Raw genomic sequence first — 1,067,398 nt, forward strand, 5'->3', positions numbered from 1 at the left:
CTACACACAAAAATAATATAACAACACACACTCAATATACATACACACATACTTCATACATACATAACATACACAACACAAACACATACACATACAACTGGTAACAACACACACACATAACATACACAACATACACACAATACATATACACATAACACACACACATAATAAACAACACACACGAAAATAACATAAATAATACACACAATAGTATACACACAACACAACAAACACACTACAAATACACAATACACAAACACACAATACACACACACAATAAACAATATACACGAAAATAACACAAATATAACACACACAACACATAACATACACTACACATACACAATACACACATGCTACACGCACTACACACTACACACACAACTCACACTAAAACAATACAACAACATAAACAACACAAACATAATATACATACACACAACACATACTACATATACAAATAACATACACACCACACACTACATATACACATAACATACACAATACAAACACATACACACACATCTTTTAACAACACACAAATACACACAACTCATAACACATACTACATAAACACATAACATACACAACACACACACATACACACGAAACTTGTAACAACACACACATAATATACACAATACACACATATACAAATAACTCATAACAACACACACTATACACAACGCACATATCTTAACAACACACACACATAACACATACACATACAACTCATAACAACACACACGCATAGCATACACAACACACACATATACACACAACTCATCACAACATACACATCATAACAACACACACAACACACATATACATATAACATACACAATACACAGACAACTCGTAACAACACACACATGCTTAACATACACAACTCATACACATATACACATGACTCATAACACAAACACACATACACACACAACTTATAACACGCACAAATACACACAACTCGTAATATACAAACAGACGACACAAACATAACACACACAACTCATAAGATCTAAGCTAAATTTCATTGTATATACAAAATAATTTCTCCATTTCAACAAATGCTAGTTATTAAAACAACATTCCCAATAAGGAAAATAGATATATTGAGAAGAAGAATACCTGTATTTGCCCTCGTTCTGAGATCATTACTGAATCCTCCCTGTCCAACTCAAGCTGCAGCTACTCTAATTCGAACTCTAACTCTGCTTCCAGTTGAACCATATTTCGTTTCTCGGTGCTAATCACATAATTCAAATATCCATTAGATTCCATGGTAGACTTAGCCTTTTCCATATAAAAACTTGCCCCTTGATTCTGGTTGCATTTACTGACATTCCCACGACAATCTGATAATGATGATGTGATATCATGATTTGATCTTAAGATGCCAAAACCATCGCCTTTCTTTAGGATTTCATCTTTAATTTCTTTGAGCAGCATTTCCATTGGAATTCATTGCACCTTCATTTTGTTCAATTCAGTCGCCCACTTGAACAGGATGAAAGCCATACCCACTCCCATTCCTATGTCAAAAGATATCTCTTTCGGCTTCCTAGCTCCTGCAGATCAAAGATGTGACATTGAACTCCCGGACCACAGAATAATAACAAATACAAAAGCAAGGAATTTAATGCAAAAACTTGATTGAAGAAGATGCAAAGTTAAAATTTTAGATTAAAACCCAAATCTTGTGCTGAAAAATTGGCATACACCAGCAATGGAGGAACCTGGTAGTCAAGAACTACCAGCAATGGAAGAGCTAAGACATTCACTCGATGTGGATGATTCACCTTCTTTACCTAATTCTTTTCTCTAATGTAGCCTTTAATTCCCATGCCTGCAGAAGGATTCCTCCATATTTGAATTAAGAAAAAGAAAAGACCAAAAACATAATATAATTAACTACATCTGTGAAGCAAAAAGACCTCGGCCAATAAATATACATGGAAATAAAACTTATGGATACCCTATGAAACGTAGGAGAGAAATGGTGGAAGAAACATCAAGCATCTCAATCCAAACCCCAGTTTTCCTTTTTATCCGGTAAATATTCTCTATTGTGACTCTCTTCTTTGCTCTCCTTTGGAGTTTGAGAGACTATTATGATGACAAAGTTTCGGGGAAGAGACTCGTTGGCATGCTTCATAAAAAGGTGAGTTCTTAGACAGTTTTGAGACTCCTTCCTTTTTGTTCTAGCATGAACCAAACGACGAATAGTTAGCCTACAACTACACTTAATAACTCAAGAGGAATCGACCTCCCACACGTACCTGAGGCCGCATCCGACGAGCGGATGCCAACCCCTCCATTGATCCCCTCCGTCATCTTAGAATCAGGAGAGGCCACCTTTTCTCTTCTATTCTCCTCTCCCTCCTCTGTCCTTTCTTTCCCCTTCCTCTTCTTTCGACGATACCTCGAGAAGAACACCGGACCACCCGATCCGAGCCCCGTCTGTCCGCTACCGTCGTCGGCGGACCGCTTCTGGAACGGGAAGAGCCATCTGGGGAGGAACTTCCGTCGGAAAATAGCCCAAGAGGAAAGAGCAGAAACGTCTCGCGTTTGCGGAGCAAAACTGCCCATTTCGCCGTCCTGTACGTGAGGACGGTGAAGGAAATCCAGGATCCGCGTCTTCCCCGCCTCCGCTGCCACTAGCTCTCGCGGAACGTCAGAGGGCGCAAGGCTTCGGCTTCGGATTTCCCGCTCCTGCCTCGGGGACTCCACCGTGGTCTCGAGTCGGCAGGGCGCTCCAAAGGCGGGGAAGCCTTCATCGGAGTACTTATACGTGACAGCGGCCAGTGGAGTAGAGCAGAGCAGAACAATACGGAGAGAGAAAGGAACGACAGAAGGAATGGCGCTCACCGTAACAACGATCCTGACCGTCCATTGTTGGGTCTGCGTTCTGATGGAATTGGATGATTTTGAAATAGTATTACGACACACATACCCATAACATACTCACACATACTTAATAAACAAAACACATAAAAATAAAACAAACAATACACACAACACACACATAACACAAACAAACAATAAACAACACAAACGAAAAGAACACAAACAATACACATAATACACATATACAAACAACATATAATACACACTATACACCCAATACATATATACACACAACACATAATACACATATACACACAACACATAACACACACTACACACATACAATACACATACACACAACACACAAAAACAATACAACATAAACAACACACACAATACATACACAACACAAACATACATAACATACACAACACACACACAATACACATACATACACACACGAAAATAACACAAACAATACACAAACAACACATAACACACACTATACATACATAATACACATACACAACACATAATATACAACACACATGAAAATAACACAAACAACACACAATACACATATACACACAACACAATACACACAAAAACAATACAATAACATAAACAACACAAACATAATACACATACAAACAACACACACTACACACACACTACAAATACACATACACACTACACATACACAACACATGCTACACACGCACTATATACATACATAATACACATACACATACAACATAACACTACACACACACAACACAATACACATACACACAACACAGACAAATAACACACACAATAAACAACACATATGAAAATAACACAAACAATACACACAATACACATACAAATAACACATAACACACACACTACACATACACAATAAACATACACATAACACACACAAAAATAACACAAACAACACACACAATAATACACATATACATATGCACAACATAGTACACACAACACACAAAAATTATATAACAATATAAACAATACACACAATACACACAACACATACTATACACGCACTACATAGAAACATAACATACATAACACAAACACATATACACACAACTTGAAACAACACACACACATAACAGACACAACACACACGCAATACATATATATACATAACACACACACAATAAACAACACACACGAAAAGAACACAAACAATACACACAACACTACACACAACACATAACACACAATACAAATACACAATACACAACACACACAAACATAATAAACATCACGTACGAAAATAACACAAATATAACACGCACAATACACACACACACAACACATAACATTACACTACACACACACAATACATGCACTACACACTACACAAACAACGAACACAAAAATAACATAAACAACACAAACTCAATACACATACACACATAACATACACAACACACACTACATACAAATATAACATACACAACACAAACACATACACACATCTTTTAACAACACATACACACATTTACACACAACTCATAACACACACTACATAAACACATAACATACACAACACACACAACTTGTAACAACATACATATATATACACACAACTCATAACAACACATACTATACACAACTCACACATCTTCACAACACACTATATAAAACACACACACACATAACACATATACATATATAACATACACAATACGCACACATACAACTTATAACAACACACACGCATAGCATACACAACACACATATTACAAACAACTCATAACAACACACAATACACACAGCACACACATTGTAACAACACACACAACACACATATACATATAACATATACAATACACACACAACTCATAACAATACACACACACACGCATAATATACACAACTCATACACATACACACACGACTCATAATACAAACACACATACACACACAACTCATAACATGCATACATACACACAACTCGTAATATACATACAGATGACACAAACACAACACACACACATACACACAACTCATAACAACAAACACTACACACACATAATATATACAATACATACACATAAGCACACAACTCATAATAATACACGTACACAATATACACAACACACGCACATACACAACATACATGCACACATACACACACAACTCATAACACACACACAAACAACACACATTACACACACACACATCTAACATACACAACACACATTACACACACACATATAACATACACAATACACAACACACACACACACACACATAACACATACACAATACACAAACACACACATAACATACACAAAAACCAACACACACAAAAACAACACAACGCACAAAGATCCATATACATTACATACTTACACACAACTCATAATAACACACTATACACAATACATACATACACACATAACTCAAAACAATACACACTATACACATTACATACACAATAAAACAAAACACAGCATAAATAACACACAACACTTAAAAGACACAACATACACACACAACATACAACACACACACATATAACATACACAACACACAAACACACACAACTCTTAATATACACAACACACACACACACATAATATACACAACACATGCCCACATATACACACATTTCTGATAACACACATATATACACACAACTCATAAAACACATACTACACACAATACGCATATAACAAACACAACACACATATACACACATGACTCATAACAACGTACACTACACACGCATAACATATACAGTACACAAACATATCACATAAAACAAACACGACATATAAAAAATAAACATACAACACACGTAACAGGTACACATACGCACACACATAATGCAAAACAAACACAACGCACATATCGCACAACAAACATACACAATACACTCATGTAGTACAAACACATATATGCATAACATACACAAAACATAGACAACACACACAAGCACAATATACAAAACAAACAAAATGCACACACCACACAGCACACACACAATATAGAACACAAAACAAACACAACACAACACCCACATACATAAAACATAACACAAAACACACACACAACACAACACACACACACAATGCATAACACAAACACACAACATATAACATAACACACAAACAATACAAACACACACACAACACACACAACACATGATACACAACATACATAAACACACACATACACACATAACATACAAAAACACATACACACACATAAATACAAAACACACTCCACACACACATAACACATAAATACACACATACACATCACACACAAAATACAACGCACACACATACAACACACACCCACACACACAACACACACATATGTATACATAACATATAACACACATACACAACAAACACAGACAAATGCACATCCCTATTATTTTTCATCATTTGAGAGATTCGTCAGAAAAAATAGGGATCAACAAAACTCAATCGATCCCACACCAGAGTCAGAATCATTTATGAGTTAAGATCATTTGCCAGTTGAGACAGAATGACGGATCAAAGTTTGACTACTCATCAATAACAGCGGAGTGTAATTGGGAGCTAAGTGGCACATTGCATCTTCTTCAAATGTTATCTTTTTCGATTTTTGCTTTTCTTAGAATAATTGTTTTTTTGTTTTTCTACTTGAAACGAAGATGTTTGATGATAAAGACCGTGCCACTTCCAACAATGAATAACTTAAGCTTTGTTTTCACTGTCAAGAAAAGATTAAAAACATAGACAGTACTCGAAGAAAAATCGATCGTAACATAAGCCAGTTATCGATCAGCTTCATTTACTTTGTTTTTGCTATAGGTATGACTACCTTTGATCATTCTTGTGTAATTTAGTTGAATGTGTGTGTGAGAGAGAGAGAGTGAGAGTGAGATTGAGAGATAGAAAATATGATCAAATGTACTTGTTATTTCTCTCCAGATCTGAGATCATTCTTGTGTAATTTAGTTGAATGTGTGTGTGTGTGTGTGTGTGTGTGAGAGAGAGAGAGAGAGAGAGAGAGAGAAAATATGATCAAATGTACTCGTTATTTCTCTCCAGATCAGATGTATATGTAGGGACTTTGGTATTGCTTGTATCCACAGAGGAGGGAAGGATATTGAACACATAATCTCAACTTGTGAGATCTCGCAGGAAGACAAGGTACTAAGCGAATTAAACTTCTAGATGCTTTTTTTGTCTCAGAGTAAACATATAATGTAAATTTCTCTGAATGTTTTCAGAGTGATTTCTTCTTAGTAGATGAAATTGTACCAAACCAGATTAGCTCAACAAAAGTGTGGTAACGATTAAGTGTTGCGATCTTTGTATTTTTCTCTACACTAAGACTAAATTCTTATATGAAACTCGTTGAATTCTTCGCTTAACTGGCAGTGATATGGACAGAGTTGATTACGACTGTGGTTTTTATGGAGGTTATTTCTCTTTGCAGCTTAAAGAAAAGTCACTGTAAGTGAAAGGTGCAAGTGTCTAAGGAAATGGCAAAAATATTACGATGATCTACAATGAAATATTTTATGTTGTCGATGTTCTGTTGTTGTAAAGGTTGGCTTCTCGGTCCTTTGTATTTAATAAAAGAGATAGTGAAACCTAAAGATGGATATACTTTCACGAAAGTGAACTTGTAATCACAAAGTAGACATCACTTTTGAAGTTGTAGTTATCATTCATGGAAATCGTCTCCCTCTTGGTAGTGTCATTAGTGAAAAGCAGAAAGAGGTGGGTGTTTTGGGGGTGGGGGTAGTGCGATGGTTAAGTTATGAAAAGAAATAGGAATTGTAATTTAGGTTGGAACCATATGGTATTGTTGGTATTTACTGATCTGATCGTAGCTCCACTAATGGACCACCTACATATTGGGCGATTCAAGCCTGGTACAAGAGTACAAAGTAACTGCAAGTGCATGAGCTTAGAGGACATGGAGGTGTCAGCTTGCTTTATGTATGTGTTCTTTTAGGTACAACATATACAACAACTTGTTGGATCTTCTGCTTTCAGTAACTTTGAAAGCATCCGATATTTGAAGGAAAAAATTTATTGGATTTAATGTTGTAATAGCTGACAATTGCCAACGGATTTTCACATATTACCTTAAACTCCTATGGACACTAGAAAACAGAGATGCTGTCTGGTCCTGGGTAGGTGGAATGAATATCAAAAGTTTTTGAACCTCCAAAACCTTCTCCATCTCGACAATATGCTCAGTGGAAGTGGATTGAGGAACAACAGAAGGATGAATCTAAAGTTTCTCGAACAACAGAAGGATGAATCTAAAGTTTCTACCAGTGATAACTTAATCTCCTCTGGTTTTGCAGCACCTTGCTGATTCTCCTTCCAAACAAATCGAGATATTGGACCCAAATCAATCAGCATCTTCTTCAACTAAAATCGAATGCTTACAATCTGATATAGTTGGTGAGTCTGTAAAAGTTTTATAGTTGTAGTTTCTTACTCTTTGAGTAACCACTTTAAACATGGAAACAATGAAATTAATATATTCCTTAGCCAATTAATTTTTACTGATATATGCAAGTCTGTAAATTTACATTCCATTGTATGTGAAAACTCACTATCTTCACATCTTTGTGGTGTCATCTCTAGCCTTAGATTAAATTGAGAGCTTCTATCTTGCCAAAGTTACTTGCAAGAATTACTGTCTCTTTTTTTAAGATCTTTTCTTTCAACTAAGCGTTTATGGTTTTCTAATTATTTGGAATGAACATGCACTAGTAAAGCATGAACACATTGATAACCCAAAGGAGGTGGGAACACAACTTTCTGGTTAATGCCAATTCAACCCCAATTCAATCTGCACTCTAAAGAAGCTAATGTGAGTAAACTATGCCACGTTTGTTGAAGCACCAGCGCATGGAATTCTGTTTAATATAGGTAACAAATATTTTCCTGTTCATGTTTTTCTTTCAAGCATTAATAGCATAATCATAATGTACCATATATTTGTTGATTTTTTATTAATAGCATACTGTACCATATAACTGTTGATTTTTTTTCTAGTTCACATGTCAACGATGGTCCTTTTCATTATTTAATTTGGTTGGATCATACTTGGTGATAGTTTGAAAAATTAATCCTTTGTTAGAATATTTATGATTACTGCCTTCAGCTTCTGTAATTGGGTTGAGATTGTCAAGATTTTCTTTGTAGATTGCAATAGAAGTGATGATATTCTTGTGTTTGCTTTAGTTGAAAGGGTTATAAGATTGGAGTATAACTATCTTCCTTAAATGAGCCTGGGTGTAATATGCCATCCCACATGCTAAAGAAGAGTTAGAATATATTTAGTTAGCATTGTCTTCCTTGTATATTGGCATTCTTGACATAGGAAGCTAATCGTTTTGCTTTGAGCAACATGCATATACGACACTTATCGTTGAATGACCAATATCAATTATTATTCTTATTGCAACTCAATCACTAGTTAGGATAAAGAATGCCTCTTATGGTATTGCACAAAGGTGTTACAAAGCTGGTTTTACTTAAGTCGTGTGATACCCTTGTGTGTTTGTCTACAAAGGGTCAGCTTTCCTAAAATCACTTATGATCCCTTACGGATAAAAGATGGGTTAGAGAAAATGTTTAACTTGAGATCCACAAGCAATCATTTTAATAAACACATAACAGACAATGTAAGTTACAAACATAGACTTCGAAGCTCTGAACGGTTGTGTGACAAAAGGTCCAAGGTGGTTCACCATGGTCCAAAGTCCCTATAAGTGCCCACATGACACTACTACTGAATAAGGTAGCGAACCAGCCTTAGACACTACCCCAAAGGCCCATCTAGTCATGTGCCACCCGGGTAGCTCCTAGGTATTGTATTGGCAATACTTGGCATCTCGTGCAGTTTTTCAGCAGCTCATACATATCTTTCAATTCATATAACTTTTTTTTATTATGGATTCAAGTGAAGGAATCTTTACTTAATCTTCAACTTTGTGATGCACATTCCAAAGGATGCAATATATCCAATGAAACAACTAGCCGTTGTTTCATCCAATTTCCCAGAAAAAGCACTGAGCAGATGGTACATTCATCTAATGGTTAAATTTTGATTTTGTAATGGTGTAAGATAATAATAATGGTGGTAGGATGAGATTGTCTGTTCATTTGGTGAGAGCACATTTTCTAACGGTATCAACTGAGCAAAGTTAAGTTACAAAGCAGACAACTCAGTATTGTAGTCTTGGAACCTTAAATCTTATCTTTCTATTGTTGTCCATGTTCTGTGTGTTCTTCTAAGGCCTCTTGATAAAGAAAGCAGAGCAATGAACCGACTTCTTCATACAAGCTCTAGAAACGTGTGTTTGTGTTTTAATGGACTTTGTTATTTTTTTGTCTTATAGTTTGTTAATCAGACATAGTCATGACACATGAATCTGATTATTTTTTATTTTTTTCCATTAGATAAGTAGATGCTTGAAGCTTTTACTGATGTACTCTAGAAGAGTTCAAGAGCTTTACTAAATAGTTTGCCAATTTATCTTACAGTACATGCAAGTATTCTCCCGGTATAAAGATATCAAAATCTTGCACTTTCATGTATGGCGAATGCCTTCATGGGTTCAGTGATGAAGTAAACATTATCATACTTTCTTTTTTTTTGTGGCTATAAATTCTTTTTCTATATCACAATTTTATTCTAGATGATAACATGATGAGTTGATTTAGGCAAGGGAAGCAAAATTTAAAAATCGTGTAAAGAGATACGTCGGAATGTGATGCTGCATGAGAATCATGACCGTGGCCACATATACTATGACATATAATAGAATGAGAAGCTAGAATAGAAATCCGAACCATCTCGAACTGTTCAAGATAATCATCCATTTTGGGAATGAAACATTATATTTGTTTATCATGAAAGACCAATGTCATATGAAGTTTCAGACATAATTATACCCGTTGAAAGCATTATCCATCCTATAAATGAGAATTTTTTATTATATTTTTTGCTCAAAAATTCTCTTTGTACGGAACAAAAATCGAGAGGTTTGGGAGAACAATTTTGAGTGTGCATGATTTTAACAGACAACTTTTCTTCATTTTATTTTTATTTATTTATTATCTCTTTTAAAGAAGTTGATAACTCAATGTGTTATAAATAAACGAGGTATCCAACACGTTGTGTTTTATCTCTCTCTGTTTCTCTCTCTCTTCCACTCTATGTATATATATCATTCATTGTCATTGCATCTTACTAGTGAATCCTCTTTTTCTCATATAGTGATGATTCATAGAAATATTAGATGGATTCATGTAAAGGATATTGTGTCTAGGAGGAGATAGCTCTTTGGATCTTTTTCAATCTGACAAATTTTGGAGTTATTATTATTTTTTTTAGTATCTCATATTTTTTAAAAGAAAATCGATATGTTGATTATCATTTTATCCCTTAATAGAAGTTTAATTTTTTTTTAAATAATCCTTAAAATACTAGAGAAGAATGGCTAACTTAGTTTGGTCATCGATGCAAGTTTTAGCAAATCATGACTTCTCAAATGCTTTGATATTCGGTCTTGTTAATGATTTGATTCCTCCATCTCCTATCACGAGTTGGATCGTAAAATAACGATTTTAATTTGTGTCTCTCGTCTATTAATGTCTTTCAAAAGATCATTTGATAATTATATCTAAGTTGATAAAACAGTACTCAGTTTTAGTCATTACTTATCTCATTCATAACGGTCATTATTTTAAATGGTATCATTTATATCATTTGCCATCATTTATATCATTTCTCATCATCGACATCCTCCGTTATAATCAATTGAAATTTGAAAATTATCTCATTGTCTATTATATCTATTTTTTCATCAATAAAATTAATAATGTTAAGATAAACAAATTTAGATATTTAATTTGTTGCATAATTTTTTTAATTTATAATAATATAATTTTTTTAAAAAATAATTTTATTTTTAGGATAAACAAAATTATTTAAAGGACAAATATTATTTTTTAAGGATAAAATTATAGTTTACTTTTAGTATAAAATTTTTATTTTTCGGATATAATTTTATTTTAGGATATACAAAATTATTTTTTTATTTTTTAAGGATAAAATTTATTTTTTAAGGGTAAAATCATATTCTATTTTTAGGATAAATTTTTTAATTTTAGTTTTCGGATAAGTAAAATTTTATTTTTATTTTTAATTTTATTATAATTTTTTATAATAATATAAATTTTAAAATTAATAATGTTTGGATACACATACCACATACAACTCATAACATCGCACTATACACACATAATATATATACACAACATACACATACACTACTCATAAATAACACACACTATATACACAACATACACACAACACACAAACACACAACTCATAAACAACACACTACACACAAAACATACACAACACGCACTACACACACACAACACACATTACACACACACACTAAACGCACAAACATAACACACTAAGACACAATACACATACACACACAACATAACACACACACAATACACATACACATATAACACACACAACTCAACAACACACTACACACACAACTCAACACACACTATACATACACAACATACACAACACACACTAGACACACATACACACGTATAATATACACAATACACATACAACACATTACACATACAACTCATAACACACACAAACAACATACAGTACACACACAGCACACAAACAACATACACACAAATAACAATACACACATAACATACACAACACACACATAATACATACTACACATAAACACAAACACACAACTCATAACACACACACACTACATATAACTAACTACACACAACATACATAACACACACTACACACACACACAATACACTTACACATATAACACACACAACACATACACAAAACATATACAATACACACACATACACAACACATATACAACACACATACACAACACATATACAACATACACAACATACAACTAACTAATAAACAACACACACAACTCATAACATACAAAAACACACACAACTCACACTACACACAAAAACTACACACATAACATACACTACACACAAACAACACACACTGCACACCAACAACAAACACACACATAACATACACAACATACAATTAATAACACAACACACACTATACACGCACAACTCACACTACACACACAAATAACACACACTACATAATATACACAATACACATATAACACACACTACTCACAAACATAAACGCACAACTCATAACACACACACACATACACACAATACACACACACAACACACATAACATATACAACACAATACACACACACAACACACATAACATATACAACACAATACACACACAATACACATAATATACACAACACGCTCACACACAACACACATAATATACACAACACGCTCAACACAATACTCTTAACAATACACATTACACACAATACACACACAACTCATAACAACACACACTATACACATTACACACAATACACACAACTCATAACAACACACATACACAACTCACAAACACACACAACATACACAACACACATTATACACACACTAAATGCACAAATATAACAACAACACACACTAAGACACAATACACATACACACACAATACACATGCACATATAACACACAACTCATAACAACACACTACACACACAACTCAACACACTACACACACACAACACACATAATATATACAACACAATACACACACAACACACATAATATACACAACACGCTCACACACAACACACATAATATACACAACACGCTCAACACAATACTCTTAACAACACACAATACACACACAAACTCATAACAACACACACTACACACATTACACACAATACACACATAACTCATAACAGCACACACATACACAACTCACAAACACACACAACATACACAACACACATTACACACACTAAACGTACAAACATAACAACACACACTAAGACACAATACACACAATATACATACACACAACACACACTACACATACACACACAACACAAAACATTACACATACACACAATACACATACAACATAACACTACACACACAACACAATACACATACACAATAAACAACACATGAAAATAATACAAACAATACACATAATACACATATACAAACAACACAACACACACTATACACACACAATACACACAACAACCACACACAATAAACAACACACACAAAAATAACACAAACAACACACACAATACACATTATATATACACAACATATTACACATAATACATATACACACTATACACTACACACTATACACGCTACATACAAAAATAATATAATAACACAAACAACACACACTCAATATACATACACACAACATATACTACGCACATACTTCATACATACATAACATACACAACATAAACACATACACATACAACTGGTAACAACACACACACATAACATACACAACATACACACAATACATATACACATATAACACACACATAATAAACAACACACACGAAAATAACATAAATAATACACACAATAGTATACACACAACACAACAAACACACTACAAATACACAATACACAAACACACAATACACACACACAATAAACAATATACACGAAAATAACACAAATATAACACACACAATACACATATACACACACAACACATAACATACACTACACATACACAATACACACATGCTACACGCACTACACACTACACACACAACTCACACTAAAACAATACAACAACATAAACAACACAAACATAATATACATACACACAACACATACTACATATACAAATAACATACACACCACACACTACATATACACATAACATACACAACACAAACACATACACACACATCTTTTAACAACACACAAATACACACAACTCATAACACATATTACATAAACACATAACATACATAACACACGCACATACACACGAAACTTGTAACAACACACACATAATATACACAATACACACATATACAAATAACTCATAACAACACACACTATACACAACGCACATATCTTAACAACACACACACATAACACATACACATATAACTCATAACAACACACACGCATAGCATACACAACACACACATATACACACAACTCATCACAACATACACATCATAACAACACACACAACACACATATACATATAACATACACAATACACAGACAACTCGTAACAACACACACACGCTTAACATACACAACTCATACACATATACACATGACTCATAACACAAACACACATACACACACAACTTATAACACGCACAAATACACACAACTCGTAATATACAAACAGACGACACAAACATAACACACACAACACATACACACAACTCATAAGATCTAAGCTAAATTTCATTGTATATACAAAATAATTTCTCCATTTCAACAAATGCTAGTTATTAAAACAACATTCCCAATAAGGAAAATAGATATATTGAGAAGAAGAATACCTGTATTTGTCCTCGTTCTGAGATCATTACTGAATCCTCCCTGTCCAACTCAAGCTGCAGCTACTCTAATTCGAACTGCCAATCGAAAGCGGAAGTGATGCGAACCTACTTGGAAGTGACAACTAAGTGAAAGAAGAGTCAATGGGCAAATTTTGTAGAGGAATGACCCAAAACTTCATAAGTTTGCGAGATGATGCCTGTTAAAGCTCCAACAAGCATCCACTCAATTCAAGCAGCATGAGACATTTGAGAGACTGGCGCATAGTAAGGATTATCTTTTCCTTCATCTGGAGGATCCGCAGGAATCAACAAGGATCAACACAACTTAGCCAACCCCACACCAGAGTCAGAGTCATTGTTGAGTTGAAGCAGCATGGCGAATCAAATGTTTGACTACTCAAAATCAGCAGCGGAGAGCAGCTGGGAGTCAAGAGGCACATTGCAGCTGGAGCAGAAGATTAAAGACTCAGCAAAGGCGAGGAGTTGCAGTGTTCACAAAGGCTTCGACGAGGACGTCGAAGGAATAAGTGGGAGAGAATGTCACGGACAAAATTCGAAACAGGATATTTGACGTAATGCTTATGTATGTCCGTGTCTTTTGGTATGTTCATGCTTTGTACAGCATGTAGAGGGATAGCCGAAGGCTTAATAGTCTCATTTTAGTTGGGTTGGTGGCCGCTTTCGGCTTGTAAATAAAGGTTATTTCATGTGGACACTTGTGATAGATTTTTGGTCTGTAATGGACCATTTTGACCCTTTATTGTGCAATTATTCGAAGCTTGTAAAGTCTATTTGTAATTTGCATTGTTTATGAAGTGTTTCCTGGAATGTTTGCTTGTGGATCCCGAATGAGGCGTTTTCTCTAATCCATTCTCTCTTTTGTGGGTCCTAAGTGATCGTGAGAGGCTTCGGGGAGGTCGACCTTTGCATTATTTATTATCTTCTTATTGATGTGTTTTGTGATGGGGGGAGGGGGGGGGGGATATTCCTAACTTGAAAGAAATCAGCCGCTCTGGTTACGCAGTGCCAGACGATTGTTGGAAATTTAATTGAGATATAAATGGAAAATTGAATCAACATGTCGTTCCTGCCGTCCCTTGTGGGATGATGCCATTCCTATAGTTCGAGTGAAGATCTTAAGTCAATTATATATAATCTTGTATCATGTCATTGATTCCAACCATCAGTGAATGTTTGGAATCGTAATGTGATATTATTTTTGCTAATTCAAATTGAAGAGTAATATTAAATCGAACTATTTTTTATGTTGGATACATAGTATATTATTTTTTTCATAATTAGCAGCTTTGTATTAATTGCCATTATCATTAATATTGGTACATCACTATTATTAAAATCGATATTATCGATAATATAATTACACTTAGAAGGATATAGGGTTAAGTGGAGTGAAAATTAGATTTCTATGAGATAGGAATCAAAACTATTAACCTCACATGAGGTTTGTGAATAAATAATTATTTAATAATAAGCAAAGAATATAAATCTTTCTGTTGGGAAAGGACGAGGATCTTAAAACCATTTAATATTCACATTTATATAAAATCCTAACGCAGAAAAGGAAGCCCAAAAGAAATGTGGTTTAGAATTCTCTGAACATATAACAATATTTTAACATTAGTTTTTTTTTCTGAAGAAACTGAGAATTTATCTTTCACGAGGTACAACTTGCAGGGCAATAGAACTTTTGAGACACTACATATCAATCCAGAACACGGTGGCCATTTATAATATTCAACAAGAATTATGTCACACCGTATGGAGGATGGAACAATAGAATGATATTTTAAATCAAGTCTATACATCATAAATTCATTATTGCAGGGCCTACTAATGACTGAAAGATGTCAAATAGCACATGCTGCACTTCGCTGGAGCTATGTTCACAACGAATAAGGTTAACTAACAACGGAAAAATGCAAGGCAAGTTCCTTTTAAATGAATCCCTCTCCAAGCTACTTAAGACTTGCAAGGACAACACAGCCAGCGATGCCCTAGCTGCCAATTCCTCTCTCTTCGCTGAACCTAAAGGAAGTATCCAGTGTAATGCTGGGCTTGTATTTGAAATCTGATCTGTTAGTTCGTGTCCTGCACAATTTAAGTATATCTGCAATATTTTCTGACAAACTGACACAACTTCTGATTCTATTCTCAACTCATGTGACACAAATTCATCTTCAGTAAGTAAAGTTTGCAAGAATTTCAGGAGATTCTGATAGGATTCATTCTCGAAATGAACAATTGGTGGATCAGAAATCTCCAATAAGGAGCATGCCTTCTGCATCTTCAGCTGTACAGCACTTTCATTACTCACTTCACTTGAATGTGATGCAATGGACGAAAGTATTTCCAATAGAATGGTAACATGAGCTGCAGAAAAGTATTTCCGATGCACCTCATACAGCTTCTTGACAACCTATTAGCAGGAAAACGAAAGGCCACTGTCTTTAGACTACTGAATGACAGCTTGATGCAAACTTGTACGTAAAGATATAACAGCACGAGTGTTCATCGACTTAGAAGGGGGAAGAAACAAAAACAAAGTTTTGTCAATTCGCATTACTTACGAATATAAACACATTCTTGTTCACAGAATCAACTTTGTCATTGCATGTACTTATCTGAATCATGGATTGCTAGATGTTTTGGGATTACTGATTTCTTAAAGCTTCCACCAAGACCAAAGATGGATCACTTAAATGGAGGGTTGGCATCATTAAATTTGTATCCATGCATCAAAAGAAAGTTTCAAAAGTTATAAAGCTGAATCTTGATAGAGTGGCCTGTTTTACATCAACAGATGTCAAAAAATCTCAACTCAGGTAGTAATCTAAATACTTCCCCAACCCAATCCAAGTTTTCATTACAAGACAAAGAAGAGTATCATTACCGGAGCAAGTGATCCGAATCTAAACCATCAAGTTAGCTTCACCCATGTAATTTATATTAATTCATTGAGCATTGGGTTTCATGGCTGCTTGACAAACTGCATTGTTCAATAAGGTTAGAACATTAACCAAAAGATCTTGACCAGCCAAATAACTACACCATCATCCCAACCCATACAATATTGAAACTTTAATGAAACTGGGGATCAAGCGATTGAAAGTCATTGTCTCCCTATCTGTATCTTGTTCTCACCATGCCTAACCTATCTGACCTTGATTCTAGTCTAACAATCGAATGTTATTATCCTACTCAATGTTTAATAGACTATCCATCCTGTTTGGTACAGGTTGGTATTTATTGGTCTGACAACTGGTCGAGATGCAACTTGGATGATTTTGCATGTTTTGTTTCAGTCTGAGTTGTACCCTCTGATAAACTCACAGTATCAGGCTTACCAAGTGGTAAGCAGATCAGAATCAGATGGTAAGCTTGTCCAGTTCAGTCTGGTATGAGATATACCATCTAGTAAGCTTGGTACAAACCAGTATCAGGATTTTTTTTAAAACAATGTGTGACAATTTTATCTCTTTCTCACCATCACCTCACAGCTATCCCTCTTTCTATCTTTCTCCCCTCTTGACTCCTTCCCAGCATGTCATCACTGCCTCCTACCTACCACATTGCAAACACTGCCTTCTCATCTTATCAGTACGTATAGCTACCTTCTCCTCTCTTTTCTCTCAGTAATTTCTCCCCTGCTCCCCAGTCAGGCATGGAGACATATCATCACACAATACGCCCAACCTTGCTAGCATTATGAAACCTCGACTCTTTTTATTTTCCAGATTAATGGAACTTGAAGGATAGAATCCAGGCTCTCAAAATTCAAGCTCATCTTTGTGAGGGATTAAACCATTACTTGGTCTGACTTAAAGAAAGTGAAAATGTTTGGTAACAAGTGACTCTGAGAAAGTATAAGGGAAGTGAGCAAAGGAGATATACCAAGAGAAACATGTCCGTCTAATCTAAAAAAAGCTCATAATAATTTTACTAATCATCTCAACAAATATGCAAACAAGACTCATTATTCACTCTTATTCATGATGTTTGTTAATACGGCTTATGGTAACTTCAAAAGGAAGAAATATCTATCAAAATAAATTATAATCTAACAGCAAACAAATTACCAAAAAACTATATTCTCAGCCTAATTATAATAGACTAAATACCTTGAGGTCAAGAAATTAAAAAAAAATAAAAATAAAAAACCCACATAAAAGTCTACCTAATAAGACTATTACCTGCTCGTCCGAGATACAATGAGTCTGAACATATATTTTATAACTCAAAATTAGATACAATGCAATTTTTATAACTCAAAATTAGGATGAAAAATCATCCCCAAAAAAAACATAATAAAAGTGAACCTGATCTTATCTTAATAACTTGTCCTTAAATTCAACAACACTCGATCCAGCCTTGCAAGACCCAAACATGAGTTGCCTAAGACCAGTAATTCTGCATCGATTCGCCTACTCTAGATGGATCTTGTCCTCGATAACTGTAGGATCTTTAATAATACAATGACAGGCCGTCATTGTTGCATGATCTCACAGAAATTGATGCCTGCATCCCCAATTTACAATTTGATAGGCATTTGTGACTTGATTAAAAACCAATCTTCATAGGTGCTTTATCCATCATCAAAGTTTGCAATGTTGCTTTGACTTGTGACAAAGATGCCTCTAACAGTATCACTGCATCTTAATAGCCTCAATCTTGATGACATGCAGTTGTCTCCAACTTAGGCTCATCTTGCTTTTGCTTCACTATTACAATCTCGTCATTCTTAGCCGTCAACTTTTCATGTTGGAATTTGTACTACTCTCAGATGTTAGCATCATCTATATGACCATAACTGAGTGCAAAGGAGACAGGTAACTCGGTCAATGTTTGCATCATCTCGAGTATAGCTCTCATTTCCAGCAACATATGATTCTTCAGTAAGGAAAGAAAGGTCAAGCAAAGGAATCTTCATGAAAATCACAGGTCTAGTAGGAAAAATCAGTTAAGGATGGGATCCACCATGATGGTAGAACATATTGGCTATCTAAAGCTTTGGAACTATTTTAATAGTGAGTACTTGAAGAGAAATAGAGGAAGAGACATCCATGGTCATCTAATTAAATCTTAATCTAAAGCCAAACTGATTTCAGAAAGATCAGAATTTTGTCCCTACTATAAAAGGTTTATCACCTTCACAACTATGGCCTTGGAAGTAAAATAACATCACAAAAAATTTCTACAAAATAGACTAACATTAGCAAGTCTATGCTCCAGAATGAATCTGAGATTTAGGACAGAGATTTAGGACAAAATTCCACCCAAAAAGACTAGAAAATAGAAAAACTTGATCTTGACTCAATATCTTTCAACCATAAACTCAATCGAGAACTAATATGGCCCAACAAGACACAAATAGGAATCAACTTGTCTTGCATAAAATGGTGCTCAGGAAATAGTGCAGCATCAGTAGGATGACTCGGTCCTTGAGGCTTCCAGAATGAAACTCATGACAACATGTGCCACTGAGTTATGGTACAAGCAAGGAAACTAATGTTAAGTAGGGGTGTTCTGATACCTAAAAACAATGAAACTAACCATTTAACCCAGCTGGATCGGTTCAGTTCAAGTTTGGGTTCTAGAATATTTTTAGTATTAGTTCAGCTAATTTGCCTATTTTTACAATCATTTCATTGAATCTAAAGAAGAAAAATTCTTCCACATTTGCTGGTCTTTATCAATAGCATGCTGCAATTTGTTTATCTCAAACAAAGTTAGACAAGTGATTAGGGTATCAGTGAGTCAAAATGAATCAATAATTATACTTGATAAGAGGGTTATGAAAAATGTTCTATTAGCCCAAATGATTGTGAGAGTCTATTACAGAAGCAAAATAACCTCCGGATGTACAATTAAAGTTGATCTTCACAAATCTTATGATTCAATTAAATGGGATTTTATCAAAAAGATGTCAAACTTGCTTGGCTTTCCTAAACACTAGCTCATTATGAAATGTTTAACAAATACACTCTATATTCTCGACTTGGAATTTGGTTGGACATTTTGACAGGAGAATAGGTTTGATGCAAGGTGACCCAGTGTCACCTTATCTGTTTCTATTGGCTATGAAGTGTTTGACTCGAAGAAGAACGAGGAAAGTTAAAAAGGAAACAATTTTTTTAATGTCCTAAGTGTAGGAAATTGAACTCGAGTCATCTTTGCTTTGCAGATGACTTGTGTTTTGCCATGAGAATTTGACTGTTTTAGGAAAATGTTAAAAAGACAACATTACTTTCCAGCTGTATCTAGTTTAAGTGTTAAGCCAGAAAAGGTTTATATTAGAGGAACAAAACCTTCTGTGAAGCAAGATATCCTATAGTTTCTGGATTTCAGGATAGCAAGTCCTGCCAATTAAATCTCCTGAAATTACTCTAACTTCAACAATTATGGATTATAATGATTTTAGAATACTAGTTAAAAAATCAGTGCCAAGGCCAGAAGCTACACATCTAAAATACTTTCTTATGCAGGAAGAGTCCAACTTATAAATTCAATGCTCTTTTCTGCAGTTAAATTGGAGCATTATTTTTTAAATTCTAAATAGAAATAAAAGAAATAGAAGTAGTCATGAGGAAGTTTATCCGAGAAGGAACTGAACTTGACACAGGTAATGGTTAGTAGCCCGGAAACAAGTATGAAGCATCTCAGAAGGGTAACTTGGATGATAAAGCTTTAACAAGAATCTGCCCATAGCTAAATCTCAAACTCCACTCTCCATGGATTTACTAATTAAATGTAAAGAAGTAATCTGAAAGTCAGACTGCTACAATCTACAAACAGTATTTGCGCTTGGCCAGACATTGAGAATAAAGACCTTCTAGTGCACCATAGCTAAATCTCAAACTCTACATAGATTTACTGATGAAATTAGAAGTAACAAGTAATTTGGAAGTTGGACTGTTACAATCTACAAATGGTACTTGTGCTTGGCCAGAGGTATTGAAACTAAGGACCACCACATGTCAACTCAACAGCTAGGAGATTCTATTGCACTACTAAATCTAAAAACCTCATCTTACCATAAATAATTAGTTGAATCTGTATCTCGACCTTAGTCTACAATTTTTTATTCCATTGATGTTTGAACATTTTACCTCTTGTTCCAAGACAAATGCAATTTCCCATTATAAATGATCAGAAATCTTAATAGTGCAATACTGAAATGAAACTTGTGAAAAAAAAGATGGGTAATCACTGAGCAGTTGACTAATGCAATCAATCAAAGTTTCTTCAACTTTTATTTTATTAAACCAATCAATTTTCTGTAGAAATATTGGTTAACTAAAAATTTTAAACAGAATAAACAATCACGGGTGAAGTAGACAAAATCCAACTGTCTAGATTTCAGTAAACCAATCACAGGGACTAGCTAAAGTGATGTATAGCAAATATTTTTTCCAACGGTACAATATGCTTAATCATATGTGAAGATCCCTTCTTAATTTAATACTTCTAACAAGATATGAAAAGTTAACTTTCCAACAAGGATTTTAATTTTGAATGATACTGCCTACACCGGGCGGTACCATCGATTGAGGCTGTTTCCGCCCATTACCGCCCGAAATCGGTCGGTAACGATCGATTTCGATCGTCGCTGCCTGCTACCGGGCAGTATTAGCCGAGGGAGAAGGAAGAGGAGGGAGAAGAAAAGGGAAAACCTGCAGATTCGGCACTGCTCTCCCTCGACGATCCCAATCCGTCACCGCCCTCCCTCCTCGGACGCCGTAGATGAGATGTCGCTTCCTCGTCTGAGACGACGAGGCCTCGACGTCGTCAGCGACTTCTTCTCATCCGCGCGGGGAGATGTCGTCGAGGCTTCGCGGGGAGAAGAAAACACGGTTTCATCTCCCTTTTTTAATTTTTTAACTATTATTATTATTATTATTATTATTATTATTATTATTATTATTATATATATATATATATATATATATATATATATATATATACCGAGCGATATGTCAGAGTGTACCGCTCGATACACTCATACCGTACCGAGTTGAAATTGCGGTATGTCATATCAGAGTGCATGGTACACTCAATACTCCGGTACAGTACGAAATTGCGAACTTTGCTTTTCAAAAGGTTAAGTTCAAATTACAAGCCAGCACAAAGGAAAATACAAGAGAGCTTGTGAAATTATATTTATATTTATATATTTATAAATATGTAGCAAATGATTAAGACTTTCAAGGAAAACCGATGTGGTAGGCCTCGAAGCAGTTATATACAGATTTTAGGTTATAATTACTGAATAGCCCAGCCAAATAGTAGGAAAACATAAGCCCAATATGCAATACTTTAGTCAATATCAAATGAACAATGCTAACAACATAGATGTAACTAATTTGGGACCCAAAAAGTCATGCTTAAACTATATGCCAAAAGAATGTTAGAGCATTGAATGGTTAAAGACTTCATGTGCTTTAACTTCGAAAAAAATTAACCAGTATACCCTGTCAGTACTCAATACATCAAGAAAAACCTCCAATGTAAAGGAACACCTGAGAACAATATTGCTATTATGAGAGAAAGGTTACCTGTACAATTTGGAGCTGAACACTTATGTGGTTCTTCATTCTGACGATTGCATATGATGCTGTTTCCATATTAGCCTCCTCTTCATCATCGTTAATAAATTCATGATCAGAATATTGTTCACCATCAGAATAAGGCTGATTTCTATCAGGAACCTCAACATTTTGCATGATCTTGATGATGTTTGAAAAAACAGGTAGCATTGAAGCAGCTGATTCTTTCAAGGGAACTAAAATATCCTTCCATTCTGCTTCTGATAGCTTGCTTCCTAGACTGGCAGCCAAATGGAGTAAAGCAGCCATCCCTGTGTTAGCATACTGCTTATAGGGACTGCTTAAAAAACTTGTGATAATAGCTACAACATTTGCAAGCTGTGAACGCACTACATCGAAAAACTTGACAAATAAGTCAACCAAGCATTTTGCTGCTAATGTATCGGTTTCAGATTTCCATGAATCATCTTCCATATATTGAGAGTTATGCACTGGTGAAACCTGGCCAACAAGCATATGCCGTGGATTGTTAAAAATGGGGGAAATTGCAGATTTAAAGATATTGATCCAGAGATGGGATGAAAATAGGTGACCATGGTCCTTGAGAATGTCAAAGAATACTTCTAAAGCACCTTTTCTGATAGTTGGTCTAGGATCAGATGTCAACTTAGATAAACCTGAAAATACATATGTATAACTTCTTAGAATAAATTCCAAAATTCCAGCAATAGAGAACTAGCAAGCATGAAAATAATAAATCCCAAAAACTATACCATCAAGTAAAGGTAGCCAAAAGAAAGCATGATCATCTTTTTCAGTCAAATTATTTCCATCTAAAGCATCTCCATTTCCTAAATGACCATCAGAGTTCTTGTCGTAGCAAACCAATCCACCTTCTGCAAGTTTAACAGCACAGAAACGAAGAAACGCAATAGCATTGAGGCTTGCATCACTATTGAATCTGCTGTTTGTAAAAGCTATCAGGCACTTAACACAGTCCGTGAACGTTGTGGTTTCTGTCTCAGTTATATAAGGAAAATAATCCCTAACTATTTTCTCCATTGTCCCAAAAGCCAACAAAACAATACTTTTGCGTTCATCAGCAGCAGCAATTGTAAAAACCTATTAACATGCAACCAAGTTTAATCTTCAGTATAGATAGAAAGTTACAAAATTCTAATTCAATATTTCACCACAAAGGCCATTCTCATTTAAGGTAATCCCTGAAAGCAAGACAGGTATAAGCACATAGAATATAAGAAGTATAAGAAAAACGAAACATACCGTAAAAACACTTTTCCATCCAGATTTCACATGATTAACACGACCCAAAACCATCTGTGAAACACATCGAACAATTAGTTCACGAATTTCGGAAGATACACTCTTCTGCATAACAACCACAAAAGGTCTCAAAAATTCATTCTGAAAATTATAATTAGCAAGCTCCTCTCGCTCCAAAAACTTCATAGCCAACTGCCGTAATGAATCCATGACAAAGATTGCAACTGAAAGATTTTCTGACAATCCTACTGAAACAAAAAATTCAGCAAGGACATTCCAGATGCGAGACCAAACCAATCGAATGCGATTCATATTATAATGCCTGCATGGATAAAATATGTATCAATGAGATCGAAGTGGGTAGCTTGTACACTTGTTTGAAGAAAACAATATGCATCTGCAGACATAAATAAATCACTAAAAACACACTTACGCAATTTCAACTATTTTTGTGAGGCTGAAAACTCGAGGATCTGTTGGAGATTGTAATTCTGTCATAGAAACCTTACAAAGGGCCCTCACAAAAGCTACAATTGCATCACCATTCAATCTTTGGCTATGAGCAAATATGTGGTTTAGCTCAAAGCTACCAATCTGATCCAACAGATTTAAGTTGGAAATAAAGCTACTAATCTGATCAGGGGTAACCAAAGCAGAAGCTTTAATTCCCACAGATGCACTATCATAAGAACCACCTCGAACAACAGCCATTACCGCTGGATTTTGTAAAGCATTTCCTTTCCTCTTCATGGATGTAACGGCAAGTGTTTTCTGTGATCTTTCTTCTGATTCAGTGAGGGGTGCTGTAAAGAATGAAGCATCAGGAGGTGCACCCTCTCCAAGCAGGTGTAAATGCTCAAACCGTGAAAGACATGTAAATATATGCTCCCATGATTCTTGCAGATAATTACCATCTTCAATGGCAATGGATACAATAGCCTGTTAACAGATAAATTAGTCTGGTATATAATGGTCACAAAGAAATTGTTAATGATTCTCAAAAGAGATATTAACTGATATGACGCAGAATATTAATTCCAAAAAAAAAGTGGAAGTTAAAGCCTAACAGATATTGCTATTCAAAAATAAAAACTGTATGCTTTTGTCTATTGATTCATAGCATGTACTTCAAACATAATACATTTTGTATCCTTGTGCATATATGTCATAAAAAGGAAGACAAAGTAAATACAACCAAACCAAGAATACCAATAGAATAAAGAAGCAGACAAAACCAAATTTTGACTTAGTACAATTGGAATGCCAGCATTCTTAGGCAACCCAATGCTTGAGGCGCCCGCCTATTCGGGATCTAGAGAGGGTCACAAATCCTTAACCCTTAAAGTAGAGAAGTTGTTTTAGTGACTCGAACCTACGTCACCAAGGACCAACCTTACCATTGTACAAGGGTTCATCCTCAAATACCAGCATTCTCATACTGTATATTCTTGAAGTCATGCTAATCAGTAACACATATTTATAGACTATCAAATGTTTATTTAATACAAATGTCAAACTAAGGTATAGAAAATATAATATTTAAGATGTAACATTGTTTGAGTCATGCTAATCAGTGGTTCAGTAGGACTATTAAGTGTTTATTTAATACAAATGTCAAATTAAGGGATACAAATTAAAATATTTATGATACTAATTAAAATTACCAATAATAAAACAAATCCAAACATTTCAAGCTAAAATACATATGAAAAATTGACCATGTACTTGGGAATGTGCAAGTTTTACTTGGTCCCATATCTGCCTTATATTAGATCATAACAGATAAGAGCTAAATATTGTCATTCAGACAAATTAACATACATATGGACTTGACCCATTCAATCTATAAGAACAGAAACAAGTTCTGAAGAACACTAAAAGTATTATTCTCCTAGATTAAATTTCAACAGAACAGAAGCAATGTAAACTATTTATTAAAAAAATGTAATCTATCAGCTAAGCTATTGTGCTCTTGACTGTGTGGTCGCATGACAGTTTTTAATGTTCAAAATTAAATGGCAGACATTAACTAACAGACAGCACACCCTCTGAGTGATGTTGTCAGTACTCAGTAGAACAAGTGATCAACTCACATACATATGTATATATAGTTACAAACATACATCAAGTCACGTTCTACAAGTAATTTCATATGGTTGCATTATTCACAATTGTTCATGTAATGAGATCATTCAAAAGGTGATCAGATCCTTAATAGACTCAAAATCTTTTTACTAAAAGGACTACAACCATAAAGAGAGTCTAAGCAACTGTTTAATAAGTTTGCACTGTATTTTATGAGACTGTATCACAAGGTTAGATGGGCCATAAACAATGTTCTATTTGTTACAATATCAAAAATTAGTAATTAATAGATATATAATGTTATACAGATTTTCAATTGAAATAGTTAAGAAAATCTAGGGAAAGTCCTACATATGCTAGGATACGTTACCCACCACCCAATTATCAGGAAAAACGTAAGACAAATTTCCTCAATAAAACTAATACATTTTGTAACTGGAGGAAAATATCCATTAACTCAAGTGGTTCACCTTAACAGCATCAACATTCTTCTGCTTCATGTCTGCAGCACAATGAAGGTATGTGAATTTTGCTACTGATGTGACAAAAGCATCTCTCTGTGTCTGCATATGCATCACTGAGGTGACATGCACTGCATATCGGAAGCCCTGCAAACACTGTGCTGTGGCAGACTTGTCATCACTTTGGTCAAGCGTCACACTGAAAGCAGCCATCATGGGGGCCCAGCAAACCTCAATCATAAATCTCAGGATTGCTGTATCCGTTACAGCATAGAACATAGACCTAAGTCACCAATAAAAATAAATCCAAAATGGACATGGAAAAGATATAACATCATGCACTTTTTAGTACTAGACTTACTCTGATTTTCCACTCTTTGCTTTAAACTGTTCTTGGATGTGCCTAATGAGCAAATCATTTGCACCTAATGCTTTTTCTTCTGCTTGCTTCCAATTTACCAAGTTGAAAATACTATCCAATCCCAAAAGCTTATTGATGCTGCTCGTTTGCTTACTCTGTGGAGCTGATGAATCAACACTAATTTTTATTTCACTTTTCACAATTTGATCATATAAAGAACTCAAATAATCTTCAGGTAAATCCTTCCCATCATCTATTCCTCGATTATTCCGTATAAACTCAGCTTTTGACATCTACAAAGAAAATAAGGTTTGACATTTTAGTACAGAGGCAGTTAAAGATTACCAAAGAAAATCATCAATAACAAACCTTATCTTTCACCATGTTATTGTGTGCATCAGTGTTTAGCATTATCACAGAATAAGCAAGAACATATGCAGTATCTGCACTGGTAAAAGAACTCGGGTTGCATTTACAGTAACGTTCTGCAAACTTTTCCATTATGCGGTCAATTTTTTGTGCTTCTCCAGGCAATCTGAAGCCTCTTAGGAAGAACCTTATGGCTTCACCAAAGTTCATACCCTCAAAATCAATTGAATCAACATATGCATGCATAACTTTCAAAGGAAACTCCTCCCTTTCACCCAAGTAGTCTCCAATCATAGCTGCATTCAGCCCAGAAGTGATTTTCAAAAAGGAAGCCACTTCTTCTGGCGAAGCACCTATTTTCTTGGTTTTGATTAGAAAATCAATACCCTTTGAAGGTTTCCTGTTAAACAGTGAAACACCTTTCTGCAAAGATAAGATGTGGATATAAATAGAAACCATAGTTTTCCGATCAAAGAAACAAAGGGGAAAAAAGGAATGCATTAAATGTATCCTAGCATGAAAATGAGTATAGAAACATTATCACCTGAAACTCCAACTTATAGGCCCGCCGTTGTTCTAGTGTGGCAGCATCAGATAGCTCAGAATTTGCATCAGAATGCAATTCATACTCGACAATGGTTCCTTCTTCACCATTCAACGCAGTGAGGTTCTCTGCAGAATGCTCCTTTTCAAGACTTTGAGGAGCAAAAACACCAATTTTCAGCTGCTGATCCATCCATGCTCCCATTGATTTAATGATACCAGCCAGGCACTTCACTGACTCAACACGCAATGTGCTATCCTGAGCTGGGGACAATGATGTCACTGATCCAGGAGGAACACCTAAACCTGTCTTTAGAAGGCCATTGACAACCCTGTTGAAATTAAAGAAAACTCTTAGAAAAAACATGGCACTGCCATACAATCACTCAGAAGTTATATTCTAATGTTGTGTTCAGCTAAAGTAACAGTGTCAGGATCAACTTGTAAAAGAAGGTAATAAAAATTAACTACTCATGAATGAGATGTATGATTTACCTTTCAAATATGTTTGGTGCATTCACATCGCAATCATAATTCACGAAAATGTCAACCATAATTTGCGGGTCTTGACAGATCGTTTCCAATAAGTTGAGAACTGTCATTTTCTGCAAAAAACTAGGTTGAAGCACATTTTCGAGTATACGCAAGACAAGCATGGGAAAGAAAATTCCAACTTCCTCTTTCAACATTGATCTAAACCTTGACAATAAGCCCATGAAAATAGAACAAAGTAGCTGAAAAATACTCATCACTGATAATGCACTATTCTTCAACAGTGATAAGCAAAGATATTGCTTGATAGCTCCAAGAAACCTGCATAAAACAGGTAGTAGAATATTTAAACAGTGATCTTGTGAAGGGAAACAATCCTCAATTGGAGAAAAAGAACTATCGTTGTGCAAAGAGATGCTTACTAATAACACATTTTCTTCATATTTATCTAGGAATACACAGAAGTATGTTGAAATATGTCTCATTTATCCATTGTTCTTTATAAGGAAAATAGTTACACATCACTCAGCAAGGGCAAAAGACATGAAAAACTACAGCTGCATGTGAGAACATCCTGTCACCTTTACCACATGTAACTATAAGAAATTCAAGCAGCTTCTCAATAATGATTTATTATAACAGGTATGATCATTTATATCATTCATAATTTACAAGTAATGTTGATCATAGTCATGCTTAATGGAGAACAAAATCCATCTTCAGCATATACATAAGTGGATTTATCAATCTCAATCGTAAATGAGTCACAGGTCTAAATCCATGGAAACGATAGGTCTGGGACATAGCTACAAATTCTACCAATAGAGATTATCCACAAAGGTCTTATCATGTTAATATACATTACCAATTACCAGTATCAACCAATTAAGTATTACCAAAATCTGATAAATGTATAAATAAATATATTGAGAACCATGGCAAAGCCAATGAGCTTAAGTTTGTACAAGTTAACTCATCAAAAAACAGTTAGATCCTTTTCAAATGCTCAATATTGTTGTTTTTCTTTTACTATTTGATGATCGGTTCCTTACACTTTTGGTTATGACAAAAACCTTTCTGACTATCCAGTTCCTACTGCTTGGCACATGAGAAAACATTTCCATCAATTTCTTGCTACTTAAATCCAACCACAGGGTTTTACCACTTGGGCAACAGATAATTTATATTCTCCGGATCACTTGATGTACAATTAAAAAACCTATATTTTTTTAGTTCTGATGTTTGATATAGATTAGCAATTTAGCACAATATATGATAAATTCTTTCCATGACTGGTAGAAAGGAAGATAGATTAGGTAGTTGATATAGCATAAAACAACATACAATAACCAATCATTCATGTTAAAACAACATACAATAGCCATCATTCATGTTAAATAAAGGGTATAAGTCTAGAGACAAGACTATTTTAGCTCCAAACAACACGATTATTCAATATTGTAGTACTGGCACTGAATGATCGTTGAAAGTAAGTGCATAATGATTTTGAACTGAGTCGCTCTTGGACTGCAAAGCCGCTGCAGGTATGAATTCATCAAGAGGAGACAATTTGCACATCCTGCTATTGAGGGTTACATCACTAGTTGGTCCATAGATCAGGAGGTTTGGATGCACAATATAATATAGAAAGAATGATTTTTAGATGAATAATTACCGCTAATTTTCACTTCTTTGGTGGAGGCCTCTCCATGAAATACTGGATATATCCCATAGAATGATTTGAAAAGGTTCAAGAAACATTTTAGAGTATAGGAAGGAAGTGAAGAGGATGTAAGTTAAGATTTGAAACTTGCATCACAGCCATCCAATACTTTTTGGTACAGGCAAAAAAGACATAGGATCAGAAATTTAAGAAATGGAATAATGCATTCTAAGGAGAAACTTAGATATTTTGACTATTTGGGTGATCAGAGAAAAAGAAAAGACATATCATCAGAAATTTAAGGAAATAGAACAATGCATCATGAAAATTTCAAAGGAGAAACTTAAATATTTGGCTATTTGGGTGATCAAACGATGTATTTTCAGAGGTTACCTATAAGACCAGAACAAGTCGTTTTTTTTTATGTTTCACTGTAGCCTTGAGTAAATATTAACAAGGCATCTTAAATATTAACAATTACTGCATAATTGTGATAATGAGTCACAAGTAACACGATTAGAATTGTTCAACATCATTAGCACTCATACTATTAAATGGAATGCGAAATGATACAAAAGATTTTTTAAAAAGGCAATTGTAGCTTTCTTAATACAATTTTGCAATTACAAGATTGTCAACTTTTTAAAAAAGCCTAAAGAGAAGAAATGAATAAACATAGACGAGTCCAAGATGTCCATGCACACACCCTTCAGCTAAAGTATTTCATGATAATGACCATTCCAATTGTTGACATAATGGATGACATGAAAGGCATGGGCAATGGAGTTGGGAGAGAGACTGAAGGAGTTTACCATATATAAGGAATCAGCTTCCAACATTGCCATAGCAAATGTGCCGATAAACTTTACTATTTCCATTTAGATTAAAATCAAAAGAGAGTTAACCATGATGGAAAATCACATTAAAGATCATTCCACATTATCTTTTGCCTTTATCAAATCAAATGTTATGTTTAAAATTACTTTAGCCCCGTCTGAGAGGGAAAAGCATCATCCAGATTATCACAGCTATAAAGAGAATACATCCATGAAACTCATGACGCTCTTCTTTGATCCTACGTGGTAAGTCGAAAGCACATTCTGGCAGTCTTTTAATTCTCTGTTTTACAGTATATGTCTGGATATGACGTTTGAGATCAAAACTCGATAGAAATAAGTTAAACTTCTCTCAGTTCTTCATACTGTGACACCCTAGCTTGGCAGTGAGAGGAGGATTGAGTTGATAAGATATGTGTCTACAAACAGGTCAGTTCTTCCATCACTCGGGTCATGATATTTGGTATTAAAATGAATCTAGTACTACAGACAATGAGTCTACTAGAGATAATTGGTACTAAAATGAATCTAATATTGAGTTAGTTTATAAGATATACATGCCTACAACCGGTAACTTAGGCTTAAGCAGTTCAGGTTGCATGCTTTCAAGTCTATCAAATTAATAGGTCAGTTTCTCCATTACATGGGTCATGATAATTGATATTAAAATGAATCTAGTACTAGAGATAATGAGGAGCCCAAGTAGGAGAGAGTTCTCCGTGAGAAAAGTTCGAAGCATATCACAATCATCATTGAGTTGTACGCCACATGCCACCAACTAGGCATCAATTTAGGTTATGATGAGGCTATCAAGGTGCAAGTGTAAGAGATTGTCACCGCAATTTAGTCACACACTAGAAGCAGGAGAGGTATTGAGTTAGTTAATAAGGTTAGATGAGCCTACTACCATAAAGTTAGGAATATGTATTTTATGTCAAATGGGTTCAAACCTATCAAGTTAACTGGTCAGTTCTATTATACTCTTTTTGGCTTTTAATCCATCAATTTATTTTATGGTGTCCAGACAGACTCTCTTTGTGCCTTTCACTCAATCAATTTCTTCATGTGTCTAGACAGGGATTACAAGTGAATATTATTTCTATTTCTACTTGATTTGTTGTATTTCAATGATTTTTCAAACATAATTTCTGGAAGGTAATAAGACTGCTTGTCAACATTTTTCAATATGCAGGCTGTAACAGCAGATGGTGTTCGTTTTATTTTGCCATAAAGTTGAAACAAAAATCAATACAACACAGCTTTTATTGTAATCATGGATGTACTAGCATGAAATTATGCATTGAAAGAAAAAATTACAGAAAACTGAAGGCAAAACAGGGCCCAAAAACACTTGCCTCTCATTTGTCCGCCAGAGAGGCCCCGCATTCTCAATTGCTAGCTTCAGAAGTTCCAGCGACAAAACCTTCCCCCTTAACAAGAGAGGATCCTCGGGATTCTCTTGCGTGGAGAACTTCATTGAGAGTTTACACAAGTTCTTGAAGAGAAACAGCCCATCTTCTCTGATCTTGCTCAATCCACCACTAACTCCACCATTCACTGCCCCCTCCCCTTCAGAAGATACTGTTGGCACCAAACCCTCTCCCTTGTGCGATTTTGATGGCAAAGGCTCAGCTTCATTTCCCTCCATTACCTCATTGATAAAATTCTGTGCAGCCTGAACCAGAGTGGAATCGTTCAAGTTTCTATCTGATAGATCCATCATATCGGCAATGGAGACCGTCCGAACCCTGACAACATCCATGGCATCCGCCTCCACCCTGGCACAGATGATAACGAGCATCTGAGCCAGGACCAATTTGGCACACAATTGATTGGCCCCGCTCTGGCTGCCGAGGTACACGTTATAGCAGCTTCGGACTATCTGGGCCAAACACTCGTCGCGGACCAGCACGGCGGGCGACCTGACAGCGGCAATGAGGACCCTGAGCATGGCGAGCTCGATGGCCTCGTCGCCGATCCCCCCACAGCTGCAGACAGAAGCCAGGAGACGTGAGGCGGCAGAACGGGGAGCATCATCGGCGTCGGTTTGAAGGTTGATCTCGCCACGGAGGAGACCGTGGGAGAAGAGCTTCTGGGAGCACTCAAGAGCAGGCTCGGCAACCTTTGGGGAGGCGGAATCGATGGCGATGACGAGGGGCTGGAGGAGGGAGTCGGCAGCTGCGAATGGGAGGCCGAGGAGCGGAGAGGGGTCGGCGATATCAGGGGAATCGGAGAGGCCATCGAGGTGGTCGAGAGCGGCCTTGCAGGCGGAGACGAGATTGGAGTGCTTCCGCCACGCGGCGTTCTTGATGATCTTGTCGAGAGCGGGCCCAAGGACACGGCCGGCACGAGAGCTACCCCCGAGGGATTGGAAGAACGCCATAAGGTTGCAGCGGCGGTGGAAACCAAGATCAGATCGGAGGAGATGGGAACAGAGACATTGGTAGGAGAAGGATCGGATCAGATCAGACAGAGAGACAGAATGGTAAGAGGGTTAGGGCTCGTATCTGAGATGAAGGTGTTGATGGCGGGAGGGTCAGAAGGAAGGCCATGATGACCAAGTCAGGAGCGGTGGATGGAAACTAAAAGAAAATAAAATTGGGCAGGGAAGGGATTGACCGAGGAATTCCGATCGATTTCGTAACATCACGCGCGATGTCCTCCGTCCACGTTAACGAATACGGAGAGGGGAGGGCTCGCTTAGGAAATCCGGCGAACAATCGCTGGATCACTATAGTTAACGTGCACGAAGGTCACAATGGAATTGAAGTTTCTTTCGGGTTTTCTCCCATCGAAAGACGTTTTCCTTGTCATCATAACCAGCGGAAACGATACGACTGCGGTAAGCCGCTGAATTTTTCGTAATTATACGACTGGTTTACGTGATAGAATTTAGGGAAATAAAGTCCAATCTAAATAGGGATTTCGTTTTTTTTTTTTGTTTTTGTGTAAATGTTGATGCTAATGTGATAGAATTTGTAATTGTCGCAAAACACTCTATACAAATCTTCTTATTTATATATAATTTATTTTTTTTTAATATATTTTTTTTAGATGCTTTACAGATATATTTATATTTATAACTTTCACTTCAAATATGATGCGGTAGTCAAGTTTTTAGTCACATAAAAACTTTAACTTATTTTAAATAATTGTAGTGGAGTCATGTTTTTATTAACCATGTAAATACTAATATTGTTCGTACACCTTATCTCGAGCTCCTCTAATTTTTCTCATCTATTCTTTTTTTTCTCTCTTTATTTATATTTTTATTATATCTTGTTGAACGATAACATCTTTCACTCTTATTTTATTGAATCTCGGATTTTGATGATGAAACCAATTGAGAGTGTTTATGATTTAATCTGTGTTTTAAGTAACACAGAAAGCTTCAATCATGGGGGAAGACAATTAAAGCAGGAAGAATCATGTTGGGCCAGAGAAAAATATGTCAGAAGATTGGACGTCGAGCCGAATGATCGGTCGACATATTGACAAAAAGCTTCGGGCCATGAGTTCGGGCATTTGGCCAAGAAAAGCGAAAATTACGCGCAGGATATCGGAGTTGCAGAGGTCAATTGACCGATTGGACAATTGATCGCAAAAGAGGACGAAGCGTCGATGAACCAATGTCATATCGGACAACATTTGATTTAAGCTTTATAATAATTGTCTATATCGAAATATGTTTTATTTGTGCAGGATTAACTACGATAGCGATCAAGGCATAAAGCAAAATGAAATCCCGGAGTCAAGAATGAGATTTCGTTGGGAGTTCGACAGTTCGTCGGAAGTCTGAACATTCGTCATAAGTTTTGCCGGAATTGATCGAAAAGTCCAGGAGCTTGCCAAAGAAGCTTATTGGAACTCGCCAAGAAGATTATCGTGAAGTCCAGGAGCTTGCCGGGAGTCCGTTGGAATATTGCCGAGAGATCGTCGGAAGTTCGCCGGAAGCTCGTTAGAAGAAACCCAGACTTACTAGACTTATTAAGCTTAGTGTATGCCTTAAAATTCATAGTTAGCACATAATTGGATTAGAATTGGCCCAACTCAATTAGGGGTCAATTGGGCCCAAGTTTATGTTGTGTTTGGCCAAGTGAAAGGCACAAACAGTGACCCAACTAGTGAAACTGTCGTGACATAATCTCCGAGACTATGTCAGGCAATGATACCGCCTAAACACAGTCTTCTAGGTGATGGTACCGCCAGACTGGGTGATGGTACCGCCCAGTGTTAGTGTCAGTGTCAGATTGGCAGGTGGTGGTACCGCCAATACATCGAAGACCTAGGATAAGACATTTTTAGGCTCTAAGTTTGAATCAACTTAAGGCCTATAAATACCTCTCTCATCCTTAATTAAAACACACAAAAATTGAAAGTGAAAAAAAAAGAAAATGTTGTTGTAATCTTGTGTGAACCACTCTCAAACTCTAAGTGTTAGTGAAGTTTAAGAGAGGAGATTGTGGAGGTTATAAAGATTCTCTCTTGAACCTGCCAAAAGGAGAATCAAGTTATAAGGATAGTTGATCTTCGCCCATTAAAAGAAGATCGTTAGTGGATGACGGTGGCCTCGACGGAAAGGGAATCGATGGAGTGGATATAGGTCACGACGACCAAACCACTATAATTTGGTTTATATTTCTGTTTTGCTATTTACCTTAACTTTAAACTGCCTTACTTGTTTTACATCCACTATACTCTTCCATATGCTTTCAAGTTAATATCTTCTGAAACGGGTTTAATCACAACAAGATTTTCAACGACATAATTTTTATCCACTGCACTAATTAACCCCTCTCTTAGTGTCGACTCGTTCCTAACATATTTGTCATCTAAGTAAACTTGTGCCTCTCATCATACTTCAAAAAACTTACAAAGTCAAACATTGATATCCTCGCTAAGTTCCTAATCACATTAAATCTTTTGGATTTTGATGTGAAAAGAAAGTATATAGAAACATAAAAATAATATAAAAATATAATAATTATAATAAAATTAATTAACATAAAATTAATTTTACATGGCTCAAAGATCGAAGATATAAGAAATACAGCACTCTCTTAATTTAAATCCAAGTCAGAAGCATCTTTTATGCTCTCATCAGTAGCTTACATTATTTCACGTAAAATATAAAAAAAATAGTTTAGTTTTCTATAAACCCTCTCAAAATATATATTTTGTCTCCATTCTTCTCATTATAAAAGTCTTAATATATTTATGATATTTATAAAACAATCAAATATTCAAGTTTTTTTATGCTCAAATTGTAAGATTGAACATGTAAAATATAATTAAGCATGATTGAAATATAAATTATCATAGATCGACAATAGGATGCGTGTTTTTTAATGCCATCATCGTAGAGTATACCTTGGATGTCCGTGATCGATGAAGTATGGATCAATTAAGAGGCGAGACACATGATCTCATATGTTATCATGTGATTTATAAGATCATTAGGAGGTCCGATTATTATATAAAAAATATATATTTCTCTCAATATTTTTATGATATAAATTTTTAAGATATTTAGGAGTTATATATAAAAAAGATAATTATCTCCAAGATTTTCCAAGATATGAATTTTCTTTCTGTTAGAATCAAATTAGATCTTTGATATATTTTATCATCTATAAATTGAGCCATAAAATTAGTTTTTGAACTAATTTAATTACTATTTAAAATTCAAAAGTAATTATCGATCGGTGACGATGGCGTGGGTTTAAGGGTACAGAACAAGGGATGGGGTTTGGTGTGCGTGATGCATTTCCAGGGTCGATGCTCATCAACCTCTCTTGCAATAATGCTCTTCCGATGTCATTATAACTTCGAGCTCTTGCATGCTATCGATGAACTGATGTACCGTGACTGATGAGTCAGTAAGGCCTAGTTTATGGGTCAATGTCGGAAGTCTCCGGTTGGGTGAGCTGGTTGCCGAGGTCGATTGTGCCCTTCGGACGGGGTGTTGTCGTCGAAATGTTGAAAGTGCCTCTTTCAATCGGGATGGTCCCACCTTAGGGAGATTCGCTTTCCTACACAGAAGGTCCCCGTCGAGTATTTTCTGACTATGACTCCTCCGACGAGCAAGTTAGTGGTGAGTTGATCTCTCTCTCTCTCTCTCTCTCTCTCTTTTGCCTCCTCCTGGGCCAGATGCCGACCAGGGGTTTTTATACTACTGTACAAGGGTCGGTCGTACGCAGGTTTGGTGTGGTGATCAATCCTCGAGAGGTGAGATGGTACCTTTATGTGGCCGCCATCCCGGAGTGCGTGGAATAACGCCATGTTATACCGTCTTGAGCTTTCCGGGTCAGGACGTACTGAGTAATGTCTTGGTACGGATTTTGGCTCGGCATGTGGGGGTGCTCCTCTTGCTGACTTGGCTATAGCGTGGCATGGCGTCGATCATGACATGGCCTTGATCCGAAATATACCTTATCACACCCTATTACCTGTCTCAGTGGTATGATTTCCTTTTTACATCTTTGGTGATGTCGGATCAATATAAAATTTAAAATGATAAAATTTTTGTTACCATGATTCAAACCCCTCTTTCCAGTTTAGCATAAGTTATCGGTGAAAATCAATCGGTTATGGTCGCCTGGTCATGGATGGGGAGTTAGCACGGCGAGGGTCGATTCTACATGCGTAGGGTCGCCTGGTCTAGCACTCGGGTCTCGGGAGCTGGCGTCGGTCGTCTCGAATCTAGTGCCACCCTTTGTCCTAGGGTCCTTGATGCGCAGGGTCTTTCGCATCTCCATTCGTGCGTCGGGTTGAGTTGAAACCTTGTCTCCCGAGGGTAACCTTTGATGCCGTTGGGCTCCTGCACACAGGCCGAGATTGGGAGGGAAATTTTCTGATCCGACCCCTCAAATGTTTAAGTTAGCTTTCCGTTGAATGAGTGAGAATAGAATGTGAGTAAAAAAGCATCTCCTGTGTTGGCCAGACGATGGGCTTTTATGCCTACCTGTGAGGGTTGGTTGTTACCAGCCTCTTAATGGCCACTGCCCTCTTAAGTGGCAAACCTATACCTTCATGCTGACACCAGTTGTCCTGCGTGGCATCGTACTTGAACAGAGCTGTCATTGCCTTTGTGGGGTAGAGGCATACTCGAGCGGCATCGTTCCATTCCTTGTGGGGACGACATCGTACCCGAGTGATGATGTCATCACACATGAGCGACGTCGTTCCATTCTTTGTGGGATGGTGTTATACCCGAGCGACGCCATCGTCATACCCGAGCGGTGCTATTCCACTCTTCGCAGGATGACATTGTATTGACGTGGTGTGCCACACCAACTTCAAAACTTTTCGTTGGCGCTGAGGTGGGGAACAATAGTTTGTATCCTCCCCAACAAAACTTGGACTTGGCGTGTCAGGGTAAGGAATGCCTCGGCGAAGATGGGAGGTTGAGCGGTAGCGATCCTTAGAGGCAATAACCCCGGATTAGTGAACAACTGCTAATAGCGGCCCGGGGTCGTTGCGGAGTTGTTCGCCTCTTGCCCCGGGGGAGGCGGGAGTTGTTCTCCGAACCCAAGAGTTGAGTGGGTCGGGAGGTGCTCGTTGCCTAAGTGTTCGGCCAAGTTGCCTAACTGGGGCTAATATTGTGACATCAGGGCCCTCCTTATAGTGCCAAAATGTTGGTGAATCTTTACACTATGGTCGAGGTGTCAACACGGCTTGGTTTAGTCCCGGATATACAAGGTTGCCCATGTGGATGCTCGAGTTGTGAGGGCGAGTATCGAGTCGGGTCGGGTTCAAGCCTCATCTCCCGAGCGCGATCTTCTCTCTTGGCGAGTGGCCTACTTCTCCGTCATTGGACTCTTGTACACAGGTCGAGGTCGGGAGGGGGAATTTCCCGACTCGACTCCTCCGAAGCTTAAGTTAGCTTTTGGTGAAATGAGATAGAGTTAGGTCGTATAAGGTCCTCCCCTTCTTAGTTAAGGAGGGTTATTTTTATACTTGCGAGGATGAATTGGTCGTATGAGGTTAATTAACTACGGTTGGCTTCTCGGACGACCGACTTTAGCTTCTGTACGAGCCTCAATCGACCTGCACGGATCGACGTCACACGACGCTGCCCCGAGCTTTCCGAGACGGTTGTACCGTGATGATGTCGTTTGTACGGAAGGGGCAGCAAGCGGCTGCCCGCCACGTGTGTGTTGCGCGCCATGTACTTGAGATTCTACGCCTGCATCGTTGTGTCTGTTTATCTAGGTCCACGTGGGTGATGCCAAAATATATCTTATCAGATCATAATCTGAATAAGAATATAAAATTTAATATAATACAATTTTGTTCGGAGGGATTTTTTTTTTAAATTTCGAATCTTGCTTTTTTTTAAAAAATAATAAATAAAGTTAATTAAAAAGTGAACGCGAGGCCAACCGTTCGGAGGGAGGCGTCCGACATCATCGAGTTCAAGCCAGCCATCGTGTGCAAGGATAGTTCTGGTCACAGTCCCGCCGGTCGCACGCACATGCAGCTCAAAGCAGGAATACTACATATCCGTCTGAAATCTGAAGGGTCTTTATTTATGAGCAATTCCTCGTTTTCTTATTATTTTTTTTCTCGCCCATTTCGCGGCGCCGATCCTCGAAGCAAAACCCTAACTGTTCCCTGTTGGAATCGAACACCCAAAAGATTAAATACCTCTCTTAGATTCGCTCCCCACCAACCCATACCCTAGGTTCGAATTTTCTCATTTCATTATTCCTCGCGATCTCGGCTGCTTTGGACGAGCCCATTCCGTACTCCGTTAAAAATCGTTCACATTCCTTAGATCGCCTTCCCGACTTCGGAATCTCCTTCTGCTTCTTGTATGTATCTCTCTCTAGCTTCTCCAATCGAACTGGCATCTGGGTGCTGATGGATTCTAGCCGAGGAAGCTCGGATGAGTTGAAGAGGACAAATAAGGGCAGATCGAAGACGAATTGCATGGCAAAAGAAAACCTTTTGAAGCAGAGTGAGTGTTCTTGGAAACCGCCACCCGTGCGTTCGTCTTCTGGTTTTTTCTCGCTTTGATTGGGGTTTTTCTATGTTTTTTTTATTTTTTGCAGAATCCCCGGCTGAGTTCTTCGCTGAGAACAAGAACATAGCTGGATTCGACAATGTAAGCTCTTCCAGTAGCTCTGTTCTATCAATGATTTCGTTTGGCCTGTGCGTTTTGCTTATTTTTTTGGCGGTGTGGTCTCTGTATTTTCACCTTGAAAATTTAAAATCAACCTATAAGTTAGGAAGTGTATTTCTGATCAAGCTGAGTTTTTTTTTTCTTTCTATTTCTCCTCCAGCCTGGAAAATCATTATACACAACCGTGAGAGAACTTGTGGAAAATGCTCTTGATTCGGCCGAGTCTATTTCTCAGCTCCCAGATATCGAGTTAATAATGTTAGTGACTAGTCCATGACTATCTTGATAGTTATCTGGTTTGCCGGTAGCCCACTAAAATATTGATATCCCATGATGTCTTTGATGCATAGAGAAGAGATCACTAAGAACAAATTCAACACAATGATTGGTCTTGTTGATCGACAGCGTGTTGATGAAGAACTTTATGATGATTTTGAGACTACTAAGGCTCGTGAGGTGTGTATTTTGGTCATCTAACCTCTATTTGTTTAAAATTATGTTATCTATTCAATTGCTTTGCTAGAACATGAATGCGATCCATGGTTACGGGGGTGCTTCTGCAGCTCTCAATCTTTAGAACCTATGTCTTGATTTCACAAATAATTTTGTTTTTTTATATTGTTGTAGAAGCGTCTTGCCAAAGAGGCTCGTATGCAAGAAATTCAAGCTAAGAATGTTGCCCTTGGGAAGAAGCTGAAAGAACCTCCTGCTATCAAGAGTGGGAAAGGTCGAGGTGAAGCATCATTCTTTAAAGTAACCTGTAAGGTGGCTTTCAAATCTAACACAATGAAAAAATTCTGCTGTCATTTCAAAACACATCTTATTTTATTCATTCCATTTGTATCCTCCAAGACTGGTTTGTGCTCCCAGAGAAATCACCAATTTTGTGGTTGTAATGAATATCTGATGCAGGATAACGGAAGAGGGATGCCACATGATGAAATCCCAAATATGTTTGGAAGAGGTATGATGCCATTCGTTTGTCTGTAATGTTTGCGGTTGATGAATTTTATAAAGCTAACTTAATTGGGTCACTTTCAGTTCTCTCTGGTACAAAATATGGGTTAAAACAAACACGTGGGAAATTTGGACTTGGTGCAAAAATGGTATGTTTTTATTTGTTGGTTTCCTCCTATGACATTAGTAAGATACGATCAGTTTATCTAGTTGTTCAACAATGTTTATAAGTGAATGTAATTCTGTGTGAAACATGTATGCAGGCATTCCACATTTATAGATGTTCTAATGCAAGTTCAATTTACAAACTGTTGGTAACAATACAGAGTTTCAATCTTTTAATTTTCACCATAAAATGCAACTTTTTGTCTTCAACATACTTGATTCTATAGAAGATCAATATTACATTCCTCATTGAAATGTAACATTTGTGAAGTTTTCAAACAAGACCGACTCATGTTTTTATTCAACCCTAGAGTCATTAGGACCTTACAATCCAATAATTAAGATGACTAGGGAGGATACTGATTAAACTGATGTTTGTTTTGTATTATGCTGTTAAATATGGTATCTCCTCATGTTCAATCCATCTAATTTTCAAATAATTCGTGCTTCCAGTATTCTCTGTTCTAATTTTAATGAGGAATCTCTAATTATTAAAATACAGATTCTTAAGATCCCCATGCTTTTCTCTGTGATTGTATACCATCCTGATCCTGACAACGATGATTATGACTTCATTAGTATTCTAAAACATTAGTTCTAATGTCACCCTTCTTGCTCTTGATACCTTTTCTAAACTGAGGGACTTATTTATGGAGTATAACAGGCATTGATTTGGTCTAAGATGAGCACAGGGCTTCCCATCGAGATTCTGTCAGCTACAAGGGGCCAAAATTATGCATCTTTTTGTCGATTAGACATCGATATACATCAGTAAGTACATTACCTGGAATAAATATTTGTTTGAGAACAGGCTTGATAGACTATTGCATTTACTTGTCGTTTTTCAGGCATTTTATATGTTTGTTGATGTTATTTCCTGATATTTGTGTTTTCTGCTGCTCAGAAACATTCCTCATGTTCATCTACATGAAAAAAGGGAAAACAAAGACAAGTGGCATGGAGCTGAAATTCAAATTATCATCGAGGGCAACTGGACTACTTATCGTGTGAGTGGTGCTTCTGTTACTTTTTTCATGTTTGGACCATTAAAACTTTTGTGATAAAGAATGAAAATGCAAATAGTTTGGTTGTTAATCTTTAACGACCTTATTTGATTATCCAGTCAAAGATTCTTCATTATATGCGGCAGATGGCTGTGATCACCCCTTATTCTCAGTTCTTTTTTAAATTTATTGCAGGCATTTCAGAGTAAGTTATGTTTCAAAATTCATGTTTCCAACTTTATTTCCTCATATATATGACTGACATTTTTTCATTTGTTTGGTTATTCAGAAAGAATTTGACAATTAGATTTGCACGAAGAACAGATGTAATGCCTCCAGCTCCTCTTGAGACAAAGCACCACCCCTCTGCTGTTGATATACTACTCATCAAACGCCTTATTGCAGAAACTTCAAAGCAAACACTTCAGCAATTTCTTCAACATGAATTTGTAAATATAAGCAAGTCATATGCTGAACGTTTAGTGGGTAAGTATTTGATTCTAATGGCTATTGACTTTTACTGCACATGAAATTAATAATACATGCTACCATTGAATAAATTGCTGCTGGAAGGTTCAGAACTTTGTGAAGACCCCTTCTTCAGTTTTGGTACTCATCATATCCCTGATTGGCTAGGTTCTTACCTTTTTATGGGTTAATAATTCTTTATATCCTATTGGAGTTCCCATTCGGTTATTGATTTTAGGACTTATTATTAAACTTTTGGTGAAGTACCACTAGTGCTGAATTTTAGCTCTTTCATTTTTTTCTATGCTTTTGAAGAATCGACCCTGCGTTTTATGTGATAAAAGAAATTTCTCCTATAGGCGATTAATCACATCATGTGGGGACCAAATATGTCAATGATCTTATCATTAGCCAAAAGTTTAGTTTCTTTTCACAGTTGTGATAACCTGATTGAGTTACATGTTGCACAACACTCCTTGGCTGCCATTTACATCAAAAGGTTGCTTTGCTGCATGCTGACCACCTATTGTCCTCAGTTCATGAAAATGGTTATCTTTTTTCCAGTTTTGGTCGATATTGGAATAAAACATTTTATCATTTTTAGGTTAACTTTATGCTCTTCGGTTTAGGACATTAAAATTTTCTAAGATTCTAGTAAATTTCAAGAGAATAGAAATATAATGGATTCTTTTCTACTGTTTGGAGCCAGAAGTTATATTAATTATTATAAAAAAAGATTGACGAAAGGTAAATAAGTTCTAACTTTTTTTTGGTGAAAGAAAGTTAAAATCCTATTGATCCAAGAAAAATAAAACAATAAATACATTGACATGGTTCATTTAGCTTATGCAACAAAATGCTGAAGAATTAGACTCTTCTAGCAACCTCAGTCTAGAAAGGTATTTGGGGGTCTCATAGGCTGCTAACAGTCTTTGTCCAGGCTGATGCAAGTTGTCATATCCACGTAGAACTTTGGAAGCAAAGCTTTTGGATAAATGGCTTAGAAGGCATTGATGATGGGTTGGAAGAGCATGGGAGTATTAGCATTTCCGAACTTTTTAAAAGCTTGGGATTGGTTTTGCTTTGCTTTGGCTGAAGTGGCTGAAATTAGACCAAAAGTTGTTCAACTTAGGTGGATTTGACCAAAAACTGAACTGAATTTGGTTCGTGTGCTCTCCAGAGCTGATTGGCATGCCTACTGCCTTGAAGAGTAAGATAAAGGCCTATTCAACTAATATCTCTTTTTCTGTAATGCAAGTTGTTCTGCTCCCTGCCATAAACCCAACGTGCATTTGTTCATGCTAAGTTTAACTATGGACATAGTTAGAGCACCAATAATTTGTCCCATTATGCACCGGTGTGGAATAGTCATTTTAGCCAAAACTTAACAAATGTTGGCATATGATGTGCCACATGAAATGTAACCTTTTGTGCTACCTATTGCACATATGGTGCCAATTTGCACATGTATTTGCTAAGTTCTATACGAGGATACTAGAGCATAGGTGGCACTGATATCCTTTGTTTATCTTACTGATGTAGGCTGAGTCTGTATTATCATACAGTTTAGGGTGCCTCTAAAATTATGGCACCTGTAAGGTACGGACAGCACCTGTTGTATATGACTGCACTTTTAATAGCATTTCTTGCCATCTGGATATCTCATGAAAAGTTAGAACTCTTAAATCTCACACAAGTTGTTATTCCAGTAAAAGGTAGTGACTAGAACATTACTTCCTATTCTATTGTCTGTTCTCCAGGGGAAATGGGCCCTGATTTTGGTCCAAAAATGGCTGTGAAAAATCTAACATCTCATCAAATTGTTCGGATTCATCAACTATTTCGTCAGGCTAAATTTGATGATCCTAGTGGTGATGTAAGTTGTGCGTTGTTTCTCATTAGACTCTGAAATTGAGTATGTATTTCTCATGCTATTTTGATTAGAACACTTTCTGGACTTACTACGTCGACAGTGTCTTAGTCCAGCAGGGGAATACAATCTCCGTCTTGGAATCATTAAGGAGCTGCAGCCAGACATGGTTGCCACTTGTTCAAGCAGGTTGTTATCTTCATTTGGATGAAAACTGCTACACATTTTTGCTTCCTGTTATGCATGCAGGACCTGTTACCCACAAGTTGAATTAAATTGTTGCATCATGGTCATCAATTGAATCAGCTGATTCTTGTGGGAATTAGTTTTTCTTTTCTTTACTTTATTAAATTGTGGATTTTCTGATAATACCTCTCTAAAACCTGGTTGCAAATTCAGTCCCCAGGTTTTTGAAGGGCATCCATTCATTGTTGAAGCTGGAATTAGCCTTGGCGGAAAAGATGTAAAACAAGTAAGAAATTCTACATTCTTGATGGTTTATTTATAAGAAATATTTGCAGACATGGGTTGTCCTCCCATATGAGTTATATTAATTACTCTTCATGCATCTTGTAGGATGAATGCAATATTCCTTTTACACCAAAGAAGTATAATGCTTTGTAAAGACTACTCCATTCCTGTCTCTTTGATATCTCTTAAACACCCCCCGACCTAACTCCCGCCCTCTTTCCCTTTTTGAAATGCAACCATATCTTGGTTATATTTTATTCTCAGAAAGAACAATATACCAATTTCCTGGTTCAAAGGCTCTCTATTATATATGTTCTACATGTGTGTGTGTGTGTGTGTGTGTATATATATATATATATATATATTGTTATTCATGACCGTGTTGTTCTTATTCATAGGTGTACTTTTAGCACATATGAGAGATGGGATTTAATTGCAAGATTTGCTAAGATTCCGTGGCTGGCTTTTCATGCTATATTGTTTGAAAGTTCTTGTGCTGCTTTCCTGAACAAACCACAATCTTGTGCAAGCACACTTAACGCTTTGTTGGCATGATAAACGTTGGGCTTTGTGAAGCTGCAGTTGTTTAATTTTAGGGAGAAAAAACCCATTGGAGTTCATGCTTCTTGTGAGTTAAATGCTGATGACGTTACTGATATTCAAGAATGATTTTTCATCTCTTGTACCACTCATCTCAAGTTATCTATTTTTCTTATCACTACATTTTTTACCCGCTCTCTTGAAGATGCCCGCTGCCTAGTAAATCCTTCATGGTCATGACAGGTTGTGTTTAAGGAGTTGCAATAACCAGGATGTTCCATTTTTTGTGATAGGGTCTTAATATATTCCGTTTTGCAAATCGTATACCACTTTTATTTGAGCAAGGAGCAGACGTCGTCACAAGAACTGCTATGAAAAAGATCAAGTTTGGATTCTTTGCCACACAATTATTTAGTAAATTACCATATGTTCATTCTTTTCTTCTGATATAATAATTATTTATCATCTTGTTCATTGTAGCTGGAGTAGTTACAAGATCAATCAGATGCAAGATAAAATTGGTGTGTTTGTAAGCATTGTAAGCACAAAAGTACCCTTCAAAGGAACTGGGAAGGAATATATTGGAGATGATATTACTGAAATTTCTTCAGCAGTCAAGGTATCAAAAAACTTCACACCTTAGTGGCCTATAAAGAGAAAATAAACTAATATGATCCCTGCGTCCAAATATGCAGTCTGCTATCAAACAATGTTGTCTTCAACTGAGATCTAAAATAGTGAAGAAACTTCAAGCTCGTGAACGACAGGAGAGGAAACGCAATCTGACCAGGTAATGCAATTATGAAATTGAGATTCTTGCATCAAAAGCTTATTGGTGATTTATCATTATGATTGCCATAGCCATGAAGCTTGTGATGCAAATTTAAGTTTTTAAACTTTTCTATTTTTGAATTAAATATCCAAGGTGTCTGCTTGTTTCAGTATGATAGTTGATTGCCTCAGCTTAAATATTCTACATATCTGCATGTATTTTTGTGTGTGTGTGTGTGTCTACTGTTTTAAAGAAATATCTCTGGAGCTTCAGGTGTAATGCAGCTGGGTTTATCAAAAATTCAGATGAAGTTTGTTTGATGAGTTTGCCTGTTTTTTGAGGTTGACAAGTGTTTGACTAGATTATTGCAGCAAACCAGAGTTGAACAGTGGCATCTTGCATTAATGCCCAGCCATTCACACACATGTAAAGAGATTTATATGGTTGGATGCCTTTCTGATGTTTTTTCTATGGCAGGTACATTCCAGATGCTTCAAGAGCCATCATGGACGTCCTTGAAGAAATGGCTCAGAATTATGAACCGAAGAGGCAGCGCTATGACAAAGAGGACGATGAACTTTTAAATAAAATAGCATCCAATGAGATAACGGAGGCGACCTTCGGAGAAAGCCTTTCTCAATATGTTGAGCAGGTAATGTCTTGATTGACTTAATTTTGTCGTCTGTCATCATCATGATAGGTTCAGCCACTGATGCTAGGAGTTATCCTAGCATCATCAATTGGTTATACTCGTATGACACTTAAAAGATCTCTAGAAAACTATTTATTATTTAAACAACTTGTATCTGGACTAATTGCTACGGAAAATTCATGTTAATCAGTGCTTCGGCTGTCTTCTTGAAATGTTCTTCCGATGATACATTTTTCATTATGCATCAGCTAAAAGAGTAATTTCTTCTATCGGTTCAGGTGGATTATGACATGGCCTTGGAATATGCTACACAAAGTGGAGCAAGCGAGGAACCAAGGGAACCCATTTATTTAAGTTCACTCGAAGGCTCCTACAGTTACGTGGACCTTCATAGCCCTGTTTTCGTTTTTAGACTAATTACTTAGTAGTTGATTTATTTTTGGTTATTTTTGAAGAAAAGATTCGTTCATGTTGAACTTGAAGAAATAAATCTTGCTCTCTTCCATTTCTTCAGAAGAGAGTGAGCTTATGTTGTTTCAATTTAGATTTCAATCTGCGGCAGACTGAAATTGTGTTGTTTGTTGGGGAACAATTTGAAGTTTCCAAAACCACAGGGAAGCTGAGTTATCATAGCGAAAGGCTGAATCTGCACCAGTATTTATGCAGAAGAGAGAAAAACTTGATAACCGCTGCTGGCTGATACAGGCTCTCGAATGAGTGACCGTGTGCTTCCTTGGTGATCAATCAAGTTCCAGGAACAAGCGCATCTCTCTTCCCTAGAGAAGAGCACTCTACAGAATCAAGGCTCTTTTTTGTTTGCTTGTTTGTTTATTTAAGGTAAATCATCAGATATGACAAAATCTGCATGGTGCGTTTGTGTTGTTCTTATTACTACTATTATATGAATCGTTTGCGCAACCGGGCGCCGGAGAACGAGCCCAAACCCTGTGTGCCTTCCATTTCATAGATCCGTGCATTTTCATTGGCTAGTTTTTAGAAATAACAAAGATCCTGCTCACACAGTTTATTAGGAGAAAATCGATTTTTTTTTTTGGCTCGCCTCCTCCTGATGCGCTGCAGCGCACTTGAATTCATAGGTTAGCTGGTCTCATGCTTGTTACAGGGATTGGTGAAGTGAACCTTCCCATCTTAATCCTGAGGATGCCGCCAGTATTCAGTTGATTCGGCATTCTATATAACCTTTCATGCTATGTAGCAGCAATAACTTTTGCAGCACTCAGTGATGGAGGGCCGGCCAGACCGATTATTCACGGACGGCTGTTCCGTAGAATTGTTGACGGTTCGTTATCCTCGTACTAAGAGACGTCCAAATTTCAATCGAACTCGCCGATCGAGTGCCCGAAGATACATACATACATGCCTACGTCTGGAGGCCCATCTTTGCTATAATTTCGTTGGTTGGGAGATGTTTACGAGCATGATTTGAGCACACCAACCACTGTCTATTTCGTAAATGTTTGAAGCGTGCATCGTGTGGCAAAAGGCCAATAATGCCCACCCACCATCGCCCACGGGAGGAGGACGGTTGGTTTTCTTTCTTCATCGTTTTCAAAGAAATAATCCATTTTCCTGGCGCTTCCAATTTCGAGGTCAGGGGTGGTAAAATGGCCGAGGCAAAAGTGAAGCGGGTCCCATGCTCTACTTGCTTCCCCCGAGGAACACAGAGCGAAAAGAAAGCCGCGCACGTCCTACAGCTGGATGCCACTCTTAACAATGGTAGGAGCTGCAGAAGAGGCCAAAGGAAGGCCGAGTCCTTTCTGTCTACCGGAATTGGATATTACCCATAAAGACACCAAAATCCTCGAGCAATAAATAAACGAGGAGCAGTAGATACACCAAGATGGATCGACTCGATGGACCGGTTTATGATTTTGTCGGCGTAGAAGATAAAAGATCAGATCTTTTTGTAAGGCGAGAACTGGCCTTCCACCAATTTAATTTGGATTAATTAGATGGTGGGAGGTCGTTTCTACGTGGTCGGGTATCATCCAGTTCCCATCACGGAGGGGAAGAGTCGTCGAAGCTGCTGGCATCCTTAATTTCCGTCGGAGCGCGCGACATATGCAATCGAGTCCGCATCAAACGGTGAGGCAGGGCCTGATCACCACAATCTTTTACGGTCTTGTATATACAACGAGAAAGAGGTATGTATGGCTTGTACACGCACCCAAGCTAAATAAACGATGTCGAATTGAGACTCGAACCCACCCGACGAATGAATGCATTGGGTTCGATTAAATCTCTAGATCGGCTTCTTCGGCTTTAACCTTTTTTCTTTTTATAGCCAGTTTTAGCTTTTTGACGGTATTGCAGGAGGAACGAACATAATACCGACGATTAAGCAGCCCATCACCCATCCATCGCTATGATGAATTAAATTAGAGGGGACCGCCGAGTGGGGCAGGAGACGGTGAGACAACGGACGGATAACGACGCGAGCCATTCGATGAGGTCGGGGGAGGGGGGGGGGGGGGGGGGTCCCGCCACATTTCCCTCCCTTCACTTCACTTCGCTTCCTTTTTATTATTATTATTATTATTAGTTTTCTCTTTTTCATCTCTCATTCGTCATTTCACCTGCCGTATCCTGACGTTCGATCAGGGCCGTCGAAGCAGGGAAGTGGGAAATGATCAACAGCTTTCTTTGCCTCCTCTGGGACCCAACGGCCCGCCGAGATGCGGAGGTAGCAGTGGTCGAGGATAAAATCGTCCATCCCTATATTTCATGCAGTAAGATTGGTTTCTAAATTTAACATTAAAGAATTGATACCATCAATATTTCTAACCAGACGATAATTAATTAATGCACCAAGGAAATTAGATCCGGAGTTGGAGGGAGAATATTCTTTAGAGTATTCTTAATATATATATATATATATATATATATATATATATATATGTATTCCTAGACTCTAGGAATATTTGTCTTGTGAATAAGATTGTTGCAAGTATGATTCCGAAAAATTAGGATCGATAATCACATTTGCCACTACTACTACTACTACCACATCATTCTCGCAAACTCTAAGGATAAACATTTAAAAATATTTTTTAGATTGTGTGTTTATAAATCTGAAAAATGACTTTTAAGTCTTGTTGGAAAAAAAAAGAAAAAAAAGAAAAGGGACCACGACAATGTTTTATGCGTTTGCGGGGTTATACTGTCACTTCACTGACGCCACCGTTGGATTAGTGAGCGAGATAGTAACTCAGGCATTTCCAAATTTTATATGTGAAGCCACCGTAACAATCGTTAAAAAGCAAAGAGAAAAAGGGACACTCGGTTTATATAAAAAAGTGGCAGAGGAGGGTTTGGGGGGTTTGCCTTAAGACACGCTCCTTCAGCATAAGCTTAGGAGTGTGAGTTCGCTTCCCATTTCCTGTTCCGGACTCTTCCTTTCCCTTTCCTTTCCGTTCTTACCGATGATAAAGCTGAGTAGGGCTTGAAACCAAAGGCTCGGAGGAAACGATTTCGAGTTTTCGCCAGGATTGCAATCGTTCTAGGTCTGCATTCGTCTCGCTTTCTCTGTATCTTTTTCTTTCCTTGCTTTCTTTTCCTCGAATCTTCTCGTTGCTCCTTTCTGCTTTTTTTTGGTGTGGGGGGGTCAATGTTCGATTTCGATCTATGTTTTCTTTTTTCCATTTTACCATATATATAATTTGTATCCCTATTTATTTATCCGTGCCTTGAGCTTTTTCCACTTTAAGTTTTTTTTTTTTTTTCGTTACTCGCTCTTCTTCTTCTTCTTCTTCTTCTTCTCTGCAGCTTTATATTTTCCCCGTTTCATATCAGATTTTAAGGTGCCTTTTGTTGTAGGAGGAGTGCTCTGTTCGAGCTCGTTGTATGTTTTCTAGCTTGGATAGTGTACACTTCCCCTTCTTGGTTGGCTATGTCTTCCTTCCTTTCTTTTTTTCTCCCAAGGCATCAGAATAAGCACTTTTTCTTTTTTTGTCTATCTAGAACATGGTTGTTAAGAATTAGGATTCATTGTTGTTCATACTCATTAAGTTTCAAGGAACATTTGTCCATTTTTTGGGCTCATCTTCTTGACGCTTTCAACATCTCATCCTGCGTTGCTAGAGATTTTTCCCTGCTGCATGTCTGTGCTTTGATGCTCAGTCGAACTTCTATCCATGGTGCATAATGGTGACCTTACTGGTGTTGTTTTGATTTCTTTCTACTAGTCCGTTTTAGTTTCCATGTTCGCGGGCGGATTTCATGTGAATGCGTGAGGGTGCTGCCTCTTCCCAAGTAAGTTTCTAATCTTCCTTCATCATCAAGTCGGGGGGTTTTGCCTTCTTTTTACTAGCCCCGATTTGTGTCAGAGATCTTTTCTAATTTCTTTCACGTTTTCTCCGTCTCGACTTCTAAGTTGAACAGGAAATTTTTCCCCAAGTTGTTTACTCCGCTCGCTACAGTTTTAGATGATGCAGAGGCCTTTGCGTCCCGAGGAGTACTCCTTAAAGGAGACTTCTCCTCACCTTGGTGGTGGTGGAGTTTCTGGTGACAAGCTCACCACCACCTATGATCTCGTTGAGCAGATGCAGTACCTCTACGTGCGTGTGGTGAAAGCCAAGGACCTTCCACCAAAAGATGTAACCGGAAGCTGTGACCCCTATGTTGAGGTGAAACTTGGGAACTACAAAGGTACAACCCGTCATTTTGAGAAGAAGACTAATCCTGAATGGAACCAGGTCTTTGCCTTTTCCAAGGACCGCATCCAAGCCTCAGTTCTTGAAGTCATTGTAAAGGACAAGGATTTCATCAAGGATGATTTCATCGGAAGAGTCCTGTTTGATCTTACTGAGGTACCGAAGCGGGTTCCTCCTGACAGTCCATTGGCTCCGCAGTGGTACAGATTGGAGGATCGGAAAGGTGACAAAGGTAAGGGGGAGCTGATGTTGGCTGTCTGGATGGGTACTCAAGCTGATGAAGCATTCCCTGATTCTTGGCATTCGGATGCTGCCACTATCCCCAGCGATGGACTTGCTAACATAAGGTCAAAGGTTTACCTTACACCCAAGCTTTGGTATTTAAGGGTTAATGTCATTGAAGCCCAGGATTTAATACCTTATGAAAAGAATAGGTTCCCTGAGGTCTTTGTTAAAGTTATGCTTGGGAACCAGGCTCTGAGAACTAGAATATCACAAAGCAGGACCCTAAATCCTATGTGGAATGAGGATTTGATGTTTGTAGCAGCAGAACCATTTGAGGAGCACTTGGTCTTGAGTGTCGAAGACCGAGTGGCACCCAACAAAGATGAGGTATTAGGGAAAGCAGTAATTCCCTTACAGAAGATAGACAGAAGGTTGGACTACAAGCCAGTCAATAGCAGATGGTATAACCTTGAGAAACATGTGATTGTTGAGGGTGACCAGAAGAAAAAGGAGGTGAAGTTCTCTAGTCGGATTCATTTGAGGATATGTCTGGAAGGAGGTTACCATGTTTTAGACGAGTCAACACACTACAGCAGTGATCTCAGGCCAACAGCGAAACAATTGTGGAAGCCGAGCATAGGGGTTTTGGAACTTGGTATCTTGAGTGCTCAGGGGCTGTTGCCGATGAAGACCAAGGATGGCCGGGGAACGACAGATGCATACTGCGTCGCTAAATATGGACAGAAATGGGTCCGTACAAGGACTATCATAGATAGTTTTGCTCCAAAGTGGAATGAGCAGTACACTTGGGAGGTATATGACCCATGTACTGTCATTACAATAGGTGTGTTTGACAACTGTCACTTGCAAGGAGGGGAGAAAGCAGCTGGTACAAGGGATACTAGGATTGGGAAGGTGCGGATCCGCCTGTCTACGCTTGAAACTGACAGAGTTTACACCCACTCTTATCCTCTTATTGTTTTGCTTCCTTCGGGAGTAAAGAAAATGGGTGAAGTCCAGCTGGCTGTCCGATTTACATGTTCTTCTCTTCTTAATATTTTGCATATGTATTCCCAGCCGTTGCTGCCAAAGATGCATTACCTCCATCCATTGTCTGTCATGCAGCTTGATAATTTGCGACATCAGGCCACACAGATAGTATCAATGAGATTGAGCCGTGCAGAGCCACCCTTGAGGAAGGAGGTTGTTGAATATATGTTGGATGTGGATTCTCACATGTGGAGTATGCGAAAGAGCAAAGCGAATTTTTTCAGAATCATGGGCGTCTTAAGTCCTCTGGTTGCTGTGGGAAAGTGGTTTGATCAGATTTGCCATTGGAAGAATCCTTTGACTACAATTTTGATCCATGTCCTCTTTGTCATCTTGATCTTATACCCGGAATTGATACTCCCAACAATTTTCCTGTACCTGTTCTTGATTGGAGTCTGGTACTTTCGTTGGCGACCACGGCAGCCTCCTTACATGGACACTCGGTTGTCACATGCAGACACTGCACACCCTGACGAGCTTGATGAGGAGTTTGATACTTTTCCCACATCCCGTCCGCCTGACATTGTGAGGATGAGATATGATCGTTTAAGGAGCGTTGCAGGTAGAATACAAACTGTTGTTGGTGACCTGGCGACACAAGGGGAAAGGTTACAATCTCTGTTGAGCTGGCGGGACCCTAGAGCAACTGCTTTGTTTGTGACATTCTGCTTGGTTGCTGCTGTTGTTCTCTATGTTACACCATTCCGTGTTGTTGCTTTTTTAACAGGTTTGTACGTGTTGAGGCACCCAAGGTTCCGGCATAAGCTTCCATCAGTGCCTCTAAACTTTTTCAGAAGATTGCCTGCTAGAACAGATAGCATGTTATGAGAGTTGGTTGCCCATATGAAGATGTCTGTTTTCTGATAGGCTGTTCCAGTTCGGTCTCAAGATGCTGCAGGTTAATTCTGATGAAATTCAATCAGCTATCGTTCAATGGACAACTGGAGTATGATGTGAATCTTTGTGTGTATGCTGGTCTTAGTTATCTACCTTACGTATTTCATGTTTTTGTTATATTTTTCTTTACAATGTGCGACTTATCTTAGATGTTTTCGCTGTTAATCCAATGTTTTTCTTATATTTTGCTTTTCGATGTGTTACCTATATTAGATGTTTTCTCTGTGGAACATTTATGTCTCAGCCTTCTTCACTATCTATAAATATCTTGCTTTAGTAAGAGCATGATGTGAGCTGTTTGAGCCTGACCGGACTTGAGTGAGGTAATTTATTTTTTATTGGATTCCAGTTGCTCTGTAGCTGATCTCATGGAGTTGCTATAAGGGAGCTACTGAAGTTTTAAGGTAGATTTTGCATATGCTCATTAGACAATGTGATAGTGGCAAAACCAGTAGAAAGCCTTTTGTTAAACTTGATATTGGAATTGATAGGTTGTATTTTCATGTTTGTAAAAAAGAAAAGGAAAAGGTATCAGTTTTATTGCCGTGTGACCTGCAGGTGTTTTCGTATCATTTTTCCACCGAGTTTCCGAGTGAATGGGATTATTGGTTGTTCAAGTCAGGTCTTTATCGAGTCTAAGCTGACCATGTGATTCTGGGAAAGGCTGCAGCATCTCCTGCAGCCTTTTTTGGCTCGTTGTTTGGAAGAAGCCCAATTTATAATGCTCTTTTATTTCTGTTGCAGCCTCCCAGTGTGGACCTGTGTTTTGAATCAAGTTTCTTACGACTTTGTATGAACATCCTAAGGTGCATCAGTTGCATGTGCACATAATGTTTCTACGATCTATTATTGCTGTGACTAAGACGACTGGATGACAAGATCTTCTAGCTCTTTTGCTACGATCTATAATTGCTGTGACTTGACAACTGGATGGCGTCCCTTGTGAAAATTGATTGGACTAAATGCTAACCTCACCGTCCTATCGTGGGGCTAACATTCAGCGTGGGACATGATGTCCGGTTGCTTCTATTGTAGTTTTTTTACTTGGTCTTTCCCTTTTTCTGTTGTTGTTGTTGTTGTTGTTGTAATTCTGAGTATATTGTTTTAGAAACCTTATACTTGATTCAAGTCACAGCGAGTAAAACTCGGTATCAGATTGTCCGTAGGGTAAGGTTCCAAATAATACTGAGTTGTGTAATCTGTCTTTAATCTATGAAATGTCTCTGTTTTTTGTGGGGGGGACATAAGGTTTTGGAATTTGATCGGCATATCGTCTCTGGATAGGCTAGGAATTGCATGGTTTAAAAAAGAATAATTACTTCGAATCAGGTAGTGAATAATTACTTGTGTTGGGAGACACGATGTTCGTAATTTCGATAGCATGTTGGTCGGTCTCGTAGCATCGATAGCAATGCGTGTAGGGGTATGTATAGGTTTGCTTAAAATCCAAACGCTGCTAAAAAGCAGAATTCGGATCACGAAAACCTAATATGACTCTCCATACCATTTCTTCATGGATGCGGATTATACTGCTCAGACACACCGCCGATTCGTGCATTTGTTTCGGCAGAGATTGCAGGAGGCACTCGGTCGTCGTCCGCTGTCGCTGCCACTGCCGTTCAGAAGATTGTCGATGGAGGATGCTGCAAGCTTGGCCTGCTCCTGAACCATTTCAGTATGGCACTTGAGCACATATTCATGGTCGCCGCACTTGCAAAGAATCCACAGTAGTTGATGCACAGGCCTGGCATCCAGTCTCATCGTGCTCTATCTTCAATTTTGCCGTGCCACAATGACATCAAATCAATCAATCAATTCGAAGCCAATGTTGTTCGTCTAAAATCGAAGCCCTGACACGAATCATTCACCTATGTTGTTTCTGGCTGTAATCCTCGAATGACATGAATAAAATTTATTACGGGGAAAGGTTAACCAGAGCAACATTATTATATTGGTATGGAATGGATGATATTTTGTTTATCATTAATAATTTTAGTTTATTGTATTAAAATTTTTAAAATGGTTGATATTAATAAAGTAACTTATATTATTAGTATTGAGATATTAAAGGATATACATAATTTTAGAAAATATATATTAATCGAGTAGCCAAGAAATCTAGTAAGTGGTTTTGTTTGGCTTTGACTAATGATATGCTTGTTGTTACTAGATGTCAAAATTTTAATTAAGGCTAAAAGTTTATTATATTATAAAATCTATGTGAAACCATATATCCGTTTTGTAGTTAGAATATTATGAGAGCAACCTAAGAATATAATATCAAAAAATTATAAAACAATGATACAATATATATAGGGGATGAAAGATTATATGCTCGCATATAAGAGATCAGATTAACTTAAAATGATACGATATTTATATGCTGATTTTACAAATTATCTTAATAGTTAGAAGTTTACTTCGGAATTTATATTTATGTTAGCTAAATGGATAATTTATTGAAAAAAATATAAAACAATCGCTTGTAGAAGATAAATTTATTACATATTTTGAGGTCACAAATCAAGATGTATAGTTATAGAATTTCATCTTAAAACTTGGTATGATTAACTCAATTGTTAGATCGCTAAAAATATTTTGTGATAACAACATAGTAACCTTCTTTTTTAAGAATGATAAAGTATTCTCATAGTTCCAAACATATCAAAATAAAATAATTAATGATTAGAGAAAAAGTCTGAAAAAAAAAAAGTCAATTGAGAATTCAATGACCATCTTAATGATTACTTATTCATTTACTAAAGCCTCCTTAAAAAATATTTTCTTAGAATAGAGATTGTGAGCAGCTTATAAAAGTATTATGATGCTTGTTTAAACGAATAATAATAATATTATGAATGAGTCCCTATTTTATTAGGCCAGATTCTTCAATAAAAAAGATAAAAAGACGAGTTAATATATCAATAAATATTATTGTTATGTTGTAGGGATTTGTCTATATAGTGAGTTCTATGATTTGAATGATACTAAAATATATATCTTAATCTTAATATATTATTATTTTAATTTAAAAAATATAATATTAAATTTATTTCAAATAATAATATGATTATGATTTTATGCTCCAAACGGATACTGTTTTGTGCATGCCTGCAGTTGCCTTCGTCACCACGCAGTCCGAAAGGAGGTCAGTTGCCTTCGACACCACGCAGTCTCCCAGGGACATTTCCTCGGAGACTGGTGTACCTGATTGGTTGCATGAATGTCTCGGCATCCAATGGTTATATCGAGTTCCATTGTTCAGAGCGAGCTCCATCCACCGGTGAGAGTAGAAACATAGTACGGTACCGAATTTATATCGAGTATATCCCGTTACAACTAAGAATGACACAATCACGCAAGCTCGTATGATAAAGCAGCTGCCTAACCCACATCACTGTAGAAGCAATTCACTCGACAACAGCTGCCGTGGAACGCCTGAAGCTACAAGTTTTACTGGAAATCGATAGTGCCCAAGGATTTGATGTTGTCGCCGCGGGTAGAATGGGCCTTGGGTACGTCATTCAACACAGTGCTGCCCTCCTGCCAGACCTGGTTGAACTTGGTGCCTCCACCGACGAGCCCCAAGGTAGCGAAGATGATCATCTCCTTGTTGACATACTCCGCCGACACGTCGTTCACCGGAAAGCTCAGCGCCGCGGGGGCCATCGACGGGGCGTAGCTATCAAGCTGCGTCGGGTAGGCCATCATGCTCCCGTTGGAGTGGAGAAATGCGACGATGGCCTGCGAGCCGACCATCTTGGTGGCGTTTGGGTTGAGTCCCCATGCAACCCAACCGGTGGAGGTCTGAGGGGCCTTGAATGCAACGGATACCGTGTTCGCGGAGGCATCACGGTCGTAGTAGAGGGAGGCACCCAAGTGAGGGAGGTCAGTACATGAGCTGAAGACTTTGTTGTCAGAGAAGGTGTAACCGGAGCAGGTTTGAGCGCAGGAAGAAGGGAGAAGGGACGTGGAGGACGTTAGTGCGAAGAGAATACAGAGGAGTTTGAATGGAGTTGCCATTTGGGGTTCGATGAGCAAGGGAGGGGTCTCGGCTGGGTTCTTAAGCATAGCATGTGGTTGAAGATAGGTGAGGTGGTTCTGAAACCACCGAAATGAGCTTGTGGAGACGAGACTTTTCCTTCAGAGTCGGTAGATATGTTCTTCCAGACCATCCTGCAACATCTTTCCCGCCTTTGTGGAGCAACCCTCTACCCGTTTGAGTTGCAGCGTCATCAGACCGAGCAAGACCTTGTGGGCAGCAGGCCAGTACGGAGTATCATGTCTCCAAGTGCTCACGTACATGCATTGCGGGAGATAATATACTCCGTGCGTGTGTCTGTCTTGTCTGTGTATATGATATTTGCTTCAGTTCCCGAAGGGAATGCGGTCAGCATCACAAGTAGTATTGACGAGGTCTGGAATCTTGTGATATCTTGCGCTGGAAGATTAAGCAAGCGAAAGCGAGGCTGGATCTCATCAGTAAGATCGGATAGGTAGATATTGCACGATTCCTGATTCTTCTTGAATCATTTGTTGCTCCTTGGACAAGATCAGTAAGAAGAAGAAGAAGAAGAAAGAACAGAGTTTCATTGGACGAACTACGTGATCCTTACAGACTTATCCAACTTGAACCGTTGCAGTTTGTGTCAAGTAGAAGTCATGAACGAAACGCCATGGCTGCAATCCACGCGAATGGCGGGGCTTGCATGGAAGCCATGGTGTTCGAACAGTGTCGTCCTTCTGGGACCGAAGCATGAGGTTTTACTCGATCGTAACATGCCTTGACCTTCTGATGCTGATCTTTAGGAGAGCTTATGATCATGGATGGAATTCCCTTTCCACGAAACGTCAGTCACCATCAGTCGCGTCAAACCAAGTGGAAGGGCCAGTGATAGTTGTAATGTTTGGAGGAACGGGCAGCGGGCTTTAATTTTTATCTGTGATAGGAAACACAAGTAATGACAATAGCGGACTGAATCAGTCACCATTAATTGCATAAAACTGTAGCGAAACTTATAATGCTAAGGCTTCTTTTGGCATGTTCATCTTTGGATTGTTCTCGTATTTGGACTTGGGGAGTAGGAAGATCTGAACTTGTGAATTTTCTTTCTTTCTTTCTTTCAGAGTGAGACCAAATTCTTTTTACACGACTACAGAAAATTTTATCAGGCTGGTTATTACTCCGAACCCAAGTCATGATATCTATGAAATAATCTCACTTTGCTATTTTAATCTCCGGTCTTCGCACATTGGGACGAAACCTCCTACCATCTCCGCAGTAGCATCGACCGGCCAAGTTTGAATGTCTGGTTTCGCTCCAGTGTATCTATCACTCGTTTGTCTTCAACATATTGAGTCGTCTCAGCCTTTGGTCGAGCTCAGCCATGACTGCTGGTTCCTGTTTCTTCCTTTCCCTTGTGATTGTGTTGCTAGTCATAGAACCAATTTTTTCAAAAGCTACCTGCAATGAAACAGTGGATAAATCACCATGGTCACTTCTTGATGTTCAAAAATTGGTCAGTCACCGCTGTTCTTATCTTGAGTCTGCCATTTAGAACATGGCGGAAACCTCATACAACTCAAACTATTCCACTCATCTGAGCTCCTCAGGCAGACAACCACTGACAGACAACAATTAAGGTTCTAAGAATTGGCATCCAGGAGGTAACTCGATACAGTCCTCACGAGCTACCGTACAAAATATTCCTCTCACTATTTTCCAATGCCAATTAAGGAAGACAATGCTAGATATTTTCTTTCAATGTTATTAAACTCCAACCAATAGAATTCAAGAGAGGAGCCAAGAATGCTATTTGAACTCACAATAAATGGCCTAACAAAATATAATTGCAGATGCTCTAACTATGATAAAAGAACTTCCATTGCTGGCAGCAAAATAAGGAAATGTTCATACCCTCAGCAATTCATCAGGGTTGTATAGATGATGGGTGGTCGTTTGCAGAATATCAATTACCTCGCCGATTTGAAGGGCCTGTAGCAACTCTTCTTCCTTCATCTGCGGTAACATGGAGATTGTTAAAGCATGACCATGATGAAGGACAAATTATAGTCCTATCGAATGCTGTTCTATCCAAAACAGATTGCATGTAATTTCTTTCTTCATGCGTAATATACTATAAATCGATGACCTTTCATTGCTATATTTAAAAGAAGTGCTTCGAAAATTTCTCAAAGCAAATGAGTTTACCTATAAAAGAACAACACACAAGATACAATTATATACCTTAAAGAATGCCAGGGCAACATGGAAAAGAACCTTTGCCCCCTCGTTGAACAGAACATCCCAAACCCGTAGTGTTGTCTGAAAAAAACTTCTATAATTAATATTTCAAAGAGATGATAAGAAAATTTTAATTGACATAGTTAAATATGATGTTAGTTCTCACATTTAGATGCTCTCTCTCTCTCTCTCTCTCTCGCATGAGATTGTGGACAAACTTGCATTTAAGTAGAAGTTATGACTTACAGATTATGACTGTTCTCAAAGCAAATGTGTCTAGTAAACTCATTGCCTAGTAGTCAATCAAAGATACTAGACTACTAAGTTTAACTAATTAGCGTACATAAACACCAAAAGTCTTTTTCTTTTTTCATAACAAGTTGGGCCAAAGGTAGCTTAGACAATCCACATAAGTGATGCTAAATATTCTACTCATCGATGAAATTATATAATATGTTACTATGTTGCATACAAATTATATGGCAAATATTTCTTAGTCCTTTTGGGTCTCACATCAATTGGCAAATCATTAAAAATTGCTCAAATTTTATGTCACCTCTGAACGTAAGTAGTTATGCTAAATATTCTACACATCAATGAAATTAGTATAATATGTTACTATGTTGCATACAAATTATACAGCAAATATTTCTTGGTCTTTTTCGGTCTCACATCTATTGGCAAATCATCAAAAATTGCTTAAATTTTATGTCACCTCTGAAGGTAAGCTCTTTGAGAAGAGGCATAGGAACCATTCTGTGGCTACAAGAGAAACATCAAACTCCATAGCTTCCAAATGGGCGGCTATCCTGAATGGTAAAAAAAAATGAACTGGTCATGGACATTAAAGTAATGAGCATAGAGTTGGAAGCATAGAAGCATGGAAGTTACCTGGGGCACTTTTTTGCAAGAAGATCTCTAAATACCCTTTGCTCCACATGGCATCCGGAAAGGTTATCAGTGTAGCAGTCATTCACTAATACATTTTCCAAGAGGACAGCAAGCAACCAAAAAGCATCTTCCTCTGTTTTCATTACTAGCAGCAGTAAGGCAGCTACATAATTTAGACCCTGCAATAGCAGTTCAAATTTTCCAATGTATTAGAGGAACTGCAACACATTTATTTTAGTATCAAATGAAAAGGCAAACTCCATTTACCTGGCAATAACCAACATCTGAATCCCGGAAAGAATACACAACAAGGACCCGCCGAAGTGATGCCTGACCTTCGGGGCTGTCTAACCATGGATGAGAGGGAAAAGTTCTTGGAAGATCCTGCATGTATTCCATGGTATTGATTAAGTTAGTAAAATCGTGAATTAAAAAGCCATAGGAATCAAGATTATAAACACTGCTTGAGTTGGCATATACTGGCACATTCTTACCAGTTCAACCAACAACTAGTATCACACCATATAGCTTGTTTTTGGGTCAATATTTTTTTAAAATAATTTTCTTCAGTGATAATTGGGCAGTTCAGATTGGTTTACAGACCATATGGTCTGGCAGAGTGTCAAGACCAGCACTAAACCAAAATGTTAAACCTTCATAAGATTTGCGTCCATGATAAATAATGACATATCCAACTCTAGTAGTACTTTCACGATTTCCAAAGAAACCTTTTTCCGTTGGAACACATGGATTATCACAACTGCTTCTATGCTTCAAATGAAATAAACAACCTGGATGCGTGGCTCTAGGAAGAAACTCATAAAATTCACTGGTTACAAACTCTCTTAAAGTAGAAGATATTAGTGTGACGATAACTAACATGGCTAAAAACCAGCAACCGGATGAAAAGATGATAGTATGATGTAGTTTCTTTGGAAGATTTACTAGTTATAATATGATGCTCTTAGAATTATGACCAACTGTCACATCTAGAAACTGTCCTATCAAATGCAGGAGTGTGCATTTCTCATTTCCAACTCATCACCTAGACACGTTTTGCTTCTATAAAATTCCTCAGTTGTTTTTAATTATTTTTCATTCATTACATTTGATGTCTTACAAAATACCTTTCATGGAGTTGAACCTATTAATTATGCAGACACTGCATTAATCACTAGGATATCTCAACACTTCTAACTCATGATTATTACGGATACAGATGGACACAAACAATTGCACATATGCACTGACAAAGCCTTTCTCCCCCCCCCCCCCCCCGCGCCCCCAAAATTGCTACAATAATGGAGTGGTGCAATATTGTTAGCATGAACAACATCCACATCCACGATGAACAACCTTGATATATTGCCAATAAAACCTGAAATCTTCCATCACTGCTATTTGGATTCCAAGGCATCACCATTGTTAAACTTTTCATGTGTATTTAAGCTACGTGTTAGTGAGGAATGCTTAACTCATTTGTTTTTGTTTTGCAGTTCATGTGAAATATGAACTCTCCGATAAGCACATGATAACAGAGTTGACATGAGATCTTACATCCTTTTGAAGGAGGAAAGATACGATTTTGTGATATGGAGTACTCCTAGGCATCATATCCAAAAAAACCATACAACATTCTAAACCAATTTTTAAGATAATATATCATGCCCATAGCAAATCATACTAACTCAATTTTATATTTTGGTATACCATGAGAATCAAGAACTCACATGATCGATTTGTCGTGTGGCAGCTGTGATTTTCCCTTCTGTAGCTCTGATCAGATCATCATAATAGCTCTCAGGCACCGTGGATCGCTTCTTTGCCGCACCAGATACGGAAAGCCACACCTTTGGCCTCAGCACCGGGGGTATCCCCTTCCTGATGAGCCTCTTCAACGTGATTGTGTTGGCAAGTTTCGACAGCTTTAGCGAGGCGACGCTGATGCCCTCACCATTCCATGAGATTTGCGGCTGCAGGTACCAATTTGCACCTTTGCTCGCCTCGAGGTCCCACCAAACCTTGCCCTGCTCCCTTACCCTCTCCCTCACCTCGTTCAGAACATTGACATCGTCGATGTTCCCCTCGACGGTGAACCCGTACATATCTTCGAATTTGACAGGGAAGTTGCTTGACTTCTTGGGAATGGAAGAGGTGATGGTGGTGGCCCTGGATCCAGGGGTGGCTGAGGTTATCCAATAGGGTCTTCTTGTCGGGACAAACCCATCGGACACTTCTCTCTGAGCTTGGGCTCCAAACATCCTGTCTTCGCTGTCTTCTAAAAGTTGGTAGTGGATTCCTTTGGGAAAAGAACAATAAAATCACTTGCATCAAACAGGAAATGAATTTGCATGAAGCAACAACACAACAGAGACGCAAATAATCGCATTACCTGAAGACAAGAAGGATCTCATCATCTATGAATCGAACCGTGGCTCTTTATGAAAGAGAGTGAAGAAAAGTTGGAACTTTTCACAATGGAGGTCTTAAGGTGAGAAATGATATAGGAGTTCACAGCTCGCAGTTTGATGTGAAAATCTTGACACTAAAGAGAAGAAGAAGAAAAAGAAGGGATGCGAGCTATCGCAAGCGGGTCAGATTGAAAGGGCAAACAAGAAAAGCTCGGGATGTCTTCCGACTATAAACTTGTGCAAACCTCGCCTCCACGAAGATTGGAATGGCATGACAACGATAAAAGAACAAGCTCCACTTTCCTTTTTCTTTTTGTTGGGAGGGATTACCTTACACGAGAGAGAGGGAGAGAGACAGAGAAATCCCATTGACGAGGCCATAGGAAGCAAAAATTTCCATCTTCTTGCCAGTTGTGAAATCGAAGGAGCTTCCGTTTGGTGGTGGATCTGACGACGGATAGGCGGAAGGGAACAGGAGAAATTATGGGGGAGAGGGGATTCAACAGGGTGGTGATGGAGACCGGGATGCCACGACGGCGTCGTATGATGACAAGGGTGGCCTACGAGTGCTCCGAACAATGGCATGGATATCACCATAATCTGAACGATGGAGATGACCACATGCCATGGTGGTGGGGTAGCTGGACATGTAATGGATGTCCAAATTTGGACTTTTTCCCGGTAATCGTCATGTGAATCGGGGCGTGAAAATACCGGACTGCCCCTAGTTAATTACCAAAGACCCAAATCTTCTAAATTTAGGCAATGTCGGGTCAACGAATAGACGCCACTAGAATCTATGTACCAAATTTAACTTTTAACCCGTCATCTGTTTTTGGGAGCCAGCAACTCGATTAAATTCCGTGTTCGAGCATCGTCGTATCAGCAAGCGGTTGGGAGTTTGGATGATTGGAGAGGTTGACCGGGTCTCGTATGCGTTGCATGTAGGAGAGGCAACCGCGAGACGAGTCGCTGAATCAGGAGATAGAGATACAGAAAGCAAGAGGCCGGATGTCAACCGTCGTAGCAGTTTGGGCAAACGGGGTGGTCGTGGAGGCATGTTGTTGTCAACCTCGAACAAACGACAAGTTGCTTGCGTGATTTAGAGAAGCACAAGGGTAAGTGCAGGAGGTAGGTAGGAGACGAATGAATAATATGTGATAATGTAACGTAAAAGAAGACCCAAAGGCCGAGTCAGACATGAGACTCAGCCAAGCGACGGACCCTCGTGCTCGCGCCCTTCTTCTTGGACGGTGAAATATTGCCCAAAAAAAATCTCCAGCTGCTTTCACGCAAATGCATCCAAAACGACGAGTGATGATGGCTTCTCTGTACTTTCCTTGCCTCCGAAGCGATGCACCGGACAAAACCGAAGGAGTGTTCATGACTCATAAGAACACCACATGTACTGCCGCTTTCACCGCAGCAGCTGTGAAAGCCAAAGGAATGACTGGCGCATGTGATTGGATGAGCCCTCGAGACACTGCAATCTTGTCGAATGAGAGACACCAGGGCAGTGGAAACCGGAAAGCAACTGTGATCGAATCGAGAAAATTTATAGTCCTCTTGCCGCCTCTTTAACCTCAACGCGCATGATCACCCAAAGCCGGCTATCCAATCCTCTTGTTGTCTTTTTAGCCTCGACATGATCACCCAAAGCCTGTGCAAGCTTGAAGCTCCGGACAACCTTCCCACGAACAAACAAGCAGCAGGAGCGGTGCTGTCACATATGTCGTCCTATCGGGTCGAACCAGTCTTATCAGGTCGGGGTTCAACTTGGGGTGCGGCTGGCAGACCCGCTTCTATATATATATATATATATATATATATATAGAGAGAGAGAGAGAGAGAGAGAGAGAGGGGATTCGCGTGCCGGAAAGTGAGAGTACTTTGGAAGGCCGGGCGCCGAGGGCTCGAAGAGAGAGAGAGAGAGAGAGAGAGAGAGAGTAGATCGGGTGGGGCGGCTGAGGCCGGCGGCGATGTCAGATTTGGACCGGCAGATCGAGCAGCTGAAGCGGTGCGAGCCGCTGAAGGAGTCGGAGGTCAAGGCACTGTGCCTTAAGGCCATCGAAATCCTCGTCGAGGAGAGCAACGTCCAAAGGGTGGACGCCCCCGTCACCGTAAGATAACAGCTCTTTTTCCTCTGATGATTCCACTTCTTTTGCTTTGGGCAATCCCATCTGCTTGATCTATTCCCCCCTTTAACCTCGTTCTCGACGTCTCTTCTCTTTGCTGAACTTTCGCCCTTTCCTGAGGTAGGTCTCCATTTCCAGATGCTTACATTAGAGTGGGGATAATCTGTACCTTTGTCGAACGAGGGTGATTTCTTTGTAAATATTGCCCCTTCAGTGAAAATATAATCTTTAGGGTTTCTTCAGCTTCGTGCTAGTGGAGTTTTGGTAAAAATAGGTCTTTTTGATAGAATGTAAAGCTCTAATAGAGTGTTGTATTCAATTGTATCTTGTTGTTGCCTTTGCTATTTTAGAATCGTGAAATTTCTTCATGAAATAGCGTGTTGGTAAATGCTGATTGCAAGCCGTGACCTGTTCTACTGGCCTTTTAATCAAGCACCTGACATTCTTCTTGAGCTATTAGCAGTAATACATGTATGTTCACTTGTATAGTGGCCTCAAAGCAGCTCCTGTCAGATTTGCTAGACCTTTGAATTTAACATGCATATGTTTCGGACTGGAAAAGATGTCTTCTTCCCGCCAACTAGAAATGGTTTTCAGGAGATTAATTATTTGAAGTCCAAATCTTCTGAAATACACAGGCATTGAATTGCACAAAATTAAGGGAAGGATGATATTTTCTTGCAAATGACGTAGAAATTGCTCTCTTGAGTTGTGAACTAGCAATGGTTAGTATTACTTGCTAAATTTTATGTTGATGTGAATGCCAGAAGATAATGATAAAGTCAGTAGAACTAAAGATCGAAAAAAAAATTTGCCTTACAATGATGATTAAGTTGAACTAACAGTAAAAGATCGTGTAAATGCATATATATGAGACATGTCAGATGCAATATATCATGTACTTAGTTGGAATTACCTAAACCACGAAGGATCCAAGTGATAGCTCACTTGCTGCTTTCAAAGGATCAACCAAATTGGAACCTCATTCCGTCCAGAAAGGACCTACACAGAAATAATATGTGTCAGTCGAAGAAGCGTATGATAGGTAAAATGTTGTTGCCGCTCTGGAAAGAGACCAAACAAGGAAAGGTACAAGCTTAGAACTTTGTTAGCACAGAAGGGTCCTAATCTTTTTTAAGTTACCTTTATTGTGCTTTTAATTAAGGTGTGCTATATTTACTTGTGGCCTCTCTATCTATTCTGTTCTTCATACATACAAATTTGTGGTGAGAATCTATCCAAATAACTATAAATAATTTAACTAAATATATTACTTTTATAAAACTTAATGATGATAAAAGATCAATGTGGCTGACCTTAAAGCATTATGACTTATTGTTGTTGTCAATTTGCGCAAATATCATTGCACTTTCTAGCGACAAAGTTGAGGGTCAAATTTAATGCAGAAGTTATTTGGTTGTCAAGAAATTTAGCATTTTGGTTTTCCTTTCCAACATCTAATATTTCATAGTGGTAACACTGTCATAAGTTTTCTAAGTATTTGAGAAAAAATAAATACCTTTAGTATGTTCAAGAGATACTTATTAGATAAATCTTTGGGAAACCTTTTTTTTTTTTCTACTTGAAGTTGATCTAATATGGACTGTGTATATTTCATTGTTAGATATGTTAATTTGTGACATTTGTATTGAGCATCAGCTGAAAAAGAAAAAGGCTCAGTGGGATGTGACTGAGGAAATGCACTGGAGGTACTGTGTTACTGATATTAATGCTTTGATGATGAATTGGTGAAGTGTACTGATTGACTAATTTCATTTAAGTATCATGATAAGTAACTAAATGCTCTAAATTCTAATGCCAAATACATGTCAATCTTTGCATATATGATACCACATACATATCTTTTTTCTTCATATATTTGTCATATCGTTTATCGTTATATTAGACATGATGTTCTAATGTATTTGTATAATCTCAATCTTGTATTTTGTATGTCTAGGTTGGTTCATGCAAGCAGCTTTTGCATAAATTTTCCTATTTAGTGCATGGAAGTTTCTTAATGCTCTCTGACTTGTTTGTTCTCAGATATGTGGTGACATTCACGGGCAGTTCTATGACATGAAAGAATTATTTAAGGTTGGCGGTGAATGTCCAAAGACCAATTACTTGTTTTTAGGTGATTTTGTTGATCGTGGGTTTTATTCAGTTGAAACCTTCCTGCTGCTGCTTGCGTTGAAGGTAGCTACTCTTTTCATTGGATGACAGATTTCATAAATATAATTTGCTAACTGGTTATATGACCTGTTCATATGTCTTGTTTTCTGCATGGTCCGGATTCAGTACCTCTCTGTCTTGTGTATGCACCCTTTATGAGTTGGTGGTACCCAGTGTCTGTAAATCTTCCAAGAACTGGTGTTTTCAGCACTTAAAGTTCAATGCATCCAAACAAGGGTCTTAAAGCTGAAGATGGTGTAAGTAGGTACCATGGAGGATTATAAGATGATGAGATACATTGTACGGTTGGACATTTTACCCTTTTTTCTTTGGAAAGTATCTTCTATTTGGAAGATTTGCTGAATGAATATGATCATGTGAAAGATGTTTCTTTTGAATCTGGGTATAAGTTCTTTGGATAACTTCGGTCAGATGAGTAAGGAGGAAGTTTGGATGGATTCAAATATTCTTAGCATAAGAAATCTTGATGGTTCTATGCAAACAAAACACAAAGCGTTTTCCTTGCAAAAACTTCTGTGTTTTTTGGAACTTACATGATGCATTCCCCTAGATGTGGCATTTAATTTGATGAAATCCGAGTCTGTTTCTGGACATGTTTCTGCATCTATTATCATCAATTTGTTTCTTATTGTTTATCTTATCCATGTTCCACCCATCCATGCGATCTACAGTTCAGCAAACTAGACTATCGCTTTTCCAGTAAATGGATATTTTTGAAGTCAATTAATGGTATACTAGTGTGGCACTCCCATAATAAAGATTCTAAAGTTTTTTTATGTGCAAACTTTCTTGTGAATCTGTGAACAGCAATTTTTTTCATATTTTAGGACTCCTGTAAATTTTAACATACCTTTGAATCTTATTCCATTCTCCTTTTGTATTCCTCATCTGAAGAGCTTAAGAAACTCACATGAGGGGTAAATCACTTGGTGAACCCAATAGCCCATAATTTATTGTGGTTAATGAAAACCTTTTTGCAGTTTCTTAAGCATATTGCCAATCTATCCCTCAAACTGGATACGAACATAACATATATATTTCTTTCCTTCTTGACTAACCAACAACTTTAGCATACATACAGGCAGGATGATGTACCAAGACATTGAACCAAATGAACTATTACTATGTATGGAAGAACCACAGACTCTTGTTGGCTCTAAAGTTTATTATGGATTGCCTGTGAAAATATAATCATTTGAATTCTGCAATGATATTTGGATATCTTAGTTAATATATGTAATTAAGTGTGTCCCAACTGCCCTCGATTCATAGCTTTGTGTGTCCATGATAATAGTGATCCTTTCACCTTCAAATGCCACATAACCTGATGAAATAGAGCCATTATCTAGTACTACAAGGACACATATCTAACTCTCATGACTCATAATGATGAAGGGTTCTTATCAGCCCTTATTTCAACATTCTCAGGCTGCCTAATTCAAGTAAAATACACTCGATGAAACAATAGAATTTGGTTAGTTGATAGGCAACTCGATGGTTGAAGCTCCAATAATGCAGGACAAAGGTAGAGTTAACTGTATCTAGTAGAATTCGGTCAATGCATCTAAGCTACCATTTCGAGTATTGCATTCTGAAATTGAATGATCTCATAAATCTACTAAGGTAAATTACATTTTCTTTCTGTGAAAATAGAAGGTTGGCTTCGATTGATGTGATACTGGGGTCTTGTTTTTCAGCCCTTGTTGGAATTTCATGACAACAAGGTGAAATTAGAGTGGTTTTGCTATTTGATGAAATCTTTGATTTGTTTTCTTGGGGTGATTTGTGGTCTCAAGGATTCAAAGATGTTGCTTTCATTCGCTGTTATGGAAGTTTCCACTCTTGTTGTGGATAGAGCTTGCTGGGCAGTAAATATGCCGACAATATACCTTTTTTACCCATGGTCACATTGCTTCAATTAGTAATTATGCAGTTGCCCATGTTTTCTTTGGACTTTAGATTGGCATACACCCATAGAGGTTAAGTTATCTATTCATGATCAGTTTATTACCCTTCTTTGGCTGAACTGTCCATGATATTGATTTTCTTATAACTCTGATTCATGTTGCTAAATTTGTGCAGGTGAGGTATCCAGACCGCATAACACTTATTCGAGGAAACCATGAAAGCCGGCAGATTACACAGGTGAAGGATCTAAAGAGTAGAAGTTGCGTTAATTCTTTTTTAATTTTTCCACAAATGCTACATTTGTTTCTTTTTAACAGGTATATGGATTCTACGATGAGTGCCTCCGTAAGTATGGATCAGTAAACGTATGGCGATATTGCACGGATATTTTTGACTACTTAAGGTAATTTTCTTAATGTTTTGTTCTATTCTCAAGTCACAGTTTTCGAAAAGTGTGATTCCTTATTGTGGTGATTGTATCTATAATTCTCTCTGTGTTTTGCAGTCTGTCAGCACTTATTGAAAACAAAATCTTTAGTGTCCATGGAGGTCTTTCTCCTGCTATAACAACTTTAGACCAGGTCTATTATGTTTCTGTTGGTTGATATGTTTTGTTTATTCTCCCATTTAAAGCTCTTAGAATTATCTGATCAACAGATCCGAACAATAGATCGTAAGCAAGAGGTTCCTCATGATGGAGGCATGTGTGATCTTCTATGGTCAGATCCAGAAGATGCTGTTGATGGCTGGGGTATAAGTCCCAGGGGTGCAGGCTATTTGTTCGGAGGGAATGTTGTTATGTCCTTTAATCATTCAAATAATATCGATTACATATGTCGTGCACATCAGTTGGTTATGGAAGGATACAAATGGATGTTTAACAACCAGATTATAACTGTCTGGTCTGCTCCTAATTACTGTTACAGGTATTTCTTTTGTCATCTTTCAGTTGTTTGTTAGGTCTCTTGCTAGTTTTCTCTTGACCTTTCTTTCAAGATTGACTGGAAAGAAATGTTGTGTAAACCATGGAGGCTAGCCGTTTGATGTCTGTCTGGTTAAATCTTTTGAGAACTACAAATTTATAGAACTTCTGGTCCTCTATACCAGTAAAAGTTTGGAAATGTACTAGTTCCAAGCATAACAAGCTGTTGGCATCTTGGGACCACTGATGGTATTGCTAAGCATGGGAAGAGGCTTACTTACTCGACTGCCTGCAGATAGTAAAAGACTTGTAGATACAGCTGCAGTTAATTCATTTCCTCTTCATATTTCCATTACACATCTTTACTACTTGTGACTTGCTTTATGAAAATGATGAATACTGGGCTACTCCATGAATCAAGTACTGATTTCTTACTGAAAAAACTGGAGTTTCTTGTTTCTTTTGTCAAGGACTTTTGGGATCACATCATTGTGATATGTATTTACAATTTTCATGGATAGCTTGTATTTGGCCCGCACCAACGGAATGTCATTAGCAGTCACTGTTCATGGTAAAGTTAGTTAATATGGTCATAAAAAAGCATCAAGAACTTAAAAACTTTTTTTTTCTTTTTCCTCCATATTTGATCGTTTTTGAGAAATGTGGCTGGCTGCTGCACTTGAATGCCTTGGTATAACTTCACTGGAAGAAAATGTAGTTTCTGTAGAGCTGACGATCTAAATGAATTCTTCTAGGTGTGGTAATGTGGCAGCTATACTTCAGCTGGACGAGGGCCTGAATAAGCAGTTCCAAGTATTTGAAGCTGCGCCACATGTTTGCATCGAGAACATTTTGTTATTCTTAAAAAATTGTTGCTATTTTGATTTGTTGTTGACATGCATTCATTCCTATGCAGGAATCAAGAGGGATTCCTTCCAAAAAGCCTCCTCCAGATTACTTCCTCTGAGAGCAAGCTTGAGACCTTTGCTTCTGCCTCTGTTTGAAGTCGCGGCAAACTCATCAGATTTTTTTCCCCATGCTGAGGTGGGCTTACTCTGTCTGGTCCTTGTTGCAATGTACATGTCGAGGTTCCAATAGCCGAGGGTCAGGTTAGGACTGTTGTAGTTGCAAATATGTACACAACTATACAAACATTTTTTGCACTACCTACACAAAATGTTGAAGGAATAAATGGGAATTCTTTGGGACGGTGCCAAACAAACAGTGCTATCTATCGATTGTGGGAATCTCTAAGTTTTGATACTTACAATGCCTGATATGCCAAAATGATGGGCAAGTGAATGAACTTTTGAAGCACCGGGTTGGAAGACCATTGTCAATGGAGAATCACGGGAAGCCGGGACACAGAGCTTGAGGTTATTGTTACAGAGAAAAGGATCACCCTTTATTCAGTTTGTACAAGGCTTTTACCATGTCAATCATGACATTGGCACCTTGGAAGCCCCATTTAGCATTCCTTCTCTCTGCAACTAAGATGTATCAAATGCTGAATTCTAATTTTGTCTTCTTTAGGTGAATAATACAATTAGACGAAATATGACTTCAGAAACACACAAAAGTAGTATATCAATTTCCTTTACCGATGGTCATAATTCCTCCCTATCAACTTCAGCTCTCTGACAGAAAAATAGTTAAAAGAAATTTGTACTCCGATAGTCATGCGTAAGCCTACAGGCATCATCATCTCCTATCATCGTAAAGAGTTTATTTGTCCAGAGTGTCTCTGCGTGCATGGCAGCTTGAAATTTGACCATCGCTCGAGGTGGAAGAGAGAAGATGAAATTGCAGCAAGTACTCTCTCGACCATTTTATTGCAATGGATAGCACACGACTAGTCTCACTCCTTCCCTTATTATGCAAAGACAAAATATATGAAAGCAAAAGAGCACAGAGAGAGAGAGAGAGCAGCATTCATTGCTTATTAGATGTGAAGCGGACATGAGAGCTGAGGGAATGTGCCTACACTCATAAACAAGCAAAGTTACCAGGACTAGCGCAGCAGGCCATGTGTAGGAAACTAAAAGCAGACGTCCAGAAGGCCCTCCTCCTCACTTTGTGGTTTCAACAAATGGGCAGTGCTCAGGTCCAGCTCTAAAGATCTACCACCTTGAACCTAACACATGGGGTTTCCCTCCCACTACTCCACCTGCATCAACACAATCAAACCATGTCCTTTTTGGACAACGCAAGTCACTCTGAATCAATGTACCAGTTGGCTTATCAGGGAGAGGTCGTCGAGACTCGAGTACATCGGAGTGAGGAGTCCTCCAAATCTCGAGCCTCTCCTCTTGATTATTAGCAGTTGGCGAAAATTTATCAGCCGATCAGAACAGGGAGCACTCTGCTTGGAAATTCTCGTGGAATGGGTCTGGCTGGTGGTCTTGTCAGGAGAGTCTTCTCCAGAACTCGATCTCGTTCGGGCTTTTCAAAATGTCATGTAAAAACCCCTTCATATCTCGGATACACTTTTGCCGCTTTGCTATGGCATCCTGTTTGTCTTATGATTGTTTGATGCTTGTGGTTAATATGTTTCTTTGACGTGAGGGACTGCTCTATTATCTGGGACCAATTCGCTACCGCTGGAGAATTAAACTGTGGTTCATGAGAGCAATGCATCATGGAAACTGCTGATTGATGCAGCACCAAGCATGTATTCGATCTCCATCTTCTCCTCAGTTTTGTGTATGTTTTAGTATTAGTTAGAGTGGTGTTGTCGGTGTGCGTTCTTTTATTTTTGCAATAGATTTCATTAAATGCTGCTCCGTATTTCTAATTCCTCGACTTCCAAGTTTACCACATTGTCCTCTGTTGTCTACACTTCTCCGTTACCAGAGAGTTGCTTATAAATAAATATTCTTCTTCTTACGTTACAAGTTGGACTTGTTGATTTTGTTTTGGAGTAGGATAAGATGGTGCAGAAACCATGCAATAAACCGGCTATCGATTCGTTAGTTCTGGCTCATGAATCGCAGCTATATTTGATCAACTCTGGGTCTCGACAGGAGAGGCGCTTCCCGGTAGATAGGAGCAGATGGAGTTCGATCGGACTCTACCTTTGCGGAGAAGAATTCAGTTGGGTTCTGGCAGAGTGGGACATAGCCTCTTGCAGAGAGAGACACTGAAGCGACGATGATGCAGCCCGAAGCTGAACCTTCAGGAGACGGTGCTGCAACCCATGGAGAAATCAAAGTAGAAGAGAATGAAGAGATATGTACCAAACGGATCGAGAGCCTACTGCCCACACAGTCTCTTCTCGTCGAGAGGAAGCAGCAATCGTTATCCGATCAGCTTTCAGATGATTTCTGGTTATTTCTACATCCAATTACTTCCCATGGATGAGAGTCATGATGACGTTCTGCTAATCGGCATCTTTCACGAATTATCCCATCACCCTAAATGAATGTGGACTTGCTTTGAAGAAACTCGTATTCTTATAAAGACACATCCTCCTCGCGATCGATCGTACATATAGTTTATGAAAGTGATGTCACCACAGAAAGAAAGGAAAACGAAAACTGCCCTTCATTAATTCTGCAACACGAATGCTGCTCTAACCTGGGATGTAGAACACTGGATTTCACAGGAAGACGTTGCTTCTAACCTCTCTCCTTTGAGATTATGCTGTTTGAGTTCAGATTCACTTGCAAGAATGTTTCTTGCATTTTTATCTATCTTAGAAATGATGTCAGCTTCATAAGCTGTGTCTCCCTTGCAGGAAGAGTGGGACGACAGCACTCTTAGCTGGAGCATCTCAAACCTGAGAATCCGGAACAAAATGGAAGCGACGACCAGACGCCAAAGGGCGCTTGCATACGCTCTGTCACAGCAGGTAAATCTCGCGTAGATTCAACAGCTCGATGCATACGGTGATGAATTAATGCTGGCTGACGACAGCTGAGAGTGATGGATGTGAACCCAGCTGAGAACTCGCGTGACGAGAAAATGATGGGCGCAAACGGACCCCACTGACCTGGGCGCGGGGTGGAGCTGGCTAGAGAGATGGACGGCGACACGGAAGCAAGAGCAGATATCGGTCCATGATGATCGTCGTATTATGGAGCCGTTCGATCAGATTTCCACCACCAACACGGTCGACAAGAGATTTGACTTGGCAGTCGGGGAAAAGGAAATCTGTGGCTCTAATGATGTATGGGTGAACGTCTATGCCTCTTCCGTGCCTTGTCAGACTCCCAGAATCGGTTGTCCATCAGATGGTACAAGGAAGTTGAAGACGATGAGAAGGAAAACGATGCCAGATTACCACTGCAATTCCCAGCCTGGCAAGGTAAGCATTGGTTTCTTTCTGAAGCGGCAGCAAGGTCTTTCATCAGCGACACGGATGCACGCCAAGGAAAGCGAAAGCGAAAGCGAAAGCGATGATGCTAGCTAGGCATGCATCATCGATATGTTTTTCTAAAATATGGAACCTGAATCTATGCATTCATGAAACTGCCGAACTGACTGACTCACATGATTAATCTTCTGCTGCCGTAGTTTTGCAAGTAGACACTGATCGTCTTCCAATAGTGTGCGTCTGTCAACGGTATCCATCCACACACGTTTATATCATTGTGAAAATCCATCGCTGTTTGGTCCTCCTAGATAAGCAAGAGGGAGCACGAGAGAGCAGCAAGAGAAGAGAAAAGGTGGAAGCAGGAACGGATCATCGAGAGCATGTATGAGATGGAAGGAACAGATATGTGATCAATCCATCGGACCACTGATAAATGCATCGTGAATAGGTTTCTTGCTGGATAAGCAGCTCCATTGCTAGATCCATGGCATGCAAGTTTTTTGAAGTTTCACCGAAGAAGCTCCATGATCAGACTTTTTATTAATTACTTTTTTGTCTCTCTCGCTTGTAAGAGAAGGAAATAAATAGTTGAGAAAGAATCAAACGCATGCATGTCATGCAGGTCGATGTATCCTCCTTTTGTCAGAAGGAAATAATTAGTCCCAACGGCTGTTCCGAGTTCGAAGGCCAGATGCATCCTCCTTTTGTCAAAGAAAAAGAATATGCCTGATCAAAAGAACAACGTGCTCCATTAGAATCACAAGACCAACAACGACTTGATGAAACCCAAGCAAAGGTGGATTAACAGAGACCACCGTGAAACGCGGTCGATCGAGTGAAGAGCTAGAAATTGTCGTTAAAAGAGCAGAGATCAAACATTGGAGCTTAAATTAGACGTACGTGTGTAGTAGGAATAACCCCACCGAGCATCAGAGAATATATCCTTTTTTTATAATAAGAACAAATTAAGCCAAATCAACAAACTGACGGACGAGAATGCTGAAATGCACCACAAGCAACACCATAGATCTCAAACAAGTACACCAGCGTTTGTTGAAACATGGAAGATGGACTCAAGGCCATACGCGGGCTAAATTGATGGCCAGAGCAATCCACAGCAGATAAGTTGCTTTGAGATGGATGGAGGCGGAGGATTCAGGTGCTGAAGCCGCGACTCCATCTGACATCACATCCCCGGGCATCACGTCCACATGCAATTTGAGTCCCTTCCTGCAGTTCTCCAGCTTACCGCTACTGAAGTAACGTGTGCCTTCTCCATCGAGACTCACTTTGTCAAGGCCATTCACGTACATCCTAATTGGGTTGCTCAGGTCACACGACTCGTACTCTTCCTTGCTCTGTAGCTCCATGAGGCTTTCTTCGGCCGCGGAGTATGCAAACCCTGCCAGCACCACAATCAACATATAGTTTTTGCTAGAGATGCGTATTCCCGGGGTGTCAGATTATGTACTAGTCATAGATCACGGACGGCTTCACCATGTTTGATTTCAAGGAATTGGCAGCACGAGCATAAGCGGCATTAAAACAAACTTGATTTGACGGAATCGTAATGCATTTGCGGAATACCGGTGTTCAGATCAAACACGAAGCGCCCTGACAATTGGTGTAAAGTTTTCAGGAACTATGCAAGTTTAGCATGAGAGAAGGCAAGCGTGGATGGTTTAAAGGTTTGACTCGACGGATGATGGTTATTCCTAGGTAATATTATCAAGATCCGACACCTGACACGCGTTCTTCATAGTTTCATGGATGGACTTCATCACTATCATCGTGATGATCTGTAGTTTCTGGACTTGTTGAGGTTGCTAGCTGTATATGCTTCGACGTTTGCTAGATGTTTAGAGAACTATTGAAGATCACAAACCAGCAGGTTTGCTGATAGCATGTCTTCCTCGGCGGCCACTCACACAAGCACGCACGATGTATTTCTTAAAATCTATCCATCTAACAAAAGAAGGGGAGAGAGAGAGAGAGAGAGGATCTGATCTTACAGATGTTGTCTCCGACTCTAAAGACCCTGTCGATGGTCCAAGCAGCCACATCAGAAGAGACATCCCACCCATGATCATCGCCCACTATATGTTGCACCGCTTGTGCTGATGTCAATAGCATAGCGACAACAGCAGCAGCAGCAGCAAAGGAGCCGCCGAAAGAAGCAGCCATGTCGTGAAGAAGAGAAGGGGAAGGAAGCAGATGGTGGAGACGTAGTGCGGCGGAGGGAGGGGCAGGTATATGAAGGAGGTAGACGCGAAATAACAAGGAAATGTTTATTCCGTTTCCTTCATCCACCCTTCTCAACCAACCGTCTGTCTCTCCGGTAGGTGGCGGGACGAATGGTGGTTTTCTCTCGTCGTCCGAACCAAACCGATAGGGTCTCTCTCGCGTATACCAATTACCGATAGCATCTAAATTTTCACACAGCCACGGTTGTTTGTAATATTAATTTTTGGCACCCAAACAACAAAATGCACGACTCGATGCCCATTCATTTTTTATTTTATTCGTGGACGTATGACAGACAGACAGAGACACGCCCCATTCATTTTAGCAAACAGCAAAGAAATATTAGATTAGTCCTTCCCAAAAAAACACCCGATCCGAAATCGTTCTGAACCACAACGCCCCCCCGTCACCACCGACCGCCAGCTTATGGGTCACAGGGACTGGGCTCTCATGAACCGTAAGACTGGCACTTATATAGCTGAACGGGTCCAAAGATGGCTCGGGTCGGGCTCAGCCTGCACCCACGGCACCGGACTCTAAACCAAGCCGCAGAGGCCCTGAGCCGGATCACATGTGCGGACCGTGCCCAAGCCTAGACAGCACAGCTCTGGGCCTGATAAGCCCGTGTTGGCCTGAGCTGCGACTAATGTACAAGGCCGGGCCGCACCGCGCCTCGGGCCTAAGTTCGAGCCACGACGAGCGCTGGGCGGGGACAAGCCCAGCCGCCTTGGTCGCCGAGCCGGCTGCTAGATCCGAGCCGATCGAAGAAGGGGCTTCAATGGGCCGGCCCGCTGAGCGGCGCTGTTGGCGACGCTGAGCCAGACCCTAGGTTGCTCGGACTTCAGGCCCAGCCCGCACCGAAACCAGCCAGGGTCTTGGCTTGATCCGGGTTGGGTTAACCCGGTCCGAACTCCGGTTGGACACGAGTCAGACCGAATCCGAGAAGCTGAACCTCTCATTCCAATTTCAATGAAATGCCCACTTTTTAACATAAACTTAACTTGAAAAGCTACACTTTAGACATGCAAAAATTATCAGAAAGTTAGAATCAATCAATCAAATAGATTTATCAAATTAAAAATTCAAATTATTTTTTCATGAATTTAAAACCCAACAAGTTCATAATTCTGAATTTTAAAATATACAAATAATGAAAATTCGAATATAATTTCATAAAACATTTGAATGTCTACATAAAATAAAAAAAAACTAATTTTAATCCTAAAACAAAATTTTAAAAATTTAATTTATGTTTGTATATCATTTTTAAAATCTAAACAAAATAGTAACTCATCTATTTCTAAATTAAATATTTAGAAATTTTCTAAATATTATAATTATGAAATAATACTAATATTTAAAATAAATATTATAACCTGTCTCTCGCATGTATTTGATACCACTTTGTCACATCCTTAATTGAGATTATCAAAGATATATATTACCCAAGCGATACCTATCCGGAAGGATCAGTATATATGTTCACTTTATGCAATCGATAAAAGACCTGTAGAGCAAGTAATATGTCATCGTGCATGAAAATAGTAATATAATTAATAGTAATATAATTAGGATCTCAAATAACTCAAATCAAGTAACTTTTATTAAACATAAAATATTTTTAAAAATGAGTTGAATGAGTGCACACAAAAAGGGATTTCGAAGGCAGGGCTAATTTTCATGTTATACTTTCATCAAACAAAAACCAAACATACCAAAGACGTTGAATCACCCTTAGATATATAAACAAGACCCCATCCGCCCTAGTGCCACCCAGGGGTTCAAATGTAGTGAGACGGTTGACGTTTTATATTGTAAGACCGTTCTATCATAAATCATTCTATGGCACAGAGTTGTTTTGATTAAATTTCCCTTCATATGGTATCGTACAATTAAAAATATTTTTGAGTTTTATATGATAAAAATATAAAACAAAAACACTAATAACAAATCATATTACAAAACTTGAAGGGTCAATGGCCTTCCCCCGTAAAATTTGCCCATTGCATCTTTGAATCCTTCACCATCTCCTCTAACTACGTCCACGCTATCCTTCGAATATGAGATAACTTGATGAGAGGATAATGCATAGACATACTATCTTCGACTAACACATCACCTAAAGATGAGGAGTTGACGGTTGTTGATTTCTGACCACTTTGAAGGGACTTCCAATTGAAGCAAGCTCGACTACATTGGTGAGAAGAATTGTGTTATTTTGATTAGCTTCACCAAAATTTCTTGAGTTGTACTTCTTGCTTTGAGCTAGCTACTTAACTTTCAGGATTATCTATAACCCATTTGTAACTATAATTATACTCTTTCTTTAAAGTATAAGTTTGATTAGTGCTAAGAAGACTCACTACTTCAATACCATGCCTCATCCTCTTATGTTCATGGCCTTCAATCCGATGCTTTCTAGATTAAGTTCTTGGGCGATCGAGTCCCTCATAGATTCAAGATTGTTATAATGCCTTACCTCTACTGATCAACTATTGATTTTGCATGTCCTATGACTCAAGAAGCATTTTGATTTTAATCTTTCATTAATCAACTTGTAACTTTTCAATGTGGTCAACGCCATCCTATGTTACATGGTTTTTGTCAACTCTAATTCTTTGAGCATTTATTTGACATGAATAATCGCTCACCCAATCTTGGTCTTGGAAAGCATCATAATATCCAGGAGAAAAGATAAGCTTTGGAGTAGTATATCTTCGATTCGAGAAGCTTATTTGATAAGCCCCAAAAATTCTCCCACTCCGAAAATGATACCTAATGGTTGATATCTTCGACTCTTTAACTAAGTTTAACTAGAGTTGCTAGCACACATCTTCTTCAAGAGTGGCATAAAGTTGGTGCTCCGGCTCTTAACTCTTGTATAGAGAATGTTAATATTTAAAATTCTAAATATTAAATATGAACTTCAATCTTTTGATTTGTGTTGACGTCTTTATCAATATTTTTTTTATTTTTTTAAAAAATAAAACATTTGATATTCCTACATGCCAAATGAAAACCCTAATTACTCACAAAGATTTTTGAGATAATTTAATATACTTTCTATTTTCTTGACTTAAGTTAGAAATCAATTCTTTTTAAAACTAATCTCCCATCTAAATTTAGAAGTAACCCAAAAAAGATTTAAATAATTTAATCATGTCAAAAATTCGATCTATTTCGAATTGAATTTATTCGATGGTTACACGGGTACTTTTGGCAAGGAGTGACAATCTTTTCCAATGGAACACACAAGTATGTTGAGAATCATATTAGCACACCGAAAGAAGAAGCATTACGAGGAAAACTGGTTTGGTCATCTTGTGAACCACGAACTCACTCGTTCTTAAAGCGTTACAGTAGCCTGGAAAGAAGCAAAAATACAAGAAAAAAGAAAAAAAAGATCATCTCTCCTCCAACACTTTTTGATCACAGACCTGAGAACCCTGTCTTTTAGATGCAAATAGGATGGGATCTCCGGATCCAGATGCTTTTCATTAATTCTTCAGGAGCTGTCAGTAGGAGGGACGACTACAGAAGCATTGTTTTCCATCTCCTATCCACTCCAAGTTTCTTCCTGCTCCCACAAAAAAAGAAAAAGCAAAAAAAAAAGTGTCATGTAGGCAGGTGTTTGTAACTGATCGTTCGAAGATGGATGATGCAGTTGGCTGATTGAACATTAATAATGGAGATGGATTGACTGCTTGGGAGAATTCAAAGCCAGAAGAGGCAAATTGATTCAAGAACAAGTACAGGTTGTGTGGTAGTGGCTTCACTGCTATCCAAAAATCTTTTGTTTCGTAACCGCTGATGGACAGCTTCAAAAAGGAATAGCTTGGCATCAACCAATTATTATACAGCTCTAAACTGCTTGTGGATCCTCCATAAAAGAAAGAAAGAGTAAAAAACCCATTACCTTCAAAAATTTGTCATTCGTTTCTCTATCTGAAGCCAAAAGTACACCAAAAAAGGAAAAATATAATGAAACAAAAATGAACTTATGCAAACTAAAATCACCTGGGGATAGGTCACCGAATTTAATCCATTGAAAACTTCATGCGAGTGGCCATCCTTTGCATTTCATCAAATAGGCTATTACAATTGCAGGTGACCTGCCACAAGATAACAATGATACAGATGATTCGCATATGATATTCATATACAAACACACAAGTTAAGTAAATCAACCAATTTTTTTCCCAACATACAGTGGACAAGAACATGTGCTTCCTCCTTGTTGCATTGTTCTGCATAACAGAAGATAAATGTTGTGGAAAAGAACACGAACTACATGAGAGGAAAAACATTCTGCACACCAAATGATAAATGGTATGAAAAGAAACAAAAACTACATGAAGAAGAGAAAATTATGAAACCAAGGATCAATCAACATAGTGACTAGCTTTTGTAGCAGGTCTGGATAGAGCATATCATGCTATAAGCAAAATACTGCAACAACCATGAAAACAATTAAATGCAGATGGAAGGTAAGTCATCAAAACCAGATACTACCAGATTTATCCTGCACTTTAAATCCTAAGAATACTTCTATATTTGCATTTAGCATATTCATCTAAAAAACAAATTCTAGGATACTCGGCTTATTAAAAAAATCCTAATTATGTTTGTCCGCTTAGTTACCTTTGCTCCAATTGACTCAATTTGACCCAATGGAAAAACTGAATTAATTAATTGAAAGGTGCAAAACCATGTAACCCAAAATGCTTTAGTCCTCCGATATAATGATGGTGGGTCAATCTAGCCTATATATCATAATAGCCATCATCTCATTTCTAACGTCAGATTAAATCCGAATGTTACACTTACCATGTCCAATTGTTAGTCTCACAAAAACCTCAAAATTTAAACTTGTCTGATGCCTAGTCATTTTGATCTAATTTGACTAGACTTAAGTTTTACTTACCAAGGAATATTAATGATGATAATTTTATTACTATTATTATAGACTTGTTATCATTCCTAGATTGATGTGTATTTTCTTGGAGAATAAGGAATTTATTTTACAAGGGAAGAACTAATGTCGGATAAGAGTAGGAAACCATAGATATGAGGCTTTCTCTTCTATATCCTCCGCTGCTTCCCTCTTCTTGCTTTGTTGCTTCAACCATAGAATTCTAGCTTCTCTTTTCACAAAATCCTACTCTATCGGCATCCTTAGAATCTTAAAATCCACCACGGGATTTGCAACACTCCCGATTAGTCCCACATCGGAGGAGGGCAAGACTAAAATTGACTTATCAGGGTTTGATCGGTATACTACTATCAACTTCAGCTTAAGTATTTTGACCACTACTGTCAACTTATAAGGGTCTGATCGATGCACTACTGTCAACTTCAGTCTAAGCATACGATGTGTATACCAGGGAACTCATATAACTACCACCCAAGGTTTAACATACCGTGCAATGTACCTCTCGATATGGGTGGTACATTAGTACTCTCCCATGTATTATGTGTTAGTATGCTTGGTACGACACGGTATAACTTGGTATGACAATGGTTTTGTGGCTATGGTCGTTGGGCGAAAACTCATTGGTCCTTTGTCAACTTTTCCAACATTAAGAGCTTCTCTACCTACATCATTGTTAACCTAATGGTCATGCTCTACAATGACGTCGGATCTAGGACTATTGACCTTAGTGACTCGATGAGGTAGTTCGACTTCTCTCTTAGGATAGGTTGCTCTGGGTCGTGGCCATGTCGTTGTCCACTCAGCCATGGTTATTGTTGCCACACCTACCTTTGATCTATGTCCATGTCCAATCATTAGACCATGATTGGAACAACATTAAAGGTTTTGGATTGTTACTCATGCACTTGTGTGACCACATCCAATGGATGGGACCAATTTCGATGGTTAGCCTCCACTTGTATATTCTTCCTCATAGCTTTTATTTCTGGATCATGCCTTGCGTCCTTGGAAAGATGCTATTGAACTTATTTGCATACCAAGTCTTTGCTAAGAAGTATTCATGAGATGCATGTTACTGATGCATGCTTGGAGCACCTATCATCGGATTGAAGAAGTTTTGGAACATTGTACACTTGTCTAGATGTTTGTCTAGTTAAACAAAAATCCGAGTAAGTGGTTTGTCAACCTAACTAGATGTTTTAAAAAAATATTTTTATTATTTAATAAAATTTTAGATGTTAACTTGAATATCAAAATTAGATGAGCATATATTTTATATTTGTTGATTGAATATCATGATATATCATAGTTTATTTACCTTTTTAAAAAATGGGTAAGTACCCGACATGAATATCCCTGATTGTATTGTTTGTGCCATAACATGTTAGTCATTTAAATTGTCCCATGGATATTTTTTTAAATATGAATTTAGCATTTCTAAAGTAATTGACATTAAATATAAATAAATATTATATATATGTATAATTTCAAGTTAGTTCTCAATTATCTGACTACAAAGACTTATAAATCATTGCAGATTCCAAGAATGGTAACCTTTTGGACCGTGAAGAGATGTCGTTTAATTCCACTAAGACAGGTGATAAGGTAGTATGAATGATCTCTGGCAATAGTCTTATAGGATAATTAAAGAGAAAATATTTTATCATATGATTTTCAAAAATAACATCCTCTTGAAAAATGTACTCTTTGGTGTAAACACTTGATACGTGGGATGACATAAGTCGACGAAGGATGTCGTCCATAATGGAGTTGATTCTCTCAAGCTTAGTATGTACTCGAGTATCCAGTAATTATATTTTCTGAAAAGAGGAAGATGAGTATATATGATATATGATATAAGTACAAGATTAAAAAAAAAGGGAAAGATGGTTTGATATTTGAATACAAGCACATTCTTGGTCTTATTCTTAATCTTATGCATATTGATTTATTCTTGTACAAAATGCATGTATTATTCTTATTGATGCATTGTAAATTATGTTAATATGTTTAAAGCTTAATGCATATTTTTTTATTGAAATATTATAAATTATCTTAAAAATATTTAAAGCCTTGCTTACCCGTCCTATGGAGGAGCCTTGTCCACTTATTGGGTTTTTTTAAAAAAAAAATATTCAACCTCTCCACGATCTCCACAAGTAATTTTTCAAAATGTGTTTAGGTGATCTAAGGTTGAATAAGCATCTTAATGTTCCACATCTTGATGTTCTACGTATGTCATAAAGATTAGAAAGTCTGTCGCAAACATTGTTGTTAGAAAAATTTTGATTCAGAATTATGAAATAATTAGATGATACTTCTCGATGTAATAATCTTTTATTCATTTCCTATGTTCAAATTTTAAATATAGTAAGCAACACAAGTCTCCACTTGAGTGACTATGAGGGACTGATTTTAATGAAAAAGGATAGGACTTGAACTTGTTTAGCACATGGTCATTCGGTGGACCATCACATCCCCCACTTTGGAGGCATGACACTTTGTGCTAAGCCTTTCTAATTCTTGGAGTCCTTGCAAGTAAATTTTGTTAGTTTACCAAATTTTTTTCCTTCTTGTAAGCAACCACCACAAATGGCACATTACATCAGATTAGAGGACATAGGAATAGTCACTAGTAAAATAAGCCAGTAAAGGAAAATTTAAAGCATACATATATAACATCACACATGATGCTAACAATAATTTCCATTCTAACTATTAGTACATTTAAAAAAGTGAATATATATTCTAAGATAAGATCACAAAGTTATTAAGAAAAAGGAAATTATGATAAAGTGAAAGTGGCTCCTATTCTAAGTATCAACACAATTACCTAAGTGATTATATATTCTAAAATAAGATCACAAAGGTATTGAAAAGTGCAAATTATGATAGAGTGAAAACAGCTTCTATTCTAAGCATCAGCACAATTACAAAAGTAATTATATATTCCAAGATAGGATCACAAAGTTAATGAAAAGTGCAAATTATGATAGAACGAAAGTAGCTAGATAACTGAGATGGCAATATACCTCATTATTTGGAAAAAGAATTTCAAGTTGCCAACTGTAAGTTACAATTGTAAGTAATTCATGAACATCAAAGTTTTATATCTTGAATAATCATACCTCAAAACTGAATCACATTATCAAATTGTAGAATTTTGTCAGCTTGGAAGCAGTGATAAGTAAAGGAATTCTTGTATAAATTTTTTGCAAGCAGGAACAGTCTGCAAGGTCATATCTAACAATGGATTATAACATCAGATAAAATTTCAAAAGAACGATATTTCACTAAAGCTAATGAGCATCATTAGGGAGCAAAAGTGGAAAAACACTTAGTCAACATCAACAATAGTCCAAAAATTACCATGTCTTTCAATCTACAAGAAGGTCAAACTTGATATTCAACAAACGAAGGTAAAACCATGCTGTAAAATTGAAAACCTACCAAAGCCTTTAAAAAAGAATTAAAACCAAAAATGTAAAAATAGATACCTAAATTGTCATAAAGAATGAATAGTTCTGCTTAGTGTAAAAGGGATCACCATGGTGGCAGCATTGGAAAATATTTAATAGCAGGTGTCATACTGTAGCTGTAGCAACTTTTTTTGTGTCTTTGGGAAAATAACAGCCATTGTAGCAGTTTAAGCCTAAGAAGCATGGACATGTGCTTTTGGTGGACACGTGTTTCGACATGTCCTTTTTTATTTATTTTCATTTCTATTTGTGGGACACCACACGACTCCTGCTTCGCTCCCGCACGCTTTGGATTCTGCATTGAGATGAATCGTTGACATCACAATGAAAGAAATCTAGAGATCGTCACAAGTAAACATATATAAATTATATATGGAGATTGTTAAATATTATTTGATGCATTCTATCTTTATTTTCGATACTTACACTTAGATGGTCTTAATTGTTTCAACCTCAACGATGATATTTATTTGTTCACATTGCTGAGTTTATAAAATTTAAGTATATATACTATAAACCTCATCTTAATCAAATATTATACATATATATTAAAAAATACGAATGTCCTTGCCATGTCCGTGTCCTAATATTTTTTAAAAAATGGCGTGTCGCCATGTCTGCGTCGTGTCATGTCTGTGTCCAATGTTCGTGCTTCTTAGGTTTAAGCCAACACGTGCTTCTTAGGTTTAAGCCACCATAACAACCTCTACACATTTAACCAAAGCAAACACTCTAAGCCATTTGTTTTTTTAATGATAATACACTGGATGCATCTCAGTCCAACCAATTTATTATTGAATAGGTTAAAAATGTCTGCAACAAGATTATTGAAGTTAAACCAATCTCTCACTTGTCATTTGGTGCTAATCAGTCCACAGAATTTTTTTTGACCCAAATTTCCAACCCAGGAACCATGTCGCACTTGTTTCATTAAGACTTCACGGAGAAATGAGAGAACATAGAGTCACTGGATGTTCTTTCTCTCTGGAGAACAAAAAAGTCTTCTTGCTGAAGAATATCGTGATTAAGATCATCATTTACTTCCATTCCATGTTATAATAGACTTTGGTATTATTTCCAACTTTTTTTATGATAATATCTGGGTTATGGATAACTGTATTACAATTTATTATCTTGGTATCACATATCATCACCTTGTGCAATGCTCTGTTATTATACACCAAGTGAAAGTGTAAACTCTATATGAACATTTGACATTTGGATATTTGTCATACCAAATTTACCTCTTTGGATTCACAAGATCTGAATACACATTAGTGGCCCAAAATGGTTTCCTAGCACTAACTATTTTATATCCATAATGGAAATCTGCAACAGTGTGTCTTGTTCATGCTATTTATAATGCTGTTTCTGCTCTACGAAGTTTCTTACAGTTCCTTGGTGCCATCATAAGACACATCCAAACCAAAGCACATCATCATATGATAATAAACAATATAGCTTATGCAAGTGTACATGATGGACATAAGTGAAAAGGCAACATTTCATTGCAACAATCCCTTCACAAACAAAAAAAAAAAAAATCCAGTCACTCAACCCAAAGACATTACTCAAGATTCAGTTAAAAAGCATACTACAACATATATAATAAATAAAAAGTAAATGCCCACCAGAACATAATAAGTGCTATTTCATTGATTCTCAATCTGTAAGAAGCACTATATCAACAAAATAAATCTTAGAATTAGTGTGTTCTGAGCAATTAGAACTCCAATTATTCATCCTAAAAATATGACTTTCTTGAGTTATCTGCAGAAGAAATCTACAGTGATCATTATAGATTCTTCAACCTTTGGAAGGTTTATCGACCTTGACCAGAGTGTGGCCCACTTCTCTATAATCTAAGCAACTAATTAACGATGATACCTGCATAAGAAAATACCTCGGTCCATATATTGATCTGCAAGGTAAACCACTTATGGTTCCATTGATATTTCCAATATCCTCACATAATCGATCAACATAATAGGTCAGACATATTCTAAACAGCTCCACTTACTTCCTTATACACCTTAATAAAAAAAAAGGGGCAGCTTCAGTAGGTTCACTGAAGATCAGAAAGGGAAATATCAGAGGCATTGTTTCTTGTCTCGAAAATGTGATCTTGATAAGTTCTTTGTTCTTCAGTAGACCTTGAAGCTTTTAGCTAATCACATTCTACCACCATAAGGTCAGCCCTAATACAACTGTTTTGAACGAACCAAGTTTCTAAAACAAATAGGTGATACTAGAAGTTGCATAAGTATTGTACATTAACAACAAGATATGACAGACAAAAAAGGTGTATACAGGTTGGAGGCAGAAGGAAAGATATTTCCGCTTTAATTGTAAATGACATAATACCAAACCCTACTAATGCTATGAAGGATGACCAATTGTTACACTAAGTTTCATGCCTTCGGAACAGAAATATTGGAAATAAGGCAAACAGGGTAGCTCAAAGCTAAGATTTCATGCACATCCCGTCAATTACCACAGACCTATACCAGTGTTGCGAACTCGTTACACAAATAGAACCAGTGACCAAGCCCTGGATTCACTCCGCAACAATGGAAACCAATAAACATCAGGGTCAAACCCAGATCATCCAAGAAAGCGCAAGAATCAGATCCAAAGAGGACAAGGCGGGGAACTCACGTCGAGGACATGGGTGACCCCGAGGGCCTTGAGGATCTCCCCAGTGGGGGCGTTGTCCAAGGTAGAGGAAATCCTTGAGGATCTCTGTGGGAAAGGCGGAGGGAAATCCTGTTGGGTCGGCCGCTCGAAGGCGGAGGGGACGCGATGGCCGCAGACCCCGCCCTCCTCGCGCCTGCAGCCGCGGACACGGCAGGGGTTCTCCCTCTCCCTCTTGCTCATGGCGCGGTGGGCCCCAAACGATCCTGTCGAAGAGGCGCGATCTTGCTTGGGTTCATGAAACTCAATCTATGCGTACACGTGGAGAAAAAGAAGCGGGTGATGACGAGACCCATCGGCCATCTGATGGATGGAGAGAGAGAGAGGGTACATAAACCATGGTTGTATTTGGATTTATAAACCATGGTTGCATTTGGAGGGAGCCCAAAGGAAAGCATAAACTCGACCCACCAGCGGGCCCACAGCGGAGGATACAGTTTCTCGTAGTGTGGTTAACATAATCTATGATACATATGTTTTCTTCTTTCATCGTCTGTTAATATCGCTTCACAAATTTATTGTATCGGATAGGTCGGTTTTAGTGGGTTAAGAAGAAGAAGAAGAAGAAGAAGAAGAAGAAGAAGAAGAGGGAGTTCAATTTCAATCGTAGTTGCCCAAGTTGTAATCTGTTGCTTTTTCACGAAGAGAAAGAGAGACGAAGTCATTACGCGAGGACAGTGGTTTTTGGGGTGGGAAGATGCCTACTTCGTATTAAGTCTTATCCGCTGCTTCTCTCTCTCTGTCTGCTCTTTTCCCACAGTCGCTGCTGCTGCTGCTGCTGCTCTCAAAAGCAACCGAAGACGAAGAGTCGGCTCGAGGTTTGTCTGAAAGATGGAGAGCGTGGCGGCCCGTCTGGGCCGGTCGTCGACCCGCTACGGTCCAGCAGCGGTCTTCAGCGGACCCGTGAGGCGGTGGAACAAGAAGTGGGTCCCGCTCTCCAGTCCCGACCACCACCGTCGCCGCAACAACGGCGCCAACCCCCACCTCCTCCTCTACAGGTGGACACCCGTCTCCTCCGCGGCTGACGGCGGCGCAACCACCGCCACCCCCTCCAAGGACTCTGCCACTCCCCCGCCCGAGGAGCCACCCCGTAGGAAGTTCCGCTACATCCCGGTAACCCTCGTCTCCTATCCTTCCCTTTCGATTGGGTGCTTAATTCTTCGGCACAAGTCTTCTGCGACTCACGGGTGGGCGAGGTTTGGTTCTTGTGGAATTTGGGAAGGAGGGTCTCTTTCTCTTTCTCTCTCCCTCTCGTGATACACGAGTGCTATTTTGTTGCCCCTCTTATGATTTTGGTGGGTTTCCTCCCGAGAACAGTATGAATGATGAAAAAATCTCTCTCCTCGGAAGAAGAAGAAGAAGGCGACATCTTGCTAACGGAACGCGAATTTGGGTCCTTTTTTTTTTTTTCTTGTTCATGATATGGGTTTAATCAAAAATAAAAAATTTAGCTGCTTTCTATCGTGACTCTTCCTCGGAAAGGAGGCAGGAAGATGTTGTCGTCTTTGTTTCTGTGAAATGTATACTGATGGTTAAATTTTTGAGAGGGATGACGGCGAGTGGAAATTTTGCTGATGATACAGAAGAGTAAGTGGTTGTTGACAACATGATGGCTGGGTCGGTGACATCCAACTCACATGTTCAGATGGAATGCTAATTGAATTCACCTTGTCCACATCTAGTGCTAAGTTTTTCAAAGACTATGAAAACCTGGTTGTGTGGAAGATATAGTCATGACGATTGCTTTTTCTTTACTTTATCAGCGAGGGAGTTACGTATAGGATGATAACTTGAAGATGTTGGAGTAGTATGGTAATGGTTATGGGCTTATAGAAATATTTCTCGAGTCTATACAAAAAGCTTCTCATAGCACACAATTATAATTATACCGTGAGTGTGTTGAATGGATCTCCAGTGAAATCAGATGGTTTGTCTTCTTGGTTGGGGTTGTGCTGTGTTGTGTTGTTAAGAAATAGACAACTTCCATGTATAAGATCCTGATTGATTCCTTAGAGAACCTTAGAGTTGGCCATGCATAATATTTGATAGTTAGTATTAAGATTCTTTTGGCTTTCTGTGGTTGAGTTGGATAGAAGGTTATATGGACATGGCTTGTGAAAAGCTTATGCCCTTATCCCTTTTGAACTTTTGGGTTCTGACAGTTTCTAGTTATTCTCTAGCACTATGAAGATAATTGAGACCGTCCCCCTTCAAAAAATTAGTTGCCTGCTGAAATTATTGTTGTATTTTTCTTCAAAACAAGATATATGTATGTATGTGTACTTACATCAGGGAGATTCAGTAAGTTTCAGTTTTCACCAAAATCGTAACCTAAATCACCAAATCAGAAGATAAAAGCTTCATATTTGGATCAAAATTGTTCTCCTCTATGCATTTGTGCCATTCTGCAGCCTTCTTTAGCACCATATGTCAGCATTTTCTCGTTATTGACAGAATATTATCTTCTCTTATTTATCTTTGCTCATTATAAATACAGGTGTGTGTTATAAGCATCTCTATATACTAACTTGATCATTTTTTATTAGTCATGTTAGGTAAATCCGATGTAGATTCTGGTCAGGCTTTCTAGTAGATGAGTGTAACTTATGAATAATGCAGATTTCTGTCGTTGAGGAGAAGAAGAAGGAGGCTTCACCAAAGTCCAATGAGGAAACTAAAAAACCTAATGAAACCGACAAATTCCCACGTATAGGCCAAATCAATCCTTCAGGCAAAATACTTGACATGAAAGATGTCTCGGCGGAAGAAGTTCAGGTAACAATTAATTTCTGTATGCTTCCTGGCTGCATCTTTCTCTATAGAATATGCCTACTTCTACCATTACCATGAGTTTCCATAACGTATTTCAATTTATTTGTGGCCACTATGTGGACCCTAGTGCTTACTTCCATAATATATTTCAAATTATTTGTGGCCACTTTGTAGATCCTAGTGCTTGTTTCCATTTCATACATATATTAAAAGGCTGCTTCGATTGATATGCTTCGTATATTTTTGATGTTCACTTTGACTCTCACAACTACCACTTATGAAATACATGCTCGGTGGTGGTTCTACCTCGGTGGCATGTTTGTAACAATCAGATTAGTTCAAGTTGGGAAGGTCAGAAGGATTGAAATAGTTAGTTAGTTGCATTGCCCTGTTCGTTGCGACCTGGGATGAAAACTGTAATTCCAGTATACTTGGTGTAAAGCAGAAAGTTAGCATCTAAACTTGTTGTTCCACTGAACTAAAGTTGTGAATCGAAGGTGGCGAGATTGATATACTTTGAATGATCTGTTTATTAATCTGTCTTTTGTTCGTCTTCAATCATGCAGTCTACTGGCTTAGCGAGCCTCGAGCAGCTCTAGATATCTGGTCAACCTCACGCCATTTATACTTTGGAATAGGATTCCTTTTGCTCGGATACCATCCTGTTCTGTATTACCTGAAGAGTTGGATCAAACAATGCTTGTTGATTTGTATGACACAGATATCGATGCTTGGGGGTTTCAAGAGATGCGAGTGAAGTCCTAATTTTAGTATCTTTTTCCAGGTACCATACAAGGATCAGGTTCCTTCAGAAGAGGGTAGTGGAACTGATTTGGACCTAAGTCTGGGTTTGAGAGCTCCGGAGGGTGATCATGAGAAGGAACTCAGAACAAGTAAACAAGGCGAAGGCCATGGCAAATCGGAGAGAGCAGCAATAAAAGCAGAAGCGCGAAACAAGTTGAAGCGGAAGGTCGTCACCCCGGACCTTGAAATGAGAGTGTAACGTAGTAGGTTGAGTTTGTGCTTAGTGTAAGCTCTTCGTCATGCACGCGCAACTGATGCAATTGTAGTGATCTATCGTTTAAGCTTTAAGCTTGTGCGGTGTGGTGTTGTGGTTTCTTCTCTGGGCCTTTTTATTATCTCGAGTTGATTTGGATGACTGCTGTGGTTGTGGTTGTGATTGATGAATGAGGCACTTGGTGGTTCCGACGATAAAATAAATTGCAAATTCTGGATGCAAAGGTCGATCGATGCGAAGTCAATTGTTTGCATACATCTGAACAGGAGTGAAGCTGTGGAGCTGATCAAGTACTCCTCCTTCCCACTTGGACGAAGGCTGGGTCGGGTTGGGCTTGCATGCAAGCCCTGTGGGCCTGCATGCAGTGTGGGTTTGAAGGTTACCGGCCATTGTTGCCCGCCTTGTTTCCCTTCAGCTTCTTTTCTCTTAAACCATCTCCCCGATCACTATGGCATTGTTTAGTAGAGCTCTGGGACATGATGGGATAGGTGGAACTTTCGGTGTCGATGCTGATGAGTCTGAGAAAGGGCGGGGAAGGAATCTTCCGATGGAATCAATAGGCAGGAAGATTGTTGGGTAAACTCGATAAACATCCCCAGTACCTTTTTTACATCTACTCTCTCTTTCGCAGCTTAACCCCCCATAGATCATGTCGCCATCGACTAGATCCGCATCATCGATCTGAGACATAATCTTTTGCTTTGTTGGCACTGGAATCTCCCGAAGTTGTTTATTTTGACTACAAGGATGATCTTGGAGATGTACCTTTTTTTTCCTCTAGCAAATCTTATGAGCAGATTCAGTGTGAGTGGAGCTAAAGGAGCAAACCAGAAGAAGCTAGGAAGATGACCCGAGATATATCCTTTACAGTCTCAGTTGTACGTGGCAGAAAACCTCTGTAATGTTTTGTTGGTTGGATGAGTTTGACTTGCGATTCGACGGTGAGACCAAATCTAAAGAGGGGGAGATTTGGGACTAAAGAGACATTAAAGCGGACTAGTAGTCAAAGTTACTTGGTCGACGGGCTGGTAGTGGAATGGTTAGTAGGGGTAATCAGACATTATGATAAAGAAATTGGACAGATTAAAAGGTGTAAAGTGTCTTAGCATAGAGATTAAGTGTTAGAAGATATTTAAGTAGCAGGAGAGATTAAGAGAAAATAATCTCACATCGATAAATATCGAGAGAGAGAGAGAGTCTATCTAGTTCACAATCTAGCAACCTAAGCTTTTGGATTTAATTGGTGTCTAAATCAATATAAGTTAACCTGACTAATTTGACTCACTTACCATTAATGAACTTTTAACATGGTTTCATTGATGAAATATACTTTTAGGAAGAAGGCTTATGGAGAGAATCTTTAGCACAGAAATCATCATCTTTTTTCATATTAATCTGTAATATTACTCACAATTAAAACGCTATAGCAAGATGGAAGCCTCGAACCAAAGGGAGAAGTCAAAAAATATAGCACATAAATGATGGGGAAAATAAAAAAGGCAAAGCTGCAAAAGTTGGAAGATTAATAAAGCGGAATATATGTTGGCAAAGATCCGACAAGTTACAAAATGAAACATATACATCAAAAGCTTTTCTTGGAGATGAGAATCATAGCATGACAATCGAATAATTGTCGTCGATAGGCTTCTCAATTAGCATATGTTTGAATCATGCTTATCGTGATAAGAAAAACGAAAGAAGAAAGAAGCTTCGAGGATGGATGCCCACAGGTACGTATTAGCCTCCATCCCAAACTCGGTATGTGTTGGTGCAAAAGTACGCTGGGCTATGGTATCCTATGTTTCTTCTGCAGCTTCGCACTGCTCTGTGTATATCAACGAGTCTCCTCTCGATCGCTGTCGCTCTCGCTCATCGATCGATGCAGGTTATTAATTAACCTTTCTGGGCATTTGTGTGTATTTTATTTATATATTGACCTCCTTTTTTCCTTGGTGCTGATTCATGATCGATCACCCCATTTAATTATATTACGGTCGTCTGACATGCAGAAAACTGGCTTTTGCACTTATGAGACCATGGAATTGCACCCCTTCATCGATTGAGAATCTGGACCCTGGTCCGTGGCCGATATCTTCCTTGTCTTCTCCGTAGGAAAGAGGAACATTTTGGTCCAGCTCCTCTTAGTTTTCCTCTACCAACCAGTCACTCTCGATGGTTGTATTCGATCAGATGTAAGAGCAGAAAACTGTGTGTAGCGCTGCAACCGAGCTTTCGTGTCGTGAGTTATCTTCACGACGGGTTCATGTGCTGGACTGCTAAGAGATTGCGACACAAGAGAGAGAGAGAGAGAGAGAGAGAGTCGGAATCAATCAATGATGTGTAGAGGTGTCCATGTGGTGGACTGGTGGTGCATATTTGTAGCACATATGTTTTTCTATGTTCCAATTCTTCCATTGCTTTTCATGATATCATACTTTGGTCCCCATGTGTTTTGATCGAGTGCGTAACCTTTTCCTGACTTTATTAACTCCACCTGCGCCTACTTCCTCAAACTTGTCGCTGCCCGTCTCAGTTTTTAGGTCATTCTTATGGCGGACTTCCGCTTGCTAATGTAAATGCTCGGCATGAGTGACGTGGTGATCAGTCAATTAAGGAACGGATGCAGGGCAGAAGCGAGGAGAGGAAGTGATAGAAACGGAGAGAGGGAGAACCACAAGACCTCCGAGGAGATTCCTTACGGATGGACTTCCGATGACGTCAAGTCGGTGCAGTCATTGCGGTAGAGGTAAAACTCAGCAAAAGAAGAGCAGCTTTTGTTTTGTTTGGCTGTCTGTTTGGCTATTTGCTCCTTCTCTTCTTCTTTTCCATCCCGTTTTGCTTTAGATTGTCTTCTTGCAGCTTGTTCTCATTGATTACTGCTCTTCCCGTTTAGCCCATGGCACGCGCGCGGAGTAGAAGAGAAGGGAGAAGCAGATTCTCTTGCCGCTTTGAATTGCCGATGAGTGAGATCTCTTACACTCTGTTCAAGTCGGTTGACAGCCGTGGCACGTAGAATTGGCCTACGACTCCTCTGATAATAATATCAGTGACACCTTAATTTCTTTACCATCTTATATTCGGGCGGAGGAGGGAAGCAATGAAGAAGAAGAAGAAGAAGAAGAAGAAGAAGCTGAAGTTTTGATCCTTTCTCTCGATATAAAGCCCCGGATCCATCATCGCTCGGAGAGTGCGAATCATGAAAGGGAAGGCATATGCAATGATCGTGAAAGTAGACGGCGGTGGTGATGGAGAATTCGTATCCGGAGGTGTGGGCCCGAAAGCATTCCATCAGGTTTGGCTAATGGTGCTTTCGCTTGGGGCCTGCAATATTCCATTTGTTGGCTAATCAGCTTCACCGAGATGCCTCCTTGGTTTCGTATTGATGTGAGAGAGTTCGGTGGACGCTGGTCTTTGAGGGTGTGCTTCTTCGCTAGGTTATAGCTGTGTCCCTCTCTCCCTGCAGACACATGCTCAAACCTGGGAGAAACTAGGTAGAGATGATGAATAAAAGTATAGAGAGAGAGAGAGAGAGAGAGATTGCTTGTTCCACAGTCTCCTCATGCTTTCCGACAACAGGGGGAGGGGATCTACAAGAAAGTTATCGGAAAGGCCATTAACGGAGATCCCACTAGGTGATTAAACAAAAGAATGTTGGAGTCGGGAGGGTGTGCTGCATGCCTGCCTTCCTCCATTCAATTATTGAAAGCTTTGGGGGGGTGGGGGGGTGTCTAGCTAGGATTGAAAAGGAGCGACAAGAAAAGAAGAAAAAGAAAAGACGAGGGACAAACAGAAGATGGCTGATGCCGCCAGTTCGGAGGATTAGGATCAGTCTTTTCTTTTCTTTTCTTTTCTTTTTTCGGTTGATCACGCCTCAATGTAAGCATCTCTTTTCGTGTATCCTATGCGTGCTTCTTCCCTACTCCCCACCCCACCCCACCCCATCCCATGTCTCTCTCCTCTCCATTCCATCGTTTCCCCTGCGCTTTCTACCGGATTGGAATGCTCCCTGCCCACTCCTCGGCATCGTTTAGATTCCTCCTAGCTACCTTCGATTAGCCCCATCATCATTCGTTCCTGAGACGACACCAGACGGAGCCCCTAACCCAACCCTAGCTGGGAGCCCCCAAGACCATGTGAACAGATAAAAGACGAGAAGAAGCATAAAACTTTTGGCCCACGCTCCCACCCCACCCCGGGCGAATTGCTGGTGAGAGATCTGGGGGTTGCACCACAGTGGATCTGCAGAGAAGCTGCCAACCTCTGCTCCTGCAACAACTCAAACTACTTCTACAACTATCGCTACTCCCACACTGGTGTTTTTTTTTTGGCAGATCATGTCCTGTGAAGATAGCTGCTAAATCTCGACATGTCCTATTAAACCAAAGGGATGCAAGTTCCAGAAATCTCCCTCTACTCATGTTCTTCTTCTCCGCCACTGCATCACCAATCCTCCTCTCTTGGCTCCCCCACCTCCCCCATCCACCACTCTGGAGACATGCTTAGCTCACTGATGTCCGATGGAGGAGGAGCTCGAGAAACCCACCCTCATCCCAGTCATCACCACCCGAGCCCTCAAAACGGCCTAATTTCCACGACTATCCATGCTCGACAACTGTTGATCAGCTGTGCCGAGCTTGTCCACCGCGGCGACCTCCCTGCTGCTGACCGCGCGATCTCTATCCTCTCTGCAGCAGCATCCCCCTGTGGCGATTCCAGCGAACGCCTCATCCGCCAATTCTGTCGTGCCCTCTCCGTCCGCGTCGGCCGCGTTTCGCCCTCCGCTGATTCTTTGGGTTCCCTCCGATCATCATACTTGTCCTTCAACCAAATCTCCCCATTCCTCCGCTTCTCGCACCTCACCCCAAACCAGGCAATCCTCGAGGCGGTTGATGACCACCGCCAGATCCACATCCTCGACTTTGACACCTATTACGGCCTGCAATGGCCGCCTCTCCTTCAGGCCATCGCTGAGCGCTCCGATCCCAGTGATCCTCCCTTCATTCGTATCACCGGAACCGGAAGCAACCTGGAAGTCCTCCGACGAACCGGTCACCGGCTTCAAAACTTCGCGCACTCTTTGGGCCTAGGGTTCCAGTTCCACCCTCTTCTCCTCCATCCCACAAGCACCAGTTTGAATTTCACCCCCTCTCCTTTCCGACTCCATCCCGGCGAGACCCTTGTGGTGAACTGTGTACTGTTCTTGCATAAGCTGCAAAAGGAGGGCGGGAATGAGGACGGATCCCGGGATCTACAAGCATTTCTGCGAACCATACGAGCGATGAACCCGTCGGTGGTGACGGTGGCAGAGAGGGAAGCAAGCCACAACTCGCCAAACTTCATGCAGAGGTTCGTAGAGGCGCTGGACTACTACATGGCAGTGTTCGAGTCATTGGAGGCGACGCTGCCCCCGACAAGCCAGGAGAGGCTGGCGGTGGAGCAGGTCTGGCTGGGGCAGGAGATCGAGGGCATTGTCGGCGGGGAGGGTGGCGGGCACGAGAGGTCAGAGCGATGGGAGAATGTACTGCGTGACGCCGGATTCTCAAGCGTTCAGCTCAGCAACTTCGCGGTGTCGCAGGCGCGGCTGCTGCTCCGGTTGCACTATCCTTCGGAAGGCTATCAGGTGGAGCTGGTGAGGGATTCCCTCTTCTTAGGGTGGCGGAACAGGCACCTCTTCTCCGTGTCTTCTTGGCGTTAAAGAACCCGGAGGAGGAGAAAAAGGAAGTCCCACACGTTGCTCAACTACAACTATTGTTGCCAACCTACTCGTTCTTTGGTTTCGCGATGATTAGCGAAACCATATCAAATGGGCAAGTTTCGCACATCGATCTATACATATGGCTGAGCGTGCGTTGTGTAGACCATCATTAGACACCCTGGCTGGAAACCCTAACCCTAGCTTCTTCCATATTCTACTGGGAGGGAGGGAGGACAATGCGGATGCAATGCACGTTGCATGGGAAGTCTCGGAAGTTGTGAACACCAAAAGTCGTCTCCTCCTGCTTCCCAAGGTAATCTCTCTTCTGGTAGGGTTCTCTTCTTTCTGTTCTCTCTCTCTCTCTCTCTCTCTCTCTCTCTCTGCTTTATCTTTTGCATCCATTTGCCTGTGAACTGTAACTAGGATTGCTGCGCCATTTGTTAAGTAATCGCCTTGCATGCTGTGGATCATGTATTCCCTTTTTGTAGGTTTGCAATGATGTGATTTTGGCATCGAGGATATGGTTCTTTTCTTTCTTTAGGGAAGAAGCATATGATGGTAGTATTATGTTGTGATGTATGTTTTTGGTTTAGTTTATTCTGGCTAATGGCAACCCACCAAATTGTTGGTATTTTATGTTGCAGCTTGCAGTGGCATCTTCTCTTTTGCTTGGTGCATGCAGGATGCTTTTTCGTGTAATAATCACGCTTGGTCACCACTAACCAGTATCATACAATATGGTTGATCAGCTAAGTCTCCTCCCATAAACAAATCAAGGGAAGAAAAAGCTACAAGAGGCTAGATGTGTTAAGATTTGATCTACGATAGCAATCATGGAGTAGTGGATAGAGATCCTCGTCGATAGATTAGGTCGATCCCTTGTGCTCCATTCCTTTCTTTCTAACCTTGTTTATATCTTGTCTTTGTGTTCCCTCAAATCACCAAAAGACAAGGCCAAATTTGGTCACACAAGTCATTCCATTTGGAAGGTTTGATCTTCCATGTCCGATAAGCTTGCTTGGTTTGTCCACCCCCAAATTAAGATAGCTTATTATTTCGAGAAAGAATATAGACTCAGATGTGTGTATAAAACAAAAAAAAAAAAAAAAGGATGCAAGATCCAACTGTTTCTTGTGATCACACAAGGCATGCAACATCGTTCATACGTCCCATCATATTCTCTCCTATTGATGATTAAACTGCATTCTTTCTGCCTTTATATCCCTCTCTTCTACCTTGAGATAGACGAAGACCATTGCAGAGATATTCTGATGGAGGGCAGCACGGTTGGCCAGATATGGATTACCATAAATGATGATATATATATATATATGCACCGGGTTTTAATTTCATGTAATCCTAGCGACTAAGTAACTTTGAATTTTATTTGTTAATGTAATGGTTTTTTATCATTGGAATCGTCTCTGTCGTCTGAGGGCAACCGAAAATATATAGACTTACAAAGTCATATGGCCGGCCATCTCTGGTCAGTTGTCTCCCAAAGTTCTTCATGACAGTAGCCATATGCAAGATAGTTTATTGTTCAAAGCGATGTTACCTTGTTATATAAAACAAGACCCACCCCTTTTTTTTATAGTCAGTTCCGTTCCATGGTGCGTGCCAATTCCGATGATGCTCTCCTCGGTTCCGTTCCGATGATGGTGCGTGCCGATTCCGATGATGCTTTCGTCGGTTCCGTTCCGTGGGACAGAAGAAGAGATGGTGCATGCCGATTCCGATGAGAAGGAAGGAAGGAAGGAAGGTAGCACATGAAATTATGAACTGGATTTGCTAATCGCCTGCGATGAGAAGAAGATCATACGATACATCAACTCCGAGCATTGCACAGCCACTGCGCTTACGACAGCATTAAAACAAGACATTTATTTATGTATTCGAGCTTTGAAAGCATAGGAATTTAAACAAACAATGCTTATGCACTACGCATTCCACCTATGAATTTATGGCCTAGCGGTTAATATCCTCATGGTGAAGAGATTAAAGATTGAATTAGTGCTCTAGATTTGACGCACGATCTAAATTCCCCAAGTGGAAGTGGTGATTCTTCCTAGAAAGACCAAAGAGCAGCACCGTGTAGTCAATTTCAGAGAGGCATGAGATGATGGATGGATGGACTGGGAAGGGAAACTACTGCAGATGAAGATATGTGTAAATGACTCTACATCTGTAGTTGCAATGATTAAGGTGGGGCGAGCGAGGACGAAAGGATGGAATCACTTTTGCTGGAAACTGAGCTTCTTATTTCCGTCTGCATGCACAAGCAGTGCAGATAGACATCCTAGATATTTTGTCCAAGTGCAAGTGCCAACACTCATGAAGGAGACATCATGCCCCCATTTGCATCGGGCCATGGCAGATGGTTGGTACCTTGGGACAAAGGCTTGGAACTCTACCATGCTCCTGGTACAAATGTGAGTAGCTTTTGGTTTCTGTGCCACACACAGCGATCGGATACCGATCACCAAAGGGATCGATCTGATGTTAGAAACTCAGGTTTTAATCGTTCCTGCAATTATTGTAGTGCTTCATACGCTCTTGTTCTTCTTCTTCTTCTGTGTATCGTCGGGATAAGAAGAACCTTATTCTCTCCGCTGATTCATCTGTGTGAGACGAAGGATGAAGGATGAGAGATGTACAGGAAGGAACAAACAGGCCCGTTGCGCGTTTGCCTTTCGGAAGAGAGTGTCTGGCTCACAAGGATCCTCTGGGGATTCTAAAACCATCGATTCATCCACCCGTAGCGTAGGAGAAGCTGTGGGAAGCAAGTGTGAAAGCGGTCTTTGCATCTTTTCGGGCAACAGTACCCCGACATCTGATGGGAAGAGCCAAGCTGAGAAAGCACGCATGCATGGTCCACCCTCACCCAGCTAGCACAGGGAGGGCGACCGGCTTCCATTGATGCATCATCATATCTGGGCATCTTGTGCATTCCTTGGGACGTCATCCCGTGGATTCATGTGATCATCCCACCAAGTTAACTAGTAGATTAGATGTTCGGATGCACCTTCCTCCCCCATCATCCCTGCTCGATTTGGCCTCTAGTCAGATTCTACAGCTGGTGACAGGGACGGAACAAACCCAGGCTTAAAGCATGCCTCCTCCGACGAGAGGCCACCCACATCATGCGTAGGCAGGTAGGCAGAGATACACAAGTAATTAGAATGATTCTAAGCGGGCAGGCTTGTGTAACTGGTACACACTGTGCACACGGACGAGCTCCGGTTGATGCTCCAATTAGAGTGCATCTTTGTTTTATTTTTGTTTTTGTGTTTGTGTAGGGTTTTGAAGTGAGCTGCTGCTGCCTAAGCAATGAGATTTTGGTACGTTGTGCATAGAGTTTACAGCATGACGAGAACGCACCCGTTGCTTCTCATTTTTCTAAAGGCTTTTCCTTCGAATGGCCGCCAGAAGGAATATGGTTTGACAAGTAGCGGGAGAGGAGATGGGAATGGGAATGGGAATGGGAATGGGAATGGGTCCACACAGCACCAACAACGACTGACGAGATGAAAGTGTGTGAGCAGACATGGATTTATTACTGACTGGCAGTAATGCCAAAAAGTGTGCCCCCTCTGCAGAATCTGACTGACTTATTTGAGGCCCAGTAATGAGTGTGTGCGTTACCTAATAATTGGCATGCACACAAATGCACGCCAGGTCGACGGATGACACAAGTGTGGTGGCACGTATAAGATCTACACCACAGAAGAAGAAGAAGAAGAAGAAGAAGAAGAAGAGATGCGACAACACGCCCTCGCTCTCCATCTTATCATCATCATCATCTGCTTACGCAACAGCTACTTGTATTTATCTGACCATCCATCCATCGTACGCTCAAGCAGCAGCATGCCATCGACGAGTAGTAGTAGTAGTAAGTAACACGCAACGCAAAAGAAATGTGTATTAGCAACTGGAACATCGCTACACAATCAAATAAAAAGAAGCATAAATGCCAGATTGTCCTGCGAGATTTGCATGCATGGACGGAGGATCCCCGAGATACATAACACAACAAAGACGACAACGACAGGCATTAGGTTCACAGAGAGACGACGGAAGAACCATAAAAACGGGACGGGAGGTAAGATTTACAAGTTAAAACAGGACATACATATTACTAGTATTATCGTCGGTCGTTGTTTCAGCAGAGAGAGCAGAAACGAGCTAAACTCCTTACCGTGCTGTGTCCACTTATATAAGTGAGTGGGTGATTCACATAAAAAAGATCAGAGAGACAGCTCGATAGTGGAAATAAGAATGCCGTCACTATCGGCATATAGCCATTCACCATCGTGGATGATGGTGCCCCCGATGTTAACAGTGACATGCTTTTCACCGAGACCCTTCTTGTTCGATTTGAGGGGATGGCATCCCAGCGCTCTGACCCCGATGTCACAGCCATTGATCTCATACGCATCTCTGATGCACCCGTTCACCACAATCCCTGCCCATCCCATGTTCTGGGCTAATTGCCCCAGGTTCCCTCCCACCAAGGCGCATCTCATGCTCCCACCACCGTCTACCACCAGAACCCGCCCATCCCCCGGCGCCTCCAGCACCTCCCTCACCAACACATTGTCCTCGAACACCTTCAGCGTCACTATGGGTCCACAGAATGCTCGGCACTGCCCGTACATTTGAAACAATGGTTGAAGAACTCGCAGCTCCCCCTTCGCCAGAAGCGATGCATTTGCATCGCAAAGCTCAGCGGTTGCCAATGAACCCATCTGCAGCACAGCACAAGCCACAATGTTCAACTAGCAAGCCATGTATCTTTGTCAAGCATTAAAGGATAACAGGAGAACAGCGGTCGTAAGGCTCTGGATCTACTGATGATTGCTATTGCAGCCACAAGCTGCGTGGGTTGGCATTCATTTTTCTCGCTCGGTGGAAGCATGCATGTGACCGAAAACCATCGGAAAAGAAAGGTGCACTCAAAACAGTATAATAAGAATGCAATACACAGTTGATGGATGCTCGGTGACAAAATAAACAAACGAAACAGCATTTAGCGCAATCTGACCACTCAGGAATTTCGCCAGATTGTCGGCAAATTTCATATAAGAGAAAAATAAAATGTTATTTGAGAGTCCTTATTAGGTAAATAATGTGATAGGATTCTGTATTTGAAATCCTTTTACTTTCTTTATTATGGACCCAAAACAAGCTAGATGGAAAATTCAAGTTATTAGCCAAATGGCACTCCGACTTGGCTGCTTTAGTAGAAGAGGAAAGATGACATCTGTTGCTGTTAAGCAAGACTTCCAAGAACCAAGATTTCTGGTATGCATGCACTAACTAGCTCACCTAAAGCAGCAACCAAACAAATTATGAAGATCTACAAGACAGAACTAGATATGATCAACAGCACCAGTAAAATCACTATTCAGTTGGGAGGATTCCTGATGTTCTTTCAGTGTTCAGTAGTATTCCCCATCAGTCCATGCACAGATCCACCAATGGGAATCTTTTTTAGGCTGGCCTTCTGATTCTGTCTGCTTTGGTGCATACTGATGCTTCCTTTCTATAGGATGGGTCTTTTATCTCTTCCCTTTTTTATCAGAGGCTAGGTTCGGTCACATTCTTCCTATAGCAAAATATACTATCACAATCTTATGTGACAAGATCCAGCAATAACATTCCAGTCCATTTAGGTCGATGTCGACAATCATAGATTTCTTGCCTCAGACCACACTTGTCTTACCACTTTAATTAAATGTTCCCCCAAAAGTCCCCACAGGAAGTGGCTGTATGGACAGATTGGTCGGTGCACTGTGAAGGCAAATCCCACAATGAAACTTTCCAAGGGTTTGATAGTTCTTGCATTTTACACTCTTTGTAGAATGAAGGCAATGCTATAGACCTTTTGATACCCTAATCTTAAAGAGAAAACTAGATGAAGAAACGGCTACACTTGAAATATTTGGTGCCCTGAGGTATCAGCTTAAAAGCTGATAAACTCGATTTTTCATTCTCCTGATGTTTTCTCTTCCTTTGTTAAATTCATTTTCTTGTTCTTTGGTTGGCAAGACTTTTGTGTCTTTTGTTACATCGATTCCTTCTACCAAATTTTACATGAAGAGCAAGTGGATGAACTAAAATGTCATACTCATGGAAAGAAGAAACACCAAAGCAATATGAAAAGGTTAAAAAAGATTATATTAATTTCAAAATTAGATTACCCGATTGACATATCTTACTTCCACAATGGTTCAAGAAACGAAAGGCAAAATTGAAGTCGATCAGCAAAAACAGGAAAGGATCGCATGAAGCATTAACCCCTTTCGTTTTAATTGGAATCAAAAATAATTTTATTGGTTATTCCAGTGTCCAAGAAAAAAGAACTAAAAGAATCTGCTCCTTAACTTTACTCTCTAATTTTTCTCATCTGATCTCTAAATAAGAATGCATACTTAGAGCTAAAAGAATATGCTCCTTAACTTTCTTCTCTAATTTTTCTCATCCGATCTCTAAATAAGAATGCATAATCTTTGGTACTTTGGTGCCAGCCCATCAATCAATTATCTCTGCAAGTTACCTGATACAGTGATTCTTTCTTGTTTTGCTTCCATATGTGCCATGTATCAAACTAGGAACTCTTGTCCTTGGTAGTAATTGGATTGTCATTGTGTGAGATCTAACGGTAACATATACGCATAAGAGACTTTGTGAACATCATGATCTGCCCATTGATAAATCAATTGTCCGTGCGAGTATTTAGATTGTCATACTGTGAGATCTACTAATAAACCAATTGCACCTAAGAGACCTATGCGAGCATCATGATCTGTCCCTTGATAAATTAATTGTTGTCTATGCCATCTACAAGAGATTGACGTGAGCATCATGATGCAACCTTAATAAAACATCTATGTCATCTCGATTCCTTCTTCTACATCAATTAGAGCTCCAAGAAAAGATGGCACGCCCCTGTTGAAGATGCGTTCAAAAATACATGGTAGAATACTAACAAAATGATCTGATTTTTTTTTATCATATCACAATTTAATCCGCACATGAAGACCCTCCTACAACAGAAGTCTTTTATTCTTGTACTACTTTATAAGCAAGCATGAACTAATGATGCACATGCATCAAGAAAGAAGCCTATGGTATCATCTTTCTCCTGATGTCTAACTCACTGCACTGAGCAGAAAACGGTAGCTACCAGTTGCTATTTATTGGAAAGTAAGACCTTTGTCGCTTGATCTATCACCAAGATGGACTCTATCATGGTTTTTCTGCTGTTTCGCACATACAAATAAGACACTCGACAAATTTATAGATTGTTTTGGACCACACATTGATTCCAAGCAACAGTCAAAAACTCGAGTCTCCAAAATCCAGTCCTGAAACATCTTTTGATGCATGAAAATCCATAGCAAAACAATCGAAGTCTGGTGTACGTTTTCTCCATAATAAAGCATGCACCTCAGGCAAAATTACCTGAAAACATCTACCTACCCGTGAATAGCACCAGACATTCCGTGGACAGATTAAACTCTAATGGTCAATTCTGCTGGTTGTCCGACGGCAAGAAACACGTGACAGCCCTGACTAATCTGAAAATGATGACAGATAGAACTTGCCACTGCACAGTAATACGCGACGTGCCCTATTGCCCATCATAATTTCGATCCCTTAAATCTACTAGTGTCGAACAGCCAAAAAACATAACCCAACGTAAAGCGTGATAAAGAATTCTGAACAAGAAAAAGAATAAACATGTATGAGGGAACGTAAGTTCTTTTGGACAATACAACAAGCATCTAAAGCGCACTGAAGAACAGCGAGATTGGACACCGCTTAAATTAACAGAAATTTAAAAGCGCATCTCTACGCAGATTTCATACCTGGCAAGACCGCAAAAGGCGAAACAAGGTGTTGCCGAATTGGAGGTGGTCTCAGTGGGATCTGCTGGAGCGAGGGGACTGCCGTATCCCTATCGGAACTGGGGTGGGATATCGTCCTGGATCAGAATGGATGAGGCATAAGACGGGGATGCGGCATGGTTGGCGGCAGGAAGTTAGAGCTTTTGAAACGGCTTACGGAGTTGGGTCTGACACGCACCCATACCCCGTCCCGATAAAGACGGCGTAGGCATATACCATCGAGAGGATCCCCAGCCAACCGATGGGTGTAGCTTTGACTGAAGACCACCACCATGGATTCTATCCTGGCAGGCGAACTGTTCCCATCTTCATCCAGTCTATCGCCTTTTTACCGGCACGAAGGGCAAAGGGACTCCCTCAGATTCGTGTTTGACGACGAGGGGGAGGCAGCAGGACTATTCCTTGCAAATGATGGACGCAGGTCAATCAAATCTACTTGGTGTGATTCCCACAAAAAGAGGAAAGAGAAACGAGGGTGATGTAGTCAATTCCGATGGGCTGACCGACTCCGCACGTGGCGTACCACTACATCATTCATTCTCTTGATGCCACGCCACTACGATCGACATACCACCACGACCCACGTCAGCTAAATCTCTCTCTCTCTCTCTCTCTCTCCCTCTCTCTCTGTCACACGCACACACACACACACACACGACAGAGATCGAAAGTGACAGGGAGCATCGACCAGTTGCATCGCATGGAAGCGCATAAACAAGGAACAGGGATCACAAAGGATATCGCAGCATCTCGCACCACACTGAACCCTGTTTACAACACCGCAACACACGATGATTTGCATTGAGAAACGAATAGTTGCAGCAACGAATCAAGGTGGCAGAGACATTGAATTTTGTGCAGCGTTCGTTCAACATATAACAATGCACCAGGAACAACATAACCAGAAGCTATACCACACGGCAGGGATATGCTGAACCTAACACTAGTCAACATAAATGAAAACAATTCACATGTTGTATGCACAAGTCCCTCTGGTAGAATTCTAGAATCCCTTTTATTGATTAAGCTACCAGATATCTGTCGACAATCTTCCGCAGAGGATCATGCTACCTGACTCTATTCTTCGCCTCTGTCTCAGCCTTTCACAAAGAATATCTTCACTTTGCTTTAAGCTGAGATACTCTTCCATGTCAAATGAAGACGCCGTTGTTCTGCTATTATAAGAATTCCCCTGGTGGTTTTCTGCTCCAAACTTGCTCCTACTTGGGTCGCTAGAAACTACAGAAGAGCTGTCAGTGCCATCGAAGCTCCGACTCCCAAAACTGCTTGCAATTTGATAGCAATTACTGAAACCAGCACTTGCTTCCTGCAAAAAAAATTAAGTCAAGACTGTAATTTAACTAAATAGTCAGAGTCTTAACATGATGAGTGTAATCACAGTGTCGATAAGATTCAAGCCAGGTGCTGTAACAAATGCACAAGCCAAGTTTCAGCATCATCTAGGGAGGGGTCAAGTCCCATGTGATGATATACTTCACCGACAGGCTTCTTCAAAGATTACTGGGGAAAGAAATCTAACTACCATCCAAATAGACAAAACTGTCTCAGAGAGAAAATGTGAAAGAGGTGAAACCTTAAATCTACTAGAAAAATCAATCGTTCGTACTGAAAAACATCAAAGCAAATGTAACTCACAAATCCAAACCTTTGTGCACGGGATTTTCAAGTTTAACAGAATGCATGAACTTGAGAAACTTTCTATAAATTCCAATGTCAAAAGAGCTCAAGAACGAAACATATTGGTTCAAAATGGAAGGTCAGCTGCAAACCGAAAGCATGCTTTTTGGAGCAATGGAACAAACTAGAAGAGGATAAGAAATTCTTATCTCAAGTTATACCATAGTGTTTCATATGAAGATTATTTTCAAAATGATGGTGAAACAAGAATCCGAGCAGACCAGCATATACATCAATGAATAGTATCAGTAATCACATGTTGATATCTTCAAGTTTGTTCAGCACTCAGACAACTAAAGAAAAATAATATTCCCAACTTTCACAGTCCATTCAGATCCAAAATGAGAAAATGATTACCCTAACAATGCTACTGGCATAGTAAATGAGAAGAAACTGTAAAAATCAAAAAGACCAAAAATAAATAAAAAATGTGCTGGAAGTGCTGCAGCGCATAACTTATTTCCTGAGGAGACAGACAATCCTACCTTGCTTTTGCATGGTGAGGAAGGAGCAACACTAGTTTCCCACTCCAACCAGGGAAGTACAACACCGTCTCCATCAGCAGGCAGAGGAGCAGTTTTCAATACTCTTTCATAAGTTCCCGCTACAGAATTACGTAATCCAGGATCTCTTACGATTGAACTAGCATCACTTCTTTCTTCATCGAAAGAAGATATGTCTGTATCTTCAACATTGAAAAGGAAATCTTCAAAATACTTCTCTGCCTCTTCATTCAAGCATTTAGACAGTCTTGTTCTATCTTTGCTCCTCTGGGTAATACTTTAATCTATTAGATATGATGTCATAAGAACGTATATGCTTTTAATCATTATATACAATAGAATTCTTACTCTTCTGGACTGTGATTGCCTTTCTGGAACAACAGATATTTTTGGCGAAGGAAGCAACTCTTTGACAATTTTGCTAATCTCCTGACCACGTTCCTCCTCCATTGCTAACTCAGCCAATAAATCCTGCTTGCGCTTCTCTGACTGAAGTACGTATAAATATTAGTCAAAATAGAACTAACATAAATCAACATTGCACTTGAAAGGTCAACGAGACCTTTCCACATATCATTATCAAATAGGCATCTCAAAGTGGAAAAAGGTAAAGGACCTAACCCAATATGCCATATACCGATTGCTAGAGGAAGACAAGTGTCATTCCAATTAACAGAGAAGTAATTAGTGTGCCACAGAGTCCAAGTATCATCATGTTCAAAGAGGAATTCTATATTCTGTGTTTATAAAATGACTGACAGAAGATGGTTTCTTTTTTTTAAAGGATATATAGAGAAAGAAGAAGAATGACCAATTGAGGATACATTTATCCTAGCCAATGAACAAAACAGAATCAAGACCATGAGACCCCTGGGGAATCAACATAACAGTTTATAGGTATTCTTTATCTCAAAAATTATTAAAGACATGTTTGAATTTTAATTTGTCTTACAATTTCAAGGAAAACAGGCTTATATGAACCATCTAAAGACACTTAGTTCATAAAGACACAAAAAGAATTTGAATGAGTTCCAAAAATGACAGTTTAAGAAAACCGTTCACAAAGGCTGCACCATCACTAGCACCCACAAAAATAAGTTTAACATGCCTGCTCCAGTTTGGTTGTGTAATTTCTTCTGATCTCAGAAATAGCTTCCAGAACTTCTGAACCCTTCGGTCGGATACTATCATCACTGATGATGGCTGAGGCTTCATTGTTCAACATGACCTATACAAAATATGAGATAATTGTATTGTCAAGAATTTGTCTGAGTCCATGTTGATGCAGGAAAGATGATAAGGACAAGATAAGACAAAAGGTGCAGTGAAACAACCAATAAGACTACAGGAATGAAACAGAAAACTAAATATGGCTTATCAAAATTAAGACATGAGATCAAAACTGACAAATGAGCTCGACGGAGGAGCAAACATGCCTTTTGAAGCTCTGTCCTGATCTCTTCAACTGCATGTCTGACTTCTTTACGCACAACTTCATATAATCCAATACCCTCGTCATCCCCTATGGGATTTTCTCCCTGAAAATGCAACAAGAACCACAAAGGATTGCAGTTTATTCAAACAGAATAGCATTACTATGACATTACGATTCTCAGATTGTTTCAGATGGTGGACATGACTATAAGACACCTTTTCCTGGGCATAAACCGCCTGGATTGTCTTCTCAACCCCATGCTTCCTTGAATGAAAATCCCCAGCTTCAACATCAGTTAATGAAGAAGAATGGCTCTGTTAGAAAAAAAAAGAATATATTAATGTCTGATCAGTTGTCAAAGACAATATACAAAAACAAGGTTGAACTGTACTGTTTGATGGTCAACAGAGTGCAGAATGGCATGAATACAAGAATGTCTATGCTAAAGATCCATTTCTTCTTCTAACAACCTGTTTCCCATTCTTACTTATGCTCACATCGACACCGTCTAAATATTAGTTCATGATCATGTAAAATATAAGAGAATTTACCGAGTAGCTATCTTGTGAGTGGAAGAAATCCTTGTGACTCATTGTCCTTTTTAAAACATCAACATTATTCACAGGCCTATGTGATGAAGGCTGCTGCAATATACCATTGTCCGAAATCCTTGATATGACTTGAGTGCTGGAACTGAGAGAATCCATGTCATTCTGTAGTCAAGAAGAAGAAAACTAATAGTAAGTCCTCTTTTGACATTAGATCTAACTAAACAACTTTAAATCCTAACTTTTGAAGCTTCAAATACTTGATGCAAAAGCGATAACATATATTATATAACTGACGAGTTCATGCAGGTTCATACATTGGAGAATGAGGGCTGATGAGGGTTACATGCAAAAAATGGTACAAGCTAAAGGATATCATTCTACTTTACCAACCAACGCCCACATAGAACAATAGTCAAGGTATCTTCAATGGAATTAGCTGAATGTTTGACACCAATATGATAGATGTTTAAACTAAACCATTCTTTTAATTCTTTTCTGAAAAGTAAGTAGCAAGTTGCTGCAGAAATTTGTTCGATGATGGTTGGCTCTTAGCAAATGTTTAACCAGAAAACCATGTCAAAAAATGCTGACGAATAAAAAGAAAAACATAAGCAGCAAAATCAGAAAAAGATTAACATAATGCCACAACTGCAAAACCCTTGACTTAAAAAAATTATATAACACATTAATAAAGAAGATACTATCGAGGTTGTGGCTTTGAGAAGGCTAAGATGTACAGAAACCACAAGTCACAGCAATGATATAGCATGTTGTATAACCTTTATCTACCCTTATAAACATGGAAACACTACCATCAGAGTAAACTTTGAGTATGTTTACTGATCAGATGCTATCAGAAGTACATCAAGCTTTGATTGGACAACAAGAAGCACCTGTTGATCCAGTTGCATAGGATTTTGAATATTCCACCAGCAATATTTGCCAAATTCTGATCGCCAACCACCAGCCAGCTTACTGCCTTAAAAGAGACATATTCAATTTGGACATGTACATATCCATTTTGCATATGATACTCTTTTCTTTGGATAAAAACAAAAGACCTGAATTTTGGCAGCCACTTTGAAGGTCATAAATGCTCTTAGCCACTTATTTCTCCTAGCAGTAGAACCATATAAACAATCTTCTACTTTGTTAACCACCATGTAAGAGCGATTCATTAAATTAGTAAAAATATTAGAAAACAAAAAGGAACCCCAAGGCATGATGATCACGCCAATTATGGAGCCTAGAGAGGATTTATGTACATGGCCTTCCATCTAATTTGATTTCATGACTCAAATTCTAGTTACCCAAAAAAGACATTCTTTTCCCTAGTGTTGTTTAACACAAAATCCAAGTAGCAAAAACTCATTCCATCGACTAAGAAACTAAGAATAGAGATGTCGAACTGTGAACGAATAAAAAATGCATTCGAGGGCTAATCCAATATACTATCGAGACAAGCAATCATGACAAATCAATCTCTGATCAATAAAGATTATTCCACGCTGAATACATATGTGATGTATCCATACCAAGGAAAAGGACTTGAAAGGAGAATCCAGGATAATCGATTTGTCCAGAACTTGGCATCGATCCAATCATGATGGGTGTTTACGCACACGAGTCAGTCAACTATTTGGTGAAGAAGCATTTCCTCCTTCCATGGTCATTCTATACCGGAGACTCGTCGGACTAGTCACATGATCATATTTTTCCCAGCAAATTGTTTCTCTTTCCGTGGACTACGTAGTCGTTTAGTAATCCGATCACAAGGGCAACAAAGCGAACGAAAGATCATACGGTGGTCATCGGACGCCAAAGATTGCAAATTTAGACAATCTAGATGGATCGCGGGGAGAGACAGGTACCTCGGAATCGCTACACCGATGGCGAGCAACGGAGACAGATCGCCGCCGCCTTAACACACTATTCGAGACGCCCTTCGGCGGTCCAGTTCGGCACTGGGGGGGCCTCGTCACGGACCTTCCGCGCCGACCAGACGACTCCGTCTTTATCGGGTAGCTCGTGACGGAATTGCGACGCCTGGAGCGTGCATCGGAGGGCTCGCTCTCCTCCTCCTCCTCCGACTCGGCCCTCGCCCGGAAGAACTCATCGACGACGTCATCGAGGCTGATCTCCGGGAATACGCACCCGCGCGCCTCGTTGACGAACCTGCCGGGGGGCGTCGGAAAATCTTCCGCATCCGGCTGAGACGGGGGGAACCGGTCGGAGAAGCGGCTGAGGCTCCTCGACCGTCGGGGTGGTCCGCCGCTGCCGGAAGAACCGGTGTCACGTGCGGAGCGGGCAGCGGCGCGCCCGCCAATCGAGGATCGGCCCGTGGCCGATCGGAAAGCGGCCGTCGTCATCCCCGGCGTGAACAGTAACGTCTGAAGGAGGCGAAGAGATTTGGAAACGGGGGGGCGAGAGAGACGGCGGCGGAGGGACCAAAGTTTTACGTTTTTTTGAGACATTTACCTAGAAATGCCACGTTTTATGAACTAATGTTATCATAATGGGGGTAAATTAAATTAAATTAAATTATATTATATTATATTATGATAACATTATTCAAAATATGTAATATTGAATCGACAAAATATTCTCTTTCGTCGTCGTTGGATCAACAAAATAACAACATTCCTCCATTCTCGTCATCTACAAAACACATGAGAGTAGACATTAAAATAGCACATGGAGCCTTGGTGTTATTATGTTTGCCCTCCTCAGTCAGTCCCACCTAAGACGCTGGTGGTAGGCGGAAGGACGGAAGGTTTCTCCTCTACTGTTTGCTTTGCTGAGTATAGGCGCCTCATTCGAAGTTCAAACCCATGGAGTGGAGGGATTTATGTGTGACAGTGAACGGACGTCCGGCGGGGAATTAAATATTTATCGGTGTGTGACGAGCTACCATCTTCTTCGTATAGCTGAAATTGAACATGAACATTTTAGAGGGGATGAGATGGGAAAGGCTTCGGTTGGAAAGCAAATTACGCACGAGCACAGAGAATAACGTATGTATGCTGGTACACTGGCATTCACACTGGCTAATAAAAATATTTTATTTGACTAATAATACAATTGTAGCTTGTGGATTAATTACATCGTGGAATTCCAGAAACTTATGGAATTCCTAACAGTTAATGCTTCGACATTAATTGTTAATGTCCATGTCGACGGCTCATGCTTTCATGTGGGAAGTTGCAGGTGTATGAATTATAGGAGAGAATCCGACGGGAATTCACTCACAATTCGAAGACGACGGCCAGTTCGAACCGTGGGGATGGGGTGCAAGCAGCGAGCTCGTGAGAGCAGCGGACGGTATATGCTCGTGGGGAGTCATCGGAGAAGAGGTCAAAGCAGCAACAGAGTGGAGGAGAAGTCTCACTTACACGGGGCGGGCAGGGTATTCGATGAATCGGTCATACATATACTTCGGAAGTATATGTATGCAGGTGGAGGAGAAATCACATTACACGATGCAGGTCGGATAATCCATGGATTGGTCATACATATGCTCCGGAAGTTATATGAATACATGGTATAAGCAGCAATAGAAGGTGGAGGAGAAGTTATACGTACATGAGACAAGCAGGATAATTCATGGATCGATCATACGTACACTCCTGCAATTTGTACTTGCATTCCTTTTGTATCCGTTTGTTCAGCTAATTCAATAGCCTTTTTCATTGCCTTTCGAAACGAAACTCTATTTTTTAATTGTAAAGCTATATATTCCGCAAGAATATTAGGTTGCCCATAAGGTTTTTCAACTCTTGTGATAGCAATGTTGAGTCTTCGGTTCACAGAATGAAATTCTTTTTCTACATTCATCTGTAATTCTTCGATTCCTCGTGTTTGGCCCTCTATTAATAAATTTGGAAATCCAATATAGATTATGACCTGGATCAAATCAATTCTTTTTTTAATTCCTATACGAGCGATTCCTTCGTCACACATATGAATACATGAAAGAAATCATACGTACATGAGATAAGCAGGGTAATCCATGGATTGGTCATACATATGCTCCATAAGTCACACGTATGAATACATTATATAAGCAGCAACAATAGGTAGAGGAGAAATTATACGTACATGAGGCAGACAAGATAATTCATGGATCGATCATACGTATGCTTTGGAAGTCACACACGTATGAATATATGGTATAAGCAACAACAAGTGGAGGAGAAATCACATGGTATAAGCAGCAACAGGTGGAGGAGAAATCACACGTACACAAGACAAAGAGAGTAATCCATGGATCGATCATACGTATGCTCCATAAGTCACACGTATGAATAAATAGGAGAAATCATACGTACACGAGGTAGGCAGGGTAATCCATGGATTGGTCATACATATGCTTCGGAAGTCATACGTATGAATACATGGTATAAACAACAACAGAAGAAGGAGAAGAAGTTACACGTATACGAGACAGGTGGGATAATCTATAGATCGATTATATGTATGTACCGAAAGTCATACACATATGAATACTGATATAAACAATAACAAGTGAAGGAGAAGTCACACATATAGAAGATAGACAGGATAATGGATCGGTCTCCGAAAGTCAGAAGTATGAATACATGATATCATATGAATACATGGTATCATTAACATGCAGATTATTTTGGACGTAATTTTCCTGGGCGGTGGCGGGGGCCCCGCACGGAATCAAACCAAAACAAGAATGGGCCCTTTCTCGTGAGCCGCGCCAACCGCAAGCGGCCTAAGCTCCCACGTGATCCTATCGCCCCACCCATACGCCTACGGCTTTCCCGCCGGCCACGTGGCAGATCGCCTTCCCCGTCCCCCGGTAGGATCCCACGCCGCTGCCTTAACGGACGGACGCTTCGGTGGACACGCGTACGGTTTGCTCCATTTGTTGGGATTGGACGTTAACCAAGTCATCATATTAATCGAATTGATTAATACTCAAACCAGTGCACGAGCTTTCGATCGAGAAGCGTCGCCTCACAACTTGTGCTTCTATTTACTCCACTCACTCGCTCTTTATAGCGCAGACGAGAAAAGCTCCGTCGCTCGTTTACGAAACCCGGCGGTGCGATGGCGGCGATGGGAATCGCAAAATTACCGCCGCTCAACAATTCCGTTCATCCTGCCCATCGGAAATCTCCGACGCCCTTCCTTGCATCTTCCGATCCCCGCCTTTCCTCTTCCTTTCACGTCTCCGGTGGAAACGATAATATCCTCCTCCTCCGTAAGGCGGCGATTGCGTCGGGGCGGAGGACGGCGTCCGGTGCGAGGACCCCGGTCCTGGTCTCCCCCAAAGCCGTTTCCGACTCGCGGAGCTCGCAGACCTGCCTCGATCCTGATGCAAGCCGGGTGAGTTTGCGTGGGACGCACATTTGCCTCACATGCCCACAAGGTTTCTTTAGAAAGATTTTGTCATCGGAAGCGATCTTGGAATGGTTATCGGTGAATTGCTTGATGTGGTTGATTGCTTGTTTCTGTGGCAAAATTAAGCTACCAAAAAAAAAAAAAAATTTCTTCTCTTCTCTTTGTCCGCCGCTAGGTTCGTAGAAGAGTTGTCGGGTCTACATACTTGGGTTACATCAAGGTCGATGATTGTTCTCGAATGTTGTTATCAACCATTTCGTAGATCCACATTATATCCTTTCTTGTCTTTTAAGACGACCCTTTTTTAGCTTTTTTTTTTTCTCTTTCTTCCCAAATATTGACTGGATCGAGCTTTTAGATTTTTAATCGAGTTAGAAAATAAAAAGGAGAAACGATCGGTGATTTGGTGAAGATTTGTTCATCATTTAGAAACGAAAAGGACGCAGTTACCTGAAGTACATGTTCATAAGAAATTTAGCAGGTTTCTGCCTAGGAAAGCAAATCGGCCAAGGCACGAATCGATTCCATCGGTTAAAAGTTCTATAACTTATGGAAACCCAATTATGATTCTCTCAGATCTTATGTACCTTCTTCAAGATATGCAGGAGATATTGACTACCAGCATAAGACGATTGGAGGGTTGCCTATTTTCTACAAGTTGCTAATCGAACACATTGCAAATAGGATCGATCATATATTTCACAAGCCAAAAGCGAATTCTATGTTTCAGAAGAAACTTACCTGCGACAGTGTTTCTGACTATTATTTATTGTTGGTTTTCTTGAAATATTTGGAAGTACATGCAGATTATTCTCATCTTTAAAAATGTAGCTTCAAACTTAGCCTGGAGCACAGGTGGTTGATGGTTTTATTTATATGATTCAACATGATCACCTCATGCACATCTTTGTGGATGGTTATTTTCTAAAATTTGTTTGTTTTTTTGTGTGTTTTCTTAATTGTCATGTGAATATTTAAGATAATTATGTTTTGAAATGGTGGATTTTTGTTTTCTCTCCGCAGAGTGTTTTGGGTATTATACTTGGGGGAGGAGCCGGGACGAGGTTGTATCCTTTAACAAAGAAGAGGGCTAAACCTGCAGTACCACTTGGAGCCAACTACAGGCTAATCGATATTCCTGTCAGCAATTGCTTGAACAGTAATATTTTAAAGATCTACGTTCTGACACAGTTCAATTCTGCGTCTCTGAACCGCCATCTTTCACGGGCCTATGCGAGTAACATGGGTGGCTACCAGAATGAAGGCTTTGTTGAAGTTCTTGCTGCACAACAGAGTCCAGAGAACCCAAACTGGTTTCAGGTGCTATGACATCTTGGTCTTTTCATCTCAGTTTGAATTTACTTGAAATAAAGGCTTGGTTCTCTATACGCCATCTAATTGTTCCTCCTTGCTCTTAAATAAGGTTTGATATATCAGATCCTGTGAGGAGTCTCGTTTTTGGAACTTTTTTATCCTTTTAGTAGTTCCAACTAGACAAAGACTCCTGCCTTAAATGTCAGGAGTTCAAACTAAGAGTTTTATTCGCTGGCTAAATGCATGCTGTTTACCATGTGTTCCTAGGGTACTGCTGATGCTGTAAGGCAATACCTGTGGCTCTTTGAGGAGCACAATGTCATGGAGTATCTAATTCTTGCCGGAGACCATTTGTATCGCATGGACTACGAGAAATTCATTCAAGCGCACAGAGAAACAAACGCTGATATTACTGTGGCTGCGCTTCCAATGGATGAAAAACGTGCAACTGCTTTTGGTCTGATGAAAATTGATGAAGAAGGACGGATAATTGAATTTGCAGAAAAGCCAAAAGGAGATCAGCTGAAGGCGATGAAGGTAGAGATTCTTTCAGTAGTGTTCTTGGATTTGTGAGACCATTCATCGTTGTGCAGTTCACAAAGTTTATTACTTGTGCTTATAAAATTATTGATCGGTGAGCAGCAGGTCTCTGGTCCTAATAAGTCTGTTTTGCTTTTTATTTTTACAGGTTGATACCACCATTTTAGGCCTGGACAATGAAAGAGCAAAAGAGATGCCTTTCATTGCTAGCATGGGTATCTACGTGATCAGCAAGGATATAATGTTGCAGTTGCTTCGTGATAAATTTGCTGGAGCAAATGACTTTGGGAGTGAAGTTATCCCTGGTGCAACTAATGTTGGGATGAGGGTATGTCTGATATATTGATCTACAGATGATACATTTATTTATTTTTCCTAATGTTTATTTCTTTGAGATGCTTGGAAGTGAGTAACCCCACATAACAGCAAAAAGGCATTGCAAAATCACCCTTACCAAGATGAGGACTTGCCAAAAACTTATACAACTTCCACGGCACATTATATGCTCTATATCTGTTCATTCGATACATTTTTCATGAAATAAATCCAATTGACTCATTAACTTAATAGGACCAAATCTGAAACCAGAAAACCCAAAATGGATTGAGTCCAAACTAATGATAGTAAGTCCATATGGCCTTTTATGACATCATAATGGTTTTCTCCCTGAAAACCCAAAATAGTGGTTAGTGGATCCATCTAGTCTTATAAATCGCCAAAATCATTTTACTTCCAGTGTGAAACCACTTGGGGTGTCACAGTACTAGGCTGAGTTGGGTCATCTGTGTGTGTTAGGACCACCATTATTTTAGTATTCCTATATCATTCTCTAAAAAATTATTGAAACCTGCAAACTATTAAAGATTACATTCTTTTAAAAGTACAAGTTATTCCACATGGTTTATGTATGACTCGAATAACCTTGCTTTAGCTGGAAGGCATGTTTTTCATACCATGCTGTCGTTTGACTTGTGCCTTTGCTGCCATGTCAGAGCCAGTCAATGCTCCAACTATTTCATGTGTATGACGCTGGCTTGTCCTTGTGGCCAGTTGGCAACACTCACAAGGTGCACTCTAGCCAACATGGGATCATATGGCATGGGCAATCAATTTTGCAACCAAAATAGCTCCTCTACATTTAAATTTCTCAAACATACAGTACTCAGATGCTAGATCTTTATGATTCTCAGTTATTTTCAGAATATCAGTGACCGATCTTAATTGTTTTATTTTGAACAACAGGTACAAGCTTATTTATATGATGGTTACTGGGAGGACATTGGTACAATTGAGGCATTTTACAATGCAAATCTTGGAATTACTAAAAAGCCAGTACCAGATTTCAGGTAGATTACTCAGAAGACAAATAAGATAATGTGCTTTTCCATGTTCACAGGCATGTCATGCTTTAGCAACTGATTGAATCTTAACTTGATTTCAGCTTTTATGATCGTACATCTCCAATTTATACACAACCCCGATATTTACCTCCTTCCAAGATGCTGGATGCTGATGTAACTGATAGCGTGATTGGCGAGGGATGTGTGATCAAGGTGAGTTCACTGCATATCAATCTTTTTCTTCTTTTTTTTTTGTCTGAGATTTGTTTTACAACTAGTCGTTAATATAAGTGAAATATGCCCTATAATTTAATTACCATATGTGAATTAAACAATATGTAACATAACTTTGTAACATAGTTTCTGGGAGCTTAGTTTTATATTGTCTCGTATCAATGACTAGGTAATATCAGAAATTTATCTGCTACAAGATCTCAATCTATCTGGTTCTTGTGAATTCATTACTGTCTGCTGCTTTATAACAATTTGTAAGTGACGTTTGTTATTCATACAGAAACAATGTAATGCATGCCTATTTACATGTTCGACATGAATGTAATGTCTAAATGCGAGTATTAAGTGTTTCTTTCTTTTTTCTTTTTTTATTTCCTGGGTGGACTTGGGACCCATAGAAGCACAGTTATCTCGCATTCTTTTTTGTAGAAGCAAAAAATGCTTGGAAACCTAATTGCAGGCGAACTGGCTATGTGGTGTTGGTAAAGTAATAAAGAGATTACAATTTATACCGTAAGATGTGCAACAGTATAGCATACTGATGATTGCTGTGTATTACGTATCTTTTCTTCCATGTGCCTTGCGTGATTTTCTTTGTGCGACACTGAATGCTTAAATTCCAGCACATGGTTGACATTTATATGATGATCTTGTGTGTGTGTACGTGTGTGAGTGCATGCTCATGCACAAGCACACTTGTATTTCTCATATGTGCTTTTTTACTCCATAGCTCTGCCTCCATACATGTCTACTAAAAAGTTAGGTCCTGGGATTATCCTGTTTCATTTCATTTTGGAAGTGCCAGATGGCTAAACTCTCAAAATTTTAAAAAGACTACTTTCATGTCCCTGCAGAACTGCAAGATCCACCATTCTGTAATTGGTCTTCGTTCTTGTATATCAGAAGGTGCAGTCCTCGAAGACACTCTACTGATGGGAGCAGATTATTATGAGGTAATGCCATAGAAAGAAAAAAAAAAAAACCCACCCGAACTAGTTAATCCAGAAGTAGTATATGATACTTGTTCGTTTGAATAGATAATTTAGTCTTTGACTCTGTGCCGCAAACCACGCTTGTAGACTGATGCTGATAGGAGGCTGTTAGCTGCAAAAGGCAGTGTTCCCATGGGCATCGGAAGAAATTCTCACGTCAAAAGAGCCATCATCGACAAGAATGCTCGCATTGGGGAGAATGTCAAGGTAATAATAGTAACCCAGATTATGCAATGAAACTGAGATCTTTCCTGTTGCTACATTAATGTTTCTTAATTATCAATTTTCTAGATGTCAGAAAAATAGACAAATCATAAAATCGCAAATATGTCCAGAAAGTACTCTATCCCAGGAGGGTAGCAATTTTTTTTTTTTGTTCTTTGGCCTCTAAATAATGGTTCACTGGTTTCCCAGATCATCAACTGTGATAACGTGCAAGAAGCGGCAAGAGAGACGGACGGATACTTCATCAAGAGTGGCATCGTCACCGTCATCAAAGATGCACTGATCCCTAGTGGAACTGTCATCTAGTTCTCAACGTAAAACTGCTACGCCTGTGGTCTGCTGTCTCGGGCTTTGTTCATCTTCCGTTGCTACGTATATTTCTCGTTCACGGAAAACCTTTTCTGTGGCATTTGTCGGACAAGACGTTTCTTTTCGATATATTACTTTGATGATGTTTGTGGGAGCACAATAATAGCAAATCGTACGAGTCTGAGTTCAGATTTAGCTCGAATTGAATCGAACGTTTTAAGATGGATACTGTAAGCGGTGGATTGGGATACAAGTGGAAGGACAGTAGTGACGCGAAGCCATGTAAGAGTGGCGCGCGCTAATGGCCGACTCCAGGCGACGGGTTTTTGGCAGGAGAGGGAGGCCCGGGATATCCACCGTGCCGGAGCAATCTGGCTCCACCACGTCCTCGGAGTAGCGTCATCTCATGCCCTTCAAGCGATTGCGCATGAGCATCATCACCTGCACGCAAGAATATGAACGATGATCTTTGAAAGAGGTTGTCGCCAGCCAAGGAAAGCAGCACAGATTTAGCTCCTTTGCCGATCTAAATAGATCCTAATGATCGATCGTTATTTGTTTACAACGATAGAAACAGTTACGATGGTAAAAGATCAACAACAATCTTACGGGAATAGGAAGAGAGTTCGTATATACCATGGGCTGCACCAGTGAGGAGGTGGGCGACTCTTGAATCAGCTCCAGGGGAAAAGGAGACGAGTAGTACAAGCAACACAGCCATGCAAAGGCGTCTCTTCTGATCCATTATCTACTACACTTGATGCACTCTGTTTCTTTCTCGTTGCGGGTTCAATGTTGAGTCCGGAGGACTCTCTCTCTCTCTCTCTCTCTCTCTCTCTCTCTCTCTCTCTCTCTCTCTCTCTCTATCTATGTGGAACAGGTGAAAGAGACTTACATCTTTGTGCTGGAAGATTTGTTTTGGTCAAGTACGTTGTTGAGGTCAATTGATTTGAACATAGACCGGCGACTCTGTCTCCCTTGGATAAGAGACACAATAATAGGTTGTGTACTTTTTAGGCCTTTGCAATAGCTTGTTTATCAAGTCTAGTAGAAAACGAAGCTTGACAGCTTCGTTGAGAGACCGGCGTTGGCTCTACGAGCTGGGAGAGCAGACCGACAGAGGTGAGTTGGGACGATCTTGTTGGGCTGGCAATCCACAAATTCAATCCATAGTGGGCTTGGGCAGTCCACAACCCACACCCCCTCTTAACATAACCCTAATTAACATTAGGGGGTGTGATGACAATTCCTAATGCACCTCAACATAAAGCTATTGTAAATAGGATGAACTGCACCATCATTAAAAAAATCAGATGTATGCTTTCATAGGCTAAGTTACCAAAAAAGTTTTAGAATAAGACTTTGAGGATTGCAATTGATGTGATCAACTTGTCACCATGTAGAGCCCTAGATAATGATGTTGCAAAGCATATATGGTCAGGGAAAAATATTTCCTACAAATATTTGAGAGTGTTTGGTTATCGTGCATTTGCACATATTCTCGACAATGAGAGGTCCAAGCTGGATGGTAAGACAAAAGAATGTATTTTTATTAGCTACTTACATAATCAATTTGGTTACTGGCTTTGGAATCCAAAAAAGCAAAAGGTATTTAGAAGCAGAGATATGATTTTTTTTTTAGGATTAAACATTTAAAGATTTGAATAAGAAAGTATCAGCCAAGACTTCTACAGAAGGATTAGCAGATTGTGACATAGTTACTTCTCCAGTATATCAGGGTGATTGGGAGATGTGTAGGAAGATGGTGTAGAGCCCGATGTTAATCTACTTGTATGATATGTTGAGCAAAAAGAAGTTGGAGAACAACTTCCTATAAAATCTCAATTGAGAAGATCTTCTATACAACATCAACATTCTAAAAGATACTCTACAAATGAGTATGTGATGTTTATTGATGCAGGTGAAATAGAGAGTTACCAAGAAGCAATTGAAAGTGAGTAAAAAAAAAAAAATTAATTGCTATGCAGAAAGAGATGGATGCTCTATAGAAGAACCATACATATGATTTAGTGCAACTACTAAAGAGAATTAAGACCTTAAAGAATAAGTGAGTTTTTAGGTTGAAAACTCAAGAATATTATTCTCAACCAAAGTACAAAACTATATTGATTGTGAAAGACTTTGGTCAAAAGAAAGGTATTAACTTTGAAGAGATTTTTTCTCCTTTTGTTAAAATGCCTTCTATTCGTGTTGCTCTCGGTACTACTGCTAGCTAGGACTTAGAGGTTAAGCAGTTAGATGTGAATACAGCTTTTCTTCATGGTGATTTCGAGGAGGAAATTTTTATGAAGCAACCAGAAGACTTCAAAGTCAAAGGTAAAGAGAACTTTGTCTGTAAGTTGAAGAAGAGCTGGCCTAAAGCAAGCTCCAAGTCAATGGTACTAAAAGTTTGATTCATTTATGACAGAAAATAAATATAAAAGAATGACTTTAGATCATTATGTGTACATCAAATGGTTTGGTGAGAATTTTATTGTTCTCTTACTTTATGTTGATGACATGCTCATCGTTGGAAAAGATATGTCTATAATTGCTAGATTGAAGAAAGAACTGAGTGAGTCTTTTGCAATGAAGGACATGAGGCCAACAAAGCAAATACTAGACATGCAGATTTCCCATGACAGAAAAACCAAGTAGATTTGGTTGTCACAGGATAAATACATCGAGAAGATATTGGAAAGGTTTAGTATGAGCAATGCAAAGCCAATTAGTTCTCCTCTAGTAGGTCTCTTCAAGTTGTGCTCAGAACAGAGTCCGTCAATTGATGAAGAGAATGAGAAAATGCAAAAGGTTCCTTATACTTTAGTATTTAAAAGTTTAATGTATGTCATAGTATGTACGAGGTCGAATATCGCATATGCAGTGGGTGTTACTAGTAGATTTCTTACAAATCTAAGCAAAGAGTACTAGACAACAATGAAGTGGATCTTTAGATACCTCAGAGGGAGCTCTAAGGTTTGTTTAAACTTTGGAGTTATACTACCTTTATTAACAGGTTACACAGATACAAATATGACATGAGATATAGATATAAGAAAATCCAAATCAAGTTTTACACTTACTTTTGCATGGGGAGCTATATTATATGGTGAATTATGACAGCTAGAGTGCCATACATTTGTGTAAGAGCCCAACTTTTCATTTAAAGTCAAAGCATATAGATGTCAGATACCACTACATTCGAAATGTCCTTGAAGAAAAGCAGTTGCAGCTTCAGAAAATTCACATAGATGACGATGGAGCAGACATGTTGACAAAGACCTTACCAAATGAAGGGTGAGAGATATGTCGACAACTGGTCGACATGGCTTCACATTGAGGTGTCATCGGACAGCCTCCTTTATGAGCAAAAGGGGGAGGTTGTTGAGCTGACAGCCCACAAGTTTAGCCCATAGCCCACCTCTCATTTAATCTAATCTTAGATCTAATAAGGGGGGTGAGGTGGCTACGTAAAAAGGGAGAAAAGCTATAGTAACGAGATAGAAAACTATAACAGCAACTTGATTTAAAAAAAAGAAAAAAATGATAGAAAAATAAGAGAAGGTAAGAGAAGAAGAGAAGGATAATGTAGAGAGATTGTTCTCAATTATCCAAGCAGTGAGAAAGCAGTGTTCTCATCTCAGATTAGATCAGATTTATAGTAGATTCTAGTTGTGATTATTTATGAAGAATTTGGATATTGTGTATAGTGACATAATCCATGTATCCCAGTTATTCTTTTGAGATTGTTGTTTGGATTTTGGGCAAAATATTATGAGATTTGTATATTCATTATTTTTATAGAGGATTATCTCTAGTTTGTTCCGTCGTTTTTCTCCTTCACGTTAAAGGGATTTTTCACGTAAACCTTTATATTCTATTTGATTATAATTATTATTTAATTTCGTTGTGTGTTATGATATGTTTATATTTATTCTTATATAAATTTTCTTCTACTTTTTATTAATTACATGAACGAGTACCCAAAAACTTCAAAGTCAACGAAAAGTACCATTTTTATACCGAATCAATCTGACTTTCGAGGGTTGGACGAGTCTCCACCACACACGCGGACACCTAATTGGGTGCCCACTCCGAGGAGTTCAGCGACAGACAATGACAAGTTCGCATCATGTGATGCAGAAGACGCACAGCTCGTTTTCCATTTCAAACTCCTTCTCATCGATCAACAACGCTACACAAGTTGACTCCACCAAATACCTATGTCGCCATTACGGACAGTACATCTACAAGTGTTTTAGTGAAAAGTTATGGAATGAAACTTTTCTGTATAGAGCAACCTCTGAAATCATTTTGAAACTCTTGGATTACTCGACTTGTAAGTTTCTGTATGGTTCATCAAAGTAATAAACTGTTTGTGTTCATTCAAACACACTACATATCCAAGTCTTCGATTTTATTCGTGAATGCTCACAACCGAAAGTGAATTATTCTTGTTCAGCATAAACTACGTTTGCAGTGCATGGTACAGGTTATAGATTCCAGAGCAAAAGCCAACAGGATGTATCAGCTGTGGATAAGGTCGTCTCTATCAGATCGAGAGTCAAACTCATGTAATCAAATGAATCTATGGGGGAGGGGGGATTTACTTGAGAAGAAAAAACTGGCATATGCTTCCTCAGAAAAGGGACGGAAACTAAATTCTTTTGCTCAGCGCAACCACAAAGCAGCAAGCAAACATATCAACGAATTCACAATGGATAGGGATACAGCAGCAATACAACCTCACCTGAAACCAGCCATGCATGCTGTGTCTGCATGGCTCCCCAGATGCCAAATAGGAAGTATGCCAACTGCATCGACAAAGCTTCTTAGATGGCATTCAGGGAGCCAGGCAGAACATGCATCAGAGCGAGCAGGAGACGATGGTCGTGACCTACAAGAACCCCAAGACCACATGCATCAGTAATCAGCTTTCGTATCAACCAAAAGCCTTAAAAGCTGCAATAGAAAGGAACTCACGCGTACGCTTTCTTCTCTCGTCAGCTGCGGAAGCCATAAATGTCTCTCTCTCTCTCTCTCTCTCTCTCTCTCTCTCTCAACTCATCTCCCATGTCACATGCATTGCATGTCTAGTGCACTTGGTAAATGACTCAACTCCACAGCTAGCAGAGACGGGGAGGCAGCATATACACGAAGCAGAGCATGAAGGACAAGGGAAAGGCCAAAAGAACCATGTGGAGGTTGGGGGAGGGCCATTCCTTCCTTCTCTTAAAATGGGCGCCGGTCGTGACTTCTTCTGCTGTATGAGTCCACAGGAAGAGCCAAGGGCAGCCTGGGTCTTGCACCACGGCACCTTTGGCTTCGTCTTCTTCATCTCTCCTCGTAAATGGTGAACGATGTCATGATACATACCACATACAATATGTTATGCGATACTGCAAGCTCGATCAAGCCCCAGTCGGCACTAAAAGCAAGTAACCAGGTGATCAGTCTTCTTTTTCTCCTTTGGTCCTACCTAAACATCCCAACTTCTTACGGTGTATCAATGTGCGTGCATCATCCATCGTTTCTGCATCTGTCGATGAGCATGACTTTGTTTAGAACAATATAGTCGTCGAACTTAGCTAATCTATGATATCCAATGTCTGTTGCACCTTCATTCCGTCTGCTTGGGTCACATGAACCACTCTGCAACAAGGTCGGACAAGAGCCCGCACCGTTCACACCGCAAGTCAAACCTTTGACCGCAAGTCAAACTGGCCGACGTTTCCCTTGACCGGTAGCTAGCGGCAAGATAATGGGATTTGACCGTGAACAGGCCACGGTGGCCACACCATCCGCGGGGCCCGCCGCCTGATCGTTTAATTTATATACGACGATGCGATGATGTGTCGAAGTGTCGAGCAACAATTCCCGCGGCAAAAATAATATATCTTGTTTCGATAAATAAAAATATTATTTAAAAAAGGTGTTCATAAACCTTTTATTATCTTTGATTAATATCACCGAGGCCTTCTAACCCGATAAGCACACTTCCTTCGTGTCGCCTTGTTTACGAGGCTTGATGATTGGATAACTGACATGGGGCCCATCAAAATCGAACCAGATCGCGCGGCGATGCTACAGCACACCCTAACCCCCTGAATTCTTCCCCAAAACCCTAATCGCGACGCCATCCATCCGAAGCGCCTGACCATCTCCCATCGGATCAGCTCCCGCTGAGGATGAGGAATGCGTGGAGGAATCTCTCGCTGCGAAGCTTCCCTTGGATCGCTTCCCGCGGCCCCAGAGTTAGCCCTCCCAACCTCCTGGTGAAGGTTCCGGAACCCAAAAACCCTTCCTTTCTCCTTCCGTTTGTCGGCAGGATTCGCTCTCCGTCGTACCTTGCAATCCGCTGGTTCTCGCCGGATCCGGCCGGTTCGGATGAGATCAAAGCCGAGTTGGAGTCCCTCGACCTCTCGTTCGACCGGGAGACCATGGATTTGGTGCTTCGGGATCTCAAGTGCGTGCATTCCGCTTCGGAGGATGGACGCGTCAAGCTGAATTCAGAATCCTACAATCGAATGCTTCAAACCCTTGGAAACAATGGGCGGTCAGAGGAATTCTGGCGTGTTGTTGGGACCATGAGAAAGAAAGGCTTTGGGATCTCTAAAGCCACCTACTTGTCCGTCTCAAAGAGTTTTCGCGAGGAGAAAATGGAGAAAGATGTCAATTTGTTGAATGAAGCCTACTCTCTGAGCACTGGTAGAAACGAGGCTGAAACGGCGTGTCGGGAAATTTGCAAGATCTTGAGGGAAGAGGAACCAGGTGAAATCCTTCAAAAGAAGCTGGATGATATCGATGACAGCTTGTTATCCGACTTGGTCGGTGTGGTCTTGGAGTTGACTAGCCAGCACCCTGAGAAAGCTTTGCTGTTGATGGAGCAGGTAGAAAAGAGGTCGTCCTTGAAGATTGATGGCGGTGTTTATAATGCTATGGCCAGGATTTTGGGTCGAAAAAATTGCATCAATGAGTTTCAGGATCTCCTTCGGAAGATGAGAGATCAGGGTCATGAATTGGAATTGAAAACATATATCAAAGTGTCACACTGGTTTCACCAGCGAAAGATGATTGCAGAAGTGGCAGATTTGTATGAGTTTGCGATGAGTGGTACAGTGAAGCCTCCACCTCAGGATTTCTTGTTCCTCTTGAAGAAGATAGTTTTGAGTAAAGATCTAGATTTGGATTTGATTACCCGGGTTGTCCGCATTTTTGTGGAAGATGGAAATTCCATCAAGAGATCGGTATTTGGTGGAGTTCTTAAATCCTTGAGGAGCGTTGGTAGATTGGGGGAGTGTGATAAGGTCTTAAAGGCCATGGAACAGGGAGGATTTGCGGCTGATAGTTCTGTACATGATCGGGTAGTCATCGGACTTTGTGATGCTGGGAGGTCGGATGGAGCCTTCAAATACTTGGACAATATTGAAAATGAAGGCTATAGTTTGGATGTGAAGACATGGACATATTTGGTCAAAAAACATTCGGTGGCTGGCGAACTAGAACAAGCATTGTCTTGCTTCAAGGTGATGACAGAAAGAAGGGGTGGTGAAAATGTTGGTTGTGCCTTTGAGGAGCTGATGAAAGGATATTGCCAGAAGGACAAAATAAAAGATGCACACAAGGTTCTAAATGAGATGGTAACTAAAAGAAATGTACAGCCTTGGCACAGCACCTACAAGTTTCTAATTGAAATGTTCATAAATCAAGGGTACCTTAAGGAATCTTTTAGTCTTCTGGAACCGATGAAAAGTCATGGTTTTCCTCCGTATATTGACCCGTATATAAGTTATATGTCAAAGTCGGGGACCGTGGATGATGCAATGGGTTTTCTGAAGGCTATGACGGTGAAGGAGTTTCCTTCTAGAACGGTGTTCATGCGCGTTTTTGAAACACTACTCAAAGCAGGCAGCCATGACGTGGCGCATGGTATACTTTCTAAATCTCCAGGATCCGTCCGTAATCATGCTGATGTCTTGGATCTGTTCTACTCAATGAAACCAGACGATGCTTCTGCAGTCATTGCTTAGACCATCCATGGAATTCAAAAATTGTTGTGCTTCCTACAACAGCTATCCATCTTTTGATTTATGCAGTAAAACTTACTTGAGGATGATAAATTGGCCACAAATAATGCCAATATTCATAACCAGTTCCTCTGAAGACTTCAATTTCATAGACTCGGTATCAATTTGGGAATTATTGGCTAACCGAAGAATCACCATCCTGAACTGACACTCAACCTATTATTTTGCGGAAGAGATGATTGCCGATGCTGATATTCAGGCTGCTATCCTCCCAAGTTATGAACTGTTTGTTTTAATTAGCTGATTTTTGAAGTTTGAGCACCCTCTTCTTTCACATATTGGTTAGGTTATAATGGTAAATTGACATCTTATCATATTTAAACTGCATTTGATGGGCCTATGTGCCATGCGTATTTAGTCGATTTTTTATTTTTATTTTTGTATATGCATGTGCACTTGTATCTATCTTCATGCCCGGTCCTGTGAGCCGAAGCTTATTACAATGACCAAAAAATGGCGTAAACACCAGAGCGTCGCCTCGGTCCATAAACTAGGTAGGATCCAATATTCAATCCTGTTCTTAGTTCTGATTTTATGTCTGGCTTCATTGATCTTTGGTGATGCCCGATGCCTCACATAATGGCATCTTAGTTGAATTTGCCCAGTGTCTCCTGCAATGAACTGACCATTTGGTGTCTCCCTTACCTTCCTTTTCTGCAGGGTCTTCTCTGTGTCCTCTACGCATGCAGCTTCATCGCCTTTTCATTAGTTCCTCCGTAGGGTGATGGGCACAACTATGAGGGGGCATGCTCGATTTTGTCGATCTAGAATTTTATGAATTTGTTGAGGTTTACTACATATTAGGTCTGAATTCATTTGAAGCTTGCAAAATCTCGACAGCTTGTCTTGTAGGTGCTTCGCATGGATTGTGACTCAGAAATTGATGGTGCCTCAATCCTCATAAGGAATGCAGCCGCAGTCACTGTTGAAGGTAAATGCTTATAGAATTCTTCGTCTTGAGACATTAGAATGCTAGCTTGGATTCATTGAATGGTGAACCTACCTCATAGTTGAAACGTTGTTCATGTAATCATCATGTAACTCCTTGGTTCAAATAAGCTCGTGGAGAAACTCCATGAGGTGAGCTGAGTGGTAAAACATCTTTTCGATGCTTTTCGACTCTTAAAACAAAGTAATTATGATAGTGGCTATGCAACACAAAAGAGCTTGGCCCCTTGAAGTGAGTCCGTAGGTTGGGGATGAGTAAGATCAAGATTCGTCCTTTAGTTTCGTTAAGGTTTTCAAGTTTTCGTAAGTTGCACCCAAATCAAATATTAGTTTTGACCAGTCCAGAGACTTGAAACAATGTAGAATATTAGTGATATATAGATTAGCCCAAGGTAGTCGAGGCTCGAGTGTGACTTGTATGAAGATCGAGGTTGATTGAGATTTTAGACGTGATTCCTCCATGAAGTAATTTTGGTATGGTTGGCTTTGTATAGTTGGCTTAACTAGAGAGGATATTATGAGATATGACTAAAATGTGCTCTCGGCATTCGTCCGATTGGGTTGTTGTCACACGTCGAGCACTAATTAAAGGGATTTGAAAGTGCAATCGTGTGCTAGTTTGATATATTGGTCATCAACCTTTGACGATTAGCTTGGGTTGGGTGTCATGCATCTTTTGATGCTTAGCCTGAGAACGACATATTATGTATCCCTCCAATGCTTAGCTTAGCTCAGGGGTGAGCGCGCCTATGGGAGTCTCTCGATCGGTTGGTCGATCAATGGAGTAACTTAACTGATGGAGGGTGGATGGCTCAACCATCGAGCAATGGATTAACTTAGCTGATTTGTCTGCTTTGGATGGAAGAGATTGGATCGAAGTTGATCTAGCAAAGTACGATTGAAGTGCCCACTCCATCGCAATGGGGGAAGTTTTGGTCTATTTGCTACTACTAGTTGGTAGAATGCCTATGCCGGGCGGTGGAAGAAACTGAGATGGTAAGATGTTGTGGAGGTCCATGGGCATCGGCATCCAGATCGTATTTGATGGGCCGACGACAAGTTGGTGGTAGGATGCCGATCCCTACGCCGCCCAAGTGCCCACACTTTGCAGCAGGCATTGCCCGATTGTTGCAGCCCCACCACCTTCGAGCACACTTTGCATTCGAAGCGGAGGAGCTTCCGCGGCTGGGCGCACACCAAACACTTGTCACCCAATCTTTATTGTAGGGAGATGTCCAGGGACCCACGCCGGGCGGTGGGCTCTTGCTCTTGTTGCAGTGGATTTAGAGGGCCCACGTCGTGCGTCCGCCTGGCCGACTGCAGTGGGGCCGATGGAGCCACATCAGATTTGCCCATGTCGAACAGCTTGCTTTGTTGGGCCAATCAATCAGCTATAAAAGCTCCGGATCTGCTGCCCGCATAAGGAAGGCAGGAGGACACTTTGGCTTGGTTGATTTGCCCACCTATTCAAATCTAGTGAATTAGCTCCGAGTTCGGCTGGATCTGCTCGCCTTACGTCGAATTCGATCCACCCACATCCGGTAGATTGTGTTAAAAAGACAGACACTTTTGGTCTACGGAGAATGCATTCAACAGAATTTGATCCGAATGCCGACCAACCCACATCAGGCAAGTTGGGTCCATGTAAAAGATACTCGTAGGATCCATCAATCGTTGAGATGCTTTCGTTTACATTATCATGCATTAAAGATACTTGTGTCCGTGAAGGATGCATTGACCATTGAGATGCTTTTGTCCGCAAAGGATGTACTAGATGCTTCGGATGCTTTTGTCTATTAAGGATACAACGATCACTTCAAATGTTTTTCCCCGTAAAAGACGTGACACTTATGGATGCTTCGAATGTTTTTGTCCATGAAAGACGCTTCAGATGCTTTATTCGCAAGGAAGGTATCATACGCTTCGGATGCTTTCATCTATGAAAGATGCATCAGATGCTTTTGTCTACGAAAGACGTATCAAACGCTTCAAATGTTTTTGCGCACGAAGAACATGTTGAATGTTGGGATGCTTTGGCCGTTGCAATCACGCTATCATCGAAAAAAAATACTTCGAGTCATTTCGACCACATTGTTGTCGATAGGAATGCTTCGAAACTATTTTAATTGTGCCCTCATCGAACAACGTGCTTCAAGCCATTTCAACTGCAATATGGTTCGAGGCGAAATGTCCTTGTTAGAGCACTCATTGAGCAAGTTGACAAGATGACATTCTTTTGATATGAGCCTTCTTCGCAAAAAAATGATAAGAAAAATATCGATGACTCTATCTAAGTCTATGTGCAGAAGAAGTCCGATATGACCAAGGTGAGGACTCGAACGATCGCTTGAACGTCTAAAGATAATTTTAATTTGAATAAAATTAAATAAGATTCTCGACGTGAACCCTTCAATGCTTTATCAATAACCGATAAAAACAAAATAATTTTAATAAACAATAATTTTTATAACATAATTAATTTTTTTAAATCGATTTAACTAGAAAAAATATATTCTGAGATAGAATATTCCTTTTGACAATCATCTCCTATTCTCATATTAACTGAGGTGCCACATGCCGAGCCTTAATTGGGACGAATATTTCCCCATCAGCAACCAAAGTCCCCATATGCAAATCACCAATAATTTTATCGACCGCATGAGTGAAATGATAATGAACTGTTATTTCCATCATACCAAAGTACAACAGTAGGTATACATTCTCTTGCCATCAAAATTTACTTTACAGGTACGACGCTAGAAAGAATTATAACTCACCAACTTAATGTGTTACCCCTCCCAAGTTTTTGTCATCTGATGCTCATCAGAAGAGGAGGATCCAAAAGACAAAAATTTAAGCTTTTCACCAATAAGGACAACTCCGGCAACTGAGAGAGCAAACAAGCAGGATGTCTCTGAAGTATAACCTCTACTATCGGCAACATCTGATAACGAAATCTATCCACACCGTTTTGGATCAGGCTTCCCAAGTAGCTTTCCAGATGCAATCAAAACTAGCCTCCAAACCTTTTGATTCGTTGCTTACTGTTGCAAAACCTCAGCTTTCCGCTCAATAATTACCAGTCCAATTTATCTGTGCATGTTGTGGCTGTTGATAAACACCCGCAGCAGGGCCCACCATTTCTACTGCTCCAGCCGCAGCCTGAGACTGCTGGACAAGAGGATGAACAGCTGCGGATGCAGGGTGGTAGATCCCACCCGAGGCACCATGGCCAGTTTGTGTGGGTGCTAATGTCATATGAGGCGGCATACCGTAGAAAGTAGTAGCAGTCTGAAGACTGGAATTGTCCTGCCCAGGTGCCAGAATCCAAGCAGCTGAACCTTCACTCTGCTGAAGAGAATGGTAACTCGGATATAAATAAGACAAAACTAGTGAATAGAAGTAATTCGCCATCTGGGCTTCGAAATTACAGTAGAGATTGTATAAAAGTAATTCGCCATCTGGGCTTGTCCGAACCTGAATCCACAATCACTATATAGAGGCAATATATTTGAAGTAAACCAGTTCTTTTCTTTATTATCATTTATTTTACACTATCCAGGACCAAAAAAATACATGCAGCACCCTTTACAAGCTAATCACAGAAAGTTTTTAAATATATCATTAATATATTGCTCTAGGACAGTTTATGCTACAAAAGTGTTTCAGCCAATGATTGCTAGAATCTTTGATAATTTGGCTGTGTTCGTGAATTAAATGCATATTTGTTAATTCGAAAACTTCTAGCCTAACAAAATGCAAGCAGATCATTGTCACCTCCGACATGTCTCACGAAGGAAAACTTTGAAGTGATAATCACTTGAACAAACAAAGGGAGCAGCCATAGAGAGACCAAGAGCCATTATAAAAATGATAGTGGCTCTCAAAATTCAATGGCAGCTTTCAGATTTCTGTACTATAGGCAGTAGAATGGTTTTTCTTTCAAATAATCACACATGGATAAAAAATAATATCTCAAATCTAAATAAAAGAAGAGAAAATTACCTGTTGCTCAGAACTATAGATATTATTTTCTTTGAATTGAGTTGAATTGAGATCCTCCTTGCTAGTTGAGTTACCACTACTCACAACAGGACTATATGTGTAGCAAGTTGGGGTGGAGTTGTAACTTCCATAACCCGCTGGGATTCCAATAAAAGCAGAACTACTAATGTTAGTACCAGGCTTATATTGAGAAAGGGAGAACTTGACAGGGGCAGCAGCTGCTGCAGTTCCAGGATGTGGATACATGCTGCCAATATGAGGTTGCTGAGGGAACGCAACGCTACTCAGAAAAGGGTGAAGGGCAGGAGGTGGAACATAGAATGGTGAGAAATATTGACCATATGAAATTGGATAATGCGATAAATGTACACCAGCAGTTTGCCGAAATATGGGAACTGGTTGCTGGGAAACAACACCAGAACTCTGCATGGCACCAACTGCTTGAGTTGCGAGAGGAGTTGACCCAGCTGTAGATAAAATAACAGAGCTCCCATTCTGTAATGGAATAACAAAGCATTGGTGTTCTAATAAGAATAGAAATATAGAGAACACATGGTAAATAAATCAGTAAAATGCTGAACATGAAGCAGAAAAAAATGTTATTCCAACAAAAAATGTTGTTAACTTGCAACCAAGGAAGTCTCAGTATGATGTAAGATGTTATCACGTAATAAAATAAGATGTCTCTTTCAATAGAAATTAAATGCTAGATATTCTTGCTTCATTTTCATCATGATATCCACGTTGGGAGCATTTGGTTGCCTACAACTAAAATCATCTGCAAGTAGCAGTTGCAGGTCTTGGAAAGGAAGAAGGAATGATTATGCTGTCTAAAGTAGAGAGAGTTTTGGGGTCGGATATAGTATCTAAATCAAATTTTCTTTTGCAACCCACCTAGAAGGTATGACAAATGGAATTTCAATTGCATATCCACCTGCAGCTGGAGAGGATAAAGTTGTGTAGACAAGCTTCAAGTGGTTTACCTGCATGCAACCAAATGTATGCAAGTGGACTACTTGCTGCAGAATGACCAGCAAGCAGTCCACTTGCAGGCAAACAACTAAACAGCCCCTTCATGAATTTAGATTAAAAAAATTAGTTTACGTAACATAAGCAATTATCATCTTGAAAAACTTAAGAGACCATCCTTGCTACTAACAAATCTAAGGCCCGGATATACAAATAAATAATTTCATTTAAGTTTGAAATCTATTACATGTTGCCATCGTCATGTGAGTCACCCTTACTATCAGGTATCATTGAACAAAATAATAAAAAATGAATTGTACATGTACCACTATCAAGCTATATGTTCCAGTATTAGTACTTGGTCGGACCATGAAATACTACTTTATATATAATAGTCTGACCGATATTAAAAACATCAGATGGATTAAGCATAATGGGTGATCACATAATTTAAAAATTAACACAGGAAAAATAGGTGGTCACATAATTTTTAGAAGCAGGTTCCTATGAGATCGATAAAGCACTCTGCTTTCACCAATCTCTTGTAAAACTATGTTTTCTTCATGACTAAGAAAATGCATAGAAATTCACCTGAACCAACCGCTTGCTGTGCCTGGCCAAACTGAGTACCAGGGACAACCACCATGTTACTATTGTACCCAGCAGAGGTACTACATGCGAAGAAAGGAGAAAATGACTACTCGCAACAGCAGTAGGACAAGAGAATTGTGAGAACATCAACATACAAAAAGGAATTGAAATTGAAATAAATTAGGAGGGCCCACATAATCATTGTGAAGATAACGCTGAGGAACAGAAAAAATAACAAAGAAAGCAAGAAACTTCACCCATCCCAAACCCTATCTAGACTACTAAAACCCGAGTCTGCACTGAATGTGTAAAAGCTGAGACAAAGCAATTGTAAAAGCAAACGAGCAAAAGCATTTGTACTAACCTGAGGCTGCAAATAACCAAATGTGAAAAAGCAACTACAGCTTAGCTTACCGAGAATCTAATGGTCGAGACAAAAGACACAAAACTCAAGCGAACATTTTTGTCACATCCTATGACTAATATCCATGTTACTTACAATGCAATGGACCACACATACAAAATATTAATTCCAACAAATAAGATTGCAATAAACAGAAAATTTTGGATGCTTGAGCTACAATGAATGTGACCATTAAAGGAACAAAAGGCAAAAAAGATCTGCAAAAAGATCTAATAGTAGGAATATATACCACAAAGTTTGGCAGATTAGTATCACATGCCCCAGGCTCGGAGCTCCAGAAGGGTACAAACTGGTTTCCAAACATTTGCGGTGCCAATCCAAATGTTGAATTCATGGATATAGATGGAACAACTGGAATTTTAGGATCTTCTGGGGCTATAACAGGTTCTTGTTTGGCTTGGCCATACTCTTTTGTAGCTGATGTGCCATAAATCCCAGCTTCCCTTGATGAATAATTTTCTGGCATCTGTCTGGGTGATTGTATATGATCTGGATGGTCTTCTTGAGAAGCTGAGGATGCAATATGAATACTGCACTCGAAAAGAAAGAAACATACAAGGCTAAGAAAACCAAATTTTGACAGCAGAATGGATCAGTAAATTATAGCAAAAATTACCAGATCACAATGTAAAGATGTCTATTTAATTCAATGACAAACACAGGCTTGTTATCAACTAAACTGGCATTTGGCACTTTTCAGAAATTAGCTTTATGATAGAGGATTGCGACACAAAATGTTACAATTGTCTAAGGACTTCACTTTAGGGCATTCTAGTACAGGCATGCGTTACATAATCAAACATCATGATAGAAACTATAATTTTTTAATAAACACAGATGACAAACTACCATAAAAATTAATACATTTACAGGACCATCAACCAAATAGTCTGAATGCCAAGTACTAATGTAATTGATTTGAAAAACAATTCTCCTTTGTGGAGGCACTACAAAGATACATCCTTGTTATATTCACAACCAAGGTGAAGTATGTAAGAAATTTATATCAAATAAGCCAAAATTTTGCTTGAAGAACTAATAGGTGTAGTGAAACGATATAAAAACAAGTGCTTACTGCATGTTAGTGAATGCTGAATGCTCTTCCATGACATGTTATCTCCTGAACTGAATATAACTAAAAGCCATACAACGTGGTCAATAAAACATTATTCTCAACTCGCTAAAATTAATTGATATTGAAAAATAAAAGGGTAGTACACAAGCATATCATCTAAACTTCAAATCTCAAATAAACAAGAAACAAGGATCAAAATTGTAGAACAGAACGTCAGTACCAACACAATGGAATATCTGACCATGAAGAAGGCTGCTCAACATTTTCTTCGTTCTCTTGAAGCGATCCTGATAATTGTGTAGCACTCTTGTCACATTTGTTGCCATTTGCAAAATCGACGTTGAAACAGGCATCAAAGCTTCCAAAACTCAACCCATGTCTTTCAGAGCCTGTGACTTGAAGATGATCAGGAATGATCACATGTTGTCTAACTGAGAGTTGCACTTCATCTAGCTTCTTTTCAAGCTTTGAAATAGTTTCCTCCAGTTCAACAGAGCATGAGGCTGGCACTGATACTGACTGAGAGACAGCATTGCCCATCATAGGTACATCATAATTGCCAGCAATTCCAGATGCCTGGGTATGATCCGTGTGTGCTGATTTTGGTTTCCACTCCTTATTAGGAACAACTGCTGAATATAAAAAAATCAAACAAGGAGAAGCAAAATGCAAAGTCAGACAACAGAGCACAGACCATGTGCTAAAGCAATATATATATCAAACCAAAAAATAATGTAAAGTAATAATTTCATGCTTTATATAAAAATATAATATCATGTACATCAGAATCAGAAACACTCTTAATTTGTTAAAGTTCACCAATTAATTATCAAAAATTTATTAGACTCAACCCTAACTCTTTTATACATATACTTTAGTAGCTAGAGAGAGGCAACCAGATGTTCCCAAATGCAACCATATCTCAATTGACACCAAGCTAACTGGAAATTACATGTTTAAAAATGAACCAATAGAATTTGGTGGTTTCTTATCTTAGTACCAGTTTCAACCTTTTTCAGGTGCTACATAATTTCCATTATCTGCAACTCTCAGACCTACAAATCCACAGATTGATTTCATCATGACCATTGGTAACATCCAAGTTAATCGTAAAATCATAGAGGAGATGTTACTTGCACCAAGACACTGCATTCAACCATATCAATTTTGCAGACCAAACTTGTAGAATCAACAAAATCCTAGCATTCTTTAGTATGTTCCAGTGACATTCAGTTATAGTCATTTACTTGATCTAATACTCTAGATTGTCTTGAGGACTCATTTCCCTATAAATTATCCCATAAAAAGAACCAAGGATGGTAAACATGAAACAAATATCAAGGTGATATTGGATAAACCCTGCCCAATCTTGTGATCTACTTATTCATGCATATAAACTTACATTATTCATGTGTATATATGACAATGTAGGCCATGTACCTGTCTGAGGCTTGTTTACAACCAAGCACTAGTTCAGGTGTCCTGGCGATCTCCTACAACAGCAGCATGACCTTAAATATTTAATTATAAAAAACAATCTATCCCAATCATATAGAAAATAAGTTCTCATCTATCATCCCATTGTAAATATTTCTTTATCCAGTAAAGTGGAAGTTGTGTTCCAAGGTTCTTCTGAACAGATTTGCTTTGACAGAAACCCAACACTGATTTTGTGAGTTGACTTCAGGTTCAAAAGCTACAATAATTACAACATTCTGTTGCTGCCTGGTTATATTTATAACTTCTGTACAATCCACTTTTTCAATCAATGAGTAAAATGTTTGTAATCCACTTTTGAAACTCGTTTCTTAGTGATGCACACAAAGATCACCACTCTAAACCTGATCGAGTGTAACCAGCTAAACAGGAAAGTTCCATTATTAAACGGTATGAAAATTATCTAACTAAAATAATTTGTTTTCATGTATGAAAGTATATAAAGCATGTTTTACAACCACTTGAGCCTCTTAATCAAGGTTCCAAAAATCAGAGTGTACCAACAACATTGTCCCAGTGTGATTGTGCACAGTGTGAACATGTACCAGCATAAAAATATACCAGTGTACCGACCATATCGATCACAGGTACTAGTAGTTGTCCATGTATTTAAAACCTTGCTCTTCATTGCCTCCAGAAATGCACTCTTGCTCATTGACATCAATGCTTTAATAGCCTGCACAAAACTCAGGAGAATTCCACCCCCTACCATCTGCAATATTGGCATTTCCTTCTCTGGCTTGGTTCACATCAAATGAATGGATCCTCTGTCATTAAAAACTCTTAAGCTGGTGCATCGGCATCTCACCACTAGTTCAAATCTGACATACAATCTGATATTTGAAGGGTCTACATGGAATGAGCTTCAGTGGTCAAGAACAAGCTAAAAATTAGTCTTGACTGACTGATTCCGTGGAAAACAAGCCAACTCAACTACCATGAAAATCATCAAAGATTACTTGTATTTTGCAGTCATTTTATCTAATCAGAAAATATATCATATCTGTAGGGAAGTTAACCAAGTTAATCACTGATTAACAATTTTAGGAGATGCAAATCTCTTGTCCTTGGGACTCAAGAGATCCGGCAGTGCGAAATTTTAATCGAATCCCCTTCTATCCCCAATTCTTCTGGAGGCTTTTGAACTCATTTAAGTAGTTAATATGTCTCTTTTTTTTAAAAAAAAGAAGGAAATAAATTATTAGCCTACAACTTTATTGTTTCATTCAGCAGAGTATCAGCCTTTCTTTTACTTTTACAAGTTAAAACCCCCCCCCTTGACACTGATCATCAAGCTAAATATCAGATGCCTGAGAGCAGCATTATTAGGTGCCTATTTCACTCCAAAATCCAACTGAGCTTCATATCTTCTATAAGACCCTACAAGATAATTGAATAAAACAGAAAGATAAGAGAACTATAAGAAAAACCATACTCAACTATACCTAGTTAGATCTTAATAGCACTATTTGATCCCAATCTAACTACACAATTAAAATTATTTGGTTTTGGTGCATATAGGACTTTAATGAAGGAAAACTATGATAATATACTCAAATTATGGCTTTGAAAGTTCATGAATAACATGCTGCCAAGTTGATGGCCAACAAAATATTCATCCCCAAAGTTTGATAATTTGACACCTGCACTCTAAGCCCCTGGCAACTCAATGATAATCTTCATCACAAACTAAGTTAACGTAACTAATAACAGTATCCCAAAACTTCAAATAACCAATCTATCAAGACAAGAATATCCCTTATCAGAATATAAGCAAGAAAAATGTGAAATACCATGGGTCAAACAGTACCTTTCTGTGAACTAACTGGCTGCTGGGAATGGTTACCATAATTAGATGATCTGCTTCCTGTAGGTCCCATTTCAGAAGATGAAAATGCAGCTTCAGAAGCACCTGTGAGTTGATTTGCTTCAGATCCTTTTGACTTAACCTGGATCTCTCGATTTACATATGAACTGCTCATTTCTTTGGACCCTTTTCCCATCAGAGGTGAGACAGCATCGCACACAACCTTGTTCGTCGCCATTTCAACAACTGTTTCTCCACACTGGATTACATGCTTGATAGTACCCAGTTTACCTGGGCTACAGCCAACAGGTGATGGCACAGTCACAAGATCTGCAGATGACACATGGAAACATGGAACAGATGACATTCCCTCAAATGATGAGAATTGGTCCAAAATCTAGTGCAAATTGTCCAGATATGGAACAAATTTTCACATCATTATGAAATAACAAGGTAGTCCATATCTTACTGGTTTTAGCAGAACATTCTTCCCTTGAGGTTATGGTACTATCACTAGATACCTGGGACAAACATCCCTGAGATGACAACAACATATCTGTTTCGTTGTGACTGTTTGTGATGCCAGATACAGTGCTGAAATTACTAGGTATTAGAAAGATATAGCAAGCACCGAAAACATAAAATTATGCCAAAGAAAAGGAACTGCATATATTTTTAACTGACAGAAGTAACTACAGAAGAAAACATAGAAAGTTCATCCAATACAAGCATACCAAATTTATTTGAAGCCAAGGCATGTAATTTTCATTGCTTACACCATCAAAACCTGAATCTCTCTAGAAGTTGACAGAAAAAAGAACAGTCATTTTAATTTTTAAGTCATGTACTTCATTTTAATGGACTTGTTAACTCTGAATCGGCAAGTTCATAAGAATCAGTTAATAGCAATCAACAGTCAATTTAGATGCCACTCAATTAAACAGCCAACTCATAACTTTTACATTTTTCAAGGGCAACAGTTCGTGATGAATGGTCGTGCTCTCCTCATGGAGCAATGATACATTTTTCTCTGCAAAGCACCTCAAGAAAACAAGGTCTCGCAAATGTAAGTTACAGATCACCGATAACCCTGTAACCAAGAGGAAGAAGTCTCAACCTCCATAAAAGTCTTGTAAGAAACTATGTTGTTGCCAAACCCCTTAACTAATGATCTCTTTTTTAATTCATCATATTACAAACACTTATGTAATAGAGGCAAAGCATGTGCTCAGTAATGTTACTGACTGGTCCATTCTCTCATCAATAAAAGCAAACTACTCGGTCAACCTCCTCTGCAGGAAAAGCAACACAACAAAAATAATATACTGCTTGATGTCTTCAGTCTATCCAAACAACAATTTTCATGAACAATCACCTTTTTCAAGTTTTCGCAAAGGCTATCAACTGCTGCTAAGCCTCCTCATCAATGAACACGGGACTTTCTCATTAGGCCCACAACATAATCAATGTCAAATTCATATCTAGAGCAATCTAACACATGCAACGAATAGGTGGAGAAGGCCAAGTTGCTAATCCACTTAACAACTAACAGCCCAAAGAAATTACATGATACTTGTTTATTTTATTAGGATCCTTTTAAACATCCTGAATGTCACATCATGAATGAACCAAGGAAAAGTCCGTTTTAATTGTTGAAGAGGTAATGTCACAATTCTAGTGAACAAAAGTGCAGTATATAATAATAATAATATGTTGAGTGTGAAGTTTGAAAACATATTTTAGTAACTGATGTTCATCAAAGCAATTATCTGTTCAATTGTTTCCGGATAAAATTAATAACTATTTGACTATTAAAGATGAGAACCAGCTTCTCACTGGATGACTTCGCCAAACACCCGGAGTCTGACACCGGATTTCCACAACCCTCTAAAAGACTCCGGGAGACGAAGAAGAAAAAATAAATTTTCTACTCTTCTTGAAGTTGTTTTAGATGCTATTCTCGACATGGTTATGTTTTCAATATCAACCTCCAGACCAAGAAACTCAATACCACAAAATGCAGACAGTAAACCCAAAGTGAATGTTCCAATTCCATCTAAACACTCTTAATACCATGATATAACGAAACACATATGACATAATACAAACTATGAATCACATTGGACCACATTCAATTTGCTAGGGACTACAGTATCACAAGCATCTTATTTAAGTTATAGGGAGAAAATTGATCAAAATTCAAATCAGGCAAGTAAAAGTGTAAAACTCACTGAACGCTGAGCAAAATCCTCCATGAAAAACAACACTGCATCAGAGCATGCTATTTATCTACGTAGGCATTTGACTTAATCACATGATTCTAGTTTGATGATATCACCAGAGTCCTAGCTCACAAGTACCTTGAGATGAAAGTTGTAGATTTGTTCCCTTTGCCAGTACCAATGGGTAAAACAGATGTATTGTCTTTGTCTGGGCCTTGTTCCGCTCCATTCTCCTTACCAGAAGTAATGTTTCTACTGTCAGCAACATCTGACAGGACAAAATCATATCCTTTTTGTTTCAATAACAAGCAAACTAGAAATAGCACAGTTGCACTGTGACAGCTGCCAATTAACATTTTATGTAATGCATGGTTTAGGTAGAAGAATAAGTAGTTCATGATAATCTGATTCAAGCATTTAGCAGATAAGAAATGTCACCAGTTACAGGATGCACACCAACAGAGTGGAGCTTCATGAGTAATGAGCTCAGACTCCACATACAAACTAGTCAAGTTGGACACAAATTGAGATTTTTGCAGTGGGAAGCATGCAGAGCACTGCTTACATGCTAAATGGAAATATGTCTATCAGCAAACCAGTATATTTTTACAGTGAGACTTGTGAAACTGCAGTAGAAACTCAAATGACAATAAGCACATGCAATCAAACAAAATATTCAAATGCATCAAGCTGATTCCTTGACATGAAAATCAAACTTTAACTGTGTTTTGTAAGGATAAACACATACCATTGGATAAGTAGCGGTTAGAAAAGTTTTGGTGACCTCCGCCACCTCCTCGCCCTAATGCCCCTGGCCTCCATCTACGATCTGAATGCTCTCTCACATTCTGTCGAAATTAATGAACATTAGCAATAGCAACATGATCACACAACATGCTTGTGAGATCATGCCAGAGATGTAAGTCACGAAATCTTGAGTATGACTTCCGATTTCTGAGACATGAATCCAAATCTTAGAACTTATTACATCATCAGCCAACATGAATGAAAAAGATCTACCTGAATCCAAATCTACTTGTTTAATTTTTTTAGCTTTCTTAAAGAAATATGAGCGTTGTATCAAAACAGATTGCATCAGTCTAAGTTTAGCCATGTAATAGAAAAAAGTTTTTGCTATACTAGAAAAAGCAAAGAAAATGTTCTGCTAGAATACAGACTGGGCTATTATTAGTCAGTATGACTGACCATCGCTTGAGCACAGAGTGGTACTATGCTAGCATAAACCAAAATCAATGATTTGTAATTTGAAGATTGTCAAGGTTAAGAACAAACACAAAGTAAATCCAGTTTACCCCATTTCTCTTATCGCGCTTCCTTTTCACCTCATGAAAAGTGTCTGAATTACAAAAGAAGGAAACTTATTAGTACTTGAAAGATGAAAGTAGAACATAAGCAAGTATGCACGGAAACACGTGCCAACAAAAAGGAGAGGGTGCTGAATTAGCAAATGATGCGTATGTGCTTGTCGGGATAAGAATAAAAAGAAATCTGCCTCAACTAAGTATCAAACTTGGTGCAGCGAAATCTGACTAAGAAAAAGAAGGATCCATACGAAGCAAACTGAAGCTATAAAAGATGTCGCACTATCCTTTAGTCAACATCATTTTTCCCGCTATTATGACACTGATAACAAATTACATTAAAAAGGAAAAAATAATCAACAGGTTCGTATCTGTACTCCCATTAAATCTTCAAAAATCAAATATAAACAAAATAAAGGGTTCAGTAAATCAGTAGCAAGAAACGGCAACACTCGACTAAATCCTATAGAATATTCCACTCAAATTACTCTTAAAAGAGTAAATGTCATGGAGAAGTAAAAGGAATGGTGAGACCAGTAAGTCAAAATCGATTCAAAGAGAAATGTTTGTAATAAACCGGTCAGACAAGAGAGGCAGCAAATGAAGATATCGTATAATAGCCAAAATATTATCTCGATGTCAAAAAGTAACTTCTTTCGTCCTCAGAATGCACGGTTAACTAGTGATCCATCAAAATATCAACTAATCGACTTAAACCATAACAACGAAAAGAGTCTAAACAAGTTCAGCAAGGGGAAGAAGCTAGCTCGAAGGTGCAACAAAAATGAGGAAACGGCATCAACCAAGGAACGGCAACCCGGAGCATGATATCAGCTCATAAAATCCAAATAAGGAATCGAGAAATCAAGCCACTTCCAGGAGAGGGAACAGAGACTGGGAGGAGGAAAGAGGAGACCCTGGAGGAGGAGCTTCTGGGCGGTCTCGTTGGGATCCATGGCGCACTCCTTTAGCATCGAGTAAATATCTTCGTCGGTGTGGTGGCCGGCGATCTCCTTGATGTTCTGGATCGTCCGCCGCATGCTCGGCGGGATCGAAACCCTAGCGCCGCCGCCGTTCATATTTGAAGCTACAGCGAGAGGGAGAGAGGGAGAGAGACGAGGAGAAAGGAATGGGGTCTGCGGGAGAGAGAGAGAGAGGGGGGGGGGCAATAAAGTAATATAACGCTGTGCCCCGACGCAAACAAATACGTACGAGTCCGGCATGGTGGGAAATTTCCTACTTTATATGAGTTTTTTCGCATTTACAATAACATTACTTTTTTTTTTCTTGAACGAATTTTCTAGAAAATATCTATATTTTGAATATTTTTTTAAAAGTATCACTCTTTTAATTTTTTATTTTATTAAATTTTAATTATAAAAATATTTTGGTTTTGACTCTTTATGATGTTTATGGTGTTTTATTGAGATACTGAAAATTTTATAAATATTTATTAAAAAAATATTATATGAAATATCATATTATATCTTTTTGATTGTCATTGGTCATGAGTCACTATAATATCATATATTTGGATTCATAATTAATTTGATTATGTTTAAAAATATATTTATATTATTTAATAGTATTTTAAAGTACATCTTATATAGTCTTTCTAAAGTGATATTGTTTGAGTATTTTTAAAATTAGAGATGATGTTTGAGAAAGAATAAAATGGAGATATGAAATACTCAAAATATGAATATTTTGTAAAAAAAACTCCTTTTTTTGTTCTTTAATTAATTATATATATTTTTATAGTAATATAAAATTTAAGGTGGGTAGAAAATGTGAAGAAACAGCGAGACATATAATAAATTGAATTGATGTAACAATATGCAACGTCGGTATGATCGGCTTCGTCTCTTACGACGATAAGAGATCAATGGATGCGCATTTCTGAGTCATCGTGATCCGATTGCATTTGATGCGGGAATAAGAAGGGAGTGACGTGAGGGTTTCATCGACTACTTCGAGTTTAATCCCTTCTATCAAATCCAATAGCTTCGCCTTATTGGATGATTACAAATTAATTTAGAGGTAGTGTGCATTATTTAGATAAAGAGGTACCCCAAAACATGATGTGACAAAAAATAAAGATCCATAAGGGTGCTTTAGTCCAACGTGTCATCGATATTATACAAATAATGAAAATTGTCCGTTTACGTTATGTGATTTTGATTTATAGTATTACATCTTTAAACTATTTTTAAGTTTAAGACAATGTGATATGATTGATATAATATTTACACGTTGATAAAACCATTTAGTTCGTATGTGAACCAACAACTCATAAATTTATCGGATCTCTCTTACCCATAGAGATATCGTTTAGAACTCACCTATTTTCAAAGCGAACAATTCCTCGTGAATCTACGGGCCACACCATTAATCAAATGATCTATTCAAAGACACTTTTTGTTTGTTTTAAATATTATATTAAGTTTGATATTATATTATAGATAATGAAATAATAATACTATATTACGGATGTCCAATTTATTTTTTTGAGAAAGTTCATGATACCTTTTATTTATTTATTTTTGGCCCTTCCTCTCCTCGTTTTAAGAATAATGACCATGTTCAAAACAACAAAAAATAACGGGCAATGTGCTCAGCCATTCGGATCCCAACCCGAATCGTACTCAAAAAGTCCGAAACCGCGATCGTTCGCCAGCCGTTCGTTCTGGAATCTGCGGTTCCGATCGACATCTTGTTCCGAGCTCGGACGACCATCCAGATGCGGCTGCGTGTCACGTGATTCCCACGCCCACGAGCCCAACGTCTCCACGAACCCTAGCTCGGATTCCTGCCCTCCTCTTGTTTTCCTCACTGACCTCCTCAACGAAATCCTAACCTTGAGATCTTTTTGGGGCCGTCGCCATGGCCTCCAGAATGCAGGATCACGATGGTGCGAGTCCCGCGTAAGTTTCCTCTTCTATTATTCGCGTTCTCCCCGTCTTTTTCTAGTTGTTGACGTCCTGCTCTTTTCTGGATGCTTTCTTGATGATATTCTGTTGTTCGGCAGAAAGATCTTTATTGGAGGGCTTCCGAAGGATACGACACTTGGTGAGTTTCTATTTTGTTTTTGACCTGTCAAAACCTTATCGATCATTCTCGCGAAGCTGTTCTTTTCGATACCGCTAGCTCTTTATTTATTCCCTTGCTCCCTTTTTTCTATCATTATTCTGACCTTTAGAGTCGTTCGCCAGAGATATAGCTTCTTCATATTGTTAAAGCTCAAGATTTTACTGTTGGAGCTATCATACGCCGCTTTACTGTTATCTCATCGTCAGTCTACTTTAAGATACGCATGCGATAAAACTCCTGGGATTCTATATTTTTGTCTAGCTACATGTAGATGGAGAAAATTTTGCAACTGTCAAACCTATGTTTTTGGTTGAATCGTCTTTGTTCTACAAGTTGCGAACCTTATGTTTTCAATATATCTGTACTTCTTTGATTGAATATCTGATCTCTTGCTGATTCTTGTGTTACAATTGTAGTACATCAACTGTCGGTAATTCACCAGGCAGTTTATTCGCTGTTCCATGAGAATCACATCGAACTCCACCAGCAGTTTCACCTTATTCATCATGCATGCTTGATTTGTTATTTATATTTATTCAAACTATAACCACAGCTGTGTATTTCACTATTGATAGCCGTCCAAACTTTTCCATTTTGTTTTTGTGACGCCATGACCCATACAGAGTTATTCAAATCTTTTCTGAGATATTGATGTTAACGTATATAGTCTTTTGTCCCTCTTGTTTGTGGAGTATGTGGAAGACTTTGTTTGTCAAATGTCATGACTGTAAGATATTTATGAACATTTGCTAATTAATTTCTGTTAATGTATCTTCATCTTGATCCTGTGCTGATATAACAGAAACATTTGTTAAACACTTTGAGAAGTATGGAGAGATAGTAGATTCAGTGATAATGAAAGATCGAAACACAAACAAGCCAAGAGGGTTTGGATTCATCACCTACAAAGACGCTGCAGTTGTTGACCAAGTCATCGAGGACACACATGTTTTTAATGGAAAAACGGTATGTGCCTTTATGGTGATTTTAGTGCATTAGATATCTAAAAAAACTCAATTTTGGGGGCTTGTTTGTTTTCTTCTGTATTTATATTCAGTGTCTAACTGCTTTTTGAGTGACATTTGTCCTTGTGACATGCATATGGTCTATATGTTGGACTTTCATTTGTTGTCTTATCCTTTGCGCATATATGTATCTATCCTATTATAATATGTTATTTTAATCTATCATCCTATTCTTTTGTTTGGAATTCCCATCTTTTCTTTATCCTTGCAAAACAACATGGAGTCTGCAAAAATGATGTGAAATGTTTGTAAGGATGACAATGGTTGAGGTAGTTAAATTTTACTCAAAACTGTACCTATCATGCGACTCAAATATCTTAATTCTGCCCCACCTTGCCAAAGAAGGATTTTAGAAACCATCTCTGAACTCACAAAAAAACAGAAGGTATCCGTTTCTTTTTGCCCCAGCCCGATTGAATAGCCTATGGAAATATATGCATTACAGTTTGTATATGCTTTAGTTAAACTTGCAAGATTTTAGGGAAAAATAATTATGTTACATTGCCAGACCTAGGGTAGGGTGGGGTGGGAACACGAGTGGCACACTCACTGAAGGGTAGGTGGTTTTTTTCCCACCCAAAATTCTGATTCTTCTTAAAATTATTATGCCCTTGACCGTCACCCACTTTGTTGCCAAAGTTGTAACCTGGCTGGTTTGGGCCGATCAACTGTGGGTTGGATTTGCCATCCCTAATTGTTGTTGGCAGTAGTACTTGTCCTCTAGGTATGTAAACCTTTTGATGGTTTATGATCAATTTGTTTTTGCTTTTCTTTTCACCTTCTCATGCCAATAGGGCAAAACTAATTTCTCATGAGCTGAATCTGCAGGTGGAAATTAAAAGAACTATTCCAAAAGGTGTCGCTCCTTTGAAGGATTTTAAGACAAGAAAGATATTTGTTGGTGGAATACCAATAACGCTTACTGAAGGTGATGCCTCTTTGTTCTGTTGTATCTATCATAGCCATTCGACCATACATGCTGGCAGCAACAGGGCTTGATCTTTTGGTTGAAACTCAAACAGATGAATTCAAGAACTTCTTTTCTGAGTTTGGAAGGGTGGAAGATCATGAAATTATGCGTGACCATACAACCAACAGATCTCGTGGATTTGGTTTTATAGTCTTTGAGAAAGAAAAAGATGTAGATGATTTATTAGCCAAAAAGGGAAATATGATCGATCTAGCTGGTACTAAGGTGAGTCTAGTGCAATGTTTCGTAGGAGGACTAAAGCTGCATTAGCATCGGCATGCCGTTTTTTGTTTTGCATGCATGTTCATTATTTGTTTTAGGACCATTTTATTGGATGAGGATTTGGTAGAGGCTTAAGCTGATTAGGTTGTGAGGTTTTGGATCACTTTTGCTTGGCTTTTTTAGTTAGGGGTATTGCATGTGTGTATATTCTTCTGTATTGTCTCTTTAATATGTATTATGCGGGGCTTGGGTTGATGTTGTTCATTCATTGTAGGTGGAAATCAAGAAGGCTGAACCAAAGAAATCTGCGAATGCACCACTTTCTGCCTTTGGTGGTGAATCTAGGGCTCGTCACTATGGGGATAGTTTTGGTGGATTTGGTGGCTCGTATGGTGGCTTTGGTGGTGGTTATGGCCCTTCATCTTACAGGGCACCAGGAGGTTTTGGTCCTAGACCCGGGGGTTATGGTGGTTATGGGAGTGTCTCTGGTGAATATGGTGGTTATGCTGGGGGCTTAGGGGAGTACCATGCAGAATCTTCACTTGGCTATTCTAGTCGTTTTGGTTCATATGGGGGAGGGTTTGGTGGTGGTGGAGGCTTTGGTGGTGGCTACGGAGGTGGTGGTGTACGTGGGCATGGGCGTGAAACTGGGGGTTACGGTGGTTCTAGCTATGGAGGTGGTTATGATTCTTCTCCAGGTGGTTATGGACTCTATGGTAGCAGAGGAGGAGGCTATGGCGGTGGTGCTGATCGATACCACCCATATGGAAGATAGGAAGGGGTGACGCTAGGCAGCTGGTTTTCCTATCGTCAGATCAGTTAGTACTAGTTCTGGTGGGAGTGTATTTGGTGTTCCTAATTGATTAGGTGCATTTGACATTGTAACACTAATGAGAATGAGGCTTTAAGGGTTGAATTGATGTTTGGTGGTTGCGTGGGGGATCTTTATCAGGGAACCACCTGTAACACCAAAATATCTTGAATTTGAATAACCCTTTTGTTTGTTGTTCTTTTTGAGTTTTGTTGACTGTTGTCCACATTAGCTTTACTGATAATTGATAAGTATGCGCATGAATGATTGTGGTGGTGTTTTGTGTTTCCAGTTTCATCCTTGGAGACTGGCTGCAGGGAGGCTTAAGATACATCTGTGGTGCTCATTGTCACGGTGTTTTAAATTTCGTTGGGTGCTGTCAGCTAGCAGGTGATATTATATTTATTGTTGTTCGATATGATCATTCTATTCTATTCTATTCTATTGTATTCTATTGGTAGTTGTTCGTTGAGGCACCGGTTTCACAGGCTTGAAGGCAATCTATTTATTCTTTTTGGGTACTGAATTTGTGGGGTTCACCCCCGGCATGTTTTCTTTTGGTTTGTGGTGTTCATGCATGAGTTGTCTGGCGACATCCATCCGTCCGCTGCTGATCCGACGATCAGGAGGGCAACAACTGACGGAAGGGCCGTTCCTGTATGTGACGCCATCTGCAGCGGGCGTTTCGGGTCATCATAGTGGGCCGTCTCTCCTCGCTTCTCTCTCATTTCCGTTTTTGCAAGCTGCCGAGCTTCGCACAAGTCGCCTCTTCCTCTGCTTCTTTGAATCGCATTCGATAACGTACGTTTTTTTTTTTTTTTGGTTTGCTTATTGAATCTCCTTCTTTCTCCTCCCGTGTAATCGCATTCGATAACTTACGGTCTTTGTCGGATCTCTCTCTCTCTCTCTGTTATTTATTGGTTCTTCTCATCGATCGCTACGCTTGCAGGGGCGAGGTAGATCGAGGAGTCTAGTGGGATCGGTCACTTGCGAGGAGCCATGAATAACAGAAGTGAGGAGATTGCGACCTCAGATCAATGGTGAGTGGGTAGTTCCGATCCATGCCATCTCTTCTCTCCTAGTTTTGCATCGACTCATTCTGTTTTTCCTTCGTTGGACAAGTATCTTCGTCGTCGTCTACCGATCGACCCACTCCTGGGCTTGATTTGATAGTTCAGACGCGGTTTTGGCACCGACTTCGACTTCCTTGAATGCGATTTCGAGTTCGATCTCGGTCTTTTTCCCTCCTCTTGTACTTCATCGACCACCTCCCTCTCCTGCGATTGTTAGGAATCCTGGAGGAGTCTCCCAAGGATCTCCTATACCAAATTGCGCCTGCAGCACTTTTACATCAATCAGAAAGAAAAGAAAAGAACCGAAAAGTGAAGGGGGCCGCACATTTCGCCGCTGCATCCAACCCGCGGTCTCTCCATGACTGATCATCGGTAGGCAACAAAGCGGCACCTTAGAGACATCCCTCCCAGCGACGGCGAGAAATTTCTTCTTCCCGTCTCGTGATTCATTCGCCCCTTTCATTATCTTCTCCACCCAACAACCGTCTTCCTACCATGCGTATATTCGCAAGGCATGGCACATCCTAGCGGGACGCTGAGTATTCAAATCCCCTCGCCCAACCGCCCCCCTCACGCACCATTTCCGCTGCCTAGTCTGTAGTGTATGCCTTTCAGTCCATACGTGACTCATTTCGTATGGATCCTCCGCGACAACCGACATCCGTGCTGGTCCTCTGATCGTTTGCGGTCGACCAGTGTTGCTACTCGCGAATTGAGCACTAACTAGGTGTTACTGTTGCCAGCGAGAAGAGGAACAAGGCGTTCGGACGAGTCGGCGGCGGAAGGAGATGCACCAGGCCAAAACCCAGCTTGGCTCCGCGATAGGGCAGAGAAACAGTTTGCTGGAAATAGAGTGTTGCATCCGATCCCAGGTAATTCATTATTTTTCTACATACAGTGGATAAAACATGTTTTTTTTCTGAAGATTGACCGTGTTTTTTCGAGTTTCTAACAATTCCAGCTTCTTTCATCCCGTTGTTTATATAGACGATCTATTTTAATTATGTTAAGATATTTCTCTAGTTTTTTGTTGTACGTACTTCCTGCGTTTGGTCCATGATTTCAATTGTATAGTGCAATGCTCTATGCTTCCTTTCATTACATGATTTGAGTTCGCACAGACGATTAGGAGGTGAAGCATCTCTACCCCGACAAAGAAAGAAAGGAAGCACGGTATCAAATATAGTGAACAGATGACCCCATGCTTTGTTTTTGATGCCCTATATTCTTATTCTTGAACCGCAGATACTGGAGTTTCTCCGACAGGAAATGACCAGCACACCACTGGAATAGAAGAAATAGGTATGTTTTCCGTCGAAGCCCTTTTATGATCGTTTCAAGGCACCATAGTTTAGATATTATCCACTTTCAATAGATAATAAATACTACACAGTACACGTAGGGTCCCCGGAGAAAGCAACTGTTGAAGCAGCAGATTCTGCTAAATTATCTCCCACCAGAGCTATTCATTGAGCCTACTATATTTCTTGTGGGCAACCGAATGATCAACCATTTAGCAGACGAAATTAACTGGATTTAGTTTTCTCCCTTGATTAACAGTGATACAACTCTTAAGCAGAAGATGCTGCTTCAATAACTCTATTTTACTCTTGAAGATATCTTGGGGATCCATAGTGAGCTTTTCATTTTAGAGGAGAGAACCATATCTTGTTAAAGGCTCAGGTTCTTGCTATTAGAGGTCGTCCACACACACAAAAAAAAAGTTCAACCGTTGAAAAATTGGTACTCTACTGTTCCTGCTTTTCAAGTAGTTGAAGATGAGGATGGATGACGAGAATGATATCTTCACCGTAGCTCAAAGTATCACTGAGCTTTCTTCTCTGAAGAAACTTGATACTTGCCTTGAAGGATTGGTCCGAGTGGATATCTAAGTTGCCACAAAGTGATGAAAGAGCCTATTCTGTGTGGTATGGCCACTTTAGCCTCGAGGATCGTCCTAGTTAACTTGTACCTAATTGTTAGATGCTCTTATCTGTTTTGATAAGAAAGTCAAATGTTTTGGAATTTGGAGAATCAGCAAAAGCTATAATCTCGTTACAATAGGGAAACAGTCCACAATCACCCATGACATAGCCTCGTGTTCCTGGGACCTTTGCTGGTCCATCTATCTAACCATACTTGGCTGTGCTCACACTACCTTTTCTTGGACAAAATGCATTGCTGGATTCTAATTGATGAGTGAGAGAGTGGGACAATTGTAGGATGGTTTGTACAAGGATATGCAATTGCAATTGGATGCATCTGATAGAATTGTTCCCAACTATCATCGTCAGACTGATATGTGTAACCAATCAGAGGAAAAGATGGTAAGGGCGATGGAATTGAGTTTGTTCGGATTAACTATGCTAGAGCTAGCCAGACGTTCTTGAAATTTGTCATCTGTAATATAAGCTCTGATTGTGACATTTTATTCCTATATAAAATGGTCAGACATATCCCGTCAATGCTCTTGCATCATTTACTCAGCACATGCTTATGATGCTGACTTTGTGTTGATCCCTACTATTGACATTCCTTTGCTCTTTGGTACATATATCAGGACATATTTGCTTATGTTAAATGTATCATGCCTGTGGTATATGCTGCACATCCTAAAAGTTGTTAGCGGATGTTGCACAAGCATTATGTCGTGAATTATTTTTTTCGATACATAAAAATCATCAAAATCATAATACCTCTGCTTTATTTAGATATGACCAGAACGCATATGCTGAGTCATGAAAATTATAATTTTTAGTCAAAAAAAAGGGATTCATGAGAAATAATCCAGGGCAAAAGAATGTTAATAATTCAAAAACATTGGGTAAAAAAGGATCTAGATTCGAGTGATGAAATGTTTTGTTGCTGTAGGTCATGTTAAGTCAAGACACATCATTCCTTTGATGGAAGTTGAAAACAATATAAATCATATTCCGGCTATCAGCTTAAGCATATAGATGGATCAAGAAAGTTCTTTTTAGGAGGTTGTTGTTGAGTTCAGATCTCCATGTAATTTCATTGAAGCTATCACCATAATGATTTTCAAGAGCGGAAATAGGTATTTCTGTTGGAGTTATCACCATATTGATTTTCATGAGTGCAAACAGGGACCAAAATATTATATTTATAAAAGTAATGCAAAGAGTACGGTGATGAAGAATAATTGTTTATACTATGCAGAGATTGATTGTAGGGCACATAAATATAGAACTTCATGCTTGGAAAATAGCTGAGATAAGTGAGAGATGCTCATAGGTGCATATATGACTATTAACTTTAAATTTAAAAATAAAAAGGATGGCCTTAGTTTTCATCAGTTTTGAATAAAATTAAAACGTGTACCTTTTGTGTGATGGACTGCTCCTGAGCTGGAGAAGATAAAAAAATGGAAATTTGGGTGTTGGGAAGTCATGCATCAAGGAGACGTACTCTAATTTATCTGTGGGTATGGCCTGACACCCAAATCTTGAACCAAAACTGAGCCACTTCTAGGGATACTTGTCCCACTTGAATGCGACATTTACTCAGGGATGTCCTATCTGCTGCTTTCCTATGAACGATAACTATCCAGTGGAAGCAGCAATGACAAACTTCTTATCCCGTTGGTGCCCACATGTTACCATTATTCTCTGTTATCCCATGTAGAAAAACACAAGCCAACAAGAGAGAGAGAGAGAGAGAGAGAGAGAGAGGGAGGCTGTTTTGTTACCCAAAATCATTCAAAGCATCATGTTTCGTTATTAAATGTGCTCCTCCCACTCTTTTCTTGTTCTTCCTTTCATTGTTTATGGTGTTGAAGGACCATTAGTCTGGAGATGTAGCAGCACCATAAAAATTTCATCTCAATTATGCTTGAATGAGGATCAGATTTGTCTAGGTCCCACTTCATTCAATGTGCAAAGCTGTAGGAGTATATGAATGAAACGGTGCAAAGCATCATCAGTGCAACCACGAGAACATATTGGATTCTTTCCAGTCTATTCATTCGCCTCCATTTCCTTTAGTTAATATGATTTAAATTGATGCTGACTCCTATACCATTTCAGGCAGGTTTGTTCTGGTTCACAACACATTATTTACATTTCACTATCGATCAACTCCTCATTTATCTCCCGCGGCAATATGTGTACAATAATGGTCTGCCATAGGATGTAATATGATTTTGTTGTCTGTCATACCATTAATTATGTCTGTCATAGGATGTAATATGATTTTGTTGTCTGTCATACCATTAATATGATTTTGATGTTCTATTATTATCCATTAATTTTGTTGTCTGTCATACCTTATCATACAATCACTAGATTGATATCATTTTGTTGAATACGAGTTAGTGGTTCGTAGTTGTCGGCGTCTTGTCTCTTACTGTTACGTATTTTATTGATCATTTATGTTCTTTCTATTCAAATATGCAGTTGGCTGTGGATAGCCAATAGCTTACAACTCAAAACAGGTCCAAGTTTTTTATGTCCAGCTACCACCCACCCGTAGTATAGATAGATAGATAGATAGATAGATAGATAGATAGATAGATAGCATCAGAAATTTAGATTTTACAACCGGAAAAATCAGATTTAGTTTCCTCATCGACACTAGTAAAAGTCTGTTCATACCTTGTAAATGGTAGGAGTTCTATACGAGCCACAACTTTCCAAGTCGTTGTATGACTTTGATAAACAAAATACGACGTGATAATAGGTTACTTTACGTCAACAAGAGGCTAAAGAAAACATCTGGCGTGAAATATTAGTTTCTTGTTTGACCAACCTTTCCTTAGTTATGAGATGGATTACGTAATGTACATCTATCAGAGCACCGGCTTTCCAACCTGCAGATTTGGTAGGAGAGACATGGAGTCACAATACGAGCGAGTTGGTGGAAGCCACTATTAGATTATAATATCGGTGAGGAAGCCATATGGCAGTGAAACTCTATAAATAGTGATGTAATCATTTCTTTTCGATAGATAATAAGATATTATTAAATATTTTGACAAACCCTAGGAGGCCGATCCCTTCGAAGTGATAATCTCTTTTCTCCCCTTTCTTCCATGATAAAATCCTAGGGTCTTATCAGTTGACTTCCTTCATGCGGCTTGGGTATTTTACCAAGTTACACCTAAATTACTTCACTCTTCAATTTGTATTGAGTTGAATGTGGCCCTCACACCCACCATTACACGCGTCAGCCTTTCATTGAGTTCGATCTTCATATCGACTCCAAGTGTGCCTTCATTTGTGTTGCCTTGGGTCACTCCCTTACTTGATTTCGTAATACATCCTCCAATACATTATTTCAAGCGAGATCATGCGACGACTTCTCGTGGCTAGCTCGGTCCGTTGAGCTTTGTGGAGTTGTTGTCTTGAGGTACTCCTCCTCAACATGTACGGTATGTTGCACATGATTCTCTCTCTGGAGAATCGGGACTAATCCCTCCAAGGTATGTATCCCATTGGAGTAACTTTCTTCTTCGCATCCTTTCCTCTAGAAGTTTCGAAGACCACCATCCCCCTTAGACTATTTCTCTTTGCTAAACAAATTGTGTATTATTCTGCCTCACTTGCTAAATCTGGTATTCAAAGTGTCAAGATTCTGAAGTTTTTTTTGCAAGTGCTCTTAACATATTGGCAAAAAGCCAAGTGCTTTCGCATTAGCATCATGGTGAGTGCAGTCTCCTTTTTTATCACCGTTTTCGGGTGGCAGTGTGGTTCATCGGTGGCAGTGGCAGCTCGATCCAGGGGTTGAGATCATAAATATCAGAGAAGGTAGGGTTCAAATTTAGTTGGAATTATGGGTTTCTCCAATAGAAAGGTGGGGATGCATAGGGGCCGCGTGACGAGATCTGTGAGCCGGACGATTTAGATGGCCAGCCCGGTTTCGATACAGGGGCATATGAGTCATTCGGAGGTGAGGAGAGGATGTTTCTGCAAATTCTCGCTTTTCATTCCCCGGTCACATCTCTCTTCTGTGGATGCTGAGGACGGAGGTGGACAGGTAGAGTTCCATCTCATCTCATCAGGCAAGAAGGACCCCTAAGACTTGTGATCTCTGCAAACTTCTACGGGAAGCACGCTCCTTTCCATCAGCCGAGAGGAACCCTAAATCTGCGATCTTTGGAAACTAGGTATTTTTGTCGGCTCCCTCTTTCCTTTTCTGGCAACTGTTATTTTTGCTCTTTCGGGCGTCAACCTGGATTGGTGTTTGATATGTATTATAAGGTAGGGGACGGGAGATTTCCGGGGATCAATTTTCCGTCTGCGCTAGCAACGTCCTTTGATCGCACTCGCTGCCGCGATTCGTGCTATGAAAACCCTATATTGACTGGGGTTTGGATTCTTATCGTCTTCTGCTTAAAAAGATTGGATCTTTCTGTGGATTGTTTGTTCGGCGATCTTTTACCTGTAAGTGTCTGGCGTCGCACTTCTTGTTCCCCAGGGTTTTTTTTTAGTTTTGCCAAACGTTAGTCTGTGAGGTTATCCTCTCTCTCTCTCTCTCTCTCTCTCTCTCTCTCTCTCTCTCTCTCTCTCTCTCACTCGTGATTGGTTTTTGATCTTTGTATGGATTTCTTGGTAATTGGTTCCTTTGGATTTAGTTCGATCGATAAACTTGTTCTGTTTATGAGCTGCAAGTTGTTGCTGTTTGGTGGATTTTTGTTGAATCGGTTGCTTTAGGGTGTTCCCAACATGAAACCTGTCAAAAAACATGGCTTGAGGCGTAATGCTGGCGAAGAAAGAAACTAGGTGCAATCTGGATTTTTTTAATATTCTGGGATCTTATACTTTCATTTGCTACACCACGATTTTATGTGATCTCGATTCTATCGAGTTATCTGGTTTATTTTGGCTTTGTTACTTGAGTAGGAATTTCTCAACCTATTACAAAGTGCTACCCATCTTTAATATGTTCATGTTGGTATCTTGCGTTGTTTTGTGCATGATCCATGACAATAACAGATCTGTTGCTTATTTGTTCTTTTTTTCTTTATATCATAAATATGCATCTTTCTTTGGCACTAATTTCATTATTGTGGTAACGTTTCTGGTTTGGAACTCCTAGGCAGAAATTTCTCTACTGCATTTACTAATGGGGAGAAGTGAAGAATTTATTCAGATCAATGAAGCACATCCACTCTGATATTTACCTAGTAGTTATAAACCCGAGTGTTCAGATTGATGGCTTCCAAGACAGTTTCCATACCTTTCATGGAACAGCAACACAAAATACCTGATGTTCAAGTTCTAGAAAAAGCTGCTTTGCAGCCTCCTTCTTTACGGGTACCTAACACAAACAAATTGGAATCTGATACACCAAGAAAGTTGCCAAAGTCTGTGCTTCAGAGCACATCAGAGCATAAAACCGAAGAAGTGTTGGTGGACCAAATTTTGAATCACCAACCAAAGGAGTCTTATAACATTTCAACTACTAAAGTTACCATAAAGGTTGCCAAATCTCTAGATCATGGTGTCTTGGTTGCATCCTCCAATAATCCGAAGCAATCCGGCCGACAGGCTGATTCTGTGGATGGCACAGTGACTTTGGATGCCAGCAGATCTCAAGAAAAGAAAAACTTAGAGCAGTGCAGTGAGAAAAATAGCTCATCTTCTGCCAAAATCAGTGATGGCACTTGCAGTTTGACAAAAACTAGTGGGAGTGCCAAAATAAGTGATCGGATTGATAGCGGCAAGAGTAGTATGTGCAGAGCTAGTACAAGCAGTGATGTTAGTGATGATAGCACTTGTAGCAGCATAAGCAGCAGCATTAGCAAGCCTCACAAAGCAAATGATTCAAGATGGGAAGCAATTCAAGCTATGAGGGCTAGAGATGGGGTTCTCGGTTTGAGCCATTTCCGGCTATTAAAAAAGCTGGGTTGCGGAGATATAGGCAGTGTGTATTTGTCAGAGTTGTGTGGGACTAAGTGTTATTTTGCAATGAAGGTCATGGATAAAGGATCTCTAGCTAGTCGTAAGAAGCTGCTCAGAGCCCAGACAGAAAGGGAGATATTGCAATGCCTAGATCACCCATTTCTTCCAACATTGTATACTCACTTTGAGACAGACAAATTTTCCTGCTTGGTGATGGAGTTTTGTCCTGGAGGAGATTTGCACATACTCAGACAGAGACAGCCTGGAAAATATTTCTCAGAACAAGCTACCAAGTAGGGACCTTGCTCTTAATTTCTGGTTATTCATTCTCTTTAGACACCTGTTACCTGAATTATTGAGCCTTTTTATTATAAAATTTCCACTTATCTAGTTCTTAATTGTTTAAACTACACATTTTTTCAGCCGTATAAAATGATCTTTGTATGCTTTGTTGCGACTTGGTTTTTCATTTTAATTTGTTTTGAGGTGAAAAACATGATAGCTGGTTGTCGTATGATTGGCAAAAGTTGAACTACACTTGTCTACCTTGTGAAACACACCATTACGTACCTTTTCGCTGACTCACATTATCACCAAAAAACTTCTAACTATGAGTCAGCACTATCTGAACCAATTTAAACACATCTGCTTGGATTTGTTGGATGTACACAGTAAATTTTACTATGCAGACCTTAAGCCTAATATAGATGAGACATAACTTCAAGAAAAAGTTATGCATGTTTAATTGTATGTAGGCTTTAGGTGCTTGCACCTTTTACAGGGTTGTGCCTAAGGTGTGGCTTGGTGAAGCCCACAAGGCAGACCATCGGTAACACTGCTAAAAACATTCAACATTTTAATTGTAATGCGACCATCCACCTGAGAGACCATAAAGTAAACAAAATGGACAAACGGCACCATAATAAACTGACTGTGAATTGATGAACTGACATAGCAAAGTTGTTTGGTACTAGGAAATAACCTATCTAGAAGGTTAGTTTAGTAGAGATGGGGATGTTGAGACTCAAGTTGGATATCTACAAATACAAAACATAGAAAATAGACAGAACAATATGAAAGAATATGGTTGGCTTTTGTCAGTGATTTTTACATTGTCCTGTATCGCCCATGCTGGGAGCATGACTGGTACATAGACCATGAAGTTTGAGGCTGACATCGTAGTTGACCTAGAGCTAAACCGACCGTGAAATCTATATTTGCCCTTTGATGTTAATATTGCTGACGTCCTTGCTTCCTCAGATATGCTTGATTTTTGTATTCTTATTTAGCTTTTGAACCATTCTACACTTTATATGCAAACTCAGATGCACATCTACTGCATCATACTTTTCCATGTAATCCAGTATAATGCAGGAACTTAAAATACTGAATGTGAGAATCCATTAAGGATGATATGCCTGTGATTTTGTCACCATCCTCTGTTTTTCTATAAATGCAGATTTTATGTAGCAGAGGTTCTCCTTGCTCTGGAATACCTGCACATGCTGGGTATCGTCTACCGTGACCTCAAGCCTGAGAATGTGCTTGTTCGAGAAGATGGCCACATCATGCTCTCTGACTTTGACCTCTCACTCCGTTGTGCTGTTAGCCCCACCCTCATCAAATCCTCCCACCTCAACTCGGACTCCAAACGTAGTAATCCTCTCTACTGTGTTCAACCTGCTTGTATCGAACCATCCTGTGTCCAGCCTTCTTGTGTGGCCCTCTCCCCTCGATTATTCTCCTTGAAGTCGAAGAAGGAGCAGAAACAGAAGGTTGAGACTGGAAAACAGGTCAGTGCACTTCCAGAGCTCATCGCGGAGCCTACCGATGCGCGGTCAATGTCATTCGTTGGTACCCATGAGTACCTGGCTCCTGAGATCATCAAGGGGGAAGGGCATGGTAGTGCCGTCGATTGGTGGACGTTTGGCATCTTCCTCTATGAACTTTTGTTTGGAAAGACACCCTTTAAGGGGTCAGGCAACCGGGCTACACTGTTTAACGTAGTTGGGCAACCACTGAGATTTCCCGAGTTTCCAGTTGTGAGCTTTGGTGCTCGAGATCTTATCAGGGGATTGCTTGTTAAAGAGCCACAACACCGGCTCGCTTACAAGCGTGGGGCTACGGAGATAAAGCAACACCCATTCTTCGAGGGTGTTAACTGGGCCTTGATAAGATGTGCAAGTCCACCCGAGATCCCAAAGCCATACGAGATTTTTCAGCCCCCGGGGGTTGTATCATCGGCAATCCAGAAGGACACCACCGCCTCTGAGAAAAGTTCTGATAACTACCTGGAATTTGATTTTTTCTAGCGAGTTTTCAGAGACAGTGGAGTTTATCGTATTTGTGTATCGGGCCATGAGTAAGAGTTCCTGAATGCCACAAGGATCTTAGCGATTTGCTATACATCTTCTGGTTCTCAATGTGGATGTTGTTGTCCCAAGCCAACTGTATTGTTTTTAAATCTGTAACCAAATGAATGTTGAGGAGGTGTCTATCTTTTCTGTGATGGTAATGTCAAGGCCTTGGCCATCCATTTTTCACTGAACCCTTAATGGTTATCGAATATATTATTTGTGCGATAACCCACTCTACTTATTTTCGGGTTGTTCCGAGAAATCTAACCTTATCGGACGCTGGTGCACATCTTGGCTGACTGGGGAGAGAAGGTTCAAATACTAGGACGAGTATCATCTAAAACCCATTTGGCCGAATTTGATACAAGATTGAGGACCAACTTGCACTCGAAATGTCTAGCACGGTTTTGTTCTTGCAATTTCCACGCATAATATTTGCATTGTCTCTGATCTCTACGCAAATGTTTTGTTTTTTTTGGTTGTCCTTTTTATCATCATCCATCATCTTCGTATAAATAATGAGTTGGTCTTCTTACTACACTTGCGTACGATAGATAGTATGGAATTGTGCCTGTTGTTCCAGTGGCAGAGCTTCTTCTGCCTCCTCTCATGTCATGTTTCTTGTTTCTCCTGCAAGAAAGAAACTAAGCGACAACTCTTGTTCATCTTAGGACTCGATCGTCGAGTCCGGCTTGTGATGGCTCGCAAATTAACAACACGGGACAAAATATTGTTTATGCATCTTTATGTTAAAAGAGAGAGAGAGAGAGAGAGAGAGAGAGAGAGAGAGAGAGAGGGCCACAGGCCTTTTCTTCCTTTCATGGGACGGTGGCAGTCGTATACAAGAGAGAGCGGGCCACAGAATCCACATCCAGCGCTGCCATGTGATGTGACAATAATATATGCCTATTCCTGCAGTGGTATCCCATCACATGACGTTAAAAGATCGGAAAGAAAGAAGAGAAAGAGAAAGAAAAGGTTGTCGTTCCGAGAAAATCTACATCTCTCGACGTCGATCCCTACCTTCCGCTTCGTCAACTCGATCAGAGAACCACCTCTTGCTTGTCACACGAGTTAGAGAGTAGAGCAAGAAGCAGGAACAGCCTCATTTCCAACGTAAAGCAAGCATCGATCGATCCAGAGAAAGCCTCGAAAGCTGATGAGATGATGCTCTTTTTAGTCTGCGACTGCGTTGCTCGCTCCGTCTCTATCCCTCTAAAAGCTGCATGCACGATCGAGATTCACAGCAACCCACCGCTGGCTCATCGACTTGCTACTGCAACGAAGATTCTTCTTCTTCTTCATCACGCGCGCGAGCTCGCTTGTCGCCTTTTTTCAGAAGATAAAAGAATCGTATCGCCCACTCGTCTCCATGGCTAGTAGCCTATGAGATCAGCCTTTCGGCAGGTCTTATGCCCACTGTCTGATTTGAGTGCTCCGTGGATAATAATTGCATGCCATTCGCCAACAAGTGGCCTGCAATAAATGAAGCTTTTTAGATGACATCATAAGTAAGTGTATATATCTATATATATATCTGTATGTACGACTTGGTAAATCACATCGACTTTTCAGAATCCACCTGTTGTGTTCGTTCATGCACACACAAGTATAGAGCATAACTGTGTTAAGGTAATAATGGCTTCGCTCGGGTGGATTCCGGTCATCATCGACGGGTCTCTTATGCTACTCCAATTCCATTAATTGTTGACCCTCGTTTTCGTTCTTGACTTGTCTTGTTTTGCTTTTTTTCTCATCATTTTCCGATCACGTGCCAAAGACCCCTTCCTGTAGACTATTCTGTAACCCCCCGTCAACTCCAAGACGGTAGTACGTTGACCAGTCTAATCCGGTCGAGTTACGTGCAACGATAAAAATCACGTCTTCAAAAATTTCGTACGATAAAATCAGTTTACGTTGAAAATGATTTCGGAAACTTAACTTGAATAATGAATTGAAGATAGTAAACACTTAAGAAAGTTTACAGTAAAATAGTAGCAGGAATGAAATGCAAATCAAAGAACACATCAATTTATAGTGGTTCGATCGTCGTGACCTACATCTACTCCTCCGATTCCTATTCCGTCGAGGCCCTCAAACATTTTGACCATCGGTCGTCCAATAAACTCAAGTAAATAACTAACCATTAATATTCATTGAAGAAGAGAGATATTAACCTGGCTCCATCATCATCATCATCATCATGAAACATCATGCGATACTTCTTCGTAAATTCCTTTGTCACCGAAGAAACGGGTCCCATACGCTGCTGCGGCCAACGACGAATGACAATACCTACTGCATCCCGATACCCTCGACCTACGGCTGGGGCGAATGGGACGCCCGTGCGGGTCCCGCGAGAAGGAGCCCACCGGCGGGGCCTCGCGTTTCCTGTGCCGTATGAAACTGGTGTATAAAAGGGCGTGGCGAGTCCTCCCTTCCGATTCCTTGCCATCCTGCGCCGATAGAATGGCGATCGCCTCGGAGGACGCGATCGAGCGGCTTTCCATGCTCACGGACGAAGGTCTGTTTCTTTCGCCATTCCTCCCGCCGAATCCTTTTCCTCGCTCGTTTTCGGTGGGTCTTGATGGTTTTCTTCATGTTCTTGCAGCCGATGATCTGCTGAAGGCTACATTTCAGGTTCGGTCCTCCGTGAAGTGAACTTCCGTGATTTGGATGAATTATGTGTTGGTTCCTTGGGATTCGTGGATTCGGGTTTGGGTTTTGGTTTTGGTTATGCTTGTCGAAGGTTCGTTTTTCTTGGATTCTTGGATTGGCGTGGTCGCCGGGGTCGGATTTCGACGCATCGGTTTTGGTCGATATGCTTCTTTGATATAGCTGACGATTTGGCTCATATGCGAAATGATTTACTTTTAAGCTTTTCATGTCATAATTTAAGAATCTGTTTGATTTGCGGCCGTGTGCTATCGGATGCAAATCTTGGTATCGATGTTACGAGTAGTGCCTCTTGGTAGGTTGGTGGTTTATGCGACAAGTAATATGCACTTAAAATTGGACATCCTTCATTTGGTTGAAATTGCGCTGATTGATCACTCTCTTTGGCCGCTCAGATTGGCTCCTTTTCTCTTAAACTTGCAGCGAGCAGGTCCATCTAGTCTTCACACTTTACGTTTCTTTATACGATGAGATTCCATATTTGTTTATTTTATTCTTGACCGCTGCGTCCAGTTAAAAAAATGTTATTTAAAGGTTGGATCTATGTTTGGTTGAGCTTGTCACCACGCTTGCTGACCTTTTGAGAGACTGGTGAGGTAAGAGCATTCGTAAGACAAGAGTTCCTTTTTACTGTGTTGGGAATCTTACCGAGCAATAAGGCATCAGCTGCAGTGCTGGTTGTAAATTACCCCATGGTGCTGGCTGTAAATTACCCCATGGTGCTGGCTGAGTTTTCTTCTCTTTGACTTAATCCATAAACACCCTTTTGCCTGTTTCGACAACCATAACAAGCAAGTGCCAGTAATCGGAGTGGTATTTATTATATCGACTGCTCGCAGCATGTACTGTGGTTGCATAAGCCGGCTTCAAATTGAGAATAAGCACTTGCCTACAGAGATGTGACTGAACACAGAGTTACTTTTGATCAAAACCTTTTGTTGCGTGTCCCTTTATCTATGTCTATATGTATATATACTGATAGAAATACATGATATAGTGGTTTCTTCTGTTTGAATGCAGGTATTATGTTTGCAAAGTATTTATTATCTGTGTTTCTGTGCTTGTTACCTCTTTTTTTTTTAAAATTTTTTCTGTATGGTTTTGTTAATGATCCATCTTTGTCTGAGGTGTCCGATATATAGATTTTACAAGTTAAAACCTTTTTTCATTGGACTGGAAAAAAGAGCATCAAGGGTTTACTTTGTTGAAAATACCTACTTATTTGATTTGTTTGTTTGCAGAATATGCACCAAGGGCATCTGACACATACTTTGATGCGCTTTCTCAAGGCTAGAGAGTGGAGCGTCCCTAAAGCACATGAGATGGTATTGGCTGCTTTATGTATTTTAAATTTTTTTAGCAGCTGAGAAAGTACATCTTTCTTTTGCTAAAGACGCCCATCTTTGTTACAGCTGGTGAACTGTTTAAACTGGAGGGTACAGAATCAAATTGATGACATTCTGTCTGTAAGTTTATGAACTTCTATTAATAGGACTTGTCAATTGAATGAATGATCTTTTTCCAACACACCAATCTTGAGATAACCAATTCTGTGATTATGAAAATTTAGCTAGGAATTCTGTACAGGGGATGTATTTATCAAGGACCACCATGCTGTGCTGACCGGTGGTATCAGCCCTGGGCGGACTGGCATGTACCATTCAGCACACGTTATGCTGGTGCATACCAGTTTTTGAAAAAAGCCAACTGGAAAATATTAAAAGTTTATTTTTAAAGATTTTTCCTAATCTATTGGTATATAAATTGTATTTAGATAAGAATAGTGTATCTAAGCCATAAATGATGAATAGGATATTAAGAGGAAAAATCTGTCGAGAAACAACTTTGTCACACCGGAAGAAGTTGCTTTTGTTTGATCTTGAATCAACCGATTAGAAACTTTAATCACGAGTAAGAGTGTGAGAAAGAGTGAGAATAAGAGAGTGAATGAGAGTGAGTGAAAGAAGGGGGAGTGAAGGAGATTTAAAGCCCCAAAAGAGGCCCCAACGGTCCATTTAACCATTGGGATCAAACTAGCCCCGATTTGGGTCAGTGTCGGTCAAATTCTGATTGGTACCAATCCGTATTGACCGATACATGACAAGTATCAACCGTATCGGTTGATACATGCCCAGTATCAATTGTCATGGGGCCATATTTCAGTGTATCGCCCAAAATGGACTGATCCGCATACTAGTCAATTAGTGGACTGGTATGAATCACCCATTTCATATCATTTTGGGCAGTATGTCAAACCTTTATTTATTACTATATTTTGCTTTTTCAATATTTTTTGCTGATACAACTCTGTTCTGCTCATTGAAGTAGAAAGAATAGCTAATTTTTTTAGGTTTGAGCTGAAAAATGCAACAATAAGTTTAATTGATTCATAAAGGTAAAATTTATTCTCAGATTAGCAATCAGAAAAAGAACTACCACGAATGCTGCTAGCTACATTTTGACATATATATTCCAGACTCGTGTCATGAAAAAACATAGCATAGCAGATGTTTCATATCATGACCAACGCGAGGTCTTAAAAATACAAGGCTGATTGTTCTCTCAGAGACTTTAAAGTTCTAACTTTTTTCCTTTCCAGTATGACTGTTCTTTTTTTCTAACTGGATCCTGTGTCAATGCAGAAACCTATAACTCCAGCAGGCCTATACAGAGGAATTCGTGAATCACAATTAATAGGATTATCAGGGTACTCAAAGCAGGCAAGGGTTTTTGCTTATATCATCATTAAGATTGGCTTATTATTCCTGATTTCAAGTATGTTGACCTAGTAAACATTCTTGATCACTGGGGGTCATGCTTTAGTATGAAAGAAGTCTTTAAATTTTTGTTCATTTGACGTACTGGTCCTATGCTGTGTCTGTCTTTTTAGTCTGTGAATTGTTGTTCTGAAGCTAAATGCTTGTTATGATGATACCAAATTAAGATCTAACAAATACTATCTTGTTATATGCATGTAAGTTATGTTTCTTAATGTGTTTTCTCTATTTCCTTTTTTTGACAGGGCTTTCCTGTTTTTGCGATTGGTGCTGGTCTCAGCACATTTGATAAAGCATCTGTAAGTCTTAAAACAGTTCTTATCATTGTGTTTTTCCTCAGGTATTTTTATTTTTCAACTTTGCATCGACACATAATTCATGATATTTGTGCAATATCAAATTATATATATGTATGTATTGTTATTAATCAATTTTGAGTTGCCTTAGTTTGCGTCCATAAGAAATGAATTATGCTATGCCATAGAAGCTTTAAAATCAAGCTATGGGTCTTAAGATACATGATAGAAAGAGACACAGAAGAGCATTAAACTAAACCTGGGATCAATTCTTAATTCACACACACAATGACTTATGACTTGGGTAGGTTCCATTACTTATATGAGTAGGTAGTTTTACATCACACGACACTTGTACTTATTATAAGCGAAAGTAATTCGAATAGCGAGTTGGTTATCAAGATAAGTATGAATCCCATATTTTGCAGTTTTACATCTAACTGTGTGGTGGTTCCATAATTGCAAAACCTGCCCTTGAAGTAGCATTGCATGGACATGGTAGAAATCTACACATGCATATCTATTATGTAGTCTTTGTTTCTCGTGCAATAATATTGTTAGTGTGTCATTGATTCACATCATGGATTCGAACCAACCTGACCGGCTTTCTAAAGGTTTTCATGTCTCAAGAACAGGGTTTCCAGGAAGTAATGCACTTATAATTTTGTTGCTTCGCATGAATAAATAAGCAGATAGTTGACTTTGACTTTCGAGGAAGTGTTTGCTTAAAGTACTCAACTGCATTTTTGATAAAAAGAAGTCTCAAATTCATTGCAACATGAATTCTCCTTTTTCCAACATCTGATTACTCCTGTACTGTTTCCATAGGTTCGCGACTATTTGCAATCACACATTCAAATTAATGAATACCGAGATCGTGTAATCTTGGTGAGTATGGATATTGCATGGCCTTCATGCTTCACATGCATCCAGCTACCCTTTTACGAGCTCTTTTTCCCTGTAGCCTGCTGCGAGTAAGAAATACGGGCGACATGTTGGAACATGCTATAAAATTCTGGATATGACCGGTTTGAAGTTTTCATCCTTGAGCCAGATAAAGGTTATTTTCATAATGCATTACCTTTCTTACTTAGGTCTTTGAAACTCTCCCCAACATATGCATTCGATAATTGGGTTGCTGGTAGCTGGAGGACAGGTCAGGATAGGTCGTGCTTCCAGTGATATGGAGCTTCAGTCAAAGTAGTGCCCTAAGAACAGGCTGATCACATGAGAGCACAAGCATGAACCCTTGACATCTCTAGTTTTACACTAAAAAGTCTTGCAGTGTTCAAAGAGTACTAGTTTAATAAAAGCCGACTTTGCTACGATGAGTTTGATATGGGAGACACAATTGATCTGCCGGGGTATTATTTGCTTGGGCTCTTCTAGCATGATACAGAAGTGCATTTGATTATTTATTTGGCTCTGACACCTTACTAGCTTTCCTCATTCCACTGCTCAGAACTACTACTTTTTATCATTTTGCTTCAATCATCGTGACAGTTCACTTCCACCCAATCCATTTTAGCTATCTTTATTCGTATAATTCCGCAAATGAATTCGAAAATCATGTATACATATTGTTTCCTTTTGTTAATAGTGCAGCTATTAACCATCATAGCCACTGTCGATGACCTAAATTATCCAGAGAAGACAGAGACGTATTATGTAGTGAATGCTCCATATATCTTTTCAGCTTGTTGGAAGGTATACATACTCGGATGGATTTTTCATAATACTAATAGTATCTAGTCATGCTAATGATGCCGCTTCTGTTCCATTCTGGCTATAGGTCGTGAAGCCACTCCTGCAAGAAAGAACGAGAAGGAAAATTCAAGTGTTGCAGGGCTGTGGCAGAGATGAGTTATTGAAGGTGAAAAAAAGAAAAAAGAGAGAGAGAGAGAGAGAAAAATATTCGGTTATTGCTACCATTGTTTGATCATTCATTAATTGCATGGCAATGGCATGCTGACATCTTTTTCGTTTTTTAGATAATGGACTATGCCTCCCTCCCCCACTTCTGTCGAAGAGAAGGTTCTTCGTGTTCTGGAGGCGCCGCCGACTGCTACTCCTTGGACCATCCCTTCCACCAGCAGCTGTACAGGTACATGAAGCGGGAAGCAGAGCGTAAGGAGGCGGAGAATGGTGGGAAGCTTGGGAAGGAAGGGTCGTTCCCCGTGGAGGTGCCGATACCAGAGGCCATCATCGAGTGGGAGCTCCATAACAAGTTGGGGGACGCCAGTGGACGTGCCATGGACACTCCATCATGATGATGATGATGCTTATTAGCCGGGAGCTGCAGGATTCACGAAGGTCGAATCCAGGTAGGTAGATGATAATACCATCGACGGTATGTGGTGGGCAGCAGCAAAGCAAAGCAAAGCAAAGCACCCATCGTCATGGTCGGGGTCTTTCCGCCGCAGAAAGAAAGATGGAAAGAAACCAGTCGTTTATTCAGACATCATCAAATAATAATAATAATAATAATATTTAAGGAATAAGACGTAGGCATCCTTAGAGTCATCCGATGATGTGTTTTGCGGCGGAGGGTGTCGGTCCCCGTGTCTTCTTCACTCCTTGCTTGGTCTGTTGTGTGTTTGGAGGCAGGCACGATGAGGATGGGTTCGAGTTCAACAGGTTAAAACGCAGTCGTAGAAAGATTCAGATTCGTAGTGATCTTTTATTTACCTTCAAATCCCATCTCACTTTGCTTCCCTGACTTTTACTCCGCTCAACCCTTTTTTTTTTTTTTTTTGATTCGTACGAATCTAACCCGGAAGCGGAAGCTTACTACTGCACATCCCCCTGATCATCCATCATACCGCGCACCTTCTGGAAAATCTTTTTATGAAAAATCCCCTCACCTTCCGGTGAGAATACTACCGTCAACATTCCCGTAGAAAAATATTTTTTTTTGGGTATAGATTCTATTCGTGTGAATGAGGTAACTATACCTGCCGTGATCATATCATACCTCACCTGGAAAATCCGCTTACCGTCAGGTGTGAATACCGTCATCGAATTTGGACAATTTGACGCCAAATTTTTTTTTTTTGGCCACTTTTCTTGATTGCAGATGTAAGGTAAGCATACATGACGGTGATCATACCAGATCTATTATGAAAATCCCCTCACCTTCCGGTGTGTGTACAACCATCAGATTCACACAACTCGAAGTTTTTCTTGTACCATTTTCCTATTAGCTGATGCACGATAACGTCACCCCGAGTAGACTTACGCTGGAGGATCCGCTGACGAACAGGTGAGAATACCGCCATCAGACTAGCACGATTTGATGCCCAAAAAAATTTTTTTTGGCCTTTTTTCTTGCTGAAGAGCGAAAGGTAACATCACCCGGGGGTGATCAAACCAAGTCCCGCCCCTCTAAACTCGCCCGCACGCTGATCGTCCCTCGTCAAGAAAAATCCCGTTTCTGGCGACTTCCCTCGTATATTCGTACGACAAGAAGAATGGATGAGTCCGTTGTTGTTCTTGAATGGTGCCGTAGGGTTTCCCGGCCGCGGACATCGGTGACCCGATTTGGTCGTGAAGCCCCTTTTGCGTTTGTTTGACTGGCGTGGGTGTGAGTGAGAGCAGTAGCAAACCAGCCTTTGTGTCCGTGGTGGATTCGGAGATGTTCTGCTGGATCGGTGCCTTTTAATGGTTGGAATGCTCGCTCGTGCGTAAAGGTAAGCGATCCGTGTGTCCGAAGCATTAAAGAAACATCGTATTCGTCAAGACTTGGGGTTCCTCGACCCGCAACCTGAGCTTGAGACTTGGGATCTCCACTGTTTATCTCGTGCCTGCCTCTCGACCACCCACCCACCCCATAAGCAGCTTCTTGCTGAGTGATTCACAAAAAGAAAAAAACAAATCCTGCTGCTGCACCACAAGTACTTTACTGGGACATCGGCTCCCATGTCGCCGCTTTATTCCAATTAAATAAATACACACCTCATTTAGAAAGGAATGCCAACTCTTCTTTGAGACGACATCATCCTCCTCCTACCGTTTATAATTCCTATACATCTATGTGCAGTCGACGACGGTTTATGTTAAATCAAACATAATAAACCCCTCATTATTATACAGTTAGCTCTGAAATAAATAGTAGCGGGCGAGCAGCATATCATCAATACTCATTCGCAACAGATTCATTCCACCAGCTCTAAAAGAACCATGCCATAATACATGGAAACAGCAGCACTCCAGAAAGGTTTGAAATAGAATTAGACAAATCAAACTTGAGTACACGTCCCCCCCCTTTAGTACATGTTTATATTCTTATATATATATATATATATATATAAAGATAATTCCCAGCTTCTCCCATCTCATCTCATCTCATCTCATGTCCCCTAGTTTGCTTCCGGTCTTTGCCCACTCATGCCATCTAACCTTCAACAAACTCTAATATAATCAGATGATCACAGGACCAGCGCTTCCTGGTTCTTGAAAATGACGTGAAACGAACACATCCAATACCATAACTTGTCGGTCACATGAACCCTCCTCCTTACGCTTCCGGTGCTGCATACATACAACAAAACCATTTCTTCTGCAGACACACAACACAAAAAGTCAAATGGTTATACAAGCCATATATATAATATCTAGGCGCTGCAGGTTGACCATCAAAAATTCAACACATAACAACAACGTTCCGAATAAGGAATTGAGATGATAACGGGGCCTAACATGAGATGCTCAGAAAGTACTTACAGCATTAGGCTTGGAAGCATAAGGTCCATGTTTAAAAGCTGTTCCTCCCTTCCCGGGAGAGTCCGTTTCACGTGAATTGCCACCTGTTTTCCTCTCATCTCTAGCTTTATTAAAGATCACAGTGAACCCCTCTGCAGAAGCAGGATCGTTGACATCCCACTCGCCAAACTTAGGCAAGGGCCGACCCTTGTCCTCCTGGAAAACCAAACACATTTATTACCAATTGGATATTACTGAAATATGGCAGGCTACAAATGTTATAACATCCGTCTTGTTTCATCAGTGCATATCAAGTTTCAAATATAAATGCCGGCAAATGTGCATTTTTTTTTTATAACTAATGAAAAGTGAATGATGTTGAAGTCCATTTACACAAACCAATGATGAAGATGCCATGAGGCAATGAAGCTTCATTCGTATCAGAGGCATTCTTCTAAAGAAAGAAAGCGTTTAATTGCTTCATGTCCCATTTCCTGGATGATGGAACCACCCATATCCAACCAAATTTGGGCAAATCATTGCCTCATTGCTACAAAGTTACCGAGGAAAATCGAGAGGAGGCAGGGAATCCCCATCCCTTTTCCCTTCTCTCTCATTTTTTCCCCCAGCATGGATGATCTTGATGGATTTATCATGTGAAGAGTTTCCACAGCAAAACGACAAAGAACGTGGGATTGGGACATGATGTTCGGTTCTGTTTGGATGATACCCATAAAGATTGTGTATCTCATTATTTCCATGAGCCACTAATCACTTCAGCTACATTAACCAAAAGTCCTCTCTGCCCTCTCATAACCTGATATGTGAGATGCACAACAAAAGTAATGACAACCTCACATGCGAAAACAAAATTGCGGGAAAGAATTAGACATTATTTTTATTATAAAATACAAATAAATATGTGAATAGACTCCATCAGTGTACAAATTTGGTATTTGCATCTAATGCATCACACTCAAAAGCCAAGTCGAGGCATAAAAAAAGAAAAGAAAAAAAAAATGGGGCTTGCTACTATTTTGTTTCAACTACAAGGTTAATTTTCCAAATTTGTTCTAACCGTAGGGAAATGTTACAAGTCAAAGGTCATGAAAACCATCCTTATTGTTTCAAACCAAGATTGCACTGGTCTTCCTCTGATCCACCCATAAAATTATTCTAAATTGGTACATCTGATATTGCCCTCGATAGAATCCGATGGAATGAAAAGATAAATGAAGCCTACCCCAAATAGTTGGGATATACAAACCAATTAAGAGTGGCTGATGGAATCAGCAATCATTGCACGAAGAACTACTACTCATCCTGAAAATGAACCTAAAGGTTTTTGCCAGCTTGGGCCAAATCTAATCCAGAATGACATCAACTGGATTGTGAAACCTTATAGCATGTGGCTGATCAATTTTCAAAAAGTTTTAAAAGCCCCAAAGCAACATCTTTGGCTACTTCTACGCTAAGATCATACTCGGTTATAAAAACATGTGAGCTTATATATTTGATCCAAAAATTTGTTTAATTCAATGGATGCTTATCATGGCTTCATAAATTGCCTATATTTTTGGACTTGTTACGCTGCAGTTAATTTTTTCATATAGGTAAATGCAGGAAATTCGATGCTCATCAGCATGGGTCAAAATATAATCTGGCATTTGACACATGCCTCTGAGGAATAATGCCGAACACCATCGAGTATGACCCCCATCGACCATATAAAACCACAACTACCTGAATGTGGATAAGCACCATATGGTGATCTATATGGGGGCTGAAAACAGGATAGCAAAGAGAGAGACGATACTTCGCCAACGACATTTAAAAAGTATCCAGAGGAAAGCATTTATTTCAGGATTATACGACAAGAACATAAAGAAAGCCCAAAAGTGGATAAGGATTAAAGGAAAGAAAGAAAGACCTCATGATCTTGATTTACGGCCTAAAAGCACAAACTAAAAAAGAAAATCCATCACATTTCGGATCAAATAAGGGAGAATCCCTCGCGAAATGCAAGCGAAAAACATTGAAAGAATCCCTAAACATCGACGTACCGAATATCTGCCATATCTACCGGATTAAGGCAAACTTCCAAATACGCACAGAAGGAAACCAAAATCACAGCTGCAAACAACGGAACGTTTAAATCGACACCCAGATAACGATCCAAATCATCGATAGGCAATGAGCAAACAAGAGAATAGGAGGAGAAAAGAGGAGCGATGCAAATCTCGTCCACCAATCTCAGCCATCAAACCTCGAAGCCCTAACGAGATTAATCCCATAATACCAACCAAATAATCACACATCTGCAAACAATCCATAGGGTCATCAAAACAAGCAAAGAGAAGGGGGGAAACGAATCAGCACTTACCGACATGGTCTTACGGTGACGAAAAAGGAATTGATGAGAAGGGAAGGGAAGGGAAGGGAAGGGAGAGGGCGAGAGGTAAACGAAGCGGGAAAGGGGGGAGAATCGTGAAGGACGAAATAGTTTCGGGGTCGGAGACGGTATTTATAGTGTGGGGGAGATGGGCTGAGCTACGTGGTTACGCGGGCCGTAACGGAAACGGGCTGTTCCGTTACGGATGGGAGGAGGAAAGGGACTGATTTAGGCAAAGACGGGAGCGGCCAAGTGGACGGAACGGTGACGAAGCGGGTAAAGCGGTAGCGGCTGCTTAACGGTGCAAACGGGTTGTTTTGTTTGTGGTGGGAGGATTGCCGATATATTATTATTATTATTATTATTATTATTATTATTATTATTCAGCGACGGTTGACACCCAAGAAACAAAATGATTATTAAGAAATCTCAAAGAAATGAAGTTTTCTCTATGGACTCAAAGGCAGGAATCGATTTCTATTTTGTTTTGTTTACTTCTCTCCCTTTGTTTCTTTTGGAGGAACTTTATCGAATTTCACATATTCCATTTTCCCCAATCAGGCATTCGAATGAAATCTCGGTTCCAGCCAACATATGTTTTGCATCCCAGTAAGTATGCAGTGCAGTGATCAATGTAAAAAAAAAGAAAATGAATTTATTCCGATGATGAGAAAATATGTTTCTCAGATCAAAGATGTTTCTGGGAGTGGATCACAACATTCGCCAACTAGAAAATAAATGGAGCCAGAGAAAGAAAAGAAAATTTCCATGAGGATAGAGGACGAAGGCTCCGCTCCGCTGCCAGATGACACACACACCTGCTGCACATTAAGAAAAAAACTCATTTGGGGGAGACACAGTCGTCAAATATGAATTAGGTTCCTTGCTCTCGGCAAATGCTACATGAGAACAAGTTGTAAGTCACTCATGCAGAGATCAATTTCCGTATGTTTTACCTATGAAAACTACTAAGTGGGCATGTTGTTACTGCTACCATCATCAAGGTTCAAAATCCTGTCCGGTACCAGTTTTGGCACCTTTATCAGACTGGGACCTTACAGTATTCCCCCCCCATTGTATATGGTGGACCTATCTATCTATCTATACCTACTGATGTCACTTGAAAGAATACTAAAGTGAACACAGATCAATACCGAGCTATAGGGAACTTGGTTCTCAGTATCCATCTTTGATTCTACTGGTATATTCGATACATTGGCTCCTAACAAATTTTTAATATTCTAGAGAAAAATATATCACGATATGTGGGAAACTTACTGGATCAAATGAAGCTACAGGAGCTCTAAAACGAGTGCAGAGGCTCCCCCGCCACCGTTGCAGACACCAGCAACTCCAATCTTGCTGTTTCTTTGTCTCAAAACCTATCAAAATTTAAGAACGAAAGCTAATAACTGCTGATCAGAGAGTGTATGCTTCTGACATGAAATTATTTATTAGTAAATTCTTAAATAAACCTAATCTTTGGCATTTAGATATAGTAATTGTTAAATCACTAACATCTAACACCAGTCTCGAGACGTATGAAAACAAGTACTGACATCAAAAACTGAGCATCCAACATCAGATCAAGAAGAAAAACAACCGACTGCCAAGATTTGGTGCATACCCCTAGCAAGGTGACCAGTATGCGAGCTCCACTGCAACCTAGAGGGTGTCCCAAGGATACAGCCCCACCATGAACATTAACTTTATCCTATGGGTAAATAAGCAAACAGGGCAGTGTCATATAATAAAGTAACATCAAAACATGATACATATAGACTCCTGCAAAGAAAAGAAATGGGTAAAGCTCCAACACTTGAGCTTTTAAAGATACAAATAAAATCCACAGGACTCACAGAAGGGAGCGAAAGAAGCTTTTGATTTGCGAGGGCGACGACCTGTCAAGGAGAACCAGGCGTTAGTCTGCTTGGATAGTGTGATTATTAGGATTAAATGAGATTGAGCAAAATTATGAGAAACTGCAACTGCAGATACATACAGAGAAAGCTTCATTTATTTCATAATAATCTACTTGAGAAGCCTCCAAGCCAGCATTTGAAATAGCTTTTGGAATTGCAAGTGCAGGTGCTGTTGTGAATAACTCGGGGGCCTGTCTAAGAAAACTCAACTCAGCCTCTATTGTTATAGGACACCTTCACAGAAAGGATGAAATATGATATCTTTGTATAAATTTATAAGTCTCCCAAGCCACACAGAAATTATATATCATGCATAGCCATGACGAGATAGTCTTTCTAAATCTTAATAAGCTGTACATGAGCAGCATCAGCATAGCCTCTGATCTTTGCAATCACTTGCAATCCCAGTTCTAGAGCCTTCTTTCCACTTACTAGGACTAAAGCAGCAGCACCATCACTGATAAAAATCAAATCAAAGGGAAGACATCAAATGGTATAAAATACAAGATTAAAATTAAAATTTAGCTGGTTAATCTAGTATCACACTTCAAGTGAATCTTAATAAGAATCAGATCATACTCAGATTTCAGAGAACAAGGAACAAAATGAAATTCCCACATCATGCCAAAGATATTACAATTAGTAATAGCAATGACGTGAAAGTGAACTGTTCATATGAAAATGTGATGGACATGGCTATCAACGAGTTGACAATCGTAGGAGCAAGGTTCGGTTGAACTGGTGTGTTCTAACTGTTATTTACCGATCCAAATAGGATCGACCCCCAAACCAGGCAATTACGCATGGTCTGGTTTGAACTAGTTTTTTTGTTTTTGTACAGGCTGGCAACAGCTGTTGATTGTCAACAGTCTGTTGTTGACAGCCAAAACAGCTGTCAACCACTGTTCCAACAGCCCTCTTCCTCTCCTCCTCTGTTGCTCATCCTTCTCCTCCTCTCCTCCTCCTCTTCTCTCTCTCTTTGGTCCGTGTCCATCGGAATTCTAGCATACCATGTGTTGGTATGTTGGTACATACCAGATGCATTCCAATGTGACCAGGGACTGGTAGGGGCTTTGGACAGAAACTTGCAACCTCGGATAGAAGGGTGAGGAATACATAATCACTTCTACTGAAGCTTTAGATTGAGATAACAACAATTTAAACATAAAAAACGACATGACATGGTGGATTTAAAAGCACTCACGATGTCCAGCAACAAAAGGTAAAACTAAGCCATACTCGTGGACTATACTTCAATGTCTATGATACTTGAACTTTTGTACATTACCAAAAGACAAGCAAACATGAGACACGACAAGGTCTCTTTTTTACTATCCTTTAAATTTCAGTTTTCAGGACCATGTCATGGACAGTATGCATATATCAGCAAGGTTCGCAATACCGTACCGTACGGGTGTTTCGATCTCGGCTCGGTACCAGTACGGTGTACTGAGCGGTACACCCAGGTGTACCGAGCGGTATACTCTAGCACTGCTACAGTGCATTGCAACAGTGTACTGTACTGCAACACTGCTACAGTGCAACTTCTATGAACAGTGCAAGAGATCGTTAGAAAAAGAAATACTTAGTAGTACGTTTATGCTTCTTTTCAATTTAAACTTTTATCCCCAAGAATGCAACAGTGACATCAAGAAAAGTCAAAATTACCTGATACTAGATGCATTTCCAGCTGTAACTGTACCACCATTGTCCTTAAAACTTGGCCTGAGCTTCCTCAGTTTTACAGGATCAAACTAGCAAACTCAAAGAAGAGAGAAATAAGTGGATAGAAAATGACAGCAGGGTTAACATCCAATAATGAATCAAAGAATTTGGATTATGGAAAAGAGAACAATATGAAGAAAAATACGCAGCATACTATTACATGATAAAACAGAGTACTCAATGCTTCGAAAGAAAAGGTAAATAAATACCCTACTTTCCATTTTAACAAAAAAATCAAGGTACTAAACAAGAAATTATAGAAAAATACAACAGGCTAATCGATTAAAGTAAGCAATCCTGCTTAGTGACTTTACCTTTTCTAGGCTTTCATCCTTATCAATGATCACTGATGGTTTTCCTCTGCCTGCTGATACTTCAACCTGAAAAGCATAATACAAATGGAACAACTTCTCGCCTATGATATTCAGCAACAATTTACTAGAGATAGAGGGACTAACTGGAGCTATTTCCCATGCAAATGCACCACTAGTCTTTGCAGTTATACCACGCTCATTGCTTTGAATAGCATAATCATCCTATATGAACAAAAGAAGATACAAATGTGATAATTTTGTGATCTATGAAGATAAACCACAATACATAGACCTCATTGCCAATACCACAGAACTGTCCAGGAAATCATTATATTACACATTACTACCTTTCTTTACCAGAGTAAAAATATATCAGAAAAGAATACATGGAAACATATAAAGAATGTTTACATGTTGAAAATAAATCAATAGACAATTCAAACTAACATCATATGTCAAACACCCACAGAGTTGCTCTGGACCAATTGTCACAGTCCAACCTGATAGACCTACAAACCCAACAACGTAAATGACAGGCCTTTAACCCCATGTCCAAGTAACCTAACCCACCATCCACCTTTGACATGGGACTAATTGGGGAATTAAAAGATCTGGAGCTGGAAAAAAATTGATGCTTTAATAGACCTGAGCATAATGAATTAGACATTAGTACGACAGAAATATCAAGCAGAAAAAGGAAGAAAATTTAGCAAGGATTGGACATAGCCAACCACTTACAACTGATCACATGCTGTATGTTAGAGAAAGATGCATTAACATAAATATAACAGTATTTAGAATGAAACACAAGCATTGTGTGTTAGCATCAGCTATCAGTAACATCAAATATGTGCAAAGAGGTTTGCTGACATCAAAAGTAAATCTCAAAGAGACCAGTAAACCTTCTCTACTAACAAATACATGACTTGTAAACAGTTACTTGAAGATCAAGGCACATGGATAATGTTACGATTTTACCAAATACTTGATATTGTTCACATGAAAAAAGCATAAATATTACGCAGAGAACAAAAATGCTAAACAACCAGGTACGGAATAGGTAAGTGACGAAGGATTACCTGCTCTTCCCTTGTTATCAAATGATGATCAGCACAAAGTTCAGCACACATTCCCATGGCATAGTTATTGTATACATCCCAAAGACCATCCTTAAGCATTCCATCAACTAGAGTATCATGTCCAAATCGAGAACCCTTTCTGCATAAAATTTGCAATGGAGAATGGTAAAATCATGTATTTTCACTTGAAAAATCAGTCTGTCAGAAGAAGGCCAGCCAAATGGAGAACACAAACGTGCAAAATCGACAGAAGAAGGCATGATGAAACTTGTCGTGCTAGTTGAAGAAAGAAGGGAAAAAGAATGAAACAAAGAATTCTGTTGTCTTCATAAGTACCAATATAGTCTTGCACATCAACCATTGAAATTTTATATATGTGGTTGTGCAATTAAAGTTATCAACTATGATGGCAGAGACTGCTTTCAGAATCAAAACTTTGAATAGAAGAATCTTACTAAAGTTCCCCATATCTCACTAATAACATACATAATCATTTTAATTACTGAACTTCTTTCTAATTTACCATCTGGAATATGTGAAAAGACCTTGTTTTATCTTAATCAATCACCAAATCATTGATACTCCACAGAGAAAACAATAATCCATGAACTGAATATGTTACACGGGTAATTTTTTAGTTTCTTTTAGACTTACCTATCATAACACACCCAAAATTATCTACAAATTTTGAGCAGAAATTTAGCTGTGATTTTCCAATGAATACCGTAGAGAGATCATCAGGGAAGGACGAAAGTCATATAAACAACCAACCTTGCTTCTGCAACATATTTAGGGGCATTTGACATGCTTTCCATGCCACCTGCCACAACTACATCATTGATACCCAGCTGGATACTCTGTGCCGCAAACATTGTGGCTGTGAATATAAAATAATCATTAAATGCATAGGACTTGCCAGCCAAAAAATTTAGGTAAATCTTAATGAAGATTGTACCCTTCATTCCAGATGCACAGACTTTGTTGATGGTAGTACAAACAACAGTATTTGGTATTCCAGCACCTAGTGCAGCTTGCCTAGCAGGAGCTTGCCCAAGATTTGCACTCAAAACATTGCCAAAAAAGACTTCTTGCACAAGTGCTGGATCAATGCCAGCCCTTTTAAGAGCACCTGAACAATATGAACAATATCTCAGAATATCGAACGGATTAGGAGGGTATAAAGATGAGAAGGTAGGAAAAAATTATATAGGTCTTACATTCAATCGCTACAGATCCGAGTTTGGTTGCCGACAAAGAAGACAAAGCACCAAGAAAGCTACCCATTGGTGTACGTGCAACACCAACAACACATACATCTGTCCACGATGAAAAGAAAAATTGTTGTGATAGATCTGGAAAATGAAGCATACATCCCTTGACACAAAATAAGTATGTTAAACAACAGCAAAACTGTATCTGGTTGACCTTATTCTTTACAATTAAATTGTCTAGACTTAACTAGCCGATCGTAGTCAGCGTTGTGCAATTCTGAGAAAATTAACTCATTTTAGCCTGGCAATACTGACACTGGTGTTGCCAGCAAGTATAAAAGCATTTTCCCGAGCTATCACGGTAGCTTCAGAACATTACATAAGCACAGATTGAGTCGGTTTCTATTTTAGTTCATGACCATTAACCCAAACACTAAGGTATCAAATGAAAACAGACTGCAACAGTTACAAATTACAGATACGATATCCAGAATCTTTGTTGAACTAGATCATTTAGACCAGCCATAACATTCCATAGGGAAAAGATTTCAGGTATCGAAAATCTTAGTGATTGGATGAATATAAATCTGTTAGCACACTAAATTACATACAGCTTTCAACCATCTTAATGGATCAGGAAAATGATTCAACTTGTTATGGCTGGTCGCTAAAGTCTGTGTCATTAAGATCCCGTAAAGTATATAAACAAAGGAAAGCAATTCTAAATAGAACTCATTGGCCAAAACTAATGTTGTATCATGGTTTATTCTGCAATATGTTTACCTCTTGGTTGGATCAGATCTGAAGCCATTGCTGCCTCCGTCAACAAATCCAAGTGAGATAATTAATACAAGCCACTATTCTGGTCTTAAAAGAAAACAACAAGAAGAAATTTTATAAGCATCACTCCATCAGTCAGTCAAGCAACATAAACTCAGAACCGAAAAGAGAAGACGGGAAGATGCAGTTAATGCGTGGCTAACAGTGCAACCACCGCAATATGTTTATGCATCAGATCAAAATGGTAGTTACATGTGCATGGGAAACAAATCATACGAGACTCATATTTGGACCCGAAACCAAACTAGATTAAAGCAAATATTTGTTCTTTAAGAAAAACGCCAAAAGTAATGACACAAAGTTGTATCATTCTAGATCACAAAAGACAAAGAAGAAATCAATTAAATGGCATGATAGAAGCAATTTACATGGAGAAAGAGGGAAACAAGAAGGAAGCTGCAGAACCACAACAGATAAAAGCGACGCCAAGTTTATCGCCCAAAATAACAAAAAATAAAAATAAAACAAGAAATCTGATTAAAATAATGCCAAAGAAATGAAAAAGCAGCTCAAATGTAACAATTTATCATAGAAACAACGTGCGTACAAGAGGATGAATCGAGAAGGGGGGGAAAGAAAGAAGGACGGGTGAAATGCAAAGAAGAGACCAGGAGACAGAGAGTACAATGCGGAAGCGGAACAGAGATGTGGGGAAAGAAAAGAAGGAAGAAGCAAAGAGAGAAAGATGGGTTAGGGTTTTTGGGGAGAGGGGTGGAAGGAGGAAGAGGAGGAGGAAGAGCTCACCTTCGTCGGCCCGAGAGGAGGAGGAGTAGACCACATCGAGGGTGGTCCACATATGTAGTGCCCCGCACGTGGGGGGCAGCGGGACGGGATCCATCGCCGTCGTCCATTTCGCACTCTGTACATACTTCAAAATTGCAACAACTCCTTGCTATTATTATTATTATTATTATTATTATTATTATTTCGCATTTCTAAATGTCCACTTTAATTAAACCGAGAAAAAAAAAAAGGTGTGATCATGACTTGGACAGCCACCGCGCTAACAGATTCATGTCACCACTGGGCACCGAATCTAATCTTTGTGGAAGGAAGGAAGGAAGGAAGGTCTTCTCCGGCTACAGATTAATGTGTTGGATGTGATCACAAGGAAAGGGAGTACTGGTGGATTGTCCTTTTCTTTTTATTTCAGTGCTTTGCATGGGTCGATGGTGGTAGGTAGGGAGGTAGGTTGGTAGGTGGGCTTGCGCACGTGGGAAGAGGGAGGGAGTGTTGTTGGCATGAGTCACGAGCGAAGTCGGATCTGCTCTGACATGTTATCACCCGACTCGACTCCTCTCCATTCGAGCCCAAGTCTTTCTCCGGCGAATTTTCAAAAAAAAAAAAAATCCTTACATCTTTGAGAAATTCCGACATATATTTTTTTCATAAATGATATGACCTGACTCCGCCTATGTCTTGTGTCTCTGCTACCGCTTCCCTTTATGTTGTCTCAACGGACTTGTAATCGTTACAGTCGTCGTTGCCCTCGTCTCTTTCCATAGAGTTTGAATGATGAGCGCAAAGCCTCCGCCATCATCGGACCTATCCAATAATGAAGATATAGTGATCCCCATTGGCCTTCACTTTTATCGGACCTAACAATGATGAAGATATAATGAGTGTAAGGCACAATCTCCACGGCTCATTCGTTTACGTCTTTTTGTTAGTTGTGAAAGCTACAAGCAAAAACGGGCCACACCCCTTCTTTGCCCATGGTCGTCGATGATAACCACTTCCACCCTTACATAAAAATAAGACAAGTAGGTCCAACATGGTGAACGCATTGCTATGTAAAATAAAATGATATTTTCATGTAGTAAAAAACGCTTTACGAAAATTTATGTAAATTTCTAAACAAATAATTTTTTCAATCATTATGTATATAACAATGCAAATAATATTAAAAAAATATCAACAATCTTGTTCTATGTATTTCTGAAATCATGGATGTGAAAACCTGTTTTTTGGCCAGGGAAAATATATACAATTGATTACACGTCTAAGCATCTTAATTGAACTTGTACATGGGAAAAAATTAGGGGAATACATTTACTGGCTCATGATTCTTAGCAACTGATGCGCATTTACATTCACATCAAAATAATCACCATCTTGCTGAAGTGGGATGAATTAAACTTCTTCGAAATTTTCCAGACCGAATCAGATGGATCATCATCACATCATCTTCTCGATTTTTTCGAGATTTTTCACTTTTCCCATGGATCTGAATGCTAGTGCCAGGAAAATACCTGCAAGATCCATACAGTGGGAACTGAATCCAAGCGAAGTTCATGAAAACACAATAGGTACCTCTCTTTTTTTTTTTTCCTCTTTGCAGAGGAAAAAATAATCAATAATTTTAATGCTAAAAATATAAGGCTCGATTGAACAATAATATAAAAGCCAACAGGTTCGATTTCATAGAACATATTGAATCGGCCTCTTACCAGCACCAATGAACGATCCGTTTGCAATGGCTTGCTGTCCTTGGCTGCCCAATGTGACGCCGACATTCAGCAGGGTTCCACTTAGAGCCAAGCACATGGTGGCCATCTGCAATACTGAGGCTCTTCTTGCGGATCTTTCAGACTGGAAAAAAAATTTGAGCTTTGTGGTAAATAGGGAAAAGAAAAAAAGAAAAGAACAAAAGAATAGAGTAACGATAATGCAGGTTCATCTAAAACGTGCATCGGTTAACTACCGAACGCGGTCACTAGTAGTATAACGTGCAAATTTCTCCACAAAAAAAAAAAGGGTGTACAGATGCAGTGAGGAGATAATATCTCTATTAGTGAAGACAAAAGGAAAAAAGATGTCCTTTCTGCAGCTTGCTTCTTTTTCTCTTCCATTTTCATGGTTGCTTTATAGCAGGAAATTATCCTGCTGCTGTCCGTACTCAAGTTCACATCTACTGAGACCTAATTTTTTTTCAGAACATTTAGCTTTTTACATATGAAGCTACTTTTATTATCAGTCGTATTTTTCTACAGGCCTAAATGAGCACAGACATAAACTCTGATGGACTTATGGGGGGTGGCAAATATTCACATGAGAACGATCACCTTCACTTATGGTCGTTGTGTTAGTGTGTGTGCGTGTGTTATGTATACATAATTGCTAAAATTTAAATGTAGACTTTTTGACACAAAATGACTGACTGTGCATTTCATAATGATACCTCGAGCACCCTGACGCGAAGCTTTAAGTCTCCCGATTCAAGTTGGCCCACAAATTCTTCTATTCTCTGGATCCTGTACGGCATTGAGATAGTAAGATCTCTGGCCTGCAGTTTGGCAATGCGTCGTCTTTGTTAGGCAGAACAAACTACCGATCGGTTATATTCGACATGAAACATCTATAACAGAGGTTCAGGGAAATAAGAATGTCTAACAAAGACACCACTGAGGGAAACTATCAAGACAAGAAGAAGAAGAAGTTGCAAAACGCCATACGTCATTAGCTTGTTTTCTTATCTCCTCAACAAGTTCTGTCCCACCAGGTTGCTTCTGTCGTATGTCCAGTAATTCCTGAGGGATTAACAACATGATACAACATAGATATGAGAATTTGGTTGCCCATTGGATCCCGTCATATATGAAAGGAATCTTATTTAAGGAGAACATAAATGAATACATATGACTAATTTGAAATGTTAAGGTCACAGAGGATGTGCAGTAGAATCAGAAATGTTGCCACGGCAATGAGTATACATATATATATATAGAGGGTAAGGAGCTTACGAAATATTGAATGCATGAAGATATTTTCTAAGAGGAAGATAAGGCAACAGGAAGGTGTGAAGAAAATCTCGTAAAGCAGCCTACAATGATGCTGCAAATACAGAAAGCTGAAACAAAGAAACTAATGCCAAAAGTTGAATTATGGCATGAAGAATGGCCTTTTTTTTACCTGAGCATATGGTGCAGCAATTTTCGGAAAGGAAAACTTTGGATCCAACATATATCCGATGCCTGCAGGTCAAAAGTAGAAGATAAAGAAGATGCATATTTGTCTTCTGTTGAAGCAAAGTATCTGTACTGCTTATGATAACTACATGCAGTAATCAATAGTAAGCCCTCTCTCAAAATCCATATAACAAAATTGCATTTCTTACAAATGTTACAATAATAACAGAATCCACTAGCTATGACAGAAATTTATCCCGGTTTACTCATGTAACTAAAAGCAGAAATCACATCCAACCTACAACATTAGTTTAAAGCTGAGTTACTTTGAACATGTTCAGGTATTCAGTAACATTTTATGGGATTAATATAGTTGAAGTATATATTGATCCACTTAAGTTCATTAAAAAAAGGACTCGATTTAAGATAAATAACGAATTAGTGCACAAGTACTACGACATCTCAGATGAATAATGAATCGATTTAAGATGACATAACAAAATTATCAATGCAACAGAGAGGATATAGAAGATGATGAAAGACATTTAGTATGCAACTCTGGATGTAAGAATGCACCTTCAAGGGTCATGAATGCCCTCAGGACAAATGTAAAGGTGGATGGAAAGCGGAACGGCTGATCAGTTGCTATGGCAAACAAGTCCTACAAAAAGCTATTAATTATTCACCTGTATGAAACATTAGCACTATATGTACAGGACTCAACTAATGCAGCCTACCTCACCAATTACTGCAACAGTCTGCTGATGATCGGTTGTTTGGCTCAAAATACCATCCAATACAAAATTTATAGACCTCCTCACCTAAACAATCATCAGAATGTACAAGAATTTAAATTCACTCTGAGTAGTTATCATTAGATGAAGAGGGATTTAAGAATATTAGCAGGCTTTGCTAACCGATGACAAGTCCCCTGTTGGTTGAAGTGCTTCAAGTTCAACCAGACATCTGACAACCTGTGTAACACTCATTGTTGAATCCAAAATTGTTAATAAATCCAAGGATGCTAATTAATGCCAGAAACTACTGCATCTAAGACACTCCTTTGATGTCAGAATTACAATTATAGCACATGTAGATATTACTGAATCCAAATCTACAACTTAAGCCAATATAGATTGTCCTGGGGAAGGTTCCTAGTAGTAAATATTTGCATACCAGATATTCAAACAGAGAATTACCATTTCATAAATTTATATCTAGATTAAATTGTTTTTAATTTAAAATTATTACAAAATTTGATTTTTCAGAGAAGTTCATCAAAAAGTTAATAAATTTGCTAGCACGAATGAACTACGATACCTAATTAATAAACACAGACAAAAAAAATGCTATTGTTACACTATACTAAAACATGGCTCATCTGTCATATACTACTGAATTAGCACATCATCTCATACCCAAGTTGTTTGCTTGAAATCAAATTTTAAGGTAACATGTTACATATTGAAGTATGTACCTAAACCACTCTTAATATGGCAATTTCTTGTAAAAGGCATGTATGATATCACAAGCTAGAAATGAGCATGCAAGATGCCATACATTATATACAAAAGATCATTCCACATAGGAGGAGGACCTCAAATAAACAAATGACAGATCATCTTCATGCATGGTAATATTATTATTGTCAATACCTTGTTTACATCCTTCTCATAGACTGCATAGAACAGTTGAAGCAATCTCTCCCTGGTGAAAGATTTAATTTCACCCATCATACCAAAATCATAGTAGATAAGTGACTCATCCATTGCAATAGCAATATTTCCTGGATGGGGATCCGCATGAAAGAAGCCAGCCTTCAATATCTGAGTTGGCAAAAGGTAAAAGCAAGTTAAGTGTAAATCAGTTTAACTGTGTAACAGACATGAAAATCCATCAGCATCATTATACCACCATCTAATGACCAAGTAAATTCTTAAGCAAGCAAGGTAAGTAAAGCATTATGGGCATTATTGCTAGTTTTAAGTGAAATGGCCTCCCAGTTTGATACATTATGAACCAGCGTTTGCCACTGGTTGTACGAACCAGGATTCAAACACAAAATGTCTACACACACATTTTAGAAACAAAGTTATGGGATGAGTTCTCCTGGCATTTGAGTGATATGGACAAGTCCTCCTGGCATTTGAGTGATACAAGGCCAGAAGCACCATAGCTACCATGATTACCCCAAATAAAATAGGAAGTATTGCTAAATCTATCAAGCAATCAAGCATTAAAAAAGAAAACAAGCATTGAGAAAAGGGAATATGGGATTGTTGCCTCGTATACTGGCTTAAATCATTGATAAAAAATTGAAGGTAGCAACAAAGCTGAAGGTCCTGTGTTCCAATCTTATCCGAGCCATACTTATAATAGAAACATATCCCTAATTAATTTAAGTTACACATGTTCCATTGAGCTATCTGCCACCCACATTTGATAAGGAGTGTTAAGAATATAATCAATAGATTATGTCTCTTTTACTGGCTTAAGAGATACAATGGCATTTATCAAAAATTTTAAAATTCCAAAGTGCCATTGAGTAATTGATACAATTAAAAAGAATGAATCTCTTTACCTGCATCAAGTATGATTCTACTGCACGTGTTGCAATCCGAGAGCGACTATAGCCCTTTGCATCTATCTGATCCAAGTTGTTTATTTTTATTCCTACCCAAAAAAAGCAAGCTCCAGTGTCAAATTCAAGCTGTAAAATTAAAACTTAGCATGAATGAATTTAGTGCTTCATCATCATCCCAGTGTCAATTACATCTGAAACATGATCAGCCATAAGTGACCGAACTTGCATGCTTCAAAGTGTATCATATTCAAAAAATTAAGTTTATGTTGCAAACGTACCTGGAACATACTCCAAGGTCAGCACTTTTCTTGAGGTGTAATCCCAATATATAAGCTAAAAACAGAAGACATATATGTTGTTAGATTCAGACTAGTATTCAGATGTGATCATCTACCTTTGAGAGACCAAAAGAAAGCTAAATACAAAGGTCCATCAGTGAACGAAACATACAGGTACACGGACCCACTTTAAGTTTCTAAAATCCCGTCGAAATCTATCAGCATTTTTTCCTTCATTGATATAGTCAATTTCTTGATACAATATCCTGAAACACAAGATTGCAAGAAATTCTAAATAAAAATTATCAGAAAATAGTTTCATAATAAACTTATTTGACTCCCAAGTGAAAGTGAGAAACAAGAATGTCATGTGCAATTGCCATGAATCTGAACAGATTACAAGCACATGCCAAATGAATCAGAGCTATATAAAAATACATGCTATCTTGGATTTTATTGTCTCAAATTTGCAAAGAGAGCTTAACAGAATTTAGCAGATTTCCTGGAATTACATAGCTGAGAATCCTTATTGTTGGTATGATTTCCTCAAAAAAAATATTTGCAGTTACCAAAGAAGTTTATATTTGCCAAGTTTTTTCCTTTTATTGCAAAATGCAGCACATGCAGAATCTTGAATTGGCACAACTGAAAGAACTTCTAGTCAAGCAGTGGAGTGCATGACTTAATTGAACACAAGAATATGTAAATTTAAAAACCAGTTACTTTGGAACATGTCAATGAGCCATTATAAACTTCAAACAAGAATCTAATAGAAAAAAATGAAATAGAACCAATTATTTGATTTCACAACATATATATAATTTTCTTTTTAAATGATGAAGTTGATGAAAACCCCAGACCACTCATATTTACATCATTGAATCTGTGTGTCCTAGATTGTTTCTATGGTCATTCACAGTCTTTGAACTTGGGCATGCTTCATCCTTTTATATCATAGTACTCAGCTCATCTACGCAGAAGATGCATAAATTCTTTATAGGAAAGAATATGAAATGCTTTTCTCATTGTTAAAAGCAAGAGAAAGGATGAACAATGCTGTTAACTACTTACCTTGAGCATTCATCATATATGTCTAACCAGTCCCTTGTAGGACCTCCAAATGTCTCACTTCTTTGAAAATATTCAGCTATCAGCCTCAGGTTTCCTGTAAACAGATCATAAGTCATCGGTAACTAAAATGAGTCAGAACAAAAATCCAAACTGAGCTAAGACCAACCAGCTTTTAAATTTTTAGATATTGCCCTAGCTGTTCTCCTATTTTCTTTTATCCTTTTCTCTTTTTACTTTTTGTTCTTGTTGTGATTTCTTCCTCCATGTCTTTCCAATTCTCTTTAAATCAATTCCTGGTGGATTTTACCCTGCATCATTTCCTTCGCAAAAACAGTAAACAGTTTCTGTCATTGTGTTAGGGTGCTAATTTGTTCTTTAGACTTTCCATATAGAAAAGCAAACATCCAAGTATCACTATATTGTAGTATCTCAGATAAAGTCAATTTATTACAGTATCGAAAAACAATATAGTGCAAATATGACTTACTAAAATCAATGTCAAAAAGCTTCTTTAGACCTGGCCTCTGGACTTTTACAACAACTCGTTCTCCACTATGAAGGACTGCTCGATGTACCTAAAAAGATAAAAATTAAAGTCAAATAGGATAATATCAAAAGGTCCTAAAAAAATACACTAGCCATTAAAAAACAATCACTCTATAGTAAACATGATGTTAAATTCACAAAAATGTAAGATCTAGTCTCAGAGATCATTGTCGTTGGGGAGAGACCTCATGCAAAACAATGACACGATATGGAGGCACCATTAGAAAACAGGCTCATATACCATTTTTTGGCATATGATCTCGATGTATTTGTGTCTTTTAACAAGGATATCAAATCTGAGTAGGAAGATTGTGATACCTAGATAGTCAAATATGAGAACTGATGAAAAGTTGGATTACTATTTAGGTTTAGATGAGTCAATCACTAAACTCTTATGCTTAAGCATTTTGGGCCATGTGGTTATTAGGTTAGTAGGTATATTGAACAACAAGAGCCACCACTAAGTCATGGGCGCCACTAGAGAACATGATTTTGGATTGTGTTGCCTCTCAATGAGGTTGCTAAGCTTTTGAGTAGGGAAGATTGTGATAAATCAAAACTATATATATTGTTTCATGGGACTACTACTAATCTACTAGTGACTTTTTAGATTTTTGGGTTATGTTGTTCTAGGCATAATATATATACCCAGAAGTTATTGGGTCAGTAAATATATCAAACCACACCTTCACATTGAAAATAACATGGAAATATCAATTGCTACATAAGATCTAGGTATGCTACCACTAATAGTGGCTCCGGTTGATAGCATGAAGGATTTAAGGTTTGGAGACTGTAATACTCATGAATCTAAAGTAGCGTGTCACTTTGATCAGTTAGTAGCTACTTAGATTAGCTATTTAGCTAGTAAGTTGTCATGGTCCATTATCATACACTCCTCGAAAAAATAACCATGTTGATGGGTGTATATTATCTTATCATCAGTAAGAACAACTCAAAAAACTACATCTAGTGATAATAATGCCATGCTTTCATGATGGTTTATGTATAGCACTGGCAATATAACGAAAATAGAAGTTGCACATGAAAGGAAAAGAAAAAGGAAAAAAAAACAAAATTTAAAATGCAGTTCTTGTTGTAAGCTGTGGCACCATCTATTCATATGCATGGTTTTGAATAATTACTATGCCTAGTTCAAAATTTTAACATGGGGGAAAACCAGTAGTATCAAACACCTGACCGAGACTTGCTGCAGCTATTGGCCGATCTTCGAATTCCTTGAATAATAACTCAACTGGAGAACCCAACTCACATTCTATGAAAACTTTTGCTTTGTCTGGTGAAAATGCAGGTACCCTGTCCTGCAAAAATAAAAAATAAAGCCACATGGTTAGAGGAAGACTCTCAAGCAAAGTTTTCTAGCACCAAAACAATGAAATTTTTGCAAACATTGTAAAGAATAACCTTCTAGCAGCAATTAATACGCTAAACACTAAAAAGCGATCCACTAGGAAAAATAAAAGTATGTTCGAAAAATAACTGCAAGCAAATTATAAGATGAAACAAAATGAGTAGGGGGGAAATTAGGTTTCACAACAATTAAATGAAATGAAAATAAATGTTTGCTCAACAATCATAATCGAAGGTAACTGAGATACGTGGAACTATGTAAATATGATTGCTCAAAACAACCGTTTCTACTGTGGTAATATTGACAATATAAAGCCAATAGCTTATTTTATTTGTCTATCAAGCACATCAAAGGAAAAGCTGATGGGACCATTTAGAAAAGCATCATCAAGCATAAAAGAAGTGAAGTTTGGAAATTGATCGTATGCCAATTACCTGCAGCTTGGCGAGTTCATCTACAAACTCCCGAGGGATTATGTCAGATCTGGTTGAAAATTGCTGCCCTAATTTAATAAAAGTTGGTCCGAGTTGTAGTGCTTTTTCTCTCAACCATGAAGCAGTTTTCCTCCTTCTGATTTTCTGTAAAATGGAACCCAAGTTGAATGTGCGCGTTTATTTGTAAGAATGCAGGAACTTTAAACATCAACAATCATCAATGACCAAAGTATATTTAAAATGAGAAATTAGACCATGTTCTGAAACTAGCAGAGGATGAGTTCAAGCATTCAATGAATTTTAAGGAAAATAAAGGATTAAGCGTTCTTAAAGTAAGAGATGTTGACCTATTGACTTGTTTTTGGTAGCATCGCTCAAAGTAATGAATGGAGGGATCAAATTCATTAAGGGCAAACAGGAACAACCACAGATCCAATGACCACAGCACCTTCGTTCGGTGTATAGAAAATATGCACATATATGCAAGTGCGTTATCATTCAACGAGGTTCCAAGATGCTCACCTGCTTCTCCTCCGTAAACCCATCAATATATGCCCATTTTCCATTGTCGAAGAGAACCCGAATGCGTAAAGAAATCACAAAATTCCAAATGTCCATAGTCCTTTGCCAGTAATTGTAATTATCATTGGCCCAACTGAAACCTTCATCTAAAGGCAAAACTTTGACCTCATCGGTGAAAGTGATCTCCTTGGGGGCTATATTCTTCTTGGTTCGAACGAGGTCTGATGTGCTATCCCTCTTGCTCGTACCGGCACCGATGACGACCATCTTAGAACCATTGATCGGCACTGGTTTCTGATGAGAAGGAATCCTTTTCCTCACCAAATCCTTGGTCGGAACCATTTTGTTGGCACCAGTGTCGGTGACGAGGCCATCAAATTCTGTCTGGCGTGCCTTTGCAAGGATACGCGGGAGTCTCTTCGTGGCCGGACAGTCAGCGCGGGCTGTTGCAAAATATGGGGACCTGCAATCGGAGACCGCACCAGAGAAGGTGAAATCTTGTACGGCTCGCCTTTTGTCGAAGGTTTCCAAGTACTGGCGGCAGTAGCCATTCGAAGCCAGAACAGCCATCATCCAAGAATAGAAGTGATAAAAGGCTCTGCAATCGAAGCTAGATGTAGCAATTAAACATGCGAACCATTCTCCGATCGTTTAGCTCAAAACGAGAAATAAAAATAAGGAAAAGGGGAATCCTCAAGTAATTCAAAGACCAAACATATCAAAATCCTTGTGTTTCCGACCCAGGCAACACGCCTTGAGATCAAGCGCACAAAGAAACCGCACAAATCCTCTCACCTAAATCATGGGAAAGCCGTTCCTATGAGCGCACCCTCTGTTGGAAGTTGGAACCAGCGTCGAACCGATAAAAAGGGAGGGAAAAAAAGAGAAATTCCCGTGCACGAAACCCATCGATCAGACATGTATAGTTAGTAAATCATGCTTGAAAGAAGAGATTGACAAGATTAAGATCATGGAAAAATGTGCAGCAGAATAGCCGTGACTTAATCGGAACCGAAAACCAACAAACGGACGAGAGTAAAGAAATGGATCGGATCAAAGGAGCGAACGAGAGAGAGAGAGAGATAGATTGATTGATTCATACTCGGTGACGATTTGGATGATGTTGCGTTCCCCGATCGATTCAGAGGGGGGAGTTGTGGGTGATTGAAGTGAGAGCGAGAGAGAGAGAGAGAGGGCGGGCGGTTTTAAAAGAAGGCAACTCCGAAACGCCACGCCTCTCTACTGATCCCGTTGTAGTACCGTTACCGCCGCCCACGGTTTCATCGCCACGGACGAGTCATTGATGCGGTCGGAGGACCGTGCATGGCAATGACGTGTAACTTTTGGGAGGTACGACGGGCGGACTTCCTCGCTCGAGCGACATCGACCGGACACATCAAACCAAACCGTCGTAAATAGGAATAGTTCCGCAGAGGCGGACTGTAGACGTGCATCGCACGTGGAGCAGCAATGAAAGATACCCGTAACGAACGCACAGTCCACTGGTGCACGGCTCCAATGATGCCATTTCATTGTGTCGATGCGGCACGTCACATCCACGATTTCTCCCCTTTTTTTTCTGCTGCGCTCCGCTCTTGTTGTTGCATGAAGCGGTAGCGTCTACGGATGCATCAGCGAACGAGTTGCTGCTTGCACGTCTTCGCTGCTGCGGTATTCTTCTGATGCGATTCGATAGATAGCTGCTTGCTTTTTCCTTGCCTCCTACTCCATCATTGTATTTTATTTTATATCATATCAATGGGGCTGGCTCCAACTACACTGTAGTTCTTGCACAGGTGACATGAGCATTGTAGTTCGTGTGCCAACAAATTATGATGTAGAAGCGAAACAGATACGATTTCCCAAGTCAACAATTATGATGTAGGGGTTTCATGTTGTCAAAAACTCACTCTAATTGTTGGCTGCCATGCCATGGAACCAACTCGTTGTTGTTCGGCAGCAGCCTGCAGGAGTTGAGATTAAAATCATAAGTAAGATAAACTGGAAGCGGATGATTCTGATCCTACTGAGGAACTCGAGCTTGCATGAGCAGATCAGACCTTAATTCTCGTGTTTGGTACCACCGCAAAAACACTGGTTCACTTCTCTGACATAAGATAATAATAATACCAAGGTAAACTATAGGAACAAGGACGAAAAATACCAAGTATATATAAAAAAAAGATGCATAATATGTTATGTCATCGATGCATATCCGAAATCCAGGATGGTGTTATAGAGCAAGCTTAGTCAGGCAAAGTCCATCATCAGGGGAATAAAAATTAAAAAAAAAGTGAAAAAGGTATCAAATAAGGGACTCCCTAATGCTCCGGTTGGTTAGCTCCGAGATCGACATGACTGAATCATAGAACCATCACAAATGTAAGCCATTCTCGGCTCGTAATTTGAACAAATATTTAATAGGCATGATCAAGTAAGTGTTCATAGACAGAACAATGCTTCACAGATTTAGACAGGTCATACCTGAGTTAAAGCCAGACTTGGATTCAGGTGTTAAACCCAGCACTGCACGTTCACGACAAACAACTGCCCAACAATTACCATTAGGCCAATTACAAGCAGGAGTTGCACAAGAAAATTGTGTCATCAAATGACAGTCCCCACTGGTCAGTAGCTACATGCATATTGTGTCCTCTGCGTACCAGAGATTCCTCCCACGTTTTGCATGTTTCAGTGAAGCTATTGAGACTCTCCAACACTGTCATGTAAATGTTCCCATAAAAATAAGTGCAGCAATTCCAGTGAAATACAAAATCTTGGGTTATTCGTGCCAGTTTGAAATTTTCAACTCCAACTCATTCATCCAACTGTACCCTCCATGACGCCTGTAGGTAGGCTTAGGTGTTTCCCTAGGTCTTCGAGTTGTTCGATATCTTGGTCGTGTTTTTTTTTTTTTTCGCTCATTCCAACCTCGTGAGACAAACAAACATGAGGGTTGTTGTCAGCATCACCATGGCAACTCATGATTTTGTAAACGCTGAACAGGAGCAGAAAAATGCTTCTTTTCATAGTTTTGCATATTTGATAAAAGATGGTTTGGGTGGCATGCAATAGCTTCTACCGATTTGCCTGTGTTGTCGCCTTCAGCCAAGATCACCTCAAACCAACAACTATTGTCTTAAAAAATACTTGCATGCAGTCCACAGAATCCCAATGCTGGGGGAGGAATCACCCATTTTGTCAAAACCATGCACGTCCACAGATACACCTCAAAAGCCCACCCCTCCCATGTGCATCAGATGTGCCTCCATGCAATGACTCCTTTTCTGCCACTTCTGTGCACTGAATCTACATGCTCCTGCACCAACACAGATTTGAGTCACTTAGCCAAGGCCATCCATCTTCTAGCATGGTTCCTTCCACCAACAGGTCACCAAAGCAGGAACGTGCTGGTGGCACCAGACCTCTATTTAATCAGTCAATGAGAATGGATGCAGACACAGCAATTTCCCTATCGACAAGGTAAAGTTAGCATAACAAAGAGTAAGTTTAAAAAAAAATGATTATTCATTGAACCACCTAAAGGCAAGGTATTCTACTACAGACACCTCCTAAAAGTATAACTGCATACAAAGGAAACTTCTGATCGAAACACTTGTTGTAGATGATCAAGTAAACACTACGAAGGATGCTTGGGTTCTCAACTATTCTGAACCAAAAGAAAAAGAAAGAATTTCTTGATTCATGGTAGGATCCATGCATGAGGCAATTTAGTCGCCTCCGTATTGTTTATAACATTGATCTACCTCCAAAAGATTATTCTACTTGAGGAAGTTTCCAGTGGGAGTAAAACCAGAAGCTACAAGATTAAAAAACAGTTGAATATTTCCACAAAATAAGTAAAATTCGAGCATGAAGTGTAACTGACATGAAGCAACTCATCAAGGTCGAGACAGTTATTGCAAATTTATTAGTCCAGGTATTACAGATGGGAATAAAAGATTGGCTTCAAAACCAGTAAAAAGCAACTGGTCACCTGTAGAAGCAGACAGACAAAGATACATGGCGACAGAAAAAAACAAATAATTGATAGATAAAGGGAGGGAATAGAATAAGAGAGGATAATATATGTTCTTGAATAATTTCTAAGTCCCCTTTGACATTTTTTCGGTTACAATTTAGTTTTGTATAGCCATCTACACAGATGGAAGTTATTTGTACTTCAGTGAAGCTTAAAAAAAACATATCATCCTAAATTTGTAGTAAACTTGGTGCAAAACCCCCAAATAGTTGGAACATTGCGGCTTCTTGTTGTTGCTGTTGTAAAATTAGTTCAATATCATTTAGTGGACCAAACTCACCTGAGGTAATGGTAGTCTGGTAGAAACTAAATACACATTCAGGCTTATATCCGCTTCTGAATCACCGATCACCATAGCCAAAATTTCTAATTAGAAATTAGCAACTCTAGCTGTTTGTTCCTTGTTTGCACCAAGTCATATAATTAACATCTCTGGTTAGAAGAACATGATATGGAAAGAAAAAAGAAAATGCATAATATATCAATATCAAATTGTGCCATCCAACTATATATTCAGCCCCTACTTTACTCGAAAGATCAATTTTCCTGTCACCAAGAAACCATGTCTGTTTATTTTGGTCAGCAGAATATTTGGTATTAGGATGCAACTGGATGGGAGATATACTGAGTGCAGATCTAGTTTTGAACTTTCAGATTGGATTTTTGTCGCATTCTTGAACAGGTGTTATAAAGAATCAGATACAAGACACCTTGGTCCTTTTTTTCAGTTTGGGAAATATAAATGGTGAAATAAGAGGTACCGCAGTTTCCAAACCTAGTAGCTTCTCTCCCATGTTTATTGGAAGATGACTATGGGTTTTTTTTCTGAAGTGGTATGAACGAATAGAAAACAAGCGAACGACAAAATATTTAGTGGCATGAGAGAATTCTACCGTCGAATAAAGAACATCCATCGAAGTATTCTCAACTGAGGGCATCATCCAAGTGACAAAGAACAAGGACATTTTACAAACAACACTATCCGAGACAGCTCCAACAACTAAACAAATCCTTACCTATTAAGACCCAAACAGAGAAGAATTCCAGAAAAATCAGATCCAGAAACTACTACTCAAGAAAAGAATAACTGCTGTAGAAGAACCAGCATAGGGTGACAGGCATCAGAGCTACGCCCATAAATGAAATTATTATAAGCAGCCTCAAATGACCTTTTTTTTTCTCTTAATTTTATTCTGATACAGTCTCGACTGATAGAACCAACTGACACCATTTGAGGTGCACTTCAGGAGTTCTAAGCAAAGTATAAGTCCCAATCAATATCAGAAGGGTACTTTGATCATTTTATAAAAAGGCAACTCATGGCTGCTGCAGTCAAGCGGTATAACATGTGATGTTTTTTACAAGAAGACAATAAAAATTGAAGCCACAGGCTCTTCTAACCAAACAAGTTTTTTAGATTTATCTCATCTCTTCCACCTATTGTTATACTTTCCCATTTTCTGTTTCATTAATCTGAAAACTTCAGGTTTACAGTTGTTTCCTGTATAATAGCATACTACCCACTTGTTCAGAAACAAAATTGAATTGAAAAGGCCCGACTCATTCAGATGGCAGCCCTGTCTATTGCTCATATCTCCTATGTCAATCAGGAATATATCTGTATCCTACATTCTGTGTGACAAACAAAACAATGACAATTTATTACAAACCAATCATACAATGCAAACAACTCTGCACATGTGAATTTGGATACTCTGAAGGAAAAAAGCATCAGTTGCATGAATACAACAGAAAGGGAAGCTTTAAAAGACTACGAATGTTCCATACAATTTATAGTTGAAACTTAATAAATACACTCATTAGGGGGACTTACAGTTGTTGTAAAGAATATTTAGATCGCTTCATATGGTTTGCAATGCCTCATCCTTCAAGATATAAGCACAACTGAAGTGTTAGCCGATCACAATATCTGGAATTAGCTGATGTTTGTGAGAGTACTCGAGTTCCAGCAGAACACAAACCAGTAGAAAGAAAATGTTCGTTCTGCTACTGAAGCAGCAATAAAACTGCAGCGGATAAACTCCGGAGAAAATTCTGATAGCACTAATTTCGTGAGAAATTGTATGTGACTCACAAGGCAGAAAAGATTAGAAAGTGCTGTACAGAGTCATCACGGTAGTTTAGGCAAAACATGAACAAGAAAAGAGTTGAATGCTACGAGAAACTGCAGCCTCAACAAGTTTCTCATGCTAGGATAACTTTGTTTCCTTTACATCTCTATGCAAATTCCGGTAGCTCAGTTCATCCGTCTAATTGTTATGAAATTTAATGGGCAAAAAGGCAGTTGCTCTTGGCAAGAGAAGTTTAATTATTCGAAAGAACCATTCAACGATCAGATTACGGTCTAATTCAAATGTCTTTTCTTTGGTACCACCAGCGGCAATCTGTTCCTGTTCAAGTCATAATTTCAGTAGATGGAAGTATCAAACCTTGGTTCGTAAAAGCAAACCTGACTGTTGCATAATTGGATCGCACAGCCTGCAATCCAAGACCATGCTTTCTTATCTACATCATACAGAAGACCTTTCCCTTGATTCCATGATGTAAAGCATATTAGGTTATCCTGCCCGAAACAATCAAATCTTTCAGCTGATAATCTCAAAAGGGCCCTAAAATACTTTGGTGGCATCCTACTGATTTCAACCCATACTGTCTTAGCATGATCCAGCTCCCAAATTCGCATGCTCTGCAGGGTGCTGTACAGCCCGATCCTTCCAACTAGAAACAAGCGTTTTTGTGCACCAGCAACTAGATATCCATCCAACAAAGACCGCGGAAATTTAGCTGGAATATGTTCCCATTGACCTGTATCCACTCGATACATCATAAGACCAAGTGGTGAAAGTGTCTCTAGATAAAGTCTCGAGTCACAGAAAGCCATCTTTGATGAACACAAATTAACAGCTGGCATTACCTGATGGACGGACCAGCCATCAAGTTTTGAATCATATACTTCCGTTGGCAAAGTTCTATTCCCATATATGTCACTTGTAGCAATCACCTTGAATGAGCGGTCCACCTTATCGGTGACCAAGATCAACTGTCTTTGCTGATTATAGTGCATGCCAGGCAATACCCTCCAAGCCTGAGTCAAGGGATTGCAGACAAGCATTCTAAAGCTAAGCCCATCATATCCAGAGAAACACACAAGACCGCCCGAAGAACCGACCAACCAGAAAGCCCAGTCGGGTAAAAATACGAAAGGAATCTTGTACCATGTCTTCAGCGGTAAGCTGAACACAGAACATTGATGAGCCTGAGAGTTTTTCCAGAAAGTGAGAAGGCAGGGCCCGTGGGACGGAACTTGGGAGTGGGACGTGAGAAAACTGCGGTCCTGAAGAATCGAATTCCACCTTCTGCAAACTGACCTCAGCCTGAAAATCAAGAATGGAGGCACCCTCGCAAGAACCTCCATCAGCAGATCCTCGGGTAATAGAGCCCAAATGCTATCTTCCATTTGGATATCAGCATGTATGACTTTGGTGAATGTTGCAATAGTCTCTTCGTCGAAGCCCCGAGGCTTGGTCTTGATCGCCTTCTGCCTGGATGGGCTTGTGTTTCGCGACCCAGTTCGTGTCGAGAGAATTAAATGCTTCGGAGGGTCATCATCACCGAAGATGCAATTTCGTGCCGATTGAAACCCTAGCTCTCCCATTTCATCCATCTGCTTTATACCCCCAAAGTTAAGAAGCCCTAAAGCGGAACTAATCGAAGACAAACTTGTTAATCAGCCGTAACCCTCACAACCAAGAAGAGGAAGAACAGTCCGTCTAATTCTAACAAGACGGCGACAAACGAAACTTGCAATCTATCCGGTGACCTAAGAGCGAAGAAAGGGCATTTCGGATACCGAAGAATGCAGCATTAAAAAAAGATGGTCAAAGGCCGAAAACAATTTCTTTTGGCATGATCGTATTAAGATGTAACACCACGGCGGGGATCAAAAACCCTAAACGATATGAAATCAAATAACGAGGACAGCAACAGAGGTGATAAATCCCACCAAAGACAGACGAACAACGTAACCAAACCGTCGATGATGCCCAATCCAGAATCCAGAGATCAGGATGCTCGGTTTCGGGGTTCACAACGAGCAAAATTGCCGCTTGGGCGATCCCCATAGGCAGAAAGAAAACACCCAGAAACACATCCCAGGGACCAATCTCATAGAATTCCACCGGATCAAGTGGAATATTTCACCAAAAACGTCGCAAAAATCGAATCTTTGAGGGTTTGCAGAGATGATACCTCTCGAATAAAAAAACTTGCGAAGAGAGGGCGAGGACAGCGGGGGGCTCTCTGACGAGCTTTTGGTGGTATTATTTGAGCTGTCGAGGCGAACCCGAGGTGTGGTCTGGTGTTCCCCTAGAACTCGATAACAGTACAGGTCGTGGCATGATCTTATCGAATCCTTGAAAGCCACGAGAGAAGAGGACCTATTTTCCTGAAAATAGCCTGCGGAACAAGATAAGGAGCGGCGGATCGAGCTCGCCGCGGTGAGCGCAAGGCGACGCCCACCGAATCCAGTGGGCCACGCATAATGATGCTTTTTAGGAGCAGGAGAAAAGTGGCAATGCGATCATGGTGGGATGTTCTTCGCGTTTGATATGCCCAAGGATTTTTTTCTCATTATTATTATTATTATTATTTTATATTACTTTGATGGGATCCCATCTCAGTCAGTATGATTGTATCTTATCTGCCAAATGAACTGAGAGGGCTCCCACATCTGATTTTTTATAGTATACATACATACAGGGATCGATCGAGAGAGAGTAAATATGTATTTATAGTTAGTTTTGAGCAGAGAAATGGCAAAGCAAAGTCAATTCATACGACTTGTTCTATGAGGTGTGTCAATGTTTAGGAAAGGAAAAGGTATGACGATAGATATGATGGTGTTCTTCTGTCATGTTAGATGTATGTATGTATGTATGTATATTGGATCCATTTGAGAAATCAATCGATCATTTGCTAATTATTCTATGGGATTAGATAATGAACCAATATAGATGAAATTACACCCTCCTTTCCCATTAATTCTAGTTGAGAATCTATTTTTTTTCAAATATGATATTACCAATATCCTTTGTCCCGTCCATTTTCACCTTCGATCTCGTCACCATATATATATTGATAGGAAAAATATTCATTTTAATTATAACCGATAACAGCATGTAAGTCGTAGACTCGAAAAATATTCATTTCAATTATAACACGACACGTGATAACAATATATAAGTCGTAGAGTAGAAAAATATTCTATTTATATATCAAAAAATAAATAAGTTCAGAGAATATTTTGTCTATACCCTAAAATGTTTCTCTAGTTAACATATTATAAAAGGAGAATTATGTTTTTTTTGAGCTTTTTTTTCAAAAAATTAATTGGATATATTGGAAAAGACAAAAAAATCCTTCATCCCAAAGCCCGGAGATGCAGGCGAGGGTTTAAAGGCGCGCGTCGAAGAAGGCTGTTCCCACCACCTCCGCCAACTCCTTCCTAGTTACATTGGAACCTCTCTCATCTTCCTCCTATCCTCACCCCATACGCACGCTCTGATGTGCAGTAACGCCCCCTTCGTGCTCCGCACCGTCAAATCATCTCCCTTCGTCCTGTGCCCCAATCCCCCCCCCCCCTCGGTCCCTCCTTCAGTCCGTCTCCCGATCACCGACACATGCTGCGAGGCGTCGTGAGCGAGGCCGCGTGCTCCTACCGTACAATCAGTTTCTCCGGCCGGTGCACACGGTGGATCCCCTCCGTTTCCAACTTCCTCGGTTCCTCTCGAGACTCGATTGTGTGCGACAAGGATCGGGTGTCGGACTTTGGGAGGCCGATCGGTAATAGGTTCTTGGAAGTTGACTACCGCCAAAACCAGGAATCGTTGCCGTTTTTTCTGTGCGCCACGTCGTCAATTGCTGGTGTTCCGACCGATTTCAGGAGTTTTGCTGGCGTACATGTGGCGGCTTCTTCGACTGATGTAGACGAGGAGACTCCCTCCGCAGGAGACGTACAACGCTTCTTGAATGGGTGGGGCAAGGATGAGGTGAACGAAGATGGTAAAGCACGCGGTAGTTTCAGCGGGTCCCCGCCGGAGAGACGGTTTCTGCACCGTCCCAAATTGGTGGCTGGAATGCGTGCAAGAAAGTACTACGTACTTCGTCGGAGACAAATTAAGATAGAGACTGACGCTTGGGAGCAGGCGGCTAAGGAGTACAAGGAACTCTTGACGAATATGTGTGAGCGGAAGTTGGCCCCAAACTTACCGTATGTGAAGTCCTTGTTCTTGGGATGGTTCGAGCCATTGAGGGACCGAATTGCCATGGAACAGGAGCAGTGCAGGGGTTTCAAGATATAAGTCATCACTTGTTCCTTACTTCAATCAGCTTCCTGCAGATTTGATGGCGGTGATCACTATGCACAAGATGATGAGTCTTCTGATGACTGGCAGTGAAAATGGAAGTGTTCTTGTTGTTCAGGCTGCATGCAAAATTGGTGATGCCATCGAGCGTGAGGTAGGAAGGATGTTGCTTTGTCATTCAACCACCTGTTACAATAATTTTTTGCATTAATTGGCTAGAATTTTTTGGGTTTTTTAATAAACTTCTTGAACATTCCTTCCCATATGTAAAATATGTTACCATTCTCTTTTAACTTTACGTTACAAAGCATACCTGCAATCTTTTGTGGCTGGACGACCTAGACAACCATTTGACCAGCAAGCGATCAAGCTTAACATCCTCCTAACTTGTCATGTCATTTGATTTGCATATTCTGCTTCGATGTTCGTGCTTGTACCATACATAATTTCTTCTCATTTATCATGGAAGGATCATAGAACCGACAATAAAACAAAATATTTAACAAAATTATTGAAACATTGTTTTAAGGGAACATAACCTGTTGATTTTACTACCAAGATAAATCAAGGAAATTTGGTGGTGTGGGAAAATGTCACTACTACTTAAGTAGCCTTTAAACATTAGTAATCCTAAATAATAAAAAAATATTATATGACTGTCATGATCCACCCTGATGGGATAACTAACCTAAACCACCGGTTCAAAATTCTTCAACCTAGGTTAATAGTAGTCGATCCATCAGGCCTTGGAAACCGGTTCAACTTTCAATTCTGATGTGAGGTTATTACAATCTCTCCCACTTGAGGGCTTGATGTTTTTGTCAAGATCCAACGCAGCGTAGAATCAATCGTGCATGTGAGCCCTAGCTTAGTGGTGTCTTTATGCTGTGGCGTATCCTCCGACCCCATCCACGGCCCATTCTAGCCTCTCTTCATGCTCAATATTAGATTGGTTTTGATATTAATTATCACGAGCAACCATGACGAGACTATTACGCAAACTTTCTCTGTTGGACTAAACCGAGTGTTGAAAACTCATTATTACACAAGCTTATGGAATGGGAAAAAGGATATTCATGTCCAAAAATTTGAGCTGGAAGACAAAATTGGGCATACTTGGAGAATCAATTAGTCATGATTATACATGTTACAGAGTGCCCATTGAAAGCATATATTGTTAAGTTATTAACATATAACATGCGTTTAGGCAGATTTTTCTTTGAAGAAGAAGAGCTAAGATGGATATCTAATAACCTTGGATCAGACTATTATGTTTGAAATTACCTTTAGCAAACATTACTGCTGTCCCTATTGAATCCTGGATGAATTTTAGAACTAACAATTGAACATTTTCATAATGGACTTGGTTCCATGGGTAGTGTGTGAGACAAGTATAGTGAATTTACATTAAGGAAACTCTTTAGTATTTTCAGGTTGTTTTTTCTCCATAGAGTAAACAAATATGAACTTCATTCAAATTTCTCACAAGCTACCCTTTGTTAATGTAAGTGTATTTGGTTTCTTCTCATGATATTAGAATGTAAATTCTAATTGTTTATCATTTATGTTTGCCATACAATGTGGTATTTGTACCTTACTGGGATTTGCAAATTTAAACTACTGAGGAATTAGATACTGGTCAGGATGGTATTTACCAATTGGTATTCATGCTATAACTTAAGGTTGATACTTATTGGTCTTACTGGTATTTACCAGTTTGACCGATTACTGGTGTCATAACCTATAGCTCGGTGCTGGTTCATTACCATTAATTCTTAATATATTATTATTTTATTCAATGATGTTGATGGTATAGGATAATCTACCAATTAGTGTACAGTATCATACTTTCTGGTCCGATACGTTTTTGGTAATAATATCAGAACATTGTATGAATTCTTAATTTAAATTATGACTACAATTTAAAAGTCACTACTACAATTCAAATGTAGTAGTATAGGTCATGTACTGTATGGTTTATTGATACCATTTTGGTTCGATAGGTTACCAAAACTAATGTTGGACCATTATCTGGATAATTGATTTAAATCTTCTGACTACAATTTAAAAACTCATGACTGCAACTAAAACCTCATCTGAATTGTCTGGGATTTTCGTCTGAACATTTATGTGCGTAATGGTTGCCAAAAATTTTTCCTGTCCATACTTTGTGCAGTTTTATTTTGTCTTCACATTTGGAGATTATCCGTTATTGACGGGTTTCTAGATTCATTTTTGTAACTGTAGTGTGGGATTGAATCAGGGAAGGATTCACAGATTTATGGAGAAAACTAGGAAAAAAAAGAGACAAGGATAAGAGAAGTGAAGATGCTGGTTATACAGTTACCAGAGAGCAAGAATCTTTAAGGAAAAAGGTCTTAAAGTTGATGAAAAAGCAAAAGCCTCACCAAGTACGAAAACTGGTCAGCGGTGAAGATGATTCCAAACCCTGGGGCCAAGGTTTGTGTTCTCGTTACATTTTCTGATGACATTCTTATTTACCTTTCATCGTCATTCAGAAAGTCTTTTTTAAAGGTTGGAAGCTGCTTGATTGAACTCTTACTAGATACAGCTTATATACAATCTCCTGTTAGTCAGTCTCCTGGTGGTCCTCCTGATTTTCGGCCTGCGTTCTGACACTCTTTGAGAACTATCATCACAAAAGAACAACAGTGAGAGATTTCATTCTCTGAATCATGTTTAAATTGTTTCTTTCCTTGCATATACTGATTACTGAATGTAATGTACTACTACAGGAAACTTATTCGGCGCTTTGGGGTTATTGAGTGTGATCCTGTAGTTCGTCAAGGTCTAGATAGAACCGTGAGTTCTGTTTGTCATTGTTGATATCTTCATTCTGTTTATGTGTGGGATCCGCTAGTCTGTCAAGGTTTTATTAGGACTTAGGACCATAAGTACACTGAATTTCTTTGTTTATATCGTCTGTCTTCTTTTATGTGTTTTATTCTGTATGAGACACTTCAAACCAGGTCTCAACTTGTTGCTGTTTGGCAGGCAAGACACATGGTTATTCCTTACATGCTAATGTTGATACCTCCAGTAAATTGGAAAAGGTATGTTGTCCCTAATATGCAATTCGTATTCATGAGTTGCTCTATCAGATGATGCATGGTCTTTGGCCCTTTTCAAGTGTCATTGCTACATGATTATTTTATTTATGTAGTCAATGCTTCCTTTGTCCATGCTTTTTCTTGTTAATTTTTTTTTATTTACTATGAAAGTACATCATAATTTTGATCCATGCTTTCGACCTTTTTGTTAATTATTTAATCGCTGCATAGTCTTTAGTAAAATGTCAACCTGTTGTAGCATCAACTGGTGCCTTTTAATGGACAGATTTTAGCTCTTTGCCTTTATACCTTTATAAGATACTTCCTGGTTGCATGAGCTAATGCAATAGTAGATGCACATTTATACACGAACTAACTAGCTTCAGGTTTATAGTAGTATTTATTTCTGCATACAGAGGGTTGAGATGAGATCTATGGAGTTTGGCATCTGATTACACTGTTCTAAGCGATCTGATGTTTATCACTCATTCATTTGATTTTTTATTTATAGAATGGTTCTCATTAGGTATTAGTCATCTTTTATATGTAGTTAATCCAGATTGGTTTGATGTTCTATTTGTCCGAAAGATTCTTTAATATGTCCAATGATCCTTTCTTAACATAGTTCTGTTTTATTTAGTGTCATCACTTTGTCCTTGACAGCTATGACAGAGGAGCATATTTGTTTCTTCCGTCTTATATAATGCGGACACATGGATCAAGACAACAACGAGAAGCTGTTAGAAGGGCACCAAGAGAGCAGATGCAAGCCATTTTTGAGGTTTTCTGTATCTATTTTTGCATTACCAGGAAATATTGAGCATGAATTCTGTTGAGTTTAATTCCATTAAAACAATTTTATTATTTGTAATGAGATATACATTCTAACTTCTAGTTTTTTGTGGTTGTATGATTTCACTGTTCTTAGCTGGCTCATATTTGTTTGGTAATTTTCTTTGGTCATACTTACATCAACAAAGTATCTGCTAATCAGGCACTGGATACACTAGGCAATACCAAATGGAGGGTTAATTAAAGGGTGTTAAGCATTGTAGACAGAATATGGTCGAGTGGAGGACGTCTTGCTGAGTTGGTTGATCATGAAGATGTGAGTTGAACTTTTATTTGTGGTCTGATTCTTGATATCTTAAATACTTTTAATTGATGGTTTATAAGAGATCATTTATAAATTTGTCATCAGTTAGGCCTACATTGTGGCATGGTACTTCATTCATCTCTCTCATTAATCTAAGTTTCTGGTAATATAACTATCATGAAGGATTTTGTAGCAATCTACATATCTAGCACTGTTTTGCATGTTCCTTGTTTGACATCTATATTTGAAGCTAAAGCACAGCACAGCACAAATATGTCATGATTGCATCAATTTGGATCTTCCATCTTGTGCTCATTATGGATTCTTTTACTTTGATCCCTCTGTTCTTCCTTTACAGATCTTTCTTAATGTGCTTATGTATTCTCAACCAAGGTTCGCCGTACCGTACTGTACCGGCGTTTTGACCCGGACTTGGTACGGTACGGTACCGGTGTACCGAGGGGGTACATCAGGGCGTACCGAGCGGTACACCCTGGTGTACCGAACAATTTTATATTTTTCATACTGTAGCAGTGCTACAGTATATTACTGTAGCACTATAGCGGTACCGGACGGTCCATGTACTGATAACCTATCGGACCGGTACGTACCGCCTGATACGGGCGGTACGCTTCGGTATGGCAGACATTGTTCTCAACTATCATCTCAAATGAATTTTAATATTATCCTTTCTGAACTGGACCAACATTTTGTTAGCGTTCATGAATCAATAGCCATGTATAAAGTTGATATTATCTACAAAGATCTCTTTTATTAAGTTTTGTTGTACATGGGCTTTAGCCCTTTTTTAATTTTAAATTATTCTTTTTATCTTTTAAACTGTTGCATTGTCAGGTGGGGGCCATCTCTGTGAATCTAATTGCTGGAGAAAAGCCTGCAGATGTATACTCGGAAATAGCGGCTATGTATGTCATTGTCTATTGCAGTAACCTATATCAACTGTTGGCCCTAGGAGTGTGACTTCCACTAATCATAATGTACAAGCTATTTGTTGTCTTATCATTTGACAAATAACTTTGCAATTTATCATTTTATGTTTAAAAATGGTAAGTGTTGGTCTCACACTAAGATTGCTTCTTTGTGCCACAACATCCGTGGTTGCAGGGGCAAGGCACCATATATTGTTCTTTCTCAGGGATCCATCTTAGTGGGAGCTTTAGGCATTGGGTTGCTCTTTTTTTTATTTATGTCCAAAATAAATGTAGAGAAGTCTTTGTTTCACGTACTCTTTTTGGTTTAATCATATTCTCTCTTATGTCTGGTGATGTTTGATCGTCAAGCTTCCACTTCAACCCTTTGTAGTGCTCTGACCATATGCATATTACAAGCATTTTAAAGGAACGGAATCCAATTTCAATCTATTGTTTGCTTTGGACCTGATATTTTTTGGATGTGCTAGTTATCTTTCTTTCACTCTAATCATTGTCCAGGCAAAATTATCTTGGTTACGAATTTTTAATGCAGAGTTCTTGGTATCATGCGAAGAGATGCAGACAAGGACCCTACTGTCAATCGAGATGCTTTACGTGCTAGGCTATTAGTTGATCAGGTTAACATATTACTTGCTCTTATTCTCGCTTTTGGATCAGTTGAACTTGACTATTGTTGGGTGAACAGAATTGTCATGCCCTCCAATAAGATGACCTTAGGTGAAGTTTAAGTTTGGCATTTGGTGGTTTTTTGTTTCAACATACACTGATGCATGAAGCCAAATGGTCTTGTAGCTAGATCAAAATTATTGATCTCGTTGCAAAATTACATCATTTGCAGAAAATTTCATTAGTTTTTTACATAATAAAGTTAATTTTGAAGAGGAAAGATGTTTCTCTGGTAATTGATATTTAGATCATACATTTAAAATTGAATCTGCATCAACTTGTTTTATTGATGAATGCTGAAACTATGAAAATTGTTAAATATCTTCTCTATATTAACAATGCAAAATACATTGGGTGCTCATTGAGAATTTTTTGGTCTCAATGTGAAAAAAGGTGGACAGGAAGTTGATTAAGCAGACTGTCATGACATCAGTTTATGGTGTCACATACGTTGGGGCCCGTGAGCAAATCAATAGAAGATTAAAGGAACGGGGTTTGATTGCTGATGACACAGAACTATTTGGTGCATCATGTTATGCTGCCAAAGTAAGGCAGATTACATTTAAAATTTTCATTTGTTTCTGTCTTCTAGGTGTACTTGTTTAGACTTGAGAGAAATATGTCTGACTGAACGATTTAAACTGTTTGAACAGACCACGTTGACTGCATTAGGGGAGATGTTTCAGGCTGCACGGAGTATTATGAACTGGCTTGGTGACTGTGCTAAGGTGCGTTTCGTTCAGTTTGATGTGTATTCTATAAGATACAGGCTCCATAAGGTAATCCTGAAATGATTTCTAAAGGGGTTTCTTTTAATGCTTTATTTTGGTATATAGCATGATTTTCATCAAAGCACACCTAGTTTGTGAAAGGAGTAGAGGTCGTCAGAGACAGATAAAGAAAATTTAAAAGGCATAATGCAGTGCAGCAATGATGGTATGCCATCCAGTTGTACATCTTCAGTAGAAAGTTTCAACTTTGGCTACATATTTGATTAGATTATGGTACAAGAATATAAATACTACGCTGTAATAAAGCTGTATTGTATAATATTTGTCAAGTGTGCTATATGTTCTCCTTCCCGGTTACATAGAGGAAGTTGAGTGGTAAAATAAGCAGTCGGAGGAGTGGGGATAATTTGTAAAAGAAGTGGACAATTGGACCTTAGTATTACTCATGTTATATGAAAATCAGCTGCAGTCTCCATACCATGCTTGGTTAGTCAGACATTTTGTTCATTTTCCACCCAAATCAACTTGCCTGTGATGATATGGTTAAAGAAGTAAGTCTGCATTTTCAACAGGTGATTGCTTCAGAAAATCATCCTGTAAGGTGGACTACCCCTATCGGACTTCCAGTGGTTCAACCTTACCGAAAATTGGAAAATCATCTGGCAAGTTTTTGGCAAAGCCAGTATGTTTTACTTACTCTTCCGTTAGGAATCTCTTTCCCTGTGTTTGTCCCTTTCTCCCTTTCTTGACCAAAAAATATATTTGCTCATCACTCTTGCAGGTGAGAACTTCCCTTCAAGTATTGACCTTAAAACGGGAAACTGAAAAGGTATCTTGATACTTTCTGTTTGAACCAATTTGTTTTTGAACACGTTAAGTCTAAAACCTTAGGATGAATCATCATGATATTATATGGGGAGCTAATGTTTTTGGTGTCTAAACCTGTCTATTTAGTTTTTCAGGTCTCTGTCAGGAGACAGAGAACAGCTCTTCTTTCCCCCAAACTTTGTGCATTCTCTTGACGGTTCCCACATGATGATGACTGCAGTTGCCTGTAAAAGAGCTGGATTGAACTTTGCAGGTGCTGGTTCAATTTTGGGTACTGGTTCCATTTATGTTAAGCCACTCGGATGGATTTGCGTCTTATCATTCCATCTATATTGCAGGCGTCCATGATTCATACTGGACCCATGCTTGTGATGTGGATCAGATGAACTGAATTCTTCGTGAGAAGTTTGTAGAACTCTACGAGAGACCTATATTGGAAGAGGTAATGTTTGTTACCCTATGCTAACTAAACCATATTGGATTAGTCTAGTCTAAAATAAATGATCTGGAATATATGTATGTATACACATAAGACTTGTATAGCCAAGTGCTGCCAACTCTTTGGTTTTCAGTATAGTTTATTTCCTGTTTAGAAAGTGCATAGCGATTATATTCATACCATTACTAATACCTGCCGGTACATTTTACAGTTACTGGAGAGCTTTCAGCAGTCCTTCCCCACCCTAAATTTCCCACCATTGCCAGAACGAGGAGATTTCGACCTTAAAGATGTCCTGGAATCGCCATATTTCTTCGGCACTATTTTCCTTGCCATTCAACCTCCAATTTGCTGCCTTATTTTCTTGTGGGCGGCTTGGTGTACGTAAGTCTACATCCTCTGTCTCTCGGGCAATGTCGAAGCTAACGCTTGCTTGCGCTGTGGGTGCGGCAGCGTTAACGATCAGCAAAAGCTTCAGTGTGGATGCAACAGGAGTCGCTTCCATGTAAGTAAATATAATATGCGTGTGTGTGATCCTGTCTTAGATTTACCAAGAGACAGCTCTTCTGTGCGGTTTCTGGGAATCGGGGATGATTGGTCATGAGCTTTTGCTGCTCAACATGGTCGTATAATGCTAGTGTGTTATTGTTTGGGCTGAGTCTGGCCAGGTGATGTCGGGGATTGACAGAAACAGGAGAGTGTTGTCAGTTTCAAGATAGGTGTGATGTGATGGAGGAGACCAAGCAAGTGTGGATGATGAACAAGTTCAAGTTCATGCCGGGGAAGCCAGTGTGGCCATGTCGGGGATCTCCTACGGGAAAGATACTCTTAATCCAATTCTGTAACATGAGGCCCCCAAAGGAAGGCAAACTTGCTCGTCTTCCTTGCATAATTTGTGAGGACCCTTTGGAAGTAAGTATTACAAAGAACAACTAGTGAACATTTATTTTTGTATATATATATATATATATATATATATATATATATAGCAGCGATCAATTCTTGGAGAATAGTGTTGTAAGATGTCGAGTCTGTTTGTCAATTCGTCAATGCTAGATTGGTATAGATTTGGTAAATTTAAGCAAATGAGTCGATAGCTGGTTTTTTATCGAACAAAGAGGTAATGAAGAGAGAGAGAGAGAGAGAGAGAGAGAGAGAGAGAGAGAGGTTGGCATCTGAGAACACGTTGTTAGTACAATAATGATCTCCCCCTCTGTTAGTACAAGAACGAAGGGTCGTAACACATCAAAACCCAGCAAGGACGAGCTGCCCCCCCCCCCCTCCTGTTTGTTGTACACACGGCAGGCATCTTCAAACAGTTCCTCTCCCATTTTCATTAGTATTGATCGACTACATTCATTCAATTCATACAACAGGGGATGCTATCACCGGCTTGCATCCATCCTTCTTCGACAAATCTTCAAAGTCACACGAACACACAGTAACAATAGCTTTTACCAGCATTAGGAGGAAGCTTGAAACCAAACATGAGCGAGTGTCGGATGTCAGCTCAAAAATTGGGCAAAGGCATTCGTTTGCATGCAGTCCTGCCTACATGGTGAAATCATCACAAGGCTTCCCACCATTATCTTGAGCATTGATGGGAGGACAAGTACCGCTCGTCAGCTTCATGGCAGCGCTGAGTTCTTCCTCCCAGGAACCCTGCATCTGTAGATAACAACAACAACAACAACAACAACAACAACAACCAGAACCATTGAAGCTTGGCATTACGGAAGACAGGTATAACCGATGCTCGGCATTATTAGCAGATAATGTGCTGCAAAACAGGCAGCCACTTATGATGCCTGCCTGCCTGCATGCATCCCAAGGGATCGAGGGATTACCATGCTACAGATCCCACCCGGAACAACATACTGTTGAGATGATGGGTGTAGCTGAGGATGTATCATCATCATCATCATCTCCTGTGGCAATCCAGCTGCTGACAAAGTGCCATCGCAGGAATGCATCTGTCGATGATAGGCAGAAGCAAGCACCGATTACTGCTAATCGTTTCGCCGATGATGACGATACGATGCCTGCCTGCAGAGAAAGAGAAATGTCACGTACCTCTTTTGCAACAAGCTCTTCCATGCCGTAGTTGTGTTGAGCATTGACAGCCGCAAGCTTCATCGAGAGGAACTGCACGGGAGAGACGGATGAATGAATGAATACGAAGCATCCATCCGAGGGAGGAATCACAGGTAGCAGCAGCGTAGCATACCTCAACTTGCTGTTGAAGTGACTGAACATAGTTTATGATCTCATCCAGCATCACTGCTTTCCCTGTGACCTGAGTTCATAAAAAGATCAATCAGCTTTCGATCGAAGCTTGGGGGGTGCGTTTGTGCCGCCACCAAATATCCTCCGAGACTGACTCACTTTGCTGCAGCCGGGAACGAGGTTTTGCAGATACTTCATCCTTTCGCTTATCCTTTCTCTTCGCAACTGCAATAGCATGATTCGACCAAATTTCTCAAGTACGGGAAGACATGGTGAATCTTTCTTTCTTTCTACAGAAATCCATCTTACTCTTTCTGCGATGCTGTGGCTGTTGGTTGCTTGTCCACGCCGAGCTCTGACGTGAACGTAATCCTCCTTGGGCATCTCCGAGCCATCGTCGACGTGTTTCGGCTCTTGTTTTTGTTTGGCTTCGGTGCCCTCTGCTGCGTTCCTCGACGATGATCGTGGCCATCTTCGTGCTCGCTCACCCCTTTCCTTGTCCTGGAGCAGGTGGTGTTCGTGAATGATTACGAGCGTCGGGACAGCGGAACCAAACAAGGAGCGGCTCACCGGATCGATGGGTTTTCTCTTCTTTGCGCCGAGATCACTCGGACACGACTCCCCTGGTGCACCTGCTGAACCGGTGCGTGTTTCTTGGCTACCTCCGGTGAGATGGGCGCTTGCTTTGTTCCTCTGGTTCTTGATTGGACTCCCACTTGTCGATTCATGGTCCAGAGGGAGCGGGAGCGATGCATCTTTGGCTTCGGATACGGTCAGCGTGATCTTCTGAAGCTGAGATCCTATGACATCCCTGGAGATGTCAGCGCAAGAAGGAGCCACCACCGGTTGAGACGAAGCGAAGGAGTTGATGATGCCGCTGAAGTGGCCACCGGCGTGCGAAAACATGGCAGCCCGTTCGACGAAGGCGGAATCAGCGGGGAAGAACAGCCCCCTGGCGGACATGACCACTGGTTTTCCAATCGGAATGCGGTTGACGAAGCTCGTGGTGAGGTTCTCATCGGAAGCCATAGGAACGAAGGAATCGAGCATGGGCACCGAAGGACAGGGAAATATTTGGATGCTGGGAAGGGTGGTTCAGGCGATCAGCAGTCGTCCTCACGGGATGGAGTCGACCCTTTCTCACTCATCTCTTTTATCCTAATCATCCAGCGGATGAGAGTCGGAAAGCAAACAAAGTAGGGCGAGATTGGATCTCCTCGTTCAAAATCTAGTCTTGATGGCGTTCGAGAGATGCGGCCTCAGCTGCAAACACTGGCAGGGAGGTGACACGGATGGCATGGATGCATGAGATGGGAGAGAGACAGACAGAGACAGAGACAGAGACAGCGAGTGTGTAATGGGTCAAAAGAGAATGACAAGCTAAACAGGAACGAAGGAGCTTCTCTTATGTAGCAGAACCAGAGGGACAAGCGAGAAGAGGACAAGGTGGTATGTGTGGATAGTGGTTCCAAGACACTTGACATAACATCACGCAAGAAGAGGAGGCAGATATGAGTGGGAACCAAATCCAGAGCACAGCTAAGCTCAGCTCACCAAACGCAGAGTTGAGAAGAGAATCCTGAAAAGGCACAAAACCAGGTTAGAAGGCAGTGATGCAGATTCCCATAGCCCATCACCCAGTCTACAATAGGAACAGAGGAAGAAGATTTCACGGAAGCGAACGCCGGAGTTACTGTTACCATCAGACCAAAGATCCAAAGACAAGAATCCAAAGGGTTCCTACGACCACAAAGATCTCTGGAATAGTGCAGAGGGCAAGAAAGCGAGTTGCAAGGAAGAGAAGAAAAGACAAGACCGATAGTATCGAGTCTCGTTCTCTTAGCAAATCAGAGGAGGCGGCATCGGTTTCAGAGAGAACTGGAGAGACATCGAGAGGTCACACCTTTTCCCATGGCGGTCTCCCTCAGGCCTCAGGCCTCAGGCGTCAGGCTCTGGTGACCAAGTCCACGGCCAGGCGGAGCAGTGAGGGGTGGGGAAGCGAAACGATGCGATGCCCTCTGGAGATTCCTCCTACGTCCGACGATCACGAAGAAGCCTTTTTCTCCCAACTAAGCAACTGTTGCGAGTGTGAACTTTCTACAGTTGAGTCGGCCTCTCGCCTCCTCGTGTCTTCTTCTGCTCAGTGAGCTCTCCTTATGCGTGCAGAGCAAACACTGCTGCCATCTTTGGGACGCATACAGACACGAAGCGCTTTGTCAAGGGTACCACCAAGAGACGGAAAAGAGATTTGGAGATCCATATAAGAAAGAGAGAGGGAGAGAGAGAGAGAGAGAGGGTGTGTGTGTGTGCGTGAGCGTAAGAGCTAAAGCTTGGCTGCATTTATAGCTCAGGGTAGAGAGAGAGAGAGAGAGAGAGAATCGATGCAATGATGCCAAGAAGCAGGCAGCCCTTTCTTCTTCCTCCCATTATGCAACGCAATGATGCAACCATTATGTCTGCAACTCATTCCAAATCGTAACATGACATGCTCTTCGTTCGTTTCATGCACGCCATTTTCCATCCCCTCGTTAGGTCACGGATCTTCTACAACACTTGACATACTTGGTTAATTTTTGTGGATCAGTAAGATCACAGGCGTGTTTAGGGCACGACCTCATGTGTGTTCTTCGACGTTTGGAGCCCTCACAGTCGAGCTCGTACGAAGTTACATCGTTCGTACCGCTCGAAACATGGTACAACGTTGACTTGACACTGTGGCAACACCATAGTCCCTCCCTGTTTGAGAATAATTTCCTGACTTCTCTCTCTCGTTCGGCAGATGCATCCGATGTGACGATGAACTAAGTTCCGGATTTGCAAGAAATCTGTGGTCAGAATCAGTGTAATTGAGAACGAGGGGGAGGGAGACATCATTCGGTGTTTAGAAGCAGATCTCTGTTATCGGGGGGCGATGGATGGCGGTGAAATCATGGGCATCTCGATCAGCTGTGGCTGTGGCTGTGGCTGTGGCTGTGGAGTTCCCTCTCCCCTCTCCCTGGAGACACGCAACTTACCGACGAGGCTACATGTACCAAAGATTCCTGCCGGTGGTAGCTCTCTCATCAGCAGGCATGCTGGCGACAGATGTCAGACAAAAGTCAGCAGAGGATTCGAAGCTTTCGCATCATCCGCACTGGAAGAAGAATAATATTTGGGGTGGGTCACTCGCACCCCTCGATGTTCCTACCTGCGAGTAGCATCGAGGATGTTTTCCTCCTTTGCGCTACTCGTAAATGCTCGTCGGTGAAGAAGAACTCTGTTTTGCTTTTGGGGGTTCAAAGATGATGGCGCTGCTTGCTTTCGTTGCCGTTCCCCAACACCTCCTTCATGGATTCATCTGCATACGCATCCATCATCTACAAGAAAATGATCAAGAGGCATCATCATCTATCCCTGCGGTGCCACACCACCATGTGCTTCGACTGCGGGAATAGAGTTATTAGCAATCAAATGTATCATACGACCTGTCGATTCCTACGGTTGGTGGTTATTCGGTCCCACAAGTCTGTGTCTGTGGTGATACAAGAGAGAAGAAAGAATCACATGGGAAATGGCATCAGACCGATGATGATTAGGGAGGGAAGACAATAGTGAAATGGGGTGGGTAATCTTTGGACATCAACAGCCGACACAGAACAAACAAAAATTGATGGATCACAAAACGATCGAGTCGGCTGATCGGAGCTCAACAACATTTGCATAGACTGCTGTTGGATCATGCTTTGAATATCAATCCCAACATGATAAAACCCAAAAGTGCCATCATTAGACATTAACAGCCATGTCCAGACACAAATTTCTGCAACCACAGTATGTCCAGCAAAGAAAATTGTACTCTTACCATTCGACAAAAAAAAGAATACCCTATTGGCAAAAGCAAGAAAGTAGAGAGAACGGTCACAAGCACACGGCAGAGCAGCAATTTCGGTGAAAAATATAGCAGCAACATCTCCTTGATGACCACAAACAGCCTTCCCATCTCCTTCCTTTCGACGCAATATCTAAGCTTTTACCCGTACCACAAATGAACCTGTTGTCGGTCAAAAACCAAAAAGAAACATCTCTTGTGATGGCATGGGGCTAGCTTATCACCTGGAATATAACCTACGCGAAATGCTTTTTCTTACAAAAAAAAAAAAAAGAGACTTACATGCAGGAAGGTTGGATATATCGGCGGAAACGGCACAGGGAATTCCCAAATTCGATAGGGCTCCCCTTATGATTCCACATGGGAAATATAGATGCATACTTGTGGCCTCAGCAGCTTTGTTTTCGGGTGTCACAACTGAAGAGTCCTGAGATGCTTCACTGATATCCACTGATGGATCAATTGATACACGCGTAAGCCAACGGAATCTATTATCTTGCAGCACAAAGGTTCCCTGCACAATGTCAATATGATGTTATTAAGTTACAAAAGAGACGTTTCCCAGGTTCTTAATCTTCCTTAATATATTACTCTGTGGTTGGTCTTCAGGTTATCAATCTGCTTCTTGAACAGCTCCGACCAGAAATCCTTGCATATAAATTTGATTGCCTCTAGATGATCGCTGAATCGAGGGCGCTCCACAGTGTACCTGCACAAAGACAATGAGTGCACAGTAGAACATGAAACCCCTCAGGCTGAAATGTACCACATGAAATATCAGAACATCAATGTCAGAACTAGAATAGCAAAAACCTTTATTTCATGGTACTATCTCAATACAATACAAAATCTCATGCTAACTAGAAACAATGATGGCTTGCAAAAATCATTGCTTTGATGTACAGTGAGTTACTGTCGTCATATGGTATTGAATTGAAGGTATATTCCATGCTTATGATGTTCGGACAACCTTGGATAAGCAAATTGTTTATCAATTTACAAGGACCTTGTGTCGTACTGGACTGACCAACACATATATTGCCAGCATGTTACCGGCATAGAGTATGTTGCCCATAATCAAATCATGGCCGCATAAATATGCAGTAGAGTCAATTCTAGCACAGTTAACAAATTACCATGCTTGTATGGAGTATATTCACCGTGTATATGATTCAAGTAACAATTAATCAAAAGTCATGCAAGTACCTTGGTCATGTGTGTTCAGGCCAAACATGAGACTCTGCAATTCATACTCAATTAGCTGATTAAACCAAGGTTATAAAGCTAGGTATTAGCACTTGGATGTTAGCTCAATCAACGCAAGTACAAAGAAGTTCTAACTTCTAACTTAATTATCAGAAATATAGTCTTAATCAATCATGGTTCACATTATTTAGGAATTCATATGATCTTCTGGCACTGCTGCTTAAATTGGCAGCAAAGGCCCTGCCACCATGAGTTTATTCGGATGAGAAACCACTAGTTTACTGTGTAACTTACTTGCACTACTATGGATGACTTGAAGTTAATGAGTGACTTAATGTAGCACGAACCCTATTATGAAACAGCGATCTCATGTACGATTTCTGCAACTTGGCTGGGATCCCATCTATTGTCTCTTATTTCTTACCATCTTCACCTTTAGCAATAAGCTGTTCCCAATAGATTTTAAATCAGTTCAATCGAAGTTTATTTCTTCATATTAAATAAATTTTTACTTGATAAGACTTGTCAAAAATAAGTTCTAGTCTGACAGATTGGGACCTCACTCGGTGATCTCCAGACAATGATAATATCTTACTGAAAACATGCATGGGATGTTCATAGCTGAGTGATGTACATTATTGGGATGTTCACATGTAGTGGTTCGTTGGCGATGTATGCGGAAACACACTTCAAAATTTTCAAGAATTCAACCCATTAAGTGGACACACAAATTTCCAACATAAAAAAATTCTCGCTAGGCACATGATTAAGATGGATTTATCTCCAAGACAACAATCAAACCTGTAAACTAACAAAGGCATCCAGCTGCAGCTTAAACTGAAAGAAAATAAATTCTAGAAAATGGTTATTTAGCAATAGAACATTTCTATTATATCAAAAGACAAGCTACTAAGGATAGTCTTGGACTCTACTCTTTGCTATGACCATCAGAAATATAAAGATGAAAGTTTACAAAATTATAATGCAGGGATGCTGAGAATGTGCATTGGCAACAATCGCAATCGACGGCCAGGTTTGGAACAAATAGAATAATCATCAACCGTAACTCAATCTAATACGGAAGATATTAAATTATCCGTTCCCCACAAAGTGGGATCTCTGTCCTATTTCTGGTTTCTATAGTTTCGTTCTAAACTGACAAAAAAGACTAACACGAATAATCCTCAATTGGGATCTACAGTCAAAAGGAAGCAATAAGGGCCAATAAGAACCATCATAGTAAATTTCTAAATATTCCCAACAAATCCAAATCAGGCCCAGTTGCAAATGCAGCGGAATCTAGAATCCATGCTACAGATCCTCGGGTGGCTAACCATCAAGGCTATAGCTTCCAGTCAAATTCCAAATGCCAATTTTATCCCATACTTGCTTGAATTGCAACTATCTCAACAATCTTCCTGAAAAGAACGTTCTCGAACCCTAGTTTGCGGTGAAGTTTTACCCGATCGATACAAGACTAACAGGGCCAGGAAGCCCGCGCATGAAAAGATCTGAAGAGAGAGAATGGGATGCAGGCAGAAGAGAAAGGGGGAAAGGCGGAGGGCAACCTCTCGATGAGCTGGTGGCCGACCTGGTACCCGATCGCCTCGATCCGGCGGGCGGCGAGCTCCGGCTTGGTGGCGTAGAACCGCTTGCAGTAAGCCGACACCATCTCGATGATCACGCCGTCGATGCAGCTCTCTGCCACCTCCCTTCCCATCCTCCGCCCTCCTCTCTTTCTCCCCTTCTTCTTCGCCTTTTATCCCTCTCTCTAATTTCTCCTCTGTGATGAGGATCGCTAGCGAGAACCATTTTCAACTGTGCCTTTGCCCCATACTAAGCGGGAGCTTCCAATGAGACAATGACACGTGTAGACGTTCGCACTAAATCCTTCTCTTTATATATATATATATATATATATATATATATATATATATATATATATATATATATATATATATATATATATATATATATATATATATATATATATATATATATATATATATATATATATATATATATATATATATATATATATATATATATATATATATATACGCGCGAATATTTTATTATGTTTTTCAATGAACGTTATTGAATCACACTATAAGCGATATCATAATACCATTTAAAACTGACAAGAGAGTATCACAAAGAAAAGAAAAAGAAAAAGAGAAATAATAACATTACTCGAAGGAGGAGGGAGAATGCCAGCACTCACCTTTTAGACTGGTTAGAATCTTATCTTGTTCGATGATAGGAAACAGAACAATCTGGTTCTATTGAATGCTGGTTTGAGGTATCCCTGTAGAGCAACTGGAACTGTTTGGCACATCATGGGACAGATGCAGAGAACAGTTGGTATATTACTCACACAAACTAATGCAACAACCACTTGCAACATTGTCTTCTCGAACACAGAAATCTATGCTTTGTTAAAACTGAAATAGGAAAAAAGAAATAAAGAACTTTAGCTTTGAAGAATAACCTGAAAATATCTGATTTGTTTGCTAAATAAGATATTAGAATCACAAGCAAAGGTGCTCCAATTCTCATCAAAATCACCTATTTTGCATGTACCACCTTCCAGGTACTTTGTATGGCACCTTGTGCTCACAAACCAGCAGGAAATGAGAGATTACTCATTTAGATACTTCCAAAACGAGAGGAAGAAAGAACAACATGGAAAAGAAACTAATAGAACATCAACACACACAAGCATAATTGCACAAGACAATCTCATAAAAATGTTGCTCATGGGTACATGCTGGTCATCCAATGTGCAAACATGTAAAGCAGGAACATGGGCACAAGACAATCTTATAATGCACTTGCTGAACAACTCAAATTTAATAATTTATATTGAAGATAGAAGGCCAAATATGGGCTGTCCATCAATATGTAAATCGTTATCTCATTAAAGCAACTAATGACAAATTACAAAGTCTGACCCATCAACCAATTTCTTGTGTCTTAAGATGAGTATTTTGATATGAGCTTGTCGACATGAACGATTATATCATCAATCTTCGGTCGCACTGCTGGTTGAGGCTGTAACATCCATACTATAAACTGATGAAGACTCTCGGGGTAAGGAGGATCCGGCCCAGATGGCCATTTTATCTGTGCATTCATAACAGCTAACTGTAGGCTCCCTCCTGATTCACCAATTGCATATTCAAATGGTGATGCTCCATACCTGTCAAAAACCAATAGAAGATATCAACGATTTTAAATAACAGTAAGAAGAAATGATTTTCTCTCAATCAGTGGAATTTTGTGCATAGAATTTCATTTCTCTTAAAGAACATGCATACATGGTTTGGCAAAGGTTTGAATATTTACACCACGAGACTTACTAGGCAAAGCCACAGAACATACATAGATCTTCTGATAGGGAAACACTCAGCAACAGTTTACTTGGAGTCCTTCACAGGAACTAGTAAATCAACTCTACCATCGTATGCTTCTCAAAAACAATCAGGCTTCAACAAACTACAACTCACAAGACTTCTCTCGTATTCAATTCCTTATGTATGGGAAAATAAGTAAAAAAGAAACTAGGACCGAAGAAAAAGCCACTTGACTATACATAAGACCTAATACGATACAAATTCTAGCCATCAGCAATTCTAGAATCGATATTAACTTAGACCTCAGAATCAAGGTTTGTAAGAAATTACATCTAGGACTTGACATTAGCTTTGATCCGTGTCTGACACATACCCAGCAATCATATTCCGAAATACAGTACTATTTTCATGATATGAATTTGATAATCTTCTTTAGTACAAATATCAGTACTGAGGCAATTTTCATATGCAAAAATCAGAAGTTAGAACAAATACCATGCGAATCACAAAAAATGGTATGGGATGTTACCTAACACAAATTAAAGAGAAGCATTGCACGGTGATCAACAAGACAAGTACACAATGTCCAAACATAGCAAGGAAAGGTATAAAATTCTCACATTATTGCATATAAAGTACATCCGAGAGACCATATATCAGTCCTCTCATCGATATCAGCATGACTCGGACAGTCCCACAATTCAGGAGCTCGAAAAGGTGCAGAGCAGTGCTCGCTAGCCCAATCCTATGCAATAATTCATCGAATGAGTTAATAACATGTCTAAGACTTCATCAGTTCATGGAACAGCAGTTTTTCTACGTTAAAGAAATTAATTTAGTAGAAGTTGGAAGTAAGAAGGTCGTAAAACTGCAATCCAGTGCATGAGGCTCCTGCTAATGCAAGGTCTAGGGAGTGATGGTTTCTTCTTTCCATTTTGGACACTTCATTGTTTAGTTTTGATTTACATACAAAAAACATGAATTTTTTAATAAACCAATATTATTTTATAGTAAAAAGATTGACTAATACCTGTAGCTGTAATGCCTCTGACCTTGAACGGATTTCTTTTCTTGCAGGGCGAGCGCTTCCAAAATCCATTAAAATAGCACCAGGTGGTTGTCCCTTCCTATGTGTAATGAGTACATTTCCAGGTTTCACATCATTATGAGCATACGGAGGATCAAAGCTGTGCATGTGCTTAAGACCAGCACAAAGCTGTATATAAACAAAAAGTAGCATGTCATTCTAGAACACATACATGTTCAGAAAGTTAAATCACTAAAAATGTCCTTGAATGGAAGAACAGAAAATAATGCAGGCATGTTCAGATGACAGCTACCTTAAATAAGTACTTCAAATGAACCTATACCAGTACATTCACTACAACAGAAAGTCATAATTTTTATAAAGATAAATCAGTAACAATTCTCTTATCATGAATCTCTTGTATATTTTTACTTAATAGGAAAGACCTCTTTACTATTTCTAGCATCTGATTGAGCTGAATCTCAACTCAGAACAGGTTGTACAAATTTGTCGAGTAGATGCTCCAAAGCTTCATCAAGAATGATACTCCAGTCAAAGGCATTTGTTGCATCATGCTCCACTTGACATGATTATAATAATCAAATGTCAAGTGAGTGTTAAAATGAATAACATCAGGAAATCAGATGGTAATGCAGATAACTGAAGGCTGAGTTCCAGCAGTGACACTAGATTGTACTTCGGAACTAGGAAGAAAGAAACAACTATCAACTATTGCAAGCAAATTTATCAGCTTCAACAATTACTAAATGCTTTCGGACTATATATAAAGAGGATAACAAGTGCAGGAGAAAAAAACTGAAGTCATATCTAGGTAGAGCTAATCGGTGGGTGCATGAAAATAACTGAAAAAACATTATGAGCACGACAGAAAAATCTGAATCAGAGCAGCAAAGAAAGACAAGACATTTTCAGACACAGTACCCGTTGCTTTCAAGCTGATGATTACAATGAAACATGTCCATCATGATCAATCCTTTGTCTTTGACAATAAATTGGCATGACTGATAAGAACATCCTTTATCAAGCAGATTAAAGAATTTTCATTACTCTATTGTCGTCTCATAATGTATATTCCATGGCATTCCATAAAAGATCATAATATTGAACACCATAAAACTTATGTTACCTTCATAGTTTTATTGTTTTCATCTTTATAGCATAAAAAAATTGCAGAGCATTATAAATTTGCTGACAGAACTCCTAAGCATGACAAGGCGACAGCCCCTGTTTGTATATTGTCTCCACTTGGAAATGGAAGTGGCATACCATCTGAACTCATTATGAGCTAAATCATTAAAGATATAATACAGAAGGAACAAACTAATAAACCTAGCACCTTAGAGTTTACTAAGAAAATGTCTGACAAAAAGAAATTAAATAATGAAATTGCAAATCAGTTCTTATAAATTATTAACCTCCACATGGTACGTAAATTCAGAACCACAGAATCTAATACAAGAAGAAATAATGTACCTGTCTGAAAATCTGAAGAACAGTAGTTGTTGTAAAAAATTCCTTCTTTGATTGCATGACTTTGGCTATGTCAAGTAAAGTTCCATCTAGATGAACTGGGAACAATAAGTAAGCTTCATGTTTCCGTGATCCGTCTTGCGTGCCCTATGCACAAATATAAGATAAGTCAATCGGCTCATTTGATGGAAGATTCCAGCATAAATGTAAACAAATACATGTAATCGTCTTTGCGACAAGTTGTCCTTCTTAGTGTTTCACTACCAAAATTCAAGTAATTGTCTCGTATCACTATCGTATGACAATAAAATATACATCTAGTGCTAGGGACTTGTAGTTTGGCAAGCGTGTGAAGTTTCATTCTAAACCATATTTCACATAATCGCAGTTCTGGTAATGCAATACGTAGTACATGGTGTATCAGTATGATGCTAGAGATTGATTAGATGATCTATAAACCAAAAAGTTTATTTCAATGTAGAAATACGTTCACCCACAGAACAAAATCAATATAATTCGTCTGTGGTATTAAGATAATTAGCAGATCTAGCTAGAGTAACAACACCAGATGCTTCAAACGAGGCAGTTCGACATAAATACAACTGAAGTACCTTGACAGGAATGACTACATGATCGAGGAGGGGAAGCAAATTAGGATGATTGAACAGGGAGGAGACACGGATCTCCTGCTTAACCAACTCCAACTGCTCCTGTGTTTGTATGATGACTTTCTTCATCGCATATGTTCCATGATCTGAAGAGAAGTAAGAATCAAAATAGAATCAGCCCATACTATGTTCGCCATCAAGACCTTTCGGCGCTAGGAATTGGAGCGGTAGTAAAGCAATTCAAAGAAGCTTGGAAAAGGTTGTTTCCAAAGCATTTGATCAGCCATCGTGCGCCTTACATAATATTCCGGACGACAAACGAAACAGCAACGCAATTCATCAATACAGATCCAAGGAACGATTGTGACAGGCGAATCTAATGGAACTCAAGATCAATTGGGCGGAATCCAAATCAACATTGGAAAATTTGACAAAAACAAGAGCAGTCCGATCGGATCTAGAGCGGGAGACCTGAGATGTGGGAGGGATCGATGGACTTGTTGCGGGCGAGGCCAGCGGCGCCATCGGCGACGACCTCTTTAACGAGGAAGACGTAGGCGAAGCCGCCCTCGCCGAGCTGCCTGACGATCCGGAAGCGGTTCTCGTTGATCCAAACGTCTCCGCCCCCGTTGACGGCGTCATAGAAGGCGTTCAGACCCGAGAAGGAGCATCCCATGTTGGTGTCGCTCACCTCCTCCTTCCCCTCTCCCTCCCACTTTCTTTCTTTCTCTCTTTTCCTATGGTTTATGAATCTTCGTGTCGGTCGCCTTCCTATTATTGCTCCTCAAGGAGAGGGCATCGTTTCTCCCTCCCTCCCTCCCTCGCTCTCTCTCTCTCTCTCTCTCTCTCACTGTCTCTCAAACATGCAATCCTACCAAAAAAAAAAAGAATTAACTGTTTTACTCTGTGGAATCAGATTTGTCCTAAAATGTTTCTTGTTTCTTAAAAATCATTAGAAATAATGTATATGTCATGAAATTTGGATATATATATATATATATATATATATATATATATATATATATAATAATAATAATAATCTCTGTGTTATTAATCTAATGAGGCCTCCTCGGTTGGGCCTCAAATGGTGGAATATGATACATACATACATGCAAGTCTGGTGTCTACCTTTGGCGTAAACAACCCCACCATAATGTCTCGACTATTCGATATCCAACTTGATGTCATGTGAAATGGCTCATGTGATTCTCGAGGTGTTGACTTATCAGCTGATCATCGTCAAACGAAGCCTACCAAATTCGCAAGTCAAACTTTCAGCGCTAACAGTGAAACATCGGACGGACTAAGGAGTAGCGAAATCTTCCGATTCTGGCTTTGTTGGCGATGGAGATTGATGCGACTGCTTAGCTGCAGTTTGGACCAATACACCATCTATGCTACTCGACTTGTGGTGTTTAGCTACACAGATTCGTGGCTAAGAAACATTCAATCTACTGAGATTGAATTCCTATGCTTCTTCTGTTGCTCGATTCTCTTCTTTTGATGCTGTAGCCAAATGAGAGACGGGACAAATCGGTGTGTACACCGCAGCAGCTTATTTGGGGATTTGTTTCTGTTTTGTTTTACCTTTCTCTAGAACAGAATCAACATAGAGTTATTTGCTTTCCTTTCAAAAAAGAAACATGCATTGAGATCTCAGTATCTGTCTCTTAAGTTCCAGCATGAATGAGCATATCGAACCTATATTATCACTTATTGCAGCAACCCAGCTTTGTGCCGTCGACGATGCTGTACACCTATCTTGGTGGGCGTCAAACAAACATCAGCTCATTTGGCGAGCTTCAGATCTCGGAAGAGAATTAATTGTAGACTCCATGTTCGAGCTGTGCATGATCACATCTACGTTTAGCAGTTTCCATTTCATGATTGAATTAAATCACTTTGATACACACATTTAGAACTCAGCCAAGAACCAATACACCCATCACAAATTAATCACCTCTCTCTCTCTCTCTCTCTCTCTCTATATATATATATATATACTGTACAAATTCCTCATATACCAAGCTAAAGATATTTGATCTTCTTCATAATTCGGTCACCTTGGTCCCGAGAGCTCCATCGCTTCCACCAGCAACGAGTCATCAGTGAGATCAGAGTATCGTTCCGAGGAGAACTCGGGCACCCTAAACTTATGAACCTCTGTCCTCTGAGACGCTTCCCATCTCTCCGCAAGGCCATCACCTTCAAGCATGCGAACCACCTCAGACATTTTGGGCCTGTGTCCCGGGACATACTGAGTGCACAAGAGCGCAACTTGGACCATCTCTTCCAGCTCTATCCTGTCGTAGTTCTTCAGGTCCTTGTCGACAAGCACATCGAGCTTCTTTTCTTGGTGCATCTTCCTCACCTGATTGAATAACCAACAAGAAACATCCTAGTAAATGACAAGAACCATGTACGAAGAAAGCATCATGTCATTTGACCTCCGTGTTGTGCATACCCAGTCAAGCATGGCACCCTTCTGTTTTGCCGCTTTTCCATATTCCAGAGCTCTCAAGCCAGTAATCAGTTCGAGAAGAAGAATTCCGAATCCGAAAACATCAGTTTTATCGGAAGACTGCCCCGTTGAGAGATACTCGGGAGCTATATGTCCCACGGTTCCCCTCACAGCAGTAGTCACATGTGTATCCCTGTGATCTAGAAGTTTTGCTAGCCCAAAGTCTCCTACAACAGCCTCACAGTAGTCATCCAGCAATATGTTAGCGGCCTTTACATCTCTGTGAATGATCTTGGGATCACACTGTTCATGTAGGTACAGTAATCCCCTTGCAGCTCCCAAGGCTATTCTTTTCCTGGTACTCCAATCTAATGCTGGTATTTCTGCACACAATGTGGAAAATAAAAAAGATTCAGTCTCTTGTCATGTGTTCAGCATGCTAAAGCCTCTATGCTACTAGAAAAGATCAATGATATCATTGTCAAACTCCAAAGAGCCTTCTGAATCATTTTATGTGATTGTATCCAGAAATAGTAAGATAGCTGTGTGACCTCATGTTTTGTTTAGAACCTCTATATTCATACAATTTTTGCTGCAGAATACAAATGCCTACCAAGCTCATATAACCATAGTAAATTTTAAGTAACATAATTTAGTTAAATGATTGAATAGCTGTCTATATTCCTATTTATCCATACTAAAACCACCAAAAAGGGTGTGATATTATCTACATCTATAACATCTAATCTTGCTTCGTGGTTAATTAGTTTGTACACAAGCAACAGAAAATTTTACATCACATCTCAAATTCCTAAAATAATTTATTCCCCAAAAAACTGGCTTTGTGTGCTGCACACAAATTACCAATGGCATAATGCATATAGTTTTCATCTTCAAGAAGAAAACCTAAATTATCACCTCTGAGTCGAGAAGCAACACTTCCATTTGACATGTATGGGTAAACCAGAAGCCTTTCTGTCGCAGTCATGCAGAATCCACACAGCCTAAGAAGGTGTCTGTGCAGAGCTAAGCTTATCATTTCAACTTCAGTTTTGAACTGGATCTCTCCGCCCGCTACATTCCCATCCTTCAGTCTTTTAACAGCTACCAAGGTTCCATCTTGTAGCTGAGCCTTGTAGACATTTCCAAAGCCACCTTTGCCAAGCAGGTTTTTACTGCTAAAGTTGTTTGTAGCAACCTGAAGCTCCCTGAACTGGAATCTTCTCAGGTTACCGAGGCAGACTTCTTCCTTATGTTGGTCTGAAAAATGATATGGTGGTTACGACAAGTAAATGATCAAAGATAACACAAACTCACCGATGATACAGGTATTGGTTTATAAGCCAGAGAACACGATGTTGTCTTTAAATTTCACTGCATAGTTACTTACCATTGACATCAAAGAAAATTTGTTGGTTGTGCCTTCGACTGCACCATATAAACAGCCCAACCACAAGACCAAGGAGACATATGCTTCCGAGGCTGGATGCAAGGGCGAGAGCTAGCTTGTGTCTTTTGGTCCTTCGAGACATTGGAGCACCTTAAGAGAACAAAAAATAATAGTCGGGATTCAGGAAAGGAGGTTTGCAAAATAAAATGAACCATGACATGAACCTAAAGGCTTGTTAGTTTCTTTGTCAATTCTATTTGCTCAGCAAACGAACAGGCATACAGAATTTGGTTATCTGAAACTCATTATTTCACAGTTGAAGAATACCCCATATGCTCTTTTCATGCAACAGGATGCTCTTCTTTTGCAATTTCCTTTTATTTTCAATGCAATCACAAGCTGCAGCGAACTAAACAATGTCAGTGAGTTAGCTACAGTTTGAATTTCCAGGCTGGTTTTCTGCCAAAAAAAAAGGTCCGGGCCATGAGTCTAAAAGCAAAATTAGTTCTTGAATTAGAAGGATGGAGGACAAATGGAATTCAAAAAATAACTAGTTAATGAATTAGTCTGTCTTTTGTTGAGCAAAATAAATCCATCTTGTAAACATTCCTCGTCACGGTGAATGCTATACATCCTAGAATGCAGGAGAGTAAATCCTAAAAATATGATTTCAAGAATTACTGAAAGATAAAATACTCTTTCATTTCAGCAAGTTAAGGGAAATTGGGAAGGATGGCAACAAGTACTCTTTCATTACAGCCATAAATAATTACCGAAGGAATAATTTTGTTTAGTATAAAAAGATGGAGGCACCATAAGTCAGAAGCAGTTGAACCGTGACTGTCTCTTCTATCAGTTATGCAGATTCAGAAACAAATGAATTGGAGGTTGATCCAGCAGATAAAAAATTTCATGAATCATAGCAGATGATTCAGAAGGAAAAAATGTTAGTTTTCCAAAGCCTGCTTTTGATTTCTTGTAAGTTGAGATTGGTTCTCCTGTCAAGTTCCTGTAGCAATATAGATGGCTTCCGTGTAGGCTTATTGTAAAGATCAAGCTACTAGAGATGACCAAGAAAGCTGGTGTTCAAGGGAGAACATTTAGTGATCTGGAGCAGGAAAAATGGATGAATACCATCTGGACTCTGGTATTTAGAGTCATCGAACAAACACTCGGAGCTATCGAGCTTCTTTGGCCAAGACCACTATAGGAGAATGATGAAGCAAACCCCTTTTACACATGAACAGCATAAATGAATATGTTGCAAAAAGTCATATGCCTATGGTCATGACAATTTATGTTTATGCTTCAACATAGTAACACAAATTGGTCGCTGATAAAAAATAACTAGAATTAGATTGAGAAGCTGTAGAACTTTTAGATGGAAATTTTCGTCGCAACTCGTACCCTGAGCATCATTTATATTGAAGGTACTTGGCATAGGCATCATCCCATAGCATTGGTGCTCCAAGTCAGTTGGGCATATCAAAGGATTTCCAACAATGCTGCAGGGAATGCAAAAAAGAATGTGTTAATATTAGATTATGCATTGTGGAACAAAGAAAAAGGAGAACTTTCGGAGCAGAGCATAGCATAGCATACTAATGATACCAGTAACTTATAAGCTGCACAAACATGTAGATCAATCTTAAGCCTAACAGGGGCAAAAAAAAAATGATCATCTGCCTCTTTATGTACAAATAGTAAAAGATATGAAAAATATAGAATTCGGTGACAATTTGTCACTTCAAAAATTAATGTCCAAGTTTTCGAAGTTGCACCAATTCAATCGAGTTGAATCATGGTCCATAAGGAAGATTGAAGTTATCATAAAGAAATGATCCTCTGCCTCTTTATATACATAAAAATATTGATTAATTAAAAGGGTATGAGAAATCTAGAATTTACAGACAATTCTTCGCTTCAGAAATAAATGAACAAGGCTTTGAAATGGCATCCAAACAAATTGAGTCGAAGGAAGATTGGAGTTTTTCCATCGGCCACAGCTAACAAGTCTTTAAATCGACTGCTTCTACAGTTTTTGTGGCAAATGGCAGTACGAATCAGAGAAAAAGTAATCGAGATTGAACTTTCAGAAGATACAATGAATTACTAGGTCAAAATTTAAATGCATAAAAAAGCAGTGCAGCAGAAATGGAAGAGACTTACTTGAATGCTTTCGGTGGAGACTTTGGGATAGGGCCACTCAAATTATTGTACGATAGGTCCCTGAAACATAAATGCCACGAGATGCCTTCTTTGGTTACAAGCATCCATCCGAAGAAACCATCTCCTCAAAGCATGCAACAGACTTACATGAAAATGAGCGGAGTGATGTCGATCAACGGCAGAGGAAATGACCCGGAAAGACTGTTGTTGTTGAGCCTCCTTCACAGTAACCGAATGCGAAACAACAAGAGTTGGTAACCCAGTGATTCGAAAGCATAGGATTTCTACTAGGCTACCTTTCTACCTTGTAAAGATTCAACTTTGTTTACGGTTCTGCACACTTACAGGTACTGGAGGCCTTTCAAGTTGCTCAACGAAGCAGGGATCCGACCGGAGAATTTGTTGTTAGAGAGATCGAGGGTGTGAAGCTTGGACAGCTTCCCGATTTCTGGAGGTACCGGTCCTGATATGTTGTTGTTCTGCAGCAGCCTGCACGAAGACAGCAAGCTTAGGAGAAAGAGGGATCCAAGTTTGGTCGACGAATCCCAGCCATCATAAGCAACTTACACGATTTCGAGATTTGTCAGGTTTCCTATGCTTGGAGAAAGTGTACCGGATAGATCCTGGCCCGGAGTGCCTCTGTTAAAATAGCTCTCGAGCGTTATACCCTTGTCAAAGATGGGAAGAAAGAAGAGATGGTAGGAAAGCATCTGATGTCGACAAGCTCGTTGTGAAACTTACAGCCCGACGACCAGGTTCTCAGATGAGCATGTGATCATAGTCCAGCTGCATGGATCAACAGAGTCCTTGTCCCAGTTCTCAAGAACACTATGAGGATCCACAAGAGAAGCTTTGATGCCCATTAGAGCTTGCACTAAAACAGAGCACAACACATCAAATGGGAAAAAGGGACCGATCGATTCAGTCCGGTGAAAACAAAACGGAGGCAACAACATGTCATTTACGCAGTACCTTCGTAGTTGACACCTTTAGGGGAGAGCACCGCGGTCGCTGCAGCCCAGGACCAGAAGAACATCATCCAAAAGACCAAATCTTTACCCATTTTTCCTTGCATTGAACTCACAGGCTATGAAGAACAGGTAGGAGGAGTCTTTTAACAAGACGATGGGTAAGAAGGCTTGCACACAGAGAGAGAGAGAGAGGGAGAGAATAGCTGAATGGAGAGTCAGGACGTCACATCATCGATGGGTTTCTTCATTGCATTGCCTCCCTTCTGATTGATAGCTGGCCCTTTTCCAGTCAGAAGAAAGAGGCAGCTTTGTTGCATGCGTTCCTTATGTCAGGCGCCATGACAACGTATCAACAAGGAAGCCTTGATGCCTCCATACAAGAAAGCGGGTGGGAGACTGTAACTTGGTCTTGTTGGAATGGGTAGAGGATGGACAGGTGCAGAGAAAAATGACAGTTTTGAGGAGTGCAAGTGGAACGGAGTATGATGCTTCAAAAAGGTGAGTAGTTCACTTGTTGGATTTTATGACAGATTAGAGAAGGCTGTTATCGTCGAATCAAGTAAGAAGTGAATCGATCGATTTTAGATAACATTAAAGCAAGATGAAAAGGACAGGAGGAGTGTAATGACCTGCTTCATCACTTCTTTATCGGAGAATGAAAAAGGCATCCGAAGGGTGGCGTGGGGGTGCGGTGCGCGACAGAAATGCTTTTCACCGCACAGCTATCTATCCATCTATCTATCTATCTCAATATCATAGCAATGCGATCAAAGGCATCTCTCGTGCGACAATCTTCCGTCGAGCACGAGACACCTCAACAGCCGAAGAGACGGTATCTCGAGGAGATGATGATGCGTGGGGAGAAGGAAAAGAGTGACGGGAGATGGTGTTGCTTGTTGCGCCATGGGAATCCAACGTCCGCCCGGGTCGGCCACTCTCGTCGGTCACTACTGTTGCAGAGTGGGGCCAGGAGGTGGCGCGGCCTCGATGTTCGTGGCGGCCAACAGGTGTTTGTTGGATTGCCTTGGCCTTTAAAGCGCGGAAGTGTGCGGAGGAGTACGACGCGTAGGGTGACATCGCTGGGAAGGATACTCCATGCCCCAGGTGGTCCTCCACCTCACCGCAAAATTACCACCAGTCACGGCATCAATTTGATTCAGAGCGGTAAAAATAAAGCAGCAGCAGCAGCAGCAGTGGGTATTCAAAAGCAAAAGCTGCCACATCCCTTTCTTTTTTTAGGCCTTCCGACGTGTACGGCCGTGGTTTTCCCATAAAAAGATATTCCACTTTTTTTATTATTATTTTTACAAATAATATCTTTAATTTAAAATATATATATATATTCATATCAAATAATTTCTAATGCATTATGAGTCTTTTTGTATCATTTACGGTGTTGATTTATAGTGTTTTTATTATGATGATATACCAAAGCACTACTACAACAACAAGTAAAAATAATATAGTCAGTTTTTTTAGGAATAATTTAAATATTTCTTGAATTAAGATACATTATTATTTAGAAAACACCAAAAGGAAACGTGTTTTGAAAAAAGAAAAAGAAAAGGTGATATTTTCTGGAGAATTGGCACGTAATCTTTAATATTAGTGCTCGACTTGATTCACACACGATCCGGTTAAGCCACGATAAACCCTCGAGTACTCATCAGAAGATCGCGGATCTCTTGCAGCACTGAAGCACATGTGAAACAGAAACATGTTATCGGCAGCACCAACATGCGGACAAAACATCGCCATCGACGATGAGATCTTTGTTGGATACGAAATAAACACTCGATATAAATGATGAGTCATCTATCAACTCGACGACTTTTGTTTCCTGTTAATTAAGCCGGCACCTCCTGACTTGGGACCGACCCAATCTGCTTGCAGCCTTCATAGCCATCTCCGGTGAACTCGGGCAACGTAAGATCCCACCACTGCCTGGGAATCAAAGAATCGATCACCAGGAAAGTCAACTCTCGTATTCTCCCGCAAGCAAAAAAAGATAATTCGTTTCTTCTAAAGGAGATTCACATTCTTGTGGTATAAAGTTGATGATAAAGTTTTATACTAGAAAAGCTATCTTTTGAGACTACAAATTTAGATTGACGAGGTGGCAGGGTTTTGCTGTCTTACCAGTGTTTGCTTTCCTTCACCATCTTCACAAAAGAACGATAGGCCACCTACCACTTTCTCAAAGTAATAACACTGCCACTATGAACGAACGAGAGGCAACTGTTGGCCCTTCGACTTGTGGAGAATCATCCTTCTCTACTTTTAAACAAGAAAGGTCGCCTCAATCTCTTTTTGCTAATGGAACACTCGCAAAGATTGCTTTGACAGACAGTGCGCGTTACCAACAAAAACATCTGACACCTAATGATGATCTTTCGGCCTTCTGATGAGGTGCTCGAATCGAAAAAGCACCGATGCTGATCATGTTCCTGCAGGTGATCCGATAGGTTAGTGCATGAAACCTAAGGATCCTTAGCGAGAGAGAGAGAGAGAGAGAGAGAGAGAGAGAGGCATGATTCCTCCGTTCCTAATGCATTATTGGAGTATGTCACTCTGGCCATTTTGTTCTCTCGGCCAAGATCAACCTCTCGACAACAGTTGAAACAAGTATACTACAGATATTAGGGGCCTGCAATCGTTGTGTTCGAGAGGACTTCCAGTGTCTTTTATATCTCCAATGCAACCTATTAAAAGTATATTTTCGAATTTAGCTTGGTGGTAGTCTCATCTCTTCCTAAAACCAAGTTGCGGTTTCCAAGGTCGTTGTCTGCGTTCTGTTCTTGCGGCTCACAGGTCCTGTCTCCCAACTTTGGATTGCGCGCAAATAAGGAACACCAAAACTGATCCAACTCCTCTTACCAAGTGGGCTGAAAGCTGATGAGCTAAAGTTGGCAATTCTCTGTTACGGCAAACATAAACTCTCTTTCAAATCTCTATTTTGATCTCATCCGCCGTATACATATACACGTAGATGCTCGATCGTCTCTCTCTTCATGGCGTACTTCCCGTTGTTAGCTCTCATGGCACTCTCCTCCTTGCTTCGATCGACCACCCCTGCCCCTGCCGGACTTCAACTCGGTCTCACCCACGTGGACGCCGGCAGCCCTTTCACGTTCACGGAGCGCGTCCGGCGTGCCGCGCAAAGAAGCAGGCACCGGAGGGAGGTCCTCGAAGCCAGGCTGGCCAACTCCTCCGGCGACATCCAAGTCCCGATCACGTCATCGAAGTTCGAGTACAAGCTGGAATTCGCCATCGGCACACCGGAGCTCAACGTTACCGCCATACTCGACACCGGCAGCGAACTGGTATGGACGCAGTGCCGACCCTGCGACCCATGCGTGCGGCAGAGCACCCCCGTTTATGACCCCTCCGATTCATCCTCCTTCTCCCGGCTTCCTTGCACCAGTCCCTTGTACGATTACCAAGTCTTCAAGCGCTTCGATCCACCAACGTGCCACTATGCCTACGGCTATGGCTCGGGGGCCACTCAGGGCGTTCTGGCCATGGAGACGTTCACATTTGGCACGAAATCTGTGTCCAACGTTACCTTCGGCTGCAGCAGGCAAAGCAAAGGCAACTTCGCAGGAACGTCCGGCATCGTTGGGTTTGGCCGAGGAAAGCTATCGCTGATATCGCAACTCGGTTTCCGCAAATTCTCTTACTGCCTCACTTCATTCAACAGTTCAAGCAGCAGCCATCTTCGGCTTGGGTCTCTTGCGACCCTGAATGGTACCGCAAGTAAAGTTCAATCCACGCCTTTCCTGGATGACACCAATCTATACCGCGTCTCTTTACGAGGGATATCGCTGGGTGAGGCCCTCTTGCCAATTCCGAACGCCACCTTTGAGTACAGAAGAGACGAGCTTAGTGGTACGGTGATAGACTCCGGCACGGGCCAGACGCAGTTGCCCAAGCCCGTGTACGAGATCGTCAAGCAAAACATCACGTCTCTCGTTGGCCTTCCCGTGGTTGACCTGTCGTCGACCATCGGGCTTGACCTCTGCTTCTCAGTCTCGTCATGGCCGCCGCCGCCGGTGCCGGACATGACGTTCCACTTTGACAATGCCGATATGACGATACCGCCGGCGAACTACATGTACCCCGACCAAAACGCCGGCGCGTTCTGCTTAGTGATGCAGAGGTCCGAAAGCAACTTGACGATCGTCGGCAACTACCAGCAGCAGAACATGCATGTAGTCTACGATGTTGCAGGAAGAACGCTGTCCTTCATGCCAGCCCGATGTGAAGACTTGTAAATCATGGCTTTTCAAGTATGCCTCATCGTGAAAGAAATTTGAAATAGTGAAGATTTCGTTCTTGTCAATGTAACACATGTTATGAGGATGACATCATTAGCAAGCGCTCAAATTCATCATCTTCTCGATCATCACTTTCCGAGTTCTGTATATTTTTTTTGTTTGTTTCCGAAGCGTCGCTACGATTCCCCAAGAGATTTCGGACGAGTCTCTTGATGTCTCAAAAACGAAAAGGTGGTGAGCGAAGCAGCAGGAGTCGTTGTCGGGGACGGAGAGGCGGTGGTCGACGGAGAAGGATCTCATGGTGGAGGCGCGCCGTTGTCTGCCTCGTCAGTTAGATGCTTTGAGAACCGTGCAAGGAGAAACATAATTCTATTATTGTATCACAGAGCATTGCCTTTCGAGGGTTAATTTTCTAGCTGACTTGAAGGCTTGACGCCATCTTTTTCTCTCTAAAAGAACAACAAAAACACCATATAAATTATGACAGCCGCTAAGAGAGGAGTGGCATTTGTATCGGTCGATGGATTAGGAGACGTACGATCCCAAGTGGCAAATACTCCCGACTCGGATGCTATAACTTCAGCTGGCGCCGATGGTCTCACGGACCTCATCGAAGCAGGCTTGGGTTGTCGGAGCAACACCGTGCGACTCTCTATACTGGGCTATGATCAAAGGATATTATATATATATATATATATATATATAAGAGAAGCTGAATTTTAATGACCGGTGCTTTGGATTGATTAAAGCAAGAGAAGTCATGCTGGAAAACCTTGAGTCCATGGTTCAGCTGAGTAAATAGTTGAGGGCTCATTTGTGAGCCACAGAAAAGTGAAAGCAAAATTCCTTTCTGGCAGAGATAGCTTCAGATCCCATTCACAGTTGAAGATCTCTGCTGCATCGCAGGCGTAATATTTGTGAACCTTGTTGTGATCATGAGACTCTTATGGGAAGTAACCTCAGGGAAGAAGTGTTGGCGAAATAACTTGGAAGTAACAAATCTCTGATCATTCTAGCCCTATAAGCAGCAGAATAGCACTGCTCCCACTTAGAACACAGTGAGGAACCGACTATCATCGTGTGTTACAGACGATGCATGCACTCACAATCAAGGAGATGATAAACTCGAATACACTTCATTGCAGGAGTCGTCCTCCTTTCTACTTATTTTTTCATCGTCGAGCTCGGTGGTCATCGTTGCCCAAATCTTTCACTAGGCATCATATCTTCCCACTAAATGCTAATCAGAGGCACTCACGATGTCCATCTGCTTTGATATGGATGCCACTAAAAGTGGGTCTTCGAAGGTGATAAGGTCGAGATAGGGCTAGATATCTTCAGAGGAAAGTCAAGCCTCGATGGATATTGTATAAGTTGGGAACTACAGAAGAGAAGAGTTGCCTTTCAAAGTGACATAATAAACAAACTGGGGATTCTTTCTTGCAAACTCTATCTTAGATTCTGTCAAAAGAAAAAGCCAGTTCGATGAGAGTGGTTTATGATTGATGTCTCGGTCCTTTGGTGTATTCCATGGAATACTGTGCATCGGGTGATTCTTCGGATGGTTTAACCACGGTTAAGTAACTAGACTTTAAGGGAATTCTGATACGTTAGAAGACCTTCATCGTGCATCGACGGAGCTCGGAAGACTTTTCACCTACCCAATATTAATTCCATGCAAAAACAGGGTAGAAGTAGCACAAAACTAGGGACTACGGAATATATGTAGGAGCTGCACGATGGTATCGCTTCCAATGATAGCCAGCACAAAGTAGTCCCTCGATGACTAAAGGAAAAGAGCAAGAAGCATCCTTTCTCTGCAGGAATGGCTCTCCGCCGTCCAAATCGCTGCTCCACGGTGTGCCAGCCACGGAGATAGATGAACCCTCGGTTAGGCCTGCAAAAGAAGGTGAATCTTTTTGTCCATCGTCGACCTTTTGTTTTGATGCCTCTCTTAGGAAGCCGGAGCTGATCCCAGGGTTCATTCCATTATATATGGGATGCACAAAAGAAAGGGAAAGGGAAAGGAAAAGGAAAAGGAAAAGTTGCTCGGGTACATCGTGCAGCAACTACATTAAAAGTCGTGCGGCACCGGAACCGGAACTGGCACTGGTGCATGTAGTTTTTGGCCGCAAAACAAAGGGAATAATGCATCTGTGCAGATAGCAAGTCTATGATCGTGATGCAAGAAGGAGAAGTGTGGGAAGCGGACACCAGGTCCAGGTGCGTTGCAGAGAGGAAAGAGAGGTGAAGTGGAGGACCCCATGTGTTCCAGAAGTCTAAGTTTTCTGCACTCCGACTGATGAAGACTTGCAGGCTTCGGCAACCATCAACGTGGACGTATGTGAGCATCACCTTTTCATCTGTGGCTGTCATCAGACAGAGGCTCGGATGTTGCCATCGGAAGCTTTCATCAGAGATGAAAAGGCATGCATCTTTCGCATCGAAGAAAGAGTAGCACAAGTGATCCTCCTTCCATACCTCGCACATCAGCTAGTATTCATTCTTCATGTCAAAATCCTTGAACCGGGCAGGGCCAGAATGGGTTCCATACCAACAACGGTGGAGACATCGATGAACGGTAGGTACGACTTCTCATAAAAAGATCAGACAGAGGTCCGAGAATTGGAGAGGTCAAAATCTTCATCGCATCCGGAGACCGATATGACTGACTACTCTTAAAGCTCAATTTGCCACCTCTCGGGCAGGAGGAGTTCTCCGACGCTAATGCAGTATAAGACACGTTTTACAGAAGCGGATTACAGCCGACGGCCATTGTTGTCTTCTATGCCTGTGGATGATCTGGTAACAAACAAAAATCGATGAGCGGAGGTCTCGCAAGAGTAGACTTCCCGCATGGCTGCAGAAAAAATATGTACGGTCCTATGCGACTAAGGAGAAAGACAAGCAAGGAAAGATGAAGAACATGCTTAACATGCTCGGGATGGATTCCTTCAGAATAGGAATCACAAGATGATATGAATCGGACGCAATTCATAATAGCCATTCAATAGAAAGACTGAATGATGTGAATTGGCATATGGGACTGTGACCGATGCACCTCACCCCTCGTTCTAAGTTTCTGCATGTCCGTAATGTATATTGTGAATTTTTAGGATCAGTACATTCTACTCCGAATCATTCATGGTTGATTTGACCCACTTTCCTTTCCTATGCTCCCACTCTCACTTGTGGATTGATTGGTTGCTGTCGTAGAAAGCAGTCCCTCTATGTGCAGAGTAATTGAACTGGTAGTGGCCCTGTGCGTTCGAATGCTTCGAGGAGTGTTTGTTGGTCTTGCATGTAGCATCATCATACACGAAGGTCAATTTTTTGTCATGTAAATATAGTTGTGCAAGTTTCTTAAGATCGATAGTCGGGAACTTGTGTTGGATCACAATCTTTTTTGGATCGAAACTACGATTAGCTTTTCTTCCTTTGGGGTCGCTTTTTGGGTTGACAGAGAAATCGGAAAAGAAGGAAGGCATACAATCTTCCTTGCAACCCCTACGCCAAGTCGTTTTATTTCTGAACCACAATGTGAGGCAGTGAATTGGAAAATGTCGCTAGAAAACATCATTGGATAAGACAAAGAATACGTTGAAACACGAAGCAACAAAGTTGATGATAGCTGAGAAAATGGAAACACGATAACATGAAAAATGGCCACCATTACTTCCCATCCATTTAAACTCTTCCTGCAAAGATGGAGAAGACTAGTTGTTGTCACCGCAACAAGTGCGGCCGATTTGGTCAGTAGCTCACGGTGAGGTTTTGCTGCTTCCTACTTCACCACAGGGATTCTAAATAAGGATGAACTTTACTCGCATTACTTCCTTTATACAGACTTGGACAGCACAAGGATACATCAGCAGCAGCTTCCTCTCACGATTCATCCGCTAACCATTATTTTGTCCGGCACGATCACCGATCACAAACTAGGAGGCACACGACCAGCTGGTCATCTACGAAGGGACGAAAGAAAGCGCCTAATAACAAATGGAAATAAGCTATTATTTCAGCTGAGCCAAGGATCGACGAGGTGGACCAGGCGAGACGCCAGGGCGCAAGTCACACGGCGACGGTTTGCCTGTCGAGGTCCACGAAGTGGGTCTCATGGCTTTGAAGATCCATGAAGCGGCTCTCGTGGAACTTGGCGATGAAGGCGGAGGCCTTCCTGTCGACGTCGGGCTCCCCCACCCACTTCCCTCGGTCCTCGTCGCTGGGTCGGATCTTCCTGGACACGTACCTCGGCTCCCAGTCGGCCTCCTCGTCCTTGTACTTGGCCTTGAAGAAGAGACAGGAAGAGGACTTGGAAGACGACTGGCTTCCTCCCATCTCTCTTCCACACGCTGCTCTTCAGGGGGCGCTCTGCGAGGAGTTCTAGGGAGCTTCTGCTCCTTTTATAGCCAAGGGAGGCCCTGAGCTAGTGGTGGTGGTGGTGGCGGGGTGGGGGGAAGGTAGCTTTGATAGATTCCAGGGGCAGTCGTAGACGTTTGAACGGTGCGAATTAGCTGCGTTGTGTGTGCTTCACAGTTGGTAAGAGATACCATCCATGCACACCGGTTGGACTCGTTCCAAGTTTTATCTTCTTCTACTGCTCCGTCTCTGTGCTTTTCTAACACAATTCGACAGGGAAAACATTATGCAAGCAGCCTAATAGCCTCACGTTCACCTGTCATTCACATTGCAGATCGGAACAATCAGTCACCTACGGAATCACCAGAGCATATAAGCCATGGCATGGAACCATGATCCTCATCCAGGAAACTAATATTTTAAGAGAGTTCATATTCCAGACCTCGAGAGATCGATTACTGTTGATCGATTGGCCTTGCACCTTCTGAATCGTCTTATCCAGCATGCAAATCCGAAAGATGCTTCCTGCAAAGATAAGATGGTATTACATTTTACTTTAATTTTTCGACATGGAACACCGATGATTGCAGGCACAGAGAGAGAGAGAGAGACGAGGACACGATGAAGATGAAGGCGACCGAGAGAGTACTTTCTTCATGCGCTCAAAAGCAGTCGACTTTGTTTGGCCTGCCAAACTAGCAGATGCAATCACGGAAAGATAGGCAAACTTTAGAGATGTCATGGATTAGTATTATTTTAGTCGCTACTTTAGTGTTGCTCGCTGTAATCACGTTGCTTAGTAGTATATCATTAGGGGTAGAATCTTGATCAGGCAAAAGGGATTTGGCTTGGTAGGTGAAGCCGATTTCTGTGGGCTGTGAGATTGTGCTGCCAGTACCAATTGCTTGATCCGAACCAGTTTCCACCTGCCATTGGGAAAGAGTGCTCAAAGGAGGGGGGAAGGGGACACCCAGTCAAGGTGGTAGAGAGGGATCCCGGAATAAAGAAAGATCCATGTGATATGATTAACGCTCTTTCTTGGTGGACTAATCATCTGCTAAATCTCTTTTTCTTCTTCCTCTTCTGGTGCGACAAAAGGACCACGACAGCGTTGTCACCGCGAACCCTAAATGCCGAGCCTTCAAAATATACTTGTAAAGGCACTTTGAACGAAGAAGAAGAAAAAGAAGCCCTCTTCCGTGCCTCGCAAATAGAAGAAGACCACAACGGAAGCATCGTCATTCCATTTGCAGACATCAACAATACGTTTTTTACTCTCTTTTTACGAAACAGAGCTCAGCATGACGTCAAAAAACATTAGTGGAGAATGATTATTAATATATAAAAATAAAAATGGATATCATGACACGTAAAAATGATTAAATGGCATCGAGAAATTAAGTTTATTAGCTAATTTCAAAAAAGGAAATATTGATCGTTTTCGGCACGTTCGCAATCCTTCCTGTTTAAACCGGTTCGTTTGGGCCATCGGTTCGGCTTCCCCGGCTTAACATGGCCATCGGTCCATCAGAGACTGGTCCAGGTTGGTTGTCTCGGCGCAGCAGAAGAGATCGGTAGACGACAGACCAAGGGATTCCGACGCCCGCCGCCCGCCGAATCCATGGCCCGACCACGGTCGCCCACGAATGATCTCCCCCCATCCCTCGGCGGCTACAAGGTCTCGAAGCCTCTTTTTGCATCGGCATTGTTGGTCCTCGATTCCATCTTGGTGGCTCTCATCATCGCCTACGTCCCTTGTAAGATGCCCGAGATCACTTCTTACCCTCTCTTCACCGGTTTTCCCTTCTTTCTTCTTGATTAACTGATGATGCCGAGGTCTGATGTATCTTCTTGATTCTGCCCTCTCTGTTTAGATACCAAGATCGATTGGGACGCGTACATGTCCCAGGTGATGACTCTCTGTGACCTAACCAGGCCTCGTTGGTCTCTTCTTGGAACGGACAGGAGGCTTTCCATCTTATCGGGCTCATCTTTCGTTGTTTGTTCTTGCAATTGGCGGCAGGTAGATGGGTTTCTCGGAGGAGAGAGGGATTACACCAAGCTGAAAGGGGACACGGGGCCGTTGGTTTATCCGGCTGGGTTTCTTTATGTCTACTCCGCCATCAAGTTTCTAACCGGCGGGGAGGTCTTTCCTGCTCAGGTGCGATCTCGATGGACGTCGCAAGATTCTTTCTCTACCTTCTTTTCTTTTTATTTTCCTTTCGTGTTCTTTCACCAAGATGTGTCAAGATTAACTATATTCAAAATTCTTAGGAGCACTCTTCTTTTTATGCTTGATCTTTAGTTGTGCGATTGAGGAATTTCTCATCTCTCTCCTATCAAATATTTATACCGTTGCTGAATCTTATATGTGCGAGTATTCGGCCCATGGTATGCGAGATACTTTGTACAATTTAAGACTGAGAATTGTCCGATTGTAGAGTCTCTTACTTAATGGAGAGATACAGGTGACACCGTACAAGTTGCAGACGTATACTGGAAATAACATGGAATGCTGCTTATCACATATGAATCAAATGAATGATGCGCAAGAATGATGTTAGCCATCCCGAGTGCGAATTTTCGTTTCTTTTCATTATACACTCCGTTAGTCATTGTATTGGGGGCTTTGGTGTTATTCTTGGGAAAGTGTGTAGCCTGTAGCCATTGTACTGTATCTCTCATTTAAATTATTAAAATATGCATGCTTTTAAGTATACAAGTGTGTTTGTGAGATATGTGCAGTCCTAAGATGTCATATATATCATGCATGTGTTCATAAATCATCCATCTATAATTTATCTTGTGTGCCCATGATTTTTCCCTTCACTTATCTGCAAGATTTTAATGAACTTCAACAATATCTTTTGAGATATGAAGTGTTCTTGTGTGTAGGCATGATAGTGGCCAAAGACAGCCAAAATATATGCCTAAGAAAAGAAATGTCCAGAATATTATTATTCTTAGTGTTTCAAAGAGTTAATTATGTTTGCTTGTTCAACATACTGTTAGGATGGAAATAAATTAAAATTCACTATGTGATTGCTTTGGTTCCTATCTCACAAAACATGAAACTTTACACGTGTTAATTCACTTGGTTCTTATTATCTGTCCTTTTGCAGATCTTGTTTGGCATTCTTTACATAATTAATCTGGGGCTCGTTTTCTTCATTTATATAAAGACCGATCTGGTATGGAAATCTGTCAGAGTTTACCGTTAATTAAATTTTATACTTCTTTGTACTATTGTGTTTCTATTAACATTACACACAATAAAAATTTATTGTTTTCTATGATTAGTGTTTATATATATATATATATATGTGTGTGTGTTTATATATATATATATATGTGTGTGTGTGTGTGTGTGTGTGTGTATATATATATATATGTATATATATTTATATATATATGAGGTCGGAGAACTTCATGAGGGTTTATTGTGTTCCATGATCGGTACTAGCTATCTCGCTTTACTTGTGGAAGTGAACGGAACACATTTTGCATTTGATTCTTTTTGGTAATATGTTGCCCATAATCCAAATGGGTACATCTTTGCTGGCTTTGGTAATTCAGATGCTGATATTGAAAGTTATGCATCATACTAAACGGATAATAATGTTACATGATTTTGGCAATTTGAGTACCAATGAGAATATCTTTTTTTGGAAGTCCCCTAATATCATAAAATGGACACCATCTATAACCACTAGGTTGGACTTTAAGCACCGGAGGAAGGGGTCTAACTTGTTATCTAACAGTTGAATTTCTCCCTTTCAAAGCAGATTTAAATATGCTCGTATCTATCTTCATGACACTATTGCTTGTCATCTTGTTGTGGCAGCTTCCATGGTGGGCTCTTTCTTTCCTTTGTTTGTCGAAGAGAGTTCACTCGATCTTTATTCTTCGTCTCTTTAATGACTGTTTTGCAATGACCTTGCTTCATGCTTCTCTAGCTTTGCTATTTAGTCAAAAATGGCATCTGGCTTTGATCATTTTCAGGTACTAGTTCTTCTTTTCTCAATCACTTGAGTATCATAGGCAACAACTAACTTAGTTGTTTCTTTATTTGATAGCTGATGAATATGGCTGGATTTTAATTTTCATTTGTCTTTTCACCATAGTGGAGCTGTGTCAATTAAGATGAATGTGCTTCTATATGCGCCACCTTTATTTCTGCTTATGTTAAAGGTATAACGTCTGATATTAAAGTTTCATTTATTAGACATCTTGATTATAAATTTATCGCTTAATTTACAGCTAACTGTTGTTACTATGAATATTGTGCTGTAGGCTCTTGATGTTAAGGGTGTCTTCTCTGTCTTGTTTGGTGCTGCGTTAGTGCAGGTATCTATCCATGCATTGCTGTTTCCATTTCCTAATACTATATACGTCAAAATCCATTTTTCATATTATTCCTTCACATGCGTTTGAACTTTGTTTGGCCCATGCAATCTCTATCTTAGTTTTAAGATTTACAGGGGTTATTTAGTTACTTTTGATTGGTTTTTTGTCTGCAATTTGTGTTATATTTTAATCGGGAATTATACAATAGACCAAAGTTATTTGGTTGATTATGGTTAATGACTATTTCATCTAATTGGCCAAAGCAGCAAGTGATGGGCTTAAGTGGATGATGGGAGATGTGTGGGTGCTTGAGAGAAAAGTGATGCTTAGGATGGGTGGTTTGGTTGAGTGGTAATGATTGAATGAGGTGGTGAGCATATGTGCGACTTCAACCAAGCAACTGGGATGAGAAGAATCATATGAATCCTGTCTACTTCTCTTTTTTTGTAAACTGATTGCAAACTTATTTTTGATGTACTAACACATTATTTTTTTCATTTTTTATTTTAGCATGCATCTAATAAGGCAAGCCTTGGTGCCACAATAAAGTTTCTCCTTCGCATAGCGGGTTTTTGAATCACAGAAATAAGTTCTCTACTTATAAAGATAAGGTTGTAAGTTGTAACCCAGGTCTACATCGACAGCAGCTTCTGGCACCATGCCACTTTTCTTTTTTAACACACTTTTAAACCCATTTTTAATTTTGTTTTCTTGCCAATTATTCTTTGCTTTCTCTTGAATGTGTGGTGTGGAAATTGTTCTAATTCAACGATAATTATGCTTCACTGATCTTTATTCTTGGGTCCTTCGTATAATCTGCTGAATGTAGCCAATGGAGGTTTGTTTCTGGTTGAACAGGCTAATCACAGCCTATGATGTGCCATACTACCTGCTAAATAACTTACTACAGTTCAAGGTTTCATGCGCCCCCTTTTACTCGCAATAGTTTTGGCTAGATTTCAAGATTTGTTAGGGGGCAGCCTAAGACTTCACATAATCTGTTCATTTAGGCTTCTCAAGTTAGTTAGGCTCCCTCTCCATACTATTGTCAGAAAAAGCTTGACGTTTTGTTTTGAAGAATTTGTTGACGTTATAGCTGGTTGCATTAGAAACTACTCTTGTTATTGTCTATATCTGTTTGTTGTCATTTGATTGGATGATTCACTTTTTGGCAGATTATTTTGGGCTTACCGTTCTTGCTGACATATCCTGTCGAGTACATTTCAAGAGCCTTTAATCTTGGGCGTGTCTTCATCCATTTCTGGTGCATACACAGTCTTTAGAATTTTAATTTGTTACAGTGATCAAAATATTCTAGTCTAGATTGCTGCTGTTCTTGGAAAGTTGAACTTTATTATGAAATGCTAATCTGTTGATTCATGTCATGGCCGAAAGATGCTTCTTATTTTTGTTAGTGACTAATAATTAGTTCGATAATGTGCATCATCTACATCTAAACAATGAACAAAGCAATAAATTTAATAGGTGTTTGGATGTCTTTTGGAGCTAATTTTTTCTGCACTGCAGTATTGACATTTTTTAGAACAGTGAAATTTTCTGTAGGTTTCTGTAGCTCTTATATTTATGATGTTCCCAAGAACAATAGATCTGCTCTATGCATTTGACCACATGGATGCAAACATACTATGAAACATCATAAATGTTTTGTTCTTTCATGTGAACTGCAGGAGTTAGCTATATAAATTATATTCTTCTCTAAACTAGTGATTGTTAAGCATTGAATGTAGATTTTTGTAAAGTTATAGAATTTGTCAAATATGCCAATAAGAATTCTGGAAAACTTTTGATTGCATCCTCGTGCATATGTGCAACATGCTACATTTGCCGATGTATTTAACTTTGTTATGTAGGCAGAATGGCAACTGATATAATTATTCTATTTATGATGATGTTTCTCCTGTAAATCTGATTTCTTGTTTTCCTCTTCCAGAGTAACATTTTCACATTTCCTCTATTTTCTTTAACTTTGTACGATTGCTTGAAAAAGTTTGGTGATAGAATGGGCTGAGGAATAAAAACTTGAAGACTGATAGTTACTTGCAAAGTTTTCTTTTGGTTTTATAAACACAGAATCAAAGACCAGTGCAAGAAACTGATTCTGTGATCACAATGGTAGACACATATACAAGTTCAGTCACTAGCGTCATCATCCTGAGCTAGTTAAGCAACTTGATTTCTTTATATTCAATGATGAGGACTTTTTATTGGACATATTTGTGAGAGAATGCCAATTCATGTTTGAGTGAAACCTGCATTATACAGACCAATTTAAGGGGAACCAACGGCCATGTTAGCAAGCCCCTCGTTATATCAATGATGCTTACATTATTCTGTCAACTGATCATTAATTTGGCATATCTCGTTAAATTTTCAAATGAGTTGAAAATAAAGTTGATTGGTCATTGATTATTTTAATGTGAATCAGATTGTCTCCTTGTATGCCCATAGGAACCTAAGTACTGCTGTTACCGTTTCTTTGGAGATGATCTTTTAAACAGATTCTGAGGGACATGCAGTGGGAGTAGAAATTGCAGGCTTAGCATAGATGCCAAGATACTTGTTTTATACTAACTAGCTAGTGCCTCTCTGATATTGTGACTGGATCTTGCTAATATTGTTCTTGCTTCTTAATTTCTAAAGGTCTGTTTTTTTTTCAACTTGTTAGCAACCTTCTTTGTTCAAAACATGTACTATAGATGAGTAAACTAAATCCAAGCTGCACTTTGCCACCTGTTTTTGTCCTCCCTGTCTTACAGGGAAGTGGGACAATCGGACATTAAACTTGGGGCCTACCAGTGGGCATTGCTGCCTCTCTAATTGCTGTATTTCTCTGCGAGATGAGGGAGGCAGAAACATGTATAAATGGTATTTGGCAGTAGTATTGTTACCTTACCATTCCCTATAACTGTCATTTGCAGGTTCTATAAATTAAAATAGACATTATTTGTCAAAACCCCTCTTGGTTACAAAGATATTAAGGTATGCATGTCTCCAGAATGATTCTTTTAGTTCAAGTCCGTAATTCTATTTGCAAACTGTAATGGGTGTTATAGTGACTTGCATCATTAATTTAAGCAAAGAAACATAGGTTCATTTACATGCTTGTATCGTAATGTATAGCTGTAACCTATATACAACAAATCATGAGTCTCATCTATTTCGGGTACACTACATGGATGATTTCCTACCACTGAACTAACACTAAACCTATATCTACAAAAGTATTTGTCCAATTGTCAATCAGCATAAACATACGTGTCGAGGCACAGAATCAAATAGGAATGTTTTTGTGAATGTATTATGTAGGCATTGGTTAGCCAGATATATATTGTAATCCTTGTCATGATTAAGTCAACCGTTATTGTTTCAGGTCTGTTAATTTCAAGTTTGTTCCAGAAGAGATATTTGTATCAAAAGAATTTGCATGTGCCTTGCTGGTTCTTCATCTAACATTGCTTATAGTATTTGCAAACTTCAGATGGTCCAAGTGAGTAACCAAAATTTTGTTATTATCATTTCTTTTGTTCTCTCTGCTTTTATATCTTTGGTTAGTGTTAAGGAATGAAAATATGCAGTCCTTTTAGAATAAGTCCAATAAACATCTTAGTCTGAACTCTTTTACGTGTGATGAAAGATTATTAGTGCGCTTTGCTCTAGCTGATATATGTTAAAAATGACTAGCAAAGGAATAAGTTTGATCGTTGAATCATTTTTTGTTTACTCTTTCATTCATAATTTGCATCAGATTTAGACTATATGGTATTTCTTTTCGTTAACCACGCAAATAATACTTGGTTGTTTATTACTGAGTATACCGGTAAATACAAAGTTGTCACTGGGGCTTATTTTGAAGATACCACAGTGACCTGTATACCTCTCTGACTTTGATTGTGGGATGCATGTTGGCCCATGAGATCATCTAATGCCATCAAATAACGCTGCACTTGTACCTGCAAAAGGACATTGAAGATTTGCTTATAAATGCAATTCCACTTTAGACTTCACTTGAATTTCATCATTTGCAATCTGGAATAATAACGGGTTTTAATGAATGTTGTGTTGGGCGCCGACAGGAATGGACTTTTTCATCTCTTGAAGTCAAAAGTCAGTGATGCTTTTTCAATATTCTCTGTTCAGCAATTTCAGTCCTGTGAATCAAGAATCAAAACTCTCAATAAAGAATGTATGTTTGGAATTTCTGAAGATCCTTCTCTTATCACATTTTGTTTTGTTTACATTATTTTTGCTTGGTCTGAACATATATGTGAACTGATATACATCCAGATATTGCAACTGTTATGTTTGTCGGGAACTTCATCGGCATTGTATGTGCTCGATCTCTTCATTACCAGTTCTATTCTTGGTAAGCTAATCTAATAAAGATTTGTATTTGCTTTTATTGATGAAAATAGCATACTAAAAGAACAACCTATCTGTAACCCAGTTAAAAAATTTTCCACAAGTGTTGTTTTTTCTTCTGATGTTACTTAAAAAATCCAAAAATTCACATTGCAAGAAATGTACTGCAAATATTGTTCATGTTTTGCATTATTTGGTGCCTGGAAAAATGTGAGCAAAAACATCCTTTACCAAAGGATTTAAGTGCTTGCTTTGAAATCTCTCATCATTGCTTTGGATTTTTTTTTCTTCTTTTTTTGGATGTAAAATTATATATTGGTAACTTCTCATGTCACAAGTAAGATAAGCTATTGTGTTTTGTTGGTTTATGTGTTTAACTGTCAAAGTTCACCAATTGCTTTTGGTAGGGTATTGCTTACTATTACTTATTTTATTGATTCTTCTGCAATTGAACTGTCGAAATATACTTGGAACTGCTCCAGGTAGAAACTCATTTTGCAAATTGTGAGTTTTGGGTGTCATCCATGAACATTTTTCTATATTGTACGAGAATTTTCTTATGTAACTGCCCATCACGTCATGACCATCCGGGTATCAATTTCTTGTTTGACTGATACAAATAATTGTCATTGAAATCTTCATTCATCCATATCCTGATACAAATAATTGTGGTTATATTCCACGGTCTGGGGTAAAGCAGCATATATCTTTCTTGTTAGTCAGTAATTTTTAGCGTCACATAGTAGCATAGCTTTTAATGATTTTGTGAGACATCAAAGATGTAAAGTTACTTACTATTTTGCTTTTCCTTTTAATTACTGTGGCTAATAAATTGATGATGATGCTTTCATCATTAAAAGCAGTTTTTCACTTTGGGTGTCTGTCAGGTACTTCTACTCGTTGCCTTTTCTTTTGTGGAAAGCACCGTTCCCGACCCCTCTAAGGTAAAAAGGTTGCCACATTCGTTACTGCTGTTGGTTTGTTTCATGAGCTACTTACTAATAAAGATGTTTCAGGCTCATCTTGTTTGCTGGCGTCGAGCTCTGCTGGAATATTTACCCTTCAAATATGTATTCCTCATTGTTGTTACTTTGTATGCATTTGTTCCTACTGTTGGGTGTTTGGATTGCGCCAATTGGAAGTGAATTTGTTGATCAAATACATGCAGAGAGAAAGGAGGCGTGACTGATGCTGCTGCCACATTATTTGCCCAAACTAGTTTGAATCATTACATTTTGAGCATGTTTTTCACCCGTTGTTGGTATTTTGCGTATTCAGTGAGGGATAAAAATCGGATTTTCTTTTGTCTTTGGTTGTTTTTATAATCGGATTTACATCCATTTAAAACATAATAAAACCCTCGGAACACATTTGTAATAACTCTGTTCAAATTACGAAAGAAAAACACGGCACGACACAGCTCACAGGCAGATATGAACTGAAAGAAAAATAAGAGATCATGCAAAGCTATGCTTGTTTGAAACCCATGATGAGATCGTCAGTGAAAAATGGGGATCAAGTTGGATGTGTCTGATATCTCATCATTAGCACCGACAGGCTAATTTATCAAGGTAAGACAGTACCTGAAGACGACGCTAGTGCCTTATAAAAAAAGGTGCATCCCATGATGAGATCGTCAGTGAAGCAGAGTTTCTGACCTCGGTGATGCATCAACAATGAGAGAAGCACAATACCAGAAACTCCCACGTGATGGTGATGGTGGTGGTGAGGTATACCCCCCATTAAATAGGTCGTGCGAGGCACAAAAGCAGAAAACCCCAAGCAGCGAGGAGAGAGATCCCACGGTTACTGCCTTAGCAGGAAAAGATGACGAGAAGCACAAAAGCAGAAGAAAACCCGAGATGATGATGATGCGAGGGATCCCATGGGTGCTGCCGTTCTATACCATAGCAGAACACCTCAAACAAAAAAAAAATAAATAAAGGGGCACGCTCATGTTAAAGACCTTAATATACTTATATAAGAATAAGAAAGCCATGAGGAAAATAACCTCTCCAAATGCAATGCCATGCCAGCAAGCTGAAAGTGCTCCAACTAAAAGGTGAAGAATCCAAAGCTCCGAGAGTCCACAATTTAACCACTTTAAGCCAATTAATGATCATAGGACATCCATTGGTCCCTTCAGGTCCTACAGTGAGACAAATTTGGTTGGATTTTTCAGAAACATGGTGTCCTTTAGCTCCGGCTCCGGCTCCTGCTGCGTTTCCCATCCCTGCAGAAAAATCTTTGGCATCAATACTGTCGCAACTACATACACAATTGCTATGTATACAGGTTAAGAGGTCGTCCCTATGTTCAAAGTAATAACTACAGACTGTCACACACCCATTGGCATAGGGGGGAGAGTCTTGACGACGATATGCTGGTGGTGAACGGCTGTGGCTCTTGTCACGGCGAGGAGAATTGCTACGACGTCTATCCCTGCCAGGACTTCTGATAAAAATGAAATGATGATCAACAACACATTCATGAAGATCAAAACGACGAGATCCTAATCTCCACTAGATGGAATCACACAGCTCAGACAACATACTTGTTACCATAAGGAGAATCATCACGACGATATGCCGGTGACCGACTCCGAGGTGAATAGCTGCGACGAGGGGATCTTCTCCCTCGTGGACTACGACTTCTGCTGACCCAAAAACAAAAAAGGTTTTACACATTTCACAAAAAAAGCTAAAATCCATGTAGTAATACATGTAATAGATATATATAACTAACTTTGTATAAATAACTTATATACCTTTATAAACAGCGCAATGAGGTTAAGTATAATTAACATTACATAAGAAAAATCATACCCACGACCATAGCTAGGGCTTCGTCGATAGCGAGGTGGGCTAGGGCTTCGACGCCTTCCGCTTCCCAATCCCCCTGTGCCAATCCGCAATTTGCACTCTCGAGCAAAATGACCAGGTTCGCCACACTCGTAACAGTTCATGTCCCCACCTCCACCTCCACCTCCACCTCCACCTCCACCTCGCCCTCGACCACCACGACCGCCTCCTCCAGCCTTAGAATTATGAGAAAGTTCCACACGCCACCCATGTTTCCCTATAATAAAGGCCAACAAAGTTTATGTTACAAAAATGAAACAGAATTTGGATACAATTAACACCTAGATGAGAAATTAAGACTAGTAGTTGCAGGAAAAAAATGTAATTTTCACTTTCACACAAAAATTCAGAAAATGAAGATAAATTCAGAAAGTTACTCTTGCTCTTTCAATTCCAAAGAAGAACTAAACAAACCACAACAATAGCTTACAAACTATATGCTTCAACGATTTTGTCTCTCCACAACTTTTGTAAAGGATGGAAAAAAATTGAATTAAAATAAGATTAGCATGCAGTGCTGAAAATAAACAACAAAAAATTCAGCATACTTCAAAAAGATGTCCACCAACCAAGCGGAATTACAAACCAAATGGTCACAACAGAATCAAAATTGAAAAAGAAGAGCTCATGGATTTATTTACCAAGATGGGCTCCTGGACCAAAAGAATAAGCTGTATCTTTAACATAAGTGCATATGCTATCATGTCACGAATATAATGTCTTCCAGATATATGTATCCATACATCAAACATTTATAAATTTTACTCCTCTCCCTACATCAGGCCTCTTGTCTTGCGCATAATAGTGACATCGAAGTCAGTGAAGACAGCAATTGAGCACATAATAATTTGATGATGGCCATGAGAACCCCTAGTTTATTCAAAATGCATTATATGAGAGAGATGCCTTCACCACGATTGCGAAGTTTGATTGAAACCCATCCACGCACAAGCCCTAACGTAGAAACCCTTTCTCACTTTGTTTCTGCATGGTGACGAAGTTCCTCCCATCGACGAACGACGGCAGCAGAGACAGCGTCTTCCTCCAGCAACAGCGGCAGCGACAACAGCAGCATCTTCCTCCGAAGGCAGTTGTGTTGGCTTCTTCCCCTCCCTCCTGGTTATCTCTATCTCTCTCCTCCCTCGTCCCTCTCTCTCTTCCCCTCCTTCCCTGTTCACAGCAGCCTTCTTCCCCATTCATGCAGCCCTCCTACAGCCTCTTCCCTCTTCCCCGTTCACCACTGCCACTTCATCATTGTTTGTCAATTTGAACTTAGAATAGATGTCTGCTTTGCTGTTAGTCTTTGTTGTTTGTCTACGTTTGTGACAACAGCTGCTGCCTGTTGTAGTGAATCAGTAGTAAAATGTCGATTATTATTGCTATTGCTGTAATGATTAGTGCTACTTTTTAGTATTTTGGATTGTTGTTGCAGCTTTAGATGGTGACAAGATTGAAGATGATGAACCAGACTTTAATGACCTTTGATGTTAATCTTGTTTTATTTTGTCATTTTGTTATTGGATATGGACAATGTAGTTTGGTACTTTAAATGAATGCAGGTTTGAATCTTGATGTGTCATTTTTGTTTTAGTTTATTTTTATTAATCATGATATATAATTTTTAAATTAATCATGCTAAGGCCCTCAGGCATTTTGGGACCGTGGCGCCTAGCACTTTTGACTGCACTGAGTAGGACAAAAGAATTACAATAATTAATATGAACCCTTGCTGACCATCGACTGCCTGCTATCAACTGGCCAACTGCATGTCAATAGACAACAACCAACAGGATCCTGCAATGGCCAGTGATCTCACTGAAGCAGTCGTAGGAAGCAATCACCATGAATGTTAGCGAGACAACATCTACCTGTTTGCTAGAGGATAGATGATAGCGATGGGTAGCATTGACCTTCTATTTCTCTATTCTTTCTTCTCCTCTACCCTTTGCCATAACTACCAGAATCAACTACTGCTTGTTTATTCTTCACAAATCAGTGAACTCACTTGTATTATTTTCTGGAAACCACTAAATTCCTTGGTCAGCAGCAAACCTCTCCCTTGTGCAAGCCTGACTGTATTATTTCACACAACCACCACTAAATTCCATATGCAAAAGACCTATTATTTGTGCAATGCTATCTCTTGCTGGTGCCATTATCTCATTCTCAAATTGTCGAGTATGCTCCAATGTATCTGTTTATAAGGATACAACGATTTCTAGAGATATCAAACCTCCTTATCTCTTGCCTTCTTTCCATAATAAGTACTACAAGTTTTACACTCAGACCTACAATAACATGACCAACGATAATATAGATATTAAAACATATAAACTATTATAACAAGAGCAACAAGTCATGATGTCACAAATATTTGAAGTTGACTACATTATCTTTCTCGTTACTCCACAGATGACAAAATCTCTAGTTAAATCGACAACAAAATTTCTACTAAATTCTTTTTAGGTCTCCTTCTATCACTATTCCACACCACTAATGTTAATCAACTCACCTCATCTAAGCATACCATCAATAGGTCCCCTATGAAGTGTTTGTCATCTAGATGATTCTCTGTCAACTCACTTCAACTAATCATAGCATCTATGTCTCCTTTGATGTGTACATATCATCTAGATGGTTCTTATTTTAACCTCTACCGAGAATACACCTAATTAATGTTCTGTACCTATCCAACACTTAAATCCATAAAGCATGATTGGAGAAACTCCATACCAAAATATTTCTTTTAGTCTATGGGGCACTCTGTGATCAGAAACCAAACATGGAAAAAGGGCCGATCATCCTTCTCATGATCTCAGAGTACATCAACCAAGCAGGCCAAGAAACTTTGATCTTTCTGAATCCGGTCTCAGTGGTTTTTAAAATTAATTCTGACACCCATTCTGACATGAACCAAATACACCTAGGTCTTGTAGAGGACTATTTTCATAAAGCAAATAACATCTAACATTTCTATGTGTTAATTCCTCCAACAATGTCAATTTTGAAATCTACCAAATCCGAAGCTTCCATTGTCTAAAATAAAAAAGTATTATTATTTGATACCATTAGTCTTACAAAATATTGGTTGTGCTTGTTCCACCCAACTGCAACAAGAACAAAATTTCAGAAAGATGTGAACCAAAAACAATGCAGAAAAGAATAAAATCTAAAATGAGTAACTAAAAACACAAAAAATATGAAGCATTATATATTAGTTAACCAAAAGTGATATTTCCCATGGTCTAAAACATAGAAGTATAATATTGTTGAGGAGGAAGGGCATGATATAAGAACAGACAATGTTTGAGATTTAGGTGATCTGAGTATCATATAATGTAAGGAAAATAAAGCACAAGAACTTGTGTACCATCTATGTCACGGATGGCATCCAAGGCATCTCTTCGGTCATCAAATTCAACAAAACCATAACCAGGTGGTCTCCGAGCAACCCAAACACTGCACATGCTCGAACAACATGGTTCCGAGCATCATATCACATCAAGTTTTCAACCAACCATAACAATATAATAAACAATATAATAAGCGATCGCATGTATTTTATAAACATATACAGGAGCATGAAAAATAAAGACCTATCATGTTTTCATGAGCTCAACACCACAAATTTATATAGACTATTGACATAGTCAACCCATGCAATTTAATACACAAAGATCAAGAGATGACTGAACATTTACACATGGCGACCAACAAACAAAAGTTGAGATGACATCTATCTGTAGGAGTGAATTACAAAACTAATTAAACAGATATAAATAATAGGCATCCCAATATGATATACAAAACAAGTATACGGTAGCATTACGACTAGGCAATGGTTTTATTGCATAGAGCATAAGAATGTCTAACAGCTGGAACCAATCATCAATACCAACCTTCTGAGTCTTGCTTGAACAAACTATGGCATCAACTCGTTCATAGAAGATCGTTAAAAATGCAATTAATTCTGCATTAGTTAGTGTCATCTTCCTTTCCCTGAAGTGTTTGCTTAAATATTCATGCATCAGCTTTGGATTTCATACTTAAATTAGTGCTAATTGTGTTGATCCTACTAAGTTCTGCATTGATTAGTCTTGCAATCTTGCTTAAGCAATCCTCTCGACATACACCCTTCACTAGATGCAACCAAAGATTCTCAGAATAAATCAAGATAAAGACAAATATTTTGATATTTGTGCAAAAAGGAGATATCAAGGTATGCAAGAGCCTCGAGCTCAAATGATCAATATGAAACTCAATGCTTCCATAAAGCAAGTCAGATCAACAAATAAAAAACATATTGACAAGAAAAAAAAATAAACAATTTCAGATCATGCATGCCCAGCTATCAAAATTAAGGTACTGACATAAATGAAAACTATTGATTTCATTAAAATGTCCACCTTCGAAGTACACCGAATGCTCGGAATTCATCTTCTAGTTCTCTTTCACTGACTCGTGAATCCAGGTTTCCAACGTAAACTCGAGACATTTTGGAACAATGATTGCCAACCTAATAAGAATAAACCATGAAAAAAAATTGTTAAAATAATATAAAAGGAGTCAAATATACTTGCATACACCTACACTAGCAGATGTTGTTATTGCTAGTAGTGATTTGACTTGAAAATTAGATACCCCTAAAATTGAAATTGAGATGTAAATAATTGGAAGATAGAATGCCTGCAAGTTTTTTTCTTCGCAAAGGGTAAGTGATGGTGGGTTTTAATCGTCAATTAAGCTAGCAACTTCAAAAATATATCTATGAGGTTTTGAACCCTCAAACATTGGTAAGTGAGTCTCACACACCATTACTATCAATGTTTTAGGTTTAAAAACATGTCGGATGAGGTTTCAAACACTCGACCCTTTGGAAAGTGGGATTGGCACACTAGACCAATAGTTTAGGTGTAAAAAAACAAAATGGGCATTTTTAATGACCTAGGAATAATGAGTCATAAGTATATGAATAAAAAGAAAAAAGTACAATGCAAGATATATATATATATATATATATATATATATATATATATATATATATATATATTTGTATGTGTAGAAAACAATGAATATGAACAAAAAGAAGAAAGAACATTACAAGTTTCTAAAGAATGACCAGTTTTTACCTGAAAGATCAATGACACAAAGAAAGCAATAGTGATCTAAAGTTCTGATTATAATAATAACAATAATGAGCATGTGGAAAGAGATGTGAATAAACAAAATTCTAGTGAGAGACAAATAACCTCGTAATTTATAAAAACATTTTAAGAATAAAATAAGACAATAATTCTATATGATTTCTAAAATAAGGTTTGGAAGATTTAAAGACGATGTCTAGTTTAACTAAAAATACTGAACCAATAAGGAAGAAGAACACATGCCAGAAATGACAAGGATATGGAAAAGCGGAAGAGGGAATAGAGAAACCAGATTCATAAGCAATAAAATGACGAGAGAATCTGGAGAAAAGAAAGGAAAAAAGGGTACAAATAATCACTATTGGTAATGTATTACAACTTTAAACACATTCTAAGTTCAGATGAATCGCAAGATAGTAAGATCGATTACATAGTCATTTTGGGATGGATAAACAAAAAAAATTATTTGATTACACACGAAACTGTAATTTTCAAGATCAATTCCATGGTTGTTTTGCCTCGTCAGTATTACTAGTGCTAGTAGAGTTTGGCAAACATTCACCAAAAAATTCAAGACCTAACATGATCTTCGTAAAACCTAAGACAAGTCCTCCTAAGAAAACAGCAAAACATCAATGAGCTTCAAACAGAAATATGGCCCACGTATACCTACCACCTGTCAAACAAAAAAGTTTTATAATGGTAACCAATTTCAAGCATCAACATCTTAAAACATAAGAAAGACCATACATCTTGCACCGTCGAAAGCTATGGTGATGGTATCTTGAATTCAATAAAGCAAGGAACTCCAACGAAATATTTCATTACATGCTAACATGTCCCATTGAGAGCTCAACAATTCAATTATGGTTGGATCAACCAACATTCTATGATCAATTCAATTTTTTTTCCTTCTGACATGATAAAAAAGATCCTTAGGTTCAACAATACCAAAACATTCAAGGAATTATGAAGGATTTAAATTTATACGTTTCTCAAGATCAAGAAACATCCCGTGATGAACTAGGTGAAAACAAAAATAAAAGTCTCACAAGAAGCTATGCAGCTAAACGTTCACCTCTTTCTTTCCACAAATTATCTTTAAAGAGAACCCTTCTCGACGTGATCAATAGTATTTATCACAAATCATTCCTATCAAGCAGCGATCTTAACATTATCCAAGAATACTAATATTTCGGAAGTTGTGATGGATTAGCAAGAAACACGTCAAACAAAGAGCACAAAACCGGCAAGAAACCCTTATCACCATCCAACATAAGGAATCGCAACAAAACAATATGTAATATATGTCATTCGAAACCCAATCAAGAAGCCCTTTCTTCGCATCCTGCGTTCTTTTCTTCTCCCCTTCAGGTACCGCACGACAACGCAAGACGATGTCCCCAACCAGGAAACAGGAAAAGAAAACGAATGTAACAGATGACAACACCGACGCGACGCCTTCAAATCCAGGTCCCGCAGAAACCGACGACAGAGAGAGAGAGAGAGAGAGAGAAGCGGGGAAGGAACGAGATGCAAAGAACATCGGGATTACCTCGAAAGATTGCAGATTCGCCGGTGGGAGAACCTCGAGAAGGGATTTCCTTTGCCGAGTTAGGGTTTTACGGTGGAAGAAAATATAAAGCCGGCTGGGTGAGTTGATATCGGGCGGGTACCATTTGGATCCGAAATTAGTGTCCGAACCGGATTCTATTTGGATCCGAAAAATTTCAAACTAAAGGGGCCTCGAAGCCCATCCAATAAACAACAAATCGGGCTCGAATTGGGCCGAGAAACGCATGGGACGACCTTCCTTTCTTTACGGGACGATTTGGTTGATCCGCATTAATTATAGGCCAAATCTAACTCAGTCACCTAAAATTAATCTTTATTTTATTTCTAATTCCATCTCACGCATAAATTTAATGGTTAATATTGGCCAAAGTTATATCACAAAGAATAGCTCTTCTACTCTTCCAAAAGAGATACTTTACTTGCAATGTTTAATATGGTGTCTTTTCAGCGGTGAAAGTGATAGCTTTGAAAAGAAAGAGAGAGAGAGAGAGAGAGATGAAGACAAAAAGATTCATGTGAATTCAAAGTGAGTCAAAAGACGCCAAGCCCACATCACACCTAACCTTATCAGTCACAATAATAATATATAAAGGGGATAATATCAACATGCAAGTGACATGAAACCAAAAAGAAAGACTCGAAAGGAAGGGATAAGCATGTCGACAAGGAAAGATCGGATCATGAGAGAGAGAGAGAGAGGTATATTTGGGTGAGCATGGTCTGGAGCTTGATCCCAATGCCTCACGGAAAGACGCACAAGACAAGGCAAGCTCGAGATGGTTTCATGCATGCCTTGGACAAGATTTCAAGCGTTGGCTTTTGTTCCTCGGGGTGGGATGTTGGTGACGGCTTGCCAACTTTGACAGAATACATATTTCTTTCTGTACCTGTGTTTGTCTCCATCTATCTGGATTTAGAGAGAGAGAGAGAGAGAGAGAGAGAGAGAGAGAGAGAGAGAGAGAGCTCTATCTATCTACATCCATCCATGATAAGAGTCGAGAGAAACCTTCTCACCTCTTTCCCCTGTCCTTAAATCAAGCTCCTCATTCAAGTAATGTTACATAAACAACGAGAGGGCTGTGCCAGTTGAGTTGTACTGATGCGTGTGGTCGGTTGTGTGCATCACAAAACATGCTATTTGTCTCTTGCAATCCCCTAGTTTATGTATCAGCAGAGTGCACCGAAGGAAGCAGTGAGCATGAATGTTGTTGGACTGTGCCAGAGACACATTATTCCTAACACCATTTGGAAAATTCACAGACAGAGAGAGAGAGAGAGAGGAGTAAATGAGTGAATTGATTGTGAATCTAATGCATGTCTACCATTAATGTACACCTACTACTTTGATATGATAGATGATAGCAGTGGTTTGTTTGACAATGATCTCGTGGCACTGCGAGGGGGAAAAGAAATGCATATTGGTCCTCCTCGTTCCTCAGTGCCCTGTGAGTCACGAGAACAACTAGTCCCCAAATAAACCTCAACAAGGATGCTTTTTGGATTAACATATTGCTCGTAATTGGTGGAGACATGTTGAGGTTTGCTCCTTTAGCAAAGCCAGGAAGTGATAATGTTTGCTTTAACCAGAAAATTCGTGAAAAATCGGCATATGATTCCTTGCTCATTGATCTATTTAATGTTGGTCAGTACATAGTTTTTTTCCTCCCTCTCTCTCTCTCTCTCTCTCTCTCTCTCTCTCTTTTTGTTCCTTTTACAGCTTCATCGAACCTTACTATACTCCGATTCTGTTCCTTACTATACTCCGATCGTGTTCCGGTTGACAGAATCACAGTTGGATGTCTTCACATATATTTCATGGCAACTGCTTGGGATCTTGGCAAGTGACCACCGCTACAGCTTTCAGTTTGCGCCAAGGATGATGTATGGGTTTCCTAGCGAGCGTGATGTAGTGCTCCCTCCATAAAAAGGAGCTTTAACAAATATGTAGTGACCAGAGCAACACCATCCCATGGTGCTAATCCCACGACTTGGTGGTGTAGCTCCAAGCCTGCCTTTTAGCCTTGGCACAATGAGTCGTCGACGGTCCTCGATACCTTTTCGGGAAGCTTGAAGATTCATCCTACTGTAATGTGCTCGTCTAGCAGCGAACCGGAAGATACAGGATGAACAAGAAGGAGATGCAGCTGAGCTCGTCTAGCCAACCGAGTTCATGCACTGCATTCTCGATTGTGAATTATTTGGGAAATGCATCAGTTCATATATCATGTGAAGATTCAGAAAGGTAACTGAAGATTTTAACCAATCGATGGGAACGGCCAATCCAATAAATGGATCATCCCATTTCTGTTCGAGTCGCAATGATTCACAAGCCGTGTCTCACCGGGAATCTGGACCACCGAGGCATTGGAACATGCAGCATGCGCATTCATATTCGATAGAGAAGACAACCAGTTGTGCTGGTTCCTGTGTGATCTCCGTATGAGATGGCAAGACAAGCCTACCCCATGCATTTCTTGTTCTTTTCATTCTGAGGTCAAAGGTTGACAAGGAACAATCATAAAGGCATGCTTGAATCATCCGTCCTCAGCTCTGCGACAAGCTGCAAATCTTTCCGTCTGCTTTTTGATCAGCCTTAGAGCACCCACAGCCACCTTTTTTTCGGTTTTTTGTTTTCCTTCGGTTACTCTTTCCCCCTTTTCTTCCTGTTTTAGTGCCTTCCACAGCAGGAGGCCAGCTCAATATCCTCACCTTCGAATGCCACCAAAGGAACAAAAGGAAGAAGAAGACGGTACCACCACATTCATGACCACCAACCCCACCTCTCTCTCTGCAGACACGCCAAGACGAAACTGTTCCCTCCTCTGAATTGTAACTGAAACCCACGGTGAGGAAGCACCTACTCCTCCCATCGCATCATGACCACCAACTCCATTAAATCAATCTCCCACACACTCTTCACCCCCTGCTCACAATATTCTAATGCTCCTCCTCTCTTTGGCTTCAACTCTCTTCTCCGTATCACCCCTCCCTGGATGCTCTCTCCCGCCCCCATCTGACCTCTCTGTTCGTCTCCTTCACAATCCCAACCGCCCCTTTCCGAAGCCCATTACAACATTCTAAGAGAAGAGGAAAAAAGAACAATAGCAGACGCCAGAGCCCGTCACCTCTGTCCCCGATGTGGTGAGGCTTCTCTTGTGTCTGGAAATCCTCCTCAGAGCTAAAAATATGAACCACATAGCGAGTGCGGTGATTTCTTGACCTCTTCAAAGATGGATCTCGAGCGCGGTGGCGCCGGAGCTGGCCGCTACTCCACTCCTGAAAAGGTATGTTGGGTTTTCTTCAAAAAAGATCCCTTTTTTATTGATTTGGTGTGGCTTATGGGGCTCGTTTTGATCCCATGTTTTGGTGAAATTTGCGTGACAGAAGAAGGATTCATGGAGGACGGCGCTGACATTAGCCTACCAGAGTCTCGGGGTCGTGTATGGCGATCTGAGCACGTCGCCGCTGTACGTATACAAGAACACCTTCGCCGAGGATATAGAACACTCGGAGACGAATGAGGAGATCTACGGCGTGCTCTCCTTCGTCTTCTGGACCCTCACGCTCGTCCCCCTCCTCAAGTATGTCCTCATCGTGCTCCGGGCGGACGACAATGGCGAGGGTGGCACGTTTGCTCTGTACTCCCTCCTCTGCCGCCACGCCCGTGTCGGATTCCTGCCGAATGGTCAGCTGGCTGATGAGGAGCTATCCACTTACAAGAAGATGGACGGTGGGGGAGCTGCTCCGCCGATGGGCGCTGACACTGCGGCATCAAGGGTGAAGAGGCTGCTCGAGAAGCACCATGTGTTGCAGCGCCTGTTATTGCTTCTCGCCTTGATCGGGACTTGCATGGTTATCGGGGATGGTGTTCTCACACCAGCCATTTCTGGTGATATCTTGTTCTTCTTTTGGATTCTCCCCCATTTTTGGGGACGTTTCATTGTTCTGGCCGCTCGGGGGATGTTCTGACCAACCAGTGGCGGCTTTGCAGTTTTCTCGGCGGTTTCAGGGCTCGAGCTCTCCATGTCCGAGGAACATCACAAGTGTAAGGCAATTCTGAACACTCATTCACAAACTCGATTTTGTTAGGATTAGCAATAATGATTTTTGTTGTGTACAACAAGCACATTTGGCTAACCACTAGAGCTTTTCCAGGTGATCTGGTTGCTGTCACACTTCTCGTTTACTTCTTCTGTGATGTGGATGTGCCTAGTTTGATTCCTATATGATGCCTCTTTTTGTTCTTTGTTTTGATGACTAGCAATGGATTGACTTGCTGTATATGATGCTGAGATCCTATGGTTGCTTACACCCTGAAGATGTGCTTTTAGCAACCTTTTTTGTGTCTAAAATCTACCCTTGCATGTAGGTTTATGATAAAGGAGAAAAGAAAATGTGGAAACTTTTCTTTTCTTAGTCACAAAAGTTTCACAAACTGACTTCTAGTATTTATTTAAATTACATGTCATACAGGTCTGGTTTTGACCAATAAGACAGAATAAATTACCCCCGATATGTCCTTCGTAATTCTTTACCAAAGAAGATCTATGAGGCTTGTTTATTTTTGTGCTTGAAATCTTTCTTTAGGAGTGCAGCTTTAAGGATCATGGAATTTAGAATCCTGTAAATGACCAAATTTAGGCTACTTGCTAGAATTACCAAAGACGGAAATTAGAAAATGTCAATTTTTTGATATGTTCATGAGACAAGAAACAAGTTCAAATTATCTATTCATTCCTCATTAATAAATGGTGCCTGTTCATTCTTAAATATGTAATTGGCGCTGTTGTATAATCTGAGCTGCTTCTGACAATCCAATGGTAGTAGTATAAATGTACCAAGGCTTATATCGCATGATTTTGCTGTAATAAGATACTTTAATGATATGTTGCTTTGCACAGCTATTGATTCTCTTTTTGGTCGTATAAACCAGCATTTGATATTTCTATAGATTCTCTTTTGCGGACCTGCCTGCAACTTGTAATGCTTAGATAGACTTTCTGGCTTGATGTTTACTTTTAGCATTCATCGATGTGCAGATGTGGAGGTTCCCATAGCATGCCTTATATTAGTTGCTCTGTTCGCCCTGCAACATTATGGCACACATCGGGTTGGGTTCCTATTTGCACCAATTGTCATCACTTGGCTTCTATGCATCAGTGTGATTGGTGTTTACAACATTTTTCACTGGAACCCACATGTATATCAAGCACTTTCTCCATACTACATGTATAAATTCCTGAAGAAGACTCAGAGAGGGGGTTGGATGTCCCTGGGTGGCATACTGCTGTGCATCACGGGTATGGGGGGGATTATTTTATTTGCCACGGTAGTCTACTTGATTATCTTCATGGATCATGCTGCAACTTTCTCTTGTCCATGCAGGCTCTGAAGCTATGTTTGCAGATTTGGGACATTTCTCACAATTGTCAATACAGGTAAAAGAGTACAGACTTCAAGATCTTTCCACTTTTTCTCAGTCTCTAGTTAGTATCCTCATCTCATTGATGCTTCCACTTAATCCCATTTCCGATATCCTCAGTTCCATCTATACTAAAACTGGAAACTGGTAATCTAATTTCTTGGTTCATGTAACTGCTTCCATGTGCCATCTCATTTTACATGCAACTTCTTGCTTGTGTTCTGGCCTTTGTTTATACTTGAGTCAGAGCTTGTCCAAATATTTCCTGGTACCATCTTCATCCACACCACCCAATCGGAATATTGCTAATTCAAATTTTATCTTTTGAAACAAGGCGACACTGGATGTGTGGATTAACATCCGGGCCAACATTTGTACATTTACCCGTAATGAAAATGCTGAATAACCTGCCAACCTCCTCTTCACAGACAATCCCCATAAATATAGTGATATTGCACCAATGAGTCAACTCCATCTTTTTCCAAGGATGAAGAAAAATGCATGACAGAAGGAAAATTAGAATTTCCGAAATCTTGATATTGATATTTGATATCTCGACAGCTACAACTCTATATGCATGAAAAAATGATATTTGATAATTGGTTCTCACTAATTAACTTATACTCTGCAGATTGCTTTTACCTCTGTGGTTTATCCATCACTGATCCTAGCGTATATGGGACAAGCTGCCTATCTATCCAGACATCACATTATTGAAAGTGACTATCGAATCGGATTCTATGTTTCAGTGCCAGGTATGCCATCAGGAATCTTGAAATTTATCTGCATAGCAATGTTGATTTTCAGTATACTGAATGTAGAGTTATTATCTCGTTAGAACAAATAAGGTGGCCAGTTCTGGGAATAGCTATACTGGCAGCCGTTGTTGGAAGCCAAGCAGTTATCACGGGTACTTTCTCGATCATCAAGCAGTGCTCTGCTTTGAGCTGCTTTCCCAGGGTGAAGATCGTTCACACGTCATCTAAAGTACATGGGCAAATATACATCCCCGAGATTAACTGGATGTTAATGATATTGTGCTTGGCCGTTACTGTTGGTTTTAGAGATACAAAGCGCCTCGGTAATGCATCAGGTATGTGAAGAGCTAAAACTTAAGTTAGTCATGCATTCATATCAAACCATTATAGCAGACTACCAAAAGATTTCCTTGGGAAGCTATGTGACTGGCAATTGCTCTTATTGAGTTTCCATGCGATATATCAGGCCATACGAATCTGGAAATCTCGATTTAATAATGAGTATGTCTATTCAACCCGATACAGCCCACTCATCTTCTGATAAATGATTAGTCCTTTTCTCTCTTGCATGCCAGTCCTTTGAACTTTACCCAATTTCCGGCTTGGATTTTATGCACCTTCCACATTAGTATCACTTCAGCTTGTGTATGCTATTGCAAATGGCATCGGATGCCAACCTCTTCGATTGTGGATCCCTAATATCAGTTTAGAGTTGGACGACTTGCGACAACAAGTACACCGTGTTCCATCATTAGAAATCGATCCTTTTGGCCTTTAAGGTTTCTTGTGACCTCGCTTGATACTCCACATGTTCACAACATCGAATCATAAAATGCCTAGTTTCGATATATCTGCTCGGTACTGAACCCCAATAAATAGGTGTAATTTATCAATATCCATAGAGGGTATGCATCTACGTTTTTCTTTTCGCTTTTTCTTCGCATAATGAAATAAATACTAAGAGACATGACCTACAACAAATCATATTCCTTTTTCCCACAACTTCATGTGGCTAAATGCTTCGGGCCTAATCTATGATCTGTTCCTTTGTTTGACAGGGCTGGCTGTAATTGCTGTGATGCTGGTTACTACCTGCTTGATGTCTCTTGTGATAGTTCTGTGCTGGCACAGGAGCATCTTTTTGGCTGTTTGTTTCATCCTCTTCTTTGGAGCGATCGAGGCACTGTATTTCTCAGCATCCCTTATCAAGTTTTTGGAAGGTGCTTGGGTCCCTATTGCCCTCTCAATTATCTTCATGGTAATCATGTATGTGTGGCACTACGGTACGCTCAAGAAGTATGAATTCGACATCCAGAATAAGGTCTCCATCGATTGGCTCCTGGGTCTCGGCCCTAACATAGGAATTGTCCGTGTGAGAGGCATTGGTCTCATTCATACTGAACTGGTATCAGGAATCCCAGCCATCTTTTCACACTTTGTCACCAACCTCCCTGCATTTCACCAGGTTAGCCATGTTTTATTTACTTTTTCTGCTGTTAAGATGTGTGGTAGACATTATCCAATACAAGTTTCCTTGATGTGCTCAGTAAACATATCACACTTCATGGTCATTAGCATATTAATCTCGGTATTAGTTTCAAAACGGGAAAGGCTGTACTTAAGTCTGATCGCATGCTGCAATTGCTCCAGGTCCTTGTGTTCCTCTGCATCAAGTCGGTGCCGGTGCCGTATGTCAGGCCAGAGGAGCGGTTCCTCGTGGGCAGAATTGGCCCAAAAGAATACAGGGTCTATAGGTGCATCGCACGGTATGGGTACCACGACGTCCACAAGGATGATTTAGAGTTTGAGAAGGACCTAGTTTGCAGCATTGCTGAGTTCATCCGATCAGGCATCTCTCATCCCAGCGGCACGGCAGAACGATCCGAGAAGGATGATAACAGAATGGCTGTCGTCGGAGCTGGAATACGATTGTGTGAAGAGGATGCTGACCCAGAAGATGCAGCTGGCCCTTCGGGGTCAAAGGAGATACAATCAACTGTCACGGCAAGGAAAAAGAAGGTGAGATTTGTGGTGCCTGAGAGCTCAGATATGGATTCCAGCGTGAGGGAAGAGCTGCAGGAGCTGATGGAAGCCCGAGAAGCAGGCATGGCTTTCATTATGGGGCATTCCGACGTCAGGGCAAAGAGTGGATCTGGTTTGATTAAGAGACTCGTCATCGATGTCGGGTATGATTTCTTGAGGAGGAATTGCAGGGGTCCGGCCTTTGCAGTGAGCATTCCTCATGCATCTACATTGGAGGTGGGGATGGTATACAATGTCTAAATTCTATCGTAACAGATGTGTACATCGATGTTCTTAGTTTAAATTAGTACGAGGATTCGGTTCCTCAGTTTCGGGCTGTTGATTTCAGAAGCGTCTTCTTTTGCTGCATGAAATGAGATCCTGTTTTGCAGATTCTTTCTGTGCCATGTTTAAAATGAGCAAACCCTGTCGTGTAGATTGGAAACGACGAAGAGAACGAATCCAGCAGCAGATCTCGCAGAGTAGTTTCATTCGATCACCCTGCACGATGAGTCGGCCAACAGGATGTTGGCCTTACCATTTCGTGCGCGGTATCGCCGTGCTGAAGAATTTGATTTGTGTGGTCAAAGCTTCCTCCAAAACATAGAACTCCGATGTCGTCTTCCTTCTCCAGCATAATGCGAAAATCCAAACCTACCTTTTGTCTCTCCTCTTTCAATGCATCTATCTCGTAGCTCAACTCCCAACACAAATAATAATGTTCTACGGACCACAACCGTATGAAGTTTACACAGAAGAGGCCCGAAGGAGCATAAACCTTATCTTCTTCTCTTTGGAACATCCCACGGGGCTCCACAATGACAGGAACCTGAGAATCCATGCAATGTATCATCTCTTTCCCTTTTGTTCTTCCTTTCTAGATGATTTTACAGTTCGCCACTCCAAGAGGAATTTCCACAATTAAAAAGAGTGATTCTTCATGCCTACCCGCAGTGATCCTCGGAAGCACTAAGGAAGAAGAATAACAAATATAATAAGCTCTTTTCAGGGCGTGATTTACGTGGGAACAACCAAAGGCCGATATGCTTTCACAGTGATTCCTAATTATTTATTTGCATGCTAATCTTATCTACAACTTTTGTATTCCCACTTTTAACCGCTGGTGATCATTGGTTTCTTGGCTGAGTTTTGGCCGCGAGCAATGATCATAATATAGTAACAAAGACGATGAATGGGTTATGGTTGGATTCCCCAAGCAATGATCTGTAGGATGCATCTGCCCATCTTATTCAATCACAAAATCAAATCTTTTAGTCGATGAGAGTATGCTTTCGGGGTGGAAGTGGTTTGTGTCGTGCAGCAAGAATCTCATCCGGCTGGGTCTACAGATTCTTCTGGAGTTGTCTCATCCGAGTCATCTCTCGTCGCCGTCTCTCGGTAGATCTCCTGTCGTGCGTGGAAGCCTTGGGGTGTTTGGTGCTTCCCGTCGGGCTTTTTCATTTCCTGCATCGTTTAGCTTACGTTAACAGCTAAAGAATACATGACGCATTAACCATGTCAGTCGACTTCCGCCCATTATTCCTTCCATACTAACAACAGCAGAAGGCGATTGCCTCCTTAAATATCACACCGCCACTCGATCTCCCGTGTCCTCAACCCACTCGCAAACCAGAGCAGGAGCCATGGCCAGCAGGCCCAAGAACACCATCTTGGAGAACTCCTCCGTGATAGCCATGAACTTCGTGAGGATGTCGTCGCTCGCGCTGGCCAACCTGACTCTCGGGCCCGGTCGCGGGAACCACGACGTCGCCGTGCTGCCGCAGCCCCCAACAAAAAAGCCGGCGGTGGACATGCGGCAGACGGAGCCCAAGCCAAGCACCATCACGTACGTGATGCAGCCGGCCGGCACAGAAGGCGACGGCGGCGTCGACGCACGAGCCCAGAAGTACATCGAGAAGGTTCGCTCCAAGAACCGTGCCAATTATCCTGGTTCTTCACCTGATGTCATCCCTCCACCTCCCCTGCCCAAAAAGCAGGCCGCTCGCTAGCGTAGATTTCGTGACTGTAATAAGAGCCGGAGGAAGAGGACGGTCGCGACGGTGCTTGCACGTTGCTCTTCTTCTGGTTTTCCCGGTTCGATCTTAGCGTCTGTGTCGATCTGATGGGTGTTCGATCTGGGAGAGATTAGAATGAGATGAGATGGTCGGTTCAGAGTCTGTACTACTGTGGATGTGGATAATCCGAGCAATAAACTTGTCACGCTTCTCAATCGTACTTCCTTCCCTTACCACCGGAATGAGTACTGCCAACTGTTCATGCCTGCTTTTGTGCGGGCATATGCCGCTGCAGAATTCCAGGATGGTTTACTTTGGGAGATGGAAAGTAGGAAGCTGCAATTGCCTCTGGGGATGTCTGCTGCAGCACAAGTGAAGTTGGAAGTGCTACTTGGACTTGGATAATCTGCTGAAAAGAATATAATTGCATGAAGGTGGGAGTTTTACTTTGGGATATGGAAAACGACAAGAAAAAAACTCCTAATTCTGTGTAAAATTATAACAAAAACATCTATTTTACAAGCGGAATATATTCCTTGTGCCGATTTGCAGTGGACACCTTAAGGTGCACTGCAATTATTGGTTGCTTTTAGGTGGAAAACGGGCGGCAATGGCAAGCTTTTGTTGGAACTCAATCCTTCAAACTAGTGGCAGCTGAAAAGGACGAGGAGGAAAAATCTCGTCTGCAGTGCGTTTCCCCAAAGCCACTCCATGACATGCTTTCGTGCAGGACCACCAAGTCTGATGAACTGTTAGTGCTGTGAGTAAAGGCAGAGACAAAAGAGAGGCAACTGCTTCGGCCACCAGTTGCAGCAGCGCAGAAGAAAGTGGATCTCGCCTACATTTGATCGTTCTTGACGATGACCGCTTGTCTCTCCAATTAAAAACATCTGGGCTTGCAGAATAACTTTGCGAGTTTCCATTAAAGTGTAAAGTAGGTAGATGTAGCTCTCCGGTGTGATCAATGTTGCTGCATGCCCTTCGATGTTTGTGAAAGATCACTGGGGCTCGAGGTGCTAATTATATACTTGGTTAGGTTCATCATCTTGTTGATTATGAAGTGGAGTAGGATTGGCTTTGACTTTATGCAATCGGGTTGCTCATCGCATCAAATTCCACTTTGTCCCATCAAATGATATGATCTGCCTCGGTTGCAGCCCAACATTTGTTGCTGTTCTCCGGTGGTCTTGGCATCTTTCAAGAAAAGGAGAGGGGTCGATTGACAGAAGAGAAAGTAAGCGTCATGTCGACCTCGACTAGCAGAAAACTACACAGCAAAACAATCGATGTAGCTTCGAGTTAGAGAAGGTATCGACGGAGAATAGGGTCAGCAGAGGGTGCATGGAGAGCAGAGGAGGACGGATTGAACGAATCCGGAAGTGACGGCATATACTGTGGAATGTGCTGTGGTCCTTTTAATGGAGGATCGAACGAATCCGGAACTCAAACATGGAGGATTGAGTTCGTTTATACAGTATAGTCCACCATCTGTGATGGGCGTGAAGTTTTGTTTGTTTGGACATAAACACACATCATGTCATCAACACCATGAACTATTATTTACTTACTGCTTACTTATTAGTAGCATTGGCACTCATCGAACATCACAAACCACAAAGCCAAATGTAAGAGACGAAAATGCCAGTAGCTGGCGACAGTCCATCTCTTGCCATATGAAATCATTTATTCGTAGCACGCCAACTTAAACCATCTGCCCCCTTCCACGCGGTAGTGTGTAGGTCTCTCTCCAACATCTCATGCAACACTGCACGGCACAAACAGAAGAAGAAGAAGAAGAAGAAGAAGAAGAAGGTTGTGAGATGACGGAAGAGAAGTGCAGCAGCTGTTGGAGTACTCCGACATTCTACGTTTATGCATGGCTGCAACATCACGTACCGGCTGCAGTCGACGTCGGGGCTGACGGGCATGCTGAGATCGATCTTGCAGAAGGGAGGGAGGTGCTGCACCCGCTCCGGCTTGACGCCGAACGAGGGGCCGGTCTGCTTGAGGCACTCGCACAACTGGCGGCGCGAGGCGACGGTGGAGGCCATGCGGTTCAGCGCCCGGGCGCTCTCGCAGCACCGTGGGCTGGGATCTGCCCCGCCCTGTCCGATGAGGTACGACCCGCAAGGGATGAGAGCCGAGACGGCGTCGTTGCAGGTGATTGCCTCGGCCATGGTGTTGCACGCCAGCAGCAACGCAAAAGCCACCAACATCACCCTCGGACCGTACTTGGCTTTCTTCCCTTCCATTGGTTTGGTTTCTTTCTTCTGCTAACGATCGATCGCCACCACAAAAAGTATTCGAGCTCGAGTGTTGCCGAAGAGAGACGGACGGGGATGGCTAGCTACTTGTAGTCGTTCGGGTCAAGGGTGTTAGCGGTGAGCTCTTAATGCAATTGATCGAGTGGGCCTTTTTTGTGAGGTTTGTTCGACCGATATGTGGTTTGCCTCTGGTGGGAATGGCCACGAACACAAAGACAAAAGGAAACCCATAGATTGAATGCGTTGAGCAGTCCTGTGGACTATATTAATGTCCAACCGAGATGATGCAAATGCAATCTCTTAGTTGGAACTTTACTCTCTTCTTCTTACTAAAATCAATGCAAATGCACAATAGAGTCTCCCATGCACATGGATGGATGGCCCTGAGAGGTAGGGGTAGATTCGCATCTAAGCAGGTTAAGAAGAGTAAGGATCCAAAACCATCTCCGGATCTTATCCCAAGAATTGTCTATCACTGGAGGATTGTTCCCAAATGAAGTAGGTGATTTTTGTTGATTAGTTCCCAAATAGGGTATGTTATTTAAGTCAAAACCAATGGTCTTATTAAGGGTAATAATGACGATAAGACTCGGGTGACGTCAGTTGTCCCAGATGACACCTCACGCCTCTACTTACCTATCAGCACCTAGTCAACGCGGACCGGAACACCGACCAAGGCACATTAACACCCTGCTCAAGCTCGATCCCTCATGCCACACCACTGGCGATGTCAAACGCAACCAGAAGTACGACTCTACTCCCTGCGAGCAGGCACATCAGGCAACGGTAATCCTCACTATAAAAACCCTCGCGCTCCGAGGAAATGGGAGGGAGACAAGAAGACACAACTTAGCTAAAGAAACCCCCTTCACCATCCACTAATTTGATCGTCGGAGGGGTCGGGTCTAGCTCCCCGACCTGACCTTTGTGCAGGTGCGAAGGCGGAGGCCATCCACTAAACGCGCAAGCGAGGAGTCCTCTTCCGGAGGGAATAACGACCTCGTCCCGATCGGAACACTGCAACCGACCACCTCAGTAGTCCCGAGGAACGTCCTAGGGAGATTCCCTATCATCCGGACCCGAAACAAGCCGCGTCGGCCCCGAGGCCACGGCTTAAAGTTGTTTACACTAACATTTTGGTGCTAGAGGAAGGGCCCGAATGTCGAGGGATCACCCGATCGACTTAGACGAACCCGCAACTGAGGGGTCACGCCCGATCGGAGCTCCGGGGGAACATCCCCCACACAGAGATCTTCGTGACGAACACCCCACCATGACCTCATAGCGATATTGGCGGATATTCGACGACTCGGGCTTGTTGCCACCCGACGGCGCATTTGTCGACCCGTCGCCTGTGTCGTCTGAGGCCTTTCAGGACCTCGCTCATCAAGTCCGAGCTTTGACGGGTATGGTGCAAACCATTATCCCACTCGTTTCTCATCCGGCGCACCCGCCTGCGATCCAACCACTGCGGCAATAAGAGCCGCCCGTTCGAGCCCACACGCCACTTCCGGAGTTCCCTACTTCGCCTCGGGTCCGATCGGCCCCACTCGCGGATCGAATGATGGAAAACCCGAGCGGCCGCCCGGAACCCGAGGCATTATCTTCGGATTCAACGGACTCCCTGCGAGCCCAGCTACGCTTTGTTAGTCAGCGGCTCGACGAAGTGGAGAAGGAGGTTTGTAGGTCAAAGGGAGAGCTCGGGGAGGACGCACACCAAGGGTCTCCGTTCGCTCCTGAGATATAAGATCAGATGGTTCCCCTGAACTTCCGACTCCCCTCCCTGGACGCTTACGACGGCTCCACCAACCCAGCGGACCATGTAGCTGCTTTCCGTGCCCAGATGGCACTGTATGGAACTTCTGATGCTTTGATGTATAGGGCGTTTCCCACCACCCTGAGGGGGCCGGCCCGCACATGGTACAACGGCTTGAAGATCGGGACTATCATCTCCTTTGATCAGCTCGTCGAAGACTTCGAGCTTAACTTCTTGGCCTACGCCCGGCCAAAGCCGTCTGTTGCACTGCTCCTCGGACTTAACCAAAGGGAGGACGAGCCTCTCTCCCATTTTGTGAATTGCTTTACAACACAAATTCGGGGGTTGTCGGGCGCTCATCCCTCTCTGTTAGTGCAGGCGTTTATGACATGCCTGCGACCTTTCAGATTCTTCTGGTCCCTCGTGGAGCGACCCTCCACCACAGTACCAGATATGCTCCAGCGGGCTAACCAGTACATCCCAGCGGAGGCCTGGGAGGCCGTGAGGAGAAGGAGCGACTTTTGGCAACGGGCTCCATAGAAGAAGTCAAACACCCACGGTGGCTATCCGATGTAGTCCTCGTAAAAGGAATCTAGGCCCTGCCTCAGTCTCTTCCGAGCGAAGGCTCAGTATCTACCTGATTGCCTCCCGGCTCGCAGTTAGCTCCAGCCTAACCCCCTTTTTGTATCTACATGGCTCGGCCGTAGACTGCCCGAGTCCACCTAAGAGCGGCCTGCCCGCCTGAGCCGTGTCCCTCGGCCTCAGTCTGCCCGAGTCCGCCTCTACGCGGCCTGCCCGCCTGAGCCGTGCTCCTCGGCCGCATGTTGCCCGAAACCACGCCTGCGCGGCCTGCCCGCCTGAGTCGTGCTCCTTGGCCGCATGATGCCCGAGACCACGCCTGCGCGGCCTGCCCGCCTGAGCCATACTCCTCGGCCGCAGCCCGCTTGAGTCGTGCTCCTCGGTCGCATGTTGCCCGAGACCACGCCTACGCGGCCTGCCCGCCTACGCCATACCCCTCGGCCGCAGCCCGCTTGTGCCGTGCTCCTCGGCTGCGTGTTGCCCGAGACCACGCCTGCGCGGCCCGCCCGCCTGCGTCGTGCTCCTCGGCCGTATGTTGCCCAAGACCACGCCTACGCGGCTTGCCCGCCTGCGTCGTGCTCCTCGGCTGCGTGTTGCCCGAGACCACGCCTGCGCGACCTGCTCGCCTGCGCCGTGCTCCTCGGCTGCATGTTGCCCGAGACCATGCCTGTGCGGCCTGCCCGCCTGCGCCGTGCTCCTCGACTGCGTATTGCCCGAGACTACGCCCGCGCGGCCTGCCCGCTTGCGCCATGCTCCTCGGCTCCGTATTGCCCAAGACCACACTTGCGCGGCCCGCCCGCCTGCGTTGTGCTCCTCGGCCGCGTGTCACCCGAAACCACAGCCTCTGCCCGACCTGCTCGACTGAGTTGTGCTCCTCGGCCATGTACTACCCAGGGTCACCCCTATGCGTCCAACCCTCTTTCATTACTAAACTCCACGATTCCCGCACCCCTGGCAACGAACCCCCCTTTACAGCAACCGACGCATAGCTTCCTCCGGGGGGGGGGGAATATGATGAGGGTAATAATTGTGATAAGACTCGGGTGACGTCAGTTGTCCCAGATGACGCCTCACGCCTCTGCTGACCTATCAGCACCTGGTCAACACGGACCGGAACGCCGACCAAGGCACATTAACACCCTGCTCAAGCTCGATCCCTCACGCCACGCCACCGGCGATGTCAGATGCAACCAGAAGTACGACCCTGCTCTCTACGGGCAGGCACATCAGGCAACGGTAATCCTCACTATAAAAACCCTCGCGCTCCGAGGAAATGGGAGGGAGACAAAAAGACACAACTTAGCTAAAGAAACCCCCTTCACCATCCACTAACTTGATCGTCGGAGGGGTCGGGCCTAGCTCCCCGACTCGACCTTTATGCAGGTGCGAAGGCGGAGGCCATCCACTAAACGCGCAGGCGAGGAGTCCTCTTCCGGAGGGAATAGCGACCCCGTCCCGATCGAAACACCGCAACCGGCTACCTCAATAGTCCCGAGGAACATTCCAGGGAGATTCCCCATCATCCGGACCCGAATCAAGCCACGTCGGTCCCGAGGCCATAGCTTAAAGTTGTTTACACTAACAATATTTTCTACCAAATGTCGAGATTCTAACTGCTTTGCGAGTTCCAAAATGGTTAGGATTGATGTAATTTCTTTTCATTGATGAAATCGATCGTAAGGATGATGGTGATCCGAAGGAGGTGACTATTTTCTATCACATTACCTCAGAATGCTATAACCATAATCTTGATTTGAAAGGCAAAAAAAACAGAGAACTTTACAGATGGGATAATAATGCAAATGATCCCTGAAAACTAGCTTTACACACCGGATGGCTTCAGGTTGAATTAATGAACGCTTCAGCTCGAGTTACTGGCACGGGAGTGGACACGTCCTCGGAACTTAGGCCCAAGTGTGTCGTGATGACTGCGTCTTGTTCTAAGATGTGCGGAGAGCAGCTTCGGATTAACCTGTGGTGGCGAGGAAGCTGACAGGAACAAGAGGAAGGGGAAGGGAAACAACAGTAGTGTGAAGCCATCAGGTGGGCTGGTGCTAAGGGAGGTACTGGTAGTCCCTTTCTTCTCCCATGAGTTGGAAGGCCACAGGGAAAAGACAAGTTCTCGAGGGCGGATAGAAGAAGGTAAAAGAGAGAGAGCCAAGAAGGGGGATGGATGGATGGTGGTGGTGCACTTTTGAACCACCACATCACGGGACATCCTTGATGCCTTTTACATTCTTCGCCTCCCGGCTCTCGCAGAATCATGCACAAAGCTGCAGCGTCCACAAGGAACAGACGATAAAGCGGAGACACGGCACATACAAATCTCCACTGCCCATCTTACTGCACCCTTTTCATGATTGGATAGCGTACCGCTGTCTAAATTCTCGGAAGCCAAACCTCTCTTCTTCCCTCTTGCAGATCCAAATCTCCGATGATTCAAGAAAAGGCCATCTTTCTCTCGGTAGCGACTCGCTACTCGAGGTTCGAGATCATTGCCTTGGTTCGTTCCAGAGCTTGGCTTGTCTACTAAGTTTTCTCTATGGTTTTGTGTCTCAGACATCGTCAGAACTCATGCTCATCTCCTCAGACATCTTTAGAACTCATCACCTTCCCCAGTTCCATGTGTTCTTGAGCTTATCAACTGTAATTTCTAAGTTACTTTGATTTGGCTACCTGTTCTCCAACCAAAGATCGTGTCTTGCAAACATCCGATGATGAACGTTACGTACCACCTTTGCCATCTTCCCACAAGGATGCAGTGGCAATTCTTCCATTGCCTGAGCCTCAGCTCCTCTTTCAGCTAGTACCCGCTAGGGCGAGCCCGGTGGTCGAAATGGCCTTCTGCTTCCCGGTCCTGAGGCTGGGCAAGAAGAGCAGGGCCGGTTCGATCACTTCTCCTCCTTCCTTCTCCTCCTCCTCTCCTTTTCCTTCTTCTTCTCGGTGGCCCAAGAGGAACCTCTTGCCCTCCGAAATGGATATCATGGAAAAGAAGAGGTGGGACAGCTTGGAATCGTGGTCGATGCTGTTGGAACCCGGGAATGCCGAGAGCTCCGAGGCCAACGCGGGAGGGGAAAGAGAGGAATGGATGGCTGATCTTTCACAGCTCTTCATCGGCAACAAATTTGCTTCAGGATCCAACAGTAGGATATACAGAGGGATCTACAAGCAACGGGCGGTGGCCGTGAAGATGGTAAGGATTCCAGAGCAGGACGAGGAGAAGCGAGCGACGCTGGAGCAGCAGTTCAATTCCGAAGTCGCCTTCCTCTCCCGCCTTTATCATCCAAACATAGTGCAGGTTAGTCCCAATCCATATTGCTCCATTAGGTAAGCGACACTAGTTGTGATTTGGGTACCGCTAGAGTTGGGGATCGTCCATGGTCTGTGGTTTGAGCCCGTCGCATCTCACTCTCGTCTTTGTAGTTCATAGCAGCCTGCAAGAAGCCTCCCGTGTACTGTATCATAACAGAGTACATGTCTCAAGGAACTCTGCGGATGTATCTGCACAAGAAGGAGCCGTATTCGCTGTCGACCGAAACCATTCTCCAATTAGCCCTCGACATCTCTCGGGGAATGCAGTATCTGCATTCGCAGGGCGTGATTCACAGAGATCTCAAGTCTCAAAACTTGCTCCTCAACGACGAGAGGCGAGTCAAGGTTGCTGATTTCGGCACCTCCTGCCTGGAAACTCAGTGCCGGGAATCCAAGGGGAACATGGGAACCTATCGCTGGATGGCCCCGGAGATGATCAAGGAGAAACCATACACCAGGAAGGTGGACGTGTACAGCTTCGGCATCGTCCTCTGGGAGCTCACCACCGCTCTGGTTCCGTATCAAGGAATGACACCGGTGCAGGCTGCATATGCCGCTTCGGAGAAGGTAAGATGCTTATGTTATGGTTGGGAGTTGGAGATTTAGGGGCTCACGTACGCTGCTGGGTTGCGTCCTTTTCAGAGTCTGCGACCGCCGCTGTCGACGACCTGTTCGCCTGTGCTCAATAATCTCATCAAGAGCTGTTGGTCGGCGAATCCGGCAAGGCGGCCGGATTTCAACTACATCGTGTCGGTGTTGGAGAAGTACGATGAACGCCTCAAGGAAGGCCTCCCGGTTCTGGTGCAGCAGGAGCTGCGAATCGGGAACTCCCTCTTCAAGCTCCTCAAGGGCTGCATTGCGACCACTTCATCCATACCCGTGCAGGCCTGACCGCAAGGTTGAAGCGGCAGCATGCGTCTCTCCTCCTCTCTTGTTTCAGTGTATGACGTCTATGAACGATGGGTATTGTAATCCTGCAATGCTGTCTTTTTGCTCCTAGTATTCCGCAATCAATCCAGAAATCAGATGAACTGCAACTTTTCTCATTCATGTAGATCGAGCACGCTCAAAGATACCGACAGAATTCTTTCTAGCGTATCTTAGAGAAGATGAGGGAAAATATATAAGGAATTTATGTGATAAGATGTACGAGAAGAATCATACTCATACATGAGATTAAGTCGACCACCTCGATCATCTATCGAACTCTGAACTGATTTGATGGGAGATGTCCTACGAGTAATGTGAATATGATGTTCTTCTTCCTTGTGGTGACTTTTAGAGTCGAATATTGTTAGGTCCAATCCATATGTGGGCTTGGATAAAATTGGGCCATGAGCCCAAATCAAAGAAATCAAAAGAGAAAGGGCAAAATTGGGTGATGGCAGTGGGTGTGGGCGTACAGTGAACGCGTGCAGCGTGCGGCGACGTGCAGAAGAGAGAGAAAGATTAGGTTTCTAAGTTTTCTGCTTGACGATCGGTGGCCAAACGTTGTCAGTTTATGTGGAGAATCCTTGCAGCAAACTCTACAATCCTAACGGTGTTGATCTACAGGACATAGAATTCTCTTTTGAGGAGATCCATCATACATGATGAAGATATGTTATTCTTGAGCCAAGATCTATATTCTTGATGTTATTCTGATCCTCTAGTTATTCTAGAGAAGACCTAGTGTAAACATGTTATCATTATTATTGATAGTGGAAGTTTGAGGTGGACTACGGTCCCGTAATTTTTCCCACATTGGATTTTCCACGTTTAAAAGATTTGGTTTCACAGTGTGATTGATTTTTTGCTCTATTATTTATGTTGTGCTGGTTGATATTTACATTTGGATTTTGATGAGAAACCTATTTTGATACATAAAGAGGGAAAGAATTATTTCGCTTTAACAGGTTTCTTCCCAACAAATATGCCGGTCAAAGTTATCTATGAATCGACCATTGACCATTGAACTCAAATATGCCGGTCAAAGTTATCTACGAGTGATGTGCATCTTTTCTTTGCATGGTTTGTTTTATATCATTAGATAAATTGACCATTGACTCATTCCAATTCAGCAGCAGGACTTTTCGAAGCATATATTTGAGTTGTGCTTTCACCACTTGAATAATTCTTCAGGTTGATGTGCTGCTTTCACCACAGTCGCCCCTTAGAATCTAAGAAGAAGATTGAGTGAGAGTCAACCATGGGTAAGGCAATGAGCTCTTATCATCACGTAGGACCAACCAGTTCTGGTTCAGTGAGTACCGATGGAAGCAAGCAGCACCCACTGACCATTTCAACACCATAAAAGCTGATAGATACATCAAAGATAATGTTTGGATTCAATGTCTTCGTATGAACTGGTCAATGAAGCAGCAGGAGCCACAATGATGTTCAAAATAATGCATGGTAATTAATTCAACACTGCAGAAGACGACATTATCTCTCTCTCTGAACGTTAAAGCACCAAATGCTGTGCGTGTGTTCTTCGTAGCAAGGACAAAAGGAGCTTTGAGATTGTGAAGGAGATTTTGTTACGCCTTTTAGCAACTGGATGACCGGAATGGGCATCACGAAGAAAGGAAAAGAGGGCCACGATTGAGAGCATATATGCCATGGCAAGCCCAAAAAGAAGAGGTGAGCAAAGGTTGGTGGCTATTTGCTTCTTTGTGATGCCAAGCCATATGCAATGCAACAACTACGCGACAGTGCCCGCATAAAAAAGCTTTGTAACACAGTAGGATTCGATCAGCCTAACATTTGGCTTTCAAGAACAGAGTAAAGCCAGGAGAAAACTGAGAGCAGAGCTCCAAGCATCGAATTGACATAGAGACACTACTAATTGCTCCATCGTACAACGAACGGAGCGATGATTACTACGAATTGACAGAAGGTTTTTGGTTGCTGATCACTACAACAAAAAGATGAAGAAGATACACAATAACAGAGAGAGAGAGAGAGAGAGAGCTTTCACCCTGACGACAAAGAAACGAGAGAGTAATCAAAGAAAGAAGAAGAGTAAGCATCGGAACTGACCTTTCCAATGTCCAAAAATCCTTTCTTTGTCATCTCTATCTTCCCATTGGCTCAATTCCAAACTCCCCAAACTCTTGCCCCGATAAAACTCATGAATCTCCTCACGGAGCTCTTGCCTCCATTGCCGTTGGGGTTGCTGACACCATTCGTGCCCTCTTCCTCCTCCTCCTCGTCATCGACGTCCCCTTCTTTATCATCGTCGTCGACGCTACCATCATCATCATCCCCCGAGTGCTCACCCTCCGACGCCAGGAACCCCTTCGGCTCCACCCTCGAGCTATCGTCCTCCTCCTCCGCCACAGCTGCCGAGTTGGCGATTTTCCTCCCACGACGGCCGTTGCGCTTCCGGCGGCGGCCACCACCCCCGCGCTCGCGCTCCCTGGACTCCAAGCTCTCCTCCACGGCGTCGATGATGCGGTGGATGACGTGCCGGTTCGGCGACGCGTCCCACCGCGCCCAGAAGCTCTTGTAGCAACAGAAACACTCGCAGCCCAGCTCCGGGGGGTGCGGCCGTAGCCGCCGCCGCCGCTCGCTGCCCCTCTCATGGCCACCGCCGCCTGAGAGCAAGTACGCCAGAACCTCTTTCTCCTCGGCCGTCAGCGCCGCCACCAGGGCCAACAACGCCGCAGGGATCGCCGCCAGGTGGTCCCGCGGCGCCGTTCCCGGCGGTGGGGTCGGGTGGATCCTCCGTCCTTTCCCGTTTCTGAGCTTCTTCATCTCCCCACCAGCAAAGAAGGCAAAAGTCTCAGCGCCAAGGCAAGCGAGGGGGGGTAATAAAGACGGTTCCTTTTGAGTTCGAGGTTTGGTGGGGGAGAATGGAGGAAGAAGGATGGGTGGTTGGGAACAGGGACTGTTAGCTCTTAGGTTGCTGTTGAGGCATCCAATACAACAGGAACAGGCTACTGACTGGTTTGTACCATGTTCTTTTTGGGAGCTGCGGTGGAAGAAGGGAATCAAAGGTGGGGGGATGCCGGGAGGCTGGTTATAAGCACCAAAGAGGCAACGACGGGAGAGAGTGGGAGAAGAGGAGAGGAAGTCAGGTGATGCACGGAAGACAAGAATGATCGATCTACTGGTCGAGAGATGGAGATGGAGAGGGAGACCCACTTTGTCGTGTCCAGGGTATAAAAAAATGCAGACTCTTTGACTAGGGTGATTCGGTGCCGTGGATTGTGGAACGGGTCAAAGAATAGTGACGGGTGAAAGAGTTTGCATTTGACACTTCATCCAACCCAACCTACGCTAGAGAGAGAGAGTGCTGCTTGACCGTCGTTGATTCCAATCCAGAAACACATGAGGAAGCTCCTCATCTTTTAACACGGAGAAGGCTACATTATTTCCCTAGTAGATTTTACACAGCATAGATGGATGGAGATCCATCTCTCTCTCTCTCTCGCAAACCAGTTGGGTGACATCTCTGGCTTTGATGCGGATATGAACAATTGATATGGACGGGGAGAACTGTCGAGAATTAGTCATAAACTCCGATGATTGAGATGCAAGCTGCTTTCTCATTTACCAAGTCCGATTGCAGGGTTGACACTATCTGATGCGTTTATCAGCTCTTTAAACACTCCCATCTACTATTCTTCCAACTTTCCTCGGAACACAAAAACACGAATGGCTCAACGTCGCCAAAACCACAACAGAAGAAAGGAATTAAGTTTTCCAGGTTACATGCAACAATCGTTAAGTCATTCAAACAAAGATTCAGAAAGTTAGAACGATGTCTTTTTCCTTCTCTGATGGAATATGATGTGTAGTGAAGAAGAACAATATCTTTTTCATTCTGCAGAGAATAAATTCGCCTGTTAACCATTTCACCGAGTGTCACAGAAGAAGGGTGCTTTTGTGACTCCTCCATGGATAACCATAAATAGTTGCAGAACGTAAATGATAAGGGCGCGAAGCGCAGAGTTGCTTCTTTGATGGGCAAGCATGGTCGTCGTCAAAAGAGACCAGTAATTTTCACGATGAACTCTTCAGGCGTGTCCTGATCCATGATTCAAGGTACCTCAACTCTTCGTTGGCGATCGAATGGCTGACATTAGGATAAGCCTACAACAACTCAACAAAGATAATTGACTGACGTAAGGTCATGTGTAAATTACTTAAAATGTTGGATAAAGTTCAGACAGAAGCAAAAAAGCTCAGCAAAGAACAGAAATTACCTTAAACTCACAACTCATACCAGCTTGTTCCAGAAAAGGAGGTCCTGCTTGCCCCGCCTCAAATAGCACGGTTCGGTCAGCCAAACCATGAGACCACAGAATAGGTGTCTGCAAAGATCTCGGATGATCATATGTTACATGCAAAGGGTCAACATAAGTACACTTAAATATATGGAATAAAGGATCAGTATTTACCAAATTAAAAAAAAGTGTAAAAATAGTAGCTTAAATGCACAACAGGATAGTCTTTTTAAGCATGCCACCTTTTGATTCACAAATTCAGTTTGCACCAGCCCCCACTAAAATGGAGACATGAATGCTGCAGTGGTATAGTTGACCATTTTTATAACTCATCCTATAATATGCCACTTGTACATCCATTTCATCAATCGCCAATTTGCATCAGGCTATGAAGCTATTTTCAGACATTAACGACCTTTATTTATTATTGACAGGCACATACTGTTGCGTATGAAACTGGAGTAACTAAAAGAGGTAACTAAGCTTAGTACAGTTCATAATGGTTGAAAATTACACAAATGATCTTCGGAAGTAAACTTAGTACAGGCCGCCTTTTCCGTTCATATTAACTAATAGTTGGATTAAATACAGTTATCAACGTAAATACTCATCAGCACTAATAGTTGCACAAATATATATAAAGCAGTATCCAAGTATCTAGTATCTACACCCACATGCTCGGTTTAGTGTAATGAGCTGGAGACCAATCTAGACTGGGCACATGGAAATTGTCATCTCAGTCTTCTTGATAGTCACATTATATTTTTACAACAGTCCTTTTAGGCATAGTGGTTCAAAGCCTTAGAAAGAAAGTACTGCAAGTATGACAATGTAAATTCAAATCAGATGTTTTCATTTAAACAGAAATATAAATGTTGGCATATTGTTACAACACATTGTAGAAAGCCCCAACTCTCGGCACTTCTTTTCTGGTAATAATAACCATCTTTGTTCCCAATTTCAAAGTTGAGATTTTCAGTTTTATGGCATGCCCTCAAAGCTATATACGGTAACATGGATCGGCACAAGGGCCATGCCATCCTGCACACCGAAATAGAATCTATGACCTAAGATGTGTCAAATTGTTGCCCTTGATGGGTCAACACAGTTAGGATGTTGGCTCTTGCCGTAAGTATTTCTAGATCCTAGCACCTCACCACTGGTGATATATAATTGATCATTTCATAGTAATAATTTGATGCTATCTTGCAAACTTACATATGCTGGTCCAAACTTGAGAAATGGACACAATTATTAAATAGGTACAGTTGGCATCTATTTAGCAATACTTATCATAGTTTGGTGTTTGTTACAACACAAGTAGTAATAATGGTCACATTGGCAAATGAAGTAAACCTGAGAGAAATTATTCTAAACATGCTAGTGAAGTGGAAATTGAATAGTTAACTACCTTTTTAGCTTCAGGAGAAATGCGTGCTATTATTGATGAATTAAAAGGAACCCATCCACTGAAGACTGCACCGCCTCCTAGAGTTCTCGGATAAAGCAACACACTTGCTAATGTCAAGGCACCTACCAAACAATCATTAGTCTGTGAGCAGCTTCCATGCTTTGAAAAGTTTGTACTCGCAACCCGATCAATAAGTAGCAAAATTCTCTATACCTCCTTGGCTAAATCCACATATAAATATGTTTTCAGGGCTTATTCCATTAGCAATCTCCTTGTCTATCATGGCATGCACGGTCTGAACAGCTTTAAGGACACTATTTTCATCTTTCGGAGATTCCTGATAGTTGGTCAAATCAGAATGCAGTTCAGAGTATGCACTACAGTAATTATCGTAGAAAGTTGTGACAATTTAAGCTAAAAGAAAAGGGACAGCTCAAGAATTAATAATTTTACCTCCAGATGTGGAGGACAGCAGATAGAAAGCAATTAAAGGTTTGTAATCCAATTGATAGACAGAAAAATGTTAGAAAGAGAAGATGTTGGGCTTGTGTCAACGAAATGCATAGAAACATACTATCACTAGAAATAACTAATAGCATCCGTATGGGAAAGCAGAAAACTAAATGAATATATACACAAAGGTGATCACCTTAAATGGGGATCCTGTGTTGCTTTAAAATTAATTCTTTTTTCAGAAATATAGGATCTTGTTACTTGAACAGAGAGAACGCTAATTTGTATCGATTGAAAGAAGTAATTAAATTTTTTTTTTGTCCCACATACTTCTTTTATTTTTTTGAAAAGAGAAGAAAAATAAATGCTCATTCCTTCCCTTTTTTTCCTCTGGAGGCGATTTGAAATCCAGTGTGCCCCTACCCAGGGATCACCCTTCATTTAATTAAGACACTGGAATTAGAAAAACATAAGAACCCTACCAGTGGAAGAGAAAGGAAGTTATTTGAGCTATGATTTAAATAACAAAGACATTTAGCGCTTTATTTTCTTTTAGTCCCTCCTTAGTGTGTATATATATTATCATGTCACTCGAATTGTACTGTAAACTAAAGCATTTATCATAAGCACCCAATTCTCATCAGCAAAAGACCACAAAGTATAAAATATATATTCCAGAGCAATGTGATATCACAAGTTAAAATCTCCAGTGCTTCACATTAAAACCAACATATAGTTCAAAGCAATAAAAACAGAACAAGAATTTCAAAGGTTCATGGTAAAAAGGAGAGAATACCAAAAAAATTAACTGTCATTAGATTTAACATAGGTGAATGACCTAGCAGCTTAGATTACTCATCAATCACCTCATCCAGCTTTGAGTTCTTCCTGTTCATACTTCCCAAGTTGCTGTTCTGGTAGTTTTCTAGAGAACCCTAATAATGCATTAGTTGGCCATCTAATGTAAAGGAAGGAGTGATTATATCTTTACTGACTTGTGATGTAGTACTTTCTCATTGGCATAAGAATAAAATATTGGTAGTGTCACATTTTTTAGCATAGCGATGCATTCAAAATGGTCACTCCAACTAATCCAGGAGCTCATATGGTTTCTTTAACTTCAACTAGTACATGTGATCCTTATCAGGCAATAAATGAGTCAAGATTAGCTGATTTAAGATGCAGTTGCACCAACGTAACTCCTTCCTACTCCATAACTGATAAAATCATAGTTTTTGTAACTATGCTTAGATGATTCTCAAGACTGATGCACTTATGATATCTGAAAACATTCGTCTAAACTGCCAAAATACCGGATGATCCTGAAGTGAATGGATATTTCCAAGATCGATAAGGTCAGTTTATCTGGAAATTACAATTTTCTATGTTCAATGTTAACAAGTGCAATCTTGCAGTTACTTTTTTTTTTTAATTTGCAGGAATTTTGGTCACTATTCAAGAGAATCTAGCCTAGACCAAAAAATTGCATCCATTGTGAACACTAGCATCTGACGAAAAATTAGTTGTAACTTACAGCAGTCACAGGTATCTCATAAATGTCAAACCAGGAAGGCATCACAGCACCATCTGCAAAGAAAGAAAGCAAGCATCATACAGTGCAGACCCAGATGAAGCAGAGACTATATTCCAAGATGCGGCAATATGTTCCACTATTTGAATGTATTAGATTTCACAGCCAGATTTTAGAGGAATGCTCATTCGTCCAGTATCACCCAAATCAAAAAAAGAAGAAAATCATCCTTTTGATAAACCTCCCGACGGATCAAATAAGAAGGGTACCTCCAACAGCATAAACCCTAGACGCGAGAGCGCCCTAATTTTCCCACACCATCCCACAGGTGATACCCTCGACTAGTGATACCGCTCTCAAAAGTGATGGAATGGGATCGGAGTAGCCAACTACGTAGATCGACTTAGAATGGAAAGAAATCTTTTTTTTTTTTTTCTGTTTTTTTACTTAAGAAAGAAAAAGAGATGCCATTTTCTTGGATCCAACACACAGCAAACCCGTAGGCGTATAGTGTAAATCATAAAGCAATCGAACCCATCCAAAACTAGGAAGCAATTAGAGGAATAATCGAATGCAAGATTAATCTATTCATCTCATCTTCCATGACTTGATATGATGAATCAGAACAAATGGATATCAAGAGAAGACGAAACCGAGAAGGGAGAAGATGTACAGTTGCAGGAGACGGGAGACTGAGGGGCGGAGGGGAAAGACCATTTGGTGAGCCTGAACTCGGGGGAGGAGAAGAAGGTGCGGATGGGCTCGTTGGCGGGGCCGGAGTCGCCCAACCCGTGCAGCCAGAGGACGAAGCTACGGGCCGCCATCGGATCCGATAACGGCAGCGGGAAAGAGGCAGGGCTCTGGCGGTGGAGGAAAGCGACAAAGAGGGTGACGGCGGTTATGGTGACGGCGGCGACGGCGAGAGGGCGCAAGAGGAGACGGAGGGGGCGGAGGTTCATTATTTATGTACTTATACCATAAAACTCCATTTTTACCCAATTTTAATCTTCCGAGGTGGAAATGGGCCTTTATATATATATATATATATATATATATATATATATATATATATATATATATATATATATATATATATATATATATATATATATATATATATATATATATATATATATATATATATATATATATATATATATATATATATATATATATATTACATCATGCGATTACTTATGCAATCATACACTAATCAATTCATATATAAAACTAATATTCGATTAATAGGATGAATATATATATATATATATATATATATATAATATTCTTATTAGAGTAAATTAAATTACATCTAATTTAATCATATGAATTTTTTTTTTTACCATCGACCAATACAAAATTTTGAACCATATTTATAAATTCGCATTGGCTTAAAATACAAGGGATCGATGATGTATATATATATTTCAAATATGAAATAATATTTGATATTTTATTAAAAAAATATTTGATTTAAATATTTTTATTATAAATATTCAAAATAATCCCATTATCTTTGGATAAATATTAACATTTCAACAACGTTTGTGGAAGCTCTCCGTCGTTCGTACATGGAGATGTCTTCCTTTTTGTCTCCACAAGCGAACAAAGGAGGAAGGAGTAGCTGACATGCACAGCATGATCGAAACATGGGACTCGAGAGACCTTTCGTTCCCGATCTCTCTCCGTTTCACGCCGAGGCGGTCCACCAGAGGCAGAGCGAGGAGGAGAGGTGCGGGGGGGAAGAGGAGGAAAGCAAAGGGACCCCCCTCCCCTCCCTTAATTCCCCCAACACGCTCTGGCTCGAACTTGATATCGATCCAAGCGGTCCTCTTTACAAAAGGTGTTGTGATTCATCATAATTGCTCACCTATATATTAAGCTAGAGAAAGCCATGGGTGGGTGGCACCTCCTTAAAGAAGAAGATTCAGTGTCAGCGGTACAAAGAACACCATGAAAGGCGACAGTCCAAGAATCGATCATGAGGATGGAGAAAAGGTCCAAGCTACATGCAAATGCTCCTTCCGATCAGTACTTATTTGCCTAATATTCTTGCTTGCCGCTTCATATCAAGAAGACTGTAGTGGAGATTGTGATCTGCATGCATGCATGCATACAACCTGAGCTCCAAGTCGGAGCTTCTCTTGACGTTTTCAGTATACATGATAAGATGCATACTGCACTTTTAGCATGCAGATGACACTCTTGTGTTATAATAATCGACATTGCAGATAACGAGGAAGCATGAGCCCTTTAAGGGTCATGTGCAGGAGACGGGGAAATCCGCGAAACAGTCTTTATGTTGGTGAGCGCAAAACATGGATGTTTCTTTGTCCACCACCTTAACCTTACACCATGTTAGAGAGAGAGAGAGAGAGAGAGAGAGAGAGAGAGAGAGAGAATGTGATCTATGTATGGTGGATCTGGTTTCGGTGGGACCTCGAACTTGTTCCAGGGCGATTCTGTGTCCAAAGAGAAAAGAAGCAACCCGAAGATGGGCTGTCCCCGGCGATGGTGTCATGGCAGAACCATTTTAACGCCGTTGTCGCCGCTCGTGGTTCAAAGGTCGAAGCATCGGATCGGATCGGAGTGGGAGATAGAGGAGAGAGAAATCTACTCCTCCTCCTTGTACCTGCTTTCTCGACCTTCTTTCCCGGCACACACATTCTGCGCTCCTGCTCCCCAAGTCCACTAAATGTCACACCATCAAGATTCTTCTTCCTCTCTCTCTCTCTCTCGACTCCTCCGCTTCTTCTACCTCGGGAGGAGCGTCGACCAAATGGAGTACGTGAAAGAAAAGGAGTAGTTTGGTGTCGTCCCAGTGGGCATGCGCAAGTTTATAGCTCTGTACAAGAATACAATGATATATAGGGTGGGATCTGTTTGGTTTGGTTTGGAGTAGAACAGACCAAGCATGCTTGTCACCACTCCTCATGGTGGCACTGCTCGTTCCATCATTCCCCTCACCTTCCTCTTCCCATGCCTTCCTCCATTAATTGCTTCACGCCCTTCCCCTTCCTCCGACCCATCCGAGCCTCCTCCTTGTATATATTCACACCCACTTGTATCTCATGTCTGTCTCCTCGTTGGTTGGTGACCTAATGTAACCCGGCCAATATATTTGACTCCTCATATCCATGAAGGGGAAGCTAGAAAACCCATTGGCCATCCTCAGAAAGCATCGATCATAGGTGCTTCCACATCCTTCGTGTGGTTGGTTCTCCGAGAACAAGGTATAAATGCCCACCACCGAGTAGATGAAGGAAGCGATATTGGTGAGGTTCAATCCGATGATCGGCTTACGAAACGACCGTAAGCCCTTCTCGGATTGAGCCGCGCCAATATCACTTCGTCTTCTTTGTTCCTACTAGCGATTCTTGTTTTCCCTACAGATCTTTTCTTTTTCATCTCTGCGATCACATGGTTTTCAACTGCAATGATGCATCGATCCATTTCTCAGTCCATTGTTGCGTGTGATGAACAAGAATTCGTCTGCGTTTCCTATATTAATTAGCTATTGCAGGTTAGACTTCTCCTGAGGTTTTGGTCTGACAGAAGGTAGCCTTTCGTTTCTTTTCCGGCAATAGCATTGAGATGAAACCTTTGATGTACGTACTAGCAACTATCTCCATATCATCTTGTTTCATTCTTGTACTTCGGTGGCTATCAGAAGAAGATCAAATTCGTTTGACCTCACCAATATTTTGTTTCTATTTTCTGGATCTCGACGCTCCTTCCTTTTCGCTTGTTTTCTCGAGGACAAGGAGGGAAAGCTGCATCTGACATAACTCCTACAAGAACGCATTATGAGAAGAATTGCTCGTGAAGCAAACAGCCCGTAGACGAAACCCGTCCATGAGAGCATCGAAGGAGATAGATGTACGTATGAGGTTTCATGGAGGCTGGCATTTTATGTCTCATAGGGTGAGAGTTTTACATATTTAGGTGATAAAAGATAAGAAAGTTACCTTTATGATGCAGCTTCCATTGTGAATCATACATCTTTAGAGACCATCTATATAGGGCATCGATTAGGCTACGCAACATGTTATCATTTCGATGAATGCATGTCACAGTGCTGTTCCAGTACTATCCATCTGTGATCATGTCGATTAACATAGGTGGAGCTGAAAGGCTCCTCCAAGTGAAGGAAAGAAGAGAGCTTTGTTAATGAAACCCTAAATTGACTGTCTCCATGTATCACCATCAATCAAAGCATGAGTTCTTCCCTGTCTTTTTGCTGGAAATGTCCCCATCGTAGTTGCAGTTTACTGGTCGGGGCAGCTGGTATTCTCCTGCCATCCTGTTCTCTAGAGAGGCTCTTGCATTACAGTAGTATGCATCTTATTCCACCTTAATAAATTTCTTCTATCATCTTCAACCATGGATGTGAAACTCCTAACAGAATGATGTAGATTCCTCATGTCTGGCTATATTATTTAGAACATGCTGAAGAATATTTCTTTTCCTTCTGTTCTTGTCTTCCATATTGTTATGTTTATGTTATTCATTTTGTCACTTGCTGGAACTTCTAATTAGTTTTCGACTGTCTCCATTAAGCCATGTAATCATGTTTGATGTGATGACTGTTCCTGAAAATTTATCTTAACATTGTGAAAAGGAACAATGGATGTGGATCATCCTCACATTGTGATAGAAAGTGTGATCTGATTCTTGTTCTGGGGCATTAAAATTTGTTGTAGGAGCCAAGACAAGTACAAGTTGGTCTCATCTCTTTGATTCACTCCTTCAGGTAATTAGGACTGTCAAAAGAGTTGATCGGGACAATCAGAAGATATGTTTCATTATTGTATCCAAAACAAGTTGCAACAAAATTGAATCATTTGCACTAATAAATCATCTGAGTTTACTGTGCTCAGGAAAACCAAATCTCTAGAGTTGCAAAAACTCTGCTCGCATCCTTGTTTGCACACCCAAAGAGCAAAAAACTACTTCGAAGTGATTTCATTTGCTGAATTACCAGTGTCACTTCGATCCAACTTTGGGTGATTCTGCTAAGTTTGGAACGAACCTGCACCATGATTTTGTAATCTCCTCAGTCTGGAGTAGGAAAACCATCCACGAAATAGATGACCGAACTTGAATTCTGTACATCTGATCTGGTTATCATTATCGTCAAGAGCATATTGTTCATCCACATACTCAGTAGAACCAACTCCGTTATGATCCCTATCCTTGTCGTTCTCCTCAACTTCATCATGAACTTTTGACCCTGTAAATGACCTTTGGAAAAAGAAAAGAAATGGAATTTTAAGATTCAGAAAAGAACTCCATCGAATGACTCACTATATCCATCTCTGGATACTTCTCCTAACAAATGAAGGTATACATTAAGGTTTGTAAAGCCAACAATCTTAATGAACATGGAAAAGAATAGTGAGGACCTTACGTTCTATGTTGCTCCATATCAGTTCCATGATTTATCGGTCTTCTTCCCTTGCCTGGTCTGTGGTCGAAAGAAAGATGCCTAATAAAATGAAGCTGCATCGAAAGAAGAAAAGAACATTTGCTCATGTCAAAGAAAAAAACTAAGCCTGCAAATTGCATAAAATTATCAGGAGAGCTAGAAGAGGCAGCAGGCACAACTACAATATTTGGATCATGGGATAGAAAAGAGAACAAGCTGAGGCTGGAAACAATTTCATGATGCTTAAGACCATAAAACAACAAGCTGATACTAAATGCAGACTGTTCACATAACAAAAGACATTCATGTTGACATCAAATCATCCAGTACTGGCCCAGCATTTGTAGGTCTATGTTAGTTGCCACCAATAACTTGTATCCGCAATGAAGTCCGAGTGCACAAGTGTGACACCTCAGAATCATCTGATATAACCGATCATACAAAATTTTCATAGATTGTTCAAAATGTCATTAATTAAGATAGATTAGACAAAGTGATATGTGATGACACTTCATGCTCGACAGATAAAAGAACAAGATGTTTCATATAGGAAAATATGTGTAAAAAGAAACAGGATAACACTCTTCTTCCAGAAACTTTTTTTGATTTAGTGGTAACTCATGGCAGTCCAACTAACACATCAAAACTGCCTTTAAGTTTATTCATCGCATGTAAACTCTAAACATATGGCTTCAATCTCCTATAAAACTTAATAGTTGACAAAATCATAATTCTATTACTATGAGAAGCAGATATATCACAATTATCATTGCATATGTGTATAATCATTTAATGTAGGAGCATTGTTTCCTTCAATTGCAGATATACATGTGTGATAAGGACCAAAAAGGATGTACAAGTTCCCATAGGCCTAAGTTGCAGGATATTCTTCAACCAATTTATATCAAAGAACTCCTTTGTGCTTCACTGGCATCCTCATGTATACGCAAGAATAGAAATACAAACTGGACAGAAAAGGTCATCAACTCTCTTATAATCTTTTAAGAATGCAAGATCACTTGTGTCATACTCAACAATCTTACTCAAGAAATTTCTAAGGTCACTGGTCAACTGGAACTTTGATCTTACATGAATCCAAATAGTCCACATCAAATTATATCAAGGGCAAGGGGTGATGTCGCAATCTACAAAGGCGACATTAATGAAGCAGGGCATGGAATGAACAGTGCTTATAAACGAATGCGATTGCAAGGAGGTGATGCACGCGAGGTTACATCTCATGATCAGATATATTCGGCATCTAGGTTTTGAACCAGCAGTACAAGAATGCATCATCAACCAAAAAAAGCATCGAAGAGGACTTGAATCAAAGTTTTAAGTCTAGAATGAGGCAAAATTTCTCATCCGCATCAAATTACTGAATTACAAGGCTTATATTGCTGACCTGATCTCCATCTTTGATCCCAAAGTTCCGTAGATACGATTTATCATCCGTTAATCTATGTTCGTTGTAGCATAAGCAGAAATGACCCCATACGTGAGACCTGTTAAAGGCACAACATCGATACAAGGAAAAAGGAAATCGAGAGGAGCCCTCGTCTATAAAATTATAGCCCTAAATGTGAACCGGCACAGCATATATTAACATAAAAGAACAATCTTTGAGAGTAGAGAGGAATCTTGTGGCATTCATCACAAAGAGAGAAAATTCGTGTGCACATGTTTATTCCAAGTCTTATAGCGAAAGCGAGGAACAAAGCCAATTGGTCATACCAAGAAGTAGTTGCATCTTTGGAAGGCCGACTGAAGAGGCATTCGACGGCTTCCTTGAGCTCCCGCACGCGAGCGGTCCTCGCGACTTGCACATCTGCCCGGGAATCGATAGGCAAGTTAACCAAATTAACCAACACGTCAGAGGAGAAGGGGTTTACGAGAACGGAATGGCTACCGAAGGAGGAGCCGTCTAATTTGAGGACGGAGAGGCGGAGGAGCGGGGAGGCGGGGAGGCGGAAATAGGAGAAGCTGCCGTCTGGGAAGGGGGAAGCGGCGTCGAGGTGGAGGGCGGACGCGGAAGGCTGCAACAGCCTCACGCGGCGTCGCTTGGCATCGCACACCATACGCCGCCGCCGCCGCCGCCGCCTTGTGTTCCTCGCTTTCACCTCCTCGTCGTCGCCGGCAGCGCTCTGTCTCGGCGGTGTCCCTTTCGTGGGCGTAGCCACCGACGACGGACGATGGGATTGTCAACGATGATGAGTGTGGGTACGGGAAGAAAGGAAGGAGAGCTAAGTATTCGATGAGAAGCATGCGTGGTCTTTAGAGACCGGTAGGGTTGTTCGGGGCGGAACAGAAGAGAGGAAATGAAGACAAAGAGAGAAAGCGAGCGAGAGAGAGAGAGATGATGGCCGTTGGAGAGGGGAAGCGCTTCGAAATCGGGCGGGCGGATTTACTACGGGAAGATTATAATATATATATATGGTAATAAATAAATAAATACATAAATAAATAGAGGAGAATGTTTGCGGAGGTAACGGCTATATGTTGGGTTGGGTTGGTTTGGACGGGTTTGGATTTGGATTTTTTGGATTCGGGTGTATGACACTAGGAAAATAAATATAGGATAAACTACCAAAGCTCTACAGGACATTTAAGGTTTTCCTTCTTTTACTGAAGAAGCATGCAAAAGCCTTTTGAAGACCAAATATTATGATGATACGATTTCGTTGACTGCTATGTCTTTTTCTCATAAGGCTCTTCATCATTCATTCATTCCCATTCATTGATAAGCAGATGCCGATCGATCGAACTCCAAACTTCTTTGCATGGTTACAAATAATGAGTACAAAACAATGGTTGTCGATCAGAGTTAAAGAATCAAACTCGATCTTAATTCCAAAGGTAAACAACATTAATGGATCCAAAGCAGACTAAATTACATGCATGGGAGCAATATTAATCGAACTAAACTATCAGTCAGTGCCCCGGACCTTTGGCGCTCGGCCCTGACTTGGCTTTTGCAAGCATCAGAGCCGGAAAGGACGGTGAAGCAAAGCCCTGACCGTGGATAGGCCTCGATCCTTGTACCACATGCAGGTAAGAGAGTGCAACGAAGAACATGATGACGATGATGGCCACACGGCATCCTCGTGGACTAATAATTATCGCCATGCCCACAAACTTCTTCGGCGGAAGGAATGGATGTTTGTGCTCTGCAGGAAGGGACGAGTCTAAGAAGCTTTATAGCAATCGTAGCGGGCGCCGACTCCAAGAGATCCATTTGCTGGACTCTGCAAGGTTTGAAAAGGTGCCAGCAAGGGGGTTGACAAAAGGGAGGGCGGGTTTCGGCCGGCCGGTGCTCTCTTCCTCAAGATCTTCTCTCTTTGACTCAACTTCTCGTTCTGCTGCTGTTCATATTCTCCGGTTTTGTGTCAATTGCAAGTTCGATTCACACGAAAGCATGCGCATGAGCACGGAGCAGATCTCTTCGTTCTAACAGTAGGTCACCATGGATGCAGGCGAGGGCGAAGGAGACTGCCGAGGCCAGCGGCTTGGACCGGTGTGCCGACAACTGGTTTATGGACGGACACGTGCAGTGGTAGGTCGCGGTGACAGCAAGGAGAACAGCAAAGGTGTAGGATGTCAATACTTGGGAGTTGGTGGAGAAATATTTCGAAGCAAGCGTTCATATATCCTCCACACTTGGAGACGTACGTATGCCTGATATCTAAACATGCATGCGTCGGTACATCAAGGACGACTTCGTATGTTTGATCCAGCTCGATTCCAGCTTCTTCACCATTCCACCACCAAAAGAAACTAATGATAAATACTGTAATTGGCTATTAAATCTTGATAATTGTTTTCGAGGGACTTGACACGCACGCCATGCAGACGTGGATCAGCTGGCTCATCGCATCTGCGGGACTACGAGCGAGGAGGAGGAGCATTCAGACACGAGGGGCTGGAAGCAAGAGATTGGACTCGTCTGCACAATCCAACTTGTCGGTGTACCAGAATCTAAGTTGTCAGCTTGTCGGACGGAGCCGAGAAAATCTTGGCTTTCTTCTTTTCTTCGTTTGCACGGCGTCTCTGACTTGCACAATTCAACATTTGAATGTTTGAATAAGCCGATAGAGTGTCGCCCGTGACTTGCTTCCTTTCGGTGATGAGGTCCGGTAGTACTGCATCCATTTTGTCTGTCGTGTGCTACGTGATGGAAGTCAGCGTGAGTGATCTCATCTCATTTCGTTCATGAATCGATTTGCTTTTTTCGGAAACAGACATAGGACCCCTCGCCACAGAGGTTGGCACGAATATACCAGGTTGCATTAGTCCAAAGGATGCACAGAAATATATGTATGAATATAGCAGATGCTACACTTAACAATTTCCTTGAACAGTCTGAATCAGTGTAAATATTGCTAGATTTTATTTGGTATGAGCGAGGAAGCTTAGAGATGTGACCACATGCATCGCCTGAAACTGAGAAGATTGACACCATCTTATAAAAAGTATATGTTAACAAGGTGATACAAGCCTCAACATATTCGGGTCACAAAAGAAGTTGATACGCACACCATATAATTATCTCTGGCGACGGGAGAAAAAGAAGATTGCTAGAGTTGTGATCTCATCCCGCTTCCATGTACATCACCCAAGATCATTATTGTTGTTTTCTCACTAAATCTAACCCTACCTTAACATGTAAAAAAGGATTAGTTGATGACATCCAGCACCAGCTTGCGGGACTTGACAACGGACCACTTCAAGCGCCGGTAATAAGCAGCTTGGAGCAGAGCGAGAGACAGTACAAATATCCATTTGAATCCCATCTACCAAAACAAAAAAACAAAGAAAACTAGAGATCAATAGATATCATAAATATCATGAAGTCAAGTCTAGGTGGGTTGCAAGGTTACCAGCTTCCTTTCTTCCATCTCGGGCTCTGCTGCCCATGACAAAAATGTAACAACATCTTTCCCCATCTGTAATAACACCGGTGGAGACCCATAAGTTACGTCCAACAAAGATACGGAGAAGATTACATAGAATGTTACAGCAGAAACTATCGGAAAGCATACCTGTGCCTCTGTGGCAGGAGTACCATCTTCATATTCAATGGCACCATCAATAAGCATTTTGGGCATAGCTATTGCACCACCAGGAAAGTATGGATTATAGTGCAGTCCATCTCGAATCTGCATTTCCAATTATATCAACAAAATAAATGAGAAATTTCAACAAAATCACAAACTTATGCAGATTAGCACAAGCACATTAAGCAAAGGAAATACAAGATTGTGTCAAATAATAACTTATGCACGGTGACATATTATGTCACGTCATTGTGAAATTGCTGGATTAGCTTTTTTCTAGAAGCAATGGCAACTTGTAAGAACAAAGAAGTGACATTTTTTGCTTCTGGAAGTTAAACTAAAGTTGCTATTTCAATGCATCACTAGATTCATATTCTCAGAATGCGCCTCCATGCCCAAATAGGAATTCTACAGCACAAATAAAGTCAATTGATGCTCGGGAAATACACTGTCAGATTGAGCCTAGAGCAAACAATATCAAATGCTTGTCCAACTAAAAGTTACTTTATAACCATTACTTCTCGTATCTGTTAATTATCTTGTCGTGTATATATGAGATGTACCTTAGTACATGATAGAAGCTGTTGCCAGCAATTACAACATTACATGAATGTTGACTGTTAATCTCACAGGAAAGCACTGACAACTTTGTACAGTTTTTTGGAATCTTACCGAAACACCAGCAGGAGGATCACGGTAGCCAGTGAGAAGAGCAAACACGTAATTTTGGCCATTGTGTCGTGCCTGGAAAAGAATAAGGAAAAAGGTAAGAATTTGATGTCTGTCATGGACAACAAATGTTATAAATAACCAAAATTCACATGCAGTAGTTTTACCTTGGTAATCAGGCTAAGGTCTGGAGGATATGCCCCTCCATTTGCAAATCTGGCTGCTTGTTCATTTGGATATGGCTGAGGAAAACGGTCGCTTACTTTACCAGGACGAGTGAACATTTCACCTTCATCATTGGGACCATCAACCACCTCAATCTCAGCAGCCATTGCTTTTGTCTCCTCCTCGGTATAAGCCACACCGACAAGATCTCGATATGAAATCAGAGACATAGAATGGCAAGAAGCACAAACTTGTTGATAAACTTGGTGGCCACGACGAATTCTGATCAAATCATTGAATGTGACTCAATGTGAACGAGTCATAAAAGCTGTACTAGCTACATTGGTAAAATTTGTATCTAAACAATGACGTTGATTATGATGAACTTAACTAAATTGGCACCAGATTTTACTTAAAGAATCATTTAAATTAATAAACTGAAGCTGATTGCAACATTCTTTTACTCACGATGCATGATCATAAGAACTGAGAATGCCTTTGTGAGGCCATGGATAGCTGGGAGCTGGTAAGCCATGTTCTGCTTCGTCGGCAGATGTTACGGTAGCAAAGCTCAGAATACCAGAAATACCAGCTCCAACTAGTGCGAAGACTTTTAGTGACTTAATACCAGCATCCTCCTGCCTTATGGATGAAACCAATGATGGTGCCTGCACCTAAAAGAATTGAACAGAAACAGCATAACTTTTCAAATCAAAGAAAGAAAATTCAGTGAACCTCCGCATATCAAATTCACCAGCAGAACATCAAAGGATATGATATCTTAGTAAGGAATATATATGTATGTATATATATATATATATATATATATATATATTCTCCAAATGCAGGTACTTGCTTAATAATTCCTGAGACATATGTATTTTAAATACTCATCCTTTTGTTGAGAAAGGTGATAAATTATGACATTCCATACGTGACCGATGCCTTAACAATAACAAAATTTGAATTTCAGTGAGCCCTAGAACAGCTTAACAGCCTCATTTTTTCCATGATTTTACCCTACAATTTTTGCTGGATATGAGGCCTCTGGTCAGAAAGACCAAGCAGATAATTTTCATATGCAACGAAGACTTACCACAGAAAAATTAAATGATAGCATCTTTCACATGAAAGGGATATATAATTGGCTATATCGGAAAGGCACACATAACCCAGTGAACAAATTCACCGAGGCAAACCCTACAAGCTCAGCCAAATATTCCTACCAGCACATGAAGATCCCTCCATATGTTCCTTACATGAAAGATGAAGAACTCTCGGTCGATAAGCACTTTTCTTCCAGCATAACATTTCAAATAAAGTCAAACAAACTGAACTAACAAAGCAAGCTAGCCCACTCAATCCACAACAACAAAAACAAAACTTGGCTGCCAGCCTTCTACCTTTCTCCCATTCAAGTTCTGCTTATCTGGAGCTTGGAGGGGTTTGAGAAGTACTTGACAAGGAGAGAAGAATAAAAACAATAAATTTTTGTTTCAAATTCTCTAATTAATTATGACATATATTGTTAAGTAATTGCCCATTATTATAAAGAAAATGTCTTATAATTGCATATAGTGAAACCAATATTATAAAATGGGATCAATACCAGGATCAACTTAGGATCCGTGATTGGGATCAGGATCAAGATGGTGAAATCAGACATATCAGATTTAATGAAGCCAAAAAGCGACTTACAAATTTAAAGAACATAGATCACATATTTTTCCTACACAAAAATCTTATAGAGATAGATAGCTTTCAAAAAGAATGGTATCAGAAGTACCATAACTACTGAAAAAAAAATGTAGTCTCTACCAGTACCATAGCTATTGAACCATCATATAAACTCAAAAGACTTATATTCAGAAGAAACCGCATTGGTATGACTGTGATAATTGGAGTGAGCATATGTAAAAGAAGCAGAGAAATAGAATGTATCTACCTCTTGGATAAAGCAAAGACCTGAAACTTACACTCAAGGGCATAAGAGGATAAGCCAGGAGTAGCAGTCCAGTGAGTTTTTGTAATCTAATTAAAACTGGACAATTTGTTATACAAAATCAGAAAACACTACAAGACATTAAAAAGTAGGATTTCATATATGTGCCGCCTTAAAGATGAACAAAAGGAAAGGAGCGAACAATGGTATCGCTTCCAACAGCAGTTGCTTGTCTTATGCAACAACATTTTGAAGACCTAAAACATAAAATGAAAGGAGCGTACAATCATCTTGTTTGCCAGACAAAAACAAATTGTCATATGCGAATCTTATACACATACAGATCTACATGTTTAACCTGAGAATGAGATGAAACTTTTTTTTTCATTAGATGGTGAATTGCCATAAATCATGACGATTTGCTAACCTATAACATATACCTCGTCATCAACTAAAAAAAAGGTAAGAGAAAAATCATTACCGATGATTGGAACCGAAAGCCCTTCCTCAGAAGCCGGTTGATGACTCTTCCAGCGGCCATCGAGTTGAATCTTCACCAAAATGTTTCTAATCATCGCCATGATTTTGAACAGCGGGAAGCAGAAATCAGATATCCAGAACAACTAGTTACAAGCAGATAAACTGAAAGATGGAAGGCGAACGCAATATCAAACAAAAGGACATTTGTTCAGAGTTCACTAGTAGCAATAAATGAAGGGTCAAGTTACGCAGTAAACAGAACCAAAAGTAGTTAGAGAGATGCATTGAACTTGTCGTATCAAAAACAAGTTACAGGAAATGCCAGTTTCTTGATTAGGAACGAAAGTAAGCCAGAAATAAGATGTCTTTCCTCCGATTCAGATGTCGTCTGCTATGATCCGACATCATAAAGGCCAGACAGGGCAGAAATAAGTGGGAGTAATGCATAATTAGATCCTTCGATTCACCAAAAGAAGGGAAAGAAATCGTGGATTAAAATTTAAATGCTAGCGACGGCCAATACGAATCGAATCGCAGGTCTCGTAGGAGGGCCATACAGATATGGGACCTTCGACCCAGAAGAAGAGCGGAATCCTCATGATCCTAAGTAGATACGGGAGGCCTTGCACCACGAGACGGAGATCAAAACAAGAAAAGGCGATCAAGGAGAGGAGGAAGCGAAACCTGGCGAAGCTGCGGGAGAATACGCCGGAAATCTACACAATGATCCTTTCTTTGCGTAGCGTCTTCTTCTACTGCCGGAGACGAATCTCTCTCGCCCTCTCTTAGTGTGTGGCGGAATGGGGCGAAGCGTCAGCCGCAGCTTAATTCGGATTTATGTGATTCTGATTAATTCGCAAAATTAAGGTATTTATTCTTATTCTAATTCTTTTATATATATATATATATATATATATATATATATATATATATATATATATATATATATATATATATATTCATCCGAAAAACTCGATATTAATGATATCCAGAGTTTAAGCTAATTGCCAAATGATAATTAGTTAATTAGAGTTATATAAATAGAAAGTCGCTACTTACGTGGGTTTGCAATCCAAATTAATCTTAAGGAATCAAGCAAGGATTAACGATTAAATTAATAAGATTGACTAATTCGAGTGAATCGATTTGATACAGATGATGTTGTTGGGAGGTTTAGTTCTACAGCCCTCCGAAAGCTTTCGTTCGACCATAATGACAAGGGTGGAAGAGAGATTACAACAATCGACTCTTGGAATGGAGAGATCCTCTACTCAAATCACAAAGCCACCTCTTGCAGGAAAGGAGGGGGAGATGAATGAATCAACTTATCTCCATCAATGTCGTCGTCTTGATCCTCTATCTCTCAAAGAAGCCCTCAAGCAAGCAAGCAGTGAAAGTAGCATGGTTGGCTATCATAAGCAAATGTTCAAACTCTTTTGAGAGCCAATGAGTAGTAGAGATTATGGTACTTGAGACGATATTGCACGGCGCCGGACACTACAAAGTCGTTCTACAAAATGTGGGATGGAACAGCATATCGTCGACCCATACGGGATGACCAATGCTCGTCTATAGGGTAAAAGTCATCCTCTCGATAAATCGTTAGCCATTAAAGGATCACGTATGATCGACTACCCCTTCGAAGGTATAAAAGTCAATCATCTGACCAACGAGATTATGGTACTTGATATTATTTTCACTGGTTTAAATGAACCAATACTCAGTGGTAATAATGCTACATATAATATCAAAGGATTATTTATTAAGATCAGCATACAACCAAGTGTCAATTATATAATAGTTTGAAATGGTTAGAAGATTTGGATAATATTCGGAAACGATAGAGTAACATCGTAACAAAAGAAAAAGTTGATATGACATATTTTAGCATCATCCACGTGGTAGACAAAGGACCTCTAGGTTGACGTAGAGCGACACCTCAGACCCGAACAAGATGATCACACGACCTTTGCATTGTTCGGCATTGTATAAGTCGACGTCGGACACCACGGAGCCATTCGGTAAAACTCAAGATAGCGTCACACAACGTCGACCCGTACGAGATGGTCACACGCTCGTCTATAGGGTATAAGCCATCATCTCGATCGACCACCCCTTCAAAGGTATAATAGTCAACCCTCTAACTAATGAGAGGAGACTTCTTCGAACACTCAACTCTTTTTTATTCTGCTCAACTATTACTTAAGCTTCGGAGGAGGTCAAGTCGGAAAATCTCCCTCTCGATCTCAAACTGAGTGCAGGAGCTCGACGACGAAGAAGCAGGCGACGAGACTCACGACTCAATCCGACCGACGCTCACTTCAGCCACCCGAGTCTCTGCATGGGTAATATTGCACATCAAGGATTAGATCAAACCATGCTAACTCATCGCCCACGACGTAAAGGTTCATCAACAAAAATAAGATACTGAGTTAAGATTAATAAAAATAATAATAATAAATCTGATAGTGAATGATGCTAGAAAGGCATCAACAGATAGGGAGAAAATGGTAAAGAAACTTCTAAACGAAAAATCTTGATTTTAAAAATCATATTTAATTACAAAACCGTCTTCCAACCCGTCAAATCTCCATACTTACTTTCTTAAGCAACACTACTTACCAAAGTGCTTCCAAAAGAGTGGAATGTAAGAAATAAAAAAGGTTATAATTTCCTCAAGTAGCCTTCGAGATTTCGATTTCGATTTCGATCGTCCCCATAGATTAGAGGGCCATATTTAAAAATAAAAATTTTAACCCATAATTTTATTAAGAAACATAACAAGTCTTTCGTACCAAACCACTATGCTAATGATAAAGATGATGATGATGATTATTATTATTATTATTATTATTATTATTATTATTATCATGAGTCATCAGGTAAAATTAAAATAATTCTCACCATAAAAATATTGACCACGCCAACCTAAGGAACAATAATGAAGAAATTGGAAGTCAACTAACTAGAATTATTTAGCACGCAAAAGTAGGTAACTTGCGAATCAAAACAATCACATGTTAAATCATATATAATAATAATAATAATAATAATAATGATAAATTCCTAATAATTATTGTTTCCCAACAGATCCGAATCTTAATCCTCCCAAGGGAAGACCATCCATGAGTTATTCCGGATCAGTTTTGGGATGGATCCACCTCGGATTTTAGTAAATCCAAATTAAGGTTCATAGTAACCTACATTTTTAGCTAAACTTCCATCAATTACCGGATCTAAAATTCAAATCGGATCCCATTAAAATCATCCATTCAGAATATCAACTTAATTTAATATTCAATTTTGGCACCCCTTTTTTCCCCCCTAATATTCCCAACAAATATCAACCCTCGACGCGGAACCTCTTATCCGTCCTTCCTTCTCCCAATTAGTCGTCGTGCGTTCCATTCGACTCACCAAAACCACCACAGAGGCAACGGTGGGTCCGAGCTCACCACTCTGTCCAGTCACAAGACAGGTGGGTTGGCGGGTAACATGTTCACCGTTCGTTGCGCTCGAATTCCTCCACCGACCGCTGGGGTCGATCGAGCATCCGCTTACCTCCGGTGAACGTAACCCCCATCCCTGAGATCTTTTTCCCCCCCCCTCGATTCTTCCTTTCTTCAGGCCGCGGACCGAGGAAGCCGACCGCTACTTCGGGGAACTCTCGTCGCCTGCCACCGGCCATCCCAACATGAGGAGAGTGCCATCGTCTGGCGCTGATTTCGTTGCTCTCCTCCTCCTCCTCCTCCTCCTCTTCCTTTTTGGCAGGGTCCGCTGCTCCCCCGAGTACAGCCTCGGCCGGAGTTCTTCTCCCGCGACCGACAGCCTTTGCGCTCTGCTAATCCGACCGTCGGGCTATCCCTGTTCCGAACACACCGTACCGCTTTCTCCCCCTATTCCACTTTGATTTAGAAAGAATTTTCCATTTTGGTGCATGTCTGCTTCTCGATCGAAGTTCCAGCATTAAATTTCGTTACTTACCGTAGAGGAATTGGTTCTCAAGAACCCAGAGTGCGAAGATTTTGGAGGTTATGGAGTAACGAAGCACCAAATACCGGATGGGGGAATCATAGCTCTTATTTCATTCTTGAGAAAATTCCAGTGCATGTATGTTTGTTGATCGATCGGTTCGTTTGGTAGTGTGATGTTTGATCGTATCACTATAATCTGAACATTAACTAAAGTGCCTTTAGCATAAGAAATGAATGCTAGTTGGCTACTTTCTTATGGTCATTTCACAATCTGGAAAGTGATGAGCGTTGCACCTCTATGTAGTAGCAGAGTTGAGATATAAGTGACATGACTTGCCGAAGTCGTATGGTAACTCAAAGGAGTAAAAGAAGGAAGCACTCCTTGGCTAAGATCGAGTGGTTATTTTATAGGTAAACTTACTTTTGAGGGATTCGGAGACTGGATTCATATGAGAGGATTTTGTCTTAAGATGAGGACCAAGAACTGCTTAGCTGCACGTACAAGGAGTAACCATGACCTCCTCAACATTTTGTATGCTGCTGTTTAGTTCATCATAGTACTTCTTTTGTTTCAGAAAAAAACGAAAAACATGAGGACCAAGTAGATCAAGTGAGAAACAAAATGTATGATGCTCAAATCTTCATGTTACTTCGTGTACAACTGAACCGAATAGTGGGAAAAGTTCAAACAGTTGGGTGCAAAGATTTGTTGGTTACATGAGCACAAAGCAGCTTACTTGTAAATAGAGCATAGTTGTTAAACTGAACGTCGATGTCAAAACCCAACAGGTTTTGCCAAGGTAGAACCTAAGGGCTATTTCATGATAAATCCTAAACATCGGTGTGCTCCCTTAAAAGGGTCTTCTCTTTAACTATCGGTGATGTCATAAAGTTACTTAGAAAAACATCGAGAATTTGCTAAAATTGACTGCCCAGTACATTTGTATCAATGTTACTCTGAAAATGTAAGATGTATCTAATCTGCAAGTATTTACCATGTTATTTCTGCCTGCATAATTATGGTGAAATTACTTTATTGAGTTATAATACGTTGTCTGTAACCGATATAAGCTAACAGTTTACTGATTTTGTTAGTCACTCGTTCTCATTCAGGTTTTTCTTGAATAATTGTATAATCTCACCGCTGTTGCACCTGTGATGATCATAATCTATGTCGTGCAACCATAAATATTCTTAGAAAGACATCTAGAAGCTGGCAAGAGTGTATAATAAATACATTTATATCAATTGAATGGTGAAAAGTTTAAGATACATCTTGTGTGTATAACTAGATTTAATAATTACAGGACATGCGTCTTTGTCTTCCCATGTCTCTTCTTAATAACTTGCACAATTATGATGGGAATTACCTAGTTGAGTTGTATCCTATTAGCATGTTGTCTCTTGCTGATGTAAGCTGACCATTCACCAGTTTGTTGAGTTAGTGACTCTCAGTCTGATTTACTTAAAACAATTGTGTAAGCACAAGTCTTCTGGAGGTGAAGGCAAAGGCAGTCCTACCTGTCTCTGCCTTGATTCTTCCATTACATTCACATGACATTTTATACTGCAGCTTAGCTGATATTGTTTTATATCAAGATATTATTTCTGACATTATGGTCTAACCAACGCTGAGGCTTCTTGTCCTTTTCTGAAACACAAATCCAAGTGCTAATTGGCAAGTGAAAATTGCAGGTTGAGACTAAAGATGGCTACCTTTTAACTATTCAACGAATTCCACACGGGAGAAAAGCTTTAAAAGGAAAACCTGGTCCCCCGGTTTTCCTTCAGCATGGTCTTTTTCAGGTCTTGACTAGAAGCCTCAAGCTTAGAACTTTGTTTCTTTCATCATATTTAAATTCCTATAGTTTCAAAGTATATTTTCTTGCTACGGTACATTCTTGTTGTTATCAACTATTGAATTGGTATGTGTTGTGATGTTGATATCTGAAATTGCACATCATATGATGTGGTGCTAAACTAAATGTAAGACATAATTCCCTCTTTTGTTTGCTTTCTTTGCTGACAGGGTGGAGATACATGGTTCATGAATTCCTTTGAGGAGTCACTAGGTTTTATCCTTGCCGATAGTGGTTTTGATGTTTGGGTTGGGAATGTACGTGGCACACGATGGAGTCATGGACATACCACTTTATCTGTTCATGACAAGGTATAATCAAATTGTATTTCATATTCCTTATATTACGTGAATTTACAGTGAGCTATGATCTTATACTTTCTTTCTATTTGCCGGGATCCCTTTATGTTCATGATAAATGGTCCATGCATTTCTCTTCGTGCCTGATTTCTATATTCTTCTTTCTCTGCATATGATTAGTGTATTATATTAATTTTCTAATTACATTGTTTTTACTATTTCTTTAGGCATTTTGGGATTGGAGTTGGCAGGAACTAGCTCAATACGACTTGTTGGCTATGATAAGCTATGTGTACTCTGTGACAAATTACAAAGTTTCCTACATAGGGCATTCGCAGGCATAATTACTTTCATGAACCATTTCTTTCCAACAATTTAGCATGTTCTGATGTTTTTCAGCGAACAGCAGATGTGAAGATTTGTTTACACAGAAATTTTTGTATTTTTGATAGGGAACTATCATGGCTTTAGCTGCTTTCACCATGCCAGATATGGTCGAGATGATTGAATCTGCTGCTCTTCTTTGCCCTATTTCATATTTAGACCACATCACTTCAAGTTTTGTCCTTAGAGCAGTGTTCATGCGTCTTGATGAGGTAACTCTTGGTGAATTGGGAGATTTTGAGAAAAAAAATTCTTGTGCATCGAATTTGACTTGCTTCTTTGTTTCTGTGTGATAGATGCTTCTCAGCATGGGCATTCATCAGCTAAATTTTCGAAGGTCTGATATTGGTTTGTCTGATTATTTTCCGTTGACAAGAATTCTTTTATCCTTCTTTGAGCAGTTGTTTATGGAAAATTTATCATATGCAGTGATAAGGGTGTTCAAATAATAGATTCAGTATGTGATGGCCACATGGACTGCAACAACTTGCTGTCTTCAATAACAGGTTGGCCACCAATGTTAGCATAACATTTTTTGGTTTGTCTTTAAAAGGCTTGGTTCGCCGAAAATGTGTTATTCCTGTTTTTTCCTGAGTAATACCGCTTAAAAGAATTAAAAACTGTGAAAAATAATGAACATGAATGTAAAATGGATCAAGCCTTCACTAAATTATAGGTTCAATTGGAACAATTTAGGCTTTTCTTTTGGTTTATGTTGTTGTCATGTTTCTGCCAGTGAACCTATATATCTCTGATTTTGTTTCCATGAAATCACTTATGTAAGGAGGAAATTTAGAGTCTTCAGTGGAATATCATCCCAGTTGGTCAAATCACATGAGATTGTAATGTCATAGTAAGTGAATGCTGTGAATATATTGTGTTGCTGGCTTCTAGAACTCAAGGCACAGATGATTCCTTGTCGGTACTAAATGCAGTCAACTGTGTTAAAATTTGGCTGATGTTCAAATCCATTATAAACTAAGAAAGGGAAAGAAAGTATGCAACAGTCTGGAGCTTCAAGCATAAACTGAAGAGAAAAAAAGAGAGGAAAAGTTGTGGCAAACATAGAGCAAGTTATTTTGTTGTAGGCACTCTTTTCTGCTTCTAGTTTGTCAATCACTTGTTTGTCATCGACGGGCTTGCTTCATTTTTGTGTTATTGTTACTTCTCGAATTCATAGTTGATATGTTGCTGCACACTTTCGATGGCACTTTTGTCCGCCTTTTTCTGTGTTCTCTAAATCTCTATATAGTTTGATCACCTACCCAACTGTGCTTTCTTCAGACTTTGAAATACCTTTATACAAGGTAACAAATTATGATAAAAGAGATTTACACTTTTTTTATGCTGATGATCTTTAAATATGGGTATTCTGCAGGGGAAAATTGTTGCTTCAACATGTCTCGAATGGCCTACTATTTGGAGTTTGAACCTCATCCATCTTCAACAAAGAACCTGCACCATCTTTTCCAAAGTATGTGTTGTAATTCACGATGTTGCTACTACTTTCTCTAGTACAGTGCCAAGTTTCAGCAATTTCGGGTTCTCATAATTTGCGTCAGTTAGCGATAGCCATCTCTAGATGTTCTGGCATGACATGATAACTATTGCTGGTTCCCGAGCACCTTCCGAAAAAAAAAAGAAAAAAAGATTGCCTAAAGATTTAGTTCTTGCATTGCTAGTTGTTCCTTTCTCGGTCTTTGGTTTGAGAATCATCCACCACAGGTGACATTTCCTTGGTTAGGTAAACATCATCTAACATGGTCTTTGTAATTTGGCAGTGATCCGGAAAGGCACCTTCGCAAAATATGACTATGGGTTTTGGGGCAACCTTCTACATTATCGCAGCCTGCATCCCCCAGCATTTGATTTGGCAGACATCCCGGATTCATTGCCCTTATGGATGGGTTATGGCGGTAAAGATGCATTAGCAGACCCTACCGACGTACAGCATACACTGGAGGAGTTGAAATCGAAGCCAGAGTTGCTCTACATTGATAATTATGGTCATATCGACTTCATCTTGAGTGTGAAGGCCAAAGATGATGTCTACGGTGACCTGATAAGGTTCTTGAAATCCCGGGGATGTTCTAGCAGTTACTGACGTGTTTATTCCACGGGATTATGCTAGTGTGTATATTGATTCCATGTCTTTAGGCGTAACTGTAGATGGGAAAAAATTCTGAAGTGTAATTTCTCATTGATGCTGAAAGGTCATACCTGTGAAAGGAGATCTTAAGCCAGTAAGACACCTCAAGAGGTGCATGTAAATAGGCTCTTATTTGGATATATGTTTTGTTGTAGAGACTGATGTGTGATGGAATCAGTTCCGGTGGATAGCAGCTGCTGATGGAGACGACCTCGTCGTCGCTCGAGACTGCTGCTGCATCTCTCATGAATGCGTGATCGATCGCGCGACGACCAAATTGTTGGGGGCGATCACTCATCCGTCTCTCTCGTCTGTTACCTTTTGATCTCATCTGACCCTCGAACGCCGATCGATCCGTCATCGACCACTGCATCACTTGCGTGACAGGTAACGCGTCGATGTTCCGTTGCTACCCCTGGGAGAACGTGGTGACGCGTCACAAAAGGATCCCAAGCCACGAGGGATGCCAGCGTCACACGCTACGGCTGGGATGACAGGTTTTATTGTTATTTTATGTGGCTGTGGTCGAGATAACTAAAATAATTAAAATAAAAATGAATCCAAGTGATTTCGGAGTCTACGAACCAAAAAGTGCTACGTCACTGCTATCCTCACACCGACGCCGACCGCCGGCTTGTCTTGCCCGTGTTGCGCTATTTCCAAAGCCTCCCATCGAGCCAACCACCTCCTAAAAGCCAGAGAACGCCCACCTCACCCGCTCTCGCTTCTCCTTGTTATTACGGCTCCCTAGCTTCGCTCTCTTCCAGAGGACACCGCCGCCGCCAGATGGCCATCGTCACGGAAGGAGGTAACGCCAGCAGCGGCCACGGCGACGGCACCACCGCCCACATGCCTCACGTCCTCATGGTCTCCTTCCCCGCCCAAGGCCACCTCAACCCCCTGCTCCGCTTCGCCAAGCGCATCGCCGCCAAGGGCCTCCTCGTCACCCTCTGCTCCACCCACGACATCGGCCACCGGATCTCCTCCTCCACCGCCAACTCCGCCCTCGGCGTCCCCGTTCCCATCGGCCGTGGCTTCATCCGCTTCGAGTTCTACTCCGACGACCTGCCCGTCGACGACCCCCGCCGCGGCGACCTCGACGTCCTCATGGCCGCCCTCCGAGCCACTGGCCCACCGGCCATATCCGACCTCATCCGCCGCCACGCCGACGCCGGCCGCCCGGTGTCCTGCATCATCAACAACCCCTTCGTGCCGTGGGCGCTCGACGTGGCCGCCGACATGGGCATCCCAAGCGGCGTCCTTTGGGTTCAGTCCTGCGCCGTCTTCATCACCTACTACGGCTACTATCACTCCCTGGCGAAGTTCCCCACCGAGGACGACCCCCACGTCACCGTGAATCTGCCAGGCCTGCCGCCGCTCGAGGAGGGCGAGATACCCACCTTCCTTCATCCTTCCTCTCCCTACAAGATGCTGAAGAAGGTGATCCTGGAGCAGTTCCACAACATCTCCAAGGCGTCGTGGGTGTTCGCAAACTCCTTCCAAGAGCTGGAGCGCGACGCCATCGACGCCATCTCCCACCGGCTGCCCATCATACCCGTGGGGCCGCTGGTGGAGCCGGACCAAAACTCGCAGCGCTCCGACATCCGGAGCGACATCTTCGAGGTGGCCGACTGCACGGAGTGGCTGGAGTCGCAGGCGCCGCGCTCCGTCGTGTACGTGTCGGTGGGCAGCGTGGTGGTGCTGAGCAAGGAGGAGACGGCGGAGCTGGCGTGGGGGCTCAGCGACTGCGGCCGGCCCTTCCTATGGGTGGTGCGGGGCGACAAGCATGCGCTGCTGCCGGAGGGCTTCCTCGAGTCGGTCGGCGATCGGGGGCTGGTGGTGGGGTGGAGCCCCCAGGACCGCGTACTCACGCACCCCGCCGTCGCCTGCTTCGTGACCCACTGCGGGTGGAACTCGACGCTGGAGGCGCTGACGGCCGGCGTGCCGCTGGTGACGTACCCGCAGTGGGGTGACCAGGTACCGAACTCCAAGTTCCTGGTGGAGGCGTACGGCGTCGGGGTGCACCTGCGGGCCCCGGCGACGCGGGAGGATGTGGAGCGGTGCGTGGCGGCGGTGACGCAGGGCCAGCTCGCGGAGGCGATCGGAAAGAGGGCGGCTGAGTGGAGGGAGGCGGCGACGAAGGCGGTGGCGGAGGGCGGGTCCTCGGACCGCCACATCCAAGCCCTGGTGGACGAGATAAGCAAGACAGCCAGCAGCGGGCATGGGCACGTCAACCCCACGGTTTGAGCTCTATCCGATTGATTGCATGGTGCCAAATAAAACACACTTAAATCGCTCGCACAATTATTGTTGTTATTATGGAATTTTACATGCTTCGGGGAATAATGCATACATACATTATGAACTATAATTATCGATTAAGGACCTTCGATCAAAAGAACATCAAGAAGTTATTGTCCCTTTGAATCAGTCAACGAATCATATAACACAAAGAAACGACCATGTCGATGGAGACCGACACCTACAGAACCGGAGAAGATGGTGGAGCGAGTGATGTTGATTCCTGGGGGCATGTATAAATAAATAGAGAGAAAGGAGAAGAGGATGAAGGAAGCTACAATGTACGTACTTTTCCATGGTCATTGATTGACCACTTTGTTTGTCTTTGAATGAAGCTGCCTGCCATCGGACAAACCACCGCCATCTATTTTATTTTCCGTGCCATCAAACTTCAAACCATCTCGTGGAAATTTGGAATCGACGACTCTACAATATTATAAGATAAAGCAATATTTCGGGAGCCAAAGTAAACGGAGAGGGAATAAAATAATGTTAGAGGAAATCATAAAATAGTATAAGATAAAGCAATATGTTCGAGTCAACTTAACATAAAATAGTGTTAGAGATGATATTTGAGGTGGCTTCGAAATGGAAGTATCAATCTCAAAAAAAAATTCTGATCCGATCATTCCGATGTTGAAGTTGGTGACCTATGTCTTTTAATAGGTGTAGATTTTTTTTTTAAAGTGAACTTCTTAACGTAGCACGGCATAGAGAATTAGCTTTTATACTTAGTCTTGACAAAAATAATTTATAATCATTCTAAAGTTTTCCACTTTAGACAATAAGGAAGAGACAATCTTGAATGATGATTGACTCTTGAATAACTTACCCTACCCTGGGCTTTCATCAATAAGGGCAAATAGGTAAAGAGTGATATGGACTTTTATCAATTATTGTTTTCACATAATGATTATATATCGGATGATGATTGATTCTTAATATATTTTTTATCAAATAACCTCGTGTATAAAGGAAGACACATAGTTAGAAAGAAGAAAACATTGATACCAAAAGATCGATAATAATAATAATAATAATAATAATAATAATAATAATAATAATCAAGTTACTTACTGGAGGAGAGAAATCGAATTATTTTAACACACGCAAGGAAAAACCACAAATTCCTACCACTTAGCCCAGAGATCTTCATCATTCATAAGTCTCAAAAAAAAAAAAAATCTCTAAGTACAATAATTCATATCCAAAGATTTTATAAAAACAATGAAGTATTATTCTCTTACTTAAAATTCTTTATTATCAAACGGTTTCGGGTGGAAGGATCTCAAAATACCCATCAAACCCGACATCAAGATGTTGCAATCAGCAGGGATGTGATGGTGATGGGACGTTGAACACGAGACACAACAATATGTGGTGAATACCGAGGGGTCCTCGAATTCGAGCGTCCAATCTCTAAATCCGGAGCACCATCCAACATGAACACGGAGGAGGCAAAAGAAACAAGAGACAAAGGGAAGGAGGTATATTCCTACCGTGGGTAGACAACAAAGTCACGTCGTTCCCATCGCCACGCCGAAAGAAACCTCATCCTCGTTATCGTCCGGCCCGTGAACACACACCACCATGCATGCCTGCCTCGATTAGCTCATTCATTTTATCTGCTGCCAACCTTCGCCATCCTGGAATTTGATCTGTGTCGTCTTCTCATGTTATGTATAAGCAAGCATCCACTGGCCTCGGGTTCTTTATTGACAACACGACGATCACAATTCTAGCCTGCCAATGCCACCGGACATCCCACGTTCCGATTGCACATCCGAATCAAACATTTCTGCCCCCACGAATTCCTCCGTTGATTCCCTCGATCTTTGGGGTGTGCAAATCTAATCGATAAATCGATAAATTACATAGATCCTATTTGATTCCGATTCAAACTAATCTACTTACCCATTCATGCAGCCACCGGGCAAGAAGGTCACTTCATGAGCGAGTCCTCCGTTGACCGATCCACACGTCCTTGTCACCACTTCATCTGCGCATTAGCTTCTCGGACGTCACCATTATGTGCTAACTCTCGTCTTAGTCAAAAGCAGCCATCGAGCAAGTGGTCCTCCTCCAACTCGAACCAACCAATGCGATCAGAGAAGCAACATGTCACCGTCGATTCCCACTGCACGCACCATCTCTTTGTCCACACCACAAGGATCGATTCCCTTTGATTTCCGACTCCATCCATGGTCGTCTCACCGCTCGAATTTGGCCTCCCCATGCATCCACCGCGATGCTTCCTCGGTTGCCGCATGCAGCGAAACCACGTGGTGGAAATTACGTTCCTCTAACCTTCATATAAAGGGGGACGACATTACCTGCTTCCTCCCATGTAATACCTACTTCTCCATCGATATCGGTCGCCATGGCTTCCCGGTCTAGGGTTCTGTACTTGGCCATCCTCATGTCGGTCGTGGTGTCGGCGCTAGCGAGGCCGCTGAGAAACCTGGAACAACGACGTGGCGGCGCCGGTGACAAGGTTGTCGGCTTCGTTCAGGGACAGATGAAAGTCGGAGGGCCGAGCCCCGGCGGTGGAGGCCACAATGTGACTCACTTCACTACCGACGGCATCAACGTTTCCGGGCCGAGCCCCGGTGTTGGTCATTAGAAGAACCCCCGCTCCATCTCGATCGCCATCATCCATATCCAACTCCCCATCCGTCGTCCTTCTTCCCTCTGCTCGTGGTCGATAGCGTCCTCTTTGTTTCGATATTGTAAGGATGAGTAAAGCAGCACAGATTGTTTTATAGGTCGCGGTCCTATGTATAATGCATCTCATAAGCTTAATCAACCTATACTCAGCGAAACAAAGTGTTGCTCTTTGTTGGTTTCACGAGAGAGAGAGAGAGAGAGCATGCACTCATATCCTCACGTTGCCTTATTGGGCTCATAAGGTGCACAAACACCTCTTCTCAGACCTGGACCTGTGGGCCATGGACCGGTTCAAGTTAGGCTCAATTATATCCGCCCGATGGACCGGTTTAAGTTCGGCCGAGTTGGTTTTTGGGTTTCCCTCTGCTTCGAAATGATTCAAAGGTGGGGGGTACATTTGTTTGGATCGCGGGAGGGGCGGAGCGAGGGAAAGAAAGAAGAGAGCGCGAGCGAGATGGCGAAGCCGACAAGAACGAGGAGGGACGCCGGTTCCGTCTCCTTCTCCGAGGGCGACAAGTTCCTCGACTACCGCTGCCCTCTCGTCTCCGAATCCTAGGTCTCGCTCGATCAGGGGTCTTTATTCGGATCTTTATCTCTGCACTTGATTTCGCTTCCGTCCTTTCTTTAGTAGTTCTCGCCGGGGGATTCGCTAGATTTAGCTTCTTAGTCCTCGATCGATGCTTGCTTGTGGTCTCAAAAGTCATTCTGCTGTCACATCTCACGTGTTGCTACATAAAGACGGATGCGATGCATCCTTGTCGGTTAGGGCGGATTAGCTTTTCGGCAGATTTAGCACCCGATGGAGGGGTTCTCTTTTCGTTTTGATTCTGCAGCTTCGATGTCACAACATGTTTTATGAAAGCTTTAATTGGTCGATTTGGGATACGAAAAACTGGTAAAACATAGAAATGCTCTACTTCAGATTCATCTCGTAGATACATATGCAATCTTTCATGAGATCGGAAGAGTTCATATCCCTGTTTTGGCAGATATTGGCGAATAAATTTTCCAAAACGGCTGTTCTTGGATATACTCGACTTCTAACGATGGCTTATTTCATTGCAAAAGTGTCTTTGCTGAGGATTTGCATTCGAATTGATCCGATAGTTGGATGTTGGGTATGTAATGAAGTGAATACATAGTGTCTTGTTTTTCCTACAAGTTTGGATGTAATATTCGTACGATAAAAAATTCCAGACAATAGAAAACTCCTTTTGACTATTCTGGTAGCTAATAACCTGCCATGCTCATGGCTTGCATGCATGAATCAAGATCGCAGAGTTCCACTTTAATGTGCAATTATTTATAATGATCGAGGCAGTGTATGTCTGTCTGAGAATGGATAGTCCGAGTCATAGGCATAGCCATGATTGTATGGATACTTAGTCGGTAAGTTTTGCCATCTTTTAAGCAGATGATGCCTGGTCTTGTCTAGATAAAATAATCTGAACAGACAAGGGAATGGATGCTTTAGTGGTCGACTGTGTGCAGCACGGATCGTGTTCATTTTTAGGTGCTCAGTTCCGACTGGTGAACAGGTTGGATTGGGTCTGGTCAAGGTTTTTGGTGTCATACATCTTCTGTATCCCAAGTTTCCTGTCATACAAAACTTCATGCTAACTCGCTGAATATTCTGGTGGCGATTTAGGACTAATAGTCTTCTAAAGCATTGACTGTAGTATCCCTAATTTTATCTATCTTAGGGCCTAGTTGTAAATACAAAAATTACAGAGAAATCTCTAAAATTGCGGTGTCATACCGTTGCTTGCTAACCGTTGGGTTGGGGGCGTTACGTTTGGCATTTTATTAAATAGAGTTCAGTGGGAGGAAAAGATCCATCTAACTGATCTTATATCGTCGGGTCATAATGGCTTGTTGTTGTCGTTGTTGTCATCTTCTAGAGTGTAAAAGTTGTCTCTCGAGATTTAGTTAATCAGAATATGGAATCATATGGCTGAATCGGTCTGGTGTTTTTAGGTGAACAATGGTTTTACCTATAGAAGACATAGATGTTTTACGGTTAAGGAATAGTGTTTTCATGATGTGTTGTAGATCTAAACCTAATCGACTCAAGCCACTTAATTTAGTTGTGAAGCGATCAACTTTGTGGTCGTCGTTATTTTTCAACAATTTCCCTTCAAAATTATTATTCTTCTTTACAACCCTTGATTTGCAAACAAAAATTATATTAAATAACTCCTTGATGATTTGTTTTTTATTTTAAAAATGATAATTCCTCTGGTATGTTATAACCTTCGACTCCTGTAATAAAGCAGTCAATATTAAATGAGGAAGTGATGTTTTCTCCTGTTAGTTAGTCTCTTTTGTCCGATATTGTAATTTGAGGTTGTTTAATCTTCTTGTAGCTAATTAATGGATGTTAATGGGCATAATCTTGTATCACCAACCCATCTGCTTCTTCTTTTGTTTCTGATGTAGTCTGTTCGTTTTTTAGTTGGCAGTTCTGGTTTAGGTAAAACATATCTGACAACAATTTGTCAAGTGTTTTGATAATTGTGTACATTTGCCTTTTAATGTTATAAAACCTACGTTCAATCTAACAGTTGGCATTCTTAGGGGGGTGTTAATTTGTCAGTATTTAAAACAATTGACTTGGATTCCTTAGTTCCTCAAGCCAGATTGGTTTTTTGGTTCCATTCCTGGAGATATCTGTGAGGTTACAGTTTATCATTTGAGATTTGACATTCTAGACAGCCCAAGCAACATGCAATATTTCTTGGATTAAGAGAAGTTGCATTGAAGATTGTTACATCAATTTTAACCAAGTGAACTCGGGTTGCTTTAAATTCTTTGATAGTCTTTGGTTTAAGCAAAACTAAATGACTGCTTCAAAATCTTTGGTAGTCTTTGCTTGAGAGTTTCTGTCTGGTATAGCTATTTGGTAGTCTTTGCTTGGGCCTTTGTGGAACTCAAATTTCCAGGTTTTCTAGATGGTTTGTTTAACTAATGTGGCCGTCCCAAAGTCCCATTTAACGCCGCCACCATTGTGTGTGTGTGATGATTTAAACAGAGTAAATGATTTTGTTGAAGATAGAAGTCAGTTTGTTGAAATGTGAAGGAGCTACTTATCCATGAACTCAGATGATTTGTATTTTCATCACAAAATGTGTTGCTAATTCTGTAAATAATTTGTCTCGGCCGTGCTAAGAATCATGCTTTTCGGGTTTCAAATGTGGACAGTCTTCTGTCAGAAGACCGAGGGATGTTGGTAAAAAGATGAGAGGGCGTGAGAGGCTGCTGCAAACAAAGACGTGCAGACCGAGCTGGTAAGCTGACACTACTGGCAATTTTTACCATTTTCGTTTCTAGAACTATAGTAAATAACACCGATGTCTTTTGGCTTGTCAATTTCTTCTAGGGTTGATCCTGATGCGCCACCCACTACGTGGTATGCAGAAGGATTCAGCTGCTGCTACCCAGATATGTTGAAAAGGATATATATATATATATATATAGCTTTGCTCTCCCTCAGGTAAGCCTGTGCCTCTTTATTTTTTTTTTTCTTCTTCTTCTTTAAAAGCATTTATGATGGTTCGACGTTTCCTCGGCAAGTAAGCTTAGCGGTGCAAAAAAGAGCTTGGCATCTCAAGGTCGAATTCTCTGACGTGTAATGCTGATGGTGATTCGATCTTGAGCTGCTTCATTAATGATTGTCGCCAGCGATCAAATGAGACACGGAGACGCTCTTTTTGAATTTGGGAAAGGGGGTTTCTGCAAGTCTTGTCAACCATGAGTGGGGGGGTGGGGGGGGGCGAATTAAATTAACCACGCAGCTGCTGCTGCCCAACTGGCATGCAACCAAACTTATCTCTTCTTCCAACTAATGCTTGTCCCCCTCAGTCCACGTCCCATAACCAATTCCCTGACGTCTACTAATCAACGCTTCTTTTTATCACCTCCCCAACAGTGTCGTGAACGTTATATTATTCCTCCTGATAAGAACCAAGCGAGTAGGGGGAGTCTTTTAATCCGCCATCCTCCCTTGACGGTGACACCCAAATCAATCTTATCTATCGTTTTTGGCATGGTTTGCGCTCCTCATTCAAAAAATCTCGAGTCAAAGTTTTCGGTTTTTGTCCACAACTGAGACTTTCAACCGCACCACTCCCAACCGCAGGATTCGACGGTAGCAATGGTAAAAGCGTCAGGCAACAAGTCGGTCTGTACCGATTTGCTATCGCTTAGCTGCAATAGTCAACAGACACATTTGAATGGAGGTGACAGTTGATTAAGACTTGTCGAGTTAGAGATGTTCTCTTCCTACATCGTTTCATCGACACAATCACTTCAGCATCAGGACCCTTAACTATCATCATCGTCGGGAATAGATCAGATCAGATCCGATACAAAGAGTGCATCATTTTGCTGCCTTTTTTCTTTTTTAATATTCCTTTCCACATGACTACCACCGGCGAAACATTTCCCCCCGACTTGGATCTCTCGTCATAATCTTCCTCCTGTACAACTTTTTTTTTTGGTTCTTTTTTCGCCAAGGAAAGCAACTTATTTGCAAAAAAAAAAAAAAAAAGTACGAATACAAAGGAACCGCATTTCTTCTCGGTCATCTTATCTCTGTCTTCGAGAACTGTTTTGCCGTTCGTTCGTTCATTCATTCCTTGATTCGGATTAATCATCATCCATTGTTTCTCCGGATCCGACACAATACCCTACTCGATCTTCGTTACTCCGATGCGATTCATCGCCGCGTTGCGGACGCCCTCGGGTGGCGGCTGCATCCCGCACAGCATGCGGCTCTGCTCCAGTCCTGCCATGTAGCACCTCACCTCCTTGCGGATCATCTCTTGCATGACCGCTAGGAACTCCGCGCTGAAAGGGATAGGCGTCGGCCGCCGCTCCTCCTCCGCGGCAGACGAGGCAGCCACGGCAGGGCGCCGCTGCGTCATGGGCTGCGGGGTCGGAGCCGAGGTCGGCAGCAGTTGGAGCTGGTTCTGGATGTGGTTGACAGGGCTGCCCTGGTGGTGGTCGGAGGAGGTGTCCATCGGATCGGATCCAGGGAGGGAGAGTGTGAGGGACGTGACCGGATCGTCGTCGTTGTGGATAGGAGTGGCGGCGATGGTAGCAGCGGTCATCGGTTCGGTCTGATGAGGTCCTCGGCAGGGGGAAGAGTGAAGCACGACGCCACCGGTTCTAGGAACTGGTCGATAGATGTGAGGCACCTCCGCCGCTGAAGAGATCACCGGATGGCTGTGGTGGCTGGAATCGCTGACGTCGGACTCCGAAGGGCTGCCGGGGTTCATCCAAAGCCCTGCTCCGCCCGACAAGAGGACCGGACCGTCGCTGCTGGCCCTCTCGAGCGCCCTCGCTTCCTCAGGCTCGTCGTCCTGTTCGATCGCCGTGGCCGCCTTCGCCGCCACGATCGCGTCGTAGTGATGCTGGAGGCCGCCGTCGCCGCTGCCGGCGCAGGGTGGGGTGTACTTTCGCTTGAGGGTGGAGTTCCAGTGGTTTTTTATGGCGTTGTCGGTGCGGCCAGAGAGGATGCGGGCGATGGTGGCCCACTTGTTGCCGAAGCGGCGGTGGGCGCGGATGATGATCTCATCCTCCTCCGCCGTGAAGGGCCGGTGCTCCACCTGAGGGGACAGCTGGTTACACCACCGCAGCCGGCACGACTTGCCGGACCTGCCCGGAATGGACCTGCTTATAAGCGACCAGTTCCGGGGTCCGTGCCGCTGCACCAGCCGCTGCAGCGACGTGTCCTCCTCCGGGCTCCACGGCCCCTTTATCCTGGCCGCCTCCTTGCACCTGCTTCTCCCCGTTGCGGCCGCCATGGAATCCCCAAACTCTCACCGACTTGATATCTCGACTGCTTCGATCGATGTATCTGCAGCAAAGATGAAAGGAGGAGGAAGAAAAAGGAGAAAGGAGCGACCTTTATGGCCTAATCATTCATTCCTCTGTTTCGATCCGGTTTTCGTGTTCGACCGGGAGAGAAAGCAGAGAGGGATGAAGCCAAGGAGAGCGAGCGATAGGACGGCGAAGCAAACAGGGAGTGGGGTTACGATGCCTTTTATAGCGGCAGAGGGACAAGGATTGGTGACTGGGTTAACGGGGCGTTTGGTTGGGCACGACCGCCCGCTTCGTTCCGGTTCAGGCTGTTTGGTTTGGTTTGGATACAGCTGGCTATGGCCACGCGTCGCCCGCTCGCCGCTCCCGTCTCTTTCGTCGTCTTCTTTCTCCTCGGCGACAACTCGGTGGTCACCCACGGTCGAGAGTCGAAGGATCCGCAGTTGGTTACCTGATGGGCCCATCCATCCGACTCAGGGGTCGGCGGGCGGGTTCATCGTGAGCGGGTGGAAGAGAAGCATCGAGGTCTTCCTCCACAACAACTTGTCCGTTTTCTCCCACTGGAATCGCGATTCCAGTGTCCGATGTCGCGTTTCGCGCTTAGTTATTCAAAACCTATCTCGCTCGGCCCTTACCTTTCCTTCCATTGACGGAAGTCGCGGTCTCTCGTGTGGCCCACCTGTTAATCTTGCGAAGACCTTAGCCATTCGTGTGGGAGGTAGGTATTTCCCAGAGGTGAGTGTTAAATTCCGAGGGCATAAGCTTTGGTTTCCATGTTCGTGGGGGCCGCAAGTCGGCATGGCTACAGGTATTTGACTCCTCATGACGACGACGGCGGCCCGGGGGGCATATATGTGTGGGTGCATGGATGCCATCTGACGCCGCTGAAACGCGACAACCCCGTGCCCTCGTCGCGTTGATCTGGGACGTCCGTATCATGACTCCCCTGTTTCGTCTTGCCCACTGCATCTTATCCCAGATGCATGTACCAACTTCGTGGACCTTTTGGTGTCCTCAATAATTAACTAAAACGTCGCAACTTTATTGATGGAATTCTTATCAGCCGGTTAGCACCTAACTCTGGAAGTGGATGTTTAGGAGAAGAGAGTCGGGTGTGGATTTTGCCTAGCCACCCTGGAGAGCATTATTCGTGCGTGTCAACAGCAGTCGGTTTCAGTTTTAGTTGGTTAAGATATGGGTCGACTTGGGTTTACAAGCGTCATAAATATATGGATATGTGCATATATGTATGCTTGCTACATAAACTGTGCAACTAGTTGCCATACTTGGTATCTTTTGTTAACTAAAACGAACCAAGTGAAAGCGATGGCATAATTACTGCACCCCTGTGGTGCAATCCGAACCGTCCATTCCTAAATCGATCCTCTCTCGAGATTGATTCTTCAACCACCACTCTCCCTCCCTCTGCTTCTTTTATTATTATTATTATTATTATTATTATTATTATTCGGTAAGATCTGTAACAGACCTTCCTCCCTCCTTCCTTAATTTGTTGTTAATGAGTTTTTAGTAAATCCAACGTGCACGCTCCTGCCCACTTTAGTCAAAGAGTAATGAATGAAGTAATAACTCACCCCCCCCAGCAATAGAAAATGATGAGAATCGGTGAGACGAGATAGCTTTGGTGGTGCTAAGCCTAACAGGGTATAATTAATATACCCGTCGGAGTGGCATTGGCTCTCGGGTTCCTTTAGTTCTTCTTCACTATAATTAAAATAAATGTAGGCGACACGGGGAGGGAGAAAAATACGAGCAAGCAAAGCTACGGCCAGTCCTTATTTTTTGGCCTTTTCTGCGGCTCGTACGTCGTGTACTCTCCGCACAGCTGTTGGTTGGGCCCCGCTCCCCTTCTTCGCCGCTGTCTGTTGGACGGTGCTCGCTGTGTTTTGACTCTCTTTATCTTCGCCATCCAGTCATTTCTTTACACGTTTTCGTTGCCCCCTTTTTTTCTTTTTTTTTGAGTTTGCAAACTCCATATGCGGCCGTAAAAACAAAGGATATGATATTTTCAAATAGTGATATTGGTTTCTAAATGCCTCTCGCTGGACCGGTTGGGTTCGAAGAGGAGTGAGAGAGACGCGATACAAAACTAATACCAGTGGTCAATAATGGAGGGAGGGAGGGAGGGAGGGAGAGGATGGCGTGGGTTGGGGAGAACGAAACAAACAAAAGAGAGTGACGAGATTTGGGGGAATCGTATCCCTTTTGTACGCAGCGGTTACGCGTCACCAGCTGTCCAACACCCAACCCCCCTTTTCTTTACTTAACTCTCTCAACTATCTTCGCCGGAAAGAGAGAGAGAGAGAGAGAGAGAGGGAGACCAACGGGAAGCGGTTCGAACAGCACGTGCCCCTGCAGCTCGCCTGTCGCGTGGCACACGTGTGACCGTTGCACCGTCTCTGCCGTTGGAGAAGCAGGGGCGCTGGTGTCATTTAAGCGGAGCAGGAGGTCACGTGGTGTGAGGAAAACGGGAGCCCACTCGGTTTCGTAGACGACAAGATATTTTGTTATGGCCTTCGTTTTCCTAAGAGGTAAAAGTAAAGGGGAAGGGCATGGCGGCATCGAATATACATCGAGTGGTGGTGTTTGTGCCCCCATCACAGCTGCACGGAGGTACCAAAACTTGCTTTCCCGAGACACTGCCACTACTCGTCCGCCCTTATCATCTTTTTATATAAACAATGTTAGTGTGGCACAGAGTCTCTCCCCCGTTCGCTGTTCCACTGGCCCCAGCCGGAATGAACGGCCGACGAAGCAACTGCGAAGATGCTGCTCGGATTCCCTTTTTTATAGCCACAAGTAAAGGAGTCTAACCTGTACCTGTCTTTTGATTGGCGTGACGTGTGGTCCACGTGGGAGCCCACGCTTGCGACCCACCGTGGTTACGTCCTCCCATCGCAAAAAAGTTAGATGTCGACTGTGAAGGTGTGTTCGAACCCATCGTGATGGACCAAAAGCAGAACCGACTCGTCCATCCAGCGCGCACTTTGTACTCTCGTCGTCGTCGTGGTGGTGGTGGTGGTGGTGGTGTTGGGGGATCGATCCCACGAGGCGGGCCACGAGGACACCATTAATTTTCATTTTAGTCTCGGGAGTAAAACGACATCAACCCTTGCTCGGGAAATGACAACGAGGAAAAGCAAAAGAAAAAGGAGAGATGCAGATGAGAACACGTTTGGTGGTTCACCATCCCACCGGTCGGCTCCGCGGTCCATGTAGCGGGTCAGCATGACATGACGGAAGTCCACATCGTCGACCTTTGTTTTGTTCTTCCTCCCCCACTTCTTTTGCCGTGGTTCCTATCAAACGAACTACTAGTACGACTGCATGTAGTCTTCGCCGACGCTCCCTCTCCTCCGCTTTTTCCTCCATACAAATACCAACCAAACCGCAACAGTATATAATATTTGTACCCACTTCCCATCTTCACCAACCCGCTTGATCAAGCTGTATCCATCCCTTCTCTTAGTGATAATGCTACATACATGCATGCACGCACCTAGAGCTGATGGTACTTGGGTCTTTTATCCTTCTTTTAATGTGTCTTCGAGTGGCCATAGAGTAAGTGGCAAGGGTTCGAAAACGGGGAGCCACCCGCTCCACTTGATGGAATCTAAGAAACAGCCTTCCACAACACACCTCCTCCTCCTCCTCCTTGATGCTGCTGCTGCTGCTGTTCTCTTTGTTTTTTCCCCCTTCTTTTATAGTCTTATGGCGAGCACATCGAATCACATGCGTCTTTGGCTCCATCATCATCAACGCCACCAATACCTTTTTTTTTTTTTTTTTCTTTCTTTTTTTGGCTTAGAGGAGATGAAGCAGACGCAATAATGCAAGTAGCCATCGGGTCGGGATTGGGAAAAAGCCATCCGTCGCTATGTGCTGCTGCTGCTGCTGCTTTTCCAGCGTTTGTGTTTTGCAATGTAATGGAGGTCGCTTGGGATTCGAGTGGCCCACTCCCTGGTTTAGGGGTGGGGCGTCGCCGAATAGATGACCGGAGAAACGAGACTTGTCTGTTGGACCAGAGGAATTCATCGACTGAATTCGTTGGGTTGCAATTAGGACTCCAAACGAATGAAAAGAGAACGCCGTGGCCGGCAGAACCTCGGATTTTGATGATATGGTTTGTTCTATAAATATTATAAAAAGAAACTCAGGTAGCGAGTAAGATAAAATTATGGTGGGTTCCCACACGCAGACAAGTAAGTGTCTTATGCTGATGCTGTATGTAGTTTGCGTGAGCAAGTGAACTGAGCTGAGCTTTCCGAAGTGAAATTGTAATTTGCATGGTCCGTCGTCGGCCCCCGTCGCGTCACCAACCTAATCCTATTATTCTTTGGCTTCGGTCCCCTACCACCACATTTGACCCCCGGTAGCCTGCTCATCAAGCACCAGCATCTCTTTTAACTCGTCTCGTTTTGATGCATCCATCATGTGAGGTCAAGTAGCACAATCATGCCTAGGATCTGCGATCACATCCATCATCCACCCTCCCCTTTGTATCCACAACTACAGGCAGCAGTAAGTATTCATTCTGCTCCACATGGATGTCGGCAGACACCTCCTTCTCTTCTATCCAAACTGGCCAGTTTCTTTGTTAGATCGTCATATGAGTGAGTGAGTACATCACATCATGTCTCCTCCTCCTCCTCCTCTTCCGCACCAAACATTCTGCCGCCCAAATATTTATTTCGCCGTACAACGCGGAGGCTATGGAAATAATCGGAGCAGGAAAAATGTCATCTACGTATTCTCTCTTCAGCAAGCAACTAATAATTATCACTACAAGGGAAATGAAAGAGAAAAGTCAAAACCAAACGAAGAAAAAAGGAACGTAGTGGAGCAGTAACATCATGCCAGAAGATATCAAACGTCATCTCCCCCGCAAGGAGGAGGCTGGCTGCGTGGGGCCCACGGAATGGAAATTTTGACCCTCTGCGCTTTATGTCGCGTGGGACCATAGAGACGACGTGCAGTAGACGACAAACGAACGCCATTGCTGACCGAAGCTAGCTAGCTAGCTGCAAGTGGGGACAGACGTTCCATTTGTTTGGGTGGGTCTCAACATGTATTAATTACATAGTCGATGGCCGCGGTGGGCTGTCGGTCCAAGTGGAAAAGATTCAGAGAAAATAATAATAATATTATTATTATTATTATGCGAGAATGGTTCCGCAAAAGAGCAAGCTTGGCCATGAATCGGGCCATGGGCTGTTGTCCGTCAACCCAATCCGGCCCGTATAACATCCGGTCTGACTCGAGAATTCTCGATGCTAAATAGTCATTATTATTATTATTAGATTATCAAGAAATAATACAAGGCGCTCTCCATCGGCCGCTCGCTCCTCCTCTTTCTCCTTGCAGATCTCATATCGCGGTCCACTGCGACGAGAGCCGGGAGGGGGAACGATTGATCGGAACGAGGGAGGATGCTGCCGACCGTGTCCAAGGGGCGCGGGACCTCAGCCGTTCGGCCCGCCCCGGGATTCTCCCAATACCTCCGCCGAATCGTCAAGGTTCTTCTCTCCCCCTCGCCCCACCCTTCTTTTCTTCCCCGAACCGAACCACACGCGATCTTCCCGACTCCTTCGGTGTCTGTTTGTCGGGATGAATGTTGGAATTCTCGAGAGATCCATGATAATTGTACGGTTTGATCCGTCGCGTGTGGACGGCGGTCGTGAGATTCTAGGAAAAAAAACCCGAATTAGGTCGAAGAATCGTTCCAGGAATGGGCCGAATTAGGTTTTTTCTTGCAGCATTGACGTGGATCTGTTTATTAGTCGTTGGCCTTACGAGCGGAGGGTTTCTTTTAGGTTTCGAGAAATCGATTATAGACTTCGATATGGAAAGTCAGTCACAAGAAACTAAAAACGTACCATCTCTTTTTGAGGAACTCATGTATGGCCGATCGGGTGATCTGATCACCGTGGCTTTTGTTATTAAATGAGTGAACGTACCAAATTTATTTGTTCTAATACCAACGCTGATCTTTCTTACCCTAACGTCGTGCTTGGAAGCCTGCAAAGTAAGTAATCTGTGGCGGGGTCTCCGATGAGTTATCTTGAGGCCATGCTATTTTGCCTGCAGGTTGCACGATAGTTATGCTCCTGATATACTCAACAGCAAACTCGTTGTGATGATGAAATCAACACTTTGTGTGTTGCTGTCGTGTTTTACAAACTGTCTACTCTTGATGCAAGATGAGTGACACGAGAAGTCTAAACATGTTTTTCTGATATATGAAGCTCGTTCAATTTGGTGGCAGGACTGCAACTTGGGCAACTTGGTTTTGGTTAAAGGTCAACCGTAATACCGACTCGAACATTCCTCTATCCATATCCATGTGGATCTGATCTTGAATTGTGATTTTTTTCATCCCTAAGCTAACTGAGTTGGGTTTGGCTAATCACTGGGTTGGTTTGGGATAAAGCTAGGTTGTTTTGGTTATAACTAGCTAAGCGCATGAGCTAAAAAAAAAAAAATGTATATAATTAACACCGCACAAATTTCTGTGTTACACACAATATATACATATATTGCCAAATTGGGTTGGGATCTGGTTGGGTCAGACTAGACTAGACTAGACTTATCTTATATCTAGATTAGGTTTTAGGTGACACCTTACACTTTCTTTGACTTGAGGATTTTGGTTCCAAGATATCCGATACAACCAAGCAAAACGATTGGTTTCAATCAAATGGGTTTGTACTTAACCAAACTTGAATTGCCACGATGGTTTCAGGTGGCAAACAATTTTATTTATATGTAATGATTGTGCGAGAAGACTGGGCAAAATTTCCACATTAAAGTGATTTTTCCTGACGGAAAACAAGCTTTAGTCTACTATATGAAGTTTCAATTATGATGGGTTTTATTACTTTGTCTTGGTTAGCGAAAGCATGTGGTTGATTCTAAATCGATGTCTAGCTTACCTATTTTTGGGTAACCTGACATTAGGTTTATGTGAATGAAAATAGGGCCATGCGCCAGATGTCTAGAACATTTGCTTCATGCGCTTATGTTAGTTTCAACTTTTTTTGGAGTAATTGTGTTTTGTGTCGTGGATTTATTGTACTTGTTCTGCATGTTTACAGGTATCGAGGGGAAGGATGGAGATCAGAATTTATTTCTGAACCAATTCGACCCTGATCTTTGCGAGTATAATAATAATATGATTTTCACAGTCTCATGCCCTTGTTTCTTTTGATTTTTAGTGGCAACAAATGGATATCGAGTATACCTTTTGGCAAATGCTTCATCTTTGTACCTCACCCAAAGTTGTGTATGTATCTGTCCTAATTCCTACCGTTTTAATGTTTTTGAACACATCATGTTTTAAGTATCTATCCTTTCAGTTTTCACTGCAAATTATTTGCAATTTGAATGCATCTGTACATCGAGCATAAGTTTCTATCTTTTATCCGTTAATAACGAAGCTTGATGTTTATATAGTCGTCATTTACCGAATTCTCCATAATATTCCTTGCATGATGTATAGCCTTTCTTAGTTTCAACAAGATACTCGATGTCTTACCAATTTTTATATTTACAGTTATGGTAGAGGAAACTTGGAGATGTTTGAGTTTTGTGGTCTTAAATATAAAAAAGCGGCCTGCCGCATGAAGCCTCCACTGAAATAATACAAATTTTCTAGTGACTTGGAATCCTTTCTTTCAGCTCCAACACTAGTGCAAAAAGATCAAAGACCCCTATTCCTGTTTGGACTAGCACAAGTCTTTTCAGGGAAGAGCAGGCCAAGAAATGGGTCAAAGCAATCTTTCAACGGCGGAGATCAAACGGTCTGGGACACCCTTGTCACATGGATGGTCCAAAAAGGAGGCCCAAGTGCCATGTTAGCATCATAAGATGACTTGGAGACTTTTGTTGATAACTCAGCATTGAGTTTGACCACTTTTTGGACACGAGGTTTGATGGGTCAATGCGATAAACTCTTATTCCTTGTTAGATTAAAACTATAAACTGTAGGTTGATCTTTACCCATCTGGAGAGTCCTAGCTTGACTCAAACTTGATCGAGTCAACTTCAGTTCACATTGGGAGAGGGACAATAAAAAGGGTTTTATAGAGGACGAGAGCTGGAGGCATTTATAGGCTTGATGGCTAACTGATTAACACCTCTCCTTTTCATGGTCCAATCTAATTGAGACTTACAAAAGGATTGATGATGGATATTATAAATCTAGATGGAGCAGAGCTAGTGTTGCATTAGGTTCTGGGAGTCAACAAATAGGTGACTTTTGTATCACTTAAGGTACAAAATTTAAGTATTACTCTTAACAATATCTCGTTCCCTAGAGTTCCTCTCTACCTCTGTACTCTTTCTTTTCTATTCTTAATCTCTTTTCTCCATCTCTCTGTTTGTAGGATATGAGGGTCGACAAATGAGTGAGTTATGTATCACCTAAGGTGTAATATCGAAGTATTACTCCGAATTAAATTTCATTTTCCAGAGTTTCTCTCTACTTCTCTATCCTTTTCGTTTCTATTCCCAAGCTGTTTTCTCCATCTCTATCTATACTAGGTTATGAGTGTCGACAAATAGGTGAGTTATGTATGACTTGGATATGAAATTGAAGTGTTACTACGAAGAAAATCTCATTTTCTGGAGTTCCTCTCTGCTTACCTATCCTTTGGTTTTCTGTTCCCAATCTCTTTTCTCCATCCTTTTGTTCTATCATTTTACCTTGCAGAATACCTTCTTTCCTCAAAGTAAGAAGGTGCTCGAAACGATGCAATTATCCTATTGCTTGTATATGAGGTTAAGGGGAGGATAAATGCAGTCCTCGATGGAAACTAAACTATGATATATGATTTATAATTCGTCATTGACTTGAAAGGTTGAAGTCAAAGGTAATCATTTCAAGTGGTGATGAGCAAACTGTTGCTCGCGACGGGATGATTAATTTGTCACATAATGGATGACTTGTTTGTTGCGAGAAAGATCAAAGTGAGAAGGTCCAGTGAAGACTCTCTTAGAGTTCATAGTGCTTTCGCACGTAATCTGTTTTAATTTTCATTCTAAGTTGTTGTTTTGCTTTCTTTGCTAAACATAGTGACATGCTTCACGGAAAGATTTGATGATCTCGATCCTTCCTCCAAGCGGATTTACGCTTTGTGGGCGGATTGATAGAGTCGTCGATGGACGAGAGAGCTTGAAAGAGAAAAAGGAATCTAGATTGCTTCTTGAAGAAAAGGAACACCTGAACATGCAACAGTGAGGATACTTCTTGAGCAACAATCTTCATCAATAGCTCGGACTTCATAGGGCTTTTCTCTTGTCGTTTGCCTCCCTTCTTCTCTCCTCTCTCTCTAGGGCTACCGCCTCTCTCTCTCCTGTGTTTTCTAGAGCCGTCAACCTCTTTATTTATGGTTGTAGAATGGGGACTCCTAGATTTCTAATCAGACTTGGACGACTCCTAGACTCCTACTCAGATTTGGATGATTTCCACTCTCCTAATTATACTTGGACAACTCCTAGACTCCTAATCCGACTTGGACTTGGAATTGAATTGAGTTGGCTGGTCCTGGACTTGGGAGTTGAATTTAGCCGATCTTGGACTAAGAGGAACTTGGACTTGGTCTTGGCTGAGTGGCGTGAGCTGGGTTGATCGTTCCTGATCACATTACAGGCTCCACATCCAGATAGAAAGCACTTGTTCTTTGTTATTCTCATAGTGGTGAAAAATAATTAGTTCCTAACTAATGTATTGATCCCTGTTGTTTGACTATTCACCCATACTGCAGCACCTAATATGATCAACAATGACCGATTTAGATTAAATTTGATTGTAAACTTCTAATGGTGAAGTTCAACATACGACACAAAAAGGAGAGAAAATTGACAGAATACTAGGAACAAGTGAAGGGGAATAAAAAGGGATCTGCATTTGAAAAATCATCACCCGTATGGAGATACTAGTTATACAGTGGAACTTTATATAAATAAAAAGAATTAGTGGCTTACTAAATTTCATTACTGTATGATGCAGTTGCACACTCATTCTTAATAGATTTTTCTTCTATTAAAGTTCTTCTAAGCAGAGATAAGGTTTCCGTCATAGGATATAATTCACTGCTTTTTCTTTTCCTGCAATGGACTATCGCTCGACCCAAACAATAGTTTAACATTTAGTTCACTCCCATTTAATTATACTCTTTCAAATTAAGGACTTGTAATATGCCACTTTACTTAAGTTACTTGCGCTTTGATACTTTATTTCCTGGTAAAGTTTCTTATTGGAGCTTATCGTGTTGCTACATGTGAACATAATATGGGAGACAGCTACCAGCACACAAAGTACCATAAACGTAAGTTATACACTTACATAATTAGTACCTGTTATTTTCTTTTCCTCTTATCATATAACTTGTGCCTTGCAGCCATCTGCCATAGTGTGAGATATCTACCTGCTTTTTGTGTATCTGTGTTTGCTTGCTTCATCATTCACATGCCGATTCATCTCTTTCTTGGGTTTCATTAAATTCAACCGTAGAAAAGATCACAAAAAAAATTCTATTAAATTCTGGAGTACATGGTTATGGGAATCTAGCAAAGGAAATCTATTCACAACGCCAAGAATGGTCAAAGCTAGCATGAATAATACTTTATTTCAGGTAGTATGGTAGTTTATGGTTGCTCTTTTGCAACATAGGTGACGAGAGTTCAGTTCATGAAAGCAGCCTATCTATTTACTGGAGTATAGCTTCGTACATTAATCCTTCTCAAACCCAACTTTGGCGGTAGTCTTGTGCATTGGATTTTGTTCTTGGTGCTGTGTAATTCAAGAGGATTCCTTTTATTCCTTGGTGTCATAGTCTGCATTCAATTTTTTAGCAAATAGAGCCGTTTAATGTAACTTTTGTTGGATGCCCGTACATATAAAACCTTTGAGTTTACTGAAGGTTCTTTTAGGGATTTGTTATTTTCTTTTATGTGAAATCATATGTAGGACTGACTTGAAATAATTTTCTAGATTCTAGAAGTAAGAGATCATGTATTGCGCTACTAACCAACCAAGTTGTGCCAGTTGGCCGGTATTTATTTAGTTAATATAGTCTTTGATGTAAGGCATGATATTGTTGAGGTCGTGCCATCATTTAAATATGAGCACATGGCCTCCTGCAAACTGATATAGATAGTTTCTTGGCTTTGTTTAAAAACAAAAAAGATCATGCTTGACTTAAGCCCACCCATACTAACTGGCTGATGGCATTAACTTATGTTTTTTCTCCTTGATGTTGTCTTTGGACTCTTCTTTATTTCCAAATGATTAAAAAAAAGATTCCTCTCACAAACTGTCCTTTGTCCCACTCTACTATCGACCAAACAAATAATAAAGCCTTTACCTCCGATAGTAACACATATACAATACATAATCCGTGCTATTTATTCTTTGATTTGTAATATTTTTATGTTGCCTAAAGAATGCTGAATTGGTCCTTGTGCTCATGATAGTCATCCCATGCATAGGTTACGCTCAAGTTATTGGAATGATATTGTGACTACAAAGTTGCACAAATAATATTCATCTGCGTAATCCATACTTTCCCATTTTTGTCCAGAAACAAAGAACCAATGGGCACGAGATGATCCTGCTTTTGCTGTGATCTTCTGTCTCTTTTTTATAGTTGCCACTTCAGCATATTGTGCTGCGTAAGTTTTTCAATGTTGCCTTGTTACATCTAAATGTAATATTGTCATTCCAAGTTCCGAGATACGTAGCTGAGGTTATGTTTTCTGGCGACATCTAGTTAACTGCTCAAACTTTGAAGGTCCCGGTTCTTGTTATCTTCCCAGTTGTCATAATAAAGCATTAACCTTTTTATGGGATTTGATTTATCCTCAATTTTCTTTGTGTTCTTTTCCATAATTTAGGTATGGCGTGACTTGGGTGCATTCTGTGTTCACTGTTATTTCAGTTGTCGTCTTCCATTTCTTGTTAGCAGGAACGATTTTGGCTACATGTTGTTGGTAAGAATTTGACATTTAGCATTCTTTTTTACAATTTCAAGTAACTCAGCAATTTGTAACTTTGTTGGCATTTTACATTAGTGTTGTTGTTGAACTACACATATGAATTGCACTTTTTTTTCCTAATGCATTGCTAAATAATCATGACTTTTCTGATATGCATGACATTTTTGAGGTACCCATTATCTTTTGTATGAAAAGAAAATCCTGAATGATGCTATTGCCTGAAGCTTGTTAAATTACCATATTCACTAACATTAAACACCAACTGATATAAAATATTTATGACAGTTTCTGTGCCTGATAAACGTTGAGTGAGTCATTTCCCCAGAACATGTATGACATTCTTTCATTGGTGAGCATGCATATTATGCAAGAACTAATCAACAACAGAAACATGACATCACTATTGGTGACCAAAAATCACCGTATGAACTTCCAAGACTTTTGTTATATGGGCCAGTCATTGTATAAGATATCATATATTTGTTGAGCTTTCTTTTTTTCCTTTTTGAGTTGATGTAGGTTTCTGACAAATACATACATGCGTGAGGAGACACCAAGCAGTCATGCAGTCGAGCAACGGGTTGAATGGTACCACATAAAACTGATGTTTACATATATCAGCAAGTCTGTTGCCTACCAAATTTTATCATGTGAAGTAAAAGATAGTTTGCTTTTTCTTTCTTTCTTCTTGTGACTGTTTGAACATGTCTCTGTACGGTAAATGCTTGCATGTGTGTTTGTCTGCATTTACATTGTTTTCAATTGTCAAGAAGACCCAACTTGTCGTGTCAACCCCATGAATCGCTTGACAAGTTGCTAGATGGGATGACAGATAGAATCTTTGCGAACTTGGAAGTTGCAGGACTTGTGGTGAGTTTGCAGTTCTTATGCTTGTTGATTTGGATTGAATGCATAGGTCACTTGATGAAGGATGGGGGGAACCTTTGTAGACTCATGACTATGTAATTTATGGTCTAGGTGATATCATGACTATGGTTTGTAAAGCCAACTTGACTATGAATGAGTTTATTGTGAATGATAAGAAACGTGGTTGAATGGACAAAAATTAGGCTTTTGTGGAACCAATAAGTCTATTATAACCTTGAAAGTAAAATCAGGCCAACTGGGATTGGAAATACTCTAGTTGCAAAAAGTAACTTCCGAATGCATACAATCATCAGTCTTCTTATTTGTGCTTGACCAGATGATATTTTTTCTGCTTCATGGAATCTTATTTACATATGATTATTTATTTATCATTGGGATAGGAACAGATGACACTACAAACCATGTAGCTTTAGCAGAACAAAGCAAAGAAAAATGGCTTCAGGGGCCTGATGAACACTGATGTTAATGCTTCCAATTATTTTTTCCTGTTTTTAACTTTGGTGGAGTGCAAAACAAATACTAACTTGTGTCCTTGTTGAATATTCTATACAGGAGAAAAAAAGAATGATGCTAATTTTATATTATAATAAAACAAAGCCATAAGCTTTAACTACTGGTTTGGTTAAATGAATATGATTCTCTATTTACCATCTAGCCTTCCTATGGGCCTGCTCATGTGAACCAAGGATTTTAAACCAATTTCTCAGTTCAGCATAACCGTACAATGTCAATAATTATTCTCAGGTTGCCTTGCAATACATTATTGTCCCCTTCCCATTTCGGCAAAGGTGTTTGGTGGAATCAATTTTTGTATTGATTTTTAATCCAATATGGTATATAAATTTCTGATGGACAAATGTTACTTGTCAGTCTGATGAAATTATGCACAAAACGTCCTGATGTATCGTACAGCTTATGTTTAAATCATTTCGTCCTGCTTCGGTTTCTCTTTACTTGTAAGTGAGATAGCACTTTTTTTCTTTTTCCAATTATGAGACACTAATATTCTTTGGTGTTTATGGTGTCGTGTGAGTAGGCTGTATGCTTTTGACGTTCACTGCAACTCTTTCTTTCCAGCATTTGTTTTGCTCTATGGTAAGTAACCATAACAATTCAGTGCTGTCCATCACCTGTATCGCTATATTCTTGTGTTTTATAGCTCATATGTTAATTTCGCTCATCGCTTGTATCTTTTTTTCCAGTGATTCAGTACTTTGTATCCCCTCTCTTGGTAGCACATGGCTTCTTTCCAATGTTGGTCTCAAACCTACTTTTCATGGTGGCCATTTCTTACTATCACTATCTGAATTTTCTCGGCTACGATGGTATGCAGGACATGATGCTGTCAATTACTTTGATGACTAATGCCTTATTTTTGTCAGAGTTTAGGCATGGCAAGCTAATTGCACGTTGCTCTCGTGAAATGAAAATTTCTGATGCAGTTCTTCCATTCTTGGACAAAACAACCTTCTTTTTGTATCCTATTGGACTTGTCATCATCTTATCCCCGCTGAGTAAGTTTCTTTGATATGGATAGTGCATCTTGTTTTATCTTTCACCATCCAAAAGTCATTCTTTCTACGATGGTCGTTGATTTTTTATTTGTAGTGATTCTTAGTGGCTTCAACCCCACAAGGTATATGATGAGGCTGTACTTCGGTTAGCGACCGTACGCCAAGGGCGCACCACAGGGTGGCCAAGATAACCCGACAGCGGGGGAGTGCGAGTGAAACCTCATGGTCGGTCCATTAGATTGATTTGGCAGGTTTCTCGTTGATGCGAAGGAAAGAGGCGGAGAATGGACTGATGATTCCCTTTCAAGTCTTTTGTTGTAGGGTGCTAGATACACAACAGTCACAGGAGAGAGAGAGAGAGACAGAGAGTGAGTGAGAGTAATTAGACGTGAGAAGGGTTATCTGAAAGAAACGTATTGTTTTTTTTATGTTTGTTTGTTTTGGGATTCCATCTTATTTCAGTCTTGTGACTGACTGACTGACCATTGCCAATTAATGTGCATTTAGAATTAAAACTCTCAAAGGAAAAGGTAGCGCTGTTGATCTTTATATTATTCTCCGACACTGCGGCCTGAGACCGTCCTCCAAGTGGTCGAACATCTTTTATGTTCCGGGCGATAAGGTTTGTGTTCAATCTGGCGGCACTGCAGGCTGGTGGAAACTGTTTTGATGAAGCGGACAGAGCAACGCATCCATCCTGTGATTTGGTGAAATCATGAATCGAGGTTCTATAGAACTAACTCATCCCGATATTTGAGATTGTTAGAATGACCTGTTTCTTTCTTTTTTTTATGATTGGCTATACCCCCAAACTCATGTCGCCAAAGAATCGATTATACCATCTTCTGCATCCACTTTCGATGCGATGTCACCACCCCTTGTAACCGAACCGTTCACGGGTGGGTGCTTGTCGCTGGGGGGTCGTACACCACCCCTTCGAGACATGACGTACTAATCATGTGTGATTAGTACGTCATGTCTCGAAGGGGTGGTGACTTGTCGCTGGAGGGTCGTACACCACAGTTTTTCGCTTCCATACACGTGTTCACAAGGCCGGTCTCTTTGCCATCGCGTTCGCAGCCCAACTCGACAGCTCGCCTCGTAACGTGTCAGGCCTTCTCCTATTATTACCAAACCGTACCCATCGTTCCTCCCAACCGTAGGTAGCTCTTCTTCCCGTTCGTGGATCGAAATCTCCGTGGGAAGTCTCTCACTTCGGTCGATGTCGACGACGCAGGTATGCATGTGAAGTGGTGGTGGCTGTACGTACCTACTTGTATCTGCTTTCCTCAGCCTGATCTTGTTGTTGCGTACGCACCGGTGAAGGAAAAGACCAGCGCCGGCGCCACACAGACTCCGCCCGCCGGAGGAGGAGGAGGAGGAGGGGTGAAGGAGACGAAAGTGGTGGAGACGACGGATTACCGGACGTCGGCCGGGCAAGGACAGCAAGAGCAGAGGCCGGTGCAGGTGGTTCACGAGAACCCCACCGAAGGGAACGATGCCCGGGGCAAAGCCGGCCAAAGAGAATTATAGTTCCCGAGGAGGCCAACACATCGTGTACATATGTCCCGACCCGATGCAATAATATGATGCGATGGCTCTTTGCTTTGCGATCGACGGATGAATTGAATATGAGATCTTGACCTTTCTATTTGTATTTCCAGCAGAATGATATGTACTACCGAGCGAGAAAATCCAATCTCGTGATGCTATGAGCAAGAAATATTTGCAATCACACACTAAATTGCCGATCATTTTCTTTTTGCTTATTGATGTTATGTTACAAGGGTTAAAGAAACCCACCCACCCATCCGCATCGATGACAAATCATGTTCATCCAAAAATGGGTCATCAACCAAATCAAATCTTCTACGACTCTAAACGAAAAGGGGAGGATGATAGTCCGTGCCGATCTATCTAATCACCGTACAGAAACACCTTGGTGGTTGTCCGGAGGTAAACATCCATGTCGTATCCGGCGAGCTGCATCCTTCGAACCAGTTCTTGGGCTGCGTCCTTCTTGCTGTGTGCGCAGAGTCTCCTTATCAAGCGATTGCCCACCGGTTGCATGAAGAAGAAGCCTTTCTCCAGTGCGTACAGCATCACGTCGACCGCCGCCTCCAGCTTCCGGTTCCGGCACAGGTAGTCGATGAGGTGCACGCAGCTGGGCGGCGTAGCATCGACGTCCGACTCCGTCAGGGTGGTGAAGATCGTGAGAGCTTCGTCCACCTTGTGCATCCGGCAGTAGCCGATCAGCCATATCGTGTAAGGAAAGGGACCGGCCACGCCACGCTTCCGGTCCATCGCTACCAAGCCTCTGATGACTTCTTCCAGGTTCCCTTCCATGAACTGCTTCCGTGCTGTCGTGATGGCTTCGGCGTCTTCGGGAGCTCTGCGCGCCTGCCAGAGATGGTTCAACCAGAGCGTCACCGCCCGGGAGACCTTCTTCTTCCTGCACAATGCCCGCATCAGCATGCCGTATATCGACACGCCAGGGCTGCGCCCACTCCGCAACATGTGCTGGAGCACCGTCAAGGCTTCGTCCTCTTGGTGCACCTTGAGGAGGCCGTCCATGAGCGTGCCGTACGTGACTGCATCGGGAGAGTGCCCCTTGAGGTGAAGCTCCTTGAAGAGCTTCATTGCGCCATCGGTATTCCCGGCCTTGCACAAACCATTGATCAGGGTGTTGTACGTGACGATATCAGGCACGACGCCGCTGTCGATGATGCCACGGAGGAGCCTGTATGCTTTGAGCACATGGCCGGAGCCGCACAACTCCTCCACCAACTGACGGAGGCTGTTGCTGTCGTGGATCCTGTCAGCGCCCTGCGAGAGCCGGAGGAACAGGGAGGGGTTCTTCCCCATCTCCATCTTGTAGAAGAGAATGTGGGCCTCTTCCAGCTTCCCGGCCTTGCAGAGCCCGTCGATGAGAGCATTAAACGTCATCACGGTCGGGACGCACCCCAGCTTCTCCATTTCGTCGAATATGTTGCGTGCCTCATCGACGAGCCCCTCCTTGCACAGTCCACAGATCATGATGGTGTAGGTGGCCGAGTCGGGGAATCGATCGTGCTGCGAGATCTCCAAGACCAGCGAGCGAGCCCTGTCCAAGTGCCCAACGTCGCAGAGGCCCTTGATCAGGCTGTTGTAGCAGAATGTATCAGGAACCAGACCTCGGCCGCCCATCTCGGACAAGAAGGAGAAGGCTTCCTCCACCTGGCCAACTTCGGTGTAGCCCCTGATCATTATTGCGTAAAGCTTGCAGTCCGGAGCCACATTCTTCTCCAGCATTTCCTTGTAATGCCGGCACGCCTCCTCGAATCTCCCGGCCTTGAATAACCCATCGATCAAACAGCTATATCCGCTTAGGCCTAGCACAAACCCGTCGTCCTCGAACGCCCTCAGAAGCTCGAAAGCTTCGTCGATCCTCCCCGACTTGCAGAACCCACTCAACAACGCGTGGTAGGTGATGGAGTCCGGCTTGTAATTGTCCTGCTTCATGGAATCCAACAGCCTGCTCGCGTCGTCAAGCCTGTCGGCCTTGCAGAGCGACGAGAGGAACACGGTGTAAACCATTGTGCTCGGGGATATGTCTTGCTGGAGCATTTCGTCGAACAGCGCCAGCGCGTCCTCCGTCTTCCCCGCATTGCACAATCCGCCCATCAAGATGATGAAGGTGGACCGATTGGGACGGCAATCCGACTTGATCATATGGTTATATATCGCCAGGGCGAGCAATATCACATCTTTATCGACGAAGATCCGCAGCAAGGTGTTGTAGGCGAAGGTGTTGGGGCGGCTGCCGAACTCCGACATCCGGCCGAAGGCCTCCACGGCCTTCTCGGCCATCCCGGAGGCTGAGTAGGCGGAGATGAGGGCGGCAAAGGCGGCCGGGGCGACGGGCACGCCCTGGCGGCCGAGGTCGGCGAGGGCACGCCAGGCGGAGTCGAAGCCGCCTGGGGAGCGGAGGATGGAGATGATGCGATTGTGGGAGACCCAGCTGCGGAGGTGGCGCTGCCTGGAGACCCAGGAGAAGAAGCGAAATGCGAACGGGGCGGTGGGGGCGTCGGCGAGGACCTCCTCGACGACGTGGTGGGTGAGGATCGGGGAGAGGAAGTCGAGGTGGGGCTCGAAGGAGGGGACGGTGTGGAGGATGGTGAGGACCCTCTCGGAGATGACGAGCTCCCAGGCGTCGTGCGGGGCGAAGATGGAGTCGACCTCGGCGGCGGCGTAGAAGGAGGAGAGGGGAGAAGCCCCCATCCTCCGGAGAAGAGATGGGGCTTTGTTGGCTACTACCGCCGCCCATCTCATGCGGTCATCGACGAAGAGGGAGGGTTTCAAAGATGACCGATCGAGGAGGGGGATGTGGTACTGGCGACGGCGATGGCGATGGCGGCGGCTTTAGTAAATTGGGGCCGCGTTCAAATTGGGCTATCTCTTGGACGTCCGAAGAAGGTCCGTAAAAGCCCAATTTGGAGGCCCAGCCTGCTTACAAAGGCCTCTTGAGTATATATATATATATATATATATATATATATATATATATATATATATATATATATATATATATATATATATATATATATATATATATACAAATGAATAAATCTGGCAAAGAGAACCTCTCGAATAAATCTGAATGTGAGAATGCAAATGAATGTAATTGTGCATAAAAAATATATTTATATTTTCTTAAATTCATAGAATATATACATATCATTTTTGGATATATTTGGAGACTCTTTTAACTTAACTCGTGTCCTTGGATTTAAAGGATTTCAAATATGGACATAGATAGATAAGTGTGCAACAAGCATTTATATTACCGACCTACATATTAGTTGATGTGGTTGGACATAATAACATATTTATTTATCTGATGGGTCTATAATCGTATGATTTAAAATGTTTAGATCTAAGTTAATGATAGTACACTCATATATTTATTTTATATGAGCCAATACTCTACTGCCATATTTGATGTGTGATTAAACTAGAGATATTTCAATCATCAGCCTTCCAAGGATTGATGTCAACTATACACGTAGATTTAGATCCTAAAATAGTGCATACATTTCTTTAGTATGATGCACAACATGAGATCTATTTTAATAGTCAAACCTAATCTACGTGCGCCATGCACAGCATTGGCACCACCACCAGCGGAGAGGAATCTCCAGACAGCCCATGTACGCAGGAGCTGATTCACCCTCCCTCATCATCTCCGGTCACCATGAGAGAGAGAGAGAGAGAGAGAGGTGTTGTTAAGATCTGGCTGCTGAAACAATCAAACAATCAAACGTTCCTCTGCACCTCTACACCTCATTGAATTCACCAAACCCACAACCACAACTGTTCCTCCATAAATGCTCCAGAATGATGAATGATGATGGACAAAGCCTCCCACCATAATCTTCCATGCTCGTTCCGAGCACGCACTGTAGATTTCTGTTTCATTTATGGCAACAGCATTTATCACATTAAAGGCTTTGCCGGGAGTCCCAACATGTCCGCACAATATACACACAACCATGGCACTCTTGCAGCAGGTCCCCTCTTCAGATCACACACATACAGAGAAAAAGAGAGAGAGAGAGAGAGAGAGTAGGAAATCTGCATTCGTAGTTTTCTTCTATCTGGATTATGATCTGTAATCAGAAAACAAATCTACTGTCGGTATTGTCAAAGGAGGGAAAGCAGTGTGCAGGAGCAGGTCAAAAAAGAAAAGAGATGAACTTGCCATCATATTCTTCCACAATCATTGAGCTGTGCATATACACTACACTCTCTTGGACAAAGAAGAAAAAACCACAGCTGGAACCCTACCGCCCGTTTTGGCGGAGAGGGGCAGGTTCATGATCGATCACGAGTCTTTGAATTCATGAGGAGATTAGTACGAGGTGATTGATCGACAGAAGCCAAGTCTCTTGCGTTCTCGAGCTGTGTCCAACCGGACTCCACCATGCGACGAGCAAACACAGCAGAAAACTAATGATGAAGAAAAGCGGACAAGTCCTATCTGCCTCCCCACGTAGAAGGGACACAAGGAGTCATGGCTCTCTCGGTATGTCAATTTCATGGGTCAGCAGTTCAAGAAATCAGTCTACCCACCACACAAGAAGATCTCATTTCCAACCTCTTCTTTATTTCAAAGTCATGATTGGAATCTCACACTGTGGAAAGTTGGATTCTTTCGGGGTTTCTGTGACTCGATTACGTCTCGAGAGACACTTGGATCGTCTCAGTTTTCCCCTCTCTCTTTCTCCGTTCGAAGCATAATACTTTTGTTCTCCAAGCCGTCAAAACATGCAATGAAACACATGATCCGAACTGCGACTGTGCTTTTAACTCTCTAATGTCGATCTACTTTGCTTGGTCATAGCAAAAGGGCAATGAAGCCACAACGGAGACTGTGGGTGATGGAAAAATGCATGCGATCTCATGACACCAGAATAACTACTCCTAGTATTGCTCTCTGCAATCCAACCTGCTTTCTTCAGGATTCTGCTCTTCCTATGCTGCAGTAGGTTGTGTTTGAACGGAGAGATGGAAAGAGAAGAAGGGCAGAGAGGTAGAGAGAAAAAGTGAGAGACAGGAGGCGTACCACCCAAGGACACGACACACTTGTTGGTCCTTTCGATAGCTGTTTGAAAGACTTGCAGTGGAGCAAAGGAGGCTCTTTTTGTTTAAGCTGTCTTTTTCCTAATCAAAGAGAAGCACATAAGAGAGGGTGGTGGGTTTGTATGCCTTGGAACGGGTAATGACAAACACATGATCTCGTACCGGAAGGGGAGGAAAGGGGTGGAAAGTCAGAGGAAAGCTTCACATGGGGAGAGGGTTTGTGGGTGTCGTCCAGTGAGACTTCAAAGATGCGCAAGCTGTTCCCGTAGGGTTAGTCTAAACTATGGGGCGAACTCGAGAATTCCATGGAAGCTGGCATGCATGTTGTCGATTGTGTGGGGGCTTCTTGGTTGTCAGCTCCCTTCTTGAGGTCAAAAGGCCATCGAAGTCCAACCAGATACTTCCAACTCATATTAACAACCACTGTAGCCACTCACCTACCGTATCAAATCCTGTTCCATGCAAGCAGGACATATCTCTCTCTCTCTCTCTCTCTCTCTCTCTCTCTCTCTCTCTCTAACTCAGATGATATAGAAAATGGACTTTAAGTCTGTGGAAGAAAGGCAAAGGGAAAGAAAAGAGCATCAGCAAGAATGGTGAATGCAAAAGAGAATAGAAACTCATAGCCCGGTCGGTGCAAACAGGCAGGTCATCAATGTGTTTGCATGTCTCTTCCTCTACAATAAGCTTTCAAGGAAGAATGCCGAGAACTTGAGAGCTCGATCAATGTTTGCTACACTGCCTAATATCAGAGAGAGAGAGAGAGAGAGATTAACTTCTCAAAATATAAATAGGTTTCAGGGGATGAGGAGTAAACATGCATCGACGACAAGTGATAGGAGAACAACTACAATGAACGGCTGGGAGAATGTAGCAGTTTCTTAACCCAAAGGATAGAGACAACAGATGAATGAACAAAGGCATCCAATCTATGTTTCCTCCTCTCTAGCGTTCTTCTGCCCCACGGCCACCGGAGTCGTTTAGAATAGCTCCGTCTTCCAACACAGTAACCAGTTCATGCTTGTCACATCGGAACAAAAGCGAAGAGGACACCCTCCTCCACGATTCCTTCGTCTCCATTGGTTTTGTTGGCAGTGCTACTTGGCCTCTTGGAAGGACGAATCTCCGGCGAAGATGACACCGAGGATGGGCAGATTGTCCAGGAATCGCCACCGCTCGACGAGCTCTCGCAACTGAAGCAGGAACCGACCACCCCATCAGGACTAGCTGGCCAAGTGTGGCAGTGGGACAAGGACGAAGTCCAATGCTTTCGCTTCTGGCCAGTGATGCCACCGTCGTGAACCATCGATTCCATGATGAGCTGATAACACTCCTCCACCTTTTCCTGTAGATTACTTTGACATGTTAGCAGAGTATATACGACAACGAAGCAATTAATGCATAAGTAACATGCCAATAAATGACACAGAACCAACCTTTGGAACGTCGAGGAAGGCAACGAGGCGGTGGGTCTCGTAGAAGTCGGAAGAAGCGGCGGCAGTGCCTCCACCGCCGTCAGCCGCGTGGAGCAGCGCCGCAGCGGCCCACGCGGATGCAGGATACCGGACCCATCTCCAGTCTTCAGTAAACCAATCCATGGACGAGGTCAGGTTAACCAAAAAGACAAAAGGTTTTGAGGCGAAAGCAGCGCATTTTGATGAGCACTCACCAGCTATGACGGAGAGGAGAATGGTTTCGCATCCGCCGACCAGCTCCCGGATACGGGCGGCGGTCGTGGTGGAGATGGCGTTCTTATATTTGGGATAGAGTCGAAGAAGAAGGTGGTGGACGAAAGAGAGTGGAGTGACGGGATTCATCCGCCAGCTGAGCGTGGAGAGGACCAGGAGCTCCATCCGCCGGATAGTCTTGGCCTCGAACACGTACTTATTCTCTTCCGGCTCTGGCGTCGCAGCCGCCTGCAGGTCAAGAAGCAGGGGGACACTGGTTTCCTCCACCTTCGCCGCCAAGGACAGGCAGGCCACTGCCGCCAGCCGCCCCATCCACGGCTTGTCCTTTTGGAGACGGAGCCCGCCGGCGGCGGCAGAGGGGAGGAAGCACCGGTCCAAGTAGTTTACGGCGAGCATCGCCGTGAGGACGGAGAATGCGCGGCGCGCGGCGGTGCGGGCCACCCACTCCACTGCCTCCCTCCTTGCCGACAGCAGGTACGTGTCTTCCCCGCCACAGTCAACCGGCAGCTCGGGGCGGGTCTCCTCTTCCTTGGCCGCCAAGAAGCAGAGTACGTTAGCCCACTCCTCTTCCGCCACCGCCGCCAGCTCATCCAAAACCGGCGGCACCGGTCCCGTTCGCTCTTCCTCCAGCTCCAAGCTGTCTTCTTGGCAGTAGAGCGAGTCGAAAAGTGACAAAACAGCCATGGTTTGTTCCCTTTCTTCTTCGCCGAACTAAAGAGCTACTACAGAAGCAAGCAGGAAGACGAGAAGGAGAAGAGGGAATAGGAGTCGGGGATAACGCCTCCTCGCGACTCCATCGCTCGCTTTTGTGTCGATTTGTTGTATGGTGGTATATATCTCTATCTACTCCCTCCCTCTCTACTGTCCCTTTCCTGCAAGCATCGTGAAGGGAAGAGGTCTCAATTGAGGAAATGGTCAGGGGTTTCGGACAGCCTTTTCTCTCGTCCTTCCATTTACTATTGCTTCGATGTCTCTTTCTTGTCTACTCTGCAGGCTGAGCAGACATTTTCTACTTCTTTTGGGACACACAACAGCATTATTTCCGTGGAGAAGTTTGAAACTCGCTGTGACTTGGTCTTCTTATATAGGTGAAATCTTTGGCAGTCTACCCTCACACACTCCCAAGGAATACTCGAACAGTGTAAATAAAAGCCTGTCTTCTTTCGACCTTGTGAGATACAGTGGGTGTTGTTGGTTCGAAGGAACGAGATGCCCTCCTCCTCCATCAGCTTTGGTGCTAAACTAAGGACCACCACGGCTCAGAGTCAAGGAGCCAATGAGGCCATTTGCTAGGTTAAGAAGACAAAGCAGTTGTCATCTCCAGAAAAGAAACCTCGGGGATTCTCTTTTAAATTAGAAAGCAAAAAAAATGACATGATTCGTTAATCATCAAAAAAGAATGCATAATTAACACAAAAATAGGTAATCCAAGGGATGGTGATAAGCATCGGAGGACCTGTTGGTGATTTCAAAATCCCCTCTAGAGCGCGGTAGCACTGCACTCTGCCAATCGCTAGAGTATAAAGATCAGGCTGCTGTGCATGGGGAAGAGTACACGGATATCATAAACCACTCCTCTCACTCTCGATGCCAACACCCAGAAATCCCACACATAAAAAAGCAGCCGAACAGCAAAAGGATCTGCTTCAAAGGAAGCTATATGTTTGCCCTTTTCAGCTCAAGGAGTCATCCCATCAGTCAAAATATAAAAAAGGGGGGGCAAATTCCCAATCAATCAATGGAGAAAACGTCACGCAACAGTGTCTGAAAACTATACTAAATGCGTTTTCCTAAGCATCCGCATGCAGTGAAAGGAAGAAGAAGAAGAAGAAGCAGCGAACAGTAGTAACTCATGTTTATTGTCCATGGTCCAATGCTGCTGCTGCTGCATTCCTTTGTTTGAAGACGAAGAAGACGAAAGCTGTGTGGGGAAAAGTGTGAGACGAGGGAGGCATCATTGTGGACTCAATGGCAATACCTCCTTTTCCTTGGAACATTATAAATAAATAAATAAAAGTAAATCCTATGTTGATGTGGTTGAGACTCTAACAGGATGATAGTGCGGGCGGGAGAAAACTCTTGAGGTCAAGCGCAGTTGACTATTGTGCTCCTCGTGATCTTGCTCACGATCGCCACCAATCACGGTCGCAACTACGTTCCAGATCATGGACTGTGTCACCCCTGAAACCTCAGGGGGTGGATGAGTGTGGCCCACACTTTCGTTAGCAGGATTACAAAATTGGTTTTTTTTAAGTAAATGATTTTTCCTCTTTCTGGAAAATAAGAACCCTATCCTGTTCTATTCACAGAAATATAACTCAGAAAATGAAGCAAGAGTTTTAGGAAACACAACTCAAATGTGTGTCATCAGAAATATGTAGGTTATCAGCATGGCAAATATCATCATTGCTTATCCAACAAACAGCAACGTTTAGAAATATCACAACATGATGGAAGGAATAAAAAGTGTTGGTTTTGCTAATCTTCACACCCTGAATTGTCATCCGAAATCAGCCTAATGCTTAGCCGAAAGGTAAAATACAGCTAGTGTTTCAACAGGTAAAACAATGTGGAGGAGGTCACAAAGGCCATCGGCTGCTGTTTCTGTAAACCTCGCTCCCTGTCGTGTGAGCCTAATGCTCCGTCGACCTCAGGTTATCCCAACTCGGTTGAACAATAGAAAGCTACCAGCATTTAGATGATTTGGCATGAACACTTTGACCTCTTCATCTTTGGAGTTCAACACATACATGTGGTTCAGTTACTAGGAAGACTAGCATCGTCGGAGACGACCTCTTTCTTCTTAGTGTAACGCTAAAACAACAAGTTAGACCAGTGGTCAGGACACTAGAATAGTAGGAAAATTATATTTTAACTGGAAAGAAGATTTAGGATACCTGCTTTCCGAAGGTGAATGGAACATATTTGTATTTGATCATGTGAAGAATCTGTCTTTTCATTGTAACTGTGAACAGCACGAACCAGTAGAAGAGCAGAATAGGCCAAAATACAGGCACATCAAACACACTGAAGAACGTCAATACGAAAGCAATGCAAAAAGCTTTTGTAATGGAATACCTGCAACTCAAAATTGTTACCAATGCCACAAAACAAATTGCAATTTCTACACAGCAAACAAATATTCATAGAGAAAAAACAGAAATGAAGAAAGAGCAAAAGAATGAAAGATAAGGCAAACCATCTGACGCACAGCGGTCTAGCAGCGTGATCCAATTTTGCAGAAATAATATTATATCAGATAAATACAAACAGCTAGGAATTCAAAACAAATTTACTGTGATGGCAGGTTACTGGGATTTCAGGAGCATCACAGCAAATAAAATATTATAGCTACAGATGCAGGATACCCATGTTTTCCTGCTCCTGATAAGACCGCTACCAAACTGTTGGATGAGCAACTCTTCCAACCTTCAGAAGAGACACACTAGTTGGCAAGTCACAAGTCCAACCCGTAGTATGCATATGCTAGTTGTGCCACAGTGCCACCAAAGCATCCGGAGTAGGTACTATGCTATGCCAATCCCACCCATACGACTTGAGAAGATGGAAAATGTACTCATTCTCTAATGAGACACTAATGGCTGCCTTTCTTCATTTGAGAACAGTTGAATCGTGTGATCCAATGCCTTCATTTTCTCTTAGTCGTCACAATTTTGTCATCTTAAAACCTGCATTTCACATGTTCATGTATCTATTTGCAGTATAAACATAGCATCTGTGTGGTTCCTAAAGCATCCAGAACTTTGCCGCTTAGCTCAAGTAGTGCTACAAACTTATTATATTCCAATATATCCAGAGCAACCCAACACCAATAACCCTAATAAATATATTCCTAAGCATGAAGAAGCAGGTTGATAAACATATTGATGGTAGGAGCAAAATCTTTAATGGAGTGAAAAAAAACTAATCCAGCAGGACATGTAGTGCATGGTCTTTCCAAATTAGATAAACAACCATACGTCTAAGCTATGAAAGAAGAATAAAGAAAGCAATCACAGGCAAAAACACAGAAAATTTCAACTACAGAATTCACATATGTTATGCATTTTTCCCGTGTCATGCCAACTATCAGGATGCACATGCCTATGGTGTAACTCTTTCGCTTACAGGAACATTTTTATAGCTCATATCATGTCAACAGCAAATCCTTCTTGCTTCCCTAAACTAAGAAATGACATAATTAGTCTTGATCAAGCCAAGCTAACTTGGTTAGGTTTGACTTATAGCAGGAAGGTGGAGCACTGATCTGGACAATTTTAGAGTTCTTGATATCCATTTGGCATTCAAGCCAAAGAAAAGATCAAATCAATGTTTTGGTTGCTTTAGGACATTTGTTATGAAACAAATCACAAGATCAAATATGCTTGACATCAGCAAGCTCATAAACAACTATTTTCACTATATAGCATCTATCAGTTGACAACCAAGTATATTTCCCTTGAAAAATCACACCTGTTATGTTGAACTTACAATAGGTCATGACCGTCCACAAGACATCTCAACAAACATGTAAGAGATTAGCTTTCGGTTAGATTCTAATGTCTTGATGCTCAAGACCTGTAAGTCCAACCTGTAATACCCAAATTCAATAATCTCTTTTGCTCAATCTCATTCTCATGATTCCCTTGAAGAGACTAGACAAAATTCCTAGAAACAATGACCACTGATCAACTACTCCTTGTTCATTAACAGGACAACGAAGACAAGTATATTCTGTTAACCAGTACTTGACGACAATTGGAGTTAGGTAGATCAGCGACCATCGTGATCACTAAAGAGTGTTTAGATCCATTGATGTTGCTAGCATCGAGGTAAAAAACGTGTTGTGCAATTTAAGATGATATATAACTCCACAGTTGAGAAATTTCTCACAGAATCTTCTTTTGTCTTCGTTAAGACAGTCCACCATCTGTCAAGATATTCATTTACTAACACAGTCAAGTGATACTAGGGATCAGAAGGACAATACTTTTGACCTATGGGAAGATCCACAATATCTTCACAAGCTACCCGTTGTCACCGATTAATTGTGGCATAGGGCACGTCCTTAATGAGATCTGCGGAAAGAAGGATAACATCAACATCTAAGGTTGAATTGGCCCGTTTTGCCCAAAACATCCTACCATGAGCCTTATCTTTAATCCTTGCGTAGTCTATCCACCATATACATGGTTCAGAAGTATCTTCACATCCACAGCAAAGTTAGATAAAAAGCCTTTTTTTTTTTTTTTTGAATTGATACAGTTGGTCAAAGCAAGAAATAACGTCAACAAAATCATACCCTTCTATTTTCACATAAAAATTCCAGCGTTATTAATCGAGATAAAAATGCGAGCTCAAAATGTGATTAGAAACAAGGGGAAAAAGAGATCGAATGGGGGAACCGCACTGACCAGAACTTGAATTCGGGGAGGCGCCGGACGAAGGGGCGGAACTCATCGGATGAGCGGGTGGGCAGGGAAGGGCCGGGGCCACCATCGACGACCTCGTGGATCTCGGGGTCGACCTGGGGGGAGAGGAAGGCGATGAAGAGGTTGAGGAGGTAGATGCCGAGAGCGTATGAGACGATGTAGAAGCCCTGAGCGATCCAGACACGGACGGTGTAGACGAGGGCCAGGACGCCCAACCAGGCCCAGCGCCGGCGCACGTGCGGCGTGGCCTTGTCGAGCAGGTGCTGGTGCCGCCGGGATGCGGCGGCGACCCACGCCGACAGAAACGACGACCCTCCTCCTTCGCCCCCTCCACCGCCGCTCGATGGATCCATCATCGTCGCCGACCGATCGTCTCGCTCGCTCGCTCGGTCGTTCCAAAGTCCTTTTTCTTCTTTTCCTTTTTTTTTATCAACCCCTTCGTTTGGTCGTATGAATTAAATATGTTTGTATATATCTTTCCTTCAAAAAAATCTTAGTAATAGTATATTTACACCTATAAATCTAAATACAAATATACACTCTGCATTAACCTACATCAAAGCCCCCTTTACTCTTCAGTCTTTTACTATTGGTAATCACTTAAAATAATAATAATAAAATATAATTAATTTTACTAAGTAAAATCTTTTAATTACTTAATATATCCTATTTCACACACATCTTTCATCTATGGATCAACTATACTCATGAGCAAACCCTAGCTACACTAATATCATTTTATTGTTCCACATCACTTGATGTCATAAGTCATCTCGTAAGTTATTCATCGCTCAACGAAAAATAATATGCTACTCGACAATAAGGACAAAGATAACGTTCATCGCTCGAGAAAAAGGAAAAAATAAAGTAAAGAGAGGTTATAAGAGTTGATCGAAATTCGATAACGATGGTATTCACATCAATTAGCATAGGAGTATTTTCGAGATATAAAAAAATATAAAATGAGATTATAAATAGTAAAAATGATTGTTAATAGAAATCTCCTAAAAAAATATGAAAATATGAAAGAAAAAAAGTAATTTATTTATTTATTTATGATCATAAGAGTCTTAAAATCAATTAAAGGTTTTATTATATCTACTTGCCATTGGCAGTAAATTAATTATGAAAATATATATTTTTTTAATTACTTTAGAGCTAAATTTTGAGGTAATTGAGATAAAAACGAGGGTTATAATAGGGATTAGAATAACTATTATTTTAAGTAACTAATGGTACAAGTTACTGAGTCATTCATCTCCCATTGCCTTCATAATTGTCAAGTTCTCCTCTTTCTCCTCTCGGATCATCAATCTCAGGAAAAGGGAAAGAGGTTTAGGAGAAGGAGACAAACCATGGTAAGAGCTTCCCTTCCCTCTTCACTTGCATGGTCCATCATCCTATCCCCCGTCGATCGTGCCCCTTATGGTTGATGCTCTCGTCCATTGCCTTTCTCCTGGTATTCAGGATCATTGTACCATATTCACCCTTATCAACCTCTTTCCTCTCTCTCGAAGGCGATGATTATGATAAAATTGAGGATCTAGATGTTATGTGTGTAATTGATAAATGATATTTTTCATAAAACCATAACTCATAAAACCATAAAAGATTTTTTTTTTAAAAAAGCACCCTATATATAACTCATATTTGTATCTTTATATGCATAAAATATAATGATGTTGATGATTAACATAAGATAAGAGTATAATTTTCATGTATTCTTAAGGTAGTAAATGAATATATTATCCTCCCTTGGTGGGAGTGAAGCATCCCTAACTCATAATACCATAACAAGTCTAGACCAAGAGATACTCCTTATTTTCTTAAATCAGAGTATATTTCTGACCATCCTTTGGCACTTGATGTTATCATATTAGAGCTGACTGATTCCAAATCATATTATACTAAATCCTGCATTGTAATATTCAATTCAGTCCCACATCAACATGAAAATTTTTTGAAGTATTGTGATCCAAATTTATCTAGATAAACTAATATGTTAATTCAAATGTAAAATATTGATGAAACAAATGAAATTTACAAAAAGAAAAAAAAGATGAAGCATCTCTCATTTTTCTTTTGCCACCACTTTCTTCTAACTCTTGGATCATGTTGTTCTCTATCTGTCTTCAACTCTCCTCCCATAATTGATCCATTAAATACCTCCTTCCTTCCACCTTATTAGTCCAATACATAAAGAAGTAGACAACTGTCATCCGTTTACTCTCTATATTCCAAAAAGCCACGCTTGCAAACCCAAGCTTCGGCCTTGTCTGTGCCCGAGATCTCGCGTCATGGATGTCATCTCGAAGCCTTTCGTCGCTGTCGTCGTCCTCCTCCTCCTTGGCCTTGCCGCCTCCGCCGCCGCCGCCGCGCTGGACACGTCCATCGTTAGCTACGAGGCGAGGCGCCGGGTAGGAGGCTTGCGAAGGAGCGAGGAGGATGTGCGGCGGCTGTACGAGGAATGGATGGCGAAGCACCGGCGCTCGTACGACGCGGTCGGGGAGAAGGAGAAGCGGTTCGAGGTCTTCAAGGACAACCTCCGGTTCGTGGACGCCCACAACGCTGCCGCCGAAGCTGGTGGGCGCGGGTTCCACCTCGGGCTCAACCGCTTCGCCGACCTCACCAACGAGGAGTACCGGGCGGCGTACCTCGCCACCAGGCCCGCCGCCACTGCCGGGCGGAATCGAGTGGCGAGCCACCGGTACGTGCACCACGCCGGCGATGAGCTTCCGGCCTCTGTCGATTGGAGGGCGGAGGGGGCCGTCGCCGCCGTCAAGGACCAGGGTCGCTGCGGTTAGTCTCCTTTTGCTCTCCTCGAAAGGTTGTCGCACGCGGTCGAATTACGATCCTATTCATGTTGGATTTGTGGTTGACTTATGGTTCCCAACTCCCGTTGACACTGAGGTATGGTCAATAACATTTGGAGTTTAGCAATGTTTTCAATTGTATAAATGGAAGCGTTCGATCTATAGGATCCACATATCTTTATCTGCTTCGATTGGCTACAATCAGTAAATGCTAGTATTGACAAGTTCTATTTCTTGGGAGTGCATTCTTTGAGCATAACGATGAGCTGGTAGCTGGAAATTGATGCACTTGTTATTGTTGGCGAAGCAAGCGGCTGGGCATTCGCTACCATTGCTGCGGTCGAAGGCATAAACAAGATTGTTACTGGAGATCTGATAAGGCTATCGGAGCAGGAGCTCGTGGACTGCGATACAGCCTACAACCTGGGATGCAACGGTGGAATCGTGGACTATGCCTTTGCGTTCATCATCAGCAATGGTGGCATCGACACAGAGGACGACTACCCCTACAAGGGTCATGAGGACAAGTGCAATTGGCTCAGGGTATATTCCTCAGCCTTGGTCATGGTCACTTGGATGATGGATGCACAGAGAGAGGTTTATTACTATTGGTGGTGATTGGTTGATTATGCCCTCGTTGCAGAAAAATGCTAAGGCTGTCTCTATCGATGGATTTGAAGATGTCCCAACTAATGATGAGAAGGCCCTACTGAAGGCTGTTGCTAATCAGCCAGTCAGTGTTGCTATCGAGGCTGGTAGCAGGGAATTCCAACTGTACCGATCGGTAAGTACCCGGTATTTAAGTGGTTATTGGTGTGAGATTTAACCATTAGCTTGTTCTTAGATTGTCGCGGATTATGATGAACAACAACCTATATGGTGATAGTCTAAACAATGTTGTCAATAAGTGCTGAATGATCGATTCGAACTTCTATTGACCCCAAATGAAAATTACCTTCCATTTTTATTGGAAGAGGTTGAGTCAGATTGCTATGTACATATTTGTCAGATGCTACAAATGTAGTTGTATGTGCAATTTGCCATATACATCAAACTTATCACAACTGATACAAAATTAGGAAAAACATTGTACAAACCTAAGAGGCAGATACACTGCTTTACCCCGATTCATTTTATGTTACTTTCTATTTGTGGAAGATAGATGAGAGGCTCCCAGTTGCTATCTTTCTTAGGTTGGAGGTATGTGCTGCTTCTTTCTCTAACCATAGCTGTGCTCTTGTAAGTTACAATTTTGGTGTTTGAATTATATTATTTAATAGGACCATTAAGCATCAGAAATGTGATCTACTGCTTTCTCGGAAGATCGTGACGGTAAAAGAAATCTCATTTGAGATTTGGACAAAGCCTTAAAACTATGTCATGCATAGGAATCCGATGTATATCCAATGTAAATCTAATTATGATATTTGTTTTAACTTCCTCAAGGCATGCCCCCATGTTAGAAGAGATTGTAGCTGATACCTGATAATTGATAGTTTCATGTTATCTATTAAGGTTCGTCGATTCTATGAAATTCAAAGAGCTGTAGCCTTTGTTAATGTTTGCATTTAGCCGATTGGTGCACATTTACAACCATCTTTTTTTTGGTATATGATTATTGACCGTTCCAACATTTTTTTGCTCATGTACCAGGGGGTGTTCACAGGAAGATGCGGGACTGATCTGGATCATGGTGCTGTCATTGTGGGTTATGGGACAGATCATGGTAAAGACTATTGGATTGTGAGGAACTCATGGGGTGAGGACTGGGGCGAGGCAGGATATATCAGGATGGAGCGTAGTGTCAACACATCTGCTGGAAAGTGTGGTATTGCTATGCTACCATCTTACCCCACAAAGAAGGATCCAAAACATGGACCCTGTCATCCATCTTCGGTGAATCCACCAACTTCGTGTGATAGTCAGTACGCCTGCCTGTCAGGCACCACCTGCTGCTGCGTCTATGAGAATGGTCGCTACTGCTATGCCTGGGGATGCTGTCCTTCTGAAGCTGCTATCTGCTGCGAAGACCATTACAGCTGCTGCCCCCAGGACTACCCCTTTTGCAATGTTCAGGCGGGAACCTGTCAAATGGTAACTTCATGTTCCTCGATTCATTGTTCACAATCAATTAATTTTCTAATGTATGATCATCATCAAAGCAATTCAACCTGTCGGTTGTGATCTGACCTCATAAGTCTCTGATCTCAAAGCGTGGGTGACTTATGAACATAAGGGGCCGTATGTTGTAACTAGAAACTCATACCTGTGTGGAAAATTAGCTTAATCGTGGATCTAGGAACTGTTGCTATTGGTTTAGTATTATCCATAGCCACAAGTCATTGTAAATATTATGCTAGTTTTGCTGCATACCACGTGGTGCATCTAGCTGGTTGCACAACACATTTTTTTACATGCGTCCGAGCACATAGTTCTAACATGAAGAATGCTATATGATCTAGGTTTCTTCTTACCGAAATGGCTACTTCCACGATAGAATCATCGGTCTGTTTTGTGTCCGTTATTTAGTTCAATTCCCACAAACTATGCATCCATGGATATATCTTCTTCATACTTTTTCTAACATGCACCGATATGTCTTTGTAAGTTCATTCAATTCTTGAAGTGTTATTATAATTTTATCTGCATGGATGTCTTCTTCATAGTGGTTTCGTCAATTACGCGGATCCATCTCCGTAACGTACCAATTTTTCTTGAAGAAATTTTTTAGTGTTCTGTTTCCTATTTTATGCATATTTTTGGCTTCATTGAATGAACAGAGCAAGGACAATCCATTGGGAGTGAAGGCTCTGGCTAGCAGCCCTGCCACACCCTACTGGTGGAATTCGGGCATTGATGCAAGGAAATCATCCAATGAGTAGGCCTTCACGGCTAGGCGGTTCTCTGTGTGAAACCGCGAGTGAGATGTTTGCATGTTTATATGGTCGTCGTGAGAAATCTTATCGATAGATTTGAGGGTGATACGTCAGACAATTTTCTGTAATTATGTAAACCTCAATCTGTGGGTTTGCCTTTCGATGTGTCTTACATGAAATCCATACTCAGTGCCTGTTTAGCTCCAAAGTCAAGAAATGCCAATGATTCAATCACACTTCTTTTTCTTGTCATGGCAACGCATACGATTATTGCCACTGCTTCAGTTGCTTATGCTGCTCTTGATCAATTCACAGGTGGATCATGGCCACCTCCTAACCTATCAGTGTTAAACAGATTGGGAAGAGCTTCGAAGAACACTTTTGTTTTGTATGATACATGGGAATCATGCCGTGAAGCTTGCATAATTTTCCGCTGCAAACTCTATACCGGGATCACTCTTGATGGTATAACTTTGAGATCTAGCAAATACTTGAAGCATCCAAGCGTCACGGGTGGGATCACTCTTGATGAAGGCGCAGGAAATAAGAGAAACTAAGAGCTCGGTGACTCCATTCGAAGACAAAAAGGACCGCATCGGTGCTTTTGGCCTAACAGGAATGATACGGTAGCCATGTTGGAAAGATGGCACAAATCATCCGATGATTGAGAAAGCTATGAATGATGGTCTGAGACTGACACTCGAACGAGAAAGATCTGAACCATGGTGCTGAAACAGAGCGTAAAAGACTTGGCAGCTCTGCCAAAAGAGGGTGGATGTCCCATGCTGGCCTAATCCACTTCCGGGCCACCTCAAAGTACATGTTAGAGAAGCAGAGCATCAAGATAGGAGTCGAAGGTTCATCAACCGCATGCCTGGTGCTGTGGTGTGGTCAAAGTTATCGGCACATCGATGAGCTGCACTGGTCGAAGGTAGAAAAGCTAGCTGCCATCATCAAGACAAAGGGAATACAAGACATTAAATTCATAAAAAGGCAAAGGATTATTACATTAAATTCAGAAACCCTTGTACAGGGCAAATGATGGTGTTCTTGTGCATAATGTGTGAATGCTATGCCATCATTGGTGATCATATGTGGTTGTTGATTCACAGACTAGCTAGCTTTGCTAATAATCAATGATCTACATGAGGTGCATGATTAGCATAATTAATGAATTACTGAGATTGTTTTGTTAAGAAAGACACACTGATGTATGCATGGATGCTTCCCACGTATTGAACTCTGAACCTCTAATTTCTCTGTCTTTTGCCCACAGCACAACCTTAATTATTTAGATGCACAAGAGATGGTCATGGAGACAAAGAAATAGCTCGTTCCTTCTCTCACGACCTTCTGTTGGTCGGGTGTGTGCGAGAGAGAGGATAAAAGGAGCACAAGCAAGGTGATGAGAGAAGCCACGCTGCCTTCTTCTCCGCACCGAGATTCCAAATCACGTGTTCGTCTCTCTGTCTCTCCCTCTCTCCACGTTTGTTCAAGGTAGCTAAAAGACATCATGGAGTATCACTATGCCATCGAAAGACTAGAACAGCGACAACATGGACAGCAAGATGACTGCTTTGAGATGCTTCTGGCTTGTTTCCCGCGTGTTCTTCATTCTGTGAATCGTCTTACTGGTTGTGTTCTTGTGATGGGACAAAAGAATGACCTCTGTGTCACACAAAGATCATCGGATTAGCGAAGAGATTCGGTAGCACTTGGACTGACTTTATTGCACAAAAGGCACTGTAAAAGAAAAAGAAAGAAACCTTGATGGCTTTCGGCCAAAGCCATGATCACTGTTCACCTTACAGCCAATGGCTCCACCTTTTCCTCTCATTTTGCAGGTTTCTTGCAGAAGACATGGAGGGAGGCATCGTATTCCCATGAGATGCAACGACAATCAATGTTGACATGCCTCCTTGCTCATCTCACAGCCCACTCTCCCCCCCCCCCCTTTTTTCTATTTCAGAGGGGAAACTTGCCCCTGCATGCTCGCATGTGCGGTGGTGGGGATGAGTTCCCGGTTGGTGTTCCCCCTTTTATCTTTTTTTTCTGGGGCGAAGTGCTTTTCTTTGCGTCACCACCGGCAAGCTGTGCTGTTCTGTGCAGCTGGTCCATGCAATAAAGGATAGACAGAATGGTCATCTCCGCTTGTCATGAACAGGACGGACAACTACTCTCATACAAAACGCCTTGGATTTCCATCAAGCTTCAGAGTGTATGTAGCTAACGAAGAGCTTTTTAGAAAACGAAAGATGAATGGGAATGCTTCCTCGTTCGGTGGTACTGCACGCTTCAGGTGGTGCATCCAGATCCTCTGGTGTGGACATTTTCCCCATCAGAACATGGATTACGAGTGCAGCAGAGTGGATGAGTCGCCAAATGCATTTGAGCCATGTCCCGCAACAAGAACAAGGCCGGCTGTATTTGAGCCCCCCACCATTTACTTGTCCAGTACTGCGTCCTTCCTTCCTTCCTTCCTTCCGGTCCAGCTAACTGTGCCATTGGGTACAGCGCCAATGGTCCTCTGCTCGTCACGTCCAAGCCACATCAACATTTATAATGCCAAGAAGATAATACGATTGTTGTACATGCATGTCTCGATATTTCAATTAATCTACAGACAAAAGTTTAGATTCCTTAACGAGGAGAAGAAGAGCCACTCACTCACTCTCCGAGACACAGAAAATTTATTGGTTGGCCCAAACTCCCACCCAACTTTTGTTTATTGGCTTCCATGGAAGTAGGACAGAGCTGAGGCTGAAACCGAGGAATACATTACTGGTTTAGCTTGGGCACCTAGCAGAACCACAAAGCTTTCCATGTGATGTGATGCTTAGATTCTAAAATACCGCGTGAATCGAAGATAAAAGCTAGATGAATCTACTGTTTGGATTATTGTCAAGTTTAAAGTAGTAATTTTTGAGTTGTATCTTGTTTCACAAACCAAGTGGATGATAGAGCGATGGATATTTTGATTTGATGAGATGACAGAGTAAGATGATATCGAATGGGGATCATCCACTGGTTGAGAGGGCTTCGAGGAGAGAAGAATTGCTCGATCACATCTTTTTATCTCCCTTTTATCGATGTTGTTTCTGCTGTTGCTCTTTAGATCGAGGAGAGAAGAATTGCATCTGCTGTTGACCAACGGTGGCATCAAGAGGAGATGCCATGTCATTATTGTAGCAGCACAGCAAGTCTAATAAGTACACGAACGACACTTTTTGCTTGCAGCAGCAGCAGCGGAGGCCTGTCGATGTAGCAGTGACGGTGGTCGTCAGTCGTAATCACTGCCACTAATAATGTGTGCAGTGCATCACCCACCACCACGTCCACCACCACCTCCTCCTCCGAGCCGCTCTAAAAACCGTTAACTGTCCCCGGTTCGATCCCACCTCTTATTACCGCGAGAGAAAAAGGGTGTGTGGGAGAGAGGAGGACTCTGTAGTGAAGCTGTAGAAAGCATGATGATCCATGGCGGTCGTTGCCGCGACTACTGTCGTCGAGTCTCGACTTCGATTCCATCCTAATCTTTCTTCTGCTTCTGCTTCTTTCTCTCTCACAAACCGTCGTTTCTCTCTCTTTCTTCCTTTCCACTTTTCCTTGGGGCATTCGTTCATTCCTCTTCGTTTGAGCCCCTGTTCTTGAGAGCAATAAAGGGGCAACCTTGTTCGCTGCTAACGCTCGTAGGTTCTGGAGAGGGAGAGGGGAGCCTTGATCGCTGCAACTTTCTTGGAAGTGGGTTGTTGAGGAAGTCGCAGGTTTTGTGGTCTTCTTGAACCGACCCCCTCCTCTCGGCAGTAAGGAAACGACCTTCGTCGCCGTTGGTCGTGGTGGGTTCTTGAGAACGTCGCAAATCTTGTGGCCTTCTTGAACCGTCCCCGCGCCTTGTTCTTGAGAAAGAGTACAGTTGTGTTCTTGAGGAAGTCGCAGGGTCTCGTGGCCTTCTTGAATCCTCGCTGCCTTGTTCTCGAGGGAAAGAGGAACCTCGTTTGCCGCATTTCGATCGCTGGTTTTGGTGTGGGTTCTCGAGGAAAGGTCGGGATGGAGAACGGTGAGCATTGTTGCGTCAAGGTCGCCGTCCACATCCGGCCGCTCGTCGGGGACGAGCGGCTGCAGAATTGCAAGGAGTGTGTCACCGTCGTCCCTGGGAAGCCGCAGGTTCTTGCTTCTTGGTCTTCTGAATCAAATTTCTGTTAGATCGATTTCTTGTCGTCATTGGACGGTTTGATAACAAAGGTGTTCTCGGTCATTGTTGGATCATCTGCCAGCAATTTTTCAGCCAACTAGGTTGGAGATCTAATGTGCTTCTGATTCCAGCTTATGAATAAGCCTTTTGAATCATCATGTCGTTCCTGTATTCTTGGATCAGAATCCCCTCCTCTCAATATGTGGCTTTGGTTTTTGTGTTGTTTCTTTAATTATGACTTTTCTTTGTCATTACTTGTAATTATAGTTGTTTCTTTTTCTTGTTTTCCTGGATGATTGTCATGGAAAATGACTGAGATCTTTCTCTTTTCTGTGAAGATATAGGGCAGTTCTGTCACAATTAGGTCTTATTATCTGCCCTGTTATTCTTGTTTAAGCTCGCTTATCTTCAGCGGTGTCACCCATTTCTCATGTTATTCCTGCTATTGTAGTGCGATATCCTGTTTCATGTGGTTAAGTGACATGATGCCTACACTCCCCTTTGCATATCTATTTCTGTGCATGTGCAAGGGTTTCAACATTCCTAGGGTTGATCCTGTTCTGGTCCTTTTCATCACAAATTTCTGTGCTTAATAGATTTGACTTGTTTTCCGAGCTTCGACGGTAATGATCTGGCATTTGTTTTTTTTTTTTTCTCTTGTTGCTTTAGCACTATTGTATCTTAGGGAGTCCCATCAAGATCTTTATCGATCATTGGCCCATTTGCGGATTGTACAGTTCCATATCCAGTTCTCCACTATTCTGTTTAGATTTATGACTCATATGCAAACTATTTTCGGTTGATTTGCTATAGTTGATGTTCTGTTTCCTCCAAGAACTTTGTTTTCTCATTGCTACAAAAATTTCAAGTTCTCGACTCTTGAATCACATAGGGAAGACCCAAAAAGGCTTTCTTTCAGGTCAATTATAAATCAATGCAGTTTGTGTAGGTTTGCATTCTGAGGACATTTACATGATCAACAATGAAGGTTAGTTTAATTTGCATTTTCGAGGGGTGGGGGTCCTAAGCGGCAGTACAGAGAGTGGAGGGGGATCCCATTTCCGTTGGAGCGAATCTAGGGGATTTTTGCCTGTTTAGTTATGATAAATCTGAAGAAACTGGGTGCTTGAATCAGCAAAGGAACATGATCCAATCATAACTAATACTTAATACAACATGGAAACCAAAAGAACTTTTGCTGCTATTTTTAGAAAACAAATCACAGAGTTTTCTTATCTATGACTGAGTTTTCCAAAGTCATATTGCAACCTGTACTTTCCAATCAAAGTTAATCTTCATCAAATGCATTTGATATGCAGGTGCAAATAGGAACCCATTCTTTTACCTTCGATCATGTCTACGGGGGTACGGGTTCTCCAACATCAGCCATGTTTGAAGAATGTGTTGCTTCACTGGTTGATGGTTTGTTTCAAGGATATAATGCTACTGTTCTCGCATATGGCCAGGTTAAGTAGTAGTGTCTTACTCTTAGGCTACTTTTTGTTTTACTTGACGGATGAAATAACATTTTATATGATGTATGCTTCAAAATTCTTTTTATCATCTGACATCTATGATGTGCCACAGACGGGGTCAGGGAAGACATACACCATGGGGACTGGATGCAGAGATGGTTCCCATACTGGGATTATCCCACTAGTTATGAATGCACTATTTAGCAAGATTGATGCCTTGAAGCATCAAGTGGAATTCCAATTGCGTGTCTCATATATTGAGGTAAAAACTACTCTTTCTTTAAACTAGTTTCTCTTTTTGAATACAAGAGCAAATAGGATAGACTGTTAAAGGAGTTAGATTGTGGAAGAGTACAGAAAAAATAAAAATCTGAGAGAAGAGAAAGGGCCAGAAGCCAGACAGAGATTTTATTTTGACAGAAAACATCTCACTTGCTGTTCTCTTTTGATTGTCAGCTATGCTAATTTTTTTATCTTAATGCACTAAACTTCCTCCAGTTCTGCCTCAATTAGGTTTTCTACATATTGGGATTTCTAAAATTTATCTAAATAAACTCTTGATGTTTTAGATGTTGGAGCTCTATAGTCTATATAATATCAAAAAAATATATACCTGGACCATTTTAAGATATATAGAAAAGTCAAAATCATTCAGAAATATTTGGATCGCCGCACACTTCCTCTAGAACCGTCAAAAACTAGTCTCAATTCTGGATTGAACCTACTGCTGGAGTTAATTAATCGTTTAGCCAATTATATTTGCAAACACCTTAAATAGATTTTAATGATGGGCCGTTTAATAGTTGATAATATGCTAGCTGCGAGTGTGATAGAATCTGCTTAAATTATTTGTTTTTGCTAGCAGTTAATCCTTTATAGCAGTTAGGTTATGTAATTTAAGGTTAAACAAGGTTAACATCTGATGGCTTTACATTACACATTCTGACTAGGCACTATCTTGTTCTTAAGCTCAGGCTCACCACAAATCGTGAAGTAATGGGCGTTTACCTAGCTTCTTAGTAAACCTTACTTTTATGGTGTGCAAAGTGGAAACTGAAATGGTTTATGTCGATATCCATGTGAAAGAATTAATTGATGCTGAATTTATTTAGGGATTAAAATTTCTTGTTCAACATCGGAGCTTTAATACTTTGGACTTCTAGTTTTTAGAGGCCCAAGCTTGCTAAATTATCTCTCATAGTAGACATTCTAAGACCAATAACCCCTTCGAAACACATGTAATCAGATACCAGTGAGTCATTAGATCTGCTGTGAATGCTCGCTAATGATTTTACGTCCTTGTTGGTGCTATATTGGGAACAATATCTGTCCCGTCCCTTTGTAAGACATTACCAAACATGAATTTGGGTAGTCCCAACTCCACTCCCAAATGTTCTTCTGATCCTCATCTTATGTGATTGTTCATTGTATTGTTCACTTCACTTGTACACACAATTTTTTGTTATTATTCTAGTTTGAGCAAGAAGTTAACTTTGTTGTTAAATGGATGTTATTTGGAATTATGAATTGTCTGTAAAGATGCCATATTTATGTTACATTTATCATGGGTATGTTTCATGATTTCAACTGCTCACTTTTTGGCAACATCATCTGTCATCATAAGCTCACCCTCAGACTCTTAGCTTTTTCATATATATGAATTAGTTTGATGGTGTTGCACTTGTTATTATTGCAGTTGTAAAAGCATACTATCATCTAATGCCGAGAACATAATTTTTGGTTGTGAAGATTTTGAAGGAAGAAGTGAGAGACTTGCTAGATTCTGCAACTGTTGGCAAACTTGAGGCTTGTAATGGACAAGTAGGGAAGGCGGCAATACCTGGGAAACCTCCTGTATATATACGTGAGGGTTCAAACGGTGTAATAACACTTTCTGGGTCCACTGAAATTGATGTTAGCACTCGAAAGGAAATGACTGGATGTCTAGAGCAAGGTTCATCGAATCGTGCAACTGGAAGCACAAACATGAACAACCAGTCAAGGTTTGGACCATATGCTATGTTATGTTCTCGAAAACTAAAGTGCCTTTTAAATTTAATCCAGTCCTTCTTGAATACTTCTTGTATTACTTTGCTAATTTTTCACAGGATCTTTTTGTATCAGTACCATATATAAATGCCATACTATTAAAAACGAATTCTAGCACAATCCTGCCCATTTGGTGTTCCTGATTCTTCTTTCTTTTGAAAGAAAAGCAGAACTTCTATTGATTACTGAAAGTTAAACATCCAAATTTTGGTATCGACTGCCAGCCAAAAACAACACCCCACGAGAATACATTGTTTTGCCCCCTTCCCCCAGCTAGCTAGTCTATGCTATGCGCCATTACATTGCATTCTCTGGACAAATGTAGGAAGCTGTTTATGTTGACCTCACTAGCCAACATCATAATGTCTTTGTACAAACACTTCAGGTACCAAGGTACCTGATCGATTTTGCCCAAAAAGTTTGTCCATTCCAATGAGTCAGTATGGTGCACAATATTCTGCTAGCCTTCCTCCTTGGTCCTGTATGGTGCTCCCCGAATGGCCATGCTTTCTGCTTGAATGGGGCTGTTAGCCTTGACTCCAGCACTCCCTGCTGCCACCAGCTAACGTTTGCCGTTTTTGGCAACACAACCTGTAAACGCAGCAGCCAAAGGAGGACTAAAAGAGTCATCACATTCGATTATTAGGCACTGCCTAATGTTACATTCATGTCTCCTAAAAGGGACTGAAGAAGATCACCCCTCAGAGTTCAGCTGGGCCCTTAAGAAATCATAAGTGGTGGCTGCCACCTTCTTATAAGGGTCTCCGCCCTGACCTGGTGGTTGCGTTAGTGGCATTCATTATGGTTTCACCAAAGTTGGCACAGGGAGTTGTCAATAACTGTTCGGAATAGCTCCTCCTCTCCAGGATGGCTGGTACTACCTCTGTCCAGCCAGCTCCAGTTATACCAGTCCTCTATATCATTGATATCCAGATTAGAACATTCCCATTGTCTCACCCATAGCTGTCTAGCAAATCTGCACTCAAAAAATAAATGTATTGGAGACTCATCACAGCATTTGCGGACAGGACAGGCAATAACCTTTTGATTTGGTACTAGCTTATCCTTCTAGTTTCGTACTATTGAGAATCAAATTATTGTTGACATAGTATTGACTTTTAAATGTGAATGGAAGCAGTATGTTCTTTTCAATAAATCCATGGTAGTTTTGCTCCAAAATCGCTCAAGAACAATTAAAATATCGGGGTGGATTTGTCCCTTTCATTTCATCATCTTCAAAGATTCTTGATGCAAGAGATGCAGAAATTTCTAGTGATATAATTGAAATTGTGTGATTCTCTCAATAACATTTATGTAATTTCATCCTGGAATAGTCGTTCCCATGCCATCTTCACAATCACATTGGAGCAGATGCGCAAACTTGGCCCAATTTCCACTGCTGACAGTGCTCCTATTGGGGATATAACTGATGATTATCTTTGTGCAAAGCTCCATTTGGTAGATCTTGCTGGATCAGAGCGTGCTAAGAGAACAGGTTCAGATGGTCTCCGATTTAAAGAAGGTACCTAACTGGGCCCTTGATGCATTATTGCCTATGATCACTTTTAGATTTATGCAAATTACTCTTGATATCATCTGCTTGCTTACTCCAGGGGTTCATATCAACAAGGGTCTCTTAGCTCTTGGCAATGTCATAAGTGCTCTTGGAGATGAGAAAAAGCGTAAAGAAGGTGCCCATGTTCCTTATCGTGATAGCAAACTTACTCGACTCTTGCAGGTTCTGTAATGTTCTTCGGTTCTTCCCATGATGCATTTAACCAATTCAACATAAGAATATGTACGCAACATGCATCTGATATCTTCATTCGGTTAATCAACATTTCTATGATGTTCATAAACTAATTTTAAGAAAATTTAGATATATGAAAATAAGAAATGAGCATTAGGTTGTTGTATGTTTAGGTTTGAATGAAGCAATAATTAAACTGTAGGTAGGATATAAAATGCAGTTATTCTAGTTTGTAATCCAATCATAAAAACGATCAACCTTTATTGTAGATCATAGTTAGATACCATTTGGACCTGTAGCTAGTATGGCTTCTCTTTGCAATAATGGTATAGACATTGTAACTCTGAGCTGATCATAAAGTTACTCAGAACTTGCTGGGCAAGCTGTCCTACATGACATATTTGTAATATGATCCTAATTTTTATTGGCACCAATAGGTACAACTGAGGTAACTTCCATGAAAAGGGAAGTTACATAGGTTGGATTGCAAAAGCAGATGCTTGGTTGTACAATAGTTTAATGAGGAAACAAGGGGAAGGTATTAGTTGGATGTTTGACTTCTGAAAATCTGAAGCCTAAATTTGATACCCATTTTAGAACAAATTGTTCAAGTTAGCAGGTGAAGTTATGGTATGAGAAGCACAAAAAACATTAATAGTTTAATTTGGTCTCCAAAAAATGATCCTAATCTCTAGTAACAGTAAGAATTTCAAAGTGCCTTCAAGTTTTAAAGTATTGTTTTGCTTCTGGATGGTATCGTACCATACCTGATCAGTATCCCAACACTCAGTATAGGTTGGTACTGCCCAGACCAAAGAGAAGGAGAAAAGAGGAGGGGAAGAGGTGAAGAGGAAGAAGAAGATGATGATGATGAAGAGGATGTGATTATGTATATCAGAGGAGTGACCCAGGGAGGCAGAGGTGATGGCCTCAATATGTTGAGGAAGTGGTGTGGCAGCAACGAGTTGAGGTGGATGCTGAGATAGCAGCGGTGGAGGTGGAAGCTGTGCGGAGGTTGAGACAGTTATCAATAACTTTTAGCTGCTGTTGAAAGCTATATCGTTGAGCTATATAGCTATCAACAACTTTTAGTTGCTGTTGAAACATATAGCTCATATTTTTGCATTTATTTTATTATTAATTTATTCAATGATACTGGATGGTACATGCCGGTATATTGTCCTAGTACCATACTCAAATCTGATAGGTTATAAAAAGTAGTATCAGACTGCGATTTAAATTCTTGGTGGAAAGAATATTTTTCCTGACAACTTCAACGTATTAATCACAAACTTCTCTGGTTAGGTCTCATTCAATATTTTCTAGTTATCACTTAATAGAAGATGCCAAAATAGGCTAACAATTAGTACATGTTGCCAATAGTTATTTGGTAATTGGTATAAAATTAACCTTCTTTTTTGTAGAATTTTTGGATTATTATTGGTAGGCTTCTTCTACATGATAATTCTCTCCCAACCTTTTTATGCTTAAACCATAATATGCTGCAGGCTTTTAGTTGTCCAATATGACACTACCACATCCGAATGGAAATAATGTTGAAGCAATAACAAGAATATTTCTAGTGGAACGTCTTTCATAATCACTAGGAAGATATTTCTTTAATAGATTGAGGGATGAATAATTCGACTCATTTACATTACAGATCATGAATGTTTGGAATCCATATTATGCAAGAAGACATTGCTTTTTCTAATTTGAGTGGAAGGGTGAACTCGTATATGTGATTTATAAAGTGTAGTCATCTTTAGTACCACTTTTGTTGCCACTTTTCTATTTGATTCTTCTCGACATTTTTTGTGCATTTGCAGTTGGGCCTTTGCCAATGGCTTTTAGTATACTCTTTTCCAAATTTTTTGTGTTGAAGCAATTCATCTTTCTGAATTTTGGAAACTTCTCTATGTAGTTTCACTGGCATTCACAAGGAAATTTCCTTCTATAACTATTTTCTACTTTAATTTTGACAGGACTCTCTTGGTGGAAATAGCAGGACTGTAATGATAGGTAACGTATCTAATAGTCCTAAGAGGTTTTCTTTAATCTGATGCTTCGCCACAAGTTATTACTGAATTGTGACTCTTGTATTGATGCGCCTTATTGGATACATTTTGTTGTTTGGAGATGGCAGGAACAATCACTTGTTTTTACTGCAGATATTATATATTCTATTAGCAGAGTGGAATGATAGGTGATTTGCCCTCCTATTGCTGAACAGATCGTGGTGCTGATATGACCCAACCCAGTGTGGACTCATCATTGACCACATTGGCACGTAAATGAAAGGACTTTTGATGTGTACCAAGCAACTACGAGAAGAGTCATTCCTCTCTATGTTGGTAGATGTCCATTTTGGTGGTTGTGCCATGTGCCACCCACAATATATTACTCTGTAAGAGGAGATAATTGTTACTAACTCATCTACCAGTAATATTGTGGGATAAGTTGGAATGGTCTTCAGCCCCTAGATTGTTATTTGTGCCCAAAAATATTCACAATCAGACAGCTTAATAATCTTGTTCCCATAAAAGGTCAGCTAGAAGGTAAGGTCCGGAACCCCTATGTGTTTTAGCCAACGTTCGTCATACCGTAGCATACCGCTCGGTATGGGCGGTTTGTACCGATCTAACAGAAGACCGATATGAGTGGTACATTGGTACGCTTCCATATACCATGTGTCAGTACGCTTAGTATGACTTGGTACATACCATACCGACAATTGGTCGGCATACCAATACGGACCGGTAAGACGAACAATGGTTTAGCTACCATTTGTTTGCCCTCTTTACTCTTGCTTCAGCTGACTTACCAAAGCATTTGAGTGACTTGTGCTGATGGCTCTAAAAATCCTTAGGTCCTTTTGCCTTGCTGGAGCTTTACATGTATCATAATTTTGTCACTTCTGTATCACTTCCAGATCAACATTCGATTCTTGATAGCAAATAACAACTCTTGAAAACCCCTGCAGCAATTGCTCAACATTTTTGTCTCTTGCATCAAGTGGTTGTCATGACATGTGGTCACCAAATAAAGACTAGTTTTCTATGTGCAAATGCATGATCTTAGATGTGTCAACTTTATGGGCTACTGGAACTACACTTTCAACTAGTGTGCATGGGAGAAATTGTTACATCTATGTCATTATGCCTAGTTGTGGGGTGTCTGTTGGTCTATGGTCATGTGGCAGAATAGAGAAGGCAGTAGGGACATTTCCACCTAACCTTCATCATACTGTGATAATAGTATGATTGGTTGTTCGGAATTTGTCAATATAATCCAATGATATGATTATATCTACATACTCTTTTCTTTCTTTATGTTATGATTCAACACCTCCAGAAACAAAATGCTTGATCTGTAAAAGAGTAAGGGTTTTTTTTCTTCGGCAAATTGGAAAACAAGTATGCAGTTGCTTAGTCCCACATTGGTTTGAAGAGTTATCTTAGGCATAACAAAGTGTGAAAACAATGTATTAGCTTGCAGTGAATCACTTAACTAAACATATGACGTTTTACAGATTTTAATGACGATTTTAATGACGGCAAAAGATTCATATAGCCGACCCGAAATAGTTGAGACTTACGGCTTTATTGTTGTTGTTATTGTTGAATCACTTGTAGTTTCTTACATGATATTGCTAAATATAGTAACTCCTTTTTTAATTTAATGTTATATCATTTTGCTAGTTAATTCCCGAACACAAGAAAAAGAGGAGTATTGCATTGCAACTGACCCTTGTTAAATTAGTATGGAATTGGTATTACGGACAGTTTACCAACTTGTGCCACATGGTATCACTTAAATAGTACATATAAAATAAGTACCAATTGTCAATAGTTCCCTATAAGGTCCAATACTGGTCCTTGGTCAGAAAATACTAATAAGTACATCTTAGTGCAATAGGAACCTTGACAAAGATAAGAATATTGAAATGAATGTCCACAATAATTACTGAAAATGATTCCAGAATAGTTAAAAGTTAGTTCTAGCCAAGGTTCGCCATACCGCGATATACTACTCGGTATGGGCGGTATGTACCGGTTTAATAGGAGACTGGTACAAGCAGTACATCGATATATCCCCATGCATCATATGTCGGTGTGCTCGGTACAGTTCGATATATACCATACCAACAGTTTGTCGGTATACCAGTATGGACCGGAAAGGCGAACCATGGTTCTAACAACTCATAAAAGAGGAAAACCTTTCAAAAAGGTCTGGAGTTGAATTGGAATGGAAGGTGAGGCAGTTCAAATTAGAGATTGAAGGGGTGAGAGAGAGGACTTGATTACAAATAATTAACAAAGAAAGTGATGATCCTCAAATTGTGCAGGTATTGCCATAAATGATAGGGAAGGATCCATGTACCTGATACTGTATAGTTTGGAACTGCTTATTGTTTGTTGTTGAGTATATTGGTAAAATAACACATCATATCTTTCATATCACATTATCATTTTTACATGATGATTGCAATGCACATGAACATCATCTAAAGAATATTAGTTTGTAGCATCAGATCTTTCTCCTATGATTCTAAAGCTGAGGATTCTAATTTCTGTTGTCTTTAATTCTTCCAGCCTGTATCAGCCCAGCTGATATCAATGCAGAGGAAACACTCAACACATTGAAGTATGCTAACCGTGCTCGCAATATTGAGAATAAGCCCATTGTGAGATTATGACTTTGGTGATATCTTGCAGAGATCATTATCCTTTGTTAGAAATGAGATTCGTTTTTCTCTGCATGCAAGTGCTTTCCTTATCTTGTGAATTCTTACCAGGTCAACAGGAACCCAATATCAGATGAGATTCTAAGGATGCACCAACATATCGAATACTTGCAAGCAGAGCTAGCCTGTTCTCGTGGTGTAGGAACTGAATCTGATGAAGTCCAGGTAACATTTTCCTTCTGCTCAGCGTTCATTACCATTGGTCACTAATTGGCCCCTTAGACATAAGCATACAATGACTTGCATAGTGTCACTATAGTTGATTCTCTTTCATGTTATATTGGATTGTTCATGGACCATAAGCTTGAATTTAGAATGTTTCCTGAAAAAAGGCTCGAGAGAGGTTTTAGGCCGTCAAGTTGATTGTCATCCCTTTGAGCAAGCACCCGCATGACCGTTCCGAAAAGAATGTGTGCAATTGCCTAGTAGGACATCTAAGTACAAGACAATGCAACAAATGAGCAGATTCCTTCTGTGGATCAACCAGCTATATTTTGGCCTCTGTGCTTGTCTTTATATTATGCTTGTTATAACATTATATAAGTATTTTTTGATGTTCTCTCTATAAGCTCTGTGTGCTTTTGTTCTGTAGACTCTTAAAGAGAGAATCTCTTGGCTGGAAGCTACCAATGAAGATCTTTGTAGGAAACTCTGCGAGTACCACGGTCAACAAGCTAGTGAGCATTTCGAAAGAGATTTTCAAGTATATGAGCCAGAACCTTGCTCTTTTTACCTTTTTACCCTTTAAATTTGGCTTATTAGCAACTGATTATACTCTGACTGAGTGGGGCCAATAATCTTTCAATTGTGGAGTTTTGTCAATTTGATAAATGGGATAATGGCATTCTTAATTATGGTTTCAGAAAGGTAGAACCTGCTTTGTGAAAGCAGAAGGGCTGAAGAGGAGCTTGCAAAGCACAGAAAGCTTACATTTCCAGCTGGCTAAGAACCTCGGAGGCAATTCTTTTCACACACTTTGTGATGACAGTCTTAACTCTTCACTATTTTGCAATCCTATTATATATTCTTAAATATTTATTGTGTTCTACAACTTCATAACCTAAATGTCGCTGTGCCAGCAGGTGATAGTTCGAAGGAATTTGATGAAGAAATAGCCAAAGAATGGGAATACGAAATGTTGCAAGACTCCATGGGCAAGGAGTTGAATGAGTTAAATAGGCAACTGGAGCAGAAAGAGGTGATACAAACTTCCACTAAATCTTGTAATAATGCATGCTTTCTTGTCAATTCTAAAGAAACTTATGTACAAGTTATAGTAGTCCCTGTCATGTATTACTAGATTATTTATGTATGCTTATATAGTATGCACGTGTCAAAATTTATCACTCAGATTATAGAATTAAATGTTCATCTGATTAGATTGCAGAAAGAATTTGCAACCAAATGGTTGTGTTTCTTTATAAATATAAATGCAACAACCTTTCTTTTTTAGAAAAAAAAAGAAAAAATGGTTTCTGTTTATGTACTTTAAGAAACATCGTTGTGAGCCTTAGATATGTGGGTGAATGATGTTTCAAGTGGTTTGATATGGCCATGTAGATGCTAGTAGAGTCAGCCATCAAGGTTTTACAAATCAGCTTTGTTTTGGTTTTAGACAGGTTTAAAGTTATCCTTTTCAGGCATTTTCAGTTTTCCCACTTGCAATTTCATGTTTTTCAGTTATTCAAATAAAAAATTCAGAGAAAAGTCAATGCTTCATGCTTAAACATTTTGACTAATCTGAATTTTGAATTATAGTTTGTTAGATTGGTGCTGAAATAAGCATGATTTCAGTAACTAGAGTGCTTAATAATGTTTTCGGAAAAGAAAAACACATTTTTAAAAATGTGTCATTTTGAATTCTCAATCGAGGTTTTGAATCTCGGTTTGGTACCAATGTTGGCTCTTGGATGGATTGATATGACATTGGTACGGTTGGACATTCCATATGTCGGTACCCCCCGGTCGCTTGGCATGGATTCACCTAAAGAAGGGGAGAAAAAGGTGGGGGAGAAGACATACATGGAGGTGGAGGAGGAGGTAGTAGTGGTGATACGTACCGGTAGGAGGAGGCAATGGCAATGCAGGTGGGAAGAGGAGGAGAAAAAAGGAGAGAGAGAGAGAGAGAGAGAGAGCTTGATGGGTACCGGTAGGAGGAGGCAATGGCAATGTAGGTGGGAAGAGGAGGAGAAAAAAGGAGAGAGAGAGAGAGAGAGAGAGCTTGATGGGTTAATTGGCCTATCAACTTCGTTTGGCCCAAACCACTGGCCAAAATGTTTAAGCTAAGGTTGATAATAATATTATGCTCATCAGATCCTTATAAGTCAATCTTAGTCTTGCTCACTTTTGATGGAGGACTAATCAGAGTGTTTCAATATTACCCACTCAAGGATTTAATATCCTCGTCAAGGCTCAGCATAGCCCAAATCAAATCCTAGCATGGTGCATGTGAGGCGTAGCCCAATGGTGGCTCCACGCTGTGACGAGTCCTTTGATTTTATCCACTAGTAGCACTTTCCTACTCGAGCTCTCTCACCATGCCCAAATACTATGTCAACTCTGACATCAAATGTCATAACCTGGGCCTGATGGGCTAACTGACCTATCAACTTCGTTTGGCCCAAACCACTAGCCCAAACACTTAGTGCTTTCAGATAAGAGCTCATTCCTCAAAGGGTATAAAAGACCAGCAAGGTTCTCCAGAAATTTTCTTGCTAGCTGCTTTGTCTTTCAATTTTAATTACTATTGGGCTGTTCCATCCATGTGTAGCTTAACTAAGACATAAGGATGGGTGGAGTCAATATTGAATTATTGACAACATGATATTGTTTGTGATTTTCTTTTTCTTTCTTGTATATCGATTTCAATCTCTAACTTGTATCAAATATGTTTTAGCTTCCTCTATCAAATGTTCATTTGGATAATTCAGTACAATTCAACAATTTCTTGAGTTCTCTATATAAAGAGTGTCTAGCTGACAACTTTTTTTATGTCTGCAGTCTGAGATGAAAACTTTTGGGGGATATGACACTCTTGTTCTCAAGCAACACTTTGGAAAGAAGCTCATGGAGCTTGAGGAAGAAAAAAGAACAGTGCAGGTTGATTAGATTTTCTTCAGTGCAACATACACAGATTTTTGAGTTTCTGCTTTTCTTTATCCATGCAACTAATGAGGAGTATTTCAGCAAGAGAGAGACAGGCTGTTATCTGAAGTGGAAAACCTTTCTGCTAACTCTGATGGACAAATGCACAAATTGCCAGATGACTACCTGCAGAAATTAAAGACCCTAGAAGCACAGGTGACTTTTTTTTCCTTGATTTTTTACCATAGGTTTTTTAATAGCTTTTCAGCCAAACTATATTATATTTCTTCTTTTTATCCCATTTTCTAGACTTCATTTTTGCCAAATTATTCTTACAGATTATAAATCTCAAGAAGAAACAAGAGAACCAAGTTCAACTTCTAAAGCAAAAGCAAAGGAGTGATGAAGCAGCAAAGAAGCTGCAAGATGAAATACAATTCATTAAGGCTCAGAAGGTTGTTCTTTCAACTAAATATCTTCTATCACCATTCAAATCCATTCTGGTTCTTTTGTTTGGCACTGATACTGTTTCATTCTGCAGGTTCAATTGCAACATAAGATAAAACAAGAGGCAGAACAGTTTCGGCAGTGGAAGGCTTCTCGTGAGAAGGAACTTCTACAGGTATTTTTTCAGTGGCATGCATTATGCTCTTTAGGATTCGTGTTAGTAAAGCAAAGAAAATCTATTAAATTGTTTTAGTTGCAGCATATCTCATTTAAGTTATCTATTTTTCCTTTTGTTGGAAGTTGGAACTACATTCTTCTACTTTATCATTCGTAAGAAAACATTACTCTTATCAGAGCTAAAATGCCACTATGTTGTCATGCATTTGGATGTTAACTTTTATCATGATATTGCTTTATTTAAAGGAAACATCAACTTGCATAGCATAAGGAAAATTTTCTTTTGGATAGTATGCCAACAAATAGCCTAAATTTATACATCCTTTTCTAGTCATCTAGCACAATCAATTAGCTTGGCGATCATGTTATTGCATTTTTTCTCATGCATTATAAATTCATAATCTAACCTTTTGTTATAAAAGTAAGTTATTTGTGTCTTTTAGGTTATTACATTCTTCTGTATAATTTTTTCTGGATTATAAATTTGAGTTTCATTTTGATGCACTGGCTCAAGCAGTTAAGGAAAGAGGGAAGGAGAAATGAGTATGAACGCCGGAAACTGCAAGCATTAAATCAGCGACAAAAAATGGTAGAATGTTTCTCTGAAGGGAGTCCTTTGTATGCTTTTTTTTTTTCTTAAGTTCATGCTAAGATTGAAGTTTGATTAGTTATGTTTTAATATACTGAGATATTGTTCAGTGTTAGCCTGTCTGCATGTGGATTTTATGTAGTTCTATTCTTCTGTTTTAAGACATACTGTGTGGCTATTATATCTGCTCTACTCATAAAGTGAATTTACTGGTTCATTTTAAACAATGGAGCTTACAATTGTTAGTCATACTACTAGCTCTTTGGATATTGGTCTTTTTTACAATTAGTTGTCAAATCATGTCCAACAGATATGCAATATAATAAGCTGAACAGTGGGTTGACTTGAGAAAAACATGATGTTTAAGCTCTCAAAATGTATAGTGCATTTAGGAGGAAAAAGAAGATTCTTCGTAATATTTTTTTCAAATGGACAAGGTGGTAGATCTTCCTAATTTCACATTGTTGTTGATGTTTAAGCTTTCAAACCCTTTGATATCTATAATACAACATGACACATGCATTTGTTTGGTTCTTAAGTAAATAATTTTATAGATGCATTCAACAAAAAAAAAAAGTTCATTTTTTATTACTGAATGCACCCTGCACAGAACATGGTGCAAACTCTGATAATTCAATTGCTGTTTGATTATAGTTCTTATATATTAGCCATGATGTTATTGAACTTCTCTATTAATAGCCTTCCACTTGTATTTGATTGTATTGTGATTATTTTTTTACCAATAAGAAATTGGATCATCTACTCATTCTTTTTCTTATTACTGGGCATATTCATCTTGATCTGCATATTCATTGAAAACATTGCTACAATTATTTTTTTGCAATCGGAGCAGTTTGTATGATATTCATTCAGGTAATTTTTCATTCCTGCAGGTTCTTCAGAGGAAGACAGAAGAGGCTGCAATGGCTACCAAGAAGTTGAAAGAGTTGCTAGAAGCTCGAAAATCCTCAGCACGAGAAAACCCTGGTATATGAATTTTGAATTTACCTTGCAACCTGCACAAAACTTCTATTCTTAGTCATTCTTATATTTTCCAGTCATTGCTATTGGTAATTCGGCAATAATTCAGGTACGCAATTCAGATCTTTACCTACATTCATTTAATTCAGTCTATAATTATAAATACAGTTAGAACATAAAGACTCGAATCTTAAACTTCAGATCAATGAGAAGTCCTTGCAACAGTGGCTTGATCATGAGGTTGAAGTTTTGGTACATATGCATGAAGTTAGGGATGAATATGAGAAACAAAGTCAAATGTACGTAAATGGATGCTATTTTTATCTTTTAATTCCACTTTTGTATCATGTTATTTTTCCTGATCAAATCCTTTAGCCTTTCTTCAGGAGATCGACCTTGGCAGAGGAGCTTTCTTTTTTTAAGCAAGAGGAAGCTTTGTCTGGGAGTGCTAGTCCTCCAAGAGGAAAGAACGGAAGTTCTAGGTAGATAATTTGTAGGCCTTATAGCATTTAATATACATGTATATGGTATCCTTCTATAGTAACAATAGGAATAATTTATTTGAGAAATTGGTGATCTAGTTCTCTATATTAATATTTTCATCCTTATCAGGTTATCGTCTATGATCCCTAATGCACGATTAGCGAGAATTGCTTCACTAGAGAACATGGTGACCATCTCATCGAATACACTTATAGCAATGGCTTCCCAGCTTTCGGAGGCGGAGGAACGTGAACATACATTTGCAGGACGTGGAAGGTGGAACCAATTGAGGTCCATAGGAGATGCAAAGTGCCTGCTCCAGTACATGTTTAATGTTGCTGCAGATGCAAGGTTGTTATATTATATTTAACTAGCAATGCAAATCACGATATTTTTTTTTATTCGAGTGATCTATTGAACAGAGAGTACCATCTGAATCTGAAAACTTTTGGTTTTTGTTAAGTTAAAAAATCTGGCAAATAAATGGAAAATGCTGGCTAAACTTCAGAAAAAAAAACACTTAATTGACGTCTATGTTAATTTCTTAGGATGAATTTAACAGTGTGATATTGATTTCATTTGTGGAAACAGATGCCAACTAAGGGAGAAGGAACTTCATATCAAAGAACTAAAAGAGCAATTGAATGAGCTCATCGGTCTTCTTCGACACAGTGAAGCACAGAGAAAAGAAATGGAGAAAGAGCAAAAATTGAGAGAGCATGCTATTGCAATTGCACTAGCCACATCATCTCCGGTAAGATCATATTGATGTTTGGTGACACCATAATAGCACAACCTTAAAAGATCATGTGTTGCAACTAAGGTTGTGACCATCAAACATATCCTGGATTATGAACTATGAAAAGATGACCGAGGCCTGAAGGTGAATTGAATGGTAGACATTGAACTTGTCAATTCAATACGAGGACCTGTCTACCTAATATTTTTTTTGTTCAGATTAAGATCAATTATTAGATTTGTGCACACTATCGGGCGATATTGTTTCACACCCAATTCTACAGCATTAATGGATCCAATATGAGGATCCATGCTTAGAATGTTGAGTTGGATTATGATACGGATGTCTGATTATCAGTAGGTCCCATTGTCATCCTTTTCTAAGAGTGGTTCAACAAATATATTGTGTGCTTTCAGGAGAAACTTTTCATGTTTAATTGCAGACTGTATTAGTTTTTTTAGGCAATGGTTCGTCAATGCATAGTGGTAGCGATATCTAATCTCTCGATACACAAAGTTGCAATATCTAATCTCTGTAACTTCTTGGTTTATTCATTTCCAGATGAATTCAAATGGTTCACTGAAGCATTGCATAGATGAAACGGGAACCCCTCTGTCTCCTATAGCAGTTCCAGCACAGAAACAACTGAAGTACACTGCTGGCATCGTAAGTAGCCCCGGCAATGGGACTGCAGCATTTAACAATCACCCAATGAAGAAGGTACACACTCACTCACTCACTGCTCTTGATAGAGTTGCAGCCTTGGATCGTTTTGGTTAAGAAAAAGGTTTTTAATTTTTGACATCATCAGATGGTCCCGATCGGGCATTTATCGATGGGGAAGAAACTGGCAGTCATAGCACAAGGAGGAAAGCTTTGGAGATGGAAAAGAAGTCATCATCAGTGGCTGCTGCAATTCAAGTGGAAATGGCAGAAACCATGGAGATTGTCCGAGTGGATCCGTCATAGTGATGAAACACTAACGAGGGCTACGAGGCCTCGTTAATGTCATCAGATGATCCCCATCCTCCTCTTCGGAATATAATGTGATACAAAAGAGCACAATTAATGTCAGAACCAAATCAACCCATAACAACAGCACAATTAATTCTCGAGTTTTCCACCTACCTAACAACAAAATAGTGAGTTTTCCACCTAATATCTTTATTGGCCTGGAACATGAAGATTTTTATTGGCCAGGATCTTGAGCTGAATTGACAGATGAAGTTGGAGTTGGTTGTGATGGGTGTGATTTTTGTTTAGAAAGTATTTTTTTGTTTTGTCTGTTTCTTCGTGTAAGCACATACATTTGATTACAGTGTTTTATGTCTGATATCCATGATATACCAATAATTAATTGTGGAGTTTCTTTTTTTATCTATAAAATACTTGCTATTATTACATACACTTCGATTGGCAACACCCAAAGTAAGTTGTAGAAATGCATAAGCATAGATAGATAAGACGATCCAAAGCGGGCACAAATAAACATAAACATGATGACACGAGCTGCACATACAACCTTATCTATCATTCAAAGAGTCCCTGTTACAAACAATACGCCGTGAGCCAGTCCATAAGAGAGAAGATCCACCACGAACGTAACACTTTTGCAGTGAGAAGTAACTTGTCTTAATAACAGCAGCAGCAGCAGCAGCAGCTGCAGCTGCTTGTTGACCGGCGGCTACTACACTGGAACTCGCTTGCCTCTGTAGCGCTCAAGTAACTGCAGATGTAGCCAGACATAATTTAATTAACATGTTACAAATTTACCTACAACAAATTTGGATCGCACATTCTCACCGATGTCACAAAAGGCTGTTGGAACAGCCAGCCAAAGATGGGGATCCTCTGTAAAAATACTGCAACGGTTGGCCAAAAGCCGCTGAGAAGTTAACCCAAGTCAGCAATCAGCACAATCGAAATTTCAAAGGTAAACACCAACATTAGTAGTAATCACTAACTTCAGTTAAGGTGGCTAAATATACAAAGAAGTTGACATGTCAAATATGATAACGCCATCATTTGTAATGCGTTCCAAAACACAGCCTTTTGCCAAACGGACCACAGAAGAAGAAGAAGAAGAAGAAACATTAACCTCTGTACCAACAAATAGGCACTGACCTGAAGAGGACAATGAAGCCATATGACTCCACGATCATGCCAATGATTGGCCATCCAATCAGGACCAGGAAGAAGCCAGCGCCAAAGGATATGGTACCCTGCCAAATAAGCAAGAAATGATCCTAATCAAACAGCTCCATACAGCATGGTGGACCAGTCTATATCAACGAGTAAAACCTTGTAGTTCTTAGGCTTGGTGAAGAACTGCATCGTGGACTTGAGACCAATTGTCAACATTAGACCTGACAGGAAGAGAATCTGAGGAATATGCAACCAGAAAACAAACAGTTAAATGCATTAATTTCATAGGAAAAGCAAGACCAAAACATTTAATGCAGTGAAACAGGATGAATACGAAAAGAACTCACATTCCCCATTGCTAAAAGTCCCTTGTCAAAGAAGAAAATGATTCCCAAGAATGAGAAAAATACACCGAAACCCGTCAAGCCTAGCCCAATCTCTGATTAGACAGACTCAAGGTTAGAATATTAGACCAATGAGATCATAAAAAATAGCACTAATGGCATCAGACTACCTAGATAACAAATCATAAATAATGAAATTGAATGTAAATCCTTGTTACGGAACGGAGACATAAAGTATGGCATAAGAAACACGGATTGCTTGTCTACTAGTGACTGCAAAGGCCAATAACCAGCACTAGTCAATGAACAAGGGCCAAATCACTTGCATAGAGAAGTGGCAGCAGAAATGTTAAAACAACCTCTAAATGTTACAACCTGACCTTGTAACTGAATTTCAAGAAAGAAAAAAACTCTAATTTGAATTTCAACCAACATGTCTAGGATCTTAGTGAAGAATTAAATTCCTAAATGATACATATGTTAAATATTTGATTACGTTCACAACTGTTCCATTTATGGCTGCTGAAGAACCAGAGAGTATTGATGGTACCAAAGCTAGTCTATGAGGAGCACTATAATCAAAGTGAATCTTACTAGAATTTGAATTTCAGCCAACATGTCTAGACTATAGTGCTCCTCAGCCAATATGAGGAGCACTATAGTCTATGAGGAGCACTATAACCAGAGAATTTGAATTTCAGCCAACATGTCTAGAATCTTTTTAAATAAAAAAGGTCTACCATGAAATAGATCTCAGGATGCAGAGCAAAGCAGCATAAACATGGTAATCAAACATCACCCGAGCCCAGGCGTCAGGCGCTTCGGGTGAGCGCCTAGGTTAAACCAGGCGACCGAACCAGCGTTTGAGGTCTGGTTCGGTCTCCGATGCTTTAGTTGGTTCAATCGAACCAACTAAAGCACCGATATCAGCATGACTTCCCCAACCCTAACCCTGCTCGTCGTTCACGCTATTGCCGCTGCTGCTGCTGTCGCCACTCGCCGCTCTCGCTGCTGCTGCCGCGACTCGCTGCTAATGTTGCCGCTCCCACTCCCGCTGCCGCTGCTACTATTGCCATTGTCTCCGCTCGCCGCTTCCCCTCCCGCTCCCGCTGCTCGCTACTACCGTTGCCACTGTCTTCGCTCGCCGCTTCCGCTCTCGCTCCCGTTGCTCGCAGCTGCCGGTGCCACTGTCACCGCTTGCCGCTCCCGCTGTCGCTGCTGCTGCCGCTGCCACTGTCGTCACTCGCAGCTGCCGCTCCCACTCTTCTCAGTCAACACCCTTGGTCTTCCGACTCTTCTCTTACACTCTTCGATGGTATACTATTAGCAGTATACAGTATACAGTATACTGTTAACTGTATACTAATAATAGTATTTGTATTTATTAGATTAATTTAATAGTATATTTTTATTTAAAATTTTAAATAATTATATTTATTAATTATATTATATATTTTTATATTTTAGCGCCTCACTTCGCTCGGGCAAGCGCCTAGCGCCTCGGGCGTTTTTGGACCTTGGCGCCTAGCGCTTTTTAAATCATTGTTTTACAATCAATCAAAATACACATCTCAAATAATTTTAAGTTGCTATCAAAATGCGAAATCTTCTTTCATCACACTTCCAAAAAATTGTGATGTACAAACCTCTTCCATGTATGAAATACTAAATGTAAACGATCTCGAGTAAATGTTTGCCTATACAAAATACACATTTATACTTTTTTTTTTATTTTCCTTGAAGTTGCATATCAGGTGGTTTATTGATCAGATGTGCTGCTTTGGCAACATAAAAGGACTTAAATCCTTCTTAAACCCTTATTTCAATATTTCCCTGCTTCATTGTTGTCAGCCTTTTAACTCTCCGTACATGCACCTAGTAATCAAGATGCCAGCACCTGATAGATTTAGTTGAAGTCAGGGATGTGAATGAATCCCAGTGAATTAAATGAATTTAATCTACTCCTCCCCACCTCCCCAACCACAAAAGAAGCAAAATAAGAGAAAAGTGATTCCTGCATCACTATGCCATCTTACAAGAATGATTGCATAATAAATTTAAAAAATTGATAAAAGGGGGAAGGAAAACTAACTAAATTATTCTTGTACCTCAAAATGTTAATTATAAAATACTTGCTTAAGAATACATGACAGATTTCGTAATAAGCTGTATAAGGTAAACATCAAAAAGTGAATTGTCTCATATTTCTTTCAGTTTTATGCTTGTAATCTACCTTATGGGAACATGTAAAGGAAAATTGACATGCATTTGGCAGAGAGATCATACTTTTTCGATCATTCATCTCGAATGAAACCATTGTGTCAAGCTAGCCAATGAACACAAAGCTGCAAAAGCAAGAGCTGACACCAAGTTATTTAATTCATCAACATCAAAGTAACAAGAAATAAAACTAAAACTTATGACATGCAAAAGAAAGAAGTGACCAGCTCAAATTGGTAATCCTGAATGGATGGTCTCTTAGGCTTCATGTCATCAATAATTTTAAGACACATGATTGTTTTAGGGAGTCCACTCATGATATTTAGGATACAAAAAGTAGCAAAATGCATTTCATTTTTGCCTATGTCCCCATGGAAGAAGCCTTAAGAAATTTAAAATGTAACATGAATGCTTTTATCTGCACATCTTATTGTCCTACTGATGACATGCTAACATTTCTTAAATATAGGTATCAGGGTGATGTAATTATAAAATACCTCAAGACCTACTTGTTCCCTCACATGATATACCAACAGCAACCTACCATTCACTTATGCAGTAAGTTTTGTATGTGTTGTTAATACTTAGTGGTTAGAATTTTATGCACCTTTTGGATAAAACATGGGACAATTCATTTATGCAAGGCCACAAAACAGGCAATAGACCATGCAGTCAAAATAGCAAATCCAACATGGTGCACATTTCACACGGTGCTTACTATTGACATCCATGACCATGGAAACAATACATCCAAAACACACCAAATTTAACACTAAAAAAAAATTCCAAACTGCCATGATGTTCTGCAAATAAGTGCTAACATCAAAAAACCGAAAAAAGAAGAAGAGCTCATATTAAAAGCAGAAGTCTAGTTTAGAATTGGTAACTAGTAAGTATATCTAGGATAAAAGCAGTCAACATATAATTCTGTTCTCTGCAGTAAGTTTGTATACATTGACCTACGTGGTTAGCTATCTAGTTCATCTACACTCATGTCCTATCGGAAGTGTAATGCCTTCGGATACGAAAAGATGATGAACTGGAGGGCTCAAATAATCGAAGGGCTAATAACACTCCATATGATCTAATTATAAAAGACTCCTATATTTACAAGATGGAGAAAATTGTGGTGGCAAGAACCAAAAGTAACAGAGACTAGAGACAAGTGTACTGTGATTATAAAGTTTGAGAATATCTCTGAATCATGGAGAAAAAAAGAACAAGAACGACATTTTGCAGTGGTTTTACCGATATAAGAGACCAGACCATACAGAGAAGCAAGAAGCAAAAATAGGTTCAGGTAATGTATAGGCTTCGTGTTATTTGCCAAGATATTAGTTATGTCTACAACAATTCAGGGAGTGGTAACGCACTATTACCAGCAGCACAATCAAATCAGGGAAAGAAGAAAAGCAATTTAGGGTTTTCAACTTTTGCTGCATAGCTGGATTATTGGATGCCAGGAGTACGTTCCCGCGATGAAAGAATCAGGCGAAGTACCAGAAGGAATAGAGCCAAGTGTAGTGTGATTATAAAGTTAGAGAATATCTCTGAATCATGGAGGAAAAACCAACAAGAACAACATTTTCCAGTGACTTAATTGATATAAGAGACCTTCCAGAGAAGCAAGAAGAAAAAATTGGTTCAGGTAATATATAGGCTTCGTGTTATTTGACTAGATATCAATTCTGTCTACAACAATTCAGGGAGTGGCAACGCACTATTACCAGCAGCACAAACAAATTAGGGAAAGAAGAAAAGAAATTTAGGGTTTTCAACTTTTGCCGCATAGTTGGATTATTGGACGTCAGGAGTACCTTCCCTCGATGAAAGAATCAGGCTGTGATCGCCCCTTCAATCTGGAAGGTAAACCGCAGACGAACCTAATAAAAGATCGTTAGAGAACACAGGAAAAGGAATAGAATCTTGTAACGATCGTCACAAAATCCACAGAAGAGGTACTTCATTCACCACCAACTCAAACAAAATTGGGGAACTGATCCATAAAACGAGGAATCAGCACCTGGAGCTCCCGCTTTGTTCTCAATACAGGAATCAGGGTAAATGACTAGAAAATAATTGAAATCGGAAATCGAAGAAGAAATCAAGAAATCAACAGCACGAGATCTCATGTTAAGGGCAAACCACGGAAAGAAGAAATCAAGATGTCCACGTCCGGAGATCCCATGTCTACCCTCAAGAACGAAACGAGGGTGGATCACCAAAAAGAGGGAAGGGCGACCGAGGAACAAATCGAGAAATCAACTCACAAAGATCCTATGCTTATCCTAACGAATGAAATTGCTGTGGGAGAGAAAGAGACGCACCCGAGGAACGGCCACGAACGCCACAGAGGAAGACGAAGAAAGAGAGGGGGAGAGGGAAACCGGCGAGGGAGATGACGGAGAAAGAACAGGAGACAGAAAGAACTACGATTTAGCACACTACGCCAAGCAACCGCCTCTGGGTTTCCGTTGAAACTGCGGTTGCTTTGGGCCGTCTCCGTCTCTCCTCCTAATTCTTCCGGCCCAAATCTACTCTTATGGGCCGACCTTTATATTGAGAGGTAATTTACCCTTATATAATATATATATATATATATATATATATATATATATAACTTTCATAAATATTAAGATGAGAAGACAGATTTTTGGGGATAACAGATACTAATAATTTAACCATAATTTTTTATTGTTCCATAAATTGTGGAACCCAATGATGGAGAGAGCCTAACCTTCTCTAATTCTCATATTGTTCTCCATCAATTTGACTAACTGTGACATCTCTCAACCATCCATTGATATATTTTTCACATGCATTGTCGACTAATTCTGATATTTTTGCACTTGAGATCAGTTTATTACCATAACCATAAAAATTCAAACATTTTTTTGCATGAAAGTACACAAGATTTCAAGGTTACACAAACCTCTCTCTTTAGTACATAACAAGCATTAATGTTCATATTCCATTCCTCAGCTCTGAAGTATACAGCTAAAACTTGCCACAAATAAACAAGATGCAAGAACAAACACATCAGCCAAGTGTGGCATTCCTCCTAAAAGATCAGGTTGACCAGCATGAAGCTTCAATTGAATCAGTGCTGCCTCATTTACATGCAAAAGCATCTAAAAAGGATTGATGTGGAGGTGTTGTTGCTGAGATAGCTAAAAGCAAAACAAAGCGGAAATGTGGGTCCTTTGCCAGCAGAGTCCTCAGATTCCATCATTCAATGTTATTTCCCTGCCCCCTATTCTTCTTCTATTGTTGTCTAATGGAAGACCGGAAACCATTCTGCTGCTGCCACTACTTGCGGTGGGAATCCTGATGATGCTGCAAAAGCGCCGATGATGATCGATTGGGATGATGGCATTGCAGTCTATAACCATTTCTGGCTGCTTCTTCACCAACCCAAATGCCTCTTTTCTTGCTTGCCATGAAGTTGTAGAGAAAGCCTCCCTCAGGCCTACCTCCATTGCTGCTGCTTGGATGCTGTATCAACAAGCCGAGTACTTTGAGATCAGCTTGTAGGGAATCAAGCAACAAAGCAACATTCAAATTTACCACAGAAAGCTCACTTGATTAGAATTAGATCGACTGAATTGCCCTGCAATCATCTGGGACGGGGTGGACGATTGACCATTCCTCTGGATCTTATGAAGAAATGGAGATTGGATATAGCCATTGCCACTACATCTCGTGTTTTCTTTTCCGTCGAGCTGCTTAAGTTTGTCATCGAACTGGCAGGAACGGATTCCAGCATTAGCTAGCGCAAACAAGCAGCACGACTATGCGGGATGAGAATTATACCTTCGATCGGGTATTGAGATTGGCCATCGGTTCAAGACTATCGCCTCTGGAACCTGACCTCCCCAAACTAAGATCAAGATTGTGTTCAAGCTGGCCAGCTGATGAAGTTTTTGTTCATACAATTAGAAATGCAACACCTTTGCAAACAGACGATCAAGGGAAGCAAAATAGCTCTAAATAACTCACTGGATGTGTGCAGCTCTTCAGCATAGATGCTAGGATCAAAGTTTGTCATTGTGTCCTTTCCGTTGCATTTGATTGCGGCCTTATCATAAGCCCTGATATCTCAACGAAGCTTATTAGAACACTCCATGATCTACTCAACCGGCAGATACGAAGTAGTGAGATTTCGATATATACCTAGCAGCTTCAACTTCAGTGTCGAAAAGACCTAGATAGACGTATCTGAGAGCACAGACAAAGAAATCCTATGAGAACAATCGATGCTTTTAAACCAGAGAAACCATAGCAGAATGATCCACAACACCATTAGTCTATAAACAATATGAACTCCAAACATCTACTGGCAAGAAAGGCCAGAAGTATATATACTTTTTACCCAGTAACTGGCCCATTCTGGCCTCCCACTTTCCACATTTGTGCAAAGTCACTCCCCTGTACTTGGAGCTTCCTCTAGGATAGCTGGTGCTTTGGCGTCGAAGAACATGAACAAACTCCTCCTTCGTGAGATTGCTCATCTGCCACCAGCCAGGGATATGGTTAAGTTCGAGTTCATCCTCGTATCTAGTGGCAAGAAATTAGGAGCGAAAAGAAGACAACAACAAGGAAAACGTTGCTGCATGACTAGCCATCTCGGCATGCCCTCTCGTGTATAACCTGCTCTAGATCACCCTTATAATCATCCAGATCAAAATTAATATCAGCATCTAGTCCACGGAACTTGATCGCAGCTCGGTCATAAGCCCTGCGTCAAGATCTCTTTAGCTCAGTGATCTTAACACGAAGAGTCTATCAACTAAATCATAAGAAGTAAAAGCATACAGATCAAACCTTGCTGCGGCATGTGCGGTGTCAAATCCACCTGCAGCCCCAAAATAAGCAGCAACCAGTCAACTACTCTCAACAATTATGATGATACGGGTATTGAACCATTCGATCTAAGCCGTTTCGATCACAAATCAAGAAACAAAAGTAAACCTTTCGATCGCTTCATACGTACCCAGATAAACTTGTTTTCCGCAATCCCTGCACATCAATGAGAGAAGCCAGATTGACATGATACGAAGGAAGAAGCCAAATGAGGCCAAATGGTTGAATCAAATGCGAAAGATCCAATCTTTTTAAGGTTACGAGAAAGGGGGGAAGAAGAAGGAGAACAAAAGGTAGCAGCAGAGACGGCTAACCATATATGGGACTCCCACCGTCCCGTCCTCCGGTAGAAGGTGACACCCCGGAACTGAGAGCTCCTCGACCTCGGCCCCCTCCGGGTTCTCTTGGCGGCCTGCAGCTCGTCGGTCATTCCACCGACCACCACCACCGGCTCCGGCGACGTGCTGACGCCAGCCCAGTGGGCGCGCGGCGACGGCGTCGTCGTCACCACTTTTGCATCACCCTCGGGAAAGAATTGGCGGGTCACGACGCCCGGCTCGCGCTCGGCGGCAGGACTTCCGTCGCGGCTGCTGGAGATGGAGAATCCAAAGATCTTCCTGGCGCCCGGAACGGGCTCCCCCTCGTCGGAGACCTCGACGACGACGTCGTAGGAGACAGAACCATCGTTTTCGGCCTCGGCCGAGCCGGTTCTCGTAGCCTCCCCCTTCTCCTCCTCTACGGTGGCGGCGGAGGCCGTGGGAGAGGAACCGTCCTCCTCGGCGGCTGCCTCGTTCAGGTTCCACTCGCTTCCCATCCAAAGGCCGGAGCTTTTGCGATTCGTCTTGATCAAAATCGCAACTCTGTCCCCTTCCAGCTAACAAAAATCGAATCTTTATTCCCCTTTCTCTTTACCTCTACCGATCTCCTTGTTTATGCTTCCTTCTCCCCAAATCGAAACATAGTTCAGGGGAGAAGACAGCAGCGAAAGAGGGGTTCGATGCCCAAAGGCAACAGCTTTACCAAACTATATTGCCACCTAAAGATCGGCACCAACCAGGAAGAATCTAAAGAGGAGCAGCAATCACTCTAGTTTGCTTGCGCTTGATAGGGAACCGGAGGGAAACCTTGGCGACCGATCTCCTTTAGGATCCTACCAATTGCTCCCTGCTCTCACATCCCACCATCGAACTCCGTGTGTTTCAACCCACCCATTTATGATCCCCGTTGGTAGCTGCTGTTCTGGTCACTTCACCGGCACTCAACAGCTCCACGCCACACTTTTTCTCTGTGATGATGGAAACGGGAAAAAGGACGGTAGGAATCGTCACTTCATTGCTTTTACCATCGCACATTAACCGAATCGAAAAGCACAATACATGTGTCTCCTCCCGGAAAGAGGTCATCTCGGTTGCGGGAAAGCGACTTGCGACCTTTACCCTTTCTGTAGCCTCTTAAACGTGACAATGTCAGAGATCAAACCGTGAATTTGATCGAGTCGTGTGCATCTGATCCATACTGTCAGATGCTTACTCCGATTCACCGATAACACAAGGATCACATGTGAGGCAGAGAATTCGAACTCCGGACTGCGCGATATGTAGAAATCGATTACTGTGCTCTCGTTTCTGAACATAGAAATCGCCTCGCACGCTTCTTCTGCAAATTGCTTCATTGATAGTATAACGCTCGCTGAACAGGGCATGCTAGAGAGCTTTGTTTGTAAGCTCTACACTAGCATTAAACTTTGCTGATGAAGGGAACGGATCACTTGAACTCCACTCTATTCCCATGCCTGCTTTGGCATTACGCGGTAGAAGAAAGAGTCGTAATCTTTTGGTGGACTGACTGTTCATGATCTGCACCGGCAAACATCTATCGGAAGACGGAAAGGGATCAAAGGGGGGAAAGAGGGAAGTGCTTCCATAAGAGTCCAATCCAAGAGTACAGGCAGTGGGTCAAGCTTCCTCTTCGGAACAAGGTAAAGATGGCCCGTCGCCATTAGATGCCGCACCTCGTATTCAATGCCAGCCAGGAAGGAAAGCGAGAGATGCGAAGGAAAAGGCTCCGAGGAGAAAGACGACGAGCACCAGCCCAGCGGCAGCCCTGAGTGAGCATCACCTTTTGATGATGGTGATGATGATGATGCTAATTCCATCGTGTTGCATTCTGCTCCGACTTTGCCCAATAATGGAAGTGGGACGAGGGTGACATTTCTTATCGAGAATAACCACACTCGTATTCGATTATTACCGCAAGGATGGGATGATTGAAAGAACAAACCGCTCGGAATGCTTCTATTCTTGGTTTCAAGGACACCGTATCGAGCAAAGACACCACTTCTTCATGCACATCCAGACAAGTAAATCCCAAGTGTTTGTGGCGCATCAAATAGGTTCACCAATGGATGGTTCTAAAATCCAACCTTTCTCTGGATTGCCCACCAAGACAAAGAGCAGGCAAATGAGGTCTTCTCGCTTCATATTTTGATTTTGGCTTTGGCTTTGCGGCTCAGCTCGCACAAAACAGCACTCGCATCTTAAGCTTCATCCAGCAGCGAAGTGATCCCATCCTTGTGAATATAAACTGAAATCTCTTCCTCGGTACGCCATGGCGACCGAAGGGAAGCTATAAAGCCTAAGCTTCACTGCTCCATCCACAAAAGGGGCGAGACAGAAGAGCGAGCGACTCCTTGTGGAAAAAGGCTTAATCATTGTGGAACCCAATGGTGGCTGTGTTGATGCGTGTACAAAAATATATATTTACGGATCGAAGACAGCGGCGGTCGGCTTCTGCTCCCTCTTAAATTTGGTTGGTGGGCTGCTGCGTGCGGCTGGCAGAAAGACATCATCGTCGGTCAAATCGAGTCACTGTGAATTTAGCTATGGCTTGTCTTGCAAGGGAAGGCCATAAATTCATTACAAATTTAGCTTTCATGGATTCAGATTCTGTCGCGTTCTTCGGTCCTTCGCTGTCTTTCTATGATTTAGAAACGAGCATCCGAGCACAAAAATTAGAACTTTGAATAATTAAAATAATTTTTTTGTTTATCATAAAAGAATAGTTTGATGGATTCGCGAGTTACTGCTAGGAATCGAGAGCAATTTCGATCGGAGCAGGTAGGAGTCATCGCATCGACAACGGCACCGACGTCGACGACTCCTACCTGCTCCGTTGTAGTCTTTGGGACGGAGACGAGCAGATAAGGCTGCTCACGCTCGGGAGGGCTTCGAAGCAGTGATCCGCCCGTCCCGGTCTGCTTTAAGATCCGCGCTTAATCAGATCAGCGAATACTGTCCACCGCCTTCTTTCTCTCTCTCTCTCCGAACCGCCGCCCGCGCCGAGCCTGCAGAAACATTTCCGTACGAAGCAGCGGATGGGAGTGGCGATTTGGAGCTGCGGCGGTGCCGCCGTATTCGCCTCCGCACTCCTCCCAGGAAGGCGTTCCCACGGATCGCGTCTCGCTCCCACCGAGCTCCCCTTCGCCTCTGCTTCCTCCTGCCCATTACCTTTCCTCAGCGGTCCCGCGGTCCCCTTCTCTCCGGCGCCGATGCCGTCTTCCCGTGCTCAGCTGCGCCTGCTCCGCCTCCGCGTCCAGACATCCGCCGGAGTGGTGCTGCAGGACGCCGCCGCCACGACGTTCTGCTTCGCCGGTGCCTACTCCCTCGTCCTCGTCTTCGATACTCTCGCGGAGCGCAACATCATCCAAAAGGTCGCATCTTTTTACCCTATTCCTCAAGAACATGTCGATAAGACTCTTTGTTCGAGCTTGCGTTTTTCTTTGGAGTGCTTCTACGAATTGAAGAGATGGTGATGAACAGGAAGGAGTCCTCTTTTGGCAAATTCTTCTTACGAATATCTAGTGTTTTTTGGTAGTATTGATGGGGCTAAGTCGGTAAACCATCCAGTGGGCTTAGTTCTCCAAACGTTTCTGCATCTAAACAGCATGGAAGATTGCTTGTCCTTTTAACCTGCATAGTTCTTGGCAGGAACAGTCCCCTTTAATTGATTGGGTCTATATCCTTGCACTTCCTCCATACAGTCAGATTTCGTGCTCGTAAATTTGTTGGCATAATCATTTTCCCAGACTGTAACAGCTCCAGGGTCTGGCATTTTCTTCCCTTAAACAGTTCAATGTGTAACTTGCTTGTAGATTCTTCCCCTTGAAAGCATTTACCTGAGTGGATGCGATGGTCCATGCAGCCTGTGCAAGTGACAAAGACAGACCACCGAATGGAAGCTTTTGATGAAATGATTACCTGCAATTTGAAGCTCTGTTTGCAGTAACTGACCTCTTGCCTCACATGTCTGTGTTACCACAATTTGAAATCTGAGGACAGACTAGGAAGGTGATGTGTGAGGCCTGATTGATTCTCTTACTTGAAGATATGGTTAACAGATCTAGTCCTAACTCAGTTCAACTTCTCATAATAGCTTGGCCAAGCTCATAATCAGTGTGGTTGGGACCAAAATGAATTTTCTGTAAGGGATGCTCATCCTTTAGGTTTCTATATGCAGTCACCGCCCGATGCAGTAAAACTTGGGTTTCCCTCTAGGTTAGATGTTTATGCTGAGATCTCAACTTCTCTTAACTGTCTGCCTACCTACCTTATGAGTTCGATTTCCGCATTCCTAGTTTCATGCATTAGCATGGTGTTCATGTTTCATATTTCCATGTTATGAGTTGATATATTACAGACGATGACGATGATGATGATGATGATACAAACCTTTTGGTTCTGAATCCTTGTACCATCGATCAAATAGAAAAAGAAAAAGAGGATAGATAAAATATTGCTCATCCAATTAGCTCACAACAATAATCATGCAAGACACTAGAAGAAGAAATGAAACAGCATATCAGTTGGTTCTGCTACCTTAGATAACATGTTGTGAGGCCTTGTTAATATGTGAAGCATCTGATTCTTGAACTTGCAGCAGAGCTTGAGCAGAAAAGCTGTGCATGTACTGTCTGGGCTCCTATACATGGCCACTTGGCCATTTTTCAGGTAAGAGATCGGTCTCGTTCCATTTTCTGCCTGCAATGTTTTCTTACTAGTTGTTGTTTTCATATTCATTTGTCCAATGTCAGGTCTGTGATTGTGTTAACCCAATCAATTTGCAGCTCTTCGATGGTGGCACGATATTTTGCAGCAGTTGTTCCTCTCTTGAACTGTATTAGGCTTTTATGTTATGGCCTTCGTCTTCTTACCGACGAAGGTGTAGTCAAGTCTGTTGCAAGAGAAGGAAGACCGGAGTAATACCCTGTCATTGCATCTTGCTCCTTTTCTTAATAGTAATTTCGACATGGTCTGTTATGGATACCAATTCTTCGCAGGGAATTGCTGCGAGGTCCTCTGTACTATGTCATCGTATTGTTGCTCTGTACTCTGGTCTTTTGGCGTGAGTCTCCTGTTGGAGTTGTGTCGTTGACGATGATGAGTGGTGGCGATGGTAATTCCATGGCCCTGTTAATGTCCCTTTCGGCCTTCAACCTTACATTGAATGCCATCGGTTCACTCTACAGGATTTGCCGATATCGTGGGTAGAAGATATGGGGTGACCAAACTTCCCTACAATCAACAGAAGAGTTGGGTCGGGAGCATCTCCATGTTTGTCTTCGGTTTGTTCTTCTCGGTCGGGTAGGTTCATAATGCTTATATGGCTTCTAAAAATTTTGATATATTGTTCGTTATGTTATTCATATTGTAGGATGCTCTACTACTTCTCGGTTTTCGGATATGTGCATTTCGATCCGGAGCAGACCATCACAAGAGTAGCATTGATATCTTTGGCAGCCACGGTGGTGGAGTCTCTTCCTATCAGCGATGTTGTAGATGACAACGTATCCGTTCCTTTGACAAGCATGCTGACATCTGTTCTACTTTTTGGTTAATAAAACTAGGATGATTAGGAATGTGGCATACGAATAGGATTCGGATTAACATTTTTTTGAGCATTTCTTTTTCTGGGTCGATGCTTCCATCTTCTGCATGCAATTGGGGGAATTTACGTCAACATGTGGCTCCCTCCACCTGGTTTTTGCTTCTTCTGGGTTAGATATTGATGCTGAGATCTCAACTGTGTGCCTACCGGAAAACACTACCGAGTTACAAGTTTCTCATTCCTAGTTTCATTTACTAGCTATCTTCTTTATGGTACACATGATTGATGTATTAAAGATGATGATAAGAACCTTTCGGTTCATCCTTGTACTGTCAACTTATTGTCTCTAAGTCAAACAGGAGAATCCTTTTGGTTCGTCCATGTACTGTCAACTTATTGTTTCTAAATCAAACAGGAGAATACAAAAGAGAGAGAGAGATGCTAGCAAAAATAAATCAAATACAGTATCGATCGCTAAATCGTATGGTATCATCTTTTTACTACCAGAAAACGTCATTAAAAACCAAAACAAAACTCAAGCACTAGTCATCCCATGTTTGGATAGGGCAATCAATTTGAAAGAGTTCAAAATCAGGACATATTTTATTATTTTATTTAATGATATAACAATAATGATTGCTCCATGCTATAATCATAAGGTGCTACCAAATCATCATAGATGCCCTCTGTAACTTAATAAATTAATAAAAAAATTACTCAAATTCTTTATAAAATATACAACATTGCATTCGCAATGGAATTCAAAGATCACTTGCATCCATTGATTTTCCTTATTCAAAATTTTATGGAACATAAAAGGAGTCCAACCGGCCTTCTGCGATGTACACGTACCCCTCTCTCTCTCTCTCTCTCTCGTAACACATTTCACTCATCAACTTATTATACCATGGATGAAATCGTGAATACAAAGCAGCTCATATCTTCACCATGTAGAAAACTACACTTCCCCTCAAATAAATACATCATGTGGTCAAAATATACAGTGCACCGAACGTGGATGAGGTGTTAATTAGAGCATCGACACTATGTTCACTCATCTCTCCAAGAATCGGTTGAGAACAGTCTTTCTGGAGGAAACTTCATTGCTTTCTTCTCTCTCTGGTTTTATAACCGTATTCAAGGCACATCAAATAACTGAATTTACCTGTTTCCTTAATCTCGCATTGTCTATGAACATATCAGTAAGTATATTTCTCATCTCGTCGTCGTTGTCGTCTGCTCTCATTGGGTTATTGCCATTTGACGCAATCCCAGAACCAGAAAATTCACTAGTTTGACCATCATCATCATCAATGCAAGCCTCTTCATCATTCCTTGCAAGTAGTTGAGCCTGGACAAGAATGAGTTACCAGTATTCACTTGCTAAATATAAATAAAAAATCATCCAAATAAAGAGTTTTATCTATCAACATCAAAACATTTAAATCTGTATAAAGCATATTTATACAAACGATCACATTAAAGAATGTAGCGCCGAAGATGCAGATGAAACAAGAAGTCGATAAGGGTACTGAAAGAATCAGGCAAACATCAAAATGTAGCAACAATGCATATAAGTATTTGCCAAAAGATCATGAACCCAGAAATTTACATGAAATTCTCAGGTACCAGCTCTGTCATTTGCTTGAGCAGCAAATAAAATAAGAAATAAGTAGATATAAAGCAGAATCCACATGTAATATCATATTCTTCTTGAAGGAAAACCATTATAGAACTCATAGCTGGAAGTATCATAGGCAATAGCAATGTCATCATATTCGATGGATATCAAATTTAGGCTAGTCACAACAAGGTTCTCTTACTAAATGGAACCAAAACACAGACAAAAACTAGCAAGAAGACAATTTTATATGATAATGAAAAGATACCTCAGCAAGGAGGAGACCTATCCGATTATCTGAAGTTGCCAGGAGATCTAAAGCATCAGAGAGTGACGAAGGGCTAATAGTGAACTTGTCTTCCTCGTCTGCAAGAAAATTAACACTGCATTCTTGCAGCCGATCACGAAGAACTCTGCATTCATGAAGAAGATTTTTGCTTGCTGATTTTGCATTTGACCATTTTTGCTTTTCTTTATGAAGAAATCCCTGGTTCAACAAGAAGTAAAAGTGTAAGGCAGACAATAAAGGACTAGGTGAATAATAAAACCAAGTAAAAATAACTTTACCGGAACTAAAGTAATATTGATACCAAATAAAAGTAACCACAATTAGATGTAGTGTATTTCTATGATCAGCTTCCTGAACCAAATAACCAGCCAAATTATACACTGCAGACCAAATTAATCAAAAGAATACAATCAACAATTTTCGATGTCATTTTAAATGGATAACAGAAAGAGATTAAGGTGGATGGTCAAGACCCAGTAGATTCTGGAAGTTAAATTTACAAGAAATCTTTAACACCAAACTAGAAAAAGAAAACAGAGAAGAAACATGAGATGTCTGTTTATAAAGGATAAGTTCAGAATAGGGACATCAAAGAGCAGCAAAAAGAGTGCTAGAATGGATCAGCCTTGGATGCTGAATTCTTCTACCTTAATTGAAAGGTAATACCAGCTTAAGAGCATCTCAAGTTTGCGATGTGAGTAGTGTAATGCATTTAATTAGATATAAAGAGAAACATTTTGGCCCATGGATTATAACAAGAGAAAAAGAAAAAGAATGCATTGTGAGCAACCCTTGTAAGGTGTTCACCACAGCACAAACGATTGCTCATTGACTGGATAGAACTGATGCATTGACCGGACAAAAGATTTATTACAACATAATTCAGCCATAAAACCACAAAATACCTGTGCTGGGACTAAAATGGCTAATCAATCATGCCAATTTCCTAATTGGAGACAAAGGGACTAAGAGCAACAAGTCATCGGATCCAATTTACAAGTAACAATAAGCCTATTTAACTCAAAAAGAACACTAACTCACAGCTAACAAGCATATTTAACTTGAAAAGGACCCCAACACTCATGTACCCCAGAAAACCGTAATCAACCGAAAATTGTCATTTATCAGCTTGCATGGAAAAAGGTACTCATAGTTACACAATTGGTAAAGGACTTGTATATATATCACTCACCAGTGCAATGAAGTACCATCAGGTGGCTTAGAGAAAAAAAAAAGGACATAGGAGGAAAATGTTTTCACAATGGTCCTAAAAAGCTAAGATTAACGATCAATTGTATACATTTTTTACTCTTGCATCTGAGACACAACTACCTAAAGTGCATTCCATGATGTAGTACAACAAAACCGTGTAGAAATGCCAAGTGCCAACATTGGTTGTGACCTTATACATTTTCTTACGAATTTTCTCTACAACAACTGCTGTTCTATTAGAAATTTAAACATTAGGTTCTCTCTTAGTGTCAACTTTCTTCTTTGGAGATTGAGGAAGTCAAGACATCAATGTTAAACTGACGGGCAAGTATGAAGTGCCATCTACTGGTACATGCGTTATGCACGTCAAACACTATTCTTAATGAATGAAAATTGACTTCTAGCCTGTCAGTTGTAAAGGGAATTTCAAGCACACTACCTCTAACTCTGACTTCTCTTTTAAAGTTTGATTCATCAATTCCTTGAGCTCTGCTTGAGATTTCCTAAGGAACTTCACTTCCTTGACAAGGACTTTGATATCAGCTTTTGATTTCGATTCTTGTTCTTCTAGGTGCTTTCGCATGTTCAGTAATTCTTCTTGTTTACTACCTAGTTCCTGCAGCAACAATTTTTTTTCATCACTAGCAGTCATCTTCTCCAACTCTGCACGACTTTTTTCATTCTGCAAGAAGTGAAACCAAAATAGAGGGATTAAATTCAAATGAATAGCACCATGCAACATTAACAAACTTCAGAGAAAACCACACTTGTTCAAGCTTGAGTTTTGATTCCATCTCTGAACACTTCCTACGTAGTTCATCCATATCCCATTGCATTTGGGTCACTCTTTCTCTTTCAATAAAGACAGCTTGTTGCAAATTTTCTTTACCTTTCTGTTCAGTGGCTTCCAGTTCAACCTCTAAATCCTTGACCTGCAACCAAAGATACAGATAATGATGATGAAATGACATCTAACAAGGATAATGAAAAAGTGACTTGGTGTTAATTCAAGAGTTGTATTTGGTTCCACAGAAATGCACTGACAACTAATTTATCATACTTATTGCAAAATGTCAGTCAAAATTAAACCTCATCACCCAAATATAAAAGGAAGATAGACTAAAGTAATGGCCAGAGATGCACCTTTGTCGTCAGATATTCTTTCACAGCCATTTCTTGATTCAATCGTGCTATAAGATCCTCCATATCAGTTTTTGCTGTTCCTAACCTTCGTTGCATAGTGAGGAGAACTCTATTCAATTTATGCCTTTGATCAATTGGAAGGACAATTTGTGCATTATCAAGAGATTGTGTCCCCAAGCCAGCAAAAGCATCCATGGCATTTGAAATTTCAGCACCCACAGGTACATCGAGGGAACCGTCCCAAAGTGAATTGGTGGCACCAGTGAATGATAGTTCACTGCCTCTTATAGAACTTATATCACTCCCAATGCTTTCAGAAGAGAGCCTTCGAGCATGACCATAGAGTTTATCATGGTCATGATCTGATGATATGGACTCTACTCTGTCTCTGAAAGTGCTTCCACCAGTCATATCTCTCTCGGAAACAAGGTACCCCCTTCTTTGGTTTAACTTAGTTTTAATGAAATCTTCGGGTTGATCCAGAAATGATTCACCTAAAATGCCGTTATTAACATCATGAAATGTCAGATCTTCAGTGCTAGTATTAAATTCTTGAATCTTTCCTTTTCTTGGAGTTTCAAGGTCTGATGTTTCATCTGCATTGTCACTACAGATATCTGATGGCATGGAGGGAGACTTTGCCGCAACTGCATGAGACTTCGATGCAATTTTCGAACAATCAGCAACAGAAGAACTTGAACTAGGTCTAGCAGGAATTAAAGAGGGCGCAGCAGTAGAATCTGTTGAACTTGGTTCTGTAGGATGATTATTCACATACTGAAATGCTGAAGATGAAAACCAGTGAGCAGACCATAAGTGTAAATCAAGGTGACAAATTAGCTCACTTATAAAACTGAGCCAAAAACAAAGAATATTTCATCTTGAATCAAATACAACAACAAACAGATTATAAAAGCATGCATGTTAAATAGACACCAGGAAACATAGAGGTGGAAAGACATACCTGATCTTGCAGCAACTTCTAGCTCAAGAAAACCTGCCACTAGTGCACTTCTAGAGAACTCTATGTCAGAGAGTAACTTTCCCATCCATTCTTCCAGAGCACGCCTTCTCTGCAAGAAAGGTATCTGATTTAAGATAACCTAGTAGGAAAATGAACTCCAAAAGAAAAACTGAAGCAAAGGAGGAAACCTAGCATTTTACTTCAGACCCAAACTAAACCCTTTCTGATTATGATTATCCTGAAGAAAAACTACTATTCAATTTTTAAAACAACAACAAATTGTAACTGCAGTATTAGTGAGCACCTAGGTGCTCACCCAAGCGAAGCCAGATGTTCACCAATATAAAAATTATATAAAATACAATTAAGGATAAAGTCAACCATCAAATAAAAAATCCAACAATACGTGGCTTTCATATCATTTTATGTTCAAAAGAATACCACTAAAACATTGAATTACATAAGTTTAACCATCTATAAAGCATTAAATAACTCAATTATTAACAATTGTTAACAAAAGTTAACTAACAAGAATTAATTATCACTAACAAGGTTTTGAGCCTCTTAGTTGATTAAGCCAAACCAATTGGTTCGATTAGGTTCAAATCAAACTAGATTTGGTTCGGGACTGGACTCAATACGCCTGAAACACCTAGATCTCACTAACAACACTGATCTCAATAAGTCCATTTCCAGTGCAGCAAGATAAATTGAAGCTGACAAACAAAAGCTCCAGAAGGACATAACAGACCAAAGGAGACACAGTACAAGACATATCTATAGTCATTGGACCAGAAACATAAACAAAAGAGATACAAAAGAGCCACATGCGCTTCTCAGTTCTACCATAAACATATAGAATTGCCTCTTTTTTAATCTACCAAGTTGGCCGCCAGAGGCATTTGGGGCCAAAACAAAAGGTCCAGTTTTTCTTCTAGAAGTAAGAGGACTAATAATAATACATCTGAATCTGATCATCATCTACTCCACAAGGGAGGCCTCTTTGACCAGCTGAAGATCTTCCTTTTTATGTCATAATTTTCTTCATTATTACCAGATAATGGAACTGCCAAGGATGATTATCCTCACAGAAGGTGGAGGATACCAATATAGGTCAAAAGGTTAAAAAAAGTTTTTAAAGCCGAATGATTTTTAATGGACAACTGAATAGAAAAAAATGTGCTTAATGGAGTATCTTTATAGCCATTGGATGAGTTGATCTCCCTAACGACAAGATGAAGCCACTTCACAAGGAATTAGAGCACCCATAGGTCTGGATTAAGGAAGGTACATCCTCGGACCTCCTAACCACAACTAAGGACTTTCTACAAAAGAAAGGGAACACCGGACGAAGGCACGCCGAGGTAAAGACAGGTTGAGGAGGATGCTCACATGCCACGGATATGCCCATGATTTTTGATCTCTACCTCTACTCTTAGTCTGTTCCCTCCTCTCACTTCTCCTTCTCTGTTGTAGAGAAGTACGCTGAAAAAGGGTTTTTTTTATTTCTTTTCTTTTTTTGGTTTTCTGGTCACTGCCAAAGTCAGCCCATGTGTCAGCACAGAATATTCTTCTATGTTAAAACTAGGAGAGTGGACAATTCTAATTCAGAGTGAAGACTTCATTTTGTTGCTTGTACTGTGCCTATAAATAATTTCAACTAACACAAATATTTCTTAGCCTCGTACTTCAAAAGGTTACCTCTGTTCTGCCAGTCTATGCATAACTAAGAAAGAGATACAACAGTAACAAAAACACTCTTTTATGTATCAAAGTAGAGAAAATAGAACGAGAGACGAATGATTATAGTTCTAGATTTGTAGTAAGCAGTGATTTCAATAGGCGCTCGCCCGAGCCCAGGCGTCGGGCGCTTCGGGCGAGCGCCTAAGTTAAACCAGGCGACCGCACTAGATTTTTAGGTCTGGTTGGTCTCCGGTGCCTTAGTTCAATTGAACCAACTAAATCACCGATATCATGCTCCCTTTCGCGATTTCCTCGACTTCCCCAACCCTAACACTCGCAATTTTACCGTCGAGATTTTTTCCCCGCTGTCGCTGCTCTCTACTGTCGCTGCTCGCCGCTACTGTCGCTACTCGCCGCTGCCACAATCGTTGCTCGCCGACTGCTCGTCACTACCACAATCGCTGCTCGTCGCTCATCGTTGTTGTTGCCGCTCCCGCTGTTGCTCGCAGCTCCCGCTCCCGCTCCCACTCCCGCTGTCGCCACCGCTCGCCGCTCCCGTTCCCGCTCCAACTACGACCGTCGCTTGCTACCGTTGCCGTTGCCTCAGTAGCCTCGGTCTTCTCACACTCTTCTCACTATACTGTCGACAGTATATTAACAGTATACTGCTAATTGTATACTAATAATAGTATTTTTATTTATTAGATTACTAATATATTATTTTTTATTTTAATACTATTAATTTTTTATTTATTTAATAGTATTTTTTATTTAAAAATAAAAAATATACTATTATGATTTATTTATTTATTGTGATTTTGTACCTAATTTTCTTAATTTAATAGCATATTTTTATTTAAATAATTATATTTATTAATTATATTTTATATTTTTATATTTTAGCGTCTCGCTTCGCTCGGGCGAGCGCCTGAGCAAGCGCCTAGCGCCTCTGGCGTTTTTGGACCTTAACGCCTTTTGGCGCCTAACGCTTTTTAAATCACTGATAGTAAGACACAAATAATGACACCACTAACAGAGACAAATATGGATGAAATTGTAGTTTATGAACTGTCAGTTTTAACAAAACTAACAGAATCCAACATAACAAAAAAAGCATCATTTCGAAATAATATTATACCTCTTCTAGAAGCATCCGGCTGGCATTTATTCTCAAAAATGCATGCTTTGGTGGGGCTGCAGGAATATCTCTTCTAGGAAATGTCTTCTTAAGCTGCATAAATGACAACATAAATAAATAAACCCTAATCTAAAAGCAACATGAAATCCATACTAAATCTCCCTGTGAAAATAGCATATGAAGAAGTTTCTCTCACAAACATAACAATGATTATCAATATAAGAGAATTTATTAAAGCAAGAGAAATCAGCAGGCAGCTGTAAACATGGTAATTATCTTGCACGGCTTAAATGCAAACTATGTAGGTGGTACATGTCTTGTGCTATTGAATAGTTCCAGCAAATTTTTCACAAGCAAAATAACTGTAAGATAAAATTACATGCATTTTCTCATAATAAACAGCAGCATTGGCACGACAGTCACGCTCCTTACTCCTTAGATTTCCTGACATGGAAAACATCTTGCAGATGTTAATGCCTTCAACGACAATGCCAGCTTATGAATTGCCTTCCATTATTTGAAAAATTGAATCCAATGTCTGTTCTCCAGCAAACTTTCCAGAAAAAAATGGCAGTAAAATGAAAAAAAACCTGGAACTTTTCATTATAAACAGCATCATTGATGTTACACCTGCTCCTCAGATGTCTAGAATTAGGAAGTATCTTGCAAACTTTATCCTTCAGTTATGATGCCACCTTATGAATTGCCTTCTACCATTGCACCTACAGTATGTTTGGTATATGATTGATTCAATAGTCGAGTGCTCCCATGTATTTTCTTACAAAATCTTGCATATTGTTAACAACCCTCAAGTGTGTTCCTTAATTAATATACGTAACTTACTGTTGGTGCAATCGCCATAGTTCATAAAAGAAACTACATGTTTGGACAGAAAATGAAGAACCAAATAAGAAAGCACAGTAATCATTGTCATCAGATGGTGAAAATAAAATTTATCATACAGCAGAATATAACTTCAAGAAGTCACTGAATCTTCGTAGTAGTCCATGGCTGGTGCTGATGCCTTCTGGAGATTGTATACCCACATGAATCCTGTAAAACTGTCCTTTAATCATGTTAAAAGCAAATCCAAGAATTAAAACATAAACAAGGTCTGCTAAATTTAACACATCAAATAGCAAACAAAGAGGACTTCTCCTCAAAAAAAGTTTAAAATATTATCAGGTAATATAGCACAAGCCTTCCACTGAGAAGAGACAACAAAACTTATCACAGCACATTAGAAATGCACACAATAGATCACTCTATCTTTCACATTCAAACCCTACAGCAAATTCTTGTAGGGTACTACAAATTAGCATATTCAATGATGCACTTAATTAAAGACAGTATGACTAGTATATTACAGTGAGGTAACGAGAAGATAAGCAGAAGGAACAAAGGATACCAAAAATTCTCACATGAAGCTTACAGTTCTGTGGGAAGACCAACATTTGCAGGCAGCCCAAGCAAGACCAGAAAAAGCAAATCTAGTCTTTGTATGTAGGATGACTAACACTGCATACCGAGTCATAATGTCCTCAACCACAGAATTTGACACTACATCATCGTAAGCAACAATTTATGAGTGGTAATCATCTCTCATCCACTACTTTGCATAAAGCCTCTCCTATATTTCATTGAAGTTGCGGTAATTAATGGCCACTTCCTAATGGCATTTGGATTAGCAAAGTAAATCTGGAATGAAGACATAGAGTAACTGTGGAGATTCAACAGACACTTAAGACTTCACCCCAAACCAGTATATATTCTGCAAAATCTACCAACTCTCTCCAGGTAGGTGAGTTACAAGCATAACAAATAACAAAAATGTTTACAGCCTATCTTCCAATGCTAGTTCTCATTTGCTTTTTGTTAAGCAAATATGATGAAAGTAGGTCCTTCTTGCTTTTGTTTGCACATATCAAAGACGCACTTTCTGTCATATTCCTACTCCATTTTGTATAAGCAGCACCAACTTAAAAAGAGCACTTCCTATTCAGCTTTAAAATGTGTTCATGGAAAGCAAATAACAAAACCACGATTATGGTAAAGAGATGAGAAGAGGAAAAAGAATTTTCCCAATCAAAGCACATAGTTTCAAATGAGAGATATAGTAAAATAATAAATCTGACCCAAATGCATAGATAGAGCACTTCTAATGAGCACATGCCAACAATGTGTTGTAACACATTCATCAAGCTCCCTCCATACAGTAAACATTTCCAACTCTATGTGGATTCTCATTAGTGATAGCTATGTTTCCTAGTAGCATTTGTGTGTCACAATATATATTTGCACTACTCCAACACTGTTGATGTTCCTTTGTATGAACCTCAAAAATCATTATCTTCATACCATTCCTTCAAAAACTTCCTCAGATTAAGCTCTTGAAGTTCCTCAGTCAAGATTTTCATCTACAGTAGTTCATGTTGTCTCTAGCTTCTTAATTCTTCTACAAATACTTTTAATTGAAAAGGGCATGTAAAATAACTTCAAGAAGCAAGTCTACCCTGCTCTCATATGCCTACTCAATCTAATGTTAGAATATAACTATAGACCAAAAATTGAAATTAAAGTAGCTTAAGATGAAGTATCAGATGTTACATTGTGTGTTTTAACCAAGAAATAATATGATGACTCTGTGTGTTATTTCTGTCTCCTGTGGGCATAAAAAAGCTATTCGTAACTCCCGGACACACAAAGGAATTTAGCAATTGAGATAAAAAGGGAGGGGCCATAAGTAACAGTTCTCTCAACATTTCCACCAGGCAAAGAAGATCCAAGTTCAAGACGAACAGGATGACCAAAAGTCATCTCTTGACATTGCAATGCCTATATTTATGTTAGACCAACCTAAAAAAAATTTAAGAAAGGTTATTGCTCTACCATCTCTCTGGAAGTGCCAGAAAGGTGCCAAGAACATTCTTGGTCCTAGATCTTCATAGATAAATCAGGGCACGTTGAACATATTGGATAATGTTCTTCAATATCTCCGAAAAATGTCAACAGAAATTAGTGATAAATGGCATTTGAATTAATAGACTCCTCATGTCTTAGGACCCTATACGTCTCAAGCCTCATCTAACTTGAAGTCCTACAAGTTTAGGCATTAAATATATCACCAGTGTTTCAAGTTTTTTATCCCTGAACTGCCATATGTTGACAGAGAATTGAATCATAACCACAGAATTCATAGAGTAGTAGTGCTGACAACTGCTCAATTTGTGTACAGGAAGCAGCAACAAATAAATGCAACTTCTGTAGGAGGTACAAAAAATAAAAAAGACTGCCCACAGCTATAGGACACCCCAAGCTACATAAATATGGAACAATAGTCAAACATCCATCAAAATTGTCTGCTAGAAGATTTTCTAGATTGATTCCTTTTCTCCAATTACAGATATGCTGAAACCTAGTTTCATTTAGTTCAAATTTAATTAATTTCATCATATCCTGTGCCAAGAATCAAATTGCAATTTTCAGTATCAGCAGTCTGTCAGAAATACTTGCAAAATGCATGTGCATCATATCCATATAAAAGTGATAATTCAATGAAACACTTAAAAATCACACCTCCACTCCACTCAACACAGCTTACTCTTGCATTCAGTGCTAATTCAGAATAGTTGTCAATCAAAGTTGGGTATAAATGTAGAACTGCAAATTTTAAAGCACGAAAAATGCAATTTATCGAGTTAGATCACGCTAATCAGTCCTAAATGTCATTTTAGTAACCATAATTTCCTGCAGTTTATATACAGGAGGTAACAAATACAATAATCATGTTTACAAGTCATTATCACCAAAAAGGCATGCATCACTACATCTTTTCTAAAAGATAACACTTCACTACTAGAAATATGATAAAATGAAGAGTTGCACGGCATGATACAAAGATAGAAGTTCCATTCTTAGATGTTAAATCAATCATCATTCCATTTGTTTTCACGACAATACATTTTTTTTTAAAAGTCCTGTACCTAGCAATTACATCTATTTGACACCTAAGAGTAAATTATACATGTTTAAGAGGCGTAGGAAAATTGATAAGGCAAAGGAAGATTATTACAACAATAGGATTCAAGAAGCTTTCATGGGTTCCTGCAGGTTCTGTCTGAACGATCCAAGAAGGAATCATAACACAGTAACTCCAACCAGTTTGAGGGTCATGTGGCCAGATAGTATTTCTTCCATCCTGCAACACGCAAAGGAACTAAATGATTATTAGGCATTTTAAAGTAGAAGAATATCAATATGAAATGCAAATCTTACATGTGGAGAAACTATCTTGCATGTTTTCCAAAAGAAATTCAAGCCAGTTCCAGCTATAATGGAGATTAAGATTTTTTTCTCGGTGGTATATTTAATATGACCTCCTATTTGGATAAGGTTCAACACTTGAAATTTGAGATATTTATGAAGTGATGTATAAAATGCTATAGGAGAAGAATAAAGATACTCAGGGGTGTTCAAACCAGTTCGAACCGAACTATTTTTTCAGTTTGGTTCGGTTAAAGTAAGGTAGTTCGAAGTCGGAACCCAAACCAATTCGGACCTATCTAATCGAACTGACTCAAAATCGGTTAATCTAGTTCGATTAACCAGTTTGTAATTTCAAGTAATTTAAAATATATATTTTTCAAATGAACCAATTCAATTCGATTGAATCGAACCAAAATCTTGATCTAATTCAAGTGACATGATAAGATTTGTGAAATTGAGCCTACGTCATTTGTAAAATTGAACCTTTGGACTGGTTTGATTAATTAGTTTGAACCAATTAAGGGCTTAGGATAATAAACTCAACCGGATTGATATCTTTTAAATTAATGTAGATTCAGTTCGGTTCGAACCGGTTAATCAAACCAAAAAAGGGTATGCCCAAACTAGAACCGTTTATAACCTTCAAGACCAAACCATTAGTGAACCAGTTCGGACCGAACCAGTTTTGGACTCGTTCGGTTTCGTTTTGGCTCGATTTTTCGATTCGATTTGAACATTCCTAAAGATATTTTAACGTAAAGTTGAGGTATACTTTGGATGTTTCAACCATAAGAGCCAGAACAAAACAAAAGTTAATGTGAGGCTGAACTGGTTGGAGCATTTTCCTATGCAATTTAAGAAAATTAAAAAGAGTTAGATGTAGTAGGACTCAAAACAGTTGCAGGATCTGTGCTTAGAGGCAGATGGGGTGGTTTTTTCACTCCCAAGAACCTTGTGTTCATTATATTGGTGAAGGCTTCCACTTATTTTGAGTGTGCTTTCTCCTTTTCTTTAATTTATAATCTTGATGCTACTTGTTAGAAGTTACGATCCAAATCTTTCCTAAAGACTAACACATATACAGTTTTAGATAAATTGATCCTTTTACCGCCTGCAACAAGTGGACCACCATATTAGCTGATCAGGACAAACATTTCCAATTCAAGATGATTAAAAATCACTTCAATTTTTTTTTACTAAGTTTACTAAACACTAGTGAAAAAGCAGATTGACCATTGAAACAATGACCAATGATGATGATCGTGGAAATAAAAACAAAACAAAGAAACCGATATATGCCCCCTTAGTTTAAATATATATTTATGCCCCCTTGGTCCTTGATCCAGAATCACTAAATCACTTATAAGCAGAATCACTAAATTACCTATAAGCATGACCTGAATATGTCATCAGCTTCCACTTAACCTGGCGCGCAAGCAAAGGCGAGATTCAAACTTCAACAACAAAACTTTGAATGAAGTTTTAACTAACAGAACGGAATCACATTTTGATCGTCTAATATAACATTCATTCAGCGTAGGAAAACCCAAAATTTCAGTGTAAAATGCATGATCCTGACTCGAACCCTACCTCAAAGTAAAGCATCGCCAGGATCTAAATCTTCAACAACAAAATTAACACAAATCACCAAACCCTAACCGAAAGCTCGAACTCGCCCAATCGGGAACAAGATTCACACGGGAAACCCAGAATTTTATCATCGGCCGCATCTACCACGTAACAGGGAGCTGAGATCGAGGGAGGATGAGGAGGAGGCGCACGTACCCAACGTTTCGGGGGAGGGCTCCAGTCCATACCGAGGGGCAGCGGGGAGGTCCCATCGTGGCGGTGCTTCGGGGGACTGTTCTTGGCCATCGCCGCTCGAATCGGAGGTGCCCTGCGGGAGGAAAAAGGGCGGATCGCGCCTCGATGGTAGAGATGGAGACGAGGCTGATGAGATCGGATCGAGGAGGAAGAGCTGGAAGCAGCCTCCAAGAGGCGCGGCGAGGCGAGGCGAGGCGACACCACCGAATTGTCCTCGCTCTGGTCTTTCCCTCTTCTCCTTCTCCCCCTTCTTTCCACCCACGTTTATAGTATAATGATCCCCCAAAACTCCCAACAAATCGAAGAGGTGCTTTTTTACATATTAGTCCCTCATACCTTACAATTAAGCCCCTCAAATGCTGCTATTTATATGAACGTTCCACGATGGTCGGGCCTGGGCTTAACATTATGCTTGGGCTCGATCCAACTAGTGGCAGGTGGGCCCGCCTCGAATTAGGTAGGCTCCGCATCAGTCGACGGCTGTGGTGCGTGGCTTGGAGGATTGATATTAGAAGTGGAATTGGAGAGGATCCAACTCCAAAACGCCATTCTTCAACTCTTATCCCATCTTTTAAGATCATCTAAATCGGATTAAGATATGTGTCGATATAATTTAGGATGAATGGGATCATAAAAGACAGATAGATAGATACTCGAGTCTGTCGATGGAGACTGACGAAATGGATCAGATTTCCCAAGCTTTTGCGTGCGGTGAGTGGGATGAGATCATGCACGCTTGCACGCCGCAGACACACACGTACCTAAACGGTGAAGAGAGAGTCGAGATGAAACTGATGAGAACAAGAAAGGATTATGCTGTTCTTGCACGGAGGTAGCTGCGTGGTTTGCTCTCATCCCCAAGTGGAATCGTTTCAGTCCTCGTTGCGTCTGCTGCCGCAGTACCTCTGTCACGCTAACCTGTAGTTTCTGCATTGTCTTCTCTCTGTCATTTTGCTCTGCTCGAATCATATAATCCATGTCTCTCTAGGTGCTTTGTCAGCGCTTGTGTTTTCTAGAGATCTCCATGCCCTACCATCGCCATCGATGTCTGTGGAACAACAGCTAGTAATAGAGGCCACAGAATTATTGAGCTTGCGCACTCTGCATGAGTGATGGATTCAGTACTGTAGATTTGTGTTTCTTCTCGTCTCCCTGACTTGTATTTCTCTTGACCTTTGGTGAATCTTCTTCCTCCATCTTTCAGACAAACTCTTCCGTACGAGTCTGTGACAGATCTCTTCTATAAGCTGTAACCACGACCAGCAATTGCCTGATTGGTATATGCAAGTTTATATCGCGTTGGGTTTGCTATCTGTTCTCCCTCCTGTGAATGATTGTTTGCTGATTTCTAATCATTGTAAATGATATGTAGAATTCAAACAGGATCAAATAGTTGCATCCTTGTGAGCCCAACTATGTTGCTTCCTTTGGCCTTCATATAATACAATTGCCACAAGGTTACTGCTAATTACATGATCCCACTGCTTATAACTACATGACAAAAAGAGTTACGATTGTTGCAAGAAATAAGGAGTTCACAGAAGAAGATTGTAACCTTGCAAGATCTTCCAAGTGCAGTCATTTCGAAACCTCCACGCATACTCAGATGAAATCTTAATGGCGTTCATGCTTTGCGGTCGTAAACTCAACAAGATTTCTGCAGCTTGAAGATGTGAAAACGTTTATCCGAGGTAAATGGATATTAGAGAACATGTCAAGATTTAAACTCGTAGATAGTTTTCAGTTGCTTTCTACCAGCCGGCAGATCTTTGATGTGTCGTGTGATTTCTGATCATCAAATGCCTAATAAAAGACTTTACTTGGGATGTCGATGAAGCCTAATTTATGATAAGAAATTGATGACTGCCATTAGTTCTCTTTTTGTCGTATGAAATGCTTCACAGAACATGTTTGATTGCTTAAATTCTCACCTATACTTGACATCAACAGTTTGCCACTTTGACACAAGTCAAGTGGAAGAAGAATACTTTGCTCCAAATGCTTTTATAGCTTTGAAGTTCCTTCGTAGTTGAGACCATTAATGATCACGATGCATGATTCTAAATTGCAGCCCGATGGATACTTATGAATCTTGTAAGCTTCTGTACCATCTATCGATTCTAGTGGTGACTTGTTTAGATAACACAATAGTATTTGTAAGAAGGACAAAACAACTGCTCCTCTTCGCTGGAACAATGGAAAGAGAAAATGAATGGATATCACAGATTTTATTTGATGGGAAGATGAAACTTGCAGTTGATGGATTCTGATTTAACAGTTCTTTTTGAATTAGCCACAGCTCCTCTTTCAGAGATTTCTTGTCATGAACAGGGGCTGGCGCCAGGCACTGCATGCACCTGTTTCTGACTGACTACATTTGGCTAGTTTTTCTTATGGTGCTTGTACACTAAATTTACTCTTATAGGGTTGGGTTTCTTCAAAAGTATCATCATGGAGAACAAGGACGAGAAAGGTGAGGCAGAAGAAAAAGCCTGGCTTGATATCACGTCACGAAGCCATGCTTTCTTCCATCATCTGGTGCCCAACAGCATACCCTCAGAACCAAACAAACAAGCACAAGCAACACAAGACTCGGCCTGTCTATCACACACACAGCAATGTCTTTGTGGCAGCGTAATGAAACCAAGCGATGTAGCTTCTGCAGTCGAGTTACATGCAGCGGAAACACTAACCTGTGGTGTGCCTGAGACAGAGACGAGAGCATCGGTGTTGCCGCGTCTTTGCTGATCCATTGGCCTCTCTATGTAATTTCCCACAGCTTTATTGAACTGCAACTGAGACATGCACCATGGGAAGATGACTGCCGTTCAAGAAAGCTGTGGAAGACTACATAGAGAGCCACCTATCCATATCGCGAGGGAGAGAGAGGGGGGGGGGGGGGGGGGGGGAGATGAGGCTGCAGTGAGAGCTGAGATGAGGAGGAGGAGGAGGAGGAGGATACGAGAGAGAGAGGTGATCCTTATAGAGGACTCGAAGGACTTGGGTGAATCGTGATGGGCAGATCCCAAGAAGAATAGAGACTTCACCGATCCCCTCTGATGCAAATCTACCCGATCCGACTCACATGCCAGGCCTGCCGATCACATAGCCGTTTGGCTTCATGGGTCCCATGATTCCCTGGCATGTGATTAGCTGACAACCTGGTCCCACTAGCATGCCCCAGCAAATGTTAATCATTATGCATTTCATTGTATGTATAACACTGTCAGCGTAGTTAATCGTTTTGCATTTGTGCAGCCAGCACTGATCTTACAGCGCAGACTTAACATGATTTGATGCGTTTAACATGTTAACCAACCCCGAGGTTTAAGTGACCGAAGGAGGTCGTCGGCCATCCATGATGGGGGCACATGAACAGGTCTAGAACAACATGGTGTTTGTTGCATTCTATTCATTCATGGTCATTATTCTGTCACAGGATACTTGTGTCCAAAACAGTAAGCTGGATAAAATAAAGAGGAAAGCCAAGCAGTGCACAGAAATAATTGCATTTGACAAGACATAATATTCCCTTGGCAGTATGATGGATGGCACATCATCTAATCCGGCTAACATGTAAGATAATTATTTAAGGGCAGACCATTCGATCGAGAGGGCATGTTCTGCCCAGCAGATGCCCTCTCCCTTTATGATGTGCAAAGAAGAGGACCAAGCAGAAAACTAGAAAAAGATGATGATGATGATGCACAACTGGAGGTGACAAACATTGCCTGAGCCCCTCCTACATGGGCACAAAGCTTTCTGTAAAAATGGAAATATGACTCTGATTGATTAGATGCTTGTCCCCATCTTTTTGAGGCTGTCATCACCAGGAATTAGGCCTGTTGATTTGAAATCATGTCAAATCTCCAACAGACAAAATTTGATATATTCATATTTTTTTTCAGTACATACTTTCAGCATCTATTATGTGTCTAGAAAAGAAAAAGAGATGCTTTTCTTCATAGTTAAGTATAAAATATGCACATCATCATATAGCCTAAGAGTGCCCTATACACACACTATTAAAATAAAAAAAGAAGAAAAGAAATAAAAGAAAATTAGATGCTGCTACAAGCACACACAACAATGCACATACAGCAGTCACAACCAACCAAGATGTGGCTCCTCTCAAAACCGCACACAGACTGATGCGTCATACAAGCAGGGGTCAATTTGACCTGAAGGATCATAAAACTTCCTCTTCCACTGCAGTTGTCATACGAGCTGGAATTAGTTCCACCGATTTCAACAGCAGGTTAAATCATGCAGCCAAAGAGACTAAGAAAGCAAACCATCAGATGAAAAAACTAGAAACAATTTTAGAGCAACAATGCAGCTGCAGAACACCACAGTAGTCCCCTTCTTTCCACCATTCTAGAATTTAGCATATATCAAAGATGGCTGTTTGCAAATTGAACAGCTTACAACACAAAAAGACATTTGAAGTCGAAGAATTGCTTTACCTGAACATCATCAAAGTAGTTTGTGAGGCCATCAAAAGCGTTTTCAATGATAATCTCAACTTTGGAATGCGATAACTAATAAGACAACCCATACTTCAAGCCAATCATACGCTCAGGCTATAATTAGCACCTCTCTGGTGCCCACAATCATATAATCCGTACCTCCATAAAAAAAGGTTGACCCTCGAAATCTGCTTGCCATCTTGATACTTGATGCATAGGTATCCTACGTGCCAATTGTCGAACATGGCCATCTAACCTAAAATCATTGACCGAAAGCAGACAATTCTTATCTATCATTATATAAGATGTCAAATAAAACTTGAACATCAAATAAAACTTTATGATGTTCAAACAGCAAAAAAAGAGTTTCCTGCTTTATGAGATTGTTGAAAACTTTTTCACTCATTATTTCACGGAGAAGTAGCTTCCTTGTCAATTTAGAGAAAGATACACAGAAACCTTTAAGCTTTATAATGCTGCTAAAAATGTAGGCTATTACAATCACCAAAAGCATCACAGTTCTCCAGCTTATCAGGGTATCTACAAATATGCCCTTTATCACCAGCTCAACAGCATGCAATAGAAAAGTGTTCTTATTGAGAGTTCAGCAAATGGTAACAAAGCCTGCAACAACAATATTTGACGAGGTTAGTTTTCACTCATTTTTCAATTCATGGTATGTAATCACTACTGACATTTATAAAAAAAACTACAGGAATGCAATACCATGTAGCACTGCATCCACACGGTTAAGTTTGCATCAGAACATTTAATGCTGTACAACTGTCTTACCCACGTCAAGAAAGATAATTATATAAAGATGGTTAGGAAACAGGTACTTAAGAAATTTGCAAGTTACAGAACCATAATTTAGCAAAGATTATTTACACAAACACTGTAGGGTAGCATGCCCATGACTCTTATGACTTTCATCTGAAAGATAATAACCTAATTATCTTATGGTCATCTTAGCAAAAGATAATACCCTAATTAGTACTTTCATCTGAAAGTTCAATATCAAACATGAATCTTATGACTCAAATAACAGAAAAAACATATTAATGTCACTTACAAATGCATAAACTTTTAAGTGTTGCCTCTAGGGGCATTTTGTAATTTCGCATATCTTCCCCTAAACTCCAAATAAATATTGAGAATCTTCCACCGATGACACAATGGAGTCCAATAAAAACTCCATCACCATAAATTTCCGGTTGCATGCGAGTAACTTACATTATTCTTCTTGAGCAGAAAACACTAGCTAAAAGCAAATTGCAATTTGGCTTATATTATTTGTACAAAATAAAATTTTAATTCAGAAGCACTCTTCTTTACTTGTGATTTGTCTTATTTTACTCTGTATATATATACACACACTTTCGAGTACTTCATATGTACTTAAATCTCAAATATTACCAAGCCCAATTCACAAACTACCTTGTATGCTGACATCACCAGGATAACTGACTCATTGACTTGTTGAGCCTGACCACTGGTCCGAAATGCTTAGGCCTAAGGTTATGGCAATAGATCCATCTAAAATGTTCATGTTATTCTTAACCAACTTTTGATCTAGGATAAATCGGGATCTCCCCAATTAAAGGACTTGATGTCTTCGTTAAGGACCAACACAAAGCCAAGAATCAACCCTTAGCATGATATACCTGAAACTCACTTGGCCCAACGATGACTCCTCGCCATGATATGTCCTCTATCCCTATCCATAAGTCTGTCTTTCCTACTCAGCCCTTATCATGCCTAATACTAGATCGGCTCTAATACCATTTGTCACAATTGGGCTTGATGAGATGAGCGACCCATTTACTTATTGAGTTTGGACCAATTATCCAAAATGCTTGAGCCCAAGTTAGTTATGGTAGATTCATCTAACCCTTATAAATTCATTCAATTCTTAAACCACTTCCAATGTCAGACTAATTGGGGCATTCCAAATGTTGATCCATGCAATTCAAGCCTATATCCATTAATCATTCTGCAATCTGACTTCAATAAACTGTTTGTATTAATTTCTCTCCAATTAACTTTGTGCACAACTCTATAATATTGTGTGAAAGATTTGCCACTTTGATGATAGATAACTCGTGATCGATTAGAGTATATTCAATCTCAAAACAAAAGATATCACATTATCAGTAGTTAGATTACTTAAAAGAGTATGAAAAATTCAAATAGCATAAATATGTTAAAAGGGCAGACATATGTAAGTTTTACGTCAATGCTTAAACACATTGAATCTTCACAGTGCACAGAAAGAAAAGGATGCAAAATTGGGAATAGATGCAAATAACTAAGTGATATATGTCATTAATTTTTCGTTACACTACCTGAGGCGACAGTTCTTGAAACTGGTGAATGAGTAAATAAAGTCATAGCATCTACTTAAATACGTAATTCAGATGAAAACAAAAGGTCTATCGATCAACTTGAACAGCATCATGGAAACCAATCTCCAAATCTCATATATCTCCTTAGAATGACAATCCAAATATCTCTCGGCCTATTTTTGGCTGTCAACCTGAAGATTTGTTGTAAAGGAATACTTGTCAATTAAAGAAATAAAAGCATCTGATTAGTTCAATACAAAACCAGATGGAGGAACAAAACCACCAAGATATGGAACACACAAAACTTCAAACAGCACGGGCGTCAGACGAGCTCCCTTCACAAGTTCCCTTGTTCAGACAAGCAGTAGCGGAAGAGAAAAAAGGAACAGAAACGCATTCACCAAGATATGGAGCATAACATTTACAAAATTTGACGATCTATCTGCTTTATAGCTGCCGATATTTCACCTCAGGCAAGCCGCAATGAAGGATAAAAGACTGAGCAACAAGAATTATAGAAGGGAAGGATCAGAGATTCTACCTTTAGCCCCTGGCCTTGAGCTCCGCAAGGCGTCTGGAGAGATCGGCCTCGTCCACCTTCTCGTTGTCCTTTGCCGAGATGACATGTGCGGCCGGCTGCGGCAGGCCGACGGAGACCTCGAGGCCGTAGTCGTCGGCGACCTGCTGCATGAGGCTGTTGACCTCAGTCTCTGGGGTGGAAAGGCTGGTGGATCCGGCCATGGCGCCCTCCATGAACTCGGCCTGAACCTCCATGTTGACGAACTGGCGCTCGAACTGATCCATAGTCTCAGACATCTTCTGGAGGTTGCCGGTGCCGAGGGCGGCGTCAAGGGACTTGACGATGGATCCCATGGACTTGCCGATGACTTGCATCTTGGCCTGGGTATCGAGGCGGGCAACGACGGCGTCGAGGCGGGAGGCAAGGCGGAGGTAGTTCATATGCTCGGTGCGCTTCCGGATCGCATTCTGGGCGTAGATCCGAGCGCCGTCCATGTTTCCCTTCTCGATCGCCTTCTTCACCTTGAGCTTCTCCGACTTCTCCTCCTTCTCGCACTTGCGCGCCTGCCGCTGCAGGCTCTTCGCCGTGAACTTGAGTTCCATGATCTGGTTCATAAGCTTTCCTGTACTCCCCATGGCGTAGGCCGCCGAGGAATAAGATCAGGGTTAGGGTTCCGGCGACGACAGGATGCGGATCGAAGACAAAGAAAGGCGAGGAGAGAGAGAAAGGGACAGCTAAAATTACAATCAATAAAGCCAAAAAAAGGAAAAAAATAAATAAATAAATAAATAGCTCATGGGCCGATTCGAACCCAATTTAGGCCGTAATTAGTCCGAGATTTAGCCCAAATGTACAGCGAAGTCCGGTTTAGGACCACGATAAGCCCAGAAAGAAAAGTTTGGGAGACCCGTGTCCTAGTAGGAGAAATGACATGGGCCCCTCCGCGGAGCCCACTGTTGCCTCCGAGCCGAACGAAACGGGTTAACGTGGAGAAAGAAGTGGGAGGCACCGCCGTCCGCACACGTGTGCGGGCGGGGACGCGGCCTCCTCCACCAGTCAACCCAACATCATCGTGAGTCACTCGGCAGCCGTCGATTCGTCCGTCGCCGCATGCCATTTTTAAGATCTTCTGTTCCCCTTTGCCAACTCCCAAACTGAAACGACCGAAGAGGAGATCGCCTCCTCCCACCGTATCGGATCATATTATCCTCCACCACGCTGCTTCGGAAGCAAGGTAGAGAGAGACCCTCTAAATTTCTCCGTTTTCTCTTGTTTTCTGCTGTCGATTTGCCATCTTTGGAAGAAATTTGACCATATTTTTTTCCTATTATGCTTCTACCAAAGAGATAGTTCTTGTCCTGGCGACCTTAGGATGCGAGAGCTCTTCTCATCGTGATATCGATTGCATGTGCATCAAGTTTAGTGGTCTGCCAACTCTAATCGCTGTGGAGTCTGGAATCTAAAATTCACATAATATTGTTTTAACGCTTGCTGTCGATTTCACGTACTAATGTTCAGTAAGTAGGAAGAACATGAGTTCCATGTGGAAGTTTTCAGTGTTGGCACCTCATATTTAGACTTGCTCGCCATGCTAATGTATAGGTAATCTTCCTTTCCTCATAGTAATTTCAACATCTTATTATTATTTTCTTCGAAAATTTTCGGCTTTCTTTTCACTGCTTGCTTTTATGCAAAGATGGATTGCCGACTAGCTTTTGTCTCGATGGTAGATGCCCTAAATCATTGGACAATTTCTGCAAGTTTGAGTACTAAAGTTTTCTATAAAAGCTTTGCGGATTTAATTCTTGTCATTATCATGTTGTCAACAATGGCAAGGATGAGAAGCAATTATGTCGGACTGCTTGGGGTCAACTACACAGTTATTTCCCACCGTTGAGCTCTACCAAAGGCAATTTGGCTTCTCGTATTTTATTTGGTTTAATATCGGCGTTAACATGCTGCATCAAACCTTGTTGATTGATTAAGCTAATTTCTTGGACTCTCACTATGCGTATTTCTAGTTGTTGACAGCTCCTGCGGTTCAAGAGACCTGCTCAGTAATATGTTATGAACCTCATTTAGTCAATGCTATCGATGTACCATGTGATGTTCGAATATTAAGCTATTCATCAGCTGGCCTTTCTAAATTTCCTTGGTGGAATTTCTAAGTAAAAAACACTTTTCTGTTGATAACAGGATGGAAGTTTGCACTCCTTATTTTGATCCTGAATATGAGAATCTCAATGATAAGATATTTGGACCGAGGTTAGTTACTCGATAAATTGATCGTTTGCGGAAATCGATATGGTTGATGTTCTTACATTGCAGGGTATCTGTGGACAATGAATCTTGTGAAAAATGCACTGTGGTTAAGGTAAGTGCAGCTCGGAAACGTGTGCCTTTTTTTATTAACTAAAACTCCTGCTGATTGGATTGAGTTTTAAGTTGGTCTTTTTCAGGTTGATAGTATCAACAAACAGGGTCTATTGCTTAAAGTGGTGCAAGTGTTAACAGACATGGATCTGTTTATCACCAAGAGCTATATTTCTTCTGATGCAAGATGGTTTATGGATGGTATGTTGCTTTCCAGGTCTTTGTCATCCGATTGAGCTTTGTGTCTCCCATTGGGGTTGGATCTAGATCAGGATCGTTTGGCAGTGGTTTAGATGGAACACTTATCACCATCATTGATGCTCACAAAGCCTCCTTAAGTTTTTCAAAGCCATATAACATGGTTGTCCAGAACCTTACATGTATTTGCAGGTCATATTTGATACGAGGCTCATCGATGGAAAAATATATATTGTTTTTCAATCAGCAGAACTGATGCATCTAATGAGCACTACTGTCTTCCTTCTGATTATATTTTTCAGGGAAAAATGCATTATTTTTGTCCCTATTTATCTTTGACAATACTAGCTGAATAAGTACTCATTCTGTTGAACTGAGCTTAGATAATATGTGGAGTATCTGGGCCCTGCTTGATGCTTATTTGTTTGCATTGCAGTGTTTCATGTTAAAGATAAGCTGGGAAATAAAGTGACTAACGGGAAAGTCATCAAATATGTACAACAGGTTCTCTCTCTCTCTCTCTCTCTCTCTCTCTCTCTCTCTCTCTCTCTCTCTCTCTCTTCCTCTCTTTCAATATATAATATATAGTTCGGATTATTGGCACACCAAGTAGGTGATGAGCTGCTTGAGTTTCAGAATCAACACAGTTTATCATCATCTTCATAGCTTCAAAATAACCATAAATTTGAAATCAAATGACTTCTGAGGTAATGTTTTAGTTGAATGAAATGGGTAGGTAGTGGTAGTCTGGTTGGGTGAATCAGATACAATACAGTACCTATCAAATGAGTGCATTGTTCCACTGAATACCATGTTTTGAGAAGTGCTTAGTGGTGCGGGACATTGCTAATTACTATTGCTTTTCAGATTACAGGTCTTAAAAGATTCAACAGTTGAGAGTTTAATCATAATTTATTTGATTAGCAGTTATATATGTAAATTCTAGCTCGGAAACGTGCTACAGCAGAAACACAATGGGTGGTCCAATATGATTAGTAATGAAAGCAAACTTCATGAATGACAGTACTAGTTTCTTCCATCATTCTCATAGGAATGCTGTGCCTCGTGCTGTATGACCTGAAATTGATCATGCATCTGTTTTACAGGCCATCGGTGAAAGGAGGGAGCTTCAAAACTCAGAAGAAGCTGAATACTGCAGTGATGATGATAGTGGTATCGAATCTTCTTCCGAGCGCACAGCCATAGAGATGATCGGTGTTAACCGACCAGGACTGTTCTCAGAGATATCCGCCGCCCTTGCAGAGCAGAGGTGCAACGTTATCGAAGCTCATGCGTGGAGCCATAATGCTTGCCTCGCATGTATAGCTTGCATCTCGGACGAATCCACCTCGACCTGCATAGATGACCCTCAAAGGCTATCCGCTATCGAAGATCACCTCTCCAACATTCTGGGACCCTCCTTCGGTGGCGATGACAGCGGTAGGAGTGCAAGGACATGTTTTCTTGGGTGTGATAACTGGACAAGTCATGCGGAGCGCAGGTTACACCAACTCATGTTAGCAAACCAAGATTTTGATGGTCCACAAGGACCCTTAAACATGTCATCTTGGACGATGAACGTGGACAACTATGAAGAGGGAAGGAGAACAGTTGTGTCGATCGATCGATGCAAAGAGAAAGGATACACCGTGGTCAATGTGGAGTGCTTGGATCGACCGAAGCTCATGTTTGACACTGTGTGCACATTAACAGACATGCAATATGTTGTTTTCCATGCCAACATCACTTCACACGGACCTTTCGCTCATCAGGTTTGTAAATCTGCATGATACGTTGTTTCTTTATGCACTCCTATGTCGAATGGTACATTTCCGATTTACACCATTTCTAGGCAGAAAGATGATGTTTTGTTCACCGAATTTGAGTATCGCAGGAGTATTTTATCAGGCGCAAGGATGGCAGATTATTGGACACCGAACTCGAGATCCAGCGAGTTTCCAAATGCTTGGAGGCTGCAATCGAGCGTAGAGTCTGTGAGGTGAGCCTGCCCTTGTAGAAAAATCTCTTCTTGTTTTGTCGGTATGGCTTGTTTCGGTGCTTGGATCTTGATCCAAACACTTGTAGTTCAGGTAATCGATCATGTCAACTAACACGGTATTATTCTACAGGGGATTCGGCTGGAGTTGGACTTACAAAATAGCGTACGAGTTCTTCCCTATGTCACACAAACTCTCCGTGAGCACGGCCTCACCGTTGCCCAGGCAGACATTGCAGCTCACGGAGAGAAGACGAAGAATGTTTTCTTCATTCAGGATATTTCTGGGAAGGAGATCGATATGGGGATGGTGGAGTCCATGAAGAAGGAACTGGAGCCCCTGTCGATCCAAGTGGAGAATGCGATGCTGCCACAGAAGTTTAACTCGATGGAGAGGGATCGGTTCTCGTTTGTTAGCTTGCTCAGGACCCAATTGGAGAGGTTTTCCCACAATTTCATCTGGATATAGCAGAATGCTCCTCTTCTTACATAATTGTCCATAATTTCTGAACCTTCTGTAAGTCCGTAAATATAAGAGTTGCCTATTATGTTTTTCTGTCTTTGCTGCTTTCTTTATTTTGGCTTCCCGGTGCTCATTCCATGGATCCTGCTGTCATCAGGATCTTAACTTGCTTTCTCTGATTCAGCTTTAACTTGCTTTCTCTGATTCAGCTTTATGCCTGTAGAGTTCTACTCAGGATGGTTCATAAAAATTCACATCAACAGGGGGTGGAAAAAAGTGAACAGAAGAAGGAATATTGATAGAATATCATCAACTAAATATGGAATGACAATTTTATATTTTTTATATGCATCTAATAAATAATATTATAAAATATCAACTTGATATATGGCCTGTTAAAATATATCCCGATGGCTCTGATGGACTTCATAGGTCTCTTCACGAGTTAGTATGTCATATATCGACCATTCAACATATACACTATATGATAATAATCACATCAATATTATTCATTTAATAAAAAAATAATATTTATTTTAAATCATATTTTCAGATAAAATTTTTAAGTTCATCAAATGATAAACATTTAAGATTTTAATCTCTTAATAATTCTAATCCTAATTAGAATAGTCTAATTGACTTGAACCAAACTCAATTCGATTATGACATAATGGAATTAACCTCAAATCCTTATGATAGTGACTTTAAATCATCATTTAACTTAGATTTGATTGATTTCAAATAAGCTTAAACTATTCAAGTTGATCTGGAATCACTTTGAATCGCTTTGAACTGATCAAACTTGTCTAATTCAGATAACTAATAAGCTTAAACTAATAAAAAGAGATGAAATTAGTTTATGTCATATATTGGTAATCCGTATGTCCCAAATGGGAGGTTGGGTCGAGGTATAGTGAGTTGGATAGAAGAATGTCAATATGTTTGGCGTCAATAGCATAGTTGGGTGAGCCTCGCTTCGTGGGTAGGTTGAGCCTCACTCCCAAGTTAGACGGAGTCTTATCACTGAATTGAGCCACGCTTGGTTACGGGTTAGGGTTGTGTCTAACCATATGAGTTGGATGATATTTGATCATATAAGTCGGATCGTGCTTGACCACATAAGTTTAGACATACTTAGGCACATAATTACATTATACTTACATGAATTAGGTCATGCCTAACCTTATGGACCGAGCTATATTTGGTCATGTTGGCGAGGGCACATCTAACCACATAAGTTGAATCATACCTTATCACATAGGTTAGATCAAGTTTAGCAACATGAGTTAAGCTATATCTGACCACATAGGCTGGATTGTCCAATTAATTTAACTCAGGTCAAACCCCAATTGAATTCTTCTTATTAAATTATATTATAATATATTTTAAAAATATTATAAAATAATAATTAATCTTAATTCTATTTTTATAAATTAACTAATTTAGATTTATGATTTTAAATTTAAAACTAATTAAATCATAAAAATTCATGCATAATTTCTTGAAACATAAATATATAATTAAATTAATTAAAATTACTATTTAAATATAAAATAAAAATTGGTAATAAAAAAATAGATGATCTCTTCTCGGGATCATTTCCTTTCCTTAGGAAATCCTCTCTTAGATCCTCTACTACTAAGCTCAATAAAGAATAAGAAAAAAAACCCTTTTATACAAAAAAAGATAGCTCTCCTAAATATTTATTTTAATTTTAATTTTACACATAAAGATAGAAGTATAATATTTCCTTTTTATTGTAGATTCAAAGACAAAGATAATCTTTTATAAATTTATGATTCCTTTAGTTTATAAATATGTTATGTATCTTACAAATATTTTATAAGCAATATATTTTATAAATATCTCGTATCAGCAATGCTTTTTTTTACATAATTTTGCTTTATTGATTGAAAAAATAGATTCTAAGTATTTTACTTGAGTTCACGTAATAAATGGATGGTTTTCTTCTTTTATTGTCATCGTTAAGTACTATGAGACAAAGTTTTGCTCGTTTATTTTTTTCTTTTCCTTATTCTATCTTACATTATAACATTATAACATGTATCTTTTTTTGGATTGTGAATTTTAAATGGTTAATTATAAAAAAATTATTATGAAACGAGATGATTTCATTTATTGAGGTAATATATATTTATACAGATATGAGGGAAAGATGCACTTAAATTATACACATATATTATGATAATTGATCCTAAAATCATAGATTGATTAAGGATTAGAGTATTTAAGGAATACATAGTTAAAATTCTATATTTGTTTCTATTATGATCTCCTATCGTATCTTCGTAAAATTGAGTTTATACCAATAATGTCAAACTTGAATCGATGCAATTAAAATATCATTCAAATAAGACATTACAAGGGAGTCAGCTAATTGGTTAAAAAATATAAATGTTAGAAACACACAATTGATAACTAACAACTTAATCTTAGCATAATGATAGTCGATAGCAATATGTTTTATACGAGAATGGTAATACACTCATATTATTATAGTATATTGTAGGAGTGGATTAAAAAGTGATGTCAAGTTTGTGTAGAAGAATAATTATCTAGTTGAGTTATACGATGATGGTGGCTTGATTTTCAACTTTAGAAATTTTATTTTATTTATTGAAACTTCAACTAATTAAATTGGCTCTAAGCAAAATAATATATTAATGTAGATGTTCTATTATCAGTATAGTTTACCTAATCAACATCAACGAAAATATAAAGATGAAGTAATGAATATTTATAAAAAAATTTATTAATTAGAGTCCTTTTAAAATATTATATGATACATTTTAGTGCCGACCAATACGAAATGGATGGCTGATGTATAAAGTATAATAATTTATTAGCTACAAATGAAATGTCTAGACATATAAGTGATAAATACTATAAGGAATTGAGTATTTGTTGACACTATATAAGATCTGTAGTAGGTCTATCATTATATAATTTGAGTGACTCAGTTGTGGAGAATGGGATAGTAACTTTTTTCTTTTTTTCGTGTTCGTCCTTAACACTGATCTCGAATATCGGAAAAGTCTAGAAAATATAAACTTTGCTTTCGCTCCTTAAAAATATTTTAAGGTTTTTAGGTTTTGTATGGATAATTGATTTACCAATTATTTAATAAATTACTTAATCTCCATGGAATTATTGTTTTTGATGATAATATTATCCACTTAAACTGATAAATATATAGTACATTCCTTTTATTGTTGCACGAATAAAGGGGTGTTAGATTTGGAGTTGACAAAATTGGCTAGAATAAAAAATAAGCTAAGTTTAATATACCGGGCTCTCATAGCGAAGTCTATAAATAGTTTTTTTATAATTTATAAATATAATTTGGATATTGAGTGTGAATAAAGTTAGGAAGTTATTGTATAAGACGTCTTTATGTTCTATTGTTAACATTTAATTGGCATGCATGTCAACTTTGAATAGTAGCTAAACTTAGAATCAGTCAAACTATTATCGATTTAAAATTAAACTGAAGATTTCTATAAAATCAACATCCGATCATTGGTAAAATCTTTTGATCACTAGATGTACCGTGTATCTAACAATCAATTCATCTATGTTTCATTTGATTTGAAAAATTAATTTATACATGATGATATTTTTTATTGTGTGATATGGTATAAGGGTCCACATTGTCATGAACGGTCATTGCGCACCCGCAACAAATCCGTTCAACGAACTATTCGTCGCTCTCATCTACATATACAGTTACTTGGTAGCCAGTTTTGCCTTGGTTTTAAGTCATTTTGCTTGTAAAAATGAAAGTTCGAATAAGCTGCAACGTTACAAAGCGATCGCTTACCGAACCGAGCAAAACAGCCCTAAAACAGCTCCGTTTTCATGTGTCACGGGCTGATTTCTGGAATCTGCCTCTGCTCACCAAAACATCAGCCATCTCAGCCCCTTGGAACCCCTCGGGTGGCACAGGGCTGGATGGGGCTTCGGTATAGTACCGGGCGTTGAACACTCATTCGCAAGTTCGCATGTTGCCTTGACAGGAACTTGTTGTCGCGCCCGGGACTCGGTGAGCAACTGTTTGTGGGCTTGTAGCTGTTCGTTTAACCTTCTAAAGCCCTTGTTTTCCCCCTCTCCCTCTTTTCTCTTGTGCACACAAGGTGCTCGCTGAATTGCATGTAAAGCTTCCCCTCTTTTCACGAGATGTTGGGACTTGTCCGTCGCTCGTTCTTTCGAACTAATCAACTTTCTCTTTTACAGGTCCTTTGAGACCTACGAGAGGTTGCAAGTGGGCTGATCTTTACAGAGCAATATTGCAAGGATGAAGCGCGACTTAGGCAATATAAGCTAAGTTCACGTCTTGGCCGCAATGGTGCCTCACGCCTTAGGCAATTCCAGCTAAGGCCGTGATATTGTAGTATCAAAGCGGGTAAGCACTTCGAGCGAGCAACGAAGGAACTTCGCAACTTCACCATGGCAAGGCATCGTGGCAAATCAAGCAAGACGGTTCAAGCCGGACCCTTGCCCCAAGCAGCCGCAAGTGGGTTGCATGTGCACACTCGCTCTCATGCTATTGGAGCCACTCAAGAGGAGCTCGGCAGCGAACATGATGAGCGAGAAGTTGGCTACTCTCCGCGAGCAGAGGACACGCAATCTGGAGTGCTAACGGGGAAAAAGAGTCACAAGGAGAGACTCACAATGGCGGAAACCCGCCTGGATGTTCTTGAAGCGAGCGTGGAGGAACTCTACCATGGCCAACAAAGGCTTGTCGGGGTAGAGAGCTCATAAGAGGAAGCAGAGTACAGGATCGACAAGGTCGAGAACCCAATCGACCGACTGTCAGATGACACCAAGGACTCCGTGCAACACCTGCAGGAAGTTGTGGCGGAACTCACTTCAAGGGTGACTATGTTTACTAGAGCACTAAATGCGGGAGGAAGCAACACCCGCGTTGCACCGCCACCAAATTTGAGGGCACCCAAGCCTCATGGATATGGAGGGGCCATAGATGCCAAAGAGCTCAAGAACTTTCTGTTTGACATGGAACAATACTTTCGAGCTACGAGGTCCGATTATGAAGATACCAAAGTTTCTATAGCAACAATGTATCTGAACGAAGATGCGAAACTTTGGTGGCGAACCCATTGGGAGGAGATCCAACAAGGTCGGTGTCGAGTCGACACATGGGAGGACTTGAAGCAGGAGTTGAGAACTCAGTTCCTACCGGAGAAAACAGAGTTGGTCGCAAGAAGGAAGTTGAGACAACTCCGCCAGAGTACCACCATCCGAGACTATATGAAATAATTTTCTGCACTAATGCTGGACATATCTGACATGTCTGAGAAGGACAAGTTGTTCAGCTTCCTCGATGGTTTGACGCCATGGGCTCAACAGGAGCTAAATCGAAGGAATGTTACCAATGTGGTCGGGGCAATTGCTGCTGCAGAAAGGCTCACTGACTTTGTTTCCTCCGAAGACCCAGGGAGAAGGAAACAATCTTCAGGCAATCACCCTCCAAAACATTCTCGAGGGAAGGAGCTCGGGGGCGAAGAAAAGAAGAAGAGTTCCCACAAAGGGCCAAACCCGAAAGGCAAGGCCTCAAAACCTGGAGGATGCTTCTTTTGCGAAGGACCGCACATGGTGAGGGAGTGCCCACAAAAACAAGCACTCGATGCTTTGACAGCTTCCATCCACCCCCCCACCGATCGGATAAGGGCAAAGTTGTTGCTCTTAGTTCGAGCAGTTCTGAATCCAGTAGCGATGACAAGGAGTCGCAAGGACCTCGGATGGGAGTAATGCATTTGTTGAATATCATGCGGGGTCAAGTGGGGGAGAACATGAAGACAAATCTACAAAAAGCAAGAAGTAGTGACCTGATGGATGTGGATATCAAACTAAATGGCCAAACGACCCGGACAATGGTGGACACGAGCGCTACCCACAACTTCATAGCCGATCGAGAAGCACAGCGACTTGGGTTGATCTTGGAGAAGAGCCCAAGCCGAATGAAGGCGGTGAACTCGGAAGCCAGGCGAATCTCCGGGTTAGCGAAGGGAGTCCCCATCAAAATTAGGACATGGAGCGGGAACACCAACATGATGGCAGTGCCACTGGATGACTTCCAAGTGATTTTTGGAATAGAGTTTATGCACGTGGCGAAGTTGGTGCCAATGTCGTTCTTGAACTCCTTATGTATGATGGGAGGTGATGACCCCTGCATGGTTCCCGTCTCTCGGAGAGGAACCAAGGAACCACAACACATATCAGCATTACAACTAAAGAAAGGGGTGCGAAAAGGCGAATTAACATTCGTGGCTGCTATGAAGCTAGAACCACTCAACGAGAAGGCCATTCAAGAACCTGCTGTGGTGGCGAACGTCCTGGAAGAGTTCAATGACGTTATGCCACCCGAGTTGCCGAAGACTCTTCCACCACGCAGAGGCGTGGATCACAGCATCGAGCTGGAGCCAGGAGTGAAGCCTCCAGCAAGACCACCCTACCGCATGTCCCCGCCAGAGTTGGCGGAACTCAGAAAATAGTTAGGTGAATTGCTAAGCGGCAGTCTCATCCATAGCTCTAAAGCACATTTCGGAGCTCCAGTTCTCTTTCAGAAGAAACAAGATGAGAGCCTCCGATTATGCGTCGACTACCGAGCCCTCAACAAAGTGACAGTGAAGAACAAGTATCCTATCCTGCTCATCACGGACTTGTTCGACCAGTTGGGCAAAGCTAAGTATTTCTCGAAGCTCGACCTTCGTTCGAGGTATTGGCAAGTACGTATTGCTGAAGGCGATGAAGCGAAGACTACCTGTATGACCAGGTATGGAGCGTTTGAGTTCTTGGTGATGCCTTTCGGCTTAACCAATGCTCCGGCCACGTTCTGCACTCTCATGAACCAGCTATTCAAGGAGTATTTGGATAAGTTCGTGGTCGTCTACTTAGACGATATCGTCGTCTACAGTCAAACACTCGAGGAGCACGTCAAACACCTTCAGACAATTTTCAAGGTTTTCAGGGAGAACACTTTGTTCGTGAAAAGAGAGAAATGCTACTTTGCTCAAAGTGAGATCTTATTCTTGGGGCATCGAATCGGTGATGGCTCCATTCAGATGGATAAGTCAAAGGTGTAAGCGGTTGCGGAATGACGAACTCTAAAGAAGGTGCCAGAGTTGAGATCCTTCCTTGGTTTCGTCAACTACTATCGACCTTCATAACGGGGTACTCGAAGCGTGTAACTCCACTGACGGAGTTATTGAAGAAAGAGCAGCCTTGGAAGTGGTCTGACAAATGTGAAATAACATTCCAAGATCTGAAGGCTACTGTTATGGGAGAACCAGTGCTCAAATTGTCAGACTATGGGGAGTCTTTTGAAGTCCATATAGATGCTTCAGACTTCGCTATTGGGGGAATACTCATGTAGGAGGGTCATCCGATGGCCTACGAGAGCCACAAACTCAACGAGACCGAGCGGCGGTATCCAGTGCATGAGAAGGAGATGACAGCGGTGATCCACTGTCTATGAGTTTGGCGACACTATCTCCTCGGATCGCGATTTTTGCTAAGGACGGACAACATCACTCTGAGCTATTTCCAAACTCAGAAGAAGCTCTCCCCAAAGCAGGCGCGATGGTAGGACTTCCTAGCTGAATTTGATATGGCAATGGAGTATAAGCCCGGGAAGGCAAATGTCGTGGCCGATGCATTGAGTCGGAAAGTGGAGCGTGTGAATGCCGCATAATTGGAGGGCAGAGGCCAAGCAAGTCAATTGCACTCCAACTTCCTTTCCAGGATCAGGGATGGACTGTATAGTGACCCCCATGCAGTTATCTTGATGCAGCTCATCAAAGAAGGCAAGGCATGATGATTTTGGGTCCAAGAGGGACTCGTTTACACAAAAGGGAATAGAGTTTATGTTCGCCGAGTGAACAATTTGAGGCGTGAACTCTTAAAAGAGTGTCACGATTCCCTCTGGGCTGGACACCCAGGCATTCACAGAACGTTGGCTCTCGTGGAGAGGGCCTTCTATTGGCCGAAGATGGGGACTGATGTGAAGGAATATGTTCGAACATGCTTTACTTGCCAATAAGACAAGGTGGAGCAACGGAAGCCGGTGGGACTTTTGGAGCCGTTGCCCATACCAGAAAGGCCGTGGGAGAGCATTTCCTTGGACTTCATATCAAACTTGCCACTTGTAGGGAGACTCGGATCGATACTCGTGGTGGTCGATCGGTTTTCAAAGTATGCGACTTTCATTGCTGCTCCCCTACACTGTTCAACTGAGGAGGTGGCCAAGCTGATGATGAAGGATGTGGTGAAGTATTGGGGAGTCCCGCACAATATCATTAGTGATCGAGATGCTCGGTTCCTAGGACGATTTTGGATCGAGCTATTCAAATTATTGGGGTCAAAGTTATACTTATCTACAAGCCTCCACCCCTAGACGGATGGCCAGACTGAAAGGATAAACTTACTCTTTGAGCAATATCTTCGGCACTACGTGAGTGCCAACCAACGAGATTGGGTGAAGCTATTGGACATTGCCCAATTCTCCTACAACTTGCAGTGGAGCTCTGCATCCAACAAGAGTCCCTTCGAGATCATTACCGGACAACAACCATCGACTCCGCACACCATGACCATTAGGTATATTGGGAGTAGTCCGTCAGCCTACCATTTCGCAAAGGAGTGACATTGAAATGTAAATATTGCGCAGGCTTACTTGGAGAAGGCGACAAAAAGGATGAAGAAGTGGGCAAACTTGGGAAGGCGACTGCAAGAGTTCAAAGTTGGTGATTTGGTGTTAGTAAAGCTCCAACCAGCATCACTCCAATTCTTTAGGAACAAAGTCCACAAAGGATTGGTGCGCAAGTATGAAGGGCCCTTCCCAATTATCAGCAGGGTAGGTAACGTCTCTTACAAGTTGCAGCTGCCGGCGTGGTTCAAAATTCACAACATTCTTCTTGCCAGCAACCTAAAAGCCTACCACTCGGATCCGCAAGATGCTTCCTGAAGTGTTCCAACTCGTCTACCTCCCATCACAGCCTCCTATGAGAAGAGAGTTGAAACCATTCTGGCGAACCGTAAGATAAAACTACCCAACGGAGCTGAGCAGACAGAGTACTTTGTGAAGTGACGAAAGCTTCCCCAAACTGAAGCTAGTTGGGAGCCTGAAGACACCCTACGACATGATGAAGAAATCATCAACAACTACCAACAAGCGTCGACGAGGGCGCCGACAGTTTAAGTGGGGGAGAATGTCACGAACGATCATCGTGCACCCGCAACAACTCCGTTCACGAATCGTTCGTCGCTCTCATCTACATGTACAGTTACTTGGCAACATGTTTTGCCTTAGTTTTGAGTCATTTTGCTTGTAAAAATGTAAGTTCGAACAAGTTGCAACATTACAAAGCGATCGCTCACCGAACTGAGCAAAACAACCCCAAAACAGCTCTGTTTTTGTATGCCGTGGGTTGATTTCTGGAATCTACCTCCGCTCACCAAAACGTCAGCCATCTCAGTCCTTTGGAACCCCCCGGGTGGCATAGGGCTGGATAGGGCTTCGGTATAGTACCGGACGTTGAACACTCATTCGCAAGTTCGCACGTTGTCTTGACAAGAACTTGTTGTCGCGCCCGGGACTCAGTGAACAGCTGTTTGTGGGCTTGCAGCTGTTCGTTCAACATTCTTAAACCCTTATTTTTCCCCTCTCTCTCTTTTCTCTTGTGCACGCAAGGTTCTTGCTGAATTGCTTGTAAAGCTTCCCCTCTTTTCGCGAGACGTCGGGACTTGTCCGTCGCTCGTTCTTTCAAATTAATTAACTTTTTTTTTTACAGGTCCTTCGGGACCTGCGAGAGGTTGCAAGTGGGCTGATCTTTGCAAAACAATATTGTAAGGGCGAAGCGTGACTTAGGCAACGCAAGCTAAGTTCGCGTCTTGGCCGCAAGGTGCCTCACGCCTTAGGCAATTCCAACTAAGGACGTGACAACATGGCATTATGAATAAATTATCATATTCATCGTATATGGATTTATGCCAATATAAAGATTTTTGGGCTTGATGATGCTTGTAGGTTTAGTAGAGTCAGATATAGAACTTGACATAATTTAAAGATAGCATTTTTGAAGCGTATTGTCATGTGATGTTTAAACTCATGGTATTATTGGATTGTGTTGATGATATGATATGTGATGTTTCTCTAATATCCAATTGGTATATCTTCAAATATATAAGTTAAGAAAACCTGACGTATGTGAGAAGAAATCTATCATGATGGAGGCATAAGGCCAACAACATGCTCGAGATGCATGAGTTGGAAAAATCCGATATGTGTGAAGAAATTTGCTACGACGAAGGCACAAAACAAAATATGCTTGAGGTGTATGAATAGAGAAAACTCGATCTACACTAGCAGAAATATGGTATAGCAGAAGCATAATGCGAAATATGCTTAAGTCGTGTGAGTTGAAAAAGCCTGACTTGCAAGAAGAGATCCCGAATGCTCTCTTGACAAATGAATTATATGACACAGTTCGAGCCCCTCTCATAAGGATCCTAAAGCACGCCTTCAGTTGGGGATAAATGATAGAGAATACAATATCGGTTACATATGATCGTGAGATCCGAGTTACCCTTCACCTATCTGCCTACGTAAATAACGAGTCAAAGCAGGTAAACATAAGCTTCCTTCTCATCCATTACAACAAGAAATGGAATCATAACTTTCTTCTCATTATGATAATAAATGTATCCTTTTTTCTCATCCTTTACGATAAGAAAGGTAATTACAAGCTTCCTTTTTATCTATTATAACGAGGAAGACAATCACAAACTTCCTTTTCATCCTCTAAGATATAAAACAAAATTTTAAACTTAATGCAATGGACTACTTTTGAACTACTCGAACCCACGTTTAGAGGCATTGGATTACTAACTTGAGTATCGAAGGATCGTGTTGGGAAACCTCTCTCGACCTTGGTCTTTGAGTAGGTGACACATCAGGAGTACAATATTTCCATCTCGGGAACATTTCAGGTAATTCTATACATACGAGTCAATATCACGTTGAACTGACCAATATGTCATCGATATTTTCTCCATATATATATATATAAATATAGTAATTTTTCTTTAAAAAAATCTATTATGTTTGAACTATTTCATAGGCTCTAAGCTTTTATGAATAGCATGTCACAAGGTTGAGAACGAAGGTGAAAGACGATGATAAAGCAGGTTGAGGGTAAGGAAGAGTTGCATGTTGATCTATCGATCGATAAGAATGTTCCTCTTGAAAATCACAAATGATCACGGTGACAACAAGTGACAATGTTGGTGGGGGAGGACATGATGTATTAAAGAAAAAATTTAAAAATTAGAGATTTCTTAACTATATACACTCTACTGATAAATATGAAAAAAAAAAGAAATCTGTCAATGTCTACTGTTATGTACGGAGATAATAAAGGATAAGAAACTTTAGAGATTTAATATAGCGTCATGACTTTATTAGGTATTTGATATGGATTGTACACGCGTGCCTATCAATTGTTTTAAGAGAGGAGAGAAGCTCAACCTACCCCCAAATTATAATTTATTCGTGAATAAAAAATGTATATATTCACGAGTCATTTGAGTAATACGTGCACACTCCATCACCAATTTGGCACCATATTATTATAACTCAGAATGTGTTGATTGGGGTTGTGAATGACCACGAAAGATGAGACTCGTTATTGATGACCACAAATGAACGTGGTCGAGCCAAACCATTTAGGCAAAAAATTATCGAGTCATTTATTTATTTATCATGAAAATAAACACAATAAACATTATCTTTGTTTTGTTTTGTTTTTTTTAAATAAAAATAAAAATAACACAATAAAACAATAAAAAAGGGGTGTTTTTATTGGAGCCGGCGGCCGTGTCTTGTTTAGTTATCCGATAAAATCAAATAAATATAACCGATTATATAAATAGGCGGTCGTCGTCTCGTCGCCCTTCTTTGACGGCAAACTCCGCCTCAGGGCAAATGCTTTGCCCCTTTCGCCCTTCTCTCTCTCTCTTCCTCTCTCTCTCTCTCCCCTTCGCTTGCCTTGGATCTTTGCGGTCAGGTATGCTCCTTCTAACGTATAACCACGATCTTGGTGAAATCGATAGGTCTTGAATCAAGACCTACAGGCGCTGTCCTGGTCCCTGTGATCGTCTGCGTGTTTAGGTGGGGTTCGGTTTCGTGGGGATCCGTTGAATCTGGACGCTCTCGCGTCGAGATCGTGCGGATTGATCTGTCTCATCGTGAATCCGCATCGGAGTTTCGGTTTCGTGGAGCTTTGGATCGATCGAGGGGTTCGGTTGATCTGTAGCGTTAGGGTTAGGGTTTGGGTGGGAGGTCTTAGGGGGTTGGACGAAAATTGGGATATAGGGAAGGGGGCATGTTGATGGGCTCTGATTGTTGGTCCGTTGGATCGGGGATTAAGAACTGGGTACGATGATAATTGACAATTGTATTCTTTTCTTTATTAGTAACCTTTATGCCTTTTGTTCTCTCGTTTCATAATTTAAGTCGTTCATCATTTTTAGATGGATTTGTTGGCCTAGATACGCATTCATTGGTCTGAATCTGCCATATGCTTTCTGCTACAGGGAGAACTTTGTGTGTATTTGATGGATGATGACTGTTCCGATGGATAGGTCGTCTGCTCCCTCATCTCGGGAGCTTGCGCAACGACTTCTTGAAAAGGTATGAACTTGCAAATGCTTCCTGCTTTACCATGGTATCTGCAATTGCATTTCTATTTTTCTTTTCTCATTGTAATATGGATTCATGTCTACACTCACAGGCATTGTCGGAATGTAACCATAAAATTTTTTAACCATAATATTATGTGTCTTTGAGTCAGGACACATAATATTTTTTAATTATGCTATTTCATTATCAAACTCCATAACAATACAATAAGTGAATCTTCTGTTCGCTGAAGGCTGTTTATGAACTTTAGTTCTTAGCATTTGACATTCTCACAGTTTTATCACATAAGTACAATCTTGTTTTTCATGAAATAACTATTTTCCCAGGTGTTCTCATATATCCATTTTGTCTTATTGCTTAATTGAACAATTGGATCCATTTCTGTTACATATTCTAGCGCATGTGTCAATGCAACGATATCATCTATTGACAAGCAATTTGGAAGTTTGTTATTTCCCATAGTAATTATAGTGATTATTTTCTCTGTTTCATGTGTTAATTAGAAAGGTCGTTTAAGAACTTAAATATTTTAAAGGTTTAAACATGTTATTTTCAATATGTTAGATAAGAATCAGTAACTTCACTATGAAGCTTATAAGCTATTCTATATCCTCATGGACCAGCATTATACCACTCGTGGTCACTTCTATTTTCTTTATTATTTATTTTTTTGTGGAGGGTTGAAAGCTCTATTCTGGATGGAAGTGTTTGGAGCTGGCCTTATTGTACTCATTAATTTGTAATTTTTTTTCTCTTTTTAGAACATTGAACTGGAAAATGGACTGCGAAGGTCGGCAAAGTCAAAACTTCCTTCAGACCCTAATGCTTGGCTTCAGATGCGTGAGAATTATGAGACTATGATTCTTGAAGATCATGATTTTTCTGAAAAGCATGATATAGAGTTTGTCCTTTGGCAACTGCACTATAGAAGAATCGAGGAGTTCAGGCAGCACATTAATGCTGCAGTGTCGGCCGGATCAAATGCATCATCTGGTGGGAAAGTTCTCGTCCGGCCTGATAAAATCAAGAAACTCCGTTCTGTCTTTAGAAGCTTCCTGACAGAAGCTACTGGATTTTACCATGACCTGATATTGAAGATCAGGGCAAAATATGGCCTGCCTTTGAGCTACTTCAATGAGGGCATTGAGACTGAAATTGTTTTGACGAAAGATGAAAAGAAATCTGCTGACATGAAAAAAGGGCTTATGTCTTGTCACCGTTGTCTGATATATTTGGGAGACCTTGCTCGTTACAAAGGACTTTATGGAGAGGGTGACTCCGTTAGTTGTGATTATGCAGCTGCTTCAAGTTACTACATGCAGGCATCTTCTCTTTGTCCTTTCAGTGGCAATCCACATCATCAGGTTTGGATCATGCGTTATCTCTTTAGGGCATCTGCTGCCATCCACTGCTTATGTTTTTATTGTCCGCATCATGTTTCTTTTCTCATTTTTTCTGAGAAATTTCATTGTTGCAGCTAGCAATACTTGCTTCCTACTCGGGAGATGACTTGTTGGCAGTCTACCGGTACTTTAGAAGTTTGGCAGTGGAAATCCCCTTTTCAACAGCAAGAGATAACTTGATCATTGCTTTTGAGAAGGTATCTTTTGACTTGGTGCACCAACTTGGCAAGGCTGTGTAATTTGTATTCTGTTGTGTTGTCCACGACTTGGTGCACACTTTTATCATGTTCTGTTCCTTATCTAGTTCAGATATATTTGACATGAGTATATGGATTAATTGCAAATATCAATAACTTTGAGTCTTACACCGTCGCGATGATAGATGCCCTTGGTGGCTCTGAATAAAGGTTTGCTGAGAGTCTTGTTTGTCAGCGTTGTTATCCGTCATGCTATTGTGTCGGTTCGGTGATATCACATTGAACCTTTTTGCTGCCTCTGGTTCCTTTTGGTAGATTATTTCTTTGGCCTATGATGGTGGTACCATTTACTGCACAAATATTTACTTGGATATGGAATCATAGATTGTATTTCACAATAGCAGCCTTCTGGCAAGCTGGAAGATTTACCTTTTCTCTTTCCTTCCGGTAAAGTGCATGATTATTTAGAACATTGATTGATGTCAATTTAGAACATGTGATTTATGTTGCAAATTTTTGCACAATTAATGGTCTTCACGGAGTGCAATTTGCATAACTAGTTGAACATGCTGCAGCTACAGTGCTTTTAAAAAGAAGTTCACACTCAATTTTGAAAGTTCTGGATCACCGAACCCAATTAAATATAGATTTTGAATTACCTGATCTTTTTAATAGTTCTTGCATGTGAAAGTTTGATCTTTTTTGAAATTTATATTCTTGAATGTGTGGATCTTGTCAATAACAAATTTCGGGCTTACACATTTTTTAAATTTACTTATATCTGATTATCTGCTGTTGTATATGATAATGTTTAAAGACCCGTGTCATTGATTGTATTTGATGTTTTCATATATGCTCCTTTTGTCTTGATCTTATGTTTTCTACTGACACTTGTTTACAGAATCGACAAAGTTACTCTCTGCTGCCTAGTAATACGAAAACTGCCTCAGGCAGAAGATTGCCTGCACGTTCAGCTGGGAGAGGTAGAGGAAGAAGTGATACAAAACTCCTTCCCAAAGACAGTAAGATTGAAACTACTTCCACCAAAGACGAAGAGTTGACCATGTCACAAGTATTTAAAGCCTTTGCCACTCGTTTTGTTCGTCTTCATGGAATCCTTTTCACACGGACAAGGTATTTGATCTCATTAATTTCCTACTATTTAGACTTCATGATGCTAAATTTACTTTTTTGGCTGAATTCAACAGCTTGGAAACTTTTGGAGAAGTATTTTCTTCAGTGATTAAAGATCTGAATGTGCTTCTTTCTTCTGGTCCCGAAGACGTGCTTAATTTTGGTCCAGCTACTACAGAAAATGCGTTGACCATTTTGAGGCTTGTTGCAATTCTGATATTCACTGTACACAATGTTGAAAGGGAGTCTGAAAACCAGACATTGCAGCGTACCGTGTTGCTGCAGCATGCATTTACTTCTGCTTTTGAGTTCGTTGGATACATCCTCAAGAGATGCATAGCACTGCATGATGTTGCATCTAGCTGCCTCTTGCCGGCTATTCTGATTTTCATTGAGTGGCTGGCATCTCATCCAGATGTAGCAACCGGTTTTGATGTGGAGGAAAAACAAGCTGGAGCAAGATCATTCTTCTGGACTCAATTTGTTCCATTTATGAACAAACTTATCGAGACACGACTTGCGTCTGTCGATGGTGAGGGGAATGAAACCTGCTTTTTAAACATGAGTAGTTATGATGAAGGAGAAACTGGGAATAGGCTTGCACTATGGGAGGATTTTGAGTTGAGAGGATTTGTACCCTTAGTGCCAGCACAGCTCATTTTGGATTTTTCGAAGAAGCATGCCTACATGAATGACGGAGGCAGGAAGGACAAAGTATCACGTGTCGAAAGGATTCTGGCAGCTGGACGGGCCCTTACTAATATTGTTTCAGTTGATCAGCAGAGAATATATATTGACCCAAGCCTGAAGAAATTTGTAATAGGTACAGAGCCTCCAGTGTTTGAAGGGCCAATGGACTCTACCTTTTTATATCCGTTGGATTCGGCAGTAGTGAAACAGGAAATTCAATTTGAGAATGTATCCGGGGCAGCACTACAAACATCTAATCTTGGAGTGTCACAAACCAATGCAGAATTATATATGGGAGGAGAAGAAGAGGAGGAAGAAATTGTCTTTAAGCCTACAACTGCTGAAAAGTATCCTGATATATCTGCTTCACCGGTGACTGCTTGTGACTCTGTCAACCCTGGACAAGCATCTTCTGCAACCGATTGGATGACACATGCTCGGCATTTTTCTGCAGATTTTGATGGTGTTCAGATGTCAGCAGTATCAAATGTGAGTTCGAAACTGCATCCATCTACCAGTAATGTCTCACAGCTACCTTTGCAATTTGTAAATTCAGACACCACCGGATGGTTCTTGTCTGATGAACTGAAAAATATGAACATAACAGAAAATGGTTACTTGAACAAGCAGATGTTGCAAGAAGGCTCAAGTAACTTGCAGCCTAGTTCATTATCACCTCTATTTTCTTCTGCTGTTAGTTTGGGCACCAACAGTGCACTTTCTGGTCAGATCAAAGCTGCAGAAGTAGTGTTTCCATCTACACTTGATACTATATTGCCTTCAGACGCAACAGCTGATGGCATGGCTATGAAGCTCTCTTCAGCCTTGCCACCACCGAGGAAAAATCCTGTTGGTCGGCCCTTTAGGCACTTTGGGCCACCTCCCGGATTTAGCCATATTGCTCCGAAACAGGATGGAACAAATCCTAATTCTAGTGCAAAGGAACAGCTGCCTGAGATCGATGATTACAGCTGGCTAGATGGTTGTCGATCATCATCATCCAAAGTCATGGGAATAGAAAACTCCTTTGATCAAATTACATATAGGCTTCCGTATGTTAGTCCAGCCAGTTCTACTGCCTTTACCAGTGTTTCCAGCTTCCCATTTCCTGGGAAACAAGTTTCTAATGTGCAGACCCAAGTGGTTGATGAGCAAAAATGGCATGATTTCCAGCTTTTTGAGCAACTGAAAGCGTATAATGGGCAGAAGCTTCAGCAATCAAATCCACAGCACACTCTGCCACCTGAAAATTGTCATGCACAATCTCTTTGGTCTGGTTCATACTTCGTGTGAAACTTTATGAAGATGGTTACTGGTAACAAAATTCTTATCGGTAATTAATTTTATAATATTCATCAGAAACTTTCATACCCTTGTCTAATTTTAGGTTTTATGTTTTAGCAATGGATGACGATCTTTCACAATGAGTGGCCTGCAGCCTGGGGACTATTGACTTCATCCCACCTTTGCAGAATTTAACTTCGTCGAGTTTATGTTTGAACATGGTCACGGGAGCGTTGCAGGTTCTTGGCCCTTGAATTTGGTAGGTGTTGATGCTTCAACTTTTTATATTTTCCACTTATATAGGTTTCATATGAAATTGAGGCTTGATGTTGTTCTGATATCAATCATTAATTATTTTATAGTTATATGAAAGGAACGTATCTAGACCTGCCATCTCTTACTGGTAGAACCTCGTTGAGCAGCTCCTCTTTCAAGAGAATAAGGGGCAAACCATATCAGAATTGTTAGTCAGTTTATTATATAACTCCATGCTGAGATGATTGCTATGAAATACATTTAACTATGTTAGTTTAATCAGACTTGTTTTTTCTATCCTTTACAAGCTATATTACCTCTTCTATTATTATGTTATTCCTGCATAACACTTGGGATTTCTTTTATTTGAATTGCTGGGTTTGTGATATGCAGCATATTACGTTCATAGAACCTTGACTCTGGTCATGATATATTAGCATGTTAGTTTTGATGGCAGACTATATAATATAAAGTAAATTACCGACCAACTATTAATATATATTTTTTTTATCAAATATGCTTTATGACTAGAACCACGGGTGGTTGTTTCAAATATGGTGTTTTATTTTTTAGGATTTGGAGAATTCTTTATTATCTACTTCTTACACAAAGAAGCACCTAAATTAGTTTCACTGCTAATGTTTATTATCCTTGGTCTTGTATCTTTTGTAGTCTTTGCCATTGAAATCTGAATTCCAGACCTAGTGTCTGATAAGTTGTCCTTGTTGCATATCAATGATGTGGACTGCTTTTGGTCTGCCTGTATAAATCAGTCAGATGAGGCATAATTACAGATTTCCTCTGGTTGGGTGCTGCACCATCCCAATTGACTTTTTTTTTTTTAAATATTTGTGACTAGCTGTTTCTTTGTCATCTCGCTTATTTTCCTTTTATCCTTTTCTTGTTGATGAAGTTAATGATGCCTTTCTTGAAGACATAAATTTGCTTCTACTAACAATTTTTTTGGAAGCAGTGTTGTTTAGATCGTGATAATGGCGGCATTGAATTTTTCATAATTTGTTGAATAACACATTAATGTCATTTTCTGGCCCTATGTTTATAATAGTTATTCTGCTTTGGATCCATGTAGTTTAACCGCAATTACATCAGCATAAAGTTGTGTGGATCTGGCTACTAAGGTTTGTGCATGGAGTTCATGAAAGACAGTTTATGTATTTGGCTCCACATTTGGTCTGGTCCAAGTCTTTCTACCTGGATCAGTTTAAAAATTGGTTTGGTGTAATAGCTGATGCCTTTCATAACAGGTATGGTGAGAATGGCAATTTGAACTTTGGTCCTTTGGCTTAGGTAGATATATTTTTTCATTATTCTTTTTGTTTTGTTGACATTATACATGCTTTCTTGATTTGCTTGCTGGATTCAATGAATTTAAACAGTATTTCCTAATAATATTTTTCATCTGGAAAATTTAGTATAATGGTTTATTATACTCATGACTTGGCAACATATATCTGGAGTTGAAACACTGTTTATGGTTGAGTTTGGGAGATTTTATCTTGATTAATTGCACGGTTAACCATCTGATGTTTTTGACCAATGGTTTCTTTTATTTTATGGTGTATGCTGATATATTTCACGCCAGAATGATCAATGTATTTATATGCTATCTTCCTTTCCCAGAATGCATCGACGCCACCAGGCTGAAGGTCGAGAAATCAATTGTGGTTGATTATGTGGAAAAAATCTCAAGCAAGATCAGTACATGACTGTTGAAGAAGTTAACAGCTAGTGACGTCTTCATGGATTTTGTTCCTTGGGAAACCTGAGTCGAGCTGTAGAAGTTGCCTTCCATCATAGGCCTATCTGTTGTTACTCATCCATCCCCAAGATATTGGTCGCAGAAATGGAGTGAGTCTCTAAGAGTGGAGTCTGCTTGGTGATGGTACTTCATTCAGGATAGGGAGGAGAATCCAGTCCTTTTTGTGGTCGCTTTGAGGAAGCTTTTTGCCTAAACTGTTTTTAATTACAGTGTGGTTTTGCAGTTGGTGTGGTTTGCTTGTTACCAAAATTTGGAAGACTTGGAACCTTCCAACTGTTACATCATCCTTGTTAAATATTGTGGAATAACTTGTATGGATGTTCGTGGCTTGCGAGTGAGTTAATAAGTATGTGCAATAATATTATCTAACCGTTGCTTGCTTTACAGGGAGGGTGGAGGTGCTCGAGCGAGTTTGTGTGATCTTTGATTTGTTTCCGATCAACAATCGTGTGAAATATGTTCTCTCGGTTTGTCACGGTTGCGACGCATTTGAGCGAATGGAGAGCTGTCTGCTCCAAAGTCAAAACTACGGTACCCCCATACGGGGAATCGTACGTCGCTCTTTCTTCGGTCTTCCCGAATCCCCACCGCCACTAGTATCCGTGGTATTAGTGTGTGCGATTCTTCTCTCCTCGTTAACGAGATAATATGTATGATAGTGTGTGCGATTCTTCTTTGGTGCTATGGTCCCGTGCATTAGTCGGAAGCTCACGTGACAAGCACGTGCATCGATGGTAACTCGCATCTGTATAAAACCTAGAGATGAGGCGGTTCACCTCGCATGCATCGTAGCATCGGGGTTGGATGAAACCGACAAGGCGTGTGTTGTGCATAAAACAGTGATATTTGTCTAAACCAAAAGGCCGCTAGTCCTCTTCGAATCTATTCTTCCTCTCTTCTGCCCCCTTTCAGTATAGCTGACGCCTAGGGTTCGAAGAGGAGCAAACCCTAGCTATACCCATGGACAGGCACCGCAGCGACCGCTTCGACGACCGCTCCGGAGATCGGTTCGGCGATGGCGGTGGGCGGCGGATGCCCTCCCGATGGTCCTCCGACAGCCCCACGGAGCGGCATCCCCGTTATCCCAGGGGTGGCGCCGGAGGCGGAGGCGATGGCGGCCGCTACCATCCCTACCGCGGTTCTCAGGACCTTCCCGCCCCTCCGGGCGGTGGCTTCCGAGGCGGTGATCCCGGTGGCTTCAGCCCTCCGGTGTCCGTGGGCGGCCCTAGGCGCGGGTTCTCCGGTCGAAGTGGCTCTCCAGGTAAGCTCAAAGATCCTCTCTTTTCTTCTCGAAAATTGTACTTACCGTCGTTCATTCACCGTGTTAGGGTTCATGATAGTCGTTGTTTCATTCTCTTTTCTTTTTTTTTTTTTGGTCGGGCGGTTAATGGCTGGTTTCGACTTGCTAACCACGATCTTCCTTTCTTTATCGGAATCTTCCTCTCCCCTCTCCCTCACCCTCTCTTGGTGGCAATTTAATTATTTTTTCCACCCGTTATTTTGGCACTTCACGGTAGATAAATAAATCTTGAGGGTTTTTAGCTTTTCGGATCTTTTCAAGAATGAGAGCAAAACGACTACGTCGTGATTTGCTACTAAACTTAGCCTGGTCATGGTTGATCTTGTGTTCTCCCCTATAACGACTAGGCAGGGTTCTCACTCATGAAATCAGAAATTAAATCATTTGTTATGCTCAAATGTGGCCAATCCATTAACACCCACTGTTAGAGGCATGCCATTCAAAGAATCAGTTGACTTCTAGTGATGTTTCATCAATCAGATTCAACTAGTACTCGTTTCTTTGGAAGTGTTGAGGCATCTGAACTTGTTGGCTTGTAATTGTCTACCCTTCCAACAAGGTGCCTGGGTGATTTTAAAATTGTCTATTTGTGGTGCTTTGATGACATTCTACATGATAATAAGGAGGACTTCCTTGTTTCAAGAAGTTTGATTGTATTGCAAGTCTTTTTTTTTGGGGGGCAAAGGGTAAGTGGTGAATATGATATTTGATTTTAGGATCTTTCTGTCAACAGTCAAAGCCCTTATTAGCTACGTTAGCAGATGTCCTTAAAAAATTGTTTCAATCCTTAGCCTTTGGTAAGTTGATCTAGTATAACACCACCAGACCGAGTAAAAATTTATTATTTGAGATTTTGAACCCTTAAAATTTGTATTGCAAGTTGTTTCTTCTTATATGTTGTGAGAGATAGTTAGGTTATCTTGTCTTAGGCTAAAATCGATGAAGACATTTTGGAGCAAGCAAGTATTGTGCAAATAAGCCAGATAGGCGTCATGCAAAAATCATTCTCATGAACCATCTTGTATATTTTCATGCAAGTTATTATAAAAGTACTCAGGTTTAGGCTTTCATGGGATGCACTATAATTAGGTCATCAGAACCGGCCATTAAGAAAGAACAAAAGTTCTTATTATAATTGGGATGGTGATGCTAGGGTATGAGAATTTCGTATCGTATATATCTTATGGAAATTGTAATTGCGTGTTACTGTTATTTTTGTCAGGAATGATAAATACATCAGGTGCTGTGGCTTTTTTTTAAGTTCCTCATGAATTCTTTTTATTTTTAGGCACGACACACTATATAATATGAACATGTGGGCGAGGAATATGTTTTATTAAATTTAATCATAATGTTGAATTTTGATGTACTGTTCAATGTGAGTGTCCTACTGACCCTCGTATCTCAAGAGCTTATAGTATTATGCTTGGTAATAAATAATTACAGTTGTATTTTTTCCAAATATATATTCATGCTAAATTGTAGCTTGCAGTTAAATAATACAATCACAAAGTATGATAAATGGATTATCGCACGTTGTTGTATGGAAATATATACCCTTCTCATAAAACTGCATTTTGAGTTCTTACTACTAACTGATTATAGTGCATGCAAGTAAAATATGTTATCTCACTTTTTTCTATTGTTATTTAATGATAATCGAAGTTGAATTGCATCTCATATATTGCTGTCATATGGCTTTATGAGTGATATGTTCCGTAAGTGTCACCATTTCAAGTGAATAATTGTTTTTTGTCTCAAAATTAATATCTGTGAACTCGCAATAACCTTTTTGACATTTTATTTTACCAATATTATCTAGATCGTACTGGTGGGAATAAATTTGCCAAACTTTTTATTGGAGCAGTCCCAAGGACCGCAACTGAAGAAGATGTAAGTCAATGTTATTTTTCGTGATGGTTATGTGAATTTTTTGAATTTTTTACCATCTATTGTCTTCCATAACTGTCATCATTACTGTTCTCTCCTTGATTCCTATTGTAAGATACTTATTGACTCTCTCAGTATATCTACCACACTATTGCTTCGTCTTCATTTTATATCTAATGAGTATGATATAACAGCAGAAGCAGAAACAACAACAGTTTGTGTTAGCAACTCTTTATGTTCATCTTCATGAATCTCCTTTTGATATGAATTTGAGTATGATGCTACATGCTACTGAAATATGTTTCAGATGCACATTTGAAATTTAGATTATATTCAGATGCCTTATCGGTCCAAATACTGTTCTGTTATTGTGCATAAATTGCAGTTACCTATGAGAGATAATATTTTTTAGTTTTTTATTTGACTTTAGTGAGGCAATGAACGATAATAATCACAGGAATGTAAGTAATAATGGACATTGGTTGCCATTCTGTCTCATTGTTTGTAGCAAATATGGTGACAAAAACTATACTAATGGTGATTCTTTTCGCTATACAAAGTTTTTCTGTGGAAAGAAGTTGAAACCCATGAAGTTATATTATTATATGTTTTAACTTAAGAATCCGAACAAGTTTATATCAAGTACAAATAAGACCGATGAGTAATTTCTTCAGCTTGATTATGTTCCAGCTTTTGTTAGATACTTGAAGATTTATTCTGAGATTTGTTACGCACCAATGTGCTACTTTACATATTGGTGTGTTCTGATGAGCATCTATCATTAGGTGCAGGATGAGCTTAGTTTGTTAATCCATTAAGCAATGTGCTTTTTTTTTATAGTAATGTGATGCTGATGAAGATTAATTTGCCATTCAGAGTATTACTTGTCAATTCTTTGAAATAATTATGTAGTGGTGGATGAAGTTCATACGGTAGTTTGAATTATCAGATGGATGTAACAAAATTGTTTCCATTAGATTGTTTCATGTGATGTAGACATTACAGAAGTCTCTTCAATGAACAATTATAATGGGGCATGATGTGGATATTTCCCTTAATGATATTTACTGGCTAGAAAGTAGTATGGTGCCAATGCCACATGCTTTTGTTTTTGTTGGTATTGTAGGGATACAAGAAATGGAAGGCAGTTCTAAGATTGGATGTGACATATGAATGTGATCTGAACATTAAACATGGTTTGTCTTGTGGCCTTGGCAGTGGTTTTCTCCCTGTCAGAATCTTGTTGGGGTTGTTATTTTTGTTTTGTTAAGAAAAGCTACATTATAGTTTTTTATGTGCTTCCTTTTTGATCAATATGCGATGATACCTGAACTATGAGATCCCAGTATCCACCGATGAATTTTGCACTTATGAAATATTGACTTACTGTGGTGACTTTTCTTATCCTCTGACATGGATCTGGTTTTAAAAAATATACTGCATGTATGTTTGCTGGCCAATCTTTCATTGATTTCAGTTTCGTAATGTCTCCTTTGGTGTTTGGTTGTAGTTTTTTTCTTTTAAATTTTGAGGTGGACCTCTGTCATTGTGAAGTTATCATCATAACCTATTACTTGTCCCTCAGATACGCCCATTGTTTGAGGTGCATGGAGATGTCATTGAAGTGGCTTTCATAAAGGATAGGAAAACTGGCGAGCAACAAGGTTTGCACTGATCCTTTTTAACTTTTCACTGTCATCTTTTGTCTGTTTTTTTCCAGGTTCCTGAGTGGTAACCAGAGAACAATATGGTCATCTCTCCTCTCAGTTTGGTTTTGGAACGGTTGCCTCTTCTTATTGGTTTGCTTGGCATTGTTTCCATTCTGCTTTTTCTCTACATCGAGAAGAAGAATACTTGAAGACCATCAATGGTTATTGACTTTAGCTTCAAATAAAATGACTCTCTAGTATCTGTTGGTGCAGCAGTGCATTTTATAAGCCATGTTGAGCAAGTCAGTAGGTGCAATTTTACTGTTTGTCATGGTGTGTGGTTGTCTGCCATTGGTGTATTGCAGTTGACGGAGATGCAATTATGCATCTGATACATGCTTTAGAAGTATGTCAGTTACTTAAAAACACTTAACACTTTTGAATATGATAAGGACAAACATTGACAAGAAAAATATTCTGTGCTTTGATTGGTTTTGAAGTTTTGCCCTTGCAGTTTATGTTGTTGGATGTTCCCAGATGATCTTTGAACCAAGTGATTAATATGGTCCAGTTGTGGTTATTACAATGGTTGTGTTTGAACCTGGATTCTTGGCTTGGTTGCATGTTGTTGTGCGAAAGCTTAAGCCATTCCCCTTCTTTTGGTAGCTGGACTTCTGATTTTTCATCAGTAGCATGAAGCATGGAAGCCAGTGGCTTACGTGTCATAATGTTGTCAGGCGTTGATACCACTGTGTATTATGTGAAGTCTCTTCCCTTCACCTTCCCATGGATGAATGTGAGTAATCATTGTTCTGTGGCTGTGACATTGTCAGCATCAGACAGTATGGGTGGATGATTGTATGTGCGTTTTGTGTTTTATTTTCTGCCTTGGATGTTAATGGACCTCTTATTTGAACGAGGTAGTTTTCTGAGATTGACATGCATGTCAGTTCTAAATGTATTCTAGTCTCTTTGTGACACCTGGATGGACTACGGTATACCTGCATTCACATTTAGTTCAGTGCCAAAAACAATTCCTGGAGGATGGGACTTCTTTTTGGCACGTCATTACGTATCTGTTTGAGCTAATGAAGCTGAAGTTTCAAATTTGATGTGTGATTTTTGTGCAAATGTCTTGTGTAATACGGCTGAGTGATACCTTTCAATGGACCATTCACTAAGCTGAACTGTTAGATCCTCATATATGTGGCTGTGGTGGTGTACATTTTGCTTCACTGTTGCACCACCTTGCGTACTTCTGGGTTCTGGCAGTGTTCCTTTGTGTGTCCTCTGTATTAAATTTGAGAGCTTTGTTGATGTTAGAAACCTTTGGATATTAAATGCAGAGAACAACCATTTGAGAGCTTCTGAGTTTTTGTGTTCTTGCATTGTTACTCGTATGGTGCGTACTGTCATGGTAAAAGTGGGTTCATTTTTGCTATGTGCATGTGGAAATTGCCACGAGTTCTGTTTATGTGCTATAATCAGGAATTTACAACCCCCCTTTCCTTCCTGGATATTGGTAATTTTTCTTTAATTGGTTGACAGCTGATTTGATTTATGCGTTAGCTGTTGAGATGTAAAAAAACTCAAAATCCATTATCATGGGATAAAATCAGCTTTCAATTTGTTCATAATGATTCTGAGAGCAATTCTGCACTTTTCAAGAGCAATTGTTGCTCTTTTGAACTCTAATTTTCTTGATTCCAGCTCCTGCAAGTCTGTGACATTCGTTAATGTGTCAATTTAGGTGGTACATTGTTACTTGGATTTTGTTGGTCATATTTTGACAATTGAGGCTTTTTGTCCAGTTCTGTGAATGGTATTTCTCTGGTTGTTTATTCTTGTGCTTTTTTGGTTTCCTCAGCCATGCCTATGGCCATATTGATTTGCTTGATGCATATCTTGACATTCTAATATCCCATAATGAAAAATATGGCTGCTTCACACAGTTTCAGAAACTGGATCCATCTATATTTACTGTTTAATCAGCTTATTAGCTGTACACAAAAAATGAAAAATATTAATTTGATTGAATATTTTTTTCTCATCTTGGCTTTGCATCTTTTTTTTTTATGGCAGCACATGATGTTTGATGTTTCACATCTTATGCTTCAATTGAACAGTGTACTAAGATTAATATCTGATAATCAAGGTGCTGTCTTTTGTCATCAGTGGGAAATAAACCAGCTTATTTCTTTATGCTTCTTCCTCTTATTATTCTCTTTTTAGTTTGCATGGATCTGCAATATACTCATAATTCTTATTGACTTATTCCATCTTTATTCTCTGATTCCTCCTATCGAGATATGAGAACAACACTCTTTTGTTTGTTTAATCTATTGGTCGATGTGCATTGTTGCTATATCACGCCAAGGTATATTCTTGTGGAGTAATGGATCCCTAGACACATGCTTTTGGTTTGCTTTGTTGTCACTAGTGAAACCTGCTCCTTGTCTAGATTGGTACAGCTTACATTCAGATATTGATTGGTATATTGCACAACATAGTTTGGCAGCAAGTTTGTCTATAAGGTTTCATTAACTTGAAAGAACTTTCTGTTGTTGTTAATGTTGTGTGGATCTGGAAACCCTTCTTTCAGTTTGGAACAAGTTATTATCATCTCTCCAAGTGTTAGTTCTGCGGGAATTAGAATGATGCCTTGGTTCTAATGGTTCCTTTGTTCTTTGCGTAAATATCATTAAATTTGGTAGTTGTGCTTGAATGTAAAAAGAAGATCTGCAGGCAAATTTTTGCAGTTTTGGATTTTGAAACCTAGGAGTCACACAGTGACAATGTTTTCCTTTATATTTAGCAAGCATACTTCATTTATTTGATCTCATTCTTTCCAGCAGCAGAAAACTACAATTGTATGTAAAGGTGGTGGACTCGCATTTTAATTTATTACTTCCCTATGAGCATTACTTTGATCTCTGTTGCTTTTTCCCTTTGCTTCACTGCACCTGAGCTTTGTGACTTCGGTTTGTAGGAAACAACTTCCTTCAGTGGTAGGGAGTATATTTGAACTTCAAATCCTGAGATGGCTTGAGTATTGGATACTTGGTTACCTATTTATTATTATTAATATGTACAATTTCCTCAGGATCAGTTAACAAGAATATGCAAGAAGTCATAAATTTCTCTATCTCTCGCTGATATTAATTGATCAGTTAACAAGAAGTCATATACTTGCACATTGCCATCAGAAATTGTTTCTTTTCGATGTATCTTCCGCTAGTACCCCTTTTTGGGCTATCAAATTTTTTCTACTGCAAAAATTTGAGTGGTTTTCTTTGCTAAGAGAATTGCCAGTTGTTGACTGAATTTTGTTTACTGTTAATCCAAGATGCTTTTAATATTTTTGGTGGCATAGTGCTGTCTGTTTCACTGTGGCTGTAATGATTTTCTTGATTTTAATCAAGTTGTCCATGCATGCCTTTTCCATGTTCAGAATTGAGTTTATAATGCTATTCGAGAGTTACATTATTTAGATTTGGTTCACTGGAGAACCAAAGTTACTAGTTGCTGAATGATATCAGACCTGTGCTGTTGATATTGATAATTATCTGTGTAATGTATCTTAGTTGTCAACATGTTTCATGGAATGTTAAACATCTACATGGAACTGAAACATTGTTTTTTGAGCTCAGATTTCAAAAAATTCTTTACTCTTTTATCAGCTGCTTTTGCAAAAGAGTGCAATAAAAGAGGTTTTGATAATTCAGATTATCCAATTACTGTTTTATCAGACAGCAGTTTTACATTGTGTGTCCTTGTCTTATGTGTATAATGCTGGGGCCTGAGCTTGTTGCAGAAGCTCGTTATTTGATTTGGTTAGTTTTATTTATATCATGTAGATATGATGATCTCTACGTTCAGCATCAATCTTTTCCTAATGGATGTTGGCACATCAAGTCATAGCTTTGTGAAGCTTGGTTAAAAAATCAGATGTGGTGTTCAAAATCTAATTTTACTGAGGATATTCCTTAGTGCTTGTGCAATTTGTTTGAGACATGGAATCTATATTAATTGCATTGCTGGGCTTGCTGATCTTCCTATTATCTTTTTGTTCTGGTGCTTGGGAACTGTACAGATTGTATTCTCAAGACAAATTTGTGCATATTGTTTGAAATATGGACTTTACACTAATTTCATTACTGAACTTGCTGATGTTCTTATTCTTCTGGTGCTGGGCGTTGCTTGGTGAATATATGTATGCATAATGTCATATTGTTTGTAAAGCAATTTGACAATAAGTGTAAGTTCATTGAAATTATTCTCGGAAGTGGGGAGAACAAAGATTGTATTATTGTTCCTTGACAAAAAAGGCTGAATGCATGCATGCATTTGGTGAAGTTGATATATATATATATATACACACACACACACACACACACACATACTGTTTCTTCCAGAATGATCTTAATTCTTGAACCCATTCTTTGATTTGTTTGGTAGTCATCAAGTGCCCAAGGTTTCAAGGGGTTCCAGCATTTTGTGTGGTTGGACTTATATTTTCATATGTGAAATTGTATTTTTGCATATAGTTTCAATACATGTGAGAGTTTTAGACATCACGGCAATATTAGAAAATTTTTTCAACGCTCAAGTGTCTTGAAATGTTTGGGTGTCTAATTATCTGATATCGCAAAAGAATATCTGAAATTGGAGCTCGGGATAACTTTGCTTTAATATATTTTGACTGTTCATCTCGTTCCTCATCAAGCATTACTGTAGCTTTTGTTCCTTCAAGTCAAGATGCAGTGTCTGCTTTACTTACTAAGCTCTTCTGCCTCTTTGACATGTTTTTTCGCCTGTGTCCATATGTTGTCAAAGAAGAACACCATAAGGACTTTTCTATTTTCATTAGAACAAGTGTATACTCATCTAAAATTTGACATTTTTAATGTTAGAGCATGATAATAAGATGATAGAATGTCCTCTGGAAACTGTCCTTTGTCAGTCATGCTTTTTTATTAGGATACTTTGACATTTGAATTTTACTTTAAAACACAATCATACATGTTTATAAGCATAACATGTCAGCCTTCCACAATTTTTTGAATGTTTCAGTGTCAAAATCCTGGAAGTGATATTGGTTGTGTTTTTTGCTTCTTGATAATATTTCTGCAAGAGTCTCCTTGGGCAGGACATCTTGTGTGAGACTTATGTTGGTGCACTTTGGTTTGCATTGTGTCTTGATAGTTGAGACTCATGACCAGCTTTTAAACTTGGATCGTGTGTGTGTGTCCCATGAAGAGGCAAAATAAAGTGTTTGCCTGGATATGATTTATAATTATAGACCATGACTAAAGCAATTTGTTTGCATTCACAATATTGTTCGTATCATGTTTGTAAATTATAATGTATTATTATTTTTCATTATAAGTTATTTGCAGAGGCATGCCATTTGTCTAGAATATTTTCTTGTTATAAAGGGTTTCATCTTGTCAAATCAGAAATTGGCTCACTTCAAAATAGTAGATGCATTAGAACTTTTGGCATACCTGTACCAAATACATCTGGATAATCATAGTAATTGGGTAACTTACGAAAAGTGTTCTAAGTGCCTTTTCATCAAACAATTATTTCAAAGTGCTTTATATTCAAACAATTTTGTAAAATTATATATCTTTGGGTCTTCCTGCCTCCTGGACACCCTTGTAGATTACTTTGGTTTCTTCATTCTCATGTTAATCTTTTGATGATGGATAGTTAGGGATTTGTTATTTGGAATTTTCTTGGTCTTGATTATTGGATTTGTTTTAAATGTTGACATTTACTTCTTTTTTTTTATAAATTCTGGTCATTTTTAATACATCCTTGCTTTTTCTATTGCAACTTTCATATTCTCTGTTAGTTCAAGTGCTATGAAGATTTGTGGCATAAATGGGTTATGCATTTGGCATGTATATTATCTTATTTTTATTGAATATCTATGCCATTTTATCTTTTTGTTTTGGTGATTTGCTATGTCATATTATCTGTATGCACCATTATGTCATACTATATTGCTATCTATGCTCCAGAACTTTTAGATTTTGTTGATTTCCACATTATTCTTTTGTTAGTAAATTACACTATGAAAAAATCCGTGCTTAACACCTTTTGTCTTGTTTGTCCCTGCTGATACTCTGAACTCCTTGCATGTTCTAGTTGCATCCCTGCAATTGCATCATCCTTTTAAAGGTTTCTTTTATTTTTCTAACGATGTCTAGAATATGTGTTAACATTTTCTAACATATGAAAGAAGGGACTTTCTGGTCCTTTGACCATTTGTTTTGGGCTAATTAATGTATAGTGATAAACTTTCAGTTTTTTTTGGCCATGTCATGCATGTATCATTTACATTATTTACATTAATAATTATTGTTATCTAGCTGGGTCAAGAAACATAACCTTTCCTTACAGGTTGTTGTTTCGTCAAGTATGCAACTTCTGACGAGGCTGACAGAGCCATCAGGGCTTTGCACAATCAGTATACGTTGCCTGGGGTGGGTACTATTCCAATTTGTTGTGTGCCTTTGATGATGTGTTTTTCTTGGCTACAAAGCCGATGCACTTTTGAAGCAATTTTGTTGTTTATACTTTATAGTATAACTTGATTGATTACATCTATGGTTTTCTCAGGGCTCGGGACCTATTCAAGTAAGATATGCTGATGGAGATCGGAATCACCATGGTACCATCTAATGATGATCATATCACATATAAGAATTCTCAAAACATTTAAAATGATGTGTTTTTCTTCTCTCTCCAGAAAAGACATCTTTCTTAGCTCATAACAACATTATATTCTGTGTTCAGTATCTTAATATACATATCATTTGTGTTCAGTATCTTAATATAAATCTTAAGTTCATTTGTTAACCTGAGTATCTTTCTGTAACTTATTTGATATTCTCTTAGGTGTACCCCATGGTCAAAGCCATTTTATAAAATAATCTGTAGCAATCTTAGTATGAGTATTTGTTTCATTTTTTTTAAATAGTTTTTTTGGATATTTTTTTATTGTTGTTACTTGTACTCTAGTTTACAATTTTTGCAGTTTTATCATCTTTATTTTTGACCTGTTTCTTTATAGTGCTCTCTTATATCTTTCTCATCTATATTTGGCTGTTATTTTATTTATTAAATTTTTTGGTTATGATAGGTGTTGTATATTGATCTAACCTATGTGTTACTTCAACTTGTGGTTTATAGCTTTATGTGCATCATATATCTTTTTCAATTTTTGGTCTGTATTATCTCAGTTTAATGATTTTTGCATCATATACTTCTATGTTTAAATTTTAATTTGACAGCTGTCTTAAACTCCAAGCATTTATGTTTTTTTCAGTCTATTTAAGCATCTTTTTGGGGAAAGTACCGTATTGTGTTATTCTAAGAATTCCATTTCAATTCAAATCTCACAAACTTTGTGCCCCTTCTGGGTATGATTTTTTGATTCTGCATCTGTCTTACCCTCTTCTCTGATAGAGAAGGCTGAAAAGAGCTGTTGAGTGATTGAAGTTTTCACAACTTAGACTTTACCAAGTCTGTTTGAGATGAAAGTTGTGTCAACTAAACAGAAAAATACATTAGTAAGTGCTTCTGTGCATGTATAAGCTTAGGTCCAAGAGACCAATACAAGACAGTTTTGAGGTGCTTCAGAATTATTGTCTACAATTTTGACATTTTCCTACATATACGTATGGGATTCAATGTTTGGATTTTGCTTTACTTTTGTCATAAAAATGTATTCTGTGAATGACATCTGGCAAGGAACTATTTAAAAGTTGGAACTAAGGCCATACATGAGTGTGTACCAAGTTTGGAAGTGTTTGTTTTGCCTTTTCTGATTCTACAAAATTTGTCTTAGGTGCTGCTGAAGACAAACTGTTTGTCGCATCACTTAACAAGCTAGCCAATGCAAAGGAGATTGAGGAAGTAAGTTTCTATAATATCTTTTCGTCAAGGAAGTAACTTCTATGCTTCCACTAGTTCTAATGAAACTAAATGCTTTACTAATATCAGTATTTGATAACCAGATGACGTCTGAAAGAATATACCAAAATTGAATACAAATGTTAAAACATTTTCTGATTGGAAGCAACTTTACTGGTTCTTCCTAATTAGTGAGATCTCTTAGTTTTCGTGTTATTTGTAAAAGTCTGGTATTTGTGTGGCAGATATTTTCTCCATATGGGCGAGTGGAAGATGTCTACTTAATGAGAGATTCATCAGGGCAAAGTCGTGGTAGGTCGATGCACATAATGTGGAAGTTTCATTTAATGCCTGTTTCCTTTTGTGTTTATTTATAACATATTTTCAATATGAGTTGTGAAGGATGTGGCTTTGTAAAATTCTCAACTAGAGAGATGGCATCAGCAGCTTTGAATGCTCTTAATGGAATTTATGTGATGAGTGTAAGTTGTTTAGTTAGATAACATTTTCATATGTTCAACTTACTGATCAAGTTCCTTTCTTCCATCTGCTATTAGGGATGTGATCAACCGTTAGTTGTTCGATTTGCTGATCCTAAGCGGCCAAGGCCAGGAGACCAGAGGTTTTTGATGAAAACTATACCCTTCTTGTCAAGAGCTTAGAGGAGCAGTTTCAGTCATCAAGCATTCTTTTTTTTTTCTTTTTTTATATTATGCTTATTGTAATACTTTGTCGTGTAACTTTCCTGTTACAGGAGTGGACCAGCATTTGGTGGTCCTGGTTTCAGTCCTCGATCTGAAGCAGCATTAGTCATCAGGTTTGGTTATCTACTGGAGGAAATGCTGTGTTAGAGATTTTGAGAAAATTAAATGGTTGACATATTACGATATTAGTGTCTTGTAATCTTTGGGACATTTGGATGCACGTCCTTTTACTGCATATACCAATGTACCAAATCTGCTCTCTGGCATGTGCTGCCCAGGGTGTTATGTGCATGGTGCATGTTGCCGTGCCTGACGTGCTTGCATTGACATGCTCTTGCATAGCTCTAAGCCAGTGGTTGGTTTACACGGACGGTGATGAAATTAAAAATGTTGATAATAAAAACAAAAGCGGTGCAAATATTTTAAACGGAGCCTTTTTCAATTGTGGCTCATTGCACACATATTGATAGGCAGTCCTTCACTTGATGGCTTTAAGATGTGCAGGAGCTAAAGGCCTAGAATTGTATGAGTGGTCCACATCTTGTGAGTGGCTATTTTAATTATTTATTCATAAATTTTAGTTTTTATAAAAGGAAAAATTTATAAGATAATTGTTTGACCAGTAATGTTCTATGGATTTGGTTAAGAAAATATACAAAAAGTTTCTTGCTAAGATGAGAATGTCGAGGTGAATGCGTGGAGTTACTAGGAAAGATAGGAAAATAAATATTTTTATTTATGAACAAGTAGGTATCATTTTGCTAGAGGATAAAATGAGAGAGAATCATTTAGAATGGTATGATAGTATGGATATGTGCTCAAGGGATTTATAAATGTGGTAGTAAGAATCATTTTGATTGAAAAATATATTCTTTTCTTGACATTTTCTTTTTCTAATGCCAAATGCTTTTGGTTACAGGCCAACAGCTAACCTGGATGAGCCAAGGAATGGGCGTAAATCATCTGATGCTTGGCATCCAATGAATCCCGAGTCATTCGGATCGTCTTCCCACTCTAATGGAACAACCTCAACGCTTCCAGTGCCACCTTCATCGCAACAGGTGCTGATTCATCTTTCTGTTTTTTGTCTGATTGTCTGAGCTTGATTAGTCCAATTTTAATACAACAAACTAAACAATAATATTAATACTTTTAGCTTACTAGTTGTTTCATTATGTAGGGATTCAATCCTTCGATGGCATCACTCCCTTCCTTTGTTGGTCAGCAAGTATCACAGTTGGAGAAGCCACTGATGCCCCCTCAAAACTTCCCTCCACATTTAAAACTGAATACCCAACAGCCTCCAGTTTCCCACCCCCATGCTCTAAATTTGCAATCGCCTCTGCAACATTTTGGCCAGCTTCAACTTCCTCAATCTGGAGGTCAAAACATACCATCCCAACAGTTACCTGGACTGGGTGGACAAGCATCCTTGCAGCCTTTAGCCCAGCAAAGTGCCTCTTCCATGGCATTGCAGGCTCCTTTAAGCCTGCAACAACAAGCTATGCCTGCCGCCAATCTTCCACAGTTTGCCACATCTAATGTCACACAGCAGCTTCTTCAGCAGCCTATCCAACAGTTTCCAGCACAACTACCCCAGATGCTGCTTCAGCAGCAAGCCCAAGCTTTACAATCTAGCTTTCAATCATCCCAACAGGCAATTCTCCAACTGCAACAGCAGCTGCAACAAATGCAACAACAGCAGCATGTTTCTGAGTCTACTAAACTGCAGGTTAAGCCAATTGAAAATATTCATAAAGTGTCTGCCATTTTTTAGTCATTGGGAACTGAATTTCCACCTTAAATTTTTGGTAGGTTCTTTCATGAACCATAATGTCATGTAGCTGCTTCAAAGCTTCTCTTGCTGTCAAATCCTTCTTTCTGCATCAATGTTGTTGACTTGTTCATTTAAAAGTTTTATTGCATAAAATGTGTTCTGCAGTCTGCATGGACTGGACCACAGTCGTCATCCATCCCTCCTACAACATCTTCCAGCACACCTGCTTCAGTTGTGCCGACAACCACTGCAACTCTTCCAAATTCAGTAAATACGTCTCCTGCAGTTCCGATGACCTGCAACTGGACAGAGCATACCTCTCCTGATGGATTTAAGTACTACTATAACAGTGCTACTCAAGAGAGTAAGGTGGGAATTGCTGAATGATATTGCTGTTAACTCAATATCCTGGTTTTTGGTTCCTTAATCTTCAAATGACCAAATTGTTATTGTTCCAGTGGGAGAAGCCTGAAGAATTTACACTATTTGAGCAGCAGCAACAACATCAGAAATTGCTCTTATTGCAGCAGCAACAACAAAAACTTTCTTTCCAACAGCTTCCATCACCATCTGATACTCAATCACACACACAGATTCAACCAACCCAGCAAGTTCTGTCGACACAGCAAATGCAACCTCAACTGATGAGGCAACAATCACAAATGCAACCTCTTCAACCTTTACAACTGGTAGTGATTTTTTATTTTCTTTACATCTAGATCTTTTTTCTTCCAAAGATTTACACCTTTCCTTTGCTATTTTAGTATCAAGCTTCTGGTGGAACCCTACAACAAAATGTGCAAGTAAGTTCTGCATCATAAGTGATTTGGATGTTAATATTATATGGTTACTCTTTGAGACTATTGTAGTGGCATGATTGCCAAGTACACCTTGAAAAGTATGAATGAAAAATATAATAATATTATTTCAGAAAAGTGTCTAGTCTTCATACTAGAGGTAACTTGAGCATCATGTACTGTTTCACAGGAAAAAAAGAATTTCATGCAACTGTCCTATCTTCACCATCTCCTGTTGGATCTTATATAGATAGATGTTTTCTGGTGGGTCTACGGGCTACTTAGTATATATGTGCAAAGGGTAACATGAAAAATAAAGCGTCACAGGAGAAGAATTGTGGTTGAGTTTTGAGAAAAAAAATATGTCCTCAAAAGCATTCTATTCTGACAAAGGATAAGATGTGGAATCAGCAAGCAGATACATGTGTGATATGTTGAATGTTTCTTTTTTTCGAAAGCAATATGTTCAATGTTGAACCTGCTAAAAAAAGAGAACAAGGCCACTTGAACTGTACGAAATTGGTTTTGTTCACTTACACATAGGTGTAAATCTATTAGGGCTTAGGGTTTCTTAACTGAATTATCAAAGGGCTTCCATGGAGGAAATTGGTACAGCTGTGATGCTTCATCTCCTCCAGATAATAGTTTGGGTAGGAAGCCACTCGAGGTGAGGAATGGAAAGCTGGAACACATGTTTGCATGTTTTTCTTTCTTCCTTCTGGCTGCATACAACACAGCATGAACTGTATTGGCTGTTGCTTAGTGTACCTTTGTCATTGGTGCCTAAATCCAGCACACTGTGGACAACCTTCAAATTCACTTAAAATATGTGGAGCACATTATCTGGTCAAACTCTTTGTGAGGATGCTTATTATATCTCTTGAGAGGACTGCTAACTATGCAACATGTTGTTACATTCTTAGCTAGAATTGCTTAAGTCATGAGGTACCTGAGCGACTAAAGGGTAAGCTTGCGGTCAATTTAGTATCCACAAAGAAAGAAAATAGTTAGTTGAAGAAGTAAGCGATGGGCAAGGTGTGTTGTCGCCCTGCAATATACCTATAGAGCTTTGTATTTGGCTATATATTCCTTGAGATGTTTAATTATTGCATTTTTTTCCTTGGTTATGAAGCAAGAAAATTTTAAAGGTAGGATTGTTCATATGTTTATCATTAGAAGGGCTTTTATTTAGTTTCAGCACATATATGTACATAAAGATGTAAACATATGCATGCATGTACATATACATGCATGAGTGTGTGATTGCCTGCTTGCTTGCATGGAATTTTCTAGATATGGATATATGCAATTATGGAGCTTCCGTATGGCATATAGGTTGCAGTTAAATGACCAGAATCATAGTTATAACCTGAGAAAATGAGCGATTATTTATGTCTCCCTCCAGAGCTCATTATTTTGTGTCATCTGCCTGTGGTATTTTCTTGTGTGATTAGATAGATGGTAGTTTGTGTTACTACAGGAAGATTTTGATCATAGGAAGCAAGCAATTTTTGTGAAGGAAAATAGTGTGTAACTGTGTATTCAGTATAACTATTTAGTTGACCAATGCCACAGTAAAAAGACCAAAGGCATACCTGCTGCATCAAGCTCCCTCCGGCGGGGTCTGAGGAGGTCAATATATGCAGTCTTACCTCTATAAATAGAGAGGCTGGTACACATGAAACTTGACAGGAACAAGAAAGTTAACATTGACATGATCTTTTTAAGTGGAACAAGTTACATGTTTAGGTTTTCTACCAATCATTACAATGTGTGAGAACCTTGTTAGACTGTTTGAGAATTTGTAATGTCTGGGTCTATGTTGAACAACCGTGAAAATGAATCAGAAGATTAGAAATAATAAATGAAGATGTTCCAAAAAACACTAATGAAAAAACGTATAACTTCAAAAGCATCTTCGAGAAGTAAGGATTGAAGCTAACAAAAGCAAACTTCTATATCTTAGACAATACAACAACAAGCTGTAGTTCCCAACTATGTGGATTTAGCTACATGGATACATTTTAGCATTTGAGCTCTATTCAATGCATTATCACTAGCCAAACTATTTGTTGAACTCATCAGAACCTTTGAGTTCTCAGTAAAATCTCGTTTGGACTTCCTCTATCTTTCCAATCACTTCTAGTATGAATTATTTCACCCATCTTGACCATGGCGGTCATCGGTATTCTTTCAACATATTCAACCATTTAAAGAGTCATTTCTTAATTGTCTATCTCTTGCTATCCCCTTGAATTGATCATGAACACAAAATATTTCCTATTTTATCTTTTAATAACAATACTTTTTGACATCATCATAACAGTAATATTAACTTTTAAATATGTTGTTTCCTAACTACTTAACATTCTATCCTTGTGACAGTCTTATAAAATGTTGCTTTTTAGCTATGGTTACATGATGAGATAATATTTTACAAGCTGTAGAACTTCAACTATCCTCTTCCTTGTATTGTTGGATTTTTTTATCTTGAATTTTATGTAATATGTATATTACATTATAACTGGACAACTTGTTTGAAGGGAATGAATTGAGTTCTTTTTGTCTAGGAGAAGCTCAGGGAGCTTGTTACTAATGTTGCCTTGATTTCTGTTGTTCACTGTGTGTCCATTGAGACATTGCATGAAGAGGACAAGATTTAGAGTTTATATAAGATTCATAAATGTAGAGATGACTTTTATTAGGAGAGAATTTGCTAGATCATGATATCAACAATAGTCCTGTTGGCTTTAATTTTTAGCTACTTGCATGGCTATTCTGCCGTCAATGAAGCAAGAGGCGTCTAACTTGGAGATGATAGTTTGGCTTACCTTTGTAAGTATTCTCTTTTTAATAGGATCTGAGTTATGCACAACTAAAGGCTGCTGGTTCTGTTATTGATCCTGCTAAAGTGCAACAGGTATTGACTTTTTTCATCCATGCTTGCAGTCCCAGCTTTTGGTTCTAAATTTCATTTTATTGTTGTGCTTATACATTTTCATTTAGGGGATTTCAGCAGCACAAGAGTGGGCTCTGAAGAACAAACCTGCAGGTTCTCTGGAGATACTCACCCTTCTTATACATTATATTGCTCCCTTAAGTTTTATCTCTGTAGTTTTTTAAATATGAGATTTTGTTTGTTCTATATCTTGGCGTTTGATACTATGTTAAATGAATGATCCTGTCCCATTTTCTAAGCTTGCACTTTGACATGCTTCAGTGCTTTCTTTGTCTTCTCATGAGGCGGTCATTTACAATATCACCATTTTTTTACCTAGGAATACATTATTAGAAAATCCCTCTCTCTCTATCTTTCCCTTTTTCTGTCTCAAATATGATTAAATGGTTTATTCTTAAATGTTTTGAGTACTTTTGTCCTTGTACCCTGAAGCTTTTGCCTCAACTTCCACATTTGAGCTGAGATGAGCTGCATGTGGCTGTGTTTTTCATATCCTGAATATATATTGATTATCCATTTTTCTATTTTTGTAAATCACTGTGCTCACGGAGCCTTAAATTGATGTCAGTATCATATGCACAATGCAGTTTCTTTGTATCTCCTGTACTAAAGACAGACATACACACATAATATACTGATGACATCTTGTCATCAGTATATTATGCTTTTGTCATAACGATGTTAAGAGGTGAAAGGTGAATCATCTTATCACGGTAGACTTCACTAAAATTGGTAAGAAGAAATCTTATAGCGTTTGAATTTTGGAATGGCACTTCTATAGAATTAAATAACCAGAACACCCTTAGCTGATCTTAAATAGTTTGGAATTTTGGGGTTGAGAGATTATCGGTTGCTCCTTTCTGTTTGTTCAAGTCGATACCTTTCTGTTTGTTCATTGCAGTTGTTTTCTGTCTCGTCTGATAGATGTTTTGTCTTCAGGTTCTTGATGCAGTGCTCATCAGGTGACGCAGCAGAGTGTGCCATTACCCCCAAGTGAAGTGTTTCAGAGCAAGTATTGGGATGAAGCCAGCGATGGCTCCCCGAGCTGTTTGATGTTTATTTCTACTTTCCAAAACCGGTACTTAGCATTATCATTCAGCAGAAAAAGATAAATGTTTCAGTGTACATCCAATTTTTCTGGCTACGGTGTGGGTTAATTGACGTAGTGTAACATATCGCCCAAGATCTTCTTGTTCATGATTTAGTTGCTTGTCATTCAAGTTTATGGAGAGACATGAACACACATCTCTTTATAGTTTGGTTATGACTGTTGTTGGCTTTGAGATGCATTGGTGTAGGATTTTTTTCGGTATTTGTCGACATGCACAAGCAACTTACATTTGTTCCGTGTAATAGAAGAGAGACATGGGAGTGAAGCGTTCGTCGCTAAGACGACATGGAGCGACTGATTGACTGACTGATCCATTTGAACGTTGTTTCGGCGACATGGATTGGATAACGAGTGACTGATCCAATCCAACGTTGAAACGACGCTCACTAAACTGCCTACACACCTCTTGAAGCTTCATTCAAGAGAACAAATGTTGGGCGAGTACGCAAGTTCTAGTTAAGTGGTATCAGAAATGTACAGAACATGTTCCCTGTTATGTTACACTTCACAAAACAAGTCAACAAAGAACATGTTCCCTGTGATGTTAAGAAATCAAAGAGTCACGTCCATATACGGTCCTCTTACAACCCAGATATTAATGAATAGGTAATTTGCAGTGTGTGCCTCCGTTCAAATCCTGCAACACCGATTGCAATAAACCACAAGGACACACACACACAGCAGAAAACGGCCACCTTTTGCCCAATATCCAACTACCAATGCACCAAGTCTTCTCATAAAACCAATGAATAGGTAATCGATCATGTTTGATCTACAAGACTCCACTGTATTATTTTGGAAAATGCTTCTCTCTTGCCTCAAAATTCATTAGCATAACGATTTGAGGGGGTTAAAGAAAATATATGTACAATTATACCATACAAATAGGAAAGGGATCAAAACGATTCTACCGGCATCACCTCTAAAGCTTGGCCATTACGGTCCCTCTTGTTTTACAAGTCGATAGATGTAGACTCCTTTTTTTCATCGATCGAAGCTTCGGTTCCCTTTCTCTGTATCAGGGCATTGACCAATGAAAAGATTGCAATTAGTGCTATCTCAACATGTTCTGAGGTGCTAGTCTTTATGCTAATTTGACCTAATCTTCGGCTATTCAGATTGGCATTTACTGACATCTTTACTGTGCGACCAGCCCTGAAATCAGTCTGAATACTCCCACCCAGAACCATCTCTTTGTCATAGGAAAGGATGGTGGTCGCAAGGGTCAACTTATCATCTCTGATGGGGTAGTCTTTCCCCCTCAAGGTAGCTTCAATACTACCACCAGATGCCACTTGGCCACAGCCCCTGATCTGTCCTGCGTTCAATGTCAACTTAGCTCTCCTCCCGATGTTAATAGAATCCTCTAGCTTGGCTCCAACAAAATACATATTCCCGTATTTAGTCACCGAAATACCACCTCCAGTCGTGTTACACTTGAAGTTACAAAACTTGGCATCCCCATGAACAGTACAGACCAAATCCTTAGCAGCAGTTTGGATGTCCACCTCTGCAAGCAAAGAGTGGTGTCTTGGATCGGAGTACCTCGCGGTGCATTCGGATTGGATATTGAAATCTTCTTTATCCTTCCTCATTTGCCCAACAACAGAGGCTTGGAAGTTTTTTCTTATATCTAGAGAACTCTCCAGATTGATGCCATCAAACGCAACATCATGATCCCAGCCTTGGGGATCTAAAACTGGTCTCACAAGCCACTGATCATTACCTTGCAGGCTGCGGTACCTATAAGCAGGATTATCAGACTCAAAACTTAGTGGGATAGCCATATCTGACACTTCAGAAACCTCTTGGGAATCACTATTTTCATAGTTATCATTCCTTACATATGTATCATCCTGATGAAGCATCCTTTCTCTTTGCCTCCTTAGCTCTTCCTTCCACTGCTTCTTCAAATACAAGGTCTCACGATAATCCAACTCATCAAGGTAAGCATTTCTCTGAGCTTTGGACAATGTTTTGAACTGGGTTCTTGTTAATATACGAATAGGAGGTAACTGGTCATAATCATCCTCATCATTGTCATTGTCTAGAAGCTCATACACATCATCTTGATCACCAAAGCTCTTACCATTAGGTAAAGAACGAGGCCGAAGAATAGATGAAAGGAGATGCGGCAGTGAGGGTAGTCGGCTGTTCTTTGGTATTAGTTGAAAGCTCTCCTGAAACTTCAGAAGTACATTTGCATCTGCCAACACCTTGGTCGCTGCACATAACAGCAAGAACTGAGACAACCACACCTGGCCATTTGGTAGCACCTTTTCACCTTTATTATTAGTTCTGCACATTGGATGATTCTCTACGAGAATGACAGGAGTTTCAAACTGTGCATTTGAGACTGTCTGGCGTATATAATTGCGCACGATTGTTGTGCACTGATGCACAAAGGCATCATAAGCCACAGAATACCCATCAGATCCTTCAGGAGGATGTGATGAGGCGTGGGTCATGACAAGAATAGTGTTAAACCAGATCGAAGAACCAAAAACATCATTTATGAGTTTCAGCAGTGGCTGATCACTATAACCCCTGTTGATGGCATCAAGCCGCTCAAAGTACAAAACCACATCTGGTGGAGATTTTCTAATGAACCTTTTGATGGAAAGCATCAATCTCCTGTTGTGACGTGCGTTACCATAAGAGGCAGAAAGACCAGGTGTATCAATTACCGTAACTCGAATGCCCTTGATAGTCCCAACAACTTCATGGATACGATCAGTGCTTGGATCAAATGCATTGGTTGCCACCATCGGCTGCTCAAAAATTGAGTTTATGGTTGAACTTTTACCTACACCTGTTTTCCCCAAAACGAGAATCCTGAGAGACAAATCCAGATTGGGACTACCAGTAGACTCTAGCTCTGTTGCTATTCCTCTAGCTGTGTTGACCTTGAGAACAGGTCTCTTTACATCTGATTCACCAGCTCTAATCAAGCTAGCAAGTTGCAATCTATATAAAACTTGTGACACTACAAGGTTTTCTGGTGTCAGTCCTATCCGATGAATGAGACGCAAGAATTTGATCTGAAGTTCCTCAACTTTGGTCAATGGATCTGCCTTCCTGTGACCAAGATGAGAAGACATAGCAGTAATAAGATGTGGGCTAGTTGGAACTTCAGTTATTTGAGTATCATTGGATTGAGAATCACTAACTGATACGGTCCCAATGCTTGCTGCGTCTTCTGTCCAAACAAAAGAAAAAAAAAAACCAACCCTTCCAATATAAGATCAAATAATATGATACTGTTGAACCGCAAGAATAGCTAAAATATCCATTGAAGAAAATAGTTAATGCTACTGGGAGATAAAAGCACACAGCAATATAGTATTAACATTAACAAGAAGTGGGATCTTGGACAAGTTACTAATTTTTCAAGCTCAATGACCATTGAGGCATTGATTCAACTACGATGGTCCACTTGGTGATCCAACTAAGAATTTCACATATGTGCAGAGGCAATTAAAACGCTCTGCTCTGAGGACTTTCCAAATTTAGCAATTATGGGATCATGCAGATGACTGATTATGACCAACAACAAAAATGAAAATATACCCAAGAATTTACTTGCCTATCACATAATCACAGACAACTTTCTAGGAAAAACATGCACTAGGTTTCAAAATGTTCTCACACCTCAAAAGGGTGAAAAAGGTAGAGATAAGTCTACCTCAAAATAGGTACCTGATACGGTAGGTGACTCATGCGATCGATCCCAAAACACACATAACAAAGTTGACATTTGCAGATTTACCCTCAGAAAACTTCACTTAAAACTGCATGTGTCCTTAGAAAGAACAATTATGTCTGCCCTTCTCAGGTTATATATGGTAGCATCTAGCAATTCAAGATAAAAAGATATACCCTTGAGAAGGGTATAACTAACTACCAAAGCATGTAAGAAAACACTTCAAGAGCACAAAACCATCATACTAAGCTAACAATAGTGAAACCTTTACATTGAGCTGAGGACCTCGGTCCGAAATTAAATGTACAATATATAAAAATATGTCTATGGAATCTCATGTTCTATACGGGTTTTTGTGACTTTTGCAGGTTTATGCATGCCTTGTATAATGTCTTACAATGCTCAACGATATAATATAATCTTGCTTCAAATATATCATGAAGATGCAAACTCTCCATTTTTAATGTTTGAAATAAAGTTCATCACACCAAAAATACTGTTACAAGTATAATAAATTTAAAGCCACCAGGGATGGTTAAAAGATTAGTTGAATACTCATTTAAGAAAAAAGCTAACATTTCTGGGACATGAAAACACGCAGCAATACAAGATCAACAGTAGCAGAATTTAATCTTGAACAAGGTTATCACAATTTTCAAGGTTGATAACCAGTGATTCAACTAAGATACTTCACATACGCACAAAGACAATTCTTTTTCATAAGAGAGCAATAGTTTTGCTTGCTTTGCTACAGAGAAAAATTATGGTGTCTGAGAACCACAGTTGAAAGAATAAAACCTGGTTTACTCCTAATTCTGACCACAAAAAGCTCCACTTAGTTACCAGATAGCAACAGATGAGATAAACACTACTGCAACGTCTAGTGCAAACAGTCTATTATATGACAGAGCATGGAACCTTGTCAAATTTCATGAGCATGGATGTATTTGTTGTATGTAAGAAGTCTATTTAGGAATTTTGCACATAAAACACAGTATAGTACAGGTAGAGAGGAAAAGCGAGAAAAAGAGCAATGCAATTATGTCCTAGGCCTCCAAACTAATTGACTATTATCAGATTCCATCAATCTGGTCAGATGCATCCAGTTATGCGTCATGATAAACCAAAGGGAGATTATACCATTTATAACTGTTTATCGAACTTAGGATTTCTAGAGCGAGACCTACTCACTTGGCTTATTATTTCATCTGGTGTGTGAGCAACAATTAGATCTTTTCAAAATATTATTCCACAAACAAAACTAAGTCCAATTCCTTATACATGCAGAAATCCAAATCAAGCAAAGAAAGAATATGAACCGTAATAGTCTACAAAAAGAAAATAATGCTTAGAAAACACAAAAAGCTGGTTGAGTTCAATGATTTTATTGATACCTGGATGAACATGTTCTTCACTTGTCGAGTCCTCGTCGGAGAATTGGAAAGGTCTTGCGGAAAGCAATTTGTTGGAAATGAGTTGGCATGAAACCCATTTCCTAAAATTCATCATCCTTTATGCAAAATAGACATTAGTTAAACCAGTGAATATGACATATAGCAATTAAATTACTGTTATACCATACCGACAGAAGGGTAACAACATTGCACCTAAAGAGGGGAGACTTTTAACTCGAAATATTAACACATTTATTATAGTTCATTGTTTAGCCTCAGGGTGTGACTGATTTTCCTCTTTTTTCTCCACTTAAATAAGTATTACTAACTTATGAAGACCATTTGATATGAAACAAAAAGAAGGTACCAGAATATACAGGAACACGCTGTTGACTTCTTATCACTTAAAGCATTACCTAGTAGCTGTGTAGTTAAGTCCACAAACATACAAATGCAACACCAGCAACCATAAATACTCTTCTACAAACTGTAAGGATTTTACTCCTTAAGTCAAAGCCGGTCATTTCTCCTTGTGCAGTTGTACTAAGCATAAGATAATCTTAACCACACAATAGTCATTTAGGTTTCAAGACTTATGGCAATCTTCTTTTACCTCATGCTGAGCAGAACCAGACTCATTGTTGTTAATTGACGGAGGACTGAAATTTATCAAACATTTTATAAAGCCTCTGAAACTTATAGTGCAGTCCATCACCAAACCCATGTTAGTTGGGAAAGTATTCAAGTAAAACTAATCTTACATGGGAAACTAAGCCTGTCTCACTAATACCACAAGAACAATTATCTATTCTACTGTGCTAAATCAAACTAAGATTCTATCACCAAGACCTAAAAAAAAAACACCATTTCTCCTGTGTTAATTTAAGATAAATTATTTAACTATCCAACTATTACAGAAGACAGTAGTGTCTTAAGTGCAACTCCTTCCCGGTTGGTTTAGGAGGCAAAATGCAAGTGCAACAAGTAAGGTGTTTAACCTAGTCAAAATCGTGTGAATTACTCTCATTAAGGACCAATATACGATGGAACAACTTGTTTGCATGCACGAGAGGTCCATAAAACCTTTCCACAAAAGGAAAAGGGTAAAAGCCAAATGTACCATCTAGCATCAGAAGAATCCACTTCCGGTTCTTGATTCACCACAAAAATGAACGGTTCATTATCACACTCCAATTCTTCATCTCAAAGGCAACACCAACAATTAAACCCTCACACTACCATCTTCTACATGATTTGACATAAACAAGAGTAAGTCACCATAGGAAAAGAAAAAAGGTTTTTCCCAGATAAATGTAAACACTAAAAAGTATAGATCGCAAGCTCCCAAATCCGACGTCGCTTGTCCCACGACACTTGCTTTTCATCGCCATCCTTCGTTGTTTCCAATCGTCCGTGAAACACTCTTATTCAATTAAATCCACAGAATCCAAGATTAGATTACCAGACCGCAATATTCGATTTTGAAGCAAAGTTCATCAAACTACTTACTCTCTTTCCTTACGCACGGTTGCCTCCAAGACGACGTATATTCCCAACAAAGACCCGAAAGAAAGGAGGAAACCTATTCGACACAGAGCTCAACGCGGTACCTATTCGAGAAGAAATCGAATCAGCTCGGCCGTTCAACGGAATAAAACAGCCACCGCCACCGCCGCCGCCGACGGAACTGGTGACAGAAGTGTTCTCCGTCGACGCTCGTCCACAATTCTTGAGGCGAGAGGGGGAGAGATATGGAGAGAAAGAAAGGGGTATTGGGGGAGACGAGAGGCGAGGAGGCGGCGGCTTCGGTTCGCTTCTTTCCTGACCACCCAACGAGTTCCTTCGTGGCAAGCGACCAAAATTTCTAATCCCACCCAACCCCGCTACGTATCGGATGTAGCGGAACATTTCTGTGTCGGAAAACCAAATAACGGAACGAGTCGGCGAGACGAGCCGGTCCGGTTCCGTTTCTTGGTTCTTATTGAACCGACCCGAATCGAAGTGAAGCACGCGCCATTAAGCATGACAGCCAACCCCGGTTTTCCGAGCCGATTCGATCGGTTCAAGTCAGGTTATTTATACGAGTTAAAACACTCGAAATAATCTCCCTATATATTGACCTATCTCAAACCTTGCATCGATTAGGTTTCTCTTTACTCTTCATTTTTTTATTAAGATAATATTTTCTTGGAGAACTCTGACTTATATTTGATTAAGATAATATAAATTAAATTTGTGAACTTATATGATTATTTAGGATCAGAACTGTAATAAGTCGTTCAAGTAATGTGGATTGGAATGCATCGATTATGATCGATGTGGAACTCGTGCCACCACAACTGATGCGGGACATCTATCAGCTCTAAAGGGTAATAAACTATATAGTCTCTCCTACGGATGCTATCAAATTAATTATATCTCGGAGTCCGTCGATGGGCAGTGGGTTCCACAGTGGGCTCCACGCTGTTGTCCAATCACAAATCATGTCATTTTGGAGTTGTGGAGGGCATATATGATAGTATACGCCGCCTCGCAAGAAGACCGCAAACCCAAAGAGTGCGCCGAGGACGAGCAGCAGCAGCAGCAGATCCGCAGTGATAGCACACGCGATGAGGAGCTCCGCGGCGTTATTCAATCCGTCACCGCCGCTCCTCCTCCTTTTGCCTCTTCTTCTTTTCTCGCATCTCCTTCCTCGCGCCCTCGCCGCTGACCTAGGGTGCCCTTCTCAGAAGATTTCCTTTGCTTAAGCCAAGCCTTATTGCAGATTTCCTTCTTTTAACTTTACCATCTTTCAATTTGCAGATCTGGCGATGGGTACACGATCGCCGGTCGTGTGAAATTAGATGGTGAATCACTTTCCTTTCGTTCGTTTTTATATATTTTATGCTGCTTGTTTAGATCTTTTGAGTATTTTTATGCATTATTGGTGGTAATGATGGTGGAGATGGACTGGAAATAATATTTAAAACCAGAATTCAATGTTGACAACATCTCACTGTGATGTTCTGAGAAAAAGAAAAGATATCATTTTGTTCCAAGATTCTTGTAATGGACTAGTTTTTGGTCATCAGATGCTGCGATTTTGTTCGATATATGAATTGCAATCCCTTGTGAGCTGGTTATTCTGAAGTTAGTATATTTTCTGCCTTTTTTTTTCCTGTTTCTGCTGTACCAGGTGCCATAAGGACTCCAACCATCGATATGTTACAGCTCAAAATAGTGTTATGTCTGTGAATCCATTAAATCAATTAGATCTGCAGCGTTAACTCTTTTTGCAATGACCATTAGCTATATAGTAGGAGTTGCTTATCATGAGATTCGTATGGTCTTTAATTTTATGCAAATATTTAAGCCAAACAATTATCATCACCTTGAATTAATGTTGATCAACTTGTTGATGAAATATAAAATGTTATCACTTTGTAATGCTATAAGAAAGCTTCAACCGTACTTATCACATGTCTCTGACTAGACACTATGCATCATAGTATTTACTGTTTTGTTTTAGATTTATGCATTAACTAGAATATATTTGCATTGGAGTTATTTACTGTACGTTTACTTATGGATATTCAGTAAGTAATCACTTTCGAGGTTTCTTGTTGGGATTCTACTTACCAGTTGATTAACTTACTAGTTCCTATTTCAACTTATCCTCTTTTGCTCCATATCGATGATAAAAAATTAAGGTGCACAATGTCATGCTTTGGCCAACAGCCTGCTGGAGCAGTGCGAACCATGATGTGTACTACACTTGTGGCATGCAGCATCACTTGTGGAGACCAAGTTGTGTCATTTTGTGCCTCACATAATTGGAACCTTGAAGCTCATTGTTGTTGTTGTGTTTACTGCATATGCTGTAGGCCATTGCATTAGTCAATAGATGCAGCACACAAGCAACACCTTAATATGTTTGCTGCATATGTGGTGCGAAGCATGATGTGTACTACACTTGTGACATGCAGCATCACTCGTGGAGACCAATTTGTGTCATTTTGTGCCTCACATGATTGGAACCTTGAAGCTCATTGTTGTTGTGTTTGCTGCATATGCTGTTAGACATTGCATTAGTCGCTAGATGCAGCACAAAGCAACACCTTAAACCCTGGTTGAAATATACTATGCCGTGATAAGTCTCTTTGGATTTCTGCTGAAGTTCTAGTTGATAACTTTTTCAGGTGCAACATCCAAAGAATCTGGCCTTCCTGCAAAACCCACAAATATTAAAGTCATACTCAATGGTGGTCAAAGCATCAGTTTTGCAAGAGCAGATGGTTATTTTTCATTGTATCCTGTTGAACATTATTTTTCAAGCTTAAATTTATTTATATGTTTGACTCTTAGTCTTTCCTTAAGTATGCATGGTCAAGGATTTTTTTTTTTTTTTTTTATTTTTCCTTCAGGAACAGTTTTTTAATATTGTTTTTATACACTATTCCCTTTGCTGCCCTTTTTCCTTTGCACTATCGTGGCATAAATATTTTGATGTGAATTTTGAGAGAATAGAAGACTAAATTATGTGTTAGGAGTAGATTATATCATTAAATGTCATGTGTAACAACACTAATACTTTGTGTTGAAGTGGACAATTGTGTTTGTAAGGCCATGAAGCCCCAAAATGTGCTGTTTAAATGGACTTGAAATAGGATGCATAGCATACCATATTTGATAAGTTATATATGTGTAAATGTGCTGCTAGATCTTAAACACTAAGTATTTCTGAAGGATGGTTTCTTCATACTTCTTAGAAACCTTTAAAGTTGATGCCATGTTTAGTCTGGACCATACAAGTGGCATAGATGGCCGTCTCATTTGAAGTACATTGCTACAAACCATTCTTTGTGCAAGGTCCCTCCTTGAAATATGAGAATGCAATGTTTTCTTAGAAGCATAATATGTATGCTATCTATAACACATCTTTGCAAACTCAAGGTGGATCTCCCCCATGAATATTCCATGAGATAGACAAGCTAAGTGTATAGGGTGCAGGGAATGTTACATATTAAGGGCAAAAAGGCGTACATGACAGCAGAGATCAAACACAATAATTACTGATTTTGCTAAGAGGATGGTCTAGAATTGGATATTTAAATACAACAACAATAACAAAACCGTAAGTCCCAATTATTTGAGATTGACTATATGGATATTTTGCCGCTATTGATATATGTGAAAAGCTATATGTTCAGTTAAGTCTAGAGTACTTAAATCCAAGGTATGTAATATCGTACCGTACCGGAGTTTCGACGTTTGCTCGGTACGGTACGATATTGCATACCAAGCAGTATACTGTTCGGTATATCGTTCGGTATATATATATATATACATATATATATATATATATATATATATATACATATACATATATATACATATATACATATATATATACATATATATATATACATACATATATACATATATATATACATACATATATACATACATATATATATATATATACATATATATATATATATATATATATGGTCTGCAGTACCGAACTGTACCGCCCGGTACGGGCAGTACGTATCGGTCCGAGTGCACTGTAGCATAGCTACAGTACTCGGCACACCTAGGTGTACCGCTTGGTATACCGTACCGTATCGGTACCGAGCCAAGGTCGAAACACCGGTACGGTACGGTATTGCGAACCTTATATATATATATATATATATATATATATATATATATATATATATATATATATATATATAATTCGACGATGTTGTTGAAGCGACGTCACCTCTCTCTTCTCTCAGGCGGGGCAACATCGCCGAGTTTATATATATATATATATATATATATATATATATATATATATATATATATATATATATATATATATATTTATTTATTTATTTATTTCGTTCCGTCCGGTAATAAGCGGTCCGTGTACCGGTCAGCTAACGGACTGGTACGTATCCCCCGTACCACGCTGTCACGAACGGTCGTCGCGCACCCGCAACAACTCCGTTCAACGAACCGTTCGTCGCTCACACCTGCATGTACAGCTGCTAGACAGCATGTTTTCTCATGGTTTTGGGTCATTTTGCTTGTAAATATGTAAGTTCGAACAAGCTGCAGCGTTGCAAAGCGACCGCTCACCGAACCGAGCAAAACAACCCCAAAACAGCCCAAAACAGCTCCGTTTTCGCGTGCCGCGGGAGGTGAGCGGAGAGCTGCCTCCGCTCACCAAAATGTCAGCCATCTCAGACCCCAGGAACCCCCCAGGTGGCACAGGGCTGGATGGGGCTTCGGTTATATACCGGGCGTTGAACTCTCTTTCGCAAGTTCGCACGTGACCTTTACGGGAACTTGGTTTTGCGCCCGGGACCAGGTGAGCGGCTGTTTGTGGGCTTGCAGCTGTTCGTTCATCCTTGAAAGCCTTGTTTTTCCCCCTCTCCCTCTTTTCTCTTGTGCACACAAGGTGTTCGTCGAATTGCTTGTAAAGCTTCCCCTTTTCGCGAGACTTCGGGACTTGTCCGTTGCTCGTTCTTTCGAACTAACTTCTTTCTCTTTTACAGGTCCTTCGGGACCTGCGAGAGGTTACAAAGTGGGTTGATCCTTGCGGAGCAAGATCGCAAGGGCGAAGCGCGACTTAGGCAACGCAAGCTAAGTTTGCGTCTTTGCCACAAGGGTGACTCGCGACTTAGGCAACGCAAGCTAAGTTCGCGTCTTTGGCCGCAAGGGTGCCTCACGCCTTAGGCAATTCCAGCTAAGGTCGTGACATTGTGGTATCAGAGCGGGCAAGCTCTTCGATCGAACAGCGAACGAACTTCGCAACTTCGCCATGGCAAAGCATCGTGGCGAATCAAGCAAGACGGGGCAAGCCGGACCCTTGCCCCAAGCAGCCGCAGGTGGGCTGCATGTGCACACTCGCTCTCATGCTGTTGGAGCCGCTCAAGAGGAGCGCGACAGCGAACAGGACGAGCGAGAAGTTGGCCACTCTCCGCGAGCGGATGAAGCGCAATCTAGTGCGCTAATTGGGAAAAAGAGTCATAAGGAGAGACTCACGACGGCGGAAACCCGCTTGGATGTTTTGGAAGCGAGCATGGAGGAACTCTACCATGGCCAACAAAGACTTGTTGGGGTAGAGAGCTCGCAAGAGGAAGCGGAGTCCAAGATCGATAAGGTCGAGGCCCTAGTCGACCGACTGTTTGATGACACCAAAGACTCCGTGCAACACTTACAGGATGTTGTGGCGGAACTCACTGCAAAGGTGGCCATGCTCACAAGAACACTAAATGCGGGAGGAGGCAACACCCGCGTTGCACCGCCACAAAATTTGAGGGCACCTGAGCCTCATGGATATGGAGGGGCCAGAGATGCCAAGGAGCTCGAGAACTTTCTGTTCGACATGGAGCAATACTTCCGAGCTACGAGGCCCGATTCTGAAGATACCAAAGTTTCTATAGCAACAATGTATCTGAACGGAGATGCGAAACTTTGGTGGCGAACTCGTTGGGAGGAGATCCAACAAGGTCGGTGTCGAGTCGACACATGGGAGGACTTGAAGCGGGAGTTGAGAACTCAGTTCCTACCGGAGAACACAGAGTTCGTCGCAAGAAGGAAGTTGAGACAACTCCGCCAAAGCACCACCATCCGAGACTATGTGAAACAGTTTTCTGCACTAATGCTGGACATACAGGACATGTTCGAGAAGGACAAGTTGTTCAGCTTCCTCGATGGTTTGAAACCATGGGCTCAACAGGAGCTAAATCGAAGGAATGTTACCGACGTGGTCGGGGCAATTGCTGCTGCAGAAAGGCTCACCGACTTTGTTTCCTCTGAAGACCCAGCAAGAAGGAAACAATCTTCAGGCAATCGACCTCCAAAGCATTCTCGAGGGAAGGAGCTCGGGGGCGAACAAAAGAAGAAGAGCTCCCACAAAGGGTCGAACCCGAAAGGCAAGGCCTCAAAACCTGGAGGATGTTTCTTGTGCGGAGGACCGCACATGGTAAGGGAGTGCCCACAAAAACAGGCACTCAATGCTTTGACGGCTTCCATCCACCCTCCTCGATCGGACAAGGGCAAAGCTGTTGCTCTTAGTTCGAGCAGTTCTGAATCTAGCAGCGACGACGAGGAGTCGCAAGGACCCCGAATGGGAGCAATGCGTTTGTTAAACGCTATGCGAGGTCAAGTGGGGGAGAACATGAAGACAAAGGCACAAAAAGCGGGAAGCAGTGAGCTGATGTATGTGGACATCAAGCTAAATGGCCAAACGACCCGTGCAATGGTGGACACGGGCGCTACCCACAACTTCATAGCCGATCGCGAAGCACAGCGACTTGGGCTGACCTTGGAGAAGAGCCCAAGCCGAATGAAGGCGGTGAACTCGGAGGCCAGGTGAATCTCCGGGTTGGCGAAGGGAGTTCCTATCAAAATTGAGACTTGGAGCGGAAACACCAACATGATGGCCGTGCCACTGGACGACTTCCAAGTGATTCTTGGAATGAAGTTTATGCACGCGGCAAAGTTGGTGCCGATGCCGTTCTTGAACTCCCTATATATGATGGGAGGCGACGACCCCTGCGTGGTTCCCGTCTCTCATAAAGGAACCAAGGAGCCCCAACACCTTTCGGCATTACAATTGAAGAAAGGGGTGCGAAAAGGCGAACTGACATTCGTGGCTGCAATGAAGCTAGAGCCACTCAACAAGGAGGCCATTCAAGAACCTACTGTGGTGGCGAACGTCCTAAAAGAGTTCAAAGACGTTATGCCACCCGAGTTGCCGAAGACTCTCCCACCACGCAGAGGCGTGGATCACAGCATCGAGTTGGAGCCAGGAGTGAAGCCTCTAGCGAGACCACCCTACCGCATGCCCCCGCCAGAGTTGGCAGAACTCAGGAAGCAGTTAGGTGAACTGCTAAGCGGTGGTCTCATCTGCAGCTCTAAAGCACCTTTCGGAGCTCCAGTACTCTTCCAGAAGAAACAAGATGGGAGCCTCCGATTATGCGTCGACTACAGAGCCCTCAACAAAGTAACAGTGAAGAACAAGTATCCCATCCCGCTCATTGCGGACTTGTTCGATCAATTGGGCAAGGCAAAGTATTTCTCAAAACTCGACCTTCGGTCGGGGTATTGGCAGGTGCGCATTGCTGAAGGCGACGAAGCAAAGACTACCTGTGTGACCAGATATGGAGCGTTTGAGTTCTTGGTGATGCCTTTCGACTTAACCAACGCTCCGGCCACATTCTGTACTCTCATGAACCAGCTATTCAAGGAGTATTTGGATAAGTTCGTGGTCGTCTACTTGGACGATATCGTCGTCTACACCCAAACGCTCGAGGAGCATGTCAAGCACCTTCGGACGATTTTCAAGGTTCTCAGGGAGAACACTTTGTTCGTAAAAAGGGAGAAATGCTACTTTGCTCAAATTGAGATCTTATTCTTGGGGCATCGAATTGGTGATGGTTCCATTCGGATGGACAAGTCGAAGGTGCAAGCAGTTGCGGAATGGCGAACTCCAAAGAAGGTGCCAGAGTTGAGATCCTTCCTTGGTTTCGTCAACTACTATCGACGCTTCATATCGGGATATTCGAAGCGAGCAACCCCACTGACGGAGTTGCTGAAGAAGGAGCAGCCTTGGAAGTGGTCTGACAAATGTGAGATAGCATTCCAAGATCTGAAGGCTGCTGTACTAGAAGAACCATTGCTCAGATTGCCAAACTATGGAGAGCCCTTTGAAGTCCATACAGATGCTTCGGACTTCGCTATTGGGGGAGTACTCATGCAGGAAGGTCATCCGGTGGCCTACGAGAGCCGCAAACTCAACGAGACCGAGAGGCGGTATCCAGTGCATGAGAAGGAGATGACAGCGGTGATCCACTGCCTACGAGTTTGGCGACACTACCTCCTCGGGTCGCGATTTGTGCTGAGGACAGACAACATCGCCCTGAGCTATTTCCAAACTCAGAAGAAGCTCTCCCCAAAGCAGGCACGGTGGCAGGACTTCCTGGCTGAATTTGATATGGCAATGGAATACAAGCCTGGGAAGGCGAATGTCGTGGCCGATGCGCTGAGTCGGAAAGTGGAATGCGTGAATGCTGCACAACTGGAGGGCAGAGGCCAAGCAAGTCAGTTGCACTCCAACTTCCTTTCCCGAATCAAGGACGGACTGTATAGTGATCCCCAGGCAGTTATCCTGATGCAGCTCATCAAAGAAGGCAAGGCACGACGATTTTGGGTCCAGGAGGGACTTGTATCAATGTCACGACCTTAGCTGGAATTGCCTAAGGCGTGAGGCACCCTCGCGACTTAGGCAACGCAAGCTAAGTTCGCGTCTTTGGCCGCAAGGGTGCCTCACGCCTTAGGCAATTCCAGCTAAGGTCGTGACAAGGCGGTATTATTCGAAATTGCATACTTTGCTTAAATCTTTATTTATAGTTTCTACTAAGGTCTTTTTAGGTCCTCCTCGTACCTTTCCTCGTATCACTAATATTAACCATTTCAAATCATAGCAATATATCCGGTGTTAACATTGTAATTAAAACTTATCTAATGACACTGATAATCATAGTTGAAAATGTTTATCATATTTTGTTGAACTGTACCAGTTAAATTAGCATATTCATGACAGATCATACAAAACCTAACACTGGTGGAAGCATATAAAGATTACTTAAACCAACTGTATCTTGTTCTTGCAGGATGTTAACCAGAGTATGTTTCTTTTCCCTTGCGTTTCAAGTGTCCATGTTCATATACTACTAAGACTTGGCATGTGCGTGAATATGCACGTTCTTGCATTATTTGAGTTTAATTTGATTTTTTTTTCATGAATAACCATGTTCTCCTTGTTTCTGACTTTTGATAAAAATATTTAAGTTAGATATATGAAAAATAAAAGGAATGTCACTTTCAAGGAATAAGCTGGTTTGAAAATGTCGTCTTTTGGTATTTTGGGTAGTTAAAACACTGATTCTTGTCACTTCTGTTTTCTTGGATTGCAACCTTGTATCCTTGACCTATATGCTTGAAGCCACAATGTGCCAGCTGGGACTCATCTGATTGAAGTAGCTGCATTAGGTTATTTCTTTTCTCCGGTAAGATTTTCTCTTTTAGTTTGTTAGTTTAACCTGGTAAAAATCAAGAGATTACTTCTTTTCTTGTATTCTCAGGTTCGTGTTGATATTAGTGCTAGAAACCCTGGTAAGATCCAGGCAGCACTGACAGAGAACAGAAGGGTTCTATATGAGTTGATTCTAGAGCCTTTAAGAGAAGAACAGTACTATGAGGTGAGCAATTACAAGCTACTTGCTACTCTTAGAGCTAGTAATTGAGCATTAATTATGTTCTTATTATTGTTTTGCAGAAGAGGGAACCTTTTTCCATTATGTCACTAATGAAAAGTCCTATGGGTTTAATGATGGGTTTCATGCTATTGGTGATGTTTGTCATGCCAAAATTGATGGAAAATATTGGTAAGAAAATTTTCACCAGTATCTCATTTATTTGGTCCTGATGAATATGACCAATGATGCATTTATACACGAGTTAGCAATCTGATCAATTTTAGTAGCCTATATACTCCTAAAATGGATTTCAGATAGAAACCAGATCATTTGTAAAACTGGTGAATGGTTACCAGATAAGAAGATGCTATACCTTGCAGAAACTGCAACTGTGTTATGTGTGAAAACCAGAATGGCTTATCATTCCGCCCATGTAGATTCAGCCACATGTAACTTCACTGTTCAATATCTCTAATGTTATGTTCTCAGTCAAAGTAAATTTGAAATTCTTTTTGACAACTCTGATCTGACTACCTATATCCTTGCCACCAAATCTTCCATGCAATTCCAGGCTTCTTTTACTTCTGTCTGTTATCTATAAGCATTACCTTGAATGATTCTTTGTCACGTTCTCCTGTTCTCATCATGAACAAGTTGTGAGACATAAGTTTTACAGGCACCAAGCTTCCATTCTTGCCCAGGAAACTGGCCGACCTTATATGAGGTTCTGACATACAATGTAGACCTTTGTTATTACATTCTTCCCAGATCATGCATCTGTTGTAGCATAGCTCATGCTACAAACAAAAAATGACTGAATTAAAAAAGTGTATTTGCTTATTAACTGCCATCTGAATTCACTAACTTGTGTCTTTACTCATCATCCAGAAAAATGTATTCACCAGTTCATCCAATATATATCTATTTGAAATGCATAGAACCAGTATCGGTGATGCCTAATGTGTTTTTTAACAGTTTGTTTGACATTGTTAATTCGAAATCATCTTACACAATGCAATATGTAGTTCTTTTTCCTTTGGTCAAGGTATATGATATTTATTTGTTTTTGGGATCAGATCCTGAAGAAATGAGGCGAGCTCAAGAAGACATGAGGGCCCAAGGGGTTCCTTCTCTTTCGAGTTTGTTGCCCAGGAGCAATTAGTTTCTGAGAGATTCATACTGCCGAAACTGGCAGTGGCATCTGATTTAGTTGACATCTGAATACCAAGACCTGTAACCAAAGATTTTCTCATGGAAGATCCTATGGCCTGTTTGTTATTTTGTTTACGTCTGCAAAATTGATTGATATATGCTATCTGATCTCCTAATCTTGGATGATTGTTCCATTAAGCATTCTTAGCAACTTCTTCGTTTTGGGCCTGCGGCATAATATACAGTTTCTTTTAGATTATGTTCTTTTCTTATTGATTGGTGGATTTGATTAAGACTCGCTTTGGATCCGACCCGTAACGGCCGTTCCTACGCCCTTGCCTGCTAATGTGATGAGCAGTGTGGCTTGCGCCACTTGACAACTCGAACTTGTGGCCGTTATGAGCTCGCTTACTTGTGGAGCCCGCCGGCTGCCCCCACTCTCGGCCTCGCGTGGCGCCGTCCTCTCCTCTCCTTCCCATTTCCGCGTCTATAAATACCCCGACTCCAACCAAAGATGGCAGCGGAGCTCTTCCTCAAGCAGTGGAGCGAACGATCTTGATCGGTAATGGCTCCGCATGTCGTTCTCCAATCCGATCTCTGTTTACCTCTCCGCCACCGATCTCCGCCTCTCCCCATAGCCCCACGAACCGCTCCCTCCCACCGCCTCCGCCTCCTTTCCCTCCCCTACCGGCGGCTTGCCGTTAGGGTTTCGTCCTCCGGGAGCAAGAACAAAGGGGCGGAGCAGCAGAGAGGTGGGCTTCAGACCGGTTTCCAGAGGGATTCTGATGGTGAGCGTCTGACTGTTGAAGTGGAGCAGGAGGAGGTGGAGGGGAGAGGAGGGAGCGACGAGAGGTATGAGGGGTCTGAGTGGAAGTGGCCGCCTTGGAAGCACTTGCCGCAGCGGTATAAGCTTATCGGGACGACGTCGCTTGCCTTTGTTATCTGCAACATGGATAAGGTACCTTATGTCACCCTAGACTCGATCTTGTTTTCTCTCTTCCGGTGGGTTGATTTGGCTACTGAAGAACCTGAAGAACAGTTTTACTTGGCAGCTTTTTGATTCTTGACACAAAGCGGCCTAATTTCATTCTTTAAAAAGAGTTGGATCAATTGAATTAAATCAAGAAACTCAGTTGAAAAACCAAGGTGAATGAAGGATATTGAACTCATGAGTTGTGCATTTATAGGCAACTTTGTAAAGTTGTGAATCTTTGTTCCTGACCGTAAACCATAAAGCACAAGTTAATGAAAAAACCTGCTTTTAAGGATCCTTTGGTTATGACGACATATAAATGGATGGATAGATATTTGCTGCAACATAAGGCCGAGAGGTTTTTTCAGTATTTTTTGTGGGCGGAGAGAGATGTTTTTGATCATTTTATTGATTAGATGCTTATTTTGGTGTTTTGGACATAAGTCTCATTTTATTTAAAATCCTCACGAAGGCTCAATTTCTAATCATAGAAATTATGAACTGTCTTTTGTCCTTCATACAATCTGTGATTATTTTTGTTGATTGCTTTCAGGTTAACTTAAGTGTTGCCATCATACCTATGTCGCATCAATTTGGCTGGAACTCATCAACAGCTGGCTTGGTTCAATCATCTTTTTTCTGGGGATATGCCTTGAGTCAGTTACCTGGAGGATGGCTTGCCAAGTTATTTGGTGGAAGGTTAATATGAGTGATGCTGCCCTTCTTATTTTTATGGAACAAAAAAATTATATTTTAGGCACTATATTTATGCTGTCTAACATTAGCACTTTAGCAGGCTATATCTGTTAACTGAAGTAGCTAAGCTAGTTGCCTCTGTTTGGAACCATCTAAATTGTCTATGATCAAATAATATATTCGATTGATGAGAAGCACCTATCTAACTAGCAAATAGTTCTGGTGACTTGGGTGGTCTTCATTCTTTTTTCCATCTTTTGTTATAAGGAAAAGATTGTTCTTCATTCTTGAACCCTTCCCCGACTCTTTGGTTCATGAAACCTATGTGTTTATGCCTTTCTGAAATCTGAATAAGCAAGATGCATATTATAAATTACTGAGTTGCAATAGACAACATAGTTGGGTTTCTTGAAGATATAAGCTCTTTTTTGTTTTGAACAGTTGTATTTTTTAGAACTGAAAGGTTTAACAGTTAATTAGACTAAGTTGATAGCTAATAGAGTATTATATTTTCAAACTCACTTATTAAAGGTTGAGGGTTCAAAACCTCATCCGATATATTTTTGAAGGTACTGGCTAGCTTAGTTAATAAAGACTTTGATAGATTATCGCAAAGTTCTACACTTGAATTCCGCCCTTCGCCACTTACCCTTTGCACAAAAAAAATATTGTAAATTCTGTTAGTATGCTATCTAAAATTTACATTGCAGAAGAGGAAACATGCTTGCAAACTTTCTTTTCTGATTTGCACATTGATTTTCTATTTGTGACATTTGGTACCAACAGTTAAACCTTTAACTTCTGCACCTTTGTATCTACCATGCGCTTTCTTTCATGTCTCTGTTTTGTATTATTGCTTTGTCTTTCTGTACTCACGTGTACGCATATATGATTACTTTAACAGAAATTTCAATATCTTAGATAACTAACATAATGCTTACCTAAGCTGATTATCATCTTGTAATCGTAGGAGAGTTCTAGAAGTAGGTGTGCTGGCTTGGTCATTGGCAACAATACTTGTTCCATTTGTGGCAGGGTTTATGCCAGGACTGGTTTTATCAAGAGTATTGGTAAGATGAAGCTTGCACCAAGAAATCTAGCATTTGTTATGCATTTGCAGTTGCACAGCCTAATATGCATGAATTGCATATAATTCTTGGTTTATGATTCATTATTATACAGCCACTTATATGAAGTACTCATTAAATGAATTCTCATATGCATTAAATCTTATATGATTACTAAATATCCTTAGTTTATTAGGTGCTGTAATTCAGGATGATATTTGAATCTGGGTGTATTATCAGCCATATTAATTCGTTGCATTGCATCTCACTGATGTATACTTATTAATATACCATTGTTTTCCAGGAGAAATCAGGTAGTATAAACTGTCATGAAAACTACTAGAGGAAGAAAATTGTCGGACACTGTTACTACATGGAAATACATGCATTTAGCTAAGTAGCCATGTCTTTTGCCTGGGCATAAAGTTCTACAAAATTTTGATATCATTTTTATGAACAGGCATCAGTGTTGTTAAAGGCGCCAAGGTTCCAAAATGCCTGAGGTACCATGCGCTCACTTGAGCGAAGCGAGGTGTTCGTCAATATAAAAATGATAACAAATATAATTAAGAAGAAAGTCAATCATTAAAATAAAAAAATCTAGCAAAGTATACATTTTATATAATTTCATATTCAAATTATCGCCTTTAAATATCAATTTATATTTATTTAACCATCTACAAAACATTAAAGTATTTGAATTTAATAATAAAAGAACAAAACAAAAGAAATTAACATCAAATTAACAATTCAAAATTCTAGCAGTTGCAATACAATAATTAATATTATTCATAACTTATTATTCAGAGGAAACTATTATAAACAAAATTTAATTTTGTTGGGTAGGGGAATGAGAATAGCAGCAGTTCGATTAACAATAAGGGAAGGCAAGGGAGGGAGGCTGATGACAGGGGAAGGCAAGGATGTAGGCATAGAGAGAGGGAGGCAAGGGCGAGGGCTAAGAGCAACAAGAGGCGGAGTGGAGTGGAGATTGCTAGAAGAAAGAGAGAGGTGGAGAGGATCGTCAAAAGAAAGGGAGAGGCAGACCAGAACCATGTGAAAATGAGAGGGAGAGAGGATGCCATGATAAAGGGAGAGGGAGACATGAAGGAGAAAAGGAAGGAGAGAGGGTGGGGGCATTGCGAGTGAGAAAAGGAAGGAGAGGGGGCGTTGCACCACCAGAGAGAGAGAGAGAGGCGGTACCAGGGGACGATGTCGTGAGTGAGAAAAGGAAGGAGAGGGGGTGTTGCACCACCAGAGAGTGTGGGAGAGAGAGAGAGAGAGAGAGAGAGAGAGAGGGGCCAAGGGTAAGAGATCTAAGAGAGAGGAGGTATCGGGGGAAGGCACTGCATTGAGAGGAGGTACCAGAGGAAGGGGAAGAGCCTATCAGAGGAAGATGTTGTCGTCGTCGTTCACCAATGGAGAAGAAGACAGTTACTATTCACCAAGGAAAATGCTATAGTCGTTGGAGAAGAAGGCCTACTATGCAAGGGTGGGTTTTGGTTTTGCTATTCACAATTGACTCGACCCAACTAAATTTAAATCAGGCAGGTGCTTGGCCCGCCCAACCCTTGGGCGCTCATTGAAGTCGCCCGTCAGCCCACTTACTAGGCGCTTGGGCCTCGCCTCGCCTGGGCGCCTAGGCAAGCACTTGAGGGCCCTGTGACTTCACTGACAGGAATTGCCCCCTACTTTGTCAGTTATGTGTGAAGTGAATGCTTCACATGGTTTGGTCCATATAAAACACAACTGAAAATTTTGAACATCTAATTAGTGATAATGAATATATTAAAAAAAGGATCTTTGTAGTATAGATGTCTTAATTGATTCTTTCACTAGGCATGTTAGTATTTCATATGGAAATTCATACCTGGGATATACAAATTCATTTTATGTGGACTCTAAGCAGTAACTTCCTGACATGAACCATGCAACTTGACTTTTTGTTGTTATGAGGGATGTTGCTCCTCAGTTACTAACATCAATGGATATAGAACTGCCATTTTTTTGGCTTCATCTGTTCTAAGTTTTCCTGTGTGCATAATTCTCTTCACTTTTTCCCTGCATCTTCTTATGCATGTTAGTTACATTAGTTTTGTGCATGGGTACTTGCAATGTTGGCATCAAGAGTATCATGAACACATTGCACTATCCTGAGCATTGGGCACAAGCACACACAGTTTGTTCTTCTAGAAAGATTACTGAGTATGATTTTTTTAAATGTTGTTATTCTATGCAATATATCACATTTGATTCTTCGAATTGGTTTACATTAGATATTAGGTTGTCTCTGCAACATCTAAGAGCCTTCTTTTAACTTCCATCTTTTTGTTTATCAGGTAAGATTTTTGTTAGTCTGTGCCATATGGATGGAACAGCATGTGTTTATGGACATATGCAAACATAGTTGTATATATGTATATGTAGGGGAGAGAGGTTAAGTTATAATCCTTTTTATATGATTTGGGTCTCGATCCAACTGACTAAATTACTTTAGTTTACCAAACATGTGACATGAGAAGATCTTGCATGTTCATGGTACTAACACGATATACAATAGTGCATGAAAACATTGATCAAAACCAAGATTTCAAGTTCTAGTCATGCCAAGCCATGCTGAGACTTCCATGTCAGTTTTGGATTTTATTCTGCCAATTCTTGACAATTTTTCTTTGATACAATTCCAAATCATATCATGCCGATGACATACCAAAACCCCAAACCTTGATCAAGTCTTTTTTAATTAATCTTCTAGACTATTGGTCTTTATATAAATATTATTAGATGTATAGTAGGTGCTGAAGTGACCTGGTTATGTGTAACTTTACTTTTGGTGCTACAAAGTCTTTTCTTGTTTATACACTGCTGGTTTGTAAAGTGGAATTCTGTGTTTCACTATCTAACTGTGTCATATTTAATCCTTTTAACTTCTTAATTTTAAGTTGCTCATCATTATGCAACATCTGGATAAGGCATTCTGTTGATGTGAATGGAATATTGTCTATGTTTCATTCAATTTTCATGAATTTTCAGTTGGCTTCATGTGTAACTAATTCATATCACTATGCAATTCTTTACTGAATAGTGAGCAGATGCTTGTTTCTCATTATTCAGGTTGGAGTTGGAGAAGGTGTTTCTCCATCTGCTGCGACCGACCTAATTGCCAGGCAAGGTTTTTAAGAAAAAGAGGCCTGTTTTCTGAATTTAGCATAAACATTTAATCTTTAAAGGTCTCAGACAGATATTTAGGTGCTGACTTTGATGTGATAAATATTATATGGGCACCACACTAGCATAAAACTGGTGATAAACTGGCATGTTGCATGGGTGATGCCACTATATGTGCGACTATATACCATATGTAATGCTTGTGCTAATACATGGCATGACCTGATGTGTGCAGCACATTTTTAAATGCTCCATGTGCAATGAATAATCTCATAATGATGATTGTCAGCCTTTAGCCAAAATATCTCACATGCTCATTTGGCAAATGCATAATGCAAGAAAATCATGTTTTCAGATCTCACAGAAGGCAACATGGATAATAAATATTCCTTGTGAAAGGACCTCCAACTATGTCCATAAAAGAAAGGAGGGGGATGGTTTTTATTTAAATGGCACACCGTTGATTCTAATAGTATGGACTTAGATTTTCTATCCACCATACCACAGAAAAACTTGTATACTTTTATGCACCTTAGAATTTAAATAAGAGGCAGATGCATTGTGGCATTTTTCAGATGCTTTAAAAATTATTTAACATTCTGTTGGTTTGTTGTCTTATGAAGTTGATAACGATTTCATTCTGTTCCCAACGATGGAACTTAATTAGATCAGATTGCTGCAATTTTCCATAACAATGTTTTCTTATCTGCTTGTAAGTTTTTCTTTATATGTATACCATTGCACATCTTCTGATATACTTCCATTCCCATTTTTCAGTAAGTTCATATAAATCGAACTTTGGACTTATACAGGTCTATTCCATTGCAAGAGCGGTCAAGAGCTGTTGCAGTTGTTTTTGGTGGTCTGAGTGTAGGAAGCATTCTGGGGTATGTCTCTGAACTTGGTAGTTCAGCACTTTCTATAAATATAGAATGTTACATGGACCACATATAACATGGCCACACAATCTTATGCAGAGCAGTTGTATGACCTCATGTGCATATGTGGCACAATCACTGCTGCATAGACCATATCTTATAATACTGTCCTTAATAAATATTAAATATCACAATTGCCATCAACTATGGACAGTTGATGGATAGAAAAACTACTCATTTAATTAGTTAGTTTTTGAAAATGTGCAACTTAAAGGCAGGTAAAGAATTGTATTGGAAACTGATTTTATCTCTAGTAGATGTTTTGCACACTAAAAGACAAAAGTGAGTAAATTAATTTCATGTATTAGTTACATGACTTTTGCTTGCATTTGTGATTCACCATCTTTTAATCTCAGTTACCACTTCTATTAAATATCTCATTTGCATCCATAGGAGTAGGTCATTGGTTTGTTCCACTGTTCAAACATTAATTTTTCTCTTTATCTAAACTTTGCAGGCTTCTCTTGGCTCCTCCAGTAATCCAGAATTTTGGTTGGGAGTCTGTCTTTTATTTTTTTGGTTTTCTTGGGATTCTTTGGTGAGTAAAACTTCACTGAAATTGTTGTTAATTATACTTCTCTTCCTTCTAAACTTCATATGATTTTTGCTCTTTGTAGTTTAGATTCAAGCAAAAAATTGATGTAGTCCATGTTTTGTCAAGGGTTTTGAGTCTATAAGGATTCTTAAAGTATTGAATTGCACAGTGCTTTGGATCTTAATTTCATTTTCTTTCTCGATATAGGTGCTTGGGATTTGAGTTTATCAAAGATGGACAATCATTATTTCGTCATGAGGATATTTTTGGTAAGTGTTTATCTAATTTTTTCGTGTTAGGTTCTGTACATTTAGTTTTAACATCTATTCATTCAAATGTATGTTTGTTTTTCTTACACAGCTGTTTCACCATTTTTGCACGAAGTTGAGTCCATGTTCATAATATTATAGCATTTCTTTCTCCTGGGTTTGTCATTATGACCTAATTGTTGAAATCAAGTCATAATGTCTCATGATGTGCAGAATTTCATTGTGCTGTTGATCTTGATCATTTGCTTTTATTGAATGCATCACTTTTAAATATTAATCCATTTATCTCATTATTCTGAACAATGTTAAACTATTCACAGATCTGTTAAATTATAGGATCAACATTGAAAATTTGGTTTTTTTTTGTTATCACTTGTTTGTGGATTAGAAATCAGGGTTTCAGATATGGGTTGGCATGTAACAATATTTACTTATTTGACCAAGAAGATGTATTGGGACATATAGGTCAGTATTGTTTGATTTTTACTTTTTTATTATGTTTCTAATGTTCACGGTAGGTAAAGTTTGGTATTACGCTGTGTAGTACGATAACAATTCGAATGTTTATCAAAATTGGTATTAGATCAAGAATTAAATCCTTATTAGGTATAGTTCCTTTTGACTACATTCACTTATGTTGTCTTATAGTCTAAAAAGCTTACCTTTTAGATCTGCATTTTCCAAGATAGACTTTTAAACAACAAAAATCAATTTTTTGTGGCAACTCATGTGCCAGCTGTCACCAACTGTTGGAATAGAGGCATGATGACCGGTACAGCAAGGCATTTTGTGTTTGAGATGGATATTGGCATGTGACCAATGCCTTGAAATTCCAAGATAGACTTTTAAACAACAAAAATCAATTTTTTGTAGCAACTCATGTGCCAGCTGTCACCAACTGTTGGAATAGAGGCATGCTGATCAGTACAGCAAGGCATTTTGTGTTCGAGATGGATATTGGCATGCGACCAATGCCTTGAAATGACAATTCTTGATTGAACTCAAGGGGACCAGTTTCACCAGGACTAGTACATATTGACCAGTATTTACCGGTTTGGGCATGAACTGAGATTTTTACCACTCTTATCGGGTGATCTGTTCTTTTCTTTCTTTTTTTCTTAAAAAGGGAAGCAGCCTTGCGATCTGATCTTCATGGTTCCCCAGCCCCCTTGTTGCCTCTAGCAGACTATCCATTCTACTCTCAGCCCATCGTCCAATGCCACCAGACCACTTGCTGTTGTAGGCCCACCTGATCTCCCAGTAATTTTCTTCCTCCTCTGCTTCCTCTTCTCCTCCCCTTCCTGCCCCCATGGCATGCGGTCTGTTCATATGTGCGACTTAAGTGCTATTGTTTAGCTAATTATCGACCTGTTCAGCAGCTTAAGTGCATAACCTTTTTAGTCACTACATCTTCTACAGCTCTTTATTTCAATTAATACAACTCTTTGGTTTTGTATAAGTTAACAGAAGAATTATTATGTTTTTTAGGCTCTGGTGAAAATCTGTTCCGTATCAGTAACTTTTTCTCGGCATCATCCTATGAAAATTACTCATGGAATGATTCCTTCAAAGAATTGCGTGATTCACTTAAGGTATGGCCCTTCTTCCAGCAAGTTGTTTTTGAAGAAGTATAGTTTCATGCGTTTACAAATGCCAACCTCATGCTGGATTTTTGCCTTTATGAGCCATGCACATCCTCTTAGCATTGTTTGTGGACATTATCATTGATCTGTTAAAAATGAACTGAGTTCTGTTTTAGAAAAATGAATTTGTACTTTGATAAATGAACATCCTCTTAGCATTTTTGAATTTTTGAATTTATCATGACATCGATATTTGGCTGAAGGGTCAAGATGTATAAGCTGTTGTTTGTAATGAACAGGATGTACCATGGAAGGCATTTTTCAAAAGTGAGGCAGTGTGGGCAATGATATATGCTCATTTTTGTGGAAGCTGGGGACACTATACTTGTCTATCCTGGTTGCCAACTTACTTTAGGTATTTCATTATTTTCTTTTTTAGATCTGATTCCATACATATGCATATTAGATAGCTTTGTCAGGATGTTAGTTAATAGTTAATACTTAATACCATCATTAACCTTGTATTTTATTCGTGGATGTAAGTCTATTATGTAATCTTCAACTGATGACCCTATGCTCTTCTTGAACTTCATGTGTTTATAGCTCTTTTGAAATGGTTATGGTGACATGAAAATAGTTCATGTCATATTCAGGGCATATCTGAGTCTAGATGTGTCAAAATTCATTAACTATCAGCCGAAATAAAGCACATTTAGATCAATGCATATGTTATCCAACCAACCTAAATGAATTGTTGGAGAGAGGGGAGGGAGGACCATTTCAAATTTTAACTAGTCACAGATTCTAGTATTTTATGTGGGTGATGGAGTACAGAAATTTTAAACAGTCAGTTAGCTTTTATTCATGCATTTTTCAAACTGAACTTGGGTAAAGTGCTGACAGTATATCGACCTTGATTTAAAAAACTAAAGAAAATTGCAACAAGTACATTGTAAATGGTTTTGGTACCCCATTGGCTGTGCAAAACCCCGTTGCAAACTTATTTTTAGTTTGTTCTAATTACCCATTACTGATGAGCTTATAAATATCTAATTTTATCAATTATTTCAAGCAGATTTGTGCAACTTGGTTTTCCTATTAGAAATTGACTGCTTCCCAATTACTCCGTTTACATCTTTCCTCAACATACTATTTTTACATCTCACCTCTATGTACTAATATCTTTTTTCTATACCATGCTCTAATATTTAACATTCAGGCCATTGCGCATTTAGTTTTTTAGAAATTGCATCCAAACATTTTGATCATATCAACCTTCTTATAGGATTCACATGTGAAAACAATATTGAGTAAAGAATCTTCTTCAATTTGAATAATTCAAGAATGCACATAGTTATATCTTTCCATTTGCTGTATGCATCATGTTCTATCCCTTTTTTCTCCATTGTAATTTATATTAAAATTCGAACTTGGCAGTTAGCTTGGAAATACAGCCTTGTCAAAGACCTGGTTGCTTCAGGGTAAAATGACTTAGGTGATGATATAAATTGCCACTTTGAATGATGATAAATATATAAAAAAGAGAAAAAATTGGTGATGATAATTGAACAATTCCACAGAATTAGAAAGCTAGTATCAGGTTTATTAAAGAGCCAGTATTGAATTTAGTTCACGCAACATTCTAAAGCCATCAATACATTACGTATGCTAATGCCTCAAAGACTATGGTGCATTAAATCAGAATTCTTACTTGGATACTACATTCTTGTAAATTTTTTTCTTCGTAGATATATAATTCTTTGGGCATGCTCTCTGTGTTTACTAATTTTTTCAGTTTCACTTGATACAGTGAGGAGCTGGACTTAAATTTGACAGAAGCTGCATGGGTAAATATTTAATCATTTTGTTTCATTTAATTTCTTCCTGGGGATTCAGATGGGAAACATATCTTAGTACATATTGAATATTAGGGTATATTGAAGTTAACAATGGCTAAGATAAAATTGATGAATCACTAATGTTACTTTTCTTTATTCTGGATTATACTGATATGGTATCGGTTATCCTATTTCTCTTATGCAACCTAAACTGATGGTGACCCTATGAAGATGACGAAGTGACGATTAATTGGCTATTGTAGATTAAAACACTTAAGGGAATTTGTAGGCTGCAATATCTTATTTACATGTAAGACTTCTCAACTGTTAGTACAGATAATAGTGTCCCTGGTTTTTGGCTGTGATTAGACTACTGCAAGAAACTTGATGTCTTTATGATACAATAATTTCTGTTTCATAATGCATTCAGACTGTTATACTTGAGTTTAATTTTAACTGTTATACTTGTCATTTAACCCTTTTTTTTTGCTACTATATGAAAATAATTACTTTCTATATAAATTCTTTTTCTCTACATCGTGCATAATGACATACATGAATGTATGAATATTTACACAAAGTAGGACGTGGACAAACATTTTCAGTCATTTAATTAATAGAACATATTTCCCTTGATTTTGATAAATCACAAAGAAATTTGCACTTTATAACATTAGTTAATTTTAATAGCTTCTGTGGAATGAAGCAATTGTAGTGTTACACTAATAAATAACATCAGTGATGCATGTGAATTAGCACATGCAAGGTGCGCGTAACTACCTGTTTGTTTGATTGTCTTGGCTTATTGAAATACATGCATTAAATGGGACTAAGAGATGTGCTACTGATATAACTTGAGAATTAAGATAAAAGGGTCAAAGAGTTCCATCCCAGAAACTTTTTTCCTCCATGGCACTCACAACCCTGCTATATGAAGCCTATAAGCAGGTCAAATCCACATGTTGTGTGTGCCCCACATGACAGGATTCTGAGAGATCAATGTGATTGAAACTAATATCTAGATTTTTTTATTGTGATAGATATGTAGTTTGCTAGGAAACAATGTGGAACAGGTTAGGTTCATGCATTTAACATGCAAATATTCCACACAAAACGCTTTCATATGTTGGGAAGAAATTTCACAATTTTGCCATATTAAGGGGAACCAATATTAATTTCCCAAAAAACTCTTGTTTTTCAATGATTTGTCAATTTGTGGAATATTTTTGGGATTCTGAACTCTTGCTTTTGTCTGATAATTGGCAAATGGTGAACTTATGACTTTATCTGGATCCACACATATTTTTGGTTTTTTGTCTCATTGTATTTGCACAAAGCCCATATTACAATTTTTTGCTATTTGACAAGCATCATTATGTATCAGGATTTTTTCTTTTTCCATATTTTCATGATACAGTAGCTCTAGTTCATTGGTTGGATGGCACCAACTTTTACCTGAGTTTGGATGATACTGTAGATTATATAATAGATGATAACACTTGTCTTCTCCAGGTTTCAATCCTCCCTTCTTTGGGTTCAATTCTTATTACCTCCTTGGCAGCACCTCTCGCTGACAACTTAATCTCTAATGGAGTTGAGACTACAAGGGTAAACGTGCATATCTCATGTGCTTTGGGCTTTTATATACAGAAAGCATCCATGTCATTATCACTTGTTTGAAATTTGACCTTTTTCTCTAGTCCAATATTTACCTATTTTAGAGTTCTCTTTTTCTTACAATTTATATCTCTCGATGTGTCATCATATGGAATTATTATTCCTTAATTTTTTTATCTGTACTCATCCTTTCAAAATATTGAATTGTGGTAATTTTCTCATATATTACAATAATTCAATCAATAGATGAAACATCAGATGTCATACATATCTGCCATCTGGTTATATAGAGCCAATTTTAACATGAAGTCAGACATAGCTTTCAGCAAACTGAAGATTAATTGTCTCAAGTTCTAAACTCTCTGCTTTGGTGATCTTAACATGACTAGTGATTCAATTCTGAAGTTGTTCATATTGAATGACAGTTTCTTCCAAATCTACAAAATTCTGATTATTCATTTTGAACATGTAGGTGCGAAAAATTTGCCAAACGATTGCCTTTATGTCTCCTGCAATTTGCATGACACTTTCCTCTTTGGATCTAGGATTACCACCTTGGGAAGTTGTAGCTATTCTTACCAGTGGTTTGGCACTTTCAAGCTTTGCCTTGTCTGGTACATTTTTGGATTTTGCATCTTTATATTTCTGCTCCAAGATATACTCAAATGAATTTCACACACATCTTTCTGCTGGTGCAGGACTTTATTGTACCCATCAAGATATTTCTCCCAAGTATGCAAGTATACTTTTGGTATGGCTTCCTAGTTTGCTTTGTTGAATTTTCACCATCATTTCTGACTGATAATTGATTGTCTACTTTCTAGACCACCTTTCTTATCCTTCAATCATCAGCATGCAAAATATCATCACCACATCCTGATTAAAATTGAAGAAAAATAATTGAAGGAAATACCATACCATAACAGGCCATAATCTGTTTGGGTGCTACAAGGATCGTTTTCCACCATAATTGGTAGAGATCATCCTTGTCCATAAGATCTAACAAAGTTCCTTTATCTGGCTTGAGACCAGTAGTGGGTTTAGCAAGAAGCAGGCATATGCAGAGAAAGGAAATGCTACATTCTCCATTCTAAATCTCACCTAGAGTAACTCTTTTCTGGGTTCCGCTAAGCAGTTATGGTGCTCATTTTTTTGCACTCTTCCATCGTTCTTTGGTTCTTTTGTCTCTTTTCCCTTGGACCTTCATTCAAATATAAATCTCCATATTTCATAATATTCCGAGCAAGATTATAAACCATATAAGCAAGTCATTTTTTTCTGGACACAGGGTATCACAAACACAGTTGGGGCAGTACCTGGAATTGTTGGTGTAGCACTTACGGGGAATCTTCTTGATTCAACCCACTCTTGGAGCGTAAGTTAGCTGAGTCAAGTTCGTTTCTTCTTCCAAGTCATAGTATATTCTCCCTGTACTATCTGGGCTAATTAATAATATTGTTCTTTCCGTAGTTATCATTATTTGCTCCATCCATCTTCTTCTATTTGACGGGCACCGTCGTATGGCTAACATTTGCCAGTAGCAAGCCACAGAACTTCTCCGAATAAGGTGTGTGATTTTGTATTAATGGGTGGAATGCCAGTAGCAAGCCACAGAACTTCTCCGAATAAGGTGTGTGATTTTGTATTAATGGGTGGAACCACAATCGGGTCAGATAACCCAAGGGATGTATTCAAATGGGGAGATCTCCACAATACTTGTTCTCTAAAGCAACTTACCAGTTCCTAAGGTCATTGGAACTTAGAAATCAGTAAGATCTGAATACCTGATGTAGGCTGTAAGCTACAAAGAAGAATTGACCAATTGGAAGTGGAATTTAAGAAAAAGCGAGGTCTTATGTTATTACCAGTATCAGTTTGTACGATCTATCTATAGGTTGTAACATACAAATTTTGTATATACTAATTAAGACTTTCTTCTGTTGTTTATAAACACTGGTTATGAAGAGTTAATCAACTTTGTTCAACCGATGCTCATTGCTGTCGACGACACTATGCAATCTGACCAGAAGTATCCTATTGCAATATTAACACCATCTGCATATAGCAATTTTAAACTTGGAGAATCTCTCACCAACATAAAGATGTCAGGCTGCTGTTCGGATAGTCTTAATTTGAAGTGTGCTTTGCCTCCTCCAGGTTAGAATATTTATAATACTGAAAGAAGCGAGAAGGCTCCAACATATCCGACGTATGATGTCTAAAGATTAAAACACACAAAATGATAAACACAGGAGAAGTCATCCCTCTCGATCTAATCTATGAGGACTCACTCCATAATGCTACTATCTAACCAGCACGAGCCAAAATGAAACAAATCCCGAGGACTGGATGCAACAACCACTACCTCACTTCCTCTTCTTGGTTCCTCGTCATCTTCGTCATCCTCTTCCTCGCTTCCTCTTTCATCATTGTTGTTCTCGGGATCATCCTCTTCATCTCCTTCATTGTCATCCTCCTCTCGGAAGAGGTCATCTTTGCCTCCATCATCGCCCTGATCGTCTCTCTCGTCGTTCGTCCGAGTATCCTTCTAACGAAGCAGCACATCAAAAGAGCCTCAAACATTTTTTGTTTCAATTATAGTAGCAAACTAGCTGGTTCAGTATCAAAGACCTCAGTGACAAACATATGCCACCAGGAACTGGTCAAAACATATAAATTCTTTGACTTTTAACTAAGTACACAGAAGATAAGGATAGAAAGGTCATACTCATAAATGACTTCAGGTCATTTATAGATATTGGATGGATAAAATAGCAAAGCATTAGAGCTTTATAAACAAATAAAGGAAAAATCCATAAATAGTATGCACAGGATTGTAAAAGTGCACACAATCCAATCCACATCACCAAGTTTTCTTCTTTTCTTGACAGAGATGAAGCATCTTCAGGTGGAGAACAGACAAAAGGTGTGTTGGTTTAGATGACATTACCATGGCATGGAGCAGGTGAAACTTCATGCTAAATCCTCATGATAAATTCCTCAAACATACTGAGAAAATGACCTCTCCAAAAGAACTTAATGATGAGAAGCATCAGACTAATGTTTCTGCAAGAGAAAAAAAAGGTTGTGTTGAAATTCTTTTCTCCGAGGCTGTCAATCATCAGGATCTTCTTCCACATGGCAAACTAGGAAACGATTAGTGTTGCTTGTAGCCAGAAACAAGATGCTCTTTCAGAAGAATGAAGGTGGCAAGGCAAAGTGCAGGCATAACACTTACTGTTCAGGTCGAGTGGCAATCATTGTCATGAAAGCCATGCGGCTTAGATTACCAGAAACAGTGATGAAAGCTTCACACGATCATATCCCATGCATCAGTAATTATCGTTACCAACGCAAGATCAATCACATCATCTACGACCGGTTCAGAAATTGGTTCAGTTCTTCATTGCTGTAGCCGCCACACAACACTGCTGATTTGAGAGAGCCAAAGAAGATGATTTCATTCAGAAAAAAAGGCAACATGTAGCTTTGACTGTTCCTCCACATGGCATGCCCATCCAAACCTGTCATGGATTCACGGGAGGGCAGGAAGAAACCATGGCTATGAGAAGCATCCGACATGAGTGTTTGGTGTCTGCCTCTGCCTCTGCCTTTGTCCCTTTCATCAACTCCACGCTCTGAATTCCATATGGCGAGAAGACCCACAACGTCTCCTTTTTCCATGCCGTGATTGCAGCTTCAATCTCAGTCCAGTCCGAACTCCGCTTTTGGCACCATTCAACTTCATACGCCCACCACCTATCGAGTGTTCTCCTCCGCACTCGCATCGCTTTCAGTGTGTGGGTGGCAAGAGTCTGGTAAATGTCCACACCAGAAGAGAAAAGAAACCGGCCTCTTTGCAGCTTGCACATGGTAGAGAAAGGTCAAGTAACTTTTCCTTCCACACATCTTCCTGCCATACGTGATCCACTGCAGCACCGGGATTGACAATCTCATCACCAATGCAACTGGACATCACTAGAGTTAATAGGTGTTGATCATCAGCATCCCAATCCATCATCTGTGAGATGATAGATGACTGCACTGTTATGATAGCCCAGTTGCAGATCTGAACACAGTATCTAATCCTCGATGTTGGCAGTTTTCTCTGGCGTTGCTGCTATTCTTCATGCCAAAGAAAGCCACATGAAGAGATTCCAATTCCCATGCCTTCATTGATGGGTCATTCTGCCACGTACTCCTTGTGACATGCATCCTCTGCTTCCATAACATGTGAAATCGGAAAGAAGCCAAATGGAGTGAGCCCTCCACCCTTCATCTTCCTCCCTATAAAGCCAGTGGCAAGCAGACCAGTCTAAGCCGGAGCATAGAATCATGGACTGGTACTCCTGGTTGTCCAACTCCAGCCTTGAGCCGTACCTTGTTTACGAGTATGGGCTCCTGTTGACGAACAACGAGCTCGAGGAGGAGGACATAGCATACTTCGACCATTCCTTCCTCCAGAGCATGGGCATCGCCGTAGCCAAGCACAGGTTGGAGATCCTCAAACTCACCAAGATGGACAGGAGGGTGCCTCCACTTCCTGTCGCCAAGCTCGTAGCAGCCATCAGGCAGTCCAAGAATTGTCTCGCCAGGTACCTCCGCACGCTGTCGCGTGCCAAGAATCCGGCGATCTTGGTCGTCCCGACGACTCCATACGGCGACCGCTGGGGAGGGGCCATGTTGAGGAGGAAGACGAAGCTGGCGCTTCTGAGGCAGGGTAGGCTGATGATCACCGACCGTGGCATGAGCATCGCTCGTGTGCCTTCTCCATCCCACAGCGCTAGCCCAATGTTTCGCAGTCACCATGACCAACGCAACGCTGCAGCTGCTGCCGACGATGATGGGTACTGGGAGACTGCAGTTGGAGACATGAGGTGGGACGCCATGTTTCAGAACTTGAAGCCCACATAAGAACTGGTATGCTGCATGTGACCTTTCTCATGCTGTAACCAAATCAGGAGACTTCATGATCTTGCGAGGCTTGTGAGTTCGATCCACCATTCCTGGTGGAGGAGAAGAGTATATTTCTTTCCACAGCTGAAGTCATGATGAGAACCAATAGATGTTTACCACTGAAGTAAGATTAGTAAGATACTAATATCAATCTGTTCTCAGGGCAAACTTATTCTGCATTCAACTCGATCATTCATAATTAATCAGTTCATAGTAAATCATTGGAAAGGCACAAAAAAACACTTACCGAGTCTTCTTCAACACAGATATCATCTGATTGAGCGACCCTCAACAAAACTTTGATTCATATAATGAATGCAGATGCAAAAGTCCTGTGTTCTCCCAACCTCTGATACCACACCACCAGATACAATATTGTGCCTGCTCTGCAGAGTACAAGCCATGTGATTGTGAGGCCTACCCTGATGGATGTTCAATATTAATGGTTTTTGTCTGCTCCTGTACATTCTGTATCCACTCTCAAACCAATAAACCTTCCATGATCCAGCAACTATATATTCTATATTCTTCTGGCTTTTGGCCATTCATCTCCCATATCTTATAGAGAAGGAGGCCATTGGATCTCTCTCCTCTCTGTTTGCATCTATGAAAATCCATGTTTACTGCCATATTTAAGACACATAAGATATAAGAAACATATCTTATGTGGACAGAGTTGTCATTGGTAGCTGTGGATGGAAACATATGCAAGAACATATGAACATGAAGTAAGAAAAAGCAATTCCATTGTTTGTGCTTAACATTAGATTAGCAAATGTGATGGTATTCTAAGATTTCACTTCATTTCTTCAGACAGGCTACTGGCTATTTTTAGGTTTAAGAATACAGAATAGAGTTTCAGTAAGATTTTTGACTGCAAGCTATATAAAGCCTTTTTCTACAGAAACAACTCCAATTTATAATCTCCATCATGAACATAAATTACACTGACAGGCTGTGGAAAATGATGTCAAAAGGATTGTGATCATCATGCATTCCTAAATAGCTCACGAAAAAATGTATCGAAGCAGAATACACAATGATTAATGCATACCAAGGAAACTCACCGATTAATTTCCATTTTTCGGATGCAGGGGGCACAAAAATTAAAGCATGCCACTGATTGATTTCCTGATTTCCTGTGAAGCAAATTTGTCAAAGCCACTCTACTCTGTGGATACCAAAATTAAAATATTTGTAAAAACGAAAAAAAAAAATATTTGCCCATACCGATCCGAGGACACGTGGCCGCTTATAGATACCATCCAAACCGCGACACACCGCACGCCCACCGCTTCGCGGCCCATGTTTGCCTAATCCTCCATGGGTTTACTCAAACGCGGGCCGGTTTACGAACTCAAAACCGGTCCGATCAAGATATTTCTCGATAAAAGCACAAAACGTTAGACTTATTTACCATCTTTGCCACCGGCTCTTGTGCTCGTATATGGCGGACGGAAGCAGCCTTAGGTTTGGCCGAGATAGCAGTCGTTCCCAGAATTCTCCGTCCCAACCGTTGATGGCGGCGACGAGTTATAGAGGGAGGTACGGCGGGGGCCGTGACCACACCCACTCCTCATCTCTCCGGCGATCGATCTCGCCGTCCGGTTGTCTGCGCTGCAGCTCCGCTTCCGCCTTCGCTTCCTCCTCCGCCTCCGCCTTCGCCTCATCCTCACCCCGTTCGAGCGCTTTGCTCCACCGCTCCGCTTCCCTGATCCGCGTCATCTTCGCCGGGCCTTCCCCGTCACCGCGGTCGGTCCGATTCGCCGTCGCCTCTTTCCACGGTAACCATAGTCAGCAAAAGCCGGCGAAGCGGCCGGTCGTCGGCTCCAGCGATGGCGGCGGCCAGAGAAGGATGTGCATGTGCTCCCCGACGACCCACCCGGGTTCGTTCCGTTGCAGACTCCACAAGGGAATCGGCGGGCGGGCCACCGCCGTCGCGTCGTCGTCCTCGTCGCTGTCTATCCGGCTGAACGCACGGCCGTCGGCGATGACGAACTCGCTGGTGCGGTGGAGGGCGAGTGGGTGCGGCGGTCTCTCGCCGCCCTCAACCGTCCCTCCTCCCACCAGCAGCGGCGCCACGCCGCCTTCGAGCCCCGACCCAGCCGCCTCTCCGTCATGTCCAAGGCCGGCGACGACGATCCCCGATGATCGCCGATCTCCAATCTCGAAACAGATTCCCGGTAGATCTTAGCGCTTCGTTCCGTTCCCCAGCGAGGCTTCACCTCCTCCCAACAAGATGGAAATTCCCGGGGAATATTAATGGGTAAATAAATATTTTAAATTTTTTTTGTTTACACACATGATGAACCCCGAATGGATCTCCTCCGTCCATTTGTAGATACTCTGCTTGCTGCCGTTGATGCCTATAGACGGAGAGCGGTGTGGTTAAAACGTCATTAAGCTGTTAATTATGTTTGTGTGCGAATGTTTCAATTGGGAATCGCTAATTATTCTGATTATTCGCCTTCTGCAGCAGCGTTAGAGTGAGCTCTTTATTCGCCTTAATTATCCGGTAACGTGTCAAAGAAAGAACACTTAATTGAATAGAATAACAAAACAACACTATCATTTTCCTCATTGCCTAAATTATCTTTAACTTCAGTCATGTCATCATTCTTAAAACGTTTTCAGTATGTAGTGATGTATATTGTATATTAAACAATTCTTTGTCCAAAAGGATGGATTTCAATTCATCTTTATCCTCGCCAACCACACATCATGTTGATGGAGTCAGTGAGCTGCTTACCCACTCTTCCATCTCAGAAACAAACATGAAGAGAGTAATAAATAAGGTGAAGGAAGAACATCAAGTGTCAAAGGATAATCTCACAGAAACAGAATCAAATGAGTGATGGAACGAATAGGATAGGTTTCTTCAACAATATTGCCCAAGAATCCAAATTAAACTCACCAGTTCTCCTGCAGAACCAGAGAAGATTCAACTTTCAGATCACCAGAACATGGCCAGTTGCATACATGCAGTTTTCCAGACTTCGAAGAGAAGCTACTGCCCATCGATGGCCAAGCTGGATTAGGCTGACATGACACTTACCGCATCTACTAACCCATCTCCCAGGTTAAGAAAACAAATGGGCCAACGAGAAGAAATAGCTTCTGAAGTCGGGATGCTCCAAAGTCCAGTAATGGCTGAACACAGAGAAACGGTGATGACCATTCGACGGTGGTCTCTCAGAAGAGTGTCACTGTAGGTGTCGTTGGAAACCATTTGATGGTCAGCAAAAATCTGGAGCAAAGATCACTTGGATATCGACTCATGCTTGTTACGATGTTCTTGGACCAATGATTTCTGGAAGAAAAGAGGAGTTCCGCTTCCACTCGATAACAAGGTCGGAGTAATGGATGGATTCGACCTGATTGATACAAGACACAGTCGATGGAGCTTTCGATGGAGAGCTCATCATGCGCACACGAACACCAAATCAGCACTGTCACGTGAGAGATGCGGACTAGTGCGTGTGTCTGTGTTCTTGCGAGAGGAAGGATCTCGATGCACACGGGTGCATGCAAGCTGCACATGGTAGGGCTCGGGATTCTGTGGGCTTTCCACCATGAAAGCTGCCATGCTAGGGGATAAGAAAAGCAAACGAGTCAGTCTGAGATGCTGGTCAAGACCGACAAAGCGGTGTCCCGAATCACAAAGCCATCGACATCGTCTTCTTCTTCCTCTTTCCTTTTCCTTCCTCGTTAGAGCCACTTGCTTTCCTATCTGCCATTTATTACACCCATGCATGTGCTCGAGCTACAATCCTGAGATCGAGCTCTTGCAACTTGTAGATCCGCAGATACTTTGGGTTGGAGATAGAAAGAGGAGGTAGAAAGAAACCTACGAACTCTTGGGTGGCTGAGTTCACAACATGCATCTGTCAGATTGATGTACTGAAAGTGCAAGATCATGATGTTGCGGTGTCGGTTCTGCAAACTCAACATTGATGTTTTGACCACCCATATTAAATCCCACTTCTCTCCCTGAGAATACCTCGAAAGGGGCTTTAGATGCTTGCCGTGGAAAGCCACTCTTCCCCACCATATTGCACTGTCTGCATTAGCTACCTTTGACGCTCTTTTTGAAGCTTTTGAATCCTCCGAAAGACCTCAAGATACAATTTTTCTGTAGGATTTAAATACCTCACTCGGTCCAGCAGTGGATCTGCTCGCGGAGAGAGCCCAAGGAAATCCTTGGATCATCATCTCCTTGTATAAATGACTTCGAGTTCCAATGGAGGACTCGACATTAATCTCCCTCTCGTATCGATGTAATCCTAACAGCTGTGGAACGGTTGTATATACTCGTAGAAGACCAAGGCGATGATGTGGTCGTCAGCTGTTAGGCTCGTATGGCAGGAGCAAAGACATGCGACGCCCTTCACATAAGGCTACAGAGGAGGAATCAAAGCTCCTCGGGCGCGTTTGCGCTCCGGCATTAGTTTAAGATGGTGGAGCTCTCAAGCCAAGGCGAGGTTGGACTCAAAAAGGGAGAAGGGAGGATGGATTGCGAGCACAAAAAACAGCGCCCACGTTCCCCTCACCTCTTTCCGGCTTTGTTTATTCCTCTATGCCAATCCCCACTGCTTCGACAAGATGTAGTGCAGCAGTCCATGATGCAAAGATGTATACCTCTTCCTCTTCTGTGACCCTTCATAAGTACTCTCCGCTGCCGCGGCTGTCTCTCCAAGCTCCTCTTGCTGTAGCCATGGTAAGTTCATCTTGTTGTAGCCTTAGGATGTGACCGAGAGACTTGTGTTAATGCTGCGGTGCTTGGTCTGGTTTGAATGCTCTCCTACGTTGGCAGGTGATCGGAAAGCCGGCTTGGTTGCAGGCTCTCGATTCAGAAAAGTTCTTCGTGCCTTGTTCTCATCACGAGCACGCGAAGAAGAACGAGAAGAACATTTGCTGCCTCGATTGCTGCACCAGCATATGCCCGCATTGTGTATCGTCGCACCGTTTACACAGGCTGGTGCAGGTCCGGCGCTACGTTTACCATGATGTTGTGAGACTAGAAGACCTCGAGAAGCTCATCGACTGCTCCAATGTTCAGGTAGGTGGTGGCATTGAAATCGCTGAACAGTGCCGCTACAAATGTTTCTTCGAATTCACGTCGTCTCGATGAATGGTTGTGCAGTCGTATACAATCAACAGCTCCAAGGTGGTGTTCCTGAAGAAGAGGCCTCAGAATCGGCAGTTTAAGGGATCGGGAAACGTTTGCACTTCCTGTGATAGGTGCCTCCAGGAACCCTACATTCACTGTTCTCTGGGCTGTAAGGTAATCCACTGTTCATCGTAACCTTGCTCATTGTCTCAGCAAAGAGTGGAATTCAAATAACACGAGCATGCGCTTGTGGATAGGTGGAGTATGTGTTGAGGCAGAAGAAGGATCTCTCCCCATACTTGAGACCATGTAAGACTGTGCAACTGAGCCCAGACTTCCACATCCCTCACGACGACGATGAGGCCAATGAGACCACGCACTCAACCATTGTGGAAGGCGACGAGCCCATGGCATCCTCGGATTCTGAGAATTTGAGCTTACCCTGCGCCAAGATCATCCACACCAGCAGAAATGGGCGGCGCTACATCTGTGCAAGATCAGCAACAAGTGTCACCGATGAGGAGTACATGACCGCAAACATGAGCAGAAGGAAGAGCATCCCGCACCGGTCTCCTTTATGCTAAGAGCCAACAATTTGGCTCGTTCCTTTCTTCTTCTTCTTCTTCTTCTTCTTCTTCTTCTTCCCAGTTTGTCTAAGAAATTGAGTTCTTTTTTCTCTCATGAAGTTTCAAGCTCTCTATGTACATTATCCGGTGACCTATATGAAGTCAATTCTTCTACTTCATCAACATGACACCAAATATTATCATAGTAAAAATCTCAAGTTAAGATCTAAAATCACAGAAAAACACATTCAATTTCATGAGGATTTATGTCACAACAGTTGCAACATCTTTTGACTGTTTGAAGTATTAGGTCAATGAACATTATATATAGCTATGCCATCTTGATCATGTTAAATCACTTCGACGATTCATCTTCAAAACAAGATCATGTCATGAAAGCATAATCAAATTAGCCAAGGAAAGATCATGTCATGAAGCCTCTGCTTCTCCTCGGATCTTTCTCCAAAGGAAGCTCATGTGTTCGGAGAAACCAGCTCATGCATCATGAGAACCCATTAGAACAAGTCTGCATGAAACAGACAATGCTGCGTTTTGTCTGTCTACTTTTGTATATACTAACAGGGGGAAAGATGTGGAATCTCATTAAGCAGTCTCATTAGTTTAAGCTAATGGACACTAATAACCAAGGCATGGTCAGTAATCTCGAGATCATGGTGACATACACCATATTTCTTCTCCTCGAAGAACTCTTACAGTGAGTAAAAAATTGGACTGACTTGTCCTGACCCTTGTGAGCATATGATTCAACACAGCTGGAAAGCTTGGGGAGGAGTACTTGTGTGCATCATCTCCCCAGTTTTTATGTACTTCATACATTAACTCCTGTTATCAAAGCCTGGAGATGTTTGTCACCCTTCCATGATGAAGATTAGAGACAAAGGTATCAGCTTCAGTAAAGGGAAGGCCCACTTTGACTTTGACTGAAATCAGCCAATAACAGTAACTCTTGTGAGCTATTGTTGTTCATCATTTCACTTAAATGTTGAGAGAACAGCATGTCCTGACATCTGAGCTCATGAAATCAGTATCTCTTTTAGTTTATTATGTACAGATGGAAGGCAGGAAGGACTCTCAGCCCGACTCATCTCTGATATATTCGGTCAAACAACCTATGTAATCTTATCACTTGGGAGCAACTTGTTTTTGAATTTGTGAAGCAGCAACTTGTTTCTTGTTCATGATCTTATCACTCATAAAACTACATCCATAATAAATCTTTGTAGGCATTTTCCTTTTTCAGAAGCTGTATAAAGTTTTTAAGGATATATAACCTGTTTCATTAGCAATAATTGTAATTGCAATTTTTTATGACATGATAGATATCTTCCACCAAACTCAGGTGGTTCCTTGCAGATGATGGAGCAAACTTCTTGTTGTTGGTTGTTTGATTATATTCTTTCTTTTTTTTCTGTGTTGATAGTTGGACATCTTTTTGTGGGTGGTCTGGATTGAGGTCAGGAACACTTGGATGTTAGTTGATCTACTACTCATATTGTTGATGTTCTCTATGACATTGCATCATTTTCAAGTCTTATTTCTCAATGGTAGATTTTTTTAAGATCAAGAACAAGATCACAAATGCCTCTTTAAATGGACCAACATTAGCCAAGAGCCAGAAAGTGATCTGAAAAGCTATTTCCCATTTCAAATCACTTGAAGAAAAAGTAATACTGAGCATTCTATTAAGTCTTGTGGATGGCATTGCAGGAATCTTTTTCAGTACATTTTGTAGAGTATATTTAGTACATTCCTAATAATTCTAAGTATGCATAATTCAATCTGAAATTATAATTCTATTTATAACATTTGTGGAACATATAATATGTTAAAGATATGCATGTGTTATATGAAAAAAAAAAAAGGAAGGAAAAGAAATATCCTAATCAATGGATATAATAAAAAAAATATGAATATGAAAAATGAAAAGTCTAGGAAATAGGTCTGCACATTGCGAGTGCTGATGCTGCAATCACCTGTTTCCTTGGATTTGAAGCACAGTACAAGAACACCTTTCAGATAGATATTGTGAAGCCCCCATTGTCCTCTAACAGGAAGGAAAACACTGACAATAAGAAGAATGACCTTATAAATCTCTAGACAATAATCTCCATTCACAAGTAATTCCTTGGGTCATGCAGAATTTTTGGTGATCATGCAACATGAAATGGAGAATTCATGCCTCTGTTTCTTTTTATTTTATAATATAAAAAATCTAATGATGACATTATTTATGAACAAATCAACTGTCTGTGTACACATGTAGTATAATTCCTATTATTTTTGCTTTGTCATGATCATAGCTTGACCGGTATTCATCTCATTTAGACAGTTTGCCAAGAAGCCTCCCAACATCCATCTCTAAGATCACTTTGTTAATCAATTGAGTTTGAACTAACATCCATCCTATCACATAAAAGTAGTCAAAGGCACAGCAAATGGTCTGCTCTTCCTGTTTTACAGTCCATGCATGGTGAAAGAGATAAAAAAATAGTCCATGCATGGTGATGCCCACCTCTCAATAGATTCAAGGCCACAGTACACCTACTCCACTTCAAGGTACACTTCTTCCGAAGTCAAGCTGCATTGTGCGAAGCTAGAAACCTGGAGCATTTCCTGCAACCCTGTCTTAAACTTGTTCATGCTGTGCATGTGTAATGTGTGCAGTCGATGGAGAGAGAGTCTCAGTCCTGCTTTCTCTGAGTAATTATCTTTGACTAATGTTGCTCTTTTGCCGGAGACTTTCCACAGTTCCATCTATGTCTACTTGATCTCCATGTCCCACTCGGTTAAAGCTTGTCTTGTGCCTTCTGTGACAGGCATCATCGAGGAAGAGAAGGTTTCTAGCTGTTGTTTTGTGATCAAAGCTGCATATTATTATGTTGATTATGTATGTGAGAATATCTCCAAGAAATTTTCATCTGCTGTTTGGCTTATCATGGATCTTTACAAGACAAGAGAGAGAAAAAAAAATAGAAGCTTTCATCTGAGAGAAGTTGAGCAGATCTAGATTTAACTTAAAATGTGTCAAAAGTAATACAAAAAATCTCTTTTGTAGTTAGTCCTCAGCAGCTACCCCTCCAAAAAAAGAAAAAGGAAAAGAAAAAAAAAAGGGGAAAACGTGGAGGAAAAATCTAATGATGCTTAGACTTGTGATCTCCAGGCCCATAGTAATCTTCATGAATTCTAGGTATCCTTTGATCGGCTCCACCTGCATTATCTGTATCAGAGCAATGCCCATTTTCTCTGCACGGAATCAGTGCAGCACCGGTTCCTCTTCTTGTCATGGAAACCTTCTTTTCCTATAATCAAACACAAGTAAAACCTTTAGAACATGGAATAACAGTAGCAAGGAGTCATCATAGAGTGATAGCACTACACTTACAGGGAGTTTGTGGTTCGAGCCTCTGTGGTTTTGCCTCTCCGAGTGGATCCCTAAGTAAAGAAGATGGTTAGTTCTGGTGGATAAGAACACCTTCACCTCAGATGAAACTCAAACTCAGCGTTAGCTTTACCGTGAGCTGTGGATAGCAGCAGTAGTAGCAAGAGGACGAAGGCCACTGTGGAAGAAGACCTCATCCTGAGAAGTCTATCTAAGAGCTAGCTTCAGAAACAAGAGGGAAGACAGAAGAGACTTGAAGAAGTGATGTTGGAACTCTGTGGAGGCATTGATAGGAGCTGTGAGGAGGAGGGATGGTGGTGTCCTTTTAGTTATATACATCGATGGTCTACAAAAAGACAGCCTTCCTTCCCTGATCAATATTATTATTATTATTATTTTTGGCCTTCTCATGACTCTCTCTCGAGGGCTGCTGTCTCCACAAACTGTGGGTGTGGTTGATGTTGCAGGCCTTGAAGTACTCCCAAAGAAACAAATCCTGGAGTTGAATCAATCAGCACTAAATCATTGGCTCCATGATGCCATGGACATGGAAAGCTCACCTGGGGAAGCATGCGGATGGGGAGCAGGAGGAGCGGCACGAGAAGGAACTCGGTGGGGCTCTCAAGCTCATGGTGACAAAAAGGTGGCGACTCAATCCAGCATTCCTGTTCTTTTCCCGCAGCTTGTCCCCGGTTTGCTGGGCAAGCAGGCAGATTAAGTGGAAGCCAACCTTCGCCATGGCAGACATTAATCTCTTAACAAAAACACTACTTGTTCCGTTCCTTGATGTGTGTGTGTGTCTCTCTCTCTCTGAGAGAGAGAGAGAGAGAGAGAGATAGAGAGAGAGAGAATGTTCTTCTAATGGCGGAGAAATGCTTTGCGTATCATCCACAGCCAATTTAATGTGATTAATCAAACCGATAGATCTCCACTAACAAGTGGAGATTCAACATTACTGCAAAAGTTGACAAGAAATCAAAAAGAAAAATAAAAATCTATCATTTTTTTCTTGTTTTTGCCTTTTTGGACAGGGAGATTCCTGAACGGATGATGGTCTTCGCTCATCACAATCCATCAAAAGGTGATTGATTTGTCAGCCACCGCCCGTCAAATTTGTACTCGGAAGAAAACTAATGTCCGACACTCTTCTTTGTATGATCCCGTCGCAGGCAACATAACCTGTCACTGCACCCCCATGGCTGCTCCCCAGACACCGAGGGACGGCGTGCTTTCGGGTTCGGGTTAGGATCATCTGACATCCAAATCCATCTCTCTCGTTCTTAGGAATTCAAGTCAGTTTCATCCCTGTCATCGGAAGTGGATCTTGGATTTAGATTCGACCCGATAGTGCGAGTGGATATGCAATGTAGATCCATCTCAAATTTCGAATCGGATCGTTGTTGGTCGCATAACCTGTCATCTCCGATCTCGTTCCTTCGTCTTATCCAAACGGGAATCTCAAGGCCCTAAAAACAGAGGCAAAACCGCATCGGACGGCTCATAACGCCGCGGATGGATCCCGTGTGGAAGTTACAATCGTGTCGCACCCGTTAAGTCTACCTACGTGTTCATCGAGTCTAATATGGGACCCACGATAGCTCATCTTCTTCCCCGTCGAATCGCCAGGGGGAGAACCGAGAGAAAACAAGGGTCAGATGGGAGCAGAGCACGGTGGTCGAGATCGATAAAAGAGAAAGAAAAGCTTTTCTATATTCTTCTTTTTTACTTTCTTTGCTGTTTGTTTCCCCGATCGATCCCTCCTTGTCGTGGTCTCCTTCTTGTTTCTTCTTCTTCTTCTCTTTTGTTCTTTGGCTCCCCGGTGGTGGGACTGACGTAACGGCGGAGTAGAAGGAGAGATGAGAGCGGTGAGCGGCGTTGGACGATTCGTGGCTCGCCAAATGCGTGGGCAGCGCCGCCGCCGTCGCAACCATCGCAGGCCCCTGCGCCCGCATCGGAGGGTCAGGTATCGCGTTTTCTTCTGTTTGAGGTTTCTTGATCTTTTTGGTGCGTCCGTTGGGTGCGTTGGGAGCATCAAGAACTGATCTCTTTTCGTTCTTTCGGGTTATGAGGGGTTGATTCTCGGGTTTTAGGGATAGGGTTTTAGCGGGGTTTCGCATAATGCTTGCCTTGTTTTTGGCCATTTGGTCCTCGTTCGGTGGGATCCCATGCGAACGACATTGACGCCCGAGCTACATCTCTTTCAACAATGGAGTATTATCTGGGAACTCACTGGAAGCAGCCGGCAGAGGAATTCACTAGAAATAGACCAACATTATCGAGCATCGTGTCCTTAAAATGCATGGTTCTTAACCATCGCACCACATATCAAGATTATAAATTGCTGTTTGGTGAGACCTTTGCCAATTTTTTTGATGAAAATGCTTGGCGAAGACTAACCTTAACCGTATAATGCCAAGATCCTTAGATTGGGCTAATGGAACCCTTTTGTAATTGTAGGAACTAAGTACCTCTGTAACATGCACAAACATGTGCTCTCAGCCATGTGATGAAATGACAGGAAACATTGGAGGTATGCTGCGGCAATAGGGTCCACATTATTTGTTGGGCAAATGCATAACCTATGACCATGAGAGGGGTGCCTAAGAAATGTGAATCATACATTTGTCAGTCCTTTGATTATCTCTTGTATAAAATGCAGAACCAGGGCTAAGCTTATCAGCAGTTAGTACAGTTGTTAACTTTTATACGGAAAGAGTTCAGATTTTTTCCACATTGTGTTTGCAAATGATTAACAGCAAAGGGATATGGACTGATACTCTAGGGAGGAATAAAAAATAATGACATGATATGCAGATTGACATTGTGAGGAGTGAATTGTAACAGCAAATCATTTGAAGACAATGATATGTACATTCTTACCATGATATGGACTCTGTTGAACTAGCTTGCGAACAATCATCTAGGTGTCTAATAAAGGATTTGTACTGACTTCTATAAAGAATGGATGAGCTACTTCAATTAGGTCAGCTAGTGCCAATATGCATTTAACTTTCGATGTTCAAGCCTCACGAATTATTTCATTTGAAGACGAGTCTCCTGTTTCCCATAACAATTCCCTCTTTCTTAGAGGACATCCCTTTGTCTTCTGCAGAAAAAATGGTAAGTACACTACTTGTGCTGTATACTCAAAAAACGGCTGACTTGCATATATTATTTTTTTCTTTATTAACATCAGTCATCTCTTTTGACAATGTGGTTTATATATAGTACATCTCTCACTGATGCTTTATCTGGCTCAATTTGTTCAAAAGAATTTAATTTATGAGAGTGCATTCTGATGACCTCATTTGACATCTGATAGTTGGAGAATTATGTATGGGCGACGCAGGACTTTTCAGAGCTATATGCTTTTGTCATAGTTCTTGCATGTCTGCTGAGAAAATTGTTTGCGAGGTAGCCTTATAAAGAACATCAGAACCGTGTGATTGTTATCGTGTTGCATGTTTCTTTTATCTCTCACATGGAAAGCACTGTCTTCTTCCCATGATTCTTCTACAGCAATCAGGATCACAGTCAATTAACCCTGGTGAGACTATCTGGAGACTGGAACGAGTATATCACATAGGTGCAAGCAATGCTAAGGGGTAACTGTCATGTCCTTTGAAAATATTTTATTAAAGAAAAAATCAAAGACAGGCCAGGTATTTTTAACTTGTAATTGGAGAATTAGTTGTTGTTTTCAAAATTTTCTTTTTTGGAATTTTGGGTGAATCTTTCATTCATTTTACATTTTTACATAAACATATTCTGCAATTTGCTTCTAACTAGAATTCTATCATTATGTTTTACTGCATAATAGATGTCCTAACTTCCATTCTTTCTATTTCTGATTTATGCTTGCATTTTCTTCCATGCAAGTACTGCATAATCTGAGGCAACAGTTTCAACAAATGTTCTTGGAGTCAGGTTTAGAACCAAATTAGTTTTAGACTTACAATCAGTTTCTCTTGATAAAGCAAAGCCTGTGCATTATATGTGGCAGTTTTGCAACATTATTTCTCCTGAACGAATAGATGGATTACCCATTTCTTACGTTAGAGTACTCTGCAGCATGTTAAATGAGCGTCTGTAATCTATGTGAGGTATCTGAACACTGCTTTGTTCATGTTGGCCAACTCTACAGTTGTTCGCTTGCTCTGCTTTAAACTAAATTGTTGGCTCTACTGAATCATATTTATATTTATGCCTCTGATTGCTCAAGGATATAAGCATCACCCTTCACAAACACATGGAAATTGTGTTACTGTATCCTCTTACACACATCTGCCAAGTTCTTGCTAGATCTGAACTTCTAGTAGCTGGCCATCACTAAGTATGAATGTATGCCCTTATTATAGTAGCCTAATCTGTTTGTTCATATACACTCTGGTAATAGAATTGCGAGAAAATATGGCTGATTCAAGTCACTTTAGACAGCATTTCTGGTCATGTTGGCTTCCTCTTATCAGACTGGATGGTGTAGGAAATAAAAAATGGATAAAATTTTGTGATCTTATGATTCAGATTGTCATTCCATGGCTATAACATGGAGTTAGAGCTATTCTTCGATTTTGCTTGATAGATGTTTAGATAACATGTCTGATTCAGAAGTTTCTTTATGATTGATAGATGTTTTATTTTGACAAATTTAATAAGCAGTGGACGACAAATGAATGTTATTTATACTGCCACCATGATGCTTCAGATTAAGCAACTGCATCCCCCCAAAACGAGGCATCAAGCTAGAGTATATGTATGATAATAAAACTAGCAACTTGTCTTATATCAAATCAAGGAAGTAAATTTGCAACATGCAAGCACATAGCAAGTGAACATTGGCATGTAAACTAATTGAGGACAAGCCTCTAAGCAACTTGAAATTATACAGTTTGGAAATTTTCCTAAGAGTTGTGCAGGATAGTTACAATATAAAGGTACCATATTTTGGTACTTGCAGTCTTGGTTTCTCATTGCACACACTTGTTAGAATTTTGAAGCAGATCTTTGTTGCCCTGTGAGTTAGATTATGGTACCAGAAGATAGTGTATGAGAGTGGTCTGGTGGTTCTTTGACAAAAGATGTCTTGGTTCCAAAGCTGGTAATTCTCCAAATTAATTTGATTATGATCATTCCACGAAAATACAGATTGTGCCAAAAAGATTAAAAATAAATTTTCTTCTTTTTCTTTATAAATTTTTCTTTCTATTTTTATTAGAAAATGAAGATGAAATAATTATAATGGATTTAAAATGAAAATTTATTCTTAGATAAATCAATTATGAAATTCTTTTGTAGAGTGTCTGATATCTCTTTTACATCTTCTATGCGAAAATATTCAATTCTCATAAGATCTTCTTGACTCTTATTCAAAAGGTCCAACAATGTGTGTATATTGGACCTTTTGAGACAATTATAGGTCCTGGAAGGTAATTCTGATTGGTCAATAAAAATACATTTCTGTACATTCAATATACTCTACGAATAGAGGAATACATAGAGTTGAACAAAGTAAAATAAGAAATTGAAAAATTTTGTTGAAATTGTTCGTTTGGAAATTTTCCGAAAAGCTAATTATAGGTTCTTTTCTCCATCGGAACAATAGGGCCGTTATGCTTATTGCTAAACTTGTTGAAGAGATGAAATAGAACCAAGGCCTATCCTTTTGATCAAAGGTTGAATCGATCATTAGAAGAAGAATTAGGCCAAAAATTAGGATACATTATGGGAAAATGAAACTTCCATGGAAGAGACCTTGTTGAATAATATTGGGCAACCAGTAACATCAAGGCATTTGATGGATCTTGGAGCTGTGCAGAACATATGGACAAATTTGTACCGCGCCATCCATACACAAAGGTAGGACACGCTGTGCGGTAGAAATCAATAAATAAGGAGCAGGACAACGGATTGCAGAGGCACAATTTGGATGTATGTAATCTTTTTACAAGAGAATCCTCTGAGTTCTGTGCAAGTTATCATGCCTGCTCTATCAAAAAACCAGCCCATGCAGGCAGTGAAGCAAAGTCCTATTTGTGTTAGTCCTCAGAAAACTCATTCAGATCTATGAAGGGGAAAAGAAATTGTCGATCATCATTTGGACATTGATGGTGTCAATCACACCGGAATGTGTGCAGATCAATCTGTTGCCTTGCCATGTTTCTGGGCCAACAATTCTGTAAGCCACTTTGGTGATGTCAGCTGTAATGACTTCCCATCTGAAGCATCTCTAGCTGATAGGTATGGTGCTTCAAACATCGAATTGAGGCTTGGTCAGCCATCTCAGGAATGCCCTATTTTTGCAAGTTCATATTCAACATGTGTGATGGAATTTGGAGCTACCTGTAACTCAGAGAAGCCACAATTGCATCAGGAACTAAAGCAACAAGGTAAAACCGATCAGCGACATTCTTTTTTTTTTTGGTTTTTGTTCATGATTCAGCATCATGCCTAAATGATCTGGCTTTTTAACTCGTAGATGACACCTATTTTTGCAAATCTATACGAGTTTCTGGATTATTTTTATACTTAAATGGAAGAGAGCATGAGGATTCTACACCACTTTATAGGAATAAATGAAGTGCAAGTGAAAATGTATGAAGTTGCCATGATATTTAGATTGCAATGCTGTATAATCATGTAGAGATTTTCCTCTTATAGTCAAAAGATATGCAGGAACATCAGTGAAACACTGCAATTTTATATAGAACTGTCATTTTTAGAAACAAAGTACAAAATTGTTGTACATCATATACAATGAAGAGGGTTCATATTCAAATTTGCAAAACAATTATTTGAGTTCTTAATGACCCAAGCTTTTACATTGGCATTCAAGTGTTATGAGGATGTTTAATCATATCTTCCAATGTAAGGTGAAAATAAGGGTTGCATATTATTTAACAAAACCCTCAATTTTTCAAGATGCCCGGAAAGGTTTGGGGACTGTAAGTGTATTACATCCCATGCTCTCTTACACACTTCAACTATATTCTTCGATCTTTTGCAACCCATCTGGTTTAGCAACTTTCACTGACCTATTGTGGCATGCCGTTAGCAGTTGGAATGTCCCGTGCATCAATCACATTGAGAATTCTCTATATGATTACCTTCTATAGGAAATCTTCACTGAAGATGTACATTATCCTATTATCTATTAATTTTTGGAGTCTCACTGTGCCTATGGTGATTGCAACTTTTTATGGGCTATGAGTTAGCCATTGAAATGTCTTAGCGATGTCTTTGATCACTTAAATGTCTTAGTGTTTTTGTGTTGTCGGAAGTAATATATTCGTTACAAACAATCAAAGGGATGGAAGCATTTGGTAGTACAAAAATCAGGGATTCATGCTTTAGGTCTCTATGCATCACAGTTTATTGCATGTGGATCTTTGGTTACTAGCTGCAAACTAATTTTAACCGCAACCCTCCTACCTCCACCACAACCCTCGTACTTTCACCACGGCCCTCCGCAGCCCTCTTACGTTCACCGCAGCACCCCATCTTCCCCCCTCTTCCCTCTTTTTCCCTCTTTCCCTCTTCCCAGTTCACTGCTGCTAGGAGTTCATGTTCACTGCTGCAATAATTCGCAGCAGCCCCCCATCTCCCCCCTCTTCCCTCTTCCCCTCTTCCCTGTCGCATTAGTTTACTGCTGCATTAATTTGCATGAATTCATTGGGTCTGTGCATTTTTTTGTATGAAATCATTAGGAGGTAGAGGTACTGTGCATGCATAAGATACAGCAACAGCAGCTGCCTTCTTTGCTGTAGTGAATAAGGATAATACGGATTATTATTGCTATTGCCGTAGTAATTAGTATTACTTTTTAGTTTTTGGATTGACAAACTCAAAAAAGGATCCTGCATGAAAGTATAGTTATTTAAAGGATCCTAACAATTTAAAATCTTTTGGTGGAAATAAAGAAAAATATAAGGATGTCTTTGCAATCATTGATAAAAGATAAGAATGTCAACTTTATCATCCACTACATTCGGTAGGACATCTTTTAAACCTATAATTCTTTTATAAGAACCCTTCAATTGAGTTTGATTTAGAAATTGCAACTAGGTTATATTAGTGTATTGCAAGATTAGTTCCAACATTGAAGTTCAAGACAAGATCACAAATGAGATATCATTATATAAGAATGCTGAGGGTATGTTTGGAATTCCTATGGCAATATGATCAGGGGCGACTAAGTCTTTAGGTGTTTGTAATTTTATATAATTAACATTATGTAAGTTTTAAAAATATTTATTATTAACAGTTGAACTTAAATTTGCACCTGAGTGGTAAGGTTTATTTGGAAATATTATACCAAACTTACGGCGATTAGTCATTAAAATTTTGAGTTTGACTTATAGTGCTACAGGTTGTGAGCGAAATTGGAGCGTTTTCGAGAATGTAAGTATCTAAGAATATTTTAATTTTAATTAATTATTTATTTTTTTTATATATTGATATAACTAAATGAATTCTTAATTTGTATTTTATATATGACAGATTTATACAAAGAAAAGAAATCGATTGGTACGTCGATGATTACATGACCTTGTGTACATCAAGTATAATCAAACATTAAAAGCTCATTATAATTCATGAGATAAGATTGATCTGATATCATCAGATGATATAGATGATTCAAATGAATGGTTGGTGAGGGAATTGAGTACAAATTTGGAAAATGCTGAAGATGGTCTTGTTTTTTATATGATAATTTGACATAGGGAGATATAGTAAGGGCTTCAAGAGTTGGAAAAATAAAGAGTTACACAAGACAACTCCTGAGAACAAAGATGAATGCAAAAGCCTCAAGCTCATCGATTGCAATTGTGGAAGAGGAGGAAGAAGCAGAATATAAATCACCTACAGAGGAAGATGGTAACAAGATTGAAGATGATTTGGATTTTAATGATCTTTTGATGTTAATCTTGTTTTATTTTGTCAGTTTTGCTATTGGATATGAATAATGTAGTTTGGTACTTTAAATGACTGCAAGTTTGATGTGTTACTTTAGTTGTGTTACATTAGTTTTAGTTTGATGTTAATCTTGTTTTATTTTGTCATTTTTGTTATTGAATATGGACAATATAGTTATGGTACTTTAAATTATTGCAAGTTTGATGTGTTATTTTAGTTTTAGTTTGATGTTAAAGTTGTTTTATTTTGTCATTTTTGTTATTGGATGTAGAAAATGTAGTTTAGTACTTTAAATGAATGCAAGTTTGATGCATTATTTTAGTTTTAGTTTATTATTATTTATCATGATATATAATTTTTAAATTATAATATTTGGGAGCATCTCGCTTCGCTTGGGTGAGCATTGTGCATCTTCGCTTCTCTTAAGTTATGCCAATAGTTTCCGATCTAACAAATGCTTATGTGCATTGTGGCATTTGTGAATATTTGTGCTTTAAGCATATATTTTTCTTTGGATTCAATACTTTCTGTTTTGGTTGTAGAATCTTTCAAGGTAATGCTTTTATGTGGCTCTGATCTACTAGAATCTTTTGCTACTCCTGGGGTCTGGATACTTGATCAGGTTTCTATCTCTCTTACCATGATATTGTTCTTTTGTTGATCAAAACTCAAGGAACTTGTAGGAACCTATGGCTGTGTTCATTTAGGAACCAATTTTATTTGGTTGATTGGAGAAGGATTTACATCAAATATACTGCTTCAATTTAATGTGACCAAGTTTTTCTTGAGTAGTCGAGTTTAATGTGACCAAGGTTATTAGAATAACTTGCTTTTATTGATCAGTTAGTTTTTTGCACACCTTATGACTTTAGAGGTATTTTCCTTTTGATTTTTCGCTAATCTGACTATTGTAGGGTTCTTGTCAACTTTGATTCTTCAAATTTTTACATGCATTGATGATCTTTTGCCTGGACTTGCCAAGTCCCTCGAAAGTAACAAGATACACACTAGCCAAGATTAGCTTTGGAACAATCCACCGTTCAATAGCTTATTTGAGAGGTCCCGGAGATTTTTCCATTTCGAAAATGATACCTAACGTGGATGATTGATTGGATTTTCAACTCCTTCATTGAGTTCGGACTATCATTTCACCTTGCATCTTGGAAGAAACAACTTTGGTAACTTAGTTGTTGGTATATCATAATATTCTTTTAAGTGTATTCGTCTCGATGATGTATGTATATATATGTATGTATATGTGTGTGTGTGTTTTTGTGTTTATGTATGTATGTATATATATATATATATGTATATATATATATATATATATATATATATATATATATATATGTATATGTATATGTATATGTATATGTATATGTATATGTATATGTATATATATATGTGTGTGTGTGTTATTAGAAGTTAGAAGTTCTATTCAAAAGTATTATCATGTATAGAGTCGCTGTTCATCAGAAAAAGAAAGTTCAAAAATAAAAGAGGTATTATTTTCACCTCTTATGTAAACTCAATCGCAAGAATGATTTGAAAATTGTCTAAGAAAAATAGGAGATCATATTTCCGCCTTCCGTTGAGAAAATAGTCTTTTTTTCTCAATCTTACAGAGATTATTCTCGGAACAATCCGCAGCAATGACTTTACCTTACATCTGCCGATAGAGAAACTCGTCAATATATATATATATATATATATATATATATATATATATATATATATATATATATATATATATATATATATATATATATATCAATTCGATCGAATTTGACAGATTATTCTCACCTAGCAGTGAACGGATTCGCCGAGAGAGAGAGCGAGAGGGGTTGCGATGATTTAGTGAGCTCACCATTATCGGGAAAGCCGCCAAAATTATTTTAGAACATTGATCCGTAATGGGCTCAAAGGGTCGAGCCGGTGACATTGAGCTGATGCGGTTCATGAACCCAAGTGGCTTTCAAACAAGGGCTACTTATGTATTAAAAAATTATATTAATATTCATAAAATTAGGAAAGTGAAATATTTATGTCCATTTACTCTAAGATTTTATCAATAAAAATATGAAAACAAAGAGAAAAAAATAATTTTAATATTTTAGTTGATAGTGACGAACGACGACATCGTTGGGAGACGCAAGTGAACTGTTGTGTATGAGGAGAGCAATGACGAGAGGTGAGGGTTGCTCGACAATTACATTAACGATGGATACGAGGACATACTCAACATCGAATTTTCGAACCCTAATTTTCTACGGCCACGGATACATCCATTGAGAGCTCGACAATCACTCTCCAACTAGCCTTCTAAAGCTTCTCTTCCCGATCAACGACAACCGTGGTGAATATAACTCTTCCGACAAGCCCCCATCTCTCATTTTTCATACTCATGCTAAAATTGATGCGATAGTGAGGCTCTGGCAATCCTAGCTTTGGGTTGAGCGATCCACCCAATGAGTCAATGACGAAGCAATCATCGTTTTCATCGTAGATGCCATGATAGCCACCACCATTTGTGTCGGCGCCGACGTAATTATCGAGTTACAAAAGGACTGCCGATGTAGATGTCGAGTGACCATTTTGCTGCTCGACAACTACGTCGAGACAATACAGATGCATTATGATTCTCATATCCCATCATCGCTTTTATCCATAACAACCACCCATAGTCCCTAACAAGGTCACCGCCTACTACTACCAATTGAAATGTTAAAATTATTTTTTTTATTTTTTTATTAGTAAAATCGATTACATTATGATAAATGAATCTAAATGTTTAACTTTCTTAACTTATTAAAATGTAACTTATTAAAATGTAGAGATCAATATACTAAAGATAACTAACTGTAATATATAATTAGCCCTCCAAATAAAAAAAATAATTATATTTTTTGAAAAAAATATCCCACTTTCAATTTGTTATACATATATTATAGATAGCCTTGCGGTTCTCTTAAAAAGCATGCCGTTTTCAATTGGCTCTACAGCTTTCAGTAAATGCATAAAAATGTAGTTGGTATTACAAGGAACAGAGCTGAAGGCAACGACAACTCTAATAAAAAACATCAAGCAGATATCAGACCAGATCGAAAAACAGTTCTTTTTATGGGAGATTGGCATAGCCTGCCGCTGTCATCAATTTGGGTTCAAATCCATTTTGGCTATGAAACCCACAGAATCCAAGACATCCAAGTTTAGTTTCCAAAGAACCTCATCAGCCATCTCAAATCATTGATTCTAAAAGACGCCACAAGATTATCGCATCTAAATAACAACATGTGAAGAATCAGTCAGACTATTAAGAGACAAAAGTGAAGAATCGAATCACGTTACAGTACTAGAAGTCAACAAACAAATACGTTCTTGGATCCGGAAAAAATAAAGTATCTCACTCCTGTGAATTCTAAGAGTATCCGATAATTAGCAAAGCCAGATTCAGTGAAAATCTGTAGTGTTCCCTTTGGGTTCTCTACTATTATATTAGATGCTGAAAATTATCATTAGTCATCCGGTACTCCATGAATCCCACCTTTCGGAGATCACCACACCACTATCTATATTTTCGGTTATTTGTTCACAAAGCGAGAAGTTTTGCATTCTGGGGATTCAACAATCTGGTAGGGGATCATTGAGATCTGGTATTGCAATGAAAGCTTTGCGCCCAGGTAGTGAAGAAGATTGAACGGTGGTGGGTTGACATGATCCATGTAATTGAACATCCTCAAGAGCCATGTGAACAGTAGTAATCGGTAACTTCGACAACTCCAAATGCATCTTCTACACAAAACAAATCAATCTTAAGAAGCTATAATTCCTCAAATCTCATTCACAGTAAACATATGTGCAGCTTAGAATTGTAAGACGATGTGTTAACTAGTTAAGCAACATTATCAGGGAGGCTCAAGAAACGACATCACTAGAGCCTTCTTTGAACTTGAAGATTTTGGGTTCATCGTGATGGGTCCTTTTATGATAAAACAAAGCAACAACCTTTAGAGAAATATCACATTATATGATTCATAAAGAAATAAAAACTGATCCTCTTTCAAAGAATCGGTTCACTTCTGTAGAGACAAGAAATGGAAATTCATCTGCTTTGAACTACAAATCTTGAAAGAACAATATGCCCACAATGGATTTATAGTTTTTATTTACTAAATTATCAATAGCAAAAACGACGCTGGAAAAGCCCAAGAGTTTTCCTACAACATTCTCAAAGCTTCAGACGAACCAAGGGTGATCATGTTTCAAAGTACATCGACCTTCTACTGATCAGATACTTATTTTGAAATGCATTTCAGTAACTAAACAGTACTTAAACTCGCATGAGGATCTCAGATGTATATCTGGTAGGAGAGCTAATATATTCTAAATCTAGGAGAGATGGGTTGAGTTCACAGATATTATTCATAAGAAACTAATAAATACACTTTGTCCTATATTATCAGATCCTTTACCAATAACAAACTAAAGCCAGCTGATAATGAAGACACATGAGTTCATTCCAGTAATTAGTCAAGATGCTACAATTATAACTCCATGTCTCATAAGCCTTCTACTCCCTAGTGGACTATAGCATCTATCCCCCTAGCATTAAAAACAAAACTTCAAACCCACTTTCCCTACACAAATGATCTTTACTCTCTTTTCTCACATTAGTTCTGTGGAAACTCGAGTCTGTTACAAGTGTATTAATAATGACTCGTGAACTTAAATTCAGGTGCATGGTGGAAGCCCCAAGTGAATTAAACACCAGGGGAAAGAGGGAATGGGATTCAAACTCGCACAAATATCAGAAGCCCAATGTGGCACCAAGCACATTAAGCAACAAGAAAGACCATATATCGATCTCAATTGAAGTGGAGCTAAATTTAGCTGTTTCCAGTCAGATGGCTATCTTCCCCAAGTGCAAGAATCAGACGGCGCACTAAGTGGGCTATACCTGAGATGCAAGATGCATGCAATGCACACACAAAAAATCTGCATAAGCTAGACAACGTAGTTCAACTGCGGTATCAGACGGGACCCGTTCTGCTTCATGTCACACAGGTTACTACTACACTGCATAGTCAGCACATCTGCAATCTTTTGTGGGATGATGCTCAGGTCTGATGGCATCCGATTCAATGGACCCACGCAACGCAAAATAGGAAACATGTTAGGACAGGCTCAGCTGCACAGCAGTGCGTTAACCGTTCCCAGAAACTCCTCTCCTCCACAAGGTTCAGTTGATTTTTGTTTTGGCATGCATGTCCTCTACTAGTAGGGTGGAACGCCGCTGTCCACTCGGCAAATTCTCACAGACCAGTCTACCACTCGTGCTATACTACGAGGCATGCTAGCGCCGACACATGCTTTGAATGGTGGATGAGCAAGAAGCCCTGCAGCCTTCGGATCCATTGCCGACTACAAACACGGAGGTTTTGACTGGGAAGACCCATATGAGTCACACTAGGAAGGCAGAATTTTGGTGGGATGCATCATTGGTCAACAGCAGCCGAAACCACAGTTGACTGGCAGGCAGCTTCCGTGGCCCAGCGCTCTACACCGGTAGGAAGAATGCTTCCGTCCCGACCAACGAAAAATTGGCCCATTGAAAGAAGACATGACAGGGTACACCGTACCCACAGAACAAGGTAAGAGGGGAAAGTGCCGAAAGAGACGGAGACAGGCATAGGTTGTCGTGCTCACCTCCAGCTTGCGGTTATCAGCCCGCAGCTCCTCCACAGCCCTCCGCAAAACCTCCATGTCCTGCTCCACAATAAACCATGACTCACATGTATCACGACATAACATATCCGAGGAAGAAGATGAGTAAAGGAATACCTTGTGAAGATTCGCCCGCTCCTCCAGCAGAGTCCTCTCTACCGCCTGCAGCTCCGGTTTCGTCTGCTCGCCGACCAACCCGAAGACAAAATCACATGCCATTAAATACCGTGCTGACTGTAACCCACTAAAAGAGAGCGGAACCAAAAAAAAAAAAAGACGACGCCGACATGCTCGAAGAACACGTCTCGTGACGGGAAAGAAAAGGGTCCACATTTGACGGATGCCAGCATTCACTGCTCACCAAACAGGGCAGGTCGGTAGAGAAAGAGAGAGAGAGAGAGAGAGAGAAATCGGCCCCTGGTCGTTGGCTTACCATTTTCCTCGATGCTGGCCGTCGGATGGGCGCCGAAACCGGGATAGACGAAATCAACGGCGCACGCAGGTCCGCGACCACCTGGGACAAAAAGATGAAAGAAGAGCGTCAGACAGAGCGTCCACGTGGCGACCCGCAGCACGCATAGCCGTCCAAAACGGATGAAGGACGTTTTAATTATTAGTGACACGGCGATTGCGGGCTGGCATTTGCATCACACGCGCACGGACACGATTAAAATCGAGAATTAGCGCAGCGAATTGTGATACACCCACGGATTTCGCTTTTTATATTAAACATAGTGGAATCATAACGACCCACGACGCTAGTCGCTCACCACCACGCGCGATGAAACAAACGAGCGGGGGCATTTTGAAGATTTCATGCCTGGTTTTCTTTTGTCCTACTACTGATTTCATTACCAGCCCAAAGAGACGTTGCATCTACCCGTCTTCTGATTGGTAGAACATAACTGCTTCTAATCACAGATAGTTGTAGGTGAGACGGGAGGGAATTTAATGGTTTCTTTTTCTTTTTTTTTTTATCCCAATCTTTTGTGATGTATAGCACACGCACGACCAACGAAAAAGAAGTTGGAATGGAAGTGGGCCCACCTTCCCCCGTCGAAACAAAGAGTCAACAGAAAAGAATGCAGTCGGATGGATCGAATCCTTAAGAGGAAATCTCAAAAAAGTTATGGAAAAATTACTTCGTATAAATTCAAAAAAAATCGAGAAAGTAGAGATCCGTCTTTCAACAAATTCTTGGAAGAAAACCAAATGAAGATACCGATCTGAGAGAAGAAACAAGTGATCTGATGGAAAAAGAGAATGAAATCCGAGGGCAAGGAAAGATCCAGAGGCGTTGGAGTTTACTCCGATTCGATGACGACAGGGCAGTATTCTCGTCATAAGATAAAGGCGAAAAAGGGAAAGGGACGAAGTGGGACGGAAGGGTGGCTCACCTTGGTGCGACCGTCTCCCGATGGGGTGGCGGGGAAGGGGGACATCGGCGCCTTCGGGGGCTTTTCCGCCGAGCTCGCCCCCTCCTCGCCGTCGCTCCCCGACGCACTGCTGTATCCCTCCAGAGGCGACTGCGGGCTCGCCCTCCTCTTCCCCTTCCTCTTCTCCGCCGCTTCGTCCTCCATCTCCTCGTCCCGCGTCGCGGAGAGGATACGCGGGAGCCTCATCATCCGTGGTCTCTTGATCCGTCTTCCCCACTTCGGCAACGGCGCATCTGCCGCCGTCGCCGACGTGGACGGCTTCTCGTCGCCCTCGCTCTCCGGCTCGGGGCGCTTGCCTCGGCGAAAGCTGAGGAGGACGGTCGCGGCGAGACGGGGATCGAAAAAGGCGTCGTGCACCCATTCGTCGGGGTAGCCAGCGGCGGCGAAGGCGTAGACGACCATGGGAGACCGAACGAGACAACCCTAGCGAAAGAAAGGATGAAGCAAGAGAGAAAAAGAGAGAGAGAGGTGGGTGGAGGGTTGGCGAAGGAATGGGGGAGAGATGGGAGCCTCTGACAAAAGAGAAGACAGGAGTGAAAGCATATGGTCTATCGGCGTGTGTTTACTGCATATATACTCCGGGGGAATACAGATGGCCCTTCGTAACTAAAAAGGTCTTTTTCTAGTACGACTCCATTATAATCGCTATTAAATAAAGGAGATATTCCCGTTTCGTTCACGTACCAAATATTTCACCCACCGCCATACCAGCATCGGCAAAGGGAACGTGGAGTCCACGGACATCGAGCCACGGTCGCCCGCAGGCGAGGAACACGCAACTCCGTCTCACGAGGGGATCCCATGACGCTCTAACGAAAAGATGAAGGATTAAATTCAGGTCCCCGATGCGACGTCCCCAAGATATACTCGCAGAGGGAATCTCTACACCTGTGTCGTGGACCCCACTTAAACGCGTAAACTCGGTTTCAACGGGCCCGGCCCGGCCCGGCCCGTGACGATCCGACCCGACTCGATCCAATTGATGCCTATAAGAGCGGTTAAGGCTCGACGCGTGCAGCGCACGATCGTTACCCCTCGCGCAAGGGAGAGGCAACCGCTCCGCTCTTCTCTGCTGCCGTCTCCTCCCCCCTCCATCGTCATCAATCCCCTGCCCTATCGGCGGCCGTATAACTCCCAGGAGGTACATCCCTGTTCGCTTTCCGAACGATGTCTGTGTTCACTTGTTGGCAGACGAGGCCTGGTCAAGAACCCCACGAAATTTCTCATTTATGTATCTCCGATTTGTTACTTTAGGTTTCAGCATCTCGTGATGGATTCGGGTTTCGTCGATGTTCCTCTTCCCATGGATAAGATTTCCCTGAGCAGCGTTCAAGAATCCACCGGCCGGATTGGTATTCCGGAAAGGTTCCTGTTGATTTATAATCTTCCTTGTAATTTTGATGTTGTAGCTGGTATTTCTCTTTAGTTCTAAAAGAACCCTAGAAAGGAGAACCAATATCGGCATCAATGATGTGAAATAAGAGGATTAGATGGTTGGATTATAGAGTGGGTGATGAAGACCTCTTAAATTTAGGACATCTAAATTATTTCATTGCGTAAGTCAACTTAGTATGACCTCATACAAAGAAATTAGTCGGGAGTCTTCTCTTACCTATGCCGACTAATATCTGTTATGAATTCTTGTAAGATGACCTCGAAAAGTTTATTGAGATGTGATGCCAGCTGCTTAAGAGATCATTGAGATATGCTACATCCACCACCTTTTCTTGTAGAGAACAAGTTGTGAAGGAAAAGAGGATGAGAGTAGAATTATTCCTTCTAATTTATGCAGTTCTGATACTTCAGAGCTAAACAGTCTAGTCCATATGAAATTTCCCTAGCCAGATGTCTTATTTCATCAAATTGGTGGATTCATATATAGAAACTTACAATTGGCAATGATAAAGTGTCAGTTGATCTAGTATAATTCACACAACATACAATGTTGTAATGACTCCTGAGGATTCCTTCAAAAACATACTAGTTTGTTGTAGCTTACCTTCTCAGTTTATTCTTTTATCGTACCATTTTAAGGAATTAAATTAAGCATTTTGAAACATGGAATCTTATACTCCAACCAAGTGCTGTCTCCACCTTATATATTAACTTCATTGCTAGTATATTCAAATAAAATGTCCTCATGGAATTCTGTTATTCTTAGAGAAGTGTTAATTTGGGTGTTCTATTAAAGCTTCTGTTGCCATTGTTTATGGAAACATTTGCTGATCAAATAGATCAAACATATGATGCTTTCACCATCGCGGTGTATGTCATGTAGAATTGGAATAAATAATGCATCATGTGCTAAGTAACAAAATTAAAAAGGAAATCCAGTACATCAGGCCAGTGTAGTTTCCGGGTCTACATATGTTTGACAATCAAATAAAGAAAACATTGTAGTTTCGCATGCTTGTGTCTGCATACTTGTGGAAAATGTCATCAATATTTGACATCTCCGGATAGTCACTGCCTTTCTTCCAAATATGTGCTGAAACCTAATACTCATGATGAGCTTCTTTAACATGAGTTCCATGTTTTTCTTGTGACATTTGTAGGAATCAGATGTTTGTTGTTTTGTTATCAGCAGGAAGCTTCAATCCTCCAACTTATATGCACTTGCGCTTGTTTGGTGAGCCTTTAACAGAATTTATATGCATTTGTGCTTGACCATTGCTTCAGCTGAAGCTACTTTTCCTGATGTTCTGGCTTGATAAGTTACATTCCTTGTTTGTTATTAGAAATCTCACAATATTATGTCACTTGTTATTCTGCAATTGTAATACCAAATGCATGTAAGTAAGCACCTTATAGATTGTCTATTCAATAAGTTGCATGTGCATCCTTGTTTGGATACTGGATTGGTCATAATTATTGCACTCTTCTTGGATCTTTATATCTAACAGATTATAATGTATCCTAGAGTTGGCAAAAGATGCATTGGAAGCACAAGGCTACATTGTCATAGGAGGCTATATGTCACCTGCTAATGATGCATACAGGAAACAGGTGTAGTCTCTCACACTATCTATTGACATATGCAGACATTCATAAAAACTCGAATTCCGTTAACACGGTGTTCGTACTGGAATAAATTAGGAGCAATAATGGTCCAATTATTTTTTCATGTGAATTATGCAAATCAAACAGATGTTTGGCAAAGATTTATATACACATGCATATATGTATGTATACATATATACACATGTATATATGTATGTATACATATATACACATGTATATGGAAAAAAAATTCATTAAGAGATTGTATTGCTATATAGGCTTACGAGTTTAGAAATGATTTTGTTATAGATCCATGTTTCAGTTATTTTCTATTTTTCATCAGAATATTAATTAGTTTTTGTTTTGTGAGGAAATTTATGTTTAAAGCATGGCTGTCAATGGCACTGATTTGGCAAGACCAACACTAGTATTAGTTTCATGTTTGAATCACAGCTGCTAACGGCACTGATTGTGCTAGCAAACATTGTGATTGATCTATCGCCAGCCTTTTCATGCATACATAACTAGTAGACATGTCTATCACTGGTCTGTGTATGGTAGTTTGTATTACGATTATGATGTGATTTTCCTTGACATGATCCAAGCACCTTCAGTATTCTTTACACTATGGCAAACTCGTATCATCATACAAGCAGAGATTACTTTAGGATATTGAGATTTGATAGTTAGGTAATTCTCGAATTATCTTAAAATATCCGATCAATCACTTAGGGTTTTCATAGTCTAGTTACATTTTCACTTACCACACGTGTAGTACAATGAAGTTACATTGTTTTTTTATTATAGTTGTATCGCCCCATGCTTATAATCTAAGTTGTAGAGATTTTAACTTTTTCTTTTCCTCCTATAGGATCTTTTGCCATCCATACATCGAGTTCATTTGTGTGAATTAGCATGCAGAACTTCTTCCTTTGTCATGGTAGACCCATGGGAGGTAATATAAATTGAGGGATTCTGTAGCATTCATTTCCTATTGAAGAGATCAATTGGTTGTGTTATGGTGTCTCTTCTCATTCTTATCTTTTTCTTTTTTTTCTTCCGTAGGAATGTTTGTGCTAATTTGCTGAAAGATCTACAGTTGATTTTTCTAGGCATCACGTAAATTATTTACTGATCGCATGCAATATGTGCTTGCCTTTAGTTCCTCTGAACAATTAATTAAATATTTTGAATTAATGCTGTAGGCAAAACAAAACAGCTATCAGCGTACTCTTACTGTGTTGTCAAGGATACAAAGTTCCTTATGTCACAGTGGTTTGATTAGAAAAGGTAAGACCTTTTGTGTTGCAAAATGAGTAAGCTGATTTGTCTTTTTTTATTGGTATTGTAGACTAGTCATGTAACCATTCTAGGCTTCTGAATACTATTGGTAAATGATTTAATGATGTTGAATATTTTTAATTGTGTTTTTGGCTAAATTATTGTGTTTTAGTTTCTTAATCTTCGGAGAGTTAAAATATAAACATTTTTGCAATAAGTTATGGCCTTAACCTTCTCTTAAGATATGCTGATAGTTCACGATCTAACAAATTCTTACGTGCATTGTGGCATTGTGAATATTTGTGCTTTAAGCATATATCTTTCTTCGGATCCAATATTTTTTTTAATTTTGGTTGTAGAATCTCTCAAGGTAATGCTTTTATGTGGCTCTGATCTACTAGAATCTTTTGCGACTCCTGGAGTCTGGATACTTGATCAGGTATCTATCTCTCTTACTAAGATATTGTTCTTCTGTTGATCAAAACTCAAAGGAACCTGTAGTGTAACCTATGGCTATATTCATTTCGGAATCAATTTTATTTGGTTGATTGGACAAGCATTTACATCAAATCTACTGGTAAATTGTGGTTGATAACACCCATTTCAATAGAACTGTCAAAAATAAATAAATAAATTGTAGGAAAGGGTATATAGCTAACAACAAAGTTATCATAAGGCTGTTGCCGTGTTAGCTGTCGTTTTTTTATTATGCTATGCAGGCTTTAGCAACTTTGTTGGGTATGACCACCTATCAAATTATTCTTGCTGAGTTGGGTTGACAGTGAGAGAAAGAGCAAATCTACAATGGTACTTATTTCTTTCCAGATCAGGACAATTTGTCAGGACTTTGGTATTGTTTGTATACGCAGAGAAGGGAAGGATATTGAGAAGATAATATCAACTGATGAGATATTGCAGGAAAATAAGGTACTTAAGCTAACTAAACTTGTAGATGGTTTGTCTATTCTGAAATATATTCGGTCCACACTGTCATCTGCTCCTAAGTATATGTTTAAATTGGATGTATTCAGAATAATATCTTCTCGGTGGATGAAATTGTACCAAACCAGATCAGCTCAACAAGAGTGAGGTAACAATTGAGTTGGTTGATCGTTTGTATCTACATTAGGCTTTGACTAATCTTGGCTTGTGATAAAAGCAGAGATTGGACTTCCAACTTGGTTGATGACAGATCTTTGCATGTAGGAGGACTAAGGAATCGTTTCTTCTTTTTTCCTTAATTCAGGGATTGCATTAGAAGAGGGCTCTCTGTTAAGTATCTCACTCCTGATGAGGTCATTGATTACATCAAAGATCAAAAGCTCTACGTCAGTGACTGATTCTTGATGCTTTCCTAGAACCTCTCAAGTCAAGCAAAATGGTGAGAAGTGGATCAGAACGATGTTATTGTTCTCATGCTCTCAGAGTGTTTGAGATCACAAACATAAGCAGGGATCTGACTTGGAATAATCTCCTAGGATTATGGAAGTTAAGACGGATTGTTGTAGTATATTATTTGGCTAACGCTTTTTTTCTTTTTTTGTTTTCGCTTGATGAAATCAAGAATCAGGGTTCTTGATGGGTTAACAAGTTGCTGGTGATGCATCTTCTTGTAAGGTGGACGGGAAGAAAATGAAACCAAAACTATGGAACCAAAAAAAGATCACAACTATTCACCATTATCCACAAAAAGAAACCAAGAAGCACCATCATCAGTATATAGTATTCTTCTAAGGTGGACGGGAAGAAACAGCAGGAGAAACAAGCTATGGAAGAAGACATGTTTCTTCGGTTAGGAACCGTACCTGCAAGATGAGGTGAGAGGAAAACCTTCTTCCTTTCTCGGATCACCAATTCATGACTTCTTGCTAAAAATCTGTGCAGTCTCCGCATCCAAACCAAACACCAAGCCGACATAATTCTCCATGGACCCAACAAGGAGGTGGCCCCGCAGCTTGAGGAAGACCAGAGCCGTGACGAAGCTATCGGAGCCGGCATGGTGGGCGATCCCGACCCTGTCGATCGCCAACAAGGTAGCTAGCGAGTTGAGGCCTCCGTGGAAATTGTCATTCAAATGGATCACGCGCTTGATGTCGTACAAGAGGGGGAAGAACTTTTGGAGGATTTCGAAGAACCCTTCCCGAGTCTCCGGCAACGGCTTACAAGTGAAGATCTTTAGCAGGTACGCGAAGTCAAAGGCGCTTTGGAAAGCTACCCAGTAGACGGAGTCGTCGAGAACGGTGCCGGAGGGGATGAAGAGCTCCGCGAACAACTTCGCGTCCACACCTTCCTCCTGGTTCTTCTTGAAGTCCATCCCGGTTTTCTCGAGGAATTTTACGGAATGGGCGGAGGAGGGGTCGCGGCCGACATCGAACTCCCGGAAGTTGAACTGCCAGACGATGGGGCGGCCGGAGTCGGGGGAGGCGGGGAGGCTGCCCGCGGCGTTGAAGAAGGTGAGGCCGAGCTGGAGGAGGTGGAGGCGGTCGACGTTGGCGCGGACGTACTGGTAGTTGGCGTCGGCGAGCTCCTGGAAGGCCCCGGTGTTGTGGATGATGACGCCGGGGAACTCGGTGTCCATGGCGATGAAAGGGAAGTCGCCGACGATGTTTCGGATCACGTAGATCTCAGATTCGAGGTTTCTGGCCCACACATCGCGGATCTCGACGTCGCCGTTCTCCACTTTCTCTTTCGACATCTTGCGCCGGGGATCGGATCGGCCACGGAGCTGGGGAGGGGGCGCAGCATATGAAACCCCGGGAGGGCGAGCCAGAGAGAACCCTCGTTCTCGGCGGAGAGAGGATCGAAACCCAAGAATCGCGAGAGAGGAACGGGGAAGTGGGAGAGATGTTAGGGTTCTCGAGAGCGAACGAGCGAGAGAGACAGAGGAGGGATGAGAGGAAATGGAGGGAAAGTTGGGCGGGTTTAAATAGATATTTCAAAGAAGGGGAATCGAGAGTGCCGAGAATCGCGTTTCCGACCGCCATCACCGACACAAAATAAATCTGTGTTTTCTTTAGCCCAAAAAAATAGATTAAATAGAGCAAACACCATTCGCACCCGCTAATTATATACCCTATCAACCTGATCGCTTCACGATTGGAGGCAACGATAGGATTTCCGTGGGACCCTCTTGTGTGGGAAGTTACATGATGCCTAAAACGCCACTCATTCCAAATAGCGGAAAAAGACTCGGTTGACTTAACATGCGTTGTTTGATTGACACAAAACACACACTTCGTCTTTTGATCTGCTCGGAGGAGTGGGAAACAGTGCTTCGGTTATTGCCAAGTCAACGTGTTGACTTTCTAGTCAACATATCGAAGCAGAGGGATGTCAGAGATGGCCCAAGGCTCTAATTCTCCAACAAAGAACGAGGAGGAGGGCAGCAGCAAGCATCGTCACCAACCTGACCTGCTTAATGACTAAAAGCTCTGCAGTACAGCAAACATCAGAAGGACAAGAAGAAAGATCGTGGCGTCACCTTTTGACACTACTCACTCTACAAGGTCAACGTGGCCCGAGAAACTTTCACGTGATACATGTCAATAATGATGGGGGCAGATAGATCTGCAATTTACTTGCTCTTACCATGCGGGCAGGCATCGAGGAATCTGAACCATCTAAGCTGCAACAGTGACCTCTTCATCTTGGATGCATTATCAAGATCAATCCGCAGCATCACACCGTCTCTCACCATGTCACAGAACACCAGCAACGGCACTCCAGGTTCCAGCGTTTCATGCAAGATCTCCTTGCTCTTCTGTGCCACTCCAAATCAACCAATGATGAGAAGACTTCATGTTCTCTCTCTCTCTCTCTCACTATCATACAAATTTACCTACGAAAAGGAACAAAGATGTTTTCAAGGTCAGTACCTTTTATCGCAAGTGTCACAATTTTCCATCAAAATGTTGATTGTTAGAGAAAATAAAGAGAAACAAAACTGGGTTGGTTAAAGCTTACAGAAAGCATCTCTTCTTCGTGTTGTAGCGAAGGTGAAGCAAGCATCCCTGTGTCCTTCCACCAAGAAACTTTGATTTCTTTTTCAACGAGCCTTTTCCTGGTGAATTCCAGCGCAGACTCTAACTCTGCAATCCGTTCCTCTTGTCTCGAGCATATAAGTTCGTACAACCTTCTCTCCAGTTCGCTTGCAGGAACACCACAATGAACATTGTGGTTTTCATCTGAAGGTTCATGGCTTTCAGAAGTACTTGCCTCTTCATGGGCTAACTACACATTTGGAGAAGAAAATAAAGCAAGATCAACCAAGAAAAAATGCATATCGTGATTTAAATAAGTTGTATCTCGCAGTTATGATAGTAACATCCCCATCAGCAAACCAGAATTCTTCAGAAGTGTAGTACCTCCATTCTCTCTTGTTCTGAGAGCTTCATAGAATCCTTCCCTCCTAAGTTTAGTTGCAGCTGCCCTAGTTCGAACGCTAGCTCTGCTTCCAGTTGATCCATACTTTGGTTCTCATTGTCAAGCTCATTATTTGAATGCCTATCAGATTCCACGGTTGACTTCGCCTCTTCCATATGAAAATCTGCCCTGTGATTTTGGAAGGAGATAGGGTTGTATTCACTGACATCCCTGCTACAATCCGATAATGAAGAGACAAAATTATGGTTTGATCTTATGATGCCAAAACCAGTGTCTTTCTTTGGAATTTCTTCTTTAATTTCTTTGAGCAACATTTCCATTTGAACCCGGAGCTCTGTCATTTTGTTGAATTCGGTGGACCACCTGGACAGTGCGAGAGCCATACCTATTCCCATTCCTAGGTTAAAAGATACCTCTTCAGGTTTCCTAGGTCCTGCAGATCAAGGATGTGATCAAACCCAGATGCCATCGAATGGTAACACAAAACAGGGAATTAAAGGAAAGATTTGATTGAAGAAGACGCTAAGTTAAAATCAGAGCAATACCAAATTTTATGCTGAAAAATGGCATACACAAACTATAATGCCAGCAAAGTCAAAAGGATGAGTTATAATTTGAAAGCAGAATATCTTGCTGGGAAGTTCTAGTTTCTGTAGTTCAATACGCAATATAAGATCTACGACTTTCCTTCGTTATGGATGAGTAACCTCTTTTCACCAACTAATTCTTTTCCCTAATGCAACCTTTGGTTCACTTGTTGCAGTTATGTTCCTCCGCATTTTTTGCATCTACGAAAATGAAGAGAATAAAAGGAAATATTATCATCTTCATTTGAGAGGAGAAAAACCTCAAGGACTTCCACAGTCAACAAAATGGATGGGAACTGAGATTATAGAAAGTCCACCCTCCACAGAAAATTCAGAAACAGAGACCCATCAATATGTGGAATTAGTTGCGCTGGCAGCACTTCTTGAAGTGTTTCAACAATTAGAATTACTAGGTAGCATAAAGGCATACTAGTCAGAATTCATTCATCGCATCCAAAACAACCACAACTCCATGAAGACAACAGAAGTAACCCTTGCACAAGTCTTTCCTAATCTAAGTTCTTCCACACCATAAAGAGTAATACAGAAATAAAAGGAAAGGGGAAGTGTGGGCGTATGTTAAACTCTCCCTCCTTCCGGTATGAAACTTAGATGAGAAATGGAGAGGAACTGAGAGTAATAGAAAGCATCTCTCCCCCACTTTGATCTTTATTTGGTAAAACAGTCAATCTGGTCAATTCTTTTCTATTATCCTCTTGTGATTGTTCTCTTCTTTGTTCTCCTTTTGAACAAACAATTGTGATAAGAAACAAGAAAAGAGGTGCCTTAATCAGAGCTAAACATCAAAAAAAGAAACCCAGCAGAGCAGGAAAGCATCAAAACTCGTGAGAGACTACTAAGATCACACTGTTAGGTCTCACTTGTGGGCATGTTTCACCAAAGGTAAGTTTTTGGAGAGGTTCGACACTCCTTTTGGTTAAAGCCCCGCGACATTCCTCTAAGGTGCACCAAACATCAAACAGTTAGCCTGCAACTAAAATGATGCAAGAACTCGAGGCGCTCGATCTCCCAAACGTACCTGCGGGAGGGTCCAGCGAGCGGACGCAATCCCTTCCGTCGATCCCCTCAGCCATCTTCGACTTTTCTTTTGCATCCTCCTCCTGCTCCGCTCCTCTTTCCCTCCCCTTCATCTTCTTATGAGGTGACGGCACCGGATGGCCCGATCCCGGTCCCGTCTCTCCACCGCGGCTGCAGAGCGACGGCTTCCGGAAGGGAAAGAGCCGCCACCTAGGGAGGAACTTCCGCAGGGGGCTACCCGAAGAATCGATAGAGAAAAGGTCTCCCCTTTGCGGAGACCCGACATCGCCCAGTACGTCGTCCCCTTCGTGAGGCTCGTGGAGGAAGTCCACGATCCGCATCTTCCCCGTCTCCCGCTCCGGAGGAGGAGCATCAGAAGAGGCGGCGGCACCTGCACCGGACGTGGGGCTTCGGATTCCCTTCCCGTGCCGCCTCGAGGACTCCACCATGGTCCGGAGTCTGACCTCCTTCACCAGAGTAGTGGAATAAGAGCGCGCGCGAGGGAAGCAGAAAAAGACGGAGGCGTGGCGGTCGTCGTACCACCGTCGATCGCGGGGCCCATGCCAGTGGACGGCTCTGATACTGGAATTGTCTGCTTTTAGAACCAGTGTGGCCACTGGACACGATCCTACGCCTCTGCAAAGGACACGTAAGACAGGTATTTATGATGATGTATATTGATTGCCGGCCACGCGAAGTTTCTGATTTGAAGAGAAAGAAAACAAAAGATGGCAAATACTAATACTAACAATAATAGTAATAATAATAATAATAATTAATTTGGATGGGTGTGGACTGCTAATTTGTTCACAATAATATAGGATTTCCAATAGCATATGGTGACAAATCTACCAACCTTGCATCATTGTGAGCCCACAATTTTATGGAAGTATTTGCATGGAATTCTTATCCATAGAAGCTCCTGCATGATGACATGAAAGCAGCGTGCTAATATCTGCAGCAAAGTTTGGGCCGTAGACTCACGGGGGGTACACAAAACCAAGTACCAAAACTTGACACATCATTGGTATGATTAAACTTTGCCTAATACATTTCATTGGTATGTTGCCTTTGCATGTTAATAAATCTTTAAGGAACATAAACTATAATTTCACACACACACACACACGCAAGGACTTGGGTTGGGCTTACTCTTGCAGTGACCCAAAAATGGTATTGGACTGGATTAGGTTTCCTAGGATTCAGGTTGGGTTATAACTCGAAACCCAAACTCAGCAGTGACCCAAAGTAACTCAAGCCCAATACAGTTTGGAAATACACAATATTATGTTGTTTGATATCATATACCTTCTAAGATCATAGATTTTGACATATTAAAGTTAAGAAGGATGATTTCTCTTTCCTCACGTCTCTAATATTTCAAACTCCGAGGACTTAATTGAAGATTTAGCTAAACCTGAATAATCATCCAAAGCATTAAATGAAGTATCACATTCCAAAAATGTAATTAGAATCGTAAGATATCCCACCTTTCTCGTTCACCAACCCCTCAGAATCATGGACAATAAATGGCTCATTGGTGAAAGCAATGACAACATCTGTGATGAATCGTCGTGTATGCATGATGGCAGTATACTGAGAAATCAGAATCTAGTCAAGGAAATATGAATTTTCATGGAAAACAAGAACTGACAAGTGGATCACTTACCTTCGACGGCTACTGTGATCTTATGGCCAACAGGCTACAGTCCACCATGAACAGCCTTCGGCATCTGCAGTTTCTTGGATCTACTTTTCCCTGTCTGGGGCAGTCACTGGACATGATTGATTGACACTTTTCACCATGGCCCCATTCGTTGGATGTCCCAAGTGTGTGCAATCCCCAAAAGGCTCTCAAAGCTTGGACTTGGACATGTGCCACCTTCTTGAAACTTGCTTTGATAACCTTGGGGTCATGACTGACCCCACCAAAAGAATGAACGTCAAAGCAGATGCTCTCTCTCACTGATGTTAGTTTTAACTCCCTGTTGCTGATCTAAAGAATCCAATGATAGCAGACCTCGTGCATGATTCTCTGTCATCCGCATGAATTAACAAAGGAAGAACCACTCCCAGCATGCACGACAAAGGATTATACATTAACAAACTCCATCTCAGTATCCTCAGCAGCAAATTTCCAACCCCACCACTTTGGTAATAGAGAAGAGAGGACGGTAGAGACAGGAAAGAGAAAGGGAGCTTTCCGACAACATCTACCTTCCCTCGACTCATTATCCATTCCTTCCACTTAAGCTTGGAAGCAACTGAGAGAAGCAGGGGATGCAAGGAAGCAGTAGGAGAGTCTCAACAAGAAACACTAAGTCGAGGATGGATGAAGCTAGAAGCGGAATCAAGGTCATGGCCGACGCAAAGATACACAAACACGATAGCAGTGCGGGCCTCCGGAGGCTGACGAGAAACCAAAGTGACAGTGTCGCCTTCGAGAGGAAAAAAAGAAGCAATTGTCCACCATCGGACAAGGAGGAGAATGGTTTGATTGGTAGAAGTCCGGTCAAGCTCCGAAAGACCCAGTCGGACTTGTCGAACTCTCCCAAGACTCCGGTTGGGAATTCGCTCAACATCGGAGGGGAGGAAGAAGCGCCGACAATTGGTGATGACACTGAAGTGGCAGTGGTGATGGAGGAGGAGGAGGAGGAGGAGGTTGAGACCGAGACAGAGGAGGGAAAGAAGAGCTTTGTCGACAAAGAAATGGATCAGCCAGATGACAAACCAAAGACAGTGCAGGAGGAGGAGGAGGAGGAGGAAGTGGAGGAAGAGATTCCTGCGCTGTCACAGGAAGAAGAAAAGAAGCAGAATCTTGTGAGTATGTCACCAATGGATATTGTAGAAAAGAAGCAGAATCTTGTGATGGATTACAGGGCAATGAAGCCGGATCCAGCAGTGATACCTCAGTGTAAGCTGTCGTTCTTGATGATCTCAACAATTCTGATGCTGTCTCCTTTCAATTCTAACAATTCTGATGCTGTTTCTGATCAGTTGATGCGGAAGAAGAAATGTTTCAGAGCACCTGCATCAAGCACAACCGAATCCAAAGCATCGGTAAGTAATCATAATCGATCTGTCTCTTGGAACAACTCAATAAATTTTCTCTTGAATTGTGTCAGAGAATTTGGTTATGTGGAGAGATGTGTCGAGATCAGCCTTCGTGTTCGGCATCGGAACCTTCTTCCTCGTTTCGTCTTCCTATGCCAAAGACATCAACTTCAGGTCAGAACACAAATGCTCAAGCTACATCCTTCAAGGATTTCTCAACAAAATATGTGAAGACTTTTTCTACCGTGCAGCCTGATTTCAGCAAGTTCATATGTTGGACTTGTCTATCTTGGATTTGTTTTCCTCTGTACGTCCTTTATGCACAGGTAAACCCCTCAACATTTGCAAGCAAAGTCAACATGGAAATGACATGATTTCCTGCACCAAATTTCTGACAGTTTTTATCATTTTAAATTGAATCACAGAGGAGAAACAATGCGGTATGGTGATGGAGATGAGAGGTGTGTGGTGGGAGAAGACGACGCAATCTGGCTTCTAAAGATGCTGCTTCCTTATATCAATGAGCTACTTCTAAAGTTCAGAGGCCTCTTCTCTGGGGACCCAGCAACAACATTGAAGGTAGGATTTTTGGTTCTGCTCTCAGAATCTATTCCATGCATATTGTCTTTAGACAGGCAGAGATGTGTGATATTAGTAACGCTGCTATGGCAGTTGGCAGCCCTGCTATTTGTGATGGCAAGGTGTGGGAGCACCATCACAGTGTGGAGTCTTGCAAAACTGAGTAAGCTTAGGACATGGAGAACAAATAACATGAGTTTTACTCTGCACTGTAAAAAAAATATGAAAGCAACAGTTTGACTAACCTGCTCTGGTATTGATTTGGTGCAGTATTCTTTGGAGTCTTCACCATCCCAAAAGTGTGCTCTTCCTATTCCACTCAGCTGGCAAAGTTGGGTTAGTGGATGCTTTAACACACTTGCATTAAAGTTGCCGTAGATTGATAAAGTGATTGGTAACTCTCTAGTTAGTCTAGAGGGGCTTTTATTTATCCTTTAACTTTGACTATACCTTTAATGATGACTTTGAAGTAGAATCCAAGCCAATCTTTAATCCCTCTCCACCTGCACTGCTGTCAGGACTGTTGGGTCTGATGGAGACAAACCAAATAATGTGCATGTGTCTTAAACCCATTTACCTCAGAGGTGGCCAAGTGGATTTAGTTACCTTTGGTGCAGGAGCACGCATGTGTCTCGGGCTGCAGTCAAGCAGGCTGCATGAGACACTTGCTCGCAGTCACATCTGCATCAGAAGCTCCTGCACATGAATGCCAAGATAATTTAGAGAGAATTTTTTCATAAATAATGCTAGTTCACTTTTGTGCAATTTCTTATCAGATGGAAATTTGGAATGTCTTCAATTTTTCTTCCTCTTACAAGTTTATTCAAATCAATCATCCATCAATCATTTTGGTTAATTATTATATTGGGACTACCCGACTTTAAAGCAAAAGGAAACAATCAGTCAAAAGTCCAGAGAAACAACCTGTATGTGACCCATTCCAAAAGCGTCCAAACTTCGTTTTTCCTGGTGCATTGGATCCTTTGTGTGACTATTCCCGTTAACTTTCGGCATCATCATCATCATCATCATCATCATCATCATCATCATCATCATTATCACCTCTCTCATTTTTCATCACACTAACCGAGTAAATTCTGTGGGATTCATCTAACCCAGATGTGCACCAGAATCCAAGCAAGTAAAAATAAATGCATCTTAAGACTGCAGTACATATATAATGAACCTTGGTCTCACCAGGATGGCTTGCTGTAAATGGTGTAGGCAAGTTTTGGCTGGATAGGCTTAGAGATGGATGGGAGTCATGCACCCACAAGAGAGCTGCCGCCGCTGCCATCTTCGCCCTCATCTGGAACATTTCCTCAGCTGTTGCTCGCATTTGGGCATGTAAGCACCCTCCACATGTTTGTTACTTAGTCTCCTCAAAGATTAAGAAGAAACCTCCACGGCTGTACAATAATAGTTTCCACTTGTTGTTCTGTTCTGAGGCAGTCTTCATGCTTGTGGTGGCTGTGAAGCTCTACCAACAATGCACAGCAGAACACAGCTGGAATAACCGGGAGGAGGAGGAGGTGGTAGAGGAAGAGGAGGGACAAGAAGATTCCATGGCAGGACAAAACCAGGAACTTGGATTACACCGACAAAGAGGTGGGCCAACTAGAAATGAGGTGGAGAGAGTGGCTGTAAAAGTAGATCTAGGAGAAGAGGCCGGAAAAAGATCCAAGTGATGCTGGCAGTCTGACACAGAGGACAGCAGACAGATCAGGAGAGGAAGGTGGGAGTCATCTTATAATCTTATCAACGCATCTTCTGCACGGTGACGATTTCTTGTAATGTGGTGAAGGCATCTCCAACCGACACATGCTATGCTTTCTTAATCCCTCCCCACAGTGAAACACCATGTGCTATATCTTAGCCTGATCTAATAATAACACTGTAATTCCTCTCTGCACGGTGGTTGGTTTTCAAGTCAACTCTGTACAGAAGTCCTGTTTGGTGAAAAGAATCTTAAACTTTTTGCAGATAACATACTACAGATATGGCATGACCCTATCTGATGTGTTCGTCTCCGTAAAGCCAGATTGTGCAGCACTGGTAAGGAGCAGCCTAACTGTGGCACCAAGGCTCGCCTGCCATCTGTACATAAAAGAAGAGAATGTCAATATCTATATCCTACATTTTTTCTTAAGATTCTCTTCTCATAGAAGCAAAATATAATATCTAGGAGAGAGTATTAAGAAGTTCAATGAAAGAAGAAAGCCCAACCAGAAGGATTGACTAAGGACCTAAAAATCCAAATGCAGATCTTGTCCCAACAACTCACCCTCCCCTCACAAGATAAGAGAAACTTTATTCGAGACCTTAATGGAATGAGAAACAGGAATACATTTATTTCCATCAGGTTGACAATTGAAGGATAAGGAGTTTCTTTGGGCAAACTGTTTCCTGCGACCTAATCTAACACTTGGAAAAATGCTATTGAGAGAACAAGGAACATTATCGTGTTGGGCCAGTCTGCACGCAAACTGTGTTTGTTGGCAAACACGTGAAAAGTACCAAGACATGTGGAAGTGATCCAGAATTATTGGTTTATGCTACACTGCTACCGGCCATGGATCATTATGCGTGCTGTAGCTCCCGTAGGAAATATAGATAACAATTTAGGGCCCATTATCTATTTTTACCGGCATAACTGGGGTATCTACATTAGCAAGCATCCTCCTCTGAAAAGTAAATGAAAAAGAACAACAATTTTCGGAACAAACAACAAAAATACAACTACTAAATGCACCAAAAACATTTATATTGCTACTAGAACTAATGAAGGCTATCATAGAGGAAGTCAAGTTCTCCAGATAAATACAATTTTGCTATTGACATCTCTGGGTTCAGATATTCTTTTCCTTTAGAGAGAAATCATTCCCTTAGCATAAACATTAGAGAACAGACATACCTCTAAATGTTGAACCATGACATGCACCCTAAATTTGAATATACTTTCGTCATGCCTTTATTGTAATTGAAGTTCATGTAAACCAACTCTTTAAGTTGCGTAATGTGACTAGTGGTATCCAAATTCTGGAGCTATCAAGACAAATATCAACAAACAAGAGTTAATCACTACCTCTCTTTGTGAAGGGGCATCACTCATGCAACAAGAATTAACTAAAGTTGCATCACTCATGTAAACCAACTCTTAAGCTGCCTAATGTGACTAGTGGTATCCAAATACTGGAGCTATCAAGAAAAATATCAACAAACAAGAGTTAATCACTACCTCTCTTTGTGAAGGAGCATCACTCCATGCAACAAGAATTAACTTAGAAAATTTGGCCAAGTGAAAAACCACACTGAAGAATGCATATGTGAACAATAAGAATACATAGTAAGCTCTTACCAATACCTCTTTCCAGAAGTAGAAAGTTCTACAAGACATAAGTTCATGGTAGAGGTTTTGATAAGAGCTTACTAAGCATTTGGATTCTTCATGGATGAAATGGTCAAACTGAGTAAAAGATTAAGATGCAGGCACAAATCAACGAACATTATAAAGTTTTAATGACAATAGATTATGAACTAAAGTAGCTTTAATTAGACAAAAACTGCATTCATTGTTACCAAGAACAAATACAAAATGCATCTCTGGCCGCAAATGCATCAATTTAAGCACATTCCTTATAGGTCTAAATTGAAGATTCCAGAACAATGTAATAAGAGATATTTGTTTGGTGTAGCAGGATGTGACCAAACTGGTACAATTCTGTGCAAGGTACAATAACCTGCTTGACATTTGGTCGCACAATGGAATCATACCTAATTCACTGCCTAAAACCAGGTATAGGCCCGGATATAAAGATGTTACCTATAAGTGTAACCAGTGATTTTAAAAATGTGCTCGAGCACCTCGTTTAAGGGCCAGGCGATGCGCTTCAAAGAGGCGACGCCTAGGCGCTCACCTGAGACCAGATGTCGAGCGCTTCGGGCGAGCACCTGGTTCAATTAAGTGAACCGAACCAAACTTTTAAGTCTGGTTTGGTTAAATAATGTAGTTTCTTACCTCAAAAGCCACCCTTCACGCACGTATGACCCTGAGGAACCCTAGTGCTACTTCTACCTCTATCGTTGACACTTTCTGCCACTGCTTCCTTCTGTTGTCGCTCCGTGTGCAATTCCTTCCACTGTCGAGGGAGTGGACCGCATGTTCCTTTGCCGTCGACAAGCGCCCTTTGGAGCTTCCGCCGCTGCTGTCCGCAACTTTCACCGCTATTGCCACTACTGTCCGCAACTTCCGTTGTTGTCGTTGCTGCTGTCCGCAGCTTTCGCCGCTGTCACTACTACTGTCCGTAGCTTTCGTCGCTGCCACTGCTGCTGTTCGCAGCTTCTGCCGCTGCTGTTGTTCACAGCGCTACCACAACAATCTTAAACTAATCCTCTATTATTGTTAACATTTTTTCTCCCCTCTAACTACTGTTAACAGTAAGTAATATACTGTTAATGGTATATTTTTAATTTAATATCATTTTTATTTAAATAATTATATTTTTTATTATTATATTATATTTTTTATATTTTAATATTTCAAAGCTCCTCGTTTTGCTCGGGCAAGCGCCTAGTGCCTCGGGTGTTTTGGGACCTTAGTGGTGCCTAGCACTTTTTAAATCACTAAGTGTAACCTGGGTTTAAATGTCAACTTGGAAGCTTGAGACTATGAATAAGCAATGTTGAGAAAGATAACAATATCATGTCCCTTAAGATATCAATTACAAAAAAAGGTTCAATATAATTTTTTACCTATCCTAGGGGAAATACAAAAGCACAAAATGTGTCAAAACAAATAGAAAAGAAATTGCATCCTAACATCGAGAAATAAAAAACATACCACTTGAAGTTGAATGCCTCCAGTAGAAAATAGATACCATAGACAAATAAGATGCCTGAAGCTCTTTGATTTGCTTCTTCATGTACTTTCTTGTGAATTATGGCAGGAAGTCTGAAGTACAGTGACAGCCTTGCTTAAAAGCCTTAAACTTCTCAATCTGTGGAGTCAATGTATTTAATTAATGGATGCGGCAATTTTTTTTTTTGCTTCCTATTTATTTATCAATAAATAGGATGCTTCCTATTTATTGATAAAGGAGTTTAAAGATAATGGTTTTCCACTTTTCCTGCTACAGAAACATTGTTGTTAGGACCTGTCACGAAAACTGTCAGTTTAAGCTTCCTAGTCGTACACTATTAATCACTGAGAACCAAAAACAAATCCTAAGTTAGTATTGCATTATATTATCCTGGTCAATAAGGAAGGCACATCAAAGTACATAAATACTAGGAATTGGAGTAGATTGACATGAACTTGTATTCAATCAGGGAATTGAAGTATCATTTTCAATGTCTGGTAGAAATAAAGGCAACAAGTTAAGAAATAATTGGAGAACAAGCTATAATGAATAGAACTACTTAAACCATGAAAACTGAATAAACATTAACAACACAAGAAAATAAGAGATAGCATATGCTTTGCACTGACAAACTACTTTAGGCAATTGCAGAGACCTCATAGCTAATGATAGACAAGCTGAACATTTGATGTATAATAAAAAATATGGATACAAGAGCCATAGTTTCCCAACTGTTTGGGGTCACCTTACATGGATTTCTTCCTGCAATTGTGCTCTGAGGGCAAATATTATAGGTCAGACCAAGAGCCAGTAAATCTCTTATTAATGTCTGTAACAATGTATTATTGTGTCTTTCTCTGCCCCCTCCTCCAACTATTATCGTAACTGGTGCATCTGATAATACATGGGTAAAAACACAACTAGCAGTCATAGCAACATAGAAGTCCATTTCATGTGTACGTAATGAGATGAAAGGAAGGAGGAACAATACATAATTGACTTCAATTTAACTGCCTTTACGAATCCATCCAAAGTGTAACTAGATGTCCCTAGTGATTCAAACATAAAAGTTGTGTACTAGAAATCCATACTCCATATCAATATACCTTTTGGATGTCCCAAGACACGAGTAAGATGAGCGACTCGAGATCAAATTCTGACACAAACCAAAACTGATGGATCGATGTTTAGAGTCCAAGAAAATGGTCCTCCTCCATGATGCAAGTGCATTCCAAATTGGAAACAAGCGGTCCAATCGGCTCTGCCGGGAAGGTCCGAAGTCCTAATCTCCACCTGAGGCTGACACGCACAGCGGTTCGGATTAGGGATTACCTTCTTCCAGAACCAGGAGAACATTGGGGCCGAGCCGGAGGAGGGGGAGTCGTGGAGCTGCGAGGCGGCAAGGAACCGGACGGCGACGGAAAGCAGACCGTGTGCGGCGGATGAGCATGATCGGTTCGAAAGCTGATCGAAGCCGGAACCTCCGCGGTGGCGGTGGCGGCGTCGACGAGGGAGAGTGCGGAGGAGGGCGCGTCGTGAACACAAACTGCTCGTGCATCTCAACCTCGACTTCCATTTCTACCCGTCAAACCAAGATGGCATCATCGTTGCAGCACACGAATCGTAAAGCAACTCTCTCATGGACTAACTGACCATTGGCGGCCGGGCCAATTACGCTATAATATTCGTAAATGGTCAGATTAATCATGGTGTTGACTTCGTATGTCTCCGATGTTGACCCCACTTGACCTGATTAGGCCTAACCATGCTGGTCAATTTGAATTCTATTTGCATCTTAGTCAAACCAAGCAAGTCATTCTGGCTTGCTCATGGATTGATATGGTCAGGCGATGCAGTCATTGGTCTGAGAATTATGTGGATTTTATGGTCAACGAGTTCCCTGTTTCTTCCACTTCCAAGGTCAAACAAAGAACACCCAATACTAAAACAACGTCAACGTAGAAAACCAATTAGGAATTTGGAACAGGAAGCTGTTCCAATTACGGCGGCAGCCCCAAAAGTTGACCTTTGACTTGGAATTTCCAGAGGTATTTTGACTCGGTTTCTTCACTTGTCCACCCCGAAACCAGTATGTGCAATAAGCATGAGAAATCTTGAAAGAAGTTTTCTTCTCTTCTTAGAAAAGATTTATATGTACAACATCATCTCGATCAGCAACAAAAACAAAAGCAATAATTAGAATGATGAGGAAAGGCAAATCGGTCAACTGCATGACTGAAACATCCTCCCGGAAATGGCTGCCGCAAGCGCAGCCTTGAACGCCGGATCGTTGGTCAGCGACACGGCCATCTGCTCCACCAAGCTGCGCCGCAGCTCCGGCGACTCGACCTCCTGTCGTGGCTTCGACGGCGCAGGAGACAGGTGACCGGAAACCACGCTGCTGCGGATGGATCCATGCGGACCTGCAGGTTGAGAGGGCTGCCCGTGGTTGTGCTCGCCCTCGTACGTCGCCACCAACATGGATGTGTCCTCTGCGCTTCTTTGCACCTGCGATGCCAAAGACATACATCATCGAGTTGGATCGGTTTCCTTCATCGTCGATCGTCCGATTACAAATCGATAGATTTCGTGGTTGTTACCTTCTTCTTGACGGGGCAAGATGGAGCAAACGAGCATCTGAAGTATGCTCTTGGGCAGGGGTTATCTCTGGTTACCTTCTGCCCATATTTCCTCCATTGATAGCCATCTTTCACCACCTAAGAACACCACAGAGGTAGAATTCAAGTCAATTCTAGCTTGGGACTTCACCAGGAACGCGAAGGAAAGGAGGAGAATCATGCATCAGGAAGTCCGCGGAACTCACGAGGCTCGTATCAGATGGATCCGTGCGAACATATAGCTTGGAAACTTTTGGCTTGAGCTCTTCCCTAATTCGCTTGCAAGAATCGTCGCTGGTGGTGCTCTCCATGTGGTCTCTCTTGCCGATCTCGGTGGCGTCGTCATGCCCGGTGGTAGCAGAGTCGAGGGTGTCTCTCTTCCTCTTCGTCCCAGGCGAGACCGACCCGCCTTCGGAAGAAGTGTTGTCGGACACGGGACCAGTCATCTGATTCCGGAGCGAGCTGTACTTGGCGGCCATGGAAGCGAGCATCTCCTTCAGTCTCATGTTCTCCTCGTTCACGCGGCCGAGCTCCGCCTCAAGAGCCGTCACCTGAGCCAGGAAAACGATCGAATCACATCTCAATAGTTTCGGGGCGAGAATCTCTACACCACATGTCATCGTCGGGGATGATGACGATGGTGATGATGACGAGGATGCGAACTCACCTCTTTTTGGTCTTCGCCGCGGGAGAACTTCTCGTCGGCATGCTTAGCTTTCGCCGGTGGCTCGCTGCCGAACCGAATAGAGCCGATGGTGAGATCGAGATCGACCGAAGGGTGATCAAGCCATGCCAAGTCCATGCTGCGCGAATCTGTGTAACTTGGTTCGGTGTGAAGCTGAAGCAGGAGAAATCTACCAGGGGAATTGAAGAGGAGAAATCTACCAAGGGAATTGAAGCGGAAGGGGCTGGGACTGGGGAGATATATAAGCTTCATTGGATGGGGGGAAGGACTCGGATCCGAGACGGAGAAAGGGGTTGGGGAGACCATCGAGGAAGCGTCGTTGCCTTGCCTTCTTGTGCGTGGTCATGGTGGGACCACGAAGCGTGCGGCTTTGGAGGCAAGGAAAAGTAAACGTGCTGGGAGAAGGTGGGCGTCAGTAGCCGCAAAGGAAGTCGAGGGGTCGGCGTTCAAGTCAAGCCTTCGTTGAGCTTGTCCAGGGAGGAGGAAGGAGGCGAGACTCGTTGACTTGTCTTCCACGTTTTCTATTGGTTTGTCCTCCGCTACCAACACGGTGCGGCTTCCATGAAGCTCGTGCTTTCCAAATCTTTACTCGATCAGTAGGAAGGAAGAGCTGCAAGCACTGATCACCAGAATAAGAGCACGAGGGACACATGTTAGAGGAAAAGAGGGGAGGAGGGACGACGGAAGGTTCTCAGCTGTTGATGTGGCCAATATATAAAATGCAGGCACGCACGCACGCATGCATCAAAGTTTTGGGTCGCGTGCGTCTTGTTTTCCTCGTGCCCCATCTCACTTCGCCGTGGCTTCTTCTTCCTCTTACGTCTTCATTTAGTGTTTGAGTCATTAATATGTAAGCATGAGATCCTCGAATCGAATGCTCACCGCGACGGCCATGGAAAACAGGGAAGGAGCGAGCAGGTGACAATAAAAGTAAAAGAAAATGGGGGACCTCACCGTCTTCCTCCGTCAATTAATTTTTGGTTTCCCTTCATTAACTTAAGGGAGCTACCATAACATGCCTTACAAGGTGTCACTAATATGTTAGCAATGCAGATTAATCTCCCCGGTGAGCCGATCTTGGAAACTTGGTTCGACACTTTCTTATGCTTTTGATGTTCTCGTTAGGGCTGCAGTGATGCATAGACTTGGCGCTTGACCTACCAGTTCTGCAGGTGTTTCTGATATCAAACATATGTAGATACTCTCATCTTTCTCTCAGAAAGAGAAGAAAAGGTTGATGATGATAAAACCTCCTTGCTGAGAGGTGATAGGCTTTCTGCTTGTAGATGTGGAACAAGTATCCTGGCCGTACCTCAGCTGGTGAAATGTGGAACCACTGAGAGGTGAGAGGTGAAGCTGTGCTTGCTTGATAAATCCAGTAATCCATGTTTTGTGAATGAGACATATTCTATGAGACTAACGATAACATACAGCAACATTTGCTAGGACATGTAGCAAATCTCTCATGCTACACATTAACGATTGCATCATGAGTTGGAACCTCACTACTCTTGCTCGAGATCTGCAGACATCGAGTTTCAATTCACTTGCATCCCAAGCCAAATAAATGGTGCATGATATCAGCCTGTTCACTTCTTCTTCAACCTCACACCCTACCTAGAGTGACAGCGAACATGGCAACGACCTGCCCTCTTCCATTCCTCTGGGCTCTGTCAGGGAAACGTGAGAAGAGCAAGACCTCATTCTCCTTAACCCTACCCCTTTCAACTCAGAGTAGTCATGAACCTGATCTGATTTGACATCAAATTAGGTCTTTTATTAAGCTTAGATTCCCTGCCATCACTCTCATTAGCAGTCTTGTTTGCCATCCTTATTCTTCTAGCTTGTCAGTCGGGACACTGACTCGTTACTGATCTCTTATTCTTTTAGCCTTTTGTTCCCCATTTTCCAGTGCAACTTCAATGCTTCTGCCACCTATGAGTGGCTTGGTGAACTGCTACCAATAGAGATCTCCAATACACCAGTGTTCTCTTCAGACTTCCCATCAAATTTATTCTTCTTCTGAGGGGGAAAAGAAGCCTATGGTTCAGAGTACCTTCAAATAACTCATTTTGACCTACTCCTAATGTGGACTGGATTAACAAATTCTAAATAGCTTGAACACAAGCAATTCTTTTAGGAAAATATGTATTTTAATTGATCCACTCTACCTGCCATTAAAGTTAAGCTATCAAGGAGAGTGGCTTCAGCCATCGATAGGCCGGTCTAGTGGACGCAACTCCATGTAAGCTAGTCACGAGGATGCATGGCATTTCTTTCCAAGGTGGTACCTTCTGAGTTGGTAGATTGTAGAATTCAATTGTCCCATCCAAGAGATCCCTTGATCTTAATCACCATGTGATGAAAAGAATTCACTGTTTGAGAATTCATCTCTCTTTCGATCAAAGATACATTATTCTACATTGTATCATCTGATGCTGTTCTGCTTTTCTACAAGCATTGGTGAGAATACACATGTTTATCTCTGCCATGGGACCAACTGCAGAGGGCATTGCCTTTACCTTTGGCCTTTGCTCTTGTGTTTTACGGCGCCACTGTGGAGGTCCCCATCATCCCTGCTTCTTCTCACTTAGTTTTCCCTGCTGTGTACCTAAAGCTAAAGCCGACACGATTGTGCTACAGGTGTGGTATGATTTGGGATTGGTACACCTAGTTGATCAAAGGAGCTGCTTATCCAACTAGTTTCCATGGTTGTGGTACCAAGTTGATCGGTTCAGCATCTCGACTCACATTTCTGCAGGTTCATCTCTCTCTCTCTCTCTCTCTCTCTCTCTCTCTCTCTCTCACACACACACACACACACACAGACAAAGGAGCGAATGATTACATCTTTTAAGAATGTTTGGGACCATGTCTCCGAGCAAGTTGTTTGAATGGATAAATCAAAAGAAAGGGAAAGTTCCTGAATTCCATTTAGACACTAAGTTGGAAGAAATGTTTATAGGCTGAGGAGATGATGGTGGCGTGGCATCTCTGGAATCACATGCTATGACCCTACTGAGAGGAAACTTAGAGTCGTGTGCCAAGGAAGGCCATGAGTTTGGATCAAGTTGTGGATGAGATGGTGGTCCTCTGTCACTCGCTCATGAAGTCAAACCTAGATGTCAATTCTGAAACCATCTCACCGAGCTCTTGATCTCTGCGTATGAAACCTAAGCCTTCCACTTTGACTGGCTGTAACAGTGTAGGATGGACAAAGTTGCAGCTGCTACTATTGATTGTTTTGGATTCTGGGAGTGGGAACATCTACCCTAAGGTGAGATGTTTTGGGGTGTCCCAAGGACCGAAGTGGTGTCCTAATCCTCCTGTAGGCAGCGAGGTTGCAGACTATTTAATGTCAAGTGGCACTCGTCAGGCAGGAAACTGAAGCTTCAGCAGCCTATGTGTGTGGTGGTGGTGTGGTGGGGTGTGGGGGGGGGTGCGGGGGAAGTGAAGAGAAGACGAGAGGAGGGGGAGGAACCTCCAACAAGCCTTACGTAAAGGCCTCCCATTTGGGTCCCACCTGGTAATTCCTACGCTCAGCCAATCCCGTGTCGACAACAACTTAAAAGCTTGTTTGCCCCCCCCAAATCCCTCTACTTTGCCTTTAATCGTATGATCAGCGAGACCTCAGCCCCGTCCCCGTCTCCATCTCCTCGCGCTTCCCTCTGAAGCGATGAGAGCTGGAGATTAGAGCGCGCTCTTCTACCCCCTTCCTCTCGCTCTTTCACCTTGATCGGAAGAGAAGGATGGAAGGGAGAGAGAAGAAGGAACCTTGATCGCGCTCTTCTGGGATGGATTTTGGTGCAGATTTTGCTGTGGAGGGAGGATAAAGATGGAGATTTTATGTCAGGAAATGGTGAGAATTATGGAGGAGGAGACGGATGGTTGACAGAAGAGAGTGAGCACACGGCGGAGGGTAATGGTATGATACGGTGCTGTTTCCGGTGCGTGCTCACTGCTCTTCCTGTCAGCCCTTTTCTTTGCCATCGTCGTCGTCGTCGTCGTCGTCGTCTCCCGTGGATTTGGGTTTTCTTGGCGAGGAATAGGACGTGCTGTAACAAAGATGAGATCTTTTATCTCCAATAACCCCACTCTTTTTGAGGTTGTTTGTCGTGTTTGCTGCAGCTTTTAACCCTCTTCTCCGAAAGGAGAGAGCGAAAGGGGATGATTTCCGAGGACGATCATGATGTAATCTCCTCCTGCTCGTCTATCTTTCATCGGAAGCCTTGTTGCCTCGCGTCTTTTGAGGAGGAGAGGAGGGCGACTGTCCGTCTCTCTCCTCGGATGGGACGGAGGTGGCGAGGAGAGGGTACATGCCTCGCCTCTGCGCACCGTGCGGACATAACGGAAACGACTACTCGACTGGTCCTCTCTCTCTCTCTCTCTCTCTCTGCTGCTACTGTTTTCTTCTTCGTTTTGGCGTAGGGCTTGTTATCGGCGTCACGATGGATGCTGGCGATCCATGAACCCGCATCGGTTCTCCTTCCTGCTTCTAACCCCATCCCTGGAATCAAGATCGACTTTTGACGACAGATCTTGAATCGTAAGCACCTTCTTCTTCTACTTCTGCACTTCTTTTCTTCTTTTGATCATCAATCTCGCCAGGGTTGTCTTGCTTCCGGTGGGAAATAGAACAGGAAAATCTTGTTTTTCATGTTCTTACATATCATCTTCACGCTTGTTTGCGGTGCCTCAGGATCTACGGAGCAAAAAGGAGCGATCTTTTTTCCCCTACCGGATCTGGTTTGGTCTCAGATTTCTAAATCTGTGCCGTCATCATATTTACGGTACCTCATCGTATCCAGTATCTCCATGCTTTTCCTCGTTGGCTGCATGCTGCGGTCGCTAGAAGCCATGACATCTATTTATCTGCCATTACTCGTCTCTTCACTATCCACCGTCTTTCTCGCCAGATCTCACCCTGTAAAAAGTGCCAAAGATGACTCCTTTAGTTTGTGATCGGTCCCTCGTTTTGATCATTCTTCTGTTTCCAGGTGAAGGAACGACAGTGGATCACCAGAACAAGGCATTTCGTCGAAAACCTTCTTCATACTGCGCAGGTATACCATTTCATACTGGATCTGCAGTCATTTTTCTTTCAGTATGATGCATGAACTTTTTGGATAATTCATGAAGAATCATTAGAATTTAAGCCTCCTCTTGTATGAGTGTGACACTTCGAGATTGTAGATATGTCGGTAGAGAGAGAGAGAGAGAGAGAGAAAGAATGATATGATACGGATCTGGGAATCAATTAACATTTCCTACGGAAATAGCATGCTAAAATGTACTAAAAGAAACCAAAACAAAAAAGCAAAAACATAAAAAGGAGTATGGATGAAGTGAAGGCAGTTCTCCTCCCTCGTCCACACATTTGAAATCCCAATGTCGACTGCCTCCACCACACCACCACCACACAAAGCAGAGCCACTTCGACCGCAACAGTCACTGCAGCACATCGACTCCATGGCCTCCCTCCATCTCCTTCCCAACTCCCTCGCTCCCGTCACCCCATCGTTCCCTCCTCCCACTCTCCGCCACTCCTCGGTTTCCACCTTCGTTTCATCTCCACCAGCTCCGCATCCGCGGAGGCTCGCCCTCTCCGCCTGCGCCAAGAGGAAGAAGAACCCGTGGCTCGACCCCTTCGACGACGGGGAGGACCCCGACATGGAGTACGGCTCCCTCTTCGCCGACGGCAAACAGGAGGAGGATCCGAGGCCGCCAGAGGACCCCGACAACCCTTACGGCTTCCTCAAGTTCCCCATGGGCTTCAACGTGGAGCTCGACTCGCTCGCCGCCAAGGTGCGGGGCGACGTGCGGCGCTGCTGCTGCGTCGTGTCTGGCGGCGTCTACGAGAACCTGCTCTTCTTCCCGGTCGTCCAGCTCATCAAGGACCGCTACCCGGGGGTTCTGGTGGACGTGGTCGCCTCGCCGAGGGGGAAGCAGACCTACGAGCTGAACAAGAACGTGCGGTGGGCAAACGCCTACGACCCCGACGAAGACTTCCCTGAGTCCGCCGAGTACATCGACATGATCGGTGTCCTAAAGGTCAGACCGATCTTAATCCGACGACAACCGCAACACAAATTCTCACTCACTCGCTGGCTCATATCTGTGGACAGAATCGATACTATGACATGATCTTATCGACCAAGCTTTCTGGGCTCGGCCATGCGGCCTTCCTGTTCATGACATCTGCTCGAGACAAAGTCAGCTACGTGTATCCAAATGTCAACGCAGCAGGCGCAGGACTGCTGCTCACGGAGACGTTCACTCCTCCGTCTTCCAATCTCTCCCAAGCTGGATTCGACATGTGAGGCCACCGGCATTGCCTTGTTGATGACATAGCACTCTTCTTCCCTTCGATTGCTCGTTCTTGTTCTTGTTCGGTGTTCCCAGTAAATCACGCATGAGATGTTGGAACATTTTCGATTTTTGCTGCAGGTATCATCAAATGGTGGAATGGTTGGGTAGACCAGCTCGGAATGTCCCAAGGCAACCGGTGCCTCCTCTCAAAGTGTCCATCTCAAAGAAGCTGAAGGCATATGTGGAAGCAAAATACAGTAAAGCAGGAGCGGAGAAGCGGAAATTTGTGGTCATTCATGGGATCGAAACAGATTCGGTCGCTTCTATGAGATCCAAAGGAGACACTGATTGCTTGTTGCCTATCCGAGTGTGGGCCGAAATAGCAAAAGGGATAAGGTATGTACAACTCCACATCATCTGTTCCATTTTCTGGACTTAAAACCATGTTTTCAGTGATCTTTCCCACCTTTCTCCTTGGAAACAAAGAGGGAATAAGAAAAAGTCGTAGATCAAGGAAAATTTGGATCGCTAAATCCAACTAGAACAACTATAACTACTGGTGTTTATCGCCAAATTAGGATCTGCTTAGATCTCTAGTTTGCCTTTTGTTGGAGAAATAAACAAAGACAATGTCATTTACTGAGATGGAAACCTCATTAGAATCATTCGCTGAATTGTTTGGATTGAGAACTTGTCATGCTGGTGGTATATTTATCGACTCCTGTAGAGCTCAATTTAGTTCACCATGCGCAGTTCATAAATCACCTAATGTGAAGGATTCAACATCCCTAGCTTGCCTTAAAACTAAAGCACCAAGACATCACTTCATGTGTAATATGTCTTGTTAGCCTGTGGAAACAGGGGTGTGAAGCCTCTCTTCGTCATCCCGCATGAGAAAGTGAGGGAGGATGTTGAGGAAGTCATCGGCGAAGATTCATGCATTCTCTTCATCACCACGCCTGGCCAGGTTTTCTTGCATTTGCTTCTCTTTCGTCTGAGCTGCATCTTTTATGCTGCGCCTGCAAAATCTTTGCATGAAGAGAAACCAATCATGTTCTCTATGTTTTCGTCTTTGCATCAGCTAGCAGCTCTTATTGATGATTCGGCCGGAGTGATAGCCACAAACACAGCGGCGATTCAACTTGCGACTGCTCGTAACAAGCCAAGGTTAGTTCTTTAGCTTCTCCCTCTTCGTTGGATCTTTCATCGGTCATCGAGTGCTTAGTTTTCTTTCTTTTAAGCAGCAAATCAGCACAAAAACAGTAACATGAAAGAATTGTATCTCAACTACCGTCTTTGGGTTGCTTTGTGCAGCATCGCATTGTTTTCCTCCGAAGAGAAAGGAAATCTCTTCGTTCCAAACGCACAAGAAAAGAGATGCTCGATTGTTTCATCACCAACAGGAAAGCTAAAAGACATTGATGTTGAAGCCGTGAAGAATGCGGTGGAAATTTTCGAAGGATCTCCAGTTTTTGCATAGAAAGAAGAGATTACTTCTTCATCACCCCTCTTACAGTAACTGTAGATAAATATGCATATATATACATCAAATGCAGCACTCTTCAATGTATTCCTTCTTATCAATGTCTAATCTTCTTTTGCAAATGAATGTGATCAGCATTCCTTTCCAAGCAAACATCATATACATTTGCCATAACTACAAGAAGAACTTGATTTGGATCATTACTACAATCAAGTTCGAATGCACCAGCTGGATGATAGAATATAAATGTCCTGTTATTCCAACAATCCAAGTTCTAATGCATCATTACTACAATCATAGTCATAGGGAAAAATGGATCTGAACTTTACAAAATCTTTTTAGGACTTATAACATCATCAGATCTAAGAAAAAATAATTTCAAAACTGAAATATGCAAATCACAACATCCACTTAAAGGTGATATTTTGCCCAACATGTTCTTACCATGAGAGACTGACTGACTCCCAAGTACCTAAAGACTGTAAGGTCTAAAGATCACTTATCACATGATCCTTGCACCACATTTTTTTTTTCCACTCAATGATGGTTCTTGAGAAGGCTGTCTAGATCCAGATCCTGAATCCATGGCCAATCCAATTCTTTTATTCAAGTTACTACTACTAATATTAAGATACAGAGATAAAACAATTACTGGGTTGTACTAAAACCACTTGACTAATGAGAGACCTTGTAGTGCAGGTCAAGATTGAAGTCACCATGCTTGGGATCAGCTGCCTTGGAAGATTTCCATGTAGGCCTCCATCATCTCTTCTTTAATAAGCAGTCCACCACTGAGATTTGGGATCCTTTTGAGTACTTGTTGATTGCTTTCTTACCCGAATCAAACAGTGGGTCCCGCACGGGCCCCGTTTCTGCCTCCACTTGCAAGCCATCGTGTGGTCGTACGGTAAGACAAGTCGACCGAACTCTCGTCAAAGGTGAGCGGCCACTTTCGCTTACTTTTTATCCAAAGTTACTTCTCGCGCACGCTGTTTTCTTCCCCAAACGATACCGGTCTCATGTTTAGTGGGTCCTACACGGGCCCAGTATCTAGTTTTGCTCACAGCGCATGTACCCCGGAGGGTAAGCAAAAGTATTCTGGTTTTTTTCTGTTCTCCAAATCTCTACGGCTCTACTCTACGCGGTTACGAGGGTGCTTTTACTTGATTCTTTTCGAAATTAATTCTCCCACACCTTTCTGCTACCCCGGAATATACCTACGCTTAGCGGTCGGGTCCCACGTGAGCCCGACAGTATCAAGTCGCAACTCGAGTGATTCCAAACAAAATGGAGAATACCACAGTCTGAGTGTTTCATATTTCTCAGCCAATGGACACGAGGTATATCGAGCGGGTACAATGTGGACGAGTAAAAAACGTACCACTCGCGTCTCCACCGAACACGCACCCCAGTATTAAACTGGAGCGAAGGACGAGAAGGGGGATTTGGTTGCGAGGGATTGGAGAGGGCGCGAGGGAGAAGAGGTCGTAGATCAGATCTCGCATTGGGCTCCCACGAACCCTAGCGCTGTTCTCCTCCGATTCATGGAGATCTCCCGATCCATGGCGGTGGCCCCCTGGATCGCCGCCGTGCTCCTCCTCTCCGCCGTCGCCGGGGGGCTCGGCTTCTACCTTCCTGGCGTGGCCCCCTCCGACTTCCAGAAGGTGAGATCTCTCTTCCCCCGGTAGATCTCCTTCTCTAGTGTTAGATTTGATTCAGTCGGTGTCCTCATTCGTTTAGACGCGGGGCGGTTTTGGTGTCTGTTGCTTGGATTGACTAGGGATCGTGAGACTGATTTGGGATGCATCTGGATCTGATGAAAATTAGATGTTTGGTTTCGCTGATTACGGTGCAGCTTGATCTAGTTTCTAGCAGTTAGAATTTCTTAGTGGAAACGGGAGAGTTGAAAGAATGGAAGTCCAGATCTAATCAAGAATGCCCTTTTTGTTAGAATTGGTCAGTCGTGCTTGTGTAACACTACTATGAATCATCGAGTATTACTACTGGAGCATGGTTTGAAGCATGGTTTCATTCCAAATATTAGTTTTCCGGATTAAGCGTTCGGATTGCTGCTAATGATGGAGATAAATTGAGACATATATTTATATATATCACGGCCGCTTAAGGCAACTGCATCTCACTCACCTGCAACTTCGAATGCAATAGTTTTCGTTCAAATACAGCTGCAGTACAAATTTGTTGTGCATATGAAATTGGCTCTTGAATCTATGGAAGTATTGAAAATCATGCTAATCATGCTTTTTTTGCATAAAATCATCATTAGATCTTCTTTTACCTTTTTCATGCATGATCATGGTAGATAGTTAATTATCTGCCTTGACTGCATGCCTGCTGAAGCAAATAAGATATCTAGAGTGAGATTTATTGACCTTTTTGGTTCTTTGTGGTCGATACATATCATGCTAGACATTGAATAGATTACCTTCTATGGTCTCTGGCTCCCTCTGCAATTTTAGCTAGTTCATAAGCCGGCCAATTTTCAAAATTTCTCTCGTAGCAGACAACTGTTTGTTTCACATATTCTTATTGTTTCTTCTTTTCTTCTATATGCTTGTTTGGATGTGCATGTGTACACACGGGTGTTCTGTTTGTGTTTGTCTCTATTTAATAATATGATATGTTACATGATCTTTATCTTCTCCATGATGTTCTTTTTCCTCCATTTTGTGAGAGAGTTTTAGATTTTGGATTAAGGTGATCAAGTAATTCTATTTTCTGTTTGTAAAAGAGTGACACTGGTTTCTTCTGACTGCAGAAAGATCCACTTTTGGTGAAAGTGAACAAGCTAACTTCGACAAAAACACAATTGCCATATTCCTATTATTCTCTTCCACATTGTCGACCAGATAGTATAGTTGACAGTGCAGAAAATCTTGGGGAAGTTCTTCGTGGTGATCGTATTGAAAATTCTCCCTATGTGGTTAGTTGCACTTCATTATGCAACAGCCTTCTTCTGTGAACTCCTTTCAGGTCTTTTCTGACAAGCTTTCCTTTCTTGTGATCCAGTTTGAAATGAGGGAACCACATATGTGTCAGATTGTCTGCAAGGTTACACTCAATGATAAAGATGCGAAGGACCTTAAGGAAAAGATAGAGGATGAATATCGTGTCAACATGTAAGGCAAACCTGGTTCATAGCCACTTGGCAATCTGTCTATAACTGTGCACCATATACAATTAACGATATGGCATTTCTTTTTTGCAGGATTCTCGACAATCTTCCACTTGTTGTTCCTATTAAAAGGCTGGATCAAGATACTCCCACATTTTATCAGCATGGCTTTTACATTGGTGCCAAAGGCCAAGCTACCGGAGTAAATACTAGACACTCAAAACAAATCTGCATATTGTCTCTTTCTTAAGAAATGCTGTCATATGAAATACACTTTATTCTTGTGCAGAAAAAGGATGTGAAGTATTATATCCACAACCATTTGTCATTTTTAGTCAGGTATCACAAGGATATGCAAATGGACCTGGCAAGGATTGTGGGGTTCGAGGTCAAATCATTCAGGTTAGGGTTGTCAAAATGCTACCAGTTTCTTTCTGCCCAAGCTATCTCTGCATTATGATTTATCGTTGGTTCTGTTGTAGTGTTAAACACGAGTACGAAGGTCAGTGGAGTGGTAATAAGACTCGCTTAAGCACCTGCGATCCTCATGCCAGACGCTCAGTCGTGAATTCAGATGCCCCACAAGAGGTTGAAGCAAACAAAGATATTATATTCACATATGATGTTGATTTTCAGGTGAGACTTGACCATTGCCTAAATCTTGATTATAGAAGCATGTCTCATTTGATGGCACTTTCAAGAGTATAATTTGGAGATTTAAAAAAGTGTTAATTTCTTTTTCTCCCCGTTTTGCAGGCGAGCGAAGTGAAGTGGGCATCTCGATGGGATACCTATCTTCTGATGGCAGATGACCAAATCCACTGGTTTTCTATTGTTAATTCTTTGATGATTGTTCTCTTCCTTTCTGGTATGGTTGCCATGATTATGCTGCGGACTCTTTACCGTGATATCTCCAAGTACAACCAGCTTGAAACTCAAGAAGAAGCTCAAGAAGAGACAGGATGGAAGCTGGTCCATGGGGATGTATTCAGGCCTCCAGCTAACTCAGACTTGTTGTGCGTCTATGTTGGTACAGGTGTTCAGTTCTTTGGTATGTTGCTAGTGACCATGATTTTTGCTGTCCTTGGCTTCCTTTCTCCATCAAACAGAGGAGGATTAATGACAGCAATGCTCCTACTTTGGGTCTTCATGGGTTTGTTTGCCGGCTATTCTTCTGCCCGCCTCTACAAGATGTTCAAGGGTACAGAGTGGAAGAAAATTACCTTGAGGACAGCATTCACATTCCCAGGCATCGTATTTGCTATATTCTTTGTTTTGAATGCTCTCATCTGGGGGGAGAAGTCATCTGGTGCTGTGCCGTTCACGACAATGTTTGCACTCGTATTACTTTGGTTTGGTATCTCTGTGCCCCTGGTGTTTGTCGGCAGTTATCTGGGGTTCAAGAAGCCTGCAGTTGAGGATCCCGTCAAAACAAACAAGATCCCTCGACAGATACCAGAGCAGGCTTGGTACATGAACCCAATTTTCTCGATACTAATCGGAGGCATTCTCCCATTTGGTGCTGTTTTTATCGAGCTCTTCTTCATCCTTACCTCAATCTGGCTGCATCAGTTTTACTACATATTTGGGTTCCTTTTCCTTGTCTTCCTCATCCTTATCGTCACATGTGCCGAGATTACGATTGTTCTCTGCTACTTCCAACTCTGCAGCGAGGATTACCTGTGGTGGTGGAGGTCCTATTTGACGTCAGGGTCCTCGGCGCTATATCTCTTCCTTTATGCCACCTTTTATTTCTTCACAAAGTTGGACATTACGAAGCCAGTATCGGGAATTCTGTACTTTGGCTACATGCTGATTGCTTCCTACGCTTTCTTTGTTCTGACCGGCACGATTGGCTTTTATGCATGCTTTTGGTTCACAAGGTTGATCTATTCATCAGTAAAGATTGATTGAGAGGCAGCGAGTTCATATTGGTTCTCTAATAGGGAGTAACAAAAGTTAATACCTTCAGTCATCTAGCTGTTTCTACATTTATGGATTTTGCATCAGCAAGACTCTGAGAGCAGGGATTCATTTACCTCCCCGGTTCATTTAGCTTAATCTTTTTTCTTGTTGATATTGTTATATTTGCAATGATCAAATTAGGGTGCCTTTTTCTTTTTCTTGTTCTACAATATTTTTGTCATGCAAAGGTTGTTTTACTCTCAAAGACTTCTGAACTAGTTGTTTCTGTCAGTCAAGTAACCAACCTCGTATCCCATATGCCATGTTTAGTTTTCTGGGGGACGTCACATTACATCGATGCAAATGGATATGTGCAGTTATTGTCATGAGGGCAAATTGCAAAGACAATATGGTGTTACTTGTACAGGAATGTTGTATTAGTTACCTGCATGCATGCATGCTTGCCCATGTTGATCTATCTATTATTGGCCTACTAACTAATATATATGATAAGGCAGACTTATGTTGGAGGCCTCTTTTTAAGTGATTTTAGTAATTTTTTTGTGTTCACCAGATTCATAACATTCATTTACTGGTTCAATAGGTGTTATATTTAAATAATTTTAGTATGATGTTGTTAGGTCTCTTTATCTTCTTTCATAGGATTACTAATACCTTTCTATGACTAAATTTTTAATGATCTTTTCAGCAAATATGTAGACATTTTATATCAATCTCTTATTTTATTTTTATGAAAATTATAATCGATTGCTTATGAATTATATACACACATATATATAGTTTAATTTTTTTTCTATATTTAATAGGTTGTCCTGGTTAGAACTTGTCCCAAGTATCAATGTTAGGACATGATCGAGTTCAGTCGTGTAAAAATTACGATAGGTGTGTCCTAAGTATCACCGTTAGGACATGTTCGAGTTCAGTCTTGTAAAAATTAGGGTAGGTGTGTCCGATAAAGATGTAGCGTCGAAAATTAAAGGTTTTGAAGGGTTCATTGAAGTAGTATACATGAGATCTTTGATAGTAGGCTTTGGGTAAGTGTGAATTGATTCGTGAAAGCAATTATTGAGACATCGATCGTTACCCAAGCATGAAGAGTTAAGATCCAATTTTTAGACATTATGACTAATGCTACCATCTCCCAAGCCGACCATGGTGATTTTGTGGCTATTGATAAGTCACCATAGTCACGATGGGTCTAGATCACGTCGGGTTGATCAAGACATGGATGATTTTTTTTCCTAATATTTTTTGTACTAGAAGGAGAGTTTGACATTGCAGGTGCGTTTGTCCATCAATCCTTCCAATGAACGCTCGAGTGAGGAGACCCTATCCCTAACCCATAGTACTTTTACTCGGGGGGTAGCAGTCAATCTTTATTCACATTGATACATCCACCTCGACACAATATTAGCGCATGTTTAACGACCTGAGGGTGACCCCGAGTCACCTGCTCATCCCCGTTGATGCATTTCTAAACCTCACTTAATAAGTGTAGATGTTAATGAGCATAATGCAAGCTATTGCTCCACTCTTGCCCAACTAGCCCAACAAGCGATGCCACCATCTCAATCGGGGTTAGCATCTCAACTACCACCAGCATCGACGTCCGTCGAGATCCCCTCATCTGACACAATACCAACATCTCAAGAGCGCTTAAAGCCCGTCGAATTGTCAACCGAGGGTGCGCCCCAAGTTCAACAGACCAACACACCACCACTCTCCACCTGAACTAACTTCTGCCGCTCATCAATGGAGGCCTTTAACGATAGTATTGACCCGCTAGAGTAAATCACTACTTTCCATGCTCAAAAGACAAATCAATTGAAGTAGGAAGAATCAAACAATGGGTCGAAGTGGATTATGTCAGAAGATTGGACGTCGGGCCAAAGGACTGGTCGACATGCCAGAAAGACTTCACGTCATGAGTTCGAGCATCGAACCGAAAGATTGGACATTATGCCAAGGAAATCGAATATTACGGGAGGTCAACATATTGAAGGAAAGGACGATGCACCAAAAGATTGGACGAAGTGTCGGATAAACCAATGACATCCCAAATGTTGTTATATGGTACTTCAGATTAATCATGGAAAGATAAATCGATTGAAGTAGTATAAGTTGATTAGCTCAAAAGATTTGACGTCAGGTTGAAGGATTGGTCGACGTGCCGGAAGGACTTCGTGCCATGAGTTCAAGCATTGGGTTAAAGGATTGGGCATTGTGCCAAGGAGATCGGATGTTGCAAGAAGTCAACATGCCGATTGGGCAATACGTCGAAGTAGAGGATGATGCACCGAATGATCGAACGAAGTGCCGGATGAACCAATGACATGTTGGACAACATAGGATTCATGTTTCCATACCCTAATGTTGTTATACGATACTTTATATGCTTTGATGTGTCGCACCTTTCCAACCATGTTAAGAGGCCTGTTACGAGAATGGTAGCTCACTTGAAGCCGCTCTCTATTAGTTCCTTTGGTTAGCTTGTTAGGGAATTTGAGCTTCACTTCCTTGGGAGTGTGTGCTCGAGGCCATCAGCAACAATGCTTATTGGACATAAGTAAGGAGAGGAAGAAATACTCTTAGACTTCATTGCTCGGTTCACCAACGAAATATGAGGCATGCAAGATGTTCATTCGTTGCTTGTAATACAAAACTTTTTGATGGGACTCAAACCCTCTCGCATTTTCTAATTATTAGTAGAGAGGCAACCGGCAATAGTACATGAGGTATTGTAGAGGACTAATTAATACATTGTCATTGAGATAATGGTTTCAGGTAAATGTGAGAAGACATGGAAAAGACCAAGATATAAATAGTTATAATCTATCCCGACCCCAAGGTCACCATGGCGAAGTAGAAATGAACAACCCTAGTTGCATCGCTTGAGGTCTAAGTTAACTCCCTGAGTATGATTAGAAATGAAGTTTTCTTACAGATAAAAGAGAAATGACTCTTAAAAAAACTTTAACTAATGAAGACTCTGTTAGCAAAGAGAGATAGATCCAATTATTGTCGCTTTCATCGAGATTACGGTGACGACACGAAAGATTATCATGACTTGAAAGAACATATTGAAGAACTCATTCATTGGGCACACCTTGAGTGATTCGTCCAAAGGCACCAGGAATCTTTATCCTAACTGTAAGGGCCGGTGGAGAGATAGATTGACATCATCATTTGTGGACTCGTCTAAGGAGGAAATAGCTCCTCGGGTCATAAAGCTTACGCCTGAGTTACCATTGAAAAGCAACGGCAGACGAGTGATGACCCGAAAATTACCTTCAAAAAGGAAGAGACGGAGTACCTCGACTTGAACCACGATAATGTCTTGGTAGTCTCCATGAGGACGATCAACGCTCGAGTGAAGAGGGTCATGGTTGATACAGGTAGCTCTGCGAATATCCTCTACCTTGACACTTTCTATAAACTCAAGTTCTTGACTAACGACCACAGCCCTATAACTTCTTCGTTAATAGGGTTCAATAGTGACTCAATCTCCCCTCTTTGAATTGTGAACATACATATCATATTTGGAGATGAGCCATACTCTAAAACGATGACTACCAGATTTATGGTAGTTGATATCCCCTCAACATATAACATAATCATAGGTCAGCCAACGCTAAACATGCTAAAGGCGGTGGTGTCGACCTATCATATAGTGATGAGGTTCCCGATGAAAACTAACATTAGAGAGTTGAGAAGCAACCTGAGCGAATCATGCCAGTGTTACCTCACGACGATCCCCCCTACCGAAGAAGGCACGATCCAAAGCATCATCTATGGACCTCCAAAATTTCACCAAGCCACTCCTACATTGGAAGGTGATGAAATCGTTGATTGAGACACCCCTAGACAAAGCCCGTCTTGATCAAGTTATCAAGATCCGGGTGATTCCCGAGATGAAACAAGTATAATTCATCAATTTTCTTAAGAGATCGTCTGAGGTATTCACATTGTTGCCAAGAGGCTTACTATTATTTTTGGCTGATCAAAGTTTTTTTTTTTTCTTTCTCTTAACTCCTTGTTTAAGATTTGGCTTATCAAATGTGCTCATATCCATATCATCTTGTCTCATGACACCATCTTCCCCTTCCATTAAGAATTGTCCCCTAAATAATGGCATACTGTACATGCAATTCTTCTTAACCACCCTCCACCACTCCCTCCCTCCCTCCCTTTGCTCTTCCTCAGCTACCTCCTCTCCTTCGAAGCGCCGGCCTTCCATCCCCAATGACTTCCCGTCGCCTCTCTTCACCTTCCCTTTCCGCCTCCGCCTCCCACCGCCACCACGTCCTACATCTCGCAGTCGCTGTCTCCGCCTCCTCCCTGCTACTCCTCGTCCTCGTCCTCCTCGTCCTCTTCTACTTCTACCTCTCCCTTCGTCGCTCCCCCACCCTCCCCTTACCCTCCAACACCTCCCCCGCCACCGCCGCCAATCCCCTCCGCCTCCGCCGCTTCTCCTACCGCGCCCTCCGCTCCGCCACCGCCTCCTTCGACCCCTCCCGGTCCCTGGGCCGCGGCGCCTCCGCCGCCGTCTTCCGCGGCGTTCTACCCGACGGCAAGTCCGTCGCCGTCAAGCGTCTCCTCTCCTCCTCCGCCTCCTGTCCTTCCTCCCCCACCCGCGCCGCCTCTTCCGACCGCGAGTTCCACAACGAGCTCCACGTCCTCGCCACCCTCCTACCTTCCCCCTTCGTCGTCTCCCTCCTCGGCTACTGCCTCGAGGGCCGCCGCCGCCGCCTCCTCGTCTACGAGTACATGCCCAACGGGAGCCTCCAGGAAGCCCTCTTCGGGTCCAGCTCCCCTCTCAACTGGGACCGCCGCTTCTCCATCATCCTCGACGTCGCCCAAGCTCTCGCCTTCCTCCACCTCCAGTGCGATCCCCCGGTCGTCCACGGTGACATCAAGCCCAGCAATGTGCTCCTCGGCTTCGATTTCCAGGCCAAGATTTCCGATTTTGGTCTCTCCCAGATGAAGGTCGACGCCAATCTCGGCGCCGATTTCTTCAGCCAAGATCTCGGTCAGAGCCAGGAGCTGTTCAAGAGCCAGGAGGACCTCGCTCCGGAGAGCCCACAGGTAGACTTCGCCCTCGCCCTCCGTGCTTCTTCATCGATTCCGTGCAAGAAGCAACCGACTCCCAGGGGGAAGGAAACAGTGGCAGTCGCCTCCCCCGTCCAAGACGAGACTTTTAGCTTTGAACACAGTAAGGAATCGAGAGCGGATCCTCCGCTGGATGAAGGAAGGACGGAGTCGAGCGATCAATTGGGGAAGCGTTGGTGGTGGAAGCAGGACGGAAGCGGAGAATTGAGCAGCAAAGACTACGTCAGAGAGTGGATCGGGAGCCAAATTTGCCCCTCGAGCAACTCCGACTGGGACGACGGCCGGAGGACTCCCCCCGAGAAGTGCTTCGATTTCAGGAACTCGAGTCGCGTGGAGCATTCGGATGTTGGAGATGAAAGCCTCTTCGGCGGTTCCCACGAGAGGAATCCGGAGAAGAAACAGGGGAGGAAGAAAGGCGTGCTCCCCTGCGACAGGAAGATGAGGGAATGGTGGAAGGAGGAGTACTTGGCAGAAATGAGCAAGAAGGGACATTGCCAGAAAGAGCGGAAGTGGCTCCGAACGATCAGTGATCTCGGCGATGATGCTAATAAGCATGGCCGAGACTTGACCGCGGATGCAGGCTTCAGAAAGGGATGGAGGAAGAAGAGGAGTCAGTCAGTGGGCAGCGACATGTTCAGCGGTGATCTGCTCAGTAGGGAGCTGAGCAGCACGACGAGCATGAGAGGCACGGTGTGCTACGTCGCTCCAGAGTGCCATGGCTGTGATCAGCTGATGGAGAAGGCCGATATATACAGCTTCGGGGTTCTGATCCTTGTCATCGTCTCCGGGAGGAGGCCGCTGCACGTGCTGCCGTCGCCGGCGAAGCCAGAGAAGGCGAGCTTGGTGAGCTGGTGCAGGCGGTTGCTTCAAACCGGCAATCTCCTGGAGCTCGTGGATGAGAGGTTGACGGATGCATATGACAAGGAACAGGCGAGCCTTTGCATCAACCTGGCTCTCTTGTGCTTGCAGAGGATTCCGGAGCTGCGGCCGGACGGTGGCGACGTCGTCAGAATTCTCAAGGGGGAGATGGAACTTCCGGCTGTGCCATGCGAGTTTTCTCCTTCCCCTCCTGCGAAACACCATGGCAGGTCAAGAAGAAAAGCTTCCATGGATGAAGAGTAGAGAGCCATCTGCTGTTGCCTCAACAGTCGAAGAAATGAAACATACGACCCATAGGCGAGTTAAAAGATTAACCTGAGCTTCTTGCTGTTGTGTAGATAATGATTTCTTTCCTTCCTTCTGATTGAAAAGATGTGTGATTGATTGCTTTCTGCCGATTTCTCTTGCGCATGAATGCATGCATGCAATTTTTGGTCCTCATACCCAGATCAAAAAGAACGTCGTGTTAGAAAACATCTTAATTGTAGTGTTGTTCTCAGACATGGTTAAAGCACATGCAACATTGAGCTGTTGTAATGTACCAAGATATAGTATGCTTCTTTGTTCTTGATAGAGAACGAACGAACGCTTACCAACTTTGAGTTGTTGTTGATCAGCAACCTTCTCCGCTTGGATATTATTCCATGAAACAATTATGGGTAGATAGATGCCCTTTCTGTACAAAGCTTATTATGAGCTGTACAGCAGCTAACAGGCACTCGAAAACAATTTGTTGGTATGAAGGAATCTAATCGACTGGAGCTTTTTGTTCTTCCGGTTCATCCTTGTGTAGATTCTTGAAATGCATTATATCAAGTCTGGAATGATGATTCTGTATCTTGCGCAGTGGTGGTTCCCTGTCATCGGAGCTTTTCTTTAGCTGGTTAGATATCAATTGCCACCACATGTGACATGTCAGAAGATGACATGGATTTCTGTCGTCAAGTGCAAGTGCTACCATACCAACTTGTGATCACATGAAATCGAGCACGCACGTTGGCATCAACTCAAAACCTATTATTCTAGCCAATGGCAGGGTGTCATGCTACATACCAGTGGATCAGGCAAATCTTTGCATCGGATGTCTTCTGCAGAGAACACAACAATTATATTCTTCTTCTTCTTCTTCACGGATTTGACTTTCTTGCTTTCTCTTGAATCATTTGAATCGAGAAAGAAAGATGAAACAGTGTTGGGTGCTTTTGTCTGTTTTGCCAGACTGCTTGCTGCACCTCCATTTTCTATTGTGTCACTGATACCAACAAGGTGGACTGCACATGGTTCAGAGAAGGTATTTTGATGATTGCCAACACACCTGGAGGAAGAAGAGCACCTTTCGATTAGAGAGGGTCATGAAATAGTGCATCACCATAGTCTCTTTCCCTTTGGTAGCATAAAAAGCAATGTTGTCATATGATACTAGCAGCATTATTAATGATAGTGACAAAAGAGAAGTAGCAAGAGAAAAAGTAGCATGCATGCGCTTTTTAGCTTTTATCCCACCACCAAGCAAACCTATGTACAAAACTGATTACTAGTCTTGGGAAGCTTGAAGTTTGTTCTTGTTTGAACTTTGGATTCGAGTATCTTTACCTCTTTTTCTGGGAGAAATAACTTTCACCACTTTGAAGGGGCAGAATCCACCACCACCACCATCACAATCATCATCATCATCCAACTGTGGACCATTCTCTTTAGTCTGCATGCATCAAATTCCAAATGTAACCACAAAATATAAAATTATTAAGGATTAACACTCGATCTTCTCCTGTGTTAACTGACAAGCTTGCCTATAAACCACATACTTGATATTCAGAAACTAATGCAGACACTGGCACAAGAGGTTTCAGATAAAACATATATTGTGCACTTCATTTTATGTCTCTGGTTAAGCTGCAGTGTGATTCTAATCACTAGAACGAGCTAATTACGGGTTAGCATGGCTGTTTGCAATTTGAGACGACAAGCAGCCAACCAAGACTTGGACTATAGTAAGCACACAATGGTCCATCTGACTTGGCTCGATGACTTCTGGTCCCGACCCAATGGGACACTTAGAACATGGCTAATCAACCATGTGTGGGGCTAACATGTGATGGCCATGCCACATACCAAAAGGAAAAAAGAAGAGTAGGCTGATGGGTCCAGTTGTCTCTACTTTGGGAGAAATTGATGGATGGACTTGACCTAACATGTTACCTGAAAATCGAGACAAAGAACATGATTTCCCATCGAAAAATGTGGAATCTACTGCATGAAGCTTCATTCTCAAGGAACACCATCCGCGACACTCTTGCACCTGCAAATCAGCATGATAGGGTTTGAGACAAATTGCATGAAATCACAAAAGGGTGTTTTCTTGATCCAAGTAAAAGTCTATCCATGTCTGATAAGCTGTAACCATTTTGAAGAATAGAAACCCATTAACGATGGAAATAGATAGAAAATTCACTTGCATTCAATCTTCCCAATTAATCGATTCTCACAAAATAGATCGTACTTTGAGGAAAAGTAATATAACACCATTGACCAAATAATTAAAAGCTAGTTTCAGAAGCATTAGCAACATGTTCCCACAAGCATAATGATTACAGCCATGTCTGGAAAAGTAAACTTTCATTATGTGGGGCTTTTCTTTTTTGAATGCTACTCTTCCCTCATTGATTAAACCAGGAATGTGCCACAAGGTGATCAGATTCAAGGATAAAGTAGGGCAATGGTGGGGCTACTCCAGAGTTGCTTTTAATTGACATGCTGCAACCATAAGAACACATTGAGTGGAAAAAAAGATTTTTCTCCTATTCCTTCCACTTAAAAGAGAAGTGCCACATATTCTTAAGGTCATGCAGAATAGTCAAGAGGTTTGCAGGGTACCAATTTATCACATTTTATATGAAAGGACACCCTCACAAATCAATGTTTCAACATCAATGGAAGCCCTAATAATGGGGAGGATCCTAGCACTTCTCTGACCCAGATAGCATTTATGCCACCAACCCATCGAAAGCAACAAGCATTAAATCCCAACTTTATTAATGAAAGCCCACCACATCATTCATCCAATTCATATGCATATTAACAACTCACTGAAAGCTATCGAGAGCCAATCACTTACCTGGGATCAACAACACAAGTCCATGTCCTGGAGCAAAGGTGGGAGATAATGTGCATGAATGTGAGGCCTTCTCCAAATCTGGAACAAGACATCGGTGTGTATTAAAAAGAGACATAATAATAAGAGTAATATGAATCATCAGCATCAAATGACACTTAGTTTATATAAGAGTAACATGCAATACTTACGGGATCAATGGCGTCAGCTGATACAGGGGTACATTTTCCCCTCTCAAATGGCAGGTAGTCTCACCCATGTCACTTCTGCCGTGTGGAACCCACCTGTTTTGTGAGAGCTTCAAGAACCATTTCAACAGATTTATACCACAAGTTAATATTTACACTGGCCCGTTCAAGCCACAATCTATCTGAAATGCTAATTCAAAAGTCCAAATAAATATCACTAGTCAGCTGGTTTATTCACTCGCATAGCAGATCAAGCTGCAGAAAATGTGATACCTCATCTTGGTCATCTTTCCTTGGTTTTATCTCATGACAAAAACAAATAATCCGAAAATAATCAGCAACATCCATCTTATTATAGAATCAGAAAATGATTTACAGCTAGTAGGCCATTAACCCACATTTTATCAACAAAAAAGTGGCACGTAATCTAGCAGTCGATCCCAGCTGTACTGGGTTCATGGTAGGGGAAAGAAGATTGATAACATCTGCAGCTGCTTGCCATTGGGATATTTGTATAGTTTTCTTGGTCACAAACACCTGGAAAGATGAGATGAAAGGAAATGCTAATACAAGGTTAGTCAATATGGAGTTGCTCGAGTCTTCAAATCATCTGACAAAAACATCATACAACACGGTTACAGCATGCAAGATCAAATGAAATAACTAGTCGTGCTAATTCTCCTAGACGAAGTACATATTGCTTAACCAAATAAGCTATTATAGAATACAAGGAAAAGAAACACTAATAGGAGGTTAGTCAATATGGAGTTGAAATATGAGATGAAAGGAAATACGAGATGAAAGGGTGCGATCATACCAGCACTAATGCACTGTATCCTATCAGAACACCTAGTAATCTGAGATGAAAGGAAACTAATAGGAGCTTAGTCAATATGGAGTTGCTCAAGTCTTCAAATCATCTGATATAAGTTGATACAACACGGCTACAGCACGGAGAATCAAATGAAATAACCAGTCAACTGCTAATTCTTCTACATGAAATATATAATACTTAACCAAATCAGCTACTATAGAATCCAAGGAAACATGACTAAGTTTCCAGTCTTGCATATAAAATTGATTAGAGGTATTCAGTACTTTTTTGTTCTTGTAAAGGTAACCGGAAAGAAAAAAAAAGAAACTTCACGCCTAGAAACAAGCTAAGAAGCACGGACACATAGACGGGACATGAACACGACACAGACATGATGACACATCATTTTTAAAAAACTAGGAAACCGACACGGTGAGGACACATGTATTTTTTAAAATGGAGCGATCCCCAAATTGAGGCTCTTCATCACCAAACCGAGCTCATTCACAAACAAATGGAGTGATCGCCCTCTATCCAAATCACTAGAGCCAAAGCAAGCCGACACCAGACTTATCAATGTGACCTCATCTGGTTTCATGCCCATGCCTTTCATCCCCTCTAAATGCAATGCAAGCTCAATAAAGCCTTCAAGGACGTACCCTCTCATTATGACATTCCATGACATGACATCTCTAAGAGGGTTTCCGTCGAATAACAAGTGAGCGGCTCCAAAGCAACCACAACAGATGTACATTTGAAGTAATGCATTGAGCATGTAGACATTAGGCCGCGAGCACAAAGGGGGACGTGTGGTGATCAGACACGACACTTGTGTAGAGCATATGACGAAAGGAAAGGGCGAAAAGGTTGTCATAGACTTAGCTAGTTTTGCCTAAGTCATGCAGCACCCATGCATGTCTGTCCACAAAGAGTCGGCCTCCCCGAAACCTCTTATGGTCCCTTAAGAACCTACAAAAGAGAAGATGGGTTAGAGGAAGCCAACAAGCAGTCATTTCAGCAAACATTTGATAGGCAATGCAAATTATAAACATAGATTTCGCGAGCTCTAAACGGTCGTGCAACAAAGAGTCCAAGGTGGTCCATAGTGGCCAAAAGTCCCCACAAGTGCCCACATGATACTACTATCGAACAAGACAATGAACCAACCCTAGACACTACCCTAAAGGCCCATCCAGCCATGTGCCACCAGGGTAGCTCTTGGGTGCTATGCTGGCTGACACTTCGCACCACTCTACGGAGCTAGAAAACCCCCAAAATGGTTGCTTAGATGGCATGTTTCTAGGCAGTTTTGCCTATGTGCGACGACTGCACACAATCTGTGTTTACAAAACTGAAATGACCACAAAAGTCAAACAAAATGGGGCTGTCAAGCCTACTGCATATTGTGCAAAGCATGAACAAAATCGAAAGACACGAACATACACAAGCATTACATCGAACACCCAGTTCACAGATTTATCCGTGACAAGGTGGATCGAGGCTGCGGGTGTGGCCGCGGATGATTGCATTCCATAGGAAGAGGTCAAGAGGGCGCTACAGCTATGCGAAAACTATGTGGGCATAGTCGAGGTTGTCGAACGGTGAGACAACAAGGAAGGAGAGAAGCTTGCTAGAGCATCGAGGGTCGTCGAGGAGCGCAATGTAGAAGAGGAAGGCGTGGGCCTGCTTGTATTTGGTGACAGAGGTGAGGAAGGGCATATGAGAGGTATGTGTTCGATATGGATATGACGTGTCCAAAAATTAAATAAAACCATACATGTGTCTGTCACGTGTTTGATCGTGTCAGCAACGAATCCATGTGTGACACTTGTCCAACACGGATACACCCACCAAATTGATGTGTTGTGCTTCTTAGGAAACAAGAACCTATATTGTAAGCCTTGAAGCTTCTTTGAAGATATCGACACAGGACTCATATTCTTTCTGGCAATCATAATCTCGTAAAAAACGAGAAACACTGTGCCTGAATGATTTTTATGTGGACAGATTTGCTTCTATCATATCGGTATAATGCTAAAATGCACTAGCAAGATTCATCTACCATGGCCACAACAATCGAAGATTGTAATCATTCCATAGCATCTTCACCATTAAAGTTCTCAAATGCTAACCTGTGCTTCAACACAAGCATCCTATGCCTGCCATTTCTAAACACACACCCACATCATTCAAGGTGTCCAATGATACAAACCATGCATTAGTCATGGTTCACGTGGAATATGAATCTGGCTTCACCATGCATTAGCAACTCACTAGATGATCATGTTTCACCATGATCATAGTCTATGGCTTTAAGAAAATAAGGAATAAAATGGTTATAAAACATATAACATCAAGTATCCTAAGTTCATCTTGGCAAAGCATCTGACTCTGTATTTCTACCTCTCAATCTCAAGAACCATTACTCAAAGAGCTGGAAAGCATATGAAGCTAAAACATACTTAACTATTATATGGAGGATTACAGTAACTAAGACAAACCAAATTTAGATGCGTTTCAAATTGGGGGATAATCCTCTAATGCTGATTGATGATAGCACACTAAGTTTCTAACTAGGCATTAATTTGGCCAAATCAAACCAACAGAAACACTAGAAAGAACTAAAACTTGTTATTCAATCGTCAATATTAACTACTAGATGCCAAGAAGTGGAATTGCTGCGTGAGAACCGACTCGGGGAGCATGCCGCGCACCAGGAAGCAGGCCAAATCAAATCGCCGCTGCTTGCCCATCACCCAAGTCATGATATGCCACGCCCACCAGAAGCGAGGAAGGCCAATTCATGGCCCCGCATCAGCATCAATAGAGCCTAGGTGACCAAACCCCGAGCGCGCGCGACCACCGAAAGGAGACCCGCGGGAAGGCCAGGGCCTCTCATCGCGACAAGGACAAGGATTTGGTTTTGGATCGGGTGAGAAGCAGGTGTAATCCATGCAAGTCGGACTCGTGGAAGACGGCTGAGGGCTCGTCGGAGTCGGTGTCAAAGTCGCTGGCGCCGGGGACGGATGCAGCTCGAAAGGGAGGAAAGAAGGGTGATCTGGAAGAAGATGAAGAGGAGAGTGTGGGAGAAGAAAAGACGAGCGGCGAAGGAGAGGGAAGAGGGAGAAGACGGCGGAGGAGGCGCGTTTCGACGCTTATATGCTCGCTGTGAGCGCCATACAATAAGCTTTACAGTTTTAGTGTGGGTCTATTTAAGCCCACAAGAGTAGGCCCGGCCCGTTAACTTTGAAGGCTCTTATTAGGTCGGATTCGGGAGATCGAATTAGACCCGATCCACTTGTCCGTCGATTAAGCTCGGCCCAACCCGATTTGGTTTGAAGTAATAATTAAAATTATTCAAAGATTCTAAAAATATTATGATTGCAGAAGAAAATAAACATTTTTAATCAATTTATTAATTCTTTTTGGACTAGTATTAAATTATAATATACATTTTTTTTCTTATAAAATAAGAACACACATGTTTGGGGCCTCCAATGTGAAATTAAAATTGTATATAAATAAATATATACCCTTCAAAATCAGTCATCTTCATATTTTTATTTCTTTATATTGAATGTGGTTGAAACTCATATTTATATCAACATCCTTTAAAAGTTGAAACCATACAAAAATTCATCATATCTTTGAGACACTTTTAGCTCAAACTAACATTAATCATTATTAGAATTAACTGACCTGAATTTTCTAAAAGCTTCTACATAAATGCTAATAACATGGAGGATCCTAATATTATTATATGTATTAAAAGATATAATGGCAGATATATTATCTTCAATAGCAAATTATCAATAGATTGCATGAACTGAGCTGTGTACATCCTTCTTGTTCCTGTGTTGTGATGCTCCCATCAAATCATGAATAATCTCTTTTAGAGGAAAAGGAAAGCAAATTAAAGGGCAAATACACACATAAGAAGAGCTTGCAAAGCTGTTTTCATAATTTCTTCATATAAACAGGTGAAACAAAAGCAGAAGCAACCATTCATGATCACCATTTCCTCCCAACATTAACAGGAGGGAAAGGGAGGTTGCAGGGTTCTGCATCATGTCAGCAAACACATCCAACCTACTGCCATCTGCAGCAGGTTGGGAAGAGATTTATGTGCATTATTCACATACAAACACACAAAGAGAGAGAGAGAGAGAGAGAGAGAGTCATCAACAGAGGATGTGGGGGTCAAAGTGCTTGTTCAAATGTAAGGGTTGATGTGCGAGGAGTAGTCTCTGATACCAGCCCCTTCCCACCCCATCCATTCCTCCCACAAATCCCAGCTTGGATCATTCATTCCCCTCATCGTCTCGTCTGCATCGTCGTTCCATCGATCTTCCTCCAACTGAGGTCCTCTTAGGCTGCTCATCACAATCTGATATGAACAATAAAGTAACAAAAGTTCAGTTCAATTTGTGCATTAGCTGTGGAGAACACCAAATTCTGAAACTGATGGATGAAGCCATTCCACACTAGAGAGAACAAAATTGCATCATAGTGGATTTGCACTCAAATTACTATGGTTTCTATGTGTTAGCAATGACATCCACAGTAGATTTCTTTTAGCTTGGTTTGGTCTAAGGATGTGTGGTTGCTGAATCAAGACTGACATCACATAATTCTCTGTAAAATAAACAATAAAATCCTCCAGGACAAGAAGACTTGTAATTTATATCCTGTTCCATGACAAACTATGAGGTTTTAGGATCTAAACAAATAGAATATATATTTCCGCAGCTTTAGAGCAAAAAAACAATTCTATGCTAGCAATTCATTCATTCATTAAAATGAAGAGGACTTCCAAAATTTAGGCTTGAGATTAATCTTAATGGCATAGACCTTAAACAAAGCGAAGAACTACTTACATCATAGGCTTCGTTGATCCGATGGAACTGTACGCTGCAATTGTTACCTTTACATACATCTGGATGATACTGCATTTGTAGAATAAAAATAGCATATTTTCCTCTGATTAGCCACACCAGAAATCAAATCCCAATCTAAATAAAAACTCTACTATATGGTAAGAAATAAGAAAATTCTATTTTATCGTACTTCACACCACGGCACAGAATCTAATGGGTCCGAAAATTTTTGATCTTTTGGAATTACCAAGAAACACATGAATCCAAATCTAAAACCTCCACACAAAAAAAAAAAAAAAAAAAATCCAAAATCCATATCTTCACACGAATCCAATAGTCACAAAGAAGAAAAATTCCCATCTCTTCCACAAACTCCAACGAAAACCTTGAGGCGATCTCATCAGAGCGTCGGAAGGAAAAAGAGCCGAGAAATAAAACCGCAGGGAGAAAGGAAGCACCTGAAGAGCGAGCTGCCTAAAGGCCTTCTTGATTTCCTTCTCCGACGCCCCGGGCTGAACTCTAAGCGTCCGGTACTGCTCCGTCAACCTCCCGGTCGAGGCGGCACACCGCACGTCGCCGCCGCTCCTCCTCCCCCTCGACACCCTGCTCCTCCCAGCATAGATCCCCATCGACGATGCCGACACCGCCCCCATCGATCCCGACATCCCCATCGACATTGCCATCCTCCGAACCGGTTCGGATTTCCCACAATCACCACCAATCGAATTGCACCGGAGAATGGGCCAGCGAGCGATGCTTAACGGCGCAAACGGAGAAGCGATGATAAGACTTCATTCGCGGTTATTATATATAAAGCAGAGTGGGGGCGTGCGCGGCACGTGCGTGGAAAGACTCTTCGTCCTTATCCTTCCCTTTATATCCCTCATTCTGCACCAAGTCTTGACTCACCCAATCGGACGCCCAACCCTAAGCCGTTAGCGACCGGGACCCACACGAAGAATAAGAGGCTGGGCTCCACGACGAACGCGGGTTGGTGAGTCGTTGCTTTTGCTTTATCCTTTAGAGATAACGATGTCCACGTCAGGGTTCCATTTCTCCCCGTAAGTTTTGGTCGTTCGTTGACGGCTACGTGGAGACAACGTGGCAAGAATCGATGTCGTCCATTTCGTCACACGTGTGTGGTGAGGAACGAGTTTTTGTGCCTCCCCGCGTGGCTGTTCTTAGACCATTATTAGTTTGGATAAAATCGGATAAGGTCGTTAAGTTTACAACATAATTTTGGATAACGTACAAATAAAAATTTTGATCTAATCCTACCTCAGCTAACTAATTAACTATTGGGATTATCTGCATCAGCCAAAAAAAATAAAGAAGGAAAATAATTTTTTGCTGGAAAATAAAATCTTTTTTTCTACTAATATCAAAGCAAGCAAATGGCAAGACAAAGATTTATTAATCAGACATATCTAGATATATGGCGATATGTCGTTATGACATGGTTGTTGATATGTCCAGCTCTGGCTATGTCAACCCTTGTATAGAAAGAAATCAACTAATTTTAATTGGATTTCCACAGTAAAAAAGTATTGACGGATTAAGACTCTAAATCTGTTTAGATCCTGATGAGGTCTCCAGTTAAATAACACCTCCTATTCTCTCACGCACGTAGAGGTGAAGGAGAAAAGGAACATTCAAGGTAGGTTATATACAAGGCAAGTGGAGAAAGGAAGAGATTACCAAAACGAATAGAACAAGTTTGGATATCTTTCAACCGCTCATAAGGACAATAATTTGCCTGTCATTTTCTGCTTTGTTACTGTTCACGTAATTAAGTATATAAAGTTGATACTGACTTCAGCGGCAGACGCTGTGTGTGTAGGTCCTTTCCTTCACCCATTTTATCTGACAATGGATTGGGTCTATGCAAGAATGCTTCCCTTCCACGCTAGCTAGATAGGAACAAGTCAATGATCAACATCATATGATAACAAAGGTTTAATCTGTATGTAATAAAGAAAGATATTATGAAAGAATATGAAAGTGAGATCAGAATTTAGTGTCGGGGGCGACCTCCCTCGTCATGGAAGCACTGAAAGCTCCCTCTCTCTTCGATTGGTGACAAGCAGCACTTGTGAATTAAATAAACACACGGGATTTAGCCCAGCTGTTCCATCATCCCAAGAGCCAATCTCCCTTTGCTCTTTTTGCTGCATCCTTTTGGCCTCTCAAAAGTCTGATCCATCCTTCCTGTCTTTGTTTTTTATTGTCTTGACATGATCACCCTCATTCAATATCTTTGCCCTGTGAACCAAATTAGTTGCGTCAGTGATACGTATAGATCATTTTCATGATCCTATCACAATCATGGAGGAACAATCTTAGCAAAACATCAAAACCCACCATGGCCTTGTGAGGTGGTGCTGACAACAGTCAAAAACTTATCTTCCATGCAATCTTCACAACATTAACCACTAAAAAACAAGAAAACCGTATTCCATGTTAATCCAAGTGAAGAATCGCCAAGAAATATGTGCAACAAATAATTGTGTCTCACATAGCCCCCTTAAGAGTTTTCAGATCTTTCCACATTAATTACAAAAACACTGTTAGAATGACACTGTATTCCTTTTAACAAAACCATTTTTTTCGATCTCTGCTTCCATAAGAATCTCCTAATTTAGGGACATCATGTAGATATAGATCATATTATTGAAAATTTTTGCTTGCTTCCAGATAAAAATCACAAGTGCCAATCGATCGCTGTTACGAGTATTGGACTCCATGGTTTAGTTGCAGCTATTCGGCATATGCACAAAAAGCCTTTGTCCATTGCTACACAAGATCATACATCTCAATTGCCACAAACTATTTTATCCCAATCTTTTGATGAAAACTCATCACCAACAAATTATTTTTTTTCTACACTTGTACACGACTGAATAAGCTGTTTTGAGCAAATCATCATCTAAGGTCACCATTATCTTGATCAGGGGAACGACATGAAGGATTTAGGGCATGCAATGTAAATCTTCTCAAACTCGCTGTCACCTGAAAAGGAGATTGACAATTTTTATAACTTACAGAAATATAAAACTGTTTATAATCACATGTGAAAAACAAAAGTGAGGACATGATATGCATAAGATGGTGCAGAAAATGTACCATTTATTTCACCAATCTTAAACTCAAATCAAAACTCTAGATTTCAGACAAGCAATGTCTAATAGAAACATGATTACCTGACAAACAAGAAATAAAACTCATATAACAAATAAGCCTCAACATTGAAATTAATTTTCCATGATATATGCGGCTGCATATATGGATGTCTATGGCCACACCGTATAAAGAATGTGGCATATGTGGTGAAATCGTATATGAAGTATATCCAACCATATACATAGACCACATAAGCATAATAATGCGGTGCATATCATGTTTCCTCATAATTAATTCCAATTGTGTTATTACTACTATCCTTGTATAATATTTAAATTACCACTAGAAATTGCTCAGAAGTACAAATGTAATCCCATACTCTTGATTTGAATACAGCATGTATTAAGCCTACTACCAATTAAAACTTAATTCTAATTTCTCAACTATTATTAAATCAAATATTTTGTTAGAGTTTCTTAATGTGGATCATACGCATCACTTACAACATATTTTCACGTTTTTATCACATTTTGTAAATTTATATATAGTTAAAAAGTAAGACCTAATTGCTGAATTTTCATTCACGTCAATAATGCTTAACAAGATATAACTTGTGCATGTTACAGGTTGTATGAAGCTGATGAAACAACATGAAGTAAATGCATAAACTCAAAGATTCATTGATTGAGAAAAGACTTGTATGAGTCAATGATCTAGGTTAGCATTCATAGTTAGAACTCTCCTGACTCATGAATGCTATATATAAACAGCACTGAAATTGCATTTGTGCGTACAGCATATGGCAACACCCAACCTGTTCTATTGATCAAAGCCACAACAGCATCATCGTCAACTTGCACATGAACAAATAAAAGGAAAGATTTAGGTGGCACTACTACTCATGCTCCAAAATTACGAAATAGTGTTAATGGAATCAGTAGTTTTGGGTGGTTAGATTACCCTTTTTCTGCTAATGTCATTAAAATTTAGCCGCTCCCTAAGATTAATCATTGATTATTGCTAGATTGATCAATCAAGGTTTGTAACTTCTGCCTTATATCTGTAGTCGTTTCAGTTGGATCTGTTCCCGGTACAAATTAACTCGTATGCCGAGAAAATCACACCATGTGTGAAGCTCCCATCAAATATCCATGACACAGAGCTATCAGACAAGTCACACCATATTATCAGACAATGTCCTACACTCAAAGACATGCGACAATAAGCTATTACGGACTACATGATAGTACATGTAAGCCAGTTGTGTACCCTAGGAATGTAAGTCTTGTTTGGGTTAGGTGCAGACCACAAGTCTAGGCTCTCCATGTCCTGGTCAGACCCACATGCCATGTGTCAAACTTATTTAGGATGGTGCACCTATGATAATGTGATATGAACAATAAGTTACTCGTTCACATATGGATGGTGTCATCAAATGGTTAAGTGCTTTCGGTCTATGATTCAAGTTGGCCACCAACACTACATGCAGTATGAAGTGAAGGCTATACTAGGTTATGTAATATCTGACTTGCATGTTATTATGTGAAACCGGGTAGTGTCGCTCATATACACTTGTGTTTAGAACATGTGATCGTACGCCAAGGTCTTCCATTCTGTGGTATACCACTCAATATGGGCTGTATGTACCTATACAATTGCATTATAACAAAAGCCAATCATGTCCAATTGTACCCATAACCCATATTATATATGGCAACCATCACAAAGTTGTTATGTGCTCTAGACTGGATTGTTGCTCATGCTTGCACGATGACATAAACTCATAGTCGAGCCTCACATGACCCAACATATAAGCACAAACTTGACTCCAAATATAAGACAACACAAGCATAAGCCTGCTTACAGGTTTAGGTATATGAGCAAGACATTGTATTATCATTGAGCACGATCACATGTTCCACTTACATAGGTATTGTTTGACTAAACACAAGGGTATATGGGTGACACTACCCAACATCGCACAACAACAACCAAGTCAGACATTACATAACCTAAGATAGCCTGCACTTCACACTGCATGTAGAACAAGCGATCAACTTGGCTCATCAACCCAAGCACTTAACCATTTAACAACACCATCCATATGTAGACAAGTAACTTATTGCTGATATCATGTCAATGTAGTGCATCATCCTAAATAGGTTTGACATTTGACATGTGGGTCTGACCAGACATGGAGAGCCTAGACTTGTGGTTCACACCTAAAACAAAACTTACATGCCTAAGGCACACGACTAGCTTGCATGAACTATTATGTGCTAACATGTGAGCTTGTAGTCCATAATAGCTAGTTATCATACATCTTTGAGTGTAGGGTGTTGTCTGATAGTAGAGTGTGACTTGTTGGAAGTATCAACCCACTACATGATCCACAATGCATATTCTGGTACACGGCCCGATTGTGTGACCTAAACTATACCAGCGAGTCACCTCGCTAGCTCGGCTCATGATTTGCTTTGCACAAATATTCGACTAGTGAAAAGAATAAGCAAAAAGAAGTCTTAAAAGGATTATGTCATTCTTTTGAACATATCATGCTTGAGTGATACTTATACTATTGACCTACAATCCTATTGATGCATTTATGTTGTCTCGCATATGCGCATACATGTTTGAATTTTGATACATGGTAAATGATCGATTTGCAACATCTTTATTGATGCATTTGTGGAATCTTGTAAATGCACATGCATACTTGATGCATGATTGACAGGCAAACAAGTAATCTACTTAGGTTGGTACGTATATGAGATCTCCATGTAGTTGTACCCCCACATGATAGGAGATTCAGACCAAATCATGTAGCGAGTAGCACCCACTAGATTGAAACCCCTATATCATCCTCTAAGTACGATCTACTGCCTTGTTATTATGTATCTGATTGATTGAGCCAAGATGATATAATGACATGTTATGAAATGATATATAATTCTGATATGAGATGTGGATATGTATGGGCCTTGCTGATAGCAAGAAAGTCAATATATTGGTAGGGCGACTTCGTTCGAGATCTAGTAGGTTGTCAGATGTGACAGTTAAATGGTTTCTCCATCAGCTATTGAGAGGAACGTTTCTCCACTTTGACGAGTGAGGGACACTACTTCATTCGTTGTTGGGAGTACGAAATGGGTTCTCTCCACCTTCTGTTATGAGACAAAGAACTCATCCAGTTGGAGAAACACTACTTTATCTGTTGTTGGGAGTATACCATCGAGTTCGACTATACCTTGATATTGATGATATGTATGGATAATTGGCTTTTATGTATGTTATGTTTCATTGATGTTGATGATGATATGCGTGCATAATTAAAATTTTGATATTATTATTGCATTAGTACATAAGGAAATCATAGGACATTTTATGGTATTCCTCCATCTGTTATTGGGAGAAGGGCGACTCCCATCCTTCATCTATTAAAATATATATATATATATACTATTAAAATTGTCTTACCAAAGCAAAATAGTCCTTAACTGCATTGCCTTGATCAATAACATCTCTAGCACGTCACAAGCAATTACTTCTCAGATGTGCAAGAAGGGCCAATGATTGATAGTTCTGCTTCTATTTCTTTATCCTGCCCTTATTTTTGCGCTAATCTTGATCCTCTAACAAGAGGAAAAAGCATATCGCCATCAATATCTTCCAAGAACAAAAGATGGGGCTTAAACACGGATTTAACACCTAAATAATCTCAGGAAAGAAGAAAAGAAAGACGAGGAACGAACCGTGCTGACTGGAAAATAAGCGCAGTGGACTTGTAGGAAATCAGAGGCGGTGGTAGTGGGCCGCTGGCCGCCAGTGGTGGTGGCGGTGGCAAAAAGAGCGCGTCCCCGGCCGACGTCTAGGTTTGGGGCTGGGAACGATGGTACGGAGAGACTACTGAGCTCGCGATGGTTAGTCTTGCGGTCGCTTTCTTCCCGCCGTTGGCTTAAGATAAAGGGATTTATAATGCATGACGGACTTGATGGTATACACAGTAGCGGATCGAAAAGACAGGGATCCGACGCGTGGTAAGGTCTGGGGCTTCTTTCTCCCGCCGTCAGATTAAGATCAAGGAATTTACGAAGCATGATGAACTTGATCGTACACCGTAGCGGATCGAAACAACAACAGGGATCGGCCGCAAGTGAGAGACGACAGCTAGCGGATCGGGTATCCACCCGGCCAAGACTCGGATCACTGAGTCACGGGCCCAACCAGAGAATTAACTCAACTAATAATACACAGAATTAACATGCAATCCAACAAAGAAGAAAGCATATGATTGATTTATGTGTTTCTTTTAGTGCGATATTCTTAAAAAAAATATTTACATTTTTATTTTTTTATTAAAAATATTTTTTTATTTTTTTTCAAATAATACTTTTAAATTTAAAAAATATAAAATTTAATTATTATAGTATTTTTATTTGATTTGTTTCCAATGTTTCCTAATAAATTTTATAGTGCTTTATTCATTAAAAAAATTATAAAGGACATCATAACAAGCCTCTTTAATTATCATTGCTTATAAAATATTACAATACATATTTTTAGACATATAGTTAGTTTGGTTGAAGTTAGGAATCAATTTAAATTATTTATAATATTTTTAAGTATATTTTACAGTACTTTTTTAATAGTCAAATCATTGTAATAGATCAAAATAATACTAATAATAACCAAAATACTGTTACAAATAGATCAAAAAATTATCGACAAATACTAAAAAAAATATTTTCTAAAATAATCATCCTTTCTTTAATGCCTCCCAACTTACAAATTATCGATCTACTAAAATAAATGACAATATATATATATATATATATATACATATGTATATATACATACACATATACATACACATATACATATACATACACACACATATATATATATATATATATATATATATATATATATATATATATATATATATAATACCTTGAGAAATTTCCACCATGAAGTTGACCAAGTAACATTTATTTTATAAAGAATGTCTATTATCTAATATTTATTTATTTACTTTCTCCGTTTCAAAAATAAAAACTTATTAGCTCTATAAGCCAAGAAGAGCATATGTGTACATCCATACATACATACAAAATTCTCCATGAAACTTAAAATATTCATTACTAATCATGTTTAACAAATATGAAAGAGTAAATTTAAAAGAGAGTTAAAATGTAAAATACTGAAAACACCCTTGGAATTCTAAGGGAGTTTCCAGAAGATATTAAAATTATCAACTAACAAAGATTAACTACAGATTAACTACAAAAACACATGTAAGGTTTTGGATCTTGCATGAACATATATGTAAAATTTAAATTAAAAGAAGTATATTATTAAATTGTAGAAGTATTCATAGACATACAATTTTGCAAAACAATTATAGTAGCCCAAATACTTTAGTGGACATTGTTACTTCACACTTTCTCCATACTTAGCTATGGCTTTCCTTTCATTTCATTTGCACATAACTCGAAACTTAAATCTCAAATACCAGCCTGCATTACATTAACAGACGTACTTATCTCTCCAGTGCAAATTTTTGGACAGCTGACCCAGCAAGCTATAATTAGATGGTGATGAACCAAACCACCTCTCTACAATTTTTTTAGCAGCAGATCCTCTTCAAATTATAATCCCCTATCACAGGAGACCCAAGATAAAAACAATCAAATTCCAAAGAAAGATTAGTTTCACCAAACTGGTCGATCTCAAGAATGCACAAGTTTTCACCAGAGCCGAAGAGAACAGAGTGAATGACATGTTTACAGTTATCGAACTTGCAAAACATGAGTAAATCAGGGCAAAGGCAGCATAAATTATCAAATCAATAGTAGCACAGGGTGTAAAAAGATCAAGAAAAAAGGTCCACCAACATGAATAGAGCCTCTCAGGTTGCGTTTCGATTCACTTTGAGGTACGGTAGTGCACCAATGACATTGTCGTAGTCACTCTTGTTTACTGGATGCTGCAAACAAAATTTAGCGTGTATCATAATCATATATTACTCTCCATATACTATGATTCCTAGTGGCTATCCAACAAGAACACCCACATAGTTATCCTCTTTATCAGAAAGATTTAAGTCAAGATTCTGTATGATCATGATTAGAAGGATATCATCTCTAAACAATGGACAATGACAACAGGAAACCCTTTTTTTCACCATGGTAGAAAACAAAGATATGTGATTGTCCCAAATGCAAAAAACTTGAGCAATCAGTAAATCCAAAGCAACATGCTAGATACCAAAATGCCAAGCATTGATAATCCATTTCTCAAGGCATGACTATGGGATTTATAAAACACATCAAAAATAATGAGAAACATTTCAGTAAGCTTCATGGTCCATATTTCATAGGCTCACGAAACATCATCAAGGTTTAATGTCATGTGACCAACATGAAGCTCATGAAGCTCCACTAATGAGCTGGAAATTAGCATATCTAGATGACTGTTCAATTCACAGAAGAAAACGTTCTTTACTTGTATACTCTACATTGTATTCTGGAATTTAGGTTACAACAATTTGCTTAAGAGAAATTTAATTCATCCGAGCAACCTCACTATACGCATCATTTTAAGAGGGAAAAAAACATATTGTTGGTTTATTCTCAGTTAGTCAGAGCACATAAAATGCATGTAAGAAAGCAAAAAACTTCAAGTTTAAGTTGATTTTGAGGCCTATGTAACAGGATCTCCAACTCACAAATAATTCTAGAGAATGAAAGTTGTCAATTATCGGATATTAGCAGAAGCAAATCCATGCTCTAAAGTTCATAATTATGATATCTTCTATTGACAAATCATGACAACATTCTCCTGCATGGAATTCATGTTGCCACATAGTATATGAAATCCACCCAATCTTATGCCCTGCATACATATATTTGTAGGTCAGGAAGGGAGAAAGAAGAGTCCTTTAAATGTAACTAAGCATATGTTAAAAGTTTCTTCATAGGCAGCAATCTGCAAAATCACCCACCTTTCTTATGCAAGGGAAAAAAGCCACAAGGATTAACTTGGGTCAAAACAAATTGCTTCCAATTCTTATAGGCAAGCACTATCAGTACCCAAATTACAATCTGAAACATACCATCTTGGACAGCCGGAGCTTCCTCTTGGTGTTCTTCTTCGCCAGCAAGTGCTGCTTCCCCGCCCGCCTCCTCACAATCTTCCCCCGCCCCGTTACCCGGAACCGCTTCGCGGAGGCCTTTTCCAGCCAAGAAAAGGGAACAACCACTTACCCTCAGATGGCATCAAGGAGGCTACAGAAGCAGGAAAGAAGGTACCTTGTGGGTCTTCATCTTGTATCCTTTGGCAGCAAAGACCACGAGACTCGAAGATCTCCGACAGAGGGAAGAAGAAGAAGAAGAAGAAGAAGAGGGGATCGGAGAGTGAGTTCTCCGGAGCAGCAGAGGAGACCCGTATAGGGTTGCGGAGGAGGTGAGCTTGTTCTTGAGAGAGACTGCAAGTGGAGAGGGGGAGAAACGGACGGCATTAGAGCAGCGAAGTGGCGGTAGCGCGAGGGGAGAGAGCTTGACGACGAAAAGAGACGATGAGGCCATTGTTTGTTCCGTTCCATCGGCTCAGGTTCGTCGTCCTCTTATCAGGTCGAACGCACGGGGTTTCCTGCTCTCGTGGATAAGAGTTGGCATTGGCCCGCCCGGGACCGGTCCATTCAGCCAAGCCCAAACCGGATAATAGAATCAGATGGGCCGGGTCAAACGGAGCCTTTGAGGACTAGGCATGGCAAATCGGCCCAAAGTTTTCAGGTCAGGCCGGGTTCGGCCGGTCTGATTCAAAACCAAGTCACCTTCCCGCCCTCCCACCGCCCGAAGCAATCATTAAATAACTCCAAACCAAGTGTACGATGCACTTCCCAAGGTTTTACTAACCGTTAACCCCTCCCCTCTTTCTTACCCAGACTTCATTCAAATTTGAACCCACAGCTGACCCCACCAACTCCACACCCATAAAACCCGTCGAAGAAGCCCCTAACCCACTTGGCTCTCTCTCTCTCTCTCTAGCGATGACTGCTGTTCCAAAGAAGCCCCATCCACTGCCCTCCTCCCACCACCGCAACTCCGCCTCGCCCCACCAATCCCGCTGCCAAGATCCCCTCCTCGACCCCGACAAGGAGAACCTCGTCCCCGTCGTCAGCCTAAATGCCTGCAAGGGAAAGAAGCTGGACGTCAAGCCCGCGCTGAGGCCATCCTCCCTGCAGCTCTGCATGAAGCTGAACGAGCCGCCCCAACCATCGTCGTCGTCGTCGTCGCTCCTCGGGCCGCCCAAGCCGTGGGAACCGCTATCCTCCTCGTCGGACGTGTGGGATCAGTTCTCCGACTCCGAATCCGCGCCGGCCTCGTCTTGGTCCACTCTTCCCAACAGGTGAGCGTTACAGAGACCTACGCGGGGATGGTTGAGCTAAGCTGCAATAATCGTGCTGTGTGTGTGTGTGTGTGTGTGTGTGTGCAGGTCCTTGTTGTATAGGCCTCTGCCTCTGGATGTTGGGAGATGCACTTGCATCATATTCAAGGAGAGAACACAAGGCAGGAGTGGGATGTCTTTCTACACACTTTACACCAATGTGAGCTTTCCACTTACAATCTCAGTTGGGATGATGTTTGTGGCATTCTAATGATCCATCCCCGCATGACATATTGTTAAAGCTTTCTTCGATGCATACCAACACAGAAATTCTAAGAACTAGTTGTAAGAAACTTGGGATTTTGCAAGAATTCAATCTTCTCTGACAAGATTTCTTCTACTTGAATAATCTCAAAAACTCTACAAAATGCTTAGTTCTTCTGAGAGTTATCATCTCGATTGGATATTGCAGGAGGGCCAGGGACGACAAGATCGGAAACTGGCTGTTGCATGGCACAGAAGGCGAAATGGCAGGTCTGAGTTCATTGTTGCTCAGAATCCAAACGGAATATTCTGCAACTCAGATGAGAGCTTCTTGGGCAGTATAACAGCGAACCTCATGGGATCAAAATATCAAATTTGGGATCAGGTTGTTGACATCTCTGCATTCATGTTGAAGTTTGATACAGAGAGAGAGAGAGAGAGAGAGAGAGAGAGAGAGAGGAGCTCATGGTTCAATTTGACAGTAAGCAGGGACTTGACATCATGCATAATAATTCTCCCTTCTTTTGCTTCAGGGGAACAGATTTGATCCTAGAAAGAAGCATTCCAGGCATCTTCTCGGGCTTGTAGTGTGAGGAAACTTGGTCTATGGTTTATTCTATGAATTCAGGATGCGTCTCATCATCTTTTTCAGGAGTGATCTAAATGCATTCGTTATGACAGGTACCTTCCTACAGTAACTACAATCACAGGGAACTATAGAAGCTTGAGGGCATGGATTCCCAAGTATCAATCCATGCAGCTAAAGAATTCGAACACCACCCAGGTGAATTCCACGATCATCCTTGTAAAGACCAACTGAGATTAAATAGTTGGAGTGTGCATCTAATGTTTGGCTTTGGACTTGGAGCCATGGCAGATCCAACACATTAATGGACTTCCAAAAGACTGGGGGGAGAATTCGAACAGAGCCAATCGGCTTGTCTCGAGAGTGCCGTATTATAATACCGTAAGCATTCCCAAATTGAATCTGCATGAGAGTTCTTTCACTTGATTGGTGATGCTAATATGCATTGGTTTGGTGCTGGTTAGTTTACAAAAAGACATGAACTGGACTTCAGAGAAAGAGCTGGAAGAACAGGGCCAATAATTCAAAGTTCGGTCAAGAACTTTCAGCTGACAATGGAGGTATATCTTTTTTGCTCGGACTGCATCAATCACATTAAAGCATGGCTTGGTTCTTGGCAAATTTTGCGTTGGTACACAAGATTTCCCCATTTATTTGCTTTGAAGATTAATTAGCTGTTCATACATTGTTGAACAGGAGAAAGGAAAGCAGACTATTTTGCAGCTTGGGAAGATTGGGAAATCAAAATATGTAATGGATTATAGGCAAGTAGTAATACCTTTGTTTAAAGCATTCATTTTGTAGAATGCGCATCTAAAACAACCTTCTCTCTCTTGTGCAGGTATCCTTTGACTGGTTACCAAGCATTTTGCATTTGTTTGGCATCCATTGATTCCAAGCTTTGTTGCTCAGTTTAGATGTTCAACCTCTGAACAAAGAGAAATATGAATCCTTGTAGCGTAACATCAATGGCAACCATCATTAAGGCTTTCATCATCAAAGAAGAGGAACAAATCACTTGGCATGTCATCCAGGAACATCTATGAACATGGATCTGAAGGAAGATCTCTCTGACAAACAAATGAAGGATGGAGGCCAAAATCCATTGTAATGTTTCATTACCTGCTTCACTATCAGAGTTATGTAGACTTTTCTTATGCAATGAGATGTTTTCAGCGCCCCAAAATGCATGCGATTATTTTGCAACAGATAATGCGAGTTCTTGACACTCAATTCAAGAACTTTTAGCTGCTTGTAAGCAAAGCTCTCACCATCAGCTACCAAAATACAAGTGAGCCATAACACCAAAATCAGTCACCAATATGTAATATTAACTTGTTCTGAGCTTGCACAGAAAAGAAAATAATACAGGATATTTATCAACATTCAGTATCGTACCCAAAAAAATACAAATAAGATTAGATAGGCCATTATGATTCATCGTAAGCAAGATTATTCAGGGCTTCCTCATCTACAGGGTAAGCAGGCTTCTCTGCCTTATATCTGAAGCCTCTGATGACATTATTGATGATATCAATTGCTCCTTAATGGACTATATAGAGAATAATGTCAAAAGAAAAGGTAATCATGCTTCTACAACAACACCATTAAGATGTGCTTCTCCAGAGGCCTTCTCCTGCAATCTGGCTTCATGCTGCTCCAAGTACTCCCTGCTGTTCATCTCGGTTAATCTGAAAATATAACAATATCATTAGTAGCTCACACTAAAAGTATTATAGCACTGTTGGTTTTTCATATATCAAATGCAAGAATGGAAGACCTCCTTTCTTGTTACGACTGATGGAGTCATACCTACTAATTGTGCGGTCTTTAGCAAATCCTAGCTCGTTGTCGACACAAAGATCAACATCATCTTTCTTCTGCGACCGTGACGATGTTCTTGGTGATATCTTTTGAGCATCGGCAACTGTCACAATACTTTCAAAGAGTTCGACTGGGGATGCCTCGGCTGTGCATAGCAGCCTAGCCTTGTTTTCATACATCACCTGTTGAAAAGTGACTCGTATAATCACAACCAAAATACAGAAGTAATGTTTTGTACAACAAACTATGGCTCGTTTATAACAAAATTCAACCCTTCTAAGTAGAATTTTGCTAAAATGAAATAGAAATGTGACAGAAGTCGTATTGTCAGGTCAAAGAACACTATGAAATTGGTGCAGATTCAGAACCTAATATACATTATGTTCATTCAAATGAAAGAAACTGGAATTCAGAGGACTTTGAATTTTTTCGATGTCAATGAGACTTACGTCAATCAGATTATTTCAATAAGTTCATAAAAAGACAAGATATCAGTCAGACAAAAAAATTTGAATTTGACATCAGCGTAACATAGATAATATTATTTTCTCCAAAAACAAATCATATAAATGTCTGTTATTTTATCTAGACAATGATCGCATGAAAAACTTCCTTTAGTAAAAGAAATATATAGAAATTCTCTAATAATTTATCCAACAAAAGTGCGTAGTTTTCATTCAAGACATGGAAAAGTTGTTCTGTAACATGGAAATCATAAAGCTCGTTACAAATCATGAGACTCACATCAACCAATGTGACAAAGCGATATGCTGCAGTCCTGTTGTGGATCCCAAATCTTGGCACCCCATCCAGGGTAAGTGTATGAAAATTTTCTGCATGGCAGTGGGGCAAAATTCGATATTAAATTATAGAACACCACAATAACATGAAAGCCAATGATACAGCCTATGAAGAAATTTAATTTTTCACCACAAAGATAAAAGGGGAACACAGATAACTTACTAAATAGTCCAAAGTAGTCTGCTGCCCCCAAAGGTCTATCACAAAGTTCTTCAAATGGAAAATATGCACATCCATTAGCACCAAAAGGAACCTGGAGAAACAAAAAAAAAACAAAGATGCCAGACCATGAGCCACTGAAAGTGCTAACTATTTTAGAATGTCAGGTTGTGAAAAAGGACCTGCAATTTTCTTCCCATAACAACTTCTACAACTTGTTGTCCAGGTTTATCATGTCCTATCAAATGCTGAAACTTCTGTTTTAAAAATCCAGTGTGCCCCTTTCCAATAAAATAGAAACCTTTCTCAGCCTGCATCAAAGTACTTAAGTTTAAATTTTGAGTTGTGTACAAAGACAAACTTCAGATTTGTATTGCTGAAGAAATGAACTATACTTACCGAACCTATTTTCCGGTAGTCAGTCGATGAGCCAATTGCATGAACTACACACCTTTCCTGCAACAAACATTTCCATTCAACCCAACAGCAGAGTCCTTGTATGCTTAAACTAGTTGCAAACCAAATGGAAATTTGAACAAATATATCCATTCCATTGCCTTCAAGGTCTCAATAAATGGTAAAAATAGGTCCCTCTGCAATCCACCTTCATACAGCTGATCTGGAGCACGATTTGAAGTTGAGACAAGGACCTACAGAATGCATATAGTAAGTGACTTGGATTAACGCATTTTCAACTTATACTTTTAGTAAATCTGAAAGGATCAGAGAACACACAATGCCTTCACTGAATAAATGCCGAAAAAGACGATTCAATATCAGAGCATCAGCCACATCAGTTACCTGTTAATGACATATTCAATGATTATTCATAAAACAACACTGTACAGAGAAAATTATTGTTTAGTACGCATAAACATACCATAAATTCATCAAGACATAAAAGAATGGATTCATCTGATATCTCTCCTGCGACAACTTCAAGTGGATCTGATACTCCTTTGTGCATCTAGATGAATGTTATGCCAGGCAGAGAATATAAAAATGCATTAAGCAGAGGAGGAGAAAAACCAGTTTAAAAGATCATCTGACTAGGTGTTGTGAAAATCTCAGGATAAAAAAAATTTGCAGGTATGCAAAGAACCAGCTGTACCTGCAGGCGGCTATGTACATTCAACATAAAATCATGGAAATGAATTCTTTTTTTCCTCCAATTAGACGGCCTGCACAAGAACAAAGGAGTATTAGAAAGAGCTCTCGTAGAGTATGATAAACATGCTAGTCATAGTTACAATGATTCAATTGTATGCCGTTAAAATTTACATTGCAGAAAAACAATTACTTGCAAAGAAAAAAGTCTGATCGTAAATCTATATCAAATCAATAAAAAAGTGAAAAATTGCAGTTATACTTTTGGCTGTCTTCAATTTAGAACCTTTAACGTCTATCCTGAACTAGATATCAGTTGGTCCAGTCAAGTACTACTTGCATTGAAGCAAACATGAAATTATCAAGAATTGAGAATTTTTTGAGAAAAGTGGGATGCATTTTGCTACGTCATTAAGATTGACAATGGAAATACCAAATGCTTGCTGTCAAGCATCCACGTAGAATGTTACAGTTCAAGTCTATATGCTTCCGATTTACGTTAAACTTCATCATACTTGGGCATCCATTTGCAGGTATACTATTATAGCAAATATCTGATTAACTTGTCACTAGCCTTAGGCTCGACTTTGAAATAATTTAGCAAAAGCCAGACCACTTATCACATAAAAGCAGACTGATTGGCATAAAATATTATTAACATTTTGAATGACAATTTGCCTTTCCTAAAGTATTTTGTCATATGCCAAGCTGGATCTCACCCAAGGGTTTTCAATAACAAGACAACTAAATTTAGCTTGGCCGGTTCAGGACTGGACCATCCTGGACATGTTGAAAAGCAAAGTTACTAAAAATGATAAAAGGGGTTGGTACCATTTTGCATATATTTGATATAAACGACATGGACTGGTGTGTATCAAGTGCAAACTTCCTATTTAGTTCCTCACTTTTGCCATCTAAATGAGATTTTAAGGCGTTGCTCCAGAAAAAGATCAAGAGAACAGAAAATAACAAAGTGAGAGAACAGTCTTATATGGCTCTGTAAAACAGTAATCAGAATTTCTTTTCCATAATTTTTTCATGATCAGTCAGTAGCAATAATTAGTTACAATGCCAAACTCAGGATTTGCATTTTTTTAATTCTGAATGAGACCACCTGCCAGTGAAGAGAAGCCAATAAAGAATTTGAAAGGACATCTATATTGTGAACTTAATCATGACTAGAGCTATGCTTTAACAATCATAGGGCACCTAGACATGGTAAATCTCCCCAGTTACACAGACATGTCAAGGAACTAGTATCCACAGAATGCATCAGAATGGAATTCACAGAGTGCTCACAGTTGATCAAAAAACAAGTCCATAAGCATTGTTTTTCCAGTGCCTACTCCTCCATACAGGTATAGACCTTTGACTGGTGAATATGAAGATTGTGGAATGAGACGGGACCATAGCCACCTACTCCTGCAAAAACCCTAAAGGCCAGTAAATAAACCACAGGAGACCAATAAAGAAGGAAAACTCAATGTACAACAGAAAAAAAATAATGCACCAACAAATATTAACAAGATGTCATATTTAAGTAACAACACATGTATTACCTCTGAGATTTCTTGGATGCAGTATATCTATCCAATTGGCAACTCTCTTCAAGCTCAGCAAGCTCCCGATAGAGCCTTTGCAGTTCTTGAATGGTATCTACCTAAGACAAATGTCAGACAACAATTAGAGCATCCAAAAATTCCAATTAGCCAACGCTACTTTGATTGAAATTAGTGACTGCACCTGAAAGTCATCTCCATCAACAAGTTCTCCTGATGCAATTCTCCTTTCATACTCCGACAAAGGGCCAGCTCCTCCAGCATAGTTAGACACTGGGATTAGCATAGTCAATGACATGTCAAAACAGAGAACCTAATTTTGCATCGGTGTAGAAATCTCCTAATTGTCCATGTTTATTTGCATTACATACGCAAAATCAGCTGAAAAGGCAGTACCCAGAAATTTACACTTTGCACGACAATAGTATAAATAGAACACAGGATGGAAGATTTGCATTTAAATTCTCTACCACAAGGGAGGAAACAAAGATAACAAGGTGATGATGGTAACAAAAAGATAACCTTCAGAGTCATTTGCTGCAGGAGTAGACAGAGATCTCGATAGCACCGTACTCTGGTTCAAATATCTACCAATTTCTCTGCCGTGAAAGGCGTTCCGCGAATAATCAGCAACTGAATTACCCAGAATCAAGACTTTCCCATCTTTCCCTAACCCAGTGTGCGAAAGCGCTCCCCGATGAACCCCAGATGGAGCTCGAACTTGTCGAAGAGCTCGAGCAAATGACCTCATCCTTGTCGACTGAGAACGTACGGTAGTCTAACTTCAGTTGGCAGCTATCGTACCTATATAGGCAACACAAAAGCTATCAGAATCAATAAAGATAAAACCTTCATGGCATCACGTAATTCAAATGCCAACTTGCAAAAAAAGTTCCCCTTTTTGTTGTAAAAGCGAATATAAAACGAGGAATTTTACAGTAAAAAGCTTCATGGAAGAGAGAACATCTTGTACGGCTCTCAAAGCAACGACCTAAAAATTAGTGCTGGAGAAACTTCCTACATACCGAAGCGGAACACTCGCTACACAATTGCAAAAGGTAGTACAACCAATTCATGAACCTCTCGATGGTGCACCGAATCCGTTATATTCAAATCCAAGAGAAAGATGAAACTGTAGAACTTTTATCATCATCATGAACAGAATCCAGATCCGATCGACAGTAGATTCCAAGCCGGGCCGAGCAAATTCCGACCTTTGCATCTCGATATAAAACATGCAATCTCAAAATAATTTCCAATTAGTTTTAACGCGATTTGAAAACGAAAGCTATAAGAAAACAAACAAAGGGAAAAGGTAGGTTAATGCATCACAAAAAAACTATCTTTTTGGCCTTTTTTACACCCAGGGGGCAAAATGAATCCTCCCGATTTAGAAGAATTTTTTTCTGACTATAGCCAAAGGTAGAAACCAACGAAATCAACACTTCAAAGAAGAAAACACCATCAAAATTTATCCAAAAAAGACATCTTAATAACGGAAGCATATTCCGCAAGCCACCGGAATCAGAAAAACTCCAAAGTCAACCAATCTCCTCCAGTCAGATCCTGAACGAAAAAGAATCGTCAACAGAACTCTACAACGGCATCAATGGATTTCTCCGACGACGACTTCGAGGATGTCGAGAAGCCACCAAGCCCTAACCTTGGTCCTACAGGGAAAACGGGTCGGAAGACCGAAATTCTACTGTCTCATGAAGAAAAGGCGATGCCTGTAGCAAGGTGCTGGTCCGCCGTAGGGTCGGTTCCGCGTCCTAATCTCTTTGGCCTCCAAGAATCCGTCTCCGGGAAGGAATAGGAGAGAGAGAGAGAGAGAGAGGCGTTAATTTAGTATGGGAAAAGGACCGGAATAGGACACGCACCCGCCTCGTTGGCAGCGGGGCCCGCCACGTGCTGCCGTCATGCTCCGGAAACGTGCACGGGAAACACGAACCCAATTGCCTAGCCCAGAGAAACGATGGGGCCCGCAAGAGGGTCGAAGGAAGAGGGATGCTGTCTGATCCAGTCAGGAACAGAACACCAGGGCGCAGGTGACGTCGCGTCTGGGTGCGGGAAGAATCGGTCGGTCCGCACGCTGGGATTCCGTGTTCCCGATCCTGTGAAATGCCATTCGCGGGCGCCGAGGCGGGGACACGCGCTGCGCGGCAGAGATCGTACGGTTGGAATGCGATGAGAGACGGCGCAGTTGTGTCGCGTCCACGGATGAGGGATCCGCTGTTCCGGGTCAGAGACGATCCGCGGTAACTCGCACGCGTGTCGTATCTTCCAATTAGACGAGTTTGGGGGAGATCGGACCCCCGAACACGTGACGATCACGGATCGTCCATCGACCGGATTGGGATGATTGACTAAAATAAAACACGTTTTCCGTAAGGAAGTGAAATAAAAGACAACTAATTATTCTTCATACCTTCCTTTCTTTTCTTTTGCTCTATTCAAAATTCAAATGATGGTGGCATGTTTGAAAGTTTCCTTTTGTAAAGTTGATTTCGATCTAATATGACCTATTTCTCGGATCGATTAAAACTATATCAAGACACTCCCGATAATATCTCTTTAATATCTAGGTTAATATACTAGTCGAACAAATCGAATATATATGTTCAGTAAATTTTATAATATATCTATGAGTCTCCTTATATAGTAAGTGTTTGGTAGTGTTGTCGAAGACGAGATAAGATAAGAGAACATGGAACTTTAAAACAGAATGAACATGCCACATGAGAACCATGTGCCATCGATATACTACTTCATGAGGCCTAAGATTTGATTACGTGACATTGACGTAATAAAATATTATATCATTCATGTGGCTTGAGTATATCTATCGGGTGAGATCGAGTGATCAATCATGTGACATTGACAAGTTAAGTGCTACATAGTAAATGTGTCGATTGCATAGTCATGATATGTCGACAAAGCATTGTCGATTATCGACATGTTGATCTTATCGTTTCTCAGTCATTTTGATTTCTTAAGAAAATAAATTTATTTTCTATAATTATATATAAAAGGTCGATATAACTATCTAAATAGAAAAAAATGTGAACATGATTTCGATAACTATCCATCCTAATTCCAATTCTAAAATAATTGAACCTAACTAAAGTGGATCAGATAGTCACGAGAACCTAAAAATACCCAACCTGTTGCAATTTCTACGCGTAAAATATGCAAGCTACAATAAATAATCTACAAAAGCAACGATGTGGCACGAATCACGAGACGAGCCTTGGCGCGGCCATCGACACCACGCTGTAGTGGACAACGACGTCGAGTGAGTTCGACGGTCGCTATTGACTCACCACAAGTAGTCGATCGTATCACCGTCAGGATAAGATCGACGGCCACGAAGTGACGGTCACATCACCGACCGTGTCGTGCGTGATGAGTCACCGATGTCCGCATGCTGTTCCATAGTCGAGGGTGGCCCGCACCGTACGCGGAGGTGATGGTTTGATTGGTGACCGCTGGGTGCGTTTAATCCAACGCACATCATGTGTCGTGGAAAGTAGGGAATCTCGACGCCGTCATGTCGCGTCGTGCTTTGTTTAAAGCCGATCCACTGCGGTGACGGGTTACGCCAACATCGGAAAATTCAGAATAATCCGATCCACGTCACTTTCCACGTTGGAGACCGTAGAGATATTAACTCTACTCCTTACATGTTGGATGTATATACCTTTTGAATTCGCTGATGCCAAACACATGTCATGTGACATTTGTTTTATATTCATTGCTTTTATTTTACTACTACCAACGTAAGTGGAAACATTAGGTAGTGGCCTACCTTAATTATATATCTTATTATAATTAAAATAAAAATTGAATTAAAACAGTCCTCCGTTGTAGTCTAGTTGGTTAGGATACTCGGCTCTCACCCGAGAGACCCGGGTTCGAGTCCCGGCAACGGAAGATTATGTTTTTTTAATTTTCAGAAATATATTTTTTTTAATTCAGTTTATTTTAGCACCATTTCTTTAATATAATTTATATTTTGCAGATTTTTGAATGTAAGTTAAAATTTATTTTTGGATTAATTATTTATTTCCTCTTGGATTATGTTTTTTAATTTTCAGAAATATATATTTTTTAATTCAGTTTATTTTAGCACAATTTCTTTAATATAATTTATATTTTGCAGATTTTTGAATGTAAGTTAAAATTTATTTTTGGATTAATTATTTATTTCCTCTAGGTTTTTTTTAATTTTCATAAATATATATTTTTTATATTAGAAAAGTCCTCCGTTGTAGTCTAGTTGGTTAGGATACTCGGCTCTCACCCGAGAGACCCGGGTTCGAGTCCCGGCAACGGAATAATTTATATTTTGCAGATTTTTGAATGTAAGTTAAAATTTATTTTTGGATTAATTATTTATTTCCTCTTGCATTAGTGAACACAATCTGACATTACCTTTGTTCTTAATTAAGAAATTAGCTGACATTATTTTTCACAAGGAAATTTTAATTTTAATTTTAATTTTAAAAATTAATTTTAACTTTTATTTAACCTTCAGAAATTTTAATTTTTATTTAACCTTCAGAAAACATTAATTTCTTTTAACTTTGTTTTTTTTTTAATTCAGTTTATTTTAGCACCATTTCTTTAATATAATTTATATTTTGCAGATTTTTTAATGTAAGTTAAAATTTATTTTTGGATTAATTATTTATTTCCTCTTGCATTAGTGAACACAATCTGACATGACCTTTGGCTGACATTATTTTTCACAAGGAAAATTTTGGCTGGTAAAAGGGTTTTCTTTTCTTTCTTTTACTTTTTTTTTCCTTGAAAATAAGCTGATTTTTTAAATATATTTTGGAATTATTAATAATGAGCTGGCAGTACCATTTTGTCTTTTTTTTTTTTTTCTTTTGAAGGAGATGTAATCAAAGAAGTTGTATGTCTCATTCTACCAAATTAAATCAGATGAGCAATCAATCCTATCAAATTATTCTTTCTCTCACAAATATGAGCATTAAATCACAAAGCATGTCTTATTATATGAATTTATCCAATAATGTTAATTTTTAATTTCCATCTTGTTTTATATTAGTGAGACGAGGCTGGCACTGCTTTTTGTGTTTCAGCTTTCAACAGAGCAGATCTCATTGGGCCATTTCATTCTTCAGCCTCAGGTTGAGCATCATCTTGTAACACCATTCTATATAACTTTAGGCCTGCAATACCTTGTGTTCTTACCAAGCAAAGCTCATTGCCATCATATTAATTTTTTGGAAGAATACTTCTTGATCAAGCATAAGAAGTAACCTTACAATCTTGCAGTGCTGTGTAGGAACCAAAACATGCTTTAGGGAATAATCACATCTGATACAAACCCATCAAACATGATGCATTGAACATTTTACATTCCTCTAAATTCTATATTTTCACCTGTGCCTTCCAAAATAGCTTACATTTGCATGAATGCATCTCCCTACATTTTCATATTCTGACACAATGTAATTTGATTAAAAGAAAATACTTCAAAGAAGCCTATTTTCTTATTCAAATTAAAAAATTTTTGAATGATGATTTTTTTTTTATATTTAGTATTTGGTGTTTTTATTTTTCTGTAATACCCATAAATATTTTTTCTAATGAAATATTTTTTATTCGAACCCGTATATGTTTCACTAGTCTAACTTGACGTATCGATTTATGAAATATAAAATATATCAAAGAAAAAAATTTTAAAAAGAAAAAAAATAATCTATGAAATCACTTACTTTTAAAAGATATATACATAATAAAAAAATAAAAAATTTGAAATCTGCAGCTAAGTCATAAAACAAACAACAGTTCCTAAAATAATTTGCCAAGTGATTCTTTCCCTCCATAATAATCTAGCAATGTTGATGAAGGACTCCCAACCCAATGGCATTTCTGTGATTCCACGGAACATAGGCAACATTCATGCTGTCTTCTACTTCACTCGATCACTGCGGCTACTACTCCCATTACTTTGCTTGCGACGTCCGTTTCTTGCCATACCCTGCTTGATTTAAAAGTTTCCTCCTTCCCACTCCCTCCTACTGCTACTCCTCCTCTCCCCTTGCGCCATCCCAAGCCCTAGTCCCTTGATGAGAGGGAGAGGCGGGCGGGGATGGGGAACCGGATCAGCGGCTCCCGTCGGAGGCCGGTGGAGGAGCGCCTCACCCGGCCGCAGCGCATCCTTCGGCAACCCACCGATCTGGACTACAAGAAGCTCCGCAAGCTCATTCTCGCCCGCAAGCTCGCCCCCTGCTTCGACGCCCTCGACGAGCTCCCCCACCACCCCCGCGACCTCGAGGAGTGCCCCATTTGCTTCTTCGTAATCCCCTCTCTCTTGCCCTCCCATCAAAATCGCGTCTTTTTTGTTCGAACTCTCTCTGTTTTATGTTCGCCATGGCTTCTGACGAGCAGGCTCGTTCCTTTTTGCCTTTGGACAGTACTATCCCAGCCTGAATCGATCCCGGTGTTGCTCGAAAGGCATTTGCACTGGTGGGGAATCTGCTTAATCTTGTTTCGTTAGGCGTATATTGCTTCTTATTATTATTTGCCAACATCATTTAACACTTCCTTTATAAAAATTGCAGAGTGTTTTCTGCAGATGAAGCCTTCCGATGCGAGTCGTCCCGTTCAGTATCCTACACTGTCTTCATCGTTTTGTGCTGTGGTTCTACTTCTGCCTGCATTACTTTCTTCAATTCGTATCTTTTTGCGTGTTTGATCGTTGCATTTACCTTCATGAATCATTGCTGTTGATGAATCTTGATTTGGATGCCCGAATTGCATCTCTTTCCTTGGTTGTGATAGTGAATGCATGTGAAATGAATTAGAGTCATTTATAGTCATTTTTGTCTGAAAAGATAAAAGGTGACCAATAATCAGGTTTTCATGTCTTTTCCAATTGAGCTGCTGTGGTGTTGCTGCCGACAGAGAACAAAAAGTTGACCAAACCAACATGTGTGTGCGTGTGTAACTGTGTATATATACACACACACACCCTTTGATTACTCTCATCACCATGTTTCTGGAGTCATGATGCCTCTCTTGTAGAAACGTATATTACATTGTTCTCTGTTGGAATTTGCAAAGACACGACTGCCAAATTACTTCATATATTTCTTTTGATTTTGATAGAAATCCATAGAAATAGCACTGCTTATTTACGAGTTCATGAACCATCTGCTAAAGTTTTAGGAGGATTATTCTATCATTCTACATAATTGGGTTTTACCTTCTTCCATGTTGGCTTGTAATCAGAGAAAGTCTTCCATCAAAAGTTTCATCTGTATCCTTGTATTCTTGTGTTAATTGAAATGTAGGAGATTAGCACAACAAACAATTTTGTCATGGGGAGTTTTTTTCGCACTTATGACAACTTGTTCAATTCAAATCCATCTACAGATATTCACTCAAAATTTACTATGCTCGTACTTTGATTTTTGGAAACAGAATCCATTGTCATTGGATGAGATTTGCTGCATTAGATTAAAGTGATGGCTGACATGATTCCTCCAAGACAACTGACGCCAAGATAAAATTTACTAGTATTGGACAAGAAGCAAGGATGTAAAACAAGCATGTTACGAAACCTCAGACCTTTGAAATGGCATTCAACTTGTAAAGAGGACACATCATGATGAAAGAATGGTTTAAAACTTAACAAACTGGTTGGTGTCGGCAGGGCTCATTTGGTACTTAATATAGTAGGGTGACATCTCTCTAATGGCTTCTTTCTTTATGTGACCTGTTTTTTTTTTAAAAATGTTCTCTAAGATGGCTAAAATGGATATCATTGGGTATGACTTGTTTGTAAATTGTAAAGTTTTCATTTTTCTATTTCAAAACTTGTCGCCTCGTTTGAAGTACTTATTGATAAAAGATGCCCATTCTGCAAGACTTCCTGGTATGCAGTTGAGTATCGTGGTGCTAGAACTGAGGGAGAGAAGGACCTAGAACGAGCTGTATGTATCTTACTTCTGATTGAATTTTGAGTTCATGTGCTTCATATATAAATATCTTATCCAATCCAGAAAAGAATAGATGATATGTTCTCACTGTCCTTTAAATTCTGGCAACTTTGCTGTTCGCTTATAGGAAGAGCAAAAGGTCACTGAAGCAAAACTTAGGATGCAACATGAATATGAAATTGTTGGGCAAGTTATACCATCAGGTGAATCTCCACTTCTCTTCAAATTCTAATATCCCTTTACAAAGTTTGAGGTGAAAAATCTGTGCCTATTTAGTTCTGTTTCTAAGTTATTACTTTTGCCGTTGCAATATAGTATATCTGTGCCTATTGCAGGTGCGCAGAATATTAGGGAAATGTCTGAACGAGGGGCCTCTCTGATGCAAGGAAATGACCTGGATGGTCCTTTCCGGACTTGCAATAACAGGTCATTTGGTACTTCCCCTCATATATTGTGCTATGTCTTTCCCCTATTATTCTGAATTTTTGTAATGCCCTTATTGTTGAGATTCATTGTCACTAATTTTCTCAGTGATTCTTGCCACTGTGAAAAATTGTCATGGCCTTGGGTGCATCACTAAGCGGAATTCATAAGTTCTAAACAAAACTGTGTGAATTATGCATTCTCTATAATTCAAATTAATTTGCTTTTATTTGCAGGACTCATACTGGAAAATAAACTGAAAAAGGAATAAATATGATTTTGAATTTTCGTATTTAAATATTTTCTGGACCAGAAAATTACATAATTTACCCTGTAAAATCACTTTATCTGTTGAAATTGTGAAAGTGTGCAGAGTTATCTATCCGGTATATATTCTTGTCATCACTATTCTTTTGAACTCCATCATCAGATCTTATGAAAATATCATTTCTTGTAACCTTTTGTTATATTGCTGCACTGCAAAATTTACCAGCAACAGCCTTTGCTAATGTCCCTCTAGATATGCTCGTCGTGTAATTGAAATGATGGTTCGTTTGATCTTCATAGTTCACTGAGTGCATGTTGTTGATTTATATTTTGCAACACTATTTCTACAATGGCAAAAGTACTATGTAAGTTGATACCCTGTCTTATTATCTGTAATCAGGATGTTCATGCCTCTTATAAACAAATAATTAGTCCTCCATTGATTAAACGTCATAAACAGGCAATGTTATTTGGGGTTTGCAGGATTACATGGTCAGGATGAAGGCATTTATTTTTCAATAAGTCCTTTCTTTATTCCTAGTGTGTTGGTGTTTCTAGAAAGGGTTAGTGATTGTGAAGTTTTTATGCAGGAATGAAAATCTAAGTGTAAACCTTGAAGAAGTCATGGTCATGGAAGCTATATGGGACTCTCTTCACGTGATTGTGAGTTTGCTGTTCTTCTATGATTCTCTGACCATCCCAATCTCTTTGTTGCCTCTTTTTTTGTTTATCATACTGGTTTGCCGCAAGCAGAGACCGCAGATTGTAACATTTTCCTTAGATATTTGAAGTTTAGCTTTCATCACTTCTTTACAGGATTCCAGATTACAGAAAAGTGCTGCAAATCAAATTTCTGGATCTAGCAATATGGTTGGATTCGGAAATGCAGAACATGAAATTGTTGATGCAACTTGTTTACAATCATCTGGCGAAGTATCTTCAACAGATACAATGCCTGTGGAAGCTGCAGTTGGTATTTCAAGATTACCTGATCAAAATCTCTTGCAGGCACAGCATCCTGAGCCAGATTGTGAAAGTCAGGCCAAGTTGAAGCCACATGGAAGTTCAGCTGAAGAATCAAATGTAAGGGTATCACTGGTTGAATGTTTGGCTACATCTTTCGATTCAGACGAAGAGCATACTTGATACCTGTAATCGTGTCTCTAGTTGTTTAAGCAATTGGATTTACATATCAATTTACCATGAGGAGCCTTTTTCTTGGATGATAGTACAAGTATTCATAACTGATCTTTTTCTTGGCACTCATGTCTCTCATAGATATATAATTATACCAAACTAAACTTCACAGATATGTCCTGTATTCTAAAGCTCGATATATACTTTTTTTCTTTCAGAATTATTAGTTATCTAAAATTTCATGTCTGCCCATATCATGGTGAGTAGTCATAGTCATAGATATATGTGCAAAGTATGATGCCATAAACATGGGCATAAAGCATGAGTTTCAGCATGAGGTACCCACCAGAATTGAATGTTGTATCATAGTTAATATAAAAGATTGATCGACTGTAGCTTTGCAGCTTCATGTAGAATTGTGGTGTTTTGATCCTAGGAGTTCAAGATTTCCATTCTTAAGTCTGGGTTGACATTCTTCAATGTTTGAGCAACTGTACTGCTCTTGTTGTTTGTAGAGTAAAACTGTTGGAGTAGCAGCGATATGGACTTCCTTGAGCTTACACTTGGAGAAGCCACAAATTGTCAGAGCTGTTATGCTTAGAAATGGCATTTGGTACATGAAGTTTTCAGGGCCATTGGTAGTGACACATTACCTACCCAAACATGTAGATCTCTGCATGGTCTATTATATATAACATATCAATTTGAGGGACCCATCTGTGTATTTGATGAGTCCCTAGTCATAGATTTGGACCATCTTTTATCTATGTTCTCTGTTCTCCTCTAATCCAAACTTAGAACCCCCCATGCAAGTAAAATACCTTCACTCAGCACCTGTAAGCTGTAGCTTGAATCAACATTCACCATATTTCTATGATCATATGCATTGGTTGCAAGGTTTCACAAACTAAGATTTTGCTCCTCTAATTAGATACTTTAATATTGACTTTGTGCCAAGAATTATTTTTGTGGCAAAAACCTGTGTGTACTGGAAGAGGAGTTACTGTGGAATTTTGTTTCAAGCTGAGAATTTTTCTCTTTAAAGTGGTAAAGATGAGCAGTTCCAAGTTTTAACCAGCTATCCATCCTCAATGTGTCTATGTTTTGATTAGTGAGTTTGATACATCATCATCAAATTATCAATTTATGTATGTTTTAAACCATAACATTTAATCACTGCCATACTGTAACTCAATCCTCAAGAAAATTTGATGATAACTCCTCTGTTTTTATGAAAGATTTTGATAACTTGTTTAGAGTGAAATGGTCTCTGTCCCTGTTGTATTAAATTGTTGTTCTGGACAATATTTTCATCACAAGACCAACTTGCTTGTGTTAGTGCTTAGGAAGGCAACTGGAAACATTGCATGGGCACTGATGTGGAAATTTTTGGCCTTGTCTTGCTATAGGATTTCAGCTGTTATGTAAAATGTGCAAATAAGTTAGATCCTTATGAAGATATATCCTCATGCCATGTTTATATGGTTTGAAATTGTTGGATTTAGCAACAGGAAAGCTATCCAAGTAAATGCATGTATGGATGTAATTGGAGATATATATGCACATATATCTTGATGATCAAATGTTGTGAGATAAAAAGAAAATTTTGTGGATGTGATGTTGAGCTGTTTGGTCTGATGATCCTAATTAAGCTATCAGTCATCATCACATGATAGCTACATTCAGAGGTTTTGGATGGTTAAAAGCTCTGCATTTAATTTCTTTTAGTACAAATTACTCCAACCTTTATTTGATCGAAAGCTGTTTCTTAGTGTTAATAGGTGCATTTCTTTTTTTCCTACCAAATCACAAAATAATCGACAATAGATCGATCAAATCGTGTAAATAATCGAGAGTAATCCCTCAAACTTAGAGGCTAATTCCTTTAATGTTTGGCCCACAACATTAAACTGGATCATAACTCCATAATAATCCATCAAACTACAGTACAACAATTGATGATCATCACCTAATGGAATGTCCTAAGACGAACATCCATGACGTTAGCTTCTTACTTAAAAAAGCTAAACCATGTCCAAGTGATCTCAGTTCACTAACGGTGTTATAGACTGCTGAATCGTAAATCTCAGAGGTTGATGGATATTATACATACAAACATGAACACGACACTATGCAGAGACTTGTTCTCTTGATCTCAAAAAGAAACAAAAAAGCATGAAAGCATTACTGTTTCTGAAAGCTTTCCCTTTTGATTGATGAATCCACTTCTACCATGATATATATCAACACACTCAGTTATGATCATTTCTGTTCATATAACACATTCCTCGAAATGTTTATAGACTAAACGGTGCATATACGAATGAGTATAAAGAGAACTAATAATTCATAATAGACTTTTGAGTGAATTTGCTCAAACAGCACACGGATTTTGAGTGCTTTAAAGAGGAGCTGCTGCTGCTGCTTCTTGCTTTCCCAGACACATTTGTATGTGATGGTAACTACAAGAGCTAGTAACATCGATTGCAAAAGGAAAGAAAGTTCCACTTCTTAATCCCTCTCCACTCTCGCAAACCAAAGTAGCAGAAATATACAACCATATGATGAGGTTTAACATGCGCAGTTCCGGTCCTTCACATTGGGACCTTCAATCTCAAAGCATATCACAAACCACTCGTTGCAGGCACCACATTCTTCCCATGTTACTTTCTTCAGAGACCACGTTCTTCCCATTTTACAGTGTGAGCTTTGGCCTTAGCTGAGCCTTTTCTGTCAACTTTTGCTGGTGAATACCAGCCTCCCACCTCACATCCCTCATTTGCCAACGAACGAAGCTTTTCTTTCGGGCAATGTGCATTTGCTGAGAGCACTGTGGATGCAAGTAATGAAGAAATGGTGCAAAGATGGTCAACGCAAATCAATGATGTAAGGGAGGAGAACAGATAAGAGTGATGATGATGCTTAATTACCTGAGCTTTGATGCCTCGAAAGTCGTCAGAAGCTTCTGCATTAGATCCGCCTGAGCTCGAAGAGAGATGACATAGTCCAAGGCTTCATCTAACAAAGAGTACCCATCCAAGGACTCACCCCCGGGAACAAGCCTTTTGAGCGCATGTGTTCTCTTCTCCACCAGAGTCCTGGCGAGGACACTGCTCTTGACACCGTGCGGTGCGCGTAGGTTGTTCTTCCTCCTTGAGCACACTCTGAGGCTCCTCCTCACGATCTTCTTGCTTCTTGGGATCTTCCATGAGCCGTGGCATGGCTTGGTCAGTCTCTCGTACTCCGTTCCCAGGATGAGCCGGAGGAAGGACCTGTGCTCGTCTTCCTCGGAGAGCTTCGCGATGAGGCCACGAGTCCATTTTCTGCTGCCTCTCGCAGAGGCCATGGCCACATCCGCCGACAGCTTGATGGCGCTCTTCCTCTCTTGTAAGCTCATGCTTTTGTACGAAACAGCAGATAGTCGGAAGACACGAAGCAGTTGCCTGAGGAAAGCTCGCTCGAACGATTTCGTGGCTTGCATGGTTGTGGTTGGAAGGGAAGAGTACAGTGTGTCTAAGGCTTGCTTTGCTTATATGGAGCGAGATGACAGAGACAGAGGGTAGGAAGGAGAGAGGTAGCTCCGCTGGAAGATTTCGTGAGTAGGTTCTTGAAAGCATTGCATGTGGCGCTAGGTCATTATGGTACTGTAAAACTTTATCCCCTCGCCCACCCCACCCTGCCTCTCTCTTTCACCTAGTCATGAAGGTTAGAAAAGGCCATTGGCAAGCAGATAAAACCAAGAGAAACATTGGCTGCCTCTTGAGATGAGAGCCTCCTATGCCGAGGTCTACAGTGGCGAGAAACCAAGTGGCTTCTTTGACTTGGTTGGCACATGGAGAAGTCATGTGAAAGAAGAACTTGTCTTCGTGTATACTGTGGATTATTATGATTGTGCAGTGCAGACATTAGTGTTAGGAAACAGCCAGGCACCAAGTGTCCGGATAAACAAGAAATGAAACAGGAAGAAGAGATAACATGTGGACTTCTCCATGGGGAAGAGGATGGCATGGAGGCTAAGGGGCGTATGAGCAGAGAAACCAATTTGTTCCAGGGCCATGGAAAGGGAGGTCGGGAGAAGGGGTCTACCGGGAAGAGACACACCACATGCATGCACATGGTGCCGGAGGCCCACCGCACCATACGTCACCCATAGTAAACTGCACTGCGAGAAACCACATCACAAGTTGGCACTGGGAAGGACCATATATGCATGCCCAAGAAGTGCCATGCTGGTCATTAGGGTTCCACTGTAGTATCTCCCCGGCAACGCATTCATGAGTCAGAACGATCGAGCTTTTCTACTGTTTTCCTGCTTGGATCGACACTAAGCACAAAATTAAACTCCTCCTCCTCTGAAACTCCACGCAAAGTTGTGCTGAAAGTGATTCGTTCGGACAACACACGCACTATCATCTGAAATAATAATGGTCTTCTGACAACACGATCGGTTCTCGTTGTCATGCTTGACGACTGGTTGATGCATAAAAACGAAGCTTTGCGAGGTGATCTCGTCGCGCATGAACTGAACTGTTACATCAGTACTTGGGAGATCGTATGGTCCAGAAAAATTCTGTGAACTGATCCATTCCGCCCAAATCGTGTGGTTCGAATCGAGTTTGAGTCTTCTTCCACGTTTGTGTTTGAGAACGATGGAGGTGAGATATGTAGCACAAGGTTGGAAGACCGGGGTGCTGTGAAAAGTGGGATTAGCAGGATCCGGGAAACATGGTGATGGATGTGGGTGCTCGACCTTTTCTTTGTAGCCTCGGTCGGCTTTGGGAAGAAATCCCACATGGTATCCACATGGGGTCGATCGCCTTTGGAGCTCCGAATGACCCCTCCCCTGCCCTCTCGCTAAAGTCATTTCCTTTTTCTCAAGAGAAGAACGATCGTGGTCTCAAAGTATTCATGCCTCCGCCTGTCTACTCCGTTCTTGTACATGTCTTCTTCTTGATTCATTTCTTTTATCTTTGTTCCGAGGGATCTGCGCACGAGTGACCGTCTCCTCGGATAGAAGAAGAAAAGGAACAAGTTTTCTGCATTCCTTCCACATTATAAGCTTGTCAAATGCATCGCACCGGAAACAACTTACAGAATGCATTAACATCATCCATCCAACATAGCAAGACGATGGAAGGGCTGGAAGTGTAGTGTTCTTCCGTGTCCTGTCGAGAGAATCAAATGGCAGGTTTTTCTGTATTTTGTTTTCTCTTTTAGAAAGAGCTCATAATTTTAAGACCGTTCATATTCCTCGCCGTTGTCGTTTTGCGTTTGCTTCCTCGTGTGTGTAAATACATGTCGATTTTTACTGTCTCTGCATCGATCGATCTTCACTGAGGTACAAAGATACGACTCTTTACGTATGGAAAACACCCCCGCCATACTCTTATGAGTTCCATAGATCACATATAAATGCGAAGAATATGAATATGATTTGGATATCTAATTGTTCTTCGAATACAACTAATTCTATCTTGCCAAGACAAGTAACTGTTATCTTCCAACTTCATGGTGATTTCTGCTGATAATAATCTTTCACGTCATTGCAGCATTGACTCTGAGGATGCACCCGAAAGTCAACAGGTTGTGAAGAATGGCTACGGAAGTAACTTCACGGTGAGTTCTGCAAATAGTTCTCTCTCGTGGTATTTATCGTCAAGCAAAAGAAACCCTCTTAAAGCTTATGATCTCATTCAATTTGGCACACTGGGGGAAGAAGAGAGTAAAAGAAGAGTGTACGTTCCATTCATGTGCTCCGCAGAGGATTTCAAGATGACTAGTGATGCAAGTCACGTACTTCCTTGTGCAGCCAACTTTTGCATCGTGGACACAACATGAGCTTGGTAAAAAAGATCCATGGAGGTAAGATGTTTTTGGATGGAAGAAGAATACCACACAAAGTTGGGCAAGACTTTGATGATGTGAAGACTCGAAGAATAATTGATTCCACTTTATTTATTTTTTCTGAAATAGTGCTCCTACTGATGTGATGGTTTTAGAACAGATATTTGCATGACCCCAAGCAAACTATCCAACTGTTAACTTCCTAAGCTTCGAATGCAACATGAATGGCCACCACATCTTATGTTAATTACGAGAGAGAAAGAAGGAAGGATCAAATCAGAGTGGTGTGAGGAAATCGAAGCTGGTGAGCCTCCAAAATCTGAAAGGATAAATGAGACCATGGCCTCATCACCTCCACTGGTCCTTGGAAGCATATGGGTCAGTGGACCTTGACCTTCACAAGTATTTTTCTCTCCACCTCTATGCTCTAAAGGAGGACCACATGATAAGGTACAGATACTATTATTGTACTGTATGCATAGAGGGGTTGCCCTAAACCACATTGTTCTCACACATGGATGGGCTCCCCCTGTCCCAACAAAGGCATGCATCCCCCCAGGTTTGAATCATTAGAGGGCAGGGGACCCCTTCCATTTTGCATGTCCTATAGTAGGGCACTTTAGGAAGATCTGACAGACTAATCAGTATTATGGATTCTCGGGTTAGATGGTGGATCGGGATTCGTGTTGTAGTGCTTTGTCCGATGACACCGAAACCAAAGTGCCAATCTGTTTGATTACTCCCTTGAGTGTCTTCTTCCCCTCGAAACATGGGAAGCCTTGTCAGCTGATTTCATGCTCAAGCAACCCATGGCACTGCAACCTTGGTTGATAGTGCTTGTTTCCAGGAAATTGGTATATGCCACGGGTAACAGAGCTGCGTTCTCTGAGCCTCTTTTGCAAACTTCACCTTTCTTAAAATTACTGTTCTTCCCCCCCACCCCCACATGTTGTTGTGATTCATCGTGTTCCTCTCCTTCCTTGTTGCAAATCTAGTATGGCCTGATGTCCTTCATATGCTTCTCAAAAGAATCCTGCATTTGCCATAGTTCGGATGCTCCAAATCTAACCTTACAATCAAGAAAATGTCTCTCGATAAATACTCAGGCATAGTGAGAAGATTGAGCATCTTCTCAAGTCCATGTTTCAGCTGTGCTATTAAGAGTTTTCAAGGTCTTCTCTGTTGCGCATGATAATCTAATAATCAAATCAGAGCTTTTCTTTAACTATGTATTTGCATAAAATACATAGTACGATGTCTTTGATTGCAAGCTTACACCCCCTAGAAAGCTACTTTAGCCTGTCACTGTGAGGCTCCTCCGGCTATGAATTTTCTGATAAGCTAGGCCAAACCAAGCATGAGCACTGCAGCTACCATGAAAGGCATACAATAATATTTGGCCCTTCGATGCCCTGTTCCTTTTGAATCCAAGACGAACACCATGACCTCCTCGCTTCATCTTTCCTGGTGCAATTATCCACTGTGTCTTTGTGCCAGCAAACCTGCAAGTAACAGCACAAGTATATCCGGGCACAAGAGACTACAGGAACACGTGAACTGAGAACAGGACATTGCCCACTCACTACCAGCGAGCTGCTGCTACACAAGACATGTCATGATCTGTCATGTCCCGAAATACCTCAACACTGTTCACTGAGCCTCATGTCTACATATTTTCTCATCCACTATAAATAAATAAATAAGACTTGTAATGATTGCGATGCAGAGAACCAGAAATGTGAATCCCCACACGACTTTGAAATAGTCAAGTTCATATTATTCTGACCTTGCACAGGACTCGGCTTCAACCAGCTCAATCTTTTAGCTATTTTCCTTGTTCCATATTACTTGGAAAGAGTTAGATTCAAGCAAGTCATGCATTTTGAGTTAGCTGATCATGAGAAATAGCTAAACTGGATGGATCATGTCTATCACTCAAAAAATGGGATCAATCATGATGAATCTCGTTGTTCCGATATTGTCAAAAGAAATTAAAATATTACTTGAAAAATACAAAATAATGCATGCAGCAGGCATTAGGGTTGGAATGGACAAGATGCATGTGATGCGAGAGAAGAACTCAAGTGTACATCCAATCAATCCTGTGCACGTGGGAAGAGTCGTCGCTCGTGAGAGGCAGTACGATCCCCTGACACACCCTTTGTCCAAGCATCCCATCACCACAGAGAGAGAGAGAGAGAGAGAGAGAGAGAGAGAGAGAGACCTACGCGAGCTTCGAGATCTCTTCACTGCTTGTCGATGGCATGGTTTCTCTACCACTTTAACCATGATGAGCTACGAGCCCTGACGTTTTCTTCCTGTCATGTAGTAAGATTCAACCGCAATGGAAAGCAGACTAATTCTCAGTTTTGTTAAATGAAAGAGTATGCAGAAAGGAGCAGTCACGGCAGAAATGGCTCTCATCAAGAAAACGATAGAACAGAAGACATGCCAAGATGACTGCTCCCGGCAATTCTCATGTCAGAGATAGTTCAGAAGAACTAATAAGGTCTCATGGTAAGAATCAAAGAAATCAGCACAAGGGTTTTAGGATAATGGAAGTCTAATCTTTTCTTATCCTCCTCGCAAACTGACATCTACAGTTCCTCGAAAGCTTTCACCAATGTGAAGAAAGAAGGAACGATCATCTTCTAGCCATCAATATCTAAAATGCTCCTGTATCTTTGTAAGGCTTCAGACATGTAAACCTAAACGAGGACCATTATGAACACCACCCACTTTTGTTCACCATTTACTGATCATTCCAAGAGAACCAGAATAAAAATACAAAGCTCAAATGTAGGAGAACATGAGCATGATGCAGAACTTGATGGAGCCATCAGAATTCATATTCCAGTATGGGAGAACATGAGCTAACAGATGACCTTTTCCAAAGGTACAAGTATGGCATGGACTATCTGAATGAACACCTTATGATGCAGGGAATTTTAAGTGCAAGAACTGACACAATGACAAATATTGGTCATCTTGTGAAAGATAAACATCAGCAACAAAACTATGTAATCATTTTGATTGATGTGAAATAAAAGATAAAAGTATACACATGAATGTTGCTGACATACATTTCCATATCTTTTCTTTGTGACCAGCTTTGCTATCAAAACCACTAATGTGAATATCTAACTTAATTTACCTAAATCAGTCCAAAGCAAGTATCGCCGAGGCCTGCCAAGAAATCTAGCTCGCCAAGCAGGCTCTTCGCTTTCATAAATAAAACCACTCTTATTGTACAATTTTTGTGCTGCTTCATTGTCAACCGCAACATGAACATATAGATCAGTTATGCCTGGTGCATTAAATAGAAAGGGAATGTAGTTAACAGGACAAATAAATATTGGAAAGAGATTTTTTAAGAATTTAATCTACTAGCAAACATAATGCATTGCCGTCTGGGCTTTAAGCTGAGAGAATCTAGAGTCCATAATTAAAAAATAAACATCTTCCTTTTTACCAAGCATTCCATACCAAGCACAAATCTGCAATTGATTATTCTCCTTCATGAACATGCAAAAGTTTTATATCTATTTAGAACGACAGATCAACCACCGAATACTCAATGCGACTGAATAATATCCTAGGCAAATATATTTCTTTGGTCAGAGTAGGGGTATTTAAATGTTCATATTCTTAGTGCAAGCACAGTCAAAAGTAGATAATGAACTTGGAACCACCAAAAAAAATCCAGAAGTTTGATGATGCAAACTAATTCTACAATCGGATTGCATGTCCATAGCTTTCGAAAAGAAAAAAAAAATCAAAATTGAAAGTCATTTATGATGAAAACCAAACCACCATCAGCCTAATCCCATCATTATGATAAAATTCAAGAAGCGTCCAGCTATTATAATGGCTTAGGATGGCTGGTCATTTTAAACCATTCACGTATTTGCTGACAACCATCAGGAAGGTTGAGTGAGGGACTATGGAATTCCTCATTTCTGCAAGTAACATCTGTCATGTTATATCTGGTCTATTCCAAACTGGATTATATTGGTAGTGCAAAAGTCCAAACTTCCGGATGCTGAGAAATAGTTTTCATTTGGCTGAAAACAAATGCCCCCTTTATTTCATGGTAGTCAAGGTCCTTTGCCTACTTCTAGAGTTGATGTCCATTGAAACCATGATATGAAATCAAACTAGGTATACTTCAACCATATAAGTTGGTGGTTTCTGACCAGTAAGAACCTTCCCTTTCTTTGTTGGTCTTCCGGACTCATATTGCAGTCTTTTGAATGGATCAAGAATAGCACCCAATATGATTGCTCAGTAGCTCCCTACAAACTCCAAGTTCCATTCGTATCAAGAATATAGACCTATGGATTGTGTATGCTTATTAATTTACAGGACACCACATATTCAAATAAATCTAATGGGATAAATCCTCTCTGAACCTTTTCGAGATAATAATCCATCTTTTATATATCTTCTCTGATCAGACTAGAGACTAGTCCTAATCTCCAAGAGGTTTGGGCTTTGTCTACTGTCTACACAAAACAAACTGTTATGTCCAGGCTAAATGTAAGTTAAAATGGTGCAATGAAAATCAAATATTTATATGAAAAGATATACACATAGTAGAGACAATCACCCCAAGAGTGAGCAACTGTTTTAGATTCTCCAATTAATGCATAGCCCAAGCCATTTCTTTGCAACTCCTTGGCAACACATACATTACTTAAATATGCCCTTGTGAGGTCGGCTCCAAGCCCCTGCAAAGTTGCTTCTTCATAAATGCCTAATACCAAGTTTTCTTTACTAGGACAAAAATGAAGGCAATACATTCACTGGTAATCTAACAGACAGTAAATCTCTAAATCTAGATACATTCTAAGAGAAGCATGTACAAATCTGTAAGTAACTCAGCTGTCAAAAATGTAATAAATATCTGACAACACAAATACAATGAGGTACAAATGATGTTAAACATTTGACACGATCTCATATTCTAAATTAGAATATGTAGCATGGAAGATATATTTATACCATAGGTAATAACAAAATGGTACCACATGTAGATGAAATTCCAAACTAAACGAACTAGTTCTAACATGCTTTACAGCTAATCTGGTAATGGTAGTTGATGTCATTGACCATATAACTACAACCAAAGAAAAAAAAAAGTTAAAGAAATGGCACACAACTTCATAAATAAATGCTTAAGAGTTAGGATAGTTTCAAAGCATGGTTCATCTATTTTTCAAGCTCATCTCAGAACTATAAAATGGTCTACCACTCACTTTTAGATCTCAGCATCTAAAACCCACAGATTTGGTTGACAAAATTGTGGTCTGATCAAATGCTAACCTTTATAAATCATTCAAACTTCTAGTATGTTAAATATGTGTTGTTCCATGAAGAAATCTTCTTTTATCAATTCCCACATAAACATCTTATTCACTACCAAATATTTTAATCTGGTTTAGTTCATACTCGGTGGTATTTAGCTACACGGCTAAACTGGTATGTGGACTAGTTAATTTTAGCAGAAAATTATCTCTCAGCTGAACTTGTGGATTAGCACCCCGGTTTAGTCCCACATTAGAAATAGGTTAAGACTTATAATGACTTATATGGGTTTAATGGATTAACTTTAGCTTAAGCATGTTGAGCTAGTGGTTTAGGTTGAATGAAGTTAACAAGCCAATTATCCCATTAGACCAGATCGTGACAATTGATATCAGAACTGACATAATATTGGGCATGGTGAGAGGCTCCAATAGGAAATGACTACCCATGGAAGGATGCCCTCTACCCACAGATGGGGCCAAAGGACACGTCGTGCAGTAGAGTCATCCCTAGGCTATACCTAACATACACCATACAATGGTCTGATTCTAGGCTATGTTGGGCCAGGACGTCAAGCCCTTAAACAGGAGACATTGTAACACCTGGTTTAATCCCACATCACATCAAAAGTGGACAAAGACTTAGATGACTTATATGGATTTGATGAGTGTACTATTATTAACTTCGGCTTAAGTATTTTGAGCTAGTGATTTAGGCTGAACAAAGTTAACATACATGCTATCCCATTAGACTAGATCGTGACAGGTTTTGGTCGGAACAGACTCAATAAAAAACATTTATAAAATGCTAAACGATGAACTAAGGTTTAGGGACTCGTGATCATCACAAGAAGTGAAGAGCGGATGATAAGCAGACAACAATGGCCAGATGAAAAATAGAATAGGGCTAAAAAGAACTTGTTGGTTGCCATAATAAAATGGTATTGCTGTCAAACTGCATTTTATCAGATTTCAGTACTGTGCATCAAAAATTCCCCACAAATTGATACTCTTTGATGTTATGTCAAAATCCGACAGCTACAGAAAAAGAAAATATCATAATTATGACATTTAGATTTGAAATTATCCCAACAATAAGGTGAGCCAATCGACAATTTTTATACAAATATAAGCTCATTGTTATAATAATCATTTCAATATAAAACTCTATATAAAGTATACCTCAGGTCGCTTTCCTGTCAATTCATCAGGCATTTGAAGGCACCAATTGATATCTAAGGTTCCAACAACTACTCGGTCTCCTTTCTTTTTTGAAAACTGCATATGCAACAGAAACCGACATCTTCACCATTGGAGATAGTTATTTATAAATTTGAAAAAACAAACAAAATAAAAGGTTTTTGAAGTTGCAATTAGCATCATAATAAAGTTTCTTGAAGGAAAGCAACGTCATTATCTGGCTAGAAATTAATATCCATGAAGAAACCTTCACACCTTACATATAGAGCAGAGTTCATCTATGGAGCCTCCATATGCTGATACTGGCAGAGTAGCATTGATGCAAGAAGCTTTTCTAAATCCCATGGTTTTCCCAGCAACGCGATCTTTCAGACCTTCGAACTCCCTTTTGGCCACAGATGCCTTATAATCCTAACAAAACTTGACAAGGAACAAATACCATCAATATGATACAAGAGACACCACAAGCGAGCATTTAGCTTCAATTTCTGGAAATAAGAACCAAAACCCATCTTATTCTTATATTTTCCAATCCAAATACACAATTAAAAATGGACTAGACCATCAATCAATTTATCAGATTGCCTTTTTTTTTCCTGAAAATGAAAGTTTGGAAGTCATGATTCTTTATAAGAAATTAAGAATCTTTATGAACAAAGAAGTCTGTGAGGAGCCGCTGGAAAGAAGAAACCTTCAACGTTATACATTCATTTTGTTTGCCCTTGATTACCACCAACGAGAAATCAATTGAAGGAAAGAAAGAATCCAGATATCTTAAAACAACCAACACCTTTGGACAAAGTGGAGCTCATCACCAGACATTCTCACCTCGATACCGTAGGACTCGTTGAAATTGTAGAAGGTGCGAACCCGGAGGCGGATGGCGGCCCAGAGCTCGTCATCCGACATGGCTTCCCCCACGGAGAGGAAACTCCTGTCAAAGGCCGGCCTTTCTTGCTCGCAAAGGTGGGAGGCGGCGGTTCGGACGTCGCCGCGAGGGGAGCCACGTCGCTTCCGAAGGTATCGAACCTCCGACGACAAGAACAGGGATTTTGCCGGCGCTTCTCTTCGGAGGGCAGAAGAGATACGAGCGCTAGGGTTCAGCGAGCACCTTAGGCTCGGGAGGAGGAAGGAGAGGAGCGGGCCGGTGGGGCGTCGTGCCGACGGGGGAGCGGCGGCCGAGGAGAACAGCGCCATCGTCGCCGACTCCTCTCTCCTTTCGTCTTTACTGCCATGGTTTCTCGGCCCGTTTTCCTTTTGCTCGGTGGATGTTGTACAATAACCCGCGGAACCGATTTAGTTAACGCGTCCGTTTTCTTGAGTGTCGCGAGCACCGAGAAATTGGGTCGGAACGGCTTGGCAGAGCTTAGGTTGTTCTTGCGGAGTATCATAACGGGAAAAAAATCTTACACAGTTGTGTGGTCGTTGGTGGTTGGGAGTTGGCAATTTGTTTTCTTTAATTACATGTTTAATTTATACATGAACTTATTGTTTATATTTAATTGACCTCAAATAAGTGAGACATTTATCCTTGGTATGAATAAATCGTACTATCCTTGATTTTTTTGTGTTTAATTTAAGTAATTAATGGTTATTTGAGCTTGATATTGTTTGTATGGCTTGGACAAATAAAGTATAAATTGATGAAGTGAGCACTCCAAGCAAATTGAGATTAAGATATTTTGAGAAGAGAGAAGGGGACTCTATGGTTTGTTCTCCTTTATGTCTTTCTATGTTTTGCTTGACTCTTTAGATATGGTATCTATCTCCTATCTCTTGCTTGGCATCCCCAAAGCCAACTATTCACAAGAAAGGGGCTCAACTATGTTCTATGAAATGGTCTGGCAAATGCCTTGAAACTTAGTATCCACAAATGCAATAAGTTCTCATTCATGACTCCACATTGACAACAAATCTTCACCCACCTCCTCCTAGCAAAATATAAACACAATGTGCAACAGACACATTTCAGATAGCAATCATGTTATTCTCTATCTACATCACTAACCAGCAAGAAGAAATCACATGCCACAAGCTGATACAGAGATAAAGAACAAAACAAAAAGTCCAGCTCAATCGAAAAAAGAGAGCTCTTCAAATGCTCTAACAGATATCTACAATGTTGGTTGGAAGCAAAGAGCTTGGCTGTGAAATGCCTGAATCCCAACAGCATCAGATTACAGGAATTGCTGAAAACCAAGTGATCGAAATGAAGAGGAGCGTTGCTTGATTTGCTTGTACTGGAAATCAGGCTTGGTTATCTGCTTAGCCTTTGAGGTGGCAGGATTCGACCTGGTCGTGGAGTGTGTCACGGACAGAGATCTAGATAGATTTGCTCTCACCAGGTCCTTCGTCATGTTAGTGGTGCCCGGTAGCTTGATGAATGAAACTATAGCACGTCGGCAGAGAGGACATGCTACTGATCCAGGAGGACCATGCACCGTAGCGGATGTGTTATTCGTTGAGCAAAGATACAACGCACAGGTGGTGCAGAATTCATGGTGACAACCTGCAGAATGAGAAGAATATTTTTTAAAAGTAATTTGCTATTTGCTATATCTACACGTGCACTGATCGGAAAAGCCGAGAAAAAATATATAAAAAAAAGACAGGAGAGAACTAGATGCTCTATGATAAGATAGAGCAACTTTAAGATGCTCTTTAAGTTGAGAGTAAACAAGAAGTTAATGACAAAATGCTTTATCTCACCCCAAGTTTCAAAAATATATACCTTGTGCAGCTACAGTGCATTTTGATTCCAAACAAATAGCACACGGATCAACACAAGTGGGTTCATGTTTTGTCTTTCTCCAGCCACATTCCCTATGAAATATAAAACAATTGGAAACTAAATGATTATGTAAATAGTTCAACTTTGTGAAAAATTTAACTGTCAGGTGCACTCCGAGTTAATTTCATCATCAAGTAGTTCTGAAGAAAATAATAATATTGCAATACACGCATCAAGTAAATAAAAAAAGATCATGTAATACAAAAGAAGGTACAAGAAGTTTTATGCCTACTTACCGAGCAATTTTAACAATGCTCATTAATGGCAAAGCGAGGTACTTTGAAGGAAGAACAGCAATCTGACCTTCTGGTTCCTTCCGTAGGATACCCTCGAGCCAGTTTTTATGCCATGAACGAGCCACCATCAACGGGGTCCAACTTTTACACACACAAGGAAAACATCCAAACCAAAAAAGAAAGTATATAAAAACCTCTACTTGCGTATAGAAAATTTCAAGTATGCTAATGCATTTTACCCTCTAAATTTCTGTTTAGCCTGAAGTTTTGCCTTACAAACATAATAATCGAAAGCACCGAATGAATGAAGTGCTAGAACTTTAGGTGATTAAAGTTGAAATATACAATCCGATAGCCTAGAACTTCTGGCAGTCATGACTCATGATCTTAGATTGCCCCTAAATTACAAACAAAGTTTGCAATTCAGAAGGCCCAGATAAGGCCTTATGAAATATTTAGAATTAACATTGGCAATAAACTTTCTAAACAACTGCAAATTTACAGTGATGTTTACATTATTCCAAAAGATATGCATTGCTCAACAGTTTATCTAGTTAGTTAGCCATATGGAACACATCTCAAATTCTAGATGTCTAGCAATGTGCAACACATACCCATTTGCATTTTCAGCAGTCAAGCTAGCTCCTCTTGCAATAAGTACCTACATGTCCATATTTCCTGAATTAGATTTATAGTTAGTGTTATGGTAAATGAATAATAGAGCGGAAACATTTAAGTCCCAGTAGACATACCTGACAACATACTGCATTTCCACCACAGGCAGCATAATGAAGGGGTGTGCTACCAGCTCCTGTCAGATTGAAAGAACGTCTTAAGAAGATGCATGAAAGAGAATTTTTGTTATTAGCCTCAAATAATTAAATTTTCATCATTTGAGAAAAACAACAAAACGATTTATAGTTTTTCATACGATGTATGAATTGGCCATAACCAATACTATCATGACGGCTTTTAGGTAGTCTGTAAAGCTTTAAGCGCTTATCCCTGCCACGCATCTTTCTCGCTCATGCAATTCCATTTGAAATGCTAAACAATGGGCAAAAGTCTTCCCTTTTGAATGATCAACCAAACATTCTCACTTTTGGATACCAGAAATTGTTACCTCGCAACAAATGTACTTAGGCTACATGCACGTTTGATCAAGGGCGAAGGAGCTTTGAATCATCATAAGAGGGTGAAACAAACTTTGCTTGATGTAAGACTTACTATGATTCTCTACAAAAAAGGAAGACTAATATTATAACCTAAATGAAATTAGTTGCAGAATGAACTCACTGAATACAAACTCTGGAAAATCTTACACAGAGCATAATAGATTTCTATCCCCTTATTTTACTGTCCGCCAAAACATTCTTATATCTTCTCGAACTTCAAATCTACATTACTGATACCACCAAAACCAATAGGAGCGAACATGCTACTCTAGCTCCTCAATCTCAACTTGTTTACCAAAGGAAATGTAGCACGAGAGGAGGATGAAGGAAAAACCACACACTTTACCAAAAACTGTAAGAGTTTGATTCACCAATGCAACAGATATAAGTACAACTTATGACAACCTTCCTCTAGTGGTATCAGCATCACTTCTTATGTTGTCCACAGACATCCACAATGTTTGAGACTTCATTATGTCAAACTGGAACTAAGGTAAACCATTAAGTTCACAACAGAGAGTCCATTAACGATGTAATTGAGAACCGAGCTTGAACAAGCCTAATCATGCTCAGGCTTGGGTTTGAATTAATTTGGAGCCTAAAAAACCGATCAAACTTGGTTGTCACATAATTAATTAGTTGTACCCAGAACTGTAATTTCACATCAACCTAAAAATAAAACAAAATGCAGACAAGAAAAAAGGAACTTTATAATGAAGAGTTGAACCACCTATTAGATCAATTGTAGCTCCATCGTTGACCGTGACCTCCGAAACACAAGCACCCAAGTCCAGGAGTAACTGCACACTCTCTGCATGCCCATTTAGTGCTGCCAAATGAAGCGCAGTGATGCCTCCATCTGCCCTCCTATTAACTATTTTACATAAATCACTAAAGGAACACAAGGAAGAAGAAAGAAGCTATTAAATTTTTGATAGTTACCAAAAGACAAAAAATAAGAAGACATGAGAATTCAACATACACCTCATCAAAGTCCACAAGAGAATCTTCCGAGGCCAATCTTCCCCTCATAGTATTCCAAAACTGTGGTGAGCTGGGAACACAATCAGCAAGAAGAAGGCGAATGCAGCGATTGTGACCATTAAGAGCGGCAAAGTGGAGAGCTGTTCCACCACTTAGAAAATCCTTTTTGTGTATCTAAAAACCAGGCTGATTTTGGTCAAGAGATGCAATTCGAATGGAATGCCTTATGAGAAGGTTATTCTTGTAGAATAATCTTACATTGGCTTTGAAAAGAATTAGAATCTGTACAACTTCCCAGTGCCCATGTAGACAAGCAAGCATCAAAGGTGTCTGTCAATGCATGAGAGGGCATTAATGCAACACTATAAACTTTTATCAAATAATTAAACCAGTAAGCCAACTTCTCTAAGAAAAATATAAGCAAGCATGTCAGATCTTCTTATTTTCTTCCTACACCATTGAAGACAAATCTCACCTGCCCACTATAATTCCGGAGGTTGATATTAGCACCAGTTTCGACAAGAACAGAGACGATCTGAAGGTGGAATCACAAGATGAGCCCCTTGACATGTCGAACTAGATTTAACGAGGTTACCAGTCATAGAACAAAGAAGGAAAAGATGGATCACCTCGTGGTGGCCATGTGACGCAGAGAAATGGAGAGGGGAATTCTTCACACCAAATGTCGAATACCTAGCAAGGCGAGGGTTGTATTCTACGAGAGCCTTGGCCTCCTCAAGATCTCCTTCTCTTGCCGCCGATAGCAGCCGCTCTCCGGAAGTCGAACACCCAAAGGAATTGCCGATAACGCTTAAGAATCCCATGCTAATGTCTCGAAATCAGTCCAAGAAAGATAGAGTATCCCTACTTCGAATCAAACACAATGGAAATTGCCGATGCTACAGATCCCATACTGAAAGAGGATCACAAAACTGCAGGCTTTTCCCTCGGGAAACGTTGGTTTTGCCACAAAAAATCTCCTTCTAGGAACCAGAGGAGTGAGGATTGCTCCCAAAACCAAGAAATGAGAGAGGATGAAACTGCAAATTCGAGAACTGGGAAGGGGAACGAATCGTACACCGCTTCTCAAACAACTCCATTGCCGCAACAAAGACAACAAGAGGAAGCAAACATCCAACAGGGTTCAGAAACAAAGGTCCAAGAAGGGAGAATCCCGAGAACCGTAAAAAGACGCCTTTTTTATTATTAATCTCTCGCCCAGGAGACAAGAACGCAGATCGGGATTCGCGTTATTCATCACAATCATCAACATCACGTCCCCGGAACAGCTGATCGATCCGTGACCAGATGAGGATTAGCTGTAAAGAGGCGTCTTCTCTGGTGCCAAGAACAGGAGGTGCTAAAGAAACACGAATGATTGGGCAAGAAGACAAGGCCACACATCTGATCCGAGAGAGACAACTGCAGAACAGCAGAGAAGAAGAAGAAGAAAAAGCTGATATTTTTTTTTATGGTTTTACGGGATGAAACGAGACGAAAGGGCTGAAATGGTTTCGACGGCAACGAAATAAGATGTGAAGGATCAAAAAGACCGGAAAAGGATCGGTGTTTGCATGAAAAAGACAGAGGAAGATGGAAAAAAGCACACTTTCCGCCTCTTTTTTGCTGTATATTTTTTGTGCTGAGAGCTTCCACGAGAAAACGCGAGCATGTCTCCATGATTGGGACACCGACTCCGTGCTGTGGGCAGCGGAGGAAGCTTTTTCTTTAGTCTTCAGTCAAAGGCGACGTTCCACTGAGTCCATGGATCAGCAGCCACGTTCTCATCGGGGACGTCACATGCGTTACATCCATCCGGTGACCTTACCGAGCGCCAAATATGGATGAAGCCGCTTCGAAATAATTATTTTGTTCCAGATTTGTCCAGTACGCACTGTTTTATTATCACAGCCGGTGCTCGGACTCCACACGTGATTGAGGACCCACACAGGGTCATCAGTTTCGAACAGGAATTTAATTAATAAATATATTAAAATATTGCAAAATTAATCCAAAATTAAGTATAATATTAGAAAATATTTTATGATAATAATATTAAATAATATGAAATATAGATGATGGCAAAACTTCAATCATATCATATACATACATTTTTATCTGACTAAAAAGATATTAATATTTAAATATAATTACATCAACCCAAATCTAAATAAATTGTTCGATAACGCAAAAGAAATAACTTATCCAATATAGTATAATGATGAGAGCGTCTATTTAATGTATATTTCAGTTATGTGAGAAGAGACGAGTTCAAAAAGACTGAGAGTAATGATGAGGGTAATAACGGCGACATGACACGCCACGACGTCAGTCGCACCCTGACGACACTCTGCTAAAAAAGGGCAATAATGTCGACGCGACGTGCACCGACGTTACCCACTCTCAGACAACGATTTCATCGCTTGACCGAGGCAGAGGAGAACGACGACCGAGGCACGCCAATACCCTGTGGTAATTCAGTTCTTCACGCAACGCCAACGGCAATATCAGACGCCATCAGAGGTACGATCCTGCTCTGCAGGCAGGTACATCAGGTAACACTAAACTGCCCTATAAATACCCCCGAGTTCTAAACGAAAAGGGGGGGAGGAGACACGAAGACAGACAACAAACCCCACTCCGCATCTGCTAACTTGATCGTCGGAGGGGTCGAGCCGAGCGCCTCGACCCGACCTTTGTGCAGGTGCAAGGACCAAGGTCCCCTGCGGACGCGCAAGCGAAGAGTTCCTGCCCAGAAGAGACAGCTACACCGTCCTGATCGGACACCGCACCCGACCTCCCCGGCGGGCTCGAGGAGCGCCGTACAAGATCCCCGTCCATTCGGACCCGAACCAAGCTGTGTTGGCCACGGCATAAAGTTGTTTACACTAACAAGTAATTTCGTTAGTCTGCAGAGTTGAAGTTGCCTGAGCATTAATTAGTTGTATTGATCTTTTCTGTTTACAGGTTTTGCCCAGATAACCTTCACAGCTCTGACCTTTAAGCTATCTCCATGGCTTACCTTCCATCTGGTCGATCATGGCGTTTCGCCAGTTCTGCAAACTTGCAGAGTAGGAGTCTACCGAGGCATATCATCATCCTCGAGGATTTGTTGTCCACGCAGCTGATATCTCCTCATTCTAAATCCTTGTTTCGGTGCATATTTAGCATCCACATCGAACAGTGCCAATCACAGGATTGATCATGCTCTGTACTGTGCTGTTAGAGGGATGAGTTTTTAGTCCCACATTGATAAATTTCAGTTTTTCGAAGCCTACTTAATGGGTTCACTTCGCCCGCTTGGCGTGTTCGTAGAAAGGAGAGACGGTTGGCATCTCCCCTGACAGGGACGGGAACGACCTTCGGGTCTACCTGTTAACACAGACGGTTAAGGCTACCCGCCTCGGCGGATCTTACCCAATTTTTTTCTGCGTCGGACGCCTTACGCTAACCCTTCATGTGCCGGTGCTTGAACGGTTCGCCGCAACGAGGCTGCCGTCTTTTAGCCGTCGCACGACTTCACAGAACCGAGTCTAACATGACCGCCGTTCCTTGTCTTAGTTCTTCTCACATCAATTTCCCGCAGTGGACGGTCAAGGCGTTGGCCCCTTCCACCTGCAATCTCTCGTCGTATATACATAACACACCTTGCAGCGTGGAGGAGGCTGATGAGGCACGAAACGATGGCTCTGCTCGCCGGAAACAACTTTACGATCTCCACGACGCTTCTGGTGCTCGTTATCTGCAACCTCTTCCTTCTTCTCTCGAAGATCGAAGCGTCGCCGGGCAAAGCGAAGCAGTTCGAGCCCCTCAGCTTCGTCGGCTCAAGGCTGTCGGCGATGGCGATGGCCTACTTGTCGACAGCCACGTACGCGGGGAAGCACCACCACTCCCACTCCCCCGGCGAGCTCCTCTCCAGCATGCTGTCGACATGGCGGAGGCCGGCGATCACTCTGGCGTACGTCGAGCTCTTCGCCACGGCCTCGGCTTCCCTGCTCTTGGCGCTCAGAGCCTTTGCGGGGGCCGCCGGGGAAGCTGCGCCGGAAGCGCTGGTGATTTCTGGCTACCTGGCTCTGCTGTCCTGCCTCGGGCCGGTCGTCTTTGCGCACTCGGAGATCGCTTGTAGGCTGAGCCTGGTGGTTGCAGTGGCGGAGGAGGATTTCGAAGGGATGAGTGCACTTGCAAGAGCAGAGGAGCTCGTAAAGGAGAAGAAGCTACACGGGTTTGTTCTGACAGCAGCATTAGGACTCGCCGAGCAAGCAGCGCTGACGGTGTTTGGGTGCAACGATGACGGTGCTTGGGGTATTGGGACTCTGCTATTTGCTGGTCCAGTTCTCCTCATGGTCAAGTTTGTCACCTACTTTTTGTACACCATGTTCTATTTTGAGTGCAAGAAAGGACATGCAAAAGAGAAGAGATCGATCTAAAGGCTTGGCCTTGTAACTTCATCTTCTATCTTCCTCCAAGAAAGACCAATGAGCTGGTGCAAGTTGCTAGTCTCCAATTATAAACTCTGTTGCTTTCACCTATTTGATGCTCAGAAAAATTCAATTTTGGAAGCAGTGGAACAAGTCAGATCTTCTCTTCTTCCTCATCTGCCCTCTTTGACCCATTCCTATCCCCCTACATCAAAGCACAGACCTTAAAAGGCCTCTCCCTTCAACACTTAACACAAGGCAAACTGAGAGATGGTGATGTGAGCTGCTTTCCTGCAACGATGGCGAAACCATGTAAGTTCCCTGGGACCTCCACGATTCTGTGGGAGGCCCTCAGAATCCCCTTCCGAAACCCGAACCTCATCCTTCCCATCATCATCCTAACCCTCGTGTCTTCTTCCTCCTCCCTCCTCCTCTTGGGAGACAGCCTCTCCATGTTATTTTTCTCGAGACCCATCTGCAGCCGAGTCACGGATCTCTTTAGCCTCCTTGCACATGTCGAAGGGCTTAGCATTCCGCAGTGGATCTTGCTGACCCTTCTCTTCATCGTCATCTCTTTGCTAACGACAGCAACCATCCATGCGACTGCCATGGCATTCACCGGGAAGCACCCAGCAACACCAAGCGATGTCATCCTGAAGACGAGACATGCATGGAAAGGGTCTCTCGTGACCCAAATCTGCATCACCATCCTGCATCTGTGCTTCGTCCTGTCAACTGACCCCGTACTTGTTGGTCTGGCAATCATCTCAAATAATTCAAAGCTGCTGACTCTGTTGCTCATCGTCGTATCCCTCCTGGCAGTTTTTTATTACCTGTACGTAGCTATAGTTTTGCTGCTATGTCTCGTGGTATCGGCAATAGAGGATGAGTGCTATGGAACAGAGGCGATGGGCAGGGCATTGGAGCTCTTCAGCAGGAGCAGGAAGCAAGGAGTGGTGATCGCTGTGCTCGTCGTCGTTGTCAGCAGTGTTGCCACTTTGGTGTGTGAGGCAGTCTCTTCTGCTCAGTCTGATGGAAGCCAGTTGTTGATTGGGTTCATCCATATAGGCAAAGATGTGGTGTTGAATTTGTTGATCTTAGCCACAAGTACAGTTCTCTACTATGAGTGCAAGAAGTGCGAAGGAGAGGAGAAGTTCCTGGAGATGGATGGGCATATTGTACATGCTAGTTTGCTTACTGATGCTTATGTTGATGCAGTAGAATTGCCATGAATGTGGTGTTTGTCGCATACATCAAGTCAAATGTAAATGATATTGTTGCCAAAGTTACTGCATTTGTGTATTGACATTATCCACCAAAACCAATGTATTTGGGTATTATGAACATATTATACATCAAAGCATACATCACAACATAAGCAGCAAAAGTGTGTCTCTTAATGTGGCTGGACAGAGTATATAACATCAAATGCCTGATCAGGAATAGAGCTACTATCTTGTAGGAATACGGGGCCGAAAAATTTTATATCAATGAAATACTTGGTTGATAAGCTATAACTCAGTATTCTTTAACCCAAAAAATGACTTGATGCCCACAAATCCACAAACATTCCTTTTCAGACAAAGCAGGAATGCCAATGATGTCATGTATTTGTTTTGACACAGCATCCAAATCATGTATTTCAACTGGCGGAATTCCAGAAGAATAAGGTCATTTTGCACACAGACAGATTAACCTCTGAAAAATAAAGAGGACACGGGGCAGCGACAAGAATCAATTAGCCGCTACCTGATCCTCTTCAGAAATTTCACCTTCTCGAAGTCTGGAGTGGCATACCCCTTTTCGATCTCCCAAGCAAGATGAGACATGGAATTGAATGATGACTTGGCTCCCTTTTCATCTGAAACTTCTCTAGGGAAAGGAATTCTGGCTGCAAATACTGCTTCCTCTGAATAAATAAATAAGTCGAACCCTAGTCGGTCGACCCATATCAACTTCGTGTCTGCTACCTGCCAACATGGTGAAATCACAGGTGTAAACATGTATATTTTCAGGGTCGCTGGATAATTTTTCACAGTCAGTGCCAACTTAAGGAAAACTGATCCACTTGAATATCAAGTAAGTTGAGGAACTTAAACCAAAATAACAGGCTCAAATGTGCATACTTCATGGCACCAATCGAGCCAATATCTTACAGGCATACTGAAGCTCACACCCCTGTAACATGTCACACAGTCAATGCCAGAGGGCGTTGTCACCCTGCCAGCACATAATCTGCCTCTTGTGCAACTATGGAATAAATCAGCTCATCATGCAACAAGGCATGCATCGGCAATTCAAGAACGTAAGTACGATAAATCAGCACGCCAGCAAACAGACCTAACACACATTTGATACTTAATTTAACCTAATTACTTAATAATGTGCAGTTCACAACTGCATTTTCCTTGGCCTTTCATTTTTCAGATGTTGAACAGAGAATATATTGGGAACATATACAGCTGACATAAAGTAGGTTAACTACCAAAAGTAACCATTGCAACCCTCAACTGGGCTCATGGTGCCTCCTAACTTGCAAGACATAAGAGGAAAAAGTAGATAATCTTCCAAGAGGAAATAGCGCAACAATATTGTTAGCTGTAGCTCAGCAACAATTTTCACACAAACACAAAAAAAGGGGAAAAAAAAAATTACTGCCATTGCTAGTTGTGTTACAACTTCACAATGATCATAGATTGGAACACAAATCGTGCATATCAATCCTAAAATATAAAAGTAAATTTATCAGCCCATCTTTATGGATACAGACCGATTCAAACAGATACTAGCATACTCGTTCACTCTATTCAAAATATACAGATTATCTGATTTAGAAACTTTCGTTGGTTCTCTATTACATTGCAATTACACTAATATTTAACTGAAAAAGCTTGCTCATGAAATGACTGGTGGAGTGACAATCAAACTGACTAACTAGCTTTGACTATACAAGTAAGAAAAACGGTTGCAAGACTTTTACATCCAAGCCAAAAGACATAAACAAAGGATAAAGACAAAAAATTGAAGAAACTTTGGCATCTAAAAATTCACACCTGAAACCCTGGCTCCACATAAACATTGCATAACCCTCGGACGTCTTCAACATGTTTGGAATTCATCTCATCAACAATCTTTTCAGCAAAATTTCGTAGAGGATCAGGTTCCGCATTCGAGTATTCTGAGGAGGTCACCCATATACCATCCTGGAAAGATGATATATAAAACAGGTGCTAGGAATAAAGAATGTAGATGATCAACGATGTCAATTAGCTGGAAAGCAGACTCAAGAACATCAAGGACTTAGTGGCCAACAGACAACCAATTAGGCATCAACATTTACAGAGAACACATGAGAATCTGGTAAAGATACCAAAGATTTACATCCATAAAGGTGAAAGTATTTCTGAATATACTCATGCACACAATCTAAACCAAGAATTTCTCCATTGAAACAGTTTAAAGTGCATCATGCCCAACTTTATGGAACAAAGCAATGAAGAAGAATAAGATACCCAAGCGGACACTAATACACATCTTAGAATCAGTGGGCAACATGCCCAAGACAACATAATTTTCAACGATGGGACTTAGTCATGAGATGTTACCACAATAATTTCCATGCTGGTTCAAGAAAATTACAAAAAGGACAGCAGTCATACCTCCTTAAAATATTCAATTTGAAGCACCTTCTCTACAGAAATTAGATAAATAAGATCTTCCTCCACCTCTTCTGCATATTTCTTCTCCCATTTTGCACGAAGCCTCTGTACAATGCCATTCAATTATCTAGACAAATAAGTTTCATGGAACTCAACAGAGGGGGAAGGAAAATTGGCATAAGCAAACTTAAAAAACAAGTCAGCAAACAAGAATGCATGACGATTAGCACAAGATTAACCATCTTACTCCTATGATCACAGGGAGAGTAAACATAGATTACCTTCAGAAGAAACGCATCATCGGGTTTACTCAGGCTTCCAAGTAACGTGCATTGTGGAGTGCGTGACCTGGTTTGCTCAAACTGCTCCCAGAAAATGGCACAACATATGCATCAGAAACTCCATAGTGTCTATAGCACTACACTTTACACATTAAACTATTAAAACCTAACTCGACCCAAAAACATAACAAAAAGCCTAACTTTTCTCTCCAATAGAGCACATTAGGGCTAGTGTGCCCTAAAGTAACCGAATCACTCATATCACAAGTCATAGCATAACAAGTGAATCCAAGTGTTAATAGGAAGCCCATAAAAATTGAAACTTGAAGAAAGATAAGATTTGGGAGCTCGAGACACTCACTACACATGGGCACGCACGCACATAGGCACAAGGAAACAAATTACTGAATTATAAGCCACTCGAAAGCCAATAAAGATGCGAACTTGAACCTGAACATGGAAGCTGGATAGGCCATCAATTTTGAAGAGCCTCTCGGGCTGGTTTAAGCAAACGGCAGGGCCGCCCTGAGCATCAACGACGAAGCGGGCGCCGATGGCGAGGGGCCAGCCGTCGGTGGACAGCGAGGAGAAGGTGCCAGTTGAGGAGAGCTCCATGATGGTCCTGGAAACCTCAGCGGGGGACGGCTTCGCCCGGGTGTTCTCCCCGGGCTTGGGAGGCGCCTCGGTCGAAACGGAGACAAGAGAGCATCTGGGGAGGTGGGGAGAGGAAGAGGAGGGGCGGGAGGAGATCCGGAGGGGTGGGATCTGGTGGGAAGAGGAGAGAATAGGCTTCTTTGGGAGGGAGAGAGAAGGCAGAGGCAAGGGAATGGAGGGGGAGAGCAGGGCGTGGGGAAGCAGCGGCATGCCGCCGAGGGAGAGAGGAGGGCAAAGAGGATTGGGGAGGAGGCGAAGCGTTGGTGAGGTTGTTGGTCCCAATTGGAGACGATGAGAGGGGAAAAGGAAGACGATATGGTGGACCCTGACTCCGCTGAAAACCGAGTTGGTTCGCCTGTCGATCGCCGAGTCAACTCGTTCTCCCTGTGACTCGTGCCTATTGCGATGAAACCCGTGGGTCAAACAGTATCGACTCGGACCTGACTCGTTTGAGATGCTCCCCACCCTAGTCTCAACTCGGACGATCGGTTTGGCCCTGGTGGTGTTCTACTAAAAATAGGAGCATGAAGATTAATTGGACTCGTTCCATCACCAAAGCAAGCAGGAGAATGAGAAAAATACGTGCATGAGATTAATTAAGATAATTAATCGGGTTAAAGAAAAAGTAGGACGAAATTGACGGGTAATCAACTTGCTATCATTCCAAATCAATCGAGCTTGTAAAAATAATAATATTTAATTAACACATTTTGCTAAATCAATAATCAATTTCAACACCATTCACATGCAAAGGAAATCTTTTTCCACTTTTGATAGTAGGAAAAGAAATCATCAAATTCTTCGCAACATAAATATACTTACACTAAATGAGAACTGTATTGAGATCATAACATCAAACTTCTATAAATTAGGCAAAAACCTTCAGTCAAGCAAAGAAACATCACTCCAATATCTTGTAAGAAAAGAAACATTACCCCAGAAACTTTTCTTACTTGATTTGTGTCACCTGATTTGGAGAGGCGACATCACTCGAGAAAACTTCTGCGGCGATTATGTAAACCTAAATTGCAAGGTTCAATCCCAAAGGCATCTCTCAATATCATGAAATCAATTCGTATGTGACAACACCAACACAGGTCCAGATCGACAGCGTGGGTGAAGCTAAATAATTTTCTGGAGACAGATGCATAATATCAAGAATAAACGGGTGGAATATTTTTCACTAATTCCATTGAATAAACTGACGTAAGCATAGGATTAATCAGAGTCAGACGAGTCAGCTGTTTCGGATTGGTGGACACTTCTCTTGGTTTTGTTGGACTTGGTAGGATAAGATGATGCTTCACCCTCGAAGGAGATAACTTGCAACTTGGCTAATCGTTCCTCCAGCTCTACTGTACTGAAGTCATCGGTGCCTCCAAGCTCATCAAAACCAACCTGAAGCCCATTTCGAGGGGAACACTTGTAAAACTAGTGCATTTTCAATGGTATTCAGTCATGGAAGTAGAAAATTATGCACCATTTACCACATAATCCTCAACTTTGGCATTCTTTACGAGAGCAAGAGTAGGTAGTACGATGATCCTGAGCTTCTCAGTCAAGAAGGGACTTTTCTCAGCATGAATTTTCAGAAAGCGTGTCTCTATATGTTGCTTTGCAAGAATACTCAGATGCTTGTCCATCACCTGCAAATGTATACAACAGCCAACTTGTTTTTATACTAAAAAGGTATGTCCCGAAGTAATGAAGATACAGTATCACCTGTTCGAAGTGAAAATCTAATAAACAGATTAAACAGAAAATCTCAAGCCTGGACTCATTGAATAAATTAGTTATCACATCCAAAGTTCATCTTTCATGTAACCACACCCCAAGTGGACCAAGCAAAGAGTAGGACCTAATTGATGCCTTCTTGTAATCCCCCAAATAAATTAAATTCAGAATGAATCCGAATAAGAATAAGAAAAAGATATCTCATAATATATTTCCTTTTTCAATGATTTTTTTATGATAAGATAATTTAAAAAAAGGAGTTTGAGTCATAATCAAACTAGATTAAATAGGAAATAACTGAAATTAAATAATTAAATTATTAAATCTGATTATATTTTGATTAGAATCCTAACCATAGCAAAACCCTCTCCCCTCTCCTATACAAGGATAAGGAAAGCCCTCCCTATTCATCACAATGAAACGAGGTCCTAGCGGAGAGGCACGTGACGATCGTCGAAAAGGCAAGTTCTCCGACTCCTATATAAATACTATCATGTAAATTTCACATTTTTATATTTAAATGATATAAAATCTATTTTTGATCTATTAGAAAATTCCTGTAAGATATTAAGTATTATTGATTGATGTTATAGATCAAAATACATGAAAATCATAAGCAAATAATCATAATTTTTTTTGATAAATATATAATTTTATTTTGCTCTTCATGACTTTTTCTAATACATAAAGTTTATCCAAAATTTTCATGAATTTTCTAATTCGGAATTATTGATTTATTAATATTTTTAAATGAAAATAATTTCAAAATCCTATTAAGTTATATTTTTGTTTGAATTAAATTATTCTGCATGATTAGAACTTTAATTTGTTCAGGAAATTTTGAACAATTATAATGGTTATTAGGGATTTCCAAAAGCTTATGTTAAAGGGGAAAAAAAAAGTCAAACTAAATCGAAATCGAAATCGTTCTAACTCAGGTCTGACTCGAGTCAAATTGACCGTCCGACCTGATCAAGCCTAGCCAGATGACCTTATGCTACCTAACCCAATCTGAGCACAGACCCAACCCAAACTGTAGCTCGATCCAACATGACCTCGAGCCTATGACACTCGTTCAGCTCAAGTGTCGCCATAGCTTGATCGATCAATGGCTTGGCAGTCGACACAGTGCGGCCCGATGTTGCAGTCGAACCAGGTGCCTTTTCCCCTTCTGGTGCATGTGCTGAGCAAGTGAGCCCCTTGTGAGCTAGTCTAGAATCAGCCTAACACGGTACCGAGCAACACGACCTATTTCCAGCCCTGTGCTAGTATGGATTCAGGTTTGGGTTGGCTCACTAATCCAGTTTTAACATGTTTTATGAGTTCAGGCTCAATTGATCCATAAATTGAATTTGAACCGAATCAATTTGGCCAATTTTGACCAGCTCAAGGTGATTCCGAACTGTTTTAAACCAATTCAAACTTATTTGATCCAAATTGGACCTAACCAAGTCCAAGTTAGATTGATTTAGGGTGATTCCAGATTAGTCCATGAGGATAGGTTGGTTCAATTAGGTTCTAGCTGAATTAAGTCTGTTTCAAATCAATTTGACTGACTCAATTAGAGTTCAGACCAATTGAGGGTTAATTAGGGTATGATTCCTAATACTAATATTGTTAAATAATTTTTTAATTGATAAATATGCATGATAGCTTCAGTCTAGAGACTGACACAAGATATGAGATTGATAATGATAAGAGGATTGGATGATCCATGTTAATTCTAGGAAGGCTAATATATGGTAGGGCAATTCCCTTTGGATCAAACAGGCTTGCACCGTTCTAAATCAGTTCAGAATAACCCTGAATCAGTCAAAATAAGTCAAACAAGTTCGCTTCAGATTCAATTTAGGAGTCAATTGGGCCCAAACTCATAAAATAGGTCAAAACAACACTACTGGTCAACCCAGACCCGAATCCACACTAACATAAGACTAGAAATCGGCTTGCTCAATACTGTACTGGGCCAATTCTAGACCAGCCCAAGAGGGGCTCATGTGCTTGGCACATGCACCGAAGGGGGAAAAGGTACCGGGCTAGGCTGCAACGCTGAGCTACACCACGTCAACACCCAGCCATCAACCCGTCAAGCTATGCTGGCAAGCCAGCCTGTTGAACCTGAGCCAAACCTGTGTTGCAGGCTTGAGGTCATGTTGGATAGAGCCATAGTTCGAGTCTGGTCCGTATCTAAATTGGGCCGAGTAGCAGACAATCAATTAGATAGGCCATATCGTACCAACAATTGGTTTGACTCAGATCAGACCTGAGTCAGAACAATTCCAATTTCTATTTAATTTAATTTTTTTTAAATATAAGCTTTTAGAAATCCTTACTAACGATTATAATTGTTCAAAATTTCTTAAACATATCAAAGTTCTAATCATGCATAATAATTTAATTCAAACAGAAACATAATTTAATAGGATTCTAAAATTAATTTCATGAATTAAAATATTAATAAATCAAATTAGATAATTGTCCAAAACGAAATTTCTAATGATTGTTTACTCATGATTTTCATGTATTTTGATCTATAATATCAATCAATAATTCTAAATATTTTTCAAAAAATTTCTAATAAAAATATGAAACTTGCATGGCAGTATTTATAAAGGGGAGAGTCAGAGAACCTACCTCTCTAACGATTGTCTTGTGCCTCTCTACGAAGACCGAGGTCTCACTTTTTTGTGATGAACAAGGAGGGCTCTACCAGTGATTTAAAAAGGCGCTCGGGTGAGGCGATGCGAGGCCCGAGCGCCTCGCTAAACTTCTAGGCGGCGCGCTTCAAAGAGGTGCCGCCTGGGCGCTCGCCCGAGCCCAAGCGTTGGGCGCTTCGGGCGAGCGCCTAGGTTAAACCAGGCGACTGAACCAGAATTTTAGGTCTGGTTCGATCTCCGGTGGTTAGTTGGTTCAATCGAACCAACTAAAACCGATATCAGTTGTCGCTGCCCAACCCTAACCCTGCTCGTTGCCGCTGCCGCTCCCGCTCCCGTTGCTAGCCGCTGTCGTTGCTCACAACCGCTCGCCGCTCCTGCTCCCGCTCCCACTCTTGCTCCAGTTGTCGCTGCCGCTGCCACTGTCACTGCTCGCCGCTGCTGCTGCCGTTGCCTCCTTACATTCCCGCTCCCGCTACTACTATCGCTTCCTCTTTTCTCAGTCAGCACCCCCTTACACTCTTCCTTCTTCTCCTTCTGTATACTGTTAACAGTATACAACAGTATACTGTTAATATTGTTAGGTTTATTTGAAATTATTAATTTTGATATTATGATTTTGTATCTTAGATTTTCTTAATTTAATAACATGTTTTTATTTAAAATTTTAAATAATTATATTTATTAATTATATTATATATTTGTATATTTTAGCGTCTTGCTTCGTTCGGGCGAGCGCCTAGCGCCTCGGGCGTTTTTGGACTTTAGCGTCTTTTGGCACCTAGCGCTTTTTAAATCACTGGGCTCTACTTGTCCTCGGGAGAGAGGAGAGAATCTTGCTCGGGTTAGGAATCTAATCACAATATTTCAGATTTAATAATTTGATTATTTAATTTCATTTATTTCCTATTTAATAAAGTTTGATTAGGACTCAAACTCCCTCTTTTAAGTTATCTTTTCATAAAAAAATAATTAAAAAAGAATACATTATAAGATATATCTTTCCTATTTTTATTTGGATTTATCCGGAAGTTAATTTATTTTGGGGATTACACTTCTAGTTGAAGTTACTTTATATCATGTATCAAAAATGAAATTGGGGTAACACCTAATAGTAGCAAAAGGAAAGACAACCTTATATACAAAAAAAAAATGGCAAGTCTTCTTCATCGATGGGTGTATCAAAATGCTTGATAGATACTTGAATCAAGCTATGGAATGGAAAAGGGGCACTCTTTCTATTAATAACAAAATAAACTCAAGGTTAAAGAATAAAATAAAATAAATTTTATTGAAGCCTTAATCTCTATCAATGGATTAGGCATCGAAATCTACTCAAGGTATAGATAGCCAGACTTTGATTTGACTCAAAGATTAAAATAAAATAAATTAATTCATACATCTATGATTCACAATCAATATTAGCCTAGTGATATAATCTATTTGTGTTGGACTTATAAAACTAGAAAGATTGTGGAGAGCAACGAGCACATTAATAATACATTTCATTGGACATGAACTTTGAAATACGATCAACAAACAATCATCAGTGGAAGTGATCAAAGTAGTTGCAGTGAAAAAAAAACAACGATGCCCGCAGACGTGCAGTTAAGCACTTGGTAGCCCTCAATATGCAGAATATTGGTTAGATCTGTGAAATTGTTAGTGACCTCACTTGTTCTAGTACTGCTATGTGATAAATGTGTTCTTGGTAATCTTTATTCAAGATGAAATTTTCTTGTTTATATAATCATATAATTCTTAGGAGACCTCCAGATACAGTAATCAGGTGAAATAATTAATGTTAGTAGTACGAGAAGAGGTAGAGGAAGACCTAAAGAGTATTTAATAGAAACTATAAATAATGATTTAAAGACTCTAAACTTAACTAAATATATGATTTTTTACAGATCTCAATGAGAGCAAAAGATCCATGTAGTCGATCCAAATAGCTGAGACTTGCGATTTTGTTGTTATTGTTATTGCTGTTGTATATAATCACATTGTTCCATGTGCACGTTGCAGGTGCCCTAAACCAAGTATATCGAAGAATGTTGGTCGTACTCTTACATATCTTCTTTCAAAAATAATGCTAAATGAAGAAGCATGATCCTGATGCATTCAATCTTAGAAAATTCACCCATGTAACTGTTTGGATCTGGAATCTTAAATCTACTGGATACTGTAATCCTTCTCCCTCTATAACTCAGTTGGCAAAGATTTAAATCATATGAATTCCTTCTGTTAGTTAGCAGCAGAAATTCTCATTGGTTTCAAGCTTAAGAAGATGCATGCAACAGAACCAATGCTGCATCAAGTTCTGTCATTCTCTCTTCAAAATTTCTACCTATGAGTTGCATTGGTGCATCTAGCCATCTTTAAACTCAAAAGTAGAAGGAAGAAGCTACAAGGAGTACAAATTCATGACAGATCATAAAACTAACTAATCAAAAGGTGCTGCATTTGGGTGGTGCTATTAAAAATAATACAAGAAAGAAATTGACCATTGGGTACTAGTTTTGAGCAGTGGGATTAAAGAATATGAAGTTCCACAAGGGAACTCAGAAGTAGATGCCATCTTTAAAGATAATAGGCAACTGCAAATTTTGGATAGCCGTCCAGTATATAGGATGAAAAACATACAATGTGAAGGAAACACACAAGCTGTGTGCCTTGTTATGAAATTAGTGAGCCCAACCTAAAGGACTAGACAACAAACATAAAATTACTGTTTTCTTTGGATATTTTAAGGTGTCCATTAACAGGTTTAATGGCAAGAATGCATTCAAGATATGTTACTATATAATAAAACCAAGTACCATATTATCCCTAGTCAAAAACTTGACCAAGTCTAAAGAAATCTAAGAGTTCAAGTATCACAATAAGTAGATAGACATACATACATACACATGTTGCTAGTGAGATCTCATTTGATCTAATACAGCACCGAAAAGATCTGCGAATCTATAAAATTTTCATATTAACCAGCAAAAGGCAACTTTAGGCTCAATACTTTCTACACTATTAATGCAGATTCAAACATTTATTTCCTACCAAACTTGAACAATCAAACAAATCCCTTCCTACCAAATTACAAACCATAATCATTTCTCCAACGGCCCTCCGCATTGCAATTGTAAGAAGAAAAATGGCTTGTATGTTAAACTAGAATTATGGGGATAGAGAAAAATACCTTGCAAGGCCAATTCTCGCGGTAGAAATGGCAGACAACACGATCGCTGGCCTTGACAGCGGCGAAGAATTCCTTCTCGGGGATCTCAGTGTACTCACCGTGGCCCAGGGAGAGCCAGCGGCTCCGCTTCTCGGCCATCTTCTTCAGCTGCTGCAACCTGCGCTCCCGCAGGGCCTCGAAGTCGTCGAGGTCCAGCCGATCGAGTGCCGCAATTTCGTCATCGATCTTGTCCTCGACGGCCCTGGCCACGGTCAGCACTTGCTGCTCGAGGATCTGAAAGAACCCTAGAAAACAATCACGACTCCTCTCCAAAATAACCAAAAAGACCAACAAAAGAGATCTGGCGTTTCAGATGTATCGATAACCTGCTTCGCGTGACTTTCGTCCATGAACGAATCCAATTGTATCCCTACCTCTCGAGATCGAGGATCGTGGGAGGAGATGGTTGAAGTGACTCTCTCTCCCCCTCTCCCTCTCTCTCTCTCGTATATATACGCAGGTCCTCCAAATTTTCTTGTACTTTATTTTTTCTTTATAGAAAATGTTTCAGAGACGCGCCGATACATATCGTGATCACTAACACTACTTTTGATGCAATCCAAATCATTGATGAATTACGGGAGTGAATCGTGACTGTTGATAATTTGACGAACCTTAAGCACACATCTTGAGTGACCACTTATCATCTTTATCGAGATCTATCATGACCGTTCATCTAATCATAACTCGATAATAGTTAGAACACTTCATAATGTGATCCTCACCGTTCACAGTGACGTAAAAGCCCACCTTCCAGGGCCACACGAACGGTTCTTAAATGACCGCGGCAGCCTCCAGAAGATTTGTATGGGCTCATCGTATCATCAAACTCCAGTAGCTGATTGAATAAAGAAATGATGTCAAGAGAAAGGATGAAATAAATACTGTAAATTACATTTTCCAAAAATGATCAAAATTCTGAAAGAGCAGATTGAAGTGTGCACAACATGCACGCACTGCTAAAACCAAGAAAGAAATGCTATCAAGAGAGAGAGATATATCATACTGTGTAATACTTTTAATCATAAACAAAATTCCACAAAGATCATATCAATTGTTCACACATGGACTCGCTGTTAAAACTATGGGCAGCTAAGAGCAGCAGACAAATGCTTGGATTGATGTAATGGATAGTTTTATTCCCCTTAGACAACAGATGAATAAATCAAGATGTACAGTAGGATGTAATGACACTGTCATGGCATCATAGAGGCAACTGAGGTTCCAAGAAATTGAAAGGAAACCCAGAGGCCCACCTCCACTTCTTTCCTCAGTGGAAGTGTGAGGCCATGCAAATCTAGTCCAAGGGAGATGGGACTGATGTTGTCTTGGTTAGGCAAATCCAGTAGTGTCTGCTTCTTGGTTAGAACAAATTCTCCTAGATCTTTGGTCAATCAACCTCCCCAAATGCAGAATCAAATCACTGAACATTATCACTACCATTTTCTTCATTATATAGCCTGTTATGCTCAACTAGGCACACTGAGGGTGGCTGTAGCTTCTCACCTGGTGCAAGATTGCTGTTGCTCCTAAAGATCAATGGCACTGGTCGTCCGTCCTTGCAAACTGTTGTTCCTCGTTCCTATCTTGACTAACAGATGCAGAATCAGGGAATTTGTCATTGTCGATTTGCATGAAGCTAGCTCCATTGCAGCAGGGAGCTGCTGATCTGAACTCTATGCTCTCATCTGCAGAACTACAAGCATATTCAGCAGAACCATTACAATTGACTCTACATTGATGCTCAGATTTCTTAGGTTCTCTCTTCATGTCTGAAGATTTAGCATAAGACTTCTGCAGGAAGCCACGAGTTACAAAGGGCATATCACCTGAAATAATATTTTCACCAGTCTCAGTGGACTCTGCCAGTCCAATGTTACAATGACCATTGGAGTGACCATTCTGCTTGTTGACATCAACAATTGCGTGTTTATGATTTTGCTTTTCTTCTGTACTATCCAAAGTCTTCTTTCTTGCAGGCTTATCAAGGAAACCACGGGAAAACACTGCCTTAGATTTTCCACTTGATATATTTTCCTGACTTGACAACAAAGCCATGCTTCCTTCACTATCAACTGAGGCTCCATCCAGACAGTTAACTTCAAGAGATGAATCAAATTGGCTGTATGTTTCCACTGGACGATCTGATTCGGCAAATGAATAATCTGAAGGTTCTGAAACTACACTCTCAGTAGTAATGGGAGTAGTGGAACATGGCTCAATAATCATATCATCATTAATCTGCACAGTGGATGGTTCTCTAGTTGGCTCACCATCTTCTACGATATGGCTTGCATCATAACTGGCACATGGTTTTTGACAATTTTCAACATCAACTTTATTTTCAGAATTTTCTGGATGATTATCTAATTGCATGCTCTCCCCACTAGAGTAGTCAGGCATAGGAGAGAAAAGACCAATACTCTCTTTTTCAAGACTCTTTGCAGTTGCTGAACTTGATGAATTACAGAAATCTAGATCTCCTAAACTTTTATGGACACTTGCTGGTTTTTCGACTAAAGGTGTATTCAAGACCATAACATCCACTTCTGTGACCTTTGCAGGATCGACATCATCTGTTAATTTTCTCTTGTTCCTTGTGTCTCTAAACATGGAAAGTTCAGGAGGACTTGATTGGTTATCTATGTCAGACCCCAGGTAGGAAACACCGATGGGGCTTGATAACTTGGGAGCTGACTCAACTAATTGCTTTGTATTCTGAGATTGCACATGCTTAACAAAAGGCTCCTTGCGTGCACTTGTCCTAAAAATAAGAATTATGTGAGAATTATTCATAATAATTTTATGAATTGATGAAGGTAAAACTACTAATCAGATAAATCAAAGCAAGTTGGGACAAAAAAAATCATCATGACAAGTGAATTTAACAGATAAACCAACATAAATTTCACCTTTTACGAAATATGTTTATTTAATTGCTTAGACATATCCTATTGCATGATCACTAAGAATCTGTTCCTGTATGTAAGAAATCACAGCAACATCTCTAGGCAAATGCACCAACAAATTGTTGGGTGATATACTAACTGAAATTATAATATAATATAATTAAATTTAACAAACTATACAATGCAAGAATAGTTCAACAAACCTTGTTTATATATTCTCGCCTACTACAACACTAGAATTCTTAAATACCACATTTTTACTCTGATTTTGAGTATCAAAGAAAAACAAATAAAACTTTTACCTGCTGTATAAGAGCATATAAGCGCCTTCAGAAAGTACATCCTCCACTTCAACGTTCGTCACCTGGAATATGATATTAGTAAAGCCAAAGTATCAAATAACCTAAAACTGAATAAAAATATATGAAATTACCTTGCAGTCATCAATCTTGTACCATCTTCCTTGGTAATCTTTAGTGTAACAAATATAGTGGCCAAAGAATGAAGCATTTAGCATGTCCACATGAACAACAACAGCATAGAGTGTATATAGGTCAGTTCCATCACTACTGCCACTCATATAGGGAGTAAGATTCAAGTTCTCAGGAAAAGTAACTCTCTTATTCAGTTTACCAAATCTACCACTCTGTACAATTATAAAAAAGGAGGTTCAGTGTCACTAGCACCCACAAAGTGAAACAAGATGCACAATGTCCAAAGATAATATAACTTTAAAATAATAAAAAAACTGACCTGGAATCTCTTCAGAGCAATTGTAAGGATATTTGGAGCTTGATGAACTGTAAGGCGTTTACATGCTTTAACATAATCGTTGCATCTGTATACAAGAAAATTAGTTTAATTAGAACAAATAATAATCAGTTCTTAGTTTATTAACGAGAGTTTATGCCTAATAAGTTGGAAAGGTATCAAATAAAATTCTTGCAACAAAGTCTATTTCTACAGCATGCTTGTAGCTGTAGTTTTAGAGGACTATATAGGAATGGTAGATGCTGCTCTTTTAGAAAACAAAAACACTATATGGAAATGCTAGATCACAAACTAAATTCATAAGTTCCATTTGTATTTGATTTGGGAAAAAGTTGCAAAAGTATGGATGAAAAGACGATTTGGCCCTCGACAATTTAGGCATAAAGGTAATTGCGTTGTAGGTACTGCAAATTCTCTCATGCACTTATTGGGACTATCTTATGATGCTCTATGTTAAGTACAAAACCTTTTAAAACTCTGTACAAAGATCAAAAGAATTATGGTTATTGACACAGTAGACTGTCAACGCTTTACAGGATAGGCATCCAATCCCGTCTCTATTCATACAAACAATCAGAAAAAAGAAAGGTCACACTAAATTATCATGACTATATGTTGATGTTTTCTGTATGTAGTGGTGCTCCTTTCTTCTCAGATTCATAAATGTTAAGTGGTTAGTCAGAAAATTGCATTCAGAAATCTTGTGCTTTTGACAAGTTGATAGACCAGGCAATCTTCTGCAATCTATAACCATAACAAATGAATTCAAATTCTAAAATGCAATCTACAATTCATGGAGCAGTTAACAATATTCTTCTGAAGAACAAAATAAACAAAAATAAACAGAAAAACAAGTTTAAACCTACAGATAGAAGACACTAACAGACCTGTCACCCCACAAACAAGGAAAGGAAAAGAGATACATGCACATAGTGATGACCAAAGGCATACGATACCCTACATCAGTTATTCGTGTCACAAATGCCATTCATTAACATAGAAAGCATACATATGATAAGCAACCATAGTTCAAACTTAAACCCATTAAGAAATGTAACTTCAACAGCTAGAGGGTTCAGATATTTGAAAACAGTGAGATGTAATCTCAATATATGGATGAAGAATCATCCTAAGACAAAGTTCTTATGCAGATTGTATAAAAGATATACTATAAAATAATAAATCATACTACTTATGAGCAAATCAGAAATGCTTACCCATCACACTTATACTTGTTATCCCCATCAAGCCACTCCTTCATCGTAAATTGATCTAAGCACTCCTCCAAAGATTCAGCATCACCAAGAATTTCAACAGTCAAATCCATCATATTCTCATAGCGATTTGAAATAGTATTGCATTGTGTACAAGTAACCTGAGGTTAATTTGTGTCAGTGTATGAATAATGTATTCACACAAGAACTGGCATTAGACATTTAAGCTTAAGAACTAATTTTTGGTTCAGCCAGTATACAAAAAAAGAGTAAATTTAATTATATATCAGCAAGCAGATGAAAAAGAACCATTACAATGCATAGGCAAATAACCTAGGCAACACCATATGATGGATCGATATGGTATCAGAGAATAGCTTAGGCTACTAGGTGAGCTAATTAATATGAAATTGTTACATTCTGTTACATATAAAAAGGACGAAGGTGCAAAAGACACCCATCAATGCAGGATCCATGCACTACAGATAAAGAAGTTGTTTCTGTAACTCCAACCCTGGTCAGCAAGGTTGGAAAGAATCAATCTTACCTTTGTACCAAGGACAGCCCTCAAGTATTATGTTACATATGTTGTCAAATGTTAGCATATGTAGTTCAGAGAATTATCACTATGATATGCTTAACTTTTGTAGGATGAACATTAACAAACAGAATACTTCTAAGAAAAATTATTTTAGTTTGCAAAATGAGCACCAGCTCATGCATAAAACACAATGCAAAAATTTACATATGGGATTGAGTGATAATGTAGCTACATATCTTCCTTGATATATTTTGACCTTATGCTCAAAGTTCGAAATTTCGTACCGTACTCATGTATCGAGCAAATTTCGTACCATACTAGTGTATCGAGCTTTGCTCGATACAGTACAACATACCGAGCGGTACATCAAGACGTATCGAGCGGTACACCTATATATAAATATATATATATATATATATATATATAATATAAAAAATATTATATATATATATATTAAAAAAATATTATATATATATATATATTAAAATATTTTAAAAAAAGGTGTATGCAACCTTGGCGACGTCGCCTCCTCCTCTTCTTCTTATCGCCTCGTTTGCGGCATTCGGCAAAGAAGACGACGAAGACGTCAAAAAGTCGCAGATGTCTTCGGCCTTTAGCGAAGAACGCGACGAAGGTCGCAAACGTCTCCGGCCTTCAACGAAGAACACAACAAAGAAGAAGGTCGCAAAGTCACGGACGAGGTGATGAAGGAGACCGCTTCCGCTGCTCTAGCCGACGCCTCACCTGATCCCTGCGCCTCCAGATCCTCCTTTTTAGGACTCCTCGCTGTTACCTCTTGGGTCGGGATTGTCGAGCGAGGGCGGTACTAAATCGGGATTGAGAAAAGGCGCGGAAACAAGTTTGCGTCGAGGTTCTGCTGATTCTCCCTCTTCTTCGAATGCCCGCTCCTTCTTCCTTATTCGACGCTTCTCCCTCAGCCAGGTTGATACCGCCTGGTAGCAAGCGATTGCTGCCCAAAACAGCCTCGTATCGTTCGATACAGGGCTATATTGAGCGGGCCAATATCGGGCGGTACGATTCGAAATCGCAAACCTTATGCTACATTTTCATCAATGTGATTATGTGAATATGTAAATTTTACATAGATATGGTGCACCAAAAAGTGTTGGGATAGACATCATAATACTCTCTAGGCTTTTTTCAACCAATGAGATGGTATACTGGCTGCTTGTTTTAACATTGGCATAACCATGTGCATCCAACCCTTGACATGAATATTATATTTCAACACTTCAACGTAAAGAACTTCAATCCAATATTATGAAATATTTTGAGATTGATAAAAACCAACCGAACAAGAATGAAGACAAGAAAAAGAAAGGCTTGAATGATTGATTTAAGAATATTATACACCATGTAGCTTAAAGAAATCTGAAGCTAAAATTTTATTAAACAAATTCATCATTGCAATTTCATCAGGTAATGTGAAATTATCTAACATTTGGAAAGAAATTCAAATTCCAGTAATATGCAAGCAAATTCCAGCAATAACATTACAGATTATTGAGCATCCGACCTGAGACTGAAGATGACCACCAAAAATATGCTGAATAAGGGTTGTGTCTTGGGTGCTGGGATCAAGTGCCTTTTCACCTCCAAACTCATCAAGGCAAACAGATTGCATTGTGTCAATTGCAAACCTAGAAGTAGCATGATCAAGTCAATGAAGACTTCTTAACTACATAGTTAGCACTACAGGCAGAGGCCATCAGAACAAAATAGTAGGTAAACTAAGGTCCTGGAGCATTTTCAAGATAAAGCAAGGTGAAGCACCTCATAAATTCATGAGCATCCTCCTGTCTTCCATAGCCAAGGTTTCCACCAATGTTAGGCAACCGAGAAAGGATATTGATAGGTGAAAAAGGATGCCGACTTTCACTAGCTCTCTTAATGTGTAATTGAAGCTCACATAGAAAGCACCAATCATTCTGCTTTCTGACACCTAAGAAATAAGAGGTGGCAAACATAAGCAATTGAATCACAGAGTAATCAAAAGCCTGCTCAGAGCCAGCCACTTACATTCTATAATGTGGCCTCTCTCTAATAAATAGGCAACAAGCGGCCGTGTACATGCCAGACATTGTAAAACCACATTAGCAAAGCAACTGCACAAAAAGAAGAAAACAAAATGATTACGATGGTTATCAAATATCCTAATTGTTAGATGTCAATAAGTAGAAACATCAATACCATCAAGCAAAAAAGAACCAGAAATATTATTGACCTGTTCCCACAATTCACAAGCCCACAAGGTGGAAATCCAGGGTTATCCCAGTTGAAAAGTTTCACAAATTCATTGTACGGGAAAAGAATCTGAAGAAAGCACTCACTGTTAACACAAAGTAACCAATACCAGCAACAACGTGAATCTATAAGGCTCAGTAGAAAAAAAAATCACCTTCTTCGGTTCTTGTAGGATATTACAGGTTCCACGGGCAGGGACCAAAGAAATAGAACCAAACCCAGATGATTTTCTTCTTCTGCAAGAACTGTTACCTGGTGAAACATTGTCTACCTTATCTGGCTCTGATGACTTCAATTGTTTGCATTCAAACTTATGATCTGCTCTCCAATGCTTTGACTGGCATGCTTGTGAACTGAATACGAAAAATATATTTTTCTCGTAAGCTTGTTAAATTATGCATTAAAAAATTACATGATAAATATAACAGTGGGAAAAAGAACGATAAGGTACTGCAAATGACAACATCAGATTATGTATAAACATTACTAGAAAAGCAAATAATAAGATATGTGTTACAACATCCATGTTGCATTAGAAACAAAATCTTGACTTCGCAGTAGTTGGTTTATAAAATTTATTTTAAAGATTAAGTGTCATAGAGCATGCATAACACAATAATTTTGTAAATGGAGCAAAGAACCCAAAACTTATTGAAAATTTTTGAAGACTTAGAAGATACATAAGAAAAGTAAGCAGCAAGTGGAACTACACATGAAAAATGCAACCAAAGAACAGACAGGAAAGAAACCTGGAATCAGTTCAAAACTTTAAACATTGAGGATTGTGTCATGGCCCCAAATAACTGTGTAAGAGCCCGATATCACTCATATTGTGTCCCAAACTTTGCAGTCTCCACCTTTTGAATTACTACGTGAATCCATTCCATACTAAACTAAAGATCTTTGTATTACATATAGAAATAGAGGCTTACCAAGTGGCATTCTAGGCAATTTAGCATAGGTCATTTGAGGACAACTCCAGAAGATGCAGGGCTACCTCAACTAAGCTAGCACAAAAATGCTTTCTCCCATAGAGCCCAAACACTCAGCGACAGGAATCCCACGAAATATTAGGAAAAAAAGGAGATATCAGAATGAATTGGCAATGACTTGCTGTTCAATTTTTTTTCCGTCCACTCAAACCGCTAAATAAGTGTGAAGTTCGTTTTCATATCAAATCATATGGACAATCACTCAAAATGAGCCTTTCATTCCCTCTAAAACCCTTATGAGAACCAAGAATGTGCACTAATCAATCTATGAACTTAGAAGAACAAAAATTGGTTCTTTGAACCTTAACATCAGAGGACTGAGACTGGAAGTATCTTAACTAAAAGGACAATAATTCTTCTAATGAAAGTAGTTACAAAATTAATACTCAACTTCAGAAGGTACAGGAAGACTAAATTAGCTTTACACCTGCACAAGTAAATAGTGAATCATCAGGTAAAATGGGAAGACTTGACACTAGTCTATGTCACAACATAATTTAAGTCAACTACAAACTCGCTCTGACCCATTAGTCACACCAAAAATTTGTTAAAAGAGGCATGACCCCAAAATTTATTAAACACACTACTAGCTTGTTTACATCCATCGTGTTAGTTTCAGACTGAAACAAATGAAACTTCCATAGACATATCTTCAAAATAAAACTACATACTTAAGAGTGGTATGCATTTCTCTCTTTATTATTCGGTTGAGATTGAAGATTGAAACTCTTAAGACTTGGACCGTGATGACCCAAATAATCGGAATGTTAGAAAATTAAACCTCGGTATGTTTTGATGTGAATAACTGATCTTGATAAGACCTTCCGTAAGGATCAAAATCACTAATGAAGATTGCAGTGATTAGGAAAAGGGATCAGTCTAAGGACCGTCCGCCTAGCAAAGAAATCAAGAAGTTATCTGACGTTTTTCATGAATCATGAAGCAACCGATTATTTATCTTTAATCTAAAATGACAAAAAAATCATAACGAAAATATATAATTGTACAGTTCATCCGAACCAAGTAGATAATTTTTTTTGGGACGAGAAGCCCAAATCGACGTCAAAACCAACGAGAGAAAGAATCTGCAAGCCACCTACCAATACCGGACCCTCTTGCATCCCGAGCACTTCTTGCTCCCCGGTTTCCCACAAGTAGCGCAGGCGCCGCCGGCGGGAGCCGCGCCTTCCCCGCCCGCATCGCCGCTGCCGATCGACATCGAACGCCGCGGCTCGTACCCGGAGGAGCCGGCCTCGAAGCTGGCGTCGACCACGAAGTACCTGGATGCGGCCCGCTTCACCACGAGGAGCGCCCCAGAGAGGGTCAGCAGCAGGGCGAACGCGAATTGCAGCACGGCCGAGAGATCCAGCGCGGGGAGGGCGGCGCCGAGCATCTACGACCTAGGGTTTCCGCAATGATCAGAAGCGCTCCATGGATCATCAACCTCCGATGGCCCTCAAGCGACCGATCGAATTCCTAATTATTCTCGCACTCCAACCCCGTCGTTCAAATCAATTATAGGAATCGGAAATTTGAGGACGGTGATGGGATCGGAAGGCGTTAGCGATCGAGCCTTGACAAGGGTTTCCTTATGGGGTTTCTCGCTTTCCGTCGCCTTCCAACGTAAGCCTTGCTTCGAGGGCACCGGAAAGACGAAGAGATGAGAGAAAGGGGTGGGTTGGTATTTATAATTATCATTAGCCTAAATATTCTTTTTTAGGCAATATATTGGTTTTAAGTGGCCCATGATTCCAAACTTGGTGTAGCTTAACCCATACTATGGCCCATGTTAGTCCCTCTCTATCGTCGTCATTTATAATATAAGAAAAGGATATAATATGGATTTTCGTATATTTTGCACAAACAAAGTGGAGATTATCAAATTAAATTTAAATTAAATAAGATTGAAAATTATTTTTTATTATTATAATCAATACGATAAAAAATCAAAAATATAAAAAAATTATGTGAAGAGATAAAATCCTAAAACTAAAACATAATTATTTTTTATATATATCTCGAGAATGTATAGATTTTGATAGGAGGAGGATGTCAAAAGATATTTCTCTTAAGTTTTTTGTTATCTAAAAGAAAACATAGAATAATTCTATATACTTTTTATAGATGAAGGTATATATGTGGTAAAAAATTTAACTTTTTTCTCACACATAGACAATGAATGTTGAATTCAACTTTTTAAATTTGTATTTGATTGTTGATTTGAATATTTTACTTCATAACAAAATTATCAAAAAAGAGATATGGTACTTTTTAATTTATATAGATATTATGTTTTTTTTTGTACTGAAAAATATCAAATGTACATACTAAATTTTAGTTATATTATTTTTTTTTTCCCAAAGGATAAGCTTCTATGTTTAGTAATATCCTTTTCAAGAATGTACATGAATCAAAATTTATGATATTCATCATTTACTTTGTTTGGTTGAGGCAATTCAATTCAATTATATATCAATAATCCAAAATCCATAATATATATATATATATATATATATATATATATATATATATATATATATATATATATATATATATATATATATATATATATATATATATATATAGTGTTTTGTGTAGGTTTTCCGACATGATAATTATATATTTATTAACTATAGAACAATACCTGATATATTACTATTAAAATTTTTCAAAAGTGAAGTATTGATTCCAAAAAAAAATATTAACAATATTAGTTATTAATTCCACAAATGAGATATTAATATTATTTTATTTGGGTTAAAATTATAAATGGATATCCAATTAACTTATTAATTAAGTTTTTTTGCATAACTGGAAATATAATATTTATATTGATTAATATTTTCTAAATATGCATCTAACAGCACCCGAGAATATTTTTATTCTATTAAATAATGAACTTATCCGCTGATTAATTAAAACAAGAAAGGAACAAAGAGAAGGTGGTCCTTATTGCAATTAATCGTAAGATTGACATTTTGCAATCTAAATAATTAGGTTTGGACTCTAAAAATGTTTTTTTATTTATATAAATGGGATTATTTATATCAATTAATAAGGTCGATTTTGTCAATCTCACTTAGTCAAATTGACTCAACCTGGACTGCATTTTGAAAATTCTCATGAGAATAGAAAAATCCCTAAGCATTAAAAGTCGAATGAGGAAGGAATTTTCCTAAGAAACTTTTGTCTCATTTCAATTTGAGGCGGAAAATATATATACCTCGTATATTGCTTCCAACAAAAGAATAAGTGGGAGTTTGTCTAGCAAAACTCCTTGATGGTTAAGTAATACGTGTACACAAGTGTCGTTTAATTTGTTTCCTACAATTACACGAGGAGACTATTTTATATAACATCATTCTTATGATGGTTGATTTTTAAAAAATATATAATATTTTTATTTAAATTATTTTTAATAAAAAAATAATGGGTTAAGATTCGTTATAGTCCTACAATTTTAGTCATGCACATATTAATTTTTATGATTTATTTATGTTTAAAATAATCTTTATATTTTTTAAAAAATATAGCATATAAATCTCTCCCGTCGAGTCTGAGTTTACGTGAGATATTGATTCATAATAAATTATTAATATAATGACATATATAATTTAGGATTAAAATGCATTCTAGCCCTCGTGATTTTGGCTATGGATTTCTTAAGTTATTATGGTTTTTTTTTGTCTAAAATAACTCTTACATTTTCAAAAACATAACAAATAAGTTTTTCTCGTCAAGTTAAATCAAAATCTATTGACTTATAATAAATTATTAATATAATATATATATATATATAATTTAAATTAAAAAAAACTAAGATCTTCATCTATTGCAGGAGGAGGGGTCATCGTGGATGCGACCACCAGCAACAATACTAAATCGCCATTACCTAGTAGGGCATTGTACGCACATGACATCTCCCATGCTAACGATAAGCTCAGAAGCTTCCGATCTTACCTCAAGTGAATGTGCTTTGACTAATTCGACACTAGGCATATAGTAGTCTTTTGGTCCCTCATTATATTAATGGTTTATTATGAGTCAACATACGACGTAAGCAGAGTTTAATATCTGTTATTTCATATTTGATATTAGAGGCTTATATACTATATTTTTTAAAATATAAGGATTATTTTAGATACGAGCTTAAAAAATCTATGACCAAAATTACAAGACCGAAAATAGACTTTCATCGTAAATTAAATATGTTATTATATTAATAATTTTTTATGAGTAAATATATCTAACATCGGTTAACTCAAATTTGACGAGAGAATTATTTTAAATGAGTAAACTTAAGAGATCAATTATCAAAATCATGAGGCCAAAATGAATCTTAACCCCAAAATAATGATTCCAACTAAATCAGAATCGCTAGAACTAGCACTATATAATTCAGTTTCGATCTTCAAATTTTAAAAACTGAAATTATTTATAGGCCAGGAATAGTCCATGTCCAACAAAAATTTGTTGCCTATTGGACCAATCAAATTGCCTTCCCTAAACACATGAAAAGCTTGTAAGTTTAAAAACGTCCAAACCAAAAATCAATGCTAATAATTATATCGACGGCAGCATAGGGAGAGTTCGTCTCTCTCTCCAAAATTTGGATGCAGCGAGTAGGTCTATTTCTACGTTAATTCTTAGCACTCTCACAACCGATCGTCGCCTTAAGCTTCGTGCATAAATTTATACACAAGACACTTATTAATGATCCCACCAAAATATTCCATTATGTATTTTATTTTTTTAAATAAAATTAAATTACTCTAAGAAGGATTAATGTAACTCTAATCATGCTCATCCGAGCATAACGGTGCATACAGATCAGAAGGTAATTAATTTATATTTTACAATTGATCTAACCTAGACTATTTTGTGTAAGGTACATTTTATTTCTTTATTTATATACATGAGAAAATTTTATCCTCGTGATTTTGTATATATAATAAAAAAAAACATTGATAATATATCATGAAGGTTCCTCCTCTGCTTCAACATCTTAATCAAAATCTTATTGTTTACTTCAATCATGATATTATTGATGTTCATTGTTACAACTTATCTAATTTTCTAGTAAATTACCATGAGTTTATTTTCTTATGAATGTGAAGTTGAGAATTATTATTAATAGGATATATTCTGGTACCGCTCTTGTGGCAACAATCAGCAATCACAATAGTGCCAACGTAGAGCCTCAGGATTGATATGGTGCATTACAACGACATGACATCTCGGATGGGACGATCGCTTGTTCTCGCACTGTCCGAAGACATACGAGATGCTGTCACATATCACAAAGTTGTTTCGGAAAGCTCGGAATGGTGTCATGTAGCGCAGATACATGCAGGTCGATCGACGCTTGCATAGGAGATACAAGCTGGTAGCCCGAGGAGTCAGTCGCTATTAACAAATCACGTATGACCGACTCTCGTTCATAAGTATAAAAGCTGATCCCCTGATCAGCATCAGAGGAAGGACCTTGAACACTTCAACTCCACTTAACCCACTAAATACTAAATTATGTTTTAGAGGGGTCAAGTTGAGAAATACCCCTCTCGACTTCGGCTTATATGCAGGAACTTGATAAGAAAGGAGCAGCAACCAAGCGGGAGGAGGAGTGAGTAATTCTTTGCTCTACCTTATATCAATTCTAGAGATGAAGCCCGAATTGAACCCGACCACCTTCGTTGGAGTATCCACGTGAGCGACTATGCACACTTTAGATTGGATCAAGCCGTACCATATGGGGTTTGATTATTGTTTAGGAAAAACAAAAGTATTTATTGAATATTCAAATTATCAAGGACTTTAAAAAATCAAAATATGTCGAAATGGGTCTACTGGATTTAAGAACGATTTTTTCCCCCCAAAAAAAGTGAATAGGACAATAATATTCGTTTAATATTTAAATAATAGGAGATGTAAGAAAATATCATTATGTTGAAATGTGGATTAGAGCTTACGGATACCGGAGTGGGCCGTCATGATGCGTCAGATAATAAGCCACCACGAGATCAAGCCCACGAGAGAGAGAGAGAGAGAGAGATAGAGGCGTGCTGGTGTGCATCACCGACTCCACTGCCTCAACGAGCCCTACCGTTCTGAGGCCGTTCACCGGGACAAGGTCCAGTTCGCCGTCTCCAATCCGGTCGCGGCAATCCCGAGAAGCTTCGTGAGTCCTGCACCGTCTCCTCCGTTAATCCCTCCCACCCTCCCTCTGATCCCGTCCGATCCCTAGGCAGATTTTCTATTCCATGATTTGTCTAACATCATGTCTGCTTGGCTTCAGTATGACGACTTTCCTGATAGTTTATCGTTTATGGTTTTGTTTTAAAAGAAAGGTCCTGCATTGCCCGCAATTTGTTTGTTGAGATGATTCAAAGGCTATTTAGTAGTGGAACTTAGCGCTTGATCCTTTGCTAAGCTTTCCTCTTGAAATACTTGGTGAATGGTGATCAGGCTTTCCGCAGTAGGTGGGTGGTTGTGGTTTCGATCTGTTCATCACGGATTAGAAGTGTAGTTAGTTATGGATTCAGCTTTTTCTGCTGTTATAATCTTAATGTGTTGAATTAGACCGTGTAGTCGATGTGGGTCGCAACTTTATAGAGCGCGCTGATGGAGATGTGGATATATCAACACCTTCTTTCAAGTATTTAGTGGCTTATGAGAGTACTTTGCTCTTCTTTTTTGATTGAATTGGGAAATTTTAATAGGGGTTTCCAGAAACCAAGCTGTTGAACTCATTCATTGTGCTATAAGGAGATTTATTTTTATGATGCAATGAAGAATACTTCAGGTCAGGCAACAATAACTTGAAATAAATTTTTTGACCCCACAATCATGAGAGATTAGTTTATTAATTACTTGTCCAATATAATTACACTTGAAATGCTTCACAGTTTCTCGATGACACAAGCAACATGGCACGAGTGTGACATTGCATTTTCACAAGGAACTAAGGTAGAAAAGGTTATAATTGAACATAGTTTTTGTAGATTTCTGGGCTGCAATCGTTAAGATGGGTTGAGAAAGAGGTAAGGATATTGTCTATGGGGTATTCAGCTACTGAAAGGGTAAGGTCTTGTATGCTTGAATTCAATGGGGATAAAAGTGTCTGCAGCATGGAAAAACTCTTTTGGCCGATAGATTTTCCCTCTTTCTCACTTCGATTATGTTTTTACATGCCTAATTATTCTTTTGTGATCACTAATTTTCTCCTCATCTTTTGTGGCATAAACCTGTTCAGCGGCAGCTTGCACTTACATTAAAAAGCCATCTTATTTCAGCCTCCAACTCCAGTTTTCAATGTGATGCAATAAAGAAACCCAAACACCACAAAGTTCATCCCCTTCTACCGCAGGCACTAGGTGCAGAAATAGTATGCTTATTTTGACCTGTTTGAGCTATATCAGAAATAGCCAGGATTTTGTGTATTTCCCATCCGACTGACAAGAATTACATACGCAACTCCCCAGGCCCTATCACTTTATCTCTTTCATAATCACACTGACTTGAAGTCCTCAGTTGTGGGACTAATCATATGAAGATCACCCAGTAGCCCATTACAAAGGCTTATTTTAATGTTTAGCTTCCAGGGACATTCTGATGATTCTTCAATGACCAAACTCTTAGACCGTATTATATTAGAATATTTATTCAAATATTTCAAGTATATATTGTCTCTGTGTAAGAAGAGGAGATTGTTCACCTGCCTCTTGCTCCGAATAAGTTGCTGGTTAATCCAAAATTTCTGAAAGTCATGATTTTAAAGTCAGATGAGTGCTCAACCGACTTATGTAAAAGTTGGAGCAAGGAGTTCTGATGGTGTATTTGTGGTCTTTTTTTCTTTAGTTGTTCCATGTGACTTTGTAATTCACTACTCAGAAAGTGGCTTTGACTCTCTTCCTTTGTATAGGTTGCAGCCTTTCTGCTGTGTGGTAATTATTTTTGAGTTTTCTTCATTCTTGGTGGGGTTGTCAGTTTGCAACTTCAGTAAATCCTTTTGTTTGGCAACTGCTATAAAAATAATCGACTGAGCTCATGTAGATATTCCTTAAGTTTGTTTGTACTAAGCTTTCATATCTTAATGTGCCATAACCTTGCCCTCAGAATTGTTACCATATGGATGAGAATATGAGATGTCTTGCATAATAATGCATTATATGGAATGTCCAGTTGTTTAATTTATTTTATCTTATCAAATGGAACAGTTATCATTCAATGTTTTGCTCAAGAGACAAATTTACCAAGTGTATTTGTAAAAGTTGTCAACTAGCTTCGAGTGATAACGTCTTCCCAAAAATTCTCCTTAGCACCATTTTGCCAAACACTGACTATCATATGTTTTATATGTGAAGAAACATGGAAGACTTGTCTTGCTGATCAAAGGATACACTGCAACTTCAGTTTCCCATCTGGTAAATTCCATATAACTGAATCCTTTCTACTGAATGCAGAGATGAATGTATGTTGCTAACTTGCTCACTTTGACATTGCTGTTATCGAAATTTCTTTCTGTATACCTATATAACTTTGAAGAATAACATAATCTAGTGATAAATACTCGCAGACAATTCATCCATAAGTAAATATTGCAGCAGGCTACTTAACCTGTGGTTCCATGATTTATTGTTGGTTCAGAAAATATTAAGTTGTAGCAATATCCTGTTTACATAAGACAACATGTGATAAATGGCACTAATCATATGAAACAGAAGGGCGAAAACTATGATTAGTTGTAATTGTCATCTTTATTGCTGAATACTATTATAAAGTTAAATCTTCTATTTACTGCCATAAATTTATCTTCCCCTGCCTGCTATACTCAAGGTGTTTGATTCCAAGTAATCTACTCATGCAATATAGACTTACCTAAGAAATGTTCAATTCCAAGTTGTCATCCACAAATTACAGTAACAACTATAACATTTTTCGCATGAGTAGCAAGCAAACAGGGAAAACAGAAGATCTGAATTTGATGTTGAAATCATAGACCATCAAAACTTTAGTTCCCTGTATGCTCCAGGTGACAGTGACACACATGAACAAGTCAAATCCTTGGTGATAATTCCATAGGTAGACAAATATAGCTTTATGTGATAATCAAACCTACAGTGACTTGCATTCAAATTCTTCAGGTGAATTGGAATGCATAGCTGATGACCAAACTAACTAATTAGCATTGACAAAGTTGTCAAAACATATATTTGGAAAACATGATTTAAGAATTACGACTAATCAGGGTTTGCTTCACCAATTATAAGCCATCAGGTTTCTGTAATTCGACCAAACCACTCATGCTTTATGACTGTTTTTTTGGTGAGTCATCCACTTGGCTCACAGTCTTATGCTTCTGTCAAACCACCCTTTAAGAATCTTTTTTTGGTCTGGTCACATCACTGCTCTTGTTTTACTCATGATGGAGCTGGCAATTATTTCCCTTACAACAGAACCATTTGGAGTGTATTATCCACCATAATGATCTCTTCATGAGACAGTATGTGCATATGTGAATCTTATAATTTAATGTTGTTCTTGCAAAATAGCATATTTCCAGCTGCATATGTTATTATTTGCTGACAGAGACATTAATGTCTTGTTCAATGAGAAAATGACTTCCACCAATCTCTAATACTGTGATGCAATTGTCCAGCTTACTCATTGCATTTGGACCATATCACCTATGATTACATAACATTTAGATTATCTTTATTTTTAATAGCTCAAACACTTGCTGCATTCATGCTCTCTGGTAAGCATTGGAAAATACAACGACTAAAAGCCACGAGTGCATCTCTCACCTTGTTTCTTCATGGACATGAGCATCTGTGACAGAAGCATACAGAATGAGTTCCTGGGCCTTGCATGATGACGTTGTTTCCTCACCTGCTTAGTCTTCACGTCATGATGAAGCCAATATGAGATGCTTCGTGTGGCTCTGTATCCGTTATGTGAAATATTTCATGATGGATCACGTATGGGAGTCTGTCAAATTCATCAGTTGTTCTTTCCATAGTGAAAGAAAAAGAGTCATGACTTGGATCATTAGCAAGGATCCTTTTCTTTTATTTTCCTCCTGCTTTAATTTACTTTCAATGGGCACAATGATCGGATAGGTAATTCTGATGTGCCTTGCAATCTTGGCTTGTGACGACAGATTCCATCACATCTCCCATCAGCAGCACAGCCCTCCTTATCCTCCACTCAAGTGGCATTTGGTGGGTTGGGAGGAACAGGAATGCATACTCCGCATGGTTACGCAATCAAAAAGCATTCATCTTTTTTGAAAGAGAGGTAGCACTCGCTTTACATAATAAAGATTATCAAGTTATATTTTATATGTTTATCCCTTGTTGACTTACATCAGCTTGCCGCTTTCCGCTTTGTATAGCTTTGCCACTGTTTACTTGAACTGCTTATGATGCATGGCTTGATGGTGCTTTGAGATGGCCAGAAACTACGTGGAGCAGGGTACCACGGATCCTGGGCTCTTCTTTCAGGCGGAGGACCTGATCCCGACGCTGTGAATGTAAGTGCATCGTGGTGAGCTTACCGATATACCTCTCTAATTATCTGTTGATTTCTTCCATATATTTCATACTTATATATTTGGTATGCATGATATGCTTCTTCATCATCAAGAAAGTTCAGATCATTTACTAATCTACTACATAATCATGTAATTCTGATTATTGAAAATTTTCTACCTGGTGTTTCCATCTCCACGAGAGATGCTTAGAGGTCTATTAAGGAAATAAAACTAAACCTAGTCAAGCTTATTTTTGACACAAGTTAACTGTAGACATGCTCCCTTTCAAGTCCTCGTCCTTACAAATTAGGTCTGTACGTAGAAACTATTTCATGTCTTTCTTTTCCTTTTTCATGACAATATTACAGGGTTAAGGTTACGCATGAATATGCTAAATGAATATGACTGGAATTGGTAATCAATATTATTTTGGAACTACCCATCCGTTTGTCGCCGAACCATTGGAACACCAAAAAAGAAACCATGGGCTTGCTCTTGGCCAAACTTGGAGTTAGGGAGTCCATCTGTTTGTATCGTCTTATGCACGGCCAATACATGATGCGTTTCTGGAAAGATGCATCAAACTTTAGTGCCACTGAGTAAAATTACTTGTATATCCCTCTAAAGCAAATGATTTGTATACTTATCCCTCTCTCTATATATATATTCTTTAAAGCCTAAAAACTTGCATATACACATACATATATATCATTGTGATTGGTCTGTTTTAAGTTTATCATTTGGTTGAAATTTTATTTTACATTTAAGACTCATTATGATATTGAAAATATTAGGGTATTATATATATTGAAAATATATATGTAACGTACATAGAGGATATATATGCATGTGGTATATTAAAATTTATCATGACATGTATAATATTAGTTTGAGTTAAAGAAACATGTACAAAACGAGACCTAAATGGAAGGATATTATACGAAGCCCCTATTGGAAATAGGCGATCATACATTTCCCAATGCATCCCTTTCAGATCAAAGCACACCAAACAGAAATTGACAGAGGTGAGGCCACCACCTTCTTGTCTACTAGTGCGGTGAATGAGATGTATCAGGATGCCTAATATGAACAGAGGTGGGGCCTCTATTGATAAAGCACACAATTAATAGCACCCAAATTGATGTTTAGGCATCTAAAAGCATCGGTGCCTTCAAAGCGAGGTTCGTGAATAGGGAGTGTTTATCCTTTAATTGTATCATTGAGCTGTAGTGCAGTAAGGTTGAATGAACTATGATTCAGTGTTGAAAGGGGTGATAGCTGATTGAGTACTCATCTGAATTTAAATTTAAATTTGACTAACTAATTCTTATCTTCAATCCAAACCTGACTCGTTCAAAACTCACGTAAATTAAGTGTTGCATGGAACTCTTTTTTTTTTTTTTTGGCTATGAAATTAGACGGCAAAATTCACCAACATATTAGGTTTACATGAAGTATGCTCAAGTAGATAAAAAAAATGGGTGTCCATATTAAGAGTACGTACGGGCAGTACAGCCAACGTTTTCGGAGTAAATATAATTCTCGAATATTTTAATCATATTAGTTTAAAATAATTTCACTCATGACATCCCCGAACTATAGATATCCGCTTTCCTTCAGATACACCTCCCCACTAAAGTAAAGTGCAGGCCATTATTCTCGCTCTCTCTCTCTCTCTCTCTCTCTTAATGAGGTCCGGAGGCGAGTTTAACACAAGCGGTGGCGCCACCGCCGCCAAGTCGCCGTCCCCCGCCTCGTCGGGCCCGCCGCACTCGTCGTGGCAGTCGCCTGTTCCCTACCTCTTCTGCGCGCTGGCGGTGATGCTGGGTCTCATCGGCTTCGCCTTCCTCATCCTCGCCTGCTCCTACTGGAAGCTCGCCAGCTACCTCGAATCTGGCAACGACCGCGGCGGCCGTGACCGCGAAGTGGACGGTCCAGCAAGCGGTGGCGACGCTGCCAAGCCCCCGCCGCTCTGCGAGGAGAGCGTCGTCGTCATCATGGCCGGCGACTGCAAGCCCACCTTCCTCGCGACCCCGGTCGCCAGCCGCGCCGCTACCTCCTCGGACGAAGGCGACGACACCCGCGAAGCCGCGACGGAATGGAAGAACAAAGACAGCACCCAACGCCAAGGCGTCGGAAATAGTAGCGAGGAGCAAGCCGTCAACCAACAGTAAAAGTCTTCTTTTTGTTCCTTAGATTGATCTGTAAGTAACTTTGGTTCTTCAGATTCAGAGATTTTGAGCTGCAAATGCAAATTCTTGAGCTGAATTGAAGGTTTGTCCTTTGAATTATTTATTTTCTGCATGAAAATTACCAGCTCGATCATTTCTTGGAATTTTTAATGGTAAGTACGACAGTAATTATTGGACAAAGACTTGTTAAGAAGGTTCCCATTATATTAATCCTTTACAGAAATTGCAATGGGGTTAGAGCTGCCTACAGATCAAATTATAGCTAAAACCTGGACGTCACTACTTGCTATGGTTGAAAAGAAGAAGGGGATGGATGATGGCTGCCATTGTAAGCTATCGAATCAAACATCGACAAAAGTGTATTATGGCAACCAGCTCGGTCATCATTTATGCCAACCTTTAGAAGACTTACGCGTGCACTCGCCAAACTGGCAACACATTCAATGTTGTTGTTGATACCGATAAATCAATCTCTTCCTTTCATCTATTCCCCCCATCATCTACAGAAGTATTCTCGTTTATATCATGTGTTGATCACTAATTCAAAAATCTTGGTCATGGAATTTGAGACTTTGTGAGGATTCCTATGAAATTGATTGAAGCATGAGAGTCCTCGTGCTCACTCATCATGTCCTCATCCTCATCTTGTTCTTCGCCACGCAACAAAGCTGTTATATATATTTCATATAAAATTCGTAGCATTTATTTTGCATGCTTATATTCTGTGCCACACGGAATTCAAAAGCCGAAACGGCTCCAAAATATCCGCTTCCCTCCAAAATCACGCATCAAGAGTCGTGCAGTGTCGCAAACAGAGCCCGTGTTAGCCCTCTCCACTATATATAGACACCGAGGCCAGAACAGAGGCTCCCTCTCAAAAGGATAGCACGGCGCGGCGGTTGCGACAGAGGAGATGCGATCGACCTCTTCGTCGATCTCTGCCTGCTTGGCGTTCTTCCGCATCTCCCTGTACGGCATCATCCTCGCCTCCAGATCTGTCTGCTTAGCCGACGATGCCGCTGCTCCGTCCGTCACCTCTCTCACCTCTTCCGACAGATCCGCTCCGATCTATCCGAGATCACGGAGGATCGTGGAAGGTATGGCACATTAGTGAGGAAAAATTTGTAGATCTGAAGTTTCCTTGTGGGTCTGCTGTGTGGTTCTTGGAGCAGGTGGTGTGCGAGTTATAGATAGGCTTGGACGAGTCGTAATCAAGCTCGGCTTCGGCATCGAGAAGGAGGAACTGGGGCGTCAGGGGATTAGGATCGCCCATCCATTTAGGTGTTCACCAGATAGAGGTAAGGATATGCGATCGAGAAGTAGTACTGCTCCTCTTTGAACTGCAGCGCCCCGATCCAACCCTTGGGGTGGGTTTGGTTGGAACCGGGGAGGATCGGGGACGGTGGCCACGGCAACGAGGGACTTGAGGAAGAGGGACGGACAAGGGAGTCGGTGGAGCCGATGTCGCTCTCGCAGACCTCGAACATCGACATGCGCCCATGGCTGGAGCCGAATTGACCCTCCACGTGAGCACACTGCTATATGGCCGCGTCCTCCCCCGTAATACAGCCGCGCTACCGCACACAACACACACACACACACACACTCTCTCTCTCTCTCTCTCTCTCTCTCTCTCTCTCTCTCTCTCTCCACTTCTCTTCTCCTCTCTGCTTGAACACTTCTCTCGTCTTTCTTTGTGGTGTTCTTTGGGTTCTTGCTATTGGTTTAGTTCTTTCAATGGTCGAAGACGAGGGCCATCGGGAGAAGCCATTCTCACACCGAGAGCGCCTGAGGCCCGCCCTGAGATTGCCAATAACAAGGCAGGCAGTGGAAATGGCCGTTGAGAATACCAACTCGGATAATACCCCGGCACCATTAACATGGTGCTTAGCATTAGACCATCCTCTTTCATTTTTTCTACGCCGCCGATTGTTCGGCCGTGTAACCTATTTTTATCCTAACCTGACTGCTTTATCACCCTCCAATCAGCATCCGAGGGATAGAATGTCTCGGTCTCACCTCCCCTTGGCTCGACTCCGTGGGCTTGCTTCGGTTCCCACGAATGAAGTCCCATTGATAGGTAGGAAGAGGAAAAAGAAAAAAAAAGGTAGGAAGAAAGTGGCTGTCACCCTCTGATCAGCATCCGAGGGACAGAATGTGTCGGTCTCAAGCTTTCCCTTGGTTAGACTCGGTGGGGTCTCTGTGATATCACCCTCTGATCAGCCTCCGAGGTACGAATCGAGCCGTCTTAGTTGGTAGGAAAAGTGGCGATCACCGGCTGATCAGCGTCCGAGGGATAGACTGTCTCAGTCTCATCTTCCCTTGGCTTCAGCCAGTGTGACCGCTGTGGTCCCCACAAAACGAGCTAGTAGGAAGTTTGAACGGTTGAGGTGCACGCACATCCGAAGGCTTTTGTATCATAGGGAAGAAAAGATCGCCGGAGGACATGGCTGAGATGAGAATAGGCTGGAGAGATTACGTGACTAGTTGAGCCAGAGTGGCACTTTGTTGCTCCGCATCAAACCCAATGGAACTTATACTTGTGCTGTGTTGAAATTCTCAAATTATCTAGTAATATGAAATACTCAATATTTGTCTTTAAAATAATTATGACATTAAGTGATGTACATATTGAATTTGAATTTGAAATCTATCACTTATATAATAATATATTAATCAATTCAAATATTTTTAATAGAGACGCTTGATACCTCTTATATGACAACTCAGTTTCTATAATGTGGCTTTGATGGTATAAGAGTTATCGAATAAGAATGCTTTCGATTGATTGCAAGCTAATGTCTTGGCAGCTGAGTCGTATGGTTTGCTACAAGTTCTAGAAGCTTTCTTATCGTCATTTTCATTTCATGTTTTTACATACCTAGAATCTTAACTTGCCAATTAAAGGCACTGCCGAACAAGAAATTTGCAACACACGCAGAGGAGTCCGTGCAATGCATGCGAAGTTCAAATCTTCTCGCAGGTGCCACCTTTGATTTTTTTTTCTTGCAGCCTCTCCATCCACCAAAGGTATGTTCTTTTTGTTTGCTCTTCTCATTTATAGCATATGTCACTGAACACAAGCACAATCACGTGGTAGGTGATGTTGATGTTTCGTGAACGTTTCAACACAGCATATGGTATAGCTCAAAATCCATTGGCTTAGTTTGTTTATGCATTTCACTCTCTTTGGCTCGCCTGGGACTAATTAATCAAACGTAAGTACTTTGCAGTGCGCAAAGTATTATTGACGAAGCTTATTTTAAATTGGTAGCTACTTTGCATTGCACAAAGAGACGTGAGATTGATTAATCCTTAAGTACACCGTTACGAGTTGCTATGCTTGCATGCAAAAGGTGTTTCTGAGCTTGACTAACTATATGGAATAAATGGTTTGTAGTAAAATTTGATTTGCTCAAACTCTTGGCCTATCCTTATTCTAATAACCTTAGAGAGTGGTCACCACAATGCATCTCTTGCAACTAAGTTTTGTTGAATCACATCACATTTAGGGTTTATTGATATGTAAGTGATCATAAGAATTCTGATGAGAATATCTATTGGTGATGGATCTCAGTACGCCATGTGCAACCTTGCACAGAAAAGGGAATAATTGTGGTTTGATTTTCGACGAGAAAGGTGTAATGTGAACAGCTCGACCGGCTTGACAGGTTCGTCGTCGGATTCAACTGCAGCTACCGCAAGATATAGTCATGCACGGCGAGTTGGACTGCAGCTGTTTCGTCGTCGGATTAAAACTTGAGAGCGAGATATAGTCATGCAACCTACCGCAAGATGTGGCTGCCTGGGATTCAAGTACGTGTCGCTCATCAGGTCACCGACCGTGATATTTAATCAAGGGCGATTTTTCTTTTGAAAAATCTTTTTTGGATTTTTTTTCATATAACACGTTATTTCTATATTTTTTATTCTATATTTTTATCCTTTCCTTATAAAATAGTTTCTTTAGGCTAAATCGATAAGCTATTATAGTATTTTTAAATAACATTATAGTGGTTTATAATAATATTTTTTAATTGTCCAGAAATACCGTGAATTCATGAAAAATATTGAAACCAAATAATGTCACCTTATTTTTTATTATTATAATTCATTCATAATAAATCATTATAAATATTATTGGATTTTTTAAATATTTAAACCTATATTTAATACAAAGAATATAGAATTTTATCATGATTTATTTAGAAATATACAAGGATCTTTATTTTTTATTTTTTATAAATAAAAAAATAAATCTTATAATATTTTCAAAATAATATATGCTTAAATTTGGTTACATAAACAAGCTTGTAATACCTTAAAACATGTCATAATAAATTTAAAATTATTTTAAAATCACTTAAGAATGCTCAAATACAATTTTTTATTAAATATTAATTAAAAAAATTCATAATTAATATTTATAAGAAATTTGAATCAATTTAACTCATTTTTTTAATTAGGTTGTTGGGTTTTTAGTTCAATAATAATATATATTTAATTATATTCAAGTACACTACAATTAGTTTGGTTGAATAAAAAAAATTATAACCAGATTAAAATAAATGGTTTGATTTAATGAACAACATTATCACTTTATTATAATTGATTGATTAACCAAACTAATTATATAATGTATGGAATCAAAACATTTTAGTTACTCATCCTCAATTAGATTGGTATTACAACTTATGGCCTAAACAAAATGTTTTATCATCACTTATTTATATTAGGGGCTTCCAATGCAATGAAAGCAAATAATACATAATTAATTTAATCTATCTATTTTAATAAATTTGATTAGTTTAAAATATTTTTTTATATATAATAAACTATCATATATCAACATCTACTCAGAAGAAAAAAACAAAATAATTAAAAAAATTCATTCTTGACTAAAAATTAAAAATCTTGATAGGAGATTTATGTTTATAGATGAAAGTTTATTAATTAAAAATACCATTATGGAACGAAAATTTATTTTTTGAATCAAATAAAAATTATTACCTTTTTCAAAGAAAACATTATGCATTTAGTTTGATATGTTTGTATTTTTTTATTTTTAGATGTTTTTATTTTTGCATTAGAGCTTATAAAAAAGGGCTAGAGTGTTGTAGTACATCAATCTGAAATTGATCAATGAATTAATTTCCTTTTTCATCTTGTGTAAATAGTGTGAGTTTATAAGTACTTTTTCCAATGGAATTATTTTATCGTTTATGTGTAAGACATGCGGAGGTGCAAAACATTCGTTTCGGAATACATTCCTCTATTATCAAGAAAAAATATTATTATTTGTACTACATCAAATTGCTTAGGATATGATCAGGTATGAGTTTTTTTTTTGCATGCACAACTGTAAAGAAATATTTAACATGTTACAGTGTCAATATAATTAATATATAAAATAAAAACAAATCTACTGGTAGAAAAGAAAGCAGTAGTGTTGGAGTAGAGGAGTTATACCAAATCAAGAGTAAAATTGTAAAGAAAGAAATCGGAATGGGAAATAGAAGTGAGACGAAGCAGAAAACAGCTACCAGAATTACTAGACATGACTAGGTTTATTTACAGAGATCACCAGAAGTGTGTCAATTGATGATATTACTTGTTTGTATCTTCAATATTAAGAGGCAAGATCAGTGAGAAAAATGAGTGCGACTATGTTTCTACTGCATGGCTTTTGTAACAATATTCTTCGCATCATCTTATTATTTATGCGAATACTTCTTGCCTTAGTGGACTGAGAAATATCAAAATTAGATCAAAGACTAAGGCACAAAACATCAATATTCGGGAACTAAAGTTGCTTTACTAGGCTTTGTTTTCATGGCGAAATACCTTTGCCATCTTACATAATTAGAGTTTTGGGTCGTGGAATATTTATTTTATCTTCTTCTGTCTTATGTATTGGATTATATTTTCTATGATTTGAAGGGCCAGGGGGAAATCTTGAAGCATACCTTCAAATGGCAACTCGTGGCCTTTTGCCTAATGATTTCCTTGTCAAAGTTTCAGACTGCAGTATAAAATCGGAAGGGAAAGTTATGGTTACCTTCACAAGTTGTACAGTAAAAATAGCACTTCGAAGTAGTTAAGCTTACCGATCTAAAGAGCATCTAATAGCTGTTCTCCTATAGCTGCCAGAAGTTCCCCTTTGACGGTTTTTGGTCTCGTGTAATTCCAAGTATTTCTGTTATCGCAGTACCGTCTAATGACCATGAGTGTCCACCTGTATAGGGAAGAAAATGACCATGACTAAAAGAAGACAATTACTGTAAAATATAAAGGATATCAGAAGTTATGTACTACTAAATAACTTTTGTCAAAGGAAACCATTTTGTTGTTCCTAAATAAGTATATATTCTTGCAAGGTAAACCTTAAATATGTTTGTTTGTCATCTTTTAGCAAACCACTATCATATGTAGAGCTTTTAGTGTTCCCATATTTGACATCTTCTCTAACATTTTGGACACGTCTAGTGCATAGAAATCGACAGTGGTATGAAACAAACCCTTTTTTATTATTTTATTGGAGATGCATGACTAATATAATTACAATATTTTTTGCATGTTAAAAAAAGAACTTATTAGCTAAGGTACCATGACTAATATAATTACAATATTTTTTGCATGTTCAAAAAAGAACCTCTTAGCTTAGTTACCAAGAGAGCAAAAAAAAGTTTGTGTTCACTTATTTGACATCTTCTCTGTTTTGGGCACGTCTAGTGCATAGAAGTCAGCAATGGTATCAAATAAACCCTTGTTTATTATTTTATTGGAGATGCATGACTAATATAATTATAATATTTTTTGCATGTTAAAAAAAGAACTTCTTGGCTAAGGTACCATGACTAATATAATTACAATATTTTTTGCATGTTAAAAAAGGAACCTCTTAGCTTAGTTACCAAGAGAGCAAAAAAAAGTTTTAGTGTTCACTTATTTGACATCTTCTCTGTTTTGGGCACGTCTAGTGCATAGAAGTCAGCAATGGTATCAAATAAACCCTTTTTTATTATTTTATTGGACATGCATGACTAATATAATTGTAATATTTTTTGCATATTAAAAAAATAACTTGCTTAACTAAGTTACGCAAAGTGAGCAGAAAAAAAAATAAAGAAGCCTTATCTGCTTGTCTGCATGTACAAGGACAGCAGCACCTTTGAGTTCTTCCTCCTGGAGAAGCACAAGGGACGGATATTATATCATGTACTCAAACACTTAAAAGACTCTTTAAACGTGATATGATATGCTATTCAGAACAAACTGTACATTGTATAATGGTTCGCACCAAAGGATCAGGCTGTCATGCTCCCCAGCAACTTTAAGCCCCAAACAAGAGCACCCTTTTATGATTATGAAAGGACATACAACTTTCTAACTTTTTATCGATTCTCTTAACCCTGCTTGCTAAAGAAATGTAGTACAGAGAGGTGGAAAGCTATATTACATCTTCAATCTATAACCCGATCAATCCCCAGTTGTTGCACATAGAAATTATATACAGGGATGACAGTGAACTGGTGATGACACAAAAACATTTCCACCATGCTGTGGATATCCCCTTTAAGAAATCGCTTAAGGGTCACAGTGGTAAACATGATATAGGTCATGGCTATCTAACAGTGAAACAACCAATGGCATAAAATATACAGCATGTGGAGATCATCATTATGAGATGCTAGAACATGGCACTGATTGGAAAGAGAAAGAATACCAACATATGATAAACAATTAATTTAGTTCATATCTGTTATTTTTTTATTTAGTCCATGTCTGTTGAAATTTGGCAAAAACAATAAATATACGGGAAAGTAAGATCAGACATTGCAGTCTTGTCGTACTTATTTGTGTCATAAGGATGTAGTATAAGAGACAGTCGTTTACAACCTGTGTGACATGCCACCGGAATAGCAGCAGATTCATCTTTAGGTTAGCATCTCCAATAGGTTCTGCAGAAAACAATGTGAAGAAATTGCTGAAAACATAGTTTCTTCGATGGTTACATTTGTACTGCACAAAACATGCTTCACGGAAAGAAGATAATAACAGAACCAGAGCCCAGAAGGTTTCAGTTTTTGCAGTTTGGTGACTTCCATAGTTTTTTTATTGAACTTTGTGGATTTCCACCAAAGATATCAGAGATCAATTGAATATAAATCTGTATATAACAGACTTCAATCCTAGAGCAGAAACAATTTGTACATAGGCATCAAAAGAAAATGCTATGGGAAGAAAATGATACTTTATCATCAGCCTGCCACTTGCTTGAATGGTAGACAGACAATCAAGCATATTGACTGTTCCTATCTTCAATGGAACAAAATATGAAGTGAGGTTCACGAGACTCTCATCTTAACATGGCTTTTTAAAGCTGTAGCAGAAAACGATAATAAATTGATACTACAGTCAAGAAGAAACAGAATATTTCTAAAAGAGCACGGAAATATGGTTGGGTTATTGTCTCCACTGAGTCACTCTGTTCAATCTATAATTGCAGAGAAAGATGCCTGGACCTTAATTTCTTAGTTTCTATCAGCATCTCACCAATTCAACCATGCCTTGTGCAAAGATCCAGGATCACTCTACATCCCTCAATTAAGGGGCTTCTAAACATGCATCTGGGTTAGGAATTTTTCATTAGCCATTAAGGAAAACCCATGAGCTAGTTACACAAATAGTCTTTCATAACTATTTGTGGCACGCATAAGTACAGTCATCTAGTCTAAATTCAAGTGTTTTACTAACACAGAGAAAGCCTTATGTTGAAGAATTGAGTGCAGATTTCAGGAAGAGGAAACACAACTATAAATTGCAGATTTCAGGTTTCCAGCCATAAATTATATGATGAGTGCAGGATGCAATTGTTAATTAACAGATCATACATGTCTTCCATGATATTAGATAATAAGATATTGTTGGTTCTTATGAATGGTTTTTCTCATACACAAGAAATTATACTCATTCACAAGAAATTATATTCAGTCATAAAATGTCTAAACTAGCAGCCACAAACATGAAGGTAAACACACAGCAGATACTCATTCACATCTATCACATAACTAAAGAAAACGTGATGTATGATAGATTAAAAAGAGAAAACCAGCAGGTACTTGTTTCCCCATCTGTTTCAGCAAACATAAATTTCACATCAGAAAATTGGAAGAAAAAAAATATTAAAAGAACAAAAGTCATCAGAAACAAAACCTTGCAAAAGATGAAGTCCATCTTATTCTGCTACAGCACTATAGAAAAAAAGGATCCTTCACAATAAAAGACATATAACATTAATTACTATACAATTCCAGATTCTTGAGCTTTTCAAGACATTGTTGAATAACAATAATCATCAGATCTCATCACAATTTCTACAGCTAATTATACTAACATAAAAAATTATGAATATATCTTGCAGTGCATAGGTAACTGAAGCAATGTATTTCGGTTATAATAGTTCAATTTAGCAACCACAATAGTTATTCTAGAAAATGCTAATTTCAACCCTGAAAACGCATGCCTTATTTTGGATGAGAATAATCTGCAGTAAATGCTGCAATAAAGCGAAGAAATATTATATTTCAATCTCAACTGAGTTTTTCTACGAGTCCATTGGTCAAGCACATTATCTCACAGATTCCTACTGACTACCGTCCACAGTACACTTCAATCCTGGTTTTCCCCCCCAAATCCACTTGCAGTAACAGCAAACTCTAAACCTGACCATGTTCATCATTCATCAAGTGAAAAGGCTACATAAGCTAAGAATCAATATAATCAACAATATAGGAAGGCCACATATACCACATCACCGAGCAGCATGTAGTCCAACAAAGCATAAACAGACCACCGAGATGAAAGTGCCCCACTCATCACGACTGCAATGTCATGATAGAGCTCTTATTCTGGAACCATCCGCACAAGGATTGATCTACCAATCAACAATGTAACGCTATACTTTAAGAAATAGGTAAATCAACGTGGCCAGATCCTGAACCTGAAACTTTATAGCGTTGTATTGCGACGGTCTCTACAATGAGCCCAGTCGCTGAATCAAAGCAAAATCGAAAAAGAAGGAAGGCAACATCGATCAGATAAACCCACAAATCAATCATCGAAAGCAAAAGCAGAAACTAGGCATGGAAAGGGAAAACCAGTACGGGCTTGTGAAGACCAATTTCCCCATACGATGGTGATCTGACAAAGCAAAGATCCGAAGCAAAGGAAGAACTCGATGAGGAGAAATGGGGTTTAGGGGGGCATCACAGAGGATACTGGGCTTTCCGGCATTGTCAAGACCGGCCACGAGGATCCGAGCCTTTCGATCGCCGAGGAGGAACGAGAACCTGCGACTCAAGAGCATGCCGTCAGTTGCAGGAGATCTTGACGCTTCGGTTCGTCCCCGTTGAGTCCAGATCCAAGCAGTAGAACCCTAATACTGCGATCGATTGAGAAGAGTCGGCGAAATCGAGATCGAGATCGAGATCGAGATCGAGAGGGAGAGAAGACCTGGGAGAAGAATTAGTTCTGCTGCTCGCCGAAATCGAGATCGAAATCGAGTCGGTGGTTGTTCCTCTTGTTGGAAGCGACCGACAGAGAGAGAGAGAGAGAGAGAGAGAGAGAGAGCGGGAGGGGTTGTTATTGCCGGGGTATATATAGGCTGCCTTTTTACAAAGAGCCCCCTGAAGGTTTTGAAACTTTGCGATTTACGTCCTTCTGAAGGCAAATGTCTTACCTTTGCAAAATGTAAGAATCAGAGAGGCATATATGAAAAAAAGAAAAATCGCCAAAAGCAGTTTTGATAGACCGTTATAAAGCTCGCCGATTTCAAATAACTGACGAACTTATCACGGTATACTATGATCATTGAGCCGTTCCCTCGTTTCAGCATTAATCTTTTTTTAGAGGATCATCTTCGAATAATAATAATAATAATAATAATAATAATAATAATGGTACGTTATATATCAAATATATATAAGGTCAAATATTAATTCAATCCAAAAATTTAAATTTAAATTTTTAGGTTATGGTTTATTGAACTCTGTGATTCTCAAATCATTTCTCTTCATATCATACATATTAATATTTCATATATATATATATATATATATATATATATATATATATATATATATATATATATATATATATATATTTTAACACAAGATTGATTATCTTCTTCTTACTATTAAAGGTTCAAATTTATTCAACTTTTTTTCAACACTATGAGGTATTTCACTCATCACAATAAACTATAACTTGATTAACTTATTTTTAAAATTTTTGACTCAATAAAATTAATTTTTATCTACCTAACTTTGATACCATTTTAGAAAATCAAGTAATGATGAGATTGATCAGGATTAACATACAAGTCAAACATTAATTTAATCCAAATTAAACTTAAATTTTTAGTATACGTAACTCCTTAGCTTTCGATTATTAATGATATTAGACTATTCTTTCAACTTATCTCTTTTTTATCTCATGTACAAAGAAGAAATTTCCAACATGATCTCCTTATGTATCATCGCACTTCGATCAAACATAGTAATAGAGCATATTTCGGTATCATCCACGTGGGTACAGTTAAGCAGACACGATGTCACAAAAGTGAAACATTAAGTCTGATGTGATGTGCAACACACGCGTGGCGTCTTGGACTTAGGCGGGCAGTTGCCCTTTCCGCACGAAACAACATCATGCAGTACAACCACTTTAGAAAGCTCGGGGCGACATCGTGCAGTGTCGATCTGTGCAAGTTAGTTGATGCTCGCACATAAGCTTAAACCGATCACAGTTAATTGAACGTATACGAACAACTCATCCTCATAAATATAAAAGCCAACCCTCTCTAATCGATAAGGGGAGGATTTTTTTAAAAATCTTAACTCCTCTAAAATACACAATGCTGGCTTAATCTTCGAAAGGGTCAAGTCGGGAAGCTCCTCTTTTCCTGACCTAGACCTGTATGTAGGCGCCTGACGATGATAAAGCAAATCACGTGCCGACAGAAGGATCATGTGTGGAGCCAATCCCAAGTTTAATCGAACCCGACGATAGCCTCATCGTAAGGACGATCCTATATATCGACTATCAGACCAAGCCGTGCTGACAGCTCGGTCACGTTTAGAGAAGTTAGTTGGCACATAATATATTTTCTCCTTCACGTAGTATACATTAAGCTTTTGATATGTTTGTTGGGGCTAACCTAACCTAATGAAACCAACACAACAGAGTCGAAAGATAGCTGATGCCTGGTGAGCACTTGTGCGTTACTAGGAAGAATTAGAACCACTCACTGACTCACTCATTCAGCATTCAAGGCATCATCATCGATCGCTGTTGCCAACACTACTGATGGAGTGGCGTATGGAGTGACACCAAATCTGTAGCACAAATGGTTTCCCCAGTCAAATCAAATCAAAACGAAGACCTACGATTATGAATTCATAAATGCCCCTCCTAAAGTGTACCTCAAGTTCTCATTTAGATTTCGACCATTCATGTCGACAGCTCGGTTTGACAATGTCGGATGAGTGAATCAAATCATAAGATGGGATGAATCATAATACTTGAGTAGGGGAAATGTTGCAATCGACAGCACTCTTCTCTTGCGACTTGAAGGCCATCATTTTCGAATCGCATCGTAGTAAATGCGTGTCTTATTAGAAATGCCATTTGGTCATGACGATCACATAAATATATTAAATGCTTGGTGGTTGAAATTTCTAAATCATGTTCTCTCCATATCATAGCAAAGAATGGTAAGTCTGACTTATGGTTATGAAGAAATGGACTACTAATATTACTATCTAATGACATGAAGCCTAAAATCTTGTAATTAAAAAAAGGGATATTAAATTTAACGATAATAACTCATAATTTCTGACTTGAGATTAATCGGCACATCATAAAATAAATTATCTCCAAGTCCCAATAATAATAATAATAATACTTTACTTTAAGTCGAATTTAAAATTAAGGATTCGAAATCTTACCTAACTGATTAAAATTTTAATTATTTGATAACAAGATTTGTGAATAGTATCCCATACTCATCACTTGGCATTAATTTCTCAAGTTTTAGATTTTAAAATGGTGTCATGTCGAAGAAATTATTATTTTTTATGAAAAGGATAAATAATGAAGAAATTTAAACGTGAAACCATATGTTTTATGTACAATAGAAATAGGTCAGACCAGAGATAATGTTGACCACGTGTCATGATTTGATTGGATGCAAGACTAAACAACACCCAATCGAAATCTTGGATGCATCAATGGTGACAAAGGAAACATCAACTCATTCAAGTCATTTTTCTTTGTGTGTTTCTTGATCATCGATCTCTTTGTTTTGGGAAAAGAATCATGGGGAACGGTGCCTTTGGTTTTGATCATTCATCTAATGAGAGAGGAAGAAACTTCCCTTTTCCTCCAAACTTCCCTTTTCCTCCAAACGCTAGTAAACAAATCTTCCACATCATTATAGGTCAGATCATGTCGAAAGCTCATAGAGGTTGTCATATTCACACATAGATAGTGAACTATGCTTAAGACAGAAACAAAGTAAAAACAAAAGAGTGTGAGAGTTGATAGAAGATGATTTCCCCAACTATACGAGGAAATCCTTTATTCTGTTGAGGAAAATTTTTTCTCCTAATCTGATATCATAAGCTTTAGAGATGTCAAGCTTAAGTAAAATTTGGGGAGTCTTACTATGAGATTTAGAGATGGTAAGAGCTAACTCATTAGAGATCATGATGTTGTCATGTATGTTCCTATCAGGAACAAAAGTTAATTGAGTCTGATCAAATTAACTCACTTGGAAGAGGTTTCATCTCGTTTGTAAGCATTTCGGATAGAAGCCTTAATTGTGTTCCAAAAGGTCAAGCAGAATTCAATATTAAACTCATCTAGTCCAACACTTTTTGCCTTTCCCCATCTAGTACTGAATAGCATATAAAATCTCATAATATGTGTAGGGCTTAGTGAGACATGTAGCCTTGACGAGATTAATTTTGTTTGGTATAGGATATTGACTTTAATCACTTGTCATACTCGGGTTATTATTATTTTTATTGTACCAATTAACAGAGCAATCGAATTTTTTTTTATTTTTCATTTTTGATTGTCAATATGATGCCTCTCATTATCATATCAACTTTTCACTGTGTATTTTGTCTTAATGTTGCTTTATTTTAATTTTTAATGATATAATATTATTTTAATTCTTAATAATATAAGACTAGCATTTGTTAGCGTAATTTCCGACACAAAGAATGAACATTATTATTATTATTATAAGCAGTGTAGTACTCGAACTCATGCTATGGTTTCTATATATCATCATTACTCCACGGGACGATAAACAATGTTTTCTTAGGGTTAAATCAAATACACGTCGAGTGCTTAGTTTGGTGAACTCTCTCTCACGTGCTTACCATCCGCACATCCACAGCGTATCCGTCGAGACATTGCGGTAACACTTATCCTCCATAACAAAAATATTGCATATCACGTATCACAGGAATCCCATGACACGATACTTTCCCCCCTCCGCGATACGGTCCACAATAATCCTCTCCCGCGGCGGAAACCGCCAACCCACTCGCGCACCGCCTCGCCGGACCTCTCACTCCCGACGGGCCCCACGACAGCCGGATATGGTCTTCCCTTTGAGTCGAGGGGGTTTGGTGGGTGTTAGGAGGAGGTAGAGATACAGACAGAGGTAGAGGCACCTTCCATTCAAATCACGTTCCAGCGTTTCCGCCCTTCAACCACCTCTCTTCCCCTTCCCTCATCCAGAAGGTCTCCTCCCCTTCCCCTTCTCTCTCTTTCCTTTGCTCAAGTAAAGATGCCTATCGTGCCACCGTTCATGCTTCTGAGCACTTCCTGTGCACCATTACATTGACGTGCCGTCCCTAAGAGGCAATAAAAGAGGTACCATTGTGGCCATCCACCCCTACAATAGGGGGTGGGGTTCGTGTATGCATGCCGGGAACAGAAGCCGGCTCGTGGCAGTTCCTCATTTGAGATCGATCCCTAGCCATGGGATATCCGACGACGATCGGGAAGTATCATCTGAAGCGCACCATCGGCGAGGGGACCTTCGCCAAGGTCAAGCTGGGCGTCGACAGGGAGACCAACGCCAACGTCGCCGTTAAGATCATCGACAAGGCGATGGTGGTGCAGAACAAGCTTATGTATCAGGTACTGCTTCTCTCCGTCCATCTCGATCCGTTTTCGTCTTCTTCGCTATCTTGAGTTCTCATTGTGATTCGTCTGCGCGTCGCATCAGGTGAAGAGAGAGATCAGCGCGATGAAGCTTCTGAATCACCCCAACATAGTTAAGATATATGAGGTCGAGGGAATCAGGAATCGCTGCAAAGCTTCTCGATTAATTATTTAGATTTGTTCCATTGAATTCAGGACGGAATTGTTGTGCAGGTGATCGCGACGAAGACCAAGATTTATCTGGTGATGGAGTACGTCGCAGGAGGCCAACTCTCCGACAAGCTGGTAAACCTTGATGAACCGTGTGCACGAGTCACTGGACTCGGTATCATTTGCCTTCTTTGCATTCTCGGCAGGAGTATCTCAAGAAGTTGGATGAGAGAGAGGCCAGGAAGTACTTCCAGCAGTTGATCGATGCTGTGGATTACTGCCATAGCAGAGGAGTCTACCATAGAGATCTCAAGGTCATGATCCAGCTAGCTTCACCCTGCTTACAATCTCGTATCGTATTTATTCCTTGTGCAAGAATGACATCGGATTCCTTCTTGTTGCTATTCTGCAACAGCCGGAGAACTTGCTGTTGGATAGCAAGGGGAATTTAAAGGTATCAGATTTCGGGCTCAGTGTGCTGAGAAAGGTAAGGTTTGCATGAAACTTCTTGGCCGATTTGGATTCAAATGTTCCATCTGTTCATGTTGGCTTAATTACCGCAGCCTGGAGACTTACTATCGACTGCCTGTGGGTCACCAAGCTATGTGGCTCCTGAGGTATGCACAGCACTGGTTTATCTACAGTTTCAATATACAGCTGAAAGCAATAGTATCATCAGCCTATGTTTAGACTTGCCATGGCCTGTTGGAAGACAAACTGTGAATATTTTGATACGGAAGCTCCAAAATTGAGGAAAACTAGTTTGGTGATGAATCAATGATCGATCGATATCGCTTAATCAACGCACAGGTGATCATCCACAAGAGTTACGACGGCGCCGCCGCTGACTTGTGGTCTTGTGGTGTCATCATCTTTGAACTACTCGCCGGCCATTTGCCCTTTGAAGATCGCAGTCTAATGAACTTGTACAGAAAGGTATCATCATCGTCTCAAGTTCATCCTTTCAGATTTGTTTTCGTGTGCTGCTGAGACCTGTTTCGAAACAGATATCCAGAGCAGAATACACATGTCCAGATTGGTTCAGCGATTCTCAGAAGCAGCTCATTTCCAGAATATTAGATCCATCACCGTTAAAGGTACCGTCTCAGACCCCGGTAACATGATGCATGTCCATCGTTAAGCAAGAAGCTTGAGCTCTACTTCTTCCTGCAGCGGGCTACGCTATCAGAGATCATTGGGCACGAGTGGTTTCGGTTGGATTGCAGACCTTGTTTGGGACATGACAACGATGAGAACGATTCACTTCACAGCTCGGGTGTAGGAAATCGATATGATCTCATGGTTTTACTTCTTCTTCTTCTTCTTTCATGTATGAAGGCTTTGCCAACTCACTCGAGCCTGAACTTGCTGCAGGAGGCAACTCAGGAGGTCGCAGGAAAGCCTTGGAGATGCATCAACGCCTTCCGACTCATAGCCATGTCCAACGATCTCGATCTGTCTGGTCTTTTCCAGGAGCAGGTGTTTCGGATGGCATCCTTCTTCTTCCTTGTTTCTTCCTCTGATATCAGACTCTAAACTTGGGTAGAGATTGCAGAAAACAAAGCTTGGATCAGAGCACCCTATCGACGAAACGTTCGCGAAAATTGAGGTCGCCGCCAAGGATGTCAAGCTCTCTGTCAAAAGGATAAACAGCTCCAGGGTACTTACTAATCACCTATGTCCATTGATCTGCAACCTGCAAATCTCCATTTTGGCCAACTAATGAATTCTGTTTCTGCATCAGGTGAGACTTCATGACAGCAGAAGAATAACAAGAAGCAGATCACACTGCACCTTATCAGCAGAGGTACCATTAAGTATTCACAATCTACCTCGACCAAGCATTTGTTGCTACTCTCACTGATGATAGCTGGAAAGTTCAGGTGGTGGAGGTAACACCCAACCATTGTGTTGTCGAGGTATCCAAATCTGCAGGGGATTTAGGAACATACAAGGAGGTAATGGAATCTGGCTTTGGCTTTAGTAGTTTCCAACCTGAGAACTGCTTATAATGATCTCTTTGTGGGGAACAGTTCTGCCAAAGCCTGTCAAGTTTGCTCAAGGACAACTCTGGTAGTTCATCACAAGAAGAGACATTGGGAGATGGTGGAGATGATGACAGTGATCTTACAGTGAGTATGGATCCATATTTTCTCATGTCTGAAGTACAAGTTTGGCTTTCTGAGCTCCATCTTTGTCATCTATGTACGCAGCTACCTGATGTAACAACAAAGGTGGTGCAAAGCTTCAGTGGCATTTCTCTAGTCCCCGGAAGCTGATCAAAGAAATATGCTACTTACAGGATGAAGTGAAGAGAACAAAGACGGAAGAAGAGCTATCTCATAATTTCCATGGTAGCCCTTCCTTACTTCTTGTGGACAACAGTGGCCTTTCAAGAGGTCAATCATATATATATTTTTTGGCATCCTACAGTAGTCATGTAATGCTGGTGTAATAAGTCAATACATGTAATTGTTATTGTAGATGTGCACTGTGACAATTCATAAAGTAATACTAGATTTGTGAGGAGCTGGAATTATATCTTATTTTCCTATTATCAGTATGTGTTTGTCATTAAGCAATATTTTAGATTTGCTATGGAATGGATGCCAAATTACATGATAGTGGAAATTAAAAATCAAAGACCCATTGGAATTGGTTTTGTCAAAATAATAAACAAAAACAATGGTTCTCAAAAAGATAAAGATGAGGCCTAACCATAATCAACCAAGTCTTTTTGCTGACTTAACATAAATCATCCACATGACATACCCATTGCATGTCAGCCATCATGTTAAGGCCAAGTATATTAAGTCGATGCATTAATATTAATTATTCTTGATATGAAAGGAGAGAAAAATGAACCAACAAACAAAGTATTATTAATACCACATAATAAGCTTCACAGAGGGAAAGACAATAACTAAGAAAACCACCTTTGGATTATCAATCATATATAAACATATTACGAGCAGAAAATACGGTATCTACTGCAACGCTTGCATCATGATGGATCGATGAGAAAGCTGCTGCTCGTAGAGGGACTTAAAGATTTGATACTTTGCGTCGTGATACCTCTTCACCTTTACATCTTTAGATGGATGCACAACCTGCAAAAGCCAGCATAGATAGTGTTTGAAGATGCTTCAAATATTGAGACAACCACAAAGCGACGAACACATCAGAACTTGCCTGTTCTACTATAATGCTTCACATATCAGAACCGGAGTTTCAGAAATATACAATTATCGAGCTAGAAACTCATCCATTGATGACTAATTGTAATCATTTCGTTTCGAAGAACCAACTGATGCTCCAACTTATATGATTGGTGTATGAAATATTTATGCAAGAAGAAAAGATCATGAATTGATAATCTACCTGTCCAGCTGCATTTAGTGCTCTCATTGCATCATGGACACCAGAGTACTTCTGGGCAGCAACAGCACCTAGGATAGCAGCACCTAAAAGCACTGTCTCGCTTTCTCTTGGAAGAATGATACGACATCCTGCCAAACCAATTACATGATTACAAATGGTGTGGTTGTATATATATCCAAATGTGACTTCAGATTTTGACAAATCCAGTTGTACTTTTCTTTTTCATGAAAAATAACACAATGCTGTGGTTGTACACATGCTGAATGTCAAATGGGAATAAAACTTGCCTACAATGTCTGCGTGTTCTTGAACATAAAGTGGGTTTTTGGAAAGTCCACCACAGGCAAGAAGTGTATCAATCTGCAATGACAGAAAAGATCCAAGTCATTAGATGCTTCTCATTCGGATCTTGGTTTTAAACTGCAGATGTCCCAACATGAAAGCGCACTGCACCATAATCCCGTCATTATCAAGTTTGGGGGGACCAATATATGCAGTCATACCCCTAAAAGCAGTGCGGCACACAGAGCAACAATGGGTGCATCCTAGTCACCCAGGCTGGTTTAGATTGCATAGGGCAACTCCCGACATGGTAGACATGACCTAACATAACCTGAGTTGTTTGCCTAAAGCATCCATACTGGTGGAGATATTCTACTCTTGTTTTTTCTATAATAGCATTAACATGTTAGTGATATTTATGGTAGAGTGCTGCTACAGTTACTCACGAAGTTTAGCAAGTTGTCTTATGCATCAACTTTTTGAGAGGAGGAAAAATAAGTTAAATGCTTATTAGAGGTGGGAGTGTAAATGATCTCAGAAAGCTAATGCACCAAAACAATTTAAGGGGACCCAGGGCATTTTCCTTATTGGTGCTAAAGACTAGACGACAACACAAAGTATGCAGAAGTCTCAGTTGGCTGATATATTACAGCCAAAAAATTGGGACTGGGCAGTAAGAATACACTGTTCGTTTTAATTTGTCCAGCTTTCCCACCTTGGCCACAAAGCAATATCTTGGCTCATCTCACTCTTATTACTGATCACCAACCGAGCTTGCTGAGGTATACAAACTAACCAGAGTATTAACAAGCATGGAAAGTCCAACTGCTGTCAAACAGCGACAAAAATATCCAAAAGCCACCACAAGTTCACTAATGATGATATAAAACATTATATGATATGCAACTGAAGCTGAGGTAACTGATTCCAATATTAAGGATAGTGACCTAATTACCTAACATAATCTCCATTTCATAAGCAGAGGACAGCCTTAAGTCGAACTAGTTATGCATAATAATTACCAAGTAAAATGACAACAGTGTGACGAAAGCTTCAAGTGTGGCATTAAGGTCCTGTGTTGCATCAAACTAATAACTAATAAAATAAAAGTTAAAACTAACTTTTCTTCAAGTGTGGCATGAAGGATAAAGAGCCATTTGATGTCTTCAAATGTTTTTGGAAACAAAGAAAATAGAGAAAGCCTTCTTATGCAAACGTATAATCACGTTACATGACGTATTATTATTCTCTACATCATGCTTTGAACAAACAATACCTAGAGAAGGATAAGCATATTTCAATACGAACTATCCACCAAGCCACTAGAAAGAAGTCTGATGAATTACCTTGTGCCCATGAAAATTGCAGTGCTCCACAATGTGACGGGTGCCATACGCTATGCCCTGGATTGTCGCAAGGTATAGAAGTGCCAATTGCTTTTCACTTGTCTCAAGGGTTAAGCCACAAACCATTCCTTTGGATTTTGGGTCAGCAACTGGTGACCTGATTGATCCCATTCAAGCTTGCATTCAGGTACAAAGAGGTGGTTTAACAGGACAAATACAAATCAGAAAGTATAAAATAAAAAAATCATATATAGTGGCATGCAAGTGTGGTTAAGCAGGCCATCTATATCAAGAATGTAAAACTAGGTACTATAGTGCACAGGGAACTTGTCATTGCTAAGTTAGGGGAAGGGCAATATATATTTAGGCAAAGATTTTTTTCCCAACTAGATCATATAGTGCACAGGGCACCTACCATTGCTAAGTTGGTGGTGGTGCAAGAAAGTTCAAAAAGCATTTTTTACTAAAAAGCTCATGTTTTAAATATTGACAACATTACAAAAATAAGAAGTTCAAAAGATATAAAGAATTAAAAAATATAAAAAAAAGCGATGAGTATGAAAAGATATAAAGTTTATGTTTTAAAATAAATTAGGTACTAAAGATGATGAAAAGCCTATATATTGAATTGCTAAAGTTAGAGAAAGAAAGTGTATGAATTTAGATAATATTAGATACCTTAAAGACGAAGATCAAAGAATACTTGTTAATGATAATGAAATTAAGAAAATATGGAGAAATTATTTTTATAAATTACTTAATGAATATTCCACACAAGACTTAGATTTAACGATAAATAATAATAGTAGACTTAATAATCATATATTTGTTTATAAAATTAAAGCTAGTGAAGTAAAAGATGCACTAAAGAATATGAAAATAGCTAAATGTGCGAGACCTGATAATATCCCTATTGAGATTTAAAAAAGTTTAGGGGACAAGGAAGTAGCTAGATTAACTAGCTTATTTAATAAAATCATGAGACTCAGAAAGATGTCTGATGAATGGAGAAAGGGTTTTTTAGTATCAATTTATAAGAATAAGGGCAACGTACAAAATTGTTCAAATTATAGAAAAATTAAAATAATGAGCTATACTATAAAACTTTAGAAAAGAGTCATCGAAAGAATGATAAGGTTTAAAACAAATATCTATAGAAATTGATATAGTTTTACGCTTACAAGATCAATTATAGAAGCTATTTATTTATTAAGACAACTAATATAAAAGTATAGGGAGAAAAAAAATTTATATATGGTTTTTATTAACTTAGAGAAAGCCTATGAAAGAATTCCTAAAGATTTATTATGATGGATTTTAAAAAAAATATGCATCTACTAATTATATTAATGTTAATAAAGATATGTATGATAATGTAGATACTAGAGTTAAAACTAGAGGGAGTGTGTCTAGTAAGTTTCCTATTAGCATAGGATTACATCAAAGATCCGCATTAAGCCCTTATCTTTTCACATTGATAATGGACGAATTTACTAGTCATTTACATAATAGACCTCCTTGGCATATGTTATTCGCTAATGATATTGTCTTAGTTGATGAGAACCTAAGTGAAATTAATTACAAATTTGAGCAACAGAGGCAATCCTTAGAAACTAAAGGTTTTAGATTAAGTAGGCCTAAAATTAAATATATGAGATATAATTTTCGTAATTATAAGAATTGATAGAATAATATAGTTAAATTAGATAGACAAGAAGTTCCTTTAAATAAAAATTTTAGATATCTTAGAATCAATTATTCAACAAGATAAAGAGATCGATAAATATATTATTTATAGAGTACAAATAAAATGATTAAAATGACGAGGAGTATCAAGAGTCTTGTGTGATTATTAGATACCTTTAAGATTAAACGAAAAATTTTACAAGACAGTTGTGAGACCAACAATATTTTATGGATCTGAGTATTGAATAATTAAAAAATAACATATACAAAAAGTTTGTATCATCAAGATAAGAATGATGAGATAAATATATGGAGTTACTAGGAATGATAAGCTAAGAAATATTTATATTCGTGTGTCAATTCGATAAAGGTTAAAATGAGAGAAAATCATTTAAGATGGTACAAACATATGCTTAGGAGACCTCTGAATGTACTAGTTAAAAAAGATAAAATGATTAATATTAATGATACGACGAGAAGTAAAACAAGACGTAAAAAGACTTTAGTAAAAACTATAAACAAATATTTAAGTACTTTAAACCTAACTGAACAAATGACTCTTTATAAATCTCAATGGCGATAAAAAATCTATGTAGTCGACCACAAATAGTTGGGACTTACGGCCTTGTTGTTGTTGTTATTGTATTTAATCCTTCCTTCCACTCCAGTGTCTCAATATCATTCCTACCTTGTTTCTTAAGGGTGAGACCAATGGGTGTGCAGTCTCACTTGAAGATTGTGAAAAGAAGTCAATAGTAGACTATGAAAGTGATCATGGATTTACTAATAAATTCAAGGCCACATGGCCACAAAGCTTTCTTATAAGATCCAAGGACATCACCACAGAAGCAACTAGATATATTTTCAAAATCCTTGTTACATGAAAAACCAGATATACGTAAAGTCCAAATAGTTTGTCACATTACGAATCATTAGATAAACACCAAGTTTAAGTGGTTATCATACAAATAAGTTGTTGATGCTTAATATCATTAACAAATTCCACAAATCAAAAGTTGTGCAACAATTTGCTAGTGTAATATGAACAATGGATGGTGGGGTGCCTTCATTCAGAAATGAGGAACTCCATTTGGAAGACAAACAATCACCTGTCTAGTGTCTTGCAGAAATACAAGGAAACCATTACAATCAAAGAGGAAAACTAAGTCTGTCTAGGTTCGCTTTCTAGCTAAAAAAACAAGAATCTGTTTTATTGCAATTAAAAGGCAATGCACTCTCATGTATTCAATATATAGAAAAAAATGAACGTACCTTTTTCTTCAATGAGTAAATTGTATCGAGAGAGAGGTACCTACAAATGTAGTATATTCCTTAAAATTATTCTACCTGTTACCATGGAAATCAGGAAGAACATGCATGTCTTCTGTCAGGGCAGACACAAACAGAACCTTTCTTTCTTGCATCATGGACTCCAAAATCTTGTTCAACAATTCATATATGGAAATACCTAGTCAATTTGCATGAACTAATGTCAACCTCAATCTTCTGAAAGTGCCTCATATGCTAACCACTACAATAACTGTCTATGAATTTTTCTGTATATTTTCATAACAGTGGTTTGTCAGGCATTATAATGAAACAGCTTTTGAGGTATCAAATATATAACTTACTTTGGGCAGCAGCACGGTTGGCAAGAAGAGGAGCAGCAACATGGTTCTCAATTATGTGATCTAGAAGGGCACCTGTTGCACTTTGACCTCCTTCTGTGAGCCAGTACTCAGGCACCATTGCTGAAATATGAAAGCAAAATCAGCAGGACCAATATTAGTTACAAAGTGAATAGATGGAGATCTCCCATATATGAACTAACAAAAGAAAATTAGCTTACGAAACAAAGCACAATATAAATACACAAGAGGTATTCGAGAGCAAAAGTGGATCTTATGACAAAGATGTACCAGACCAAAAGGGTCCCCATACACCCGGAATAAACAACTTGTTTCTGGAAACAGCCATGTGGCAAGTTGAAGTTCCACAAACTAAGACCATTCGGTGGCATATTGCTTCCTCATTAGCAACTGAAATAGAAATATCTTCAACGTAAAGCTCATGTACTTTACAACTCCAAAAATATTTAAATTTGCTTCTTTATATTATCATGCACAATCAAGTAAAACTGGTATTTACTCAGACCATCATCTTTAGACTCTGTTTCAGGCAAACTCTCCATGGTTCCAACACCACCAGCATGAGCATCAATAAGTGCTGTTCCAACAGGAGTACCAACCAATAGGCCTAGTTCCTAACACAGAAAAATGATCTAAGAAATATTAGGGAAAAAAGTGGACAACAAACTCCAAAACCAAATCACGTTACAAAAAGCAAAACATAATCGATTTTTCAAAACATATATGTTTGCTGAATCAGTTGACCTCAAAATTAATGACTTTGTCATCTATAGTTCCTTGCCTTTGCAGCAGCAGGTGTCAGACCAGAACCCAAAGGATGACCAGGAAAAGCAACACTTCGACCTGCATCATAGTTAAACAAGAAATTTTATACAATATATTAGGGAACTATTGAAAAGTATAAGAACAAGTTAGTGTGAAATAATTGCAGATTTCATATTGTAGTGTTCATCACATAGTACTTCTTAATTGGACTCCTTGGCATAATAGCAGTGTCTAGGTAACTGATAAATAGATATGAAGCTATAGATACATATTCGAGCAATCTAACAACAAGAAGTAGCTTAGTCAACCTGCTTTTTTCTGTACACATTTGCTATTACTTTCCTAGCATCTAACACGATCTCTTTTTTACTTTTATTCAAAAAATCATGTGAACACTGTCGGCAACATTCAAAATTGTGCAGGCCAACCCTTCAATCACAAGAAACATAATCATCAACAGACATCAAGTTATTTTAGGTACCTTACCGATTTTTGCATGATTCCCTTCAACAAGATCCCCCAAGCCAATTTCCTCCCAGAAAACATCATCCCATCCACATGCTTCCATACTATGTGAATCTTTCTCCCTAGCTACTTCCATGTGTGCATGGCCAAGGTAAGTCCACTTGCAGACAGTCGTACATAAACTGCGAGTGTCATCTCCTGTTGCTCTAATATCCCAACACAGGGAGAAAACATAGTTAGTTTAAAATAATAACAATAATATATTAATATATAAACAAAAGCAATGTCCAACTAACTCAAATTGCATCAAAAGCATATAAAGATTATTTGAGTCACCTGAATGATAACCAATCACTTAAATCCATCCATCTAAATATCAAGGACCAAGATTCTTTCAAATTCTCTTTTACCCACAACAGCTGCACATTTACATTATGGTAGATGTATTAGTTGGATTCTTGACCAATATTATGAATACAAATAAGGGAATGTGTTGAAAAAGAATAATACATCATAGCTTTATGAATGAGTGAAACAAATAAAGAGTAGTTAGCAATCTCCTATCTTCCACAATCCTTTTGAGTACTTAAAAGTGCAAAAAAGATTCGAGAGATTACACATCTCATTAAAATACTACATGCATTTTATCAAAATCATATTGTGACATTTGGAAGAAAAACAAATTTTATTACCTAAAAGCAAGCAAATTTTCATCAGCATTCAAACTCTCATTATCACAGAACTTGTTAGAGTGAATTAACAACAAATTATCCTGACTAGTAGTGCAGAAAGACAGGTAAACTGAGAGGTTCTATCAAAACAAAAAGTCTGCAAAGAAAATGGTCTGCCTTGTCCCAGCATTACAGTTGAGTTCATAGTCAACCAAGATTTGATAATACTTGATAGCTTACAATAGACCTCGAGTCAACCTTTGCTGCTAGGACCTTATTCCTATCAAATGCAACTTTGAGCATGATGAACTGATGATAACAACTATGAGCTCATTCAGCCTGATGAGGACATATATAATAAGTTGGACGTCTGTAGCCCATCTATCGAGGATCATTCGCTGCAGTTATATTAGACATCTAATTCTTGCAAATTGGCATGCTATAGAGACACTGTTATTTGTCAAATGCATGCATAATATTCAGTATATAACCATGTGTATGTGAGGCACTCTAAAGTATAAATAGAAAAGTGTGTGAGGCAATTTTTGTGAATCTGAACTAGCTACTATGTCATTAAACGAGCAAATTCATTGCCATAGACATTTAACTTGGGAGTTTAAAACTGTAAAACAAAGTAATGGTGCCTGTTAAAAACACTTGGTGATAGTAAGTTGTGATTATCTATAATAATCTTCCTTCCATGAACTTATCCGAATCTTGGAGGCCCCAAATGTCTACACACCCACCATCTCACTGCTGAGATTAATGATTTAAAATGTAAAAGATTTGCCTGGACTTTGAAATGCTAGTAGCATTGTGCCAATAACAAAGTGTTACATCAAAAGGGCGACAAAGCAGCAGGGAGTCTGATAATAAAGTCACCCTTGTTATTTCCAAAAGAATGCTGCTGCAGCTCATATGCTCATCCCGGACATTTTGATTACCTTTGGCGCCTGCATCTCAGGTGACAAAGACCCACCACAATACTGCAATACAGGTGAGTTGTTGCCATTAATTCGCTCGGCCTGATTTACAGCCCTGTGATCCATCCACACTATGATATTTCTTCGCGCATCACCAGTCCATGAAACTGAAACTGGAGATCCATCTGAATCAACAGCAACTGCAAAGGCATCCAAAAACAGATTACAAAGAAGTAACATATTGCTTATATTACGGGCAACTAAAATACTTTAATGACTTTTGGCAATGAGAAAACAAACCAAGAGAGCAAGTTGCTGCAAATCCTAGACCAACTACTTCTTCAGGGACAACACTGGCCAGAGAGCATGCCGCTTTCACTGCCGTACACACCGCATGCCAGATATCTGTTGAGGATTGCTAATTAAATAAATGTATTGCGTTAGTAATAATCATGACGTCTCCCAAAAGAAAAATGCAGAACATTTAACTTTGCAACCTCAATGCAATCCTTTTCCTTCCAGATTTGTATCGGGCTGCTAGCTGAGCCAATCAGCCTACCTTGCTCATCGAAAAGACCTAAATCAAACACACATACATGAGAAAGAGGGAAGAAATACATGATCCCAATTAAATGAATGGGGTGCAAAACAAGCAGCAAAACCACACTAAAGCGAATGAGTGACACCATGAAAGCACATAGGGTTCCAATCAAACGACTCGAAAAGAATATTTATACTTTGTATCAATAAGACCATCAAAACCGTTAAAAATTCCAAATGTTTGGAATGATGCAAAGGGCGAAAGAATGCGATAACTGAGACATGAAGACAGAAACACATGGATTGAAAAGGTTCGTTGCATACAACAACATGCGCGATGAGACGAGATAAAAGTACCTGCCCGGGCGCTGCCGGTGCCGACGTCGACGCCGAGGAAGACGGTGCGACGGGCAGCGGAGGAGGACTCGCCGGTATCAGAGGGCATCTCGATGGAGGCGGAGCTCGGGAGGATAGGCGACGTCTCGGATAGCGAAGACGACGAGCACTTCCGCGCCGTAGGCATCGCCTTCACCCCCTTCTTTCGCTTACCCCCCCCTAATCCCCGATCCAGTGTGGGACAATTAAGATTACGTTACCCTTAATGCCCGCCTCCTATTGGTGGTTAGCTTTGATGAACTTTTGGATTAGCGTGTAAGCGTCAAGGTTCAATTTTAGTCTTGATAAAATCTTACTTACACCGTGACGTCACCTGACGTGTCATTGGACGAGTCAGTGGAGCCCACTTTCGTCCAGCCAATACCTGTGGACGTAGGTATGCGAATAATATTTACGTGGAATAAAAATATTTTTTCTTTTTTTAATTATATATATAGATATATATCCTTACAAAATAAGTGATTTTTCGTTTACTCCTCTAAATTTAAGTAATATATAAAATTTAAACTCCATAAACAATGATCTAATGGTAGTATACGATCCCTTAAGAAATTTTGAACATTCGAAATTTTATTTAATATATTTTTTTATTTTATACATTAATTTGGTGGTATATCAGATTTACTTATCGAGGGTTTAAAACCTACTAGCCAAGTTAGTAAAGATTTTGATAAATCATTTGTAAAATCTTGAACTCAAATTCTTCATTTATCCTTTAAAAAAATAAATATTTAAATATTTTTTATTTTAAAAATATTTAAGATATTTGTGCACTAATATGTGTTTTTAAGTTAAACTAGTTAATACCTATCATAATTAGCTATAGTTCATTAATTGATATGCTTTATTCGAACCGTCACGATCATTATCGTGTCATACTCATCTCCAACCCTTGCTGTTACTTACCACCTCCATCCCACCATTCTTGCTTTCACCCTCATCCATTACTATTGAGGCATTGTTAAGTCTCATTATCTCTTGGTTAATAAAGATTTTACGGGTGCTAACTAGCTTAGTTAGTAAATATTTTCATAAATTATTATAAAATCTCATATTCATCGTTTATTCTTAAAAAAATAAAGTATATTTTATCTTATTTAAAAATATTTATATACTAATATGTGTTCTAAGTTAAACTAGTTAATAGTCGTGGTAATTAGCTATAATTTATTAATTGATGTGTTTTATTTGGACCCTTAAACTATAATCATTGTTGTGTTGTGGTCGCCTCCACCTCTTACTATCGCTCATCATCTCTATCTCCCTACCCTCGTATTCATCCCTCGTTTGTTATTGTTGAGGCATATAGTTAAGACTCGATCGTCTTTTGGATTCCAACCCCGACAAACCTCCACATCTCCCCACAAAACCCAGGAAGCATGGTAACTCTAAAAAAAGACACGAGTAGTGCATGATGAACCACATTAGAGAGAGGGTGATGGGGCAAAGGTGGACAATACATTATATGATGAAGTGAAGGCAAGGGATGCAAGGTAAATGCGATGAGTGACATCAAGAGATAGAGGTGCCCATGACGAGGTAATGGAGTTGAGACAACGATTGACGACGTAAAAGGGTATCATCTTTTAGGAATTAAGAAGTGCACTACAAGAATATACCAAAAAGAGATGCTCTTCAAGAAAAAATAATAATTATATATATGTGATAATTTATAAAAAAAAAGAACAATTAATGTTTGTTGATCTCATTAACTTTAGGTTATTTAGATTGAATCCGTTTGTTTGACATGAACTAAGTCAAACTAATTTAATAAATTTTAATTATTTAATTTATTCTTGTTAAGTCCTATATTATTATTATTTTTTTCAAATTAGCCTCTTATCCTTATATTCAAATTATCCTCCTCCTCTACTATTGCTTTCTCTCACTCCACCTCTACTACCTTCTCCTTTTTTGGTTGGCTTCTTCCCCCTCATCCACCCCCTTGGTTTTCACCTCCCACTCCACTTTCGTCTCCTCCCACTGATAGGGCCAACTTAGTCCCACATTGATTGAGGAGTGGGGGAGCCAAGAGCTCATAAGACAGTCGTGCCTCCCTTACCCTCATCCCTTGAACCCTTGACTCCCTACGAGGGGGGTTTGGGCCCCTATCACCCACCTCCATCTCCTCCCAATCCGCCTCCCCATCCGCTTACTCTCCTCATCCACCTCTTTCACCCCCTCCTCATCATTTCCCTCTCTCTCCCTCACCCCCTCCTTTAGTTGAGTTATATTTACTCACATAATATATTAAAAATAGAGTAATTTTTTTTTAAAAAAAAATCTTAAATTTATAATAAAACTAAAAATTTAAGTTATTCCAAAAATTATATTAATTTCTATATAAGATTATCCTAAATTATCCAAAAAAATTATTACACTTGCATTTACATTAAAGTTACACTCATTCATAAAATATATTAAAATATAATTTTTATATAAATTTATTCTTAATCTATCATAAAGAAAAGTTATGTTAAATATCTTATAATAATATGTTGATAGTTCTAAAAATATTTGAATTGATTAAATAAAAATTAACTCAAGTTATACTCGATTACATATCCAACTCAAAAATATAATATTTAGAAACTTAATCATCATAAAATCATAATAATAAAATTTTAAAAATAATTTTATATATTTTAGAATCAAGTACTAATAGTTTTGAAGAAGTTTTAATTAGTTTAATAAAAAATAATTTAAATTATATTCGAATTATGCTCGATCACATATTAAATACAAGAAATCCCTATTTCAAAAATTAATCATTCTAAATTTATAAAATAATAATAATAATAATAATAATAATAATAATAATAATAATAATAATAATAATAATAATAAATATTATTATTGTTAGAGGTTTGAAATAGTTTTGAAATAGCTTGCATTTAACTACATGCTAATAATGTAGTGCGATCAATAATGGTGAACGGTTGAGATTAAAACTTAAAACCTTAAATGGACCGTGATAAGGACCTTTTGTACATTTATTATTTGTAGGGCTTTTAATGTAATGTTAATCGAGTTTGCCAGAGCCACTTCCCGTCTCCCGCCCTCGACGAGCACGGTTCTTCTTCCCTACGCGTCCTTCTTCCGCCGCCACCGTCGCCCCCCCATCTTTCTCGCTCGATCCTAGTGATTCGATCTTTCGCCTCGCTCTCTCGCCCTCCGTCTCTTCACTAAATGATGGAGTATAGAAGAATCACAGATCGGCTAACCACCGCATGATTCTCTTATCGAATTTAGTACGTTAAATCTGATTGACACCCTGCGATAAGGGTTTTTGAGGCCCTCTGCTCTCCGATTCCGGAAGTCCCCCCGGAGAGCTTCTTGACTGTAAGAATGCATTCACCCTTTGCCTCTGTTTTGTTGGATTGCTTCTGTTTGCCCTTTTCTGGAAGTTCTATACATTAATCCTTACGCTTTAACTGGAGCCATAATTAATGTTCCGCATTTATTTGGAGGAAAGCAAAATGTTAGTTTGGTCTGTGTGTTGGTTCGCTCGTTGTTGCTTCGTGTGGCCTCTCATTAGCGAAATCTTGATCCAACCTTTTTACATAGGTTCAAAATTCTGTATTCTTCGAATGTTTGGTCTTCTCTTTGGTGAAATTAACTTCGGCATCTTGAAATTTGTGTGTGAGTATATTTAATTCATTATTTCCTTTTCTCTTGAATATATTTTGAGAGATTCAAGCATGATAGAGAATATATTAACGTTCAATTATTATTCGATACTTAAGTGTCATATGGAAGCTACCATGTTCAAGTCATCCTCTATCTATTTGGCCTATGGACAACAGTCCAAGGTAGGTAGTTCGTGGTTGTCTCCTCTCCATCACCCATATGGACAAAACGTCAAAAGGGGATGTTAGGACAATTATAGCTTGTCCTCTCCGAAATCTGGTATAAAAGTTAACTCTCGATGTTATGTCAATTGGCTCTCTTTTCAAGAAACACCCTTACCCGAAAGGAATTTCAGATTAACTTGATTGTCGGAAGGATCGGGTCGAGAGATTTTTCCTGACATTGGTCTTGGTGTAGGTATCACCTCGGATCTACCTAGGGGCCACCTCGATCACTACTTCGGATGCTCTTGTCCTTTCGGGTTTAGATCACATCGGATTGACTCGGATATCGGGGATGATATTCCCTAACAAGTGATAATGATCTCTCTCAATGAACGTGTAGCAATGTTTACAGGTAGCTGCTGGACATTCTCAAGGATTGCAGCAATATAGGGCACAAACCAGTTGATAACTGGGAACCTGACATTACTATCTGAGTAGGAATCGATTTTACCTACAAAAGAAAAGATGGGTTAGAGAAACACATGCGAGGAGAAGAGGGTATGTACTGGCTGATAGCTTCCGACGGTGGACTGCACACAAAAGAAGGCACTTGTGAGGAGAAGACGGTATATAAACACTCACATTATGAACTTAACCTTTTCCTAGAAATTTGATATTAGCTATTACATGTTACATCTAGTGGGCTTTTGGCACCCTTATTTACCTTTTGTCATAGATTATGCAGTTTACCTCCATGATTGCTTTTTCTTCCTTGATATTTTGCTTAAAGGATTCGAAGACTAAACCTGATAACAACTGAGTGCATACTATCTCATTGCATCCATGAACAAAGAAGAATCTTACTCAGCATCGTTTCTACCTTTTCTATATCATACATGCAGTTTTTTTTTGTTTCTGCATTTTAGATCGAGAAAAATGTTTGGAGAGCTGTGTTATTTAACCATTCCTAACATCGGCTTCAGGCTGATCTTGAGGTGGTCACCAACTTATAATCGTTGCCATTGAAGGGAGAGATTTCCAGTTGTACAGTGGATGGTGTCCAGGTTTATTGTGAATGCATTTAGGTTGTTCTTTTGAGGTTGTAATGACGAGCCTTGATGGACCTTGTTGTAGTGAACTGGGGTATGGAATGGCAGCAGTATGCTGTGGCTTATCCCAAAGTCCAGGATTACATCATCGTGATGAGCTGCTCCTGGGCGCCCTGGGATATAAGGATGAAGAAGAACACTGGTAAACATGAAGGGACTGTGGAATCAACCGATGGCTTCTTATGTGATGACTGAGGGATTTCCTTTAATTCATTTCCATAATCTTCTTTCATCTTATTTGCTCTTTGTAGGGAATCAATACAAGAATTGAAGGGAGCCTAATGGTGGAGTTGGTATGTTCCCTTGGCGCAGCTCGAGATCCAACCCTTAATCACTTGGGTTAAACTCGGATGCTCTGATCATCCAGGTATTTGACTGAGTAATACTGCAGCGAATTTAACTGCTACTTCTTCTCTAACTACGGATATCTGCATGAATTTAGATTCTAAGACGTTGCAATATACATTTGCTACAAATTAAATATCTAATCGTGTTCTATATCGGCCAATCGCAACACCTTCACCATTTTGTTTAGGTCAGGATGGTATATGTGCATGATAAATGCCATTTGTGATGATGACTCACATGTCAATTGGCATATTCTCCTCCATCGAGAGATGTCAATTGTGAGCAGCAACTGCTGGGAAGCCATGTGTACCATTTATCTATCACAGACTTCTGCCTGCCAACAATAAACTTTGTTGGGCAGGACAAGGAAATCCATTAAGAGCACCGAGTTGCTGGTGACGATGGATTTAGGTGTGCCTGTTGCTGCCCGCGTCATGGGATACGGCTTGTCAAATGCATCATGAATGTTGTTGCGTGTTTTCCATGACTGAACCAGGCATCTGCTGAATTCTTTATAGATGAGATCAGAAAAGAGAGAGGATACCTACAAGTTGACCGTCCTACTGTTGCACCACAAAGTGCACAAGGTGGGTAAAGGGGTAGAGATATGGGAATCGTGTTGGGCCACAGGGTTAGGATGCTCATGTCACTTCCAGTGGAGTGGCGTTGCACACGTATTAAACTCTCAATTTTTTCATGGATGAATCTGATACATTATTTTCAGATTAATATTTTTGGTATATAAAATTACAATTCACATAAAATTAGCCTGATCAATTTACATGTTGGTCTGACATAAATAATTAATTTATCATTATAGATCATCAATAATAATTATATCAATAAGACTATATAGCATCTTCAAAATATGTCAGATTAAATTTTGATTTCGCTAACTCTGGATAGTAGGTTTAATACATTAACCATCAAATAATATTTTAGATATATATATTTTTTAAAAAATAAATTAGAAAAGATTTAATTATATTCTTTATTGTGTGAACGTACCAAATAATTCTCATTCCATCAAGTATATGGTGTTTATTGGTTTCTTTTTTGAACCTCAAAATATTCACATGAATTGATGAGCTAATTACATGTTACCTCTTGTATTTGGACCCTCTTAGTATCATGGTTTGTGTACTTAAAAATTATAATATGTGGAACAAATAGTCTTATTTGTCTTAATACTATCAACAATATTGAGAAAAAATATAATACATATCACCACGTGTTAGATCGATTCTAAAATGATGGGGGAAAAGGTAATTTCAATATTTCTTTCATTTTCAATAGCAAGCAACTTGGTGAGTGTGTTGTCGATCATGGAGAAGAGCTGGATGAAGTTGGAGACTATATAGTTGAAGATGACCTCGATGAAGGAGGTGATGACGAGGCCAACGAAAGCAAAGGCTCTTATGAATAGGGAGGGCCTAGTTGCCCTACAACTTGGTTTGCCTCTCGTTGTGTCATCGGGATGCTTAAAGGCATGGTCATTATCCTGCCTGCATCATGGCGTAGTGAGAGCACAACCCCTCCTTGCAGTCTTATAGGCCAACACACCTACCTGAGAGCCAAGCAGACTAGAGGAGGCTCAGTGCTTGCCGACAAAAGGGGGAGAGCTTCTATAGCAATGTGATCTTATATATCGCCTTCCACAATAACACGAGCTGAGCCACCTAGAAAGAGGATGAAGGCAACGAGCTCTAGTGGTGAGGTGGCGAGCCATAAGAGCGACATCGCATGAGGAGACAAGTGGAGGGAAGTCGGGAGGAGAAGGATAATGACTTAGCTATCAATCTAAGTCTCGATGCCAAACCAACCGTAGAAGGTGAGTGCACGTAGGAGGACAACATGGGTGTTGCGAATGTTGAAGGTGGCATGGGTGAAGACCTTGGTGGGTGCCGGGCTGCATGACTGCGAGGAGCGACTCAAGGAGGATGACCTTGGTGGCGAGGAGGGTCTCAAGAAGGGGTCACGCTCTCGTTACGCTAAGAGCCAAGTGGGATGACAATCATGCCCTAAGCATCTCGATGGTGATCGGTCTCGTTGCACCATGAGCCAAGCGGGACAATGACCACATCTTAAGCATCTCAACGATGTAGCGAGAGGCGGATCAAGTGGCAGGGCAATTGGGCCTCCCCCTCTTCATAAGAGTTTTCGCCTTCGTCAACTTCTTTTTTACCTCCTCCATGAAGGTCATCTTCGGCTAAGTGGTTTCTAATCTTATCCAGCTCCTTTCCATGACCAACGATATACTCACAAAGCTGCTTGTCATAAAAAATAAAAAGGAGATTAAAATTATCTTTATACCCGTTATTTCGTGTTGATCCAAAATGTGGTATCACGTGTTTGTGTTTTTCATAGTTGATGATGTTATGGCAAAAAAATTATTTATTTCACTTTCAGCATTATAAATTATAATAATTTTAATATAATTTTTTAAATATAAAAATTATGATACTATGTAAATATTAGGGATAATATGTAATGAGTCAGGTACACCGTATCAAGTTTGCTTAAAATACCCGAACTACCTATCCCAGTGATGTTCTCACCATGACTCTTCCATGGACCCCACGTAACATGTGAGAGAGCCAACCACTTCGACGAGATGGTCTTGGGGGATGGACTTCGGTGCGTGTATGATCGAGAATAAGAACTGCACATCGGGACGGCGCCGCACACTCGGACTCGTGTCTGACCGTTGAAGCTGTGTCGGCTTTTGTTCGAGGGACCAGGGGCAAGAGACGAAAGTGGAAAGGAAAGGGAAGGGAAAGAGGCAAGGGGCGTGGCGTTCCTCGCTACGGTTCTTCGCCCTTTCTCCCTCGCTTCCTCGTGTGATTGCTCATTGCTTCGCTGCGAGGAAGCTTGGGAGTATTCCTGGAGTCTTTCCTCGGTGTCTTTGCCGCCTACAGTAGCAGAGAAGGTTTAATTTTTGCGCCTGCTTCCCGCTTAGAATCGGGGCTCATAGGCGGATTTGCTGTTTTCTGGCGCGGAGATCGCAGTGCTTATTGAGAGTTCTTCGTTGTTCCTGATGTCGGTGGGCGGTAGCTTCCAACAGTGGGAGAAAGATGTGTTCTTTTCCGCCGCGGAGGAGGTCCAGGAATCGGCCGACGTGTACGTTGTTTCCTTTGTTTTACACGATTCGGCGGTGTAAATTCTTGGAAAATTCGGGCTTTAATTTCAGTTTTTTTTCCCGATCGGATTGGAATACTCTCTCTCTCTCTCTCTCGTGATTCTCAAATTTTCTGTTGAGTTTTGGAAATTAGGGAATGTTAGGATTTATTGGTTGGAAACAGAGAGTTCTTTTCTATGATTGCTTCCTTCTCCAAGAGTTATTCGCTTAAATTGGTCGATTCATGGGCCTCGTTTCAGGATGGAATCTATTTATAGAATGTGGACACGGAACGCCAGAGATGGATTTGATTTAGAAGCTTCGTATGAATTCCGTAGGGAGCTTCAAACTGCTCTAGGCACTGCGAAGTGGCAGGTTGGTTTCTTCCCCAGCTTTATAACATAATTTGTTATTTTTCACCTGTTGATCATTTTAAGTGTTGAGATCAGAAACTTAGCTTCAGTTCTTGTTGGGATGATTCTATTGTGAAAAAAATGGTTTTTGGGCTGTCATGCAGTTGGAGGAGTTTGAGAAGGCTGTCAAATTGAGTCATGGAGATAATTCGTCGGACGAGAATGCAATCACTAGGCACAGGCAATTTGTTTCTGCAATTGGAAACCAAATTTCACGTGTCGAGAAGGGATTGAATGATTCATTGATTGAAGAAGGGAAGCCACCGCTGTGCTGGGTCCAATTAGACAAGGAAGAACGAGATGACCTGGCAAATTTTCTCTCTGGCGTGTCACGAGATAGTCACGAAGCAAAAGATGTTGCTCATGGTAACCCTGATCTTATGAAGAGTTTTACGGGTACAGTTACAGTAAATAAGGATAAGAGATATGTTGTGGAAGTCGCAGCAAAAGAACCTTCTGAAGAGAAAGATGATTCATTGCTTGTTGCACCACAACAGCCTTATGGGCAAACAAGTGTATTGAGCTCACCAGATATTGGTGCTTGGAAAATTGTAATTGCTGATGAGGATACGGATAAAAGATCAGCTGAAGTTAGACCTGATATGCCAAATCATGAATCTGGTCAAACTGGTTCTTTGAGGAGTGTTGAATCCACATCAAAGTTGCAATGGTTTAGGAACAATCTGTGGAAGGCCAAGAACGAGGAGCCTCACTTTTTGAGGCATGGATTGTCATATTACCTTGACTTGAAGGGAGTAACTCGGTTTGCTCAGGTATATTCTATCTTCATACATGCATTTTGTTTCTTTCGCACGAACACGAGCCCACAAACTTTGCAAATCCATATTCTTTACTCACTGTGGCACTTGGGAATCTGCTTTTGTGCTGTGGTGATCATATTAACCGTGAAAACTCTGTTTTACCACGCATCCTTTTCTTCTAGTGGGAGTGAAAATGCAATTTCTGGTTATCTGTATTTGGTAACTTGGATGTTAATCGATAAATCTTTGTAGTGCAAGTTCCCTGTATTTGCTGTCTTGGTATTTAAAACGAATCCAAAGGTTGCTTTTTTGCTGGTTCAAAGCTTTTTCATTATGTTTAAATGAATAATTAAAAGCTTTTATTTTGTTTTCATCAGTTCTTTATTGAGAATTGTTGGTATCTCAAAAGGTTTATTTTGTCTTCCTATTTTGGTTTTGGACAATTCAGAAACCCAAGATTTATTGATTCTGTGGTTTTATTGTGTTTAATCAGGGAATTAATGGGTTGACTGGAAGAAGCAGAAATTGTCACAGTAATAGCAGCCAACGGTTAAAACGTTCACATTCTCAAACTTTTGTTGGAAAAGTTGGCAGATTCCAAAGGCCTACAGAAGGACCACAACATTGTATGCGTTTTATGCGCTCTGTATGGATGACTTTCTTGCTCACGATGAGTATTGTATTAATTGGTAAGTTTGACATCTGGGTTGTGAGAACTGGATGTCTCTTTGTCAAAGTGAACTAATTAGTTTGTAAAAGAAATTACAGTGAACTGATAAAAAAGTATAATGCACCACCCTGTTTTCACTTTACAAGCTTTATCTCTAGGGAAGAAAATTCTTAACCAAAAATTACAATCTTTTGAATAAATATATAGCTATCAGATAATCATGCTTTATCTCTCAGACATAAGTAACCGCCAGCATTTTATGTCTTGTATCGTAATCTGCTTTGGTTATATTGTTATATAAACATTTCTGAATATTAAACTTTTATCATCCGAATTTGCCTTCATTTTTTACATGTGACATCACATCTTCCTAAAGATGGCTAGTTAAAACTTCTGTCTCAGACAACATAAAACTGTTTTAAGACTATCCGGACATGCAGAAACCTTGTAACCTTTGTTTACAGGATGCTAACATTTTTCTCGTACTTTGCTTGCAGTACCATTTGTTCTCTACACTGCTTAAAGAGCTCCTCTTCTGTGCTTCTTGAGGGAGTTGGGAAGTAAGCTTTTAACTCCAGCAGATGAACTTCAGATGTTTCATTTAACTATTCATAATCAGCTAGTCATAGTTATCGTTTTGGCCAATATTTCGGCAAAGACCATATTCAGTATACCATCTGAGATGTATTTTCAGTTTTTGATAATATAATTCGGGTAGTTATCTCAAAAATTTGGCCCATAGATAAAGTTGCTATCTAGGTCTTCAAATCTAGGTGTTCATTTTGTCTTTCTTCAGCATTTTTATCTCAACCGATATGCTATATTAGGTCTACATCGCATTTTTGAATCACTAAAATAATCAATATTTGATCCTTGCATATAATAGTCAAAAGCTACATACTTTTGCTTCCGCTTTCCCTTTTTTAGCATGAATCATCGTAAATGCATATATTTATGCATATTTTACCTTACGTAAACGTGCTTCAATGTTTCTTTTAACAGATATCTTTCTGATGTTTGTTTCTTCTTTTTCTTTATGTAGCTTATCAAATCAGAGGAAATTAAAAAACAAAATCACATGGTGCTTATCAACTGATGCTACACGAGCCAAGGAAAATCCTGCAGGGAAGAATGTCCTCAGGATTTTCTTATCAAATAATGGAGCAGAAGTGCCAAGGTTGCTTGGCGAAAAAAGCTGCCAAGGCCACCATCTTCAGTGAGCAGTAGGCAATTTGCCATCAAGGATTTGGCTTATTGGATTGACTATTAATCAAATGTAACACGCTAAGTCAACTCCACCAGCATTATCTAATTCTAATTACGTGCAAGAACACTGTAACTTGTGATCGGAAGCTGGAAAAACTGATGTTTGCTGTGGTTAGCAATTGTTTCTGATGTTTTCCATGCTGTGGGATTCCTGATACCTTTTACGGGAAATTGACTGAATCAGTGTCGTGTGTCCATAAGATTTGAGTTTGAGTTGACTTGTTTCATTGGGTCTCACTTGTTCCTCTATTATCGTACATTTAAATTTATCCAAAATCGAATTAAAGAGCACTATAAAGACTCCAAGCGGTCAATAAAAGGGAAAAAAATCGAGTTGCCATCCCATAGGAGCGCAAATGTACTGCATCAATTGTTTAGATGCTTCGAGTACCGTAAGGAAGCTTCTACGGTACTACCGACCCCCAGTGGGAGAAGCAGTTGCTTGCCACCGTCACATTGATGTTGTTGGGGAGGGTTTTGTGGGTAATCCAATCTTTCTTCTCTCCTGCATCTGCCACATCGCTTCTCGGTCTCACGGAGAGTCGAACTCGAGTAGTTGCGACGGGAGAGCTGCTGTGGCTGAGAGAGAGAGAGAGAGAGAGAGAGAGAGGGGACATTTGTATGGATGTTAAGAGCGAGTCGCGGCTCCTCTCCTCTCCCAAATGGCGCTGTCGCCATCCTCAGCTGCCCTAATTAAAGACGAGGAAAGGAGATCACGCTGGCAAAACTAGGATTCTTTTGCTCCTCTTCCTCTTCCTGTTCTGCTAAGGAGAAGAATGGCGGTTCTTGCAATGGCTTCTGGGAGCCTCCGATCGAGTCCCGGTGTGAAGCTGGGAGGGCTCGGCTTGCCGTCTCTTTGGTGCTACTCGCTCGGTCGCTTCCGATCTGGGGTCGCCACCTCCTCAAAAACCAGGTTATTATGCTTCATTTTCCCTGGTAGTTCGATGATTAGATTGATTGGTTCTATTGTTTCTGATCCGGGGATCATTTCTGGTCATGTGATGGGATATTGAGCTGTTTGCTATGATTCTTTACTTTAATCTTTCTCTCTCTATTCTCCCCCCTTTCTCCATGCCTGATCACATTCTGATGCAAGATTGATCTTTTTGTTCTGGATGCTTTTCCATCTAGTGTAAAGATAGAGGCTAAGGTGTATCTCATTGTATATTAGATGTGCGGGTGTTTGCTTTCACCTCCTAAAGTAAAGACGCACAGCACATCGTAACAGTGGGTTGATCTGGGAAGTCTGTGTGGATCAAGAACTTTGAGACACATATAATATTAATGATGGCCTATTGTTCTATATTTCATGATAATCGAGAAGCCCTAATTATTGGTTTGGAGTACACGAATAGAGACAATGCAAGAAATGCCACATATGGGAAATGGCTAAACTTCTGAATCGAAAAGTTGTTCTTTACATGTGTGATTATTTCCGCTGATCTTTAACTGTGGGATATTGTCAGATTACCATCTTATGTAGCCGTACGCACACCTAGAGCTGCATACCCAACTGATGTTGAGGTATTGAATGACCCGTTCAATGCATTTTTTTTGGAAATGCATCCTTAATCGTCTTGAACTTTGCTGCAACAGGATGGATGTTCCAGTGAGACCAATAGAATTCCGACTCCCAAAGTTATAATAGATCAGGACTCAGATCCAGATGCAACTATTGTTGAGATAACCTTTGGTGATCGCCTTGGAACTCTTCTTGACACTGTATGTGGCAGTGCTAGATTCAAGTCTTTTTTCTGTTGTTGTGTGTTTGTGTATGATGGGGTGGGGACTGTCCTAAATTATAGTTGCTTTCTGAGTCTTCTGACGAGTTTGTATTTTTTTGTACTTGGAAGATGAATTCCCTCAAGAACTTAGGTCTACATGTTGTCAAGGCCAATGTATACTTGGATTCTTCTGGAAAGCACAACAGATTTGCAATAACTAACAGGTGAGTCTCTCTTATCTTATTACGTAAAGGTTTTGGAAGGAGTGACGGATATTCCTTATTAGAAGAATTTTCTGCTATTATCAAATTCGAAGAGTTTTCTTCACTGCTGCAGCTTTATGTATAAAGCTCAACTGTTGTTCCCACATATCGATGATTGATATAGATTTGCCTATGGCATTAGCTTTGGTACAACAGTAATTGCTTATTGCAGTTAATGGAATACTTTATAGGTACACCGGTCGTAAAATTGATGACCCAGAATTGCTAGAAACAATACGATTGACAATTATCAACAACATGCTCCAATATCACCCGGTAATTCTAATTATCCTATATAGAATTTTACAGATTTTTTTCCTGCCATGATATAGTTTGTGAAATATAATGAAAAGAACTTTGTAATTTAATATACTGTTATAGTATAACTGTAAACTGTGTTGCTATACTGTATGCTGCTGTTGTTGATTCTTCGAATCACTGGCAGGAGTCTAGCAGCCAATTGGCTATGGGAGCAACTTTTGGAGTGGAGCCACCCGAGCAGAAGGTACTTAAGTGTGTCATTTTACATCTTTGAAGGGTTTATATAACATTTGAAACATCAAGAATGCCTCAAGTACTTTATGCAGAAGTGGAATTTCATATATATGAACCAGGGAATATGAATTTCTTTCCTTTAACATTGCTTATTGTTTCTCAAGAACCAAGGTTCTGACCATTTCATGTTTGATTTTTTTACATCATGACAATCTTAAAAAAATTCTCTCTTTACGAACAGGAAATATTCTGATTAATGTTTGTCTGCAATTTTATATGCACTTTAAGTTGCTTAGGCAATTATGTATATAGTGACTTAACTACCTTCTTTCAATCTGAGTAATACCAAATCTTATGCCCAACACATGCATACATTTTCTGTCCGTCTCAATCAACTAAGAACTATGGTTTATCATTTTTAGTTGCTTCATAAAGAAGTGAAAGATGATTTATCTAGATGTATGTTGTGGATGATATATATGTCAAAAGCAAAGAAAATAAGGTTGCAATTGTTTGTTGGTTATTTCATCATCTATACTTCCTCTTTCATTTCTACATTCCAGGTTGATGTGGATATTGCAACACGTATCAATATTTATGGTGATGGACCTAACAGAAGGTATGTGGTTTCTTCCGAGACTTGAGTGTGCAGTTATTGAACCATGTGATCAGACATTTTGTAACAAAATTATCAGAAATGATCTAAAACATGTTGGAACAGTCTCACCCTTTTTTTGTAATATTAGTCTACCTATGTCTAGACTATATACTACTATACTAGCTATGTGCAAACTCACTCAAGAAATGTTGGAGTTCCATGGAGGAAACAATGTTCATGTAGACATGCACTATCAGTAAATGTTGTGACAACTATGAAGTAAACAATTGCACTACTGACCCATTTTGTGAACTTGTCTCTAGCTTACTTGTGGTGGAGACAGCAGACCGTCCAGGGTTGTTGGTTGATCTTGTTAAGATCATCACAGACATAAATATCACTGTCCAATCTGGAGAGTTTGACACTGAGGTATAATCCATTCATGTGGTCATGCTTTATATATATATATATACATATACATTTGTTTCAAATTGAACTCCTGCTGCTTCCAGGGACTGTTGGCTAAAGCAAAGTTCCATGTCAGCTATAGGAATAAACCGATCGGCATGAGTTTGCAACAGGTACAGTTTTATCTTTTGATGGCATCGATATGTTCATGACTTGCCTTTTTGTCGATGAGTGACTACTCTATGGTTAAGCTTCAATTAGTTTCTAATCATGTTTTCTATATCATTTTTCTTGCTTGTTTATGTCCTCGGATGTTGCTTAGGATCTTAAAAGCTGCATTAATGCTAATATGTCTCTGCAGGTTCTCTCTAATAGCTTGCGTTATTTCTTGAGGAGGCCGACAACAGAGGAGGCGAGCTTTTAGTCACTTGCCAGGACTATTTCATGATGATATTCAATAAGAGTTTGGGGCTAAACTTTCCCATATCGAAAAAGAACAATGGTGTCAAATGATGTCTACGACATTGAAGGAACATTGCTAGCTAATCTGTCTGAGAAAAATGGTGACTGCACTCGATACAATTGGCAACGTTTTAATATCCCTTGGCTGCTTCCTTTCCCTCTTTGCATTCTTGCAGTAATTTCAGTGGAGAAACGTCGATTTGCACATTGCTTGCTCAAATGGGTAACATATAACTTTAGTGAAAGGCTAGCGTTGATGGCATCAAGTATATAATGCACAAGACTTTATGAAAATTATATATATATATATATATATATATATATATATATATATATATATATATATATATATATATATATATATATATATATATATATATATATATATATGTGTGAGTAGTGGTCCTCAATCGTTGATATTTGCAATAGACCCCCGCAATTATCGATCCCATGACGCTGAACTCGGTGACTCCTTTCGTCTGGTGCCGCCTCGCCGTCGTCGCTCCTCCCCTGCTCTCAGCGCCTTCCTCACCATCGCTGATCAGCGTCTGCTCCGTCTCCAACGCCCTCAGGTGAAGGCGACTGGTTGGACATTTCTCTATAGCACAGGCAAGTTTGCTGAAATCCATCATCGATCAAACTGGGACTTGGGCCAGCCTCTTGAAGGCCCTTATGGTCTAGATCGATTCCGCGAAAGCCGTCTTGTTTGAATGGGCTGGTTCGATTTGGAAGGATCCAAATTAGATGTGCCAACGAACGAGATGACGGATCGTCGGGGTGTTGCTAGGAACTCGCAGCACATCGCCTCCAAGCTGTTCGACGCTATTCCTCTGAAGGAACAACGCCTTGATATTCGCGCTTGCACTATTCGGGCTGGGAAGCTTCACAAAGCGGGTTGCACCGTACGGTAAGGCCAGGTAACATACTTAATTTTGATATCTAAACCACTAGTAAATTAGGTTTATCATTTCGGGTACTGAACCCATTATTTTTTTCTGGTGTATCAGTATATATTGTCTATATCTTACCGATTCGAATGGTACAACAATTCAAGAAACTATGGCCAGATTACTTCTGTTCCCAATCTTGAATTGTTTACATCATGACAATAATCACATCATTACATTTGTGTTTTCTCCCCAAAAAAATTACTAACTGGCACAGAGTAGTTCAAAGGCCTGCCTTAGAGATTATTGTTTACAACTAATGATGTGATTTTGATTTTTTTTTTCTTTTTTATAAAGGGTAAATGGTGAAGGCGGGATTTAAGTCTAGGATCTTACAATATACTATCAAAATCTTTACCAACTAAGTTAGCTGATACCTTCAAACAAATTAGGTCAGGTTCTAATAACTTGATTCTAGGGTTCCATAAAACTCTTTTCAAATGAGGAGAGAGATAATGACATTCTTGAAGGTGCGCTTTAGACCATCAAGTAAATTAGGCCAAACGGCATTCAAGAGGTGGATGTCCATGATTAGTTTAACTTTAGTGACATGTGTTATAGACTAATCCCTGATTAAGACCAACAGGGTGACTGTGGAAATCGATCTTTAATGATCTCCAAAATCTGTGAATACACACCTACTATATATAAGTTTCCTACTGAGTTCTTCTTATGCATTATAATTGTTAGGAACAAGAAACACCGCATAATTTGACCAAAGTGTATGGTACGATACCTGTCATAATCTGATTATACATCACTGGCTGTAACTCTCTCATCATCTTTTTCTACGTTTTGTTTTCAACGCTTATCGAGAGACTTATGATGCGTTTTTGGATCTTTCATTGTCATTTGTCATTCATAGAGTAAATGAGCTTGTACTATGATCTGAATTTTCCAAATCCATGTCATCATCATGCGTGGATCTGTATTATTCAGCATCATTCTCTGCATACAGTTTCTCTCTTGCATTCATGTAAGTTTAACATGCTGATTGGGGCATAAGTGCACATTCCTTTATGAAGAGATCCGTTTTCCGTATTTAGTTGCCCATTTTATACTTAAAGTGGACCTTTCGGGGCCATTCCACTTATACAACTAGAAATGCAATGCTTATGAGAGAGCATATGGATTTCTATACCTTGTAGAAGGATCCGAATTCCCATTTCTTGCTCTGTTCTGTTTCATTTGTGGACCGTGAAACTGAGAATTGATTTCGGATGACTGGTTGATAGTGCAAATTCTGAGCATTACTAAATGGCTGTAACAAAATTAGGATGCATCAGCAGATCTTTCATACTTGTTTGAGTCCATATACATGTATTTTAATGTCAGAATAAATTTGTGAGGATCATTGACTGTCTATCTCATTATTGCCACCACCTACTGTAGTGATCGGACAACTGAAGTTGCTTTGCTTGACTGACATGCAGGAAACCCGTGGCCGCTGACTCTTAGTTTGTACTGATACAACAATATGCTCTTCGGAAGACCCTATCGGCACATGTATGTGGAAGGTTGGCCAATCCAATATTCCCCACTAGTATAAGATGGCAAAAGTGGGGGTAGGGAGGATATATAAAAAGAGCCCAACGAATGAAGTGCCTTTCCTCTTTTCTTCTGGTGGCCGTCCACGAATAATGCGCTTGGTGACTCCACAGGTTCCAAAGGTGATTGAATGGGGAAGGAAAGATGAGATGGGAAATGGGTGTTGTATATCTAAAGTTAGTTCGTGCATTATTTATATGTTATCTGTTTGACCATCCAATTCACGATGCTGCCAAGCCTACTTTTCTCGAGGCCTTCTTCTCACATGTGAGCAGGTCTACACCACCACAGCTTTTGTTTGCTCTTTTGCTAAGATTTTGCTGGTGGCACTACTGATTCATGTGAAAACTTTTGACATATGCAGTTCCGATCCCTTCTGAAATTGATGGGATTGCTCAGCAGCAGTAGCCAACAATACTATTACGGCACGGTTCTACATGGCCTGTCGACCTCAAGCTAGTCCGGATGAGCACGGAGGCCGCATGCAATGGGTGATACCACAACCTTTTCGCCTTTGGGCCACAAGACTTTTGTGCACTACGTGGACCTGACTGATCGCAGCATCGAGATTGTTAGTTGTTAACTTCGCATTTAATCTGAGGATTGGAACACCTCGACGTGAACTCTGCTCATTCAAGATGATGCAATGGATAAGGTATGGACATGACCAGAGCTTCATACTGCTATATAATATGATTGTTCGTTTGTTTCGTAGGCAATGGCACAAACACTCTTTCTTAATGGGATTACTTGGGACTGCCGTGCACCTCGGTCGGGCGAGAAAGAGAAGAATGTATCAGTTACATGATTGGCCAAGCATCTTTTTCTCCATTGCCCCACCATCTTCACATTATTAGTGTATACTGTTCTCGTGGCCCTTTGTTAAGTCAAAGGTGGTGGGAAGAGATGAGTTCCGTCGTCGAGGTTCAGAAGATGGAGGTCAGATTCAGCTCGTACTATAGTCAGTAGTGTACGCCACTCATATGGGTGGAGTGCAGTGTCCATGCTTTCTGGTGGCTGATATCATTAGGATGTCTTCTTAGGGGGTGCACGCTCCATATTCTGCACCTTGTGTTGTTGGGCATTGGAATCACATTACTACTCTCTCTCTCTCTCAATGTCAGACACACACACATAAAAGACAGAGAGAGATCGACTGCAAAGGATTATGCTTCTTATTGATCAATGCCTAGTACCATTCAGGAAGAGGCAATGGTTCCTATATCTTAAGAGACAACCCCTCAAAGATCACATGTTCCCATAGCCTCCTTTTTTCTTTCTCCTCATGCTTTTCCTCAGTTTCCAAATATATGTGTTGATTAATTGTTTCGTTACTGAGCTTCTCTGTCCTCTTCTTCTTAAATTTATAGGTAAAATTTGAAGCAGAATTCCATGTTCCAAGTATTTTACTTGTCAAATTTCAAGAGTCTTTAAGTTCTAAATTCCCTGCGCCATCAGTCAGTTCCATGGTGAGCATGAAAAGAATATTTCACTCTACATAGCATGTCATTGTTTTAGATGGTTCTTTTTATTAGAATCTGTGAGCTACATTGACTGCTTTTTTTGCAAGTTGCGTGCACATGCAATGATGCTTCAGACACACACTCGGAAGCTACAAGGCTTTTTGTATACGTTCCGTCTTCTAGTTGACCACATGTAATACCTTCACTTTGTGTCACCCAATCCCAATCTGATTGATGCTTTGTAAGATCTTCGACAATTGGGTTGCATGCCCGAAGTTTCCATGTCAGCTCATTATGTTGCAGTTGGCTTTTCAGAACCTTATTGCGAACAAGATTATTTATAATGGAAATTTATGGATGTGATTGCAAACTTTTGCTTACGCTGAGCTTTAATTATCATGAAGAAACAATGAATCTTTACACATTTTGCAGGAATGATGATGGCACAGAGTAACAGTAATATTAAAGCAGGTTGGAGTTGTCCTCATCCTCTACTGTGATGGTGATGGTGATGGTGATGGTTCGGAAAGAACACATCGACCCTGTATGCGCTGCAACAACACAACTATTTGCTCTATCCATCTCCATCGAACAGAAGCTGCCACAGTTCCTTCACTGGGGACCTCCGTATTCCTTTACAATGCACCTCCCTATATTGCTCGGCGAAACATGTTGGTGCTGCTATTTCCAAGTTCCACACCAAACATGAGAACACAAGTGTCGGTCCGCAACCTTGTGGGGCTGAAGTTGACTTTGACCCCTACATTTTTCTGACTTTGACTTGAGACCTTGGCGTCAAAGTGCTCAACCCGCTCCCCACCCCCCGCCCCTCTTCTCGTGCGAAGCCAAGACGAAGCATCAAGTGTACGTGCAGTTTGGCACGGGTCACTATGGCACATTAAATGGAGACCTCGGCAGCGATCTAAAGAGTGAGGATTGAGACCGACCTCAGCCTCTTTGTTTTATCTACCACTGTTGAATAGAACTCTAACGACAACATGGATTCCAATATGGAAAAATGGCATTGCAAGAACCATGCAATTGTCGAGGAAGAAAAGTATTAGCTTGGCATTTGTGAAGGCAGTCCCCGTCAAGGGTGGAAATTTCTTACGATGGCGGCAAAAATGTGGAAGATGAAACATTTGATAGGAAAAACTGACACTGACATCGTTGGAGTTTGATGTGGGGGGGAAGGGAAGGGATGAGATATGATCGATCCAGAGAAGACAAAATAAACGTTGATGAGGTGGATCACAGATTGGTACACACGAGGGTTTTCAAAGTTGCATGCATACCTCGGAATCAAACCTCAGCATCAATGTATGTGGCAGCGGTCACGACGGTTCACAATGACAGGCAGCCTTTTCAGCGGGAAATATGTATCTTTACATATCGTGCTATGTTGCTCGAGACCACACCTCTTGAATGCCTACGATTTTGACTCGTAAATCATATGTTCTTACTTAGACGAGGTAATTCCTCTCCCCCACTAATTTTCAACGCTTACACCTCGGAATAGATTTAAAAAGTCATCTCGATTGACTTCCGAACATAACTTACGTATTAGATAAATATAATATAATATAATATAATAGATTGGTATTTGAATGAGCGTTACTTGTCAAGATCTCTCAGAGAAATTGTATCAAATTTTAATGCCTTTCGATGATGATCCCCACTAATCAATTCACAGCTTAACAAAACCAAACACTGGTCTACATTACACATACTATATTATCCTATACTAACTCCACAATTGACGCAACAAATATTTGCCCCTTTGGCGACACATCCAATACCGCCATTGGCCCGAAGGGGGAGCAAAGTCTTGGCTCTTATTATTGTTGGCCTCGGCTAATCTGAAAGGTTTTCCCCTATTCGAAGAAAGAAAATTTTCCTTTCCAACTTTTGTTGGAGTTAGGGATCCCTTTGACTTTACGTCTGCTTCGACAGAAAGAATGTATGCAAAACCTTTAAAATAAATACTATCATATCAACGCAATAGGATTAGTGTAATAGTGATATAAAGCCTTCAATAAAATAAATACTATATATATATATATATATATATATATATATATATATATATATATATATATATATATATATATATAGTGATTTAAAGTATAGGGTTGGTCGAAATACAAAATGCAAACATAATATATTCTAATTCTAATGCGCTCCTGCCTGAGTCGAAGTCGAAGGATTTTGTTAAGCATTACGATACCTTAAGGGATTCATTGCCAAAGGAATAGCCTCCCATATAGTAGCAACTTTGATCTGTTAAGAGGAGAAAGTTTGCTTGCCGAAGATCTAGGGCGATGACGATATTAATGATCAATTCGATCATTAGCCAAATGAAGAGGAAGAAAAGGTAGAAGACATCTTCGACCCACAAAGGTGGGGATTCAGGACTCCATTAATGAGATAGTAAAGATGATGGCAGACTCGAGCATGTTCATCCTCATCAATGCATATATCAGTAGCTCATCCTCAAATAAATAGTATGATTGAGGTTATTAACTAAATAATTCTTATAGGTTTAAAGAAAAAGTGGTTGAAGTCAAAGACACATGAGTGGATGTATTACCGAGTGTCTTATGAGGCTACTGAAATACCGAAGGCATCAACAAGAGAATCCACTTTCAACCTTGTATATGGGACCGAGATAATGGTCCTAGCCAAGATTGTCCTACTGATAGTTTGAACCCAAAGATACACTAAAGATGTATCAGACGTGGGGCTTCAAGCAAGTTTGGACCTGATTGGTGAGGTCAAAGCAAAGACTCATCTCCGAAACTTAAGCCTACAAACGAGCATGGTAGATTTCTGTACCCTAAGGGTTTGACATTAATATGTTAAAACATGAGACTTTGTTATACACAAGACAGAATATCAGTGATTCCACTCACGTCACAAGAAAAATCACACTAAATTGGAAAATATCATACTTTGTTATGGAAGGAATCCAACTAGGGACTTATCGACTTCAGATTTTAGGAGGCTTGTATATCACTTTGAGAGGATTCAGGAATCAAATTCAAAGTATTTGAGAAAAATATACACAAATGAGATACTTTTATAAAGATTTTTTTCATTAATGAAAAAGATCTTACATTAGGATCAAGTTCCTTACATATAAAAAGCACCTTAGTAAGGAAAAAAGAATAGAACAAAAAGTGTCACCTTTTTTTGTTCTTGGCATTTTCACAACTTCATCATCCTTGGTATTTTTTTATTAGTAGGTGTTAGGGGAAAATATTATTAATGTCTTAGTCAGCCCAATGTGGTTCGAATCCGTGTTTATAAGATTATCCGAAGTGTCTTCGAGGTGGCTCCAAAGTGGATCTGAAGCGGTTCTGAGATGACTCCAAAGTGGAGGTGTCGAAATCTTGAGATGACTCTAAGGTGGATCCAAGGTGGATTTGAGGTGGAGGTGTTGAGCTCCTGAGATAAAAGTATTACACTCTTGAGGTAGAAGTATTATTATCTCGAGGTGTCACTTATACGAAAACTAAGGTCGAGGGAGGTTTTCCGATCCAGACCCTCTAACGCTCAAGTTAGTAATTCAAAATATCTCTAAATATGGACTTGAGTAGTTTGAGAAAGGATAGAGTCCTCTCCTGTTTTCTTGTTTAGAATATATTTTTATATCTTAAAAGAGGAAAAGGAAACTTATGATGTCATTCCTTGTTATAAAGGAAGAGAAAGAAGTTTAGAATTGCCCTCCTTATCATATAGGATAAAAATAATGTTTATGATTATCTTCATTATTTGTGATTGTCTTTCTTATCATAATGGATAAGAAAAAAGCTTATGATTATCTTCCTTATCATAATAAATAAGAATAAGGCTTATGTTTTCCTACATTGAATCTTCATCCATATAGGCAAATACTAGAGTGTGACTTAGATGTCATGTAGCAACTATATGCAAGCTAATAATAGATTCCCTATCAATAGGAGAGTATAATAACGAGAGACTGTACAAGAAGTGGCTCAAACTCGACGACGAGATTAGTTTCGATAAGAGCAGGATTCTTGATTTACTGGTCAACTTCAAGAGGGGTTGCAAAGGCCTCCTTAGTCTGTAGGGTTGGCTCCCTAATATTCTCGGCTAATATGCTTTTAACTTTCTCACTAGGCTCGATTTCACCTTCTTCCATAGGAGGAATCAACTCACTATGATCATCGATTTTGTTGAACCCGATGAAGATAACATCATCATCAATGGGGTGCTTGTCATTTAAGGCCTCCAGGAAAATAAGGCTAGGGTAGTCACAGTGCATTCAAGAAATCATAAGCTCATACTTAAAGCACCAGAATTGAAAAAGAGTCAGGTGAGCCCTTTCTCGAACCCTCAAGATGCCTTTACTTGGCTACCCTCTTTTGGTCTCATACTCCAAGCAATAAGCCTTTTCCACTAGAAGCCACTCCATTAGTCCCTCAATGATGTGTTGAAGCATGCTATTCTTGCTACGGAGGTCAGTGATCTCGGCTTAGGTCTTTAGAATTATATCGCTAAAATGGTGTCGGTCGGCCCTCGCCTCAATGGTTGATTATTTTGTGATGTCCAACCGATCCTATAGCTCCACCATCCACCTTTGCTCTGCTATCAACTCCTGCTCCATATCATCCTTTTAAACTTGGAGTCAAGTTATTTTATTGAAAAAGTAGTCACGAACGAGGAGTCGTGCACTCGATCGTCTAAAGTAGTCATCATATAATAACTCTACAAGATAAGAAAATACAGTTAGTACTTGACAACAAACTAAATTTGACTAAGTGTTGGAGGGTCTGAACTCGCCACGATGGCATGCTTGTGCACATTGACCATGAGATCTTCTATAGCCCTCATGTAGAACACTTTAACCAGTTTGAGGAGGAGAACTCTTGATTCAATTCCACAACTTCCATCAGGATCTTCCAAGCCTAGCTAGTGACCAAGGTAGCCCAATTGAGATCGAAAAACCCTTTCCCTCCCTCCAACTAAGCAATTGCCATCTTCTAATAAAAGGTTGACCACTCGATGGGACGAATGGTGTAGGCACTAATCGAGGTCAAGCTCTTGGGCTGTGGAGAAGTGGAAGGTGTTGTCTGCTCCTTTAATAGTATTTGCTAGTAGTGGTGACCTTTCCAAGTCCATATAGTTCGAGAAGATTGGAGAAGAGGATGGTGTGTCATCTTTCCTTCAATGCTGGCTCAGTAGTAATGACCCTATAGGACACTTATTGAGTCGAGACTTGTTAAACAAGGCTAGCACTCGACTAGCCATTGGTAGCATAGAAGCATCCTTTCGACTCTTTAGGGGTGGCTGGTCTCATCTCTACTCCTAAGCAATTGCTTCATCTCAGTGGGTTAAAGTGATCGAGCAACAAATAATATGTTTTCCTCCCATGTTGTGGCCCCTCACCAGCTTGGAATATATTCACATGAAGGTCCATATATGTAAATAGATGAAATTAGGATTGAGTCTACAAAAGCAAAAAAGATGGAGCAAAAGTTAATCCTAAGTACCGACCCCGAGATGTAGGACTCAGACCACCATCCACAAGCTATTGCTTCCTCATCTACTAGATGACGGTGAACTTAATTAGGGTGGAAGCATATTAGTGATGTTGCTCTCTCCAACCCATGCAATCTCAGGGTAACATTCTCAAACTTTTGAGTGGCCCAAGTCAAGTTGACTGGCGACCCCCTCCATAATTTTTTTTTAAAAAAAATATTTTTCCATCTTTTGTTAGAGGAGGGAGGTCTCTTAACTTTGTACCTAAAACAAGTAAAGGGAAAATAGGTCAAATCCTTAATACACACATTAAAGCATGCATGTAACTGAGGGGAAATATCGAGTCTTCGGTGTTCTTTAACAAAAGTAGTAAGATATTATTAGGAATTTAGCACCATATATGCGGGAGAGAATTTTTAACTATTCAGGACTTCAATAAAAAAATGATAGAGGGAAAATCTAAGTATTGCCTCGAAGGTATCAATCAAAGTATAAAAGTAATGATGCGATACATAAGATCGATCACCTAACCGAAGAGTAATCAAGTCAAACTCAATCAGAATAGAAAAAGCTTCTTTAATATGATCTAGATTAGAAGTAGATATCCGAGATTTAAAATTGAACGATCTCACACTTAATGGGGTAACCTCCCTCAATACAACCACTTCGGTCTCTTCACTAGAAGGGGAAGTTTCTCTTGTTGACATCGATGACAATGATAGAATGAACCATTTGGAACGCATGTGTGAAAAGAGGAGTTCAACTCAGAAGAGGAAGTCATTTGGACTTTTAGTTAAGGCTAGGGCTAGAAAAGTTTAAAGTCTCTAAAGGTCGAATACACCGAGTCGTTTAAATTGTTCTGAAAGCATAAGCAAACAAATAAAAGGGACTTACTATTTATAAGGGTCTAATGACCCTAGAGCTCTCGATTAGGTAATCACCTTGTCGTTCAATTATCCAACTGATAGGCCATGTGACAGCACACTATCACACGGAGGCGAAATAGTGCAATCATAGTGACCTTCTAAATTCTTGATAGTTCGACGAATCACCATACGTACATATTAGAAAATGTCATGTGAACACAATATTAGGCTATTATTATGGGATGTTAACAAATAGATCTAGTCGGGTTGATGAACCATTCAAATAACATACCCATCAAAGTTTGAGGCAAAGGTAGTGCACACATTTGAATAAGATCAAGTTTTTAAGGTTTTAAGTGATGCACCCACTCAATGGCATAAAGTTGAAACCCTTCCTACTAAAACAATCATTGATGTGAGACTAAAACGGTCGAACATGGTTTTCGATGATGTGCAACTAAAATGACCTAATGTATATTTTGACAATGTATAATTGAAACGTTCGAATTCACATGTCAACGATGCACTACCGAAATGGCCAAGTGTACATCTCTCAACAACTTGTATGGTTTATTTTGGTGTCAGCAATAAGACTTGAATCACCTCTTGACTCGACCTTGTTGTAATCGACGATATGAAATATATGAGGCTACTGATATGGGTATAAGGTCATGATTAACATGTTGTCGATATCTTTAGTGCCTCATGGTTGACACATGATCAATAGGTGGTCAACACATAACCAACATCTTGGTACCTCATATATAATATATATAATCGACACCTCGATGCCTTGTGGGTAACACATGGTTAACATCTCAACACCATATGGATAACATCTCAGCATCTAGTAACCAAGTCGAACCAACTGTTATCAAATTTTGGATTTGATGTACTATGACACTACAATCACAATTAAGTTTGAGAGCAACGCATAATATTCCCTGTAATCAGTCTATTATAAGAAGGCTTCTTAAGTGTGTTATCCAAAAGATTGATATATTCTCTAAAATTCCTTTCGAATCCTTCAAATCTCAATATAACTAAAGTATAAGAGGAGCATTTATCAAAAATATCTCTGACATAATTCTTAATAACATTTAAAAATATATAGATTTTATTAAATACATGTTGCTAAAAAAAATTATTTCAAATATTATATATACACATACATACACACACACACACATATATATATATATATATATATATATATATATATATATATATATATATATATATATATATATATATATATATATATATATATATATATATATATATGCGTTGGCTTGTCACTAACTCATATTTTAATAGGTTGTTAGGGATAGGATTAAGTAATGGAAAGACGAACCCGAGTATGTATGAAAGGGTCTTCCACGGCTTTGTAAAAATAATAAAGTCAACAAATTTGAAAGGTAATTAATGATGACAAATATCGTACTAATTGGTGATAGCACGGCAGGCTTGAATTAGTGGTGGTATGAGAATGACACAACATGGAGTTGGTGGATGGGAGTCGTTGGCCATTTTGGAAGGTTTACTACTTCAGAGAGGATGTCATCTTCTTCGTGTGTGTGTGTGTGTGTGCGCGTGTGTGTGCGTGTATGGATGGAATGGATGCGGAAGCGGAAGCAGCAGCCCATGAGGTCGAATACCTAAAAGATGTCATATATTTTAAGGTCAATATATGCATTTGTGTCTTTTGCTTGGCTCACAGTTATGCCCAAATATTAATATGAAAACAGCTACCCGAATATACATTTCATATCAAGTCGCTGTTGTTATTATTATTATTATTATTTCTATAGACGATATTAACAGACGATTTAGTCAGATTAATCAGTATTAATATGAATCATAATAATAGCTTAATCTTCCTTGAAATGTAATATATATATATATATATAATCTGACTTTTATAATTCTTAATAACGTATGATTATTCTCTTAATTCATCTTATTTTATTTCAATTATTATCTTGATAATTATTCCTGATTATTATACTACAATTTTCTGGTTTATTTTGACCAGAAACATATTTTTATTAAAAGTACTTTTTTTTGTTTTTTCCTATAAAAAAAAGTGCACAGCTAAAAAACGCTTAATTCATTACACACGCAAACGAGTGTCCCAATTTATGACAGTGTGGCATTGATTAGATTCAACTTCGTGGTCCCTACCAAAGCACATTATTTTGTGTATGCGTCAGCCATACACATTGCCAGCACAGTAATGCATCACCTTACAACGCCTTGGAAGACTTATTATTATTATTATGTATGGATTGTATAAGTTTTATATTCATAATGCCCTTCTAATAAATCTAAACTAGTCTCCTCTTGAGTTGCAAAATGTTTGGAACCTACTTTTTTATATTCAATCATATATATAATTTCATTTATAAAAAAAATTTTATTTTTTATAAATAATAATTTTATTTATGATAAGACCATTTAGTCCAACGTTGGTTAAGGAGTATAAGAACTAAGGACTCCTAAATCTGTCTGATCTCTCTTACCCTCAAAAGTATCTTTTAAAGATCACATGTTTCGAAAAGAATAAAATCGTACGGATTCACCCATCACCCAAAATGAATAATTCCTCGCGAACTTACGGACTCGATGAGTTCTATTAAGAATTAAATTATTTTTATATAAAAATTATAAAAATTTTTGAAATTTTTTTTTTTTTTTGGAAATAGGCGTTTCTTACCTTCTTAGTAAGGTGGCAAATGGCATCACATGCAAACCTTATATAAATATGAATCTTGTTGCATACGAAAACTAAAAAACTCGGATCCGCCGAGGGTCGGTTCAACGTCTTATGGGGTCGCGAACGGTCGGAGGAAACCCGGTTTACCCGCACGAATCAACGGCTGAGATTCGTCGCCTAACATGGAACCGGCCCACCATCAGCTAATCACGCTCCCATCGAGGTGGAAGAAGACACCACCCCCTGCAACCAAATTACTCAGAAGTTACCTTATTTTATTACGTATACCATTACGCGTTGCGGCCCCCACCGTCTGAAGTCAAATACCGGAGAAACGATGCTTCCACCACGTGGCCTCATTAGCCTCGGGCCCCACCCGGTGCGCTAAGGTTCGGCAGGTGGTGGACTTGGACTCGCCGCTTTGGTTTAAATCACGCTGCTCGACGAGATTGCAGGTTCTATGCGGGGCGAGGCATCACCGTTGATCTGTAACTCTTAGGTTTCCCACGCGAAAAGGTTTGACCGATGCGCTCTCAGGGAAGGCCCCCGGGGTGCCCGCCACGTCAGTAGGTAAACGATGGGTGGCGGCGGGGCCCGCAAAGAGGAGCAGGAGCGGAACGGGGACTATAAAAGGATGGCGTTTGGAGTCGGGCTACCATTCTCCACTTGCTAAGCTCTTCTTCTATCCTTCTCCTCCATCTTGTGCGTGGGTGTGGCGGGGTGGAGAGAGCGATAGTGAGAGAAAGTCCTTGGTAATGGTTGCCCCTTGGGTGCTTTAGGGATTCTCGTTGTAGTTCTTCTTCTTTTTGGTGGGTCGGAGTTCGAGGGGGAGAAGAGATGGCCGGGGACAAGGCGATTAGCTTGGATGAGATCAAGAACGAGACCGTTGATCTGGTGAGCGACTCCTCCTATTCTCTCGATCGCTGGATCTCGACGGTATTCGATTGCAAGAATCGATTGATGTAGTGGAATCTTTTTTCAGATCTGTCTTATCGTCTCGTCTATGCTCGTCCATGTTGCATTTGCTCGAGATTTTATCGTCGTATTTGAGACTCGAACAATTTCTGCTTCTTCAGTTCTTCTGACTCGACGATTTCCTTTTTTTTTCCCCCTTCTTTTTCTGCTTAATTTGCTTTCTTAAACATAGTTTAGATGTTGCCGTACTGTTTAGTACTTGAAGGTCTCATTAATTTTCTTTGGCTTCTCGTTGATCTTCATGGAAGGGAGAACCGAGTAAATAGTAGGTAGAGAATAGGAAAAGAGGCCATTAAAAGTTACTCTTTTTTGTGTTCTTCATACCAAAAATAAAAACCAAGTAGTGAGAATATCGTTCGTTGTTTTAGAGCTCGTTTTTGTTTGTGTTAAAGACAAAGATGTGGTGGTGGTCTCGCTTCTGCTGCACCTCGTTTGGGAGATTTCCGAGTACTTCCCGTTCGTACCTTTCCGTCCCTCCGCCTGTCCGTCTTCCCCCTCCTGCTCCTTGTATCTCGCCGTGTCGGCTGTCACTGAAGCCAAAAGGATTCTCTAATTTCGTTCCGAGATCCGTGAACCGATTTGCCTCCTCTGCCGTTTGATCCTCGATCGTGTTCGCACTAGTGTTTCACGGTGTGCCGTCACTAAAAATAAAATATGGGATGGGTACAAACAAATTTCTATTTTGGACGGCGTCGACACCCCAGCGAATGGTTCCACCGGAATTGATTCCAGCACCGCTGTGCTTCTTTTGGAAGATTAAGTAGTAAATTACGAAGCTTTTTGCTGCTGATTCACGCGATGTTGATGTTCTCTCGAGAATCTGACAAGACATATCACGAGAAGTCCAGCCTTTCACGGAATTCTTCTGTTTCATTTTGGTTGATAATATCTCACCTTTCTCCGACCTCAGGAACGCATTCCGATCGAGGAGGTTTTCGAGCAGCTGAAATGTACTCGGGAAGGTCTCTCGTCGACGGAGGGGGCCAATCGGCTCCAAATCTTCGGCCCCAACAAACTCGAAGAAAAAAAGGTCAAATTTTTTCTTTCCTTGAACTCATGTGGTTCTAAAATCTGCTTTCGTTTATTCTGCTACTGTTTTCACTGAAAGATGGAGGCGTTCTTGATGTGCAGGAGAGCAAAATTCTCAAATTTCTGGGGTTCATGTGGAACCCGCTCTCGTGGGTGATGGAAATGGCCGCCATCATGGCCATCGCCTTGGCCAACGGCAGTGGAAAGCCCCCAGACTGGCAAGACTTCGTTGGTATCGTTGTGTTGCTCGTGATCAACTCCACCATCAGTTTCATTGAAGAAAACAACGCCGGCAATGCTGCCGCCGCTCTGATGGCTGGCCTTGCCCCCAAAACGAAGGTATGGACCGGTTCTCAGCCTTGTGATGCAAAGTCAACGAGCTCCCTTCAATTTCTGAGGTCTTTTCGGTTTATCCATATGGATGATTTGATGCCCGCAGGTGCTCAGAGATGGCCGCTGGATGGAGGAGGACGCAGCGATTCTGGTTCCTGGTGATATTATCAGCATAAAACTTGGAGATATCGTCCCTGCCGATGCCCGCCTCCTCGAAGGAGATCCTTTGAAGATTGACCAATCTGCGTTGACCGGAGAGTCCCTCCCTGTCACTAAGAACCCCGGAGATGAGGTGTTCTCCGGGTCGACCTGCAAGCAGGGTGAGATCGAGGCCGTTGTCATCGCCACCGGTGTGCACACTTTCTTCGGGAAAGCGGCCCATCTCGTTGATAGCACGAACCAAGTCGGCCATTTCCAGAAGGTGCTCACGGCCATTGGGAATTTCTGCATCTGCTCTATCGCGGTTGGGATGATCGTGGAGATCATCGTCATGTACCCGATCCAGCACCGAAGATACAGGGATGGGATCGACAATCTCTTGGTCCTCTTGATCGGAGGTATTCCGATCGCTATGCCCACGGTCTTGTCGGTGACCATGGCCATCGGGTCCCACAGGCTCTCTGAGCAAGGCGCCATCACGAAGAGGATGACTGCAATAGAGGAGATGGCCGGCATGGACGTTCTCTGCAGTGACAAGACTGGGACGCTAACCCTCAACAAGCTGAGCGTTGACAAGAACCTCATCGAGGTCTTTGCCAAGGGTGTGGATAAGGAACATGTGGTCTTATTGGCAGCGAGAGCATCAAGGACGGAGAATCAAGATGCCATTGATGCTGCCATGGTCGGGATGCTTGCGGACCCAAAAGAGGTAGTTCATTGGTTGCTTTTGGCAGGATAAATAATTGATGACATGTTCTACGTTCACAATTTTGGATGATTTATGCTAGGTTTGGATAATGTTTTAATATCTAATGTGCAGGCGAGGGCAGGTATCAGGGAAGTACATTTTCTTCCTTTCAACCCCGTCGACAAAAGAACTGCTCTCACCTACATTGATGCTGATGGCAACTGGCATCGTGTGAGCAAAGGTGCTCCAGAACAGGTAAATTGTTTTCATCATCTTCTTTTAACCTCAATTTTCTAAGGAAACTTGTGCATTCAATTTATTCAGAACGCATTATCGCTTTCAAGAATAATTAACTCTTCCCCTTGGATTAGATTTTGAGCCTTTGCAACTGCAAGGAAGACGTCAGGAATAAGGTTCATTCTGTTATTGACAAGTTTGCTGAACGCGGGTTGCGATCACTAGCTGTTGCGAGACAGGTCTACTTTTTTCTCTCAGTAATTCAAATTGCTACTGGAGCAAATATAGTATTGCTCACAACAAATATTTTCTGTTATGCAGGAAGTTCCAGAGAAGTCCAAGGAGAGTCCAGGGAGGCCATGGCAATTCGTTGGTTTGTTGCCTCTATTTGATCCTCCAAGGCATGACAGTGCGGAAACTATTCGAAGGGCTCTCAACCTTGGTGTCAATGTGAAGATGATTACTGGTAATTGGGCTATCTTTTATCGCCATTGCGTGGATTTGTCTTCTTTTCCTAACATAATTATTCCTATCCAGGTGACCAACTTGCCATAGCTAAGGAAACAGGTCGAAGACTCGGAATGGGAACCAACATGTACCCTTCCTCTTCATTGCTTGGCCAAAATAAGGATGCATCAATAGCTGCACTTCCCGTAGATGAACTAATAGAGAAGGCTGATGGGTTTGCAGGGGTGTTTCCAGGTGGGCTTGATCTTCTTATGTTATTGCTATTGTGATTCTAAATCTTGAGCTAGCTATTGAACCTTTTCCTTTCTGAACAGAGCACAAGTATGAAATTGTGAAGAAGTTGCAGGAGAAGAAGCACATTTGTGGAATGACTGGAGACGGAGTTAATGATGCCCCTGCTCTCAAGAAGGCTGATATTGGGATTGCTGTTGCTGATGCTACAGATGCCGCTAGAAGTGCTTCTGACATTGTCCTCACTGAACCTGGTCTTAGTGTGATCATCAGTGCCGTGCTTACCAGCCGTGCTATTTTCCAGAGGATGAAGAATTACACTGTACGTAACAACCGCTAATGCTGTTCCTTTAGTTCTTTTCATGATTGTTATATAATTCTGACTTAGCTTTATGATCTTGTTGAACTGCAGATTTATGCTGTCTCCATCACCATTCGTATCGTGGTAAGTATTTATCTAACCATGCCCTCCAGTAGAAGCATGCAATTATGTTTTTTCCAATTTATCCTCTTTCTCTCTCTATGTCTGAATCTTAATGGCTTTAAATTATCGCAGCTTGGATTTATGCTTATTGCACTAATATGGAAGTTTGACTTCTCACCTTTCATGGTTCTGATCATTGCCATTCTAAACGATGGTAAGTTCAGATGACATAGTCACTTGGTTTGGGCACAATATTGTTTCTGATTTTCATTGTGGTTATTCTGAAATATTTTCCTGTTGTCATTTTACAAATGCAGGAACAATCATGACAATCTCGAAGGATCGAGTGAAACCATCTCCAATGCCTGATAGTTGGAAGTTAAAAGAGATCTTTGCTACCGGCGTTGTGTTTGGCAGTTATTTGGCACTGATGACTGTTATATTCTTCTGGGCCATGAAAGAAACTGACTTCTTCTCTGTGAGTAATTTCATACTTCTTTTCGAATGAGAAAAAATGAATATTGAAGTTCTGTTAGAGTTCTTTTTTGTCAGAATTATGTAAAGCTTGCAACACAAAGATTTGTCCCTCATATATAGCATAAATTTTCTATTATAACACAGCTGGCATTTCTCCCCTCCATGCCATATCATGAAATTCTCAATATATCATGCCTACTTACACGTGTTAGCTTGTTGATTATAGCTGAGATAAAATAAATTTTAATCTACTGAACATTGCTATATATAACATGATTTCTGGTTATATCTTGGCAGGATAAATTTAAGGTCAGATCACTGAGGCAAAGTGAAGATGAGATGATGTCTGCTTTGTACCTGCAAGTTAGTATTGTTAGTCAGGCACTTATTTTTGTTACTCGATCACGCGGCTGGTGTTTTATTGAACGCCCTGGACTTCTCTTAGTCAGTGCCTTCATTATTGCTCAACTTGTAAGTTCCTTCCTCTCATGAATCCTTAACAATATGATCTTCTTATCTCTTTCATATTGCTTTGCTTGTAGGACTATATTTCACTATTTACCCTTTCTTTTCACAACATGTTTTTCTAAGATGACTACTTCAATATGCACAGTATCAATCTTGATATGTGGGAAACCTTTAATGCAAAGCTGTTAACAAATATTCATAAAAGGGTAAATAAAGTTCACTGGTTTTCCTTTGAAATAATAATTAATCAATATAATATTTGTTTAAATGTTTTCGATCCGCAAGCTACTAGATCATGTTCCACTGCACTTTTTCTGGAAGAGATTACCATGATTTGGATTCAACTCTTTGATCATTCTTCTGTATCTGAAATTCTTCTGGCAGGTTGCAACGCTGATAGCTGTCTATGCTGACTGGGGCTTTGCACGGATAAAAGGTATAGGATGGGGATGGGCTGGAGTTATCTGGCTATACAGTGTTGTTTTCTTCTTCCCTCTTGACTGGTTCAAATTTGCCATCCGCTACATTTTGAGTGGAAAGGCATGGGATAACCTCCTGGAGAACAAGGTATCTCTACATCCTTGTCTGTTGAGCTGATGTCCATTTAATTAACTTATTCCTAGTTGCTTAACTTGTTCAAAATTTACAGACTGCATTCACTACCAAGAAGGATTATGGTAGGGAAGAAAGGGAAGCTCAATGGGCCATGGCACAAAGAACTCTGCATGGACTCCAACCTCCTGAAACTGCCAATCTCTTCTCAGAGAAGAGCAGCTATAGAGAACTTTCAGAGATTGCTGAGCAAGCCAAACGACGAGCTGAGATTGCAAGGTATTGCATTTTCAACCGGATTTACTTTACATAATGAGAACAACTCTATAGCTAAGTCACAAGAACTGAAGTAATAAAAAATCAAAAGTGTGACGCAATACCAATTCTGAGGTCTCTGATCTTGTGCTCATTTGTAGGATTCGGGAGCTGAATACTCTGAAGGGTCATGTAGAATCAGTGGTCAAGCTCAAGGGGCTTGACATCGACAACATCCAGCAGCATTACACGGTGTAATGGGAGCAGGCATTCCGAGCATGGAGCAAGAGGAAGACCTTTCTGTTTTTAGTTAGTATAGTGTCTTCGAGGCCTGCATAAGTGCCATTGTAGTCGTTCTACTAGTTTTCTTTCCGAACTCCTTCCATGTCACGTGAGCCAGGAAAATGGCCTTTCTGCTCGACTTTGATGCAGATATAAATCAAAATAATAGGAGTCTCATTTTCTTTCTGCTTCACACTTGTCACAATTTGCTTCTGACTGCTATTAATCCTTCTTCGGCACGGAATGTACTTGATATTATTGAACCGTGTTGAAGACGGTTTGTTCCTTCATAGTGAACCCAAACATATACTTCCTACAGTGGTTTTTGAATAGCTTCAAATCACATCTTGAGATTACATCATTGTTCACTTTCCATATCTTGATGACAATTGCATGCAAATCAAATTTGAGCATCGCAGGGATGTCTTCTCTGCCTGCATCATGTGATGTGTTTTTATCCAACAGCATAGCTTCAGTGGCCTGCTTGTGAGCTCATCACCTGTTTGGTGGGAATGAGCCAAATCTATCTTGGTTGAGACAATAAACCCCCTAAATTGGTTATGTCACATTTATACTTCAAATTCCTGCAAGCACCTGAATGACATGCATTGAATCTGTCCCATCCCTCTAGATATTCACATTTGGAAATATTCCATGTACTTTTCTCTCTCTCTCTCTCCCAGTTAGAACATTCTATGCTTCAGACATGCTTCAGTTGGGAAGCAGGTTACAACTAGAAAGATGTCTCCTGCCCACACTTATTCTTCCTTCCTCATGCAGACACAGGAATGACCAAAACCATTCAATCCTCATAAACAACATGATGACCTCCTCCTTCGATCGGTTGTGACACAAGCAAGCTTTAATTTTTGTGCAAACCCCTTCACACCAAATCACCTCAACAATCACAACTATCCCTAATAATAGTGTCTTTTCGAATTAAATATTTAGTTATCAGATTTTTTTTTCCTCTTATTTTATATAAATATGCCCATTACAAACATAGAGACATTATTATTATTATTATTATTATTATTATTATTATTATTATTATTATTATTATTATTTGCGACACACTAAAAGAAAAATAAAGAAAGAAAGAGCGAGTGTTAATGTTTTCTCTTCTTTCTTTCCATTTTGTGTTTTTCTTATCGTGTGTTTGCAGAGATCGAAAAAGAGTCGTCACGGTGAAATCCAATCCAAATCACACCACCGCGCGAGAGAGACACGAAGTCGCGACGAGCCGACGAAGCGAAGGAGAAGAAGAAGAAGAAGATTTAACGAAGCCGAAGAGGAAGAGGAAATAGAAGAGGGAGAGGGAGGGTGAGAGGAAGAAGGGAGAATTCGAGGTCGCTTCGAGCTTGGAATCGCAGGGTCCCCTTCGCCGGCGCTCCTCCTGCCACTCCTACCCCCGAGGTTCGATCGTTCCTCGCTCGCTTCGCCCCCTTGCTTCCTTCTCCGTCGCTCTCTCTTTGAAATCTCTCCCTCCCGCCTTCCATCTCCGAGCGCGATCCGCGTCGCTGAAGTTGGTCTTTCGTTCGCAGAGCACGAAATCGATCTTCGGAGCGGTCTTCAACGAGCATTCCGTCTGCAGATACGGGATCTTTCTCGAGCTTCCGGCCGCGGATTTCGTGTATCCTCTAGTTGGATTCAGTCCCTCTAGGGTTTTGATCCAGCTCGATCGCAATTCCCTTCTCGTGGGAGGCCTTTCGAGTTGGTTCAAGCTGGGGATCATTGCTTGCCAAGTGGATCTTTGTAGTCCCTGCTTGCTCTAGGGTTTTGCTCCCGCGCCCTGAGATGGGATTTTCGACCGGTTGTTTAAGCTGAGGAGAAGGATATTGGTTATGACTTGCTGAATCCGCTGGAAGTGGATCGAGATTTAGTTTCTTTTCTTTGGGTTTGAGATAAGAGGGTGGAAGAAACGAAGAACACTAATTTTGTTGATCTGGTGAGTTGTATGGCCCCCGTGCATTGAGAGATGCCAACGCCGATGCCGCAGCCTTCTCAGCATACCCGGATCAATCTCGGTGACCTCAAGTTGCAGATAGCTAAAAAGCTCGGCCCTGAGCGCTCCAAGCGATATTTCGGCTATGTGAATCAGTTGTTGGCACAAAAGCTGAGCAAACCAGATTTCAACAAGTATTGTCTTTTGATACTCGGGCGCGAGAATATACCTTTGCACAACCATCTTATTCGCTCGATCCTCAAGAATGCCTTTCTGGCAAAACACCCACCTTCACTTGGCCTTGAGAAGGATGCTCCAAAGTCTGTTGAATCGGTTGGAAAGAACTCATCTCAAGACGAAAGCGTCGTTAACCATTTGACAGCACCGACCGCAAAGCACACATTAGGGTGCAATGGGAACATCTTACCTCCATCCCCTCGCAAGGCTAGGTCATGCATCCGAGACCGGAGGATCAAAGATCGTCCTAGTTCTCTTGGACAGAATGGAGGAATGGATGCGACTTCTTATCAGTCTTTGGTGTCCTTAGATGAGAATGTCACCCAAGAGAATGGTGTTCTTGGCCCTTGTGATTTGAAGAGACCAATGCAGCATCATCAAGGTGTCCCCTTGGAGCATCCTGTAAAGAGACTGCGGAGAGAAAATAGGACACCTCATGATCAAGCTTATGTAGAGCACAAGGGTTCAGTTGAGTTTGTAGTCATGGAAGGGATGGATGAGTTGGAACAAGCTGATGATTTGAATTTCAAGAGAGGTCCTCTTCAGGCTCCACTTGGGATCCCTTTCTGTCCTGCAAGTTTGGGTGGGGCACAAAGATCTTTGCCCTTAATTACTTCTAGCAGCAGTAATCATAGTAGTAACTATCATTGTGGAGAGTTATGCCATACTGAGTCTCTAAAGAGAAGGATGGAGAAAATAGCAGAAGCCCATGGCTTGGAAGGAGTCACATTGGACTCCTCTAATCTATTAAATAATGGCTTAGATGTTTATTTGAAGCTTCTAATTAGGTCATGTGTTGAATTATTAGGAATAAGGTCAGGTCATGATCAAACAAAGCCTTCAGTCTTCAAGCAGCAAGCACAAGAGAAGCCGATTAATGGTGTTTGGTCTGGAAATCACATGCATGTACAGAATAGTGGTAGGTCTTCAGGCAACTTGCAGAGGCTGAAAACACAGAGTTTGATATCTCTGCAGGATTTAAGGGTGGCAATGGAGTTGAACCCACAGCAACTTGGTGAAGATTGGCCACTGCTACTTGAGAAGATATGCATCCGTTCATATAAAGAATAAGGAAAGTCAATTCCAGGGGTAGCTTTGTATCTGTCAAATTTTTGTTTGGTGGATTTTAAGAACCTCAAGGGTGGTTTACTGTGGCTGCTTGTCATCTCTCTGTGGAGCATTGTTTTTGTTTGGGGCAAAATTCTTTTATAATATACTTAGCGGATTCAAATGAATCATCTTCATCAAATCAGTCAATGCCTGAACTTTGAAGAAAGTTAAGTTTTACCAATTTGGTACATTGCTGGATGTTTTGAATCCATAAGGTCCACCAGAACCAGAGATTACAAACTTTCATATGGTTTACAGAATGTTCGGAAATCAGTTTTGCAGGAAACTAATATGTAACTTTGTTATAGGTAAAATCAATTTTGTCAGTTCTCATGAGATTGCAGTGTATTTATTCTTTATTGGATAAGTTGCTTGGGTAATCTTGATAGTGGCAGTCTCTTGTTAATGATTGTTTAGGAAGATATGTTTGGGTTATCCCAATATAATCAACTTATAAGAAACCATGTGGAGAAGTTCTATGTATCTTTTCTTTACAGAGTTCAATCTAATTGTCTTATTCTAATGCTTTCCATATATTTGGTTGATGCTACTCCCATGGTTTAGTTTTCCTACACTTTTGTCCTGATTTGTGACAATTGTGATCGAGAGTTGAAAAAAATAGAGCACATTTTTCTTGCCAAAACTTAGTTGTTTGATATGATGCCTTGGTTAGTTGCTCCTGAATTTATATAAATCCTAAAGAGCATAAACAAATTTAGGATTTGATTGACTGATCCATGTTTGTGCTTTCACCAAGGAAACACTTGACACAAAAGTATTAATTACTTGGTTAGAGAGTGATGCATGTCTTCCATGTTACACAAATCTTTGTAAAATGTGTAAAAGAGGTAGTATTTGCTTATAGAAACTGAAGCATTCTGCAATATATCTATGGGATATTAGACACGTGGTAGACCAAAGGGGTATATGATGGATCATTATTTAAACTAGTACAGGCTGTTTAGGACCTTGTATAATGTTGTAATATTGAAATGATTGGCTAAATTATATCCTAAATAATCATTTTTTTAAAAGGACTATATATTGTTGTATGTAGAAATATTTGACATTTTAAAAGTCAGCTTATGTGATAGTATGATTTCATATCGTAATATTTATAACCAAGCAGAAAACAACCATGTAATAATGAGAGCTATGTACTGAAGCATCAATCTGTGAACTGGATGTCGAGTCGTGGAACATATGCTCACAGCAGACTTATGCATTTCCATTTATTCTTCTAAATTTTATTTTTATTCTTGTACTACTTTTGCTTCATTTTCTTGAAATATGTTTCATTTTCTAATTAGATATATTCTTGATGTTAAGGAATCCTGGAGGCTTGGCCCTTACTCTTATGTATGGTAACTATACTTTAATTAGCCTTCCAGGTCTTTGTTAAAATTCTCCCTCTTTCTTTATGTTTTTCTGGATAAGCTACTAGCACCATACTTTTGGGGAATCAATATTAAGTTGATATTTGGTTGCAAAATCCACTCAAATCTTCATTGGAACCTTCTTGTCTCAAAGTTTTGCTCCCAGTGCAGAACCGTCAGAATCAACTTTATCTTGTTCCATATTCAAGATTCGAGACTAGTCATCTTCCTGTCTCTTTCCAGTCCCTGCTTTTCGAAGGTTTTATGTCCAAAACGAAGTATTTATGGACTCTTAATAGTAATTAATTTTGATTCTGGCAATGTGTTTTGTTGGGTTTGCAGATTATCTATTGGAACTAATGAGGTAAGTTCAAGGTTCTCTTGGTATAATTGCTTCTCAATCCAAGATTGAGAATGCGATACATCTATATTTGTGTATGCTGTTCACCATTTTAATTGTTTTTCCTTGTTTCTTGTGGAACTTGTGGCAAATTAGAAAGGATTTGTGGCTATACGTGGAGAGATACTTCCATGGTTCTTCGGAGAGGAAGTATCTAGATTCATATAAGTTTCTTTTTCCTCAATAACTCATACGAACTAGGAAGGACCAACCTCATTTTCTTTACTCTCCTGCTGGCACACTTGTACACTGGCCCTGATTTTTGTAGTTCTATTTTCTATTTATGTAGATTGTCATGATCATTGCATGTTCATGATTATCATGATTGAGGGGACATGGCTCAATTGTATTTCCTAACAAAGTTTTCGAATTATATGATTCCAACATGTATGTTATTTCTTGGATTAAGTGAAGTCACCAGAATTGGATGAATCTTTGTCTGCAAATCAACAGGTATGCTTTCAAGTCCCAAGTTTTCTGCCCATAGTTGTTGATTAAGGATATATATCATTTGTGCAGTTTAATTTTTACTTGGGTGAAACCAAGAAAGTTATGGAATATGTCTTGAGTATTCTCGTAATTCCTGGTTGCTGCAACCAAGACAGTTACCCTTTTTACATGTCTTGGGAAATGTTTGTAGGACAATCCTTTTTGCCAGCAAAACATTCATCATCATAAGTAAGATACATTACATGTGGTATATTGCCTTGAAATTTTTATCATTCTTTCCTGTTATGCTATCTGTAGTGGTTTAATGGACCAAATGGTTTTCAAATTCCTTTCTTTACTGTTTAATCATGTCAGCTCTGATCTCATTCTCTTTTACAGTCTTTTTGTCTGGATTTACTATCCAGAAAAGTACATATGTATCCCTTCCAGCTATTAGGATGCTTTAATTGATCTAGAACGAATTATCTTATCTGAAGACTTCCAGTTTACTATGCATATTGGCTTCCATTCTGTGCACTTCAAACAACCCATTTTAATGTGCATTGACTTTCCTTCCAGCTGTATATACCATGTATAGATGTTATCATATTAGCTTCACAATGTCCTGTGAACACTGTAGCCCTTCAATTTCTGTAAGCAAATAGTAAGCAAATAGAAGCATCATTTCCTTGTTGTGACTTATAAAGAGGAAAAATATGTGTGCTTTGACAATTCTTGGTTATTCCATGTACAATTGTCCATGCTTCTGCATGAACCTGTATGTCCTTGTAGTTTGTACAGAGAATTTATCAGTACATATTCATCACACAACCATGAAGTTTGTTTTAGTTACTTGCTTACATGATTAGTCATTTTTCTACATCATGCTCATGTTTTAGGTTAATCTTCAGCAACCTAATAATGTCTACAGAAGCTACAAGAACTTGTATGATTTAACCTTTTACTCATGTAATCTCCATGACCATTTTCCGAATGATTCTGTGCAACTCAACTTGTCTTGGCAACAGGATAATTGTTTAGCAGACCTTTTTTCATGTAAGAAGCTTGGAAATATTGCAATCACATCGTGGTATACTTGCAACCCAAGGCACCAAAAAATGTAAGGACGTGCTTCTCTGATCCCAAGGGTTGTTGATTCAGTCAGCTTGATAACTTAATGCTTCACAACATCGAAAATGATGTTAAAAATATCACAATTGATGCACTCCTCATAGTTCAGAATTTCCTTCAATGTACTTCGCCTTTTCTATTCTGTATTTTATGGCATATGCTAGGTTGATTTTAGATTGGATGTAGCATGATATGCCTTCTTCTGTAGATACAAATTAGAAAACTAGCAGAAGTTTCTTCTGATTGGAAAATTAATGCTACTGTAGCATTTTTAAGAAGTGACACACTAAATTACTTTGTGAAATTATATTATTCTGACTAGAAGAATTACTCTATATGATTCTTTTATACTTGAAAGAATATATGCTTCTCATATGTACCATATGGATTCTTCAAAAATTCTCCAATTAACTCTCTGATTTCTTAGCTAAAAGATCTCAAGTTTCTAGTCAGAATAATTTCACCAAGTAGGATCCATACAATTTGCATTCGCAAGCCTCCTGTGTTTTTTATTATTCCAGAAAGCATCAAATGAGTACACATATGCAACATCTGAAAACTCCTAATACATGTGGCAATCTCTCCTGGTCAAGATGCATTGAAAGCATTGAACCATATGATGTTAAGATTTAGATCCTTGTTTTTATATATACCTTACAATTGTTTATCACAGGAAAGGAATGACAGAATCAGCAGCTGCTGTTCTCGCCTCTATTATGTCATGATATACCAACAAAATATACTGTTCTCAACTCTATTATGTCAGCAGCAGCAAAGTTGTTACATATGAGATTTCTATCATATTATTGGCTGGTTCTAAGTATGAGAATTCAGATCCTCATGGGAGATCCATTATCGAGAGGGATCTACATCCGTCAAAATCACAGGTATTTGAGACTGTCATATGATTTTGATGGGCACTGTTGAGATTCAATCAAAGACGTAATGGATGGTTTGGTTGCGTCGTATACCTCCATTACTCGAGGAGATAACAGAAACTCAAAGTTAGAAGATTGAAGAAATAAATGGAAGATAGTTTGAATTTTGTGCATACTCAAGTTTAAGCTGTTTTAGATTTAATAGTAGGTGCATAACACGTAGCTTGATGATTTTTCTCAATAAAGTATCAATACATGATTGTTCCACCATAATACTTTGCTGTTCTGATTAGTTTATGGCAGTGACTTTTTGCATCTGCCGAGTTTACTAGTGACAACATGTAAGGAGTTTTATATCTGAACTTGATATGGTTGTCATCTTGACAAGGATGCAATTTTGATACCGTGTTTTACATCTGATGCACATGACATTTGGCTCTGAGCTGGTTTCAGGCTTTTAGAGCAACTGATATTTTTCGCCGCCGAAAGTTTGATCATGCTGTCCATGTGTTTTCTCATGCATTTTCTTCTTTTCTATTTTTTCTTTTGTGGTGTGACTGCATTTGATGCAAAGTCATTGTTAACATCAAAATACTATCCAACTTTTAGCAGAAGGAATTATGGAGATGGTGTTTGTGCTGCGAATAGCTTTTCTTTCTTTTTTTTCCCATCGTTTTCTTTTTGATGGTTCTCCTCGTCTCTTTCTTGATGGGACTTGAGATTCTTCTTGAATCATTATTTGGTTGGTATTTTTCTCATTGTCTGACAACTTAACTGGTGATATTGCTCAGTTACCTTTTCTTTATCTTGGTGGGGCAGAACCTTCGACGGTACCAGCCACCGAGTCTGACATTGTTCAAGCAGAAGGCAAAGGTATGTCTCATGCTGTTGCATTGTCGAAGTCTGTTCCATATCCTAGAAGAATATTTTGGACATCCTCATCGTAGTTTATTTCAATGTTCAAGCACATATATTTCTCTTACAGGGATGATGCTGCCTTAGGATTGTGTCTTTGGAGAAGTAGTTCCCAATGGGAGACCGGCATATCCCAGAAAGTTGTAGATGCTGGATCTGTATAAGGATCTTCGGCTGTGCGAGGAACTTCAAGTTGATCAGAGAATGGATCAGCAGGAGTTGGCACAGGATCATCTGAAGGATTAGAAGCTGGATTTGAAGATCTTCAGCAGAAGAAGGAAAGTATAGTTCCACAAGAGAAGAAGCAAGATCAGGATACAAAGAAAGTGGAGTTCGAAGTCGAAGGATCTAAAGCAGAAGCAGAGCGGTATCTCGGAACAGGTGCAAGTCAGAGATCAGCAGGCTCCGGACGAAGAAAGGACTTGTGCTCGCGACAGTTGACAAGAAAGTTGATGAGAGAATGAATCAGTGGTTCTTCAAGGAGAGTTTGGGGAACAAGAAAGGGAAGCTGTTGTGACTGATATGCATGCCCAAAAGGGACTTTGAGAGAAAGTGATGAGGTTGGAAGTATGGATCTTGGCCACTGAATGGAAGTGGAAGAGTGTCATTTTCCGTGTGCCATGGCCTGTAAGTCAATAATGCATCTTGGATGGTGACTCGATTACCTTTTGTCCACACAGAGAACTCACACAACCACATAAACCAACTGTGAACAGGGGTCGGATGCTTCACCATCGGTTTTGGGTTCATGTAGATCAATAGCAGGTGGTGCAATTAATGACAGCCATAAAACCCTTCTTCCACCTCATGCAACGGAGGGGAGAGGTTTCCGAGTTTGGTATGCACATGTAACAGCAGCAGCAGCAGCAAGTACACGAGGTTTGTGACAAACTATACAGCTATCAAATACCTTAATTGTGATCTTATGAGACTGGGAATCATGGAAGAAGAACCAATCCTAATCCTAATCCTAATCTATGCTTGGTTTGATCTCTCAGGTACTGACTGTTTCACTCGTAAGCTTGGATGGGAGCAGAAGCGGCGGTTGATCTGCTATACCAAGATGAGACTCGCCAGAGCGATCGCCTGCGCTGCTTCGGCATCCCGTTTGATGTCTCCATCTCCGACTTGGTCAGTATCTCCCACATGACCTGCACATCTTCGTATCCACACATCTGCACGTCATCGTAGAGCTTGAGAATTCCTCCACCTGCCCACAAGTGGCGAGCCCACCATTAGTTTTATCTTTCATGCAACAGCAGCCTTTGGGACAAGGCACTGTCCCATGTCTTGCACACCATGACATCTACAGCAGCCTGTAGTCATTCATTATCATCATCATCATCATATAGGGCATTTATTGCTCCTCCAAGTCAATTGGCATCAAGGATGATTGTGTCCCAATAGGATTAGGACCATATCCCCGAATCAGAATCAGATTCTCGTTCTTGGCATATTCCAAGAAGAGAGAGAGAGAGAGAGAGAACAGTGGATCATGGCACGCTACTGATGCTGTGCTTGTAGTAGGATCTGACCAGCCACATTTAGCTACAGCACCCCCCCTCCATCCGTAAACTAATAGGATGTTCTCATGATCCAGTTGGGAGTATCGAGTCATACCAACATAAAACCCTGTCACGACGAGAGTTCCAAGCGAGCAATCTACCTAACACCTAAGCATCATAATTCCTTCGGTGGATGATCACCCACCCATATGAAAGATGCAGCCGACCAAACCTATATTTTTCTTTTTCCCATCACTGCAATACTACCATATATTATTAGTACAATGCATATTATCTATAGTAATTACATACACCATATAGAAAATAAAAGCATTCATTTTTCAGTGAATGATGATGCTCTCAGCAAACACGCGTGACAATATTTTGTCCCGAAAAGTTAGGAGATGTTCCGATATGACATTTCTCTCCATCTTCTGAAAGTGCAATGCATCATTCATCATGAATCAAGTAGTCCTCATTAGAAAAATAAAGCTCAATTGCATTAATATATATATATATATATATATATATATATATATATATATATATATATATATATATATATATATCATCCCTCCATTTTCTCTAAGTTTTGGCTCGGCAGACGCACACACACACACGCATATATATAACCGATGAGCATGTTTCATGGTTGACTGTAAATCTGTTGACATTAATACCCCCTCAATTTACATATGCCTTCCTTTTAATAAATAATTTGTGTGTTTATTTCTCTAAGTTTGTGAAACAAAGAATCAAATGATAAATGATAGTGATGAGATATATTTTAATTATCGAAATTTTATTCTTAGAATTAATGGTAACAATAGTTGATGTCGATTAATCCGAGTTTATTGGACAGATACTATCGGAAGTAGAATTTATGAAGGATAAAGGGATATATTTGTAACACCAAAACATTTGAAGGGATATACATATGTATTGATATATAGTTGATTAGAATTTGGAGGGGCAAAATATAAATAGCAGAAGAGAGTCGAGAAGTCAGATGACTTAAAACAGGAAATTTTATATATAAATTCTTATTTATTTGATTTTTTGGGACGGTAAATCGAAAGCGAGCTGATAGATTGAACAGTTGCATTTGGCTGGATTGAGGAAATTGGAAAGAAGAGCAAGAAAGGGAAGTTATAATCTGTTGCCTTCTTGCAAGCTGAACTGGTGAAGAACCATAGGACAGATAGAGAGCCTGATATCTCCAAATCTACTCTGTTTCACTTTGAGAAAGGATAAGTTCTAAATGACACATCAGATGGCTATAGGACAGAAATTAGTCTCTCTTTACTCTTTAGTCCTTCCTGCCTTCTTCTCTCTGCTCTGCTACTGCTAACTTTCGAAACAGAGCATAAAGCAATATTAACTGTAGAACCACAGTGAACGAGAGAGAGAGAGAGAGAGGGGCGCTGGTGGTTACCGTGTTTTCGAGACTTGACGCGGAAGGAGACGGCGAGCCAAGCTCGCCTGACGGGGAAGACCACCTTCCTGCGCCACCAAGACATGACCTTGGCCCCTAACCTCCGCCGCCGGCTCGCGGGGTACGACCCCAGCCGCCCTGCTCCTGCCAGGCCGTCTCCCCTTGTCCACCACCACCCACCCCGGCGAACGCAACGCCTTCCTCCTCTTCTCCGATGAACACCCAGTTCCCACGCTACGGTGTGTGGTATGGTGTCGGTCGCTTATAGTTTTCCGGAGTCTCCGCCCAAGCACAGCCTTCGCCGCACGTTTCTCGTTTCCACCGCGAACCCGGCTTGCTCTGCCTCTGCCGCGACTGCTGCTCGCTCTTATTCTTCTTTGTTTCTGGTGGCTGTTATCGTCACACCCGCATCTTTTTGTTGCCACGGAGAGGATGGTTCGCCTCGTGTAGCATCCTTCGTCTCATCCGCGGAACCAAAGTAGGGTACAAATATCAAGTGCGGGGGCGTCGATCCCTTTCCTTCTCGGAATACCTACTCCTCAGCATCCGGTTTCCCGGTAGCCACCGCGATGTTGGTGGCCCCACGCGCCGGATGCGTGCAACCGGCAGCCGGCCGCCCTCCTCGTCCCCTCTCATCCCCTCTTCCTTCTCAAACACCATCATCCCTTCTGCGCGACCGGTGTCTTACTCCCTTCGACGGGGCCCACATTTGTTGGCCCGCCTAAAGCGTCGTAAGCTCGTGTTTGCTGTTATGGTTCCAACAGGATACTGACCGACATTGGGAGGAACAAATGATACGCCCGAACCCATCCCATCGTAACATACCGTGTTATAATTCTATATATATATATATATAGTAGTAGGGAGGATTTCCGGCATGCAGACGGTGTCATGGCGGGCCGCGAAACAACGCGTCAACACGCCATTGGTTGCTGCCGTCGATGGTCTCTCCTTTTCTCACGTGTCAAAATGCAGGTGGAAGGTCTCGGTCGCGTGCGTCAAATGAATGTATCAATGTGTTCGTTCGGGAATGCGACTATATATATATATATATAGGGATTGCAGTTTTCTTCCCGTCGCTCATGTTTTCAGCGTTGGCATTCAAACACCTTTTGTCGTCTCGTGAGTCGCCCACACAGGAGCACATAAATCTATACAAGAAGACTACGGTAGAGTGGCATTGGATCCTCTGGTTATTGTCATGTCGCAATTGGGGTGAGGCAGTGGTTGCATAAACCAGTTGTTGGACCCCATTGTCAATCCCTATCGAACCACTCACATCACGAACAATAAGTCCTCTTTTCTTTTCCCGTATATTGAATCACCATAATTGATGAAAGCATATGTCAGAGGTACAAAGAAGTATAAAAGAAACGCATCGCGAGGCCATGAACTCGACGTGTTCATATTTCCGGCCACAAGGCAGCACAAAACTTCTTCACGCAAGCTGGGGGAAAACAAGTAGAGTCACATCTCTCCGATTCTTCGGTTGTCTCGACTCTCAACAGCCTATCTAATGGAAGCAGGAGGAATTGGATTCAAACTGTTGATTTCTCCACGGCCGAAAGCTTTGAAGGTTGTGCGAGTTCAACGTGACGGCCGACGAGACGTGGAATGAACCAGTGCTTTGGGATTCGCAGGGAGGAAGCAGGTGAGACATCCTCGTGGGAGAAGTCACGTCTCTCACTCGGATTTTGACACGCTACCAATAGCACATCTCTTAGTTAGTAAGTAGCTCGACTACGTGGTTGCATTCGTTAACGGTGGAATTGTGGTGGTGTCAGTAAGTGACACGATTAAAGGGAGGATTAACAGAGTTCGGGTCTGTGTTCCGCGAGTCCATTTTCGTGTGGGATCTGGTTGTATAAAATCTGTAATCATACTATCTGTAATCAAATAAATTGGATCTAACAATATTACGATGTGTATCTTTTTTTGTTGTTCAGAAAATAAACCTTATCTGATCTACAAGATGATCTCCTTAGGTCCTAGAGGTCATGTCTATTTATAAGCGAGAGCAGAGGGTCTAGGATAAGTTATTAGGAGAGTTCCTCCCATCAAGGTTATCTCCTAAGGAATCTTACTTTAATATGAACTTCTTTTCTATTGGCCAATAACCATAATCAGAATCAAATAATATCTATAATATATCTTACCTAATTAAATAGAGTCACGTAATCTAACAGGATCCAACCCGCAACCAACAGTTATTCTAATTGCAAGCATCCAAAGTACATCATTTTTGTCGAGAGACCGCACAACCGTCGATCGGAAAGGAGGCCCGATGGCTACGTCAAAGTATGGTCCATGCACGAAGCTCATCCGACAGTGATTCCACAATGACCGCCCACCACCGAAAGCTTTTGTAGCCCTCCAAAGCACTTACTTGAAGATAAGCATTACATTCCTCTGTAACATCAGTGTCTTCCACTTGCTATGGTTCCACCAAAGAGCATACAACATTAATCGAGTCCCATGCACTCACTATGCCTGTCGAGCCTGTTAGCTCTGTTAATACTGGACATGATAAGTCCATCTAACTTTTCAATAGCATCACTGATATATATATATATATATGTGTGTATACATAACACTCGATGTAGACTTCATCTCTCCCTTATTGGCTTCAGCGTTCTTCGGTTGACTGTTGATCCGTCCGACTACCCTTCGTCTCCGTCTCTTCCACTTCTCCGTTCTACGGATTGGCTCCATGTCCCACCACCACCTCCTCTGTTTGCTGCTGACCAGGTTGAGAAGATCCAGCGTGGCTGCTGCCGCTCCTCGCCGCCACCGCCACCTACTGCTCGGGCTGACTCGATTTGGCCTCCGGCTTTTGTAATGATACGATGGTCTCGAAATCTCCCGCGAGGGCTGTGACTTTGTTCCGCCTTGACGCCAGCTTGTGGGCCGCCTCCTCATTTACATCATTGTAAGCACTTGGCGAATCCTTCCTCCCGCTCAACGTCGCCTTCCTCTCCGACGCCACATTCTTTTGCTCTGCCTTTGCCTTCCTCTCCGTTACCGATCTCTCCTCACGCTCCTTAAATTTGGGTTTCTCTTCTGCCACTGCCTCGTCTCCCTCGCCTCTACTCTCGCTCTCTGGCTGTAGCTTCAGCTTGGCTTCTCGGATTCTTTTGCTCTCCCCCCGACTTTCTTCATCCATGCTCACTTTTGTCCGGTCTTGTGCCTCATTGCCGATGACCTTTTCCCCTCCTCCTTGGGGGTTGACTGCAGTGATCGTGGAAGTGGCGGCAAGGGTTTCCCTCCTCTCCGACGTGGTCTTTGGATGACCTATGGCCTTCCCGAGTGGAAGACCAGCTTTCCCAACTGCCGGAGTCTCGGATGCTTTCACCGAGCTTGGTTTCAGAGACATGTTTCCTTTAGACGATGACGGCTCGCTTTTTGTTGCCCTTTCCTTCGAGTTGCTTGCTGTGGGTGGTCTTTGAAGCAGGAAGGATGGTGCTCGAACCTTGTTTACAGGTGTTCGAGGTTTTGCAGCGGAACACTTGTTTCTGCTGCTTGGGGTCTCGCCAGTTGGTGGCATGGCGCGAGCTCATGGTCGGCTTAAGATAGTTTGGTGGAGGAGGAGGCTTCTCGGGTATCGTAGGAAGGTGAATCCATTTGGTGGAAGATTTTGATGGTGATTCCCGCATTTTCATTGTTGTTTCTACGTGGGGTACTCGACATAAGGGTTCTTTCTCTGGTGCACTCCTTCCTTAGTTGCAGCCATGAGCTAATGCAGTACCGACATGCAACCCAGAAAGAACTACAAGTAGCATAACCGATCGAGCTTAAACAACCACAAAACAAAATTCCCATAGTCAAGTCTTTCAGTTTCATGAATCTCAAACAACGTTCGAACCACAGACATTATGCAAAGTTGTTCCAAAGTTGAGATGATGCCTTGTGGCGAGAAAGATCAAGACATCTGATAGGGGTAATAATGGCAACATGACGTGTCATGACGTCGGCCCCACCTGGGCGCCACTCTGTCCGAGAAGGAGGGCAATAATGCTGACTCGACATGCGCTGATGTCGTCCGCTCTCAGACAACGACTCCGACCCCGCGCTTGACCAAGGCAAAGGAGGACCACGACCGAAGCTCGCCCATACCCTACGGCAACTCAGTTCTCCACGCAACGTCTATAGCAACGTCAGACGCCATCAGAGATACGATCCTGCCCCCCGCAGGCAGGCACATCAGGTAACACTTAATCACCCTATAAATGCCCCCGAGTTCGAAACGAAAGGGGGAGGACACTTCTTCACCAGAAAAACTCCCTTTCACATCATCTGACTTGATCGTCGGAGGGGTCGGGCCGAGCTTCCGACCCGGCCTGTGTGCAGGAACAAGGGCGATGTCGCACCTTCCCGGCACCGCGAGGAGGCTTCACCCCCATGCTATATCCCATTCGGACCACTGTGATCGACCGCCCCAGCTGCCCCGAGGAGCGCCGCGCCGGATCCCCGCGCATTCGGACCCGAACCAAGCCGTGTCAGCCCCGAGGCCACGGCTCAAAGTTGTTTCCGGCAACAACATCCTTCTCGTGAAATCCTCGGATGAAGATTACATAGGCTCAGAAGATGATGATGATGGCTTCTCTTGGTGTGAATGTAAAGCAACAGACGGTAGAAGGTGGTGAGAGAGCGAAGACCGGAGATGACTCGGGGCTTTCGCTTGGAATGGTCAATGATAGTTTTCAGGTTGGCTACTCCCCATGTTATAATCTGTGGGGAGGCGGGGGCGAGGGGTTGACCAAGTCAACGAAATTGATGTGGAACATTGTCAACGCATGGTCTCAATTTGGGAGCTCTCATCGCATAAAACCACAACAGGCTAAAGTTCCTTACATCAATCCATCATATTATTCTCTGGTCCTGCTCACCCACACACACACACACACACGCAGGCCACTTCAGCTTCGTCTCCTTCAGTAGCCAGCCAAGCATTCTGGGGGCGGGACCGGGTAACGAGTCCGATCAGTACAGTAGTCGTAGACGAGGTGGTTCACCCTCACCCAACGATACGCCCTGGCCTGAGCCGCGTTGAGCTGCTGGAACGAGGGAGCCTCCCACCAGTTAGCCGCCGTGGTGGCGCAGCTGCCGAGGCCGCCAGCTGGAGCAGCGCACGCCGCCTCGATGTCGAAATCCTTGTAGTAGGCGCGGAACGGCGCTTTGCCCCAATCGATCTTCTCGAGGCCGCCCCTCGTCGCCCAGTCGTCGCCGTTCCACAGCGTGGAGTAGATCCCCATGGGCTGCGCGTCGGGGTACGCCACCCCGCGTGCTCGGTTGTTCTTGTACACTCTGATGGGAATGGCATCGACGAAAAAGCTGCACCACGAGAGTCAAGTGGGTTGATGTTTCATGTGGTGGTGAAGACATGGTGACGCATAAACAGAGCGTTCTACATTACCGAAGGGAATATGAAAAGCACCCTTCTTTTGTTTGTTTTGGTGTATTATATGTTCGAGCATCGATAGAGATTCCATTCCGAGCTAAAAATAAGCCAGTGGAAATATTCTCGTGATAGTTTAGCAGGCCATATATAAAAGTAAAATTAATCTAATATCACCATGCAGAAGGAAGCAGGTGGAGGCAACCCTTTTCGCCTGTCCTCTTTTGGTGATGGCATCCTTCCTCTCTGGGCTGTCTCTCTTTTCGTGAGTGACGCAACGAATGGGTGCCCCTTGCTTCCGACGCAGAGCCTTGAGGTGCTAATAATGCTGCCAAAGTGCAGCACAGCCTTTGTCGTAACCTGCTATTATTGCTTGTGCTTCTTTGCGGACTGGATCAGGTGATGTTCTTCCTCTCATGATCGATACATTTCAGGTGGGTCCTCTTCCTGTTTTCCTCAGAAAGGAGGGCACCTCTGAACCAAGTCATGTCTCAGAGAAACCAAACAGGTCGTAGCTTTATGACGTAGGGTTGATGAAGTGGGAAAGTATCTAATACTTGCAAATCAGGTTGTAGCTTGATGACATTGATTTTTATGGTTCTCTTCTTCTTGTAAGCCTAGTGGTAGTAGCAGTAGCAGAGGTATGGAATACTCACACAACGTGGTGGTGATTCCACAGGATGGAGTAGGTGTGGAAGTCTGCGGATGGATCAAACCAGAGGTTCACCCTCTGCTCTCTGTCTCCCTTCCCGTGCGCGTACACGTTGGTCTGAACCGTGTATGGCTGCCCCGACCTGTTCCCCAAGAACTCAAAATCTAGCTCATCTCGTATGGCATCCGTCTCCGAACTCAGCTGCAAAGAAATCCTCCACCGGTTTGTCGTTAGCCACGCACGGCGTATGAAAGCAAGAGAAGGGTTAGAATGAGCAGAGAACTCACGTAGAAAGCTGTTACTGTGCCTGCAGAATCCCCGGAGATGAGCTTGATCTTCATGCTCACATGCCCGAACATTAACTTATTCTTCGAAGCAAATCCACAACCTTTTTACGAGCCGCCATCGTTTTCAGGATCGATGAGGACCGGGGAAACCGAAGAGGAGGGGAATGTGGATAAGATACATACCGGAGGATCGATCGAGGAGGAGTTGTATCGCAGCGCCACCACCGGTCGGTGAGACGTGGGAATCAGCCCACGTTACGTGGAAATCTCGCGCGAAGTCTGCAGGCCTCGCCATGGACGGAGGAAGCTGAGAGAGCAGAGGCAGAAGAGAGAAGACAGCAGCACGGAAGAAGGCTGTCTTGGCCATGGCCATTCCCGTTGAGCTTGGGTGGGATCGCTTGGGCTTGCGGCAATCGAGTGGTGCGTGGTTCACGTACTTATAGCCGGGAGAGTACAACTTGTTAATGTTATGTTGTCAGAGGTAGCCTGCCGTGCATGGTAGTGAGACTGAGAGCTTTAGGTCTGAGGCATTGATTGGTAAAGAAACCTGGATGGAAAGCCTCAATGCCAGCCTAGAATGGGGCCACAGGCGAGAGTAATGTGGACTTACAGCTGCTGCTCCTGTAGAATGTGGATGGGACCAGCAGTGCTTCCCGAGTGCAGCAAATAGCTTCCTCCACAAATGACAACCTCACCATGTAAACGGAGATGGTCGATGATCTCCCACTTCCATGGTCTGTGTGTGGATGAGGCTGGGCCAGAGAGACGGCCGCCGCATGGAAGTTCGACTGACAGCTTGATGTGTGCCTGCTCGGCTGGCATGCAGCATGGGAGTTTAAATCCTGGAATCTACAACAGTTGTTTATAATCTTTCTTTTTCTTTTGGTTCATTCTGAAATTTTCTGGGGTCATGTAATGATAGCAGAGCCAGCAAATGAGAGGCTAATCTTTTCAGCTCACATCATGTCTACATTTCCTCAGTTCTTTCTCTCCTATATCTTCCGTCCCGTGTTGTACACCATCGCACGAAAGTGTGTGACCTTGTGCAGTTCTTACCGAATGAGTCAAACTCATTAAAGTAATCTCTCTGAGGTAGGTTGTTGTTGTTGTTGTAGTCTCTAATATCTTTGAAGGATAAGCAACTGATGTATGCAAGGACTAAGAATCCCTATGAATAATATTCTTTATATCTTTAGATGTTAATGTGGGAAGAAAGATTTGAGTGTGAATCAATTCCACCAAACTTGGAATTTAGAAATAGCAAACCATGTTTATCATTATTATTATTTTGTAATATACTTTTGGTATCAACATCATCATCTCCATTTCCTCCTCCTGTTCTGGTATTGAATTTGAACCAAAATAGTGTGACCTATTGAATGAAGTATGGACTTCACATGAATTGGCACAGCACAATTACTAATCCATCGCATGCAAGTCTGTGGACTGTGGACTGAGACATATGCGAATCCGTACGTCTGTCGTCCCAACACTTGGATTTCTCAAATACTGTGGAGAGAAATTAGTGGATTCAACCGAAGGAGTAGGTGAGTGTTGTTTTGTTCTTTCTTTGCCTTGTAGACGACTCCTACCCTTGGGAGAAACCTGTGATTAGGCCATCGTATTAAGCAGGAAGACCGAAGACTTTGGTAGGTGTGGATCAACCTCACCCTCACATCGCCGACCAACAACGCTAATTGCGATATCATAGTGAGCAATGATACGGTGACGTTGTTGTTTACGTTTACCCAAAAGATAGCTACAAATCTCATTGCCACACTGTTCGAAGATCGTGCGAGAGAATGTTTCTACAGCCATGACTCTGGCGTAGTTGACAAGGTATCTCTTGAACCGATCTTTGTGTTGCTGAGATAGACAAGCTTGGACAAATCTACCGGTGTCACGTTGAAAGGATAGGAGGACGATCTGCACCCACACACGTCACTGAAACATGCAACAATGATAAAGAAGCTTGAAGGGGAAGAAGAGAAGACTCTCATGCCTCCTCTGACTAGTATAAGAGACGTCAGTTTCAGCGTTGATCGGTAGCCTTGATCGATCGCTACGGAATCCATTGGCTTTATAACTAGAAAACACAGAGCTTAGTTTGGGGGCATTTTAACAAATAATAATAATATTATTATTATTATTAGACTTTTACTAAATGAAGCATTATGGGTTGGTTTTTACTAGAACAGTTTTTTTATCAATTTGATTAAAATATCCTTGGTTGTCGTCATCGTCCTTTGCTTCCACCTTGAGTAATATCGCTTGTGCTTTTTCCTTCTCTCTTTTCGTTATTATCAACCTCTCATGTGAGGCGTCGAGGAAAGATAAATGACAAGGATAAAGAAGAATAAATAAGAATATGATTGATAACGACAATGAGAATCTGACGACGATGAAGATGACAATAGTCGAAGGAGACTGGGGAGGGCAAATGAGTATTTTCATTGAATTGATGAAAATAAATCCCCAAGTAAAAAATTAATTCGTGACTCAGATTTGATAAAAGTTCGATATTAGAAATATTCTTTAGTTAAAATGCCCTACTTGGGATTTGTTTTCAGGAAATTTTCACATAGGTTTTAACTGGTGAACAATAAGACGTACGATGGTGGGTATGACATGCTGCAGTTGACTTAGTCAACCGACAAACGTTTTACGCAGTTTGACTTCTTCTTGATGATTTTAATGTGACATCGCGCTATGTAGTTTAGTATTGAATGGATGTCACATGGAATGAGACTGGAAAAGGAGACCTGTTTTTCTCCCATCGTGCGAAGACAACCATCGGTCTTATCATATAGTATCTTTCCCAACTTGGTTTCTCCTCCTCTGTCTCGTCCACCCATCGAGTTCCAAGTTGTAGGGATACATTTGCTAAGAGTAGATAGATCAAATCTAAATTCCCAATCGACTGGGAACAAAATATGTGTACAAAAGTTGGATCAAACAGATGAATTCCAAAGTACATGGATTTTGCTTTCTGATGCAACCCTACTTCGACATCCATCTTCTAATTCACACGACAATAAGCTAGTTTTGCAGACGGAGTAGGGCAGTATTTACAGGCACCAGCTGCGGCGGCCTCTTCATGCCGTCCTCCAAGGCACTGCTCTTTCTCTTTCCGGCGGCCGCGATCCTCTCGCAGGCGGGGCACATGATCAGCGTTGCTGCCTCGAGAAGTTGCACGTAGAACGGCGACGCCGGAGTCGCAGACCGCAGCTCCTGCAGCTCCTTCTTTAGCCTCCGGTTCTCGTCAATCAGTCTGTCGCAGTGCATCCTGAGGCACTCGTAATCCAGCTCGATCCGCTTTAACTTCGTCCTGCATGCGCACAGCGTTTCAAACCAAGCATGTTACAGACCAAGAAACAAGGGAATCTGCATGCACTCTCCAGATTAAGCCACTAGCTTTGCATCGAACACGGGTTCGTATGCACTACCTGGCTCTTCTATTCTGGAACCAGACTTCCACTTGTCGTGGCCGTATATTTAGCCGGTGCGCCAAATCTTGCTTCTGCATCTGCAAACGTAATCCATGTATGTATAAGTGTTTGCCCAAGGAAACGAGGGTTTCATATTTCACCACTAACCGTATTAAGGGTGCTGCGCTGTCTGAAGCTATCTTCGAGCAACCTCACTTGTTCGATCGTGAGCTTCAGCTTCTTTCTTGTGCCGACTGGTTTGTCGTCGCTCAGGTTGCTGCTGTCATCCTTACCGCTGACACCATCCTCCTCCTCCTCATCGAGCTCCTTCCATCTCGATACGCTGCCTACATGTCGGTGCGTATCTTCTTCTTCTTCTTCTTCTTTCGGATGATGCGGGAATAGGACATGAAGACTTGTGCTTGGCGTGAACTGTCTGCCACCACCTATCGCGAGGGAAAGGCTAGTATTGCAATCGCCTTCTTCCATGCTAACCTATATGTTATGATGGTTCCTCGGAAGACAAAGGCAAGGCTTTATAGAGGGTACAGATCACAAGGAGAGACGCGGTGTTTCCATGAGGTAATAAAAAGCTTTTATAGGCATAAGATATATTATAATTCATTGCCTACTTCCCGGCAGTTTCTTACGGTGGCGCAGTCTGATAGCAATGGACTTGACATGCAGCGTCTGATGAGTGACAGTAGAAACTGAGATCGACGAAGGATATCAAAGGCAGGTGTCAAGCAGGTTTTCCTGCGACGGAGTTGACATGATAAATAGGCTTTGATCGAGACACACGAATACTGAGTGTTTGATGAACATCATGTTACGTATGAAACTTGGCAGACTGGTGGAGCTCGTCCCACAACCTCTTTGACCGTCACTACATTAAGAAGAAATCTCGAAGCAAGACCATGGCAAATCTCCAACCATACAGAAGAAGTTGACTTGGTCACAGCGTGTCTCGATGTCGAAACCCGAGGATTAATCTATGAACAGTATGATTGCCATCGATTAAAGTCCACCCATGGCTCCCCAGCCATTGACAATTAGCTCTTAAGCATGCCATCGACACCCACTTGGTCGCCATAGTTACGGCGGTAATGATCATTATTGCAGTGTCGCGGAAGGCAAGGAGAATGATGTCTGGAATTTGGGGCTGAAGGTTGACCACGGTTGTCAACACCAAACCCTGTTGACGCAAGGATTAGGATGACGAATATCTTAGATTTTGGAACTTGGTAGACAAGCCATACCTCTTGACTGTGATGATGATGATGATGATCCTTTTTTTTCTCATGCAGCAGCTGCATTTTGGAACTTACTCGTTTGATGAGTCACATGATTACTGAATAATTTGTTCATGATATTTACGTAAACCATAGACTATCACTTTTCTGCTTCTTTACATTTCTCAAAAGAATAAAAATAATGATAATAATGCTTCCACCCCTTTGCTATCATTGACAAAAGAAGAAGAGACATGGAGACAAAAAAATGTCGATAGCTAGTTTTATACGGAATATGATCACAACTCAATTTAAACTGAAGTAATTTAATACGGTTAGAGTTTATGATTATACAAAAAAAAAACAATGAATTATAAAAGAAGAAGCCAAGCAAACAGACAGCCATTTACCAGTCACTGCCAAAGTTCCAAGGGCATTTCAAAGAGTTTGTGAGAAGCACAACAACAACAATAATCTGATAATTCCAAAGTGTGCCTGTCCTGTAGTTCCATGTTTAGTGCAAGTCGATCTCCGTCTTTTATTAGTCTAACAAGAAAGAACATGCTACCGACTTTTCTTTAATAAGAATCATTTTGATAAAATACCATGTCGCCCCGAGGGTCCGAGTTTTAGATGAACAGCACAGAATCTGAGAAAGCACTATCCTAAAAGTGAATGCGAAAAAAAAACAAAAGTCTCTGTTAGTACTCCATTTGAAGTTGATAGTGTGTCGGTAACTTCGTCACAAATTACTAGAAACTGGGTGCTATTTGGTGGTCTAAACTAACACAATACTTTAACATAGCAGCATGAGGAAGAATGTTTAAAAAAAAAGTATAAATATTAGCTAGATCTGGTGCTACGAATGCGATAGAGTTAGGAATCGTGATATACTAGTGCAAATTACAATCAGATTCCCTAACTGGAATTAGCACCTTAGAAGGAGTTTAAAGAAGAGTTTTGGTGCACAAGGAAAATGATGTTCACACTTTAGCAAAGCAAAGCGTAACGTGTCAGTGCACACAGTTGGCCAACAAGGGCGTCTGTGCTGAAGCTGGCGAGCGTAGGATGACCAAACAATTTCGGGCCTTCAACCATCCATCCGGTGGAAAGACGGTAAAAGCTGAAAAATGTGAAAGAAACCAGAACTATCAATTGAAAAGGATTAGTGTTTGAAGTGCACTTGTCGAACAATATCATGCTAATATCTCAGGTATATGTTGACACAATCACATCTAAATGGGAAGGAAATCATAATATGAAATCTGAACTGTAAAGACGGAATATATGCATACCTCACAAGAAACAAAGAGATAACAAACCAAGAAACATCATATCCTAGTTTGTAACATCAAAATCATGTCCACGAAATATTAAGTTTGTTTTAGAGAGACCTGCAGGTCATGTAAGATTTAATGCTTCCATATCCCAACTTTCCAAAAGTTAGTCATAGGGCATTATTTATGGATCATCTTTTGAGCCAATACCAAGAAGAGTCAGAAGCCTCCCACTTTCATAAGCTTCAACAGTATCTGTAATGCATGTGAATCCAAGAGGAAATTAGCTAAAATTTTGAAAGTGAAAAAAGATAATGAAGGCAAAAAATGTTTGGTACCATCAGAACCACCCAAGTGCTTTCCACGGACAAACACTTGAGGGACTGTACGCCTCCCAACAATATCAGACAGTGCATCTTGAATTTCCGACCCATCCTCTACACAGAAAAAGAGAAAGGCAATGAAACAATAATTTAAACTATGTATTATCATGCCCCCGAGGAGTCATAATGGCATACAAGGCCTTCTTGTAATCGAACACCTAAAGTATCGAAGGCTATCTAGTTATTTAACCATGCCAAGAATTACTGACTAATAAATAGTATGTAGAATTTGTGCCCGGAGACCACATTCTTGAACATATCTGAAGTTATATAGGACAAATCATGAGCTCAGCTTAGAAGCAGGCATCAGGAGTTTCATGATTAGTAGATTGAAGAGAGTTACTCCAAGGACCTAATTTGATACATTTCTTTCTAAATATATTTGCATGCACAGGAGATAGAATACTTCGATGTTTTAAGTCACACAGTCTCGGCATTGACGATCCTCCAAAAATTGAAGTCAAAACTGTTTTTAGTTTGCAGTCTTCTTCTTCTTCTATTTTCTTTTCACTAGAAATTATACAGCAAAACAGAATCTTCTTTCCTTCTAATCTTGATAGCATTTTGTGCACTCCTTTCAAGGGAATTAAACACAAAAGGCCACAGCTTAGTTGCATGGCAAAAGGATTGCATGAAGTTGCAGGAAACAAACCTATCTCATCCAGCTCCAGAACACATGGTTCCTTCTTCAATTCTTGAAAAACTGCTTTTGCTGTCATACAATACCTGTCCGAGCAGTAAGAAGAATTGAGGATTTTATTGACTAAAAAAGATCATGTGCAAGCTAGGAAAACAAAACAGAATCAAAATGATTGCCAAGGAACAAAAATAATTTATTTGTAAACAGAATGATTGCCTCATAATTACACATCCGGACATACAAGTTGACAATGTGTATACAATGCTCTAGGTGGAAGACTTACTGCAAATAAACAAAAATAGTTTCTTGTACCAAAATGTATCTAGAGCTTCAGTGCCTATCCATGACCCCAATATGCTCAGCTAGCTAAACAAAAATCATCCATGGCTTCTGATTCAACAAAATAAATTAACAATTAGCTTGCAGGAGTGAAGGTAACAGGGCTGTCCTATATGCAATTCATCTTCCTACCAAAATTTGTAAACAAGCATATCAAATCCTTAAAGTATTCCTCCGAACTCCGCAAATTTCATATTGCAGTATGCTTATTATTTAATCCGAAGGTGCATATCTAAGATGTGAGCGCCATGGTCAATGAGATAACAACCCAATTGGCGCCATCTCCCAATCCAAGACCCAGCGTTCATCTTGCAGGAGGCAAGAACACGATCCCACAGCCCATTTCATGCGATAAGAAGAAATCGATCAAGATTGAAAGCCAACAAGTATAACCTATCAACCCGAATTACGATGGAGAGATCAACATAGGTAGGTAGGACATCGAGGATGAAATCGCGACAAGAAGCTCGAGTGGAAAATGTACATACGGGCAATAGGACTTGGAGAAGATGACGATGTCATGGGAGGATACGGTTTTCTTCACGAAAGCCACCTTGTTGGAGGCGGAGGAAACGGGCGTCCGCCACCGCAAGCACGGCCGCTGATGCCACACCGACACGCCTCCGGCCGCCGCCGACGCCATGGGTGAGCAAATGGGGAAAGGCGGAGGAGTTGGGGAGGGAGACCGAACGACGATGATTAGGTGGGTAGCCAACGGATGAAGCCGAGAGACGATCGGACGCGTGCGATTGGGTGAATCCTTCACTAACTAAATCCCAGCGGTTGGGAAGGCTTGCTTCGTTAAATCGTCAAATTATGATTTACTGTGTAATTAATTTCCCATTAACACTTTAATTCCGTTATTGCGTATATAATATTAAGAAAAATGAAGCTCGCAAATAGCAATATAATATGAAAAGGATTCAATCGAAACGGAGATATATATATATATATATATATATATATATATATATATATAATAATAATAATAATAATAATAATAATAATAATAATAATAATAATAATAATCAAATTAGGCTCCACCCTTCTTTGAGTTGCTCAAATTTGTTATAGGTGAAATCAAACCAAATGGATTGATGGATCTAAAGAGATAGATATAATAATCATATGAAAGAGGAGTTCTACCTTCCAAAACAAAAGACTAAATTTGAGCTGAATTCAATAAATTATGAGATTATACAATTTAACTTTACCAAGTGCCATATTCATCCAAAGATAGATGGATTTACCAAGTTCATGGCTGATTGGGGATTTTCCTGAGCGACCCTTGAGGCGGTTGAGGTGGTCGATTGCGGTGGTCCGATCGCGACGGGACAACCGTCTCCTCTGGAAGGGAACTCTTCGCCCGGGCACGCGGTGAGAGGCGCTCCGTCTTCGTCCCTGCACACAGGTCGGGTCGGGAAGCTCGACTCGACCCTTCCGACGATCAAGTCAGTTAATAGTCACGGGGGGTTTTTATCTTTGTTTTCCCTCCTCCCCCTCGAGCCGAACGCGAGGGTTTTTATAGGAAAGTTTACTGTTTCGTGATGTGTCCACTTACAGGGGGCAGGTCCGTACTTTCGATAGCGTCCGACACCAATATGGGCATTGCGTGAAGAACCAGGCTTGTGCAAGACGTGGCGTGCCCCGATCGTCGTCCTGGTCTACCTCGGTCAGGCGCATCAAGTCAAACCGAGGCATGGATCATTATCTTGGAAGAGCTGATGTGAACCCACTATCAATTACCACTATCAATGGCAAAACATCTTGATGAGTGTAAAAATTTGCTCATCATCACTAAAGCTAAATGAATTAGTTCAGCATAATCAAAGGTTTTAATCTTTTAAGATATCACCATCAATAAAAGTATATTATATTTGCTTACCTAAAGTCATCTTCTTTATTAGCTAATGATAAATTTGTAATAGTTTGTTCCTTATTAAATTTTTAATACTTATTAAATTTCTAGTGAGTATCATTAGCTTATGCTAGAAAAATTAATTTTTAATTTAGTTTCCAGTATTAGGAGTGTTATTTTATCCTTATTGTATTGATAATATTTACTATTGCATAGATCCGCTGGACTCTAAAAAAATATAGCTAAAGAAATTACGATGAGTAATATATTTTATTATGTAATGATTTATAGTAAGTATTATTATATTATATACAGCTAATTAATTATATGTTTTTGTTAGATGTGACTTCTAAGATGCCTTGGTCACCTTGCCTTCACCGTCTCAAGCTTTGTCATCCACTCTCATCTACCCATAGTTTATAGTTAATTATCATAATTATATTAATCATTTTAAAATGTTTTATGCTCTTAAAGCTGTGAGGCTATCCTTTTTAATATTATGCTCTCCAATTTTTAATATTACATCATAATTACAGAAATAGAGGTCTCGTATAAGCGTATTTGTATGAAACATTTGATGGACGCCTGCCCTTTTATGTTTGTTGGTGTCGAATTTAAGTTTCTTTTATTTTGTGTGTATCAAATATTAACTTTGGGCATATGTATTAGAAATATTTTAAAGATAAGCTTATGAATAAGCAAAATATAGAAAACTTAAGTATAGGATTGTTTCTAGTAACGATAATATACGCTAGTTATAAGGTATTTTGTAAGTCAATCATGTGAGTGATGATACACGTATGATATATTATATAATCTTTTTATTATGATCAAGTCGGCATTAGAAGGGGAGTGAATTAGTACTTTCGATAAAATCTATGTCAATTTTAAAACTTTGTTCGATGAAATTCGTATCGGAAAGATGTTAACTTGAAAACACGTACGAAAATGTAATAAGCATAGTGAAAATAGTAAATAATCAATTTGCAATATAAATGATAAGCATAAAGTAAATGCAAACCAGCTTTTAAAGTGGTTTGGTCGTTGTGACCAACATTCACTCGAGACCATCAGCTTTCACTACCGATCTTATCTCAACGAGTGAAGATCAACTACCCTTACAACTCTTTCTGCTTTTGATAGGCTCAGGAGAGAACATTTACAACCTCCCTTTTAAACCTCACTCCTCCTTTAGAAAACTTTTCAACTCAAGTATTCTTTCCCTCTTTTTCAACTTAATTTCTGTTGTTCCATGCAGGAATAGTTGGAATATTTATAAACCTTAAATGACTTCAAAATTCGAGTCAAAAAAGGTCTCCTCCTGGGTTTCCCGGGTCCTCGCGGTACCAGCGCCTCCAATATTGACACTGGGTGGTACTACCGCCTGACACAGTTTGGGAGATTATGTACCACCTGGGTAGTACAATCGCATGACACTAGGTGGTATCATTGCTCAGTCTAGTCGTACCACTGCCTAACAGTATATAAAAGTATGCTCTTGACTTTTTTAGCTTATGGGTGGTTCTTCCTAACTTTGGATGATCGAATGAGCCTTCTAGTTGGCCCAAAATAGTCTTAACTCAAGCCCAATGGACCCCTAATTAAGTTGAAATGGTTACACCCGAAATCAACTCAATTACGACCTAAACTAACTCGATCTAAACAAATTATTGCAAAGCATGAATCATCTATTATCCGGTATGTCATTGGTTTTTTCGGTGCTTCGTCCGATCCTTCGGTGTATCGTCCTCTTCTTCGGCGTATTGCCCAATCAGCATGTTACCTTCTCGCAACATCCGATCTCCTTAGCACAATGTCCGATCTTTTTGGCCCGATGCCTAAACTAATGGCACGAAGCCTACTACCGACACGTCGACCATTCCTCTGGTTTAATGTCCAATCTTCTGGCATGTTCAATTCTGACCCAACTTCTTATTCTTCCTGCTTTAATCAATTTGCCTCTCCTGATGGAAGCTAGTCTTGCATCACTCAAAATGCAAATTAGATCATAAGATTATCAATTGGTTTCAACATCAAAATATGAGATTTAATATTTTTTACTAATTATTATTAGATTTTTCTCACTTTATATTGCTTGTTGCATATATTGTGATATTCTTGAATCTATGCAATAAAAATTTAATCATGATGAGATTATGATAATGAGACCAATTCACCTATAAACAAAGACCCTAAATATTTCTGATCATAGGTTATTCGAGAGAGACATCGAAATAACTAAATAGACTAGTGTGCTATATAACTACTTGTGTAGTGACACTAAAGATATAATGCAGGTTCTCATTGAAGAATGAGTTCACTAAATGATCCGCTCATAGAATGTTAGATGGTTGATGATAACTTATTATCGGACAGTGATTCCATAGTTCTAGTTTTGTGTCTGGTCCTTAAACTTGAGATACCAAGGACGTCATGTATGAGTACTCTACTCTTTGATATCAGATTTATAGGTATGAAAGTTTTCGATCTAGCACATCCAATTATCGAGAGTGATAACCAATTTTACGAGGGTAATAGAATATTGGTAGAGGATCATCCACTCTTAATATCATGAGAGGAATATCCTATATGTTCTTGCTCAGGCAAATCCTTAGCTAGGGTCATTCATATCGAGAGAGAAAAAAATTCTTCAAGTAAATTTGATTAAAGTAAGACTCGAGTAGATTTTGTATGAGTCTGATAACACCATGCCTGGTATACGATCTCTAGGATATTAGATGGATGAGAGATTATAATACATGATAACTGAGGGTAGATATGTTCAATGGATTAAAATCCCTTATATCGTTTGAAAACTATAGTATAATGACTTGCTACGTCCGTAATCGATGAGTTGAGTGAATTATTATAGAAATACTAATTCATTTAATCAAAATGAGTTATGCTAGGTATGACTCATGGACAACTCAATATGGAGCATAGAGGGTCACACATATATGATAGGTGTTGCGACGAGTAGAGGTTTAGATATGAGATATCCACTGATCCCTTGTCTTATTGGATTTTAAATAAATCCCTGAATTATTGGATCATGTGGATAAGATCCAATAAGAGTTAATAAGATATTAATGGGTAGAGATCCACTAATTCAAGAGGCATGTGTAATTGGATAGAGATCCATTACCCAATAAAGCAGGATTTATTAGAGTTAAGTGATATGAACATTTATAAATATGAGGGCCCAAAAGGTATCATGAGCTAGTTTCCTTTTGGCCACCCCTCCTATTCTCCTCCCTCTCCTCTCCCCTCAACCGACAGCCCTTGTTTGGGGCATGTGGACAGTAAGAAGGGTCAAGCCCTTCTTGATCATGGTATAGTCTTATGGTGCACGTGGAGAAAAAGATTGTGCTATGATTTGAGGAGCATTGTCACCCCATGTACTGTGTGGATCGCTGCTAAAGAGAAGACATTTGACCTCTTTTATCTAGAGATTTGGATCTACGATTTTAGGGATATACGATCTCACATATCTAAATTATCTCACATGTGTTATGCGACCTTCGGTTTTACATTTTTCGTACACCAATCTTCTTCGCACACGACGATCTGATATTATATTTTTTAAATCTATTTTGTTGACTATTATTTTGCTGTGTAAGTGATGCCACCTAAAGTTTCCTAATAGTGTAGACATTATTGACTTTGTTAGTTATATAGTGTTGTTTGCATCTTATATTTTTAAACAAATTATACTTCACCAATTCTAACTCCTTTTATTTTATATTATTGATAATTTAAAATTATTAATAAATTATAATCGGGCGATAACTATGCATTCTTATCTTCATTTCAACTATAGAGGATAAGATAAAGAATATGAATATGAAGTAGGGTGGTGACGCAAAGATTATTGGATATATAAGAGGCTATGTACTAATATTAATAATAAATTAAATATTATTTTGATGTACATATGATTTTTTTTATATAATAACTTAAAATTTTATGTTTTATAGAATAACTTTAAATCATATTATTTGTACCAATATTGGATATATAAGAGGCTATGTACTAATATTAATAATAAATTAAATATTATTTTGATGTACATATGATTTTTTTTATATAATAACTTAAAATTTTATGTTTTATAGAATAACTTTAAATCATATTATTTGTACCAATATTAATGATATGTACATATTTAAGAGGCTATGTACTAATTATTAATGATAAGTTAAATATCATTTTGATGTACATATTATTTGCTTTTTTTTCTTTCTAATGATGGCTATGTATGATACAACTCACTCTATTTTGGAGACAGGTGTTGGTGAACAAAGGTACCGTGGTTGGTGAGTCAGCATGGCTAGGTCCACGGGTCGATGTCGGGAGTTCTCTGTCGGCTGAGCTAAATGCCGAGGTAGGTCGGGCCTTTGCGACGGGGTGTTGGTCAGCGTTTCTTGGTTCGAGCGCCATCTGCGTTGAGCTGCATCTCTCCGTTCCCGGGATAGGTGACAGCTCGCCCTCGTTCACCAAATGACGATTTCCGGGTCGAGGCGCTCGTGGCTCGCGGTTGATCGCTTCCATACAAAAAAGGCCTTCGTCAAGTGATTCCCGACTTTGACCCCTCCAACGAGCAAGTCAGTTGTGGACGGAATTGCTTTCCTCCCCTAGGCCGGATGCCGGTCAGAGGTCTTTATACTATTGTCCAAGGGTCGGTCGTACACGGGTTGGCGTGACGGATGTGCCAAACAGTGCCTTGGTACGGATTCTGACTTGTCATGTCTTGGGGGTGGTGTCGTCTCGAGATTCCCAAGACGTGCCAAGTAACGACTTGGTTCAGATTCTGACCTGGCGTGTGACACCAGCTGTAGCGTATCTTGGACCCAAAATAGACCCTATCAATAGGGTTTTGTTAAATCAGGCTGAATCAATCTATATGAAAGAACTGATTCATGTGTCACGACTAGTTCTAAAAATTATTTAAATAATTGTCTAAAGGCATCTTTGTCTAGAAAAAATAAGATGCCCCAAATAAAAACGAATAGAGGTATCATCTGATTAAAAAAAACAAATAGTGAAAGATTTTTTAAAAGATAAATTATGCAGACGAAAACATATCCATCTATGTTTGCCGTCATCATCATCATCATCATCATCAAGCAGGCTTGTCCGAGCCAGCTGTACCCAACATTCTTCATATAATGTTCTTGCAGAGAAACATGCAGCATCTGAGGCTACATATATTTTTCTTTTACGGGGAGTCAATTCGATATTAGCAGCACCGCAAGCGAACGGACTGGTGTTCGCCTCTAATCCAATACCAAAGTGGTGGATTAGATGGAGGGTTGAAGTATGTCACGGCTTATGCATGTGTTCTACCTTCTCCCGGCGGTCTCTTCTTATACTTACTTCCAGAGTAATAATTTCCGGTGTTGCCGAGCGTTCCAGAGGAAGGATGTCCTTTTCCAAGTTAGTGGCCCCAATAAATGGCGACAAGTTGCTGATAATAACCTTACGAGGGCGGTGTTTCTTTGCCTCTCTTGTTCTTCTCTCACCGTGTATATATATATATATATATATATATATATATTAGTTGCTCATTTGAATCAGGTAAAAGGTGGGACCGACCTGATCATGAACTCATGATGATCATGAACTCGATCGATTAATGGCTAAGGTGTGAAATAATATTAATATACAAATTAAGTCAAATCGTTGATTGACTTTGGAATCGAACACCCTAGTTAGACGATTAATGTGTTTTGAGTGTCTATGGTAGGATATCAGCAAATGTCATCAATCGGTAATCACCAAAATATATGTAAGAAGCCTTCCACCCTCTCTCTCTCTCTCTCTCTCTCTCTATATATATATATATATATATATATATATATGGAGAAAAAAGAAAAAAAGATAAAGGAAGGAAAGAAAGAGAGGTCAATTCCATCTGAATAATCCGAAATCTTCCTGCTTAAGAAGGTGGTGCTGATCTTTTGTTTCCAAAGTGCTTCCCTTGAGATAATGTTGATTCTGAAAGAAACCCATGATTGAAATGCGAACAGCTAAATCCCTTATTTGGATCAAATGGACAACAACTATACATCGCTCGACAAGCCACGTATAATAACGATATATATGTCGTCACCATGATTTTAAGGACACACTGTATTATTTTCACAAGGAAGAAAAGGATGGAAAGATGTTGTCTTGGTCGTGAGAAGAGATATAGAAATTACAAGATCTCTGGGAGGACTCGATCAGCCGGCACGAATTTTCTTGCGTCCAGGGCATGGCAGCGGGATGAAGACCGAGGCGAGGTCGCTGGGGACGGGGTAGTAACCCTTGGGTGGAGGCCCGAGCTTCCTCTTCGCCGGCCGGGGTTTCCTCGGGGCCGGTGGGAGCGCCGGCTGGCACACGGGCTGTTCCGACTTTGGTGTAACGCACTCCGCCTCTCCGTTGTCGGTGGACTCGGACACCTCTTCTTCGGCCGGCTTGGCGTCGATCCCGGTGGTCCGGATCGGCGCGAGGGGTGGCGATTCCTGGGCGTCGAACTCCAACCCCATAGTTCGATGTCGACGATGAAGAAGTAAGCCACCAAGGGGGCTAAGGAGGAGATGAGGAGCAGGCGTGGAGGCACATGAGATGATGGTAGAGGTACAAAGGAGAGAACAGAATTATATGGTGAGATGGTGCAAAGGAGTTAAATAGTCATTGAAGCGAGCGAAGGGAAGGAGGGGCAGCGAGAGAGAGAAAGGCAAATGATTGCGAGGAATGGAGGCGTGGGGAGGGAGACGAGAGCTTCTAAAAGTACTGTGTGGAAAACGTAAGAAGCCGAAAGGAGGAGGAGAGGGTTGAAGCCTTTCTTAGCTGAGCTGTTTCATGTGCCTGCCTGCGTGTTGACCCACCGATGTGTCCTTCCTTTGCGTGGCTTGTGGGACACACCCTTCTCCGTTCTTAATTTAATAATAATAATAATAATAATGATAGACGCGTAGCGAGAGGTGCCATCCGAGACGGGAAACACGGTGGGTAAGCTACATGGCATCAAATGCCGCGGGACCCACCAGCTCTGCAACAGAAAGAGCTCCGTGTCCCCTCCCTTATGTGAGACAGGCGATCTCCTCCGTAGAGGTTGGTCAATTGTCTCTCATTGAAAGCCTTAAAAGTCCATAATGTAATTAAATGCAATTTAAAATAAAATAAAACATCCACATTTTGATAATTTTTAATTGGTATCTTTCTTCATTTTATTTTATTTTTTAAATAACATTCCTAATTTAAAAAATATCAAACTGTCATTAAAATTTTTTTACATCGCTATAGACTTTTGATCTATTATAATATTTTTTGACTTTTTACAGTGCTCTTTCTTATCACCACAATAAAAATATTATAAAAATTATTTAAAAATCATAAATGATCTAAATAACCTTTATACCTTAATTAAACTAATTAAAAGTCAAAAATATTACATTACAATAATTTATAAACAATGACAATCAAGGAGGTATGACATGATACCAATAAAACACTATAAATACTATTAAAACACACTGTAAATGAATAAAATAAAAAACACTGTAATAATTAAAAATCAATATAAAAACTAATAATTTTTTAAAAAATATATTTTAAATATTTTTCAAATTAAGAGTATTATTTGAAAAAAAAATTACAAAAAAAGGGGTCAAAATATGAATATTTTTTAATACTTGAAAAAGAATAATAACACGTTCAAAATTCGGAGGTGTTTTTTGAATTGACACGCTGTCTCCTCGTGGAGAGAAGGTTGAATCGAAGAGGAGCTCGAGGGGAGAAGTGGGAGACCAGAATAGAATACGAAAGTTGCATGTGATGTCCAAAAGGGTGGCAGCCTTCTTCATCAAGCATCCGACACTCCATTATTGACTTTGGACATGGCTTTCCTCCACTGCGCTGACATAAAAACTCCAGTGGTTGCTTGAGAAAGCACAAAATCTTCGAGTGATCCTAGAACCACTTGATGAAGAATTAATTTAGGCTCAGTACCATCTTCCACTGCATGCATGAAATGCCCTGCTAGCTCTGCTGCAGCAAGATAAATGTTGCTTGGAAAGCTCTTCTTCTCCATGTTCTAAGATTCAACTATACACGTAAACAAATGACCTTATTTTGTTGTTACCCTCCGAAAGAAATCTCTATACTCCTTCTTTCCGGGAGAAGTAAACGTGGAAGGCGTGTGTTGTGTACTGTTAGGGCTACCGCAAGATCATCACTTGCATGCTGTTCGAGAACGAGAGGTTGCTGCAACAAGCCATCGCCGAGGAATGGTAGTTGGTAGCAACCGGTAAGTGGCGCTGCATCATCTCTCCGTTTCAGTAATGAATGAATGAATGAAGTCCTATCCGAGAGAGAATACGGATCGATTCTGGTTTGTCATTTGTGTGATTCCCAGCTAATCTGATATCTCGAAAAGAAGCACAATAATAAGAAGCTAGTGTCTCTTTCTACAGGAGGCCTACGAGAGCAAAAGAAATGAACTTTTGACGACTGGAAAGTCGTGAATTGTACTTTGGAATCTCCCGAGATGTGAGAAAAAAGATGATGGGATTTCACCCAGCTTCCTTGGATGAGAAGGATTGACTACAATGATTCCCTCGCAATGTTTACAGACACCTCTCTGTTGTTTATAGCTAATGGCAGGCATTACTTTGGTAGATCTCAGAGGATGGATTAAAGGGAAGCCCGCCACATGCTCAACGTCATTTCGCACATGGCATGCACAGAACAGTGAGGAGGAAGCGTAAACACTATTCTACTCATAGTTACTAGGCGTTGCAGTAGGAAGACATTTATCCCCATATCCGCTTAAACATCACTTAGCTCTTTGGATTAAAGATAAGACTGGGCAGAGGATGGAATCTCATGGAAGCAAGAGGCAGGTGGCTGGGGATGAGCAGTAGTGGTTAGGTGATCCGTACCTTATCATTTCCAGTGACTCTCTTACACCTTCCAGTAGTAGTAGATTCCTTTTATTATTACCTCTAATTGGCATTTATTTGGTCACTTTTGATTCTTTCTTCGTGAGAGTTTGAAGCCATCAGTCATCATAGTAATTAAGTGACAAGAATAATTGCATGGGATGAGCCATGTTACCACCCTTTCCTCTCCATTTATCATCCAAACCTTACTAGCAAAAGCTGATTTCTTTCTTTCTTTCTTTCTTTTCTTTTAGTGAGTGTCAAGCTTCCACGGAACATGTTGGCTCAACAAAAAACACATAGGTACATCCAAAAACACTGGTGGAACAGGTTGGGTATTCCCATGCTGACCAAAATATCAGCATAGGATGCCTCCTAATGATCCTCCCCGGTGATGGTGATAGTTGTGGTGGTTGTCTTGTCTACACCACCCTCAGCAGCTACCATTAAATATGTACCCAACCTTTCTTCTACACGATTAATGGTAGCTAGTATCAACACGTTTGTTCCTTATGATCTAGTAGTCACCTCAGTTTACACCAATATACACAAAAAAAAACCAAGTCCAAGAAGACGAGGTTAGTGTGCGTCCATATATTTCTTCCATTCGGATGACCTTTTTCTTGTGTTTAGTGCCACATATCCTGATAGGTACCAAACAAGTATCGAAACCCTGCAAGATTTATATGTAATGGCACTTTGTTGCTACACAAAATATGAACTATTGTATGGCCATGGAGACTGTGACGGTGATCACAATACCCCAAATCCAAATATAAACGATGGCCATGTGTAGGTGGATGGAACCAGTCGTCGACTACCGTAGCCATTGCTTCGGTTAAGCATGTCTCGATGAAAGGAAACACACAAATGCAGTTCTTTATGGGTAATAAGTAATGTACAAGATAACATATATCCCTTACCTAATTCTGATTCCTGCTCCCACTAAACAAAAAAGCTCTCACTACTTCCAAGGGAGAGAGAAATTGCAGCAAGAGAGAACTTGGTACCAAAAAAATGCAAGGAAAAGAGATAAAGCAACCCTCCTAATAATAGCTTGAGACAGTAGGGGTCACATATATTATAAGATAATCCCTGAAGAACTTTTTTTTAAGTGTGATATTTGGAATTGACATTGCTTCATTGTTCAGCTCGTATGTCTTCTAGCTGTTCTCCTTTTTTGATTTGTTGGGACGTCAGCCACCATATCGTCGAAACAGTGGAAGAGTAATCACAGACATCAATGGAAGCACTTCCATTAGGACGAGGGAAGTCCTTCGTACGTGCAATTTAGCTGAGGGCCCAATCCATTGGGTGGCCCAATTAACGAAGGCAGCACGGGGCCCACATGGTCTGCCTACGATCCGCCACGTAAGATTTTTGCATTATGCGTCTCGACCGAGGACCAGAAAGGAAATAAAGATTCCAAAGGTGCCACGTGCCAGTTCCTTATTAGCGGCGCCAAGATGGAAACGCTGCTCGCATCGTCGAGCGTCCGCCTTCGAGCCCTCCTCCCGCGCTCCTGCTCTCGCCGCGTTCCCACAGTTCGGAAGCGGACCCTCCGACACACTCCTCCTCCGAGGAGGAGGAACATGAGCGCCTCCGCCGACGCAGCGGCGGTCACCGCCGGAGTCCCCGCGCCTTCCCCACCGGGAAGCGGCGGAGACAATGCACCTGGTGCCGACGTCGTCGTGCAGTACGTGGTCCTCCGGCGCGACCTGATCGACAGTTGGCCGCTCGGGAGCGTCGTCACCCAGGGCTGCCATGCCTCGGTGGCCGCCGTCTGGAACTACCGCCACCACCCCGACGTCCTCGCCTACTGCTCCGACCACAACCTCGACTCCATGCACAAGGTCTGTTCGATCAAATGCCTCTGTTAGCCTTTTCTTTAAAATGTCCAGGTCTTATGCTTGGTTTATTAGGTGACACTGGAGGTGAAGGGTGAAACGCAGTTGAGGAACCTGTCGGACAAGCTCAAGACGGGAGGGATCGATCATAAGCTGTGGGTGGAGCTGCCGGAGGACTTCCCCACATGCCTCGCAACCAGGCCCTATCCAAAGTCTCAGGTTGCCTCTTTCTTTAAGAAGCTAAAGCTCTGCAAGTAAGCAGTAAAGCAGTCAAAATAATGCCACCAGGTGTTCGATCTAATGCCATCAATTGTTCGATTGGTGTCTTTAACTGCTATTCCTCTTCAAACTGAAACGATTTGTGAGGTCTTCAATAAATGCATCCAACATTAGTATCTAAAGAAGATACTCTATAATTTTAAAAAAAAATTAAAGAAAAAAAATATAAATATTGTTTTTGTATGTGAGAGGATATACAAAGTGATTGATTGATGTCATATCGTGAAAATTTTAATTTATCTACGTGAATATAAACGAGATTTATTAAACCATATTAAATCTTACACTACTTTTCGATGTGTTCTTTTATTTTTTGAAATTCTTCTATCCCTCTCCAACACGTTACCGTTATCATCATTGCCTTCACAAAGAAGAATAATAAGAATAGCACAATCCTTATATCACAACACATACATGATATGGATACTCTCATCACAGTGGCACGAGCACGTGGCACGAGCACGTCACGTGTTAGTGTAAACAACTTTATGCCGTGGTCTTGGGGCCAACACAGCTTGATTGGGGTCCGAATGACGGGGATCTTGTGCGGCGTTCCTCGAGACCGTCGAGGTGGCCGATTACGGTGGTCCGGTCGGGACGTTGCGTCGGGAGGGAAGCTTTTCCGCAGCGCCGGGAAGAAGCAACCCCGTCCTTGCACCTGCACACAGGTCGGGTCGGAAGCTCGGCCCGACCCCTCCGACGATCAAGTTAGTGACGGGAAGTGGTCTCCAAATGTAGAAGGGTTTTTTTGTGTCCTCCCCCTTATTGTTTAGAACTCGGGGGTATTTATAGGGAAGTTTAGTGTTACCTGATGTGTCTGCCCGCGGGAGAGGGATCGTATCTCTGATGGCGTCTGACATTGCGGTTGGCGTTGCGTGAAGAATCGAACTGCCGCAAGGCATGGGCGAGCCTCGGTCGTCGTTTTCCTCTGCCTCGGCCCAGCATGTTGGGTCAGACAACGATGAAGTCGTCGCCTGAGAGCGGGTGACGTCAGTGCACATCGCGTTAGCATTATTGTCCTCTTTGGGGCAGAGTATTGTCCGGACGTGACTGACGTCATGACGCATCATATCGCCATTATTACCCTCATCATCACGCATAACATAGAACAGATGGGGACTACTGATATGATCCAGAACGAAGAAGGAAAATGACATCACCCGAGGAAGATATCGAGGTACTGTATCGCGTACATCGCAATACGTTTGGTGGAAGAGATAAGACCGTGCACAAAAGCTGTCATCCACCGAGGGGTTCTTATAGCTTTTCTCTTTTATACTTTTTTTCTCCTGCACGGACTTCAGCATTACCATTGGAACATAAGTAGCCATTGCTATCACACCGTCCAATGATATATACTGCTGTTATACTGTGGTGACTTTGGTTGCTGTCGATCGTAATGTAGTGATATGGAATTTCATGTGTGATGTCCACATATTTTATTTCCTATGCACTTGTATTGCAGCTCCCAAAATGATCATCTAATCTTACATAACCTTACATTTACTCATGGAAAAGAAAGAGAGAAAAAAAAAAGAGAGTAATAGGACAGTGGACTGAGTTTTGTGTTCTTAGCTTTAATCTCGATGGTCCAACATCAATGTGTTCTTGAGGTCATTTAACAATCTGGCTGTAGATGACGACACACAGCTTTAGTTCCAAGGATTAACATAGCAGCAACCTTGAGCGTTAAAGATCAACTGCAGGCAGATGTTGTAAGCACCATGAGAGTTAAGATATTGTGTTCTCCCCCAAAGAGAAAGAAGAACATCGAAACAGACCCCCATTCCACTGACACACACACACAGAGGAAAGCCGAAATAGCTTTGAGAGCCGAGTCAAAGATCGAGTTACAAGGTGAGATTTTAGGGAACGCCAAGTGCTGAAGTTTCGATTTTTACATGAAAGATGGGATCTTGAGACCAGAGTGGAGCTATAATCCATCAAGGATAGGTGACGAGACGCCGGGAACAGTGGGTGCAGGAGTACTTCGTCGTGGTCTTGAGGCACACGGGAAGGCAGCAAAGCCGCAGCGACTTCTCCACGTCCGTCGCCATCACGACGCCGCCGCAGTAGGGGCAGCTCCCCGGCGCCTTGTGGGTCCCCAGCGCCTTCTCCTCCTCCCCGCACCCGAACACCAAGCACATCTCTCTTCCTCCCTCTTCTTCTCCTTCGGCTCGCTGCTGCTGTTGTGTTCTTCGGTTTGCCCATAAATAGAGGAGTACTCACCGTTGCTGTCACATACGATTCGCGTGCACAAAATCCATGTCCTTTTCATGTAAGATTAACTATCATTCTGAGGGTTGTTCTTCGTTATCATCATCATCATCATCATCATATATAGGTATATATATTATATATAATTTAGTGGGGTGACTCTTGTGCTCTATCCAATGTAAAGACACTTTAGGCGGACCATTTTCTAGCTAGACACTGTGATAGCCTTCGTCGGTAATCATGTATCTGGTGCAAAAGCCTTCCGCATTGAACAAAGCACCGAAAAGGTTAGAACATAGCAATGACATGTTCACGTCGGAGAGAAGCTTTCACTGGCTTGACGTGCTGGTCTCTGTCACACCACCTTTCGTTTCAAGGGTTTCCAACTTTATCATTGTTTTGGTCAACGTACAGTCTTATTATATTTATTTTGATACCTACTTATTCTAGACAAAGTCGCATCGGCATATTTGATAGGGTATATTCAATCATAATCACGTCCAAATTGACGTGGAGCCTCACGTGACACAAGCACGTTGATATAACACCTCGGACCCTCATGAGATAACGGACCATACTCGTATTGTTCGGGGTCGTACGAGACAACATCGTATAGTATAGAACCATCCAAAAACGTGTGAAACGTCACCGCACGACACAAAACTGTATAAGTCAACCGTTTGAAGCCTCGACAGTTATTAATGGATCGTGTACGATTGACTCTCAATCGTAAATATATAGACCGACCCCTTGACCAACGTTAGGAGATGAACCTCAGGCACTAAAAACATCATCAATTCCTCATACTGACTTGAGCTTCAAAGGGATTGAAGCGAGAATCCCTCTTCTGACTAGCCCAACATGTTCCCACCCGACCTAGCACCGACCTGCTCGCTTCAAGAAAAGAAAACACGTGGGCGACCTTGTGTTCTCGATATCGATCGGAGCCGTGATACCTCCCCCACGGCTTGAAGTTGCACAATAATATTCGTGTAAGAGAACACGTTGCAAGTTATGCATCAAATGTGTCTGCTTGCATTGGAATTATACAGAGATTAGGATTATACGCATTCTAATATGGACCATCATTCATCGACGCATTCCCTTTCGGTAGATGCAGCAGTCCAAATACTGGATCAGAGACCTGCCTCGCACGTGGGAGGTAAGATCCACTTACGACCGTACGTAGTAGCAGTCATGTTGCGCCCATCACGTGACGCCAACACGCCACCTACTCCCACGGCCGCCGTCGGTTTCACGCGAGGTAGCCGTATCGCGAGCAGCAGCAGGTTGGTGGTGGGCTTGCCCGAGGAGGCCGACGACGGACCGCATCTCGGCTCACGTGACTCCGACGCGTCACTTGCTCCTGTCCGTGTTTCCACGGAAGGGCGGACGAGCCGCCGTACCTGCTCCGCTGCAGCCGTCCGTACGCCTGACGCCATCGTGGTGGTGGTGGAGGAGGAGGTCCCCCCAAGGCGTGCCAACTGCAGGCCCTGACACACCCGACTCGGGTGCAGCGCCCAAGTGCTGGCCACGCCCATTTTAGCCTCGCACGTGTGGACCGCGTCGTTGGAGGTCACAGCGTCCTGCAATTGTAGCATCATAGAGTGATACCATGACTAGAAATATGTATGTTCCAACTGATTAAAACAAAACAAAATCAGCCTGCTTGGAATGAGTCATGGGTTGCAGAAGAAAAATCAATAATATGGTTGTCAAGGTTGCAGATGATAGAACATGATGTGCACAACTCAGTAGAAATTCCTCGGTGAGTAAAGCCCCACATGGTGTTATGTGGTTTCTTCAAAGAACCTACAGATCTTTTGTGTTACCCATGTACAACTCTACACTCATCCACCAAGGGTTGGATGCTCCCAAAAAGTCTGGATAGAGTTAGGCCAATCATCAAGAGGTGGGTGAATAGTTCCTGGTGGATGGAGGGGGTTTCATCTGGACATGCTACTGCTTCCACTATTTCAAATTGCAACTTACCAGCTTATACAATAAAATGATATATACAATTGAATCTTTCAAAAAAACCAAAAGATAATAGAAAAGAGAAGCATAATAAAAATGAGAAGCAACCAAATGTTTGGTGGTCTATGTGACAATGTGTATTAAGGACCATGAAAAGCACAGTTATAAGCTCAAGTTAGGTCTCAGGCGAGGCCATGCTTACTCTCAAAAATAGTCAGATTTTTACCTCATCAGCTGAAACACTACACTACAGGTCTTACTATGTTTCAACCATTTCGGCCAAAGTTAATAATAGCTGACTGGTTTAAACATTTGCCCAACCCTTTAATAAATGGGGAAATTAGCAAGCAAGATATGCAAACAGCTTCGTCTAACATGCATGCCAACATTGGCATACATCTCCAAACCCCATTTTCACCTATATGATTCATATTTTTTCCAAAAATCCAAGGAAAATAAAAAAGTTCATCAAGGCTTCCTTGAGCTTTTCCTACATCTCATCATAACTGTCTTCAAGAAGTCCCAAAATAGACCCACTTGTGATTGTGTACACACATCTGGTACAAATGCACAAAAAATTAGCTCGAGTTCTGGACAAGGCATCATATTGAACCCTCCAATGAGCTACAGAACTTGTGCTAACTACATAAGCTAAGTGGGTCAAATGAACATATAACACCACCACTCTCTTTTTCTCATATTTTTCTCAAATCTATCAAATCCTTGTATACCCCGGTATCGTTGGCACAATTTATTTATTTATACCTATAGGAGTCATGTTATAATTCCTTAAAACAACATATCATAATATATCATTCGATATTATTTTCTGTAGCATATAATGCATAAAAAAAGAAAAATTTCTTCAACCAAAATTATAGAAAGTATACAAATCATCGAATCATGTGCTATAAACAAGATGATATCAAAAATAAAACAACAATTAAAGCTTAGCGCACATGCACCAAAGGAAATCTTCAATCAGGTTAATGAACAAAAGAAAACAACTCACCTCTCTCTAGCCTTCTCAAATTCATCTTTTAGACCCATTACGTATAGTGCATGGAGAGAGTCCACAAGGGTTGCTCCAAGACCACAAAAACTATTCACACCACTCTTTGATTGCGACCGGTCATAGAGGGAAAGACATCACGTAATTACAATTGAATCTTAAGATTGAAAAGCCAAGAAAAGAAGTTAGTTCATAAATAAAAATGAAACTATAGCCTTGAGAGGCTATTGTATTCAAAACAAACCAGAAAGAAGCGTAGTCGCCTTAACCTTTTCTCTGCGTTGATTGTTAACAAGATCAAATTCATCGATAAGTTTGTCATTTGTACCAGAGGAAACTTCGCCCCGCATGACCACCACCCCTCTACTTTCTGTAGCCACAGGGAAACATCAGTAGAGCAACCTTCAAACATCACTAAACTAAAGGAACGATAGACGAATACATAAACATTGAATTTTACATGATCGTGCAATCGGTCCTCTTAAATCTTGAAATGTGTTTCTGGTAGAGGAGTTCACACATTGCAAAGGAGCCACTTTATCAATTTATTGAACTGAAATCATGCCTTTTGCATCCCCAAATAACATGTTCTCCAATTTTCAAGACGATGGTTGCAATGCTTACCAGAAAAGTTAAGGGGCTCTCCAGTTCCAACCAACATAGAAGAAATGATGGCTCCACAGACAGACCATTCTTGTTCCAGCCTTTTTTTTTTTTGTTCTCATTAAAGGTAAAGAAATCTGGTGTGTAGGTTTTTATAGGCAAGCATGTTGGAATTTTAAGGGTCACACATGTATAATTAAATGTGTTAAGCCATTATTTTGATTAGCCAAAATTAAAGTGATCCAATTAAAGGAAAGTTATTTGGCTAAGGGACATAATTGTTATGAAAATTAATTGTGTGGATACCATCATGTTCCTAACTTAATGACGAGATAAGTTAGGAATATGAAACTCTTGAGGCATAATTGCAGATTCATCAATTATGAATACAATCATAATTGTAGATTCATCAGTTATGACTATAAATAAGGTTATGGTCCCCGGTTGCAGTATCGAATGAAGTTTCTCTTCACCCGTCAAGGAGAAATCTAAAGTTCAAAAGGTACTCTGCAATTGGAAGACCAAATCACCAATCAATTCAGAAAATACTCTAATGGATTCATCAGGTACGCTTCCGTGTTAATATGTTTATCAATTATTGTAGGATTTCATACATATTATAGTAGATTAAATAAGTTTTATGGAAACATTCTTAATCCATTATTTTGGATCTATTCGGTTTTGATTCTATAAAACAATTATTTGATCCATATTTGATATGTTAAAAAGAACCCCAACAAATGGTATCAGAGCCATCCTACAATGATTGATGAACATTTAAGCTTATTTTCTCATATATTTTAATGATGTTTTCATCAATATTTTGAAGTGATTTGGTTCTATTATCGTTGGAAAAGATGATAGTTTTATGTAATCATGCTATTTTGAAGTGATTTGGTTCTATCGTTGGAAAAGATTATGGTTTTATGTAATCATGCTACAGCATGCTTCACATTCAATTCAATGCCTTTTTCTGATATGATATCAGTTTAATTTTGGATTATCTTTTCCACTTCGTGTCTTTTCCTATTCATCAATATGCAAAAAATTCATTTTTGCACTACAAGGAATAAATTTTCCAAATTCTTTTTGGATTTTATCTAATTAATATGAATTTAATTAATTAGATATTGTTGCAATATTATGTTGGTTTAATAATATTGTTGCAATATTATGTTGGATTAAACATAGTATTGGTTCTATAAAGTTGTTTGTTGACATAAATTGAATGATTTACATGTTTTAAATATTTTAGTCAACAAATTAAGATCAAGCCAATTTGACTAATATGGTCTAAATTCAATTAGTGATTGTTTAATATTAGATTGAGTAATTTAATATATGAAGTCGCCAAAGTGACCTCTCATATATAACATTTCTCATGAAAATATTAAATGTAGTGCGTATTTACATCCATGCGGTAATTATCCGGCCCAAAGGAAGGTTAATGACTGGCAGGATTTTATACATACTTATAATGGTAAATACGTGATAATTATAAAGTGATACATGTAAATGATAAATCAATCCAAAGATGGGTTTTTCATTTGACATGCCTTATTATCAGTATTTGATCATTACAACAAGACTACCACTAGCAATTAATATTGAAATCCAAAGACAAGATATTAATGTTGCACTTGGTATCTTGAGATGGGTTAAATCATTATTTAAATTTACTTAAGTTTATGGTAATAAATATGAGCATAATTTCTGATTATCTGTTGTTCTCTTATTTAGGTTCTCTTATAAAATTATCTGCTAACCTCAATTCAGTACTGGTTTTAAACGAAACCAACTTTAAGGGCAAGAAAAGAAAATACAAATATGGAAAGAATGTGGCTGATAAGGACCCAGTACAGAAGAAACAAAATAATGATGATACTTGTTTCTTCTGCAAGAAATCTGGGCATTTAAAGAAGGACTGTGCTAAATATCATACTTGGCATGCTAAAAAGGGAATATTCCTTACTTTGGTTTGTTCAGAAATCAATTTAACTTCAGTACCTAGAAACATTTGGTGGTTAGACTCCAGTGCAACAACTAACATCAGTGTATCAATGCAAGGTTGCCTAAGCTACCGAAGGCCTAATAATGCTGAGAGAAGCATTTATGTGGGGGACGGAAAATCGGTAGATGTGGAAGCTATAGGCACATTTAGATTGTTATTGTGTACTGGATATTATTTGAATTTAAAAGACACTTTTGTTATACCGTTGGTTAGACGAAACTTAATTTCTGTTTCTTATTTGGACAAATCTGGTTATTCTTGTTCATTTAGAAACAATCAGTTTACTTTGTCTTTAAATTCAAATATGATTGGAACTGGTTCACTTATGACTTATGACAATCTATATTTACTTGATACTATAGCATCCTATCATGAAACCTTGAATGCGGAATTGCGAGGTACTAAATGTAAAATTGAAAATTCTGGTATATTATGGCATAAACGTTTGGGTCATATCTCTAGAAATAGAGTTGAAAGACTTGTGTCAGATGGGATTCTTGATCCCATTGACTTATCAGGTCTAGATGTTTGTGTTGAATGCATTAAAGGTAAACAAACCAAACCTAAGAGATCAGGTGCATATAGAGCTACGGACGTCTTAGAATTGATACATACAGATATTTGTGGACCATTTCCTACACCTTCATGGAATGGTCAACAATACTTCATATCATTCATAGACGATTACTCTAGATATGGATACATGTATCTAATACATGAAAAACCTCAATCAGTATCCTAAAAGAAATTTGGAAACTTAAGAAATGCATAAGATTCCCCATGCATCAACTGTAGGAAGTCTAATATATGCACAGATTTGTATGTATCCGGATATAGCGTACATTGTTGGAGTGTTAGGTAGATACTTAAGCAATCCTGGAATGGATCACTGGAAGGTAGCTAAAAGAGTCATGAGATATTTAAAGAGGACAAAAGATCATATGCTCACATATAGGAGATCAGACCATTTGGAGATCATTGGGTATTCTGACTCCGATTTTGTTGGATGCCAAGACAGTAGAAAATTCACTTCGGGCTACATTTATATGTTGGCTGGTGGGGCGATTTCTTGGCGTAGTGCCAAGCAATCTCTTATTGCTTCTTCCACTATGGCAGCGGAATTTGTAGCATGTTTTGAGGCATCCAACCATGGAATTTGGCTGAGAAATTTTGTCACAGAGCTGCAAATAGTATAAGGGATTGAAAGACCACTAAAGATATACTATGACAATAAATCAGGTGTTTTATACTCTAATAACAATAGGAGCTCGACTAAGTCAAAGCACATTGACATCAAGTTCCTAGTTGTGAAAGAAAAGGTACAAAGTAAATAAATTTCTATAGAACACTTAGGAACAAACTTTATGGCAGATCCTCTCACAAAAGATGTACCACTCAAGGTTTTTCATGAGCATACTGCTCATATGGGTATATCAGAATTTGAGGAAACTTCAGTTTAGTGGGAGCCTGTCATATGTTTGTTGTATGTTCTATGCCAGATACTGTATTTGTACAGACATTTTCTGATCAGAAATAAAGCTTCAGTTTATTATACTTTGTACATTATGGCTATTAAAGTTATTAATGATCTCATAAAGATAAAGTTGGACCAGTTGAAAATTGACATGTACAGATCACATTCATGTAATTTTCATGCTACACATTTCATAATTGATCTATGTCATTTGGTTATGTTAATATTAGTGATCATTGATGGGTTTAGCTATGATTGATATAGCGAAAATCGCTTTGGTCCTATATTAATATGGTCAATGGACGAGATTGTTTTGTATGTCCTGTTTAATAATGGCAACAGTTTTGAGCTCATAAAGTATAACACATTTATAAGGATACATATGTGACTCAGTGGGAGATTGTTGGAATTTTAAGGGTCACACATGTATAATTAAATGTGTTAAGCCATTATTTTGATTAGCCAAAATTAAAGTGATCCAATTAAAGTAAAGTTATTTGGCTAAGGGACATAATTGTTATGAAAATTAATTGTGTGGATACCATCATGTTCCTAACTTAATGACGAGATAAGTTAGGAATATGAAACTCTTGAGGCATAATTGCAGATTCATCAATTATGAATACAATCATAATTGTAGATTCATCAGTTATGACTATAAATAAGGTTATGGTCCCCGGTTGCAGTATCGAATGAAGTTTCTCTTCACCCGTCAAGGAGAAATCTAAAGTTCAAAAGGTACTCTGCAATTGGAAGACCAAATCACCAATCAATTCAGAAAATACTCTAATGGATTCATCAGGTACGCTTCCGTGTTAATATGTTTATCAATTATTGTAGGATTTCATACATATTATAGTGGATTAAATAAGTTTTATGGAAACATTCTTAATCCATTATTTTGGATCTATTCGGTTTTGATTCTATAAAACAATTATTTGATCCATATTTGATATGTTAAAAAGAACCCCAACATAGTGCATGGAGAGAGTCCACAAGGGTTGCTCCAAGACCACAAAAACTATTCACACCACTCTTTGATTGCGACCGGTCATAGAGGGAAAGACATCACGTAATTACAATTGAATCTTAAGATTGAAAAGCCAAGAAAAGAAGTTAGTTCATAAATAAAAATGAAACTATAGCCTTGAGAGGCTATTGTATTCAAAACAAACCAGAAAGAAGCGTAGTCGCCTTAACCTTTTCTCTGCGTTGATTGTTAACAAGATCAAATTCATCGATAAGTTTGTCATTTGTACCAGAGGAAACTTCGCCCCGCATGACCACCACCCCTCTACTTTCTGTAGCCACAGGGAAACATCAGTAGAGCAACCTTCAAACATCACTAAACTAAAGGAACGATAGACGAATACATAAACATTGAATTTTACATGATCGTGCAATCGGTCCTCTTAAATCTTGAAATGTGTTTCTGGTAGAGGAGTTCACACATTGCAAAGGAGCCACTTTATCAATTTATTGAACTGAAATCATGCCTTTTGCATCCCCAAATAACATGTTCTCCAATTTTCAAGACGATGGTTGCAATGCTTACCAGAAAAGTTAAGGGGCTCTCCAGTTCCAACCAACATAGAAGAAATGATGGCTCCACAGATAGACCGTTCTTGTTCCAGCCTTTTTCTTCTTTTTTTTCTCATTAAAGGTAAAGAAATCTGGTGTGTAGGTTTTTATAGGCAAGCAATATAAGATGATCCAATTACCGAGAACTTCAAATCTAGCCAACGATCAAAATCAAGCAAAGACAAAAATTAGGGAAGGAAGAATCATACGAGAGGAACGAAGGATGGGGCGTCCCTCACCTCATGCTCCCGGATTAGGTAGGGAAGGCCAATCCCAGATGGCAATAACGAAGATGACGAAGACGAAGGCGAGCCGCATCGGGTGCCTAAGGTAGTAGGCGGAGTGGAGGTACCGGTGGCAGCTCGAGGAGGAGGACCTCCGAGCCATCGTATCGTCCGGAGACGAGAACCCTGATTCCGGTCGTTGCAAGCGTCGGATTCGCCCTTATATTTTTCCTTTTTTTATATTAAATAAATTTTCATTAAACTAAGCAAATAAAAATCATGAATATCTAATATCATTAAAAAGTGAAGACTATTAACACTCTCCCGTTAGAAAATAATTTATTTCTCTAAACTATCGCTTTGATAAAAAAAAAAATAATGATTTTATTTATCAATGATATTCACATAAAATAATTTTTTATCGATCGTAATTGACTCATTATTAATGATATAAGATAAATATTTACTGAATATTAATACATGAAATGCATCATGAACATATATGATGACTCCTTAACTAACCTTAACCTTACTTATTAAGCCTGAAGTCTAAATATTCTATTAGTATATCATCAAATCCTTATGCGTGCGAGCCGAAGTGTGCTTCCACGACAAGGGTCGACGAACCCGGTTCATTCGAGCAGACCGGGCCGCGGAATTCCGACACCAAGCGGTTCCCACGGCCCACTCCAGGGACTTATGAAGTTACCATATAGCCCTTCGGTTCGACGAAGAAATGGGCATGGGACATCGCTCGTCTCTGCCCGTAAAGCCAACTTACAAAAGTATTCATGGTCGGTGGATGACTCATAGAAGAAGATATGGTAATTGGACGAAATTGCTAAGGGTAATATTGACATATGGGGATGTCCACATCCCCTGCTCGACGCGAGCAGGCGCACCCGAGAGGAAGTCACGTCCCCTCTCTCTCTCTCTCTCTGTCTGTCTCTCTCTCTCTGATGTTCCTCTCCGACCGCATTCGATCTCGCTTTACCGACCCGAAAGATCTTCGATTCCAAATTGTTCGGGTGAGTTCCCCTTCTCTCCAAATGTCGCTCTTCGCTTCTTTGATGGATCAGAGTTTCTGATGTCTTCTGGGGAATCGATTTCTGGTGGTTCTTTCATTTCCTAGGTGATTTCGGAGATTCTTTGTCGTGATTTCCTATTATTGTGTTTTAGATTGTGTTTTGTCTGAAGATCATGTGTTTTTGGTTTTTCGTTGAAAGCCGGCAGCTTCGTCTGGGTTTTGTGGAAGGAACGATTTCTTAACTAGGGATCCGAATTTTCACCTACACGGGTTCTCTTGAGATTTGATTCATTTTGTTTATTCTAAGTCTTCTGCAAGATCTGGATCACTGTTCGGCCGTGCAAGATGAGACCTTTTGTGCCTTTTGATTCGGTTTCCTTTGGTTGCTACATGATCGAACTAGCTAGGGTTTTTCTTTTGGGTTTCTTTACTTTCCTCGGAATAGGTTGATTTGGGGGATTTGTAAGATTATTTCTGCCAGACATGGATTTATGAGCTGGAGGATTTAGTTGTTTTTTAGGGCAATCATTTGAGAGTGTCAATAAACTGTGTGAGGTTAGATAGGGTCATTAGGCAGTGCATTGACAGGCTGTGTTCGTAACAGAAATGTACTACGAAGGAAGGAATACCTCGATCATTTGCTTTGTTATACATCGATTTTGAGATGGCATACGAGTTACCTATCAAGTTTCTTAGACTCGGTTACGTTAGTTGGATGGCTGTTGCAAAGAAGCACTTTGCGCTTTGGTATAAATAATTGATCTGCAGCTTATTGCTGAATTCATGGTAGTATGGCTTGTTTGGTATGCCACAATAAATTGGCAATATGCCACAATAATCTTTCCATCCTCTGATGGTTCCTCTAAAGTTGATACCTGTAGTCCTGTGAGAGCCAAAAGCAGTAATTTTCAGAGACAAATCGATTTTGATACTCTTGCATTGCACAGGTGATCACTGTCTTGTGCATTCATTGACAAGCTAAGAGTGGTAATGTGTTGCCATCTGAAGCTGGATTTGTTGTAAGTTATTCTAGGTCTCACCTGGTACTCTATTGGTAGTTAGCACCTACTGTTGATCCACTAGTTTTCTCAGTTTCCTATTAGGTTGAGAGAAGTTAACATATGCACATATTTTGACTCGAGGAAGGAAGAAGTTTGTGGATGGAAAGATAGAATAGGAAAGTTTTAAGAATAATTTATTTACACCAACATTTTTATTATCTGGCTACTTTCTTCGAATGAAATCAAGGATGACAAAAGGACCATGTGGTGTCAATCATGTTGAACGGATTTACATTTATCTTGGCAAATCTATTCATGAGTTGATATCAACTTTCATTGATATTACTTGTTAGCATGTCTATGACCTTTTTTCAGAAAATTTTTACATCAACTGGAAATTCATTTATAATTATTGCAGGTGTAGATCAATAGTAAAAATTTTATTCTACACAGTGGCTATGATCTGAAAACATCATTTGATGACTTCAAACTCTCTTGAAGGTCATTGGTACCTATTCCATATAAAGTTATGAGAAGTTCTATATTTTGTCTCAGGACATAATATAATAGTAAAGTATATCTGCTGGTATATACTCTGAATGATGGAGGTGAGAGAACATTGCCAAAGCAATGGCACTGAAGGGTCAGAACGTTAGCAAACAATGATACACTTCTAACATACACAATGATGTTTTTCTGATATTTATTTGAATTTTGAAGATCCATGAACTTAACCTATGTATAATTTGGATATAACAATGGATGATTTCTTGTAGCAAAGAGAAGCAGTTGAAACCTATGTGTGCTCTAGACTGATCACATTGCATAGTGCATACCTATGTAAGTTTAGCACATCAAATTATCTACTTTACAAGCATTTTTCCCTGTTACCTTTCATCTTATAACGGTCAAATTTTGTGTGGGCACATTACTTCTCATACACTAGCTTATATTATTTTGTTGCAAGGCTGTTGTACATTCCTGTTAACTCTCATCCTATGTGAGTTGCAAGGTTGTTGTCTTCTGCATATACTATCTGCTTGTGTAAGTCAAACATTCTGGTGTTTTGCATTTGGCAATGTGTCTTTTCACCATACGATATTATAATACTGTATACCTATTACACACAAGAGTACATGGTAGAGACTGGCTTCTCTTCTGTTCTGGTCAACTCTTGACTTCTTTTGAAAATAATATGAATTGCCAAGCTTAATTATGATGGTCAACTTTTGGGGATGGTGAAATGGGAAGTTGATAGGTATCTGTTAGCTGTGGGAGCCTGGATTTTAATCTCAGTATCTTGTTAGGTGTTAGTATTATAAGCATGAGTGACTTTGTGACTAATAAAGACATCACCAGAGAGTATTCCTTGATGTATCAACTCCAATAGTGGAGCTTTAGTTCTTCCTTTTCTTTAAAACTGTGGTGTTATTCTTACTTTAGATCATGTAAATAGATTGCCTTCTTGTTAGGAAATTAAGTGTAGATTTTAGCACTCGTAAGCAATTCTTAATTCTCAGTCTCACTTCTTTCAGTTGAGTATCATACTAATTATTATCTGTGACCTTTTTAGCACAAATTCATTGTGAGATTCTAACTGCCACTGCTTTATGATTCACAAGCACCTAAGTTATCCTTTTTCAAAAAACCAACTCCTATACCATTTCTGCAGATCAGCTGCAGCAATCGGTGACAATCCCTGTAGTCTGAGCTGCACCCAAGCATAGTGGATACAGCAACCCGATCTACATTTTGTGTTGAAGGTCGAAGGAACACTCTTTGCGGTCACTTTTCCAACAATGGTGAGTGTAATTTTGAAAATTTTGAATTTAAGAATCTATCTGGGCCAGTTGCTTAGAATAGCTGGTGAAGTTTTCTCCACGATACTAATTTGTTTGCTATCTTAAGCAGGCAACCAATGAGAACCTTTCACCAAATGTCATCAAGCAACTTGCTAAGGAATTGAAGAATTTAGACGAAACACCTCCTGATGGCATTAAAGTGATTGTTAACGACGATGACTTTTCTATTATATTTGCTGATATTGAGGGTCCTGGTACGTGACTGAGTAGAGATATCTTTCCATTTACCTTTTGGCATGGAAATTAACAATCCACAAGTTTGTGCTACACAAACCTGCAGCTGGAACTCCATATGAGAATGGTGTATTTCGCATGAAGCTTTTACTGTCTCATGACTTCCCCCAGTCTCCTCCAAAAGGTGTTGTATTGATATTGTATGCTAATGCTAGCAAGTCATGCTGTTATTTATAATTTGACAAGGATCAAGTTTTCCATTATTTCGCAGGCTACTTCTTGACCAAAATATTTCATCCAAACATTGCAACGAATGGTGAAATTTGTGTCAACACACTCAAAAAGGATTGGAATCCAAGCCTTGGATTAAGACATGTGTTGCTTGTAAGTTCCAAGTGTTCCTGATCCACCTTCATGTTCTGTCAATCACTATTGTTACTCAACCAATTCTAGGTATGGTAATGAGCTGTAGCCATTAGGGAAACATTACTTTGGAATTGTCAATTCCCACTTTGATATGTTCTTTTAAAGGGATCTTTGTTGGAAAATTCATCCTGAGTCTTGACTATGTTGGTGTTACCATAATATATTATCTAAATCAGAATTTGTTTAATGGTCAGCTGTTTTGCTCTTGTACTAACTCGAGAGATCCCACAAGTACAAAGTTTGCAGCTTCTTTTTATGTCACTAATGTGGTCCATGTTGTTGCTTCCAACAGGTTGTCAGATGCTTGCTCATTGAGCCATTCCCAGAATCTGCACTAAATGAGCAAGCTGGTAAAATGTTGCTTGAAAACTACGAGGAGTATGCTAGGCATGCAAGGTTTGCTCCTGCTCTCTCTCTCTCTCTCTCTCTCACACACACACACATACACACGCCCTTGCACATGCATACACACATTTTGCTTTTACTACCAAAGAGCCAGTAGACCAAGAAAACTCTCTATTCGGTTGGTAGAGATGTCCATATTTTACAACATTAGCCTATTCACTTTGGGTTGATCTGGATAACTGCTATGGGTGGACAGGCTCATGGTGAGTTTTATGATGCATCTCTGCAGGTTATATACAGGGATACATGCTCTTAAACCTAAGTCGAATGTTAAGACGGGGGCAATCTGTGAGTCCACCACAGCTTTAAATGTGGATCAAAGAATTACAGAATCCACTGGGAAAGAACCCTTGCTTACCACTCCATTATCTACTTCTTCCAAAGGACCAGTGACAAATGCACAAGATCAGAATGCCAGTATTGCCCCTCTAGTGGAGCCTGTTGTTGGAGCATCAGCAATTCAAAAGAAGGAAGGACTTGCTGTAAAAGCTCAGGTAGATAAGAAGAAGATTGATGCTAGGAAGAAGAGCTTGAAAAGACTATAGATATATCTTATATTAGGATGTCGGGTGCAGTAACTAGTCAAGCTATCTACTAGATGTGCTTAGCAATTGGAATAATCTTAACAGCAAGCAAACTGGGGTAGAAAGGACATCTCTACGAATTGTATATCTTAGTCTCATTCTTTGTACATTGTTTATGCAAGCAACGTTATTCTGACTGAAGAATGTTGGTCCTTCTGGGCTATAAAGTATCTCACTTGCTGTGTACTTGCATTATCCTAGAACTCCTTTTGTTCTACTAAGCTGATAGCCTAAGTGACTTGTCTGCTTTGTTGCTCTCTTTAACACGAGGATCATTCCGTCTTTTACCTTGAGGCAGTGTTACTCTAAAATCAATGCTTTTGAAATGCATATGAAGTTTTTTTCTGGTTGATTTATGTGATTGTACATTTTATTTTTGTACCTAATCTTTTCTTGCTCTTCTCCTTTGTGTGACATTTGTTTGCGGCAATCAAAAGCAGGAAACCTCATGCATCTTGTTGGAAATAGACCGACTGTTGAAGTTGATGTCAAATTGTTCTTGTGCTCAACTTTTTTTGGTTCGCCAAACAAAGAAAAGAAGATTCGATCGTAGCTTCTGTACATCCTCTAGTTGGCTCTCGAAAGCTGCCAGAATATTGATCTGTCTCAATATTCCCACTCCACTAGTAACATAACTCTCCAGACAGAGTCCATCAAAGAGCTTGCTGATTTCATCTCCCGGTTGCATTATTGTATCTTTGCTGATCTCATCCGCTGCTTGACCTCACATCTGAAGCTTTCAACAACGAGTGGTTCTTCCTGTGACACAGCTTGAAGGCCAGCAATTTAACGTGCGATGCACGTTTATATCGAAGACCCAGTGTTTGTGGCGAAGCACATGAGAGCTGAGACGAGCGAGTCCATGGCTGAGCATGGTCTTCGGTGGCACTCCTCAGTGCCTCAATCTGGTCTCATATCATATGCACCGGTTAGGAAAACTCCGCCATGGTCCACAACATCTTTCCAGATGTAAGGTCAATCGAGCTCTTGGCCATGCTTTCCACGCCCTGTTTTGTGGTCCGTCTTCCTCGCTTGAAATCTGTGGTAGCTCCATCCTTTGGTGAGTCCACAATTTGGATCTCAGGTGGAGCCAGAAACTCCGCAATCTCATACTGTAGTAGCCAAGCCAGTAGGTGAAGGAACACGTCGTTGGGTCCCCAAATCTAATGCATGCACCGGTGACGGTGTTCGTTTCCCCGTGACTTCATTGAATCAGATCCATGCAATTACCATGTCCCCAGCGCTCCTCTCTCTCTTTCGTGCGCACACGTGGCTGGGAGTTGTGGCGTCCCTGTCCGGCGACGACGACGTCATTGCGCCGCACAACGAGTGGCTGTGATGCGTTGAGTGCGTTGGAAGAAGACCCCGCCCACCTTTAAATATGCCCTCGGATTAAATGACCCTTCTGCCCTCGTATCCTCCTCGCTCGTGAGGGTGATTCCGTCGTTTCGGAACGAGATGATTGGGATTCTTTTCCCGGAGCCACATTTTTTCGCCACGTGTTTCCGACCGGCGCCAAGCGCAGATATTTTGTCGAGTAACTATGCGTGGCAAGACCCGCTGGGTCCCACGACGATTGTCGTTATGGCGCCTCGAGACTACGTATGTTGTGGTCAACAAGACCGAGTCTTCCGACGTCGTCTACCCGAAGCGCAATTGGGACGGACACACAGGTGGATCTCACGTGGTTCGGATCGCCCTCCAACCGCGAGGCGGGTAGAGCCGTGGATGAAACGTAAACGTTTTAAGAGTTGCCGTCGAGCTTGTTGCTTCCGTTGGAACACCGCCACTGCGGGTCCCATCACCAGTGCCACCGCATCCGCTCATCCTCGTCGGGGAAAATAGATCTTCTATAATAGATGGAATTATGGAGCAAAAAAAGAAAAATAAATGTAGTGGCCAATGCGCGAGCAAAAAAGCCAACCATATAATAACGAAAGAAGATGAACAGTTCGAGAGGAACGAGGTATGTGGACAGGGATGGCCCTACGACCGCCACCGACTCCCCCCCCTTATGGTCCATCCTTGTCTTCCTCTCTCTCTCTCTCTCTCTCGCTCTCGCTCGGCTTATATTAGAGCCTTCTTCGCTTAGATTACCACCCCAACTCCAAGTCCAACAAAGCATCCTCCTCTCTCAACCACCGAACCGAACACCACTGTGCCTCCTGCAAAAGAACCCACCTCCGCCTCCTACACCTCAGTTTTGGACATGAAGCAGCGACCGCCCTGCGAGCTCTGCGGCTGCGAGGCAGTGGTCTTCTGCGACCCGGACGCGGCCTTCCTCTGCTGGGCCTGCGACGCGTCCGTCCACGGCGCCAACTTCCTCGTGGCCCGCCACGTCCGCTTGGTCGCCTGCCCCGCCTGCGACTCTCTCGACGCCGCCCGCCGCGTTTCCGGAGCCGCTCCGTGCCGGGTCCGCGACTTCTGCGCTTCCTGTGACCCTGACTCTGTCTCTCCTCCCTCTCCTTCCCGCTCCGCCGGCTCCTCGTCCTCCAGCTCTTGCCTCTCCACCTCCGAGTCCACGGCGGCGCGTCGGGGGGTGAAAACCGCCGCTCCACGGCGAACGGCAGCGAGACGGCAGCGTGGGGGGGCGGACGAGAGGGTGGAGGGCGTCCTGCTCGGCTGGAGCCGGAGGATGGGGCTACGTAACCAGCGGCGGTGCGTAGAAGCAGCGGCGCGGGTGGTTGGCGCGTGCCAGCGGGCGACATCGGCCCTGCCACTCCGGGTGGCCCTCTCAGCCGCGTTGTGGTTCGCCATCAAGCTCTGCGAGGACGAGGCGGTGCCGGAGAAAGGCGGCGCAGCGGCTCTCCGGCGGCTGGAGGCGTGCTCCGGTGTGCCCGCGAGGCTAATCCTCGCGGTCGAGTCCCGGATCGCTCGGCTCGCCGAGCGCGCCCGTGTCGCGGAGGAGGGCTGGGCCGAGTGCCCGTAGCCGATCCAACCCGGCCACGCGTTTCTTTTTGCCTTTACTTAAACGCCCCTCACGTTCTTTTATATGTAAGAAAAGGGCACATAAGGTCGTAATATACTAATATGGCGTGCTGTGTTGAGCTACCGAGACAGGTGTCCGAGAGAAAGCTTGATCGAGGCAAAAGGTAAACCCTAGTGGTTCACTCGTTTTCCTTTTACTAGTGGTTGAGTCATTACATACTGCAAGTAAGAACCTCGTGTGGGTGGCTGAGATTAAGAAGATGTAGTCAGAACAAGTAAAATAATAACTATGATTGTGCTCGTAGATTTCGTTTGTATCTTGTGACACAATCCACAAGCTGAGTTGAAATCGGAAGCCTACTCACATGCATGCATACATACTTCCTTTTAGTGGACATAAGATCTAAAACCAACCCACCTAGCTTCTTCCCTGATGGCCCTGGTTTGACGTGATCGATATCATACCAGCTCCAGCAATGATCTGAACTCTTCCTCGTTCCGCAATTACGTGATTGCGTGAGGTGAACTGGGCCTGATGCAGGAGGCGTGCTGTCCCAAAGAATGTGACTCAGATCGCCGTCGACGGTGGTGTTTCGGAACTCCGGAGAGTTGCAGATGACCGTGTGGAAGTAGGACGCCACTGGGTTAACCACATCGGTGAAGTAGAGGAGCAGCTGCCTTGGCAGGTTATCCACTCCGAGCACCGCCCGAGGCGATCCTGTTCCATGTAGAAGAACTCGGAATATGTAGATCTGCGACGACAAGGTTTCTCTGCTACCGAGAGTGGACCTGTGAACATCTTGAAGGCATCGGGCATCGATCTGTTGCCGGTCCCATAAACGATCCGAGTGTTTGTATCCAGATGGAGACTCGGATCTACGATGATATCTTCAAACCTCTTCTCCATGTCCATTAATGGCCTTACTCATTCGGTCAATGAAGTTGAGGTCCCTCGGCAAAGAAGTAAACGCATGAAGAAGATCTGCAGGAGGACCTCTATTTCAGATAAAAAAGGCTTAATTACAAGGTGCAGAAACTAAATGCTCACCATCCTGAGTGATAGCTGGATAATCCGAAGCACTCAAATTGATGAACCGATCCCAATATGGACTAGTCTTCAGAAGAGCCGCAGCTGCATGAAGCGTTGCAGCGACGGCGGACGCACCCGTCCCCTCCACCGCACACGCTATTCCCCAGAGCTCGATAAGTTCGTTGGGATCGACCGGAGAGCGCCAGTTAGATTCGTTCGGATGCTGTTCAACCTGCATCGAGGTGCAGGAGGTAGCGATTCCTCGGGTGGTACAGCGCCATCGGCAGCCTTAGAATCTTGTGGTGCTCGCCGCCGGTGCCTGAGATCCGGAACGCAAACACCGGAGGATACCCGGGTCCCTTCGATGGAGCTCTGGTTGTCCCTTTGAACTGTAGGCATTCGTCTTCAACTCCGTGACGGAGCAAAGAAGCATCGAGGGAGAGTAACATGATGGAGCTGACTGAATGCAAAAACCGCAATGACGACGAGCCTCATTCGATGAACTCAGGTTGGGCAACTCTGAGACGCCCGAACATGAACACCGAGGAATCGGATTCCCACTGAAACGACAAACTGGAGCACTTGCCGAGGTATGACTGCGATAAGCTAATCGGCATAAGCCACGAAGTCGAAAGATGATCATGTCGTTGTCATGATCAAAGACGTCGAAGAAAACCAAGCATTGTCGGTTTGTATGTGACCAATAACAAATAACGACATTTGACTAAGTTATCGGATGCATCATTTCTTGTGAAATGTTGTCTGCAACTGAATATTTTAATGCCACTGAGAGAAAGGCATGATGATAGGGTTGACAATTTAATAGCAGATGGTCGATATCTCGACATAAGTGAATGATACTTTATAATTGATTCTTTGACATTACTAACACGTAGCGGAGTGGATCGAACATTATTGTAGCTCGGATTTGATGTATCACGACGAGTTAGGTCCGAAGAAAGCATACCATAACCTAACTAGGAAGGTAATGACATCCGAAGCTCATTGTAAAAGAACTTCTCAAGTACGTTAGGACACACAATCTTTCATGTTAAAAGACTAGTTGAATCGTTCGAATCACTCGTTAACTTAAATATCTCGATAAGAGTATTATCGGGAACGTCCAACATAGCCTTATTGGTATCGACATCGACATAGGTAGAGTTTGACGAGTCTAGTGTCGATAGGATTTGACTTAAGACTATTTTAGAAAAAGGATTTCGGGTGGCTCCGACTTAGCTTTCACTTCCGATACTTAAAATCTGACTTAAAACCAAATAAAATTAAGAGTTGAGATTCATATATATCGTTCTGAAATCATTATAGGGTTCAGGAAAGGCCAGCTAGCTATTTGGGCCATTGTGTCTCATGCACATTCCATTGTTTTGCAAAACTTTTCCATAAATCACAACTTATTAACCATCTTTCAATCAGTTTAGCATCTGTGGTCAGCTTGATATGTAGATGAAGGGCAGAAACTAGTCATAATATCATGAACATAATCTCATTCTGGAGCAACCTTCAGGTATGTTGGATATGTTCATAAGATAGGCACATCATTTTCAAGGAATATTTCATCTGGCAATAAGTAATTTGCTTTCTGAGCTCATGATGTATCATGATTCCAATATCAGCTGGTAAATGCTTCAATTGCTATGTTAGGACCCTTTTTTTTTTAGCTCTTGAATAATGTTTATTGATAAGTTTAGTTCAGTTGTTTATTGAGTCTGTTTAGTTCAGTTAAAATTGGGTAGAAGTTTATTTAATATTTATTTATTATTAAGAGTCCAAGTCTGGGTAGACTCTAGGTGAAACTCTATAAATATTAATGTAACCATTTCTTTTGCATTGAATCAATCAATCAATGAAATATTATTTCACTCTATGGACAAACCCTAGGAGGTCGATCTCCTCGAAGCGATCAAGGAGGGCTGATTCTCTCGAAGCGATCAAGGAGGGCCGATCCCCTCGAAGCGATCAAGAAGGTCGATCCCCTCGAAGCAATCATTATCATTCTCTTTTCTCTCTTTTTTTCCACGATAAGACATTAGGGTCTTATCATTTGGTATCAGAACGACGATAAGACTTTAGGGTCTTATCATGCTACACTATAATTTTCTTTTAATATGACATATTGTAATAACTTTTTAATGGAACCATTAGAAGAACTGTATCCAAAAAAGTGACAAATTGTAAGGCCTTTGCCTTAAAATCCAATTACTACTACTGCGATGAAGCAATTTATATCAAAGACAAAAGATTTCTACATATTGTGCATGGAAGACAATTCCTTAACCTGATGAGTAGATTGAAGATATCAGTCAAGCAATAATATCGACAACTACACCGCAAAAGAAGTGTAAATTCTCACAAACAAGAGACACTAAGTAAAAAACAGCAACCAATCTACAGATCCAATTTATTCAGATAGGTAGAAAGTTTGTCTCAGCAAAATATACTGCCAGTCTAACCTTCCATTTCAATTACATCAAAGACCTCATCAACTGTAGTAATCAAACTGACCTTCTTACAGATGTACTTGAACTCAACAAGAAGGTGAAACACAAAAAGGCTACACAATCAAACACATTCAGAGGATAAAAGTTCCTCCTTATGCAAATCATTGCTTCATTTTAGGCATTGCTAAAGCCAACAGGCAAAATACGATTATAGATTTGACATCTAAAACAATTATTTTAACGCCAACTAACTATATACATTATACTGGTATGACGTCGATTTTTGAAGTGTCCTCGCATCTCATTACGATTCCTTCAAGGTTCGCTGGGAGAATGCACTTTGCCCATTGGCATCCTGTTGAGAAGGGCTCCGAAGGTGGTACTATCATCAAGACATTGTCATTCCTTCTGACAATCCCCATTACACTAACAGTGCTGCCCTCTTTGATGTAGCTGCAAAGAAAAAGGTCTTGGTGCTTAGAGTAAAGAACATTATGTAGAGCTTGAGATGTTGAAAAGCATGATTTTATGCAGCACCCTGTTGCTAAGACATTCTGTCCAAAAAATAATCGATTAATATATCACAGAGGTGCTCATAATATTGTGCTTATATATATTCATATGTCTGGATTATGCTCATGCAGCACCACTAGATGAAGGAAAGCAACAAAAAGAAGTACTATCTAATGAAACGCTAGTACCCTTCTTTCAAGCGCATAACACGATCATCACTGGATAGATTCCTTTTGCGCAACCACCTTAGAAATTCAGGCGAAAAGCCCTTGTTGTCCGGGTTGATGTCAAAAACAATAGACTCATCAACATATGGGGTCACCTGAGCACCATAGCCAGCTTTAACCAAAGCTCTCAAGCCCGATTGGAAGTCAGAGATATAAAAGTCAACCACATTCCTCTGCGAAAGAGTTATTTAGGTCAAAGTAATTAAAAGCAAGTATCTACAAACAAAAAACCAATATGATTGACATTTCCTTGTAACAACAGTTTCAAACAAATCGAACGCTTTCCATATAATGGAAACTGAAACACCACTAGTTCCACTCGTTTAGATGCCCTTTAAATTAGAAACTGAGTTTGATGGAATCTGGAGGTAAAACCCACCAGAAATGGTTCATGGGATATCCCATGAGAATTAAAATAAAAGGACAAATATATTCTTTTAAACACGTATCACTTGTTTCTCATTAAGTTCAACAATTAGGGAGAGGCATACCTCCATTGATCTCAATCCCCAAGTAAAGTGGCGATGCTTCGAATTGGCAGCTTTGGAGTCCCAGCCCCTGTATTCATATAAACTAGTAGATGTGTAGACACATCTAGGAACTTTACTGTATGATGACTCAAGGGGAAAATTTCCACATGTGACAACCTGCAAGAAACTCAAGTCTATCATCTTCAATAGAATAAATGCATGGTTATCGTAAAGCCAACATACATAAATTGACAGCAAATGAAAGACAGGAAAATTATCTAGTGGAAGTTCTATGTTGTGCCATATCCAATACATCCTAAATCTTAGAAATGCTAGAAAATAAAATAACAATACTATTTTCCTTTGTCATATTCAACAGGATATCTGGAAACAACAAAATGCAAAATTACTCTCCGTATTACTTCTATCGAAAACTATGGTTCATGTAGTCAAAATGTGCAAAGAATTTAGTAAGTAGTCTGACAGGGGATGTTTGTGGTAAGCAGGATGCTAATGCATGTGCTATATAAGTGAGAATTTTAACAAAGAACAGAAAATTGTCTTGACCATAATATTGTCTTTCGCCTCTAACACTTCTAAAATCATCAATAACTTTCTTAGGACGCTACATACCCCAGTAACCTTGACATATTGCCCATCTTTTGCTGTTTTCAACTCGGCATCAGGATATTGAGAAATGAATCCTATGATTGCTCTCCTTCCAAAGCAAGTGTTCCAAATGAAAAGTGAAGAAACCACTCCAAAAATAATCACAACAACTATAAGAAGAACGGCATTGTGAACAGCTCCTAGAATGAAGCCCCCTGCTATGAACCCCATCACAAACAGCAAAACTACAGACCACAATATTGGCTTGGGCAAGCTCCCCTTGAATGAATAATCCTCCTCTTGACCAAGATTAGTGACAGCCTGATTATGAACAACAGTGGTGTTATGTAGCTTCACTGATCCAATTGAATTCAGTGGACCGGATACTTTATGAGGTACACTGCTCGAGTTAAGTGGTCCGGAATTAATTGGGCCAGATGTGATGAGTCCTGTAGCTGGGAGTGGTGGTGGGAGAGGGCCAGAGTTCTGGCGAGCCATTGGGTTTATACCTCCAGATTGAGGACCAGATGACTTTTTAATTGAATCCCCATGCTTAAGTGGTCCAGAATTAGACTTTTGTCTGTTTACTGAAGAATTAGAAACAGGAACTGCAGAAGAGAGGGAACCAGAATAGCTAGAACGACCAGAGGCATTAGGCATGACCGGTCCTGAGTGAGGAGCTGCACCTCCAAACGATCCATTTCTTAAGGGAGCACCGGGGAGAGGTCCAGATTTTCTAGACTTCTCCATGTGAAGATCAAACATCTTACCAAGTTCACCTGATTTTTTAATATCTCCACCTGTATATGGCATGGCAATTGAGCTCATTGTTGGAGGCTTCTCTTTTGGCTGTTCTGGCCTACCCGAAACATACAGGCCATTGCTGAGCTGATGCGATGGGAATCTTGAACCCATTATGCTTTAGCAAAACAGATCCACTAAATCTTGCTATATCCTCTGATGAATATCTACAATGATCCACAGGAATTAATCCTGAGTATCAGCTCCTGGCATCATCATGGTGAGTCAAAAGCTGCGACAAAGCAAGGATCCACACTTTATCTTTCAAGCAATCTTCTGACAGATACAAAGAACCACATCACAGATGATGAAAGGCATGTCCATGCTGGTAGAATCATGCATGTATAATATGGTTTAGTAAACAACATATGGAATAAATAAAATGGCAATATATGTATCTATTTATTGTGACAGAAAAACTTCAGATTAAATATGGTGACCATTTTGAGTTATTTTTCCTCATAAATCGTCAATGACAACTCTATATCATTCCTCATAAATCCATCCAAAGTATTCAAGATCCCCTCTACTAAAGTGACCATCTGAGACACCCCACTGAGGTCCATTTAAGTCTTTTTATATCATGCCATTAGACGTGCAAGTTGTTCTAGTTCTTATGTCAACTACGCCGTAACTATGCCTACTGTTATTTTTGAATGCACCTAAAAAATGTTCTATAACTAATTGCTGTTGTCTGAAGTTTGGATTAAAGGAGATTTTCACAAAAGAGTATAGCCTTTATTAGCAAACAGTGTTAATTTTTAATAATTGATGTTCAGTGAAGCATTGTCAGAATATTCTGCAAATTTGATGTCACAAGAATATGGCAACAAATTAAATCAAATTATAGACAAGTGTCTAATATCTTGCTCTTGCACTGGCATCCCATATGACCAAATTCATTCCCTTGACAAACATTAATGAAACAAAGATACATTGAACCATCGAGTAGAAGAAGATTCTCAACTGGCTCCAATTAAGGAAATAATATGTCTTAAAATTTTCATTCAACAAATTCATCTCTGAACAAAAATTAGCAAGAACTCATTTGCAGCTTGTGGCAAGTAATAATAGCATAAACATTTGAGCATGGTATTACCATTAACGGATAGTGAATTGTAAAAGAAAACATGTTGGAGATTTGACTCTACCTATATCCATTCTCCTTCATTAGTTATTCATATACCCACCTTCCTTTTTATTCAGACAGTCTTAGTATCTGAGTTAGGTATCGTATATGGAATTTCAGGCCATATCGTAGATCTCCGAAATTCATATAGAGATTGAAGAGAGAAGAAAAATTTAAGGAACCCACATTCTTGTTACACAATTTTAATTATGTGACATGTTAGATTTCATCATGATACTTCTAATAACACCATCTTCTACATGGATCAGCAAGCTGAAAAAAGGCATACGAGTAATTAGTTGGATCGAACTTAGACTTCAAACAGTTTGTACATTTTCCGGAGTTTCTAGCTGTTCCCAGTAGTAGATCCAAATAATTCTAGAGCATATAAATTTTTGACAGAGATGTTACACCATCAATTCTAGCCCTGCACTATAATATTGGGACAACACTTAATTATGCCAGCATTTTGAACATCAAGAAGTCAAAGTAAGATGCAGGCCCCATATTGCAACTGGCAATTGCAATGTAGAACATGCTAACATGTTTGTTTAAGCAACTTATGCTGCACATCCAATAGGAATGATAACACATAAATCACGGCGTTGAATCATGAATCCAAACCAAAGAAGTACAAGAAGCAACCTCCCGATTAAAAATTTGTAAAGAATGTCTGTTCCACAGATTCAAATCCAAGTGGAATGTATCATTTTTCCAGTAATTACAGAGTCAACAGTTGAAACCAAATACAGCCTGTCACCGCATTAGAACATTGATCAACAGATTTTTGAACATGCACATTTGTGCCAAGCGATCATTTCATGAGAAACAAAGAACAACACATTTAATAGGAAGATCATACACTATAAACTCCCACAATTGAAAGAGGTTCGAAGTTGGTAGTATCTGTGATTAATGTTTTTTGCCATATCAACAAATCCAGATCTGAATTATGAAAAAAAAAAACATACCTTCGCATTCCCATCAAAACTTTTTTTCGAATAAATCCGATCATTTCCTAGAATTTAAATAAAAGAGAAATGAACATTCACACATCGACAAAAGAACAATTTCTCGCTTTCTAAAAATAAAAAAAAAATCACTTTTTTGCTAAATTACCCGTCTCCAAACTCCGCAAATTGAGAAAACAGACATAAATTTCAGCTGAATCGAAAAGAACCAAACTTGAGGATTCCGCCTACCGAAAAAACAAAACTTTACATCAACATTCTCGAAATCGACGCAACCTATTCCAAAGCAAGAACTTTTACCCTCCATCGGATTCACAGTAAGAAAAAGAAAGGATCTCGTTCTGGGTAAGCGAGCAAAAGATAGAGATCGACCGCCACGTACCTCCGAATCCAAATAGCAGCCGAGAAACCAGCAGTTCCGCAGCAGTCGACGGATGAGGAGGCAGGAGGTGAAGTAAGCTGCAAATGGATCACAAAAGAGAGAGCGAGAGAGAGAGAGAGAGAGAGAGAGAGAGAGAGAGAGAGAGAGAGAGAGAGAGAGAGATCCTTCTACCGAGTGAGAAAAGGTGGGAGATTATGTATACAAACCTGTCACCTGCACTGGTCCCTCCGCTCTCTCTCTCTCTCTCTCTCTCTCCTGAATTTTTTTTCCTTTTTCTTTTTTTTCCCCTACAAATGACTATTATAACCCTAAATTTCAAATTTTGAAAAGATTTTTTTGGACTCATTGTAAAACATAAACCTTTTATTTCTTGATGTGTGATTCACAACATTTTTACTCAATCACTGTTTCTGGATTGCATCTTTCTTGTTCTTGGTGCTGCACATCATGATATTATTCCAAATATTGAATCTAACCATTTTTTTTTGCTGTGTTCACAGGCTGATTAAAAATCTTCAACAATTCTGCACCTACCAACTCTAATTCCAATGGACATTTTTTGTGTTCAAACCTCAGCAAACTTGATAATATTAATATTCCTGCACTCCCCTTAGAACTACTACTTGCATGACAGAGGTACCATAATTTTAGGTCTTGGAGATGGTTGAGTTTGAATGCATGAGATTTTATGACAGTGGATGGTCTGAAGGATAGATAATAGGCTACAAAGTTCATCTCAAGCATGTTACCTATTATTTTAATCCTTGGTCACTTGTAATGTCTGCAATTTTGGCTCATATTGGCAATGTGATCCACCAACAGGAATGAGGTGTTTCCAAGACATCAATACTCCCATGTCATCATCACATGGTTGATGAAGGGGTGGACCATCTGCTCCTCATGGCTTTGGTGCTTGCACCTAATTTGTCATCAAGAGTTGTCCCACACTCGACAAGCTCTGCCTTTGTTTTCAAGATAAATCAAACTTGCTCATCACTCCATTGAGGTTGTTGGCAAGCACATTATAAGAAGAACATCCATTCTGTAAGCACTGTGGAGTGGTGCAAATCAAATCCCTTAGAAGAAAGAAAAGAGAGATATGTTTATTAGATTTTGATTCTATTTGAGGCCTTACAAAGTTAAAGGAGAGGAATGGTCAAATATGATGAACAAGGTATGTATTGTAGGCAATGCAACAACCCAACAATGAAGCTATGTAGCTCTGTCATATCATGGTCAACAAAATTATTATTTCCCTTGCAGCAAGTAATGGTTTGCTTAGATATCACTCCATGCGATAGAGGATATCTGCCTGCCACATTAGGTTTCATGTCACATTATTCCCCTCTTCACCACTGCTGTTCCTCGAATCCAACCTGATAATGACATGGTAACAAAGCTGTGAATCGAAGGGCTGTTGCAGGATTCGGTAGCTTTGATCTGTTCTCATACTGGAGATTTTGGAATCCATTGATACTATATCTAACGGATGATATCAGCTCTAAGTTGCATGGCACAGCTCATATATACTTGGAAGAATTGGAAATTGGAAGGTGTTTGGTGGTTCAAGCATCAGAGAGTAGTGCCAGTGGTTGAAGAATCAGAAGGCTGTTCGCTCTGTTACTGTGTAATAGCAACTAAATCTTTGGTAGATTAATCATACGACTTCAGATTGTACTTTAAGGTTTCTTGTGGAAAGCACACAATTTTATCTACATGAACTTCCATCACAGACAACACTGCTGCTTGTACAATAAGGTCAATCATGGCAGGTGGAACACAGTCTCACTTGTCCTCTTTGCTTGAGGTTGAAACTATGACATAGAAGAGGTGGAAAGGTTCCTGATCAGCTAGGAACTTGTGGATATTTTTCCACTGATGACTGTCTCCAATGTGTTGTGTGAGAGATGAGGTACTGATGATTTGTGTGTATATTGTTCCACATATATTCTTCTAGCACATGTAATGTATTGAAGCATGCAACTCAATGGAGAGAGATATTTGTTAATCATTGGCAAATGCTTTTTGATTCATAAGGCACTCCAATTACTTTGGTGGCTTGGAAGCAAATTGAATGTGCACACTCTAGGAAGACAAAAAACTGAAGAAAAGGTTTCTGTAGATTTCTTCTAGAAGAGGAGGAAGGAGAAGGGTGAAGGGATTAAGATAATGCATAACAGCAAAGTTTTGAGATGAATGATGACCTGATGGGTTTACAATTGGGGCATATTTGTTCATTGAGGTAGGCCTAGCTATGACCACAGTCAAAAGATCTCTCTCTTGAGGGTTTCATGATGAGTAGGAAAGAGTAATGCAAAATCTACTCAGGCTCTCTCTATCCACATGATTGATCTTGACACAGATACCTAGCCAATGGCCAAGGTAAATGGTTTGAAGTGGAGCTACAAATATGCTGCTCTGAAAGCATTATTTCCTGATACAAAATTTTAAATTCATTTGTCTCACAGTTTTTTTGCTTGATTACTGTAGTTTCTGATGATATCTGCAATGCTACTCTGTAAATTCTCTAAAATGATTATCATTGTGTATCAGGATTTGAGAAGTTAGAATTAGTTTTTATCCTAGTTCTGAAGAATCAGTAACTAAATAATATAGCTGTATATCGACATCCTAAATTCCTAATTAATGAAAAGGATTAGTTCAGTAAAACAAAATTGCACACAGCACACCGGAAAACGACTACCATCCAATAGTTCATGGGAATCAACAAAAACCTACTCCATTTGAATAAATAGCACATGTTACTATATTCGACTCAATTTTTTCTGTTTTTATCTTTCATTCTCACATGTTATTAGAAAGCAAAGCAAAAGCTGAGTATGACTACATATCTGCATGACTTGAGATCTGGTTAACATAAACACTCAGCTTTTCATATAATCTGAATTTTCAAATTGTTGAAAAGGGTAGGCAAGATTTTTTTTTGGTTATGATCTTACTGCTTGACCTTCATCCTATTCTTATCCGAATGTATATTATCTAAAATTTTGGGGGAGGGGTGCAAATGGAAAATATTTGGCCCAATATTTTGCCTCAAATGACATCATGGAAATATGCTTTCTGATACTTCTAATCGTTTCATATATAATATCATCCACAAAAATGCTACAACAATTTCTGCTGCAAACTAACCAGAGTCCGGTCCTTGTCATGGTTGTAAAGAGAAAATGAGCTATTAGTTAATGTGACAGATCATTTGCACATCAATGTTTCAGGACAGACTAACGAATGAACATGATAATAGAATTGCTCATGAATTGTCATACACAAAAGGCATCAAATAACAAATATTTTGCAACAATCCATTGTTTCATTTTCTGTTTAATGCAACTATGGCAGCTATTCTGGACCAACCTTTTCTGATTAGTTAAAGTTTTGTATCAGGTGGCTTTTGCCGAAAGGTGAGTTTTGATAAAGAAAGGCTGCCTAACGCATGAGGCACCTGTAAATGCAGGTTTTGAAGAGGATCAACATACACAACATTACCCTCAACATCAGGTGACTTCCGACTCTACGTTGCAAAGGATCAATCTAGGCATGGCACCCAGCTCGCTCACCATGGCACAAAGTAGCAACCTTGGAATGACTCGATCATAAAAGGACTTTTGTTTTTAATTTTCTTTTTAATTTTTGTCTCTCTTGTTAGATGCACGTCTGACAAGATGTGTAGTAATATGATATTGTTTTGATGCTTTGTTACTGTATAAATTAGAGTACTGAGATGGTTAGCCTAGATAGATATTATCGATAAATCTGGAGACATGCCAAGTTCAAAAAATATAATCGGCAGTTGAAGCTTGAGAGGAACATAGTTTTTTGGCCACCATGGTAAATTGACAAGATAATATGATCGGAAATAGCATAAGGAGAGCCATGGCAGGCTTAGGATCCTTTTATGTTCAAGTCAGTAAATGAAATTATGCAGCTTAAAAATATAGTTCCTTTTGCTATCATGGAATGCTGTCCTAATAATCCAAGGCGGAGTATGGCGTCTACTCATTGAGGTGAAGACCATTTTAAAGTTCGACATATAGAACCACAATATTAATCAAGAATCTGAAATCAAGGCATGTTTGGTTTTGTTAAAGTTGAGAAAGGAACAGATAAGAGTGAGATGAAAGATGGCATCGGGATCAAGTGATGAGTTCCAAAGATTAATCAAATGAAAGTAAAATATCTACCTATTCCGTGCCAAAATCTTCGGTTGTCTTCTTCTTTCCACTTCAACCGTGCCAACATCTGTCAGAGATCAATTATGATTAGAAACTTTCATACTCTGGTCCATGCAAACCTGTAGACAGAAACAAATCAGTGAAAATTTGGAGAAGTGGAAGACAATATTGGTTACTGAGAAACATGAGGTGAGGCTACTTCAATCGATTCCTAGAAAGAAATGGATCCTCCCACCGATACGCAACCAAATCATGAAAAAGATATCTACTAAAGAATGGAATTGTGAAAGATTTAGAATTGCTTCAAACTCTCATCTTAATCGTGTAGTGATTCTAAATTTGACATGCATCTTGCACTTTCCGTGGACTTGATTGAAATGTGTTGGGTTACTCACAGGCAGTTCCATTGAAGTGAACACTCTGAATTCTCTCATTCTAATAGCTAAAAACACCTTTCTTTCGCTTTAGGTTTCATTGTTTCTAGCTTTAAGCCGTCACTCACTGTGCAATCTAGATCGAAAAAAGGCACTAGGCTTGAATATAACGGCAACAAGCAAACCAAATTATGGAAAAAAGAATCACATTGGTCATGGTTAAAATGTACTTTTGCATATAAGAAACCTGATGGTGATGAAAACATGTGTTTCGAGTTATGATCGAAGACAAATCTTTCTGAACTTCAATTGACAGGATATCCATATGTATGTCATAAATTGTTCCCTCTTACAGTGAATTGTAGTTGAAGCCATGGTTTTGCACCAAAGTTATCTTTATCATGGAGTTTGTTTGACACATCAAAGAGTGATATATCAGTTATGTACTTTTACCATGACCTTCGACTTAAACTAATCTCTTCCTTCTTTTCAAGTTCAAGAAATTAAAAGGCGATCACGAGAAGGCATTAGTGCTGATGTGAGTGCATGCAGCTAAGACATTTTTGTGGAGTCTAAAGGATGCTCCTAAAGCAAGTCTTGATTTCAATCATCAAGAATGTGCCTGATACATTATTCTTGATATCAGACCTATTCAACAAAGCTCTCAAATGCTTTTGCAGGGAAGTCATCCACCTCTGTGTGATTCTGCATCTAGTGGAACTCTGCCAGTTATAACATTGCTGAACATGATTGCTTGTTGCAGATTGGGGGGTACTCTCAGGCAGTGCCATCAAGCATGAGCATTGAAGCATCCATTCCAGTACAAAAGCATGATCTACCTTTCAGGTGGATTGGCTCACCCATGAAAAGTGAACAGTGTTGCCCAATCTGATTAGGCAAAGCACAAAACTTTTCATCACCCACCCTGCATCTTTGAGGTGCAAAGATCCAAGAACAAGCAACTCACCTAGATTCTGGCTTCAAGGCAAAATTCATAGAACATTGCTGCCATACTCATGCATTGATGGGATAGAATGGAAAAGAACTGATTGGATTTGGATATGGTTTGTTTCATGCAGCTGCAAGTTTGTAATTAGACAAATACAAATTCATGGGGATGCAGATCCAGATACATAAATAGGAAGGATATCATATCTGGATCATAAAACTCAAACAACAGAAATTTGTGTTGCTTCAATCACCCATCACACAAACAATGAGTCTTTCTCTGACTAGGATTCAGCACTCTTCCTTATTCCTATATATATATATATATATATATATTACTCAATAATATATATATATTATTGAGTAACTAAGTAAAATTATTTCAGACTTTGACTCAAATACTTGTGCTTCAATCAGTATTTATCCTGAATTTGATCAGATAGACACAGATATGAAGAACATCAAATCTTGGCAATGGAATCTCTCATCCCCATGCACGGGGCTCCAATCGATCGGACGGTCCAGATTCTCCCTCAAAATGGTGAGGAACATCATACCCTATAATTTTCCTGCGACGAATTTGACCCATAGTTTTGAAAACAGCCTCGATCTAACGGTGGCAAACAACGGAAGCGTACTGAGTATCTAAAAGATCTCATCTTTGTTTTGGTTTCCCCAACTATTTAAGTCTTGAGACCTGAATGGGTAGGACACTTCTGTCAGTTCCAAGGAGAGATTAGATTAGGGTTCTGTCTCCTCCGGAGGGCTTCCCTGTAGCTTCGGTAAACCCGATTCACGCATCCAATTTGTTGCTTGTAATTGTTGCACATGCGATGAATACCTAGTCTGATGTGCAGAATTTGCTTCTTCGCTGACATAGTTTTCAGATGTGCGGTTATTTGTCGGCGTAAGATTCTCTTTCTTGGATGATTGTTTGGGTGTTTCTTGATGCCATGATTTGTATGTGATACATGTTTGGCACCGAGTTGTTTGAACTTTGAATTGAGGGTCTCGCCGATGCTTATTTTTTGTACTAGGTTCTGTAGTTCATGGTGAAGATTTCTGGTTAGATTACCAAAGAGGGCTGTAAATTAGATCAAAAATAGGGATGGTTGCTAAGATTTTAAGCTTGTAATGTAGTAGATATGCACATCATGAATCCTTTGAAATACTCTCTAGATATGCACATCGTGCTAAGATTTCTAGTTTTCTTTTAGGGTTCTCTTTCTGGGGACTATGATATTTATATGGTTTCATATTACTGTAATTCGAAGGGAAACCTACAACAACATTTATGTCAAAAGTCAATCCATGATTAGTTTCAATGTAAAAGCTAAAGAATTAAAGCTTTTCGATGATAAAAGTTCACGTCTTGATCTTGTACTGTGTTATTGAAGCGAATTGATGCATCCCGTCGAGGATGAGTTAACTTTTACTTAAAATTTTGTTTCTAGCTTGGTTACTTTGGCATAGATTAGATTGTTAATTTTGAAGTTTCTTCAAACAGTTATTTACTAATTTTGGGATGTTTTTCTTGTGTTGAGTAGGTCTTATCTTATTTTAATTTTTGACAAGATTAGGAGACTATCATATCTTTAGGGAGTCTTAGTTGAGTTTGGATTGAAAAAAAGATAAAATTGAGCATTTATTTATCCATAATTCTAGTTATAGTTTGTATTATGGACGATGGGGATTGACATGATCGTCAAATCAGGTCAATGAGTTAAAAAAAAATAATTGAAAACAATAAAAAGTACAATTAAAAATAATTTCAAATATTTAAAATTATGTATTAAATTTGAGAAAATATATAATATCATATGCTATTTTTTTAATGTTTATTACAATATTTTTAACTTTCCAAGAGAACACATAGGATTGAAATGTAGAGATAAAACATTATATACATGACACTAATACAAATAATAGAATAACTTGGTAGAAATTAATCAACAAAGAATGAGCCTTATCATCATAGTGAGATTATTTCCTTGCAACCTGAGCGATCGGGATTCAAGTCATGGAAACAAATTTCCTCTGTGCAATGATAAGACCCAATATATTTTCTCTTCTCGAGCCCAAATTAGCAAAAGTCTTACACTTTGGTGTGCTCTTTATATTATTAGAAAATAAATATTAATCATATCATACAAATATAATAATGCAGTAAATAACTATTATATAAATATCATTTAACAGACTAAGATAATTTTTCACACAAAACTTTAAAGATAGGTGGTGAGCCACACTGTAACCTTTATGCTTCTCAATCACTATACAGTGAAAGATACTTGCTGATCGTAGATAATAATAATAATAATAATAATAAGTGATTTTAATAGCTGCTCGGGCGCTTGCCTAGGCGCTCGGGCGAGGCGAGGCCAGCGAGGCGAGGCCAGGCCCAAGCGCCTCGCTTCATGTTCGGGTGCCTCGCTTCAAAGAGGCGCCGCCTGGGCGCTCGCCCGAGCTTGGGCGCTGGGCACTTCGGACGAGCGCCTGGGTTAAACCAGGCGACCGAACCAGATTTTTAGGTCTGGTTGGTCTCCGGTGCTTTAGTTGGTTCAATCAAACCAACTAAATCACTGATATCAAGCTCCCTCTCGCGATTTCTCCGACTTCCCCAACCCTAGCACTCGTGATTTTGCCGTTGAGATTTCTTCTTTACTGTCGTTGCTCGCCGCTACTGTTGTTGCTCGCCGCTACTGTCGCTACTCGTCGCTGCGATAATCGTTGCTTGCCAACTGCTCGCCGCTGCCATAATTGCTGCTCTCGTTGCTGTCGCCGCTCCCGTTGTCGCTCGTAGCTCCCTCTGCCGCTCGCAGCTCCCGCTCCCACTCATGTTGTCGCTCGCCACTCGCCGCTGCCACAATCGCTGCTTGCCGACTGCTCGCCGTTGCTGTCATCGCTCGCCGCTGCTGTCGTCGCTCCCGTTGCCGCTCGCCGCTCGCAGCTCCCGCTCCCACTCCCGCTGTCGCTCGCCGCTCCCGCTGTCGCCACCGCTCGTCGCTCTTGCTCCCGCTCCCGCTATGGCTGTCGCTTGCTACCGTTGTCGTTGCCTCAACAGCCTCGGTCTTCTCACACTCTTCTCACTATACTATTAACAGTATATTAATAGTATACTGCTAATTGTATACTAATAATAGTATTTTTATTTATTAGATTAATAATATATTATTTTAATTTTAATACTATTAATTTTTATTTTTTTATTAGTATATTTTTTATTTAAAAAATAAAAATATACTATTATGATTCTGTACCTGATTTTCTTAATTTAATAACATATTTTTTATTTAAATAATTATATTTATTAATTATATTATATATTTTTATATTTTAGCGCCTTGCTTCGCTCGGGCGAGCGCCTGGGCGAGCGCTTAGGGGCCTCGGGTGTTTTTGGATCTTGGCGCCTTTTGGCGCCTAGCGCTTTATAAATCACTGTAATTATCATAAATTGTATGGCATCTCCACATCTTTGTTTTACTCGAGATGAATATTGCAATAATGGTGAAATAGTGGTGGTGAAGTGAATAACAAACAGAAAAGTAGCGACATCCTTTTATGTTTTGGTTTTCTAAGCTTCAGTATCTTTTATGTGTTCTCCACCTTGACTATTTTTTTTCCTTTTGAGGCTATTAGATTGCTTAGAATTGGCCAAAGTAGACCAAATTTGATTGATTCTATCTGATTTCAACTAGTTTTTTTATCATGAGACTTAGAAATCAACCAAAATCTAATCAGTTTTGGATTATACTGATATGGATCAATTGCATTGAATCAAAATTGGCTGATGTAGCTAACTCTGGTTCTAAGTTTCAACAGTATTTGAATTATTTAAACTTGCATATAAATAAACCCATGTTGATGTTTCTTTAAGATGGATGACCTTAGTTTCCATCCTTGTTTTTTGATGTGTATTTTTTAGGGTGGGCCTTGGTACAACGGTAAGGTTGCTCTTCTGCAACTTGAGAGACTAGGGTTTGAGTCTTGGAAATAGTCTCTTTAAATATTTAAAGGTAAGGCTACGTATATTGATTCTCCCCAACATAGTTCGTCTTGCCGGTCTGTACCAGTGTATCAATCAGCTGTCGGTACGGTATGTACTGAATTGTACTAAGCATACTAACACATGATACATGAGGACATATCGATGTATCACCCATATCGGTCTTTTGTCGGACCAGTATGTATCGTCGTATTGAGCGGTACGTTGCGGTATGACGAACCTTGCTCCTCTGACCCCACATTGGCACGAGTCTCGTGCATTGGATATGTCATTTTTTTTATTTTTCACAAGTTGCTAGTGTACCTTTTCTAATCAATCTTCTTACCTTCACCTTTGTTTTCTGATCCTATTGTATATTTTATATTTGCGATGAATTCAAATTCAGGTTAGAGCATAGATTTGAATTTTCATGCCACTCCATGTGGTGTCAATATCACATTCTAAAAAGGAAAAGTGCTATACAGGCTGTCATGTCAATGATAATGCATATGCATTGTACACATGCATATGCAAACACTTGCAGATTCCTTGTTAAAATATATACAGTTTTTAATATTAGAAGAAATAAAAGTGACTAATGAAATATATCATAAGCAGTGTTTATACACTTGTTTTATAGGTGATAGCATAGCTTGACAAACTTATATCAGAACAAATGTGACCAATGTAATCACACTTTATGTATAGATGACAGCCTAGCTTGACACATGCATTCACAGTAATGCAAGTTACATGCCAATATATGAAACACTGATAAAAGACTACTAAAGAATTTTTTTTGCTTCTTTACAACATAAGTAGTCTTAGATAAATTTGTAAATCTTAATTGTTGGTTGTTGAAAAATGCACATGGTCGGAAAGGTTTCTATATATTATATCAAATGGAAATATCTTATGCAGAAACATAAAAACCCGTTATATATTTTAAACCATTGGTCATCATGCAGACTGTGTGGCCTTACGAGCTCGTGTGGCCACATGTGGCTTTATGCGGCCACTGTGTCATATGATATCCGATCATATGGATTGCTGCATCCTGCTTCAGCATATGGTATATGCAGTGCAATCTATTCACCAAACCACATATGCCACGTAAATTATCATCAGTACCTTTTCTTCCCTCTTGTTCTTCCCCTCTAATCTATTCTCTTTCCTCCTATAAAATTTGGTATCAATTGTTTGAGGTTAGTGTTTAGTTTAGTTTTGTTTTTGTTGCACATGTGGTACCACATATGTCACATAAATTGTCACCAAACATTTTCTTCTCTTTACTTTTGTTTAATAGTGTGGTACCATCTTCTTGCTGTGTGGTTTATAACATATGATTTTTTTATTCTCTCTCACACACAACAGTAAATTACTAGTCTCATTAACCAACCATTAAACTTTGGTGTATTCAATTAGACATTTAGGTTTTCCCTGAATATGATCATATCCAAATTCTAACCCTCTTATGTCCTTCCATGTACCCATACTCTATTTTTGTGTCTCTTCTTTTTTGGGAGAAGGGTGGGGATGGAGGTAGGGTCAATGTTATCAAAGGTGGTGCTAAAGGTGTCAAGGTTTCAAAATGCTTGAGACGCTAGGCGCTTGTTCGAGTGAAGCTAGGTGGTGCTCACAGATATAAAAGTTGTAAAAAATATGATTAAGGATTTGGCCTAGCAAGAGAAAAGGGAAACCAACTATTGATTGTAGACAAACTATTTAAGATGAATTAGGAAGAGGTATATTGCGATGTCTGTGGCGATGGAGAGCGTGTTAAGAGGGCAATAGTTTTTTTGGTGATGGAAAGGACGACGGGAACCCAACAAAAAATGGGTGATCGAGACCCAATGATGGAAAGGGTGACGAAAGAGATCTATGGCAACAAAGAAGACTAAGGATGCCCAAAGAAGAGTTATGGAAGGTGAAAGAGTTGCGGTGCCCAAGCCCAAGGGCTTCGCTCAGGTTGATTTGAGGTGCTTGGGCCTCCTCTCGCCTGCCTGAGCACCTCTCAATCAAGGATTATCGTTTTGCATATTGGAAGATTCTTGGCTGGTCTGTGTGATTGGTGTATTGACACATGATATATCGACATTTCGAAGACGGTGAAGAATGAGAAGAAGATGATGGAGTGGAGGAAGAGAAGGAGAAAGGAGAAAGAAGGAAGAGGAGGAAGAGAAACGAAGAAGAGGAGACGGCGGAGAAAAAGGAGCAAGGAGGAAGATGAAGAAGGGGAGGATGCAGTGGAGGAAGAGCAGCAGGAGGAAGAGGATGAGGAGAAGAGGAGGAAGCGTACCTACATGAATGCGAGCCATAATATCTATTTTAAAATATTTTTTTAATGGTCTGAACCTGATTGGCTGGTAATAGAGGTGGATCGTGTACCAGTTCACGCCTGGACTAGTATGTACCACCCGTCTCATACCGATTCTGGTGAAACATCAATCGATGCTCTTAATAACACTGGATGGGTTTGTTTCCTACCATCCTCTTCTTTAAATCATGTTTCCTTACTCATGAAATATTTTGGTTGTTCTTGGTTGTAAGATCATTATGTATTACATAGACAAGTAGGGACCTATTGAACATATTGATGGACAGTATAAAATCAAATCCTTTTCTGGTGTCAAAGGTGAAATCTATGTTAATAGCATTTGACTTCCCGGATTGGATAATAAATTAATTGCTATGACACTTGAATGGGAATCACTAAAAAAATAACTTTTTTTAATCAATGTAAGGGTGTTTAAATGTTTACTAGGATATGGGACTCTTAATTCCTGTATTTACACTAGATGCATGTATCTCTTTTAAGCCACAGTCTTAACATACGTATGGTGAGGTCCATACCTTTTTAAATTAGTGCTATTTCCTTGTCCTGATGTCTGTTTGTCTGTCTATCTGTGTGTACATATTCAAATTACATGTATGTTTATATTGTGTACATGTGTAGACCTATTTATTTTATACACAGGGTCATGTTACAATTTTTCAGTTGACCTTTTGCAATTTCATGTTCCAAGAAACATTTTGCAGGACTGGCTTTCATGTTTTTTCTGGAACAAATTTTAATAAGTTGTGATCTAATTGGAAATATTACAATTTAGATTCTTTTTCTTGTACTGATATGGTAGAGTTCAGGCAAAGTGCTGTGCTGAGGGTGTGCCCACCCTAATTCTTTGGGTTGTTACTAACATGCCTTTGGCACATGCCCTTGCCTGACTCTGCTGGGTTAGTACTTGTATAAGGCATGCCAGCTGCAAGGCTGTCCTTGATCCTCATCCTAGTTATATGACCATTGCCTATTATTTTAATGCATCCAATGAAAATACATCAATATTAAAATCTTGGGGTGGTCACAGAGTGTTGAAGGAGATCAAATGTCTCCAAAACATGAAGAATGCCATTGGAATAGGTTCAGAAATTCCATTTATACTGAGAAGGAAAAATATGAACCATCACCAAATGAGATTGTAGTTTCATCAAGAAGCTGGACGGATGTATCAACTGTCAATGGCATGTGCTCGAGTTTGAGGCATCAGAGTGAACAGTTTGTCTACAAGAGAAGGAAGTTAAATAGGAACTCAGTTGCTCTTCTCCCTGAAGAATATACTATGGAAAGTAGAAAAAGAAAATTTAGTTCTGAGTCCTGCAGTTGTTCTGAGGATTACCTTTTGGGAATTCGGAAAGCTGATTTTGAGAGAGAGACTGTTGACATTGTTACCGCAGATGTTGAGTCAGTTCCAAGTTCAGGGCTCTGTGGTATATGTTCTGTTGGGAAATTTGAAGTACCATCCAAAGCATCTGATGGGAAGATTTCCAAATCTGCATTTGAGCATCGCTGTAATGTAAATGACGGATGTTCATCATCAAAATCTAATGTGGAACTTACTTCAACTTTCCTCAAAATAGATATAGAGGATACTGGTGAGTGTTCCTCATCTAATGTCATGGAACTGGTGGGTGAATTTGCATCAGCAAGGGAACTCTGCATCTATGTGCTTAAAACTCATGGACTTCTAGGGAAATCATGTGCTAGCAGCAACTATGCTGCTTCAGAAAGTCTCTGTGATGGCAGTACCAATCTTTCTCAAAAATGCAAAGCATGCAGGCTGTTTGATGATCCATTGAAGATGTTAATTTGTGACCACTGTGAAGAAGCATATCATCCGTCCTGTTGCATTCCTAGAGTAAAAAAGCTTCCTGTGGATGAATGGTATTGTCAGCCCTGCTTCAAAAAGAAACCAAAGCCTTTATTAAGTCAGTCACATGATACCGAAGGAGAAAACTCCAATCATACAAATCGAATCTCTTGCAGAGGATATTCTATATCATTCATGTTGACAGACAATAAACCTTATACATCTGGAGCTCGAATTGGTAAAGATTTTCAAGTAGAAGTTCCTGACTGCTCTGGTCCAGTTTCCAAGTATGATATTTGGTTCCTCTTATCTTCCAAGTTTTTCAACCTCTTCCTAACATGTTGAATTTTGTATCAGCCATATTTTGGATTTTTCTTATGTTATTCTTTAAGACCTGATCAATGGCACTCAGTACTCAGTAAGTAGTTCACTAACTAGACTTGCAAAAGTTTGATAGCTGAAGAAAGCCAAAATAACCATGTTTTTTTGCTTAATAGTTTTGGTTCTTGAAGTTTGATGAAGAAATAAAGTAGGCTTAAAGGTTGACTCTATCTTTAGCTAGATGAATAAGCTTGACAATTGTCAAAGTATTTACCCATTATCCATTCATGGTTTGTGAAGAAAACACTACTAGCATGCAAAACAGCAAAAGTACTCAGTAAAACTAGACTTGCAAAAGTTTGATAGCTGAAGAATGCCAAAATAACCATGTTTTTTTGCTTAATACTTTTGAAGCTTGATGAAGCAATAAAGTAGGCTTAAAGGTTGACTCTATCTTTAGCTAGATGAATAAGCTCAAGCTCCACAATTGTCAAAGTGTTTACCTTTTATCCATTCATGGTTTGTGAAGAAAACACTACTAGCGTGCAGTGTCCTTATCACAAGTATATGATTCTGACAAAAAATCTGATACAAATTGTGTTTTTATGCCTTGATATCTGTGTAGTCAAAAGCGCTAGGCGCTATGGTCCCAAAATGCCTTTGGCATTAGGCGCTTGCCCAAGAAAAATAGAGGTGCTCCTAAATATTATAATCGACATTTTACTATTGATTTACTAAGCGCAGAAGGCAATTGCTGTTCATTATAATAGGCAGTTGTTCTCACAAACATAGACAAACAACAAAGCAGGCAACTGATCTAAGTTTAAATTGGCAAACAATAATAAAGTCGCAGCGGTGAATGGCAAAGAGGGAGGGGAAAGGGGGGGCGCTTTGGGATGAGGGGGCTGCGGTGAATGAGGCAAAGGTAGGAGGGAGGAGAAGAAGAGAGATATACCGGGAGGGAGGGGAAGAAGTCATCGTTGCTGCCAGAGGAAGATGTTGCCGCCATCGTCGGAGGAAGACGTCCGCTGTCGCTGGAGGAAGTCATCGCTGGGAAAGAAGGCTATTGTCGTTGTTCACTCTCACATGGTTTCTAGAGGGAGGGGGGAGGGATTGGGGAGCTGTGGTGAACATAAGAGGGCTGTGGTGAACATAAGAAGTCGTTGTTGGCAGAGGAAGACGTTGTCGCGACCATCGAAGGAAGACGTTGCTGTTGCTGCTGGAGGAAGACACTGCCAGGGAAGAAGGCTACTGTTGTCATTTGTCGATGGGAGGAACTCCATTGCCATGTAGGAATGCATTGCGAAAGAGGGTTTTTGCATTAGGATTCTTCTCGCACGTGGTTTCTTGCTTTCTATGATAGATAACTGGTTCAATCAAACTAGTTGTCTTGTGTTTGGTTTGACTTAGGCTCGATGGATAATTGGTTCAATCAAACCAGATAGAATTGTTTAGTTTAACTCAGGATCAACGTAGCATGAGTTGAACAAGGCAAGCATTTGGCCTACCCAGTACCTGGGCCCAGGCGAGCGCTTGGGCCATGCTTGAGTGAAGATGCCCACCTAGCCTAATAGGCGGGTGCTCGGGCCTCACCTCGCCCAAGTGCCTAGGCAAGCGCTCAGGTGCCCAGTGACTTTGCTGCTTGATATGATCAAATATTATTGTCTTCTGTATGCTTTTGTGCTTCAAATGCATTATGTCAAGGAATTGACCACATTGCTTGATTTGAATTTTCTTAGCTTCATGTTTTTTTTTTCTTCGTTCATTTCGTTATATCACCAAAAAGATACTCCATGCATTGTTGTGCAAATGGTGTTTAGATGACTTAAAACTTGTCCTCTCTAGCTTCAGTTTGTGGTCCAAGCCTTGATCAGCATTATTTTCTGATGCTTTGTTTTTAATGCAGTGAAGATGATTATTTTGATGAACCCTCTGAAATAGATTCTGCCCATTCAGTAAACTTGAATGTAAGTCATAAAGATCTAGTCTTGATAATCATATATTTGGTACTTTCGAAGACTAATTTGCACAACGTGTTCCACGTCATTATTAGGGATGGAATGATGGAAAGCCACAGAAACCAAGCAGCATTGGTAATTGGGTCCAGTGCAGGGAGGTTTTGTGCTCAGATGGATCTGATGAGGGGATTGTCTGTGGAAAATGGCGCAGGTGATTTTTTTACTTGTTTCCTACTTTCCTTTATGCTAGTGTCAGGACTTCAGGAGAACGTCTGCCAGTTCTCCAGTAGCTACAGGTGTATAATGATTTTGCTTTGAGGTTTTATCTTTTCACCAAGATAAAGTTTCATGATATATGTTATTTGTTGATGATATAGGTTCGATTAATGGGAGCTAAAAACTACAGATTCTATGGTATGTAGGAGTTGTGTGACTTTAGCAATGCCAAGAAAACATGAGAGGATAATTAAGACAAATAAATGAAAAATTCCTACAAGTTTTAAATGTGATAGATTTACTAACTGGGAAGAGTATATGGATGAAGAGACTACATATTAAGTTAAATGAGATGGTTAAATTGGAGAGGGTTATAAGAATTTTCTCCAAGTTAATAAGGAAATTTGTATAGGTCAGTTGTAAGGTTAGTAATGATTTAAAGGTCACAATTTTGGTCAATTATGAGGAAATGCATACAGTAAATTAATATTGTTGTGGTGCATGTTTGAAATATCTGAAAAATAGTTTATAAATGTTTACATTTGTGAATATTAGGCATAGTTCCAACAAAAATATAAGATGATTGAAAATTATTAGAAAAATATGGAAGTATCTAAAGAAGACTTGTAGAAGCGTAGTTTGACGAGGTAATGACTACTGGTGCGAGGAGAGAGAAACTAAGATATAAAAAAAATTATTAGAAACCATAAACAAAGATTTGATTGTTTTTACTTCGACAATTAAAAAAAGATTCATATAATTGACCATAAATATTTGAGACATTGTGACTTGTCGTTGATGGCGATTGAGATAACTAATGTTGAATGTAAGGGGAACTCCTAATTGTTATATTCACATGACAATAAATCTCCACCGGATATTTTTATGATTTTATCCAGTGTTTCTTTGTCTTAATAATTTGGAACTCCTTTTTGTCTTAATAACTACCTTGTAATCATGTGAATCTATATTGTATGACTTGAGGATTAAAATTTCGTATCGTATCGGTTGCTCAGTACGGTACGACATACCGAGCAGTACGCCTAGAAAAAAAATGCAAATCAATTTTAGTACCGAACGATATTAAATATATAATTAATATATAAAAAAAGATATAAGATATATATATTTTTATATAAAAAAGATATAAAGATATAAAGAAGATATGGCATACCGACCGGTCGCCTCGTCCTTCTCCTCGTCGTGTCGTCTGCGGCCTTCGACATTATGGTGGGGAGAAGAAAGATGACATTGACATTGGAAGGTTCTCCGTGCGGCGACAGTGGACGAAGGAGACCGTTTAGAGATGAAGAAGGTTAGGGTCTTCGTCGCCTTTCTCGCGGTCGCCTCTTCCACTACTCTCGTGGTCGCCTCCCCTGATCCCCGCGCCTCCAGCTCTCCCTCCAAAGAGGTATGACTCTCCTCGCAGTTACCTCATGGATTGGGATCGTCGAGGGAGGGCGGTGCCGGATTGGGATCAAGAAAGGGCGTGGAAGGCAAGTTCGCATTGACGTTCGACGGGCTTAGGTTCATCGAGACGCTGGTGACGGTGCATCGGTGACCCCGCAGTACTCTTTCTTGACGCTTCTCTTTCTCGATGCTTCTCCCTTTCTTTCGATGCTTCTCCCTCTTCTTCGAACACACTCTTCTTCCTCACCTCGCCGCAACTAGGCTGATACCGCTTGGTAGCCGGCGGTTCGTGTGCCGGTCAGCCGGTGGACCGGTATGTACTGCCCATACCGGGCAGTACGGAACGGTATTAAAAATCCTGGTTTGACTTTGCAACTTCGTCGTGATACTACTACACTTGCTTTCATATCATATTAATCATTTTTGTGTCTCTTAGTGCACTTACAGTATCAAAATCGCATTTAACTGGTCCATTAGATGTTAGTTTCATGTTTGTGTTCATGTTATTTCCTCCATATATGTATTTGAAAATTGCAAATCAAAAGTAACTATTTATCTTTAACCAAAAGAGAAAGGCTTTATATTCCTAGTTACTTCTAGATTTTATAATTTTGCCTTAAAAACCCTTTTACATTCTTCTGTTTAGGTGTTTCTTGCATGATCTCTGAAATAGCTGAGGAAATAAAATCTCAATTTACATTGCAGGGCACCTCTTTTTGTGGTTCAAAGTGAAGATTGGGATTGCTCTTGTTCTGTTCTCTGGGATCCATTTCATGCTGATTGTGCTGTTCCACAGGTGACTGTGTTTTTTTATTCACGCTACTTCAGTTTTTACATTCTTGTATCTGTTATTTGTTTTCTTGATGGTTGTGTAAATTTATGCCTCTTTACAATACTTCAACTTCCAAGTATGCTATGATTCGTACCAACTTGGTAAGATTCTTATCATCTGAATGGAAAGATATTGGTTTCTGAAGGCATCAATTGAAGATTGGCTTCAAAGTAGTAATTCTGTTATATAACTTTTTTTTATTCGTTCTGCAAATTGACTCTTGTTCTTTTGAAGCTTTGCTTGAAAGACTGCACTATTAGTTTGTGACATTGTCTGTTTTTGGACCTGCCTGTTTTGTGACATTGCTAGCTTGCCCGTGGGCCTTTTAGTAATAAACTAAGCTTTTTATTTTTTTTATATAAAAATATTTAAATTATCATTTTGAGGATAAACAATAAAGGCAAAGTGAGGCTTCTTGCCTTTTATCAACCATATTGTCTCTACCATCAAAACTTCCATGTGTATGGGCACATAGAAGTTCCAGCTCAAGTGACACATTGGGCATTTATTATGTCCAACTTGTAGAAGCCTGCCCTCATATATGAATTTATATTGCTTCTTTCTCTTTTACCCTTTGTGTTTTATCCTTAAAGGAAACCTGTCGTCCTTAGTGCATGTCTTTCTTCGTACCATATAATTAATGGTTTATCATTTTGGGTCCTTGACCTAAGTTATTCTTTCATATAATTGCAGGAACTGGAAACCGAGGAGGTTCTCAAGCATCTGAAATTTACGAAATGGGTATGTTGGACTCCAATTTTCATAAAGCAAGCCAGTGTATTCTGCAATACTATTGTTGCTTATTCTTGTACTTTTGGTATTATTTCATTTTCTTCTATGCTTAAATGAAAGGTTTTTGGTGAACCATAATTTTATATATTTACCACCTTAGATATAAGCCCTTGATACCTGTTTCATGGATAAAAGTGAGGGTAATATAATTGATATGTGGACTTTGTTTAACTTGTTGATGATAAGACCCTAAAGTCTTATCGTCGCTCTGATACCAAATGATAAGACTTTAAAGTCTTATCGTCACTCTGATACTAATTGATAATACCCTAAAGTCTTATCGTGGAAGAAATGGGAGAAATAGGGATGATAATGATCGCTTCGAGGGGATCGACCTCCTTGATCGCTTCGAGGGGATCGGCCCTCCTTGATCACTTCGAGGGGATCGACCCTCCTTGATCACTTCGAGGGGATCGACCTTCTAGGGTTTGTTCACAGAGTGGAATAACATTTCATTGATTGATTGATTCCTTAAAGAAAGGGTTACATCACTATTTATAGAGTTCCACCTAGAGTCCATCAGGACTTGAACTCTAATAATAAATAAATATTAAATAAACCTCTACTTGACTCTAACTGAACCAAACCGACTCAATAAACAACTGAACTAAACAGACTCGATAAACATTATTCAAAAGCTTAGAAAAAGGATCCTAACAGTTCCTCCCTCTTCAAATCAGCCTTGTCCTCAAGGCTGAGCAACATCAATCTCGGGGGAGCTTCTCTTTCAGCACTTTAGCCATAGACTATCTGCAACGCATCACAACCCGTTGATCAAGTAAGTATGGTCTCCACTTTTTGATAGTGTAAGCAACAGGTCGGTCTTTCAGTGTAGTAATCGTTGCAAGAAACTTCTGGCCTATCTTTGAACCTTTGCTATCACAAGTGAAAATCCGTCCATCAATGATCTTTACTTCGAATCTGTCATAGTCTCACTATCTATAAAATTGTTAGTACTACCAGTATCAATCAAAACTATAACAGGCTGATGTTCCAGAGTTTCGCCAACTTAAGTTCGGGTTAGAGTAGTCGGCTAATGCATGCATTGTATGTATGGTAGGTCCAACATCTTCATTAGAATTTATACCTTCATGATCGGAGTCCACATTCTTAGCTTTCGGTTCCTCTCCAATTAGTTCAATCATCATAAGTTGCCCTTGTTTACATCGGTGCTCTATACTCCACTTTTCATCATAGTACAAACCCTTTGCTGATCTCTCCTCATGCAGGCGTGCAAATGAAATCGCAGCTATCATGGTGCGGGGTTGACGAGCTTTAACTTCACATCGAGTCTCCGGATTAAGCCCTTTAATAAATGTATCCAGAAGCTGTTGTTCCGACCAATCTCTAGCTTGATTTGACAATCTTTCAAATCTACTCTGATATTCCAACACTGTAGAAGTTTAACGAATTTTGGCGAGCTGGCCATCAATATTTTCATATTCGGATGGGCCAAATTGAACAAGAAGCTCTCTTTTGAACTTCTCCCATGAAGGAACTCCGTAGACAATTTCATACCAATCGTACCACTGGAGTGCATCTCCCTCGAGCTGGATTGAGGCCACTTCTACCTTGGATTCTTCTGGGGTTCTGTGAAAACGGAAAAAAATTTCTACCTTAGAGATCCAATTGGTCAGATCTCCATCTTTCCATCTCGGAAATTCCACCTTCATGTGTGAGTAATTTGTGTCACAATCTTGGGGCCATTTTCCTATATTTTCATATCTGTGCAACGTAGAACTTGAGCCCCCATCTTGTTGAAATTTGCTAAGGCTCCCTAGTAAGTTCTTTTTGAAATCATTAAGTATTTCTTGCAACCGGTTCTCAATTATAATTTTCAATGCTTACATTTGTGTTTTCACTGAGTTATTGGTGGTCATTTCGTAAGACTACATATCTGTAATCTCAACTCTTGTTTCTGATGTCAAGACTAGGGCATAAATCACTGCCCTATTCGATGTTATTGTTGTGATGCAATCGGTGGTAGCACTATTGGAATAAAGGGTTACTACGAGGATGCAGGGATGTAGCTGCGTTCGGCGATGCTTGCTGTGGTCGCTGCGTGGAGGGATCGCTACTGCTGAGGGCTGGGAGGCAGCGATGGTGGTGCGGCTGGGGGCAGCGTCGCCAAGGCCCTATCGCTACGGTGGTTGCGACGGTGCGGATGGAAGGCAGCGTTGCTCTGTCTCTACCGCACTACGGAAGGAGGCGTTGGTGACGCCGAGGGATCGCGTACGATTGAGGACGCGACGGTGTCGTTAAAGCGGCCGAGGTTGAGAAGAGGAGTCGGTGCGTGCGTTGCCGAGGTTGAAGCGGTTGCACAAGAGCTTGCTGCGTGTGCTGTTGGAGGGCGGCTGCGGTGGCATTGCCGAGATTGAGGCTGCAGTGGAAAATAGGAAACGACGGTGGCAGGTTGGGCGGCGAGCGACGTCGTCACTGGTTGGGCAACAACGGTGACGGTGGTGGCAACCGACGTTCGCAGCAGCAAGAGGATTGCCCTGTTTCGGTCACCAAGGGGGCAGAGCAAGGGGGAGTGGCAACGGTCGTTCTCGCCCGAGCCAGGGGGAGCGGCGGTTGGGAGGCGAGCGGCGGTCGCCGCACGGTGGCTGGCAGCGATGGTGGGTCGGCTGGAAGGCGACGGCGCTCGAGGCGTGGCTGCGATCGACGAGGGGCTGCGGCAACAAAGGAAGCTCTGTTTCTGCAACTGCTGCAAGGAGGGGCTGCGGCAACCGGCGGCTGCGGTGCCGGCGGTCCTTCTCGCTCGAGCGAGATGGGGACACGAGGAGGAGAGGTCGCTGGCCGGGTGATCGAGTGGCGGTGAGGCGGTTGGGAAAAGTGGTGGTGACGCAGCTGGGAACAAGGGCAATCCGTGAGTTGCCCTGCTTTGGTCGCCGCGAGGAGGGCGACAACCGACGGCTGTGGCCTCGACCCAAGGGGAGGCGGGCGGTGGTGGAGAGGCAACGGTGGTGGCGCGGCTGGGAGCAGCGTTACCAACGATCGTCGAGGAGGAGAGGTCGAGCGGCTGCGCTGCGACGCAAGGGGAGGCGGGCAGCGGTGGAGAAGGAGGCAGCGGTGGTGGCTCGTGTGGGAGGCGACGTGCGGCGGTGGCCTCTGGCCGACAAGCGGGGCGATGGTGGGCGCTGGCCGGAGAGCAATAGCAGCGGGTGGGCTGGCCGGAAGCAGGGGACGCAGGGGTGGCTGCGGCTTTTTCTTCCTCTCTTGTTTTTTTTTTTTTTTTTTGAACGAGATGGGGCAGTGAGGAGGTCGAGCGGTGGTCGAAGGTCGCTGGTCGTGGAGAAGCAGCGACGGTGGTCGAGCGACCGGGGAAACAGCAGCAGCGATGAAGAAAGAGTTGCCTTGTAGTGGTGGTGGGGAAGAAGGGAAGCAAGGCTGCGGTGGGCTGCGCCAAGGATCGTTGCTCTGATACCAAATGATAAGACCTTAAAGTCTTATCGTCGCTCTGATACCAAATGATAAGACCCTAAAGTCTTATCGTCGCTCTGATACCAAATGATAAGACTCTAAAGTCTTATTGTGGCTCTGATACCCATTGATAAGACCCTAAAGTCTTATCGTGGAAGAAAGGGGAGAAATAGGGATGATAATGATCGCTTCGAGGGGATCGGCCTTCTTGATCGCTTCGAGGGGATCGCCCTCCTAGGTTTGTCCACAAAGTGGAATAACATTTCATTTATTGATTGATTTATTAAAGAAAGGGTCACATAACTATTTATAGAGTTCCACACAGAGTCCATCAGGACTTGAACTCTAATAATAAATAAATATTAAATTAACCTCTACTTGACTCTAACTGAACCAACCGACTCAATAAACAACTGAACTAAACAGACTCGATAAACATTATTCAAAAGCTTAGAAAAAGGGTCCTAACATTTGGCTCAAAGGTTGGAGGGTGAGGGATGTTCTGTTCATCAACTATTGAGCTGTTTCCTCTAGGGAGCTGGGTTTTTTTTTCTTTGTTTTTTATTATTTTCTTATGTAACAAATTGGGATAATCAACCCATTTTCTGTTAAAAAAAAAAAACAACTTGCACTAAGGAATCCAACTAGATGGAAAAGTTGCATTTTTCTTCTTCTAGCAAATCCATTGCCTCAGAAGGTGAGGCTTGAGGCCACTCTCAAGCTTTGACACCCCCAGGAGGTTAATTGATGTTGCATCCATTTGACTAAATGCGACAGTTGGTGCTTTTAATTCAACAACTTGAATTTGACTTATGTTAAATGTGTTGGCTGAGTTGAGCGTCTAATAATGTTTAGTTTATTTGATTTGTAGCGAAATTAATTATTTTACACTTAATCTATATTTCCATCTCATATTATACGAAATTCCATGCAGCTGAGGTCTCGTCTGATGGCTAAGTCCAGAAACCAACTCCATTTAAAGTCACAGCTCCGAAGGTAATGCTCTGTTGTCATGCAAGGGATGATGACACAAGTTTCATTTTTTGTTGTGATCTCATAGTTGAAGAGCTTTCTTCTGTGAAGGGTATTTCACATCTTTTGATCCCTTTCAGTTTGTTGTACATCCCAGTCATTTATAGGATCCTACTCAGATACAACCACGACCAGTTTTGAGCAATTCAACAGTCAACGACTGTTGTGATTGTTTCTGTTCAGTGCCATTGTATATAGAAGAGGAAGTAGTTCTAATATGCACCAACTATGACAGTAGTGGCATGGATTCTTCAGTTTGTCTCTCAAGCTTATATCATGAATCAGTTCAATGCTTTTGACTTGGGTTTTTTTGCCGGTCTCTCTACAAAGACCCTGAGTAAAGTTATTGCCATGAAAATACCTTACATCTTAACAATTGAGCTTGTAGAGCAATTTAGTTATGGCCTTTTCTTTAGGGTAGGTTTTGTGCAACATGATCGTTTATGTGGCAGTACAGCCATAGTAGTAGTAATTGTTGACTGACCTGAGTCTCAAAGAGGATACCGATGAAGCCGGTTTTTGTCAACTTGGATCACTTAGCTGAACTGGCATCAGTTTCTTATTGAGAAAAAACCATGTCAGAGGTAATGGTAGAATACTGGAGCATCGGCCACCTTGATAATCTGTCCTGCAAAAAAAAAAAAAAAAAGGCTGATGTGGTAATGTGCCATTGGCAGATTGTTATTAGTGGATCAGTGGGAAACATGATATAGACCTAAATTAATGCTTCCAAGTAGTGTATTTTTTGAATAATGATGTCTTGAAATCTCCAAAAATATCAGAAGAGATAGTGAAGCTGAGTAGCAGACCACATAGCATGATAATGTTGTGTAGCGTTAGAATATGCATTTAGACCAAACATATTCCTGTCATCTTGCAGATATCCTTAGCGCACTGCTTCTCCAGTGAAGTGTTATGTAGAAACAACAAACAAAATTGGCTAATTTTGCTGTTACTGACTGCATATGGAAAAAGTGCAACATAGTTTATTTATTTTTCCTGATTTCATTCCTCTTTTAATGTGTGAATGTATGCCTCATCATAATTCTTAGCCAGCAGTTCCAAACTGATCCATTGTGCCATGCACCCTCGAAAGACCCGCACATTTATTTGCTCTCTGGTTGTACTAAATTTCAGAATGTAGTTTCAGTATTTCTACAATATTTAAGAGGATATGTCATATATTCTTATGATTGTTGCCAAAACTGCTATCAACTCCCATCCAAAACCCAGTCTTCAATCGATTTGCGGGCAGAAAAATGCAAAGAGAATGTAGTTAGCACTGCGGCACAGAAAAAGCAAGCATGTGAAAAGTATAATTTAATTGCAGGGACACATCTTAACAATCAGTCATTATATTTATTTCACAGCAGTAAATGAGATTGATTGCAAAGGTAGATTCGTCCTTACAGAAAATAGTAAGTTTGCCATGGTACAACAACATATGTTCCCAAGTAATTCATACACTATAGAACAGCAACAATACCATAATATTCCAATTTATTGGATGTAATTCAGCTTAATCTACAGATGCTGAAGCAACTTATTAAACTAAGTCCCGCTAAGGTGAAGCTTCAATTGTTAGCAAGGACCACTCAGTAGCAAGGTAGCTTACAGGCATCAGTATGACTACAGCACAGACAGCCAGAAATTTACTTGTGTACTGGTGAACAATGCTGTTTTTGCCATAAAAACACAAAGTTTGAATCAGAGGCAGTGTTAAACACTTAAACTCGTGACAATATATTGGAAAGGAGAACTGCAATCTACTGTTTTTTTGCAATTTATATTTGCAGTTTTTGCAAATAAACTATAAGCAAGTTGGCTTAGGGAAGTAGAAAAGGAATGCAGGTATCCATCTTTAGCCTTCCATGTAAATGCTCTTCAATCCTGACAATAAGAAAATGAGATCAAGTGAGGTCCAAACTGAATGATGCAGACTCAGAGCGTAGTGGATATGAATGATACTCGACGTTGATACCACAATCGACTGATTAACTTTTCATAGTGCTTTGTGGATGCCTGTAGTTCATATTCGATCATGTTCAAGAAATATTTTCATCCTTGCTATGGAGAATTCAGTGAAAATAGAGGTGAAAACGCAAAAATAAGGTCTTAAAAATGAAGTTGGCATCCTTTGAACAGTAAGCAGATTGGCAGATCCCCGTGTGAAGGTGAGCAGATGCAATGGAGATCTATCATAAAGCAGATTGAAATTCAGATATACCCATTTATGTTTCTAGATGCATGCTAATTTTGAGCTTAATCTGAAAAACAGCAGCTTGACAGTATGCCAGAAAATTAATGCGAAAAAATTCACACGAAAATTAATGTCTGATAGAAATCTCATACATTTAAGATGACTAGTATTTATCAAGAAAGTATCCTTTGTAATATACTAATCACAAGGAATAGGGTAAACATTTCCAATATTCATCCCTGCCTTTGTTATCTCCTCCTGCAGACTGTAGACTGTACATAATCATCGTTGCAGTCTATATACTGACTCGTCTATGTTAAAACATTCAGGTGGTTGGCATCTTGTACTAGGTAATAAAAAAAATGCTGACTTGGGTATGGGGAATCAAAATAAGCTAAAAAATCCAACTTCTCAATGGTTTATAACAGCATCCAAATCCCAACAGCATGATGATAGATCAATCCTTACTGGGATGATAATTTCCCTTACATGCCCGCTTGGAGAACAATTGCTGCAATGTTTTGAATACCAAGGATTTGAGTATTACTTGAGGAGGTGCCTAACAAGTTTAATATGATGTTGTTCAGGACAGCAGTTTACGTAGTCAATCGTTTCAGCACAAGCTCTGTTGTAACTCTCACTTATCCTGGATTTCTTTCTTTCTTGAAAATTGAAATTATTCAATTTTACTCCTTTTTCCCATCTCTTAGACCCATATTGCATCATTTATTTGGCTGAAGAAGTTGTTTGATATTTTAGAGCCTAAACATGACAGATCTGTTTAGATATTCATGGAGTTTTCCAATAAAATTCTCATAGTGACCTTTTTTTCACTTCTGCAGCATCAATTCCTCCTGATCAATTCATCAAAATGAATCCTCATTATTTTGATATCCACAATAATTCAATACCTGGCGGTAGATGAGAAAATAAAGAAATATAATGGTGTGAATGGGAAAGAGGAAGGATTCCAACAAAAGAGATGTATCACTGACTCATGTGGTCAAGATTTGCCCAGCTAGCTAACCCTACCTTCTTTTTTTATTTTACAAAAGATAAGTGATGAAGGTAGGATTCGAACACATGACCTTACGATAAACTATCAATGTCTTTACCAACTAAGTTAGCTAACATCTTTAAAATTGTGTCAATTGAGGTTTCGAACCCTCAACCTTTGTCAACAGAGTTTGATACACCACCGGACCTTAAACAACCCATGTTTCAGGTGTATTATATATATACAACCTTAGCTAATCCTACTCTATCCTTGCATATATACAAACCAGCACAACCTTGCATAAGTTATCATGTAAATTCAACAAATATTTAATAAGAAGGCAGCTACATGTGTCATGCACAAATGAACTAATGTAGCTCTCAGGTGGCTGCATCAAAGCTCAAGTTAATTATTCCTGGTCAGACATTAGATAGCTTACCAGATGCCAATTTCTAGCTACAAAGATGTCACAGACACGAATAAAGCAGCTCTAAAACACTGCCGAGCATTGTTCATAACTTGCATTATAATTTATAAAAAAAATATGCACATCAGAGAATATAAAAAAAGCTACCTTCACTTCATCTTCAAAGTTCAACATTCTACCACATTTACCATTAGAAGAGAACTATTTTTAACCCAAACCCGAAGTCATCAATTTGCTAACTACAATTCCTTCTTGTATAACATTGATGATAGGTCGATCATAATTATTAAACCTATAACTTCAAATGCTAAAGCAAAATAAAAGAAATGGGGAAATAACATATAAGTTTGTATTCTTAATGAGAAAACAAATCTAAGAAGGAATCAAGCCTATGCTAGGGGAGATGAAGGGAGATCTCCATAACAGGGGACTCGCCCACTATATTAGGACAAGATCATATCAAGCATGGCCAAACAAGATGGTCGGAAGGACATATGATATATGACACATGTTCTGAATGCATTGTGTCACCAACTTTTGAGGCAGACGGAAGTTTTTCATGTTTCAACTCTTGAACTTACAGAGTTTCCATATATATAAAAGCAATAATTTTTTCATCAATTCCTACATCAATGTCTTTTGTTATAAAATGATCTCTCTGCAGTTCAAAAGATGAAAGGATTACCAATAGAATACACAGAAAATGGAAAATGGAAAATTTTCCAGTCAAGTTACTAAATTGCCTTTTGAGGCCTGCATCCATTATCCATTTCTCGGCCTTCTCATGCCAACTGCTTTCAATTTCACATCTATTTTTAAATCACCTAATTTACGATGCTTAAGAGCAGGTTCATTTATTCAACAACTTGGTGATGCTCAAAATTTCAAGTTCCTCAGTTTATAGTCAACTGATTTCAAAAGACTTAGACATGGCTCCCAGGATTAGCCTAATCTACATAAATAATAAGAAAGATTTCACTTAACCATACAACTGATGTTCCATATTCCAAAGCTATTCCTCTGTTAGAAAATTTCTCGGATTTTTCTTCTAACCAATCTTAGAGGGTCAACACAAAAAAGCGAAAAAAAAAAAATTGTAACATGGGAAGAACATTTCCAGTCAAGTTACTAAAAAAAACCTTGAATGCTTGTGTCCATGATCATATTTGGACCTTCCCATGCCAACTTTTATTCAACTTCACGCCCACTCCTAAACTACCTAGGGTATCATGTTGTTTTCGATCTCTGATCATCAAATTTATGACACTCGACAAGGGAATTCACTTCTTATTTTATAGCTGTTTATTTGGTCAGTAATACTTCTTGAAAAGCACCTGTTTGCTTCATACCAAGGCTTCTCTTCCCTTGTTTTCTCAGTTCATCACCAGCAAGAAAACACAGACCAATGCTTCATATAGAGAAAACATCATAGACTCCTTTAAAGGTTCACTTAAGCCAGCAAATCAACACAGTTGGGGAAATTAGGTCCAGCAGCAAAGGCAAGATGACTGATCAAGTGAACATTGTTGCATGAGCAGCTTCCAACAGTCAATGATTCGCTTTCAGATTATTATCACTAGCTTTAAAGCAACAGTTTTAGTCCAACAACAGATTCATTTTACAACTTAGACTGCACACCCAGGCAAGGATGCATGTGCAGTACAAGCAACTTTCCTAATGATACTCAAGTTTATAATTTCTCCAAGTCGTGTTCAATTTATATTGCAAGTATTTGATGTTGACTCCCTGACATGACGAGTCAAATCTATGTAATCAGCAATTCACTCCCAATTCTTGCTCCTCTCTTATAAACGTTCTCACATATTGTCTAAAAGCTCTTTAAGAGTCAAATAGGGTTTTTTAGGACTAATCATAAATTATCTCCTGTAGTTAGACTTCTTTAACATCCCTATCCCTATACTTAAAAAATTTATATTAGAATCGCTATAGTTATGAAAGTGAAAAATCTAGCTCTATTTACCCTAACGCTGTCGGTTTTACTGACGAAAGCACGAAAACGATAGACAAAAAGGTAATTTCAATATCTCAATTACGTTTTCAATGGTGACGAACGACGACGCCACTAGGGGTCACGGGTGGCTATTGTGGGTGAAGAGGGAGAGCAATGACGAGAGGTGACGCAAAGGGAGAGGAGGAAGAAGACAATGTAGATGTCGACGCTCTATATCTGTATCGGAGTCGCTCGACAACTGCGCCAGCATCGACGCAAATGCATAACGGTGCTGCCCTTCCCCGCATCGTTGTCGACACCAACGCAGATGCATAGCAGTGCCGCCCTTCTTTGCATTGTTGTCGACGCCGACACAAATGTCGAGCGGTGCCACCCTTCCCCGCATCATTGTCGGCGCCAATGCAGATACAGAGTGGCATCGTTTTACATCTGCATCCGCGTCGGTGCCGACGTAGTTACCGAGCAACACCGATATAGATGCAGAGCGTCGGCATCTGCGTCGTACTCTTCCTCCTCTCCCTTTGCCTCCACCTCTCATCGTTGGTCTCTCTCTTCATCCACAATAGTCACCCGCGGTCCTTAACGACGTCATCATCTGCCACCATCGAAGATATAATTGGGATACTGAAATTATTTTTTTGTCCATCATTTTCATGTTTTCTTCGATGAAACCGACGACGCTAAGGTAAATGAAGTTAGATATTTCACTTTCATAACTACATGGATTCCATTATAAATTTTTTGAGTTTAGAGATCGGGATATTAAAGAGTTCTAACTACATGAGATAATTTGTAATTTGCCCGGTTTGTTAGCAGTAGTGGAAATCCTATCTCACAAAACAGCATAATGATCGCTTAAAATATTCCATTGTACATGAGCAAATTAAATCCGTACGATGGATGAATGTCTAGTCCTCGTAGAAACAACATTAAATAGGCAAACAAAACCAACAAACTCTGAATTATTGGTTCTTACTTCAACTTCAAGAATAAAGAAAAACTGATATTTAAGGTGCAGGGTTCTGAGCTCGACCTGGGTGGATCGGGAGGAGGCGGCGACCGCGATCAGTGATGACCGCCGCCGGCGTGCCGCTGCTGGTGCTCGCGGTGGTGGCGTTCCTCGGGGAGGGCGACAAGGTAGGATAAGATCATGCCCCCGAAGCAGACGTGGTAGAGGGGCTCGATGGACCTGGTCTCGATGTGCTTCTCGATGTAGCGATCCCCCGAAGCAGCTTCGGTTTCAGGTACGAGGGCAGTTCCCTCACCTTCATCCCCTTGATCTCGTTGTAGAACGCCCGCAACGCCATCGGAGCGAGAACCTTCAACGCTCGGAACCCTAGCCCTAGAAATCGAGATCGCGCTCTCTTTCGAGGAAGAGATGAGAGACGCTCCAACTGTCCGCATATAAAAACGGCGGATGCCTACGAATGGGACGTTACCGTCACTCCGTAACGGCGACGTCAAGGTGAACGGTTCGGCACGCGGGGCCCACGTTGATTTCTCAAACCCGACGTCACCGAGTCAGGCGACTCGACGCTCGTGCGTGCTCGACGCCAACACAATAGCTTTGCGCGCCCCAATCCCGACGTCAGCAGCTCAGGTCCATGTGATAGTGTCTCGATCCCATTCAAATCCTCCTCTTAGTCTGTGAAACCTTTCAGCATCCTTCCACTTAACCTAACAACAAACACACCGATCACAGAGGCTTTATTATAATAATATCACCTATGAAAAATAATAATAATAATAATAAAATACTTGATATAATCAAAATATTTTCTTTATACATAATGCATATAGATTATCTGATAAAACATAAATCCTTGCCTAATTGGATAATCAAAATTTCAAAATAGATTATAATATTTGGATAATTAATCGGCATAAAACATAAATCGTTGCCCTAAAACGAAAAGTCTGCATGCAATGAATGCTTAATGACGCTGTTACATCTCGCCGATCTTTTTTACGGTAACCGTGGGTCCCTTCCCATCCCCGATTCCTTCTCCAATCCTTACGGCCCACCACGCGCCGCCACCTCCTCCCTATGTCTATGCATCCCCTCCCCTCTTTGCTCCCATCTGCTCTTTTGTGACTCGATCGAATGGCTCGAATTCTTTCTTTCCCAGCCCTATTCCAGTCTCCGCGCCGCCTCCTCCCCGCCGCCCTCCGCCTCTCCCTCTGCCACCGCTCCAGCCGCACGGTGTTCCTGGAGGATACCGTGGTCGACGCCGAGGATTCCGGATCGGAATCGAGCTCGGGATCTGGATCCGATTCTGGCGAACGCGATGCCCGCTTGATGCCCCCCGTTGACGACGCCATCCAAAGCATGGTCGCCCAGCACTACGCCCCCGATTGGCTCCCTTTCGTCCCCGGCGCCTCCTACTGGGCCCCGCCCCAGAATCACCCCTTCGTCCTCGTGGAGGTCGTCACCGGGCTCGAGGATTTCAATCTCTCGCATCCGCTCTCCTCGGATTAGATGATATCGTTTAGCAACGAGCGTGGTTGGCTCTCATCGGCCGAAGGTAGCAACAAGATGTTTAAAGAGTCTTTTTGCTCTTCAACTGTGATATAATCTAAAGTTTAGAAATTTAGTTTCTTTATCGAAATTTGCCGTAAGATAAAACAGAAAAAAAAAAAAAAAGAGAGGTTGCGTAAGGTTGCAACCCCTCTTCGTGCCTATAAAAGTCACGTAGATGCAGATAGAAAATCCATCCAGTGCGGTGCAGAGATCAGAGAGGAATAGAGAGAAAAAAAGAAGAAGAAAGAGAGCGAGAGAGGAAAAAAGAGAGAAGTGAGGGGAGGAAGTCTTCTCATTTGGATTCCTCCTTGTTTCTCCCTTTTGTGAGTTTCTCTTCCTCGGTTTCTCTTATTACGAGAGAAGGTGTCGGAGAAGTTTATACCAAATACCAAGGTTTCTTCCTTTTATGAGTTTCTCGTTAGTTTTTTTTCCTCAATTTCTCTTATTACAAGAGAGAAGGTGTCAGAGAAGTTTATACTAAATTCCTAGGTTTCTTCCTTTTGTGAGTTTCTCTTCCTCCTTTTCTCTTATTACAAGAGAGAATGTGCATTATTTTTTCTTATATTAGACCTATCTTTTAGTTTGCCCGAGATTGTTTACCTCAACCAAATGAGGATTTTATCACGTTATATTTTAGTATATTTTAGTGTTATTATTTCAGTTGGTTTTGATCTTCGGCTTTATTGTTTTAGCTTGATATTCCTTGCCTGCACTCGGTTTTGGATCTTTGTTCTTATTTTATCGCAACACTTGATTCTTCGAAACCATAAATGTGGCCCGCGTAGACGGAATATCTAATGCATATCGCCTACAAGCTAATCTTGTTTCTAACATAGTGCTAACGGAAGATCAGATCTGTGAGAGAAAATTATCAGATGTTGATGCAACCACCAGTTGTACGGTGCTGGGGCTATTTGCAGGTTGGGTCAGTTTATATCAATGGGAAGCAGTTGTTGGTTGTATTTCCTCTGTTTCAGGATATAAAATAGCATCTCTAAATTATAAATTCATTGACATCTTCAGGTGACTGATACAGTATAAGACCATATGCTAAGCCTGATAGAAAAATAAATTAGGTAATAGAGGTGCCTTTAATGTCAACAAAATAGAGAGAAGGCACACGGGATTCATATCAAAGCTTTCACTTTTAGGGTTAGGAATTTCAAATGAATTTGGTGTTTCTATGAGATAATGAGCTGATTTTGATTGGAGACTGGAGAGTTCGTTCTTACGGACTTGCACCATATTTGTTTGATGTATCATGGCCCTTAGCTAACATTTATTGCATGTCACCCCTTATATGTTGGACCTAGACTAGTTTATTATATGTTCTTGTTCTTATTTTAAAGGTATAATCTGCAATGTGGTCGACCAGGCTTTATATGTAATATTAATCATTTACCATGCTTTAGACAGTCATTTTTTAGTTGATAATTGTAAATGAAAATGATATTAATCTGTAGATAAATCAATTAATGTGCTGGAGCTTTATGGTCCATTTCCAACAAAGTTTGTGGGCTCCAAGGAAGAAGACATTGCTTGATTGTCATTGTAAATAATTATGAATAACCTGTTGAAAATATCCTAATACCATCAGCTGAGATAGTGAGAAGAAGACAAAGATCGACAAAACAAATTTGAATGGACAGTGAAGATAAATAAGAGGCTCGGTATCATATGTCCATGATTTTGCAAGGATAGGAGTTGTCGTTGGTTTATCCATGAAAAGCAACATGGGTACAACCTTCATCAAGATCTCTGTGCCTGCTTGTCAATCAGGGCTCATATTTTGCTGCTCCGCATCATTGTCAACATCCTGCCATAAATTCTGTGGTGTGGCATTATCCTTTGTTCTTGGTAAGACAACTCTGGGAAGAAAATTGCCAGACACAAGGGGAAGGTTAAATGTATTTTGTAAATCGGGTGGGGAAGGGGTGAATTTAGTGAGGATATCAATATAGGGTCAGGGTACAGCTTGCACATACATGTAAGATGAAGATGTACCAGATCAGAATGACAGATATTGACTAGGGATACCAGTTGCAGGTTCCCAAACCAGATCCAGGTAAAATTGGACGAACCCTCCAAAACTTAGATTTAGCTTGCGGTGGGATGAGTTATCATACGCAAGTTGTAGGCCTGTCACTGAATCTTATAATCACATTTGTTAAATAGGGATGGGAAACCATGTTTTGGAATAGCAAGAACCATGTTTAGGGATGATATAGAGTAAGAAACAGATGATGGTTTTACGATTGAGGATATTGTTGTTAATTTTCATTAATGCCAACATTCATTTGTATGCATATCTGAGAAATTTCTAGCACAAAACTCTATTTAGGTGGAGATATTTGACCTACACATTTTTTTAAAAAAATCGTATTCGATTCCATTCTGATACTGAAGTGGAATCTAATTGATAACAACAGAGCATGTAATGAATGATTTGCCTACGAAGTTCTGGTTGCTTATTTGTTTTGTGCTTCTACCTCCTTTAGAATCTCTGCCATGTTCCTGCTCTTCAATGTTTTCTAGAAAAAGTTGTTTTGTAGATGAAGAACTTCTCAAATTAAATTTTGAGTACGAAAGGATAAACGAAATTAGATATACATATTGTCTATGTAACGATTGTCTCTTCAGGATTGACACTTCAATCCATTACAGGTTCTGTCTCCACAACAAATGAAGGCTCCCGAGGCACAATCTGATGAAGAAGACAGCTGACTGCACACACAAAAATTAGGACCGGTGAGAGCTGGTTTTAGTGGACCGAAAGTTCGCCCTGATCGCTTTACATGTAATTTGACCATAGAGTCAAACGTTTGTTTGTACGAAGAATCATGTATCTATCGACTATATCATGAGTCCAGGAAGTATTTGATTTAGTGAGTATGATGATATTATATAGGAAATTGTTGAAATGATGATGCTTGAATATCTCGTCTTTGTTTCATAAGTATTTACTGTGTAGTATTTGATCGAGTGAGTATGATGATGCTTGGATAAATCGTCTTTGTTTCACAATTACTTCCTGTGTTTGCTTGGATGATGTTGTTTATTTTGGGATCATCATCTTTCTCAAAACTAATGGCGTGTTTATTCATTTGTTCGCTTTTATATGTTTATTCATGTGGATACGGCGTCTGTCACAGTGGTCTTCTGCGGTTCTTATTTTCTTACCCTCATGAAACCTCTACCGGATCGCACCACCCCTGATGTTTTGCTAAAAGTTTTACGGTTGACGTGGGTGTTGGGTTTACGTGGGTCCCACATAAAGATCAGCTGTCCGCCTGGAAAGCATTTCCATTTCCGTTTCCGTTTCCGTTTCACGAATCTTGCCTTGCGATGGTTTTTATTCCGGGCGGTGAACCGTCCAGATCTAATGCGTGACGTGTCCAGCTCGGCCTACGGCCGCCGCGTGCGGGAACAACGTACCGCTCGGCTCGCGCTCGGGTCTGCCTCGGTTAAGCAGGCCTCCGTTCTCTTCTCCTCTTCGGCGAATGGCGGAAGAACCCCAAACCGATCCGACACCGCCAACCACGGATGGCGGTCTTACGCCTCAGGTGCGTGTAATCGCTTGGATCCTTTCGATTCGTCGGCTTGGATCCGTTTTCCTTTGCTGAATTGGATCTGTTTCCTAGAGCTGGGGCTTGTATCTACCGATTTGTGGATCAAGTTCGATCTTTCATTATATTTGCTGTCGCTTTTGTGATTACACGTTTCGGTTTCAAGATTCCACTCTCGGTTACATTTTCGTGGGACTCTCGTGTTTTCTTTGAGTGAATTGATTCTGGCTGGGTTATAACCTAGAGATTGTCAACACTGTGAAGATTTAGTCTTTTTTTCCCCCTTTTGGACGTTATTTTCATGTCTTCGAGGGGTGTTTTGCGTCATATTTGTGCATAGAAGTGAGTCTTTTGAGCCTTAAGGAACCTTTTGGATATGAATTGGCGAGTTCTCCTGGAAGATCAGGACAACATTTATGAATCCGTTTTAGATAAAATGAGCTAATCGAGTGAAATTCTTGAACGATGATGTTTAAGTTGGCATTTTTTGTATCGGTTGATTTTTAGAAATGATAGTTTTGCTTTCGCGTCATTCTTGGGAATTCTTCACGTCAGTTCTGAGAGAACCTTTTGATTGCACCATAAACCTAGATCCTTTTAAATTTTTCTTTCTCCCCTTAGGATCCAATCATATGTCTTTTGATGCTTAGTGATCTAATATATGTTGGCAATTCAGGTACCAGATGTTTGTGGCTTCCAGATGTCCCCACTCATCTTTCCTGGAATGGTTCCTTTCCAAAGTTCAGATTCCGATGAACATGGTTCAGGAATTTATGCTATTCCGTATCTTCCATACATGGGGCCGATGGCTGGGATTTCTCCTACTATGCTTATTCCGTTGAAGTATAATATACCAACGTAAGCTTTTATTTTCTATATGCTAAATTTGATTGGCTTTTCCTTTTTGCGTTAAGCTAAAATGCAGTCACTGTAGAAAAAGAAAAATTCTAGTTCGTCACAATACTCTTTCTATTGAAAAATGTTTGTTGAAGTCTTCTTTCTACTCTTTCTATTGAGAAAAAAAAAAACAACAAGGCTTGAAAAAAGAATTTTTACATGTTTTATAGTCTGGAAATTTATAAAGTATGATTGATTATTAGATGATAGCTTTGTTATCGAAGAGCATTTATGGTCAATGACTTGATCAAAAGATAACTAGCATATGAGTGTATTCTATTTCTTCTTGAACATATTTCTGCTAGATGCATAGGCTGCTTCTCCTGATGTAAGCCTCTGCAATGTTAAGATAATTGGCTAAAACTGAATATTGAGATTGAAATGTGGCTTTGTTGTATTCATCCATAATAGATATTTTCATTTTCTGGAAACAAGTCCAAACTTCTCTAAAAAACATTCACGTTTGTCAATATTGCACATTTGAACTGCCATGCATAAGCTTGAGAAAACATTTTTTTGTTACATTATCTTTTATTGTGTCAACTAATGATCTTTCTTGTAATTGAATTTTTGGCAGTTTTCCACAGGGATTTTTGTTACAACGATATGTGTCCTTGTTTTTGGTTTACATTATGCAGGTTCACCTTCTCCCTTTAGAGTTCTCATTTGCCAATGTGTCATACAATTCAGCATCCATTGTTCTGTAAAACTATTTGCTGAATATTATGGTTAAAGAACGAGATAGAAAAACATGAAGAATGAACTATCCTTAGTTTTGGTAGTTTATTATACAATTGTGACCTTATGAAGTCACATATTGCATTGTGCATTAGCACGTTGTTTAAACACATAGTATAAAAAGGGCATCCTTCTACCTGAATAACTACCGTGAATGTGGAACACCAATAATTGCAAGCACCTACCATAAAAGAATGACTCATTATCATATTTATATATGCATAAGATGCTTTGCATAATTGTACTTTTATCATTGATCATCTTAAGATCATGATTTCCCTAAGGTTTGTTGGATGGGGATGGGAGAACCATTATCCAAATCAGGGTTCGCCATATCGAGCTGTGTCACTCGATATAGGTAGTATGTATCGGTCCGACAAGGGATTGGTACACGGACCGCCCTCCATCGAGCGGTACCCATTACATGACTCTGTATCGGGCGTTACAGGGTCTGCACCGGTCGGTAATGATTGAAATCCGACCATTATCGACCTGTACCGATCAGTAATGGTCGGATTTCGACCGTTATCGATGAAGCGCTAAGATAGCCTTATTGCAAATGGTTAATTTGACCGTTTGAACCATTGAAAAAAGTTTTTAAACCCTTTCTTCTGCCATAATCGTCCGCCCATCGTGCAAAGGCAAAGGGGAAGGCAGTTGTATCAGTCGTACCGTTGGTGTATCAGTCGTACCGTTGGAAAGAATCGAATCAAGCGATGAGACACCTTCTCAATCACATTCAACGACCTGCTCGGTCTAGAGACATGGTAGTGACGTGGACAATAGTGCCTTGAGCGATGATGGTGACGACATCAGGGAGTTGATGGTCTCGTCCACACAATTTGAGGGTGGTGCATTGATCGAGGAGCAGTATTTTACACATGCTACCCAAGATTCAGATCATGGAATTCAATAAGGTATTGATCAAGTTTATACATAGAAGGGGAAGACAGTGGATGATTTTGAGCAAATGCGATAGAGCCTACATGATGTAGACATAAAGCGAAGTTCATCGTATTCACAACCGTCATATTGTGGAGAATCTTATGGCCAGCAGTAGTGGATTAATAGGTGGTCACACTTCTTCGAGCAGTAGTACAGTGATTGATCTTATCATACAGAGCAACAGATCAATGACAAAAGTAGAAGTTCTAATATTCTCCATGCTCTGCCCCGATATATGCTACAATTGTCCTTGCCTCAGGAGTTGCTTCAGACACGTGGTTTACGATGATCGGACAATGACTATCACCACATCGATACACTAACAATATACAGTGTATCAGGATACTATGTCGTGGGATCATTTTTAGGATTGGGTCTGACAAACATCAAATCGATATATAGATATATTGGATCGAGGACCTGGATCCATCGTCCGTAGAGTCTCGTCATTCTTTTTTATGGTAAAATCAGATATATCCATCGATTGATTACTTGATTCATTTGAATCTTAAAGTTTAAGTTTAAAAAATAATCTAACAAATCAAATCATTTCTTTGTAAATAATTCAATATTAATAGAAGGAAGGTTTGGAACATACCACAAAGTTACTTCGCAAAGTTCAAAAAAGATATTTGTCACTATTCTTTCCTAATTTAGATTATTTTGTTAAAATTATACTAAATTTATATTTATTTTCAACTTAAAAATCTTAATCTAATTTTTTTTTCTATTTTTCAGAAACTTTTAGAGTAATTTTCGGTAATTTTACCATATCATTGATATTGCTAGACGTACTAACATACGGTATGTCGGTATGCCTTGATACATACTATATCAACAGTTGGCCAGTATACCGGTACATATCAATAAGGCAAACCTTGATCTAGATGATAAGTCTGTCTTCTCATGAAAAAAAAAAGTTTATAATCTTTATATAATAAATGAATTAGATAGGTTTCCATTTTTGCTTTCCTTTTATCCTGCAATGCTTCGTTTCCTCCTCTCTTCTATTTTACCATTTTGATGCTACCAAATCAACTACACAAATACAAAATCAGCCAACTCTGGTTGCATTCAATTAATTCAAGCCATAAGGACAAGAAATCGATCGAAATCAATCAGGTCACCTTTGGGCCATTCGAATGTAGATCAGATGTACCCTGTCAGGTTACCGTTGGATCAGTATGTCCTAAGCAGAAGGAAAGCATGCTACAAACAATACTGTCAACTTATACGTCCTCTTATATATTATGTTCACCTTTCAGGAGGCAAGTATCTGGAGGAGCTACTGATGAGCATGGGCAGGAAGTGAGGCAGCAACATGGCCCTCAGAGACAAGTAGTAGTAAGGAGATTCCACTTTGCGTTTCAGCTTGACTTGGGTCTGATCATCAAATTGGCGGCTATGGTCTTTCTTCTAAGTCAGGATGGATCACCACAAAAGCTTGTTCTCCTTGTTTTGTTTGCATTATTGGTGTACCTGTGAGCACAAATTCTTTCACTTCAGTTCCTGGATTATATTTGTGATCTCATTTTCCATAGTTTTGAAGTAAATTGGATGTTGAGGCCCCATTAACCACCAACAATCTAGATTATTTTGGTTATTATACGAGCTTTAAAATGTGATAGCAGAAATTTGGCTGATCTCTTAGTAGCTTTTCTGGTAGATTGCTTGACTTCTCATTTCTTTATGCCTTCCTAATTGCACAGATATCAAACTGGAGTCTTTGCTCCTTTTATACGTTGGCTTCAGCAAGCAGGAGCCCCTCCACGACAGCAAGCTCCTATGCAACCACAGAATGGCCCTCCTGTTGGCCATGATGGTCAGAATAATCCTCAACGTGGTATCCTCTTAAAAATTGTCAAGAATATGTTCCTTGATGTTCTTTGACTACTATTGCTCTTTTGACTTCAATCTCAAGCTATAACATCATGTCGACAAGTTTTGGGGATATCAGTGAAGCATCAAGATATTGTACTCAGTATAGTGAATTTTTCTTAGGAACTATTCAATTGCTATTTTGTGTACTTCTATAACAAATTCTGGAAAAGCTGTTTCAAAAATGGAAACAGTCCAATTGGAGCCATGTTTTTCTTTTTTTGTTCTAAATACATGTCTTTTATATTGGCTGCAGGTGAAATTTATGGTGTCAACAATCAGAATCAGAACCAACCAGCTGAAAACCAGGGACCACCAGATGCCAATGAGAATCACCCTGAACCCGAAGGACATGGAAACAACTTTTGGCGAGTGGTGAAAGAGATTCAGATGTTCGTCGTCGGGTTCTTGACCTCTCTTCTTCCAGGTTTCCATAACAATGATTAAGTTATCTCCAGGACCCTCTTCCAAACAATGAGAAGGTGGTGTTTGTTTAGTTCTGAACGTAAATAGAAAGGGTGAAAGGAGAGGGCTATATTTTTGGTCAGTACATTCCGAAACTCTTTTCCTTTTTCTTCCTTTTCTTTCATATTTAAGCAGATTTCTTCCTTGCATGTGCAAGATTTATTCTTGATTCAACTCATGCTATGTATGCTATCACTTTGGTGTTATACTATCACTTAAGAAGTTATAGACCTTCGCTTATGACTATCCTTGTGAAATATGCCAGCTTAATCAAACCTATATCTGCATACACAATCTTGAGTTTGAGACAGTACAATGTTCATGCATCACACTGCATGCAGAAACATCTTGTTTGACCTGTCATGTTTCAATTCATTATTTTCAGCTGAAATCAGCCCTGCAAAATTACAAGAGTGAGTGATTGCAGGAGTCCTGAACAAAACACACTAACCAATTAGATGAACAACAAAACAAACGTTGGGTTTATTTTACTCTGATCATTAGAACAAACCTAAGCAATTTATAGCACATAGCTACAGAAATTTATCATTCATAGTGCATTTTCTAGTGTCTGAACAAAATAACAAATAACTTTTAGTGTTACAATTCATTGCTAATGTAAATGTGTTTGCCTTCTACAACTTGGTGATAATCATATGTTGGATTAGGCTTAAAAGTAAATGTGGCTAATGTATGTTTTCTCAAACATGCTTATTTGTCTTCGCAATTTCATATATTGGTAGTGTACAAGGGTTCGAACGGTATCATACCAGTTGACATTGATCTATTGAGTGTCATATGTACCAAATTTTGAAGAAAAAAAATTAGAATTTTTTTTTTTAAAGGCTAATACAAATCTTATACTAGATCTCCACGATAGACTATCAAATTGGTTAATATCATCCTATTATTCTATGGACAAAGCTATTATTCTATGGACAAAGCTATAATTAGGATGTTTGATCTAATGCTCGTATATGTCAATGTCTTTTGGTTTTATTCGTGTTTTACACAATATGTAGAGGGTTTGTAGTAGGCTTAGCAGCCTCATTTGATTCACTTTTATAGTCGTTTCAAGCTTGTAATGGCAGGTTGTGTGTAGCTATCACGTAGAAACAAAATTGCCCAGAAACAAATCATCCAAATAGTTATTTTGGGAGTTTTCTAGCTCCTTAGAGTGGTGTGAAATGTCATTCAAGATAGCACCCAAGAGCTACCCAGGTAGCACATGGCTGGATGAGCCTTTATGGTAGTGTCTAGGGCTGATTTGTTGTCTTGTTCTACAATAGTGTCATATGGGCACTTGTAGGGACTTTTGACCATAATAGACCATCTTGGACCTTTTGTCATGTGATCGTTCAAAGCTTATAAAGTCTATGTTTATAATTTGCATTGTCTATTAAGTGTTTGCTGAAATGATTACTTGTGGATCTTGAGTTAAATGTTTTCTCTAACTCGTTTTCTCTTTTATAGATCCTTAAATGACCATAAGAGATTTCGGGGAGGCTAACCCTTTATAAACAGACATATAAGGGGGTCGCATGACTTAGGAAAAATTAGCTAAGTATCTGGCAAATAGTATTAAAGCGGGACAAACACGCTTAGAAACACTTAGCATGCAAACATGGGGTACCTAGTTGGGCTACGTTGAGAGTAGCCAGCATGCGTGATCGTTTGGGGAAAATGAGTGTTGTCGAGATGTAAGGAAAGGAGTCGCTTAAAGGAGCGAGCATCTAAGATTGACATTTAGAGGAATGTCCAACCCTTCGCATAAGAGACACCACAAGGACAAGCGAGCTAAGAAGAATGTGTAGCGTACAAAAGTTGAGATGGCTGAGTTCAAGCTACGGCTTAATGTTCACAACCAAACTTGACGATACTTAAGACAAGTGGGGTGCTTGGCAAAGGATGATATTGTAGAAGGTGAGATGGATTGCTTAGCAACCAAAAGAGTTGTGTAAAGCTTACAGAAGTGAAGAAAATTGCTAACTCGAAGAATTTGATACTCATGCAAAGGCTTGTATATGGATGATGGACTATCCGTGGCCATCCCAAAGCGATCGAAACTCGATGCCATTGAGCATTAAAACTTTATATTCTGCATGAGAATGATATGTCCATAGGAGGTTGAAGTGTGCAGCAAGTTCAGTATGTTGCTAGGCCTTGAGGGGTGTAGGGGGATTGTATTGACGAAGAGTCATAATCTAGCAAGTATGTTTACGAGAGTGGAATTGTGCACGGTCCATTCAACAAGACGGAGTAGTCTAAGGGGATAATGGTCTCTGAAACTTCTAGAGGGAATGATGCAAAGAGAAATGTTGCTCTAACGAGACAAATATCTAGGAGGGATGAGTCTCGGTTCTCCAGAAGGAGAATCATGTGCAACGGACCACATATGTTGAGGAGGGGTACCTCAAGACAATAACTATACAAAGCTCAACAGACCGAGCGAGTGACAAGGAATCGTCGCATGTTCTCACATGAGGTAATGCATTTGTGGATGTATTACAAGATCAAGTGAGGAAGTGACCTAAGGCAACACCAAACAAAGGCACACTTGAAGCCGATGTGGAGATCAGACTCAATGGAGGGCTAACCCGTAGAATGTTGGGTGCGAGGGCCACCGTCAACTCAATGCAAATCAAGGAGCGAAGCAACTTGAGTGGAACTTGGTGAAGTACCTAAGCCGCATGAAGGGAGCCAATATAGAAGACGAAACATAAAGCAGAGGCACTAAGCTTTCCTTGGACAGAGGTCAAGGATATGATCTCTTGTAGAGGTAGGATCATGTCGTTCTATGGGTCCCTTATTCTGATGGAGCGGATTTAACCTACATGGTGCTAAAGTTGAAAGGAGTTTCGAGGCACATGCATCTTATCTCGTCGAAACATTTAATGGAGGAATTAAGATGACTCAACTGGTAGAGGCGAAGTTGGGGTCAGAATGCCTTGACATGAGGCAAGAGAATACGAAGACCAATACTCTTGAAGAATATGCTATAGTGCTACCATTTGAATTGCCCCGAATCAAGTAATACGTAGTAGAGATTGTGCTTGGGGACAGAGGTCCAGGATCCAAATAATGACGCACCAATTTCAATGAAGTCGGTAGATTTTAGGAGTTGCTAGGTGACAGATTGTCCTAGAGTTATGCTTCGTCCGGGTGTGACTCGAGAACAAGTAGACGAAGGTCAATTGTCAAAGGAGAGAACACAATCGGATATGACGGAGACCCTATGATATGCTAGCAAAAGCCACACATGGAGATATCGCAGTCTAAGTTCATCCCACAAAGATTAGAATGCAATATAGATGTCACCAGGAGACGACATGGTGAAGCGAATTATGGTGAAACAATTCGAGGCAATGCGACACACACGAGAGAAGTCCCACGAGGTACTAGATCATACAAAGGTATGAACGGGAGCTACTGGGAGCTCCACTTCTGTGAACAACACGATGACAAAAAGGGTTATGGATTCAATGAGTGAATGTCATGGTACCACAAAGGCAAGTCTTCCATGTGTGCATCAAAGTTTGCATCGGATGAAGGCCTTAATCATTAGTATATGAGGGCTATGTACCACCAAGGAAGAATTTTGAGTGCAAGTAATAGTGAGTCCCATGGGGGAGACTTAATCATATAGAGGTATGATCAAAGTGGTTGGAGAGTTAGATTACTCTAGAGCTCATATTCGCTTAAGAGAGCTCGATAAGTTATAGGACAATATCGAGTAAGTGAACGTTGCTACCAAGGAAGCAATGGAGTACAGAATCGACGTGAACCCTATAACATGATGGCAGAGACCATGCATGAGAGTTGCAGTCTGTCTTTTCATCAACCAAGAGTAATTGCTCGAAGAATACAAATGTGTTGAAGTAGGTGATCAAAAGGGGCGAGGAAGTAACGATAAATCCAGAGAGACTTAGGTACCCAAAACCAAGTCTCGGTTAGAATGAGGGTAGACTCAAAAAAGCGTCGTAGTGCTACATAGGTGGATCTATTGATCGGAAAGGGACATAGATATGAGGCGATGGTTAGTAGGGCCATGAGCATGGCAACGTCATGGTATTATAGAAGTGAGACTATCATGATGTCATCAATCCCTTGCTCTTATGGAGGGAGAGTGCTTGGTCATGAAAGGGGCCGAGAAGTGGAGAATGCAAAGGCAAACTCGAAGTTCTGAAATAAGGCTAAAGGGTAGAGGCAAGGGAACTTCGTAAGACCGGTGTCAATAGACTTCTCATTAAAATAGTCAAAAGTGGGGGACTTTGGATTAATGCAAGAGTGCTCGACCAAGAATGAAGTAGACAATATACGGTGTTGTAACTTTTTTGCTTAGTGGAATAGGCAACAGAAATGATGGAGAAGATGGTACAATCCCAGAGGTGACTAAAAACTATTGGAGTTTACTCTAAGTCGGGACAAAATTTTACTCTTTTCAGGCAAAACTTCATGCATCCCAGAAGTTCGATGACAATAAGAAGGTGAATCGCAGTAGCTAACTCAACGCAATGAGTGCAAACACTTTGGGTGCTTTGGAAGTGTGAACAAAGAGTAGGTGAAAGCTAGTAACTAGCTCGATGTATAGAGTACAACTCTCGAGTAGGCGAGCAAAGTTAAGTAACATTTTGTCTTCTCAACTCTTAAGAGAATGGGTAAAACCGAGTACCCCAGTTCTCTTATTTATCTAGTAGAGAAGCTTTGTGCATGTTCAAAGGTCCTTCAAAGAAAGTGAAAGACAACAGTTGTCAAATCCTCACCAATGGTGATCGGTGCTTCCGAGAGTAGATCGTTCACTTCATTTCCCAATAGAATGTCAATCGAAAGCGGAAGTGATGCGAACCTATTTGGAGGCGACAACTAAGTAGAAGAGGAATCCATGGACAAATTTTGTGGAGAAAAGATCTCAAAACTTCAAAGTCTGCAAAGTAATGCTCGCTGAAGCTCCAGTAGGCATCCACCAAGTTCAAGTAGTGTGAGACATTTGAGAGATTGACATATAACAAGGAAAGTTTTTTCCTTCATCTGAAGGATCCATATGAACTAAGAATCAACACAACTCGACTAACCCCACACTAGAGTCATTAGCGAGTTAAAGCAGCATAGCGGATCAAAGTTCGACAATTCAATAACAGCGACGGAGAATAGTTGGGAGCCAAGAGTTACATAGCAACTAGAGTAGAAGATTGAAGATTCAGGAAAGGCGAGGAGATGTAGCATTCGTAAAGGCTTCGACGAGGACATCAAAGGAATAAGTGGGAGAGAATGTCACGAACAAAGCTGTAACCAGGGTGTTCGATGTAATGCTCGTGTATGTCTGTATCTTTCGGTTTTATTCATGCTATGCACAACATGTAGAGGGCTTACATTAGGCTTGGCAGCCTCATTTTGATTCACTTTTATGGTCGTTTCAGACTTGTAATCGCAGGTTGTGTGTAGCCATCACGTAGAGGCAAACCTGTCCAAAAATAAGCCATCCAGACAGCCATTTTTTGGGGTTTTTAACTCCGCAGAGTGGTGCGAAGTCTCAGCCAACACAACGCCTAGGAGCTACCCAAGTGTTACATGGCTGAATGGGCCTTTATGGTTGGGCACTTGTGAGGAATTTTGATCACGACGGACCACTTGAACCCTTTGTCATGCAATTGTTCAGAGCTTGCAAAGTCTGTGTTTATAATTTGCATTATCTATCAAGTGTTTGTCGAAATGACTACTTGTGGAACTCGAGTTAAATACTTCCTCTAGCCCATCTTCTCCTTTGCAAATTCTTAAGGGACCATAAGATGTTTCGGGAAGGCTGACCCCGTACGGACGAGTACGCAAGGGTACCGCACGACTTAGGTAAAACTAGTTAAGTTCGTAATACTTTTGGTACGATAAGTCGGTATTATAATCCTTAGCTTCTTATCATGGTGGATATCATAAAGATGAATCACCTATATAAGTTTTGATTCAATTCAGTTCCACGAAATTGTAGCAGTTTACATTACCATCAAGCAATTTATTCTAGATATGAATCAAAGATAAATACATGCTTTCATCTAATAGCACAATCAAAACATGAACCTCTTATCTTCATTACACTTTGTTCTGTCTTCTCCCTTTTCTGACATGACTATGATGTGTGTTCTCACTTCTCCCGTTGCTGGCATGAGTACTCTGATGTGTGTTCCCAAATTTTAGAGGCACGATTTGCTTAATATATGACTGCCCTGGAAAATTTCTTCTCTCCTTGGGGAGTTGTCGTAGCTCCGGCAACCAGTAAGCAACATACTCGCCTTCAGGATCATAGGTTTTGGCCTGCACAGGAACAGAGGCATTAAGTTTGATCATGTGAACACCCTGCAACATAAATTTGAATTGGCATGACTGAATTCTTAACCTTAAGGGATAAGTCGATATGTCGTACGATAATCTTAGGATTACTTACTTGCTTTGGGATGCTAAAATACCGATCTTCCCTTGGATCATTACCAACGCCTACGTACCAGAGTTTCAGAGTTAGCAGTAGATAAAGAAGGAAAATTGATTTCGACATAAGCTATGGTGTTTGATATGGAATGGATTGTTGATGCTAACCAGCTCCATAAGTCCAGTTTCCATAATTCGAAGCTGGATCGTAATCTAGTAGGCATGTCTCAAACCATTCAGCCCCCATGCGCCAGTCTATGCCCATGTCTCGAACAAGAAATGAGCAGACAATCTGCAAGGCACATAAATTAGTCAGTATATATACATCATCTGTATTGGATTCATTTGCATTATGAACAAATCTGAAAACTCCGATCTGAAGCATGATTCCAGATGACGCAGATGTTTGTGAACATCTTCTTGACTCATCTTTGGATTACATAGAAGCACAAGTGATTCCGCGGTACCTACATTGAGATGGTAATCATGAGAAGCTTTACCTGGCGCCCTCGGTTCGACATGAAGCCTGTGGTGGATAATTCTTTCATGTTTGCATCGATGAGGGGGTAGCTACGAGTTAGCAGAAGAGAACAGATCAAGACTGCAATTCACTGTATCATGATACTATTATTTAATTGATCAACAGTGAAAACTTAAACAAAATGAATTGAGCCAAAATACCCAGTGCGACCATCTCTCCAAGATTCAAACAATGATCGGTCTTGGCTCCACTTTGACACCACATTTCTTGGACCCCCTGGATAAACAAAACAAAGAAAAAGAAACGAAGGAAGAAGAAAGATGTCTCAGTCAGGTGTGACCACTGGGAAAAAGAAAAGAAAAAAATAATTAATAATGGCTTTTCTTTTAATAAAATAAAAACATATAGCTGAATTGTTGGGAAATTGATAACATGCAACTGTGCAAGAAATATCTAACCGGAGATTAGAAATACAAATATTTACTTTCCCTTGTCTAATGCATACCTTACAGAGTTGTCAAAATAAATTACAAATATTCTGATTTGTTGAATCTGATAAAACTTTTAAGTATTGCTAAGGATAGAATTTTTTATTCTCTGATAGGTAAAGGATAGCTTTTAATGCATCTATTTCCTGGACCATAAATTTTTTTCTAAAGTCAAAGCACTCTGGGTATACCTTAATTTTGAAGAACATAATACACTAATTTTCTACCTCCTAGAGAAAAGGGAAAATTAAAGTAGGAAGACTTACTACCAGAAATAGCAGGTTTGATCAATGAAACATAATTGACACTAGAAGCATATATTGTGTTGTGAGTTCAGATTTATATTCCAGTAGAAAGAAGGGATGCTACTTTGCTTGGTGCCATGCACCGAGACAAATTTGAAGGCATTCTTAGTGAATATAAGAAAGGATTTGGATAGTTCAAACTTCAGAGGACTTCAGTATTGCTTTCCTTGCATGTTCCTGGTCTTGTAGATGCCCCAATAGCTTGATGAAGAAAAATATGATTTTGCACCTCAAATGAGACACTGATCAACCTAGAGTGACATGTTTGACCAAATACTAACCAAAGAGGGTAATGTAATTTGAGGGAAAATTATTTGCAATAAGCAAGAACTCAGAAATTTACCTACCTAGATGAAAAATAGAATTCCCATGTTTCATAGATATAAACTTGAAGTAGTCCCTCCATATCAGTTCAAATAAAACCCTGAATTATAATCATCTTGTCAGTCAGGTGATATCGTGGTCAACTGAAGAATTGCGTTATGCAATATGGATATGTCGGAGCTGCTTCATGTATCTAATAGAGTTATAAATGACAAAATACCAGTATGTGGAGTCATTTGCTACTCTCTGCTTCTCATATCTGCAGACCTAATGAAATCAGGAAAACAACATATTTAGAACTTGCACAATTGAACAAATACCAGGGGATTCAATCAATCAAATGGAGGGACTCTGCACCTCCTCATATATATAACGAGGAGAGAGGCTCCCTGAAGCAAGCCATGGTGAGAACTTTGTGGAATAGTCTGGCCCCAACATGCCATTCCTTGTTTCTTTGTAAACCCTTAACATATCCTGTACAAGGACAAAGAAAATAAGAATTACATTGTCGCTGTTTTTTAACTTCCATCGAGAATATATTATGAAGTGCACACTGCATAGTGTCGTCCAAAGACCTACGCAGACAAAATGATTCATGATAACTCAGTTTACAGCTAAAATTGTTCTATAAAATACTTCTAGTAACCATAAAAGGCAGCTTGATGAAAGTTACTGCAATACTTTTTATTCAAGTAGGAACTAGGAAGTACTACAAATAGATAGAATAGAAATGTCTGGACAAACTACCCGAAATTGCAATGCTGATCAGAATTGAAAAGAGATAGTTGACAAGAAAAAAGTTAGATATTGTATTCTTAGAAGACAATAACAATCAGTAAGTTACATGCCTTCTTCCAGAAGTACTCGGAAATCCTTCCTAGAGCTGCATTTTCACCTCCGAGAAAATGAATTCCCTGCTCATGCTGCATTTTGAGAATAAAAAACACTTAATCAACCTTCATCCAATATGTTATATCCCAAAAATCAACACTTCACAAGATAAACATTGGAAATTCGGCAACTATCACAAATTTTAACATTGCACAATATTAATTTGCAATTATCATCTTGAAAGCAACCGGTTTGCTTACTGCCAGCGTTTGCTTCATGTGCAAAATATTTTATGGATTAAGTGGATCAGGTAAATCTGATGAAAAAGAGTTGGACAATGTCTAAATTATAAAATAAAAATCGAAGCAGAAAATTTAATATGGACAAGAGTAAATCCAAACAGTGAGAAGATGGGAGATTGGATTTTGATACAGCAAGGAGACTCTATGGCAATTATCAATGTTTCTTGAACCACTGAGCATTCTCACAATTGAAAGTGCTAATGGTAGCTCCATACTTTGGAATAAGATGTATCATTGGCTTAACAGTTGACTTAAAATAAAAAAGACTTGGCATGGCTTGAGAAACAGAATGAATCATCTGGCTTGCCTTTGACTCCTTTAGCCCAAGTTGCTCAAGAGTTGGAATGGTTCCCCATCCATCGATTTGATCCAGACCAGTGTTTGGAGGTGGCCCAAGTGACACCGGCAACTTGAAACAACCCCTGATTGAACACTTTGATTCAACAGCCTGCGAAATGATTTATTATCAAAAGACATGTATCTACCTTTAAAATCCTTTGTACGTAACAACTTTGGATATGAGAGATGAACTCACCTTGCGGAACTGTGTATATACATCTGGTAAGTTTTTTGTGCTGAATGGAATATCATCAATGTGGTACATAGTACTTCCCCAGACAAGAACTAATTTTAGACCGACAGACTTTTGGTTCGAAGTTCCACCTTGAGGTAGCACCACTTGTTGCAAACCCTTTAGAACAAGCTTTTCAACCAGAAGCTCCTCACTGCATGTTTCCTTCTGCGCATAAACCTGAAATGATAGGATCAGCAACTCATCCAGATATTGAACTAGTGTATCTGGGCACATAACTGCCAATCTAAGAAAGCATTCAGCAAGTTAAGCGACAGTCATTTAAAATCATATAGGACCTTTCAGCACTGTCACTTATTTTCCTTGGATATGATTTAAGAATAACTAGAAGGGGACCTACCCTAGTGATTTAATGTAGAGAATGCAGAAAAGCAAAATCTTCGTAAACGGTTCTCTTGACAATTCCTTCCAGTAATTAATTGGTTCACAGGATGTCAAAAAGAATGACAGGGAGGATCAAAGAAAACTTTGTAAAATAGATTCATTGATATTGGCATATATCACAACAACATAAAGCTGATTTGTTGTAGTTTGATGCATAAGTGGAAAGGAGAAGGCACCCTATAAGCTCTATATTGGTCTAATCATATAACAAAATATGGAAAAGTTGCTTCGTTTCTTGAGACTAGTGAATTAATTCTACTGATACACAAGGCTTCAAATAGTGCACAATAAAAACTGAGCCCTTTACGAAGCACAAGAAAGTCTATAGCATTATACCATACTAATAGCATGATAAGAAAGTTAAAATGCAGTTCATTGTTACATAAGTAATAGGTCTTAGGTGTGAGCGTCATGTATGCCATTTTGATATAACAAAAATGTCTTTAAAAGAAAAATGGTTCAGATGCAAGCCCCAAATTGAATATGACACCTGACCTATAAAATACTGAAGCTGCCAACACTATATTTTTATTATCTTTGATGTAAATTGCATATGCATGTACACTGTAACAAGACAATCCATAAGTTGATCCAAACCTACACTTAATACACACTCTACTGGAAACAGTAGATCATGGCAAAGAGATGCTGCACAAAGCGAAGCTACTGTTGATCCAGATTACGCTAAGCTTGCAGCCTAATAAAAATAATTCGTAATAGAACAGAATTAGTTGCTTCTTAATAACACATCTAAAACCACTTAACTGTATGGGCACTGAAAACTCTTGCAATTGAAGGAAGGATGTCCTCTGGCTTCCCGAATCGTACTAGCAAGTTTAGCCCTCGTTTCATCAAATTCTTCTTCAGATCTTCCAGGCATTCAATGAGAAATTGTGCCCTCAAGGCTACGAAAAGGGGGAAACACGGAACACTCGAGCATTCAGTAACATAGAACATAGAAGATTTTTATTTGGTGTGCTTATACCTCCGGTTTTCGGGAAGCCGAAGTAATGGGTGGCCCCAAAGTTGCGAGGATCGACACAATACACCGGCAGCACCGATTCCGATGCCGCCCAAGCCCGCACCAGAGCCTCATTATCCATCAACCGGAGGTCGTTCCTGAACCACATTATCGCGACGCCACTGCCGCTGCGCTTCAGACTGGGAGAAGAATGCCTCCCAAAGGCCTCATCGGAAGCAGCGACGACCTCGTCGGCGCTTAGTCCGGGGACCGCGTGGCATCGGGCCGCGGGACGGCGATCGTCGGTGCCGTGGGGAGAAGGGTCAGCGACGATGCTCATGAGGAGGCGGAGACCGAAGAGGGGAGGATTAGGGACGGGTTTTGAATGGAAGGAAGGGAGTTTGGAGGGGAAGAAGGATGGGGAGGATGAGGAAGCGCGGATGATGGAAGTCATGGCTTTCGTTTTCTTTTGTCGTTGATTTGGGTTTGGACAGCGCGAGAGAGATGCGGAGGGAAAGGAAGGGAAGCGTCGGCGTCGCGGCACGTGGGTCTCTCGGAAGGTGATCACGTGGCGCAACTTCGGCCTATAGAAGTTTCTCTGGGTTGGGCCGTGGACCAATAGGAGCCTAGTGTTTTGAAGCAGGTCGAATGACGCAGATTGGCTGCAAGTGACAAAACAGGAAAGACCGTGCAAGCGCTCTGCCACTACGTGTTCTGATTGGGTCCACACTTAGGACATGGTAGACAACTGTTTCGTGCCAATCTTTCTCTGTGGAACGTAGAACTGCCTCCTTTTACAGGTTTGATGATATCGATGGACGTCAAAGGAATAATTGTGTGATGACATTAATATATAAAATATTTTTTAGCAAAAATAATGCCCAAAAGTGAGAGAAGAATGGTTTTTTTAAGATTCAAAATCTCATTCGATATAATTTAAATAAGTCATCTAAGTTAGCTGATAAACACTTTTAACTCATTTTTATCATTTAACCTTTAACCAAAAAAAAAAAAAAAAGGTTCTTTAGTATCATAGTGATACCCGAGCAAAAGCCAAACTCACCGACGCCTAAGAGAGTCGGATTTGTAGTCTCAGAATGTTGGTAAGAAAACGTGGTTGTCTCTCATCAAGAAAACATCACCGTTGCAGCTCAGGCTGAATCAAAACCGTAATTGAGTTATTGATTCACCCTTTATTACAATAGTTCAGAAAAACAATGGTCTGATCTGCTAATAACAGCAGCAAGTTGGAATATAATAACAAAACAGCATGTTCAAGAACATGCATAACTCAAAAGGGAAACATCAGCAGCATGGGGCCTCCATGATGCTGCAGATCTTCCAAAATTCTAGTAACATCGTAATGGTGATAGTGATTCCGATTAATGACTTTACGGTACGAAGATCATCGTGCGTCGTCTTCAAGGTTGCGGAATCCAACAGTGAGGTCATCATTCAATTTCTTGAATTTTGCAACAAGAGCTTCCTCACCTTCTGCAGGATCTTCAAATTTTTGAGACCTATGAAAACCAATAACAGACTCAAATTGTCAACTACGAAAGCATTCTGAGAGAATCCAGTGAGGGAAAAAAAAGAAAATGCACACGATGAGTATGGATAAAATATTAGTTAACTCTAGAACGTCATGCACTACTTACACTAGTCGGTAGAAAAGGTCACCCAACCGATGTTTGATAACACTGTAAGTGATCTTTTGGCCATCAGAACCTGCTGCTCGCTCCACTGCCTGATAATGAAATTGGTAACAAAGCAAGAGTGAAGTCATAGAATCTAAAAACTACAAAGTTCCATCAAAGCTCTTATACTACCAATTGACGAATACTTCAGCTTTCTAAAAATCCATAGATATAACAAAAATGCATGAATGAACCATCATCAAGTGAGCAGCTGCTGACAGCTAACCAGAAATATGACTGAAATATAACTTTGTTAAGGATCACACTAAGAGCTGGAAATGGGTCAAGGCCTCATTGTTAACCGTGGACTAATATTTACAGACTGGGCCTAATAAAAAAAATAAAGTCTGTTTCTGGTGCACTGAGTTGCTAAGTGAGATTCAAGGTTGAAGATGAACAAGAAGCAAGAAGCACAATCTTCTACATATAAAACTCAGAATTTTTTTTAAACAGATATTCACAGCAGCTAGGAGAATACCTGATTTGCCAAAGTATTGAAATGAATAATGTTCCGCATCATCCAAACTGATTTGTAGAATGGGCAGAACTTATCATAGCTGTTTCAATCATAAAAGTTGTCAATTGAGTCACCTTATATAAAGGAGAAAAGCAAGCCAATAAGGCCAGATACAAAAGTCATTGGGACAAAGATGCAGCTTACGGAGTGAATGCATTTTGTGCCAGATAATCTTCCCGTAAAAGTTTTGCAGTCTCTAGTGTGATCTTGTCCGTCTCAGCTAATGCATCTTTACCAACAAGCTGCAGAATCAGAGGCAGTAGTTACAAAGAAGTGATTAAAAAAACATGTGATTCAAGTCTTTTTCAGGTTTCAAGATATGAGAACTAAGAAAATCATATAAAAACCTAGCATCACAGAAGGTTGTTGAAAGTTATAGAACAAATCAAGTGATAACAAAAGAGGAAAGAGAAAGTTACAGCGGGTATCAAGTCAGACAACATACTATAAACTCAGAATAGTAGAATTCATAGATAAAAAGTTATGCAAATCAAAGTAAGCTCTCAAAACATTGTAAGAAAGGTTATGCTCCTAACACATTCAAGTTCAACCGGATTCCAACAACTATAAGAAAAGATAAAGAGTTTCACATGTCAATAGATATTATTATGGTGATAAGATAGGCTAAAGCAAGATTACCTGCACAATTTCATTCAGATCATCTTCTCTCTGTAGTACCTCACGAGCCTTTGTCCGGATGTCAATGAAATCTGAATCAAATTTCTCATAGAAAGATTCCAATGCCTGTAAAACACAGAAGAGTGAACTAATTAAAATTAGAATTGGATGAAAAACTTGCTTTTGTCATGAAAAGTACTGAAGCATATCTTCAGAAAGCAACAAGAAATTAAGATGGAACATACAGCCAATTTGCCAGCCATCATTATGGTAATTGTCGTACTCAATGAAATGCAAGTGGAACAAAAGTTAAGACTATCTAGACTGAAGATCCCAAAATGCACTGCCTTGTTTTTTCACTATAATTTTTATGTCATGTATCTTAAAACCGCAATTATTACACTGTATCCTCTTTACCCAACAAAGTGCACGACATTTGTGAGATAACTGCAAGTTCAAGCAACTTTAGATAATAAAATGGTACAACAGCAAACCTTTGAGTACTTGGAATATGAAATAAGCCAATTCACAGATGGAAAATGCTTTCTCTGAGCCAGCTTCTTATCTAGTCCCCAAAAGACCTGCACAGTATTTTACACAACAAGGGCTTGATAATTCTCCATGAGAAAGCCTCAACATTAGAAGAAACCATAAGAAAGATGACATTTCATTTACCTGAACAATACCAAGAGTTGCAGAAGTAACAGGGTCTGAAAAATCACCCCCTGGAGGGGAAACAGCACCAACGATTGTGACACTGCCAGTTCGGTCTGGCCCACCCAGACATTTCACTTTACCAGCACGTTCATAGAAGGAAGCTAAACGTGCTGCAAGATATGCAGGATAACCACTATCTGCTGGCATTTCAGCCTGAGAAACAAGAGATAATTTAACACAGTACAAAAGAGATTAGAATGAAGTAGAGAAATTAACTTAACAGATAACAAAACAAAACAAGACAGCACAAATAAAAGTGGTGGGTGAACTTTTAGTGAACAGGTTACAACCAATGCTGAGTGCTGAATGCTTTAACAATTGTTTAGAAGAAATAAAGACAATTACCAGTCGGCCTGAGATCTCACGCAAGGCTTCTGCCCATCGGGAGGTAGAATCAGCCATCATGCTGACATTGTATCCCATATCTCGGAAATATTCTGCTATTGTGATGCCTGAGGAATTCAATGTAACTGAACATGAGCAACTATGTTTTTACAGAATAAGACAGAAGTATCTATAGTAGTGCAGAATGTACGCTGTAAATGCTAAGATACCAAAAAGGTACGAACAAACATATGGGCACTTTTCCTGAAGAGGCAGACCCTTTTCCCCTACTCAAACCCTCCTTTTTGGACTTTCCCACTTAAGGTTTCCTTTGCATACCTTTTTTCTTGTCTCAACCACCTAGTATTTCTGCAGGGGTTATGTAACATAGGGAAAAAGTGTATGAAGGAGGCTTCACGTAGGAAAAGGAACAAAAACTGGGGCCTTAGGTGCAAATAAATGGAAAAAAGGAAATAACCCGAAATACATATTATATAAAAAATATATACACAAGGCATGTATAGAGAGTGTATATTTATATATTTATACATAAAGACAAAGTTGGGTACTTCATATTGAACACACATTGAAAACATGGGAGAACAAGAGAAGATCAGGGCCTGTCAAAAAAGCTCTCTAATAGAAATTACTGCCTGGATCTCCAAATAACACAACGTGCAAGTATTCTGTTGCACAAGGCTTAGGATGCTTGCAAGAAAGGAGTAAAAAAAACTGTGGTTGTTCTGATAATCTGAAACTAAGGTATGATTACAAATATCATGCCATGTTGTTCTAATTTCAATTTGTTTGCTGTTCCAGACACCCAAGAAGCATAAGAAGATTAAACACTCATAGCTCCAATAGGAATTTAAAAGAGTAACATATACTCTATTAAACTTGCACATAAAACAACCAACACTGTTCTTTTACATAATGCACTGGTTGAAAATGATTCCTTAATTCCACAACTGCATAGCAAGATGAGTTATTGGACCATGCTGCATGTCAGGCGTGCAGTTCTATCTTTAGATGAATCTTCAAATGAAGGCAGTACCAATCTAGATGGCTTTTGCAGATGAGGTTTCACAGATTTCTCATCTTTTGTAATAAATTATCAATTACGATAAGCACAACAATTCTTGTTATTTGAAAGACAAGACTTGGTGAAATGATAAAATTGCTCCTTTGCAAGATTTGAGTTCAAGTTATGAGGACAGCCTGTTTACTAGAAGATGCAAGGTTGCATCCATTGATTTTCCCTACACCACATTGGTAGATACCTAGTGCATGGTGGCTGCCCTTTCTGGAAAAGTTAGTTCTGTTCAAGGCAATATCTGGATTTGATGGGCATAAAATCAACCTAACTAATTTATCACATTTTGTCAAGTAATATCCTGGCTAAACTTCTGGCAATATGTCAACTCAAGATACTCAAAAGTATGGAATATTCAACCATGTGATGAGACATCTAAAAATTCTCCTCACCATTGCTTGGTAGACTCGGTTATTATTATTCTATAAGCAACCACTGAACAGCAAATTTCCATCTTAGAACTGTCATCACCCTCAAACAGTAATATTCAAAAAGAAACTTCTTAATAGTTAGTATATGAGTCCTAGGCCTTGCATAGCCTACCTTGTTTTCCATATAACCACAAAATTTATAGACCAAAGAGAGATCAATGCCAGCATATTTATGCACCTAGGTTAGCTTAGGGAAACATAAGTGATATGTCCAGAGGAACTGCTTCTGTTAAGGAAAGCATAATATTGTCTGGCATTCTCTAAACTAGTTTACCTTATTCTCATTTCATTTTAACTACTTAGCTCATACCTGTATATATGGAAGCTTCACGAGCAGCCACAGGCATGTTGGAAGTGTTTGCCACAAGTGTTGTTCTCTTCATGACAGATTCTTCACGGCCATCAGGTAATGTCATTGTCAATTGCGGGAAATCCATAAGCACCTGCATATTGTTTTATGATATTATTGATAAATATAAAAACGACAAAGTACAAAGCAAAGAAGGGGACATGAACCTCAGCCATTTCATTTCCTCTTTCTCCACAGCCAACATACACCACCGTGTCAGAATTAGAGTACTGGAGAAGTTGATAAGTGTAAGTGAATTCACAACTAAAGACAAGGAGAAAAACTACAATTACAAACATAATAACCTTTGAGAGTGCCTGGCTGATGACTGTTTTTCCACAACCAAAAGCTCCAGGTATAGCACAAGTGCCTCCAAGAACAGAAGGAAAGAGAGCATCTAGCACACGCTAAATAAGGATACACAACTCAATATGTTAAATGCCAGAAGACAAGAATGCCATCATATGAACCTTGAGAAATAAAATTCACAGTATATAAAAGCACAACATAATCCCTACTGGCAGGAAAGGTTTTCATCTTTACCTGTCCTGTTAATAGAGGTGTATCAGCAGCAAGCTTTGCTGCAACTGGCCTTGGAGTACGTACTGGCCATGTCTGCAGATAAGTCATGAAACATTGAAGTCACTCTGTTCATCGGGAGAAATGGATATTAATTAAACTATAAAATGACAAAGGACAAGGATATAAACCTGAAGCATGCTGAACTGCTTTTTAACACCTTGAAACTCCAGCTCCAGGACTGTATCCTGCAAGTATAATGGTAATACGAGACAGGAAAAAATCATGAGCATAACCAACATGATGAACATGCTGATGAAAACGAAAAAAACATATATAAACAAAGAAAATGTTCACTAACATTCAGGTTGTATTGACCAGCAGGAGCAATATAACTTATTTTCCCCATGGAACCAGGAGGAAGAGCAACAAGGTGCTTCATCAATGTGTTCTCAAAGACCGTCTGCAAATTAAATAATGAACATGACAATATTAAATTATTTGAATAAAGATAATAAAACAATATCACTTGCTATTCCAGAATCTGCTCAGTTTCATGCTACTTACTGCATATAAATCACCACCAGTCAGAAGATCTCCGACACCTGTAACAAGTGCAAAAACAGATTAAGCATGCTACAAACCAGCAACAGTCCAAAAACCTGGAAAAGATGATGAAAACAAGTTATGATTTGTGTTATAGGTAAGTCGGTCTAGATACCTAATTTACTGGGCTCAAATTCCCACAATGCATCCTTGTCAAGTGCAGGGACAGAAACACCACGAGGGATGTAGACATCACCAGATTTTATAGCAATAGTTTTCAGAGGCCGCTGTAATTAGGAAGAAGAATAAATATTAGGAAAAACATTTAGATTAACAGGATAGTCAGGAAGGCGGTTGATAACATCAATTTCAAACAATGTATGTTTGCACCTAATGAGAAACAAGCATGAGCATATAAATGGAAAACTCATGCAGATATTTTTGATATTCAAAGATAAGTGAGGTTAATGGTGGACTGCTACAAATAAACCTCAATTGTACCAGCAAAAAGATTTAATTAAATTAATCATATAATTAATGACATATGAGCCACAAGCTAAGCAAGTGACCAAAGCTAACCAACAAGAGTCACTAAATGCTCTGGTAAAATACATGCAAGCAACTAGTAATTTCAGGTCAAAATTTGAACAAAACCTGAATTCCATCAAAAATGTTGCCCAAAATTCCAGGTCCCAACTCGACTGAGAGAGGCTGTCATAAAATAGCAACACACTATTTAGCCCAGTTCATAAATACATGTACTGATAACAAGAGTTAAAACTTAAAACCATACAGAATCTTGATCACCTTGCGAGTTCGCAAAACAGGGTCATTGACCATCAAACCAGCAGTTTCTTCATAAACTGAGATTCAAAACCAACAAGTGTTATATCATTTATGCTTTCCAATAAACAACCTAAAAAGACAAAATAAATAACAAAGAAATTAAAAGTTAATTACAATAGAAGAGATTTAAATGCATGCTTAGAACAATAGTAACAGCTTCTAAAGTCAATTACCCTGAATTGTAGCGGAATCACCCTCCAAACGAATAATCTCACCGATAAGCTTATCATAACCAACACGAACAAGTTCATACATGGCGGCACCTCCCATACCATCGGCAACCACGACTGGCCCAGAAACCTAGAAAGTTGTAAGATTGAATAAGGCTGTATAACAAATCAAGCCACAATTATCCATGAGTAACTTGTTGCAGAAGAACCATTAAAAAGCATCTTTATAAAGAAGCCCGGACTCGAAAGACAACAAGGCACATAGAAAAAGGAAGCAAGATGATGGTTTGGAACTTCATCATGAACAAAGATAAGACTTCGTGAGGATAATCTTCAGTTAAAATTTAACATTGATAGAATTAATGGTGTCAACAGCCAGCTTGGACAGATAGGCCATAACATCTGATTAAATTCAAAGGTCAGGCTTAGCTTAAGCCCTGGTATATGCCTCTAACAAAAACCTGAACAATGAACAAGCTTGGTCTAAATTGTCAGACTAGACCATCCAGTCAAATCAACAATTTTTTAGGTCAGGCTGAGCTGAAATGATAGTTCAGTCTAGCAACAGACAAGCATAATGTTGATTTATAACAATACCCAACACCATTATCAGTTCTTGGTCCATCAAGCATAAGCCAGAAGAGAACAAAAAGCAAATGAGGGAGACTCATATTTACTTTCCTAATCTGATTTGGTCTATTGCAAACTGCAAAACCTGATAAAGCCCACTGACTTTGGCATTTGTGCTAACATCATTCTTAGTATAGATCTCTAATGTTAGATGTTTCTTAAGTTAGCTTAAGAGATGATAATTTCTTTAATAAACATTTGGAAAATTCAACTTGTCTTGCACTTTAAAGCCATTTGAGCCATTCTTTCTACAATACTATCGAAATTAAATAAATCATAACTTGTTAAGTGGTCAATAGCAAAATCTTGCATTTGAGTCGGTCTAAGTACTCTACCTCCATCTCCGAGCACAATAATTAACATGAACTACATCAGTTAGTGACTGGTTAATTTTGTGATGTTTTCTTATTTGAGCACTAGAACGGTGTGGAAAGAAGTATAAATCTTGCAATATAAAGGGGCTAAATAGAACATCAACAGTCCTCATATACACTCTACAGCGACCCACATGTACCGGACACGTTATTCTTCTTGACAAAAGGGACTTCATTACATCTATGCGCATCTCCGTGACTAGACGATTTGCATATCCTCTAGATGGGAAATTGTGTCCCCTAGAGTTGGATGCAAGTGGTCAGACAGCATTTTTAGATCTCAAAGTCAAAAATCCATAGTAAACCGCGAGTGTTCTTAAGATGACGGCGGGATTTGATCCCAGGATGTTGCTCTCAACGTTCAAGATCATTACTAGTTCAATACATCTAGCGCCTTCAATTAGATTTCAGCTTTATGGTGAACATATTCCAATTAGGACTAACTGTGTGACCCGTGTTCACTTCAAATCACAAGTCAATATCTTGCTGCCAGATCGATCGGCGCAAGAACCCCAAGAAATCAAGTCAAACCCATTCGATAAGGCAAAGAACAAGAAAGAAACCCTAAAACTCGCAGAATAAGAAATCAAAATGGCCATAACGGACTAGATCGAACCCATTACGCAGAATACATACAAGGTGAGGCAAGTGATCGCAGGGACAATTACCTTGCGGACGTATCCATATTCGCTCTCCTTCTCGGAATCCTCGAAGGTGGTCAGGCGATCGCCGTAGGCCATCTCGGCGGATCAAGATCCGGAGTCCGAGGAAGAGGATGCCGGATCGGGAAGAACCTGGAAGAATCTGGAGGTCGATGGATGATCGATCTAAGACGAGGGGACGAGCGGGAGAGAGCGACGAGATCTGGAGATCGCGATGGAAGAGAGATAAGGGGAAGAAGACGACGGCGAGGGCAATGGACGTGCAACAGATAAACACAGCTTTGGGGCACGCGAAAACTGTGTAACGAAAGAGTGACTAAGACAAAGCTTCACTATAACCAGTTCTATACCTGCCTCGTGATTGGCGTTAACGATGTAGCCGGTCCGAGTTTTGGTGTGGGTCCCCTTATTGGTTATACTACGGAGAAACGACGAATCCGTATACCTGCCTTGTGATTGGCTGATAGTTTGTAGGCCCAATTCAATTGTTACTTAAATGTAAGTTAGATGCGTGGAAAACAGTACTCCCTCGCTACAGAGAATAATTTTCTCGGCACTTTAAGATTGTTACCATCGAACCTACCTGCCTTCTGCTTATGCTGAGGGACTCAGTAGATGAATATAAGCTACACAACAACAAGAGAGAAAGAGAGAGAGAGAGAGAGAGAGAGAGCAATGTTTCAGTTTCATTTCATGAGCTCCCAGTGTACAAGGAGGAGATTAAGAATGATGAACATCAATATGATACAACTCACAATCTACACACAAGCAAAGAGAATGTTCTGCTAGAGAGAGAAAATAGATTTATGGGCTTTTAGGCCCATTGTTGTAGCCTAATGGGTTGGGCTTTACTGGTCCAACCTGTGTTTTGCCTGTATCAGAAAATTAAGGAATTATTGTTTTGCTTATACGCAGGTTTAGTCCATAATAATATGTTTTTCTATGCACCAAATTTTATGATCTTAAAAATGCATTGATTGAGTCACTTGGGATTTGTTTCTTCTAAAGTTGAGATTATAACGATATATAGGAAAAAATATGGGTCGATTCCACATAATAATTTATCCTCAAATGGAAACAATTGTCGTAATCAACTCTCAGAAATTTTATAATAACGAGTCCGAGTCAAACTTTATATCTGTAATACGACATCCTTAATCATCATTATTATGAGATTATCCTCTCAGGATATTTCTCTTCATCTCACACATATGAATATTTTTTAACATAAATCTCTTGATGAATAATCCTTGTTTAACAGTTAGGATTAGCTTCATATTATGGGGTTTCATCAAGTGGATTCATATTCGATTCCTTTATAGTTATAAGGTTCCTTACATAAAATAATAGTTTTAGAATATGGGTTAAAATTTCTAGTAAAATTAAATCTATTAGAAGGTTGTTGGAAGAATTTTGTGTACTAAGACTACTTCCCATTTGAAATTTACATTGGCCCCACTACATATTTCAAATATATTCTCAAACACATTCCTAGTAAGTTTGATCCATTAATATTTAGAACATACTATACAAGTCCCATTTATATTACCCATTCTATAATTATTGACAGTCATTGAAAATTTGGTATCTTAATTAGGGAAAAGTAAGCACTTTCTATGTCAAGTTTTGATTAGCCAAAAATAATCCAAAAATTGGATAAGTTGTAACATGTGATAAACATGATAGTAAGAGTGAGTTCAACTTAGTCTAGGGAGAATGCCATATGACTGAAAATAAATAAATATATATATACATATATATATACATATATATATAATGTTAAGATGCATCAGAACTTGGGTCTGTATATGACTGCTTGCCCAACTTGTCCAGTCACATGCAATCATCTGAGCTCTGAACAAGCATCTTCCCAACTTGGCTCCAACTCAAGAAATGGCTGCTCAAGGCATGTGCTTTATGTAAGAGGAACAAATATACAAAATCTGTGAATTAGTCCCATCTGCTTCAATTATTAGTCAATTTGAGGCTTTAGAGTAACTGTCTCAAACTAAATCAACTGCTGCTGTCTGACATTGAAGTCCCTTAAGAGTCAGAAAGGAAATAGTCAAGCTGAGACTGCATTGGAGAGTAGAAAAGGAGAAGCTTCAGAAGATGGCTAATGGTCCTTTGTTTTGATTCTGATGTGGAAAAAGCATGTATGACATTAATCATGTTGGAAAGTTGTGAGCAATCTGCAGTTGCATGTAGACAGCACATGGGCAATCATTTGAACTTAAAAGTTCTTGTATTCTAACACTTCAAAGTGATACATTCCCTTACTTCCTATCATTACAAAGTGTGATGCAGAAAGCAAGTAGCTCCTTTTGTAGATTGACACCAAAACAATGTTTTCTATGCATTCATAGAATGCAAGTATGATTAGGAACTGAATTAAAGATAAATGAGATCACTGAGGTGTCAAAAGAATAAGTTTTTATCAATTTAACAAAGGATTAATAAGTACTTGAAGCTCAGATTTGTTTTCTTTTCTTTGAGTGTGAGAATCTTCTGCTAAATCATTCATTCAGACCTTAACAAACTCAATCATTCAGACCACCTTCCTACCACAGACTTCACATGACTCTGCTAAATCTACCACATGGAAGTATTAAACTGATGAGACTGAACCCTTATTATCTAATTTGAACTTGTATTTTAGTACTGGTCTTTAATGCTAGTCCTATCTAAAACTAGTTCTTAAAGCTCTGTGTCAGCTTGGAGAATGCACCACCACCAGTTCAAGATTTGACCAAAAATGGCCCCTTGATCATTCAGTTAATTCAATCAGCTCCAGGAGCCAAATGCTGAGTTCAGAATCCCACTAACATCCTGAAATGACCAAAACCATCTCTCACTGTAGCCTATGCATGATTAGGAGCTGCAAATTATTTGGATGCACTTTTCATGAATTTGGCAATGTGGTGATTTAGATACAATAACCTGTTATAACTGGAAGATGAGAAGAGGTATAAGGCATTGCCTCATCAATGAACAATTGATCAAGCATATGTGCTTCCAGAATGTACAGAAATCCTTGTGCTGTTAGAACATCATGTTTTTTAAACTTAAAGATGGTGTCCCCTTGGCATCATTCCATTTCTCTGAATTCTGCTTGATTTCAAAAGAACATGACAAAAGAAAATGCAGATGGGAACTGAATAAATGATTTTTATCCGAGATTCGATCATTAATTTTGAAAGAGATTAATTTCTATCGCAATGTTGAAGTGCCGCGATCATTACTTTTTCTCGAATTGAAAAATAAAAAATTGGGTGAAGAAACATTCCTCTGATTTTTTTTTCTTTTGAGAATTTCCTGCAAGTAATATATTCACACTAGCTTTGTGAATTTCTTGATCAAGAGTCCCAACTCTTCCTACATTCAAACATCAAGGTAGAACACAACTTGAAGCAAGAATGCACAAAAATTCAAGAAACTGTGGTGGTTGAAACTCGCCTTTTTCGGTTTTGATAATGTGATTATTCTACTCACAAAATTTCTTTAAAGCTTCTACAATTTTGGTAGCTGGATGAGCTTCATCCATATATTGTATTCAAATCTAACAATGAAATTTTGGAGCTTCAACAGCCATTCTGTTTACAAAATGAAAGAAAAAAGATATGGTAGTTGGATTGACTGGGAACAGACTGAATAGAGTATTTTGATTCCTCAAAAAGAAAGAGGGTATTTTGGATCCTCAAATTTAGCCACACCTTAAGAAAAGAAAAAAAAAATAATGAGATTGACCATATCAACTGCCAAATGATTTGATGGACTGACAATTGTAGTAAGAAATAAGGAACATCTTATTATACAATGCATGACATTAGAGGCCTTCACATGCACTTCTGCAATCTGTCACCTGCCATGTTCTGTTGAGCACCCAAATCCAACCAAAATAAAACTGCAAGTTAAAAAAACTATGATCAGTGCATTATGGAGCTAAGAAAAATAGCATTCAATAGAAATAGGCAGTTGGGAGAGTGTGATATTATATGCTTGAGATGGTACATGAATCACATGAGAGGACAGCAAATGCCAGGAGTTGGCATCTGCTATTGAAGATTGCATGCACCTGCTCTTTGCTCATCAGTCAGGAATCAAATCTGTAAACCCCAAACATGATGCTGCGACAAATCTATGATTCTGGCAATGATGAAATGGATTCCCAGGACTAGCCTTCTCCACTTCATGTTGCATAGCAAGGCAGATGCTTTCCATTTTTCACAAACACCAATTCATCATGATACTGATACCATGGATAAAAATCAGACAACTATGGATTTGAATCAGATACTAATGTGGACAAGGAAATACAAAGGCTCTAAGTCATATAACCATATCTGTTTGAATTGATAAAGGATACAAATCATATGTATATTAGGTGAATATAGATTTGGGTGCCATATGAATCAAGAAGGATCAGTATCAACAAATAGTTGAGAAGTTAATTCGTTTCTAGGAATCCAATGAGCTTGATCACACAGGAAGCTGATCTAGAAACCATATTAATGTAGTCACTAAGAAGAAGAACATTGTGCATAAAATAAGAGAAGAGGACTCATAAACAATGAGTCCCAACTCCTATAAATTGTGATCACCACCATCCTACTCCAAATCGTCAATCACCAAGCCATCCATACCACTTGTGCACTTGGAAGATTTCCCAAGCCACCAAGAAACCATCCATGGATTCATCCAACAAGACCAACAAGATCACAGAAGTCGTCAGGCTGCAACAGATGCTGAAGAAGTGGAAGAAGCTCGCAGCTGCACCGAAGAGTAACAGCAAGAGCATCAAGTTCCTGAAGAGGACTCTCTCCGTCTCCGACACCTCTGCGGCGCACTCGGGCGACATTCCCAAGGGATGCTTGGCGGTGTGCGTGGGAGAGGAGATGCAGAGATTTGTGATCCCGACGGAGTACTTGAGCCACAGGGCCTTTGCCATTCTGCTGAGGGAAGCAGAAGAGGAGTTCGGGTTCGAGCAGGAAGGTGTGCTGAGGATTCCCTGCGAGGTTTCTGTGTTCGAGAGCATACTGCAGACGGTGGAGACCAACTACTGTTGATCCGAGCCAGTGTGCGGAGATAAGCATGTAGCTGCAGGCGTGGGATGACACTTCTCCCCCCAACAATCTATGTTCTTATCTTTCCTTTCCATGTTCATGTGAGGATCAAATGCTAGGTTGGGTCAAGCTACTGTGTCAACTTGCAAATTAGCTGTAGGAGACTGTAGGCCTGTTTGATGATCAATGAAACTTGGCTGCTTCACCTTAATGTTTCTCTTTCATTCAACAATCACAGGATGCAGAACAAGAACAAGTAGTGAGGATAATCTCCTCAACTAATGCTTCTAATCTTCCTCGTCTTCTTATTCATGTGAAGATCTGCATGTATAGGAGAGAACAACAGTTTGGAGAGATGTCTACTGCATTAATCTATCATCGAAGATCAAATGTCTGCATGTTAACTGATTGCTTCACCTCTCAAAGTTCACTCTTGCTGAGGATCAAACCTGAATTCCTGCTTTATGATAGCATGATCACGTCAAATCATGCATCCAATGATCTTAGTGTTGCCACATTGCCAACGGTGTCTGAAATAGCTGAGAGTGAATGATGTGAAACTGGATTCCTGCAGAAGAAGAACAGAGTCCATGGCGGCCTGATGTAGTGAGAAGGAAACAGCAGCAGCAGCAGCAGCAGCCGACCTCCGATGCAATGTAGGTAGAGTGAGTCACCCCTGAAAACCCTGAGAGGTCCAGCGGTCTGCTGTAGTGAGAGGAAACAGCATCAGACCACCTACAATTTAGTATAGGTGGAGTGAGTCACCCCTGAAAACCCTAAGAGGTCCAGCGGTCTGCCGTAGTGAGAAGCAGCCTACTGCAATGCGATGTAGGTGGAGTGCGTCACCCCTGCAAACCCTAAGAGGTCGAGCGGGACCACGTGCATCAACTCCGTGCTAGACCACATCACCCATGAATCTTTTCAGGTGCGATCCGGTAAGACTTGGTTTGTCTTCACCCAAGTTAAAAAAACATAATCATAGTTAACACTCATATTAGTTTCACGTTGAAAATAGATAATATTAAGATTGACTTATAAATGTTTGATTAGTATAATATTATAAATTTTCGCTTAAATATTTTGAGATAATAATTTCGGTTCAACAAAGTTAACATGTCAATTATCTCATCTCAATCGTGACACTATAATTATAATCGGACTAATTATATATTATCCTATGTAGTTAGACCTCGTATCCCAATTCCTAAACTTAAAAAATTTATATTGGAATCCCAACTATAAAAGTGAAACATTTAGCTCCATTTACCATAATATTATCGGTTTTACCAAAAAAAACATAAAAATATTAGGCAAAAAAATAATTTTAATATTTTAATTGATGATGACGGACGATGTTGTTGGGGGCCATGAATCGCTATAAGGGAGCAACGACCAGAGGGCCGCTATGCATCTGCGTTAGTGTCAATACAGTTACCATGCGACAAAAGAGCCGCTTGACATCTTCATCGGCGACCTTTCACTATTTAGCAAGTACATCGACGTTGATGTAGATGTAGAGTGACAAAAGGATCGCTCGAATAGCTATTGTGGATGAGGAGAGTGACAACGAGATGTGAGGATTACTTTGCATCTGCGTCGATGTTAACGCAATTGCCGAGTTGTCACGGACTTAGTTGGTTTTGCCTAAGTCGTGCAGCACCCTTACGTGTCCGTCCGCAAAGGTCAGCCTCCCCGAAACCTCTCATGCTCCCTTAGGACCTATAAAAGAGAAAACGGGTTAGAGAAAGCGCTTCACTCGGGATACACAAGCAAACATTTTAGAAAACACTTCATAGACACTGTAAATTACAAACAGACTTTACAAGCTCTGAACGGTTGCACAACAAAGGATCAAAATGGTCTACTATAGACCGAATATCTCTCATAAGTGTCCACAAGACACAACCTTTATTTACAAGCCTAAGAAGACCACTAAACCTAACTAAAATGGGGCTGTTAAGCCTTCGACCGTTCCTCTCCATATTATGCAAAGTATGAACAAATAGAAAGACACGGACACACATAAGTATTATATTAAATATCCTGTTTAGAACTTTATCTGTGACAGAGTGGCCCTTTCGCCACTCGGCATTTGCATCAATGATCTTTTCGTCGCTCGGCAACTGTATCAACGCTGACGTAAATATAGAGTAACGAAAGGGTCACTCGAGTAGTTGTTATGAATGAGGTTAGCCACGACGAGAGGTGAGGACCTCTCTGTATTTGCGTCGATGTCGACGCAGTTGAGTGTCCCTTTCATCGTTCGATAAATTCATCAATGTTGACGCAAATGCAAAGTGACGAAAGGGTCGCTCACGTGGCTATTGTAGATGAGGAGAGAGTTGGCGAGAGGTGAGGGTTATTTTGCATTTACGTCGACGACGACATAGTTGCTAAGCAACCCTTTCGCCACTCTATATTTGTGTTGACATCAACATAGTTGTCGAGCAACAAAAAGGTTGCTCGACATTTACATCTGTGGCCCTTTTCGTTGCTCAGCAACTACGTCCTTTAACGCAAATGTAGAGCAACGAAACAGTCATTCGGCAACTACATCAACGTTGACATAGATACAAAGCGACAAAAGGGCCAGTCGATAACTACATTAGCGTCGACGCAGATGTAGAGTGGCCCTCACCTCTCGTCGTCGCTCTCTTCATCTACAATAGTTACTCGTGGCCCCCCACGACCCCTAGCGACACTATCGTCCGCTTCCATCAATGTCATTTGTTATCATTAATTAGAACATTAAAATTATTTTTTTACTTATTATTTTTATTAGTAAAACTAATGACATTAGAATAAATGAAGTTAGATGTTTAACTTTAATAACTATAGAGATTATAATATAAATTTTTTAAATCTAAAAATTATGATACTATGAACATCTACTTTACTTGTATACGAGGTAACATGTAATTAACCCACTATAATCCTTCATTCATAATAGCAATACTAATAGTTTCCTGTGAATCTACTTTGAATAAGATCCAAGTCAACGTGGTAGAAGATTAGCAGAAAGATAACGTGACATTCAAGTCGGGAACATGCAACCTACTCGAAAACCTCAGCCAAATAAGCTGTTGACTTACAAGAGGCTTAGGTCAAGTATGTCCCACATTCTCCCCGTACTTGTGCTTCGAAGACTATGTCAGCGTACCTAATCTGGATGAGGATAAATTCCAACTTCTTGTGAATCTAAAACTCTAATAAATCATATACATTTTTTGTGTTTGTTCAAGTGAATATAGTACTTCACCAAGTTGCTACATAGTCATCCATACTTGAAAAGAACTTGGCCGAGAACAATCATTTGATGTCGCAGAAAGATCCAATGCACATATTAAGGTCAGACCGACCTAGAGATCGCATCACCATCATCTAAAATTGAGGCAAATTATCTTATACCAAGTCCACCACGGTTGCTAAGTAGGATGGATTTTGCAAAGGATGAGAACTTTGGCAATCTCAATCAAAAGTCAACCCTTTGACTTCCCTGCAGCATGTGACATGGTTACACAGCTTCATGGAAGGTCGGAGATTCAACCATTGGGAAGACGACGAGGTAGGCTCATCAAGACAGAAGATAAGAAGCGTGAATGGAGAGAGACTTGGAGTAGGCAGGTAGATTGAGGTATTAGCTTGGTTGGATTTGGTGCTCTTGTCCCTACTTGGATGGCCATGTTTGTGCCTGCAAGCACGAAGAGGAAAGACTTGGAGGTCGTCTACGACCGCCAACCCGATTTGTCGCTCTTTTCTGAGACTAAAAGGATCAAAATAAGTCTGGTAATCACAAGATTCTTCCTCCTCATATCCTTCTCGGCTGAGAATTCCTTTTCTTGTTTCCGCAATGATTTCTTGCGGTTTACATAGAAGACTCGAGCGTTCATGTTTCTCACTCGTGTTACTACTGCTTGCAAGGACGGCAAGCCGCCGCTAATCCTCGAAGAAGAAGTGGCGATGAGTTCTCCGGCGTTCGAGGCGCAGCTGCAGGTGGATGGACTGCCACAGGGTGTGCTGCCAAGTGTCCGCAGTTCTATTTCTGATTCCTGCCTGTGTTTTCATTTGCGTCCGACTCCTGTACTAACATGGTCGAGTTTTCTGACAGAGAATCGAAACCTGGTGATGACATTACCGGTGGATGAAATGGCAATTGATGGTGAGGTAGCCACAGCTACGATTGCTTCCTCCCTTGACCCCACAGAGAACCATGAAAGAGAAGAGACTGGAGCTGAGGAACCGATGGAAGTCGAAGAACAAGAGGGTCTTCTTCAGCGACCGGGAAGAACAGATCCCGTCATATGGTCAGGTTGTAAGGAACGAACATGGTTTCTCCGTCCGTAATTGCTTCCAGATCGTTGGTCGCTTACTTTTTTTTCCTTCTTGTTCTCGAATGGAGACAGCAGGATTCTTTTGAGGAAGGACCAGTTTACCCGGCTGATGCTAAGTTGCACTGTATGGGGAGCGACTAGGAGGCTGTACAGCTAGTAGAAACGGTTTCGTCTCGTCTCGTTAATTCTATTTGTCATGATATACTCGTGTGATTTTGGTGACTTGTCAATGAATGGACGAGCTCGTTTAAAGCTAAAGCTGCATACAAAGTTGCAGAAGAATAGATCATATGTAGTTAAGTTGGATCATTAAAAGACAGGCACAGCAGTATAACCTCATTACCGTAGCCAAACTGCCTGTGGACTACAACAGATGCAACAAGAACAACAATTCAATCGTGCAAACAAGGCATAGGACTACTACCCATTGGATCGATACCAATTAAACGAGCAGGAATCGAAAAATGTAAAATCTTGAGACTTCCAAGTGTCATGATAGCAGAATTTAAGTTTAAAACGGAATTAAGCTTAAAATGTTGTCCGGCATTGCCCCAATGACTGATAATTGTAACCTTGATTCCTTGCACTAACAAATCTCACAACATGAGGGGAAAAAAAATTTACGATGACACGACACGAAACGGAAAAGTTTGATTTGCCTCCCAGCAATGAGCCAACCCCACTGGCGTTCCTTCTTGCATGGGGTAAGTCAGTCATCATCCAGAATACTCGAAAGGTTGTGGGGGCTGAGGCTCCTCATCTACTGCCATTGCTGAAGACCCTGATCCCTGCTGACCGGTTGTGGCCGTTGCAGCACCCCCAACGTTGGATGGCAAGGTCGTTGGTGCATCAGAAAGTGTGAGTACCTCAACTTCGGTTGGCTGTAGATCCTTGAGAAGCACAAAACCAGAGGGTGCTAACTTAACGGGAACATATCTACTTTCCTCCAAAAATCTGATGTACTTTTCTTGTGCAGGGACAACCCTGGCTGGATTCGTCAGAACTTCATAAGACGGTTCAGGCTCCACCTTCTTTTCCGAAGCACTATCCACCTGAAGAAAAACAAAATCATGATGTGAAGTTTTTAAAACTCAAATAAATTGCGGATGAGAAGTTTAAGATCAGCAAATATTTCGGACCTCTACTGAGCAAGGAATGAGATAGTTTGTATTCCCATGGCCTCACATGAATTCTCAAAAATAGCGTATTCTAGCAGTAGCCTACTTTTTTAGACTTTGCTGTAAGTTGTTCAAATATGCACCAAAGGGATGTACCCATTTTAGAAGTCAAAGAAGTCCCAAGACCCAAAAAGTTTAAAGACCCAAGTTTAAAGAAGTCCCAAGACCCCAAAAAAAAGCCTTCTGTTGTCTCCTTTCAAGAGACCCTAAGTTGGCAGTTGAAGTTTACGAGACTCCAAGAGAATGTGACATCTATACACTATCTCAACAGGATATGAAAAGACAACAATATTTAATTGTATGTAAACATAATATAACTCGACAAGCAATCATGAAAATTCACCTGCATTGCATCAGTATCCTTCTCAGAAGATTTATTCGTCTTTCCAGAAGTTGAACCACTAGATGTATCATCACTCGATGGCTTCTCCAAAGCAGCTTTATGTTCAGCATCCTTTTTAGCTTTAGACTTTGCTTTTGCAGCTGTTGACAAAACAGCGGTGGGCATCTTGATAGCTGAAGTCGAAGTGGGAGGTGCGGTTGGGCGGGGGTATTCAAATAGGGAAGGCTTTGCATTTGATAAGAACTCAAATTTTGGAACTTTCAGATCATAGTTAAGTCCAATAAAGGCAGTTGGGGAGAACGCGAGGCTTATAAAATAGAGAAGGGGATACCAATACCAGAACTGGCTGAAAACTGCAAGCCCAACAACAGCTGTGATTTTATCATGCTTAGTTTTAGAAAGCAGTTTAATAGTTACATTCCTTCCACCGGCGTCAAGAATTCCAGAAGCCAATATAGCACCCATCTTGCTCATCGTATCTTCATGCTTATCAAGAATTATCTTCTCTAATTGCCGCCTACATAAATCAAGCAGATTAAGTACAGCAAAGCAGCTATTATCTACTTCGTACCGACATTAGACTGGAGTATATATATATACCTGAAAGTCCCAACACGAGAGTCACAGGATTCATTAGTCTGGATCATAACCATAGCCATAGCTATGAGGGCTCCTTGGCGAACAAAATCCACAACATCAGACGTCAAAGGCTCTAGCAAAGAAATGGCATCGCTTAAACCAGTACCAGCACAGGAAATGCCAACTGCTAGAGCTGCACCATATCGGACATGTGGGTTGTAAGACTCTGATAGCAGGGAAACAATTCTTGGGGTCTGCAGGGATGTAATGATAGCCAATTTTAATGACTAGATTATAACCAAGAAAACTAGAAATATTTCATAGGTGTCAAGTTGTCAACTGAGTAAATCGTTATTGACATTGCAGAACTGGCTACTAATCAATACAACTATAATGCCCTACAAAAAATACTTTGGTAATGAGAACGGGGACAACAGAGGGTATTTTTAAATCATAGGTACGTAAAAGAACTTGAACGGATATTCCTCTCTGCTATCAAAGTATAAGATTTCAAGAAACCTTCATGAAATTAAATTCATGTGGCTAGTGCATAATAACTTCTATTTCATATCTTAGGAATATATTAAATAAACAAGATATCAGTAAAAACAAGTAATAGAAACTAACCTGTTCAGGTTCAGAATATAGGACAAATCCAAGGGCTAGAACAGCTGTCCTGCGAACATCATCACTTACATCCGACACAGCAAAATGAAGCAACTGATGGATGGCCTTGTTGTTTGATGTCCCCCTATAACCTAAAGCCAAAGCATACATGCCACCATAACGGATAATAGGATCTTGATCTCTAGTCATTTGCTCAATCAATGTATCAGCCTGTTCTTCCCTTCCATATACTGTCAATGCAATTCCAAGAGCTAAGCCCCTGAAAAAAAAAAACACATATACAAACTGCAACCAGTAAATATTGTGCAATATAATAGAAATTGCAGATGTGCCAAAATTGTGACTAAAAAGCACAGAGAATTACATACTAAGCCAAATTGAAGATTATCATTCTCCAAAGTAAAAACAGAGAGATATAGTTTATGCTACCATATCCCATGCTTGATGCCAATTATGCAAAACCACACTTACCTTATGATCTTTTCATGTTGTGTATCATGTGCATATGCAAGCATCTCAGTTGCCTTCTCACTTGCAGTCCCAACCATAAGTAGTCCCATGCTAATGCCAGCAGCTTCACCAGCCACAGCACTATCTGTATAAAGTACATTTTTGACATCTTCAAATATTACTTCATCTGCTGTTCCCAAGGCTGCCAACCCCAGTCCCAAGCATGCACCATGCTGGATGACCTGTAAATATATATCGACATATCAAATACAACAGGGTTAAAAAATTTGAGACCTATATTGGTGAACCTCAAAACTGAGGTGGTCCCAAGAGTCTTATCAGAAAAGAAAGAGCACCTCAGCATTAGTATTCCGCAGGCTTTCACGGAGAAATTGTTTTATGCCTTCTCCATGGTTGGCATGAATTAACCCAAGAGCATAAAGGGCACCACCTTCTGAGTAAGGGCTGCCTCCACCAACAGCACCAGTTTGAGGGAGATAAGGTGCCATCAGAGACCTGCCTTGCTGCAGATGGCCTCCATGGATGACCCCCAGTCCGGCTGTAGCACTGAACTTAGCCCAGTTCGTTGCCCTACTAAGCCATTCCTGTCAAGTAACAAAAAATGGTAAAGCAATATGCACAAAAAAAAAAGGAAAAGTAACTGGCCAACAATGATTTACAATCCTACTGAATTTGTAAGAAACAATAAGATGGTATCAGTAAACATAGATCAGTTTGCAGAAGAATAGGAACTTCATTGGTAAACATAAAATTGTAATCATACCAGGTTTTCTCTAAGAAAGGTATCCACAGTTGTTCCAGCATGCATTATTGCATTGGCGCATATTGTTGCACTGTGGCAGACACTATTTCTCATTTCCACAGACTGCTTTATCGTCTTAAGAATCAAAAGGTCCGACCTAAAATTGTGAGACAATAGTATCAAAGATGTCATGCATGAATGCTAAGAAACAAGAGTACACATCAAGCCTTGTGAACGATGGAAGTTCTTATGCCTCACCTATTGTGACTATATAAAAATTGTAGAGTCAACTGTATTGAAGTCTCTCCTGATAAAATTCCTTTTATCTTTGCAAGTCTCTCATTATATGCAGCATCAGTTTGATTGATATCTTGTGAAGTCCCATTGGCAGTATGAGATTCTTCTGTCATGTGAACATCCTCAGATGCAGCAACTGTATTGTCAGCAGTGGCATTCCCGTTCTCTGAAGTTGGTGCACTAGACCCTTGTTCAGGGTTCACATCTACAGCTTGGGATTTCGAGCCAGCCAAACGACTTTTCAGATTTAATAGAAAGGCTTGGTGTTCGTTTTCCTCAAGATCAAAAGCAATCTGAAATGCAAGAAGTGCATCATCCTACAAACAACAAAACATAGCAATACATCAGCATTGGAACAAAGCTCAAACAAAATGACAAAGCTAAGTACCTTGCTCCCAGATAGTAGCTTCTCCAAAATGGTCGCAACAGTGTCAGGTTCATTCAAAAACATGAGACATTGGCAAATGCTTAGATAATCAGGAGAAGGCAACCTTTGATATATTTTAACAAGCAGACGGAGAACCTGCGACAACAACACAAAATCAATCAGGGATCCATCACACATTACTTTGAGCAGTGCATTATCATGCAAACTTTAAACCAGATGTGGAGACTAAATAGCCAATACATCAAAGATTGTGTTCAGGAAAAACCAATCATGAGCTACAAACTGGAGTTTCAGCTTTATCTATGTCAACACAAGTGTTCGTATAAGCACAAATATTTACAACAATATGCACATGAATGCACAAGGCGAAATGCAGCTTATGAGATTACACTAAGAATTTCAGCGTCCTTCATGCCAAACAGGTCTAACAAAATTAAATGGCTGTTAACCATATAAAAAAGCCTCAACAAAATCCCACCTGACAGAGACACCCGCCACAACTGCAAATGCCACTACCACCACCAAGCTATCATCGTCATCATTACTATAGTAATCACCATGAACACACCACACACCCCCACCCACAATCATGAATCCCCTTCCTATGCCTTCTAGGTTCAATTATAGCATTATGAGGATATCTAACAGCCTCAGCCCACCTATGTGAATGATAAGGACCACAAATATTTGAAATTTTTTCTCTCCTCTTTCATTTCCTCTAAATCATTACATAGCTGGAATCCATATTTATATAATTGAAGTTAACAATGTTCTATCCAATATTGATTTCATGTAAAAACCTCTAAAATATTTAAATAATGGTTCAATATCAGTCGGTTCAAAGTACAAGTTAGACTGATATGTATTTTAGTAGTCTGGTCAAGAACTAGCAATGGACCATATGGCTTAGTATTATTCACTATACTGCTTTTTTTATCTAGTGATTTCATGTGGTACGGGTCAGTAAACCTTTGGTATCTTGATACCATTACCATGTTGGTCCAACAAGTTGCCAAAGAAACTATTGGGCCAGTTTTTAAAACCTTTGTTTGAATTGTACACACTTGTCTTTTTTACCATCAATTTTAGTTAGTGGACGAAGGTGAGTGGTAGGTATACAAAAGATAATACCTTGACCTTAGTTTTATCAACCCTTTCCCATTGCATTTACACCATTTTGCATGAATGATGGATCAATATGCATCACTTTACACCACCAAAAATTATGGAGAATCATACAAATTGGCATTTTGCATTTCCCATTCCATCCATAAGTCTCTAGTTTATTACTTCAATGGCCAAATCTACATCTAAATGCAGCTTAACACGAAAGGATTCAGAACTAAAACTGAAGAAAAGAAGTTTAACACAATATATTAATGTCCTAAGCAAATATCCTTCCAAACCTATAGATACCCATAACAGTAAGAAAAAAACACAAAACTCTGCCATAACAATTCTGAGCCCCTTATAAAAGATGCTTTACTCTAAAAGATCACTAACATCTGCTGCATATTGACAAGTGAAATAAGTTACTTAGCTCTAGAGACCTGTATGGCCTAGTCATCAATGTTCTCCAACCAAGATTATATTATTCCATTGCCATCTTATCCAATCATAAAATGAAACAATTTTCTCACCTCTCAGCATATAAAGCATAGTGACTATCTAATGAATGAACACCATCTCAACTAATGGGGAACACTCTGGGTTGAAATTGTCATTCATGATCGTGTACAATTAACACCTAGTTACAATTTCTTCTTGTTCTATCAACATATTTGTTAGTTACTATAGCATCATTTTAATGATGGGTATGAATGAAGCACCAAGACAAGTTAGCACACATAAAATTAAGAAAAGACTATATTTACAAAATTAATTTTACCTCACAACGATATTCTCTGTGATTAACGAAAGAATGTGAAAGAGTGATGCAGTACGAAAGTGCACCATGAACATTATCGCTATGAGTAATAGCCTCCTCAAGCTTATCCAGTCTCCTACACTCAATGGCCATTCCCATGGCTTGCTGATATTTTCCATCCAAAATGCACCTGCATCAAGAAGAAACCACATTTACATGTTCCATTAAATAGCAAAAATATGCAAATAAGGTACACAAAGTATCCTCGCATACTTGTCTAGCATCCTTTCCACTATAGCTTCCAACCTAGGATCCATCTTTGACTCCTCTTCACTTGATTTTGCTGCTTTAGACCTGAGGCTGGCATATTCGTCTAGCGCTTTGGCTAAAACAAGCATAAAAAATATACATTAGAGCTCACAAACATGCAAAAGAAACGTGAATCAATGTGGACTGAATTTTATACCTAAGAGAGTATGAGCATAATCTGTGTCTTCTGATACATCAAACAGGGGTCCAGCACCAAGTGCATAAGATAATGAGTCATTAAGTTCTCCGAGGTAGTAGAACACCTGCATAGAAAACACAAGCAAGAGCGTGAGGCAAACACTCCATTGATAAGTGCCACAAGTCAAGGCGCACATCAAACGATCAACATAGAGAAAGAGGGAAAGAAGCATAACCTTGGACACCACCAATGCAGCAAGTTGCCTCTGATCAAACTCCTCATCTTCATATAAACTTTCACTGCAACCGACAGATTTAACTCGGTAAAGCTGAGTACATACTCAAGTGCAAAAATAATCTTTATCAGGTCTACAACAGAACAATCTCAAGTAGGTTTGTCCAAAATTTCCCTGGTCTGACGTAGAACGCCGTGATCTGACAAGTGAAGGGGTGAACCATGCAATCATACCTGAAATCAGCTGCCAAAACGTTGCCAATAGCACACAAACCCTAATTCTATAATAGGACCATGTGATAGCAAGTGATCAAGTTTTCCAACGATCCCAAGATCGTCGATCCTAACCCCCAAACCCACAAATATTCTTAAGGTTCACCATACCTAAGAAACAAAATTCGACGGAAAAGCAGAAATCCTGGCATGAAACCCCCCAAATCATGAACTCATCGCAAAGCCCTAACCCCAAAACCTAGGAGGCAAAAGGACAAGAAATCATGAACAAACGGGGAACGGGGAGGGAAAAATATGGGGGCGCTGGAGGGCTCACATGGTCGGGACGCTGGTGGAGATCTCGGGCCAGAAGAGGTGGACGAGGGAGTTAAGCTTGTCGAGGGCGTGAAGCTTCAGCGCCGGGTGCGGCTCGTGGAGCATCGCAATAAGGCCACTCGCCGAACTTACCACCGCCATCTCAGGCTTCTTCCGCCGCTCAACGCCCGTTGCTTCTACGATCGCCGCCCCAAGAGAAAGGATTGGGAGGGGGAGAGAGAGAGATGAGTGCGCCTTCTCCCCTTACTTGGAGACTCTGCAACCTAATAAAAAGGAGGAGCGGTGGTGATTATATATATGTATATACGGATTCGATACGTCAATTCATGTTTCAACGGGTCCGAACCCGACCCGATTTAACCAAAACCGCTTTACTGATCCGACCCGATTTAACCAAAACCGCTTTGCTGATCCGACCCGCGAACTTAACCGATCCCTACCCCGATCTCCGTCGCTCTTCCCCCAAAGAGAACGAGACGACGACTGGCTCTCGTCGTCGCCCGACCGCGGTGCCGAACGGTAAGCATCTTTCGCATCCCTTCCCCCGTTCTCTATTTCTTTCATATTCGGTGATCTTTTAGCCTCGACTGATCTCGTTTGTCTCTCGTATTGATCTTTGTGTTCCCATTTTGTTATTTCCGGTCGACAAGATGAGGTTTTTCTTTGATTTGAGGGTTTTCTACGATTTCTACGTGATTTCGGTTCTCTCGGACCCCTAATGAAATGGGTTACCGAATATGAGGATGTTGTTGTGGTGATTGATCCCAATTTCTTTTGGACTGCATCAAATTCAGTCATTTACTACTTTGAAAAAAATGTCAAGAAAAAAAAATATATATATAATTCTAATTATTCACTAATATTTTTAGAAGATGCCAAGAATGATCATATCAATAATTTATTACAATTTTTACATTGGTATATACGGATGGTTGATTTTTCGCTTTATTATATTACCATATATATATGGAGATTATACTTTTCCTCTTTTGTCTTTTGGAATATAATTATATATCACAAGACATATGGAGATTTTTTGTATTCCATTATCATCTACGTTAGCATTATTATGTTCGAAAGATGTCAAGAATGACCATATCAATAATTCATTATCATTTGCACAAATTACAGTGGACTTCGGGAGCTACTAGGCGACGGACTATCCTAGAACGGTGCTTCATCTAGGTGTGACCCAAGAGTGGATAGATGAAGGTCGATTGCCAAAGGAGCGAACAAAATCGAAGGTGGAAGAGACCCTGCGATGTATTGGCAGAGGCCACATATTGAGGGTTCACAATTCGAGTTCATCTCATAAGGATCAAAATGCAATAGAGATGTCACCAGGAGGCGACATGGTGCAGCGGATCGTGGTGAAACAGCTCATGACAATACGATACACACAACATAGTCCTGTGAGGGATAATGACATATTAAGAAAAATACATATGTTTGATTTCATTTTATTATATTATCATTATATGTAAATTTTTTTTATTTTTATAATTATGAAAGATCATCATAAATTACAAGACATATTGGTATCATATACTTTTTATCGCTATACCTTTTGTTATTCATCTACTACATTATGTCTAATTTTTATATTCTACTACATTGGTATATTAAGAAGAATATTGATGGTTGATTTTAACTTTATTATATTACCATATATATGGAGATAATACTTTTCCTCTATTGTCTTATGGAATATAATTATATATCACGAGACATATGGAGATTTTTATATTCCGCCATCATCTACATTATCATTATTATGTTTAAAAGATGTCAAGAATGACCATATCAATAATTCATTATCATTTTCATAATGACGTATTAAGAAAAAATGTATATGTTTGATTTTAGTCTTATTATACTATCATGTAAATATTTTTTTATTTTTATAATTATGAAATATCATCTTAAATTACAAGACATATCAAAATTTTTATATCACACTATCATATACTTTATTGCTATACCTTTTGTCAGAAGTGACATCAGAAATGGATGGTTGATCATACTGTATGTATGAATAGCTTCAGGCATGCCTGTCACACTTTTTACTACTCAATAATAACTCAGCAGCACACTCAAAAGTACGCCCTCCGCAAGCATCTGAAGTAAATCATCAAAGACAGGCATCCAGGTTGATGGATCTGAAAGATGATGTGATGCAATTTCATCGAGCAAAGAAAGGGAAAACAAAACAAATAAAAGATGGCTGTTGGTGAACAAAGATAACAGAGCACTTTATTGATAACATGTGTTTGATCAATATACCACATGAAGAGGTGAGGCAGGAAAATTGGAACAAAAAGACTCTTGTTCATCTTCATCCTCGTCACAGATTCCAGATCTAGTGAGTAATATGGAGGAAGATGCTACACTACTGGAAGACATTGCTAGCTACTTTTTATCGCAGATACCATGGCTGGCTTTCAGACATCTTTAGGAGTTGGTGATGAACCAACGCCGTTGCTGCTGCTAGTTTTATCTGTTGATATGCCTACATTACTTGTTTCTCCTTTGAACTTGACAACCTGAACAAAGCGCTTCGAGATCCTGTTTCGGGTGGTGGTCCGCGTCTCCTGCTGGCGAGCCTTCCTTCGCCTTAAGGCAGCCTCCCGCTTATCGTAGAACTCAAAAGCATCAAGGATTGATTCCTTGTACTCGTGCGTTTTGAAAATGCTTAGCATCTCCAAACCCTGCTCCAACTTCACCTGCAGGTTATTGCACAGAATGACAAATCAACGTCCCAGGTAAGTCATCTGCTCGAGTATACTAGTTGCAATAACTCTTGGATGATCAATAAACTCCGTTAACAAAAGCAGATCAACCGTATCCAGTGGAATTAATGCTTCACAAGTGATTGAGAGCAAGGATTATATAGAAAGTAATGCTGAATAAAACAGTTAAAATTATAGTTGGAAATTTTATCTCCAGAATAAAGAATATAGTTGCTAAATTTGGGTTGGTCCCAAGCAAACAAATAAAGAATTAAATGATAAGACAAACAAACTGGATGAAAGTTGTAGAAGGAAAAAAATCCAAGAAAGCAAGCAAAGGAGAGTACATTCAGTGCAATAATAAAGAAAAGACGAAAAGAAAGCATTCGAGTGTGTCTTCATGGAGAAATTTGAAACACACATCTATGAACATGCATATAGACATTCACTGAAGTAATAATAGATCAGATAAACTACTTTTTGTCTTAGCCCCTCTTAACAAGTTAAGAAGGCATCTTAGTTTGGCAAGGAAAATATTAGTTTCGATAAGATGGATGATGAGAGGTGAGTAGTCATGATATACCTCCTGGGTGTCCCTGCTGTTGGTTACAGGCTTATTATCATTGTTCTCGAGAATAATATGACGAAACCTAAAACTGGGAACATCTTTCACAATATGCCACTTGACCGGGAATTGACCAGTCCATTTGTCCTTGTTCCAATAATCCACACTCTTTTCAAAATCAACAGGCCCAATCATCTCAGCTACACCACAAAAACGTCCACTTGCATTCACCTGCACATGATTGTCAGCAATTTATAGAAAATCTATGTGAATATGCCCCAGTAAGAAGAGTAACAATAAAACACAAAAACAGTGTTAAACTTCCAACATTGTATAATTCAATACCCAAAACTTTTAAAAGCATGCTTAAAAATAATGAGTTACCGAGAAAAATAAGAAAATGGGGGAGGAATGTCCTTTCTTTTGTGCTTCTATATAAGCAGAATTTAACTTTTTGTTCCCAGCAGATGTGCTGGACCAAACACCATATTTGATGCTCTTATGAACATTGGCCTCACTGTAAGATTTTATTATGAAAATTTTGCCATCATCGTACTCCGTAACAAACTCCGGGCTATTGTATAATTTACGATCAACCCCTAGGGAGCAGTTGGCACTACCACTCTCAGTTACTGAATGCTGTTGGATCGCTCGATTATTTGATCTGTTGGTCCATGGCCGTCGGCTTTGCCTCCTAAGAAACCCACGAGTGCCATTAGAACGACCGAATGAAGCATTTCCCCTTTCTCGAATTGTGTTGTTGTTCTCTGTGCTGGGATAGGACACTCCCTGTGCAGAAGCAGCTGGTGATGTTTAACAATGATGAGGGGAAAAAACTGATGGCCTGAAAATGAGAGGTGATAGTGAGGAGTAAACCTGAACATTTCCACCAACATAAGCGGGCATTGCACTGGGATAATAGGGTCCATTAGGCATATATTGACCATACCCATTTCCAGCATTGAATACCAGTGGGTGTTCCTCACTGTAGGCAGCCTTAAAAAACCAAGTAGTTGAATACTATAAAACTGAAACGGAGAAGTAAAACATTCATACAGGAAATTGAATAGCAGATATTCACACATACAGCGGATCCAGACATTTGTGCCTGAGGGTTATACATGCTGATCGGATACGAAGCACCCACGTTTCCAACTGCAATGGCACCTTCAATGCCAACGTGTTGAGTGTCAGTTCCACTCACATTTCCGACTGCATTGGCACCTTCAATGCCAACATGTTGAGTGTATGTTACAAACGTACCTGATGGATTCCCATATCCTACGGAGGAAGATATAATTACCCAATCTCAGAATCAAAATCAACAAACTATGATATTAAATAGTAAAGCACAACAAGGAAACTGACATAATAAAATAGTCGATACTGTTTATCCTCTTGACTAATTATTGTGTTTTCATTTTAAATTAGAAAAATAGTAGTACAAAAACATTTTAAATTAGAAAAATAGTAGTACAAAAACATGCATATCTATTTGGGAAGGAAGAAAGAGAGAGAGAGAGCGAGAGAGAGAGAGAGAGAGAGAGAGAGATCTTTGGTAGTAGGACTAAAAGGACAAGAACAATAAAGTAGAAGCAATTATAAAGCAATGTTCCAAACTATATGAATTCAGTTCCATGCTTTTCTTTGTGTCCTTCAGGTTTGTTTAGGGCAATATCCTCAGAATAGTGATGCTAAAACATGTAATATGATGGTATCGGTGTTCATATTTGTGATTATGTGTCACACACATAACACAATACTTCTCCCTACAAAGATTTAACACTATAGACTAAGGTTCTCAAGACAAACACATCTTCTCAAGAGGTGCGCATATACCATCGCATTATGTAGGGTAAAAACTAAAAAGTACAACGAAACATCAACAAACAGAATTTAGATTTAAAAAGAAAAAGTTCAGTGCACAATGTGGAGTATGTTCAACTTGTAGTCTCCAACATAAAGAAACAAATAATCATCTAATGATTATGCTAATCAGGCATTTTAGTTTGACTATGTTTTACAAAAAGAAGAAAGCTCCGCAAACCTCAGCTGAAATATGTTACTCATGGAACAAGTTTTTGTTAGGAAAATCTTAAAATACATACCTCCATAATAGAATGATTGTGCCTGAGAGTTATCCATGTTGGCAGGAAAAGAAGCACCCACGTTTCCAACTGCATCAGCACCTTCAGTGCCTTCATTCCAAGAAGAAGAGAAATGAAATAATAGTAAAAATGGCATAGCCTAATTATTAATTATTGTGTTTTCATTTTAGATTAGAAAAATAGTAGTGCAATAACATGCACATGCATTCAGGGAGCAAGAAAAAGAGAGAGATAGGTCTTAGGTAGTAGGAAAATAAGGAGAACAATAAAGTAAACGTAGTGATAAAGCAATATTCCAATTCAGTTAGATGTTTTTCTGTGTCCTTCAGGTTTGTTTAGGACAAAATCCTCAGAATAGTGATGCTACAACATGTATGATGATGGTATTGGTGTTTATATTTGTGATTATGGTTCACATACATAACACAATACTTCTCTCTAGGCATAGGACCAACTGATAGAAAAATATAACATTATGTGCATATATGCAGAATCAAATCAGTGTCATACAAACAACATATTTAAAATATACATTGTGCCACTTCAAACATGCAGAATAGTTTTTTATATGCTTTCTACAAAGACTTAACACTATAGACTAAGGTCCTCAAGACAAACGCATCTTCTCAAGAGTTGCACTTGTATCATTCCATTTTGCAGGGTAAAAAGTACCACGAAACATCAATGAACAAAATTTAGATTTAAAAAGCATGAGTTCAATGCACAATATGGAGTATGTTCAACTCACAGTATCCAACATAAAGATACAGGTAATCAGCTAATGATTATCTTAATCAGGCATCGTAGTTTGACGATGTTTTCCAAAATGAAGAAAGCTCTCATGTAACATGTTTTTGTTAAGAAAATCTTGAAATACATACTAACCTCCATAATAGTACGGTTGTGCCTGAGCGTCATAGTATGGTTGCGCATGAAGGTTATTGTATGTGCCTAAGGGTAAAAAGTACAATGACATATCAACGAACAAAATTTAGATATAAAAAGTTCAATGCAGAATGTGGAGTATGTTCAACTCACAGTCTCCAACATAAAGATAAATGTAATCAGCTAATGATTATCCTAATTAAGGCATTGTAGTTAGACGATGTTTTCCAAAAAAAAAAGAAAGATCTCGTGTAACATGTTTTTGTTAGGAAAATCTTGAAATACATACTAACCTCCATGATAGTGTGGTTGTGCCTGAGGGTTATAGTATGTGCCTGAGGGTAAAAAGTACAACAAACAAAATCAACAAACAAAATTTAGCTTTAAAAAGAAAAAATGCACAATGTAGAGTATGTTCAACTCACAGTCTCCAACATAAAGATACAAGTAATCAGCTAATGATTATCCTAATAAGGCATTGTAGTTTGACCATGTTTTCCAAAAAGAAGAAAGCTTGCATGTAACATGTTTTTGTTAGGAAAATCTTGAAATATATACTAACCTCCATAATGGTACGGTTGTGCCTGAGGGTTATACATGTTGGCGGGAAATGAAGCACCCACATTTCCAACTGCATCAGCACCTTCAGGGCCTTCATTGCAAGAAGAACAAGAGAAATGAAATAATAGAAAAGGATAATATTGCTTAATTATTAGTTATTGTGTTTTCATTTTATATTAGAAAAATAGTAGTGCAATAACATGCATATGTAGTAAAGGAGCAGCAGAGAGAGGTAGGTCTTAGGTGGTAGAAAAATAAGGAGAAGAACAATAAAGTAGACGGAGTGATAAAGCAATATTCCAATTCAGTTATATGCTTTTCTTCATGTTCTTCAGGCTTGTTTAGGGCAATATCCTCATAATAGGATGCTACAACATGTTTGATGGTGGCATCGGTGTTTATATTTGTGACTATGTGCCACATACAATCATATATTACACAATACTTCTCTCTAGGCATAGGACCAATTGTCAGAAGGATATAACATTAAATGCACAATATGCAGAATCAAATCAGTGTCATACAGACTACAAATTTAAAATGTACATTGTGCAAGTTTGAACATGCAGGAAAGTTTTTTATATGCTCCCTATAAAGATTTAGCACTATAGACTAAGGTCCGCAAGACAAACACATCTTCTCAAGAGTAGCAGTTATACCATCCCTTTATGCAGGATAAAAAGTACAACGAAACATCAACAAACAAAATTTAGATTTCAAAAGCAAAACAGTTCAGTACACAATATGGAGTATGTTCAACTAACAGTCTCCAACATAAGGATCCAAATAATCAGCTAATGACTATCCTAATCAGGCATTTTAGTTTGACGATGTTTTCAAAAAAGAAGAAAGCTCTCATGTAACATGTTTTTGTTAGGAAAATCTTGAAAGACATACTAACCTCCATAATAGTATGTTTGTGCCTGTGGGTTATACATGCTAGTGGGAAAAGAAGCACCCACGTCTCCAACTACATTGGCAACTTCAGTGTCAATTTGTTGAGTGTAGTTCTCATATCCTATGAGGAAAGAAATGAATTTCCAATCTTAGAGTCAAAATCAACAACCAATGACATTAATTAGATAAAAAGAATTAAGGGAAATGACATAATAGAAAAAGATGATACTGCTTATCCTCTTGATTAGTTATTGTGTTTTCATTTTAGATTAGATAAATAGTAGCACAATAACATGCATATGTATTTAAGGAGCACAAGAGAGAGAGAGAAAGAGAGATGCGTCTTAGGTAGTAGGACAATAAGGACAAGAACAATAAAGTAGACAGTGATAAAGCAATGTTTCCACCTATACGAATTCAGTTACATGCATTTCTTTGTGTCCTTCAGGCTTGTCTAGGGCAATATCCTCATAATAGTGATGCTACAACATGTATTCATGATGGTATTGGTGCTTACATTTGCAATTATGCATGACATACATAACACAATACTTCTCTCAGGGCATAGGACCAGCAGTGAGAAGAATATAACATTAGGCGCACATATACAAAATCAAATCAGTCTAGAGAGTAGAGACTACAAATGCAAAATGTACATGTGCCACTTTGTGATCATAACATGCATGAAAGTTTTCTATATGCTCTCTTCAAATATTTAACACAACTAGGTCCTCAAGACAAACATATCTTCTCAATAGTTGCACTTATACTATCCCTTTATGTAGGGTGAAAAGTAGAACGAAACAACAATGGACAAAATTTAGATTTAAAAAGCAAAATTTCAGTGCACAATGTGGAGTGTGTTCAACTCATAGTCTCCAACAGAAAGACACAAAAGTCAGCTAATGATTATCCTAATCAGGCATTTTAGTTTGACGATGTTTTACAAAAAGAAGAAAGCTCTGCAAACCTTGGCCGAAATATGTTACTCATGAAACATGTTTTTGTTAGAAAAATCTTGAAATACATACTAACCTCCATAATAGTCTGGTTGTGCTTGAGAGTTATACATGCTGGTGGGAAAAGAAGCACCAACGTCTCCAACTGCATTAGGAGAAACCATCTACATCTGATTTTCTTATATAAAAAATTCATACTTTTTCTTGTCAAGATAATCCAATGAAGAGATGAACATTATTACATATAGTTTGAAGACAAGAAAATCATCAAACATGATTTCCTAATCCTTACATCGTGATATAAAATTTTAAAGCAATTAAATTAACACCAACAAATAATATAATTTATCATGTAACATAATCATATATTGTTTGAAGACATAGGCAACACTAAGGTATGTACATTTTTTCTACATCACGATATTAAATTTCAAACTAATTAAATTAACATTAGCAACTCTAGAATCTAGATATATGCATGAACCATTGTCTTGTACTGATGACTAGTATCGATCCACCAGACATATATAGTAGTGGCTACCAGTGTACCATGTTGGTACATTAGTCTGTACACATAACCTAGAAAAATGACTGAAAAATCAGCCAAAATTTAAAAAAAAAAAAAACTATTTCAGGATTTTAGTCCTAATTTTTTCACATATAAACTAAATTAAAATAAAATTAAAGTATATCTAAGCCATAAATGAATAAGAATTATAGGCTGTAAGGATCAAAAATTAAAATTCTTATCTTTCAGAATACATCAACAACAAACTTTATTGCATGATCCTCCGTCAAAGAGAGTTACTACTGTCAATCTAAACTAAATTTTCTTAAATACCTCTAAATAGGTCTTAATTAATCATTAATCTCTAATGAATCAAGATTTGTCAATATTATTGATATTAATGACATGAAATGATAAACAAAACATAGAGAGAAGCTAAATACCATCAATGATAGACAAATTCCACTAGATCTCAAGTCCCAATGCCTCTTTTTTTCAGATAACTATCGATTAAGGAGATTAAACAAACCTAACGAGAGTATGAAAGAGTGAGAATGAGAGTGAGCGAAAGAAGGGAAAGGAAGGGCTTTTTATAAGCCTAAAACAACCCCCAACGATCAATTTGATCGTTGGGAGCCAGTGTGAATCAAATTCAGCACAGTACGATCAAAATATAACCCTCACCAACCGGTTCCGACCGTTAATGATCGGATTTCGATTGTATCAAATGAAATGTGAGGTGAACCAACCATTACGCCCCACATTTCTTGTGTATCGACCGAAACGAGTTGGTTGTTTTGCATCTCAATCAGTCATCGGACGTGTACATAGAGCCAATTTCATACCGTTTCAGGCGATACAACAATCATCTTAATAAACATGGATTTAATGGACTATTTCTATTCTAAAATTAATAAACATCATAATTTTATAAAATGTTAAACAACTATAACATTGATTATTCGAAAACTTCAAACAAAAAAAACTGAAGAACCAACAACTATTTAAAGAGTTATGACGTCCACCTAACCTCCCTCGCAATCGAGCTCCTCTTCAGCTAATGTTATGGTGAAAAGGGAGGAGCCTGCTTAGGTTTATATAGGATATGAGGGAGGATCTCCCTTGATACGAGGAGGTTTATTTCCATACCAATTTCTTTTATTTTAAAATAAAAATCAAATATATTTTCCTTTATTAGGGTATTTAAAAGTAGAAAATAGATATTAAATGTTGAAACATGTTCCTTATAAGGATATGAAATATTAGGAAATAAATGATAATTCTAAAGTGGGTACCATTTTTATTTTTTAATTTAGAAAAAAAATTAAGGCAATTACATCCCCACACTTTGGAATTTGATCATCTAATTCAATTTACCTTAACAAAAAAGATTTGGATACTTTTTCAACATCCTCTTCTCTTTAACAAGTGTCTTCATTCTCTGTATGTTGTTTTAGTATACTTTCACTAAAGGTATTTACTTTATTTCATACAACACACTCCTTTCTTTCCAAAATCACCATTGATTGTTCCAAAAAGGCGACATCTTCTTACGACTGTTTAGCGTGAGAGGACATTTAATGGATCTACAATATACTTCGAAACCATCCATTGAAAGTGTTGGGGCAAGGCCACTCTATAAGCCACTAATCCAAACATTTGTAAGATTCCAAGAGGACCTATATTTCTAGGACTAAATTACCATTCTGCCCTCTCATAACACCTTTTGTCAAAGATATCTTCAAGAAGACATGATTCCCAACCTAAAATTCTAGTTCCCTTCTCCTTCGCAAAGTTTTATCAAAATAGAAAGAGCAGCTAAGCATTAGTATTCTCACCAGCTTTCACGAATCATTTGGTTGATGCCTTCTCCATGGTTGGCTAGAGCATAAAGGCCATCAGCTTCCAAGTAAGGATTGCTATCGCCAACAGAACCACTTTAAGGTGGGCACATGGGTAGGTGCCCTCAAAGGCCTGCCTGGCTGCAGATGGCCTCTGTCGATGACTCCTAGTCCGGTGGTAGCACTGAACTTAGCCCAGTTTGTCACCCTACTAAGCCATTCCTGTGGAGTAACAAAAAGAATTGGGAGAGTTGAAAGCATAAAGCAATATGCACAAAAAAAAAGGAAAAGTAACTGGCCAACAATGATTTACAATCACACTGGTTTTGTAAGAAACAATAAAATTGTATCAGTAAATATAGATCACACAGAAGAATGAAAACTTCATTGGCATACCTTAAATTGTATTCATATCAGATTTTATCCAAAAAGAGGTATCAACAGATATTCCAGCATGTTATTGCATTGGCGCATATTGTTGCACTATGGCAGACAGTATCTCACATTTCCATCAATTGCTTTATCATCTTAAGAATCAAAAGGACTAACCTAAAATTGCAAGACAGTAGTATCAAATATGTCATGCATGAATGCTAAGCAACAAGGGTACACATAAGCCTTGTGAATGATGAAAGCTCTTCTGACTCACCTATTGTGACTATATAAAAATTGTGAAGTCAAATGAATTGTTGTCTCTCCTGACAAAATTCCTTTTATATTTGCAAAACTCTCATTATATGTGGCGTCAATTTGATTGATATCTTGTGCAGTCCCGTTGGCAGTATGAGATTCTTCTGTCATGTGAACATCCTTAAACGCAGCAACTTCACTGTCTGCAGTGCATTCCCTTTCATTGAAGTTGGTGCAGTAGATCCCTGATCATGGTTCATATGATCTATAGCTTGGGATTTCAAGCCTATCAGATTTAATAGAAAGGCTTGATCTTTGTTTTCCATAAGAACAAAGGCAATCTGATATGCAAGAAGTGCATCACCCTACAAACAAAAAACAAAGCTATTGTCAGCATTGGCGAAAAGCTCAAAGAAAATGACAAAGCTAAGTACCTTCCCCCCTGATAGTAGCTTCTCAAAAATGGTTGCAACAGTTTAGGGTTTAGTCATAAAACATGAGATATTGGCAAATGCTTAGATAATCAGAAGAAGGCAGTCTTTGATATGTTTTAACAACCAGGCGAAGAACCTGTAATAACAAAATAAAAAGAACAGGTCATTCATCACAGATTACTTTGACCACTATATTATCATGCAAACTTAAACCAGATGTGAAGACTAATTATTCAATGCATCAAAGTTTTTGTGTTCAGGCAACACCAATTATGACATCCAAAACAGAGTTTTAGACTTTTAGTTTTATCTATGTCCGCACAAGTGTTTGTATAAGCATATATATTTATAACAAAATGCACATGAATGCACAAGCTGAAATGCAGCTTATGAGATTCCACTAAGAATTTCAACATACTTCATGCCAAACTGGTCTGACAGAAGTAAATGGTTTTATGCCTTACAAAAGAAGTCTCAATAAAACCCTTTCCGACTGAGACACCCACCAAAACTGCAAATACCACTGCCACCACCACAAGGTATCATTGTCATCGCTACTATCATAATCACAATGAACACACCACATGTCACCACCACCACCCTCCTTAAAAAAATGATCACAATTTCCTTTCCTAGGCCCTCTAGGGTCGATTATAGTGTTACGAGGTTATCTAACAGACTCATCCCCACCTGTGAATGATAAGGAGGACAAATATTTTCAAGTTTTTCTCTTCTCCTTTCATCTCCTCTAATTGATTATAAAGCAGAAATCCATATTTATGTAATTTTAGTTAACAAATGTCCTATCCACTATGGATTTCATGAAAAAATCTTTGAACTCGGTTTAGAGTACAAGTTGGATTGATATGTATCAGTCAATATTTCATAGTCTGACCATGAACTAACACGACCATATAGCATAGTACACTATACTGCTTTCTTATTATTTTTCCAGTGATTTCAAGTGGTACAGCCGTACAGGTCAGTATACGTTTGGTATCTTGATACCATACTGATCTAGCGAGTTGCTAAAGAAAGTAATTGGGCCAGTTTTTTTATTTGAATCAAACACACTGCCCCTTTTACCGTCAATTTTAGTTGGACCATGGTGAACATGGTAGGTATACAAAAGATACTACCGGGACCTTAGTTCTATCAACCCTTGCCCATTGGATCAGTGTTACGCCTATTTCAATATTTTTTATAAGCAACAAGATATTTGAGTATTAGTTCATTTGATCACATAAGGTCTAACCAAACTCTGTCTGGCCTAAGACGGATCAATGTGCAAAGCTTTACGTCATCATAGACTATGGCAACTCAAACAAATCAGCATTTTGCATTTCCCATTCCAACCATAGCATTTACATCTCCAGTTTATTTATTAAATGGCCAAATCTACATCTAAATGCAATTTAATAGGAAAATATCCTGAACTACAAATTAAGCAAAGAAGTTTGACACAATATATTAATTTCCTAGAAAAGATCCTTTCAACCCTATAAGATTCCAGTAGAAGTACGAAAAAACACAAAACTCTGCCATAACAATTCTGAGTCCCTCATAAAATAGGCTTTACTCTAAAAGATCACTAACATATGCTGCATGTTGATAAACAGTCGGGAAATAGTTCGAGAAACCTGTATGGTCTAGTCATCAATGTTCTCCAACCAAGATTGTATTATTCCATTGCCATCTTGTCAAATCTTAAAATGAAATGATTTTCTCAGTTCTCACCGCTCAGCACATAAAGAATAGTAACTATCAACTAAAGGGGAACACCAGCTACAACTCAACGTCGTCAGGTTAATTGATGATGTTTGATGCAAGCACCCTAACTTGATGATGCTTGATGCAAGTGAGAGAACTTGGCTAACAGTGTTGTAATTAGGCAAATGGTTGATTGATGACCAAAAGAGTCTGTGCAAGGACTCACATGGGCAAGGGTTTTGACGAATCAAAAGAATTCAAGAACCATGCAAAGGCTTTGTGTGCAGACAATGGACTATTTGTTGCCATCACAAGACGACCAAAACTCAATGTCGTAGAGCATGAAATCTTTTTGTTTTATATAAATTAATTCCACAAAGAGGAAAGTTTCTCCAATGGACAAGTTTTCAGATGATATGTCCTATTTTTCTGACCAATGGTTCTTGTGTAATGAACCACCCATGAAAAAGGTGATGCCTTCAAAAGGCAAGCCTACTCAGCTTTTTGGTTGTCTCTACCAAGTCAAAGGACAAGGGTAGCAAAGACGAATGCTCTGTAAAGCTTGAAGAAGGCCAAAATTGAGCAAGAGGCGAGGAGTCATCATAAGATCCCACATAAGGTGATGGTTGATTGACACAATGTGAGATCAAGTGGGGGAGCAACCAAAGACAACACTAAAGATGAAGGCACACATCGAGCCAACGAGAACATCGAGCTCAATAGAGGGTTGGCTCATGCAATGCCTGATGTGAGGGCCACCATCATCTCAATATAGACCAAGGGGCTTGAGCCGTATGAAGTGAGTTAATTTAGAAGAAGGAACATGGAACGAAAACACCAACTTTGTTGTGTTTTCTTTAGATAGAGAGGCAAGTGCAGAACCATGTTGTTTCTCAGTTTCCTCATTTTGATAGAACAAAACTCATCTCGCAAGGAGCCGGAGTCAAAGGGAGCTTCAGGAAACACACATGATCAAGATGCAATTCATAGCAACACCGAGGCGAGAGTTGGCTCAACTTGTAGAGGTGAAGTTAGAGCTGGAAGGCCTTGGTGTGGTTAAAAGGACACCAAGATGGACGCTTTCAAACAATACGTCACTGTGCTACCATCCGAATTGTCGTAAGAGAAGCAATGCGTAGTAGAGATTATGTTAGAGGCAGAGTCCCAAAATCTGACCCATATTGGTAGTGGAACAGTTTACAGATCACAGTGGAATAGTTTGCGGCAACGATCGTTGTTTCAAATACCCGACCCATATCGGTGAAACTGATATGGACCATTTGGTACCAAACACATGTTACACCTTTACGTACTGATGTTTTGAAGAGGAAGGGGCGGTGAAGGAAGAGGAAGGAAGAAGAGGAAGAGGTGGAGGAAGGAGGAAGTGTACCCATTGACAATGCACGAAACCAATAGGCATTGAGCGACAACAGAGGTGAAACACACTTGCATTCGAGCAAAGAGGACTCACGAACGTGAGCCCAAAAAGATTTAACTAAGCAGGCAAGAGTGGGCTGGCTTCAGTGGGTCGGAGCGTCATGAATAGTAAGGCCATGAGCATGAAGGTGCATCATGGTACCATAGAGGTGGGACTTTAGGGTAGCAACTTACTCCCATGAAGGGAGAATGTGTTCATCGCAAAGGGGGCTAAGGCGTTGGAGAATGCAAATTGCAGTGACAGACTCCACATACCAATGATAAGACAAATGGGCAAATGGCCTAACAACTTCATAAAGTCTATGTCGAAGTTCTTATCAAGATTACCAAAAGTAGGGGACTTCGAGTCAAAGCGATAGCGACCGATAAAGGAATGAAATAGCATATGAAGAAGGTTGTACAACCGTAGAGGTCTATAGATCTATTAAGAAATTGCTCCAATTAGGGCAAAACTTTGCTTTTTCCAAGGTGATACTTCTTGTATTCCAGAAGTACGATAGCAAAAAAAATGTGAAGTCCAATAACCAATTATATAAAAGAAGTGCAAAACTTCTATTGTTCCAAAAAATGCCGAAAGTGTGAGCAAAGCACAAGTGAAAATTGATAATCAACTTGATGCATAGAGTACAACTCTCGAGAAGGCAACCGAAGTCAAGTAACCTTAGTATTCTCAACTTTTGAAAAAATGGGCGAAACCAAATGTCAATTTCTCTTTTTCTGTAGATAGTAGCTACCAATGGTGTTCGTTTCTATCGAAGGTAGTTTGTTCCCATCATCTTCGAAAAAAGAGGTGATGTGAACCCCATATTTTGTTGATGGCTTTCGATATTTTCGGTTGCTTTCCCCTAAGCATCTTGTACAAGTTGTTTAGCAGTTGGCAATCCTATTTTGCTCGAAGCAGCATCTCTATTTTTTGTTTTATATTTTGTAAAATACACAAGCATTGTAGGTTGAGCGACACGTGTAGGGAAAAATGCTCAAAACAGCTCTATTTTCACATGGCACAGCTTGATTTCTAGTTGACAACCTCATGGTAAAAATCTCAATTGTCTCTCCACCCTGGAACACCCGAGTCACACCAGGCTAAATGGAGATTCGGTTATATGTCTAAGGATGGATCATCGACTCACTTAACACCTGATGTCGACACTTGAGCAGCAAATTTTTGGGTCACATCTTACTTTGGACTTAGTGTGTGAGCCAATGTGAAGGCTTCAGCAGCCTACCCAAGATAGGTTGAAGTAGTATTAGGTTGAATAAGCATACTAACCAGATAAACCTCAATATGGGTTTTTAGTGCATTAGACAAGCTAATCCAAGTTTAGGCATCTAGAGTAGGCTAGGTCATTTTAGGCTCAAGCCACTCGAAGTTGATAGGCTAGTCCAAGCACAAATCCTTGACACATAAGCTAATCTTCGACACACAAGCTAGATTACGATGAACACATGCAAGGGTCATCTCTTGTGTCCAGGCAAGTCACTTGAGTTACCTCGTCCAGCCTCGTTGATATTGTATGAACTTTAGTTTTTGTAACCCTACCCGTGATCGAACAGAGTTGAATCCAGCTCAATATGTGGTCTAGTGGGTTTGGTTTCACACTCAAGCAATGGATACAACTTATTTTGGAGTTAGTTGCTTCCATTATTTAACATGGATCCAACTATAGTGTTAAAGTATTAAGTTTATTTAGAGTTGGATCAAATATAAGACAATGTTTGCAATACCATAACGTACCGCCCAGTACAGGCAGTACATATCGGTCCGCCAATAGATCGACACGCGGACCGCTCGCTACTGGGCGGTATTAGGCATTTGGCCTTATATTGGGGGATACAGGGCTATACCGGGTGGTAACAGTCGAAACCAACCGTTATCAAATGGTAACAGTGCCTCCTTAAGGGTTTTTAAACCCTTTCCTCCTCGCTATTTCAATCCATTTCACTCTCACACTCTCTTAAACTCCCTCAAACTCATTTTTTCTCACATTTTCACTCTCCTAAACTCAACAAAGCAATGATTTGTGGACTGATGCACCGATGGCATATAGTGCATCAATACATTATGTCGTGGGATCAATTTTAGGATTGGGTCCGACAAACATATCATGTTGATATACAGATATATAGGATCGAGGACCTCATCCACCACACGTGGAGACCCGTTGTTTGTTTTAGTGATAAAATCAGATATATCTACATATGTGTTTACTTAATTCATTTGAATCTTAAAAGTTAAATTGTATACAAAATAATCTAACAATTCAAATAATTTTTCTATAGATAATTCAATATTAATGGAATGACAATCCGAAATGAACCGAAATTGTGAACCTTGCACTAGGCTACTCCTCAAAACTCAAAAAAAATATGTGACACTATTCTTACCTAATTTAGGTTAGTCTTGCTAAATGTATATTTATTTCTAACTTAAAAACTCTATCCTAATTTTTTTTCTATTTTTCAGGTATTTTCGAAGGGTTTTATGCCTATCTAAGTCGTATCACTCGGTACGCCCTGGCATACCGCTTGATACACCGTACCGTACCATACCGAGCAAAGCTTGGTACACCGGTATGGTACGAGATTAAGAACATTGATATAAGATATAAATTTTATTCACTTTGAAATATGTTTTTCTAGTAAGTTTCGTTGTCATGGTGATATATGGTTAAGGTGACTCATCCAAGTCGAAAATGCTCTCCATAAGAGAAGCTACAGGCTCATCACGATGTGAAGCCATCTTTAAATTGAGTCTTTTGTATCATATACAAAGTGTAGTTTATTTTATTATGTTTATAGCCATTTAGCTTAAAATGATTGACTCATCCTATTAGTATAATGTATGGGAATAAGTTGAAACGGGATATGCTAGTGTTGGTAAGGTTGCAAGATCTCAATGTTGTCATAGATAGACACCACACACCAGCAACACTTTTGTCAACAAACGTTTATTGTTTTTCGATTTGATTTATTGTACAGCTCTTTGGCCTTAGGTTTTGCTTGGTTTTTGTGTTTTCCCTTAGTTTTAGCAAGCTAAGATTGTTTGTAAGATTGCACAATAACCACTTGATGAACAAAGTCAAAATGGGCCAAAACAACCCTGTTTTCGTATGCCACATGCTGGTTTCTTTGAGGCAGTCGAGTAACACACAACATCAATCATCTTGGCACCCTAGAACACCATGGAACAAGGTTGGATCCCTAGAACCCCAATGGAATAGGGTTGGATGGGGCTTTGGGACAGTGTTGGTGATCAGTTTGGAACTTCCAAGCTTCTGGCTATCTTTTTACTGTTCAAAAGTCCTATTCTCCTTTGTTGTTAAACTATTTGCTAAATTGCTCGAGTGTTGGGCTTTTGTTCGAGACATCAAAACTTGTTCGCCCCTCACTTTTGAAACTAATCAATTTTCTCTTGTATAGGTCCTTTGGGACTTGTGCAAGGTCGAATTTAGACTAACCCTTTGTGGACGGTTATTGTAAGGGTGCCACACGACTTGTGCAAATTTTGTTGTCCATGACGCGGTGGTTGTGCTCCACGTGACGAGATAAGGGCCCATAATGGATTGAGTACCATTCATTGGATTGAGTCCCCTATATCAATCACAAAGCATAATTCACTAATATAATTGAACATGAATTGCTTGCTTGAGTGGCAAAATGAAATGATCTGCGATGGACAGGATGACACTATCAGTTATTTAGATGGAGCAACCAATGGACGAACATCTGAACATCTGAGGTGGAGATAGAGTTAGGTAGTTGCTAATTTGTTGCAATAAATATCTAAAATATTTGCGAAATTATAGGAAAAATGTATAGCTCTACATAATTGATTTTCAAATTAATAAAGTATCCTTACGTACTTGTCTAGCATCCTTTCCACTATAACTTCCAACCTAGGATCCATCTGACTCCTCCTCACTTTGACTGCTTTAGACGTGAGGCTGGCATATTCATCTAGTGCATTGGCTAAAACAAATACAAATATATACATTAGAGCTGATAAAACTTGGAAAAGAAATGCAAATCACTGTGAACACAATCTTATACCTAAGAGGGTATGAGCATAATCCATCTTCTGACAATCAAGCTCTGCAAGTTAGTAGTAGAATTTTATACCTAAGGGGTCCAGCACGAAGGGCATAAGACAGTGAGTCATTAAGCTCTCCAAGATAGTAGAACATTTGCCCAGAAAAAACAAGCAATACCATCTCATTTCAAGAAATGGGAGACAAACTCCGTCGACAAGTGCTAAAAGTCAAGAAGCACATCAAACGGTCAACTTAAAGACAGAGGAGATGAAGCACTGGATGCCACCAATGCAGCAAGTTACCTCTCAGCTTCATATGACCTTTCACTGCAAACAAACCACAGGATTAACTCGGTAAAGCTGAGTAAGGTATCTTTTATCAGATCTACAATAGAACGATCTCAATTAAGTTGCCCTAATTTTCCGAAGTCTCACATAGAACGCCACGATCTAAAAATGGAAATATTCAAACACGCAGTCGAACCTGAAATCAGCTGCCAAAACGTCGCCAATACCACACAAAACCTAGTTCTATTATCGGACCACTGTGATAGCACAATGATCAAGTTTTGCAACGATCCCAAGATCGTCGACCCCGACCCCCACACCCACAAATCTTCTGATGGTTCACTATATCCCAGAAACAAAATTCAGCGTAAAAAGCAGAAATCCTGGCGGAAACCCCTCCCAAAGCCCCAACCCGAAACCAAAGAGGCAAAAGGACAAGAAATCAGGAAGAAACAGGAAACGGGGAGGGGAAGTACGGGGGCAGGAGGGCTCACATGGCGGCGGCGACGCTGGTGGAGCTCAGGCCAGAAGAGGTGGACGAGGAAGTTAACCTCGTCGGGGCCGTGAAGCCTCAGCGCCTGGCGCGGTTCGTGCACCATCGCAGTGCGTCTTCTTCTCTTTTCTTCATCGCAGTGCGTCTTCTTCTCGTTTCTCAACGAACCATTTGGGGTCGTGCACCATCGTAGTGCGTCTTCTTCCCCACGCGCGGTGCGTCTTCTTCTCTTTTCTCAACGAACCATTTGGGGTCGATGTTCGTACGAGTCTATGTGAATGTAGATTTGATCCCTCGCAAACGCTGCAACCCGATCCGTTTCGATCAATAATTATACCTTTTTTATTATTTATAATTTCAGGATTATTCATTTTTTTTCCTCCTCGCAATCTCTTATTTCATCATATTCGTTATTGTCGTCCTCCCAAAAGGAAGAAAAAGATAAAAGAGAAAAAAAAAAAAAAAGATGGGTAGCAAAAGGAATAAGGAGAAGAAGATAATAGCATGAGATCCATAAAATAATTATATATTTAATTAAATTAAATATACTCAAAATCATTATCTATAATTTTTATTTGGATCTTCTTCTACCTCTCCTCTCCTCAACAATTCTATCATATATCTTATGGACATTTGTGTTGGAAGATTTTGCAAGCACCACAACCCTACCAAAGACTTCTTTTAATAACAAACTTCAGAAAAAAGAACAAACTTCATGCAAATTAATCCTCGAGAATAAAAAAAAAGAAATCAGATTACTGTTGGTGATCAGGACAACATGATGTACCAAATGATGCCTAAGGTTGGCAGCTTGGGATCAGAGATTTAACCATAACATAGACACAGAAGGCAGGTAGATGGGATCAGAGATTTATATAGGGCTCAACCAAGAAACTTCACAGAATCTTCTATAAAACTGTAGTTCTGCTTAGGACTGAATACAAGGAAACTAAAGCAAGCACCGAGAACATAGCAAGTTGGGGTTGAGACAAATAATCACAGGCCTAAGGTCGATAAAGCCTGAAATTACTAAAAGACTGCCACACTGCACAACTGCTCCAGCAAAACCATAGTTACATCCTGCCAACAACAGGTGATGCAACGATCCAACAATAGATCTTCATCTTCATCCTTTTTGTCAGAAATACTGTCCTGGCTTTCCGACATTGCATGTTTCTTCTTCAAAACCGGACAGCCTGAGAAAAGCTATTTGAGATCTGGCTGATGGAGTTGGTCGGGGTCGGATGCTCACAAGCCTTCCTTTGTCTAAGGGCAGTTTCCCGCTCCTCGTAGAACTCAAAGTCGTCAAGGATTGATTCCTCGTACTCATGCTTGTTGAAAATGCCTAGCATCTCCAGACCCTGCTCCAGTTTAACCTGCAGGTTATTGAACAGAATGACAAATCAACATCCGACGGAATCAGCTGCTCAGGAATACTAGTTCCGAGAACCTTGGATGTCAAAATCACATTAACAAATGCAGACCAACTTCAATAGTAATTGAGAGCAAGGATAAAATTACTAAATTTAGGTTGTCACTCAAGCAAACAAATAAAGAAATAAATGATGAGGCAAACAAACTGGATCAAAATTAAATAAGGATCATCGAAGAAAGACAGGAAAGGAGTGTACATTCAAAAACAAAAGAAATGAAAGGAAAACTGTCGAGCATTTTCATAAATAAATAAATAAATACATAATTATGAACGTGCATATAACATTCACTGAAGTAATAAAAGATCAGATTCAATATTTTTTTCCTAGCCCATTTAATAGGTTAAAGAAGCATCTTATTTGGCAAGGAAAAAATTAGTTTCCACAAGACAGATGATGAAGAAATTGTAGTCACAAGGACATGCTACCTCCTGGGTGTCCCTGCTGTTGGTTACAGGCTTATTGTCATTTTTCTCAAGAATAATATGCCGAAACATAGTGTTGGGAACATCTTTCACAATATGCCACTTGACTGGGCATTGACCGGTCCACTTGTCCTCGTTCCAATAATCCACACTTTTTTCAAAATCAACAGGCCCAATCATCTCAGCCACACCACAAAAATGTCCACTTGCATTCACCTGCACATGATTGTCAGTGATTTATAGATAATCCATGAGAATATGCCCCACTAATAACAGTAGCAGTAGAACCCAAATATATTGTTCCTTCCAACATCATAGATATTTAAATATCCAAAACTTCTAAAAGCATGCTTGCTTAAAAATAACGATTACCGAGAAAAATAAGAAAATAGGGTAGGAATGTTCTTGCTCCCTCATTTCTACATAAGCAGAATTTAACTTTCTGTTCCCATTGGATGTGCTGGCCCAAACACCATATTTAATGCTCTTGTGAACATTGTCCTTGCTGTAAGATTTGATTATGAAAAACCTGGCATCCTTGTAGTCTGTACCAAAGTCCAGGGTATTGTACAGTTTACGATCAACTCCTCGAGAGCAACTGACACCAACACTCTCATTTACTGAAAGCTGTTGGTTCGCTCGATTCTTTGATCCATCGGCCCGTGGCCCTCGGTTTTGCTCACTGAGAAACTCGAGAGTGCCATTAGAACGACCAAATGGAGCATTTCCCCTTTCTTGCTTAGTGATTTTGCCGGCAGCTATCAAGCTCCGGCCATTACTCCCTACCCTGGGATAGGACACTCCAAAAGTACTATCATGATGAAGCCCACTATTGTGGTACCATCTGTTGTAAGAGTTGACAAATGATCCAAAGCCACACGATGGTATTTGTCGTCCCTGAATGTGATTAGATAGAATCAATCACTGGTAAAAACAAGTCATGAGTTATAATTACCTAAAAAAGAATGCCTAAAACAAATCGCAGAGGAAAGGCACTAACTCAGATTCACAGTGGGTGTGGGTGCATCTTTTAAAAATTAAATTATGCTCACAAAATATATCACATGAAACTGTTGATCAGTATTTTGTATAAATCTAGCATGAGTTGCCAAAGCAAAAACCATCCTAAAGCAAGTGAAAGGAATCAAAGAAACCAATAAGCTAGTTGTCTTTGTTATTTGAATATGTTACCACTAATAGATTCATCTTTCATGCTACTCTTTCAGAATAAAAGCTTGTGTTAATGAGACCACAATCTATAGTAAAAAAATTGTATTACGAGGACCTTGGCATCCAGAAGAATGAAAATAGGTTTTTAGTTGAAGTTGGCAACTAATGAATCTAGCCAAATATTTTTCAGTGAGGAAGAACATCAAATAGGAAGCAGATCTGTGCCACAGAAGAGACCTCAGGAAGATGCTTGTTCTAATCTTCATGTAAAATCTTAGCTTCACCCCATGAATATGAATATTTTTCGATGTTTTATCTGCAAAACTTTAGATCATAGCCTCACAATACCATTTGCAACTTGTTGACTACATATTAATGAATCATAACAAGTTGTAACACAAAATCATAGCAAAAAATCAATGAACCAACACTTCAGAAACCATGATATCTCTCTAATATGTCGTATTCCTTTCTAGTGCACAAAATCAAAATGCGTTAAGACCAGTAGAAAGCAGTAACTGGTGCAATGTGTTTGTATGATATGTAAATTATTCCCAGTGCAGTTAACCCTACAACAAATATGACTATCAATTTGAAAATTTTATCAATGGTCATATTTCACACCAGTTTAGATGCTTGTAATATGACAAAAAGGAAAATGAGGATACGACATTATCAATCCCAGAGTTAAAGGTATGGTGCTTGGCCCAAATGACTTCAGAGCATTTACCAGTCTGATGGAGACAGCTGATGATGGCGAAGGTGACACAGAAAATGTTCCATCTGGAAAAATCCTCCAATCTGACCAAAACCAAGCAGAATCAAAATCATCCAACCCTTCTTGAAAATTATAGAAACCATGAGTACCAAAATTCCCACCAAAATTACCTCTACCATAGGAGCCATATGATAAGTGATAGCCAGGTCTTGGTCCAAAACAAGTGCTGTTTGAATTAGCAGTATCAGCAAGAAGAGCTCCTTCTTGATCAACTGGTGCTGTAAAATCAATTTGTGATATTGGAGCTGAAGACGATAGATGTGGCATGCTAGGATGAGCTGTCTGCTGGCATTGAGTGCCCGAGAATGAGAAATGATGAGGGGCGTAATACAGAACGTCTCCACCATTAGAATAAAGAGGCATTGTAACTGGATAATAGGGTCCATAAGGTATATGTGGACTGCATCCATGTTTAGTATAGTATGCCAGTGGATGGTTCTCACTGTAGGCAACCTTCAAAAACCACATAGTAGAATTTTATAAAACTGAAACGGAGAAGGAAAATGTTGAAACAAGAAACTGAATAGCAGACATCCACACATCCACACATACAGCTGATCCAACTTCCATGCCTTCAGTGTTAAAGTGATGAGTGTATTCTTCGAACTCACCTGTTGGATTCTCATACCCTATGAAGGAAAAAATGATTTCCCAATCTCAGAATAAAATCAACAATCTAAGACATTAAGCAGGTAAGAAGAACAAGGCAAACGACGTATAGTGTCTTCATTTTTTTATTTCAAAAGTAGTAGCACAAGAATAAACATATATTTAGGGAGTATGAGAGAGAGAGAGGTCTTAGGTAGTAGGAGAAAAGGACTAGAACAATGAAGTAGATGCAGCGCTAAAGCAATGTACCCAATTATATGAATTCAGTTACATGGATTTCTTCTGGTCCTTCAAGTTTGTTTAGGGCAATATCCTCAGAATAGTAATAATACAACATGTATCATGATGGTATCAACATTTATATTTGTGATCATGCTTCCCGTACACAAAACAACACTACACTTCTCTCTAGGAATCGGACCAATTGTGAGAAGGATATACCATCCTGTGCACATATGCAGAATCAAATCGATATCATACAGACCACAAACTTTAAAATTTACATTGTGCCACTTTGTGATCATAACATGCATGAACTTATAGTATCTCATTATGCAGGAAGAAAAGTACAACAAAATTCCTTGCACGATGCAGAGTATGTTCAATTCCCAATCTCCAACATAACGATGCAAAACATCAGCCAATGATATGCTAATCAGGCATTTTAGTTTCACCATATTTTACAAAAAAGGAAAAGCTCTGCAAAATTTGGTGGAAACACATTACTAGGAAAATCTTTATACATACAAACCTCCATAATAGTACATTTGTGTCTGAGGGCTATACATAATGTAGCCAGGAAATGAAGCACTGAGGTCTCCGACTGCATTTGGAGAAACCAACTGACCCAGAGCATCTCTCGAATGATCAATGGCACTTGAATCAGGTGAAACATTTTTCTCGACTTCAGCTGAAGGTGGCTGATAGAACATTTACAATAGCATCACCGAGAATTATTCTGACAGCACTAAGAGAAAGACAAGATGGAGTGAGTACCTGCTCATTCAAGTTCTCCATGCTGACAGGTTTCTGTTCAGCATCAATAATTGAAGGTTCCAGCGGCTCCCTAGAGTCTTAACGAATGGTCAAAGGAAAAGGTCATTAGTATGTAAATAAACCAAAAAAATGTGTGCATGCATCTCTAACATATGCATTGACGTATAGATGCCAATATCTAGATGTGTACACTTCTAATCCACCAGCACTATATTTCGCAGGTGGTGCGTCAACAATTTTTTAACAAGCATGAGGTCAAGTAATATAGCTCACAAGGAAAAGTTTGCCATGCTAAACTTAGTAACGAAAAGAAGAATATGTCTTTTCTAGTTGTCACGATTAACTCGCCTCAGAATGTTGCCCCTTTGGAATCAGGCCATCATGTATGAAAGTCTCAGGAAGATGATAAATCATGCGAATCATAGATTTCGGAAAGGGGATACTGCGTGGGTAAAAGGTGAGTAGGAGTAATACTTGCACATACAGCCAAAATTGTACTCAGAGCACTGTATCTCGCAAATGATTAGGTGAAATTGCAAAGATAAGAAGCGGCAAATATATTCAAGAAGATATCGAATACCAGACTGCTAATGCTCTCGTAGACTGCTTATCGAACCGCAAGAACTCGAATCGAACTCCAACAAAAATAACATCTTTCCTAATTCAGCATAAAAAGAGCCCTAAAAATCACATATTTCCGAATAAAAAATGTTAAAACTTAGGCAAGAAGGTGATAGATGAGGAGGAGGTGGGAAGCACCGATTAAGCTCGGTGCTGGCTGAGTCGTCGCCATTCCAACGGATATCTGGAAGCGCTTCGCCTCCCAAACAAATCCAGAACCCTCTTCTTCGAGTCCTTCTCTTCTGCAATCGTCGGGAGAAGGCGTTCGAAGGAGTCCCTCTGCCGCCGTAGAGAACCGTAGAAGCGACTTGGCAGAGGAGCAATGAAACGCAACGAAACGGCGAACGCAGCCTCCGCCCGTCACGCCTATTTATAGTGGGAAGAGTCAAGAGGGCTGGAGAGAGAGAGAGAGAGAGAGGGGTATTGTTGGTATTCTACCTCTACAATTATTATTATCGTCATTTTATATTGTATTATTGTATGTGTGTGTGTGTGTGTGTGTGTGTGTGTGTGTGTGTGAAACATTGGAAGAGGAGATGTAAGACTTGGGGAGGAAGTCATCGCATGAGTGACGTAAGGTGGCGTTCGATCGGTGTGTAAAGTAGGGAATCTGAGTCATAATTAAATGTCACCATTAATTGTATATTGCTTTTGTGGGGGTTTTGTTCGAATGTTCCTATTGGGCTTAGCGGGGTGGAATGGAGTGAGATCAAATTAGCGTAAAGATCTAACTTAGGAGGCTTTGTCAATGTGGCAAATTAGTCAGGTGACCAACTTAACAAAGCATTCCTTTGGAGGACGACCGACTTGATGATGGAGTAGCCAACATGGCAGAAACCATTTCGGGGATGGGTTTAACTTATAAGTATGGTCAACTTGACGGCATGACCAACTTGACCACGGTTGACTTGGTACTATAGTATTCGTAGAGATATAGAGAATTTGCATAGGACGATGAGTAGCAAAAGATTTGACTCTCAGAAGGAAATCTCTAAGTAATCGATCATCAATTGAATAGACATATGAGGTAAGCCGTTAGTGTCGATGGCATACTATACTCGTTTGTGAATCCATAGTGGTATTGACGGTGTAATTGCCAACTTGATGACTTGAATGAAGGAGGCATATTTTATAGAATTCGTAGTGGCTTGTTCTCGATGACATCTTGATTTTGATTAGATTGCAATAAATTTGTTTGGATTTCTCATTCTAATGCTAATCTGCCGGTGTTAGAATTTTTCTGAGCTTAACTCGATTCTCTGAAATATGTCATGTCCGATATCAAGGAGATCATCTACGAGTGTTTGAGCTTGTCAGTTACCTTCATTAATAGTATATCTTTCCTGAGTTGAGAGATCCTCCTATGGTATTACGTAGGAGATGCAACTAACAAGGCCTCTCGAATGAGTAAGTTAAGAACTAAGAAAATAAGTAAAAGAATTATGTTGAAGTCTCGATCAAAGTCAAATTAGGTTACATTTAGGCTAAAATTGAATTATCTTAGTTCACGATTAAGTTGGGTTGCATGTGGATTAAAAATGGTTGAATTTGATGGTAACATCACCTAGGCCAAGCAATGATACCATCCAAGAGGAATAGTATCGCTTAGCAATTCGTCATTGTTTCTAACATTAGGCGGTAGTATCGCCCTAACTTAGTAATAATGTTAGTACCCTTGTTTTTCAATACTTTTATCTGCTTTTGAAATATAAGTTATCTTTCAACATTTGGTTGATCAATTTGTGAGCTTGTTAAGTGTTCAAGTCCTACAAGTCTGGCTTGACTTCCTTCTATCTTTTTCAGTTTGAGTTGTCATAGAATTATTTGTGAGAGTTTTAGTAGTAAGTATAAATAAGTGTAGTAAATGAGAGTTAAATAATTATTAGTCTTTACTTATTATAAGAAGAAAGATTGGAAATCTTCATGCATGCTAATTGAGATCATGCCAAGCCTAAACATATATTTAGGGTCGAGTTTAAGCCTATTTAGGGTTTTGTATCATTATTCAAATATGTTTTTTGATAATTTTTTTTTACCAAATAATCAAATAAAGAGATGAACATTATTAAATATGGGATAAAAAAATGGTCTTTATTCATAGAGACATGAATGCTTATCAAATGAACGAATGTGAGATAATATTTTTTTACCAAATAATCGAATAAAAACACGAAAATTATTAAATATGTCGGGTGCAGTTTCTTTTGGGGTTTCCAATCATATTATCTTATAAACTTCACATTCGAGCAAATATAAATTCTGTCTGTACTTCTAAAATTTACTTCTATCATAATTTTTTTTTCCTTGCATGAGATCAGATGGGAGGTTTTCTTACAGATTACTCGAGGAACAGCTTGTGGTGCAAAGCATCGACTCCATGAGCATGAAATAACCATACAATTCATTTTAGTGTATGTGCTACAATAATAAAGATGGATAGCATTCTCCAAATCAACAGCTTGTGGTTCCAAGTATATTGTTGTTGTAATGAACATGCATGATGAGGATGGACAAACATTCTCCCAATCAGGTAAAGAATCAGTTACTGATTCACAAATCGTACTATGAAATTGTCATATAATACGTATGATATTGTCATCTAAGAATCAATGTGATGAACATTCATTTCTCTTCCTAATCCTATACAGAATCAGTCAGGTCGCGGCCGCTGGTTTCGAGAGGAAATAAACACACCGCAATTCCTGAAAGGAAAATTACAAGTTCAAATAGAAGAACCGCTGCAGATTGATGGCAGCCATGCACCAGGCCAACGGCCACGAGCGGGCAAGTTATCCCGCCTATTCTTCCCACCGAACTAGCGATGCCGATGCCAGAGGCCCTGACCGAGGTTGGATATATCTAGTAACAAAGAGTACACATGATCATCAGTTGGATCAGGGAGGTTTTAGATTATGTTTCTGTTTGATGAATAAGTCTACATGATTCTGTGGCAGAACCCATTCGATCGCACTAACCTCTGGAGCATAGATGTAGATAATTGTGAAACTTGCTGAGATACTAATCCGTGCACAAAATAGAAGGCCTGTTGTTACTTCTCCTGTCCGAGGAAATACCAGTGGAATTAAGAACACACAGCTTATGAAAAGCATAGATGACATAGAGAGCTTGCGACCAATCCTATCCACGATTGCGGCTGATATAATGAGCCCAGGAACCTCTGGACAAAAGAAAAACAAAGTAAAACAAGTCCTGTGACGAAGAGTATAACTTCAGATAATTGACACTGTAAACAGGCACAAGTATAAACAATACCTGCAAAGCTAGTGACAAACACATCTTTATAGAGGCTGTCATCATTCGATTGACTTGGCTGTGAACTTTTTACTGTGCATGCCCTCTTTCCGTTACTTAATTCAGATGTCAGCAGCACAATGCCATAATAGGAAAATGCATTCCCAAAGAACACCATCCATAGAAGAAGAGTTGATCTGATTAATTTTGGTGATAGAAGCCTTCTTAGAGTACTAACGCAGCTTGCTTTCATATTCATATCCTCGTGAGAGCTCTTGATCCACCCGTTTCCAACTAAATGTGCAGCTTCAGAATGATCGGATTTCTCATCGAGCTCAAGTTGGCTTTCCGAAACAAGTATGCCAGAAGGCAGTGCCTTATGGTTTGCTCTGGCCATCTGTTCTAAAATCTGCATAGCATCAGTTATTCGGCCTCTCATGCAGAGATATCTTGGTGACTCAGGTGTAGCAGCATAAAATAGGAGCAACAGAAATGATGGCAAGGATGAGGAAGCTAGCAACCATCTCCAGCCGAATCTGGGCATAATAGCCTGCAAATACATGTGTTAACAAAAATAATATGACCCTTCTAACTCGAAATAGCAATATACTCTACAGCAATAAGAAAAAATTAATATCTGATCATGTTCACCTTCGCACCATATTGATTGTTTGCAAGTCCTATATCTTCATATGTCTAAGTACTCAAAAAGTAAATGCACTATGTTACATTGCTGGGAAAACCATGTTGCATGATTTTGAGCAGAAGTATGGTACTTCTTCACTTTTATTGTGTTTAAGAAGTTGTGGACATTTCAAAAAATCACCTAGGGAAAAAAAGGAGATTGACAATCAAAATCAATCAATTCTCTGAAAAGCCGTATAAGCCCAAAGAATTATCATTTTTTCCAGCAACTCTTTTAAAATACAGTTAAAAGAAGGTGGCAATATTCTCATCCTTGAATAGAAAAATGAAGAAAAACTCAGTTCAAGATGCGAATTTAGTAAGTCGATTTGATGAGTATCTAAACTAATGCATATACTCGAGAAAATACAGAATAATTTTGGATTTTGGCCCTACCCATGCAAGCGAAGCCTCAAAAATTGTGCCGATGGTCCAAAAGGCCGAAAAGATAACCATCCATTTACCTCTGTGTGGAGAAGGAATGAACTCCAGAAACCAAGAAGCAAGCACAGGCCCACCTCCCAAGCCAATACCAACCATAAACCGTAGAAAAATTAGAGACCAATAATTGGGAGCAAAAGAACTGAGAAAACCAGCTACACTTGTTATTAGGGCCGTAAAAAGGAAACCCATCCTGAAATGAACAAAATGTATGAGGCATGCAAAAGGATATTCAAATTCCAATCCACTAAAACTGATAGAGCATATATTTACTGCAAGCAGTGTCCAATTCTTTCCACAATAAAGCAATAGGACATAAATCAACTTTTATATCGAATGATGTTGATAGGATTGCTCTGGACGTATCTGAATAGCATGCCTTTCCAATTTCTATATGCCAACTTAGTTCCCATCTCATCAATAATTTGTCAAAACAACATCTACTGTGATGTGAAAGCAAATCAAGCATAAGAGTTACTGCCTGAAACCCAAAGAAAAAGTGTAGTCTTTGAAATAATTTATACAAAGAAGGTAGAAAATCAATATTCCATGATAAAACAATGATATTTTATTTGATTTGTTTTTAAATAAAATTTGGCACAATTCAATATAAGTGAACATCTCAAGTGTCGGTTTCAATGTTGCTAAGGCAGTTATGGTTGTCTTGCTAGAGAAGAATTTTAATAGTTATTCGGAAATTCCATTTTCCTAAAACCTTCAAACTTCCGTCAACTATTTTCCTCGGTATGAATTACGTGTCTGAGGCATAATCAGATTAAAGTATGCACCTACAAAGTGACAACATGAAATGTTGGAAATAATCACAATTGGACATTTAATGAGTAATGACCACAGAAAAAAAAAAAAAAGGTCAGCTTCCAATATGCAATAAATGGATGCATACTAAATTCAGAAGAAGCACATTCATGTGAGATAATTAATTATTCCATCTGAAATTCTGGATAACTTCCAAGTACTATAGTTGTAGAAAAGGATTGTTTCAATTTGCTGCCACATGTGGATATATAGTACAAAAGCTAATTATTACGAAGAATCACAAAGTTCAATGGAATTACCAACAGTAAGGAACTATTTTCTCACTGGGGAAAAAAGAAGTAAAAAGTTAAAAGAGTGAAAGTGCCATATGCGGAGTACCATAAACTAGTTATGGATAGTTCTTGGGCATGGCTATACTTCAAAATCTTTACTACAATCTCGCCCCTAATGTTTTCCACATAATATACTTATTCATGTAAATACTGTTGCTAAATCATTGTTCGTTCCAGCAACGGAGAAACAAGATTGATAAGTTGGTGCTTAACAAAATTGTAGCATTTGGTGAGAAATATCAAATTCTCAGGTATTCTGGCAACCGACAAAGAGTTCAATACCGACCCCTACCTCTAAAATGGCTCTACAAATGAGTCAGGCAAAAAGCGACTAAACTATATATTTAACATGGATGTCAAGTTAGAGAAAAATATTAAAGAGTAATAGAAGAGTGGTAAATTAAGCACATTGGTTACTGTAGGAAAATTAAGGTTTATGTACCAGGCTTCCATCAGAAATCACTGTTTCAGTACCTAAAAGACAAGAAGTATTAAGTTTACCTTCACCAACAAAAAGGGCATGCTTCCACATGGCTCTTTTTTAGAAGTAGCATCCATGAGAAGTGGAGACAATTTGGATGCATGAATCCATACTTGAGGCTTTAGGTTCATTTTAATCAACAGAGAAAAAAAAGGATTAGCTCATGCACATTGTATGATCCGAGGACCACTGATGACTGTCTCGATTAAATCTTGTCATAGTAGTCAGCTTGGTCGCAGACAAAAGACAATAACATTCTGTTTATTTTAGAGGAAAAGGAAAAAAGAAAAAACAAAGAAGCAGAAACTTGAGGCAGAGGCATAGATATGTTGTGTATAACACTAGACAAGATAATGAAAGGTCAAAAAAAGGACCTGCCTCCTGCCATAGATGTCTGAAACTATGCCCCAAGAGTAAGCACCCAGGAGCATGCCTACGAAAACTACACTGGTAATCAAGCTCTCCTGCTGAGATGAAAGCTCCCATTCCAACTGAACAGCTGGTCCCACAAATGAAAGGAGCATCATCTCCATTGCTTCCGAGATCCAGCCCATTCCGGCATAGCAAAGCACAAAGGTCTGGAATTTCCCAAATTCAATGGACAAGAGTGCCTCATCCACAGTAAACGATAATACTCCATCTTCAATCTGCAAAATCGAACCAGGTGTAGGACGGATAACATTTGTTGATCATTATTGACGCATTTATCAACACAATTGACAAAAAAAGGCAATATTTTGCTCCGACATGTCAATATTATGACAAAAGGGCAAACTGCTTGTTCAAAGATCCAAATCACGAATGATTGATTATGAACGGATCCTGTCATTAGAAGGCTCCATATGTTCTAATTATTACGATGAGGAAAACCACGACGACTCATCCGTGTCTTGCTTATAATATTTTTTCTTGCTTCCGATCTCATGAATACTGCCGAATTCCTGTTTTCTTCAGAAACCAGATAGTATCTTCGCATTCTTACATGGCTGAGCATTAGGAGTTACAACAACAACGAATCAAAGAAATCATGAATACTGGAGTTTGCACAAACAAGAGCGCTAGGAAAACTAAGAACAAGACGAGATCTTGGAGACGGACCATTGGTTCTCGGGGAAGACCGGATCGAACCAAGCCGGCGACTGGATCCTGCTTTCTCTTCCTGTCTATCCGCGTTACTTGTCAGGAGATGGTCCGGACTAAATCTATCTGTTAGAGAGGGGAAGAAATCATCGAAGGGGACATCCAAAGAGCGCCGAGCGTGATGAGGATGAGAGAGGCAACAACAGGTCAAAGCAGGGAGGGTGTGCGTTTGTTTGCTCGGCCTCCTCCGATGTCTTATCTTTGTCGGCAAAGTCAAACCGCAAGGGATAGAGTACGCATCGCGCCCGTGTTTGTGGGGCCCGTGTTTGACTCATTCGGGCCTAAATCGAGCCCAAATTCTAGGGTTCTTTTTTTTTTCTACACCAACCTCTAATTAAATGCATTATTTACCTCCAAATAACTTAATCGAGCTTATAAATAATAATAATTATTAGTATACTCGAATCCAAAGCCTAAATCAACTTAAAATCATATTCTATAGTCTGTATAACCACATTAATCCTCTCATGTCGAAAGTAATACTAAATCCTGCAATGTTTTGAGATATCTGTTGAAATAAACCACTCGACCATGTCCACGGAATGCCGTGGTTTGGTCGCCATATTTGGGGTCAAAGAAAGCTGCAGTACTTGTCTGGGAGGTTGCAAGGTTTAGATAAATTGAGCCAACTGGTAAAGAGACCAACACAAGTCAAACAACAGCAGCACATCTGCTGTTTCTAATATAGATAGATCAAGCAAGTCCAGCTTCCTTCAAAATCCATCGCAATACTATTATGATTATTACAATCTATCCACATGCAAAAGGAAAAACGAAAAGGAACTCTAACTAATCTATGATGATAAATACAATCTATGTATTGTATGAAAAAGAAATCTAATATATGCACAAAGGCGACAGATTGCAACCCCAACCCTAACAATCTATGTATTTCATGCAAGCGTGCAGGTTTCTGGCCAAAACCAATCCTGACTAAATTAGATTTCCACAAAGATTGTGCTGTAGGCTTCAGCATCTGAAACGAATCACAATGCATGAAATATCATCTTTGCTCTTCCTTGCCAATGCCTCGGTTGTCAAACGCTTTGCTGCAGCCTGGGGATCCTTTATAGATTTTATGAGATCAACAGCTTCCTTATTCTTCATTACCTGGAGACAGAAAAGGAAAACAATGTGAAATTTACCAGACGTTTCCCAAATTCAGCTAATGGTTTCCGCAGGTTGCAACATCATGAGAGATGAAATACAGAAGATGATAACTAGGAACACTCCAGATGCACAGACACCGACATTATTTCAGGAGAAATGGCTCGATAGCAATATTTGGACATAAACCTTGCAGGGGTAGAAAACTTTCATAAAAATGAAAAAACTACAGATACGGATTTCTCCATCAAAAGATTTCATGTATCAGCTAGCAATGAGACTTATCTTTAAGGAACGAACAAAGGCGAAGAGAGAGAAACTTGGTGATAATGAGAGAAAGTGACTATGTTAGGTGTTCTCCAACTCCCCTCTCAAATGTGAGGTGATTGTGAAGGTTCTGTGGGGTGATTGCGAAGGCGTTGAAGGGGCGATGGCCCCTTCTTCTGTCGGTACCTCTGTCGCCACTCCGCAAGGGATCCCAATAGTTTTTTGCTTTTTTCCAATGGATACTCCTCCTGGAGAGAGACAAATCGTTCAGTCGAAGATGGCATCGTCTACAGAAAGAGAGGACGCTGCTACGAATGAACAGGAAGGAAGCCGACCTGTGGAGGTATCCCAACCACCGTCATGGGCGAGCTTGTTTAGAAAAGCCAAGGCATAGGGTTCTGGAAAGCCTATGACAAATGGGAGGGGAAAATCTAAAGAATGCAGGATGGCTCATAGCTTACCCTGGAACTCGATCCACAAGAGATGATGGGCATTAAGCAAGAATGGAAGAACTGTTTGTATGGCAAATTCCAGGGGAAACACCCATCCCTCGAATACTTACGATGTGTTCTTCTGAAGATATGGAAAAGCTCTCTAGATTTGCAAATTCTAGATTTGTCGGCTGAATTCTTTTGCTTCAAATTCTTCGATGAGGAGGAAATGGCGAGAGTGTTAACAAAGGGTCTCCTTAGTTTGTCCGCGAACAAGCTCTAACGCTGACTCCTTGGAGGGAAAATTTCAGGCCATTGTGCAAGACTATGGTGGAGGCTCCTATTTGGCTACAACTACCGGGCATTTTGGTGGAGATCCTACGTCCAAGTATCCTCTACAAGTTAGTCGAACTAGTGGGAAAACCACTGAAACTTGATAATATCACTTTGTCGAGAACCCGAGCAAAATATGCAAAGATCCATGTTCTTATGAATGTGTCCAAGCCACTTCCATGGGGAGTGTGGATAAAGATTGGTTTTACCAAGTCTTTTCAAACGATTGCGTATAAAAATATACCTAACTTGTGTTTAGCATGCGGAAGAGTGGGGCATAAAGCAAATAGGGGCTAAAGTGATACCAATGCAAAAGGAAGATGTTAGGGTTTTGAAAGCTGGACGGGAGGTCGAAGATGACCAGCTGTTTGGACCCTGGGTTTTGGTCCAGCGTAAGACAAGGCGCAGGGTGGCTAAGCTAAATCGGATTGTAAGTGGGCTAGATCACATCGCAGAGGGTGACTCGGGGCAAGGTGGCACCAAACCTCATTGGAATGGCTTGAACAAACTGAGCTCAAGTAAAGGGATTTTTGAGGTAAACACAAATAACAAGAGATCGGAAACTAGGACCGATTCAACAATCCATCCGGTAGAGGAGGTAATTGTGACAGGAAAGGATAGAGATGGGCTGGGACTCTCTGCCCCTGTGCCTAACCCATAACAAGCATTTAGTGGCCGCAATCGGATGCAACAGCATATTGGGAAAGGCGGTTCCACACAAAGACATAGAGATAATGTTAACGTTACCAGACCTAAGGAAAAGGGGAAGGAAGTTGTTCAAGGGGATGACGTGATACTCTCTAATCTGTTCTCTACCCTTGCACACCCCGACTTAGTTATGGGGGAAGGAAACCCTAACGTCGACAATTTCCAATTCCAAGCCTCAAAGACAAAGGAGAAGATGGCGGAATCCGGATTCAAGCATATGCCTAGAAGTCTTCCGTTAAGCCATAGATGAAGCTAAGAAACAGAGGTCGGGTTCGTTCTGGAAGAAGACAATCCCAAATGGTCAAGAGTAGTATGCAGCCAAGGAAGAAAGGCCCAAAAAAAAACCCCTCGGTGAAGTATAAACCCCATTTTAATTTCGCTCAAACATCAGTCAAAGAAAAAGAGGCTTGAAACCTAAAGCCACAGAATCCATGGGGCCTAAGCTTGACACTTAGGAAACCAAAAATTTAAATATAGATTCATGAATGTTTTATCATGGGATTGCAAGGGTGCAGCCAAGAGGGATTGCTTGGCTCACCTCAAATTTCTTATAAAAGAATATAGTCTTGCTATTTTTGCTTTGTTAGAGACGCATATCAGCGAGGAAAAGAGCTTGCGGTTCTTGAAGAAGGTTAGTTGAAGATGGAGGGGAGATTTTGTTGAGGTAGAGGGGCGATCAAGAGCTATTCTGGTGGGATGGGACGAGGAGCAGTTGCAAGCAACAACGGTGAGTAAACACAGGCAATTCATTAGTGTGGTATTCAGCGACTCAGGTCAGTGCTCTTGGATACTTACAATAATTTATACAAGTACTTCCATCTTACAGCGTAGGAATTTGTGGAATTTACTTGCTTCCTGTGAATTTGATAATAGACTGTGGATTATTTGTGGTGATATGAAATATGAATGTGATCACTGATCCGAAGGATAAGGTTGGTGGAAAACCATTCGCTTACTCCCTTCTGTGATGGATATTAGAAATTTTATTTCTAACATTGGTATATTAGAATTGGGTTTTCAAGGACCTAGATTTACCTGGTGTAACAATATGTTTGGCCCACCTCGTATCTCCGCTATATTGGACCGGGTCTTTGTCAATGACTGTTGGTTTGATGTTTTTAGACACTGATGTGATTCATCTTAGCAGGATAGCTTATGATCACTATTCGATGTGATACTGGTTGCACTGCACAGGGCAGTGCAGGAAGGCTGGCTGGCTGAAGGTGCTCATTCAGTCGAACACGAAGGAGTTCATCAACAGAGTTACCCAACCACCCTGGCCCTTACAGTCCATCCTCAAAGATATTTCGAGGGCTGCATTGGAATTTTGTCAAGTTAATTTTTGCCACATTAGCAGAAATGTGAATGTTGTTACGCATAACGTTGCATATTTTGGCAGAACCCAAGAAAGGGATTTTTCTTGGGGTTCTGAGTTTAATCACAGGTTGTTTTGGGATACTGGTTTCTATCAGTAATACAATGAAGTATTTTGTTCAAACCAAAAAAAAAAAAAAACTTGCAAGGAGACTTTCTTCTATACTGCCTGTACTGTTTATTTTTGTTCATATATCTTTAGTAAAGTATAAAAAGCCAGAGAATAATATTTCTAAATAAAACATTTGATATTAAAATGGCAGCAATTAAAAGGATTCAGATCACTAACCTTCCACAATCCATCACTTGCAAGTATAACAAACTTGATTGTCGAATCTATTGGGATGTGTCTTACATCAGGTTCTGAACTTAAATGTGCCCTGAGGCTTTTATCACCAAAAGCCCTTGCAACCGCAAGTTGGCCATTAACACGGGGAACGTCACCTGATCACAACAAGCTTCAGACCACCCAATAGTCTGGTGCTAGAAGTAAGTCAATCCTGTCAAATGATGATTAGATCATAAAAGGAGCACATACCAGGAAAAGTCGTTACAAAACCGCCTTGTTTCTCAATCCTACTTCGCTCAGCATGGGGCTCGTGGTCAATGGTTAGTTGATTTGCTGTACCTCTTTCACACACAACAGCTCTGGAGTCACCTACGTTTGCTATCCACAAGTCTTTGCCATCAATCACAATTGCTGTAACTGCTGTTGAACCTCCATGTCCCAGCTGCTTTGAATTTTCAAGAATATATTTATTCGTGGAGGAGTAAGCATTTTTCATTGCTGACTGAGGATCTCTCCAGAACAAAGGCTACAGTAGCAATGAATGAAATCATTAACATAATTTTGAAGAATTTGACATGAAACCAAGAAGGAATACCCAATTTCAGATATAAAAACAAAAGGTAGATATCTAAATGGAAATAGACACACTGCAAATAAAAGAAAACTTGGTTGATTTAAATGTACTATGTATAAGGGGGTCATCTGCAATTGCTACTTGAGTGGGCTTCATGTACATCTGTTATATCTCAGATTATAAATTGAACCAATATGCTGTGTACCTACTGATAGATAAAACTGAGGTTTAGAGAAACACAGACAGTGAAAAGGTACCTCTTTTAGTATATTGTTGAAAAGGTTGGCTTTCAGGTAACTTGGTACACTTTCCCCCATATGACCATCAAAAATAGCAAACAGACCAAGCTCGTGATTGTTTTCATTTCTATATTCAGCTACATGGTAGTCTTCCATGTCATGGCCTGTTTTCCCTTCCACCAAGTGGAATCCATGTGATACTTGATTACTTGACAACTTACTCCGCCCTTTCCCAGTATCCGCAGATGACGTATCGAGACATGCCGCAGTCTTCAGCAGATAAGATATGAAAAACATGGGCAAGACAAGCATTAGTAAATCTTATTCAAGTAAACATTCGATTGAAAGCTTGAAACAAAAACTAAATAGTACTCCCAATGACAACCTTTTTTTTCATGCTTTTCAAAGGGATAATGGTACAGACATGCAGAACAGAGAAGAAACCAATTCAGCTGAATAATGTTAAAAAAAAATTTCACAAGTCATTTTGAACAGCTAGTAAGTCTGCAATAACAATGTTGAGAAAAAGGGATGATAAAGAAACACCTGCACTAGTATTTGAAGCCATGCAACCAGCATTGGATCTAAGATTTCATGGCTAGAACTTGATGATATCAAAATCAGTTTTACGTCAGTTGTCAATAACACTTTAGAATCTCTGATGGCATACACATTTTTGTTTGCTAGATACAGATAAATTCAAGTTCAAAAAACAAGCTAACGTCGAGGTGCTCATAAAAGGACTTCTATCTCCTTTAACTTGTAAAGAAATGGCTAGCCTACAACCTGAAGAGCTAAGTACCTCTTTTCTTTCCTGGCTAAGAAGGCACAACTACATCACTGCATGGTTCAACAACAGGCTTACAGAAAACTTTCTCACCAAGATTGCATTGGAGATAAATGCATCATATAGGGTGAATGCATTCTTAAAAAAAAAAACAGCTTCGATTGTCTGGTAAAGAATTTTGTAAGCTGTTATAAACAAATTGGTACTCGATAGAGTTGGTTCTTCGTGCCAAATTTCCCCTTTTGATACATTTATCGGGATTTCATATGCAATCATCAAACACACTGAGATCAACAATGAAAGTTTGATTTGTTTGATTTGACTCTGTTTAACCTATGTTTTTTTAAGCTCCATCAGCATACATTGGTAAATAAACTACTTTTGTCATCCACTCAAGGTGAAATTCCATTTGATAAATAGTCAATTGGCATTTGTTCCACGACCTTTGAAAATATATGAGACCATACATAGCAGTAGACAGGAACTGATATCCAAATCAGTAACATCCAAGCAGCGAAGAGATGGTTTTATAAAATGATCAAGTGTACCATACACAATTTTTTAACGTGACAGCTCTGGAAATTAACACCTTCAAAGGACAAACTTGAGAATGTGCATGAACAAAACTAGAAAAATAAACAAGAGATTAAAAATCAAAAAATTCAGCCACTAATATACTGAAAGGAGAAAACTTTTGGGTGTTGTGGATAAATAAATTTACTATAATTTATTTTAGAATGGCCGATTAAACACAAAATGGTATTACAACTTAGCAATTGCTTAGAATCAACAACTTCAGCTGTTCATACTTTTTAGAGGAAAGATGAAAGCTGGACTTCAACTCCAGCTTTTTGGAACAAGAAGGATACAATAGGATTTAAAATTTGCAATAAAAAACGTTCACAGGACAAGTAATTCCTCTTGGCACAGTAAATACTTTTGATCCAGTAATACAAAGTATTGTAGCTAAGTTACCCATTAACCATCCAATTACGAGTTGAATGACCACGGTTCTTGTGCTTACAGCATCTTGATTCTTCTGTTGACATGACACCAAAACAATTTTAAATCCACCTGAGGATGTTCATGCCGATTGAGCTACTAAAGCTTTGCTTCAACCGAAAAGAGAGTCTTTTAACATACCCTACATCATCATAATCGAAGCACGAAGCCATCACCAGAATCACGCGTGCCACCGATCCATTTCCTCTCACGAGAAAAACCCCTCGTACATGTACCAACCACAACCCTAAGTCTCTTCCAATTTTATCAAAATTCGAGCCTCGAAGAGTGGAAACAATCAGCTGCTTCCACGTCTAAACGATTCAACGAACAAGAGACGACAAGAGAGAGAGAGAGAGAGGTACACCGACCCTGATGATGCTGAGGAGTTCCGACTTCATAGCGGCAGGAGCGAAGAGCGCGAACGAACAACCGCGAATCGAGTCGAGGATATAGCAATGGAAGGAAGCGAGGCGAATCCACGGGTCAGTCGAAGCAGTCGATGAAGAGGGTGTTGGGAAGCCTTCCAATCCAACAACCCTAAATAACAACAACAATGACAAGACTCGTATTCTTTGCCGCCTCTTTGCTGTCGATCGACGACGACGACAACCAACACAAATGGTGGGCGGTCTCACGAAGACATTTACTTCGAGTCGTGTTCTGCTTCGTTACGTGCGACATCTGTTTGGAGGTTTCCTCACTCTTTGTTATACGTATTTATCCATGCAATTAAAATATATATTAGTGTTAATACAGTATATACGTATGCATACGTATAAAAAATCTACATTTAGATGGAGAAATACAGATATTAATTTGTGTCTTCCAGTCATATTAGATATATCCTTTTGGTGCCTAAAATTAAATGATTTTTTATATTTTTTTTTCAAACTTAATTAAGTATTGTCCATATAATTAATATGTATATATATTTGTATACGTAATTAGAACTTCTTTCTACCTTTTAATTTCTTGCTGCTTAAGTCACGGCCTTTAAATGGCAGAAAGGATCATTGATCTTTTTGACTACCGAAACGCGTTGTCATTTCGACATCATAAAACCAGCAACTTCAGAAGAGAGGATTGGACCGATTCAAAGGCTGCAGAAGATTGGCATTGATTTGAGGCACGAGATGATCCAACAAGTCAATCCAATAATGCAATCCCAATGGTTTTAGGATGAACACAAAGACCATGACCAAGTCGACCGGGAAGCGTGTTGCCAAGCAAGTAGATACAGTAGCTACTGGATGGTGGAGCAGGTTCTTCCATTGCTTCTCTGTTCGACCATGAATCTGCTGATGAAGGAGAGCTGTGCCTGCAAGCAGATTCATGGAGAAAGATGATGCATCAGTGAGCAAGACCAACTACAGACAGTATAAATCAAGTAATCAACTCGGTTGTTTCATTTCTCTTCTCCAATCTGAGCACAGAAAAATGCTTTGGAAAGTACAACTCGAAGTAACCAGTTCTCGAAGTAAAGGCAGTCAATGATGACAGCTTTGCTCTTGGCGAGTAGCTCCTGGGATCATAAAGCTGGGTATTATCTTGTGTTGAACAGTCTTCACACTTCAACACAAAAGCATGCGACGAGGATGAGCAGCTACAAATGAAGTGCTTGGAGGTTACCTTACTTGTGTAGTTCTTCGATTTCAGTGCAGATGGTTTAGGCATTTGCTAGGATAATGTTTGTTTGTCTACTCTCAAAGAGTCTCTCATCTATCAAGCATGATTAGAGGTGTAGCTTCTTGATTCAGAAAAACCTGCCTATTGTTCTGACTTTATCTCCTTACTTCTGACTCGTCCTGTGATATTTAAAAAGGGAAGAAAAGATTATATATTTTTTTTTACAAAGATATCATATTTCTAATTTTATATGAAAATAATTACATAAGAAATTTCGTCAATATCTTAGCATCACATGATTAGTATCTCAATGACTAACATCTTGAGTTAATAATATATTATTACGTGATTGACACGAATTTACATTTTCGAACATTACGATCACACTTATATCACTTGAACTTGATATAGTATTATTATGTCCAACATAAAAAAAGACGTGTAACTATTTATGATATTAAATCAAAATATTAGTACAAATGATTTAAAATTTAAATATAAAAAGCCCATCGTACCATTATGAATCGGACGGTTTAAAACTATTATATTCGATACAATTTGTAGAATAAGATTGAAACTTAATCAATAACTAAGTTTAGGGTTCGACTCGTTTAATCAATAACTAAGTTTCAATGTTTTAACAAAATTGAGACAATCATTTGATTGTATATAAAGAAATTGTTATTTAATATAATAATTATTTATATTTTATAAAGAGTTTTTATCCACTTATACAATCAGAAGCCATTGATAATGTAATGTTGCATAATTATGAGACTCATAAATAACACAATAAATGTCTAATTGGAAAAAAAAATTAAGAATGTCCTTACTATCATCATATATTACCTTATTATTTATTTATTTTTATTTTTTTCACAACAAAATATGGTTTTCAAAAGATATTTTTTAAGGTTTTTTTTTTCGAGAAATGCCACTCATTTTTATAATCACCAAATAATGCCCATTTTTTTCTCTAATATTTAAAATATATATTTTTAACTCGATATATAAGGTGAATTAGTATCATTATAATATTTATATCTTACATAATAATAATTTTACTATAAAAATATAATATTATTTAAAAAATACAATGAGAAGATTAAAATGAATAATTAGACATCAATCTTATAAATCAAATCAATCAAAGAAACAACTAAAAAAGTCTAAACACATGTAATTTAACAATTAAAGGACAATTCAATAAGATGGAGATTAATATCAATCAAAATTTCAACATCATTAGACTAACGATCACCAAAGAATAATAAGTAAATGAGTTTTTGAGTTTATATATGCTAAACATAAATTTGTAATTATAAATGCAAAAAAAAATCAGATTTTTGCCACCATCTGACACAAAGCCACTAATTTTTGATGGGTGTTTATATCGGGTCGACCAACGCGACAGTTGGCCCGTTGGATTATGATCGGACGGCGCTCAGAGCCGGGCCACTTGTAGAATCCTCGCTCTTTGCCCCTGCTGCTCAAACCTAAGCCCTCGAACCTCCTTCTTCTTCTTCTTCGTCGTTCGTCTCCGCTGCGGACGAGAGGAAGGGAGAACACCGCGAGAAGCGCTCGATCTCCACCGCTGTCGCTCCTTCGATTCGACAGCATCAGGTATTTTCTCGATCCCTCACCTTTCCCCGTCTAATCGTTGTTTTCTCGAGAACCTCGCAACGTCTTGCGGAGTCTTCTACGACGATTTCTTGAAAGGAGATTTAATTGGAACCTGCTCGCTCTCATTTCCTCGACCGCTCCTTGCTCCCTCCCTCTCGACCACCTTTGCAATTACCAAATCACCGAGGCGAGAGGCGGTGCCTCTGTTTTCGATATCAAGACCTTTTTCGCTTTCTTAATTTATTTTCCCACGTTCTTTCTTCTTTCGTCTTTTTTGCCCTTAGCAGTCAATTTTAGGTTTTGTCCTGTCTCTTAAACGTTGATCCTTCAAATCATGGGGCTGCCATGGAGCGTAAAAAGCCTTTTTTTTCTCGCCCCTTTTCTCAGTTGATTTGCATTTCTCTTTTTCTTCCGTTTTGTTTATATGATCTGCAAGTCAAAAAGATCAAAATTTCTGGAAGAAAACGCCGGTTTGCTCATGCGTGATAAAATTAGGGCAATGTTGTTGAATTCTGTTTTCGTAACCATTTTAAGACAGATTTATTATTATTATTTTCTGTGTCAATGAATGTGTGGCAGATACATTTTGTTTTTAGTTCTTAGTGTCTTGACGAATTTCAAGATTCAAGAACACATTGTATACTAGTGCTCAATTTACAGGGAAGACAGTGGTTAGTTACTTGAATTTGTATTTTGATCATCGTTCAACATGTTATCATAATCAGATTGGGTGATTCAACCTGAGAAAAACAGGAACCAATTTTCTAATCCAACTTTGCTCTAAGAACTTAGGATTGGATTACCCTTGAATCATGATAAACCAGCTAATTTGATTGGTTTCTTTAGCAATGTCTAGAACTGGTTAGTCCATAAAGGTCTAACGAAAAATTCTCCTTAGTGACCCATCAGTAAATTCACTGGTGTCCTGATGATCTTAGTCTTGTCCATATTTACTGCCAGTTTGGTTTCAGTGACTTTGCTACATAAATTCTCTAACGTTATGATTGCCATGCTTAGGTGTTTGTGATATTTCCAAGAGCTATACAAAGATTTAGAAGCACACATCTTTAACAAAAGAAGTTAAATGCATAATGAACATTAGAATAACTAATTTAGGTTTTTTTAGTTACATATTTCATTGCAGGAAGAGGAAAAAAAATGTACTGAGTAGAAGAGTGTGCTGCTAATTATCAAATTGCAGTATAATTACATTTATAATGGCACTATTTGAGAATATAAATAAGTGGTATGGGTTTTGGTAAATCGAGGATTAATGCCTTCTGTGCTAGATTTTGCTAATGATGTGTTGTCATGGTACCAGATATGCTGGACCAAGTCATTTTTAACTGAGATTGTCCGGGATCATTCATTTAAAATTGGTGTGTGTGAATCATGGTTATACTTCTCTATGTTGTGTTGGTACTTCTTTGGACAATAGGTTCTGCAGTGTAGCCAATTTTTTAATACTTGAACTAGTTGAATTCAGTAGATATATAAATGTCCAATTAACAATGAGTAGACAGGGTTTATCAATTTTTTTGCTTTTCAAGGAAAACCAGGGACCAAGAATGTTAAAGCAAATAAGCATCCCTTTGTACACTTCAATTTCCAACATATAATTTTATTTACTGAGAAAAGTTCTTTTGGTTTTTATGGAGTAAAGATGAAGAAATGACAAAGAAGGGGGCTGCTGTTCAAGCGACTAAAAATTTAGCTCTCTTTAACATGAAGCTGAACTGGAGAATAACATAAATCTTAACATGAATCTGTCTGTCATAAATCAGCTACAATTTGCTCGAAGACAAGTCAACAAGTTAAGCTTCTTGGACCACTGAATATGGACCCTTTATTATCCATCTCATTAGAGATGATATCTCCTGCAGATGGGTGAGGAAGTGAACTTGATTGCTCTCTGTTCATATGTTCATTTTGCATCGGGGGATCTTGTTTGATTAATGTTTCTACGGACTAACCTTTAGGATGACATCTGTAGCATCTGAATGATGACTCAAAGTGGTTTGATTGTCTATTGAGTCTTTCATTGGCCTTTTGATTTCTGAAACTTCGTTGGCTCTACTTTACTTTTAGTGGCTGATCTTTGATTGGTGTATATTCAAATTGACATCATGAAATTTTAGCAGATACATGTCATACATAAGTCAATTTAATGTGATATTTAAGTTATTCTAAATTTGTTTCTTATGGTAATAATCGATGATATACTTTCTGGTTCTTTTTGTCTATTGTGTGATGTAGTGTGTTTATTTAAGAGGGAAAACTTTGGTGCCACGGTATGGTTACTCCTTTGCAACTGAGTTGACAAATGTTTGAGACATGGAAGCAACTTTTCCTTGCAAGGGTTTAGTTGCATACAGTCCCAAACCCCAGATTGCGAGAGCCTTGCACACTGGCTGCCCTTTTAAGTGTGTTGATATGAGAAATTAGCAATTTTGTTATGCAGTATAGTTGTTTTAGTAGGATTTTTTGCTGTTTTTTTTTAATCTTTTCTATTTGATCCAACTTGGAAATTCATTGTCACTGTTCATTTTGGTTTACAGCTGTTATTTCGTTGTCTATTTCCACCCAAATTACTGTGGAGAATGGCCAGCAATCCACAGTCCTCTGGGACACAGGTAGCATGTCACCCTAAAATGCTCTCTCCATTTCCTCTTTCACCTGCCTGGTACTTGTTGTGTGATTTACCATCAGTTTGAGTTATTTTTTTTTTCATTTTGTTATTGTTTGCGTGCCGTGAAAATTAATATTTTTATTCCATTCCAAAGCCTTTTAGGCCTGCAGTAGTGGGGCCTGCTGGCCCACCTCAAAATTTTGTCCCCCCTATGCCTATGCAGGTAACCTTGCTTCTTGCTTGCGTTTGGTTTTCTTGCTTTATTTGAATTCCTTTATTATTTCTTAAAATCATGTAATTATGGATATTTCAGTTTCGAACATTGGTTCCACCAACGCATCAGTTTGTCCCAGCAGCCTGTCAGCCATTCCGGCCTGTTGCACAAGGAATGCCTGGACCAAATGTTGCCATGCCTACTGGTCAAACACAAATGCCCCATTTTCCTCAATCACAGCATTTGCCTCCAATATCAGGCCAACCAGGTCAAGTGCTGCCATCATCACAAGCAATTCCATTGCCGTATGTTCAAGCAAGTAGACCTATTATATCTGGGTCATTGCCACCTCAACAGAATGCTCAGGTGACAAGCAATGTGCCTAATTTTCCCAGTTTAGGAATGCCTCTTTCTTCATCTTATACGGTAATTTCTTCAAGCTATGAACAAAAGTTTTTATCTTCAATTTTGGTTTGGTTTCTGTTGTCCGTTGTTTGATATTCTGATATTGGACTATTGCAGTTCATGACATCTTATGGTCAGGCACCAAATAGTATAAATGCTCCATCCCAGTTTCAACCAGCATCAATGATGCAGACTCCTGCCCCTTTAGTAGCACAACCCTGGTCTATGCCTGGAACTCAAAGCATGCCTCTTGTTACCCCTTTGATCCAAACTGCACAGCTACCTGCAGCTGCTGCTGTGATGGCTCCAGTGAGAATCTCCCCCACTTTTTGCTCCCCACTCTTCATCTTCTCTGTAGGAAAAAATTACATTTTAAGTCCAATAAATGTTAATTGTGTAGCTCTCTGCCTTAGCCTCCTTTTTTCTTCTCTAAAAAACGTAGGCACAAACTGTCCAGCCTAGCTCTACTGAACAGATGTCTTCTGATTGGCAAGAACACACATCTGCAGATGGTAAAAGGTCTGTGCTGGATAATTATGCTACTTGCTTGCTGTCTTCTCTTGGTCGAGAAACTTTTTGCTGTATATTTACTGCTGTTAAATTAAAATTGTTTAATTCAACACTGGAGAACTATGCTTGTAGTGTTTACTTCATTACTTATTAATCCATGTGATTCTTACTTCGTTTGTATGGTCTTGATACATTATTCATTTTTTGGTTCTAATTCTTATGATGGTTCTTCAGGTATTATTATAATAAGAAGACCAGGCAATCTGTCTGGGAGAAGCCACTTGAGTTAATGACACCTACTGAGGTGAGTCATTTTTGTAAACAAGTATTTCCATATTACTTGCAATAAAACCTTGAGTTGATCATGCCAGTGACTGAATCTCATTATTGTACCTTTCATAAATCGTGACTGTTGTAGCTACTGTGTCGATAAAAGGAATTTTTATTTGTATCATCTGTTTCTTTGCATGTTCTACTGGTTTGTAGATGTCTTTTGGCACGTCTGGAGCAAAAAACAACTGCTCTATATGGTCATTATAAAGGCGAGGTTTCACTTTACTCAAGGCAGGCAATTTTGCTATTTATTTTTATTTCATTAAGGGGCTTCTTTTCCTTGTAATGCTTGTGGTAGGTCTAATATCTAGTACACAAGAACTAGCAAGGCCTGATGCATTTCCTTGGCCACTCTTGATATGTTGACATGAGATTTTGGCTGTTCTCTTTTATTTTTAGCTAGTGCAGAATCTGATAGTTTGGGGCTAAATAGTTCATCTTGATACAATCTTGACTATTGATCTGAGGACTGCATTAGATGCTTCTTGTGCTGTAGAAGTTGGGCAGAGTTTTGCAGTTACATTATGGTCTCTGATATGTTAGTACATGCTTCTGCTTATGTGCTGAGATGATGTAACTTTTGGACAGATCAAATTATCAAATCATCATTAGGGTTCTTTGAGGTCATTTGTGTATATGCGTACTAAATGTCTGTTTGTTATTTTAAATCATATATTGTATATAATATTCAAGCCAGTATGTTTTACTTATTTCACAATTCAGTGTATAATATTTATTACTACCAACTGGGGATCATTTGGTGGGTGGTATTTCCTGAGCAAGATGCCAACAACTGTCACTGTGATAATTGCTAGTTTTTTTCAGAATTTTATACTACAAATTCTGATAGTTGATCTGTTTTTAATTAGTCCTCTTCTCAATGGTATGTTGAAACTTCTGTATTGAATCTTGATAGTACCAAAATATACTTGCTATGATGCACGAGTTTTTAAGTTAATGTAAACAATGTTCAACCTAACTGCCAAGTTCTCTCTGATCAGCTGCAAACTTTGAACGTTCGCTTACTGTTAAAATTCTCTTTTGTTGAGTTGGATTTTTGAAATTACAGTATATCAAACACAAGATGCTGAAATATCTTCTTTCCCGTGGTATATGACTATATGTGAACTAATTATCTTCCGTTTTACTGTGTGAAGGACAACACCTTATTTTCTTCCTATTTCATCAAGAGAGAATTAATTTCCTTCCATCAGATCATAACTTCATGCATGCCTTGGTGTATTTGATCATTGAAAATCTAGTATGCTAATGCTGATTTATATGACTTAATTAGTTTTAAGTTTGTTCACAGGTACATGATTTAATTTCTCACTCAGGAGGTATGGTTTATTGGGGGAATGTTTTTCTTGCAATGTGCTTCTTAGACTATCTGTCATCCCACATTTGTGGAAATTGTAGAATGTACTGTAACCAACTAGAATCTTTTCGGTGAGTTTACATGAGAATCATTCGCTGATGCTATCTTTAGTAGTGCTGTTGGACATTCTATCATAATCATACTGTTTGTCTTTATTTCTTGAGATCACAATGTCTGATGTCTAACAGTAGTAAATCATTATATGACTTTTCACTGAAATGTTTTTTATAATTCTTGTACTCTTTGGTAAAATGTTTCGTTGTTACTCAGATGTGTGGTTATGCAATTACTGTCTAGGTGTGCTCTGTGTTACCTGGCTGCGTTGTCCAGGAAGTTTTTTTTTTTTTCTATTGGAGAGATTTTATTATGCTCATTATACAATATTTTTTCAGAAGTTGTAATTAGTAGTTCTCAACTCGCCAGCAACTTATGTTTACATACCTCCCTAGACGCCGTTGGTTAATGAGAAGATTCATGTGCTTGTCTGTTTGGTTTGTTGACAATATTTAACTCAAAGCTCTTGTTTTAATATCTTTTGTTAGAATTATTTCGTGGTTAATATTTGGAATGTTTATTTTGATGTCCGATCAATTGGTAGCTTAGTTTGAGTTTTCTTTTTTATCTATCATGATTTGTCTTATTTCTGTTAGCAGTTAATATTTACAAGGTTTGTTCTGAAATCTGATTAGTTATTTCCTTATTTTGATTGGAACCTTATTCTTTTCTATTGTGAGCTCTTATTTCTGTTTATGATCATGAAGCTGGCCTTGTCCCATTAATTACTTAACTTGTGAAGTTGTACAAAACTTTGTAGGTTCAACTATCATATTCTTCTTTGCTCTTCTGGTAGCTATTGGCTAGGAAAAAGATTTTCAGGCATACACATGTATCTGCGAAAGGTTCTTTGAGGCAGATAATCTAATTGGCATCCATCAATTTTATGTATACTTGGCATACATGTGATTGGACCTCCCTAGATCCTGCATTAGCAGGTGGAAGCCCTTTTTTATGCCATACATGTGACTCAACATGTGCATGCAAGGCTTGGTGCCAATACATGCTTATGGGCACATGATTGGAGATCTTGATATTTTATGCTTGGGTGTGTACCATGTTGAAACTAGCATGATATGCTTATGCATCATGCCTATGGAGCCATATCTTTCCACATTGATATTTAACAATGCTGACTCAGCTAGGACATCAGGACACGTGGACCATCTTGACAAACAGACATGGACTCCAACATCTTGATGCATGTGATACATGGGGCTGCATATTTCTTCTAGCTTCATCAAATTTTGGTCATTTTTTAATCACAGCATTGAGTTCATAGATGCATTATACAATTCAGTACATATTTGCAGACTTCCATATTATTATGACACTTTGTGCTAGCTGGGCATATAGCACATCTATCAATGTTCTTATATACTCTGGACCAGCCTTGAAATTCTTGAATGATAATTTGGTTCAAGCTTTGCTTGCTCCAGAAAACCATTTTAAGGAGCTAAATGAAGGTGCTTGCTTCGAGATGCATATGGACTAACTGTTGCCATGTGATTTAGTCTCTTTATAAAACTGTTGATAATGATACTAAGCAATACCATTCACCGAATATCAGATTCAAACTTGTGAAAGTCACATACCAACTCCATGATGTATTAATTTCCATTGCAAGTACAACAGAGAGTTCCTGACTTTCTGAATATTACACTTATTTGTCTGTCTGCTCTAGTTCTAACTATAGGTTGGAAGTTCACACCAAGTTAGCATTCTGAATAAAGATTGCCGATGTGCCATGCTGTAGCGTGTTGTAACATGCACGACACATCGGCTCACTTTGACAGGCACTTCCTATCATCGGGGCCTTTTCTCATGCATGGGTACAGTGCGTGCCATGAGCATGTACCAGCTTGGTCATGCATCTTCTTGTAGACAGCAACATCCCTCATTTTTATCTCTGTGGCAAACACTTTGTACTTAGCATTAGAATGTGAAAATTTTCACATAAATTAGGCATAAGTTCAATAACCTTAAATTTCATAGCAAAGGACTTTCATAAGCAAGCTAGAAAACATGTTATGTCTTGATAAATTATTTAAACTCTAACCACTGGCATAAGCATACTAAATCAGGGACTTTGTCTTTCAAGTTGAGTTCAGGGATTTTGCTTTATATCTTCGTTTCTAGTTGTGCCCATGCTTTTTAGTTTCTTATTTTTGTCCAGTTTCTCATGATTATGCTATTCTTCTTTTACATTCCAGACTAATCTCAACTTGAGATTTTCTTACAAGTGGTCATGTTTGGTCTATCAGCCACTTGTTTGGACCATGTTCCAGGGATATGTTATCCATGCTTTAAAGCCTTCTTTGTTGTAGTTTTCGATGTTGCTCTTTTTTTTTTTTTTGAACTTTTACAATTATTACTGGCATGCCATTTTTTTCTTTTCTTAGTTTTGATCTTGGTGTTTATTTCTTCACTGGCACATCTATCAATGGTTTTTGAACTTAAAAACTGGTTTCCCCTTTGCAGTAATTCCAATGTTTGCTTGAAAAGATCTATTGTCACTTTGGAATTTGTATTTCTTTTGTATATGTTGTTTTTTATTTTGTGTTATATATCAAATATTGCCCTATCTTCATTGCATCTCTTAATTTCCCTCCATTTTGTATTGCACAAATCTTTGAGTTCATCAGATACAACATAAGAAAATGAATTGTTTCTTCATTCTGTGAATAGATTCTCTTCCTTCTGTCTTTATTTTATCCTATTCTGCTTGATCTGTATGTTAAGTTTTGTATATTTCTTTAGATGGTTTGTCATCTGATCATGCAGTACTCATAGAGACCCAAGACATTTTATTCCTTTAATTTTCTGCATGATTATGACATATCTTATACTAATGCCCTTCATACAAAATTGTTCAGGTTATAAATGCACACATTTTTTCTGACTGGTTATAGTTTATGTGAATGCATGCATATTTCTTCTTTTGACTGGTCTTTTTTGCTTGGTCTTTTGCATATTCGAAGTTTTGCACTAATCATTTGAAGTTTTTTTAACATTTTCATCTATGGCAGAGGGCAGATGCATCAACTGACTGGAAGGAATTCACTGCTGCAGATGGTCGAAAGTATGTCACTGTGTCATTCTTTTAGTTTATGATGATATTCTGCTTATGCTGTTATTTTCTTGAGCAGCACTATATATTGCCATGATGAACTGTGATATATTTTGATCTTTATATGTTTCAGATACTACTATAACAAAGTCACAAAGCAATCCAAATGGACAATGCCTGACGAGCTCAAGGTTTGATCTTGCTTTTGTTGTTTCTAACATTCTCTTTCCATCCTGCGTCAGTTTGGCCCTCAGAATTCTGTTTGTGCTGATTTTAGCTAGCTCGAGAACAAGCAGAGAAGTCTGCAACTCAGCCAGCACCAAAAGAAACAGGGACCACTGTTGTATCAGTTGCTTCAAGTGTTCCTTCTGTTGAGACACCTTCTGCAAGTGCTTTGGCTCTTAATGGACCAGCAGCAGTATCTAACGCCATGCAGTTGCCAGTTGATTCTGGTACCCAACCCCCGGCGACCTCTGTGGCACCATCATCCATTGCTGTTGTAACATCTGCTGGCATCAATTCTAGTTCTTCTGTAGGAACAGAAAACACAGTTGGTGTGTCAAATCATCATGCACCTTTAACTCCAGTAATCACTCCTGCTTCTGCGAGTAGTGAATTTCCTTCTCTTTCTGTGGATGCTCCAACCGCTGCAATTAAGTATGGATCTGGGTTGCTTTGGTGTTTTTATTGCCTTTCTTAAGTGTTGTAGCGAAATCTTGACTTCTAAACTGACTCTTTTCAGCAGTAATCAAGACAGTTCATCCCTTACAGATTCTGCAAGTGTGCCTGATGAAATTTCTGCTCAGGATCTTGAGGTATGTCAAGTTAGTAGCTTTACTAAACTTATCGCAGATAGTGTTCATTTCTTATTGTAGTAATAACATGCACTTATGTGGATTTATATGCTAATTTTGGAGCAATAATTTAAAAAACGCATGAGGCGTTAGGCACTCACCCGAGTGACGCGAGAGGCTCTAAAATATTAAAATAAAGATATATTTTAATATTTAAAATATTAAAAATAATTAAAATATAAAAAATTTTAATATTTTAAAAATATTCTCTACTATTAGTAGCAGTAGAGAAGAGTAAGTGTGAGGAGACTGAGGTGAGATGCTGAGTCACGGTAAGAACTGAGATGCGAACAAGAGGTTGCTGTATGAGAGCAGTGACAGCGGGCGGTAGCGAAGAGCAGCGACAACAGAGGAAATGTCGACGGCGGAATCACGAGTAGGGTTGGGGGAAGTCGCGAGGGGGAGGCTGACGCAGATGCGACTGAACCAAACCTAAAAACATGGTTTGGTTGCTTGGTTTAAATCGGGTGCTCGCTTGAAGCACTCGCGCCTGGGCTCGGGCAAGCACCTAGGCGGTGCCTCTTTGAAGCGCGTTGCCTGGACATTAAACGAGGCGCGCGGGCCTCGCCTCGCCTCGCTCGACCGCCTTGGCGAGCGCTCGAGCGCATTTTGAAATCACTAATTTAAAGAGCAAAGAAATCATTTGCTATTTCATTTTAATTTCAGAATGTAGTATTTTAAATGATTGAAGCTTAATTTTTTTCAGAAGATTGTATCTATTTGGGATAACTAGTGATGCTTGATTAGATTAGGCTTTGAACGGTAATAAATTTTTACCATGTCTATCTGTATGTTTCAAGATATGTTGTTGGACTTCTGTGCTTTGCAAACTTGAAGAAAATATTTGAGGTATTATATGTACGAGTCTTAAGAACTTGGTAAAGCTGTAATTTGGTGTGATAAACTATATGTGATGATTTTTGTAGAGGAGAAATGTGTGGTTGATGCTCTCGATATTCATTGTTGAGTCTGTTTTTCTTTGTCATTGTTTTATACATAAATCTATCCACTGAAAATTGTCTTAATAGTAGCACATCTCATTTTATATTCAAGTTCTAGATAGCATATTGCATAAACATGATTATTGCTTATGTTCTGTAAGTACAGTGATATAGAAGCCTTGCCCGGCTTGTTACTTATGATGTTTACTATTGCACTTGATCTTTCAAATTAGATACAGGGTTTGGAAAAAAAACAAGATGCTTATGTTAGGTTGGTGTTAGAACTTTTATGTCCTTTTGGCCAATTGCCACTTTAGGTTTCTGCTGGATGGTATGCCTCTTGTTTGCTCTGTAATAGGGTTTGTGTTGGTATTTAGTAGGGATTGGTTGTGTGCTGACATGTTACTGGTACCTAATTTAATTGGTGGCACAGAAGCTGTCGGAATGTTTGGTGCACTTTTTGAGCTTGCAACAGATGGTCAAAAACATGGCCTACTTGTTGTATAAAATAGCCGGTCTTGGCACTGCATGGCTTGACAGACTTTGGCATGAGATTTTTTATGTCAGCTAAAACCTAAAGCTTTGAATAACATACCTCGTACTAGCAGAAATAAAAACTTTTGATAGGCTAGTTATCTGCTTAAGCAATATAAGCTGCCCATACTCTGAAATGCTCGATTTGATTGCCTTGTTTGTTGTGTGATTGTTGGATATCCTTTGCTCTTGCCCAATGTTAACTGTGGGTCTTCACTTGGTGGTTGTGCTCTTAACTCTCTTTTTTGGGTTTTTGCTTACTTACATGAAAGTTAGTTTGTTGATTATGCTTGCATCAACCAGTATGAACTTGATGCTTAAAGATGAAAATATGGAATATAAACCAAGTGATGAACTGATAAAAATTACCTCGAGTTAATTTGAGAACACACTTTTCATTTTTGACATAAAATGTGAAGGCAAGAAGATAAAAACAAAGATTTGCCACTCACCAAAAAGTGGAACACATTTTATGCTTAAGTGTGAGGGCAGAGGAGGATGAAGAGTGCAGGAGAGATGAACATGGAGGAAGAGTCACTCTGTATTTGATTGCCTATTTATAATTATTAAAATGAGGGCAATTTTGTCATTATGCTTGAAAGGAAATATATAAATGATCAAAAGAGGCAATTTGGGAAAGTGCTCTGTTGGTTAATAGATGTTTACCACAGGATGTAGGATGTAATTATTACAAAGGTTGGGTCTCAATCATACTATTGAAGTGAACTTTTGTTAGTTTGTCTTGCTTTTTGTACATATTCATTCATGGTACTTTATTACTTTGAAGCTAGTCATGATCTTTATCTATTGGATGATCCTAATCTTCCCTTGTTAATTCCAAATTTGTAGTTTGATGGCTCTTTGGCTTCCTTAAAGTTACTTTGCTTATGCCTTTTTCATCTAAGCATTTTTCTTTAATTGGATAAACTGTTATATATCTTCATTAATGCTCCAGGAAGCTAAAAGGACCATTCCGGTTGTTGAGAAAACTAATTTCACTCAATTAGAAGATAAAATGGTTGATGAAGGACAGTTCGTTTATGCTAACAAGCTGGTAATATAATATGTTTCACATGTTAGTTGACATCTTCTTTTATGTGTGTAAGCTTGTAACTAATACTTCTCTTTAGGAGGCAAAAAATGCTTTCAGGGCTTTACTGGAATCTGCTAATGTGGAGTCTGATTGGACTTGGGAACAGGTGTGCAATTTCATCTCCTTTTTATTTGGAATGGCATAGGCATTAGCCAATTAGTCTGATTATTTGCACGTGGTTAATGTTTTTTTTCTACAGTTGTATATATGTATGATTTCTTATTGAAACTTCCTAGGCAATGAGGGTTATCATCAATGATAAAAGATATGGTGCTTTGAAAACACTTGGAGAAAGGAAACAAGCATTTAATGAGGTCAGCTTATGAGTTAACTTCAGATATAAAATTCACATTATAAGCACGTTTCTAAATGCTATGACAATTGGGCCATTTAGTTCCCAAGTACCTATTGAAATCACCTATGTTATTGATTTGATTGTTCATCAAATTTTTTACTCTTATTACAGTACCTGGGCCAAAGGAAAAAACAGGAGGCTGAGGAGAGGCGCATCAAGCAGAAGAAAGCAAAAGAAGACTTCACTAGAATGCTAGAAGTAAGTTCAATTCTTCTAATATAAGGTTGGTAATCCACTTGCTTCTTATGATATGATTTCTATTGGTCTTGTGCAGGAATGCAAGGAACTTTCATCAATGACTAGATGGAGGTTTGCTCTTGACTGCTCATGTTGTATTAGTGGAATTAAATAGTTCTTAGGTTAAAGGGTTTTTGTATTAGGACTCTTGTTTTCTTGCTCTTGTAAAACGTCTGTTATGTTTTTGAGTATTTTTTTGTTAATTAAACACAATTTCAATTCTATCTATGCAGTAAAGCGATAACCATGTTTGAAGATGATGAACGATTTACTGCAGTCGAGCGGTCAAGAGAGCGTGAGGATCTTTTCGAGGGCTATATAGCGGAGCTCCAGAAGAAGGTTGGAATTCTAAAAACTGTGTATTCTTATGTTTACCAACTAGTGATTTTTTTAAGAGATCTATTTAATTCTCTTCTTACTCTATGTTGAGTAAATCTGCCATGTCAAGCCTATTTTTGGATCCTTCATGCTTTTATTCAGCTCGAGCTGCTGATTTTTTTCTTACCTTTTAAGGAAGTTTAATGTTGGTTTACAAATATAATCATCAAAATCGATCAGGTATCAGTTTCACCATGGTGGAGACCAATATAACCAATGTGTTTGCATTTAGTTCAAGTACTTGGAGTCCTATCTTTGACAACTTAATAGCTCCTGGTCCCATTCTGCATCATTGTATCTCATATAGAACAATATAACTAATGTGATTGCATTTAGTCCAATTAATATGGAGCAAGGTTGTTCAACTCGTGATCTGGGCCTGGGCCTTAGGGTCGAGCAATCTTATGGCCCAGATCAAGATTGATGAGTTGAGCCAAATGCTATAATATAAAAAAAGGTGGAATCAGCCTGACTTGTGAGTCGACTCGGTGTTCGAGTCGATGGAGTTTACCGAGTCAATTCAGTTGGCTGTATATAAAAGAAAAAAAAAGAAGAAAAAACTCACCTCGAAGATGAAGCAATGTGTAACGGGCCCTAATCACCCTAATAATTGCTGTTGCTCATGATGAGAGGGTGCTGTCAACCTCGCCGGTGGCCGTTCAATGTTGCTGGTCTCCACTTCTCTCCTGCAACCTGCAGGAGGTATGAGGTGATGAGCCCTAACCGTTGCTGCCACGCATGATGAAAGGGTGCTGTGACCTGCCAAGCTTGCTGGCTGTTCAACATTCGCTGATCGCCGTAGGTACTGTTTCTCCTCCTCTCTCCTACCTCTCTTCCCATCTCCTCTCCTTTCCTCTCCTTTCTTCTACTCTCTTTTTCTCCCATCTCTTCTCTCCTCCCTTCTCCGACCCTCTCTTCTTGTCTTCTTTTCTTTCTTCTCCTCCCATCTTCTTCCATCTCTTCTGCTCTCCTCCCCTCTCCTAATCTCTCTTCCTGTCTCCTATATTTTCTTTTTCTCCTTCTCTCTTCTCCCCCTATCCTCCCATCTCCTCTCTTTTCTCTCCTTTTCCTTCCTGCTTTTCTTTTACTTGTAAATTCAAATCTTGGGTTTACACTGTACAACATAGATTGAGTACATACTGTTTTTGCTCCAGTATACTAATATCTTGTCTATTTGACACCTCCTGCATATTCACTCACTTGATCAGGAAGACAGTAGGATAGTAGGTGTTTTTTTATTTACTTTACTAGACAGTTTAGGACAGTAGGACTGTTAGGACAGTAGGACTATTAAACTGGTGTAGGACAGTAGTTTTTTTTACTTTGTAACAAGAAAATTATATATAATTTTTTAAATGTATTTATCTTAAATTATTTATTCTTATTTGTTTTTATAATTTGTAGGATCTTATGATCCTACAATCCATTTCTATGATCCGAGTTTGCAACCCCTTAAGGATCCTAGGTTGTAGGTAGGAAAGTGAGGTTGACAGCCTTGGTTTGCTGGCAATCTTTGATACCTTATAGTGCCTAGTTGCGATCTCCATACTTTTGGTATTGATTCTATGGTTGATATTGGTGACTGTTTATTGCAGGTTACAAGGTGCAAGCACTTTTCTTTCAAATGGAAGTTGCATTTTTCTTTTTATCTTCAATTTGTTGCTGAGAACCAATTGTTTGTGTTCCACAATCCAAAAAGCTCATTGTACACATATGAACAATAAAATATTTTTATAATAGTGCAACTAGATATAAAAAAGAGACAAACCTAGTGCATGAGGAAAATAGTACAACTTTATATACTTATATAAAATCATTGCTATTATTTTTTCTAAACTATAGCTTGAGCGGATCTTGCCGATTGGTCAGGTGTATAGCTCCTTTTTAAATTGAGTTACTGATTTCTATCTCATGCTATCATTTAGATTGTGCACATATGTCATCTCTGTCTCCTATATCTTTCACTAGGGTGTAATGCATTGCGGAAATTGTATTCCTTTGCATAATGCTTTGTTAGCTGAGAATCAATGGTTTTGCTGATATCACACATCTTTTCTTCTCTTGTTGCTTTGATTGAAGTATGCCAGCAATGTTATTGAAGATAGACTTTTTTTAATAAGTGATTCTACTTGATTGTGATGGTTAGTCATTTGTTTATAGGTCATCTTTTCACTTAAAAAAGGATTTTTTTTCTTTCCATTAAGCTGCTGGCTTTTTTTTGATTGAAACCCTGTTTTTGTTAGGCATGTTGATGCCTTGTGTTTTAACTGATAATCTTATTCCCTCTGGGCATGACAATTTATTAGATACAGAGTTGATTACATTTGTGGTTGTTGTGGTAAAAAATGTTACTGTTACAGCATGCTGTAATTGATTTGCATGTGCTGTGGTGTGGCTGCTTCTGGTCACGGTGCATCCCATTAATACATGGCCACAGGTTTGAGTCAACACTTTGGCCAGTGCCGGTATCCTCGTACTGACACATGCTACACTACAACGGTATGTTTCAAGATTTTTTGTCCTATTTTCTTGGTTTATAAAATCAAATTAAATAAGAAAAAAGTAAATCTAATCTATAAATCTATAGGAAATCTAAGCTACAAGGATAAGCATGAATAAGCATGCTATAATTAGCCCTAAGTTATGCCTGGGTCTAAATGGAAGGAAAAAGATATTAGCCCTAATTACATGAACTTAGCACACAGATTAGGTGTCAGATTACCTTGATTTAAAGACGATTACAATTGGATTTTGAGATTTAACCCTTCTCAATTGCCAATATTCCTTAATTGTTTGCAATTAGAGAAGAGCTAAGCCTTTTACCCATGAAATAAAGAGATTTGGTTAGGAATGTGTTTGAGAAAGAGAATAATCGATAGTGAGAGCGGAGAAATGAGTGAGGGGGTGTTTAAACCTTGCAATACCGTACCGTACTGCTCGGTATGGGCGGTACATATCAGGCCGATAGAGGACCGGTATGGGCGGTACATCGATACACCTTAGTGTACCATATGTCGGTATGCTTGGTACAACTCGGTACTTATCGTATTGACGACTAATTGGTACACCGGTATGGTACGGTATTCAGAACCTTGGTTTAAACACAGCCCAATCAGCCCTCAATGGTTGGATTGGATGATGTGGCCCAAATCTGAATGGTCGGATTGCTTGGTACACATCAGATTTTGACCGGTACACCTGTACCGGACCTGAACTGGCTGAAATCACCTTGTCCGAGTCTCTGCAGCTGGTCAGATTGCTGTGTACCACCCTTACCGTACTGTGCCGCTCGAAACTGCAACCATGGTCTCAATAAGATAGGTTTATCCTAAATTTGTAACTGTTTTCTTGTAGTACTAGGTCTTGTCTTTAGTAGATCAGAATATTGATCTCGACTCTTTTGATGGCCATGTTTTTTCTTTGTCATTCTTACTAGCTCAATGTTTCAAATTTGAACAACTTATGTAAAAGTAACAGGACATAGAATTAATTGCTTTGGTGTCATATCGATCTTGGTGCAGGAGAGAGCAAAGGCTGCTGAGGCGCATAAAAGAAACATTATGGAATATAGAGCTTTTCTTGAATCTTGTGACTTCGTCAAGGTATTACTCTAATTTTCTCATTCATATTTGAAAAAATAATATTGTAATGATATGTTAATTTCTGTTTTCCTTCTTTATTGGTTTAGGCAAACAGTCAATGGAGAAAAGTCCAAGATCGTCTGGAGAGTGACGAAAGATGTTCTCGACTTGAAAAGATTGTTCGATTGGAGAATTTTCAGGTTAGTTCCAACTTATTCTTTGCGATGGGAAGCTCTTTTGCTCACTTTTATGTATTGCAGGAATATGTTCGTGATCTGGAGAGAGAGGAGGAGGAACAGAGGAAGATGCAAAAGGTGCATCAGATTCTTAGTATATTTGTAATTTTTGTGTTCTACATTATATTTACACTTGGTTTTATGAACATACAGGAACAGTTACGACGTGTAGAGCGCAAAAACCGTGATGAGTTTCGTAAGTTGATGGAAGAACATGTTGCTGCTGGAGTTCTTACAGCTAAAACTCACTGGCGTGATTATTTCACACAGGTACTTGGTGATTGTGTTTTGCCCTCACAATATGAGATTTCATCATTAATATGCCGATCCTCATCATTTGATTTACATTTCATTTGCTCCTTGCAGGTCAAAGATTTGTCTCCTTACTTGGCAATATCATCAAATACATCAGGTGCAACACCCAAAGATCTGTTTGAAGATGTTACTGAGGAACTTGAGAAGCAGGTTTCTTTTTTTTCTCCAGTTAACTTCTTTGTGAGGCTATGCTTTTCTAAATAATGATATATTTGGACTGTCATGATAAAGTTAGTTTTAACTTTGAAGACACATAAGAAATGTGATGGATGATGGGTATGTTTTATCGTAACAAAGCCATGTTCTTGTTTCTTGTTGATGGTAGAGCTTGACAAATTAGTCAGAAAATATTGTACAAAATGAATGATAGTCAAAATATACCATTTGTATCTTTTTTTACCCTGAACCATAGTATTTTTCAAAAAGTTATGATATGTTAAACAGTATAGTCTGGGAATGGATAAACAACAGAAAATTTAACTTGTCTGCTTGAGACAAAATAGTTCTTTGGCTGAATTTGGTTTCAGCTACCTAAGTAATATCAGTAATCATACATTTAAGACGAAGTGGAAACTTATGTTGTAATTGATAATAAGCTTCATGCGACACCGAAAATCTGTTTGCTTTTATTATCTTAAATTCTTAATACATGGTTAGAAGGAAAGAATGTTGATAAAAAATATTACTACCACTTTCAGTCAGGGTTGTGCCTAATATTTCTGAATTCCATCACTAGTAATCCTTGGTGTAATAACTTCAAAAATAATACTAAATACGCTAATACAGAGAGATCTTATGAGGTCTATACTGTTTCAAAATTGTTTGGAAGGGGAATTAATTGAACTCTCCTCTTGCTTGTAGTGTTATTTGTTTTTCATCGTTTCTGCTGGATCCATATTTCTTTGTCTTTCATGTGGCATTACTGCTCTTAATACCATTATTTGTTTGATCTAATATTCAATTTTCTTTTGGGAAATCTTAAAGAGGATTACTGATCACGGTAATCACTAACAGAAACAATGAACCGAAAGTTAATCTTGCCTTTTAGGTTAGTTTCATTGTTACTACGACTAATTGAATCGATGCACCACTACCTGAACTTGTATCTGCTACTAAAACACTATAAAATAGGGGTTGCCATAAAATGTTACAAGGGCATATACCTTTTTACCATGGCATGGCTCCCAAGTCATCAAGCTTCAGCTTATTTATCTTTTGTTTAACTTAAATAGTTTCTACATAAATAGGAAGAATTCAAAATTAATGCTTAATAATCAAGAAATTGCTTCGAAGTAATTTGGATCTTTTCTTATACGTAGTACATGTGTACCAAATGGAATAATTCGTTTTTTTCTTTTCGGTCAGTCTGTTGTGTACTTCTGATCTCATTGTTCATGGTGCCCTGTTGCCTTTTCCTTTTATAGCTCTGCTATGGAAGAGGAAATGGGTAGGTGTCAGCTGCAAACCTCTCCTTGTGGGACAGCTGCTGATGTTCACATTAATCTATTATGTGCTGTATCTCGTATTAGGTAGACCTCATTCAATGTTTGTCTCAGTCCAATTTTCGTTTACTGCTAAGGCTAATCAATTATTTTTGTCTTTGCCCTATGTTACATGTCATGGTTAAAATTAAATTACGAATAAAAAATTAACATAGAAAAAAATTGAAATTGTGGTTCGATTATGCTAGCAAACTTCTTAGCTCCAGTTAGCAAACTAATCTGTTTGAATCCTTGTTTTATCCTATTAGCCAACCGTTTACTTTAATGTCAGGAATAATGCTGTGATTGATATCCAGTGGAGGACCTTTTTCTGTTGATGCTAATGATCATAGCATTATAATTTCTAAAAGAACGTGTATCTTGAGACTATTTTTGTATGTTGTTCTATTTTGCAGTATCACGAGGACAAGGCTCAAATTAAAGATGCAATGAAGATCGGAAAAGTAATCTGTTACTATTTTGTTCCTTCATGCTTTGATTCAAAAGAGTTTCCTGATGATATGAATATCTTCTTCCAGATTACATTGGCTTCATCATGGACATTTGAGGACTTAAAGACTGCTGTTGCAGGTATTGATAGTTTGAGAGGAATATCTGAGATAAACTTGAAGGTAATTTTCTCATCTTCTGCTTTTGTTATTTATTTGTTTTCATGTTTTTTGTGAGTGATAGTTAATCAATCAAGGTGTTTGTTCCTATCAAGCAAGCATTTGATCACCTTAGGAAAGAATAATAGCTGGAACTCTTGAAAAATAAAGTATGGGTTTTACTTTTACTAAAAGTTTCTCATCTGGTTTCTATCATTTGTCCCTTCAGAATTGCGTTTTTTCGCTTCTGCTTATGTCCCAGATTGATTAACATTGACTATTAGCACTATTCTTTTATTGCCATTCGCCAATTCCTCAGCACCATCAGCTGCTTGCAATGCTGTGCTTACAAGAAAGCACTATTTCACCTCAAACCCCCTTTTTTATGCTTTATCTTCGCGTCAAATTGATGTTAGCCTTGGTGTGTCTTGATCATTTATCTACTTTGGATGCCTTATGTATGGTATAAGACTTGATTTGATGCTTTTCAAATTTTTGTAGCTGGTATTTGATGAGTTACTGGAAAGAGTTCGGGAAAAGGAGGATAAAGATGCTAAAAAGCGCCAACGTCTTGCAGATAATTTCTCTGATCTGTTATACTCGATCAAGGTACTCTCGCACCATGTTCTGAAAAGTTTTTTGATTTTTGAGATCTATTTTATCTTGACTTCCTTGGTTTTTTGAAGGAAATAACTGCATTTTCAAATTGGGAGCAATGCAGATCACTTTTTGAAGACAGTCAGGAATATAGGTATTCAGTGCTGATAAGTCTCTTTATTATTCATGTCAAATATGGTTGAGTTTCTGTTATCATAGCTATTTGGTACCACTTGTTATAAGGTCAATTGGTGACGACAATTTTGGAAGAGAGGTTTTTGACGGGTATGTTGCTCACTTGCAAGAAAAATTGAAAGAGAAAGAACGCAAGAGGGAAGACGAAAAGGTAATAAGTATTTTTTGGGTTCATGATTGTTGTGTTAAACTTTGTCGCTAAACTATACTTGAGACTTCTTTACCTAATGGATGTCACTTTTTGGTTGCAAAAGTACTAGAGGCTTATTTCAGTTGGTAGTTTTTGAGTTCATCCCTGTGTGGAATGGTAGTTCTTAACTTGTTTTAGTTGCTGTAGGTGGTCGGTTCCTCTCATTCTTCTACCGGTAGACTCGTAGATACTGGATGGCAGTTATTTCATATTGGCAAAACCAATTAAAATTTTGTGATGCACTAATTTAAATGCTTTTTTTTATAGTACTTTCATAGAGGGTGATAACAGAACGCAATAGTTATCTTTATGAAGCTGCACTTTAATGCCTGGTTAAATTGATTACTATATATATTTTGTGTGCCTATGGGAATGTGTTGTTGATTTACATGTATATATATTATCAATGGTTCGAAGCAAGTGCTCATCAGGATGTCCTGTTGAAGCAGTTAGCACCTTAATCAAAATGAGCCTTTTATTCATGGATATTGATTTTTTGTATGAGGGGCTGCTGCAGTAAATTTTTTTTCATGCAGTTGCTTAGGAATTTAGTGTTTGATATCTCCTTGCTACTATTTCAAGTTTAATGTACTGTTGATGGGAGATTATTAGGGCAAAGATGTCATTAAACTTCATTTATTTTTAATTAGGATTTAGGACTTTCCTCGCAAAGTTTGAAACCGGCAACATATTTTATTTATGATAACTCTAATTGGCCAATAGAAAAAACAAAATAGATTGAGCAACACATCTTACCCAGGTAGGTCTAGGTCCTTCATATCCTTATTCTGTAATTTTGTATCCGCATTCATCATTGAAGCTCCATTTAATAACTTGTCAATCGTGGATGTTGAAACCAAGGTATGCAATTTCGGTCCGTATCGGCATACCGAGCCTTGCTCGGTATGGTACGTATCAAGGTGCACCGAGTAGTATGCCTAAAATAGCTAAAAGGTCGGTAACGATTGAAATTGATCGATACCGCCGGTATAGGTTGGTAACGGTCGAAATCGATTGGTACCGTTTGGTACAGGTCATGAACGGTCAAAGTTTCAACCGTTACCACCCGATTCAGCCCCGTATCGCCCAATATGGGGCCAAAAATTTGGTACCACTCGGTGGCAGGTGGTCCATGTGCTTAGAGACTCTCAGACCGGTATGTACCGCCAATATTGGGCGGTACACATTGAAATTAAAAACCATGGTTGAAACAATGGTTAGTGGTCAGGGTTTAAGATGTTTATGCTTTAAAAATTGGTGATTTACTTGTTCTAAAAAAAATGAATCATCAATTTTGCTATTTTCAATTGTCATACTTCAATTGTGCTTGCAAGTGCTATGCTTATTTCAATTGACATCAGAAATAAGGGTTTGCTCACATCTAAATATTGCGTTTCAGGCAAAAAAAGAGAAGGAAAGAGAAGAGAAAGAAAAAAGGAAGGAGAAAGAGAAAAAGGAAAAAGAGAGAGAACGTGAAAAAGAAAAAGGAAAGGATCGGGCTAGAAAGGATGAAATAGAGAGTGATATCATTGATGTGATGGATAGCCATAGTTCGAAGGATAAGAAACGGGACAAAGACAAAGAAAGGAAACACCGTAAACATCATCACACCAAAGCAGATGATATAAGCTCTGACAAGGATCAGAAAGAGGAGTCTAAGAAGTCCAGGAGACATAGTAGTGACCGAAAGAAATCCCGAAAGGTACCAGAAAAGTATAATTTATTTTTTATTTATCTTTTTTCATTTATTCTGAAAATTTTTGCTGCAAAAGTAAAATTAATAAGACCAGTGGAAATCCAAACCTGGTGATTTTGCAGCATGCTTATGCTTCTGATTCTGATACTGAAAATCGGCACAAGAGGCATAAGAAGGATAGAGATGGATCTCGGAGTAATGATGGTTATGAAGAACTTGAAGATGGAGAACTTGGCGAAGATGGGGAAATCCGTTAGTTCCTTTTAACTTTCTGCTCTTTTAGTGATTTGTCATGGTCTTATCCTTTCTCTTACTGGGAATTTTTAGGTTGTAGCTTTTTTAACTTTTTGTTGATAGATGTTATCAACAGCTAAATTTTGCTAATACATTGCTGCTGTTAAGTGTCTAATGTTGTATGAAAACTATTTCTGTAGTTTCATTATTCTATCCTGTTAAAAAGTGTCTCCTTTTGCCAAAACTGAAATGATTTCCAGAAATTGCTGAAAGCATAGTGATGCCTTTGTATTGACTTCACTGCTCAGATGTATGAGTTGTTCATTGTTGTTTTGCCATATTGTTCTTTATTTGTTCATATCAAGATAAGTTTGACGATAATAACAACAATGTTGCAAAGACAAAGGTGCATTTTCTGTTTTATTGTGTTGGTTATCTAGTATTTCAGGGATTGGATGTTTAAATGCTCCATGTTTATGCATGCCACTTAGTGCCTGTTTGGTTTGCACTTTGCGCAGACAAAATCGTGAGATGCATGAACTTTTATTAAACATGTCATACATGGTTGCCTGCTTAAGTTCTCTCAAGATCATTATTGCTGTTATGTAGTCAGTCATAACTGAAAGAAAAGTGCATGGGTTGATGCAAGTTAAAAGGTTTTGCAAGCTCCATAACTTGGACAACTATCTTCCTAAAATTGAAAGTGTATCAATTATTTTCTTTTTTCTTTAGATAATATTTGTTACCAGTATCTGACCTTACCAATCATTGTTGGCTACTAATGCAATCCTATAAGCATATTATGTTGCTCTGTTTGACCGATGGTAGGATCACCTTAATGTTCCACATGATGGTCATGGTTTGAGGGTTATAAGGTGCTAATAGCACCAATAGAACAGAATTCATGTGTATGCATATAAATAGTTTGCATCTGAGTTTTGAAGTCTGAGAGGAGTATGCAAGACCTTGCTTCAACAGAACAATCTGAATGAGATGCTGCAATTTCAGAAACTTGTTCCTCAATATTTTTTTATAAAATGAAGTGTTCTACATTAATTTTGATTTCCATTTTTTCAGGTTTTATAATTCTTTGAATATTGTTTTCATATTTATCATTTTTTATTTGAGATTTATATTGCTTTTGTTTGCTATATTGTTATTTTGTCCCAAAGTTAGGCATGAAGCTTTTCAAACCTTGGTTTAACATACCACCTGAAATGGTATTGTACGGGCGGTATGTATCGATCCGATAGCTGATTGGAATGCGAACCACCATATATTGGGCGGTATTGCAATTTTGGGGGCGTGTCGAATGCTACATCCTTCATCGAAATTTGATCGTCACTGGCCTGTACCGATTGGTGCTGGTCGGATTTAGAATGAAATCAATCAAGATGCTAGATTGAATTGGTTCCAAGGCCCATTTAACCCCATTCCTCCCTTCTTTCACCCTATTTCAATCTCATATTTTCTAACACTCTTTCTCACTCAATCATTCTCTCTTTTTCAGAAATTCTCAATCTTATTCAATATCAACGGAAGAACTGTTCAAAACGTGCCACAAAGCTACTCATAAACGTCCAGAAAAGATAAAACCGCTATTCCTTATTTGGATATTTTTATTGAAATATAACTAAATTTGCATTTAGTTCTAATTAAAATGCCCTAATTTATGGTTTTTCCTAATTTTCATGTATTTTCAAAGATTTTCTGAGCATTTTTTGTAACTGTCAACATGTTCTGACGTACCATGTGTTGGTACACTAATACAGATCGGTACATACTGGATCAGCCAACTACCAGCACAGCTGGTCGGCACAAAATTGCAGTCCTTGTTTCAAACCACCAAAGTTACTGGTTTTTAGCTCATCTACCCTATCTTTAACTGCTCCAATTGAATTTGGGACCTTGGTTTGTTAATGCTACAATTTTTGATGTGAATAAGGTAACAGGCTAAGTTGTTTTTTTAAGTACTTACCGGTAAGAAAATATGTCTCTCTTATACTAATCTGGAAAGGCAAAAAGTTGCATAGGATAACCAAGCAGTTAAATTCATCATGTTTAAGATCTTCCTGTCCTTGGCCCCACTTGCATATGTAAGTGCATGTTACCATGTGGGCCTTTGTGTACAATTTCTTTGTTATATGACTCCGTAGTCCATATATTTGGTGGGAGGATTGCTACTGTGGCTTTATGCCCAGCTGTTGATGCACAAACCAGCCTGACCAGGCTCAAGTACCTGACAACTGATAGACAATTTGTTAGTTGTAGGCTGGAGCATCCAGAGTTCAAGCATTGTGCATAGTATTCAATAAAATTTTTCTAGTTTGCACTGTTAGTTTGTCTAATAATGATAGTTGATTGTGGCTGTATGGTGGTAATTGTTAATGCTTCTTGGCCATACTAGAAAAGCCAACGATTTCTTGACATTTTGTCTATGTTCGCTCCTTTTTTCTTTTGCTTCGTTTCTTTGTTTGCAATTTACATTCTCAAGTTGGTTGTTTTGGTTTTAACATTGTCGTAAGGCAAGGGTCATGACTATTTTTTGCTTGGTCCATATAATTGTGATGCTTTTCATTTGCTTGCAACTTTAGCTTATTTACATATTCATGATGGCTGTTATACATGTAAAGATCTCTAGGTTTGATTGAGCAAGTTTTTTAAAAAAATATCAAAACATAGCTGTGGAAAATCTCTAGGGTTGTTCTACAACCCTAGGATTAGTTTCCAGTTCTGATAAGTTCTGGGATATGCAAATTTTCGCATAAAAAATTCCCTGCAATTTGTCTAATTTTGTTTGTGATAGTGAGGAAATGGCCAAGGGGAGTGCTGTATGGAAAGTGATTTCATGAAGTTGCTCCAAAATTGGGGCAGATTTCCAAAAAAACAAGAAATGCGTCTCTCTTAAAGAGCGGAAAGAAAGTGTCTGGGATAAACTTTAGCTTCTAGGCATTGAACACTTCGGCAGCTATCAAGAAGTTACTTTAGCCTGGGAGACAAACCTTGGCAATAAAGGGTTTTAGACCAAGCAGGACCTAATTTGAAGAATGACTTCAGTATGAACCAAGAAAAGAATATGAATGGACCAAGAAGTTCGTAACAGCAAAAGTTTTCATTTATCTTGTATTTATTATTCAACATGAGAGGATGATTGAAGAAATTATCACTGATAGAGTTAGAGTGGGTTCATTACAGTGAATAGGGGCATTGAGAATGTAGTGTAATCATCCTGTACATCTTAGACAAATCTGAAATTTTGAAAAGGTAGTTTTGACTTCTATGGCTTGCCATAATCTATGGATTTCAATGTTGGGTACAACATATATGAAAAGAATATAGTGCTGTTGAGATGGATGTAGAATTCGCAATGTTTGCATTTTTCAAACAATTAGCATTAGTCTCGAATCTCAACCGAGGACAAAATGAGGAAAAATTATATAAGGCATTTTCAACATTTGAAATAAGGAAAAAATACATGAGGTGGTTATAACATATCTAAATGAGACTTGTAAATGCACTGATAAGGTTGGTTTGTGCAATTTAGATTTGGTTTGAGGAAAGGTGGAGGAAGATCTAACATGCCTATTAGAAATGAAAAGAAAATGAGAAATCATTTTCATGGACCTAAACTTTGGTTTGTCATGGACTTGGTGGACATTTTCTCGAATCTCAACCCAAGGATAATTTTGACAAAATAAAATATCTTGGTGGACATGTTGATGTAAGAATCGGAGCGAATGCTTATTCCAGTTTATAGTATATGCATGGTTTCTTGAAGATAGACTTAGAAGTTTTGCATTTGAGAGCAATTAGGGACATTGGAAGTACATATTGGTATATACTGGTCCAGCCATCAATAATGGATAATATTGGTAGCTATCAGGATTTCTTATAATTTATTATTTTTCGATGAGACCAAGTAGTGCAGGTCTGTGTACCACCCGGTATACCAGTCTTACTGGTTGTCAAAACTAGAAATGAACCAAGATTAAAATCCTTGAATAGGGATAATTTCTTTGGTTGACAACTTGAGTGAAAACCATTTAAGATGACTTGAACTTTTCCAAAGAGAACATACAATGCACCATTTTGGTGGTGAGGTAAGTTAATTCAAATTGTTGCTACTAGGAGAGGTGGAGGAGGGGATCCAAAAAGATTTGATTAGAAACATAAAAATAATTTGATATTATTGATTTAATTAGTGATATTTCTCTTGGGACCAAAAACTTGTAATTTAGATTGGGAAAATTGATTACAACTAGATAGTGATAGAGAAGAATGCCGCGAAGAGAGTAATGGAGGAGATAATCTGGTTTTGGAGTGAAGTATCTGTTGACTGCTCTATTCATTGAGTTCTGAACAATGATGAGTGGAATTGCTTTGTAAATATATGCTGATAGTTAGATGGTGGTGCTTGTGACTCTCAGATGTTGTTGGTGCATAAGCATCTTGTAATTTTGAATTTGGAATGGATCGTATTGAATTTATCTAGAAGTGATTCATTTTCAGTGAAAAATCAGCTTGGTGTCATGTTGAGTGATGATTTGTTATGGGCAAAACCAACTTGGTATGAGCTTTGGCTAGTTTTAGATAGTTTTACTGTACTCCATTTTTGAGTGGTTGACTGAAATTGATTTGGTTGTACTTGGTTTTGGCCAAAATTAATTGAAACTTGTTGCATACCAATTTCCAAAATATCATTGGCCTTATATATAGCCTTTTGACCAATTTTCTCTTGTTGGTTCTTGTCACAACTTAAGTTCATTTGGTTCAGATACTGAAGCAATTTGGTTTTTATTTATCAGTAGCTCATTTTTTTTGTTCCTTTCACATCTATATCAGATGCTGAATTTTGGTGAATTATTTCAGAATTATTAGGACCATGGCGTAGTGCTAGTAGCAAGTGGTATGAAGAGTTGTCATTTTTTGACCTAGGTGCAAAAGTTAAATATTAGCTAAATATTACTCTTATAGACATAATTTCTGCTGGCATGCTTTACCTTGTTTCTTTTCCAGATACCTTACAATTTAGAATTTGTCTTTTAATGCAGCTTAGGAGTTTGGTTTTGCAAATTTTGGGAGCTCCTTACTAGCTTACTTACTGGTATCATAATTATGATAATAATGGTATAATAATTATTGACCTGGCTAAGGCTTGGGTTGCTGGTCGGATTGGTGGTTCGACTGTTCAGATTGCATAAGTAGTAGTTAAAAACAGTAAGTATATAATATCACGTAAGAAATCATTTGTGGTATATTTATGGTTGTATAATGATCAAAGAAACAAAATTCTGCAATGGTTTGAAGTGTACTTAAACTCATGAAAAAAATTGAATTTGATGTCAAAGGAATCACAGAAATTAAATTTTGATCCCTGACATTAAGATGCTCTGCTAATTTTAAAAATTATAAGGTTTAACAGAGAATGTATAATGAAAATCACTAAAAGAACAGACTTTGGGGATTATGAAACTATAAGTTTGTTATAGAATTTAATTTTGTGGAAAGGTTCATGCATAGTAAGAGGGATGAAATCTCAATATCACATCTTTTCCAGGTAAAGCTTATTGCTTTGTTATGGATTATAATTAAACAGGACAGATGGATGGATAACAGGAATCCAATTTCTGGATTGAGAAAATCCTGAAAGGATGTAGTCAGCAATCTTCTCAAAATTATTTACCACCATCTGGAGTGCCATCTGCTGGGCAAAAACATGAACTGATCATTGGTAAGGGATCAAGATTTTGGAGAGCACCCTAAAAGACCCCTTGCCTCGCCATTCGCCCATGGACTTTACTTTCTTCACTTCCTTTCTGGTTTGCAGTGTGTCGGAATAATTGATGCTTTTGATGCAGTTGCTTCTAGCCCAAGGAAGAATTAGACTGCAGGGATATAAAAGATGAAGAGACAGTGGTTTGACGATGTCAGCAACTAAGTGGCATACTGGCATTTGTTTGTGTGGCAGACTGATAACATAGGAGGAATAATTAGATTGACGTGTCATGAAATTTGAAACTTGTTATTTTGCCAGAAACGTAGAAGACTAATAGATTTATTGCAACTGATAGGTTCTTTTTTTGCTTGAAAAGCCTGATTATTCTACAGGGTTTTCAGCCAGTGTAATTGTGAGTCCAATCTGAAAAACAAAACTGGACCAGCCTGGGGTCCAGTTCCTTTTTCTTTTAAAAGTTTGCAGCAAATGCCCCATGCTTTCAACATGGTTGCCGTTTTGCAGTTGATTTTATGAGCTTTTTCTTTGCCCAGAACCACCCACTTCTGAAATCTCAACTAAAATGGATTTGAAGTGAGAAATATGTGATGCAAGTTATAATTGTTGTTTTCTATTTTTAGTTCTTTTTTATAGTACTATCTGGTAATTGGCTTCTACTTTTTTGTCTTGCTTGACCCCCTAGGTGTTTATCTAATAATATGTCCATCTAACTCAAGTGCTCTTTTTACCCTGGTAGATGGGTCTGTTATATGATTCAGGTCTTCCATGGTTGTCTCATTAATTGTCGTTTGGCTACACTTATCAACTCTACCATCTCAGATTTAGTCATAGCCCGATCCTTAAGTAGATGAAAACGTGAATTGAGGTTTACGCACAGTTAGATGGTTGATGTGCACTCATGGAGTTTATTTTTCCGGGTAAATCAGATGGCAGATTGCAGTTTGGAATTTTCTTGATCATCTCCGGCAACACATCAGGAACAAATGTGGTGGTGTTCCGTTGTTTCCGTTTGAGGGGATTTTGTTTTTATGATCACAACTTATTGTGCCTTTTTGTTCATGATGAGCACAATGTTACGAGTTATTGTTAATTGTTGCATGTATTTGTCAGAAACGTATGCATGCATACTATTCTCAGGCAGATCGTATTATATGTTTTTTTTTTTTTTTTTCGGTAACCCTATCATAGAGAAGAAAACAAAAGCATCATCTGCACCTTTTATGCACAAGTTATTTTTCGTATATGCCTACAATTCTCACTCTGCATTCTAAACATTTTCTCATGTCACTTAAGACTTGCTACATGGATATGTTTTCATCAAAAATGCAATCAAGTGTATATTCTGCATCTCTGGTGTCAATGGTCCTATTTATATGACTAATGCAAGTTTTAGTGCCTGAAAGCAAGCTCCTAGTTTTCCAGTTGTTTGGCCCAGGAAGAACAAATGATGCATGTTCTCGTTGCTCCTTTGGAGGGTCACTTATGCTTTCATCATTGTTCGAGTATAACTCTACATCTCATCTTGTACGAATTGGAGTTAGAGATGTAGAGTTGAAGACACCCCTTTGCGGGGATGAGAAGTTGAAGCCCTGTGAGTCCGTAGAAGAAGACTCCAAAGTTTTTGAGTTCGATGGAGAGAGATGGGTAGGCCAATAAATGGAATCAGGTTAGTCTCCTCCTGTTTACATTACTTGCACATACAGTATCTGCAGATGCATCGAGCATGCAATGTTCCTTCGATGATGGATGGGGATCGCGAGTGAGTATTTAGCATTTGCTTGCATATTATTCGACAAAGTTAATGAGACTGGGACATGAAGCGGTTAAAAGAAACAATCTATTATTCTAGGTCGAGTTCTTTCGTTTACTAGGAAGAACAAGTAATATGATCGAAGGAGAATGGGAGGGAAAAGTAGACATCTATCTGTTTGTCCCCAAGTTTTTGGTCGAGATAACCCGATCCGAATGACTGCGGTTGGATTGGATTTCTCCTCTGCTTTGATGGAAGCCATTTCTACTGTTGATCGTTATTCGACGATGACGATGCTGCAATTCTTGTCAGCACGGTGGAATCTCTTGATCGGATATGGTTTGGGATTATTAGTTGAGGGTTTCGGTAACATCTGAATGTTTCTACGATTGCCATTCGTAAATACGACTTCTTTTTAAGGGTAGTTAATGTTCCATTTGTGTTTAGTTGATGTTTTGCTCCTCGGCGTATCTCTTTGAGTATCTTATTTGTTTTTTTAATGATACGGCATCGATGGATCTAATTATAATTATAACTCTTTGGTATCTCGATCTCTAGATTTAAAAATTTTTTATTAAAATTTTTATAATCATAAAAGTGAAATATTTAGTTCTATTTATCCTAACATCATCGGTTTTATTGACGGAGATACTAAAACGATAGATAAAAATATAATTTTAATATTTTAATTATGGTTTTTTAGTGGTGGTGGACGATGTCATTAGGAGTCACAAGTGATTGTTGTAGATGAAGAGGGAGAGCGATGACGAGAGGACGACGTAGATATTGATATTTTGTGTCAGTGTTGCTCAACAAATTGTGTCGATTGTGACGTAGATGCAAAGACGAAAGTGTCACTCGACATTTGCGTCGACAGCAATACAAATGTAGAACAACGAAAGAGTCACTCAACATTTTCATTGACACCGATGTCGATACAGAGTGATATTGCTCTACATTGATGTTGACAATGATGTGAGGAAGATGATATCACTATGTATCTACGTTGGCATCACTTGACAACTACGATAGTGTCAATGTAGATGCAAAGCGACGTTAGATTCGCTCAACATTTGTATCGATGTCGACACAAATGTTGAACATCGACATCTACGTCATCCTTTTTCTTTTCTTTTTTTGTCTTATCTCTCGTTATCGTTTTTCCTACTCATTCACAATAGTCACCCGCGCCCCAGTCATCATCTATCACTATAAAAAAATATAATCGAAATGTTAAAATTATTTTTTTATTTATTATCTTTATAGGTAAATTATTTTTTTATTTATTATCTTTATAGGTAAATCGATGATGATAGGATAAATAGACTCAAATGTTTTATTTTTATAATTAAAAAATTTTAATATAAACTTTTTAAATTCGGATGTTACTAAGGGGTAATAATACTTTTTAATTAGCCCAAGTTCTTAACCGTACGGACCGCCGTGCCCTCGCTACTGCGGCGGCGGGATGGGAAAAGGCTGGTTCCTATGGCGGCGATGGGAAAGGGCTGCTTCGATGATATCGACGCAGGAGTGGATCCTCCCCCCAGCTGTTGTCCGTCTCCGCCCTCCGTCTTCTCTTTGCCTGCGACCCAAGAAGAAGAGAGGAAACCCTAAAAAAAGGGGTCTCCGACCCCCATCTTCTCTTCGCCTGCGACCCAAGAAGAAGAGTGGAAACCCTAAAAAAAGGGCGGTTTTACCTTCTCCTCCTCCTCCTCCTCCTCTCTTCTTTCTCCTGCACGTCGCCGCTGCTCTCATTAAGCACCTTCTGATCCGAGGAATTAATTTAAGGTAAAAAACAAATCTCTGTATTGGTGGTTTAAAAATTGGGTTTAATTTGATCCTTAAAGAGCTCTTATAATTAGAATTCTCAGCGATGACAACAACAAATCATAATATCTCTATAATTTTCCGCTGTTCAGTTCTTTACAAGATATTATATCTAGTTAAATGGTAGGTCAAAAACCTTGTGATTAATATATAATGAAAAATTAGATTTTTTTTTTCATAAGCCTTGTGAATTTTCTATTTACTGTTTTCTAAGTCTGTGTCTTAGTGTTGATTCTTCTGATTGATTGTTCTTTTGGTAGTAATAGTTTGCATTTGCAAGGAATCACACTGCCAAATGTGGTGATGTAAATCTTAGCAGTTGCTAATGGATATCATTGACTTGACTGAACTTACAATAAAAATCTAGATATTTAATGCCAAAAGTTTTGATTGAGTTCCAAAGGTGCAGTAGCTTTTTCTCTTTTCATGAGATGCCAATAGTTGAAAGCTGCAGCTCCCATCATGAATCCTGTTCTTCACCCACTGCAAGGAATATATGTATTTTTTTCTTCTCCCTTTCCTGAGATGGCACTGCATGGAATAAAGCCAGTAAAGATGACCAAAGGAATAAATCATAAAGGAATATATCATAAACCCACTGCAAGGAATATATGTACCTTGTGAATGGAACCCAAAAAAAATGCAGATGGGCTTTTAGTTGACAATTCTACAAAGTTTATTGTAAATATATCCCTTCATTCTGATCTGCTTTTTCTTAAACCATATTGCCAAACAATTATTTTTTTACCAGCCAAGCTACTTAGCACATTCGTTATCGGATCGAGTTTAGAATCCTGAACTAATATTCTCAATTATTCTAGTCTCTCAAATCCTAAATCTCTCAGTGCCTTTCTTGATAAGACTAGGTATCTATATTATAAGGACTACAGTCTAACTTGATTTGATGGGAATAATTTTACTGAAAATCTTAAACCAACCCTTTATCTAAATACAAAGTTTACTTTAATTTCCAACATAATGATGCTGATATCTCTGTAGATTGACAGTTCTTTGAGGGAGGTCGGAAATACTGGGTTGGAACCTGAAAGCACTTGCATGACAGATGGAAGATGAAGTCACAAGAACAGCCACAAGTAAGAATGCATGCCTTGCAGTCATCTTCTCACATTATGATGTTGTCTCCTGTTACTCCTGTTCACAGTGGCTTTTCCCCATGCGACCTACCGCAATAGCTTCAATTGCTTGGGCTGTGTGAATGACTTGTCAACTCCCAACCTTGATCAGGCTTCCATTTGAAACAGGATAGCCTCTTTTCATGCCATTGTAATCTGCTCAACCTGGTGGAGACTTCAACCTTGTTGCATGCTGCTGGCTGCAGTATCAGACAGTCAGAACGACATTGATCACCAGGGTAAGTGCTATCCAGGGAAACATGTAAGCAGTAGTGCTTCAATAAAGGTTAAAGTGGCTCACTACCTTCAAAGGGTGTGTAGTAGTGGCATCAATTTGATAGTGTTCATCTATCTCTTTCTTTTCTCTCTCTCTCTCTTGCTCTCTCACTCTCTACTTTTTCTTGAAGAACTGGTCACTATGAGTGTGTGACAGAATTCTAAAGTCTAAATTTGATCTTTATGCTTTGCAGAACTCCATTTGCATATATCTACACCTCAGGCAGGGAACATATGAAAAGATTTGTGTACTTCATAAAGGCTTTATATCGGCACGTATGAAGCACAGCAGCAGTGTTTCTGCAAACCCTCAACACTCCAGAATCATTATTTTGCTCACTCAGAAGCAATCATGATCTGGAACGGGCTTTGTGGTTTTCATAATGGGCTGATTCATGGAGAGATCAGATAGATTAACGAGCCTATTTAACTTGATCTTGGATTCAGTTTGTAAGGGGCAGTTCCTCCTGAACCAGCTCCAACAGAACTGGAACATCTGCAGTTTGATTCAGAAAAGGTCAACAAGTACCACACTACTAGGTTAATGCATGAGCGGTAGCTGTATTCTGCATCTTGTTCAGTCACTTCTGAGATCATGCGAGTCATAGTAATTATGATTACAAAGATTGATTTGCCAACATCGGCAAATTGATGATTGGGAAAGACCATAAGAGGCATCAGAAATGGGTTTTTATCAGACCCAGCAGGTGTGGATTCTAGGGAAGAATCCATCAGCCCATGTGTGCCACTGAAGCATAACATCTCTTCTCATTAACCACAAACTTTTATCCATGACAAAAGGCAAAAGATTCGATTCTGATCTTTTGGAGCTGACAATGATCCTTGATATGGGGCATGGTAGTGACTACTGAGCTTTAATGAACAATTGGAGCATCAGCCGTGGATCATATGGCATCACTTGTGGCTGACAGTTCTCTTGGAGATCACTTGGCACAACCCCTTCAACAAGAGGAATCATTCAGCATTATCCACAGTCCAAACTATCAATTCTATGCAAAGGTTCTGGGCTAAGACAAGATAAGATAGAACAAGAAAGCATTAATGTTGCATGAGATAGCAATGCACAAAGAATTGTAATGATCTCCCAAGCACTAGTATTCTTTTCCTTGTTGGTCGAAGATGATGTGAAATTTGATCCTCGGAGTTGTCAGCTCGGCATACAAATGATCAATCAATGCTCTAAGTATGTTGCATGATTGTCGAATCGTAGAAGACACTGCCAAATTCCTTGGGCCAGCCAAGAACATAACACTTCAAAGAGCACTAGCTTTTTTTCCTGCTCTCTTGCAGCAAGTTAAGCACTGATCAAAAGGCAGGACCACAAGTTTAAGCCACCATGGAACTTAGTCATGTAATAGAGTAAGGGGAAAGATGGATGATACTTTGGCTTTTGTTAAAGAGCATGCCGAGAATATTGCTGATGAAAATATTCCAATTTTATCTTTGGTTTTAAAGGGAGAAAAACCAAAGACGCGTAAGGAATACATGGCTGGCATTGCCAGTCTATGCAAATCAACCAATCCTTCTCAATTGATGCATATTTTTCCACTGTCAATTTGAACATCAGCACAGATATGCATGATCAGTGCCCTATTAGGCTTGAGTGTGTGAAACAGAGAAAAAAATGTGGTTTTCCGAGGTCAAATTGGATCAATTCTATGAACTCAATTCCATAAAGTTAGCTGCAGATAATTCAAAGAAAGAAAGAAAGCGACTTGATGGCTTACAAACCTCTTTAGGTACATATGCTTTTCTCTCTCTTTGTTTGAAGTGTTCAAACTCACACTTATCCGTAGGAATCTGACCAAGAAGCTAGCTCACTGATCATCTATCTTTGCTAGATAACTTGGTTTTAGAAATGAGTGGAAGAATCAGCATCCAGTTGACTTGTGCATCAAGAGGCAGGGTCTTGTGGATGTCGTTGCGATCACATTTTTATATCATTCTAAACTATTTGTCAAAACTAGTTCAACCCAATAATATCATTCAAAGCTACATATTATAGTTCCTTTTTTTGTGCATGACTAACGTCTTATGAGACCTTCTTGAGCACTTACCAGGTGAGTTCCTGCCGACAGATGGGTGCATGATTGCAGAACAAATTGATCCTTATCTCTCCATACATGGGATTGCCAAGGAGCCTAACAAGTTCTTGGAGAAGAAGCTGGTTTGATTTGCCAGAGTCATGTGATTATTCTGGGTTAATTCTTCAACTATCTACATCAAAGTACCTATCAACAACCTAAGTTTGCACTCTGGTCAGAGACGAAAAGTGTCATCTAAAGTGGAACAGTATCTGAACACACCCACAGCTCACTGCCTGCGCACTCCATAGTTCAACTCTCCCATAGAGAGCTACCAGATCTTTCCAATCTTAAACCTAGTAAATGTTTTAGTGATGCGAAGGAGATGCACACTTGACATTATTGAGGTCCACTCATTGAGGCATGAATAGCCACATCCACTAAGATAGTGAAGTACACCATGAGGGATATGGAATGAGACATCTCCAATAAAGGCAGAGGGGCGAAACTTGAGATCTTTCTGTCAGCTTTTCCAGCAATCTGATGTCATTCCACCACCAGGCTCAAGTTGATGAAGGATTTCCCGCTAGTCAATCTGGAAAATATTAACTGATCTGAATTTGGGCATAGCAGAACAAACATTGTTGTTCTTCCAGCTGATGTTATCATCTAGAATTCTTTTCTTTCTTTCAGTGGATGCCAAGTCTGTTCAGTTTGTTCACATGATTGGTCATAGTGTTAGCTTTGCATCATTCTCACATTGTTTTAGCTCAACCAGTAGGGACAGCAAGAGATCATCCAACCAAAGATATGACCTTTATAAAGCAGATGCTCTGAATATTGGAATGAGTAGAATTGCATCACATGTAGGAAGGCAACATAACCAGTTTCCATGATACAGAATCCATGAGACATCATGTCAGATGGACAATGTCCTAAAGGCACTGGACTGTCCAAGGCACAGGAGAAAGTGATACCACAATGGATTGGCTAGCTGAGAAAAGGAATATTAACCATCTTGGGCATAGCCATGTCAAGTACAAAGGAGTGTGGAAATGTGTCAACTTGCATATTGATTGAGATGATGAATTTGTTTACCTTGTCATGCAAGTTGGGCAACTGAACAGCCATGTTTCTTCAAGCTTTACACCAAATGGTGGATGGATCCAAGTTTACCACAATGCATGAGCAAGCAAATAATGAAAAGAGTTGCTTTAGATGGAGATCAATCAAATGTAACATCGAGCCATTTCCTGACAGCAAAGTTCTTTGAGACTAATGATTACCAGGCCACCAATTAATCATGAAACCAGATCACCAACTGCTATGTTCATAAACAGCTTTGCAAAAGATAAATGCAGAGACAGAAATCATGTTGCATCTTCCCCACCAAAACTTTTTACTTGCAGCAAAAACCAGAGCACCTGTGCATGATGAGTGATGCATTCATTCCCTGGAATAAAAATAGGCACCCTTTTCTCAGACCTTTTGCCAAAGGCTAAAGGCTAGTTGTTCCAAGTAGAATTTTTAATAGGATCATCATCAGCATCATTATAGTGGGATTCCATTAACCTTTTCCACTTTCCCAAAGATAACTTAGTTTAGGCATCAAACTAAGAGCGAGCATAGTTCCCCCAAGACCATCTCCATCTAACAAAGTGGTTCATGCTAGTGGCCATCCTTCAAAGATAACTTAATGTATATAGGTGGTACTCTTAAGCAAACCAGATCTTGTTCATGGTACTGCCAACACTCTCTCTGCAAGAAAGATGATGCTTGGTGGTTCTTATTTGATTGCTTCAAAGAAGACTATGCTAGCTACAAATCCATAACATCATGCCAAAAGTTTTTGACATTGGGGTGACTTGGCCCTGGGAGTTTATCTGCAAAGAGGTGCATGGCTGTGAATCTGGCCAGTGCAGCATTGCAAATGTGTGATTAAGCACTTGGCTTGGGATAAACAATTGTCTTATTGATATCATCACCTTCCATAACTTTAAACTAATCTATGCACTGTACATTCACAGCATGCATTTATCCTGCCTGCCTTACTAACATACATCTCATCTGCATCCCGGTTTCTTTGTCCGACCAAAAAGTATTTATTTATTGAAATTGCTCGATCTAGTGGTGGATTTTTTAACAAAATTCTATTCCTTAATGGTGAAGAAATCACCCGGTTGAAGCAGATGAAAATCAGCATATTATTATCTCTAGATTGATTTTATTTTTTGTTTCATGTGAGTCTTTTGATAGAAACCAGTAGTAGTATCTTATTATCTGTAAATTTGTTTTTTTTTTTTTTGTTCCATGTAAGTCTTTTGAAATAATGATTGGAGCTCTCTAGTTAAGAGAATCTGTGTACCTTTTTGTTGCAGAAAACAAAGCTTTAGCAGTCAGTAATCCATGCACAGGGAATGAATCCTGAACCGGTTGCTTTCATCTTCTCATAACGCTCCTCCTGTATTATGTATGCAACATGTCTTGGTGAATCGAATTGCAGGATAAACAACTGCTCGAAGCATATCGAGATTGGTTCCAACAAATAATAATAATAATAAGCTTACCTTTCCGTGAAGAGCTGGTTTGCTAATCTTCTCTCAGCATTGAAATCACCATCATCTAATCGTTGCCCTTTGTGTTCGATGATGATGCTAAGCAACTCCATCAACTTGTACCTTTTCGGGTAAACGTCGGCCTGTGTTCCTGAATGAGCATCAAATTCCAGAAAGAATTATGGCTTGCCTTTAAAGAAAAAGAAGAAGAACAACAACAACAACAAAAAAGCCTCAACTTAATCAGGGCGGTGTACGATCGGTGGTGGAGTTGAGATACTCACTCACATGAAATTGATCTCAGTATCTTTTTTCATGCATAAACAAAGTTAGCCGTCACAGCAAGCAATGGTTTAAGACCCAACCACTTTTGATTAAAGTCAATTTGCTTGCAGTTCATGCTGGCGTTCCACAATCCTACTCGATTAAACCAACCAACAAGCCCTGTCTAATGATCCACATGAGACAGCCTCGACTTAAAATTCTCCTATAGGAGGGGAGGGGAGGGGAGGCCTTTTGCCTCCTAAGCACATGCCTCCTCATCCCTTCACATCATAGTTTGGACTTTGGACCACCCTGACAACATTCCTCGAGATTTATTAGTGACAGATGGCATGATCAACTTTGCTTTTGTGTATCCAATTCTCACTTTGGGGTAAACAATTGGTCATATTTTGTGATTAGAAAAAAAAGAAAAAAGAAGCAAGAGAATCTAGCAGATGCCTGCAAACCTCTTTTAGCTATAGTAGTATATGAACAAGCACAAAAGAAGAACCGCAACCATGCAACAACACAATTATACATTACTTGTATTGGCTTGCGAGGATGATGAAGACTAAAAGTTGGATGTAGAAAGAAAGATGGAAGGATGATTAGTGGGAGATGGGAATTTGCCATTGGGCGGCTGATCACAATCTCACTGTGCTGCCACGTGTTGTGTCTCGTAAACTAAACCAAATGGAATAAGCAAAGGCATCTATCTCGGAGGAGCACTTGTGAGAGCCAAATGTTAAAACATGTATCCGAGAGTCCTTGAGATTCGTGATCACCTGATTCGATCTAGAGCTGTTGGGATTAGGGCATCAGATGTGATTGTAGCACAAGAAGAAGAAGAAGAAGAAGAAGAAGAAGAAGAAGAAGAAGAAGGCAACATGGGAGCCTACACATAGGCCCCATGTTGGGCATGCAAAGTGCTGCCCAATTTTATATAGTACTAATGGCAGCTGCGACCGAATCCATAGTGGTCGCTGCAGTCAGGATTCGTGCTCCAATTAAATCATTTCTGAATCCCCGCATCGAGATATTGTGGGAGTTTTATATGGTTATGGTGACCATATCTTCCTCCTCCAGATTATTATTCCTTGCTTGTTTCGTGGGAAAGCAAGTAGAAGAGAAGAAGAAAGGGAACTGCGATGCTGCTGTTGCTGCTGCCTCAGCCTCAGCCTCAGCCTCATCATCTTGAGGTGGAAAAGGGAAGAGCAGCAAGCAAGCAAGCAAGCTATCTATCTTTCCCTTTCCCTTTCCCTTTCCCATGTTCCTTCACATTTGCTCTCCTTCTTCCATCCGTTTCCCTTTCCAAAGCGAAGGAACAATTCATCCTGCACACACACACACACACACACACACATCCTACCGACCGTGTGCGATTCCTGGGGATGGGTCGAGTGGGTGGCATGTGCTCGTTGTGAGACAAGAGTGCTGTACAGAGGAAGTCTCCTCCTCGCCATGTCCTGCTCGCATCGCTTCCTTCCTCTTTTCGGTGCATGCACACCACTATATTCCCCTCTGGGGAGAGCGAGAGCGAGAGCAGGAAGCTCACCATGTGAGCTCTACGCAAAAGTTCCAGACAAGCACTGTGCCCATGGAAACTGAGAACAAACGAACCGGCAACTAATATGACATTAAAGTCAGGTAGGCAGAGGCAGGCAGGCAGGAGGAGGAAGAAGAAGAAGATTATTATTCTTCTTCTCCAGTAGGACTGCAGGAAGCAGTTGGGACACCCGTCTCCATCCCACATGGACTCCATTAGTCCCATAAACAATCACATAAAGGTGAGGTCTTCGCCATGGTTGCGTCCCAGTCTCCGTTTGGGCTCGGCGGTGACCGCCCCCCCCCCCCCCATGCGGGAAGCCTAATCGATCGCATGATGCATGTCATGCCTGCATGCATGCTTCGCCATTAACCCCCCTCCTCGCATCATAACGTGCGTGTGCTGCTGCTCCTCTGCTACGGATGCAGCGCCATTAAAGTGCTGCTGACCCATCTTCCAAAGGTTGCACAACACATCTGCTGCATATAACTCCATCCCACCATCTCCATTCCCAAGTGTTAACAAAGCATTCGAGTCCCTCTTGTGTCAAAGTGAGTGCAACAAGGCATATTGGTGGGCCTCTCTCTCTTATAAGTATGCCTTTGTGCGTGCTTTCTCCCTGACCATCCAAACCACCGCCTCCACCATCACCACAAACGCCCCCGCCTCCTCCCCCCTCCCCCCCCCTCCTCCTGCTACTGTTGCTTTCCACCACCACCGCTTTACCTATCATGACGCCACACCAGGCTGAGCCAGAGACCGGCGGAGGTCACAACATGGACCAGACGACAGTCAACTCGACTGTCGTCCCATACCCCACGGGGACCGCTCATCCTGGCCCTCGGCCGCCTCAGGCCGCCGCAGTGTTTCCCATCACTCTTAAGGTAATCTTGCGTCGGTCATGAATCGTGTCTTCTTCCTCCTATATCTAGGATTGGGTTACGGAGCTGTTCTTGCGGGTTTGCAGTTCGAGGAGGTGGTGTACAAGGTGAAAGTAGGCGGCGGAGGGTGGTGGCGGAGGTCGAGCAGCCCGGCGGAGAAGACCATACTGAATGGCATCACCGGAGTGGTGTGCCCGGGGGAGATGCTGGCGATGCTCGGCCCGTCCGGGAGCGGCAAGACCACCCTTCTCACCGCCCTCGGCGGCCGCCTCGGCGGGAAGCTCTCCGGCAAGATCACCTACAACGGCCACCCCTTCTCCGGCGCCATCAAGCGCCGCACCGGGTTCGTGACCCAGGACGACGTGCTCTACCCGCACCTCACGGTGACCGAGACGCTTACCTTCACCGCGCTGCTGCGGCTCCCGGGGACCCTGACCCGAGCCGAGAAGGCCCACCAGGCCCAACAGGTCATTTCCGAGCTGGGCCTAAGCCGGGTGGCCCACAGCATGATCGGCGGGGCCCGCGGGGTCCGGGGAGTCTCCGGCGGCGAGAGGAAGCGAGTGAGCATCGGGCTGGAGCTGCTGGTGGATCCGAGCCTGCTGTTGCTGGACGAGCCGACGTCAGGTCTGGACTCGACCACCGCAGCCCGGATCGTCGGCACGCTCAAGCGGCTCGCCGCCGAGAAGGGCCGCACCGTGGTCACCACGATCCACCAGCCTTCGAGCCGGCTCTACCGCATGTTCGACAAGCTGGTGCTGCTGTCGGAGGGCAGCGCGATATACTACGGCCGGGCGGCCGCCGCCGTCGACTACTTCGCCATGGTCGGCTTCGCGTCGCCGATCGACGGCGTCAACCCGGCCGACCTCCTACTGGATCTAGCCAACGGTACGTATGTACGTTCCGTCAAAACACTTCTTATGGGCTCGGTTTCAGGCCCACATAAGAGCCCACGTAACGGGGCATATGCCTCGCATGGTGGACATCATTTTACGGTGGGGACGTGGAGACACCACGTGAATGGGGCCACAAGGGCACACCAAGCTTGCCACTAGAGAAAAGTGCTCGGTGGACTGGGTAAGGACAGTGATCTGTTTGATGATTGATCCTTTCACTCTCTCTCTCTCTCTCTCTCTCTCTCACTCTCACAGAGGCCCATGCCCATCACTTCCGCATGTCTTCTACCCAAGTGGGCTTGGTTGCAATCCATGTCCTCTCTCTCTCTCTCTCTTCCTGCCGGGTCAGTAGTCCCCCACCACACTTTGATCGGTCTCTGAAACGCTCGTTGACGATTTGTTTCACATGTTTGGCAGTCCATGTATGTCTTTTCTACTTCAGTCATTTTTATCTCTATCTACCTACCTATGCACAGCAAATCATCATAGAGAGTGTATGTACCTGTGCATGGCGATATGACATGCATCCGCCCATGGATGGGATAAAAAAAGAAAGAGGCCTGAACTTTTATGTCACTTGCATGACACGTGACTCCGACCACATGCAAGCGATGGGTGAAGTAATGAGTGAGGCCAGATCTTCCAGATCGAGGTGCCTCGGCCGAGACACCAAGCTAGGAAGGGCACCCCTCCCATTGGCCGATCGCATGGCGGGGCCCCAAGATCGCTGAGACACGTGCTTGGCTTCGTGTGATCCAAACACTTCGATGCTTTTATCTGCCACACTGTTGTGACTTTGCCAAATGGTATGGGAGAATTAAGATCCCATGCGAGGAGGCAATGCTGCATTGGCATAGATTAACGCTACTTTGGAGGTCTATAATGGCTGCTAATGATTTCTAGCATGGAGCAGGAATCGCACCGGAGTCGAATTACGCAAGCGAGAACGGCGACGGCAGCGGCGGCTTGCAGCAGGAGAAGAAGGCGGTGAAGGAGGCTCTGATCGGCGCGTACGACCGCAACATCGCCACCCGGCTGAAGGCGGAGCTCTGCGCCGTGGACCTGAACAATTATGGATACACCAGAGAGATGGCTAATGCCAGTAAGCTATTCCGAACAACTTCGAAGGGTTTACTTGCCTGCAAGCCCCTCTCGGGCAAGGGGAATGATGTCGAACCGCTTGGTGTTTGATCGATGCAGTGAAGCGGGAACAATGGTGCACGAGCTGGTGGGAGCAGTTCACGGTGCTGCTCAGCAGAGGGTTGAAGGAGAGGAGGCACGAAGCTTTCAACAAGCTAAGGATCTTCCAGGTGCTCAGTGTCGCCACGCTCGGAGGCCTCCTGTGGTGGCACACGCCGACGTCCCACATCCAAGACCGGGTGAGAAAGCGTTTGAGGAAGAATCACTTCCTCTTGTCCTCCGATTCGGTCTCTTCTCTGATCCTTGCGTGCGTCTTTGTCTTGCAGACAGCACTCATCTTCTTCTTCTCGGTGTTCTGGGGCTTCTTCCCGCTCTACAATGCGGTGTTCACGTTCCCCCAGGAGCGGCCAATGCTGAGGAAAGAGCAGGCCTCCGGCATGTATCGCCTCTCGTCCTACTTCCTGGCGCGCACCGCCGGCGACCTGCCCATGGAGCTCGCCCTCCCCACCGCCTTCACCTTCATCATATACTGGATGGGAGGCCTCAGGTCCGACCCCGTCGCCTTCCTGCTCTCCCTCCTCGTCGTCCTGTTCAGCGTCCTGGTGGCGCAGAGCCTCGGCCTCGCAGTCGGCGCCATCCTGATGGACGTCAAGCAGGCCACCACCCTCGCCTCCGTCACCACCTTGGTCTTTCTCATGGCCGGCGGCTACTACGTCCAGCAGATACCGCCCTTCGTTGTCTGGCTCAAGTACTTGAGCTACAGCTTCTACTGCTACAAGCTTCTGCTGGGGGTGCAATTCTCCGAGCACGACGCCTACGAATGCTCGAGCGGAGTGATGTGCCCGGTGATCGACTACCCGGCAATAAAGTCGGTCGGACTCGGCCATATCTGGATCGACGTGTGCATCATGGGGCTTATGCTGGTCGGCTATCGGCTCGTCGCCTACCTCGCACTGCACCACCTGCAAAGCGGATGAGGAAGAAGATAGGGTCTTCTGCAGCTGATCATACTCAAGAGGAAGATACAATGAGCGATGAGCAAAAGATTATTCTCTTTTTCCAAGTGCAGAATAACCACTGATTCGAGCTCCCCGGACAATACAAATAATAATCCATCGATGACTTCAAGCTTCCCCGCTTTCTCATCCTGTGAGAATTGCTTTGTTAGTAAAGGTATGCGAATGGCACTCTTGTAGGTAAACATGCGCAGAACTACTGATCAAATTTTGATAGTAGCATTCTATGAATGACAAGAAATTCTACTGAAGCAATCCGAAAACCGAATAAAAATGTCAATGAATATGCACAACAATTGTTTACCACCGAGCAAATGTCTTCGATTTTATCTGCCAAATGCTAAGTCAACATTTTCACGCTTGAAATCGGTACTCTAAATTCATAAGAAGAAAAAGGAAGTTAAAGATTTGTGATGCATTAAACTTGTATATAAAATGAGATTGAACGATATAAAACTCACAGATATGGAGTAGGGGATAGATGCAAACCTTACGAGTAAAGATACCGTCGCAGACTCTTCATTCTCTTCTTGCTTTCAAATTTATCTAAAATTACAGGATTCAATCTGTTGAATCCTCTCCCTGCGCACAGCCATCAACTCCCCTGTTTCTTGTAGTGTCATCATTCTTCCATTTTCCAGGCCAAACCTCAAATCTCACAATCAGCTTCTCTCTAGGATTCAATGTCTAGCACCTGATTCAGATCCTCCGTGAATTGCCTGTTGAGAATGTCCTCCGATGTCACAGCTTCAGAATCAGCAATGACTTCCCACATAACGGAGCACAACCAGATCCACCAAAACGAAAGACTTTCGATGGCACAGGATTTGGGAACAGAACCAAAATATAGACATGCTGTAGTAGGTAAGCAATATTGATTCCAATCTTCTGGTCCAGAGATCTTGGAGCCTTTGGCGTAAGCAATATTGTTTAAAGTCTCTTAACGGACAACCCTGCTATCACCACAACTTCATAATCTGCTGTTTCAATGCAAATGGGAAGACAACATCTTCCTAAGTATGCTAGGAGGCAGAGGGGGAAAAAAATCAGTGTGTATACAGCAGATGAGAGTTCAAGTTATGTTTCTCATAAGTTCAAATTTGCAGTTGGTGTATGACTCATCAAGCAAACATAAAAAAACAATGAAGTCAAAAGCAGTAATCAATCCGTCACTCGTTCTCCAGGCTGTATGTTATTTATCTGTTTATGTTCTAATGAAACACATGCAGAATCAACAAAAAAAATTAAGTTCATCCTAATGTTAGAAAAAAAAAAATCCTAAGATAGTTTCCGTGTGAATGTGTTGTTTGAAATAAAATGTTCTGAAAGAGATCTGTAAACAGATTGTCTGATCCACCAATGTGCCTATGTTGAAAACTTAAACCCCTTTGAAGCATCAAGCTCTTTAGCACCCTTTACCAGGCCTCTACATAATTCCTGTGGATTAGACTCATGATCAACATGCTGAAGCTATGACCAACAATAAAGAATACTAGTTCCTAGATAGCAGAACCAGGTGCCTGAACAAGATCCTGAAGGCCCCTGCATTCTGATAGTTTTTTGCAATAAAAGTAACAAGCCATACATTACTCTTTATCGATTTATCCTTGCAATATGTGCCATAATAGTTTCCTTAGAGTCTTCTAAAACTCCAGCAGAAGCTGCCTGTCGAGCAACTGTTGGTTGACCACCATTTCATTCGACAAGCTCCTCTTGGAGTCTTTCCAACTTCACTATGTCCTGCTTACATCCAATTGCCAAAAGCAACTGCTAATAGACATAGCACTTCACTTGGAAGATAATAAGGCTTTCGTGATTAAACATACACCAAAGGAGTTCCCTGAGGTTCTCAACAAGCTAAAAGAAATTTCAATATTCCATTGCATATAAATGCGCCAGAATATCCACCCAACATTATACAAAAGCCGCTGGAAAGGGACAGATTCTTAGCCAAAGCCCACTAATTTACTTCTATCTTATGAAATTTAAAAAAATATAGGTTTTTAATATCTTAAAAAATGATAGAAGTTCCAAACTATATGTTCATTAGCCACTTCTACTGAAAATTTGATGCCACCTACAGTTTCTGTGGTGGAGGATACAAGTTTAGGTTGCAAGTAGTCACAATGGCAAATATGAGAAAGATCACAACATTGATATGGAAATCAGCATATAAAGAGGGCATATTGCATGACCTTTTACACACAAAAAGGTCAGACGTAAACAACTACGACAATGGAAGGTGCTTTATGCATCAGAATTTCATTAATAATAAGTTGTCTGGTTGAAATTTAAGAGGGTGCAAAGAAAACTGGGAAGACCAACAAATTTTTCCATGCAACGAAACATGATTTTTCAGAGCTTGTGTAGAGTATATGAATTATGAAGTACATCCAGATTCATAGGATGAGGACTGAATTTTGCAACTACAAGAATATTCATTACCAATCGGTTATCTCAGTTACTGGTAAGTTCCAATAGATTCCAAGATGTTGCTTCTAGAATGGATCATGTTGCATAAACATGCCAGAGCTTTTTGCAATTGGTTATAGAGATGGTCACTACTTTGCCAACAGCAGTTATTAGGTTTCTAAAAAAGTCATTATCATCGCTTGCATCAATGACAACTCTTTTTATCAATGCCAAGCAACAAAAGAAGACCAAGAGTTCTCATTTATCTCCTAGGTATCATTCACTTCTGCTCAACTAATAAGGGGCTAATTACATATTACCCCTTGTAGTTAGACCTCCTTAACATCGTGATCCCTGGATTTAACAAATTTACATTGGAATCCCTACAGTTATGAAAGTAAAACATCTAGGTCCATTTACCCTAATGCTATCGGTTTTATTGAAGAAAACACAAAAATAATGGGCAAAAAAGTATTTCCAACGTTCCAGTTGGTGGTGGCGAATGCCGTCGATGGTGGCATACGATGGCGCCACTGGGGGCCATAGGTGGCTACTATGGATAAGGAGAGCGGTGGCGAGAGATAAGGGCCACTCTGCATTTGCGTTGATGCCGACGTAGTTGCCGAGCGACCCTTTCACCGCTATGCATTTGTGTCAGCGTCGATGCAGTTGGCGAACGGCAAAAGGGTCGCTCGACATTTGCATTAGCGTCGACGCAGATGCCGAGCAGCCCTCTTCTCTCTCAGTCAGTCTCCTTATCCATAGCAACCATCTGTGACCCCCAGTGACACCGCCATCCACAACTGGAACATTGAAATTATTTTTTTGCCCATTGTTTTTGTGTTTCCATCGATAAAATCGACGACGTTAAGATAAATGGACCTAAATGTTTCACTTTTATATTTATAAAGATTTTAATATAATAAGTTCAGGTATCATAATGCTAAGGGGGGTAATATGTAATTAGTCCGCTAATAAGAGATCACCTATAGAGCATGACTTAAAATCAAGAAAGCCACATTAAAGATTGAATTACACCTTTCAAAATCTGAGTATTTTACTTTAGATTAATACAGTGCTGAGAAAATAAGCAAAACAAAGAGCCTCGATCACTCGGGAAAATCAAGAGATCAAAGAATTAACTACAAGCGGCAATACTTGAATTGACAACAAGCAAGCCAGAATTTCACCACCACATGTCATTCAGGCAATTCAACAAGCACCGAAGCTGCAACGCGTACACTGAAGTTGCCGAAGATTAGACGCTAGAAAAGCAAGAGGTAGGTAATCCAAGTAAAAGCAGAAGACGTTTTAAGGGGCAAAATACATTAGTTTCAAAGGAAGCAAAGAAGCTACATTAGGGGATCCACTTACGGTGAAAGGAATGAAGAGAGGGGGCCTGAATTGTGCATCGCATAGGAAGAGGATGGGGACTTGAACTGCGGCGCCAAGCACGTCACGGGCGGGAGCTATGTGTTGCGCTTGAAAGAATGCGAGTTGCCGATGGAGTTATTTTCTTTATATTCTTGCGTTTTCCGTTTCGCAAGAGAGCGCGAAAGGGTCGGAGGGGGGAGAAAGAAGACGAGGCAACGGAGAACGGGAGGAGCGCTGCCTCTGCTTCTGCGTCGGGCACGCTTCACCCGCCTCTGGCTCTGGTTGTGGGATGGAGAAAGGGGGCGGGTCGGAGTTATACATGCGGGTTGAAGAGATGGGACCCGGTTCGATTTAAGACATTCTAGTAAAGAAACAAACGTTTATTGCAATGATCGGATCTGGGTTGGGATCCTCACATATCGGACCTCCCATTTGTATCTTATGTGGGTCCCAGGATAAACTACCTACTGGGCGAGGGAACCGTAATAGTGATGTTCGACAGGGGCCAAGACGATCCTGACCGTCCGATTTCGTCCATCCCTGAGAACGCGAGTCGGAGGCTTCGTCCCGCCCACCGTCTATATTGCCCCCTCGATCACATCCAAAGCGAGAGAAGGGGAAGGGGAAGAGCCATGTCTAGGGTTTTCCGGGGCTGCAGGACCCTCGGTGGAATCGTAGTCGGCGGCGGCGGCTTCACCAAGCCGCTCCATATCTTCCGGCTATGAGGAGGCTCCTCGGCGTCCCGGAGATCTCGCGCGGCCGAGGCCGTGAAGATGATCTGAGAGTACATCAATGTCCGCCAGCTTCAGGTCGATTTCCAACTCCCTTCTTCCTTTTAGTCGTGTATGATCGGTCATATAATCCGGATATTGCTTCATCTACTTGACTCTCTATCTACTAGTGTCAATTTCTTCTTCACTTCAACTCTCTTAGTTTCTCAGTTTGCTATTACTTGAAAATGTTCAATTTACGACAAAAGCAACCTGTCAACTTGCTTTGTGAAAATGGCCGGTTGGATGGTGTATAAAGTTTCCATTTTGATCATGCCTTTTTTGCTTTCTTGTCCTTAGCGTCAATGCATGTGCTGTTTCACAGGGATTATTATGTTGGCTTCTCTCATCTTGATCCTTGGTTGCCCTAGTCAGCTTTGGTTCGAACCGGAACTGAACTAAGTCAACGATTTGCCGGTTTTGAACATGAGTGATTCAGTTCGGTTCGATTTGGTCCTAGTTCAATTTCCAAGAATCGGATTGGAATCGGAATCGGCGGTTCCGGTTCGGTCGGAATTGAGCAGAAAAATTAAAAAGAATAAATGTTCTTGTAAATGATGCCATGCCAATAGATTAATAAACGGCTAGTTGGAGGGGCATTTTGAGAGATTTGAAATAGAAAAATAAAATAGGTGGTTCGGAACCGAACTAGTATCGATGGCTCTTGAACCGGAATCGGTTCGGTTTCAAATGCAGCTGAACTGGAACCGCCAGTTCCGAAACTGGGGTCAGCTATGTATGTATATGTATATGTATATACATATATATTGTAACTCTCTTTGTTGTTTACAGAAGCCAATTAGGTCAAATTTTACTAGCTTAACGGAAGTGTGTGCTAGTGGAACTGCCCGCTGTAAGCAAGTTCATATTTTTCTTCTAGGACAGATAATTGCTTCAGCATATTGTTTGTGATGTTGAAAACTTTGTTCGGTTTCTCTGTATTCTTTTATTAGACTTTGTTTATATGAGTATGCTGTTCAAAATTGTTAGGGGAATCATCTTCTTTATATATCCAGTTGAGTTTCAATATGTTTATCCAATGGTTGAGAGTAAGCAAAGAAAGATATATATACAAGATCTGTGCTTTACTTGTTAGTATGCTGATAATTCAGCTGTGATCTCACCCATGTCCTAAACAAATTTTTTGTGAATATTCAAATGTTAATGGAAGGGAGCTTGTTTATGAATACCATAATGATGCCAATGTGTTTTCACAAGGTAGTAAAATTTAAATCAATAGGATGAGATTTTACTGTATGGCTGCTCTTTTTTGCAAGCTAATTATTGGATCAACATGGTGCTGCACTGGAGACTATTAGGATCTTGTTTTCATGTTTCTGATTTGATGAAACTCCTTGCTCTACTACTTTTTTGACAAGCACATCTGATTTTACAGATGTCAAAACTTTATCATGGTGACAAGTATTGGTACAGGAGCCAAGGGCATTCATATGTGATTGTCCATCGAGCCAAAGTAATGGCTTTTGGACTAATATTAATTTACATTGATGAAGGTGTATACTTGGAGTCTTCGACTTATATTTATGTGCTTGAGAGATGGGTGAGGGAAGGGGCATTTGGAAATCAATGGTGAGTATTGAAGATAGAAGAATATTGATGTTTCTTTTTTCTCTTTTTTGTTATATATCTGATGCAAACCTCTACTCTCCCTTTTGTTTCCCTATGTTCTTTTTGTCTTTGCCTTGACAAGAATGTTCAAACATTATTCCTTTAATCTCCCTTTGTTGCTCTGATGCTTACCTACTGTTCAGTCTTATCCAATTCTTTTCTTCCATGTACAGGACAGGGTTTTTATCAGCTGATTATTCGACTCTTTCCCATGCTGAAGTGTTCTTGTTTATGTTAAATCCTTGGTGATAATACTGAGGTGTCAAGTAGTGAACCAAATGAATGGATTTCCTCTATATGGTTCATCTTGGCCATGAATATGAATCTAGGTGGACAGAGAAGGGTGCTTTGATTCTTGGAAATAAGATATTGCTTTATTATATGGTGAAATAGAGTGTGGAAGGGATGGAAAAAAGTCATGTGAAGCCTCAAAGTCAGACCCAATGATAAGCATTTTTCATGGAAACTATTATGGAAAAGACTCCCATGGTTATCAAAGTTGCAAAGGACTCTTGTGAGCATGTATTTTTTTTCTTAGTGTAGATTTGCCTTGGAACATGGAGGGATGATCCAAGACAATCTCAAAGTGAGATTTGAGTGTTTTAATGAATGGAGCAATGGCCAATGGCCGGATGAGGGAATGAACCTTGAGACTTGCTCCAAGCAGTGAGTTGAATTCAATCATGGCTAATGCTCTTCTTTGGTTACTGTCCTTATCTGGTGCAGGTTATATTGCTTATAGAATAGGCAAGGCAGCTTAGAGGCGGTCGCCAAATGCCCGGAGCAAGCGGGGTGGTGGGCCGGCCAGCCATAACGGACGGACCTCATCAGGTTTCTATTGAGTGGATTTGGGCGAAATTAATCTAATTACAATTGCAGGACCCAATCTGCCAACCTACAAATTGACCTCTCAGTTTTGTTTGATGACGGGCCCATTCCGGGCTGTCGGTCTGTATCTTTTCCTGTCGATCGCGCACCGTCAATTCCTACGCGGCCATCATGCGGGCGACATCGAACGTCTCCTTCCCGTTCACCGGTCACGATGGCACCTCATCCAACGGCCAGGATCTGATATAACGATGCGTAACACACGCTCGTAAAGGAAGTCGGATTCGAGCAGGCACGCGCCCTCTGTTTTCTCCGTTTACCGACGGCTTCGAATCGTCCGCACCTCTCGCCTTCGTCTCTTATCTGTTTTCTAGGGTTCCGGTCAGCCATGGCGGATCGGGAGGCCGCTGGCGGAGACGACGACGACGACGTCGTACTTGCGTCCTTCCTCGAGTCCGAGATCCTCTCCGGTGACCAGGTCCTCTTCTTCTTTGCGATATCTAGGGTTCTGTGGTGGGACGAATTGGATCCGATTTAGGGCTTCTTTTACGCGCTTTAATAGTTGGAACGATCTCAGGAGGAGACGTCGGCGGCTAGGGCGTCGAAGAGGCCGCGCATCGAGGAGGAGAGCTCGCGGCAGGAGATTAGGAATAACGCTTCCTGGCTGCCGCCGCCTCCTCCTCTTCGTCCTAGGCAGATTGAAACGGGGATCTTTAGCAAGATACCGCCTGAGCTCTTCCATCACGTCTTCAAGTTCCTCTCTTCCGAGGTCTTGTGGAAATTCTCAATTTTCTTCCAAAAAGAAAACCCTCGTATGCTTTGTTCTAGTGGGTTTCTTGGATTGATTCGTTTGTTGTCAATGGCAGGACCTTACTTCGTGTGCTCTCGTCTGTAAGTTCATGAGTTTTGCGGCCTCAGATGAGAGCCTCTGGCGCCGCCTGTGAGCAAAATCTCGTCATTTCCCCTCTTTTTTGAAGTTTGTCATATTGGATTGCAGCAAAATGTTTTATATATATATATATATATATATATATATATATTTGGAATAATTTGCAGGTATTGCATGCGATGGGGTATGGATTCTTCAAAGGGGAAGTTTCGTGCATGTACTTGGAAGAAGCTATATATTCAGGTCAAGGTCCAGATTTTATCTTCTTCGCCATGCAATTATCTTTTAATTGGTGAACTGTAATCCATATGTTCAGGCACAAATCCCAAAGCCGGAAATTGTCCTTCACATTGTTTTGAAACCACAAGAACTGTAATCCATATGTTCAGGCACAATCACCTTAAAGTTATTGACGTCACATTGTTTTGAAACCACAAGAACTGTTTTCATGCTTCCTAATTGTAACTAGCCTTGGCCTGCAGTTGTAACTTTATGGAAAGTTACATAAATAATAAAGAAAGCGATGAGATTCCTTTGTTCACTTGAACAAATCAGGTCTTCCAAGTAGTATCAGACTAGATACAGAGAGTGAATTGTCTGTTTTGTAAATTGTCTATAACAGATTCACTTGAGTGGATATTCATTATGTCTGCAACTATGACATGTTGCTATCTTCATGAGGGCAACCAACTATTTAGAACTTGCATGGTTGCGTTTTGCCTGAAATATTTACCATCATCTTTAAACGCATTCATGCTTATGAGGGTGCATCAGAAGGAGCTTCAGACCTTCAAAAGAAAACGGTCAAGAAGATGTACCATCATGTATTTACATTTCACTAATTTAGTCTCTGCTCTAGTTTGTCTGCTACTAATTATGGTATTAGGTCTTGATTTAATATTTAGTTTTGATAGCATTATTGAAACCAACTACCTTTTTTTTTAGCGTGATCGAGATGACATGAAAGGATTTGTATGGAACACACCATCGGAGTTTAGGGAGTACTACATTCAAATGCAGGCAGCAAAACGAAGCCAAGCACCTCTTCCATCACAAGTAAAAGGACCCCGTCTTCTGCTATTTGTCTTCTTAAATTGTATGGTCATTTTGCTTTGAACTACAACTGCATATCATGAAATGGCTGAGTGGTATAATATAGCCTCCTGTCATCGTGGGGCTGGACTTGGAATATATGATTTCGAAAAAGCTAATTGTTCTTTTGCTCTGTTAAGGTTGATGATCGAGTTATGCTTGATAGAACAGTGGCTGATCAAGTGTCCATTTGGAAAAGCCGTAGAGGCTTAACTGATGATGCAGCAATTGGTCATATCTGTTCTGGAAATACATGCTCTTACTCCCATATTGGAGATGTATTTATCTGTGAGAGGACCGGTCGTGTGCATGGTATGAATACCTCCCCTCCCCCCTTTTTTTCTTTGTTTCAAGGTCTGCTGCCACCTGATTGAGGTTTATTTCTTTGTAGTCTGTGATGATGCTTGCCGAGAAGTTGTCGTGGATCGTCAGTCTGGTGGGTTTGTATGCACTATATCTGGTCACTGCTTTGATAGATTGCTCTCTCCTGAAGAGGAATTAGTTACCTCTGAGAATGTAAGTGTTATAAATTTTTTCCCCCTAAAAATAATAAGACTGCCAATATCATCTCCTTATAACTTATATACTCGATCTAGGTATCTAGCGACTTTTAAACTTTTTTAAAAATGACTTTCCTGAAAAGCTTGTGATTTCCAAATTTTGCTCAAACAACAACTCATTTAGAGAATCAATTTTGTTGGTGACAGACCCACAGTTTAAGACTTGTTTTGACATCATCGCGTTCATCTAGCAACAGTCTTGCTGCTAAGACTCAATGTATATCCTGGAAAATGATTGAAATTTGTGTTTATCAAGCATGATGACAATAATATTCTTGAACGTTACATGTTTTCTTCAACCTGCTCTTTTATTCTCAATCACAAATCAGTGCTCTCTGAATCCCAATCCAAGACTTTCCTGCTTCCTACAACCTCCTAGACCCTTTGCCATCTAAGCCTGGTAAAACCATTACTTTAACCTAGCTCGAGGGAAGCAAAATTTCCATAAGACTAACTATGAAAACTTAGCTCGTCAATTTAGCCATGTATTATTATTATTACATTTTCACTTATGATGTTTCTGAGCTGGAGTGACTTGTATCATTCATACAGTATATTATTTCTATTATTCATCGTAATTTAAAGCTTGTCGGTTTCAATGGTATAGATAGATACTATGAGAATTGAGGTGCAAATATAAATAAGCAGTATAATAGCAAGCGGAAGTAGTTGGATTTACGGGTGTGCAATGTACTACTTAATCCTATTATGCCGTCGAGCACATGATGTGGCACTGGTAGTGGGATTCTGTCTGCCTAATCTGAAGGAGATTTGTTGGCTTGTTTGGGGTTATCCTCTCATGTAACTGAGCAACCGGTGGTCTTTTGTTTTTTGAAATTTCAGGAGCAACAGCAAGATGGTGCGGTAGATGAAGCAGAGCCTTTCATGGGATCCGGACGTTTTGGTGATAAATGATACTGCTACTTTTCCCTTCTTTCTATTTATTTCTCTTGACTCTTAGGTTGCTTCAGTTCTATTGGATTTAGGGTTTCGGAAGCTAGATTAGTTTCACACTGGGAAAATTCATTAACCATGCCGACTCTACTCTTTTGGACAGCACGCGCATATCTGCTTGGTTATAATTGTGATGATGAGAAGGAGCTGGAAGCTGCTTTGAAGTTTTGCTGAACAAGGAGATTGATCTGTAATATTCTGAAACCACAAGAAACTCGTTATCTTATTTGTTTGGAATCAGGGTAAGATCACACCCATGATGCATGTAGGTTTATGATGTAGACCAGTAGGATGGTCAAAATCAAGATAAAAGGAATTGGCTTTACTGCATGGTATGTTGGAATTTAAAATTTTGATAGGTTGAATGACACATGTAATCGATCGATCATTTAGTGTGATAACTATGGATGCATTGGATATCTGCATTTTGTTGTCAAATTTACTGGAGGGAAGCACAGGCTCACTTGCAACAATTGTGATGTTAGTCCCCAAGTCCTTCAATTGTGATGTTAGCACAGGTTCCGAATCTTGGCAAACAGTGAGAGTGCCCAGCAACACAATTGTCAAGGTGAGATTGCCCCAAGATTGACAAGGATGGATCTCTGTGTTGTTGAGATGGATGTGTGTGTGGTGTGCTTCCTCCTTGTACAGGGAAAGATTATTGTAGGTCACTAGGTAACATGTTTCAAGCACAATTGAGTTGGTGAGTGATGAAAATGAAATCCTCGGGATGAAGTTCATGTAATAGAGAGAGAGAGAGAGAGAAAATATAATTCTGCTTAGACAAAAATATAATTCTGTTTCTTGGCAGAGAAGTAGCAAAAAGAATAATAATTTTTTTTATGTATGTTTAGCAAATGGTCAAGATATATTTTCTCATCATATTATCAGTCATTCGACTGACTGTGCGTATGTTGTTGATCCTTCCAAATCATCATATTATCAGTCTTTTATCCCCAATCAATATAAGATGCCTATACATAACAACACTCTCTAACAAAAGCAAAAAAGTAAAATGAACAGAGGCAGAAGCTATCAACTCATCCATGAACAAAGGGAAGATTATATCTTTTGCAGACACACACTGGGTGGAAATTTTCTTTCACCGACAACTACTAGTTATGAGATAATACCACAAGGGGTTAGCTTTTTACAATAAAACACCAGCAATATTCTGAAAACTATCAACCTTTGCATCGTCCCCATGACATCCGTCTGTCTGTCTCCGAGAGTAGTTATCAGAATATATATATGCCTGAGTGCAAAAGAACGTTTTATCCAATTATTAGAAACAGAATCAGAACAGCTTCCAAGAATTTGTATCAGTTGTTCCATCAGACAAATTGGGTGCTATTGCATTTTCTCGGATCTCTATAAGCAATTTGGTTACACGAAAATCCAGTGAAAAAAACAAAGTGCACTGTCAAGGGAAAACAAAACAGCGAAGCACACTTGTAAATCAAACAAATAATGGACCAAAATTTAGATGCAAAACTGTTCGGATGAATCTAAACATGCACAGCGATAAAATTATTCCAACAGCACGATGATGGTAAAATTAACTTGAGACATCTTAAAATGAAATAAAGAAGTACTTCAGATATCCGAAAATGATTGCATGATAATGTTTGCAAGCAACTAGCAGGCAGGCATATTAGTATATGCTTCAAGCTCACATGAAAGATTCGGGTTAATTACAGATTACATTGTCTTTAACGTTCCGATCGTTACACTTTAAAAAGTTACGTTGACATCCCTATAGTTCCGAAAATGAAACATTTAGGTCCATTTACCATAACGACGTTTGTCTTACCGACAGAAACACAAAAACAAAAGGGTAAAAAGATAATTTTAACGTTCAATGAAGAACTCGATGGTGGCGGATGGCGGCACCACCCCCAACTCACGTGCTCAAAATCCTTGACGCTAGCCCCCTCCATTCGTCGCCATAGCTGACGGAGTCCGCGCTCGTTAGCTGGCTGCCAAATCTCCTGCTATGGCCAGCGGCTCTGTTTGTGCCACTGTGCTCGGCCTTGTAGTCGACGGTGAGGGCCTCATCGTCGTGAAAGCCTCTGGCCAAGATGGGGGCCAACTCATCAAAATTGACTGCATCTATGGGTGCCGAGGGTCGACGGTTGATGGATGACGTCGCAGACTCCACTATTTGCGACGACGACTACGACGACAAATGGAGAGTGACATACATTGGGGATTTTGAGCACGTGAGCTAGGGGCGCCGCCGCCATCCACCACCACCAAGTCCACCACCGAATGCTGCAACGAAGATGGTGGCCGCCTCACAACTGACCCGTTGGGCTAATCTCGAGCTTGATCCCTCTCCCTTTGCATCTGCATTGACATCGACGTAGTCTCCAAGCGACAAAAGGGCCGCTCGACATCTGCATTAGCGCCAACGCAGATTTCGCACGACGCGGGATGGGCGGTGATGAGGTCAGCAACGCGCTCTTCGTGGAGGCGGGTGGCGTCGCTGACCCATTGGACGAATCCTAGCCTCGACTCGAAGCTAGGGTTGCTGGAGCTCCTGCCTCTCCCTTGCTGCTGCATCAGTTCCGACATCACCTACCGACGAGCAACCCTTTCGCCGCTTTGCATCTGCATCGGCGTTGACATAGATCCAGAGTGGTGTCGCTTTGCATCTGGATCGTCGCAACTAGTGGAGTCCGCACCGACGACCATCAGTCGTCAGCCCCTGGCACCCACGTATGCAACCAATTTCGATGAGCTGGCCCTCGCCGTGGCCGGGGGCTTTTACGACGATGAGGCCCTCACCGTCGGCTACGAGGACGAGCGCGGTGGCACGCCCGGGAGCCACTAGTCGTGACAAGAGATTTAGCGGCCAACTAATGGGCACCAGAGCAGAGACTCCACCAGCTATGACGACGATTGTGATGGAGGATGGAGGGGGCTGGCGTCCGGGATTTGGAGCACGTGAGCTGGGGGTAGCGCCGCCATCCGCCACCACCGAGTTCCCACCAAATGTTAAAATTATCTTTTTACCTTTTTATTTTCGTGTTTCCGTTGGTAAAACTGATGTCGTTAGGGTAAATGGACGAAGATGTTTCACTTTGGTAACTATAGGGATGTCATTGTAATTTTTTAAAGTGTAGGAATCGAGATGCTAAAGATAGCTAACTACATTGAGCAATCTGTAATTAGCCCAAAAGATTCATGTAGTAACTACAACTAGATTTACACAGCCAGGAATTAAATCCAAGTCCACCTAACATAAGAACTACTTCTAAGAAAGCACTTTCTAACAAAACACAACTTGTATGGGCAACTACAATTCCCTTGATGAGACAATTTGTTCAGAAAACAGTGTCATATAATTCTAGAATTAAGAGCTTGAAGAATAAGTCTGATGCAAAGATAAGACTGTCACAAGCATTCTAACATATATGGGCTAAAGAATATAAAAAGCTAAAGAAACCTTCTAATTGAAGCACATTTTATGTTAAAACATCATGCATAATGAATAGACTCAGATAGTTACCCCATTAATCATGACCAAACCTATTCTTTTAAGAACAAGATATCAAGCAAGACAGCATAATTCATTCCATACCTCGAAACAAAGTTAGAAGATCTAGTGTTCTAATCTATCATATATCAATGAGAACAATCACCATAAAAGTGCATCACTCTTCAGTGTGCTTCGCCATTCATTCTGGTAACACTTGCATCTCTGAAACAATTAAGAGTCAAAGAAAAATGAAGAAAAAGGAATCAATTTGATTTCTAATAACGAACAAGCTTAAATACGTGGTGCAGTGATAGTCAATACCTAGAATCATCTTTAACACTTCTTTTACTTCTATCAACTTCATCTTGAGTTGATCTTGCAGGAGTCTTCTTTGTCTGTAACTTTGGGAGTGGCATTTTATATTGCATCTTTTGGAGCCGTGCAAACCTCTGCATATTCTGTTGCCCCTTTCTTTGTGTGTTTTTTGCAGCAACTACTTCAGCTAAGGCTTTCTGAAGTGCAGCCTTAGCAACCTTGTATATCTCAGAAGACATAGCCCCTTCAATTCCATATTTGACAGCATCAAGACAAAGATCATTATACCAAGCAACTAGACAATCTTGAAAATTAAGTCCAGGCTCAGTAGCTCGCTCATCTAGTATGACACTACTTGCAGCATCCCTAGTCCATCGCTTCAAGATGTAATACTCCGGAAGTACACGTATACCAACGATAAAGAAAACCCTCAATATATGCCTGCACAAAATGCCAGAACTCTCAAACTTGTAACAACTGCAGCTTGCTTTCTTTTCAGGCTCACTAAAAATGACAATGTAGGCTCTACGATTGTCCTCCTCCTTGGTTACATTGTACTTGTTATTGGGGCCATCCTCTATTTTATCAACATAATAACCTAGCGATTCGATAAATTCCTCCTGAAACTTGTCAAATATTTCTTTTGTATAAACCTCGGCAGCTTGTTTCTCAATTGGCGATGGAGTTCTTAGAAGAGGTTTAGTATAGGCTGCAGCAAAATCTGCTTGAGCTTCCTTCTCATACTGAGATGCCATCTCTTGATCGAATCGTGCAATAAATACAAGTAGGGATGTTTTTGAATTGAAATTTCTCTTGAAAAACTTGTTCAAGCTTTCTGATCGCTGAGATGCAGATAACTCGGGGAAAAATGTACCCTTCTGGTAAGCTGGAGCCCACCGCTGCCGAACGTCATACAGCGACTGCAGCCATGGATTATCCCAAAGGTTATACTTATCGAGTATCAACTCCCACCGAGTGTCAAACTCTTCAACTGTTTCAGAGTGGTTAATACACTCTTTCAAATCCCTCTTTAAGGTAGCATATTTTAGATAAACATCAGACAGCCTCTGCTTGCACCTGCTCAGGATGTGCCAGTTGCAAAACCAGTGACGCGCATTTGGAAATACCCTTGTAATAGCTCCTTCCATGGCCTTATCTCGATCGGTGACTAATGTATCTGGATGGTGTCCTCCCATGGCTGAAAGCCATGTCTCAAAAAGCCAAACGTACGAACCCTTAGTTTCATCCATGAGTAGTGCACACCCAAAAGTAACACTCTGCAGATGATTGTTCACGCCTCTGAATGTTGCAAACGGCATCATGTACTTTGTCTTCTTATATGTTGTATCAAATGTCACAGCATCACCAAAATACTGATAAGCCATCCTAGCTTTAGCATCAGCCCAGAAGACATTGGTCATGCAATTGTTGTTGTCAACTTGAATCGCATAGAAGAAAGCAGGATTCTCAGCTTGCATTTTCTTTAGATACTCCAAGAGGCCCTCAGCTTCTCCTCCCTCCCCAAAGGGATTGACTCTGATTCCTCTATTGAAGTTCTTCAAATTACCAAATCCTCCACTTGATGTTGCATGCAACAAACCTGAGCTATTTTGGATAATAGAATTGTCAACACGAGGCTGAACTTTACCAGGGAATGCCACCATATGTGTGTGCTCGGTAATGAGCTTCGTGACAACCCATTTGCCATGATCCTTACGAATCACCTCGATCATTGCCATGCAGCCCTCCCTTGTAGTCCCTCTCTTCCTCTTCTTCTTGCCGTCATCATAGATTACCCTCTTTGAATGGAACCCCTCCCTTGTGCACACAAAGCGCCGCATGATCACAGTGTCATCCTTCCTCGAGCGACGCGATTTGTTCATGCGGACCCCAAAACCCACACGGTTAGCATAAGATATGTAATATTCCTTTGCAGCTTCATCCGAGTCAAACTCCATTCCGATACACGGTTCCCCAATGTCAGGACCATCTAAGTTCAGCTCAATTCCAAGAGCACCAAGTGCTAATGCCATGTGAGGGTCACTCGTACTGTCATTCAGATCCATACTACTGTCTCTTATCAATCCATCATCTTCACTTAATGTTCCCTCCATTGTTCCAGAATCACAGACCAAAAACTATCCCATCTCTGAAGCAATTAACTCAACTCCTAGAAGAAGAAAAAATAAATAGGCTAAAAACAAGTGTTCATAAACACAACTGATTCACTACTGCTAACTCGTAAAGCGTTTAAAAGTTGGATGTAATTTTTACGTCTTATCTCATCCTTTTTGTTATGCGCTTAATATATGAAGACTTAAATGCACCACATAAAATAAACCTCATCACATGATCTTTGATAAACTTCATTACGATTGCAAGCGTAGGACTCTAATCGATCTTCACCCAGAGCTCCGATTGAGAATTGCTATCCCATCCCACCATCTGGCCATTAGTTGGTTTGTTTACTGAATTAAGTTTCTGACGGACTCTGAGGTCAAACTCGATGGATGAACTATAAAATCATTGCAGAGTTCCTAGGGCAACTCGATGACAAATACACAAAGAGAGCAGCTGCCCGAATTCATTGGATTATGACGAAATTCAAGGCTCAAAGATGACGTATCGCCTGATACAGATCATACTCGTACAATTATGATCAAATAGCTTTCAAATCTTTGCCCAATAACCACAAATCTGTTTTCTTTCTTCTCCAAGAAACATCACTACTCGTGTCGTTTGGGGCCACAAGAAAGAAGAAAAAAAAAAAATAGCACCTTGATGGTCGGAAGAGCAAGCAAGTCCTTGTCTTTGTTGGAAATCCAAGCGGCTGGAGGGTGGAACGATGACAACGTCACCGACTCGGGCCGCGTGTCCTCGATTCGAAGAACGTCGACTGCGGCGGCGGAAGTGGGACGGCGGCAAGCCTCTCGCCGGCGACAAGAGGTGGCGGGCGTCGATGACGGGAAGAAGAGCAGGAGACGGATCGGCAGCGGTAACCTGGTAATCGGGAGGTGAGGTTAGGGGTCGGGAACGTAACAACGGGTTGGGGCTTTTTTATTTTACCGTCGGATTAAGATCAAGCGGTTCCCAACCTATCACGCGATGGAAAGAATCCACCCACTCTTTATACATTCGATAGCGGGTCGGATTCTTTTAGCAACCTGCGCTATCCAACCCGTTAAAATCGCATCAGAATACCCGTTTGATATTTTTAAAATATCTAAATAATTAGTCAGGTTTAAAAAAAGAGCAGAGGATCAAACAAGCATGTTTCTCTGACCCCACCACTTAGGAATTAATAAAATTTTATTTTTGTTCTATCGTAAAAATTTATGATATTGATTTTGTTTTCTTGTCCAATCGTGATCATTTTGTTTACACCAAATATATATATATATATATATATATATATATATATATATATATATATATATATATGTATGTATGTATGTATGTATATATGTATATGTGTATGTATGTATGAATAAATATATGTACATACGATACATACATATGATAAAATTTATACGATAAAATTTGAGATGCTCTGTATGTTCAAGTCAATGTTGGTAAGTCCAATTTGAGAGAAAAAGAGAGAGACTAACTTAAATTGTGATGATGAAATAAGAGCTTAAACCATGACACATGAACATACAAGGAAATGGAGGAGCAAAGACACCTGAGCTTAAACTAGGAAACATGCATACTTAGTCTTCTATCACTTGTTTCTAAGCATGCATGGAAGTTAGCATCCATTCATCCACACACACAAAAAGGAGAGATATAACTCATTTGTAATGAAGACATCAAGCACATACAAAATAGCCTATAAACTTAGCACTAGAAACAGCTAAGAAGGTGTTGATCCAAGTTAACCTTCAGCAGTTGCATATATGTTGTATACATAGGTGTTGTAGTAAACATTGAAGCTTTGGAAAGTGAGGGGCAATCTCTGCATGAGTTCATGTGATGAGAGAGCTGTGCAGAAAACCTCCAGACAAATGGAGAGTTTATGCTCATGTAACAGCAGATGCACACAAAGAATGGAGGAAACATGAAGTAAGAACATGAGCTGCTACATGGATGACAACATGGAGATCTGCATGAACCTTTACGGTAGGAAACAACAGATGACAAGGAGAGTTTAAGCTCATGTAACAACAGATGCACACACACAATGGAGGAAACATGAAGTAAGAACATGAGATGCTACGCAGATGACAAGAAGGAGATCTGCATGAAGCTTTATGATAGGAAACAAGTTAAGACTCTATGGCAATACATCACATGCGCGTACAACAGGAGCACACCGGTTCATGCAACATTTTAACCAGAACAGAATAATATCAGATTCAGATCTTATGAGGGATGCCATGGCCGATACTGGGGCTATGTCCCGGGTTGGTGGGTGCCTGCCACTGCATCAAGTATCTACCATGTATATCCTTGAGGAGCTTTCTGGGGCATGGATTTTTCGGCACCGTCGAAGCGCAGCTGGAGGCCACCCATGCATTGCATTCTAGGGTTCCTGCTTCAGCCGAGTGGAAGAGCTGCATGAGGAGAATGGCAATGATCAGCTTTGCTACAGGCGAGACATGTTTGGCCAAAAGAGCCATGGATTAGGGTTAGGATCAGCTGCTGAACTGATGAGAGTCACAAGACTGAAGGTAGAGGTAGGAAGGATGCAAGGTGGAATGAGTGCTGCAACATCCCTTCTTTAAATAGTGAAGCCAAGTCACTAACATAAAATATGCAGCATGGCCTGCTTGTTAGGGTTTCAGGACCCACTGTCTCAATTGTATCAGTAAACAAAGGACAAGCAAGATCCTTTCAGGCTTAGGATAGATTCGTTGGCAAACTTAGTAAGATAGCCAAGTATCTTTTCCATTCATAGTCAGGTGTCAGGAGACATCTGAGGTGGAACTTCCAGAACAAAGTACAATGTGTTGAGACCAGACCACAAAGTGAAATGACAAAGGGAATATTGTCCTTGATTAGACTGCACTAAGCTTAGAAATCCAAAGGCTACAGTTGCGTTCATGGCCTACTGATTCAAAAGACCTAAAAGAATAGGACATACCATCCAGCTGAGGCCAGTTGGATTGGAGGACAAGCAATTTCCTGAGTTTGTGAATGGATCCAAAATGGTGAGTACCACTGAAGCATCTGATTTTTTCATTGAAGAGATATGCTTTGATGGAGGAACTTATGGCAAACAAGTCTTCCAGATGAAGTAGGTGCTTTCAGTACTGAAACTGAAATCATTTCATTACTAAGGTTGTGGAAACCAAAGGAATATAAGAAAAAAGTTGCAGGAATTTGAGGACAAACATTATGACAATCATAAGGGAACAAGAAAGCAGAGTAATGAGTTCTCTTTGAACTAGACTTATTTTGTGGAGCTTATTGTCACTATGAATGACAGAAGTCCTAAAAAAAACTAAAAAGGATTTCTTGATGAGGAAGCTTTATCTTACCTACAACTTAATTTTCACTAACACAGTTGATAATACCAAGTAAATTTCTCATAGAGAAGTGCCAACAAGCAGATCATAAATGCATTTGTAACCGCTCTCTCTCTCTCTCTCTCTCTCACACACACACACACACACAACAAACAAACACACCAGCCTCCATCTTCATGAGATCCAGAAATTCTTATTATTATTTGTTGAAAGAGGTCAAGAACATCTTGGTGGTTTTTGGAATACTTGTGCCGCCAACAATTAGATCGTGAACTGTACTCTTGAGCACTGGAAACACTAAAGTTTTGTCACATTATACTTTTAATGTCAGTGTCACAGGTACATCTTCCTTTTGTGAAAGCAGAGGTTCCAGGAATAGAGTCAAGTCAAAGTGAGAGGAGTTTCTGGTTCTTTTGAGAAAACAAGTGGCCATCATGACAAAACAACTAGACATTAGTTAAAGTGCTTCAATTCTCCAGATTATAGTGTTGAATCCAACATCCCCTTTGTGATTAAGAAGTTTTTGGGACACTAAGCTTTGGTTACCAAATTCTTCAGGAGAATACAGATCTCAAGCATGTGGGCATGCTTCTGTGGCACCACTAACAATTAACATGTTCATTGTCTACCCCACTTTACACAAGTGATCAAAGTAAGAGATCAATTCTTAGACTTAATTGCCATTGTGCAAATGTTAAAAGCGATTGAACTCAACCAAAAATGACTTCCAGGATACCACTCTTTAAAGTACAGATGAAGGTTTTGTTTTGAATTCTAGGAGAGTACGAATGCAGAAACTCATAAATCTGGCCACTGTTTCTTGCAATTCAATCTGCTTTGCCATGCTGCTCCAACTTGAGATGCCAAATAATGTAGGTAATCTAACATGGGACATGGAAGGAACAGTTTTTGCTAAGGAGGAATGTTGATATGGGAATCCAAAAATTATAAACCAGATCTTTTTTTGAGCAAGTTGAACCATAAAAATAAGTTTTCTAACTTCCACTGAATCAATAGGAACATGTTCTTCACTAATCACATCCAAAAGTTAGCTTTCCCACTTAGCTATGTTTGACTGAAATCCTCTCATACTTATCCCATTATTTTTCTATGCCCTCTCAGAAGATCTAATTTCCTGTTCCTCATATCTGCTGGTCACAGTAATAATTGGTTACCCAATTACCCACATCCAACTACTTTCTTGTACTCAGGAAGTTTAAAGGTTCCCATCATGTTACTTGTGCAAATGCATCACCTGTTATTTTACTTCCCATATATTCCTAGCCATCAGTTTCTTGTGAGGTCAACTCCATGCTATACTTTGCAAGTGACAACCTGGGGATATCCTAACCTTCATTGACTGGTGGACTAGTGAGTTTGAACAAAGAAGGAATGCCACACAAAATTTAAGATGACAGGTGTGTAAAATTGCAAGCATCGACCATCTAAAATTGTTAGTCCTGAATTCCTTAAACTGATGCAATGCTTGGTCATCAGTGGCAGATGAAGAGGGGAACAGTACCATTCCACATGCTCATGATTCACATGGCTGAAAGCTTAGGACCAGAAAAATGTATACACCTTTTATTGGATAGAAAGAATATGAAGAGGCAACAGATAAAACACACAAAACAGGAGTTTTTTGCCTACAATTGCAGTATACTGATGCATTGCATGAAACTACTCAGAACAGAAAAATGGAAGAGAACAAAAGTTTATGAGAGAAGATAAGAGATGACCACTTTCCTTCTGTTGTTTGGAACATGAGGAGAAAGAAAACAAAATTTTCATTTCTCTTTAAACCTGTGTATTCTGTAGAGAAAGAACACAAAAAACTTTCAGAAAGAAAATGACATTATCTGTTTCCGACCACCTCTCTCCTTGATTCAACCAATAAGAAGTTAGTATGAAAGGAGAAAATAGGAAATTGCTTTTCCTTCTGTGGCTGGATGAAGATGAGAAAAAAAAAAAGTTGACAAAAGATTCTTCCTTTCTCTCATCTCTGAAAGAAAAGAGGGATTTTGGAGATATAAAGATCATCGATGAGACCTCTTTTGATGTCAGGCACATGGTTCCACCAACTATACACCATGATGTTTGCAATTCAATGCATTAGCATTGCAATGTGGTGCTTATACTTTGGTATTCTAAATGAACAGTTGAGTGATAGCGGCAACAATTTCCTGGATGGTCTCAGTAGCACGAAAAGGAAACTCCCTCTGGTGCACCTTATACAAAGTGTCTATTAAGCACTATAAGGACTATCGTACTATCAAAGTGCTTACATGAGTAACTTTGATCAGTATTGAGCAATCCATGATTCACATCTCAAAATTGGTTTCTCTATAGCCAACCCTTTGGATTTCTTGAGAATTCAGCATCCATTCGTGAGATCTGATATAATGTGATGGATAAGTAATTTAGATGGAACAATAATTAAGGATGGACGTTGATCAGGGTTTTTGCCATTGAAGTGATTTTAGTGCAAAGATGTCTTGTCATATTTCATGATAGAAAATCACTACAATTCTTTTTATGATTTCTGACAGATCTATTAAAAAAATTCTCAAGATAAAATTCCCTTTCTATGTATAACAATTTGTCTACCTTAAAATCCATTACCTACCTTTTTTATTTTCTATTTAATGAGGCAACAAGTCTAGTATTCTAGTAGTATTGCATGGCAGGGTCCCAGCTCTCTCATACATCCTGGGTGCTTGTTGCTGTTTCATACAAAGAAGATAAATTGGAGGCCCATGGTATCATACAACAGTATTGGAGGTTCTCTCGCTTAGATACTATTATGGCCATGTTTGGGGACAGAGAAGTATTTAGATAACATACACTATTATGTCCATGTTTGGGGATAGAGCAGGAAGTATTTAGACCTTGAGGAAAAACAGAAGATTAGACTAATATTGAATGAAAGGAAAAAAAATTAAATAAGAAACGACTACAGCTGACTCTGAGAAAACAGTTCCTGATTTTTCAGTAAATTCCTATTAATATGCGTAACTCATCTGAACCTACATTTACAGACTATAGAAATGAAATTGACAAATTCTTCCACAAACCTTCAGTTGAAAAGCATCTATTATTTTTCTACAGATTGTGCATCATAAGCAATATGTACAGTTGAGTTATGTCTGACGAATAATATGATAACTGTCAAAGATACATCAGTTTTATAGTAAACGATAATGGAAATTATGGGATACATCTTAAGCTGCTACCTCTGGCGTGCTTACTTCATTTGGTGGCATGAAGCTTTGACAGAAGATAAAGGCAACTTGAAGACAGCAGAATAGAAGCTGCGAAGCATAGTAAATCTGCTGGAGAAGATATTGTGACCTTCTTGCTATTTTCAAACATCCCAACCAATAGAGCCATCACTATGACGTGCCCCACCTTAGTCTTCAATTCATTGACTGACTTTATTTCCAGGCACCTAGGTCGTTCCTTAACATAATAAAGCCAGAATAGTTTAGAAATTAACATTATGATATTTAGTAACTTGTTCTGATATCTAAAATCTAAACTATAATTGAGTGAAGGGACAAACCAGAAGTTTGAATAATCCAAGCAGGTTTGATCCAGAGGAGGACATTTTTGCTATATCAAAATTACTGATGAAGAGCTCGTAGAGACCCATTCCAAACACAAGCATCACAGTTCCAATAAGATAGACATCTGAAAGGTGAAACAAAATGAAGGTTAGTGACAGATTAAGAACTATCTATAATGACAACATTTCTTTAGAGGAACAGACCAGCATGAAAATGTGCTTCTTCATGCTTCAACTACCAAGTAATAGCCTGTCTATGTAAGCTCTGGTATATGATCAAGATAACACCCAGAAAATTATAACAATGTTTTCAGCACAAGTTAAATGGCATGTCAATGTCCAATATCATATTCAAACAATCCTTCTAGGAGAAATTAAAAAACCCATTAAATTGTTACTGATACAGTCATAAGCAGTCCAGAGGTCAACTTGTTCAGAATAATGACAAAATTGATGTGTAATTTATGCCAGTAGATTATCTTTTCAAGAACTACAGAATCAGAAATTAGCACCCACTATAAAATTTAGATCATTTGACAGAAAACTTGAAATACTAAAAATTGCCTATTGATAGTTGCATGACATAGTATGTTATGATTAATCAACTAAGAACAGTAACTTGATAGCTTCCTAGTAAGTGGCATGTGAAACAATTCATGTCTATTTCAAAGTGTATACATTTTTGGATATACATTGTCTTACCAATGGCTCCAACCAACATCAGAATCACTTTCCCACCACTCAAAAAATATTCTCCGAATGAATCTATCACATATGTGCAACCCTGCACAGCACTTGGTATTGTTAAGATTGCTGACTGTTTCAAGAAGGTATGAAACTACTCTTAGAGATGAAAAAGGATAAGGTTTCCTTCTGCAAGACATCTTGCCTGTAAATACAGTACCAAGCAACCAAAAGTAAATTTAGCTACATAGAATCTGAACAAATTTAAAGGGTTATGTAATGCCCAGTCTTAGAAATTCATTGTGCATTCATTGCTATTGAGGTGGGACTTGTTTTCCATGTTTACAAATTAATATCAGAACATAAATGATTCATGACCAATATGAAGTTAAGGTACTCAAATAGAAAGACTGTAAGTAGTCCAAAGAAGTTAAACCAGGGAAACTAAATGTTAAGTACTCAAATCATTTGATTAAAGCACATAATACTGCACGCTACTGTCTCAAAACTTTATAAACATAATTAACATAACATTGTGAAAGTGGTAATACTCAATGCATTAAGATAATTCAGTGAAGACAATTTGATATTAATATACAAAATTCAATGTTGTAAGCCTTGGAGCCATGGTGAGGTTGGACCAGAGAAACCTAAGTGCTAAAATTCTGAGTCGTAGTTCTTCTTGGCAAGCAAACTTAACCCTGCATAGGTATCGTGCTTTCCCATCTCACAGAAGGGGCCTCATCGACTAGGTAGTCCTTCCATTAACAACAAGTTTGAGGACAGCTAGAACAACAAACATGCAGAAAAGGAATTCAGTTACATATAATCAAATTGAACTACCCTCATATGAGGCATTTAAAAAGAGTCTACAGTTATCGAAAGAAATGTAGCCCTGAATCTCTTGGCCACAATCTCAGCTGCTCTTCTCAGAAGACGTATGCTTTCCATGACAGCAAGAATATTGACAATTTATTGATGAACCAAAGATTGCCTAATTGCTCTGGCATCATCTTGGTAAATGAAATTAGCAACATTTATCAATGTTTACTATAGAAGACCATGAAAAATTGCATATCTAGTATTGCTCAATTGATCCCACAACTAAAGTCACCTGAACAACTAAAAGAAAAAATATAGATTAATGCATGATATAAATTAGTAGATCAATAAAAGGAAAAGTTATTCAAGTAATGGTTGCAAAAATTCAACTCATATGGACACCTTTCCTGTGATAGATTGGACATGTAAATCATCCAAATTCTTTTTGTTTGTCTATTTTATGGGATATCCATCCAAATTAGCTTTTATCGCGGAGTAAGATGGAATATGGTTAGTTATTTCAGAACCCCTGGCCCAGTTGACACCTCGTATCCTATGTCTGCACCTGTATCTTTCACTTCTAATCACTCGAGAGTCGGTGACGACCGAATAACAAACACCTGTCATGCAAATTAAAGATCGACCAGCGGACAAAGAAGCAATCTAACGAAGTCCGACCATACCTTGAGAAAACAGATTATGGAACCCATCAGAGAACCAGCCACCGGGAGGAACGCGAAGAATCGACACCTATATATCACCTGCAAGGAAAAATCTTGACTGATAAGGCACTTTCTTTTCTTCCAAAACCATTGCGGCGACATCAAGCCAAACGGAGAAAGATCTCACCTTTTCGATCTTCTCTTCCACGTCATCAACTTCCAAAGAACCCAGCACGGGATCCCTTCGATGCCCCGGTTCGGCCGCGGAAGCGGGAACGATGGTCGAATGCGAGACGGAGGTGTCCCCGACGCCCGAGCTGGCTTTCACGGGCGCAAAGGACGCAAGCCTCGGCCATGCCGAGAAGATTCCGAGAACTCTAAGGCCGAGCTTCGGCTTGCTCGGGATTCCGGATGGCATCAGGCCTCCGGAACGGCGAAGTACGAGGCGATGGGTCTTCATGGCTGCTCACCGGGGACCACGAGAAGCTCGATGCCTGCTGGCAGAGCAAGCCGCGTCCTTGCGAGCGGCAGATTAAAAAGACGAGGAATTGACGACAACAAACGAGGTGCATTGAAGGTAGACTTGGATAGGGAAAGGGAGGAGGGAGGTGGATTGAATCGGCGCCTTGCTCCCCGTTGCGGCGGAGCCATCGCCACATGTTTGGCTTCTGATCTCGCCGGGAAAACGATGTGCGAACAGCGCACTGCAAGTCCAAATCAACGATATAAATGGCCCGTTACATTCTCACAATGGCCTCTACCGAAACCGTTACAATAAACTAATCGGACCGTCACGGTTTTTGTCGGATTCGGGTCGTATGATACGATCCGTTAACGTTCCCGCCAAGTCACGTCAGCAGCAGTCAGCCAAAGAAGAGCAGCTATTCTGGACGCGGCTGATGGCACGATTCAAGACAACATAGGCCCACGTGAAGGGGACTTATGGGCCCCGCCCTGTCCTGCCGCGTCAGTGTTCGCCACGTCATGTTTCGCGACTAGAACGGGGTCTTATGCCGTAATTAAAGATATCCTCCCCGGTGGCTGCTTCGTGCTCCTTCTGCTTCGCTCCATAAATCTCGCTCTCTGTCGCTCAATTGGCCTCTCATTTCTGTAGAAATCAATATGAGTTGAATCCAGAACGAGTGGAAATGGAAGCTGCGCTTATCGGATTCCCCCTAAAACCCTCCCTTCTTAATCCCTTCCCTCGTGGCTTCACTTCTTCCCCGCCCGGACGACGCGACCTCCGCAAACTCGCTGCTGTCGCACCGAAAAATTCGATCTTGGTCCCAAAAGACCACCTTGATGATGGAGTCGGTCAAGAAAACGAGAAGGAAGAGCTTTCGCGGGAATCCTACAACGCTTTGATCCAATCCCACTGCGCAAAGGGCCGCCTTGACCGGTCTTTGCACCTCTTGAGCCGGATGGAGGCGGCGGGGATGCGCCCAAGCACGGCGTGCTACGCCCGCCTCGTCTACGCGTTGGGGCGCACCGGGAGGACGCTCGAGGCTGACGCCGTCTTCCGAGAGATGAAGTGGTCCGGCCATCGGCTGACCTCGAGGGAGTACAACGCACTCCTCGGCGGGTTCTTGAGGAAAGGGCAGCTCTTGATGGCTGATCGCTTGCTGGTCGAGATGGGCAAGGAGGGCATCGATCGGAATCGAGAGACTTACTTGCTCCTCCTGGATTCGTACGTCCATTCCGGGCGGTTAGAGGACACCTGGTGGGTTCTTGGAGAGATGAAGGAGAAGGGTTTTTGGTTGGATTCTTTCGTTTATAGCAAAATCATAAGGCTTTACAGGGACAATGGCATGTGGAAGAAGGCTATGAGCCTTGTGGTGGAGATGCATGAGCTAGGGATTGAACCTGACGTGAGGATGTACAATGGTATGATTGATACATTTGGGAAGTATGGTCAGTTGGATGAAGCAGTTAAGATATTTGAGAAAATGCAGAGTACAGGCTTGAAACCGGACATCATGACTTGGAATGCACTGATTCGGTGGCATTGCAAGGCTGGAGATCTGAAACACGCTCTTGGATTCTTTGCAAAAATGCAGGAAGCAGGATTGTACCCTGATCCTAAGATCTTTGTTAATATCATTAATCGGTTAGGAGAGCGGGGAAGATGGGATGAGATGAAGAAATTGTTCGAGGGTATGAAATATAGAGGTCTAAGAGAAAGTGGCATCATATATTCAATTTTAGTGGATATATATGGTCAGTATGGTACGTTCCACAATGCTGAGGAGTGTGTGGCTGCACTTAAAGCCGAAGGTATGCAGGTTTCAGCGAGCATATACTGTGTATTGGCAAATGCATATGCTCAGCAGGTGCGCAGATTGTCTAATCAGTCTGTTGAATTTACTGTTATATAAGAAGCATTGTTACATTGCTTATCTTTTGATGCTGCTGATATTTGTTGATTTTAACCAGAATTTTTGTATATCTGAAATCTTTGAAACAATTCTTGCTTTGAAATGGAGAAACCATGCTGTGCTATGCTTTCTTTTAGCTTCCATTGGTTTCAATAGCCGGGTAGAGATGCATGCAGCACAGACAGTGAGCCCCTCACTCTTGATTGACTGCCATCTATGTTCCTTCAAATTAGTGACAGCAAAAGTTGCAGGAGAAAGGTTTTCCTCAATGTCAAAGCATTTATTTCATGACAAAGACTTGGGAGTTTCTTCTTTTTCATAATTGATTCCTTCTAAATCAAATGTTGTAATTAGCTAAACCAGCAATTACCAACATTGAAACACATAAAGTGATTATTTTTAGCCTCAATCGGAAGATTAGGTGTCCATTTGCGATGGACAGGACTGTAACAGTGAGAGTTATAGTGTGCAAGAGGTTTTTTTTCTTCCATTTTTGTCGGGGATTTTATTTTGGGATGTTTAGATTCTGTTAGCATTTTCTTGTTTATAGTTGTCCTACTTTCAGGCCAGTAACTGAAACAACCCATTTGTAAAGAGCTCTAGATTGCTAAGTTCAGTTTGAGAATAAACAAACAATAGATGAGGCTCTAAATCAATTTCAAACTAACCTTGAACTTAATTGGATGTAACTATGCTTGGCTTCAAACTGGCTTGAACATATATTATTTCAATATATTTCTCAAAATAAAGTAGTATCTGTTAATAATAGATTGTCAAGGCAGTTGTCACATAACTAGAGTTATATTGCATTTGTTTGTTTGCTTCTAAGTTTCTGTCATAAATGTGAGTTATAGATGACTTATAACATGTGATGCTTGCAAAGGAGGTCCGGCTGGGACATAATTTTATAACATAGCAAATTCAGATGCTTATTCTTGATACCAGTTACTAATATCAAGCAAAGCTTGAGCATGAGTAGGCTTTATCTAGCTCAGTTTGGTTATGCAGTTACCTACTTCACACTGCAATTTTCAGCGCACTGGAATTCTCTCACATGTATGTTTTTGAGTGTGTGATTTTCCTGATAATTTCTGTATTATTTATATTCTTGCCTTTTTGTTAGGGGCTGTGTGAACAAACTTTGAGGGTGCTTCAGCTAATGGAAGCAGATGGCATTGAACCAAACCTTATAATGTTAAATCTGTTGATGAATGCATTTGGTATTGCCGGAAGGCACTTTGAGGCAATGGCAGTTTTTGAACATATCAAGGAAAGTGTAAGTGACTTATGAGCTGAACAAGATCAAATTTATTATATGATCTACTATCTCTTTTGTCCTTTGCTTTTGTTATCTTTTAAAGATTTTACAATCAGAATTGACTAGAAAGGACTATTATTGGTTCTGTAGGGCATCAGTCCAGATGTGGTTACTTATTGTACTTTAATGAAAGCATTCATGAGGGGTAAAAAATATGAACAGGTCAGGTTATTCTTTTTTTTTCCCTGTTTGTTCTGTTTAATGCTTAACCAGAAGTGGGAAGCTAAGTACATTTGGCCGGAAGTAGAGTGCAATACTTCATCTATTTCATCTATTTCATCTAAATACATGAGTATGTAGGAATTTAATTTTCCTTTTCCTCCTTGGTATAAGAAAAGATTGTTTAGTTACTGTTCAATATATTTTGGATTGACTTGCCAGATTTCCTTGACCGATGTTTATTCTTGTGTTGCACACTGTTTGGTGATGAAGATGTCAGCCCTTTCCTAGAACTCTTTTTATTTCCAAGGTTGTGGACGTAAGTTTCTTCGCCTGTCATTCAGGTTCCAATAATATATAAAGAGATGGAACATGCCGGCTGCACACCTGATAGAAAAGCTAGAGAGATGTTGCATAATGCCTCAATTATATGTGAACAGAGAGGTAATGACAGTAGCATGAGGTATAGCTATGTTTTGTACATGCAAATGCCTTTTCTATTAATGTTCTTGGTGGTATTCAGGTGGTTTTAGTACAAATTCAAAAACCTTTCTACGATCTGGAAACCAGTGACTTCACAAACGAGGTAAAATATATTTATACATATATCTTTTTCCCTCTATATATTTGCAAGTCTTCATTGTCAAAATATTTCACTATCTTGGATGAAAAAGAGATCTACATCTTGTTTATTTGTATATTCCATTTGAGGGTTTCTGACAAGGAGCTGTCTAATTAACAGATAAAAATGGGGCCAGAGAAGCATCTTTCAAGTGATTTTGTTGCCAAATCTGTTTTTGGTATTGCACTGAGATCAAATAATTACCTGGTATGGTTAACTGCTCATTCAGAGCTAGGGTTGTCTTCCATCTGACAATGAATCCTTGGCTTCATTCACTAACGATGAGTAGTATTTCAACTCATGGGAATCAAAAGACATTCAAAGTCATGCTTGGCACAATGCAATGTGTGGCAAAGAGGAATACCATGCACTTATCGCTGTCAGAAATCACCTACAAATGGCAGCTTCACAGAATCATATCAACAGCATCAGACAATAAGACCTTCAAAGGTGACTTTGGGATCTAGAAATTTCAGAGATTGAATCTTTATTTTCTGGCAGGTTCTTTCTTTTTATGTTTCTTACTTTACTACTGGAGGAGGAAAGGAGAAGATCTACCTGGGAATTCATTGGGAGAAAGATCAGCACAGAAGCCCTGAATGCAATGCCTCTATATATGCTATAGGAGGTTCAGTGTTCAGTAACTTCAGTTTCCTCTAATATCTTACCTTCAGTAGCTCAACAATGACAGTTTCTATCTATCAACATCTTGTCAACGATATTTGAAGGAACTTGGGGTTTTGACACTGAGAATTGGAGGGGGTAAACCATTGGTGGTAATGCATAATTGGACATCAGTTTATCTTACCTTCGTCTCCACCAGGAGATCCTAAACTTTCTCCATCTAACCTTGAGCTGCTAAACTACTACAAGTATTGATTGTTTTGACATTATGCGATACCATCATGTACAAAACCAAATACTCATTTACAACCTCCATTAGTTTGTGCTATCTACTTTGATTTTATCAGTCAAGCTGGTTTTCCAAGTGAGGATCTGAATTATCCAAACACCCACAGCCTAGCCAAAAGTTGTTTAGTTCTGTCATGAGAAACATCATACATGTGTGTCATGTGAGAGAGAATGTAAAGAACTAGTTATGCAATGCTTTGAAGTATATGTCCAACCAAAGTTTAATATATGACTGTCTGTAATGTGCCACAAGTACTATGAGATGAAGAATGTTAGGCCAATTGATTTTTCTAGATTTTCCATGCAAATCAAAGGCCATCATGTTTCACTTACAAGAACATCATTAATATACGAAACGATATCCAGCTCGGGAAGCAATGTTGTGAAACAAAATTCTTTGACCAGCGAGTATTTCCAATTGCACCATTAAACATGTACACGTATAATTACTTCTCGATGAAAAATAAATGTAGAGATCCATGTTTGTTTTTGTTTCATATACATGGTCATCATGTAGTGCCAAGCCGATCGATACATGTCATTTTAATGCTTTACCAACACTGCCTCCAATTTTCTTCTTCTTGCCACATGCTTGAGCTTCTCCATGGCGATGAGCCCCACTTGTCTAACACGTTCTCTCGACAAACCGAACCTGAAGAAGAAAACATGGCTATTAACAAGCATCAAGTATGTATATCTATCTATGCACATAGGTGTAGAAATTGTCATGCCAAGATTCAATAGTTTCAATATTTTCAGAAACTTTACTCAAATACAAATGTACTCCGTAATGTAGAAGACTCATCACCACTTTTAGGACATATAAACAAATGCATCAAGGAAAGCATGTTATCTTGTTTCCCTTTTTCCAATTAAAGAATCCTTGTCTAAGAAGGATTCAACTTCTGATTAAATGTAAAAGACTAACCATGCGAGTTAAAACAGAAAATGGAACACACCGAAGATTCAAAAGAAAGTTGCAGATGCAGTCTGCATGATGTTGCACCAGGGTAGTGTTGATCAAATGAAGAAGCATAGATGAGTTGTAGCTATAGGAGAATGTTTATATGACATTACAAAATCAATAGTGATACAGAAGAAAGATGAAATCCTAAGGCATTTGTGGTTGCTGTTGAACTGATCTCTATGGACAAAATGCATTCATCAGGTCATGCTCGATAATGGAAGCATATAATGTGTCAGGCCACCATGTCAATCAGCTGCACTTGAAGAAAGTTATTACAGTTGAAAACTCCTTTTTTTATAGTAGTAGTAAAATCACCAAGCGGACATGGGAAATAACTGCTGATTACTGATAATTACAAGGGAAGTGCTTACTATTGAAGTTAAGTAGAGGAATGTTTGTTGCTTTGCTTTGTATTTAGCATCGAATGAATGAAATATCACATGTTCAATAAGCAGGCTAGTACATAAAAGATTATGAGATGCATCATACAACTGTAAAATGCCAATTTTCAGTTGATTGTTCAAGGGAGAACCGTTTTTGGAAATGTAGATTTGGAATGGTTTGCAGTGCTAAAGATAGATTTCTTCTTCAGTTGGCTGGAGATTACCAAATTCTGTTTGTTTGGGATTGCATTGTAAAATTTTGTTTCAGTAGATAATACTGTTGATACTGGGGTCACAAACACTCAAGTAGATAGTTTAAGAGTGCTCTCTGAAGTGCTATATATGGTGGTGGTGTTTTCTTCTTTTGATCAGGAATAAAAAACTTTTTTCACATTTTTTTCCACAGAAAAAGAAGACTACTTTAAGAACACTATTATTCTAGAACCTTTCTTCACATCTCAACACTATTATGCCAAACAACTTCTTTCTGAGAGAAAGAAGGAAAAGAGTCAACTGGAGAAGTTCTATCTTATAGCTTGAAAGTAAATACATTTTTTCCCTTGTTTTTCTTTTGGAAAGTCTTGCATGATTAACTTTTTAATACCCGAGCATGAGAAACACTGTGGTCTCTGAAAGAGAGAATTTACCCAAGGAACTAAGCATTTTCGTCATTTGGCATGACAATGCAAGAAAAAAGAAGGCAAAAGGCAAACACTCGGAGTTTTGCAACTTTAAGCACCAGATTAAAATTGAAGGACTCAGGTGAAACATGAACCTTGGACCCTTGTACACTACTATAATTGCTACCATGGAGACTGCTAATTTGGAGATTGCAATTCCAGTAACAAATAATCCACATTTTAATTTCAGTAACAAATAATCCACAATTTCCCTATCAATGGAACATGCCAAAAGAAGAATGCTTCTCATCCTATATTTATTTTATGAAAAAATATGCTTCAGTTCCCATATGCTAGGACTTATAGTGGAAATCGTAAGTTCAAAAGGAGAGCAGAACAAGGAGAAAAAATGATAATAAATATTCATATCTCCCGGAGTTGTCTCAAGAAAACAAATCTGAATCAGAATTAAATCAGAAATTGATAAGAATAAACTGCTTACTGTTTGCCGATATCCTCCCATGTATGACACTCACTGTCAATACCATGATAAAGTCTAATAATCTCTCTCTCCCGCTTGCTAAGTGTTGTATATAAAAGCTTCTTGACTTCATCCTGGATAGATTGGAATATAAATATCATGGTTGCATGATGGAGACAAAATAGCAGCATGAATTAAGAATCCTCCAAAACCTATATTAGTAAGTTTGTCTATTCAAATGAGGTTGAGCAATAACCAAGAAGAAAACCCTAAGTTGCTATGTTTATTCAACAGAGAGCAAAGAATCACAAGCCAACTTCAATGAAAATTAAAGTCCATGTTATAGAACATTTACTATGCATACCTTGAGAGACCATTCCTCAAAACCATACCATGGATTATTTTCAACGTTTCTGTCTGCAATATACTGAAGGAAATAAATGGTGTTATGAAATAAAGAGAATTTTTATAATCAACAAACCTTTTATATAGAAATTGAGTTGCTAAACTTACACTGTGAAGAGTCTCGCCAGGAAGGCCATTTAATGAGGGAAAGGCTTCCCGATCAAGAGAAAGTACTTTGCTCGCTGCCTGCATCTCTGACCATTAAATGCAAGGAACAAACAGCTACTTACAAGATCAAATACAATTACTAAGAATGTGAATCCATACCTGTGTGGCATCCCGTATTTTTTTCTGCGACATATTTAGGGTCTCTGCAAGTTTCTGTAAAGAATAAAAGAAATTATCTAATCATTACAAACTTCACAGAGAAGTAAAGTTCACTATTAAACAATTGCCTTTCTATAGAGTAAAGAAAAGAAATGAAAATCGTGCAGCTTAATTTCCTAAACAATAAGAAACAAGATCTTAAATCTGAATAAAAACATTATGAGCTACCATGGGGGCATAAACAAATATGATAGAACAAGCAAAAGGGAGTGCTTATGGATTTCAAGGTCACAGAGAACTAATAGGATAGGGTGTTCCTATAGTCAAGATCATGAAGAAGATGGTTAACACCAGGATACTGGACAGGTGCCTTATCAGCTTCTGTTCCATATATTAGCAATTAAACCAAGACAATAATGAAAACTATAAACAACAATGATTATGCAAGTGGAATAGCATAAAGATCATCTTCTGTATGTCAACTGCAGAAAGGCCCAAAAACAAAATGTTGCACTATACTAAGCATGCATGGAAAAATGGAGAACTATCCAACAGTATGATAAAAGTTCACTTACATCAATTGATGGTGTAATTCCTTTCTCCTCCAATCTAATCTTTGCATGTCTAATTGAACTTAATCTTTCATGCAAATGAGTAGGCAGTCTTAATGTCCTGGAGTTCTTAAACAATGCTCGCGAGACACCCTGGAAAGAAAGACAGTGTCTATTAAAATTTATGCATGAAATTCATATTTAATAATAAACTATACCATCGAAACAAATAAGCATGTAGCATTATGCTATAATAGAAGCTTCCATATCGAGCATTTATCAAAATAGATGCTAAGATTGAGGAGCAGCTATATGAGGCACAGATGTGAACCCAGTGGGAATTGAAGTTTTAAGATCTGCAAGTTAAGACTTTCTGGAAACATAATTCTAGATCATAGATAAGAAAGAGAAAATAGCTTATCATCTGTGTGTGATTCAAATAACATTTAAAAAACTTTTACAAATGAAGAATTGTTGTGACATGAACCAAATCAGGAGCTATGAATTATATATGCCTCATTATGGTTTGACCTAACAATTTCCGCTTTCACTGGTCATGGCAGAATTTTACGATATTTGGGTTTAAATGGACCAGGAACAATGGGACAGACTTAGATCTACTTTGGTAAGACGACACTAAATATTTAATTGATTAGGAAAACTGATCGGATATCAACATTATCCTCTCGTGTCAAGCTGCCCAGGAAGCCACAGTGATCATTAATATCAACTTGCCATTTTAGGATCTCACTTGAATGTCTTTTGGAACTTAAATGACTCCTGAATGAGAAAGAAACATAAGAAACAACATATAGAAGTTTTTTGGTGAAGGAATCAGTTAACTACCTGTAAAGGAGAACTTACATTTTGCATGAACAACCAACAAAAAGGCAAACTAATTTCCTCCCTATTTCCAACCAATTACTAGGTAAAATTTCCATCTTTGGCATCCATCTTCTTATGGCACATGCTAGGTAATTAGATGTTTCATATTAAGCAAAAAAATTCAAAAGCAAAGGACTGTGAATGATGCTGGCTAACAAGTAGTCCATAAAAGAAATTATTTCTAACCACATAATATCCAATATCAAACAGAAACTTCAATTAACTGATAATTTTTCCAATTGAAAAACACGTAGTAATACCAAGCAGACAAAGCAGGTTTATCCGCTGCAACAAGAAGTCCATAAAAGAAAGTAGTTCTAACCACATAATATCCAATATCAAACATAGACTCCAATTAACAGATAACTTTGCCAATTGAAAAAAATATAAGAAATATCAAGCAGAAAAAGCAAGTCTACCCACTGCACAATCTATCAAACAACTAAAGCAAAGGATCACCCAGACAAAAACAGAAATATGGGGTTTGATCTCTGACTTTTCCATCATAATATGTGCTGATCTACCTAGCATAAAATATCAAACAGCTAAAGCATAATTTGATTCACCTGTCGTATCCACCAATATACATAAGTAGATATTCTGAAGCCCTTGGAAGAATCAAACTTTTCTATCCCACGAAGTAGCCCAATCAAACCAGCCTGTGAAACAAGTAACTATATTAACAACGAAAACTTGCAGCTTATACTGTGAAATTCATGCCAGAAAATAATTACATGAAGAACTTTTCTATGCCAGTTAATGCAAGTCTAAAAGAAAAACAAAAGAAGATTTACCTGGATAAGGTCAGTCATTTCTGCTCCCAAGTTATCATACTTCTGTGCAATAGACATGACTAGACGAACATTGCTCATTGCAAGCTTCTCCCTTGCCAAAGAAGATTCGATCATTTTTGTGTGCAACTCAGCATGTGACATCCTCAATGAAGAAGCCAGCTGTCTGTCAGTTGGTTCAAATCCCAATTTATCCTGCAGTCTGAAACCATAAACAGTTTGGTCATAGTCCACAGAAGCTAGTAGCAGCAGCAAGCAACAATAACAACATCAAGTAGCTTTTAGTTCCAATCAGCAAACTCATATGAGATTTGCTTGCCGTAAAGCAGTTAATCTTCATGATTTAAAGATTTATCGCAACTCTATGTAACGAGATAAATTTGACTACATCGAGCAAAGTAAATAAAAAATGAGAACCACCTTTATCTTCAAGAAAAAAGAAATGAAATCTGAAAATTATCAAAATTATAAAGCTCTTCATGCGTTCAAGATCATATAATGAACGGTTTATGTAGTTACCAAAAATGAACAATCTTATTATAATCATCAAGCTCTCCAAGGGCAATATGAAGTAAGGGATCGAACTATACTGTTTACCTTTATAATTGTTGCTAGATATGGCCCAAATATAGGCAAAAAGGAATTGAAGCAGCTTCTAGATATGATACAACAAAATTAAGATTTTTCAGAAGCAAATTACCCAAACACTAGAAATTTCCATTTAAAAGAGGAGCTAGATGAGATAAGCATGATAAGTTTAATTACTATTTCTTGACAAAATCACATTGGCAATTTACAAGATATACAAATTGTTGCTACATCTCTACTTTCATTAAAAGAACTGAGTTATAAACAAAGACTTGAATTTCCAATCTCTCAGTTGATTCTTGATATTCCAACAAGAAAAATAAAAGAGATGAAGATTGTCTGTCAGTATGCTAATAGTAAATAAGTCCAAATTGCATGAGACAAAAAACTCACTTTGCCCTCTGTTCTTGTATATGTATACCAGCTTTTATTGTCTTTGACAGATTTGCGACTTCTGCATGTGTCAGCAAGTTTTCACTCACGGTGCCCCGCACATAACCACTAATGTCAGATTTAAGTAACTCGCGACTAACACTTGGATGAAGCTGTTTCACTCTGCTTGATGGCACCAAATTAGCCTTATGACTAAAACATTTCCTACTGGAAATAGTTCTCCTCTCACGGGCAGATATCCCTGAACGAGTAATTTCTGGCATCTGGCAGCTATTCTCAGGAGCAACAACAGTTGTCATCTGTGTGAAAGGAAGTTCCCATTGCTTTTCCAACATAGACTTCTGTAGCAAAATGAGGACCTCTAGAGAAGATTCAAGATCAGGCCTCTCAGACCATGTATCGCTAGTTGAAGGAGCTGAAGTATTGACACGTTCTCTCAGTGCCTTGATAGTCGGTATGTGCCTGGTTGGTGGAACATTTGACCCAAAATGAGAAGACTTCTTTGCAACTATGGTGCATTTAGTGGAGCCACCCGAAAATGGCAGTGAACCATGATCTGGAACAGAGAATAACTTCTCAGTGAGGTCGGTTTGACAGAATGAAGAGCTCAGAAGCCTCTTTCCTGTGTGTAATCCAATAACTGCTGCTGTAGCCATCATCCAGCCTAAAATGTCTGTGCATCACCATTACACGTGGTCAATAACCTTGTCGAGCCAAAGCCATGTCTTCCAAATTGCAATAAAAGAGTGATCCACCTATTAAGAAAAAGACATGTTCTCAGTCTTTTATCAACGAGGCACTGGGCACATAAAACCGATCATAAGGTATGATACGAAAGGGATGAACTGTGAATTATATATCAAAGTTATTTAGACTTAAAGGAATAAGAAGTGGCACGTTAAAATAAGTTTGAAAGAATCAGAAACCTTGGCACTGAGAAGAATCTATGCAGGCCTAACAAGCGCCACTTTCTTGGGTTAATGATCGCAAAACATGACTGAAAATTCTGCTGAAAGTCGAAATTGCTATGCACTCTTGATCAATTCCGATAAATCATCCAGAGGGATGTTACTTGGACAGGATAACAAAAAGAAACACTGCCCGGATATAACCAAAAAAGTTGCTATTTCACAAAGACGCCGAGATAGACAACAAAAGCCAACAGACTAAAAGTCGGAGCCTCCTGAGATAGCTTGGATTCTCACATGCAAGGAGGTTATGAGCAAGATGGAATCTTTGAGACAAGCGATCTAATTCCAGCACCGAAGGTTGATCTGCGATCAATCAAACGAAGCAAACTCCACTAGATCTGAGCATTCTAATCCAAAAATCGCTCATTGGCGTTCCTACACGACACGAATCCGAAACAATACCAACATGGAAGAAACCCAATGGACAGATTAAGAATCGAAATGAGCGTTACAGAGGCAGCAAACCGGCGGAGAAAAAGATGACAGGGAAACCAAGAACGAATCTTTTCTACGTGCAATTACTAGAAACGCGCAATTACCAATTACCAGAAAGACGGCGATGACCACAAACATCAAGAACAAATCCTTGTCATCTTTTCCGATCAATTAGCAACAACCAGAAGAACAAGAAGGATAAGAAAGGGGAAAAAGGACAACTCTTTTAGCATGGGCACGCGCCAAATAAAAACGAACTTCTGATCTCAAAAGAGAGAACCACAAAAGGGGATCCGGGAGTGGGGGCGGACGCACCAGAGCGTGGCGGTCGGGCGGCCGCAGCTAGAAAGGCGGTGAAAACCGAGGGAGGGAGCAGCTGCTTTTCTGCTACGGGTTTGGAGTATTCCGCGGCTATTGGCGCGAGGTGACAGTGGGCGACCAACAAGGGATATGGGAGGGTGGACGCCCATTGGGTGGAGCAGATACTTCACACGCGCTTGTGGCACACATCCGCTCCCAATACACTACACTCCAATTGCCGCAATCTTATCGGAGTACATCGATGCCATACAAAAGCTACAACTGCTCTCCATCTACTCACAAACCACCCGGTCCTACGTTATCTCCCTCGCCACACCCCCCCTCCTCTCCCTCCTCTCTCTCTCTCTCTCTCTCTCTCTCTCTCTATCTATCTATCTCCATATCTATTTATATCGAATTTTAGAAAAACAAGTCTCTTCCGAGACTTTTTTCGAGAATTCTCATTTTCAGATTTTTCTAATATTATTCTACTTTTATTAGCTTCTTAATGATTAGAAAGTGTGGTTAAAGAGTATTACAGTGGCATCAGAGCAAAATTATGTTTTTTCTTTTTCTTTTCTACAAAATTATGTTTTTTCTTGATTAATGAATGATTTTCTCCAGTTTTGATAGTAACATAAAATATTTAAAAAAATACAAGTCTTCAAATGCAGAAAGAGTAGAATGGAAGTCAAAGGTTTAGAGTAATCACAGAGATCATAGATGAACAGAACTTGTCTCCTTTATTAATTTAAGCTTTTGACACTGCATATCAAGAGTAACATACAGCATTGTCGATACCTAATGTATCGAATTTTCTTACCAAGATGTGCAGATCTATTTTCCAACAAAGTACATCATGACACATTGAAGACAACTGAACTATTTAGACACCATTAAAAGGTGGCATCGAGAGAAGACATTCTTAATTATTTGCGCTTCTTCTTGGCGTGCCACTTCTCTATGGCACTAAACCAATTCCACTGGAAGCACAGGCCGACGAAGCGCATAAGACTCGCACCAAGAACCTCATTGAATGCCATGAGGTACGATCGCTGAGGAGACAAACCAGCTGTCACGATGGATAGCATTGTCCCCTCAAAGTTGCAAGGAACCACAAATTGCGCAGATTTGATTCCGTTCAAGGCCTTCTGAGCAACATCATCGGCCTTCATACCACCTGACGATGCCGCTATCACATTTGTAATCTCTGGCCTTCTCTTCAGCTCTGCAATCAATTTGCACACCAGATTATGGATTTTCAAGAAACTTGCAACAACAACCTTCACCTGAATGTATGTTTACGCTGTTGACTCAATAGAAGCTAATGATATAGCAACTATAATAACTATTGCACTCTTTTCAAATAAATCAAATAACCAAGTCAAATGCTAAAATTACAAAGTGAGCATTGTTAACAAAAATTAGGCCATTAGCAGCAGCTAAAAATGTTAAGTCAGAGTGATACTATAACAAAATCAAACTCCAAGCTGTACATGGAGGCCACTTCGTGTTGGCTATACAGGTACTTCTTAAGAACGGTTCTATGAATGGGTAAAAACCTCTAATTTTGCCTAATAAAGTTTCATACAGGATCTAAAGAGTTACTCTAGTAGAGGCATGCTCGAGTTGTTCCAAGGAATGCTGTTCTTAATTACTAGATACCTAGTAGCACCACAAAGCAAGGCTGCCTTAGACAATGGTCAGCTCATATCTTCAAATCAAAATTTCATAGCGGATATAAACAGTTGCTAATGCTACTATAGGTAAGTTTAAGGTGTTCTCAGGAACACCTTTTAAGTCAGACTATTAATTACTAGATATCTAGTAACACCGCAAAACAAAGTCTCCCTAGCAAATGATCAGCTCATATCTTCAAACCTCGACCATCAAAATTTCATAGAGGACCTAAACAGTGACTATCTTCAGTAGATGTAAGCTTAAGGTGTTCTCAGGAATATTTCTTTAGTCAGAGAGTCTTGATTACTAGATACCTAGTAACACCAAAAAGCAAAACCTCCATAACCAATGGTCACCTCATATATTCAACTCGGCCATCAAAATTGCATAGAGGACCTGATCAGTTACTATCTCCAGTAGATGGAAGGTTGAGGTGATCTCAGGAATATTTCTTTAGTCAGAGAGTCTTGATTACTAGATACCTAGTAACACTATAAAGAAAAGCCTCCCAAACCAAAGGTCAGCTTATGGCTTCAAAGTTTCTTAAGAGGACCTAAACAGTTACTAACTCCAGTAGAGATACGCTCTAGGTGTTCTCGAATACTTTTTATGGTCAAAGATTCTTAATAACTAGATGCCTAGTAACACCACAAAGCAAAGCCTTCCTAGCCAATGGAGATGACATGTCTTTAAATCTTGGCAACCAAGGTTTCATAGAGGACCTAGACAGTTATTAACTCTAATAGAGGTATGCTCAAGCTGTTCTGAGGAATGCTTTTTTTTATTCAAAGATTTTAAATTATTAGATAACTAGTATCACCACAGAGCAAAGCCTCCTTGGCCAATCTTCAGCTCATATCTTTAAATCTTGACCATAAAAATTTCATAGAGGATCTAAAAAGTTACTAAGTTAGTAAAGGTAAATTTAGGGTGCCCCTTAGGTTTTTCCTTTCTTTTCATTCAATTTCAAAGCATGTTAATTACTAGATACCCGGAAAAATCACAAAGCAAAGCCTCCCCAGCCAATGGATAAACCTACATTAGGTATGCTTTTATGGACATGAATAATTGGTCGAGTAGAAAAGGATACACTAGACATATTAAATGGCATGGGAGAACTGAAGTAGGATAAAATAACAAAGAGGATTCAAGTAAACTTCAAGAGGGCATTAATCAGATTAAGGAGTGGAGGAGAACAATTTGAAATTTTTGAATCAACCAATCAATAGTGAGAATATCTACAACCTAAGATGAATATGAACCCACCTATTACACTATCTCCTCTGGTACATTTATGAGCGAACATGGATCACCACTTTCTTGTCGTAGCTTAAATGCCAACAATATAAATGCAAAGTCATGACCCTCAACCATCCTTCCTAGAAAAGATACTGCAAGCAAAGTGGCACCCACCTAAATTTCCTCCAGATATGACTTGAGATTTTAATTTAAATACAGAACTCATTGGAGATTGCGCAGATCCTAAACAGGCATGCCTTGTTATAATAAATATGGTATGAGTAAGATTACAAGTCTCAACGGAAGTGGAACACACAACTAGCGTAAGACAGTATTCCAAACCTTCAGCGAGCCCAGGTGTATCTGTATCAGGAGGAAATATGAGAGTTACATGAATATTATCCATAATAACCTCGTGCTGCAAAGCCTCTGCAAGACCCCGAAGCCCAAATTTGGTTGCCGAGTATGCCGTATAACCATAAACACCCACCTGTGGACGAATCCAATACTCATTTCTCAGAGGACATGAAGTTGGCATGTAATAAAGGGATGGATGAATTTTGAAGAGAGCGAACAGAAACGAAGAAAAGATCAAACTTTGGATCGACTCGAGGCTGTCACAGACCGATTGGGAACATCAAGGTACCTGGCCGGCCTGTGAGGACATGATGGCAATGGAGGCCGGGAGGCCTGTCTCTTTCCCCCTCTGCTTCATTGCGGGGAGAGCGGCCTTGATGAGGTGGAACGTGCCCATGAGGTTGACCTCGACCATGAAGCGGACCTCCTCCAGGCTCTGCCGCTCCAGCTCCTGCGGCACGAAGACGCCTTGGTTGCAGACGAGGACGTCTACGGGACCGACGGTCTCCAGGGCACGGGCGACGGCGGCGGGGTCGCGGACGTCGGCGGCGAGGGCGGCCGCGTCGACGCCAGTGTCTCGGCGGATGGCGTCGCAGGCGTCGCGGAGGCGGTCGGGGTCGCGGGCGAGGATGGAGACGCGGGCGCCCTCGGCGGCGGCGCGGCGCGCGAGGGCGAAGCCGATGCCGCTGGAGCCGCCGGACACGAGGACGTGCCGGCCCTTGAGGGGGATCCGCACCGGGCGGGGCCGTACGATGACCGCGAGGAGGAGGAGGACGACGACGAGGGGCAGGAGAAGGAGGAGGAAGAGGAAGAAGAGCGAAGCCATAGATCGGCAGAGGACCAACACAATGCGCGAGTGACCGACGCAGGTGGCACGTTCAGTGCAAGCTACACATAAATAAGTAGGAACAAAAATCAAGTGGGTCCCATCATCCGCCAACGTGACTTGCAGGTGGGCCCGATCATACGGTTGGAGAATCCTGTTCCTTGGTCGAGTCTGCGCAGGCAATCGAGCGAACATTTCGGGTCGGATGGGAAGGAGGGACCCACAAAGCCTCGTGACTTCGCGTCGGATCAGATGAATAAAAAGATAAACAAATTAAAATAAGAATGTTTTTCAACGGTGGATCTTACCGGGACTCGTAAATCCTACGGTTCGTGTAATTTCCAGGACTACATAACCTAAAAAGTAATCTCTCAACGCAAATTGCCACGGCATTAAATTAAAGTCAATTTCCAATTGAAATCTGTACTTACCATTTTAATGCAACCTCCGGCATTAAATCGAAGAGGACGCCATCATTGATCATCACCGTCGGCACACCTACAATATTATTGGCGTCCATCGGGTGATCGGAGAGAGTATCCAAAGGGATTAAGACAAAGTTAACAGGTAATGGTAGGGTTTAATCCCATCGAACGTAAGCTATTCAGCAGATTCAAAGGTTCAACGATTGATATTTGACTGGGTTTGCATGAACCATATCTCACTTCGATAGTTGGTGGTAATTCACTCCACATTTTCAATATCTCATATTCAAAGTTCTATCCATGTTTAATCTCAATGGTTACATTCTACTCTTTCTATGTTTTAAGATCTCTATTTTTTTATTTTTAGTTCCTATCAAAATGTGAGGAAACCATTCATTAATCAAGAAAAACATAATTTTGTAGAAAAGAAAAAGAAAACAACATACCTATTTTGCACCTTTGTGAAATCAGCTATTTACTATCGAAGGAAAAAAATGATCGTAGGAAAAAATATTTATCGTAGCTATTTACTTGATACACATGGTACAATCGACAAGAAGACTGGATCTTGACTAGTAATGCAACCTACATAAATATTATTATATTATAAAAATTTAAAATAATATTTTATGAATGAAATATTTTCCTAGACCAAGTCCATCATAAAAGCTCATCAAGCCACTACTGCATAGGCCAGTTACTACTTACTCAAAACTAACTAAAGTATCGAAGGGATTTCAACGGGTTCTTCGTACAAGTCCACCATTATTCGAATATCACTTATATCTACTATAATATTTTGACATTAGAAAAAAAGACAATGGCGCAAGAATGTCACCTTGTCATCTTACTCAAAGAGAGCTCGGGTGAAGGTGCCACATCACTAACCCATAGCATCATCATCGAAGGTGGACAATAATTTATGTTTCTAGCTCTTGGAATTTTTACTTTCAAGTAAACCATAATGTAATACTACTTGTTATTCAAAGACCCTATTCTCTCTTTGCTAATAATGACTTCAACCCATGGTGGTTCTGATTGAGATTTTCTTGAACCTCCTTAGCATGTTTATATGATGATTGAGATGATATAGTTTGTCATCCCCCTACTTCCTCGTTTGGCTCAATTGATAGCGACCTCGATCCTATAAAAGCTAGTTGCACCCTGACTATTGTCTATATGTTGGCTTTGACACTAATCACCTCATAAATCCATACTCAATAGATGTCACCTAGCGAATTTATAATGTGTCGATCTCCCATGATTGAGTTCAGCAGATCACATTGCCCATAGATGAAAGTGCTTTAGTTTGAGAGCCAACCTACGGATTCTACTTAGTATGCTCTTCGGGTGCAATTGAAATAGATAGACTAAAGCCTTGAAGATATGTATCTAAAGCTTGACTAACTTTGTCTTGATTGAGTCTCTGTTTATCTAGAAGATCCAGGAGGTGTCAATCCCTACAAGCTTTCGGTTTCCAACCTTGGAGGTGTTTGATAGGGGCATGGATCCCATGGAATATGTGGTGAGTTTTTGTCCCCAAATGATACTATATGGCACTTCAAATGTCTTGATGTGCCACACTTCTCCCATAACACTAAGGAGCACAACCCAAGAGTGGTATGTCTATCTTAAACCACTCTTGGTAACTCTTTCTTCGCCTAGTTGGTAAGTGAGTACGAGTAGCATTTTATTAGGAACATGACCCCAAGCACTCAATCGGTGCCCTCCTAGTGATTTGACAAATAAAGGATGAGCCATTGGTAAATTTTATCATTGACAAATAAAGGCCTAATGGACTATTTAGTCCATCAATGTCCACCTTCAATTCTCATACAAGCATTCATGATGGGGCTCGATCACTCTCGACTATTCTAATCTCTAATAAAGAAATAATCGATCAGTTTTCTCAAGATGTTCCAGTATATCATCAATAAATTATAATCAAGACAATGACCTCTGAAGGCACGAAGAATTATAAAAGTGTTAAAGGTACTTATCCATCTTGATTGATTTTCGCTCTGACTCCAAGATCCCCATGATGGAGAGCCCTCAATCAAACAAGACCATCTCAGTTGAGAGTCGATCCGACCCCTCTAAGCATATTGCTTGCAGAGGTATTCCTCTAAATCAAGGAGAAGTGGATATTACGGGACCCTCGCCTAATGAGATATCACTTAGGAATAAAGACAAGTCCAAATTCTACTAGTTCTACTAAGACCATAATCACAAATACCCAGGATTATCTTGAACTAAAAGAGTATATGGAAGAATTCATCCATTATAGACATGATTCTTCCGAGACCTTTTGGTGATTAAAAAGTCTAATGAAAAGATAAATATAAATTATCGAGAAGTGTTGGAAGGTGGAAGGTGAATTACATATCACTTTTTGATTAGTAAATATGTCACATCTATCATCATATAAATAATATTATTTTTAAAGAAAAATCAATGTTTCAATTAAGACCATGTGGTATAAAATAAAGTCTTCACTATCCACCAAATTATAATGAAGTCTTAAGGCTCCACTATGCAAAGCATCATTATATATAAAAAAGCCTCAACTATAAAATGGTATTGTAAGGATCCAATATTCTTTCTAAAAAAATTAAAGCATCATCACTGTATATAAGTTATAATGAAGTCTTCAGAAGGTTCAGTGAGAATACTCTCAGAAGGTATAATAATAAGAGCACATATCAATCTTCTTTCAAACCCCTTAAAGATTTGTTCATAATCATTTGACCCATTTGTTTTGTGTATCTGACAATCGACAATACATGCATTGAATTTAGTTTAGACTAAAATTAAAAATAAATAAATTTGAAAAAAAAAATTGATTTCAAATACTTCCCACTACATCATGCTATAAGATTGAAATAGTCCTTTTGGAATTGTGGGTGATGTGAAAAAATAATAATTATAACATGTTAAAAAGATGAATTTGTTAGATATAAGCATATTTGTTTTATTATTTTAACTATGTAAAAATCTATATCATAAGATAATAATTTTAGTGGTTATAATGCAATCAAGCTAAATAAAAAAGAAACTAAATAAAAATCACACTTGCTTTGAATTTTTGTGGAGAAATTGTTTATCTCTTCCAATTTTCAAACGAATTTAGAAAAAAAAAAAACATAACATAGATATTATAAACAACCATCCAAAATATGAAGAAAAAATTATAATCAAAGAGAAATTGTTAATTTCTTCCAATTTTTGGACAAATTTAGGGGGGTGGGGAAAAAGCATTAAGCTTTAGGATTCCTGGAACAGCGGGCCCCAGAGCTGTCAGCCACTCAGCCAGAAGCACGTTTTCTTCACGGACTGCACGAATCACGAGGCGAGGTGGTCTCTTTCCTTGCGACCTCGCCGTCTCGCTCACCTGCCTTATGATTGGAGTGTCATACGGTCATTGTGCGGGGCCGACTAACTTATCCGTAGACGAGAAGGGTGAGTTTGCGGGTAGCGTACCGTTTCTTGGTGTTTCCCGTACCGTCGCAGACCTGTTCGTCTCACCCGCACGTCCTGTGGTTGAGTTCTGGACCGCGTTTTATGCGGGACCGACATGTGGGTCCGGCAGTCTCTTCATCGACAAGAAGGGTAGGTCTTGGGGTAAGTGTTTATGTTTCCTGTGCCCTGTCCAAGGCTCGGGTGGTTCGCCCTCACCCGGTGAGGAAGCGCGCACCGCGACAGGAAGCGCGAGAGGGACTTCGAAACGAAACGAGACGAAACGAAACGAAACCCTCCGCAGGCGAAGCCGCCAAAATTTCCCCCGTCGCCTCGCGCCGGACCTCCGAAGGCGGAGGTACCGATCTTATCGACGGATCGGAAAGCAAAAGGTGGAGGTGGAAATAACAAAGGAAAAGAAATCCACGAAAGGGAGTTGAGTCCCGGCGAAGGAAGTTAAAGGAAGGGAAGAGAAAGAGAAAAGGGGGAGCCTTTGGGAGTGTGGGGAGGCCGCGAGACGCGTTCCTCGAAGCGGGATTGTCGTTCGTGCCGACGCCGGTGTCGGTTGAATGAGGTATTCCTCGATCTGTTTCGCTTCGTGCTCGTCTCCCTTGTGCTTGTGCTGTTGTTTTCTTCTCCCCCCTCTTTGGTGCTGCAAATGTCGCTATTTTTCGCATTGGATGTCCCGTTTCGTCGATTGATGCGTTTGTCTTGTTGAGTTGGACTTTTATCTGAATCAAATGGGTGGAGAAGAACAAAAGAAGCGATTTTTAGTCGAATGTGAAATCTATACGAAACAGATTCAAGTTCCTAAAGATGCTGGTTTTGGCCAGCAAGTGTTGTTTTTCTTGACTAGGGATTTTGCATTAGTTAGTTAGGGTTTGCTGGATATGTCCGAAATGAGCAGCAAACGATGGAAACTGCGAAGGACCAAGACAACGACTCGCCCAAATTGGGTACTTCCGGTTTCAAGTGTGTATCAAAAACGCAAGATCTAATGTTTAACTTTCGAATTAGGATCCCTCCCTTTCTAAGATAACGTTTTGTTGCCATTCCAGTTTAGGTTCCACAAGGTTGAGCCAGAAGGTACATACAGGTCATAAACACATATGGTATTTATGTTTTTGTTAAGAGAAGAAAATTATGTCACACTGTACCCATACTATGTTCTCTGGTTTTTGGTTAAAATAGGATATATGAGCCCTTTATTATTTGGTCGACCAGCTATCTATTAGAGTTAAAGACAATTATCTAATAATGAAAACAATTAGAGGTTAAAATAGGATATATCGATTCCAATATGATGGCTAATTTAAATTGGGATCAGTTTTTAATTGCAAATCCATTGAGAAATTAATAGGTTGACCGGTTGCTGGGATTCGGCTAATTGCAGCTAAATACAGTGGTTGATCAATTTTTTTGCATAAGATGGATGAGACAACAAGAGCAAGTAGAAGAGAAGAGGAAGAAGAAGTGGAGAGGAGAGTTTAAGAGACTTACTAAATTTCCCACTGTCATTGTTGCATCTCAAACATTCAGTGAGAGACAGAGTTAGGAGGAGAAAACAGTAGTGAGAGATAGGGAGAGTGGGAAGGATTAGAGAGGGATAGGTATCTCTCGAACCCACCACTCTTGGGTGTCCTTTTCTAAACAGATTTTAAAATTTTAATCACTTCTATACATTACATATTTAATCACTATTTTCATTAATTAATATTATTCTTTCTCTATTATTTTTAGTTTACAATTATATTTTCTGCTGGTCCCAATACAGTGATCCACTTTTGATCTCTATATCGAACTCCAAAACCACTTTGATTCCAGTCCCATACCCCAAGACAATTCCAATCCCATTTTTGCAAGCCTTGCAAGATTGTACCTTGTCGTCGCTGAACCATTTATATATTTTTTTCTTGCAATTTCTCGAGAACCACAACGTGAATAAATGAATAGGCAATTCTTGGATTCCATATTTATTTGTTTGCATGCCTGTGATGCTGTACTAATGCAAATTAAATTCTTCACTTAGCCAAGGACCGGACATACCATATAGATCGTGCGTGTGTTCTATTATTTGAGCACATCGATCGACTAGGTATGAGGCAAAGGCACTAACCATGGAAGTAGTCATATTTTACTGTGTTAAACTTGTAGTTGGGTTATATCTGCATGGTTTTACCTGACCCCAGTTATGCATCATACAAGTGCCATGAAGCTTAATCATCAAACAGTGATGGCATTGTGCATAATGTTCCATTGATGGTTAGTTGAAAGTTCTCATTTCTGCATCACATTTATCTTTTTCAGTTATAAGTTTTTTTATGCAAAAATAATGGAGAAATGTTTTCATGTAAAATGTTAATTTCTTTGTTAAATTATGCGTTGTTCTTTTTCTACGAAACTCTTAGTCTGGTTTCTAAGAAATCACCATTTACCTTGATTGGAGCTTCCTAAAGAACATATCCTGCCTTTAATCTGACTTCCATACTAGTTTCTTATCCTCCTAGTTTTCATTTACACAGGTCAAGTTCATATCGCAGACTTGTTTTGCTTCAGATCCACTATTAAAATGAGACCAAAAACAAATGGAACCCTACAGAGAGGTCAAAAGCTGAATCATTATAAAGGGAATGGACCGAATTGGGTTCTTATTGCAGGAGGTGCCTTGCTCAGTACACTTTCGATTAGGTTGGGATGCAAGCTTAAACAAGTCTTTGAAACAAAGCTGCAAGATAATGTCAATACAGGTTCATCACTTGTCTATTGTTAATTGGACTCATTATTTGTTTCTTTTACATCCAACATCAACAAATTTTCCAGGGAATAGAAAATTCACACCCAAGATAAGGTCAGCCGCATGCCAGATGAATTCAAATTTATATCAATTTCATCAAAATGAGGATACCCACTGCCACTGTCTTTCAGGTGCGCTCCCCTCGACTAACCTTCTAACTATAAGCATTGTGTTGAAGAATCAGAAGAATAGACTTTGCAGGCTCCGATGATCAGATATGCGTGCTTTGTATTAAAGTTTACAGACATCTTGCTGTGATGGATAAAAATATGCTTCTGTTTGGCTGATGCAAGTCCTGGAGCCTGATGATATATGTTCTTTTAATTGTTTTACTTTATGAAGTAGGTGCTGTTATAAAAAATGCACCAGAATTATCGCGTTCCCTAGGCGCCTTGCTTTTCAATTGTCTGAATATATTTCTATGCTAGAACAGTTTTTTCTGTTAAAATTTTTTACACATGCATGAGAGAATTACTTCAATAAATTATCTTCGTCTGATACAGGGATATCAGGAGATGGAACAGACATCAAGCAATCTAAAAATCCAATGTCAACAGAAATGGATCTCTCCCTCCAACTAGTGAAATTCTCGGATACAGAACGAAACAAAGAGAGCGGAAGTGTGATTTGGGCATCATCACCTGACCGTCTCGAGCTTCCCCAAAAACCATTTCACCACTCGAGCAGCTCAGACTCTCCATGCATGTCGGAATCTGGGTCTGATATCTACAGTAAAAGAGAGGTGATACAAAAACTACGTCAACAGCTCAAGCGAAGGGATGACATGATAATGGAGATGCAGGCTCAGGTGATCGACCTTCAGAACTCTCTAAGCATTCAGGCGACACAATCGGCTGATCTGCAGGCTCAGATTGATGCCGCTAATAGGGATTTGTTCGAGTCTGAAAGAGAGATCCAACGGTTGAGAAAGATCATTGCTGATTATTGTGCTGTGAAGGCGGTCTCTCCCGAGAAGCCTGCAAGGCATTGGTGTCCTGAAGGTGCAAATGGAACAATGAATGGATACGCTAACGGTATTGATGAAGGAGACTTTGAGAAGATCGAAATGTTGAAGAGGCAAGTTGGGGAGCTGAAGGAAGTGATCGAAGGCAAGGATTTCTTGCTTCAGAGCTACAAGGAACAGAAGGTGGAGCTGAGCTCAAAGATCAAGGAGTTGCAGCTAAAACTGGATTCCCATGTTCCCAACATATTGTAAATCGTCTGCTTAGTTGGATTGTGATTTCTTCTTCCTACTTTGGACGTTGGTGTTTCTTCTTCAAAGACCATTCTGTTTCTCTCTTGCATTGTTCTTAACTTGTTGTGTAGCATGAGGTTTATTGTTGGAGAGATTGCAATATGGTTGGTGAGTTCAAAGCTAATCTAGCCATAGTTCTTGTTGTTGACTTAAAAATAGTTATCATAAATTCACATCGTGACATGTTAGATTATCATCAAATGGTAATAGAGAAAATTCACTAGTTTGTGTTTCTTTCAAATTGTTCCAATGTCATAAAAGCTTCTTCATCTTAATTATATTTTTATATTCTTCTCTTCTTCTCGTTAGTTCTAAGTAGGCATCAAACGAACCAGCATCTCATAAGATGTAAACAACTCCGGTGTTCTACCTTGGGCAGCTCAGGAGGTGCAAAGATCACCTCGATGGATCTAATTAACTAACTATATTAAGTTTGCTTAATCTCTCCCAACATGCTGCTTCTGCAATGAAAAAGAAGAAGAATCAGATCAGCTCCAACTCTCCACTAGTAAAGACAGACCGATGAATCGAAAATCCTGAGATAGAATCCATTTACTCTTTATAATAAATTTAAAAATTAATAAAAAAAAAACATCTATCTAATGAGAAGTGTCAGACCTGTCAGTTTTACCTCTGTGCATAACATTGGTCCTTCAAAGAGTTATGGTTCAACAGCTGTTTCATAAAACCCTTTTTTACCAATCATCACAATAAATATTTCTAATTTCAATGGCTAAGTGTAATCAAACCACAAAGGCAACAAACAGTCAAAAGTTATTGTGATACAAAGAAAGAAATTTCTACTCGATACTTTGAATGAAACAGAGGGTATTTAGCAAAACAAGAAACCATTACAAAAGGGACTTTAAACCGAATCTGACTCGATCTTTAATTGTCTTGATTCAAGGTTACTTATGCATTCACAGATAACAGAAAAATGCTTCAGAACTCAGTGAGCTCGACACCTGCAAACATGAATTGGATGATGCTGAGGCCAACATGGCAAGGAAAAAAAGGGACGATTACTGTCGTTATACCATCTTCACGAGCCTTGTGATTGCCTGAATACTTGAAGAATCCAATCGACATAGCCACTGGATCCGGCAGTCTGGTCCTCCACAAGATTTGTGAGAAACAAGGACAGTTCTCTTGGCTGTTCACCCTGCCTTACCAGACGGCATGACTGATAAGAGGAAGGATGCCTTGCTCTCAATTCTTTCAATATCCTCATTAGTCTTTTTGAGATCTCATTGTCATGTTGGCACAACACAACCTGCAGCACAAAAAGATGTCAGGCTACAGAAAGAATAGCATGTCATATGACCAACACAAAATATCCCTGCAATCCTCGCCTTTGGTGGGTTTATAACAGGCATCATTTCTTAAAAAAATAAATCATACTTGGTCTGCAAACTATTGAAACTCTGTTAATGTGTGGTGATGTAAATTCATGTCCACCTACTGAAGTGGTCAATCCAGATCAGCAAGATCTCAAGTTCCAAAAGCCAAAGTCCACAATTATATGCTAATGAGGTTATTATCTGCATGTTAGTTGTTTGCATCTCAACCCAACAGATATCTGCTTACTCTAGTTTCATTTTGACTCAAAACTTGTAAGCCGTCATGTGCAGGAGCTATATCGTGGACGTATATGCTAATAACAGTTTAAACAGTTCTTCACTAATTAAATATGCTAATAACATATAGTGACATATATTTCATAAAATATTCTTTAAGGAATTTTAGTTCATATCGAGCATACAATTGCATTATTAATTTAAACAGCATAACCAAAAGCCTAATAAAGTTTAGCAATGTACCCTAGATAGGTCGGGGAAGCTGGCTAACTCAACACCAACTATGTTATTTAACAAATCAGATGAGAGCATCCTGCCCAACCAAATAATGAAGTTGAATCCATCATCCAGAACGTAAACACCTTTAGGATCTAAACTTTGGGCAGATAGTGGTAACTGTCTCAGTGGTTCCTGACCATCCTTAAAGTCCTGCAAGGAGGAAAAATAAAAGGTTAGTTATCATAATAGATGCCTTGTATTTTGGAAGCTTCAAACCACTTGCCATGACACTGTGTGTAAGAAGTTCTTAAGAAAAACAATTGAATAAGCATGCCTGAAATGAGAGCAACATGATAATACATCAGTTTTGAATTTTTCAAAAACTTCATCTCTTCAAATCAGTAATTACCGAACATCTGCTTTTCAATTTAGCATATTAAGATTTATTAGAATTCAACAAGTTACAAGCAGTTCAGGCTAAGATCTTTTTAAAGAAACATAATCGACAATAAGAAAAGAACATATGGAAACAAATACCTTCAGAAGGTTCTCATCTATCCTAAATAAGTCAGGATAGATAAGTTTAAGCATCCCGCTTATAGGTAATATCATCATATTGTAACCAGCTGCGCAACGTTCATCTAGAAGAGCATCAGCATACCCTCCACGAAGAGCTACAGACTTACAAAGAGACAACACATACAATGGCAAGAATTTCAAAGACTCTGGAAATATCAATCTCCCGCCCAACCGATGCTGGACAACATAGAGATTCCGATATTCTTTAAGACTTTTCACAAGCTTCAGCTGCAATGACTGTCTAGCATCTTCCAGCTTTTGTGACAGTGAATTCTCAATTGCTGCAGGATTTTTTAGCATAAGAACTTACATAGAAGTTGATTTTTGAAATGCATATTTCAAGAAATCCATATGTAATATTTTTTACTTACCAAGCCTTCCCAACAAAGAAACAATGGCTCCGGTATCTGCCTGGCGGTACATCTCACTAAGATCAGCTACTACTGGAGCAGCTGCTGTATGGACTCTGATGCGTCTCTCGCCTGATGAGGAAGTATATCTTTGATAGCTAAGGATTCACAGAAAATTTCTTTCACATCAGAGGAACTTTTGAGCATAGTTCAAGATGATCAAGAAAGTTTAATGAACCTAGAAGCTCCATTTCCATGAACTGACCTACTGCTAAGGTATGGGAAACTGAATACAAGGCATGTAAGAAACACACTGATGATGAAGGCAAATTGTACAGCAAGAAAAGATATCACAGACAACTTAACATTAGTAACTTGCAAGCCTAATAATAATTGTTTTAGCAAGTCAAACTTATACACAGTCTACTTAAAGCTTGATGAATGAAATGAAAATCCTTAAATGCAATACTGCATTTAGAAACACAACTTGAGTGTGAAGGACATAGAAGACTACAAAGACTCAAACACAACAATCCTCCATTCTTATGATAAGATGAAAGAATTCAATCATTAACATGGATAGTACGATGAGAGGCAAATGATCGAACTTGGAGCTATTGGGAAGGAAGCAGCCTCATTCTTCATAAGCCTCAGGATGATGGTGACAATATTTTTGCACAGAGATAGAAGTGTTTATGGGGGAATAGAAAAAAAAACATCATTATGACTTTTCTAGTGTCTTTTTGTCTGAGTTCAAGTTTATGTCCATAGTTTTCACCCATTACTCTATCTCTTAATTACAATTAATTTGTACATTACAAGAGTTCAAAAAGAAGTAAAAAGTAAGGGTGACTATGCTTAACTTTGTTTCTTAATTGTAATTAATTTGCATCTTATAAGGGTTAAAAAAGAGAATTAAAACATTCGGTAATCATGCTTGGCAAAGTGTCCTAGATGCACCAAGAAAGCAAAGGATACAAAAGGGCAACTTGAAAGTATACAGTCTGAGTTGTCATCAGGGTTTCTTCTAAAGATAACTGCATTGCAAAGGCTTTGTCACAATCCACAGCAGGAAGAGCTAATAAATCAGTTGACCTTAGCATAAAATGTCCATGATAAGTTGTAAAGCGGACCCCTGAAATGCAAAATGGGACTTCTCAGAAAATCATGCTTACAGAAGAAATTGCATAAAGAAAGTATTGAAAATAGAGGTGTTCTATCAAATGACCTTTCCCACATCTTATGCGCATTACAGCTTCCCAGGCAGTCTCCCTTGTGAGATTCCTGGCCAACTCATACCTAAGTTTCTCCTGGTGAACAGCAGTCTGGAAAGATGGATAATGATATACCTGGCCACCAGTATACTTGGCCAGAGATCCTGCAGAAACAAGAAGAACAAATAAATAAAAATGAAATGATAAATTTCTACATAACCATTGGGCAAACAATTTTGAGTGTTGTCACCTAAAGAAGCAATATCTGAATACTTTTCACTGAAAGCATATATGTCCACTGCTATCTGATTCTTCGTAAACTCAGCAGCCATCTGCTTATAAAATGGATCTTCAGGTAATCTTAAAGTATGCTCTTTATCAGTCCCATACATTCGAAGATCATCTCCACGAAGTCTTAAGCGGCCCACACCAAGAGAAGGCAATGTACTCTGAAATATCAGCAACTTCCCTCCAAGTTGACTCTGTCAGAAAGGGTAAAACATAAACTAGTAAATGAAGCATTAAACATAACCCTTACTGGGAAGACAAAAATGAATAAAAATAATGTGAAGAACATCTTACCATAACCATGAATGCTGCTTTAAGAGCAGGACCAAAGGCAGATTCCACATTGGAAGTGCCCTGGAACATAACGGGCAAGCTATCTAGAAATGCATCCACTACATGCCTAGAATCAGACAAGTTGACAAGAAGATCATCAGGCAAGGGCAGAAATACATCGTCCAGATCAGCTACCACCAACATTTGAGGCTGTGTCAGAGAAGACTGGCCAAAGACAAAAAGTTAACCAATAACAAGTCTAATCATCCTAAGCAATTATCTTTTAAGGAAAATATAGGCATCCAATAATAAACAGCACCAGGAGCACATGTTCCTTTGTAACAACTAGCTATGACACAACTTTCAAATTTAACGTCACTTGCCTTCAGGTTGTGGAAATGCAATGTGCTGTCAAAAGTAATAAAACCAATTTGTGTCCGAGGAAAGCCCGGTAAATCATCAAGACAGGACTTGATGGTCTTTGCGACAATCTGCAAAACATTTGGTAAATGTTAAACATAAAGTAAATTATCATAAATCAGAACTTGAAAAGAATTCAGGAAATGAAGACAACCTTACAAATTGGACATTACCTCAAGCAAACCAGAACAAACGGCAGATACTGATACATCAATAAGGAAAAAATATAGAGGTGGCATTGGCGGTCGAACCATATATTCTGTTGAAGCAACAAATTCTACACTACCCTTGGACAGCTCAGGTCTTTGGTCTAAATCACATCTTCTGCCAGTGGCATCCAAAGCACAATAATACTCTCCAGGCACTGAACGATGAAGATATTCATAAACAAAGGGTTATTCCAGAAGCAACGACTTGGGCGCACAAGAAAGAAGACATGTTTTCTTAAAACCAAACTATAAGGGAGACACTTTAGATCCCACCCCAAAAACCTAGCATATACATGGTCGTGACTCCTAGTTATAGTGTAATTCTGATAACAGAAAATTATATTTAATTAGATGATATGCCAGGTATAAGAGACCTAAGGATGAGATATCATTAAACATCAACTAGTAAAGACATCTACATTATAAAAATGCTTTATAGGTTATGAAAATACAAAATTCATGAAACATGGAGCATAAATATTTGACAAGTACTGGCTAGCTAGCTCATAGCAGTCTCAATTATTATTAAAATTTAGTCAATCACAATAAAATATCTAGATGATTGGATTATATCACCAAGCTTATGCCAAATCTAGTTTCAGAAGCTTTGCATGTGTGCCTGTCTGAATCATCAAGCTATACTTTACAATTTTTCATAAACAAAGAAAAGTGACCACATTGAAAGATTTTACAGTCAATTTTTACTAATATGTTATGTCTGCTGATAGATAAGCCAATATTTACAGAAACAGTCATCAAACAGAGCATCTCCTACCCATGTCCTTGCAGGAAGCTCTAAGCTAATTCAGTGCTTCTTGATGTACTACCTCCGTAGAATTAGTTTACGTTGGCTTCACCAACCCCACTTTCAAATATCATGAGACATCCATGGTATATCTTCATTACAGAATATGAAACTTGGACAATCCATGTAGACTATTCCAAACTCCGATACTTAAAAGTGCAGGATCACATGCCTGTTGAATGAACTGAAAAGACAATTTTTGTGCATTCCATTTCCATTGACAATAATTCATTTTTTCAGTCAGCATGTCCTTGGGCATTGTAGCACATATGTTGCTCTTGATTTACAGATTTGCAGTTCCCTTCAATGAAATTCACCCTGTTACAGTAAAAGCATTGTGATAACATGATGCATCAAGATGACTCCATGATGCTCGGTTGGGTAGCATATCTGAATTCAGAAACTCCAAATAAGCTCAGGTACAGTTTCTTCAGCTTTTATACTTAGGTGTTCACTTATGTCTAGAACATATTATGGCCAAAGATTAGAAGATCTAAATCCATTTAGGAGTAAATAAGTTGTCTAGGAGACACACAGGTGAAAATTCCACCTAGCATAAATAGTCGGCTAGAGAAAATATCTCTTGGCTGATGAACTCAGACCTCTAAGGATGAAAATCCTCCCCCAGCAGTTCTCCCCTTTCCTTCGTTTACGATTTAATTTAGGTTTACAAAAGGTGAAAACAAGGTTCGCCTTATCAGTCTGAGCCAACAGCAGGGCACGTACCGATTTGTACCAGTGTACTGACACACGATACACCAGTAAGTACCAGTATTTTGGAGAGAAAGAGAAAAGGGAGAAGAGGAAGGGAGGACGGAGGAAGGAGGATGAATGAGGGAAGAAGAGGAAGCAGCAAATGAGGAAGAAGGATGAAGAGGAAGAGGACACGAGACCTTACCTAAGATGTGGCGATGCAGTGAGGTCGCAGCAAGCGAAGGTCACCATCGATAGCAGCATTAGAGGCAATTCTCGCAAGCGCTGCGGAGGCGGCACTCGCGTGAGAAGTGGGAAACTTATACGATGGGTTGGACCGAGGTGGGTCCACGTACCGATCAACGCTCGAACAAGTATGTGCCAGCCGTTTTGTACCAATCTGGGCAAAACAACAAACGTTGGGTGAAAAGGCATATGTCCCTAGTTTTTCATATACAAGTTTAAAGGCTTCTTGGTTCCTCTAGGCATTCTTTCTTCATCTCTACTAGTGTTTTCTTTTTCTATTCATAGTGACAACTGCTAATTTTTCAGCATTTTGACATTAAAACACAAGATGTTGGTCTCATCTTGCATCTATATTAACTGGAAGTTGATCAGCTTCGAGTTTTAACAGATTCGCTAGTTTTTCACTTAGAATAGCTTGCTCAATATTCTGGACAGCAGGCATATTTGTTTATTTTGTAGATATGTTGATTCACAGGAGCTCTTAAGTAGCTCTTCATGTCCTTATGGCTACATCATCACAATACCCAAATTATGTCAGTAACATGATAGCAAAATATAGGATATTTGTTCCTTTATTTTACACCAACAAATATCTGATACTTATTTTTCTCAAAAAGGATATCAGTTCCGGCAGCAGATTGTCATTAGTTCTCAATTCACCCTTCACCAAGAGTAGGTTATAGTATTTATTCAAGATAATAAACTCAACAAAGTCCATGGACGGGTGTCACCCACTATAACAGAAAGAAAAGATGCAGCTTATGCAAGATAAGGATCAATACCCATTTCCGACAAAGAAATACATGCTCCACCATCCAAGACAAGTAACAGAAGCAGATACCTGAAGCTTAAGTGCATTGAGCTTTCAGATTTCACACATCTAGTTTCTCACAATTCCATACTCTACAGTTCAATTATACAGACATGACAGTCTTTCTAACCAACACTGCCCACTAATTTGCAGTTAGTTTTTGCTGATAGACATGCACATCTTTCTTGCTCTTATTATATACACCATCTCAATGTACACCGATTTTGTTATATGCAGTAATCTCATGGTCAGGATAATCAAATGTTCTGATCTTTATTTTAAGTTATCACAAATACTAACTTGACCTAATAGAAATTTGCAGGTTCAAAGAAATATCAGATCAGTGAACTCTAGTGACCTAAGTAATAATAATAAAGATTTTCCTAGAACCTCCAGATCATGAGCATAAGAATGATTGTCTAGTTGCAATGTTGTCACTGAATTACCTACAGAATTTGAAGTATTAAAAATTTTGTCCAACATAGCATGCAACTAAAACTGCAGCCAGATCGGAAGACAACTGTTTACTCTTTGTAGTACACCAGTTATGGGTGAGACCTCTAATGGATGAAGTTGTCCTATGTGCAAGAGTAATTAAACTTGGAATAACCTCCATCTCTATTGGTTTCTATTTACCTAGACATGACTTTCAACATCTTAGGGGTCAATCTTTTATTAAGACAAATAGCCTTATCCCACTTTGAATTCACAAATGCTAACTGTTAAGATAGTTCTTTGGTGAAGTCACAAATGCAACGCTAGTTCAATTGCACCTTCAAGAAAGATTGAAGCTGCTAATTAATAAAATATCTAAGTGCACTATAATTATATCATGGTTAACAAAAAAGATCAGAAAACTAAAATCCTTAAGTTCTTCAGTCGTATTTAAGTAGATAACCCATTTAATTTCAGGTATCATATGGTACATGAATAAAACGTATCAATTTCAAGGGAAGATCAGATGTAAGGGATGTAAGTTTTATGCTGTCATATCACTAGATCAGCTATTTTCTAGATAAGCCAGTGATCATCTTGTGAAGTATGAGTGTAAAACATATAGAAGTATATACTGGAAACTGAAGTATCAATACACTGCAAAAAGAGCAAAGATGTGCATAAACACAAAACTGATTAGTAAGATATCAGACAGCAGAAGGATTTGCATACCATCATTGAGCAAAGAACAAAGGTTGCACCTCCACTTCCTTCCAGCATCCGTGAATGTCACATATGGATTTACATATGTTCGGCATCTTCGGCACCGAATGATGCCTGCTGGCCCAAAATTCACAATTGGTACCTCTTCCTGAAAGAAGATAGTTGACAGGACATTCAGATAGATAAGAGCCGGTGCATGTTCAAAAAATAAACAGAACACGGTATTTTTACCCCATCAGGAGCTTCAGCTAGAGGATGAACCACTGCTCCAAGAGGCAAATGCCACCTAGAAAGTAATGACTGAGAATTTGGTATTGCATGAGTTGTCAGACACATGAATCGTGGGTGGCAATTGAAAGGGTACACCTCAAGAATTTTAGTTGGCTCTTCAGCTCCATTTAGTGGCCTTGGAAGTGACTTGGTGTCAACTCCAGGATCAAGAGCCCCAGGAACCGATCCAACAGTTAATGATTGAAACTCTTCAATCAGACCTTGAACACCTCCTATAGGAGGTCCTGTCAAAGGATGCTGCAGTTGTTCCCTTGAACTAAAACCCATAGGACCTCCAACTGGAGGTGGTGGTGGTACAAGACTTTGGTGAGCATGATATTGAGAAGTGTGTGTGGGAGGAACATGGGCAGCTGGATAGACCTGCATTAGTGGTTGGGAAACTGGTCTAGAAGCTTGAAACTGTGAATCTGGTTGAAATGGGGGAACATTAGCCCTTTGGGGAACATTGGAATACCCCTGCAACAATGGCTGAGGTGGTGTTCTGGGTGCAGAAAATACAGACCCTGATGACGGTGGCATATTGCTTCTTGATGTCAACTGGGATGAACTTTGAGGAGGAGGACCCATTGGCACCACCGGAATTTGGGACTGAGGACGAAAAGTTCCACTTGGAGGCATATGTGGCTGACCAATAGGAGGAGGATGCATGGGAGCTGGAGGAAATCCTAGGGCCTGTGATTGCTGATAAGTGCTGGCATCTTGTGCTGAAAAAGATGAAGTAGGAGGACTCGAAGGGCCATTAGACCTCATAGATGGTGGTGGTGCTCTGTAGCTAGAAGGTTGTGTGCCAATAGCAGGTCCGGAGGATAAGAATGGAGACATATTTTGTGGAGAACCTGATGCCCCCAAGCCAGTCATGGGACCCGAAGTTACAAAGGGGGTGGTAGCTCGAGAAGGACCAGATGCTTCAATGCCACCAACAGGTCCGGGAGATCTGAAAGGTGTTGAAGATTGTGGAGCTGCTAGAAACGGTGAGGTAGGTCTTCCTGGAAAATTTGCTTGTTCCTTCCCCCTGGGTTGCATATTTACCTGATTGTTTTCAGTTTATTTTGTGACTGACCTGCTAATTCACATTGCAAAAAAATGAGATAATAAGTATGATTAATGAAAATTAATCAACAACACATAATTTAACACAATTTAACCACATCTAGATTCTCTTTGCATGCTGTTAATTACTCAAATTCTCAAGGAACCGTTACCGGAACATCAAGTCAAAGGATCTTCAACTTTAATCCAATTGCAATGGTCCTTAAAATCAACAATAAACTGCATGATTACATCTCCTCAGAAGACCACTTTGGTTGGTCATATCTTCAAGGTCCATTTTACCATATGTGGTCTATCCTCGAGGATGTTCGAATATAAGATTGTTGGGCCATTGTTAAAAGTAAAGCAAGCTACACCATCGTACAGCAAAGCATAAATTAAATGGCCAAGTTTCCAAGATGAAGCTAGAATATACAACTTTCTCTTGACTCAATCTCTCATTACATATTAGCATGCACAGTAAGACAAATTATATCAAGATTTTACCTCCTATTAATACATCTCATAATATCCGACATTTCATGGACATGTATCAGCAAAATTGGAGAAATGCAGCCTTGGTAAAATATCCAAGAATATTGAAACTTTAGGTCTCAAGTTGATGTGGCTAGGAAGAAACATTATTGCCCTAGTGGTATTTCTTTGGCAACACAAAAGAAAATCAAAAGGGTTTCCATATACTAATAATACACAAATCTTACAAAAAATTTCTTTTAATCTTAGGGGCACAAGATAATCATATAATACTTTTCATGCCCCTAGCTGCCTTGACTATCCTGTTTTAACTCTATAGCCAGTTTGTGCATTAATATTTCCCTCTAGTTGAAAATAGATCAAATACATCCATAACTTTCACTTGTGAGAATTTTTCAATCATCTATTCCAACTATAGCCTCACTTCCATTATTGGTATTGCTAAAGTTGTAGTTTATATGTTTGATTATAATTCTACTTAGTACAAAAACCTAAGTTTCTATAGCTTTATCTCCATTGTCCAAGTTAGAATTAGTCATAACCAGACTCTCATCGAATAAAAATATTTCAACACAAAACGGCACCAAAGGAACTTCTCTTGAATACATCTAGTAAGTTATCCTAACACTGGTAACAACTCCATTACACATATCGTTTATCACCTTAATATACTACCATTGGTAACCATCTGAACATACTTTTTTTTTTTTGAGTTATAAACCAAAACAATGAAAGCACCCCATAGTTCAGTTGAAGAAATAAAAGTAAGATCACCGACACCAGAAATAAATTGTGATTGAATACAATAACATCCCTAAATTGAGTAGAAAAATAGCATCCAAATATGTAAAATAGAGTAACTGCATGAGTGAGTTAATTCACACGATATAATTAGCAACAAAGGATAGCACAATTAGGTCAATGACAAAAAGGGAAGCCAGCATAGTTGATGAATCTCTCTTGAAAGCAAGAGAGGTTGAAGCATAAAAAACTCAAGCATACAGAAGCAAAATCAAATATTTAGCATGTTTCTTGAAGAAATCAACAAAACAGATGCGCATAAATTATTTGTAATAACAAACTAATTACTGACCACCAATATGAAACATAGATCCGAATTCCCCCAATCAAAATCAAGACCAGATCCACAGACAAACCAACATGCAAAAGCCAACAGACAACAAAAATTGTTCAGATTTAGGACCAAAAACCCCAGATTTCCAGACAACATCAGCAGAAACCCAAACAAAACCCCTCAAAATAACCTCCAGCCTCACGATCTGACGCAGATGCCAATAGCCCCGAGAAGGGAAAAAAAGAGAAATCTGTCACGGTGCGAAATCTTCTACGTGAAGAATTAAACAAGACCATGAATAGCAATTCAAGAAAAGAAGCCAAATACTATCGATCGGATATAAAGAGCGAAAAAATTCCCAGATTCTGTTAAAAATCACCGCGCGGGTTCGAGATCTAAGAACCGCACATATGATCGAACGGAACGAATCGAGCGAATCGAGTCGGGAACGTACCTTTGGAACTCGGAGTAGGAGGAGGAGAGAGAGAGAGAGAGAGGGGCGGAGTCGAAAGACGTCGCGGTGGGGATAGAGATCGGAAATACTCCACTCGACGACTAAGAAGTACGACTTTAGGTACGAAAGGAGGTCTAGCGCGCAACGTCGCGACACCACCTTTAAGGGCCACGTCGGTCGTGTCGTGTAGTAAATCGTGTGTCGTCGATGGAAATCCACCCTATTCGATCTGAGCCATTGAGTGATGAATTGAACGGCAAATGAGTGAGTTGATCAAAGGCAGCTGGGAATCCAATCAGCGGTCCGGATCAACTGAAGCCAGAACATGGAAAGACGAATTCTAACTGGTCCAAATTCTCGGGACCCATAGTTTCATTCATGGAATCCTATTAATCACCAACTAGACGACGTTATTTACCTAATGTGTTTCTGAGCCATGACACGTGATCCGAAATCTTTGATTGATATGACGAGTGTTAATCTGCCCCGCGGGACTCATTTAACTGACGGTAACCTGTGAAAGAAAACGTCACACGTTTCGCCTATGTGCTGATTGGTTTCCCATCATAGACTACTCCGCGGTATCAACAGAAACGTCAAGAACTTGATACCTTTTTTTTTTTCTTTTTTACATTCATATTAAGAGAAAAATTAAAGAAAAAAAAGGCGTTACTAACTACAAATATTTATATTTAGATACTTAATGACAGATGTTTATTCGAAAATTAAACTAAACTAAATCCATGGTTAAAAAAATGGAAAAAAATTAAGTGTGTTGGTGGAAATCTTTAGGTGATTATATGTGATCAAATCAAGAATTCGTTTGACAAAAAATAACCAAATTATCGCTAATCAATTTGATAAAAGGTGGGATTTTGTGAGAAATCCCGCTGGTTTCCCCCAATTTTGGTTTTTCCATTTCTTTGAATCCTAAGTTTATACTCTTTTAGGAAACTCCATATCAAATTTTGGAGTATATACTTAACCATTCTTTATATATATATATATATATATATATATATATATATATATATATATATATATATATATATATATATATATATATATGAGTATTTCATTTTATTTAAATTATTATATACACTTGATAAAAAATATTTTGGTGTCTAAACACTACTTGATATTTATTACCGATTAGTGTTAAAAGAGAATATCTTAATCACTCTTCACCTGTCTACTTATGGTCAATAGTTCAAGAGGTATCATTGGGTCCTATTGTCTACGCCAAACAATTGTAAGTTATCTCCTTATATAGATTAGGTATAAAAGTTAAAATAATTCTTAAACTAACTTCAGTGTTAGAGGGGTCAAATCAAGAAATCTCCCTCAACATCATGTAGGTATTATTTTAAAAGTAATTCAGAATCACATCGGAGACATACTCCGATTAATCTTACATCAATTGTCGAATAAGATTAAGATTAATTATAAAGATTTGATTAAGATTGATCAATTAATCCCACATCAATCTTGGTATAGGTACCATCTTGAAACCATCTTAGGGTAGGTACTCCTCGAAGTAAACCACCTTAAACATTAATACCAAACTACCCCTAAGCCTCGCAAGCGACCAATTTTGAGATGTAATTTAAAAGAATAATATTATTTATTATTCAAAAAAATAAGATTTTTCTTTTAATAACCGAATTGTCCTAAAAAAAACCATAATAAAAACCCTCCTCCCTCCAAATCTCTTTGATTTCATTTCCCAAAGAGAGGACCTCTCTCCTCGTACAGATATACAATAATGGTGACTCGGATGAGTAAGAAGCGAAAGGTGAGTTGCCGTGAAGCCCTAACTCAAGTATCTCCCAATATCTCCTCCAACTCTACGTTAAACATTTCTTTTATTCTTATTTTGACGCTTTGTGGATTTTATTTTCCCGTGTTCTAGTTCATTGCTAATGTTGTGTTCTTTGCAGAGCTTAGTGAGGTCCTTACAAGAGAATCGCCAAGCTGAGGATGGGTACTCCAGTGTTGAGGTCCACGTCACACCGATGCGGATCGAGATCATTATTAGAGCCACCAGGACCCAAAACAAACTTGGTACCGATCTTCAATCTATGTTAAGCCTTAATAGTACACTCGATTTGGACTTGGATTAGATTGCATATAATTCGTATCGTAATTGTGTATGGTGAGAAGGGGAGAAGGTTAACTTTCCGGAAAAGATCCAAGTTTCCGAGCATTATTAGAGCTGACTTTTGTGGTCTAGAAAAGATTCAACTTTCCAAAAAATGGTATGGAACTCTATGCGGAGAAGGTCAACAACAGAGGGCTTTGTGCGATTGTTGGGGATGAATATATGTTGGTATGGAACCCTAATATATGTTGGTACAATCAGTATTTCAAATCTTGAGATGAATAGCCTGAAACATATAAATTAGAAAAAGCAGGGCCCAGGACTCCTTTGCCAGGTCATGTTACAATTCATGCCCCCAAAGAAGGAAGAAGATTACTCCAATCTCCTATTCTGCCTCTAGAGATTTAAATCCTGAAGTGATCAGAAGATTTTGAATACTAAAACTTTTGCAAAAAGAATTAGGATTACATTTTTTCTTGATAGGCTTTCGGCAGGTAGAAAACCAAAGTTCTTCTGATTTATGTGCTTATACTAGTCATAGATTAACACGAAGGAAGATCGGGAGTCTTTAGGCCCATATTTTAGTTTGTTCCAATCTTCTCAGGAGTGTTATTTGTTCTCATCATTTGTTTTGATTTGTTACTCCCACAATTTTTACTATTTTGTAGACTTGATATTAGTTATTTGAATTCATTTGTAACTCCCAAAGCTGGAATAGTAGACTCAGATTGGTTGTTTAAATTTATTCAAAATTTTGAATATGTAATTTAGATACAATTTGACCATTTTTTCGAGTCTTAAGATGAATAGTATGCTCTTCTATCTCGATTGTCTTGTATTTTTCAACGGTGGCTTATCAGGACTAGTTGCTGATACTCTAGATTCGTATGTGTATTTAATTTAACATGATGCAAGCAAGCGTTCTTCTTTCGGAGAGAATACATTTCCTTCGATGATATGTGTGTTTAATATTTTGCATATCAGTTGACAATTCAGAATGTTTTTGACCATTGTCAAATGCTTCAAACCATGCAATTCTTTATCGATTCAGTGATAATTTAAGTCGTGGTTCTGATCAAAGGTTTTCTATGGTATCAGTGCACACTTGTGGTTGGGATTCAGTGATGGATTGACTTGCAGCTTTGTTGGGATTTATGACTTTGTTATTTGTTGTTATTGTTGTTGTGGACTTCACACAGAAACAAAAAGTTGGAACATGTTTCCAAAATATGATTGGTCAAATTTGCTGCCTTGCCTCTGATACCAGTCAACAAAGTCCGAGGGTGAGAGAAGATGTTGATATCATATGATCACTCTTTCTCCTTGAACTTGACGAAACAACATTGATACCATTTCTTATAGATGCCATCATATTAAGGAAACAACAAACAAAACATGAGATGAAAATTCAACTTTTTTATGGCCAATATTTACAAGAACATAAAATTTTCTTTCCCTTCCATTGTTATGATATACATGAACAAACATCATTTTCCGTATAAGCTTTCAGACAAGAAAACTACAGCTCCAACCACGAGATCATAGTCGAATCAATAGGGGTGTCATCGGACTTCACGAGGGCTTCAATCCATTGCATGAAGTCGTCATTATCATCTATGTTCTCCGTCTGCTCACATCCAACAATCTCGATCGATGATGACGACGAAGCCGCTGCGACCGTGGTTGAATCAGTGCTGGTGCCATACATCACCGAGGCTGGAATCGTGTCATCGGACATCAAGAAGGCATGGACCTGTTCCATGCTCGCGAAGAAGTCATCGTCGGTGCTGTACATCTGCTCACACGCAACCAAGTCTATCGACGACGATGAGAAGGAAACATCTGCGACCGTGGTCGAATCAATCCGAGTTTCATCGGGCACCGAGAGACAATCGACAAGGCCTGGCGGTGAGGCCTTCGGGATGGTAGTCGTGGCTGTGTCGGTGTCATCCGACATCAGGAAGGCTTCAAGCTCTCTGGCGAAGAACGCATCGTCGGTGCAGTTCTGCTCACCGCCAAGATCGACCGACGACGAAGACGAAGCCAAGAATGCTTCCGGTTCTTCCGTAGTTAACGGGAGCTCACCTCCACCAACGTCCGTTGATGATGGAGAGGCGGTTGCGACTCCGGCTTCGTTCGGTGCAACGGAGTCGACCGAGGAAAGATGAGTCTCCGGGGGTGGGGGTGTCACAGCAGGAGCCAATGAGGGATGTTGCACCACCGCGGTTGGAGGTGGTGAGACGTCGGATTGCACCACCGCGGTTGGATGTGGTGAGACGTCCGACTGCAATGCTCTGCCGGGATGTGCAACCAACCCCCAGCATGGCTTCTTTGAGAGAGTCGATGCTTTTGCCGAGAGAGTAGAAGATTCGTCTCTATTTCTCTTCCGCCCAACGAAGCTGTCGCCGGTGACCGTGTCTGTCGCGGCCTCCGTTAAGGTGGTCTCAACCGTTTTGATGGTGGTGCCGCCGGAGTAGGCACAATGCGAGCTTCTCTTGACGTGACAGAGAACTCGTCGCTCGAAGCCGCCGGACGAACACATCTCGAACTCGTACATCGTCCACCCGGAGTTCTTCCGCCGACCATCGTTGAAAGAAAGGCAGCTCTTTCGCCCGACCACCATCTCGCGCCCGCCGACCATGGACTTAACGGTTTCTTGCTTTTTGTACAGAGTCCAAGAACCGCTGCCGGCCTTTCGATCGACGCGCGAGCCGCCGCTGTTCTTGGGCTTGCGCTCCGCAAAGAAATAGCCCTCCTGCCGATCGCTGCCGAGAAGATTCCACGGCTCGGTGCCGTAGACGTCCGCTAAGGCGACAGCGCGGCCAGGGAGGGGTGCGCCGGCGACCCAGTTGGCGAGGTAGTCAACCAAGAGTTCCTCCGCCGTGGGAAGGAACCTGTAGCCGCTCGGTACGAGGTCGATGGGCTCCATGGATGGACGACCAAAGACGGTTTCTTGACTAGGAGAGGAGAGGAAATCAACGAGGAGGAGAATGGAGCAGAGGAGAGGCGAGAGGCGCAGGGCGCGGGGAGAGAATTCAGAGTGAGGCGCGGAGAGAAGTCAGAGCGAGAGTGGGAGAGGAGAGAGAGAGAGAGAGATATATATATATATATATATATATATATATATATACATATAATGGGCGCACGGATGGATTCTTGAATCGAATCCTATTGGTTAATGTAAGCTGTTTCTTATTGTGGATTCCGATGCCCCCAAACAAATTAGACGACATCGTGATCGACCGCTAGTCCCGATCATTGAATCGCGTCCGTTTATTTCGATCTGGAACGCATTGATCCATCGAAAATCCAAATGCATATTGTTTTGAATCCGAGGCCTATAATGACGTGCGCGTACATAATAATCTCTCCGTCCTTCGCGACCCGGCGACGCAACCGGGAATCCAAAGACGCGGAGGAGGAGGAGGAATAGAGAGCGCGATGGGTCTGCAGGTGATGAGAACAACATCGCTACGTGATTTCTGATCCTCTTTTCCTGTTGTTGTGTTCTATTTTGCTAATTTTTCCCATTTTTTTGGGGATATGGTGACCTAATCTTTGAGCTCTGACTGTGCGTGTATGTTTGTCATAATGATCTTATTTTGCTTAGAACATCTGCGGTTCTGTGGCTGACATTCATGTAGTTTCATGGATCTGGAGAGCATGCATGCATGAGGCCCCTTTCTCAGTTAAGATCAGAGGCTTCCTTGATCATTTGGTGAAGGGTTGATTTAGTAGTTAGTGTCTGATCGATTTGTACAGTGATTAGCTTCTTGAGACTAGAAAGAATCTTTATGTGTCACCCCCTTTATTTTCTTTGTCGATATTGTTGGTTGAGTCCTTTTGAACTCTTCCATGGCCTAAGCCTCATAATGAAGGCAAGAACATAGTGACGGAAGGATAGGTAAGAAGCATGGATCATATTACATGATGCAGAACTGCATCAGAAATGATCCGCTTGACTTTTGATGGGCCAAGAGACGTCTGATATTGAGTATTTTGTTGACCATAACTATAGATCTCACTCTTAAATTCTATCACAATTTGGAATGTGTAGCTAAAATTTTAGCTATGTGAAATTTGAAGCATCAGGGACTTTTATTTTTAATTTTGGGTGATTAGTAGTCTTTGATTTGTATTTGTGAATGGAAATGATTTGTATTTTATAATTAGATCGGGGTTGCTTTGACAATTTCTTATAAGTAGAGTTGATCTTTTTAGATGGTAAATTATATATCTGTCCTTGCAAAAGCTTGAAGAAGCCATATCGTGAAGGATGGAGTTTTAGTGTTCAGTCTGGTGAACGAGATTGATTTCACAATGACTAGAGGAAGCATGCGTCTTTTTAAAATCGTGCAATACACTAGAGATGCATGTTTTGAAAATCTATACATATGATGGATCAAAGACATGGTTAAAAATCTAGTGAGCTTCAGAGACAATCTTCCAACACTCTAGATGCTTGGAAAACAAACTTGTATGGATCTGTATAACTCTTTGCCTCACCCTCAAAGATATACATTCATTACCTTTAACATGGAGAGCTTATTTTGAAGCTGCTTCAAAAATCCATCTGATAATGTTTCAATGTCTATTATCAGTTCTTCTACTTGTGTACCTATTGGTAGATCTCATGTGCTCCTAATCTAGTTTTGGTTCTTGTAAGTAATACAATTTCTGATGTACTCTACAAGAACTCTAATAACATTTATTGGTCCGATTCGAAGTTGCATATCTGTATGCATAAGAGAAACTCGAATTTAGATTATTTTCATCAATTTATATTTCATTGGGATCATAATTATAGTTGGAGCATCTTTGCAAGAGCATCCATCATCATTCAATTTTAAACTTTGGTATCCAATGATAGAGACATAATTTCATTTTTGTTATATTTATTGGTATCTTAATTTTATCAGATACAGCGAGGCTTAAACTCTTCACATGTTTGTGAATAATTGCTACAATGAGGAAGAAAAACTATAACGCCTGAAATTAGTGGCCCTAAAGTAATAAATATAATTGCTAGAATCTGCTATCAATTTCCCTCAGTCGATGTTCATGTTATGTGTGCATGTGTGCACACATGAGAAGAAACAACTTTTCCTAAATGATACTCTATTGCACACTTATTTTTGGACGGGAAAGTAAAAACATTTCTCAGAAGAGGAAAAGAAAAAAAATAAAAGAAGTATTGGTCTTCTGCTCCCTATTTCTTCCAAATTGTTGAATTGAAAAGATGGGCTTATGTTTTGTGTTATTATTATTAATTATCATTTCTTCTTATTTATGTCATTGAGGCTGTTCCGTCATTCATTTTTTTTTCATTTTTACTTAGCATATGGCCTTTGTTATATGTATTCCATAAGTATTAAGATTGTTTCTTTATCTGTTTCCTAGTTTCTGATTTATTTTTATAAGTGTTTGCTTCTAAGAATCTGTCTTGATAGTATTGGTTATTGTGCCACATGGTACATTCCGAGTCAATATATTTCTTTTATCTACGAAAACTTAACTAGATGATGATATATAATCTTTTGCAGATAGATTTTGAAGAATATGCTGCAAAAGCTAAAACTTTACCTGTAAATACTACTAAAAAGAGCAAATTGTTCCTTTATGGGCTTTACTAGCAAGCGACTGTCGGACCAGTGAATACTAGTATGTGCTCCTTAATATCTTCTGATTCGTTATTTTCATTCTTTGCCAAACAAAATTTTGACACTTTTATCTTTTGTCTCTTTGCAGGCTGACCTGGTATATTCAATATGAGGGATAGAGCCAACTGGGAAGCTTGGAAGGCAGTTGAAGGTTTACAAAATCCACTTGACAAATCTTATATATATAAATATATATAAATATATATAACTTGTTGGACAAAATTTATTTCTTATTTAATATTAGTAAAATTGACAGGGGAGGAAGTCGAAGGAGGTGGCTATGAGTGACTACCTCACCAAGGTTAAACAGCTGCTCGAGGCAGCTGCTACTGTTGCTTATGCTACTTTGTCACACCTTGCTCTATGTAGTACCATGTAAGCTGTTACCTTCTATCTTGAACTTGAATCATCTAGTGGATGTGTTAGTTATGGATTTCATCTCCTTTGTGTCTTAACAATTGACACTATCTGAAATCTAATGCAGTATCTTATCATTTCATTAGTGTTTCATTCGAGTTAAGATGCATGCGGATGTCAAGTTTTTAGGTCAGCAAAGTTAAGTGTGGGCATGTTGAATGAGCATTACCTGCAGCCCATATATTTAGTGAAGCTTCATTGATTCCCAGTAAGACTGTAAATTGTCTGTTAGGTTCTGTTCATTTTTCTCTTCGGTCCTACATGCTAGAGATCTTTTATCTTTGTTCAGTTTCTTCCCCTTAAAACCTAGGCGATCTGTGATAAAATTTTATTGGAAATTTAATAGTAATGAGTGTATATAACCTTGAAATGAAAAGGAGGCTTTTTATAGTTGTCTTCCTATAGTATGATTATTTAGTCTAACAGTCCTGGTAGAAAAATCCTGTATATTTTATCCGATCTTCTGCTATGACTTTTGGGCTTCTTTCTACATCCAAATTTGTATAGAATGTGTTTTGTGAAAGGCATTGATAGTTGTAATGCAGACATTGATCGAGTGTTTTATCTTTCAGTATGCCATCCGACATTTATTTGCTTATGGTCTCTTAAATATCTCTGTCAAGCATAGTATTGGTTTTGATCACGTTGGCCTCAGAACTGTGATAATTTTCTCTAATACACTCGATTGCTCAAAAGGAACTTTGCTTTATGGAGTTAATTAGGCAAGACATTCTTTTTTAGAAGAAAATGGTCAGATTCCAACAAACAAGATTTTCTTTTTCCTTTTTCCATTAGATTCTCGTTTGCTACCTCCAAATAATGTAGCTTACAATTCTGTTTTCCTATTTGCAACTCAAGCCTTTTGCCTTCCTTTTCTTCCATATCAACTACAGGAACGCAATGAATTTTGGGTTCTCAAATTTGTAATTTCATCAACTCTCTATTGAACTCAAGTTTGAATTCGTGGCATACTCTCTGAATGAGGTGGATTATTTTGTGTGTAACATGCATAGAGACTCCAGTAAATGTCAGTTCTTGGATCATGGCATGATTCTGTTCAACTCAAGCTTGAAATGACATGCATAACTGATCTTGGAAGAACAGCAAACAAACATAATTTCTGATGGTAACTGGGGTGAGTAGTATATGGTAGAAAATTTTTCAATGAACCTATTCTGATGACGGCAGCAAAATTTTGATGAAGTCATTAAGTCATTGCAATTGGATACTTGGTTTTTTCTTCATTTATAACCTTTGCCAATGCCTGTGTTTTTTTACCGCAACTTCAAGCATTATGATTTTGTTGCTGCTGCATGGTTGACTGCAGTAGGAATTTGTCTCATACACATGTTGAAAGCATCAAGAACAATTTTAGTCAAACTGTGTTCTTACCTTTCTTTTTTTGTTATAATCCAAACTCTATTTTTCAAGTATCTTGCCTTCTTGATCACCCCTCTCGATACTGATGAGCTTAAACTCTGCAATAAGAATAATTTGGCTTGGCTAAGTTTAAATGTTTGAGGAGAGGGAAAAACTCAAAATATCTTTTTTTTTCTTCTATTTTGCTTTATTTCTACGTCTATAGTGCCACATGATAAAGGAGATGACTTTTTGTTCTTCCTATTTGATACTTCTGTCCCTGAATTCTTTCTACATCTCTAGTGCAGCATGATTGCTTTAAAAGAGCTTGGTTTCCTCGCAATGCTCATATAGATACTTGCCTATTGACAACTTCAACTAGAAATGCTTGTTTGGTAGGTTGTACCTAAATGCTTCGAATTTTTTATTGTACTAACCTTGTTTGTGCTGAAATTTAGATGGATGAATTTATTGACTTTCTAAACAGTGATAAAAACATAGATATACCTGGAGATATATATATATTCAAGTGCTTAATGATCCATTTTAACTGACCTTTTGCTTTTAAACATGTCAGGGTATCCTCGATATCGAAGTAAAGATCATGCTGGACTAGGATCCTAAAAGAAAGCAGGGCACCATGACTCCTTTGCCGGATCATGTTACAATTCATGCCCCAAAGGAGGAAGAGGAGTTACACTCCAGAAGAATTTGAATGCTACAACCTTTGCAAAAGGAATTAGGATTACATTTCTTCTTCATAAGCTTTCTTCCGGCATGTAATGAGACAAAGTTCTTCTGATTTATGTGCTTGAACTAGTTTTAGATTAACATGAAGGAATACTAGGAGTCCTTAGGCCCGTATCTTAGTCTGTTCCAATCTTCTCAGGAGTGTTATTTGTTCTTATCATTTGTTTTGAAAACCGACGTGGTTACTCCCACAAATTTTTACTGTTTTGTAGACTTGATATTAGTTATTTAAATTCGTATGTAACTTCCAAAGCTGGAATAGTAGACTCAGATTGGTTGTTTAAATTCATTCAAAATTCTGAATATGTAATTTAGATGTAATTTGACCATTTTTTCGAATCAGTAAGATGAATGGTATGTTCTTCTATCTCAATTGTCTTGTCTCAATTGTCTTGTATTTCTTAACGGTGGCTTATCAGGACTAGTTGTTGATACTATGATATTCATTCTCTACTATGATATGTGTGTTTAATCTTTTGCATATCAGTTAGAATTTTTTTGGCCATTGTCAATTGCTTCAAACCATGAAATTTTTTTATCGATTCAGTGATTAAAGGTTTGGTTTTCTATAGTATCAGTACACACCTTTGGTTTTTCTATAGTATCGATTCAGTGATTAAAGGTTTTTATCGATGGATTGACTTGCAGTATTGTTATTTGTTTTTGTTGTTGTTGTTGTTGTTGTGGACTTCACTCGGAAACAAAAAAGTTGGAACATGTTTCCAAAAGAAGATTGATCAAATTTGCTGCCTTGCCTCTGATACCAGTCGTCCAAACCAGCAAAGTCTGAGGTTGAGAGAACCTGTTGATATCATATGATCACTCTTTCTCTTCGAACTTGACGAAACAACATTGATACCATTTCTTATAGATGCCATCATATTAAGGAAACAACAAACAAAACATGAGATGAAAATTGAACTTTGTTATGGCCAATATTTACAAGAACATAAAATTTTCTTTCCCTTCCATTGTTATGATATACATGAACAAACATCATTTTCCGTATAAGTTTTCATACAAGCAAGCTACAAATCCAACCACCAGGTCATATTCGAATCAATAGGGAAGTCGTAATTATCATCTATGATCTCCGTCTGCTCACACCCAACAATGTCGATCGATGATGACGACGAAGCCGCTGCGACCGTGGTTAAATCAGTGCTGGTGCCATACATCACCGAGGCTGGAATCGTGTCATCGGACATCAAGGAGGCATAGACCCGTTCCAGGCTCGCGAAGAAGTCATCGTCGGTGCTGTGCATATGCTCGCACGCAACCAAGTCTATCGACGACGATGAGGAGGAAACCTCTGCGACCGTGGTCGAATCAAACCGAGTGTCATCGGGCATCGAGAGAAGATCGACAAGGCCCGGCGGTGAGGCCTTCGGGATGGTAGTCGTGGCTGTGTCGGTGTCATCCGACATCAGGAAGGCTTCAACCTCTCTGGCGAAGAACGCATCGTCGGTGCAGTTCTGCTCACCGCCAAGATCGACCGACGACGAAGACGAAGCCAAGAATGCTTCCAGTTCTTCCGTAGTTATCGGGAGCTCACCTCCACCAACGTCCGTTGATGATGGAGAGGCGGCTGCGACTCCGGCTTCGTTCGTTGCAACGGAGTCGACCGAGGAAAGATGAGTCTCCGGGGCTGTCACAGCAGGAGCCAACGAGGAATGTTGCACCGCCGCGGTTGGATGTGGTGAGACGTCGGACTGCAATGCTCTGCTGGGATGTGCAACCAACTCCCAGCATGGCTTCTTCGAGAGAGTCGATGCTTTTGCCGAGAGAGTAGAAGATTCGTCTCTATTTCTCTTCCGCCCAACGAAGCTGTCGCCGGTGACCGTGTCTGTCGCGGCCTCCGTTAAGGTGGTCTCAACCGTTTTGATGGTGGTGCCGCCGGAGTAGGCACAATGCGAGCTTCTCTTGACGTGACAGAGAACTCGCCTCTCGAAGCCGCCGGACGAACACATCTCGAACTCGTACATCGTCCACCCGGAGTTCTTCCGCCGACCATCGTTGAAAGAAAGGCAGCTCTTTCGCCCGACCACCATCTCGCGCCCGCCGACCATGGACTTAACGGTTTCTTGCTTTTTGTACAGAGTCCAAGAACCGCTGCCGGCCTTTCGATCGACGCGCGAGCCGCCGCTGTTCTTGGGCTTGCGCTCCGCAAAGAAATAGCCCTCCTGCCGATCGCTGCCGAGAAGATTCCACGGCTCGGTGCCGTAGACGTCCGCGAAGGCGACAGCGCGGCCAGGGAGGGGTGCGCCGGCGACCCAGTTGGCGAGGTAGTCAACCAAGAGTTCCTCCGCCGTGGGAAGGAACCTGTAGCCGCTCGGTACGAGGTCGATGGGCTCCATGGATGGACGACCAAAGACGGTTTCTTGACTAGGAGAGGAGAGGAAATCAACGAGGAGGAGAATGGAGCAGAGGAGAGGCGAGAGGCGCAGGGCGCGGGGAGAGAATTCAGAGTGAAGCGCGGAGAGAAGTCAGAGCGAGAGTGGGAGAGGAGAGAGAGAGAGAGATATATATATATAAATAAATAAATATATATATATATATATGTATATATATACATATGTATGTATATATATACATATGTATGTATATATATACATATAATGGGCGCACGGATGGATTCTTGAATCGAATCCTATTGGTTAATGTAAGCTGTTTCTTATTGTGGATTCCGAAGCCCCCAAACAAATTAGACGACATCGTGATCGACCGCTAGTCCCGATCATTGAATCACGTCCGTTTATTTCGATCTGGAATGCATTGATCCATCGAAAATCCAAATGCATATTGTTTTGAATCCGAGGCCTATAATGACGTGCGCGTACATAATAATCTCTCCGTCCTTCGCGACCCGGCGACGCAAACGGGAATCCAAAGACGCGGAGGAGGAGGAGGAATAGAGAGCGCGATGGGTCTGCAGGTGATGAGAACAACATCGCTACGTGATTTCTGATCCTCTTTTCCTGTTGTTGTGTTCTATTTTGCTAATTTTACCCTTTTTTTTTTGGGGATATGGTGACCTAATCTTTGAGCTCTGACTGTGCGTGTATGTTAGTCATAATGATCTTAGTTTGCTTAGAACATCTGCAGTTCTGTGGCTGACATTCATGTAGTTTCATGGATCTGGAGAGCATGCATGCATGAGGCCCCTTTCTCAGTTAAGATCAGAGGCTTCCTTGATCATTTGGTGAAGGGTTGATTTAGTAGTTAGTGTCTGATCGATTTGTACAGTGATTAGCTTCTTGAGACTAGAAAGAATCTTTATGTGTCACCCCCTTTATTTTCTTTGTCGATATTGTTGGTTGAGTCCTTTTGAACTCTTCCATGGCCTAAGCCTCATTATGAAGGCAAGAACATGGTGACGGAAGAATATGGTTTTTCTTCCGATGAAAAATAGAGACATAATTTCATTTTTGTTATATTTATTGGTATCTTAATTTTATCTGATACAGCGAGGCTTAAACTCTTCAAATGTTTGTGAATAATTGCTACAATGAGGAAGAAAAACCATAATGCCTGAAATTAGTGGCCCTAAATAATAAATATAATTGCTAGAATCTGCTATCAATTTCCCTCAGTTGATGTTCATGTTATGTGTGCATGCGTGCACACATGAGAAGAAACAACTTTTCCTAAATGATACTCTTTTGCACACATATGTTAGGATGGGAAAGAAAAAACATGTCTCAGAAGAGGAAAAGAAAAAACATAAAAGAAGTCTTGGTCTTCTGCTCCCCATTTCTTCCAAATAGTTGAATTGAAAAGATGGGCTTATTTTTTATGTTTTGTTATTAATTATCGTTACTTCTTATTTATATCATTGAAACTGTTCCATCAATCATTTTTTTCAGTTTTACTTAGCATATGGCCTTTGTTATAAGTAGTCTATAAGTATTAAGATTGTATCTTTATCTACTTCCTAGTTTTTTATTTATGTTTATAAGTGTTTGCTTCTAAGAATCTGTCTTGATGGTATTGGTTATTGTGCATCATAGTACATTCCGAGTCAATATATTTATTTGCTTGTGGTCTCTTAGAAATCTGTGTCAAGCATAGTATTGGTTTTGATCACGTTGGCCTCAGAACTTTGATAGTTTTCTCTAATAGACTCGATTGATCCAAAGGAACTTTTATTTATGGAGTTAATTAGGCAAGACATTCTTTTTTAGAAGAAGAAAATGATCATTCTGATTCCAACAAACAAGATTTTCTTTTTTCCTTTTTCCATTAGATTCTCGTTTGCTACCTCCAAATAATGTAGCTTACAATTCTGTTTTCCTATTTGCAACTCAAGTCTTTTGCCTTCCTTTTCTTCCATATCAACTACAGGAACGTAATGAATTTTGGGTTCTCAAATTTGTAATTTCATCAACTCTCTATTGAACTCAAGTTTGAATTTGTGGCATACTCTCTGAATGAGGTGGATTATTGTGTGTGTAACATGCATAGAGATTCCAGTAAATGCTAGTTCTTAGATCATGGCATGATTTCTGTTCGACTCAAGCTTGTAATGACATGCATAACTGATCTGGGAAGAACAGCAAACAAAGATAATTTCTGATGGTAACTGGGATAAGTTGTAGATAGTAGAAAATTTTGCAATGAAAATATTCTGATGACTGCAGCAAAATGATTGTTACGGCCAAAGATTTGATGAGGTCATAAGTCATTTGAATTGGATTCTTGGTTTTGTCTTCATTTATATCCTCTGCCAATGCCTCTCTATTTTTGCTGCAACTTCAAGTATTTTGGTTTTGTGGCTGCTGCATGGCTGACTGCAGTAGGAATTTGTCTCATACACTTGTTTAAATCATCAAGAACAATTTTAGTCAAACTGTGTTCTTACCTTCTTTTTGTTTGAATCCAAACTCTTTTTTTAAGTTTCTTGGTTTCTTTATCACTCCTCTGGATGCCGATTAACTTAAACTCTGCAATAAAAATAATTTGACTTGGCTAAGTTCAAATGCTTGAGGAGAGGGAAAAACTCAAAATATCTTTCTTTTTTGTCTATTTTGCTTTATTTCTACATCTCTAGTGTCACATGATGAAGGAGATGACTCTTTGTTCTTCCTATTTGATACTTCTGTCTCTGAATTCTTTGAAGACAGAGAAGTGAAGAGATTGTTGAACAACGTGTTTTTCTACACAAATGTGAATCGAAGTTGATTTAATTATTAATTATCATGGATTTAGTTGGTTTTATTTATGTCGGATTAAATTTTGGATAAATTTTTATCATGATATTGAATGAAATTATTAAGGGCTTATATATATTATTAAAAAAATGAGAAAAAAAATAATTTTTAAAGGTTAAAATCAAATGCCTTATCATATTCAAATGTTGGACCAGTGAAAACTAGTATGTGCTCCTTAATATATTCTTATTTGTGATTTTCATTCTTTGCCAAACAAAATTATAACACTTTTTTCTTTTGTCTCTTTGTAGGCTGACCTGGTATATTCGATATGAGGGACAGAGCCAAGTGGGATGCTTGGAAGGTTGTTGAAGGTTTACAAAATCCACTTGACAAATCTTATATATATATATATATATATATATATATATATATATATATATATATATATATATATATATATAACTTGTTGGACAAAATTTATTTCTTATTTAATATTAGTAAAGTTGACAGGGAAGGAAGTCAAAGGAGGTGGCTATGAGTGACTACATCACAAAGGTTAAATAGCTGCTCAAGGCAGTTGCACATCTTGCTCTTTGTAGTACCATGTAAGCTGTTACCTTCTATCTTCAACTCGAATCATCCAGTGGATGTTTTTGTTATGGATTTCATCTCCTTTTGTGTCTTAACAATTGACAGTATCTGAAATCTAATGTAGTGTCTTATTATTTCATTAGTGTTTCATTCGAATTAAGATGCATGCGGATGTCGAGTTTTTAGGTCAGGAATGCTAAGTGTGGGCATGTTGAATAAGCATTACCTGCAGCCCATATATTTAGTGAAGCTTTATTGATTCCCAGTAAGACTGTAAATTGTCTGTTAGGTTTTGTTCATTTTTCTCTTCGGTACTACAGGCTAGAGATCTTTTATCTTTGTTCAGTTTCTTCCCCTTCAAACCTAGGCAATCTGTGATAAAATTTTATAAGAAATTTAATAGTAATGAGTGTATATAACCTTGAAACTTAGCTGATCTTTGAAAAGGAGGCTTTTTATAGTTGTCTTCCTATAGTATGATTATTTAGTCTAACAGTCCTGGTAGAAAAATCCTGTCAATTTTATCAGATATTCTGCTATGACTTTTGGGCTTCTTTCTACATCCAAATTTGTATAGAATGTGTTTTGTGAAAGGCATGGATAGTTGTAATGCAGACATTGATCGAGTGTTTTATCTTTCAGTATGTCATCCGACATTTATTTGCTTATGGTCTCTTAAAAATCTGTGTCAAGCATAGTATTGGTTTTGATCACGTTGGCCTCAGAACTGTGATAATTTTCTCTAATACACTCGATTGCTCAAAAGGAACTTTGCTTTATGGAGTTAATTAGGCAAGACATTCTTTTTTAGAAGAAAATGGTCAGATTCCAACAAACAAGATTTTCTTTTTCCTTTTTCCATTAGATTCTCGTTTGCTACCTCCAAATAATGTAGCTTACAATTCTGTTTTCCTATTTGCAACTCAAGCCTTTTGCCTTCCTTTTCTTCCATATCAACTACAGGAACGCAATGAATTTTGGGTTCTCAAATTTGTAATTTCATCAACTCTCTATTGAACTCAAGTTTGAATTCGTGGCATACTCTCTGAATGAGGTGGATTATTTTGTGTGTAACATGCATAGAGACTCCAGTAAATGTCAGTTCTTGGATCATGGCATGATTCTGTTCAACTCAAGCTTGAAATGACATGCATAACTGATCTTGGAAGAACAGCAAACAAACATAATTTCTGATGGTAACTGGGGTGAGTAGTATATGGTAGAAAATTTTTCAATGAAACTATTCTGATGACGGCAGCAAAATTTTGATGAAGTCATTAAGTCATTGCAATTGGATTCTTGGTTTTGTCTTCATTTATAACCTTTGCCAATGCCTGTGTTTTTTTGCCGCAACTTCAAGCATTATGATTTTGTTGCTGCTGCATGGTTGACTGCAGTAGGAATTTGTCTCATACACATGTTGAAAGCATCAAGAACAATTTTAGTCAAACTGTGTTCTTACCTTTCTTTTTTTGTTATAATCCAAACTCTATTTTTCAAGTATCTTGCCTTCTTGATCACCCCTCTCGATACTGATGAGCTTAAACTCTGCAATAAGAATAATTTGGCTTGGCTAAGTTTAAATGTTTGAGGAGAGGGAAAAACTCAAAATATCTTTCTTTTTCTTCTATTTTGCTTTATTTCTACGTCTATAGTGCCACATGATAAAGGAGATGACTTTTTGTTCTTCCTATTTGATACTTCTGTCCCTGAATTCTTTCTACATCTCTAGTGTAGCATGATTGCTTTAAAAGAGCTTGGTTTCCTCGCAATGCTCATATAGATACTTGCCTATTGACAACTTCAACTAGAAATGCTTGTTTGGTAGGTTGTACCTAAATGCTTCGAATTTTTTATTGTACTAACCTTGTTTGTGCTGAAATTTAGATGGATGAATTTATTGACTTTCTAAACAGTAATAAAAACACAGATATACCTGGAGATATATATATATTCAAGTGCTTAATGATCCATTTTAACTGACCTTTTGCTTTTAAACATGTCAGGGTATCCTCGATATCGAAGTAAAGATCATGCTGGACTATGATCCTAAAAGAAAGCAGGGCACCATGACTCATTTGCCAGATCATGTTACAATTCATGCCCCAAAGGAGGAAGAGGAGTTACACTCCAGAAGAATTTGAATGCTACAACCTTTGCAAAAGGAATTAGGATTACATTTCTTCTTCATAAGCTTTCTTCCGGCATGTAATGAGACAAAGTTCTTCTGATTTATGTGCTTGAACTAGTTTTAGATTAACATGAAGGAATACTAGGAGTCCTTAGGCCCGTATCTTAGTCTGTTTCAATCTTCTCAGGAGTGTTATTTGTTCTTATCATTTGTTTTGAAAACCGACGTGGTTACTCCCACAAATTTTTACTGTTTTGTAGATTTGATATTAGTTATTTGAATTCGTATGTAACTTCCAAAGCTGGAATAGTAGACTCAGATTGGTTGTTTAAATTCATTCAAAATTCTGAATATGTAATTTAGATGTAATTTGACCATTTTTTCGAATCAGTAAGATGAATGGTATGTTCTTCTATCTCAATTGTCTTGTCTCAATTGTCTTGTATTTCTTAACGGTGGCTTATCAGGACTAGTTGTTGATACTATGATATTCATTCTCTACTATGATATGTGTGTTTAATCTTTTGCATATCAGTTAGAATTTTTTTGGCCATTGTCAATTGCTTCAAACCATGAAATTTTTTTATCGATTCAGTGATTAAAGGTTTGGTTTTCTATAGTATCAGTACACACCTTTGGTTTTTCTATAGTATCGATTCAGTGATTAAAGGTTTTTATCGATGGATTGACTTGCAGTATTGTTATTTGTTTTTGTTGTTGTTGTTGTTGTTGTGGACTTCACTCGGAAACAAAAAAGTTGGAACATGTTTCCAAAAGAAGATTGATCAAATTTGCTGCCTTGCCTCTGATACCAGTCGTCCAAACCAGCAAAGTCTGAGGTTGAGAGAACCTGTTGATATCATATGATCACTCTTTCTCTTCGAACTTGACGAAACAACATTGATACCATTTCTTATAGATGCCATCATATTAAGGAAACAACAAACAAAACATGAGATGAAAATTGAACTTTGTTATGGCCAATATTTACAAGAACATAAAATTTTCTTTCCCTTCCATTGTTATGATATACATGAACAAACATCATTTTCCGTATAAGTTTTCATACAAGCAAGCTACAAATCCAACCACCAGGTCATATTCGAATCAATAGGGAAGTCGTAATTATCATCTATGATCTCCGTCTGCTCACACCCAACAATGTCGATCGATGATGACGACGAAGCCGCTGCGACCGTGGTTAAATCAGTGCTGGTGCCATACATCACCGAGGCTGGAATCGTGTCATCGGACATCAAGGAGGCATAGACCCGTTCCAGGCTCGCGAAGAAGTCATCGTCGGTGCTGTGCATATGCTCGCACGCAACCAAGTCTATCGACGACGATGAGGAGGAAACCTCTGCGACCGTGGTCGAATCAAACCGAGTGTCATCGGGCATCGAGAGAAGATCGACAAGGCCCGGCGGTGAGGCCTTCGGGATGGTAGTCGTGGCTGTGTCGGTGTCATCCGACATCAGGAAGGCTTCAACCTCTCTGGCGAAGAACGCATCGTCGGTGCAGTTCTGCTCACCGCCAAGATCGACCGACGACGAAGACGAAGCCAAGAATGCTTCCAGTTCTTCCGTAGTTATCGGGAGCTCACCTCCACCAACGTCCGTTGATGATGGAGAGGCGGCTGCGACTCCGGCTTCGTTCGTTGCAACGGAGTCGACCGAGGAAAGATGAGTCTCCGGGGCTGTCACAGCAGGAGCCAACGAGGAATGTTGCACCGCCGCGGTTGGATGTGGTGAGACGTCGGACTGCAATGCTCTGCTGGGATGTGCAACCAACTCCCAGCATGGCTTCTTCGAGAGAGTCGATGCTTTTGCCGAGAGAGTAGAAGATTCGTCTCTATTTCTCTTCCGCCCAACGAAGCTGTCGCCGGTGACCGTGTCTGTCGCGGCCTCCGTTAAGGTGGTCTCAACCGTTTTGATGGTGGTGCCGCCGGAGTAGGCACAATGCGAGCTTCTCTTGACGTGACAGAGAACTCGCCTCTCGAAGCCGCCGGACGAACACATCTCGAACTCGTACATCGTCCACCCGGAGTTCTTCCGCCGACCATCGTTGAAAGAAAGGCAGCTCTTTCGCCCGACCACCATCTCGCGCCCGCCGACCATGGACTTAACGGTTTCTTGCTTTTTGTACAGAGTCCAAGAACCGCTGCCGGCCTTTCGATCGACGCGCGAGCCGCCGCTGTTCTTGGGCTTGCGCTCCGCAAAGAAATAGCCCTCCTGCCGATCGCTGCCGAGAAGATTCCACGGCTCGGTGCCGTAGACGTCCGCGAAGGCGACAGCGCGGCCAGGGAGGGGTGCGCCGGCGACCCAGTTGGCGAGGTAGTCAACCAAGAGTTCCTCCGCCGTGGGAAGGAACCTGTAGCCGCTCGGTACGAGGTCGATGGGCTCCATGGATGGACGACCAAAGACGGTTTCTTGACTAGGAGAGGAGAGGAAATCAACGAGGAGGAGAATGGAGCAGAGGAGAGGCGAGAGGCGCAGGGCGCGGGGAGAGAATTCAGAGTGAAGCGCGGAGAGAAGTCAGAGCGAGAGTGGGAGAGGAGAGAGAGAGAGAGATATATATATATAAATAAATAAATATATATATATATATATATATGTATATATATACATATGTATGTATATATATACATATGTATGTATATATATACATATAATGGGCGCACGGATGGATTCTTGAATCGAATCCTATTGGTTAATGTAAGCTGTTTCTTATTGTGGATTCCGAAGCCCCCAAACAAATTAGACGACATCGTGATCGACCGCTAGTCCCGATCATTGAATCACGTCCGTTTATTTCGATCTGGAATGCATTGATCCATCGAAAATCCAAATGCATATTGTTTTGAATCCGAGGCCTATAATGACGTGCGCGTACATAATAATCTCTCCGTCCTTCGCGACCCGGCGACGCAAACGGGAATCCAAAGACGCGGAGGAGGAGGAGGAATAGAGAGCGCGATGGGTCTGCAGGTGATGAGAACAACATCGCTACGTGATTTCTGATCCTCTTTTCCTGTTGTTGTGTTCTATTTTGCTAATTTTACCCTTTTTTTTTTGGGGATATGGTGACCTAATCTTTGAGCTCTGACTGTGCGTGTATGTTAGTCATAATGATCTTAGTTTGCTTAGAACATCTGCAGTTCTGTGGCTGACATTCATGTAGTTTCATGGATCTGGAGAGCATGCATGCATGAGGCCCCTTTCTCAGTTAAGATCAGAGGCTTCCTTGATCATTTGGTGAAGGGTTGATTTAGTAGTTAGTGTCTGATCGATTTGTACAGTGATTAGCTTCTTGAGACTAGAAAGAATCTTTATGTGTCACCCCCTTTATTTTCTTTGTCGATATTGTTGGTTGAGTCCTTTTGAACTCTTCCATGGCCTAAGCCTCATTATGAAGGCAAGAACATGGTGACGGAAGAATATGGTTTTTCTTCCGATGAAAAATAGAGACATAATTTCATTTTTGTTATATTTATTGGTATCTTAATTTTATCTGATACAGCGAGGCTTAAACTCTTCAAATGTTTGTGAATAATTGCTACAATGAGGAAGAAAAACCATAATGCCTGAAATTAGTGGCCCTAAATAATAAATATAATTGCTAGAATCTGCTATCAATTTCCCTCAGTTGATGTTCATGTTATGTGTGCATGCGTGCACACATGAGAAGAAACAACTTTTCCTAAATGATACTCTTTTGCACACATATGTTAGGATGGGAAAGAAAAAACATGTCTCAGAAGAGGAAAAGAAAAAACATAAAAGAAGTCTTGGTCTTCTGCTCCCCATTTCTTCCAAATAGTTGAATTGAAAAGATGGGCTTATTTTTTATGTTTTGTTATTAATTATCGTTACTTCTTATTTATATCATTGAAACTGTTCCATCAATCATTTTTTTCAGTTTTACTTAGCATATGGCCTTTGTTATAAGTAGTCTATAAGTATTAAGATTGTATCTTTATCTACTTCCTAGTTTTTTATTTATGTTTATAAGTGTTTGCTTCTAAGAATCTGTCTTGATGGTATTGGTTATTGTGCATCATAGTACATTCCGAGTCAATATATTTATTTGCTTGTGGTCTCTTAGAAATCTGTGTCAAGCATAGTATTGGTTTTGATCACGTTGGCCTCAGAACTTTGATAGTTTTCTCTAATAGACTCGATTGATCCAAAGGAACTTTTATTTATGGAGTTAATTAGGCAAGACATTCTTTTTTAGAAGAAGAAAATGATCATTCTGATTCCAACAAACAAGATTTTCTTTTTTCCTTTTTCCATTAGATTCTCGTTTGCTACCTCCAAATAATGTAGCTTACAATTCTGTTTTCCTATTTGCAACTCAAGTCTTTTGCCTTCCTTTTCTTCCATATCAACTACAGGAACGTAATGAATTTTGGGTTCTCAAATTTGTAATTTCATCAACTCTCTATTGAACTCAAGTTTGAATTTGTGGCATACTCTCTGAATGAGGTGGATTATTGTGTGTGTAACATGCATAGAGATTCCAGTAAATGCTAGTTCTTAGATCATGGCATGATTTCTGTTCGACTCAAGCTTGTAATGACATGCATAACTGATCTGGGAAGAACAGCAAACAAAGATAATTTCTGATGGTAACTGGGATAAGTTGTAGATAGTAGAAAATTTTGCAATGAAAATATTCTGATGACTGCAGCAAAATGATTGTTACGGCCAAAGATTTGATGAGGTCATAAGTCATTTGAATTGGATTCTTGGTTTTGTCTTCATTTATATCCTCTGCCAATGCCTCTCTATTTTTGCTGCAACTTCAAGTATTTTGGTTTTGTGGCTGCTGCATGGCTGACTGCAGTAGGAATTTGTCTCATACACTTGTTTAAATCATCAAGAACAATTTTAGTCAAACTGTGTTCTTACCTTCTTTTTGTTTGAATCCAAACTCTTTTTTTAAGTTTCTTGGTTTCTTTATCACTCCTCTGGATGCCGATTAACTTAAACTCTGCAATAAAAATAATTTGACTTGGCTAAGTTCAAATGCTTGAGGAGAGGGAAAAACTCAAAATATCTTTCTTTTTTGTCTATTTTGCTTTATTTCTACATCTCTAGTGTCACATGATGAAGGAGATGACTCTTTGTTCTTCCTATTTGATACTTCTGTCTCTGAATTCTTTGAAGACAGAGAAGTGAAGAGATTGTTGAACAACGTGTTTTTCTACACAAATGTGAATCGAAGTTGATTTAATTATTAATTATCATGGATTTAGTTGGTTTTATTTATGTCGGATTAAATTTTGGATAAATTTTTATCATGATATTGAATGAAATTATTAAGGGCTTATATATATTATTAAAAAAATGAGAAAAAAAATAATTTTTAAAGGTTAAAATCAAATGCCTTATCATATTCAAATGTTGGACCAGTGAAAACTAGTATGTGCTCCTTAATATATTCTTATTTGTGATTTTCATTCTTTGCCAAACAAAATTATAACACTTTTTTCTTTTGTCTCTTTGTAGGCTGACCTGGTATATTCGATATGAGGGACAGAGCCAAGTGGGATGCTTGGAAGGTTGTTGAAGGTTTACAAAATCCACTTGACAAATCTTATATATATATATATATATATATATATATATATATATATATATATATAACTTGTTGGACAAAATTTATTTCTTATTTAATATTAGTAAAGTTGACAGGGAAGGAAGTCAAAGGAGGTGGCTATGAGTGACTACATCACAAAGGTTAAATAGCTGCTCAAGGCAGTTGCACATCTTGCTCTTTGTAGTACCATGTAAGCTGTTACCTTCTATCTTCAACTCGAATCATCCAGTGGATGTTTTTGTTATGGATTTCATCTCCTTTTGTGTCTTAACAATTGACAGTATCTGAAATCTAATGTAGTGTCTTATTATTTCATTAGTGTTTCATTCGAATTAAGATGCATGCGGATGTCGAGTTTTTAGGTCAGGAATGCTAAGTGTGGGCATGTTGAATAAGCATTACCTGCAGCCCATATATTTAGTGAAGCTTTATTGATTCCCAGTAAGACTGTAAATTGTCTGTTAGGTTTTGTTCATTTTTCTCTTCGGTACTACAGGCTAGAGATCTTTTATCTTTGTTCAGTTTCTTCCCCTTCAAACCTAGGCAATCTGTGATAAAATTTTATAAGAAATTTAATAGTAATGAGTGTATATAACCTTGAAACTTAGCTGATCTTTGAAAAGGAGGCTTTTTATAGTTGTCTTCCTATAGTATGATTATTTAGTCTAACAGTCCTGGTAGAAAAATCCTGTCAATTTTATCAGATATTCTGCTATGACTTTTGGGCTTCTTTCTACATCCAAATTTGTATAGAATGTGTTTTGTGAAAGGCATGGATAGTTGTAATGCAGACATTGATCGAGTGTTTTATCTTTCAGTATGTCATCCGACATTTATTTGCTTATGGTCTCTTAAAAATCTGTGTCAAGCATAGTATTGGTTTTGATCACGTTGGCCTCAGAACTGTGATAATTTTCTCTAATACACTCGATTGCTCAAAAGGAACTTTGCTTTATGGAGTTAATTAGGCAAGACATTCTTTTTTAGAAGAAAATGGTCAGATTCCAACAAACAAGATTTTCTTTTTCCTTTTTCCATTAGATTCTCGTTTGCTACCTCCAAATAATGTAGCTTACAATTCTGTTTTCCTATTTGCAACTCAAGCCTTTTGCCTTCCTTTTCTTCCATATCAACTACAGGAACGCAATGAATTTTGGGTTCTCAAATTTGTAATTTCATCAACTCTCTATTGAACTCAAGTTTGAATTCGTGGCATACTCTCTGAATGAGGTGGATTATTTTGTGTGTAACATGCATAGAGACTCCAGTAAATGTCAGTTCTTGGATCATGGCATGATTCTGTTCAACTCAAGCTTGAAATGACATGCATAACTGATCTTGGAAGAACAGCAAACAAACATAATTTCTGATGGTAACTGGGGTGAGTAGTATATGGTAGAAAATTTTTCAATGAAACTATTCTGATGACGGCAGCAAAATTTTGATGAAGTCATTAAGTCATTGCAATTGGATTCTTGGTTTTGTCTTCATTTATAACCTTTGCCAATGCCTGTGTTTTTTTGCCGCAACTTCAAGCATTATGATTTTGTTGCTGCTGCATGGTTGACTGCAGTAGGAATTTGTCTCATACACATGTTGAAAGCATCAAGAACAATTTTAGTCAAACTGTGTTCTTACCTTTCTTTTTTTGTTATAATCCAAACTCTATTTTTCAAGTATCTTGCCTTCTTGATCACCCCTCTCGATACTGATGAGCTTAAACTCTGCAATAAGAATAATTTGGCTTGGCTAAGTTTAAATGTTTGAGGAGAGGGAAAAACTCAAAATATCTTTCTTTTTCTTCTATTTTGCTTTATTTCTACGTCTATAGTGCCACATGATAAAGGAGATGACTTTTTGTTCTTCCTATTTGATACTTCTGTCCCTGAATTCTTTCTACATCTCTAGTGTAGCATGATTGCTTTAAAAGAGCTTGGTTTCCTCGCAATGCTCATATAGATACTTGCCTATTGACAACTTCAACTAGAAATGCTTGTTTGGTAGGTTGTACCTAAATGCTTCGAATTTTTTATTGTACTAACCTTGTTTGTGCTGAAATTTAGATGGATGAATTTATTGACTTTCTAAACAGTAATAAAAACACAGATATACCTGGAGATATATATATATTCAAGTGCTTAATGATCCATTTTAACTGACCTTTTGCTTTTAAACATGTCAGGGTATCCTCGATATCGAAGTAAAGATCATGCTGGACTATGATCCTAAAAGAAAGCAGGGCACCATGACTCATTTGCCAGATCATGTTACAATTCATGCCCCAAAGGAGGAAGAGGAGTTACACTCCAGAAGAATTTGAATGCTACAACCTTTGCAAAAGGAATTAGGATTACATTTCTTCTTCATAAGCTTTCTTCCGGCATGTAATGAGACAAAGTTCTTCTGATTTATGTGCTTGAACTAGTTTTAGATTAACATGAAGGAATACTAGGAGTCCTTAGGCCCGTATCTTAGTCTGTTTCAATCTTCTCAGGAGTGTTATTTGTTCTTATCATTTGTTTTGAAAACCGACGTGGTTACTCCCACAAATTTTTACTGTTTTGTAGATTTGATATTAGTTATTTGAATTCGTATGTAACTTCCAAAGCTGGAATAGTAGACTCAGATTGGTTGTTTAAATTCATTCAAAATTCTGAATATGTAATTTAGATGTAATTTGACCATTTTTTCGAATCAGTAAGATGAATGGTATGTTCTTCTATCTCAATTGTCTTGTCTCAATTGTCTTGTATTTCTTAACGGTGGCTTATCAGGACTAGTTGTTGATACTATGATATTCATTCTCTACTATGATATGTGTGTTTAATCTTTTGCATATCAGTTAGAATTTTTTTGGCCATTGTCAATTGCTTCAAACCATGAAATTTTTTTATCGATTCAGTGATTAAAGGTTTGGTTTTCTATAGTATCAGTACACACCTTTGGTTTTTCTATAGTATCGATTCAGTGATTAAAGGTTTTTATCGATGGATTGACTTGCAGTATTGTTATTTGTTTTTGTTGTTGTTGTTGTTGTTGTGGACTTCACTCGGAAACAAAAAAGTTGGAACATGTTTCCAAAAGAAGATTGATCAAATTTGCTGCCTTGCCTCTGATACCAGTCGTCCAAACCAGCAAAGTCTGAGGTTGAGAGAACCTGTTGATATCATATGATCACTCTTTCTCTTCGAACTTGACGAAACAACATTGATACCATTTCTTATAGATGCCATCATATTAAGGAAACAACAAACAAAACATGAGATGAAAATTGAACTTTGTTATGGCCAATATTTACAAGAACATAAAATTTTCTTTCCCTTCCATTGTTATGATATACATGAACAAACATCATTTTCCGTATAAGTTTTCATACAAGCAAGCTACAAATCCAACCACCAGGTCATATTCGAATCAATAGGGAAGTCGTAATTATCATCTATGATCTCCGTCTGCTCACACCCAACAATGTCGATCGATGATGACGACGAAGCCGCTGCGACCGTGGTTAAATCAGTGCTGGTGCCATACATCACCGAGGCTGGAATCGTGTCATCGGACATCAAGGAGGCATAGACCCGTTCCAGGCTCGCGAAGAAGTCATCGTCGGTGCTGTGCATATGCTCGCACGCAACCAAGTCTATCGACGACGATGAGGAGGAAACCTCTGCGACCGTGGTCGAATCAAACCGAGTGTCATCGGGCATCGAGAGAAGATCGACAAGGCCCGGCGGTGAGGCCTTCGGGATGGTAGTCGTGGCTGTGTCGGTGTCATCCGACATCAGGAAGGCTTCAACCTCTCTGGCGAAGAACGCATCGTCGGTGCAGTTCTGCTCACCGCCAAGATCGACCGACGACGAAGACGAAGCCAAGAATGCTTCCAGTTCTTCCGTAGTTATCGGGAGCTCACCTCCACCAACGTCCGTTGATGATGGAGAGGCGGCTGCGACTCCGGCTTCGTTCGTTGCAACGGAGTCGACCGAGGAAAGATGAGTCTCCGGGGCTGTCACAGCAGGAGCCAACGAGGAATGTTGCACCGCCGCGGTTGGATGTGGTGAGACGTCGGACTGCAATGCTCTGCTGGGATGTGCAACCAACTCCCAGCATGGCTTCTTCGAGAGAGTCGATGCTTTTGCCGAGAGAGTAGAAGATTCGTCTCTATTTCTCTTCCGCCCAACGAAGCTGTCGCCGGTGACCGTGTCTGTCGCGGCCTCCGTTAAGGTGGTCTCAACCGTTTTGATGGTGGTGCCGCCGGAGTAGGCACAATGCGAGCTTCTCTTGACGTGACAGAGAACTCGCCTCTCGAAGCCGCCGGACGAACACATCTCGAACTCGTACATCGTCCACCCGGAGTTCTTCCGCCGACCATCGTTGAAAGAAAGGCAGCTCTTTCGCCCGACCACCATCTCGCGCCCGCCGACCATGGACTTAACGGTTTCTTGCTTTTTGTACAGAGTCCAAGAACCGCTGCCGGCCTTTCGATCGACGCGCGAGCCGCCGCTGTTCTTGGGCTTGCGCTCCGCAAAGAAATAGCCCTCCTGCCGATCGCTGCCGAGAAGATTCCACGGCTCGGTGCCGTAGACGTCCGCGAAGGCGACAGCGCGGCCAGGGAGGGGTGCGCCGGCGACCCAGTTGGCGAGGTAGTCAACCAAGAGTTCCTCCGCCGTGGGAAGGAACCTGTAGCCGCTCGGTACGAGGTCGATGGGCTCCATGGATGGACGACCAAAGACGGTTTCTTGACTAGGAGAGGAGAGGAAATCAACGAGGAGGAGAATGGAGCAGAGGAGAGGCGAGAGGCGCAGGGCGCGGGGAGAGAATTCAGAGTGAAGCGCGGAGAGAAGTCAGAGCGAGAGTGGGAGAGGAGAGAGAGAGAGAGATATATATATATAAATAAATAAATATATATATATATATATGTATATATATACATATGTATGTATATATATACATATAATGGGCGCACGGATGGATTCTTGACTCGAATCCTATTGGTTAATGTAAGCTGTTTCTTATTGTGGATTCCGAAGCCCCCAAACAAATTAGACGACATCGTGATCGACCGCTAGTCCCGATCATTGAATCACGTCCGTTTATTTCGATCTGGAATGCATTGATCCATCGAAAATCCAAATGCATATTGTTTTGAATCCGAGGCCTATAATGACGTGCGCGTACATATTTTTCTACACAAATGTGAATCGAAGTTGATTTAATTATTAATTATCATGGATTTAGTTGGTTTTATTTATGTCGGATTAAATTTTGGATAAATTTTTATCATGATATTGAATGAAATTATTAAGGGCTTATATATATTATTAAAAAAATGAGAAAAAAATAATTTTTAAAGGTTAAAATCAAATGCCTTATCATATTCAAATATTTTTTTTAGTTTTAAAAAAATATTTTTTACGAAGTTAAATTAATAAGATTTGTGAGCCCCTTTTTCTCTAAAGATGTTTATTTTATTGTAAGATTTCCCTAGAATAATCCTCAATGTTATATATTTTTGCATTGGGCATCCCAATTTTTTTTTTTTTTGCAGTTCAGTTTATTTTTCATAAATGATAAAACTATCATTAAATGATTAATTGATGGAAATTGAATTCTTTTTTATTTGGTTTTTATTTAGCGGAAACCCTTAAATTGTTCATTATTTTAATTTTATACATTACAAAAAGATTAGCATTATTAATATATAATTAAAATTATACATTTTCAAAATAACTAGTTAAAAATTGATTTAAACATTATAAAATAATAAACTAAGATCCATTTATATGATAATATTTTTATTTTTAAATAATATCTTTTATTTAATATGTCAAAGTTTGATGTGTCTTTTTTTAATGTCGTCATCCGATGCTCGACCATTGAGATGGCAATCGAAGCGATCTCCAATCTTCACTCACACAAAGTTTCACGAACCCTAACGTTAAGTATCTCCCTAGATTGTTTCTTATTGTAACACTTTGTGGATTTTATTTTCCTATGTTCTAGTTTGTTGGTGATGGTGTGTTCTTTGCGGAGCTTAGTGACGTCCTCACAAGAACCACTGAGCTGTGGACGGGTACTCCAATGTTGAGGTCAGCATCGGTGATCATTATTAGAGCCGCCAGGACCCTGAACGTACTTGATATCGATCTCCAATCTATGTTAAGCCTTGGTGGTACACCCGATTTGGACTTCGTATCATAATTGTGTATGGTGAGAAGGGGAGAAGGATATTGGAGTTGACTTCTGTGGTCCAGTAAAGATTCAACTTTTTGGAAAATGGTGTGGAGCTCTACACCGAAGGTCAACAACAGAGGGCTTTGTGCAATTGCTTGGGCTATCTTTCTGGTACAAGCTTCTCGGAGGTGAGCTCATCGTTAGACATTTTGTCTGTGGCAATTTAATTTAGATTTTGTCTATCTTGCTTGAAAAAATTAAGGTTTTTCATTGGAATTGTTTGTCTAAGATGCTTGAAAGAACTTACAAGTGAGTGTGCCACATTCATGCAGTTTTTCATTGGAATCAGTTTAACAATTATGAGGACATTCTGGTTCTTCCTTGCATGGCCTTTGTTTAAATATGGGTTTGAGACTAGATGATTTGTGTGCAATTGGTTGTAAAGTGATTCCTTGCATTAAGTAAACTTTCCATTCTTATTATGCATTTGTTGGTTGTAATCTTTTGGCCTCTGCTGTTCTAATTTTGGGGTCTTTAGCAACAATGCATAAAATGAAAACTATTCAGTCGATGATAGTGGTCAGACAACCATGGATGGATCCACAAATGACTTGACTACAGTTTCAGTTTGTTCATTAATACCATCTCATATATAGTTGTACACCTTACAATGCTTTAATAGAACTTGGTTTTCTAGCATTGCTCATATAACGACTTGCCTATTGATAACTTCAAACTAGAAATACTTGTCTGCTGTGTCTAAATGCTTCAAATTTTTTACTACAGTAACATTGCTTGTGCTGAAATTTAGATGGATGAATTTATTTACTTCCTAAATAGCAATGAAAACATAGATATCCCTGGAGAAATATATATTCAAGTTCTTAATGATCCCATTTTAACTGACCTATTACTTTTTGAGATTTAAATTTTAGAGTGACGAGAAGAATTTGAATGCTATAACCTTTGTAAAAAAAAAAGAATTGAGATTACATTTCTTCTTGATAAGCCAAAGTTTTTCTAATTTATATGTTTCTACTCGTCGTAGATTGAAGATTGGGAGTCCAATCTTTCCAAAAGTATTATTATTTGTTCCTTATCATTTGTTATTTGTTCTCAGGAGTGTCATTCCTTCTTAACAAGGAGGAGAAGGGAGCATAGGAGAGGAGAGCAAAGTGAGAGTGAAGCGCTTATATGTAGGTAATGATAGATACGGCTATTGGATCGTTTCTTGAACAGAATCCAAATCTAAATCCTGTGTTTCCTAAATTCCCAAGATTAATTAATTAATTAATTAGGTTTATATGTTTAATTTGATATATATATTTATTTCGAAATCAAGTTTCCCTATTTCTCTCCTGTCTTATTTTTCTCTATCCTTCCATCCATAGTGTCTCCGAGATTCTCTATTCCTAATTCTCTATTGAACTCAAGTTTGAATTCGTGGCATACTCTCTGAATGAGGTGGATTATTTTGTGTGTAACATGCATAGAGACTCCAGTAAATGCTAGTTCTTAGATCATGGCATGATTCTGTTGAACTCAAGCTTGAAATGACATGCATAACTGATCTTGGAAGAACAGCAAACAAAGATAATTTCTGATGGTAACTGGGATAAGTAGTTTATGGTAGAAAATTTTTTAATGAAACTATTCTGATGACGGCAGCAAAATGATTGTTACAGTCAAAATTTTGATGAAGTCATTAAGTCATTGCAATTGGATTCTTGGTTTTTTCTTCATTTATAACGGTTGCCAATGCCTGTGTGTTTTTGCTGCAACTTCAAGCATTATGATTTTGTTGCTGCTGCATGGTTGACTGCAGTAGGAATTTGTCTCATACACATGTTGAAAGCATCAAGAACAATTTTAGTCAAACTGTGTTCTTAACCTTTTTTATTGTTTGAATCCAAACTCTCCTTTTCAAGTATCTTGCCTTCTTGATCACCTCTCTGGATGCTGATGAGCTTAAACTCTGCAATAAGAATAATTTGGCTTGGCTAAGTTTAAATGCTTGAGGAGAGGGAAAAACTCAAAATATCTTTCTTTTTCTTCTATTTTGCTTTATTTCTACATCTCTAGTGCCACATGATAAAGGAGATGACTTTTTGTTCTTCCTATTTGATACTTCTGTCCCTGAATTCTTTCTACATTTCTAGTGCGGCATGATTGCTTTAATAGAGCTTGGTTTCCTCGCAATGCTCATATAGATACTTGCCTATTGACAACTTCAACTAGAAATGCTTGTTTGGTAGGTTGTACCTAAATGCTTCGAATTTTTTATTTTACTAACCTTGTTTGTGCTGAAATTTAGATGGATGAATTTATTGACTTTCTAAACAGTAATAAAAACACAGATATACCTTGAGAAATATATATATATATATATATATATATATATATATATATATATATATATATATATATATATATATATTCAAGTGCTTAATGATCTATTTTAACTGACCTTTTGCTTTTAAACATGTCAGGGTGTCCTCGATATCGAAGTAAAGATCATGCTGGACTAGGATCCTAGAAGAAAGCAGGGCATCATGACTCCTTTGCCAGATCATGTTACAATTCATGCCCCAAAGGAGGAAGAGGAGTTACACTCCAGAAGAATTTGAATGCTACAACGTTTGCAAAAGGAATTAGGATTACATTTCTTCTTCATAAGCTTTCGGCATGTAACAAGACAAAGTTCTTTTGATTTATGTGCTTGAACTAGTCGTAGATTAACATGAAGGAAGATTGGGAGTCCTTAGGCCCATATCTTAGTTTGTTCCAATCTTCTCAGGAGTGTTATTTGTTCTTATCATTTGTTTTGAAAACCGACGTGGTTACTCTCACAAATTTTTACTGTTTTGTAGACTTGATATTAATTATTTGAATTCGTATGTAACTTCCAAAGCTGGAATAGTAGACTCAGATTGGTTGTTTAAATTCATTCAAAATTCTGAATGTGTAATTTAGATGTAATTTGACCATTTTTTCGAGTCGTAAGATGAATGGTATGTTCTTCTATCTCAATTGTCTTGTATTTCTTAACGGTGGCTTATCAGGACTAGTTGTTGATACTATGATATATATCTAATTAATTTAACATGATGCAGACGTTGTTCTCGCTCACTATTGAAATCATATTTCTGGAGAGAATGCATTTCCTACTATGATATGTGTGTTTCATCTTTTGCATATCAGTTAGAATTTTTTTGGGCATTGTCAATTGCTTAAAACCATGGAATTTTTTTATCGATTCAGTGATTAAAGGTTTTGTTTTCGATAGTATCGATTCAGTGATTAAAGGTTTTTAACGATGGATTGACTTGCAGCTTTGTTATTTGTTTCTGTTGTTGTTGTGGACTTCACTCGGAAACAAAAAAGTTGGAACATGTTTCCAAAAGATATGATTGATCAAATTTGCTGCCTTGCCTCCGATACCAGTCGTCCAAACCTGAGGTTGAGATAACCTGTTGATATCATATAATCACTCTTTCTCTTCGAACTTGACGAAACAACATTGATACCATTTCTTATAGATGCCATCATATTAAGGAAACAACAAACAAAACATGAGATGAAAATTGAACTTTGTTACGGCCAATATTTACAAGAACATAAAATTTTCTTTCCCTTCCATTGTTATGATATACATGAACAAACATCATTTTCCGTATAAGTTTTCATACATGCAAGCTACAAATCAAACCACCAGGTCATAGTCGAATCAATAGGGAAGTCGTAATTATCATCTATGATCTCCGTCTGCTCACACCCAACAATGTCGATCGATGACGACGACGAAGCGGCTGCGACCGTGGTTAAATCAGTGCTGGTGCCATACATCACCGAGGCTGGAATCGTGTCATCGGACATCAAGGAGGCATAGACCCGTTCCAGGCTCGCGAAGAAGTCATCGTCGGTGCTGTGCATATGCTCGCACGCAACAAAGTCTATCGACGACGATGAGGAGGAAACATCTGCGACCGTGGTCGAATCAATCCGAGTGTCATCGGGCATCGAGAGAAGATCGGCAAGGCCTGGCGGTGAGGCCTTCGGGATGGTAGTCAAGGCTGTGTCGGTGTCATCCGACATCAGGAAGGCTTCAACCTCTCTGGCGAAGAACGCATCGTCGGTGCAGTTCTGCTCACCGCCAAGATCGACCGACGACGAAGACGAAGCCAAGAATGCTTCCAGTTCTTCCGTAGTTATCGGGAGCTCACCTCCACCAACGTCCATTGATGATGGAGAGGCGGCTGCGACTCCGGCTTCGTTCGGTGCAACGGAGTCGACAGAGGAAAGATGACTCTCCGGGGGTGGGGGTGTCACAGCAGGAGCCAATGAGGGATGTTGCACCACCGCGGTTGGAGGTGGTGAGACGTCGGATTGCACCACCGCGGTTGGAGGTGGTGAGACGTCGGATTGCACCACCGCGGTTGGATGTGGTGAGACGTCCGACTGCAATGCTCTGCCGGGATGTGCAACCAACCCCCAGCATGGCTTCTTTGAGAGAGTCGATGCTTTTGCCGAGAGAGTAGAAGATTCGTCTCTATTTCTCTTTAGCCCAACGAAGCTGTCGCCGGTGACCGTGTCTGTCGCGGCCTCCGAGGTGGTCTCAACCGTTTTGATGGTTTTGCCGCCGGAGTAGGCACAATGCGAGCTTCTCTTGACGTGACAGAGAACTCGTCTCTCGAAGCCGCCGGACGAACACATCTCGAACTCGTACATCGTCCACCCGGAGTTCTTCCGCCGACCATCGTTGAAAGAAAGGCAGCTCTTTCGCCCGACCACCATCTCGCGCCCGCCGACCATGGACTTAACGGTTTCTTGCTTTTTGTACAGAGTCCAAGAACCGCTGCCGGCCTTTCGATCGACGCGCGAGCCGCCGCTGTTCTTGGGCTTGCGCTCCGCAAAGAAATAGCCCTCCTGCCGATCGCTGCCGAGAAGATTCCACGGCTCGGTGCCGTAGACGTCCGCGAAGGCGACAGCGCGGCCAGGGAGGGGTGCGCCGGCGACCCAGTTGGCGAGGTAGTCAACCAAGAGTTCCTCCGCCGTGGGAAGGAACCTGTAGCCGCTCGGTACGAGGTCGATGGGCTCCATTGATGGACGACCAAAGATGGTTTCTTGACTAGGAGAGGAGAGGAAATCAACGAGGAGGAGAATGTAGGCAACGGGCGCGCAGAGTGATTCTTGAAGCGTGTTTCCTGTTCTGGATTCCGAATCCCCAAATTAATTATATTAATAAGATTTTAGTGTCGTATTATATATTTAATTTGAAATTAACTTCCGCACGTGCTCATCTTCTTTGTGTCTCCAAATCCACCGAGCCCTTCGCCCCGTTCGATCTGTCTCTGCTCGGGAACGGCGGTGAGCATTTTGTCCGAAACACCTCATTTTTCAGCATAATGCATGGATTTTAGTGCGGATTTTGAGTTTTCTTCGATCGATTTCAGGTTTGTTCGATGATCGCGAAGACGGAGGAGGTATGTGCGCTGCTTCCTCCAGTATTGCCTTGTGGTTTGAGGGTGGGAGCTGACGGAACCAATCAGAGGGACGAGGAGGGTGATCATTTGCCCCTGTATGCCAACGAGGTCCGTCGCAGTGTCAACCACAGCGAAACAAAATTATGGACGAGTTTCTCTACAATAAAAGATAAGATGCTGAAACACAGTGACAAGCTTGAAATTTTGATTACAGCCTTTTAGCATACACCTCAAGGTTTTTAAAAGCCGCAAAACTTCAAGACTGAGTAGTGTTATCAGCAGACAACATAGGACGGATGGACCTCAGCAACACTCACCAGTAAGATAGCAGCACTTTAGGACAACAATCTAGTGAGAGGATAAAGTAGCACAAAACAATAGCAAGTGATCTCAATTTCACAAATGAAATAAATGTAGCTGATTCATTTTGTGATCTCATCTTGTTCATGCGGATCTATTGATGAATCTTATCTTCTTTCATTTTAATTTGCCTTGTTTAGGAACCTATTCTGGGAAATGATTGTCCTTTTCAAGACCAGTGGGTGTATTTTCCCTTTTCTCCCTCATAACAAAAAAAAAAAAAGCGGGAAAACTTTTTACTTTTTAATTTCTTGAGAGGATTGAGTTTTTCTTCCAAAGTATACTCCTTAGGTGAATTGGTATTTTTTTATTTCCTGTTAAACAAGTATGAGAATTTAATTACCTCCACGCTATATTAAACTTTTTGATTGAGGATAATAATTTTCACTCAAATGTTTAACAAATTCTTGCTGAAGGGTTTTGGCAATAAAAACTTTTGTTGGTAAGATCAATTTTGGTGATGGCAAGATCGGTGATGGAAAAAATATATATATTTTTTGCTATATCTTAACAAATAATCAGAAAATAATATTTATTTTTTTCCCCAAATCTCTGAAGTCATCTGGTAATATTTTGCAAGCATATGAATACCATATACCATGACATAAACATTAAGGAGTCCACTATTCTGAGCATGTGAAAAATAACAGCAATTGGTGTTTAGCTAATATTCATAGTAATGAAAACTTGCAAAGAATGCAAGAAGCTCTAGAAACGAGTTTATCTTAGCAGCAACAACATTAAAATAAAGGTGAAGGTGATTTGAAGTTTGTTTTACAACTTCATTTCATGGAAACTCTCCAAATACGTTTCACAAATCCTAGTTCCTCTTCCACATAAAAGCTCAATATAAGAAAAGAACAAATAGGATACATGCTAAGCTAAGATATAGAACAATATGTAGAATGGATGATCCAATCATGGATCACAGTATCATGTTGATCGGTGGTATTGGCCCATAAACAGTCCGGTATAGTCGATATCGATGTACCATATGTCTGAAGTACATCCCAATTTTTTTTTTTAAAGCCAAAAGATGATTGGAATTCACAAAAGATAATTTTTAAGTATTTAATCCTAATTAATGATAACTTATTATATTTAAATAAGAATATAGTGTATATGAGGCATGAAAGAATAGGAATAACAGGTTCTAAGGACGAGAAAGTGAATTTATCTTTTTATTACCATCAATTTGACCCTAAGTATCCCTAATTTAGTTCTAAATGTAAGAGAAAGAACCTAGTTGAGACTAAACATAAGAGAATGACCGTAATCACGTTTAATCTTTGTACAAAATGATGATATAACATAGAAAAAAGGTAAATGCTATCTCAAATTAGAGTGAAATTCCATCATATCATGAGTTTGCATCCCTCCTTTATTTAAATCAATATCTTGATTACTACTAATCACCGATCATGAACTTTCACAAAGAAAAGTGTGAGAAAGAGTAAGAAAGCGAATGAGAGTAATACTGAGTTAAAAGGGGGACACATGAGGATTTAAAGTTCCAAAAGAGGCCTCAATGGTTAATTTGAGTATTCGGGTTCCACTTGAGCCGATTTGGATTGGTATCGATCAAATTTCGATCGATACAACATGAGTTTCGAAGGTACCGAGCAACATATTATCCATACTTGTCCGACACCTCGCCTGATTCTTGCATACCATCTGAAACGAGCTTATCACTTTCCATTCAGTGGGCAGACCAGTATGTACAGCTCGTTTCATATTATTTTGGATGGTATGCCATACAATGCATCAAATCATGATTGCATATACTGTTTAATTTTCACTTTTCCATTTAATCTTTGTTCATCAAGTATCATATACCTCTACTGCTGTATACTTTAATCACACAAAAAACAAAGAAAGACTCCAATTTTTCCTTTTGCTCTAACAAACACAGAAACAGAAGGAAGGGGTGATTCAGAAGGTTTTTTGGGAGGTGGAGCAGCATATTGAGGTGGTGGAGCATAAAAAATTGAACTTTAAGAGCATAAAAAATAGAAGCCATGAACACTCTAAGCATCCTTCCAAAAAGCCGCTGCTCCTAGGTGGTGGAGCAGCATATTGAGGTGGTGCCATTACAGGAAGCCCATGGTAGTATCCTACATCAACAAAAACATGATTTCCACAAATTACATTGATTTGTGCTGAACTATATGTGTTGGAGTTACAAATTTGATAAAACTCCGTGATTTGGAGTTACAAAATACAGCATTTAAGTTTGATAAAACTTATTCCTGCAACTGCACAACCACGGTTTGATATCGATCTGACATCGAACTATATAAATTAGTATCAATTAGTATATATTTAATTTTTATTACATTTTCCGTGGTATTAGATGGTATAGACCAGTGTGCCATCTAATATATTGGTTCCGTAGTGGTTCGATTGATTGCTGAAATCGGAACTGTGTTGACTTTTAAAATCTTAAAGTGTCAAATTGCACAAATTTGTGTCCGTAATCGTTCATTCAGGTGGAGAGCATGCATGCATGAGGCCCCTTTTTCTATTAAGATCAGAGGCTTCCTTGATCATTTGGTGAAGGGTTGATTTAGTGGTGAGTGTCTGATCGATTTGTACAGTGATTAGCTTCTTGAGACTAGAAAGAATCTTTATGTGTCAGCCCCTTTATTTTCTTTGTCGATATTGTTGGTTGACTCCTTTTGAACTCTTCCATGGCCTAAGCCTCATAATGAAGGCAAGAACATGGTGATGGAAGGATAGGTAAGAAGCATTGATCATATTACATGATGTAGAACTGCATCCGAAATGATCCGCTTGACTATTGATGGGCCAAGATACGCCTGATATTGAGTATTTTGTTAACCATAAATATAGATCTCACTCTTAAATTCTATCACAATTTGGAAAGTGTAGCTAAAATTGTATCTATGTGAAATTTGAAGCATCAGGGACTTTTGTTTTTAATTTTGGGTGAATAGTAGTCTTTGATTTGTATTTGTGAATGGAAATAATTTGTATTTTATAATTAGATCGGGGTTGCTTTGACAATTTCTTATAAGTAGAGTTGATCTTTTTACATGGTAAATTATATATCCTTGCAAAAGCTTGAAGAAGCCATATCGTAAAGGATGGAGTTTTAGTGTTCAGTCTAGTGAACGAGATTGATTTCACAAAGACCATAGGAAGCATGTGCCTGTTTAAAATCGTGCGATACACTAGAGATGCTTGTTTTGAAAATCTATAAATATGATGGATCACAGACATGGTTAAAAATCCTATTGGTAATGGGCGCACGGATGGATTCTTGAATCGAATCCTATTGGTTAATGTAAGCTGTTTCTTATTGTGGATTCCGAAGCCCCCAAACAAATTAGACGACATCGTGATCGACCGCTCGTTGAATCGCGTCCGTTTATTTCGATCTGGAACGCATTGATCCATCGAAAATCCAAATGCATATTGTTTTGAATCCGAGGCCTATAATGACGTGCGCGTACATAATAATCTCTCCGTCCTTCGCGACCCGGCGACGCAACCGGGAATCCAAAGACGCGGAGGAGGAGGAGGAATAGAGAGCGCGATGGGTCTGCAGGTGATGAGAACAACATCGCTACGTGATTTCTGATCCTCTTTTCCTGTTGTTGTGTTCTATTTTGCTAATTTTACCCTTTTTTTTTTGGGGATATGTTGACCTAATCTTTGAGCTCTGACTGTGCGTGTATGTTAGTCATAATGATCTTATTTTGCTTAGAACATCTGCAGTTCTGTGGCTGACATTCATGTAGTTTCATGGATCTGGAGAGCATGCATGCATGAGGCCCCTTTCTCAGTTAAGATCAGAGGCTTCCTTGATCATTTGGTGAAGGGTTGATTTAGTAGTTAGTGTCTGATCGATTTGTACAGTGATTAGCTTCTTGAGACTAGAAAGAATCTTTATGTGTCACCCCCTTTATTTTCTTTGTCGATATTGTTGGTTGAGTCCTTTTGAACTCTTCCATGGCCTAAGCCTCATTATGAAGGCAAGAACATGGTGATGGAAGAATATGGTTTTTCTTCCGATGAAAAATAGAGACATAATTTCATTTTTGTTATATTTATTGGTATCTTAATTTTATCTGATACAGCGAGGCTTAAACTCTTCAAATGTTTGTGAATAATTGCTACAATGAGGAAGAAAAAACATAATGCCTGAAATTAGTGGCCCTAAAGTAATAAATATAATTGCTAGAATCTGCTATCAATTTCCCTCAGTTGATGTTCATGTTATGTGTGCATGCGTGCACACATGAGAAGAAACAACTTTTCCTAAATGATACTCTTTTGCACACATATGTTAGGATGGGAAAGAAAACACATGTCTCGGAAGAGGAAAAGAAAAAACATAAAAGAAGTCTTGGTCTTCTGCTCCCCATTTCTTCCAAATAATTGAATTGAAAAGATGGGCTTATTTTTTTATGTTTTGTTATTAATTATCGTTACTTCTTATTTATATCATTGAAACTGTTCCATCAATCATTTTTTTCAGTTTTACTTAGCATATGGCCTTTGTTATAAGTAGTCTATAAGTATTAAGATTGTATCTTTATCTACTTCCTAGTTTTTTATTTATGTTTATAAGTGTTTGCTTCTAAGAATCTGTCTTGATGGTATTGGTTATTGTGCCTCATAGTACATTCCGAGTCAATATATTTATTTGCTTGTGGTCTCTTAGAAATCTGTGTCAAGCATAGTATTGGTTTTGATCACGTTGGCCTCAGAACTTTGATAGTTTTCTCTAATAGACTCGATTGATCCAAAGGAACTTTTATTTATGGAGTTAATTAGGCAAGACATTCTTTTTTAGAAGAAGAAAATGATCATTCTGATTCCAACAAACAAGATTTTCTTTTTCCTTTTTCCATTAGATTCTCGTTTGCTACCTCCAAATAATGAAGCTTACAATTCTGTTTTCCTATTTGCAACTCAAGTCTTTTGCCTTCCTTTTCTTCCATATCAACTACAGGAACGTAATGAATTTTGGGTTCTCAAATTTGTAATTTCATGATTTTCATCAACTCTCTATTGAACTCAAGTTTGAATTCATGGCATACTCTCTGAATGAGGTGGATTATTGTGTGTGTAACATGCATAGAGATTCCTGTAAATGCTAGTTTTTAGATCGTGGCATGATTTCTGTTCAGCTCAAGCTTGAAATGACAAACATAACTGATCTGGGAAGAACAGCAAACAAAGATCAATTCTGATGGTAACGGGGATAAGTAGTAGATAGTAGAAAATTTTGCAATGAAAAATATTCTGATGACTGCAGCAAAATGATTGTTACGGCCAAAGATTCGATGAGGTCATAAGTTATTTGAATTGGATTCTTGGTTTTGTCTTCATTTATATCCTCTGCCAATGCCTCTCTATTTTTGCTGCAACTTCAAGTATTTTGGTTTTGTGGCTGCTGCATGGCTGACTGCAGTAGGAATTTGTCTCATACACTTGTTTAAATCATCAAGAACAATTTTAGTCAAACTGTGTTCTTACCTTCTTTTTGTTTGAATCCAAACTCTTTTTTTAAGTTTCTTGGTTTCTTTATCACTCCTCTGGATGCCGATTAACTTAAACTATGCAATAAAAACTATTTGTTCTTCCTATTTGATACTTCTGTCTCTGAATTCTTTGAAGACAGGGAAGAGAAGAGATTGTTGATTAACGTGTTTTTCTACACAAATGTGAATCGAAGTTGACTTAATTATTAATTATCATGGATTTAGTTGGTTTTATTTATGTCGGATTAATTTTTGGATAAATTTTTATCATGATATTGAATGAAATTATTAAGGGCTTATATATATTATTTAAAAAATGAGAAAAAAATAATTTTTAAAGGTTAAAATCAAATGCCTTATCATATTCAAATAATTTTTTTAGTTTTAAAAAATATTTTTTATGAAGTTAAATTAATAAGATTTGTGAGCCCCTTTTTCTCTAAAGATGTTTATTTTATTGTAAGATTTCCCTAGAATAATCGTCAATGTTATATATTTTTGCATTGAGCATCTCAATTTTTTTTTTTTGCAGTTCAGTTTATTTTTCATAAATGATAAAACTATCATTAAATGATTAATTGACGGAAATTGAATTCTTTTTTATTTGGTTTTTATTTAGTGGAAACCCTTAAATTGTTCATTATTTTAATTTTATACATTGCAAAAAGATTACATTATTAATATATAATTAAAATTATACATTTTCAAAATAACTAGTTAAAAATTGATTTAAACATTATAAAATAATAAACTAAGATCCATTTATATGATAATATTTTTATTTTTAAATAATATCTTTTATTTAATATGTCAAAGTTTGATGTGTCTTTTGTTAATGTCGTAATCCGATGCTCGACCATTAAGATGGCAATCGAAGCGATCTCCAATCTTCACTCACACAAAGTTTCACGAACCCTAACGTTAAGTATCTCCCTAGATTGTTTCTTATTGTAACACTTTGTGGATTTTATTTTCTTATGTTTTAGTTTGTTGGCGATGGTGTGTTCTTTGCGGAGCTTAGTGACGTCCTCACAAGAACCACTGAGCTGTGGACGGGTACTCCAGTGTTGAGGTCAACATCGGTGATCATTACTAGAGCCGCCAGGACCCTGAACGTACTTGATATCGATCTTCAATTTATGTTAAGCCTCGGTGGTACACCCGATTTGGACTTCGTATCATAATTGTGTATGGTGAGAAGGAGAGAAGGATATTGGAGTTGACTTCTGTGGTCCGATAAAGATTCAACTTTTTGGAAAATGGTGTGGAGCTGTACACCGAAGGTCAACAACAGAGGGCTTTGTGCAATTGCTTGGGCTATCTTTTTGGTACAAGCTTCTTGGAGGTGAGCTCATCATTAGACATTTTGTCTGTGGCAATTTAATTTAGATTTTGTCTATCTTGCTTGAAAACATTAAGGTTTTTCATTGGAATTGTTTGTCTCAGATGCTTGAAAGAACTTACAAGTGAGTGTGCCACATTCATGCAGTTTTTCATTGGAATCAGTTTAACAATTATGAGGACATTCTGGTTCTTCCTTGCATGGCCTTTGTTTAAATATGGGTTTGAGACTAGATGATTTGTGTGCAATTGGTTGTAAAGTGATTCCTTGCATTAAGTAAGCTTTCCATTCTTATTATGCATTTGTTGGTTGTAATCTTTTGGCCTCTGCTGTTCTAATTTTGGGGTCTTTAGCAACAATGCATAAAATGAAAACTATTCAGTCGATGATAGTGGTCAGACAACCATAGATGGATCCACAAATGACTTGACTACAGTTTCAGTTTGTTCATTAATACCATCTCAGATATAGTTGTACACCTTACAATGCTTTAATAGAACTTGGTTTTCTAGCATTGCTCATATAACGACTTGCCTATTGATAACTTCAAACTAGAAATACTTGTCTGCTGTGTCTAAATGCTTCAAATTTTTTACTACAGTAACATTGCTTGTGCTGAAATTTAGATGGATGAATTTATTTACTTCCTAAATAGCAATGAAAACATAGATATCCCTGGAGAAATATATATTCAAGTTCTTAATGATCCCATTTTAACTGACCTATTACTTTTTGAGATTTAAATTTTAGAGTGACGAGAAGAATTTGAATGCTATAACCTTTGTAAAAAAAAAAGAATTGAGATTACATTTCTTCTTGATAAGCCAAAGTTTTTCTAATTTATATGTTTCTACTCGTCGTAGATTGAAGATTGGGAGTCCAATCTTTCCAGAAGTATTATTATTTGTTCCTTATCATTTGTTATTTGTTCTCAGGAGTATCATTCCTTCTTAACATGGAGGAGAAGGGAGCATAGGAGAGGAGAGCAAAGTGAGAGTGAAGCGCTTATATGAAGGTAATGATAGATACGGCTGTTGGATCGTTTCTTGAACAGAATCCAAATCTAAATCCTGTGTTTCCTAAAGCCCCAAGATTAATTAATTAATTAATTAATTAATTAGATTTATATGTTTAATTTGATATATATATTTATTTCGAAATCAAGTTTCCCTATTTCTCTCCTATCTTATTTTTCTCTATCCTTCCATCCATAGTGTCTCCGAGATTCTCTATTCCTAACTCTCTATTGAACTCAAGTTTGAATTCGCGGCATACTCTCTGAATGAGGTGGATTATTTTGTGTGTAACATGCATAGAGACTCCAGTAAATGCCAGTTCTTAGATCATGGCAGGATTCTGTTCAACTTAAGCTTGAAATGACATGCATCACTGATCTTGGAAGAACAGCAAACAAAGATAATTTCTGATGGTAACTGGGATAAGTAGTTTATGGTAGAAAAATTTTTAATGAAACTATTCTGATGACGGCAGGAAAATGATTGTTACAGTCAAAATTTTGATGAAGTCATTAAGTCATTGCAATTGGATACTTGGTTTTTTCTTCATTTATAACCTTTGCCAATGCCTGTGTTTTTTTGCTGCAACTTCAAGCATTATGATTTTGTTGCTGCTGCATGGTTGACTGCAGTAGGAATTTGTCTCATACACATGTTGAAAGCATCAAGAACAATTTTAGTCAAACTGTGTTCTTACCTTTCTGTTTTTGTTATAATCCAAACTCTATTTTTCAAGTATCTTGCCTTCTTGATCACCCCTCTCGATACTGATGAGCTTAAACTCTGCAATAAGAATAATTTGGCTTGGCTAAGTTTAAATGTTTGAGGAGAGGGAAAAACTCAAAATATCTTTCTTTTTCTTCTATTTTGCTTTATTTCTACGTCTATAGTGCCACATGATAAAGGAGATGACTTTTTGTTCTTCCTATTTGATACTTCTGTCCCTGAATTCTTTCTACATCTCTAGTGCAGCATGATTGCTTTAAAAGAGCTTGGTTTCCTCGCAATGCTCATATAGATACTTGCCTATTGACAACTTCAACTAGAAATGCTTGTTTGGTAGGTTGTACCTAAATGCTTCGAATTTTTTATTGTACTAACCTTGTTTGTGCTGAAATTTAGATGGATGAATTTATTGACTTTCTAAACAGTAATAAAAACACAGATATACCTGGAGATATATATATAGATATATATATTCAAGTGCTTAATGATCCATTTTAACTGACCTTTTGCTTTTAAACATGTCAGGGTGTCCTCGATATCGAAGTAAAGATCATGCTGGACTAGGATCCTAAAAGAAAGCAGGGCCCCATGACTCCTTTGCCAGATCATGTTACAATTCATGCCCCAAAGGAGGAAGAGGAGTTACACTCCAGAAGAATTTGAATGCTACAACCTTTGCAAAAGGAATTAGGATTACATTTCTTCTTCATAAGCTTTCGGCATGTAACAAGTCAAAATTCTTCTGATTTATGCGCTTTAACTAGTCGTAGATTAACATGAAGGAAGATTGGGAGTCCTTAGGCCCATATCTTAGTTTGTTCCAATCTTCTCAGGAGTGTTATTTGTTCTTATCATTTGTTTGGAAAACCGACGTGGTTACTCCCACAAATTTTTACTCTTTTGTAGACTTGATATTAGTTATTTGAATTCGTATGTAACTTCCAAAGCTGGAATAGTAGACTCAGATTGGTTGTTTAAATTCATTCAAAATTCTGAATATGTAATTTATATGTAATTTGACCATTTTTTCTGAGTCGTAAGATGAATGGTATGTTCTTCTATCTCAATTGTCTTGTATTTCTTAACGGTGGCTTATCAGGACTAGTTGTTGATACTATGATCTTCATTCTCTACTGTGATATGTGTGTTTAATCTTTTGCATATCAGTTAGAATTTTTTTGGCCATTGTTAATTGCTTCAAACCATGGAATTTTTTTATCGATTCAGTGATTAAAGGTTTGGTTTTCTATAGTATCAGTGCACACCTGTTGTTTTTCTATAGTATCGATTCAGTGATTAAAGGTTTTTAACGATGGATTGACTTGCAGCTTTGTTATTTGTTTTTGTTTTGTTGTTGTGGACTTCACTCGGAAACAAAAAGTTGGGAACATGTTTCCAAAAGATGATTGGTCAAATTTGCTGCCTTGCCTCTGATACCAGTCGTCCAAACCAGCAAAGTCAGAGGTTGAGAGAACCTGTTGATATCATATGATCACTCTTTCTCTTCGAACTTGACGAAACAACTTTGATACCATTTCTTATAGATGCCATCATATTAAGGAAACAACAAACAAAACATGAGATGAAAATTGAACTTTGTTATGGCCAATATTTACAAGAACATAAAATTTTCTTTCCCTTCCATTGTTATGATATACATGAACAAACATCATTTTCCGTATAAGTTTTCATACAAGCAAGCTACAAATCCAACCACCAGGTCATAGTCGAATCAATAGGGAAGTCGTAATTATCATCTATGATCTCCGTCTGCTCACACCCAACAATGTCGATCGATGACGACGACGAAGCCGCTGCGACCGTGGTTAAATCAGTGCTGGTGCCATACATCAGCGAGGCTGGAATCGTGTCATCGGACATCAAGGAGGCATAGACCCGTTCCAGGCTCGCGAAGAAGTCATCGTCGGTGCTGTGCATATGCTCGCACGCAACCAAGTCTATCGACGACGATGAGGAGGAAACCTCTGCGACCGTGGTCGAATCAAACCGAGTGTCATCGGGCATCGAGAGAAGATCGACAAGGCCCGGCGGTGAGGCCTTCGGGATGGTAGTCGTGGCTGTGTCGGTGTCATCCGACATCAGGAAGGCTTCAACCTGTCTGGCGAAGAACGCATCGTCGGTGCAGTTCTGCTCACCGCCAAGATCGACCGACGACGAAGACGAAGCCAAGAATGCTTCCAGTTCTTCCGTAGTTATCGGGAGCTCACCTCCACCAACGTCCGTTGATGATGGAGAGGCGGCTGCGACTCCGGCTTCGTTCGTTGCAACGGAGTCGACCGAGGAAAGATGAGTCTCCGGGGCTGTCACAGCAGGAGCCAACGAGGAATGTTGCACCGCCGCGGTTGGATGTGGTGAGACGTCGGACTGCAATGCTCTGCTGGGATGTGCAACCAACTCCCAGCATGGCTTCTTCGAGAGAGTCGATGCTTTTGCCGAGAGAGTAGAAGATTCGTCTCTATTTCTCTTCCGCCCAACGAAGCTGTCGCCGGTGACCGTGTCTGTCGCGGCCTCCGTTAAGGTGGTCTCAACCGTTTTGATGGTGGTGCCGCCGGAGTAGGCACAATGCGAGCTTCTCTTGACGTGACAGAGAACTCGCCTCTCGAAGCCGCCGGACGAACACATCTCGAACTCGTACATCGTCCACCCGGAGTTCTTCCGCCGACCATCGTTGAAAGAAAGGCAGCTCTTTCGCCCGACCACCATCTCGCGCCCGCCGACCATGGACTTAACGGTTTCTTGCTTTTTGTACAGAGTCCAAGAACCGCTGCCGGCCTTTCGATCGACGCGCGAGCCGCCGCTGTTCTTGGGCTTGCGCTCCGCAAAGAAATAGCCCTCCTGCCGATCGCTGCCGAGAAGATTCCACGGCTCGGTGCCGTAGACGTCCGCGAAGGCGACAGCGCGGCCAGGGAGGGGTGCGCCGGCGACCCAGTTGGCGAGGTAGTCAACCAAGAGTTCCTCCGCCGTGGGAAGGAACCTGTAGCCGCTCGGTACGAGGTCGATGGGCTCCATGGATGGACGACCAAAGACGGTTTCTTGACTAGGAGAGGAGAGGAAATCAACGAGGAGGAGAATGGAGCAGAGGAGAGGCGAGAGGCGCAGGGCGCGGGGAGAGAATTCAGAGTGAAGCGCGGAGAGAAGTCAGAGCGAGAGTGGGAGAGGAGAGAGAGAGAGAGATATATATATATAAATAAATATATATATATATATATATATGTATATATATACATATGTATGTATATATATACATATAATGGGCGCACGGATGGATTCTTGACTCGAATCCTATTGGTTAATGTAAGCTGTTTCTTATTGTGGATTCCGAAGCCCCCAAACAAATTAGACGACATCGTGATCGACCGCTAGTCCCGATCATTGAATCACGTCCGTTTATTTCGATCTGGAATGCATTGATCCATCGAAAATCCAAATGCATATTGTTTTGAATCCGAGGCCTATAATGACGTGCGCGTACATAATAATCTCTCCGTCCTTCGCGACCCGGCGACGCAAACGGGAATCCAAAGACGCGGAGGAGGAGGAGGAATAGAGAGCGCGATGGGTCTGCAGGTGATGAGAACAACATCGCTACGTGATTTCTGATCCTCTTTTCCTGTTGTTGTGTTCTATTTTGCTAATTTTACCCTTTTTTTTTTTGGGGATATGGTGACCTAATCTTTGAGCTCTGACTGTGCGTGTATGTTAGTCATAATGATCTTAGTTTGCTTAGAACATCTGCAGTTCTGTGGCTGACATTCATGTAGTTTCATGGATCTGGAGAGCATGCATGCATGAGGCCCCTTTCTCAGTTAAGATCAGAGGCTTCCTTGATCATTTGGTGAAGGGTTGATTTAGTAGTTAGTGTCTGATCGATTTGTACAGTGATTAGCTTCTTGAGACTAGAAAGAATCTTTATGTGTCACCCCCTTTATTTTCTTTGTCGATATTGTTGGTTGAGTCCTTTTGAACTCTTCCATGGCCTAAGCCTCATTATGAAGGCAAGAACATGGTGACGGAAGAATATGGTTTTTCTTCCGATGAAAAATAGAGACATAATTTCATTTTTGTTATATTTATTGGTATCTTAATTTTATCTGATACAGCGAGGCTTAAACTCTTCAAATGTTTGTGAATAATTGCTACAATGAGGAAGAAAAACCATAATGCCTGAAATTAGTGGCCCTAAATAATAAATATAATTGCTAGAATCTGCTATCAATTTCCCTCAGTTGATGTTCATGTTATGTGTGCATGCGTGCACACATGAGAAGAAACAACTTTTCCTAAATGATACTCTTTTGCACACATATGTTAGGATGGGAAAGAAAAAACATGTCTCAGAAGAGGAAAAGAAAAAACATAAAAGAAGTCTTGGTCTTCTGCTCCCCATTTCTTCCAAATAGTTGAATTGAAAAGATGGGCTTATTTTTTATGTTTTGTTATTAATTATCGTTACTTCTTATTTATATCATTGAAACTGTTCCATCAATCATTTTTTTCAGTTTTACTTAGCATATGGCCTTTGTTATAAGTAGTCTATAAGTATTAAGATTGTATCTTTATCTACTTCCTAGTTTTTTATTTATGTTTATAAGTGTTTGCTTCTAAGAATCTGTCTTGATGGTATTGGTTATTGTGCATCATAGTACATTCCGAGTCAATATATTTATTTGCTTGTGGTCTCTTAGAAATCTGTGTCAAGCATAGTATTGGTTTTGATCACGTTGGCCTCAGAACTTTGATAGTTTTCTCTAATAGACTCGATTGAACCAAAGGAACTTTTATTTATGGAGTTAATTAGGCAAGACATTCTTTTTTAGATGAAGAAAATGATCATTCTGATTCCAACAAACAAGATTTTCTTTTTTCCTTTTTCCATTAGATTCTCGTTTGCTACCTCCAAATAATGTAGCTTACAATTCTGTTTTCCTATTTGCAACTCAAGTCTTTTGCCTTCCTTTTCTTCCATATCAACTACAGGAACGTAATGAATTTTGGGTTCTCAAATTTGTAATTTCATCAACTCTCTATTGAACTCAAGTTTGAATTTGTGGCATACTCTCTGAATGAGGTGGATTATTGTGTGTGTAACATGCATAGAGATTCCAGTAAATGCTAGTTCTTAGATCATGGCATGATTTCTGTTCGACTCAAGCTTGTAATGACATGCATAACTGATCTGGGAAGAACAGCAAACAAAGATAATTTCTGATGGTAACTGGGATAAGTTGTAGATAGTAGAAAATTTTGCAATGAAAATATTCTGATGACTGCAGCAAAATGATTGTTACGGCCAAAGATTTGATGAGGTCATAAGTCATTTGAATTGGATTCTTGGTTTTGTCTTCATTTATATCCTCTGCCAATGCCTCTCTATTTTTGCTGCAACTTCAAGTATTTTGGTTTTGTGGCTGCTGCATGGCTGACTGCCGTAGGAATTTGTCTCATACACTTGTTTAAATCATCAAGAACAATTTTAGTCAAACTGTGTTATTACCTTCTTTTTGTTTGAATCCAAACTCTTTTTTTAAGTTTCTTGGTTTCTTTATCACTCCTCTGGATGCCGATTAACTTAAACTCTGCAATAAAAATAATTTGACTTGGCTAAGTTCAAATGCTTGAGGAGAGGGAAAAACTCAAAATATCTTTCTTTTTTGTCTATTTTGCTTTATTTCTACATCTCTAGTGTCACATGATGAAGGAGATGACTCTTTGTTCTTCCTATTTGATACTTCTGTCTCTGAATTCTTTGAAGACAGAGAAGAGAAGAGATTGTTGAACAACGTGTTTTTCTACACAAATGTGAATCGAAGTTGATTTAATTATTAATTATCATGGATTTAGTTGGTTTTATTTATGTCGGATTAAATTTTGGATAAATTTTTATCATGATATTGAATGAAATTATTATGGGCTTATATATATTATTAAAAAAATAAGAAAAAAAATAATTTTTAAAGGTTAAAATCAAATGCCTTATCATATTCAAATGTTGGACCAGTGAAAACTAGTATGTGCTCCTTAATATATTCTTATTTGTGATTTTCATTCTTTGCCAAACAAAATTATAACACTTTTTTCTTTTGTCTCTTTGTAGGCTGACCTGGTATATTCGATATGAGGGACAGAGCCAAGTGGGATGCTTGGAAGGTTGTTGAAGGTTTACAAAATCCACTTGACAAATCTTATATATATATATATATATATAACTTGTTGGACAAAATTTATTTCTTATTTAATATTAGTAAAGTTGACAGGGAAGGAAGTCAAAGGAGGTGGCTATGAGTGACTACATCACAAAGGTTAAATAGCTGCTCAAGGCAGTTGCACATCTTGCTCTTTGTAGTACCATGTAAGCTGTTACCTTCTATCTTCAACTCGAATCATCCAGTGGATGTTTTTGTTATGGATTTCATCTCCTTTTGTGTCTTAACAATTGACAGTATCTGAAATCTAATGTAGTGTCTTATTATTTCATTAGTGTTTCATTCGAATTAAGATGCATGCGGATGTCGAGTTTTTAGGTCAGGAATGCTAAGTGTGGGCATGTTGAATAAGCATTACCTGCAGCCCATATATTTAGTGAAGCTTTATTGATTCCCAGTAAGACTGTAAATTGTCTGTTAGGTTTTGTTCATTTTTCTCTTCGGTACTACAGGCTAGAGATCTTTTATCTTTGTTCAGTTTCTTCCCCTTCAAACCTAGGCAATCTGTGATAAAATTTTATAAGAAATTTAATAGTAATGAGTGTATATAACCTTGAAACTTAGCTGATCTTTGAAAAGGAGGCTTTTTATAGTTGTCTTCCTATAGTATGATTATTTAGTCTAACAGTCCTGGTAGAAAAATCCTGTCAATTTTATCAGATATTCTGCTATGACTTTTGGGCTTCTTTCTACATCCAAATTTGTATAGAATGTGTTTTGTGAAAGGCATGGATAGTTGTAATGCAGACATTGATCGAGTGTTTTATCTTTCAGTATGTCATCCGACATTTATTTGCTTATGGTCTCTTAAAAATCTGTGTCAAGCATAGTATTGGTTTTGATCACGTTGGCCTCAGAACTGTGATAATTTTCTCTAATACACTCGATTGCTCAAAAGGAACTTTGCTTTATGGAGTTAATTAGGCAAGACATTCTTTTTTAGAAGAAAATGGTCAGATTCCAACAAACAAGATTTTCTTTTTCCTTTTTCCATTAGATTCTCGTTTGCTACCTCCAAATAATGTAGCTTACAATTCTGTTTTCCTATTTGCAACTCAAGCCTTTTGCCTTCCTTTTCTTCCATATCAACTACAGGAACGCAATGAATTTTGGGTTCTCAAATTTGTAATTTCATCAACTCTCTATTGAACTCAAGTTTGAATTCGTGGCATACTCTCTGAATGAGGTGGATTATTTTGTGTGTAACATGCATAGAGACTCCAGTAAATGTCAGTTCTTGGATCATGGCATGATTCTGTTCAACTCAAGCTTGAAATGACATGCATAACTGATCTTGGAAGAACAGCAAACAAACATAATTTCTGATGGTAACTGGGGTGAGTAGTATATGGTAGAAAATTTTTCAATGAAACTATTCTGATGACGGCAGCAAAATTTTGATGAAGTCATTAAGTCATTGCAATTGGATACTTGGTTTTTTCTTCATTTATAACCTTTGCCAATGCCTGTGTTTTTTTGCCGCAACTTCAAGCATTATGATTTTGTTGCTGCTGCATGGTTGACTGCAGTAGGAATTTGTCTCATACACATGTTGAAAGCATCAAGAACAATTTTAGTCAAACTGTGTTCTTACCTTTTTTTTTTTTGTTATAATCCAAACTCTATTTTTCAAGTATCTTGCCTTCTTGATCACCCCTCTCGATACTGATGAGCTTAAACTCTGCAATAAGAATAATTTGGCTTGGCTAAGTTTAAATGTTTGAGGAGAGGGAAAAACTCAAAATATCTTTCTTTTTCTTCTATTTTGCTTTATTTCTACGTCTATAGTGCCACATGATAAAGGAGATGACTTTTTGTTCTTCCTATTTGATACTTCTGTCCCTGAATTCTTTCTACATCTCTAGTGCAGCATGATTGCTTTAAAAGAGCTTGGTTTCCTCGCAATGCTCATATAGATACTTGCCTATTGACAACTTCAACTAGAAATGCTTGTTTGGTAGGTTGTACCTAAATGCTTCGAATTTTTTATTGTACTAACCTTGTTTGTGCTGAAATTTAGATGGATGAATTTATTGACTTTCTAAACAGTAATAAAAACACAGATATACCTGGAGATATATATATATTCAAGTGCTTAATGATCCATTTTAACTGACCTTTTGCTTTTAAACATGTCAGGGTATCCTCGATATCGAAGTAAAGATCATGCTGGACTAGGATCCTAAAAGAAAGCAGGGCACCATGACTCATTTGCCAGATCATGTTACAATTCATGCCCCAAAGGAGGAAGAGGAGTTACACTCCAGAAGAATTTGAATGCTACAACCTTTGCAAAAGGAATTAGGATTACATTTCTTCTTCATAAGCTTTCTTCCGGCATGTAATGAGACAAAGTTCTTCTGATTTATGTGCTTGAACTAGTTTTAGATTAACATGAAGGAATACTAGGAGTCCTTAGGCCCGTATCTTAGTCTGTTTCAATCTTCTCAGGAGTGTTATTTGTTCTTATCATTTGTTTTGAAAACCGACGTGGTTACTCCCACAAATTTTTACTGTTTTGTAGATTTGATATTAGTTATTTGAATTCGTATGTAACTTCCAAAGCTGGAATAGTAGACTCAGATTGGTTGTTTAAATTCATTCAAAATTCTGAATATGTAATTTAGATGTAATTTGACCATTTTTTCGAATCAGTAAGATGAATGGTATGTTCTTCTATCTCAATTGTTGTCTCAATTGTCTTGTATTTCTTAACGGTGGCTTATCAGGACTAGTTGTTGATACTATGATATTCATTCTCTACTATGATATGTGTGTTTAATCTTTTGCATATCAGTTAGAATTTTTTTGGCCATTGTCAATTGCTTCAAACCATGGAATTTTTTTATCGATTCAGTGATTAAAGGTTTGGTTTTCTATAGTATCAGTACACACCTTTGGTTTTTCTATAGTATCGATTCAGTGATTAAAGGTTTTTATCGATGGATTGACTTGCAGTATTGTTATTTGTTTTTGTTGTTGTTGTTGTTGTTGTGGACTTCACTCGGAAACAAAAAAGTATTTGTTTTTGTTGTTGTTGTTGTTGTTGTGGACTTCACTCGGAAACAAAAAAGTTGGAACATGTTTCCAAAAGAAGATTGATCAAATTTGCTGCCTTGCCTCTGATACCAGTCGTCCAAACCAGCAAAGTCTGAGGTTGAGAGAACCTGTTGATATCATATGATCACTCTTTCTCTTCGAACTTGACGAAACAACATTGATACCATTTCTTATAGATGCCATCATATTAAGGAAACAACAAACAAAACATGAGATGAAAATTGAACTTTGTTATGGCCAATATTTACAAGAACATAAAATTTTCTTTCCCTTCCATTGTTATGATATACATGAACAAACATCATTTTCCGTATAAGTTTTCATACAAGCAAGCTACAAATCCAACCACCAGGTCATATTCGAATCAATAGGGAAGTCGTAATTATCATCTATGATCTCCGTCTGCTCACACCCAACAATGTCGATCGATGATGACGACGAAGCCGCTGCGACCGTGGTTAAATCAGTGCTGGTGCCATACATCACCGAGGCTGGAATCGTGTCATCGGACATCAAGGAGGCATAGACCCGTTCCAGGCTCGCGAAGAAGTCATCGTCGGTGCTGTGCATATGCTCGCACGCAACCAAGTCTATCGACGACGATGAGGAGGAAACCTCTGCGACCGTGGTCGAATCAAACCGAGTGTCATCGGGCATCGAGAGAAGATCGACAAGGCCCGGCGGTGAGGCCTTCGGGATGGTAGTCGTGGCTGTGTCGGTGTCATCCGACATCAGGAAGGCTTCAACCTCTCTGGCGAAGAACGCATCGTCGGTGCAGTTCTGCTCACCGCCAAGATCGACCGACGACGAAGACGAAGCCAAGAATGCTTCCAGTTCTTCCGTAGTTATCGGGAGCTCACCTCCACCAACGTCCGTTGATGATGGAGAGGCGGCTGCGACTCCGGCTTCGTTCGTTGCAACGGAGTCGACCGAGGAAAGATGAGTCTCCGGGGCTGTCACAGCAGGAGCCAACGAGGAATGTTGCACCGCCGCGGTTGGATGTGGTGAGACGTCGGACTGCAATGCTCTGCTGGGATGTGCAACCAACTCCCAGCATGGCTTCTTCGAGAGAGTCGATGCTTTTGCCGAGAGAGTAGAAGATTCGTCTCTATTTCTCTTCCGCCCAACGAAGCTGTCGCCGGTGACCGTGTCTGTCGCGGCCTCCGTTAAGGTGGTCTCAACCGTTTTGATGGTGGTGCCGCCGGAGTAGGCACAATGCGAGCTTCTCTTGACGTGACAGAGAACTCGCCTCTCGAAGCCGCCGGACGAACACATCTCGAACTCGTACATCGTCCACCCGGAGTTCTTCCGCCGACCATCGTTGAAAGAAAGGCAGCTCTTTCGCCCGACCACCATCTCGCGCCCGCCGACCATGGACTTAACGGTTTCTTGCTTTTTGTACAGAGTCCAAGAACCGCTGCCGGCCTTTCGATCGACGCGCGAGCCGCCGCTGTTCTTGGGCTTGCGCTCCGCAAAGAAATAGCCCTCCTGCCGATCGCTGCCGAGAAGATTCCACGGCTCGGTGCCGTAGACGTCCGCGAAGGCGACAGCGCGGCCAGGGAGGGGTGCGCCGGCGACCCAGTTGGCGAGGTAGTCAACCAAGAGTTCCTCCGCCGTGGGAAGGAACCTGTAGCCGCTCGGTACGAGGTCGATGGGCTCCATGGATGGACGACCAAAGACGGTTTCTTGACTAGGAGAGGAGAGGAAATCAACGAGGAGGAGAATGGAGCAGAGGAGAGGCGAGAGGCGCAGGGCGCGGGGAGAGAATTCAGAGTGAAGCGCGGAGAGAAGTCAGAGCGAGAGTGGGAGAGGAGAGAGAGAGAGAGATATATATATATAAATAAATATATATATATATATATATATGTATATATATACATATGTATGTATATATATACATATAATGGGCGCACGGATGGATTCTTGACTCGAATCCTATTGGTTAATGTAAGCTGTTTCTTATTGTGGATTCCGAAGCCCCCAAACAAATTAGACGACATCGTGATCGACCGCTAGTCCCGATCATTGAATCACGTCCGTTTATTTCGATCTGGAATGCATTGATCCATCGAAAATCCAAATGCATATTGTTTTGAATCCGAGGCCTATAATGACGTGCGCGTACATAATAATCTCTCCGTCCTTCGCGACCCGGCGACGCAAACGGGAATCCAAAGACGCGGAGGAGGAGGAGGAATAGAGAGCGCGATGGGTCTGCAGGTGATGAGAACAACATCGCTACGTGATTTCTGATCCTCTTTTCCTGTTGTTGTGTTCTATTTTGCTAATTTTACCCTTTTTTTTTTTGGGGATATGGTGACCTAATCTTTGAGCTCTGACTGTGCGTGTATGTTAGTCATAATGATCTTAGTTTGCTTAGAACATCTGCAGTTCTGTGGCTGACATTCATGTAGTTTCATGGATCTGGAGAGCATGCATGCATGAGGCCCCTTTCTCAGTTAAGATCAGAGGCTTCCTTGATCATTTGGTGAAGGGTTGATTTAGTAGTTAGTGTCTGATCGATTTGTACAGTGATTAGCTTCTTGAGACTAGAAAGAATCTTTATGTGTCACCCCCTTTATTTTCTTTGTCGATATTGTTGGTTGAGTCCTTTTGAACTCTTCCATGGCCTAAGCCTCATTATGAAGGCAAGAACATGGTGACGGAAGAATATGGTTTTTCTTCCGATGAAAAATAGAGACATAATTTCATTTTTGTTATATTTATTGGTATCTTAATTTTATCTGATACAGCGAGGCTTAAACTCTTCAAATGTTTGTGAATAATTGCTACAATGAGGAAGAAAAACCATAATGCCTGAAATTAGTGGCCCTAAATAATAAATATAATTGCTAGAATCTGCTATCAATTTCCCTCAGTTGATGTTCATGTTATGTGTGCATGCGTGCACACATGAGAAGAAACAACTTTTCCTAAATGATACTCTTTTGCACACATATGTTAGGATGGGAAAGAAAAAACATGTCTCAGAAGAGGAAAAGAAAAAACATAAAAGAAGTCTTGGTCTTCTGCTCCCCATTTCTTCCAAATAGTTGAATTGAAAAGATGGGCTTATTTTTTATGTTTTGTTATTAATTATCGTTACTTCTTATTTATATCATTGAAACTGTTCCATCAATCATTTTTTTCAGTTTTACTTAGCATATGGCCTTTGTTATAAGTAGTCTATAAGTATTAAGATTGTATCTTTATCTACTTCCTAGTTTTTTATTTATGTTTATAAGTGTTTGCTTCTAAGAATCTGTCTTGATGGTATTGGTTATTGTGCATCATAGTACATTCCGAGTCAATATATTTATTTGCTTGTGGTCTCTTAGAAATCTGTGTCAAGCATAGTATTGGTTTTGATCACGTTGGCCTCAGAACTTTGATAGTTTTCTCTAATAGACTCGATTGAACCAAAGGAACTTTTATTTATGGAGTTAATTAGGCAAGACATTCTTTTTTAGAAGAAGAAAATGATCATTCTGATTCCAACAAACAAGATTTTCTTTTTTCCTTTTTCCATTAGATTCTCGTTTGCTACCTCCAAATAATGTAGCTTACAATTCTGTTTTCCTATTTGCAACTCAAGTCTTTTGCCTTCCTTTTCTTCCATATCAACTACAGGAACGTAATGAATTTTGGGTTCTCAAATTTGTAATTTCATCAACTCTCTATTGAACTCAAGTTTGAATTTGTGGCATACTCTCTGAATGAGGTGGATTATTGTGTGTGTAACATGCATAGAGATTCCAGTAAATGCTAGTTCTTAGATCATGGCATGATTTCTGTTCGACTCAAGCTTGTAATGACATGCATAACTGATCTGGTAAGAACAGCAAACAAAGATAATTTCTGATGGTAACTGGGATAAGTTGTAGATAGTAGAAAATTTTGCAATGAAAATATTCTGATGACTGCAGCAAAATGATTGTTACGGCCAAAGATTTGATGAGGTCATAAGTCATTTGAATTGGATTCTTGGTTTTGTCTTCATTTATATCCTCTGCCAATGCCTCTCTATTTTTGCTGCAACTTCAAGTATTTTGGTTTTGTGGCTGCTGCATGGCTGACTGCCGTAGGAATTTGTCTCATACACTTGTTTAAATCATCAAGAACAATTTTAGTCAAACTGTGTTCTTACCTTCTTTTTGTTTGAATCCAAACTCTTTTTTTAAGTTTCTTGGTTTCTTTATCACTCCTCTGGATGCCGATTAACTTAAACTCTGCAATAAAAATAATTTGACTTGGCTAAGTTCAAATGCTTGAGGAGAGGGAAAAACTCAAAATATCTTTCTTTTTTGTCTATTTTGCTTTATTTCTACATCTCTAGTGTCACATGATGAAGGAGATGACTCTTTGTTCTTCCTATTTGATACTTCTGTCTCTGAATTCTTTGAAGACAGAGAAGAGAAGAGATTGTTGAACAACGTGTTTTTCTACACAAATGTGAATCGAAGTTGATTTAATTATTAATTATCATGGATTTAGTTGGTTTTATTTATGTCGGATTAAATTTTGGATAAATTTTTATCATGATATTGAATGAAATTATTATGGGCTTATATATATTATTAAAAAAATAAGAAAAAAAATAATTTTTAAAGGTTAAAATCAAATGCCTTATCATATTCAAATGTTGGACCAGTGAAAACTAGTATGTGCTCCTTAATATATTCTTATTTGTGATTTTCATTCTTTGCCAAACAAAATTATAACACTTTTTTCTTTTGTCTCTTTGTAGGCTGACCTGGTATATTCGATATGAGGGACAGAGCCAAGTGGGATGCTTGGAAGGTTGTTGAAGGTTTACAAAATCCACTTGACAAATCTTATATATATATATATATATATAACTTGTTGGACAAAATTTATTTCTTATTTAATATTAGTAAAGTTGACAGGGAAGGAAGTCAAAGGAGGTGGCTATGAGTGACTACATCACAAAGGTTAAATAGCTGCTCAAGGCAGTTGCACATCTTGCTCTTTGTAGTACCATGTAAGCTGTTACCTTCTATCTTCAACTCGAATCATCCAGTGGATGTTTTTGTTATGGATTTCATCTCCTTTTGTGTCTTAACAATTGACAGTATCTGAAATCTAATGTAGTGTCTTATTATTTCATTAGTGTTTCATTCGAATTAAGATGCATGCGGATGTCGAGTTTTTAGGTCAGGAATGCTAAGTGTGGGCATGTTGAATAAGCATTACCTGCAGCCCATATATTTAGTGAAGCTTTATTGATTCCCAGTAAGACTGTAAATTGTCTGTTAGGTTTTGTTCATTTTTCTCTTCGGTACTACAGGCTAGAGATCTTTTATCTTTGTTCAGTTTCTTCCCCTTCAAACCTAGGCAATCTGTGATAAAATTTTATAAGAAATTTAATAGTAATGAGTGTATATAACCTTGAAACTTAGCTGATCTTTGAAAAGGAGGCTTTTTATAGTTGTCTTCCTATAGTATGATTATTTAGTCTAACAGTCCTGGTAGAAAAATCCTGTCAATTTTATCAGATATTCTGCTATGACTTTTGGGCTTCTTTCTACATCCAAATTTGTATAGAATGTGTTTTGTGAAAGGCATGGATAGTTGTAATGCAGACATTGATCGAGTGTTTTATCTTTCAGTATGTCATCCGACATTTATTTGCTTATGGTCTCTTAAAAATCTGTGTCAAGCATAGTATTGGTTTTGATCACGTTGGCCTCAGAACTGTGATAATTTTCTCTAATACACTCGATTGCTCAAAAGGAACTTTGCTTTATGGAGTTAATTAGGCAAGACATTCTTTTTTAGAAGAAAATGGTCAGATTCCAACAAACAAGATTTTCTTTTTCCTTTTTCCATTAGATTCTCGTTTGCTACCTCCAAATAATGTAGCTTACAATTCTGTTTTCCTATTTGCAACTCAAGCCTTTTGCCTTCCTTTTCTTCCATATCAACTACAGGAACGCAATGAATTTTGGGTTCTCAAATTTGTAATTTCATCAACTCTCTATTGAACTCAAGTTTGAATTCGTGGCATACTCTCTGAATGAGGTGGATTATTTTGTGTGTAACATGCATAGAGACTCCAGTAAATGTCAGTTCTTGGATCATGGCATGATTCTGTTCAACTCAAGCTTGAAATGACATGCATAACTGATCTTGGAAGAACAGCAAACAAACATAATTTCTGATGGTAACTGGGGTGAGTAGTATATGGTAGAAAATTTTTCAATGAAACTATTCTGATGACGGCAGCAAAATTTTGATGAAGTCATTAAGTCATTGCAATTGGATACTTGGTTTTTTCTTCATTTATAACCTTTGCCAATGCCTGTGTTTTTTTGCCGCAACTTCAAGCATTATGATTTTGTTGCTGCTGCATGGTTGACTGCAGTAGGAATTTGTCTCATACACATGTTGAAAGCATCAAGAACAATTTTAGTCAAACTGTGTTCTTACCTTTTTTTTTTTTGTTATAATCCAAACTCTATTTTTCAAGTATCTTGCCTTCTTGATCACCCCTCTCGATACTGATGAGCTTAAACTCTGCAATAAGAATAATTTGGCTTGGCTAAGTTTAAATGTTTGAGGAGAGGGAAAAACTCAAAATATCTTTCTTTTTCTTCTATTTTGCTTTATTTCTACGTCTATAGTGCCACATGATAAAGGAGATGACTTTTTGTTCTTCCTATTTGATACTTCTGTCCCTGAATTCTTTCTACATCTCTAGTGCAGCATGATTGCTTTAAAAGAGCTTGGTTTCCTCGCAATGCTCATATAGATACTTGCCTATTGACAACTTCAACTAGAAATGCTTGTTTGGTAGGTTGTACCTAAATGCTTCGAATTTTTTATTGTACTAACCTTGTTTGTGCTGAAATTTAGATGGATGAATTTATTGACTTTCTAAACAGTAATAAAAACACAGATATACCTGGAGATATATATATATTCAAGTGCTTAATGATCCATTTTAACTGACCTTTTGCTTTTAAACATGTCAGGGTATCCTCGATATCGAAGTAAAGATCATGCTGGACTAGGATCCTAAAAGAAAGCAGGGCACCATGACTCATTTGCCAGATCATGTTACAATTCATGCCCCAAAGGAGGAAGAGGAGTTACACTCCAGAAGAATTTGAATGCTACAACCTTTGCAAAAGGAATTAGGATTACATTTCTTCTTCATAAGCTTTCTTCCGGCATGTAATGAGACAAAGTTCTTCTGATTTATGTGCTTGAACTAGTTTTAGATTAACATGAAGGAATACTAGGAGTCCTTAGGCCCGTATCTTAGTCTGTTTCAATCTTCTCAGGAGTGTTATTTGTTCTTATCATTTGTTTTGAAAACCGACGTGGTTACTCCCACAAATTTTTACTGTTTTGTAGATTTGATATTAGTTATTTGAATTCGTATGTAACTTCCAAAGCTGGAATAGTAGACTCAGATTGGTTGTTTAAATTCATTCAAAATTCTGAATATGTAATTTAGATGTAATTTGACCATTTTTTCGAATCAGTAAGATGAATGGTATGTTCTTCTATCTCAATTGTTGTCTCAATTGTCTTGTATTTCTTAACGGTGGCTTATCAGGACTAGTTGTTGATACTATGATATTCATTCTCTACTATGATATGTGTGTTTAATCTTTTGCATATCAGTTAGAATTTTTTTGGCCATTGTCAATTGCTTCAAACCATGGAATTTTTTTATCGATTCAGTGATTAAAGGTTTGGTTTTCTATAGTATCAGTACACACCTTTGGTTTTTCTATAGTATCGATTCAGTGATTAAAGGTTTTTATCGATGGATTGACTTGCAGTATTGTTATTTGTTTTTGTTGTTGTTGTTGTTGTTGTGGACTTCACTCGGAAACAAAAAAGTATTTGTTTTTGTTGTTGTTGTTGTTGTTGTGGACTTCACTCGGAAACAAAAAAGTTGGAACATGTTTCCAAAAGAAGATTGATCAAATTTGCTGCCTTGCCTCTGATACCAGTCGTCCAAACCAGCAAAGTCTGAGGTTGAGAGAACCTGTTGATATCATATGATCACTCTTTCTCTTCGAACTTGACGAAACAACATTGATACCATTTCTTATAGATGCCATCATATTAAGGAAACAACAAACAAAACATGAGATGAAAATTGAACTTTGTTATGGCCAATATTTACAAGAACATAAAATTTTCTTTCCCTTCCATTGTTATGATATACATGAACAAACATCATTTTCCGTATAAGTTTTCATACAAGCAAGCTACAAATCCAACCACCAGGTCATAGTCGAATCAATAGGGAAGTCGTAATTATCATCTATGATCTCCGTCTGCTCACACCCAACAATGTCGATCGATGACGACGACGAAGCCGCTGCGACCGTGGTTAAATCAGTGCTGGTGCCATACATCACCGAGGCTGGAATCGTGTCATCGGACATCAAGGAGGCATAGACCCGTTCCAGGCTCGCGAAGAAGTCATCGTCGGTGCTGTGCATATGCTCGCACGCAACCAAGTCTATCGACGACGATGAGGAGGAAACCTCTGCGACCGTGGTCGAATCAAACCGAGTGTCATCGGGCATCGAGAGAAGATCGACAAGGCCCGGCGGTGAGGCCTTCGGGATGGTAGTCGTGGCTGTGTCGGTGTCATCCGACATCAGGAAGGCTTCAACCTGTCTGGCGAAGAACGCATCGTCGGTGCAGTTCTGCTCACCGCCAAGATCGACCGACGACGAAGAGGTGAGTCCATGGATGTATTTGACTTGAGCGAGTGACAATGAGGTGATTATGTCAACATCTGATCAGCCCGACAGGATATACTTACTAGTCAAGGCATCTTGTCAACCCGGGCATTACCATTGGAGTGGGATTGAAGTCGTGAAAGTTTTCTTTGATTTTGATTCTGACGCTAGAAGCACTTGTAAATCATGGGAGTGGGATTTTTTTTTTTTTTTTTTAATTCTGTCAAACATTGCTAATGCTAAGTTATTACTTTTCTTACGAAGAACCTTTCATTATCGTAACATGCTTTCCTTATGGTAAAATAAAATATATTTAGTTTGTACATTTATATGTCGGATTAATTTTTGGATAAATTTTTATCATGATATAGAATGAAATTATTGAAGGCTTATATATATTATTAAAAAAGATGAGAAAAAAATATTTTTTAAAGGTTAAAATCAAATGCCTTATCATCATATTCAAATAATTTTTTTTTAGTTTTAAAAAAATATTTTTTACGAAGTCAAATTAATACAATTTGTGAGCCTCTTTTTCTCTAAAGATGTTTATTTTATTGTAAGATTTCCCTAGAATAATCCTCAATGTTATATATTTTTGCATCGAGCATCTCAATTTTTTTTTTTTTTTTTTTTTGCAGTTCAGTTTATTTTTCATAAATGATAAAACTATCATTAAACGGTTAATTGACGGAAATTGAATTATTTTTTATTTGGTTTTTATTTAGTGGAATCCCTTAAATTGTTTATTATTTTAATTTTATACATTACAAAAAAGATTAGCATTATTAATATATAATTAAAATTATACATTTTCAAAATAACTAGTTAAAAATTGATTTAAACATTGTAAAATAATAAACTAAGATCCATTTATATGATAATATTTTTATTTTTCAATAATATCTTTTATTTAATTTGTCAAAGTTTGATGTGTCTTTTTTTAATGTCGTCATTCGATGCTCGAGACCATTGAGATGGCAACCGAAGCGGTCTCCCTAGATTGTTTCTTATTGTAACACTTTGTGGATTTTATTTTCCCAAGTTGGTCAGATAGTGAGAAACTCGGTGCTGTAG

The 1,067,398-nt window shown here is 39.9% G+C and overlaps 116 protein-coding genes, 22 long non-coding RNA genes, 3 other non-coding genes and 5 pseudogenes across 290 annotated transcripts; 76 read left to right on the forward strand and 70 right to left on the reverse strand.

Moving 5' to 3' along the window:
* Nucleotides 1-17,084: 17,084 nt before the first annotated feature.
* LOC135585782 (brefeldin A-inhibited guanine nucleotide-exchange protein 1-like) lies at nt 17,085-34,706 on the reverse strand. Its single transcript, XM_065105022.1, has 11 exons — nt 33,375-34,706; nt 29,524-29,841; nt 29,030-29,360; nt 28,486-28,908; nt 28,117-28,409; nt 27,765-28,038; nt 25,643-26,148; nt 25,210-25,531; nt 24,699-25,047; nt 23,935-24,602; nt 17,085-17,798 (listed from the first exon to the last, which is right to left on the reverse strand). Exons 1-11 carry the CDS (start codon nt 34,400-34,402, stop codon nt 17,187-17,189), a joined length of 5,124 nt encoding a protein of 1,707 aa, XP_064961094.1. The 5' UTR covers nt 34,403-34,706; the 3' UTR covers nt 17,085-17,186.
* Nucleotides 34,707-40,428: 5,722 nt separating this feature from the next.
* Nucleotides 40,429-49,034, forward strand: LOC103981007 (DNA topoisomerase 6 subunit B). Of its 4 annotated transcripts, XM_065105023.1 has the most exons (20): nt 40,429-40,981; nt 41,076-41,128; nt 41,307-41,404; nt 41,497-41,602; nt 41,774-41,911; nt 42,059-42,110; nt 42,188-42,252; nt 42,933-43,039; nt 43,173-43,275; nt 43,392-43,477; nt 43,562-43,758; nt 45,501-45,616; nt 45,714-45,799; nt 46,010-46,082; nt 46,915-47,006; nt 47,102-47,240; nt 47,317-47,411; nt 47,871-48,045; nt 48,324-48,420; nt 48,645-49,034. In XM_065105023.1, exons 1-20 carry the CDS (start codon nt 40,885-40,887, stop codon nt 48,743-48,745), a joined length of 2,076 nt encoding a protein of 691 aa, XP_064961095.1. In that variant the 5' UTR covers nt 40,429-40,884; the 3' UTR covers nt 48,746-49,034. The 4 variants fall into 4 exon arrangements, with proteins under 4 accessions (XP_064961095.1, XP_064961097.1, XP_009395854.2 ...); XM_009397579.3 differs by lacking the exon at nt 48,645-49,034 and having other exon boundaries at nt 40,430-40,981; nt 48,324-48,606; XM_065105025.1 differs by lacking the exons at nt 41,307-41,404; nt 41,497-41,602.
* Nucleotides 49,035-51,380: 2,346 nt separating this feature from the next.
* LOC135610483 (FT-interacting protein 7-like) lies at nt 51,381-55,071 on the forward strand. Of its 3 annotated transcripts, none has more exons than XM_065105027.1 (3): nt 51,381-51,569; nt 52,251-52,317; nt 52,439-55,071. In XM_065105027.1, exon 3 carries the CDS (start codon nt 52,491-52,493, stop codon nt 54,819-54,821), a length of 2,331 nt encoding a protein of 776 aa, XP_064961099.1. In that variant the 5' UTR covers nt 51,381-51,569; nt 52,251-52,317; nt 52,439-52,490; the 3' UTR covers nt 54,822-55,071. The 3 variants fall into 3 exon arrangements, with proteins under 3 accessions (XP_064961099.1, XP_064961100.1, XP_064961101.1); XM_065105028.1 differs by having other exon boundaries at nt 52,447-55,071; XM_065105029.1 differs by having other exon boundaries at nt 52,485-55,071.
* Nucleotides 55,072-58,209: 3,138 nt separating this feature from the next.
* LOC135609152 (cytochrome b561 and DOMON domain-containing protein At5g47530-like) lies at nt 58,210-58,913 on the reverse strand. The gene has a single exon (XM_065102249.1). It carries the CDS (start codon nt 58,911-58,913, stop codon nt 58,344-58,346), a length of 570 nt encoding a protein of 189 aa, XP_064958321.1. The 3' UTR covers nt 58,210-58,343.
* A 936-nt stretch (nt 58,914-59,849) lies between these two features.
* Nucleotides 59,850-64,972, reverse strand: LOC135609153 (uncharacterized). Its single transcript, XM_065102250.1, has 8 exons — nt 64,418-64,972; nt 63,756-64,324; nt 62,293-62,409; nt 62,026-62,204; nt 61,850-61,943; nt 61,138-61,215; nt 60,808-60,909; nt 59,850-60,354 (listed from the first exon to the last, which is right to left on the reverse strand). Exons 1-8 carry the CDS (start codon nt 64,440-64,442, stop codon nt 60,223-60,225), a joined length of 1,296 nt encoding a protein of 431 aa, XP_064958322.1. The 5' UTR covers nt 64,443-64,972; the 3' UTR covers nt 59,850-60,222.
* Nucleotides 64,973-66,276: 1,304 nt separating this feature from the next.
* LOC103981046 (serine/threonine-protein phosphatase PP-X isozyme 2) lies at nt 66,277-72,819 on the forward strand. The gene is made up of 8 exons (XM_065105030.1): nt 66,277-66,556; nt 68,618-68,770; nt 70,850-70,912; nt 70,993-71,078; nt 71,181-71,256; nt 71,333-71,601; nt 72,353-72,431; nt 72,514-72,819. Exons 1-8 carry the CDS (start codon nt 66,416-66,418, stop codon nt 72,562-72,564), a joined length of 918 nt encoding a protein of 305 aa, XP_064961102.1. The 5' UTR covers nt 66,277-66,415; the 3' UTR covers nt 72,565-72,819.
* A 791-nt stretch (nt 72,820-73,610) lies between these two features.
* Nucleotides 73,611-76,816, forward strand: LOC135610484 (uncharacterized). Of its 5 annotated transcripts, none has more exons than XR_010486149.1 (4): nt 73,611-74,268; nt 74,522-74,923; nt 75,334-75,447; nt 75,513-76,816. It is a non-coding gene; the product is annotated as an uncharacterized LOC135610484 (long non-coding RNA). The 5 variants fall into 5 exon arrangements; XR_010486151.1 differs by having other exon boundaries at nt 75,538-76,816; XR_010486147.1 differs by having other exon boundaries at nt 74,522-75,447.
* Nucleotides 76,817-76,841: 25 nt separating this feature from the next.
* On the reverse strand, nt 76,842-78,154 carry LOC103974960 (blue copper protein 1a). The gene is made up of 2 exons (XM_065105031.1): nt 77,925-78,154; nt 76,842-77,314 (listed from the first exon to the last, which is right to left on the reverse strand). The coding sequence occupies exons 1-2, from the start codon at nt 78,094-78,096 to the stop codon at nt 76,986-76,988; spliced, it is 501 nt and encodes a 166-aa protein (XP_064961103.1). The 5' UTR covers nt 78,097-78,154; the 3' UTR covers nt 76,842-76,985.
* A 3,162-nt stretch (nt 78,155-81,316) lies between these two features.
* Nucleotides 81,317-89,646, reverse strand: LOC135610485 (protein-tyrosine-phosphatase IBR5-like; annotated as a pseudogene).
* A 186-nt stretch (nt 89,647-89,832) lies between these two features.
* LOC103981065 (uncharacterized) lies at nt 89,833-93,153 on the forward strand. Its single transcript, XM_009397654.3, has 3 exons — nt 89,833-90,375; nt 91,882-92,037; nt 92,819-93,153. Exons 1-3 carry the CDS (start codon nt 90,094-90,096, stop codon nt 93,035-93,037), a joined length of 657 nt encoding a protein of 218 aa, XP_009395929.2. The 5' UTR covers nt 89,833-90,093; the 3' UTR covers nt 93,038-93,153.
* Nucleotides 93,154-95,508: 2,355 nt separating this feature from the next.
* Nucleotides 95,509-99,378, forward strand: LOC135582653 (protein MONOCULM 1-like). The gene is made up of 2 exons (XM_065105033.1): nt 95,509-95,798; nt 95,946-99,378. The coding sequence occupies exon 2, from the start codon at nt 97,440-97,442 to the stop codon at nt 98,745-98,747; it is 1,308 nt and encodes a 435-aa protein (XP_064961105.1). The 5' UTR covers nt 95,509-95,798; nt 95,946-97,439; the 3' UTR covers nt 98,748-99,378.
* A 3,448-nt stretch (nt 99,379-102,826) lies between these two features.
* LOC135610486 (putative 4-hydroxy-4-methyl-2-oxoglutarate aldolase 3) lies at nt 102,827-107,088 on the reverse strand. Of its 2 annotated transcripts, none has more exons than XM_065105035.1 (3): nt 106,877-107,088; nt 106,622-106,737; nt 102,827-103,495 (listed from the first exon to the last, which is right to left on the reverse strand). In XM_065105035.1, the coding sequence occupies exon 3, from the start codon at nt 103,493-103,495 to the stop codon at nt 102,995-102,997; it is 501 nt and encodes a 166-aa protein (XP_064961107.1). In that variant the 5' UTR covers nt 106,622-106,737; nt 106,877-107,088; the 3' UTR covers nt 102,827-102,994. The 2 variants fall into 2 exon arrangements, with proteins under 2 accessions (XP_064961107.1, XP_064961106.1); XM_065105034.1 differs by having other exon boundaries at nt 106,839-107,088.
* A 388-nt stretch (nt 107,089-107,476) lies between these two features.
* LOC103981092 (uncharacterized) lies at nt 107,477-113,325 on the reverse strand. The gene is made up of 8 exons (XM_009397697.3): nt 112,719-113,325; nt 110,848-111,009; nt 110,512-110,610; nt 110,298-110,399; nt 109,970-110,089; nt 109,210-109,350; nt 108,844-109,128; nt 107,477-107,987 (listed from the first exon to the last, which is right to left on the reverse strand). The coding sequence occupies exons 1-8, from the start codon at nt 113,319-113,321 to the stop codon at nt 107,688-107,690; spliced, it is 1,812 nt and encodes a 603-aa protein (XP_009395972.2). The 5' UTR covers nt 113,322-113,325; the 3' UTR covers nt 107,477-107,687.
* Nucleotides 113,326-115,813: 2,488 nt separating this feature from the next.
* LOC135610487 (glucose-1-phosphate adenylyltransferase small subunit, chloroplastic/amyloplastic-like) lies at nt 115,814-121,369 on the forward strand. The gene is made up of 9 exons (XM_065105036.1): nt 115,814-116,205; nt 117,244-117,540; nt 117,802-118,071; nt 118,223-118,402; nt 119,317-119,420; nt 119,516-119,627; nt 120,503-120,601; nt 120,728-120,847; nt 121,055-121,369. The coding sequence occupies exons 1-9, from the start codon at nt 115,927-115,929 to the stop codon at nt 121,169-121,171; spliced, it is 1,578 nt and encodes a 525-aa protein (XP_064961108.1). The 5' UTR covers nt 115,814-115,926; the 3' UTR covers nt 121,172-121,369.
* A 5,876-nt stretch (nt 121,370-127,245) lies between these two features.
* LOC135610488 (small ribosomal subunit protein mS81 (rPPR8)-like) lies at nt 127,246-129,636 on the forward strand. Its single transcript, XM_065105037.1, has one exon. The coding sequence runs from the start codon at nt 127,363-127,365 to the stop codon at nt 129,202-129,204; it is 1,842 nt and encodes a 613-aa protein (XP_064961109.1). The 5' UTR covers nt 127,246-127,362; the 3' UTR covers nt 129,205-129,636.
* A 3,236-nt stretch (nt 129,637-132,872) lies between these two features.
* Nucleotides 132,873-145,289, reverse strand: LOC135582669 (GBF-interacting protein 1-like). 9 transcript variants are annotated; one of them, XM_065105046.1, is made up of 10 exons: nt 145,038-145,288; nt 144,113-144,156; nt 143,548-143,647; nt 142,938-143,067; nt 141,047-141,171; nt 140,581-140,868; nt 137,515-137,905; nt 136,428-136,728; nt 134,215-134,709; nt 132,873-133,557 (listed from the first exon to the last, which is right to left on the reverse strand). In XM_065105046.1, exons 1-10 carry the CDS (start codon nt 145,198-145,200, stop codon nt 133,279-133,281), a joined length of 2,316 nt encoding a protein of 771 aa, XP_064961118.1. In that variant the 5' UTR covers nt 145,201-145,288; the 3' UTR covers nt 132,873-133,278. The 9 variants fall into 9 exon arrangements, with proteins under 9 accessions (XP_064961118.1, XP_064961115.1, XP_064961111.1 ...); XM_065105043.1 differs by having other exon boundaries at nt 132,873-133,560; nt 137,494-137,905; nt 140,617-140,907; XM_065105039.1 differs by having other exon boundaries at nt 132,873-133,560; nt 137,494-137,902; nt 140,581-140,907; nt 145,038-145,287.
* A 1,601-nt stretch (nt 145,290-146,890) lies between these two features.
* On the forward strand, nt 146,891-150,445 carry LOC135610491 (uncharacterized). The gene is made up of 6 exons (XM_065105060.1): nt 146,891-147,045; nt 147,150-147,190; nt 148,014-148,177; nt 149,065-149,164; nt 149,259-149,431; nt 149,703-150,445. The coding sequence occupies exons 1-6, from the start codon at nt 147,005-147,007 to the stop codon at nt 150,201-150,203; spliced, it is 1,020 nt and encodes a 339-aa protein (XP_064961132.1). The 5' UTR covers nt 146,891-147,004; the 3' UTR covers nt 150,204-150,445.
* Nucleotides 148,038-161,669, forward strand: LOC135610489 (serine/threonine-protein kinase D6PKL1-like). Of its 12 annotated transcripts, none has more exons than XM_065105047.1 (10): nt 148,159-148,177; nt 149,065-149,164; nt 150,532-151,040; nt 151,189-151,279; nt 152,056-152,184; nt 152,558-152,614; nt 152,706-157,436; nt 157,531-157,713; nt 158,369-159,467; nt 160,634-161,669. In XM_065105047.1, exons 9-10 carry the CDS (start codon nt 158,485-158,487, stop codon nt 161,484-161,486), a joined length of 1,836 nt encoding a protein of 611 aa, XP_064961119.1. In that variant the 5' UTR covers nt 148,159-148,177; nt 149,065-149,164; nt 150,532-151,040; nt 151,189-151,279; nt 152,056-152,184; nt 152,558-152,614; nt 152,706-157,436; nt 157,531-157,713; nt 158,369-158,484; the 3' UTR covers nt 161,487-161,669. The 12 variants fall into 12 exon arrangements, with proteins under 12 accessions (XP_064961120.1, XP_064961122.1, XP_064961119.1 ...); XM_065105053.1 differs by having other exon boundaries at nt 158,373-159,467; XM_065105055.1 differs by having other exon boundaries at nt 157,535-157,713.
* Nucleotides 161,670-163,922: 2,253 nt separating this feature from the next.
* LOC135610492 (SEC14 cytosolic factor-like) lies at nt 163,923-169,781 on the forward strand. The gene is made up of 11 exons (XM_065105061.1): nt 163,923-164,055; nt 164,143-164,171; nt 165,449-165,532; nt 165,620-165,673; nt 166,850-166,927; nt 167,230-167,283; nt 168,109-168,168; nt 168,245-168,340; nt 168,886-168,987; nt 169,073-169,153; nt 169,272-169,781. Exons 1-11 carry the CDS (start codon nt 163,932-163,934, stop codon nt 169,548-169,550), a joined length of 1,041 nt encoding a protein of 346 aa, XP_064961133.1. The 5' UTR covers nt 163,923-163,931; the 3' UTR covers nt 169,551-169,781.
* A 1,706-nt stretch (nt 169,782-171,487) lies between these two features.
* LOC135609154 (protein NOI4-like) lies at nt 171,488-174,468 on the reverse strand. The gene is made up of 3 exons (XM_065102251.1): nt 174,365-174,468; nt 172,003-172,197; nt 171,488-171,838 (listed from the first exon to the last, which is right to left on the reverse strand). Exons 1-3 carry the CDS (start codon nt 174,368-174,370, stop codon nt 171,797-171,799), a joined length of 243 nt encoding a protein of 80 aa, XP_064958323.1. The 5' UTR covers nt 174,371-174,468; the 3' UTR covers nt 171,488-171,796.
* A 540-nt stretch (nt 174,469-175,008) lies between these two features.
* On the reverse strand, nt 175,009-182,232 carry LOC103981201 (acetyl-CoA acetyltransferase 2). Of its 4 annotated transcripts, none has more exons than XM_065105067.1 (15): nt 182,209-182,232; nt 181,408-181,486; nt 180,631-180,729; nt 180,369-180,542; nt 180,185-180,290; nt 179,414-179,552; nt 178,479-178,556; nt 178,335-178,400; nt 177,964-178,049; nt 176,653-176,752; nt 176,376-176,486; nt 176,233-176,274; nt 176,001-176,087; nt 175,652-175,755; nt 175,009-175,191 (listed from the first exon to the last, which is right to left on the reverse strand). In XM_065105067.1, the coding sequence occupies exons 2-14, from the start codon at nt 181,433-181,435 to the stop codon at nt 175,666-175,668; spliced, it is 1,206 nt and encodes a 401-aa protein (XP_064961139.1). In that variant the 5' UTR covers nt 181,436-181,486; nt 182,209-182,232; the 3' UTR covers nt 175,009-175,191; nt 175,652-175,665. The 4 variants fall into 4 exon arrangements, with proteins under 4 accessions (XP_064961139.1, XP_064961137.1, XP_018684957.1 ...); XM_065105065.1 differs by having other exon boundaries at nt 175,009-175,194; XM_018829412.2 differs by lacking the exon at nt 182,209-182,232 and adding an exon at nt 182,073-182,178.
* Nucleotides 182,233-183,367: 1,135 nt separating this feature from the next.
* On the reverse strand, nt 183,368-193,413 carry LOC103981212 (protein ACTIVITY OF BC1 COMPLEX KINASE 7, chloroplastic). Of its 2 annotated transcripts, none has more exons than XM_009397862.3 (18): nt 193,282-193,413; nt 192,180-192,777; nt 191,658-191,801; nt 191,048-191,173; nt 189,793-189,880; nt 189,306-189,399; nt 188,407-188,500; nt 188,235-188,289; nt 187,954-188,045; nt 187,028-187,198; nt 186,290-186,346; nt 186,110-186,193; nt 185,949-186,033; nt 185,377-185,438; nt 184,920-184,994; nt 184,646-184,750; nt 183,915-184,056; nt 183,368-183,716 (listed from the first exon to the last, which is right to left on the reverse strand). In XM_009397862.3, the coding sequence occupies exons 2-18, from the start codon at nt 192,750-192,752 to the stop codon at nt 183,643-183,645; spliced, it is 2,121 nt and encodes a 706-aa protein (XP_009396137.2). In that variant the 5' UTR covers nt 192,753-192,777; nt 193,282-193,413; the 3' UTR covers nt 183,368-183,642. The 2 variants fall into 2 exon arrangements, with proteins under 2 accessions (XP_009396137.2, XP_064961134.1); XM_065105062.1 differs by lacking the exon at nt 193,282-193,413 and adding an exon at nt 192,975-193,114.
* A 1,145-nt stretch (nt 193,414-194,558) lies between these two features.
* On the reverse strand, nt 194,559-200,527 carry LOC135582681 (F-box/kelch-repeat protein At5g15710-like). 2 transcript variants are annotated; one of them, XM_065105064.1, is made up of 2 exons: nt 198,056-200,527; nt 194,559-195,498 (listed from the first exon to the last, which is right to left on the reverse strand). In XM_065105064.1, the coding sequence occupies exon 1, from the start codon at nt 199,904-199,906 to the stop codon at nt 198,650-198,652; it is 1,257 nt and encodes a 418-aa protein (XP_064961136.1). In that variant the 5' UTR covers nt 199,907-200,527; the 3' UTR covers nt 194,559-195,498; nt 198,056-198,649. The 2 variants fall into 2 exon arrangements, with proteins under 2 accessions (XP_064961136.1, XP_064961135.1); XM_065105063.1 differs by having other exon boundaries at nt 194,559-195,651.
* A 1,194-nt stretch (nt 200,528-201,721) lies between these two features.
* On the forward strand, nt 201,722-211,387 carry LOC103981235 (DNA-directed RNA polymerase 2, chloroplastic/mitochondrial-like; annotated as a pseudogene).
* Nucleotides 211,388-211,805: 418 nt separating this feature from the next.
* On the reverse strand, nt 211,806-214,163 carry LOC135609155 (transcription factor bHLH49-like). 2 transcript variants are annotated; one of them, XM_065102254.1, is made up of 7 exons: nt 213,185-214,163; nt 212,924-213,115; nt 212,774-212,839; nt 212,616-212,684; nt 212,462-212,533; nt 212,236-212,361; nt 211,806-212,056 (listed from the first exon to the last, which is right to left on the reverse strand). In XM_065102254.1, exons 1-7 carry the CDS (start codon nt 213,662-213,664, stop codon nt 211,940-211,942), a joined length of 1,122 nt encoding a protein of 373 aa, XP_064958326.1. In that variant the 5' UTR covers nt 213,665-214,163; the 3' UTR covers nt 211,806-211,939. The 2 variants fall into 2 exon arrangements, with proteins under 2 accessions (XP_064958326.1, XP_064958324.1); XM_065102252.1 differs by having other exon boundaries at nt 212,924-213,806.
* A 2,195-nt stretch (nt 214,164-216,358) lies between these two features.
* On the reverse strand, nt 216,359-219,488 carry LOC103981252 (uncharacterized). Its single transcript, XM_009397915.3, has 4 exons — nt 219,257-219,488; nt 217,074-217,191; nt 216,765-216,996; nt 216,359-216,644 (listed from the first exon to the last, which is right to left on the reverse strand). The coding sequence occupies exons 1-4, from the start codon at nt 219,406-219,408 to the stop codon at nt 216,616-216,618; spliced, it is 531 nt and encodes a 176-aa protein (XP_009396190.2). The 5' UTR covers nt 219,409-219,488; the 3' UTR covers nt 216,359-216,615.
* A 1,038-nt stretch (nt 219,489-220,526) lies between these two features.
* On the reverse strand, nt 220,527-225,066 carry LOC103981262 (uncharacterized). The gene is made up of 6 exons (XM_009397927.2): nt 224,642-225,066; nt 224,174-224,316; nt 223,566-223,709; nt 222,075-222,260; nt 221,665-221,789; nt 220,527-220,890 (listed from the first exon to the last, which is right to left on the reverse strand). Exons 1-6 carry the CDS (start codon nt 224,844-224,846, stop codon nt 220,665-220,667), a joined length of 1,029 nt encoding a protein of 342 aa, XP_009396202.2. The 5' UTR covers nt 224,847-225,066; the 3' UTR covers nt 220,527-220,664.
* Nucleotides 225,067-226,021: 955 nt separating this feature from the next.
* LOC135610493 (protein NSP-INTERACTING KINASE 1-like) lies at nt 226,022-231,661 on the reverse strand. Its single transcript, XM_065105068.1, has 11 exons — nt 231,163-231,661; nt 230,932-231,064; nt 230,758-230,829; nt 230,536-230,679; nt 230,338-230,409; nt 230,191-230,250; nt 229,429-229,526; nt 228,022-228,171; nt 227,550-227,891; nt 226,635-227,014; nt 226,022-226,541 (listed from the first exon to the last, which is right to left on the reverse strand). The coding sequence occupies exons 1-11, from the start codon at nt 231,263-231,265 to the stop codon at nt 226,230-226,232; spliced, it is 1,866 nt and encodes a 621-aa protein (XP_064961140.1). The 5' UTR covers nt 231,266-231,661; the 3' UTR covers nt 226,022-226,229.
* Nucleotides 231,662-234,067: 2,406 nt separating this feature from the next.
* LOC103982469 (aspartic proteinase nepenthesin-1-like) lies at nt 234,068-235,551 on the forward strand. Its single transcript, XM_009399404.3, has one exon. The coding sequence runs from the start codon at nt 234,173-234,175 to the stop codon at nt 235,433-235,435; it is 1,263 nt and encodes a 420-aa protein (XP_009397679.2). The 5' UTR covers nt 234,068-234,172; the 3' UTR covers nt 235,436-235,551.
* Nucleotides 235,552-239,038: 3,487 nt separating this feature from the next.
* On the reverse strand, nt 239,039-240,437 carry LOC103981283 (uncharacterized). Its single transcript, XR_671403.3, has 2 exons — nt 240,240-240,437; nt 239,039-240,113 (listed from the first exon to the last, which is right to left on the reverse strand). It is a non-coding gene; the product is annotated as an uncharacterized LOC103981283 (long non-coding RNA).
* An 859-nt stretch (nt 240,438-241,296) lies between these two features.
* LOC135610494 (dol-P-Man:Man(5)GlcNAc(2)-PP-Dol alpha-1,3-mannosyltransferase-like) lies at nt 241,297-249,775 on the forward strand. The gene is made up of 13 exons (XM_065105069.1): nt 241,297-241,554; nt 241,672-241,706; nt 241,821-241,958; nt 242,920-242,988; nt 243,642-243,799; nt 243,922-243,988; nt 244,091-244,144; nt 245,320-245,408; nt 247,536-247,652; nt 248,239-248,348; nt 248,450-248,528; nt 249,412-249,468; nt 249,541-249,775. Exons 1-13 carry the CDS (start codon nt 241,419-241,421, stop codon nt 249,707-249,709), a joined length of 1,278 nt encoding a protein of 425 aa, XP_064961141.1. The 5' UTR covers nt 241,297-241,418; the 3' UTR covers nt 249,710-249,775.
* Nucleotides 249,776-250,480: 705 nt separating this feature from the next.
* LOC103981298 (serine/arginine-rich splicing factor RSZ22A) lies at nt 250,481-258,203 on the reverse strand. 4 transcript variants are annotated; one of them, XM_065105071.1, is made up of 7 exons: nt 258,085-258,203; nt 255,792-255,901; nt 254,756-254,844; nt 251,350-251,602; nt 251,079-251,180; nt 250,871-250,975; nt 250,481-250,757 (listed from the first exon to the last, which is right to left on the reverse strand). In XM_065105071.1, exons 2-7 carry the CDS (start codon nt 255,878-255,880, stop codon nt 250,721-250,723), a joined length of 675 nt encoding a protein of 224 aa, XP_064961143.1. In that variant the 5' UTR covers nt 255,881-255,901; nt 258,085-258,203; the 3' UTR covers nt 250,481-250,720. The 4 variants fall into 4 exon arrangements, with proteins under 4 accessions (XP_064961143.1, XP_009396262.2, XP_064961142.1 ...); XM_009397987.3 differs by having other exon boundaries at nt 251,079-251,177; nt 258,085-258,202; XM_065105070.1 differs by having other exon boundaries at nt 250,871-250,978; nt 258,085-258,202.
* Nucleotides 258,204-260,503: 2,300 nt separating this feature from the next.
* LOC135582698 (potassium transporter 6-like) lies at nt 260,504-266,697 on the forward strand. 2 transcript variants are annotated; one of them, XM_065105073.1, is made up of 9 exons: nt 260,504-261,388; nt 261,492-261,993; nt 262,096-262,149; nt 263,144-263,404; nt 263,490-263,542; nt 264,158-264,281; nt 264,365-264,619; nt 265,343-265,749; nt 265,935-266,697. In XM_065105073.1, the coding sequence occupies exons 1-9, from the start codon at nt 261,335-261,337 to the stop codon at nt 266,565-266,567; spliced, it is 2,343 nt and encodes a 780-aa protein (XP_064961145.1). In that variant the 5' UTR covers nt 260,504-261,334; the 3' UTR covers nt 266,568-266,697. The 2 variants fall into 2 exon arrangements, with proteins under 2 accessions (XP_064961145.1, XP_064961144.1); XM_065105072.1 differs by having other exon boundaries at nt 260,511-261,388; nt 261,489-261,993.
* Nucleotides 266,698-269,858: 3,161 nt separating this feature from the next.
* On the reverse strand, nt 269,859-270,699 carry LOC135609156 (non-specific lipid-transfer protein-like). The gene is made up of 2 exons (XM_065102255.1): nt 270,218-270,699; nt 269,859-270,086 (listed from the first exon to the last, which is right to left on the reverse strand). Exons 1-2 carry the CDS (start codon nt 270,571-270,573, stop codon nt 270,077-270,079), a joined length of 366 nt encoding a protein of 121 aa, XP_064958327.1. The 5' UTR covers nt 270,574-270,699; the 3' UTR covers nt 269,859-270,076.
* A 4,686-nt stretch (nt 270,700-275,385) lies between these two features.
* On the reverse strand, nt 275,386-276,374 carry LOC135609158 (uncharacterized). Its single transcript, XR_010485690.1, has 2 exons — nt 276,277-276,374; nt 275,386-276,194 (listed from the first exon to the last, which is right to left on the reverse strand). It is a non-coding gene; the product is annotated as an uncharacterized LOC135609158 (long non-coding RNA).
* On the forward strand, nt 275,757-277,263 carry LOC135609157 (serine/threonine/tyrosine-protein kinase HT1-like). The gene is made up of 3 exons (XM_065102256.1): nt 275,757-276,218; nt 276,344-276,799; nt 276,875-277,263. Exons 1-3 carry the CDS (start codon nt 275,757-275,759, stop codon nt 277,121-277,123), a joined length of 1,167 nt encoding a protein of 388 aa, XP_064958328.1. The 3' UTR covers nt 277,124-277,263.
* Nucleotides 277,264-278,934: 1,671 nt separating this feature from the next.
* LOC135610496 (uncharacterized) lies at nt 278,935-280,322 on the reverse strand. The gene has a single exon (XM_065105075.1). It carries the CDS (start codon nt 279,968-279,970, stop codon nt 279,305-279,307), a length of 666 nt encoding a protein of 221 aa, XP_064961147.1. The 5' UTR covers nt 279,971-280,322; the 3' UTR covers nt 278,935-279,304.
* A 562-nt stretch (nt 280,323-280,884) lies between these two features.
* Nucleotides 280,885-285,828, reverse strand: LOC135610495 (probable carboxylesterase Os04g0669500). The gene is made up of 6 exons (XM_065105074.1): nt 285,514-285,828; nt 284,844-284,896; nt 283,070-283,193; nt 282,857-282,978; nt 281,425-281,532; nt 280,885-281,311 (listed from the first exon to the last, which is right to left on the reverse strand). The coding sequence occupies exons 1-6, from the start codon at nt 285,797-285,799 to the stop codon at nt 281,222-281,224; spliced, it is 783 nt and encodes a 260-aa protein (XP_064961146.1). The 5' UTR covers nt 285,800-285,828; the 3' UTR covers nt 280,885-281,221.
* A 3,699-nt stretch (nt 285,829-289,527) lies between these two features.
* On the reverse strand, nt 289,528-292,649 carry LOC135609159 (uncharacterized). Its single transcript, XM_065102257.1, has 5 exons — nt 292,178-292,649; nt 292,003-292,096; nt 291,674-291,773; nt 290,251-290,342; nt 289,528-290,084 (listed from the first exon to the last, which is right to left on the reverse strand). Exons 1-5 carry the CDS (start codon nt 292,344-292,346, stop codon nt 289,856-289,858), a joined length of 684 nt encoding a protein of 227 aa, XP_064958329.1. The 5' UTR covers nt 292,347-292,649; the 3' UTR covers nt 289,528-289,855.
* A 2,054-nt stretch (nt 292,650-294,703) lies between these two features.
* Nucleotides 294,704-299,403, reverse strand: LOC135610497 (cytochrome c1-2, heme protein, mitochondrial-like). 3 transcript variants are annotated; one of them, XM_065105078.1, is made up of 8 exons: nt 299,263-299,403; nt 298,580-298,649; nt 296,625-296,830; nt 296,159-296,438; nt 295,995-296,066; nt 295,308-295,424; nt 295,146-295,211; nt 294,704-295,058 (listed from the first exon to the last, which is right to left on the reverse strand). In XM_065105078.1, exons 2-8 carry the CDS (start codon nt 298,637-298,639, stop codon nt 294,942-294,944), a joined length of 918 nt encoding a protein of 305 aa, XP_064961150.1. In that variant the 5' UTR covers nt 298,640-298,649; nt 299,263-299,403; the 3' UTR covers nt 294,704-294,941. The 3 variants fall into 3 exon arrangements, with proteins under 3 accessions (XP_064961150.1, XP_064961148.1, XP_064961149.1); XM_065105076.1 differs by having other exon boundaries at nt 298,580-298,665; XM_065105077.1 differs by having other exon boundaries at nt 298,580-298,740; nt 299,263-299,388.
* Nucleotides 299,404-302,186: 2,783 nt separating this feature from the next.
* LOC135610499 (triacylglycerol lipase 1-like) lies at nt 302,187-307,399 on the forward strand. Its single transcript, XM_065105080.1, has 9 exons — nt 302,187-302,458; nt 304,248-304,358; nt 304,582-304,722; nt 304,938-305,048; nt 305,163-305,306; nt 305,391-305,431; nt 305,524-305,600; nt 306,473-306,568; nt 306,876-307,399. Exons 1-9 carry the CDS (start codon nt 302,273-302,275, stop codon nt 307,196-307,198), a joined length of 1,230 nt encoding a protein of 409 aa, XP_064961152.1. The 5' UTR covers nt 302,187-302,272; the 3' UTR covers nt 307,199-307,399.
* A 512-nt stretch (nt 307,400-307,911) lies between these two features.
* Nucleotides 307,912-309,614, forward strand: LOC135610500 (putative UDP-glucose glucosyltransferase). The gene has a single exon (XM_065105081.1). It carries the CDS (start codon nt 308,030-308,032, stop codon nt 309,488-309,490), a length of 1,461 nt encoding a protein of 486 aa, XP_064961153.1. The 5' UTR covers nt 307,912-308,029; the 3' UTR covers nt 309,491-309,614.
* A 6,957-nt stretch (nt 309,615-316,571) lies between these two features.
* Nucleotides 316,572-318,240, reverse strand: LOC135610501 (transcription factor MYB44-like). The gene has a single exon (XM_065105082.1). It carries the CDS (start codon nt 318,016-318,018, stop codon nt 316,900-316,902), a length of 1,119 nt encoding a protein of 372 aa, XP_064961154.1. The 5' UTR covers nt 318,019-318,240; the 3' UTR covers nt 316,572-316,899.
* Nucleotides 318,241-323,354: 5,114 nt separating this feature from the next.
* LOC135610502 (uncharacterized) lies at nt 323,355-333,003 on the forward strand. Of its 2 annotated transcripts, none has more exons than XM_065105084.1 (10): nt 323,355-323,571; nt 325,270-325,337; nt 328,358-328,383; nt 329,638-329,728; nt 329,951-330,046; nt 330,572-330,640; nt 331,977-332,035; nt 332,143-332,265; nt 332,383-332,454; nt 332,549-333,003. In XM_065105084.1, exons 1-10 carry the CDS (start codon nt 323,485-323,487, stop codon nt 332,602-332,604), a joined length of 747 nt encoding a protein of 248 aa, XP_064961156.1. In that variant the 5' UTR covers nt 323,355-323,484; the 3' UTR covers nt 332,605-333,003. The 2 variants fall into 2 exon arrangements, with proteins under 2 accessions (XP_064961156.1, XP_064961157.1); XM_065105085.1 differs by having other exon boundaries at nt 323,423-323,571; nt 325,150-325,337.
* A 535-nt stretch (nt 333,004-333,538) lies between these two features.
* LOC135610503 (uncharacterized) lies at nt 333,539-334,111 on the forward strand. Its single transcript, XR_010486152.1, has 2 exons — nt 333,539-333,691; nt 333,781-334,111. It is a non-coding gene; the product is annotated as an uncharacterized LOC135610503 (long non-coding RNA).
* A 75-nt stretch (nt 334,112-334,186) lies between these two features.
* Nucleotides 334,187-336,841, reverse strand: LOC103981378 (pentatricopeptide repeat-containing protein At1g79540). Its single transcript, XM_009398101.3, has one exon. It carries the CDS (start codon nt 336,763-336,765, stop codon nt 334,372-334,374), a length of 2,394 nt encoding a protein of 797 aa, XP_009396376.2. The 5' UTR covers nt 336,766-336,841; the 3' UTR covers nt 334,187-334,371.
* Nucleotides 336,842-339,677: 2,836 nt separating this feature from the next.
* On the reverse strand, nt 339,678-341,799 carry LOC135609160 (cyclin-D3-2-like). Its single transcript, XM_065102258.1, has 3 exons — nt 340,745-341,799; nt 340,512-340,654; nt 339,678-340,420 (listed from the first exon to the last, which is right to left on the reverse strand). Exons 1-3 carry the CDS (start codon nt 341,445-341,447, stop codon nt 340,100-340,102), a joined length of 1,167 nt encoding a protein of 388 aa, XP_064958330.1. The 5' UTR covers nt 341,448-341,799; the 3' UTR covers nt 339,678-340,099.
* Nucleotides 341,800-343,139: 1,340 nt separating this feature from the next.
* On the reverse strand, nt 343,140-346,632 carry LOC135610504 (protein RER1A-like). Its single transcript, XM_065105086.1, has 3 exons — nt 346,178-346,632; nt 343,661-343,841; nt 343,140-343,577 (listed from the first exon to the last, which is right to left on the reverse strand). Exons 1-3 carry the CDS (start codon nt 346,549-346,551, stop codon nt 343,521-343,523), a joined length of 612 nt encoding a protein of 203 aa, XP_064961158.1. The 5' UTR covers nt 346,552-346,632; the 3' UTR covers nt 343,140-343,520.
* A 1,755-nt stretch (nt 346,633-348,387) lies between these two features.
* LOC135610505 (oryzain alpha chain-like) lies at nt 348,388-352,136 on the forward strand. The gene is made up of 5 exons (XM_065105087.1): nt 348,388-348,994; nt 349,316-349,551; nt 349,652-349,792; nt 350,662-351,102; nt 351,789-352,136. Exons 1-5 carry the CDS (start codon nt 348,493-348,495, stop codon nt 351,888-351,890), a joined length of 1,422 nt encoding a protein of 473 aa, XP_064961159.1. The 5' UTR covers nt 348,388-348,492; the 3' UTR covers nt 351,891-352,136.
* A 2,846-nt stretch (nt 352,137-354,982) lies between these two features.
* Nucleotides 354,983-373,948, forward strand: LOC103981439 (kinesin-like protein KIN-4A). Its single transcript, XM_009398171.3, has 25 exons — nt 354,983-356,048; nt 357,396-357,542; nt 357,664-357,813; nt 359,301-359,554; nt 360,935-361,122; nt 361,214-361,338; nt 363,336-363,372; nt 365,946-366,037; nt 366,149-366,262; nt 366,690-366,800; nt 366,961-367,054; nt 367,180-367,295; nt 369,098-369,196; nt 369,284-369,397; nt 369,520-369,636; nt 369,723-369,803; nt 370,323-370,394; nt 371,288-371,381; nt 371,453-371,484; nt 371,577-371,674; nt 371,762-371,857; nt 371,988-372,209; nt 372,450-372,612; nt 373,159-373,317; nt 373,409-373,948. Exons 1-25 carry the CDS (start codon nt 355,932-355,934, stop codon nt 373,601-373,603), a joined length of 3,087 nt encoding a protein of 1,028 aa, XP_009396446.2. The 5' UTR covers nt 354,983-355,931; the 3' UTR covers nt 373,604-373,948.
* Nucleotides 373,949-374,030: 82 nt separating this feature from the next.
* Nucleotides 374,031-379,773, reverse strand: LOC103981448 (vesicle transport protein GOT1). 4 transcript variants are annotated; one of them, XM_065105089.1, is made up of 8 exons: nt 379,634-379,761; nt 379,124-379,189; nt 377,373-377,446; nt 375,090-375,181; nt 374,899-374,979; nt 374,722-374,819; nt 374,401-374,482; nt 374,031-374,323 (listed from the first exon to the last, which is right to left on the reverse strand). In XM_065105089.1, exons 3-8 carry the CDS (start codon nt 377,401-377,403, stop codon nt 374,285-374,287), a joined length of 423 nt encoding a protein of 140 aa, XP_064961161.1. In that variant the 5' UTR covers nt 377,404-377,446; nt 379,124-379,189; nt 379,634-379,761; the 3' UTR covers nt 374,031-374,284. The 4 variants fall into 4 exon arrangements, with proteins under 4 accessions (XP_064961161.1, XP_009396456.1, XP_064961160.1 ...); XM_009398181.3 differs by having other exon boundaries at nt 377,373-377,431; nt 379,634-379,759; XM_065105088.1 differs by having other exon boundaries at nt 377,373-377,431; nt 379,124-379,165; nt 379,634-379,735.
* A 373-nt stretch (nt 379,774-380,146) lies between these two features.
* On the reverse strand, nt 380,147-383,523 carry LOC135610507 (AP2-like ethylene-responsive transcription factor TOE3). Its single transcript, XM_065105090.1, has 10 exons — nt 382,484-383,523; nt 382,300-382,325; nt 382,131-382,161; nt 381,957-382,044; nt 381,672-381,817; nt 381,480-381,524; nt 381,306-381,397; nt 381,120-381,217; nt 380,888-381,049; nt 380,147-380,801 (listed from the first exon to the last, which is right to left on the reverse strand). Exons 1-10 carry the CDS (start codon nt 382,981-382,983, stop codon nt 380,616-380,618), a joined length of 1,374 nt encoding a protein of 457 aa, XP_064961162.1. The 5' UTR covers nt 382,984-383,523; the 3' UTR covers nt 380,147-380,615.
* A 1,195-nt stretch (nt 383,524-384,718) lies between these two features.
* LOC103981471 (probable phytol kinase, chloroplastic) lies at nt 384,719-388,433 on the forward strand. Of its 3 annotated transcripts, none has more exons than XM_065105092.1 (6): nt 384,719-385,878; nt 387,105-387,175; nt 387,292-387,423; nt 387,505-387,620; nt 387,694-387,789; nt 387,879-388,433. In XM_065105092.1, exons 1-6 carry the CDS (start codon nt 385,543-385,545, stop codon nt 387,944-387,946), a joined length of 819 nt encoding a protein of 272 aa, XP_064961164.1. In that variant the 5' UTR covers nt 384,719-385,542; the 3' UTR covers nt 387,947-388,433. The 3 variants fall into 3 exon arrangements, with proteins under 3 accessions (XP_064961164.1, XP_018683433.2, XP_009396489.2); XM_018827888.2 differs by having other exon boundaries at nt 384,720-385,878; nt 387,694-387,808; XM_009398214.3 differs by having other exon boundaries at nt 384,723-385,878; nt 387,108-387,175; nt 387,694-387,808.
* A 374-nt stretch (nt 388,434-388,807) lies between these two features.
* Nucleotides 388,808-402,463, reverse strand: LOC135610508 (PX domain-containing protein EREL1-like). 2 transcript variants are annotated; one of them, XM_065105093.1, is made up of 10 exons: nt 402,154-402,463; nt 400,175-400,300; nt 397,065-397,163; nt 396,103-396,195; nt 393,282-393,390; nt 392,318-393,102; nt 391,942-392,106; nt 391,614-391,856; nt 389,942-390,160; nt 388,808-389,403 (listed from the first exon to the last, which is right to left on the reverse strand). In XM_065105093.1, the coding sequence occupies exons 1-10, from the start codon at nt 402,241-402,243 to the stop codon at nt 389,200-389,202; spliced, it is 2,133 nt and encodes a 710-aa protein (XP_064961165.1). In that variant the 5' UTR covers nt 402,244-402,463; the 3' UTR covers nt 388,808-389,199. The 2 variants fall into 2 exon arrangements, with proteins under 2 accessions (XP_064961165.1, XP_064961166.1); XM_065105094.1 differs by lacking the exons at nt 400,175-400,300; nt 402,154-402,463 and adding an exon at nt 396,482-396,546 and having other exon boundaries at nt 397,065-397,137.
* Nucleotides 402,464-407,044: 4,581 nt separating this feature from the next.
* On the reverse strand, nt 407,045-410,255 carry LOC103981501 (ESCRT-related protein CHMP1). Its single transcript, XM_009398252.3, has 2 exons — nt 409,548-410,255; nt 407,045-407,285 (listed from the first exon to the last, which is right to left on the reverse strand). Exon 1 carries the CDS (start codon nt 410,159-410,161, stop codon nt 409,550-409,552), a length of 612 nt encoding a protein of 203 aa, XP_009396527.1. The 5' UTR covers nt 410,162-410,255; the 3' UTR covers nt 407,045-407,285; nt 409,548-409,549.
* A 314-nt stretch (nt 410,256-410,569) lies between these two features.
* LOC135582737 (ACT domain-containing protein ACR2-like) lies at nt 410,570-414,653 on the forward strand. Of its 6 annotated transcripts, XM_065105095.1 has the most exons (9): nt 410,606-410,760; nt 410,871-411,128; nt 411,723-411,791; nt 411,855-411,900; nt 411,986-412,100; nt 412,534-412,601; nt 413,204-413,869; nt 413,992-414,096; nt 414,227-414,653. In XM_065105095.1, exons 2-9 carry the CDS (start codon nt 411,115-411,117, stop codon nt 414,560-414,562), a joined length of 1,419 nt encoding a protein of 472 aa, XP_064961167.1. In that variant the 5' UTR covers nt 410,606-410,760; nt 410,871-411,114; the 3' UTR covers nt 414,563-414,653. The 6 variants fall into 6 exon arrangements, with proteins under 6 accessions (XP_064961168.1, XP_064961170.1, XP_064961167.1 ...); XM_065105096.1 differs by lacking the exon at nt 410,871-411,128 and having other exon boundaries at nt 410,570-410,760; XM_065105098.1 differs by lacking the exons at nt 410,871-411,128; nt 411,855-411,900 and having other exon boundaries at nt 410,570-410,760.
* Nucleotides 414,654-426,517: 11,864 nt separating this feature from the next.
* On the forward strand, nt 426,518-434,356 carry LOC135610510 (nonsense-mediated mRNA decay factor SMG7-like). Of its 3 annotated transcripts, XM_065105103.1 has the most exons (9): nt 426,518-426,660; nt 427,190-427,286; nt 428,057-428,659; nt 428,773-428,895; nt 429,797-430,029; nt 430,104-432,034; nt 432,121-432,262; nt 433,349-433,523; nt 433,900-434,356. In XM_065105103.1, exons 2-6 carry the CDS (start codon nt 427,215-427,217, stop codon nt 432,010-432,012), a joined length of 2,940 nt encoding a protein of 979 aa, XP_064961175.1. In that variant the 5' UTR covers nt 426,518-426,660; nt 427,190-427,214; the 3' UTR covers nt 432,013-432,034; nt 432,121-432,262; nt 433,349-433,523; nt 433,900-434,356. The 3 variants fall into 3 exon arrangements, with proteins under 3 accessions (XP_064961175.1, XP_064961176.1, XP_064961173.1); XM_065105104.1 differs by lacking the exon at nt 433,349-433,523 and having other exon boundaries at nt 430,104-432,052; XM_065105101.1 differs by lacking the exon at nt 433,349-433,523.
* Nucleotides 434,357-434,836: 480 nt separating this feature from the next.
* LOC103981541 (flowering time control protein FCA) lies at nt 434,837-454,304 on the forward strand. 4 transcript variants are annotated; one of them, XM_009398298.3, is made up of 18 exons: nt 434,837-435,299; nt 437,161-437,231; nt 438,814-438,892; nt 445,289-445,371; nt 445,508-445,559; nt 446,739-446,806; nt 447,049-447,115; nt 447,206-447,285; nt 447,361-447,425; nt 447,558-447,620; nt 448,427-448,568; nt 448,688-449,239; nt 449,450-449,653; nt 449,743-449,973; nt 450,049-450,087; nt 452,939-453,001; nt 453,088-453,133; nt 453,980-454,304. In XM_009398298.3, exons 1-18 carry the CDS (start codon nt 434,999-435,001, stop codon nt 453,985-453,987), a joined length of 2,214 nt encoding a protein of 737 aa, XP_009396573.2. In that variant the 5' UTR covers nt 434,837-434,998; the 3' UTR covers nt 453,988-454,304. The 4 variants fall into 4 exon arrangements, with proteins under 4 accessions (XP_009396573.2, XP_064961188.1, XP_064961189.1 ...); XM_009398302.3 differs by having other exon boundaries at nt 434,849-435,299; nt 453,098-453,133; XM_065105116.1 differs by lacking the exon at nt 450,049-450,087 and having other exon boundaries at nt 434,848-435,299.
* A 555-nt stretch (nt 454,305-454,859) lies between these two features.
* Nucleotides 454,860-461,091, reverse strand: LOC103981558 (translocase of chloroplast 90, chloroplastic). Of its 16 annotated transcripts, none has more exons than XM_065105114.1 (4): nt 460,859-461,091; nt 459,249-459,364; nt 457,322-457,347; nt 454,860-457,229 (listed from the first exon to the last, which is right to left on the reverse strand). In XM_065105114.1, the coding sequence occupies exons 2-4, from the start codon at nt 459,258-459,260 to the stop codon at nt 455,105-455,107; spliced, it is 2,163 nt and encodes a 720-aa protein (XP_064961186.1). In that variant the 5' UTR covers nt 459,261-459,364; nt 460,859-461,091; the 3' UTR covers nt 454,860-455,104. The 16 variants fall into 16 exon arrangements, with proteins under 16 accessions (XP_064961186.1, XP_064961183.1, XP_064961187.1 ...); XM_065105111.1 differs by having other exon boundaries at nt 457,322-457,350; XM_065105115.1 differs by having other exon boundaries at nt 460,758-461,091.
* Nucleotides 461,092-461,769: 678 nt separating this feature from the next.
* On the forward strand, nt 461,770-471,896 carry LOC103981609 (ER membrane protein complex subunit 7 homolog). Its single transcript, XM_009398360.3, has 7 exons — nt 461,770-461,964; nt 462,051-462,094; nt 463,427-463,535; nt 470,233-470,296; nt 470,372-470,488; nt 470,566-470,674; nt 471,562-471,896. The coding sequence occupies exons 1-7, from the start codon at nt 461,858-461,860 to the stop codon at nt 471,645-471,647; spliced, it is 636 nt and encodes a 211-aa protein (XP_009396635.1). The 5' UTR covers nt 461,770-461,857; the 3' UTR covers nt 471,648-471,896.
* A 243-nt stretch (nt 471,897-472,139) lies between these two features.
* On the forward strand, nt 472,140-486,306 carry LOC135610512 (probable anion transporter 6, chloroplastic). Its single transcript, XM_065105118.1, has 15 exons — nt 472,140-472,595; nt 473,164-473,309; nt 474,277-474,376; nt 477,488-477,540; nt 478,354-478,428; nt 478,937-479,017; nt 479,222-479,283; nt 480,772-480,875; nt 481,166-481,281; nt 482,677-482,713; nt 484,217-484,312; nt 484,794-484,935; nt 485,020-485,072; nt 485,610-485,696; nt 485,792-486,306. The coding sequence occupies exons 1-15, from the start codon at nt 472,203-472,205 to the stop codon at nt 485,885-485,887; spliced, it is 1,641 nt and encodes a 546-aa protein (XP_064961190.1). The 5' UTR covers nt 472,140-472,202; the 3' UTR covers nt 485,888-486,306.
* Nucleotides 486,307-488,524: 2,218 nt separating this feature from the next.
* Nucleotides 488,525-489,445, forward strand: LOC135610513 (uncharacterized). The gene has a single exon (XM_065105120.1). The coding sequence runs from the start codon at nt 488,657-488,659 to the stop codon at nt 489,233-489,235; it is 579 nt and encodes a 192-aa protein (XP_064961192.1). The 5' UTR covers nt 488,525-488,656; the 3' UTR covers nt 489,236-489,445.
* Nucleotides 489,446-490,512: 1,067 nt separating this feature from the next.
* On the forward strand, nt 490,513-491,709 carry LOC103982505 (uncharacterized). Its single transcript, XM_009399449.3, is given in 2 exon segments — nt 490,513-491,286; nt 491,289-491,709. Coding segments are annotated over 2 exon segments (702 nt in total). The 5' UTR covers nt 490,513-490,724; the 3' UTR covers nt 491,429-491,709.
* Nucleotides 491,710-493,805: 2,096 nt separating this feature from the next.
* LOC103981642 (protein RGF1 INDUCIBLE TRANSCRIPTION FACTOR 1) lies at nt 493,806-495,068 on the forward strand. The gene is made up of 4 exons (XM_009398390.3): nt 493,806-493,994; nt 494,091-494,336; nt 494,421-494,561; nt 494,645-495,068. The coding sequence occupies exons 1-4, from the start codon at nt 493,854-493,856 to the stop codon at nt 494,969-494,971; spliced, it is 855 nt and encodes a 284-aa protein (XP_009396665.3). The 5' UTR covers nt 493,806-493,853; the 3' UTR covers nt 494,972-495,068.
* A 2,739-nt stretch (nt 495,069-497,807) lies between these two features.
* LOC135609162 (uncharacterized) lies at nt 497,808-498,631 on the reverse strand. Its single transcript, XR_010485691.1, has 3 exons — nt 498,487-498,631; nt 498,357-498,406; nt 497,808-498,273 (listed from the first exon to the last, which is right to left on the reverse strand). It is a non-coding gene; the product is annotated as an uncharacterized LOC135609162 (long non-coding RNA).
* Nucleotides 498,632-499,957: 1,326 nt separating this feature from the next.
* Nucleotides 499,958-507,412, forward strand: LOC135610514 (uncharacterized). The gene is made up of 2 exons (XR_010486153.1): nt 499,958-500,316; nt 501,676-507,412. It is a non-coding gene; the product is annotated as an uncharacterized LOC135610514 (long non-coding RNA).
* A 3,148-nt stretch (nt 507,413-510,560) lies between these two features.
* LOC103981663 (uncharacterized) lies at nt 510,561-514,960 on the reverse strand. Of its 2 annotated transcripts, none has more exons than XM_009398423.3 (5): nt 514,388-514,960; nt 513,424-513,504; nt 513,108-513,170; nt 512,973-513,032; nt 510,561-511,055 (listed from the first exon to the last, which is right to left on the reverse strand). In XM_009398423.3, the coding sequence occupies exons 1-5, from the start codon at nt 514,826-514,828 to the stop codon at nt 510,888-510,890; spliced, it is 813 nt and encodes a 270-aa protein (XP_009396698.2). In that variant the 5' UTR covers nt 514,829-514,960; the 3' UTR covers nt 510,561-510,887. The 2 variants fall into 2 exon arrangements, with proteins under 2 accessions (XP_009396698.2, XP_009396690.2); XM_009398415.3 differs by having other exon boundaries at nt 510,561-511,058.
* A 494-nt stretch (nt 514,961-515,454) lies between these two features.
* LOC135610518 (nicotinamide/nicotinic acid mononucleotide adenylyltransferase-like) lies at nt 515,455-520,286 on the forward strand. Of its 3 annotated transcripts, none has more exons than XM_065105128.1 (10): nt 515,455-515,567; nt 515,681-515,791; nt 516,982-517,055; nt 517,347-517,432; nt 518,298-518,381; nt 518,632-518,716; nt 519,067-519,146; nt 519,533-519,634; nt 519,739-519,797; nt 519,954-520,286. In XM_065105128.1, the coding sequence occupies exons 2-10, from the start codon at nt 515,697-515,699 to the stop codon at nt 520,045-520,047; spliced, it is 759 nt and encodes a 252-aa protein (XP_064961200.1). In that variant the 5' UTR covers nt 515,455-515,567; nt 515,681-515,696; the 3' UTR covers nt 520,048-520,286. The 3 variants fall into 3 exon arrangements, with proteins under 3 accessions (XP_064961200.1, XP_064961201.1, XP_064961202.1); XM_065105129.1 differs by having other exon boundaries at nt 519,870-519,963; XM_065105130.1 differs by lacking the exon at nt 518,298-518,381.
* Nucleotides 520,287-520,562: 276 nt separating this feature from the next.
* Nucleotides 520,563-521,021, reverse strand: LOC135608760 (probable CCR4-associated factor 1 homolog 7). The gene has a single exon (XM_065101799.1). It carries the CDS (start codon nt 521,019-521,021, stop codon nt 520,563-520,565), a length of 459 nt encoding a protein of 152 aa, XP_064957871.1.
* Nucleotides 521,022-522,105: 1,084 nt separating this feature from the next.
* LOC135610516 (protein POLAR LOCALIZATION DURING ASYMMETRIC DIVISION AND REDISTRIBUTION-like) lies at nt 522,106-525,589 on the reverse strand. Its single transcript, XM_065105126.1, has 5 exons — nt 525,572-525,589; nt 524,717-525,351; nt 523,072-523,523; nt 522,671-522,937; nt 522,106-522,467 (listed from the first exon to the last, which is right to left on the reverse strand). Exons 2-5 carry the CDS (start codon nt 525,162-525,164, stop codon nt 522,282-522,284), a joined length of 1,353 nt encoding a protein of 450 aa, XP_064961198.1. The 5' UTR covers nt 525,165-525,351; nt 525,572-525,589; the 3' UTR covers nt 522,106-522,281.
* Nucleotides 525,590-526,386: 797 nt separating this feature from the next.
* On the forward strand, nt 526,387-530,260 carry LOC135610515 (reticulon-like protein B21). Of its 4 annotated transcripts, XM_065105122.1 has the most exons (9): nt 526,387-527,629; nt 527,713-527,775; nt 527,841-527,943; nt 528,021-528,095; nt 528,195-528,348; nt 528,442-528,511; nt 528,619-528,684; nt 529,573-529,695; nt 529,801-530,260. In XM_065105122.1, the coding sequence occupies exons 1-9, from the start codon at nt 526,996-526,998 to the stop codon at nt 530,034-530,036; spliced, it is 1,524 nt and encodes a 507-aa protein (XP_064961194.1). In that variant the 5' UTR covers nt 526,387-526,995; the 3' UTR covers nt 530,037-530,260. The 4 variants fall into 4 exon arrangements, with proteins under 4 accessions (XP_064961194.1, XP_064961193.1, XP_064961197.1 ...); XM_065105121.1 differs by having other exon boundaries at nt 526,769-527,629; nt 529,573-530,260; XM_065105125.1 differs by lacking the exon at nt 528,442-528,511 and having other exon boundaries at nt 526,769-527,629; nt 529,801-529,927.
* A 5,061-nt stretch (nt 530,261-535,321) lies between these two features.
* On the reverse strand, nt 535,322-536,729 carry LOC135610517 (WRKY transcription factor WRKY71-like). Its single transcript, XM_065105127.1, has 4 exons — nt 536,493-536,729; nt 536,032-536,376; nt 535,808-535,924; nt 535,322-535,715 (listed from the first exon to the last, which is right to left on the reverse strand). The coding sequence occupies exons 1-4, from the start codon at nt 536,625-536,627 to the stop codon at nt 535,431-535,433; spliced, it is 882 nt and encodes a 293-aa protein (XP_064961199.1). The 5' UTR covers nt 536,628-536,729; the 3' UTR covers nt 535,322-535,430.
* Nucleotides 536,730-540,108: 3,379 nt separating this feature from the next.
* Nucleotides 540,109-544,424, forward strand: LOC103981754 (photosynthetic NDH subunit of subcomplex B 1, chloroplastic). Of its 2 annotated transcripts, XM_065105132.1 has the most exons (9): nt 540,109-540,457; nt 540,639-541,056; nt 541,210-541,300; nt 541,508-542,561; nt 542,636-542,826; nt 542,958-543,215; nt 543,681-543,786; nt 543,901-543,986; nt 544,134-544,424. In XM_065105132.1, exons 4-9 carry the CDS (start codon nt 541,899-541,901, stop codon nt 544,297-544,299), a joined length of 1,470 nt encoding a protein of 489 aa, XP_064961204.1. In that variant the 5' UTR covers nt 540,109-540,457; nt 540,639-541,056; nt 541,210-541,300; nt 541,508-541,898; the 3' UTR covers nt 544,300-544,424. The 2 variants fall into 2 exon arrangements, with proteins under 2 accessions (XP_064961204.1, XP_064961203.1); XM_065105131.1 differs by having other exon boundaries at nt 540,109-541,056.
* A 1,316-nt stretch (nt 544,425-545,740) lies between these two features.
* LOC103981766 (transmembrane 9 superfamily member 9) lies at nt 545,741-549,656 on the forward strand. The gene is made up of 7 exons (XM_009398501.3): nt 545,741-545,966; nt 547,079-547,243; nt 547,330-547,439; nt 547,529-547,637; nt 547,725-547,837; nt 547,918-548,071; nt 548,192-549,656. The coding sequence occupies exons 1-7, from the start codon at nt 545,847-545,849 to the stop codon at nt 549,347-549,349; spliced, it is 1,929 nt and encodes a 642-aa protein (XP_009396776.1). The 5' UTR covers nt 545,741-545,846; the 3' UTR covers nt 549,350-549,656.
* A 3,716-nt stretch (nt 549,657-553,372) lies between these two features.
* Nucleotides 553,373-556,920, forward strand: LOC135610519 (putative receptor-like protein kinase At1g80870). The gene has a single exon (XM_065105133.1). The coding sequence runs from the start codon at nt 553,604-553,606 to the stop codon at nt 555,590-555,592; it is 1,989 nt and encodes a 662-aa protein (XP_064961205.1). The 5' UTR covers nt 553,373-553,603; the 3' UTR covers nt 555,593-556,920.
* A 6,476-nt stretch (nt 556,921-563,396) lies between these two features.
* LOC135610520 (chaperone protein dnaJ 8, chloroplastic-like) lies at nt 563,397-565,121 on the reverse strand. Its single transcript, XM_065105135.1, has 3 exons — nt 564,799-565,121; nt 564,341-564,409; nt 563,397-563,850 (listed from the first exon to the last, which is right to left on the reverse strand). The coding sequence occupies exons 1-3, from the start codon at nt 565,021-565,023 to the stop codon at nt 563,677-563,679; spliced, it is 468 nt and encodes a 155-aa protein (XP_064961207.1). The 5' UTR covers nt 565,024-565,121; the 3' UTR covers nt 563,397-563,676.
* Nucleotides 565,122-567,112: 1,991 nt separating this feature from the next.
* Nucleotides 567,113-575,073, reverse strand: LOC135582794 (large ribosomal subunit protein bL35c-like). 2 transcript variants are annotated; one of them, XM_065105134.1, is made up of 4 exons: nt 574,771-575,073; nt 574,575-574,691; nt 573,355-573,446; nt 567,113-567,349 (listed from the first exon to the last, which is right to left on the reverse strand). In XM_065105134.1, exons 1-3 carry the CDS (start codon nt 575,044-575,046, stop codon nt 573,369-573,371), a joined length of 471 nt encoding a protein of 156 aa, XP_064961206.1. In that variant the 5' UTR covers nt 575,047-575,073; the 3' UTR covers nt 567,113-567,349; nt 573,355-573,368. The 2 variants fall into 2 exon arrangements, with proteins under 2 accessions (XP_064961206.1, XP_018678687.2); XM_018823142.2 differs by lacking the exon at nt 567,113-567,349 and adding an exon at nt 572,787-573,118.
* Nucleotides 575,074-575,472: 399 nt separating this feature from the next.
* LOC103981821 (tubby-like protein 4) lies at nt 575,473-577,898 on the forward strand. Its single transcript, XM_009398571.3, has 9 exons — nt 575,473-575,869; nt 575,957-576,068; nt 576,321-576,497; nt 576,646-576,701; nt 576,794-576,896; nt 576,990-577,079; nt 577,163-577,258; nt 577,395-577,462; nt 577,540-577,898. Exons 1-9 carry the CDS (start codon nt 575,511-575,513, stop codon nt 577,613-577,615), a joined length of 1,137 nt encoding a protein of 378 aa, XP_009396846.2. The 5' UTR covers nt 575,473-575,510; the 3' UTR covers nt 577,616-577,898.
* A 99-nt stretch (nt 577,899-577,997) lies between these two features.
* On the reverse strand, nt 577,998-583,962 carry LOC103981831 (uncharacterized). Of its 6 annotated transcripts, none has more exons than XM_018830738.2 (15): nt 583,879-583,962; nt 582,671-582,952; nt 582,333-582,421; nt 582,149-582,249; nt 581,889-582,011; nt 580,594-580,663; nt 580,363-580,449; nt 580,218-580,283; nt 580,040-580,132; nt 579,882-579,938; nt 579,665-579,793; nt 579,486-579,576; nt 579,267-579,355; nt 578,511-578,704; nt 577,998-578,389 (listed from the first exon to the last, which is right to left on the reverse strand). In XM_018830738.2, the coding sequence occupies exons 2-15, from the start codon at nt 582,897-582,899 to the stop codon at nt 578,284-578,286; spliced, it is 1,524 nt and encodes a 507-aa protein (XP_018686283.2). In that variant the 5' UTR covers nt 582,900-582,952; nt 583,879-583,962; the 3' UTR covers nt 577,998-578,283. The 6 variants fall into 6 exon arrangements, with proteins under 6 accessions (XP_018686283.2, XP_009396857.2, XP_064961209.1 ...); XM_009398582.3 differs by having other exon boundaries at nt 583,812-583,958; XM_065105137.1 differs by having other exon boundaries at nt 583,748-583,896.
* Nucleotides 583,963-586,008: 2,046 nt separating this feature from the next.
* TRNAE-CUC (transfer RNA glutamic acid (anticodon CUC)) lies at nt 586,009-586,081 on the forward strand. The gene has a single exon. It is a non-coding gene; the product is annotated as a tRNA-Glu (tRNA).
* A 331-nt stretch (nt 586,082-586,412) lies between these two features.
* TRNAE-CUC (transfer RNA glutamic acid (anticodon CUC)) lies at nt 586,413-586,485 on the forward strand. Its single transcript has one exon. It is a non-coding gene; the product is annotated as a tRNA-Glu (tRNA).
* Nucleotides 586,486-588,134: 1,649 nt separating this feature from the next.
* LOC103982515 (E3 ubiquitin-protein ligase GW2-like) lies at nt 588,135-592,101 on the forward strand. The gene is made up of 8 exons (XM_009399461.3): nt 588,135-588,482; nt 588,601-588,652; nt 588,748-588,793; nt 590,040-590,121; nt 590,255-590,330; nt 590,463-590,553; nt 591,408-591,480; nt 591,634-592,101. The coding sequence occupies exons 1-8, from the start codon at nt 588,276-588,278 to the stop codon at nt 591,961-591,963; spliced, it is 957 nt and encodes a 318-aa protein (XP_009397736.2). The 5' UTR covers nt 588,135-588,275; the 3' UTR covers nt 591,964-592,101.
* Nucleotides 592,102-594,407: 2,306 nt separating this feature from the next.
* LOC135610521 (transcription factor IBH1-like 1) lies at nt 594,408-595,559 on the reverse strand. The gene is made up of 2 exons (XM_065105138.1): nt 594,885-595,559; nt 594,408-594,784 (listed from the first exon to the last, which is right to left on the reverse strand). The coding sequence occupies exons 1-2, from the start codon at nt 595,433-595,435 to the stop codon at nt 594,730-594,732; spliced, it is 606 nt and encodes a 201-aa protein (XP_064961210.1). The 5' UTR covers nt 595,436-595,559; the 3' UTR covers nt 594,408-594,729.
* Nucleotides 595,560-596,604: 1,045 nt separating this feature from the next.
* LOC135609163 (uncharacterized) lies at nt 596,605-598,000 on the forward strand. Its single transcript, XR_010485692.1, has 3 exons — nt 596,605-597,138; nt 597,504-597,570; nt 597,674-598,000. It is a non-coding gene; the product is annotated as an uncharacterized LOC135609163 (long non-coding RNA).
* A 2,802-nt stretch (nt 598,001-600,802) lies between these two features.
* Nucleotides 600,803-605,546, reverse strand: LOC135582810 (GCN5-related N-acetyltransferase 7, chloroplastic-like). 3 transcript variants are annotated; one of them, XM_065105139.1, is made up of 5 exons: nt 605,133-605,544; nt 604,560-604,715; nt 604,287-604,382; nt 602,408-602,528; nt 600,803-601,105 (listed from the first exon to the last, which is right to left on the reverse strand). In XM_065105139.1, the coding sequence occupies exons 1-5, from the start codon at nt 605,499-605,501 to the stop codon at nt 600,939-600,941; spliced, it is 909 nt and encodes a 302-aa protein (XP_064961211.1). In that variant the 5' UTR covers nt 605,502-605,544; the 3' UTR covers nt 600,803-600,938. The 3 variants fall into 3 exon arrangements, with proteins under 3 accessions (XP_064961211.1, XP_064961212.1, XP_064961213.1); XM_065105140.1 differs by having other exon boundaries at nt 600,962-601,105; nt 602,389-602,528; nt 605,133-605,546; XM_065105141.1 differs by lacking the exon at nt 602,408-602,528 and having other exon boundaries at nt 600,966-601,105; nt 605,133-605,546.
* A 647-nt stretch (nt 605,547-606,193) lies between these two features.
* On the reverse strand, nt 606,194-611,165 carry LOC103981865 (probable E3 ubiquitin-protein ligase XBOS32). Its single transcript, XM_009398625.3, has 10 exons — nt 610,120-611,165; nt 609,966-610,025; nt 609,749-609,820; nt 609,489-609,664; nt 609,237-609,397; nt 608,084-608,142; nt 607,946-607,992; nt 607,332-607,472; nt 607,036-607,127; nt 606,194-606,813 (listed from the first exon to the last, which is right to left on the reverse strand). The coding sequence occupies exons 1-10, from the start codon at nt 610,312-610,314 to the stop codon at nt 606,482-606,484; spliced, it is 1,335 nt and encodes a 444-aa protein (XP_009396900.2). The 5' UTR covers nt 610,315-611,165; the 3' UTR covers nt 606,194-606,481.
* Nucleotides 611,166-612,527: 1,362 nt separating this feature from the next.
* On the forward strand, nt 612,528-613,929 carry LOC103982523 (uncharacterized). The gene has a single exon (XM_009399473.3). It carries the CDS (start codon nt 613,159-613,161, stop codon nt 613,915-613,917), a length of 759 nt encoding a protein of 252 aa, XP_009397748.3. The 5' UTR covers nt 612,528-613,158; the 3' UTR covers nt 613,918-613,929.
* LOC135611423 (U6atac minor spliceosomal RNA) lies at nt 612,796-612,918 on the forward strand. Its single transcript, XR_010486565.1, has one exon. It is a non-coding gene; the product is annotated as a U6atac minor spliceosomal RNA (small nuclear RNA).
* Nucleotides 613,930-614,052: 123 nt separating the features above from the next.
* Nucleotides 614,053-615,254, forward strand: LOC135610523 (uncharacterized). Its single transcript, XM_065105143.1, has one exon. The coding sequence runs from the start codon at nt 614,208-614,210 to the stop codon at nt 615,138-615,140; it is 933 nt and encodes a 310-aa protein (XP_064961215.1). The 5' UTR covers nt 614,053-614,207; the 3' UTR covers nt 615,141-615,254.
* A 110-nt stretch (nt 615,255-615,364) lies between these two features.
* LOC135610524 (glutamyl-tRNA reductase-binding protein, chloroplastic-like) lies at nt 615,365-618,915 on the reverse strand. Its single transcript, XM_065105144.1, has 5 exons — nt 618,299-618,915; nt 617,849-617,929; nt 617,568-617,672; nt 616,962-617,111; nt 615,365-615,878 (listed from the first exon to the last, which is right to left on the reverse strand). The coding sequence occupies exons 1-5, from the start codon at nt 618,710-618,712 to the stop codon at nt 615,654-615,656; spliced, it is 975 nt and encodes a 324-aa protein (XP_064961216.1). The 5' UTR covers nt 618,713-618,915; the 3' UTR covers nt 615,365-615,653.
* A 621-nt stretch (nt 618,916-619,536) lies between these two features.
* LOC135610525 (thioredoxin domain-containing protein 9 homolog) lies at nt 619,537-626,609 on the reverse strand. Of its 2 annotated transcripts, none has more exons than XM_065105146.1 (4): nt 626,449-626,609; nt 626,084-626,356; nt 619,990-620,148; nt 619,537-619,900 (listed from the first exon to the last, which is right to left on the reverse strand). In XM_065105146.1, the coding sequence occupies exons 1-4, from the start codon at nt 626,470-626,472 to the stop codon at nt 619,721-619,723; spliced, it is 636 nt and encodes a 211-aa protein (XP_064961218.1). In that variant the 5' UTR covers nt 626,473-626,609; the 3' UTR covers nt 619,537-619,720. The 2 variants fall into 2 exon arrangements, with proteins under 2 accessions (XP_064961218.1, XP_064961219.1); XM_065105147.1 differs by having other exon boundaries at nt 626,084-626,367; nt 626,449-626,583.
* A 516-nt stretch (nt 626,610-627,125) lies between these two features.
* LOC135610522 (ubiquitin carboxyl-terminal hydrolase 18-like) lies at nt 627,126-636,473 on the reverse strand. Its single transcript, XM_065105142.1, has 11 exons — nt 635,915-636,473; nt 633,977-634,175; nt 633,803-633,891; nt 633,598-633,683; nt 633,352-633,520; nt 633,095-633,218; nt 631,020-631,177; nt 629,785-629,869; nt 629,465-629,677; nt 629,334-629,395; nt 627,126-628,886 (listed from the first exon to the last, which is right to left on the reverse strand). Exons 1-11 carry the CDS (start codon nt 636,205-636,207, stop codon nt 627,659-627,661), a joined length of 2,706 nt encoding a protein of 901 aa, XP_064961214.1. The 5' UTR covers nt 636,208-636,473; the 3' UTR covers nt 627,126-627,658.
* Nucleotides 636,474-640,818: 4,345 nt separating this feature from the next.
* Nucleotides 640,819-647,616, forward strand: LOC103981918 (protein GLUTAMINE DUMPER 3-like). Of its 2 annotated transcripts, XR_010486154.1 has the most exons (5): nt 640,819-640,992; nt 643,178-643,237; nt 644,977-645,113; nt 645,211-645,348; nt 645,717-647,616. XR_010486154.1 is itself a non-coding variant. In XM_065105148.1 (4 exons), exon 4 carries the CDS (start codon nt 647,037-647,039, stop codon nt 647,520-647,522), a length of 486 nt encoding a protein of 161 aa, XP_064961220.1. In that variant the 5' UTR covers nt 640,829-640,992; nt 643,178-643,237; nt 644,977-645,113; nt 645,211-647,036; the 3' UTR covers nt 647,523-647,616. The 2 variants fall into 2 exon arrangements, 1 of the variants encoding a protein (XP_064961220.1); XM_065105148.1 differs by having other exon boundaries at nt 640,829-640,992; nt 645,211-647,616.
* Nucleotides 647,617-653,005: 5,389 nt separating this feature from the next.
* On the reverse strand, nt 653,006-656,705 carry LOC135609164 (uncharacterized). Its single transcript, XR_010485693.1, has 3 exons — nt 655,440-656,705; nt 653,648-654,725; nt 653,006-653,562 (listed from the first exon to the last, which is right to left on the reverse strand). It is a non-coding gene; the product is annotated as an uncharacterized LOC135609164 (long non-coding RNA).
* Nucleotides 656,706-662,319: 5,614 nt separating this feature from the next.
* On the forward strand, nt 662,320-665,482 carry LOC103981924 (CBL-interacting serine/threonine-protein kinase 21). The gene is made up of 15 exons (XM_009398694.3): nt 662,320-662,762; nt 662,851-662,913; nt 663,000-663,071; nt 663,143-663,250; nt 663,352-663,423; nt 663,500-663,553; nt 663,747-663,872; nt 663,944-664,033; nt 664,110-664,214; nt 664,311-664,415; nt 664,492-664,596; nt 664,681-664,743; nt 664,820-664,894; nt 664,970-665,068; nt 665,150-665,482. Exons 1-15 carry the CDS (start codon nt 662,601-662,603, stop codon nt 665,213-665,215), a joined length of 1,365 nt encoding a protein of 454 aa, XP_009396969.2. The 5' UTR covers nt 662,320-662,600; the 3' UTR covers nt 665,216-665,482.
* Nucleotides 665,483-665,796: 314 nt separating this feature from the next.
* Nucleotides 665,797-675,252, reverse strand: LOC103981935 (uncharacterized). 2 transcript variants are annotated; one of them, XM_009398715.3, is made up of 15 exons: nt 675,002-675,252; nt 674,602-674,681; nt 674,405-674,522; nt 674,126-674,304; nt 672,847-672,929; nt 672,532-672,716; nt 672,062-672,123; nt 671,786-671,894; nt 671,551-671,670; nt 671,263-671,382; nt 670,979-671,099; nt 667,946-668,102; nt 666,605-666,677; nt 666,318-666,445; nt 665,797-666,046 (listed from the first exon to the last, which is right to left on the reverse strand). In XM_009398715.3, exons 1-15 carry the CDS (start codon nt 675,165-675,167, stop codon nt 665,924-665,926), a joined length of 1,824 nt encoding a protein of 607 aa, XP_009396990.2. In that variant the 5' UTR covers nt 675,168-675,252; the 3' UTR covers nt 665,797-665,923. The 2 variants fall into 2 exon arrangements, with proteins under 2 accessions (XP_009396990.2, XP_009396981.2); XM_009398706.3 differs by having other exon boundaries at nt 671,780-671,894.
* Nucleotides 675,253-682,913: 7,661 nt separating this feature from the next.
* On the forward strand, nt 682,914-686,657 carry LOC103981948 (uncharacterized). The gene is made up of 6 exons (XM_009398727.3): nt 682,914-683,411; nt 683,670-683,784; nt 683,927-684,595; nt 685,077-685,272; nt 685,751-685,813; nt 686,296-686,657. Exons 1-5 carry the CDS (start codon nt 683,329-683,331, stop codon nt 685,774-685,776), a joined length of 1,089 nt encoding a protein of 362 aa, XP_009397002.2. The 5' UTR covers nt 682,914-683,328; the 3' UTR covers nt 685,777-685,813; nt 686,296-686,657.
* Nucleotides 686,658-686,972: 315 nt separating this feature from the next.
* On the forward strand, nt 686,973-690,626 carry LOC103981957 (ACT domain-containing protein DS12, chloroplastic). Its single transcript, XM_009398738.3, has 10 exons — nt 686,973-687,432; nt 687,986-688,043; nt 688,116-688,241; nt 688,373-688,467; nt 688,698-688,782; nt 688,952-689,011; nt 689,565-689,620; nt 689,923-690,028; nt 690,112-690,180; nt 690,369-690,626. Exons 1-10 carry the CDS (start codon nt 687,296-687,298, stop codon nt 690,429-690,431), a joined length of 855 nt encoding a protein of 284 aa, XP_009397013.2. The 5' UTR covers nt 686,973-687,295; the 3' UTR covers nt 690,432-690,626.
* A 251-nt stretch (nt 690,627-690,877) lies between these two features.
* LOC135610526 (uncharacterized) lies at nt 690,878-695,506 on the forward strand. 5 transcript variants are annotated; one of them, XR_010486159.1, is made up of 4 exons: nt 690,878-691,386; nt 692,850-693,239; nt 693,329-693,903; nt 694,860-695,506. It is a non-coding gene; the product is annotated as an uncharacterized LOC135610526 (long non-coding RNA). The 5 variants fall into 5 exon arrangements; XR_010486158.1 differs by lacking the exon at nt 694,860-695,506 and adding an exon at nt 694,008-694,300; XR_010486157.1 differs by lacking the exon at nt 694,860-695,506 and having other exon boundaries at nt 693,329-693,619; nt 693,680-694,300.
* An 8,679-nt stretch (nt 695,507-704,185) lies between these two features.
* LOC135610527 (plasma membrane ATPase-like) lies at nt 704,186-710,448 on the forward strand. The gene is made up of 16 exons (XM_065105150.1): nt 704,186-704,408; nt 705,400-705,519; nt 705,621-705,857; nt 705,958-706,719; nt 706,831-706,953; nt 707,070-707,174; nt 707,257-707,401; nt 707,473-707,637; nt 707,718-707,956; nt 708,047-708,079; nt 708,191-708,272; nt 708,376-708,536; nt 708,833-709,006; nt 709,388-709,570; nt 709,653-709,834; nt 709,972-710,448. Exons 1-16 carry the CDS (start codon nt 704,352-704,354, stop codon nt 710,066-710,068), a joined length of 2,865 nt encoding a protein of 954 aa, XP_064961222.1. The 5' UTR covers nt 704,186-704,351; the 3' UTR covers nt 710,069-710,448.
* An 812-nt stretch (nt 710,449-711,260) lies between these two features.
* On the forward strand, nt 711,261-713,754 carry LOC135610528 (uncharacterized). The gene is made up of 2 exons (XM_065105151.1): nt 711,261-711,508; nt 711,637-713,754. Exon 2 carries the CDS (start codon nt 712,071-712,073, stop codon nt 713,343-713,345), a length of 1,275 nt encoding a protein of 424 aa, XP_064961223.1. The 5' UTR covers nt 711,261-711,508; nt 711,637-712,070; the 3' UTR covers nt 713,346-713,754.
* A 5,537-nt stretch (nt 713,755-719,291) lies between these two features.
* LOC103981993 (uncharacterized) lies at nt 719,292-721,894 on the reverse strand. Its single transcript, XR_010486160.1, has 2 exons — nt 721,454-721,894; nt 719,292-719,723 (listed from the first exon to the last, which is right to left on the reverse strand). It is a non-coding gene; the product is annotated as an uncharacterized LOC103981993 (long non-coding RNA).
* A 2,169-nt stretch (nt 721,895-724,063) lies between these two features.
* LOC135610530 (uncharacterized) lies at nt 724,064-726,165 on the forward strand. Its single transcript, XR_010486161.1, has 2 exons — nt 724,064-724,382; nt 724,688-726,165. It is a non-coding gene; the product is annotated as an uncharacterized LOC135610530 (long non-coding RNA).
* A 71-nt stretch (nt 726,166-726,236) lies between these two features.
* On the reverse strand, nt 726,237-728,241 carry LOC103982002 (probable xyloglucan endotransglucosylase/hydrolase protein 7). Its single transcript, XM_009398792.3, has 4 exons — nt 727,971-728,241; nt 727,788-727,888; nt 727,505-727,701; nt 726,237-726,784 (listed from the first exon to the last, which is right to left on the reverse strand). Exons 1-4 carry the CDS (start codon nt 728,158-728,160, stop codon nt 726,385-726,387), a joined length of 888 nt encoding a protein of 295 aa, XP_009397067.2. The 5' UTR covers nt 728,161-728,241; the 3' UTR covers nt 726,237-726,384.
* A 2,446-nt stretch (nt 728,242-730,687) lies between these two features.
* LOC135610531 (homeobox-leucine zipper protein HAT14-like) lies at nt 730,688-733,852 on the reverse strand. 2 transcript variants are annotated; one of them, XM_065105153.1, is made up of 4 exons: nt 733,743-733,852; nt 731,384-733,570; nt 731,234-731,313; nt 730,688-731,115 (listed from the first exon to the last, which is right to left on the reverse strand). In XM_065105153.1, the coding sequence occupies exons 2-4, from the start codon at nt 731,702-731,704 to the stop codon at nt 730,827-730,829; spliced, it is 690 nt and encodes a 229-aa protein (XP_064961225.1). In that variant the 5' UTR covers nt 731,705-733,570; nt 733,743-733,852; the 3' UTR covers nt 730,688-730,826. The 2 variants fall into 2 exon arrangements, with proteins under 2 accessions (XP_064961225.1, XP_064961224.1); XM_065105152.1 differs by lacking the exon at nt 733,743-733,852 and having other exon boundaries at nt 731,384-732,410; nt 732,475-733,528.
* On the reverse strand, nt 733,684-735,835 carry LOC135610532 (glutaredoxin-C8-like). Its single transcript, XM_065105154.1, has 4 exons — nt 735,575-735,835; nt 734,760-734,833; nt 734,063-734,161; nt 733,684-733,979 (listed from the first exon to the last, which is right to left on the reverse strand). The coding sequence occupies exons 1-4, from the start codon at nt 735,727-735,729 to the stop codon at nt 733,909-733,911; spliced, it is 399 nt and encodes a 132-aa protein (XP_064961226.1). The 5' UTR covers nt 735,730-735,835; the 3' UTR covers nt 733,684-733,908.
* An 11,472-nt stretch (nt 735,836-747,307) lies between these two features.
* On the forward strand, nt 747,308-748,180 carry LOC135609165 (uncharacterized). Its single transcript, XM_065102259.1, has 2 exons — nt 747,308-747,724; nt 747,794-748,180. The coding sequence occupies exons 1-2, from the start codon at nt 747,338-747,340 to the stop codon at nt 747,974-747,976; spliced, it is 570 nt and encodes a 189-aa protein (XP_064958331.1). The 5' UTR covers nt 747,308-747,337; the 3' UTR covers nt 747,977-748,180.
* A 3,021-nt stretch (nt 748,181-751,201) lies between these two features.
* LOC103982030 (uncharacterized) lies at nt 751,202-759,301 on the reverse strand. 11 transcript variants are annotated; one of them, XR_010486171.1, is made up of 5 exons: nt 759,112-759,301; nt 758,847-759,026; nt 758,683-758,723; nt 753,204-758,592; nt 751,202-751,800 (listed from the first exon to the last, which is right to left on the reverse strand). It is a non-coding gene; the product is annotated as an uncharacterized LOC103982030 (long non-coding RNA). The 11 variants fall into 11 exon arrangements; XR_010486170.1 differs by having other exon boundaries at nt 753,204-753,360; nt 753,473-753,573; nt 753,828-759,026; XR_010486165.1 differs by having other exon boundaries at nt 753,204-753,360; nt 753,473-753,573; nt 753,664-759,026.
* A 664-nt stretch (nt 759,302-759,965) lies between these two features.
* On the forward strand, nt 759,966-764,770 carry LOC103982038 (ubiquitin-conjugating enzyme E2 22). 3 transcript variants are annotated; one of them, XM_018822723.2, is made up of 8 exons: nt 760,012-760,124; nt 761,901-761,964; nt 762,797-762,926; nt 763,036-763,180; nt 763,267-763,344; nt 763,432-763,544; nt 763,879-763,982; nt 764,221-764,770. In XM_018822723.2, exons 3-8 carry the CDS (start codon nt 762,924-762,926, stop codon nt 764,534-764,536), a joined length of 759 nt encoding a protein of 252 aa, XP_018678268.2. In that variant the 5' UTR covers nt 760,012-760,124; nt 761,901-761,964; nt 762,797-762,923; the 3' UTR covers nt 764,537-764,770. The 3 variants fall into 3 exon arrangements, with proteins under 3 accessions (XP_009397106.2, XP_018678268.2, XP_064961228.1); XM_009398831.3 differs by lacking the exon at nt 761,901-761,964 and having other exon boundaries at nt 759,966-760,124; XM_065105156.1 differs by lacking the exon at nt 761,901-761,964 and having other exon boundaries at nt 760,077-760,228.
* Nucleotides 764,771-766,546: 1,776 nt separating this feature from the next.
* On the forward strand, nt 766,547-767,807 carry LOC135610533 (B-box zinc finger protein 32-like). The gene has a single exon (XM_065105158.1). The coding sequence runs from the start codon at nt 766,785-766,787 to the stop codon at nt 767,502-767,504; it is 720 nt and encodes a 239-aa protein (XP_064961230.1). The 5' UTR covers nt 766,547-766,784; the 3' UTR covers nt 767,505-767,807.
* A 3,114-nt stretch (nt 767,808-770,921) lies between these two features.
* LOC135582872 (uncharacterized membrane protein At1g16860-like) lies at nt 770,922-776,253 on the reverse strand. 5 transcript variants are annotated; one of them, XM_065105161.1, is made up of 6 exons: nt 775,861-775,935; nt 775,713-775,759; nt 772,836-773,844; nt 772,224-772,379; nt 771,694-771,905; nt 770,922-771,445 (listed from the first exon to the last, which is right to left on the reverse strand). In XM_065105161.1, the coding sequence occupies exons 3-6, from the start codon at nt 773,724-773,726 to the stop codon at nt 771,253-771,255; spliced, it is 1,452 nt and encodes a 483-aa protein (XP_064961233.1). In that variant the 5' UTR covers nt 773,727-773,844; nt 775,713-775,759; nt 775,861-775,935; the 3' UTR covers nt 770,922-771,252. The 5 variants fall into 5 exon arrangements, with proteins under 5 accessions (XP_064961233.1, XP_064961231.1, XP_064961232.1 ...); XM_065105159.1 differs by lacking the exons at nt 775,713-775,759; nt 775,861-775,935 and adding an exon at nt 776,095-776,253; XM_065105160.1 differs by lacking the exons at nt 775,713-775,759; nt 775,861-775,935 and adding an exon at nt 776,095-776,233 and having other exon boundaries at nt 772,836-773,937.
* A 5,984-nt stretch (nt 776,254-782,237) lies between these two features.
* On the forward strand, nt 782,238-800,024 carry LOC103982086 (uncharacterized). Of its 4 annotated transcripts, XM_009398910.3 has the most exons (8): nt 782,339-782,391; nt 782,467-782,516; nt 788,960-790,026; nt 791,967-792,027; nt 792,114-792,229; nt 794,350-794,440; nt 795,170-795,217; nt 799,626-800,024. In XM_009398910.3, the coding sequence occupies exons 3-8, from the start codon at nt 788,978-788,980 to the stop codon at nt 799,689-799,691; spliced, it is 1,431 nt and encodes a 476-aa protein (XP_009397185.2). In that variant the 5' UTR covers nt 782,339-782,391; nt 782,467-782,516; nt 788,960-788,977; the 3' UTR covers nt 799,692-800,024. The 4 variants fall into 4 exon arrangements, with proteins under 4 accessions (XP_009397178.2, XP_064961236.1, XP_009397185.2 ...); XM_009398903.3 differs by lacking the exon at nt 782,467-782,516 and having other exon boundaries at nt 782,238-782,391; XM_065105164.1 differs by lacking the exons at nt 782,467-782,516; nt 791,967-792,027; nt 792,114-792,229 and having other exon boundaries at nt 782,238-782,391.
* Nucleotides 800,025-801,068: 1,044 nt separating this feature from the next.
* LOC135610534 (uncharacterized) lies at nt 801,069-806,760 on the reverse strand (annotated as a pseudogene).
* A 663-nt stretch (nt 806,761-807,423) lies between these two features.
* Nucleotides 807,424-807,798, forward strand: LOC135608761 (uncharacterized). Its single transcript, XM_065101800.1, has one exon. It carries the CDS (start codon nt 807,424-807,426, stop codon nt 807,796-807,798), a length of 375 nt encoding a protein of 124 aa, XP_064957872.1.
* A 3,429-nt stretch (nt 807,799-811,227) lies between these two features.
* On the forward strand, nt 811,228-816,575 carry LOC103982128 (uncharacterized). Its single transcript, XM_009398947.3, has 5 exons — nt 811,228-811,403; nt 812,083-812,264; nt 815,252-815,467; nt 815,696-815,829; nt 816,121-816,575. The coding sequence occupies exons 1-5, from the start codon at nt 811,341-811,343 to the stop codon at nt 816,309-816,311; spliced, it is 786 nt and encodes a 261-aa protein (XP_009397222.2). The 5' UTR covers nt 811,228-811,340; the 3' UTR covers nt 816,312-816,575.
* Nucleotides 816,576-822,254: 5,679 nt separating this feature from the next.
* Nucleotides 822,255-827,897, reverse strand: LOC135582882 (cryptochrome DASH, chloroplastic/mitochondrial-like). The gene is made up of 13 exons (XM_065105167.1): nt 827,436-827,897; nt 827,216-827,355; nt 826,010-826,225; nt 825,782-825,922; nt 825,190-825,264; nt 824,699-824,815; nt 824,562-824,608; nt 824,365-824,441; nt 823,425-823,500; nt 823,244-823,313; nt 822,912-823,035; nt 822,763-822,812; nt 822,255-822,632 (listed from the first exon to the last, which is right to left on the reverse strand). Exons 1-13 carry the CDS (start codon nt 827,863-827,865, stop codon nt 822,411-822,413), a joined length of 1,785 nt encoding a protein of 594 aa, XP_064961239.1. The 5' UTR covers nt 827,866-827,897; the 3' UTR covers nt 822,255-822,410.
* Nucleotides 827,898-828,568: 671 nt separating this feature from the next.
* On the reverse strand, nt 828,569-837,191 carry LOC135610535 (V-type proton ATPase catalytic subunit A). Its single transcript, XM_065105166.1, has 20 exons — nt 836,911-837,191; nt 835,242-835,368; nt 835,030-835,085; nt 834,877-834,933; nt 834,398-834,509; nt 834,244-834,281; nt 834,038-834,139; nt 833,868-833,924; nt 833,701-833,772; nt 833,463-833,564; nt 833,325-833,387; nt 833,119-833,251; nt 831,306-831,412; nt 830,919-831,113; nt 830,738-830,824; nt 830,265-830,369; nt 829,770-829,867; nt 829,587-829,665; nt 829,070-829,158; nt 828,569-828,931 (listed from the first exon to the last, which is right to left on the reverse strand). The coding sequence occupies exons 1-20, from the start codon at nt 836,980-836,982 to the stop codon at nt 828,817-828,819; spliced, it is 1,866 nt and encodes a 621-aa protein (XP_064961238.1). The 5' UTR covers nt 836,983-837,191; the 3' UTR covers nt 828,569-828,816.
* Nucleotides 837,192-841,539: 4,348 nt separating this feature from the next.
* On the forward strand, nt 841,540-842,163 carry LOC103982168 (auxin-induced protein 15A-like). Its single transcript, XM_009399007.3, has one exon. The coding sequence runs from the start codon at nt 841,593-841,595 to the stop codon at nt 841,968-841,970; it is 378 nt and encodes a 125-aa protein (XP_009397282.1). The 5' UTR covers nt 841,540-841,592; the 3' UTR covers nt 841,971-842,163.
* A 3,348-nt stretch (nt 842,164-845,511) lies between these two features.
* LOC135610536 (uncharacterized) lies at nt 845,512-846,512 on the forward strand. 2 transcript variants are annotated; one of them, XM_065105169.1, is made up of 4 exons: nt 845,512-845,753; nt 845,889-845,979; nt 846,076-846,276; nt 846,374-846,512. In XM_065105169.1, exons 1-4 carry the CDS (start codon nt 845,643-845,645, stop codon nt 846,382-846,384), a joined length of 414 nt encoding a protein of 137 aa, XP_064961241.1. In that variant the 5' UTR covers nt 845,512-845,642; the 3' UTR covers nt 846,385-846,512. The 2 variants fall into 2 exon arrangements, with proteins under 2 accessions (XP_064961241.1, XP_064961240.1); XM_065105168.1 differs by having other exon boundaries at nt 846,076-846,435.
* Nucleotides 846,513-846,755: 243 nt separating this feature from the next.
* On the reverse strand, nt 846,756-854,288 carry LOC103982186 (26S proteasome non-ATPase regulatory subunit 1 homolog A). The gene is made up of 14 exons (XM_009399029.3): nt 854,023-854,288; nt 853,474-853,537; nt 853,257-853,362; nt 853,064-853,175; nt 852,812-852,980; nt 850,924-851,058; nt 850,497-850,852; nt 850,260-850,395; nt 849,832-850,080; nt 849,497-849,717; nt 849,026-849,284; nt 848,420-848,652; nt 847,820-848,336; nt 846,756-847,350 (listed from the first exon to the last, which is right to left on the reverse strand). The coding sequence occupies exons 1-14, from the start codon at nt 854,160-854,162 to the stop codon at nt 847,015-847,017; spliced, it is 3,033 nt and encodes a 1,010-aa protein (XP_009397304.2). The 5' UTR covers nt 854,163-854,288; the 3' UTR covers nt 846,756-847,014.
* A 118-nt stretch (nt 854,289-854,406) lies between these two features.
* LOC135610539 (uncharacterized) lies at nt 854,407-855,550 on the forward strand. The gene is made up of 2 exons (XR_010486172.1): nt 854,407-854,540; nt 855,153-855,550. It is a non-coding gene; the product is annotated as an uncharacterized LOC135610539 (long non-coding RNA).
* A 698-nt stretch (nt 855,551-856,248) lies between these two features.
* On the reverse strand, nt 856,249-874,398 carry LOC135610538 (YTH domain-containing protein ECT3-like). Of its 11 annotated transcripts, XM_065105176.1 has the most exons (20): nt 874,098-874,398; nt 873,619-873,642; nt 873,494-873,536; nt 873,336-873,404; nt 873,149-873,254; nt 866,139-866,274; nt 865,724-866,069; nt 865,471-865,623; nt 865,072-865,296; nt 862,802-862,870; nt 861,771-861,887; nt 860,871-860,960; nt 860,602-860,643; nt 860,309-860,374; nt 859,424-859,513; nt 858,403-858,596; nt 858,192-858,311; nt 857,700-858,104; nt 857,334-857,546; nt 856,249-856,744 (listed from the first exon to the last, which is right to left on the reverse strand). In XM_065105176.1, exons 10-20 carry the CDS (start codon nt 862,836-862,838, stop codon nt 856,463-856,465), a joined length of 1,656 nt encoding a protein of 551 aa, XP_064961248.1. In that variant the 5' UTR covers nt 862,839-862,870; nt 865,072-865,296; nt 865,471-865,623; nt 865,724-866,069; nt 866,139-866,274; nt 873,149-873,254; nt 873,336-873,404; nt 873,494-873,536; nt 873,619-873,642; nt 874,098-874,398; the 3' UTR covers nt 856,249-856,462. The 11 variants fall into 11 exon arrangements, with proteins under 11 accessions (XP_064961248.1, XP_064961250.1, XP_064961249.1 ...); XM_065105178.1 differs by lacking the exon at nt 873,494-873,536 and having other exon boundaries at nt 873,336-873,377; XM_065105177.1 differs by lacking the exon at nt 873,494-873,536.
* Nucleotides 874,399-874,950: 552 nt separating this feature from the next.
* On the reverse strand, nt 874,951-880,454 carry LOC103982219 (YTH domain-containing protein ECT2). Of its 4 annotated transcripts, XM_065105182.1 has the most exons (11): nt 880,267-880,454; nt 880,088-880,165; nt 879,856-879,949; nt 879,508-879,584; nt 879,263-879,431; nt 878,455-878,531; nt 878,013-878,355; nt 877,855-877,925; nt 876,327-876,851; nt 875,958-876,170; nt 874,951-875,472 (listed from the first exon to the last, which is right to left on the reverse strand). In XM_065105182.1, the coding sequence occupies exons 4-11, from the start codon at nt 879,526-879,528 to the stop codon at nt 875,278-875,280; spliced, it is 1,614 nt and encodes a 537-aa protein (XP_064961254.1). In that variant the 5' UTR covers nt 879,529-879,584; nt 879,856-879,949; nt 880,088-880,165; nt 880,267-880,454; the 3' UTR covers nt 874,951-875,277. The 4 variants fall into 4 exon arrangements, with proteins under 4 accessions (XP_064961254.1, XP_064961256.1, XP_009397361.2 ...); XM_065105184.1 differs by lacking the exon at nt 878,455-878,531; XM_009399086.3 differs by lacking the exons at nt 879,856-879,949; nt 880,088-880,165.
* A 2,205-nt stretch (nt 880,455-882,659) lies between these two features.
* On the reverse strand, nt 882,660-887,412 carry LOC103982232 (organic cation/carnitine transporter 7). 3 transcript variants are annotated; one of them, XM_009399098.3, is made up of 6 exons: nt 887,194-887,412; nt 886,474-886,742; nt 884,461-884,698; nt 883,402-883,930; nt 883,104-883,306; nt 882,660-882,987 (listed from the first exon to the last, which is right to left on the reverse strand). In XM_009399098.3, the coding sequence occupies exons 1-6, from the start codon at nt 887,194-887,196 to the stop codon at nt 882,769-882,771; spliced, it is 1,461 nt and encodes a 486-aa protein (XP_009397373.2). In that variant the 5' UTR covers nt 887,197-887,412; the 3' UTR covers nt 882,660-882,768. The 3 variants fall into 3 exon arrangements, with proteins under 3 accessions (XP_009397373.2, XP_009397383.2, XP_064961258.1); XM_009399108.3 differs by lacking the exon at nt 887,194-887,412 and having other exon boundaries at nt 886,470-886,617; XM_065105186.1 differs by lacking the exon at nt 887,194-887,412 and having other exon boundaries at nt 886,116-886,611.
* Nucleotides 887,413-887,884: 472 nt separating this feature from the next.
* LOC108952136 (probable protein phosphatase 2C 44) lies at nt 887,885-894,962 on the reverse strand. Of its 3 annotated transcripts, XM_065105188.1 has the most exons (6): nt 894,488-894,711; nt 894,320-894,383; nt 892,576-892,827; nt 891,994-892,270; nt 891,745-891,899; nt 887,885-888,345 (listed from the first exon to the last, which is right to left on the reverse strand). In XM_065105188.1, exons 3-6 carry the CDS (start codon nt 892,711-892,713, stop codon nt 888,205-888,207), a joined length of 711 nt encoding a protein of 236 aa, XP_064961260.1. In that variant the 5' UTR covers nt 892,714-892,827; nt 894,320-894,383; nt 894,488-894,711; the 3' UTR covers nt 887,885-888,204. The 3 variants fall into 3 exon arrangements, with proteins under 3 accessions (XP_064961260.1, XP_064961259.1, XP_064961261.1); XM_065105187.1 differs by lacking the exons at nt 894,320-894,383; nt 894,488-894,711 and adding an exon at nt 894,718-894,962; XM_065105189.1 differs by lacking the exon at nt 894,320-894,383.
* A 2,481-nt stretch (nt 894,963-897,443) lies between these two features.
* LOC135610541 (pre-mRNA-processing protein 40A-like) lies at nt 897,444-925,937 on the forward strand. 3 transcript variants are annotated; one of them, XR_010486173.1, is made up of 30 exons: nt 897,444-897,598; nt 900,157-900,231; nt 900,382-900,450; nt 900,541-900,867; nt 900,964-901,155; nt 901,289-901,365; nt 901,591-901,660; nt 906,151-906,203; nt 906,325-906,382; nt 906,469-906,848; nt 906,934-907,006; nt 909,476-909,574; nt 909,651-909,719; nt 909,850-909,927; nt 910,080-910,166; nt 910,243-910,277; nt 910,439-910,544; nt 914,105-914,185; nt 914,272-914,364; nt 914,425-914,478; nt 914,554-914,670; nt 914,767-914,865; nt 916,613-916,660; nt 916,736-916,828; nt 917,306-917,413; nt 917,491-917,555; nt 917,645-917,747; nt 919,186-919,488; nt 919,605-925,447; nt 925,544-925,937. XR_010486173.1 is itself a non-coding variant. In XM_065105190.1 (29 exons), exons 2-29 carry the CDS (start codon nt 900,199-900,201, stop codon nt 919,737-919,739), a joined length of 3,105 nt encoding a protein of 1,034 aa, XP_064961262.1. In that variant the 5' UTR covers nt 897,444-897,598; nt 900,157-900,198; the 3' UTR covers nt 919,740-925,937. The 3 variants fall into 3 exon arrangements, 2 of the variants coding, with proteins under 2 accessions (XP_064961262.1, XP_064961263.1); XM_065105190.1 differs by having other exon boundaries at nt 919,605-925,937; XM_065105191.1 differs by having other exon boundaries at nt 906,937-907,006; nt 919,605-925,937.
* A 2,687-nt stretch (nt 925,938-928,624) lies between these two features.
* On the forward strand, nt 928,625-932,457 carry LOC135610542 (uncharacterized). Of its 3 annotated transcripts, none has more exons than XR_010486174.1 (4): nt 928,625-928,991; nt 930,030-930,124; nt 930,193-930,402; nt 930,634-932,457. It is a non-coding gene; the product is annotated as an uncharacterized LOC135610542 (long non-coding RNA). The 3 variants fall into 3 exon arrangements; XR_010486175.1 differs by having other exon boundaries at nt 930,293-930,402; XR_010486176.1 differs by having other exon boundaries at nt 930,038-930,124.
* An 873-nt stretch (nt 932,458-933,330) lies between these two features.
* LOC108953724 (uncharacterized) lies at nt 933,331-937,158 on the reverse strand. Its single transcript, XR_001979638.2, has 3 exons — nt 935,052-937,158; nt 934,850-934,945; nt 933,331-934,367 (listed from the first exon to the last, which is right to left on the reverse strand). It is a non-coding gene; the product is annotated as an uncharacterized LOC108953724 (long non-coding RNA).
* A 155-nt stretch (nt 937,159-937,313) lies between these two features.
* LOC103982270 (ABC transporter G family member 14) lies at nt 937,314-941,030 on the forward strand. The gene is made up of 5 exons (XM_009399160.3): nt 937,314-937,733; nt 937,817-938,615; nt 939,537-939,725; nt 939,824-940,002; nt 940,090-941,030. Exons 1-5 carry the CDS (start codon nt 937,581-937,583, stop codon nt 940,738-940,740), a joined length of 1,971 nt encoding a protein of 656 aa, XP_009397435.2. The 5' UTR covers nt 937,314-937,580; the 3' UTR covers nt 940,741-941,030.
* A 38-nt stretch (nt 941,031-941,068) lies between these two features.
* LOC135610543 (uncharacterized) lies at nt 941,069-944,829 on the reverse strand. Its single transcript, XR_010486177.1, has 3 exons — nt 944,566-944,829; nt 941,269-941,801; nt 941,069-941,153 (listed from the first exon to the last, which is right to left on the reverse strand). It is a non-coding gene; the product is annotated as an uncharacterized LOC135610543 (long non-coding RNA).
* A 3,151-nt stretch (nt 944,830-947,980) lies between these two features.
* LOC135610544 (F-box protein SKIP31-like) lies at nt 947,981-951,706 on the forward strand. Its single transcript, XM_065105195.1, has 9 exons — nt 947,981-948,270; nt 948,370-948,561; nt 948,659-948,732; nt 948,849-948,924; nt 949,627-949,737; nt 949,914-950,085; nt 950,165-950,289; nt 951,177-951,237; nt 951,391-951,706. The coding sequence occupies exons 1-9, from the start codon at nt 948,181-948,183 to the stop codon at nt 951,459-951,461; spliced, it is 972 nt and encodes a 323-aa protein (XP_064961267.1). The 5' UTR covers nt 947,981-948,180; the 3' UTR covers nt 951,462-951,706.
* A 592-nt stretch (nt 951,707-952,298) lies between these two features.
* Nucleotides 952,299-958,188, reverse strand: LOC103982289 (protein FAR1-RELATED SEQUENCE 5). 3 transcript variants are annotated; one of them, XR_001979235.2, is made up of 4 exons: nt 957,864-958,188; nt 955,093-957,256; nt 954,874-954,993; nt 952,299-952,542 (listed from the first exon to the last, which is right to left on the reverse strand). XR_001979235.2 is itself a non-coding variant. In XM_018829641.2 (3 exons), exons 2-3 carry the CDS (start codon nt 957,198-957,200, stop codon nt 954,954-954,956), a joined length of 2,148 nt encoding a protein of 715 aa, XP_018685186.2. In that variant the 5' UTR covers nt 957,201-957,256; nt 957,864-958,188; the 3' UTR covers nt 954,722-954,953. The 3 variants fall into 3 exon arrangements, 1 of the variants encoding a protein (XP_018685186.2); XR_001979239.2 differs by lacking the exon at nt 952,299-952,542 and adding an exon at nt 952,554-952,707; XM_018829641.2 differs by lacking the exon at nt 952,299-952,542 and having other exon boundaries at nt 954,722-954,993.
* Nucleotides 958,189-959,307: 1,119 nt separating this feature from the next.
* On the reverse strand, nt 959,308-966,939 carry LOC103982299 (uncharacterized). Of its 6 annotated transcripts, XR_010486178.1 has the most exons (7): nt 966,475-966,935; nt 966,309-966,386; nt 964,822-964,936; nt 964,117-964,244; nt 963,788-964,013; nt 960,170-960,344; nt 959,308-959,639 (listed from the first exon to the last, which is right to left on the reverse strand). XR_010486178.1 is itself a non-coding variant. In XM_009399202.3 (6 exons), the coding sequence occupies exons 1-5, from the start codon at nt 966,745-966,747 to the stop codon at nt 963,804-963,806; spliced, it is 804 nt and encodes a 267-aa protein (XP_009397477.2). In that variant the 5' UTR covers nt 966,748-966,939; the 3' UTR covers nt 959,308-959,639; nt 963,803. The 6 variants fall into 6 exon arrangements, 5 of the variants coding, with proteins under 5 accessions (XP_009397477.2, XP_018685197.2, XP_064961268.1 ...); XM_009399202.3 differs by lacking the exon at nt 960,170-960,344 and having other exon boundaries at nt 963,803-964,013; nt 966,475-966,939; XM_018829652.2 differs by lacking the exon at nt 960,170-960,344.
* Nucleotides 966,940-967,334: 395 nt separating this feature from the next.
* On the forward strand, nt 967,335-971,900 carry LOC135610545 (pentatricopeptide repeat-containing protein At5g42310, chloroplastic-like). The gene is made up of 6 exons (XM_065105197.1): nt 967,335-968,617; nt 969,786-969,938; nt 970,071-970,142; nt 970,484-970,583; nt 970,663-970,725; nt 970,882-971,900. The coding sequence occupies exons 1-5, from the start codon at nt 967,436-967,438 to the stop codon at nt 970,710-970,712; spliced, it is 1,557 nt and encodes a 518-aa protein (XP_064961269.1). The 5' UTR covers nt 967,335-967,435; the 3' UTR covers nt 970,713-970,725; nt 970,882-971,900.
* Nucleotides 971,901-972,053: 153 nt separating this feature from the next.
* On the reverse strand, nt 972,054-979,860 carry LOC135610546 (RNA polymerase sigma factor sigA-like). 4 transcript variants are annotated; one of them, XM_065105198.1, is made up of 10 exons: nt 979,726-979,860; nt 978,005-978,759; nt 977,027-977,225; nt 976,799-976,891; nt 975,372-975,500; nt 974,797-974,850; nt 974,638-974,715; nt 974,489-974,551; nt 974,146-974,258; nt 972,054-972,325 (listed from the first exon to the last, which is right to left on the reverse strand). In XM_065105198.1, the coding sequence occupies exons 2-10, from the start codon at nt 978,661-978,663 to the stop codon at nt 972,217-972,219; spliced, it is 1,497 nt and encodes a 498-aa protein (XP_064961270.1). In that variant the 5' UTR covers nt 978,664-978,759; nt 979,726-979,860; the 3' UTR covers nt 972,054-972,216. The 4 variants fall into 4 exon arrangements, with proteins under 4 accessions (XP_064961270.1, XP_064961273.1, XP_064961272.1 ...); XM_065105201.1 differs by lacking the exon at nt 979,726-979,860 and adding an exon at nt 979,522-979,716; XM_065105200.1 differs by lacking the exon at nt 979,726-979,860 and adding an exon at nt 979,210-979,416.
* Nucleotides 979,861-980,434: 574 nt separating this feature from the next.
* LOC135610547 (3-dehydrosphinganine reductase TSC10A-like) lies at nt 980,435-983,854 on the reverse strand. Its single transcript, XM_065105202.1, has 3 exons — nt 983,276-983,854; nt 982,972-983,119; nt 980,435-980,938 (listed from the first exon to the last, which is right to left on the reverse strand). The coding sequence occupies exons 1-3, from the start codon at nt 983,810-983,812 to the stop codon at nt 980,640-980,642; spliced, it is 984 nt and encodes a 327-aa protein (XP_064961274.1). The 5' UTR covers nt 983,813-983,854; the 3' UTR covers nt 980,435-980,639.
* A 4,102-nt stretch (nt 983,855-987,956) lies between these two features.
* LOC135610548 (uncharacterized) lies at nt 987,957-991,861 on the forward strand. The gene is made up of 4 exons (XM_065105203.1): nt 987,957-988,267; nt 990,216-990,440; nt 990,514-990,618; nt 990,991-991,861. Exons 2-4 carry the CDS (start codon nt 990,263-990,265, stop codon nt 991,701-991,703), a joined length of 996 nt encoding a protein of 331 aa, XP_064961275.1. The 5' UTR covers nt 987,957-988,267; nt 990,216-990,262; the 3' UTR covers nt 991,704-991,861.
* A 664-nt stretch (nt 991,862-992,525) lies between these two features.
* Nucleotides 992,526-1,004,053, reverse strand: LOC135610549 (protein transport protein SEC24 A-like). Of its 2 annotated transcripts, none has more exons than XM_065105204.1 (13): nt 1,003,929-1,004,053; nt 1,000,816-1,001,935; nt 1,000,594-1,000,732; nt 996,836-997,026; nt 996,626-996,733; nt 996,264-996,467; nt 995,932-996,163; nt 995,696-995,845; nt 995,446-995,602; nt 994,489-994,616; nt 994,076-994,398; nt 993,563-993,748; nt 992,526-993,015 (listed from the first exon to the last, which is right to left on the reverse strand). In XM_065105204.1, exons 2-13 carry the CDS (start codon nt 1,001,896-1,001,898, stop codon nt 992,785-992,787), a joined length of 3,132 nt encoding a protein of 1,043 aa, XP_064961276.1. In that variant the 5' UTR covers nt 1,001,899-1,001,935; nt 1,003,929-1,004,053; the 3' UTR covers nt 992,526-992,784. The 2 variants fall into 2 exon arrangements, with proteins under 2 accessions (XP_064961276.1, XP_064961277.1); XM_065105205.1 differs by having other exon boundaries at nt 992,603-993,015; nt 1,000,816-1,001,938; nt 1,003,929-1,004,046.
* A 5,340-nt stretch (nt 1,004,054-1,009,393) lies between these two features.
* On the forward strand, nt 1,009,394-1,036,713 carry LOC135610552 (uncharacterized). 2 transcript variants are annotated; one of them, XR_010486182.1, is made up of 5 exons: nt 1,009,394-1,009,482; nt 1,011,573-1,011,690; nt 1,011,778-1,011,840; nt 1,011,946-1,012,064; nt 1,036,355-1,036,713. It is a non-coding gene; the product is annotated as an uncharacterized LOC135610552 (long non-coding RNA). The 2 variants fall into 2 exon arrangements; XR_010486181.1 differs by lacking the exon at nt 1,036,355-1,036,713 and adding an exon at nt 1,014,043-1,014,334.
* On the forward strand, nt 1,017,058-1,022,511 carry LOC135610551 (uncharacterized). The gene is made up of 4 exons (XR_010486180.1): nt 1,017,058-1,017,150; nt 1,019,677-1,019,739; nt 1,019,879-1,019,973; nt 1,021,966-1,022,511. It is a non-coding gene; the product is annotated as an uncharacterized LOC135610551 (long non-coding RNA).
* On the forward strand, nt 1,024,985-1,030,422 carry LOC135610550 (uncharacterized). Its single transcript, XR_010486179.1, has 4 exons — nt 1,024,985-1,025,077; nt 1,027,604-1,027,666; nt 1,027,790-1,027,884; nt 1,029,877-1,030,422. It is a non-coding gene; the product is annotated as an uncharacterized LOC135610550 (long non-coding RNA).
* LOC135611438 (small nucleolar RNA snoR143) lies at nt 1,034,318-1,034,519 on the forward strand (annotated as a pseudogene).
* A 6,467-nt stretch (nt 1,036,714-1,043,180) lies between the features above and the next one.
* On the forward strand, nt 1,043,181-1,047,579 carry LOC135609166 (uncharacterized). The gene is made up of 3 exons (XR_010485694.1): nt 1,043,181-1,043,279; nt 1,046,208-1,046,566; nt 1,047,499-1,047,579. It is a non-coding gene; the product is annotated as an uncharacterized LOC135609166 (long non-coding RNA).
* LOC135611439 (small nucleolar RNA snoR143) lies at nt 1,046,831-1,047,032 on the forward strand (annotated as a pseudogene).
* Nucleotides 1,047,580-1,051,796: 4,217 nt separating the features above from the next.
* Nucleotides 1,051,797-1,057,214, forward strand: LOC135610553 (uncharacterized). Its single transcript, XR_010486183.1, has 4 exons — nt 1,051,797-1,051,893; nt 1,054,421-1,054,483; nt 1,054,581-1,054,675; nt 1,056,669-1,057,214. It is a non-coding gene; the product is annotated as an uncharacterized LOC135610553 (long non-coding RNA).
* Nucleotides 1,057,215-1,059,712: 2,498 nt separating this feature from the next.
* Nucleotides 1,059,713-1,065,130, forward strand: LOC135610554 (uncharacterized). Its single transcript, XR_010486184.1, has 4 exons — nt 1,059,713-1,059,809; nt 1,062,337-1,062,399; nt 1,062,497-1,062,591; nt 1,064,585-1,065,130. It is a non-coding gene; the product is annotated as an uncharacterized LOC135610554 (long non-coding RNA).
* Nucleotides 1,065,131-1,067,398: the final 2,268 nt, after the last annotated feature.

Source organism: Musa acuminata, chromosome BXJ2-4 (genome assembly GCF_036884655.1).
Source record: "Musa acuminata AAA Group cultivar baxijiao chromosome BXJ2-4, Cavendish_Baxijiao_AAA, whole genome shotgun sequence".
Classification (NCBI taxonomy): domain Eukaryota; kingdom Viridiplantae; phylum Streptophyta; class Magnoliopsida; order Zingiberales; family Musaceae; genus Musa; species Musa acuminata.

Excerpts from the sequence above, each read along its gene's own strand:
- LOC135585782 (XM_065105022.1), bottom strand. The coding sequence starts at position 34,402 with ATGGCGTTCTTCCAATCCCTCGGGGGTAGCTCTCGTGCCGGCCGTGTC. Across the intron at positions 28,039-28,116 it reads GCAAAGAGTGGAAAATCAGA|GTCTATGTTCTATGCTGTAA; the intron begins GTAAGTCTAGTA and ends TTGGTGACTTAG. Across the intron at positions 26,149-27,764 it reads AGAATGTTGATGCTGTTAAG|GCTATTGTATCCATTGCCAT; the intron begins GTGAACCACTTG and ends ATCTGTTAACAG.
- LOC103981007 (XM_065105023.1), top strand. The coding sequence starts at position 40,885 with ATGGATTCTAGCCGAGGAAGCTCGGATGAGTTGAAGAGGACAAATAAG. Across the intron at positions 43,040-43,172 it reads TTAGACATCGATATACATCA|AAACATTCCTCATGTTCATC; the intron begins GTAAGTACATTA and ends TCTGCTGCTCAG. Across the intron at positions 48,046-48,323 it reads TTTCTCAATATGTTGAGCAG|GTGGATTATGACATGGCCTT; the intron begins GTAATGTCTTGA and ends CTATCGGTTCAG.
- LOC135610483 (XM_065105027.1), top strand. The coding sequence starts at position 52,491 with ATGATGCAGAGGCCTTTGCGTCCCGAGGAGTACTCCTTAAAGGAGACT.
- LOC135609152 (XM_065102249.1), bottom strand. The coding sequence starts at position 58,913 with ATGGCAACTCCATTCAAACTCCTCTGTATTCTCTTCGCACTAACGTCC.
- LOC135609153 (XM_065102250.1), bottom strand. The coding sequence starts at position 64,442 with ATGATGAGATCCTTCTTGTCTTCAG. Across the intron at positions 64,325-64,417 it reads GAGATCCTTCTTGTCTTCAG|GAATCCACTACCAACTTTTA; the intron begins GTAATGCGATTA and ends CTTTTCCCAAAG. Across the intron at positions 60,355-60,807 it reads ACCCTGATGAATTGCTGAGG|GTAGCTTTTGAAAAAATTGG; the intron begins GTATGAACATTT and ends GTTTCATTGCAG.
- LOC103981046 (XM_065105030.1), top strand. The coding sequence starts at position 66,416 with ATGTCAGATTTGGACCGGCAGATCGAGCAGCTGAAGCGGTGCGAGCCG. Across the intron at positions 66,557-68,617 it reads GGGTGGACGCCCCCGTCACC|ATATGTGGTGACATTCACGG; the intron begins GTAAGATAACAG and ends GTTTGTTCTCAG. Across the intron at positions 70,913-70,992 it reads AAAGCCGGCAGATTACACAG|GTATATGGATTCTACGATGA; the intron begins GTGAAGGATCTA and ends TCTTTTTAACAG.
- LOC103974960 (XM_065105031.1), bottom strand. The coding sequence starts at position 78,096 with ATGGCTGCTTCTTTCGGCGGCTCCTTTGCTGCTGCTGCTGCTGTTGTC. Across the intron at positions 77,315-77,924 it reads TAGAGTCGGAGACAACATCT|GGTTTGCATACTCCGCGGCC; the intron begins GTAAGATCAGAT and ends TGGTGCTGGCAG.
- LOC103981065 (XM_009397654.3), top strand. The coding sequence starts at position 90,094 with ATGGAGAGCGTGGCGGCCCGTCTGGGCCGGTCGTCGACCCGCTACGGT. Across the intron at positions 90,376-91,881 it reads GGAAGTTCCGCTACATCCCG|ATTTCTGTCGTTGAGGAGAA; the intron begins GTAACCCTCGTC and ends TGAATAATGCAG. Across the intron at positions 92,038-92,818 it reads TCTCGGCGGAAGAAGTTCAG|GTACCATACAAGGATCAGGT; the intron begins GTAACAATTAAT and ends ATCTTTTTCCAG.
- LOC135582653 (XM_065105033.1), top strand. The coding sequence starts at position 97,440 with ATGCAAGTTCCAGAAATCTCCCTCTACTCATGTTCTTCTTCTCCGCCA.
- LOC135610486 (XM_065105035.1), bottom strand. The coding sequence starts at position 103,495 with ATGGGTTCATTGGCAACCGCTGAGCTTTGCGATGCAAATGCATCGCTT.
- LOC103981092 (XM_009397697.3), bottom strand. The coding sequence starts at position 113,321 with ATGTCTCAAAAAAACGTAAAACTTTGGTCCCTCCGCCGCCGTCTCTCT. Across the intron at positions 111,010-112,718 it reads ATCGGTGTAGCGATTCCGAG|AATGACATGGATTCTCTCAG; the intron begins GTACCTGTCTCT and ends TCTTGACTACAG. Across the intron at positions 110,400-110,511 it reads CGGTTTATGCCCAGGAAAAG|GGAGAAAATCCCATAGGGGA; the intron begins GTGTCTTATAGT and ends TTGCATTTTCAG.
- LOC135610487 (XM_065105036.1), top strand. The coding sequence starts at position 115,927 with ATGGCGGCGATGGGAATCGCAAAATTACCGCCGCTCAACAATTCCGTT. Across the intron at positions 117,541-117,801 it reads AGAACCCAAACTGGTTTCAG|GGTACTGCTGATGCTGTAAG; the intron begins GTGCTATGACAT and ends ATGTGTTCCTAG. Across the intron at positions 120,848-121,054 it reads GCATTGGGGAGAATGTCAAG|ATCATCAACTGTGATAACGT; the intron begins GTAATAATAGTA and ends CTGGTTTCCCAG.
- LOC135610488 (XM_065105037.1), top strand. The coding sequence starts at position 127,363 with ATGAGGAATGCGTGGAGGAATCTCTCGCTGCGAAGCTTCCCTTGGATC.
- LOC135582669 (XM_065105038.1), bottom strand. The coding sequence starts at position 145,200 with ATGAACGGCGGCGGCGCTAGGGTTTCGATCCCGCCGAGCATGCGGCGG. Across the intron at positions 134,710-136,427 it reads CTAATCTGCCAAACTTTGTG|AATGGGAGCTCTGTTATTTT; the intron begins GTATATATTCCT and ends ATTCCATTACAG. Across the intron at positions 133,561-134,214 it reads TCTATAGTTCTGAGCAACAG|CAGAGTGAAGGTTCAGCTGC; the intron begins GTAATTTTCTCT and ends CATTCTCTTCAG.
- LOC135610491 (XM_065105060.1), top strand. The coding sequence starts at position 147,005 with ATGGCCTCCAGAATGCAGGATCACGATGGTGCGAGTCCCGC. Across the intron at positions 147,191-148,013 it reads TCCGAAGGATACGACACTTG|AAACATTTGTTAAACACTTT; the intron begins GTGAGTTTCTAT and ends CTGATATAACAG. Across the intron at positions 149,165-149,258 it reads ACCAATAACGCTTACTGAAG|ATGAATTCAAGAACTTCTTT; the intron begins GTGATGCCTCTT and ends AAACTCAAACAG.
- LOC135610489 (XM_065105048.1), top strand. The coding sequence starts at position 158,485 with ATGGCTTCCAAGACAGTTTCCATACCTTTCATGGAACAGCAACACAAA. Across the intron at positions 159,468-160,633 it reads TTCTCAGAACAAGCTACCAA|ATTTTATGTAGCAGAGGTTC; the intron begins GTAGGGACCTTG and ends CTATAAATGCAG.
- LOC135610492 (XM_065105061.1), top strand. The coding sequence starts at position 163,932 with ATGAAACTGGTGTATAAAAGGGCGTGGCGAGTCCTCCCTTCCGATTCC. Across the intron at positions 168,341-168,885 it reads CATCCTTGAGCCAGATAAAG|CTATTAACCATCATAGCCAC; the intron begins GTTATTTTCATA and ends TTAATAGTGCAG. Across the intron at positions 169,154-169,271 it reads GCAGAGATGAGTTATTGAAG|ATAATGGACTATGCCTCCCT; the intron begins GTGAAAAAAAGA and ends TTCGTTTTTTAG.
- LOC135609154 (XM_065102251.1), bottom strand. Across the intron at positions 171,839-172,002 it reads ATGCTTCCAAGCCTAATGCT|AAGAAATGGTTTTGTTGTAT; the intron begins GTAAGTACTTTC and ends GTGTGTCTGCAG.
- LOC103981201 (XM_065105067.1), bottom strand. The coding sequence starts at position 181,435 with ATGGCTTCAGATCTGATCCAACCAAGAG. Across the intron at positions 180,291-180,368 it reads CTGTGCATCTGGAATGAAGG|CCACAATGTTTGCGGCACAG; the intron begins GTACAATCTTCA and ends TTATATTCACAG. Across the intron at positions 176,275-176,375 it reads AAATAAATGAAGCTTTCTCT|GTCGTCGCCCTCGCAAATCA; the intron begins GTATGTATCTGC and ends TCTCCTTGACAG.
- LOC103981212 (XM_009397862.3), bottom strand. The coding sequence starts at position 192,752 with ATGATGGCTGTTCTGGCTTCGAATGGCTACTGCCGCCAGTACTTGGAA. Across the intron at positions 189,400-189,792 it reads GCTTTTTGACATTGATTTTA|GAAACCTGAGGCTGATAGCT; the intron begins GTAAGTCATATT and ends ATCTGTTTACAG. Across the intron at positions 186,347-187,027 it reads ATGAGAAGGATGTAAACAAG|GTTGTCAGATGTCTGGTTGA; the intron begins GTATTGACAATA and ends AGTGTTACACAG.
- LOC135582681 (XM_065105064.1), bottom strand. The coding sequence starts at position 199,906 with ATGGATGAAATGGGAGAGCTAGGGTTTCAATCGGCACGAAATTGCATC.
- LOC135609155 (XM_065102252.1), bottom strand. The coding sequence starts at position 213,664 with ATGCTCGATTCCTTCGTTCCTATGGCTTCCGATGAGAACCTCACCACG. Across the intron at positions 212,534-212,615 it reads CACTTCAACAGCAAGTTGAG|TTCCTCTCGATGAAGCTTGC; the intron begins GTATGCTACGCT and ends TCTCCCGTGCAG. Across the intron at positions 212,362-212,461 it reads AAGAGCTTGTTGCAAAAGAG|ATGCATTCCTGCGATGGCAC; the intron begins GTACGTGACATT and ends TATCATCGACAG.
- LOC103981252 (XM_009397915.3), bottom strand. The coding sequence starts at position 219,408 with ATGGGAAGGGAGGTGGCAGAGAGCTGCATCGACGGCGTGATCATCGAG. Across the intron at positions 217,192-219,256 it reads GGCCACCAGCTCATCGAGAG|GTACACTGTGGAGCGCCCTC; the intron begins GTTGCCCTCCGC and ends GTCTTTGTGCAG. Across the intron at positions 216,997-217,073 it reads ACCTGAAGACCAACCACAGA|GGAACCTTTGTGCTGCAAGA; the intron begins GTAATATATTAA and ends GACATTGTGCAG.
- LOC103981262 (XM_009397927.2), bottom strand. The coding sequence starts at position 224,846 with ATGGGATGCTCCTTCTCGGGTCTGAACGCCTTCTATGACGCCGTCAAC. Across the intron at positions 224,317-224,641 it reads CGATCCCTCCCACATCTCAG|ATCATGGAACATATGCGATG; the intron begins GTCTCCCGCTCT and ends ACTTCTCTTCAG. Across the intron at positions 223,710-224,173 it reads ATGTAGTCATTCCTGTCAAG|GGCACGCAAGACGGATCACG; the intron begins GTACTTCAGTTG and ends ATTTGTGCATAG.
- LOC135610493 (XM_065105068.1), bottom strand. The coding sequence starts at position 231,265 with ATGCAAGGAAAAATGGGTAAAGATTTGGTCTTTTGGATGATGTTCTTC. Across the intron at positions 229,527-230,190 it reads TCTCCACCGAAAGCATTCAA|CATTGTTGGAAATCCTTTGA; the intron begins GTAAGTCTCTTC and ends CATTCCCTGCAG. Across the intron at positions 227,015-227,549 it reads TGTTGCTTCTCGACTCAGAG|AAATACCAGCATTAGATTGG; the intron begins GTGATAATTTAG and ends CATTGTGTGCAG.
- LOC103982469 (XM_009399404.3), top strand. The coding sequence starts at position 234,173 with ATGGCGTACTTCCCGTTGTTAGCTCTCATGGCACTCTCCTCCTTGCTT.
- LOC135610494 (XM_065105069.1), top strand. The coding sequence starts at position 241,419 with ATGGCCCGACCACGGTCGCCCACGAATGATCTCCCCCCATCCCTCGGC. Across the intron at positions 241,555-241,671 it reads CATCATCGCCTACGTCCCTT|ATACCAAGATCGATTGGGAC; the intron begins GTAAGATGCCCG and ends CTCTCTGTTTAG. Across the intron at positions 245,409-247,535 it reads CGTGTCTTCATCCATTTCTG|GTCTGTTAATTTCAAGTTTG; the intron begins GTGCATACACAG and ends TTATTGTTTCAG.
- LOC103981298 (XM_065105070.1), bottom strand. The coding sequence starts at position 255,880 with ATGTCTCGAGTTTACGTTGGAAACCTGGATTCACGAGTCAGTGAAAGA. Across the intron at positions 251,603-254,755 it reads TGCCATCCGTGACATAGATG|GGAAACATGGGTGGCGTGTG; the intron begins GTACACAAGTTC and ends CCTTTATTATAG. Across the intron at positions 250,979-251,078 it reads GATTCTCCTTATGGTAACAA|AAGTCCTGGCAGGGATAGAC; the intron begins GTATGTTGTCTG and ends CATTTTTATCAG.
- LOC135582698 (XM_065105072.1), top strand. The coding sequence starts at position 261,335 with ATGGATCTCGAGCGCGGTGGCGCCGGAGCTGGCCGCTACTCCACTCCT. Across the intron at positions 261,994-262,095 it reads TCTCACACCAGCCATTTCTG|TTTTCTCGGCGGTTTCAGGG; the intron begins GTGATATCTTGT and ends GCGGCTTTGCAG. Across the intron at positions 264,620-265,342 it reads GCGCCTCGGTAATGCATCAG|GGCTGGCTGTAATTGCTGTG; the intron begins GTATGTGAAGAG and ends TTTGTTTGACAG.
- LOC135609156 (XM_065102255.1), bottom strand. The coding sequence starts at position 270,573 with ATGGAAGGGAAGAAAGCCAAGTACGGTCCGAGGGTGATGTTGGTGGCT.
- LOC135609157 (XM_065102256.1), top strand. The coding sequence starts at position 275,757 with ATGGCCTTCTGCTTCCCGGTCCTGAGGCTGGGCAAGAAGAGCAGGGCC. Across the intron at positions 276,219-276,343 it reads ATCATCCAAACATAGTGCAG|TTCATAGCAGCCTGCAAGAA; the intron begins GTTAGTCCCAAT and ends TCGTCTTTGTAG. Across the intron at positions 276,800-276,874 it reads CATATGCCGCTTCGGAGAAG|AGTCTGCGACCGCCGCTGTC; the intron begins GTAAGATGCTTA and ends CGTCCTTTTCAG.
- LOC135610496 (XM_065105075.1), bottom strand. The coding sequence starts at position 279,970 with ATGAAGAAGCTCAGAAACGGGAAAGGACGGAGGATCCACCCGACCCCA.
- LOC135610495 (XM_065105074.1), bottom strand. The coding sequence starts at position 285,799 with ATGAACCTCCGCCCCCTCCGTCTCCTCTTGCGCCCTCTCGCCGTCGCC. Across the intron at positions 284,897-285,513 it reads GTCTCCCGTCTCCTGCAACT|ATGGTGCTGTGATGCCTTCC; the intron begins GTACATCTTCTC and ends CTTTCTTTGCAG. Across the intron at positions 282,979-283,069 it reads ATGTGGATTTAGCCAAGGAG|GTGCCTTGACATTAGCAAGT; the intron begins GTATAGAGAATT and ends ATTGTTTGGTAG.
- LOC135609159 (XM_065102257.1), bottom strand. The coding sequence starts at position 292,346 with ATGGTGTGCGATGCCAAGCGACGCCGCGTGAGGCTGTTGCAGCCTTCC. Across the intron at positions 291,774-292,002 it reads AAAGATGCAACTACTTCTTG|GTCTCACGTATGGGGTCATT; the intron begins GTATGACCAATT and ends TGCCTTTAACAG. Across the intron at positions 290,085-290,250 it reads GATATGGAGCAACATAGAAC|GTCATTTACAGGGTCAAAAG; the intron begins GTAAGGTCCTCA and ends CTTTTTCCAAAG.
- LOC135610497 (XM_065105078.1), bottom strand. The coding sequence starts at position 298,639 with ATGGCCGCTGGAAGAGTCATCAACCGGCTTCTGAGGAAGGGCTTTCGG. Across the intron at positions 296,439-296,624 it reads AGTTCTTATGATCATGCATC|AATTCGTCGTGGCCACCAAG; the intron begins GTGAGTAAAAGA and ends TGATTTGATCAG. Across the intron at positions 295,212-295,307 it reads CTCCTGCCACAGAGGCACAG|ATGGGGAAAGATGTTGTTAC; the intron begins GTATGCTTTCCG and ends GTGTTATTACAG.
- LOC135610499 (XM_065105080.1), top strand. The coding sequence starts at position 302,273 with ATGAGGAGAGTGCCATCGTCTGGCGCTGATTTCGTTGCTCTCCTCCTC. Across the intron at positions 304,723-304,937 it reads CTTTATCTGTTCATGACAAG|GCATTTTGGGATTGGAGTTG; the intron begins GTATAATCAAAT and ends CTATTTCTTTAG. Across the intron at positions 305,432-305,523 it reads CATCAGCTAAATTTTCGAAG|TGATAAGGGTGTTCAAATAA; the intron begins GTCTGATATTGG and ends TATCATATGCAG.
- LOC135610500 (XM_065105081.1), top strand. The coding sequence starts at position 308,030 with ATGGCCATCGTCACGGAAGGAGGTAACGCCAGCAGCGGCCACGGCGAC.
- LOC135610501 (XM_065105082.1), bottom strand. The coding sequence starts at position 318,018 with ATGGCGGCCGCAACGGGGAGAAGCAGGTGCAAGGAGGCGGCCAGGATA.
- LOC135610502 (XM_065105084.1), top strand. The coding sequence starts at position 323,485 with ATGCTGCCGACCGTGTCCAAGGGGCGCGGGACCTCAGCCGTTCGGCCC. Across the intron at positions 325,338-328,357 it reads TGTACCTCACCCAAAGTTGT|CTACCAGCACACAAAGTACC; the intron begins GTATGTATCTGT and ends TATGGGAGACAG. Across the intron at positions 329,729-329,950 it reads ACTTCAGCATATTGTGCTGC|GTATGGCGTGACTTGGGTGC; the intron begins GTAAGTTTTTCA and ends TCCATAATTTAG.
- LOC103981378 (XM_009398101.3), bottom strand. The coding sequence starts at position 336,765 with ATGAGATGGGCGGCGGTAGTAGCCAACAAAGCCCCATCTCTTCTCCGG.
- LOC135609160 (XM_065102258.1), bottom strand. The coding sequence starts at position 341,447 with ATGGCTGTTTTGTCACTTTTCGACTCGCTCTACTGCCAAGAAGACAGC. Across the intron at positions 340,655-340,744 it reads TCTCCTCTCCGTCATAGCTG|ACTGGAGATGGGTCCGGTAT; the intron begins GTGAGTGCTCAT and ends GGTTTACTGAAG. Across the intron at positions 340,421-340,511 it reads CCTTCCTCGACGTTCCAAAG|GAAAAGGTGGAGGAGTGTTA; the intron begins GTTGGTTCTGTG and ends AGTAATCTACAG.
- LOC135610504 (XM_065105086.1), bottom strand. The coding sequence starts at position 346,551 with ATGATGGATCCATCGAGCGGCGGTGGAGGGGGCGAAGGAGGAGGGTCG. Across the intron at positions 343,842-346,177 it reads CTCCCCGAATTCAAGTTCTG|GTATTCCATTACAAAAGCTT; the intron begins GTCAGTGCGGTT and ends TTTGAGTTGCAG. Across the intron at positions 343,578-343,660 it reads CATTCACCTTCGGAAAGCAG|CGTTACACTAAGAAGAAAGA; the intron begins GTATCCTAAATC and ends TTGTTGTTTTAG.
- LOC135610505 (XM_065105087.1), top strand. The coding sequence starts at position 348,493 with ATGGATGTCATCTCGAAGCCTTTCGTCGCTGTCGTCGTCCTCCTCCTC. Across the intron at positions 348,995-349,315 it reads CAAGGACCAGGGTCGCTGCG|CAAGCGGCTGGGCATTCGCT; the intron begins GTTAGTCTCCTT and ends TTGTTGGCGAAG. Across the intron at positions 351,103-351,788 it reads AGGCGGGAACCTGTCAAATG|AGCAAGGACAATCCATTGGG; the intron begins GTAACTTCATGT and ends TTGAATGAACAG.
- LOC103981439 (XM_009398171.3), top strand. The coding sequence starts at position 355,932 with ATGGAGAACGGTGAGCATTGTTGCGTCAAGGTCGCCGTCCACATCCGG. Across the intron at positions 367,296-369,097 it reads GGCAACTGGAGCAGAAAGAG|TCTGAGATGAAAACTTTTGG; the intron begins GTGATACAAACT and ends TTATGTCTGCAG. Across the intron at positions 373,318-373,408 it reads ACAATCACCCAATGAAGAAG|ATGGTCCCGATCGGGCATTT; the intron begins GTACACACTCAC and ends TGACATCATCAG.
- LOC103981448 (XM_009398188.3), bottom strand. The coding sequence starts at position 377,403 with ATGGTTTCATTCGAGATGAATGATCGAAAAA. Across the intron at positions 374,980-375,089 it reads GACTTTTAGCAATGGGGAAT|ATTCTCTTCCTGTCAGGTCT; the intron begins GTGAGTTCTTTT and ends CATATTCCTCAG. Across the intron at positions 374,820-374,898 it reads CCAAGCCTAAGAACTACAAG|GGTACCATATCCTTTGGCGC; the intron begins GTTTTACTCGTT and ends CTTATTTGGCAG.
- LOC135610507 (XM_065105090.1), bottom strand. The coding sequence starts at position 382,983 with ATGGGAAGCGAGTGGAACCTGAACGAGGCAGCCGCCGAGGAGGACGGT. Across the intron at positions 381,818-381,956 it reads ATAAGGGTGATCTAGAGCAG|ATGAGCAATCTCACGAAGGA; the intron begins GTTATACACGAG and ends GGCTGGTGGCAG. Across the intron at positions 381,525-381,671 it reads GGCCAGTTACTGGGTAAAAA|ATACGTCTATCTAGGTCTTT; the intron begins GTATATATACTT and ends CTGTGCTCTCAG.
- LOC103981471 (XM_018827888.2), top strand. The coding sequence starts at position 385,543 with ATGGGAGTGGCGATTTGGAGCTGCGGCGGTGCCGCCGTATTCGCCTCC. Across the intron at positions 387,424-387,504 it reads GCAAGAGAAGGAAGACCGGA|GGAATTGCTGCGAGGTCCTC; the intron begins GTAATACCCTGT and ends AATTCTTCGCAG. Across the intron at positions 387,621-387,693 it reads GATGATGAGTGGTGGCGATG|GATTTGCCGATATCGTGGGT; the intron begins GTAATTCCATGG and ends TTCACTCTACAG.
- LOC135610508 (XM_065105093.1), bottom strand. The coding sequence starts at position 402,243 with ATGGCCAAGAACAGTCCCCCGAAGCACCGCCACGATGGGACCTCCCCG. Across the intron at positions 390,161-391,613 it reads AAGAGAAGTCAGAGTTAGAG|GGATTTCTTCATAAAGAAAA; the intron begins GTAGTGTGCTTG and ends TTGTTGAACCAG. Across the intron at positions 389,404-389,941 it reads TAGGTCTCCTCCTTGCTGAG|GCTCAACTACTTGCAAGGAA; the intron begins GTATCTTTTCAT and ends ATTCTTGTCCAG.
- LOC103981501 (XM_009398252.3), bottom strand. The coding sequence starts at position 410,161 with ATGGGGAGTACAGGAAAGCTTATGAACCAGATCATGGAACTCAAGTTC.
- LOC135582737 (XM_065105095.1), top strand. Across the intron at positions 411,792-411,854 it reads GATAAGATATTTGGACCGAG|GGTATCTGTGGACAATGAAT; the intron begins GTTAGTTACTCG and ends CTTACATTGCAG. Across the intron at positions 414,097-414,226 it reads TCGAGCGTAGAGTCTGTGAG|GGGATTCGGCTGGAGTTGGA; the intron begins GTGAGCCTGCCC and ends ATTATTCTACAG.
- LOC135610510 (XM_065105104.1), top strand. The coding sequence starts at position 427,215 with ATGATGACTGTTCCGATGGATAGGTCGTCTGCTCCCTCATCTCGGGAG. Across the intron at positions 428,896-429,796 it reads TGATCATTGCTTTTGAGAAG|AATCGACAAAGTTACTCTCT; the intron begins GTATCTTTTGAC and ends ACTTGTTTACAG. Across the intron at positions 430,030-430,103 it reads ATCCTTTTCACACGGACAAG|CTTGGAAACTTTTGGAGAAG; the intron begins GTATTTGATCTC and ends TGAATTCAACAG.
- LOC103981541 (XM_009398298.3), top strand. The coding sequence starts at position 434,999 with ATGGACAGGCACCGCAGCGACCGCTTCGACGACCGCTCCGGAGATCGG. Across the intron at positions 447,116-447,205 it reads TTCATCAGGGCAAAGTCGTG|GATGTGGCTTTGTAAAATTC; the intron begins GTAGGTCGATGC and ends TGAGTTGTGAAG. Across the intron at positions 447,426-447,557 it reads CCAAGGCCAGGAGACCAGAG|GAGTGGACCAGCATTTGGTG; the intron begins GTTTTTGATGAA and ends TTCCTGTTACAG.
- LOC103981558 (XM_009398321.3), bottom strand. The coding sequence starts at position 459,363 with ATGATGAATTTTAGGAAATGGGTTTCATGCCAACTCATTTCCAACAAA. Across the intron at positions 457,351-459,248 it reads TGAAGAACATGTTCATCCAG|AAGACGCAGCAAGCATTGGG; the intron begins GTATCAATAAAA and ends TTGTTTGGACAG.
- LOC103981609 (XM_009398360.3), top strand. The coding sequence starts at position 461,858 with ATGAGGAGCTCCGCGGCGTTATTCAATCCGTCACCGCCGCTCCTCCTC. Across the intron at positions 462,095-463,426 it reads CGGTCGTGTGAAATTAGATG|GTGCAACATCCAAAGAATCT; the intron begins GTGAATCACTTT and ends TAACTTTTTCAG. Across the intron at positions 463,536-470,232 it reads GCAGATGGTTATTTTTCATT|CCACAATGTGCCAGCTGGGA; the intron begins GTATCCTGTTGA and ends ATATGCTTGAAG.
- LOC135610512 (XM_065105118.1), top strand. The coding sequence starts at position 472,203 with ATGGCTCCGCATGTCGTTCTCCAATCCGATCTCTGTTTACCTCTCCGC. Across the intron at positions 472,596-473,163 it reads TTATCTGCAACATGGATAAG|GTTAACTTAAGTGTTGCCAT; the intron begins GTACCTTATGTC and ends GATTGCTTTCAG. Across the intron at positions 484,313-484,793 it reads ATGGAGTTGAGACTACAAGG|GTGCGAAAAATTTGCCAAAC; the intron begins GTAAACGTGCAT and ends TTGAACATGTAG.
- LOC135610513 (XM_065105120.1), top strand. The coding sequence starts at position 488,657 with ATGGACTGGTACTCCTGGTTGTCCAACTCCAGCCTTGAGCCGTACCTT.
- LOC103981642 (XM_009398390.3), top strand. The coding sequence starts at position 493,854 with ATGCCAATCCCCACTGCTTCGACAAGATGTAGTGCAGCAGTCCATGAT. Across the intron at positions 494,337-494,420 it reads TCGACTGCTCCAATGTTCAG|TCGTATACAATCAACAGCTC; the intron begins GTAGGTGGTGGC and ends ATGGTTGTGCAG. Across the intron at positions 494,562-494,644 it reads ACTGTTCTCTGGGCTGTAAG|GTGGAGTATGTGTTGAGGCA; the intron begins GTAATCCACTGT and ends GCTTGTGGATAG.
- LOC103981663 (XM_009398415.3), bottom strand. The coding sequence starts at position 514,828 with ATGGTCGTCTACGCCTTCGCCGCCGCTGGCTACCCCGACGAATGGGTG. Across the intron at positions 513,505-514,387 it reads CGGGAGACGGTCGCACCAAG|GTGGTCGCGGACCTGCGTGC; the intron begins GTGAGCCACCCT and ends TTTTTGTCCCAG. Across the intron at positions 513,033-513,107 it reads AGCGGGCGAATCTTCACAAG|GACATGGAGGTTTTGCGGAG; the intron begins GTATTCCTTTAC and ends ATTGTGGAGCAG.
- LOC135610518 (XM_065105128.1), top strand. The coding sequence starts at position 515,697 with ATGGATTCGGGTTTCGTCGATGTTCCTCTTCCCATGGATAAGATTTCC. Across the intron at positions 517,056-517,346 it reads TATGCACTTGCGCTTGTTTG|AGTTGGCAAAAGATGCATTG; the intron begins GTGAGCCTTTAA and ends AATGTATCCTAG. Across the intron at positions 519,147-519,532 it reads GAGTCTGGATACTTGATCAG|ATCAGGACAATTTGTCAGGA; the intron begins GTATCTATCTCT and ends ATTTCTTTCCAG.
- LOC135608760 (XM_065101799.1), bottom strand. The coding sequence starts at position 521,021 with ATGGACTTCAAGAAGAACCAGGAGGAAGGTGTGGACGCGAAGTTGTTC.
- LOC135610516 (XM_065105126.1), bottom strand. The coding sequence starts at position 525,164 with ATGGTGGAGTCCTCGAGGCGGCACGGGAAGGGAATCCGAAGCCCCACG. Across the intron at positions 523,524-524,716 it reads CTCGCTGGACCCTCCCGCAG|GACCTAGGAAACCTGAAGAG; the intron begins GTACGTTTGGGA and ends CTTGATCTGCAG. Across the intron at positions 522,938-523,071 it reads CAGAACAAGAGAGAATGGAG|TTAGCCCATGAAGAGGCAAG; the intron begins GTACTACACTTC and ends CCAAATGTGTAG.
- LOC135610515 (XM_065105121.1), top strand. The coding sequence starts at position 526,996 with ATGCAAGGAAGCAGTAGGAGAGTCTCAACAAGAAACACTAAGTCGAGG. Across the intron at positions 527,630-527,712 it reads TCCAGCAGTGATACCTCAGT|TTGATGCGGAAGAAGAAATG; the intron begins GTAAGCTGTCGT and ends GTTTCTGATCAG. Across the intron at positions 527,776-527,840 it reads CAACCGAATCCAAAGCATCG|AGAATTTGGTTATGTGGAGA; the intron begins GTAAGTAATCAT and ends GAATTGTGTCAG.
- LOC135610517 (XM_065105127.1), bottom strand. The coding sequence starts at position 536,627 with ATGGACTTGGCATGGCTTGATCACCCTTCGGTCGATCTCGATCTCACC. Across the intron at positions 535,925-536,031 it reads ATCCATCTGATACGAGCCTC|GTGGTGAAAGATGGCTATCA; the intron begins GTGAGTTCCGCG and ends TGGTGTTCTTAG. Across the intron at positions 535,716-535,807 it reads CTTGCCCCGTCAAGAAGAAG|GTGCAAAGAAGCGCAGAGGA; the intron begins GTAACAACCACG and ends TTGGCATCGCAG.
- LOC103981754 (XM_065105131.1), top strand. The coding sequence starts at position 541,899 with ATGTCGACTGCCTCCACCACACCACCACCACACAAAGCAGAGCCACTT. Across the intron at positions 543,216-543,680 it reads GAAATAGCAAAAGGGATAAG|GGGTGTGAAGCCTCTCTTCG; the intron begins GTATGTACAACT and ends CTGTGGAAACAG. Across the intron at positions 543,987-544,133 it reads ACTGCTCGTAACAAGCCAAG|CATCGCATTGTTTTCCTCCG; the intron begins GTTAGTTCTTTA and ends TGCTTTGTGCAG.
- LOC103981766 (XM_009398501.3), top strand. The coding sequence starts at position 545,847 with ATGGAGATCTCCCGATCCATGGCGGTGGCCCCCTGGATCGCCGCCGTG. Across the intron at positions 545,967-547,078 it reads CCCCCTCCGACTTCCAGAAG|AAAGATCCACTTTTGGTGAA; the intron begins GTGAGATCTCTC and ends TTCTGACTGCAG. Across the intron at positions 547,244-547,329 it reads TTGAAAATTCTCCCTATGTG|TTTGAAATGAGGGAACCACA; the intron begins GTTAGTTGCACT and ends CTTGTGATCCAG.
- LOC135610519 (XM_065105133.1), top strand. The coding sequence starts at position 553,604 with ATGACTTCCCGTCGCCTCTCTTCACCTTCCCTTTCCGCCTCCGCCTCC.
- LOC135610520 (XM_065105135.1), bottom strand. The coding sequence starts at position 565,023 with ATGGCAATGTCGATGGGGATGTCGGGATCGATGGGGGCGGTGTCGGCA. Across the intron at positions 564,410-564,798 it reads TTAGGCAGCTCGCTCTTCAG|TATCATCCAGATGTATGTAA; the intron begins GTGCTTCCTTTC and ends CTACAAATGCAG. Across the intron at positions 563,851-564,340 it reads GGATCAACGAAGCCTATGAT|ATTGTGATGAGCAGCCTAAG; the intron begins GTAAGTAGTTCT and ends TGTTCATATCAG.
- LOC135582794 (XM_065105134.1), bottom strand. The coding sequence starts at position 575,046 with ATGGCCTCATCGTCTCTTTTCGTCGTCAAGCTCTCTCCCCTCGCGCTA. Across the intron at positions 574,692-574,770 it reads ACAAGATGAAGACCCACAAG|GCCTCCGCGAAGCGGTTCCG; the intron begins GTACCTTCTTTC and ends TGGCTGGAAAAG. Across the intron at positions 573,447-574,574 it reads AGCTCCGGCTGTCCAAGATG|CATCCAGTAAACAAGAGTGA; the intron begins GTATGTTTCAGA and ends TTTTGTTTGCAG.
- LOC103981821 (XM_009398571.3), top strand. The coding sequence starts at position 575,511 with ATGACTGCTGTTCCAAAGAAGCCCCATCCACTGCCCTCCTCCCACCAC. Across the intron at positions 576,069-576,320 it reads TCTACACACTTTACACCAAT|GAGGGCCAGGGACGACAAGA; the intron begins GTGAGCTTTCCA and ends TGGATATTGCAG. Across the intron at positions 577,259-577,394 it reads ACTTTCAGCTGACAATGGAG|GAGAAAGGAAAGCAGACTAT; the intron begins GTATATCTTTTT and ends ATTGTTGAACAG.
- LOC103981831 (XM_018830738.2), bottom strand. The coding sequence starts at position 582,899 with ATGAGGTCATTTGCTCGAGCTCTTCGACAAGTTCGAGCTCCATCTGGG. Across the intron at positions 580,133-580,217 it reads ATTTATTCAGTGAAGGCATT|GTCCTTGTCTCAACTTCAAA; the intron begins GTGTGTTCTCTG and ends TGCATTCTGTAG. Across the intron at positions 579,939-580,039 it reads CATTTATTGAGACCTTGAAG|GAAAGGTGTGTAGTTCATGC; the intron begins GCAATGGAATGG and ends TGTTTGTTGCAG.
- LOC103982515 (XM_009399461.3), top strand. The coding sequence starts at position 588,276 with ATGGGGAACCGGATCAGCGGCTCCCGTCGGAGGCCGGTGGAGGAGCGC. Across the intron at positions 588,653-588,747 it reads CTCGAAAGGCATTTGCACTG|AGTGTTTTCTGCAGATGAAG; the intron begins GTGGGGAATCTG and ends TAAAAATTGCAG. Across the intron at positions 590,331-590,462 it reads TGGGCAAGTTATACCATCAG|GTGCGCAGAATATTAGGGAA; the intron begins GTGAATCTCCAC and ends TGCCTATTGCAG.
- LOC135610521 (XM_065105138.1), bottom strand. The coding sequence starts at position 595,435 with ATGCAAGCCACGAAATCGTTCGAGCGAGCTTTCCTCAGGCAACTGCTT. Across the intron at positions 594,785-594,884 it reads TTCGAGGCATCAAAGCTCAG|TGCTCTCAGCAAATGCACAT; the intron begins GTAATTAAGCAT and ends TTGCATCCACAG.
- LOC135582810 (XM_065105139.1), bottom strand. The coding sequence starts at position 605,501 with ATGGCGCTGTTCTCCTCGGCCGCCGCTCCCCCGTCGGCACGACGCCCC. Across the intron at positions 604,716-605,132 it reads ACGAGTCCTACGGTATCGAG|GATTATAAGGCATCTGTGGC; the intron begins GTGAGAATGTCT and ends AAGTTTTGTTAG. Across the intron at positions 601,106-602,407 it reads AACAGTTGCTCACTCTTGGG|GCATAACTGATCTATATGTT; the intron begins GTGATTGTCTCT and ends TTAATGCACCAG.
- LOC103981865 (XM_009398625.3), bottom strand. The coding sequence starts at position 610,314 with ATGGGATTCTTAAGCGTTATCGGCAATTCCTTTGGGTGTTCGACTTCC. Across the intron at positions 609,821-609,965 it reads TCCGGAATTATAGTGGGCAG|ACACCTTTGATGCTTGCTTG; the intron begins GTGAGATTTGTC and ends ATGCATTGACAG. Across the intron at positions 609,398-609,488 it reads CTTGTGGACTTTGATGAGGT|TGATTTATGTAAAATAGTTA; the intron begins GTATGTTGAATT and ends GTGTTCCTTTAG.
- LOC103982523 (XM_009399473.3), top strand. The coding sequence starts at position 613,159 with ATGAGGCACGAAACGATGGCTCTGCTCGCCGGAAACAACTTTACGATC.
- LOC135610523 (XM_065105143.1), top strand. The coding sequence starts at position 614,208 with ATGGCGAAACCATGTAAGTTCCCTGGGACCTCCACGATTCTGTGGGAG.
- LOC135610524 (XM_065105144.1), bottom strand. The coding sequence starts at position 618,712 with ATGCCGCTGCTTCCCCACGCCCTGCTCTCCCCCTCCATTCCCTTGCCT. Across the intron at positions 617,930-618,298 it reads TATCCAGCTTCCATGTTCAG|TTTGAGCAAACCAGGTCACG; the intron begins GTTCAAGTTCGC and ends TTCTGGGAGCAG. Across the intron at positions 615,879-616,961 it reads ATGTGGAGCCAGGGTTTCAG|GTAGCAGACACGAAGTTGAT; the intron begins GTGTGAATTTTT and ends CCATGTTGGCAG.
- LOC135610525 (XM_065105146.1), bottom strand. The coding sequence starts at position 626,472 with ATGGACGAAAGTCACGCGAAGCAG. Across the intron at positions 626,357-626,448 it reads ACGAAAGTCACGCGAAGCAG|ATCCTCGAGCAGCAAGTGCT; the intron begins GTTATCGATACA and ends GGGTTCTTTCAG. Across the intron at positions 619,901-619,989 it reads CCAAAGTTGAGGATTATGTG|GTTGGTTTTGATGAGCTTGG; the intron begins GTAAATGGTGCA and ends AATGGGCTTCAG.
- LOC135610522 (XM_065105142.1), bottom strand. The coding sequence starts at position 636,207 with ATGCTCGGCGCCGCCCTCCCCGCGCTGGATCTCTCGGCCGTGCTGCAA. Across the intron at positions 633,521-633,597 it reads GAGAGGCCACATTATAGAAT|GTGTCAGAAAGCAGAATGAT; the intron begins GTAAGTGGCTGG and ends CTTATTTCTTAG. Across the intron at positions 629,870-631,019 it reads AACAAGTATAAGTGTGATGG|ATGCAACGATTATGTTAAAG; the intron begins GTAAGCATTTCT and ends TCTTGTATACAG.
- LOC103981918 (XM_065105148.1), top strand. The coding sequence starts at position 647,037 with ATGAGGTCCGGAGGCGAGTTTAACACAAGCGGTGGCGCCACCGCCGCC.
- LOC103981924 (XM_009398694.3), top strand. The coding sequence starts at position 662,601 with ATGGGATATCCGACGACGATCGGGAAGTATCATCTGAAGCGCACCATC. Across the intron at positions 663,424-663,499 it reads GGCTCAGTGTGCTGAGAAAG|CCTGGAGACTTACTATCGAC; the intron begins GTAAGGTTTGCA and ends TAATTACCGCAG. Across the intron at positions 664,895-664,969 it reads ATTTAGGAACATACAAGGAG|TTCTGCCAAAGCCTGTCAAG; the intron begins GTAATGGAATCT and ends TGTGGGGAACAG.
- LOC103981935 (XM_009398706.3), bottom strand. The coding sequence starts at position 675,167 with ATGCCTACGGCGCGGAAGTGCTCGTCGTCTTCGCTATCCGAGACGTCG. Across the intron at positions 672,124-672,531 it reads AGGGAATCATGCAAAAATCG|GTCGAAGTGTTGCTTTTCCT; the intron begins GTAAGGTACCTA and ends ACTATGATGCAG. Across the intron at positions 666,678-667,945 it reads GCAATTTTCATGGGCACAAG|ATTGATACACTTCTTGCCTG; the intron begins GTAATTCATCAG and ends CTGTCATTGCAG.
- LOC103981948 (XM_009398727.3), top strand. The coding sequence starts at position 683,329 with ATGTCGGTGGGCGGTAGCTTCCAACAGTGGGAGAAAGATGTGTTCTTT. Across the intron at positions 683,785-683,926 it reads TAGGCACTGCGAAGTGGCAG|TTGGAGGAGTTTGAGAAGGC; the intron begins GTTGGTTTCTTC and ends GCTGTCATGCAG. Across the intron at positions 685,273-685,750 it reads GATGAGTATTGTATTAATTG|TACCATTTGTTCTCTACACT; the intron begins GTAAGTTTGACA and ends CTTTGCTTGCAG.
- LOC103981957 (XM_009398738.3), top strand. The coding sequence starts at position 687,296 with ATGGCGGTTCTTGCAATGGCTTCTGGGAGCCTCCGATCGAGTCCCGGT. Across the intron at positions 687,433-687,985 it reads GCCACCTCCTCAAAAACCAG|ATTACCATCTTATGTAGCCG; the intron begins GTTATTATGCTT and ends GGATATTGTCAG. Across the intron at positions 690,029-690,111 it reads CTGGAGAGTTTGACACTGAG|GGACTGTTGGCTAAAGCAAA; the intron begins GTATAATCCATT and ends TGCTGCTTCCAG.
- LOC135610527 (XM_065105150.1), top strand. The coding sequence starts at position 704,352 with ATGGCCGGGGACAAGGCGATTAGCTTGGATGAGATCAAGAACGAGACC. Across the intron at positions 705,858-705,957 it reads GCCTTGCCCCCAAAACGAAG|GTGCTCAGAGATGGCCGCTG; the intron begins GTATGGACCGGT and ends TGATGCCCGCAG. Across the intron at positions 707,175-707,256 it reads CACTAGCTGTTGCGAGACAG|GAAGTTCCAGAGAAGTCCAA; the intron begins GTCTACTTTTTT and ends TCTGTTATGCAG.
- LOC135610528 (XM_065105151.1), top strand. The coding sequence starts at position 712,071 with ATGCCAACGCCGATGCCGCAGCCTTCTCAGCATACCCGGATCAATCTC.
- LOC103982002 (XM_009398792.3), bottom strand. The coding sequence starts at position 728,160 with ATGGCCATGGCCAAGACAGCCTTCTTCCGTGCTGCTGTCTTCTCTCTT. Across the intron at positions 727,702-727,787 it reads GCACAGTAACAGCTTTCTAC|CTGAGTTCGGAGACGGATGC; the intron begins GTGAGTTCTCTG and ends ATTTCTTTGCAG. Across the intron at positions 726,785-727,504 it reads TGGAATCACCACCACGTTGT|CTTTTTCGTCGATGCCATTC; the intron begins GTGAGTATTCCA and ends CTCGTGGTGCAG.
- LOC135610531 (XM_065105153.1), bottom strand. The coding sequence starts at position 731,704 with ATGGAAGAAGGCGATTGCAATACTAGCCTTTCCCTCGCGATAGGTGGT. Across the intron at positions 731,314-731,383 it reads AGCGCAGCACCCTTAATACG|ATGCAGAAGCAAGATTTGGC; the intron begins GTTAGTGGTGAA and ends TTACGTTTGCAG. Across the intron at positions 731,116-731,233 it reads TTCCAGAATAGAAGAGCCAG|GACGAAGTTAAAGCGGATCG; the intron begins GTAGTGCATACG and ends GTGCGCATGCAG.
- LOC135610532 (XM_065105154.1), bottom strand. The coding sequence starts at position 735,729 with ATGGCGTCGGCGGCGGCCGGAGGCGTGTCGGTGTGGCATCAGCGGCCG. Across the intron at positions 734,834-735,574 it reads TTCTCCAAGTCCTATTGCCC|GTATTGTATGACAGCAAAAG; the intron begins GTATGTACATTT and ends CTGCTCGGACAG. Across the intron at positions 733,980-734,062 it reads GCACTTGGGTGGTTCTGATG|ATACTGTTGAAGCTTATGAA; the intron begins GTACCAAACATT and ends CATGCATTACAG.
- LOC135609165 (XM_065102259.1), top strand. The coding sequence starts at position 747,338 with ATGGAAACGCTGCTCGCATCGTCGAGCGTCCGCCTTCGAGCCCTCCTC. Across the intron at positions 747,725-747,793 it reads ACCTCGACTCCATGCACAAG|GTGACACTGGAGGTGAAGGG; the intron begins GTCTGTTCGATC and ends TTGGTTTATTAG.
- LOC103982038 (XM_009398831.3), top strand. Across the intron at positions 763,181-763,266 it reads TGCTGATATTGAGGGTCCTG|CTGGAACTCCATATGAGAAT; the intron begins GTACGTGACTGA and ends ACAAACCTGCAG. Across the intron at positions 763,545-763,878 it reads GATTAAGACATGTGTTGCTT|GTTGTCAGATGCTTGCTCAT; the intron begins GTAAGTTCCAAG and ends TGCTTCCAACAG.
- LOC135610533 (XM_065105158.1), top strand. The coding sequence starts at position 766,785 with ATGAAGCAGCGACCGCCCTGCGAGCTCTGCGGCTGCGAGGCAGTGGTC.
- LOC135582872 (XM_065105159.1), bottom strand. The coding sequence starts at position 773,726 with ATGGGTTCAAGATTCCCATCGCATCAGCTCAGCAATGGCCTGTATGTT. Across the intron at positions 772,380-772,835 it reads AATATGTCAAGGTTACTGGG|GTTGTCACATGTGGAAATTT; the intron begins GTATGTAGCGTC and ends AGTTTCTTGCAG. Across the intron at positions 771,906-772,223 it reads GGGGATTGAGATCAATGGAG|AGGAATGTGGTTGACTTTTA; the intron begins GTATGCCTCTCC and ends ACTCTTTCGCAG.
- LOC103982086 (XM_009398903.3), top strand. The coding sequence starts at position 788,978 with ATGTCTCCAAAACATGAAGAATGCCATTGGAATAGGTTCAGAAATTCC. Across the intron at positions 792,230-794,349 it reads GTCTGTGGAAAATGGCGCAG|GGCACCTCTTTTTGTGGTTC; the intron begins GTGATTTTTTTA and ends TTTACATTGCAG. Across the intron at positions 795,218-799,625 it reads ATCTGAAATTTACGAAATGG|CTGAGGTCTCGTCTGATGGC; the intron begins GTATGTTGGACT and ends AATTCCATGCAG.
- LOC135608761 (XM_065101800.1), top strand. The coding sequence starts at position 807,424 with ATGGCTCGAATTCTTTCTTTCCCAGCCCTATTCCAGTCTCCGCGCCGC.
- LOC103982128 (XM_009398947.3), top strand. The coding sequence starts at position 811,341 with ATGGCGGAAGAACCCCAAACCGATCCGACACCGCCAACCACGGATGGC. Across the intron at positions 815,468-815,695 it reads TTTGCATTATTGGTGTACCT|ATATCAAACTGGAGTCTTTG; the intron begins GTGAGCACAAAT and ends CTAATTGCACAG. Across the intron at positions 815,830-816,120 it reads TCAGAATAATCCTCAACGTG|GTGAAATTTATGGTGTCAAC; the intron begins GTATCCTCTTAA and ends TATTGGCTGCAG.
- LOC135582882 (XM_065105167.1), bottom strand. The coding sequence starts at position 827,865 with ATGACTTCCATCATCCGCGCTTCCTCATCCTCCCCATCCTTCTTCCCC. Across the intron at positions 823,501-824,364 it reads GAATTCTATTTTTCATCTAG|GGGGTCCAAGAAATGTGGTG; the intron begins GTAGGTAAATTT and ends TTGTTTATCCAG. Across the intron at positions 823,036-823,243 it reads TGTCGAACCGAGGGCGCCAG|ATTGTCTGCTCATTTCTTGT; the intron begins GTAAAGCTTCTC and ends TGTGCCTTGCAG.
- LOC135610535 (XM_065105166.1), bottom strand. The coding sequence starts at position 836,982 with ATGGCCTACGGCGATCGCCTGACCACCTTCGAGGATTCCGAGAAGGAG. Across the intron at positions 835,369-836,910 it reads AATATGGATACGTCCGCAAG|GTTTCTGGGCCAGTCGTGGT; the intron begins GTAATTGTCCCT and ends ACAACTTTCTAG. Across the intron at positions 829,159-829,586 it reads TCAATACTTTGGCAAATCAG|GCAGTGGAGCGAGCAGCAGG; the intron begins GTATTCTCCTAG and ends TTTCATTATCAG.
- LOC103982168 (XM_009399007.3), top strand. The coding sequence starts at position 841,593 with ATGGATTCATCCAACAAGACCAACAAGATCACAGAAGTCGTCAGGCTG.
- LOC135610536 (XM_065105168.1), top strand. The coding sequence starts at position 845,643 with ATGGCCATGTTTGTGCCTGCAAGCACGAAGAGGAAAGACTTGGAGGTC. Across the intron at positions 845,754-845,888 it reads AAAGGATCAAAATAAGTCTG|GACGGCAAGCCGCCGCTAAT; the intron begins GTAATCACAAGA and ends ACTGCTTGCAAG. Across the intron at positions 845,980-846,075 it reads GGTGGATGGACTGCCACAGG|AGAATCGAAACCTGGTGATG; the intron begins GTGTGCTGCCAA and ends GTTTTCTGACAG.
- LOC103982186 (XM_009399029.3), bottom strand. The coding sequence starts at position 854,162 with ATGGCGGTGGTAAGTTCGGCGAGTGGCCTTATTGCGATGCTCCACGAG. Across the intron at positions 850,081-850,259 it reads CCTTTCTTAGAGAAAACCTG|GAATGGCTTAGTAGGGCAAC; the intron begins GTATGATTACAA and ends GTTACTTGACAG. Across the intron at positions 848,653-849,025 it reads TATATTCTGAACCTGAACAG|ACCCCAAGAATTGTTTCCCT; the intron begins GTTAGTTTCTAT and ends ACATCCCTGCAG.
- LOC135610538 (XM_065105179.1), bottom strand. The coding sequence starts at position 862,838 with ATGTATAACTCTCAAGCACAACCAGACTATTATGGAG. Across the intron at positions 858,105-858,191 it reads ATGTTGGTGGAAATGTTCAG|GGAGTGTCCTATCCCAGCAC; the intron begins GTTTACTCCTCA and ends GCTTCTGCACAG. Across the intron at positions 857,547-857,699 it reads CCATTTTCTTATTTTTCTCG|GTGAATGCAAGTGGACGTTT; the intron begins GTAACTCATTAT and ends AATCATGTGCAG.
- LOC103982219 (XM_009399086.3), bottom strand. The coding sequence starts at position 880,300 with ATGGCGACGACTCAGCCAGCACCGAGCTTAATCG. Across the intron at positions 879,585-880,266 it reads GCCAGCACCGAGCTTAATCG|ACTCTAGGGAGCCGCTGGAA; the intron begins GTGCTTCCCACC and ends CCATTCGTTAAG. Across the intron at positions 878,532-879,262 it reads ACAAATGTACTATTATGGAG|GGTATGAGAATCCAACAGGT; the intron begins GTTTGTATGTAT and ends TTTCCTTCATAG.
- LOC103982232 (XM_009399098.3), bottom strand. Across the intron at positions 883,931-884,460 it reads TTGAGGCTTCGCTTGCATGG|GCTATTATGCCCAGATTCGG; the intron begins GTAGGGCCAAAA and ends ATGTATTTGCAG. Across the intron at positions 882,988-883,103 it reads TCTACATCTATGCTCCAGAG|ATATATCCAACCTCGGTCAG; the intron begins GTTAGTGCGATC and ends CTTTGTTACTAG.
- LOC108952136 (XM_065105187.1), bottom strand. The coding sequence starts at position 894,747 with ATGAAGTCGGAACTCCTCAGCATCATCAGG. Across the intron at positions 892,271-892,575 it reads TCAACAATATACTAAAAGAG|CCTTTGTTCTGGAGAGATCC; the intron begins GTACCTTTTCAC and ends TTGCTACTGTAG. Across the intron at positions 888,346-891,744 it reads CAAGTGATGGATTGTGGAAG|GTAATGAAGAATAAGGAAGC; the intron begins GTTAGTGATCTG and ends TTCTGTCTCCAG.
- LOC135610541 (XM_065105190.1), top strand. The coding sequence starts at position 900,199 with ATGGCCAGCAATCCACAGTCCTCTGGGACACAG. Across the intron at positions 906,849-906,933 it reads GCTCCAACCGCTGCAATTAA|CAGTAATCAAGACAGTTCAT; the intron begins GTATGGATCTGG and ends GACTCTTTTCAG. Across the intron at positions 917,414-917,490 it reads ATCTGTTATACTCGATCAAG|GAAATAACTGCATTTTCAAA; the intron begins GTACTCTCGCAC and ends GGTTTTTTGAAG.
- LOC103982270 (XM_009399160.3), top strand. The coding sequence starts at position 937,581 with ATGACGCCACACCAGGCTGAGCCAGAGACCGGCGGAGGTCACAACATG. Across the intron at positions 939,726-939,823 it reads CAGAGAGATGGCTAATGCCA|TGAAGCGGGAACAATGGTGC; the intron begins GTAAGCTATTCC and ends TGATCGATGCAG. Across the intron at positions 940,003-940,089 it reads CGTCCCACATCCAAGACCGG|ACAGCACTCATCTTCTTCTT; the intron begins GTGAGAAAGCGT and ends TTTGTCTTGCAG.
- LOC135610544 (XM_065105195.1), top strand. The coding sequence starts at position 948,181 with ATGGCGGATCGGGAGGCCGCTGGCGGAGACGACGACGACGACGTCGTA. Across the intron at positions 948,925-949,626 it reads GGAAGAAGCTATATATTCAG|CGTGATCGAGATGACATGAA; the intron begins GTCAAGGTCCAG and ends CTTTTTTTTTAG. Across the intron at positions 951,238-951,390 it reads CATGGGATCCGGACGTTTTG|CACGCGCATATCTGCTTGGT; the intron begins GTGATAAATGAT and ends TCTTTTGGACAG.
- LOC103982289 (XM_018829641.2), bottom strand. The coding sequence starts at position 957,200 with ATGGAGGGAACATTAAGTGAAGATGATGGATTGATAAGAGACAGTAGT. Across the intron at positions 954,994-955,092 it reads AGTGTTAAAGATGATTCTAG|AGATGCAAGTGTTACCAGAA; the intron begins GTATTGACTATC and ends TAATTGTTTCAG.
- LOC103982299 (XM_009399202.3), bottom strand. The coding sequence starts at position 966,747 with ATGAAGACCCATCGCCTCGTACTTCGCCGTTCCGGAGGCCTGATGCCA. Across the intron at positions 966,387-966,474 it reads TGGAAGAGAAGATCGAAAAG|GTGATATATAGGTGTCGATT; the intron begins GTGAGATCTTTC and ends TTTTCCTTGCAG. Across the intron at positions 964,245-964,821 it reads GATGTTGGTTGGAGCCATTG|ATGTCTATCTTATTGGAACT; the intron begins GTAAGACAATGT and ends TTCACCTTTCAG.
- LOC135610545 (XM_065105197.1), top strand. The coding sequence starts at position 967,436 with ATGGAAGCTGCGCTTATCGGATTCCCCCTAAAACCCTCCCTTCTTAAT. Across the intron at positions 969,939-970,070 it reads TTGAACATATCAAGGAAAGT|GGCATCAGTCCAGATGTGGT; the intron begins GTAAGTGACTTA and ends TTGGTTCTGTAG. Across the intron at positions 970,584-970,662 it reads AATTATATGTGAACAGAGAG|GTGGTTTTAGTACAAATTCA; the intron begins GTAATGACAGTA and ends GGTGGTATTCAG.
- LOC135610546 (XM_065105198.1), bottom strand. The coding sequence starts at position 978,663 with ATGATGGCTACAGCAGCAGTTATTGGATTACACACAGGAAAGAGGCTT. Across the intron at positions 975,501-976,798 it reads TATATTGGTGGATACGACAG|GGTGTCTCGCGAGCATTGTT; the intron begins GTGAATCAAATT and ends CTTTCTTTCCAG. Across the intron at positions 974,552-974,637 it reads CTGGCGAGACTCTTCACAGT|TATATTGCAGACAGAAACGT; the intron begins GTAAGTTTAGCA and ends TATTTCCTTCAG.
- LOC135610547 (XM_065105202.1), bottom strand. The coding sequence starts at position 983,812 with ATGGCTTCGCTCTTCTTCCTCTTCCTCCTCCTTCTCCTGCCCCTCGTC. Across the intron at positions 983,120-983,275 it reads TGTCCTCACAGGCCGGCCAG|GTGGGTGTTTATGGTTATAC; the intron begins GTACCTTGATGT and ends ATTCGTCCACAG. Across the intron at positions 980,939-982,971 it reads TACACCTGGGCTCGCTGAAG|AGCTGAAGAGAAGGCCAGAG; the intron begins GTTTGGAATACT and ends AATTGATTGCAG.
- LOC135610548 (XM_065105203.1), top strand. The coding sequence starts at position 990,263 with ATGAGACCAAAAACAAATGGAACCCTACAGAGAGGTCAAAAGCTGAAT. Across the intron at positions 990,441-990,513 it reads GCAAGATAATGTCAATACAG|GGAATAGAAAATTCACACCC; the intron begins GTTCATCACTTG and ends CAAATTTTCCAG. Across the intron at positions 990,619-990,990 it reads CCACTGCCACTGTCTTTCAG|GGATATCAGGAGATGGAACA; the intron begins GTGCGCTCCCCT and ends CGTCTGATACAG.
- LOC135610549 (XM_065105204.1), bottom strand. The coding sequence starts at position 1,001,898 with ATGCAACCCAGGGGGAAGGAACAAGCAAATTTTCCAGGAAGACCTACC. Across the intron at positions 997,027-1,000,593 it reads TTGTTCTTTGCTCAATGATG|TGCCTGGAGAGTATTATTGT; the intron begins GTATGCAAATCC and ends TTCATCGTTCAG. Across the intron at positions 995,603-995,695 it reads GCGCATAAGATGTGGGAAAG|GGGTCCGCTTTACAACTTAT; the intron begins GTCATTTGATAG and ends TTTGCATTTCAG.